Below are 1,153,433 nucleotides of genomic sequence, written 5' to 3'. Positions count from 1 at the left end.
TACCTTAGGATTGGGCTCAAAGGTTCGAAGCCAAGTAGTGAAAAGTGGATTGAGATTGGACAAGTGAGAAAACAAAACCCTCACTTAGTCGATGCTTGAACCAACTTTTGGTGGTCCAAAAGATTTTTCAATGGGAAGGCCGTGATCCGAGTTGGATCCATAAATAATTGTCAAAAAACCATGATTGCATTAGGTCGGGGAAAACTTCTAAGATTCCAAGACAACGATAAAAAAAACACAGAACCAGTGGCAATGGAAGCCAGCGTGAAACGATGAGGACCTTGATCAAAGCGCGCTGATTGGGGCCCATGGACACTGCACGAAAGGCCGAATTAGCCCCTGGGAGGCCCGGATCAGGAAACAGAGGTGGATTTTGATGCACAATTAGCGCTTAGTGCTAATCGCGCATTGCTGGGCGAAAAGGGTTGAAATGGAGTAGCCCCAAGCACTCGGACATGTGGGGAGCCAGAGAACAGCGGGTGAAAAGTAAAAAGAGCTAAAAGTTAAAGGCGAGACCCGTGCTTTAGAAACCAGTGGTATTGATCGGGGTTCCCTCAAATGGTAAACGGTTTTGGATGAAAGTGTAGTGATCCCACTCAACGATCGATGCATGGCAAGTGGAGGAGAGAGAAAACCGTCGTTGATCACACGCTAATGGTCGAGCAAGTCACCGTGCGAAACGTGCATATGGCGTCGGATCTAGAGGCCCCAGATCGAATGGCTGAGATCACGCCTGATGGGGGAAGCAGAATCGACGAGGGATTAAGCCGTAGTTTGTAAGGATTTGAGGTCTGTTTTGACCACCACAGTGGAGGAAGACTTCATCCACGACGTAACTGAAGAATTCAACTGACAAAGCAGGCTGGCGCGAGTTACAGGAGGACATGTGGCCACTCCATGAGCGCTGATGATGACGTCGAATAGGGAACTCCAAGCACAGCTGCAGAAGGTGATTCGATAGAGGCAGAAGAGGAATTGAACATACATGGGAACGAATGGCTTCAAAGCCATGAACAGAGATAGAATACACAGTTAGTTAGAGAGAATCTCGAGAGGAGGATGAGAGACAAAGAAGTGGAACCAGAATCCCAAGAGGAGGATGAAATATAGAGAGAAAAAGACAATGAAGCAAAAACAGCAGAAGACAAAGGGCCGAGCTGACCAAAGGCAACATCGAGCATCTGGGAGCTTGAGAGATTCAAGCCATCCCAGAGAGGATCTATCTGGACTGAGCACCACATTGGGCTCTTTCCATTGTAGACTAGAAGGTCACAGAGGTGGTAGGCAACAGAGTCTGTGCACTCCAGTGGCTTGGGGAATCCAAGAACCACCCTGCCAAGCAAATCTGCTTCAGGTGACTCATATTGAGCTCCTACATTGTAAGTCTCTACTCAAGACAAAATAAAACAAGGCCACCATTGAAATCTGGACCGGAGATGTAGCCCAGGAGAATAGAGTGAACTCCTTATTAATTTCTTGTGTTCTTGTATTTGCTTGTTGTATTTCTCTGCTATCTTTCCATCTAAATGTCTGTGTATTGGAAATCTGATCGATCCGTTTCTTAAATAACATAGACACACACCAACACATGAGTCTGTAATACCTTTAAACAATAGATATTTAACTGATGTCACTCATAGGGTGATTATCAGATCATTCAGCCAAAGGAATGGCTACGAAAGTTGGAGAAAGATGGGTTGCTCTGTCTCCTATCCATTCCCCACTTTCTCTGATGCCCTATTACAATATTGGTCATCAGACAGGATCTCTATTTGGTACATGATAGATACTTATGGACCAGAAAAACCCATCCACATCACGACAAAAATCATTCATAGGATCTCATTGCTTCCCTGCAAAGGAAGAGACCCCAGGGAAATTGTCGATAAGAGTGGCGATGTGACGATGACAAAAACCCTGAAAAATAAATATAAGCTGGAGAAAGGGCACCGAGGGTACGTTATTGATAGTATCTCAAACAAAGCAATCCGCGTTTCTACCCAGTTACTGGCAGGGAAAGTGTTGCAGAAATGCCACGAAATCAAGGTTCCAACGATCGTCATTGCGCTAGCTGAGGAATGCGCAGCTGGAGAACGGTTCAATTGGGCGCAGTTCCTTTGTGAAGAATTCTTGACCAACTGTAGGGAGGTCCAAGAGGAGGGAAAGACCTTCCACTATGCATGGCTATTGTTGTCCATTGTGCTGGTTACCACTGAATTACCCGAAGATAGTCAGTTTCCCTCCTTGGACCAGGATTGGCCAGAAGCCGCCAAATTTGCGTCGCTTTGGGCGACCAAGGATGCTACAAGAATCCAGGGCATCAAGATTTTTTGGATACTGATGGATGCAGACGTTCGACACTGGGTCACCCAACAACCCCAGTTGTCTAACGAAATCTATGATAGTGTGAAGCACATAGCCGAGTTTAAAGCAGACATGCACTTTGTCTACATCCGCGTGCTCAAGGACCCTGATCAGATGTGGACTAAACTTACTTTCATTGCCATTGACGAAGCTATCGATGCGGTATTGGATACTTGGCCACCGGAATGGCACAGACCAGATGCAGTGGGGCGTGATGAGGTTGGCATCCATAAAAAAAGGCTGAAGCTAAGTGCGCCGCACAACAGAAGCAGAACAAATAGCACGTTATGGAAGTTCGAGTGGTCCAAGAGGTGGTGTAGACTTTGACAAACAAAGCACTAGTAGGAGTGGCTGTAAAGGATGAAAGCCATCAGAAGGTTCCCACAGAGATAGGGACAGAAGGAACACCATCAACCACCACGGGTGCGCCCTTAAAACGGCCGCCGCCGACAGAACGGACAAGTCGCGAAAGAAGGCCAATGTGTCTAAATGGGATGGAGAACTAATCACCTTGACTGAGGGCAACCTAGGTGACATAGGGGACATAGTTCACGAAGTCACTCAAGACGCAATCGATGAGGCCATGTTGGAGCAACAGATTGTGTTGGGGGAGCTCTGCGCGCAGCTACAGGAACTTGGGACATAGACAGCTTAGACGGGAACCACCGGTACTCATGGGGTTACGAGTATGTCAGCCACTAAGCAGCTGCTGAAGGCCCAAATGGCTCATACTATCGTGAATCCAGTAGGAGCATTGATAACAGAAAATGCAGAGGACAGAGCTGTGGTAGGACAACTTACGGGGCTAGGCCTAAATTTGGCCACCCTCTCGCACGAAAGCTTGTACTAGCTCCAGGACAGTGCCACGATGGAGCTCCGTGCCAGGGAAGGGCATGCAGAACATGTACTTAGTGAACAGAGAATTAATATAGAACAGTTGAGCCTCCAGTGGGATGAAGTTGTTGCACAGACTCAACAATTAGAGAAACTTGTAGGGGGAGCATGTTCGCGTACCCCTGAGCTGGAGATTGCGACCGATTTACCTGTTGGCATATGAATCCACAAGCTGGCTAGTGGGTTCCATGAAGCAAATGAGGAAGCCGCGAGGATTCAGTTGGAGCTCAGCTTGCAGATCACATAGCTAAAATTACAAGTACAACCTTTGATGCCACCAGAGGTCACCAAGCAGTGCAAAAAAATCATTAACTCCGGATGGGAAACGGTCACACGTTCTATGAAGGAATGCACCAAATTTTTGGCTCAGTTTCTAATTACGCTCACTTCACTTCAAGAATATCCAACCCTACACCGACTGGAAACAGAGGCAATTGAGCTCCAGTAAGCCTATGATAATGTTAGAGGGACCACACAGATGGTTGCTATTACACATCGCTTGGCCAAGATGAGGGAGGCCCAGGCCCTGAAAATACAAGCTGATGCTGCCCGAAAAAAGGAAGCAGTTATTAAAGATGACTCCAACCATGGATTGATGAGGCATCCACAGTTTCCACCACCATTGAGCGCAAGGTGGCACACATGCAGGCAGAATATACACCTGGGGATGCAGCTGAGACAAAGACTAATGTGTCGGCGGCAAGCATTGAACAAGTACAGAGGATGGCAGAAGAGTTTTCTGCAAGTACAAGAAAAGCACAGAAGTTGCTAAACGACTTCCGCACGAAGATTGTCACACCAGCTGAGTGACTCGGGACAAGTCACGATGATTTTGTTGGGGGATTGTTGGGTAGCAGAGGCCCCATGAAAAGGTTTTGGGGCTTAAATCCCACAATTTTGGGTAAAGGTATGGTAAAGGCCCCGCGAGATGCATGGAGCGTGAATTGTAATGAGTCAAGTCAAAGGGTTGTCCACCCAAAGATAATGTAAAATAATTCGGCCTGCCCATGGTCTGTGGACCATGGAAATGTATAAATAGAGAAAGGCTCTAGAGTTAGGAGTCAGTTTTTGGTATGTACTTTTGGATCTAGAATGCAATGGGTTTTTGAAGAAAGAATTCTTCAAGTGTCTTTAATTCTGAGTCAAGGGTGTTGGTGGGTAGATAGAGGCTCTGCAGCTATGTGCACAGAGGCCTGAAAGAGTCCGCAGTTGTGTGCGTGGACCCCTACAGCTGAGTGCGCAGAGTAGATCTGGTTGTAATAGCAAAAGAATTGAATAAAGATAAGTTGGTTCTGAAATACTGTGTTGAATCTGAAATATTGTGGATTTGGTTAATTTATGGTTGATATATCTGTTTGATTTGTGCGCTTATGCTTATGTTATGAGTTTATGCAAATCTATAACTTTTCTGAGTGCACGAACTGGTTATCTCTAGTAAATGTTTGCTTAAAGACTGTAAACCATAGATCTGATCTATAACAACTCACTAATAATAAGTATTAAGGAATTGCGTTGTTCCAGATCTACGCGGAAGCAGAGTGGCGCGAGACCACATAATGGCATGCGAACCCTCCAGACCACATCAAGACATCCCAAGGGTGCGGAAACCAGGTTCTAGCACCCTCCCCTACTACCTCGTGTGAGACCTCAGTCCGCGCTCCGCGGGCTGTTGCCGAAAGGGCCGATCGCTGCGGGATTTGTTTGGCTAAATAACTCTTCCGAAGCTAGGTCAAGCCCATATAAGCCAACATTAATTCAACATCTTACCTCACATTTTGTAGCATTCAATATTTCTCTAATACCAAGAATACATAACGCCAGTGACGATATTTTGGCCAACGTTGCATCCAAATTAATCCCACCTGAATATTTTAGTCCAAACATATTTTCTATAGATTTGTTTTTTCACTCATCCATTCCCGATAATGTCACCAATTGGCGAGTATTAAATGATGATAGAGATATCCTAGACTTTTTAACATCCAAAGAATCCTATCTTGACCAAGTAATTGATGAGGACGAACATGATTCTCAATTGAATAAATCAAAAGAAAAAAATGCTCTGCCAAAACCTGTAGTTAAGCTTGAGGATCTTTATGATCTTAAAGACATATTTAAAAAGGTCAACAACTGCAAACTTCAAAGTTCAACTTTGAGATTTGAATTAGTTAACCTAGGATCTGATATAAAACCCCAAAATATTAACTTAGGTCTTGGTCTCTCATATGAAGAAAGAAATGCATTTATTCATCTGTTAAAGAAATATAAATATATCTTTTCTTGGAATTATCAAGATCTGAAAACATATGATGCCTCCATCATTCAACACATCATCCCAATGGTACTAGATGTTAAACCCATTCAGCAAAAAATTAGGAAGATACATCCAAATTTGGAAACTCAAATTAAAAGCGAGTTGAATAAACTTTTAAAAGCTAAAATCCTCTTTCTTGTGAGACATTCCAAATGGGTTTCCAATATTGTACCAGTTAGGAAGAAGAATGGTGATATTCACATTTGTATTGATTTCAAGAATTTAAATAAGGCATGTCAAAAGGAAAATTTTCCTCTCCCATCAATGGAACAAGTTTCGTAATCAGTTGCTGGTTTTGAACTAATTTCTTTTTTAGATGGATTATCAGTATACAATTAGATCCTGGTTCATCCAAAAGGTCGATTAAAAACTACTTTCAGAATGAAGTGGGGAACATATGCATATCATAAAATTCCCTTTGGGTTAATGAACGCAGGAGCTACGTTCCAGAGAGTGATGAATATTGCTTTCAAAGGGTTGATTAATAAAAATGTTGTGGTATATCTTGATGATATTACCATATATTCAAGTAAGAGAAATAATAATTTGCATGATTTAAAGTAGATCTTTGAAAGATGCAAAAGATATAGAATTTCTCTAAACCCAAATAAATCATTTTTTGCTCTTAGTGAAAGTAAACTGCTTGGTTTTATTGTATCTAAACATGGAATTTGTCTTGATCCAAAAAGAATTAAAACCATTTCAGAAATTCGATTACCACATACCAAAAAATCAATGCAATCTTTTCTTGGCCAAATCAATTTTGTTAAGAGATTTGTCCCTGAATTTTCTCAAATTGTCATACCATTATTTCCTTGCCAAACTGCAGAGATGAATGTACTATAATGCTCAAAGCATCCACAAGAGTCCAACCTTTACAAATGACTGAAAAAGTACTAGATATAAGAAAATAAAAAACTCATGCTAGCCTTTAGGGGTCAAATTCCTGAGTTTAGGAGTTGTTTCAACAAGATCTAAACTAAGAACTGAAAAGTAGGCAGTGGAACGACTTGCCTCTTAAACCTAGGAAACTGATTTATTCAGTTCAAAACCACCTATACATGATGTATCTACCTCCATGAGTGAATTTTTATCATTTTTACATCAAATTCCATCAATTTACATCATGATTTTGACCATGAGAGAGAAAAAAGTCAAACTGAGAAAAAACTAGGTGAAAAACATAGTTTTTTGGCAAAAATGGCACTTTTCCGTCCTATGCATAGCGCCATTTTTCCTATGCGTAGTTCTTTTTCCCAACTGATTTTGGAGGCCTTCCCCTTCACTAAATTTGCTCCAAGTGGGATTTTTGGAAAGGTATATCTGTATACTTTCTAGAACAACTAGAATTTCTAAATTTGGTGTCCATTTTCCCCTCCAAAAATCAGTTCTCCCAACACTGCTTCCTGTGTGGCCAAAAAGTGGCAGAGAGGGCATTTTGGAGGTGTTTTTGACCCTTTTGGAGGCTCAAAACTTGTCAAAAATTTCTAGTAATTTTTGGGTATGCATGATTTTTCATAATGAATCCAAAAATGTAGAGTTTTCCTCCAAAGGAGGTCCCCATCAAAATCAAGTGCCGGGTGGCGCTACGCACTAGGCAGAAAAACCTGTTTTTTCCTTCAAAATTTCAAAACTGCCAAAAAGTGTGCCAAATTTCTTGAAATTTGGCATGAGTGACCTGAATCAAGTACTATGTTGGGATAATGAAGCTTTAGCCAAGATCTTGAGCTTATATTGATCTTTCTTGCTCCTCAAATTCTTCCTCAACTTGGCTTTTAGGCTCCTTGTCCTCGCTTTGCAAATCTTGTTTCTTGCCAAATAATGAAAATTCATGTGCCTCAACATCTTTTTCTCCTTGTAGGATTTCTCATGAAGCTTCTCCAAGTTCATATTTTCCCTCTCTAGCCAAGATTCCCAGTCAGCATCAATCTCTTGCTTAAGCAGTGTCAACTTGACTTTCCTCCTCTTTGTTGCTTACTGGTTTTCCCTTATGTTTTGTAGCTCCATGATTGTCTGCTGATCCTCCAACTGCTTATTCCATTGCTCAAGGTAATTTATGATCCACTTGGCCCTTTCAAGGTTAAGAGCTAAGTCATGGATGTCAGCTTCTTGTTCTTTGATGATTTCCTTGAGTTGTGAGCTTTGGGAGCCCAAATCAGTATCATCATTTTGAATCAAAATGAACTCTCTCTCCTGACCTTCAAAAGGCCCTTCCTCATGCAATGGCTACTTCCCTCTATCCTGTACCTGCTCTATTGAAGAAGAAGGCAAAGCCCCTTTCACCCTGGGTGAAGATAACATTTACCTATTATCAGATGAAGGAAACGAGACCCCTTCGACCCCAGGTGGAGATAGTACTCGTTTTGCAGCTGCAAATAGCCTCCTTGTGCCTTTTTGATAAGTGATAAATATTGGCACACTGGTAGTTTGAGTTTCATGAATTTCTTGTTGATTTGAAGGCCCTCTTGCCTTTTGAAATACTTATGGGGTCACTTTAGGGCTTTTGAAAACTTCATGTGAAATGAAATCATCCCATCAAACATTCAACAAACTCAGCTGATGCAAAACCACAATCTTGATCAATGCACAATGATAAATGTTGTTGTATTGTTGATGAGAAGGTTTTCTTTGCACCAATGTGGTCATTTTCTCAATATTTTTGCATATGAAATAGGGGAGGTTCATCATCCTCACTCTAGTGAAATGCATCAATAATCTAATGATAAGTGTACAAGCGAGAAAATCTCCCTTCATAGCTGAAGTATTTGATAATGAGCTTCATGAATGGAGCATATGTGTCCTGTAGGTATCTGAAAGGGAAGACCCTACTGATTTTCTTTTGATAACTAGCCTTGATATAAGGCTCATAATACTCTTTGTCCACAAGCTGTCCTTTGTTCCACTGTTCACCCACATTTAGAATACCTGTTGCTTCAGCTATAGTTTCAAGTGTCAAAGTGAAAGTAACACCTGCTAAATTGACCTGGCCATTGTGAAGATGAAGGACAAATAGTCTAGCAAGCTCATGGTGGTATTTCACCCTTTCCACCATCTCAAAAAACTGGTAGCAAGACTGATGTTTGAAACATGCTACTACAAGAGGACAAGCCAATAGCTCTGTGAGTGTAGTGGGCTCCTCTCGGATGTGTTTTCCTCCCTTATGTGGTTTTATTGGTACATGAATCTCTTGGGAGGAATCACTCACAGTTTCCTCATCCCTTTCATAAGTTGAATCTGTTTCCATATTTGCCACTGTTTGGTGTAAAATGATGAGTATGAAGAGATTTTAAATCAAGAATAGGTGACTGTTGTTTGATGAATAGGATTGATGAGTGGGACTGTGAATGAGGGATTTGATGCTAAATGTAGGGTTTTAAGGGAGTGATATGGTTTAGGGATGCAAATTAGGGTTTTGGGGATAGGGGGTAGGATGAGTGCAAATGAGAGAGGGAAGGGAAAATGAAATGAGGGAAATGTAGTGAAGGGGAATGTAACAATGATGCAGGGGAGAAAAACAACAACAATGACAAAATTGCAAACCCTAGACAGTTTTTGTAATGTAACTGTGCAACAAACTAGGGTTTAATTTTGCCCCTATTAAAACACCATCAATGAGGAGTAAATCTCTTGGAATGGCAAAGTGGAATGTTTCACTTACTTGAGGAATGAAGCTTGCAAAGATTTGGAGCTTGGGAAGGTCGATTTGGTGAAATTTAAGCTTGGAGGGTAGGTGCGCCACACCAAGACACAGGTGCGCCGCGCCCAACAGGTGCACCATGCCCGTTCACTTCTCTTTGCAAATTCTGCACTCTGTGCACCGCGCCGACCAAGTGCACCACGCCTCTACTCAGATGCGCTGCACCAGGAAGCTTTGCACAATTTTGATACGATTTTCTCCTTTTGTGCCTCAAATCGCGATTTTGCTTGTTCACTCTCTCTTTAACATGAAAAATGAAGTCTTCAATACAAAAACATTTTATATACCCATTGACTTTAATTTTTCATTTAAAAGAACCCACTTTTCTAATGTTTGCTTTTCACTTGTTCTTTAAAAACTCTGTTTTGCAGTTTGGCTCTCTTTTTGGCCTTTGATGGACTAATGCTTTGATTTTCTTATCTCTTTTGCAGGAGTTGGAGTGCAGGAGTTTGGCAAGGCGACTAGAGCTGCATTTCCGGACTTATTACATATAGGAAAATAAAATTACATGAAATTTTATACATAAAAGAAAAAAAATTGATTTTCCTCAAAACAGGGTTTTGAGGAAAAATCAATCACTGAGTATGTCATTATTGAAATTTTTGATGCTGAGACCTTATTACACCTCCTCATGTGCCTGCTAACCATTATTGAGCTTTATATGACTATGATGACAAACCCTAGACCTAATGAGACCTAAAACCCTAAAATGACTTCTGCAACTGAAATGAAATAAAAATGACAACAAATGATCTGTACATGTGTAAATAGGCTAGTAGATGAAAAGCATGAGGGAAATTGATAAAGAACTGCTACCATCAGATGATCCATGACCTAATGGAATGCAACTGATCGTATGAGACACCTAAAATGCATGCAAAAAGAGAATTTTGATCACTGATGAAGGGATGAAGATACCAACACTAATAGTAATGACCCATGGTATTGTATGTATGAGGCCTATATAGAGGCTAGAGACTCCCCATTGAGAGATGTCAAGGATTATTGTATGAAGAGGCATATGGCTTGTGGAGTGTTCTCCTTCCTTAAAGAGTGAATGTATGGTGCTGCCATACCTTAAGGGTTTGATTAATAAAGTGAAGCATTTCTATATTCAGATCTTGTTATTTCTTGGGTTTATTTCTATTATCATATATTTTGAGATCAGATCTATAACACTCAATCCTTTCTCTTAACAATTTTGGTTGTAAGTTTTGTAAGGACAAGCACAAAAAATGTAGTTTTTCTTTTCATGATTGTTTAACAGTCTCTCAAGAAAAAACATAACTTTCCTCTTTGCAAGTGAACTCTATTGGCTTGTAGATTCATTTCATTCGTATCCTCTCCCTTGAAACCTTCATTCCATTTTCACTCCTTTTTCCAAAAATGTTTGTGCATAGAAAAAATCACAGTGTTTCTTGAGACCATTAGCCTACCTTCTTCCCCTTATTCAAGATCGGTTCTGTTATCACTGAAAATGCTGTAGTAAAAATTTTTTAGCTTGGCTTAAAGAGTGGGTGTTTTCGCAGCGCCTGAATTATTTTAGCAGTTTCGCAGCGCTACCTGTTTGCGTGGTTTCGTAGCGTGCTACGAAATTGGGAATTGGTTCGAGTTTTCAGTGAAGGTCCAAATCCTAGCATGCCTATTGTATAGAGTTTTGTTTCCCTCCAGGAATGTTGATGAGAGCAGTGACAGTGTGTCCAAGGAGGCACCCTATGATGATGCAGCTATTGTGGGATTGGCATCAAGTACATTAAGGGAGTTATCTCTGAATTCTGGCTCATGGGTGATTTATCTCCTACAAAGAAAAATCCCTCCCCTGGTTACTCTGGTGACATTGAAGTGCAATCAGAAGATCAGTCAAAGCCAGTGAAGGGGATTGATGCAAATTTACATTTACTATCAAAATTTCATCTAAGGTTTTAATTGATACAACTGGAGATAGTGCGCCATTTAAGGAATGGTTAGACTTATTTCTGGATGACACTAGTTCAAACTCTTAAAGTGTGTTAGCTGAGGAGGACACAATTCACACACAGGTTGATGCTATGCCAGACACTCCAAGGATGCAATGTGAATCTGGTTTTCTTTATATGATAGTCTTGTCTTTATGTGGCTCGAACTGATATTTGAAGTGGATCTAAGGTTTTCAACGGAGCTAGGATACAGTGAGAATATATATTTTTGCATGTGAACACTTTAGAGCATTGTATAAAGTATTTGAATTAGAACTTCGTTTCATATGGCATACCAGCGTCTCTGAATTTGTTATCAAGCGATCCTATTTCAGTTGCCCACATTTTGCCCACATTTGAAATTAGATATATGCTCTCATACAACAGCAGAAACATGATTTAGAGTTTTCAGAATCACTTAGAGAAAATAAAGGTCTTACTGGACAGGTAATAACATACGTGTTAATTATATGACACATGGCCTCTACAACAGCGCGCCGGATTGTGGATTATGTTTGTGGAATTGCCGGGTGTTATAGACCATTCCGTTCATGCGCAAATGGAGGATTGTTATTATGATTTCTGGTGCTCATTTAAAAGCCACAGTTCAAGAAAATCGTGCATGTACAAAGGCTTATGATAATCTAGAGATTTTGCACCGGGAGTAGCAGAGATGTTTGTGGATGTGTCGGGGTTTCTTCATACCCTGTTTTCTGCATGTGGGAGCTTCGGATTCAGTGAGATTGTAGGTGAAGCGGTGGAGCTATTAGTTAGCTCGATTGAAATGTTACTTTGTACTCAGGAAAGTGTGGTTCTGACATAAAGGATCCTCAACATTGCCTAGAGATCAATCAAGGAAAATCGATGAGCGGCACAGAGTATATTGCTAACAATAGCGATGAAATTAAAGTGAGAGCTTCTGTTATATCCCGTATTGTGAAATTCTTCAAAGGCCCCGAAAGAGGAGACAACTTCACAATTCCTCAAGCTTTAATTGGAAAATTTCTTGGTTACACTCACCAGAATATAACCACCTTTGTTGCGCTCTTATCAGCATATGGAATTTTCTAGGCCGTGTTGTTTTTGGGTTTTTATCAGAAATTCTTCTCCAGAGGTATAAATTTCCGAGGCCGCTGATGTTGACCATAATTATGCTTATAATTATGCTTATTGTTTGCATTGGACATATTTTCATAGCCTTTGCTCTTCTGGGATCACTGTACATAGCGTTCATTATAATTGGACTATGTTTTGGAGCTCAGTGGCCTGTAATGTATACAGTCATCTCAGAGATATTTGGCCTGAAGTATTATGCAAATCTTTATGATTTCGGAGAGGTTGCGAGCCCGTTGGGATTTTATCTTCTGTCTGTCAGAGTTGTGGGGCATATGTATGACCAAGAGACAAGAAAGCAGTGTACTGCTCTTGGGATTTGTTGCACCTGGTGTAGTTCCATTTCCTTTTGAGTTTGCAGGTGTAGTGACTACTACTACACACAAGTCACTCCGTGGTCATCATGCTGCAATAATATTTTATGGAAAGGGTATCAAGGAAATCAACAGGCAGGGGCAAGAGGTTAAAGTATGACTATGAGGAAAGGATTAACACAGCTGTGTTCCTTGGTCTTCAAGGTGGTTTTCACAATCATACCATAACTGGCTTAGCTGATTGCTTTTAAATAAGTAACTCCCTCAGAGTATAAGACATATCAAGGGCAGGTTCTCAGTAATTGTGCTCATTTTTGCTAAGTGTTTAAGTGAAAGAGGTTATGGACTTGTTTATAAGATTCATTCCAGGGGCAACGGCCTATTTCACAGGCTTGGCAATACCACAAGTTCAGCATGCAATTCAAGTTGTTGATAAAGTAAGAGGGATGGAGTGACCTCTTGATGTGTTACAAGTTTCATTGGATGCCACTGTTGGAAACCAATACAGCCATAAGCACAGTGTTAGCAGAAACCAGTGAAGAAGACTGTGTTTTCTAAACCACACAGCAGTTTCGTAGCGCGCTACGAAACTGCTGTAGGTGATGATTTAAAGCGCAGGGCAGCTAGTGTGATACTGTGAGTAGCTAGTTTGACACGGTGAGCGGGAGTTGTGGAAAAGGAACAACTGTCTATCAAATACCACCTACATCACATCAGAAACTTGGCATCATTCCATACTTGGGGTTATTAAAAGATTTGGGAGCAGGCTGCTATATTTTAGGAGAATGTTGGGAGACAGAAACCGATAAATAGGAGCACACCTTCTGGTCAATAAATGAGCCATCAGCGCTTTCAAGCATCCCAAGTCAGCATTCATTGCATCCCTAACTCAGCTATATCAGATTAATTGAAGGAGGACAGCTGTCAAAGCATTCAAGAAAGCATCAAGCATACGAGGAGAATGAAATTAGTATTTTAGTTTGATTAGGATTGTGTGCAATTACATTTCAGCACTTTGTAATAAATGCATTAATTAAATAGCATGTAGGAATAGTTAATAGCCACCTTCGAGGCTCCCCTCATGCTGGAGGAGGAAGCTCGAGGTGGTTTAGTTTGCTTGCCTATATATGGATCAATGTAGGATGTAAAAAGGGTTGGACTGTATATACAAAAACAGAGTTTTTTTTTAGCATATGTAAAGACTGTTACAGTAATGGTAAAACAGGTTGTTTCTTCTCAAGATTCTCAATGGATCACTGTGTTCAAATGTGATGATGGTTTAGTTTCTTAATGTTCTTTTTACAGCCTTGTTATAGCACAATCCCTCAGAATTCATATTATATGCTCTGACTTCCTGTGTGTTTGGCAAGCTGTGGGTTTTGGTGAAGCATGTTTGAACATCACTCAGAATTCATTTTTAATGCTCTGACTTCCTGTATGTTTAGCAAGCTTTGATTTAGGTAAATTATGTTTGAACATCTGATGATGCAAAGAGCCTTGACTTCCATGAGATGACTGTGATTTTGTTTATTAACTGTGAGAGACTCCATAGCCCAATGAAGACTAATTTGATGTATGTCCAGCCAGCTATATTTTTATAAATGTGTGAAGAGTTAGCCCTCTGTTGTTGTGATTAATTTTCTATCAAAAGCCTGTGAGAGAGCCCTCTCTGATTAGGAAGGCTAATTCCTAGTCTAAAGTCTGGTCTGAAACAGTTACATGAAACCTTGCTTGGTTGCAGCCCCTAGTACTGGTTTTGTGATAACATTTTGGTGCGTCTGCCGGGAGCTTAAGATTGAATTTCTGAAGGTAGCAGGAGTTCAAATGATTTTCAAGGCTGCAGAACTACCTTGGCGACTCCACACATCAAAGAACAAATTAGAAGGTGACTCCACTGCTAGAAGATCAGTAGCTTGATGAAGTTTCAAGATGGATTCCACTGCAAGAAAGAATGCCAGGTATGCTCCTATGAATGGGTCTCATATCCCTGGTTTTCCAAATCCTATGCCAAAGGTTGATTGGTTGGATGATCTTCCAATATTCAAAGATGAAAAGAAGGATGATGCTGCTCTCCATTTGGTTAAGTTTCACATACATGTACGCAGTCTTAAGGTTCATTTCCCTGAAGATTGTCTCATGAGGATGTTTATGGCTACTTTAGAAGGAGAGGCATGGTCTTGGTATAAAAGTTTGGAAAATGATTCATTATCTTCTCTTGCTGATTTCCATGATGCGTTCTGTGAAATGTATAAAGAATGTTATCCTTCTTTGTTGCTGCTCAAAGATTGCTGTAGGCATTCTTTGAATCTTATTCAGTACTTGGAGGATTGTTATGGTGATGATGAATTTACAGATGAAGAAATTTTAGAGGCTCTTCATGACAATGTTTTTCAGCACCAAGAAGAAGCTATAACACTCCATGAAGCACAGCATGAAGAGCAGCAAGAGTTTACCTGTGAAAATCATGTTTTATCCTTTGATATTGATGTAGAGATGCAGCAGTTTGGTCCGGCTTCAGATCATGATGAAGATGAAATTGATTGCACCCAGCAAGAAGAAATATTGGAGGAAATTTTCTATGACCCTCAGGCAGAGGAAAAGCTTGCTCAATTTTGTAATTCCTTGCAGCAGCTTACTTCAAATAATGATCATAGTAGTGAGGAAAATTACATTGTTTGTGAGCATCATTCAGATAGGCAGTTGGATAGTATATCAAATAAATTTGGTGTGGCTGAAGATAAGTTGTCTAAAGATACAGAAAGTTTTGAGAATCAGCAAACTAACCATGTGTTTTTTGACCCTATAGCTGAATACATGGATAAGATTTACTGTTCAGGCAGCTTCCAGTTATATTTTCATGTTGAAGAACAGTTACACCTCATGCCGCCTCGGTTACTTCAGTATCTGATTTATTTTTGTTTCAAGCACAGCCAAAGGACTCAAATGTCAGATAAGATGAATGATTGGCTACATTGGAAATATCATGTTGCTTGAGCTATAAGTGGAGTTTACAGCTAATAGGGTAGGTAGGTAGAGGTAAATGAAAAATAAGCTCAAGGTCAACTGAGCATTTCTCAGTAGATATAGTTTTCTTTCTCCTACAGTCATGCTTGTCAAGCAAATTTTAGTTTGTCAAAAATGGATAAGGCACTGGAGCTGCATGTTCTTAGTGTACCACAAGGGCACACTATCCCAAGTGGAGCCACTGTTATCACTGAAAATGCTGTAGTAAAATTTTTTTAGCTTGGCTTAAAGAGTGGGTGTTTTCGCAGCGCCTGAATTATTTTAGCAGTTTCGCAGCGCTACCTGTTTGCGTGGTTTCGTAGCGTGCTACGAAATTGGGAATTGGTTCGAGTTTTCAGTGAAGGTCCAAATCCTAGCATGCCTATTGTATAGAGTTTTGTTTCCCTCCAGGAATGTTGATGAGAGCAGTGACAGTGTGTCCAAGGAGGCACCCTATGATGATGCAGCTATTGTGGGATTGGCATCAAGTACATTAAGGGAGTTATCTCTGAATTCTGGCTCATGGGTGATTTATCTCCTACAAAGAAAAATCCCTCCCCTGGTTACTCTGGTGACATTGAAGTGCAATCAGAAGATCAGTCAAAGCCAGTGAAGGGGATTGATGCAAATTTACATTTACTATCAAAATTTCATCTAAGGTTTTAATTGATACAACTGGAGATAGTGCGCCATTTAAGGAATGGTTAGACTTATTTCTGGATGACACTAGTTCAAACTCTTAAAGTGTGTTAGCTGAGGAGGACACAATTCACACACAGGTTGATGCTATGCCAGACACTCCAAGGATGCAATGTGAATCTGGTTTTCTTTATATGATAGTCTTGTCTTTATGTGGCTCGAACTGATATTTGAAGTGGATCTAAGGTTTTCAACGGAGCTAGGATACAGTGAGAATATATATTTTTGCATGTGAACACTTTAGAGCATTGTATAAAGTATTTGAATTAGAACTTCATTTCATATGGCATACCAGCGTCTCTGAATTTGTTATCAAGCGATCCTGTTTCAGTTGCCCACATTTTGCCCACATTTGCAATTAGATATATGCTCTCATACAACAGCAGAAACATGATTTAGAGTTTTCAGAATCACTTAGAGAAAATAAAGGTCTTACTGGACAGGTAATAACATACGTGTTAATTATATGACACATGGCCTCTACAACAGCGCGCCGGATTGTGGATTATGTTTGTGGAATTGCCGGGTGTTATAGACCATTCCGTTCATGCGCAAATGGAGGATTGTTATTATGATTTCTGATGCTCATTTAAAAGCCACAGTTCAAGAAAATCGTGCATGTACAAAGGCTTATGATAATCTAGAGATTTTGCACCGGGAGTAGCAGAGATGTTTGTGGATGTGTCGGGGTTTCTTCATACCCTGTTTTCTGCATGTGGGAGCTTCGGATTCAGTGAGATTGTAGGTGAAGCGGTGGAGCTATTAGTTAGCTCGATTGAAATGTTACTTTGTACTCAGGAAAGTGTGGTTCTGACATAAAGGATCCTCAACATTGCCTAGAGATCAATCAAGGAAAATCGATGAGCGGCACAGAGTATATTGCTAACAATAGCGATGAAATTAAAGTGAGAGCTTCTGTTATATCCCGTATTGTGAAATTCTTCAAAGGCCCCGAAAGAGGAGACAACTTCACAATTCCTCAAGCTTTAATTGGAAAATTTCTTGGTTACACTCACCAGAATATAACCACCTTTGTTGCGCTCTTATCAGCATATGGAATTTTCTAGGCCGTGTTGTTTCTGGGTTTTTATCAGAAATTCTTCTCCAGAGGTATAAATTTCCGAGGCCGCTGATGTTGACCATAATTATGCTTATAATTATGCTTATTGTTTGCATTGGACATATTTTCATAGCCTTTGCTCTTCTGGGATCACTGTACATAGCGTTCATTATAATTGGACTATGTTTTGGAGCTCAGTGGCCTGTAATGTATACATTCATCTCAGAGATATTTGGCCTGAAGTATTATGCAAATCTTTATGATTTCGGAGAGGTTGCGAGCCCGTTGGGATTTTATCTTCTGTCTGTCAGAGTTGTGGGGCATATGTATGACCAAGAGACAAGAAAGCAGTGTACTGCTCTTGGGATTTGTTGCACCTGGTGTAGTTCCATTTCCTTTTGAGTTTGCAGGTGTAGTGACTACTACTACACACAAGTCACTCCGTGGTCATCATGCTGCAATAATATTTTATGGAAAGGGTATCAAGGAAATCAACAGGCAGGGGCAAGAGGTTAAAGTATGACTATGAGGAAAGGATTAACACAGCTGTGTTCCTTGGTCTTCAAGGTGGTTTTCACAATCATACCATAACTGGCTTAGCTGATTGCTTTTAAATAAGTAACTCCCTCAGAGTATAAGACATATCAAGGGCAGGTTCTCAGTAATTGTGCTCATTTTTGCTAAGTGATTAAGTGAAAGAGGTTATGGACTTGTTTATAAGATTCATTCCAGGGGCAACGGCCTATTTCACAGGCTTGGCAATACCACAAGTTCAGCATGCAATTCAAGTTGTTGATAAAGTAAGAGGGATGGAGTGACCTCTTGATGTGTTACAAGTTTCATTGGATGCCACTGTTGGAAACCAATACAGCCATAAGCACAGTGTTAGCAGAAACCAGTGAAGAAGACTGTGTTTTCTAAACCACACAGCAGTTTTGTAGCGCGCTACGAAACTGCTGTAGGTGATGATTTAAAGCGCAGGGCAGCTAGTGTGATACTGTGAGTAGCTAGTTTGACACGGTGAGCGGGAGTTGTGGAAAAGGAACAGCTGTCTATCAAATACCACCTACAGCACATCAGAAACTTGGCATCATTCCATACTTGGGGTTATTAAAAGATTTGGGAGCAGGCTGCTATATTTTAGGAGAATGTTGGGAGACAGAAACCGATAAATAGGAGCACACCTTCTGGTCATTAAATGAGCCATCAGCGCTTTCAAGCATCCCAAGTCAGCATTCATTGCATCCCTAACTCAGCTATATCAGATTAATTGAAGGAGGACAGCTGTCAAAGCATTCAAGAAAGCATCAAGCATACGAGGAGAATGAAATTAGTATTTTAGTTTGATTAGGATTGTGTGCAATTACATTTCAGCACTTTGTAATAAATGCATTAATTAAATAGCATGTAGGAATAGTTAATAGCCACCTTCGAGGCTCCCCTCATGCTGGAGGAGGAAGCTCGAGGTGGTTTAGTTTGCTTGCCTATATATGGATCAATGTAGGATGTAAAAAGGGTTGGACTGTATATACAAAAACAGAGTTTTTTTTTGAGCATATGTAAAGACTGTTACAGTAATGGTAAAACAGGTTGTTTCTTCTCAAGATTCTCAATGGATCACTGTGTTCAAATGTGATGATGGTTTAGTTTCTTAATGTTCTTTTTACAGCCTTGTTATAGCACAATCCCTCAGAATTCATATTATATGCTCTGACTTCCTGTGTGTTTGGCAAGCTGTGGGTTTTGGTGAAGCATGTTTGAACATCACTCAGAATTCATTTTTAATGCTCTGACTTCCTGTATGTTTAGCAAGCTTTGATTTAGGTAAATTATGTTTGAACATCTGATGATGCAAAGAGCCTTGACTTCCATGAGATGACTGTGATTTTGTTTATTAACTGTGAGAGACTCCATAGCCCAATGAAGACTAATTTGATGTATGTCCAGCCAGCTATATTTTTATAAATGTGTGAAGAGTTAGCCCTCTGTTGTTGTGATTAATTTTCTATCAAAAGCCTGTGAGAGAGCCCTCTCTGATTAGGAAGGCTAATTCCTAGTCTAAAGTCTGGTCTGAAACAGTTACATGAAACCTTGCTTGGTTGCAGCCCCTAGTACTGGTTTTGTGATAACAGGTTCTTGGATATTTTTCAATTTGGAAAGGTCTTCCACATCCCTTTCTGATCTTTTTCTACCTTGTTCCACCATTTGGACACCTCTAAAATCTTTAAAACGCCTTTAGATGTGAACTAGGACATTTGGTAGTAATTCTTGTAAAAACTACATGAAACCATATTAAAACTACTGGAAACCTTGTTTAAACCCATTTTTAGCATAAATGATAGTCTAAGTCTAAGGTAGGCCCTCAACTTGACTTCCATGCCTTTCTCCCATTTCTATAACATCTTTTAGGCCTTGGACAAAAGCTAGAAAGCGATTAGAGACCTCTTGGAAAGCCTCTTTTCATCACTGTAGTTTGAGTTATGTTTTGATGGTGAATGTCTTATTGCCTTTTGTTGCCTTCTTCTCCTTTTTTTCCTTAGATGATTTCCTAATGGCCTTGGAGTTCTCTATTTTGATTAGGTCTCTCTTAGGCACTACCATTTTTGGTTTTAGCACCATTTGTTCATTTCTTCCTTCTTGTAGCAGCATTTTATCTTCTTGTAGCAGTCATTCCTTCTCTTTCAGAGTCTTCTAACTATATGGGAGTGATGAGAAATGATGTAAAGGGTTTGGAGGATGATGCTAGGGCTCAGAGGGAGTAGTGTAGGTTTGTGAAAATGGAGAGGATGTGCTCTGTGTATTTTTTTCAAGAAATTTTCAGGGTGAGACAGAGTGTAGGGTTTGTTCTTCAAAAATATAAATTTTTTTCTTATGAAATGGGATGGATTAATGATGGATAGATAGTGGATATGAAGTGGATGGAGGGATTGGAGTGTTGTGGTGACTTGGCCTTCGCAGAATTTTTTTCTTTTAACTATTATCCCCATTCCTTGAAATCATCACCCTCCATAATTTGGATTTTCCACATTGCATGAGTGAAGGAGTGAGCTGCAATTAACTTTTTGAAGGTGGCTAAGACTGTTGACCCACCCTTAGCTTATAAAACCTCATCTTTCATGAATTGACAACAAATTTCTAACTATAATATGCTCAAGAGAAGAGGTCAAGAATATTGCATACCTGTACAGGAAGTTATAATTCATCGAATGGCCAAGAAAATCAAATCAAAATTGTATGGGACAAATTTTTTTATTGACTAGGATATCTTAGGTCTCCATTCCAAGTGGAATCACTCAAAAATACCTCTGTTAACCCATGCTAAAAAATGGCAGAAAATTACTAGTCTAAAATCTAGAAATTCGAGAACTAGTGAGCTAGTAAATCTATCAAATGCCTAACCTAATCAAGTGTAGATGCAATGGGGAATTTTTTTTTTTTTATTAACTAGAATGTTTTTTTGATCTAATTCAAGTGGAACCAACTTGATTGAAGCTCATTAGCATGATCTAAAAGATAGAAGAAATTTATTGTTATTTGCTACAAAGGAGTTCCAAAAATCTAGATTTAGGAATAAGCAAACTAATCTAAGTAGCTCAATGATTACTATGGCCTTCCAAAGCTGTTCCAATGATGAAATGATGCTTTTGATCCTACAAAATCACTTACTTCAACCATTTAACCCAATCCTACAACAAAAAATCATTAACACTAAATGCAGAAATAGAAAAAAGACAAGAACAAGAGATGCATGTCAATAAGAAGTGAAAAGAAGAAAAGAAAATGATACAAAAGAGCTCTAAGGCTCCTGGGATGGCCAAGCCCAAGGAAAATCATATTCCTATGAAGGAGATCAATATCTAGAAGTTGAACATGTCACCAATCTTCATTATTTCCATCAATACAATTACATCCCTGCAAGAAATGACAATGGAGCTGTAAAAATATGAGTTCTCTCCATAAGAAGACTAAAAAGAATATCCCCTAGAGGAAAATTCGAATTGGTACTTAGAAAAAATTATTAGGAATCATTCCCCATGAAAGGAGGAAGTTTTCCCCACCAAAATCCCTTGATTAGTGGATCTCGTTCCCAATACTAGGAATTTGCATTAAATGGCAGGGAACACATTCCTAGATTTTCTCAATCATTGGAGATCCATAATATGTGTCATAATTCCATAGTATCTTGTTGATTTATTATTTAATATTGATCCTCCTGTAGTAGGGAGCAAGTCCCTAAATTATCTCCTCCTCCAAATCTTCATAATTTGTCCAATATTCTCACAATAATAAATAATATTAGGCACAAATATGCAATTATTCATAAACCTTGCTAATGAACGTATTAAAGTTAAAAATAAATTATCTAATGAAAAAAGAGAGGTTTAATGTGCTGAAAGATGGTCATATGGGTCTTAATTTATGTTTAGTTTAGAGGCATGGGCCTTAATTTATGTCTAATTTAGAGGCCCATCAAGGGCTTCCTAGAGCAACATTTTGAAAGGATCTCCTTCCCCCTCATCTTTATTTTATTCCCCCATGGGAGGTTGTTGGGGTTTGCGAGGCTAGTCCTGCAAAGGTTCAACTAGATCGAGCCCTAACTCCTTATACCCTGACCTCATTGGGGACATGCAAAGAAAAATAGAGAAAGAGAAGATGCATTGATCCAGGCTTAAATAGGAACGCAAAAAATTACAGATATAATCATAAATACAAAGATGCAACAGAAATAACACTTCATTTCATTAATATAAAAATATTGAACTATGCTTACAAACGGAATGGAGATAAACTAGCTCGGACGATGGTATCTTATCTCTGAGAAGAGATATGGCGACTACATGCCTCTAAACTATGTTCCAGTGAGGTTAAAGGGCCTATTTATTATTGAACAATAAAAGAAAACCATAAACAATCAAAACCTAATCATAAGAGATGTAACACCAAAAGTTTGTGGGCCCCATTGGGGTTAGTTGGGCAACCAACTTCCTGGGGTCATATTATCTCCATTTGGTGCGTACGATACCTTGTTGGAAAGGTCTCTCCGAGTACTGCAAGATTTGTGGTAATAACCCACACATGGTTATGGTCCTGCAGCAAACCTAAAAAAAAAACATTGTTTAGGGGGTCAAAACTTCTCCAGAAGTTCAAGACCTGAAAAACTACTAAAAGTAGTAAATGCTTAAATAAACAAGGAAACAGATGAAACCGATTGGAGGTCTAGGTGGAACAGGCAGGTGGCCACCAATATACACTTGGATCACTTGGAGGAAAAAGAAGTATACATTAATATCAAAAGATCTAGGTTCCACAGAATTGTTAGTAGTTATATGGTTATACTTTGTGTAGAAGTGATTAGATGGATACATCTAGACAATAAGAACATGATTCTTAGCAGTGCAAGTGGGAAAGAGATTGCTACGTATCAGCCACGTGATCTCCACTCTTATTACAATTTTTCGAGTCCATAGGAGTATTTAAATTCAAATTTCTAGGCAACTTGGTCTCGTTTAAGTACAAAGGATGTTCTTATGTCATGGTAACAAGAACCATCAAAGCTTTGCTAGAAGCCAGAGGGAATTTACAGAAAAAATTCACTAAGGAAATTATATCAGTACCTCATAGCTATGTGATGCAGATTGTATGGGAATGAAAGCATTGAGTTATGTGAAGAAGGATGGATTTATGCTCTACCTAGTTATTATAGAAGGAAAGATCTTTAACTAGTCAGACATACTATCCCAACAACTGCAGATGAATGTTTCAAAGGCGAAAATGGTTTCACAATTTGAGTAACTTGAATTCTATATGTTTGCATACTTGCTTGATGGGATCCATGCCCAAAATCAGTTTCCAAGTCTATAGTGGAAATGGACTAGAAAATAACCCTCTGTCAACATCCATTGCAAGATATTGTCAAAAGTCAGCTGTAGGGGAGTATATGACAAGATAATCAAGCACTTCATTGCCATGCTTTACTAGATGATCTTTTAGGTTGAGCCACCTTCCATGATGGACTGGGCCAAAGAAGCAGTTACCAAAGTTACATATTTTATTGCTTCTTCTCAAGGCACATATATCAGAGTCTTCAGTTCCTATAAGCCTCCACATATTATGTCAAAGTATGTGAGCAATAAAGTATTCATGCAGGAGATTGGCTACCAGCTATGCTTAAGATTGTAATTGTAGTTTCAAAAGAAGAAGAAGTCACGTTATTCTCTCTTCCCTTTGAAATTTGGGTCATATGAACTACAAAAAATGAAGGCAGAAAAATAAGAGATTGGAGAACTTAACCGCCCCAAGTTCAGTGAGATGAGCTTCCATTGATATGACCCTAGAGGCGTATGCAAGTGACACTGTGAAAAGTTGTATTTCATTTGGCCATATGCTTCTAACTCTTGGGAGATTAAGAGAAGATCAAGAAATGGTATAATGCTTCTAGATAAGTGGACCAGTTGATGAGGCAAACCCTTCTCATACAGCTCATGTACCAATTATTTATCAAGAAGGAAATCAGAAGGAAGTGGTCACTTAGGTTGATGTTGGACTAAAGAGGAAGAAGAGACATGATCTTGAAGAGGAAAGGAGTAGAAAATTCAAGGATTATCCACACACCAAGGGAGCAATTGAAGTAGAGAAGAAAATGAAGGAATGGGTAGAAGCTAAGAAAAGGGAGCAAGAAGAGGAGCCGTAAGAAGGAAGAAAAATTATAGGAAACCATATTTGAAGAACTCAAACCAATGGAAGACAAAATGAAGTAGGTGTATGAGAAGATGATCACTTTACATAAGGCAGTGGCGCTCTTGCGTGAAGTACAAAAAGGATTGTAGGAGAAAGTGAAAATATTGAAGACTTCTTATACAACTATAGACGTTATCTAGGAATGGGGTGCCAAATATTTGAATGTACCTGCAATGTTGGTTAGAAAAGGAAGAAATGGTGTTGAAATGGATAGAGAAGAGATATGAATGTTCACACATGTCTATGAGAAACTCAAAAATTATGTCACCAACATTATGGTAGCATATGCGTGATTGTACAATGGATTGGGTGCCTTGGTAAGAATACACAAAATACCTTATGTAGGAGAACTTGGGGAAGTGAAAAGAAGGAATTCTATTATGAAGGAGATAGAAGAATTCTTGAGTAGCATTAATTAGGAAACTACTCAGAGTGACTTAGAGGTGACAAAAGTTTTTTTTATACAATGTGTAGTTGAGCCATCCAAGCTACATATGAAGTTAGTCTTGTTGTGGAACAACATACAATTAAGCTCCAAAATTATTTATCTAGATTCATCGGAGGGAAAGATCATATATAACATAGATCTATCATAAAAAGTCAGATACATAGCAGCAAAATATAAATATTGGTGCCAACATATTACAATGGAGCTACATGTCATAGTCATAGAGATGCATTTTCCTTAAGTTTGACCATAATGTGTTTATTTTGTCTCATGACTATAACCACATTTTTGGTCAAATGTAATTTTGTATTTTGAAAATAATAATAAAATTGTAAATTGTGTATGTGGAAGTCCAAGAGTCATTATGAGGAATGTGAAGAGTCATTAGTTAGTCCAAATGTTATAGAGGATCTCAGCAGTCTTATGGTAGCTCAAGAGTCTTGATTGATTTCAAGAGTCACATGGGGAGCTGAAAGGTCACCTCACTTGTTATAAATAAACCCTCATGCCTCAAGCACAAAAGACTGGAGACTTAGCCTTGGATTCTCTAGTTTAGCATAGAGATGATATCATTTTTTAAGGAGAAAGTGGTAGCTTCATTTCCACTATTAGGGCTAGTGTTGCATCATTGTAATTGTGTATCTTCGCACTTTCACCTAATATTTGAAGCCCTTAGTGCCAACACACTTTCATGTATGTATCATGAATGTTGTCATACTATTCATTTAATTTTTATGATGTATGTTTGTGTTCACATGTACTAAATAAAATGAACTATTTTGTTGGCTTTGGTATACATCTACTTGAATTGTGCGTTGTTACTTGCTTTCATGATCGTTGTGAACTATTTTCTAGGTTAATTAATGATTATTTTTATGTTTGTGCATGCGTTTATTAGGATAGTACTATTACTTTTCTTCTAAAGGCTCACTATTTCTTCTCCCATCCATGAAAGTACCTTATAGACATTACATTTGGTTTTTCACAAAGCTAACTTGCTTATCTAAAATTTATGTGCATGCTCTCTTGTGTGTTGATTGGATCTAAGGCTAATATTTAATATCAATATAATGATGACCAGGTCGGCTCCCCATATGGGGATCTTATGTCAAACAGTGTGAGGTCTAGTTGGGACTTCATATTGAGGAGACTCCCTAATATTGGAAATATCTAGCATCGTCAATAGGTGAGAAGTCCAAGTCGTTTTGGCTTGAGGAATTCCCTAGAATGGGATAGTCATTGCACTTGAATTATATATAAAAGGCTTTTCATTTGATAATATCACAACAAGAAGCATATCTTCTATGGAGAATGATCTAAGGTATCCAAAGGAGATAGAGAGAAATCTATGGTGAAGAAGAGGTTGAATTCTTGGAATCTTTCTTGTGATATGGTTTTCTCATGATTAGTAGAGACTTGTCAAGTTATAGAGAAGAAATTATGGGCACTAGACTATGGAAAATTACTTGGTTATGTAGGCAGAAAATCTCAGTAACTTGGAGGTAGGGTCGAGCCCCTATGGCACCCTGTCTCGATGGTAGTAAGGCCTGGTATGTAGGATAAAATAGTCAATCAGTGAAAGTGAGTTTGTTTCGAGGTCAATGAAGGTTTTTGAGGTGGACTGAGCAGTAGACATAGGGTTATCATTGTGTTTCAAGAAGCCCTAAATAGAGGACCAATCATTTTAGAAATATGTGGTCTATATCATTCTTAATGTGGTTGACTATGTGGGTATATGCGCTCTTCCATTGTATGTATATGTGGCCTTATCTTTATGTGATATTTTCCTATTTTATGCAACATTTATTTGTGATGATGGGGACTGCACTAGTGAACTTTATACGCAATCCCATTGACATGTCTTGGTGCGGATCTAGAGGCCATAACCTCCTACAGCTAGGGTATTTTCTATGTGACTTTATGAGGTCTATTAAGAGATATTTGCGATCTATTTTGATTAGTCTTTATGTTCCCTAATACAAAATTTTTTGGTAGAAATGAATGGCAGAGATGGATGGTCGTAGTTCTTGTTAAATGGAGGAGATGGATGGTAGTAGTTCTTATCATATATAATAGATAAATAACATAGATTGATGTCAATTATTCTAGTATGGTAAAATAATGACAAGAACGTATGACAATGATGTACAGTAGAGTTTTCTCATAACATTGATGTAAATAAATGTCCCTTTGTTAGTATGGCAGTGATAGCTACAATGTAATGTATGGCAATGATAGCTACAGTGTAATGTATGGTAATGATACTTGTGATATGACCATGAGTCAAATATATATGCACTTAGTGTAACCACCCCTCCCAAATTTATACAATTTCACCAGTCTGTTAGGGTAAACATGAGACAAAGAGTTACTATGACATGATGCGACCTCCAAGATTCAGTTATGGAAGTGGGGCTGACAACTAGAACTTACTAACCACAAACTGAAATTCTACGAGACTTATAGGAGACTTAGGGGCCAAAGAACCACCCCATGTGACCCAACCTTGAGCTAGAGTGCATTTTTAGTGAATTAACACCCAAACCGCATGCACAATCTTGCAAGAGTGTAGTTGTGACCCTCTAACCGCATGCACAAGCCTACCTGAGTGCGGTTGTGACCTAAACTGCTCAGTTCAATGCCTGTGGTCTCGAGATTCGAACCACAATTCCAGGCCAGCCTCCATAACACTGCCCAGAACTTCCTAAAACTTTCTAGAATGATATAAGCCTTGAATACAATTCCAATCATACAAAACTTGACCAAAGAGTTGACCTAACCAGGCCTAACCATGACAATCATTTCGTCAAGCATATGATGAACATGTAATCTACAAGTCATGAATGCATATCTAAACATAAGAGTTCGAAACTTATCTGAGAATCACCAAGAAGGTCTAATTCCCTCTCATAATATCTACAATAACACTTGTTAGCCCATACATTCATTAACCATCAAATACTTATCAAATATTGAACAAGACATAGCTAGAATACAATAAAAATCCATGCTTATCACCAACACATAACCATATTATTCACCATGACATAACAACCATCAAATCACCATAATAACATGTACAAATGCTCATAGAAAACAATAAGAAAATAGCTCTTAATAATTGATGAAAAAGCCAACCAAGTCAGGGACTTCCACATACCACCCGATCATAGATTGAGCTGAACCAAATATTTCTTTCATCCAATCACCCCCATGCCATATTCCAAGCATGAATGTGGGAACTCAAGACATAAACAACTAGGGCTTCCTAGAGATTAAACCACATCCCTCCTTAGGTTATTGTGATCTCGCCAAAATCGGTCAAGAGTGTTGGTAATATTGGCATTGATGTCATTGATCACATTGGTGTTAAACTATGTTGAATGTTGAATTGTTGATAGTTTATGCTTGAATGCAAAAGGATGAAAGAGATGTGAAGCACAAAGGTTGGCTAGTAAATGTGAAGGTTGAACATTGTTAAAATGGGACATAAAATATTAAGACACAAGCTGAAAAATATATGCTTTCATTGAATTGAAAATGTGTGATACAAGCTAATACAAATCATATTTGTGTCTTGTAATCATTACTGGTTGTGTTGTTTTATTTCAGCTCTAGTTTATGTTACAAATTGTTTTTAGAATTGAAAATGAAGAAACAAGCTTGTGAACAGTTTTTAGAAGACTAAGAGACAATGCCTGATTTCATATTCCTACAAAGCCTACAAACAACCAATATGGATTGCTTATAAACTACACAATGTATAATAGGAAATTTTTTTTTGGAAGTGAAGTAGTTTGCATAAGAAAGTTGATGAGCAGCAGCAGAAGAGGCAAAAAGTGGAAAAGGAGAAGTGTTAGAAAATCAGAAAGGCATAAAGATTTTCTTATTCTTGATAATTACTTGTGATGTTTCTCATTATTATGATTCTTTATATCCTCTTGCCTTTACCTCATCAAGCAATTACTAAAGAAGGAACACATAAAACAATAAACAACAGATGTAGGCACTATGCTAGGGAAAACCCCCCCAAGGGGAAAACACAGTCAAAAAATTATTCCTTTCAATAGTATTCTTTAAGACTCTTCACCCTAGACCAAGACAAGACCTTTCCTCCACACCAAGCCAGCCTCCTAGAATTTCGACCCCTTTCCAGCAACTTCGACTAGGAAATAGCTTCCCGCAACAAAAAAACTTGGAAGACTTTGATCTCCCAATCCATAGCATGAAACAGAGAGAGATAGACACCAAAATTTTGATTTTTCCTTTCTCCTTAGACTTCCAAAAACAAGACTTCACACCTTCTCCCAGCTACAAGAGAACTTTGCACTTTTTCCAAGTTACAAGAGATATCAAACTTGTGTGAGAGAATGATGCTCCAAATGAATTCAATGAACTTGTATTTATAGGCTCCATGTGAGGTCAAATAGGGTCCTTAGGCTGACTTGATCTTATTCTAGGCTGACATGGTGTGGAGGATACATAAATCATATTTGACTCAATACTTAACCTTTTTACATTATTCAAAAGCCCAAGAAGGGTCTCTTTAAAAGTAAAATGACTTTATTGACTCAGAATAAATCTTAGAAGTCCTGAATGGGGACTTTGACCTAAAACAAGGTGACCCAAGCATGAAACCCATGCTTTAATAAGTCACAATAATAATAAAAATTATTTTCTTTATTCTTTTAACAAGTACATTACATGATGACTCAAGTAAATCGATGAAGATCGAACATAGTTACATTTTCCAACACCCCCTCTTAACTAGGGATGTATTCATATTGTACAACTACAATGGAAGATATCAAACTATATTAACCATGAATAACTTTAGGCACTGCAATACCATGGAATAGATTCCTCTTCAGGGCAATCTATCCAAGTGGTCTCTCAACACTTTAGGCATCGCAATGCCATGGACTCGATTCCTGATCACGGAAATCTATCCATGTGGGAATAATATGGACTCAAGCTTTCAGCCCCTCTAGGTACCATTAGGCTTACTTTCTAACCACCAACCTAAAAATATAGTTTGTATCCAAAATAGATCTCAATGACCAACACCACCTTTCCAACTTCAGGACCCAAACATCAACACAATGTGTTGGCCAGATGTCTTCCCAGGATATGTTTCACTCACAAAGATTCAAAACCCCTTGATCTAGCAGATCAAGGATGACCAATCTCTCCCAATCAAATTGATTGGTAACTAGCATGCTATCAAAGCCTTTGATAGATTTACCTATACAAATACAACCCCAATCAATAATATACTTTCACATGTACATAATCACATACAAACCTCTGGTGTTATTCTAGATGTTGCTCCTCAACTTAGTAGGACTATCAACTAAATCATTGGCATAATATTCCTCAATTATATGCTTTCCTTCTTTTCATGTAGCAACATATCCTCTAAATTTAATTCTTTAATCAAAACCAAGCTATGCCCTCCTTCTCAACCAGGAAGCATATTATTATCCAGACTCCCTCTTAATCTTAGGGACATCTCTTCTATTCATGCTTCCTTAGGGAGATTAGCTTCTTTTTTTTGTCATCAAAGAATCATTCATGGATTCCAACTATTTCACCAGATTTATTAGCATCCTCATCATGATTATCAAATCAACAAACATCTTGATCATATTGAAGATTGTGTACCTGCACAACTTAGATAACAAGTACAACCAAGTCTATAGAAGCATGAATTTATCCATACATGAATGATGGAAGAATTTCAACTTTATACATATCAGATACCCAGACTTAATTACACACAAGATACATATACTCTTCAACATATTTCTAGGGACTTTGTCATAAACCCTAGACTACTTTACAACAATTTCCATTCCATCTAGGGTTTCAATGTTTCTTCCAAAGGTATGACATACCTTACTACAACGTATATAAAACCATAGAAACAATTCAAACAAAAATATATCAACAAAGCATGTAACTTTCAGAATTCATATGTTAGACTTTTTACTAGGATTTCATACAAATCCTAGATTTCATACAAAAGAATCAATTGCAATCAATCACAACTTACTCATTAACATAACCAGCTTCCATTGGAGTTAGTTGCAAACCATATATTCATCAATCCCAACCAAAATTTAGATTTTAACAATCTTACACAAATCTCAAATTATCATATTGTCCTCATACATAAGATATTTTTACTTCGACTAAGGTTCAACTCCAAGACCCTAGAACTTTATTTTCACAATCTCAACTATCATTAAATAAATAGATCTCAGATTGTTATATCACACATACTAGACACTTTAACTACTACAGGGTTTAGATGCAAACCCTAGATTTCCAAATATCATTGTCCTAGAATTTCAGACAAGGACTTCCATTAAATCCTAAGACTTATGTCCATTAATAACTAGGTCAACACACATATCTAGGAATCCATAATCATAATCATATCATATGTCCAACAACATTAATACATATGACCTAAAACAATATAGGGTTTTGACCAAAATGACATATCTATATATACCTAGATTTAATTATCATGCAAAGATATTTCATATCATGTGTTAATCGAACCCAACTTCACAAACATATCAAATATTGGTTAGATATTCAAACTTGATTAGACTAGGGTTTGATCAGAAAAACACACCTATACCAAGGAAATAATTTCTAAGACATTATAAGGGTATTTCTCACACATTCCACCAAAGCCCAATGAATTAAGTTTTCAATGTAGAAACATGGAAAACCCAACATTACCAAAACTTCAAAGGTTCAGGATTTTAGAACTTATCATTCAACCCTAACAAGTTAGCTTTTCTTGATCATACCAAAATCCTAAACATGACATCATCAATAAAGACTTCAAACAACATTTCACAATATCCCTAAGTAGTTTAGGGTTTCAGACATTCATACTAGCATACCCTTCGGTTAGGGTTTTCCAGAACTTGTCTAGGGTTCTACAAAATCAGTTAAGAATATTAGTGGGGTGAGTAGATTTATCAAGTGATGAATCACCCAAAAAAGGAATCATTATGATTCGATGTAAATAGACATAACAATGTTTAAAATATTGTCAAATAAACCTTTAAATAAATCAATTTATTATAGTTTAAGGCATACCTTTATTTCTAGACCAACCTTTTCTTCAGAGGTATTACTTCATACTTCTTGCAAATCTTTTTCCTAATCAAGACAATAGAGGGAGAATGGTGATTATTATTTAATATAATCAAAACTAAATGAATACATGAAACCAAAAACTAAAAGGAAACGAGATATTTATCTTAGGGAGTTGTTTGGGGCTCCCTCCAAAGCTTGAGGGATACCTACAAACTTATAAAAACAATAAAAATGTATTTTCCAAAATATGTTAAAAACCTATAAATTCTAAAACATATAAAAATATATATATATAAAGATACAAGCAAAGGACCCAGTAGTGTAAGTTCCTAATGTCATATTCTTCGGGCTTGGCTTTCTTTAAGTCTCCTTCCTCAACAAAGTTAGCATGATCTCTATCTCTCTTCTTATTCTTTGGATTGTCGGGATAGTCACTATTTTAGTGACCCTTCTTATGGCATTGATAACATTCTATCTTGGACATGTCAACTTTCTTCCTTGGTCCTTTAGATTTCCTTCTTTTGTGTTGAGCAATGTAGGCATTTGATACTCCTTCAGGGTTGGTGACTAATGAGATCCTTAATTATTCTTGACTTTAGGCAGACCATAGTTCTTCAAATGTCGGAGCTTCCTTCCAATTGTTAAGACTTGCATAAAATTCACCCCAAGAGGACGACAATCTTAATAGAGTAGTGATCATGAGTTCTTTGTCTAGAACAATTTCAACAATGGCCAAGAGATCATCCCTGATTCTAGATATCTTCATAAATAAGGTTTCCATAGTGTCTTCTTTAGTCATCTTTGTGGTCCTTAGCTCATTCTTCAAACTTTCTACTTGACCAATGTAAGAAATAGTAAATAAATTCGATAAGGCTTCATACATTTCCTGAGCATGATCTATTTTAGCTATGAATGGGACAAGGTTTTCCTTTATTCCTTCTACCATTAGAGTCATGGCCACCAATTCTAATTCCATGTATTTCACTTTGTCAACATCACTGGAATCATTTGTGGGCTTCTTTACTTTTCCTTTGACCAAGTCCAGTACCTTGCTCTTTTCAAGGATTAGGTCAATCCTCTTCTTCCAGGACATGTAGTTAGAGGCCCCTTCATGTTTTTTCTCTTCCTTTATTGTGTTAGACATCTTCCTTGAATATAGTAGACTCTTTCCCTGAGATATTCCTTTTGAATGGTTTCTTGATCAAGTGCTTGAGACTGCCTTTTACTTCCTTCTTCACCAAAGCTCTCATACCATGTTAGAAAATCAGAAAGGCAAAAATATTTTTTTATTCTTGATAATTATTTTGATATTTCTTATTATTATGATTCTTTATATCTTCTTTCCTTTAGTTCATCAAGAAATTACCAAATTAACAACACATAAAACAATAGACAACAGATATAGGCACTATGCCAGGGAAAAACCCCCCTCGAGGGGAAAACCCAGCCAATAAATTCTTCCTTTCAACAGTATTCTTTAAGAATATTCACCCTAGACAAAGACAAGACCTTTCCTCCACACCAAGTTAGCCTCCTAGAATTTTGACCCCTTTCCAATAATTTCAACTAGGTAGCAACTTCCCGCAACTGGCAACTTTCAATAACAAAAAAAAATTGGAAGACTTTGATATCCCAATCTATAGCATGAAACAGAGAGAGAGAGACACCAAAATTTCAATTTTTCATTTCTCCTTAGACTTCCCAAAACTCACATTTACTTTGGCTTCTCAGCAACAAACTTTTTACCTTTTCCCAACTACAAGAGAACTTCGCACCTTTTCCCAACTACAAGAGATATCGAACTTGTGTGAGAGAATGATACTCCAAATGAATTCAATGAGTTTGTATTTATAGGCTCCATGTGAGGTAAAATAGGGTCCTTAGGCCAACTTGATCTTCTTCTAGGCCGACATGGTGTGGAGGATACATAAATCATATTTGACTCAATACTTAACCTTTTTACATGATTCAAAAGCCTAAGAAGGGTATCTTTAAAAGTACAATGACTTTATTGACTCAGAATAAATCCTAGATGTCCTCAATGGGGAATTTGACCTAAACCAAGGTGACCCAAGCATGAAACCCATGCTTTAATAAGTCACAACAATAATAAAAATTATTTTCTTTATTCTTTTGACAAGTACATTACATGATGACTCAAGTACATTAATGAAGACTGAACATAGTTACATTTTCCAACAAGAAGTAGTGTAGCAATAGACTTGACAATATAACTATATATGAGGTAACCAACATTTGTGACTTGATGTTGTGATTGAGATATTTTTGTCCCTGCCTATCTTGTATCTTGATAAAGAATAGGTTGTAGCATGTTGAGGTAGGAGCCTCGTATGGGTTGTAGCCTGTAGAAAACTTGTGGGATTTGCAGCTTCCTTTGAGGTAGGAGCCTTTTGTAGGTCGGAGCCTACAAAAATATGATGTAAGAAGGAGTAGTATCTTGCCTTCACATTACTTTCAGCCTAAAATTCGTGGTTTTATCCCTTCTGGGTTTTCACTTATATCTGGTGTCTCCATGTGTTGGTTCTTAAATGTTGTGTGAATGTTCTTGAATTCTTGATAAATAAATATGTAAATTTCTCTCTCTAACACCTACAAAAGGAATTCAATAATAATAGAGCACGTAAATAAACAATTAGCTACATAAGAAGAAAATTAAGTTGAGAAAAAGTAAATATTTTAAATTATTAATTCACCCCCCCTCTCAATAGAATGGCTAGTTAATAAGTATTCTGAACAAATAAATGCCCTCTGTTTACTGGTACAAACTATGCCTTATGGAAAGTGAGAATGAAGACATATTTAATGTCTCTAGGAGTAGAAGTCTAGGATATTGTGATGATAGTGTATGAAGAACCAAAGGAAACAACTGTTGGAAATAATACTGAGAGGGGGGGTGAATTAGTATTATCAAATTATTTTCAATATACCTTCCAGATTTACACTTTAATTTATTCTTCAGATATTGATCATTAATTTGTAAGTCAGTGCCATATAATAATGAAAAAGAACAAGAAAAATAGATAGGCACACCGAAGAACACCAGATATAAGGTGGAAACCCAATGTGGGTGAAAACCACCTGCTACAATATGTCTCTATCTTCTTTCAATTAGAAACTTCTTTTACAAGGATTTTGTACTGGTGCAGTCCTTTACCAGTATGCAGGCTGCAACCTGCAGAGAGCTACAACTCTCTCTCGTTTTCCAGTCTCTCCTGGAAGGGAGCTACAACCCCCTTTGCTCTTTTACTTCTTTAAGGACCACGTTTCATTAATTTTCATAATGGATCCAAGAAGATCAAATAATCATCAAGTACATGCAAATCACCCAATCTCCTTATACAATCAACCAATGAATCACCCAACTTCTCAGAATGCTGTAAACAGAAAAGTAATACCAGAAATCTAAACCTAGAACTCTGTAGCAATAAATAAAAGACAACCAACAAATGTTTCAAGATAGGTCCGCAACTTCACCAATAGTGGCCTGCGAATACCCGCAGCTCTTCTGTGTCTAAACTGCGTAGATCCGCACCTGGTCGGTCTCCTGCTCTGCGTATCTCCGCACCACTCGTTCTGCTGCCCTGCGTACCTCTGTTCTGATCCGCACCTGCACTGCTTGCCTAATAATGTACCTCTGCAACTTGTTCTTCTGTTTCCCTGCGTACCTCCGCACTGCGCCTTCTCCTGCGTTGCGTACCTTACACTGCACATTCTGCTGCACTGCGTACCCCTGCACTGCGCCTTCTCCTGCGCTGCGTACCCCCGCACTCACACTGTGGATCGCCTGCGAACCTCTGATTAGGGCCAAATTAACAGTCCTCCAATGTGCCACAGTCAGTCATATCCACAGATCTGATCATGCACCCGAGAGATCACGACTTATCAATAGATTCACCTTAAATTTTCTCCTTGATTTAGATCTAGCTTTTAAAACCAATCACCCAAAATTTCAGATCTTAAGATATACAAATTTCACAAGTGCCTATCCAAGTGATCTCTTTTCCTTTTTATAGGCAAGCCCTTATTCAAACCATGGGACAAAACCATCGAAAACCAATACAAGGGATCCAAACAGGGGTTCAAATAATTTAGATCCTATACCACGGGCCAAAACCATAAGATCATGAACGACGGGCTAAATACCAAGGGCCAAACATAAGAAACCCCATGTGAGCGCGCTTCTCTGCATTGGAGTGAGTGAACTAGGGGACCGCACCTTATGAATGGATAACCTGCGGATATGTCTGCACTTCTTGGACGGCGAACCTGCGGGTCCGCACCTTTTGAACGATGCACCTGCGAACCTCTTATTTTCCATCATTTTGAGATCCTGAAACAGATTTTTGCCACTAGAGTGAGTTGCCATCAAGTACAACACCTGTACCAGAGAGCCAAACCAGAATCATAATGCCAACAATCTCCCCCTTTGGACTTGATGGCAACCTCAAGATCCTCAACGTCATTCTCCCCCTTTGACATCAAGGGAAAAGGGTTATGCTCCCCCTGAGAACATGCTTAGACCTTTGCTTTGCTGATCATGCTCCCCCTGACTAAAGATCAGATCTGCAAAAGAAAAATTTCTTCAAGAAGAACCATAATCCACCATACATCATAAATGACTGTGAAAGAGATATAGACATATTGCAGCAATATTCAGATCAGCATCCATGTTCTCCTTCTGTACTTCCTCCAAGATCTTCTACCATAATGCCAACAATGCATTATTAGAAGAATATATGCTCCCCCTGAACCTGTGCCATTCGATCTTTGACCAATCCGCAACCCATCAAATGTACACGTATACCCCATATGGAACTTGCATACAACCAACAATCTCTGAAACATATGAGATTCAACAACAAGATGATGCATCAACAACCCCCAGCTTTTTCCTGAGGTATTCAAAGGTCTCCCTGGGCAATGGTTTGGTGAGTATATCAGCAACTTGTTCCTTAGAAGGAACATACTCCAACTCGACCTTTTGTTCAAGCACTTGTTCCCTGAGAAAGTGATACTTGATCGGTATGTGCTTGGTCTTTGAATGCATGACTGGGTTCTTTGAAATGTTGATTGCATTTGTATTATCACATAAGATGGAGATAGGTGGAGTACAAGTGATCTGAAAATCCTGCAAGGTCTGCATCATCCAAAGGAGTTGAGTGTAGCAAGATGCAACAACCACATATTCCGCTTCAGCTGTAGATAAAGCAATCGAACTCTGTTTCTTGATGAACCAAGATACTAATCTGGAACCCATAAAGAATGCACCACCACTTGTGCTCTTCCTGTCATCCACGCTTCCGGCCCAATCTGCATCTGTATAAGCATGAAGTGTGAGATTTGTATCTCTAGGATACCATAAGCCATAGTTTTGAGTTCCTTGAAGGTACTTGAAAATTCTCTTCATTGCCTGAAGATGAGTTTCCTTTGGATTTGCTTGAAATCTTCCAACTATTCCCACTGCATGCATGATGTCTGGTCGGGTACCTGTCAAATAAAGAAGACTTCCAATCATAGATCTGTAGGTTGGTTGATGCACTGCTGCTGATTCATCATTTGCACTGAGGCTACATCCTGTGACCATGGGGGTACATACTGGTTTTGCATCTTCCATGCCATATTTCTTCAAAATCTGCTTGAGATACTTGGTTTGAGACAAGAAGATCCCGCCTTCATTTTGTTGGATTTGCAGTCCAAGAAAATATGTCAGTTCTTCAAGCAAAGACATTTCGAATTCTTTCTGCATCACCATGGCAAAGCTTTGACTCATAGCTTCTTCATTGCTGCCAAAGATAATATCATCTACATACACACCAAGTATTAGCAATTTTTCATTTTCAATTTTTATATAAAGATTACTATCTACTGATCCCTTTGAAAAACCTTGTTGATGAAGATATTTGTCCAAGCAGTAGTACCAAGCCCTTGGAGCCTGTTTAAGACCATAGAGAGCCTTTTTTAGTCTGCATACAAGATTTGGATCATTCCCAAGGATGAACCCATCTGGTTGCTCAATGTACACTTCTTCTTCTAAGTCTCCATTCAGAAAGGCTAATTTTACGTCCATTTGAAATACTTTGAACTTCTGAAAGCTTGAGAGAGCAAGGAACATTCGGATGGCCTCAAGTCTAGCAACGGGAGTAAAATTTTCTTCAAAGTCTATTCCTTCTTTTTGAGCATACCCTTTACAAACAAGTCTGGCCTTGTTTCTAATTACTTCCCCATTTTCATTCAACTTATTTTTGAAGATCCATTTTGTCCCTATGACATTCTTATCTTTTGGTCTAGGAACCAACTCCCAAGTGTTGTTCTTTTCGATCTGCTCAAGTTCTTCATCCATTGCCTTGACCTAGCATTCATCTTTGCATGCCTCTCTTACATTTTGTGGTTCAGTGGAGGAGAGTAATGCAAAATAGCTTGAGGCTTCTGCAATTGTTCTTCTTGTTTGTACACCTGCCTCTTTTTGCCCCAAAATCTGAGATTCTGGATGATTCTTCTGAACGTACCTGGATGGAGTCTTCTCTTCTATCCTTATCTGTTCCCCTGGTGCCTCTTGAGGTTCTTCTTCATCATCAATCTGATTTGGAGAGTAGTCTTCATCCTCTTCGATATTTTCATAATTTACTTGCCTAGGAATGTATCCTTTTTCATCAACCACTACATCAATGCTGTCAACAATTCTTCCAAGTCTTTTATTGTAACACTTATATGATTTGCTGTGGGGAGAATAACCAAGGAGAATGCCTTCATCTGCTCTAGGTTCAAGTTTGCCAAGCTCTTCATCATTATTCTTAATATAGCATTTGCTTCCAAAAATTTTGAAATGCTTTACCGAAGGAGTCTTACCATACTAGAGCTCATGAGGAGTTTGAGTGTTGTTCACTCGGACATTTGTTTTGTTGAGAATAACAACCGCAGCAAAAGTAGCTTCACCCCAGAAGGTTGCGGGAGTCCCAGACTCATCAAGCATAGCACGAGTCATTTTTTGTACCATTCTGTTCATCCTTTCCACCACTCCATTTTGTTGAGGATTCCTAGCTGTAGAGAATTCCCTTCTTCTTCCATGTTCTTCACAGAAATCGAAAAATTCATTTGAGGTAAACTCCCCACCTCTGTCGGACCTGAGGCACTTAATTTTGTGATCTGATTCATTTTCAACCAAGGTTTTGAAAGATTTGAATTTTTTGAATGCTTCGTCCTTGTGTTTCATAAGTCCCAACCAAACCATCCTGGAGAAGTCGTCAATGAATAATATAAAGTATTCTTCTCCTCGAGGTGACCTTTTCCTAAATGGACCACATACATCTGTATGGACTAGTTCAAGAGGCCTGCTGGCTGATCCTTCCTTCTCAGGGAAGTTAGTTCTGGTTTGCTTACCAAACTGACATGATTTGCATATGGTGTTGTCTGGAATTTTGATATCTGGAAGACCACGAACCGCCTGGTATTTGCATGCTTTCCTTATTTGTGAAAAGCTTAGATGCCCCAACCTCTGGTGCCATAACCAATGTTCATCATCCTTGCTCAAATAATATTGTTTTTGTCCTTCTTCAAATATGTATAGATTATTTGGAGTTCTTCTGCCTTTGATCACTGTTTTTCCTGTATCAAGATCACGAACACTACATCCATTTGATCGAAATATTACCTCTGTTCCTTGATCGCACATCTGACTGACACTTAGTAGATTATACTTCAAGCCATCAACATACAAAACACTTCCAGCTTTGACCTTTTCTTTCAACTGAGCTGTGCCTTTTCCTTTTATGGCTGTAGGGGTATCATTTCCAAAAGAAACTTTCTTTCCCTTTTCGAAAGCAGTATATGATTCAAGTTTTTCTTTATCAGCTGTCATATGCTTCGAACATCTGTTGTCGATGTACCATAGATTTTCTTGTCCTTCTGCATAAAAAGCTATCCCACATCTTTCTGTTTGTGGTTCCTTTATTCTCCATGTTCTGGTGCTTGAGGCTTGTTCCTTTGTCTGCCGAAACCTGCTCCTGCATTCAGAATCTTCATGACCAAATTTATTACAAATTTAACATTCAATTTCATTTTCAAAGGCAGAAAAGTTGTTATAGGTCCTTTTCATAATCCCAGTCATACTTCTTTGTTTTTGAGCTTCTCTAGTCATGATTGTCTTATAAGCAACACATCGAGTTGCTTTGTGACCAAAGTTATGGCAAGAGAAACATTGGCCATTGAAGAAACCTCTGTGATTATCAAATCTACCAGCCAAATGATTGTAATTTCTATTGTCATCTATTTTTGAAGCAAATTGAGAAGTTTTTACCTGTGGCTGGTTGTAGCTTTTTTTCACCCTTAAGATGGATTGCCCCTGGTTTACCTGGTAGTCTTTGTTTTTTCTTGATGTAATTCGTCCCTGCCTTACCTGGTGATCTCCATTGGGCTTTTTCTCATTCCTCCTTGCTGCATCAAGATAACTCTTTGAGGTGGATTCTTGAGATGTTTCTCCATTATAACCCAGACCTGTCTTGATTAGAGGAGAACGATGTACATTGATAATCTCATCCAGAGTTTCAGATCCTTTAAAAAATTTAAGATTAAGAGCCTTTGTTTTCTCAATTTCTTTTCTAAGGCCAACAATTTCACATTCTAACTTCTCAAGAGATTTTTCTTTTTCATCAAGTTGGAATTGCAGAGTATCAATGATCATATCTTTTTCTTCTAAACATATTTTGAGTGAGAAATCTCTTCAAAAAAACCATCTACATCTATAGCGTCCATGTAATCATCATCTTCAAAGGCCATTAAAAGTTTATAATCATTACCTCGTTCATCTTCGTCACTATTTGATAGGCCATCACTGTCTTCATGAGTGTAGTAACTTTTCTTAGTTGCATTCTGTTTCTTGTTCCATCTTACAGGTTCCTTCCCTTTGTCAATCTTATCCTTGTGAGGACACTTGGCAGCATAGTGACCGACTCTTCCACAAGCAAAGCATTTGAAAGGTAACTTACCTCAGAAACGACTAGTACCCCGTTGAAGATTTCTGACTAAATTTGATTCTTCTTCTTCTGACACGTGTCTTGACTCATAGTACTCTCCTTTGCCTGAAGCCTTGAAGACAACTTCTCTCCTGTCTGATGGACCTCCTTTCCTCATTTCATAAGCAGTTAGAATTCCGTGCAGCTGTGACATTTTAAGGCTTTGTAGATTCTCTTTTTCTTCTATTGCAGAAACTTTAGATTCAAACCTAGAGGACAAAGATCTTAGAACTTTTTCAACCACAACAGCCTCTTTTATTTCTTCACCCAAATTTTTCATACAATTAACAATCTCATCTACACGAAGAAAATAGTTAGCCACACTTTCATCATTATACATTCTGAGATTTTCATAATGAATCCTGAGGGTTTGAAGTTTTGCTCGTTTTACCTTATCATCTCCTTCATAGCTCAGAACAATCTTGTCCCATATCTCTTTTGCGGATTTAAACTGCATAACCTTGAAAAATTCTGATTGAGATAGGCATCCTAATAGAGTATTGATTGCCTTTGCATTTGTTTCATATTTCTTCTTCTCAGCCGGATCTGTAGGAGTTGCTGATGGAAAAGTATACCCTGTATCTATGATATCCCAGACTTCTGTACCAAGAGATTGAAGATAGGCAGTAACTCTTACCTTCCAATAAACGAAGTTTGTCCCATCAAAAATCGGTGGCCTGATTGATGCTTCCCTCTCGTAGTTGCTCATGATGAAAGATCTTTCTTCAAGTGATCAAGCTTCTTCTGAAGAACCGGCTCTGATACCAATTGTTGGAAATAATACTGAGAGGGGGGGTGAATTAGTATTATCAAATTCTTTTCAATATACCTTCCAGATTTATACTTTAATTTATTCTTCAGATATTGATCATTAATTTGTAAGCCAGTGCCATATAATAATGAACAAGAACAAGAAAAATAGATAGGCACACCAAAGAACACCAGATATAAGGTGGAAACCCAATGTGGGTGAAAACCACCTGCTACAATATGTCTCTATCTTCTTTCAATTAGAAACTTCTTTTACAAGGATTTTGTACTGGTGCAATCCTTTACCAGTACGCAGGCTGCAACCTGCAGAGAGCTACAACTCTCTCTCATTTTCCAGTCTCTCCTGGAAGGGAGCTACAACCCCCTTTGCTCTTTTACTTCTTTAAGGACCACGTTTCATTAATTTTCAAACTGGATCCAAGAAGATCAAATAATCATCAAGTACATGCAAATCACCCAATCTCCTTATACAATCAACCAATGAATCACCCAACTTCTCAGAATGTTGTAAACAGAAAAGTAATACCAGAAATCTAAACCCAGAACTCTGCAGCAATAGATAAAAGACAGCCAACAAATGTTTCAAGATAGGTCCGCAACTTCACCAATAGTGGCCTGCGAATACCCACAACTCTTCTGTGTCTAAACTACGCAGATCCGCACCTGGTTGATCTACTGCTCTGCGTATCTCCGCACCACTCGTTTTGCTACCCTGCATACCTCTGCTTTGATCCGCACCTGCACTGCTTGCCTGACAGCGTACCTCTGCAACTTGTTCTTCTGTTTCCCTGCGTACCTCCGCACTGCGCCTTCTCCTGTGCTGCGTACCTCGCACTGTGCCTTCTGTTGTGTTGCATACCCCCGCACTGTGCCTTCTCCTGCGCTGCGTACCCCCGCACTCACGCCGTGGATTGCCTGCAAACCTCTGATTAGGGCCAAATTAACAGTCCTCCAATGTGCCACCGTCAGTCAGATCCACAGATCTGATCATGCGCCCGAGAGATCATGACTTATCAATAGATTCGCCTTAAGTTTTCTCCTTGATTTAGATCTAGCTTTTAAAACCAATCACCCAAAATTTCAGATCTTAAGATATACAAATTTCACAAGTGTCTAGCCAAGTGATCTCTTTTCCTTTTTATAGGCAAACCCTTATTCAAAACATGGGACAAAACCATCGAAAACCAATACAAGGGATCCAAATAGGGGTTCAAATAATTTAGATCCTATACCATGGGCCAAAACCATAGGATCATGAACGACGGGCTAAATACCAAGGGCCAAACATAAGAAACCCCACGTGAGCGCGCTTCTCTGCATTGGAGTGAGTGAACTGGGGGACCGCACCTTATGAACGGATAACCTGCGGGTATGTCCGCACTTCCTAGACGGCGAACCTGTAGGTCCGCACCTTTTGAACGATGCACCTGTGAACCTCTTATGTTCCATCATTTTGAGAGCCTAAAACAGAGTTTTTCCACTTGAGTGAGTTGCCATCAAGTACAACACCTGTACCAGAGAGCCAAACCAGAATCATAATGCCAACAACAACTAGTGACAAATATGCCAAACTGAATTTTATAGCTAATGCAAAAGCTATGAATGCACTTCTTAGTGGTCTATGTGAGTCTGAATTTATCGAAGTAATGCATTGTGAGACACTCAAATATATCTGGGTTAAATTAGAAAATATTCATGAAGGAGATAAAAAAGTAAAGATGGCCAAATTACAAGTGTATAGAACATAGTTTGAGACCTTAAAAATGAATGAAGATGAAGATATAGCTAAATTTGTTTTAAGAGTTGACGAAGTCATAAATATCATGATGGATATAGGAGAAGAAATAAATGAAAGAGTAATAGTTCAGAAAATATTGAGGTCATTACCTTCTAAATTCAATCCTAAGGTTTCAGCGATAGAAGAGACAGAAAACTTTGAGACTTTGAACATGGATCAACTACTAGGCTTTTTGACAACATATGAGATGAGAATTCCAAAAGGGAAGGTAGTCAATAGAGAGGAATATTTCAAGGAAAACAAGTCCATAGAAGAAAAATAATGTTCATGCTCAGGTTCTGATGAAGAAGAACCAAAATTTGTTAGAAGGTTGAAGAAAGTCATAGGTAAGTACAAATGAAAACTTCCATTTTTAAGTGTTTTAGTTGTGGAAGAGAGAGGAATTATGCTTTAAAATGTCCTTATAATAAAGAATAAAATCATCCTAAAGGGAAAGAGAAGAACAAGTCTAATAAAATGCAGAAAGAGAGAAAATTTAAAAGAAAAGGTTTCTATGCTCAGGAAGACAACAGTGTATCTGAAATTTCTAATGAATCCTCCAGTGAAGGTGGAACTAGTCAATTCATGTTGATTTCCTTGGAAGAAATTGAAAAGGATTTCCAGGAATATGAAGAAGAAGAGGAAGGTGAGGTAGACCTTGAGGGGGAGTTGATCAGTGCCCTAGATGAAATATAAAGGCTTAAACTAAAGAATAGAAAATAGAAAGAGATCCTATTGAAATATGTAAAAGAAGAATCAAAGTCAAGTGACATTACCAAGTTGAAAGTTGAAGTTGAAGAAGAAAAGAAGGTGGAAGACATTTTGATGCAGCAAATAAAAGATACAATCCGAGAGTGTGAAAGATTGGAAGAAGAGATGGTAAGCCCAAAGAAGAAGCTAGAGAAGCCTCAAACTAAACTAAACATGAATATTCAGTAGATAAAAGGGTCTGGAAAAAAGGATGTGATATTAAATTCTCATAGGTCTCCACTCATAAAGGTTAGGTTAGGCTATGAAGGAGAATCCAGTGAATCTAAGGTAGAGGATAAAAGGAAAATCACCTTTGTAAAAACTTCTAGGGGAGAGGATGACAGCTCACATCAATCCGAGAACAAAAATTTGAGCAACTCTTCAACATCAAATGAGACGGGATTATCAAATGTCAAGATGGGATTATCAAATGTCAAGATGGTTAGATTCTCAAACAACATCCACTACTAGGTAAACATATTTTTTTTATGGATATTGTTACTGTTATAAAAATTTTGGACATAAAGTCATACATTGTAGAGCTTATGTTAGAAGAATTGATTTGAGAAATTCTAAAAGAAGAAAGAATGGAACCACAAACATTAAAAAAAACAAGAATCTAGACAAAAATGCATTTTTTCCTCTCCTTGATATCACTGAATGTTTCTATTTTCACAACTTTGGGCACAAGTCATATGAATTTCAACTTAAATACAATATATTAATAGCTTAGAATATTTATAGAACAAATGGATGCATGCAATGAAGAAAGAAGGTAGAATAAAATAAACTTGATAAGTGTGACCTAGTTATGTATGCTCAAGATCAAAACAATAAATGGTATGTGGACAATGGCTTCTCTAGAAATATGATAGGAGATAAAAACAAGTTTGTTTCCTTGGATGAAAATAAAACTGGAAATCTCACATTTGACAATGATGAAGTAGGAAGTATTAGAGGAAAGGGTACAATCATTTTGAACAATGCAACAAGAAAGGCTCAAGAAGTATTTTTTGTAGATGGTCTAAAACATAATTTTTTGAGTGTAAGTCATATGTGTGAAAAAGGTTGTGATGTTCTCTTTAGAGCTCAAGATTGTGAAATCAGGGCAACATCTACAAGGAAGATTCTGGCTAAAGGAGTTCGAAATGAGAATAATGTATATATCTTGAAGGAAGAGAGTGAAGAATGCTACATTAGAAAACAAAATGAATCTTGGCTATGGCATAGGAGATTGGGGCATCTCAATTTTGATCACATCATCAGACTCAGTAAGAAGAGAGCAGTTAGAGATCTACCAACATTAAATAAGCCTCAAAAAATTATCTACAAATCATGTCAAATGGGTAAACAAACATGAACGTCATTCAAAGTCATATATAGAATATCAAGTAGTAAGCATTTTCAGCTAGTTCATATGGATTTGTACGAGCCTTCCAGAATAGAACCACCAGGAGGAGAGCATTATTTCATGAGGGTAATCGATGACTATTCAAGATTGACTTGGGTGGAATTTATTAGAAATAAGTCAGAAGCATTTGAGAAATTCAAAACATTCAAGGCATTAGCAGAAAATCAAATAGGGTGCAAGATAAAGTGCATAAGGTTTTATTTGGACTTATTCCTCTTGTGGACAAAGGTTATCTCCCTAGACTTCAAAGAAACCTAGTAACAAACAACCAGAAACTGCTACCTTTCTCTAGACTATGATTGACTGAAATAGATACTATGATAGAAGCCACTTACCATTTAAATGAAATTATTAATGAAGTCCCCTTCAAATATTTTGACCATCTACTCCTTGATGCTTTAGAGATCCTCCCATTGCTCCCCACAACTTCTCCATGATGTCCTGAAGGAGATCTGCATAAATAGAAACAAACATAAGATCAAAGCATCCAGTATATAACATAAGATATAAATGGACTAATTAACTAATCGTGTATCATAAACTGATCAATATGCAATCACAATCTATGTAGGTGATCAAGGAATCCTACAAATTATATCAACTAAGATGTAATTGAGAAAGAAAAATTGCCTTTATATTAATAAAATGGAGAATAGATGTACAACTGTGAAGCCTTGATGTTGAGAGTTCATTCCCTCAATATCCAAACCTCTCGTTAAATGAATAGGCTTCCAACCTTATTCCTGCAGCATAAGCGTACTGATCTAGGTCTGGGTGTGGCAAAGGACCCTTCCAAGACCTTTTACTTTGTGATGTGTTAAATTACATTTTTAAAAGAACATAAATGAAGTCATCTGCATATTGTAAAGAAGAGGAACATGACATTCATCAACACATGAAAACATAAGCTGTTGATAACGGAGTTCGTCCAGGAGGGACTACGTCTCCGATCCTTGGTGTCAAGATGGTGTAGGTCGTTGCATTAAGTGCTGTCAATAGTGATGATGTACATAAGAGTTGATGTCGCTATCATATAAGGAAAATTCCCTCATGCAGGAGTGGCTCCAAGAGATGTTCCGCTACAGGAACTTTCAGTCAAAAAGGATTCCTATCAGTATGACACAAACTCATGGATGATGATGATGAGAATCTTGCCAACATGGCATAAAAGGGATCTCAATGCAAACATGCATGGTGACACATGAGTATCCCATCAACATACAACAAAGGGACCTCAGAGAAAACATGATGAATCATGAAAACAAGTACATCCCACAAATGATTCTGCATCACATCAAGCAAGAATCATGAAAACAATCAAGAAACAAGATCCCTCATCAAACATAAAACAGGGATTAGTGTAGCACAATGCATCGCAAAAAAAAAGTATATGAACATACTGCATATACCTCACATCCAGGGGTCATCTGAAGAAGAGGATGTTAAATTGTTGAAGCTGGTCGCACCATCAATCTCACGGCATTGAATCTCATGAAATGGTTTCTCACACATGAATGCTGACACCTAAACTCCACATTGAAAAGTGGCTAAAAATAGAATGAGCAAATGGAAAATCTAAACACACCATCAGATTCATGGCATCAAATAATGCAAAATTGACTGTCAAATTTCTGAATTCCGAGAAAGTGGAAATCTGGGGCTCAAGGAATCTTTTATATTCCCCCTATATTCCTCAAAGATTCCCTCCTTCGAGTCCTCTACAAATCGGCTAATCAGATCAAGAAATTGACTACGCCATCAGATTCATGTCACCGAGAGGTGTAAGATCGACATAAAGTTTGTCCAATTTGGACACTGCAAAAATTTCACCATCCTAGAAATTTTTCTTAGTGATGGTTCCACCTGCATGAAAATTAATTAAAAATTAACTTTGCCTCATTTTCCATGCCCACTCCTGGTTCCTCCATCTGCCTCCCCCGGGCGTACTATGCAAATGAGGGTTTTATATTAATTCTTGGGCAGATTTAACGAAGTAGTTTGGCATGTTGGTAAAATTAGGCATTAGTTGAGGAGGGGTCGGGTGGTCAAACCTCAACCCTCTCATTTTAACACATTATTGTTTCAAAAAACAAATCCGCATATGTTTTCAGGAGTTGAATCTGAATTGGGCGGCCCGCCCCCATACCTCCCGCAATTCAAACTGGCGCATTAAACATTTTTTTGGCGCATGTATTGTACATGGGATATGGTTGCGGTACATATGGGTTGGCGCATTTATGGTGTGGCACGTTTTTATATGGTTGTACCGTGGGGGTTGTTGATATGGAGGTTACATGTGAGGGTTCATGGGAGGCATTCCGGCCGCACCGGCTGGGCAGGTTCGAGCCCCGCCACCCTCGGCCTATCAAATGTAAGTGAGGTTGGGCATGGGCCGGGTCCATTGGAGGTGGCCCGCCCATCGCCATTGTAATAAAGTTTTTAGCATATGCAGTATTTGGAGGAGGGTGGACCGGCGGGGATCATGGCCTATCGATTCTTCGAATTTGATTTTTTTTACAAAAAAATTATATATATGTAACAAGTTTGGTGGGTGGCGGGGGTGGTGGCCCACCATCCCTAATATATATATATATATATATATATATATATATATATATATATATATATATATATATATATATATATATATATATATATATATATATATATATATATATATATATATATATATTATTTTTATTTTGTTAAATAAAAATAGTCATTTTTAAAACTTTGAAAAAGGGCCGAAGGAGACAAATTAACTAGGCCACAAATTCACCCGAAATCTGGCTCAGGTTGGCCGGAATCCGATGGTCGGGTTTTGTCCAAACTGCAGCCTCCTTAAGCATGCCCAGTCATCAGAGTCAACTTGAGCTTTGACTGCTCCTAACTCTCGCATACGGACTCAGTTTTACGAACCATTCACACCACCGTGATCAGGACGACAAGATCTACACTTTGGTCCTGGTTCAAAATCATTCTGATCACTTTGATTTTTGAGCTTCCATAAGCCCTCTTTGTTCTGTGTGTGTCCTTGGAGCCACCTCAATCAATCCTCCCCACTGAGGAGCTTTTGGTCCTCCAAAAGCATGAAAAATGACCTGCAACTTCTCTGTACCTTGTCTGCACCACAAGCATCCTGAAAGGTCTCGCTTCCATCTCCTTCACCTTTGTTCTTCAGAGCCTTAAGTGATGAGCCAACACCTGCAATCTTTGCAACCTATAGTACTTTTTTCTACAAATTACATGCTTGAATTTCATGACCAACTAATGACCCAAGCGTCCCACACTTTCCACGAGTTTATAACACATACTCGGTGGTCAAGTTTACATCAAGATGGACACAATAACCTGGCTATGAAAACAAGGCCAACATGTCATTGTTGCTTCAAAGTGATGGAAAACTCATCATCATTGCAACACATGATTTACAAAAATACGGTCAAACACTATTTTTTTTTTACAAGTGATGGAAACACGACATCACTTTGAAAGTGTGAAATGCAACACAAATAAGACGAGACATCATCGTCTCTGAACAAGTGATGGAAAGCATATCATCACTTTTACATTTTAAATGCAACAAATGATTTACAAAAGCATGACCATCAAATGCTAACATATCTAAAAACTATTTTTCACTTATCAAGTTGAATGTGTCACCTCCTTATGGCACATTTGATGTTCAAACAACTACTTCACCTGGTTCATGCACCGACACTTTGTCTTTAAGGCGTTGCTCTGGATGGAGCCTCCAACAAGTGGCTCTTTGATGGCCACTTCTGTCGCAATGACTGCAATAGGTTTTCTTCCTCCATATCTGATTAACATGTTTCTTTATCGGTTGTTGAGATGGTCTTTCACGCCTCACCCTTTTGTGTGCTACCATTCTTTTCCAACACCTAGAAATTGTACGGTTATGTAATCCACAAAAGGTACATGTTTTTCGATGCCATGTTTTACGTTCATCATTAAAAACATGATTGTAATCGAAATGAACATTCGAAAATTGAAACTAGTTATACCTTTCCTTACCATCCCTGGTGTAAGTATGGCGATGAGAGCTTGCCTCCTTTCTTTCCTTGAAATGGAAACTGCCATGGGATGATGGGGATGTGTTCCCATCATTCTCTTTCCTTGACAATTTCGACGATGTCTCGGAAGAATCTTACACCTTCGAGCATTCTCCTTTGGTGTATCTCGAGCCTGCAAATTGAGATCTCTGCATAACCTCTAATGGTTGAGTTATACCTTGGTTATTAACACCAAGTTTTTCTTCCTCCTCATGTCTTGTCCATGTAAGGAGCCTAATGTTTGTCCCTATAATTGAGATCTCCAAATCTCCAACAGAAATCATACTATGTAAAGATGAAACTGAAAGGAAATCAACATCTTTTACCTCCTCTGTCAATTTGGAAAGAACTGATGAGGGCTTCTCATCATCTATTGTTGGTGGTTTGCTAGTTGTATCAGCGCATTCCCCAACTTCCTTTCTGACATACCCAAGTCGTGTCTGACAGGGTAATTCTTCTACTTTTATGGGGTTGACAATGCTTTGGCCATTAACGCCCAAGCCTTTTACTTCATACCCCATTTTCTTCAATAGTTTGGAGCCAATTCCTATGATATGGTTTTCAAAAACAGTGAAATCATCATCAAGACACATACATGAATTTAGAGAATTATTTTTTACCTCACATGGATCACACTGCAGATTTTCCAAGGCCTCGTCCTAGCTTGCAATTGTCGTAGAAAACTATGTTTTTCCTCTTTCTCTTCATGTAGACGCATCTTCAATTTAGTGTTCTCTATTTGAAGATTATGTTTGTTGTGCTTTAGTTCTTCCAGGGCCTCTTCCATGCTTGCAACTGAAGCTGCAATCACTCCTTTTCCTCTGTCTCTTTCTATAGAGTTTCATACATTATTTCCACCCTTTTGGAAATTTTGAGCATGGTTTTGTACATCGTTTTATCATCCTCTATCGCTGAATGTTCCATTGTTCACGCTACAATTCACATCCACGCAAAGACCACTCTGATACCACTTGATCCAGGTCTGGGTGTGATAAAGGACCCTTCCAAGACCTTTTGCTTTCATGATGTGTTGAATTGCATTTTTAAAAGAACATAAATGAAATCATCTGCATACTGTAAAGTAGAGGAACATAACATTCATCAACACATGAAAATATAAGCCATCGATAACGAAGTTCGTCCAGGAGGGACTACGTCTCCGGGCCTTTCTGTCAAGATGGTGTAGGCCGCTGCATTAAGTGTTGTCAATAGTGATGATGTACATAAGAGGTGATGTCGCTATCATACACGGAAAATTCCCTCACGCAGGAGTGGCTCCAAGAGATGTTCCGCTAGATGAACTCTTAGTCAAAAAGGACTCCTATCAGTATGACACAAAATCATGCATGATGATGATGAGCATCCCGCCAACATGGCATAAAAGGAATCTCAATGCAAACATGCATGGCGACACATGAGTATTCCATAAACATACAACAAAGGGACCTCAAACAAAACATGACGAATCATGACAACAAGTACATCCCACAAATGATTCCGCATCATATCAAGCAGGAATCATGAAAACAAGAAAGAAATAAGATCCATCATCAAAAATCAGACAGGGATCAGTGCAGCACAATGCATCACAAAAAAGAAGTATATAAACATACTGCATATACCTCACATCTAGGGGCCATCTGAAGAAGAGGATGTCAAACTGTTAAAGCTGGTCGCACCATCAATCTCGTGGCGTCGAATCTCGTGAAATGGTTGCTCGCACATGAATGCTAACACCTTCACTCCACATTGAAAAGTGGCCAAAAAATAGAATGAGCAAATGGAAAATCTGAATGCACCATCAAATTCGTGGCATCGAATAATGCAAAATTGACTGTCAAATTTCTGAATTCTAAGAAAGTGGAAATCTGGGGCTCAAGGAATATTTTAGATTCCCCCTAGATTCCTCAAAGATCCCCTCCTCTAATTCCTCTGCAAATTGGCTACTCAAATCAGGAAATTGATATCACCATCGGATTTGTGTCGCCAAGAGGTGTAAGATAGACATAAAGTTTGTCCAATTCGGACACTGCAAAAATTTCACCCTCCTGGAAATTTTGCTCAATCATGGTTCCACCTGCATAAAAAATAATTAAAAATTAACTCTGCTTCATTTTCCATGGCTGCTCCTGGTTCCTCCATCTGCCTCCCTTGGCCACACTGTGCAAATGAAGGTTTATATTGATTCTTGGGTGTATTTAACCAAGAAGTAGTTTGGCATGTTGGTAAAATTATGCATTAGTTGAAGAGGGGTTGGGTGGTCAAACCCCACCCCTCTCATTTTAACACATTATTGTTTCAAAAAACAAATCCGCAAATGTTTTGTGGGTTCGGGTCCGTATTGGGTGGCCCGCCCCCATACCTCCCGCAATTCAAACTAGTGCATTAAACGTTTTGTTGGCGCATGGATTGTACATGGGATATGGTTGCGATACATATGGGTTCACGCATTTATGGTGTGGGGCGCATTGTTATATGGTTGTACTGTGGGGGTCGTTGATATGGAGGTTATGTGTGAGGGTGCCCGAGAGGCGATCCGGCCGCACTGGCTGGGTGAGTTCAAGCACCGCCACCCTAAGTGAGGTGGGGTGTGGGCCAAGTCCACAGGAGGTGGCCCGCCCACCGCCCTTGTAATAAATGTTTTAACATATGTGGTGTTCGGAGGAGGGTGGACCGGCAGGGGTCATGGCCCATTGATTCTTCGAATTTGATTTTTTTTTACAAAAAAATTATATATATGTAATGAGTTTGGTGCATGGTAGGGGTGGTGGCCCGCCACCCCTAACAACTATATAGATATAGATCTATATATCTATATCTATATCTATATATATATATATATATATATATATATATATATATATATATATATATATATATACTATATATATATATATATATATAAATATATAGTCATATATATATATATAATATATATGTCATTTTTTAAAATTTGTAAAAGGACTGAAGGAGACAAATTAACCATGCCACAAATTCGCCCAAAATATGGCCCAGGTTGGCCGGAATCCGATGGCTGGGTTTTGTCCAAATTTCGGCCTTCTTAAACCTACTGAGCCATCAGAGTCAACCTAAACTTTGACTGCTCCTAACTCTCGCATATGAACTTAGTTTGATGAACCGTTCACACCATCGTGATCAGGATGATGAGATCTACACTCTGGTTCTAGTTCGAAATCATTCTAATCACTTTTATTTTTGAGCTTTCATAAGCCCTCTTTGTCCTGTGTGTGTCCTTAGAGCCACCTGGATCACCTACTTCCAATAGTCCACCTCAATCCTCAGGCCTTGGTTAGCTTTATAGGCCAAGACTGGGAAGTTTGGGATCCATTTTCCAAGGGATGAGATCCAGTAATGGTGGGATAGCGATTCCACAAAGAGAGGGATTTTCTCCATGATGGAGGGATCACAACTGAACAGGAAACCATTCGAAGCTTGTTGGCTGGGATAGATACTACCAAAAATGTTTATAGACTTTAATTTTTATTTTTACATGTGTTAAGTCATGTTTGTAGTTCACAGTGTAAGACAGTGTGTACTTATGCGCAGTTCCTAATGGACTCTTCTATGTATGTCCAAAAATTGACTAGGGAACTGCGTAGGAAGCCAAAAATAGGGTTTTGTATTATGGGAATCTAGGGATTCCACTTTCTTTGGGATAATTTGGATTCTAACTTTGCAGGTGAATGCTTTGGGACACATTTTTGGATAGCCAAAGATCCAAACCGATGGTCATTTTCCTAATGCAAAAAAAATACATGTAACATAAGGTCAGACATAGGAGGTGAATTTACCTCAAATGAGTTTGCAGACTTGTGTAATAAATTTGGCATAAAATGATAGTATACTATTGTAGATACACCTCAATATAACGGAGTTATAGAAAGACAAAACATATTTGTTCGTCAAATGGCCAAAGCCATGATGCAAGAAAGACACATTCCTCGAACCTATTGGGCATAAGCAATACATACAATAATACATATTCATTATAAGGCACATCTCAGACCAAACTATGATAAGACACCTTATGACTTATGGCATGGTAAGTCAACTTCAATCAAACATTTTAAATTATTTGGGAGTAAGTGTTATATCAAAAATAATGATGAAAATCTAGGAAAGTTTGATGCTCAATCAGATGAGGGAATATTTTTGGGATATTCATCAAAAAGTAAGGGATACATATGTTATAATAAAACATTGCATAAGATTGTGGAATGCATAGATGTAAAGGTTGACAAAGAGCTACCTAATAATAACAAGAGCACAGGTTTTATCAATCCTCCACATCATCATAATAATGTCAATAAATAAAATGAAGTACAATACGAAGAATTAGAAGATACAAAGACTCATTCAAAAGGACCCTCAAGACACACTCAAAAGAATCATCCTGAAAATCAAATTATTGGAGATAAAAGTGGAGTACAAACAAGGAGACAACTAGCAGAAAAATATGAGCAAGTTCATATAGTTATGTTGTCACAGATAGAGCCAAAGAACTTTGATGAGGCAAGTAAAGACAAAAGTTGGATAGATTCTATGAACTAGGAGTCATACCAAATTGCAAAGAATGAGACTTGTGAACTAACACCAAGACGTGTCAAAAAGAATATCATTGCAAAAAATGGGTATTCAAAAATAAGATGAATGAATAGGGTCAAGTTGTTAGAAACAAATCCAGACTAGTGTGTAAGGGTTACTCACAAGTGGAAGGTCTTGATTAGAGACTTTTGCACCAGTCGCGAGACTAGAGGAAATCAGGATGTTTTTGGCCATTGTGTGCTACAATTATTTCAAGGTATACCAAATGGACGTGAAGTCTTCTTTCCTAAATGGTGATATTGAGGAAGAAGTATATATGGAACAACCTGAAGGTTTTGCATTATCAAATAATCCTAACTATGTTTGCAGATTAAATAAAGCATTGTATGGTCTTAAACAAGCACCACGAGTGTGTTACTCTAGATTGGATAAGTACCTTCAGAAACATGGTTTCAAGAGAGGAGGAATTGATAGAAATCTATACATAAAGGTTGATGGAGATAAATTATTAATTATGGTTGTATATGTGGATGATATCATGTTTGGCAGCAATAAATATCATCTAGTAAAAGGATTTGTTGAAGAGATGAAGTTTGAGTTCAATATGTCAATGATTGGAGAGCTTACCTTCTACTTAGGACTTCAAATCCTACAAAATTTTGGAGGCATATTCATTTCTCAGGAGAAATGCCTAAGAGATATGCTAAAAAGGTTCTAAATGGAAGACTGTAAACCTGTCTCAACCCCCGTGACTACTGGATGTAAGCTATGTGTAGATGATGAGTCACCTGATGTGGATCAAAAACTTTATAGATCTATGATAGGAAGCCTGCTATACCTAACATCTTCTAGACCAGATATAATGTTGGTAGTTGGATTAGTAGCAAGATATTAATCAACACCCAAATAAAGTCATATGTTAGCAAAAAATAGGATATTCAGATACTTGAAAGGGACTACAGGCTATGGTCTATGGTATCCAAAAGGGACGAACTTTACATTGACAGCATACATGGATGTAGATTGGGCAAGTTATGTGATGACAAAAAAAATACAAGCGGTGGTGAATTCTATCTAGGAGAGCCTTTGGTGGCATGGTTAAGCAAGAAACAAACATCAGTTTCTCTATCTACAACAGAAGTTGAATACATAGCAGTTGCATCTTGTTGCACACAAGTGTTGTGGATGAAGCAGACACTTCAGGATATGAAGGTAAACTTCAGTGAGCCTATCTCTATCAAATGCGACAACACAAGTACAATAATCATTTCAAAAAATCATGTGCTTCATTCAAAGACTAAACATATCCCTATAAAGTACCACTTTCTCAGAGAACAAGTAGTTAAGCAAACAGTAAAGATGGAGTACATACCCACAAAAGCACAAATAGAAGAAATATATATAAAGCCTCTTGTTAAAGAATCATTTGAGTATCTGAGAAACAAGTTAGGGATAGTTCGTGCAAATTCTTTCCACTAATGTGACTTCAAAAGGAGAACCTTAAGCATTGCTGAGTATATGAAATTGAGTGCATGATCTATGGGGGACATTACAAGAGCGGGAAGGAGTAATGAAGAGGAACAAGAATCATATGATTATGTCAAGAATTTGAAGTAGTTAAGGAGTATCAAGAACAAAGGCATCATCAAATTGTGAGATCAAGCCACTTTCTTCATGAGCTAGCAACATCAGCCAAGTTCACCATTCAAAAGTTCATTCTTCAATGGATTTTTTTTAACACATGTATATATCCTGTACATAAGCATGTAAGTAAATATCTATAATAAACATAATCATGTTAGATATTCACATGTCTATTTGAACCATATTGAAAGATAAATCTTTCTCATTGTATATTGGCATCATCAGAATTTCCTCAAAATTCTTCAGCTTCTGTTGAATTTAGATATGTATATATGTATATAATGCATCAATGTATAACCCATAGGATCAGTTGACATATGATCTATGAAAACTTGAGATTCATCCAAATATATATATGGTAGCAAAAGCAAAGGTATTACCATCAAGAGGAGGAGAAAATTCTATTCTTTTCAAACATATATGTGCAAGCAGATGAAAAGAGACTACTTTGGAAGTAAAAATGGATCTTAATTTCAAATGACAACAAGTAATTAAGCTACAATGCTACATTAAAAACTTAGATATCTTCAAACATGTATGTGTCCATCAAGCCTAGAGGATTGGATCTTATTGACCTTTGTATCAAGATTCCAAGAAGTCTTCATCATGAAAAATCATGAGATCGACATCTGAGTCACACTATTTGCAAGTTTTACATGAAGATATCTAGCTCAACAGAATCTCATGTACAAACTACTACAAGGGATTATTTCATGCATAGTTCACTTTATGATTTCAAAAGTCTACTACTGGAGAATATTATGAAGATGGGTTTACAATCATAAATACATAATGTGATTAAGATACACTACAATATTTCAATGCATCACTAGCATATTGTGTTGTAGTGGCTTCAACCACCCTCCAAAATTTTGGGCTGCACCAATTTCGGAGCCTCCCTTGAAGAGTTTCGCTTGATTTATTCACACGCTCGGGTTCACTCCGTGAGCTCTTGTGGGTCTTTACATTTTCCTTGCTTGTCTATTGCACTCAAGTCTCTGCATGTTGATGTCTAAGTCATGCTTGTGACTGTGTTTTGGTTATGCTCAAAGCCTTTGCTTCGTATGTGTTTGTTGTGTTCGCCATGAAAGCATCTATCACACTCACACATGAAGTCACAATCAGTGTCGCGCAAGCACCATCTCGATCATGAACGATCAATCACGAGTTTTGTGCTTGTTGCTTGCACTGTCATTCAGTCATGTTGAACATGTGTGTTTGGATGGTTTGGTTGGTTTGTCATCAAGTCATGCGTGTGTGTCTGTATGATCACCTATGCATATTTTTATTGTTCATGCACTTAGTCATTTTTTCTAAAGCTTTGATGACCAGACTCCTCACTGACAGCCAGACCATCACCCTACTTTCAACTTGATCGACTGTTGACCAGAATAGTGTAGAAACACCAAGCTAGTTCTTTCAAGTTGCGCTACCCACAAGCAACTTAGGTAACAATCATGCTGGCCACCTGAACATTCGACTAATTGATCATCTTAGAAATTGCGTAGTGCTCATGAGTAGGCCTCCCACTGCCCATTAATCAGCTCATCTTAGAAATTTTGTAGAGATGATCAGCAGGCCGACATCCTAGCCTTAGTGCATTTTTCCCAGCCAGCAAATCTCAGAAGTAGACTTCTTGTTCCCACCAGGAATTGCACAGTTTCTGCTACTAGTGACTGAGCAACCAACTGGCAGTTCCCTCTGGGAATTTTGTAGTTTTGGCTGCCAGTGACCCCAACAGCCAAATGAAAGTTCCTTATGGGAATTGCGCAGTTCTGGCTACCAGTGACCCCAGCAGCCAACTGGCAGTTCCCTCTAGGAATTGTGCAATTCTGGCTACCAGTGACCCCAGCATCCAACTAGAAGTTCCCTATGGGAATTGCACAGTTCTGGTTGCCAGTTTCTCGAGAAATTCCCTAGAAAAACTATGCAATCCTTGCTTGCTAACCCTTCATGCAAGCCTGGCCCGTTCCTCTATAAAATTGCGCAGATTTGGCTCTCCAACCCCTACTGACTATTCATTCTAGAAAATTCACAGAGCATGCTTGCCCTCCCCTCCTTCAACCAAAACTATCCCTCCCAAAATTTGCGCAAATTTGCCTCCTAGCCAAGCCAAACCTTGCAGACAGTCAATGTCGACTCAGATTGTCTATCTCCATCCCTTAGTGAATCTTGCACAATTTTCATCAACAATTTCCCAGAGCCATTATCCCGCATCACAACCCTGCTACCTTTCCCGATCACCTGCATTCGAATGATCATGTGTTATTTTAGACTAGGAGGTTTTGGATTTGATGTTGTCTCGTCATGAGCGATTGCAGGTACAAGTACACCAACAAACATATCAAGACAAAGAATGAGATGAATGAAGGGAGTGGATGAAGATGGATAGGTTCACCAATGGACGAACGAATGAAGCATGCGAAGTGGACGAACATGAAAAACATGCACCTTTGCGAACAAGTGAGCCTGTCAAGCCTTCCAGCATGAAAGCAAGGAACGACATGCTAAATCTTCATCAAGCGAACCAAGTACCATCAATGACTCCATGCACTTGACCATGTGGAGGTGAAGTTATGATAAACCATGAAGACATCCATAACTCAGCAACACTCTAGCTCGACAGGCACTCTAGCAGCAACACGAATGTACCAGCATTGTCATGTCAAGTCATTTCGATTCAAGTCATGAGTCATGTTGCCCACATCTCCACTATGGGCTTGTTGTAAATCAATGTGAAGTAACGTGGAAGTCCAAGAGACCCACTTGTTGAACATAGAGTCATGTCAGTCAGAAAGTCATGGAAGTCGAATGGTCATGAGGGTAGTCAAACAGCCACAAGAGTGAGTATCACCCTTGGCTATAAATACCCCCCTCATTTGTACATGAAAGGACTTTTCACCTCAACTCCTCCCACATAGCCAAGAGAGTCTATAATCTTTTCTTTGAGGAGTAAGTAGTGGCTCCAACACCCTGCTGACAGGATTAGTGATGTATGGTGTAATGATGTGCCTTGGAACTTTCGCTTAATTCATAATCCTATTAACAAGCTAGCACGTTTTCATACACGTATTTTATTTGTTGTAACACTGGTATTTAACACTTGTAATGCATGTTGCTTTAACCATGTGTTCTACATATGAACTAATTCATTTGTTGTAGTGCATCATTTATTAATGGAAATGTGTTGTATATGCTTTTAATGATGTCTCATCCATGTCGACTGCTCTGCCCGACATCAGACAGACCTTTCACATGAACCTTGTTGTAACAATCGTCACACTCGTCTCGGACTGATCCGTGAGTGTTGTACGTATCATCTTACCTTGTATATTGTGACAGCCGCATCAGAGTGGATTGCTCCACTGGAAGCTGTGCATGTCCTTTTGTGTTGTGTGTTCTTAGCCGATTTGGGACTGATCCTTTTCAACCTAGAACTCACCTTCACTCTCTTTCCCTCACAGTGAAAGAACCATTGACACAAGTACACTTACACTCACCATGCACGTGAACCTGAATTCTCGAAGACAAAGTGAACCACTCTCTCATGCTAACAAGCAAGAGTTGAGGCAAATCCTTAAGATAATGGCAATCGAGCCATCATACCGGATGGGACTCCCACACCAAACAGTGTGAGGTCTAGTTGGGAATTCATATCGTGGTGATCCCCTGAATGTTGGCAGGTCCAGCACCATCAAAATTTCTGGCTCTACAAGGAGGGTAGCTAGTTGTACATGGCTGAAATTCCCCTCAAAATCACTCATCAACCATCTGGTCAAGGAAATAACTCGCAACCCCTCTCTCATGACTCTACAGTTGGTTACTCCTCACCTCCCTGAATTGAGAATGAAATTTCATATCAACACCTTCGCTCGGTTCGTCCCATCACTTTTCAGTTCGCGAAAGTAGTTGGACTAATCCCAGGCATATAGTACCTTCCACATGCATCTAAGAAGTTTAAGGCCACTCCCAGAGGAGTGGTTGTAACATCGATGGAAGAAGCAATCCTTGCTACTCTTAAAGGGTTGGAAGAAGCTATTGAAGACGGAGAGGAACCTCCAATCTTCTTTGAAGATGAACAAGGAACTCTTGTGGTCTTAAGATCAAACTCTGGTGTAGGAGGGGAAGGGGAAGGTTGTGGAGGAGGTGGAGGTGGAGACGAACTAATAGACTTAGATCCAAAACCATCTGATTCAGACAAAGAGGAAGAAAAATAAGAGGATGAAGAAGATGAAGAGATGGCTGACCCAAATCTTGAATGGATAACTCAGGGACCATTGGCTCTCTCAGATGTTCTGCATAATATGTCAAAGTGAGCGGAGAGAATGAACATCAAATTTAACCCTAATAGCGCAGTGAAGGCAAAGACCCCAACCATGCTACTCAAATAATTTGGAAGCCTCAAGATGGAGGGAAAAGAGAAAGTGAAAGATTTCAATCAAAGGTTTATGCGTATCTTGAAAAATTTTGCAGCAGACACCAAACCTCATTACTCCATCACTGTTGACTATTACATCTGCACTGAGAACCACCCTTGCGCAGTTCATCAAGTGAGCTGCGAAGCCAACATTGTTAGAAAGTTTCGAAGAGGCTATTGTTGTTGAGAAAGACTTGCCTGCCATTAGAGTCATCAAGGATGACAAATCAACGAAAGAATCTAAGGATGCGAGCAGAAATCCCCAAGAAATGTCAAGCAAGGGCAGAGCAAGGAAGGAATTGATATTGAAACCCTCACTCACATTGTCAAGAACTTGACCATCGAAATGGTCGAAATCAAGCAACGGAAGACAGACACATCCGTGAACATTCATCTGCCTAGACAGAGACAGGCAAGCAGTTCAACAACCAACTCATCAAGCAACAACCAGTTCGGTTCCAAATTTTTCTAGAAACCTATGTTCCAACTTGATCAATGCGTTGATCCCAAGTACTGTTCCTTCCATGAATAATTTCATCCTGGGAACTGTTGTTCAGATTGGAAGAGAGTTGTTACCTCTGTCTATACTCATACACACGATGTGGATAGAAACATACAGGAGCAACCAAAAGACATTGATGATAATGAAAAGGTTTCACTTGATGAAGGACCAAGTTCTAGGCATGTGGTGAATGCATACCAGTGCTCGCAAGTAATCTCGAAGACGAACACCTAGAAGCAGTGCTAAAAGCAAAATGATCGTTACAATATTAGGAGTAAAGGGGCTCCCCCGACACTTGAGGAGATGCAAGAGAAAGTGAGATGGTTGATAAAGAAGGCCGATCCACTAGCTACCTCAAAGGTACAAACATAAAGCAAGTATGGGAAGACAGCGGCGGATAAGAACACATCCATGAGAAGCAAGTTGCAGAAAAACCCACCAGACAGCACGAGCATCTGTTACACCCTAGACACCTTGGCGAGTCTACCATCTATGGATTACAACATAGTAGATGACATGAATAAAACTCGATCAAAAATCATTTTGTTTGAGTTAGCCAAAGGCCAGAGCCAGCGAGATATCCTATTGCATGCATTGGGACAAACAAAAATAGACAGCGTGACCTCTACCAGCAATGGAGCATGCACACCTCCCAGATCACTATCCATTGTGCTCAATACACTCTAGATGGAAGAAGAAAACTTAGCTTCCCCCCCATTCCTGCTTTCATTCAAATTTTTCTAATGTCCACAATTGTTTGGTTGATTCTGGCGTGGCAGCCAATGTCATGCCACTCTCCATTGCTAATAAGATTAATGCACGATGGAGCGAAACATCTGTGAGAATCATCCAACTTGATAGAACCTCAGTACCAGCCATTGGTGAACTACGAGATGTAATCATCCGACTATCTCATGACAATCGAGTCCACCAGTGCATAAACATAGTTATTGTAGACATACCGAAAGCATATGGTCTGCTGCTCAGCAGAGACTCGTCCAACAAGCTAGATGGATACTTTGCTACAGATTGGTCTCACCTATGGCTTCCATACAAGGGAAGATGCAACCAAATCCGGGTGTTATATGAGAGGTATATGAAACACAATGTCACTACCCTTGACAGCGAAAATGAACCATTGGCATTCCAAGAACTCATGTTTGGCAACTGCCTCCTAGAAAAGACATTGGAGTGTTATCCTTCATGGGCTACTTCAACACCATCAGATAAGGGACTCCTTTCTTGCCCAACTGATGATAATGAAACTTGTACATTTTGTTTGTATGTTAGTAGCATTAGTAGAAATAGTGGTAGTAGCATCAATGCCAGCACACCAAATGGTCCATGTACAGAGAAGTTTTGGACCATGAGTCTTGACAAATTAGGAACACATGACGACTCAAGGATGGAGTGCATCTCAATCATCCAAAACAATGAACAATGCATGATTTCAAGCTTTTTGAAGTTCGAAGTCACAAAAAATGATGTTGAAGCACTCATCTTGAACACACGAAGGACCAACACCATGAACGAACAAAGCAACTTTGGAATCCACCATGATTCGAAGATGGCTAATCTCGATACAAGTCACACACTACAGCAGCGATCAATTGTTGACCGCTTGATTGAACAGTACCAGGATGGGCCTACACGAGTCGATGATGACCTGAGTACCCACTACATGTGAACAATCCAACATGAGATTCCAGGTAAAGGAGAAGACAAGCCATTACAACGAAAAATAGGTAACACATACATGTTTTTTGTACTTATTTCACCGAATAGATTGACTAACATTTTAAGTGGTTGGATTGCTTGCAAAGTTCGTCATCATACTTGGTTTTCTAATCTAAATCCTACACATAAGAAATATGGGAAGATTCGCTCACGCCTTGACTTCAGAAACTTGAACCCTTCATGGAATAAAAACAACTACCTCGTGCCATCATCCGAGCCCATGTTGCACACAGTACCTGAAACAATGGTGTTGTCTTCACTTGAAGGTCTTCTAGAATGCCACCAGGTTCCGATAGCGGGGCCCAGTGGACTGGCACCAGTCCATGAGAAACTTGGCTCGTACACATATCATTTGCAATCACTTAACGGGACGATTGATAATTTTCCTATCAATGGCCAAGTCCTCAAACATTAGTTCAGTAGGTCGGGTCACTCTTGTGCCTTGTACATAGTCTTCTTGTTGCTTGTTGTTTCATTTGGTTTGTTTTTCTTATTATCTTTGTTTGTTCGATATATTACTATTTTTGTTTCCAGAAATAAGTGCTCCCAACTACTACGTTCTGGATTTTGAATAGAGTATGTGGCTAAAATTTGAAGAGATGTGTGACACTACAACACTTGGCCAGTATTTTGTCCATTTTCTCTGTGCTTGGTTACAACCTTCGGTCGATGAAGTCCTGATGGAAAATACAAACCATATTTAAGGGAATTTTTTGTCCAACCATGAACTTGTGTCCAAACTAGGAAGCCCCATGCCTGTAATCAACCTTCTACTCTATGTGTTGAAACTAATCCAACTAGTAGAAATTGAGAGGGGGAAAAATCTAAACGAGCAAACCTATGTCAGAGGTCTTACATGCTTCTCTGAAGGAACAACCTCTTCTGCTCTTAATAAGTCATGATCCCTCTTACGCCCCAAAAATAAATAAGTGCCTATGCACAGTTCTCTTAAAAAAAATACAAAGGCGAAAGAAGAGAAAGGCTTCCTGCGCAGAGAGGTGAAGCATGCAACTCCACCGGGGTACTGACCAAGCACGCTGGTAGTGGAGCAATGTGTATGTTCCTGGGTGACTCCGTCAGGGTACTGTCTAGGCCTGCTAGCAATGGAGCAACACCAGAGATGAAAACTTATCCTTTGAAAATCTTCAACTCGCGAGCTAAACTACCCTTCCCGGATTCGAAACACTCAGATCTAAGCTGAACTTTTGATTTTGTTTGACTGAGTTGGAAAAGGGTGAACCATGTATGTCCATTGGATAAGTGGGGAAACCGAAGTAACCTACATAGCGATTCAATACTCCCCGAAGGACCAAGGCCCTATGCTAGCAACGAACCGAAACAGAGAAGTTGGATTTCTACCAGCGTGTCGCCAAGTGTTGTAGCGGCTACAACCACCCTCCAAAATTTTGGCCTGCACCAACTTCGAAGCCTCCCTTGAAGAGTTTTTCTTGATGACTGCACACACTTGGGTTCACTCCGTGAGCTCTTGTGGGTCTTTACATTTGCCTTGCTTTTTTATTGCACTCAAGTTTCTGCATGTTGATGTCTAAGTCATGCTTGCGACCATGTTTTGGTTATGCTGAAAGCCTTTGCTTCGTATGTGTTTGTTGTTTTCACCATGAAAGCATCTATCGCACTCACACACGAATTCACATTCACTGTTGTGCAAGCACTGTCTCGATCATGAATGATCAATCACAAGTTTTGTGCTTGTCGCTTGCACCGTCGTTCAGTCATGTTGAACATGTGTGTTTGGATGGCTTGGTTGGTTCATTGTCAAGTCATGCGAGCGTGTGTCTGTATGATCACCTATGCATCTTTTGATTATTCACACACATAGTCATTTTTGCTAAATTTATGACGAACAGACTCCTCACTGGCAGCCAGACCATCACCCTGCTTTCGACTTGATCGATTGTCGACCAGAATAGCGTAGAAACACCAAGCTAGTTCTTTCAAGTTGTGCTACCCACAAGAAACTCAAGTAACACTCATGCTAGCCACCCAGACAGTCAACCGGCTTTTCATATCAGAAATTGTGCAATGTTCATGAGCAGACCTCTCGTTGCCCATCAATTAGCTCATCTCAGAAATTGCACAGAGATGATCAGCAGGCCGGCCTCCCAACCTTAGTGAATTTTTCCCAGCCAACAGGTCCCAGTAGTAGACTGCCTGTTCCCACTAGGAATTGCACAGTTTCTACTGCCAATGACTGAGCAGCCAACTGAAAATTCCCTCTGGGAATTGTGCAGTTCTAGCTGCCAGTGACCCCAGTAGCCAACTGGCAGTTCCCTTTGGGAATTGTGCATTTCTGGTTGCTAGTGACCCCAGCAGCCAACAGGCATTTCCCTCTGGGAATTACACAGTTCTGGCTGCCAGTGACCCCAGCAGCCAACTGGCAGTTCCCTTTGGGAATTTTGCAATTATGGCTACCAGTGACCCCAGTAGCCAACTTTTAGTTCCCTCTAGGAATTGTGCAGTTCTGGCTGCCAGTCTCCCAGGGAATTCCCTAGAAAACTGTGCAATCCTTGCCTGTTGACCCTTCATGCAAGCCCAGCCCGTTCCTCTGGAAAATTGTGTAGATTTGAATGTCTAGCCCCTGCTAACTATTCATTCCAGAAAATGCACAGAGCATGCCTACCCTACCCTCCTACAGCCCAAACTATCCCTCCTAAAATTTGCGCAAATTTACCTCCCAGTCGAGCTAGAACTTGCAGATAGTCACTGTTGACTCAGATTGTCTGTCTCCATCCCTCAGTGACTCTTATGCATTTTTCATCAGTAGCTTCCCGGAGCCATCATTCCGCATCACAACCCTACTACCTCTCTTGGTCACCTGCATTCGAATGATCATGTGTTATGGTAGACTAGGAGGTTTTGGATTTGATGTCATCTAGTCATGAGTGACTGTAGGTATAGGTACACCAACAAACATGTCAAGACGACAAAAGGGATGAATGAAGGGAGCACATGTAGATGGACAGTTTCACTAATGGACAAATGAATGAATCATGCAAAGTGGACGAACGCGACGAATATGCACCTTCGCGAACAAGTGAGCCTGTCAAGACTTCTAGCATGAAAGCAAGGAACGACATGCTAAAGCTTCATCAAGCGAACCAAGGACCGTCGAAGACTCCGCGCACTTTGCCATGCGAAGGTGAAGTTATGATACACCATAAAGACATCCATAACTCAGCAACACTCCAGCTCAACATGCACTCCAGCAGCAGCACAAATGTACCAGTATTTTCATGTCAAGTCATGTTGAGTCAAGTCATGAGTCATGTTGCCCACGTCTCCACTATGGGCTTGTTGTCAATCAATGTGATGTAACGTGGAAGTCCAAGAGACCCACTTGTTGAACATAGAGTCATGTAATTTGGAAAGTCATGGAAGTCGAATGGTCATGAGGGTAGTTGAATAGCCACAAGGGTTAGTTTCACCCTTGGATATAAATACCCCCCTCATTTGTACATGAAAGGATTTTTCACCTCAGCTCCTCCCACATAGCAAAGAGATTCTGTAATCTTTTCTTTGAGGAGTAAGTAGTGACTCCAATGCCCCACTGATGAGGTTAGTGATGTATGGTTTAATTATGTGTCTTGGAACTTTTGCTTAATTCAAAAGCCTGTTAACAGGCTAGCACGTTTTCATACATGTATTGTATTTGTTGTAAGGTTGATCTTTAACACTTGTAATGCATGTTGCTTTAACCATGTGTTCTACATCTAAACTGATTCATTTGTTGTATTGCATCATCTATTAATGGAAATGTGTTGTATATGTTGTTAATGATGTCCTGTCCTTGTCGACTGCTCTGTCGGACATCAGACAGACCTTTCGCATGAACCTTGTTGTAACAACCTATTGTACTACGAAACAATCCCCCCCCATTTATAAACAACAATATCTAGGTTTAGAGTTATAAATGGGGACCTTTTAAATTTTTAGGCTTAGGATAATAATACCTAAATCTAAGAAAATACTGAGAAAAACCTTGCAAAATGAACTAAGGATGAAATCCATATTGCAAATCGCAAATCACGCTTTTCCACATAACTATGTTAAAACACCTTTGCAAAATTGCGATATGCGATTAAGTCTCCCATTGTGATAACATCACCTTGTCATTTCACAATCACATTTCTCACTTTGCATAGTTCACAAGAAACTTAACCATGCCATTAGAATGACTGTTAGTGATTTGCAAAATGCGATATTGCGATATTCACAATCGCATTTCGCTTGATCCATCTAGTAGCGCTATACTGTATCCCTTTAAAGACCACGATGCATGATTAAGAGCGGTAAAACATGTGGAATAATTACGTTTTAAATACCAAAAAAAATGAGTTGATAGGTTAATAAATATTTAGCGGCCGAGGAAGGATAATCATTTTCCAGGTTATGGGTAGTTATAATCGAGTATCTCATTAAACCTTTCTCACGATCCAAAGTCATTTCAGAGAAGCTTTCAGTCTTAATTACCAGATATCGTCTGCGCTGATATATCTTGTCTATTTCAGGCAAGCGACAAAAGACATGTCACTAAGAAAGGTGATGCAGAAATAGAGCAAACAAACCATTGTTGAATTTGAGTTTACAGAGATGGCTCCTATCTTCACTGATACAGTTTGTGATGCTGTCGAAGGCGCAACAGCTTGGGAAGTGATTTACAATAGGCTGGAGGATGAGCGTCCTAAAATCACTGTTACAAGAGCAACAACTGACTCAAAAAGGCCTTCAGAACTTCAATGCAGAGATGCTTCTTGTTCTTTCCTTCATAGGATAGGAGCAAGAGCTAAAATCCTCCCCTATATAGATATGATCAGGTGGGTGATTGAAAACCTTATCATTGAAGATAGGCAGTTCAAGAATTCAAGGATGGAGCTCATAGGGTCGTTCAGAGTAGAAGACTTGAAGAAGATGTACCACATACCTAACCTGCAGGATATCTATGACAACACATTTGTGGCTAACTTCACAAAGAAGAATCCAGATCCCTTCAAGCTAATTCAGGGTTGGAAAGTGTTGGAAAACAAATTCAATTATGACAAATTGGGTATGTATGCTATAGCCTCTTTTGAAAACCCCTACAACTATGCAGCAGCCATGTTATGTAGATTGTATGGGCTACCCAATAATACTAAGTTTTCAATAGAATTGGTCCAAAATGGATCCTAAAACCTTTAAGTCTAATTCCTTAAAACTATCGGAAATCATTATCGTAAGAAAAAACCATGAAGAATGGCAGAAAACAGAGTTCAGCGAAGAATTCACCAGAGTCGTTGGATCGGGTAGATCAACGGCCCAGGGTAAATCAGGATATTGCATCGAAGCAGTCTAGCAGAATGTATCATAGGCATCCCATTGGGAAATGCGATCAGCGATCCTGCGATTTAACATGAGCCGTTGATCAAGCACACAGATCAACGGTGGACATGAACGGAAACATATCGCATCACAATTATCTAAGAGGAGGACTTAACACGGGTTGTAGGATTAAGCGATATGCGATGATCGCATTATCGCATCACAAAGAACCAAGGGACAAGGACGGAACCCGTAGACTTAAGACTATGAAATGAGCGCTTCATTGACAGCCGTTGGGTCCGGAAAGGAATGGAGGGTTGCGATTGAAATCGGCAATCAGAACGATCGAGGTGATCAGAGATCAGGGATCGAGAGCGCAACAGAGCAAAGGACCATTTGAGAAGCGATATTGGTGATGTGCCGATAGCCAATGAGGCCAATTGGAGAAATCAGGGATCGAAGATCGGAGAATCGCAATGCAAAGGGACTAAGCGATATGCAAATTGTGACAGTGATAAAAGACGGACCTGATAGGGATTATGGACGTGATTTAAATATATTTGAAGTCCAGTTTTTGAAAATTTCTTTGTATTTCCCCATGTATTGATGTTTTGCCACATACAACGTGATATTGCGATATTACAATAGAATAGCGGACCTGATAGGTTTATAGATGCGGCTTTGTATCTTTTGAGTTCTAGCTTTGGTCTGTTGGTTGGGTTTTCCACTGTTTTTAGAGTATTTCCTGTGTATTTCTCTATGTAAACAGAGAAGTGATTCTTTGGGATTTTCACCCGTGTTGGTCCTTTCCATTTGAAAACAGGTGGCCACCATACCTTAGAGCATTTTGCAATGATTGTTTAATGCCCAAAAGGGATTTGAACGGATAGCGACCAGGAGCAAGAGTGCCCAAAAAGGAATGCAAACTGACAGTGTCGATAGGCTTAAAAGCAACTCTATGGAAGCAGAAAAGGACAGAGAAGAGGTCAACTGAAGATAGTCAGAGAGAGATAGTCAGAGAAAGAAGTCAGATTGAGGTAGATTGAATAGAGGAATGGGACAGGGGGGGAGTCTGTGCACTCTTTTAGACTAGAGGTTTTTCGAGCAGATCCCTCTTTGATGTCACTGTTGGTTGAGACTCTATTTTGAGCTCACTCTTGTAATAATCTATTCTTAAAGACTTAATATAGAGGTCAACACTAAAAGCTTGACCAGGAGACGTAGCCAGGAAGTTTGGTGAACTCCTTTATTATTTTGACTGTGTTGATATGTTGATGTGTGTGTTTGTTATGTTTTCTAACTGCTCATTGTCTATATTATTCGCAATCTTTTCAATCCATTGCACTAAGTAATATAGGAATTCCTACACATGAGTCTGTAATACCTTAATATTGATTTAAGATCTCATTTTCGGATCAAGTGGTATCAGATTATTTGGTTTTGGTTTTGTTAAGGTTAGACAAGCTTGTGCTAGATTTTGAATGCTAACTAGATTAAAGCTCAAACTAGGAGAAGAACTTGTTGAGGCTAATCCAGAGATTGGAAGAGTCTACTCTCAGAGGAGAATGGCAGAAGAGGCTCCATTGGGATCAGAATCTCAGTTCATGGACAGTTTTATGTCCATGCAAGCCATGGTGGAAGAGATGTATTTGGAGTTTAAGAAGGGTCGAGGTGAAAGCACTTCAACACCCAAACTAGACAAATGAGCAAAGGAACCTTTTCTAGTTGCCCCTCCAGAAGTCAAAGGAAAAGGAGAAATTCCTTCTCCACCATCTCCTCCATCTTCACCTTCCTCATCCTCATCATATTCTTCACATAAAACTAGCCCTGATAAGAAAAAGAAGAAAACTTCTTTGATTAAATTAGATGTGAAATTTGATTTGCCAATTTATGATGGAGAACTAAATGCAGAAAATATAGATAATATGATAAGACAGATTGATGTATATTGCAGGGTACAGAATGTTGATTTAGAAAGGAATTAGATTCAGCTAGCTAGCCTTCGACTTGGAGGAACTGCACTAGTATGGTGGGAAGGCAAGACACAAGCTGATCTGCAAAAACATGGTAAAATAATTTCTACCTGGAATGAATTTGTTTCTGCTATCAAAAAGAAATTCTATCCTTTAGCTTACATGCAATAGGAAATGATGAGTTGGCAAACTCTTTGTCATTTGAAGGGTCAGAGTGTACAGAGTTATACTTAGGAATTTAGAAAGAGAGAGTTAACTCTAGGTATGTCATTAGATTCACCTGAGACTTTATTAAAGTATATAGGTGGTATTCATAGCTATTTAAAGAATACTATTCTCATGTTTAATCCCACTAGCTTAGATGATGTATCAGTTCAAGCCACGCGTCTAGAAGCTAGAGGTAAGAATGTAAACCCAGAGGTTGAGGGAATATCTAAATATTCTGTAAGCAAGAGCAAGAAAAGAAGAAACTGAAATGGAAGGAGAGGAAAGCAAAAATTGTACAGAAGGTTAAACCTTCATGCACTCATTGCAAGAAAGAAGGACATGATGAGGCACACTGCTGGCTTTTTCATCCAGAACGGAGACCTAAGAAGTTTGGTGGAAGGAAGAAAAATAATGTTGCGGCTATTCAACAAGACTTGGGTTTAGATTCAGGTGATGAAACAACAATTACAGCCACAGGTATTAAAGGTAAAGATTCTAAAGCATCCATAAGTAATTTTGCACAATCTGTTGATAATGAAAGTAATGAGAGGGAAAGAAATGAGCTTTTTCGTATTATAGTAATTTCCAAGCACAATAAGATTAATACTTTGTTTTATAGTGGATCACAAATAAATTTGATTTTTGAAACAACTGTAAAGAATTTGGGATTACAAACAAAACCTCATGAGAAGCCATATCCATTAGGTTGGGTGTGTGATAAAACAAAGCTACAAGTAATGAGACAATGTAGAGTTAGGTTTGCTATTGGATCAACATTTGTAGATGAGGTTGAGTTAGATATAGTTCCATTGGATATATGTGGTATTGTATTGGGAAGTCCATACTTGTATGATAGGAAAGCTATTTTCTATAGAGCTGAAAATAAGTATCAACTCACTAAAGATGGAATGGAATATATTGTAAGAGCTCATAAACTCAAAGGAAACTATTCTCTCATAACCTCGGGACAAATGAAAAGAATTGTGAATTCAAGTAAGCAGTTTTTACTAATGGTTGTAAAGGCAAAGGATCCTAAAAAATACAATGCATTTGAAGGCTGTGATTCTAAACAGAAATCTGATTTAGTTAAAGTTGTTTCAGAGTATGATGTTCTATTTCAAGAACCAAAAGGTTTGCCACCCAAGCGAGAAATAGTACATGATATTTGTTTGCAGTAAGATGCTCCATTACCTAACATTGGAATGTATAGGTTGTCAACTTTAGATAATGTAGAGATAAAGAAGTAGGTATAGGAGTTTCTCGATAAAGGGTTTATATGACCAAGCACATCACCATGTGGATCTCCAATTGTGCTGGTGAGAAAGAAAGATGGTTCGTGGAGAATGTGCATTGATTAGAGAGCACTAAATAAAATAACGATCAAGAATAGTTATCCTCTTCCTCGTATTGATGATTTATTAGATCAATTGAAAGAAGCAGTTTACTTTTCTAAGTTAGACTTGCGAAGTGGTTATCATCAGGTCAGAGTTACAGAACAGGATGCATGGAAGACTGCTTTCAAGACAAAGAAAGGACTTTATGAATCACTGGTTATGCCTTTTGGCTTAACTAATGCTCCTGCTATATTTGTGAGAGTTATGAATGATGTACTCAAACCGTTTATTGATGACTTTGTAATTGTTTATTTAGATGACATTCTTGTTTTTAGTAAGACATGGGAACACCATGTAAAGCAGAGTTTAAATGCTTTAAAAAGAGAAAATATCTATGTAAAGCTGTCAAAATGTGAATTTGGCAGAACATCTTTAAATTATTTAGGTCATATTGTAGGGGGTGGTGAATTGAAGATAGATCCCTCTAAGGTTGAAGTCATTGTGAACTGGCTTAAACCCAAATCTGCTACAGAGGTTAGGAGTTTCCTAGGGGCATCACAATACTAGAGAAAGTTTATTGCTAACTTTTCTTTGATTGTAGCTCCATTACAAGGTTTAAAAGGATTGAAATAGGTGTTTACGTGGGGAGGCAAACAACAGAAAGCCTTCCACACCTTAAAATAGAAAATTAGTACAGCACCAGTACTAGCACTTCCATATCTTCAACATCCATTTGAGATTGAGACAGATGCCAGTGGCTATGCCATGGGAGCAGTGTTGATGCAACATGGAAAACACTTATGCTATCATTCTGAGACATTTACTTCTACAGTAGTTAATTATGCCACATATGATAAATAATTGTATGCATTAGTACAAAGTGTGAAAAAGTGGAAACATTACCTAATGGGTAAAGAAACAATCATACATACAGATCATCAACCACTTCAATATTTGCACTCACAAACTAAATTGCAGCAATCAAGATATTATAGATGGATGGGTTTTCTACAGCAATGTCATATTGTCATCAGATATAAGAAGGGCATACACAATAAGGTTGCAGACATGTTATCAAGACCAATCATAAATGCATCTACTATACTTAAGCATAACTCAGTAATGCATGGAAGTTACATTGAACAATATGCTCAAGATGTAGATTTTAAAGATGTATATGCAACTTTAAGTGATGGCAAGCAAGTAGAAGAATTGGATTATTATGTAAAGGACCAACTCTTATATCATTTGGGAAAGTTATGCATTCCACAAATTGAAAGAGTTAACATAATTCGAGAAGCACATACTTCTCTCATATCAGGTCATTTTGGTGTAAGTAAAACAGTTGCACAATTGCAAAGGTTCTGTTATTGGCCAAGAATGCATGAGACAATTTCTAGATATATCAAAGGATGTACAATGTGTGCTAAAACCAAGCCTAGTAATAGAAAATTAGGCTTGTACACTCCACTTCCAATTCCTTCTCGTCCTTGGGAAAGTGTTTCCATGGACTTTGTTGGGGGATTGCCAAAATCTAGAAAAGGTCATGATTATTGTATGTTGTTGTGGATAGGTCCAGTAAAATGTGTATTTTGATACCTTGTAACAAACATGTTACAACTGAAAAAACAGCAAAGTTGTTCTTTCATAATGTATGGGTTCGTTTTCGGTTACCCACTTCTATTGTATCTGATCGAGATTCTCAATTTGTTGGGAAGTTTTTGTCAAATCTATGGGAGTTGATGGACACCAAGTTGAAGAAGAGCACAACATTTCATCCACAAATAGATGATCAGACAGAAGTGGTCAATAGAAAAGTGATCCAATTGCTCAGAGGCTATTGCATTAAGCATCCCAAGCTTTGGGATGAGAATTTGTGCTATGTGCAACATGCTTACAACCGTGCCAAGCACTCTTCTACTCAGAGATCTCATTTTGAGACTTGTTTTGGTTTTATACCAAAGTCTCCTTGGATTTTGTCTTTGGTAAAGACATAACAGTTGATGGACACAGTGATGTGGGCAAAGCAACTAAGTTCATTGAAAAAATCCAAGAAGTTCACCAGGCAGTACAGGAATAGCTGGAAAGAAGTCAAGCCAAGTACAAGGCAAGACATGAAAAGCATCGAGTTGAGCATAGTTTTCAAGTTGGTGATCAAGTTTGGTTGTACATTAGCAAAGACAAAATGCAAGGTGAAGCTAAGAATCTAAAACCAATAAGGTATGGACCTTTCAAGATACTTGATCAAATTGGTGCAAATGGTTTTCACCTTGAATTACCAGCTTATATGTAGATCTATTCAGTCATTAATGCAGAAAACTTGAGATTATATGAACCATCATTGATTGAAGATCCTGAAGAGCAAAGTCAGTTGCCTTCTATTGAGGATCTATTGCCTGAGTATCTCAATGAGTTACAGGAAGACACAGTTTTGGATAGGAAGGTGAGAACTATGCATCGAGGGGATGTTGAGTACCTGAGAGTGGGACTCAAAGGTTAAAATTCTAGCAAAGCACGATGGATAGAAGTTAAACAAGTGAGGGAGCTGTATCCTCACTTGATCGATGCCTAAAAACAAAATTTTGGTGGTCCAAAAGCTTTTCAGTTGGAAGGTGTGATCCAAAATGAATCCTAAAACCTATAAGTCTGAGTCCTTAAAACTATCGGAAAACATTATCGCAAGAAAAAATCATGAAGAATGGCGGAAAACAGAGTTCAGCGGAGAATGCACCAGAATCATTGGATCAGGCAGATCAATGGCCTAGAGTAAATCGGGATATCACATCAGAGTAGGCTAGCAGAACATATCGGAGGCAGCCCATTGGGAAATGCGATCAATGATCCAACAATTTAACGTGAGCTGTTGATCAAGTGCGCAGATCAACGGTGGACATGAAAGGAAACATATCACATCACAATCTAAGAGGAGGGCTTAACATAGGTTGCAAGCTTAAGCAATATGCGATGACTGCATTATCGCATCGCAAAGAACGAGTGACAAGGACGAAACCCATAGACTTAAGACTGTACAATGAGCGCTTCATTAACAGCCATTGGATCCGGAAAGGAATGGACAGTTGTGATTGAAATCGGTGATCAGAACGATTAGGGTGATCAAAGATCGGGGATCGGGAGCGCAACAAAGTAAAGGACCATTTGAGCAGTGATACGACCGATGCACCAATAGCCGATGAGGCCGATCAAAGCAATCGGGGATCGGAGATTGGAGAATCGCAATGCAAAGGGACTAAGTGATATGTGACTTGTGACAGCGATAAAAGACGGACCCGATAGGGATTATGGATGCGATTTAAATGTATTTGAAGTCCAGTTTTTGCGGATTTCTTTATATTTCCCCCTGTATTGATGTTTGGCCACATACAACGCGATATTGCAATATTGCGATAGAATGGTAGACCCGATAGGTTTATAGATGCGGCTTTGTATATTTTGAGTTCCGACTTTGGTCTGTTGGTTGGATTTCCCACTATTTTTAGAGTATTTCCTCTGTATTTCTCTATGTAAACAGAGGAGCGATTCTTTGGGATTTTCAGCTACACTAGTCCTTTCCGTTTGAAAACAGGTGACCACCATACCTTAGAGCGTTTTGCAATGATTGTTTAAAGTTCAAAAGGGATTTGAACGGACAGTGGCTGGGAGCCAAAGAGCCCAAAAAGGAATGCAAACTGACAGCGCCAATAGGATTAAAAGCAACTCTATGGCAGCAGAAAAGGATAGTGAAGAGGTTAGTTGAAGATAGTCACAAAGGGATAGTTAGAGAAAGAAGTTAGATTGAGGCAGATTGAATAGAGGAATAGGATAGGGGGAGATTCTATGCACTCTTTTAGAATCAAGGTTTTTTTAGCAGATCCCTCATTGATGTCACTGTTGGTTGAGACTCTGTTTTGAGCTCACTCTTGTAATAATCTATTCTTAAAGACTTAATATAGAGGTTGACACTGAAAGCTAGACCAGGAGACGTAGCCAGGAAGTCTGGTGAACTCCTTTATTATTTTGGCTGTGTTGATATGTTGATGTGTGTGTCTGTTATGTTTTCTAACTGCTCATTGTCTATATTATTCGAAATCTTTTCGATCTGTTGCACTAAGTAATATAGGCATTCCTGCACATGAGTCTGTAATACCTTAATATTGATTTAAGATCTCATTTTCGGATCAAGAATGGATTCCTCTAATTGATGCCTGTGTTAGTTCCCATATCATGAATTGGCCTTCCATCCTATCTGACAACCTAGCCACCACCATTACTGAATATCAACAGAAGAAAGCCTCCTTTTCAGATAACCTCCCTCCCTTCTATTTTAGTGCCTACATTATGGATGCTATCTGTTTTTGCACGACATTTCCAACCATGGGTTGGAAATGGACCTTACAAGATCCTTACCCAATCCATCTCAGTCATAAACAAATATGGGAATCGCATTACATACCTCACTTCTATAAGATATTCCATGTTGTTGTGTTGCCCCTACATCAAATAATTTTCAATAAGAAAGCCCCTAGGTTTTCCCAAGAAGCCGCAGCAGACCTGCTTACTGTCAACAAGTATTTCATTGAAGAGTGGTTCACCTACATTAGGGTTTTTGGTAGCACAGCTGATCCACACGTCCTTCCTTTATATGTTTCTGATAAGTTGTTAGCAAGAGAGATTGCCTACCATACTATGGGAAGGGGCCTAACTAAAGTTCTCAAAGATGGCAAGAAGTCATTATGGCCCACTTTCCCTGTCAAATGCGGTTCTTTTGCTTTAGCCAATTTTGTTCATGCTACTAAGGAATTAGCACATATGGAAGCCCTCAGGCTTCATACATTGCCTAAGAGGCAATTTGATCCAAACAAAGTGGCATATAATGTCACTACTGGACTAAAGCTCAAGCCATACAATCATGAAGACAATTATTTTGAGGATTTGTTATAGTCGGTCGTATCCTTTGAACAAGCATTCGAATGGGCAAAGGTGAATCTGAAACCTAAATATTTTCAAAGATTTCAAGAATGCAGAGATGAGAGGCTCCAGGTAATCCCAATGCATCTATTAAAGCCTAAGGATAAGTCAACACCATGTGTCACTATGATAGTGGAGGTCCTAGCTATCAAGTAGATTCTCAGGTAAACACTGAGAAGACACCAGGCACATGGAAACCCCAAGATGCAGACAACACAACTGAGTTCAGTAGGAAGTCATCTGAGAAACAAGTGATAAGCACCCTGATTATAGAGATCAGGTTAGAGGCCAAAGGCGGTAGTTTGCAGCATGAGTGGGATCAGTTTAATCGGAAATTACAAGGCACTCCGAAAGCCTCAAATACCTAAAAAACAAAGGAATGTAAAACTCCTCTACATATTCATAAGGATACAGAGCCCAAGTCAATCAGCAAATAGTCCACACCTATGGAGGAATGAGCAACAATGTCCAAGCACACTAAAATTATCCTTGCTCTACCCACATCAGAAATTGTTCTGAAAGTAAATGAAATACCTCCACTTGATGTGTTCTATAGCCCTCTCCATAAGGCTATAGTTAGAAAGCAGAGAAAAAGGAGAAGGGTAGATACACCTGAATTCTCACCTAGAAATGAGCCGATGGACATTGTTTGGAAGGAAATTCCTTTCAATCCGATGGAGAACTTGACTAGACTATCACAGTTCACGGGAGCATACGCATCGGCCACTATGGATGTTGGGCATGGAATCCCTCCCAAGGCATGTTTTGGGGCTCAAAGCCCAAGTTTTGACCAAATGGTGTTGTAAAGCTCTACTAATTGTGGGTGCAGAAGCATGTTATAGTCACAAGGTTGTCTGCCCTATTTTTGTAATGTAGTGTCAGCCTACCCATGGTCCGCAGACCATGGAATTGTATAAATAGAGTGAGGCTCTAAGTGTAAGAAAGAAAAAAGTGAAGGAGAGAGAAGGAGAAAGAGTCTGAGTGACTAAGTGTGTTGTTGGGTCGTAGAGTAGGAGAAGGCTCTGCAGCTGAGTGCGCAAAGGCCTAGTAGTCCGCAGCTAAGTGCGCGGACCCCTGCAGCTGAGTGCGCGGGGTGGAGTCGAGTCTGTAACTGAAGAAGAGAATAATAAAGAGAATTTTGATATCAATTTGTGTATTTTTTCTTGATTAATGCATGTTTGATATAAATTGCAAATATATTGTTTATTTACTGCGTGTATCTGTATGAATGATTTATGTTGTTAAGTATAACTTAAAGCACACAAGTAGGCTAAAATAATCAACTAACATTGGAATACTAGTAAGGACTTGGGTAATAACAGCGTTCGGCCCACAAGTAGGGCTGCACGAAGGTAGCATCTCAGGTTGCGAGGTACGGGAAAGTGCGCGTAGCAACGTGCGCGCAGGGTCGAACCGCGAAACACTTGAACTCATCCGACATCTACAGGGTGCGGAAACCTGGTTCTAGCACCCTCCCATACTACTTCGGGTGAGACCTCAGTCCGCACTCTGCAGATTGTTGCTGAAAGGGCTAGTAGTACCGAGATTTGTTTGGCTAACTTAACTCTGAACCTGGGTCAAGCCCAAATAAGCTAACAAATGGTTCCGTTGCTGGGACCGAGATCTGCATAAGAGATGTTTGATGTCGTGTCAGTGGAATCTGATAAAGAAATAAATTGAAGAGTCGTTGGACAGAAATATTCATGAGTTCACGGCACAAGAAAATAGGAATACGCAAGTATTAAAGGAAGAGTGGTTAGAGCGCTACTTAGATATGGAAATCCATGAAATTTTCTTTGCATCCTTCCCCTCTGAGTTGTACGAGTGGATCACGAAGCTAGCGGATAGTTAGGGAAGGTGTAGGCTCGACAAACCTATTGTGTGGACTCCAGAGTTGGTGCGCAGACTCGAAGCATCGAAAGATAAGATCACATGCGTTGTGGACCATTGGCTCGATCGAATTATAGGAGGGTATATCACAGAGTTTGTCGTAGATACTTCAGTCAGCTACGGGGAGGCAGAATGACTCTTCCTCAAAGGACCGCGAGGTAAGTACGTTAAATATTTGAACACTTGGATTAAGATGCTACTGTGTGAAAAGCAGGTTATGTGAATAAATTGATGTTTGGGGCTACAAAAAGTGTGAGAATCTACAGAAACGAAGGTAGTGAAGAATTAGAGACTAGTCCCTTGATTTCACCTCTATGAGAAAGTGAGGAAGAGCTCGTGAAAGTCTCAACAAGAAGTGTGATCAGTCTGATAAGACAGTGAATTCCGTGTATACCACCCCCACCTACACCACCACCATATTCACCCCCATCTTCGCCCACAACACCTCCGCCACCACCATAGTTCAATATGGCAAGTGCAATAAAATTGTCGGTGTTCAAAGGAGTAGGGAATGAAGATCTGGACCAATTTTGGTTTGTGGTGAAGGCTGTATCGGAAGCACAGCAGTCACGGATGACAATATAAAGAAGGAAATGCTGGTGAGCGCATTGCAGGATCATGCACTAACGTGGTACATTAAGCATTCCAATGACAATCCAAATGTAGGGATCGCGGATATCCAAGTTGCACTAAATAGGGAATTTAGTAGGCCAAAATTAGAGACACAGTTGATTATTGGATTTAAGGAAATCACGATGCTTCTAGGTGAGACCCCCTGGGAGCTAGATCAAAGATTGAAGGGTATGATTCGTGAAGCCAACATTACCTTTGATGGATGGGCAACACCGCGCATGGTTTTTAGCGTTGCTAACGGCGCATCTAAGGAATGCGATGTCACAATAGAAGTTGTCAACTTAGGCCGAGGCCTTGGAAATCATAATGAGACTACACGAGATCCCAATACAAGATCCTAACGTGGGACTCCAACAGATCCATGTGCAGTTGAAAAACTTGTGTCTTGAGATGCAGAGCTTGAAACAAGATAGGACAACCCAGAAGCGCACGAGGAGGTATGGTGCATAAAGTGAAAAGGCTAAGGACACAAAAAGGACCGTTGTCCAGTCTTCACAAACTACCTGGTGGGAGGAGGTCCAATGCCATTGAGACCAGAGGCACAATCAGGACTGAGCATGGCACCTGCATTATGGTGCGCGATTTGTTAGATAGAAGGGAAGCATGCTACAGATAACTGCCATCTATTACAAAAGTATACACAGACATCCCAGCAGTTGTTCTGTAATTTTTGTAGGTCAGTAGGCCATCATGAGTGTACCTATAGAAGTTATGAATTGATGATGGATTGGACTCCTAACTACAAAGTTCAGACCGAAACGCGAGCCCTCAATCAAAATGTGGGATGGCGTGCACTAGATTTCAAGGGCGCGGATGAAGTCGTGGTGGAATGGGGCCAGGAAGGGGTCGCGGACAACTAATCTGTTACAATTGTGGAGTTCCAGGGTATTATCCCTGCGATTGTACAAATCTGACGAGAGCATCATGTTTATATTGTACCCAGTTTTATCATGAGACAGAGGACTACCCCACACTGATAGCGAGGTTGCGTGATAAAGGAAAACTCCAACCTCCCTCGACTTAGAACTTGCAAATGATGAGGTATGAGCCATGCGAGGAGGACTTGAATGTAAACATCATGCTCTGAAGCGGTATCACAACAGGAGATGACAAGGGCAAGCAGCCCAAAGAGAGTGCCTAGGTTTGCAAGGCTCCAACAAAGGAACCAGAATTTGATTTGGAGCGTGCTAAGGAGACATTCATGGAAGCTAAGAAGAGCTTCACGGAGGCCTCCACTTTAGGTAGTAAAGATAAACTAGAACTGTAGATGGACCCATCAATGCTCACTACATTTCTGGAGACATGCATGAAGTTGTTGTGTGACAGAAAAGTAGTGAAAGGGCTGCAAGAACTCATCACTAGATGTCCTGGACTAGGAGAACCGTGCATAGTTTGGAAGCTCTAAAAGCACAAAACACAAACAAGAAGGGAAATTAGATTGACTACATAAATTGAAGAATATGAGATGGATCAAGTGATTTTAGATCTAGGATCGGACGCGAACGTCTTGCCAAAGCAGACGTGGGAGCGCATGGGTAGGCCCACGTTGCAATGGTCTCCTATTCAATTGTGAATGGCGAACCAGCAAAATATCCTACCGATGGAAAGATTGTAGGGAATAATGGTAGATATTGAAGGTGCAAGCGCGCTTACAGATTTCAAAGTGATAGAGATTATTGATGACAACAATCCCTACCTCGTGCTACTAGGAATAGATTGGGCCACTTACATGAATGGAGTGATAAATCTAAAGAAGCGCAAGATGATTTTTGATAAAAAGTCACTCCGTGTAACCGTACCTTTAGACCCTGTGGAAGGATCGCGCTACATAGAGCTGGTGCGTGGCTGCGACAACGATGACAATCTAGACTATATCTACAAGATAACCGCACAAGAGCAGGACTGGATGAATCCAACAGTGGATGGCAGGATTTCATGGGAGCGCGAAAGCTCCTACACCTCTAATTTAGACGAGGAAATAGAATGATGGCAAAACTGGTTACATGAGATAACCACCCTCAACTGTAACATGATGACAAGATCATTGCGCTACGTGGCAAAAGAGGTAAGAGATCTACCAATGTATGACGAGTTGAGCAAAGTGGACGATTTCCTAAACAAATTTGAAAAAGAAGTATAGGAAGAGCAATATTTCAACGCTTTGAAATGGGCACTACATGTTATGCCCGCAAGGTGGTGGGGTACGCACCAACAGAATTTTGAGGACTGGCGTGAATGCAGAAGGATGATGCTCATGAGGTTCGGAAAGCCTCAAACGTGGATGAAATTTGGGTATGATGGATGAAACAGACTGTGCACCCACCTCTCCAGACGAGTATAGGCGTATGGTATGCAACTTGCACGAATGCATAGCGTCCTCATGATGGGAAATAGGACCAACAAACAGGAGAGGGCAAGACAATGGCATGAATGACAAAGTATGATAAGACCAAGCATGCCAATTATTATCTATGTGGAAGCTTTTGACAAAGTGTGTGAAGTACTAAATGCAATCCACCATGTGAGATGCACTGACTCGGACCTGCACGTACTAGCAGTTCTATGGGCTTATAGGACCATGTGCAAAACCCTGACCGTGCGGGCACTTCCGAAATTGAAGTATGAATCAGAGGTTGTAGTCCCTATGGAGCATGTAAAGCCTAGACCATGCAAAGTAGCACCTGTAGATACGATGGTTCACGAAGCCTAGAAAGGAGGGATCACACAGCCACAAGAAACAGAATGCATGGGACTTGAGGAAGAAATCCAACAGGGAAATCTTAGACTCTGTGAACTTGGAAAAGAAAGGGTATGGTTAAGAAAGAAAAGCGCTTTGATGGACAAAAAGGTCAAAAAGCTGGAGGACAAGATAAAGGAAGAGATTCTCCCCCAAAAAACTAGGATGATAAGGCAAGGCGCACACGATCATGCTAACAAGTTTGAGAACTATCACCATGAATTGGTTAGTCTGATGCCTTGGCTTGGACTGCAAATGGTGAAGTGCACGATGTCGACCACAACAATAGAAGGTGGGGATTCTCTAAGAACCCTGATGGAGGACAGGGTGGAGCTCTACACGGGTGGTGCGACCACCTGACTAGCCAGGAGAAGGATAGTCTTAGTGCTCCAAGTAGTTGGAAGGGAGCACAGGGCTATAAAATATTCTTCTTGGGAGTTGCGCGATATGGGAGATGCACGCAGAAGCAGAGAGTCACAAGGTTCGTGACCGCGCATGGAGGGTTGTGCTGTCGCGCGAGTTGGCCAGAAAGTGACCATTGAAGTCACTATTCATGATGGGATTCTCGACTTGAGGCCAAATGGAGCGAGCGACAAGAAATTAAGAAGCAATTTATGGGCAATATTTGGGAAAATATGCCACCAAGAAAGCATTAACGAATTTGAATTGGGGGGATCAGTCGAATTCAAATTTAAAAAGCGTTATAAAACAAAAAGGGCTGCCCAGTAAACAACACTTTGTCATTTGAGAATTGAGTGATTGAGCAAAGCCCTGAACATTGTGAGTCGAGCGTTGATTGAGCCCCTAAATTTGCAAGTGCCAGATTATAGCCTAGATACAATGACAACAACTAAGGATGGTCTACGAATAGAAGAGGTGACCGCCGGCAAGGCCACACAAGCCCTAACTATGGAGGATGTTCTAGAAGGTGTTGGGGTTGTGGCAGAGATCCCCAAATCACCGCATACGCCATGACCCAAGAAGTATAAGCAAGCAATGGCCCCCATACGCGTGTCCCCGAGGAACCCACTACGCATCCAACTATCGATGGAAGAGAAGGGGAAATCTGTCACGATAGAAACAGATGAGGAAAAAGAAGATTTGTAGGCCTTTATTATCATAGAGGAAGAAGATGAAGGCATGGAGGTGGATACTCAACCTAGTCACTCTGCGACAAAACTACCCGCCTATGTCCCTCCGCGGAAAGGGAATGCCAAAGTACACAAAGAACTGGATGAGACCAAGAGTTTGCTCCAGACCCCGCTCCTCCCATATGGCATTACATTTGAACGCACGCACCTGGGCCGCGTGCCAACTATGAAATTTGAAGACTGGGACCTCGCTGACCGCGAGAAGTTCCCTCACCTGGAGACCGGGAACCTCATGAAGCAGAACACTGCGGGGGTGGTGACAACGTTAGAACCGCGGAAGTGGCTACGCAGAGTGGAAAAGGCTGGGCTACTGAACCTACTATGGGTGCCATATTTCCACCATGCCCCAATATCCATGTTCGTCATCAGGCAGCTGCTCTACCTAGTGCATGATGGGTATCTATAGCTGGAGGATCCCATCCCCATCATGGCAGACCTAATTCATCGCATTTCCCAGCTACCATACAAAGGAAAGGACCCCGCGACGATATTGAAAGGGAAGGGTAGTGATTTGGCCCTCACGCAGGCCATGAAGACGAAGTACAAGCTGGAGAAGAAGAAGAGGGGCTACGCCATCTCCAGCATCAAGGACAAAGCGGTACATGTAGCAACCCAAATCCTCGCAGGAAAAGTTATGCAAAGTGTCATGTAGATGAGGTACCTGCACTGATGATCGCACTGGCCGAGTAGTGCACGGAGGGGGTCCAGTTTAACTGGGTTGAATTCCTCTACATGGAATTCTTGAAGAATTGTTGTGAAGCCAAAGAGCAAGGTAAAACCTTCCACTATGCATGGTTTTTGTTGTCCATAGTGCTCGTAGTATGGGAATTGCCAGAGGATAGTCAATTCCCCATAATTGACAGAGATTTACCGGAGGTCGCGAAGTATGCTTCACTATGGTCCACTAAAGATGCAAAAAGGATACACGACAACAAGATCTTCTCGGTGCTCATGGAGATTGACATCTGCATGTGGATCAACTGGAAGCCGCGCTTGTCGCCCACGGTGTACAATAGTCTGCAGAGTTTTTCAGAATTCAAAGTAGACATGCATAATATGTACATAAGGGTGCGAAAGGATCCGACGAAGCAGTGAACAAAGCTACCCTTTCTAGCCACCGACGATGCCATTTTCACTGTCTTGGAGGCATGGCCTCTGGAATGGTGCACCCCAAATCTTGCAGAACTCAAGAGGGAAGCAGCGCAGAAGAAGAAGGATGATGCCAAGCTGTGCATCGCATAGTGGCCGAGAAAAGGCGGAAGGAAACAACAGCAGCTGAGGTACGGCAGCGTGGGAAGCGGCATAGAAAGTCGTCGAGTAGAAAAGGCCGCAAAAGTAGCAACAGCACAGGAAGCAAACGCAAAGGCAGGTGAGGACCAAGCAATGCCCTCGCAGGGCCAAGAGGTAAAGGAAGCAGAAATAGCAGAAAGAAGCGTGGACCTAGGGACTGCATCCACACAATTGAAGTTCCAACACCCGACAGAGCGAGCAGGACCGAGGAAGAAGTTCAAGGCCTCGAAATTGGCCATTGACGCAATCACCCTAACCGAGGGTGATCTACATGACATCGGCGAGACGGTGTGTGATGTCACAAATGAGGCCCTTCAAGATTCATGCAGGAGCACCAGACTGTGTTGGGGGCCCTAAGAGCATAGTTGCAGGAGTTACAGGTGCGCCTTGACCAGGTTGGTACCCTTTCAACCCACCTTGCAGCATGATCCTCGGCAACAAAGAATATGTTGCACACACAGATGGAAAACATAATAGTGTTGCCGAAAGGGGCTCTAGTGACATCGAATGAGGCCGATAGATTTTCGGTTAGCATGATGAAAGGCCTTGGCCTTAATCTAGCTACCCTTCTACGTGAGACACTATATCTGTTACATGATGGGATAATAGCAGAACTGCATGCTGGGGAGAGCCACGCAATCGAAGTCCTCAGTGAGCAAAAGATAAACATGGAACAACTCAGCTTGGAGCGTGACGAATTGGTGTCGCAAAATCAACAGTTGGTGTAGGTGGTAGACGACGCTTGCCACAGCATCCTAGAGCTGGCCATCCCAAAAAATATACCAGTGGAGGTGCGGATCCGTGGGTTAGCAATAGGAGTCCGCGAGGCCAGGGAAGAAACAACCAAGGTTCAGTTAGAGCTGAATCTTCAGATCGCCGAGCTGCGGTTAAAGGCACAGCCATCCACTCCCCCGGAAGTCAGAGAACAACATGCTAGTGCTATCACAACAGGACTGGAGGAAATCTAAGGTGCAGTGCAAGACTGTACTAGCATGTTGTAACAAGCACTTGAGGTCATCACGACTCTGCAGGAGGACCCCAACATCCAGCGCTTGGAAACAGAAGTGCGAGAACTACAACAGCAATACGACAATGTCTGAGGAACTACGTAGATAGTAGTCCTCACCCAGAGGCTTGCGAGGATGCAGCAAGCTAAAGCACTAAAGGAGCAGGTGGACACGGCGTGACACAATAAGGCAATTCTCAAAGCACACGTCTAGCCTTGGATCAACGAGGCCTTCACTATCATGAAAAACATCGAAGGAAAGCTTGCACACATACAGGGGATGCACACATTAATGTAGAGAAGAACCCCAGACACAGGGATCTCGGAACAACAGATGCAGCAAATTTAGCAGGTAGCAGCCCAGTGTGTTGCTGACCTCAGCACAGTTCGAGAACAGTTAGAGGGACTCCGTGCAAATATCACCGCGTTGATAGAGTGACTCAAGGGTGAGTCAAAATTTTTGTGTTGGGGGCCTGTTGGGCATGGAATCCCCCCAAATTCATGTTTTGGGGATCAAAGCCCTAGTTTTGACCAAATGGTGTTGTAAATCTCTGTGAATTGCGGGCACAGAAGTATGTTAGATTCACAGGGTTGTTCGCCCTAGTTTTGTAATGTAATGTCGACCTACCCATGGTCCGTGTACCATGGGATTGTATAAATAGAGCGAGGTTCTAAGTGTAAGAAAGAAAAAAGTGAAGTAGAGATAAAGAGAAATAGTCTGAGTGACTAAGTGCGTCGTTGGGTCATAGAGTAGGAGAAGGCTCTGCAGCTGAGTGCGCAGAGGCCTAGTAGTCCGTAGCTGAGTGCGCGGACCCTTGTAGCTGAGTGCGCAGGGTGGAGTCAAGTCTATAACTGAAGAAAAGAATAATAAAGAGAATTTTGATATCAATTTGTGTATTTGTTCTTGATTAATGCATGTTTGATATAAATTACAAATATACTGTTTATTTACTGCGCACACCTGTATGAATGATTTATGTTGTTAAGTATAACTTAAAGCACGCAAGTAGGCTAAAATAATCAACTAACAATGGAATACTAGTAAGGACTTGGGTAATAACAGCGTTCAGCCCCCGAGTAGGGCTGCGTGAAGGCAGCATCTCAGGTTGTGAGGTACGGGAAAGTGCGCGTAGCAACGTGCACGCAGGTTCAAACTGCGAAACACTTGAACTCATCAAACATCTCCACGGTGCGAAAACCTAGTTCTAGCACCCTCCCATACTACTTCGGGTGAGACCTCAGTCTGCACTCTGCAGACTGTTGCCAAAAGGGCCAGTGGTATCAGAATTTGTTTGGCTAACTTAACTCTGAACCTAGGTCAGGCCCCAATAAGCCAACAATGGACAAGGCTACTGAGTTCTCTACTTTACTAAGGGAGAAAGAGGAGAGAATTGTGCAGCTCGAACAAGAGCTCGAGGTAGAGAAAGCAAGTGCAAATAGGCAGGTGGTTGAGAAACTGGCACAATTGTAGCAAGACATGAAGGTCTTGAAAATAACCCATGAAGCTGATATATCGGCCAAAAATATTCAACTCCTGGAAATGCATCAAAACATGGAAAGATACAAGGGTGTTCCCACTACTGAGGAATTCATTAAAGAGGCCCTGGAATTAAATTCCCTTTTGATGAAACAGCAAGAGTATTTCTTCCAGAAGATGTCACACATTACTCCCTATCTGACTACTAGCAACTAGCTGACAGATAAGGCAATGAAATAGAGAACAGAGTTTAATGATTTAAACACCAAAATTTCTGAGTTCATTGAATGGCAGGAAACAGAAGAGGGAAGGAAGGCCAATCTACCCGAGATTGAGGAAACTCATAAAGATATTCTTTTCACAGATTGAGATGCCAAAATCAAATAGGATGAGCTAGTAGTCACAAGGGCAGCCGGAGTATCAAAGAATATCATCAAGGCAGTGAATCACATCATGTTCACCACCAATCTCATTAAAGAATGGAATACAAAAGAAATGCCCGATTTAACTGCTCTGTATAAAGTCTGGCAAGGAAAGGCAGGGAGTCAAAGAGAGGCAATTACAAAACTGACCACGACCAAATGGGAGTCGTATTGGCAATATCTTGTTAAGACACATAGCCAGATTATGACTCTCAACTGTTCCCTTCATACAACTCAAAGGATGTGGCCACCGCTCACCAATGTGATCTTCACAGGACAACTCAGAACTCATTTTGGGGCACCTCCTCAAATTCAACTGATGATCGATATTTTCAATTTAAAGGACAAGTTGGAAGATAGCAAGTCATCCTCTTAGTTGCGTTTTTTACTCTTTGTTTATTTTTGGAGTTAGTTACCTATTTAAGAGGAAGGTTGTTTGGAACCTCCTAAAATTTTGTATAATCTATTTTTGCACATTTAGTTAGAATAGTATTTATACCCTTCTCATGCATTTAGAGAAGGGTCCAAAATTTTATCAAAAACAGTTTCAAAAAATGCGCTATTGTAAGTTTGTGAATGATTTGGTGAAATTATGGAACATGGTCGTTTCTTTTAGATATCAAACTACTTTCCTTTGTTGATGCACTTTTGTATTCTTGGGAGAAAATTTGATTTGAAGAAAGATGTTTGTCTATGTCATTTGTCAAATGAGCATCACTTCACACATATGGTACTATTATTGTGTATGATTGATTATGTTTACATTTAATTAGTGGAAAAACTTTACTTTCATGAATTATATGTGAGATTTATTGTTCTTGTTAAGCGTTAATTGCACTTTTGTATGATGCCTAGATGAAGTTGTGATTTTCATATATAACTCATCATATATGCAATATATTTCATAAATTCCTTTGACTAACTATTTAGTCAAAGGAATTATCTTTTACATTATCATCTTTGTTTACTGATATTCAATCTTTATTATCACATGTTAAACAAATATCTTTGTAGATCGCATACCACACAGGAATACCCAGGTTTATATTAGAATAAGTTAGTTAGAGAAATTGCATTATAGAATAGGTCACTTAGATTATCATTATTATATTGCAAAGCACTCATGAACCACCCACTCTCATCTTAAAACCCACACTGGGAAACTGGTCCCATTATCCCCAGTCAGAGCCACCACTTTAAACAGAAAAGGAGTTGTCTTAAGATCCAGACCGGGTGGTTATCCCTCATGTTTCAATAATAGAATTTTGAAACCGCAACACAATTGTCGCACTTGTCTCGGACTAATCCATGAGTGTTGTACATGTTATCTTACCTTGTATATTGTGACAGCTGCATCTGAGTGGACTGCTTCGCCGGAAGTTGTGCATGTCCTTTTGTGTTGTGTGTTCCAAACCGAGTTGGGCCTGATCCCTTTCAGCCTGGAACTCACCTTCACTCTCTACCCCTCACACTGAAAGAACCATTGACACAAGTACACTTACACTCAACAAGCACACGAACCTCACTTCTCGAAGACAAATTGAACCACTCTCCCATGCTAACAAGCAACTGTTGAGGCAAATCCTTAAGATAATGGCAACCAATCCATCATACCAGATGGGACTCCCACACCAAATGGTGTGAGGTCTAGTTGGGAATTCATACTGGGGTGATCCCATAAATGTTGGCGGGTCTAGCACCATCAACATTTCTGGCGCTAGAAGGAGGTCAACCAGTTGTACATGGCTGAAATTCCCTTCACACTCACTCATCAACCATCTGGTCAAGGCAGTAACTTGCAACCCCTCACTCATGACTCTGTAGTTGGTTACTCCTCACCTCCCAGAATTGAACACGAAATTTCATATCAACACCTTCGCTCCATCTGTCCTATCACTCGCTAGTTTGCGAAAGTAGTTTAATTTATCCTAGGCATACAGTACCTTCCACATGCATCTAAGAAGTCGAAGGCCACTCCCACAAGAGTGGTTGTATCATCAGTGGAAGAAGTAGTCCTTGCTACTCTTGAAGGGTTGGAAGACACTATTGAAGATATAGAGGAACCTCCAATCTTATTTGAAGATGAATAAGGCACTCTTGTGGTATTGGGATCGAACTCTGGTGTAGGAGGTGGAGGGGAAGGAAGTGGAGGAGGTAGAGGTAGAGACGAACCGATAGACTTAGATCCAAAACCATCTGATCTGGACAGAGAGGAAGAAGACGAAGAGATGGCTGACCCAAATCTTGAATGGATGACTTAGGGACCATTGGCTTTCTCGGATGTTTTGCACAAGATGCCAAAGTGAGTAGAGAGAATGAACATCAAGTTTAACCCTGACAGCAGGGTGAAGATAGAAGACCACTTAGACAACTTCTACCTACAGTTGCAGACCCTTGAGGTACGTTATGATGACGTAGCATGTAGATTGTTTCCATGTACCTTGGACGACCAAGCAGCTACGTGGTATGATAGCCTTCCACCCAACTCCATATAGATCTAGGGTTCTTTCAAACGTATGTTCCTTGCCAATCCACTTTAGGTTGATGCTGAAAGAGCGGCCAAATTATGAAAGTTCGACTTAGCCAAAGGACAGGAAGATCAACTGTCTAAAATACACAAGTTGGAAGAAGAAAGGCTGATAGCTTTACAAATTTTGTTGATGACAACACCCCAGCCATGCTACTCAAAGAATTGGGAAGCCTCAAGATGGACGGAAAAGAGAAAGTGAAAGATTTCAATTAGTGGTTTACGCGTATCTTCAACAAGTTTGCAGCAGACACCAAACCTCATGACTCCATCACTGTCGACTATTACACATCTGCACTGCTAACCACCATTGCGTAGTTCGTCAAGTGAGCTGAGAAGCCAACACTATTAGAAAGCTATGAAGAGGATATTGTTGTTGAGAAAGACTTGCGCACCATTGGAGTCATCAAGGATGACGAATCAATGAAAGACTCCAAGGATGCGAGTAGAAATCCCCAAGCAATGGTGAGCAAGGGTAGAGAAAAGGAAGCAACTGATATTGAAACCCTCACTCACCTTGTCAAGAACATGACCACCGAAATGGCCGAACTCAAGCAATGGAAGACAGACACATTCACAAAAAATCATCCACCTAGACAGAGACAGTCAAGCAGTTCATCAACTGGCTCATCAAACAATACTCGGTTCAATTCCAAATTTGCATAGAAGCATATGTTCCAACTTGATCAATGCGCTAATCCCAAGTAATGTTCCTTCCATGAAGAATTTCATCCCGAGAAATCTTGTTCAGATTCGAAGCGAGTTGTTACCTCTATCTATACTCATACACTCGATGTGGCTGGCGACATACATGAGCAACCGGAAGACATTGATGACAATGAAGAGGTTGCACCTGATGAAGCACCAAGTTCTGGGCATGTGGTGAACGCATATCAGTGCTCGCAAGTAGTCTCGAAGATGAACACCGAGAAGCAACCCTAAAAGCAAAATGATCGTTACAATATTAGGAGTAAATGGGCTCCCCCGACACATGAGGAGATGTAAGAGAAGGTGAGATGGTTGATAAAGAAGGCCGATCCACCAGTTGCCGCAAATCAACAAACATAAATCAAGTTCAGGAAGACAACAACGAATAAGAACACATCCGCGAGAAGCAAGTTGCAAAACAATCTGCCAGATAGCACGAGCATCTATTACACCCCAGAAACCTTGGTGATTCTACCACCCTTGGATTACAACGTAGTCGATGAAATGAAGAAAACTCGAGTGAACATTATTTGTTAAAGTTAGCCAAAGTCCAGAGCCAACGAGATATCCTGTTGTGCGCATTGGGACAAACAGAAACTAACAACTCGACCTCTACCAGCAAGGAAGTATGCAAATCTCCTGAATCACTATCCACTATGTTCAATACACTCCAGATGGAAGAAGTAAACTTGGGTTTCCCCACATTCCTGCTTTCATTTGAAGTTTTCAACTACAATGTCCACAACTATTTGGTTGATTCTGGCGCGACAGCCAATGTCATGTCACTCTCCATTGCTAATAAGATCAATGCACAATGGAGTGAAACATCTATGAGAATCATCCAAGTTGATAGAACATCAGTACCAGCCATTGGTGAACTACAAGACGTAATCATTTGACTATCTCATGACAGTCAAGTCCACTAGTGCATCAACATAGTTGTTATAGACATACCGGAAGCATATGGTCTGCTACTCAGCAGAGACTAATCCAGCAAGCTAGATGGATACTTTGCTACAGACTGGTCTCACCTATTTCTTCCATACAAGGACAGATGCAACCAAATCCAGGTGCTATATGAGAGATATATGAAACACAATATCACTCCCCTTGACGGCGAAAATGAACCATTGGCCTTCGCAGAACTCATGTTTGGCAACTGCCTCCTGGAAAAGACATTGGAGTGTTATCCTGCATGGCCTACTTCAACACCATCAGACAAGCAGTTGGGACTCCTTCCTTGCCCAACTGATGATAATGAAACTTGTACAGTTTTTTTTTTTTTTTTGTTAGTAGCAGTAGTAGCAATAGTGGTAGTAGCACCAATGCCAGCACGCCAAACGGTCCATGTACAGAGATGTTGTGGACCATGAGTCTTGACAAATCAGGAACACATGATGACTCAAGGACCGAGTGCATCTCAGTCATCCAAAACAATGAACAATGAATGATTTAAAGTTGTTTGAAGTTCAAAGTCACAAACAATGATGTTGAACCACTCATCTTGAACACACGAAGTACCAACACCATGAACGAACAAAGAAACTTGGGAATCCACCATGATTCGAAGATGGCTAATCTCGATACAAGTCACACACTGTAGCAGTGATCAATTATTGACCGCTTGATCGAACAGTACTGGGATGGACCTACACGAGTCAATGATGACTTGAGTACCCATTACATGTGAACAATCTAACATGAGATTCCAGGTAAAGGAGAAGACAGGCCATTATAGCAAAAAATAGGTAACACATACATGTTGTTTGTACTTCTTTCATCGAATAGATTGACTAACATTTTAAGTGGTTGGATTGCTTGCAAAGTTTGTCATCATACTTGGTTTTTTTATCTAAATCCTGCACATAAGAAATCTAGGAAGATCCACTCACACCTTGACTTCATAAACTTGAACCCTTCCCAGAGTAAAAAAAAAAACTACCCCGTGCCATCATCTAATCCCATGTTTCACACAGTACCTGAAACAGTGGTGTTATCTTCACTTGAAGGTCTTCTGGAATTCCACCAGGTTCCGATAGCAGGGCCCGGTGAATTGGCACTAGTCCATGAGAAACTTGGCTCATACACTTATCTTTTGCAATCACTTGATGAGAGGATTGATAATCTTCTTTTCAACAACCAAGTCCTCAAACATTAGTTCAGTAGGTCGGGCCGCGCCCGTGCCTTGTACATAGTCTTCTTGCTACTTGTTGTTTCGTTTTGTTTTTTTCTTAATATCCTTGTTTCTTGCTCTGTTTTATTATGCTTACTATTTTTGTTCACGTGTGCTTTGTTTGTTTGATATATTAATATTTTTGTTTCCAGAAATAAGTGCTTCCAACTACTACGTTCTGGCTTTTGAATAGAGTATGTGGCTAAAATTTGAAGAGACGTGTGACACTACAACACTTGGCCAGTCTTGTGTGAATTTTCTCTGTGCTTGGTTACAACCTTCGGCTGATGAAGTACTAATGGAAAATTTGAACCGTCTATAAGGGAAGTTTTGTTCCAAACGTGAACCTGTGTCCAAACTAGGAAGCCCCATGCCTATACTCAGCCTTTTGCTCTATGTGTTGAAGCTAATCCAACTAGTAGAAACGGAGAAGGGGAAAATCTAAATGAGAAAACCTATGTCAGAGGTCTTACATGCTTCTATGAAGGAACAACCTCTTCTACTCTTAATAAGTTGGGATCCATCTTCTACCCAAAAAATAAATAAGTGCCTATGCACGGTTCTCTTAAAAAAATACAAAGGTGAAAGAAGAGAAAGGCTTCTTATGCAGAGAGGTGAAGCATGCAACTCCACCGAGGTATTGACCAATATCGCTGGCAGTGGAGCAATGTATGTGTTCCTGTGTGACTCCATCGGGGTACTGTCCATGCTTGATGGCAGCAGAGCAACACCAGAGATGAAAACTTATACTCTGGAAATCTTCAACTTGCGAGCTAAACTACCCTTCCCTGATTCGAAACACTGAGATCTAAGCTAAACTTTTTATTGTGTTTGACTGAGTTGGAAAAGGGTGAACCATGTATGTCCATTAGGTAAGTGTGGAAACTAAAGTAAGCTACACATCAATTCAATACTCCCTGAAGGACCAAGGCCCTATGCTAGCAATGAACCGAAACAGAGAAGCTGGAGTTCTACCAACATGTCACCAAGTGTTGTACTAGCTATAACCACCCTCCAAAATTTTGGCCTGCACCAATTTCGGAGCCTCCCTTGAAGATTTTTGCTTGATGACTGCACACGCTTCGGTTCACTCCGTGATCTATTGTGGGTGTTTACATTTGCCTTGCTTGTCTATTACACTCAATTATCTACATGTGGATGTCTAAGTCATGCTTACGACTGTGTTCTGGTTATGCTCAAAGCCTTTGCTTCATATGTGTTTGTTGTGTTTGCCATGAAAGCATCTACTGCACTCACACACAAAGTCACATTCACTGTCGCACAAGTGTTGTCTCGAATCATGAATGATCAATCACGAGTTTCACGCTTGTCACTTGCACCGTCATTCAGTCATGTTGAACATGTGTGTTTGTATGGTTTGGTTGGTTCAATGTCAAGTCGTGCGAGTGTGTTTTTGTATGATCACCTATGCATCTTTCGACTATTCACACACTTAGTCATTTTTGCTAAAGTTCTGAAGACCAAACTCCTCACTTACAGCCAAATCATCACCCTACTTTCGACTTAATCTATTGTCGACCAGAATAATGCAGAAACAGCAATCTAGTTCTTTCAAGCTACGCTACCCACAAGCAACTCAAGTAACACTCATGTTGGCCACCCGGACAGCCGACCAACTGTTCATCTCAGAAATTGTGTAGTGCTCATGAGCAGGCCTCCTGCTGCCCATCAGTTAACTCATATCAGAAATTGTGCAGAGATGTTCAGCAGGCAGACCTCCCAGTGTTACTGCATTTTTCCCAACCAGTAGCTCCCAGCAGTAGACTACCTGTTCCCACTAGGAATTGCATAGTTATCATTGCCAGTGACTGAGCAGCCAACTAGCAGTTCCCTCTGGTAATTACATAGTTTTGGCTGCCAGTGACCCTAGCAACCAACTAGTAGTTCTCTCTGGTAATTGCACAATCCTGGTTTCTAGTGACCCCAGCAGCCAATTGGAAATTCCCTCTGGGAACTGTGCAGTTCTGGCTGCCAATGACCCCAGCAGCCAACTAGAAGTTCCCTCTAAGAATTGCACAGTTTTGGCTGCCAGTCTCCTAAGCAATTCCCCAGAAAAACTGCGGAATCCTTGCCTATTGACCCTTCATGCAAGCCCATCCTATTCCTTTTGAAAATTGCATATATTTGATTGTCCAGCCCCTGTTTACTATTCATTTCGAAAAAATTTCAGAGCATGCCTGCCCTGCTCTCCTACAGCCCGAACTATCCCTCCCAAAATTTGCGCAATTTTGCCTCCCAGCCGAGCCAGACCTTGCATACAGTCACTATCGACTCATATTGTCTGTCTCCATCCCTTCGTGACTCTTGCACAGTTTTCATCAGTAGTTTCCTAGAGCCATCATCCCGCATCACAACCCTGCTTTCTCTCCCGGTCACCTACATTCGAGTGATCATGTGTTATGGTAGACTAGGAGGTTTTGGATTTGATGTCATCTAGTCATTAGTGACTGCAGGTACAGGTACACCAACAAACATGTCAAGATGACGAATGGGATTAATGAAGGGAGCACATGCAGTTGGGCAGGTTCACCAATGTACAAACGAATGAAGCATGTGAAGCAGACGAACGTCATGAACATGCACCTTCGCAAACAAGTGAGCATGTCAAGCCTTCCAACATGAAAGCAAGGAACAACATGCTAAAGCTTCATCAATCGAACCAAGGACCATCTAAGACTCTGCGCACTTCACCATGTAGAGGTGAAGCTATGATACACCATGAATACATCCATCACTCAACAATGCTCTAGCTCTACATGCACTCCAGCAGTAGCACGAATGTACCAGCATTGTCATGTCAAGTCATGAGACATGTTGCCCGCATCTCCACTATGAGCTTGTTGTCAATCAATGTGATGTAGCATGCAAGTCCAAGAGACCCACTTGTTGAACATAGAGTCATGTAAGTTGAAAAGTCATGGAAGTAGAATAGTCATGAAGGTAGTCGAACAGCCATAAGGGTCAGTTTCACCCTTGGCTATAAATACCCCCCTCATTTGAACATGAAAGGACTTTTCACCTTGACTACTCCCACATAGCCAAGAGAGTCTGTAATATTTTCTTTGAGGAGTAAGTAGTGGCTCCAACGCCCCACCGATGGGGTTAATGATGTATGGTGTAACAATGTGTCTTTGAACTTTCGCTTAGTTTAGAATCTTGTTCACAGACCAGCACATTTTCATACGGTATCGTATTTGTTGTAAGACTGTTCTTTAACACTTGTAATGCATGTTGATTTAACCATGTGTTCTACATCCGAACTGATTCATTTTTTGTAATGCATCATCTATTAATGGAAATGTGTTGTATATGCTCTTAAAGTTGTCTCGTCCATGTCGACTGCTCTGCTAGACATCAGATAGACCTTTCACATGAACCTTGTTGTAACAATCGTCGCACTCGTCTTGGACTGATCTGTGAGTGTTGTACTTGTTATCTTACCTCGTATGTTGGGACAGTCGCATCCGAGTGGACTACTCCATCAGAAGCTGTGCATGTCCTTTTATGTTGTGTGTTCCTAGCCAAGTTGGGACTGATCCCTTTCAACCTCGAACTCACCTTCACTCTCTTCCCCTCACAGTGAAAGAACCATTGACACAAGTACACTTACACTCACTAGGCACGCGGACCTCACTTCTCGATGACAAAGCGAACAACTCTCCTGTCCTGAAAAGAAAGAGTTAAGGCAAATCCTTAAGATAATGGTAATCGGGCCATCATCCTGATCAGACTCCCACACCAAACGGTGTGAGGTCTAGTTGGGAATTCATACCGGGGTGATCCCCTAAATGTTGGTGGGTCCAGCATCGTCAACATATTGTTAAATCCTCCAGCATTGTAGTATAAGCGCAAAGATGGAGCTTTCATCAAAAGAAGAAATCTCTGGAAGTGCTTCAGCAACATGATTGAACTAAATATTTTGTGTAGATCAAATGGAAATCCACATGCTCATAGAGACATGAGCGTAGAATCAACTCAGAAAGATCTCATTTCTATATTCAATTAAATCAAAAATTTCTTGACATGATTCTATGATGAGAATGACTAATCTTTTTAATGTAGAAAAGGAAATAACATTAAATGCAGGCAAAGGCTATTCTCGAAATATCTGAAAGGAAATTTTTTTTGGCACAATACTGTGTAGATCCTTGAAGCAAATGAACAAAATTAATGTAAGCCACAATTAATAAACCCAGTTCAGAAAATACAAACATTGAAAGCAAAATTCAAGGAATTTTTCGAGGGACATGAAGAGCCCAATGCATTATTCGACACTAACTTGCTACATTTTGTTAGTGCCTAGATTTACCTCAAGTTGAAAAGGTAGGATCCAGGGCCAATATCAAACCACGCTCAGCCTGGTAGCTAGTCCTACCAGGTCAGGAGAGGGCTCTATCCAGGTCAATCTCAGCAAATTATGATCTATGGGGGCTTGAGATGACTGAAATATCTTCTGATCTTAGGCTAGGTATATGTGCATGAAAGTTTGATTGAATAAAATAGTGTTTTGTTGGATCAAAGGGAAAGGCACATTTTGGGGTGCGGGGATTGAGGTTCAGTTCTGCAGAGATCTCAATGGGGCAAGGTAGGCAATCGTTTCGGCACTTAAATTTGAGTGGGATGGAAGGAATAGACAGGTGAGGTGTTGAAGAGGGCAAGAGAAATCATGAATCCTCCCCAAACAGCTGAAAACATCAAATAACTAAAGCAAACTTCAAGTAGAGCACTGCACTTTCACTGGATTCTACTTACACTCTTGTTTGTTTAGTTCAGAAGAAAATAAGATAGATAATGGGATGCAATCACATGAAAAAATTCACAATTACAAAGAGAGGCACTGTACCAAGACAAATTTCCACATGAATCCCAAAGAGTGCTGCAAATCCTGGTCTCAATTCCTTAGCCAAAATGAAAATATGAGTGTACAATGAAGCTCAATGCTTTCTCAAGAGTCCAACCATGCTAATGACTGAAAAACAAAATAATATAGACAAACATGGCTCATCCTTTCCTCTAGGGTTCGATCTCACATGTTTAGGAGCTGATTCAACTGATTCTAAACTAAGAACTAGAAACTAGGCAACATAATAGCATGCCTCTAAAAACAAGGGAACTGATTCATTCAGTTTCAAACAACTTTTAAACTGATGAATCTACCTATACAAGTGAAAATATAACATATTTTACATCATGATCCATCAATTTTCATCAAATTACATCATAATTTTTCCATTAGGAAAGTGAAAAAGTCAAACTAGGCAAAACTGGGCGAAAAACAGAGCAAAACTTGGTCAAACTGACAATTTTTCCTCTATGTGTTGTGCCTGATTCTCTATGCATTGTGCATGTTTGGACCCACTTTTGGAGTACTTCCCGATGTTCAAATTAGATCTAGGTATTCTTGCTGGAAAGGTATGCCTGTTTAATTTCCAAACCAAGTGGAATTTTTCGATTTGGCCTCCATTTTCCCCTCCAAAAGTCCATTCTCCCAACACTGCTTCCTGTGTGTCAAAATAGGGGCAGCGAGGTCATTTTTTGAGTGTTTTTGACCTTTTTGAGGGCTCAAAACCTACCAAAATTTCTTGTCCATAGGTAGGAAAGTGTAATTTTACATGCCAAATCCAAAAATGCTGATTTTCTATGATTTGGAGGCCCCTAGCAAAAGCGCGCGCCACATGGCACAGTGCATAGGGCAGAAAATTTTGCGTTAAAAATTTCTATGCATAGCGCCTTTTTTCATGCCCATTTTGAGGGCCTTCCTGGTGTCCAAATTGAGTTCACAATAGTGCGTTGGAAATAATATTGAGTCTACTTTCCAACCCAACTTGAATTTTTCAATTTGGAGTTCATTTGCCTTGTCAAAATTCAAATCTCCCAAGACTGGTCAAAATGTGCAAAATGAGGCTGCCTAAAGGCAGAGTGTTTTTGCAGCCAACTTTTGAAGGTCTTCCTCAACCCCAAATTGAGCTCATGATAGCTCATTGGAAATATATTTGTGTCTAATTATCATTTGACTCATAAAGCAAGTCATTTGGCCAACCAAGCTAGGAGAAAACGTGATTGTCCCAAGGTCAGTTCAGAGCTGCATCAGTTCTCCCGAGGCAACTGTATTTTTGACATTTCTCTAAAACCATGACACTTGTGTAAAAAGGGAAGGAGGTTTTTCTTCCTTGGCCTATTTTGGATAAAAAATTCTCTCATTTTTCCCAAATTCATCTTTTATTGCTCAAAAACATTCATTGGAGTAAAACCTATCCCGATGTGTGGAATAGGTGATTTTTCGAAATGAAGTGAAATGAAGGGGATAAAGGGCTTCTAAATTCTTGAGAAAATTTTGGGAAGTAGGGAGGGATGCTAGGAAATAGGGGAAAGTGGAATTTCAAAGATTGAGTGAGGGGAGGAGGTCAAAAAGGTAAAAACACAGGCCTAGCCTAGAAAATTGTCAAGGTGTAGCAAGAAACTAGGGTTTGTGCAAAAATGAGGAATTCAGGGGATCTCAGTGATGGGAAGTGTTTAATAAGGTACATTGAGGATAGAGGAAGGTGTATGAACATCAGGATACAAGTTTTGCTGATGATTTGACCATCCAAGAGAAATTAGCTTCAAAACCCTAGGGGAGGGAAATGAACCTTACCTAGGCAAAACTGAAGCATGAACAAGGTGTAAAATGACCAATTGGAACCTGACATGATGATGACAAACCTCTGAATGATGGTACACTCAGCTGAATGGTGATATGAAGCTCTTGGGACAATAATTAGGGTTTGGGAATTTTTAACTATGGTTTGGGATAGTTAGGACTAGGGATTTGGGAAAATGGGAATTGGGGATAGGTATGACTGAATATGGGAGTTAGGGAATGGGTGGATAAGCTGAGAAAATAAATGGAGGAGTGAAAAGTGAGGGAGTGGTAGAAGGCAGCAAAATTACAAGTACAAAACCCTAGGTGATGGCTTTTGAGAAATTGCAAGATATTAGGGTTTGGATTTTCTTTTACACAACCACCATAAACTTTAAGAAAAACTTCTTCACTAGCAAGGAAAAGAGCTTGGATTACTTGCACACTAGAAGTTTTGAGCAATTTTGGCAATTTGAGGGAGTTATTAATGAAATAGGGCTTGGCAGCTCTATGCGCCGCACCACAAACCCAATGCGTCGCGCCACCTGTATGTGCTGCACCAATGCAAATTAACACTGAGGAGAGCAGCTCTATGCTCCACGCCGCTTGTATGTGCCGCGCCATTCACCCAGTGCATCGCACCTCCAAAACTGAGTGCCTTTGCTATGATTTGCTCTCCCTTTTCCAACACTGCCTTCACTTTGCTCAATCTTTCTTCTTGGAATGCCAATGAGCTTTTGAATTGTGAAAAATGTTTTATATACAAGAGCTTTTAATTTTTGATTCATGAAACCCACTTTTATAATGTTTGCATTGTAACTTTACTTCTTCAACTCTTTTTTTTGGGCAGTTTATTTCTTTGTGCCTTTAATGAACTGAATGACTTGATTTTTTGTTTGCCTTGCAGAGGATGGAGCAGCTGAAGCTTGGGAAGGAGACCAGGGTTGCCTCTAAGCTTATTTACATTCAAGAGAACTGAAAATACATGAATTAATACAATAAAAACCTAGAACTATTTATTATGAAATTTATTGGTACTGGAACTTCCTCATGTGCCTGCTGACTGTTATTGGACATTTTGGAGACCTTTTTGATGAAACCCTAATGAAACCCTAGACCTAAATGATAATGAAACCCTAGAAAAGACTTTTGCAATCTTTAAGACAAAAAGGTGACTGTATACAATTTTTGATGAATAAACATGAGCCAGCAGGTAAATGACATGAGGGAAACTATACAGCAAGCCACTACCATCAGATGATCCATGCTCCTAATGGAATGTAGCTGACTGAGCGAGACACCTAATATGCAATGCAACAAGAGGATTTGATCTCTGACGGAGGGATGAAGATACCGACACTAACATTGGCTCCAATGGGGATGGTAGCTCCTTGGAGGTGCCAAGAACTACAGATCTCTAGGAAAGCAGGTAGTGCCTTTCGTCCATTGGGCTATGGAGTCAATAACTTCAAAACACCCAAAAACCAATTACTACGAAACTTTGACTCAAGACTCATAATTGAACTAACTAATCCAAAACTGAAACAAGACTCTGAAACTGGACACTCAGCTGAAACTATCTTTAAACTGACTGAAACAAAAAATGACTCAAGGCTGGCTGAAATGAAACAAGTACTTACAAAGCTTTTAAATGGCAGCAGACCATCGAGATTTGAGAACTTCAAATCCTGATGACAACCACCTGCCTACTGATGAAATATGTACAATCATGTGTAGTGAGCCTTCCAATGTAACCAATCCAACAAATGGCTACTCAATGAAATTCTGTTCTCACTTTCCCCGAGCAGGCAGAACGATGTACATGTAGGAAAATCACAATAACCACTGAAATCAAGGCTTATGATAACAAACCAGGCAACATTTATCTTCTCTAATGCTTGTAAAAGAATGCCGAAGGGATCTTGAAAATCCTGAAGCACTAGCTTGTCTTGAGTCCAGCAGCAAAAATACAAGTACTCCCTTCATTCTAATCTGAAAGAACCATTGGTTTCTGAGTGATAGGAAGGCACAGAGAGGTATAAGCTTCTGCCATCTGAGTGTTAGCTGTAAATTCCTTGATCGTGAGAAATTCTGGCCTATTGTCTCTCTCAAGCTCATATTCCTCAACTTCATGGTCTAGGTCATTCTTAAATAGAAAACAATTTTCAAGATCATCAAACATGACAGCCTTATCACCTTCATGAAAGAAAATATTATCTATTTTCTGATCTATAAAGCTAATTACAAGACTGTCATCATTTTCAAAAGAGGAAGAAGTTCCACCATCACCTTCTTGACCATGTGCAGACTGCATATCTACGTTAACTTGAGCTCTAACATGACCTTTCAAGAGTTGATCTATCTCATCTTCAGACAGAGGAGATAATACTTTTTGTTTTCTGTTGCTCAAACAGTGATTGTCTTCATTAATTTCAAGCAAAGGAGTATACAAATTTTCCTCATACCGCTGATTCATTTCATGTGTTTCCTGTTGACTATCAAGATGAAAAATTCCTTTATCTTCAAGCAAAGAAAAACCTACTATATGCTGATTATGATCTTGTGTAACAAAGTGATTGGTTTCAATGATTTCCTCATCATCACGATATTTGGGTTAAATGAATACTGGAAGGAAAAATTGGTCAAAACTAGTCATAATGGTTAGTTGAATTTAACGCATGAGCAGGATATTGACCAGTTTATTTTTTTAAATTTGTCAGACCTAAATACTTACGTTATTCCAAATGTGTTATATATTGGGTCCTGAATTGTTTCGACATATTAGTTCGATGCATTATTGGTCAGACTTGGCCAGAATGTGTTGGCTCCAGCATTAATGCATTCCTACAGCAAATTCCTTGCAACCATGTTTAATACATAGTGTTGATATGATTTTATGGCAGTCTGGTAGCATTATCAGTGTGGGCAGGCATTATCAATGTGGCAGTGTTATCAATGCTGGAAAAAGCAATGAATAAATGGATGGATGGAGAGTGTTATTTTTTTTAACAAGCACCCACCGTAGCAACATCTAATGCATAAGTATTGACAACAATGGATTAGGGTTTTGGGCCTTAGTGTTTAGAGTAGCATAGATAGCTTAGACAACGAGGACATGATTGAAGATGTTGGTGGTAGCGCTGCATACGATGATCTACTTGATGAAGTAGATGAAGTGACTTTTTCCATCAAAATATTTGATATAAACACTTTGGTTCACATATTGATAAATTCAATATGTTCTACTCATTTTAGCAAGATTGGAAGTAATAAATATTTTGAATATCGAAATAATTCTCTTCTGTTGAAGAATAACACCATGTTGCTTGAGTTGTTCAACTACCAGCACAACATCTTTAGCGCTTGAAAATTTTGAATCAAGTTTGCATTAACATGGTTGATTGATACAATCTATAGCATCCTTTGACACATTTGAAGAAATTATGTAATTATCAAACTGCACAATGGGTTTCACTTTTGCTGATTCTTATTTTGACGTGAGGAATTGGTCCTATCATGTTACTTCATTTACCATGAAAAAGATTCATTATTTGGAAAGAACATTGATCATGCAATTTGTATGTCACAGTGAATGCAATAGTCTATAAGTTAGACTTTATTTCACTGGAAGAAAAAAAAATATACTAAAAAAATAATTAAAAAATCATGATTGGAGCTATATTGTTGCCGAGGGCGCATAGATTAAGTATTCCACTCTGGAGAATTGGTATGCTCAGGGTAGTTTGAGAGGACTCTTATTGTTGCGGATGAAAGAAGTTTTATGAGGTATCTGGAAGGATTCACTAATCCATCTTATGATACCAATCAGTTTCATGCCATAGTGGTGGAGCTCTATTGTGCCGAGGACACAAAGATTAATGTCATCGAAGAAAATTACCTCAGTCAACAAAGGTTCGAATTTCAAGGAAATATTAAAAAAATGTGGGTGCGAAGTCTGCATTTTTCCCACCGCAGCACCAAGAGAGCCACCCCCTAAAGTGCACTGACATTTAACATGACATGTTCATCCCACGTCAATCACCTATGTGAGAGAGACTATAAATCTATCACCACAGAGCTCTAGAAAGGGCATATATAGTCAAAAGCACGATGCCCCATAGGAATGAATCTCCGCCTATATTAGTGTAGGAACATGGGTTATTGAGTTTAAGGTATTCATTGGTGTTACATGGATGGTATACTATCTCTTTCAGCCTATTCATTTGGACGATATTGTAACTTTTACAAGGAACTTGTTTGTGCAAAAATTGAACGACAACACTGAAACATTAGTTGTCTTGCTTATCTCTACTAGGGTTTGCATCATTGATGGTTGGTAATTTATAAGCTTTACAGTTTCTCATTCAAGGGATAATAATATGATGGCATAATATATAGTTCCCTATCATGGAGTATTATGTAGAGTATTACTGTCATCATGCAGGTATTAACATTCTCATTGAAATTTCATAAGACAACGTTCCTTATCATGGAATATTATACGGAGTATTATCATCATCATGGAGGTATTATTATTATCATTGGAGCTACATAAGACATGATTTGGTATTGTGTAGTATTATCGAAACTATATTGAGGTAGTGTAATATTATCATTATTATCACTTATTATCATTGGAGTATTATATGGAGGTATTATTATCGTTGGAGTATTATATGGAGGTATTATTATCATTGGAATTTTATATGGAGATATTGTTGTTATCATGGAGGTGTTGTTATCATGGAATATTATCGTGCATTCAATACACTAGAATGGCCAACGTTCAATGCAATAAAGTGTTCAAACTCCAATGGCATTATATATACATTTACAGTAGCTCCAGCATACACACATTAAACTCCATATGCTTCAATGTTCATATGGTTTAGTTGTATATCTCATTGACCAGCATCCACTATGACTTGGCTTATCTCAAATACATTTCAAATTCAAAGACTTAAATATTCCTCCAGAGCTCACATGGCATTCATGGTGTATATATTCAATTATGGAAAACGACTTACTAATTGGGGTTTTATGCACAAACACTGGGGAAGTTTTTTTAATGAATTTATAGCAAAAACTCTACAATTACAGAGTTCTACACTATGCAACAACCTTTGTCATTGATGTCAAAGGGGGAGGTAGGCATAGATATGGAGACATAAGAAGAGATAATCCTCATGAGAAGCAATAGAAGAGATTTCCATCAACGCCAAACGGGGAGAATGTTGGTAATATTGGAATTGAGGGCATTGATCACATTGGTTATATTATATTAATGCTTGAATGCAAAAGGATAAAAGTGATGTGAAGCACAAAGGATGGCTATTAAATGTGAAGGTTGAACATTGTTAAAATGGGACATAAAATATTGAGACACAAGCTGAAAAATATATGCTTTCATTGAACATAAAATGTATGATACAAGATAATACAAATCTAATTTGTCTCTTGTAATCATTATTGGCTGAGCTATTTTATTTCAGCTCTAGTTTATGTTACAAATTGTTTTCAGAACTAAAAATGAAGAGACAAGTTTGTGAACATTTTTTAGAAGACCAAGAGACAATGCCTCCTTTCATATTCCTACAAAGAATACAAACAACCAATATATCTTGCTTATAAAATATACAATGTGGAAAGGAAAAAGAACTTTTTTGGAAGTGAAGTAGTTTGCATAAGAAAGTCGATGAGTCATAGCAGAAGAGACAAAAAGTGGAAAAGGAGAAGCAGTGCAGCAATAGACTTGGCAATAGAACTGTATATGCAGTAACCAACATTTGTGACTTGATGTTGTGATTGAGAGATTATTGTCCCTCTCTATGTTGTAGCTTGTTGAGGTAGGAGCCTCTTGTGGGTTGCAGCCTAAAGAAAACTTGTGGGAGTTGTAGCTTCCTTTGAGGTATGAGCCTCTTGTAGGTTAGAGCCTACAAAAATCTGATGTAATAAGGAGTAGCATCTTGCCTTCACATCACTTTCAGCCTAAAATTCGTGGTTTTCTCCCTTCAGGGTTTCCACTTGTATCTGGTGTCTCCATGTGTTGTTTCTTGAATGTTGTGTGAATGTTCTTGAATTCTTGATCAATAAATCTGCAAATTTCTCTCTCTAACACCTGCAAAAAGAATTCAACAATAATAGAGCATGTACATAAACCATTAGCTGCATAAGAAGAAAATTAAATTGAGAAAAAGTAAATATTTTAAATTGTTGATTCACCCCCCCTCTCAGTAATTTCCAATCATAAATAACACTAAGACCAAAACAAGACTATATGCCTCAGAATTTCTTCACCATTACCCTGAGGAAATTTCCTGTCTCCACCCACCTGTTGAGGGCTTCTTGGAGATTAAACCACCTCCACCCCCAACCCTTGGGAATTTTCTTGAGACCACCTCACCCAGTTGCAAAACCTTCCAGCAATCTAAAGCTCAACCAAACAAAATAATCCCTTCACACCATGGCTATCCTGAAATGGCAAGGCAAGGTTGAAACCATTGTCACACCCAGCAAAACCTGTGCCAAAGATAGTAAAAGAAACAAATACACAAATTCATGTACCTTGCATTCACAAACCAGCTAAAAAATTCATCTGAAATTATGCAAGCATGCAACAAAATATAGATATATACATAAACATAGAGATGCAACAGAAATAAAATTTCCTTTCATTAATATCAAAGAACTGAAATATGCTTACCTACAGAAATGGAAATAAACTAGCTCAGACGATGGTAGCTTATCTCTGAGAAGAGATGTGGTGGATACATGCCTATGAACTATGTTACAATGAGCCTCAAAGGCCTATTTAATATTGAGAAACAATGAAAAACCCTAAACATCCAAAAACCTAACTCTAGGAGATGAAGCGCCAAAATTGTGGGCCCCGTTTGGGTAAATTGATACATCAACTTCCCGGGGTCATAACTTTGGCATATTATCTATGTTTGGATATCATAATACCTCATTTCGAATATCTCGAAGGGAAGCTTGAAAGCAAATTGAACTTTTTCAGTCTCTCCATTTTCCCTAAAAACGCCTTTTAGTCCCTCAAAATGGATCTGAAAGTTTAGGACCCGAAAAACTGCCAAAAATCGTAAGTTGTGCTACAATTAAGGAAACTGAAAAGAAAAAATGGTGGGGGTCTAAGTGGAATAGGTAGGTGGCCACCAGTATCCACCTGGATCAATTCTCCCCCCTTAGGAAGAAATGGTCCCCATTGCATTGAGTGCCTACATGAGATGGGGAATTTTTTGTTGAACTTGGTCCCTAGTGAGCCACTTGCCTTAGTGCAGGAGTTGGCCAGCTTTTACAACCCGATACATTTGGATCTTCTACAGGTGAGTGTTCTTGATCTACATGTCCATGATCTGATCAATTGTGGCATGTTCCATGCAGTCTGGGTCTAACTCTATTGGTGTAAGTTGTTCTTGAATGTTTGATGTGTCCAGTAATGGTTGAAAGTATGGTCGAATGCATTCTACATTGAACACTGGGTGCAGGCCAAGGAATGGTGGAATTTTGAGCTCGAAATCATTATCCCCTACAACCTTAGTGATGGTGTAAGGCCCATATCGTATCAGGTGAAGCTTGCGGTGGGGCCCATCGAGGTGCTCCTTCTGCAAATGTAACCAAACTTTGTCGCCCGTCTAGAACTTGTGTGGCACCTGATATTGATCATGAAGCTGCTTGTACTTAGCATTTCCTTTTTCAAATATGTCATGGACCTATTGGAGGATGTGCTAAATGCACTCAATGAAGTTGTTAGCCTTTTTAGCTTCGAACTAGACATGAGTCGAATCTGCCTAAGTAACTGAAAATGTTATGGCTACATCAATGGGACATAGTGATTGGAATCTCAACCCCACCTCAAAGGGCTTGTGGCCAGTTGAGCTATGGAGATCTCTATTATATTTGTATTGGAGATAGGGGAGTCTTTCATCCCATGTGTGTGGATGCTTCAAGTTGTACATGCACAAAATGTGTACGATCATCCTATTGATGACCTTTGTTTGGCTATCAGTTTGGGGGTGGAAATTCGTGGACTTAGTGAGCTTGGTATCCAATATTGACCAGAGACTTGACCAAAATAAACTTAGGAACCTATTGTCCCGATCTAAGATAATGGACTGCGGGATCCCAAAATTTACCCACACTCATTCAAAGAAGAGCTTAGAAGTGGCTTCTGCGTGATACTCTTCTTGCAAGCTGCCAGAATGGCCATCTTAGAGAATCTGTCAATGACCATGAAGATGCAATCATTGGCATACTTAGTAGAAGGAAGGCCTAACATGTAATCCATGGAGATGGATTCCCAAGGTCAACTAGGAGTAGTAGAGGAGTATATAGGCCTTTCTTCTTGATGGTCGGTATGGAAATGGCGTAGGCAGTGTGAGATCTTATGTACTTTCCAACATCATGTCAAAGGTTCGGCCAATAAAAATATTTCTACAACACTGCCATTGTTTTCTCTACCCCAAAATGTCTAGCGACCTGACTATAGTGCACCTCCCAAATCATCTTGGCACGCATGCTTGAAGGAACACAGAGTTTTCTTAGGTGGCATAATAGTGCATCCTGGAGGTGAAAATTTGGAACTTTCTTGCCTTCCAGGAGCATCTAGTATGTGTTTCTGAATTCTGGATCGCTCTTGTAAATATGTGGCCACCCTGCAGTACAATGCCCAAAAGTGTCTAGTACAGTCGTCAGCGCCACGACTAGTGGTCGGATGAGGCAGTCTACAACATTGTTGGTGTTGCCCTTCTTATACTGATTGTTCAAATGGAACTATTGCATGTATGTGGACCATTTTTTAAGGTGATCGCTCTATAACTTCCCTTGTGTCTGTATGAACTACAGGGGTGAGTGGTATGTGTGGATCATCATTTCCTTCCCCATAATGTAATGCTTCAATTGTTGGCAAGCCTGCACAATGGAATACATATCTTTGTCATAGGTGGGATACTTTCAGACTGTGTCTGAAAGTGTCTCACTATGTTATGCCACTGGATGCCCTTGTTGAGTAAGAACTGCACCAATAGCATAGTCGTAAGGCATCTATCTCAGTCTCAAATGGTTGTTGCAATTCTGGTAATGTGAGCACAGGTGTAGAGCAGAGACGATGCTTTAACTTGAAAAACTCCTTCTATTGGGATTTGGACCAAAAAACTATTACTTTCATTCCTCCCTTGGTGACTTGACTCAAAGGCCAAGTTATATGATTGGACCCCAACATGAACCTACAGTAGAAGTTGGAAAGACCTAGAAAGATACGGAGCTCTATTACAATGGTTTGGGTTGGCCAAGGGTTCTGCCGATGAGTAGAGTAGATTCAAGTCAATTGTTTTAGCATATTACAATCTGCAATTTGAACCTACAAAAAAATTCTACATACAAAGTCTCAAGGTTTCGTCCTTCTTCTGTACCAACACAATCAAGCTCCCACAGGGTGATGAACTTGGCCTGATGTGCCCTTTTTGCAACAACTCCTAAATCTACCTCTTGATTTCATCATTCTCCAAAACAGAGCATCGATAGATCGGTCCATTTGGTAGCAGTTCACCTAGGGTCAGATCGATGGAGTTCTTGACCTGACAGTGTAGAGGTACCCCTATGGGTGAGGTGAAGATGTCCCTGTACTCCTTTACAACCTTGTCCATATGTTTTTTCCATGCAAAGGATCCATGTTTGGAGGTTGCGACCACAATGTTTTTCTTTCCCTGAGGGTGGATCATAAGGAAAACAAATTTCCCAGTCTGGGAAATGATCTTACTACATTGTTTTGTTGTGATTAAAGAAACAGTGGTAGAAGGTGCTACCTCTGGTATCTTATACAACTTATTGCCCAAAGTAATAATAACAATGTGAGGCCTAGACTCATACACAACATGTCGCTTCCACAAGTATGGTTGGCCTAATAAAACATCACAAACTTCAAGAGGAGCAACATCACACAATACCTCATCTGTGAAGGGCTTGATGTTGTAGGGAAGGCAGCATTGTTGGATGACACAGAGATCTCACCTTTGGTGAAGCCACCTAATGGTGTATGATTGCGGATGTGGTGTGGTCAGTAGGAAAACTGCTTCATGACCTCTACTGAAATGAGGTTATTTTGGCTCTTGCTTTCAAAAATGAATTGTAGCATAAAACCCTTCACCCACATCTGTGAGTGGAAGAGTTGCTCCCCCTCCTTTAGATCTTCATACTCATCCTTCTGGATCTTGGTGGTGGCAATGGTGGCACAAGGCTCCACATTAATAATATGCTTCCATTTTTCATTCCCCTTGTTAGTTTATGAATCAGATTCAGAACATGCATCTGATTCGAAAGCCTTTAGTCCAGCCACTAGTGACTGCTTGGCTCAGCACTCACTTGTGTTATGATTGGGGTTCTTATGGAACTCACACCATTTCCCTGTGTCCTTATTTGTCTTCATGGTGTTGTTCTTTGGTTATGACTTCGGCAGGTTGTCCTAGGTTTCCCAACCTTGTCTTCTCCCTTTGTTCTACATTTTGGGGGCGCTTTTCCCTTGCTTCAAATTTGCAAATCAAAATTCTCGCTTCTCCTCTTTAAATTTATGCTCGATCTTGACAGCATATCGATAAAAGGCACTAAGCAAGGAGATGTATAGGGATTCCATCTCATCGTGGATGTACCTGTGTAAATAGTTGTGGTACTTGAGTACCAAATGCCACTCAGAATCCTTAATACCCAGCTTTGTGAGAAGGGTATGGAAAACATTTGTGAACTCTGGCACATCTTGGTCCCTCCCCTATCGCAGTGTGGTCCACTTTATGTATAGATCTTCATAGCTCCTTACAGTGTAATATTGTTCCTTGATGGCATCTTAGAAAGAATTCCAAGTGGGTGTGGCTGGAAAAAGTGATGATTCCTCTCATCCTTTTATTCACAGTAGGTTTCCCACGAGTCCTTGACATGTGGGGTGGCTTTGAGGAGTGAAAAAGTAATCGTTTCCCGATTGGAAAGTCATGAACTGAAAAATATCCTTCCAACAAATTTTACCATCTATCTACGACATCTGCATTTATCTATCCTTCAAATATGGGAATGTCAAAGTTAACTTGTACCTTAAAAGAAGTGGCGCCTCTAGAGTGGTTTTTGGATGAAGATGTGTCACCTCTGGGTAGCCACCAAAGGATCTAGGCAAAAATTTCCATCATTGCATTCCTTTGTTTTTAATGGCTTCCTCGAGCAATATTTTGAAAGGATCTCATACCCCCTCGTCTTTCTTTTCTTTCGCCATGGGAGTTTTCCAGGGTTTGTGAGGCTGGTCTTGCAAAGGTTCAACTAGTTCAAGCCCTAATTCCTTATAGCCTGACCTTGTTTGGGACATGCAAAGAAAAATAGAGAAAGAGCAAACCGCTAAGGTACCACTAATCCAAACTTATACAAGAACGCAAAAAAAATAAAAATATACACATAAACACATAGATGCAACAGAAATAAAACTTCCTTTTGTAAATATCAAAGAACTAAAATATGTTTACATACATAAATGGAAATAAACTAGCTCGGGCAATGGTAGCTTATCTCTGAGAATAGATGTGGTGGCTACATGTCTCTAAACTATGTTACAATGAGGCTCCAAGGCCTATTTATTATTAATAAGCAATGGAACACCCTAAACATGCAAAAACCTAACACTAGGAGATGAAGTGCCAAAACTGTGGGCCCTATTTGGGTAAATTGGTACATCAACTTCCCGGGGTTGTAACGTTGGCATACGATCTTACCTTGTTTCGAAGATAATGAAGAGGAGGCCAAAAAAAAATGAGTAAATTGGTTTGGGACTTTTTTGGTCTCTCCTTTTTCCCTAAAAACATCTTTTAGTCCCCCAAAACAGCTCCACAAGTTTGGGACCCGAAAAAATGCCAAAAATAGTAAGTTGTGCTATAATTAAGGAAACTGGAAAGAAACAATTGTGGGGGTTGTTAGGTTCCTATAACAATAGGTGTCATATTTCATGATTGATTGTGGAAATGCCAAATATGATCATCCTTTCCATGCTGCAAAGATTCCATATTTTCAAAAAAATCAAAAATTTAAAAAATGTGAAGAGGGTATGCCCTAAAAGAAAAATCAAAGGGCAAAAAGAATGAATTGGTCAAGAAAAAAAAGAAATGAACCCCAAAAGAAAAGACCGGGAAAATGGCTATTCAAAATGCCACTACTATCCTATATTTTTCAAATAAGTCCAGAATATGCAATCACTGACTTCTGTCACACTTGATGGATGGCCTAACAGCTCAATCTTGGCCAGTCCATGTTTAAATTTCTTGTTTTAGCATTAGAGAATAAGGTCTTCTTCAACCAGTTCAAGCTTGGCAGACAAACAACTAGGTAGAGAAGCAAAGGGTCTCAACAGCTAAATCTGAGTCCCTGGAAGAGATAAGGGAAGACTTAGATAGCAGGGCAGCTAAAAGAAAAGAAGAGAATCAAGGTTTGCTAGTTCAAATGCACCCAATCAAAAGGAAGAAAAAATGTTAGGTGTATTAGGTTGGGTAGGCAGTTGGATGTTGCAGAAGCAAGTTCATGAACATTTTTGTTCTTTTTATGATCTATCTCATGGCTATCACAGGTACCATGGCAAGATGATTATAGTTCAGGTGGAGCATGACTAATTTTCTGTCTCATTTCCCCAAGAACATTTACTAACTTCCCTCAAGGTCATTGGGATCTGCTCAGTGGTCCTCGTTCACTTCATTTCATGAAAAATACTAATTAGAACTCTGTGTTTGCCTAGCCAAAACAAGCCACATTTCTTGTGTAAAAAGAACCTTTTATTTCCATTTTATTTCCCCAAAAAACCTAGGTTTTTACCTTATAAACCTAGTGTTCTCCATTTATAAAACCACATTAACATCCTAACTCTATTTATATAACTCCTATGTATATTACCCCACCCCTATTTTATGAAAAATACATAAGAAATCCCAAAAATATTATAAATACCCCCCCCTGTGGCTAACGTTATGGCCATATTTTAATTTTTGCTGGGATTATTGGTCCACCCGGGGCCAATAAGAACCCTCCATGTGCTCCACCGGGATTTGTTTAACATTTGGTTAAACAAATAAAGAAAGCCGCCCGCATAAACCATATAAAACCCCGATAACCAAAGTTTATAACCCAAAAACATTACAAACGTTGAAAATATATGGGCAGGACCCGCACTGTACCCCTCTGCCAACTTACCCCTCCGTCAACCGTCAGATCCGATCCCACAGATCGGACAGCTCTCATCAATATCGGAGGCGCCCCGACGACCGAACGTTAGGCTCCGATAAAAAGTGGTTTTCCCGCCGTACTACAGGACACGCGTCGCCACCACAGTTTATCACGTCCGTTTGGCCCAAAACCTCCATGGTACATAAGGCGGTGTGATAAAAACCACAAATCGCTCCCGCTTTCTGCTGCTGACATCGTCGACCACATCAGCGCCCACGTCAGCGTCCACGTCAACGCCACCCTGTCACTATTTCATCCCCCGTGTCCGCCACATCGTCCGCCATGTCATCCGACACGTCACCTCCTGTACCCGGCTACATGACAAATTTACGTCATGATGATGTCATCACAAAAAGTGCAAAAAAGCCTAAAAAATCCCAACTTTTGTTAAAAACCCGTGAAAGTGATTGTTTTCGTTTATTTTTATTCGTTGGTTTGCGGAGATTGTGCATGCAAATTACGACGAATTCACCACCAAATCTCCAGTCTGCCACCCAAGGGAATTCACTCCGCAAGCTCGGCCCCTCAGCTCAGTCTTGTACCTACATTTCGAGCCAGGCATCCTTAGAATAGGTATTTACCCGTAATTCGCTTATAAACCCTGTTTTTTCCAAGTTTTTCTATAAAAATCCTTTGGATAACTAGAATTCAAGTCAAAATCACAGTGCTGCTACTGCACCTTTGCACTATAGTCACCATTTTACCCATTTTTCCCAAAGAAATCCTCTAAGTTGTCTTTCCCTTCGCAAATTCGCCCATCGAGCTGATGTTAAGCTTATTTTCTCTGCATTCCGCTCGAAGAACCAATAAATCCAACAAATTCAATCTATAACCCCAGCTAGAAACACAGTGAGTTGATAAAAACAGGAATTTACCAAAGTCTTCCCTCCAAGCCCCCTGTTTTCAACTTTCCTCTGCAAAAATCTCCAAAAAGTGCCCAAATATTGAGTTAAAATTGTCAAAACACCTGCAAAAGGAGCACCATTACCACTATTTTATCCAGCTGTCCTACTAAACTCTACAAACTTTGTTTTTTTCTATGAGTTTTACCCAGTGAGGCGATTTCTAATTAAAACTCAGTCTGCAATTTCCTAAGAAAAACCTTAGAGCCAGTATTTTGTTTTCTATTGCTGCATAGACCCACATTCCAACTAAAAACACAGACAGTTGAAGCATGGAGGCTCCAATGGCCCTGAATGTTGCCCCCCTGAATGCACCACATAAGGAATTGGAATGGATGCCCCTTGCTGACAGAGATTTCCAAATTACTGATATGATTGGAGAGAAGCCTCATCTTCAAGCATTTTGTGAAATCAGGAATAGCTACAGAAGCAACACTGATGTCTATGGAATCTGGGAGTCCAACATGCCTATCTACTACCTTCCTTCAGTAAATGTGCTCCCTGATTTCATCCATTTATGCTATGCAAATTATGACCCCACACAAAGAGAAGTTATGGCTCCATCTGGGACTGTCCTCTTCCATATTACTCCTCAATCCATAAATGAGATGCTGAACTTTAAGCCAACTCAGCCTCTGGCTCCTCTCACCATGGGATTCTTACTTGAACAAGGTGCCAAACTGCCCGGTGCAGAGATAGCCAGAATAGCTCAAATATTCATGAAACCAGACCGCCAGCCCAGGTAGCCACCTCCTTTTAATCAAGTCTGGTTCAATGAAGCTGGTGTATTCATTACTGATATGATTTCATATATCTTGGGTTTCAAAACCAGTGAGCATATTGATGAAATTGTCTTAGTGTTGATGTCCATATTTACTCCCGGACAGCCCCCTACTGTCAAATATGATTATGCTTCCTTCATAGCTAATAAAATCCATGAGCAATTCATGAACTTAGACAAAGAAAAAGTGTTCAAATACACATCCTATATATATCATTTGCTACTGTACTATCAACCAAATAGTTTCCAAATTCCTCTTAAAAGGTTGGACCTCAAAGGAGAAAGGAGATCTATAATTTTCTAGACCTCAGTATTTCATGAAGTCCATAACTCCCCTTATACATATTGTGAGTTTGTTGACCTGTTCATATATCCAGCTACTTTTCTATTATTGATAACTCCTCCTGCCAAACTCTCTGCCAAAATGCAGAAAATTTTACATCTCTCAAAGGAGTACAGTATTGGTGACTGGTATTTTTATCAAAATCACACAGTAATCAGGATTTATGGCTGTGTATTATTCCCCTACAATTTGCCAAAGTATGTCCCTATGAGACTATTTTCCCTGGAATACTTCCGGCAATTTAGTAGTTCAGATTTGACTCATTTCTATGGTGCTAGGAAAAAGGCACAGCTCAAGATAAGAAATCAATTGGGCCCTTTTATCTTCAATAAAAGGGAAGAAGCCTGGGAAGAAGCAGATAAGATTTTAAGGGATCAACTTATGTTGAAACAAAGTTTTCATTGGTCACCATATGACCCTGAACATTTCATAAGTAATAGAAGAGTCAAAAACAAGCTTACAGGATATGTGCACCACCAAATCCCTGAAATTCAAAAATATGCTAACCAACAAGAATGGGTAGAAGGCACATTAGTAGAAGAGAATACTGAGGAAGAGAGACTGGAAAAGGCTATGAAAGGGCTTGAAAAAATGCTTGACGTGGACTCTTTTGGATAGGTATCCTTCAAGCTACCCCAGCACATAGGAGGTGACACATCTTTTGTCGGGACTTCTCAACAACCATTGCAAAAGGCCAACACAGCTTCAGCTAAAGGCAAGGAGGTAATGAGTGGGGAAAAGGAAACAATGGCAGATCAGCTAGATATTTCAAAGGAACAAATCCAAGGGCAAGCTCCTTCAACACGGATAAAGGTACCTGAAATCCTGGTGTTACAAACCCCTCTCAATGAAGAAAGAGCCAAGAAAAGAGAGAGACAAGAAGACACACCTGGATCAACAGAACAACAAGGAGAAAAGAGGCAAAGGTTAAATCCTTACTCTGAAGAGGAATTCTTGGGAGAGACAACAGGCAACCTGAGAGGTGAGGAAAGAACTGAACAACAGATCCCTCCAATTTTGGAAACATCAGCTAGCTCATATCAGCAAGAGCTAGTGGGGCAGCATGGTGAAGAGGTCACATTCACCAGGCCACAGAGAAAGCAACAGAGTAAGCAAGGTTCGGATATCAAGAAAGCCTTTACTGAAATAAAGGATAGAAATGACCCAATAAGGATCCAACTTTATAATCAGTTGCTGAGAACAGCCCCCACAAATCAACAAAGACTAATGGCAGCCTATGATATTCAAGAAGGGAAAATGACCCTTAGTCACTTCAGGCCCACAATGCAGCAGCCACAGTCAGTTGCTGATTATATCAGGACCAATCTGGAAGTCCTCTCTAAAGACATCCACCCAATGGAACAAATTGAATTACACAAACAAACCGGAGAAATGGTTTACTCCACCCTGGAAGACAAGGCATCATTAGCTCACAAATTGCAGAATTCATTGCACAATACCTCTGCCCAATTAGAGTTGGAGAAGGCCTCCTCATTAGCCAAGGATAACAGGATCAAATCCTTGGAGGAAATTATTATTAAGTTGGGACATGATCCCAAGGATCCCAAGGGCATACAGGCCTTAATAAAAAAGAAAGAAGAAGATATTGCAGCCCTTAGGAAGCAGCTCAAGCTGCCAATTACAATGCACCCTCAAACCACAGAAGTTGCATAGCAAAAAGAAGAAGAGGACGTGGTGAGTTTGTTGATGAGGATGAATGTGAGACTGGCAGAAACACAGAAATCATTGGAGGAATCACTACAAGAAAAATAGGGAGAGTTGGCCTCTCAGCCATCTCAAACAGCTCCAATTGTCACTACTGCTCCTTCTACAGTCACAATAGCAGCCCCTTCCACTGCCCTAGCATAACCAGCAGGTACCTCAACTACAACAACTATAGCAGCAGCAACAGTAGTACCAGATACCAGCCTGAGCATGGAAGAGATGATAAAAGAAATAAAGGCTTTAGAACTACAAATGGCAAAACTAAAGGAAGCCAAAGAAAAACTGCCCAAGTTAGAGGTGAATTATGATAAATCAAAAATAACTGTGGCTGAGAAAACTAGAGAGGTAAAGGCCTTGGAAAGTAAGGTAAAATCCTTGGAGAAAGACCTTACTCTTTATAAAACTCTGGCATAAATCAAAACAATTTTGTGGACCAAAATTGGCCAGTCCATCACCAATCAATGGAGATCAATACAGACTATCTATGAGCAAATCGAATTGATAGAAATAGCTCAAGTTGAGATCCAAAAGGCCAGAGCATTATTAGGGAACATGCCCGAACAGGCCAACAGACTAATTCATTTTTTGAATACTCACACTAGGGAACAACTAGTAGCTCTGGATATCAAGGACAGAACAGGCACCATTTTGATAGTGAAAAAGGTGCTGACCATGAGGAATTTTGTACAAAATCTAGAAAGAAAGTGCCAAGAAATGCAGACAGAAATAAATGCCTTTACAGGGAAGTTCACAATCTTGCAGAGCAAAGGGTTACCCAGTTTGTTGACCAGCAATCAAAGATTGTTGACACATGAACAATTTGCACACAGGGTGAATACATATGTCACTAATCAGATCACAGCATCATCAAGCATTTCAGAAGACACAATACCTCCCTCTGGACAGAGCTTATATGACAAATTGGAGAATTTGTTCTACATTGAACATGAGATGACACATATTTTTGAAGTCCAGCCCAATTACTACAGGTATATTGAAGCTAATGAAACATTGATAAAACTACAAAGACACCAGTTGCCAACAAACCAATGGTGGCAGGGCATGTTGGAGGTTTTACCAAGGTAGTCTTTAGAGCTAATTCTTTTTTGATTGTCTGCATTTAATCAAATTTAATGCACGTGCCACATATCATAAAAATGAAAACAGCGAGGAAGAAGTCCATGCCAAAACGCATTAAAGGGGAATTGGGCACAGATGGAAGGGTCGGGACAGCAACGCAGGAACGTAAATTAAAGAAACAGCTACCAGCCGACTTATTAAGTCAAAAAGTCAAATATATCAGACCACCTAAGGCAGCCAGTACAGCGGAGTTACTCCTTCATTCATTACGCTCGGTTTTCAATATCATTTACTGCCTCTGAAGAAGTAGATGGATGAAGTTAATTCTTGATATTTTCTCTATGAGATATTTTACAACTCTTTTTTATAAATACCTCCTCAAGATATGTATTGTTGTTGGCTGGTGAATATCATTCTGGACCTGCACTGTAAATTTTGAGAACTCTTCTAATTAAATATTGTTGGAATGCTTTACTGATGAACTTGCTCGTTATGGAATTAATGGCAAAAGAATATGTTGCAGAATTCTCATGTTACCTCATGGATCAATAAGTCTTTTTACCCTTGTTTTACTGTTCCTATGTTTATTTATCATCCATATATCATGTTCTAATTGCAGGAAAAAAGAATAACCCAGAATTTATTTGACTGTACTCTGTGTTCAATTCCTGTAAATTTTTATGTTTTCTTCAGGACTAGCATAGGTAGGAATTCTTGACTGCTCATGTTTCCCTGGTTCTTTCACTTTAAATATAATTAAGGAATTCTTAATTGCTCCTTTGTAATATCTATTCATTTTCCCTCTGTTAGCTCAATGAAAGATTCTTGATTGTCTTTCATTCCCTGACTTCATCTCATCTTATTCCAGCTTGAAGATTGTTCCATGTTTAATTATCTTGCTCTGTAGTTCCTCCTCTTGCCAAAGAAACCATACCCAGAGGTTTATTTTCATTGACTCCATTAACCCAATGGTCTGAACTTCTTATACTTTGCAGTTATGTTCTATTGAGTGTCACCTTCCAAACACCAAACAAACACCTGTGCCTCATAACTAGCCTAACATATAGAAAAACAAAGCGAAATCATATAGAGAGAGCCCTCTCTGGTTACGGGTTGGCTAGAATCTGCAGCTAAAAGTTTGGTTAGTGGTTACCTCGGCATTATTCCCTCGGAATTTTCCTGGGGAACAACCTGAGTGATAACATTATTGGCGACTCCACTAGGGAACTGAATGACTGTTTGTTACTGCTGTCTATTTTCTAAAGCTACAAATGGAGCCTGAAGTTAGCCAGGTAGCCTTTGAAACTGTTTTTGTTGTGCATTTATAGGAGTAAATAAAATCTGCTTCAGTCTATCTCCAATATAGCTTTAGGCCTTAAATAGTTGTCTCAAAATTTGATCAGTTTCCTTCTGTTTAAAAAAAAAAAAGATCTTTAGGAAAATTCAAAACTTTCACAATTCATACTTTTCTAGAAAATATTGTCAAAAAACAGTGTTCTTCAAAAAAAAATTCTAGAAAATACCAAAAACAGATTTAGAAGCTTGCTCCAAAGAAGAAAGCGCATTATACTAGATCAAATCCTGATCCTAACCCTCCAGTTATTTTTGAAAACCCTAACTTGATCTCTAAAAATCTTAAAAGACAAGAAAGTCTAGAGAATTCTGCTGATTTAAATCTCGATATACTTCAGCAAAACCTTACCCAATCACCTCCTGCAAAAGAAACAGTCATTTCTACTGTGGTTGCAGCTTCGTCTAGTTCACCATCATCACTCCAAAGCATCTTTTCCACCCCTCCATCCACTCCGTTTATCTCGGTTGTTATCCCTATGCTACCAATTGTTCCATTTATACCTGTAAATATGGCAAACCGATATGCTCCTTTGCAGTTGCCTACAAATCTAGGGGCTATGCCTCAAGATTATCAGAGTAAAATCACATACTTTGATGGTACTGGATCCTATACAGCCCAACAACACACCAAGAAAATGATGGACTACTTTGAGAACTATGAAATTGATGACAACGATGTCAGAATGAAAATTTTTGTCCAAATCTTAACCGGTGATGTAAGGACTATGTTTAGGGCACTTGCTGCAAACACAATTGTTGATCTGGATGCCCTGTACCAAACCTTTTTGAACAGATGGGAAAAGAAGAAAGACCCACTACATATCCTATCAGAGTATGACAGTTTAAAAAGAGGCCCACAAGAAACTGTCCAAGACTATTGTGCTAGATTCAACAACGTATATAATGTTATCCCTCAAAACCTTAGACCTCCACCTGACTTGGCCTTGATCAAATTCCCTGATGGATTTGACTCTGACATGGCATATCATCTAAGGGAAAGAGCTCTTGCCAGCTTAGAAGACATGTAGAGCATAGCTGTTAGTGTAGAGGCAAATCTGATCTCTAGAAGAGCTTGAGCTAGAGCTGAAAGAAGGACTACTTTCAAAGAAGAGCCTTCTGCATTTGAGCAAAAACTAGATGCAATTATCAAAGGAATGGATAGGTTGGGTGATAGAGTGGAAACCATCGAAAGAAAATCTTCTTGGGAAGGTCAGCCAAGTAACACCACTAGAAATCCAAATTTCAGAAAAAATCAAAATCCTAACACCGGGAAGGTTGGCCCTGATCATAATATCAGACCTCCATTTCAAGAGAATTATGCTAAAGCCCCCACCTCTAGTGAGCCCATAGAGGATGCTCAAATCAACCTAATTGGTTTGAACAGTGAACAACAAATCTTCTTAAGACAAGATGACCAAGAGGCTCATAATTTCAATCAATTCCAAACCAAATCGAGAGAAGTGTTTGATTTCAGAGAAGGGTATGTTGCAGTTGTCTATGAAGTCCATAAACAATACAGATTGAGAATCATAACGGTAGATGTGCCTGAACCTAGCAAGTTGAAAGATCCCAAACAGCCTAAGAAAGCAAAGGATAAAACTGCCTTGACAGAACTCCCTGCTAAAACAAACCTCAATCTAAAAGAACCCATCATCGAGGATATATCAGACTTACAGCCATCAAATAATCAACCATCCACACCCTTTCCTCCAAAAAATAATGCAAATAGCCCTCCTGAAAATAATTTCAAAGCAGATTTAGTTTGTAACAGCACTCAAGATGAAGAAAAAACCACTGAAAACACAGCAGAAAAAGAAAACCTTGCTGCCTGGAATCTAAAAATTCAAGTGGAAAAACCCTTCAACCTAGAAACAAAAATAGGCAAGTTAAAAATAGCCATTCCACTGTCTGAATTGGCTAAACATGAGGTTTATAGGGAACAAATCAGTAGGTCACTTCAAATATCAGAGAGTAGAGATGCAATCAATGTTTTAGATGACCAACCAGAGCTGATTTTTGGTCCTGAGGTAAATGGTAAAACAATAGATGGAGGAGTCCCTCCATTTTATGTAAGCTTAAACATTCATGGCAAAGTGTTGCATAACGCAATGTTTGATTCAGGAGCTTCCCATAACCTAATGCTTAAGTCTGTGATGGAAAGATTGGACCTAGATATCACCAGGCCATATAAAGACGTGTTTTCATTTGATTCCAGCGAGGTCAGGTGTCTAGGCCTAATCAAAGATTTGTGTGTATCTCTAGTACAATATCCAGCTAAGACTATTCTAATGGATGTAGTGGTAGCTGATATCCCACCAAAGTATGGAATGCTTTTGTCTAGATCTTGGGGTGCAAAGCTCCAAGGATCCTTGCAGCTAGACATGTCCTATGCCACCATTTCAGTCTTTGGTTAGCCAAAGAGATTGTACCGAGAAACATTGATGAAGTATGTGGTCAACAGCCAAGATAAACCTCAAAATTTTCCCATATATTCCATGCATTCTGATATGGATTCATTCATCTTATACAATGTTGAAATCTGCCCCAAAACTGATGACAAACTTCTAGAACAGGTACAAGCAGGAGACATAAATGAAGAGTCTACTGCTCAAGATCAAAAAATTGTTGAAGTGTTTGATGCAACAAACAAGAAAACCAAACCTTCTAAGTTACAAAATCCAAATCTACCCACTGAACAAGTTTTCAAAATTCCCAAGGCTAGTTACAGGAAAGAAATCTTATGGTACTTGGAGTTTGATGGGTCGGTGAATAAACTAGGAGCAGGGGCAGGGATCTGGATACACAATATGCAAAATGACCATGCTCAAGGACATGCATATAGGCTAAATTTTAGATGTACAAACAATATGGCCGAATATGAGGCCCTTTTCCTAGGACTCAAACTAATCAGAAGTCTAGGGGCAAGCAAGATTTCAATTCTACGGGACTCAGATTTGATTATTTAACAGATAAAGGGAAACTTCGTTACAAATGATCTTAGGCTAAGAGCTTACAGAGGGGCAGCAATGGAAATACTCAACACCTTCTCAGAATCTCAGCTTACCAAAATTCCAAGAAATCATAATTTACATGCGCACAGTTTGGCAACTTTTGCCAGCACTTGCAAGCTGCCATTTGAGCCTAATCATCACTTCACTGCTGAGATTAAACACAGACCTGGTGTTCAAGATAATGTCAAAAATTGGCAAGTGTTTGAAAATGACACACAAATTAATAATTTCTTGACTTTGAAAGAGGAATTCTCAAGCACAAACATAGACACAAGCACCCTTTGTGATCAACAGCAAATAGACAAAATTCAGAAAAATATATCAGCTGGAACAGCAAATCACATTTTGCACCCAACCATCTTTACTAGCAAAAATTTACAGGAGCTGAAACACATGGACCTTGATGAAATTGCTGAGGGAGAAGCTGAAGTAATTGATTTAAAAGATAAATTTTTACCCACAGGCCTGACTCCTTTGGAGGATATATTTGATTCAAATGACATACCAAGAAAGCAAAAAATGTAACCTTTAAATGCAAAAAATTAAGGACTGTAATATAGGAACCACAGAAGATCCTAAAATGGTAAAATTGTCCAAAGCTTTGCCTCCCAACCAAAAACTGAAATACATTGATTTGTTTAAAGAGTTTCAAGATGTCTTTGCATGGAGCTATGAGGAACTCAAATCCTATGATACTTTGGTCATCCAACACACAATACCTTTAAAAGAAAATCAAAAACCTTTTAAACAAAAGCTTAGAAGGGTTAATCCAGTCCTCCTTCTTCTCATTAACAAAGAGGTCAAAAGAATGTACCAAGCTGGAATAATTGCACCCATCAGATTCTCAGAATGGATTTCAAATCTAGTGCCTACTAGGAAGAAGACCAGAGAGATAAGACTATGTGTTGACTTAAGAAATCTGAATAAAGTTTCTCTCAAAGACCACTACCTCTTACCAAAAATGGATCACATTCTACAAAGAGTAGTGGGAGCTTCTAGGATCTCACTGTTAGATGGATTCTCAGGATTTAATCGGATCTTAGTTCACCCGGATGATCAAGACAAAACTGCCTTTACAACACCTTGGGAACTTTCAAATATGTTAAAATGCATTTTGGACTTAAAAATGCAGGGGCCACATTTCAACGAGCCATGGACATAGCCTTTGAAAAAGAGATTCATGATTTCTTAGTCATATATCTTGATGATCTCACTGCTTTTTCCAAATCAGACCAAGAACATTTAGAGCATCTCAGACAAGTTTTCCTAATTTGCAGAAAATATGGCATATCATTGAACCCAAAGAAGTCATTGTTTGGCCTTGAAGAAGGCAAACTCCTAGGTCACATAATTTCAAAAGATGGCATAAGAATTGACCCGGACATAATACAAGCCATCCTCCAAGTGCCGCATCTAAGAAACATCAAGGAATTGCAAGCTTTTCTACGCAAAATCAATTTCCTAAGAAGATTTATACCCAACCTAGCTGAACTAATAAGATTGTTGAATAATATGCTGAAGAAAGATCCCAAAGTCAAATGGACAATAGAAGCTAAACAAGCCTTTGAGGATATCAAAGTAGCTTTAACCAAAACACCTGTCCTCACAAGCCCAAAGTTTGATAGAGACTTCATAATCTTTTCCTTTGCATCTGAGCATATTGTTGCTGTTGTTCTGTTACAAAAAGATGACCAAGGATGCGAGAAGCCCATTGCTTTCTTTAGCAAAGCACTTAGAGATGCACCACTCAAATATCAGATCATGGAAAAACAAGCTTATGCCCTTGTAAAGGCCATCAAGGATTTCAAAGTTTACATCTTGTACTCCCATATAATAGCTTACGTCCCTAATGTCGTGGTCAAAGATATTCTGACTCAAGAAGGAATTGAAGGAAAAAGGGGTAAATGGATAGCTAAAATCTTGGAATATGACATTGAGATCAAGCCAACAAAACTAATAAAAGGACAAGGATTAGCTAAGTTGATGACTGAAACCAATTTTCAAGCCCTTGACATCAATGAACTGGATAACGAACAGGAAATGGCAACTCCACAGATCAATCAAGCCTTTTTACAATCACCTTGGTATGCTGATATAATTTATGTATTGTTAAACCTGCAAGCTCCTCCATGGTTATCTAGAACTAAAAAGAGATTCTTGAAAATGAAAGCTTCAAAGTTTTGTATTCTAGACAATGTTTTATTTTGGAAAACTCATGAAGGTATTTTGCTGAATTTCCTAACACGGGATGAAACTGACAAAGTACTCAAGGAATTTCATGCAGGGGACTGTGGTGGACATTTGTATTGGAAGTCAACAGATGATAAAATCCTAAGAGCTGGTTTCTATTGGCCCTCCCTGTTTGCTGATGTGAGGAAGTTTGTAGTTTCTTGCCATAAATGTCAAGTCTTTGAAGGCAAGAGAAAACTGTTACCTTTACCCCTAAAACCCATTTCCACTGAAAGACCATTTCAACAATGGGGTTTAGATTTCATTGGAGAAATTCACCCTTCCTCTTCTGGCCAGCATAAGTGGATTTTGACTGCCACAGACTACTTCACCAAGTGGATAGAAGCCATCCCTTGTAGGCAAGCCAATGATTTGATCATCATGCAATTTTTAGAAACCGATATTCTTTCTAGATTTGGCTGTCTGGAAAAGATCATAATAGACAATGTTGTTGCCTTTAAATCCAAAATAATGATCAATTTTTGTCACAAGTACCACATTACCTTAGTTCATTCCACAACTTATTATCCTCAAGGTAATGGTCTGGCTGAATCATCCAATAAAAGCTTGATCAACATCATAAAGAAAGTATTGGAGGAAAATAAGAAGAATTGGCACAAAAAGCTTGTCAATGCACTATGGGAAGACAGGTTAACCACAAAGAGATCTATTGGAACAAGCCCCTATGAGTTGGTTTATGGCATCGAGGCAGTATTCCCTTCATCTTTGGGAATCCTTGTGACAAAATTGCTGCAAGAAATATAGGCAGAACCCAATGATATTCAGAGGAGAATCAATCAAACAATTCACTTGCAGTAGACTAGAGAGGAAGTGTATCAGAGAACTCAAATCCTACAAGAGAAGCTGAAGAAAATTTTGATAAAAGGACAAAGGCAGAAGATTTTTCCATAGGAGATAAAGTGCTGAAATGGGATTCTAGGAGGGAAGATAAAGGAAAACATGGCAAATTTGATTCCCTATGGAAAGGACCTTTTATCATTCAAGCTGTACAAGGAAACAACACTTACTTTTTGAGAAGTTTGGATGGTACAGAAGCAGAGGATGGGCCAGTCAATGGGCGAATGCTCAAGCATTATTTTGATCCTCTTTGTTAACACATTAGGACTATATTTTGTACATAATAGTGTCTATTTTCAGCATTTTATTACAGCAATAAGATAAGGAATATGATGCAGCAAATTTTGAGGAAAAGGAAAGAATAGTGCCACCTTTTTGTATTACATTGTAAGTTTATCAGAGGAAGAGAAGAAGAAGACTTGGGAGCTATAAAAATGATGACAAATACTCAGGCAAACTAGCAAAGACAAAGCTGTAATTGTTCAAAACAGCTTATGAGAAAGGTATACATGCCACAGAGATAGAGTTTGTTGGCTTACAGTAGAAGGAAATTTCAGATTGCAGCAAGAGTTGAAAATAAGGCCATCTGACCTGCTATTCTTGGCTTTTCACCTGGAAAAGCCATCCCCAAGTGGAGCCACTGTTAGGTTCCTATAACAATAGGTCTCATATTTCATGATTAACTATGGAAATGCCAAATATGATCATCCTTTCCATGCTGCAAAGATTCCATATTTTCAAAAAAATAAAAAATTTAAAAAATGTGAAGAGGGTATGCCCTAAAAGAAAATCCAAAGGGCAAAAAGAATGAATTGGTCAAGAAAACAAAGAAAATGAACCCCAAAAGAAAAGACCAAGAAAGTGGCTAGTCAAAATGCCATTACTATCCTATATTTTGCAAATAAGTCCAGAATATCCAATCACTGACTTCTGTCACACTTGATGGATGGCCCAACAGCTCAATCTTGGCCAGTCCATGTTTAAATTTCTTGTTTTAGCATTAGAGAATAAGGTCTGTTCAACTAGTTCAAGCTTGGCAGACAAACAGCTAGGTAGAGAAGCAAAGGGTCTCAACAGCTAAATCTGAGTCCCTGGAAGAGATAAGGGCAGACTTAGATAGCAGGGCAGCTAAAAGAAAAGAAGAGAATCAGGGTTTGCTAGTTCAAATGCACCCAATCAAAAGGAAGAAAAAATGTTAGGTGTATTAGGTTTGGTAGGCAGTTGGATGTTGCAAAAGCAAGTTCATGAACAGTTTTGTTCTTTTTATGATCTATCTCATGGCTATCACAAGTGCCATGGCAAGATGATTATAGTTCAGGTGGAGCATGACTAATGTTCCCTCTCATTTCCCTAAGAACATTTACTAACTTCCCTCAAGGTCATTGGGATCTGCTCATTGGTCCTAGTTCACTTCATTTCATGAAAAATACTAAGTAGAACTCTGTGTTTGCTTAGCCAAAACAAGCCACATTTCTTGTGTAAAAAGAACCTTTTATTTCCCTTTCATTTCCCCAAAAAACCTAGGTTTTTACCTTATAAACCTAGTGTTCTCCATTTATAAAACCACATTAGCATCCTAACTCTATTTATATAACTCCTATGTATATTACCCCGCCCCTATTTTAGGAAAAATACATAATAAATCCCAAAAATATTATAAATACCCCCCCCTACGGCTAAAGTTATGGCCATATTTTAATTTTTGTCGGGATTATTGGTCCACCCGGGGCCAATAAGAACCCTCCACGCGCTCCACCAGGATTTGTTTAACAATTGGTTAAACAAATAACCAAAGCCACCCGCATAAACCATATAAAACCCTGATAACCAAAGTTTATAACCCAAAAACATTACAAACGTTGAAAATATATGGGCGGGACCCGCACCGTACCCCTCCGCCAACTTACCCCTTTGTCAACTGTCAGATCTGATCCCACAGATCAAACGGCTCTCATCAATATTGGAGGCGCCCCGACGACCGAACGTTAGGCTCTGATAAAAAGCGGTTTTCCCGCCGTACTACAGGACACGCGTCGCCACCACATTTTATCGCGTCCATTTGGCCCAAAACCGCCATGGTATATAAGGCAGTGCGATAAAAACCACAAACCGCTCCCGCTTTCCGCTGCTGACATCGTCGACCACGTCAGCGCCTATGTCAGCGTCCACGTCAGCGCCACCCCGTCACTATTTCATCCCCTGTTTCCGCCATGTCGTTCGCCATGTCATCCAACACATCACCTTTCGTACCCCGCTACATGAAAAATTTGCGTCATGATGATGTCATCACAAAAAGCGCCAAAAAGCCCGAAAAAGCCCAAATTTTGTTAAAAACCCTTGAAAGTGATTGTTTTCATTTATTTTTATTCGTTGGTTTGCGGAGACTGTGCATACAAATTACAATGAATTCGCCACCAAAGCTCCAGTCCGGCACCCAGGGGAATTCACTCCGCAAGCTTGGCCCCTCAGCTTAGTCTTGTACCTACATTTTGCGCCAGGCATCCTTAGAACAGGTATTTACCCGTAATTCGCTCATAAGCCCTATTTTTTCCAAGTTGTTTTGTAAAAATTCTCCGGATAACCAGAATTCAAGTTAAAATCATAGTGCTGCTATTACACCTCTGCACTATAGTGACCATTTTATCCATTTTTTCCAAAGAAATCCTCTGAGCTGTCTTTCCCTCTGCAAATTCGCCCGTCGAGCTGATTTTAATCTTATTTTCTCTACATTCCACTTGAAGAACCAATAAATCCATCAAATTCAGTCTATAACCCCAGCTAGAAACACAGTGAGTTGATAAAAACAAGAATTTACCAGTCTTCCCTCCAAGCCCCCTTTTTTCAACTTTCCTCTGCAAAAATCTCCAAAAAGCGCCCAAATATTGAGTTAAAATTGTCAAAACACCTGCAAAAGGAGCACCATTACCATTGTTTTATCCAGTTGTCCTACTAAACTCTACAAACTTTGTTTTTTTCTATGAGTTTTACCCAGTGAAGCGATTTCTAATTAAAACTCAGTCTGCAATTTCCTAAGAAAAACCTCAGAGCTAGTATTTTGTTTTCTATTGCTGCATAGACCCACTTTCTAACTAAAAACACAGACATTTGAAGCATGGAGGCTCCAATGGCCCTGAATGTTGCCCCCCTGAATGCACCACATAAGGAATTGGAATGGATGCCCCTTGCTGACAGAGATTTCCAAATTACTGATATGAATGGAGAGAAGCCTCATCTTCAAGCCTTTTGTGAAATCAGGAATAGCTACAGAAGCAACATTGATGTCTATGGAATCTGGGAGTCCAACATGCCTATCTACTACCTTCCTTCAGTAAATGTGCTCCCTGATTTCATCCATTTATGATGTGCAAATTATGACCCCACACAAAGAGCAGTTATGGCTCCATCTGGGATTGTCCTCTTCCATATTACTCCTCAATCCATAAATGAGATGCTGAACTTTAAGCCAACTCAGCCTCTGGCTCCTCTCACCATGGGATTCTTACTTGAATAAGGTGCCAAACTACCCAGTGCTGAGATAGCCAGAATAGCTCAAATATTCATGAAACCAGACTGCCAGCCCAGGCAGCCACCTCCTTTTAATCAACTCTAGTTCAAAGAAGCTGGTGTATTCATTACTGATATGATTTCATATATCTTGGGTTTCAAAACCAGTGAGCATATTGATGAAACTGTCTTAGTGTTGATGTCCATATTTACTCTAGACAACCCCCTTGTTGTCAAATATGATTATGCTTCCTTCATAGCTAATAAAATCCATGAGCAATTCATGAACTTGGACAGAGAAAGAGTGCTCAAATACACATCCTATTATTTGCTACTGTATTATCAACCTAATAGTTTCCAAATTCCTCTTAGAAGGTTGGACCCTAAACGAGAAATGAGATCTGTAATTTTCTGGAACTCGGTATTTCATGAAGTCCATAACTCCCCTTATACATATTGTGAGTTTGTTGACCTGTTCATATATCCAGCTACTTTTCTATTATTGATAACTCCTCCTGCCAGACTCTCTGCCGAAATGCAGAAAATTTTACATCTCTCAAAGGAGTACAGTATTGGTGACTGGTATTTTTATCAAAATCACACAGTAATCAGGATTTATGGCTGTGAATTATCCCCCTACAAGTTGCCAAAGTATGTCCCTATGAGACTCTTTGCCCTGGAATACTTCTGGAAATTTAGTAGTTCACATTTGACTCATTTCTATGGTGCTAGGAAAAAGGCACAGCTCAAGATAAGAAATCAATTGGGCCCTTTTATCTTCAATAAAAGGAAAGAAGCATGGGAAGAAGCAGATAAGATTTTAAGGGATCAACTTATGCTGAAACAAAGTTTTCATTGGTCACCATATGACCCTGAACATTTCATAAGTAATAGAAGAGTCAAAAACAAGCTTACAGGATATGTGCACCACCAAATCCCTGAAATTCAAAAATATGCTAACTAACAAGAATGGGTAGAAGCCACATTAGTAGAAGAGATTATTGAGGAAGAGACACTGGAAAAGGCTATGAAAGGGCTTGAAAAAATGCTTGACCTGGACTCTTTTGGACAGGTATCCTTCAAGCTGCCCCAGCACATAGGAGGCGACACATATTTTGCCGGGACTTCTCAACAACCATTGCAAAAGGCCAGCACAGCATCAGCTAAAGGCAAGGAGGTAATGAGTGGGGAACAGGAAACAATGGCAGATCAGCTAGATATTTCAAAGGAACAAAGCCAAGGGCTAGCTCCTTCAACACAGACAAAGGTACCTGAAATCTCGGTGTTACAAACCCCTCCCAATGAAGAAAGAGACAAGAAGACACACCTGGATCAGCAGAACAGCAAGGAGAAAAGAGGCAAAGGTTAAATCCTTACTCTGAAGAGGAATTCTTGGGAGAGACAACAGGCAACCTGAGAGGTGAGGAAAGAACCGAATAGCAGATCCCTCTTATTTTGGAAACATCAGCTAGCTCATATCAGCAAGAGCTAGTGGGGCAGCATGGTGAAGAGGTCACATCCACCAGGCCACAGAGAAAACAACAGAGCAAGCAAGGCTCGGATATCAAGAAAGCATTTACTAAAATAAAGGCTAGAAATGACCCAATAAGGATCCAACTTTATAATCAGTTGCTGAGAATAGCCCCCACAAATCAACAAAGGCTAATGGCAGCCTATGATACTCAAGAAGGGAAAATGACCCTTAGTCACTTCAGGCCCACAATGCAGCAACCACAGTCAGCTGCTGATTATATCAGGACCAATCTAGAAGTCCTCTCTAAAGACATCCACCCAATGGACCAGATTGAATTACACAAACAAACCGCAGAAATGGTGTACTCCACCCTGGAAGACAAAGCATTATTAGCTCACAAATTGCAGAGTTCATTGCACAATACCTCTACCCAATTAGAGTTGGATAAGGCCTCCTCATTAGCCAAGGATAACAGGATCAAATCCTTGGAGGAAATTATTATTAAGCTGGGACATGATCCCAAGGATCCCAAGGGCATACAGGCCTTAATAAAAAAGAAAGAAGAAGATATTGCAGCCCTCAGGAAGCAGCTCAAGCTGCCAATTACAATGCACCCTCAAACCATAGAAGTTGCATAGCAGAAAGGAGAAGAGGACGTGGTGAGTTTGCTAATGAGGATGAATGAGATACTAGTGGAAACAAAGAAAGCATTGGAGGAAGCACTACAAGGAAAAAAGGGAGAGTTAGCCTCTCAGCCATCTCAAACAGCTCCAATTGTCACTATTGCTCCTTCTACAGTCACAACAGTAGCCCCTTCTACTGCCCTAGCATCAACAGCAAGTACCTCAGCTTCAGCAACTACAGCAGCAGCAACAGCAGTACCAGATACCAGCCTGAGCATGGAAGAGATGATGAAAGAAATAAAGGCTTTAAAACTACAAATGGCAGAGCTAAAGGAAGCCAAAGAAAAACTGGCCAAGTTAGAGGTGAATTATGATAAATCAAAAATAACTGTGGCTGAGAAAACCAGAGAGGTAAAGGCCTTGGAAAGTAAGGTAAAATCCTTGGGGAAAGACCTTACTCTTCATAAAACTCTGGCATAAATCAAAACAATTTTGTGGACCAAAATTGGCTAGTCCATCACCGATCAATGGAGATCAATACAGACTATCTATGAGCAAATTGAATTGATAGAAATAGCTCAAGTTGAGATCCAAAAGGCCAGAGCATTATTAGGGAACATGCCCGAACAGGCCAATAGACTAATTCATTTTTTGAATACTCACACCAGGGAACAACTAGCAGCTCTGGATATCAAGGACAGAACAAGCACCATTTTGACAGTGAAAAAGGTGCTGACCATGAGGAATTTTGTACAAAATCTAGAAAGAAAGTGCCAAGAAATGCAGACATAAATAAATGCCTTTACAGGGAAGTTCGCAGTCTTGCAGAGCAAAGGGTTACCCAGTTTGTTGACCAGCAATCAAAGACTGTTGACACATGACCAATATGCACACAGGGTGAATACACATTGTCACTAATAAGATCACAGCATCATCAAACATTTCAGAAGACACAGTACCTCCCTCTGGACAGAGCTTATATGAAAAATTGGAGAATTTGTTCTACATTGAACATAAGATGACACATCTTTTTGAAGTCTAGCCCAATTACTAAAGGTAAACTGAAGCTGATGAAACATTGATAAAACTACAAAGACACCAGTTGCCAACAAACCAATGGTGGCAGGGCATGTTGGAGGTTTTACCAAGGTAGTCTTTAGAGCTAATTCTTTTTTGATTGTCTGCATTTAATCAAATTTAATGCATGTGCCACATATCATAAAAATGAAAACAGCGAGGAAGAAGTCCACGCCAAAATGCATTAAAGGGGAATTGGGCATAGATGGAAGGGCCGAGACAGCAACGCAGGAACGCGAATTAAAGAAACAGCTGCCAGCCGACTTATTAAGTCAAAAAGTCAAATATATCAGACCACCTAAGGCAGCCAGTACAGCGGAGTTACTCCATTCATTACACTCTGTTTTCAATATCATTTACTGCCTCTGAAGAAGTAGATGGATGAAGTTAATGCTTGATATTTTCTCTATGAGATATTTTACAGCTCTTTTTTATAAATACCTCCTCAAGATATGTATTGCTTTTCGCTGGTGAATATCATTTTGGACCTGCGTTGTAAATTTTGAGAACTCTTCTGAATAAATATCGTTGGAATGCCTTACTGATGAACTTGCTCGTTATGGAATTAATGGCAAAAGAATATGTTGCAGAATTCTCGTGTTAACTCATGGATCAATAAGTCTTTTTACCCTTGTTTTACTGTTCCTATGTTTATTTGTCATCCATATATCATGTTCTAATTGCTGGAAAAAAGAATAACCCATAATTTACTTGATTGTACTCTGTGTTCAATTCCTGTAAAATTTTTATGTTTTCTTCAGGACTAGCATAGGCAAGAATTCTTGACTGCTCCTGTTTCCCTGGTTCTTTCACTTTTAATATAATTAAGGAATTCTTAACTGCTCCTTGGTAATATCTATTCATTTTCCCTCTGTTAGCTCAATGAAAGATTCTTGATTGCCTTTCATTCCCTGACTTCATCTCATCTTATTCCAGCTTGAAGAGTGTTCCATGTTTAATTATCTTGCTATGTAGTTCCTCCTTTTGCCAAAGAAACCATACCCAGAGGTTTATTTTCATTGACTCCATTAACACAATGGTCTGAACTTCTTATACTTTGCAGTTCCGTTCTATTGAGTGTCACCTTCCAAACACCAAATAAACACCTATGCCTCATAACTAGCCTAACATATAGCAAAACAAAGCTAAATCATACAGAGAGAGCCCTCTCTGGTTGCGGGTTGGCTAGAATCTGCAGCTAAAAGATTGGTTAGTGGTTACCTCGGCCGTATTCCCTCCTTAGAATTTTCCTGGGGAACAACCTGAGTGATAACAGGGGTCCAAATGGAATAGGAGGCCAACAATATCCACGTAGATCAGAAATCACACATGTAACTTGTTACCTGTAAGTCTTCCCATTGAAGTTGCGATCCAACCTTCCTTGCTTTTCCTTTGCTTCCTTGCCCTTCCTTTTCCTTTGCTTACATTTCCCTTCCTTTGCCTTCCTTTCTTTCTTTCTTTCTCCTCTTGTTGTTCTTCTCTCTTTGAAACTAATTCCAAATCTAAACTGACAAAAAGTTGTGAACTAATCCTCATAAGCCTTTTTATCATTGAGGCCTCTATTTTCTTCATTTTCCTCTATTTTTTCTTCAATTTGTTCCTCATGCAAACCTATGACCTTTCACCTTAATTTTCTCCTTTTTCCTTTATTTTCATAAACAAAATACCAATTAATGCCTCATTTCCTTTTCCAATTTCCTTAGCCATAATCAATCGAAAGTGACACCTACTAGGATGTTTTTCTAAAGATTCATCTTGGAATATGTGCCCCATGACCTTGGTTTTATTTGCCTTTATTAACTATATTACATGAATTTTTATCCTGAGGCTGTTACAAACCCCTCCCCCTTAGGGGAACACCATCCTCAGTGTTCTATGACACCTATGACCAGCAAAAGCATTGAAAATCAAAACATACTTCCCATGAAGCTTTATATCTTAGCTTGATGTAGTATTTACAACAAAAAACCTACTGAAAAGAAAAACCAACATGACAACCATATCGCTTATTGGAGCTTTATAAAATATCTCATCGTGGTATTTACAATAACAATGATACATAAATATGTACATATACCCAAAACTCCTTTGCCTCAATTGGAAAACAATGAAGGATACATAGGCTGCATATGATCATCCATCTCCCATGTAGCTTCATCAGGCCCAAAGTGCTTCCACTGCACTTTAAATTTCTCTATCACTCAGTTCGTGAGCATGCTTTGTTTTCATTACAATATGCATTGAGGTTCTAGTTGGAATTCTCTTTCTAGCTCCACTTTCAATATAGACCAATCAACCACATGATCGACATCCTGCACATATCTTTCAAGCAATGAAACATGGAACATCATGGAATTTCACTATCAAAGACAGTGCAAGTCTATAGGCCACTTCTCCAATCCTATCAAGGATCTCAAAAGGCCCGTAATACAAAGGTGCCAACTTGGCACATGACCCAATCCTCAAAGAGCACCTCTTGCGCTTGATGCACAATTACACATGCTCCCAAACCTAAAACTCCTTAAATTCCCTTTTTTGATATGCATAACTCTTATGTCTATCATGTGATGCCTTTAGATTCTTCTTAATAACCTATATTTCTTGTTCCATCTTTGCCAACATGTCCGACCAAATCAGTACCATGTTCACTAGATCAGTCCATCTAATGGGAGTGTTACAACTCTGCCCATAAAGTGCCTCAAATGGACTCATCTTCAAGGAATCCTTATATCCATTATTGTACACAAGTTCTACCAATGGAAGATACTCCTCCCACTTCCCATTCTAGTGCATAACATACATCCTAAACATGTCCTCCAGAATATTGTTAACCCTCTCCGTCTATATATCTATTTGTGGATGATAATTTGTAACAAAATCGAATTCTATACCAAAACCTATAAACAAATCCTTCCAAAAATTGGAAGTGAAATTAGTGTTTGTGAGATACAATATTTTTAGGAACACCATGCAATCTCACTATCTCCCTGATGAAGACCAAAGCTACATCACTAGATTAATTAGTAGAATTCATTGGAATGAAGTGAGCTACCTTAGTCAACCTGTCAACCACAACCATAATGGAATCATTTTGTCTATATGTCTTTGGAAAACCTATAATGAAGTCTATGGAAATAAGCTCCCATTTCCATTTCAAAATAAGAATTTGTTCTAGTAAACCACCTGGATGCTTAAACTTTGCTTTTACCTATTGACAATCCAAACGCCTTGCGACAAACTCAACTACGTATTTCTTCATATTTGGCCAATAATAGAACTTTTTCACTACCATGAGAGTCTTCTGATATCATGTCTGACTTGAATACAGCTTGACATGAAATTCCCTCAAGATAATATTCTTGAACTCACTGTTGTCCAACACATATATCATGTCCCTAAATGTCACATGTACCCTGTTGTAACTTATGCTTAAGTTGTTGGTACCTATCATCCTGTTGCCCTACCTATAAGATCCAATCCTGTAAATTTGTCCCATATGAACTCATGGTTGTAATGTGATTTACATGCACTCTTTTGCTAAGAGCATATGCAACCATGTTCTCCTTACCCTTAATTTACCTGATCTCGAAGTCAAACTCATTGAGTGTAGTCAACCATCTAGCTTTCCTAGAATTCAAATTAGGTTGGTCGAACAAGTATCTCAGCCCACTGTAATCACTCATCAAAACGAATTGTATGCCAAGAAGGTAATGTCTCCACATCTTCAATACATGAATGATCATTGCCAACTCAAGATCATGCATCACATAATTCTTCTCATGCTCATTTAGTTTCCTTGACTCGTAGCATACCAACTTTCCCTCTTGGATGAGGACTCCACCAAGTCCTCTTTTGTAAGCATTTGTACACACCACAAACCCTTTATTTGGATCTTCAATCTTTAGAACTGGAGCATTTGTAAACAACTGCTTCAACTGAACAAAATTGGTTGCACATTCCTTTGTCCATTCAAACTTCTTTCCTTTTCACTACAATGATATAATAGGATAGATAGTCTATTAGAAGTTCCTGATGAACGTCCTGTAATAACCTTCTAACCCCATGAATGATTTGACCTCATCCACATTCCTAGGATGTTCCCATTCCATGATAGCTTTAATCATTTCCGGATCCACTACTATGCCTTCATTGGAAACATTATGTCCCAATTAATGAACTTTTGTCTGAAATAAAATGCACTTACTAAGCTTGGCATACAACTGATTCTCTCTTAGCAATCTTAACATTGTTGCTAGGTGTTCTGCATGTTTTTCCTCATTCTTAGAATATATCAATATGTCATCAATGAATATTATCACAAACTTATCCAGATAAGGATGAAACACACTATTCATCAAACACATGAAAATAATTGGAGCATTAGTCAAACCAAAAGGAACCACAACAAACTCATAATGCCCATACCTGGTCCAGAAAGCAGTCTTATAGATGTCCTCTTCTTTGATGTGTACCTGATGATATCTTGATCTCAAATCAATCTTCAAGAGCATTGGTGCTTCGTTCAACTGATCAAATAAATCACCGATCCTCGGCAACGAACACTTGTTCTTGATTGTCATCGTGTTTAGCTACCTATAATCATTACACAACCTCGAAGTACCACCCTTCTTCTTCACAAACAACATTGGTGCACCCCAAAGCAACACAATTTGCCTAATGTATCCCTTGTCAAGCATTTCCTTCAACTATAACTTCAATTCCACTAACTTTGGAGTTCTCATCCTATAAGGTGTCTTTGATGATGGTGTTGTTCTTGGTACCAACTCAATAGAGAAGCCCACTTCCCTATGAGGCGACAACTTTGAAATATCTGTTGGAAATACATCCTAAAATTGTTGCAAAACCGAATACCTCTTCAATACTTCCGCATCTTCAACATCCTTACCTTTATCACTAGAAACATGCACTACAAACAATACAAACCCTTTCCCGCAATTGTGCTTTTTCTACATAGTTGTAACCATCCTTACTAATGTAGGCTTCTTCTTACCCTGCAAGATCGTCTTTTGTCTCTCATCATCCAAACACTCAATATCCTTCTCATAACAATCCACTTTAGTTTTGTGAAGGTACAACTAATCCGTACCTAGAAGCATAATGTATGATCCCAATGGAAGCACATTCAAATGTGCTTATGTAGGCATACCATTCAGCTCAAATGCACAAGCTCTTACCCAATGATGAACTATTTTCTTAGTACCCAGTGTAGCCAACTGCACCAACCAATACTTTGCATGCACTTCTTTTTTCAAACCACACTTATCCACCATGTCAAGAATAACATAACTATAATGATATCTAGGGTTAATCAAAATAAAAACAACTCAATCACAAAGCTTACCTTCCAGCTCAATGATGGATTCTTAGTGATTCGCCTGCTTGTTATCAAATGTTGCATAGATCTGAGGAATCATTTGTCCAACATACCAAATTGTTTGTGCCTCTTGACCACTATAGATCATAGGTCTACCATTATTGGCTTATTGGGCCCTGACCCAGGTTCGGAAAATTTATTAGCCAAACAAATCCCGTAGCTACCAGCCCTTTTGGAAACAGCTCACCCGAGGTAGTAGGGGAGGGTGTTGGAACCAGGGTTCTGAACCCTTGGGATGTCTTGATGTGGCCTGGAAGGTTTGCGAACCATTCTGTGACTTTGCGTTACTCTGCCTCCGCGTAGATACGAAACAAGGAAAATCCTTAATATTTATTATTACTGAGTTTGTTATAGATCAGATCTACTTCTTACCATCTTTAAGTAAACAATAAAAATACCTAGTGTGCGCACCTAGAATTGTTTTAGATTTGCATAAACTCAAACCATAAATAGACATATAAACTTGAAATTAACCAGGTCCACAATATTTCATAATCAACATAGTATTTTAGAACCAACTTATCTTTATTCAACTCGTTTGCCAATACAACCAGATCTACCCTGCGCACTCAGCTGCAGGGGTCCATGCACATAGCTGCGGACTCTACCAGGTCTCTACACACACAGCTACAGAGCCTCTATCTACTCCCCAATGCCCTTGACTCGAACTTATAGATGCAGAAAATATTGTCTTCACAAACCCATAGCACCAAGATCCATCAAACCAGAACTACCTTCTACCCTTAGAGCCTCACTCTATTTATACATTCCCATGGTCCGCGGAACATGGGCAGACCGACTTACTTCCTATTATTCTATACTATTTCTTGGGTGGACAACCCTTTGACTCGACCTATTACATTTCGCGCTCCGCATATTTTGGACATTACAATATTATTATCATAACTTATAGGCTTTAAACCCCAAAATGGTTACGCGGGACCTCCACTACCCAACAAGCCCCCAACACAATCATCATGACTCATCCCGAGTCACTCGTCGGTGTGGCGATACGCGCTGCCTAGGCTGAGTGGTTCACCTTCCTGTGAGTGACGTATTGTTCCCTCTTTGTCTCCTACAACACTTCTTCCATCTCCTACTCCATTGTCACTACCAATTCACGCAACCAATACTACTCGTTCTGCTCTTCTCAGTTAACACAAAACACCCCCTCATAGGATTTTAGCTCTAGCTAGGGTGCCGCATACGGGAACTCCTCATACCAATGCAGCCATTTTCCAATTTCGTATCTTTTGTATGCACTTTCTGTTGCAGCTTGTGTTGCAATTTTGAAAGACCATTGCTACTGTTCACAAGATCCCAACCTTCGAGGTGCACCAAAGACGACCTATTAACTACAATTCCACCATTTGTCTCCGTATTTATAGCCTTTCCCTTATCTTTCATGGTTCGTCGTCCAGCCCATGGGTGAGGCAGCGGCATCCGAACCAGTTCTGCTTCGTGTCTATAAATTTCCAGCACATCCCCTACCATCGATGTTGAACTCTGCACGGTGCCCATAATTGTCAACACCGTCCTCTTCATAAAGCCCAGCACCTCCAATGGCCATATCACAACCCTCGGCCTTACTCCTTGAGCGTAGATAATGAATAGTTCCATAACAGCAAGAAGGCACAATTGCTAACTATTCTCAGAAGCATAGCTCATTCGGTGGATTCCCCCCTGTGATTTATAAGTGTCTCAAAATTCAAATTCGTTGGCTCCCATCCTTTTTGCTACCCTCATGCTAAGATTGCGGCAAATTGTTCCTGATCTGGCTCGTACCCCATCTCTTAATTGCCCGCCGCCCGCTCCTTTTTGCCATAACTCAGACATCTTGTCATGAATAGTGACATCAACGGTCACCTGTTTGCTTTTTAGCACAGCAGCGCGGCCATTTCTGTGCAACTACGACCCTTGGGACAGATCAAATCTACACGCACCCCAGTTGTTGCGTAGTTGCTCCCCAGACTTCTTTAACGTCCCGCGCTCTCTTTCAACTAGCTGGAGTAGTGAGACTATCCTTCGGGCGGTTAGTCAAGCCGTCGGCCCACCCGTGTAGAACTTCAGGCGATTGCCATTTACTCTTCCTGGGAAGGGGTCTCCATTGAGCTTAGCACGTTGGACCGTGCCTCCATCTATAACTTCTTTGGCAACATAAGGTCCCAACCAATGCATGCGGAGCTCGCCAAGGAATTTTTCGAACTTGCTGTCATATAGTAAGACTAGATCATTCTCTTTGAACGTGTGTATCTTGATATGGCGATCATGCCAAGATTTCTCTTGCTACTTCTGTACTTGCTGATGAAATCTTGCCAGAAATCGCTCCTCCTCCAGTTCCTCCAGTTGCGCGATCCTCTCTTCCAAAGCCACGCAGTCTGCCATGCCCATTGCCACTGCTATTCATAAACTAGGTACAATGTACTCCACTGGCATGACGGCTTCCTTGCCATAGACTAACCGGAAAGGTGTCTGGCCCATTAACTCATTGCACATTGTTCAGTATGCCCATAGCACAGCAGATATGCGCAAATCCCAATAGTTGCGTTGCGCATTACATACCTTGGTCAACAATGTCTCCAAAATTTTGTTAAAGGCTTCAACGGTCCCATTTGCTTGCAGATGGTATGACATACTCTGTTGTTGGTATATCTGAAACTCCTCAGTGAGTGCACTAAGTGTCTCATTTAGGAAATGCATTACGCGGTCGCTCTTTAGAATTTTTAGACATCCAAATCGCGTTAACACATTCTCAAACAAGAATTTCGCAACTGTAGCAGTCGTGCAGTCTTTAACCAGTTATGCTTCCACCCATCGAGTCAAGTATTCTGCTATAGTGATGATATATCATGCCCCCATCTTTCCTGGAGGTGTGAACGGCCCCACAAAATCGATCACCCATTTCTCAAATGGTTGCAGTGTCATCTGTGGTTTGAGCGGCATTTCATCCCTCCACGATGGTTTCCCAGTCCGTTGACATATGTCGCAGGCCCGACAGTACGATTTCGAATCTTGATGTAGATTTGGCCACCATAGTCCGATGCGAAGAATCTTCTGTGTTGTGGCGTAGCCTTCATAATGTCCTCCAACAACCCCCCCATGTGCTTCAGCGAGAATCTGTCCTTGCTCGAATTCAGGTACATATTTGCGTAGTATTTCGTCGTTGCCCATTTTGCAGAGGTGCCCTGTAATAAAAGTAAAATTTGTTGCGTGTATCACCAATTCTTTCCTTTGCTGAATGGAATATCCCTACAGCATGACTCTACAGGTGTTCTTTGAAGCGGGACAAGTGAGAAAGGAGTGGCAAAAGCTCTATCAAGGGAGAGAGGAAACAAGCAAGGAGACTAGAAAAAGACTGAGGTTGGTACTCCCTGCTTCTCCCTCATCTATCTCTCATAAAGGAAAACACAAGTAACTTTAGTTTGTTTGTTTCTAAAATAGCTACCCGTCTTAGTGGGACTAGCAGCTCTGAATGGACACTAGTTTTCCTGATAACAAAATGGTGACTCCGCTACGGAGCGAATAGTTTGTTTATTTTGTTAGTGTTGTTTGCTTTATAAACTACAGACGGAGCCTAAAGTTAAGCCAGCTAGCCTTCGAACTTCTTTTGCTATGCAATTGCAAAGTAGATCAACGCTGCTTCAATCAATCTCCTGGTAGTTTATGAACTTAACATCTAACTTGCAAACTTCCTAAGTGCCCTAGTGGTAGCTCAAATAACCTCATTATATCAGCCCCTATACTTTTTGTTTACTGTCTATCATTAGCTCAACCTAAATCCCTGAACTTAGCTGCAAATTGTGAGTGAAAACCAAGCTCAGTCTCGTCCCTGGACCATCGCACTGTCTCTCATTGGCAACCTGGATGCATCACACCTCCCGTGTGTTGCAGGTGAGATGCATCCCTGTTTCCCTGTGTTACAAGTGCAATGATTGAATGAGACTGTTTCTGCCTCTAGATTTTGGTTTTTTCTTCATTGTCTTCAGCTTTATTCAGTAGTTTTGTTGTCTATGATCAGTATATCACTATTGAAACCTTCTTACTTTGCATTATTCAGCCTCCGTGGATAAATAATTGTGAATGTTTTTAATGTATTTTTCATCGTTTACAGTTCTCCTTTGCAAATTGTAGCTTAATCGAACTGTCGTCGTTTGATTTGAAAGTGTCGTTTTCAGTCAAGAAAAAGAGTGTCGTAAAGACTTCCTCTTTTAGATAGTCGATTACACTTTTACCATTGTATTTGATTTGAATCATTAGTATTTCAAGTGTCAAAAGCAATTTTAAATTCAAAATCACAAAGTTTCGTCTTAGTCTTCCTTTCGTCTTTTGAAGAAAAATTGTCAGTACTGTTGCTTTGAAAGAAAATGGTTCAGATTTGTACTTAGTTTTCTTTTTGTTATTCTCACATTAAGGAAACTGAAAAAAAAATACATGCATGTGCATTTGCATTTAGACTGCATGCTATAATTGATTTAGGAAAAGTGCATCTAGTGTGTGCTCTCTGCTCTATGTTGAAAGAATTTCATTCCTCTTTCCTTAGTAGCTAGGATTTTCATTGCTAAAAGAAAGTAAACGATTGTTTATCATCTTAGATTGCACATTTAGGAATTGTATATCTACATCACGCGGTGAACCTTAAAGGAAAACTTCTTAAGAAATATCAACTGTAAAATAAACCTCAATGAACATAAAAACGCTTTGGAACCTAACGCACAACATTTAGAAGTCTAGGCTAGAGACGTATTCCGACGTCGTAAAGCCTGGTAACTATCGTTTTCATCGTAGGTTGGGTGATTCCTCCTCTTTGATACGACAAGTGCCAGTACAGACTTGTGCTCCCACGTACCATCGAGTATATATTGGGATACCACAATAGGCTATATCCTTTATCCTTAGGAAGCCGTGTCTGCCGCCCTATCAATCGCAATGCACTGAACACAGCATTCGGGAAGATTGACTGCCATACTGTAAAAAGTATTTTTCAATTTTGCGATTGATTTGGTAATCCCTCTATCTAGATTTCCAGAGAAGTCACTTTCGTTCCTTTTTAGACTCCTTAAAATAAAAGGTCCATCTGAGCACTTATCACTTCAGGCTCATTAAAAATCGAAGGCGAATAGAGTCATCTTTAGCTTTTTCTCGACTCTTAAAAATTGAAAAAGCAAGTTGTGTCAAAGCATCATAAAATTTATTTTAATCGGAATAACATCATTGTTCCCTCGTTGGTCTTAGGTTGATAAAATGGAGCATACCAATCAAGGATTTCCCCTTGGGGGAAATCCTAGTCCCTTCTCCTCTTGGGGAGATGTTGGTGCTCCACACATGGCTACATTGTCCTTTCCAAGACTCATAATTGGCCTGCCAGTATGGATTTTTTGGACCTCTGTCATTCAAAACACTGCAATTCCTCAGCAATCAAATCAGCAACCAGATGATCCTGAAGTCACTCCCCCACCTTCTAGTTCGTTTGTTTCTCCCTCTCCTTCTTCCTCTTCGCTTGGTGAAACTAGTAACACTGAAAACCAAGTATTGAGAAGAAGAAGAAAGAGGAGGAGAAGAAGAAGAAGAAGCCAATGGCGAAAGGGAGCAACCATGCATCGTTTGGCAAAAATCCACACACTTCACCTTCCAAACCTAAATCTCCATGTGTCATTTTCAGGGGAGACCACTATCATCAAGATTGTCCTTGCATCCCATGGATCCTGAGGGACTGGTCTCCTCGCTTGCACAATCCAGTTTCTTCAACCTCTGACAATCATGTTGAGAGCACACCATTAACTAGTGAAAACGAAGCCAATGGAAAGAAAGGAAGATCTAAATTTCCTTGTAGACTGTGTGAAGGCGATCATGCCCTCCACCGTTGTCCTTTCCTAGACAAAGATAAAAGAGGCTTGGATAACCATCCTGCTTCACCGCAGCAACTTCCTCCTGCATACAAGAAACTTTTGCCGAGTCCATCGCTAGTTGAAAATCCGACTAACACATCATTGTTGTCGGTCGAAGCACCTATCATTGAAGATAGACCCTCTAAGTCCACACCGAACCAAAGTCAACAGGTCGAGACGGAAGTCAACCCAATCTTGTCTTCGGAAGGTCCACCTTCAAATGATACAGTCACCAAAGAGGATGAGAACGTCACCGTTCAAATTCTTTTCATTAACACAAATCCGATGAACATGGGGGCAATCTACCTGTTCCTTTACTGTAGGAAGGAAGTTCGTTAGAGATTTATCTGACCGTTTATTCGGTCCCTCCTCCAAGCAATCTAGTCATTTCCTTCGATTGGAATCTACTAGGGAGACCCCGCCTACCATCTAATGTACCATTCCGAACCATAGTAAAAGCTTACAGAATGATCATGGTTGGTACTATCATAGATGAAGGGGCTTCTATGAGTATCCTTTCCTCAACTACTTGGAAAGCACTTGGTTCACCATCGCTTCTGCCTGAGATTCAAAATCTGACAGGCTTCAACAAAGGAACCAGTCAACCATTAGGATCCTTCCAAATTTGCCTATAACTTTGAGAAGGAAAATCGTTCATCTAAACGCGATGGTAGTCCAAGGGTCTCTAGATTACAGTCTACTCCTTGGGCGTGACTACATTTATAGCATGGGAGCTATTGCTTCTGTTAACACCCAGGTTGTTCCCCTTGACTCCCAAGGGAATACGACCGGGGTAACCACTAACCAAGCTTTGGATTATAGGTCCTAGCCTACCTATAATCAGAGAGGGCTCTCTCTTTAAGTTTTAGTTGAATGTTATGTGAAGATTTTAGGCTAGTTGTGAGTTTCAGTTGTTGTTCAAGGTTTTGGTTGAATGATGTCTTTCAGTACCTAGGGTGGAAATCTTCAGATAGTATCATTTCATTGGGCAATGGAGTCTGTGGCTACAGGTTGTTTGAAATATTGAGTGGGGATGTTGAAACTGCAGGGCCATTTAACTGTTTCATGAAACAAGCTTGAAATTGTGATGGTGAAGTATGTTTAACCAGTGAAAAGCAATTAAGAATTTTCCACTAAGCTTTGGGTGTGAGAAAGAGATATACTGCACAGGAGAAGATTTGAATTCCTGAAAAATAACCACTGTGAAAGATATAGTTTGAAGATGCAGCAATTAAGGATTACACCCTTATAACTATAACTGAAGAAAACATTTATAACAGCATAGATTGAGGCCAGGGTATTCTTATGAATAAATCCTGGAACTATTCTTTTTCTCTGCCATTAATTGTGAAACATAGCATATGATTGGGTTATGAAGAAATAATAAAAACACATAACGAAGAGTTTAAAGGAAACTTATTGAGCCATGAAATACGCAGGAATCCTGTAGCATTCAACAAACACACTACAACTCCTCAGACAACACAGAACTTTGGAAATTCCATCAGCGTTTGTATTAATCCTCTGAAAATTTACATCATAAGATCTCTAGAAGAGAAAATCAACAACCCCTGCAAGCTTATGAGAGGGGAAATATATACAATCGGTTACACAAAATATCTGAACCGCTGAGTCACTTGAGAAGTAAATATGTTTACCAACTTTACAGAATAGCAGATAAGGAAGTTATTGCTGCTCTAAATACAAAATGAATGCTTTTTAATTCTGTCAGAAGACTTTTTGACCTTTGGAGGCCACTGAGTCGGTTGAGCGTTCTGCATAAATGTTGAATGATGTGTCTTTATGCTCTGTCATGCTGTAGCTTTCTCGGCCCTGTCATTTGCAGCTGTCAGTACTGCTTTAGTGGCCGAATCTTTCTGCTGAGTTGGCTCAGTCCACTCTTCTTCATACATACTGAATGCATCAAATTTTCCTGTACATGATAACTTATGTTTTTTGATGAAAAAACTTGATGAGAGGCTCTTGTTCACAGTATCAACTGTATCATTTTGGTCCACCATTCCTGTGTGGGCAATTGATGTCTCAAAATTGCATCTAAGGTCTCATCTGCCTCTGTATATTTGTAGAAGTTTGGAGGCACTTCAAACAAATGTTTGATCTCATTCATAATGAAGAATAAGTTCTCTACTCTGTTATAGAGACTTTGCCCAGATGCTGGCCCTATTTCTTCTGAGGTACTTGGTCTTTCAGTGATCTGATTGGTAGCAAATGTATTGACCCTTTTAGCATAGTTCTCATGTGAAAGTAGTTTCCCTGCACTGTTCAGTAAGCCAGGGAGACCTCTGCTTTGTAATGCTGCAAACTTGTCCATAAATCTGTTTACTTCTGTCTGCATGTCCTGGCTTCTCCTTTCCAGTGTTTGTACCAGGCTTCTCAATGTAAGGACCCTCTTTATCAGCAGGATAGTTTCAGTTCTGTTAGGGATTCCTATTGCTGCTAGCTGAGGACCTGTACGGTTATTTAGCACGTTAATCATTCTGTTGGCTATCTCAAGCATATTGCCTAGAGATGCCCTTGCTCTCTGAACTTCCCTGTGTGCTTTGCCTATGAGCTCCATTTGATCATGTATGGTCTCTATGTACTGCCACTGATCTGTGATTGATTGGCTAATGTTGGCCCATAAGACTGTCTTGAGCTGAGCCACCACTTTGTCAAGGGTGAGCTCTTTCTCCAGCTCCTTTATCTTCTCTTTGAGAGCCTTCACTTCTCTTCCCTTTTCAGCTATGCTTTTCTTTGACTTTTCATATTTTTCATTGAGCTTAGCCAAATTCTCCCTGGCTTCATTTAACTCTGCCATTTGGGCTTCTAAGGCCTGAATTTCATTCTTCAGCTTCTGCATATCAAGGCTTGGAGCCTGCTCTGTTGTTGGTGCTGGTGCTGATGTAGATGGCGCTGTTTGAGCTGTCTGCTCTGTAGGAGGAGCAGTAGTGTGAGGAGATTCCTCAAGGTTGATTATTTGTGGAGGGGACTGTGATGTTTGACCTCCTTCCTTCTGTTGTAGGGCTGCTTGCAGCGCAGCCTCTAACTCTCCCAATTTCTCCTGTGTCTGGATCAGCTGTTTGTATAATGATACCAGCATAGCTGCTGCATCTTGGTCATGCCTTAGCTGGGCAACCTCTTCTGTCTGAGGATGAAGAGTTGCTAGAATCTTGATCATTTTTCTCAATGCTGCCATATCTGCATCTCTTAATTTCAACAACGCTTGTACAGCCTTGATGTCCTTGGGATCATGCCCAAGCTCTATGATGATATCCTCCAATGCTTTGATTCGGTTGTCTTTTGCCTGGGAGGATGCTTTCTCCAACTCAAGTTGGGAAGCTGTATTATTTAGGCTATTTTCCAGCCTATAATTCACCAATGTTTTGTCTGCAAGGGTGGCATATACCATCTCACCCGTTTGCTTGTGCAATTCAATTTGATCCATGGGGTGGATGTCTTTTGCAAGGACCTCAAGGTTGGTCCTTATGTAGTCTGCAACTGACTGTGGCTGCAACATGGTTGGCATGAAATGACTCATTACCATTTTTCCCTCATGTACATCATAGGCAGACATTAACCTTTGTTGGTTTGTAGGAGCCATTTTCAACAAGTGATTGTAAAGCTGTATCTTGAGTGGCTCATTCCTTTTTTTAATATCAATAAATTGTTGCTTGATGCCTGCTTCAGCTCCCCTTTGGTGGCTTGAGGAGCTGACTTCTCCTCCAACTGTCCTTTCCTGTTCCTGCTGAAAGGAACTTGCAGATGCTTCCATGCTTGGTGGGCCCATGCCCAAAGATTGTCCTATAGGCATTTCTTCTTCTGAAAGGGGATTTAGCCTCTGTCTTTTCTCCCCTGGAGTTGTGGATGTGGTGAGGGGAGTCTCCTGCTCTCTATCCCTATTCCGATTTCTGTCTTCATTTTGTGGGGTTTGGAGGACCGAGGCCTCTACTGTCGTTTCCTGCCTAGGAGGCACAGTGTCTTGTGCCTGCTGCCCAATGGATATTGGGGCTTCAGCTGTTTGTTCTTGTTGCACTGGCTGCTCCTGTTTTTGCTGTTCTTTTTGCTGTTGTACTTCTTCATGAGGTGGTTGTTCTGGCTCCATCTGTTTCTCTTAGCCTTTGCTGGAAGCCTGATAAGTAGCTTTGGCTGCTTGCTGATGTGCTGTAGAAGATGAGGCAGCTGCTCCAACTTGCCTTTGATATGAAGAGGAAACTTGTCCACAAGTTTCCAAGTCAACCTCCTTTTCAATATTCTTTGCATTTCTTTGTATCATTTTCTCTCTAGTAACTGCCTCTTCTAGGGTGCCCTCTTTCCAACTCAATAAGTTGGCATACTTCTCAATGTGATGCAATCTGACATGAGAATACCTACCCAATTTATGTTTTACCCTCCTGAGAGAAATGAAATGATTAGGGTCATAGGGTACCCAGCGAAAACTGGTTTCCAATCTGAGGGCCTCTAGCATGCTATCTGCTTCCTTCCATCCCTCCTCCCTTATGTTGTACAGAAAAGGGCCTAGTTGGTTCCTGACCTTCAATTGCACCTTCTTGTTTTTGCTATGGAAATGGATCATGTCAGCATTTCCAAATTGCCTGAAATACTCCAAGGCAAAGAGTCTCATAGGGACATACCTTGGCAGTCTATAAGGGTCCAACTCACAGCCATATATTCTGATTACTGTGTGGTGTTGGTAAAAGTACCAATCACCAATGATGTAGGACTTAGAGAGATGGAGAATTCTTTGCATTTCATTAGTCAATCTTGGAGGAGGAACACCATATAACAAGGTCAAAGCTGGATGAATGAAAAGTTCTAGGAATTCACAGTATGTGTATGGTGAACGGGAGGTGCAATGAAAAACTGAGGTCCAAAATACTACAGACCTTGGATTTCCCTGGGCATCAAGTTTCTTGAGAGGAATAGGGAAACTGTCTGGTTGATAAAATAGAAACAGATGATAGATGTATGAGGTGTATCTGAACACCTTTTCCCTTTCTAGATTCATCAGTTGCTCATGAATCTTGTTTGCAATATACTCAGCATAGTCATAGTGCACCGCAGGAGGCTTTCCAGGGGAAAATATGGACAGCATGGCCATTATGGTGTCATCAACATCCTCAACTCCCTTGTACCCCAGGACATAGCTGATCAAATCCACCAGCATCTTCCCCAAGTCATTTAGATATGGATGTCCAATAGGAGGTGTTCTCAGAGCTTCAGAGCTTGGCTGAATAAATAACTGATTAATTTTGATGATTTGGGCACTGGACAGGTTGCCCCCCTTCTTTAATAAGTCCAACATGGAGAGAGGAGTCAATGGTCTTGCAGAGTGAAAGTGCAGCATCTCATTTATGGCCTCAGGGGTGATGTGGAATAAGACTGAGCCTTTGGGACTAAGAAAAGCTCTCTGACATGGATCATAGCATTCACAGCATCTATGGATCAAGTCTGGAAGGGAATTGACTTGAGGGAGGTTGTAAATGGGCAAGTTGGAGTCCCAAATCCCTAAAATATCAGCTCCACTGAGGTGTTGAGATTTTAATTCATTTAGCATATGAATATTAAATTTAGAATTCATTGAGAACAAGTCTATCATCTGATAATCTTTATCTCCTAGGGCTTTCCATTCTAGCTCTCTTTGTGGAGCATTCAGAGGTTGAATATTTAGGGCTACTGGTGTCTCCATGGTTAAGTAGTACTAAGACTTGTACTAGAACTGGTTTCAGTGGGAAAAACAACACAGAGGGATATCTCTGGAATCAGAGAGGTGAATTACAGAGGAACTGAGGGTAACTAGTAGTGCCAGCAATTGAAATACTACACAGAGGACTGATAGAGTAAATGCCAGGCCTAGTGAAACTGTATTCGCGGTGAATTAGCGGAGCTTGGGTCGTAAGTTCATGAATGCGCGAACTGTTGGTGAATTTGGGAAAATTTGGCTAAATGCGAGTTCTGCAAAGGAATTCCGACCCAACAATTGAAAATAGACACTGGTTACTGGAGGTTTGCTGGTAGTTACAGTGTTCTTCACTCTCTTTAAGCTATCTTTGGAGAATTATGGACAAAACCAGGCGCGGAGGGAGTGATTTGGATAAATACCTTATGAATTGTCGGCAATGGTTATAAATGCAGGTGTAATGGATGCGCCCACGGTCTTTGTATTGGTTTCTGCAGGTTGGCGGCTAACGGTCGTAGTATGCATGCAAAGCGGAACAGTTTTTGTTTTACAAAAAGTAAGAAAAACCGCGATTTTCGGCAAAAATATGGACTTTTTGGGATATTGGCGCTTTTTTTTTGGATGACGTCAGCATAACGTCATCAGGTGGGGTCAGGGTCGAGTGACGTCAGCATGACGTCATCGGGTGACGTGGCGGCCTGTGAGTCGTCCACGGGGAATGGTGAGGTGGCGGACAGGTCAGAGTATTGTCGGACGGGGGCGCTGATGCGGCGGCGATGTGGCATGACGTGTGCACAACGTGGCGGTGACGAGGACGTGACGTGAGCGCGACTGGTCAGCGGTAAACGGTAGGCGGTAAATGGTTTTCTCGGACCGCTCCGGATACGGAAGTAGTATTGTCAGAGGGCGACCCGAGAGAATGTGGGGGTGACGCGTGGCAGAGGCCTGACGTCACCCTCTGACAGTTTCTCGGGTGATAACGGTAGTACATCGGGACCGACCCGATATGGATATGGGCCGTCGGATGGGAGGGCCTAGATCCGACGGTCGACGGGTCATCAACCTGCCAGGGCGATACGGCAGCGGGCGGGAGAATAAAATAATATTTTTTGTGAAACGCGCCCGACGGAAACTTTAGAAAAGTGGATTTTCAAGCTGTGTTACGGGCAAAATGCATATGCGCGGGTTTATTAACAAAGCCGGATTAAGGTTATTAATCCAAGCGGATCTTGGATTAATCCTAGGATTAATATATCAGCGCTCTTTGGGTTGCGCTCTAATGTTTTAGCGCTTAAATCATTAAAAACCAAACTTAGAGCTATAATGCTCGGGGAAGGGGATACATAGGTATTTTTGGGGTTTTTTTGCATATTTTACATAGTAATAGGGGGAATAGGGGGTATAGGGAGTTAAATAGTAGAAGTTAGGGGTTAATATGAGTGAAAGAGGTGGATGAGGAGTGAAAACACTAAGTTTTATGTGGAATCAAATTAGTTTAGGGAGTAGATCAAAATGAAAAGAATTTTACACAAGAAATGTGGCTTTTAAAGAAACAAGAACCACCATAAAACCTTGACTTTCTTTCATGAACATAACTGGTAATAGGATGTTAGCAATGAATGTGAGGGGGGGAAAACAGGAAGTTAGACATGCTCCTTTGTATTGTTGCAAGATGATGGAGAAGAGGGACTTCTCTATCCACTGATGTTTCCTTTATGTTAGACCAGCAAAATTCAATTGAAAGGAATGACATTTCTGCAACCCCCTCTACCTACCCATTAACTTTGCCTAGCATTTTTTGTCTCTTCATGGAGGGTGCACTTAGACTTGCAGACCCTCATGTGCCTTTTCTTTTCTTTTGGCTTTTTCTTTTGATTTTCTATCTAGAACTGCCCTTATTGCTTCCAAGGTCCCAGATTAAGCAGTTGGGAACCTTAATTCTCTACCTAACTACTGGTCTGCCAAGATTGAACAGTTTGGACAGACTTCTTTCTCTATTCTACAACAAGAAATTGAAACATGGTGTTATCACTAAACAAATTTCAAAGAAAAGGGGTAAGGTGAGGAAGAATTGGTCTTGGTCACTTTCATGTTCCTTTCATGCATAAGAAGCACTTGGCAAGCTCAGGGTCAGCATAGATCAAAGTTCTCCATTTCAATTCAAGCAAGGCAGTTAGCACTCAAGAAGAAGAATGTAGCTTTGAGGAAGTCAAAAAGGAAATTGATGTCTACCAACCTTGAGATTTCCCAATTCAAGGAAAGGGCAAGGAAACATGTAATTGAAAAGGCAAAATTGAAGATCTAAAAACACAGCTAAGCCAGTGGGAAAGGTTTCCTTAACTAAGGAAAGTCACGTAGCAAGTAAGGTTAAGTCCTCAAATTTTGATGATTTGCCTTGTTGAATTTTTCCTTGAAAAATGATGCCTCTGCATTTAGTTTTGAACAACTTTAGAACAGATGAAAGGGACATTCCAAGATAAAGAAACTCAAGACAGTCAGATTTCGGCATTAATCTGTGTTTTTGAAATTACACAGCAGTTTCGCAGCGCGCTGCAAAACCCCTGTAGCAGCCTGTTTCAGCAGAAAAAACTCTGTTTTCTGCGTTTACTAGTAAATTTCCAGAAGGGGTTCTGAGCAGCTGAAAACTTAATTTTGAAAACTGAAAGAGGCTTTTATTCCTAACATACCAAACTACAAAAACCTCTTTCAGTTTCTTCAAATTCGTTCTGAGGTGGGAGGAATTTATGGTTAAACTTGCGCTACGAAACTGCTGAAAGTCAAGCTTTGTCTACTGGTTTTAGCAGTCTTTTTCAAAATCAGTTTTTGGTTACAGGAAGACGTATTTTGGAATTCTGAGGGAGGTTTCTCTTCATAAAATGTCCAGATACAATAACCTATCTCACTTTATTCATAAGTGTTTTCAGTTGGGATATACTAAGCTTTCATTGAGACCCTAATTTCAGAAAACGGATTTTTCCTGTTTGCCACGTGTTTTTCAAGGACAGTTTCTGGACAGCTGGAGAAATGTTTTCAAAAACCAGGAGAGGTTTTTGTTCTGGACAACATGGGCTACAAAAACCTCCTTCAGTTTCATAAAATGTGTCATGGATGAAGAGATAAAGGCTCTGCAATTTTCAAGGATCTAAACCTAAAAACAGGGAAACATGTTCCCTAATTTCTAGGGTTTGTCATCAGCAGTTGGGTGACCACGTGGGAGGCTTCATCAAATTCGACTCCTTGAGGTTGCAAGTTGTCAAATAATGTTTTAAATGCTTAGATAAGGTTGTTGAATCATGATAAGGAGTTACACTCCTAGTTGTATTAGGTCTCTAGGACTGCTAGTTAGGTGTCATTTGCATTTAATAGTTAGTTTTGAGTATCAATAGGTGTCATAGTAGGATGAATTCGAATTTCCCTCATGCTGGAGGAGGAATCTAAGTTGTGTAAAGAGCTCTATATATAGCAGAAGAGCTGATGTACAAGGGTTGGAAATCTTTATGGAAAAGCTTGTATTTGGCATATGTATGACTCATTTTCAATAATAGATGCTTGACTTTGCTTCTCAGGATTCATGAAGGGTTTTTCATGTTCAGAATATGTGATGTTGTCCTTTTTCTTAATTCTTATAGTGGTATGGATGTATAATCACTCAGAATTCACTGAATGTGCTCTGACTTCCTGTATACATGCATAAACTGTGTGTCCCATATGAGTTTATGTTCTAAATATTTAAACGCTGAATGCCCTGACTTCCATGTAAGGTTGAGTTCATTGTTATATTGAGGTGTTGTTGACTCCATAAGTCCAATGGATAGTTTTTTTTAATGTGTTTCCACCATTAATATTTTTCATACTTGTTTCATAGAGTTAGCCATCTAATCTTTATCAAAATCATTAACCTTTGAGAGAGCCCTCTCAGGTTGAGGAGGCTAAGCCTCAGCCAAAAGTTGGTTTGAAATAGTTACTTGAAGTCTTCCTGGTCTGCAGCCTTCCAGGGCCTGATTTTGAGATAACATTTTGGTGCGTCTGCCGGGAGCCTGAAGTCTATTCATTCCCGAAATTAAGAGACTGAACTTCTGAAGGTAGCAGGAGCTCAAACATCTTTTTGAGGCTGCAAAACTACCTTGGCGACTCCACACATCGAATAAGAAATTTGAAGGTGACTCCATTGCTAGAAGATCAATAGCTTGATGAAGTTTCAAGATGAGTTCCACTGCAAGAATGAATGCCAGGTATGCTCCTATGAATCGGTCTCATATCCCTGGTTTTCCAAATCCTATGCCAAAGGTTGATTGGTTAGAGGATCTTCCAATATTCAAAGATGAAAAGAAAGATGATGCTGCTCTTCATTTGGTTAGGTTTCATATGCATGTACGCAGTCTTAAGGTTCATTTCCCTGAAGATTGTCTCATGAAGATGTTTATGACCACTTTAGAAGGAAAAGCATGGTCTTGGTATAAAAATTTGGAAAATGGTTCAATATATTCGCTTGCTAGTTTTCATGATGAATTCTATGAGATGTATAAAGAATGTTATCCTTCCTTATTGCTGCTCAAATATTGCTGTAGACATTCTTTAAGTCTTATTCAATACTTGGAGGATTGTTATGATGATGATGAATTTATGGATGAAGAAATTTTAGAGGCTCTTCATAACAATGCATTTCAGCACCAAGAAGAAAGTATAACATCTCATGAAACGCAGCATGAAGATCAGCAGGGGTTTATTTGTGAAAACCATGTTTCATCCTTTGATATGAATGAAAAGATGCAGCAGATTTGTCAGTCTTTTGATCATTATGAGTATGAAATTGATTGCAAACAGCAAGAAGAAGTACTGGAAGATAGCTTTTACGACCCTCAGGCAGAGGAAAAGGTTGGTTTTTTATGTCAAACTTCTCAGCAGCTTACAGCAATAAATGATCATAAGAAAGAGGAAAATTACATTGTTTGTAGGCAGCATTTAGAAAAGCAGTTCGATAGCATATCGAAAGAATCTTGTGTGGTTGAGAATCAGTTGTCTAAAGATGTAGAATGTTATGATGATCATCAACATAACTATGTATTCTTTGACCCTATAAGTGAATATATGGACAAGCTTTGTACTCTGGTCTTTCATTTTCATTTGCATTATGAAGATCAAGTATATTATGGGTTGATTTGGTCATCTCACTACCATGGTTATTTTGAGGTTGAATGCAGTCAAGAGCCTCCAATATCAGAGAAGACAATTGATTGGCTTTATTGGAAATATCATGTTGCTTGAGCTACAAGTGGAGCTTGCAGCTGATAGGGTAGGTAGATAGGAAAATGCAAATAAGCTCAAGGTTGACTGAGCATTTTTTTTTAGTAGATGTAGATTTCTTTTTCCTACAGTGATCATCAAGCTTAAGCCCGAGGTGAAGGCCCAAGAAACTTAAAGGAGATGTTTTCAAATAAATTTTTATTTATCATAAAAGGATAAGGCACTGGAACTGCAGGTTCTTAGTGTACCACAAGGGCACACTATCCCAAGTGGAGCCACTGTTATCACTAAACAAATTTCAAAGAAAAGGGGTAAGGTGAGGAAGAATTGGTCTTGGTCACTTTCATGTTCCTTTCATGCATAAGAAGCACTTGGCAAGCTCGGGGTCAGCATAGATCAAAGTTCTCCATTTCAATTCAAGCAAGGCAGTTAGCACTCAAGAAGAAGAATGTAGCTTTGAGGAAGTCAAAAAGGAAATTGATGTCTACCAACCTTGAGATTTCCCAATTCAAGGAAAGGGCAAGGAAACATGCAATTGAAAAGGAAAAATTGAAGATCTAAAAACACAGCTAAGCCAGTGGGAAAGGTTTCCTTAACTAAGGAAAGTCACGTAGCAAGTAAGGTTAAGTCCTCAAATTTTGATGATTTGCCTTGTTGAATTTTTCCTTGAAAAATGATGCCTCTGCATTTAGTTTTGAACAACTTTAGAACAGATGAAAGGGACATTCCAAGATAAAGAAACTCAAGACAGTCATATTTCGGCATTAAGCTATGTTTTTGAAATTACACAGCAGTTTCGCAGCGCGCTGCGAAACCCCTGTAGCAGCCTGTTTCAGCAGAAAAAACTCTGTTTTCTGCGTTTACTAGTAAATTTCCAGAAGGGGTTCTGAGCAGCTGAAAACTTAATTTTGAAAACTGAAAGAGGCTTTTATTCCTAACATACCAAACTACAAAAACCTCTTTCAGTTTCTTCAAATTCGTTCTGAGGTGGGAGGAATTTATGGTTAAACTTGCGCTACGAAACTGCTGAAAGTCAAGCTTTGTCTACTGGTTTTAGCAGTCTTTTTCAAAATCAGTTTTTGGTTACAGGAAGACGTATTTTGGAATTCTGATGGAGGTTTCTCTTCATAAAATGTCCAGATACAATAACCTATCTCACTTTATTCATAAGTGTTTTCAGTTGGGATATACTAAGCTTTCATTGAGACCCTAATTTCAGAAAACGGATTTTTCCTGTTTGCCACGTGTTTTTCAAGGACAGTTTCTGGACAGCTGGAGAAATGTTTTCAAAAACCAGGAGAGGTTTTTGTTCTGGACAACATGGGCTACAAAAACCTCCTTCATTTTCATAAAATGTGTCATGGATGAAGAGATAAAGGCTCTGCAATTTTCAAGGATCTAAACCTAAAAACAGGGAAACATGTTCCCTAATTTCTAGGGTTTGTCATCAGCAGTTGGGTGACCACGTGGGAGGCTTCATCAAATTCGACTCCTTGAGGTTGCAAGTTGTCAAATAATGCTTTAAATGCTTAGATAAGGTTGTTGAATCATGATAAGGAGTTACACTCCTAGTTGTATTAGGTCTCTAGGACTGCTAGTTAGGTGTCATTTGCATTTAATAGTTAGTTTTGAGTATCAATAGGTGTCATAGTAGGATGAATTCGAATTTCCCTCATGCTGGAGGAGGAATCTAAGTTGTGTAAAGAGCTCTATATATAGCAGAAGAGCTGATGTACAAGGGGTTGGAAATCTTTATGGAAAAGCTTGTATTTGGCATATGTATGACTCATTTTCAATAATAGATGCTTGACTTTGCTTCTCAAGATTCATGAAGGATTTTTCATGTTCAGAATATGTGATGTTGTCCTTTTTCTTAATTCTTACAGTGGTATGGATGTATAATCACTCAGAATTCACTGAATGTGCTCTGACTTCCTGTATACATGCATAAACTGTGTGTCCCATATGAGTTTATGTTCTGAATATTTAAACGCTGAATGCCCTGACTTCCATGTAAGGTTGAGTTCATTGTTATATTGAGGTGTTGTTGACTCCATAAGCCCAATGGATAGTTTTGTTTAATGTGTTTCCACCATTCATATTTTTCATACTTGTTTCATAGAGTTAGCCATCTAATCTTTATCAAAATCATTAACCTTTGAGAGAGCCCTCTCAGGTTGAGGAGGCTAAGCCTCAGCCAAAAGTTGGTTTGAAATAGTTACCTGAAGTCTTCCTGGTCTGCAGCCTTCCAGGGCCTGATTTTGAGATAACACATGGCATGATCCAGATTAAGTTGTTGGATCACCCATCCAAAATTGAGTCAATATCAAGCTATGTACACATATTACCTTCTCTTGAAAATATGGGATCTTTGCATCACCAAAGCAGAGCATATTTGGAACTTTCTTTGCCAATCATGAAATATGAAACCTATTGGTATAGGTATCTAACAGTGGCTCCACATGGGGATGGTTTTTCCATTTGAAATACCAAGAACAGCAGGTCAGAATGTCTTGGCCCTTGACTTCTTTCACCAAAACTTGGAGTTTTACTCCTTGAAATCTCAAAATTGTTCTCTGTCATACTTGTGGAACTTGCTGAACTAAAAGCCTTTTCTTGGTTCTGCAAGAGCTTTCAAACTGAGCTATTCACATGCTGAAAGAAAACATTATATACAACAGAATATGTACAGGGGAACAGCCATGCTATGTTCATGGAAAGTAGTCAAAATAGTGCTTCAACATCCTGCCATTCACAGGACCTTCATCCAAGTCAGTTTCATCCAAATTTTTTAGGAAGTAAGTATTGTTTCCTTGCACTACTTGGATGACAAATGGTCCTCTCCAAAGGGAATCAAATTTTCCATGTTTTCCTTTATCCTCCCTTCTTGAATCCCACTTAAGGACTTTGTCACCCATGTTGAAATCTTCAGCCTTAGTTCTTCTATCAAAAGCTTTCTTTAACTTTTCTTGTAAAACTTGAACTCTGCTATAAACTTGGTCTCTAGTTTGCTGCAAACATATAATTTGATTAACCCTTCTTTGCACATCATTTGGTTCAGCTTGGCTTTCTTGAAGAAGTTTCATGATAGGGATCCCTAGTGATGAAGGAAATTTGGCTTCTAATCCATAGACTAACTCATATGGGCTGACCCCTATGGATCTCTTGGTTGTTAGTCTATCTGCCCATAGGGCATTCACAAGCTTCTTATGCCAATTCTTCTTATTTTCTTCCAACACCTTCTTTATGATGTTTACAAGGCTTTTATTTGATGATTCAGCAAGGCCATTTCCTTGGGGATAGTATGCAGTAGAATGGCCCAAGGTAATGTGGAATTTGTGGCAGAAGTTCACCATCTTCTTGGATCTAAAGGCAGCAGCATTGTCTGTTATGATCTTATCAGGACAACCAAATCTAGACAATATGTTATTTTCCAAAAACTGAATGATTGTTGAATCATTTGCCTGTCTACATGGGATGGCCTCAATCCATTTGGTGAAGTAGTCTGTGGCTGTGAGGATCCATCTATGTTGGCCTGAAGATGAGGGATGAATTTCCCCAATGAAATCCAAGCCCCATTGCTGAAAAGGTCTCTCTGTTGCAATAGGCCTCAAAGGAAGTGGCAGTAACTTTCTCTTTCCCTCAAACACTTGGCATTTATGACATGAAGTGGTAAATTTTTTGACATCAGAGAAAACAGTGGGCCAATAGTAACCAGCCCTCAGTATTTTATCCACAGTGGACTTCCAATACAGGTGTCCACCACAGTCACCTGCATGGAATTCTTTCATGACATTGTTAGTCTCATTCTCAATTAAGCAGTTTAACAATATACCCTCATGGTTTTTCCAAAGCAAATTGCCATCCATGACATAAAATCTTGAAGCTTTCATTTTTAGGAACCTACATTTAGTTCTCGACAATCCTGGGGGATCACACAGGTTTTGCAATATATAACAGATACCAGAATACCACAGAGATTGTTCAAAGGCTACATTGATCTTTGGAGTCGCCAGCTCCGGTTCACTGTCCAGTTGGTTGATGTCCAAGGCTTGGAAATTTGTTTCAGGCATTAATTTAGCCAAACCTTGCCCTTTTATCAGTTTTGTAGGTTTTATTTCAATGTCAAATTCTAAAATGTTAGCAATCCATTTTCCTCTTCTGCCCTCTAAGTTCTCTTGAGTAAGTATGTCTTTCACAATGGGACTTGGCACATAAGCTATAACATGGGAGTATAGGATATAAATCCTAAAGTCTTTGATGGCTTTGACCAAAGCATATGCTTGCTTTTCCATGATCTGATATTTCAGGGGTGCATCTCTGAGAGCTCTACTAAAGAAAGCAATAGGTCTCTCATTTCCTTGGTCATCTTTCTGTAATAAGACAGCAGCAATACTATGCTGGGAGGCAAAAGAGAAAATAATAAACTCTTTGTCAAATTGTGGATTTGTTAAGACTGGAGTTTGGGTAAGGGCCAATTTTATTCCTTCAAAAGCTAGATTTGCTTCTACTGTCCATTTTACTTTTGAATCCTTTTTAAGCATGTTATTGAGTAATCTGCTCAATTCTGCCAAATTTGGGATAAATCTCCTTAGGAAGTTGATCTTCCCCAAGAATGCTTGTAATTCTTTGATGTTTCTTGGGTGGGGCATTTGCAAGATGGCCTGTATTCTGTCTGGGTCAATCCTAATGCCATCCTTTGAAATAATATGACCCAATAACTTGCCTTCTTCCAACCCAAACAGGGATTTCTTGGGATTTAAAGAAATTCCATATTTCCTGCAAGTTATGAATATTTGCCTTAGATGTTTTAAATGTTCTTGGTCCGATTTTGAGAAAGGTGTGAGGTCATCTAAATAGATGACTAGGAAATCATGAATTTCTTTGGCAAATGCAATATCCATTGCTCTTTGAAAGGTAGCTCCTGCATTTTTTAATCCAAAAGGCATTTTGACATATTTGAAGGTTCCCCATGGGGTTGTGAATGTTGTTTTGTCCTGATCATCAGGGTGAACTAAGATCTGGTTGAAACCTGAGAATCCATCAAGTAAAGAAATTCTTGAGGCCCCCACTACTCTTTGCAAGATGTGATCTATCTTGGGTAAGGGGTAATTATCTTTTAGGGATACTTGATTTAAGTTCCTTAGATCAACACAAAGCCTTATTTCACCAGTTTTCTTTCTTGTAGGGACCAAATTTGAAATCCAATCAGAAAACCTGATTGGTGCTATGATGCCAGCTTTAAACATCTTTTGTACCTCTTTTTCAATTGAAGGGAGAAGCATAGGATTGATTCTCCTCAATTTCTGTTTAAAGGGTTTTTGATTGGGTTTGAGAGGGATTGTGTGTTGTATCACAGAGGTGTCATAGGATTTTAAATCCTCATAACTCCATGCAAAGACATCTTGGAATTCTTTAAAGAGGTCAATGTATTTAGGCTTCTGATTAGGTGGTAAAGATGCAGACAATTTAATTATCTTGGGTTTTTCAATAGTTCCAATGTTGCACTCTTCAATGACAGCATTAAGGGGCTGCAATTTCGGTTTTCTAGGGACATCATTTGAGTCAAAAATGTCCTCTAATGGAGCTAGGCCTATTGGAAGAAAATTGTCTTTCAATTGTATAACCTCATCTTCAGCATCAGCTATTTCCTCAGCATGTAATTGTTGAAGTTCTTGTATTTTCTCCTGGTCAAAATTGTTGGACAAAGCATTTGATTTGCTGTTTTGAGTGAGATATTTGTTTGGTGTTGTTCACCTAGTATCTGTGAATCACTTGCAGCCTCAGTATCAATGTTTAGTCCTGAAAATTCTTGCTGCAAAGTCAAGAAATTATTTATTTGTGTATCATCCTCAAATACTTGCCAATCCTTGACATTGTTTGGGATAGAAGGTCTGTGTTTTATCTCAACTGTAAAGCAGTGGTGGGGTTCAAAAGGTAGTTTACAAGTGCTTGCAAATGTAGCCAAACTATGAGCATGAAGATTATGGGTTCTAGGAATTTTGGTAATTTCAAATTCAGTGAAGGAATTTAGTATTTCAGCAGCATCAGACCTATAAGATCTCAGTCTTTTGTCATTAGTGAAAACATTTCCCTTTACTTGTTGGATAATTAGGTCTGAGTCTCCTAGGATTGAAACTTTTATGGCTTGTAAGGATTTTCCTGCTTGAGGCCTAGTAAGAGAGCTTCATATTCTGCCATATTGTTGGTGCACCTGAAGTTTAACCTGTAGGCTCGGCCCTCTGCATGATTGTTTTGTTTGTTATGTATCCAAACCCCCGCTCCTGCTCCTAATTTGTTGACTGATCCATCAAACTCAAGGAACCATAAGATCTCTTGTTTTAAGGGATTTTCAACATTCTTTCTATAATTTGGGATTATAAGTTGGAGTTCTTGTTTTTCATCTGGTTTATCTTTTAGGAGAGACTCATGAATTGGTTTCTCAATTTGGATCTCTAGGGGACTCGGTTGCTTACTCTCATGCATGTTTTGTTCAAGTGTGACTGATTTATTATCATTCTCAGGGCTTGTATCATTATTGAACAGAATAAAGGAATCCATATCTAAATGTACTGCATAAATGGGGAAATTCTGAGGCTTTTCTTCACTGCTCACCATGTATTTCATAAGTGACTCTCTATATAGCCTCTTGGGTTCACCAAAGACTGAGATAGTGGCATATGACATGTCTAATTGCAAGGAACCTTGGAGTTTAGCCCCCCATGATCTTGATAACAACATTCCATATTTGGGTGGGATATCAGCAACTACAACATCCATTAAGATTGTTTTGTTTGGATACTGGACCAAGGATACACATAGATCTTTTATCAATCCTAAACACTTAACTTGGCTGGAGTCAAATGAAAATAGGTCCTTATAGGGTCTTGTAATGTCTAAGTTGAGTCTCTCCATCACTGATTTAGGCATAAGGTTATGAGATGCACCTGAATCAAACATTGCATTGTGTAATATTTTATCATGAACATGCAAGCTGACATAAAAAGGTAAGATCCCTGTAACTGTTGTCTTTCCATCAACCTCTGGACCGAAAAGTAGTTCTGGGGTATCATCCAACACATTGACATCATCTTTATTATGGGTAAGTTGAAGGGACTTTTTGATTTGTTGTTTGTAAATGTCATGCTTGGCTAGCTCTGAAAGAGGAATGGCTATCTTCAATTTTCCTATTTCAGCTTCTAAGTCAAAAGGTTTTTCAGCTTGGACCTTGGTGTTGTGGTTGACAACCCTTTCTTTGTTGTTCAAGTTTTCTTCTTGGTTTTCACTCTGATCTTGAGGCTTGTCCTTCTTACTCATCTTCTGCGAAGTAATGCTTGGATTAGGCTGCAAGGGTGATGTAGCCATTGCTTGTTGTTTTGGGGAAGATGTTTCAGTTATTTCTTCAACTTTTACTTCCTTTGTAATAGAATTAGTTTTGTCAATTGGCTCTGTGACCATGGTTTTCTTGGGCAGAGGAGTGTCCTTTGTTTTCTCAGGCTGTGTCACATTTATGGTTCTGCTCCTTAGCTTGTATTGTTTATGAACTTCATAAACAGCTGTGTCATAGCCTTGTTTAAAGTCAAATGACTCACCTGACTTGGTTTGAAACTGTTTAATATCATCATCCTTATGATCTTCTTGACTTAGGAAAACTTGTTGATCATCATTCAGGCCCATTAGGTTAATGTTGGTGTCATCTATTTGTTCATTAGAAGTGGATGCTTCTGTATAATTTTCTTGGAACGGAGGTCTAATTTCTGGTTCAGAATTGGCTTTACCAACATTAGGATTTTGATTTCTTCTGAAATTGGGGTTCCTAATAGGATTATTCTGTGGTGTTTCCCATGATGACTTCCTCTCAACTGATTCTACTCTGTCACCTAATCTTTGCATACCAATGATTATTGCATCCAATTTTTGATCCCAGCCTGAAGGCTCTTCTTTGAAAATGGTCTTTCTCTCAGTTCTAGTCCTATTTCTCTTGGCTATCAGATTGGCTTCCACACTTACTGCTATATCTTGCATTTCAGCTAAAGTTCTAGGATCCCTTTCCCTTAATTGATATGCCATATCTGAATCAAACCCATCAGGGAAGGTATATAAAGCTAGATCCGGTGGGGGTCTAAGATTTTGGGGAATAGCATTGTAGACATTGTTAAACCGGGCACAGTAGTCCAGGACAGTTTCTTGGGGACCTCTTTTGATAGTGTTGTATTCAGATAATATATGGAGTGGGTCCTTTTTCTTCTCCCATCTGTTGATAAATGTTTGATAGAGGGCTTCAGGGTCAGCTATTGAATTTGGTGCAAGTGACCTAAACCATGTTCTTACATCCCCTGTTAAGCTTTGCACAAAAATTTTCATCCTAACCCCATCATCATCTATTTCGTAGTTTTCAAAGTAGTCCTGCATTTTCTTAGTATGTTGAAGGGCTGGATATGAGCCAATACCATCAAAGTATGAGATCTTGCTTTGGTACTCTTGAGGCAGAGGAGCTGGATTGGCCGGTAACTGCAGTGGGGCATATCTATTGGCCATGTTTGGTGGGACAATAGGGAAAGCAGGGATGAATGGGACAAGTGGAGGAAATGGGATGAAAGGGGTGTTTGTAGTTGATGGAGTGGTTGAAAGGATACCTTCTGAAGTGGATGAAGAACTAGGAGATTGTGGGCCAGTTGTATGAGGATGTAGAGAAGCTTTAGCAGGGGTTGGAATGTCAGTTTGGAAACCTGCTTCCGAACTTGAATCTGATAAAGTGCTTTCTGATTTGTGTCTCTTGAGGATTCTTGCAATCAAGTTTGGATTTTGAAACTCAGTTGCTGGATCAGGATCTGGGTTTGATCTTGTATAACGAGTTTTCTTCTTGGGAGCCAGCTTCTATAACTTTCTTTGTGGGAATTTCTAAGGAGGTAGTGATCTTTGATAAGGACTGGTCAATTATAGCACAGCTATATGAGAATTAATACTGAATAAAGATTGACTGAGGCAGCTTTTATATACTCCTGCAAATGCAAAGCAGAGGCAGTTTCTAAGGCTATCTGGCTGTCACTCAGGCTTTATCTACAGCATTAAGAAATAGATAGGAGGTTGCAAAGTTTATCCAGTTCCCCAGTTGAGTTGCCATTTATGTTAACACCCAGGTTGTTCCCTTTGACTCCCAAGGGAATACGGCCGGGGTAACCACTAACCAAGCTTTGGATTATAGGTCCTAGCCTACCTATAATCAGAGAGGGCTCTCTCTTTAAGTTTTAGTTGAATGTTATGTGAAGATTTTAGGCTAGTTGTGAGTTTCAGTTGTTGTTCAAGGTTTTGGTTGAATGATGTCTTTCAGTACCTAGGGTGGAAATCTTCAGATAGTATCATTTCATTGGGCAATGGAGTCTGTGGCTACAGGTTGTTTGAAATATTGAGTGGGGATGTTGAAACTGCAGGGCCATTTAACTATTTCATGAAACAAACTTGAAATTGTGATGGTGAAGTATGTTTAACCAGTGAAAAGCAATTAAGAATTTTCCACTAAGCTGTGGGTGTGAGAAAGAGATATACTGCACAGGAGCAGATTTGAATTCCTGAACAATAACCACTGTGAAAGATATAGTTTGAAGATGCAGCAATTAAGAATTACACCCTTATAACTATAACTGAAGAAAACATTTATAACAGCATAGATTGAGGCCAGGGTATTCTATGAATAAATCCTGGAACTATTCTTTTTCTCTGCCATTAACTGTGAAACATAGCATATGATTGGGTTATGAAGAAATAATAAAAACACATAACGAAGAGTTTAAAGGAAACTTATTGAGCCATGAAATACGCAGGAATCCTGTAGCATTCAGCAAACACACTACAACGCCTCAGACAACACAGAACTTTGGAAATTCCATCAGCCTTTGTATTAATCCTCTGAAAATTTACATCATAAGATCTCTAGAAGAGAAAATCAACAACCCCTGCAAGCTTATGCGAGGGGAAATATATACAATCGGTTACACAAAATATCTGAACCGCTGAGTCACTTGAGAAGTAAATATGTTTACCAACTTTACAGAACAACAGATAAGGAAGTTATTGTTGCTCTAAATACAAAATGAATGCTTTTTAATTCTGTCAGAAGACTTTTTGACCTTTGGAGGCCACTGAGTCGGTTGAGCGTTCTGCATAAATGTTGAATGATGTGTCTTTATGCTCTGTCATGCTGTAGCTTTCTCGGCCCTATCATTTGCAGCTGTCAGTACTGCTTTAGTGGCCGAATCTTTCTGCTAAGTTGGCTCAGTCCACTCTTCTTCATACATACTGAATGCATCAAATTTTCCTGTACATGATAACTTATGTTTTTTGGTGAAAAAACTTGATGAGAGGCTCTTGTTCACAGTATCAACTGTATCATTTTGGTCCACCATTCCTGTGTGGGCAATTGATGTCTCAAAATTGCATCTAAGGTCTCATCTGCCTCTGTATATTTGTAGAAGTTTGGAGGCACTTCAAATAAATGTTTGATCTCATTCATAATGAAGAATAAGTTCTCTACTCTGTTATAGAGACTTTGCCCAGATGTTGGCCCTGTTTCTTCTGAGGTACTTGGTCTTTCAGTGATCTGATTGGTAGCAAATGTATTGACCCTTTTAGCATAGTTCTCATGTGAAAGTAGTTTCCCTGCACTGTTCAGTAAGCCAGGGAGACCTCTGCTTTGTAATGCTGCAAACTTGTCCATAAATCTGTTTACTTCTGTCAGCATGTCCTGGCTTCTCCTTTCCAGTGTTTGTACCAGGCTTCTCAATGTAAGGACCCTCTTTATCAGCAGGATAGTTTCAGTTCTGTTAGGGATTCCTATTGCTGCCAGCTGAGGACCTGTACGGTTATTTAGCACGTTAATCATTCTGTTGGCTATCTCAGGCATATTGCCTAGAGATGCCCTTACTCTCTGGACTTCCTTGTGTGCTTTACCTATGAGCTCCATTTTCTCATGTATGGTCTCTATGTACTTCCACTGATCTGTGATTGATTGGCCAATGTTGGCCCATAAGACTGTCTTGAGCTGAGCCACCACTTTGTCAAGGGTGAGCTCTTTCTCCAGCTCTTTTATCTTCTCTTTGAGAGCCTTCACTTCTCTTCCCTTTTCAGCTATGCTTTGCTTTGACTTGTCATATTTTTCATTGAGCTTAGCCAAATTCTCCCTGGCTTCATTTAACTCTGCCATTTGGGCTTCTAAGGCCTGAATTTCATTCTTCAGCTTCTGCATATCAAGGCTTGGAGCCTGCTCTGTTGTTGGTGCTGGTGCTGATGTAGATGGCGTTGTTTGAGCTGTCTGCTCTGTAGGAGGAGCAGTAGTTTGAGGAGATTCCTCAAGGTTGATTATTTGTGGAGGGGGCTGTGATGTTTGACCTCCTTCCTTCTGTTGTAGGGCTGCTTGCAGCGCAGCCTCTGACTCTCCCAATTTCTCCTGTGTCTGGATCAGCTGTTTGTATAATGATACCAGCATAGCTGCTGCATCTTGGTCATGCCTTAGCTGGGCAACCTCTTCTGTCTGAGGATGAAGAGTTGCTGGAATCTTGATCATTTTTCTCAATGCTGCCATATCTGCATCTCTTAATTTCAACAGCGCTTGTACAGCCTTGATGTCCTTGGGATCATGCCCAAGCTCTATGATGATATCCTCCAATGCTTTGATTTGATTGTCTTTTGCCTGGGAGGATGCTTTCTCCAACTCAAGTTGGGCAGCTGTATTATTTAGGCTATTTTCCAGCCTATAATTCACCAATGTTTTGTCTGCAAGGGTGGCATATACCATCTCACCCGTTTGCTTGTGCAATTCAATTTGATCCATGGGGTGGATGTCTTTTGCAAGGACCTCAAGGTTGGTCCTTATGTAGTCTGCAGCTGACTGTGGCTGCAACATGGTTGGCATGAAATGACTCATTACCATTTTGCCCTCATGTACATCATAGGCAGACATTAACCTTTGTTGGTTTGTAGGAGCCATTTTCAACAAGTGATTGTAGAGCTGTATCTTGAGTGGCTCATTCCTTTTTTTGATATCAATAAATTGTTGTTTGATGCCTGCTTCGGCTCCCCTTTGGTGGCTTGAGGAGCTGACTTCTCCTCCAACTGTCCTTTCCTGTTCCTGCTGAAAGGAACTTGCAGATGCTTCCATGCTTGGTGGGCCCATGCCCAAAGATTGTCCTATAGGCATTTCTTCTTCTGAAAGGGGATTTAGCCTCTGTCTTTTCTCCCCTGGAGTTGTGGATGTGGTGAGGGGAGTCTCCTGCTCTCTATCCCTCTTCCGATTTCTGTCTTCATTTTGTGGGGTTTGGAGGACCGAGGCCTCTACTGTCATTTCCTGCCTAGGAGGCACAGTGTCTTGTGCCTGCTACCCAATGGATATTGGGGCTTCAGCTGTTTGTTCTTGTTGCACTGGCTGCTCCTGTTTTTGTTGTTCTTTTTGCTGTTGTACTTCTTCATGAGGTGGCTGTTCTGGCTCCATCTGTTTCTCTTTGCCTTTGCTGGAAGCTTGATAAGTAGCTTTGGCTGCTTGCTGATGTGCTGTAGAAGATGAGGCAGCTGCTCCAACTTGCCTTTGATATGAAGAGGAAACATGTCCACAAGTTTCCAAGTCAGCCTCCTTTTCAATATTCTTTGCATTTCTTTGTATCATTTTCTCTCTAGTAACTGCCTCTTCTAGGGTGCCCTCTTTCCAACTCAATAAGTTGGCATACTTCTCAATGTGAGGCAATCTGACATGAGAATAGCTACCCAATTTATGTTTTACCCTCCTGAGAGAAATGAAATGATTAGGGTCATAGGGTACCCAGCGAAAACTGGTTTCCAATCTGAGGGCCTCTAGCATGCTATCTGCTTCCTTCCATCCCTCCTCCCTTATGTTGTAAAGAAAAGGGCCTAGTTGGTTCCTGACCTTCAATTGCACCTTCTTGTTTTTACTATGGAAATGGATCATGTCTGCATTTCCAAATTGCCTGAAATACTCCAAGGCAAAGAGTCTCATAGGGACATACCTTGGCAGTCTATAAGGGTCCAACTCACAGCCATATATTCTGATTACTGTGTGGTGTTGGTAAAAGTACCAATCACCAATGCTGTAGGACTTAGAGAGATGGAGAATTCTTTGCATTTCATCAGTCAATCTTGGAGGAGGAACACCATATAACAAGGTCAAAGCTGGATGAATGAAAAGGTCTATGAATTCACAGTATGTGTATGGTGAACGGGAGGTGCAATGAAAAACTGAGGTCCAAAATACTACAGACCTTGGATTTCCCTGGGCATCAAGTTTCTTGAGAGGAATAGGGAAACTGTCTGGTTGATAAAATAGGAACAGATGATAGATGTATGAGGTGTATCTGAACACCTTTTCCCTTTCTAGATTCATCAGTTGCTCATGAATCTTGTTTGCAATATACTCAGCATAGTCATAGTGCACAGCAGGAGGCTTTCCAGGGGAAAATATGGACAGCATGGCCATTATGGTGTCATCAACATCCTCAACTCCCTTGTACCCCAGGACATAGCTGATCAAATCCACCAGCATCTTCCCCAAGTCATTTAGATATGGATGTCCAATAGGAGGTGTTCTCAGAGCTTCAGAGCTTGGCTGAATAAATAACTGATTAATTTTGATGATTTGGGCATTGGACAGGTTGCCCCCCTTCTTTAATAAGTCCAACATGGAGAGAGGAGTCAATGGTCTTGCAGAGTGAAAGTGCAGCATCTCATTTATGGCCTCAGGGGTGATGTGGAATAAGACTGAGCCTGTGGGACTAAGAACAGCTCTCTGACATGGATCATAGCATTCACAGCATCTATGGATCAAGTCTGGAAGGGAATTGACTTGAGGGAGGTTGTAAATGGGCAAGTTGGAGTCCCAAATCCCTAAAATATCAGCTCCACTGAGGTGTTGAGCTTTTAATTCATTTAGCATATGAATATTAAATTTAGAATTCATTGAGAACAAGTCTATCATCTGATAATCTTTATCTCCTAGGGATTTCCATTCTAGCTCTCTTTGTGGTGCATTCAGAGGTTGAATATTCAGGGCTACTGGTGTCTCCATGGTTAAGTAGTACTAAGACTTGTACTAGAACTGGTTTCAGTGGGCAAAACAACACAGAGGGATATCTCTGGAGTCAGAGAGGTGAATTACAGAGGAACTGAGGGTAACTGGTAGTGCCAGCAATTGAAATACTACACAGAGGACTGATAGAGTAAATGCCAGGCCTAGTGAAACTGTATTCACGGTGAATTAGCGGAGCTCGGGTCGTAAGTTCACGAATGCGCGAATTGTTGGTGAATTTGGGAAAATTTGGCTAAATGCGGGTTCTGCAAAGGAATTCCGACCCAAAAATTGAAAATAGACACTGGTTACTGGAGGTTTGCTGGTAGTTACAGTGTTCTTCACTCTCTTTAAGCTATCTTTGGAGAATTATGGACAAAACCAGGCGTGAAGGAAGTGATTTGGATAAATACCTTATGAATTTCCGGCAATGGTTACAAATGCAGGTGTAATGGATGCGCCCACGGTCTTTGTATTGGTTTCTGCAGGTTGGCGGCTAACGGTCGTAGTATGCATGCAGAGCGGAACAGTTTTTGTTTTGCAAAAAGTAAGAAAAACCGCGATTTTCGGCAAAAATATGGACTTTTTGGGATATTGGCGCTTTTTTTGGATGACGTCAGCATGACGTCATCAGGTGGGGTCAGGGTCGGGTGACGTCAACATGACGTCATCGAGTGACGTGGCGGCCTGTGAGTCATCCACAGGGAATGGTGAGGTGGCAGACAGGTCAGAGTATTGTCGGACGGGGGCGCTGATGCGGCGGCGATGTGGCATGACGTGTGTACAACGTGGCGGTGACGAGGACGTGACGTGAGCGCGACTGGTCAGTGGTAAACGGTAGGTGGTAAATGGTTTTCTCGGACCGCTCCGGATACGGAAGTAGTATTGTCAGAGGGCAACACGAGAGAATGTGGGGGTGACACGTGGCAGAGGCCTGACGTCACCCTCTGACAGTTTCTCGGTGATAACGGTAGTACATCGGGACCGACCCGATATGGATATGGGCCGTCGGATGGGAGGGCCCAGATCCGACGGTCGACGGGTCATCAACCTGCCAGGGCGATACGGCAGCGGGCGGGAGAATAAAATAATATTTTTTGTGAAATGCACGCCCGGCGGAAACTTTAGAAAAGTGGGTTTTCAAGCTGTGTTACGGGCAAAATGCATATGCGCGGGTTTATTAACAAAGCCGGATTAAGGTTATTAATCCAAGCGGATCTTGGATTAATCCCAGGATTAATATATCAGCGCTCTTTGGGTCACGCTCTAATGTTTTAGCGCTTAAATCATTAAAAACCAAACTTAGAGCTATAATGCTCGGGGAAGGGGATACATAGGTATTTTTGGGGTTTTTTGCATATTTTACATAGTAATAGGGGGAATAGGGGGTATAGGGAGTTAAATAGTAGAAGTTAGGGGTTAATATGAGTGGAAGAGGTGGATGAGGAGTGGAAACACTAAGTTTTATGTGGAATCAACTTAGTTTAGGGAGTAGATCAAAATGAAAAGAATTTTACACGAGAAATGTGGCTTTTAAAAAAACAAGAACCACCATAAAACCTTGACTTTCTTTCATGAACATAACTGGTAATAGGATGTTAGCAATGAATGTGAGGGGGGGAAAACAGGAAGTTAGACATGCTCCTTTGTATTGCTGCAAGATGATGGAGAAGAGGGACTTCTCTATCCACTGATGTTTCCTTTATGTTAGACCAGCAAAATTCAATTGAAAGGAATGACATTTCTGCAACCCCCTCTACCTACCCATTAACTTTGCCTAGCATTTTTTGTCTCTTCATGGAGGGTGCACTTAGACTTGCAGACCCTCATGTGCCTTTTCTTTTCTTTTGGCTTTTTCTTTTGATTTTCTATCTAGAACTGCCCTTATTGCTTCCAAGGTCCCAGATTAAGCAGTTGGGAACCTTAATTCTCTACCTAACTACTGGTCTGCCAAGATTGAACAGTTTGGACAGACTTCTTTCTCTATTCTACAACAAGAAATTGAAACATGGCATGATCCAGATTAAGCTGTTGGATCACCCATCCAAAATTGAGTCAATATCAAGCTATGTACACATATTACCTTCTCTTGAAAATATGGGATCTTTGCATCACCAAAGCAGAGCATATTTGGAACTTTCTTTGCCAATCATGAAATATGAAACCTATTGGTATAGGTATCTAACAGCTTCCTCACTCTTTCGAGTGATGTGTTTTCCGCATGAAGGCAGAGTGGTCCACCTAGTTGACCAGCTTTCATTCCCTGTTTCAAACACAGCTACTAGTCAAATGCCATCCCTAACTGGTCTTTTTGCACAAGGAATGTCTCATCAATCTCCAGTCCGTCCACTTGATGAGCGTGAGTGATTCAGTGATTGTGACTAAACCCAGGGGGTATGCGCCCTGGTTTGTTTCGGCAGGAAAACCCTAGATATAAGGTAGGTTTCTGCTAGGATACATGACTAGTCTGACGCCCCTGTCCGTTTAGGAAAATGGGATAAGACTGGAAAAGGGTCCCACCATGATCACCTACTTCTCTTTATACCTGGGGGCATGCAAACCTTTTTGCATGCAAGTGAAAAGCGACCTTTTATTTTCTTAGTTTGTAGGATCTCAACCCCTTAACCTCATAGGTTGGTCATTCCTAGCTTGCATACAAAAGGCTCTAGAGAAAAGTTTCTCATAGGGCAAGCTCCCTAAAAAATGAACCTACCAATGAGAGACATCCTTATTATATGACTAGCACAAGCAGTTTTACACGAAGTTCAAGCTCGTTAAAAAATAAACCTAACAATGAGCATATGTTCCCCTAGATTTCAAGCTCATTAAAAAATGAACCCACCTTCGGTAAATAACTATTGCGATCGCATAATTATCAGCTTTTGAACCTTAGTCGTGTTCTTACCATCACCTCCACTCTTTTTTAGCCGATCATACGCCACCATTTGATTGTTTACCCCTTTTGAGGAACAGCTTGAACGAGTGATTCTATTAGCCACCTTCTTTACACTGCCGTTATTGAAAAGTTCCAAATCTTACCTTAGACAAGTTTCTATCCGAAAGCATCACTCGTTCCTCAAAAGCAAGTCTCCTTTAAGCTCTTTCATCTGACTTGTAAAATATGAAAATATTGTCAAGCAATTGGCCTCTCCAGCTCGTTAAAGTCATTGGAAATGCCATCCCTCCTCTATATTTTAATATTTTTGGACCTGAGGTATTATAACACAAAAAGATCGAGCGCTTTTCTTGTTCGGCTCGTTAAAACTATCGAAAAGTCATCCCTTTCGTATTATTTTATACTTTTTCGAACTTAAGGGATTATATTACGAAAAAGGACTATTGGAGTTGCCTTTCCATATCTTTTTAGACTCTCTAAAATTGAAAAGGACCGAGTTATCTTTGTCGTTAAACTCGTTAAAACAATAGCGACAAACTTGTCCATGCAAACAAGAACGAGTTTCACTGTTGCTAGGCTCGTTAAAACATAGCGATAGGGTTGCCCGAAGGGAAATTTATAGAACAAGCATATGTTATCCTCCTCAAGCTTGACAAAAATAAAGAGGTACTAGTCAGCAATGACTGGGGAAAAAGGGAAGAAAACTTGAATAATTTCATTGGTAGAAGGTCACTCTTGAACATGACACTTTCACTCCATCACCATGATTGATTCAGGCTAGGTTATTACATTCACTGGTCATATCACCATTGGTCCTCCATACCATCCATTTTGGGGTCAACGCTACCAATACATTCCAGTGTTGCCGATATGTTCAAGAGAAGTCACTCAGAGAATTCACCAACCCGGCTAATGCCTCATCCACTGCAATACCTTAATGCTCCATTCTTTCATGACCACCACCCTGAACCTTGTATCATCAAATCGTTTTCACCTCCACAAAATCATTTGCTCCATTCCTTGTCATAGATGTGGGATTCGTTAAGGCCCTCCTACAACGGATCACTTCTTGTCGAAATCAGCTCATTATCCAAGAAGTTGACTTAGGAACAACCCTTTCAATACTTTGAAACTTGCATGCCTCAATGGCAAGTTTCTCACTTCTGACGACAAATTTACATCAATGGCCTTAAACCGAAAGATTTTGCATGGTGTTCGACATCGACTCATGTATTCACACCACGTGAATTGTACTGCAGTACCTTGAGGGTCATCATCATTATCGGTGATTCCTATCACACCTGTTAATAGCTTACATCATTGGCTAGTAATCAGGTGATGTCTTTCCATGTTCGACATCAAAACATCTTTTCACATGTATTGACTTGTACTTCAGGCGAAGATTGAACGAGTTTGAAGACCCCGGATCTAGTTTCATCCATCCGGGCTGTGATATATTCAGGAAAATAAAGATATCAAATGTACATCATTGTTGCATAGATAATCATCCAAGCTAAGGGATGATGGATCTACCAAAATCATCAGTCTGCCACACAGACGTTTGTCTGTCCTATGTACATGAAAATGAATTTATAAAGCTGAGCATGGGAATGCCCACCTCAACTAGATCATGAAAATATTATGAAGATAATGTATTGTATTGTATCTTATTACAGGTCACCTTCCAGTTCGAAAAACCTCGTATCCTCATGATAAAGCATTTCACCCGACATCAGAAGATTTATAACCTCATGCTTTAGGGGGCCACTGTTATAGACATATTTGGGCACTTGTTATAGACATTTTTGTGCCTTACAGCTCTAAGCATGAAATGTCCATAAACCAAGGGCTCCTAAGTCCCTAAAAGTGTTGTTCTAACTCCTAAAGGAACAAGGTCAACAAATTACAGCTTCTCCCAGAAGTTCTCCACCAGAAACTGCTCAGAATAAGTCAAATCAGGATCATTTCAGCTGCTCCACTAGCCAAGTGCATTGCATAGCACCTAAGTCCACTAGCTAGGTGCATTGCAACGCACCTAAATGCACTACCAGGGTGCATTGAGCGGGAAATGACAAGTGGCAGAGTCATTCTACGAGGTGGAGAGACAATGGAAGCTTCCAGAATCTTCTCCAATGACACTTGCCTCACTAAATTCGACCAAGGATGAGTAAGAGGCTCTCAGTCTCCAAGTGGAAGCAAGAACTGACAGAGAGAAGCCACTAATCAATTCATGAGCTGACTCATCCTCCTTGCATACATCTATATATGGATCCCTCATCCCAGAGATCCAGAGGCTGGAATTTTGCACATTGTAAGGAATTGTTGTTGGTTTTGAGATACATATCAGAGAATTGGGTGATCTATGCTTTGTTGGGGTTGAAGAAGGGATTTCTTTGCTGGGAGGTTGATGCTGGGTCAGGAATCATCGGTTGTAACTCCTCCTGGATCTTCTTGTATATCAATAAAATTATTTGAGTTTCTTCTCCATGCTTGTGTTTCATTGATGCTTGTTACATTTGTATGGTTAACTTAAATCTGATCCTAAGTTATTTATAAATATAAACCCATGTCTTTGTATAGTTTCCTTCTTCTGTGATCTTGCAGGTACTTGGTGAAGCTGGGCAAGTAAGGGAGCAGGTAGCTGGAAGCTGTCGAAGAGGAGAGAGATTGGATCGAAGGACTAGCGCAAGACACAGGTTGGTTCATCCAATTCCTCTTTGTTTATAGTTCATAAAGAAGAATACAAAAGTAGTTTTCTCTGTTTGTTTCTAAGGTAGCTATCACACCTTAGTGGGATAGAGTAGATCTGAATGGACACTTTTCCCGATAACAAAATGGCGACTCCACTGGGGATCGTGTCTAGTTAGTTTGTTTGTGTTTCTCCTGTTGTTTGTTTCATAAACTTAGAAGTAGCAATCGAACAGCATTTTCCATTAACAAATGCAAAGTAGACATCTGCTGCTTCAATCCATTCACTGGATCTGTTTATGATTTGAACAGCTGAATCATAGACCAACTGATTGCCCTTGTGATAGCTCTTAGAACCCCCCTTAGATCTACCTCTGATTGTGTATTATTGATTGCTTTTACTCGGCCAAAAACCAAAGATTAAACTGCAAACCATGACCCAGAACCCGGATAGAATTCTCGTTTCTGCCCCAGCGCAGGCTCTGTGAAGAGGTTCTGCATTTCAACGCACTTCCCGAGAGGGCTACCTGCGCTGCAATGCAGTTTCTCTATGTAACAGGTGCGCTGATCAGCCTAGCCTTGTGCAGCTGAGGTTCTTTGCTTCATTTTTTCAGTTTTGTCTCTGATTTTTGTAGCCTGTGATTAGTATTTCACTGTTTCAAACCCCTTTTCCTTACTGATATTCCACCTCAGTTGTACAAAAGAAACTGTAGATGTTTTTATGTGTTTGTTGCATCGTTTACAGTTTTCCAATGCAAAAGTAGAATAGTCGTGCTGTCGTCCTTTGATTTAGATCTGTCGCAAGTGTCGATTTTGATCATAGGAGAAAGTTTATTTGCTGTTGATAGTCGATTATGCTTTTACTTTTGCCTTTGGTTTGAATTTGTGACTTTCTAGTGTCGAAACGAGTATTTATTTCAAAATCATAAAGTGTCGTAATCATCTCTACCTTTTGATTTCGAAAAGAAGCTTGTTTGTGTTTGTCACTTGAAAGCAAATTCAGATTTGTACATCAACTTTCTTTTTAGGCATCAATATTAAGAAATTGAAAAACAAAACACATGCATGTGCATTTGAATATTGGCAGTCTGTTTGGCTTGATTTAGGAAAGTGCATTTACAGTGTGCTCTTTGCTCTTTGCGAAAAGATTGTGTCTTTCTTTTCCCCTAGTAGCTAGGATTTTCATTGCTGAAAAGAGATAAAAGTTTGTTTATCATCTTTAGATTGCATTTTAGGAATTACATCTACATCTCGTGGTGATCCCAAAAGGAAAACTTCATAAGAAAGATCAACTTAAAATAAATCCAATGAACTTAACAATGCTTTGGAACTTAACGCACAATATTTAGAGGTCTAGGCTAGAGACGTATTCCGGCATCGTAAAGCCTGGTAACTGTTGTCCTCACTGATGGTTGGGTGATTCCTCCACTTTGAGACGATAAGTGCCAGTACGGACTTGTGCTCCCACGTACCATCGAGTATATATTGGGAGACCCCTATAGGCTTAAAACCTTTATCCATAGGAAGCCGTGTTGGCCGCCCTACTGATCGCAATGCACCGAACACAGCATTCGGGAAGATTGACTGCCGTACCGTAAAAAGTATTCTGCAGTTTTGCGATTGGTTTGGTACTCCCTCTACCTAGACCTCTAGAGCAGTCCCTTTCGTTCCTTTTCAGACTCCTTAACGGAAAAGGTCCATCTGAGCACTTGTCACTTCAGGCTCATTAAAAATCGAAGGAGACTAGAGTCATCTTTTGTTTTTTCTCGACTCTTAAAAACTGAAAAAACAAGTTGTGTCAAAGCGTGTTAAAATTTATTTTAAACGGAATATTCATCCCCTTTTCCTACGTTGATCTTGGGTTGAGAAAATGGAGCCTACCAACCAAGGAATTCCCCTTGGTGGAAATCCTAGTCCCTTCTCCTCTTGGGGAGATGTTGGTGCGCCCCATATGGCCACATTGTCGCTTCCAGGACTGACAATTGGCTTGCCAGTATGGCTCTTCTCAACCAATGTCCTTCAGAACACCACCATTCCTGAACAATCGAATCAGCAATTAGACGAGTCCAGAGTTTCCCACCAGCCTTCTACTTCCTCTAATTCTTCCTCTCCTCCTTCCTCTTCGCTTGATGGAACTGGTAAAGCTAAAATCCAAGTTCCTAAGGAGAAGAAGGAAAAGAAGAAGAAAGAGAAAAAGAAGAAGGAGCCAAAGGCGAATGGGGGAAAACGAGTGTCGTCTAACGAAAATCCACACACTGCACCGACCAAGTCTAAATCGCCATGTGTCATTTGCAAAGGAGACCACTTTCACAGAGATTGTCCTTGCATCCCCCGGATACTAAGGGACTGGTCTCCTCGTTTGCACAATCCAGTGTCATCAACCTCTGGTGATCATGTTGAAAGCACACCGTCAACTAGTGAAAGTGAAGCCCCAGTACAAAAAGGGAAAGCTAGATTTCCTTGTAAACTGTGCGAAGGCAATCATGCCCTCCACCGTTGTCCCTTCTTAGACGAAGCTAAAAGAGTTTTGGATGATCGTCTGGTTTCACCGTTACAACTTCCTCCTGGATATAAAAAACTCTTGCCGAGTCCGTCACTAGTTGAGAATCCAGCTGGCCCGCTCAGGTGGTCGGCTGAAGCGTCTATCATTGAAGATAAACCAACTGAATCCATACCAGACGAAAGTAAAAAGGTCGAGGCGGCAGTTGACCCGGTCTTGCCTTCAGAGGTTTTATCTTCGGATGATACAGTCACTGAAGAGAACAAGGATGACACCGTCCAAATTCTCTTCATCAACACAGACTCCGACGAACATGGGGGCAATCTACCCATTCCTTTACTGCAGGAAGGAAGTTCGTCAGAGCCATACCCAGCCGTCTACTCGGTCCCACCTCCAAGCAACCTAGTTGTCTCTTTCGACTGGAATCAACTAGGCAGACCCCATTTACCAGCAAGCATACCATTCCGAATTATCATTCAAATATATAGAATGGTCATGGCTAGTACCATCATAGATGAGGGGGCTTCTGTGAGTATCCTTTCCTCTATTTCTTGGAAAGCGCTTGGTTCGCCATCGCTTTTGCCTGAGATGAGAAATCTGACAGGCTTTGATAAAGGAACCAGACGACCTTTAGGGATCCTTCCCGATGTGCCCATAACATTGAGAGGGAAGACAGTTCGCATGAATGTAATGGTAGTTCAAGGACCCTTGGATTATAACCTACTCCTTGGACGAGACTATATTTATTGCATGGGAGCCATCGTCTCCTCACTCTTTAGAGTAATGTGTTTTCCGCACGAAGGAAGAGTGGTCAAGCTCGTGGACCAGCTTTCATTTCCCGGATCACACATAGCAAATAGTCATATACCATCCCTAAATGGTCTTTTCACGCAAGAAATGTCTCAATCCCCAGTCCGTCCTCCCGATAAGTGCCAGTAATTCGGAGGGATATGACTGAAACCCAGGGGGCATGCGTCCTGGTCTGCTTCGGCAGGAAAACTTCGGGTATAGGGTAGGTTTCCGCAGGAGAATATGACTAGTCTGTAACCCGTCCGTCAATGGAAGAGGGGTTATTCTAGAATAAGATTCTCTTGTCAAAGTTATGTGAGTTGGCGGGCATCGTCACTCACCTTTGTTTATCTCGGTAGACATCGCCGAAGAAATGTTTCATTCGCAACGTGAATAAGACAATCATTGGTAACCTGTAAGAGGTAGGCCTCTCTTGATAGAACAAATGTTTTGTCTGCAAATTGAGGGGTAACCTTGAAACCATATTTTATACCTGAGGGCATGCAAACCTTTTGGAGTGCAAGCAAGGGGCGGCTATTTATTTTTTAAATTTTTAGGACCTCTAACCCTTTAAACTCGTAGGATTAGTCATCACCCAACTTGCATAAAGAAAGGACGTGGGGAAAAAATCTAAAAGTTGTCGTTTTTATATGAGACATTCTTATCATATGACTGGATTAATCGAGCAGTTTTAGCACATAGTTCAAGCTCGTTAAAAAATAAACATAAGACATGAGCAAATGTTTCCACCCGCGTTTAAGCTCATTAAAAAATGAACTATTCCCCGGTAAATAACCACTGTGAATGTAGCATTTCAGCCATTAAAGCCTTGGTCGTGTTTGCACCGTCACCTCCACTTTTCCATTGGCCGATCATTCACTCCATTTGATTGTTTACCCATTTTGAGGAACAGCTACGAAGAGTGATTTCACTAGCCATCCTTGTGACACTGTCGTGATTGGAAAATTCCAACCCTTACCTGGAATCAGCTACTACCCATTTTATCACTCGTTCCTCAAAAGACGAGTCTTCTTTAAGCTCTTTTCAACTGACTCGTAAAATATGAAAAGATTGTCGAGTTTTGGCCTTACAGCTCGTTAAAGCGACAGGAAGTGCTATCCCTCCTCTAAATTTTGATCTTTTTGGACCTGAGGGATTATTGCACAAAAAGATCGAGTGCTTGTTTTGTTCGGCTCGTTAAAGCGATCGAAAATTCATCCCTTCTGTATTGTTTTATACTTTTTCGGACTTAAGGGATTAGATGACGAAAAAGGAATTTTGGAGTTACCTTTACGTACCTTTTCAGACTCTCTAAAAATGAAAAGGACCGAGTTATCTTTGTCGTTAGACTCGTTAAAAAGATTAATAGCGACAAACTTGTCTTTAGACGAGAACGAGTTTCACTATCGCTAGGCTCGTTAAAACATAGCAATGGGTTTTCCCGAAGGGAAAATTATAGAACAAGCATATGTTATCCTCCTCAAGCTTGACAAAAATAAAGAGGTACTGGTCAGTAATGACTGGGGAAAAATTGGGAAGAAAACTCAAAGAATCTTTATTGGTAGCAAGTCGCTCTTGAACATGACACTTCCACTCCGTGCCCGAGTCAGGTTGGGTTGTTTCATTCACCGGTCACATCGCCATGGTCTCGCCATACCATCCACATTTGGGGTTAATGCTACCAATCCATCACATAAGTGTCGCCGACATGTTCAAGAGAAGTCATCCAGAAAGGCCACCTGTGTCCCGCCCACTACCATACATTATACTCCATTCTTTCATGACCGCCACCCTGAACCATATATCATCAGATCGTTTTCACCTCCATCAAAATCATTTGCTCCGTTCCGTGTCATTGATGTGGGATTCATTAAGGCCCTCCTGTGACGGATCACTTCTTGTCGACATCAGCTCATTATCCAAGAAGTTGATCTAGGAACGCCCCATTCAGTACTTTGAAGCTTGCATGCCTCAATGGCAAGTTTCTCACTTCCGGCGACAGGTATACATCAATGACCTTCGACCGAAAGATTTTGCGTGGTGTTCGACGCCAAGTCCTTTATTCACACCACGTGAATTGTACTGCAGTACCTTGAGGTTCATTATCATTATCGGTGATTCCTCTCGCGCTTGTTAATAGTTTACATCATTGACTGGTAATCAAGCAATGTCTTTCCATGTTCGACTTCAAAACATTTCTCACATGGATCGACTTGTACTTCGAGTGAAGATCGGACGAGATTGAAGACCCCGGATCTAGTTTCATCCACCCGGGCTGCGATATATATTCAGGAAAATAAAGACATTGAAATGTACAGCATTGCAGCACATATAATCATCCTACCAAAAGGATGATGGCTCTATCAGAATCATCAGTCTGCCATCAGACGGTTGTCTGTCCTATGTACATGAAAATGAATTTATAAAGCTAAGCATGGGAATGCCCGCCTCAGCTAGATCATGAAAACAATATGAAGATAATGTATTGTATTGTATCTTATTACAGGTCTCCTCCCAGCATTGAAAGAACTTCGGATCCTCCTAATAAAGCATTTCACCCGATAAACGGCTTCATACTTTAGGGGGAAACTGTTATAGACATTTTTGTGCCTTACAGCTCTAAGCATGAAATGTCCATAAACCAAGGGCTCCTAAGTCCCTAAAAGTGTTGTTCTAACTCCTAAAGGAACAAGGTCAACAAATTACAGCTTCTCCCAGAAGTTCTCCACCAGAAACTGCTCAGAATAAGTCAAATCAGGATCATTTCAGTTGCTCCACTAGCCAAGTGCATTGCATAGCACCTAAGTCCACTAGCTAGGTGCGTTGCAACGCACCTAAATGCACTACCAGGGTGCGTTGAGCGGGAAATGACAAGTGGCAGAGTCATTCTACTAGGTGGAGAGACAATGGAAGCTTCCAGAATCTTCTCCAATGACACTTGCCTCACTGAATTCGACCAAGGATGAGTAAGAGGCTCTCAGTCTCCAAGTGGAAGCAAGAACTGACAGAGAGAAGCCACTAATCAATTCATGAGCTGACTCATCCTCCTTGCATACATCTATATATGGATCCCTCATCCCAGAGATCCAGAGGCTGGAATTTTGCACATTGTAAGGAATTGCTGTTGGTTTTGAGATACATATCAGAGAATTGGGTGATCTATGCTTTGTTGGGGTTGAAGAAGGGATTTCTTTGCTGGGAGGTTGATGCTGGGTCAGGAATCATCGGTTGTAACTCCTCCTGGATCTTCTTGTATATCAATAAAATTATTTGAGTTTCTTCTCCATGCTTGTGTTTCATTGATGCTTGTTACATTTGTATGGTTAACTTAAATCTGATCCTAAGTTATTTATGAATATAAACCCATGTCTTTGTATAGTTTCCTTCATCTGTGATCTTGTAGGTACTTGGTGAAGCTGGGCAAGTAAGGGAGCAGGTAGCTGGAAGCTGTCGAAGAGGAGAGAGATTGGATCGAAGGACTAGCGCAAGACACAGGTTGGTTCATCCAATTCCTCTTTGTTTATAGTTCATAAAGAAGAATACAAAAGTAGTTTTCTCTGTTTGTTTCTAAGGTAGCTGTCACACCTTAGTGGGATAGAGTAGATCTGAATGGACACTTTTCCCGATAACAGCACTACAACCCCAATCACATATGTCCATAAACCAAGGGCTCTCAAACCCCTAAAAGTGTTGTTTCATACCCTAAAGGATCAAGGTCAACTGATTACATCATTTCCCAGAAGTTCTCCCTGAAAAACTGCTCAGAACTGGTCAAAACTGAACCATACAGATTGCTCCATGGTGAGGGTGCGATGCATCTCACCTATTACACACGGGGGGTGCGATGCATAGTGGAAAGCCCTTCTGTAGGGTGTGATGAGCAAGTGCAGACAAATGGCAGAGGCAGTTTGCTAGGTGGAAACTCAAAGAATCTTCTAGAAACTTCTCATATGACACTTGCCTCTCTGAATTCGCCCAGGGATGAGTAAGAGATCATGAAATCTCCAAGTGGAACCAAGAACTATCATTGAAATGACACTAATCAAAATCCTAGAAGCTGACTCACTCCCCTGCAAACATCTATATATGGATCCCTCATCCTAGAGATCCAAGAGGCTAGAATTTTGTAATTTGTAAGGAAGTGTTGTTGGTTTCTCTTTGAAGACATTGTATTGTTGGGTGATCTTGCTTTGTATGAGGTGAAGAGGGCTTTCATGCTGGGAGGATGATGCTCGATCAGACAGCTTGGTTGTAATCCTCTCTTCTACTACTTCTATCAATAAATCTATTTGAGTTTTCCTCCATATATTTGTATATCTCTGAATCTTGTATTTGTATATGCATTTGTACAGTTAATATACATCTGATCCTATATTGTTTATGGTTATAGATCTCTATGCTTTGATGGTATTTTGCTGCCTTGACTCTACAGGTGTTCTTTGAAGTGGGACAAGTGAGAAAGGAGTGGCGAAAGCTCTATTAAGGGAGAGAGGAAACAAGCAAGGAGACTAGTGAAAGACTGAGGTTGGTACTCCCTGCTTCTCTCTCATCTATATCTCATAAAGGAAAACACAAGTAACTTTTGTTTGTTTGTTTCTAAGATAGCTACCCATCTTAGTGGGACTAGTAGCTCTAAATGGACACTATTTTTCCCGATAACAGGTACCCCGAGAAGCCGTCCATAAACAAGTAGGCTTCCTGTCCTCCCACATTTTCCAGTTCCTCATCTGTAGATGGCGTCGGAAATGGATCATTAACACATGCATCATTGAGCTTTCGAAGATCCACGCAAATGCGAATTTCACCTTTCTGTTTTTTCTCCTGCACCACCATAGGACTTACCCAGTCAGACTCCTCCATTGGTTCCATTATTTCGACGGCGAGCATCTTGTCCAACTCTTCGTGAACCTTCGCTTTGTATTTTGGATTCAACCAGTAAGTCCGTTACATAACTAGCTTCGCATCTGGCTTCAAGGTTATCTTCATCACTCCTAGGTCACTAATGATCCCTTTTAACTCTGTGATTTTAGTCGAGAATAAGTCTTGATATTCTCGAAGTAATTCGATGACCTTTTCCACCGTGGCATCATCCCAATAGTCCCCAAGTGTTGCATACTTCAGTTCTTCCTCCGTTCCAATGTTTACTTGTTTCGTTTTCAACGGCACGGTGATGTCTGGATCCTTGATTGCTGGTCCGCAAACCTCACGACTCCCCTATGTTTCTGGAATATTGATGTTTCTAGGGTCATCCTCATCATCTTCTACCTGCACATTGTAACAATCCAAGGCCTAGGTCAACTTTCTCGACTAGTCTCGTTGCATGATTTCTTCTGGTTCCAGTGGTATTTTGAAGATAACAACCTTTACCAACTACAACGCGTCGTCCACAATATCCATCCATTGATCTTCAAAGAGGAACGTTAACAAAAACCCTTCGCGCAAGATATCCCATTCGCTTGTACTATGTCGGAGCTCTATTTCAGTATACTAGTTCCTTGGAATGACATCCAGGGTATGATAAAATAAGTGTACCCACTCTGGTTGAGGCTCTTCTCCATAAGCTTGGATCCATCTGGTAAGGTGCATGCGTGGGTCATCACATCCATCGTATTTCTCAGTTATTCATAGTTTCAGGTAACTAATCTTATCTACATCATGTGCCTGCAGCCACGCCAATCGTCGAAAGTTCCTTCATGAGTTCCCCACCAACGTGCAGGCGTCGTGTGTAATGCCCATGGCAACGCATCAAACCGTTGGTGCTCTGGAACCACACTTTCAAATTTGGTCAATAATTCATCTACTACTGTGAGCCCATCATACATCGGCAATTTGAGATCCTGAGCTTCGACGCAATACATTGACTTGGTCATCATATTACAGTTTAACGTGGTTACCCCGTTCAACCGATTATGCCACCGCTCGTCTTCCTCATCTAAATCTTTGGTGCAGGACTCTACATGTCCCCACGATATTCTTCCTTCCGCAGTCGAACTGACCCAATCTTGATTTCGTGTGGTAATTTTGTAGATACAATCTAAGTCATCATCTCTTCCTTCGTCGCACACAGGTTCAGTGTAACGCGGTCCTTCAGTCGGGTCTGGCAGAATGACTACGCGGAGTGACTTCTTATCAAATATCATTCTCGCTTATTTAAATTAATAACCCCATTCATATCGGTGGCCCAGTCTATCCCTAACAACGCAGGGTAAGGGCTAATTTCATCCACGATTTCTATTACCTCAAAGTCCGTTCGGGTGCTCGCGCCTTCTATATCTACTATAATTCCTTGCAGTCTTCCCATGGGCAGGATATTTTTTTGATTTGCCATCCGCAATTGAATAGGATACCATTGTAGTGTGGGCTTTCCCATGCGTTCCCAAGTCTATTTAGGTAGTACATTTGCATCTAAACCCAAGTCCAGAATGATCTGATCCATCTCATAGTCGCCAATCTGCATTGTTAATCACATTTACCACCCAGTCCATGATGCCTGTTTTCCCAATTTTCAGATCACACGGGGTTCCCCTAACCCTGTGCACCTAGTTATCAATTCTTGTAATCCTTTAACCACCCTATTGTCACGAAGCAATTTCATGCATGTCTCTAAAAAGGTAGTTGTCATACGGAAACAGTCGTTTGTGCGGACACAACTGACCTCCCTAGGAGTCTAAACTCTCTAGCAACAAACAAGACAAAATGGAGCGATCTTTCTCTAAATACACCTTTTAAAACATGAAAACTACAAGTGTTTAGGCTTACCTTATTCCAAAACGCTATTGTTGTAGTCCGTCTTTGCCGATCCGGATGAGACCCTCCTTCACATCAATTCCTGAAACCACAAACAATCAAACAATTACCAAGCACTTGCATCTCATATAATAAAACATATATTCAACATGCAGACCAAGGAACACATGAAATAACTCATTAACACAAGCTATTGAGAAAAATGAACCAGTTTGTATTAATAACGAAACAAAGAAACTCTTACAACCTGGCCTTGGTGTTGTGCAAGTTCCTCCCAGGGTCCATCAAGGGTTTTCCTCTACTTTGACAAAGCTCACCCACTTCCAAGTAGAATCAAGCAAAGACAATCTCTCCTCACAAGGTTCTAAATGGGAGTCCTAATTCCTGCAGCATTTACCCAAAGAAAATGTATAGCTCCAACCTCTCCTCCCTCTGGCTCAATGTCTTTATTTATAGTGCTGTAAAGAGGTTATTCAGGTCCACCATCAATGGGATAATCCCCCTCTTTGGGTGGGATAGCTCCCTTATTGATGGGATAAGTTCCCCCTTAATAGAGATACATGAACCAACTGGAGGCGCATCCAAATCATCAAACCGACCTCTAGAAAGTTCTAGAAGTAACCACAAGTAACTTTTTTAAGATGAAACTCGCGCATTTTGCCTTTTACAGAAGGACGCACCTGTCCCTTAACATACAGAGCGTCCAAGGACGCACCTTTTGTGAACATGGTCAGCGTCCCCGCAGGTGAGGCTAGAGAGAACCTGCGACCCCAGAGATAAACATATTTTTTACAAGACTTTCTCTCTTCTTTGAGTTTGAGATGGATAACAGAGGCATAAGACTTTGCCTAAGAGGGTAGCATGACTGTTGATTTGAGCCATACTAACTGTAAGTGGTCATGGTGACATTTTTTAGTGTAACAGATTGCCCCCTAAAGTGCGAAGCCTGGAATAGATTTTAGGGTTTTGTAATTCTAGGAAGGGTGAAGCGCTTTATCATTTCAAGGATTGTCTTGTGGATGGCCTGGTTGGAACCTGCAATTTTCAACACAAAATACATGTATAAGATTATATCATCACTGAGGTAGGCATTCCCATACTCAGATTCAAAAATTTAACTAATGGACTAACTATTCTGATACAGGAATGATCTTGCAGTACATCATTTTTATAGACTTTTGTAGACACAGTATGGACGCAGCCATCTGTTTATGATTAGTCTACATAGATAATGAATACAAAACTCCTCGCAGCCTGGATGGTAGAAACTAGATCCAGGGTCTTCACTTCTACTTCCCGAATTGGTACGATTCTAGCCATGTGATTAAATGATTCGATGTCGAACATGTTAGAAACCACTTGATTACCAGTCGATGATGCAAACTGTTAACAAGCGTGAGAGAAACCACCAGTAATGTCAATGGTTCTCAAAGTACCAAGCACAACCCGTGAAATGTGAATAGATGTTTTGATGTCGAACACTTCACGGAATCCTTTGATCGAAAGTCAATGATGTAAACTGACGTCAAAGGCGAGAAACCTGCCATTGATGCATGCAGACTTCAAGGTGCTGTCGATTCCTAAGTCATCTTTCTAGATAATGTGTCGATGTCGATAGAAAGCGACCCGTTGCAAGCAAGCCCGCAACACGAAATCATTGTTCAAGTTGAAGAAATGTTGCTGTAAGGACTGACTCAGGGATGGTCAAATGGATGACAAGTATTTTGCAGATGAAAGTTTTGCTTGCAGACCTCTTGAACACATAACGACACGACAGATGGCTTGGTGACGAATAACTCAAAGTTAATCCCCGGAACCCGGTTAAAGACTTTCAAAGTGGTTTGATCAACTGTGAGGTAAAAGATTTCCCAACCCAGGTGAATGAAAAGTGTCGTGTTCAAGAGTGGTAATAAAGTTTCTTTTGAGACAAAAGGTAACAAACAGGTTCATTCTTCTCTCTTTTCCCCCACCATTTCTGGCAAGTACCTCTTTATTTTTAACAAGCTTGAGGAGGATAACATATGCTTGATTATAAGCTCATCCTTCGGATGAGTCCAACCTAGTTTTGATTCGAACCCTAGGAAGGAGTGGTTCGTTCCTGTTTGTAATTGAACAGGTCCTTTACTGTGAAATGTTTAACGAGCCCAGTATAGGAGAAACTCGGTGTTTTTCAATTTTAGAGAGTCTGAAAAACTTAAGAAGACTCCAAGTTGAACTTTTTCGTAGATTTGTGTCCCTCAAGCCCGAAAAAGTATAAAATAATACCTGAGAGAACCGCTTAGTCTTGCGACCAAGGAGTACTTTCATAATTAGTGCCACTGACCTGAAAAGTAAAAAGCGATCAAGGACACGTCGTTTTATTTCCGTATCGGGTTTGAAACGACAAAAACCCGGCAATCTTTTCCTGATTTTACGGTCAGAAAAGAGCTATAAGGGGACCGTCTTTTAATTCCGTTTTAACGAGTGTAAAAGAAATGCTCGGCAATCTTTTCATGTTTTAGGAGTCAGAAAAGGGCTTAAAAGATGACTCTAAGGTTTCACTTTTTCGTAAGTTTTAACGAGTTCGAAAAAGGGATAAAAATGTACTCATGGTTTTCACTTTTTCGTAAATTTTAATGAGTTCGAAAAAATGATAAAAATGTACTCATATGGCCGACTTTCAATTTAATTTACGAGCAGGAAAAGACGGAAAGAACTCGGCATTTTCATTTGTTTTACGAGAATGAAAGATAGCAAAATAATCTCGGTATTTTCATGAGTTTAACGAGTCTTGAAAATAACTAAAATTGACTCAAGATAGGTTTCATTTTTACAAAAGCTTGAAACAGAGAAAAACTATGCTTCAAAGTAGTTTCATTTTTTCACAAGCTTGAAACAGAGAGAAAACTGTGCTTGATGCCCCCTAAGCGTAACTGCTAGAGCGCATGCCCCCCAGCTTCATTTCATTCAACCAGCTGGATGAAATGAAGTTTGAGTTACGAGATCATTTGAAAGACTCGACCTAAACTGTAAGAAAATTATGCAAAAACTGAAATAACTAACCTAAATACTTAACATCTATGAGATCTAGTCAATCTCTCGACTCAAGTAGAGGAGGATTTGTTTCATTTTTTAACGAGCTTGACACAGGAAAAGAACTATGCTCGGATTCAGTTTCATGTTTATGCAAGCTTGAAACGAAAAACTATGCTTGTTATAAGTTCACATGCCCCCAGCATAATGGTGCAAATCAAGGTACATGCCCCCCAAGCTTGCATAATGGATGGAATGAAGCTTTACTTTCAAGATCTTGGAAAGACTTGTGGGAGCTGTTTCATTTTTTAGTGAGGTTGACACAGGAAAAGAACTATCCTCAAAACCCTTGTTTCATTTTTTAAACGAGCTTGACACAAGATAAGGAACTATGCTCATAACTATTTCTAAAATCTACCTAACAAAAACTTTACTCTAAAATCCTTGATTCATTTTTTAACGAGCTTGACACAAGACAAGGAACTATGCTCATGATCCTTGTTTCATTTTTTAATGAGCTTGACACAAGACAAGGAATTATGCTCATGACTACTCTCTAAAATCTACCTATCTAACCTATCCTTGTTTCATTTTTTAACGAGCTTGACACAAGATAAGGAACTATGCTCAAAAAGTTCGCATGCCCCCAGCATGATGATGCGAAATGAGGTACATGCCCCCCAGGCTTCATTGCATTCAACCGGCTGGATGAAATGAAGGTTTACTTTCAATATTTAACTTGAAAAGGGAGTTGTTTCATTTTTAAGGAGGTTGACACAAGAAAAGAACTATCCTCATACCTGATTCATTTTTTAATGAGGTTGACTCAGTAACAGGAACTGTCCTCAAAATCCTACTTTCTACAATCTACCTACATATCCTAAAATCTACCTGATTCATTTTTTAATGAGGTTGACTCAGTAAAAGAACTATCCTCATACACTGATTCATTTTTTAACGAGGTTGACACAGTAAAAGGAACTTTCCTCGTACACACTGATTCATTTTTTAACGAGGTTGACACAGTAAAAGGAACTTTCTTCATTACATCCTAATTTCTAACTATCTATATGACCTAAAAACTAGCTGATTCATTTTTTAATGAGGTTGACTCAGTAAAAGAACTGTCCTCATGACATCCAATTTCATTTTTTAACGAGGTTGAGAGAGGAACAAACTATCCTCGTAACATTGATCATGGTTTCCAACTAGAGGAAAGACATGTCAATGGACACACCTTGATCATGGCTTCCAAGAGGTCTTCATCCGAAGGAAGAATACTTCTTGGGAAGGAACACATGTCAAGGGACTCAAAAGGGATAAGAACATCATGTTCAAGTAATCCCATAGAGTTTTCCATGTCAATTACCGGAGCTAAATCAAAGGAAGATGAGCAAACAGTGAGAGGCTCACTTACATCGGTAACTGAAATCATGGGACCGGTTGCCACATAATTAACCCGTGGCAGGGTAGATACCACTTTAGAATCAGGAACATTTAGGGGTGTCATATTATTGGTAGTTGAAAAAAGACTAGGGAACGAAAGCTGGTCTACAGTCACAATACTGCCATTGTGAGGGAAAGACATCACGCGAAAGAGTGTCGATACGACAGCTTTCATTGCATAAACATAGTCTCGCCCAAGGAGTAAATTGAAATCCAAGGGACCTCGAACTACCATAAGATCAACACAAACAGTTTTACCTTCCAAGGTAATAGAAAACTTAGGAAGGATCCCTAAAGGTTCACTAATTGTTCTGTTAAAAGCTTTCAGATTCTGCGTAATAGGCGCAAGCTGAGGGGAACCCAAAGCTTTCCAAACAGCTGAGGATAAAATACTAACAGAAGCACCTTCATCTACCTGAGTACGATGTATGTCCCTACCACCAGCCTTGACAATGATTTGGAAAGGGATGGAGGAAGGAAGACGAGGTTCTGTCAGTCTGTTCCAATCAAAGGAAAAGACCTCAGTACTTGGAAGGGGTTCTGTAGAAACAGGTGAAATGCCCCCCGGCATAGAAGAATCCGATGTAACAAGAAGAACATCAGCGGTATGAAATTTACTCTCGAAAAGGAGAGTGTGATCGACCGAATGTGAAATTGAATCGACCACTTGATCAACTAATGGATCATCAACCTGAGTGACATGAGTTTCACTCTCCAATGGGAGAGTGTGATCGACTGTACTTGAATTTAGATCAATCACTCCGTCAGTTGACGGTAGGTTGGGAGAAAGTTTACGGTAACCAGTTGGAAATTCTTGCTGTGGAACAGTAAGGTTTTCCAACAATGTTGAGGCTTCATCCATGTGAGGGCAAATGTGAGTTTGATGACTCCCTTTGCATAACTTACAAGGAAACCTAACTTTACCCTTTTTCCCAGGAACCTGAATATCACTGGTTGATGGATCAATGGAAAGTTGATGAGATTTTTCTGACCATACTTCCAAGACCTTTGGAATACCAGGACAATTGACAAGGAAGTGGTCACCCTTACAAAGCCTGCAAGGGTATTTGGGTTTACGATGCATGTCGGAATTTTCCTCAACACAACTAACACTTACAGCCATGGTTGGTTGGTTGACTTCTTTCTTATCTTGCTTCTTCTTCTTCTTCTTCTTCTTCCCTTTCTTCTTCTTCTTAGCCTCCTGGTTACTAGCATCAAGGCTTTTACCAGGCGAAGAGGAAGAAATGGAGGAAGAAAAATTAGGCGAAGAAGGTAAAGGGTCAACAGAAGGTTGGTGATGTTGAGATGGTGAACTCTGTTGAGGTGAAGCATCCGGTTGAGATGGAACAATTGGAGTATTTTGGGCCAACGAAGTTGAAAATAACCATATCGGTAAACCTATTGTAAATCCAGGTAATGACAAAGTAGCCATATAAGGAGGACCAACATTTCCAAAGTAAGGAAAAGTACTAGGATTCTCATTAGGAGGGGTTCCTAGGTTGATAAATTCCGGAACATTTGCCATTATATTCAACTTCAGTGAATTTTATTAACAATTTAAAACTAAAATTAACAATTCACAATTCACACTTAACAACTAAAATTCACAATTCACACCTATGGTCTCTAAAAGTAAAAACAAACAAATTAACACGCGCTATCAAATCTAGGAGTCAAACCACACACAAACAGTAAGCTCTCCGGACCGAAAACACTAGTTGGTGATGAAGCCCAACCTCGCAGAATTCAGTACAGAAATGGCGGGTGGAACAGTTACCCCGGCAACCTGCTTAATGAATAGACCGGACCAAGTTCCTCCACTTTAACCGTCTCGAAGTGAAGTGAACCCCCCGGAAAATCCAAGTGAGTATAACCGACGTCTGCTCCAGGTACAGTGGGACCTTCCCTCCACCGTCACCTCGGTAGAGCCCTAAAGATTATGGTCACTAAGGTCACCAACAGTAACAAATACACCTGGGGGAACAGTCTAAACTCCGACAGCACGCAAGGGCAGAGTAGCAAGCTCAATCCCCTTACCGGCTCCTTGACAACAATCCAAGGTTTACCGATAAGTGACCCCTGGCTCCTCGACAATGGTTAATCCGAGGTTTACCGTTTGTAATACGTACTGTCTGGCGTCGTTCCCAACGAGGGGGGAATGATCCCCTCACTGGTTCGGACACGAGCTCGTGCTTCTCCTTTAAGAGGAGCTTTCCCAGAGTGCAATTGAAACAATTGGATTTATTCTACTCAAGATAAACTATCTGTTTGGTTTTGTAGTCTTGGAGAGTTAAGTACTCACCTACTCCAAGACCCTAGCCTAAGCTATGTTGGTGTTTCAGAGCCCTAGAAATGTAAAAATTACTAGATGAATTTTAATTAAGCGCTGTGTTATTAAGGCTGTTATTACTCAAATGGGTAAATGGAGATGAAACCAATGGTGTTATGACCCGACTCAACTGAATGCAATCGAATATGATAATGCAATCCTTTCAATTCGATGAATCCTAACTAGAGTAAGGAGAGAGTTTCCATTCACTTCCAACAATGCAAAAAATTGATCATTAAGAGAAAATTTAACAAATTCTCTAATGCACTAATTTCATCAAGAAAAACTAATGCAAATCAATTCCAAACCAATTTTTATTTTTATTTTTGTGTAAACTCAAATCAAAGAAAGCTGATCTAAATCTACGATTGATTTTTCAGAATGTAAACTATGCAATTGTAATCTATGCACAATTCACATGAAAAGTATGCAAATGTAATCTATGCACATTTTTCATTCATATTCTGAAACTGAGAACTCTAATTATGCAAATGTGATCTATGCAAGAGAATTCTCAAACACAAGATGATTCTAATGTAATCTAAGAACCAATCAAGTGCAAGTCGAGAAAATTGGGTGAGAGTTCCAAAGATCAAAACATAAAAACACTCAAAGGCGATTAACACTCATACACAATTTAGCCCCCCCCGGCGAATGAGGGGGAAATTTTTTTGCAAAAACAAAAGCAAAAAGATGCAAAATTGTGAAAAGACTGAGAGAAACCTCCAAGTAATGACCAAAGGAAATCAAATTAAGAATTTCTCAAAAAAGAGACTCAAAACACCCAATTGATGAAAGCTAAAAGCAGGAATGCTAATGAAACAAGTTCAGGTGAAAATTTTTGACAGGGTACTAAAGGATCTGGGCAGAAAACACTAAGAAAAACCAAAATCTAAAAGCAATTAAAGCAAAAATGGAGTTTTCCTAAATTTTTGCAGGAAGACGCAGGCAACCCGTTAGAACAGGCACGGGCCCGCTCTGTGCAAACGGCAACAGCGCGTCCAAAGACGCACTGTGCAGTACTCAGAGGGTGCGTCCTTCTGGAAAAGTTAAGAAAAACCAAATCTAACTAAATCTAAAGCTAAGCCACCCAAATACTAATTCTCACAGTCAAAAACCAGAAAATAAAAATGATTTTCTCAGAGCAATGTTCACACAAAGGAAAAGACTTTCACATTAATGGATTCCCCAGCGGAGTCGCCAATTTGTCATACGGAAACAGTCGTTTGTGCGGACACAACTGACCTCCCTAGGAGTCTAAACTCTCTAGCGACAAACAAGACAAAATGGAGCGATCTTTCTCTAAATACACCTTTTAAAACATGAAAACTACAAGTGTTTAGGCTTACCTTATTCCAAAACGCTATTGTTGTAGTCCGTCTTTGCCGATCCGGATGAGCCCCTCCTTCACATCAATTCCTGCAACCACAAACAATCAAACAATTACCAAGCACTTGCATCTCATATAATAAAACATATATTCAACATGCAGACCAAGGAACACATGAAATAACTCATTAACACAAGCTATTGAGAAAAATGAACCAGTTTGTATTAATAACGAAACAAAGAAACTCTTACAACCTGGCCTTGGTGTTGTGCAAGTTCCTCCCAGGGTCCATCAAGGGTTTTCCTCTACTTTGACAAAGCTCACCCACTTCCAAGTAGAATCAAGCAAAGACAATCTCTCCTCACAAGGTTCTAAATGGGAGTCCTAATTCCTGCAGCATTTACCCAAAGAAAATGTATAGCTCCAACCTCTCCTCCCTCTGGCTCAATGTCTTTATTTATAGTGCTGTAAAGAGGTTATTCAGGTCCACCATCAATGGGATAATCCCCCTCTTTGGGTGGGATAGCTCCCTTATTGATGGGATAAGTTCCCCCTTAATAGAGATACATGAACCAACTGGAGGCGCATCCAAATCATCAAACCGACCTCTAGAAAGTTCTAGAAGTAACCACAAGTAACTTTTTTAAGATGAAACTCGCGCATTTTGCCTTTTACAGAAGGACGCACCTGTCCCTTAACATACAGAGCGTCCAAGGACGCACCTTTTGTGAACATGGTCAGCGTCCCCGCAGGTGAGGCTAGAGAGAACCTGCGACCCCAGAGATAAACATATTTTTTACAAGACTTTCTCTCTTCTTTGAGTTTGAGATGGATAACAGAGGCATAAGACTTTGCCTAAGAGGGTAGCATGACTGTTGATTTGAGCCATACTAACTGTAAGTGGTCATGGTGACATTTTTTAGTGTAACAGTCCATGATGCCTGTTTTCCCAATTTTCAGATCACACGGGGTTCCCCTAACCCTGTGCACCTAGTTATCAATTCTTGTAATCCTTTAACCACCCTATTGTCACGAAGCAATTTCATGCATGTCTCTAAAAAGGTAGTTAGCATTGAGGGATCCCTTTCTGGCTCAGGTTGATCCTTACTACCTGGGGTAGAGACTTCTGCGAAGCTCTTCCTAGCTTCCAGATCTGTCTCCTTGCGAACCCCGGCATCGTCCTTGGTTACTTTCCTCTTATCCTCCGCTATAGTTGTGCCACTTCTAAGCACCATGTTTATGTTGGGGTCTTCCTCGCGCAGTTCGGCCCTCATCATTTGGACATTCTGTGTTGTCATAGGTTGTGCTACCCTCTTCTCCCATATCTGTGCTATCAATGTGGGGCAATCTATCATTTCATGATCGAACTGCTCGTAATAAAGGCACGATATTCTGGTTGGTTTGGTACAGTCCCACGCATAGTGTCTTAGTCCTCTGCAGTTATAACAGATTATATGCCAGTGACCCCTTCCTATCCCCATTCCTCCTCGTCCTTGTCCACGTCCCTGGAACCCATCGCGCACTATCGCCACGGCTGGATCCTGACCTCACACTTCAATCTGCTAGGCAAGTGACCGGTCCATTAACAATTGATAACTACGGCAGTCTCGCTCCTCGTGGCCCACCGATCTACAAATATTGCAAAATAGCTACTGGGGGGTCTGGTTAAATTTTGGTAGTAGATGACAATTGTCCATGTTATGATTTCCTCCCACCTGAAATATTGCACACCAGAGCGAGGGTGTTGCACTTGGCCCTGCTTGTGCCTCTAGTCACAAGGGCGTTGGTCCCCCCGCTGCCACATAGTTCGCAAAGACCAGATAGTGATCCTTATCGTGACCCTAGCTTCTACACTTTATACACCACACTTCCTCCAGGACCTCTGGCTGGGGTGCCTTTTCCTTTTTTAAAATCTGCATCTCTAAACATAAGGTTTGTATTTGTGCGTGGATTTGCTAAACTCCCAACCCCGAATCCTGTATTGGAGTTTCATGCAACCTCATCGCTGTCTCTTATGCTTCAGCCTGCGTCAAGATCTTTTGTTGTGACAGCATCATCCTTAGATGTGGTGTCAATGATGCCACAAACCACGCGCAGTGCTATGCATTTGACAACGTCATGTTTGCCTCACGGATTGTACTTTTCAATCTCTGATCTAGATCCCATGGAGTTTCACTAGGCATCATCACGATCTCCTTGAACCCTATGATCAACTGCATTTCTGATTTTGGCTGGCCAAATTCTTTTTTCAATTCAGCCCGGATCTTTGTTGTTCCCGCGTTCGGGTGATCGCTTAAGTACTTTATATACCACGTCAGTGCGTGGTCCTACAGTGCGCTAACTAGGGTATCCATTTTGATGTTTTCATCCGTAACTCCGTGCGCTTCCCATACTGTCATTACCACGAACCAAAATTGTTCTGGATCTTCGCTTCCTACTCCTTTGAATACCGGCAACTGAATCACACTCATCATGTTTAACTTCTGGTTTGCGCATCGATGCACTAGGACCTTCTATGAACTCGTACCGCTCCTGATTCAATCAATCCTCAGACTCTTTCTCCGTAGGATTTCAGCGTCCTGACATCAAACATCCCTTAGGTAGATCCCGGTCCCGGCAACGGAACCATTTGTGGCTTATTGGGCCCTAACCCAAGTTTGGAAAAGTTATTAGCCAAACAAATCCCGCAGCTACCGGTCCTTTCGGCAACAGCCCGCGAAGCACGAACTGATGTCTCACCCAAGGTAGAAGGGGAGGGTGCTTGAACTAGACTTCCACACCCTTGGTATGTCTTGATGTGGCTTCGAAGGTTTGCGAACTGTTCTGTAGCTTCGCGCCACTCTACCTCCGCGTAGATCCAGAACAAGGCAAATCCTTAATATTTATTATTATTGAGTTTGTTACAGATTAGATCTACTTCTCACCGTCTTTAAGTAAACAATAAAAATACCCAGTGCATGCACCGATAATTGTTTTAGATTTTCATAAACTCAAACCATAAACATATATATAAACTTGAAATTAACCAGGTCCACAATATTTCAGAATCAACATAGTATTTTAGAACCAACTTATCTTCATTCAACTCGTTCGCCAATACAACCAGATCTACCCTGCGCACTCAGCTGCAAGGGTCCACACACACAGCTACGGACTCTACCAGGTCTCTGTGCACACAGCTGCAGAGCCTCTATCTACTCCCCAACACCCTTGACTCAAACTTACAGACGCAGAAAATATTGTCTTCACAAACCCATAGCACCAAGATCCATCAAAACCAGAACTACCTTCTACCCTTAGAGCCTCGCTCTATTTATACATTCCCATGGTCCGCGGACCATGGGCAGGCTGACTTACTTCCTATTATTCTATACTATTTCTTGGGCGGACAACCCTTTAACTCGACCTATTACATTTCGCTCTTTGCATATTTCGGAGATTTACAATATTATTGTCCTAACTTATAGGATTTAAACCCCAAAACTGTTACACGAGACCTCCGCTACCCAAAAACCACCCTAATACAACATACAATCCTTCTTTCGATGATCCCAGCCACATATCCAGCATTGCAATGGTTCCCTACCACTACCCTTATTTTGCTTCTCTATAGGTTGAGACCCATGTCTCTTCTCAATTGCATTAAACTTCTTGTAAGGAACAACATTTTTCTTCTCACCTACATCCAGAGGTATTCCCCACTTTTGTGGCCACTTTCCTTTATTCTTTTCATTCCCTTTCCAACTTTTCTTAGACTCAATCTTACACTTAAATTGCTCTTAACATTGCTTCAACTTCGTAATGACGTCCTCCAGCGACTAAGGCTCATCATACTCAATCTAATCCTTAAATGCTAATGGTATTCCATTGATAAATCTCTGATTTGTCTTCTCATCCTTAACATAAGGCACATACCTCAACAACTCCAGGAACTTATTCATGTACTCCCCGTCTGTCACAGATCCCATCTTCCACTCATAGAATTCCTTGGCCTTTCCGATGTAGTACCTATCTAACAATAACTTATTCTTGAAGAGTCTCTTGAATTCATGCAAACTCAACTCCTCTATCCTAATGTCTTTGAAAAGCTTCACATCTTCCCACCAGATATCTATTTTAGACTAAAAATAGTTATCCTAACCTTCATGTTTTATATATAGGCATGCAACTCAAAGAACTTCTTCATACCAAGTAACCGCCTTTGTATCTTCCAGTTTATTTAATTATCCATCGAGCGTAGGTGGATTGGATTTCTTGAACTCATCTAGAAAGTATCCCCTCCCACTCCTCCTGTAAGGATAATAGCGATGATGACCATGATACCTGTCTAAACCAGAACTAGAATAGAACTCATAGCCATTACCGCTCCTGTCAGGTGTATCCAAGAACCTACCATCTCTGACTGTGTCATTCATGTCTGACCTGTGCCCACCATGAGACCTATTACCATATGTCCCATTAATCCTATCCTCATGTTCATAACTAATCCATGGTTGTCCCTTTCTCTGCAAGCCTGAACAACTCTGAAGGAAAACTACATTGACCTCTGCTTGTTTTTCCTGTGCCTTGGAAATTATTTCCTATGACTTAATGATCCTGTAATTATCTACCTTGCAACTTCTGATCTCTGCCTTTAACCTTCTCAAGGTTTCTACCATGTCAGCAGAGTGCCCATCTTTGTGCTACTCATCTGATCTATAAGGAGTTCCTCATGAACTGTAGTCCACCATTTTTATAGTCATATTTGATCCTCTTCTTCCTGTAAACATACCATGTCAGATAAACCAAATATAAACATAATCAAAATACCTCAGTGAAGTTCAGGGGAGGCTATCTCGTCTGAAAAATCAATCCAGATTAGCATGATACATGTATATACATAATCATATCAATATATCAACATCATGCATGATAACACCAACTGCATACAATGACCTCATGCACGACAACCATAACCATGACAATGCATGCATAACAACCACATACACGTTGACATGCATATATGACAAACACATTCCACCGATCCAGTCCAAGTGTTGAATCTGGGAGCTTTGATACCAATCTGTAACCACCCCTCCCACATTTACCCAATTTCACTAATCTGTCAGGGTAAACATGCTTTGAAGAGTTACTATGACATGACCTAACCTCCAATATTTATTTATGGAAGTGGGTCTGACAACTTGAACTTAATGACCACAAACTGAAATCCTACAAGGCTTACAGGAGAATTAAGGGCCAAATAACCACCCAAGGTGACCCAACCTTGAGCTAGATTGCCTTTTCAGTGACTTAACACCCCAATTGCATGCATAATCCTGCAAGAGTTTGGTTGTGACCCCCCAACTACATGCACAAGCCTACCTGAGTGTGGTTGTGACCTAAACTACTCAATTCAGTGCCTGTGGTCTCAAGCTCCAAGCCACAATTCCAGGCCATCCTCTAGGCTACTACCTAGAACTTCTTGAAACTTTCCAAAATGATATAAGACTTGAATACAATGCCAATAATACAAAATTTGATCAAAGACTTGACCTGATCGGGCCTAACCATGACAATCATTTCTTCAAACATAAGATGAACATGTAATCTACAAGTCATGAATCCATATTTGAACATAGGAGTTTGAAACTTATCTTAGAATCACCAAGAATGTCTAATGCCCTCTCATTATAGTTGCAATAACACTTGTTAGCCCTTGCATTCAATAAACATCAAATACTTATCAAAGCCTGAACAAGACATAACCAGAGTACATTGCAAATCCATGCTTAAAGCTGGCACATAACCAGATTATTAACCATGACATAATAGCCACAAAGCACCATAATAACATGTACAAATGCTCATAGAATATAATAAGAGAATAGCTCTTATTAATTGATGCAAAATCCAACCAAGTCAAGAACTTCCACGTACCACCTGACCATAGATTAATCTGAACCAAATCTTTCTTTCAACCAATCATCCTCATGCCATATTCCAAGAATGAATGTGGGAACTCAAGACATAAACAACTGGGGCTTCCCAGAGATTAAACCACCTCCACCCTCAGGCTATCGTGATCTCGCCAAAACCGGTCAAGAGATAACTAAGCCCAAAACAAGTTGGGATGCCTTAGAATTTCTTCACCATTACCTTGAGGAATTAGTCTATCTCCAACCACCTATTGAGTGATTCCCAAATATTAAACCATCTCCACTCCCAACACATGGGAATTTTCCTGAGACCACCTCACCTGGTTCCAAAACCTTTTGGCAATCCAAATCTCAACCAAAAAAACAATCCCATCACACTATGGCTATCTATAAATTGAAAGGCAAGGCTGAAACCATTGTCACAATTGACAAAACTCATGCCAATGACAGAAAAAGAACCAAATACACAAATGCATGTATAATGCATTCACAACTAGCTAGGAAACCTGTTACATGCAAGTCTTCTTGTTGAAGGCACTTGATCCAACCTTCCTTGCTTGTTGTTTTCTTCCCTTATCCTTCATTTTCCTTCCTTGATTTCTTGCTTGCTTTATCCTTTTGGTGCTCTTATCTCTCTAAAATTAATTCCAAGGTCAAACTGAAAAAAAGTTGTGAATTGATTCTCATAATCCTTTTTATCATTGAGGCCTCTATTTTCTTCATTTTCCTCTATTTTTTCTTCATTTTCCTCCTCATGCAAACTCGTGACCTTTCACCCTCTTTTTCTCATATTTTCCTTTATTTTCATAAATAAAATACTAATTAATGCCTCTTTTCCCTCTCCAATTTCCTTAGCCATAATAAACCAAAAGTGATACCCACTAGTCTATTTTCCCCAACATTCAGCTTGGAATACTTGTCCCGTGATCTTGGTCTTATTTTTCCTTTATTAACTTTATTACATGAATTTTTAACCCAGGGTTGTTACACTTATGACAATGATCAGAGGTCTTGTGAAAGATCCAGGGTTGGCCCTAGGAGGCCTAATGTGATTGATGATGAAAGACATATGTCTCATTCTTATTGAACTTTGTATCTTAGTTGAACATTTGATGAATATCTAAGAAGAAGAATTTAGTTGGCTTTTCCCCTTGTGGGGTTTTACCCTGGTCTCTGACCTAAATCTCGGTGTCTCTATTGTGTATGCTTTTATTCTATTGTTTCTTATTGTTTTGTTGCATTGTTGTTGATTAATGTTCTCTCTACATAATTGATATTGTTGATATGATGTTATGGGGTGAAAATTTTAAAAAATGCAATTATCTACAGCAGAAAACAATTTATCCCTAAAATTAACATGGTTTTAGAGCTAGGTTGAAGAAAAATCATTGAGAACCCTCGTGTAGACACCTATGATGGAATTAGTTATCAATGAGAAGTTATTGAGATTCAGAGTAACCCTAGATGGGCTTGTCTCCTTATAAGAGATGGTGTGATGCAGATCTAATGGCCATCTTTTACATTGATAATTGGGCTTGGTTGTTGATGGAGGAGATTAAGGATACATGTGGTGTTCAAGAGGAAGCATTTATTTTGCAAATAACATTAACATATCATTGTCTTGTTGTTGATACAAACACCCTCCAAAATTTTGCCTCCATTTGAATTTTGGAGCCTACTGAGGATCTTGTGATTTGTCATCCCATGGTCACTTCATGGTGGGTTGATTTTATGTGAAATGTTTAAGTCTTCTCAAGTTATAAGTGCCAATATCACTTTCTCACACATGATTAGTCCATGATGGATTCACAAGCACACCTTCCTTCTGTAAGCTTTGACAATATTGTACATTTCTTGAGAGTAAGGTTTGCGCAATATTTAGGAATAGAGCTTGTGAAATGCTCAGTTACAGTGCTTGCATAGTCACCGTTGAAAATGATTGCATAGTTCATAAGGAAATTTCATTGCAAAACCTACGCTGAAATTCATTGTGCCGCATCTCTCGACGGTCTCTCTCTCACTTTGGTTGCAATTGTACTTCTATTCCTATGACTTTTCCCAATTGTCGCTTTTGTGCACGTTTGCTTTCACATGTCAATTTCACTTTTGTGTTTGCCTTTTTTCTTTCTTTCATTTTAACAAGTTTCGTTTTCATGTTATCTTCACTTCGACATGTGTCACTTTCACTTTCTTCAAGTTTTACAAGTGTCATTTTCACATCTTCTTACTGTTGGAAATGTCTCTCGTAACCATTTCCACTCATGTATGTATTTCACCTTTTCACATCACTAGAGGCAGCACTAGTGCACTCTTATATATTATATGGTCCTGCATATCATAATAATATGCACTAGACACATTCCTACAACTTAGTGCACTTTCAGGTCACAGTCGACGCTTATGTTACAACTTGTATTCTAAGAGTTGCAATGTTATGTTTCAACTATCACGCTTAGAAATAAGTCTTGATTTGTTGTCATTTCAAGGTGTGATTGTTGGTCGTGAGTCATTTACATTCCCCTAGCTTTTATTGATGGTATTCATGTGTGTGATATGTGTTTTGGACTTGTTTGAATGTCTCTTTCCACTCATACTTCATTGATCCCATACTTAGCCATTCTAGATCTCTTCTTGGTCCTCTTGCCAAGTGCAAGTTATGAAATCTTTAATCCTTCACTAGGTGATGAACACAACCTATCCATGAGCTTCATTGATGAAACCTTTCCCTCCCATACTTGAGCACTGAGCCTTTCTCAAGGTCAACCCCTATGATTGCACATTGAGAACATTCAAAGCATGGTCACCTAACCCTTGTTGCTTTTATTGACTCACTGCATCAAGCTTTGACCAGTTATGCCTTATGTAGCACATAGAGCACTTCTAGTTGATAGTAAGGACATTTTGCAACCCCCTGAGAAAGAAAATTGCACCATGAAAAGGCCTTCCTCCCATCAAAGTGCAGTGAGAACCCTCCTAGCAAAGTGACTTGATATTTTGCTACTTACCTTAGATAATTGCACAATCTCCTCTTCTAGTGAGCCTCCCTAAGTGCATGTCATAGTTCTAGTGGACAATGATTCCACCCCTGAGCCAATTCATCCCTCAACTGCGCTAGCACAAAAGTATTCCCTCAAGCATTATGCATGTTGCACTTTTAGTGCCTAGTCCTACCTCATTTTCTAACTAGAACCCCTCACTATGCCATTCCATGTTATGCTTGCATCCCTAGTGCATGACATAGTTCTAGTGGATAGTGGAGCCTTTCCTAGATCATTTCTAAAGAAAATGGTGCTCTTCCTTAAACCTGCCTCTCAGTTATAGCACATGTCATAGTTTTAGTTAGCAAACTATCAACCCTTGTCCCCTAGACTTCCTCATTGAACAATCCATAAGTTCTGCCCTGTCTCCCTAGCATATGTCGTAGCTCTAGTCCACAGTGAGGCATTCCCTCAGTTATTGTGAAGCTCAACTATGCTATCATTGCCTTCCTATCCCTTAAGCCTTGCGCACTATGCAGTTTCAGTCATCAAACTCATCACATTGTCTCTTGCACTTTCCCACTGTGTTGGACCCTGAATATACCCTCTTCGTAGCACATGGCATAGTTCTAGTGAGAAATTGAACCTTCCTCATCCATTGTTGAGATCAACTATGCAATCCTCAACAAGCCCTTCCTCCTCAGTCCTTACACAGGCCCATCATAGTCAGCCTCTTCCATGAGAAAAGTAGGGGTAGAATAAATTATTTCAAACTTATCTTTCCTTTTCATTAGTGAACTTCATTGTCTAGTTTACCACCTCAACAGGGCAAGGTGATCCTCAAGGAAGATGTCAAGGAGGAGAAACAAAGAGCACTTGTAGAGAATACACACAAAGAATAAAGATCATGAAGACATGAAGAGAACTTGGACCATGACAGATTGATGACACTTCATGATGACTCAGAAGGTCCCAATACTGATCCAAGACCCTTTAAAGGGTGAAGATGAAGTACAAATCAGATCTATCATCAAGAATGCAATACATACCAGCAAAGAGAGCAGCTCTGCATTGCCACATCATGAATTTCCATGTCATCAATTCCAATTCATGGCCTATACAATTGTCATTACAATGTCATATGTGTCAATGTGTCTTGCCACATGATGTGGAATGTAATTGTGTATTATCAGAAGGAAAATGACAAAATGTAAATATGTGGAAGTCCAAGAGTCACGTGTGGAATATGAGAGGTTACATGTGGACCAAAGAGTCTTATAAAAGTTCAAAAGTCATTTAGGAGTCCAAGAGTCATGAGGGTAACTCAAGAGTCATAGGGGATATGAAAGGTCATTCCTCTTGTTATAAAAGAAACCTCATAACTCAAGAAAAGGGATTTTGGAGGCTTATACTTTGGAGAGCTAGCATTCTCTTCTCTAGCTTGGCATAAGAGAAAATATCAATCATTGGAGAAGAAAGAAGTGACTTAATGTTCCACTACTTGAGCTAGTGTCTCACCATTATAACTGTATACTTAGATATTTCACTTCATAATCATAATTTCATTCAGTTAGCATACTGTCATGCAATATTGTGAATGTTGCAAGACTATTCTTTTGATGTTTGTAGTATATGTTATGTTCAAATGTATTAAAGAAATTGAACTACATCATTGGATTTGGTGATCATATTGTTGAATGTGTGTTGTATTTTCTTTAATGAATGTTATGTCTATGTGAAATATTTCTCTAGATAACTAATGTATCTTTCCTTGCTCTCATGTGCCTCTCTTAAGATAGTACTATTACTTTCCTTCTAGAGACTCACTCTTTATTTCCCTCTCATGAAAACCTCATTTCACACATTGCAATTGGCATTTCACAATGTCAACTTACTTGTTTGTTCAAAGGTTATGTGTATAATCTCTTATGTTATCCATGGAAACCATGGAAAGCCTTAGATTTATGGTGGTTGGGTCGATACTCCAGATGGGGCTCCTACTCCAAACAGTGTGAGGTCTAATTGGGACTTCACATTGGGGAAAACCCCTTGTATGTTGGTAGTATCCAACACCGTCAATACATTGATAGACAATGGTGCATCATGGATAAGAAGGAAGAAATATAAAGAGGGAGCTTAGAGCTTCTTACAATCCTCATTAAAGATAAGAACTTTCAAGACTTATGTTTTTTCTATGTGACATCATTCTTGTTTAATTGATCTTTTCTTAGACTATTGTTTATTATTCCTGCATGAACAATTGAATGCTTCTTTCACTAACTTCTTATATGATGATGTGATCAAGGAAAGCAGATCCATATTGAGGATCATGGATATGTAGAATAATGTAGGAAGAGTTAGCTCCAAGAGGGAGTAAGTGCAAGAAAATGAAGGAGTAACTCTCATATCTAGAGAAGAAATATAGTCATGCCTCATCATCATTTGCATTTTTATTATGTTTATTTACTTTGATAATATTGCTCTAACTCTTGTTCTGGGTCAACAAGTACATCAGATGGATTTAAGGACCCAGTCCTCAATATCGAAACTAAGGAGGATGTAGATCCATCCCATGATTAGAGTGGCATTTGAAAATGGGAAAGAGTTTAAAACTTGAAGGAAGGATTGCAATATCCTAGGTTGATAACTATGATTAAGAAGCTTCCTATATAGAGGGAGTAGACTGTCAGTATGGATGTAACTGTCAAATGAGATGCTTTAAGTCATGAATTCTTTGAGAATGATATTTCCTTCATGCAAGGACCATTCTAGATGACCAAGACGTTGCAATGTCAGATAATTCAACTGTGATATGCTCTCTAAGAAAGAGGACTATAATGAAATCCTAGCTCTTGTTTCCATATGCACTACTATCATATGTATGTGAATTTGGCTTCCTCCATGGTGTATTTAAGGAAGAATCATAATTGGAGCTATCTTAGGGCTTTGAGGAATTTGAGAAAGAGACTCACGTCTGGAGATTGAAGGAAGCCCCATATGGACTCTAGCAAGTCCCTAGGATTGGAATAATTGGATTGATGGACATCTAATTGGAATAAAATATTTTCTGATAGGATTATATCATCTCAGCCCTATCCACTTCATGAGATCAGAAGTGTAGTAGAGATATGATGAGGTCATCCTTGTCAAGGGAAGAATGTTTTCAAAGACTTGGAATGATGGATTACATTGAAGTAGTTGAGAGACTACTCTTCAGATTCAGATTTGATGGATTCCATGATGAGCGAGAAGTCAGTTGGACCCTTACTTTGCAACGTGTACCCTGAGCCTGATTGAGCTTGTACATGTATATTTGGATGTTTCAAAGTTGGTATTGAGATACGTAGATGATATAATCATTCATAGATTGATATAGTGCTATTAGATAAGAAATATGTGGGTTCCAAGTAGACGGGAAGAACGCATTGAGGTGTTGCTTTGATTTCTTGTATGAGCTGGAAGCAGAGGTATGTTACTTTGAGTACAATGGAGGCAGAGTACATTGATGCTAGCATGGCTAGTTGTTAGGCAATTTGATTAAGAAATTTCTTTACAGAGTTGTTTAAGCATGTTCTGGACACGACTATGATATATTGTGACAATTAGAGTGGGATTTGACTTTCATAGAATCTCGTGATCTATGATAGGTCAAAGCAGTGAGGCTCCAAAAAGTTTCTAATATTCTCACCAAGCCTTTGCAAAAATGGAAGTTCTTGGTCTTCAGAGAGAAACTTGGAGTTGTGGATAAAGTATCCCTTTTGGAAATGGATACTGGATGATCACGAACACTAAGCTCTGGGAGCTCTTGGGGGTGAGGGGTACTCCTTGGAGCTATAAGGTTTGGAGTATCCTTATCATTTTGATAAGTTAATCTCCCCTAGTTAAGTCCAAGACTTGATAGAGTACATACCCTAGCATGCGTCCTACCCATAAGTCTGACTTGTTTTGATTTCCACTCATCTTGCCAATGAGTGAGGAGACTTAGGTATGGAGGATCTTTACCTATGGGAGATGTCTCGTAAATTGATCTCCCTAGGTCTTGGATGCATGGTGTTCCACTTGATCATTGAGGATCATGTTGGATATGACATAGGGTTTGGAGGATCTTTACCACTTGTGGTAAATTGATCTCCCCTATGGTTGATGAGGATAAGCCTGTGGACATAGGGTTTAGAGGATCCTTACCAAGGAGTGGTAAATCGATATCCCCTATTTCCATTGGATATATGGTTTGGAGTATCTTTACCAAGGAGTGGTAAATTTATCTCCCCTATTGTCATTGGATATAGGGTTTGGATGATATTTACCCTGGTGGTAAATTGATCTCCCCTGTGATGATTCTTCTTCTATGGATTGAGACATCATTGTTCATCTAAGATGAGGTCATGGAGCTGATTTTGAGACTAGTAGGGTTTGGAGGATGTTTACCCTTGTGGTAAATTGATCTCCCCTACTGTCAATTATGGATTATTCTTATTTTATGATACAAGGTGATATTATATGAGCTTCTCTTATATTGATACAAGTACATCTGACATGAAACACATGGTGTAGTTGGAAATTCCTCCCTAGCTAAGAGGGAGTATTGAAATTTGGGTAACTTTAAGATGAATTTCCCCATGGAGAAACCCATCTAACCCAAAGGAAGCCCATCTTGCCCCAAAACAAGAATTCAAAATTGGATAAAAGAAATATTATTGTTGATATATTTGGCACTCCTCTCATTAATAATTAATGTGAAAAATTTATTTGGGCAAGCAATTTGGTAAATATATTTAAAATAATTTTATTACTATGAAGTGGGCTTAATGGTGAGAAGTTCAAGTCAGTTTGGCTTGAAGAATGCCCTAGAAAGGGCTAGTCGTTGCACCCCAAGTATATATAGATAAAAGAGGCTTATCGTTTGATAATATCACAATAAGAAGCATATTTTTTATGGAGAATGATCTGAGGTAGCTGAAGCAAATAAAGAGCAATTTCTGGTCAAGAAGAGGTCAAATTCTTGGAACATTTCTTGTGATAAGGTTTGCTCATGATTAGCATAGACTAGCTAAGTTATAGAGAAGAAATTTTGGGCACTTTATCCGTAAAATTCTGTGGATATTCCACTCGACAGTTCGTCACAACACATATGATAATAATATATTAAAATACCGTATTTTTACACTATTACAGTTTTTATTAAACTTCAAGATATGTGGATTTAACTGTAATTAGTGCATGCATGTGAATGTAAATTATGTAGAAAATTAGAGAATGATAAAATAAGCACACACACACACAAGACACAAGATGTGCTCTCTAGGAAACGCTTTCAGGAGAAAACCAAGCTGGAAGGTGAGGTCGCTTCACTCTCTTTCTTTGTCTGGAAATATGGTTGCAGGTAGAAAGAAGTAATGCATGTGACCCATGGGCTACTATAGTGTACAAATACTCTCTGTTTTCTCTATCTCCTATCTCTCATGGCTATCTTTGCTCAACTATGGAACAAAATTCTCTCTAAAGAATGGAATGCCTCTTCCTCCTAGTGGCCTAGTTATAACACATCTCGATAACCTACTAGTGGTTAATTTTGACTACATCAACTCTTAACTAGAGTTACAATAGAGACTCTTCTAGAGTATTTTACATCACAAACACGTGGCTAGCCCATTTTCCATAAATCACGGGGGTTGATGTGGCATCCTCCCAAACTATAGCTTGAAAACAGGAAGGTCAACTTCTGAGTGGCATAACTTTTGCCTTCGAACTCCGATTGATGTGCTTCTTGCACTGTTGGAAATATATTTGTGTGTAGAATAGCATGAAAAGGTGATACATTAAAGAGACAAATTTTTACCCCCAAAAAGCGTTGTTTGATCCCTCAAAACGCCTCCAAAAGGTTTCAGACCTCGTTTCACCAAACTGGGTCTCGCTGGTAAAAATGGTCCCATGAGATTATTCCTCCACTTTTTCCACTCCAAATGCATCGAGATGGATGACGAACATGATAATGATCCAATTTGGATCAGCACTAAACTATGGAAGTTTATTTGGTTATGTAGGCTACAAATCTCAATAACTTGGAGGTAGGGACGAGCCCTTATGGCACCTTTTCTGGAGGGTCGAAGGCCTAGTATGCAAGATAGAATAATCAATTAGTTAAGTATATTTTGTTTCAAGGTAATTGAAGGGTTTTGAGGAGGATTGAGCAGCATACATAGGGATGTTTTTGTGTTTTAGGAAGCCATAACCATAGGTTTAATCATCTCATATGTATGCAAACTATCTCAGTCCTAATGTGGTTGACTATGTGGATATATGTGCTCTTGCATTGTAAGTATATGTGGCCTTCTCTTTATGCGATATTGTCCTATTTTATGCAGCCTTTCTTTGTGATTATGGGGACTGTACCAATAGACTTTATATGCAATCCCATTGACATGTCTTGGTGTGGATCTAGAGGCCTTAACCTCCTACATCTAGTGTATTTTCTATGTGACCTTATGAGGTCTGCTAGGAGATATTTCTAATCTATTTTGATTAGTCTTTATGTGACCTAATATTTAGTGTTTTGATAGAAATGAATGGTAGAGATAGGTTGTAGTATTTATTATCATATATAACAGATAAATGACAGAGATGTATGTCAGTGATTCTAGTAAGGTATAACATTGATAAGAATTTATGACAGTGATGTATGGGTTTGACTCTTGATCTTATGATATTATGACGTTCTTGTAATAGAGATGTATGACAATGATGTAAGGCATAATTTTCTCATGACTAAGTTGTATGATACTGATGTATAGTAGATTTTTCTCATAAGAATGATGTATAGCAATGTTTGTATGTTATGAAACCAGCTCACAAAAAGATAGAAAAGATAGATGAACGCCATAGAAATAAGCCTCTTCGAGGGGGAAACCTCCTTTACATTACACAAATGAACAATTCTTCGATGTTACAAATGACAAGACCTCCTTTCTATATATAGGAGTCTAAGGGGTCATAATATAATCAGAGCCGACATAACAATAATAATGTAAGGGCACAATAATAACAATAGTGGGCTTCTATGGGGCACAATAATAACAATATGGGGACTACATGGGCACAAAAATATAATAAGGGGGTTGAACTAATAACAATAAGGGGTTACACTAGTAGTGTAGGGACCTAACATGCCCCTCTCCTTCAAAAAGTGTTGTCCTCAACGCTTGAGTAGTTCTTGATGCTTCTATATAAATTCTTGTCCTCCCTTGTGAAATCTTCAGCAGGTAAGTTCTTCCACTTGATGAGATACTCTGAAATTGATCTATTTCGTACCTGTTGATTTCTCGGTTCTGTCACTGCTTCAGGTTCCAATATGATTTTTCCTTCCTTGTCAAGTTCTCACAATACTGTGAACTGGGATCTTCCGCAACTTTTGAATGAGTTCCCACTCCTTTGGGCATATGAATATCTGTAAGGCTTGATGTTTGGAGGAACACTTCTTGGAATCAAATGAATAGCATGATCATGATCACCAATAGGTGGGAGGCCTTTGGGAGCCTCAAATACCTTGGAATGATTGTCCAAAATGTTTTGGAGATTAGGAGAAATACATGATTTTGATGTGGGATCCTCTAGTGAACATAATTATGCAATTACGCCTCGTTGTTCTTTATTTAGAAGCTTTTTCATGCTATTAGAGTTGATTATCTTTCCGGGTTTCCCTTTGATACCCCTCAATTCAACTTCCTTTCCTTCCCAAAAAAATTTCAAGAAAAGTTCTTGAAAATTAGATTGTAGCCATTGGACTCCTAGTAAAACATGAGCACCACCCATTGGAATGGAAAGCATTGGGCTATTCAATACATATTCTCCCATGGATAGCTTGATATTATGGCAGTTCCTAAAGCAATTTATGGTTCCTCCACTTGCAACCATCACTTGACACTCTAGTGCAGGATATAGGAAGCAATTCAATCCCTTGGCTATCTTACAATGAATAAAATTATGGGTACTTCCCGAATCAATCAACACTATTACCTTTTTTTTCTTGATATGTCCTTCTATCTTGATAGTTTTAGGAGTGGTAATTTCTTCCAATGCATTACAAGATATGGTCGGATTCATTTCGTGATGCTCGATGTGATCTTTCACTCCTTGAACATTTTTCTTCTTGATATGTCCTTCTATATTGATAGTTTGAGAAGTGGTAATTCCAGCCAATGCATTACAAGATATGGTCAGATTCACTTCTTCTTTCTTGATGTGATCTTTCACTTCTTGAACCTTTTTCTTCTTGATATGTCCTTCTATCTTGAGAGTTTTAGGAGTGGTAATTCCTTCCAATGCTTTACAAGATATGGTCAGATTCATTTCTTCTTTCTTTGGAGTGGGTTATTGGTGTATATCCTCTTCTTTTGATGTTTCTTGACCCTTTTCTTCCTCCTCTTCATAATCTATGTAAAATAATTTCTTCTCAACACACTTATGACTTTTAATATATTTGTTATCGCAATTGTAACAAAGCCCTTTTGCTCTTTTTTCTTCCAATTGTTGTGGTGTCAACCTTGTAGGTTGTGGAAGGCTAGGAGAAACAACACTTCCATCTTTATAGTTGTGAGGGGTAGACATCCTTGTTGCCATAATTTTGCTTTCCACTTTTCTTTCCAACCTGAATGCCTTCTCTAATGAATCGGGTTCCCAAAAATGAACCTCATGTTGAATGTTATCCTTTAAAGTCCCTATGGAGACATCAATCCTCTACTTCTCTAGAATACACTTTCCCTTATATTCAATTTTTGAAAGTCCTCAATGTGCTCTGCCATTTACCACCCTTTTTTTAGATTTATCAATTGGCTAAAGAAGGTGTTGCTCTTTGTATCCTCATAATGTGCTATCAATTCCTCCATGAAAATTGACCACGTGGCAAGTGGTTTACGAGAACAAAGCCCTTTATACCATAAAAATTGATCATGTTCTAAATATGAAGATGCAATACATACCTCTTGTAATAGTGGTACACCATGTAGATCAAAATCTTTATCCATCTGTAGTAGCCAATTTACCGGATCCTTGCCATCAAACTTCATCATCTTGATTTTTCTTGATTTTAGGAGCTCGATCTTGAAATGAATATAACTCTATAATTTCATATCTCCAAGTTCTGAAATTTCTTCCTGTGATAGCTCTCTGAGTTCTCTTTCTATCCCCGCAATTCTGATCAGAATTTGATTATCCAAGAAAGAGTTATGCCAAATCTCCACGGTGACCTGGTTATAGACTAATTTAGTAGAGTGAACTTGTACGATGTGCCATGTCTCAGTGTTTTGACCTTAGTACCTGAAACTGATATACAGAAAACTATAGGAAGTCCTCTTTGTGAAACATCTTACAACATTTCAATCTGATGCTTAGGGAGACAATTATGACGATTTCCCCAAGTCACCTGTTTGGAATGTAATTCGGGAGTCTACACAAAGCCTAACTTCCTCAGATCATATATCCAAAAATATAGTGAGGCAAGATCTGAAATTCGGACTCAAGGTTCAGACCGCTTTCTTCTCAAATGGGTTTTTGTTTAGCTTCTAAAACTTCACAGTGAACAAGTTATAGAAACACTTCCATGATGACCTATTTTAGATGAAATTCTGGAGCTTGAAAAAACCCTAACCTCCTTAGATGATATCTCCTAAAATATAGTGAGACAAGATCTACAATTTGGACCTGAGGTTCAATGAGATTTCTTCTCAAATGGGTTTTTTCTTTTTATCTTCTGAAATGTTGCAGGAAAAACTATAGCGAAAATGCCACGATGACTTGTTTGGAGAAGCGAAACCCTAGAATCCAAAGCTCTGATACCAAATGTTATGAAACCAGCTCACAAAAGATAGAAAAGAGAGATAAACGCCTTAGAATTTAGCCTCTTCGAGGGGGCAACCTCCTTTACATTACAGAAATGAACAATTCTTCGATGATACAAATGACAAGACCTCCTTTCTATATATAGGAGTCTAAGGGGTCATAATATAATCAAAGCTAACATAACAATAATAATGTAAGAGCACAATAATAACAATAGTGGGCTTCTATGGGGCACAATAATAACAATATGGGGACTACATGGGCACAACAATATAATAATGGGGTTGTACTAATAACAATAAGGGGTTACACTAGTAGTATAGGGACCTAACGCTGTATGTCAGTATGGTAATGATAGCTAAGGGGTAATGTATGGAAGTGACAACTACAATGTAATGTATGGAACTGATAACTACAGTGTAATGTATGGTAGTGATAGCTACAATGTAATGTATGGCAGTGATACTTGTGCTATGACCATGAGTCGGAGATCTATGCACTTATGACAATGATCAAAGGTCTTGTGGAAGATCCGGGGTTGGCCCTAGGAGGCCTAATGTGATCGATGATGAAAGGCATATGTCTCATTCTTATTATACTTTGTATCTCAGCTAAAGATTTTATGAATATATAAGAAGAATAATTTGGTTGGGTTTCCCCCTTATGGGGTTTTTCCCTAGTCTCTAACTTAAATCCTGGTGTCTCTTTTGTGTATAATTTTATGATATTGATTATATGATTTTATGGGGTGAATTTGATGTGAAAATTTAAAAATAAAAATAAAATGCAACTATCTAAAGTAGAGAACAATCTAAGCTCTAAAATTAATAGGTGGTTCCACTCTATGGAATGTAATATGGTAGAAAACAAGCATAATAAAAGACCATTACTTTTGGGAAGTGAAATTGGTTTCGAAGCTCTATTTCAGATGGAATCCTAACATAATTTCCCAAATTTATGCTCACTTCCACAACTATAAGAATGCAAGATGAAACTCCGTATGACCCCTATCTAGTATGTTACAGATTTTTGGAAAGAAAACCACATTCCTCATATACATTGGCATACATGGATTTTTTATTCTACTAATATGGAAGGTAATTTTCTCATAGACATTACTCCTCTTTGGGAGGAATTGCACCAACATCAAATTCTACAATGAGTAAGATCAGACATCCTTCACTGGGGATACTCTGCACTGGGAGCCTTCACTCTCAAGGAATCCTACCATATTGCTGCAGGACATAAAAATATTGAGAAGGAAGGAATTTGGGACAAAATTTGGCACTTGGAGCAACGACCAAAAATCACATTATTTCAATGGCAAGTCATGCATGGAAAAATATTAACGTGGGACAATATCATGAAGTGAAGTTACTTTGGACCTTAAATCTTCTCCTTGTGTCAACAACAAGAGGAAAAAATGGACAGTCTTTTGGGAGGATGCCCATATAGTATGCAACTTGGGATCAAAGCACAATTTTATTGAGTAAATCAGATCTTTAGAAGTACTCCATACAGAACACAATCAAGTGATGGCACATCAATCCCTTCACTAATGTAATTCTCAATAGACTTTAGCAATTAACTACAGGATTTATTTTATGGGAAAATTGGAAAGAAGGAAATAGAAGAATCTTTTATGGAAATACCATAAACTCCCAAAAGCTTTGGTCCAAAGTTAAAAACCACGTACAGGACACTGCGAATCTCTAAGAATGCATCGAAAATTATTTTAAAGGCTCAAACTCTGAAATTCAAATCCTTCAAAATTGGAACTTGCATCTCATCCCAACTCCATGTCCTCAGAAATCCAAACCCATGTTTAGCAATAGCCCCATGGATTGGTCTCCACCTAAAAAAGGTTTCTATAAAAATGAGTTTTGATGGAGCCTCCAAAGGCAATCTCGGTCAAGCTAGCTATGGGGGATTTTTCATAAATTATCAAGGACATATTCTCCATATTTTTACAAGCTAATATGGTTGCAACACCAACAATGGAGTGGAACTATTTGGCTTGATGCAAAGCCTCATGCTCGCAGAATATCTCGGATGTAACAAAATTAGTGATCGAAGGAGACTCCACCATCATCCTCATAATGTGTAAGAAAATAATCCAAGGTACACCTCCTTCCAAATTCTTGTAGCATTGGAGATTGGCTACTAATTTGAACATGTTACCAAGCCTATTAGAAAATATCTCGATAGCATTAATATATCATGTTAAAAGAGCAGTAAACAAATTGGCATACATACATAAAATCAATCTCTCCTGGACAGGAGGCACCCATACACCATTATCAATGACTGTAAAACATTAGTTGAGCAAGATTCTCCTCCATCATGAGCACAAAGAGTCACACTCTTTTAGGAATGTGATGCTTAGCAACATAAATCTCAATATCTTGGTATGCTATAGTCTATTTTGTGATCCCCGTGTTAAGTACAATCCCATTTTCGAGATAAGTAAGGAAAATTTGGTGGTTTTTGTTGATTTTCTAGTGCAATTAGGGTTAGCATAATATTTCTAAAATTATGATAATTACTTTTGATGTAGATCTTGTTTTTAACTTATTCTAATGTATTATTCAACAATTATACTTCATAAATTCAACAGTAAAGAACAATAGATATCATGATGCACAAAAGGAGACAAGATTTAGCCTAGGAAAAACCACTATAGGGAAAAAACAACAACCTTTTAAATAGAGAAATTATTCTTATTCAATAAGAGATGCACCTAGACTTATGGTGAAACCTAGTCTTCTCCTCCAAGTCAATTCACCCAAACTAATCCTGCACTTCGTTTTGCTTGCTTGATCTAGAAATTCCGGCTTCCCAACAACTTTCTAGTAGCCAAAAATTTTAGCCCATAGTAATTGCCCAATAACCCACAAAATTTCAGCCCCCAGAAACAGTGAATCACAAAGAGGGACTTTTATCCACACGTGCAAGTTGATGAGAGAGGAGAGAGATAAACTCAACCTTCTTTATTTGTCCTTATTCATCCTTCTTGACCTCCTTCACATGCGCATAAGTTGTGTTGAGTGAGGAATGTGAATTTCCCAAATGAGGAACTTGAACTGCCTTTATATGGTGGTTTGTCTAGGGTGAATGAACATGTCTCTTAGGTAGGACCAACTTAAATTCGAGGAAATCATAATTTTCACTTTTGGAGCCAAAATTTTCATTTTAAAAATTCGAATTTACATATTTTAAAAGTCATAATGGGACATTGACTCAAAATAAATTTTCCTTTGACTCAAGCATTTATAAATATGATTTACAATGATAAATATAATTACATCAAGTGACAACAAGTACATCATGAAGTCGACCATAGTTAAAAATTCAACAGTTTTTAGCCAAAAGTTTATTAACTTATGGGCTAAACAAGGCTTGATTTTCACTGGGCATGCGTTTTCAATGTGACAAAAAATATTTATAATTTGACATCTACGTTGATCTAGTTTCTAAGGATGCAGGGCCAATCTAGTTTCTGATAATGCAGAATGGTTCTGAATAACATCCTAATTGTATTTTATGTTTCTGCTTAATTTAAATTTCCTAAGTTACAAAAAAAAAAGAATACAAGTTGAAGCATTAAATTATGCTAGAAAGCAATATTTATAATAAGGGTATGGAAGACAAGGTGAAACCATAAAAGGTGAAGCCATACTAACATCTTCATTACCAAGAAAGTTAGTAAGAAAAATAAGAAGGTTGACATTGGTAAATTTCCAAGGAAGCATATTGTAGAATCCATAACATTAGTGGAATGTCTTATCAAGGAACAAATATTATACATCAAGATATTAGACAATAGTAACAAAAACAACAAACTAGATATGTTATGATAATGCATCTAATGAAAGGAAAGGACTTTATAAGACATTCAAGAGTCGACATCAATAAGAATTGAATATGCATGAATAGATAATCAATAGTGGTAGTAACCCCAAGGTTGTTTGATTAGTAGATACTATTTTGAGAGATTTCACGAAGCTATCAAAACAAGTCTCATTGATTCCCTTGGGTTTATGAACTAGTGTTTTATTTAGTGGCTACTACCATCCTACGTCTGAAAAATCAACAAAGGAGGGAGAAATTCATAAGGGAATAGCAAGGAACAAATATGCTCACTTCTAATGCTAAATACATAGGTGATTCAAGAACCATATTTCTTCAGGGATTATAAATAAATAATGACAATGGTGACAAGAGAGTAAAAATATGAGAAAATCATTTACTTTGTTCATCACATGGAAAGCCTTTGATTACAATTTTTTTTAAAGGTGGGTATTATTTTATGGCCTAATATGGTTATATATGTGATCAAATGTATGTGTAAGGGATTGGGTGAGAATATGCATATATAGAGACCAATAGAGTCACTATTGTACAAATTAGCTTATGATTAGTGTACTTAGGTGTATGTGGACTCTTATGGAGTTTTTCCCTTAAGATATGAGTTATTTTGTAACTTACTTAACATATTTTGATTTTGGGAGTCATACTCTATTCACATATTTAGTGGACATCAGACGTATGCTTGTTTATAATGATTTATCATACATTTAATTTATAACAAGAATAATGTATCTTTTACCAAAGCATGTACTCGTCTAAAAGAAAATTCATTTTTTGAATATTTATTAATAAAAAGGAAGGTTTATAAAGTAGTAGAGTAATGTGTTTATGAAGAAGTTTTGATGCTTCTTACATGAGCACTTTCAAATCTCATTACGATAAGAAAGATAGTCAAGATTATCACCCGGGGTTTATAGCCTTTATAGTTATACAACCAGATTTTATGAATAAAATCTTTAAAATATGAAATCCTCTTTAAACTTTATAAAAACTTGTATTTTCATACTTGAATCGACTAGTAAAGAAAAAATAATAAAAATATTGATTTAAAATTCACATTAAAAAAGCTAAAAATGTATCCAAAATAACTTAAATGAACAACAATCCATAGCTAATAATTCAATGCTTCAATAGAAAAAATATTTTAAAAGTGACCAACAAACAATTTGCATTAAGACCAATATAACTTATAACTAAAATCTATCTCTTCATATCCTTGCTAGGATCATGATAAAAAACAAAACACAAAAAAAAAATCCATGGAAGTTAAAGATGTAAGTAAACTTATACAATGGCAAGCAAGTTCCCATAAAAAGAAGTGAAATCATACAATATGTGTTGGATCACTTCAAAAAATGTCGAAACATCATTAAAATCTGCAAAAATCAAACTTGTATGCACCAAACAAAATCATAACTTTTGAAAAGTATGAACATATTTCAAATCAAGTAATCAACCTTGAAGAATACCATAGAAAATGACAACCTATATTTTTTTTCCACTGTTCAAGATACCCCTGCTATTAATAAGACAAATTGGTTCTATAGAAATTCTGAAAGGGAAATGAATGGTAATGCTAAATTTCAAATCTTATGCATACCTTCACATAAAATTTTCCTCCTCTTCCATTCATGGCTCTTCTTTTTTTATCCTTGAAGAGCTTCTTTCAAAGCTTATACATACCTTCACACAAAATTTTCATCCTCTTTCGTTCATGGTTCTTCTCTTTTTATCCTTTAAAGAACATAATTTGGTAGTTGAACTACCTTTTAATCATTAACTTATTTACTATTTTTAGAAGAGATGTAAATGTGTTTTAGGAAAAAGGGTCATGAATGTACTTTTAGCTAAGAGTAGGTAGGGTCCCACTGGACACTGTTAATACTTATCAAACATATGTATTTCACCCTTACAACTCTCACATTAATCAATAGCATAAATATATGAATGCCATATGTCATCATCATCAAATCATGGATCTTATCACACTTGTGCTTCCCAAATAAAAAATATATATACATGATAATTTATTTTTTCAAAATAATATCATATGTGTATTATGTGCCAAGTATCTAGAATATAAACATCATAAAATAAAAAATCATAATATATTGGGATGCATGTCCTTAAAATAAACTTATGATTTTCTTTCATTCTCAACACTGACTGAGTGCAGTTTTGACTAAGTAGATCTACACTCAAAAGAGTCAAAACTTGGTTTCTCTAAAGGTATCTTTCATTTATCTCCTTGAAGGATAGGGAGGGGTTGTTTTTCAGATTTAGGAGGATAGCAGGCCAATGAAGCAACAAAAAGGATAACTTGATCAAGTGATGGTGCAACAGGAAGGTTTCTGAGAATAGTAGGAAAATGAACAATAGCAGAGGGAATCTTAAATGTATTATTATCCCACCCATCTTGCACAGGTTGTTAAGGTTCAGGAATATCTATAATACTGGGGTGAGGTTGTATTGATCATAAAGTTATGCAACTAGAAGAGATAAAACAACTTTGCCACCAAGGTTTATTTGGTTAGTTTATAAAATTTTATTAAAAACTTCAAAATATGCATCAAAGTGAATAGAAAATCGAATTCTTTCGTTCCATTCCTCTTTCCTAACCATGTTTAGTCTTCTTCATATACATTTTGTGTTTCCTCTACTACCTTTGTTGAAAAAACTCATCTATACATCTATTTAGAGAATAAATAAACAAAAAATATAATACTAAATGCAATAAACACATTACTAATTTTTTATTAAATACATTAAACATAGAACACATCATAATACAAATATCAAACATTAAATAGACATCGTAAGAGAAAAAAATTATGAAAAAAATTGAACCCAAATAACAATTTTCATGCACATATCTCTTTGTTTTTCATGCACATATCTCTTTGTTTTTATACATCAGAAAACATCAAAATTTAGAAGCCTTCAAGCTCGGTGTAGATTCATATTTGTCTCAAACATAAGCTAGATCAATCTTATGCTAAATACAATTGATGCCAACAATGATGAATTACAATTAAGGGTGGAAAGTGAAAAAATATGAATGTAGCTAAATATCATTTTTCTATAACTAGAATATTTTAAAGGATATTCATTTTTTTATGTATGGAATAATATATGAAAAAGGGAGAATATAGAATGGTAGGTAGGTTTTATGTCAACCATTTAAAATTTTCCATAGGTAGATACCCTTGATCGTTTAAACCTTCCAGGTCACGTATAACTTGTTAATACTAAAAACGATCATGTAAGTTGCATGTAGTTTTTAATAAAAACAACATGATCAAATTTTATAAATGATATGCTTTATTTTGTATCATGGTTGAAGGGAAATATTTCACCCCCGCTTCATGCTTATCATTTAAAAACCCCCACACATCAACGTTTTTCATGAATATTTTTATACCATGTGATAAGTGTAAAGAGAAGATGTAGATATTAGCGAGGGGTTTAAATTCAGGATTTATTGAAACACTATCAACATTTTTATTATTGAGTTGAGAGGTTTATTCTATAGTTTAATATGAAAGGATGTATAAGTTTGTTTATTTGTCCATATCTCTTTAAAATAAAAATTATGTTCTAAATATAAAAATAATGTTGACTATAATTTAAAAAAAAAATGAATATGCTGTAAAGTAATTAGAAGTAAAAAAAATGTTTAAATCTTATATTTTTCAAAAATATTTTAACAAAAAATTTAAATAAACTATTTGAAGATCTATGTTAACTAATTTATGTTGATATCAACTTCACATATATTTATATAGAGCAAAAAAAATTAAGTTTTATGGTTAACATTTTTATTTGGTCCTATATATACTGTATTTAGCATTCAAAAATACAATTTAAACAATGAAAAATAATACATTATATTTTGCACTCTAAAAAAGTTTGCACTTGAAAAAATTTGATCCCTCTCTACTCATGTTACATATGTACTTAAAATGGATCTATATTGGTTTCACTAATCAAATAAAAACATATATCATAGTTTCGATTTACCTAATTTTGAATTAAGATTTAAATCTTCAACATGTATTTTTCTTATTTAAGATTTCATAACTAAATATGGTTTAACAATAATCTTTTAGCATTTGTTTTTCTTGAATCACAACAATTAAAATTTTAACCTACATAAATCTCTTGAGTTCATGAATTTTTAATACTTGGTTGATATATATTTCACTTTCGGAGTTTAGCAAAATAGCTTATTACTGGGTAGAGCAACACTAAGTATGGAGATAAATTCATAAACTTGTGTAAAGATCCATAGCTCACATAATTAATCAATCTAACTTCAATATCGACCATGGTTATAACCTCAAATTAACCCAAACTAATTCTTAATTAATCAATCTAACTTCAATATCGACCATGGTTATAGCCTCAAATTAACACAAACTAATTCTTAAACATTGATTGGTATCACTTTAAATTACAAGAGCATTGTAGTTAAATTACGAGCTAGTTGCAAAATTGGTGCCCTAAATGCTTCATCTTCTCAAAATTAAATGCATATTGCCACCAACCTTATTCACCATACTCAGAATATCATTCAACACATATCGCATTAAGCCTTAATCCATAGCATATCACCTCGGGTATGTGCCCATTCATAGAATTAATACCAAGTTTAAATGCATAATATTTGTATGGTATAATGGGTAGGGCGTAGCCCCTCTCGTATAAAATTTGAAACATACCATTTTATCATGCTTTAAACATAACCCATATACCACACATGTCAACACTTATATAATTGGGGTGTTTCAAAACTTGTATCTACCACATTGATACTATAGGTGATTTTTCGCAATGTATGGACTTACATTGATGCTAATTTCATGAGACCCCTTTATGTCAAAACCAGTGCATGAAGTTGAATTTTGCTTTCGATTATTTTGACCATAATATATTTAAAACTATTTGATAGCATGTAAAACCATACATATTTGTTATAGAATAACTATCAAGAACCACCCAAAACATTAAATCCTCTTCATGAATATCACAACAAATATATAATTACTTGTTTCTCCTTTCCATATATATATATATATATAATCAATTGATACATACAAAAAAAAATAGACAAACTATTATTTCAAGTTGAATAGAAATGTTATTCCATAACTGATGAACTTTTCCTAGGGGACCTCACTTATTTTAGTTTCTTTTTTCACATGAGCATAAGGTTTTGCAATGCTTTGCAATACTTCAATGGAAATAGGGGATATACAATTCAAAACATGGTGAATCTACAAGGTACTCTATTCAGAGTAGACTAGAACTTAAAATCTCTAGTCTTGTAGAACTTCAAATGATTTGGTCTTTTGGATTATTGATTTTCAAATTTTCAAGCATAACTTTTCTTCAAATAAGTTTAATGTATGCCATCATAAACACTTAGAGAAGCAAGTGATAGAAGAAAATTGGGAGAATTTTAGTAGTCAAGCCTTAACAAGGCATTCTTTAGTCGATCAACAATTACTAGATAAAATAACATTACAAGTACATTACAAAAAGCATTCAACTTTTATTGTTCAGTGTTCATTATTAGTAAATCATATTAGTAATAAATCTTTGCATGACATATGTAAAATAGCATACTTGATTGATCCATATACAAACCTTTATGCAAATTAAGGCAAAGATAAAATAAATAAAAAATAAAATTATCAAAAATAAAAGTAAGCAAAGAAAAGACGATAAAAATAAAGCTCAATAAAATTGAAAGGGAAGTAAAATTGAAAAGAAAAAAAGAAAAATATGTACAAAAACGCTTCAAATCAAGCTTTCAATCTATTTGTGGTTCCACATAGTGTTTCAAATGTGAACCATTCATAGTATATGAAAATAATATGTTTTCTTCACTTAAGTGTAGGTTTTAACCCCGTACAGAAATTACCTGCATACGAATTATAAAACACAGAAAATAAATAATGCGAGAGCATAACACGTAAAATACATATACACAGAGATTTTCCCTTGGATCCCAAACCCGGGACTACCAGCGTGATTTTTCATTATTTTCCTTTCAATGTTACAATACATATTTATACATGCCAAAGCATCCAATACCATGGACCGAAAACCATCACATCCAAAACCATGTGCGAAAATCATGCACAAAACCATAGGTAGGTCCGCCCAACCTAACATAGGGTCCAAAACCAAAATTTTCCAGGGCACTACCCTGGACCCCATAGAGTGGGGTTACCTGCACCCATCAAACCCCCTGTGACCCCCCCCCCCCCCCCACTACGCAATTGGCACAACGAAGGAGGGGGGCTTCGCCCCCCTTCTAACCCCCCAGTTAACTACGTGGGCTAGTCGTGGAAAGAATATAACACAACCCAACATTCTCCCACTTGTTGTTTTCTTTCCACAGGGGGCCACAAGAGAGCTTAGTCATTTATCCAGCCCAGCAATGCCCATTGTTTCTCTATGCCAAGAGAACTTCTCAGAGCTCACAGATTTTGTTAATGCATCTGCAGTATTCTTCAAAGTGTCCACCTTTACCAGCAACACCTTTTTGTCTTCTATCATATCCCTCACAAAGTGATACTGAACATCAATGTGCTTTTTCTTTTAATGATATGCAGGGTTCTTTGCCAAGAAAATTGCACTTTGGCTGTCACAGTCTATCCTTATAACTTCCTATACTAACCCCATACTTGAACACAATCTCTGCAACCAAACTGCTTCCTTGCTTGCATGAGCGGCTGCCATGTATTCTGCCTCTATAGTTGATAGTGCCACTACAGATTGTTTCTTACTCATCCAACTGACTGCAACTCCAAATAGGTTAAACACATACCCACTTGTAGATCTTCTCTGATCCAGATCTCCATCCCAGTCTGCATCAACAAAGCCACGAATATCCAACACTCGGTCCAATCCTAGTCTTCCTTGGTAGCACAAACCATAATCACTAGTGCCACGCAAATACCTGAAAACCCGCTTCACTGTTGTCCAATGCTCCTGTCTTGGTTTTGACATAAACCTGCTCAATACTACCATTGCATGTGCAATGTCTAGTCTAGTACAGACCATTGCATACATCAGGCTACCAACTGCACTTGCATATGGAACATAGGACATATCCTCTTCCTCTTCTTGTGCCTTGGGACACTGTTCAGCAGATAACTTTACACCTACAGGAATAGGAACCTTCACTGGTTTACTATCCTGCATATTAAACCTCTGCAATATTGTCTCGACATACTTCCTCTAGTTTAACCAGAGCTTCCTCTTTGCCCGATCTCTTTTAATTTCCATGCCCAAAATATAGTTTGTAGCACCAAGATCTTTCATGTCAAATTTGGAGGACAAATGGGTCTTCAAATCTTGTATAATTTCTTTGTCATTTCCAACCAGCAACATATCATCCACATACAAGACTAGATAAATGACACGGTCACCAATTAATTTAGAATACACACAGTGATCTGCTTTTCTTCTGGTGAAGCCAAGTCCTCGTATAAAAGTATCAAATTTTTGATACCACATCCTTGGTGATTGTTTTAACCCATACAGAGACTTCTTTAACTTGCATACCAGTTCTTTCTTACCCTTCACCGCAAAGCCTTCAGGTTGCTTCATGTATATCTCCTCTTCCAGATCCTTGTGAAGAAATGTTGTCTTCACATCCATCTGTTCTACCTCAAAATCAAAAGCAGCAGCAACAGATAAAAGTAATATAATAGAAGTTACCTTGGCAACAGGAGAAAAAATATCACCAAAATCAATTCCTAGCACCTGGGAATAACCTTTTGCTACCAGCAGAGCTTTGTATTTCTCCACCTTTCCTTCTACATTTGTCTTCTTCTTGAACACCCATTTGCTGCCAATGGGTTTCCTTCCAACCGACAACTCCACCAGATCCCAAGCCTCATTTTTGTGCAAAGATTCCATTTCATCAACCATGGCCTCTTTCCATAGTTTGCCATCCTCTGAATCTACTGCTTCCTTCACAGTTCTGGGATCATCATTAGTAATAGATAAAGCAAAATTTGAACAGAAAGCAGATGGACCATACCTTTCTGGCTGCCTTCTTTCTCGAAATGATCTTCTCACACCCGGAGTTTGTGGCTCTTCATCTTCTGATTCCTCCTTTGTTGTAGAGTCTGATTCTTCCTCCTTTAGCTCAAACTCTATCTTCTCATGTTCCTTTGGTTGGACTTCATGTTTAATAACATCTTTCACCTCCCTGAACACCAAATCTCGACTGTACACAACCTTCCTTGTTACTGGTTTCCAAAGCTCATAACCCTTTAAACCATCCTTATACCCAATAAAGATGCACTTTTCAGATTTACTATCCAACTTGGTTCGTTTCTCCTTTGGAACATGTACATATGCATCACATCCAAATACCCTCAGATGTGAAAGAGAGGGTTTCTTACCAGTCCATACCTCTTGTGGAGTCTTATCCTCCAACATTGATGAAGGTGATCTATTGACCAGGTAACATGTTGTCTCCACTACCTCTGCCCAGAATTCATGTCCTAACCCGGCACCACTGAGCATGCTTCTTGCCCTTTCCATCAACGTCTTGTTCATTCTTTCTGCAACTCCATTTTGTTGAGGTGTATATGGAGTAGTCTTCTGCCGTGCTATACCACACTTCTTACAGAATTCTTCTAATTCCTTACTGCAAAACTCTCCACCATTATCTGTCCTCAGCACCTTTATCTTCTTCTCTGTCTGATTTTCCACCAGAACCTTCAATTCTTTAAACCTGTCAAAGACTTCAAATTTCTTCTTAAGGAAATATATCCATGTATTCCTTGAGAAGTCATCTATAAATGATACATAGTACACAGACTTACCCAATGATGGAATCTTCACAGGTCCAAACGCAACACTGTGCACAAGCTTTAATATCTGTTTCGCCCTCTTACCACCAGAGGGGAAACTCACCCGATTCTGCTTCCCATATACATAATTTTCACAGAAATCAAATTCAAGAGAGCTATTACTCATACCTTCTACCATACCTTTACCATGAAGTATTCGAAGGCCCTTCTCTCCAATATGTCCAAGCCTTTGATGCCACAGCATGGTCTTCTCTCCAGAGACCACTAGATTTTCTGCTCCACTTTCAGGAACCATAGAATTGTTGCACCCATCAATAACAGTGCTACCTTGCAGCTTGTACAGAGTTCCAATATGAACTCCTCACATCAATACCAGTGCTCCCCGAACCATCTTGCAAGTATCCTTCTCGAACACTGTTTTTACACCTACATCATCCAGCTTGCTTACAGAAATCAGATTTCTAGCCAATGCAGGAATATGTAGAACACCCGGAAGTGTTCTAACCCTTCCACCTTGCAACTTCAACTTTACTTTTCCACGACCAACGATTCTAGCCTTCCTGACATCCCCCAAGAATACATCACCACCATCATATTTCTCATACTCGCAGAACCACTCTCTACGGGGAGTGAAGTGAAAGGATGCACCTGAGTCAATCAACCATGCCTCATGATCTACATGTGTACTTGAAGAAGCCAAGTACACATCCCCACATTCATCTGAGGTGGTTTTCACCTTTGTAGAAGGAGAATCATTAGATCCCTTTCCTTTGTCAAGAGCTTTAGATTTACAGTCCCTTTTGTAGTGCCCTTCCTTTCCGCATTTCCAGCACACCACCTTTACAGGTTTTCCTGGATATTTAGATCTCCCTCTAGATTTAGATCTCCCACTCGATGACTTATTTTTGTTTCTGTTCTGGGACCGTCCTCGTATAGATAAGGCATCACCATTCTAGCTCTCCATATTTTTCTGTCTCATCTCCTCCATCAGCAAGGATGAGACTATTTCATCAAACTGCAAGGCAGTTGCATTGCTACCTATTGCAATAACCAGACTATCCCACAAATCTGGCAGAGAACACAACAAACTAATGCACTTATCTTCATCTGAAATTTTGATATCAACAGACGATAACTAACTTACCACGATATTAAATGCATTCAGATGCTCTGTCACCGAGTCTCCATCTTTCATCCTCAGGTTATACAACTTTTTTCCATACGAACAATTTATTCACCAGAGACTTAGATTGGTACAAAGTCCTTAACTTTTCCCACAAAGCCTTTGCTGTAGCTTCCCCTGATACATTCAGCAACACTGAATCTGAGAGACACAATCGTATTGTGCTCTTTGCCTTCTGATCCAACTTCTTCCATTCTTCATCAGACACTCTCGTTGGTTTAGTACCCGGATCTACCGCGATCCACTGATCTTTATCCACTAATAGATCCTCCATCTTGAGTTTCCACAACTCAAAACTCTGACCATTAAATTTCTCGATCTCTATCTTTTCACTGCTCTCCATCTTCTTTCACCACCAAAATCGATCTCGCAGATCTCCCACTGAACAGGGTCTACCACAAGCCCGAGTGAAACCCCTCAGCAACAAAGGCTTCCCCTTGAAGACAAAATAGCTCTAATACCAAATGTAGGTTTTAACCCCGTACAGAAATTACCTGCATACGAATTCTAAAACACAGAAAATAAATAATGCGAGAGCATAACACATAAAACACATATACACAGAGATTTTCCCCTGGATCCCAAACCCGGACTACCAGCTTGATTTTTCATTATTTTCCTTTCAATGTTACAATACATATTTATACATGCTGAAGCATCCAATACCATGGACCGAAAACCATCGCGTCCAAAACCATGTGCGAAAATCATGCACAAAACCATAGGTAGGTCCGCCCAACCTAACATAGGGTCCAAAACCAAAATTTTCTGGGGTTCTGCCCCAGACCCCATAAAGTGGGGTTACCTACACCCATCAAACCCCCTGTGACCCCCCCCCCACTACGCAATCGGCACAACGAAGGGGGGGCTCCGCCCCCCTTCTAACCCCCCAGTTAACTACGTGGGCTAGTCGTGGACAGAATATAACACAACCCAACATTAAGAAGGTAAGAATTGTTACCAACAACAAACACAACCATGAAAGGTACTAACCATAACTTCTAAAGTGTAGAATGCTTACCTTTATTTGCATGTGTGGAATCCCACAACAATATTTTTTTACTAGCTACAAAGATGGTTGTCTTTGATTTTTTATCAAAGTAATTTTTAATAGTTTATTGCTTGTACTTCAAATTTTTCAAAGAAAAATTATTCTTCTCTTCTAGATCCAAGTGGACATGAACAATTTGAGGAATATTGGTGAAATTAAATTCATCTCATTGTAACTCCAATCTCAAAGAGGTGAGCTCAAGCTCAACATGAATAACAATTTTTTGTCCATAAACTAGTTGAATGGGGTAAAACCCATGTTGGTTTTTGTGGTGGCGTGGTCTACCCATAAGGCAGTGTACCACTATTGAGGCTTATCATTTATAATATTCTTTAAAATTTTAATTAGTGGACTTAGCTTGTCCATTTCCTTGATGACAGTAGGTTGATGAAGTAAAATGTTTCACTCTGTATCTATAGCAAAATTGTGTCAACTTACCAGACATGAACATTGGTCCATTATTAGAAAACGAATCAATAGGAAAACCAAATCTGGAAAAAATGTTAGATTATAAGAAATATGTAACCTACTAATATTTAGCATGCTTAAGAGTGATAACTTTTGTCCACTTGGTAAAGTAGCTAGTGGCGGTCAAAATAAGTATGTAGCCCATAGATGAAGGAGGATTAATAGGTGCAATGAAATATAATCCCTATTTAGAAAAAGGGAAATATGGAACCATTGGTTCTTATGGCATGGAACAAAATTTCTCTCTAAAATTAGACCTTTAACGTTCATCACAAGACTTTACATATTTTTGTGGATCTTGAAACATAGATGGCTAGGTAATAACCATTCCTTAATATTTTATGTGAAGTGGATTTTGCGGCAAAATTCCTACTGATATGAATATCAGAGTCTGTAGATTTGTGAATCTTTTTCATAATCATTTCGGTTTGTTAGGGTCCTATAATATAGGGATCATAGTTTTTTTGTCTTACTATTCATTTGGGGGTCTTGTTGTAAAAAGTTAGCCTATGAAGGGTCTTTGTACAAAAGAATCAAATTGGTCAAAGTCATTGTAAATATTTGTGTCATAAAAGAGTCTATTAACCCTAATTCGAATTTGTAAAGTCATAAAGAGTCCATGAGGGGTCATAATTTGAAGTTTGAGATCATGGAGGGAAAAGGGTTATTATGAGAGTGAAAGGGGTCATGTCATAAGGAATTTGTTCATTATAAGTCATTTGTAGAGGTCATGTCAGTCATATGAGTTAGTTTAGGGTTAGTTATGAGTCAGTTAGTGTCATGTCCTACTCATGATTGTAAAAGTACCCTCTCATGTCACTTCACTTTCATCATTCAAAACCACCATCATGACAAGAAAGAGGTTTTCAGTGGCATAAAATTCAAATTTCCTTGAACCTCTCCCATTCTCCCTCATATGTGATTCATTCTGAGCGTTGGAGCAGTGTCAAGGTGCAAGAAGGTTTCAGAAGTCGAAGAAGAAGATTTAAAGCTTGAGGGAAATAGTCGTTGTGTAATTGTTGCGCAAGTGACTTGCTACTACACAACTGCAACATAAGTGGTGAAACGACCTCGGGCATTTGAGTAAGATATTTTCTCTTTTCTATTTAGTTTTAAATGTTGCATAAAGCTTGTTGAACACCATCCAACCAGTCTCAGAGTTTGCAGAAGACCCGAAGTATACCAACCTTGGATGTACATTCACATTTGCTGTGCAAGTTGCGAAGGTCCCTCATTTTGGTGAAGTGTGGGAGTTTTGTCGTTATAAAAGTTCGATAAGGTGTTATAAGGTGTTTTTATGTGGTAAGAGTGTTCCTTAGTCATTTTGAAGCAGAAAGGCCATCATAAGCTCGAAATGTTGGACTTGTTGTGAATATGTTGTGCAAGTGGGAATCGGCGATCTAGGAGGTATGCAAGCATTGGAGAGCCTACTTCAAGATTTCTACACCATAACACAGACAATTCAAGCCTACCCATTTGATCCATTTTACCATAGGAGGTGTGCAACCATACATAGCATGGAGGGTTACTTGGATTTTGTACAAATTTGTTGCGAAACTGGTTGTTTTTGTCATCATTTTCAAAGGAGGTTTCTGACAAATGGAAACAAATTTAAAAAAATGAAAGAGGTGTTTTCCAATAACGGGAAAAAGAAAAAAACCTCCTTAATTTACTACACAGGTGTTATTGTTTAGAAGATATGAGACGCTCTTGGAGGCCTATTTTTCAAAAAATAAAATTCTGTATTTTTCTTCTTGTTTCAGCCATTGTTTTTTGGCGCGCTTTTCTAACATCTGGAAGTGAATTTTTCAAAACTAAAATATTTCTTTGACTATCATTGGCAAAATAAAAATAAAAAAACCTCTCTCATTTTGTGCACAAGTGTTACGGTTTGGGAATTACAAGTGTCACTTGGAGACCCATTTTCCACAATTTCGCCAAGCCAGTTTTGCTAATAGAGTTCTAGAATTTTTGAAATTTGATTTGTAAATTCGAATTTATGGTTTATAAAAGTAGTTTGGATCATGTAAATAGGTGTCATTAAGCCTTAGTATGGTATGGTTAGTATTTTATTATAAGTATTTCCAAGTTTAATGATGTATTAAATACAAAATTGTGTTTGGTAATTAGTTCCTACTTTTATGCAGAGTAGGTGAACAATTTGATGTATTTAGCTATTTGACTAGTTTCTTGTTGGAAAATTTGACCTGGATAACTAGGATGGAATATTTTTGATAATTTATATATGTAAAAATCTAAGAGAAGGGTTCGGGTTGGTATGGAAAGGAAGCTAGTTTACTTTTTCTGAAATTTTGTATCATTTTCCCAACTGAATAGAAGAAAGGTGCAGTTTTGCTAGAGATTCTTGTTTCAGTGCTTATTGGTATGTGTATTAATTTGTGTTCTATTTCTAAATATATTTCCATGTTGTAAACATTCTTCATGCTCAGCTTGAGAAGAATATCTCATAATTCACTTAGTGCTCTGTTTTAGATCAGTGGATAATATGTGTTTTCTTTTTCCTCTATGGCAATATGAACTCATCAGTGTTTTGATGCTCAATTTTTCCTCTTTCCTCATGCTCCACTCACCCATTCACTGCAAATAAATTTTATTTGATATCAATAAGTCTTCCTATCTTGCCTCTGTTCGAATTTCATCATATCCCTTATTCACTTGGATTTAAAATAGTGATATGATCTAGAGTAGCTTTACTTTCCTATACTTACCTTCAAACATCAGGCCTAAAATTATCCTTTTACCATCATAGCCAGCCTAAGATCTAGAATCTTTCAGTCATTTAGTTGATTGAGAGAATAACATAGTGAGAGAGCCCTCTCCAAGGCTAGTAGGGTTGGATTCTAGCCTAAAAGTGGTTAGTGGTTACCTCTAGATTTCTTTTTTCAACCTAGAGAAATTTACAAAGTGTTAACAGAGTTGATAAGTCATTAGTTGTAACATACCCCCTAGTATCCCTATCCCTAACTAAGGTTAAAAGGAGGTAGTTACTATGATGACCCAATCTCCAAGGTCTAGTTATGGAAATGGGGTCCAAATTTTTCGATCTTTTCTGACTTCCTTAAAACTTAAAATGGATAACACCATTGTGTTTGTCTCGTCGATACCTTTCCAATGATATAAAAAATTTCTAGATCCGACATCCAGCTCAAAATATATGGTCATTTAAAGCTAGCATATCAAACTGTGTCACGTCATTTAACTTTCCACTTGATACCCACATGGTTGTCCAAAACATGCACCTAATCATGCCAAGTGGTAGTTACCAACCTGCTCATACCAGGTCATGCATAGTCCCATTTTTGTGGTCCATGAGAACCAACCTACAACACATATGAAATGTATGAAAGGTACGTGAGTATAGGCCCTCCGTGGCCACCTCACCCTAAGAGTTAAATCCCCATAGGTCTCGACACTACTCCTCGTTGAAACTTCTGAGGAATATCTGCTGGGCTATATGGAATTACACACCTTGCGTTGAAGCTTTCCACCCCATTTTGCCCATATGCCAACACATTCACACCTCACGATGCTTATCCCACTAAACAGGCACATGCGCCACGTCATCCTAGGACCTTAACCTTGACAATCCTACCAGATGTTCCATCCAAAATATTTGGGGAATGGGGTTTAGAGTGACATCATTGGTCCTAAATGTATTGATCCAACGGTGAAGGGAAGTCATGCATTCGACGATTCTGATTTGATAGCAAAACCTCCTCCTTATGACATCACCATTGGGGTCTACATTCATATTTTTGTGACTGGTTCCCAAGGATTGATCCAACTTGAATCTCGCCTACTATATATATGGTATGCATGGGCCCAAATTTTATTTGGTACGGACAGAGGAGGGATCCCCACTATTTTATGGGGATTGCAATCCACCGTCAACTTGTATTAGCGATTATTCGCCTCCTCCATCGAGCCATATTGCCATATGACCTGTACCCCTCAACTCTGTACACTACAAAGGTTAAGCCCCTTTCCACCGAGGGCTTTGTCACTCATCCCTGCTTGATAATTGTGAACAATAGATTAAAATCAATAGTTTTAAGGGACTCTCCCCTTAGCACTTACTACACACATACACACACATACATATGTAACCATTGCTATCACTTTTGAGCTTGTAGAACTCATCCTAACATGTCCTGCAACCATCTATATATATATATATATATATATATATATATATATATATATATGCCATCCACCTGAGATTGTGAATTAGAAACCAAGACCCATTGGTCCCATTATTTTTCTTACAGTCAATTAATTAATTCATAGAGGCTATCTAACTCTTCGCACACAAGTCATACACACCAATCCACAAACTCAAAACAATTATAGAAATGACCATTTCTAAAACAAAACATTCAATAGCGTTTGTACACATGAATTTCACACTCCTCGTTATCAACATGTGCAATCCATAATGAAGAGACCAAATATACCAACAGTCAATACAAATAAATTTCCCATTTAAAGAGATTTCAATAACTTCATGCTCAAGCACGCTTAAGTTATTTCAAGATCGGCACATCCACAAGCAATGATCCATTTCACAGGATCCTTACATGACCATCATAGATCCATCTTAAGTACATATCTAATATGAGCCGAGAGGGATCAAATTTCATCACGTGCAAACTTTTTTAGAGTGCAAAATATAATTGTATTTTTGAATGCTAATTAGAGTATATATAGGACCAAATAAAAATATTAACCATAAAAACTTAATTTGTTTTATACATATAGATATATATGAAGTTGATATCGACATAAATTAGTTAACATAGACTTCAAATAGTTTATTTAAATCTCTTGTTGAAATATTTTTGAAAAGTATAAGATTTAAACATCTGATTCACACATTTTTTTTTACTTCTACATACTTTACAACATGTTCATTTTTTTAATTATAGCCAACATTATTTTTCTATTTAGAACATTTTTTTTAAAGGGGTATGAATGGACAAACAAACTTACGCATCCCCTCATACTGAGTTGTAGAATGAGCCTCTCGGCTCAATTATTTACATTCCTCATTCATGCAATAACAACACTCCTCAGTGTTAACATAACATTATTTCCATGCAATTAACAGAGACACAATAACAAACACAAGAAAAAAATATAAGAGTGAACTTATCTTATAAGAGATATGGCAACTGAGAGTAGGAATTTAACTCTCCACAATTACTTGTAGTTTTCACCCCGAGCTAGATTCCAATGCTTGAGGTGGAGTGCCTATGAGGGGAGACTTCACTAATATTACATTTGAAACAAGATGCCATAAGGCCACTCTACCTTCATCTGCCAACTACACAAGCTTTCACTTAATCTTTTCAGACATAAATAACATCCATTCCCGGATACCACAGTGCAGAGAGTCTCTTCCCAATTTCAGGAGAAGAGAGTCCACATCAAGAGAAGTTTCATTAGTGGATGAGCTACTAATGGGTAAGAAATCACCTCTCTAGGAAGTTCATTAGTGATTCAAGCACCAGAGATTTAGCCCCGAGGGATCTCCTAGTGGTTCAAAAGCCCTCAAAAGCACCTGAGTGACACTTCCCAAACTAGTAGGTTCATCAATCCATAAGCTTCCAGTGGGTTCTCAAGCCTTATCGGCAAGCCACTGCTCTCTATAATGATTTTACTTAACAAGCCTCTATGAGGCTTCTTTAGCTAGTTTATATCTCTCCAGAGCTTGCTTTCTCCAAATTGGATTTTTTCTCTCTCTATTTTCTCACCTCCACCCTTGGAGGAATTTTTCTTACAACATTCTCACTATGTCCTCTCCTTTGCTTCATATGTGTATGCACGAGATGGTAATCAGGATGCATTCTTCCTCCCACTATCTCTGTGCATGAGAGAAAATGAGAGAGTTTGTTCTTTGTTATGTATGCATATGTGTATTGTGTGTAGGGTGTGTATTTCCAAATAGACTAACCGTCTATTCTCTTCCCAGCTCCATGTCAGTCAACCACTTAGTACAGTGTAACCCGTCTTGCCTTCAATATTTTTTTTCCTCTTCTTGCTTGTTGTTGGAGCTTAAAGGACACTTGGACATGTCCTCTTCTTTTCAGTTATATTTATTGCTTAGTCACCCTAATTAAAACCACTCAGCCAACCAAGACTAATATTTAAAACAATCCATTCCTCAAGAAATTTGGAATATGTGTCCCTTCTCTCACCCATTAATTAATTATAGTTTATTTACAATGGAAAAATATTAACCAAGGGATGTCACATTAGCACATATTAATAATATTCCATTTGCAGAACTTGTAAAGAGAGAGAGATATTCATAATCAAATATTTGGGAACTTCAAGACAAAGCCTCCTTCGTTCATGATGTTCCAAATTATCATAGCATCATTCATATTACACATAGTAAATTATATCTTGGTACTAGGGATGTGTTACCAAATCAGGATTTCCATATTCAGTTAAAAATAAATAAAATAAAGTAGCATCATTATTTTTAGAATAACACTTTGGTTCAAGACGTTGAGCCAGGTGCAAAGTTAAATCTCATCCCTTAATTATATTTGAACTAGTAATAGTGAAATCATATTCTTGAATTTGACAAGCCAATGAGCAAGTTTTCCAGATAAATGCATTTGTGAAAGGATAAATTTGACAACAGGTAGAGGGATTTTACCTCAATGTGCTTACCAAGAATGAAATGACTAAATTTTTCAATAGCTTTAATAAGATCGAAAGTATGTTTTTCAATTAAATAGTATTTCAATTCATCATCACATAAGTTATGGCTTATGTAAGTTATCAGATGTTCAATATTAAGATCATCTTTTTGAAGAAGTATTGCAGAAATAGATTCTTTAGTGGTGTTGGTATAAAGAATGGAATCTTCTAAAGAATTGGGTTTTTCCAAGACAAGAGCATAACGCATTGCATTTTTAATGTAAACACAATCTTTTTTATAGTATCATTCTAGGATAATGCTTGGTTTTGTTCTAACAAATTATGTGTGGGCTTAACCATTTTATCAAAATCATCTATGAATCTTGTTACTCAATTTATATTACCCATTAATGGTTGGATTTTTTCCTTCAAATTTGGGGTTGGGAGATTATGAATATCAATAACACATTTTGAGTCAATATTGATGCCAAAACCGGATATAATATGTTCAAGCAATTTTCCTGCAGTGACCAAAAATAGATTTTGCAGTATTAAGTGACATACAAAATTTTCTATAATGAAGGAAAATTTGTCTAAGAATATCAAAGTGATATTGTCATGTTTTGGAATATACAGTTAGATCATCGAGATAAATTTCGATGATTTTACTGATAAGATCGTCGAAAGATATTTACATGGCTCTTTGAAATGTAGCACCTATGTTTATTAAGCCAAATAGAATTCACTTCTAAGTGAAGGTTCCCTATTGTAAGGGCCTCTTAGGCCTATGTAAGTCATCATACATAATAGACTAGGTAAATGTGAGTAACAAATGGTAAATTTATTTTTAAATGAATGAATGGTTGGAGTGAGTATAATCGCTCCAACCACATCTCTTATTTATAAATACATATCGAGACTAATATAAACATGATTAGAATTCCTTCCCTATATCTCTTCTCATGCATAATGTGTATGTTCTTGTTGTTACTCATGATGTAGTATGTTCATGCTTGCTATGAAGGCTCTACCTTCAACACTGGTTCCATTATCGTTGGTATTGAGTCTAGGACTATAGCAATATTAAATGAAGATGGTATGAACCTGCAAGAAGCAATCTAAAAAAGAAGAGGAGATTAAAAAAATCAGCAACTTGCAACTTCTAAGAATGAATTACTCTTGAAGTTGCTCATGAATGCTTGGATGTTCAACAATCTTGCATAACAAAGCCATTAACAAAAGAGTAAGAGGTGACTATAATTATTTATGGTTAAAAATTCTTAAGGGAAAGTATTGAAAAGTGAAAATGATTATTTCTAATGTTCACCGTCGAGAATTTTGTTGATGTCTTGGAAAGAAAATGGACTTACCCTCACATGAAGGAACTATAAATGAGATTGGATCTAGTAATGTTTGTTGGTCATAGTATTTTTGCGCAACATATTTGTATAGATTTTTATTGGACCACAAACGGTGTATTCCTTCATAGGGATATATGACAATCTCATAGGATATTTTCCTCTTATTTACTATGCACTTGAAACATTAAGGTGGGGAGGAATCTTCTTTAGAAATTGTCCAGGCATGTTGAACATTGCTAATTGGGTATTTTGTAACTTAGTTTTACTCCATTATTCACATGTTGATACCTAATTGTTTCAATTTATGGTGTTAGCCGATTATTTTTTAAGTTGGGTGAGTGAAGATGCATTGGTTGATTGTCATGTCGATTAGGGGTCTTACCATTATATTATTCCAACCAAAATAATACCGACCAACGTCGACTGGTGGTGGTCGACTTGGTCAACATCATATGACTAATCTATTCAATCTTCAACTAGATCAACCCAGTTGGATTCAACTTCTAGCTTTAGTCTGTCGACTTTGAATTTTTACTTTAAGCTTTCGACTGTAGATAACTCTTATGGTAACATCAACATTGGAGTACCATCGTGTTATGAAACCAGCTCACAAAAAGATAGAAAAGATACACCTTAGAAATAAGCCTCTTCGAGGGGCCAACCTCCTTTACATTACACAAATGAACAATTCTTAGATGATACAAATGACAAGACATCCTTTCTATATATAGGAGTCTAAGGGGTCATAATATAATCAGAGTCGACATAAAAATAATAATGTAAGGGCACAATAATAACAATAGTGGGCTTCTATGGAGCACAATAATAACAATATGGGGACTACATGGGCACAACAATATAATAAGGGGATTGTACTAATAACAATAATGGGTTACACTAGTAGTATAGGGACCTAACATGCCCCTCTCCTTCAAAAAGTGTTGTCCTCAACGCTTGAGTAGTTCTTGATGCTTCTGTATAAATTATTGTCCTCCCATGTGGAATCTGTAGTGGGTAAGTTCTTCCACTTGATGAGATACTCTGAAATTGATCTATTTCGTAGCTGTCAATTTCTCGGTTCTATGACTGCTTCAGGTTCCAATATGATTTTTTCTTCCTTGTCAAGTTCTCGCAATATTGTTTGAACTGGGATCTTCTACAACTTTTGAATGAGTTCCCACTCCTTTGGGCATATGGATATTTGTAAGGCCTGATGTTTGGAGGAAAACTTCCTGGAATCAAATGAATAGCATGATCATGATCACCAATAGGTGGGAGGCTATTGGGAGTCTCAAATACCTTGGAATGATTGTCCAAAACATTTTGGAGATCTGGAGAAATACATGATTTCGATGTGGGATCCTCTAGTGAACATAATTGTGAAATTATGCCCCATCGTTCTTTATTTAGAAGCTTTGTCATGCTGTTAAAGTTGATTATCTTTCCGGTTTCCCTTTGATACCCCTCAATTCAACATCCTTTCCTTCCCAAAAAATTTTCAAGAAAAGTTCTTGAAAATTAAAAGCTATCGTACCAAAAGGTTGTAGCCATTGGACTCCTAGTAAAACATCAGCGCCAAAGCATTGGGCTATTCAATACATATTCTCCCATGGATAGCTTGATATTATGGCACTTTCCATAGCAATTTATGGTTCCTTCACTTGCAACCATCACTTGACACTCTGGTGCTGGATATAGGAAGCAATTCAATTCCTTGGCTATCTTACAATGAATAAAATTATGGGTACTGCCCGAATCAATCAACACTATTACCTTTTTCTTCTTGATATGTCCTTCTATCTTGATAGTTTGAGGAGTGGTAATTTCTTCCAATGCATTACAAGATATGGTCAGATTCATTTCTTGATGCTCGATGTGATCTTTCACTCCTTAAACATTTTTATTCTTGATATGTCCTCCTATATTGATAGTTTGAGGAGTGGTAATTCTGGCCAATGCATTACAAGATATGGTCAGATTCATTTCTTCTTTCTCAATGTGATCTTTCACTTCTTGAACCTTTTTCTTCTTGTTATGTCCTTCTACCTTGAGAGTTTGAGGAGTGGTAATTCTTTCCAATGCTTTACAAGATATGGTCAGATTCATTTCTTCTTTCTCTGGGCTAGGTTCTTAGTGTATATCCTCTTATTTTGATGTTTCTTGATCCTTTTCTTCCTCCTCTTCATAATCTATGTAAAATAATTTCTTCTCAACACACTTATGACCTTTAGTGTATTTGCTATCATAATTGTAACAAAGCCCTTTTTCTCTTTTTTCTTCCAATTGTTGTGGTGTAAACCTTGTAGGTTATGGAAGGCTAGGAGAAAAAACACTTCCTTAATTATATTCGTGAGTGGTGGGATTCCTTGTTTCCATAATTTCGCTTTCAATTTTTCTTGCCAACCTGAATGCCTTCTCTAATGAATCAGGTTCCCAAAGATGAACCTCGTGTTGAATGTTATCCTTTAAAGTGCCTATTCTTCTCTGGAATATCATTTACCCTTATATTCAATTTTTGGAAGTCCTCAATGTGCTCTGCCATTGAACCATTTTGTTTGAGATTTATCAATTGGCTAAAGAAAGTGTTTCTCTTTGTATCCTCATAATGTTCTATCATTTCCTCCATGAAAATTGACCGCGTGACAAGTGGTTTACGAGAACAAAGTCCTTTATACCATAAAAATTGATTCGATTCTAAATAATTAGATGCAATAAATACCTTTTGTAACAGTGGTACACCATGTAGATCAAAATATTTCTCCATCTGTAGTATCTAATTTACCGGATCCTTGCCATCAAACTTCCTCATCTCGCTTTTTCTTGATTTTAAGAGCTCGATCTTGAAACAACTGTAACTTTGTATTTTTGGATCTTTAGGTTCTGAAATTTTGGTCTGTAATAGCCCTCTGAGTCCTCTTTCTAACTCTGCAAGTCTGATCGCAATTGGATTCTTGAAGAAAGATCTATTCCCAATCTCTCGCAATGACCTAATTATAGACTAGTTCAGTAGAGTGAACTTGTATGACATGCCACGTGTCACTGTTTCAACCTTAGGTTCTGAAAATTATACCCAAACAAAATAAATTCCGTCCTCTTTCTGTAACTTCTTACGAAATTTCAATTTGATGCTCAGAGAGAAAGTTATGACGATTTTCCCAAGGTCACCTGTTTAGGATTTAATTTGGGAGTCTGCACAAATCCTAACTTCCTCAGATCATATGTCCGAAAATATAGCGAGCCAAGATCTGAAATTTGAACTCGAGATTAAGACCGATTTCTTCTCAAATGGGTTTTTTTTTAGGTTCTGAAACTTCGTAGTGAAAAAATTATAGCAAACATTCCACGATGACCTGTTTTAGATGAAATTCTAGAGCTTGCAAAAACCCTAGAATCCAAAGCTCCGATACCAAATATTGTGAAACCAGCTCACAAAAAGATAGAAAAGATAGATCAATGCCTTAGAAATAAGCCTCTTCGAGGGGGCAACCTCCTTTACATTACACAAATGAACAATTCTTGGATGATACAAATGACAAGACCTCCTTTCTATATATAGGAGTCTAAGGGGTCATAATATAATCAAAGTCGACATAACAATAATAATGTAAGGGCACAATAATAACAATAGTGGGATTCTATGGAGCACAATAATAAAAATATGGGGACTACATGGGCACAACAATATAATAAGGGGATTGCACTAATAACAATAAGGGGTTACACTAGTAGTATAGGGACCTAACACATCGACCGACCGATCTAGGTTCTTTAGAGATTTTTTCACTCTGATCCAAATTTGGACATTGGATATTGTTAATATTTTTTGGGGCCTTCAATCTTAGACTCTTAATGTATTGGAAACCTCATTTGAATTGGGTATTTCTAGCCTGATCTGGGTTCATAGATTATTTTTATTAGAGGTGAAATCATATATTGTTCAACCTAGTCAAATCTATATAGAAGGTATTGATAATGTTATTTGGGATTATAAAGGTTTCTTCACATTAGCAAATGATGCTTAAAACCGGTTATGGTCATAAAGGGTTCTCTACTTTGGAAATTTGTCTTTGATTGACCTAGTTTGTATTTTCTAAAATAATTCAGATTGGATACTCATTTTTGCCTTATTCTTTTTCCATTTTATTGGTAGTAGACTAGAATTGGTTTTTCATTCTAATACCCTACACTTCTTGATTCCTTTAACTTGGAACCACATCACACATATCTATTTTTGAAATTGAGGTGAAATTTGATTGTATCTCCATATGGGTTCCCCTTAGGGACATGCTATGACAATGATGGTTTCTTCCGAGATGTTGATTGCTTGTCAAGGGCACTCAGCTCAAGAAAGTTTGGAAATATGCAATGCAATGCCTATGTATGTCAAGGAGCTAATTGCAGGAGGGTTTGTAGATAGATTTGAAAATATAGTGGTTGTGCCTTTGGAGCATACCAATATTATTTCTTAGACAAGGCATGGGGATTTTTAGTCCCTGAGTGTGTGGAGATCCATGTTGGAGATCTTATAGTAAGTATGAGCGAAGAATTTCCTTCTATGTATTATGAGTCTCAACTCATGGTTCATGCTTGAATTGAGATTGAACCATGCATTGAAGATGATTGGTAGTAGAAGGAAATATATTTACTATGTACCATGCATGGTTCAGTAGTAAAATATATTTACTATGTACCAAAATATGAGCAATGATTGGCAGTAGAAGGAAATCAATTAAACATACATTCAGCAAAATTATGTTAATAACAACAAAAAACATACAACAACAAAGCAGTAAACAAAGATTTATAGAGAATCTAAGAAGAGCAACAAAAATATTTGATTGAGAATTTGAGTGCTAACATCAAGTGATAATTAAATAAAGCAAACGGGAACGAGACTAAGCAAGATGAACATACACACAGTGAGCTAAAATGACAATATGATGACACACGAATAGTTGAATGGATTGAATCCCCTAGTATGAAAGTTGTTGAATGGTTCTTGGGTTATGACAATGGTAAAGAGTAAGTGGGTTATTGTTGCGTGCTTCACTAATTTTGTGTATGAATGAAGAAATCCCATGAGTGATAATCATGTTCTTGATTCATACGTAGAGAGGTAAGAGAGACCCCCATATTGGAAAGGAATTACCCGACAATGCTATTGGCACTCTGTAATTTCCTTAGGTTGTATGAAGGAAACCCAGAGGTAACCACAAACCACTTGAAAGATGGAATCTATTCCTTCCAGCTTCAGAGAGGTCTCTCTCTATAGGGTTTTCAACCACTTAGATGACTCATGGTTGTAGGTTTTAGGCTAGGTATAATATCATAGAGGAATAGGGATTAATTTAAAGGTTTGATGGCAGAGTGATAGAGACATCCATTGGGCATGAAGTCATTTGTTTTAATTAATCTCCATGATCAAGATGGGATAATGAGTAGCTCTTTATCAAGGGAAATATAGCCAACACTTATGGTGTTTCTTTGTCAAAGTTTCGTTGCAGTAGGAGTGAATGAAAGAATAGTGAGGATCAATAACATCTTAAGAATCTAACAAAGGATGAATTTCAGATGTCACTATGGAAGACAACACACTAAAATGTTTATTTGTTTATAACATAGCACATACAATGAATTCTGAAATACTTTGTTTAATTAGAAATTGAATACTTAACATTTAAGCATGATCATAACCAGAGAGAAGATACATGTACATTATAGAACATTTCCATAATAAATTGACACATGAATCCTTGAAAGAAACAACTCTACTTTATTTCATTAATCGTTGAGTATGAAAGATTAACAAGTACAGTTTACACCCTCTAATCAACCCCTTTAACACTAAAATTCATGAAAAAATATAAAATTATCTCATCCTTGGATGTATGGGGTCAAGTTAAACCATTTCCCCAAAGATAGAGTCAGTTACATTAGATTTAGAAACTGCCTGCTAGGAAATAGGGACCGGATTTATGGAAAATAAGGATCAGATATTAGATTACATCTCTCTAATAATGATGGTTGTTACAAAACCGAAGGATTTTTTTTGTATATGAGCTTGTTCTTGGGATTAAACTCTCTTAGTTTTCTAAAATTCTTTTCTATCTCCTCGGAATCTTCACCCAAAAATCATGACTAAAACACGAAATTACGAAATCTAAAAAATAGTTTGTAACGATTCACTTGAATCTTCCAATAAATGACACATGTTACGAAAATGAAGGATATATTTTAATTTAGCTTGTTTTTGACAAAAACCTCCTTCATATTTTCAAAATTCATCTCCATTTGGTCAAAATTCTATTTTTAAAATGATCACAAAAACATTAAAAAACACAACTTCCTTTAACTATGTGAAAGCGCAGCGAATGTGTTGTGTTTCTCCAAAAGTGCAACGAATCCATGTTTCTCATACTTATAGCCATTCCCTAGATTTCTAAAAGTGTTTAGTAAGTATAAGAAATCCTCTACAACATTAGGAACCTGTTTAAATACCTATGCTCAAACTACAAACCTTTGTCTTTGAAAGTTACCCCTCACAGCAGAAGCACAACGAACTTGCGTAGCGAACCTTCATCTGAATGATTTGATCAGACACTAAACCTCTGACTGAGAAAAATGGTTTATAGGTGATGCTGACAACCTCCAAAACTTTCTTTGAACCTCCATGCATGAAATAGTGCCAAAAACATAACCCTTAACTAAAACTTCATGCCTTTGACAGTAGCGCAGCGAGAAAGCGCAGTGCATTCAAGTTTGTGAGGGTTGCGATATTTTCTGAGGTTTCTTCTCAATTACTAAAGATGAAATTGACAACATACATCATGAATTATCTTAGAGAAGGGAGTTTTGGAACCTGAGAGTGGTCATGGCACAAGAAAGCCTCCAATTTGCAGAAGCACAACGAACCCCTGCAAATAAAGCGCAGTGCACCTCAAACGATGTCTAGCAAGATTTTGATGGAACAAAGAATGGATCTCTGGTATTTTAGATGCTTAAACAAGTTTTTGAACTCCCAAGGTGACCAAACCCAACTTTCAAAAACAATCATTGCGATTTGGAGCCTTAATCATGAAAGCGCAATAACTGAAAGAAGCACAATGCATGTCTCATAATCATTGTACTGGTGGTGATGTCATGGCACAATATGATTTGACACCCTAACTAACTATCTTGACCCCACTAATTTGTGCCAATGATGAGAAGACAAGACACACTATGACTTCACTCATGATCTTGTATGAGACATGACCCTAGACTCACTTAACTCAACCTTTAGGCAATCATAAACTATATTTACATCATCTTTCACACACTCTGACATAATTACATCAATAATCACATCTTACATTGCTTACAAATACCAATAACTTGATCTCTAAGAGATCATAGAAAAACCTTTATACATTTTCCAAAATAAATTCAAAAGACAAAACTTATTTTTGACTACTATAATATAGGACACTAACAAATTCCTTGTTGGAGTAGCAGTTTGCATAATAGAGAGAGTATAGAGAAAATTAAGAATTGAAATATGCAATAGGGGGCCACTGAGTAAGTATAAGTCACAATAAAATGTGTATACATGCATCTCCCTATCCAGTTGGTAGTTGTTGTAATTGAGTTAGCTAGCAGACCAATATGCATGATTGATGTATAGTAAGGATACTTCTACAAGAGTAAAGCTACAAGACATTGTTGTACCCTTGCTTGAGAAGAGAAAGGCATTAAGGGTGGGGGAGATGTTGTAGGGGCCACTTAGGCCATATAACTCATCATACATAATATACTAAGTAAATGTGAGTAACAAATGGTAAATGTATGAGGTAAAATGAATGATTGGTTGGAGCGGGTAAAACCCCATATCTTATGTATAAATACATATCAAGACTAATACAAACATGGTTGGAATTCCTTCCTGATATATCTTCCCATGTATAATGTTATGCTCTTAACCTGCAAGATGATACAAGAATACCAAATATGCGCAGAAATATACCCAGAACATAGAACAGTGAGAAATAATAGCAAGTATTTTATTATTCAGAAAGTAATGTTCACTTGCCTCTTCGAGGGGGCAACCTCCAATAGAGTAGAGCTTGATTACAAAATAAGACATGATGCTCCTCGCAGGGAGTCTCTATCCTTTATATATGACTCATACATGTAACACCATGGAGCAATACCATGGTTCTTATTAATACCATCTATCTAATACCATGGCCCATTTGCAACTAACTGTGGTCCCGTCATTAAATGCGGGTTAACCACTTACAATTATTAATATGGGCTTTATTGACTCTTTACTTAACTATAACTATGAGTCAATCCTACTACATAAATAAGGGGGTTAGGGTGGGACCCTAACATGCCCTCCCCCTTAAGAATAGCCTTGTCCTCAAGGCTGAAGCCACGGAAACTGCTGAAGAATAGTGGCTAGTTCCCAGGTTGCATCTTCCGGAGAGGTGTCTTTCCACTTGACGAGGAATTCCTTGATCATGCGGCCATGCAGGTGTTGTTCTCGTGTGTCGAGAACCTATTCAGGTTGGAGCCAGATTGACGCTTCGTCATCCAATTCAGGTAGATTGGTTTGAATTCTGCAATTGTTCCCAATCACTTTCTTGAGGCATGAGACATGGAAAACTGGATGGATTTTTGCAGTGGGTGGCAAAGCTAGCTTGTAGGCCACTTCTCCAATGCGCTAAAGTACTCGATATGGTCCGTAGAATTTTGGAGATAGTTTCTGACAACCCTTGTCTTTGAGTGATGTTTACTTATATGGTTGCAGCCTAAAAAATACCTAATCCCCTTCTTGAAATTGGCGTTCTGAGCGATGTTGATCTACTTGTTGCTTCATGCGGTTTTGAGCTTGATGAAGATTCTCTCTAAGATGGGCGAGCATGGTTGTGCGGTTCTGTAGAAGTTGATCCATTGCTTGTACCTTTATGCACCCCTTGATATAAGAAGTAGGGGAAGGAGGGAGTTGACCATAAACTGCTTCATAGGGAGTCATTTGGTGGTGGCATGATAGTTGGTGTTATACCACCATTCAGCTAGAGGTAACCACTGTACCCAAAGATGTTGCTTTTCTGAAGTGAAACACCTAAGGTAGATTTCCAGACATTTGTTGACTACTTCAGTTTGACCATCCATTTGTGGATGATAGGAAGTACTGAGTTTTAGTTGGGTACCTTGTAGCCTGAAGAGTTCCTGCCAAAAATTACTGGTGAAGATCGGGTCATGATCAGATGCAATAGAAGTGGGCATGCCATGCAATTTGAAGATCTGATCCGTGAAAGATTGAGCGACCAAAGTCGGTGTAAAAGGGTGGGGTAGGGCGTAAAAATGAGCATACTTAGAAAGTCGGCCCACAACCACCATGATGACTGACTTGTTTCCTGACTTTGGAAGGCCTGTAATGAAATCCATAGAAACCTCTGTCCATATTGATGCTGGGATGGGCAATGGTTGTAATGTTCCTGGTGCTTTCACTGTCTCCCCTTTGTGGCGCTGACAGACATCACATTCCGCTACAAAAGTAAGAATGTCCTTTTTCATGCCTGTCCAAAAAAATGATCTTCTAGTGCGAGCATACATCTTCTGAAAGCCTGAATGTCATGCAGTGGGGGATGAGTGCAACTTCGCCAAAATGTAGCTTTTGAGGGTGGATGTTAGTGATATTACGACTCTGTCCTTGTAGCGAAGAATCTCATCCTGCCACGAGTAGTCCTTGGTGGAATTTGGATCCACCTACAATTGAGTAATGAGTTGGGAGAGCCAGGGATGTGAAAACCATTCCTTGCGAGCCTCTTCAATCCACTCTGGAATGGGAAGGGAAATTGCGAGCAGGGTACTTTCCTCCTCAAATTGGCGAGATAATGCATCTGCCACAATATTTTCTCGCCCTTTCTTGTAAATAATCTCATAATCATATCCCAGCATTTTGGCAAGCCATTTATTTTGTTGTGGTAAGGATAGGCATTGCTCCAAAAAATATTTAAGACTATGATGGTCTGTGCAGATTTGGAAACGTCGCCCCAATAAGTAAGGTCACCAGGTATCTACTGCATGTAAGATGGCCATCATTTCCTTCTCATAGGTAGATTGTCCCAGATTCTTCCCACTTAGTTGTTGGCTTGTGAAGGCCAAGGGTCGACCTTCCTGCATTAAGACCGCCCCAATACCCATACCCAAAGCATCACATTCAATGACAAAAGATTTGGTGAAGTCGGGTAGTGCTAAGACTGGAGTGGAACACATGGCATTTTTGAGAGCTGTAAAGGCCTGTTGTGCTTCATCATTCCAGAGGAATGAATTTTTCTTGAGGAGTTGAGTGAGGGGTTTCGCAATGCGACCATAATTGCGGACAAATTTGTGATAGTAGCCCGTGAGACCCAAAAATCCTCTCAGGCTCTTCAAGGTCTTAGGTTGAGGCCAATCCTGCATTGCCTGGATCTTTTTGGGGTCCACCTTGACACCTTCACGCCCCACAATGTGGCCCAAATACTCAACTTCTTCCATGCCAAAAGAACACTTGGACATCTTAACAAATAATTTATGCTTGCGGAGCAGTTGCAAGAGCAGATCTACATGTTGAAGATGTGCAGCCCAAGTGCAACTGTAGATGAGGATGTCATCGAAGAAAACAAGGACAAATTTTCTGAGATATGGTTTGAGGAGGTGGTTCATAAGGCTCTGAAAAGTAGATGGGGTGTTACAAAGACCGAATGGCATGACCAGGAACTCATAATGGCCTTCATGAGTTCTGAATGCAGTCTTTGGAATGTCGACTTCTTTCATGCGAATTTGGTGGTAGCCTGAGTGAAGATCCAGCTTAGTGAAGAATTGAGCCCCATTTAGTTCATCTAGCAAATCATCAACAACCGGGATGGGAAATTTATCTTTGACGGTCAACTTATTGAGGGCCCTGAAGTCTGGACACATACGCCATTCCCCATCTTTCTTGAGCACCATGACCACCGGTGATGAATAAGGACTAATGTTGGGACGAATGACTCCTGCTTCCAAAAGTTCCTTGATTATTTTTTCTATTTCATTCTTTTGGGCGAACAGATATCGATAGGGGTGCACATTTGGTGGTTGGGCCCTTGGGACCAAAGTGATGCTATGATCATGTTCCCCTCTCGAGGGTGGAAGCTCATGAGGCTTGTCAAAGACTGGCAGATGGTTATTTAAAATTTGTTTCATCTCAGGATGAATCGGAAGCGAATTGGGTTCGACGGCCTGGATGGCACTAAATTGAGCTATAACTCCATGATGGCCCTTTTTTAACAATTTTTCCATCCTATGTGAGCTGATGATAGAGGGAGCTCCCGCCTGGAGTCCGCGGAGGGTATGTGTGGAGTTGTTCTACTTAAAGCTCATATATAACTCCTGGAAATCCATTGTGATTGGCCCAAGTGTGCGAAGCCATTCAGCACCGAGGACAATGTCACACCCTCCCATGTGTATGGCAAACATGTGGGTCTTCAACTGATAATCCCCCATTTGAAGTTTGACATTTTCACAGTGACCTTCACATTTCATTGTTCCCCCATCCGCAATTTGGACTTGGAAGTTAGAAACGGCTCGTACAAAACAATGCACTGCTTCCGCGACTCTTTGATGGATAAAATTATGTGTGCTTCCACTATCAATCAAGACTACTACTGGGCGGTGCTTAATAAAACCTCTGATTTTGAGAGTTTGAGGTGAAGAAATCCCTGCCAAAGCATGCAGCGAAATAACTGGTTCATCAGGGACATTGTCTTTCTGGTTGTCCTCTTCATCCTCCTCGGGTTCCTCAAGTGGTGGGGCTTCCTCCGATGAGCTGTAATCAATAGCATCAATTTGAAAAAATTTGGGCTCCTTGCATTTATGACCTGGGGAGTATTTTTCATCACAGTAGTAACATAATTCCTACTTTCTTCTTTCTGCCATTTCTGCAGGTGACACCTTTTGAACCTTAAGTGTTTGAGTAGTGTTGTGAGCCTGTGGGGGGCAACCCTTGGTAGTGAAATTTGGGCGATTGGACTGGGCTACTAACGCACGTTCAACTTTACGAGCTACCCTGCAAGCCTCCGACCATGTGGGAGGGTGGTGTAGTCGGACGTGAGCTTGTATGGCCTCTTTAAGACCACTGATAAAACATTCCGTGTAGAACGCATCTTGGAGACCCATAGTGTGGAAAGCTAAGGCTTCAAAGGCTGTAATATATTCATCCACTGTGCCAATCCGTCGGAGCTTAGTGAGACGACCCAAAAAAGCAGAGTCATCATCAAAGCGCTCTATAAGAGCTTTTTTGAAGGTGTCCCAAGTCAAGAACCTTCCATTGCCACCATTACCATCTTTCATTGTCTAAGTACATGCTCCCCACCATACGCTGAGTCTCATTATCTAAGATGTAATTCAGATTGAAATACTGCTCCATTTGTGCTACCCATGCTGCCGATTGAGAACCATCAAATTTATGCATATCCAACTTGGGTGGTCACAGACGGGATTGTTGGTGGGTGCCCCAGAGGTGAAGAGAGTGGCTAGACTCACCCTCACTGTGTTCATTCCCAATATACGCCTCCTTGCGGGCTTCCACCTTGCCCTTTGAGAGTGCGTTAGTTAGTGTCTTCAGTTGATCTTGGAGGTCTTTCAAGGATTGTTCAAGTTTGTCGATCTTCTCATTGGCCATAGCTTGAGCTCTAGTTTCTACCATGCACCGATCCGATGTACTTGAAATTTGGGACTGCCCAAAAAAAAATTTGCACTAAAAATTGAATGGTACCACCTTGCTCAGCTCGTCGTCCTGATTCTTATGGGCTAGATCACCAATAAGCGCCCCAGATGGTCTCAGACTTCTTCTTCTTCTTCTTCTTCTTCTTCTTCTTCTTTTTCTGAAAACTCCTAACAGATTTTTACTCCTTGCTTAGGAATACTGTAGTAGACGAATCCCAAAAATGTCAATGCTGCCAAAAGTCCTACGAAAATCACGCCCCGATATAGGAACCCACACAAATCTGGATGGCAGCTCTAGTGGATCTGAGAGATCTGAATGGCTAATCAGATAAATCTGAGTGGCGGAACAAATTGCTGCTATGGATCTGATGGATCTGAGCTGTGGGACTGATTTCTGCTACTGCTGCAAACCCCACTTACGAGATCTGATCTGGCAGAGATTATGCGTGCTCCAGAGATAGAAAAGGGAACTATGGTCTCGAGGAGTGTCAGCTGCTACAGATCGCAATATACATAAGGTTCTGACAGTAGTACTCGGCCCAATTTTTCAGGGCACTAACCAAGGAGGATCAATCATACCCTTAGCCATACAACCCAACTACCCTATCGTGCGGGTGAGTAATCTCTCCGAGTGGTGTTCTCGGTGTACTGTAGCAGCCAGACGGTCGATGTTTTATCTATGGCAAGGTTTCAAGGGAGCTAGGGGGCTTCCAATATACCAGAGGGTACTTGGAAGACAGTCCGTGCGCGGTTCTGTCTAATGCGCTACTACTCCAAGGGGTACACACAGGGGTTACAAGGGAGTCCAACAAGCGTGACCACCTCTTGTATTTCCTGTGTGCATGCCTCCCCAAATCCACAGGTTTATGCGCTCAACGACAGATCCCGTGGTTTAAAGACGTCGGAACACGTCTCTAGCCAAAAAAAAAATTGCTAAAAAATGGAGATCCCACCGGCCCTGGAAAGCGCTTTGATACCACTTGTTATGCTCTTAACCTGCAAGATGATACAAGAATACCAAATATGCGCAGAAATATACCCAGAACATAGAACAGTGAGAAATAACAGCAGGTATTTTATTATTTAGAAAGTAATGTTCACTTGCCTCTTCGAGGGGGCAACCTCCAATAGAGCAGAGCTCGATTACAAAATAAGACACGATGCTCCTCACAGAGAGTCTCTATACTTTATATATGACTCATACATGTAATACCATGGAGCAATACCACCGTTCTTATTAATACCATCTATCTAATACCATGGCCCATTTGCAACTAACTGTGGTCCCGTCATTAAATGCGGGTTAACCACTTACAATTATTAATATGGGCTTTATTGACTCTTTACTTAACTATAACTATGACTCGATCCTACTACATAAATAAGGGGGTTAGGGTGGGACCCTAACATATAATGTGTATGTTCTTGTTGTTGCTCCTGATGTAGTTTATTCTTTCCTACTATGAAGGATCTACCTTCAACATGCCCTAAGGATTGATGAAGGTTATTTTATATTTGTCACTTCTCTTGACACATATTTGGTTGTATCTTGAAAATCCATCAAAAAGTGACATCGTCTATGATCCTACATCTCGTTGCAAAATCAGTTCCATGTTACGAAGTGGAAAATTATCATTTACACTTTCCATATTCAAAGCATAAGTATCAACACATAGCCTAATTTCTCCCTTATGTTTTCGTAATGAAACAAGGTTTGCTTCCCATTATTAATATTGACAAGGAAAATTGTGCGCAACCAACAAATTCTCGACTTCCTTCCTCAATGCTTCCTCAAGCATTGGATTAATTGGTTTTTTCCTTTGTCTTATTGCTCTCATATTCTCTTTGATAGTATTGAGTACTGAATAACATTTGGTTCAAAACCACACAAATCTTCATAATACCATGCCAAGGCATCTCGAAATTCATGGAACAAGTCGATGAACTTTTGTTTTTCTTGTTTTGAACATTGGGCTCCAATATCTTAAACCTTTGGAACTTCTTGAATCCCAATGTTCATGGGAATCATCTCGCCTATTTTCCTCTTAGAATCCTCCTCGAAGTTTTATTTTGATTACTTGCATCTCTTGATGAGAATGAGTTTTAGAAAGGCATTAATCCTTTGGGGTATTTATTATCTTCTAAAGAAATTATTTTGTTTTCTTCAAGGGTTTATTTTTCAAGAAAGCACACATGCTTTTATGATTTGAAATGACTTACTACAATTGAACGTTGTTAGGTAAATGAGGATGATACAAAGACTTGAAAGTGTAATTAGGCTTTCTAGGGAGAAATTGTCTTATAGGACTAATTTCGAAAATAGCAAGCCTATCTACCATCGAATTCAACTACCTATGAATGTGAGTAATGTTAAAAGAGAAGAGATTAAATATATTAATTCTCGAATTTCTTGTATATACCTTTTTAGGAGTTTAGTAAATAGGGTATAATTATTGTAACGAAATTATTAATAAGTTCATAATCCTTGAATAAAGAAAGAATACATCAACCTAATTCAAAGGTTTTTTCTATTTCAAGGATAAGAAACTTTAATTTTATCACTTTATTAGTTATGTAACTCCTGGAGACAAATCCTGGTTGAGAAGATTAGTGCGCAGGGATCTGATTTTTTCTTTTAATAAATTTGTCAGGAAGCAAACTTGTCATGCAATGGATCTTAAAGCCATATAATTAATTTCTATAAACTACAAGCTATGTCTTCAATACCCACAGACTCAAACAACTAAAGGATGATAGAAGAAAAGAGAAATAGAACTAACTTCCAGAGCATTATTGGATTCAAGAAGTCATAGATCAAAATAGAAAAGCTTTAAACGAATGCGCTTAAATGGATTTAATAATATTTATTATAAGGATCATGAATGTAATAGTTTTACTCATATGAGATAACAAGTGTTATTGAAACAAATTGAATCTCGCACAAGTCTATCTAACTCACACAAATAAAATGCTATCCTAAGACAATTTATAGATTTTTCTACAAATAAAACTCATTTGGATTTCCAAAATATTATTAAGAATGAAGATGATGAAAAGGTAAGATTAATAACGAAGGAAAGAAACAAATTGTAATTGTACTCAATAATTGGAATATTTAAGATTATGAAAGTGTCTCACATACTTCTTGATACAAAAATCATTACCAACCCCAACTTTTGAACCCTTTCTCCTGGTTCTCCGTGGTTTTTTATACACTCTTGGAAAAATTGTCTCAATAACTAATTTGTAACTTGAAATTTGAAATGAAGGAGCTTGGTATGGTGCATTATTTTCTGGGACTAGAGGTTTGGTAGAGACATGGAGATATTTTCCTTTCTCAAGGAAATTATGTTGTGAAGCTATTGGAAATATTTGGAATGGTTGAATGCAAGTCCCTAGCCACACCAATGGATATGAACTTCATGAATTTATGTCGAGATGCTATTGGACCCAACTTAGATAACCCTTTTGAGTGCTGACAATTTATTGGGGCATTGATGTTCCTAGTGAACACTTGTCTAGACATATGTTTTGAGGTGAACACCTTGAGTCAATTCATGATTGAGCCACTTCATGCACATTGGGTTGCTGCCAAACACATTCTGAGATATTTGCATGGGATGATCAATCTTGGTTTGAGATATACTTCCAAAAATGTGAGATTGCATGGATACATTGATGTTGACTGGGCTGGAAACATTATTGACAGGAAGAGCACATCGGGATGTTGCTTTAGCTTAGGATATGCTATGATATCTTAGATGAGCAAGAAACAAAATTTTGTGGCTTTGAGTATGACAAAGGTAGACCATATTGTTGCTAGCATAGCTAGTTGTGAGGCAGTTTGGTTGAGGAAGCTCTTTGGATAATTGTTTGAGCAGTTCCTAGATATGACAGTGAAATATTATGACAATAAGAGTGGGATCCAATAGGTAGAGAATCTCATGTTTCATGACAAGTTCAAGCACATTGAGATCATATATCATTACATATGGGACATGGTGTAGAGAGGAGCTAAGATACTCCATCACATTTCGACTGATGAGTAGATTGCAGACATACTCACCAAGGCTTTTCTGAAAGGGAAGTTCTTAGTCTTAAGAGAGTATCTTGGACTAGTGGATGTGACCCTCCCAGGTAAGGGTCCCGGCTGATCAAGGACATTAAGCAATTCTCTTCCCCCCATGTCTAAGCTCCTAGGGTGAGGAATTGAGTCGAAGATCTCTTGGGGTCGAGGGCACTAGCAGACAATATGTGTGTTTGATCCCTACCTCGCGATAACTATGTATCTCCCCTATTGTCATCTCAGGGTGTGTCTAATCCTTACCTCACAGTAAGTGTGTATCTCTACCTACCGAGTATACTACAATATGCATCCTGACCACAAGCTGGGCTTGTTGGGATTGTTCCTTGTTATAGACATTTTTGGGCACTGCAACCCCAATCATATATGTCCATAAACCAAGGGCTTCTGAGTCCTTAAAAGTGTTGTTTCATGCCCTAAAGGAACAAGGTCAGCTAATTACATCATCTCCCAGAAGTTCTCCACAGAAAACTGCTCAGAACTGGTCAAAATTGGACCATACAGGTTGCTCAATACTAAGGGTGTGATGCATCTCACCTGCCCAGTGTAAAAGGTACGATGCCTACTCGAAAGCCCTTCTGTAGGGTGCGATGGGCGAGAATGGACAAATGGCAAAGACAGTTTGCGAGGTGGATGATCATGGAATCTTCCAGAAAATTCTCCTGTGACACTTGCCTCTCTGAATTCGCCCAAGGATGAGTAAGAGATCATCAATCTCCAAGTGGAATCAAGAACTGTCAGAGAGAAGAAACTAATCAAAATCCCAGAAGCTGACTCACCTCCCTGCAATCGTCTATATATGGATCCCTCATCCCAGAGATCCAGGGGCTGGAATTTTGTATCTTGTAAGGAAGTGTTGTTGGTTTCCTGGTGGAATATCATAGTGTTGGGTGATCTAAGCTTTTCATGAGGTGAAGAAGGGCTTTCATGCTGGGAGGATGACGCTGGGTCAGATCAATGGGTTGTAATCCTCTCTTCTAATCTTTATATCAATAAAGCTATTCAAGTTTTCCTCCACATTCTTGTATGTCTGATAGTATATGCATTTGTGTGGTCAATATATATCTGGTCCTATATTGTTTATGATTGTAGATCTCTGCACTTTGAAGGTGTTATGATGCTTTGACCTTACAAGTACTCTTTGAAGTGGAGTGGTCAAGGGAGAAGCGGCAAAGACCTGTCGGTGAGGAGAAGGAACAAGCAAAGAACCGAGCGAAAGATCGAGGTTGGTATTCTTTGATCCTCTCCTATCTACTTCTCATAAAGGAAAACGAAAGTAACTTTAATCTGTTTGTTTCTAAGATAGCTACCCATCTTAGTGGGACTAGCAGCTCTACATAGACACTAGATTTCCCGATAACAAAATGGCGACTCCACTGGGGAGCGAATAGATTGTTTGCTTGTCTATATTTGTTTGTTTTATAAACTTACAGACGAAGCCTGAAGTCAAGCCAGCTAGCCTTCAAACTGAATTTGCTATGCAATTGCAAAGTAGATCAATGCTGCTTCAGTCTATCTCTGGGTTTTGTTTATAAATTGAACAATCGATTTGCAAACATCCTAATTTCCCTAGTGGTGGCTCTAGTAACCTCATTAGATCAACCCCTGTGATTTCTATTTACTGACTATCATTAGCTCGGCCTAAATCCCTGAACTAAGCTGCAAACTGTGACCAAGAACCAAGTTGAAGTCTCATCCCTGGACCATCGCACTTTCTCCTCTTGGGAATCTGGATGCATCGCACCTCCTGTGTGCAGTAGGTGCGCTGCATCGCACTTTCCCTGTGTTGCAGGTGCGCTGATCAGATAAGACCTCTTCTGCTTCCAGATTTTGGTTTCTTTGTTCACTCTCTTCAGCTTTATTCAGGAGTTTTGCTGTCTGTGATCAGTATACCACTGTGGAAACTCCCTTCCTTTGCATGATTCCACCTCCATAGTACAAAGAATTGTGAATGTTTTTATGTATTGTGCGCCATTTACAGTTCTCTTTTACAAAAAGTAGTGTAATCAAACTGTCGTCTTTTGATTTGGAAGTGTCGCAAGTGTCATTTTCAGTCAAAGAAAAGAATCCTATCGTTCTTGATGGTCAATTATACAGTTACTCTTGTATTTGATTTGAATTAGTAGTTTTTCAAGTGTTGAAAGCAGTTTTCAATTCAAAGCCGCAAAATGTCGTCATTATCTTCCTTTCATTTTTGAAGAGAAATTTGTTAGTACTGTCGCTTTGAAAAGATAATTCAGATTTGTACTTAGCATTCTTTATGTCATTCACACATTAAGAAAGCGGAAAACAAATACATGCATGTGCATTTGCATTTATACTGCTTGTTGGTTTGATTTAAGACAGTGCATCTAGTTTGTGCTCTCTGCTCTATGTTGAAAGAATATCCTCTCTTTCTTTAGTAGCTAGGATTTTCATTGCAAAAAGAAGATTAAACGATTGTTTATCATCTTAGATTGCATTTTAGGAATTGGATATCTACATCACATGGTGAACCTGAAAGGCAAATTTCTTAAGAAAGATCAACTGTAAAATAAATTCAATGAATATAAAAATGCTTTGGAACCTAACGCACAACATCTAGAAGTCTAGGCTAGAGACATATTCCGGTGTCGTAAAACCTGGTAACTATCGCTTTCATCGTAGGTTGGGTGATTCCTCCTCTTTGAGACAACAAGTGCCAGTACGGACTTGTGCTCCCACGTACCGTCAAGTGTATATTGGGAGACCACAATAGGCTATATCCTTTATCCATAGGAAGCCGTGTCTGCCGCCCTATCGATCGCAATGCACTGAACACAACATTCGGGAAGATTGACTGTCGTACCGTAAAAAGTATTCTGCAATTTTGTGATTGGTTTGGTAATCCCTCTATCTAGATTTCTAGAGTAGTCTCTTTTATTCCTTTTCAGACTCCTTAAAAGAAAAGGTCCATCTAAGCACTTGTCACTTCAGGCGCATTAAAAATCGAAGGCGACTAGAGTCATCTTTTGTTTTTTCTCGACTCCTAAAAATTGAAAAAGCAAGTTGTGTCAAAGCATCTAAAATTTATTTTAATCGGAATAATGTCACTGTTCCCTCGTTGGTCTTAGGTTGATAAAATGGATTCCACCAACCAAGGATTTCCCCTTGGAGGAAATCCTGGTCCTTTGTCCTCTTGGGGAGATGTTGGTGCACCTCATATGGCCACATTGTCACTTCCAGGATTGACGATTGGCTTACCAATATGGCTCTTCTCGACCTCCATCGTTCAGAATACCGTGATTCCTGAACAATCAAGTCAGCAACTAGACGATACTAGAGTTACCCCTCAACCTTCTACTTCGTCCATTTCTCCCTCTCCTCCTTCCTCTTCGCTTGATGAAGCTGGTAAAGCAAAAAATCAAGTAACTAAGAAGGAGAAGAAGGGGAAGGAGAAGAAGGAAAAGAAGAAGAAGGAGCCAAAGGAAAAAAGGGGTAACCATGCATCATCTAGCGAAAATCCACACACGGCACCATCCAGACCTAAATCTCCATGTGTCATTTGCAAAGGGGACCACTATCATCGAGATTGTCCTTGTATCCCCCGGATCTTAAGGGACTGGTCTCCTCGTTTGCACAATCCGGTGTCATCAACCTCTGACGATCATGTTGAAAGCACACCATCAACTAGTGAAAATGAAGTCTCTGGACAGAAAGGAAGATGTAAATTTCCTTGCGAACTGTGCGAAGGCGATCATGTCGTCCACCGTTGTCCCTTCCTGGACGAAGCTAAAAGAGTTTTGGATAACCTTCCCGCTTCACCGCTGCGGCTTCCTCCTGGATACAAGAAACTCTTGCCGAGTCCATCGCTAGTTGAAAATCTAACTGACACAACTTTGTAGTCGGTCGAAGCATCTATCATTGAAGATAAACCCGTTGAATCCATACCAGACGAAGGTCAAAAGGTTGGGGCGACAATCGACCCAATCTTGTCTTTGGAAGGTCCATCTTCAGATGATACAATCACCGAAGAGAATTAGAACGACACCGTTCAAATTCTTTTCGTAAATACAGACTCCGATGAACATGGGGGCAATCTACCCGTTCTTTTACCGCAGGAAGGAAGTTCGTCAAAGTCATACTCGGCCGTTTATTCGGTCCCACCTCTGAGCAACCTAGTTGTTTCCTTCGATTGGAATCTACTAAGCAGACCCTGTTTACCGGCTACTGTACCATTCCGAATCATTGTTCAAACCTACAAAATGGTCATGGTTGATACCATCATAGATGAGGGGGCTTCTGTGAGTATCCTTTCCTCAACTGCTTGGAAAGCACTTGGTTCGCCATCGCTTCTGCCTGAGATGCAGAATCTAACAGGCTTTGATAAAGGAACCAGTCGACCGTTAGGGATCCTTCCAAGTTTGCCTATAACTTTGAGAAGGAAAACCATTTATATGAACGTAATGGTAGTCCAAGGACCTTTAGATTATAATCTGCTCCTTGGGCGCGACTATATTTATAGCATGGGAGCCATTGTCTCCTCACTCTTTCGAGTAATGTGTTTTCCGCATGAAGGCCGAGTGGTCCAGCTTGTAGACCAGCTTTCATTCCCCGGCTCACACATAGCTAATAATCAAATGCCATCCCTAAATGGTATTTTTACGCAACGAATGTCTCATCAATCTCCAATCCATCCACCTGAAGAACGCGAGTAATTTGGGGGTCAGGACTGAAACCCAGGGGGCATGCACCCTGGTCTGCTTCGGCAGGAAAACTCTGGGTATAGAGTAGGTTTCCGCGGAGGAATGTGACTGGTCCGACGCCCATCCATATAGGAAGAGGGTATTAGACTGGAATAAGATACCTTCGTCAGAAGGTAGGCCTTTCCTGATAGAACAAATGTTTTGTCTGCAAATTGAAGGGTAACCTGGAAACTCTACTTCACTATACCTGGGGGCATGCAAACCTTTTTGTGTGCAAGTGAAGAACGACCATTTATTTTCTTAGTTTGTAGATTCTCAAACCCTTTAAAATTGTAGGATTGGTCGTTCCTAATTTTCATAATGAAATGATACGGAGAAAAGCTTCGAAAGGTGTAAGCTCCATAAAAATGGAATCTACCGTTGAGATATCCTTATCATACGACTGGCATGAACAGTTTTTATGTGAAGTTCAAGCTCGTTAAAAATTAAACCTAAGCAATGAGAAAATGTTTCCCCCCAGAGTTTAAGCTCATTAAAAAAAAAATGAACCAATTTCCGGTAAATAACCATTGTGAATGCATTATCATCAGCTCTTGAGCCTTGGTCGTGTTCTCATCATCACCTCCACTCTGTTTTAGCCGATCATTCACCTCCATTTGATTGTTTACCCCTTTTGAGGAACAGCTGCGAAGAGTGATTCTGTTAGCCATCCTTGTGACACTGCTGTGATTGGAAAATTCCAAACCTTACCTGGAATCAGCTGCTACCTGAAATTTCACTCGTCCCTCAAAAAACGAGTCTCCTTTAAGCTCTTTTCGTCTAACTCGTAAAATATGAAAAGATTGCCAAGCAGTTGGCCTCTCCAGCTCGTTAAAGCTACCGGGAGTGCTATCCCTCCTCTAGATTTTAATCCTTTTGGACCTGAGGGATTATTACACAAAAAGATCGAGCGCTTGTCTTGTTCGGCTCGTTAAAACTATCGAAAATTCATCCCTTTCGTATTATTTTATACTTTTTCGAACTTAAGGGATTACATGACGAAAAAGGATCACTGGAGTTTCCTTTCTGTCCCTTTTCAAACTCTCTAAAATTGAAAAAGGATCGAGTTGTCTTTGTCATTAAACTCGTTAAAACCAATAGCGACAAACTTGTCCATGCAGACAAGAACGAGTTTCACTGTCTCTAGGCTCGTTAAAACATAGCAACGGGTTTGCCTGAAGGGAAAATTATAGAACAAGCATATATTATCCTCCTCAAGCTTGATAAAAATAAAGAGGTACTAGTCAACAATGACTAGGGAAAAATTGGGAAGAAAACTTGTAGAAACTTTATTGGTAGCGAGTCGCTCTTGAACATGACACTTTCACTCCATCACCATGATTGAGACGGGTTCGGTTATTCCGTTCACCGGTCATATTACCATTGGTCTTCCATACCATCCATCTTTGGGGTTAACGCTACCAATCCATTTCAGTGTCACCGATATGTTCAAGAGAAGTCAATCAGAGAATTCACCAACCCATCTTGTGTCTCATCCGCTGCAATACCTTTACGCTTCATTCTTTCAGGACCGCCACCCTGAACCCTGTATCATCAGATCGTTTTCACCTCCGAAAATCACTTTCTCCGTTCCGTGTCATAGATGTGGGATTCATTAAGGCCCTCCTACGACGGGTCACTTCTTGTTGACATCAGCTCATTATCCAAGAAGTTGACCTAGGAACAACCCTTTCAGTACTTTGAAGCTTGCATGCCTCAATGGCAAGTTTCTCACTTTCGGCGACAGGTTTACATCAATGGCCTTCGACCGAGAGATTTTGCGTGGTGTTCGACGCCAAGTCCCATTTTCACACCATGCGAATTGTACTGTCGTACCTTGAGGGTCATCATCATCATCAGTGATTCCTCTCGCGCCTGTTAACAACTTACATCATTGGTTGGTAATCAGACGATGTCTTTCCATGTTCAACTCCATAACATTTTTCACATGGATCGACTTGCACTTCGGGCGAAGATTGGACGAGTTTGAAGACCCCAGATCTAGTTTCATCCATCTGGACTGTGATATATTCAAGAAAATAAAGACATCAAATGCACATCATTGCTGCACAGATGATCATCTGAATCAAAGGATGATGGCTCTATCAGAATCATCAGTCTGCCACACAGACGGTTGTCTGTCCTATGTACATGAAAATGAATTTATAAAGCTGAGCATGGGAATGCCCACCTCAGCTAGATCATGAAAATGTTATGAAGATAATGTATTGTATTGTATCTTATTACAGGTCGCCTTCCAGTTCGAAAAACCTCAGATCCTCATGATAAAGCATTTCACCCGACATCAAAAGATTAACGACCTCATGCTTTAGGGGGCAACTGTTATAGACATTTTTGGGCACTGCAACCCCAATCATATATGTCCATAAACCAAGGGCTTCTAAGTCCCTAAAAGTGTTGTTTCATGCCCTAAAGGAACAAGGTCAGCTGATTACATCATCTCCCAGAAGTTCTCCACAGAAAACTATTCAGAACTAGTCAAAACTAGACCATACAGGTTGCTCAATACTAATGGTGCAATGCATCTCACCTGCCCAGTGTAAAAGGTGCGATGCATACTGGAAAGCCCTTTTGTAGGGTGCGATGGGTGAGAATGGACAAATGGCAGAGACAGTTTGCGAGGTGGATGATCATGGAATCTTCCAGAAACTTCTCCTGTGACACTTGCCTCTCTGAATTCGCCCAGGGATGAGTAAGAGATCATCAATCTCCAAGTGGAATCAAGAACTATCAGAGAGAAGACACTAATCAAAATCCCAGAAGCTGACTCACCTCCCTGCAATCATCTATATATGGATCCCTCATCCCAGAGATCCAGGGGCTGGAATTTTGTATCTTGTAAGGAAGTGTTGTTGGTTTCCTGGTGGAATATCATAGTGTTGGGTGATCTAAGCTTTTCATGAGGTGAAGAAGGGCTTTCATGCTAGGAGGATGACGCTGGGTTAGATCAATGGGTTGTAATCCTCTCTTCTAATCTTTATATCAATAAAGCTATTCAAGTTTTCCTCCACATTCTTGTATGTCTGATAGTATATGCATTTGTGTGGTCAATATATATCTGGTCCTATATTGTTTATGATTGTAGATCTCTGCACTTTGAAGGTATTATGTTTCTTTGACCTTATAGGTACTCTTTGAAGTGGAGTGGTCAAGGGAGAAGCGGCAAAGACCTGTCGATGAGGAGAAGGAACAAGCAAAGAACCAAGCGAAAGATCGAGGTTGGTATTCTTTGATCCTCTCCTATCTACTTCTCATAAAGGAAAACGAAAGTAACTTTAATCTGTTTGTTTCTAAGATAGCTACCCATCTTAGCGGGACTAGCAGCTCTGCATAGACACTAGATTTCCCAATAACATTCCTCCCCATCTGGCCAATGGGTTGAGAAGATGACTTGGGTATGTCTGATCCTTACCTTGCAGGGTAAGTGTGTATCTCCCCCAAATGCCTTGGGTTGTGTATGATCCTTACCATTCTTGGTAAGTGTGTATCTCCTCCTAAGGTATTGGATGCAGGTGTTCTACCACTTCACTCTTTAGGTTCCTGATGGGAAGATCAATAGACGGTAGGATAGTTTTGATCATTACCTCATCGTAAGTTGTAAACTGCTTATTGTCCTTGGATAGTGGGTTAAGTTGGGCTCCCCTATAATGTGGGTTGAGTTGGAACTCCCCTATGACGATTCATTGGATAGCGAGTGGTAGTAGAGACTCCCCGATGGAAGAGAGTGGTAGCTTGAGTTCCCCTATGATGTCGAATTCTTCTTTTTATATTCGAGAGTGTTTAGCAGATGAGCAGAGATGAGTTGTGACGACATTTCTTGATGACAAGATATTTTGAGATGGGACATATGTTGTAGTCAGTAATTTCTCCCTAGCTAAGAGGGAGTGTTAATTTGGTAACTTAGGGACAAATGCCCTCCTTTGGACAATCTTCCTCATCAAGAAATACCCCTCCTATCCCTTGGAAGAATTTAATTTGGTTAAGGAAAAAAAAATATTTAAGGAGGAAACCCACATGTGCACAAAAGTACAGGTCGTCTTTAAAGAGAAATTGGAAACCCTTAGAAGCGTATAAATAGAAGTCAAATGAACCTCATTTAGACATCATCAACAATAATCTTCTTCTCTCTCTTCTTTGGTTTTGGTTCACACAAGTCTGAGGTTGGTTCATGAAATTGGTTCGTACAGGTCCGAAATTGCAGGGTCCAAGCTCGCACATGTGAAGAAAGAAATATGATATGTAGTCGTAGGGTTGGAACAAGAAATTCTCAATTGTAGCCACTCACTTGATAGGGTTCTCCCTGTGGCTGGAGAGCTTCAATCGCATGCATGGTCACTAGCTCTATACGGTTGTGACCTAAGATACTTTGATAGTTGATCGCAAACTTTGACCATTAACCGCAAGCTTGGAAACTCTTATTTGTATCAGATTTGTCTATTAGGATCATCTCTTGGATATTGTTTGGTTGGTTTTGCTGGATAGTATTGTGATTAGTGAATTAGATCATTGTACTCTCTCTTTGTTGATAATTTTATGGCAGTCTAATAAGAAGAATAATTTGAAAGGGTTTTCCCCATTGTGGGGTTTTTCCCTGGTCTTTGGCCAAATCCTTGTGTCCCTTATTGCTCTTAATTGTATTCTATTGTCTATTGCATTTACTGTTCTATCTACAATTTCTCTTGATAATTGGAAGAATAAAATTGTGTTGAAAGATTGCTAATTAAAGAAAAGAATTAGGCTAAAGTGATTGTAATAACATAGAACAACGGAAAATTAACACAATTTATATTAACTTTGATGTAAATATGCATTAGTGTTCAATCCTTTGTATGTATGTATATGTATATATATATATATATATATATATATATATATATATATATATATACAACAAGGATAGGTTGCTAGTCTTTTCAATAGGATATGTTTTTAGTATTTTCAATCCAATGACCAAATGGGAATTATCGAACCAACTAGTTTACAACTACATTATTTAAGAAGAAAATGATATATACTTAGATGTGACAAGCACAAGGAAACATCATAATTATCTTCATAATGTTTGTGTTTGAACCTTATAGGGCCTTATAATTGGAATCAAGATCTTTATAATTGGAATCATGATTAATGTTTTTACTATAATAATAACATGAATCATGTTTTTACTATAATTATAGCATGAATCATCCATATAAGTTTTATAATTAATACTATAATAAATTTGCTTACTATAATGATAATATGAATCATCCATTTTAAATTACAAAAGTTGTTAAAGAAGTTCATAGAGATAATTAACTTGAAACAATGAATGTCCATTGGTATCATACCTTCCCAAGAGATTATTTCACTAAAATTTATAAACCAAAAATAATAGTCACATAAGGAAATACTTGAGAAAAGAAACAAAATTTCAAGAGAACCTTGATATTATGACTTAGCATTATAATCTATATAAGGCTCCAAAGGAGATCACTCTAGCAAAAATAATTCGGGTAGCCCAACCATTTTCGAGGTATATGAAGGATGAAGGTGATATGCAATTGATGGAGCCTATCTCTAAGGGAGGGTTGGAAGTTTTTCTCAAAAGCATGTTGTATAAATTTTGATAGAAATTGCAACTGCTCAAAATTTCAACCTAAAAGCAAGAGACATAATTCTACTCTATTGATCTGCGAAATGGAAATCACAACTTAGAACAACATGCAATAAGAAAAACCACAAATACACCGTTATTTCTAGGGGAACCCAATTGCAAAAAAACCCTCAAGCCTTTTTTCATTAATCATATGAATAGATAAATTATTACAATTTCTAGCTCTAGCTTTCAGCTCAACCTGCAAAAGAATAATTGATCTCTCTGCTTAATGACAAACTTTGGCCAACACTTAGCCAATTATTTGCTCACCAAGCCTCCTATTTCCTTGCACAATTCCTGAGGAAATTGGCCCCTAAAAGATAGGAATTTCCTCCAAATTTATTGTGCAATTCCCAAGGATTGATCACTAATTGCATGCAACACTTGTACGCTCAAAACTAGTTTACAACTAATGTTACACTGCCTTGTCATCCCCACTCTAGCTGAGGAATTCGAATTCCTTGCATGCACTAGCTATTTTGGGTTGATTGATTAGTTAACTAATATATCTTTGAGTTAGACTATTGTCCCGCTGCATAGTTGACCTTCAACTAACTCCAACAATAGTCAGAGGTCAGTTAAATGAATACAACTGAAAATAACTGAACTAGACTACTAAAATCTAGCAATCACACATGCATAATTGAACTCCAAGCCCTCTAAATCGAATTTATTGAGCTAATTGAGTGAAATTATCCATGTCACACTAGTTAACTGCCTCAATTTGTCATGTTTTTGTGGAAATTAGATTTATTGAATTTAACTAAGGCTAAAGTCAAATTGAGCCTTTCTTGCTACATTTTTTCAACACTCCCTCTTAGCAAGAAGGGGATTTTCCACCACCCTTATTATGCACCTATGGAATTCGAATTTACCTCTTGAAAATGCCTTTGAAAAGATGTCAACATCTTGCTCCTTAGTTGGAATTAGTTGTAGCAACATAATTCTCCTCTACACATAGTCCTGCAAATGATGATACCAAATATCAATGTGTTTGGACCTGTCATGAAATACCAGATTCTCAAAGAGCTTAATGCAACTCCGATTATCACAATATATCATTGTTGAATCCATCTCTTGACTGAATAGTCCCACAAGTATTTTCCTCATACAGATTTCTTCACATGTTGCTTGGCTTGCAACCATGTATTCAACCTTGGTTGAGTTGAGTGCCACAGTCTTCTGCTTCCTATTGTACAAGGAAATAGTTGCGGATTCAACACTGAAAATATCACCTGATGTACTTTTCCTATCAAATGGACTCCATGCCCAATCTACATTAGGGAATCTTTGCAACTTCACTCCCTTTGTCTGTTTGTACCATAATCAATACTGGGTAGTGCCTTTGAGGTACCGTAACAAATGTTTTGTTGCCTTCCAATATAATTTGGTAGGCCTCACCATATCTTGGATAGGTTGGATGACTACATAGCACATGTCAGGTCATGTGTTCACAAGATACATCAATGAACCCACAAACTGCCTGTAAATGGAAGCACCAACTTCCTCACCTAAAGAGGCATACTCCTTACTCTAGTTTGTAGTTAGAGGTGTGTCCATGGGCTTACAATTCTCCATGTGAAATCTCCAAAGTATCTCGGTATCATACTTGCCTTGAGACACAAACAATTCACCATCACCCTGCCATACTTCTAGGGTGAGGAAGTAATGCATGAGGCCCATGTATTTCGTCTCAAATTCCCTTGCAAGAGTGGATAAACTGCTCATCACCTGTCAATATTAAATCATCAACATACAAAACAAGAATAAGAAACTTACCATCTACCACAATGTGATAGAGGTTCGCATCTGCTTCACTTTTGGTGAAGCACAATCCTCTGAGATAATTGTCGATCCAAGTGTAACATGCTCATGGTGCCTTTTGGAGACCATACAATGCTATCTTGAGTCTGCACACATGTGACTCTCGATCATATGTCTCAAATCTTGTTGGATGCTCTATGTAAATTTTCTCCTCAACGACATCATTGAGAAAGGTGATCTTCACATCCATCTGGTGGACTTTCCACCCCATCTACGCAGCCAATGCTAAAATGGATCTGATTAAGGAATATCTCGCAACTGGTGAAAAATTCTTCTCACAATCCACTCCCTCTATCTGAGAAAATCCTTGGGCCACAAATTTGGCCTTGTACTTATCAATGCTCCTATCAACTGCATGCTTCACTTTGTAGAACCATCTCGAACCAACCATTGATTTATATTTTCGTCTCAGCACCACCTCCCATACAAAGTTTTTCATTATGGATTTGTATTCTTCCACCATGTCATCAACCCAAACATGTTGAGAAATTGTTTCCTCAAATGAAGAAGGATCTGTCTCAATGAGATTTGTCATGGGATCCATGTAAATAGTGTACCTATCAGGTGACCTCCTCTACCTGCATTGTGATGTAGGGTCTCCCACATTCTCCCTAGCATCCTACACCAATCTCTCAACTTCTTTGGTTCTCTTTCTTCCCTCTTTGGAAGATTTTGGTTGAGTAGGTGCCTCCACTCTACCACCTATTTTCTCCTCTGCATGTGGCTAATCCACAACCACCTGAAGCTCATCTTGAGGCTCCTCCTTTGGAGCTAGAATCTCCTACTTTGGTGGGATACTCAGCTCTCATTCTAGATAGCATCTCATAGCCTTCTCCTCATCAAACTTGATATCTCTCCTCACAACTGTCATCTTCAGTGAAGGAAAATACACTTGGTAATTGTGTGGAGTTTCAATGTATCCTACAAAAAATCCCAACACTGTTGTAGGCTCAAGCTTCTTCCTCAAATCCTTGGAGACCTGACAATGAAATGAATCTCCACAAATTTTGAAATGAGACACATAAGGCTTTCTCCTAGAGAAAGCTTCCTCCGGTGTGATCATACCAAGTATTCTATGAGAACTCTAGTTCTACAAGTAGATTGTTGTGTTGCATGCTTCTGCCCATAGATGCAGTGGCATTCCCTGATCATGCAACATGGCACTTGCTTCTCCCACTATGCTCTTGTTCTTCCTCTTAGCTACCCCATTTTGTTGTGGGTTATGGGGTGATATCAGCTCTCTTTGAATACCTTCTTTTGCACAGAAATCCTTGAAGGCATGCGAAAAAAATTCACCTCCATTGTCACTCCTGAGAGCCTTCACTTCCCTCCCAGTCTCCTTCTCAAACAATGCCTTGAATTAAACAAATTTTGAGAAAAAATCATCCTAATTTCGTATGAAGAAGATCCAACATTTTCTAGAGAAATCATCAATAAAAATAACATAGTACTCATGTTTTGTTATGGAGGTTGTAAAAAAGGATCCCCAAACATCATAGTGGACTCGCTCCAAGATTGTGTTTCCTCTGTTATCTCGGCCATTGAAAGTGGATTTGATATATTTACCCAATGTGCAACCCTTGTAGACACCCTACTGGTCAAAGGAGCCTTTAAGGAGTCTCGTGGTAATTTGTTGCATGATTTTTAATACACCGTGGTGTATATGACCCAATGTCATGTGCCAAAGTTCTCCAACATCTCAACTCTGCACTTCTTCTGCCTTAGTGTTCAATGAAACAAAATCTCCCACCTCATGTTGGTATAGGTTCTTCACTCAAACTCTAATACTCTTCACTTTCCCAGTAGCTATGTGTCTCATAAAATCGTTCCCTTTACTGAAAATAACATCATAGCCACGATCCTCCAACACTACTACAGAGATCAGGTTCTTCTTCAGCCCAAATACATACATAACCTCTTTGAGGTGAAGAGGAGAGGCTTTCTCCCTCTTAAATGTGACAGTATTTATTCTTGTAGCATTGTACTTCTCATCATCCCCCAATTCAATATGTATCTGAAGATCCTTCTCCTCCAAGCTATTGAAAAACTCCTTGCACCCTATCATATGGAACGAGGAACCAGAATCAAGGTACCACACACTCCCCAAAAAAGGGTTGGCCATGCATGCTATTAGGGTGAAGTCTAATTTGAATTGTGAAGCCAGTGCTTCACCTGTTGCTCCTCCTGAGGGCTTCTTGTTAGACTTCTTGTGCGGAAATTTTGTTGCATAGTGCCCATATTCATGGAAGTGGAAACATTTTATCTTTCTCAAGTCTTTTTTCTTGCCATTATTTTGGTTGGATTTGGGTTTTCTCTGGGTCTTCTTTCATTTTCCCTTCTTCCCCTTTCCAACCAATGAAAAATTATCTTCATCCTCAGCTTTAGATGATGTTCCATCTCTGTTATTTCTCCTAAACTCTTCTTGAACCAAATCAGACCACAACCTTTCCCAATTTGGTAATTTTTCCCTTCCATTCACAAAGTCCTGGTAGTTGTGCCAGGATTTTGGAAGGCCTAGAAGAGATAGGCTCACCAGGTCATCTTCTGCTACATTCACCCCGACCCCTCCAAGCTCATCTCGAACTTGTGTAAACCTGAAGAGATACTGCAAAATAATGTCATTTTTTTGCATCATGATGTTTCAAAGTTTGTCTTTCAAGGCCAATTTTCTATGGTCACTATTGTTTTTAAATAGCTCAATTGGTTTCTTCCACACAACAAATGGTGTCTCTTTTCCATGAATATTTGAGACCACATGGTCTCTCACACCTTCTAGAATAATTCTTCTCGCCTTTGCAACATCGCTCTTCCATTGGGCTAATTGTTGTGCATATGGTTGGTGGGGTTTTGCAATGTCAGTTTTAACATATTCTAACACACCATTGTCATCGAGCATTGTTTCCATTCGATCCTTCTGGGATATGAAATTTGAGCTACATTCCAGGGAATACTCCAATCTCAGACCATTGAAATACATTCTCTTGATCCTAAAGAAAAAATGCTACACTAAAGCTGCCACTTCGAAATTCCTGAGAGACAAGTTCAAAATACTGGTTCTAATGTGATTTCGGGGCTCTAATACCTTGTAGAAATTTTGATAAAAATTGCAACTGATCAAGATTTCACTGTGAAAGCAAGAGACACAATTCTACTCTACTGATCTACGAAATGAAATCACAATTTAGAACAACATGCATAGACATGCAATAAGAAAAACCACAAATACACAATGATTTCTAGGGGAACCCAACTGGGAAAAACTTCTCAAGCCTTTTTGCATTAATCAGATGAATAAAGAAGCTATTACAATTGCTAGCTTCAACTTTAAGCTAAACCTGCAAAAGAATAATTGTTCTCTCTGCTCAATGACAAACTCTGGCCAACATTTAGCCAATTTTTTGCTCACCAAGCCTCTTATTTCCTTACGCAATTCTTGAGGAAATTGGCCCCTAAAAGATAGAAAATTCCTCCAAATTGATTGCACAATTCCCAAGGATTGATCACTGATTGCATGCAACACATGTACACTCAAAACTAGTTTACAACTAATGTTACACTACCTTGTCATCTCCACTTCAACTGAGTAATCTGAATTCCTTGCATGCACTATCTATTTTGGGCTGATTAAACAATTAACTAACAGATCTCTGACTTAGACTGTTGTCCCACTACACAACTGGCCTTCAACTGACTCCAACAATAGTTAGAGGTCAGTTAATTGAATACAACTGAAATAACTCAACTAGATTGCTAAAATTTAGAAATCACAGATGCATGACTAAACTCCAAGCCCTCTAACTTGAATTTACTGAGCTAACTGAGTGACAAGATCCATGTCACACTAGTTAACTGCCTCCAAGTTGTCTTGTTGATGTGGAAATTCGATTTACTCAATTTCACTAAGGCTAAAGTCAAATTGAGCCTTTCTTGCTACATTTTTTCAACACATGTAGAAAGATAAAATTCTTGGGTCGGATGGGTGGATAGTATAATTCTATTTGGGATTTTTTAAGCTACTTGGAGATGATCTCCTTTGAGTGGTTGAAGATTTTCGTCAAAATGGGTACATATATGATCAGTCTTTCTATAATTAGCACTATTTGAAATCCAAAATTGCCCTGGGCAAAGGATCTAACAATTACATGAAGCTCCTCTCACTAAAATCACTTTTATGTTGGGCCCTGAAAAATGAATTTCACTCCTTTCAAGTTTTTGGAGATTACTAAATGTCATAAATTGGTTATGTTGTCCAAAGATATCTGTCCCACACTTTGTCTCCTATTCTTGAAGAGATTTATCATTTAAAATGGTCTTTTGATTTCATTTATTGTTGCTATATATACCAGGAATATAATGCAAATGCATACATCCTTTCTTAAAAAAGGTGTACGCCATGATTTTGGAGTATGGTAGATCAACGAGTTGCTAGATGAGGTTGTCTAGGTGATCTTTTCTTTATAAATGTTGTTTCTATACGTTTGTTTTAAATAACTTATATGGCAGTTGCCTTATAAACTGCCACACACTTCTTTTATAAAAAATATTAGGCATATTATGGACAAATTCCTTCGGAAATAGTTCTATTTTTCAGGAGGATGTTTCGTTTTTGAACATATGATGATCATATGGTTGGTTCTCTTTTTTGTATGAGCCTATTTTACACTGGCAAGTTGAACGACATGTACAATGTAACTTAACAAAAAAAACAACTTATCATTACATGAAGTTGATATATGAATCTCAGCCAACAAAGATAAGTCAACTTCTCAAGAGAATTGAAGACATTATTAGTAAAAAGGTGTGAAAGCAAAAAAAATTATAATTAATTAGCAAGATTGTGAGTTGATGAATAGGGTAAAATTGAAAAAGAAAAGGTTTACTCAAATTTTATGTTAGTTAGAAGATATATGTACATTATAATTTATGATTATATTTAATATTGGCCTAGATCCATCTCAACTCTAAATCTACCAAACCCAGAAAGAGATCAAATATTTTGAGGTGAAAATTTCTTTTAAGCTGGTGTAATTATTAATAATTGATAAGTATAATTTATTTATTTTTTAATGTAATTTAATTATATTTTATATTTTATTTATTTTTTAACTGTGATTTATTTTTATTTTTATGTAATTTCACTTAATCAAAATGTTTACATAACATAAAATCACATCACATCACATAACCTTACAACATCCCTTCCATACTTGGAGCACCTTTAGCCACAATTATTAATTTTATTTTTATTATTTCTATGAAGAAAAGATTGTTTAAATAAAAAGGTTCAAAATCATTATAACTAACCTAGATCTATCTTAACTTGTGTCAAGTGCTAAGAGGGATCAAATCTCTTTTCACTTTAAAAGTGGTTTGCATCTCAAGAGATTTGACCCCTCTAAGTGATTGGTAGATCCCTAGTTAAGATGGATCTAGGTTGGTTGAAGTTCCCCTTCATAAGATATATTCCACATGAATGCCATAGGTCAATATCTTTGGTTTTCATAAACTTGGAGCTCTAAAGCTAACAGTGATAATTTATAAAATAAAAATAAAAATAAAAATTGACTAAGTTAAAATGTTTGACATTACATTACATTACAATATCTCTACCATGAGAGCACAAGCAATTAGTTCAATAAAATAAATTAAATGGTTGGTAAATAATGATAGGTATCAATCCATAATAAGCATCAAAACACTTGATTCACCATACATCTCAAGTTGCTAAAAAAATCATCAAAAATAGCTAAATTATAATATTATTTAAAATTATTATTATTAATGATAAAAATAACTAATATATAAGGTAAATAAATATACATTTTAAAAAAGCATGCAACAAGATTCTTGACTATGGAGATTCACCCCCACGTTATCTTAGAGTTTCTTAATATGTAAATAGGTTTTGTTACAAAACCATGGGCCAATACCATGGTTCATCTATACTACATGGTAAAAAAACCATAACTCATTTCATATGGCACTTGTTCATATGACATTTTTTTGTAATTAATAAATTTAATCAAAGGGGGACAAAATGCATAACTACTTTGGAAATAAATCTCAAACATTGATTTTTGTATATTACTAAGAATATTCTATTGAGATTAAATCCCTACCGTCCACCTAATTATTATTGTTAATTAAATTAAAATTGAGGAAGCCCTATTCCAAAATAGACATGTCTATCAACATAATTATTATGAGTTTAATATGTCATATGTAGATTTTTTTTTTGTAAGCTTGGCAGGACTACATCTTCATCATGTCCAAATTGAACCCGTGGACATCACATGTAGAAGTTTTAGGTAGGGAGGATAGTAAAATTTCTCCCAACCACCCAAGTTAAAATAAATTGACTTTTAAAAAAAAGGTGTTGGGATGCTTTGATCCTCTTATGTGTAGAGAGACCACGAGGCCAATTTAGTCTCTTTGGGTGCAACTACACATTCAACAACTAACTCAAGATATCCTCATAGATTTAAAGCTAGGCTTTCACCTAAATTAAACTTAGTCCAATGATGAAAAAACCCTCACTTTCCACCATTAAATCCAACTCCTTGAAACATATTTCCCTTATTTTTTATTATATATATATATATATATATATATATATATATTATTATATCAAATTACTATTACACATGTGGAATTTTCAAAACTACATTTCTCATATAAATTTGTTTTATAAAATATAATAATTAAATTTATTATTTTACATCTATTTTTATTATTTTAAAAAATATATGAATTTAAAAAATTACATAAAAATAACTATCAACAAAATTAATTTTCTCACCTGAGAGATTTTTTGAGGTCATTTTTACCCTCTTGGCCCTTGGGTCCTAAGTAATTTATTTCTCCTTAACATTGTTGTATTAATTAGCAATCACTGTTTTGATCTCATAATTTTGATTTACTTTTTAAAAAGAGTTAAATATATTTCCAAAAAGAAATGAAAAACAAATAAAAGTTTAGTTTTGTGTAGTTATAATAAAGTAATTTTTTTTCTAATAAAGTAATATAGTTATTGTGTCGTATAAGAGTGACGTGTAAGTGTAATATAAGAAAGTTTGTTAATATTTTTTACATGTCGGCTTAATATATTGAATTTATATTAATATGTACAATTTATATTACTTAAAAGATTGATAAACATTTACATGTCAGTTAAAAGGAATATGGAAGATGTTGTATTGTGTGTAAAAAGTTAAAAGCAATAAAAATAATAGAATTCAATTTGTTACATTGTAATTTTATTTTTATTAATAAAATTACGAATAAATTTTTAGTTAAAAAAAAAATCATAATATACATATTACATTAAAATATATATTATTATCCAATTTTAAGGTCATAGCCAAGCCAAACACCAAATTGGTGTATGAGACCCCCTTGTTTGTGGGACAAGGGACCCACCTCCCTACAACAATTTGACTACTAAGTCTACGAAGGCATACATACTCTACCCCCCTCTCATTTTGAACTTGTGACCTCTTAGGAGGAAACACGTGCTCTTAACATATAAGTAGCAACAATAAATTAAGATAAATTTTACCTTATAAATTAGAATAATGATTTTGTAAGCAAATTTAAATTTAATTAATAAGCACATAAAAACTTGAATATTTACAATCAACTTACAATACAATAATATGTTTAACCAGCGATTCACCTCCACTTTGCTATAGATATTATTAACTTGTAAATAGGATTTGTTACAATACTATGAGTCAATACCATGACTCATCAATACAACAAACCCAAAATCATTTCTCATTTCACAATCAAAATATTTTATAAATATTTTATTTGAATTTAATTTTATAACATTTATTTGATTAATTTAAAAGAAAAATTAATAATTACTTTTGAGATATATCTACACACTCTATCACATTAAAATATATAAGATATAAATAGTAGCTATAAATTAAGATCCATTTTACCATATAAATTAAAATAATAATTTTGTTATCATATTTAAATTTCATTAATAAGCACATAAAAACTTAATACTTACAAAATAACGAAGATTTTAATCATGGATATTTACCTCTACTTTACTATGGATATTATTAATCATACCATACCATGAGCCAATACGATGGCTCATCAATACCACATGCCCAAAAACCATCTCTCATTTCACAATCAAAATAATACTTACAATATAACAAGATTTTTAACCATGGATACTCACCCCACTTTACTATGGATATTATTAACCATAACATACCACGAGCCAATACCATGTCTCATGAATACCACATGCCTAAAATCATCTCTCAATTTCACAATCAAAATATTTTATAAATATTTTTTTTATAAATTTAATTTTATTACATTTTTGGGTTGGGAGACACTCTCCATCCCAGTATGGAAGAGATGTTATCATGTCCTATTATATTATGTTATCTAAACATTTTGATCCAGTCAAACTACATAAAAATAAAAATAAAAATTATTAATTAAAACATTTTGACTAAGTGAAATTATATAATAATAAAAAATTAAACTAAAAAAATAAAATTAATAATTAAACGAGCCTAGATCCATCTTAACTTCGGATCTATCAAGCTCCAAGAGGGATTAAACCTCTCGAGCCTACCTTCAAGTTTTGCACTCAGAAAAGAGGTTTTCACCTAGAGAGATTTGATCCCTCTCCGGAGTTAAAGATGGATTGTTATAAATTAATGGTTGGTAATATTGATTCTAGGGAGAGGTGCTCTCCAGCCCACTATGAAAGAGGTGTTGTAATGTCCCATCTTGTTATGTTATGTTATTTAAAAATTTTGCTTCGGTCAAAGTACATAAAATTATAATTTATGAGATGAGTCTTCACCAAAAATCGCATCATAATTCATTTGTCAACGCGTTTCGAACCAACAAGTGTGGTTCATCGTCACTTCATATCTACCAAGCTCTAAGAGGGATCAATTTTTTTGAGGTGAAAACCTCTTTTAGAGTGAAAAGAGATTTGATCCCTCTCAACACCTTCAGAGCTAAGACAGATCCATGATATACATCAAAACACTTACTTCATAATACATCTCACTTTATCAATATTAAAAAATTCATAAAAAAATAACTATATTGTCATATGCATCAAAACACTTACTTCATAATACATCTCACATTATCAATATTAAAATATTCATAAAAAATAACTAAATTATCATTGTTTTTTAAATTTGATCTCTCTCAACATGGTAGATTTAGAGCTAAGACAGATCCATGATATACATCAAAACACTTACTTCATAATACATCTCACATTATATAAAAAAATCATAAAAAATAACTAAATTATCATTGTATTTTAAATTATTATTATTATTACCCCGATGGGGGTGTTGGAAGACATGCCTCAACTAATGAGAAATAGGCTGGCCACCCCATCATAGGTTGGCCACCCCATCATCACCCCGAGATTTAAACCATGCATTCATACACTCCTCAAACTTTATGATGACTCATACAATTTATTGTGGTAATTCCCCCTTGCCACAAATGCATTATTTCAGTGGTGAGAAAAAGGTTTTCGATAAAGTAGGAGGGGATGGTGGAATGAATGTGGGATTATGTCCCTAGTATAGACTGGGAAAAGGTGACAAGAGTGTGGGAAGGTATGGTCCCTCCATCCTCAGCCCATGTCATAAATTTTGGGGTCTGCTCGAACAATCAGTCAACATTTTTTTGGAAATTTCTTTGTGTCAACCCAATGGGTTTTTCATGCAATATGATTTTCCTAAACATATGCGAACTCCCTCTAGCTCACCGTTTTAGGTTTTTATTTATCCCTATGGTCTATTTTGGTTTGTCTCTAGGGTAACATGTGCTTGGAATTGTCATGGGGGTGGGGATTTCTTTCGGTTCCATAAAAAGGAGTATCTTGTCATCACTCGGATAGGCAAGGGTTTTTGCCTCTTGTTTGGGCATGCTTCTTCTTCTCACCCTTATTCCCTCCATGTATCCCTGGCTCTCCTTTTTCTTCTTCTTATTGACTGATTCTCACCTTTGTTTCCCAATCTTAGTTTTGTGGGTCCCTCCCTATAACTCTTGTTCTTAACTCTTGTTGGCGTGTAGCTTATCTTTTCTTGTTCTCTCCTCTCTGTTGAATGTTATGCCACACTAATGCATATTCCTTAGACATGGCTCTAGTGGACATGGTCCAGATCATAGGTACAAAGCTAAAATTCAGGCTCAGTTTGTTGCAACCTTATTCCACTCCTCCACTCTTGCTCATATCTAAGAAGAAATTTTTGGCTTTGAAATAAGAGTCACCAAAGACAAACAGGTGCAATGGGATTTGAAAGTCCAGAGACAGTCTTTGATTGGTTCCCAAACAGAGGAAATTTCTTGGGTTGTCACAACCAATACTTCCATTCGGTTACATTTTATTGGCAGTTGAAAATGTTGATAGGTTTTATTCTCCAAGAGAAACAAGGACCACAATGAGATAATTGTATTCTTGAACGACATCCAACACATCAAGAAGCACCTATGCACTTGTTTGGTTAGCTTGTATGCTTGACTTGGAAACATTGAAAAGATCCTACAAAATGACGACTGGCTTGCTCCATATCACTAATGTCACAGATCCAACTCCAACTTCGTCCTTCGATGTATTATGATGGCTCAGGTTTCTTGAAGATTTACTTTTTGTTTTGTACTAGCATATTATTTAGTTTTGTGGTTCAACAATTGGGTCTTGTTTTTCCATCCAACAACTCATTTTATCTATTATGCATTCCTTTGCTGGTGAGTATGAATGCACAATACACTCATTTTTTTTGTATTAGTTGGACTAAAGACAATAACATTTTGGGTATGCACTACAAACTGAAGTTTTATCTCTATTGTCGATGGTTTGATTTCCATTATGGCAAACTTCAAGAGTAGACAAAAATATTGTATCTTTTAAAATATGAATTAATGGAAGTAGGACACACACACACACACATATATATAGATAGATAGATAGATATTAAAAAAATAACACATGACTTAAACATATAAGCATTTAAAAAAACATGTAACAAAATTCTTAACCATGAAGATCCTTGATGTCTAAATAGTCTTTGTTACAATATCATGGATTAATACCATGTTTACAAATACCACATGCCCAACAAATCATATATATATATATATATATATATATATATATATATATATATATATATATATATATATAAAGAAAAAAGACATAACTACTTTTAAAATAAATCTCAACCCTTGGGTTGCGATTACTATTAGAAATATTTTATAGATATTTTTACACCAAAAGGCCCTCTCCAACCTCATATGCAAGAGATGTTATATTATGTTATGTAAACATTTTGACTCAGCCAAATAGAAATAAAATAATATTCAAATGATTTAAAACCAAATTAGAATAAAATCAAATTAAAAGATTATAACAAACTAATGCTTATAAATATTGTTACGGTAGTTCAGGTAAAATTGAGTTGATAGAGTCAATTTACTATTGGTAGTTTTTGGGCCTAACAACCCATGGCTTTTCCAATGGTATTCTTATATAATATAGTTATATTGCATAATGCATGCTCATAAAATATAATGCATGTAATGAATGGCCATAAAATATCATCTTAAAATACTTACACAAATTTTCTAAGGGTTTAAAAAAATAATTCATCAAGATTTGAGATGTATAAGATACATTAATGAGGCCAAATGACATCACTAAAAATTCATAACGACTTTCACGAAGGCTATTTTGAGGATGTCTTTTCTTGTCATTCTAATTTGATGATATCTAGAACAAAGGCCCAACTTGATAAAGAAAATTACTCCTTGCAATTGATCTAATACTTCATCAATGACAAGAATAAGAAACTTATCTTAAATGGTAATTTTGTTGAGCTCTCTAAAATCTAGACTCACACACCATGAACCTTTTTTTTTATAAACCATCAATACCTTCGAAGAGAAAGCACTTCGCATAAGTTGAATGATGCTAGTCTTTGACATTTCTTGAACCATACACTCAATCACACTCATTTGTGTATATGAGTACATGTAAGGTTTGATGTTAGATAGTACACTTCCTTATTATAAATAAATAGAATGGTCATGATCTAGAGCATGTGAAATACCTTTAGGAATTTCTCCAAATACTTTGGAATGATTATTAATAACTTTTTGGAGATCGACAGAAGTAAAGGGTCTAGATGTTTGAGCATCTAGTGAGCACAATTGTACAATTACATGTTTGTGTCCTTTTTTAGCAATTTTGTTTTGTTGTTAGAGTTTATCATTTTAGATGGATTCCCTTTGATAACTCTAAGTTCAATTTCCTTGCCTTTCAAAGAAAATCTCATGAAAAGTCCTTGAAATTAAGAGTTGTTATTCACAATGATAATAACCATTGGACCGCTAGTAATACGAAATCAACACCACTCCTTTAGATTCGAATCATGGGGCTATCCAATTAACAATCCACCATAAATAAATTAATATATGGCACTTCCCTAAGCAATTGTTGGTACATCCATTTGCAATCATTACTTGAAACTTTGGTGTTGGATGTATATAACAATCAATAAGTTTTGTTGTATCAATGAATTTATAGGTAGTACCAAAATCAATCAACATTATTACCTATTTATTTTTTATATATCCTTTTATTTTTAGTGATCAATAAAATATTATGGATATTCCACTAGAACAATTCATCATAATAAATCGTTTATTATACTATAATATTGTATTATACAAGTTTATTTCCTTCAGATCTCGAATTTGTTAGCACAAGCTTATTACTAAAATTTATGAAAATATATGAAACATGAAAAATGAAAGGATCATAAATGAACATAATATATATCACAAGAAACCTGAAATGGAAGAAAACCTAGCTAGAAGGTGAGGTCTCTGCTTTGTTCTATTTTCTCTAGTCTGAAAATGCAAATGTAAATAAAGGGGCACTCAATATTGAGTTTTCTTTGACACCATTGCTTGAATGGTTGCTATAGAATCTTCTTCCTCCTTTATTATGCTCTCAAATACCATTCTTAGATGCTCTACTTAACTATGGAACAAGTATAATGCCTAAAGAATGGAACACTTTCTACTCCTAGCAACCCAACATTTAACATAATTTACTAATTGCCTATGGTTATAGTTTTTGCATGTCTCAGCCTTCAATTAGTGTTGGGGTTTTGGACCTTCTAGAATATTCTTTAAAGTCCACACATGGTTATCCTTGCACAAAAATCATGGAGGTTGACATGACTTTCACTTAGTACCATGGTGGTCAACAAGGTAGGTCAACTTTGCAAGAGGCATAACTTCCACATATGAATGTTGATTAAGGTGATTTTTGCAATTTGGAAAGGTCTCAATGCATAAAAAAATCTGAAGTGGTTGAGATCTCTAATTGCAAATGACTCCAAAAAGTGTCATTTGATGGTTTTGGAAGGTAGTAGACCTTAATTCTCCAAACTCAAACTTGCTATTAAAATGGGCCCTACAAGTCGATTCCTCTAATTTTTCCACCCAAAAAGTACCAAGATAGATTATGAATTATATAATGACCTATTTTGGATAATTGAGAGTTTGTGGAGTGCTAATTCTAGCCAATGCATGAAAAGATATGGTTGGAGTAGTCTTTTCTAGTTCTAGATCTTACGATGGTCTAGTTCACGATCTTCTTCCTCTTCACACCTTATGTAGAATAATTTCCTGTCACCATGTGTATGCTCTTTACTATTATTCCTATCACAATGGAAACATGGTCTCTTTGCTCTTGTTTCATCCAATGGTTGAGGTGTCAACCCTGTAGGTTGAGTGAGGTTAGAAGAAGGAACATGGTACTCTCTATAGTTATTAGTGGTTACCCTTCTAGTATCCATATTTTTACTTTCAACTCTCCTTTGACATTGAAAGCATGATCTAAGGATTTAGGTTCCAAGATATGCACCTCATGTTGAATGCTCATTCTCCTTTAAAGTGCCTATAAAGAGGTCTGACAAATTATACTTTGGAATTGTTCTTTACCCTAAGATTGGAATTTTGGAATTGCTTCATGTAATTTGTAATTGGACCTCTTTGATTGAGATTTATCAATTGAATAAATAATGTCTTGCTCTTAATATCCCCATAAAGTGCTACCAATTCATTCCTATAGAATCATTTTTTTGTACATAACACCATTGGTACTAAACAAATTTATTAGACTATAAAAACAAGGATGAAAGAGTTACCTTTTGTAAAGTTTGCACTTGATGTAGATCAAAAACTTGATCTATTATAGAATATCCATTTTTTTTATATGTGGTTCACGGACCCCCGAGATCGGTGACCAATACAGCCACAAAGTATTTGTACCAGGAAAATCCACTTGAAGGGATCACTTCCTGCAGGCTCAACCATAGAGGCTAACCCTGAGAGTGCCAAGAGAATTGAACCCGTGACCTCTCAATAGAAAATGTGCTTTAACAACGAGGACTCGACCAATTGAGCTAACCCTCAAGTATCTAAAATATCCATGTTATAGGATCTTTGTCATCAATTTTTCTCATATCAATTTTGGGAATTAAGTAGTTACTTGATGTTAAGTTGAACCCCTAGTGATGAAAATATTAGAGCGATGAATAATCATGATTTGGAACTCAATATTCATTTTTTCCAAATGTGTTAAATATCCCCCATATTTGGCTAGAGTACAATATTTTTTTTTCTTCATATTTTCATGATTTGCTTGTCAAGACATTCTTAGAGAACCTCTCATCAAGGGTCTGTAGGAACACAGCTTCCATGGAAACTTGTAAATGTTTCATATTTTGATCCAATTTATCTTCAATTGCCCTTCTAAGTAATTATGTAAACATGTTAAATTAACCTTTTGTAATACAATATCACCATTTCATTTTTTTGGTTCCCGAATAGGAATGTTTGGTACCTTCAATCTTCACTTTGTTCAGGTATCATGTATGAGTTATTTGGATATTTAAAAGGAATATATTTTTTTGCAAAACCCTTTGTGATCTATAAACTGCCATATATGTTCCGTTGGATAGTTTGTCACAATAGATTTGCTAAAATATATTTGGAAACCCAAAATCACACTATGAGGGTTAATTTTTCCTTTGATTTTTGGATTAGTTAATTATTGTTTATTGCATATGCATGCAGTTTATAATTATGCAGAAAATAAAGAGAAAATAAAACAACCATTTAAAAATTGTAATAACACAAGATATGACCTGGGAAACTATTTTGGGAGAAAAACCAGTTGGAAGGTAAGGTTACTATGCTCTCTCTTTCTCTGAATGGAAATGGATGAAAGTACAAAGGAGTGAGAGCTTTGGCCTCTGGGCTGCTACAATGTACAAACCCTCTTTTTTCTCTCTCTCTATCCATTCTCAGCTACTCTCCTCATCTATAGTACAAAATGAACTCAAATAGAATGGAACCCTTTTTCCTCTTAGTGGCCTGGTTATAATACAACCCGATAGCCTACTAGTGGTTAAGTTTGACCCAGCCAACCCTCAATATAAGTTAGAACTTGACCCTTCTAGAGTATTCTTCCCATTTCCCATGTGGATAACCCCTTTTCCTTAATTAAAAAATGGTTGACGTGGCATCCTCTGAAATTATGGTGGTCCATTTCGATAGGTCAACTTCTGGGAGGTATAACTTTCTCGTACAATTACTGATTGCATCAATTCTTGTGTAGTTGGAAAAGTATTGGTGTGTATACTATGGAATCAAAATCCATATTAAGGCAAGGACAAAAATAAGTGCTCATTTAAGGCCTCAAGATGGCTCCTAAAGTTTTTCACCTGAAATTTTCCAAATGGGACCACCAGTAAAATTGACCCTGCAAGTTGATTCCTCCAAATTTTCCACTCTAAAAGATTCAAGATGGATGATAAATAATTGATCCAATTTGAAACTCTTTTCCATGTGAGAAAATAATAATACTTCTATTTTTCTTCTTTATCATAATTTTAAATAACCAAAAATAGATCTTCCAATCAAAAGTTATGCTAATTTCAAGTTAACATACCTTTGAAAAACCCCAATTTGAACTTTGTCTTGTTGGTAGAACTTTCCTTTGAAGTATATGAAATTTTGGTCCCTTTGTGTTTGAAATTTTGATCTATGGTATCCTAATATATCTTCTCTACAATGGCATAGGTTTGACCAAATTAAAGCATGCCAAGGGAAAGTTATTGTAATTTTCTCAAAACTTGTTGATGTTGTCCCTTTCAATATAGCAAACTTGTATGGCCTATCATGTGTTCAATTTTTCAAATCTACTTCTAAAATTTGGACTTTAAATACTATGACATATATATTTAAAATGGAACTAATGGCACTCAATTTGGAATTTTCTATCTTTATATATGGTGATTTTACCAAGAACACCTATTTGACACTAGTTTCAGGATTAGTAAAAACCTTGATTTCCATATCTTGTATTTTTAAAATTATAACAAACTAGAACCTGGAATTTTTACCATAGGTAATTTGTTGTCCCATCAATCTCTGAAAATTTGTGTTGCTTGTAATGTCCTAGAAAATATTATAGCAAAAATACTAAGATGGGTCGTTTGAAGGATCCAAACCAAGGATCATATGCTTTGGAAATAAATGTTATGCAACAAACAACCATATAGAATAAAAATAGAAAATAAGTAGCTTTATGCCTTGAGAATGAGATATAAGAACAAATGATATGTCTCTTTAAAGGGGTAACCTCCATTTAGAATACAACAAATGCAAAAGATGAGATGCTCTCTAATGCTAGGTCCCCTTGGTATATATAGGAGGCAAAGGATACAATTACAATTATGGATCTAGTTAATCGATAAAGGTCACACTAATATAACAATGAAAAAGTAATAACTCAATATCTAAGGTTTAACATATTCCAATGTTTGAATTTCATTTCACATTGTTATCCCCTTCCTCCTATTAACCACATTAACATGATGGCATGTCTTTAAGGGGTTTGGCATGTGCCTAAGCCAATGACTTAGATTCCACAACCGAATGACATCTATTCCACAACTTCACTCAAGACTTGTAATTGACCTTATTTAAATTAACCATCGATGTTGTTGAGACTTTCATCTAGACTCAAAATACAATAATTAACTCTATTAGTAACATTAACATGACATGTCTTTAGAAAGTTTTTAACCTATTACAATTATTCATTTTTATAGTTGCATCAACATAATGACATGTATTCAATGAGTTTTTAATCAAAATCTTAGATATGAAAGCACTTTGACTTATACACTTGACCACAACTCCTTCGACAAGATAGGATATGGTCTTACTTAACTTACCTTCGATGCAATTTTAAAGGGCCCACTGAAAGATGTGTGTGTCTTTGAAATCTAACCTATAAATATGAATTTTCTCAAATATACCAAAGATCAACTTTCATGGAAACTTTAATCAAATCCGTGTTATGTCTAGGATATGGGAGTATTAATGTGGAACAAAATCTTTGTATAAGGATGTGATGTCCCCAATTTTTTATTGCCATGATTCGTTGTAATTAATTATGATTATACATTGATCTGTAAATGTTGTCATTATGCACTTAATAAAATAACTAGAGCTAATTGAGGCAAAAGCACATAAAAGAGAGGTTGTGATACCAAAAGAGGAGAAGAGTGAGGGGGGTCTTAGGGGATTAATAAATAATCTTAAGTTTCCCATGTGCCCAAACCTTAACTTGTTTCCTTCATCACCATGTGTCTTATTAAAAGATATAGAAACCCTAATTACCATTATTGAATGCAAGTGGTAGTTGGTGGGGAAGTACGTCTTCCAAATTTATGGAAGAAGGGGTTGAGTACTCTCATGATGGGATTGATGCGTCGAGCCTTTCAATCAATATTTGACCTAAAATTGAATGGCTAGAAAAATAGGAAGGGGTAAATTGCATGGGAATTTATTCATTCAATCACTCCATAAATGAGCACCCACATGTGGCTAAGGGAGATGATGCCTCTTGGTCGATGCAAACATGCATGCAATCATTTGTAGAGACAATTATTTAAGCAAGCCTGCATTTATGTGCATGTAGGGTGTTAGGTCCCTATAATACTAGTGTATTCCCCTTATTGTTATTGTTAGTGTAGCCCCTATTGTTATTGTTGTGCCCCATAGAAGCCCACTATTATTATAGTTGTGCCCTTACATTATTATTGTTATGTAGGCTCTAATTATATTATGACCCCTTAGACTCCTATATATACCAAGGAGGTCTTATCATTTTTATCATCCAAGAATTCTTCATTTATGTGATGTAAATGAGGTTTTCCCTTCAAAGAGGTTATTTGTCAAGTTGTTCATCGATCTTTTCTTCTATTTTCTGAGTTGGTTGCATAACAATTGGTATCAGAGCTAGATTCTAGGGTTTTGCTTCTTCAAATGAGTCATCTTGGAATTTTTGCTATAACTTTTTTTGTACAATGCTTCAGAAGCTGAAATTGCAACCAGGTGGATCTGAAATATTGGTGAAATTTGTGTACGCATTTCAGATCTTGGTTCGCTATATTTAGGAGATATAATCCGAGGAAGTTAGGGATTTTGCAGGCTCCATAATTCAATCTCAAACAAGTGACCTAGGTAAAATCATCATAACTTTATCTCCAAGCATAGGATTTGAATTTCATAAAAAGTGACTGAAATTGCACGGAATATAGTTTTTCGTGTATCATTTTCAGGGTCAAAGGTCAAAACAGGGACACATGGAACTCCGTACAAGTTCACTCTACTGAACCAGTCTATAATTAGGTCATCATGGGAGATTGGGCATAACCCTTTCTTGAAGAATCTAATCTCAGTCTGAATTGTGGGATTGGAAAAAAGACTAAGAGGACTACCATATGACAAAATTTCAGACCTAGGAGATCCGAAATTACATAGATACAACAGTTTCAATATCGAGCTACAAAAAAGCGAGAAAAAGGTGTGTATTTGTTTTAAATTTTGCATAAATTTTGTTTGAAAAATCAATTTGAAGTGATTCAAAGGGAATATTAAAGCATATATATCATTGTTTGATTCCAAAATGCATCAAAACAAAAAAATAGACACACCTAGTAAGAAACCATAAATATCTTCTATGACGCATGAAGAAGAGGAAGAAATGTAACATGATATATCAAAATTAGGTGACAAAGTGCAACAAATTTCGCTCTCGCAAAGAGTAACAAAAAATGAAATGGAAGCTAAGAGGGATGATTTGAAGAATGGTTTAAAAGTATACATGGAAGGTTTGAAGGATGGATTAAAAGTAGACATGGAAGGTTTGAAGGAAGGTTTGACAAAGTTGCTACAAGAAATGCTTCCTAATGGTGAAAAGGTATCCCATGAAACTCGTGATGAGGAAAAAATGAATATGAATTATGATTTTAGAGACTCCAATGTTGGGTTTAAGAACCACCACATTCCAAATATAAATATGAGGAAGTTTGATGGCAAGGATATGGTAATATGGATACTATAAATGGAGCAATATTTTGATCTCCATGATGTGCAACACACACAAAAGGTACACATTACATCTTTATATTTAGAATCCAATAAATTTGTACGGTATCTATGGATCTGTTCTCGTAAACCACTTGTCACTTGGTCAATTTTTACGGAGGAAATGATAACACATTATGAGGATACAAAGAGCAACACCTTCTTTAACCAACTAATAAATCTCAAACAAAAACGTTCAATGGTGGAGCACATTGAGGACTTCCAAAAATTGAATATCAGGGTAACTAATATTCCAGAGGAGCATAGGATTTATGTATTCTTAGTTACTTTGAAGGATAACATCCGACATGAGGTTCACCTTTGGGAAATTGATTCATTGGAGAAGGCATTCAGGGTGGCAAGAAAATTTCAAAGTAAAATTATGGCAACAAGGAAGTCTACCACTCACAACTATAAAGATGGAAGTGTTGCTGCTCCTATCCTTCCACAACATACAAGGTTGATGCCACAACAATTGGAGGAAAAAAGAGAAAAATGGATTTGTTACAGTTGTGATAGAAAATACACTAAAGGTCATAAGTGTGCTGAGAAGAAATTATTCTACAGGATTATGAAGAGGAGGAAGAAAAGGAACAAGAAACATCAAAAGAGGAGGATATACACCAGGAACCAAACTCAGATTAAGAAGAAATGAATCCAACCATATCTTGTAATGCATTGGCAGGAATTACCACTCCTCAAACTCTCAAGATAGAAGGATATATTAAGAAGAAAAAGGTGATAGTGTTGATTTATTCGGGTAGTACCCATAGTTTTATTCATTGTAAGATAGGAAAGGAATTAAATTGCTTCCTATATCCAACACCAAAGTGTCAAGTGATGGTTGCAAATGGAGGAAATATGAATTGCTCTGGAAAGTGCCATAATATCAAGCTAACCATGGGGGAATATGTATTGAATAGTCTAATGCTTTCCATTCCAATGGGTGGTGTTGATGTTGTATTAGGAGTCTAATGGTTACATTATTTGGGGATGATGACTTTTAATTTTCAAGAACTTTTCTTGAATTTTTTTTGGGAAGGAAAGGAAGTTGAATTAAGGGGCATCGTAGGGAAACTAGGAAATATAATTAGCTCTAATGACATGACAAAGCTTCTGAAGAAAGAACAACGAGGCATAATTCACCATTATGCTCACTAGAAGTTCAAACATCGAAATCATATATTTCTCTAGATATCAAAAAGTATCAGACAATCATTCCAGAGTATTGAGAGTCCCAAAGGCCTCCCACATATTTGTGATCATGATCATACTATTCATTTGATTCCAGGAAGTGTTCCTCCAAACATCAGAGTATGCTATTTATTGTTATGCCCTTACATTATTATTGTTATGTAGGCTATGATTGTATTGTGACCCCTTAGACTCCTATATATACCAAGGAGGTCTTATCATTTGTATTATCCAAGAATTGTTCATTTATGTGATGTAAAGGAGGTTTCCCGCTCGAATAGGCAATTTCTCAAGTCCTTCATCTATCTTTTCTTCTATTTTCTAAGTTGGTTGCATAACATAGATAATAGGTTTTGGATGATTTTGGTATTGAATTAAATCATTTGGGCCATTTGGGACTCATGTGCATGGTTTAAGCCTACATGAAAAGTTAAAAGGGCTACGAGGTAGTGTGCAAAGGAGAAGAGATATATGCTTAGGAGATGTACTAAGGAGGCGAGGGCATTCGAGAGAAAAGGAGAAGGAAATCCTAAAAAAAGAAACGAGAGAAAGATATATCCTTGGATTGGGATCCAAAGATGATAACATGTTAAGTAATAACATAACCATGAGAGGAAACTATAATACCCTAGTTTGATCCCCGAGTTGTATTTGTACATATTGTTTATAATTAGCTGGTGAGCTGATACATTTTTGGGCTGAAGATCATGTATGATGAAAGGCTAGCGATCCTAGCATTATAAATTGTAATCACACTCATATATTATTAAAATACATCATTGTTGCACACTAATTAAGGCAAGAGAGTATGGTGGTATAGGACTCCATAAGAGTAAAAGGGGGCTAAGAGCTTAAGGAGAGGGGCTAATCCAAGGGATTTAGGCCAAGGCCTATAATATTATAATCCTAATTCCCAAGTCATTATTATGATAGGATTTTATCCTGAGTTCCCAAGTAGTGGGGGGTGTATTTTTTTATCTGCCACTTGTCTAGTGAAAGGCTTGCATATTTAAGATAAGAGCTCAATGGAAGGAGATTCCATCATTCATTCTTTCCATCCTTGGTCAAGGTATGATGGGTGTGAGATAGGGATCCACTATAACCCTATTAACTTGTGAAATCATGTAAATCCTAGGTGGATTACAGTGGACAATTCTTCTTAAGTTTCCTTGGGGAAGGTTGGAGCCTTGGAGGGAGAATTGCTGGGAATAAATTTCCCTTGTGTGAGACTTTTAGGGTGCCTAGAGACTCCATTATAGCAGTTAGATTTCTTAGAGCCATATAGCTTGAGGAATTCCTAGTTGGCCTATCTTGGAGCCTTGGAAGGGAAGTGTTACAACTTGTGCGACTACAGAGTAGAGAAGGGGCACACTTCCTTGTGTTGTACAAGATAATGGTGAATGATAGGTTGTGGATTGGTATTGTTGCTAGAGTTTGGTACCTTGGCCTAGGCATTATTTGTAATGACTATGAGACCTAGTTGGCTTAGGTAACCTTTGCCTTCATGAAGTCATAAACCCAACTCAGTGTGACCTACTGTTGACAAACCTAATATAGCAATGTCTACGAATGGGTGTTTACAACCAATTGGTGCTTTTACAAAAGAAGTATTTTATGCCATGTGATTTATATGTTGAGTATTATGTGAATTGTATGTTTTTATCTTGATGATGGACCACATTGGTTGGTCCAAAATGTTGAACTATAAAATATTATGTGATGGGCCTAAAATAATCATCTCACTATATGTGTTTAATTTTATTATACTATGCATGTGTATAATAGTGCATGCTATTATACGTTATGCATGGAATTTCATATTTGTTAGGGCTACATAAGTGTTTCATATCTAGGGGATATTATAATAGAATTAGTATTAGAGTAGATGTGAGTGTTATAGTTGGTACGGGAGTCTTATTGGGCCTAATTAAACATGGTATTAGAGTATTATGAGATAGGTTGAAAGGAATTTTTAGAACTCTATTTTTACAAAGGTTAAATTATGGTAGTACATTCCCATCAACGAGGCTAGGGTGTGTTACAGTGTGGCATAAAATCTACAATTTCAACACTCATATTGTATGGCTCAAAATTTTGAAAGTAAACTAGAAAATTGCAAGAGAAAAATTTTAAGCATGTCTACAAAGTGCTTGTTAGAAGTTTCCTTCAAAGGAAATTGGTACAATTTGTTTGCAATTTGGAAATTAAGGCAAAATGAGTTAATTTCCCCAATTTGGGTATATTCTACACATACATAGGCTAAACTCCATTAATACTATGTTGATAGAGTACACACTTGAAAAAATTGGGTGCATTTCAAGAAAATTGAGTGGGATTGTCTAAAAGCCTTAATTTTAGGTTAAAATCCATGGAGGAACTCACATAGAGTAAATTGAGTTGACAAATTTTTAGAGAAAATTGGTTGACCTTATGACTTGCAAAGTAGCCATGGATGAAATTAGGTAAAACCCCCAAATTTCAAGGTGAATTCAAGTTGAATTGTTGCACATAATTTTCAAAAGGTCAAGTATGGCAATAACTAGTTATTTGCAGGGTCGATTTTTGCTCAAGGAAACCAAATAATAGAGTCCCATGATGACTAAGGGGGAAATTTTGAAATTTTGAAATTTTTGGAATATGATAACATGGAGACCATGTGGAAGCCATGTGTTAGTTTATGTGGACTGCCTTTGGCAAGGATAGTGTACATGTGGCATAGGCCACAAAGGTAGAAGGATGAGGGCCAAGGTGTAAGGGTGGTGGGCCCATGGTGATGTCAATGCCACCATCGATAAGTGATATCATTACTTTGAAAAATAGTTTGAAAATAAAACACAAAATCCTTGACACCAATTAAATGCATACACATGGATAATAAGTGGCAATTGGTATCAGAACTTTGAAATATGTTATCATCCCTTTAACTCAAAATCTCAATATTGATCATGACTGCTAATCATTGTTAATCCTTTTCCATCTAATAAAATGATACTACAAGTTGTATTGTTTAAGTGGGGGTGCAACTTGGTAGCCCATATAAGATCACAACTATAGATTTGAGATATATGACTAGGGATGTGTGCATAGGGGTAAAAGTGTGGGATGGGATTTGTGAATTGTTGCAGCCAATCACAAGGTTCCATCTGGATCATTGTGCCTATATATTTCCCAATGTGCATGCGTGCACACACATACATATATGTTTGTTTGTGTTTGTGTGTGTGTGTATATCAGTGAAAAATATTTTTATATTCCATAAGAGGAATATGCATGTTTCAATTCTCAAGGGACTAGTTAGACAAAAATGCTTAAAAATATTACAATAAATACTCATTATGAGCTCAACATGCCACATGCAAGAATTGAACATGGGTGGGGAGGATAATAACATTTTTCCCAATCGCCCGAGCTGAACTCAATTGTGACACACACATACACACACATAATAATAATAATAATAATAATCTAATTGCAAGGTCACATCCAAGCCAACCACCAAATTGGTGTATGAGACCCCCTTTTTAGTGTGTGAGTGTAAGAAAAGAAAAATATAAGGAGAAAGAAGAGAGATAAGGAAAGAAGAAAGAAAATAAGAGAGAAAGGGGGGTGACAAAGGATGACAACACAAGGCCAAGGTGGAGAAGGCAGTGACATGACATCAGTTTAAGAAACCAAGTGGACACAAGTTGCCACGTTAATAGCCACATCATTAAGGATGACACATATAAAAAATTAAAAAAAAATTGTGGAGCCAAAGCTTTATTTTGTCCATAGAAAGAACAAAATAACCCAAAATTAGATGAAATTTTATGGGTCTGTCCCCATTGTCAAAGCCTATAGAAGTTTTAAAGAGGGCCACTGACCGACTATGCACTCATTTCCCATAAATTCAAATTAGAGATTTTAAAGAGCATAGTCATGCTCAATGGTAGGATCCTTGTTACTAATGAGATTTTAACAAGGTGTTTGAAAAGCATACATGAAAATAACTAAAGTAATTAACTAGATTCCAAGGGGTTTGGAGTGGAAGTGCCAAAACAAGGAAAAATTCACTATTTCAAGCCACTTTTTAGGGATTTTAGGGAGATTCCAAGGGGTTTGGAGTGGAAGTGCCAAAACAAGGAAAAAAACACTCTTTCAAGCCACTTTTTAGGGATTTTAGGGATATTTAAAGTTGGAAAAGTGACCCCAAATGACAAAACTAGAAAATTTTATGTTCTCGATATTTTATCTACTAATTGAGTTAGATAGCTTTTATTTAGTGAAATTTTCTAAAACTTCTCAGTTTGGGAGATGGTTAGTTTGAATAAAAATTCTCTCTAGAAAAAGCGCAAAGTTGTCATTTACAAATGGTTGTAGATTTTGACTGGAGTATCAAATTGGAAATATAAGAGATGTTGTGAATTCACAATTGTCATTATTATCAATGTTTTCTACATAAGTTTTTCTAATTGTTGCTAGATTTCCCCCTGAAGTTGGAAAAATTTGGCTTATGAGCTAATTGTGTTAATGATACAATTGTAGAAAAAAAGTAAAATTGCAAAAAATCAAAAGATTATAACTTTCTTCTTTGACTTCATAATTGAGCAAGAGTCAATATACATATATTAAAACTTAGAATCCATCTATCTACCTATAATTTGAATTTGAATAACAAAAACTAAACCAAATCATAAGAGGATAACAGGTGGCTTATAAAAGTAGAAATTGTGCTTAATTTTCCAAAAATTGCAGAGTTATGATAAATGTGATATTGATTATTGACTAATGCAATTTGTTGCATGTACATTTGTAGAATTAAAGATATAAGCATAACAAAACATGTTTAGAATGAGGAGTAGAGAAATGGAAGATACTTACATATCCTATAGTCACGAGGAAGAAGTTAGAGGGTTGGATATTAGCTTGGGTAATGTAGAGATAGAATCAAATGGGCATACTGAGTGCAATAAAGAAAACATAGAACTGGTAGAGATAATGTAGAGTTTGAGGAAGGAAGTGTTGAGCTATAGGTTTAACAAAGAAATATTGATAAGAGCCCAAAAAGAGAAGAAATAAACTAACACACAACTATTATAGAGTTTAAACAATTTGTACAAGCAACTAAACAAGGAGGGAAGAAATAAAACACATATCTCATGCTAGGAGGGAAGATATTAGAGGTTTAAGGCACTTCAAGAGTGCTAGTAAACATTAATATTATTCACCAAGTCATTTAACTAGAAGGGAACATGCATTTTCAAAATCTAAAAGCAACCCAAGTTTACCTCCAATTGGACATCAGAGAAGAAGCTCTGAGATGGATGATCTGCAAGGAGAGATTAGAAAGATTAAACCTCCTACATTTGACAATGATAATAAGAAAGGTGAATATGTTGAGTCGTGGTTGTTGGGGATGAGTAAGCATCTCCAATTTTATAACTACTCATAAAATTTAGAGGCCATAATTGCATTATATATCATCTTTAGGGGAAAACCACAATGTGGTGGGACCAACTCAAGCATGTTAAACACATTAATGAGAAGAGAATATCATGGAGGTAATTCAAAAATTATTTTTAAAAGGAATACTTATCAAATCATTATTATGATAAGAAGATGCGAGAGTTCTTTGAACTCAATCTTAGAAGCATGACAATGGATAAGTATCAATGGAAGTTTCTTGAGTTGTTTAGATATGTTGGCTCCATTAAAGATGAGAAGGTTAAATGTCAAAGATTTATGAGTGGGATACCTTCTTTTTATAGTGATAAAATCTATTTTGATGAACCCAAATCTATAGAAGAGGCCATAAGAAAATCAAAGCATATTTATGAGCCTAACAAAGGAAAGCTAAGTTTCTAAATGACTTGGGATGATAAGAAAAAAGGCAAGATATAAGCCACCATTTTTCAAAAATAGTTCTTAAGGATGTACAAAGTGAACCTAGGATAGCATAATGTTTGGGAAAAGGGCCAAAACAACAACCCATCAAACGTTGGGGATGTGAGGGAGATCGCATGTATAAAGATCCCTCACAAAAGAGAAAGAGTGAGGACTATTCACAACATTTAGGAGGTTGATACAATTGAAAACAATGGTAGAAGTATGCCAATGGTTTATATGGCCTTGGATAATAGGCAAGTAGACCATCAATCTCATATAATTGAAGTATAAGGTAACATAAATAACCAACACATCGCTATTTTAATAGATTCTAGAGTTAGCTATAGTTACGTAGATCCAAATCTTGTTGAGAGCTTTCACTTGAAAATAAGCAAGAATGGGAAATCTTGGTTGGTTCAACTAGTTATTAGTCCCAAAATAAGGATGAATGAGCCAGTTAAGGAATGTCAAATGGATATGAATGCAAGCAAGTACAAAGGAAGATGTGAACATCAAACGTTGGGTTCATAGTACTACCTAATTGGTATGGATTGGTTGGACAAGCATTACACATTCCTAGGTTGTTCTAACAAGGAATTCATTTGTCTTAATGAGGAAGGGAACCAAAGGAGAGTTCAAATGATTCCAAGGCCTATATCCATCAGAGAAATTTTAGCCATGCTATTGAAAAATAATTTAAGGATGCCAATTTATGTAACTCATATGGAAGAGGAAACTAAGGATAGAGTGCTAAGTATTGAAGATCATCCAATTTTAAAATAGTACAAATATGTATTTGGGGAGATACTAGGATTTCCACTAATGAGGGACAATGACGTCTCTATTGATTTGGTACCTAAAGCTATCTTAGTGTCTAAAAATCCATATATAATAAGCATGCAATAACTAAAGGAATTGTAGATGTAGCTTGAATAACTTTTGAAAAAGGGGTACATATGCCCAAGTGTATCACCTTGGGGTGTCCCATTGCTCTTTGTTAAGAAAAAGGATGGAACCTTAAGATTATGTAATGATTTTAGGTAGTTGAATAAGGTGACAATTATGAATATGTATCCTTTGCTAAGGACATATGATCTTTTTGATCTGTTGAGGGAAGCCAAGATACTCTCCAAAATTAACTTGAGGTCAAGCTACCATTGGGTGAGAATTAAGGAAGAAGATACCGACAAGACAACATTTAGAACAATATATGTCCATTATGAGTGTGTAGTGGTGCCATTTGGACTGTCAAATGCACTAGTTGTCATCATATGTTTGATGAATGATATTTTCATATATTACTTAGATAAGTTTTCCATTATCTTCTTGGATGGTGGATATATTACTTAGATAAGTTTGTCATTGTCTTCTTAGATGGTGGATTGATCTATTCTAAGTTAGAAGAAGAACATTATTTATTCTATGTTAGAAGAAGAACACGAACAACACTTAAGGATGATGATATATGTATTAAAGGATCATCAATTATATGCCAAGCTAGCCAAATGTTCATTTTATCAAAATAAAATCCATTATTTGGGCCACATCATTTTAGAGGAAGGCATAGAAGTCGACCTAGAAAATATTAAGGCAATCAAAGAATGGCCAACACCAAGAAATGTTACAAATATCATATCATTCATGGGAATTGTTCATTGTTCTAGAAGATTCATTGAATATTTTTGAAATATTGCACACCCAATCACATCTATGCAAACTAATGGTGTGAAGTTCGAATGCACTTATGAATATGAGGACAACTTCTAGCATTTGAAGGATTTATTAACAAGTGCACCAATCTTAAATATTGTTAAGTCAACTAGGATTTCATAGTGCGTACCGTGCATGCAAAGGTAGATTGGTGGAGTCCTTACACAAATTGGGCATGCCGTATGTTATGAGTTAAGAAATTTGAAAGAACATGAGAGAAATTATGCCACACATGACTTAGAATTAGCATCCATAATTCATGCCTTAAATATGTGGAGGCATTATCTCTTGTGAAAGAAGTTCAAGTTGAGGACAAACCATAATGGTTTGAAGTAATTGTTTCAACAACCAATAGTGAATTCTTGCCTACAAATTAGATGGTTGGAATTCCTTAGTGAATATGATTTTGATATAAATCATATCAAGGAGAAAGAAAATAAAATGGTTGATGTACTCAATGGAATTATGCATGAGATGCATTCTATAGCCATAAACATGTATAAATCTAATTTAAAAGACAAAATTTTGGTGGTTGCACTATTTGCAAATAAAAGAGAGCCTGTAGGTTTTCTTGAAAATAAATGTGTTTTAATGGACATGGTTTTGGAAAAGAATCCTTGGTATAGGGCTTGAACCCTATTATAATTCCACCAATGTATTTTTGAGGATGCAAAAAATAGGTTATATAAACCTTAGAAATGTTTTAGAAAATATTTAGAAACAATTATGAAAAAGACTTGTAAAATTTTACGTGCCACATGAATAAAAAGATGGTGTGATACAAGGCGTATCACATGGAAATAGTTTTAGTGCAATATGACATGTATTGCCCATAACAAGTTTAGGTGCTATACACCATTTTTCACCCAAGAGAGACACTTGGGACTCACAAAAAATTTGGAAAATCTTGAGGAACTTTGGTGTATTGTAGGAAGGAGATTTTTCTTGGCGTGTGATGTATTGCACTAAAATAATTTTGGTGTGATACATTGCAAGATAAGATAATTGTGACAATGTGATATCATCGAAGCCAAACTTTTCAAAGATGCAATAAGAAAAATACCTTCAAATCTAATGATATTTTTGTATGAATGTTGACATGTCGATGTATGAAAGTTGAAGTATCATCGATAAAATGTTGACATATTATGTATGTATATTGATGTGTCATTGTATGGATGATAACATGATAGTGTATAATTGATGACATGATAGAGTCTATGTGGAAGAACCCATAAGTTTTAATTGGCTGGTGAGGAATACTTTCCTTTGGTGGTTTTCAAAATCTTTCTTTCGATGATCGATTAAAAAATTGCACCAAAGATTACAAGGAACTTTCAACCAGTGATGTAAACTAACTTGTTGTCAACACATAATTTAAACTCATATTGGTGGTCTTAAAGGTATTTCCATCGATGCTTTCTAATTTTCTTAGTATTGGTGTATTGAACACCTTTAACAAATATTTTTAATTGGTCTTCAACAATCAAGGTGTGTTTGCTATCAATGCTTGATAAAAACTCTACCTTTTTGTTGCCTTGACTATACTTAGACTTCGATGATTGAAAAATACTCACCTTTTCAATGCCTTAACAATCTTTCCCTCGTTTATATTTTTAAGGGACCATATATTCTTTCTTTGAGCTCATAATTGAGCAAGAGAACAATCATTGGAAAGCTCTTGAGAAACATAATTGGCTTATGGGTTCAAAATTTGTATCAACGTTCTGCTTAAGAAAGGTAATTTAGTGAGAAATAGAGAAAAAAATTGTACACCCCATCATCCTAATAGTGTTTAGTGGGTTGGGTGTGTTATAGATGCAATTTTAAGACCTTGGCTTGTTTGATAAAGTACCTACTAAAATATGTTTATCTTTGAAATTTACATTGAAAACATGAGTTTTTCAAATATAACATTGACCAACTTTCATGAAAATTTTAGTCATATTAGTTTTATGTCTAGAAAATGTGAATTTTAATGTGGAACAATTTTTTTACATAAGGATATGTTTGGAAAATACATAAACAATAATCACAAGTCAAATAAGCCAAAAAAAATACAATCTAAAATCACAAACAACACATACTTTAGTGAGAGAGAAAAATAAGAAGATGAGTATTAATGTGCAACAAATTTTCAATTAGAGATATGTGATTGTAGCAAACTAGCTTCTTACATTATGTAGCTGATAGCACAAGTCAAAAGAAACCATAAGAAATGACACCAAAACTGGCAAAATACTTGCACCTCAAACCCAACTTCTAGATTTCTAAAGCTTTTGGTACAAATAATACCATAAAGACCATCTCCATCTCACAATTCCAAAAAAAAACCACCATTTCTATTTAAGGATTGAATGCAAATTACATTGATCATGTACACTTTGCACTTACATTTGTCATGAAGATTTCATTTCTATCTCATAGAAAAACAATGTCTTCAACTAATTTGATATAAATACTATATACTAATAAAATTTTAGGATTAAAATAGACATGTAATCACTGTAAACAAGAAAATAAAAAAAACTAATAAGAAAATAATCTTTTGATTCTAATATTTTTCCTTTTTTCCTTTTTAACTTCAACACCTCCTTATAGAAGATTTGACATGGACTAATCATAACTTAGAATTTGGAATTTTAGGATTCTTATGGAGTGACAAATTCTTATCCAAATTAGAGTTTGATTCATGAGGTCTCTTCATTCCTTTTGATGGGATTTCATTATAACTACCACCCTTGAGAAGGAAATATTGGTATTAGTATTTATTTCTGCCCTCTAAGGGAATATTTGATCCTTCAAACTACACATTTGGATATGTATGACTATCCTTCTTTGAAGCTATTATTCATTATTTTTTTGTGTTTTAATCATCTTCATCATCTAAGAACAATTATGATTGCAATGTTTTAATTTTGGTTTATGTCCTTTTTTCGTTTTTGGGTGAGTTCTTGCTTGGGTATAAGCATATTTAAGATAAAACTTTCCCATCTTGTCTACTAGACTTTGGTTGATGTCAATCTCAACACATATCCAAACACGTAAAAAACTAAATTCACTGGGCAAGGTATTCTCAAAATCTTCAAACATTGATAAATGCCAAAAATATAGTGGCATATATGGGAGGTGAACCCAAATTAAGGTTATGGTAATAGAGATAATGATAGCATCATAATCTAGGAACTAGAGGGTAGCAAAAAGATGCACTCTTCCCCAAAATAGGAACCTTTTTGAAAAATGTGTGATAATGAACAAGTTTTGAAATTTGAAATTGTGATTAATCGGAATGCATTTTGAATAAAAAAAACACCTTTGAAGTATAGATACACTTCATTGTTTTTTTTGTCCAAATTTGATGTAAGTAACTAATAATTATTAAATTAACAAATTACAACAAATAGTTCATAAAATAAAACTAAACTCCTATATTAAGACTTCTAACTTTGAATTCTCTTATCATTTCTCCACAATATATACATTAAAGAGAATGATCCAAAATTATTGAATATAGACTTTGGAAATGAAAGTGCTCCATCTCACAATTTTGCAATCACAACTACCCTAAACCTACATGCAACTACTTCTAAACTTACGACGATACATATTCCACAGTTTATAGGCACATTAATGCGGTCAGGCTATATATGCCTACCGTTAAATACCGTTACATTTAGTAATTGTTTAAATCTAACAGTGGGCATATACAACCTGACTGTATTAATGGGTTAAACTTACGATGCATATTCCCTAGTTTATAGGCACATTAATGCGGTCAAGCTATACATGCCTACGGTTAAATACTGTTAAATTTTGTAATTGTTGAAATCTAACAGTGGGCATATACAACCTCACTGTATTAATGGGTTAAAACCGTCAGACTATATATACCTACCGTTAAATTTAGTAATTATTTAAATTTAACCGTGAGCATATACACCCTGATGGGGATATAAAACCTCAACCTGACTACATTAATAGGGTTTGACCAGTTAAATATTGGTTTCCCAAACTTACACCCAAACTAGGTTAGAAACTTGGAGTTTAGTAATTATTTAAATCTAACCGTGAGCATATACACCCTGATTGGGGATATACAACCTCAACCTGACTACATCATTAATAGGGTTTGACCAGTTAAATATTGGTTTCCCAAACTTACACCCAAACTAGGTTAGAAACTTGGAGGGCATTTACTCCAGGTCATACCCTATCAACCAGCTCTCAATAATCCTGAGTTTGAATTTTCGTCGGTCTCAAACGGCTGTGAACACCTTCCCTTGATATAAATAACATAAAAACTTGGGAATATAAGGGGAAATTCGCCTAAATTATCCTATTCGAAATTTAGATCGGGGAAGAGTGGCGATTGCGTATAATATTTCTGTGGAAAAATTGTTTCTTCCATGTAATCGGACCGCTAGTTTCTCGCAAATTTGAAACAGACACTACCCTGCCCTTTCAGCAGGGCCTGCCGTTACAGATTTTTACTGTAATTGCAGCTCGGGCAGCCATTAAATCTATTGAAAACCCTTGCTGAATCGAGGGGTTATGTTCGGAGGCAGTGTTTGTTGAGATTTAGACGAAAAAGAGAATGGACGGGAAGAAAATATCTGCGAGTCCGCGGCCAAGTTTTGGCCGTCGCGTGGTGGCCGGAAAGCGGCGACGGGTAGATGAGTGTCACAACTGCGTGAAGAAGCTTCAGAGACGGGAGATCGGTTCCATCGGCAACAGGGCCTTCAACAGCACTAATGCGCAAGAAAAATTCCGGAATTTTCAGCTGCAGGTATGCCGATTCTTGTTGCCCTGATTAGATTGTGGGAAGCGCTAAAAACCTTGGATACCCATTTTGAAACGTTAGAATATGGCAAAACCCTAGTTGAAACCCTAATTTAACCTGTGAATGTTTTCCTGTGCAGCGTTCTCTTTTTTAAATATTATTTTCTGCTTTCTTTGAGTCCAGTAGAAAATCTATAATCTTTTTCCCCCATTTGGCAGGGTTTTAAATTTGTTTGCAAATTTAGAGGACCTAAAAAATTAGAGGGTATTGTTCTTTAGTTTTAGGGCTTTGGCCTGAGTGTTCCACCCATCACTCATTTAATGTGGGATGTGTTTAAACGTGTGAAATTTGTAGATTTAATTAGTTGGTTTTGTTTAGTAGTTAGTCCTTTAAAACTGTTGAAGATGGTTCAGCGTCTCAGAGAAGATCGAGACTATCAACTGCCGACGAGGTTTCCCAACTAGTTCAAAATTCCATGGGAATATTTGACTTGTATATGGCGTAGGGAAGACAGTTTGTACATGGGAGAGGATAAAAGTTGATACATGGCATGACGTTTTCTTTTTCCACATTGTGCTTCGAGGATTAAAGATAGTTTGTAATGAGCTGTTATCGGGGCCCAACTCAACTTCAAAATGGTTCCACGTGGTTTGATCTATTTAGTTTATTTATCACCGCAGACATTTGGTTATTAAACTGTATGTCTGGCGCAAACTTTAGCATACATATGTGGCAAATTGTTTTTCGCTTTTGGGAGAAAATGCTGCATCTGATTATCGATATTCACTATAAGAACAGGCACTGTTTACAAAAATGGGCTGCATTAGGTGGTCACTTGCTTTGAGAAAAATGCCACCTTGCTAAAAAAATTCAAAATGCCATCTATGGTGATGCTTCCTCAATCATCTAAATTGCTTATATGTTGTTATCAATCTGAAGGTTAGGTACGTTGATTGAGGAAGCTGCAATAGTAAGACCACCATTATGTCATCTGTCAATCATGAAAAAATAACAAAATGTCCTTTTAGGTACAAAATTGCCTTTTAAGGCTACAATATTGCCATAATTGTCAATAACTTTCCAAAACCATTTACATAAGACAAACTCTATGAAGTAATGGTCTCTCTGCTGCATGAATACTGGACCGTGATGGGAAGGGGAGAGGAAATGGTTTGAAATACCACATTGTTGTGATCCTTTTGGTAGCTGAATCAGTACTAGATATTGTTTAATTACATATAATCGGTAGTATTTATGGGTAGGATTTAAAATCATATTTTTCTAATAGCCTTTGACTCTTGCTGCAGGAAGAGTTTGACACCTATGATCCAAAAGCACACTGGTTTTTAAAGCTGCAGTTCTTAAAGAAGAGATCCAAAATCATAGAAATAGTTGCAGCACGGGATATTATATTTGCTTTGGCACAATCTGGTGTTTGTGCAGCATTTAGTAGAGGTAAGAAACTCGAAAATATATTTAGAGAAAATTGTGCATTTTCGGTAAAGGTCAGTGCTTTTCTTAACTAATATTTTATATGAACTCTAGACATTTTTGTAATCTAACCGCTTTTTGTCTGCATTGACAGAGACGAATAGAAAAGTTTGCTTCCTGAATATAAGTCCAGATGAAGTGATTCGCAGCCTGTTTTATAACAAGAACAATGAGTCTCTTATCACTGTGTCAGTTTATGCTTCAGATAACTTCAGCTCACTGAAATGCAGAACAACACCGATTGAGTATGTTCATCCTTGATATTCAACATTTTCCTAAAGAAAAGCTGAACTTTCCAAGTTTCATGTTTCTATGTTGTCTTTGATTAACTTTAAATTCATGTTGGCTGCTTATACAGATTATATATAAAAATATATATATATATATATTTTCCAGGAAAAAAATTTGAATTTGTTCAAGAAGGAAGAAAGGTCACATTATGTATGTCTGGAAAGCACTAATATGTATTTGTAGTTTGCATTTATAAATGTTGACTCAATTGATTTGAACTTTGGCAGATACATTAGAAGGGGCAAACCAGATGCAGGTTTTGCTTTATTCGAGTCAGAGTCGTTGAAGTGGCCAGGTTTTGTAGAGTTTGATGATGTAAATGGAAAAGTCCTTACTTATTCTGCTCAAGATGGGTAAGTTTACTGGTCATCTGAGGAATTTTTTTGGGGCAGCCTTTTTGTATTTTTATTTTCCTGATGTTAATTTTTGTGCCCCCCTGGTTGACAGCATCTACAAAGTTTTTGATTTGAAGAATTATACAATGTTGTACTCAATATCTGATGAACAAGTTCAAGAAATAAAGATAAGGTGAGAAATTATATTATATGAATTGATAGAGAAATGTTTTCTATGAATCATCAAATTGTGATGCGCACTGCACTATTTGCAAAGCAATCAGATTGATGTACCGCTAACCAAACTTGTCTCATTAACAGTCCAGGCATAATGTTATTAATATTTGAGAGAACTTCTGGTCATGTTCCACTGAAGATCTTATCCATAGAAGATGGTACAGTTTTAAAATCCTTCAATTTTTTGTTGCATCGCAACAAAAAAGTAGATTTCATTGAGCAATTCAATGAAAAGCTCCTTGTAAAACAAGAAAACGAGAACCTCCAGATACTAGATGTGAGTATCCTTTGAGATCATTTGTAGTTCTATTTCTTTGAAGGGTTTACTGATGGAACCAATTTTGAAAATATTTGTTTGTGTGTTGAGCCCTATTTTATGGTCTTGAAATTTTCTTTCCAGGTTCGGAATTCACACATGACTGAAGTGAGCAGGACAGAGTTTATGACACCGTCAGCCTTTATTTTCTTGTATGAGAATCAATTATTTTTAACCTTTCGCAATCGCACTGTTGCTGTTTGGAATTTCCGAGGAGTGCTGGTGACATCTTTTGAAGACCACTTGTTATGGCATCCTGACTGCAATACAAATAACATCTATATCACCAGTGACCAAGATTTGATAATTTCTTATTGCAAGGCCCATCCTGATGGATCTGATGAAGAAGAAAATGGTAAGCTTTTCTGACATTAACTTTCTCTGATGATTTGGAGAGTTACTTGAAATATAATTTTTTTTTTGAAACAGTGGACCTCTTCCTTCTTTTTAACCTATTTTTACCTGCATCTATTATCCATGCAGTGGGCTCCATAAACATGAGCAACATCTTGACTGGAAAATGTCTTGCTAAGATTCGTGCAAATGATCCAAATGTAAGGATTAGTCCTAGAAATCGGCCAAATGCATCGGCAATCAGAAGCACTGTTCAAGAAGCTCTCGAAGACATTACTGCTCTTTTCTATGACGAGGAGAGAAATGAGATCTACACTGGGAATAGACATGGTTTAATACATGTCTGGTCAAACTGATCAGTTTGTTTTAAAATTTGGAAATCCAGTCAATCATTCAAAGCACGTTTGAATGTTAATGTAGTAGTTATGATGGTTGCCGGGCATAAGAAATATGGCAGCTGTGAATGTCATCAATTCCACTAAGTTTTGGAGATGTCTGATCTATAATCGCACAATGTTTGGCTGGTTCTGTATTTTAGGTCTTTTAGTTCTTTGTTATTTTGTAAGAGCTGAATCGTTACAGTAGCATGCACCCATCCTTGAGTGTTTATTTTACACCATAGGATCAAATCACTAAGCACAATTGTGTTGGCATATGCAAAACTGTAGGAGAGGAAAAGTAGCATCTAACATTGTAAAACATTAAACTGATTTTCTGCATCCCTATCCTGAGTTTATAATGTTATCTGAGAAATTAGATCGATGATTACCAAGCAAACATTTTTTCTTTCTAGAACACATTAAGCGAGCCACTCCCACGCATAGCATAGCCCAACTGTGATGTAAAATAAGCTGTGAAAATTGTTTTGGCAAGATGTTGCCCAAGTTAGGGACAATGTTTCCCACTTTTAACTGAATTTATAAGCGTTCTATTTTATTTATTTATATCTGCTATTGGAGCGATTTAAATACTTAATAAAAAAATTAAATAATAACATGGCAAAATATGCAACTAAAGCAAAGAAAAATATATAAGAAACGATTTTCATTTATTTATAATAATGAACAAAATTGATTTGATTTGAAGTTGATATTTGGTTTGGTGACATTAATAAAATATGAATATGTTTTTGTATTTGTTGAACAAATTCATTTCATTTGAAATTGATATTTTGTTTGTGGACATTAATAAAAATACGAATATGTTTTTGTATCTTTTTACGCATAAATATTGAACTTGAACCATATATTGATTGGCTTATGTAGAATCAAAATGATCCTCAATGGGAAAGTTCTTTGCTGAAATTTACGAAGCAAGAACTTGAACCATATATTGATTGGCTTATGTAGAATCAAAATGATCCTCAATGGGAAAGTTCTTTGCTGAAATTTACGAAGCAAGCACCTACATAGATGGAATCAAACATTAGGCAGATCCATGGTTCTTTGAGGCATATCTAGGCATATCTATTATCAAAACTTGAAGGTATACACATAGGTTAGAGCAAAATAAAGCTGAATAGAAATATGAGAAATACAAAAGGAAGGCAATGACAATATATATGGGAGGGAAAAGAAGAGGGATCTTGAGTTGACAGGTTAAAAAATGGAATTATCATGTGGCAGATCCATAGTTCTCTTTGAGGCAGATTTAGGCATATTTGTTATCAAAGCTTGAAGTTATACACACGGATCAGAGGAAGAAAATAACCCAATGGTGCTGAAGAGGAATATCCCCATAAATCCCATCACTATTTACTCTTCCATCCCTTCTCGCGTCAATTGAGAAGCTGAGGTCTTGCAATAGTGGGTATGGTGAACACGCAACCCCTTATACTTATGCTCCCCTCTTGCACCACCTTGTAGTTTGGTGTTTGAGATGTAGCAATGGGTCTTGTGAGGCACACCCCTCCTCCATCACCCCATAGATCCCACATGTACTCTTCCATCCCTTCTCGTGTCAATTGAGAAGGTGGGGTCTTGCAATGGTGGGTATGGTGAATACTCAACCCCTTATATTGGGAATGGTGAACACTCAACCCCTTATACTTACGCTCCCCTCTTGCACCACTTTGCAGTTTGGTGTTTGAGATGTAGCAATGGGTCTTGTGAGGCACCCCCTCTACCATCCCCTCCTCTATCACCCAATAGATTGGTGTTTACCTTGTAGGGATGACCATTTTGGATTACTATCTTAGAATAGGATTTTCAAAGTTTTAATTCAATTATCAATAATTATGAAATGTATAGTAGGGATTTAATCTCTAGAAAATAGGTTTGAATATTTTTAGTGGTCACAACAAAGGTTGAAATTAATTTCAAAAGTATTTATTTACCTTTTTGATTAAATTTATTAATTAAAAAAATTATATTTTACACTAGTAGCAGTCAATAGAAAAAATTGAATGCTATAATATTACCTTGGAAGGGACTAGTAAATTGATATCTCAAGTGGAGAAAATTACTTGAGTATAATTTTGGTGGGTATTAAAACAAGTGTGCACATTTATATTCTTATACAACTTATTTAAAACATGGTTAAATTATGGTGGGTAATTGATAGTAAATACGTTTTCCTACAAAGCTTAACAATAAAAAATCACTTCACAAATATCTAAAAATAATTGCAATGAATATTGCAATTGTATTTAATAATTATGGCAAAAAATATGTGAGGTAGTTATGCACACAATATTGTATTGTATGAAGGCTACAGAAAGACCTTCAAGTTATGGTCCTATTAAATGTTTGAAAAATAGGTTTTTTAATAATATTGAAAAACGAATATTTATTTTTCTAAGTTAAATATTATAAATATATTATGAAGGTGAAACCAGGGATATATTCTTACACTGTCAACATGAATCCAAAGGAACTCATAGATTGAATTACAGAGATGGATAGATTCCTTGAGTATGAAGAGATTGATGAGGTGAAGAAAGTTAAGTTCGCTGTTACCAAATTAAAGGAACATGTAGCTTTATGTTGGGATGATGTATAGGTAGAAATAATAAGGAAGAGCAAATAGAATATTAAGAGTCGGGATAAAATGGTGAGCATCAAGCTTGGATATGTAGAAGAGTCTACAGAGAAGACAACTAAATATATTAACAGTCTTAGATTAGACATCCAGGATACAATTAGTGTGTTATTGCCCATAACAATAGAAGAAGCATACTGGCTAGTTTTGAAGGCTGAGGAGAAGCTTGCAAAGTAGTATAGGTAAGGAAAATGTACTAGAGGAAGAGGATAACAATCAACCAGAGGAAGATATACAACACAAAAAGGTGCTAGTAGCTCAAGTCCACAACGACAAGAAGAGGGATAATTTAGAGGTGGAATATCCTTTTCTAGAGGATAAGGCAAAGACAAATGAAGAGAGATACATTGCTACAAGTGTGGAAATCTTGGACACATGGCATATGAATGTGCAGAAAGCAAAGAGGTAGACTAGAAAGTGTTGTTTCCCCAACAAAAGGAGAACCAAAGGTACCAGACGCTGAAAATGTACCAGAGACAAGACAGTCTCTATTGCTTAAGAAAGTGTTGTTAATAAAAAATGAAGTCATTGAACTAACTCAGAGGAAGGCATTGTTTAGAACTGTTTGTAAAGTCCAAGGGAAATGCTGCAAGATGGTGATTGATAATGGAAACACAGACAACTTGGTGTTTTCAAAAGTAGTGGGGAAGTTGAAATTGAAAAGGATAAAGCATCCAACACCTTATAAGGTGTCATGGCTTCAAAAGGGTCATCAATTGTTGGTGAATGAGGCAAGGAGGAAGTATACTTCTTATGATAGTGAGTTTTACGTTGTGGTGCAAGCTTTAAAAAAATTGAGGCATTATTTAATGTCTAAAGATTTTGTCTTATATATAGATAATCGTGCTCTATCGTACATTATGCAACAACCTAAATTGAGTCAAAAGCATGTCAAGTGGATTGAATATTTCCAAAATTTTGCTTTTGTTTTAAAGCATATTAGTGGTTAAGTTAAAAAATCACTGATGCTTTTAGCAGGAGGAATTTTATTATGTAGGAAAGTCTAGATCACGGGGTTTGACTTCATGAAATGAAGCAGTTTAACGCAGAAATTCAGGGATTAGAGAGAGTCATGCTTAGGGCTTGTGCAATGATGATGATAAGGGGTAAAAGGATGCTAATTAATCTAATTAACAAGCCTATTGACCAGATGTGACAAAATGGCCTATAACAGATTTCCTCGTAAAGCACAAAGTCAGAAATAACATCTGATGATTGAAGTGCTTTACCTTGTGACAAGTCGGGATCAAGAACAACCAGTGAGATCATTATATGTAATAATACATTTATATCATGATATTTATGTCGAGGGAGACTTACCCATGCTCAACATATAAGCTAACATCACATGTACAATGATCAAAAGACACATCCACTGGTGACAAAAGGTGGACCAATCACTGGATAACTGTCTATATGATCATAGCCATCATACACTATAATATTGTATTAATTCTGAGATCACAACCCGAATGGTTGGAACTAGATCCGGGGGTCTTTTATCTCGTTTACACGACCATCCAATGTACGAGTCTAACCATGTGAATAAAAGAGCTGGTGTCGAACATGGAAGACACCATCTGATTATAGGTCAATGATGTGATTCGTTAACAAAAGCAAGAGAAACCACCGATGATTTTAATGGCTCTTAAGGTACAACATTGCAATCTGTATGGTGTGAATGAATGAGTTGAAGTCGAACACCACAAAATATTTCGCTCGAAGGCCAATGATGTAAACCTATTGCCGAGAGGGAGGAAACTTGCCATTAATGTATGAAAGCACCAAGGTACTGAAGGGTTGTTTCTAAGTCAACTTCCTAGATAATGAGTTGATGTTGACAGGGAGCGACTCGTCGTAGGAGGGCCTTGATGTGTCCCCCATCAACGACATGAAACAGGGATCATGATTTGAGACAAAATGATGATGATACGAAACTCGATTAGGAACAACAAACATGGAATGAAGGCTTAAGAGTATCATAGCAGATATTAATTGAATGAATTCTCTTGAACACATCGACAACACTTAATGGAGTTGGCAACATTGACTCAAAACTGAGAATGGAAGCAGTGAATATGGATGATGAACCAAAATATTGTTGTGTTCAAGAGTGAATCACTGCCATTAACAAGTGGAGTACCCTGTTTTATCAATTTCCCCAACCATTGTTGGTCAATACCTCTTTATTTTTGACAAGCTTGAGGAGGATAACATATGATTGATTTGTAAGTTTATCCTTTAGATGAATCCCTCTGAGTATTTAATGAATCCTGAGAAGGAGTGGTTCGGTCCCGTCATGTTCGATGAGTCCATCGCTCTTTGATGTTTTAACGAGTCTAGTGAAGGTATAAATTGACATCTTTTTCATGTTTAGAGAGTTTGAAAAATAGGCAAAAAAGAAAACTCCAAATGTTCCTTTTTGTAGACAGTGCTTTGAGTCTGAAAAGGTAGGAAACAATACTCAGGGTAACCTTTTAGCCATGTTTGACTAAGGTATTCCTTTTTCGTAGTTAGTCTATCTTAGTCTAGAAAAGGATTAAACTTATATTGATTAAACATATTTTAATTTACTTTAACGAGTTCGAAAAGACAAGTGCTCGACCATTTTTTCATAATTTGGGAGTTTGAAAAGCGCTGAAAGAAGACGACTCCTAGAGGACCGAGTGCTGTAAAGGGTAGAAACTAGTTCCAGTCATGATGGAATTGCTAAAAACACATAGAAGTTAAGACGCTGGCTAACAAGACCATCAATCGCAAAGGTTTCCCAGGAAAGGATAAAACAACCAAGTGAAAGTGTATGATTGTCCAAGCAGATGGTGACAATGGAAACAGAAAGTTAAGGCTCATCTGGAATAAATAGGCTAATAAAAATGACAATCATAAGAGGTAGGATGAAAATGGTTTCATTTTTACACAAGCATGAAACATGAGAAAAAGTATGCTTGAAATAAGTTTGCATTCCCCCAACATAATGACTCAATTCTAGGCACATGCCCCCTAAACTTCATTTTATTCACCTAAATAGACGGGTGGATGGAATGAAGGGGTATTTGTTTCATTTTTTAACGAGCTTGACACAGGAAAAGAACTATGCACATGACACCTTGTTTCATTTTTTAAGGAACTTGACACAGTAAAAGAACTATGTTCATAACACCTTGTTTCATTTTTTAAGGAGCTTGACCCAAGACAAGGAACTCTACTTCAGAAACCTTGTTTCATTTTTTAAGGAGTTTGACATAGGAAGAACAACACTTTGGAAGGGATACATATCAAAGGATCCAATGGAAATATCAAGCTCAAATTCCTCCAGTAAATGATTCACCATATCACCCATTGGATCTAAGTCGAAAGAAGCTGAGCAGACAATGAAAGGCTCATCTTCATCAGTAGGTATGTGAATGGGATACGTTTCCACATAATTAATCTGTGGCGGGGAAGATACCACTTGCATATAAGAACCATTTAGGGAATTTCGCTGATTGGGAATCAAATTCGGACTAACGAATGAAAGTTGATCAATGGCCACGATTCTTCCTTCATGTTGGAAACATGGTCATGAAAGAGAGAAGAGACAATAGCTCCCATGCCATAAACATAGTCACGCCCAAAGAGTAAATTAAAATCCAAAGGGCACATGAAAACCATAACATTAATATATACAATTTTTCCTCCCAAGGTAATAAGAAATTAAGAAAGAATCCCTAAGGGTTGACTGGTTCTTCTATTAAAAGCTAACTGATTCTAGGTAATGGGCACACATTATGGAGAACCCAAAGCTTTCCAAGCAGTTGAGGACATAATACTAATAGACGCGCCTTCATCTATGATTGTGCCATGTATGGGTACATTATAGGCTTGTACTATGATCTGGAAAGGCACATAAAGAGGAAGACGATATCCTGCCAGTCAACTCCAATCAAAGGAAGTGACCATATTACTTCGAGGGGGTGTCGTGGGAATGAGAGAATTTCCCCCTTGTGCTATGGGAATGAGAGAAATGCTTCTATGTGCTTTGGGAATGGGAGGATTTCCCCCTATGTCGTGGGAACGGGAGAACTATCCCCCAGTTCAATGGAACTTGAAGAAACAAGAAGAACTTGAGCGGTATAAATTTCACTCTCTATGGGAAAGGTACGACCAAATAAAGGTGGAATTGAGTCAACCATTTTCCCAACCAATGGTTGGTTAGGAAAATACTCATGCGATTCACATTCGGAGAGAGTGAGATTGATTGGAGACGAATTCTGATCAATCACTTCATTAACTAGTGGATGATTAGGGGAAATCTTTCGGTAACCAGCCGAGAGTCGAGGTTGAGAAGCTATAAGGTTTTCCAATACTTTTGATAACTAGTCGATGGTTTGTCACCAACATGATCTCTAGAAGCTGATGACAAAGGCTGACGCGAGCCTGTGGACCACACTTCTAATACCTTGGGAATACCAGAACAATCTCTAGGAAGGTGGTTACCCTTACATAACTTGCAAGGGAATTTAACTTTATGGGGTTGATTGGAAGGTTCTTCCATAGTAGTTGCATGGGTAGTAATGGTTGCTTGGTTCCCCCTGCTTATTTTTCTTCTTTTGCTTTTTCTTCTTCTTAGCCTCCTGGTTACTAGAATCAATACTTTCAATAGGCAAGGAGGAAGAAAGGGATGAAGAAATAACAAGTGAAGAAGGAAAATGGTCAACTTTAGGCTAATATTGTTCACCTGGAGGAAAACTTCGTTGAGGAGCAGTTTGTACATTCAGAACCATAGGGGCCAAAAAAACCAAACTGGTAAACCAATGGTAAATCTGGGAAGGGACAACGTTGCCATATAAAGAGCACCAATATTTCCAAAAGAAGGAAAAGGACTAAGATTCTTGTCATAAGGGTTTCCTTGATCGGTAGACTCAGGAATTGTTTCCATTAGTCTCAAACTAAGATCCACTAAGGAGTTGTTCCACGGTAAGGATTTTGTTTCAAGGTCAATTAATTGATTTTATAAATTAAATACACAATAAAAAAAGAGGGGTAACTAGGCAAAAGGGTTTACCAAGTCATTGTGAACTGCAATATACCACCTTAGAGAACCAATGATTTACGTATGAGCATGCAATTTTCCTGAACGATGTGTTTGGTGTATCACAATATACAAGGCGACCAACTCGGTTACTTAAGGTGGGGATAACAACCTATGGGGACTTCCAAAATATACTCGACGGTACGTGGAAGCGCAGTCCGTAGTAGTGCTGTTTAATGCATAACCATATGATGAGAGCGTTTTTATATACTTATCATGCGTGGAGTGCCATCGAATATACCCAAAGGTACGTGGAGAATGATCCAATACACTCATGTGGAACGGGATATCACCCCCGGATTGTAACACTGACAAGAAACATGTCTCTAGCCTAGACCTCTATGTATGTTGTTAAGTTTCAAATTCTCTTTGGGTTAATTGAGTGAATTTTAAATTTTATCTTGAATTATGTTTCGATTTCAAGGCTCAAAACTCGATGTCACTTGAACAAACCTATAATGCAACTAATATGACAAAAAATACTCTTTTCATTTTTCTTTTAACAATGAAAGGCTTAACTAGGTAGGGGAAGAATAAATCAATCAACAAGGCAACAATTGATCTCCTCAACTTCACTATTCTAATAAAAATCAAAGCCCTATATGCAATGCAAATAATTGTTTTTCTTCTATTTTCGTTTAATGTTTCGAATGCAAAGAAACACATGAATGCAACTTGATTACTGACGAAAAAAACCACACAGACTCTAACTGCAATGTAAAAGTTACTAGTTACTTTTCAAATTCAATAATCAATCTATGCATAGAAATCATAATTGAAAAGAAGAAAGAAATAACGAAACAAAATATTATAAAAAAGGCGATGCCACTCAGAAGTGATTAACACTCATACACAATTTAGCCCTCCCCCCGACGATTGAGGGGGATTGTTTTTTGCAAAAATGAAAGAAAAAACATGCAATTTCACACACAAAACCCTAGATGCAATGCATGATGCATGATATTTTTCTTTTTAATTCCACTTAATTTTCAGATGAAAAATAAGATAGTCACTTAATCACTGATAAAAAGCACTTTTCAGAATGATCATTGAAACACTGATTCTTTCAAGCAATCCAATGATCAAACAATCAATTTGCTAATGACTTAATGATAAGAACAAAGGAAAATATAAAAAAATCCTTATCAAAGACACTCAAAACCAAAAGAAAACCAAATGGAGGCTTTTGAGAGACCATAAGACACTTAGGGACTCAAGAAAGAGTAGCTGGAACAAAGGTGGACAAAGAGAAAATATAAAAAAAGAAAATTTGTGCATCAACAGGGAACAACGCAAGTGCTAAAAGGGCACCAATGCTCTGCAACGCAGGCATAGAGAAGGCTCAAGAGTGTTGAAATGCTCTGTCACTAGACCAGAGGGAGCACTGATCAGGGGATGCAAGGTTCCAACACAAAAATTACAATTGAAACTCAATGAAATGTCTTCCTAGGTCTATTCTTAACTGAGTAAGACAATGAAGGTTTGAAGAAGAGGTAAACAAGCACTAAGGACAAGGAAACCACCAAAGGAATACACCGTTAGGGATCCTTCCCTAGTATGTTTGCAAATTTGTTATATAGAATCTACGACTATGGAAAGAGGTGTCTTCTCGAGGTTTGGTGGACTTTCCTAGAACAATAGAAAGCAAGGACTATAATGTAAATGGACAATGGGATGAATCCTGCTTGGAATCTGTCGCAAGATTCATTCCTCTCTTAGCTTGTATGCTCCAATCCTAGCTCTAATCGCTATAATTAGAAGCTGCACAATCAGACAACACAAGCAAAATATCTACGACATCTATGTAGCATAATCCAATCACTTCATTCAATAGATCTTGAAATATATGAAATCATAACATCACATATAGGAAACAATGTACTCCTTGTATTAATAGAAATGGGGAGAGTTACAACCAAATATAGAGTTGACCTTGTAGAAGAGCTCATCCAAGTTAACTTGTCTTTCCTTGTTACAAAGTGTGTCTCTATGTCACCCTAATGCATTTGATAATGACTCTCACAACAACAACATGAGGGTAGAATCTATCTCGAAAATCCAACCCCTAGCTTGTGGATGATAGTAAATATATAAAAGAGGTTGGTAGGTTAGGAATTCTTATCCATTTACCAATATAGGTTTGAGATCCATTCTTAATGGAGGATGAGCTCAAGGGATAAGGGGTGAAATCTCCAAAGTAGGATAGGAAAGGATTCGAGACTTTCATCCAACGTAAATGGTTATAACAACTCCTGGAAGCTTTTGGAAGAGGAAGCTTCAAGAATCTTTTTATTTTTCCCAAATTTCTAGAATCTGCGCACCCCTAGCAAGGAGAAACTTGTTGGTGATCAGTGCAGTCCATCGAGGGTCAACCTGCGGGTGAACGCAATATCTCAAGGCAACAGGGTGCGTTGGGCCTAAAAATCACTGAAATGAAGCAATTAAAGGCAAAAATTTAGGGATTAGGGAGAGTCATGCTTAGGGATTTGTGCAATGATGATGACAAGGGGTGAAATGATGTTGATTGATCCAATTAACAAGCCTATTGACCAGATGTGGAAAAATGGCCTATAACAATGGGATTTTTCTTCGTCGTTTTTATTGGACCTGCCCATGGTTAAGAATGCCAACTCACATTTCACACATTATGTCTATTTGCATGAGCTATCCTCGTAAAATATTACTCGTTTGATTGTAACTTTGGGTGTGGCACTGAGTTTCAGGCCCATCAACTTTCCAAATCGCTATTTAGTCTTGCATTAACTACCATTTCCTTGAGCCATGCACTTTGAATTTTCTTGCACACAAACTCTCCATTGGTATCATTTCGTATCATTTTCAATTGAACCTTCTCTGCAAATAATTCTTTTTGAAAGTTGTTTTTCTTTGGCATCCGAAAACAAGGAAGTTGGCATATTAGTTACAAATTTGGCCATCATTTTTTCTCTCTTGATTTCAAAGTATGTTTACACTGAACTATTTCGTTGACAATTACAAATTTTTCTGGGTTTTCCCTATCTATATCTCATTTTCCCTATCGTGTTTTCCTTTTTGGTGTTGATATATTTGATTTTAGTTTCAATTGCAAATTTGTCAAAGAAACCCTTTATGATTTCCTAAACTAGACTCAAGTATTTACATTTTTCCATAGCTCGACAACCTGTGCACTAGAGGCACACATCCCTTGAAGATTCGTCCCTGGGAAAATAGTTCCTCGCATCAAAGTTTGTTCTCTGTGTACAACTCTAATTAGGCCAATGTCTCGACATTTTTGAATTTTATTTATTATAATATTCACTATAGGTTGAAATACAACCAATCATATGATTGTTGGCTATTTAAGTCTTTTAATGGTGGTTATTTTCAGTTTGTTATTACTATTCATTAGTAAAACCTAAAGAGAGTTAGTTTCTCCTTTGTGTTGCCAAGGGAGCTTTCAAGGTTATATTACCTTGGGCAAGAAACTATGGTTAATCGTGCACATGAAATCCTTTCCGTCATTCCACAAAGTCATTACTTTCTCTATCATAATTTATTCCAAAATTATATTAAACTTACTCAAGACCTCTCTTATAAAGTTGGTTACATATGAAGGGTTTTGAGTAATATTTCACCCGTGTGAATTCTATATGTTCATTTATTTTCTTTTCAATTTGAATTGGTTTTAAAATTCTCCAACATACACTCTAAAGTATTTTATATATCAAGTCTGTTGGGCCATATGGATTTACTCGGTCTGTGTATATGTCAAAAATGATTGCATTCTTGAAATGTACTAGTCATATATATGTCTGCATGACTAATAACATTTATATCGATACCTTTCCCTTTCCATTTTCATATGCATCCCTAATTTGGTGTTTTGTGACTCTGAGTGCTTTGTTTTGTTTAATGAATAGTCCCTGTTTGCATTACATGTAAGTAATATTTTGAACATATTGCAACAACGACTTTCTTTAATCAAAATAGAGGAAGAGGCAAGACCAAAGGAGCGACAAGTCGAGTCATCTTCTTCTCACAAGCAGGGGTATTAATCTTGGTTTTTACAGTACACTACTTTGGGCATATGTCAAGTTTTTGTTGTTGTTTATTGACATATTTATGACATGTTGTTACTTTCTACTAGATGCTATGCTTATGTTTTTAATGATACATTGATGAAGGAGAAACAACATGATATATATATATATATATATATATATATATATATATATATATATATATATGCTACACATATTTATTCAAGGATTTGTGAAGGCATCTTGTGTTCTTTTTGATCATTTAATTGTTGTTTAGAAGGTATGATTTTTAATTATTGGTGCTAATGGCGACCTTTATGCAGAAAGCAAGCTGTCTAATTACACAATTTTCTTGAAGGATCATATGCTGCCACGCTCATTAGATTTCCTTGACTTTTGTATATGAGCATGTACATTGCAATAGTTTGAATTTTAGTCATGGTCAATGGTCTTCACAGAGACTTGCTGTTAATATTTTGACTATTATTCTCATAGAATCAATATGTTCTCTTTACAATATTTATCTATATACCTCTTATATTTTGTTATATCATTCTTGATTGTTTTTCACAGCCTATGCTCTATAAGATTTCAAGGTTTCTGGCCTAAAATCTTGATTAGCCCATTGTTAATTAAAGTATGAAATGTGCCCTTTGTTTTTGTCTCTGTTGATTATTTATCTTATTGTGAATATAATTTATGAGATGCATATATCAACTTTCCCTTTTTGTTTGTTTTATATTTATGCAATGTCAATATATCCAAAAAACAAAAAAGACCAAAACATTTTCATTTTACTTTGTACATTCTGAGAAATCTGTCTCATTATCTTGTTGTGATAACAAGATTCAAGGAGTTGACTAGTTTAGTTTTCTTAAATAAAAAATAAATAATCAACATCTTTTGGCGACCATACTAGTGATCAAACTCAAAATATCCGGTCTAACTTAAACAAAACTATTAACATCTTTTGGCAACCATCTTTGCTCCTTAGTTTTTCATTTTGCTAAGCATGTGCTCTCCTTTTGAAATTATGGTTAAGAATTTTCCTTGACATCTTTGTTCAACTGTCGTTGGTTCTCTTAATGAATCCTCTCACGATCATGCCATTAAGTTCTTAAATTTTTGTTATTCAACAAGAGTCTATGACCTTTATACTACCTATCATCGATTTACTCTTTTAGGTCCCTATAATATTAATGTAGACCCCTTATTTCCATTGTTAGTGTAGCCCCCTATTGTTATTGTTGTTCCCATGTGTTGTGGGGAAAAATGCCTATGCAGGACGATCCTATCCACCTAAGGTGTGACAGTGCCTTAGCAACAAACGAGTACAGCTATACTGGTTTCTTCCTTTATGAAATGTGAAAGAAGAGAGATCAATAGAATTACCGGTGTCTTCCGTTTGTCCCTCGATCCAATCTCCCTTCTCTTTGGGTGTTCACAGCTACTTGCCTTCTTGCTTATCCAGCTACAACTTCCTGCAAGATCACAAGAGAACAGCTACTTGCGACAAGAGAACAACTACTTGAGACAAGAGAAGAACACTACACAAAGATAGATATTCACATTCATAACTGATTTAGGATTAGAAATAAACCAAATACACTAATACATTCATACATCAAAATACATCAGCATATAGGAGAAACCAAGATAACTTTATTGATGAATAACAAGGTTCAGGAAGAGATACAACCCAGAGGGCTCCAATCCAGCATCTCCTTCCCAGCGATTGAAATTCCTATCTTCAGCCCCTTCAAAGAATTAAGCACCCAATGATTCCAGTCTCAAACCAACAACAATTCTTTGCAATAATAAAATTCCAGCCTCTCTAGATCTCATGGAGAAGAGATCCATATATAGATGCTTGGAGAGAGGATGAGTCAGCTTGAGATCTGACTAGTGTCCTCTCCCTCTATCAGTTCTTGAGTCCACTTGGAGGTTCTTGCTTCCACTTGGAGATTTGGAACCTCTTACTCATCACCAGTCGAATTCCCTGAGGCAAGTGTCATTTTGGAAGCTTCCTGAGCATTGACACCTTGAGGAATGAGTCTGCCAGTTGTCCAAACTTGCTCAGCGCAGGTAGCTAGTGTTGGAGTTGACATTCAACACAGGTAGACAGTGGAGCCACTGACATTCAGCGCAGATGGTCAATGGAGCAGTTGACATGATCCTGAATTGACTTGTTTTTGAGCAGTTTCAGGTGGAGAACTTTTGTGAATTGCTGTGGTTTGTTAGCCTTGTTCCTCTAGGGGTAGGAACAACATGTTTAGGGACTTTGGATCCCTTAGATTATGGACATTTCATGCTCAATGCTGTAAGGCACAAAAATGTCTATAACAGTTGCCCCCTAAAGTATGAGGCTGTTTATCGGGCGAAATGCTTTATCAGGGGGATCCGAAGTTCATCCAATGCTGGGAGGGAGACCTGTAATACAATACAATACAATACATTATTTTTCATACTGCTTTCATGATCTAGCTGAGGCGGGCATTCCCATGCTCAGCTTTATAAATACATTTTTCTGTACATAGAACAGACAATCGTCTGATGGTAGACCGATAATTTTTGATGAAATTATCATCCTTTGAGTAGGATGATTATCTGCTGCAATGATGTACATGTCAATGTTTTTATCTTTCCTGAATATATATCGCAGCCCGGATGGATGAAACTAGATCCAGGGTCTTCAAACTCGTTCGATCTTCACTCTAAGTACAAGTCGATCCATGTGAGAATTGTTCTGAAGTCGAACATGGAAAGACATCGCTTGATTACCGGTCAATGATGTAAACCGTTAACAAGCACGAGAGGAATCACCGATAATGAGAATGACCCTCAAGGTACTGCAATACAATTCACGTGGTGTGAATAAAGGACTTGGCGTCGAACACCACGCAAAATCTTCTGGTCAAAGGTCATTGATGTATACCTGTCGCCGGAAGTGAGAAACTTGCCATTGTGGCATGCAAGTTTCAAAGTACTGAAGGGGTTGTTCCTAGATCGACTTCTTGGATAATGAGTTGATGTCGACAAGAAGCGATTCGTCACAGGAGGGCCTTAATGAATCCCACATCAGTGACACGGAACGGAGCTAATGATTTTAATGGAGGTGAAAACGATCTGTGACATATGATTCAAGGTGGCGGTCATGAATGGATGAAGGATAATGTATGGCAGTGGATGGGACACGGTTGACTCTTTCTGAACGACTTCTCTTGAACATATGGCGACACTGATGCGATGGATCGGTAGCATTACCCCAAATATGGATGGTATGGCGAGACCATGGTGATGTGACCGGTGAATGAAACAACCCAACCCGATTGTGGTACGGAGGAAAAGTGTCATGTTCAAGAGCGACCTGCTACCATCAAAGTTTTCTTTAGTTTCTCCCAATTTTTCCCCAGTCATTGCTGACCAGTACCTCTTTATTTTTGTCAAGCTTGAGGAGGATAACATATGCTTGTTCTATAACCTGCCCTTCGGGCAAGCCCATCGCTATGTTTTAACGAGCCTAGCGATAGTGAAACTCGTTCTCGTCTAAAGACAAGTTTGTCGCTATTTAATAATTTTAACGAGTCTAACGACAAGGATAACTCGGTCCTTTTCATTTTTAGAGAGTCTGAAAAGGCACATAAAGTCAACTCCAAAATCCCTTTTTCGTCATCTAATCCCTTAAGTCCGAAAAAGTATAAAACAATACAGAAGGGATGAGTTTTCGATAGTTTTAACGAGCCGAACAAAACAAGCGCTCGATCTTTTTGTGCAATAATCCCTCAGGTCCAAAAAGATTAAAATCTAGAGGAGGGATAGCTCTTCCTGTCCTTTAACGAGCTGGAAGGCCAAAACTCGGCAATCTTTTCATATTTTACGAGTCAATTGAAAAGAGCTTAAAGAAGACTCGTCTTTTGAGGAACGAGTGATAAACAGGGTTAGCAGCAGATTCCAGGTACAGGTTGGAATTTTCCAATCACGGCAGTGTCACAAGGATGGCTAGGTGAAATCACTCTTCGCAGCTGTTCCTCAAAATGGGTAAACAATCATATGGAGGTGAATGATCGGCCAAATGAAAAGTGGAGGTGACATGTGCAAACACGACCAAGGCTTTAATGGCTGATGATATTACATTCACGGTGGTTATTTACCAGGTAGGTTCATTTTTTATTTTAAAATGAGCTTAAACACTGGTGGAAACTCTTGCTCATTGCTTATGTTTATTTTTTAACGAGCATGAAGTCCGTGTTAAAACTGCTCGGATCTTGCGTTTATTTTTTAACGAGCATGAACTTTATGCTAAAACTGCTCGATTACCCAGTGATATGATCAGAGTGTCTCATCAAGATTCTATTTTTTATGGAGCTTCATCTCACTAAGCTTTGCTCCTTATCCTTTCTTTACGCAAGTTTGGAAACGACTAATCCTACGAGTTTAAAGGGTTAGAGGTCCTAAAAATTTAAAAAATAAATAGCCGCCCCTTGCTTGCACTCCAAAAGGTTTACATGCCCCCAGGTATAAAGTACGATTTCAAAGTTACCTCTACTTCATTTCCATCAAAACTTTCGTTTCACTGGGAGAGGCCTACTTCTTTCAGGTTACCCAAAGATTGTCTCGTTAATCTTTCAAACAAAACACTTCCTCGGCAATGTCTACCGAAATAGACAAAGGTGAGTGACGACTCTACGTAACTTTGACAAAAGAATCTTATTCTAGAATAACCCCTCTTCCTCTATGGACGGGGTACAGACTAGTCATATTCTCCTGCGGAAACCTACTCTATACCCAAAGTTTCCCTGCCGAAGCAGGCCAGGACGCATGCCCCCTGGGTTCCAGTCATATCCTCCCGGATTACTCGCGCTCATCAGGAGGACGGACCGTGGGTTGAGACACTTCTTGCATGAATAGACCATTTAGGGATGGTATGTGACTATTTGCGATGCGTGATCCAGGAAATGAAAGTTGGTCCACGAGCTTGACCATTCTTCCTTCATGCGGAAAACACATTACTCTAAAGAGTGAGGAGACTATAGCTCTCATGCAATATATATAGTCTCGTCCAAGGAGTAGGTTATAATCCAAGGGTCCTTGAACGACCATCACGTTCATTTGAACGGTCTTCCCTTTCAATGTTATGGGCACATTGGGGAGGATCCCTAAAGGTCGACTGGTTCCTTTATCAAAACCTGATAGATTTCTCATTTCAGGTAAAAGCGCTGGCGAACCAAGCGCTTTCCAAGCAATAGAGGAAAGGATACTCACAGATGCCCCCTCATCAATGATAGTGCCAACCATTACCATTCTATATATTTGAACGATAATTCTGAATGGTATGCTTGCTGGCAACCGGGGTCTGCCTAGTTGGTTCCAGTCAAAGGACACAACCAGGTTGCTTGGTGGTGGGACCGAATATACGGCCGGATATCGCTCTGACGAACTTCCTTCCTGCGATAAAGGAATGGGGGCATTGCCCCCTTGTTCATCAGAGTCAGTGTTGATGAAGAGAACTTGGACGGTGTCGTCTTTATTCTCCTCTGTGATGGTATCATTCGAAGATAGAGCCTCTGAAGGCAAAACCGGGTCAACTGCCGTATCAACCTGTTGAATTTCGTCAGGCATGGATCCAGACGGTTCATCTTCAATGATAGGTGCTTCGGCTGACCACCTAGGCGGGCCAGCCGGGTTCTCAACTAGTGAAGGACTTAGCAGGAGTTTTTGATATCCAGGAGGAAGCTGCGCTCGTAAAATCGGGCGATCTTCCAGAACTCTTTTAGCCTCATCTAAGAAGGGACAATGGTGGATGGCGTGATCGCCTTCACACAGTTTGCAGGGAAATTTAGCTTTCCCTCTCTGTCATGGGGCTTCACTCCCACTAGTTGATGGTGAGCAATCAACATGGCTATCAGAGGTTGATGCTACCGAATTGTGCAAACGGGGAGACCAGTCCCTTAGTATTCGAGGGATACAGGGACAATCTCTATGGAAGTGGTCTCCCTTGCATATGACGCATGGCGATTTAGGCCTAGTCAGTGCTGTGTGTGGATTTTTGTCAGACGACTCTCGTTTGCCCCCAGTCGCCTTTGGCTCCTTCTTCTTCTTTTCTTTCTTCTTCTTCTCCTTCTTCTCCTTAGGAGCCTGGTTTTTGGTTTTACCAGTTCCGTCAGGCGAAGAAGAAGGAGGAGAGGAAGATGAAGTAGAAGGCTGGTGGGCAACTCTAGTCTGGTCTAACTGTTGACTCGACTGTTCAGGAATGGTGGTGTTCTGAACGACATTGGTTGAAAAGAGCCAAACTGGCAGGCCAATTGTCAGTCCTGGAAGCGACAATGTGGCCATGTGGGGTGCACCAACATCTCCCCAAGAGGAGAAGGGACTAGGATTTCCACCAAGGGGAATTCCTTGGTTGGTGTGCTCCATTTTTCAACCTAAAGATCAACGCAGGAATTAAAGGGTGATTGTTCCGTTTAAAATAAATTTTAACGACGCTTTAGACACAACTTGCTTTTTCAGTTTTAAAGAGTCGAGAAAAAGTTAAAGATGACTCTAGTCTCCTTCGATGTTTTAACGAGCCCGAAGTGACAAATGCTCGGATGGAATTTTTCTGTTATAGAGTCTGAAAAAGGCCAAAAGGAACTGCTCTGGAGTTCTAGGCAGAGGGTGTGCCAAACTTTTCGCAAAACCGCAGAATACTTTTTAAGGTACGGGCGGTCGATCTTCGTGAATGCTGTGTTCACTGCATTGCGATCAGTAGGGCGGCCGACACGGCTTCCTAAGGATAAAGGATATATGCCTATAGGGGTCTCCCAATATATACGCGACGGTACGTGGGAGCACAATCCATACTAGCGCTATCGTCCCTCAGGAGGAATCACCCACCTTCCACGAGATCGACAGTCACTAGGCTTAACGACGCCGGAACACGTCTCTAGCCTAGACCTCTATGTTGTGCGTTATGTTACAAAGCATTGTTAGGTTCATTCAGTTTATTTTAGGTTGATCTTTTTAAAGTTTGCCTTTCAAGGTTCACCACGAGATGTATGATACAAATTCCTAAATGCAGTCTAAAGATGATAAGCAAGCTTTATTATCTTTTCAACTTTGAAAATCCTAGCTACTAAGGAAAAAGAAAGACACCATCTTTTCTCAAAGAGCAATCAGCACACTCTAATCCACTTTTCCTAAATCCAACATGCAAACTATCAAATGCACAATGCAGGTGTTTGTTTTCCGCTTTCTTAGTATTGATGCCTACAAAGAAAGCTTTTTGTACAACTTTGAATTTGCTTTTAAAATGATCAATACAAACAAGTTCAATTTTTCGAAATCAGAGAAGATAGAAGAGATTACAACACTTAACGATTTTCGAAATAAAGACTCGTTTTGACACTTAAAAGAGACAAATTCAAACCGATAAGCAAAAGTAATTGTATAATCAATCTGCAAACAGCCAATGAACTCTCTTCTAAGATCACAATCAATCAGATCTGAATCAAAGGCTACAGGATGACTACTTTACTCATGCAAAGGAAAACTGTAAATGATGCCACAAACACATAAAAACACTCACAGTCTTTTTGTACAAAAGGAGGCAGAATCTAAGCAAAGAAAAGGAGTTATCTGACTGGTACCTATGCTGGTTAAAGGCTGCAAAAACAGAGATCAAAACAGGGCAACAGAGAGCAGAGAACCCCAGCTGCACAAGGCCAAACTGGTTCAGCGCAACCTCAACACTGAGGATTTGACATTCAGCGTAGGTATCCTTCACGGGACCTACGTTGAAATGCAGATTGCCTTCACAGCAGTTGTGCTGAAGGAGAAACTCTCGTTTCTCCTGGGCTCTGGGTCACAAATTGCTCAAAAATCAACAGTTTCAGGCCAAATCAGAAACACAAGCAAGGTATAATCAAAGGGATGCTTTGAAAGCTACTAAGATCTATCACAAGGATCATCAAATCATTTGTGAATCCATTGTTCAGATCATAGACAAGTCCAACAACTGGATCAAAGCAGCAACTTTCTACTTTGCATCCGGGAAAGATGCAGTTCGATTGTTGCTGTCAAGTCTATGAAGTAAACAAATGATAGAAACACAAATGAAATGAATAAACAAATCTTCCCCAGCGGAGTCGCCAATTTGTTGTGGGGAAAAATGCCTATGCAGGACGATCCTATCCACCTAAGGTGTGACAGTGCCTTAGCAACAAACGAGTACAGCTATACTGGTTTCTTCCTTTATGAAATGTGAAAGAAGAGAGATCAATAGACTTACCGGTGTCTTCCGTTTGTCCCTCGATCCAATCTCCCTTCTCTTTGGGTGTTCACAGCTACTTGCCTTCTTGCTTATCCAGCTACAACTTCCTGCAAGATCACAAGAGAACAACTACTTGCGACAAGAGAACAGCTACTTGAGACAAGAGAAGAACACTACACAAAGACAAATATTCACATTCATAACTGATTTAGGATTAGAAATAAACCAAATACACTAATACATTCATACATCAAAATACATCAGCATATAGGAGAAACCAAGATAACTTTATTGATGAATAACAAGGTTCAGGAAGAGATACAACCCAGAGGGCTCCAATCCAGCATCTCCTTCCCAGCGATTGGAATTCCTATCTTCAGCCCCTTCAAAGCATTAAGCACCCAATGATTCCAGTCTCAAACCAACAGCAATTCTTTGCAATAATAAAATTCCAGCCTCTCTAGATCTCATGGAGAAGAGATCCATATATAGATGCTTGGAGAGAGGATGAGTCAGCTTGAGATCTGACTAGTGTCCTCTCCCTCTATCAGTTCTTGAGTCCACTTGGAGGTTCTTGCTTCCACTTGGAGATTTGGAACCTCTTACTCATCACCAGTCGAATTCCCTGAGGCAAGTGTCATTTTGGAAGCTTCCTGAGCATTGACACCTTGAGGAATGAGTCTGCCACTTGTCCAAACTCGCTCAGTGTAGGTAGCTAGTGTTGGAGTTGACATTCAACGCAGGTAGACAGTGGAGCCACTGACATTCAGCGCAGATGGTCAATGGAGCAGTTGACATGATCCTGAATTGACTTGTTTTTGAGCAGTTTCAGGTGGAGAACTTTTGTGAATTGCTGTGGTTTGTTAGCCTTGTTCCTCTAGGGGTAGGAACAACATGTTTAGGGACTTTGGATCCCTTAGATTATGGACATTTCATGCTCAATGCTGTAAGGCACAAAAATTTCTATAACACCATGTAGCCCCCATATTGTTATTGTTGTTCCCTTACATTACTATTGTTATGTATGCTTTGATTATATTGTGAACCCTTAGACTCCTATATATACCAAGGAGGTCTTATCATTTGTATCATCCAAGAATTGTTCATTAATGTAATGTAAAGGATTTTTCCCCCTCAAAGAGGCTATTTCTCAAGTCACTGAATCTATCTTTTCTTCTATTTTGTGAGATGGTTGCATAACAATTGGTATCAGAGCTTTAGATTATAGGGTTTCACTACTTCAAACATGTCATATTGGAATTTTCACTATAATTTTTTTTTACGAGGCTTCAAAAGCTGAAATTGAAACCACAGGGAGAAACAATATTTGTGAACTTCATGTGTGAATTTCAGATCTTGGATGGCCATATTTTCGGAGATATGATTCGAGGAAGTTAAGGTTTTTGCAAGCTCCATAATTCCATCACAAACAAGTGACCTAGGGAAAATAGTCATACCTTTCTCTTCGAGCATCATATTTGAATTTCATAAAAATCAACTAAAAGTGCACGAACTGTAGTTTTTTGTGTATCATTTTTAGGGCCAAAGGATGAAACAATGAGACATGTAACACTATACAAGTTCGCTCTATTGAACCAGTGTATAATCAGGTCATCATGGGAGATTAGACATAACTCTTTCTTGAAGAATCCAATCTCAATGTGACTTATGGGGTCGGAAAGAAGACTCGCAGGGATACCATAGGATGAAACTTTAGTCATTGAAGATTCTAAATTATAGAGATACAACCGTTTCAATATCAAGCTCCTAAAAAACAAGAAAAAATTGTGTATCTTTAAATTTTTGGATAACTTTTTTTTTGAAAAATAATTTTGAAGTGATTCAAAGGGAATAGTGAAGCATAGATATCATTGTTTGATACACAATCAGAAACCAAAAATCTCTTTTATGACGCATGAAGAAGAGGAATAAATGCGACATGATATATCAAAATTACAATACCAAGTGAAAAAATTTTTACTCTCGCAAAGAGTAACCAAAAATGAAATGGAAGCTAAGGTGGTTGGTTTGAATTTTGACATGGAAGCAATGATGAATTTAAATATGGAAGGTTTGAAGGATGGTTTAAAAACAAAAATGAAAAGGGACCTGGAAGGTTTGACAAAGTTGCTACAAGAAATGCTTCCTAGTGGTGACAAGGTACTCAATGAAAATCATGATGAGGATAAAAGGAATACAAATTATGATTTTAGAGACTCCCATAGTGGATTGAAGACTAACCAATTCCCATATATTGACATGAGGAAGTTTGATGGAAAGGATCTAGTGACATGGATACTATAGATGGAACAATTCTTTGATCTACATGATGTGTTGAACACACAAAAAGTACACATTGCATATTTATATTTATAAAAATATAAGTTTGTGTGGTATCAATGGCTTTTTTTTGTAAATAAATTGTCACTTGGACAATTTTTGCGGAAGAATTGGTAGCACATTATGATGAGACAAAGAGCAACACTTTATTTAGCCAATTGATACATCTCAAAAAAAATGGTTCAATGGTAGATCACATTGAATAAATCCAAAGATGGGATATCAAGGTAAATGATATTCCAGAGGAGCATAAGATTTATGTCTTCATAGGGACTTTAAAGGATAACATCCAACATGAGGTTCATCTTTGGGAACCTGATTCATTGGAGAAGGCATTCAAGGTGGCAAGAAAATTTGAAAGCAAAATTATGGCAACAAGGAAGTATACCACTCAAAACTATAAATATGGAAGTGTTGCTACTACTATCCTGCCACAACCTACAAGGTTGACACCACACAAAAAATGGCTTTGTTACAATTTTGATAACAAATACACTAAAGGTCAAAAATGTGTTGAGAAGAAATTATTTTACATATATTATGAAGAGGAGGAAGAAAAAGAACAAGAAGCATCAAAAGAAGAGGATATACACCAGGAATCAACCCCAGAAAAAGAAGAAATGAATACGACGATATCTTGTATTGCATTGGTGAGAATTACCACTCCTCAAAATCTCAAGATAAAAGGATATATCAAGAAGAAAAAGCTAATAGTGCTGATTGATTCAGGTAGTACCCATAATTTTATTCATTGTAAGGTAGCCAAGGAATTGAAATTCTTTCTATATCCAACACCAAAGTGTCAAGTGACGGTTTCAAATGGAGGAACTATAAATTGCTTTGAAAAGTGACATAATATCAAGTTAACCATGGGAGAATATGTATTGAATAGTCCAATGCTTTCCATTCAAATGGGTAGTGCTGAAATTGTACTAGGAGTCCAGTGGTTACAATCTTTGGGGACAATAACTTTTGATTTTCAAGAACTTTTCTTGAAATTTTTTTGGAAAGGAAAAGAATTTGAATTAAGGGGTTTCACAATGAAACTAGGGAATATAGTAAACTCTAATAGCATGACAAATATTTTGAAGAAAGAACAATAGGGCGTAATTGCACAATTATGCTCACTAGGGGTTCAAATATCGAAATCATCTATTTCTTCAGATCTCCAAAAATTCTTGGACAATCATTCCAAGGTGTTTTAAACTCCCAAAGGCCTACCACCAGTTCGTGCTTATGATAATTCTATTCAGTTGATTCAAGTAAGTTTTCCTCCAAACATTAGGCCTTACAGATATCCCTATGCCCAAAAGAGTGAAATTGAACATATGGTTGCAGAAAAGCTAGAGGTCGGTATAATTCAACCTAGTCAAAGTAATTTCTCTGCTCGAGTAGTGTTGGTGAATAATAATGATGGATAATGGTGTACGTGTCCGGATTATAGGGAGCTCAACAAGCTCACTATTAAAGATAAATTTCCCATTCCTTTCATTGTGAATTGTTGGATGGATAACATGGAGAAATTTACTTCACTAAGCTGGATCTCCATTTAGGATATCATCAAATTAGAATTAATACTAAACACATTCCAAAAACAACATTCATAACTCATGAAGGTCATTATGAATTTTTGGTCATGTCTTTTGGCCTTACTAATGCACCTTCCACATTTCAAGGTTTGATGAATTCCATTTTTAATCCCTTCCTTAGAAAATTTATGCTAGTAATTTTTTGATGATATACTAATCTACAACGAGTCCTTGAAGGGGAATGTTCAACATGTTGACAGGGTGCTCAAACTATTGGAGGAGAAACGATTATATACAAAAAACTCCAAACGTTTATTTGGAGTACAAGAGGTGGAATATTTGGGTCATATTGTATCTCATGAGGGTGTTAAGGTAGACCCTAACAAAATTAAAGCCATTAAGGAATGGAAAATCCCCACAACCCTAAAGAATCTTCGAGGATTTATCGGGTTGACAGGGTATTATCACAAGTTTTTTAACAGTTATGGGAGAATAACAACACCTCTAACAACATCACTGAAGAAAGATGCATTTTTTTGGACTCTAGAAGCAACTAAGGCCTTTGAACATTTTAAAGAGGCAATGTGCCAAACACCGTTCTTAGCTGCATAAGACTTCACAAAAACCTTTATTGTGGAATGTTATGCCTCGGGAAATAGACTTGGTGCTGTTTTAATGCAAGAAGGAAGACCCATTACTTTTGAAAGTCGTCAAATCAAGGGAAAATATTTACACAAACCTATTTATGAGAAGGAAATGTTGGAAATACTACATACACTAAAGAAATTTCAACCTTACCTTATGGAAGACACTTCAAGGTAAGAACAAATCATGATAGTTTTAAATACTTTTTGGAACAAATATTATCTTCACAAGAGAAACAAAAATGGGTCACAAATATGTTGGATTATGACATTGAAATCATCTATAAAAAAGAAAAGAAAAATGTTGTTGTAGATGCACTCTCAAGAGAGGATGAGGATTTGGAAGCATTTCTCTATGCCATATCTATTGTCCAACTTGATTGGATAACCGAAGAAATGGATGAATGGAAGAATGATGAAGAGGTGTGGAAAAGTTTCAAAAGTTGTAGCAAGTTCCTAGTATATCAGATACATTTATCTAGAAAAATGATTCATTGTGGTACAAAGATCGCTTATATCTCTGTAAGAATTCCCAACTCAGACAAAAGATTATTTTGGAATTGCACACCTCCTCCTTAGGAGGGCACTCATGATTTTTAAAAGCTTACCACAGGTTCAAGAAGGAATGTTTTTGAGATGGCCTTAAATATGATATGCAAATATTTGTGGCACAATGTTTGATTTTACAACAAAATAAAGTTGAGACAATTAAGATCCAGGGTTTGTTACAACCTATATCCATTCCAAGTAAGCACTGGGAGGAGGTATCAATGGATTTTATCACAAGTTTACCCAAGTGAAGGAAAGAGTGTCATCATGGTGGTAGTTGATATAATTACCAAGTATGCACACCTTTGTGCACTATCACATCCTTTTAAATCCAGTACAATTGCTACTGCATTTATGGAAACAATTCAAAATCTACATGGAAACCTAAAGATTATTGTAAGTGACAAAAATACCATTTTCACTAGACATTTTTATGCTAAATTATTTTCTTGTGTTGATACTCAATTACCTCATATCTCATCTTATCATCTTCAATCTAACGGGAAACATAGATAGTGAGAAAATGTTTGGAAGGATATATTTGTTGCTTTGTATTTGATAAAAAAACTTAATGGGTCAAAGGGTCAAAAAATATTTCCAGAACTTGACGAAGAAGGAAAAATCATATTGGAGCCTAAAGCAGTCATGTAATCAAGAACCTAGAAGCTACAAAATTTATCAATTTCAGAGTATCTCATTAAGTGGATGAACTTACCCACTTAACATTCCACATGGGAGGATGAAAATTTTATACAGAATCATCTAGAACTACTTAAGCATTGAGGAAAACACTTTTTTGAAAGAGAGGGGCATGTAAGGTCACTATAATTCTAGTGTAGCCCCCTAATTGCTATTCTTAGTTTAGACCCCTATTGTTATTGTTGTGCCCATGTAGCCCCCATATTCTTATTGTTGTGACATTACAATATTATTGTTATGTAGGCTCTGATTATATTGTGAACCCTTAGACTCCTATAAATACTAAGGAGGTCTTGTCATTTATATCATCCAAGAATTGTTAATTTATGTAATGTAAAGGAGGTTTCCCCCTCAAAGAGGCCATTTCTAAAGTCATCAAATATATCTTTTCTTCTATTTTGTAAGCTAGTTGCATAACATACTCTCACTCTTTTTGGAGAGGCAACATACCGGTACACTGATATTTTCGGGCCAATTTCCCCCCTTCACCTGAGCCTCCCCAACCCCATTTATAGTGTGATTTTTATGAGAGTTCCCAAGATCCTTCAACTTTCCAAATTCTCATCAAAGTGAGGAAGCAATACAAACTAAAAAGAGACAATCTTATCACTTCTTATGAGTTCCAGTATGCAGATTTTGAAGCCCATTTTTCTTATGGATTCTAATATGCAGAATCCAAAATATTTTCCTATGGGTGCCAATATGTATATCTTGAATCTGCATCCCCTATTGTTTACGAAGAGGCTACTTCTAACCCATGCCTGATTGAATCAAAATCTCCATGTGATACCTTTCCATTTGATGACTCTGTCTTCCAAGAAAATACGAATTTCATGTATACAATGACCATCTTGAACCTCAAACTAATCTCAAACTCCTTTGTCCTAAAGTTAATGTTATCTGTGATGAATTCGATAAAAAAGTATTGAACCTTGTTGATGAGGATACCCTTCTTGATCTGCATGACCAATATTTTTCTCACCTTCTAATGAAGAGGTTCCCACTCCTGATCTTGAGAATACCTCTCATTTCTTGGATATTAATGATGATGAGCATGTTATTTTTTATGATTCTAATGAATATTGATACAACCTTAGTCATCAAGAATGTTTTCATGATATGATTGAAGATTCATTCTTTAATGAATCTCCCATATATGATAAAGACCTTGGTCCTAAGGCTAGTTTTGACCTTCTTTATCCTAGTTGCAGTGTTACATATGATGTGTACGATGAAGATGAGTCAAAATTTGGTTCTCAATGGTGTTTCCATGATATGAAAGGAAATTCATCCTTGAATGAACCGCTCCCTGATGAATTCCTTATTTGTGAAGAAAAGAGTCTTGAATATGAAAACCCCTATCATGACATGAATGAAGATGAGTCATTTTCTAATGAACTTGAAAAGGAACTCTCTCCTTTTGGTCTTGGGAAGGTCTCTCATGTCCTTGAAATGGATGATGAGACCTTTTGTGATAAAATCGAAAAAAATCAACCATTTTCCACCTTATAGATTCCATGGCTACCGTTCCTATTGAATTTGAAAGGTCTAAAATTAAAATGCTTAAAACACTTTGCAATATGAACGATGTCAATGATCATTCTCTGAATTTGAATTTTGGTCATTATGTGCATGAATCCCCTTGTTTACCCCTTATGGTATGTGACTTCCTGCACACACTTGTTGGTTGGCACGCCATGCATGACGACCAACAATATTTTTGGCTTTTCATTAAACCATTGTCACAACCACACACTTTTGTTGGTTGGCAGGGTAATCACCCTTTCCCAACTGCCATCCAACGAGTTATGAACTCTGCATGTTTGATTCATGACACATTCCTTTATGCACAATTTCATCTAGTATGATTATCAACACTCATCACATTTCCTCATGTACATAAATAAAAAATAAGTATAATAATAATAATAAAAGGCTCCAAAAATTTCACTTGCGTTGCCACATTTTAAATTATGTTTCATTGTTTTAATCTTCTGTTTACCTATTTTGGTTTGTTTTTCTGCAACATTTTGCTTGCTGTTGACAACTGTTTTATGTCATGTTTTTTTGAAACAATTGATTAGATTTACTATTGGTTGTCCACTTTAAGAATAAGGAAATCTTAGTGGTGGCAATATCCTTCAACAAATAATCATTATACATGGCATATGCTTTGCCGATATTTTACACTATACCTTCTAAAGCACTATATTCTTTCTCAAATAAAGCTACCCTACAACAAGATCCCTTGTTGAGGAACCAAGGAACCTTCCTCATCATTACAGGGATGAACCTTAAAGTGTCAATCCTGATCATTATATACAACAGTCACCATTATAGGTTCTGTCTCTCAGTCCCTCCTCTTGCCGCCCATGCTTCCCTCCCCTTGGATAACCTGCAACTTCCTCTTTCACAATGACTTATCATATGCATAACTAGAGATTCTGTGTTTAGACTCACTTTGCGAGTCTCCCTGTGAAGTCACCAATGTTGATAATGATCAACACTAATTAGATCTGCAAACCATTGCACACTTCCATTAGAGAAATTTTGAGGTCTAAAATGGGTCTAAAAACAAAAATGTACAACCAAAATAACCTTTATAAGAACCAATAGGATTTAGGATGATGATGTCAACCATGGGGGATGATTCACCATTTTTGGAGTAAAAAAGTAAAAAGATAAAAAAATAAAAAAAATACTTTTTCCAACTCGTATTTTCAATTTATCTCCCTATGGTTTTACTCAAATTTCTAGCGGGAGCACTCATTGGACGCAAAACATAATTCTTATCAAAAGAGTAACCATGTTGCATACTTTCGATGGACCCTACTACATGAAAAATGAGAAATACATGAAAAACATGATTGCAATCACGTTTTTCATGTATTTATAATTTTTCATATCGCAGGGTCTATTGAAAGTATGCAACATGGGTACTCTTAGATGAGGAATTAAACTATGCATCGAATGAGTTATCCTGCTCAAAATTTGAGTAAAACCGTAGGGAAATAAGTTGAAAAAGTAAAATTCTCTCTCTTTTTCCCTATAAAACTTGATGATCTAATCTAATCTTATTTTATTATTTCCACTATTATTTTATAAATGCTCCTTAGGAGGCCCATTTTAGACCTCAAAATTTCTCTAATGAAAAATTAACCTCTCCTATAATTATTTTTCTTAAAAGGTCTAATAGGTGGGACCCCTCTTAAGGAAAGAAAGAAAAAACCTGGCCACAAGTGTGTTACTCCTGAAATCTAATTAGTTTTCACTGCATGAATCATTTGTTTGAGGATGAACAATCATGTGTCTTTTTAGTTAATTGGATGGACCATGTTAGGCCCCTATACTACTAGTGTAACCCCTTATTGTTATTAGTATAACCCACTTATTATATTTATGTACCCATGTAGTGCCCATGTTGTTACTGTTGTGCCCCATAGAAGCCCACTATTGTTATTATTGTGCCCTTACATTATTATTGTTATGTCGGCTCTGATTATGTTATAACCCCTTAGACTCCTATATATAGAAAGGAGGTCTTTTCATTTGTATCATCCAAGAATTGTTCATTTATGTAATGTAAAGGAGGATTCCCCCTCGAAGAGGCTGAATTCTAAGGCGTTGATCTATCTTTTCTATCTTTTCTTGAGCTAGTTTCATAACATTTGGTATCAGAGCTTTGGATTCTAGGGTTTCGCTGCTCCAAACAGGTCATCGTGGCATTTTCGCTATAACTTTTTTTTCTGTGATGTTTCATAAGTCGCAAAAAAAACCCATTTGAGAAGAAATCGCGCTGAACCTTGGGTCCAAATTTCAGAGCTTTTCACGCGATATTTGCGGAGATATGATCTGAGGAAGTTGGTCTTTTGGCAGACTCCTGAATTACATTCAAAACAGGTGACCTGGGGAAAATCGTCATAACTTTCTCTCTGGGAATCAGATTGAAATTTCGTTAGAAGGTACAAAAAGAGGACAGACTATAGTTTCTTGTATATCTTTTTCAGAACCAAATATCAAAAATTGTACACGTGGCACTTCATACAACTTCGCTCTTCTGGAAACGTCTATAATCAGGTCATCTTGGGAGATTGTGCATAACTCTTTCTTGGAGAATCCAATTTGGATCAGACTGGTGGCATTGGAAAGAGGACACAGAGAGCTACTATAGGTCACAATTTCAGAACTTAAAGATTTGAAAGTACAAAGCTACAATCATTTCAAAGTCGAGCTCCTAAAATCAAGAAAAAGCAAGATGAAGAAGTTTGATGGCAAGGATCCGGTAAATTGGATACTTCAGATGGAGCAATATTTTGATCTACATGGTGTACAACTGTTACAAAAGGTATGTATTGCATCTTCATATTTAGAACCAGATCAATTTTTATGGTATGAAGGGCTTTTTTCTCGTAAAAAGCTTGTTACGTGGTCAATTTTCACGAGGAAATGATAGCACATTATGAGGATACAAAGAGCAACACCTTCTTTAGAGCAACACCCCAACAATTGGAAAGAGTAAAAGGGCTTTGTGACATAATGGAAAGCAAAATTATGGAAACCAGGAAGCATACCCCTCACAACTATAAAGATGGAAGTGTTGTTTCTCCCAACCTTCCACAACCTACAACGGTTACACCACAACAATTGGAAGAAAAAAGAGAAAAAGGGCTTTGTTACAATTGTGATAGCAAATGCACTAAAGGTCATAGGTGTGCTGAGAAGAAACTATTTTACATAGAATATGAAGAGGAGGAAGAAAAGGATCAAGAAACATCAAAAGAAGAGGATATACGCCAGGACACCATGCCAGAGAAAGAAGAAATGAATCAGACCATATCTTATAAAGCATTGGCAAGAATTACCACTCCTCAAACTCTCAAGATAGAAGGACATATCAAGAAGAAAAAGGTGCAAGAAGTGAAAGATCACATCGAGAAAGAAGAAATGAATCCAACCATATCTTGTAATTCAATGGACGAAATTACCACTCCTCAAACTATCAAAATAGAAGGACACATCAAGAAGAAAAATGTTCAAGAAGTGAAAGATCACATCGAGCATCAAGAAATGAATCCGACCATATCTTGTAAAGGACTGGAAGAAATTACCACTCCTCAAAAGATAGAAGGACATATCAAGAAGAAAAAGGTTCAAGCAGAGAAAGATCACATCGAGCATCAACAGCAAGTTCTCCAACTTTTAAAGGATAACGCCACTTCGGTGCAAAATCAAACGAAACAATAGGTAGTTCAACATCGTAGTGAAAAATGTTTTGATGTAGGTGATTGGGTATTTTTACTGCTACATCTCAAGCAAGCTATTTATGAGAAGGAAATGTTGGCAATACTACATGCACTTAAAAAATGGTGACGTTACCGAATGGGAAGACTCTTCAAGGATGAGGATGTGGAAGCATTGTTTTGTGCTATTTATATTATCCAACCAGATTGGATAAAAAAAGCAAGGGATGAATGGAAGAAGGACGAAGAAGTATGGCCACTTATTTAAAAGTTGCAAAAGATCCCAATTCAAGCAATATTGCCAGAAATTGAAGAGGAAGGAAAAATCATATTGGAACCTGGAGCAGTCACAGAAACAAGAACCCGACAGCTACGAAATCAATCAATTCCAGAGTATCTCATCAAGTGGAAGAACTTACCCGCTGAATATTCCACATGGGAGGACAAGAATTTTATACAGAAGCATCAAGAACTACTCAAGCGTTGAGGACAACACTTTTTGAAGGAGAGGGGCATGTTAGGCCCCTATACTACTAGTGTAACCCCTTATTGTTATTAGTATAACCCACTTATTATTTTTATGTACCCATGTAGTGCCCATATTGTTACTGTTGTGCCCCATAGAAGCCCACTATTGTTATTATTGTGCCCTTACATTATTATTGTTATGTCGGCTCTAATTATGTTATAACCCCTTAGACTCCTATATATAGAAAGGAGGTCTTTTCATTTGTATCATCCAAGAATTGTTCATTTATGTAATGTAAAGGAGGTTGCCCCCTCGAAGAGGCTGAATTCTAAGGCGTTATCTATCTTTTCTATCTTTTCTTGAGCTGGTTTCTTAATAGACCATTTCTTGAATATATGCACAAATTCCTAAAGAAGTATATGTAATTATATGCTTATGATGTTAAATGGATTCAAAGTATAACTTTGGTTGGCTGATGTTGATATATATATATATATGTTTGGACGCCACCCTAACAATCACATGCTCACACTTTGTTAGTTGGTCATGAATGGATGTAATATGTTGATGTTTGGTTTGAAATAGTTTCAGACAACCTTGGTATATATATATATATATATATATATATATTAAATTTTATAAATTTTATGTTTGATAATGTGGCTCCAAAATTTTTAATGGTTAAACTTTGACAGTCAGATTATAGTTGCTAAAACTGGGGATCTCGCCGGAAAAGTTAATGTGACATGATTTGTGATCAGCGATGATACAATTATATTGTGGTTATTAAGAGAAGGTTAGTAATTTTGAAATTTTTTTTCCATCTCAATGAAAATGTGTTGTGATTTGGCATATTTTCAGTATTATGATGTCTATTGGGATTTTTCTTTGTCATTTTTATTGGCCTTTCCCACGGTTAAGAATGCCGACTCACCTTTCACACATTATGTATATTTGCATGGGTTATCATCATCATCGCTTACTCATTTGATTGTAATTTTGGGTGTGGCACTGGGTTTCAGGCCCATTAACTTTCCAACTTGCTCTTTACTGCCGCATTAACTACCATTTCCTTGAGCCATGCAGTTTGATTTTGCTCGAACATAAACCCTCTATCGGAATCATTTCGTCTCAATTTCAATTGAACTTACTCTGCAAATAATTCCTGTTGAAATATATTTTTCTTTGGCATCCGAAAACAAGGAAGTTGGTATATTACTTACATATTTGGCCACCATTCATTCTCTATTGCTTGCCAGGTATATTTGCACTAAACTATTTAGTTGACAATTATAAATTCTTCTGGGTTTTCCCTATCCATATCCCATTTTCCTCGTTGTGTTTTATATTGTGGTGTCGATATATTTTGTTTCAGTTTCAATTGAAAAATTAAGTCCTTGTTTCATCAAGTTAGTCGAAGAAACCCTTTATGATTTCCTAAACTAGAAGACTCAAGTATTTAAACTTTTCCAGAGCCTGATACCCCATGCACTAGAGGCACATATACTTTGAGGATTCGTCCTTGGGAAAATTGTGCCTTGCACCGAAATCTATTCTCTATGTACAACTCTCATTAGGCCACCATCTTGAAATTTTTGAATTTTATTTATTATAAGAATCGTTACAGGTTGAACTAAAAACAATCATATGATTGTTGGCCATTAACTCTTTTAATGGTGGTTATTGTTAGTTTGTTATTACTATTCGTTAGTAAACAAAGATTTAGTTTATCCTTTGTTGAGATTTTCTGTTTGGGATGAAATAGGCAAAAATCTCTGAAGGTGACAACAATAGGAATTCAGTTCCTAGATTAGCTCCAGGTTGTTGGGAGGGAGTTAATGCCTCCTATATTTGATGAGAGTGAGTTAATGAAGCTGTTAGATTCTCTATGCTATATAAGAGGCAACCATTCGGATGGTTTGCTAAGAGTGTGAGAGTTTTGTGAGGATTTCTTGATGTAATCTCCAATTTGATTAATAAATTCCTGATGCCTATGTTTGGTGGACGTAGCCCAGATTGGTTGGGTGAACCACGTTAAAAACTGTCTCTTATGTGCTTGATTGTTCTGCTGTGTTGTGTTAAGTTTATTTAAGCTTGCTGTGCACCTGTACCAACAATTGGTATCAGAGAATGTTGGAGGTGCTGCCTGGAGGAGCTGATCGATGGTGGAGCGTGACTGCTGTGTATACCCTGTGCTGGTGCGGGCGTGAAGCAATCGCTGGTGCGCACTATTTTGTTTTGCTGTTGGTGCGTGGAGAGCGTAGCAAGGGAGCAGACCTTTGCTGTTGGGAGCGCGGACTTGTGTTGCCTGGAGCGCTGGTGGACCAAGGCGCTGGTGTATGGAGAACCTTTGTTTGGTGGCGGTAGCGCTGTAATACACTGATGAGGTATGTTTTCCGTATTAGTGCTACATTCAACACGTCATAAGAACTGCGTATTAAACAGTGCGTATTAACATACAAATGCGTGCTGGTGTGTGCGCATTGGATTCATTATTTTTAAAACTGCAAAACCAAAACGTCATCTGGTTATGTGTGGGTTACTGTTTTGAAATCGCTGTGCTGTGAGAGCACTCCGTGGACGTATGGGTTGCGTATACAGTTCTGAGGATTCTCGTATGGATTTGTTTTGTGGATTTTCTGTTTTTTAAACCAGCATGAATATATAACATAACACGGCGTAGTTTTACATATATGCGTTGTGAAAAAAGGTTGAAACGCATGTGATATATACCATGTTAACATAATGGAAAGTGTAAATGGTGGATTAATTTAAAGTGGGTGAACGCATGTGAAATGGTGGATTAATATTAATGGTGGGGTGTTAAAATATATTGGGATATATATTTTGGGAACCAGGTTTTTTTTTCAATACCGTACTCCCACGACATTTCCAGGACATCCATCAAAATACTTGAAACAAAAGTTAATAAAACACAAATTTTTGTTTTTGGCAGAGGTCTACTGTAATAAGGCAGTTTTTTGTTGTGTCAAAACAAAGGCATAGGCAAAATTTTTTTTTTTTTTTTTTTGTGAAGGGAAGATATTTTTTTGTTTTAAAGGCAAAGGCAGAAAGACATAGGCAATTTTTTTTTAAATTGCTGGTTGGATATTGGAGATTATTGTGTTTTTTGTTGATACAAATGGCGAAAACTCAAAGTGCCCGATTTGAAATTGAGAAATTTAATGGCAAGAATAATTTTGAGATCTGGAAGGTGAAGATGCACGATCTGCTGGTTCAACAAGGTGTGGCGAAAGCACTGTTGGGGAAAAACAAAAGGCCTCCTTCCATGACGGAGGATGAATGGGATGAGATGGACGATAGAGCTCTGAGCGCAATTCGGTTATGTCTGGCGGACGATGTTCTGTTCAACATTGTGTCAGAGAAAATCGCCGCAGGCTTGTGGTCGAAGCTTGAGAAGCTCTATATGACGAAATCTTTGACAAATCGGATTCTCCTGAAACGACAGCTTTACGGTTTGCGGATGAAAGAAGGTACCTCAATTGCTGATCACCTGAATTTTTTTAATACCTTGTTGGTGCAATTAGACAGTCTAGATGTGAAATTTGAATCAGAGGATAAGGCAATAACTCTATTATGTTCTTTGCCTGAATCCTGGGATCACTTTGTTACTTCCATAAGCTTTAGTACATCAGATATCCTTGAGTTTGACGATGTTGTTGGAGCCTTGTTGGCTGAGGAGACGAGGAAGAGGTCGAATGCAGACACCTCTACCTCAGAGGTAATGATGGCCAGAGGTCGCTCACGAGAGAGACACTCCGGGGGAAAGCATAGCGACTCTCGTTCGAAGTCCAAAGGAAAGAAGCCCAAGGTGAAGTGCTGGCATTGTGGCAAGGCTGGACATCTGAAAAAGGATTGCTGGAAGCGAAAGCAGGCTGCTAAAGAAGGCTCTTCGACAGAAAAGAAGGAAGCCAACACCACAGATACAGGTTCAGTATCAGGTTCAGGTATGAGTGATGAGGTATTGTCTGTTAATGTTTCAAAACATGATCAACATTGGTTGTTAGATTCCGGGGCATCTAACCACATGTGTATACATAGAGATTGGTTTAAAACATATAGATCAGTTGATGATGGAGTCGTGTACATGGGTAATGATGTCACTTGCAGTATTGTTGGAATAGGAAGTGTACAACTACAAATGTTTGATGGCACAACCAAAATATTAACAGATGTGAGGCATGTACCAGATTTAAGGAAAAATTTGATTTCATTAGGAGCACTTGATTCAAATGGATATAAAACTGTAATTCAAGGTGGAGTAATGAAAATTTACAAAGGCATCTTACTAGTTATGAAAGCTAAGAAAGTAGGAAATCTATTTCAGTTAGAAGGTAGAACTGGGTCAGATCATGTGTCTGTGTCTGAACATGACAGTAGTTCCATTCACTTATGGCATCAAAGATTGGGGCATATGAGTGAAAGAGGATTGAAAATTTTGGCTGACCGAAAGTTACTTCCTAATCTAAGATCTGGAAAATTGGATTTCTGTAAACATTGTCTGTTTGGTAAACAAAGTAAACAAAAGTTTAAAACAGGCAAACATACTAGTAAAGGCATACTTGATTATATCCATTCAGATGTTTGGGGTCCAGCCCCTACAGCGTCATATGGTGGCTCGTCATATTTTGTATCATTCATTGATGACTTTTCTAGGAAGGTTTGGGTCTACATGTTGAAAAGAAAGTCTGATGTTTTTTCAGTTTTCAAGCAGTTTAGAGCATTGGTAGAAAACAACACTGGTAGAACTATAAAATGTTTAAGAACTGACAATGGTGGTGAGTTTTCCTCCAAGGAGTTTGACAGCTATTGCAAGGATGCAGGGATCGAAAGACATAAGACCACGGTTTATACTCCTCAGCAGAATGGAGTTGCTGAACGCATGAACATGACTCTTCTAGAAAGAGCAAGGTGTATGCTGAGTAACGCCGGGTTGCAAAAGGAGTTGTGGACGGAAGCAGTGGCAACAGCTTGTTATGTGATAAACCGATCTCCATCAACGACAATAGGCTGCAAGATTCCGCAAGAGGTATGGAAAGGACACCCTTGTGACTATTCTAAACTCAGAGTGTTTGGTTGTGATGCATATGCTCTAGTGCCTAAACATCAGCGAACTAAATTAGATCCAAAATCGAAAAGGTATGTCTTTTTTGGGTATGGTGATGGAACAAAGGGATATAGATTGTGGGATCCTATTACCCGCAAAATCATCATCAACAGAGATGTAAAGTTTGATGAATCCTCTCTTGTACAGTTAGATGTAAATAATAGATTGAAACAGGATGATGTATCTGATTTCCAGCATATACAGTTTGACAACATTTCTAATGATAGTCATAACGACCATAGTTCAGATTCTAGTCATGAACAGGTTTCAAAATCAGATTATGAACAGGGTTCAGATGGAGGTCATGAACAGGTCTCAGATGGCGATCATGAAGAAGTTTCTACAGATGATAGATAGCCAATTGTGGAAGCACCAGAAACATTCTTAAGGAGGTCTACGAGGATCAAACTCCCTCCGAGAAGGTATGATGATCATGTTACTTCAGTTTCTTTGATCGCTAATGATGATGAACCTTTGTGTTATCAGGAAGCTGTAGAAGGTTCAAATAGTGACAAATGGAAAGCAGCCATGAAGGAAGAAATGATGGCCTTAGGTAAGAATGGCACGTGGGATCTGGTTGAACTTCCCAAAGGCAGGAAAACTGTGGGATGCAAGTGGGTGTTCAAGCTGAAACTGGGTGTGAATGATACGGAAGACAGGTACAAAGCAAGGCTGGTTGCAAAAGGGTTTTCTCAGAAAGTTGGCATAGACTTTCATGAGATATTTTCACCAGTGGTTAAAATTGTTTCAATTAGACTTGTGTTAGCATTAGTGGCTTTGCTTGATTTAGAGTTGCAGCAGTTAGATGTTAAGACTGCGTTTCTACATGGTGATTTAGATGAGGAAATATATATGGAACAACCGGAAGGGTTTGTTCACCGTCGCAATGAGAAATTTGTCTGCAGGCTCAAGAAGTCATTATATGGCCTGAAGTAGTCGCCTCGGCAGTGGTATAAGAAGTTTGATTCTTTCATGTTGAGTCAGAAATATGTTAGAAGTGAATATGATCATTGTGTTTATTTTAAACAGTTGAATAATGGCATGTTCATTATCTTAGTGTTGTATGTTGATGATATGCTTTTAGCAAGCAAAAGCATTGAAGAAATCAACAGGTTGAAGACTCAGATGGCAAGGACGTTTGATATGAAAGATCTAGGAGCGGCAAGATAGATTTTGGGCATGGAGATTTTCAGAGACAGGAGCAATGGTAAGCTATGGCTATCACAACAAAAGTATATTGAGAAAATACTTTTGAGGTTTGGTATGAATAATGTGAAGCCTGTGTCAGTCCCTTTAGCTTCCCATTTTAAGATTTCTTCGAGTTTATGTCCTAATACAGATGAAGAAAAGGATTATATGTCTCGAATTCCGTATGCCAATGTAGTAGGGTGTTTAATGTATGCGATGGTTTGTACTCGACCAGATATTTCACATGCAGTTGGGGTTGTCAGCAGGTACATGGAAAATCCGGGTAAAGAACACTGGTCAGCAGTGAAATGGGTGCTTCGGTATTTGAGAGGCACAAGTAGTTATTGTATTTCTTACAATAAGAGTAGTGAATTTGTTTGCGGATATGTTGATTCCGATTTTGCAGGTGATTTGGATAAGAGAAGATCAACTTCAGGGTATGTCTTTACTCTTGCAGGTGGAGCTATAAGTTAGATGTCAAAGCTACAGAACATTGTTGCTTTATCCACTACTGAAGCATAATACATTGCTGCTTCGCATGCTTTCAAAGAGGCGGTTTGGTTGAAAGGTTTGCTTGGTGAGTTTGGTAGGTTACAGGACAACATCAGGTTACTTTGTGATAGTCAAAGTGCAATACATTTGGCTAAGAATCCGGCCTATCATAGCAAATCAAAGCATATTCCAATTAAGTACCATTTTGTAAGACAGGTTATCACTGAAAGGGGAGTCTCTCTGGAAAAGGTGCATACAAAGGAGAACTGTGCAGACATGTTCACGAAACCAGTTTTGTTGGAGAAGCTACGCTGGTGTTTGGCTTCTCTTGGCTTGCAGAAAAGATAAAATAATAATAACAGGGCATCAGGCGAATTGTTGTCAAGGTGGAGATTGTTGAGATTTTCTGTTTGGGATGAAATAGGCAAAAATCTCTGAAGGTGACAACAATAGGAATTCAGTTCCTAGATTAGCTCCAGGTTGTTGGGAGGGAGTTAATGCCTCCTATATTTGATGAGAGTGAGTTAATGAAGCTGTTAGATTCTCTATGCTATATAAGAGGCAACCATTCGGATGGTTTGCTAAGAGTGTGAGAGTTTTGTGAGGATTTCTTGATGTAATCTCCAATTTGATTAATAAATTCCTGATGCCTATGTTTGGTGGACGTAGCCCAGATTGGTTGGGTGAACCACATTAAAAACTGTCTCTTATGTGCTTGATTGTTCTGCTGTGTTGTGTTAAGTTTATTTAAGCTTGCTGTGCACCTGTACCAACAGTTTCATCAAGTTAGTCGAAGAAACCCTTTATGATTTCCTAAACTAGAAGACTCAAGTATTTAAACTTTTCTAGAGCCTGATACCCCATGCACTAGAGGCACATATACTTTGAGGATTCGTCCTTGGGAAAATTGTGCCTTGCACCGAAATCTATTCTCTATGTACAACTCTCATTAGGCCACCATCTTGAAATTTTTGAATTTTATTTATTATAAGAATCGTTACAGGTTGAACTAAAAACAATCATATGATTGTTGGCCATTAACTCTTTTAATGGTGGTTATTGTTAGTTTGTTATTACTATTCGTTAGTAAACAAAGATTTAGTTTATCCTTTGTGCTGCCATGAGAGCCTTCGAGGTTATATTTACCTTGGTAAGGAAAATATGGTTATTCATGCACAAGACATCCTTATCATCATTCCACAAATTCATTACTTGCTCTATCATAATTTATTTTGAAATTGTATTAAACTTGCTCAAACCCTCCCTTATAAAGTCGGTTACATATGAAGGGTTCTGTGTGATGAAATTTCATCACCGTGAATTATATATGTTCATTTCATTTCGTAAAGTCTCCAATAAAGGTATATGCATTATTCACCTTTTACTCTATTCAATTTGAATTGTTTTTAAAAGTATCCAACATACACACTAAAATATTTTATAAATCAAGTTTGTGGTCCATATGGAATTACTCGATCTGTTTATATGTCAAAAATCATTGCATTCTTGAACTATACTAGTCATATATATGGTTGCATTACTAATAAAATTTATATTGATCCCTTTCCCTTTCCCATTTCATATGCATCCCGAATTCAATGTTTTGCGACTCAAAATGATTTGTTTTGTTTAATGAATAGTTCTTGTTTGCATTACCTGCAAGTAATATTTTGAACATATTGCAACAATGAGTTTCTTTAATAGAAACAAAGGAAGAGGTAGGAGTAGAGGAGCGACAAGTAGAGTCAACTCCTTCCCACAAGCAGGGGAATTAATCTTGGTTTTTATAGTACACTATTTTGGGCACATGTCAAGCTTTTGTTGTTGTTTATTCACAAGTTTATGACACAATGTTACTTTTAACTGGACACTATGCTTATGTATTTGATGATACGTTGATGAAGGAGAAAGAACATGGCACACACGCGCGCACACACACACACACATGAATGATACATGGAGTAACAAGGTGAATTTGAGATATAAGGTTTTTCTTTATGGAGCTTATGCGATGAAATCTTTATATCACGGTGTTAGCTTATGTTATTGGTTGGCTGCATATGGATTTTATAGTTGTGGCATGATTATGTTATTTATGATTATTAGCATGAAAAGTGATTTATGAGGCAATGATTTCCAATATATTTATGTATTAAAAAGAGACAAAGAGGGTCCCATCTATTAGTGTCTAAATTTATATTAAAAAATTCCTAAACAAGCCTTTAGAAGTCTCCCCTTGAGTATAATAATCTTTATTATAAATACAACAAATATGATATTTTAATATTGAAAACTACCAAAACCACTTAGAGCCTCTTTAAAAAGAGGGGAGATCTATGAAGGCAAGGGAAGAGAAAAAGCCGTGAAGAGAATGCTATCTCTAAAAGGGGAAAACTTTGAAGAGAGGTATGCTACAACAATATTAGGTTGATATTTCATTTCTTTGATTTTATTTTCTATAAATTAGAGAGATGATCTTAATGGTGACAACAATTCTATCTCTAAAGGAGAGACCAATTATGGCGACTTCCCTCATTTATTCGAGGATTTGGGAAGGTATATTGTGTTTTTCTAATCATTTACTTACTATTTAGAAGGTATGATTTTTAATTATCAACGCTAACAAGGAACTTTATGCAGAAAGAAAGTTGTTCAATTACACAATTTGCTTGAAGGATCATATGCTACCACTCTCATTGGATTTCCTTGACTATTGTATATGAGCTTATATATTGCAATAGTTTGATTTTTAGAACTGGTCAATGGTCTTTGCAAAGACATACTTTTAATATTTTGACTATTATTCTAATAAAATCAATGTGTTCTCTTTACAATATTTATCTACATACCTCTTATATTTTTTTATATCATTATTCATTGTTTTTCACAACTTATGCTCTATAGGATTTCAAGATTTCTAGCCTAAAATCCTGATTAGCTCACGGTTAATTAAAGTTTGATTTTTTCCCTTTGTTTTTTTCTCTATTGTCCATTTATTATTGTGAATATCATGTATCAAATGTATATATCAACTTTCCTTTTTTTTTTTTGTTTTATATTTCTGCAATGTAAATATATAAAAAAAAATACCAAAACATTTTCGTTTTACTTTGTACATTCCGAACAATATGTTTCATATTCTTATTATGATAACAAGATTCAAGGAGTTGAATAGTTTAGTTTTCCTAAAAAAAATAAACAATCAACTTAACCCAACTTTATCATGTAGATTCTTAACTTCTAAATAGACTTTGTTTCTGACTTACTAATATCGCATGCCCAAAAAACCATAACTCATGTTTGTATTACATTTTATTTATCAATAAATTCAATTAAAAGCGTAGAAATGGCATGAATACTTTTGAGATAATTCTCAACCTTTGGTTTATGACTATTGCTAAAAACATTTTAGAATTTTCCATGGAAGTTGAATTCCTCCCATCATCCGATAATTATTGCTAATTAATTTAAAATTTCTATAAGCCCTATTTCAAAATAAACACACATATCAACGTAAAAAGAAAATCTAAATATAGTAGAGATGAAAAAAATACTATATATATAAATTAAATGAATAAAATAAAAAATGTAGAATACTAAATGCAAAGAGAAAACACAAATGTGTCAAAGGGAAGATAAAAAAATAATAGAGGACCATTCTATATTTTAAGATTGTAGAGAAAGGTTTTATTCAACTTGAGACCATTATTCTTGTTGATATAATTATCTTATTTCATAATCTTTGTTTTTTCATGGATTTTTCTTTTAGAAAAATGATCAATTTTAGTGATTTAATGTTTCGTCTTATATGAATGTTGAGAAAGAGAAATTGACTTGACATGAATATGGGTGATAGTTTCTTTATGTTCCTTAATCCTAACTTGAAAAAAACCTTCTAGTTTTGTCATTATATATGTAAGTCCACAAGAGTGGGGAATATGATAGATGATGAAGTTAAGGGTCCAATAGGTCCTTAAATAATTTAAGGATACTTCTGATAGTGTGAAGGAGTTTAAAGATAATTTTAATGTGCTCCTAAGGATTATATCAATCTTTTTACAGGTGCCTTGAATATAGGGTAACACCACTTTATGTTCCACTTCAAAAGATTCATCTTACATATGGTCTCTAACAATTGTTGTTTTTCAAAATTAATTCTCTACTTCCCATTTATTGCATACTCTATTTACGAAATTGTCAATCAAGTGAAGTTTTCCATACTCTAGATGATCATTATCAAAGATTCTAAGGGCTCGAGTGGCAAGAGTGTTAGTAACCTCTCTATCTTGTGGTAGGGGTGATGATGAGAGTTCATATGACGTATTAGAGTGGGTTTTCTTCCATAAACTTGCTGGCACAAATAATCATCAACCTTCCAAGAGATAAGAACAAAAGAGTAACTTAGTATCATCCCTAAACAACATTGAAGAGGAATTATTATGAGAAACATAGAAATAATGGTAGCCTTGGTGGCACAAATAATCATCAACCTTCCAAGAGATAATAACAAAAGAATAACTTAGTATCATCTCTAAACAACATTGAAGAGGAATATGAGAAACATAGAAATAATGGTAGCCATAAATTATGGCAACAACTATAATTTTTAGGGGACGAGTTTATGCCAAAAGGACATATATATATAGGAAGGAAATGAAGTGGGAGATCTAATTGAATCATCATGGGGTAGAAACATGATCTATATGGATAATTATATATATATATATTTATCTATCTGGATCCTTTTAAAATGGAAAAAAATTGAGGAATAAGCTTGCAGGGCTATTTTGACTAGCAGGTCCCCATTTGGAGAATTGGTGTCTAAAACCTTCTAGGGCCAATTTAGGCATTAAAATGATTTTTAGGGTCAAAACTATCTTGCTTAAATGTATACCCCATGAGGCTATTCTATGTCAAGATGTCTTTTGAACTATGCAAGAAAGACATCAATCACAGTTCAGATGCAAAGGTTATGCTTCTCTAAAGTTGACCTTCGGGTTTGACTACCTCAGCCTTCGTAAGTCATGAAAAATGGGTGAGCCACATGTGGACTATGAATAAGACTCTAGAAGGATCAAATTTGTAACTATAATCGAGAGTTGGAGTCAAACTTGACCCCTAGTTTGTTATCGGGTTATGTTAATATCATGCCACTAGGAGGAGGGGTTCCATTTGTTGGAGAATACAAAAGGGAAGCTATTAATTAAATTTCTCCTTTAACTTAATATTTTTTTGTGAAATTTATTTATATTCTTGTATTTATTTATTGTATCTTCTTCATAAAATAATTATCAAGTGCAAAAACAATAAAGACGATGGACATAAAAATTACGCTCCAAGTTAGGGAAAAACCCCTCCAAGGGGAAAACCCATAAAATCTATTCTCTTTTTATAGAATTTAATTAAAATGAGAAAAATAAGGCCCCAACCTCAAGAACAAATCCTCCTCTAGCACCAAGTAAACCCACCAATAAGCCCTTTCAATTAGGTGAAAGTCCAACCAAGTCGACAAGAGTCAAACTCTTCAAAAACTGCACCAAACTCAAAATTTTTGCCCCCAAATTTGATATTTCAGACTTGTAGTAGTTCTGAAACTTCAGCCCCTACAACAAATTATAATATTCACACATGTGAGAGAAAAATAGGGCAAACCTTGACCAAAAATTCTTTTTTCCTCCCTTCTTGCTTCAAATTATTTTCTCCTTTCCTTTCTTGACTTCCTTGAACTTGAATTTCACACCCAAATCAAACTTTTTGATTTCCGATCAAATAGGTTTCCAAATGAGGTCAAGAAGCTTCTATTTATACACATATTTTGATTTTGAATAGCCCTATTTGGGCTAGCTTGTCCTTGGCAACACCGACTTGTGCTAGGAGGCTTATTTTGACTGTCTTGACTCAAAATAAATTCTTTTACATGGTACATCTTTCCTAAATGGGTCTTATATATATTCCATTGACTCTCTTGACTCAAGACAATAAATATTGTGACATGAAAAACCATAGAAGCATGAAGAACATGATTTACCTAGAAGACCAATCAAAATAATCATGAAATCCATGCTTTAAAATAATGATTTTTCTTTATTATTTTGCTTATTACATAAGATATACATATTGATAGGAGTACAATGAAAATTATGAAACCTGGAACTAGTTACATTTTCCAACACTCCCTCTTAAATAAGGAGGTATACATAATTGTACACCCTGGTACACTGTTATTCTCAAACTGAAGAGTTCTCATACAAAGAGTAGGATTGGTAAGCCATCTTTAAGCATCAACATCATGATCAATATTATCAACATAGTAAGGCCTTAACTTGACAAGATATTTCTTAGAGCATAATGTCAGGAGAATTTACGTGAGATACCACACCACCTCTACAAGGCACATACCCCATCCAAATGTTCACTAGGCATGTCCTTTTAGGACTATTCTTATCTTAGATTCCCAATCCTCAAATAATATCGGTCCTCTTTGACCACTATTGTCTTGGATACTTATCCAATCCTCAAAAGAGTGTAGGTCCATTTCTTATCTTGGATTTTTCTGTCCTCAAGGAAATCACATATGCTTATCCAATCCTCCATTCTTGATTCTACATCCATGACCTTCACTTAGACTTATGGCTGTTGGTTCTGGTCAAGTGCATGACACATGAAGGAGAAAATACAAATGTGATGTTAATCATCACTCCCTCTCAACTAGAGAGTAGATCCCCATTCCCTCTTGATTAGGGAATAATCCTTGTTCATATTTAAGGAGACTCCTTTACTCCCTCTCAAATACGCAGGATATTCCCGACTTCCTTCCAATTAGGAAGCCATAGACACAAGCTCTTTAGCTGGTCCTCATAAATGTATCAACTATCAGTTTTTCATGTAGATATCTACAAGGCTCCCTCTTTCCCATTTGTATCTCATCATATTGAGCTTCTTCCTTTCTGGATACTATGGAGCCATTTTATTCCTTTAATATTGTGATAGGATTCGGGCCATCACTTTCCTTCAATCATCATTAATGAAGGCATTATGTTGAGACTTTTCAAACTTGAAGCTAGTCATATCTCCCTCATGAAAGTGATATTTGTTAATGTATGAACATGAACATCATGTTATATTCTTACGTTGCTACCTTTCAATCTCAAGGTGATTATGTGAACAACTTGACTACATGAACTTCCAAGGGCTGTCAAAACCATTTACCCAATTCATATGTTCTTTGAATCAAGGTCATCACCACCAGTTGAACTTACCTCAACTCTCATCTTGTATTCCTCCAGTATCAATATCAATATCAATATCAAAGGAAACTACTAATTCAATTTCTCCTTAACCTTAATAATTGCTTGTCAACTTTATTTATATTATTGTACTTGTTTATTGGATCTTCTTCATCAAATAATTAGCAAGTGCAAAAACAATAAAGACAATGGACACAAAAATTAGGCTCCAAGCTAAGGCAAACCCATCCAAGGGGAAAGCCAAAAAAATATATTCTCTTCTTATAGAATAAGATTCACCAAGACCCAAACCTCAAGACCAAAGCCTCCTCCAACAATAAGTTAGCCATCTAAGAAGCCATTTCATTTACGAAAAAGTCCAGCGAAGTAAACAAGAGTCAAACTCTTCAAAAACTACACCAAACTCAGAATTTTGATCCCCAACTTTAATATTTCAGACCTGCAGTAGTTTTGAAACTTCGACCCATACATCAACTAAAAATATTTACACGTGTGAGAGAAAACTAGGGAAAACCTTAACCAAGAAATCGATTTTCCTTCCTTCTTGGTTCAACTTTTTTTCTCCTTTCCTTTCACGACTTCCTTCTTGAATTTTGTATGTGAGATCAAAATTCTTGATTGCCGATCGAATAGGTTTCTAAACCAGGCTGAGTAACTTCTATTTATACTCATATGTGGAGGTCGAATAACCCTCTTTGGGCCAACTTATCTCTGGTAGGGTTGACTTGTGCTAAGAGGCTTATTTTGATTGTCTTGACTCAAAATAAATTCTTTTACATAGTACACCTTTCCCAAATGGGTCTTATATACATGAAATTGACTCTCTTGACTCATGACAATAAATCTTATTACATGAAAAACCATAGAATCATGAAGAACATGTTTTACCTAGAAGACCAATAAAAAAAAGCATGAAACTAATGCTTTAAAATAAGAGTTTTTCTTATTACATAAGATATACATATTCACATGAGTATAATGACAATTATGAATATTGAAACTAGTTACATTTTCCAACACCGTTCTTGCTATTGCATCTTATTCGATAATATAGCAAATAAATTAGAGTGGGAGTTAGAGAGAGCATAATAAAGGGGTTAGTATTTTGTAGTATACTAACATGTCAAGGCCTCAGGTAACTCCATGGAGAGTGCCTTCTCCTTTGTATTTGTATTAATGCCAAACTAGAAAAAAGAGAGTAGAGTAGCCTCACCTTCCAACGAAGTTTTATCTTGTAAGGGTTTCCTAGAGAAAATCTTTGTGTTCATTGTGATTGATTTGTGATTGTATTTGTTGCTCTATGCTCTTAGAATTTCATCTATTTCATGCACAAGTGAAATATTAATAATTAGAAAATATAGAATCTAAAGGAATCTAATCTTCATAGAATAGATTTCAATTTATCTCATTATATATGTTGTGATGAATTGTCAAGTGCAATACCCATGTCAATTTATAGATGATATGGGTTTAAGAGTAGTTTCTTTGGGGAATATCATGAGAAATTGCAGGGGATCTAGGTTGTGATGTAAGTAGAAAATTGCATAACCCTAACCATGGTTGATGAGTGAGTTCACAATAACCATAATCCAACTTAATAAATATTTGTGATGCTGGAAGCGTAGGTCACTGATGTCAATCACAATATAAACATTCATATGGAGACTCCAGAAAAAAATATTGGAATTGGAGAAGATGGAGGTTCCAAATTAGAGGTTAGATTAGAGGGGGATGGTGGGCTCCAGTATTATAGCAATAATGCTACAACTCCTGGAGCTCCCTATCTCTAATTTTATCAACCCGGTAGTTCGTACAAACTTGGAAGCGACGGTGCTGTATGCACAAGTACTAGCTCTTGTCGCAGCTGTCACTTGGTCAGCTGGCACAAGTCCGCTAGGGCTCAAGCCAACTTCTATAGGCTCACAGAAGAAGCTTTATGAATGATGGATGAAAGCTAACTCAAAGGAGACTAGTCTAATTGCAGAAAGAAACTGAAAGCCAATAAAGCATGAAAACCCTAGTAAACCCTAATTTGACTAGCTAGACCCTTACAATGCAAAACTGTGAATGAAACTACTACCACTAATGCCATTACTTGTAGTGAGCTGAAATACGTGCATCTAAGCTACTTGCATCTAAAAAGACATGTTTTTGTATTTTTTCATTAAGTGGTTGGATTTATTGTAATGATGCTTTTGATTAGGGTTTGGTTGTGCAGGGCCGGTTTGAATGGAAGGAAAGCGTGGGCAAGGTCAGGATGGCTAGGGGAGGTCCCAGAGGGTCTCTAGCATCAGTCCTCAGAAGTCTACCACGTTCGGATGCTCAGCAACTGAGTTTGCAGGCTTCTACAGGAAGTCTGCAGGGGATCCTACAGGAAACTCAGGGATTCTACAGGAAGTCTGTGCAATTCTACAGGATGTTTGACCGAGGAAGTTTTGGGAGATGGTGAAGTGTTGGAGTGGTGTAGGAGGATAGGTGAGATGGAGATGGAACTAGTGATGGCTCAGGAGCAGAGAAGTCAGATGGAGGAAGAGTGCATGCAGTGGTTTGATGGCTTGGAAGGATGGGATCAACGAAAGGTTAAGTAAATGAAGCTACGTGGCAATAGATGAGTTGGAGGATAAATGAGCTGGACAGAGGCCGAGTGGGTGACTTGAGGAGAGATCAAGAAGAAGAAGAAGGAAGTGGAATGATATGGAGCAGCGTAAATGAAACAAATGACTTATGCACCAAAAACGAGAATTCATTAACCTATGATAACTGTGCCATTAAACCTATGATCAGCAATGGAAAACCAAGAAAGGAAACTCGTGCATGGAAGTGGAATGTAGAAGTATGGTTCAATATCAAAAGTGCATGGATGGATCTTCAACGAAAATGTCTATGTTGCAGCTTGCATGGAAGTGAGAAGAACTGCGTTTCTTTTTGGTGGTTGGTTATGGACTGCACCCCAATCCCTAACAGAGATGGCAGTGAGCTTTAACAACCTTTTTCTGGAGCTCCAATGAATTATATCTATCCTCTTCTAACCTAAGCAACTGGAAACAATTCACCATAAACTAATCCTATTCAATCTCATGAAAAAGACTAAATTAACAGACTGTAAATTCGAATTGCATGTTAAAGTAAAAACTCAAAGTGCTGGAACGAAATGCAAACAACATTACAACACCGAGGAGATCTATTGCTCTCAGGTTGGGCCCTAACCTGAGAGCTATAGCTCCCTTAGAAACTCAGAATGAGATCAAAATCTGCCTGCCTTTATTCATAAACAACAATCTGATGTCATGCCAAAACTGGCTTACAAAAGGAACAAAACACCGAGCTGTAGCTCGTACTTCCAAATTACAAGAGCAATAAAAAAGTTCAAAAAGCTTCTATCCAAGGCTACGGCCTCAGTATTTATGCAAAATGATCATCCACAGGTGTCCTTGATTTGTGGAGCTCGGCTGTCCAACTGAAGGTTAAACTGCTGATCCTGTAGGACAGTTGTAACTGCTGTTCCTGTAGAATAGTTGTAACTGCTGTTCCTGTAGAACAGTTGGCTGCCTCTAAGCTCGGTGGGGAGATTGGTTGGAGATTGGAGCTATGGTAGGAATCACGAGGAAGGTCCCCAAGACTGTGGACATCCTCTCCTAAAAACCAGCAGTGCCACCTTATTGTCTCCTTGTCTCCTTTTTCGTGGTCTTTGCTCCCTTTTAATGCCAAAAACCTGAAATCATCATGTATCAGTCACGTAGATAGAATGCCTACCCTTCTTCCTACAAACAACACGAATAAACCAAGAAATGAATGCATAAGCAATAAAAAATGAATGGTTTGAGCAGAGCAAGTAGGCCAAATGAGGCCAAATTGTACCAAAAATTGGGGCTCATCAGGAGAATTGGAGGATCATGAAGAACCAAAAAACGTGTCAAGGAAATAACCCCAGAAAGAGTAGTCAAGTTTGAGTGCCATTACCCACTCATAGTCCTTCGAGATGGAAGTGAAGGTTGACATAAAGTTGTACCAAGGTGGGAACAATGCCTTAAAATGAATCACCAGTTATATAAATTAGAAGTATATTTTACCCTTCACCACATAGATGAGGAGTAGAAAACATCACTTGCTAGATTGAAGTTATAGGGCAATGCCCTAACCTAGTGGGAAATCCATACATAGAAACTTAGGTTGGAGGGTGATCCACCAATAAGTAAGTGGTAGGACTTCAAAAGCATCACAAATTTCCAATTCTACCTATTAGGTATGTAGAGGACTAATGGATCTAATAGTAGTACTTTAGGAAGAGTTAGGGATAGAGTGTATAGGAGTACACAACTGAATTTAGGAAGATTGCCATCATCCAAATTCACTTCTTAAGTATCTGGGGTGTCTACACAACCATATACAAAATCGGGTGTATTTTTTCAAGTTGATAATAATGGATGATGCTTGTGTATAGACACGATACTTGTAAGAGATAAGCCAAAAGAAAGGGTAGCCAAGTAGTTCAAAACAAGAAGAGCACTAGGAATATTCCAAAGAAGAGAAGAAGTGGAAAGGGGGAAATGATATAAAGAAAACAACCACTACACATTAGTGCGTGGATCATAACTATCATTGAAACCACTACAACATTGATGGTCACATTGAGGAGAAGTGCTAGAAAATGCATCAAATGTTGAAATTTAAGAACCAAAAGAAGGGTGGGAAGAAAAATAATTTCTCAATACAGGTTCAAGTAATCCAATGGAAGGTATCTTTGATTTGGATGAGAATATTGTTTATACATCAGTGCAAAAGGATATGAATATGAGTAGCCTTCACCATCAAGAAGAGAAGGTGATGACCAAACTCTTCCATATCAAGATCTAGGCTAAGAAGACCAAGATCAATGCCTTGTTTGAATTAGGTTCATCGGATAATCTCATAATAGTGGATTGGATCAGTAAACTTAGATTGGAGATTTTTGATCATCCTAGCCCATATCCACTGGGATTGGTAAATAAGGATGCAAAATTAAGGTAACAAGAAAATATTGTTGGAATAAGGATTACTGGGGGGGGGGGGGGTGAATCAATAATAGTGAGGTTCTTAAAACTTTTAATGAATATGTTTTTAGTTCTTTCCTCTACTGTCTGATACTTATGAGAGAATTCATACATAAAGAAAATGAGCAGCAAGATGAAACATTCATATGTACATACAATCCATCACATGAGAAACATACACATATTTACAACAATATTTTCACGTGGAAAGCCAAAGGGAAAAAACCAGCAATATGTTGGTTGTTATGATGTAAATTAAGCACCAACTTAATTACATCAATTTGTTTGTGAGCACCCACTCAGAGGAGGCATCGACCCCCTTAGGATAGAAAGCACCTACTTTCTGAGAGGCACCAACCTCTTATGAATGCAGATCACCACCTGCTCTTGCCACTGTTCTACTTTTCATACAATTTTCAAACTGAAAACAAAGGTACATACAAATATAGAAAATTACCAAACTGGTTTACTGCATAATCAAATTTTTATTTCAATCCTCCAATGTTGCACATACTCTCTCAGCCTCATGCAACAACTCCCTATTCTCCACACTTTTACTTTCTATTCCACAGGCTTTCTACAACGCACTGCTCCAATTCAACAATTGGGCTAGTCTCTCATCTCACACATACATTGCTCTCATTCTTCAACGCTTGCAACAATACTCTCTTCCCCCCATTTCTCAATGGAAATCACTGGTTTTGTTCATATGTTGCACACTGCTCAATGCTGCCTTTCTTGTCTGTTGCCTCACTTCTCGAGAGTAGTTCTATATGGCTCCTCCATGCCACTGTTGCATCTGATGTTGCGATTCCACTACCTCATTAAAATATGAATATGGGCATCTGAGGACTTTACTGACTCTATGTGTGGTTCTTCATGCTGGGAATTAATTCTTAATCAATATTAAACACTTCAACTAGGAACTTTCCTCTTTGTGAACCAATCTCCTATCCCCAAGGCTCTCCATGATTATTCATGGCTATCTAAGCTTGAATGTACCTTAGGATGCCTTTATTAACCTCGATATAGGCTTGAAACTCTTATCTGCAACTCGTTGTCCTTGTTGCCTTGACACAACGATCTATGCATATGCCATTAAGTCCATTAATAAACTCGTATGACTTGCATTTAATCTCAAGTTGCTGACCCATTCATCCTTCAGTACCTATATACAGCAATACCGAGGCTTCCCATGTCATAAATTTTGTTCAAAGAGATGTTACAAAATTGCAGGGTCACGAGGGTTCGAGCCCCTTCATGTTTAGCCCCTTCTTGTTTTTCATATGACGAGGTGCTGTGACTAGGGGCTTAGTGCTTTGGTGCTAAGCCCGCCAGGCTCCTATCGGGGGCCTATCTCCTTATGTATTTTCTCTCCCTCTTGGTTCTTTGAGCTAAGCTCCAACCACATCAGAGCTCTTCTACATCGTAACTTTTTCAAATTAATTACGGAGGAGTTCCAAAGTTTCAACCTCCAAAATAATTTTCATGTGGCATCACACAACACTTAGGTGCTAAGATATTCTCTACGCCCTTGGTCCTTTGGTTCCCTTTGACCAGATGCCAAACAATATCAGAGCCCCTGGTATTGACATTCCTCTCCAAATTACAATTTTGGAGGAGTCCCGAAATTCTGACCTCCAAAATACTCCATAGCACCTCAGTGCTAAGTCTTGCTTCTACGCCCTTGGTTTTTTGGGTTTCCTACGACCAAGTGCCAGTCCACATCGGAGCTCCTTTATTAGATTAGATATTTTTTCAGAAGAATTCAGTGAGAGGTTATGAAATCCCAACCTACGATGTTTCAAACTTCGAGATGATGTCATGCAGTCATCATTACTCCACATGGTGCCTCCTTAGTGGTGACACATGTCACCCGGATTTTCCCCAATAGGTTACTGAAAATCCTGAATCAAACTGCCACATGTCCACCGTACAACCATTTCATGTTGACATCATCTACCATGTCAACTGCATAGGCCCAATCACCTTCCACCATGTGTCCTACCGGAGTAGAGAGAAAGGGTCCCATTAAGTCTTGGTTTCAAGATGAATTTCTTTGTTAATTCGTCTTACTCACAAACCTTGGTGCTTTCAAAGAATTTAAATTAATGGGATTTACGAGGTTCCTTCCTCCGATGTTTCGAGCCTTTCGATATTCCTTTCTCTGATGTTTCGATTTCCATATGCTTCGAGGTTCTGATGTTCTCTTGCTCTGTGATCTAGCAAGCTCCGCTCCGACCTCTGAAATTTTGACATTTCATGCCTTTTCAATATCGAGTTTCGAGGTTCTAACCTTTTGAAATTCAGTTCTTGATATTTTGCCTGCTCCAATCTCCAAACTGCCGACCTTCTTTGATGTTTTAGGGTCTAAAATCTCTAGGGCCGAAATTCATCCTGCTTTGGACTTTAAGACCCCAACTTCGACAATCAATACATTTTGATCTAGAAGGCCATTTTTGGACTTCCGCATACCAATGGAAATAAATTTTAGAGAACTAACTAACTGTCGTGATTCTAGGAGTGTTTGAGCTGATATATTAAGGAATAATATCCTCCAAATTCTGGGCCTCCCAATTACCATAGTCCTCTTTTTATGGCTTCTCCAATAAGCCTACTACTATGATGATTCTCAACAAGATTACTGAAACAACCATAGGACTCCTCTCGAGCTTGACATATCAAGAAGATCAATCAAGTCCAACCCAATTGACATCAATTCCAACAAGCTTGAAGCCACTAGCCATCCATACAATGCCAACTATCCAACAATCTCCCCCTTTGGCATTGATGGCAACAACATAAGCTCCCCTTGAAACAAGGCATGGTCTTCTTGATGGCTTCTCCAATGTAGCAATAATATTCTCCCCCTTTGGAATCAATGGAAAATGATTCTTTCAAGAACTCCCTCTAAACCACTACAACCAACTCTTAAATTGATCCCACATGATGAGTAGCTGCCAAAACACACCAAAATTAAGTCATTTGGGAGGAGGAATCACGACTCATATCTGCTGCATGAGAAATTAAAAGGGTTCTCTTTCCAGTGGCTTAGTAAATATATCTACAAGTTGGTCTTTAGTGCCACATATTCAAGTCTAACAACATTGGATGTAGCTTGTTCCCTTAAGAAATGGAACTTTATAGGGATATGCTTGGTCTTTGAATGCATGACTGGATTCTTAGAGATGCTGATGACACTAGTGTTATCCCATATTATTGGAATAGGATCAGTGAACTCTACCTTAATGTCCTTCAATATTTGCTTCATCCATAAGATTTGTGAGCAACAGGTCACAACTGCAATATACTCTGCTTCAGCTCTTGATAAAGAAATGGATGGTTGTTTCTTGCTGATCCATGAAACTAAGCATTTTCCCAAGAATAATGTTTCACCCAAGGTTCTTTTCCTGTCATCAATACTGCCTACCCAATCAACATCAGTGTAGGCCTTCAACTTAAATTCTTTTCTCTTAACATACCACAGTCCATTATCTGCTATTCCTTAAAGATATTTGAAAATCCTTTTGACAAAAATAACATGACTTTTGCGAGGGAAAGATTGAAATCTGGCCACAAGGCCCACCACTTGCATGATGTGTGGTCGCAAAGATGTGAGATACAACAAGATTCCTATCATGGATATGTATTCACTCTAATTTATCATCAATCTTTCATCTTCTTTGCACAATTTGTAGCCTGTAACCATAGGTGTGCTAATTGACATGATATATTCTAGCCCAAACTTCTTCAGAGTTTCTCATAAGTACTTGGATTGGAAGATAAACACTTCATTCTGAGACTGAGAAATTTGAAATCCCAATAAGAAAGGAAACTCTTCGATCATGGACATTTTGAACTCTGTCTGCATACAATTTTCAAATTGATGTCCCAATTGTTCCATGTTGCTGCCAAAAATTATGTCATCCACAATACCATTCTCAAATCCCTGTTGCAAAAGGTATCGATATAACCTTGTGTACCAAGCTCTCAGAGCCTGTTTGAGTCCATACATGGCCTTTTTAGTTTTCACACAAACTCCTTATCTTCGATGAGTGTGAATCCTTCTCCCTGCTCAATATAAAAATCTTCTCCCAAATCTCCATTGGGAAATGCAGACTTTACATCCATATGATATACCTTGATATTTTTGTGATTGGAAAAGGAAAGAAACATTATGATAGATTCCAGTCTTGCTATTGTGTAAAGGTTTCCTCGAAGTCTACCCCTTTTATCTGGGCAATACCCTTTGCAGACCAATCAAGCCTTGTTTCTAATTACTTGACCCTGCTCATTTAGCTTGTTTTTGAAAACCTATTTTTTCCAATTACATTTTCCTCTTTAGGTCTTGGAACAAGCTCCCAAGTGTTATTCCTTTTAATTTGTTCAAGTTCCTCATTCATAGCTCTCACCCAGAACTTGTCCTCACTTGCCTGACTTATATTTTTAGGCTCAATCTGAGACAATAGAGAAATATTTGAACAAGTTGAACTTCCAACAAGTTTCCTCCTGGTCTGAACACCATGTCTTTGATCTCCAAGAATCTAAATCTCAGGATGTTCCTTCTGTACATACTGGAAGGTGTTTTGGGCCTTCGAGTTGTGCTTGTTTCCTCGCCTTCATTCTTTGAATCTGTTTCTTCCTTATACGAGGGTTCAATATTTGAATTTTATTCTCCACTTGAGTTCACAGTTCCCTAGGAGGACCACGTTTGTGAAGCAATTTCATCTACTACTACATCAATGCAATCTTCAATCGTCTTTGTCCATTTGTTGTAACACTTGTATCCATTTATTCGAGTAGAGTACCCAAGTAATATGCCCTCATCAACGCGTGAATCAAATTTTCGGATATTTTTATCATTCCTTTTAATAAAACATTTTCTCCCAAACACCTTGAAGTGTTTGACCGATGTAGGTCTTCCCTTCCACAAATCATAGGGGGTTTTATCACTGTTAGGCCAGAAGATGTGGGATACATCTGCTTCATCCAACATATCTCTAGCCATTTCTTGGATTGTTCTATTCTTTCTCTCCACTATTTCATTTTGTTGTGGAGTTCTAGCCACTGAACACTGCTTCCTAAAGCCATTCTCTTCAAAAATTATTCAAACTCTCTTGAAGTGTATTCTCCTCCTCTGTCTGGACATAAACATTTTATCTTTAAGTATTTCTCATATTCTAGTTGAGCTTTAAAATTTTTAAAATGCTTAAATGCTTCCGACTTTTCTTTTAACAGCACGATCCAAGTGGCTCTGGTAAAATCATCAATGAGAAACATGAAATCATCTATGTGAATTAACTCTAGTGGTTTAGATGAGGATAACTCTTTTGAATTGAAATGATTCCTAGTCTACTCGCCAAATTAACATGACTTGTAGATTGAGTTATTAGGCCTTGACAATATTGGTAATTCTCTCACAACTCCCAACTTGCTAACTTTTATTAAACTATCAAAATTCATATGGACAAGCCTCCTATGCCATAACCATGATTCATTCGTCTTTCTTAAATAACAATTTACTTTGGATTCATAAAAAACATATACATTATTATGAGTTTTGATTGCTTTTTCCCACTAGCTTTCCAGTGTTTACATTGCGGATCTCACATTTCTTGGATCGAAAGGTCACATCATATCCATTATCACACATATAGACAACACTAAACAAGTTGTGCTTGAGGCCTTCCACATCCAACACATTTTGTGATTTTGTCTTTTGTTCAAGACTGACTATGCCTTTACCATTAATTCTTGTTGGAGCATTGTTACCAAACGTGACGTTGTTCCCAAATGAGAGTACTTGAAGTTGGAAGGTCCAGGAGTTTGTGCATGAAATGTACCTTTGTTGTCTCGTTGATTGATTCATCCTCTGCTGGTGTGTTTCCTTGGGGTAGATGAAGTTATTATTCCAGTGAAGGCTCCTCTCTGGTTTGTTCCCTTTTTGTATTCATTGATTCTTTCTTGATGCAACTTCGCATTGCTATGAGGTTCCTCAAATCATGCGGGCCTGAATTTCATATTTCCCATAGAAGATTCCTATAATATGGAGTAACCCAGGCCTATTTTGTTTCATGAAGATAACTGACTGCTTTGAATCTGGTCTATATTTCTTGCACCTTCTGAAAATTGATCATTTCTCATTTATTCCTTTTTCGATCTTTCTTTTCTCAAGATTCTTTCTTAGAGAGATAACCACTTCCTCTATACTCTGACAGTTCTCTTCCCATTCATGGATTAAATCTTAAAGAACCTCTTCCTTTCATTTAACTTCTTCTAGTTTGACTTTCAACGACATAATTTCATCTTTGCATGCTTTTTAGATCGTTTCCTTCTTTACCTTGAACAACTCCTATTTTAATTGCTTGTTCTCTTATTCTAGTTTCTCACATGTTCCTTGTTTTTCTTATAGTATAAGAGCTAAACTATATTTTATTTTAATGGCTTCTTCAAGTTTTTATTTTTGATAAATAAACTCCTCTTTGTTAGAGTTGTACATACCTTCTTCAACACACTGTAGCTGTTCTCTCAGTTGATTATTATTTTTACTTTCTTTATTTAACTCATCAAGAGCATTGATGAATTACCCTTCAAGGTCCACCACTCCTTCTTCTTCTTCTTCTTCCTCTTTAGAGTCAATAATATTTTGGTTCTTGGAGTCTGTTCCAAATTCTAGAAGTAAATACTTATTTGAGTCATCCTCCGAAGAATTTCGCTGTCTAACTCTGGTGCTAAGCTATCCTATTTGGAGTAGAGCCATTTTTTCTTATAGAAATTATTCATTTGATGTTTCTGAGACTTGTTTCCAAATTTATCAGCCTTTTCTTGTAAGGGAATTTGGAAGAAAAATGTCCAACTCTTCCACAGTAAAAAATTTAAAGGGAAACTTCCCTTTATATTTTCTTGAGCCACGGTTCAGTTTCCTAGTTAATTGATCCAACTCCTGATTAGATTTATAGCTGGATAAATCTTGATGATATTTGTGCTCCTTGGTATTCTTAGACGCTTTGAATGCTGCTTGCTTAGGTTCAAACTTTTATCTTCCTACTCTAATCTCATAAGTTGTGAGAGTACCAAGAAATTGATCCATCTTGAGATTCTTTAAATCAACCATCTCTTCAATAGCTGATATTTTGGCATTAAATCTCATGGGAAAAGATCTTAAGACTTTTTGAACAATCCTATCTTCCTTGACTTTTTCACCAAGTCCTCTAATCATATTAGTTACTTCATCAAATTTGAGAAAGTATTCTTCTATGCTTTCATCTTCACTCATTTTTAATATTTCAAACCTCATTATAAAGGTTTGAAGTTTGGCTTGCTTGACTTTGTCATCTCCTTCATGACTCTGATTGACATTCACCCACACTTCCTTAGCAGAGTTATAGTGCATAACGTTTACAAGTTCTGATTGACTAAGGCCAAAGATAATGGAATTATTGGCTTTAGTATTATTTACATAAAATATTTTACCATCTACATCAGTGGGAGGAACATCAAGGAAATTATAATCTACTAGTACAGAAGTCCAAACATCTATTCCCAGGGACATAGGATATACTTCTATCCTTAATTTCCAAAAGGCGTAGTTTGTCCCATCAAATACTGGTATTTTTCTTAAGTAAGCCTCTTGAATCTATTGCCTAGACATAATTCCTTATGGATCTACCTTCGAGTGGTTAGACTATTCCTAAAGGAACCTTGCTTTGATACCAATTGTTGGAATAAGGAATTATTGGGGGGGGGGTGAATCAGTAATAGTGAAGTTCTTATAACTTTTACTGAATATGTTTTTATTTCTTTCCTCTACTGTCTAATAATTATGAGATCATTCATACATAAATAAAATGAGAAGAAAGATGAAACATTCATATGTACATACAATCCATCACATGAGACACATACACATATTGACATTAGTATTTTCATGTGGAAACCCAAAGGGAAAAAACCACCAATCTATTTTTTGTTATGATGTAAATTAAGAACCTACTTAATCACATCAGTTTTTTTGTGAGCACCCACTCACAGGAGGCATCGACCCCCTTAGGATAGCAAGCACCTATTTGCTGAGAGACACCAACCTCTTATGAATGTAGGCCATCACCTGCTCTTGCCACTGTTCTACTTTTCATACAATTTTCTGACTGAAAAAAGTGGCATATACAAATATAGAAAAGTACCAAATTGGTTTATTGCAAAATCAACTTCTTCTTTCAATCCTCCACTATTCCACAGTCTCTCTTGGTCTTACGCAACAACTCCCTCTTCTCTGCACTTTTGTATTTTATTCCATAGGATCTCTACGACACACTGCTTCAGTTGAACACTTGGGCTAGTTTCTCAGCTCACACATACTCTGCTCTCATTCTTCAACACTTGTAACAATAATCTATTCCCCCCATTTCTCAATGGAAATCACTGGTTTTGTTCATATGATGCACACTGTTCAATGCTGCCTTTCTTGCCTGTTGCCTCACTTCTCGAGAGTACCTTTGTATGGCTCCTACATGTTGATGTTGTGTTTGATGCTGCAATTCTGCTACCTCATTAAACTCTGAATATGGGCACCTGAGGACTTTACCGACTCTTTGTGTGGTTCTTCATGCTGAGAATTAATTCTCATTCAATACTACACACTTAAACTAGACACTTTCCTCTCTGTGAACCAATCTCTTGTCATTGAGGCTCTCCATGCTTATTCATGGCTCTCTGAGCTTAACTATACCTCACGATGGCTTTATTAACCTTGAGATAGGCCCGACACTCTTATCTGAGACTCGTTGTCCTCATTACCTTAACACACTGATCTTTGCCTATGCCATTAACTCCATTAATAAACCTCTCTGACTTGAATTTAATATCAATTTACCAACCCATTTATCCTTCAGTACCTCTGTACAAAAATATTGAGAAATTGCTGGTTTGTGAGGGTCCGAGCCCCTTCATTTTTAGCCCCTTATTTTTTTTTTTCATATGACCGGGAAATTAGCACTTAGTGCTAAGGCTTCCAGGCTCCTACCAGGGGGCTATATCCTTATGTATTTTCTCTCCCTCTTGGTTCTTTGAGCTACGCGCCAACCACATCGAAGCTCTTCTAATTTGTAAGTTTTTCAAATTAATTATGGAGGAGTTCCAAATTTTCAACCAATGAAATACTTTTCATGTGGCATCACACATATTAACACCGAAAAATCGTACACCTATTAGTACAATCTAGAAGACATTAAAAGTGTCCAACAGAATGCACAATGTTGGAAATAATACTGAGAGGGGGGGTGAATCAGTATTATCTGATTAATCAAACTTTTTAAATGCTCAGAAACATATACGCTACTTCAGTTAAGTGAACCAGCGTGTACACGCTACTGTGACGAAGTAAAACAGCGTATAGGAAGAAAACTCACAATTTAGTTAGCTTTTTCTTCAATTAAGTGCATCAGGACATTATTCATCACATTAACAGTAAACATGTGCAGTAAAACAGAACAGATAAAAAGCCACACACATGAACACCAAGATATAAGGTGGAAACCCAATGTGGGTGAAAACCACCTGCTGCAAGTTGTCTCTATCTTTCTTTAATATGAAACTTCAGTTTACAATCTTTTGTACTGGTGCAGCCTTATACCAGTACGCAGGCTACAACCTGCAGAAGGCTTCAACCTTCTCTCGTTCTCCAAACTTCCTTGGAAGGGAGCTCCAACCCCCTTTGCTCTTGTACTAGCCAAGATACTAGTACGTAGGTGCTGACCTACAATCTTCCTTCTTTCAGATATCACTTTTCATACATTTTCAGACTTGGATATTCCTGAAGCACAACATTACAATCTGAAGACCACAAATCATTCAATTTCCACAACAGATCATTGAAGCATAAAACAACCAAACTTTGAATCACTGAACCACTGAACCCTGTCAATCACCAGTTACCAGAACACAGAGCAGACTACAGAACTCTGCAATAACAGTCAGACCCCACTGTAAACCCAAAATCAAGCTTCAAAAGATATACGCTACTTCAATGAGCAAAACCCGCGTATACACGCTCTTTTACCGAAGCCAACCTGCGTACAGATCTAAAAATAAACTTTCTCAATTTGCAGCTGTACCAGACATTAGTTAGATCCAAAACGTAACATTGCGACAATATGCAGATCTAGAAATACGCATAATCAACCATATCATGATAGTGCATTTCAAACCATTAGATCCCGATCTATCCTTAGATCTAGTCTTCCATCAACCGATGTGATCTCTCCTTGGCTTAGATCAAGCAACCCAGAACCTGCATATCAGATCTCTTTCTCTCTTAGATATTCAAGCCTTGTCGAAAGATGATCTTGCCTAATGATCTTCTTCTCCTTATATAGTCTTAGGCCTAACTCAATACCAAGAGCCAAAACCATAGTAACACAATACCATCAACTTCAAAACTAGGGATCGACACGCCCGTCGAGACACAATGGTCCGAAATCATAGGCACAACTTCCAAGGACTAACCACCATGGACCAAAGGAACCTTTCCACATACACGCGCTTTTTATGAATCGAACTTGCGTGTACACGCGACTTGGGCTTAACGAAACGGCGTGTATGAGCTTCCTTGGTATGCTGTACTGAGATCTGTCTTCTGATTAAGTTGCCATCACCTGTACCAACCTCTGAGCACCTGTACCATCCTCTGAGTGAGTTGCCATCAAGGACAACACTTGAATCATAATGCCAACAATCTCCCCCTTTGGACTTGATGGCAACCATCACACCAAGTCACTCTCCCCCTTTGACATCAAGGGCAAAGGGCTGTGCTCCCCCTGAGGACATGCTGATATCTCTGTTTGGCTGTGCTGACTTGTGCTCCCCCTGACCGAAGGCCAGATCTGCAAAAGATGTTCTTCAACAAGAACCAAGACTTATACACCATAAGGGACCTTCCTATCACCAAAAGACTCAATACATACATCCATACTCCCTACCAAGAGGGGACATAACAGAAACAACCAATTATATTACAGCATTCATCCCAGGCATAGTGGGGAAACCAACAAAGGCCGTTACATGACCTTGATACCATAAAAGAGATATGACAAGAGAGATACATGACATAGAGACAACAGATCTAGACCAAGACTTAGGAAAGACACCAGCAGCATCTGATAAACATCTTGTTAGATCAGCAACCAGAATTTCTTTCTGAGCTCCTTCTCCTGAAACCAACAACCAAAACATCTGAATGCCAACAATGCTTTATGAGACTTTTGAGCTGCTCCCCTGAACCTGTGCCTGTTGCACTCCCTGAAACTGTGCCTGAAGAATTCTGACATTCCTATTGCTGTTCAGAACTTCAGAGTTTTCCCTTGCTGTTCAGAACTTCATATACGCGTTTTATCCTGTACAAAACAGCGTATGTACGCGGATATTCTTTCTGCAACAAGCGTCCAGCATACACGCGACTTACCCACCATGAATCCGCGTGTATACGCTCATATCCCTTCCGTAACCTGCGTATACCAACTTTTCTGTAGAACAAACAAACTTCAACAACAGGATGAAGCATCAACTACTCCCAGCTTTTGTCTGAGATATTCAAAAGTTTCCCTGGGCAGTGGTTTTGTGAGAATATCAGCAACTTGCTCTTTAGAAGGAACATACTCCAACTTGACCTTCTGCTCAAGCACTTGTTCCCGAAGAAAATGGTACTTGATTGGTATGTGCTTGGTCTTTGAGTGCATGACAGGATTCTTTGAAATGCTGATTGCACTTGTATTATCACATAAGATAGAGACAGGTGGAGTGCAAGTGATTTGAAAGTCCTGCAAGGTCTGCATCATCCAAAGAAGTTGTGTGCAACAAGATGCTGCAGCCACATATTCTGCTTCAGCTGTAGATAAGGCAATCGAACTTTGTTTCTTGCTGAACCAAGATACTAATCTGGAACCCATGAAGAAAGCACCTCCACTTGTGCTTTTCCTATCATCCACACTTCCAGCCCAATCTGCATCTGTGTAAGCATGAAGAGTGAGATCAGTATTTCTAGGATACCATAAGCCATAGTTTTGGGTCCCTTGAAGATATTTGAAGATTCTTTTGACTGCCTGAAGATGAGTTTCCTTTGGGTTGGCTTGAAATCTTCCAACCATTCCTACTGCATGTGTAATATCTGGTCGAGTACCTGTCAAATAAAGCAAACTCCCAATCATGGATCTATAAGTGGGTTGGTGGACTGCTGCTGATTCATCATTTGCACTGAGGCTGCATCCTGTAACCATGGGTGTACATACTGGCTTTGACTCTTCCATGCCATACTTCTTCAAGATCTGCTTGAGGTATTTGGTTTGAGACAAGAAGATACCTCCTTCACTTTGTTGGATTTGCAATCCAAGAAAATATGTCAATTCTCCAAGAAGTGACATTTCGAATTCTTTCTGCATAACCAAGGCAAAGTTTTGACTCATGGTCTCTTCATTGCTGCCAAAAATAATATCATCTACATAAACAACAAGAATTAGCAATTTGTTATTTTCAACTTTTATATAGAGATTGCTATCTGCTGATCCTTTTGAAAAGCCTTGTTGGTGAAGATATTTGTCCAACCGATAGTACCAAGCCCTTGGAGCTTGTTTGAGCCCATAGAGTGCCTTTTTCAATCTGCATACAAGGTTTGGATCATTTCCAAGAATGAACCCATCTGGCTGCTCAATATATACTTCTTCTTCTAAGTCTCCATTCAGGAAGGCTGATTTCACGTCCATTTGAAATACCTTGAAGTTTTGAAAGCTTGAGAGAGCAAGGAACATTCGGATGGCCTCTAGTCTTGCCACAGGAGCAAAGGTCTCTTCAAAATCTATTCCTTCTTGCTGTGCATACCCTTTACAAACAAGTCTGGCCTTGTTTCTAATTACTTCTCCATTTTCATTTAACTTATTCTTGAAGACCCATTTTGTTCCTATTACATTCTTATCTTTTGGTCTAGGAACTAATTCCCAAGTGTTGTTCCTTTCGATTTGCTCAAGTTCTTCATCCATTGCTTTGACCCAACATTCATCTTTGCATGCTTCTTTCACATTTTGTGGTTCAATGGAGGAGAGTAGAGCCAAGTAGCTTGAAGCTTCTGCAAGTGTCCTTCTTGTTTGTACTCCTGCTTCTTTCTGCCCCACAATCTGAGTTTCTGGATGATTCTTTTGGACATATCTGGATGGAGTCTTCTCTTCTATTCTTGTCTGCTCCTCTGGTTCTTCTTGAGATTCTTCTTCTTCTTGAGGTTCTTCTTCTTCATCATTTCGCCTTTGAGAGTAACCTTCATCTTCTTCAATGTCTTCATGATGAACTTGCCTAGGAATATATCCCTTCTCATCAACCACTATATCAATACTGTCAACAATTCTGCCAAGTCTTTTATTGTAGCACTTGTATGCTTTGCTATGTGGAGAATAACCAAGAAGAATGCCCTCATCTGCTCTAGGTTCAAGTTTGCCAAGTTGCTCATCAGTGTTCTTAATATAACATTTGCTCCCAAAGATTTTGAAATGCTTCACGGAAGGAGTTTTACCACTCCAAAGCTCATGAGGTGTTTGAGTGCTGTTTACTCGGACATTTGTTTTGTTAAGAATGATAACAGCAGCATGTGCAGCTTCACCCCAGAAGGTTGCAGGAGTACCTGATTCATCGAGCATAGCACGAGCCATTTGTTGGATAGTTCTGTTCATTCTTTCCACAACCCCATTTTGCTGAGGAGTTCTAGCTGTAGAGAATTCTCTTCTTATCCCATGTTCATCGCAGAAATCGAAAAATTCATTTGATGTGAACTCCCCACCTCTGTCAGATCTGAGGCACTTAATTTTGTGTCCTGATTCATTTTCAGCCAATGCTTTGAAGGATTTGAATTTTTCGAATGCTTCATCTTTGTGCTTCATAAGCCCTAACCAAACAAACCTTGAGAAATCATCAATGAATAATATCAGATATTCTTCTCCTCGAGGTGTCCTTTTCCTAAATGGACCACATACATCTGTATGGACTAGCTCAAGAGGCAAGCTAGCTGATCCTTCCTTCTCTGGAAAGTTAGTTCTGGTTTGCTTTCCAAACTGACAAGATTTGCATATGGTGTTGTCTGGAATTTTGATATCTGGAAGATCGCGAACTGCCTGATATTTGCATGCTTTCCTTATTTGTGAGAAGCTTAGATGTCCCAACCTTCGATGCCATAACCAGTGCTCTTCATCCTTGCTAAGATAGCATTGTTGTTGTCCTTCTTCAAATATGTACAGATTATTTGGAGTTCTTTTGCCTTTGAGAACTGTTTTACCTGTATCAAGATCACGAACAAGACATCCATTCGATCTGAAAATAACCTCGGTTTTTTGATCACACATTGGCTGACACTTAGAAGATTATGCTTCAATCCATCAACATACAAAACATTTCCAGCCTTGACCTTTTCTTTCAAAGGAGCAATACCTTTTCCTTTTATAGTTGCAGGAGTATCATTTCCAAAAGAAACTTTCTTTCCCTTTTCTAAAGTAGAATAAGATTCAAGTTTTTCTTTATCACCTGTCATATGTTTCGAACATCCACTGTCAATGTACCATAGATTTTCCTGTCCTTCTGCATAAAACGCTATCCCACATCTTTCTGTCTGAGGTTCTTTTATTCTCCATTTTTTGGTGCTCGTGGCTTGTTCCTTTTTCTCCTGAAACCTGCTCCTGCATTCAGACTCTTTATGACCAAAATTATTGCAAATAGAACATTCAACTTCATTTTCAAGAACCTGAAAAGTTGTTATAGGTCCTCTTTGTAATCCCTGTCATACTTCTTTGTTTTTGAGCTTCCCTAGTCATGATTGTTTTATATGCAACACATTGAGCTGCTTTGTGACCAAAGTTATGGCAAGAAAAGCATTGTCCATTGAAGAAGCTTCTGCGGTTATTGAATCTACCAGCCAACTGATTGTAATTTCTATTTTCATCTATTCTTGTGCCAAACTGAGAAGATTTTACCTGTGGTTGGTTGTAGCTTTTGTTCACCCTTAAGAAGGATTGTCCCTGATAGTTTCTGTTTGTAATTCGTCCCTGCTTTACCTGATTATCTTCATTGTTCTTCTGCTCATTTCTTCTTGCTGCATCAAGATAACTTTTTGAGGTGGATGCTTGAGAGGTTTCTCCATTATAGCCCAAACCTGTCTTGTTTAGAGGAGACCGCTGCACATTGATAATCTCATCCAAAGTTTCAGATCCTTTGACAAACTTAAGATTAATAGTTTTTGTTTTCTCAATTTCTTTTCTGAGACCAACAATTTCACCTTCTAGTTTTTCAAGATGTTTTTCCTTTTCATCAATTTGAAATTGCAAAGTATCAATGATCACACTCTTTTCTTCTATGCATCTCTTGAGTCTAGTAATTTCATTATAGAGATTATCCACATCTACAGCATCCTCATAATCATCATCTTCAAATGCCATTAATAGCTTATATTTATTACCTTGTTCATCTTCATCACTGTTTGATAAGCCATCACTATCTTCATGGGTGTAGTAGCTTTTCTTATTTGCACTTTGTTTCTTATTCCATCTAGCAGGTTCTTTTCCTTTATCCTTATTAGGACATTTTGCAGCATAATGACCTACTCTTCCACAAGCAAAGCATTTGAAAGGTAGCTTACCTCTGAACCTTCCAGCACCCCTTTGAAGATTTCTGACAAAGTTTGATTCTTCTTCCTCTTCTTCTGGAACATGGCTTGCTTCATAGTAATCTTCTTTTCTTGATGCCTTAAAAGCAGCTTCCCTTCTGTCTGATGGACCTCCCTTTCTCATTTCATAAGCAGTTAGAATTCCATGTAGCTGAGACATAGTGAGAACTTTGAGATTTTCCTTTTCTTCTATTGCAGATACTTTAGATTCAAACTTGGGGGATAATGATCTTAGAATCTTTTGAACTACTATAGTCTCTTTTATTTCTTCACCCAGATTTTTCATACAATTAACAATCTCATCTACCCGAAGAAAATAATTAGCCACACTTTCATCATTATACATCTTGAGGGTCTCATATTGAATCCTGAGAGTTTGAAGTTTAGCTTGCTTTACCTGTTCATCTCCTTCATAGCTAGTGATCATTTTGTCCCATATCTCTTTTGCTGATTTGAAGTGCATGACCTTCATGAATTCTGTTTGAGATATACTTCCTAATAGAGTACTGACTGCTTTTGCATTTGTTTCATATGCCTTTTTCTCAGCTGGATCTGTAGGAGTAGCTGAAGGAAAAGCATAGCCTGTTTCTACAATGTCCCAAACTTCTGTACCAAGAGATTGAAGATATGCAGTAACTCTTACCTTCCAATAATTGAAATTTGTTCCATCAAAAACCGGTGGCCTGATTGATGCTTCTTTCTCGTAGTTGCTCATGATGAATGATCTTCCTTCAAGCGATCAAGCTTCTCTGAAGGACCTGCTCTGATACCAATTGTTGGAAATAATACTGAGAGGGGGGGTGAATCAGTATTATCTGATTAATCAAACTTTTTAAATGCTCAGAAACATATACGCTACTTCAGTTAAGTGAACCAGCGTGTACACGCTACTGTGACGAAGTAAAACAGCGTATAGGAAGAAAACTCACAATTTAGTTAGCTTTTTCTTCAATTAAGTGCATCAGGACATTATTCATCACATTAACAGTAAACATGTGCAGTAAAACAGAACAGATAAAAAGCCACACACATGAACACCAAGATATAAGGTGGAAACCCAATGTGGGTGAAAACCACCTGCTGCAAGTTGTCTCTATCTTTCTTTAATATGAAACTTCAGTTTACAATCTTTTGTACTGGTGCAGCCTTATACCAGTACGCAGGCTACAACCTGCAGAAGGCTTCAACCTTCTCTCGTTCTCCAAACTTCCTTGGAAGGGAGCTCCAACCCCCTTTGCTCTTGTACTAGCCAAGATACTAGTACGTAGGTGCTGACCTACAATCTTCCTTCTTTCAGATATCACTTTTCATACATTTTCAGACTTGGATATTCCTGAAGCACAACATTACAATCTGAAGACCACAAATCATTCAATTTCCACAACAGATCATTGAAGCATAAAACAACCAAACTTTGAATCACTGAACCACTGAACCCTGTCAATCACCAGTTACCAGAACACAGAGCAGACTACAGAACTCTGCAATAACAGTCAGACCCCACTGTAAACCCAAAATCAAGCTTCAAAAGATATACGCTACTTCAATGAGCAAAACCCGCGTATACACGCTCTTTTACCGAAGCCAACCTGCGTACAGATCTAAAAATAAACTTTCTCAATTTGCAGCTGTACCAGACATTAGTTAGATCCAAAACGTAACATTGCGACAATATGCAGATCTAGAAATACGCATAATCAACCATATCATGATAGTGCATTTCAAACCATTAGATCCCGATCTATCCTTAGATCTAGTCTTCCATCAACCGATGTGATCTCTCCTTGGCTTAGATCAAGCAACCCAGAACCTGCATATCAGATCTCTTTCTCTCTTAGATATTCAAGCCTTGTCGAAAGATGATCTTGCCTAATGATCTTCTTCTCCTTATATAGTCTTAGGCCTAACTCAATACCAAGAGCCAAAACCATAGTAACACAATACCATCAACTTCAAAACTAGGGATCGACACGCCCGTCGAGACACAATGGTCCGAAATCATAGGCACAACTTCCAAGGACTAACCACCATGGACCAAAGGAACCTTTCCACATACACGCGCTTTTTATGAATCGAACTTGCGTGTACACGCGACTTGGGCTTAACGAAACGGCGTGTATGAGCTTCCTTGGTATGCTGTACTGAGATCTGTCTTCTGATTAAGTTGCCATCACCTGTACCAACCTCTGAGCACCTGTACCATCCTCTGAGTGAGTTGCCATCAAGGACAACACTTGAATCATAATGCCAACACACAAGTGGACATTTTTCCAACTGAATACATTATAAAGTTTAAACAAATCAAAGTTCTTCTACGGTCCAAAGTTTATAAGAGAAAAAAAATTAAGGCCATGCGTATATTCTTCGATAAACGTGTGCATTGTAGCATAACCTCCAAAAGTCGTGTGGTTGCAAAAAAAGATGACTCAACAATCTGGGACCACTTTACACACTTGGGGCCAATTCTTTGACATGAGTTTAGTCTAGTACAACCAAATTCAAGTTGCCTTGGAGATATGAAACCCTCAATGGAATCCTCTTGTCCTACTCACGTGTCTTTATCATACATGTACGAAGAGAGGGAAGAAGGATTAAAAAAAATCAATATAAATAGGCCATGGGAGAACCAAAGTATGAGACATTGTTATGCTGGTGAAATTGCCGTTTGAGCAAACCACCATTGCATTGTTGAAGCCAAAGAAGTGAATAACACTAGCATGTTGGTCATATTTCTTCTAAGTAACCCATCATCTTAGTGAAATAAGAGGAATCCACCATTGGAAAATCTTCACACTTCTTTGAGAGAGAGGAGAAACTTGTAAAGAGATCGAGGAAAGAAACCCCCTTGCTGAGGATTTTTGAGCTCCATAGCTCAAAGGATTCTCTTCAAGTGTCTAATATTCATCTATTGTATTTAACCTCTACCACTAGAAATCAATAAAGGGATATTTTTCCATATATTGTTGATGTGTTTTCTCCGTTTGAGCATTGTTTTGTTATGTACGTCTTTGTTTAGTTTATGTTCATGTATACACTATTTCCACTATTTACAATGTTGTGTTTATTTATGTTTGTCCATTAACAACACCAATTTTGACTGTGATCCTTTGCAGGGAACAATCCACTGCTAAGGGGGTGTATTTTGGTACAATTGTGCTCCAAAAACACTACAACAAGAATGGTGACCATACTAATCTATTTTCATTAATCTAGAGATTTTTTTTGCTAGAACTCCTCTCTGCACAACCATCCTACAAGGCATTCTTCACCTCTTTGGATTTTTTATAGACCCCCAAGATATGTTCTGAGCCCGTGGATGTGAAGTGTTTTTTGATATTTCTCACCCATGCACATTTTCCTCTGACAAAAGTGAGCGCACGTATATTTCTACAAAAATCACAAGTGCGCATCTGTGTATGAATAAAACAGCGTGGTAAACAAAGAGCAAAGAAAGGCCTTGTATTGTTCATTTTTCTTAGGTGATTGGCAGCCTTTAGTTAATTGCCTTCATCTCTGGATTCAATATTTTCTGTATATTACCCCTAGTTGCTTGACGAACCATAATTCATCAAGTATTTAGAGTTTTTTTTTTATGTATTTGAAAAATACCCACATAGCTTACTTAGGGAGGAAAGTAAGTGGCCAAAATACACATATGTTTTCAAACTATTTTTCTTAAATTTTCTGCAAATCACATAGCTTAATTAACGAAGCAAGTGGCCCATTATCCACAAATTTTACTACTAACCAAAGCATTTTTTGGGACTAGGATAAAATGTTACTAGAGAAAGTACGTAATCTCTTCTTCCCTTGCATCTCATAGACAAAATTGGGATTGCATATGAAAACGTTCTCGAAAACATTTGAATTTTCATCTCCCTTATTAAACTCCACATAGTTTAATAGGAAAAAATTAAGTGGTCCACAATCCACAAATATATTTCTTTTTTCCATGCAAGGAACAAAAAACATGTAGTGTAATTAGAAGGATATTGTAAAGGATCATCGCATATCCACATCTTATCACACTTTGTATGCTCACTTGCATCATACACTAAGCCTTTATACGCTTCGTACTCAAGGAGCATCCAATTTTTGGAGCTTTGTGTACTTAGTCTATTTTGTCTTACAAAGTCACTCAATAAGTGAATTTAGCCTCGCTAAAAACAACCATAACTTGAACAAATTAAATTTCCCCACAGGGTAAACCAAAAAATTTATAGTTCAGGTTAGGACCATTAGGGATAGGCATTCCATAAGCCGCCATGGTCATGTTACACCATTGAAACATAGCCGTTGACTTTCTAGGGAGCTTAAAATCCTTAAATCATCCCATGGAAAATAATACCTGAGCATGGCATAGGCCCGATTAAGAGGGGGTTCAGCTTAGGTCCAATGTATGTGGTACTCTTTGGGGCTACTTGTCCCATCTAGTGCTCGGTAATAGTAACTTATTACCAAGAAGCTAAAGACTCGAATGCTCACATGGGATGAAGGTATTAGTGACCAAATCTAGGGCATCCTTTCCCTATAGGCGACGGTGCAAACAACACTTGAGCCTGATTACCATTAACTTGGTTGATTTTTTGGGTGCTAGAAGGCATCACTAGTTCTTTTGGGACATTTCCCCAGGATCCATTAGAAGATATCTCCACAAGGCCCAGTTAATTTGAGAGTGGACAAGATGATTAAGTCTACATAGGAATTTTTATTATACACAACAAACAAAAACCTTTTTCTTGTTTGCTTGATCACATAGTTTAAATTAAAGGAAAATAAACCATCTATATTTTTGCTTTGTTTTATGTATGTGATCCAATTTCATTGATATTTATCTCCTTCCCTCAATATAAACAAGTATTACACACTCTAAATTGACACAATAGGGGACCCCATGACTCCCTGCCAATCTAGATGTTTTTTAAAACTCCCCCTATTTCTGGGAGGTGTGCTACGACTCCCACCATTTAGGTGGAGAGAACGTCACTCAACGACCATTATTGGGTCTTCCTTTATTGGTGCATATTTTCTCAGAAATCCTCGGAAAAGTAAACCCTGCACCACTCCAGGTTGATCCCCACACGCTACCCCCTTTGGGAGTGCACACACCTCTCCTATGGATAGTCCTTGAGATACACATCGAGGTATTTTTCCTGTGAAATCCCCACAGAGGTCTCCGTTGCATATAGATGCCTGGAATCGTTTTATGATGGTAGGTAATGCATAGATCCCATTCTTAGCATCGCTAAACCTACCGGATTTAAGCAAGCTAACCAATGATCCGATAGTCCATGGCAAAAATTTTCCAGCTATGCTCACCAAGCTCCCTTCAGACATTCCAAATTTAGAGGGAAAATAGGGCAAAGACCCAGGAAACCATGTCATGACATTTCACCTATGGTGTTCGTTTAACAATACCACAAAAGACAATATTATATTATGACTATGTCAACGCACCCTAATTGGGCCCGCTGTGAAATGGTATGTGGACCATCCCTCTACGTCGCACGGGAAATTTAGCTCATTAGCTACTGCTTTTTGTAGAAATTCCACCTGTGGATCACCTGGTAATGCAATGTACTAAAGAAAAACACTTGATCTACTTCTACAAACAATTTAGTGGAAGCTTAATCAAACATGAGCAACATCAAGCATGAACATATATAATTGAGAATGAGAAGTAATCAACCATAACACAGAAGATATATCACTGGGGAAAGCACCAGCCTAAAACCCCAACTCTGTATTATCATACAAGTGGAAATCTTGTTCAAGTTACAAAAGGAATTAGCTCTCAGGCTATCCTGATCTCTTTGCACTCAAACAATACTGCTTACAGACTCAATAGACATCGAATATATCTTCCTCAAGCCCTCCAAGCCTCCTATTTCCTTGCGCAGTTTTGATTCGGGTCCAATGATATCACATGTGTGAATTGGCCTCATCATACTCACTATAACCTCAGGTCCAACTGCACAATCCATAAGGAATAATATTCCTTCTGCATGCAAGGAATATTCACCAAGGAATATCCTAGCAACTGATAATACACTGTCCCTCCATCTGATCTCAACTGGGTCTCTGACTGAAATGAAATGCATGATTTATCCATGAGTGAATACTCAGTTATCTGAAATACAATAGTTACATGCATGCAAGCATTAACTAACTGAACTCTCATTAATTTAACAAACTGTTAAATTAATCTAACTGGACTTGACTAAGTTAAACTAAGTCAACTAATTACAACTCAATATTACAACTCATCCTTATCTCTTTAACTGAAGGTTAAATTCCTCAATTAATGGAGAAACTATTGCATGTCCTCCTATAGACTTCAAGTTTGATTTTCCTTAACTAATTAACTCAAGATGAATTAATTAATTAATTTTCAAACTGCTGTTGATATCAAATTCGAATTTTACTTCCTATGTTTAGTCCAGGGACTGACTAAAATAAGAAGGCATACCGAACTGTTATTTTTTAGAAAAGCTATTTTTAGCACTTTCACTTTTCACCCATTGTAGCTGAGATCTCCAGTGGCTGAACTTCTATTTATAACCTGGCTATTTATAGCAGAGCTATTTTTAGCAATTTCTATTTTTGGCATTTCTTATTGCACACTTTTCAACACTCCCTCTCAACAAGAAAGGGATTATCAACAACCCTGATCCTGTCTTTGTGGAACTCAAACTTGCATTTTGATAATGCCCTAGTCAAAATATTTTCATCCTACTCCTCGGTCGAAACATATTACAACATCATGATCCTCTTGACCACACAGTTCCGTAGATGATGGTAATGGATATCTATATGCTTGGACCTGTCATGAAACACTAGATTCTCAGAGAGTTTTATGCAACTCTGATTATCACAGTATATCACCATAGGATCCATCATCTGACCAAACAATCCCACTACAATCTTCTGCATCCAAATGGCCTCACATGTTGCCTAACTCGCAGCCATGTATTCAACCTCTGCTGAGCTAAGTGCAAATGATCTCTGTTTCCTACTATACCAAGAAACTGCAGCTGAACCAAGGTTGAAGATTCCTCCAGAAGTTCTCTTCCGGTCTAATGGACTACCTGCCCAATTTGTATCCGTGAAGCCTTGCAGCTTCACTCCCTCTGTTCATCTGTACCATAATCTGTACTATGTAGTGCCTCTGAGATATCTCAGCACATGCTTCACTGCCTTCCAAAAAAGCTTGGTAGGCTGAACCATAGCTTGACTCAGCTGGTTCACTGCAAAGCATAAGTCGGGTTGTGTGTTCACCAGATACATGAGTGAACCCACCAGCTACCAATAAAGATTAGCAGCTACCACCTCACCTAAAGTAGCATCCTCCTTCCTCCAGTTCCCAGCTAGAGGATTCTGCATGGGCTTGCACTTCTCCATGTGAAAGCACTTGAGTATCTCATTGGCATACTTGCCTTGAGACATAAATACTTCCCCATCTTTTGCCACACTTCCATGCCTAGAAGGTAGTGCATGAGGCCCATGTCCTTCATCTCGAACTCTCTTGAAAGGTCCTCCTTGCAAGACTGTATCAGCTGCTCATCACCTGTCAAAATCAGATCATCGACATAAAGTACAATAATCAAGGGCTTACCATCTACCATGATGTGGTATAGGTATATGTCACAAGGTTCGTCGAACTTTAACCTTGAGATTCAAATTTTGATGAACCTCAAAAATGTTTTGAGGTTCGACGAACCTCATCAAACCTCATAGCCATTGACCAAGTCCATAGATCAAAACTCATAACTTCATGTCACAACTCAAGCTTGTAATTTATCCTTGCAGTTTCCAAGTTTGTGATAGCATATTTTATGTTCATTGCTGTTGATTTGTTACTATTTTATCCTATAATTCATTTTAAATTAACATATGTGTATATATATAGAGGAGCCTAATAGCAAACCTCATCAAAAAATTCGAACTCAAATCGAACTTAATCATTGTCGAACCTGAACCTGAACTCGAACCATGTGACATTGGTATAGGTTCGCATCTGCTTCACTCTTGGTGAAGCCCAACCCAGTGAAATAGCTATTGATCCTGGTATACCAAGCACGAGGTGCTTGCTTTAGCCCTTACAGTGCTCGCTTGAGTCGGCAAACATGCGACTCGCGGTTGAAGGTCTCAAATCCTTCGGGCTGCCCAATGTATACCTCTTGCTCAATCTTCCCGTTGAGGAATTCTGTCTTCACATCCATCTGATGGATCTTCCAACCCATCTAAGCTGATAGAGCTAGCATCGAGCTGATAGATGAGTACCTTACTATGGGAGCAAAGGTCTCATCGTAGTCGATCCCCTCAACCTATGAGAAACCTAGGGCAACAAACCTTGCCTTGTGTTTCTCAACACTGCCATCAGCTACTACTTTACCTTGTAAAACCATCGGGAACTAACCACTGATTTGTTCGCAGGTCTAGGGACAACATCCTACACATTGTTCTGCATGATAGAATTGTACTCTTCTACCATTGCATCAACCTAGACTAGTTGCTGCACTACCTCCTAAAAAGAAGAAGGTTCGGTCGCTACACACTCCCCAAAAAGGGCCATGTAGCCAGTGTATCTCTTGGGAGATCTCCTCTGTTTGCGATGAGAGGATGGTTGCCCCACATTCTCTCTCACATCCTGCATCAATCTGTCAGCTTCCTGCGAGCGTTTCTGCCCGTCTTTGGAAGACTCTCCAGTAGTGGTGGTCTCCACTACTGGATCCTCTGCTTGTGGCTGATCCACATCATCAGGAGGCTCCTCCTCCTTTGGAACTAAAATTTCCTCATTACCATGCAACTTGAGCTCCCTCTCAAGTGACACTTGCATGACTCTCTACTCGTCGAACTTCAGATCCCTGTGCACTATGGTCCTCTGACTGGTAGGCAAAAACACACGATAGTTGTGGGGTGTATCTGTGTACCCCAAAAGTATCCCCAACTCAGTTGTTGGGTCTAGCTTCTTCCGAGCATCTTTGGTCACATGACAGAAAACTGGTGATCCAAAGATGCGGAAGTGACTCACATCTAGTCGCTTCCTTGAAAAAGCCTCCATAGGTGTCTTCATCCCCAAAACACGATGAGGAATTCTGTTATGAAGATACACTGCTGTATTGCATGCCTCAGCCCATAGATGAAGTGGTAGGCCTTGGTCATGCAACATCGCTCGAGCTGCTCCCACAATAGATCTGTTCCTCCTTTCGGCCACCCCATTCTGTTATGGGTTATGAGGTGCCATCAGTTCCCATTTAATTCCTTCTGCAGCACAGAAGTATTTAAACTCCTGGGAAACATACTCTCCACCATTGTTGCTATGCAAGGCTTTTACTTTCTTCCCAAATTTTTTCTTTGCTGAGGCTTTAAACTCACAAAATCTCAAGAAGGTTTGATCCTTCTTTTGCATAAAGTTGATCGAGCATCTACGAGAAAAATCATCAATGAAAATAACATAGTACCTTTGTTTAGCGGTGGAGGCTGTAGAGAATGGTCCACATACATCTGAATGAACTTGCTCTAGGATTTCTCCAGCTCTACTATCCCGATCCTGAAAGGAAGCTTTTGCATACTTACCTAGGGTGCATCCTTTGCATGTGTCTATTTGCTCTAGTTTTCCCTTGGGTAAGCCAGTAGAAATTTACTGCATGATATTCAAGGCCCCATGATGCAAGTGGACCAGTCTTCTATGCCACAGCTCGCCAACATCTTGGCTTTGCACCACCTTTTCTTTGGAACTCAGTGCAGCACAGTCATCTACCTCTAGCTTGTAGAGATTATTTACTCAAATCCACATTCGCTTGGTCCGTCCAGTGCCGATATGCTTCAGGAACACTTTTCCTTTACTAAAGACTACATCATAGCCTTTATATTCTAGCATAGCAACAACCACAAGATTCTTTTTCAAACCTGGTACATATTTAACAACAGATAGGGTGAGAGGAGCACCATGCTCCCTCTGAAACACAAATATACCTTCACCTGAGACATAGTACTTTCCATCGTCACCCATCTTGATCCGCATCTGGAGATCCTTCTCCTCCAATGTACTAAAAAGATTCTTGTCACCCAACATGTGGAAAGAAGCTCCACTATCCAGGTACCAAACACATCCCACTGTGGATGAAACCATGCATGTGATAAGCGAGAAATCTGGCTCAAATTGTGAAGCTAGTGCATCACCATCAGTTCCCTTAGAGGAACCCTTCTTGGATTTCTTCTGTGGACAATTCATAGCATAATGGCCCACTTCATGACAGTGAAAGCATCGCACCTTCGACTTGTCAACCTTCTTCCCACCATGAGAATATTTGGATTGGGACGCCTTCCCTTTCCCTTTATTAGCTTTATTCACTAAAGCTAGATTTTCTTCATCATCTTGTTTTGATGAAGACCCATCCCTGGTGCTCCGCCTTATCTTCTCCTGCATTAGGTCCGACCAAATTAGTTCCCAATCTGGTAGTTTCTCTCTTCCATTAACCAAGTCCTGGTAGCTATGCCAGCTCTTTGGAAGATCGAGGAGTGCTAGACTCACCATGTCGTCATCAGCAGTCACGACCCCTACATTTGCAAGCTCATCCCTGTAGGTGGTGAGCTTGTTCAGGAACGTAGAGATTGTGTCGCCCTTTTCACACTTGATCTTGCGAATTTTGTCCTTCAGTTCCAGCTTCCTCTGATCGCTGCTATTCTGATAAAGATATTTCAATGTTTTCCACATCGAAAATAGAGTCTCCTTCCCATGGGGGCTCGAGACAATGTGATCTCGAACTCTATCCAAGAGGATTCTCCTTGCTCTAGCCACACTTTTTCCATTCCACCAGTTGAGTAGCATCAGTCGACTTTTGGACTTCTTGATGAATGAAGTCCTTAAGGCCGTTATCTTCCAATACTGCCTCCATGCGATCCTTCCAGGCTACATAATTTGAATTGCCATCAAGGGCATATTTGAGTCTTAAACCACTGAACTCCATCGGTGAAATAGAAGTGATAAGAACTGAATTAAATATTCAGAAACCAAACTTCGTACTTCTCCTGCTTGTATATTGTTCTTCCTTGATCAACTTTGCTCTGATACCATGTAGAAATTCCACCTGTAGATCACCGGTAATCCAATGTACTAAAGCAAAACACTTGATATACTTCTACAAACAATTTAGCGGAAACTTAATCAAGCATGAGCAACATCAAGCACGAACAAATATAACTAAGAATGAGAAGTAATCAACCATAACACAAAATATATATCACTGGGGAAAGCACTACCCTAAAACCCCAAATCTGCATTATCATAGAAGTGGAAATCTTGTTCAAGTTACAAAAAGAATTAGCTCTCAAGCTATCATGATCTCTCTGCACTCAAACAATACTGCTCACAGACTCAATAGACATAGAATATATCTTCCTCAAGCCCTCCAAGCCTCCTATTTCCTTGCACAGTTTTGATTGGGGTCCAATGATATCACATGTGTGAATTGGCCTCATCACACTCACTGTAACCTCAGGTCCAACTGCGCAATCCATAAGGAATAATATTCCTTCTGCATGCAAGGAATATTCACCAAGGAATATCCTAGCAACTGATAGTACACTGTCCCTCCATCTGATCTCAACTGGGTCTCTGACTGAACTGACATGCATGAGTTATCCATGAGTGAATACTCAGTTATCTGAAATACAGTAGTTACATGCATGCAAGCATTAACTAACTGAACTCTCATTAATTTAACAAACTATTAAATTAATCTAACTAGACTTGAATAAGTTAAACTAAGTCAACTGATTACAACTCAATATTACAACTCATCCTTATCTCTTTAACTGAAGGTTAAATTCCTAAATTAATGGAGAAACTGTTGCATGTCCTCACATAGACTTCAAGTTTGATTTTCCTTAACTAATTAACTCAAGATGAATTAATTAATTAATTTTCAAACTGCTGTTGATATCAAATTCGAATTTTACTTCCTATGTTTAGTCCAGGGACTAACTAAAATAAGAAGGGATCCCGAAATGCTATTTTTTATAAAAGCTATTTTTAGCACTTTCACTTTTCACCCATTCTAGCTAAGATCTCTAATGGCTGAATTACTATTTATAGCAGTGCTATTTTTAGCAATTTCTATTTTTAGCTTTTCTTGTTGCACACTTTTCAACACTTTCCTCACCTTCTTCCAGGTCTCGGTTCACCACGATTCGGGTCTTGAAATCCTCACCAAATTTATACAAACACCCTCTACTCACATCTCAGACCATCTCCATGTATGGCGAAAATGCCATAGCCTGTGAAAAACCCAATTTGAAGATAAAGTCCTCTTAGACATATTCCTGAGATCCCTCATATCTGAAATATCTAAGGATGTGGAAAATTCATCCCTGCAAACCGAGAAAGAAGCCATTAGTAAAGCCCAACATATAGAGCTTATCTATACCCAGTCTGGGTATAGTTATAATGTGCTTCTAGATGCCCCACCCCTATAAACTTATAAAGAGATCCCAAGCGCATCCAATAGTGTTGATGGATTAATTGGGTCCCTATCCAAAAATCACCACAACAACAACTACTAAAACCTTGGGTATTCTTTCAATGGCCAAGAATATGATTCTACCCATAACACACCACCATTGCAACATTCATGGTACTATAATGGTCAACTCGCACCTACGTAGAATATAGTCAACATGGTTAACCAATACCAACCCCTGCAAGGAGGCTCGTATCCTCCACCTTAGGGAAACCAATACTCCTATTGGAGTATGAACATGATGTATTCTCCCCCAAGATAGTACGTTAACTAGGGACAAGGAAACCAATAATATCCTTTCCCAGCATAACAACAGAATATCCTGCCAATGCACAATAATGCACGGGTGAATCAAGTGCAACCTTCTCTTGCTTCACATAAACAATCGAAGGAACAAATGAATTCAGTTAATCCTTCCAACTCTGCTAAGAGAAAACCAAAAAGAAAGCCAAAGGGAGAACCTGAGAGGGAGGGCAAAAATCAGTAGCAACCCCCAAGGGCACTGGGAAAGGATAACTAAAACTAGGGTACGACCAACAATAGCACACACAAACTGTGCAAGAACACTAGTCTACGAACTAATCATGCATGCACTATTTGTGGAGAGTACGATCATTATACCACCATTGTCCTCAAATTCCTGACTTAAAAAGGATAAAAGGCAGTAGGGGAAAGGCGGTCAACATGCTACAGTGATGTTAGACCCCTTCCCCCATCAGGGAGTTGTTAACACGCAACAACAAATTCCCCAAACTCATCCATCTAGAGGCAACCTCCATAACGCTCCTAATCATGATATTTCCATGACGAGGGAATATATCCTTTTGCAAACAAGGAATCAAATTTATGAAGCTCCCCCAAAGCCCAATCCGTCTACCTTGGCTACGACAATACCTATAGGGTCATTGACCATCCATCATCCTTCTGTAGAAGCCATGCTAAAACTGGTCAAAGGACCCTTACGATGCGCAACACACAATTCGAAAGTAGCTCATAGCTACAACATAGTTAACGAATTAGCATAATTACCATGAGCTGTGTCAGTGCCAAAGGTTCTGCAAACATGCCCAACCTAGCAGAAATCCATACTTTTTGCTCTAGGTGAAATCAATCCATCCATTTCCTACCTCATGGTATTTTACTTGGACAAAGCTACTCCATGACTACCCTCAACCGTCACTTTCCAAATCCCTGTCTCAGTCCAGAATATCAACATCCATTGTTGCATCGTTGACAAAGGGGCTGCCACATGCATCATGTCCAAATTCGTTTGGCAGAAATTGGAATCCCATGAACTTAAGCCTTCTGACATAACGCTCAGAGCATATGATGGATGCCCTTCAACCCCCGTCAGTTTATACCCTAGCATGCTAGTTAAGTTGGCTAGAAAAAAAATGTGTTAATAGACATTGAACTACTAGAGGCCTAGTTGGATTACAACATCCTACTAGGCAAAATTTATATGTACGGAATTCTCACAGTCACCTCATTAGTGTTTAGAACAATGATGTCCCCCCATGATGGGAATATCATTACTATTAATCAACTCACATAATATGAGAAGGAAACCTTACCCACACCAGATGGCTTGTTTCCCTTAGTATCGTCCTCCCATGAGGTGATCACTACTTACACTGAACTCAGCCTGGGCTAGTTTAAGCCATCAACCCTCCTAGGAACATTCTTAGGAGACCCCCTGGTAAGACAAGAGCTTGTCCCAAATACTGGAGCACCGGTGTGCATGATGACTTCGTCAAACACCACCTAAAACCTAGAACTAGTTCTGGATACCACACCTGCTACAACCGATAATGTCATTACTTTACCTCCCGCCATTACATAAACCCCCCTTTTATGCCCCCCACCCGACTTTGTCTTGAACCAAGCCATGGAAACTCTTACATTATCAAATATGGCTCTCGCGATACCAATTTTGTTCCTAGTCCCCATGACCATGTCGGATGAGACAGGACACATTCTGGTAGGAAATATCCCTGTACCTCCACCTCAGGAAACCACCCTTACTCGAAACCGTCCTACACCTACACCAACTGGGGCCGAAAAATAGGCTAAACAAAATGGTAAAAAAGGAGATACCTCAGACTCATACAGGGCCCTATAACCCATGTTTTATGTCAAGAATTCAGGAACCCAACCAACATATTCCCTAAATTAGATGAGTTAAAAACTATCATGAACACCAGCAAAACATCGAAAACTATAGCTCCACCAAAAGGAGAAAAAACTATACCTTTGCATAACAAAGAAATACATACCAACCATAAGTATGCTATATGCAAAAAACATGGGCACTATAATCATCATTTTCCTGACATCCCTCGATACCGAGATACGTTAAACACACTCATTCAAACCAATATGAATGTTCCAATAGCGCCAAACAACCCTCAAATGGACAGTAAATGCAAAAACATCTTCTACATTTAAGAAGAGGCAACTTCATGCTCTGAAAACCCACCTACAACACACAAAGTCAACATAAGCAACAACACCCATACTCTGCTTTACCATGTGCTATGTGTGATGAAACTACTCATCTTGTGAACCTCTGACTCGAACTGAAGACACATTACCAAAACCACCCATCTACCCAGGTTTCACAAAAAATCAAACCTTGATGCCAACAACATATATGCACGATCTGTGAGGAAAACCATCATATGAAGAGGTGCCCGCACCTTCCCAAATTTCGCAAAGAATTGAGTTTCATACGTAAATTCATGAACGAAAACTATGATCTGTTGGACTTAGATATGGAATCCACAGAACCCACTCCCGCACTCGGTGAAGAAGGACCCCTAGATATCTTATGTGTGTTTGAAGAGAAAAGGAAACCAACAAAACTAGGACCCCATCATTTCACCTCCCATCAACATCACTAGGCCGGATTAAGCCAAAAGCAACCCAAATCCAACCGGCAAAGAGAAAGACCCATCACATGCTCCCTATGTGATAAAACCAATCATTTGATCAATAAATTTTGTGAACTAAGTAGGTTCAACGACATTTTCTGCTTAGTGGCCCACATCCCCCACAAGCACCTCTCCAACCAAGAAAAAATCACACAATGTTATTGTCGCATATGCTTTCAATTCCACCACACAAGGAATTGTCAGTACCTTCCATGGTTCTGTGTAGCAAGAGAAACACTAAAACCAATCCGTACCAACCAGCCATGCCATACCAAGACCATGACTTATAGATGGATACCCCCATAGGATATTCTGTCGTGCAACAACAACAAGGAAATCAACATACCATAATATGAGTAGTACTGCCTCTCATATAATCTATTCGGTTAGTACCAAACCTCTATAGGTAAAATATACCAAAAATATTCTCATAGCATGAATGATACCTCTATAACGCATGGATTTCCAAAAAAAAAACCATCGCTGGTAAAAGAGGGTAAAGGCCTCGTTTGATCGCCACATTACACCTCAGACTTTCACCGAGGTGGAGTTAGTCCTCTGCTACGATGTCTCTGAAGAAACAATATGACCTATAAATTTTGAAACCCTTTGGAAGGGCCCATACATCATCAAGCATTGCCTCCTCAAAGGGGCATACATACTATCAGATCCTGATGGGACTTGACTAAAAAATCCTGTCAATGGTCTCTACCTCGAGAAATTTCATCCATAAAATGCTAGAGTAAACATGTATGTACAATGACTTATTTTTTATGATGATCACTTCATTAGGGATTTATTCTAAATAAACCATTCTCTCATCGCATGTCAACATATGGATCTTCTACTAGCTTATGACCACGGGTTCACTGACGGTGCATCTCGATGGTCACAAAATCTCAAAGCTGTAGCATGGGCCATATACTCTCTTGACCAAACACCTCATCTCTTTAATGGAATTTGTATCAGGTCAGCTACCAACAATCAAGCAGAATATGACGCCGTCATAGGCCTCTTGGCCAATGCCTACCACCTAGGTATCCATCTCCTGCATGTGTTCCTTGATTCCCATCTCGTAGTATCACAGTTAAACACGACTTTTCAAGTCTGTGATCCATGTATTTTTCAGAAATATTTGCATGCACAAATATTAGCTAGATATTTTGATCAAATCACATTTACACATATACCAAGAGATCAAAATCATATAGCTGATCACATCACTAATAAAATCCTAGACTAGCATGCATCACATATATATAACCATCAAGATAGATAAAACATCAACATAAGATGCATCTAGAAACATAAATGTAGAAATATACCAAAAGTATAGACGCATGTATCAGAGAGAGCTGCCAAAAAATAGCCTCGTATATACATCACAAAATATATGAGTACAAAAATCACTAGACCACAACCAGGAAGAATAAGTCAACAAAATATAGGGGAGCATCTTCATAAATGGGTGCTTTCCCTGGTACATACATCATATCGACAAAATAAATAAATAAATAGCAAGTATACCTAGGGCCCTCATGGCCCAACCTCCGCATTTGAAGCCAAAATAGGACTAGCTGTAGCTGTAGCCATAGTAATACGATGCAAAATCAGCCGATGTGCTTGCTCCAGGAACATCGCAGTCTCAAGCACAACCTCCAGTAGGTTGGCCCATCCATCAAAGGGAAATCCTCTGGTCAGGGACTCAACTCGTCCCCAGGAATCATGGTTTCTCCATAACTCCACCTCAGTAGCCACCAATCGTGTCTCTGCATCCTCAACACATGCAACCAATCTCTCTGTATCCATCACCCCCTCTCAGAGGGCCCACCAATCTCAAGCTGACAACGTTGTGATGGTTACTCTTCACCGCCCTAAGGAATAGGAGGTGGCCTTGCCACCCTAGGTCTTTGAGGAACAGGGGAATCCCCTGCAACACCCATATGCCTTGGGTCATGGCCTACCAGATAGGCTAGTGGATGTCCCCGTGGACCCACATCTGCAAGTAAACAAAGCATAGTGTCAACATCATCGTAAAGTGAAAACCATAAATACATGAAAATACACATATGTATACAAGTGAAGAAATAAAAAATATACTTGTTTGTCTCAAGGTAGCACCTGGAGGAAGCCCCATATGTGGATCTCCCCGAAAGTCGACTCAATGGTAAAGAAAATCTAAGATCAGCTAAGGGTTGGAGTTAAACCAACCCTCTTTCATGGCGTTTTAGTAACGGCCCACCGCTCCACCGTCTGCTCTCAGAGGTTATGATCCACCAACCTGCTAGTTCCTATTATGACGGATCAGCTGCAGATTTTCATAACGAATCGAAACACGTAACGATGCTTCGCGATTACATAACCAGATTTTATATAGAAAGAACGGACCAACCCGGAGAGGTAATTCAACGGGACCTGAACAGAGATGTTTTTATGTCAGCAACAGAAGCCCAAGCTTATGGAATTGTTGATGTCATAGCGAAAGGTTGATCTCATAGTGGAAGATCCTCTTTTTAATTTATTTTTATAATGAACTGTAAACTGTGATCTCTTTGTTCCTTTTCAAAAAAAAGGGGGGGGGGAGGCATCACCCCTCCCTAGTGGTGCATGCGAGGGTCATGAGTATGGATTTCCGGTACTACAAGGATCGAGCAAAGCATGACCACCCTCTCATAGAGTATGTTGCAAAGCACACTCCCATAAAAAAAATCCTTTAGCGTCTCACGGTGAACCTATGTAAGTTGGGACATCATCCCTGATGCAAAAGTCTTGCCTAGTCAAAAAATTGCCCCGCTTGCAGCCGTTGTAACACTGCTATGTGCGACCTGAAACACCAATGGGGGGATGTCAACCCCACCAGTCTGACAATCATAGCCAACATTGCTCACTTGACTAATTCCAAAACTGTTTCGATCCTAACGCAACCCTCCTCAAAAGGGTTAGGGCCACAGTGACCCTCCCCCACAACCCAAACATGAATATCCACATGCCCAACTGGTAGTGGATAGGGAAGCACCTCCCCGCATGGCATCAAACCTGTCACAAAGTAGATATCAGTCTGCACCAATAACGGGAGGTCTATGAGCTGTATGACCATAGTCTAATGGTTCACGTCCCAGCATCACACCAAAAATCATAGGAACTTGTCCTGCGACCTCGTCAAAGGGTTCTGAAGAAACTTCAGTAACCCCCACAAAACTAACTGCTAGCTCGCTGCGGGATCCTATGCCACAATGGCTTGAAGATTCAACCAGTCTCTCTCCTTCCAAATCATCGTTCCACCTAGGATACCACATGTCAAAAAAGAGAACCCCTTAAGTCCTAAAAAAGAAAAAAGGGAAAAACTCAGCAAATTCCCCCTACTGTGTGCCTATTTCCAAAATAGGCACACGGTGCGCATGCCTCTATCTTGTACAGGTGCACGCACATCATGCAAACATATGAGAAATGTGTGACAAACCCCGAAAGGGTTCGCCGTGTAATTCTTAAACTTAGACGCACAAAACGTGCATCTGAGTATACCTTTTGCATGAAGTCTCCGCATAAAACTCCAAGTTTCGTGTGAAGACCGCGTGACTCATGACAATTCGTCCACGCAACCAGCTAGGTTAACCCTAAAAATGACATAAAGGATACCCTTGTATTCCCTACCTAACCTAGAAAATCCAAAATTACAAAGTCTAAGTCTCAAGCTCTTACCTGTATCTCTCCACACGAAACTCAGGTACTCAGGTTGACCGCAATGACAAGAAAGGCTCGATGGTGCTCTCTGATCTCCATAACTCAGCAATGAAAATGAGTGACATTTGGGCCCCTCCATCCTATCTAATGTCCTTTTCACCATCTCTTGGGGTCCATTATAGATGCATGGTATCTCTGTTGAAAAAACTAGAAGAGATGTGAATATTAGTCCCACAACATCTTCATCATGGAACCCTCCGTTCCAGTAAATACAAAAAAACATTTTTTTGCCTATCGCACACTCAGAAACTAATGCCAGGTACTTCTGCATCTTTCTAAGTCCATAAAAATTCATTATATATGTATGTATTAAAAAATCATTTCACTTCGGGTTCTGGTTGTATCCATTGCAAGAACATCACACATGATCGACTTCAACCAACGATCCGACAAGCAAAAATTAGCGCAGGTATCATTCTCCACTCATCATGGTAGGCTTCCCCCTAAAAATATTTGCATATCGTGAAATCATTTCTCCAAAATACACCATAAGGTCCATCATCTAAATATTTTTTATCACCATCTCACCCTTATATATGGTAAACATTCACTCTGGTCGATACAAACCCCCTTCATGTCTCCCTTCATCTTTGTAGACCCCTAGTCACTAAAAGGAGCCATGGCCACTCAAACTAGCTTGAGAACCATCTCATGTGAATATCTTGAAGTTTATCCTCATTATGGTACATTCATTACACATACACCACATTTCCTGGGCCCTCTCAAAAGTACTAAACGGATGTACCTCCACATCCTACATTTGGCCTGTCATTCATCTGTATGGCATAGCTCATTTGTGCCACTTCACCCACCTCACCAACCCCACATGGAGACCAACTAATGGGGCCCCCACCCTCAATAGATACACCACACCTTTACATAGGTTACTATCATCATGGGTCACCCTTCTTCGTGGCCGTAAATCCAAACCACCCTCTATTCTTTTGGCAAGTGTATAAATATTTTTTCAAAACAAAAAATCTCCCATCCACATTTTTACAATTCATGGCCTTTTCCCACCAGAAGTCTCTAATCACCTTTGGTCGTAGCTCACCATAAAATCACCCCCTATTTCACACGTCTGTAAAAAACTAGTTACACCTATCCTGGAAATCATACTGACTCCAGGACCATCAGAAAGGATGTTTTGAGTGCCACCATTTGCATATCAAGCTACGACCTCAGGATAGCTATCCATATCCTCCTATATTAATAGCTCTCACTATCATGCCTATCTGACCCAAGTTATTACAATCTGTTCATATCTCACATTGATTTCCCAACTCACCATGTCAAGTGGTTGACACCCCTTTCCTGTCGACTTCAACAAATGTATTCTAGGAAAGAGGTAGTACCTTGGATAATCCACCCCTCAATAGAGATATCCTTGGGTGTCACATTGGGAACCATTATTTCCCAATGATTTCATCGATCCTCTTGACATTCAACATCAACTCAATAATTCATGTCAAGGTGGTGTCGTACTTAGTTACTATTGCAGTTCATTCATCTAGTCGAATACCCCCGCATCACTAAGCATATCATTCAACACTGCTTACATTATGATAAACGGGAGGTACACACATATGAAGACCTATGCATACCACAACATCCATCAATAGTGCTTCACTGGGGTTATGCATAGGGGAACCATCATCAACTATCAGCACATCAACAACCACCACGTTGACTAGACGAAAATCAATCTTTGTTCGATTGTAATCAGTTCCTATTAGCCATTATAATGAGCATGGGACATGCTTGCCTCATATAGATGTTGGGTGTGGGATCCCTCAAGGCAAGTTTTGGGGCTTAAAGCTCAAGTTTTGACTAAGTTTGATGTAAATAATCTGCGATTTGTGGGCGCGGAGTGCGAAGTTGTAATTAAGTCATAGGGTTGTCTGTCCTTACTTTTGTAATGTAATTTCAGCTTGAAAGTTCTACCCATGGTCCACTGACCATGGGATTGTATAAATAAAGCGAGGCTCTAAGTGTAAAGAGACATCTAAGAGATTAAACAACCTAAGAAAAGATGAAGAATTGAGTCTTAGTTGAAGCATAGAGTTGTGTCTTTGGGTCATAGAGTAGGAGAAGGATCTGCAGCTGAGTGTGCAGAGGCCTAGTAGTCTGCAGCTGAGTGCGGGGACCCCTGTAACTGAGCGCGTAGGGTGAATTAAGTCTGTAACCGTTGGAGAAAATAATAAAGAGAAGTTTCTTATCATTTTGTGTGTCTTTTTCCTATTTTATGCATTGAAGTATATTGGGTATTGCAAGTTTACTTTTTATTTGCTACACAAACTTACATGAGTATGTTGAATAAGAGAATATAAGATAAGCATCTGTGTATGCGAAGTTAACTAACAATTATAATAAGATAAGTAAGATCCACAGTGTAAGTTAGGAAAAGAGCGCAGATCGCTACCTTAGCAGCGCAGAAGCAGCTCAGCCCCTGGTTAGGGCTGCACGAAGGTGATTATATCAGATCGCGAAGGCCTCGCAGGTCAAGAAAGTGCGTGAAGTGACCTGCGCGAAGATATTCACAGTTGGACTAAATCAACCCCTTAGACATCTCAAGGGTGCAAAAGCTTGGTTCAAGCATCCCCCCATACTGCTTCCTGTGAGACCTCAGTCCGCGCTCCATGAGATGTAGCGGAAAGGGCCAATAGTACAGGGATTTGTTTGGCTAAATAACTCTGAACTTGGGTCAGGCCTCCTCAAGCCAACAATAGACACATCATTTTAGGTTTTCACCAGAGAATGGGTATCATTGATACTTAGTCAAGGGGATTTTTCTCTACTCATCTCCACAACAAACTATCCTCTCTCTCGAAAAGTTGATGAGACTCTCCATAAGAAATGAAAATTTGATGCATTTCAGCTATACATTTTCTCCTAACCTCATACATCAGGGGGAAACTATAAAAACTGAAAAATTGTACACCTATTAGTACAATCCAGAAAACATTAAAAGTTTCCAGCATAATGCGTAGGTGGACATTTTTTAAGCCAAATACATTATGAAGTTTTAAAAAATCAAATTTCTCCCAAGGTCCAAAGTTTATAAAGGAAAAAAAATTAAGGCTGTGCATACATTTCTTTGATAAACACGTGCACGTCATAACCTCCAAAATACACATGGTTGCAAAAAAAGAATGACTTAGAGATACGAGACCACTTTACACACTTGGGGCCGATTCTCTGACATGAGGTCGGTCTAGTATATCTGAATTCGAGTTGCCTTGGAGACATGTAGCCCTCAATGGAATCCTCTTGTCCTACACATGTGTCTTTATCATACATGTACTAAGAGAGGGAAGAAGGATTAAAAAAAATCTATATAAACAGGCCATGGGAGAACCAAAGTATGAGACATTGTTATGCTAGCCAATTTGTTGTTTGAGCAAACCACTATTGCATTGTTGAAGCCAAATAAGTGAAAAGCACTCGCATGTTGGTCGTATTGCTTCTAAGCAACCCATCATCTTAGTGAGAGAAGAGGAATCCACCATTGGAGAATCTTCACACTTCTTTGAGAGAGAGGAGAAACTTGTAAAGAGATTGAGCAAAGAAACCCCCTTGCTGAGGATGTTTGAGCTCCATAGCTCAAATAATTCTCTTCAAGTGTCTACGATTTGTCTATTGTATTCAACCTCTACTACCAACAATCAATAAAGGGGGTTTTTTCCATATATTATTAATGGGTTTTCTCCATTTGAGCATTGTTTTGTTTATGTACCTCCTTTTTTAGTTTATGTTCATGTATACATTGTTTCCACTATTTACAATGTTGTGTTTATTTAAGTTTGTCCACTAAAAACACCAATTTTGAGTGTGATCCTTTGTAGGGAACAATCCACTGCTAAGGGGGTGTCTTTTGGTACAGTTGTGCTCCAAAAACACTAGGTGCTAACCTTTTCCCTTACGCCCTTGCTCCTTTGGTTCCCCTTGAAAATATGCCAAACAATATCAGAGCCCCTGGTATTGATATCCCTCTTCAAATTACAATTTTGGTGGAGTACCAAAATTCCGACCTCCGAAATACTATATAGCACCTCAGTGCTAAGTCTCACTTCTATGCCATTGGTTTTCTGGGTTTTCTATGACCAAGAACCAATCCACATAAGATCTCCTTTATTGGATTAGATATTTTTCATAATAATTCAATTAGAGATTACGAAATCTTAACCTATGATGTTCCAACCTCTGATATGACATCATGATTTCATCATTACTCCACATGGCACCTCCTTAGTGGTGACACGTGTTAGCTAGATTTGTCCCAATAGGTTATTGAAAATACTAAATCAAACTACCACGTGTCCACCATATAGCCACGTCATGTTTATGTCATCTTCCATGTCAACTTCACAGGCACAATCACCTACCACCATATGTCCTACAAGAGGAGAGAGAAAGGGTCCCGTCAAGCCTTGGTTTCACGATGAATTTATTTGTTAATTCCTCTTCCTTGCAAACCTCAACGCTTTCAAAGAATTGCAATTGGCACGAGTTACAAGGTTCCTTCATCTCATGTTCTAAGCCTTCTGATATTCCTTCCTCCGATGTTCGGATGGCCATATGCTCCAAGGTTCCAATGTTCTCCTACTCTGTGATATACCGAGCTCCACTTTGACCTCTAAAATTTCGATATTTCATGCCCTTACAATATCAGGTTTCGAGGCTCAAACCTTATGAAATTAGGCTTCCTATATTTGGCTTGCTCCGATCTCCAAACAACATACCTCCTTCAATATTTCGGGTTCCGAAATCTCTGGGGCCGAAATTCATCCTGCTTTGGACTTTAAGACCGTAATTTCGACAATCAATAAATTTTGATCTAGGAGGCCATTTATGGACTTCCACATATCATTGGAAAGATATTTAAGAGCACTAACCAACTGTCCTAATTCTAGGAGTTTTTGAGATGATCTCTTAAAGAAGAATCATCTCCAAATTCTAGGCCTCCCAACCACCATAGTCCTCTTTTTATGACTTCTCCATTAAGCCTGCTACTATAATGATTCTCAATAAGGTTACTGCAACAACCATAGGAATCCTCCTGAGATTGACATATCAAGCAATTCCAACATAGTTGTAGCCCACTATCCAACCATATAATGCCAAGTATCCAACAAATGTATAGTAAATTTTGCTATTAATGTTGATTTTATTGATGAAGTAGAATTGGATGTAGTACCACTTGATGTATGCGAGTTATATTTGGGAGTCCCTACATGTATATGTGAGATGTAATATTCATGAAAATATCAAACTAATACCACCTCATCAAGGATAGGCAATCATTCATTAGAAATGTGCATAAAGGAAAGTCCAAGATTTCACTAATATGTGCCAACAAAGCCAAGAAAATTGATTGGTTTTATCGAAATATATGTTTTACTATTCCTAAGAGAAAATTAGTTTGGTGAGGGGTCAATAAGGGAAAAGGCATCCCAAAAGGGTTATAACAAGAAAAAAAATGTCATCTAGAAGACTTTCTATAGGCATACAATGGAGTGTGATAGGAACCCAAAGGGCTACCACCCAAGAGCGAGGTGGAGCACAAAATCCAATTATTTCTAGACTTTCCATTCCCACATATGGGTTGTATAGACAATCCACTCTAGATGCAAGTGAAGGAAATTAATACTTACAATAGTTGCTATATGAATGTGTGATTCAACCAAGTGCCCCACCTTACGGGTCACCCATCATAATTGTGCTAAACAAGGATGAGACTCGGAGATGTACATCAATTCTAGATCATTAAACAATATTATTCTCAAGAGTAGGTAACCCCTACCTAGGATTGAGGACATATTAAATCAGTTGCAGCAATAAAAATACTTCACCAAGATGGATTTAAAATTAGGGTATCACTAGGTTTGAATCAAATATGAAGACACTTGGAAACTTTCCTTTAAAACCAAACAAAGTTTGTATGAGTTTCCCAATATTAAATAATGACATATTTCATGCTTATTTATATTCATTTGTTATTGTTTATTTGGATGATATAATGGTTTGCAATATTACCTAGGAGGAACACATCTCACACTTGATGTAGGTGCTAGAGACTTTGAAGAATCATCGGCTATTGGAAAATCTAAAGAAATGTTAGTTTTCATAGCAATCATTGGTGTATTTAGACTATGTGATTGGTGGAGGGGATATTAAGATAGATCCTGCAAAGAAAAAAGCTCTCATGAAGTGGTTAGTGACTACAAATGTCTTTGAGGTTAGTATTTTTGTTTCTGTAGCACAATATCTAAGGATATTCAAAGTTTTATTTTCAATAAAAAATACACTGCTTCATGCCATAATAATGAGTGGTGAGAGTTTGCAATGAGGGAATGGTAAACATAAGGCCTTTGAAGATTTGAAAAGGAAAATCAACCAAGAACCAGTTTTCCCCGTTACAAAACTTTCAAATTCAAAGTGGACATAGATGTGAGTGGGTATACCATGGGAGAAATATTGATGTTGGGCGGAATGCCTGTATGCTACCATTTTAAAGTATTTCATGGGATAGTCCTAGACTACTTACCTATAACAAGGAGCTCTATTCTATGGTAAACACTATAAAAAAGTGGAAACAATATTTGATGGAAAGGATACCATCATCTACATAGATCACTAGTCACTACTGTAGTTGTGGGCCAAGAGTAAGCTACAACAAACTAGACACTACAAGTGGACCAGGTTCTTATAAAATTTTCATCTAGTCTTAAGGTACAAGAAGGGAAACCCAAACAAGTTAGATGATATGATTTCAAGGCCATCCATATAAAATGTTATAGCTCTGGGAACTATGTGCACATGGGGTCTTTAACCCATGATGCATACATAAATTCATATACAAAAGATGAGGACTTGAAGGTGTTTCAATAGTGACAGGGCCAAATCCATGCAAATAATTATGACAACACAATTGACTATCATATCCATAATGGGAGACTTTATAGGTTGGATAAAATTTATGTTCCTAAAGGTGAGTTTTTCAACTCATTAGATAGGTGCACACCTTCAAGGTTGCATGGAATTATGATGTTTGGAAGATAATTTCCAACTCATGCAAGAATATGTAGAATTATTTATTAGAGGAGTTATACTATGTTGTACCAAAAATCCTAGTAATAGGAAACATGGTTTATACCATCCCTTACCTATACCCACTTGTCCTTAGGGAAGCATTTCCATGTATTTTGTGGGAGTTTTACCCGAACTAATAGGAAGGGATGTGGCTAACTGTTTGTGGTAGCTAATAGGTTCAGAAAGATGTGAATTCTCATTTCCTATAAAAACAACATTAAAGGGAAAAGAGTAGATTTTTTTTTTATTTGAATATGTTTGGGTGCACTTTGGGATACCGAGGAGCATCATTTTAGATAGGGACATTAGATTTCTTAGTGCATTTTGGACTTTGTTGTGGGAGAAAATGGACACAAAATTAAATAGGTCTACAACATTCCATCTGTGATATGGGAAAGAATAAGTAGTTAACATGAATTTGGTGGATATTTTGAGGGGTTACAATTAGAAGTCTCCAAAGACCTGGGTCAAAATATCGTCTATATACAACACCCTTATTACATGGAAGTCCACACTTCTACTAATAAGTCCCCATTTGAAACTTGTTTTGGATATTTGCTAGTTTCACCTTTGGATGTTGTATATGGAATGAAGGAGTGAAGGAGGATTTGATAGGGAAGGAATTATTTGATTCATTCCTTGATATTTTCACAATCTTATTGCCAATGATCCAAAGATATTTGGATTTTTCTAGCTTCTTTCTTGTTAATCTTAACAAAGTTTTATGGAATTTATTTTTTCTCCCAAATAACTATCTTATCAAATTCTTCTTGAGAATATTTCCTATTATCCATCTGAACCTGAACTCTGTCATACATCCAAGTAAATCATGAAAAGGGTAATAAATTTTACTCATTCATTTATATAATTTCAATTGAATCTAACTCAAATGGTGACTAATAATGGTGACTTATTTCTTAATTAATTCTATTTCTTTCTCACTAATTTTCTCTCATTCTAATTGTGTCTGCAATTAATTGATTTATTGATGAAAAGAAATGGAAACAAATTGAAAATTTGGTTCACTTTCTTTCTTCTTCTTCTCTTTTTTTTTTTTTTTTAAATGCACTTACTGTAAACTATGAACTTATTAATTATATTTTTTCTTAGCTTCAAATAACATATTATTAAACTATTTCTTTAGCCTTGCAATCTCAACTTCTTTCCTCTTTTCAACTTCTAGATTTAAAAAGTTGAATTTTTCATTAATTTTCGAGTTTTGATTTTGTCACTCTTCTTCTAGTATTGTCTTATGAGTTGAAAAATTTGTTTCCAAATAAATGATTGAGTTTTTATATATCCAATTCATTGCTCAACTCATTGACATACCGTGAGTTTGCAACTTCTTCAACTTTACCCACTGGTTGCTAGATCATATAATGTGGTAGTGACTGTTACACAGTAATTTGTCACCGTCCTTGTTACCCCTTCTCCCGCACATTGGAGGACTTATTCCGGGACCTGTGAGAAGTGACATAACCTGAAAACACTTGCATTGTATCCCCTTGAGTATGTACTTCATATGCCCTGAAGACACCTTCTGCAAAATACCCATAAAAATAACCCTTTTTCCATTAGCGCGGTTCCACTGTGTATCACTCGCGCCAATGGGGGAAATCCTCCAAAGAGGGCGCGCCAGCTGGCGCTCTGTCTCAGAGTCACACTTGCGCCAGCCCAGTTGGGTAAAGTTTTTAACAAACAAACTTACGAAGATTCTTCCTAACCTATTCATGAACCAATTCCATCTTGAGTTAGTTCAGTTGGGCTTCGAATCTCCATAGAAGGGAAGTAGTTCTCCACCTCTCATGGAAGCTTCTTAGTGATAAAGCCAATCCCATGAATCTTGTGGATGACCCTAACTCCTTCTCCTCTATCTATAAAAGCTTGTCCTTTTGCCTTTGACAAGTTAGTCTCCAAGTTCCAAATTCTAAATCCCAAAGTTTGAGAATTGCCAAGTTCATGCTACAAGAAGCCTTCTTCATTCCCATGAAGCTAAATCTAAAGTGAGGAGATTCTTGTCCAAGTAACCAAGGAGAGAGAGGCTTGTTCCCCATTCTCAACAAGCTTTGCAAGGCATGTGCTGCTGATCACCCAACCAAAGGAGGATTTGACGTCAGAACTATGGTTGTATTCTTCTTTGTTGTTTATCAATAATAGAAAACTATCATTATGGTTCCACTCTTATTGTCTTTGTAATGATGATTGAGTTATATCCTTTCTGACTGATATATAGTTGCATCTATTGGATTTTATGCTTGTATTTGTGTCATTCTTTGCATGTGCAGGTGTCCGTTCACGAGGATCGTGGGGATTGTGACCGGCCAGAGCAAAAGAATGGGAGCGACGACTCTTCTACAAATACTAGCGTTAGAATCCAGGTAGGCCCTCATCATCGGTCTTTGATTTGCAATTAGGAACCTGCGTGTTAGTGTTGTTTGATTGTTGCTAGACCCCATTTGGGCTAGTAGGGATCGCCTTTGTCCGCAGAGGGGATTTACCTTCACAAAAATTTGGCAACTCCGCTGGGGAGTTGGCTTTTTGTCTTGTTCTTCGTTTTGTCTTGTTGTTTGATTTGTAAACTTTAGACGGAGCCTGAAGTACGGCCAGATAGCCTTCGAAACACTATTGCTCTGCATTAGCAAAGTAGATCAATGCCACTTCAGTCCATCTCCGGTTTGGTTTACGAGCTGAACAGCTTGGAACTTGCCTTGTTTCTTGGTTGTTTCTTGGTTTCTCCTACTTGATTAGCTTTTTGGGTTGAGTCGCTGTGTTGCTTCTTGCCCCTTGGTGTACCTGGGTACTGTTGACTTAGCTTTGGCTCGTTTGTTTTTTTATTTTTCCATAGCAAACTCGGCTGGCGCTGTTTTATAGCGTTACAGTCGCGCCAGTTGGTGCTTGTTGCACACTAACAACCCGCGCCAATACCTAAAAGGCACTATTTTCAGCCTGACAGTCGCGCCAGGCCTGGGAACTTTTGAAGTTTGCTTGTTTCTGAGCCTCATGAGCTTGGTTTTTGTTCTGGGTCCCTTTTTTTGACTACTTGAGTGTGTTGGAGTGTTGTTTGACTGGTTTTGAGTATCTTTTTGAGAAATTCTTAATTTGATTTCCTTTGGTCATTACTTGGAGGTTTGTCCCAGTCTTTTCACAATTTTCCATCTTTTTGCTTTTGTTTTTGCAAAAAAAATTCCCCCTCATTCGCCGGGGTGGGGGCTAAATTGCGTATGAGTGTTAATCGCCTTTAAGTGTTTTTATTTTTTGATCTTTGGAACTCTCACCCAATTTTCTTGATTTGCACTTGATTGGTTCTTGGATTACATTAGAATCATCTTGTGTTTGAGAATTCTCTTGCATAGATCACACTTGCATAATTAGAATTCTCATTTTCAGAATGTGCATAGATTACATTTGCATACTTTTCAAGTGAATTGTGCATAGATTACCTTTACCCTTTGGATGTTTTCCATTTTCTATCGATTTCACATTTCTAGCCCTAGGGCATCTAGTGGCTTTGTGTGTCGAGCCTTCCTTAGGAGTTTTGGTCTTCTATTAGTCCAGTCAACTTTCTGATTGCTCCCTTGCACTCGTTTAGTGGTTGTTAATCGTTTTATTGTGTTATTTGGGTGACTTGCTTTGTCTTCACTTGAATTCCGCTTCGTCTTACTTTGAGCCTAGATTGCACGACTCATTGATCTCTTTGGGATTTTTCTCGTTCTTTGGAGGTTTGATTTGCGATTTAGGGAACTGAATGTGTTTGCATTGAGTGAAATTTGTGTTTTTACTCTTTTATTATCATTTCTCAAAGTTGTTTAGTGCGTTTTGCCATCAACAAAAGAAAAAATCTCTTTTGCTTTGTATTAGTTAATGAGAATTAGAACTTTTCATTTTGACTAGTGATTAGTGATCTTAAAGAAAAGTTTGTTAATTTCCATTAGCTGCATTAGGGAATTTCTTCGTTGTTTTGTGATCATTTCCTCTCAAACCCTCTCATAACTAGAATTCATCGAATGAAATGACATATTTTGGCATATAGTTTGCATTTAGGAAATTTTGAGAATTACATACGGTAGGGCCTGAAAACTGAAACATAATACAAGATCAACTTTAAAATGAACTGAATGAATCTAACAACGCATTGGAACATAACGCACACATTTAGAGGTCTAGGCTAGAGACGTGCTTCGGCGTTGTTAAACCTAGTCACTTTTTTTTCACTCAAGGTTGGGTGATTCCTCCTTCCGTGACTCAATAGTGGTCTAGCACGGATTTGAGCTCCCACATACCGTCGAGTATATGGGGAGACCCCACTAAGTTGTCATCCTTTATCCATAGGAAGCCGTGTCTACCACCTTACAGGTCGTAACGCACCGAACACAACATTCGGGAAGATTGACTGCCGTACGGAAAGTTCTTGGTTTTCATATGATTGCCAAGGTGTATATGCATTTTTACGGGTTGTCTGGTAAACCTTTTGACTAGTTTCTCCAGAGTAGTCACTTTTGATCCTTTTGAGACACCCTAAAAGAAAAGGCTCATCTGAGCACTTGTCACTTCAGGCTCATTAAACATTCGAAGGCGACTAGAGTCATATTTTTGTCCTTTTCTCGACTCTTTAAAAATGAAAAGGTCAAGTTATGTCCTTGCTTCTTAAAATTTATTCGGCCACGATTCACATTTACCCGTTTAGATCTTGTTTGCGTTAGTTTGAGTGGGGTTCTTTCTCGTTTGTGATGGCAACTTTTCCGGAGTTTACCAACCCAGGCATCCCCTCTGATGGGAATCCTGGTCATTTCCCTCCTTTTGGAAATGTTGGTGCTCCTTACATGGCAACATTGTCCCTTCTTGGGTTAACTGTTGGGTTGCCTATTTGGTTGTTCTCAACCTCTCTGGTCCCTACTGTCTCAACTGCTGGTCAATCAGTTCCCCCACCCGAACAACATCATGTTGATTCTAAGGTGGACCTCTCCCCTTCTTCGCCTGTTTCTGCATCCTCATCTTCTACTTCGCCTGGTGAAAGTCTGGATTCAAGTAACCAGGTGGCTAAGAAGAAGAAGAAGAATATGAAGAAGAAGAAGTCTCCTAAGCGAGAGGTTAAAAGTACAACTCAAGTCGAGCCACCTTCTGCTCCTCCGCGGAAGGTCAAATTTCCTTGTAGGTTGTGCAAGGGTGGCCATCTTCTTCGTGATTGTCCTGGTATTCCCAGGATCCTAGAAGTATGGTATCACGATCTGGCTCATCCCTCATCGTCCTCTGAAGCTCATGGCGATGCCACCCTATCAACTGACAACATTTAGAAGAAAGGGAAGATTCAAATCCCCTGTAGACTATGTGAAGGAAATCATCCCCTTCACCTTTGTCCGCTCATGGATAAAGCTTCCGCTGTTTTGGAAAGTCTTACAACTTCTTCACCCCAACTCCCTGTTGGTTATCAGAGGCTCTCTTCTGACCCCCTCCTTGTAGACAAAGAGATTGACTTAGATTCTTCTCTTGTCTGTCCTCCTCCTTCCGAACCTGGCTGTGCCAAGCCTGCTCCAGACCAACCATTGGTCGGAGAGAGTGTTGACTTGGGTTCATCACCTGTTGATTACTCTGTTCCGGAGGAGCATCATGATTCTACTGCTCATGTTCGTCTCGTCTCGTCAGGTTCTCCTGAGTCCGAGAATGACCCTCCTATCCTTGCTGATCAAGGGGGTCCTCCTTCGGCTCCTGTAGAGCAGGGGGGCAATCATACGATTCCCCCACCAAGTAGTTTAGTCGTTTCCTTCGACTGGAGTCATTTGACTACATTCTGCCTTCCACCCCATGTGCCTTTCCAGATTACGGTACATGCCTATGATAAGGCAGTACCTGGCACTGTCTTGGATGAGGGTGTGTCGGTTAGTCTCATGCCTTTCACTACATGGCAAGCTTTGGGCTCCCCACAGCTTGTGCCCGTCGCACAGAATCTGTTGGCATTTGACGGAGGAACCAGTCAATCGTTAGGGATCCTCCCGAAGTTTCCTATTACTTTGGGAGGCAAAACCGTCTATACAGACGTACTGGTTACCCAAGGTGCTCCAGATTTCAGTCTTCTCCTTGGCCGTGACTATGTTTATGCCATGGGGGCCCTCGTCTCTTCACTTTTCCATGTGGTTTGTTTTCCACATGACGGAAGAATCGTGACTATAGATCAATTATCGTTCTTTAGTCCCCCGGTGCCTCCTGCACAACTGCCATCCACTCCTGGTTTTTATCCACCAATTGTATCTGCCCCACCACAGATCAACTACGTGGCCACTTATCCTGTGCCTGTATCCAGTGATGTCGTCGTCGTCCGTAGTGTCCTGGGGGAATCGGGTTCTGAATTCCGAGATGTTGTCCTTCCACCAGGAGTGGCACTCTTGGAAGCCCCGAGTTCCTGTTCATTATGATGAAGTTCGGGCGGAGCATAGTTCCTTCCCTGTGTCAAGCTCCTTAAGAAACGAAACTAGGTGTCCCGAGGATAGTTTTGATCTTGTGACGACCTCGTTAAAAAACGAAACAAGGTGTCCGAGGATAGTTTTGATCTTATGACGACCTCGTTAAAAAACGAAACAAGGTGTCCGAGGATAGTTTTGATCTTGTGGCGACCTCGTTAAAAATGAAACAATGTGTCACGAGGATAGTTTTGATCTTGTGTCAACCTCGTTAAAAAAATGAAACAAGGAGTCGTCGAGCATAGTTCCTGATATTGTGTCAAGCTCGTTAAAAAATGAAACAAGGGTTATGAGGATAGTTCTTTTATTGTGTCAACCTCATTAAAAAATGAAACAACTCCTCCTTTTCCAAATCGAGTCTTTGATTAAGATCTTGTAAAATACCAGTTGAGTCTTTCCAAGATCTCGAAAGTGAACCTTCATTCCATCCACTTTGTTGAATGTAATGAAGCTTGGGGGGCATGTACCTCAATTTGCGTCATTATGCTGGGGGCATGCGAACTCATAACAAGCATAGTTTTTCATTTCAAGCTTGTGTAAACATGAAACCAAATCCAAGCAGAGTTCTCCATGGTTCAAGCTTGTGTAAAAATGAACCCATACCTGATTTACATCTCGTGATTGCTGTTTTATTTGCTAAATTATGCTAGATGAGCCTTGGTTGTTTTCATTCCATCGCCACCATCTCTTTGGCCGATCATATGCTTTCACTTGGTTGTTTTACCTTTCCTGAGGGACCGCAGTTATGAGTGGTTTTGTTAGCCAGCCTCTTGACCATTATATGTTTTGAGCAGTTCCACCATTGCCGGAACCAGTTACTACCCTTTATACCACTCGTTCCTCTAGGATGAGTCACCTTTAAGCTCTTTTCTGACTCGTAAAATATGAAAATATTGCCGAGTATTTTTTCCCTTTTTGACTCGTTAAAGAAAATAAAAATGCAGGTCTGCTTTCAGCTCTTTTCTAACCGTTTAAAGATGAAAAGATGCTGAGTTTTCCCTGTTGACTCATTAAACGTAAATAAGAGGCAATCGTCTTTAAACCTTTTTCTGACCGTGTAAAGACGAAAAGATCGTCGGACCCTTGTCGTTTTAGGTTCGTTAACGGTTATGAAACGACGTGATTTCGATTGCTTTTTTACTTTTTCAGGTCGAAGTCACTAATCATGAAAAGTACTCCTCGATCGTAATGGTCGGGCGGTTCTTTCGAGCATTGTTTTATACTTTTTCAGGCTCGAGAGACACAACTTTACGAAAAAGGATACCCCTGGAGTTTACTTTTTTGTTGTCTTTTCAAACTCTCTAAACATGAAAAGACGCCGAGTTCTTCCTCTGTCAGACTCGTTAAAACTTGATGACATTGGATTCCGTCGAAATGACGTTTTACAAGCATATGCTATCCCCGTCAAGCTTGTTGATAAAAATAACCGGGGTACTCGCCAGAAATGGTGGGGAAAATGGAACCACAATCATTGTCGTGTCGGCAGTATGTCGCTCTTGAACATGGCACTTGTTTGCATTCGTGTCTGGGTGGGGACATCTCATCTTGTTTTTACACTTGCCTCCGTGGGTTTGGGTTATCCTGTTTGACCTCTCATCTTCTCATTACCTCGTCACCATGACCCTTGATCATTTGATGTCAAATACTGCCAAGTCCACTGTCGTGCCGCCAATATGTTCAAGAGAAGTTGACCTCTGCAGAATACTCAACCTCCCTCTGATACCTCACACAAAACATCTTATCCTTCTCTGTCTCGTGTCGATGATGTGGGAAACATTATGGCCCACCTTTGATCAAGGTCACTTCCTGTCGACTTCAGCTCATTATCCAGGAAGTTGACCTAGAGACTCCCTTCAGGTGCCTTGGAGCCTGCATGCCTCAATGGTAGGTTCTTCGTGTTCGACGCGAGGTTTTCATCATTGGCCTCCGATCGAATGATTCTACAGGTGTTCGACACTGGCTCACTGATTCGCACGCCGTAGATTGTACCTATAGTACCTTGAGGACCATTGTCATTATTGGTGGTACCTCTCGCGTCTGTTAACAGTTTTCATCATTGACTGGTAATCAGACGTTGTTCTTGCATGTTCGACTTCGACTCCCATATTCGCATGCTTGAACTTGTACTTTGTTCGGGTCGAGATGGAGTGCAAGACCCTAGATTTTGTCCGTTGAGATCCAGGTTGCGATTTTGCGGATTATTATGATCATTACATGACTCATTCACTGGATGGCTGCGACCATGCCTGAGTCTACTTATCGATCCTTACTGGATGGCTGCGGCCATACCTTGGATCTGGATTTTTATGTACTCTGCTATGGATGGCTGCGCCCATACCACATATATCATGTACTTGAGATATCAGTTGTACTTCTTCATGCAGGTTCTCCGGCGGCAGTGTTTTCAGTTGGCCATGTTCTTGTAAAGCATTTCACCCCTCTCTCTCTCTCGGGCTTCATGCTTTAGGGGGCATCTGTTACACAGTAATTTGTCATCGTCCCTGTTACCCCTTCTCCTGCACATTGGAGGACTTATTTCGGGACCTGTGAGAAGTGACATAACCTGAAAACACTTGCATTGTATCCCCTTGAGTATGTACTTCATATGCCCTGAAGACACCTTCCGCAAAATACCCATAAAAATAGCCCTTTTTCCATTGGCGCGGTTCCACTGTGTATCACTCGCACCAATGGGGGAAATCCTCCAAAGAGGGCGCGCCAGTTGGCGCTTTGTCTCAGAGTCGCACTCGTGCCAGCCCAAGTGGGTAAAGTTTTTAACAAACAAACTTACGAAGGTTCTTCCTAACCTATTCATGAACCGATTCCATCTTGAGTTAGTTCAGTTGGGCTTCGAATCTCCATAGAAGTGAAGTAGTTCTCCACCTCTCATGGAAGCTTCTTAGTGATAAAGCCAATCCCATGAATCTTGTGGATGACCCTAACTCCTTCTCCTATATCTATAAAATCTTGTCCTTTTGCCTTTGACAAGTTAGTCTCCAAGTTCCAAATTCTAAATCTCAAAGTCTGAGAATTGCCAAGTTCATGCTACAAGAAGCCTTCTTCATTCCCATGAAGCTAAATCTAAAGTGAGGAGATTCTTGTCCAAGTAACCAAGGAGAGAGAGGTTTGTTCCCCATTCCCAACAAGCTTTGCAAGGCATGTGCTGCTGATCACCCAGCCAAAGGAGGATTTGACGTCAGAACTATGGTTGTATTCTTCTTTGTTGTTTATCAATAATAGACAACTATCATTATGGTTCCACTCTTATTGTCTTTGTAATGATGATTGAGTTATATCCTTTCTAACTGATATATAGTTGCATCTATTGGATTTTATGCTTGTATTTGTGTCTTTCTTTGCATGTGCAGGTGTCCTTTCACGAGGATCGTGGGGATTGTGACCAGTCGGAGCAAAAGAACGGGAGTGATGACTCTTCTACAAATACTAGCGTTGGAATCCAGGTAGGCCCTCATCATTGGTATTTGATTTGCAATTAGGAACCTGCGTGTTAGCGTTGTTTGATTGTTGCTAGACCCCATTTGGGCTAGTAGGGATCGCCTCTGTCCGCAGAGGGGATTTACCTTCACAACAGTGACTCTTTAGTTAGTTCCCATAACTTCCTTTTATTTTATTTCCTTTTAACCACTTATTTTTTCTTTGTGCTAAAGAAATAGTCTTCCAATGATATAACAACTTATTATACACGATCTAGTTGATCCAATATAAGCATTGAAGGGGATACTATTACTTTTGGTATCTAAGGGGGTAATTATAGTAGATGAAACTATTTTAGTTACATCTATTGAAGTACTAGAAGTATTCCAAGTTGAATTGTTAGGAGTTTTAAGCTCCTCATGTGTATGAAAATTATAACCATTAGAAACATATGTTATTTCTTCAACTTTGTCATCTAATTTGCTTGAGTTACCAATCTGCATATCATAAGTAACTTTACTAATTGAACTTGTATCTAGAATCGAACGATTGATTAGATCTTCTTTATGTTGAGTATTAATTGATGTGGAACAAATATAATTCTCTTTTCAAGTCTTTCCTTGGTTTTTGTTGTGATGTTCCAATATAAATAGGATTGTACTTCTGAGTATTCATAACATAAGTAAACTCACTATATTATGAGATTGTTGAGTCTTTCTTTTGACTAGTTCGATCCAATTGTTTTGCATCAATTTATGTGACACTTTTATTTATTATTTTCATGATATTTTTTCTAGTTTCTCCCTGCATAAATGCATCTTCAACATTTTTTTCCACTAATTTTGCATTTATCATCTAGGAAGGTTTCATAACTTTCCTTCTGAAATTTTTCAAAATTTTATCTTTTATTTTGAAATTTTTGTACAAAATATTTTCACAACAATATAATTCTAATGATTAACCCTATTTAAAATGATTTCAAAAGGATCTTACCCCTATATAAGTCTTGGTGTACATCATAGGTTTCAAGTGAGCATTGACAATGTCATTTGGGCTGTACTTGTAACAATCAATACTGTAGAGTAAAACTTCTTCTAAATCATAGGATTCAATTTTAGCATGTTTCTTTTCTAATAAGTAATCAAACAAAAGATTAATAGGGAAGGTAGGCCACATCCTCCTAGAATTCTTGCTCAAAGACTTGGTTGCACTAGTAAAATATTGTTGACCCAAAAAATTGTCTAGGCCGATCCGGAAAGAACTTCCATTGAAGAATTTATACATAGTTTTCTCCACACTTTTCTCTATATCCAAAACATAGTCAATTTTATGACGTGCGAAGAAAATTTCACACACATGCTCTCCACATATTCCCCCTCCGCAAATTTTCCTCTTCACACCCACCCCTCACTGCACATTCCCTCTTAGCACACTTTATTTCCACGTATTAATCCTCTACTCACTTGCCTCCACACACCATAATTTATTACATACTAATCTCATACATAACATCAACATATACACAATCCACTCATCCACACTTCATATCATTATTTAACATCAATTCCACAAATCACTTTGCCACCTTTACTCTTTGATGTACTCTTTTTTCTCATTTCAAGGATAAATAAAGGGAATTTATTTCTCGATAAAGAAGAGAAGACATGATGGGAATCATACGTAAGGATTTTCTCTCCACACCCGTCATAAAGCACGATCACGAGTTAGTAAATTCTACCAAATAATCCAACAAAAGGACACGAGAGGAGATGGTATATTATTAATTGCACCAAATAAAAAGGATTTAACACCTCAGACTCACTAAGGGATTTATTTATCAGTCATATATTACTAAGCACAATAAACAAATGACCACTAGAAGGAATAATGAACTAGTTTGTGGTGACACGTTCAATTCACTTGCTTGCTTAGATAAATATTTTCATTGTTCAACTATGTAGCCATGGTATTTGAATTTATCCTTGGGAAATAAAAATATTTGGGCCACCAGATTGGAAAATTCTATGTGTCCCTAAATTTTTTGATTTCAAAGAGATAGTTTATTTGTGCACGCGACATTTTGATCCAAAGACGAGAACTATCATGCTTGGATTCAAGAAGAACTTGATTCCTTTAACTCCAAAATAATTTGGAAAGATTCTTAAGATATTAGAACCCATGAAGTTTCTCAATTTATCTGAAGCTTATGCCTCCTTGGATTCTCAAGCCAATGGAATGAACATCATGTATGAATTCATGTTACCTTTTGTACAAGTTCCTTCTGGTATTTCTTTCCTAGATATTTTAATATTTTCCAAGCCCTATTGATATTTTTCTTGGATTTTCCCCCTAATAATGGGGTGATAAACTACCTCAAATGTACCTAAGTCAGTTCTCTATGCATTGTTTTTTTCTTTCAAAATATATGTTCTTTTCGACTGGGCAAACCTAATTTATAGTGAATTATCCTTCCAACTAGTCAATCTGTCCAGGACACAAAATTTTCATGGTGGCCTACTTGGTCATATCCATGGTTTCGTGTCATACCTTCCATGACCTACCCTATAAAAAATATTTTAATCTAGATATAAAACCATTATAGTTCTGGTACTCAATGTTATGGAAGCATAAGGCCCCTTTTCATTTTTGTGAAGTACAAGACTCTTTTATCAGGGAAGTTAATCGTCTAGTGACTGAGCAATAACCTAATATAATCTTAATTGAAGAAGATTCTTTACTCTAAGGAAAGTGGATACATGAAGAGAGGGAAGAAAACACCCTATTTTAAATCTACGAATTGCAGGAGAAATCCTTGTTGCTTCCAAAGTTTGTATTTGACAGGTACTTCATTGCTGAAGTATGTAGGCAATATCATTTGTGGTTAATTATGTTTTAAAGAAGGAAAAGTAAACAATTTATTTCTTTCCCTTTTATTGTGGGAGAAGTAACTTTGAGAAATGTGGCCCACCTAACAGAATTTTTTGAATCAATAAATATATTCAATTTAATTAAAGCATAGGCAATTCAAGGATTTTATGCATAGGGTGTTTTTTCAAGGCACTTGGCCATAGTTAGATATCATAATTTTTTACAAGAATTATTGAGACAAGTAGAGAAAGTCACATTGGCCCATCAAGAGAAAGAGAAACACCTACCCCTGTTGAATAATTTATTGAAGAAACTAGAATTACTTTCGGAGGACAAAATAGTGAAAGAGGCAGAAAGCCTACAAACACTCCTCTAGCTTTAACACCTTACGCTCACTCGATTTCATCCTCATGTCATAAGAAGAAAGATACCAATATGAGTGGAATAATGAACAATGATAAGCCCTCAGGTTGAGGAGATGGAGAATATCCACCTCCTAATCTGATAATAGAATGATCACACACCGTTGAATCGTCGAAGAGTGAAAATGAGGCTAAACCTGCAGAAGAGATAACTAACATGGAAGTTGATAGCACCACACTACCTGATTGGTTTGAAACTCACATAGATGACACCCAATAAATGATTGAATAAATTACAAAGGAAATGATCACCTTTGATGACTGAGCACTAGCTATGCAAGACACACAATATGATGAGAGCGATAAGAAGCTAAGGGTGGAAGGAGTAAAGGTTCAAAATAAAAGGAGCATTAATCAATTAAGAACAATAGTGGACCTCTTTGAAGTAGGATATACTAGAATCCTAAAGCTACACAAAATTACCGGTGAAGCTCTGACACACTTTGTTACAAAAGAAGAGGTAGAGAATATGAGACTGAAAAAGAGAATATGTGCTTGAAGAAGCTCTCAATTGAACTCCTCTCTTCATAAAACGTCTGGATATCAAAGCACCTAAGGCTATGGTAACTACACCAAGAACAACCCATCAAATGTGGGAAGTGGCACACCTTATAACTGGAATTAAGTCTTATATTGTAACTAATACCACTAAATGGATGGAAATTATTGAGGAATTATGGGAAATTTCCCTACACTTAAGAAAATTAGCACAAATAATTCACTCATTTATTGAGTATCTTAGAAAGGATCTTGATAATGATTTATGATTTTCGATAATCAATTACCAATTATTTTGCATAGAATTAGCTCACCCATTGAATTCTAAAGGAGACAACAAAGTCTTTCAGGGCCTAAAAGACTTAAGCAAATCAAATTTGGTTGGTATGTTAGAATGAAAATGCTAGAAGAGGTTATTACCTAATGTTCAAATATTGATGATAAAAGGAGAAATGCTTTACTTAAGGCTATTAAATTTCAAATTCCTTTGGGGTCCATGAATGATTAAAGACTCTATGGTCATTTACAAAGATATACTACAAGAAGAGTTAGAGGTTATCAATACATCAATCGATTCTAACTTTTAAAACTTAACTGATTTCCCGAAAGCTAAAATAAAAAAATGGCTAGTTACATTTGTTAATAATAATGAAGACCAATCTGCTACAACCACATGACTACGAGTGGATTCCTAAGATATCAAGGTGGAAATATTTGACCTATATGCCAAATAGAACATAACGATTCCTCCGATGGAAGAATACATCAAAGAATGGCTAAATAAATTACTGCAAAAAATCGTTGATCCTTAATAACTGTCAAACAATTAGAATGAGCATCTTCTTCAACATCAACTATTAATTGATATGAATGAGCATCTTCTTCAAGATCAACACAATTGTCCTTTTGTGTCATTTTGGTGAGTATCGAAAAACATTGAAGCAATTCTCCTCTTTCTTCTTAGTCTTTGGTTATCCAACTTTCTTGATTATTCTATACATCATTTAAGCTAATCCCTTATTGTAGTTTTTTTCTTTTCTTTTTAGGTACCTTAATATTTAATGGCCCACAAGAGCCCAATCCTGATCCCCTTTTGGGATGAATGCATTTCATTTTACAACTTTAAGTATCAAGATTTTGAAGAATGCTTTGGGAACCTGACTTTTTCAGAACTTTGAATTTGTAAAATTATTTTTTGACTCTCGTAGAGAGCTCTCTTTCAGGAATGTGATTCATTTGTGATTCTGAGACTTATTTTAAAGTAATATGAATCTCGTGAGTGTTTTCCTATGCCCTTTCTGAATTTAATGAATGAAATTATTCTATAGCTCTCTGAATATCTAGACCTTTATGCTTTTATCTTTGTCTATTGTCTTGCTTCAATGATGCTTACCTCACAATGCTGAATGGAATGGACATAATTGATTACAATTTATATGTTTATTTATGTTATCTATTCTTTTTACCACACCTGGTCCACTCACAAGTGCATGATATACGTTCATATTATTTCTTAGATATATTAAAAATATTGGTGTGCATTGAAAGGGGAGTACCACCTCTTTAAAAACATAGCAGGAGGTTGACTTTTTTCTCGATGGGAAAAAAATTAACAGAGCTTTCTGATTGGGTATTTATCTCAAAGATATTGTTTCAAGGATATATATAAGAAACAAATGAGGATCTTCCTCACAACTAAATATATTGAAATACATGAGTTAATGACCAAAAAACCAATCCCATATTCCTTGTATAACTTATCTTATTTATGAACTAACTTTTAGTGGCAGTTTCCAAACATTAACTAATGTAGAGGTATCATGAAATAATCACAAATTTCATAAAATGATTCTTATATTTTGCTCCATAAAATTGAACAATAGGCATGGATGGGGCCTGTTGTAGCTCGTTTTTCACTATGTTTTAATTGTGAAAAAGAAAAAAAATTATATATGACAATTAAAAACGGAAAGAAAAGAAAAATAAAAAAGTAGTGTTAGGATTTTCAAAAATTAATGGTGGATTAAAATTGAGAATAAAGATGATGCAACATTATCATAAAGTATGTTGGTGGGGCCCTGGTGGAGTTTAAAAAACTTAAGGGTTAAATGTCGAGCTTGTTCATCGGGCATAGTTATTTGCGGTGTCGGGTCCTCCCGATGGCGGAAACCCAACATCAAAAAAGGTTTGAAGGTTATGCGCCTGAGTGCCTTCATAAAGGAGTCAACGTCAAATTGGTTGACCAATAATCAATGATTGAGATTAGTTGCAGGATCACTACTAGCAGGCCTCACCTGTTACAGTGTGTGCTCCTGTAACTTTGCGGCAAGCGAGCGTGACTCTACATAACAGTTAACATTCACCACCACGTCATCACCACATCACCTTGTAACTTCCACCACGTCATCCCATCCCATACTTTTTTTCCATAAAGTCTATTTCATTTTCATAATCCACATTGTCAGCTTCATTTTCCAGTGTCTGTAGCACGTTTTTAACTGATGTCGCACTTGAATCCAAATTCCTAATGCCAACTACCATTATCCAGGTATTTACACATCACATTTGACCATTAAAATCTTTGAAATGTCTAAGAAAATTTCTCTGTCAGGTTCTTCGACCCACATTCCTCTCATGGACACTGAGAGGGATGTTTTTGATCCCATTTTCTCATTGAACTTAATGGAACTTCATCAACACATCCTAGTCAACCACAAATAGTCCCCTGTGTATGCTGCAGTTATAAGGTCAGGTTTGTTTGCTGGTATAATTCCCCAAAATTATGTTTTCCTTGAGTTCATTTACTAGTTGGTTTAAGCTCTATATCCCCAAAAGTGTTTTGTAATGAATTATTTAGGTGAAAATATCTTTCAAATATCAGCTCTTCTAATTCAACAAGCTTTAGTTTTTCCATCCTAAAATATTTACACTTCGTTTTCAGAGGAAACCCTTATGACAATATTTCAAATATTCGTGGGCAGGATTATTCCAAAATGACCTTCTTTCTAATGCCTACCAGACAACAATTACCTTTGGAACAAACTAAATTTCATCTCGAAACCTTTGTTGAATATGTGAGACCAATTTTACAAATAATTTCTAGGGTTCTAGGAAGGGAAGATACTACTGTCATTGACCAAGCTGTTTTGGGGATGTTCAATTTAATTTTACAGCCTGAAACTGTTCTTGATATACCAACCTATTGGGAGAGATTGGTCAATTCTCAGTTGTCAGACCTAGTTCTTACTGGATGTTTCAGATTCCCATCATTAGTAACTTATCTATTCCTTTATGTTCATGTTGAGAGTTTCATGCATTTGGGTCTGAATATAATGGATGTACATAAAATAAAGAAATCAGTAGTAGATTGGACATACACCCTAAGGAGTCATTCCAATTATGAAGGATTCAAATATTTTACTACTTATTTTATGTCAGTTGCCTACTCCATAATAAATAGTTCTGCTCCACCTTGCATTTTACCAAAAGCCCAATCCTTTCTGTAGCTTAGTAAAGATGTTAAAGTAGGCAATTGGTTCCAATTTGAAGATTATGCTGAGACCAGGATGTATGGAGTAGAGCTTTCCCCTTATAGGATTCCTACATTTGTACCCATGAGACTGTTGGCTCTAGAATTTACCAGGCATAGCTTGAATGTTGACTAGATTCACTTTGTACCAGTAAAGAAGGAGCATTTTTTAGAATTGCCTAAAACTGTTGGGACTTTTATTATGAATAATAGACGGGCCATGGAAGAAGTGGAGAAAATTCTCAAAGACATGCAGTTGCAACAGGGCGAGAAATGGTCTTATGATCCTCATCATATCATTTCCAAAAGGAGAGTGGAGAATTCATATGCTCCCTACATACATGAACCCCGACTAGATATTGAAAAATTGGAAAATGGTGGCAAGATAGGAGCACAAGAGAAAAATGGAGATTGAAACTCCACATCCTACAAAGAAGGGTTTGAAGAGAGGCAGTGAAGAAATAATTTATTTGGAGGGTGAGACCAATCAAATCTCTAAAAATCCAAGGTTGTCTGAAAAGGAAAAGGAGCCTGAACCTCTGGTTAGAAGCTCCTCAGCTGCAATGGGTTTTCAACTACAATTGGGAGAAGTGACTTGTACACCTTCCTCCCCTATGCCTGAAGAAACTTCTCAAAGTTTTGTTCATGTTCTAAAGAAATTGTATAGTCAAATTGAAGAAATAAATAAGAGGATAAAAGAAAGCGTTGAATCTCAGCTTGAAACACAATCCATTTCAGAATATCACACTAGATTGCTATCTATCATGGAGCTTGGAAGAAATAAATTGAAATTATATTTTTCTCATCCTTCTGCTCTAACTGTATCATCATTAGCAGGTTTTAAGATTGTTAATTTGACTGTGGATGTAAGAGACATTCCATTGCCTGACAAAATCAATTTGCACAGGCAAACTAGACAATTGATTTACAATGATCTAAGTAAAACATCCCTAGATTCCAGTAAGGCATAACCTTTAATGGGAAAATTTTAAAATCAGTTGAATTTGGAGAAAGAAAATTCTGGGGCCTTACTCACTCAGAATGACTAGTTAAAGAAGATAATTATCAAAATTAGTGTTAATATTGAAGATAGAACTGATGCACAGAAACTCTTGCAAGGGGTAGAAACTGAAATTCAAGTGCTAAGGAAGAAGTTGAAATTACCTTATGTGGAACATGTCATGACCCTAGAGGTAGCCCAACTGGAGAAAGGAAACAAATTTTGACAAATGAACTTCTATAGAGAAACAATGAAGTAGTTTCCCTCAAGGAAATAAATTCTAGCATGCAGCAGAAGCTAGAAACACATGTATGTACTATTTTGGTACAACTAGATTATCATGATCCAACTGATAAATTGACTAGGGTAATGACTGAACTAAAAATAACAGATGATGAAATGAAGAAAATGCAAAGGAACCTGGATGATACAAAGAAAATTCTAAAGATAACTGAAAGAGAGTTGACCATGGCTAAGGAAACTGCATCAAAATAACAGAATGACTACTAGACTGCTTGCAATGAAATTAAAGAGATGAAGGAAAAAGTAAACTGGAATATGTCCCTCATACAAGGCAGGGAAATTATCTGGAAGGATATTATTCACACGATGAGAAATATTTGTGAATTCATGTTGATTTTAGTAGAGGAGAAGACTATTATCAGAGATTTGGAGGGCATCATTGCTGCCAACAAACAAAATATCCTCCAATGTGCACAACTATCTAAGAAGATAATTAATTTTCTTAATTCCAAGCCATCACGGCAATTAAGAGAAATGGAAATTGAAGAAAAAACAGAATTAGTGCTGGAGATTAATAAAATGGTGCTGGATAATTTATATAGAAAAACAACTAAGACAAAGTTGGGAGAAATTAAAGAGGCTGTTCTAAAATTCAACACCAATTTTGATAAAAGAACAAGGGAAGGATTTCCCTCATGCTGGGATTAACAGGGAAATTTGATTCCCTGGGAAACTTCTGAAAATTTTCTGGTAGAAGATAAAATCAAGATTGGAACCTCCCTTGAAAAAAAAATAGTTCTGAAAGGGGAAAAAATTGTTAATTATCTTCACAGATATTTTCAGATGTTATGGTTGATTAGGACTCTTTTTAATGAGAAGCCAACTTACAGTCGAATTACTAATTTTAGAATGGATCACACAAAATTTGTAAAGAGTCAAAGCTCAAATTTGACAGTGTGCAAGAAACGTAGGGAGTGGACATCTCCTACAATAACAACACCAAAAGCTGGACCCTCTATAAATGACCCTGCACAGGAATCACAAGTTACTCAATGAAAAAGGGCCACCTATTATTTTCATGAGATTTTAATTTTAATTTTAATTTTTAATAGTAATATAATTTTGTCATAATTTAGCATAGATAAAGTCCTCCCAAGGACTGAATAGACCAAAGTAGTTCAAGTAGTTAGTAGTTTTTTATAGTTAACAATTTTTATGACTGTCACTATTGTAATGATCATACAAAAGAAATTTTGGAGAACTAGGAAGGGTTCCAAATTTGACTTCAGAAGGCAAAATTTGTTTTTTTGTGTAATGTTTTTTCATCTTCTTGGAGATTTCAATAAAGGCTTTTCAATGTGATTCCGAACAGATCTTTGAATATGATATGTGTTCTTATGTCTTTGTGAATCAATTGATGTTTTTATTCAATGGGGAAGAGTAATGAAGCTGTTGGTTTTCAATGATACAATTTTATTGAATTCACAGTATATGTAAATTAAAGTTAAGTAACCTTAATATGCGCTCCTCTATTATGTATTTCCATTCCTCTGTCTTCCATATTTCTACTAAAGTTTGAAGAAAGAGATTCTGCAACAAGTAGCCTTTTGTTCAAGATTTTCAATAATATTTTTCATCACTTTATTGCAACTTAAAATCACATTCATTATCAGAGAGGCAACTTTGAATGGTGTTTTTATTCCAAGAAGATTTCATAATTATTACTTGTAAAAATACTTTTGAAGTTTCACAATGGGACAACAAATAAAGTTTGTTATATTTTTGAATAAATGTCTTAGTCACTGACCTGTACTTAGCTAGGGGTTGTCTCCTAAGGTTACAATATTTTTTTGATGCCGTTGCCTGGGATGGAGAACAAAGTCATTTTTCCATGGGTTTTCTTTCATACATCATTTCTTTGTTTGGTGGGCAAAGAAAGTGTGTAGGCTAAGTTTTATCACCAAGAATAAATAAAGATAACAATCCTGGCTCCCAGAAGGCCTCACACGAGGTCAGATACCTCACAACAAAAGGCTCCTATTCTTTCTGATCCTGAAAAATTAGTTTCTCGAAGGGTTTGGAGAGAAAAATCTTCAGTAACTCCAAGTCCTACTATATCATCTCCTGGCACTAGTTCTGTCTCACAATACGCTAAGGTTCATCATTCAGAAGAAGTTGTATGAAAATTGGATTTTTCTCAAGAAATTTTGTTTCCTCCTCGAAGAATCTTTCTAGAACCCACTCTTGAAGAAAAGTCATTTGAGTCTGTCTCTTTCTCCTTCCCAGAAGTTGAAGAAATTAAAACAATTGATTTATCAGTTTCATATCAGATTGTCTCTGCTATTTCTCATCCAATTCCTATATATGTCATTCCACCTCATCCTTTTGTATTTCAGGCAGGAAATTCTTCTATTCCCTCTCAAAATCAAAATATGCCAATTCCAGGGTTTCTTTTAAACAAATATTTCCCTTTGAATATTCCCCGGTCTATGAATGCTATGCCTTAGGACTATTTGAATTTATTCCGAGATTTACAGGTGAAGATGAAGTAACAACATAAAAACATGTGGCAACCTTTTCTGCTTTTGCAGAAAATTTGAATGTGGAATACTTGGATGTGGTAATGAGGATTTTTGTATAGTCATGGGACGGAGAAGCAAGGAAATGATTTAAAACCCTCCCTGCTAATTCAATTAACAATTGGGAGGAATTGGAAAATTCATTTATACAAAGATGGGGAGAAAAGAAAGATCATGGTTATTTCTTGACTGAATTTAATGCAATAAAGAGGAAACCAGATGAAGAGGTGGCTAAATTTATTAAGAGATTCAACAAGATATATGATAACTTCCCTGTAGAAATCAAACTACCTCCCGCTGGTGCAAAAGTGGTGTTTGCAGGAGCATTTGAATATGATTTTGGCTTTAATTTGAGGGAAAGAAAGTCCCCTACTCTGGATCAAATTCAAACTGATGCATTGGAGATTGAAGCCAATTCATCTGCAACAAGAAAAATTAAACAAGAAGACCAAGCTGATGATAAGAAGAAAGGAAAGGAGGAAGAAAAACCTGCTAATCAACCAAGGGATTCTCATGAACAAAAGTTGGATGAAATTACCAAAGTTATTAGGAATCTATCTAATAAGTTGGTAAAATTGGAGCTAGATAACAAAAATCCTCCTAGGCAGATTCAACAAGCACATAATAGAAATTTTAATCCTTAATTTAGGAGACAATGACTGTAGATTATGCAGAGGGAGAAAAAAGACCATGATCAGGTCCAACCACCCTAATACATTGAAGATGAACCATAAGTAGTGTAGGAGACCCTTAGACTGCAGGAAAACCAATATTCTACTCTGTTTGAAGAGGAAGAAGAAGTAGTGAATAATGAGGATTCAAGTTGGGAACCTCAAATTTCCTTGGATGATGAAGAGATTGATGAATACTGTAAAATATTCACAGATTTTATGCAGTCAAAATTACACAAAAAGTATGATTTGAAGTTGAGGAAAAGGTCAATGACTCAAGATCATCTAGAGGACCAACCAAACTAGAAAACCCAACATCCAACACCAAAGTGTTATAGACATATTTGGGCAGTGTAACCCCAATCTTATATGTCAATAAACCAAGGGCTCTTTAATCCCTAAAAGTGTTGTTTCATACCCTAAAGGATCATAGTCAACTGATTACATCATTCCCCAAAAGTTCCACCTGAAAAACCACTCAGAAATGGCCAAAACGGGACCATACTGTGTTATAGACATTTTTGTGCCTCGCATAATGGAGCATGGAATGTCAATAATTACAGGGATCCTCAGTCCCTAAACATGTTGTTCTTACCCCTAAAAGAACAAGGTCATCAAGCAACAGCACTTCCAATCAGTTCTCCACCTGAAAACACTTCAAAACAGGCTTATTTTGGATCATGTCAGCTGCTTAACTGAGCTTCTGCGCTGGAATGCAACTGTCCCACTCTGTACCTGCGCTGGAAGTCAAAAGTAATGAAGGCTACCTGCGCTGGGCGAGATTGGCCAAGTGGCACAGTCATCCTGCAAGGTGTCAACTGCCCAGGAAGCTTCCAAACTGACACTTGGTTCGTCAGATTCGCCTTGTGATGAGTAAGAGGTACTTGATCACCATGTGTAAGCAAGGATCTCCAAGTGGACTCAAGAACTGAAGATTAACTGAAGAGGGAGAGGACACTAGTCAGCTCTATGCCAGCCTCAAGCTGACTCATCCTCTCTTCTTCTCTCCTATATATAGAGCTCTTCTATGAGGTCTAAGGGGGCTGGAATTTTATATAAGCAAGGAGGTGCTGTTGGTATACCGCCAGGATTATTGGGTGATTGTTTTACTAGAGGTGAAGAGGAGAGTTCTTGCTGCCGAGGAAGTGCTGCTGGATTGGATCCAACATCATTGGTTGTAACTTCCTCTGGAACCCTGTTACTTTCTATCAATAAAGTTTGCATGTTCTCCTATATACTTGTTTTACATAGATGCTTTGTGTTTACATGTATATTTGATGCACCCTAATCCATGCTTCAGTTATGAGTACATGTATCTTGTAGTTCGCTCTCTTGTTTTGTGCAGGATCTGTATGTAGCTGGATCGGCTAGGAGAGCAAAGAGCTGGGAGCAGGATACAAAGAGAGAAGGACAAGGATCGACTAAGCGCAAGACACCAGGTTGGTTGACCTTCTTACTATTCTCTCTGTACTTTCATAAAGTGGAACATGAAAACTTTATCATTCAGTTGTTGCTAAAGACTGTCACCTTTAGAAGGGTTAGTGTCATCCGCATCGGATGGAGGTGAGACTGCAAGAACACGACCAAGGGCTTTAATATGGCTGTCAAAGGTTACATTTACCAAGGTTATTTACCGGTTCATTTTTTCTGGGTGAGCTTGAACTCTAAGGGAAGATTGCTCACAACTTATGTTTATTTTTTAACGAGCATGAACTATGCGCTAAAACTGCTCAGATCTTGCGTTTATTTTTTAACGAGCATGAACTATGTGCTAAAACTGCTCGTTATGCCCCCAGCATAATAATGCAACCGAGGTGCATGCCCCCCAAGCTTCATTGCATTCAACTTTGTTGATTGGAATGAAGGTTTACCATTGAGATCTGGAAAGGGGATTGTTTCATTTTTTAATGAGGTTGACATAGTAAAAGAACTATCCTCATGGTTTTTTATTTTTTAACGAGGTTGACCTGAGATAGGAACTATCCTCGAAGCCGACCAAATATCTAGGAATCTTCCGAATCCAACCAGAAGATTGGATTAGATTTCATTTTGTAGGTTTCCACTGTGGCCACTCCCGCCGGATTAATTGGAGGCGGTAGGGCGAAAGTACCCATTAAGGCAGGGTCTTTTAGGAGACCTACTCCGATATTTTGAAACGAATGGTCGCTTCCATGGATCAGAGGAACGCTTCCTGTAACTTGTGAACCATTAGGGAGGAAATTTTGTTGGTCAATGATCGTAATCCCTCCTTGAAAGGGGAATGCGATTTTCCTAAAATAGGTCGACACAACAGCTTCCATGGCATAAATCCATGGTCTTCCCAGTAGGATGTTATAGTCAAGATTGCCATCGATGACTTCAACATCTATTTCTACTGTTTTGCCCCCTAGTTCAACTCTCAAGTTACTAAGGATACCGTAAGGGGTATATGTCCTTCCGTCGAATTCTTTTAATGTTGTTGATGATCGCGTCAAGGTTGGAGATCCTAAAGTTTTCCAGCAACTCATCGACATAATACATGTCGATGCCCCCTCATCAATAATTGTTCGATGAACAGTTTTGTTGAGGGCTTTCACTTGGATGAGGAAAGCTAGTTGAGCTGGTAACTGAGGATCATATCCTTTGTGATCAAAGGATACAAGATTGGAATCTTTAGGATCCACCCCACCAATTGCTGATAACAATGCCTGCCTTTGGGATGGGCAATGTTGTAGTACTTCAAGAGTCGACATAGCAGATGGCGATTGGGCCAAATCCTCCACTATATTATAGTGTTGCGCCGCTCTGGCGCGAGGGTTGAATGTCGACTTGTGGACTACTCCCTTAGGTGGCTTTATTGTTAATTCATGCGTGAGGGGGGGTACAACTTCTGCCGAAGTTGTTGTCGAACTACTGGGTTGATCTTTCCTTTTGTCGTTTGACACCGGCGGATTCCCATAATCTTTATTCCTAGTCGAGATCAAAGCATCATTCTGTTGCTTCGATATTGATAACATAAGCACTTGCGACGGTGAAGCATTTCCACTACCAACCAGATTTTTTCCTCGATCGGGAAACGGATCAGTTAACACAGCTGGAGTTTGCGAACTCTTTAAAAATCTTTTTAGATCAGCTTTGTATGGACATTCTCTCGTCCAGTGATCCTCATCACATATCTGACACCCATAAGGTGGTTTCCTATCTCGAGGAGGGCTTGAAGAAGTTTTTCGAGGAGATGAATCTCCTTGTTTCTTCTTCTTCCCTCTGTTTTGATTCTTCTTGCTTCCTGGTTGATTGGAGTTTTTGCCTTTATCCGTAGATACAGCATTTACCTCCGAAGCAAGAATCTCTTGATTTGCTTTTTGATTCGAAGTCTTACAGGCTTTCTTATCTGAATCCCTTGTCGACTTAGCGTTTGCAGTTCCAATCACGCCATCACCGGCATGAGAGTCACTATTTGATCCGGGAGGAGGAGGGATTGAAAATTCCGGTCTGGGGGCGTCAGGTATCTTATCATAGAGCGTGCCCGACTGAGTATATACTAAGTCCAAATATTGAGCACGAGCAATAACCTGCTCCTCTGTTACGACGCCTCCCTTGGCCACATCTTCTGTTATTGCAGGGAGAAGCGACTTTATAAACCACTCAGCTAATAGCTGATCTGGAACATAGGTTTTTACCATTCTGCGACGACGACGCCACTCATGTATATGATCAGATATATGTGTGGCTGTTGTCTGCTTGAAATTGGTCAAGATCTCTGTTCCAGTTTCGTACCTTATAGGTAATTGAAAGTGTGTTAAGAAAGTCGTGGCTAGGGAACTAAAATTGTCGAACGAGGCTCTAGGTAATTCAATATACCATTTGGCCGCCGGACCAGTCAATGTCCTCTGGAAAAGATGAAGCCTTATCGAATCATCATTCAAGGTATTCGATGAACACCACAGATGGAATGTCATCACATGATTCGACGGGTCTTCGCCAGGATTTCCATTGAATTTAGGAATGTCCGAAGGAAGTTTGTGAGGAATCGCTGGCCACCAATGGGCATAGGCGATTGGATCGTTCGTTAATCGATGTAAATCTGGTAATTCTAGGGTCGCCACGAATGGCAACTGCTGATTCAGGTTTGGCGAGGCGTACCCAGGGTACGATGGAATCGCCTGAGCAGTAGGTCTTTGCATACCAGCATAATGCAACTGATGTTGATATGACTGATACGGCTGGTGGGCTTGGCCACTGTAAAGTGGTTGATTTAACCCGTTCTGAATATAGGGTTGCCCACTATTCGCAAGATCTGTTGTTCAGATCCCTGGTACACCTGTTGAAACTGAGGTTGTTGGTATTGCACCATCCATGGTTGTGAAGCCATGTTTTGCTGTGCGACACTAACCGACGGACCAAGATGCGGGGTTATAGTTCCCGTTTGTATCTGTGTCGTCCCGGCAGTTGGCGATTGTGGTTGTGTTGCAGGGTCAATAGGCTGTTGCATTACAACTTGGGGTTGACATACAACAGGCATCGATTGAACTTGCGACACGGTTACAATTGCTGGCGTCGTCGGGATACTAGACATAGGTACACACTGTTGTATGGAATATACAACTCTTGGTTGTTGGGGTAACATAGGTACCCAACCACTCGTCGTTACTTCAGTCAAACCTGAATGTTGTTGAAAACTGCCGTATGGGTATCCCCCGGAAGGGGAAGTGAAAGGGCATATTGCCCCCCATATGGTAACAATCCGGAGCTCAAGGGTATAGATGGCCTTTGAGGACTGGATGGCCCAAACTGATTCCTAAAGGGATCAATTTGTCTAGTTTCAACATAAGAATTACCGGGTATTATACCGGAAGAACAAACTGGAATAGACCAAGTTGTCATAATAGTCCCTGGGTGGACTCCTTCTAGCTGATGAGAGCTAGTCGGGACGGCTGGTATGCCGGCAAACATCGTTGGAATGGCAGCAGGAGCTTCTGCTGTCGCTGTGTCGTTTGGCACAGTTCTAGATGTCGACGGTTGTTCAGACATTTTAAGTCTATCCAATAAACTTCCTAACGATTCTTCAGGAACTTCTTGTGGCGATAGACAAACTTCTGATGCAGAAGGAAAAAGAGTGGTACCTACTTCAAAATGAATTGGAGTATTTGCTTGCTGGTCCTCTACGATTTCCTCTATCGCAATCAGACCAGGAGGAAGAGGAAGACCGTCAGGTCCGTAAAAGATTTCTGGTGCCGAAGAAGGGGTTGCTTCGACAGCGATAGTTGTTTGAACAACAAGACTCTGTGGACCGGTTTCAGATGGAACTGGTTCAGTTATGCAAGTACTTGTCTTCAGACTAGGATCAGTACAACTGTCCCTCTGTTGCTGTTGAACTTCTTCAATAGAGGCAGGGATTCCAGAAATATTGGGAGTGACCAGAATCTCAGATGTTGTTGGAACTTCCGTTCTAACTCTAAAAGGAGATTTTGACCTGGTCCAGCGAGATCACTTCGCCCGTACTATTTTCGGTTCCGGGGACGAAGGTGGTTGACTCGCGAGCCTCCCTGAACGACGGGGTTTTAATTGACTTTCCTCCACGGTTGCGGATTACTTGATCAACTAAAATACAAAAAGGGGAATTATGTTTCCGTATTGAATGAATTTTATTAGACGCTTTTAGACACAACTTTGCTTTTTCATGTTTTAAGAGTCGAGAAAAAGCTAAAGATGACTCTAGTCGCCTTCGATGTATTAACGAGCCCGAAGTGACAAATGCTCGGTTGGACTTTTTCAGTTATAGAGTTTGAAAAAGGCCAAAAGAAACTGCTCTGGAGATCTAGGCAGAGGGTGTGCCAAACCTTTCGCGAAACCACAGAATACGTTTTACGGTACGGGTGGTCGATCTTCGTGAATGCTGTGTTCACTGCATCGCGATCAGTAGGGCGGTCGACACGGCTTCCTAAGGATAAAGGATAAAAGCCTATAGGGGTCTCCCAATATACGCGATGGTACGCGGGAGCACAAGTCCGTATTAGTGCTATCGTCCCTCAGGAGGAATCACCCACCTTCGTAGAGATCGACAGTCACTACGTTTAACGACGCCGGAACACGTCTCTACCTAGACCTCTATTGTGAGCGTTATGTTACAATGCGTTTTTAGATTCATTCAATATATTTTAAGTTGATCTTGTTTATCAGTTTGTCTTTCAGGATCACCACGAGATGTATTGGTACAAATTCCTAAATGCAGCTAAAATGATAAGCAAGCTTTCACAATCTTTTTAGCTTTGAAAATCCTAACTACTGAGGGGAGAGAAAAACAATATCTTTCCACACAGAGCACCAAGCACAAACTAATGCACTTTCTCCTAGATCAGACACCCAAACTTATCAAAATGCGAATGCAAGATGCATGTATTTCTTTTCTTTCCCTTTAATGTTGATGTAGACAAAAGGAAATTGTTGTATAATTTTCGAATTCAATTTGAAGTGTAAACAAACAAGTTTCGTCTAACATGAAAAGACACCTTACAGGTACTTGTTTTAACACTAAAAAATATACGAATTCAAACCATAAGATGAAAAACAAACAAACTCAAACAGCCATGAACAGTAATAAAACTAGCTCTTAAGATCACAAAGACATTTTTACAGTTCAGGATCTAAGAGGTCACAACTATACTGGTTCGCTTTTCACAATGGGAAACTGTAACTGAAACAAGAAATACTGAAAGAACATTCACAGTTTCATCACACAACTGAGGCAGAATAATGTCAAGGAGAATGGTTTACAATGACCAGCAAGCAATCAGCCAAAAACAAGTGCAAACAGGGCCAAGACACAATAGGAAGACTGAGCAAGACAAGGGCTAACTGGACCAGCGCAGGTTCTAGTCTGCCAATTTCACTCTCAGCGCAGTTCCCGAAGGGAGTACCTGCGCTGTAATGCAGGCTGCCTGTGTACAGCCTGCACTGACTCACGAGAGTTTCGTCTACAAAGAATTCCGGGTCATAAAAAGCTCAAAAATGCACTGTTTTTGATGAAATAAAAAGCTATAGGTCAAGTACAGGCTAAGGTATGATCAAGAGGATGAAGATCTATCACAAAGAGTAAAGAGTCTTTTGTAGATAAGCTCTTCAAATCTTGAATTTGCTCAGCAAATGAGCAAGAGTAGCAGTCCCTCTACTTCGCTTTTGATATAGTCAAAAGCTTTTCGATTTGGTACTCTTTTCTTCAAGAAATGAATAGCAAAATACTACAAACACCAACAAGATACTAGGCTCCCCAGCGGAGTCGCCAGTTTGTTGTGGGGAAAAGTATCCGATGCGGATGACACTAACCCTTCTAAAGGTGACAGTCTTTAGCAACAACTGAATGATAAAGTTTTCATGTTCCACTTTATGAAAGTACAGAGAGAATAGTAAGAAGGTCAACCAACCTGGTGTCTTGCGCTTAGTCGATCCTTGTCCTTCTCTCTTTGTATCCTGCTCCCAGCTCTTTGCTCTCCTAGCCGATCCAGCTACATACAGATCCTGCACAAAACAAGAGAGCGAACTACAAGATACATGTACTCATAACTGAAGCATGGATTAGGGTGCATCAAATATACATGTAAACACAAAGCATCTATGTAAAACAAGTATATAGGAGAACATGCAAACTTTATTGATAGAAAGTAACAGGGTTCCAGAGGAAGTTACAACCAATGATGTTGGATCCAATCCAGCAGCACTTCCTCGGCAGCAAGAACTCTCCTCTTCACCTCTAGTAAAACAATCACCCAATAATCCTGGCGGTATACCAACAGCACCTCCTTGCTTATATAAAATTCCAGCCCCCTTAGACCTCATAGAAGAGCTCTATATATAGGAGAGAAGAAGAGAGGATGAGTCAGCTTGAGGCTGGCATAGAGCTGACTAGTGTCCTCTCCCTCTTCAGTTAATCTTCAATTCTTGAGTCCACTTGGAGATCCTTGCTTACACATGGTGATCAAGTACCTCTTACTCATCACAAGGCGAATCTGATGAACCAAGTGTCAGTTTGGAAGCTTCCTGGGCAGTTGACACCTTGCAGGATGACTGTGCCACTTGGCCAATCTCGCCCAGCGCAGGTAGCCTTCATTACTTTTGACTTCCAGCGCAGGTACAGAGTGGGACAGTTGCATTCCAGCGCAGAAGCTCAGTTAAGCAGCTGACATGATCCAAAATAAGCCTTTTTTGAAGTGTTTTCAGGTGGAGAACTGATTGGAAGTGCTGTTGCTTGATGACCTTGTTCTTTTAGGGGTAAGAACAACATGTTTAGGGACTGAGGATCCCTGTAATTATTGACATTCCATGCTCCATTATGCGAGGCACAAAAATGTCTATAACATATCCGCTGGGGAACCTAGTATCTTGTTGGTGTTTGTAGTATTTTGCTATTCATTTCTTGAAGAAAAGAGTACCAAATCGAAAAGCTTTTGACTATATCAAAAGCGAAGTAGAGGGACTGCTACTCTTGCTCATTTGCTGAGCAAATTCAAGATTTGAAGAGCTTATCTACAAAAGACTCTTTACTCTTTGTGATAGATCTTCATCCTCTTGATCATACCTTAGCCTGTACTTGACCTATAGCTTTTTATTTCATCAAAAACAGTGCATTTTTGAGCTTTTTATGACCCGGAATTCTTTGTAGACGAAACTCTCGTGAGTCAGTGCAGGCTGTACACAGGCAGCCTGCATTACAGCGCAGATACTCCCTTCGGGAACTGCGCTGAGAGTGAAATTGGCAGACTAGAACCTGCGCTGGTCCAGTTAGCCCTTGTCTTGCTCAGTCTTCCTATTGTGTCTTGGCCCTGTTTGCACTTGTTTTTGGCTGATTGCTTGCTGGTCATTGTATTTGCTGTAAACCATTCTCCTTGACATTATTTTGCCTCAGTTGTGTGATGAAACTGTGAATGTTCTTTCAGTATTTCTTGTTTCAGTTACAGTTTCCCATTGTGAAAAGCGAACCAGTATAGTTGTGACCTCTTAGATCCTGAACTGTAAAAATGTCTTTGTGATCTTAAGAGCTAGTTTTATTACTGTTAATGGCTGTTTGAGTTTGTTTGTTTTTCATCTTATGGTTTGAATTCGTATATTTTTTAGTGTTAAAACAAGTACCTGTAAGGTGTCTTTTCATGTTAGACGAAACTTGTTTGTTTACACTTCAAATTGAATTCGAAAATTATACAACAATTTCCTTTTGTCTACATCAACATTAAAGGGAAAGAAAAGAAATACATGCATCTTGCATTCGCATTTTGATAAGTTTGGGTGTCTGATCTAGGAGAAAGTGCATTAGTTTGTGCTTGGTGCTCTGTGTGGAAAGATATTGTTTTTCTCTCCCCTCAGTAGTTAGGATTTTCAAAGCTAAAAAGATTGTGAAAGCTTGCTTATCATTTTAGCTGCATTTAGGAATTTGTACCAATACATCTCGTGGTGATCCTGAAAGACAAACTGATAAACAAGATCAACTTAAAATATATTGAATGAATCTAAAAACGCATTGTAACATAACGCTCACAATAGAGGTCTAGGTAGAGACGTGTTCCGGCGTCGTTAAACGTAGTGACTGTCGATCTCTACGAAGGTGGGTGATTCCTCCTGAGGGACGATAGCACTAATACGGACTTGTGCTCTCGCGTACCGTCGCGTATATTGGGAGACCCCTATAGGCTTTTATCCTTTATCCTTAGGAAGCCGTGTCGACCGCCCTACTGATCGCGATGCAGTGAACACAGCATTCACGAAGATCGACCACCCGTACCGTAAAACGTATTCTGTGGTTTCGCGAAAGGTTTGGCACACCCTCTGCCTAGATCTCCAGAGCAGTTTCTTTTGGCCTTTTTCAAACTCTATAACTGAAAAAGTCCAACCGAGCATTTGTCACTTCGGGCTCGTTAATACATCGAAGGCGACTAGAGTCATCTTTAGCTTTTTCTCGACTCTTAAAACATGAAAAAGCAAAGTTGTGTCTAAAAGCGTCTAATAAAATTCATTCAATACGGAAACATAATTCCCCTTTTTGTATTTTAGTTGATCAAGTAATCCGCAACCGTGGAGGAAAGTCAATTAAAACCCCATCGTTCAGGGAGGCTCGCGAGTCAACCACCTTCGTCCCCGGAACCGAAAGTAGTACGGGCGAAGCGATCTCGCTGGACCAGGTCAAAATCTCCTTTTAGAGTTAGAACGGAAGTTCCAACAACATCTGAGATTCTGGTCACTCCCAATATTTCTGGAATCCCTGCCTCTATTGAAGAAGTTCAACAGCAACAGAGGGATAGTTGTACTGATCCTAGTCTGAAGACAAGTACTTGCATAACTGAACCAGTTCCATCTGAAACCGGTCCACAGAGTCTTGTTGTTCAAACAACTATCGCTGTCGAAGCAACCCCTTCTTCGGCACCAGAAATCTTTTACGGACCTGACGGTCTTCCTCTTCCTCCTGGTCTGATTGCGATAGAGGAAATCGTAGAGGACCAGCAAGCAAATACTCCAATTCATTTTGAAGTAGGTACCACTCTTTTTCCTTCTGCATCAGAAGTTTGTCTATCGCCACAAGAAGTTCCTGAAGAATCGTTAGGAAGTTTATTGGATAGACTTAAAATGTCTGAACAACCGTCGACATCTAGAACTGTGCCAAACGACACAGCGACAGCAGAAGCTCCTGCTGCCATTCCAACGATGTTTGCCGGCATACCAGCCGTCCCGACTAGCTCTCATCAGCTAGAAGGAGTCCACCCAGGGACTATTATGACAACTTGGTCTGTTCCAGTTTGTTCTTCCGGTATAATACCCGGTAATTCTTATGTTGAAACTAGACAAATTGATCCCTTTAGGAATCAGTTTGGGCCATCCAGTCCTCAAAGGCCATCTATACCCTTGAGCTCCGGATTGTTACCATATGGGGGGCAATATGCCCTTTCACTTCCCCTTCCGGGGGGATACCCATACGGCAGTTTTCAACAACATTCAGGTTTGACTGAAGTAACGACGAGTTGTTGGGTACCTATGTTACCCCAACAACCAAGAGTTGTATATTCCATACAACAGTGTGTACCTATGTCTAGTATCCCGACGACGCCAGCAATTGTAACCGTGTCGCAAGTTCAATCGATGCCTGTTGTATGTCAACCCCAAGTTGTAATGCAACAGCCTATTGACCCTGCAACACAACCACAATCGCCAACTGCCGGGACGACACAGATACAAACGGGAACTATAACCCCGCATCTTGGTCCGTCGGTTAGTGTCGCACAGCAAAACATGGCTTCACAACCATGGATGGTGCAATACCAACAACCTCAGTTTCAACAGGTGTACCAGGGATCTGAACAACAGATCTTTGCGAATAGTGGGCAACCCTATATTCAGAACGGGTTAAATCAACCACTTTACAGTGGCCAAGCCCACCAGCCGTATCAGTCATATCAACATCAGTTGCATTATGCTGGTATGCAAAGACCTACTGCTCAGGCGATTCCATCGTACCCTGGGTACGCCTCGCCAAACCTGAATCAGCAGTTGCCATTTGTGGCGACCCTAGAATTACCAGATTTACATCGATTAACGAACGATCCAATCGCCTATGCCCATTGGTGGCCAGCGATTCCTCACAAACTTCCTTCGGACATTCCTAAATTCAATGGAAATCCTGGCGAAGACCCGTCGAATCATGTGATGACATTCCATCTGTGGTGTTCATCGAATACCTTGAATGATGATTCGATAAGGCTTCGTCTTTTCCAGAGGACATTGACTGGTCCGGCGGCCAAATGGTATATTGAATTACCTAGAGCCTCGTTCGACAATTTTAGTTCCCTAGCCAGGACTTTCTTAACACACTTTCAATTACCTATAAGGTACGAAACTGGAACAGAGATCTTGACCAATTTCAAGCAGACAACAGCCACACATATATCTGATCATATACATGAGTGGCGTCATCGTCGCAGAATGGTAAAAACCTATGTTCCAGATCAGCTATTAGCTGAGTGGTTTATAAAGTCGCTTCTCCCTGCAATAACAGAAGATGTGGCCAAGGGAGGCGTCGTAACAGAGGAGCAGGTTATTGCTCGTGCTCAATATTTGGACTTAGTATATACTCAGTCGGGCACGCTCTATGATAAGATACCTGACGCCCCCAGACCGGAATTTTCAATCCCTCCTCCCGGATCAAATAGTGACTCTCATGCCGGTGATGGCGTGATTGGAACTGCAAACGCTAAGTCGACAAGGGATTCAGATAAGAAAGCCTGTAAGACTTCGAATCAAAAAGCAAATCAAGAGATTCTTGCTTCGGAGGTAAATGCTGTATCTACGGATAAAGGCAAAAACTCCAATCAACCAGGAAGCAAGAAGAATCAAAACAAAGGGAAGAAGAAGAAACAAGGAGAGTCATCTCCTCGAAAAACTTCTTCAAGCCCTCCTCGAGATAGGAAACCACCTTATGGGTGTCAGATATGTGATGAGGATCACTGGACGAGAGAATGTCCATACAAAGCTGATCTAAAAAGATTCTTAAAGAGTTCGCAAACTCCAGCTGTGTTAACTGATCCGTTTCCCGATCGAGGAAAAAATCTGGTTGGTAGTGGAAATGCTTCACCGTCGCAAGTGCTTATGTTATCGATATCGAAGCAACAGGATGATGCTTTAATTTCGACAAGGAACAAAGATTACGGGAATCCACAGGTGTCGAATGATAAAGGTAAAGATCAACCTAGCAGTTCGACAACAACTTCGGCAGAAGTTGTACCCCCCATCACACATGAATTAACAATAAAACCGCCAAAGGGAGTAGTACACAAGTCGACATTTAATCCTCGTGCCAGAACGGCACAACATTATAATATAGTGGAAGATTTGGCGCAATCGCCATCTGCTATGTCGACTCTTGAGGTACTACAACATTGCCCATCCCAAAGGCAGACATTGTTATCAGCAATTGGTGGGGTGGATCCTAAAGATTCCAATCTTGTATCCTTTGATCACAAAGGATATGATCCTCAGTTACCAGCTCAACTAGCTTTCCTCATCCAAGTGAAAGCCCTCAACAAAACTGTTCATCGAACAATTATTGATGAGGGGGCATCGACATGTATTATGTCGATGAGTTGCTGGAAAACTTTAGGATCTCCAACCTTGACGCGATCATCAACAACATTAAAAGCATTCGACGGAAGGACATATACCCCTTACGGTATCCTTAGTAACTTGAGAGTTGAACTAGGGGGCAAAACAGTAGAAATAGATGTTGAAGTCATCGATGGCAATCTTGACTATAACATCCTACTGGGAAGACCATGGATTTATGCCATGGAAGCTGTTGTGTCGACCTATTTTAGGAAAATCGCATTCCCCTTTCAAGGAGGGATTACGATCATTGACCAACAAAATTTCCTCCCTAATGGTTCACAAGTTACAGGAAGCGTTCCTCTGATCCATGGAAGCGACCATTCGTTTCAAAATATCGGAGTAGGTCTCCTAAAAGACCCTGCCTTAATGGGTACTTTCGCCCTACCGCCTCCAATTAATCCGGCGGGAGTGGCCACAGTGGAAACCTACAAAATGAAATCTAATCCAATCTTCTGGTTGGATTCGGAAGATTCCTAGATATTTGGTCGGCTTCGAGGATAGTTCCTATCTCAGGTCAACCTCGTTAGAAAATAAAAAACCATGAGGATAGTTCTTTTACTATGTCAACCTCATTAAAAAATGAAACAATCCCCTTTCCAGATCTCAATGGTAAACCTTCATTCCAATCAACAAAGTTGAATGCAATGAAGCTTGGGGGGCATGCACCTCGTTTTGCATTATTATGCTGGGGGCATGCAAACTTATCATCGAGCAGTTTTAGCACATAGTTCATGCTCGTTAAAAAATAAACGCAAGATCCGAGCAGTTTTAGCGCATAGTTCATGCTCGTTAAAAAATAAACATAAGTTTATGAGCAGGCTTCCCTTCAGAGTTCAAGCTCATTCAGAAAAAACGAACCGGTAAATAACCTTTTGAGATCATAAATTCATCAGCCATAAAAGCCTTGGTCGTGTTTGTGCACCGTCACCTCCACTGTTCATTTGGCCGATCATTCACCTCCATATGTGTGTTTACCCATTTTGAGGAACAGCTGCAAAGAGTGATTTCACCTAGCCATCCCTGTGACACTACCGTGATTGGAAAATTCCAATTTGTACCTGGAATCTGCTGCTATCCCTGTTTATCACTCGTTCCTCAAAAGACGAGTCTTCTTTGAGCTCTTTTCTCTGACTCGTAAAATATGAAAAGTTTGCCGAGTTTTGGCCTTCCAGCTCGTTAAACGACCGGAACGCTATCCCTCATTTAGACTTTAATCTTTTTGGACCTGAGGGATTATTACACAAAAAGATCGAGCGCTTGTCTTGTTCGGCTCGTTAAAAGTACCGAACACCCATCCCTTCTGTATTGTTTTATACTTTTTCGGACTTAAGGGATTAGATGACGAAAAAGGAATTATGGAGTTGACTTTCTGTACCTTTTCAGACTCTCTAAAAATGAAAAGGACCGAGTTTTCTTTGTCGTTAGACTCGTTAAAATGATTAAATAGCGACAAACTTGTCTTTAGACGAGAACAAGTTTCCCTATCGCTAGGCTCGTTAAATCTTAGCGATGGGCTTGCCCGAAGGGCAGGTTATAGAACAAGCATATGTTATCCTCCTCAAGCTTGACAAAAATAAAGAGGTACTGGTCAGAAATGACTGGGGAAAAATTGGGAGAACATCAAAATTTAATGGTAGCAAGTCACTCTTGAACATGACACTTTTCCTCCGTACCACATCGGGTTGGGTTGTTTCATTCACCGGTCTCATCACCATGGTCCTCGCCAAACCATCCACATTTGGGGTAATGCTACCGATCCATCGCATCAGTGTCGTTATATGTTCAAGAGGGGTCATTCTGAAAGTGTCAACCGTGTCCCATCCACTACCATACATTATCCTTCATCCATTCATGATCGCCACCCTGAATCATATGTCACAGTTTGTTTTCACCTCCACTAAAATCACTAGCTCCGTTCCGTGTCATTAATGTGGGATTCATTAAGGCCCTCCTTTGACGGATCGCTTCTTGTCGACTTCAGCTCATTATCCAAGAAGTTGATCTAGGAACACCCCCATCAGTACTTTGAAGCTTGCATGCCTCAATGGCAAGTTTCTCACTTCCGGCGACAGGTATACATCAATGACCTTCGACCAGAAGATTTTGCGTGGCGTTCGACGCCAAGTCCTTTATTCACGCCACGTGAATTGTACTGCAGTACCTTGAGGGTCATCGTCATTATTGGTGATTCCTCTCGCGCTTGTTAACGGTTTTCATTATTGACCGGTAATCAAGCAATGTCTTTCCATGTTCGACTTCAGCAAAATTCTCACATGGATCGACTTGTACTTAGAGTGAAGATCGAACGAGTTTGAAGACCCCGGATCTAGTTTCATCCGTCCGGGCTGCGATACATATTCAGGAAATATAAAAGCATTTGTCATGTACATCATTGCAGCAGATGATCATCCTACTCAAAGGATGATAATTTCAGCAGAAAATTATCAGTCTACTTTCAGACGATCGTCTGTCATATGTACCAAAATGTATTTATAAAAGCTGAGCATGGGAATGCCTGCCTCAGCTAGATCATGAAAATAGAATGAAAAATAATGTATTGTATTGTATTGTATTACAGGGCGCCTCCTCAGCACTGGAATGAACTTCGGACCCTCTAGATAAAGCATTTCACCCGATAAACGGCCTCATACTTTAGGGGGCAACTGTTATAGACATTTTTGTGCCTCGCGACATGGAGCATGAAATGTCAATAATTACAGGGATCCTCAGTCCCTAAACATGTTGTTCTTACCCCTAAAAGAACAAGGTCATCAAACAACAGCACTTCCAATCAGTTCTCCACCTGAAAACACTTCAAAACAGGCTAATTTTGGATCATGTCAGCTGCTCCACTGAGCATCTGCGCTGGAATGCAACTGCTCCTCTTTGTACCTGCGCTGGAAGTCAAATCTAATGAAGGCTACCTGCTCTGGGCGAGATTGGCCAAGTGGCACAGTCATTCTGCAAAGTGTCAACTGCCCAGGAAGCTTCTAAACTGACACTTGGTTCATGAGATTCGCCCTGTGATGAGTAAGAGGTACTTGATCACCATGTGTAAGCAAGGATCTCCAAGTGGACTCAAGAACTGAAGATTAACTGAAGAGGGAGAGGACACTAGTCAGCTCTATGCCAACCTCAAGCTGACTCATCCTCTCTTCTTCTCTCCTATATATAGAGCTCTTCTATGAGGTCTAAAGAGGCTGGAATTTTGTATAAGCAAGGAGGTGCTGTTGGTATACCGCCAGGATTATTGGGTGATTGTTTTACTAGAGGTGAAGAGGAGAGTTCTTGCTGCCGAGGAAGTGCTGCTGGATTGGATCCAACATCATTGGTTGTAACTTCCTCTGGAACCCTGTTACTTTCTATCAATAAAGTTTGCATGTTCTCCTATATACTTGTTTTACATAGATGCTTTGTGTTAACATGTATATTTGACGCACCCTAATCCATGCTTCAGTTATGAGTACATGTATCTTGTAGTTCGCTATCTTGTAGATACAGCATTTACCTCCGAAGCAAGAATCTCTTGATTTGCTTTTTGATTCGAAGTCTTACAGGCTTTCTTATCTGAATCCCTTGTCGACTTAGTGTTTGCAGTTCCAATCACGCCATCACCGGCATGAGAGTCACTATTTGATCCGGGAGGAGGAGGGATTGAAAATTCCGGTCTGGGGGCATCAGGTATCTTATCATAGAGCGTGCCCGACTGAGTATATACTAAGTCCAAATACCGCCAGTATCCGTTCATTTGGCCAATCGTTCATCTCCATATGTTTGTTTACCCATTTTGAGGAACAGCTGCGAAGAGTGATGCCACTAAGCCATCCTTGTGACACTGCCGTGATTGGAATATTCCAACCTGTACCTGGAATCTGCTGCTGCCCTGTTAATCACTCGTTCCTCGAAAGACGAGTCGTCTTTAAGCTCTTTTCACTGACTCGTAAAATATGAAAAGTTTGCCGAGTTTTGGCCTTCCAGCTCGTTAAACGACCGGAACGCTATCCCTCATTTAGACTTTAATCTTTTTGGACCTGAGGGATTATTACACAAAAAGATCGAGCGCTTGTCTTGTTCGGCTCGTTAAAAGTACCGAACACTCATCCCTTCTGTATTGTTTTATACTTTTTCGAACTTAAGGGATTAGATGATGAAAAAGGAATTATGGAGTTAACTTTCTGTACCTTTTCAGACTCTCTAAAAATGAAAAGGACCGAGTTTTCTTTGTCGTTAGACTCGTTAAAATGATTAAATAGCGACAAACTTGTCTTTAGATGAGAACGAGTTTCCCTATCGCTAGGCTCGTTAAATCATAGCGATGGGCTTGCCCGAAGGGCAGGTTATAGAACAAGCATATGTTATCCTCCTCAAGCTTGACAAAAATAAAGAGGTACTGGTCAGAAATGACTGGGGAAAAATTGGGAGACATCAAAGTTTAAAGGTAGCAAGTCACTCTTGAACATGACACTTTTCCTCCGTACCACATCGGGTTGGGTTGTTTCATTCACCGGTCTCATCACCATGGTCCTCACCAAACCATCCACATTTGGGGTAATGCTACCGATCCATCGCATCAGTGTCGTTATATGTTCAAGAGGGGTCATTCTGAAAGTGTCAACCGTGTCCCATCCACTACCATACATTATCCTTCATCCATTCATGATCGCCACCCTGAATCATATGTCACAGTTTGTTTTCACCTCCACTAAAATCATTAGCTCCGTTCCGTGTCATTGATGTGGGATTCATTAAGGCCCTCCTTTGACGGATCGCTTCTTGTCGACTTCAGCTCATTATCCAAGAAGTTGATCTAGGAACAACCCCCATCAGTACTTTGAAGCTTGCATGCCTCAATGGCAAGTTTCTCACTTCCGGCGACAGGTATACATCAATGACCTTCGACCAGAAGATTTTGCGTGGCGTTCGACGCCAAGTCCTTTATTCACGCCACGTGAATTGTACTACAGTACCTTGAGGGTCATCGTCATTATTGGTGATTCCTCTCGCGCTTGTTAACGGTTTTCATTATTGACCGGTAATCAAGCGATGACTTTCCATGTTCGACTTCAGCGAAATTCTCACATGGATCGACTTGTACTTAGAGTGAAGATCGAACGAGTTTGAAGACCCCGGATCTAGTTTCATCCATCCGGGCTGCGATATATATTCAGGAAATATAAAAGCATTTGTCATGTACATCATTGCAGCAGATGATCATCCTATTCAAAGGATGATAATTTCAGCAGAAAATTATCAGTCTACCATCAGACGATCGTCTGTTCTATGTACCAAAATGTATTTATAAAGCTGAGCATGGGAATGCCCGCCTCAGCTAGATCATGAGAATAATGATGAATGAAAAATAATGTATTGTATTGTATTGTATTACAGGGCACTCTCCTCAGCACTGGAACGAACTTCGGATCCTCTAGATAAAGCATTTCACCCGATAAACGGCCTCATACTTTAGGGGGCAACTGTTATAGACATTTTTGTGCCTCGCATAATGGACCATGGAATGTCAATAATTACAGGGATCCTCAGTCCCTAAACATGTTGTTCTTACCCCTAAAAGAACAAGGTCATCAAGCAACAGCACTTCCAATCAGTTCTCCACCTGAAAACACTTCAAAACAGGCTTATTTTGGATCATGTCAGCTGCTTAACTGAGCTTCTGCGCTGGAATGCAACTGTCCCACTCTGTACCTGCGCTGGAAGTCAAAAGTAATGAAGGCTACCTGCGCTGGGCGAGATTGGCCAAGTGGCACAGTCATCCTGCAAGGTGTCAACTGCCCAGGAAGCTTCCAAACTGACACTTGGTTCATCAGATTCGCCTTGTGATGAGTAAGAGGTACTTGATCACCATGTGTAAGCAAGGATCTCCAAGTGGACTCAAGAACTGAAGATTAACTGAAGAGGGAGAGGACACTAGTCAGCTCTATGCCAGCCTCAAGCTGACTCATCCTCTCTTCTTCTCTCCTATATATAGAGCTCTTCTATGAGGTCTAAGGGGGCTGGAATTTTGTATAAGCAAGGAGGTGCTGTTGGTATACCGCCAGGATTATTGGGTGATTGTTTTACTAGAGGTGAAGAGGAGAGTTCTTGCTGCCGAGGAAGTGCTGCTGGATTGGATCCAACATCATTGGTTGTAACTTCCTCTGGAACCCTGTTACTTTCTATCAATAAAGTTTGCATGTTCTCCTATATACTTGTTTTACATAGATGCTTTGTGTTTACATGTATATTTGATGCACCCTAATCCATGCTTCAGTTATGAGTACATGTATCTTGTAGTTCGCTCTCTTGTTTTGTGCAGGATCTGTATGTAGCTGGATCGGCTAGGAGAGCAAAGAGCTGGGAGCAGGATACAAAGAGAGAAGGACAAGGATCGACTAAGCGCAAGACACCAGGTTGGTTGAACTTCTTACTATTCTCTCTGTACTTTCATAAAGTGGAACATGAAAACTTTATCATTCAGTTGTTGCTAAAGACTGTCACCTTTAGAAGGGTTAGTGTCATCCGCATCGGATACTTTTCCCCACAACATACTGACTGCCCCACTATCAAGGTGGGATGCATACTGACTTCTACACGAGGCAGGTGTGATGCATACTGAAGAGGCCTTCTGTAGGGTGTGATAAGCGAGGATGGACAAATGTCCGAGATAGTTTGCTAAGTGGATGCTCATGGAATCTTATAGAAAATTCTCATATGACACTTGCCTCTCTGAATTTGCCCAAGGATGAGTAAGAGATCCAAGAAATCTCCAAGTGGAACCAAGAACAACAAGTGGAATGACACTAATAAAAAACCCAGAGATGACTCACACCCTTGCAGACATCTATAAATGGATCCCTCATCTGAGAGATCTAGAGGCTGGAATTTTGTAATTTGTAAGGAAGTGCTGATAGTTTGTCTTTGAGAGAGAGCATTGTATTGTTGGGTGATCTTGCTTTTCATGAGGTGAAGAGGGCTTTGATGTTGGGAGGATGATGTTGGATCAGACAACTGGGTTGTAATTCTCCCTTCTATTATTAATAAAGTTCTTTGAGTTTTCCTCCATACAATTGTGTATTTGTGAATGTTGTTATTTGTGAATGCCATTGTATGATCAATGTATTTCTAATTCTGCATTATTTATGATATAATAGATCGAGATGCTTTGATGGTGTTTTGTTACTTTGTCTCTACAGGTATTCATTGAGCAGGATAAGTAGGAGAAGAGGTGCAAGCTCTATCAAGGGAGAGAGAAATCAAGCAAGGAGTCAAGTGAAAGATCTAGGTTGGTCCCTTTGCTCCTCTCTTATCTATCATACATAAAGGAAATCACAAATTTCTTTGATTGTTTGTTTCTAGGATAGCTGCCAATCCTAGTGGGACTAGCAAATCGAAAAGACACTAGTTTTCCCAGAAACGAAATGGTGACTCCACTGGGGAACGAATAGTTTGTTTGTTTACTGTTGACTATTTTTTTATAAACTATAGATGGAGCCTGAAGTTAGCCAGATAGCCTTCGAATTTCTCTTGCTTTGCAATTGCAAAGTAGATGAATGCTGCTTCAGTCTATCTCCGGTTTGTTTTATGATTTGAACATTTGACTTACAAACATTCTAGATTTCCTATTGGTAGCTCAATAACCTCCCAAGATCATACCCCTATACTTTGTCCTTTACTGTCCATAATAGCTCAGCTTAACTCACTGAATTCAGCTGCAAATTTGAGCCAAAACCCACCTCAGTTGCGCTCCCTGGCCCATCGCGCTGTCTTCCACTAGAAACAAGTATGCATTGCACTTCCCGAGTGTAGGAGGTGAGATGCATCCCTGTTTCTATGAAGCACAGGTGCGATGACTAAGTAATCCTATTTCTTTCCTTGAAATTTGGGTTTCTATCCTTGTTTTCAGCTCTCTTTAGTTGTTTTGCTGCTTATGAATAGTATCTCATTGCTAAAGCCTCCTTGCATTACATAGACCAACCTCCATTGAGTAGGATTAGCAAGTGTTCTTATGTATTTGTCCATCATTTGCAATCCGTTGTCGAAAAGTTGATGAAATCGAACTGTCATTTTGATGCAAAAGAGTGTTGTAACTGTCGTTTTGTATCAAAAAGTGAAGTGTCATTGAGTCTTCCTTCCTTGGATAGTCGATTGGACTTTTTGTAATGTATTTGATTTGATTTGTTGATATTTTGAAGTGTCGAAAGCATTTTCTATTCAAAATCGAAAAGTGTCGTTTAGTCTTCCTTTCATTTTGAAGAGAAATTGTCGAAATGTCGCTTTAAAGAAATTATTTCAGATCTATACTCAGTTTTCTATTGGAAATAATACTGAGAGGGTGGGTGAATCAGTATTATCAAATTCTTTTCAATATGCCTTCCAGATTTATACTTTAATTTATTCTTCAGATATTGATCATTAATTTGTATGCCAGTACCATATAATAATGAACAAGAACAAGAAAAATAGATAAGCACACCAAAGAACACCAGATATAAGGTGGAAACCCAATGTGGGTGAAAACCACCTGCTGCAATATGTCTCTATCTTTCTTTAATTAGAAACTTCCTTTACAATGTACTGGTGCAGTCCTTTACCAGTTCGCAGGCTACAACCTGTAGAGAGCTACAACCCTCTCTCGTTTTCCAGCTTCTCCTGGAAGGGAGCTACAACCCCTTAGCTCTTCTACTTCTTTAAGGACCACGTTTCATTAATTTTCAGACTGGATCCAAGAAGATCAAATAATCATCAAGTACATGAAAATCACCCAATCTCCTTATACAATCAACCAATGAATCACCCAACTTCTCAGAATGCTGTAAACAGAAAATTAATACCAGAAATCTAAACCCAGAACTCTACAGCAATAGATAAAACACAGCCAACAAATGTTTCAAGATAGGTCTGCAACTTCACTGATATAAACCTGCGGATATCCGCATTCTTTCTGTGCCTGAACTGCGCAGATCCGCATCGTATCCTTCTACTACTCTGCGTACCACCACACTTTCTCCTTCTGCTGAACTGCGTACCTCAACTCAGATACGCACTGCACTGTCTGTCTGACCGCGTACCTCCGCATTGTTCCTTCTGTGCCTCTGTGTATCTCCGCACTTTGATTTATTCTGCGCTGCGTACCTCGCACTGCGCCTTCTGTTGTGCTGCGTACCCCCGCACTGCGTCTTCTCCTGCACTGCGTACCCCCGCACCTATGCCGTGGATCACATGTGAACCTCTGATTAGGGCCAAATTAACAGTCCTCCAATGTGCCACAGTCAGTCAGATCCACAGATCTGATCATGCGCCCGAGATTTCACGACTAATCAATAGATTCACCTTAAGATTTCTCCTTGACTTAGATCTAGCTTTGTAAAACCAAACACCCAAACTTTCAGATCTTAAGATATTCAATTTTCACAAGTGTCTAGACAAGGGATCTCCTTCCCCTTTTTATAGTCAAACCCTTATCCACACCATGGGACAAACCCATCAAAAATCAATACAAGGGATCCAAACTGGGGTTCCATAAATTAGATCCTATAACACGGGCCAAAACCATAGGATCGTAAAAGACGGGCTAAATACCAAGGGCCAAACATAGGATACCCCATCTGAGCGGCGCGCTTCTCTGCATTGGAGTGAGAGAACTGGGGGACCGCACCTTATGAACAGTGAACCTGCGGGTATGTCCGCACTCCCTGGACGGAGAACCTGCGGGTCCGCACCTTTTGAACGATGCACCTGCGAACCTCTTATTTTCCATCATTTTAAGAGCCTGAAAATAGTTTTGCCACTTGAGTGAGTTGCCATCAAGTACAACACTTGTACCATAGAGCCAAAACAGAATCATAATGCCAACATTTTCCTTTTTTGCATTTCTCACATTACGGGAACAAAAAAAAAATACATGCATTTGCATTTGCATTTAGACTGTGTGCAAAAAATGATTTAGGAAAAGGGCATTTAGTGTGTGCTCTTTGCTCTCTGTTTAAAAGAATCGTAATATTCTTTCCTTAGTAGCTAGGATTTTCATTACTAAAAAATAAACAACGATTGTTTATCATTTTAGATTGCATATTTTGAATTTTACATATACATCATGCGATGAACCTTGAAAGGCAAACTTCTAAGCAAGATCAACTCTAAAATAAATTTCAATGAACTTAACAATGCTTTGGAACCTAACGCAACACATCTAGAGGTCTAGGCTAGAGACATGTTTTGGCGTTGTAAAATCTAGTAACTATCGTTTTCATCGAAGGTTGGGTGATTCCTCCTCTTTGATATGACAAGTGCTAGCACGGACTTGTGCTCCCTGTACCGTCGAGTATATATTGGGAGACCACAATAGGCTTATATCCTTTATCCATAAGAAGCCGTGTCTGCCGCCCTATCGATCGTAATGCACTGAACACAACATTCGGGAAGATTGACTGCCGTACATAAGTCCTTGGTAATTTCTCTTTAATTTATCACCAAGGTGTATTTTGCATTTTTGCGATTGGTTTGGTAATCCCTCTGTCTAGATCTCCATAGTAGTCACTTTCATTCCTTTTCGACTCCTTAAAAGAAAAGGTCCATCTGAGCACTTGTCACTTCAAGTTCATTAAAAATCGAAGGGGACTAGAGTCATCTTTAGCTTTTTCTCGACTCTTAAAAATTAAAAAAGCAAAGTTGTGTCAAAGCGTCATTAAAATTTATTAATTCAGAATAACATCCTTGTTCCTTCATTGATCTTAGGTTGAGTTAATGGAGTCTACCAATCATGGAATCCCTCTTGAGGGGATTCCTAGCCCTTTTACATCTTGGGGAAATATTGGTGCACCTCATATGGCCACATTGTCTCTGCCAGGTCTGACTATTGGCCTGCCAGTGTGGCTGTTCTCAACCTCTGTGGTTCAAAATAACGTGATTCCTCAACAATCGAATCAGCATCTAGTTGATACTGAAGTTGACCCTTCACCTTCCTCTTCGTTTGTTTCTCCCTCCCCTTCTTCATCTTCGCTTGGTGAAAATAGTGATGCTAGTAACCAAGTGCCTAAGAAGAAGAAGAAAGGAAAGGAAAAAAAAAGAAGAAGTCAGTTAAGCAAGGGGACAACCATGAATCATCTGGTGAAAATCCGCACACTAAATCTCCAAAATATCCTTGTCTAATTTGCGAAGGAAACCATTTTCATCAATATTGTCCTTGCATTCCGCGGATCTTTAGAGAATGGTCTCCCCATTCGCACCGTCCGGTGTCATCAACCTCTGGTGATCATGTTGACAGCAGACCATCAACTAGTGAAAATGAAATTCCTGGACAGAAAGGAAAGGTTAGAACTCCATGTGGAATATGTGAAGGGGACCATCGTCTTCCTCGTTGTCCTTTTTTAGATGAGGCCAAAAGAGTCTTGCATAACCATCCTGCTTCATCTCAATGACTTCCATTCGGATACAAGAAACTCTCCTAAGATCCACCTTCAGTCTTTCCTTCAGAAGATACACCTTTAGATGATATCATTCCCAAAGAGAGTTAGAACGATACTGTTAAAATTCTTTTTGTCACTTCAGAGCCCGATGAACTTGGGGGCAATCCGCCCGTGCTTTCACAACAGGAAGAGAATCCCCCAGTTCCCGCTGCTCAAGGGGTTAATTCAACCATTTATTCGGTACCCCCTCCAAGCAGTCTAATCGGTTCCTTTGATTGGAATTGACTAGCAAGATATCACCTTCCTTATAATGTACCATTCCGAATCATAGTACAAGTTTACAAAATGATCGTGTCTGGCACTATCACAGATAAAGGGGCTTCAGTGAGTATCCTTTCCTCAACTGCTTAGAAAACGCTTGGTTCGCCATCGCTTATGCTTGGTAAACAAAATTTGTCAGGCTTTAACAAAGGAACCAGTCGACCGTTAGGGATCCTTAGTTACCGCTAACTTTGAGAAGGAAAACCATTCACTTGAACATGATGGTCGTCCAAGGGCTGTTATATTACAATATACTCCTTGGATGTGACTATGTTTATAGCATGGAAGCTATTGTTTCCACACTCTTTCAAGTGATGTGTTTCCTGCATGAAGGAAAAATTGTCCAGCTTATTGACTAGCTTTCATTTCCCGATTCAAACACAGTGCCAAGTCAAACATCATCCCTAAATGGTCTCTTTGAGTCAATAATAACTCTTCAACCTTCATTCCATCCACCTAATTACCACAAGTAGTTCGGTGAATGTAACGAAGCTTAGGGGGCATGCACCCTTGTCCATTTGGTGGACGAACCCAGCTGAAAAAATAGGTTTCCCTGTAGGTTATGTGATTGGTTCGAAACACCATTCACTTTTGTCTGCACTGTAGACAAAGCCAAGTAAGTTTTTTTTCTATTCTATGGATGAAGCGATCCTACCATATGAATTTCCCTGTAAGTTAAGTGATTGGTCTGACACACCACTCACCTTTGTCTAATTGGCGGACAAAGCCAAGGAAGTGTTCTTATCTAACCGTTGACAAAAACAATCCTACTTAACTACAGTGATTCCCATATGGTTACTAGAGACTCTCCTTTTATCGATGCCTGGGGACATGCAAACCTTTTTTATGCAAGCGAAAAACGACCAATTTCATTTTTTAGCTTTTTAGTTTTAACTCCTGATGTTAGGTGATTGGTCTAACACACCATTCACCTTCGTCTATTCTGTGGGCGAAGCAAAGGAAAGGTTTTGTCTAAACAAGTTGATGAAACCATCCTACCTAACCTTAGCAGTTCCTTAGCTTTAATAGTTTTTTAGCTTTGTAGTTTGATCATTGCTAGCCTACATAAAAAGGCAGCTGAGCATACTTTCCGCAAGGTTCGAGCTCGTCGCTAAAAAATGAACCCGCACTCCCAAGCATACTTTCCGCAAGGTTTGAGCTCGTCGCTAAAAAATGAACCCACACTACCAATGAGCAATGTTATCGTATGGTTCAAGCTCGTTAAAAAATAAACCTACCAATGAGAAATGTTATCGTATGGTTCAAGCTCGTTAAAAAATAAACCTACCAATGAGCAATGTTATCGTATGGTTCAAGCTCGTTAAAAAATAAACCTACTAATGAGCATATGTTCCCCCAGAGTTCAAGCTCATTAAAAAATGAACCCACCTTCGGTAAATAACCTTTGTGATTGCCACTACATCAACCCTTTGAGCCTTGGTTGTGTTCCTGCCATCGCCTCCATTCTTTTTGCCAATCATTACAATTCCACTTGATTGTTTACCATTTTGAGGAACAGCTATGATGAGTGGTTTTGTTTGCCAACCTCTTCACATCACCATGTTTTGAGAAGTTCGAAGATTACCCAAAACCAGTTGCTACCCCGGATACCACTCGTTCCTCAAAAAACAAGTCCACTTTAAACCCTTTTCAGACTCGCTAAAAATGAAAATATTGTCAAGCAAGTGGCCTCTACATCTCTCTAAAGTGATTGGAAGTGCCATCCCTCCTGTATATTTTAAACTTTTCAGACCAGAGGGATTATCTCATGAAAACGTTCAAGCGCTTGTCTTTTTCGGCTCGCTAAAGTGATCAGAAAAGTCATCCCTTTTGTATTATTTTAATATTTTTCGGACTTAAGGGATTATGCTACGAAAAAGAACTATTGGAGTTCTATTTTTGTCCCTTTTAAACCTCTCTAAACATGAAAAGGAATGAGTTGTCTTTCTCGTTAAACTCATTAAAAAAATAGCGACAAACTTGTCCACCTAGACAAGAACGAGTTTCACTGTCGCTAGGCTCGCTAAAACATAGCGACAGGTTTGCCCAAAGGGAAAATTATAGAAAAAGCATATGTTATCTCCTCAAGCTTGAAAAAAATAAAAAGGTACAGGTCAGCAATGACCGAGGAAAGGGGAAGAAAACTTAAAGAATTTTATTGGTAGCAGGTCGCTCTTGAACATGACACTTTCACTCCATCACCATGATTGAGTCGGGTTGGGTTATTCCGTTCACCGTCATATCACCATTGGTCTTCCATACCATCCATCTTTTGGGGTTAATGCTACCAATCCACCTCAGTGTCACCAATATGTTCAAGAGAAGTAATTCAGAGAATTCACCATCTAGTTGATGCCTCATCCACTGCAATACCTTCACCCTCCATTTTTCATGACCGCCATTCCTGAACCTTATATCATCAGATCGTTTTCACCTCTAGAAAATCATTTGCTCCATTTCATGTCGTAGATGTGGGACAGATTAAGGCCCTCCTACAATGGGTCACTTCTTGTCGACATCAGCTCATTATCCAAGAATTTGACTTGAAAACAACCCTTTCAGTACTTTGAAGCTTGCATGCCTCAATGGCAAGTTTCTCACTTCCGTAGATAGGTTTACATCAATGGCCTTCGACCGAAAGATTTTGTGTGGTGTTTGACATCAGATCATATATTCACACGACGTGAATTGTACTATAGTACCTTGAGGGTCATTATCATTATCAGTGATTCCTCTCGCGCCTGTTAACAGCTTACATTATTGGTTGGTAATTAGGCGATGTCTTTCCATGTTCGACTTCAGAACATCTTTTCACATGGATTGACTTGTACATCAGGCGAAGATTGAATGAGTTTGAAGACCCCGGATCTAGTTTCATCCATCCGGGCTACGATATATTCAGGGATATAAAGACATCAAATGTACACAAAATCCACACAGATAGTCATCTAAGCCAGGGAAGATGACTCTTCATATGAAGAACTAGTCTGCAACTGTAGACAATTATCTATCCTATGTACATGAAAATGAATTTATAAAGCTGAGCATGGGAATGCCCGCCTCAGCTAGATCATGAAAATAATATGATGATGATGTGTTGTATTGTATCTTATACAGGTCACCTTCCAGTTCAAATACCTCGGATCCTCATGATAAAGCATTTCACCCGACATCAAAAGATTTACGACTTCATGCCTTAGGGGGCAACTGTTATAGACATATTTGGGCACTGCAACCCCAATCTTATATGTCAATAAACAAAGGGCTCTTTAATCCCTAAAAGTGTTGTTTCGTACCCTAAAGGATCATAGTCAACTGATTACATCATTCCCCGAAAGTTCCACTTGAAAAACCACTCAGAACTAGCTAAAACTGGACCTTACTGACTGCCCCACTGTCAAGGTGCAATGCATACTGACTTCTACACTAGACAGGTGAGATGCATACTAAAGAGGCCTTCTGTAGGGTGCGATGAGCGAGGATGGACAAATGTCCAAGACAGTTTGCTAAGTGGATGCTCATGGAATCTTCCAGAAACTTCTCATATGACACTTGCCTCTCTGAATTCGCCCAGGGATGAGTATGAGATCCAAGAAATCTCCAAGTGGAACCAAGAACAACAAGTGGAATGACACTAATCAAAAACCTATAGATGACTCACACCCTTGCAGACATCTATAAATGGATCCCTCATTTGAGAGATCAAGAGGCTGGAATTTTGTAATTTGTAAGGAAGTGCTGATAGTTTGTCTTTGAGAGAGAGAATTATATTGTTGCGTGATCTTGCTTTTCATGAGGTGAAGAGGGCTTTGATGCTGGGAGAATGATGCTGGATCAGACAGCTGGGTTGTAATTCTCCCTTCTATTATTAATAATGTTCTTTTATTTGTCCTCCATATAATCGTGTATTTGTGAATGTTGTTATTTGTGAATGCCATTGTATGATCAATGTATTTCTGATTCTGCATTGTTTATGATATAATAGATTGAGATGCTTTGATGGTGTTTTGTTACTTTGTCTCTACAGGTATTCATTGAGTGGGATAAGTAGGAGAAGAGGTGCAAGCTCTATCAAGGGAGAGAGAAATCAAGCAAGGAGTCAAGTGGAAGATCCAGGTTGGTCTCTTTGCTCCTCTCTTATCTATCATACATAAAGGAAATCACAAATTGCTTTGATTGTTTGCTTCTAGGATAGCTGCTAATCCTAGTGGGACTAGCAGATCGAAAAGACACTAGTTTTCCCGGAAACACAAAGCAAGATGAGAAAGGAAAACAACCATTGAAAACAATCCCAACTCACCAAGGGGAGAGTTCAAGAAGTCAATAGGATAGAGGGATGTTGCAAAAATAGTCCCAACAACTTGTCATCCGTTTAGAAAATGTGCCAAAAGAGAAGCCAGTAGAAGAAGAACAATCGAAAGTTGTAAAGGAGGCTCATTCTTTCAATCTTCAGAAAGAATTGGAGAAATTTAAAATTCCTATTCCATTAATTTAATTAGTGAAGAAATTTGATTTGAGATTTTATTATTTTATCTCAGAATAATCATGCAACTGATACAGTTAATCTACAAGAAGAGAGGCCAGTGGTGATGTTTGGCCCTAATGTGGAGGAAAATGATTCTTCCACTCCTCCTTTTTATATTTCTCTTCTAATGCATACTTTTATTCTTCACAATTGTTTATTGGATTCAGGAACTTCTCATAATTTAATGCCTCTCTCAGTTATGAAGCAGCTTAATCTTCAAATTACAAAACCTTACAAGGATTTGTATTCCTTTGATTCAAATAAGGTTAAGTGTGTGGGGATTATTAAATAACTTGTAGTATCATTGGCTCAGATTCAAGCAAGAGGCATTGTAATGGATGTTGTTGTTGCAGATATTCCAACCTAATTTGGAATGCTACTTTCTAGGTCTTGGGGAGCCAAGCTGGGAAGAGTGCTGAAACTGGATTTCACTTATGAAATCATTCCAGTCTTTGGTGGACAATAAAGGAGGTTGTATCAGGAGACAATATTTGTGAAAACTATCACAAAGGAGGGTTCAAGTATTTCTCCTATTTACAGTCATGAAAAAAATGTTTTTTCCTGTTTTATGTCACACAAGAATCTCAAGAAATTGCTGAAGATACAGAAGCACAGGTTCCCTTAGCAATTCAAAGCAAGGAAGCAGTGGAAAGTGGAGTTTTGAAGTTGTATTTTGATGGAGTATACACAAGGGAGGGGAATCGAGATGGGGTTCTTCTGCTTTCCCCTAAAGGTCAGATTATTCCCTTTTCTTAAAAACAAGAATTTGACTCCGCAAATAATATAACTGAATAAGAGGCTTTGGTTCTTGGTTTACAAGATGCTAAAAATATGGGGATACAATATATTTATGTTTTTGGGGATTCTAAATTAATTTTGAAATAAATAAAGAATCAATGTCAGACTAAACATTTGAGGCTTAAATCCTATCGAAATGAAGATTGGGATTTAGTAGACAACTTCTTTTCCACTTTTAATATTTGATTCCTACCAAGGGAAGTTTACTGATCATCTGATTCACTAGCAATGGCAGCAAGCACATTTAAACCCTCATTAAATCCCAAATTGAGATATGAAGTTGAAATTATAAGCATATCTTCCATTTCAGATAATATAAAATATTAGTAGGTTTTTGAGGATGAAGAACAAATTAAAAGATTTTTGGAAATGGTTGGGGAATTTTCAAATTTAGAGATTGATCAAGAAGATGGAATTGATGATGTTCAAGAATAAGAGATTAATAATGAATTGCCTTGGAAAGACTCAGTGTGAGGTCAGAATATTGTGCAATTAAAAAATAATGTGATTCCCAGAGGCTTGGTACCCCTGGAAAAAATGTTCAATGCAAATGATGTTGCTGTAAATGCAAGAAAACAAAATTTGGAGAATGATATTGAATATTGCAATCTTGGGACTGAGCAACAACCAAAATTGAGAAAGATGGCAAAGGGTATCCTAGAAGATTATAGAAAAAAGTATGTGGATCTTTTTAAAAGATATATTGATGTGTTTGCATGGTCTTATGAATACCTAAAAACTTATGATACTAACATCATTCAACACAAAATTCCTTTGAAGCCAAGGGTTAAGCCATATAAACAGAAATTGAGACAAATTAATCCTCCGCTTTTGCCATCAATAGAAAAGGAATTCAAGAAATTAGTACAAGCAAAGATAATTGTTCCTCTTAGATATTCATACTAGGTGTCTAATCTAGTGCTTGTGAGGAAGAAAAATGGAGAAATTCGATTGTGTATAGACTTCTGAAATATGAATAGAGCATCACTAAAAGATAATCATCTCCTTCCAAATATGGATCACATTTTGCAGAGAGTAACAGGGTCTTCCAGATTATTTATGGTTGATGGATATTTAGGTTTTAATCAAATTGTAGTGCGACTAGAAGATCAAAATAAAACAATTTTTACAACCCCATGGGGAACCTTCATGTATGCAAAAATGCCATTCGGATTGATAAATGCTAGTGCTACTTTTCAGAGGGCTATGGATATATCCTTTGGGGGGAAAAAAGAGAAGTTCATGGTAATCTATTTAGATGATATTACCGTGTTTCTAGATCTGATGAGGAGCATCTGAATCACCTTCAAAAAGATTTTGAGAAGTGTAGAAAATATGGCTTATCATTAAATCCCAAAAAATCTCATTTTTCTTTGAGAGAAGGGAAATTGCTTGGGCATATTGTATTAAAGGAGGCAGTAAAAATCTATCCAAAATGAGTGGAAGCAGTCAAGAATATAACTTTTCCTAGAAGTAAAAATAAAATTCAATGTTTTCTGGGAAAAATCAATTTTCTCAGAAGATTCATCCCCAATTATGCAGTTATTGTGAAGGAGATCACTGATATGTTGAAAAAGAATGCAAAAGTAAAATGGACCCCAGCTACTAGGGAATCTTTTATAAGAATCAAAGAAGTTTTTGGAGAAGCTCCAATATTGGTGAGTCCTAATTATCAAAAACCCTTTCAAATCTTTTCATTTGCTTCTCCTTTCACTATTGTAGCAGTGCTCTTGCAAAGAAATCAAGATAGTAAAGAACATGTAGTAGCATATTTTAACAGGGTATTAAGGGATGCTGAATTGAAATATAACATTTTAGAAATATAGGATTATTCTCTAGTGAATTCCTTGAAATATTTTAGAATATATGTCCTACAATCTCAAATCACTGCATATGTTCCTAGTTTTGCTGTCAAAGATATGCTGACTCAAAGTGAGAGTGAAGGAAAAAAGGGAAAATGGATAACAAATATCCAAGAGTATAATATGGACATTAAAACCAAAAAAATAATTTGGTAAAGGGGCAAGGACTGGCAAAGATCTTGACAAAATAAAATTATCAAGCGATGAGGATTAATTTTCTAGCTGAAGTTTTTGAATAAAAAACAACAAAAGAAAAAGGTAAAGAGAAAGAATCAGATAATAAAATTCAATATAAGTACCTCTGCTCTGAATCGTATAAGGATATTGTCCATTATTTATCTTTTCTTAGCTGCCCAACTTCCTTATGTTGGAAATAATACTGAGAGGGGGGGGTGAATCAGTATTATTAAGTCAAACTCTTTTTCAATTTATACAAAGATTTGTATACGCTACTTCAGTGAATGAAAACAACATGTATACGCAACTCTGACTAATGAAACTCGCGTATAACTTCCAGACTTATAATTTAATTTATTCTTCAGATGTTGATCATTAATTTGTGTGTCAGAACCATATAACAGTAAGCATGAATAGAAAAGTAGAGCAGATAGTCACACAAAAGAACACAAGATATAAGGTGGTAACCCAATGTGGGTGAAAACCACCTGTTGCAATATGTCTCTATCTTCTTTCAATTAGAAACTTCTTTTTACAATGATTCTGTACTGGTGCAGTCTTATACCAGCACGCAGGCTTCAACCTGCAGAAGGCTACAACCTTCTCTCATTCTCCAACTTCTCCTGGAAGGGAGCTACAAACCCCTTAGCTCTTGTACTAGCTGAGGTACTAGTACATAGGTGCTAACCTACAGAAGGCTTCAACCTTCTTTTTTTCTTCTAGGGACCACGTTTCATAAATTTTCAGACTGGATCCATGAATATCAATCCAACATCAAGTAGATCTGCAACAACCAATCTCCTTTGTACAAATACTGAATCAACCAATAACTTCTCAGAATGTTGTAACCAGAAAGTAGTACCAGTAACCAGACACGAATTTTGAACCCAGAACATTGTAGCAGTAAACAGAAGTAGCTAAAACATATTTCAAGAGACGTACGCTACTTCACCAATATAAACTTGTATACATACGTAGCTATTCCAAAACCAACCAGCGTATACGCAATCTTCACTTGCTTAACCTGCATGTATACGCGCCTCTACTGTGTCGAACCTGCGTACAGATCTATAAAAGATAATTTATCCTTTTACTTAATCAGACATCAGTTATACCCAGATTATCAGATTTATAGATCTAATCATGCGCCAAATATAATAGATCAAAATCACACAATGACACTACTATTCAAGTCTTGAGATCTTGACCCATCAATAGATCTTAACCATCGTGTAATGCTCAAGTTCCTCCTTGATTCAGATCTAGCTGTAACTCACCAACCAATCACCAGTATTCTAGATCTTGCTTCTCTCAAGATATTCAACATATAAGTCGATACCCTTGCCAAATGATCTCCTTCCCTTTTTATAGTCTTAGGCCTTACTCAAACCATGGTCCAAAACCATTGAGAACTAATACTAGGGACCCAATACTTGGGTTCAACACTTTAAATGCAATACCAAGGACCAAAACCATAGGTTCAAATATGTCAGACTAAATACCATGGACCAACCATAAGTTTTCCCACATGTACGCACTTTTCTTTGCATGAAAGTGCGTGCATACGTATACACGCCTTTTGATCGGTACAACCGCATGTATACGCGATTTTGTTAAGATGAACCTGCGTATACCTCATTTTCTTTCATTCTGAGAGCCTGAACTATGATCTGCCCTTTGAGTGAGTTGCCATCAAGGACAACACCTGTGCCATAGTGCCAAACCTGTGCCATAATGCCAACAATCTCCCCCTTTGGACTTGATGGCAACCCCAAGTCACTCAAAAACATTCTCCCCCTTTGACATCAAGGGAAAAGGGTTATGCTCCCCCTGAATACATGCTGAATCCTCTGCTCTGCTGTGCTGTCCAAGCTCCCCCTGACTGTAGGCAAGGTCTGCAAGAAGATGATCTATACAAGAAACATGACTTTAAAAGACCTTCCTATCACAAAAGACTCATACATACATCCATCTCCCAACCAAGTGGGGATTGACTCATCCACCCAACCAAGTGGGGATACACCAGAAGTTTACACATGACAAATAGGTACATTACATCATTCATCCCAGGCATAGTGGGGAAACCAAAATAGGCCGTTACATGACCTTGATAAAAGAAATATAAGACATAGAGACAAAATATCTATAGCAAGACTCTGACAGTTATCAACAACTAACATCAGCAGCATTTGTCAATCATTATTCAGACCAGCACCCATGTTCTCCTTCTGCACTTGTTCCACCTGAAATCAAACCAACTGTGAATTTGAACCAAGATCTTCTAAGATAATGCCAACAATGCATTATTAGAAGAATATATGCTCCCCCTGAACCTATGCCAGATGGTCTCTGTCAGACCCATATCAAACTCTTTTCATCCTGAGCCTAGCCCCACTGCTTTTCTTCAAACCAACATATACGCGACTGTACCTTCATAAACCGGCGTATGTACGCGGATCCTCCTCATTCAACTCGCGTACAACCACTTTTCTCTGAAACAGACAAGATTCAACAGCAAGATGATGCATCAACTACTCCCAGCTTCTGTTTGAGGTATTCAAATGTCTCCCTGGGCAGTGGTTTGGTGAGGATATCAACAACTTGTTCCTTAGAGGGAACATACTCCAACTTGACCTTTTGTTCAAGCACTTGTTCTCGGAGAAAATGATATTTGATAGGTATGTGCTTGGTCTTTGAATGCATGACTAGATTTTTTGAAATGCTGATTGCACTTGTATTATCACATAGAATGGGGATAGGTGGAGTACAATTGATTTGCATGTCTTGTAATGTCTGCATCATCTAGAGGAGTTGTGTGCAACAAGATGCAGCAGCTACATATTCTGCTTCAGCTGTAGATAATGCAATTGAACTCTGTTTCTTGCTGAACCAAGATACTAACTTAGGACTCATAAAGAATGCACCACCACAAGTTCTTTTTCTGTCATCCACACTTCCTGCCCAATCTGCATCTGTATATGCATGAAGTGTGAGATCTGTACTTCTAGGATACCATAAGCCCTAGTTTTGAGTTCCTTGAAGATACTTAAAAATTCTCTTAACTGCCTGAAGATGAGTTTCCTTTGGATTTGCCTGAAACCTTCCAACTATTCCCACTGCATGCATAATATCTGGTCGGGTACCTGTTAGATAGAGCAGACTACCAATCATGGATCTATAGGTTGGTTGGTGCACTACTGCTGATTCATCATTTGCGCTGAGGCTTCATCCTGTTACCATAGGGGTACATACTGGTTTCGAATCCTCCATCCCATATTTCTTCAAGATCTGCTTGAGATACTTGGTTTGTGATAGAAAAATGTCGTCTTTGTTTTGTTGGACTTGTAAACCAAGAAAATATGTGAGCTCACCAAGCATAGACATTTCAAACTCTTTTTGCATCACCAAAGCAAAATTTTGACTCATGTCTTCTTCATTGCTACCAAAGATGATATCATCAACATACACAACAAGTATTAGCAACTTATCATTGTCAACTTTTATATACAGATTGCTATCTGTGGAACCTTTTGTGAAACCTTGTTGATGGAGGTACTTATCCAAGTGATAATACCAAGCCCTGGGAGCCTGTTTAAGGCCATAGAGAGCCTTTTTGAGTCTGCATACAAGCTTTGGATCATTTCCAAGGATAAACCCATCTGGTTGCTCAATATACACTTCTTCATCCAAGTCTCCATTTAGAAAAGCAGACTTCATGTCCATTTGAAATACTTTGAACTTCTGAAAGCTAGAAAGGGCAAGGAACATCCTTATGGCCTCAAGTCTGGTAACTGGTGCAAAAGTTTCTTCAAAGTCTATGCCTTCCTGTTGAGCATACCCTTTACAAACAAGTCTAGCCTTGTTCCTAATCACATCTCCATTTTCATGTAGCTTATTTTTGAATATCCATTTTGTTCCTATGACAGTCTTATCTTTTGGTCTAGGAACCAACTCCCAAGTGTTATTCTTTTCAATCTGCTCAAGTTCTTCCTCCATGGCCTTTACCCAACATTCTTCTTTGCATGCCTCTCTTACATTTTGTGGTTCAATGGAGGAGAGTAATGCTAGATAGCTTGAAGCTTCTGAAATGGTTCTTCTTGTTTGTACATCTGCCTCCTTTTGCCTCAAAATTTGAGTTTCTGGATGATTCTTCTGAACGTACCTGGATGGAGTCTTTTCTTCTATCCTTATCTGTTCTTCTAGTGCCTCATGGGTTTCTTCTTCATCATGAGTCTGGATTGTTGTAGAAGGATAGTCCTCATCATCTTCGAACTCTTCAGATTTTACTTGCCTTGGAATGTTTCCTTCCTCATCAACCACTACATCAATACTTTCAACAATTTTTCCAAGTCTTTTATTGTAACTTATATGCTTTACTGTGGGGAGAGTAACCAAGGAGAATGCCTTCATCTGCTCTAGGTTCAAACTTGCCAAGGTTTTCATGAGTCTTTTTGATGTAGCATTTGCTCCCAAAAATTTTGAAGTATTTTACCGTGGGAGTCTTACCATACCATAGTTTGTGAGGAGTCTGAGTGCTGTTTACCCAAACGTTTGTCTTGTTGAGAATAGTAACTGCAACAAATGCGGCTTCACGCCAGAAGGTTGCGGGAGTTCTAGACTCATCAAGCATAGCATGAGCCATTTGTTGAACCGTTTTGTTCATCCTTTCCACTACTACATTTTGCTGAGGAGTCCTTGCAGTAGAGAATTCCCTTCTTATTCCATGTTCTTCACAAAAATCGAAAAACTCATTCGAGGTAAATTCCCCTCCTCAATCAGACCTGAGGCATTTGATTCTGCGATCTGATTCGTTTTCCACCAAGGCTTTGAATGATTTTAACTTTCGAAAGCTTCATCTTTATGCTTCATAAGTCATATCCAACACATCCTGGAAAAGTCATCAATGAACAATATAAAGTATTCTTCTCCTCGAGGTGACCTTTTCCTAGATGGACCACATACATCCGTATGGACAAGTTCAAGTGGCCTGCTAGCTGATCCTTCCTTCTCAGGGAAATTAGTTCTGGTTTGCTTACCAAATTGACATGATTTGCATATTGTATTGTCTGGAATTCTGATGTCAGGTAGATCACGAACTGCCTGATATTTGCATGCTTTCCTTATCTGTGAGAAGCTTAGATGCCCCAATCTTTTGTGCCATAGCCAGTGTTCATCATTCTTGCTTAGATAACATTGTTGTTGTCCTCCCTTGAGTATATATAAATTATTTGGAGTTCTTATGCCTTTGATCACTGTTTCTCCTGTATCAAGCTCACGAAAAATGCATCCATTTGATCGAAATATTACTTCATTTCCTTGATCACACATTTGATTGACACTTAATAAATTATGCTTTAAGCCATCAACATACATAACATTTCTAGCCTTGACCTTTTCTTTCAAAAGAACAAAACCTTTACCTTTTATGAGTGCAGGGGTGTCATTTCCAAATGAGACCTTCTTTTCCTTTTCTAAGGCACTATATGACTGAAGTTTATCTTTATCACCTGTCATATGTTTTGAGCATCCATTGTCGATGTACCATTGATTTTCCTGTCCTTCCGCATATAAGGCTATCCCACATCTTTCTGGTAGTGGTTCTTTCTTTTTCCATGTTTTGGGACTTAATGAAGCTTGCTCCTTCTGAGTTATTTGTCGAAACCTACTCCTGCATTCAGAATCTTCATGACTGAAGTTGTTACAAATAGAACATTCTATTTCATTTTCAAGAGCAGAAAAATTATTGTAGGTCCTTTTCATGATCCCAGTCATACTCCTTTGTTTTTGAGCTTCTCTAGTCATGATTGTCTTGTAGGCAACACATTGAGCTGCTTTGTGACCAAAGTTATGACAAGAGAAACATTGGCCATTGAAGAAACTCCTGCGATTATCAAATCTACCAACCAAATGATTGTAGTTTCTATTGACGTCCATTCTTCAAGTAAATTGAGAATGATTTACCTGTGGTTGGTTGTAGCTTTTGTTAATCCTTGAAGTAGATTGCCCCCGATTTACCTGGTAGTCTTTGTTCATTCTTGAGGTAGATTGTCCCTGATTTACTTGGTGATCTCCATTGGGCCTTTGCTATCGATTATCAACCTGCTCACTTCTCCTTGCGGCTTCAAGATAACTTTTGGAGGTAGATGGCTTCTATGCTTGAGATGTTTCTTTGGTATACCTAAGACCTGTCTTGATTAGAGGAGAACGCTGTACTTTGATAATTTCATCTAAAGTTTCAAATCTTTTAGCAAATCGAAGATTAAGAGCTTTCATTTTCTCAATGTACTTTCTAAGTCCCACAATTTCACATTCCAACTTTTCATTGTGTTTCTCCATTTCAACAAGTTGGGATGTCAGAGTATCTATAATCATGTTTTTCTCCTCTAAGCAAATTTTGAGTTTAGAAATTTCTTCATAAAGACTTTCTTCATCTATAGCATCCAAGAAATCATCATCTTCAAAAGCCATCAAAAGTCTATAATCATTACCTTGTTCATCTTCATCGCTATTTGAAAGTCCATCACTGTCTTCATGTGTGTAATAGCTCTTCTTACTTACATTCTATTTTCTGTTCCATCTAACTGGTTCCTTACCTTTGTCAAGCTTATCTTTATGAGGACACTTGGCAGCATAGTGACCGACTCTTCCACAAGCAAAACATTTGAAAGGGAGCTTACCTCTGAATCTTCCAGAACCCCGTTGAAGGTTTTTGACAAAATTTGACTCTTCCTCTTCTTTCGACATATGTCCTGAGTCATTGTAATCTCCTTTTCCTGAGGCTTTGAATGCGGCTTCTCTCTTGTATGATGGTCCCCCTTTTCTCATTTCGTAAGCGGTTAGGATCCCGTGTAGCTGTGACATGATAAGGCTCTGTAGATTCTGTTTTTCTTCTATGGCAGAAAATTTTGATTCAAACTTAGAAGACAAAGATCTTAGAACCTTTTCAACCAAAACAACTTCTTTTATTTCTTCACCCAAATTTTTCATACAATTAACAATCTCATCTATACGTAGGAAATAGTTAGCCACACTTTCATCATTGTACATTATGAGATTTTCATATTGAATTCTGAGAGTTTTTAGTTTTTCTCGTTTTACCTGTTCATCTCCTTCATAGCTCAGAATGATCTTATCCCATATTTCTTTTGTGGTTTTGAGCAGCATAACCTTGACGAATATTCATTGAGATAGGCTCCCTAATAGAGTATTTACCACCTTTGCATTTGTTTCATACTGCTTCTTACCAGCCGTATCTGTAGGAGTTGCTGATGGAAAAGTGTATCCTGTTTCCACAATATCCCAAAATTCTGTACCAAGAGATTGAAGATAGGAAGTGATTCTTACCTTCCAATAGACGAAGTTGTTTCCATCGAAAATTGGTGGCCTGATTGATGCTTATTTTTCGTAGTTTCTCATGATGATAGATCTTCCTTCAAGTGATCAAGCTTCTTTAGAAGGACCTGCTCTGATACCAATTGTTGGAAATAATACTGAGAGGGGGGGGGGGGGGGGTGAATCAGTATTATTAAGTCAAATTCTTTTTCAATTTATACAAAGATTTGTATACGCTACTTCAGTGAATGAAAACAGCGTGTATACGCAACTCTGACTAATGAAACTCGCGTATAACTTCCAGACTTATAATTTAATTTATTCTTCAGATGTTGATCATTAATCTGTGTGTCAGAACCATATAATTAAGCAGGAATAGAAAAGTAGAGCAGATAGTCACACAAAAGAACCCAAGATATAAGGTGGAAACCCAATGTGGGTGAAAACCACCTGCTGCAATATGTCTCTATCTTCTTTCAATTAGAAACTTCTTTTTACAATGATTCTGTACTGGTGCAGTATTATACCAGCACACAGGCTTCAACCTACAGAAGGCTACAACCTTCTCTCATTCTCCAGCTTCTCCTGGAAGGGAGCTATATCCCCCTTAGCTCTTGTACTAGCTGAGGTACTAGTACGTAGGTGCTGACCTACAGAAGGCTTCAACCTTCTTTTTTCTTCTAGGGACCACGTTTCATAAATTTTCAGACTGGATCCATGAATATAAATCAAACATCAAGTAGATCTGCAACAACCAATCTCCTTTGTACAAATACTGAATCAACCAATAACTTCTCAGATTGCTGTAACTAGAAAGTATAACCAGTAACTAGACACCAATTCTGAACCCAGAACACTGTAGCAATAAACAGAAGCAGCTAAAACATATTTCAAAAGACGTACGCTACTTCACCAATATAAACCTGCGTACATACGCAGCTATTCCAAAACCAACTAGCGTATACGCAGTCTTCACTTGCTTAACCTACATGTATACGCGCCTCTACTGTGTCGAACCTTCGTACATATCTATAAAAAATAATTCATCCTTTTGTTTAATTAGACATCAGTTATACCCAGATTATCATATTTATAGATCTAATCATGTGCCAAATATAATAGATCAAAATCACACAATGATACTACTATTCAAGTCTTGAGATCTTGACCCATCAATAGATCTTAACCATTGTGTAATGCTCAGGTTCCTCCTTGATTCAGATCCAGCTGTAACTCACCAACCAATCACCAGTATTCCAGATCTTGCTTCTCTCAAGATATTCAACATATAAGTCGATACCCTTTCCAAATGATCTCCTTCCCTTTTTATAGTCTTAGGCCTTACTCAAACCATGGTCCAAAACCATTGAGAACTAATACTAGGGACCCAATACTTGGGTTCAACACTTTAAATGCAATACCAAGGACCAAAACCATAGGTTCAAATATGTCAGACTAAATACCATGGACCAACCATAAGTTTTCCCACATGTACGCACTTTTCTTTGCATGAAAGTGCGTGCATACGTATACGCGCCTTTTGATCGGTACAACCGTGTGTATACGCAATTTTGTTAAGATGAACCTGCATATACCTCATTTTCTTTCATTCTGAGAGCCTGAACTATGATCTTCCCTTTGAGTGAGTTGCCATCAAGGAAAACACCTGTGCATAGTGCCAAACCTGTGCCATAATGCCAACACCTTAGACAGAACAAGTATAAAACCCTCAGATTGAAATCTCAAAAGAATGTAATAACGAATGGTTAATGGTATTGGAAAGATCCTGTTGGTGTTTTGCTTCTCTATTTGACAAAAGGAGAAACTATTGAAGTTTTTGACGAATATCACATATGTCTTTGTGGTGGTCATTATAATTGGAAAGTAAGAACACATAAAATTTTGAAAGCTGGTTTTTACCAACCTTCTTTGTTTTAAGATGTTTTCAGGTTAGTGAGAAGTTGTGAAAAGTGCCACATTTTTGTTGAGGAGAAGAAATTGGCACCTTTACCACTAATTCCTGTGTTTGTTGAGGAACCTTTCAGACAATGGGGTCTAGATTTTATAGGAGAAATAAATCCATCTTCTAGTGGACAACATAAATGGATCCTAACAGGTATTGATTATTTTATCAAATGGGTGGAAGTCATTCCAACCAGAAGGGAAACTGATTTAGTGGTAATTAAGTTCCTAGAAGAAAGCATCTTCACAAGATTTGGCTATCCAAAGAAGTTAGTAACAAATAATGCTCAAGTGTTTAGGTCTACAAATTTGATTGATTTTTGCTAGAATTACAATGTGATACTCTCCCATTCTACCATCTACTATCGTCAAGGAAATGGGTTTGTAGAATCTTCAAACAAAAGTTTGGTAAGAATACTCAAGAATTTTTTTACAGAAAATAAGAAAAACTGGGATTCTCAGCTAAAATTTTCCTTATGGTAAAATAGAGCGACTACTAAGAGGTCTACTGGTAAGTCACCTTTTTAATTGGTGTATGGGGCATCAACCCCGTTACCAAGTCAATTAGCAAAACCAATAATTACACTTATTCAAGATGCCGAGGAGGAACCCAATTCATTAACTCAGAGGATGAACCAACAAGAGGAGTTAAGTGAAAACAAAAAAAGGTAAATGAAAATCTAATCATCTATCAAGAGAAAATGAAATAGATTTTTGACAAAAAAGCCAAGGACATTGTTTTTCAGCCTGGAGATCTAGTTTTAAGATGGGATGTGAGAAGAGAGGATAAGAGAAAACATGGAAAGTTTGATCCTCTATGGTTTGGACCATTCAAAATGGAATAAATCAAAGCCAATAACACTTTTATTTTGGAGAAATTAGATGGAGAACTACTGCAACTTCCTGCCAATGGGCAATACTTGAAACATTATTTCCAAAATTGAATATTTTTACTTTATCATTGTAAATGTCAGCTGATCATTGTAAGTATCTAGTGAGTTTCTCATTGTAATGTTCTAAGCTATGATATGACTCCGTGGCCGAAGTGAAGGCATGAATATAATAGTTCTTAGTGATTTGTTTTAAAGAACTATCCCCAAGTGGAGCCAAATGTTGTAGCTCGTTTTTCATTATGTTTTAATTGTGAAAAAGAAAAAAATTATATATTTCAAATTCAAAAAAAAGGAAAGAAAAGAAAAATAAAAAAATAGTGTTAGGATTTTTAAAAAGTAACGGTGGATTAACATTGCGATTAAAGATGATGCAACATTATCATAACACATGTTGGTGGGGCCCTTATAGAGTTTAAAAAACTGAAGGGTTAAATGTCAGGCTTTTTTGTCGGGCAAAGTTGTTCACGGTGTCGGGTCCTACTGATGGCGAAAACCTAACATCACAAAAGGTTCAAAGGTTATGTGTCTGAGTGCCTCTGTAAAGGAGTCAACATCACATTAGTTGACCAACAATCAATGATTGAGATTAGTTGTAGGATCACTACTAGTGGGCGTCACCTGTTACAATGGGTGCTTCTGTAACTCTGCGATAAGTGAGCATGACTACAGAATAGTTAAAATTCATGACCATGTCACCACCATGACACCATGTCACTTCTTCCATGTCATCCCATCCCGTACACATCACTTCAGCATTAAATCCCAATTTCCCTCGTATTTTTACTATTTTTTCCATAAAGTCCGTTTCATTTTCATAATTCACATTGTCAGCTTCATTTTCCAGTGTCCATAGCACGTTTTCAGCTGTTGTCCCACTTGAATTTAAATTGCTAACACCAACTACTATTATCCAAGCATTTACACGTCACATATGACCATTAAAATATTTAAAATTTCTAAGAAAATTGCTTTGTCGTGTTCATCGACCCACATCCCTCTCATGGACACTGAGAGGGATGTTCTTGATCCTATTTTCTCATTGAACTTAATGGAACTTCATTAGCACATCCTAGTCAACCAAAAAGAGTCCCCTGTGTATGCTATATTTATAAGTTCAAGTCCGTTTGCTGTTATAATTCCCCATACTTATGTTTTCCCTAAGTTCATTTACTGGTTGGTTTCTGCTCTATATCCCCAAAAGTGTTTTGTAATGAATGCTTCTAGTGAAAATATCTTTCAAATATCTACTCTTCTAATTCAACAAGCTCTAGTTTTTCCATCCTCAAGTCTTTACACTTCGTTTTCAGAGGAAATTCTACTGGAAATATTTGAAAATATGCCTGGGAAAGATTATGCCCAAATGACCTTCTTTCTAATGCCAACAGGGCAAAAATTACCAACCAACTCAATTTCCTCTTGAAACCTTTGTTAAAGATGTGAGACCAATTTTACAAATAATTGCTAGGGTTCTAGGAAGGGAAGATACTACTATCATTGACTGGCCTATTTTGGGGATGTTCGATTTAATTTTACAGCCTGAAATTGTTCTTGATATACCAAACTATTGGGAGACATTGGTCAATTCTCAGTTTTCAGACCTAGTTCTTACTGGATATTTTAGACTCCCATAAGTAGTAACTTATCTATTCCTTTATTTTCATGTTGAGATTGTCATGCATTTGGGTCTGAATATAATGGATGTACATAAAAGTAAGAGAACCCTAGTAAACTGGAAGGACACCCTGAGTAGTCATTCCAATTATGAAGGATTCACATATTTTACTACTTCTTTTATGTCAGTTGCCTACTCCATCATAAATAGTTCTGCTCCACCTTGCATTTTTCCAAAATCCCAATCCCTTATGCAACTTAGTAAAGATGTTAAAGTAGGTGATTGGTTCCAATTTGAACATTATGCTGAGATTAGGCTGTATGGATCAGAGGTTCCCCTTATAGGCTTCCTACATTTGTACCCATGAGACTGTTTGATCTAGAATTTATCAAGTAGAGCTTGAATGTTGACTGGTTTCAATTTGTACTAGCAAAGAAGGGGAATTTGTTCAAATTTCCCAAAACCGTTGGGAATTTTGTTGTGGATAATAGATAGGCCATGGAAGAAATGGAGAAAATCCTCAAAGACATGCAATTACAATAGGGAAAAAAATGGTCTTATGATCTGTTGAACCCCAAAATTGCTTCTTTTTGACAACCCTTTTTCACTCTAATCCTTCCTTTTTGACCTTCATAACTACAATTTGGGTATCAATTTACAAGATTGAAAGCATAACAAGTACATAATCATATTATTTTTTAGAAATGTATTTTGTATTTATTGTTTAACTTAATGTATACTTGAGCTACCGAATTACAACGATTTTGCAACTGATGAATGTTTCTGCAGCTAAGTCCAAGGTTCAATAGGTTGCAGAGCCTCGCCCGGGAAACAGGGCACATGGGTATTTGAAAATTAACTGGGACAACAATTTGTTCCTATTTGCAGAGGCTGGATAGATGAAGAAGGAATTCTATCAGTTCAGTCAAAGGATAAGTCAACCATCATGGAAGGCGAATAAAGCGAGCAAGATGAAAATTTTCCGCCTCATGATTTGCTATGTTGATAGACAATCACGAGCATGTTTACAATATCTTATCTATTAAGTTAATTATAGCTAATTCCAATTAGCATAGGTGTAAAGCTCTAAAAACATTTATTGCATAAGGGTTTTATAAATATACCTCTCGGCATAGCTAGAAGGGACTTGGATTTTCTTTGTAAACACTCTGCTTTATATATAAAAACTCTGTTTCTATTCCATCTTGCTGTGCAATCGCAATGCGTGGATAATTAACTTGTGAAATCTTGATAGTGCTACTTGCTTCTCGTAGGAGGGTCCCCTCGAGATAGTAAGGTCTTTGTTTATTAACAATTAGTATTTCAATTCATATTTCATGTAGATTTCTGTTAATTCATTTGAGTATTTGAGTTTTGATTCTTAGATACAAGTTTGAGATTGTTTTTGCTAATCATTTTATTGTTTAGGTGAAGAGAGTTTTCAGATACACATGGATAGAGTATAATCTAACATAGCAATAGAAGTATAAGATTTACATTGTAGTTATTTTCAATTATAGAACTAATCATTCTTTAAATTAAAACAGATTCATTTGTAAGTGTGATTTTATTGCAGAGAGTGATTTGATTCAAGTACAAGTGTGATTTCCATTTAAGAAAGTGTGATTTTCAAGACTGATTTTCATTCAAGTACAAGTGTGATTTACATTTAAGAATGTGTGGTTTTGAATAGTGATTTACATTTAAGAAATTATTGGTTTCAAGAGTGATTTTTCATTTAAGCAAGTGTTATTTTAAGAGAAATAGTGATTTTATTTTAAAAGCAAGTGTGAGTGTGATCATTATTCAAGAAAGTAAATTAGAATTGATTTCATTTTGTATGAGTGTTTTATTTACTTACATAGTTATAGAGAAACATGTGCATTTCAATAAATCAAATTAGCTTAGGAATTGAATGAGTGACAAAGACTCCTAGCACATATAGTGCACATACATTTCATCAGTTTACAAGCCCTGGTTGATAATTCATGTAAGTAATTTAACATCAATTAAATTACCAAACATGATACTCATCATATCATTTCAAAAAGGAGAGTGGATAATTCATATGCTCCCTACATACATGAACCTCAACCATATATTGAAAAATTGGCAAATTGTGGCAAGACAGGAGCACAAGATAAAATGGAGATTGAAACTCTACATCATACAGAGAAGGGTTTGAGGAGAGGCAGTGAAGAAATAATTGATTTGGAGGGTGAGACCAATCAAAGCTCTAAAAATACAAAATTGTCAGAAAAGGAAAAGGAGCCTAAACCTCTAGCTAGAAGCTCCTCAAATGAAATGAGTTTTCAACTGAAATTGGGAGAAGTGACTTTTACACCTTCCTCCCATGTGCATGAAGAAACTTATCAAAGTTATGTTCCTATCCTAAAGCAATTGTATAGTCAAATTGAAGAAATAAATAAGAAGATAAAATAAAGTGTTGAGTCTCAGCTTGAAACACAATCCATTTCAGAATATCACACCAGATTGTTGTCTGCCATGGATCTTGAAAGAAATCAATTGAAATTATATTTTTATCATCCTTCTAGTTTAACTGTTTCATCATCAACAAGTTTTAAGATTGTTAATTTGACTGTGGATGCAAGAGAAATTCCATTGCCTAACAAAATCAATTTGCACAAGAAAACTAGAGAATTGATTTACAATGATCTAAGTAAAACATCCCTGGCTGCCAGTAAGGCAGAAGATTTACTGGGAAAAGTTGTAAATCAGTTGAAGTTGGAGAAAGCAAATTCCAGATCCTTACTCACTCAGAATGAAGAGTTAAAGAAGCTGATTGTCAAAATTGGTGTTAATCCTGAAGATAGAACTGTTGTACAAAAACTCTTTCAAGGAGAAAAAAAGGAATTCAAGTGCTAAGGAAGAAGTTTAAATTACCTTATGTGGAACATGTCATGGCCTAGGAGGTAGCCCAAGTGGAGAAAGAAAAATAAATTTTGACAAATGAACTTCTACAGAGAAACAATGAAGTAACTTCCCTCAAGGAAATGAATTCTAGCCTGTAGAAGAAGCTAGACACACATGTATGTACTATTTTGGTACAACCAGATTCTGATGATCCAACTGACAAATTGACCAGGGTAATGACTAAACTAAAAATATCAGAGGATGAAATGAAGAAAATGAAAAGGAACCTGGATGATACAAAGCATATTCTAAAGATAACAGAAAGAGAGTTGACCATGGCCAAGGACACTGCATCAAAATACCAGAATGACTACCAGACTGCTTGCAATGAAATTAAAGAGTTGAAGGAAAAAGTAAAGGGGAATATGTCCCTCATACAAGCCAAGGAATTATCTGGAAGGATATTATTCACATGGTGAAATATTTGGGAATTCATGTTGATTGCAGCAAAGGAGAAGACTATTATTGGATATTTGGAGGGCATCATTTCTGCTAGCAAACATAAGATCCAACAATGTGCAGAACTAGCTAAGAAGATAATTATTTTCTTAATTCCAAGTCATCATAGGAATTAAGAGAAATGAAAATTGAAGAAAAAACAATGTTATTGCTTGAGATTAATAAAATGATGTTGAATAATTTATATAGAAAAACAACTGAGACAAAGTTGGGAGAAATCAAAGAAGCTGTTCTAAAATTCAACAACAATTTTGATAAAAGAACAAGGGAAGGATTTCCCTCATGATGGGATCAATAGGGAAATATGCTTCCCTGAGAAACTTATGAAACTTTGCTGGTAGAATCTAAAATCAATATTTTCACCTCCCATGAAAAAACATTAGTTTTGAAAGGGGCAACAATTGTTAATTATCTTCATAGAGATTTTCAGCTGTTATGTTTGATTATGACTCTTTTTTACTAAATAGACCAAATTATTTCAAGTTGTTAGTAGTTTTTGATAGTTAACAATTTTCATAAATGTCACTATTGTAATGATCATACAAAAGAAATTTTGGAGAACCAGGAAGGGTTCTGAATTTTGACTTCAGAAGGATTTTTTCTTTTCTTTTCTGTGTAATGTTTTTTCATCTTCTTGGAGATTTAAATAAATATTTTTCAAGGTGATTCCAAACAGATATTTGAATGTGATATGTGTTCTTATGTCTTTGTGAATCATTTGATGTTTTGCTTCTATCAGAAAGAGTAATGAAGCTGATGGTTTTTAATGATACCATTTTACTCAATTTACAGTATCTGTAAATTGAAGTTAAGTAACCTTAATATGCGCTTCTCTTTTATGTATTTCCATTCCTTTGTATTCCATATTTCTTCTAAAGTTTGAAACACAAGATTCTGCAATAAGTAGCCTTTTGTTCAAGACTTTCAATCATCTTTTTCATCACTTTACTACAACTTAAAATCACATTCATTGTCAGAGAGGCCACTTTGAAAGGTGTTTTTATTACAAGAAGATTTCATAATTATTCCCTGTAAAATACTTCTGAAGTTTCACAATGGGACAATAGATAAAGTTTCTTATCTTTCTGAATAAGTTTCTTAGGTAGTGACCTCTACTCAGCTAGGGGTTGTCTCCTAAGGTTACGACTGGGTCTTCATTAATTGTCCAATTCCATTTCATTGAGGGAAATGGTGAAACAATAATAACAACATCAACTAAATGTGAAAACATATAAAATCTAGTCCCAAAACATGGAGGAGTCTCTAGGGACTTCTTAATTGCTTGTGAAACATTTGTAGATAGAGATTGAGCCTCATTAAATATTTTTCCTTTTCAACAATATGATGAAAAAGTGGCCCCACTCCAACTTAATATGTTTCATATTATTTTCTCCAAATGGTATTAACAACATTGTAATGCTGAGGATATGTGGTTTTCTAAACATTTTGCATGGGGTATACTTTGTCTACCTTGAAATCTAATGAGTTAGGGTCACAACACTATTCTTTGATTAACTATGTTAATTCCACTTCTTTTTGAAGAAAATTATGTTCAAATCCTACCAAGAAAGCCTTCTCCAAATACACTTTAGGAGTATCAAGCTTGTATATCCTGAACAATTCCTCAGGCCTAAGTGAACCTACTGCCAATATTGCATCATTAACAATGGTACACATCTTAATATCGATATGGGCTATGAGCCAATGTGCCATATCATTGTATGGGAGGATGGCTAGCTTGGCTACTATCTTGTGGAGAGTTGACGTTCTAATATCAGCATAGCCACATCATTGACTTGTGTTTCTTCTTCAAAATTTTCAGCTTCCAAGAACTCATAGATTGCTTCCCAAATCAATGCCCATGTTAGACCATTCTTATATGTTATATTTTTATGAAAGGTAGAATTGGGGTTATGCTTCTAATTATATTCTTTCTCCTCTTCTTCTGTTTTAAATAGTTTCTATTTAAGTTCTGGTTTATGAGCCTTAAATAGATTATACTTACCTTTCTTTCCAATTGAACTTAAAACATTTAGATTATCTATATAATTTTTTTTCTTGTAATTAATGGGATTTCAAATGACAAAATAACTAAGAATCGAATGAATTTAAACAATTATCAGTACTATAAGCAAGTAAAAGACACAAACATGGACACAGACATAGACACAAACATACACATATATTTTTCAAGAATTTATAGGAGTTGTCTAAACTTTACAGTAATAGCAAGAAAATATACTTTTATATTTAAGCTCAAAACAATAGAGCAATATTTCCAAGGAAAGAAATAATCTTGTACACAGAGATTTTCCCAAAAATATGGATTGATTCTAAATTAATTTAGATCATGTGTATTCAAGGGAAGAATTAAAAACACTACAAAACTTCATTAAAATCAAAGTATATGGTTAAAGAGTGAAAATGTGAAGTTGGCCCTTACACTTTTGACCCTTTTTAGAGGAAATAATATGAGTTTTAGAAGTTTTTCAACTTTCGGTAAGAAAAAATAATTTTTTGTGTTTAGAATTTCATTTTATAGCAAAAAGAAAACTTGTCAGATTTTTTTATAGATTTCTCTTGCTTATTTTTTACATTTTTTTAATTCAAATTTGATATGTCAACTTAGCGATTGTCTGACTGTGCGATCTTTAAAATAAAGGGATTCATAAAAAGTCATGTTTGTTGGCCCCAATGTATTCTTTGTTAACCTTGCATTTAAAAAGAAAATTTGCTGTAACAATCTAGACAGACTCTACTTCAGTATGGCAATATTTACGAAACCAAGAGATGCATGTGATAATTACTATAATTTTTTGAATTGAATTAATATAAAACAACTATAGATTTTGAGGATGTTTAACAAAGCACAATTTTTCTCATCATATTAGTTAAAAACTAAAAATCTAAAAACTACCCATCAAAGAGGATGACCCAAAGTAATGCACCATAAATTTCCCATATTTTTTCACAGTGTTTTTTAGAAGATACAAAATTTTTATTTCACTGAATCATAATGACCTTCAGAATTTGTACACATTTTACTAGACAATTAGTTAGAATTAGAAAATATCTATGAAATTCCATAAAATTTATATCTAGTGAAAGTAGATTCAATTATGGAAATGCTAGTGTTGGTTTTGAAAGTAAATGCACTATATTTTATGGAGTTTAACCATTCCGAAATTGGAGAAAGGTGAATAGAGCCGAGCTGCTGTAGAGCTGAATGTTTTCAGCCGATTTTTTTTCCTAAAATGGGTGTTATATTTAATGGAAAAAAAGTTTTTGGCCAATTTTTTTTTTTTTTTCCATCTGCCGTGAAATTGAAACGATGCAACCATTTGATGTAACTGTTTTAGCTGAAATCTATAAATAAACTTGGCCAAAATGTCATTTTCTCACTCACATTCCTCATGTGCAGCATTTGAATAGCAAACTCCTTTGAATTTAACTTTTGGATAGTAAATTCTTTTGGGCTAAATTTTTAAAGTGAATTTTTTGGGTTGGATTTTGAAAGTGATTTTTTGGGCTGGATTTTTGTTGGGATGGGGTCTCCTGGGCCAGTTTTGGGGTTAAAAACCCAAGTTTGGATGTAATTGTTGTAAATGATGTAAAGTCTCCATGAATTGTGGATGCAGAGCGCGTAGATGATTAGGAGTAAAAGGGGTTTTAGCCCCTTGTTTATGTAAATTTGAGTCGGCTTTGAGATCCACCCATGGTCCATGGACCATGGGATTGTATAAATAAGCGTGTCTTAGAGCGTCTAAGGCAGATCATGTTAGTAATGGGTTAATAGAATATAGCATAGGGAAGTGGGTCAGATAGGAGAGAAAGGCTCTGCAACTGAGTGCGCAGAGGCCTAGATAGAGTCTGCAGCTGAGTGTGCGGACCCCTGCAGCTGAGTGCGCATGGTTGCTTTGAGTCTATAAATCCTAAATGAAGATCAATAAAGAAGATTGTAGAAGAATTCCTGTGTTTATTTGTTTACTTCTGTTTATTTATATTGCATTATATGTTGTGGATGAATAATGTATTTATGAAATATTTATCTAATGATGCGTGACTCTATGGAATAAGTCTTAATAACTGTACGCACTTCATGTTAAGTACTTTTGCGAAGATTGTGATACATTCTGTTATGTTTATTAAAAAACTTAAGTAAGTCTGTGTAATCTCAGATCTAGGGTTACTTTCTGATGTGTGTAAGTGGATGATTCGACTATTAAGGGTTTGCAAAGACCAATCGTAGACCTTCGCGAAGGTCTAGAGGCTGTTTAAAGGGAGTTGTAGTACCAAGCCCTAGGGGCTTATGGATCTGCACAAAGGTAGATCTAGGGAACTAAAAGACATCACACTGATCTCTAGATGTGGAAACTTGGTTCTAGCATCCCCCCATACTGCCTTGGGTGAAACTACAGCCTGCGCTACGTGGGTTGTTTCCGAAAGGGCCAGTAGTGTAGGGTTTTGTTGGTTGGCGCAACTAACTCTGAACCTAGTCCAGGGTCCCCTAAGCCAACAAATGGTTCCGTTGCCAAGATCAAGATCTGCTTGAAGGAGATGTGTGATGTTGCATCACTGGAATCCGACCAAGAAGGAAATTGAAAAGTGGTTGGATAGAAAGATTCATGAATTCGCAGCACAAGAAAACATAAATCCGCACCTGTCAAAGGAGTAGTGGTTGGATAGATATTTGTATATGTAAATACATGAAATTTTATTCTGCACCTTCCCGATCGAATTGTACGAGTGGTTAGCTAAGTTGGCAGATGACCAAAGGAGGTGGAAACTTGACAGTCCAATAGTGTGGACTCCGAAACTAGTGCGATGATTAGAAGCCTCTGAAGACAAGATTGTGCGCACTGTTGATCACTGGCTTGATCGAATTATAGGAGGATTTGTTACAGAATTCGCAGTTGATACCTTAGTCAGCTATAGCAAAGCAGAGTGACTCTTCTTCAAAGGACCACGAGGTATGTATATGAGATCTTTGAATACCTGGATTAAGATGCTCTTGTGTGAGAAACAGGTTATGCCATTTCCTTGATGTTCGAAGCTATGCGAAGTGGAAAAATCTTCAGAGATCAAGAGAAATCAGGTCCTGAATATAGCCCATTGATTAGACCTCCTTTGAGCGACGATGAGGGAGCAGTATAGGCCTCACCGCAGAGTGCTGTTTAGCTGATAAGATAGGGTTTTCCACTGACACATCATCCATCCACTCCACCTCCACCTCCACCTCCACTGCATACACCTTCACCCACACCTCCACCACCACCATCGATGTTCAACATGTCAAACACAATAAAGTTGCCAATTTTCAAGGGCATAGGGAGCGAAGATACAAATCAGTTTTGGTTTGTTATGAATGTCATGTGGACAGCGCAACAAATTACTGATGACAATATGAAGAAGGTGCAATTAGTTACCGCTTTGCAAGATCGCGTACTGATGTTGTATATTAAGTACTGTTCTGACCATCCCGTGGAAACACTAGCAGAGATTAAGGCTGCTCTAAACAAAGAGTTTAGTAAGCCTAAGTCTGAGTTGCAACCAGTAGTTGGATTTAAGGAGATCACGATGAGGGTTGATGAGATGCCTTGGGAGTTAGATCAAAGGTTGAAATGCTTGATTCGCGAAGTTAACATGCATCTCACAAATGGTCATCATTGTGAGTGGCTTATAGCCTCACTTCTGCCCAACCTACGGGTTGCTTTGTCACAGGAGAAGATAGGAACTCATGCAGAAGCCCCGGAAATCACGATGAGGTTGCATGCGATGCCTATGCAGGATGCAACCTTGGGGGTGCATCAAATCCATTCTCAGTTACAGAGCCTTTGCTTAGAATTGTAGAGCTTGAAAAAAGATAAGGAGGCTAAGCCAGAGGTGCGCGCGGAAGTCTGGTGTATGAAATGTAAGAGCCAGGTGTTGGCTTGAGGGGGCTTGACCCAGGTTCGGAGTTAATTAGGCAAAAAAATCCCTACACAACTGGCCCTTTCGAAATCAGCCTGTGGTGAACAAACTGAAGTCTCACCTGAAGCAGTATGGGGGGATGCTGGAACCAAGTTTCCACACATTGGAGATGTTTGAGGGGTTAAGTTAATCCAAATGTGCCTACCTTCACGTAGGCCGCTTCACGCACTGTCCTGACCTGCAAGACCCTCGAGATCTGTTAGGATCGCCTATCGCACAGCCCTAACCAGGGGCTGAGATGCTTTCGCATTGCTAGGGCAACGATCTGTGCTATTTCCCCAATTTACACTGCGTATCTTACTTATCTTCTTACAATTGTTAGTTAACTTTGCGTAAACAGATACCTTATCTCACATTTACTTAATCAACACAATCAAATATGTTCACGCACCATATAGACAACATAAATGCAATTTATACCCAATATATTCGATACAGAAAATAGGAAATAAATACACAGAATTGATGTAAAACTTCTCTTTATTAATGCTTCAACAGTTACAGACTCGACTCACCCTGTGCACTCAGCTACAGGGGTCTGCACATTCAGCTACGGACTACTAGGCCTCCGCACACTCAGCTATAGAGCCTTCTCCTACTTTATGACCCAAAGACTCAACTCTATGCTTACATCTTCCACTATCCTTCTATTCCATCATCATTCCTTCTAATTCGATTATTTCCTATTATTTCTCAACTACTTAGAGCCTCGCTCTATTTATACAATCCCATGGTCCACGGACCATGGGTAGATCTCTAAAGCCAACATTACATTACAAAATTAAGGGTGGAAAACGCCATGACTCATTTACAACTTTGCGCTCCGCGCCCACAAAATGCAGAGTCTTTACATCGGATTTACAATTTTTAACCAAAAATTGGGCTTTAAGCCCCAAAACTTTCCTTGGGGGATCCTGTGCCCAACAGGCCCCAAACGAAAACATCATGAATTTCCCTTGAGTCACTCTATCATTGAGGAGATCTCCATGTGGAGACCTCCCAACTCTGCCTGGATTGCCTCAAGATTGGCAACACACTGAGCAGCTGCCTGCTGCACTTCCTTGACACACTGTTTAGAAACTGCTGTAGCTGAATTGCTTCCCTGAACTTGTTTATAGTTGCGCGCCTCCTTTCAGCTGCCTGAAGTGCTAAGACTATGCTTTTGTCAGCTAGTCAGATAGCCGGGCCACCTGTGTATGGCTTCAACCGACTGCCATTCACTTTTCCTGGAAAAGGTTCTCCATTTAACTTTACCAACTGCACCGCGCCTTCGTCTATGACCTCCTTAATAATATACGGTCCCAACCAATGCATTCTGAGTTTTCCTAGGAATTTATCAAACTTACTATCATACAGTAACACCAAATCGTTCACCTTGAATGTGAAAACCTTAATATGTCGATCGTGCCAAGACTTTTCGCGCTGCTTTTGTACCTGTTGGTGAAAGCCAGCCAAAAATCATTCTTCCTTGAGTTCCTCCAACTGTGTGAGCCTCTCCTCCAGGGTTCCACAGTCCATCATATCTAAGAGCACTACTATGCACAGACTAGACACTATGATTCCATCGGCATTACAACTTCCACTCCATAGACCAACCATAAAGGTGTTTGTCCCATCAATTTCTTGCATGTCGTCCTATAAGCCCATAATACTGTGGGTACGGGTAGGTCCCAATCACTTTGCTATGCATTGCATACCTTGGTCAGCATAGTCTCTAGTACTTTTTTAAATGCTTCTACTATCCCATTAGCTCATGGGTAATACGGTGTGCTTTTCTGATGATACACTTGAAACTCTTCTGTCAGCGCACTAATCATCTTGTTCAGGAAATGTGTACCGCGATCGCTCATAAAGATCTTCGGACATTCGAATCGTTTCAATACGTGTTCAAACAGAAACTTCACAGTCATCGCAGCCATGAAATCTTTTATCGGCTATGCTTCTGCCCAATGAGTCAGGTACTCTGTTGTAGTGATAATATATCTCGCATTCGTCTTTCCTTGAGGTTTGATAGGTACTACAAAGTTGATCGCCCACATTTCAAAGGGTTGCAACAACATTTGTGGATTAAAATGCATCTTGTCCCTTCATGATGGTTTACCTGTTATTTGACATACATCACACGCCTTGTAATGTGATTTTGAATCTTGATGAAGGGTCGGCCACCACAACCCTGTGCGAAGAATTTTCTGCGCAGTCACTCTCCCTTCATAATGTCGTATCGTAGTGCCCCCCTGAGAGTCCGCGAGGACGTTGCTTCATTCAAACTTAGGTACATACCTTCACAATATATCATCATTCCCCATCTTATATAAGTGCCCCGCAATGATAGAGAAATCTACCGCGCGCACCACTAGTTCCTCCTTCTGCTGGACAGAGTATCCTTTCGGCGCAGTTCCAGCCGTGAGAAAGTGAATTATATCTTCAAAATATCCATCCGCTACGTGCACAAAAAAGAGCTGCGTGTTGGGTAATCCTTCCTCCAGACTAGTAGGTTCCTCTCCTGTCTCAATGCGCGACAGGTGATATGGTCCCGTGTTCAATCATCCAAGTTTCACAACAACTTCAAAGTCATATTATTATAACAATAAAAGCCATCTACATATGCGCCCCCCCAACACAGGCTTATTGACCAAGTACTTCAGCATGGAATGATCTGTATACATCTTAAAGTGACCTCCTAGCAAGTAGTGTCAATACTTCTGGAGCGCATACACCATAGCCAGTCCCTCGTGTTCAGTGGTGGAATAGTTCTTTTTTGCTTTAGACAATCTGTGACTTGCGAACACGATAGGGTGATCCAAGCCCTCTCCACCATCCTATGTCAGTATTGCTCCTAGCGCTATACACGAGGTGTCAACGTGGACATGAAACTCTTTGTTCCAATTTGGGAAGACAAGAATTGGTGGAGTGGCCATCTTTTCCTTCAATATATCCTGGCAACAAAACCATTTGTTGGCTTGAGGGGGCCTGACCCAGGTTTGGAGTTAATTAGCCAAACAAATCCCTACACTACAGGCCCTTTCAGCATCAGTCTGTAGTGCACGGACTGAAGTTTCACCTGAAGTAGTATGGGGGAATGCTGGAACCAAGTTTCCACACCCTGGAGATGTCTGAGGGTTTAATTTAATCCAACTGTGCCTACCTTTGTGTAGGTCACTTCGCGCACTGTCCTGACCTGTGAGACTTTCACGATTTGTTAGGATCACCTTTCGCACAGCCCTAACCAGGGGTTGAGATGCTTTTGCGCTGCTAGGGCAACGATCTGCGCTATTTCCCCATGTTACACTCTGTATCTTACTTATCTTCTTACAATTGTTAGTTAACTTTGCGTAAACAAATACCTTATCTCACATTTACTTAATCAACACAATCAGATATGTTCACACACCATATAGAAAAAAAATGAAATTTATACCCAATATATTCGATATAGAAAACAAGAAATAAATACACAGAATTGATGTAAGACTTCTCTTTATTAATGCTTCAATAGTTACAGAATCGACTCGCCCTGCGCTGATCTAATAATCACCCTATGAGTGACCTCAGTTAAAGGTTTATTGAATAAAGGTATTATAGACTCATGTGCTGGTGTGTGTGTCTATGTTATTTAAGCAACAGATCGATCAGATTGCCAATACACAGACAATTGAAATGGAAAGACAACAAAGAAATACAGTAAGCAAATACAAAAACACAAGAAATTAATAAGGAGTTCACCTATCCTCCAGGGGTACATCTCCGGTCCAGCTTTCAGTGGTGGCCTTGTTTTATTGTGTCTTAAGCAGAGAAATTACAATGCAGGAGCTCAATATGAGTCACCTGAAATAGATTTTCTTGGCAGGGTGGTTCTTAGATTTCCCAAGACGTTGGAGTGCACAGACTCGTTTGCCTACCAGCTCTGTGAACTTCTGGTCTACAATGGAGAGAGCCCAATGTGGTGCTCAGTCCAGATAGATCCTCTCTGGGATGGCTTGAATCTCTCAAGCTCTATGGTGCTCGATGCTGCCTTTGGTCAGCTTGGCCCTCTGTCTTCTTCTGCTTTTTCTTCACTGTCTTCTTTGCTTCTCTATGTCCCATCCTCCTCTTAGGGTTTTGGTTTCTCTGTCTCTCGGGGTTCTCTGTCCCTCTCTGTGTCTGACTATGTATTCTATCTCTTTTCATGGCTTTGAAGCCAACTGTTCCCATGTCTGTTCGGTTCCTCTTCCACCTCTGTCGAATCACCTTCTGCAGCTGCGCTTGGAGTTCCCTGTTCGGCGTCATCATCAGCTCGCAGGGAGTGGCCACATGTCCTCCTGTAAACGGTGCCAGCTTGATTCGTCGGTTCGATTCTTCAGTTACGTTGTGGATGAAGTCTTCCTCCACCGTGGCGGTCAAAATGGACCTCAATTCCTTCTAAATCACGGCTTATTCCTTTGTCGATTCCGCTTCCCCCATCGGGCGCGATGTCAACCGTTCGATCTTGAGCCTCCAAATCCAACACCATATGCACGTTTCGCGTGGTTGACTTGCTCGACTGTTAGCGCGCGATCAATCAGCAGTTTTCTCTCACCTCCACTTGCCACGCTGTTATAGACATTTTTGTGCCTCGCAGCATGGAGCATGAAATGTCAATAATTACAGGGATCCTCAGTCCCTAAACATGTTGTTCTTACCCCTAAAAGAACAAGGTCATCAAACAACAACTTCCAATCAGTTCTCCACCTGAAAACACTTCAAAACAGGCTTATTTTGGATCATGTCAGCTGCTCCACTGAGCTTCTGCGCTGGAATGCAACTGTCCCTCTTTGTACCTGCGCTGGAAGTCAAAAGTAATGAAGGCTACCTGCGCTGGGCGAGATTGGCCAAGTGGCACAGTCATCCTGCAAGGTGTCAACTGCCCAGGAAGCTTCCAAACTGACACTTGGTTCATAAGATTCGCCCTGTGATGAGTAAGAGGTACTTGATCACCATGTGTAACCAAGGATCTCCAAGTGGACTCAAGAACTGAAGATTAACTGAAGAGGGAGAGGACACTAGTCAGCTCTATGCCAGCCTCAAGCTGACTCATCCTCTCTTCTTCTCTCCTATATATAGAGCTCTTCTATGAGGTCTAAGGAGGGAATTTTGTGTAAAGCAAGGAGGTGCTGTTGGATTACAGTTAGAGCTATTGGGTGATTGTTTTACTAGAGGTGAAGAGGAGAGTTCTTGCTGCTGGGGAGGTGCTGCTGGATTGGAGCCATCATTGGTTGTAACCTTCTCAGAACCCTGTTACTTCTATCAATAAAGTTTTGCATGTTCTCCTATATACTTGTATTGCATTGATGTATTGTATTTACATGTATATTTGATTCACTCTAATCCATGCATCAGTTATGAGTACTTGTATCTTGTAGTTTCCTCTCTCGTTTTGTGCAGGGCTTGTGTGTAACTGGACCGGCAAAGAGAGCAAGGAGCTGGGAACAAGAGACAAAGAGAGAGGATCAAGATCGACTAAGCGAAGGATACCAGGTTGGTTGATCATTTCTTCCCCCTCTCTGTACTTTCATAAAGGAAAACATCAAAGCTTTACTTTCAGTTGTTGCTAAAGACTGTCACCTTTAGAGTAGGGATAGGGTCATCCGCATCGGATACTTTTCCCCACAACAAACTGGCGACTCCGCTGGGGAGCCTAGTATCTTGTTGGTGTTTGTAGTATTTTGCTATTCATTTCTTGAAGAAAAGAGTACCAAATCGAAAAGCTTTTGACTATATCAAAAGCGAAGTAGAGGGACTGCTACTCTTGCTCATTTGCTGAGCAAATTCAAGATTTGAAGAGCTTATCTACAAAAGACTCTTTACTCTTTGTGATAGATCTTCATCCTCTTGATCATACCTTAGCCTGTACTTGACCTATAGCTTTTTATTTCATCAAAAACAGTGCATTTTTGAGCTTTTTATGACCCGGAAAACTTTGTAGACGAAACTCTCGTGAGTCAGTGCAGGCTGTACACAGGCAGCCTGCATTACAGCGCAGGTACTCCCTTCGGGAACTGCGCTGAGAGTGAAATTGGCAGACTAGAACCTGCGCTGGTCCAGTTAGCCCTTGTCTTGCTCAGTCTTCCTATTGTGTCTTGGCCCTGTTTGCACTTGTTTTTTGGCTGATTGCTTGCTGGTTATTGTACTTGCTGCAAGCCACTTCTCCTTGACATTATTCCGCCTCAGTTGTGTGATGAAACTGTGAATGTTCTTTCAGTATTTCTTGTTGCAGTTACAGTTTCCCATTGTGAAAAGCGAACCAGTATAGCTGTGACCTCTTAGATCCTGAACTGTAAAAGTGTCTTTGGGATCTGAAGAGTTAGTTTTATTACTGTTCATGGCTGTTTGAGTTTGTTTGTTTTTCACTTTATGGTTTGAATTCATATATTTTTAGTGTTGAAACAAGTACCTGTAAAGCGTTTTTTCATTTTAGAAAAAATTGGTTTGTTTACGCTTCAAATTGAATTCGAAAGTCATACAACAGTTTTCCTTTTGACTACATCAACATTAAAGGGAAAGAAAAGAAATACATGCATCTTGCATTTGCATTTTGATAAGTTTGGGTGTCTGATCTAGGAGAAAGTGCATTAGTTTGTGCTTGGTGCTCTGTGTGGAAAGATATTGTTTTTTTCTCCCCTCAGTAGTTAGGATTTTCAAAGCTAAAAAGATTGTGAAAGCTTGCTTATCATTTTAGCTGCATTTAGGAATTTGTACCAATACATCTCGTGGTGATCCTGAAAGACAAACTGATAAACAAGATCAACTTAAAATATATTGAATGAATCTAAAAACGCATTGTAACATAACGCTCACAATAGAGGTCTAGGTAGAGACGTGTTCCGGCGTCGTTAAACGTAGTGACTGTCGATCTCTACGAAGGTGGGTGATTCCTCCTGAGGGACGATAGCACTAATACGGACTTGTGCTCCCGCGTACCGTCGCGTATATTGGGAGACCCCTATAGGCAATTATCCTTTATCCTTAGGAAACCGTGTCGGCCGCCCTACTGATCGCGATGCAGTGAACACAGCATTCACGAAGATCGACCACCCGTACCGTAAAACGTATTCTGTGGTTTCGCGAAAGGTTTGGCACACCCTCTGCCTAGATCTCCAGAGCAGTTTCTTTTGGCCCTTTTCAAACTCTATAACTGAAAAGGTCCAACCGAGCATTTGTCACTTCGGGCTCGTTAATACATCGAAGGCGACTAGAGTCATCTTTAGCTTTTTCTCGACTCTTAAAACATGAAAAAGCAAAGTTGTGTCTAAAAGCGTCTAATAAAATTCATTCAATACGGAAACATAATTCCCCTTTTTGTATTTTAGTTGATCAAGTAATCCGCAACCGTGGAGGAAAGTCAATTAAAACTCCGTCGTTCGGGGAGACTCGCGGGTCAACCACCTTCGTCCCCGGAACCGAAAGTAGTACGGACGAAGCGATCTCGCTGGACCAGGTCAAAATCTCCTTTTAGAGTTAGAACGGAAGTTCCAACAACATCTGAGATTCTGGTCACTCCCAATATTTCTGGAATCCCTGCCTCTATTGAAGAAGTTCAACAGCAACAGAAGGACAGTTGTACTGATCCTAGTCTGAAGACAAGTACTTGCATAACTGAACCAGTTCCATCTGAAACCGGTCCACAGAGTCTTGTTGTTCAAACAACTATCGCTGTCGAAGCAACCCCTTCTTCGGCACCAGAAATATTTTACGGACCTGACGGTCTTCCTCTTCCTCCTGGTCTGATTGCAATAGAGGAAATCGTAGAGGACCAGCAAGCAAATACTCCAATTCATTTTGGAGTAGGTACCCCTCTTTTTCCTTCTGCATCAGAAGTTTGTCTATCACCACCAGAAGTTCCTGAAGAATCATTAGGAAGTTTATTGGATAGACTTAAAATGTCTGAACAACCGTCGACATCTAGGACTGTGCCAAACGACACAGCGACAGCAGAAGTTCCTGCTGCCAATCCAACGATGTTTGCCGGCATACCAGCCGTCCCGACTAGCTCTCATCAGCTAGAAGGAGTCCACCCAGGGACTATTATGACAACTTGGTCTGTTCCAGTTTGTTCTTCCGGTATAATACCCGGTAATTCTTATGTTGAAACAAGACAAATTGATCCCTTTGGGAATCAGTTTGGGCCATCCAGTCCTCAAAGGCCATCTATACCCTTGAGCTCCGGATTGTTACCGTATGGGGGGCAATATGCCCTTTCACTTCCCCTTTCGAGGGGATACCCATACGGAAGTTTTCAACCACATTCAGGTTTGACTGAAGTAACGACGAGTGGTTGGGTACCTATGTTACCCCAACAGCCAAGAGTTGTATATTCCATGCAACAATGTGTACCTATGTCTAGTATCCCGACGACGCCAGCGATTGTAACCGTGTCGCAAGTTCAATCAATGCCTGTTGTATGTCAACCCCAAGTTGTAATGCAACAGCCTATTGACCCTGCAACACAACCACAATCGCCAACTGCCGGGACGACACAGATACAAACGGGAACCATAACCCCGCATCTTGGTCCGTCGGTTAGTGTCGCACAGCAAAACATGGCTTCACAACCATGGATGGTGCAATACCAACAACCTCAGTTTCAACAGGTGTACCAGGGATCTGAGCAACAGATCTTTGCAAATAGTGGGCAACCCTATATTCAGAACGGGTTAAACCAACCACTTTACAGTGGCCAAGCCCACCAACCATATCAATCATATCAACATCAGTTGCATTATGCTGGTGTGCAAAGACCTACTGCTCAGGCGATTCCATCATATCCTGGGTACGCCTCGCCAAACCTGAATCAGCAGTTGCCATTCGTGGCGACCTTAGAATTACCAGATTTACATCGATTGACGAACGATCCAATCGCCTATGCCCATTGGTGGCCAGCGATTCCTCACAAACTTCCTTCGGACATTCCTAAATTCAATGGAAATCCGGGCGAAGACCCGTCGAATCATGTGATGACATTCCATCTGTGGTGTTCGTCGAATACCTTGAATGATGATTCGATAAGGCTTCGTCTGTTCCAGAGGACATTGACTGGTCCGGCGGCCAAATGGTATATTGAATTACCTAGAGCCTCTTTCGACAATTTTAGTTCCCTAGCCACGACTTTCTTAACACACTTTCAGTTACCTATAAGGTACGAAACTGGAACAGAAATCTTGACCAATTTCAAGCAGACAACAGCCACACATATATCTGATCATATACATGAGTGGCGTCGTCGTCGCAGAATGGTAAAGACCTATGTTCCAGATCAGCTATTAGCTGAGTGGTTTATAAAGTCGCTTCTGCCGGCAATAACAGAAGATGTGGCCAAGGGAGGCGTCGTAACAGAGGAGCAAGTTATTGCTCGTGCTCAATATTTGGACTTAGTGTATACTCAGTCGGGCACGCTCTATGATAAGATACCTGACGCCCCCAGACCGGAATTTTCAATCCCTCCTCCTCCCGGATCGAACAGTGACTCTCATGCCGGTGATGGCGTGATTGGAACTGCAAACGCTAAGTCGACAAGGGATTCGAATAAGAAAGCCCGTAAGACTTCGAATCAAAAAGCAAATCAGGAGATTCTTGCTTCGGAGGTAAATGCTGTATCTACGGATAAAGACAAAAACTCCAATCAACCAGGAAGCAAGAAGAAACAAAACAAAGGGAAGAAGAAGAAACAAGGTGGATCATCCCCTCAAAGAACTTCTTCAAACCCTCCTGGGCAAAAGAAACAATTTCCTCCATGTCAAATATGTGATGAAAATCATTCAACAAAGAACTGTCCGTTCAAAGCTGAGTTAAAGAGGTTCCTAAAAAGTTCCCAAACTTCAGCTGTGTTGACTGATCCGTTTCCCACCCCAGGTCAGAATATGGTTGATAGTGGAAATGCTTCCCCGTCTCAAGTGCTTATGCTGTCGGTTTCTAAGCAAAGTGATGCTTTGATCTCGACTAGGAATAAAGATTATGGGAATCCGCCGGTGTCGAACGACAAAGGGAAAGATCAACCCAGTAGTTCGACAACGACTTCGGCAGAAGTTGTAACCCCCCTCACGCATGAATTAACAATAAAGCCGCCTAAGGGAGTAGTCCACAAATCGACATTCAACCCTCGCGCCAGAGCGGCGCAACACTATAATATAGTGGAGGATTTGGCCCAATCGCCATCTGCTATGTCGACTCTTGAGGTACTACAAAATTGCCCATCCCAAAGACAGGCATTGTTATCTGCAATTGGTGGAGTGGATCCTAAAGATTCCAGTCTTGTATCCTTTGATCACAAAGGATATGATCCTCAGTTACCAGCACAATTAGCTTTCCTTATTCAAGTGAAAGCACTCAACAAAACTGTTCATAGAATGATTATTGATGAGGGCGCATCGACATGTATCATGTCGATGAGTTGCTGGAAAACTCTTGGATCCCCAACCTTGTCGCGATCTTCGACGACATTGAAAGCATTTGACGGTAGATCGTACACTCCGTACGGTATCCTAAATAACTTTAAGGTTGAACTAGGAGGAAAAACAGTGGAAATTGATGTCGAAGTCATTGATGGCAATCTTGACTATAACATCCTACTGGGAAGACCATGGATATATGCCATGGCAGCTGTAGTGTCGACATATTTTAGGAAGATCGCATTCCCATTTGAAGGGGGAATTACGATCGTCGACCAACAGAATTTCCTCCCTAATGGTTCACAAGTTACTGGAAGCATTCCCCTGATCCATGGGAGCGACCATTCGATAAGAGATATAGGAGTAGGCTTGCTAAAAGATCCCACAATGATGGGAACTTTCGCGTTGCCACCTCCTTTCCATGAAGGGAACATCCCGTTTGTAGCAACATGCAACATGATATCTTCATCGAAAGTCGCAGAAGACAAAGTCGTCATGGATCATCAAGTGGTATTGCCTCCTAGCCCCATTGAAATATTGTAGCAATCAATGTTTCAGGCATGGGAGGCGAGCCCAAATGAACGCTCGTCAAGCGTTTGGGTAGATAGGTCCGAAGAATATGGTACCCCATTAGATCCATGGTCAAAAGTTCATGGGACTGACGAAGGAATCTTACAATCAATGATGATTGAGGGGGCACCATGGAATGATCACCACCATCGTTCCCTTCTTCCAGAGTGTGAAGAAGAAACTCATCACGACCTATACCACCCTTCAGTATTTGAATTCCTAACAAATACTGTAAATACGGTGGATTCAGAGAGAAACCTATCCAATATTGAAGAGACAGTAGCCATAAACATCTCGACGAAATCTGATGTTGTTGAGAATATTCATGTCGGCAAAAGTTGTTCCCCTTCAGAACTGGAAATATATAGTGCTCTCTTTCGCGAATTTAGAGATGTCTTTGCATGGTCATATGATGAAATGCCAGGCATTGACTCGAGCATAGTTGAACATGAGATTAAAATGTATCCTGATGTCAAACCAGTAAGACAACGGCTTCGGCAGGTACATCCGAAGAAAGCCGCTGCCATTAAGGCGGAAGTTGAAAAACTCCTCCATGCTGGATTCATCTACCCGGTTCCTCTAACCGATTGGGTATCGAATATTGTCCCTGTTATGAAAAAACAAGGGACGATAAGAGTGTGCGTCGACTATAGGGATGTGAATAAAGCTTGTCCAAAGGACAACTACCCTACACCCTTCATCGACCAGATAATTGATGAATGCGCCGGATGTGAAATCTTTTCCTTTATGGATGGATTTTCGGGGTATAATCAAATAAATATCCGCCCACAGGACCAGTCTAAGACTGCATTCATCTGTCCGTGGGGCACATTCGCTTATCGAAAATTACCCTTTGGTTTAAAGAACGCAGGGGCGACGTTTCAGAGGGCAATGAATTATGCCTTTCATGACATCAAGAACATTGTTCAACCTTATCTCGACGATCTTCCGGCTCATTCGCGAAAGCGGACTGATCATCCGCGGCATTTGAGAGCAATATTTCTGCGTTGCCGACATTATAAGATAAGACTCAATCCGCACAAGTGTGTGTTTTGCGTCGGTTCTGGTCGTTTACTTGGCTTTGTTGTCTCTAAGGATGGGATTCGTCTCGACCCCTGTAAGGTTCAGGCAATCATTAATTTGCCTCCACCTTCAAATTTGCTTCAGATTCAGAAACTCCAAGGGAAAGCAAACTTTCTGAGGAGGTTCATTCCAAATTACGCAGAACTTGCCAAAGGTTATACTCGTCTTTTGAAAAAGGATGTACCTTTTGTCTGGGACCAGGTTGCGCAAGCTTCCTTTGACGCTCTGAAAGATTGTCTAGTAAGAGCATCATTAATGTACGCCCCGGACTATCAAAGAGATTTTAACCTGTATCTAGCTGCAGCAGATACGACCATTGCGATGGTCTTAGTGCAAGAAGTCGATGGAATTGAACATCCTATATATTATTTAAGTAAAAACTTAAATGATACAGAAAGTAAATATTCCTATGTTGAAAAACTAGCGCTTGCTGCTGTTCAAGCGATTCAAAGGTTTCGACATTATGTCCTCTTTAGGAAAACTACCGTTTTGTCAGATTGCAATCCCATGACATATATACTGTCGCGACAGTTGCTTGGGGGCAAATATTCAAAATGGATAGCCATCCTTCAAGAGTTTGATTTAGATTTTGTAAAATCCAAATCGAAGAAAGCTCTAGTTTTCGCGGAATTATTGTGCGATCTCCCATCGTCGTCCAACGATGAAACATCAGAAGAGTCAATCGTGGATGAAAATTTGTTTCTGATATCAGTAAGCGATGAGTGGTATGGAGATATCATTGTTTATCTCCAAACCCAGAAATTTAGGCCTAATACCTCACACTCGGAACGGAAACGTATACGATACCAATCAAAAGACTACATGATCGTCGGTGATACACTTTACCGTCGTGGCGTCGATACGGTTCTGAGGAGGTGCCTTACCCATGAGGAGGCCGAAAAAGCCCTGAATGATTGTCACTCAGGCGCGTGCGGGGGGCATCAATCTGGATATGCAACAGCACAAAGAATCTTACGAGCAGGATATTTCTGGCCAACTATGTTTAAAGATTGCATAATAGCTGTCAGAAGTTGCCATGCATGTCAGATCTTTGATAGCAAAACCAGAAGACCGCCCGCACCCTTACAGCCAATAGTTGCTGTTGGGCCCTTCGCCAAGTGGGGCATCGATTTCATGCAATGTAACCCCACCTCGACCGGGGGGCATGGGTATATTATAGTCGCTGTTGACTATTTTACCAAATGGGCCGAGGCGATGCCTACATTGGATAACACTGGTGAAACAGCTGCCCTTTTCTTTTTCAATCATGTAGTCGCCAGGTTCGGCGTTCCGCAAGCTATAGTGACAGATCATGGATCGCATTTTCGCAATCACATGATGATTGAATTAGCTGCCAAACTAGGGCTATCGCACGACAGCTCTACCCCGTATTATCCACAAGCCAACGGACAAGTTGAGGCAATCAACAAAGTCCTGAAGCGTATGTTGCAAAGGATGATCGGGGTTCACAAGAGAAGATGGCATCTAATCCTGTACTCAGCATTATGGGCTTACCGAACCTCGGTAAAGAACGCCACTGGGTTCACACCATTCCAATTGGTGTATGGCCTAGAGGCAGTATTACCAATCCAGTGCGAAATTTCGTCTCTTAAACTCGCAATTGACCTCCTCCCCGGAACCTCAGAAGAAGAGGCTCGTTTCCTGGAATTGATCCAGTTGGATGAAAACCGTCGTGATGCCGCTTTGGCGAACGAGGCTCATAAGAAACGAGTCAAAGCACAGTTTGACAAGAATGTCAAACCGCGCAACTTCTCTGAAGGTGACTTGGTTTTGCTTTACGACCAAGAATCCGATAAATTAGGAGCAGGAAAATTTCAGTCCTTATGGATGGGTCCCTATATTGTTAAAAGGGTGTTAGCAAAAGGAGCCTATGAGTTAATGGATTATGACGGAATACCACTGGCGCAACCCCGTAACGGGTTGTACCTCAAGCGTTACTATGCCTAAATAGTAACCTGAGTGCTTTTGTTGTATTTTGTTTTCGCTAAAATGTTTGTTTCGGTAGTAATCCACCCTTCTCGTTTGTTGCAGATGTCGAATTATTCTGATACATATGTGGGATATGCCGACGGAGCAAGTCGTAGTACGCGGAATTTGTCCTCCGCTGCCTGGGCCATTTTTGATCCAAGCGGCGAGTTAGTGAGTTTCAGAGGCGTGTGTATTGGACGGTCAACAAACAATATCGCTGAGTATAGTGCGTTGATCGAACTCCTCTCTGATACCATCGCTCATGGTATACGCCGACTAATTGTTAGGCTAGACTCACAACTTGTGATACTACAACTCACTGGTATATATTCAGTCCGCAATCCAGCTATTTATCGTATGTTTCTAAGAGTTAAGATTTTGGAAAGAGAGTTTGATTCAATTCAATACCAACATATTTCCAGAAACTTGAACACATTAACAGATTCATTGGCAAACTATGTATTAGATAGACATTTACAACATATATAAAAGAGATGCATCGGTGCTATGTAAGTGGATCACAAATAAACTGAAATAAACTCCGAAAATCAAAATATATAAAGCTGTTTATAGTTTGTACATAAAGTGCTGTAATCAAAACAAAGTTGGTCATATGACCTAGAACTCAAAAAGATGCTAGGGGGCACCCTAGCCTAGTGGTGCTCATGAAAGTACGTCACGGTCTGTGCGATCATGCGCAAGAGACGAGTCCATCGTCTAGGCACGCCAATGGTGTGCCGCTGCAACTGTAAAGGTAACTCGTCAATCTGTACATCCGGAAGACCACGAGTAAGGCTCTCAACCTGCTCCTGCACAGCTGCAAGTATCTCAGTATCACCAAGGTCGCGAATAACAACTCTCCTAGCAGGCTCTGCTGCTGGGGCAGCAACTGGCGATCGTGGACGAGCTACTGGACGAACAGGACCAACATCTGCATGCACCCAAGAGTTTGATCAGTTTTGAACAGTAAACATCATGAATAAAAACAATAAACAGTGATATGGTCAGAGATTTTACCAATAGCGCCCCATTGCTCGCCATCCGGAAGCACCAAGTCCGGATCACCTCGGTAGTCCATACCCACATATGGATACTCAGAAAATGCCATCTCCTGACGCTCGAACCACCTAAAGAAGGACTCAGTGAATGTAATATGAGGTTGACCAGCATGCCGGGACATATGGTCAACCCACCTCTGCATGCGTGGCTCGGTCGGAGAAGGTACATCAAGCAAGATGTACTGAGGTTGCATCAATGGGATTTTCTCCAAGACAAAGGCAGTCAGAATAGAACCAAATCCAAAGTTCTTCAGCCCCCCGTCCTTTACCTTGGTCAATTGACTTTTCATCTGGATAAGTACTGCATCACACCAGTTAAACACTTTCGGTTGGAGACACTCCAAGGCGTGCTGCATATAAGATCTGTTGGCAACATGTAAAGCTGCGCTACCGGCCATCCTACCAATAGTAAACAGAATGGACCTGAGAGACCTGTCAGTGATGTCACGGATATTGATCTTGCCGTCTTTGCTCGGCTGTGAACCTTCCCGGCAATACTGACGGATATAGTCTCTGGTGGAAGTAGTCCCTCGAGCCGTACCTGACAAAGAAATGGGAGCACCCCGCCTTGACAACCCAGTCAAGAAGTACATGTCCTCTATGGTCAAAGGGAAGGACTTCCCCCTAATCTGAAATACTTGGTTAACAGGATCCCAAGCATCAAGCATATACTGCAGTAAAGAAATCTGTGCTCTCATGCTAGAGATACGGAAGAACTTCAGCAGGCCACAGTTCCGAAGCGCGTTCACCGTGACTGGGTCATGGAGTGCAACCATGTCCTCTGCTTCATGTTCTCGTTCTCGCCATGTAAGGGACATTTTGTCCAAAGTTCCCTACAATCAAACAAGAGAAGGAGTAAGTTCCTGATTTTGATGAAAAATCTGGCGAAAAATCATCAAAAAACTCATGCAAAATCAGCTTTTTTAGGCCCAGCGCAGGCAGAGAGTCTTCCCCCTGCTCTGGAACTCAGTCTGCCTTAAGGCTGCCTGAAATACAGCGCAGATTTCGAAAGGGGAACCTGCGCTGATGCCAGGGCGCCCTAATGAAACCCCTGGGGCCCAGAAACTCTGAAAAACATGCATGAAACTGAAAAAGGAAACCATGAAAGTGAAGGGCTAAGGTTTAGCTCCTACCTGGTCCAAACGGCGCCGAAAATCGTCCACAGAATCTCCCGGAATCAGCTGGTAAAAATCAAGGAAGAAGAGGCACCTCCAGAGCTCCAACAAGCAAAATGCAAATGAAATGGTAAATGAGAGGTAAAAACCCCTTTTTATGACTTTTTACACAGTTTAAAGTTAAATATTAGGGTTATAATCTCGTTTTCATGCAAATATTGTCCATTTCTAACAAAATTTGTTGCAGCAATTGAAGATGAAATACTACATTTGAAAAGAGAAAAGCTAGTAAAAGTAAAAAATTAAATTTGACCATGAATCGAGCAGTTTTACCACGGAATTTATGCTCGTTAAAAAATAGAAAAGTGTGAGCAGAGTTTTTCCGCCAAAGTTCAAGCTCATTAAAAAATGAACCTATCTCGGTAAATAGCCATTGCGATCGCAAATTTATAAGCCTTAAAAGCCTTGGTCGTGTTTTCATCCATCACCTCCATTTCATTTGGCCGATCGTTCACCCCCATATGTGTGTTTACCTATTTTGAGGAACAGCTGCGAAGAGTGATTTCACCTAGCCATCCTTGTGACACTACCGTGATTGGAAAATTCCAATTTGTACCTGGAATCAGTTGCTATCCCTGTTTATCACTCGTTCCTCAAAAGACGAGTCTTCTTTGAGCTCTTTTCACTAACTCGTAAAATATGAAAAGTTTGCCGAGTTTTTGGCCTTCTAGCTCGTTAAACGACCGAAAGCTATCCCTCCTCTAGATTTTAATCTTTTTGGACCTGAGGGATTATTGCACAAAAAGATCGAGCGCTTGTCTTGTTCGGCTCGTAAAAGTACCGAACAGCCATCCCTTCTGTATTGTTTTATACTTTTTCGGACTTAAGGGATTAGATGACGAAAAAGGAATTATGGAGTTGACTTTCTGTACCTTTTCAGACTCTCTAAAAATGAAAAGGACCGAGTTTTCCTTGTCGTTAGACTCGTTAAAATGATTAAATAGCGACAAACTTGTCTTTAGACGAGAACGAGTTTCCCTATCGCTAGGCTCGTTAAATCATAGCGATGGGCTTGCCCGAAGGGCAGGTTATAGAACAAGCATATGTTATCCTCCTCAAGCTTGACAAAAATAAAGAGGTACTGGTCAGAAATGACTGGGGAAAAATTGGGAGAACATTCAAAGTTTAATGGTAGCAAGTCACTCTTGGACATGACACTTTTCCTCCGTATCACATCGGGTTGGGTTGTTTCATTCACCGGTCTCATCACCATGGTCCTCGCCACACCATCCACATTTGGGGTAATGCTACCGATCCATCGCATCAGTGTCGTTATATGTTCAAGAGGGGTCATTCTGAAAGTGTCAACCGTGTCCCATCCACTGCCATGCATTATCCTTCATCCATTCATGATCGCCACCCTGAATCATATGTCACAGTTTGTTTTCACCTCCACTAAAGTCATTAGCTCCGTTCCGTGTCATTGATGTGGGATTCATTAAGGCCCTCCTTTGACGGATCGCTTCTTGTCGACTTCAGCTCATTATCCAAGAAGTTGATCTAGGAACACCCCCATCAGTACTTTGAAGCTTGCATGCCTCAATGGCAAGTTTCTCACTTCCGGCGACAGGTATACATCAATGACCTTCGACCAGAAGATTTTGCGTGGCGTTCGACGCCAAGTCCTTTATTCACGCCACGTGAATTGTACTGCAGTACCTTGAGGGTCATCGTCATTATTGGTGATTCCTCTCGCGCTTGTTAACGGTTTTCATTATTGACCGGTAATCAAGCGATGTCTTTCCATGTTCGACTTCAGCGCAATTCTCACATGGATCGACTTGTACTTAGAGTGAAGATCGAACGAGTTTGAAGACCCCGGATCTAGTTTCATCCATCCGGGCTGCGATATATATTCAGGAAATATAAAAGCATTTGCCATGTACATCATTGCAGCAGATGATCATCCTACTCAAAGGATGATAATTTCAGCAGAAAATTATCAGTCTATCTTCAGACGATCGTCTGTCATACGTACCAAAATGTATTTATAAAAGATGAGCATGGGAATGCCCGCCTCAGCTAGATCATGAAAATAGAATGAAAAATAATGTATTGTATTGTATTGTATTACAGGGCACTCTCCTCAGCACTGGAACGAACTTCGGATCCTCTAGATAAAGCATTTCACCCGATAAACGGCCTCATACTTTAGGGGGCAACTGTTATAGACATTTTTGTGCCTCGCAGCATGGAGCATGAAATGTCAATAATTACAGGGATCCTCAGTCCCTAAACATGTTGTTCTTACCCCTAAAAGAACAAGGTCATCAAACAACAGCACTTCCAATCAGTTCTCCACCTGAAAACACTTCAAAACAGGCTTATTTTGGATCATGTCAGCTGCTCCACTGAGCTTCTGCGCTGGAATGCAACTGTCCCTCTTTGTACCTGCGCTGGAAGTCAAAAGTAATGAAGGCTACCTGCGCTGGGCGAGATTGGCCAAGTGGCACAGTCATCCTGCAAGGTGTCAACTGCCCAGGAAGCTTCCAAACTGACACTTGGTTCATAAGATTCGCCCTGTGATGAGTAAGAGGTACTTGATCACCATGTGTAACCAAGGATCTCCAAGTGGACTCAAGAACTGAAGATTAACTGAAGAGGGAGAGGACACTAGTCAGCTCTATGCCAGCCTCAAGCTGACTCATCCTCTCTTCTTCTCTCCTATATATAGAGCTCTTCTATGAGGTCTAAGGAGGGAATTTTGTGTAAAGCAAGGAGGTGCTGTTGGATTACAGTTAGAGCTATTGGGTGATTGTTTTACTAGAGGTGAAGAGGAGAGTTCTTGCTGCTGGGGAGGTGCTGCTGGATTGGAGCCATCATTGGTTGTAACCTTCTCAGAACCCTGTTACTTCTATCAATAAAGTTTTGCATGTTCTCCTATATACTTGTATTGCATTGATGTATTGTATTTACATGTATATTTGATTCACTCTAATCCATGCATCAGTTATGAGTACTTGTATCTTGTAGTTTCCTCTCTCGTTTTGTGCAGGGCTTGTGTGTAACTGGACCGGCAAAGAGAGCAAGGAGCTGGGAACAAGAGACAAAGAGAGAGGATCAAGATCGACTAAGCGAAGGATACCAGGTTGGTTGATCATTTCTTCCCCCTCTCTGTACTTTCATAAAGGAAAACATCAAAGCTTTACTTTCAGTTGTTGCTAAAGACTGTCACCTTTAGAGTAGGGATAGGGTCATCCGCATCGGATACTTTTCCCCACAACACACGCATCAATCATTGAGTGGGATCGCTCCGCTTCCATCCAAAACTGCTTAATGTTTGAGGGCGCCTAGATCAATACTACCAATTTTTCGGAGTGGGTCCCGCCTTTAGCTTTTAGCCCTTTTGCCTTTTTCCCTACGGTTCTCCGGCTCCCCACGCGACCAAGTGCTTGGGGCTTCCCCATTTCAAGCCTTTTTTCCCAGCGATGGCACTAATTGCGCATCAAAATCCACCTCTGTTTCCCGATCCGGGTCTCCCAAGGGCTAATTCAGACTCCCACACAGTCTCCATGGGCCTCGGTCAGCGCACTTTGACCAAGGTCCTTGTTTTTCCATGTTGGCTTCCATTACCACTGGTCGAGGGTGTTTTTGATTGCTGTTTTGGAATTCTTTGATGTTTGTCCAACCTGATACAGTCATGGTCTTTCCGACAGTTCTTTATGGATCCAATTTGGATCACGACCTTCCCACTGAAAAAGCTTTTGGACCACCAAAAGTTGGTTTTCAAGCATCGACTAAGTGAGGGTATTGCTTCTCACTTGTCCAATCTCAATCCACTTTGCATTGCTTGGCTTTGAACCTTTGAGCCCAATCCTGAGGTACTCCACATCTCCCCTGTGCATTGTCCTCACCTTCCTGTCCAGCACTGTGTCTTCCTGTAATTCATTAAGATATTCAGGTAGCAGGTCATCAATAGAAGGCAATTGACTTTGCTCTTCAGGGTCCTCAATCATTGAAGGTTCAAACAATCTCAAGCAATCTGCATTTATGACTGAGTAGATGTGCATGTAAGCTGGTAGATCAAGGTGAAAAGCATTTTCACCAATCTTCTCAAGTATCTTGAAGGGTCCATACCTGATAGGCTTTAGCTTTTTACCTTCACCTTGCATCCTGTCCTTGCTGATATACAGCCAGACTTGGTCACCAACTTGAAAACTATGCTCCATCCGATGCTTGTCATGCCTAGCCTTGTACTTGGCTTGGCTCTTTTCCAGCTGTTCCTGTATTGCTTGGTGGATCTCCTAGATCTGTTCAATGAACCTAGTTGCCCTGTCCACATCACTGTGTCCATCAACCATGGTATCTTTACTAAAGACAAAATCCAAAGGAGACCTTGGTGTGAAACCAAAACAGGTCTCAAAAGGAGATCTCTGTGTAGAAGAGTGTTTTGCTCTGTTGTAAGCATGTTGCACATAACACAAGTGTTCATCCCAAAGCTTACGATGTTTGCTGCAATATCCTCTCAGTAACTAGATCACTGTCCTATTAACTACTTCTGTTTGGCCATCAATTTGTGGATGAAAAGCTGTGATTTTCTTTAGTTTGGTGTCCATCAGTTCCCACACACTAGACCAAAACTTCCCCACAAATCGGGTGTCTCGATAAGATACAATGGAAGTGGGTAATCCAAAATGAACCCATACATGTTCAAAGAAAATTTTTGCAGTCTATTCAGCTGTAAGCTGTTTATTGCAAGGTATCAAAATACACATTTTGCTGAACCTATCCACAACAACATATAGATAATCATTACCTTTCCTAGATTTAGGCAGTCCTCCAACAAAATCCATGGAAATACTTTCCCAAGGGTGAGAAGGAACTGACAATGGAGTGTACAAGCCTAGTTTTCTATTACTGGGCTTGCTTTTAGCACACATAGTACACCCTCTTATATATCTAGAAACTGTCTCATTCATTTTTGGCTAATAACAAAATCTTTGCAGCTGTGCAACTGTTTTACTTACCCCAAAGTGACCTGATATCAGAGAAGTGTGGGCTTCCCTAATTATATTTATCCTCTTAGTTTGTGGAATGCAGAGTTTCCTACAATGGTATAAGAGTCGGTCCTTCATATGATAGTCCAATTCTTCTATTCTTTTGCCTTGACTCAAAGTTGCATATACATCCTTAAAGTCCATATCCTGAGCATATTGTTCAATGTAGCTTTCATGTAGTACAGAATTATGCTTAAGTATGGTAGATGCATTTATAATGGGTCTAGATAACATGTCTGCAACCTTGTTATGTATGCCCTTTTTATATCTGATGAGTAAATGAAACTGTTGTAGAAAACCCATCCATCTGTAATGTCTTGATTGCTGCAACTTAGTTTGGGAGTGCAAATATTGAAGTGGTTAATGATCAATATGTATTACTGTCTCTTTGCCCATTAAGTAATGTTTCCACTTTTTCAAACTCTAAACTAATGCATACAATTCCTTATCATATGTAGGATAGTTAACTATTGCAGGATTAAAAGTCTCAGAATGGTAACATATGGGTTTACCATGCTATGTCAACACTACTCCCATGGCATAGTCACTGGCATCAATTTGGATCTCAAATGGTCTTTGTAGATCTGGTAGTGCTAGTACAGGTGCTGTACTAATCTTTTCTTTCAAGGTGTCGAAGGCTTTTTGATGTTTGCCTCCGCATTGAAACACCTTGTTCAATCTTGTTAAAGCATGTAAGGGAGCTGCAATTGAGGAAAAGTTAGAAATGAACTTCCTCCAATATTGTGCTACTCCTAATAAGCTTCTCACTTCTGTAGCAGACTTGGGTTTAGGCTAGCTCACAATGACTGCCACTTTAGAGGGGTCTATTTTCAATTCACCTCCCCCTACTATATGACCCAAGTAGTTTAGAGATGTTTTGCCAATTCACATTTTGAGAGTTTAACATAAAGTTTTTCTATTTTCAAAACATCTAGTGTCTGCTTAACATGCTTTAAATGTTCTTCCCACGTTTTACTAAAAATCAGAATGTCATCCAGGTACACAATAACAAAATCATCAAGAAAAGGTCTGAGTACATCATTCATTAATCTCATGAAAGTAGCAGGAGCATTGGTCAAGCCAAAAGGCATAACCAGCCATTCATACAGTCCTTGCTTTGTTTTGAAAGTAGTCTTCCATTCATCTTGCTTTGCAACCCTGACCTGATGGTATCCACTGTGCAAATCTAGCTTGGTGAAATAAACAACTTCCTTTAATTGATCTAAAAGGTCATCTATGCGAGGAAGGGGATAATTTTTTTTGATTGTTATCTTATTCAGTGCTCGGTAATCAATGCACATTCTCCACGAGCCATATTTCTTTCTCACCAAAATGATTGGTAACCCACATGGTGATGTCCTAGGCCCGATGAACCCTTTCTCTAGCAACTCCTGCACCTGCTTCTTGATTTCAACATTCTCTAAAGCAGACAACCTTTTATACCTGTGGCTGTAGTGGCTGTTTCATCTCCTGAGTTTGACCCCAAATCTTTCTAAATATCTATAGCAGTCTTCTTCTTCTTTCCCTCAGACTTCTTAGGTCTCAGCTCTGGATGCAGAATCCAACAGTGCTCATCATCATGCCCATCCTTTTTACAGTGAGTGCATGAAGCTTTTCTTTTCTGTGCAGTGTTAGCCTTCCTTGCTTTCCATTTCTGCTTTCTTTTCTCCTTGCTCTTGCTTGCAGTGGATTGGGATGGTTCCCCAACTTCTTTCCTCTAGCTTATAGATGAGTAGCTTGTACAGATACCTCATCTATACTAGTGGGATTGAACATGAGGATGGTATGCCTCATGTAGCTGTGTAGACCACCAATGTACTTCAAAAGAGTCTCTGGTGAGTCTAATGAGATACCCAACATCAATGCTCTCTTTCTAAATTCTTGAGTATACCCTTGCACACTTTTCCCTTTCAACTGTTGAAGTTTCCAACTCATCATGGCTTGTTGCATGTCGGCCAATGGATAGAACTGCTTTTTGATTGCAGAAACAAATTCACTCTAGATAGAGATAGTCTTACCATGTCTTTTCATATCAGCTTGGGTTCTGCCTTCCCACCAAACCAAGGCAGTGCCTCCTAGGCGTAGGCTTGCCAGCTGAATCTTACTCTTGTCTAAGTCTATGTTCTGTACCCTGCAATACACATCAATTTGTCTTATCCAATTGTCCAACTTTTCAGCATTTAGCTCTCCATCATATATAGGAAAGTCAAATTTAACATCTAGCTTGATCAAAGATGCTTTCTTATTATGCACAAGGCTATTAGGAGGTGTGAGAAATATTTCCTCTTTCCCTTTTCCCTTGGAGTGGTCATGGAAGTGAGACTCATCTTCTTCTTTATCTTGTTTAGAACCTGATGAATCCTCATCCTTATGCTTTCTAAAGTCCCTATACATTTCTTCTACCATAGAATTTATAGCTAGGAAAATTTATATGAATTGAGGGTCTGGCCCCACAGAACCTTCCTTTGACATTGTCTCCTGAGGATAGACTCTCCCAATTTCAGGATCAGTTTCCACCAACTCTCCTTCTCCTAATTTGAGCTTTGATCTAGTGAGAATTCAACAGATAAACCAACAGAAGCTTGTCTAACCTTACAGCCTAAAACTCTGATACCACTTGATCTGATAATCACCCTATGAGTGACCTCAGTTAAAGATTTATTGAATGAAGGTATTACAAACTCATGTGCTGGTGTGTGTCTCTATGTTATTTAAGCAATGGATCGATCAGATTGCCAATACACAGATAATTGAAATGGAAAGACAACAGAGAAATACAGTAAGCAAATACAAAAACACAAGAAATTAATAAGGAGTTCACCCTATCCTCCAGGGCTACATCTCCGCTCCAGCTTTCAGTGGTGGCCTTGTTTTATTATGTATTAAGCAGAGAAATTACAATGTAGGAGCTCAATATGAGTCACCTGAAACAGATTTGCTTGGCAGGGTGGTTCTTGGATTTCCCAAGCCACTGGAGTTCACAGACTCATTTGCCTACTAGCTCACCTTCTGGTCTACAATGGAGAGAGCCCAATGTGGTGGTCAGTCTGGACAGATCCTCTCTGGGATGGCTTGAATCTCTCAAGCTCTATGGTGCTCGATGCTACCTTTGGTTAGCTCGGCCCTCTGTCTTCTTCTGTTTTTGCTTCATTGTCTTCTTTGCTTCTCTATGTCCCGTCCTCCTCTCGGGGTTCTGGTTTCTCTGTCTCTCAGGGTTCTCTGTCCCTCTGTGTGTCTGACTATGTATTCTATCTCTGTTCATGGCTTTGAAGCCAACTGTTCCCATGTCTGTTCGGTTCCTCTTCCACCTTTGTCAAATCAACTTCTACAACTGCGCTTGGAGTTCCCTGTTCGGCGTCACCATCAGCTCGCAGGGAGTGGCCACATGTCCTCCTGTAAATGGCGCCAGCCTGCTTTGTCGGTTCAATTATTCAGTTACGTCATGGATGAAGTCTTCCTCCACCGTGGCGGTCAAAACAGACCTCAATTCCTTCTAAATCGCGGCTTATTCCTTCGTCGATTCCGCTTCCCCCATTGGGCGCGATGTCAACCGTCTGATCTGGGGCCTCCATATCCGACGCCATACGCATGTTTCACGCGGTTGAATTGCTCGACCATTAGCACATGATCAATCGGTGGTTTTCTCTCACCTCCACTTGCCGCGTGTCGATCGCTGAGTGGGATTGCTCCGCTTCCATCCAAAACTGCTTACTGTTTGAGGGTGCCTCGATCAATACCGCCAGTTTTTCAGAGCGGGTCATGCCTTTAACTTTTAGCCCTTTTTCATTTTTCCCTACGGTTCTTCGGCTCCCCATGCGATCGAGTGCTCGGGGCTTCCCCATTTCGAGCCTTTTCGCCCAACGATGGCGCTAATTGCGCATCAAAATCCACCTCCGTTTCCCAATCCAAGCCTCCCAGGGGCTAATTTGGCCTCCCGCGCAGTCTCCATGGGCCTCGGTCAGCGCGCTTTGATCGAGGTCCTAGTTGTTCCATGCTGGATGCCATTTCCACTGGTCCAGGGTGTTTTTGATCGTTGTTTTGGAATTCTTTGATGTTTGTCCAACTTGATCCAGTCATGGTCTTTCCGACAGTTCTTTATGGATCCAATTCGGATCATGCGCACTCAGCTGCAGGGGTTCGCTCACTGAACTACGGACTACTAGGCCTCTACGCACTCAGCTGTAGAGCCTTCTCCTACTCTACGACCTAAAGACTCAAATCTATGTTTAGATCTTCCGCTATCCTTCTATTCCATCATCATTCCTTCTAATTCTATTATTTCCTATTGTTTCTCAACTACTTAGAGCCTCACTCTATTTATATAATCCCATGGTGTGTGGACCATGGGTAGATCTCTAAAGTTGACATTACATTACAAAATTGAGGGTGGACAACCCTATGAATCATTTACAACTTCGCGCTCTGTGCCCAGAAAATGCGGAGTCTTTACATCGGATTTACAATTTTTAACCAAAAACTGGGCTTTAAGCCCCAAAAATTTCCTTGGGGGATCCTGTTCCCAACAGGCCCCCAACAAAAACATTGTGACTCGCCCTCAAGTCACTCTGTGGGTTCAGAGATCTTCACGTGGAGACCTCCCAACTCTGCCTGGATTGCTGCAAGATTGGCATTGCAGTGAGTAGCTACCTGCTGCACTTCCTGGACGCGTTGTTCAGAAACTACTGTAGCTGAACTGCTTCCCTGAACCTGTTTATAGTCCCACACTTCCTTTCAGCTGCCTGGAGTGCTAAGACTATGCTTCTATCAGCTAGTCAGATAGCCGGGCCACCCGTGTATGGCTTAAACCAATTGCCATTCACTTTTCCCGGGAAAGGTTCTCCATTTAACTTTACCAACTGCACCGCTTCTCCGTTTGTGACCTCCTTAATAACATACGGTCCCAACCAATGCATTCTGAGTTTTCCCAGGAATTTATCAAACTTACTATCATACAATAACACCAAATCATTCACCTTGAAGGTGTGCAAATTAATATGTTGATCGTGCCAAGCCTTTTCATGCTGTTTTTGTACCTGTTGGTGAAAGCCAGCCAAAAATCGTTCTTCCTTGAGTTCCTCCAACTGCGGAGCCTCTCCTCTAGGGCTCCATGGTCCGTCATATCTGTGAGCACTACTATGCGCAGACTAGGCACGATGTATTCCATCGGCATTATGGCTTCCACTCCATAGACTAGCCGGAAAGGTTTCTGTCCCATCAGTTTCTTACATGTCGTCCTATAAGTCCATAATACTGCGGGTATGCGTAGGTCCCAATCACTTCGCTGTGCATTGCATACCTTGGTCAGCGCAGTATCCAATAATTTGTTAAACGCTTCTACTGTCCCATTAGCTTGTGGGTGATATGGTGTGATTTTCTAATGATACACCTGAAACTCTTCTGTCAATGCGCTAATCGTCTCGTGCAGGAAATGTGTACCGCGATCTCTTAGCAAGATCTTTGGAAATCCGAATCGTGTCAATACATGTTCAAACAAAAAATTTGCGGTCAACGTGATCATGCAATCTTTTATCGGTTGTGCTTCTGCCCAATGAGTCAGGTACTCTGTTGCAATGATAATATATCTCACGCCCATCTTTCCTTGAGGTTTGATAGGTCCTACAAATTTGATCGCCCACTTTTCAAAGGGCTGCAACGTCATTTGCGGGTTCAAAGGCATCTCGTCCCTCTGCAATGGTTTACTTGTTATTTGACATACATCACAGGCCTTGTAATGTGATTTTGAATCCTGATGAAGGGTTGACCACCACAACCCTGCGCGGAGAATCTTCTTTGCAGTCGCTCTCCCTGCATAATGTCCTCCCATAGTTGTTGGCTTGTTGGGGCCTGACCCAGGTTCAGAAGTGATTTAGCTAAACAAATCCCACACTACTAGCCCTTCTGGCAACAGTTTGCGGAGCGCAGACTGAAGTCTCACTCGAGGTAGTAGGGGAGGGTGCTGGAACTAGGTTTCCACACCCTTAGGGTGTCTTGATGTGGTCTAGAGGGGTTGTGAACCGGTCTGTGCCCTCGTGCCACTCTGCGCTGCTGTCAGGCTTCCACGTAGATCCATGCCGATGCTTTCTTATTAATGAGATTATTACAGATCTAATTTCCTTCTTACAGTCTCTAAACAAACATTTAACAATAATACCTAGTGCACACTATCATAATTCTTAAAGACCAACATAAACTCATATACAGAGGCATAAACCAGAATACACAGATCCACAATATTTCAGAACCAACTTATCTTTACTAATATCTTCGTTTCAGTACAATCCACTTCCTGCCCTACGCACACAGCTGCGGACTCTATCAAGCCTCCACGCACACAGCTGCAGAGCCTCTATCCAACCACTAGCACCCACAACTTAGACTTACAGACTCAGAGAAACTATTCATTTTACAAACCCATAGTACATCAGATCTTCCAAAAAACTACCTCTATCCTTAGAGCCTCTCTCTATTTATACATTCCCATGGTTCGCAGACCATGGGCAGGCCGACTCACTTCCTATTATTTTACATTATTTTCGGGTGGACAACCCTTTGACTCGACCTATTACATTTTGCGCTCCGTGCACTTCATAGAACTTTTTACAATATCATTACCCTAACTTATGTGCTTTAAGCCCCAAAACCGTTACACGGGGCCTCTGCTACCCAACAAGCCCCAAACATAATCATCGTGACTCGTCCCGAGTCACTTGTCAATGCGTGATATGTGCTACCAAGGCTTTGCGGTCCACCATCCCTGTGAGTGACGCACTATGTTCTGCTGCTCCCTCTTTGTCTCCTGTAACTCTTCTTCAAGCTCCTGCTCCATTGCCTCTACTAATTCGTGCAACTGATGATGCTCGTTCTGCTCTGCTCGGTTAACACAGAGCACCCCCTCATAGGATTTTAGCCCAAGCTGGGGTGTCGCATGCGGGAACTCTTCGTGCCAACGCGGCAAGTTTCCACTTTCTGGTCTATTGTACATATTTTCTGCTGCAGCTTGTGTTGCATTTTTTCAAGAGAGATGCTACTGTCTATGAGATCCAAATCTTCAAGGTGCATTATAGATGAACTGTTAATTGCAATTCCTTCATTTGTCTCACTATTCATGGTTTTTGCCTTATCGTTCATGGGTTGCCGGCCAGCCCATGGTTTAGGCAGCGACATCTGGACCAGTTCTGCTTCATGGATAAGAATTTCTGGTACATCCCCTACCATTGGTGCTGAAATCGCTGCAACATCCGCGACCATCAACACCACACTATCCAGAAGGTCCTGCATCTCCAGTGGCCATATTACAACCAAAGGGCTTACTCCTTTAGCAACAATGATCAACAGTTCCATATCGATGGGAAGACACAATAGCTCACTTTTCTTGATACCATAGATCATGTGCTGGATGCCCCCTGCATTTTATAGGCATGTTGAGATTCAAATTCAGTTGTTCCCTCCTTTTCTGGCGCTTTAACGTTACATCTACGGTAAATTGTTCTGACTTTGGCTTGTACTTTGTATCTTAATTGCCCACTGCCCACTCCTTTTCGCCTTAGCTCAGACATCTTGTCATGAACAGTGACAACAATGGTCACCTCCATGTGTATCCATGTAGTAGAGCAGCCCCTTCTGTACAACCGCGACCCTTGTGACCTACCGATTCTATGCGCACTCTTCTTATCGTGCAACTCCCTCACAAACTACTTTATCGTCCCGTGCTCTCTTTAAACTATTTGGAGCGGTGAGATTGTACTTCGGTCGGTTAGTCAGGACGTCGGCCCACCCATGTAGAGCTTCAAGTGACTTCCATTTACTCTACCCAGGAAGGGTTGTTACACTAAAATTTGTCACCATTTACTTGTAGTCATTTCTAGAGCATTCTAGAAGCTTGTTTGACGTGTATGGAGCGCCTCCAGATGGTTCATGTATCCCTATCAAAGAGGAACTTATCCCATCAAGAGGGGAGCTATCCCATCCAAAGAGGGGCTTATCCCATTGATGGTGGACCTGAATAACTTCCTCTAGAGCACTATAAATACAGGCATTGGGCCAGAGGGAGGAGAGGTTGAAAGCTGAACATTCCTAAGGGTAGATGCTGCTGGAATTAGGACTCCCTTGTAAAGCTTGAGAGGAGAGATTCCCATCCTTTCCTAGCCTTATTTGAGAGTGGGTGAGCTAATCAAAGTAAAGGAAAACTCTTGCTGGACCCTAGGAGGGACTTGCACAACACCAAGGCTCAGGTTGTAATGGTTCCTTTTGTTTCCACTTAATGCAAATGAACTCATTTTTCTCAACAGATTGTTATTCATGATTTGTTTCATATACTCCTTGGTCTGTATGATGAATATGTGTTATTTTACAAGTTTATCAGGTGCTATGTAATATTTTGGCTTGTTAGTGAATGAAGGTTTCGAAGAGAAGGAGGAGCTCATCCGGATCAGCGAGGCTGGACTACTACAAAGCGTTGGACTAAAGGTATGTTATAATCACCTGATTACTTGTATTCTAAATGCATGTTTAGAGAAAGGTAGTGTTTATTTGTCTTGTTTGTCACTAGAAAGCCTTAGCTTCTAGGGAGGTCGGTTTTGTCTGCACTATCGACTCTTTCCGCATGACAAAATGGCGACTCCACTGGGGAATCCATTGATGTGAATGATTTTTCCTTTGTGTGAAACTTTGATCTGAGAAAAGTCGTTTGTTTTCTGGTTTTTGGCTATTTGACTGTGCATTTGGGTGGGATAGCTTAGGGTTAAATTAGATTTTAGTTTTTCTTGGTTTTGCTAGAAGTACGCAGCCTCTGCGTTGAGCATAGTGCGTACCTGTACGCACTGCAGCTTTGTACACAGAGCATACGCGCACCTGTGCAAACAGGCTGCCTGCGTACCCCTGTCAAAAGCTTAGAAAATTTCCATTTTTTCCTTTTTCTCCTATTAGATTTTGTTTATAGCTTATTTTTACTGCCCAGATCCACTGTTCACCTGTCAGAAGCTTTCATATTGGCTAATTTCATTGGCATTCCTACTCTAAGCTTTCATCAATTGGGTGTTTTGAGTCTCTTTTTGAGAAATTCTTGATTTGTTTTCCTTTGGTCATTGCTTGGAGGTTTCTCTCAGTCCTTTCACAATTTTGCATCTTTTTGCTTTTGTTTTTGCAAAGAAATTTCCCCCTCATTCGCCGGGGGGGATAAATTGTGTATGAGTGTTAATCGCCTTTGAGTGTTTTTATTTTTTGATCTTTGGAACTCTCACCCAATTTTCTCGACTTGCACTTGTTTGGTTCTTAGATTACATTAGAATCGTCTTGTGTTTGAGAATTCTCTTGCATAGATCACATTTGCATAATTAGAATTCTCATTTTCAAAATATGAATGAAAAATGTGCATAGATTACATTTGCATACTTTTCAAGTGAATTGTGCTTAGATTACAATTGCATAGTTTACATTCTGAAAAATCAATCATAGATTTAGATCAGCTTTCTTTGATTTGAATTTACACAAAAATAAAAATAAAAAAAAACTATTTTGGAATTGATTTGCATTAGTTTTTCTTGATAAAATTAGTGCATTAGAGAATTTGTTATATTTTGTTGTATTAGTGATCAATTTTTTGCATTGTTGGAAGTGAATGGAAACTCTCTCCTTACTTTAGTTAGGATTCATCGAATTGAAAAGATTACATTATCATATTCGATTGCATTCAGTTGAGTCGGGTCATAACACCATTGGTTTCATATCCATTTACCCATTTGAGTAATAACAGCCTTAATAACACAACGCTTAATTAAAATTCATCTAGTAAATTTTACATTTCTAGGGCTCTGAAACACCAATATAGATCAGGCTAGTGTCTTGGAGTAGGAGAGTAATTAACTCTCCAAGACAGCAAAACCAAACAAGTAGCTCATCTTGTGGTAGGATAAATCCAACTGTTACATTTATGCTCTGGGAAAGCTCCTCTTAAAGGAGAAGCACGAGACCGTGTCCGAACCAGTGAGGGGATCAATCCTCCTTCATTGGGAAAGACGCCAGATATGCACGTACTACAAACGGTAAACCTCGGATTATTGTCGAGGAGCCTAGGGTCACTTGTCGGTAAACCTTGGATTATTGTCAAGGAGCCGGCAAGGGGATTGAGCTTGTTACTCTGCCCTTGCGTGCTATCGGGTCATAGACTGTTCCCCCAGGTGTATTTGTTGCTGTTGGTGGCCTTAGTGACCATTATCTTTAGGGTTCTACCCAAGGTGACGATGGAGGGAAGATCCCACTGTACCTGGAGCAGACGTCGGCTAGACTCACTTGGATTTTCTGGGGGGTTCACTTCACCTGAGACGGTTAAAGTGGAGGAACTTGGTCCAGTCTATTCATTAAACAGGTTGCCGGGGTAACTGTTCCACCTGCCACTTCTGTATTGAATTCTGCGATGTTGGATTTCATCACCAACTAGTGTTTTCGGTCCGGAAGGCTACTGTTTGTGTGTGGTTTGACTCCTAGATTTGATAGCGCGTGTTAATTTGTTTGTTTTTACTTTTAGAGACCATAGGTGTGATTTGTGAATTTTAATTGTTAGGTGTGAATTGTGAATTGTTAATTTTAGTTTTAAAAATTGTTAATAAAATTCACTGAAGTTGAATATAATGGCAAGTGTTGGAATTTACCAACCTAGGAACCCCTCCTAATGAGAATCCTAGTACTTTTCCTTACTTTGGAAATGTTGGTCCTCCTTATATGGCTACTTTGTCATTACCTGGATTTACAATAGGTTTACCGATATGGTTATTTTCAACTTCGTTGGCCCAAAGTACTCCAATTGTTCCACCTCAACCGAATGCTTCACCTCAACAGAGTTCACCATCTCAACATCACCAACCTTCTGTTGACCCTTTACCTTCTTCACCTAATTTTTCTTCCTCCATTTCTTCCTCTTCGCTTGGTAAAAGCCTTGATGCTAGTAACCAGGAGGCTAAGAAGAAGAAGAAAGGGAAGAAGAAGAAGAAGAAGAAGAAGAAGAAGAAGAAGCAAGATAAGAAAGAAGTCAACCAACCAACCACGACTGTAAGTGTTAGTTGTGTTGAGGAAAACTCCGACATGCATCGTAAACCCAAATACCCTTGCAGGCTTTGTAAGGGTGACCACTTCCTTGTCAATTGTCCTGGTATACCAAAGGTCTTGGAAGTATGGTCAGAAAAATCTCATCAACTTTCCGTTGATCCATCTACCAGTGATAGTCAGGTTCCTAGGAAAAAGGGTAAAGTTAGGTTTCCTTGTAGGTTATGCAAAGGGAGTCATCAAACTCACATTTGCCCTCACATGGATGAAGCCTCAACATTGTTGGAAAACCTTACTGTTCCACAGTAAGAATTTCCAACTGGTTACCGTAAACTTTCTCCCAACCTACCGTCAACTGACGGAGTGACTGATCTAAATTCAAGTACAGTCGATCACACTCTCCCATTGAAGAGTGAAACTCATGTCACTCAGGTTGATGATCCATTAGTTGATCAAGTGGTCGATTCAATTTCACATTTGGTCGATCCCACTTTCCCTTTAGAGAGTGAACTTCATACCGCTGAGGTTCTTTTTGTTACATTAGATTCTTCTACGCCGGGGGGCACTTCACCTATTTCTACAGAACCCCCTCCAAGTACTGAAGTCTTTTCCTTTGACTGGAATAGACTGACAGAACCTCGTCTTCCTTCCTCCATCCCTTTCCAAATCATTGTCAAGGCTGGTGGTAGGGACATACATCGTACTCAAGTAGATGAAGGTGCTTCTGTTAGTATTTTATCCTCAACTGTTTGGAAAGCTTTGGGTTCCCCTCAGCTTGCGCCTATTACGCAGAATCTGAAAGCTTTTAACAGAACCATTAGTGAACCTTTAGGGATCCTTCCTAAGTTTTCTATTACCTTGGAAGGTAAAACTATCTATATTGATCTTATGGTAGTTCGAGGTCCCTTGGATTTCAATTTACTCCTTGGACGAGACTATGTTTATGCAATGAAAGCTGTCGTATCGACACTCTTTCGCGTGATGTCTTTCCCTCACAATGGCAGTATTGTGGCTGTAGACCAGCTTTCGTTCCCTAGTCTTGTCTCAACTACCAATAATATGACACCCCTAAATATTCCTGATTCTAAAGTGGTATCTACCCTGCCATGGATTAATTATGTGGCAACTGGTCCCATGTTTTCAGTTACCGATGTAAGTGAGCCTCTCACTGTTTGCTCATCTTCCTTTGATTTAGATCCGGTAATTGACATGGAAAACTCTATGGGATTACTTGAACACGATGTTCTTATCCCTTTTGAGTCCCTTGCCATGTGTTCCTTCCATAGAACTATTCTTCCTTCTGATGAAGACCTCTTGGAAGCCATGATCAAGGTGTGTCCATTGACATGTCTTTCTTCCAGTTGGAAGCCATGATCAAGGATACGAGGAAAGTTCCTTTTCCTGTGCCAACCTCGTTAAAAAATGAAATAGGTGTCCACAAGGAAAGTTCCTTTTCTTGTGCCAACCTCGTTAAAAAATGAAATAGGTGTCCATGAGGAAAGTTCCTTTTACTGTGTCAACCTCGTTAAAAAATGAATCAGTGTGTACGAGGAAAGTTCCTTTTACTGTGTCGACCTCGTTAAAAAATGAATCAGTGTGTGCGAGGACAATTCCTTTTCGTGTGCCAACCTCGTTAAAAAATGAAACAGGTGTCTACGAGGATAGTTTTGTTCCTGTCTCAACCTCATTAAAAAATGAAACATGGTGTTTGAGGATAGTTCCTATTACTGAGTCCACCTCGTTAAAAAATGAATCAGGTTCGAGGATAGTTCCTTGTCTTGTGTCAACCTCGTTTAAAAATGAAACAACTCCCTTTTCAAGATTGAAAGTAAACCTTCATTCCATCCATCTGGTTGAATGCAATGAAGCCTGGGGGGCATGTACCTCGCTTTGCATCATTATACTGGGGGCATGCAAACTTTTTGAGCATAGTTCCTTGTCTTGTGTCAAGCTCGTTAAAAAATGAAACAAAGAGTCTTGAGCATAGTTCCTTGTCTTCTGTCAAGCTCGTTAAAAATGAAACAAGGGTAGGTTAAGTAGGTAGATTGTAGAGAGTAGTCATGAGCATAGTTCCTTGTCTTGTGTCAAGCTCATTAAAAAATGAATCAAGGATTTTAGAGCATAGTTCCTTGTCTTGTGTCAAGCTCGTTAAAAAATGAATCAAGGTTTTTAGAGTAAAGTTTTTGTTAGGTAGATTGTAGAGAGTAGTTATGATCATAGTTCTTTTCCTGTGTCAAGCTCACTAAAAAATGAAACAACTCCCACACATCTTTCCAAGATCTTGAAAGTAAAGCTTCATTCCATCCACCTCATTGAATGCAATGAAGCTTGGGGGGCATGTACCTCGTTTTGCGTCATTATGCTGGGGGCATGTGAACTTATAACAAGCATAGTTTTTCGTTTCAAGCTTGCATAAACATGAAACCGAATCCGAGCATAGTTCTTTTCCTGTGTCAAGCTCGTTAAAAAATGAAACAAATCCTCCTCTACTTGAGTCGAGAGATTGACTAGATCTCATAAATGTTAAGTATTTAGGTTAGTTATTTCAGTGTTTTGCATAAGTTTCTTACAGTTTTAGGTCAAGTCTTTCAAACGATCTCGGACATGAACCTTCATTCCATCCAGCTTGTACTTAGTTGAATGAAATGAAGCTGGGGGGCATGCGGCTCTAGCAGTTACGCTTAGGGGGCATCAAGCACAGTTTTCTCTCTGTTTCAAGCTTGTGTAAAAATGAAACTACTTTGAAGCATAGTTTTTCTCTGTTTCAAGCTTTTGTAAAAATGAAACCTATCCCGAGTCAATTTCAGTTATTTTCAAGACTCGTTAAACTCATGAAAATCTCGAGATTATTTTGCTATTTTTCATTCTCGTAAAACAAATGAAAATGCCGAGTTCTTTCCGTCTTTTCTTGCTCGTAAATTAAAATGAAATTCGACCATATGAGTACATTTTTATCATTTTTTCGAACTCATTAAACTTTACGAAAAAGTGAAAACCATGAGTACATTTTTATCATTTTTTTCGAACTCGTTAAAACTTACGAAAAAGTGAAACCTTGGAGTTCTCTTTTAAGCCCTTTTCTGACTCCTAAAACATGAAAAGATTGCCGAGCGTTTCTTTTACACTCGTTAAAACAGAATTAAAAGACGGTCCCATTATAGCCCTTTTTCTGACCATAAAAACAAGAAAAGATTGCCGGATTTTTGTCGTTTCAAATTCGATACTGGAAATAAAACGACGTGTCCTTGATCGCTTTTTACTTTTCGGGTCAAAGACACTAATCATGAAAGTACTCCTTGGTCGTAAGATCAAGTGGTTCTCTCAAGTATTATTTTATACTTTTTCGGGCTTGGGAGACACAACTTTACGAAAAAGTTCAACCTGGAGTCTTCTTAAGTTTTTCAGACTCTCTAAAATTGAAAAACGCCGAGTTTCTCCTATACTGGACTCGTTAAAATTTCACAGTAAAGGACCTGTTCGATTACAAACAGGAACGGACCACTCCTTCTTAGGGTTCGAATCTAAACTAAGTTGGACTCATCCAAAGGATGAGCTTATAATCAAGCATATGTTATCCTCCTCAAGCTTGTAAAATAATAAAGAGGTACTTGCCAGAAATGGTGGGGGAAAAGAGAGAAAAATGAGCCTATTTGTTATCCTTTGTCTCAGAAGAAGCCTTATCACCACTCTTGAACATGACACTTTTCATTCACCTGGGTTGGGAAATCCTTTACCTCACAGTTGATCAAACCACATTGAAAGTCTTTAGCTGGGTATTAACTTTGGGTCAAATGTCACCAAGCCATCTGTTGTGTCGTTATGTGTTCAAGAGGTCACTGCAAATAAACCATTCATCTGCAAAATACCCGTCATCCATCTCGACCATCCCTGAGTCAGTCCTTACAGCTACATTTCTTCAACTTGATCTATGATTTCGTGTTGTGGGCTTACCTGTAACGGGTCGCTTTCTATCGACATCAGCACATTATCTAGAAAGATGACCTAGAAATCGTCAGTACCTTGAAATCTGCATGCATCAATGGCAGGTCTCTCGCCTTTGACGACGGTTTACATCATTGACTTTCGATCGAAGGATTCCGTGAAATGTTCGACATCAACTCATTCATTCACATCTCATGGATTGTACTGGGTACTTTGAGAACCATTGACATCACTGGTGGTCTCTCTCACACTTGTTAACAGTTTACATAATCGACTGGTAATCAAGTGGTTTCTACCATGTTCGACATCAACTCATTTATTCGCATGGATAGAATCGTACCTATCGGGAAGTAGAAATCAAGACCCTGGATCTAGTTTCCACCATCTAGGCTGCGAGGAGTTTTGTATTCATTATACAGTAGACTAATCATAAACAGATGGCTGCGTCCATACTGTGTCTACAAAAGTCTATGATTATGATGTACTGCAAAATCATTCCTGTATCAGAGCAGTAGATAGTCAATTAGTTAAAGTTTTCAATCTGAGTATGGGAAAGCCTACCTCAGCGATGATATGATCTTATATATGTATTTTGTGTTGAATACTTGCAGGTTCCAACTGGGCTCTCCACAAGATAATCCTTGAAATGATAAAGTACTTCACCCTTCCTAGATGATATGAAACCCTAATCTACTACAAGCTTTGCACTTTAGGGGGCAATCTGTTACACTAAAATTTGTCACCATGACTATTTGCAGTTAGTATGGCTCCATCAACTGTCATACTATCCTCCTTGGCAAGCCTCATACCTCTGCTCTCCATGTCAAACTCCAAGAAAGAGAGAAAGTCATTAAAAATCTATATATCTCTGGGTACGCAGTTTCTCTTAGCCTTACCTGCGTGTACGCACCCCAAGTTCACAATACCTGCGTACTTGTACGCTCTGTATGTAAAGGGGAGGGTGCGTACTCCTGTAAAGGTCAAAAGGCGCAAGTTTCACTCCAAAAAAGTTACTTGTAGTCATTTCTAGAGCATTCTAGAAGCTCGTTTGACGTGTATGGAGCGCCTCCAGATGGTTCATGTATCCCTATCAAAGAGGAACTTATCCCATCAAGAGGGGAGCTATCCCATCCAAAGAGAGGCTTATCCCATTGATGGTGGACCTGAATAACTTCCTCTAGAGCACTATAAATACAGGCATTGGGCCAGAGGGAGGAGAGGTTGAAAGCTGAACATTCCTAAGGGTAGATGCTGCTGGAATTAGGACTCCCTTGTAAAGCTTGAGAGGAGAGATTCCCATCCTTTCCTAGCCTTATTTGAGAGTGGGTGAGCTGATCAAAGTAAAGGAAAAATCTTGCTGGACCCTAGGAGGGACTTGCACAACACCAAGGCTCAGGTTGTAATGGTTCCTTTTGTTTCCACTTAATGCAAATGAACTCATTTTTCTCAACAGATTGTTATTCATGATTTGTTTCATATACTCCTTGGTCTGTATGATGAATATGTGTTATTTTACAAGTTTATCAGGTGCTATGTAATCTTTTGGATTGTTAGTGAATGCAGGTTTCGAAGAGAAGGAGGAGCTCATCCAGATCAGCGAGTCTGGACTACTACAAAGCGTTGGACTAAAGGTATGTTATAATCACCTGATTACTTGTATTCTAAATGCATGTTTAGAGAAAGGTAGTGTTTATTTGTCTTGTTTGTCACTAGAAAGCCTTAGCTTCTAGGGAGGTCGGTTTTGTCCGCACTATCGACTCTTTCCGCATGACAAGGGTTCTCCATTAAGCTTGCCGAGCTAGACCACGCCTCCATCTGTGACTTCTTTGACTACATAGGGTCCCAACCAATGCATTCAGAGCTTTCTAGGGAATTTCTCGAACTTGCTGTCGTATAGTAATACTAGATCATTTTCTTTAAGCGTGAGCAACTTGATATGGTGATCATGCCAAGATTTTTCCCGCTGCTTTTGTACCTGCTGATGGAATCCTACCAAAAAATGTTCCTCCTCAAGTTCTTCTAGTTGCGCGAGCCTCTCTTCCAAAGCCCCACGGTTTGTCATGCCTGTTGTCGCTGCTATTCGCATGACGAATTCCATGCCATAGACTAACCGGAAGGGCGTCTGGCCTGTCAACTTCTTGCACGTCGTTCGATATGCCCATAGCACAACAGGTACATGCACATCCCAATCATTTTGCTACACATTACATACCTTGGTTAACGTAGTCTCAAAAATCTTGTTGAAAGCTTCAACAGTCCCATTCGCTTGTGTATGGTATGGCGTACTCTGTTGATGATATATCTAGAATTCCTTAGTGAGCTCGCTGATAGTCTCATTCAGGAAGTGCGTTTCATGGTCGCTCATTAGAATTTTTGGACATCCAAACCGTGTCAACACATTTTCAAACAAAAATTTCGCAGCTGTAGTGGCCGTGCAGACCTTAACTAGCTGTGCTTCCGCCCACCGAGTCAAGTATTCTGTCGTGGTAATGATATAGCGTGCACCCATCTTTCCTTGAGGTGTGATAGGCTGCACAAAGTCGATCACCCATTTTTCAAACGGTTGTAGTGTCATCTATGGCTTGAGTGGCATTTCATCCCTCCACGATGGTTTCCCTGTCTGTTGACATACGTCGCAGGCCCAACAATATGCTTTTGAGTCTTCATGTAGAGTTGGCCACCATAGTCTAGCACGGAGAATCTTCTGTGCTGTGGTGCATCCCGCATAATGTCCTCCTAAAACTCCCCCATGTGCTTTGGCAAAGATCTGTCCTCGCTCAAATTCAGGTATATATCTTCGTAATATTTCATCATTGCCCATTTTGTAGAGGTGCCTTGCAATAACAATAAAGTCTGCTGCGCGTATCACCAGTTCTTTCTTCTGCTAAACTGAATACCCCTACGACGCGGTCCCTGTGGTTAATAAGTGGATTATATCCTCAAAGTGGGCATCCACGATGTGCACTGCATAAAGCTATGCATCAGGTAGTCCTTCTTCTAAGTTTGTGGGTTCTTCACCATTCTCAATTCAGGATAGGTGATCTGGGCTTGCATTTAGGTGTCCCGGCTTTACGATGACTTCGAAATCATATTCTTGAAATAATAACAACCATCTGCAAATGCGCCCCCCAACACAGGCTTATTCACTAAGTATTTTAATGCGGAATGATTAGTATACATCTTAAAGTGTCCACCGAGTAGATAGTGGCGGTATTTCTGGAGTGCGTATACCATCGCCAACCCTTCATGCTCAGTAGTGGAGTAGTTCTTTTCAGCTTTGGACAGCTGCCAGCTTGCGAACACAATCGGGTGATTGACGTCTTCCGCACCTTCCTACGTAAGTAAAATGCCTAGCGCAATACACGACGCATCATCATGTACATGAAATTTGATGTCCCACTTTGGAAATACCAGAATGGGCGCGGATGCCATTTTTTCCTTAAAAACCTCCAAAATCTTCTTACATTCCTCATTCCAACAATATGTAGCGTCCTTTTTCAACAACTATTCCATAGGTTTCGTGATTTGTGCATAGCTCTTAATGAACTTTCAGTAGTACCCAGTGTGTCCCAGTGTGGCGTGCAGTTGTTTTACACTTCGCGGCGCCTCCAGATTGAGTATGACAACAACCTTTGTGGGATCCACCATCATGCCTTTTCGACAAACCACATGACCGAGCAAGTTTCCGAAGGGGACGAGGAAAGTGCATTTCTTAAGGTTCAATGCAATTTGGTGTCATCAGCACGTATCCAGCATCAATCGTAAGCTTGCGATATGTTTCTTGACTAGCCCAAATACAGTCCAATCATCAAAGTAAACTTCCAGAAACTTATGGATGAATTCCTTGAACGCGGCCACTACTACGCGTGAAAATATCTCCAGGGCATTCTTTAACCCAAAGGGCATAACCGTGTACTGGAAACATCCCCATTTGGTCACGAAGGTGGTCTTGCTTCTATCTTCTGGCATGATCTTGATCTGATGGTACCCTGAAAACCCATTCGTAAATGAGTACGCTTCCTGTCCACCAACATTCTCCAGAACTTCATCTGTAAATGGCGTTGGGTCATGAACATAGGCATCATTCAGTTTTCGGAGGTCCACGCAGATTTGAATTTTTCCCTTCTGTTTCTTCTCCTGTACTATCATAGGACTCACCTAGTCAGACTCTTCCATACGTTCAATAATGCCTGCTACCAGCATTTTGTCCAATTCTTCTCGGACCTTTTCCTTATAATTCGGATTCAAGCGGTAGGGACACTGCTTAACTAGCTTCACGTCCAGTTTTAGAGTTATCTTCATCACCCCTAGGTCACCAAGGATCCCTTTTAACTCAGTTATTTTGGTTGGGAATAAGTCTTGATATTCGTGAAGTAACTCGATGACCTTATTCACCGTGGCATCGTCCCAATAATCCCCAAGGATTGCGTACTTTGGCTCCTCCTTCGTACCAATGATCACTTGTTTCGTCTTCAGTGGCATGGTGATGTCAGGGTCCTTGATTGCAGGTCCGCAAACCTCGTGACTTCCCTCTGTCTCTGGAATATTGATGTTTCTAGGGTCATCATCATCATCTTCTACCTGTACGTTGTAACATTCTAGGGCCTGGCTCAACTGTTGCAACCACTCTGGCTGCACTATTTCTTCTGGTTCCAGTGGTATTTTGAAAATGGAGGCCTTCACAAATTGCAACACATCATCCACAGTATCCATCCATTGGTCCTCAAATAAGAATGTTAATAAGAATCCTTCGCGCAAGATATCCCATTCGCCTGTACCATGGCGTAGTTCTGTCTCAGTATACCAGTTCCTTGGGATGACATCCAGGGTGTGATAAAATAAGTGTACCCACTCCGGCTGGGGTTCTTCTCCATAGGCTTTGGTCCATTTTGTGAGGTGCACGTGCGGGTCATCGTGTCCATCATATTTCTTGGTTATTCGTAGTTTCGGCTTTCCATACCTTATCTACATCATCCTCCTGCAGTCGCGCCAGTCTTCAAAGGTTCCTTCATGTGTTCCCGACCAACACGTGGGTGTTGTGCACAACGCCCATTTTAATGCATCGAACCTCTGGTGCACGGGTACTGCACTCTCAAACTTGGTCAGGAATTCGTCCACTACTGTCAACCCATCATACGTCGGCAGATCGTGATCCTGGGTGGTTACGCAACATAGTGACCGAGTCATCATGTTGCAGTTTAACATTGTTACTCCATTCAACCGATTATGCTAGTGCTCATCTTCTTCCTCTAAATCCGAGGAGTAGGAATACGCACTTACCCACGATATTATTCCTTCTGAAGTTAGATTTACCCAATCCAGGTTTCTCACAGTTATCTTATAGATACAAGCCAATTCATCATCACTTCCCTCGTCGCGCATGGGTTCAGTGTAGCGTGCTCCTTCAGCCGGTTCTGGCAGAATGACTACGCGGAGTGTCTTTTTCTCAAATATCATCTTCCGCTTCTTTAAATTAATGACTCCATTCATATCCGTAACCCAGTCAATCCCTAACAATGCGGGGTAAGGGTTACTGTCATCCACAATTTCTATTACCTCAAAGTCTGTTTACGTGCTCGCGCCTTCTATATCCACTGTGACTCCTTGCAATATCCCCATGGGAAAGACTTTTTGTTGGTTCACCATCTGTAATTGAATAGGAGACCACTGTAACATGGGCCTGCCCATGCGTTCCCATGTCCGTTTAGGTAACACGTTTGCATCTAAGCCTAAGTCCAGAATGATCTGATCCATCTCATAGTTTCCAATCTGTGCCATTAATTGCAGTTCCCATCCATTGTGTGACACATGTTTTCCCAGTTTCCGGACCACGTGGGGTTCACCTAACCCTGCGCACCTAGTTATCAGCTCATGTAATCCTTTAACTGCCTTATTGTCGCGTAGCAACTTCACGCATGTCTCTAAAAAGGTAGTTAGCATAGAGGGATCTATTTTCGGCTCGGGTTGATCCTTACTACCTAGGGTAGAGACCTTCGCAAAGCTCTTCCTAGCTTCCATATATGTCTCCTTGTGAGCCCTTGTGTCTTCCTTGGTTAGTTTCCCCTTATCTTCCCTTATGACTGTGCCACTTCTGAGCATCATGTTTATGTTGGGGTCTTCCTCGCACAGTTCATACCTCATCATTTGGACGTTCTGCGTTGGCGTAGGTTGAGCTGCCCTTTTCTCGCGTATCTGCGCTATCAGTGTGGGGCAATATATCATTTCATGATCGAACTGCTTACAGTAGGGGCACGATATTCTGGTCGGGTTGGTACAATCACGCGTGTAGTGCCCCGGTCCTCCACAGTTATAACAGATTAGCTACCCATGGCCCCTTCTTGGCCCCATTCCTACCCGTCCTCATCCTCGCCCTTGGAACCCACCGCACGCTATCGCTGTGGCTAGATCCTGACCTTGCGCCTCAGTCTGCATCCTGTAGTCAAGTGTTCGATTCATTAATAATTCATAACTACGACAGTCTCATTCATCGTGGCCCACCGACCTGCAAAAATTGAAAAATAGCTGCTAGGGGGTCTGGGTACATTTTTGCAGTAGGTGACAGTTGTCCGTGGTGTGTTTTCCTCCCAACTGACAGATTGCGCACCAAAGTGAGGGTGCCGTGCTTGGCCCCGCCTGTACCTCTGGTCGCAATGGAATTGGTCCCCCCACTACCAAATAGTTTGCAAATACCAGACAGTGATCCTTATCATGGCCTTGGCTTCTACATTTTATGCACCAAGCTTCTTCTCGCACTTCCGGCCGGGGCGCCTTCTCCTGTTTCAAATTCTACATTTCCAAGCATAGGTTTTGGAGTTGCGCGTGGATCTGCTGAAATCCCAACCTAGGATCCTGTATTGGAGTCTCATGCAACCTCATTTCTATCTTTAATGCTTCAGCCTGGGTCGAGAACTTTTGCTATGACAGTGCCATCCTCAGATGCGGCATCAAAGACGCCACAAACCACGCGCGGTGCTGCGCATCCATTAGCATCATGTTAGCCTCTCGGATCGTACTCTTCAGTCTCTAATCCAGATCCCACGAGGTTTCACCTGGCAGCATTACAATCTCCTTAAACCCAATAATCAACCGCGTCTTTGATTTCAGCTGGCTAAATTCTTTATTCAATGCATCCCGGATCTCCGCTATTCCGGCATTTGGATGATTGCTAGAGTGCTTGATATACCAAGTCAGCACGTGATCCTGCAGTGCACACACCAAGGTAGCCTTTTTAATGTTATCGTCTGTAACTCCATGCGCTTCCCATACTGCCCTTACTAGGAACCAAAACTGTTATGGATCTTCGCTTCCTACTCATTTGAATACATGCAAGTTGATCGCGCTTGCCATGTTAAACTTCTGGTTTGCGCGTAGGTGTGATAAGGCAAACTACAAACTCGTACCGCTTATGATCCAACCAATCTTCAATCTCTTTCTCTGTAGGGTTCCAAAATTCCTATATCAGACATCCCTTAGGTAGATCCCGGTCCCGGCAACAGAACCATTTGTTGGCTTGTTGGGGCCTGACCCAGGTTCAGAAGTGATTTAGCCAAACAAATCTCGCACTACCGGCCCTTTCAGAAACAATTTGTGGAGCATGGATTGAAGTCTCACCCGAGGTAGTAGGGGAGGGTGCTGGAACCAGGTTTCCGCACCCTTAGGGTGTCTTGATGTGGTATGGAGGGGTCGCGAACAGGTCTTCGCCCTCGCGCCACTTTGCACTGCTATCAAGCTTTTGCGTAGATCCACGCCGATGCTTTCTTATTAATGAGATCATTACATCTCTAATTTCCTTCGTATAGTCTCTAGGCAAACATTTAACAATAATACCTAGTGTGCACTATCATAATTCTTAAAGACAAACATAAACTCATATACAGAGGCATAAACTAGAATACACAGATCCGCAATATTTCAAAACCAACTTATCTTTACTAATATCTTCGTTTTAGTACAATCCACTTCCTGCCCTGTACACACATCTGCAGGGGCCCGCCCACACAACTGTGGAGCCTCTATCCAACCACTAACACCCACAACTCAGACTTACAGACTCAGAGCAACTATTCCTTTTACAAACCCATAGTACATCAGATCTTCCAAAAAGCTACCTATATCCTTAGAGCCTCGCTCTATTTATACATTCCCATGGTCCACGGACCATGGGCAGGCCAACTCACTTCCTATTATTTTACATTATTTTCAGGCAGACAACCCTTTGACTTGACCTATTACATTTTGCGCTCCACACACTTCGCGCAACTTTTTACAATATCATTACCCTAACTTATGGGCTTTAAGCCCCAAAACCATTACATAGGGCCTCCGGTACCCAACAACAGTGACCCCATGAGTGTTCGTGAGGACGTTGCTTCGTTCAAACTCAGGTACATACCTTCATAGTATCTCATCATTCCCCATCTTATATAAGTGCCCCGTAATGAAAGAAAAATCTGTCGCTCGCACCACTAGTTCCTTCTTTTTCTAGATAGAGTATCCTTTCGGTACAGTTCCAGTCATGAGAAAGGGAATTATATCTTCAAAATGTCCATCCATTACGCGCACAGCAAAGAGCTATGCGTCAGGTAATCCTTCCTCCAGACTAGTAGGTTCCTCTCCTGTCTCAATGCGCGATAGGTGATCTGGTCCCACGTTTAATCGTCCAGGTTTCAAAACAACTTCAAAGTCATATTCTTATAACAATAAAATCCATTTGCATATGCGCCCCCCCCAACATAGGCTTATTGACCAAGTACTTCAGCGTGGAATGATATGTATACATCTTAAAGTGACCTCCTAGCAAGTAGTGTCGATACTTCTGGAGCGCATACACCATAGCCAGCCCCTCATGTTCAGTGGTGGAATAGCTCTTTTTTTCTTTAGACAATCTGTGACTCGCGAATGTGATAGGGTGATCCAAGCCCTCTCCACCATCCTATGTTAGTATCGCTCCTAGCGCTATACATGATGCGTCAATGTGGACATGAAACTCTTTGTTCCAATTTGGGAAGACAAGAATCGGTGCAGTGACCATCTTTTCCTTCAATATATCCTGACAACGGAACCATTTGTTGGCTTGAGGGGGCCTGACCCAGGTTCAGAGTTAATTAGCCAAACAAATCCCTACACTACTAGCCCTTTCGGCATTAGCACGTGGTGCACGGACTGAAGTCTCACCCGAAGCAATATGGGGGATGCTGGAACAAAGTTTCCACACCCTGGAGATGTCTAAGGGGTTAATTTAATCCAAATGTGCCTACCTTCGCGTAGGTTGCTTCGTGCATTGTCCTAACCTGCGAGACCTTCGCGATCTATTAGGATCGCCTTTTGCACAGCCCTAACCAGGGGCTGAGATGCTTTCGCGCTGCTAGGGCAGGGATTTGTGCTATTTCCCCAAGTTACACTCTGTATCTCACTTATCTTCTTACAATTGTTAGTTAACTTCATGTAAACAGATACCTTATCTCACATTTACTTAATCAACACAATCAGATATGTTCGCGCACCATATAGACAACAAAAATACAATTTATACCCAATATATTTGATACAGAAAATAGGAAATAAATACACATAATTGATGTATGACTTCTCTTTATTAATCTTCAACAATTACAGACTCAACTCACCCTGTGCACTCAGTTGCAGGGGTCCGCGCACTTAGCTACAGACTACTAGGCCTCTGCGCACTTAGCTGCAGAGCTTTCTCCTACTCTACGATCCAAAGACTCGACTCTATGCTTAGATCTTCCGCTATCCTTCTATTACATCATCATTCCTTCTAATTCTATTATTTTCTATTATTTCTCAACTACTTAGAGCCTCACTCTATTTATATAATCCCATGGTCCACAGACCATGGGTAGATCCCTAAAGCTAACATTACATTACAAAATTGAGGGTGGACAACCCTATGACTCATTTACAACTTCGCGCTCCGTGCCCACAAAATGCAGAGTCTTTAGATCGGATTTACAATTTTTAATGAAAAATTGGACTTTAAGCCCCAAGACTTTCCTTGGGGGATCCTGCGCCCAACAGGCCCCCAACACAAACATCGTGACTCACCCTCAAGTCACTTTGTCGATGTGGAGATCTTCGCACAGAGACCTCCCAACTCTGCCTAGATTGCTGCAAGATCGGCAACGCACTAAGCAGCTGCCTGCTGCACTTCCTGGATGCGCTGTTCAGAAATTGCTGTAGCTGAACTGCTTCCCTAAACTTGTTTATAGTCCCACGCCTCCTTTCAGCTGCCTGGAGTGCTAAGACTATGCTTCTATTGGATATTCAGATAGTCGGGCCACCCCTGTATGGCTTCAACTGACTGCCATTCACTTTTCCTGGGAAAGGTTCTCTATTTAACTTTACCAACTGCACCGCGCCTCCGTTTGTGACCTCCTTAATAACATACGGTCCTAGCCAATGCATTATGAGGTTTCCTAGGAATTTATCAAACTTACTATCATACAGTAACACCAAATCATTCGCCTTGAAGGTGCGCAAATTAATATGTCAATCGTGCCAAGCCTTTTCGCGATGCTTTTGTACCTATTGGTGAATGCTAGCCAAAAATCGTTCTTCCTTGAGTTCCTCCAACTGCGTGAGCCTCTCCTCAAGGGCTCCGCGGTCCATCATATCTGTGAGTGCTACTATGTGCAGACTAGGCATGATGTATTCCATCGGCATTACGGCTTCCACTCCATAGACTAGCCGAAAAGGTGTTTGTCCCGTCAGTTTCTTGCATGTCGTCCTATAAGCCAAAAATAATGCGAGTACGCGCAAGTCCCAATCACTTTGCTGCGCATTTCATACCTTGGTCAGTGCAGTCTCCAGTACTTTGTTAAACGCTTCTACTATCCCATTAGCTTGTGGGTGATATGGTGTGATTTTCTGATGATACACCTGAAACTCTTCTGTCAGCACGTTGATCGTCTCGTTCAGGAAATGTGTACCGTGATCGCTCATCAAGATCTTCAGACATCTGAATCATGTTAATATGTGTTCAAACAGAAACTTCACGGCCATCGGGGCTGTGCAATCTTTTATCGGCTGTGCTTCTGCCCAACGAGTTAGGTACTCTGTTGCAGTGATAATATATCTCGCGCTTGTCTTTCCTTGAGGTTTGATAGGTCCTACAAAGTCGATCACCCACTTTTCAAAGGGCTGCAACATCATTTGTGGATTCAAAGGCATCTCGTCCCTTCATGATGGTTTACCTGTTATTTCAGATACATCACAGGCCTTGTAATGTGCTTTTGAATCCTGATGAAGGGTCAGCCACCACAACCCTGCGTGAAGACTCTTCTGCGCGGTCGCTCTCCCTACATAATGTCCTCCCATAGTGCCCCCATGAGTGTCGAGGAGGATGTTGCTTCGTTCAAACTCAAGTACATACCTTCACAGTATCTCATCATTCCCCATCTTATATAAATGCCCGGCAATGACAAAGAAATCTGCCGCGCGCACCACTAGTTCCTTCTTCTGTTGGACAGAGTATCCTTTCGGCACAGTTCCAGTCATGAAAAAGTGAATTATATCTTCAAAATGTCCATCCGCTATGCACACAGCAAAGAGCCACGCGTTGGGTAATACTTCATTCAGCCTAGTAGGTTCCTCTCCTATCTTAATGCACAACAAGTGATCCGATCCCACATTCAATCATCCAGGTTTACAAAAACTGGGCTTTAAGCCCAAAACTTTACTTGGGGGATCCCGCGCCCAACGCCAAGGGAATGATAAAGACCACTGTCCCGTATTTGCGAACTATATCATAGGAGGGAAACCAATTCCCTTGAGACCAGAAGCTCTGGCAGGACCAAGCATGGGGGCTGTGCTATTTGTCAGGTGGCTGGAAAACATGCAACGAATAATTGTCATTTGCCTCAAAAGTTCGTTCAGACATCACAACAGGTTTTCTTTGACTTCTACAAAACAGTGGGCCATGATGAGTGCCAATGTCGCAACTATGAACTGATGACGGAAATAACGCCTACCTATCGAATGAAAGTAGAAACTCAGTCTCTAGAGGAGGGCATTAGAGGAGCGCACAGAGGATATTAAGGACAAGGATGAGGCCAAGGAGGAGGAGGGCCTAGTATAGGCCGAGGTCAGGTTATTTGTTACAACTTATACACACCCGAGCACTACGTGTGGGAGTGTCAGAATCAGACACGCCCATCATGTCAATACTGCAGCTAGTTTGATCACACTATAGAAGAATGCCCAGTGCTGATAGCTAAGATGTAGGGGAAAAAGGCATATCCTCATAAATCTACGCGAAATTACAAACAATGAGAGCTAAGCCCCTCGAGGAGGACTAGAGTGTGAACATAGTGCTGAGAAGCAGAATAACAACTGGAGATGATAAAGGAAAACAACCTGAAGAGGATGGATGGGTCCATAAGGCCCCAAAAAAAGAAGCTAGTTTTGATTTGGCGCATGCTAAGAAAACTTTTATGGAAGCTAAGAAAAGCTTCGCTGGGGCCTCCACCTTAGGAAGAAAGAACAAAGCACTAGGAACCAGCTTGTCTACATAGGTTTCTCCCTCTGTGCTTACCAGGTTCTTGGAGACCTAGATGAAACTGCTGCGTGATAGCAGAGCTGTGAAAGTCCTCTAGGAGTTAATAAACAAATGCACAGGAAATGAAAACACCCCTGGTGGACACCGTGTAGTAAGAAAAATTGGCAAGCATAAGGCCAGAACAGGGTGCGAGATGAGGCTCACCATGCAGATAGGAGATTACAAGATGGACCAGGTTATCTTGGATCTGGGGTCAGATGTGAACGTTTTGCCAAAACAACCCTGGGAGAGAATGGGGAGACCCGTGCTGCAGTGGTCTCTGATCTAGCTTAGAATGGAAAACCAGCAGAAGATCATCCCTATGGGATGACTACATGGAGTAACAGTGGATATCAAAGGTGTTAGTGCACTGACTGATTTTGAATTAATAAAGATCGTTGATGAAAATAATCCATACCCTATGCTCCTTGGAATTGACTGGGCCATTGACATGAATGGAGTCATCAACTTGAAGAAGAAGACAATGTCATTTGAAAAGAAATCACTTTGAGTTGTAGTGCCATTGGACCCTGCAGAAGGGGCACGCTACACTGAACTGGTCCGCGATTATGAAGAAAGTGAGGATGATTTAGACCAGATCTACAAAATAACAGCGCCAGATCAAGGTTGGATCAATATAACAATAGATGGATAGATTGCATGGGACAGGGAGAGTTCCTGTACCTCTGATTCAGATGAAGAGTTGGAGCATTAACAGAATCGACTGCATGAAGTATCTACACTGCACTGCAATATGATGACTAAATCGCTACCCTGCATTTCATTTGAGGTCAAGAATTTACCTCATTATGATGGGTTAACTAATGTGGATAATTTTTTGGATGTGTTGGAGAGGTAAATCCCCTCTACGGATAGAGGCGATCCCTACTAGCCCAGAATGGGTCTAGCAACAATCAATCAATGCTACTGTGAAAGTTCCTAATTGCAAATAAAAGAGAGGCAAAGAACACCTACTTGGATTCCAACGCTATTGTTTGATGAAGAGATGTCGCTCTCGCTCCTTCGCTCTGGCCGGTCACGATCCTCCACGATCTCCGTGAATAGATACCTGCACACACGAAGAGAAAGACAAACACAAGCGTGAAATCTAATAAAAGAAATTATACATCAGTCAGAAAGGATGTAATTCACATTAACCATTATAAAGACAAATGAGAATGGAACCATAACAGTAGTCATCTATTATTAAATCAATAACAGAGAAAGGTACAACCAAAATTCTGACGCTGAGGTCTTCTCTTGAGGGTCCAGCTAGCAAGTCTCTTAAGCATTCACCCTTGGAGGTAGATTCTCCCAACATAAAATCTCTCTCTCACACAAGCAATACTCACAACCTTCCTTAAGCATCCTCTAGCAAAACCACACTTGCCACACCAACTACCTACTAGCAGCAGCAATCCAAGCACTATGAATTCCACACTATCCAAAAAACTCTCTGCTCATGGCAATGGTGGAGGTTTAAATAGGAGAAGGAGTCTCCATGAATGGTGGGAGGACAAGCTTATCTTCAAGGAAGGTGGTTCCAAATGATGAACAGACATGCCATAGAAGGGAGGGCGATACTCACAAGGCCAACAACCAAGTCTGGAACCATCTGGAAGGCTGGCTGTTGGAACAAATTCGCCCAAACTGGATCAGCGCGGGTGTAACACTGAACTGGAGCGCTGACAACGCATCATAATAACAGAGCAGGCTGTGTCAGCGCGGCTCAATACTTTTATAGGATGTGCTGGCTCATGAAATTCAACCAGCGCGGAAAACCCGTGTGCTTCCGCGCTGGCAGCGCATCAGTTACACTATCAGCCGCCCGTCAGCGCGGTTATTTTAATAACAGACGCGCTGATGAAATAATCTTTGGCAAAGTGGGTCATTTGGCCAGTTTAGAGAGCATGAGCATGGTGCATTCATGACACAGTAGGGAGACTGATAGGGAGACAGTGACAAATTACTACGTAACAGATGCCCCCTAAAGCATGAAGCCAGAGAGAGTGGGAGGGGTGAAATGCTTTACAAAACTGCTAAATTGGAACACCACCAGGAAGGACCTGAACGTATGTACAACTGATATCTCGATTACATGTAGTCTACGCATGGGCGCAGCCATCCAAAAGACATATGAAGAAGGTCTGTGGTATGGACGCAGCCACCCAGCTGAAGAGACCATAAAGATAAGAGGGTATGGTCGCAGCCATCCCAAAGACTCAGGTATGGGCGCAGCCATCCATCAATGAGTCATGTAATAATAATCCACAAAATCGCAGCCTGGTTCCTAACAGACAAAAACCAGGGTCTTGCACTCCATCCCAACCCGAACAAAGCACAAGTCCAAGCATGTGAATACATGAGTTGAAGTCAAACATGCATGAACATCGTCTGATTACCATTTAATGATGGAAACCATTAACAGACGCGAGAGGTACCACCAATAATGACAATGGTCCTCAAGGTGCTCATAGGTACAATCCGCGGCGTGTGAATCAATGAGCTGGTGTCGAACACCCACAGAATCATTCGATCGGAGGCCAATGATGAAAACCTCACGTCGAACACGAAGAACCTGCCATTGAGGCATGCAGACTCTAAGGCACCTGAAGGGAGTCTCTAGGTCACTTTCCTGGATAATGAGCTGAAGTCGACAGGAAATAACCTTGATTGAAGGTGGGCCATGATGTTTCCCACATCATCGACACGAGACAGAGAAGGATAAAAGATTTTGTGCGAGACATCAGAGGGAGGTGGTAATCTTGCAGAGGCCAACTTCTCTTGAACATAACGGCGGCACAACAGCGGATTTGGCAGTATCTGACATCAAAGGAGCAGAGGTCATGGTGACAATGGCAATGAGCAAATGAGAGGTCAAATAGGATAACCCAAACCCATGGAGGCTAGTGTAAAACAAGATGAGAAATCCCCACCCAGACACGAATGCAGACGAGTGCCATGTTCAAGAGCGACATACTGCCGACACGACCATTATTACAACTTGATTTTCCCCACCATTTCTGGCACGTACCCCGGTTATTTTTGGATGACAAGCTTGACGGGGATAGCATATGCTTGGAAAGGCGTCAATTTGACAATGTCCGATGTCATTGAGTTTTAACGAGCCTGACATAGGAGAAGCTCGACGTCTTTTCTTGTTTAGAGAGTCTGAAAAGACAGTAGAAAAGAAAACTCCAGGGGGGTCCTTTTTCGTAAAGTTGTGTCTCTCGATCCCGAAAAAGTATAAAACAATGCTCGAAAGAACCGCCCGACCAGTATGATTGAGGAGTACTTTTCGTGAATAGTAGCTTCGACCCGAAAAAGTAAAAAAGCGGTTGGAAGCACGTCGTTTTAAAGCCAATAACGAGTGCGAAACGACAAACACCCGGCAATCTTTTTAAGTTAAACGGTCGGAAAAAGAGCTTAAAAACGACCGCCTCTCGTTCCTTTTAACGAGCCGAAAGGAAGCTCGGCCATCTTTTCTTCGTTTATGTCAGAAAAGAGCTTAAAGACGACGTTTTTTGGGACCAAGTGTACGAAGAATCCTTATGGCCACGCCGGTTACTAGAACCTGCACAAGAACACCACCCGCATAAACCTGTTCGATATGTGTAAAAACATAGTAAAACATGCATAAAAGCATAATACAGTGACATTAGTGCTAAATCCATGGTGAAAATATGACAAAAACCCACATTGATAAGAAATTATAGCTAATTATGAATTTTTTTCCATAAATAGGGGGGTAAAAGTCATTCTTTACCATTGTTACGATTTTGAGTTGTGAAGAACGTTGAGGAGCTGCAAGGTTGACGGAGCGATTTCCAGCCCGTGCGGACACCATTCATCCGGCAGCTTGTTCCAGGTAGGTTCTCCTCTCCCTGCGTTTCATTTTGAGTCTTTTTGAGAGCAATTCCATGGTGGGATTTGGCTGTTTGGGCAAATTCTTTGAGCGTTGGTGCGCTCTCGGTCAGCGCGGGTTTTCCCGCTCGGGTCCGCACTGATCGATTTAACTTTACACACACCACCTCTTGGGTCAGCGCGGAAAACCCATGTGCTTCTGCGCTAACCCAAGGAAGAAACAACGGGGTGCCATGATCAGCGCGACTATTTTAAAAACAGCCGTGCTGACGCCGTAAAGATTTGCTTTTAAGAAAATGAACGTACAAATTCCAACGGTTAGCGCTCTAATATTTTTTCATGGTCTTGCAGGGCAAAATGTCTTTTGTTTGGCAAGAGAGAGCTCACGATGATGAGGATATAGCTGCTTATGCCATTGCCGAATGCCGAAATGCAATGCGGGCATGCAGGTTCTTGAAATTCTTCCTTACTCCGCGCCTGAGGGCGCAACCTGATCTGCTCGAGCTCTTAATCAGAGCTTGGAATCCAGTTGATGGAAAATTCACGATCCGTGGTCGGGAAATTGAGTTTGATTCCACCGATATCTATTTTTTGACTGGATTATCACGCCGGGGCCAGATGCCCATCCTGGAGGGGCAACGACCCAGCGGTGAGACTCTTGACCAGCTGATGGCTCGAGTGTGTCCAGGGGCTGTTAAAACACGGAGCGGGAAGGTTGGTATTCCGACGGTGAACGACATGGTTCTTCGCACCATACTCTTTATGGTGACACGGGCAGCGGGCTCTTTGGCCAATCATGAGGCCTCAAAGACCCATTTGCTACTGGCTCTTCAGTGCTTACAGCCCACCATTTTCAACTGGGCAGCAGCTATGACGACCAACATGAAGAGGCAGTTGAGCAACTGCCGACGCGGAGAGTCGAAGCAGTTTGCTTATGGGTCGCTCTTACTTCCGCTCATGCTGGAGCGAGTGTCGGCCCTACAGCTACAGACCATGGCCGTGGATCCACCTAGAGGTCCCCGGGAGACGAGGGCCAGCCGATGGGCCCGCGTCATGCCACGTGGAGGTGGCGGCCGCCCAGTGGCTTGGGGAGTGTATTTTCGAGAGTGGCTGGATCGACAGGCCATTCTCGTAGAGGACTGGCCATATGCCGGTATGGATTTCCGCAATGATCTCGACATGCCACTACCCGCGGGAGAGCATTGGGACGATGGAGGTATGACACTTGATCTCTTTTTAGTATTTTTTAATGTTTTTGATTTTTCATGTACATGTCTTGATAAATGTCACGGTGTGCAGATGTGGGACTCGTGAGACCCATTGGCCTAGCCCCAGAGGCACGGAGAGAGGGGCAAGGAGCTGGAGCCCTGGCCCTAGTTCCTCCAGGAGTTGACACGTCGGAGACTATAGCTCGCAACCTTGAGGGTTTACTGGAGGGGGTGCCAGATTACCAGGGGTTCGAGGAGGTCCCCATAGCTCATCAGATCCACACAGTGGGGGTGGAACCCAGGATGCACCGCCTTTTGAGGCGGGTGGCACGGGCAGCTGTATGCTATAGAGAGCATAACCCAGCTCAGTAGTCATCTAGGTTTTATTTCCACTGATGTTTTGAGAGACATATGACTTAGATAACTGAGGACACCGGCTTTACTTTTGGACATATACACTTATTTTTGAGCGCCTTAGCGCGCCACACATATATATATATATATATATATATATATATATATATATATATATATGCTGTTTTTGGATGGATCGTTTCACATGTGATATTTTTTAATATGTTATGCAAATGTCTAATACAAATGTGATCTAATGTATCAGTTGCACAACACACGACCCATGTATTTTAATTTTTATGCAAGCTTAAAAGCACATATGCAGGCACACATGCAAACTATGCTTGGAAAAGAAATTATTTACACATGCTTATTCTATGGTCTTATTATGTTTTCTATCTCTTCTTGTATGATGTTTATCTATTACGCAAATGTCTGTCCAACACATGGTTTGCCAATGCATCAGTTAACGTATTTAATCATCTCGGAATGTGTTGATATGTGATATAATCAAAATTCCTTTCTAACAATCTCACATGTAAATACAACCTTAGAATGCGTTGGTCTCTGATGGAATATCGCCCATTGAGTTGATGGACGACAAGTTGAGAGTCCAGGTTTACCACCAATGCACGAATGCCAAGATCAACTGCTTCGGCTAGTAATTCAATTACAGCACTGTATTCGGCAACGTTGTTGGTGGTACGGCCCAAGCACATGCCTTGAAGGTCTAGAAACTCGCCGTGAGGATCGTAGATTGCCCACGCCGCAGAAGACAAATTGCAAGTACTACGGCAGGCGCCATCGGCGAAGCCAACATAAGGTGTACTAGACATCTGCATAAGAAGCATAAAACAAAATAAGAGGAAAACATGCCTTCACACCAAAGCAAAACAAGAAATCATGCACACATAACACACTTGCTAAGAACACACGTATGTACAAACTAGGTGCACGAAATCATGCATAATATTTTTTCAAATAGAGCCCGTTGCGGGGCTTGTCAAGAGGATTTCCTTCGTAATCGATCAGCTCATATGCCCCCTTTTGCAAAACTCTCTTCACGATATAGGGGCCTAGCCACATGGATTCGAGTTTACCTGCCCCCGGCTTATCCTTAGCTTGATCATAGAGCAGTACTAGATCTCCCTCAACAAAGGAACGAGGTTGAATGGTATTGTCGAAGTGAGCCTTAACCCTCTTCTTCTGCGCTTCAATAGCTAGAGAGGCTAAGCGACGGGTCTCGTCTAGCCGTTCTAAATAAAGAAGCCGTTCCTCCACCGGAGTGGTGTTGGGAAGCAACTCGACAGCTAACTTTAATGAAGGAATCTCACACTCAACAGGAAGGGTGGCCTCCAGTCCATAAACAAGCTGAAAAGGAGTGAAACCGGTGGCATCCTTCACAGAGGTCCGGTAAGCCCACAAGGCGGGGAACAACATCAGATGCCAGTTAGACTTGTGCGTATTCACGGTACGTTGGAGCATTGTGATCAAAACTTTGTTCACGGCTTCAACTTGGCCGTTAGATTGAGGGTAATACGACGTCGAGCTATCTTGACGCAAGCCTAGCTGGGTCGTTAGTTCTGTCATCATGTGATTACGGAAATGTTTTCCGTGATCCGTGACGATAGCCTGGGGGACTCCGAACCGAGTAATGACATGATTAAACAAGAACTGTGCCGCTGTGTAACCGTCTTCATTTAATGTAGGCATCGCTTCGGCCTATTTGGTGAAGTAGTCCACGGCAACGATGATATATCCATGCCCCCCGACCGAACGAGGGTTACAAGACGTATAATCGATGCCCCATTTGGCAAATGGACCTACGGTAACAACAGGGTGCAGTGGTGCAGGAGGTGCACGCATTTTCCGGTGGTAGACCTGACATTCATGACATGCACGGACGACAAGAATGCAATCCTTGAAGATAGAAGGCCAGAAATAACCAGCACGGAGGATTTTCTGGGCAGTGGCATATCCGGACATATGGCCGCCACAAGCACCAGAGTGGCAGTCATTCAATACCCGCTCAGCCTCCTCGAGAGTCAAGCATCGGCGGAGAACAGAATCAACGCCGAGGCGGTACAGGGTATCGCCAATAATGCGATAGGGTTGAGATTGGTGACGAATCCTTCGTCGAGCGTCTTTCGACGCGTTAGGACGGAAGGAAGACGTCTGCAAATATACTATGATGTCCCCATACCAAGGGTCGAGGGTGCTGATTAGAAACAATGTTTCATCCGGGATATTCTCTTCCGAACGGGATGGTACAGAAGGGGATGGCAAAGAACAGAGCAATTATGCAAAGACTAGAGATTTCTTAGACTTGGTCGCAGTAAATTCCAAGTCAAACTCTTGTAGGATGACAATCCATTTCGAGTCCTTGCCCCCCAGCAGCTGACGCGAGAAGATGTAGGTCATTGGGTTGCAGTCGGAAATCACGGTCGTAGTGCACAATAGGATATAGTGCCAGAATCATTGGACGGCGCAGACAGCTGCCAATGCCAACTTTTCGACATACGCGTAGCGAGTTTCCGTATCCAAGAGATCGAGATATCAGTTGTACATACGTGCAGGTCCTTCCTGGTGGTGTTCCGGTTCAGCAGTTTTGTAAAGCATTTCACCCCTCCCACTCTCTCGGGCTTCATGCTTTAGGGGGCATCTGTTATGCAGTAATTTGTCACTGTCTCCCTGTCAGTCTCCCTACTGTGTCATGAATGCACCATGCTCATGCTCTCTAAACTGGCCAAATGACCCACTTTGCCAAATTTTATTTCATCAGCGCGTCTGTTATTAAAATAACCGCGCTGACGGGCGGCTGATAGTGTAACTAATGCGCTGCCAGCGCGGAAGCACACGGGTTTTCCGCGCTGGTCGAATTTCATGAGCCAGCGCATCCTATAAAAGTATTGAGCCGCGCTGACACAGCCTACTCTGTTATTATGATGCGCTGTCAGCGCTCCAGTTCAGTGTTACACCCGCGTTGATCCAGTTTGGGTGAATTTGTTCCAACAGCCAGCCTTCCAGATGGTTCCAGACTTGGTTGTTGGCCTTGTGAGTATCGCCCTCCCTTCTATGGCATGTCTGTTCGTCATTTGGAACCACCTTCCTTGAAGATAAGCTTGTCCCCCCACCATTCATGGAGACTCCTTCTCCTATTTAAACCTCCACCATTGCCATGAGCAGAGAGTTTTTTGGATAGTGTGGAATTCATAGTGCTTGGATTGCTGCTGCTAGTAGGTAGTTGGTGTGAAAAGTGTGGTTTTGCTAGAGGAAGCTTAAGGAAGGTTGTGAGTATTTCTTGTGTGAGAGAGAGCTTTTTTGTTGGGAGAATATACCTCCAAGGGTGAATGCTTAAGAGACTTGCTGGCTGGACCCTCAAGAGAAGGACTCAGCGTCAGAATTTTGGTTGTACCTTTCTCTGTTATTGATTTAATAATAGATGACTACTGTTATGGTTCCATTCTCATTTGTCTTTATAATGGTTAATGTGAATTACATCCTTTCTGACTGATGTATAATTGCTTTTATTAGATTTCATGCTTGTGTTTGTCTTTCTCTTCGTGTGTGCAGGTATCTATTCACGGAGATCATGGAGGATCGTGACCGGCCAGAGCGAAGGAGCGAGAGCGGCATCTCTTCATCAAACAATAGCGTTGGAATCCAAGTAGGTGTTCTTTGCCTCTCTTTTATTTGCAATTAGGAACTTGCACAGTAGCATTGATTGATTGTTGCTAGACCCATTCTGGGCTAGTAGGGATCGCCTCTATCTGTAGAGGGGATTTACCTCTCCAACAGGATGCATTTAAACATAAACTCCCTGAGCATCGCTACTTCCAAGCGTTAGACTTGGCATTACACGCTACGCCCACACGATGGTGGGGTATGCACAAGGATAGCTTTGATGGATGGCAAGATTATAGAAGAATGATGAGATTGTGGTTTGGTTGACCTAACATTCAATTAACTGAGAAATATGATGGGAGGGATGATCCACATGATCACTTAGAAAAGTGGGCTAAAGCTTATGGAACAGAGCCGCAACCAGAGCGGGTGCACTTATTTTTCCATACTTTAGACACAATCCCCATGAACTGGTATTTTGAAACAGAGCTCCACCATGGCATCGTGGAGTGGGATATATTGAGGGAAGGATTCTTAATGAGCTTCAGTTTTGAAGATGGGTTCGAGAGCATTGATGAAGCTCTGCAGGAGATTAAGACAATGATATTTAGAATACTGCAAGAACCTCTGGAATGGGTCCAACCAGACTGGAGCACCTAGCTGCACCATGTGCTAGAATGTTATAATGTGACCGCTGACGAGGAGGATGAAGATCCAAGAAATATTAATATTCCAGAGGCTGAAGGGCGTAACAAAGTCAAGGGCACCCAAATAGACAAACCAGACATCACACTGCCATTGAAAACCAAGCAAGTGAACATTGGGACTAAAGCAGAACCAAAGTTTGCAAAAATTGGGGATTATTGGGATGACACTACTGTGGATAAGGCTGCTGAGTTACTCCACGAATATCAGGATCTGGTTCCTACTAAGTTTTCAGAATTAAAGGGCATAATAGGAGACTTGGGTGTTATGAAAATCATTCTGAAGATGAACGTGAATCCTGTTAAGTAGAGGTCGTATCGCCTGAATCCTAAGTAAAAGGAAAAGGTTTGATTAGAGTTGGATAAGATGTTGGAAGTAGGCATCATAGAACCAGTTGAAGAATCTGATTGGGTGAGCCCCATGGTGGTTCAGGAGAAGAAGCAGAAGGGCGAGATAAGGATTTGCATAGATATGAGAAAGCTTAATGATGCCTGTGTCCATTATCCATTTCTGACACCGTTCACAGATGATGTATTAGACAGTGTTGGAGGGCAGGAGGCCTACTCATTCACTGATGGATTTTTAAGGTACCATCAGATCAAGATTGTGGCAGAGGATAGGAGAAAAAAGACATTCGCGACAGGATGGGGTTGTTTTCAATACATTGTAATGCCGTTTGGACTCAAGAATGCGCCTGTCATATTTTCTCGTGTAGTCATCATGACGTTCAAGGAGTTTATTCACAATTTCTTGGAAGTGTACTTTGATGATTGGACGATGTTCGGACTAGTAAAGTGCCATGTAGCAAGTCTGTGCTTGATGTTGGATACGTGTCGCAGATACCGGATCACGTTGAATCTGAAGAAGTGCATATTCTGTGTTCCCTTCGGAATCCTGCTGGGTCATGTGGTGTGAAAACAAGGATTGATGGTGGACCTTGCCAAGATTGTGGTGATAGTGAATCTGGAGGCATCGAAGAACGTAAAGCAGCTGCGCACAACATTGGGACATACGAAATATTACAGAAAATTTATCAAGGCATATGCTCAGATTACCGTGCCTATGGAGAAGCTTCTGAAGAAGGAAGAAACATTCTATTGGGATGAGGAATGCTAGCATAGTTTGGATGTATTGAAAGAAAATATGGTCATGCGCCAATCTTGGTATTCCCAGATTGGAAGAAGGAATTTCATGTACACATTGATGCCTCTTGCATTGCGTTGGGTGCAATGTTAATGCAAGCCAATGAAGGAGAAATGGACCATCCTATAGCCTTTGACAGTAGGGAATTATCGAAGTTCGAGAAGAATTACTCAACGATGGAGCACGAAGGGTTGAATATGGTGTACGTGCTTCAAAAGTTTAGGCAATATCTATTGGATGGATATTTCAAAATGTACACAAATCATTCTGCCTTGAAATACCTGGTCAATAAGCCTGTGTTGGGGGGGAAGATCTACCAATGGTTACTGCTATTCCAGGAGTATGACTTTGAGGTCATTGTGAAGCCACAGAGATTGAATGCAGGACCTGACCATTTGTCGTGGATCGAAACAAGAGAGAAACCTACTAATTTGGAGGAAGGGTTTCCAGATGCACATCTCTTAGCGTTGCACGCAGAAGATAATCATTTTTCACATATGATTCATTTCTTGACTACGGGGATGGCTCTAGAAGGGTACACAAGTCAGCAAAATGAGTTAGTAGTGTGCGCAGCAAAATTTTTAGTAATTGTGGGACATTTGTATAAGATGGGTGCATACGAGATATTGTGAAGATATGTGCCATATTTTGAGACAAATAGCATTCTCGCTGAAGCTCATGGAGGGGCTGCGGGAGGACATTATGCAGGAAAGGTGACCGCACAAAAGATTTTGCATGCGTGAAGGTCTATGGTGGCCTACGTTGCATAAAGATTCCAAAGCTTATTGTAGGGCATATGATGCATGTCGAAGAACTGGCAAACCATCGCAGCGGGACGAGTTGCCACTAAATCCTCAAGTATCGTTGCATCCATTTGAAAAATGGGCGATTGATTTTGTTGGCCCAATTCATCCCCCAGGAAAGAAGACAGGTGCACACTACATCATCACCACAACAGAGTATCTAACGAGATGGGCAGAGGCACAACCTGTTAAGGATTTTACAGGGGCTACAATAGTGAAGTTTTTGTTTGAGTATGTATTAACCAGATTTGGCTGCCCGAAGGTGTTGATGAGTGATCAAGGTATGCACTTCCTAAACGAGACAATCAGAGCATTGACTAAGGATTTCCAGGTCTATCATCAGAAGAACACTCTATATCATCCACAGACGAATGGAACTGTTGAGGCCTTCAACAAGATTTTGCAGAACACACTGACAAAGATCTACAACGCACAGTGAAATGACTGGGATGTGCGCGTACCTTCCGTGCTATGGGAATATAGACTACTTGCAAGAAGCTGACAGGACAAACGCCATTTAGGCTGGTCTATGGTGTAGAATTTATGATGCCTATGGAGTATATCATGCCTAGTTTGCACATAACAACTCTCATAGGTATCGCAGATTGCGAAGCCTTGGAAGAACGACTCATGCAGCTGATGGAGCTTGAAGACGACCAATTCTTGGCAGGATTCCATCAACAAATACAAAAGGAAGGTGAAAAATCCTGGCACGATCATCACATCAAGCTTCACACATTCAAGGTAAATGATCTAGTATTGTTATATGATAGTAAGTTCACTAAATTTCAGAGTAAATTTTAGATGCATTGGCTGGGGCCATATATTATCAAAGAAATTACAAATGGAGGTGCATTTCAACTCATGAAGCTGAATGGAGAACCTTTTTCAGGAAGAGTGAATGGAAGCCGCTTGAAGTTGTATACAGGGGATCTTGCCCAATGACTATATGACGACAAGACAATCTTAGTGCTCCAGATAGTTGCAAGGGAGTGCGGGACTATAAACTACACTACCAGGATTGGAGAACTATGCAGTAGGTAGGCTGCACGGATGATGGTGAATGTTCTGAAACCATCTCACAAAAAGATAGAAAAGATAAATCAATGACTTAGAAATCAACCTCTTCGAGGGGAAAACCTCCTTTACATTACACAAATGAACAATTCTTGGATGATACAAATGACAAAACCTCCTTTCTATATATAGGAGTATAAGGGGTCACAATATAACCAAAGTCGACATAACAATAATAATATAAGGGCACAAAATAACAATAGTGGGCTTCTATGGGGCACAATAATAACAATATGGGGACAATAGGGGCACAATAATAACAATAGTAATGGGGGAATCACTAGTATTATAGGGACCTAACATGTCCCTCTCCTTCAAAAAAGTGTTGTCCTCAACACTCGAGTAGTTATGGATGCTTCTGTATAAAATCCTCATCCTCCCATGTGGAATATTCAACGGGTAAGTTCTTCCACATGATGAGACACTATGAAATTGATCGATTTCATAGCTGTTGAGTTCTTGTTTCTATGACTGCTTCAGGTTTCAATATGATTTTTCCTTCCTCATCAAGTTTTGGCAATATTTTTTGAACTGGGTGCTTGTCACCTATAACCTTCTTTAAGCATGAAACATGGAAAACTAGGTGCTCTCGGGAAGCTGCATGAAGCTCCAGATTGTATGCCATAGTACCTATCTTTTGCAACACCTTGTACATACCATAATAATTTGGTGATAATTTATTATCCTTCTTAGCTTGCTTAAGGGACATTTGTTTATATGATTGTGGCCATAGGAATACCCAATCACTGACATCAAAACTTCTTTTGTTGCGATGTTGATCTGCCATTTTTTCATTCTATTCTTTTCCAAAGTGAGGTTATCCTTTAAGAGTTGGAGAACTTTTTGTTGATGCTCACCTTTAAGAGTTGGAGAACTTGTTGTTGATGCTCGATGTGATCTTCCACTGCTTGAACCTTAGAATTTTATCTTAAATATGAGGTGATGGATGGTGGATGATATCCATAAAGTGCCATAAATGGGGTCATTTTTTTTGCAGTATGGAAGGAAGTGTTATACCACCTTTTAGCCAGAGGTAACCATTTGACCCATTGTGTCTATTTATTAGATACAAAGAAAAGAATATATCCTTCCAAAAATTTGTTTGCTATCTCAGTTTTCCCATCAGATTGAGGATGATAAGATGAGCTATGAACTAACTGAGTACCAAGACAAGAAAATAGTTCTTTCCAAAAATTTCCAGTGAAAATGGGATCTCCGTCACTTACGATAATCTTTGGTTTTCCATGTAGTTTTTGAATTGTTTCCATAAATGCAGTAGAAACTGTACTCGCTTTAAATGGATGAGATAATGCACAAAAGTGTGCACACTTGGTAAGTCCATCAACTACCACCATGCTAAAACTCTTTCCTTTAGACTTAGGTAAACCTGTGATAAAATCCATTGAAACCTCCCAACGTTGAATTGGAATGGATAAAGGTTGTAATAGACCCGGGGTCTTAATTGTTTCAACTTTGTTTTGTTGGCAAACCAAACATTCCGCCACAAAATTTTGAATATTCGATTTAAGGAAATCCCAAAAAATTTCTTCTTAACCTGGTGGTAAGTTTTTATAAATCCTGAGTGCCCTCCTAAGGGAGAAGTGTGCAATTCCCTAAGAATCTTTTGTTTGAGTTGGGAATTCTTACACATGTATAACGAATCTTTGTACCATAACAAATCCTTTCTCCAGCTAAATGTATGTGATGTACTGGGATCTTGTTGTAACTTTTGAATGAGTGCCCACACATCTTCTTCATTATTCCATTCATCCCTTACTTTGTTTATCCAATCTGGTTGGATAATAGAAATGGCACAAATAAATGCTTCCACATCCTCATCCTTTCTTCGGAGTGTTTCTACCACAACATTGTTCTTCCATTTTTTTGTATATGATTTCAAATTCATAACCCAACATCTTTGTGACCCATTTTTGCTGCTCTTCTGAAGATAATATTTGTTCTAAAAAGTATTTAAGGCTATCATGATCCGTTTTTACCTTGAAGTGTCTTCCCATTAGGTAAGGTTGCCATTTCTTAAGTGCATGTAGTATTTCCAACATTTCCTTCTCATAAATAGTTGTGTAAATACTTTCATTTGATTGGATGACTTTCGAAAGCAATGGGTCTTTCTTCTTGCATTAAACAACACCAATTCCATTTCTTGAGGCATCACATTCCACAATAAAGGTTTTTGTGAAGTCCAGTGTAGCTAAGACCGAAGCTTGGCACATTGCCTCTTTAAGATGTTCAAAGGCCTTCGTTGCTTCTAGAGTCCATGAAAATGCATATTTCTTCAATAATGTTGTTAGAGGTGCTACTATTCTCCCATAATTCTTAACAAACTTGCAATAATACCCTGTCAACTCGAGAAATCCTCGCAGATGCTTTATGGATGTGGGGATTTTCCATTCCTTAATGGTTTTAATTTTGCTAGGGTCTACCTTAACACCTTCATGAGATACAATATGACCTAGATATTCCACCTCTTGTACTCCAAAGAAACATTTGGAGCTTTTTGCATATAATTGTTTCTCCTCGAATAGTTTGAGCACCCTATCAACATGTTGAACATGATCCTTCCAAGACTTGCTGTAGATTAGTATACCATCAAAAAATACTAACACAAATTTTCCAAGGAAGGGTTTGAAAATGGAATTCATCAAACCTTGAAATGTAGAAGGTGCATTGGTAAGGCCAAAAGGCATGACCAAAAATTCACAATGACCCTCATGAGTTCTAAATGGTGTTTTCAGAATGTCCTCAGTCTTCATTCTGATTTGATGATATCCTGAATGAAGATCCAACTTGGTGAAGTAAATTTATCCATGCAATTCATCCAATAATTCATTAATGACAGGAATGGGAAATTTATCTTTAATAGTAGTGAGCTTGTTGAGCTCCCTATAATCTGGACACATGCTCCATGATCCATCCTTCTTTTGAACCAATACTACTGGAGCATAGAAAGAACTTTGACTAGGTTGAATTATACCAGCCTCTAGAATTTCTGCAACCATAAGCTCAATTTCACTCTTTTGGGCATAGTGATATTTGTAAGGCCTGATGTTTGGAGGAACACTTCCTGGAATTAAATGAATAACATGATCATGATCACGAATAGGTGGGAGGCCTTTGGGAGTCTCAAATACCTTGGAATGACTATCCAAGACTTTTTGGAGATCTAGAGAAATATATTATTTTGATGTGGGAACCTCTAGTGAACATAATTGTGCAATTATGCCTAGTTGTTCTTTCTTTAAAAGCTTTTTCATTCTGTTAGAGCTGATTAATTTCCTGGTTTCCCTTTGATACCCCTTAATTCAACTTCATTTCCTTTTGAAGAAAATTTCATGAAAAGTTCTTGAAAATTAAAAGCTATTGTACCCAAGGATTGTAGCCATTGGACTCCTAGTACAACATCAACACCACCCATTGGAATGGAAATTATTGGGCTATTCAATACATATTCTCCCATGGATAACTTGATATTATGGCACTTTCCAGAGAAATTTATGGTTACTCCACTTGCAACCATCACTTGACACTCTGGTGCTGGATATAGGAAGCAATTCAATTCCTTGGCTATCTTAGAATGAATAAAATTATGGGTAATGCCCTAATCAATCAACACTATTACCTTTTTCTTCTTGATATGCCCTTCTAACTTGATAGTTTGAGGAGTGGTAATTCCAACCAATGCATTGCAAGATATGGTCAGATTCACTTCTTCTTTCTCTAGGATTTGTTCCTGGTGTATATCCTCTTCTTTTGACATTTCTTGTTCCTTTTCTCCATCCTCTTCACAATCTATGTAAAATAATTTCTTCTCAGCACACTTATGACCTTTAGTGTATTTGCTATCACAACTGTAACAAAGCCCATTTTCTAATTTTTCTTCCAATTGTTGTGGTGTCAACCTTGTAGGTTGTGAAAGGCTAGGGGCAACAACACTTCCATCTTTATAATTGTGAGTGGTAGGATTCCTTGTTGCCATAATTTTTATTTAAATTTTTCTTGCCAACTTGAATGCCTTCTCCAATGAATCAGGTTCCCAAAGGCGAACCTGATGTTGGATGTTATCCTTTAAAGTACCTATAAACACATCAATCCTATGCTCCTCTGGAATATATTTTACCCTTATATTCAATTTTTGGAAGTCCTCAAGGTGCTCCATCATTGAATACTTTTGTTTGAGATTTATCAATTGGCTAAAAAAGGTGTTGCTTTTTGTATCCTCATAATGTGCTATCATTTCATTCGTAAAAGTTTCCCAAGTGAAAATTTGTTTATGAAAGCAAAGCCATTGATACCATACAATTTGATTTGGTTCCAAATATAAAGTTGCAATGTGTACCTTTTGTGTGTTTTTCACATTATGGAGATCGAAATATTGCTCCATCTGTAGTATCCATGTTATGGGATCCTTGCCATAAAACTTCCTCATATCGATCTTTGGAACATGGTGGGTCTTTGATCCAATGTTAGAGTCTATGAAATCGTGATTAACATTTATTTTGTTCTCATCATGAGTTTCCTTTACTACCCTTTCGCCATTAGTAAGCATTTCTTGTACAAAATTTGTCAAATTTGTCTTCAAATCTTCCATCTTAACTTCCACGCCTTTCTTTAAACCATCCATCTTAGCTTCCACTCCATCCATATTAGCTTCCACGTCATTCATCTTAGCTTCTACGCCTTTCTTTAAATCATCCATATTAGCTTCCACGCCTTTTTTAAACCATCCATCTTAGCTTCTATGCCATACATCTTATCTTCTACGTATTTCTTTAAACCATCCATATTAGCTTCTGTTACTTTTTGTGAGAGTGAATTTTGTTGCACTTGGTCTTGTAATTTTGATATATCATGTTGCATTTCTTCCTCTTCTTCATGAGTCATGCTAGATCTTTCAGGTTGCTTACTAGGTGTTTCCATTTTCTTTCTTCGGGGCATCAATTAATGATAATAATTCTCTACTATGCCCTTTGAACTCCTTCAAACTATTTTTTCAAACCAAACTTATGAAAAATTAAAAAAAAACTATACACCTTTTTTCACTTTGTAGGAGCTCGATATTGAATCTGCTATATCTCTGTAATTTTGGATCTCCAAGATCTAAAATTTCTTCCTGTGGTAGCCCTCTAAGTCCTCTTTCTAACCTCACAAGTCTGACCAAGATTGGGTTCCCCAAGGAAGAGTTATTCCAAATCTCCCACGATGACCTGATTGTAGACTAGTTCAGTAGAGCGAAATTGTACGAAGTTTCACGTGTCACTGTTTTAACCTTAGGACCTGAAACCAATATACAGAAAACTACAGGCCATCCTCTTTTTGTAACTTCTTACGAAATTTCAATCTGATGCTCATAAAACATGTTATGATGGTTTTCTCCAGGTCACCCGTTTTAGATATAATTCGGGATCCTGCAAAAACCTTAATTTACTTGGAACATATCTCCAAAAATATAGCGAGAAAATATCTGACATTTGGACCCAAGGTTCATGGAGATTTATGCTCAAATGGGTTTTGTTTTTATCTTCTGAAACATCACAAAAAAAAGTTACAGAAAAAATTCCACGATGGCTTGTTTGGAGCAGCGAAATCCTAGAATCCAAAGCTCTGATACCAAATGTTATGAAACTAGCTCATAAAAAGATAGAAAAGATAGATCAACGACTGAGAAATCAGTTTGTTCGAGGGGGAAACCTCCTTTACATTACACAAATGAACAATTATTGGATGATACAAATGGAAAAATCTCCTTTCTATATAAAGGAGTCTAAGGGGTCACAATATAACCAAAGCCGACATTACAATAATAATATAAGGGCACAAAATAACAATAGTGGGCTTCTATGGGGCACAATAATAATAATATGGGGACAATAGGGGCAAAAAAATAAGAATAAGGGCTACAATGACAATAGTAATGGGGGAATCACTAGTATTATAGGGACCTAACAGTGAAGCTACAATATATGAAGCTGCGCGAAGGAAGCTGTGCTATGGAGGGCGACGCCGTGCAGCACATCAGAAAAGTGACCATTGGAGTCATAGTTCATGATTTGATAGCCAAAAGATGGTTAAGAGGAGTAGGATGGCCGCATTTAAGGCAAAAATATTTGAAGATCTACCGCCAAAACAACATTAATGGTCGAAATTTGGGGGGATGGTCAGATTTGAATTCAAAAACCCCTATAAATTACGCGTGTCGGTCCAATAGAGAACACTTTGCACACTTGGAGTTTTTGTTGATATTTGCTGTCTGTTGCTTATGAGACAAGCGTTTTGGGAGGAATTATTTACCCATACAGACGTTTCCCTGGAAGCCTGTGAGCTATTTATGGAGAGGATGACTGCCACCAACCCCACATAAGCTTTGAGTTCGGAAGCCGCTGTATCCGATGCCCCAGGCCCTGAAATATCCAGTGTTGAAGCTATGCCTGCGGTGCCCACTATGCCAAGGTCGCCGAGGAAAAAACAATCCATGGAAAAGGAGAATCATAAGAGGTTGGTATAGATACGGGCTTCCCCAAGGAAGCATACCATGACACCAACATAGAAAAATACAAGCAACCGGCAAAAGGCAAAGAGAAGGTTGTAGACTTGGAGGCAAAAGAAGGATAAGGAATAGTAGATGTTGATTCCAAAGGAGTGGAGCCCCTCACAAAGATCCCTTAGTATATCCCTTCGAGGAAGGGAAAGGAAAAGATTATAAAAGACCCAAACTCTGAGAAATTTATCATTTCCACACCCCCGCTACCTCAGCAGGTGCCTTTTGAAGGTTTGTGACTCATGTGAGTCCTGTTACTAAAGATGGAGGACTGGGACCTAGCGGATCACGCTAGGTTCCCACACTTAGCAATGGATAACTTCATGAAACGAGTATATTATGAAGGCACGGGTGTGATAGCGCTGAAAATAGAGGAATGGGCCTGCGATATTCAGCAATCTAGGTTGCTCAACTTGCTTTGGGTGCCACATTACCACCACACCCCAATTAACAGAACTTGCATATGCCAACTGCTCACTTTGGTGCATGATGGGTGTTTATGGCTAGGAGGGCCTATACCCATCACATATATGCTTATCCACAAGATTACCCACCTACCTCATGAAGGTCTAAATCCGGCCAAGGAGTTTGCAAGAAAGACAGGAGAAAAGGAGCTGGCTGAGCGCATGAAAAAAGATTATGAAATTGCGAAGAAGGCATGAGGGTATTCCATCCTATCAAAAAATGACCCTGCAGTTCAATTGCCCACACAAATAGGATGGCAAGGTGATGAGGAAGTGCCACACGGATGAAGTTCCAGCACCCGTCGTGTCTCTAGCGGCTCAGTGTATGAAAGGCATACTATTCAATTGGTCCAGGTACTTATGCCAAGAATTCCTCGTGAATTGCTGTGATGCCCAGGATGACACCAAGACGTTCCATTACGCTTGATTGTTGCTCTCCATTGTGTTGGTTGCATGGGAGCTGTCGGAGGATAGCCAACTTCCTCTGTTGGAAGAAGGATTGCTGGAGGCCACGCAGTTCGCCTCCCTATGGGCTATGAAGGATCCTGCCTGTGTCACAGAGACTAAGATTTTTTGGGTCTTGATGGAAGCAAGTCTCTGTATGGAAGTTAACCAGTGCCCAAGGTTGTCCCAAACCTTGTACACATAGTTGTCAGTCTATGCAGCGTTCAAGGCTGACTTCCACCGGGTCTATATCTAGGCACGGAAGGATCCCACATGGAAGTAGTATGAATTTCCCTATTTGGTAACGGAGTCTGATGTGCAGGAGGTAGTGGCACGCCAACTAGTTGAGTGGTGTGCCCCTTCAGATCTAGTTGCTGGGCCAATCATAGGTGCACAAAGTGTAGCCACAAACAAAAGGAAGGAGGCAGCCAAGCAGGTTGCGCAGAAGAAGAAAGATGTTGTAGAAAAGGCCCGGGTTGAGGAGGAATGTGCTGCCAAGGGGAAGGTGGAGTGGGAGCAGTGTGAGACCGAGAAAGGTGACATGCCACCTTTGACAGCAACAGAAATAGAAACTGGGAAAGACGGTGGAGGCAAGGAAGGGAATCACACCCCCTTTGTTGTGAAAAGGCAAGAATTGGAACAATAAGCTGGATAGAGGAAAAATAAGAAGGCTCAGAAAACACAGGTTGACCCCCTAGTGCTCACAGAAAGCGATCTGGATGAGATTAGTGATAAAGTCAGGGACGTCACCATAAAAGTACTGCAGCAGTTGTAACAACAATACATACAAAATTTAGGCAGAGTTAAGAAGGATCTCTAAGAGTTACATATCCGAGCAACCCAGATCCAAGAAAATGTCAGAAAAGTGAGCGGCGTAGCAAGTAGTTAGGTGCAAGGACAAACTATAGGTGTGGCTATAATTCCGTGGCCATCAATGGATGTGAAAATCTTAACCCCGCCTGTAGGTTTTGTCCACGCTGACACTGAGGAACAATGCGCCCTTCCGAATAGAGTACTGAAGATGGGCTTGAATTTTGCCATGATGCAACTAGAGTCATTACATGTGCTATTACGGGGAGTCATGGAGGAGCTTCACCTTCAAGAACAACGAGCACTTCGTGCTGTCAGCGAGATCAAGGTTAATAATTAGCAACTATTCACCAAGAAGACACACATTTTGGAAGAAAAGGAGGTACTCTTGGTGCACAATTCATGATTGGAGTCAGTAGTCGTGGAAGCATGCAGAACTGTGCTTGAACTCCATATTCCTGAGGACACACAACCATAAGAGAAGATTAGAAAATTAGTTGTTGGTGTGCATGAGGCAAAAGATGAGGTTAGTCGAGTTCAATTTGAACTCAACATGAAGATAACCGAGCTAAAATTGAAGATGCAACCATCGACTCTGCCGGAGGTTCAGGAGCAGCATTGAGCCGTGATCAAGGTAGGCTTGGCTACTCTAGACGCCACCATTGCAAACTGCACAATAGTATTTGAGTAGGCCAAGGAGTTGGTCACTAATCTATAGGAGGATCCAAACCTGCAGATACTAAATATTGAGATTAGGGAGCTGTAGAAGTAGTACAATGAAGTCAAGGCAATGACACACTCCATTGTACCAGCACAATTCTTAGCCAAGTTGTAGGAGGGGAAGCAGCGCCTCACGCAGGTAGAAGCAACACAAAAGAAGGAGGCCTTGCCTAAGGCCAGTTTGGAGCCTTGGTTGAAAGAAGGTTATCATATCTCGACAAACGTTCAGGATAAGCTGAAGGGCTTGCAATAGACGATGAGGCTCACCACAGAAGGACTAGTTACATATCAACTAGTGGAAGAAGTCAAGCAGACAGCTACGCAAAGCATTGCCAAGGTTGTAGTAGTTCAGGTGGAGCTGGGGGATCTTTGCCACAAGATTGTAGCACCAGCCAAGTGACTCGAGGGCGAGTCACGATATTTGTGTTGGGGGCCTATTGGGATGGGGTCCCTTGGGTCAGTTTTGGGGTTAAAAACCCAAGTTTTGATGTAATTGTCGTAAATGATGTAAAGTCTCCGCGAATTGTGGATGCAGAGCGCGTAGATGATTAGGAGTAAAAGGGGTTTTAGCCCCTTGTTTATGTAAATTTGAGTTAGCTTTGAGATCTACCCATGGTCCGCGAACCATGGGATTGTATAAATAGGCGTGTCTTAGAGAGTTGAAGGTAGATCATGTTAGTAATGGGTCAATAGAAGATAACACAAAGAAGTGGGTTAGATAGGATAGAAAGGATCTACAACTAAGTGTGTAGAGGCCTAGATAGAGTCTGCAGTTGAGTGTGTGGATGTTATACAGTAAAATGACCTCCTCATTAGTTCATAGGGGAAAGACATGATGACTGAAGCAATGACCAAGTTCACAAGTCTTGTTTCCAAGCTAACGCTACCTATACACTAGCAACCTGCTTTATAAATCTTCTTAGCAAGCTTAAGGGTGCGTTAGTGACCTAAGTAACTCTACTTGTTACCTCGGGAACAATGTTAGTAAACCCTAATGAGTTTCTAAGGGTCCAAGGAGGGGATTGACTAAGAAATATCCCTATATTCTCTCCTAAATCAACTCAGAAAAGCAAGGAAACATCAAAGATTGACCTATTTGGGGGATTACTAATCCTAATGGAGTATGCAAATGGGAAAGAGCTCAAAATATTGGAAACATCATTGCTTTTACCTAAGGAAACTCATGGAGAAAATTGGCAACCCTAACCTCACATGCTAGGGATACTATGAAAGAGGTCAGATCATTTGAAAGGATAACTTACTTGATTGTCGAGTAGAGTCTTAGAGTTAAGAATAAGAAGTTGGTAATAAGGGAGAGAGAGAGAGGAGCTAGAGGGGTAAGGGAAGTGGTGGGCTCCAGTATTGTAGCAATAATGCTACAACTCCTGGGGTTCCCTATCTCTAATTTTATCAACCCGGTAGTTCGTACAAACTTGGAAGCGACGGTGCTGTATGCACAAGTACTAGCTCTTGTCGCAGCTGTCACTTGGTCAGCTGGCACAAGTCCGCTAGGGCTCAAGCCAACTTCTATATGCTCTTAGAAGAAGCTTTCTAAATGATGGACGAAGGCTATCTCAAGGGAAATCGATCTACTTTGCAAAAATGAACTGAAAGCCAACCAAAGCATGGAAACCCTAGTAAACCCTAATCTGACTAGTTTAACCTCTATGGTGCAATAGTGAGAGTGCAAATGTCTACAAATGATTCCATTACTTCTAATGATGTGAAATGCATGAACTCAAATTACTTCTATGAAAAAGAACATTGTTTTTGTATTTTTGCTAAGTGGTTGGAATTATTATGATTTTGTTTCTTATTAGGGTTTGACTGTGCAGGGTAGTTTGAAGGGACAGAAAGCTTGGGAAAGGTCAGGAGGGCTAGGAGAGGTTCCAGGGGATCCAAAACATCATTCCATAGAATTCCACAACGTTCAGGTGCTCGACAACCGAGGTTACAGGTTTCTACAGGATGTCTGCAGGGGATCCTACAGGAAACTCAGGGATTTCTACAGGATGTTCTGAAATGGGATTTTTGAGGATGGATGGTTGATGGAAGATGCATGGATGGTTATGGAGGTAGGATGGGGGTCTGAAGTGACCCAGGAACTGATGGATGGAGTGGTGAGATGATGTGGAAGGCTGACTTGCATCAACAAAGGTGTAGGCAATGGGAAAGCAAGAAGGTAGGGTTACGTGGCAAAAGAGCAGATGGGAGATGAGGGAACAGACTTGGTGATGGAGGAGCTGATCTGGACGAGGCTCAGATGAACGAGGAGGTGATGAAGGTGATAGAGATGACCTGCACAATTCTCATTCAAACGAATCAATGAATCCTTGCAAACAAACCAAGTCCTAGCTAACTTAATCCAACTGTCAATGAAATGAATAAACAGCAGCTTTGTTTGGAAAGAGAACCATGTGCATCACGTGAGTAAGAACATTCAAAAAGATCTAAATGCATGACAAACTCCTACCAATCGATTCTAACCATAAAAAGCTACTTTAACCATCAAAAACAACCAAAATAACAAAGCAAGATCTAAAGAGCAGATTTCATTTTAAGAACGCAGCAAACACATAAAGATAAACAAGGGAGGTACTGAGCGCTTGAGATGGGCCCAACCCCAAGAGCTACAGCCTCCCAAGAGCGATTTAGAGCTGGTGCAAATCTGGATCCATCTTTATTAAACAAGAATGAAGAGTTACATAAAAACTGTCCACAAGGAGAACTTGAACATGAGCTGAAAGCAAAGCTAATCCATGGCCTACAAATCGAATTACAAAATGACTACAACAAGACTATGAAATGACTAACTACCAGCTACAAAATGACTAACCACTAGCTAACCCCAATATGACTAACTGAATTGAGGTCTTAAGCCCTCTTATTTATACAATTTGAGGACCCAACAGTCCTCCTAAAATTTAGGGACTTGGCTGCCCAAGACTTGTAGTTAACAGCAGTCCTACTTGACTTGCTTGGCTGCCCTTGTGCTCATTGATTTGGCGGCCTTTGAACTCCGAGCTGATGGTGGAGAATTCGAGGTAAGGGCCCATAAATGAGGGGGACACCTTCCTACAAATCCTCTAGCTTGTTCTCCCACGAATTTGGCTGCCAAGTGCTCATTAAGACCTTCATTTTTGTCTCCAAGTTGACCAAAAAGGCTACACAAAGCACCCATTAGACTTGTTGGCATAATGACTAACCAAATTCACTCTATTAACATAAAAATAATCAAAAACATGCAATAAACAAATGAGAATGGTGGACTAAGCCAAATTAGGAGGTTGAATGAGCCCAAATATTTGTCCATTTTTGGGGCTCATCAGGAAGGCTGATGCAACCTGTTGAAAATGGCAACAAGAAATGCTAAAAATTTCATTGCTATAAATAGTAGTTCAGGTACGAGTGTTGGACATAGCAACAAGGAATGAAAAATGGAAGTGCTAAAAATAACATTGCTAAAAATAAAATTTCGAGTTAGATTCCAATTTTATTTAGTCCCTGAACTAAAATTGAGAAGTAAAATTCGAATTTGATCTTAGCAGCTGTTTGTAAAATAATTAATTAATTCATTTTGAGTTAATTAGTTGTAGAAAATCAAACATGAAGTTTATGTGAAGAAATGCAACAGTTTCTCCATTGATTGAGGAATTTATCCTCCAGTTAAAGAGGTAAGGATGAGTTGTAATTAGTTGGCTCAGTTAACTGAGTCAAGTCCAGTTAGATTAATTCAAACATTTTGTTGACTTAATTATGAGTTCAGTTAGTTAATGCATGCATGCATGTAACTGTTGCACTTCAGATAACTAAATATTCTCTCATAAATAACTCATGCATGTCAGTTCAGTCAGAGACCCAGTTGATATCAGAGGAAGGGACATTGTACTATCAGTTGGAGGATTTTTCCTATATAGGAAACTCATCCATGCAGAAGGAATTATCTCCTTCTGGTTTGTGCAGTTATTTTTGAGCCAAGTGAGCAGTGTGAGGTGGGAATTCACACAAGTGGAAGCACTGGACCCCAGGAAAAACTGCACAAGGAAATAGGAGGCTTGGAGGGCAGAGGAGAAGGTTGTGAGAGCCTTTGACTATCTATAAGCAACATTGTTTGATTATAGAGAGAGAAGGATAACTTGAGAGCTGATTCTTTTTGTAACTTGAACATATTTCCACTTGTATGATAATATAGAGATTGAGGTTTTAGGCTGAGGCTTTCCCCGGGTTATTTCTTCTGTGTTATGTGTGATTGATTTCTCATTCTCATTTATATGTGTTCTCATTGATCTTGCTCATATTTGATTAAGCTTCCACAAAGTTTGTTGTAGAAGTAGATCTTGTATTTTTCTTTAGTATATTGCATAATCTGTTGATCTACAGTGGGAATTTCTACATGGTATCGGAGCTAGCTGATCTATAGAGAAATTTCTGCATGGTATCAGAGCTAGCTAATATATAGAGAAATTTCTACATGGTACCGAAGCCAAGTTATGAAAGTGAAGAACAGTATACAGGACGAGAGAAGTTCGAAGTTTGAGGTTCCTGATTATAGAAATCGAGTTCTTATCACATCTCAATTTCACCAATGGCGTTCAGCGGTTTAAGACTCGAGTATACCCTTGATGGGAGCTTGAATTATATAGCCTGGAAGGATCACATGGAAGAAGTATTAGAGGACAACGGTCTAAAGGACTTCATTGATTAAGAAGTCCCCAAGCCGACAACAGCTAATGCTACAAAATTGGCGGAATAGAAGAAATGTGTGGCTAGAGCAAGGAGAATCCTCACAGAGGGAGTTCGAGACCACATTGTCTCAAGCCTCTATGGAAAGGAGACACCATTTTCGATGTGGAAAACATTGAAAGATCTATATCAGAACAGAAGCGATCAGAGGAAGTTGGCGCTGAAAGATAAGCTTTAGAAAATCAAGTGTGAAAAGGGTGACATGATCTCTACATATCTGAACAAGCTCACCACCTGCAAGGATGAGCTTGGAAGTGTGGGGATCACGACAACTGATGATGACATGCTGAGTCTTGCACTCCTCGATCTTCCTAAGAGGTGGCATAGCTACCAAGACTTGGTAAATGGAAGACAGAAACTCCCAGATTGGGGATGACTTTGGTTTGATTTGATGCAGGAGGAGATAAGGAGAAGCACCAGAGATGGTTCTTCATCCAAGGAGGATGAAGAAAATTGCGCCTTAGCGAGTAAGGAAAAGAAAGGGAAGGAGAAGGATTCTCATCCCAAATCGAGTTCTTCCCATGGTGGGAAGAAGTTTAACAAATTGAAAGTGCGATGCTTTCATTGTCATGAGGTGGGCCATTTTGCAACAAATTGTCCATTGAAGAAATCCAATATGGGATCCAAGGAATGATCTGAAGGTGAGGCATTGGCCTCATAGTTCGAGTTGGATTTCACCCTCTTCACATGCATGGTTTCATCCATGGTGGGATGTGGTTGGTTTCTTGACAGTGGAGCTTCTTTCCACATGACCGATGATAAGAGTTGTTCAGTACCTTGGAGGAGAAAGATCTCCAGATACTCATAGCGGTGGGTAATGATGAAAATTATAGTGTCTCAGGTGTAGGCATGGTTGTTTTTGAGAGGGAGCATGGAGCTTGCATTGCCTTGACCGATGTCAAGTATGTACCATGACTAAGGAAAAGTTTGGTGTCGATCGCAATGCTGGAAGACAAAGGCTATGATGTAGTCTTCAGTAAGGGAAAGGTTTTCCTTCGACACATCACCACTAGACAGGTGAAGCAGATCAGTTCACGAGTCAAGAACCTGTATGCTCTTGAGGTTCAAGATGCATGCAAAGCCTTGAGGAGTAAGGAAACTGATGGAGACTTGGTGGTTGAGAGGGAGAGTACATTATCTCTCAACATGCAGTGCCAGAAGAAGTCTCAGACAATTGTGGAGGAGCCACAATTGGTGAAGCAGCTTCAGGAGGTTGTGGAGCAACCACAACTAGAGAAGCTGAGAGGAGACTGAGTGGAGGCATCCATTCATGCAGAGACCTCCAGTAGGGGGAAATTTCGAGCCAAGTGGGGTGAGGGATCACATGCATCCATACCTCCAGGTCGGAGGTGGAGCAATGTGGAGTGACAACCCCAAGAAGGCTGGAATAGGGGCAGGATCGTTGAAGTAGCCAACCTCTTTGATTAGACCTTGCTATGGGAGCTCCGATGAGGAGTAGCAGGACTGGCTGAGTGGGTAGAGATAGATGTGGATGGAGTGGAAGAGAGAGCTATAGTGCAGGAATCCCAAGACAGTGCAGAGCTAGTAGGCCGCAACAATGCGAGAGGCACAGGAGTGTTGCACCAGTGTAGGATGGCACAGAGAGGTGTGCAATGGTGCGAGATGCATGGAGTGTTGCAGCAACTCAGAGGTCACAAAGGGAGCACTTATCAATGATAGAGGGAGCTTTAGCATTAGAGGGTTTTTCTAGCCCAACAAGGAGGTCAGTTGGGAGATTTTTTGTTTCTAGAGTTGCTGGAGCAATAACACTTGGGAGAAGTGTTGCATGCAAAACATTCCAAAGGTTCAGGATCGGGTTCGAGTTGAATGCCTTTCTTGTTGAGAGGGACTGTTGAAAATGGCAACAAGAAATGCTAAAAATAGCATTGCTATAAATAGTAGTTCGGGTACCAGTGTTGGACATAGCAACAAGGAATGAAAAATGGAAGTGCTAAAAATAAATTGCTATAAATAGCATTTCAGGTTAGATTCCAATTTTAGTTAGTCCTTGAACTAAAATTGAGAAGTAAAATTTGAATTTGATCTTAGCTGCTATTTGTAAAATAATTAATTAATTCATCTTGAGTTAATTAGTTGTAGAAAATCAAACATGAAGTCTTTGTGAAGACATGCAACAATTTCTCCATTGATTGAGGAATTTATCCTTTAGTTAAAGAGATAAGGATGAGTTGTAATATTGAGTTGTAATTAGTTGGCTCAGTTAACTGAGTCAAGTCTAGTTAGATTAATTAAAACAATTTTTTGAATTAATTATGAGTTCAGTTAGTTAATGCATGCATGCATGTAACTGCTGCACTTCAAATAACTGAATATTCTCTCATAAATAACTCATGCATGTCAGTTCAGTTAGAGAACCAATTGAGATTAGAGGAAGGGAAAATGTACTATCTGTTAGCTACCTATACCAATAGGTTTCATATTTCATGATTGGCAAAGAAAGGTCCAAATATGCTCTGCTTTGGTGATGCAAAGATCCCATATTTCCAAGAGAAAACATGTGTACATAGCTTGATGTTGACTCAATTTTGATGGGTGGTCCAACAGCCTAATCTGGATCATGCCATGTTTTAAATTTCTGTTGTAGAATAGAGAAAGAAGTCTGTCCAAACTCTTTAATCTTGGCAGACCAGTAGCTTAGGTAGAGAAGTAAGGTTCCCAACTGCTTAACCTGGGACTTGGAAGCAATAAGGGTAGTTCTAGATAGAAAACCAAAAGAAAAGCCAAGAGAAAAGAAAAGGCACATAAGGGTCTACAAGTCTAAGTGCACCCTCCGTGAAGAAACAAAAAATGATAGGCAAGTAGATGGGTAAGCAGATGGGGTTGCAAAAATATCATTCATTTCAACTGAATCTTGCTGGTCTAACATGAAAGAAACATCAAGGCATAGAGAAGCTTCTCTTCTCCATCATGTTGCAGCAAGGCAGAGGAGCATGTCTAACTTCCTGTCTCCCCCCAACACATTCATTACTAACATCCCCTCACCAGTTGCCTTCATGAAAGAATTCAAGGTCTTATGTTGGTTCTTGGTTCTTTAAGAGCCACATTTCTTGTCTAAAATTCTTTTTATTTTGATCTACTCTCTAAACTAAGTTGTTTTCATATAAACTTAGTGTTTCACCCTCTCATCCCTTCCCCCCCCTTCATATTAACCCCTAACTTCTTATTATCTAAATCCCCTATGTTCCACTTTTCCCTACTATTGTAACACCATGGTGTATAAACCCCAAAACATGTATAATATCCCCCCTTGTTAGCACTATAGCTAAATAAGTTTGTTAAGGGAGACATTAGTCCACCAGGGACTATGGTCAACCCTGTCATGGGATTACTCTAACCTTTGGTTAGAGTAATAACCTCACCCCAAGCCTTCCCCTCCCCTCTTTTTCAAAAGTTTCATCGAAAAACCCTTTTTCCCTCTGCTCAAACCCACTTTAAACCCTTTTTCCCACAGAAAAAACCCACAAAACCCAAAAAGCTATAGTCCCGCGCCCAAATATTAAATTGAATATTTAAATGGTCGGGCGAGGCCCAACCCAAAGCTGCGTGAAAGACGGCAGTACCCGCCAGCCGTCCAATAGCCGCCGCCCCCGATCCAACGGTGGGCGGTCGATCTCACATCCCGACCTACCTCCCTTTAACGTCCGGGGAAGGGCGGTATTGGGGGCCGTACCCAGGACGCGTGGCACGCGCTAGGGTTGTTCGGAGCCCCCCTCCCCGATACCGCCTATCACCAAAAGCGGTGCGGGGAGACCGCTTACCACCTCCCCGATACCACCCCTCCCACACGTCAGCGCCAACGTCAATATGATGTCATGCCACTCCATCCGCCCCCGCGCCCCGTGGCCCTCCACGTGGCCCTGCCACCGCATCCGCCTGCCACCTCGTCCAGCCACGCTGGCCTCCAGCTCAGCGTCCACGTCACCTCCGTACCCGGGCCCACCATGACGTCATGCTGACGTCATTGGCAGAAAAAGCGCCAATGACCCATTTTGTCCAATTTTGTCGTTAAAAACGCCCAAACTAGCCGTTTGTTGTCATTTTCGCGCGAAGAAGACGCAGCCGTTGTCAACCTGTTCACCGCGAAATTGCCTCCTAGCCTTCAAATTCGAAGTTGCGGCCGCTATAACTTGGCAATTCAGCTGCAATGAGCTCCCCCTGCTCGGCCCGAAGACATTCAGTGCTGTTTTATCCAGGTATTCATCGCAAGTTCCTTATTTCGTCCCCGTGCTTGCCATTACTCTGCAAATTCGCCAATAAGCATAGGTCCAGTCCTAAATTGCATACTGTCCACTACGGAATTGACAATTAAAACAACCTGCATTACCCTAGCTCCAAGAATTTGACACTCTAATCATAATTCACGGTTGAAATTTACAAATTCGGCCTCGAACTTGCCCGGCATTGTTCCCTTTTGCCGGGTGGAGGCCCAAGGCTGCATGTCACCAAATTAAAGCCAGCTCACCCTCTGCAATCATCCCCAGCAATTCACAATCCCTGTGAATTTACCAAAAACAACAGAAACAAGTCTGCCGAGGCTGCCTTTTCCACTGTAAAGAAGATTTCAAGCATTGTCTACAGTGAGCCTGTCACTCAAGCTCTAAACAACCTTGCAAACCATTGCACTCACCTTGTTCAAAATCAGATTACACAATGGCTGCTCCTGCACCCTCAGCCCTCAGTGTTGCTCCTTTAAATTCGCCAAACAAAGACCTGGAGTCCTTGCCTCTTGCTGACAGGGACTACCTCATTGAAGACTTTGTGGGTAACAGGGACTTCTTGCAGACCTTCAGGCAATTAAGAGATGACTACCTGAATGGTCATGATACATATGGGATATGGGAGTCAAATCTGCCATACTACTGTCTCCCCTCTATCAATGTTTTTCCTGAGATTATTCGCCTATGTGCTGAAAACTATGATGTGCAGCAAAGAGCTATTAAGTCTCCATCTGAGAGCATCCTCTTTCACATTAATCCTGAAACTATCAATAAGATGCTCCACTTTGATCAAACTGAGTTGCTGTTCCCATTTTCCATGAATTATCTGCTGGACACTGGTGCCAAGATGACCAGTGAGGATATTCAGAAGGTCACCAGGACATTTATGAAACCTGAATGTCAGCCTGCAGGGCCACCTCCCTACTTGGATGTCTATTTTACTGAGGTAGGCAGACTGTTGCTAGACATGATTGCTTATGTGTTGGGATACAGAACCAATGAGCATGTGGATGAAACAATGCTGGTATTGCTAGCTGCTTACAGCCCAGGCCAACCCCCTGCCCGCAAATATAACTTTGCCAAGTTCATAGCTAACAAGATTCATGATCAGCTGTGCAAAGTAGACAGACAGGGTGTCTTCAAGTACTCATCCTATATCTACCACCTTTTTATGTACTATCAGTCTGAGGTTTTTCCATGCTACATCAAAAAGCTGGATTATAAAGGGGAAAGAAGATCTGTTATCTTCTGGACATCTGTCTATCACCAAGTCCAAAATCCACCCTATTCCTATTGTGAGTTTATTGACCAATTTGTATACCCTGTCTCTTGCTTATTGATGAGGTCCCCTCCTCCTAGAATATCAACTGAAATACAGAAAGTCCTGCAGCTCTCCAAAAATTACAAAATCGGTGATTGGTACCTATATGAGGAGCATACAGTCATCAGAGTCTATGGCTGTGAGCTCTGTCCATACAGGCTCCCAAAATATGTGCCTATGAGGATATTTGCCTTGGAGTATTATAGGCAGTTAATTCAATCTGACCTCACTCACTTTCACAGCTCCAAAAAGAAAGCCCATCTCAAGTTCAAGCACCAGGTGGGCCCCTTCATCATGAATAAAAAAGAAGGATGGGAAGATGCTGACCTAATCCTCAGAAACAAATACAAGCTATCACATAGTTTCCGGTGGGTCCCCTATGACCCTGAAGGCTTCATTACTGCTAGAAGAGTCAAGTACAGGCTACTAGGTTATAAGCATTGCAAATATCCACACATTGAAAAATATGCCAACCAGCAAGAATGGCAGCAGGATACTTTAATTGAAAAATTAACTGAAGAAGAGACAATGTTAAAGAATGTCAGAGAACTGGAAAAGACTCTTGACCTAGATTCTGTGCAGCAGGTACCCTTCAAAAGACCGCATTCAGTAGGAGAATGGACCTCGGCCTCAAAAACAGCACCAGCCACACAGGCACCATCTACAGCAGCACCAGGAACAGACAAAGGTAAAGGGATAATGGGTACTGAAAAGGAAACCGTGAAAGAAAAACCTGCCCCTTCAAGTGAGCAGCTACAAGGGCAGCAACCAGAGCAGCTACAAGGGCAGCAACCAGAGCAGCAACAAGAGCAGACTCCCCCTCCACAAACTGAGCCACAAACAGCTCCAATTATGCAGACCCCAGCACAGGAGGAGAGGGGTACAAAAAGAGACAGAGAAGAGTCCACTCCTGCTAGTGGATCCTCCCAACAACCCCAGGCCAAAAGGCAAAGGGCTGACTCCCCAGAGGTAGAAGACATCACTGAAGAAATCCTTGACAGTTCAAGGAAAGACAGGGAGGGCAGCCAGCATACAGGTACAAGCTCCTTTCAGCAGGAGCAAGGATTACAACTTGGTTTGGAGGTGTCCTCCTCCTCTCAGCAGAGCAAGAAGCCCAAAAGCACTAAGGCTTCTTTCAAGCAAATTAAGGCACAGAATGACTTGCTGAGGGTGGAATTCTACAAACAATTTCTTAATGCAACACCAGCCCAAAAAGAAAGGCTAATGTCTGTATATGACATTCAAGAGGAGAAAATGATCCTCAGGCATTTCAAACCTACAGTGCCCAATCCAAAATCAGGGGCAGATTATGTAAAGACAAGGGTGGAGGTCCTAGCCAAGGACATCCATCCCATGGACCAAATTGAACTCCATAAGCAGGCAGGAGAAATGGTCTATGCAACCTTGGTAGACAGGGCAACCATGGCCCATGAGCTGAAAGAATCACTAAAAAATACCAACACTTAGTTGGATTTTGAAAGAATGTCCTCCCTAGCCAAAGACAACAGAATAAAATCACTTGAGGACATTATTATCGACCTAGGACATGATCCTAAGGATCCAAAGGGTGTAAGAGCCCTTATGAAGAAGAAGGAGGATGACCTCAATGCATTAAAGAAGAGGTTAAAGCTGCTGCCCACAGAGCACCCTCAAACAGCAGAGCTACAAAAGGAAAAACAGGTTGATGAGCAACTGGACCTCATAATGCAGCTAAACCAAAAGGTCCTCGATTTGGAGAAAGAGCTTGAAGGAGCATTACAAGATAAACAAGGAGAATCTACATCCCAAGCTCCTCCAACTACTTCAACCACTGCAACAACTACAGAGGCAGCAGTGGCTCCTACAACAGAAACAACAGCAACAACAACAGCTCCAGATTCCAGCACAAGTGTAGAAGAATTGACTAAGGCCATCAAAGAAATGGAGCTCCAGGCAAATGAGATAAAAAAGGCCAAGGAAAAATTGGCAGAACTGGATGCCAAGTATGATAAATCAAAAGTGACCGTCAGAGCAAGGCAGAGAAATAAAGGCTCTAAAAGAAAAGATAAAAGCCTTAGAGAAAGAGCTAAATCTGGAGAGTGCTATGGCTGAGATAAAAAGCATTCTATGGGCCAAAATTGGCCAATCCATCACTCAACAATGGAGGTCAATCAAAACTATACATGAGCAGATGGATTTAATTGGCCAAGCACAAACAGAAATTCAGAGGGCCAAAGCATTACTGGGAGACAAACCTGAACAGGCAAACAGAAGGATAGAGTTTTTGAACAGGCAAGAAAAGGAGGAGCTGGCAACCATTGGCATTGTCAACAGAACAGAGGCTGTCCTCACAGCCAAAAAGGTGCTAACTCTCAGAAATTATGTACAAATAGTGGAGAGGAAGTGCTATGAAATACAGGCTGATGTGGAGGAGTATAAAGTCAAGATGGCAGTGCTGCAAGCAAAGGGATTGCCCAGCCTACTAAGCGGTGCAGGAAGACTGATCTCCCGAGATCAATTTACCAACAGGATGGCAACTTATATTGAAAATCAAATCACTGCATCTGGCAGTACATCTGGGGAAACAGGGCCTCCAACAGGACAGAGCCTATACGATAAACTTGAAGGCCTGTTTTTTATTGAAAATGAGGTAAATCACCTTTTTGAAACTCCTCCAAACTTTTACAGATATACAGAGGCCGACGAAACTTTGATAAAGATTCGAAGACATCAGCTGCCAAAGGAGGATTGGTGGCAGGCAATGCTTCAAATTTTGCCATGGTAGCCTAAATTGCTCGGTCACTGCCAGCTCCAACTCACTAGAAGACAAACAACAGAATAAAGTCAGTATTAAAGGCAGTCGAAAGGTGACTAAGCACATGGAGAACGACAGCTAGCCCAAAGGATAAGAAGATACATGGATTTTTGGACAGCGTACCCTCAACCGACTCCAACAGCCACCAAGTCAACAGTTTCTGACTATTTTGGACAGCTAAAGCACTGAAGAGTTATTACAGCATTAAATTTCTCAGCTACAAGGCTCCAGGAGTTGGCATAGCATTAATGAGCCATTAACTTGTTTCTTTGATATTTTCTTATGTAAATTTTGTATATATACCCCCTTAGCAACGCATAAGGGGTTGGTGATTTTCACTCTGAGGAAAATCTATTGTACACTTTCAGATTATCTAATACAAATGGTTGGACCAACTCAGTGATTTCCTGGAACTTTGATGTCTTGCTGATGACATACTTGCTGTTGCAGAATTCTTGTGCTGTCTGATGAAATAATAAGTCTTCCTTAATCTCTGTTCTGTCTTCTTATGTTACTAAATCATGCTCATGTTTCACTAATCTAGCAATAGAGAAAAGGGATAGTGCAGGATATGTTTGGTTACACCTTGTGCTCAATCTTTTATTGCTGTAAATGTTTTCTTCAGAATTAACTATGGACATGAATTCTTAAATGCTCATGTTTTTCATTAATTCTATAATGTGAATGTTATCTAGAAATTCTTCACTGCTTCTAAATAATATTCTCACTTCCTTTGCATATCAGTTAATTGGAAGATTCTTAACTGCCTTTCATGAACTGGACACATCACACTCAATCACATTTTCAAAGCATTATTTCTCAGACACTTAACCAGCTCTGCAGCATCACTACTGTATCAACACATCACACCAAACTACTAAAGGACCACTGACTCCATGCCCAATGGCCTAGAACATATCAGTGAACACATATATATCTTGATTGGAACCATCACCTAACCAAGTCCAAAAAACAAACCTTGAGCCTCATAGCTAGCCTAAAATTCTTCTCAAAACAGAGACAAACCATAAAGAGAGAGCCCTCTCTGATTACAGTTCGGATAGAATCTGTAATCCAAAGATTGGTTAGTGGTTACCCCGGCCGTATTCCCTTGGGAGTCAAAGGGAACAACCTGGGTGTTAACATAATTGGCGACTCCACTGGGGAGTTCCTCAGGATTTTCTAAATTTTGTTTAATTCTTTAAGCTGCCTCAGGTCAAATTTCATGCTAGCTTTAAGATATACACAGTCACTCCAAAATCTTGTCTGGCCCTTGTAGACACAGAAAATATTCCAAAACATACTCAAAAACAAGTTCAGAAGCTGGCTCCTATGAAGAATCCGCGATATACAAGGTCAAATCCTGACCCCAATCCTCCAACTGTTTTTGAGAATCCTAATACAATCCCTAAGATCATTAGGAAGCAGCAGGGACAGGAAACTCTTGCTGATTCAAGTCCTGAGACAGCTCATCCAAACCCTGTTCCAACTCCAATCAAGGTTCTATTTCGGTCTACCCTTGATTCCCCCAGTTCACCATCCACATCTCAAAGCCCTTCTTTCACACCTCCATCCACTGCACATATTCCCTTGACCAATACTCTAGTTTCTACCGTTCCCAATCCCCCTGTTGTACCAGCTGTTCATGCTATCCCAGTTATCCCTGTAAATCCTATAAATCCTGCAAATATGGCTAATAGATATGCACCCCTGCAGTTGCCTGCCAATGCTGCAGCTCTACCCCAGGACTACCAATCCAAGATCTCATATTTTGACTCCACTGGCCCTTTCACAGCAATTCAGCATGCCAGAAGGATGCAAGACCATTTTGAGAACTATGAAATAGATGATGACAGTGTGAGAATGAGAATCTTTGTTCAGAGTCTCACAGGGGACGTAAGAACTTGGTTTAGATCACTGGCTGTAAATACCATCACAACCCCTGATGAGCTTTATCAAGCCTTTACTAACAGATGGGAGAAAAAGAAAGATCCCCTGCACATACTTGGTGAATATGATACAATCAAACGAGGTCCTCAAGAGACTGTTTTGGAGTATTGTGCAAGATTCAATAATGTATATAACGCAATACCACAGAATTTAAGACCTCCCCCTGATTTAGCCTTGTACAAATTTCCGGATGGTTTTGACCCTGATATGGCATATCAGTTGAAGGAAAGAGCCCCTGAAACCCTTGAAGATGCCCAAAAGGTTGCTGTCACAGTAGAGGCTAACCTGATTGCCAAAAGAAACAGGGCAACATTGGAAAAGAGAACCACCTTTAAAGAAGAACCCTCAGCCTTCGATCAAAAATTGGATGCAATACTCACTGGTATGAAGAGATTGGGGGATAGAGTAGAATCAGTTGAGAGAAAGTCATCATGGGAGGCACCACAAAATAACCCTATCAGGAATCCAAATTTTAGGAGAAATCAAAACCCAAACACCGGAAAAACCGGTTCTGATCCAGACATAAGGCCTCCTTTCCAGGAAAACTATACTGAGGCATCCACTTCAAATGAGCAAACAGATGACACCCACATTAACCTAATGGGCCTGAATGATGAGCAGCAAGTTTTTCTGAGTCAACAAGATCATAAGGATGATGACATTCAGCAATTCCAAACCAGGTCAGGTGAATCATTTGACTTTAAACAAGGATATGACACAGCTGTTTATGAAGTTCATAAGAAATACAAGCTAAGAAGCAGAACTATAAATGTAACACAGCCTGAAAAAACAAAGGATAGCCCGCAGCCTAAGGAAGCTATTGTCACAGAACCAAGGGACAAAACTTGTCCAAGTACAGATGAGGTAACAGTTGAAGAAGTAACCCAAACACCCCCCTCAAAACAGCAACCAGTAGATACAACACCCTTCCAGCACAACTCAAGTAAAACTCCTCAAGAAATGAGGAAGAAGGACAAGCTTCCAGATCAAGAAAAGAAACAAGAAGAAGACTTAGTGAATAAGGAAAAGGCTGTCACCCACAACACCAAGATACCATCTGAAAGACCCTTTGACTTAGAAGCTGAAATTGGCAAACTAAAAGTAGCTATTCCTCTTTCAGAACTAGCCAAGCATGACATTTATAGACAACAAATCAAGAAGTCCCTTCAACTTACTCGTCATAAAGATAATGTTAATGTGTTGGATGACACACCTGAACTTCTTTTTGGTCCAGAGGTTGATGGAAAGACAGTTGTTACAGGTATCTTACCTTTCTATGTCAGCCTGCATGTTCATGACAAGATACTACACAATGCAATGTTTGACTCAGGTGCCTCTCACAACTTGATGCCTAAATCAGTCATGGAAAGATTGAATCTAGATATTACAAGACCATATAAGGACCTATTCTCATTTGACTCCAGCCAAGTTAAGTGCTTAGGTCTCATAAAAGACCTCTGTGTCTCACTCGTCCAATATCCCAATAAGACAATCCTGATGGATGTTGTAGTTGCTGATATCCCACCCAAATATGGGATGCTGTTATCAAGGTCATGGGGGGCTAAACTCCAGGGTTCCCTACAATTAGACATGTCGTATGCAACCATCTCAGTCTTTGGTCAACCCAAGAGGTTATATAGAGATTCACTTATGAAATACATGGTCAGCAGTGAAGAAAAACCTCAAAATTTTCCCATATATGCTGTCCATTCTGATATAGATTCATATATTCTCTTCAATGATAATTCAGGTCTTATAAATGATGAGGAAACCAAAACACTCAAACAAGATCAGGACATTAATGAACAAGCTGCTGCCCTAGAAATAAAGCTGATCCAATCAAGTAATGAGAATGTCCTAAAAGACAAACTGAATAAAAAACCAGAACTTCAACTCACAATCCCAGATCACAGAGAAGTTATTAGGTCTCCCCTAGAACAAGAGATCTTATGGTTCCTTGAATTTGATGGGTCAGTCAACAAATTAGGGGCAGGAGCAGGGGTTTGGATACATAATAAACAAAACAGTCATGCAGAAGGCCGAGCCTATAGGTTAAACTTCAGATGCACCAACAATATGGCAGAATATGAAGCTCTCTTGCTAGGCCTTAAGCTAGTAAAATCCTTACAAGCCATAAAAATTTCAATTCTAGGAGACTCAGACCTAGTTATCCAACAAGTAAAGGGTAATTTTGTCACCAATGATAAAAGACTGAGATCTTATAGATCTGCTGCTTCTGAAATACTAAACTCTTTCACTGAATTCCAAATCACCAAAATCTCTAGAGACCATAATCTTCATGCTCACAGTTTGGCCACATTTGCAAGTACCTGCAAGCTACCTTTTGAGCCCCACCATTGCTTTACAGCTGAGGTAAAACACAGACCTTCTGTCCCAAACAATGTCAAGGACTGGCAAGTATTCGAAGATGATAAACAAATAAACAATTTCTTGACCTTACAACAGGAATTTGCAGGACTAAATATTGACACTGAAAGAGCAAGTCAATCACAAATACTCGAAAGAGCAAGTCAATCACAAATACTTCATAGAGCAAGTCAATCACAAATACCTGATCAATAGAACCATAAGCCAATATCACCTAAAACAGCTGACCAACTCCTACATCCAACAATTTTTAACAAAGACAACATACAAGAAATTCAACAAATCAGTTATGAAGAAGTGGCTGAGGCTGAGGCTGAAGTGATACAATTGAAAGACAATTTTCTTCCAACAGGCCTAACTCCACTAGAGGATATTTTTGATTCAAATGATGTCCCTAGAAAACCAAAAATGCAGCCCCTTAACTCTGCCATTGAAGAATGCAACATTGGAACCATTGAACAACCCAAGATAATTAAATTGTCTGCATCTTTACCACCTGATCAGAAGCCTAAATACATTGACCTTTTCAAAGAGTTTCAAGATGTCTTTGCATGGAGTTATGAGGATTTAAAATCCTATGACACCTCTGTTATCCAACACACAATCCCTCTCAAGCCAAATCAAAAGCCATTTAAGCAAAAATTGAGAAGAATAAACCCTATGCTTCTCCCTGCAATTGAGAAAGAGGTACAAAAAATGTTTAAAGCTGGTATCATAGCACCAATCAGGTTTTCTGATTGGATCTCAAATTTGGTGCCCACAAGAAAGAAAACTGGTGAAATAAGACTTTGTGTTGATCTTAGAAATCTAAACCAAGTGTCCCTCAAAGACAACTATCCCTTACCTAAGATGGATCACATCTTGCAAAGAGTAGTGGGGGCCTCAAGAATTTCTTTACTTGATGGATTCTCAGGTTTCAACCAGATCCTAGTTCACCCTGATGATCAGGACAAAACGGCATTTACAACCCCATGGGGAACCTTCAAATATGTAAAAATGCCTTTTGGATTGAAAAATGCAGGGGCTACATTTCAAAGAGCAATGGATATTGCTTTTGCCAAAGAGATTCATGACTTCCTTGTCATCTATTTAGATGATCTCACACCTTTCTCAAAATCAGACCAAGAACATTTGAAGCATTTGAGACAAATCTTCTTGACATGTAGGAAATATGGAATTTCCTTGAATCCAAAGAAGTCTCTGTTTGGTTTGGAAGAAGGTAAGCTGTTAGGACATATCATTTCAAAGGATGGCATTAGAATTGACCCAGACAGGATACAAGCTATCTTACAAATGCCCCACCCAAGAAACATCAAAGAATTGCAAGCCTTCTTGGGTAAGATCAATTTCTTAAGAAGGTTTATCCCAAACTTAGCAGAACTGATCAGATTATTGAACAACATGCTAAAAAAGGATGCAAAAGTAAAGTGGACAGTAGAAGCAAATCAAGCCTTTGAAGGTATAAAATTGGCCCTTACCCAAACCCCAGTCTTAACGAATCCTCAATTTGACAGAGAATTTATCATTTTCTCTTTTGCCTCCCAGCATACTATTGCTACTGTCTTATTACAGAAAGATGACCAAGGAAATGAGAAACCCATTGCTTTCTTTAGTAGAGCTCTTAGAGATGCACCTCTGAAATATCAAATCATGGAGAAACAAGCTTATGCTTTGGTCAAGGCCATTAAAGACTTTAGGATTTACATCCTTTATTCCCATGTTATAGCTTATGTGCCAAGTCCCATTGTAAAAGACATTCTCACTCAAGAAAACTTAGAGGGTAGAAGAGGAAAATGGATTGCCAACATCTTGGAATTTGATATTGAGATAAAACCAACAAAACTAATAAAAGGGCAAGGTTTGGCCAAATTAATGACAGAAGCAAACTTCCAAGCCTTAGACATAAACCAGCTGGACAATGAACCGGAGCTGGCGACTCCAAAGATCAATGTAGCCTTTGAACAATCCCCTTGGTATTCTGATATCTGTTATGTACTACAAAACCTGTGTGCTCCCCCAGGATTGTCCAGAACTAAATGTAGGTTCTTAAAAATGAAAGCTTCAAGATTTTGTGTCATGGGTGGCAATTTGCTTTGGGAAAACCATGAGGGTATATTGTTAAACTGTTTGACTGAGAATGAGACTAACAATGTCACCAAAGAATTTCATGCAGGTGACTGTGGTGGACATCTGTATTGGAAGTCCACTGTGGATAAAATACTGAGGGCTGGTTACTATTGGCCCACTGTTTTCTCTGATGTCAAGAAATTCACCACCTCATGTCATAAATGTCAAGTGTTTGAGGGAAAGAGAAAGTTACTGCCACTTCCTTTGAGGCCTATTGCAACAAAGAGACCTTTTCAGCAATGGGGCTTGGATTTCATTGGGGAAATTCATCCCTCATCTTCAGGCCAACATAGATGGATTCTAACAGCTACAGACTACTTTACTAAATGGATTGAAGCTGTTCCATGCAGACAAGCAAATGATTCCACTATCATTCAGTTCCTTGAGACCAATATTCTTTCTAGATTTGGCTGTCCTGATAAGATAATAACAGACAATGCTGCTGCCTTCAGATCTAAGAAAATGGTGAATTTCTACCACAAATTTCACATTACCTTGGGCCATTCTACTGCATACTATCCCCAAGGAAATGGCCTTGCTGAATCATCAAATAAAAGCCTTGTAAACATCATAAAGAAGGTGTTGGAAGAAAATAAGAAGAATTGGCATAAGAAGCTTGTGAATGCTTTGTGGGCAGATAGACTAACAACCAAGAGATCAATTGGGATCAGCCCATATGAGTTAGTTTATGGATTAGAAGCCAAATTTCCTTCATCACTAGGGGTCCCTGTTATGAAATTACTTCAAGAAAGTCAAGCTGAGCCAAATGATATGCAAAGAAGGATCAATCAAATAATATGCTTGCAGCAAACTAGAGACCAAGTTTACAGCAGAGTTCAAGTTTTACAAGAGAAGTTAAAGAAAGCTTTTGATAGAAGGACTAAGGCAGAAGATTTCAACATTGGAGACAAAGTCCTCAAGTGGGATTCAAGAAGAGAAGATAAGGGAAAACATGGAAAATTTGATTCCCTTTGGAGAGGACCATTTGCTGTTCAAGCAATACAAGGAAACAATACTTATTTCCTTAAAAGTCTTGATGAAGCTGATTTGGATGAAGGTCCTGTGAATGGCAGGATGTTAAAGCACTATTTTGACTACCATCCATGAGTGCAGCCTAAGTTTCCCCTGTACATAATCAGCCGTATACATTTTCTTTCAGCAGATAAATAGTTCAGTTTGAGAAGTCACTACAAATAAGCAGAAAAGGGGCTTTACATCCCAGAAATTCCACAGAGGCAATAGCCTCTAGTTTTGAAATACAAAGAGAGAATTTTCAAATTTTGGTAATAACCGATCAAGGGCCAAGGTTTTCTGACCTACTGTTTTTGGTCTTTCAGATGGAAAAACCATCCCCATGTGGAGCCACTGTTAGCTACCTATACCAATAGGTTTCATATTTCATGATTGGCAAAGAAAGGTACAAATATGCTCTGCTTTGGTGATGCAAAGATCCCATATTTCCAAGAGAAAACATGTGTACATAGCTTGATGTTGACTCAATTTTGATGGGTGGTCCAACAGCCTAATCTGGATCATGCCATGTTTTAAATTTCTGTTGTAGAATAGAGAAATAAGTCTGTCCAAACTCTTTAATCTTGGCAGACCAGTAGCTTAGGTAGAGAAGTAAGGTTCCCAACTGCTTAACCTGGGACCTTGGAAGCAATAAGGGTAGTTCTATATAGAAAACCAAAAGAAAAGCCAAGAGAAAAGAAAAGGCACATAAGGGTCTGCAAGTCTAAGTGCACCCTCTGTGAAGAAACAAAAAATGCTAGGCAAGTAGATGGGTAAGCAGATGGGGTTGCAGAAATATCATTCATTTCAACTGAATCTTGCTGGTCTAACATGAAAGAAACATCAAGGCATAGAGAAGCTTCTCTTCTCCATCATGTTGCAGCAAGGAAAAGGAGCATGTCTAACTTCCTGTCTCCCCCCAGCACATTCATTACTAACATCCCCTCACCAGTTGCCTTCATGAAAGAATTCAAGGTCTTATGTTGGTTCTTAGTTCTTTAAGAGCCACATTTCTTGTCTAAAATTCTTTTTATTTTGATCTACTCTCTAAACTAAGTTTTTTTCATATAAACTTAGTGTTTCACCCTCTCATCCCTTCCCCCCCCTTCATATTAACCCCTAACTTCTTATTATCTAAATCCCCTATGTTCCACTTTTCCCTACTATTGTAACACCATGGTGTATAAACCCCAAAACATGTATAATATCCCCCCTTGTTAGCACTATAGCTAAATAAGTTTGTTAAGGGAGACATTAGTCCACCAGGGACTATGGTCAACCCTGTCATGGGATTACTCTAACCTCTGGTTAGAGTAATAACCTCACCCTAAGCCTTCACCTCCCCTCTTTTCAAAAGTTTCATCGAAAAACCCTTTTTCCCTCTGCTCAAACCCACTTTAAACCCTTTTTTCCCACAGAAAAAACCCACAAAACCCAAAAAACTATAGTCCCGCGCCCAAATATTAAATTGAATATTTAAATGGTCGGGCGGGGCCCAACCCAAAGCTGCGCGACAGACGGCAGTACCCGCCAGCCGTCCGATGGCCGCCGCCCCCGATCCAACGGTGGGCGGTCGATCTCACATCCCGACCTACCTCCCTTTAACGTCCAGGGAAGGGCGGTATTGGGGGCCGTACCCAGGACGCGTGGCACGCGCTGGGGTTGTTCGGAGCCCCCCTCCCCGATACCGCCTATCACCAAAAGCGGTGCGGGGAGACCGCTTACCACCTCCCCGATACCACCCCTCCCACACGTCAGCGCCAACGTCAATATGATGTCATGCCACTCCATCCACCCCCGCGCCCCGTGGCCCTACACGTGGTCCTGCCACCGCATCCGCCTGCCACCTCGTCCAGCCACGCTGGCCTCCAGCTCAGCGTCCACGTCACCTCCGTACCCGGGCCCACCATGACATCATGCTGACTTCATTGGCGGAAAAAGCGCCAATGACCCGTTTTGTCCAATTTTGTCGTTAAAAATGCCCGAACTAGCCGTTTGTTGTCATTTTCGCGCGAAGAAGACGCAGCCGTTGTCAACCTGTTCACCGCGAAATTGCCTCCTAGCCTTCAAATTCGAAGTTGCGGCCGCTATAACTTGGCAATTCAGCTGCAGTGAGCTCCCCCTGCTCGGCCCGAAGACATTCAGTGCTGTTTTATCCAGGTATTCATCGCAAGTTCCTTATTTCGTCCTCGTGCTTGCCATTACTCTGCAAATTCGCCAATAAGCATAGGTCCAGTCCTAAATTGCATACTGTCCACTACGGAATTGACAATTAAAACAACCTGCATTACCCTAGCTCCAAGAATTTGACACTCTAATCATAATTCACGGTTGAAATTTACAAATTCGGCCTCGAACTTGCCCAACATTGTTCCCTTTTGCCGGGTGGAGGCCCAAGGCTGCATGTCACCAAATTAAAGCCAGCTCACCCTCTGCAATCATCCCCAGTAATTCACAATCCCTGTGAATTTACCAAAAACAACAGAAACAAGTCTGCCAAGCCTGCCTTTTCCACTGTAAAGAAGATTTCAAGCATTGTCTACAGTGAGCCTGTCACTCAAGCTCTGAACAACCTTGCAAACCATTGCACTCACCTTGTTCAAAATCAGATTACACAATGGCTGCTCCTGCACCCTCAGCCCTCAGTGTTGCTCCTTTAAATGCACCAAACAAAGACCTGGAGTCCTTGCCTCTTGCTGACATGGACTACCTCATTGAAGACTTTGTGGGTAACAGGGACTTCTTGCAGACCTTCAGGCAATTAAGAGATGACTACCTGAATGGTCATGATACATATGGGATATGGGAGTCAAATCTGCATACTACTGTCTCCCCTCTGTCAATGTTTTTCCTGAGATTATTCGCCTATGTGCTGAAAACTATGATGTGCAGCAAAGAGCTATTAAGTCTCCATCTGAGAGCATCCTCTTTCACATTAATCCTAAAACTATCAATAAGATGCTCCACTTTGATCAAACTGAGCTGCTGTTCCCATTTTCCATGAATTATCTGCTGGACACTGGTGCCAAGATGACCAGTGAGGATATTCAAAAGGTCACCAGGACATTTATGAAACCTGAATGTCAGCCTGCAGGGCCACCTCCCTACTTGGATGTCTATTTTACTGAGGTAGGCAGACTGTTGCTAGACATTTTTGCTTATGTGTTGGGATACAGAACTAGTGAGCATGTGGATGAAACAATGCTGGTATTGCTAGCTGCATACAGCCCAGGCCAACCCCCTGCCCGCAAATATAACTTTTCCAAGTTCATAGCTAACAAGATTCATGATCAGCTGTGCAAAGTAGACAGACAGGGTGTCTTCAAGTACTCATCCTATATCTACCACCTTTTTATGTACTATCAGTCTGAGGTTTTTCCATGCTACATCAAAAAGATGGATTATAAAGGGGAAAGAAGATCTGTTATCTTCTGGACATCTGTCTATCACCAAGTCCAAAATTCACCCTATTCCTATTGTGAGTTTATTGACCAATTTGTATACCCTGTCTCTTGCTTATTGATGAGGTCCCCTCCTCCCAGAATATCAACTGAAATACAGAAAGTCCTGCAGCTCTCCAAAAATTACAAAATAGGTGATTGGTACCTATATGAGGAGCATACAGTCATCAGAGTCTATGGCTGTGAGCTCTGTCCATACAGGCTCCCAAAATATGTGCCTATGAGGATATTTGCCTTGGAGTATTATAGGCAGTTAATTCAATCTGACCTCACTCACTTTCACAGCTCCAAAAAGAAAGCCCATCTCAAGTTCAAGCACCAGGTGGGCCCCTTCATCATGAATAAAAAAGAAGGATGGGAAGATGCTGACCTAATCCTCAGAAACAAATACAAGCTATCACATAGTTTCCGGTGGGTCCCTTATGACCCTGAAGGCTTCATTACTGCTAGAAGAGTCAAGTACAGGCTACTAGGTTATAAGCATTGCAAATATCCACACATTGAAAAATATGCCAACCAGCAAGAATGGCAGCAGGATACTTTAATTGAAAAATTAACTGAAGAAGAGACAATGTTAAAGAATGTCAGAGAACTGGAAAAGACTCTTGACCTAGATTCTGTGCAGCAGGTACCCTTCAAAAGACCGCATTCAGCAGGAGAAGGGACCTTGGCCTCAAAAAAAACACCAGCCACACAGGCACCGTCTACAGCAGCACCAGGAACAAACAAAGGTAAAGGGATAATGGGTGCTGAAAAGGAAACCGTGAAAGAAAAACCTGCCCCTTCAAGTGAGCAGCTACAAGGGCAGCAACCAGAGCAGCTACAAGGGCAGCAACTAGAGCAGCAACAAGAGCAGACTCCCCCTCCACAAACTGAGCCACAAACAACTCCAATTATGCAGACCCCAGCACAGGAGGAGAGGGGTACAAAAAGAGACAGAGAAGAGTCCACTCCTGCTAGTGGATCCTCCCAACAACCCCAGGCCAAAAGGCAAAGGGCTGACTCCCCAGAGGTAGAAGACATCACTGAAGAAATCCTTGACAGTTCAAGGAAAGACAGGGAGGGCAGCCAGCATACAGGTACAAGCTCCTTTCAGCAGGAGCAAGGATTACAACTTGGTTTGGAAGTGTCCTCCTCCTCTCAGCAGAGCAAGAAGCCCAAAAGCACTAAGGCTTCTTTCAAGCAAATTAAGGCACAAAATGACTTGCTAAGGGTGGAAGTCTACAAACAATTTCTTAATGCAACACCAGCCCAAAAAGAAAGGCTAATGTCTGTATATGACATTCAAGAGGAGAAAATGATCCTCAGGCATTTCAAACCTACAGTGCCCAATCCAAAATCAGGGGTAGATTATGTAGAGACAAGGGTGGAGGTCCTAGCCAAGGACATCCATCCCATGGACCAAATTGAACTCCATAAGCAGGCAGGAGAAATGGTATATGCAACCTTGGTAGACAGGGCAACCATGGCCCATGAGCTGAAAGAATCACTAAAAAATACCAACACTCAGTTGGATTTTGAAAGAATGTCCTCCCTAGCCAAAGACAACAGAATAAAATCACTTGAGGACATTATTATCGATCTAGGACATGATCCTAAGGATACAAAGGGTGTAAGAGCCCTTATGAAGAAGAAGGAGGATGACCTCAATGCATTAAAGAAGGGGAAGCTGCTGCCCACAGAGCACCCTCAAACAGCAGAGTTACAAAAGGAAAAATAGGTTGATGAGCAACTGGACCTCATAATGCAGCTAAACCAAAAGGTCCTCGATTTGGAGAAAGATCTTGAAGGAGCATTACAAGATAAACAAGGAGAATCTACATCCCAAGCTCCTCCAACTACTTCAACCACTGCAACAACTACAGAGGCAGCAGTGGCCCCTACAACAGAAGCAGCAGCAACAACAACAGCTCCAGATTCCAGCACAAGTGTAGAAGAATTGACTAAGGCCATCAAAGAAATGGAGCTCCAGGCAAATGAGATAAAAAAGGCCAAGGAAAAATTGGCAAAACTGGATGCCAAGTATGATAAATCAAAAGTGACCGTAGCAGAGCAAGGCAGAGAAATAAAGGCTCTAAAAGAAAAGATAAAAGCCTTAGAGAAAGAGCTAAATCTGGAGAGTGCTATGGCTGAGATAAAAAGAATTCTATGGGCCAAAATTGGCCAATCCATCACTCAACAATGGAGGTCAATCAAAACTATACATGAGCAGATGGATTTAATTGGCCAAGCACAAACAGAAATTCAGAGGGCCAAAGCATTACTGGGAGACAAACCTGAACAGGAAAACAGAATGATAGATTTTTTGAACAGGCAAGAAAAGGAGGAGCTGGCAGCCATTGGCATTGTCAACAGAACAGAGGCTGTCCTCACAGCCAAAAAGGTGCTAACTCTCAGAAATTACGTACAAACTGTGGAGAGGAAGTGCTATGAAATACAGGCTGATGTGGAGGAGTATAAAGTCAAGATGGCAGTGCTGCAAGCAAAGGGACTGCCCAGCCTACTAAGCGGTGCAGGAAGACTGATCTCCCGAGATCAATTTACCAACAGGATGGCAACTTATATTGAAAATCAAATCACTGCATCTGGCAGTACATCTGGGGAAACAGGGCCTCCAACAGGACAGAGCCTATACGATAAACTTGAAGGCCTATTTTTTATTGAAAATGAGGTAAATCACCTTTTTGAAACTCCTCCAAACTTTTACAGATATACAGAGGCCGACGAAACTTTGATAAAGATTAGAAGACATCAGCTGCCAAAGGAGGATTGGTGGCAGGCAATGCTTCAAATTTTGCCACGGTAGCCTAAATTGCTCGGTCACTGCCAGCTCCAACTCACTAGAAGACAAACAACAGAATAAAGTCAGTATTAAAGGCAGCCGAAAGGTGACTAAGCACATGGAGAACGACAGCTAGCCCAAAGGATAAGAAGATACGCGGATTTTTGGACAGCGTACCCTCAACCGACTCCAACAGCCACCAAGTCAACAGTTTCTGACTATTTTGGACAGCTAAAGCACTGAAGAGTTATTACAGCATTAAATTTCTCAGCTACAAGGCTCCAGGAGTTGGCATAGCATTAATGAGCCATTAACTCGTTTCTTTGATATTTTCTTATGTAAATTTTGTATATATACCCCCTTAGCAACGCATAAGGGGTTGGTGATTTTCACTCTGAGGAAAATCTATTGTACACTTTCAGATTATCTAATACAAAGGGCTGGACCAGCTCAGTGATTTCCTGGAACTTTGATGTCTTGCTGATGACATACTTGTTGTTGCAGAATTCTTGTGCTGTCTGATGAAATAATAAGTCTTCCTTAATCTCTGTTCTGTCTTCTTATGTTACTAAATCATGCTCATGTTTCACTAATCTAGCAATAAAGAAAAGGGATAGTGCAGGATATGTTTGGTTACACCCTGTGCTCAATCTTTTATTGTTGTAAATGTTTTCTTCAGAATTAACTATGGACATGAATTCTTAAATGCTCATGTTTTTCATTAATTCTATAATGTGAATGTTATCTAGAAATTCTTCACTGCTTCTAAATAATATTCTCACTTCCTTTGCATATCAGTTAATTGGAAGATTCTTAATTGCCTTTCATGAACTGGACACATCACACTCAATCAAATTTTCAAAGCATTATTTCTCAGACACTTAACCAGCTCTGCAGCATCACTACTGTATCAACACATCACACCAAACTACTAAAGGACCACTGACTCCATGCCCAATGGCCTAGAACATATCAGTGAACACATATATATCTTGATTGAAACCATCACCCAACCAAGTCCAAAAAACAAACCTTGAGCCTCATAGCTAGCCTAAAATTCTTCTCAAAACAGAGACAAACCATAAAGAGAGAGCCCTCTCTGATTATAGTTGGGCTAGAATCTGTAATCCAAAGATTGGTTAGTGGTTACCCCGACCGTATTCCCTTGGGAGTCAAAGGGAACAACCTAGGTGTTAACACTATCAGTTGGAGAATTTTTCCTATATAGGAAACTCATCCATGCAGAAGGAATTATCTCCTCCAGGTTTGCGCAGTTATTTCTGAGCCAAGTGAGCAGCGTGAGGTGGGAATTCACACAAGTGGAAGCACTGGACCCCAGGAAAAACTGAACAAGGAAATACGAGGCTTGGAGGGCAGAGGAGAAGGTTGTGAGAGCCTTTGACTGCTATGAGTAGTATTGTTTGATTGCAAAGAGAGCAGGACAGCTTGAGAGTTGATTGTTTTTGTAACTGGAACATATTTCCACTTTTATGATAATACAGAGATTGGGGTTTTAGGCTGAGGCTTTCCCTGGGTTATTTCTTCTATGTTATGTGTGATTTATTTCTCATTCTTAGTTATATGTGTTCTCATTGATATTGCTCATATTCGATTAAGCTTCTGCAAAGTTTGTTGTAGAAGTAGATCTTGTATTTTTCTTTAGTATATTGCATAATTTGTTGATCTACAGTGGGAATTTCTACATAACCGATGGTTGTAATCACTCTTTTGACATTAATATAGAACTATAGTTGTATTTTCCACTCCGTGATGTTGGTACTATAATTCATTTATATGTTTATTCAATGTCTTTTAGCATGAGAGGCTTAGTTATGTGAAACTAGATGTCTTTTGTATGTTTATGCATTGATTATCAAAGTTTTATGCTGTGATTATGCTTGTCTTTTCTATGTGCAGGTCTTGATCTGGAGCTGGCTCAGGGGACTTCCACTTAGTTGCATTGCGCTCTCCAGCAACTCCACACGAAGGCTCGAGGTAATGAATCCGTTTCACTTTGATAGTTAGTTGTTGAACATAGACATGCATGTATCTTTGTGACAATTGCAAATAATCTTACAGTCTGCCAAGGGTCCCGGGAATACCCTTAAGGGTTCCTTCATCTTCCATTCACTGTGTATTAATCCCTATAGTAGAATTGGTGACTCCACTGGGGACTACAGTTTAGTTCCCGGTTTTCCCAGAAAGTTCCTAGATTTCTCCTCCTTCCAGACCTTCCTGTACTTCTTTATTCCTTTTCTGACCACTCAGGACTTTGCAGCACTCTTCTTTCATTGATCAGACTTGGATTTGATCCCCACAACCCCTTTTTTGAAGTGTTTTTCCTCACTAACGCAGGCTACCTATGTAAACAGAGCTTTATAAAGCACTGTGGCTTCACAACCAGAGAGTTAGTGTCACTAGTAACTCTCTGTGGCATCTAGCACAGAGCGTTAGTCACCTATTTTTTGATAAACAACAGTGTCTGTGACCTCAAAGGGTTGGGAAACTTGCTTCTAGACTGATAAGGGATCTGTAGCTGTGTTTTGTTTGACTAATTTGTGTCCTGAACAATTTTTTTTTTTTTTTTACAAAAATAGCTTTCCTTCTTAAATTTTTTATTTTCATAAAAGAAAAAATCAATTTTTTTTATTGTTTTCTTCTTAGCTGGTTAAGTTTTGCATTATTTGGTTTCAGTAGTTGTTAGTGAGCATTGAAAAGTTCTGTCGATTATGCTAGTGTTGTACTAAATAGGATGCATGGAATGAATATTGATGTATGAATGACTCTTCCTTTGTAGAAGCAGCTTATTCATCGAAATTGAAAATTTACAAGCATTGTTTTTGCATGATTTGAGTTAGAGTCCCATAAAATATCAGACGTCGACACCCATACCGAAGCCTCTAACAAAGTACACTTAAATCTACCTAATAAAATCAATAAGCAACTATTTCTAGAGTAAACACACATTAGTTTAGGCTAGGATCTTGGGTTAGGCAGTGTGAGTAAACTACCCAAGATCATACACCAAAACTAGAGTCATTAAAGAGAGAAATCCTTCTGCACTCATACTACCAAGACCACTCTAGTAAAAGCAGAGCTAAATACGAGACAACATCGGACTGTAAGTGAAGGTATCCCGCCTTTGCTTACATCTCCTTTGGGTATTTTGTGTATGGGGGATCCCTTCGGGGATATTAAAGCTGAGTTGGGGACTCAGGTATCCTGCCCACAAAGCGTACTCTCTGTGACTATGTCCCCCTCAGTAGTGTCTGTGATATGAGGTGTCCTTAGTGGCCATACTTTTAGGGTCTAACACAAGGTGACTGGGGCAGGATGCCCTGTTACCTAACATAGATGGACCTACTCTGTCTTCAGTTTTTGGGAGGGTGCTCATCTTCACGAGAGTACTTGGCCCCTCAATCTGAGGTTTGGGTGAAGCTCTAGAGTAACCGTAACTGTACATTTGGCCAACTCTCTTTGTTATTCATTGTGATACTGGGTTTCATCTCCAGTGATCGGTGCTTATCAGACAGGGTGATTTCCCTCTGCTTTTTGATTTATTTACTTAGTGTATTTTTTATTTTTTAGGTGCCAGAGTGTTATCATTGAGAATTTAATAAACATCACTGTAAAATTTATTGATAAAAATTAACGGTCACTGTGGCTACATCTGGCCCTTGTCATCAATCTAGATGATTGTTAGGTCTTCCCCCACTCACTGTGGAGGATCTGCAAGCTCCCGTGAACCGGATTCCCTGTCTTTGGGAAATCAGTCTCTGAGATCTCACATAGAATCAGTTTGGACATCCAATGATTCAAGCTTACCACAGGATTTGTTTACCGAAGGATTTCTTCCTCCATACAATCCTCTGATCACGAATTCATTGGGCCCACTCTTGGTTCTCATTGCATCTGTACCTCCTTTGTCTTCAGTTGGAACACTTCCACGCATCCCATCGACGACTAATGGGTCGTGGGATTTTTTGGACACTTTTGGTCCCCACCACTTCCCTAGTCGATAGTCAATACCACACCTTTGATGGCGAACTCTGCTATCCCATTTGTACCAGGTTCAAACCCTATGGTGACACCCTCCACGAGTGGAAGCAAGTCTATTTTGGGTTCCACCACTTTAGTGTCAAACATTGTACCTTCGACAAATGCTACATATAGCACTCTGTATAACGCTCAATATAGCACAGTTAGTGCGGGTCCCTTCAACCAACAATATGGTTGGCATCCATTGTATAGTTCTAACCTCCAGATTCAAGTATCTGGGTGCACTCCCAATATGCATATACCAGCCGAGAGCGTAACAGTTCCCCCTCCATTTTTAGGCATGCATGGTTAGTCACTAATTGACATGAACATTCCTTATGCTAGTTAAGGACTTATGGTTAGTTCTGTGGTGAGCGAGAATCCTCAAGGAGGTCCCAATCAATCCATGGGGGAACCCTACTCACAACCTCAAATGAGTCAAGGGGGCACTTCTATCCCCCAACCTAACAATCCCTATGGAAATCCACAATACAATACCATACCCCAAGGCACCTACTATACCATGCAACCAGTGTATAATATTAGGAACAACATGATGGGAGGACTGCAAGGATCCTCAAGTCATATGTCATCACGTTGGTTCGATTTAGCGGCATCAAATACTCTGCCTTTCTTGGCAACACTTGATATCCCTGACTTGTACAAACATACAAATGACCCCATCTATAATAACTTACTCTAGCCACCGATCCCACATAAAATATCGACAAAAATCCCTAAGTTTCAAGGGAAATAAGGGGAGGATTCGGGTACACACGTCACCACTTATCATCTATGGTGTGTTTCTAACTCCATGGTGGATGATAGTATCCAGTTATGTCTTTTTCCCCACACTCTTACTGGCAATGCAGCCAAGTGGTACATAGAGATACCACGCATGTCAGTCAATACATTTGGCACTCTAGCGAAGGAATTCTTAAAGCACTTCCAACTACCCATCCGCTATGAAATTGGGACTGAAATCCTCACTTCATTATGTCAGGATATCACCACCCACATCTCTGATCATATACATGAATGAGACATAGGCGGAGGTTAGTCAAAGCTCCCCTCTTAGAATATCTCTTAGTGGATTGATTCTGCAAGTCTCTACTCCCCCAAATTGCTAAGAATGTCGCCTTAGGTGGTGCGGTCACATAAGACCAATCCATTCGTCGTGCCCAACACTCGGATCTGATATATTCATAGTCTGGTACTCTATATGATGTAATTCCCAATGCCCCTCGCAACTCCAATGCTCCCACTACTCAGCAACCCAGAGCACACACCGATGGGATTATTGGTGCAACCTCTGGGGCTACTGTAAAACAACTCAGCAGACACATTTCCCAGATGTCAGTGGACCCCTCTACCAAATCGAATTCTTTTCCTACCACCGTGATCAACCCTGTGCGGTTTACATAAACACCCGACAGTAAGAACAAGAAGAATAAGAAAAGACCGCTCCTTCTGAAGAGCAGTCAACAAAGTAGTCTAACCCCAAGAAAAAGGTAGCTGCGCCCTCTAACGATGGAAAGGATAAAACCGCCAGATTCCCTTGCAAAATCTGTGCCGAAGACCACATGACCTATCGCTGCTCGCATCTTTAGGAGTGCACAGATTTCATTGCTAAAAAGGATACTGGCAGGATCACTACTATCCTGAATAATCCTTTCCCTGCTCAGCAACAAAAACACCTTATTGCAAACCAACCCCAACCCCCACAAGGGGGAAATGGCAGTTCGCAACATCCTTCAGCTGGTGAAGGACCCCCTACCATTTACACCTTTGAAACGGTAGATCTACAAACCAGATCCAAATCTTATGGAGCTCCTGTCGCTCATGCAGTGTAACCCTCCTCAAGTCAAAACCCACCCCCACATAATGATCTTCATATTGAAAGGCTGGTTGCTGACCTTGTGATTTCCCCCCCTAAATGATCACTTCGACGCATAATGCATAATACATCTGCACGTGCCATCTAAAACTATAGCATTGTAGAAGACCTGGCGCAAGCACTGTTGGCTATGTCGGCGCTCGAAGTATTACAAACATGTCCAACACAAAGGAAAGCTCTACTTTCGGCCATTGGTGGTATCGACCCTCTGAATTCCATGCTTGAATTATTGAGATGGAAAAGTGTAAACCTCCCCTTTCTCACTAGCTTGCATTCCAGGTGCAAATATTTTCGAAAGGTAAAGGTATACATAGAACTGTCATTGACGAAGGTGCTTATACCTACATACTGTCAGCTTCATGTTGGCTCACTTTGGGTTCTCCATCCCTATCCCCGCTGTTGAATTCCCTTAAAGCTTTTGACAACCACACTTTCATCCCAAAGGGTTACCTAGCAAGCTACCCCATCACCTTGTATGGTAAAATGGTAACGGTGGACATCGAAGTCGTAGATAGAAATCTCGACTATAATCTCTTGTTGGGTCGGAGTTGGACTTATGCCATCACTGCCATTGTGTCTACTATCTTTCACATCATCCTATTTCCATTTGATGGAAAGGTAGTCACAGTGGACCAGCTGTCCTTTTGCACCCCCGATTATTCCTCGTTACCATGCAGCTCTGTACCCTTACTGGGTGGTGTACCTGACTCCTACATCAGTATCGAAACCAGTCTACTGAAGGGCTCTTCCCTAATGGGTTGTTTCCCTCTTCTGCTACCAGAGGTTCCACAAACGGTCAATATGGTTTCATCCATTCCTCATGAACTGACCAATCCTTGGATCCTACCAGCCCCTTCAGACATTGACACTTACGAACAACAAATGCTTCTATCACCAAATGAATTGGCCTACCAAGCCATTCAATTTGCATCCGAGTCTCTGGTCACTTTGGTCATGACCAATGGTACCACTACCCCTCCCATAACTTCTCCTTCTTTTGATCCACTCAATCAGGTCCTACCTACGGACGAAGCTATTAGAGAGATCATGAGTTTAGAAGAGGGACCTTGGGAGGATTCACACCATCATGCTTTGATATCTGATTCAAACATGATGCCTCTTCAAATCCTGTCACTTGACGCACCTGAAATCGTTTCCTCACCATATACGACTATCCAAACTTTGGACTCGGAAGGAAACATGGGCAATATTTCAAAGACATTTCTCATCGATATTTCTATCACGACAGGCATCATGGAAAACATCCAGGTTGGAGTAGATTACAATCCTGAGGAAATTGCAAGATTCACTTGCCTTTTTAAGGAATTCTGCGATGTATTCGCTTGGTCTTATGAGGAAATGCCTAACATAGATCCGTCTATTGTCGAGCATGAGATCAAGATATACGACAATGCTAAACCTATCCGCTAAAGGCTTCGACTAGTCCACCCCCGCAAAACGGCAGCCATCAAAACTGAGGTGGAAAAGTTGTTACGTGCTAGTTTCGTCTATCCCGTTCCCTTAATGGAATGGGTTTCCAATCTGGTTCCTGTCGATAAGAAACAAGGAACCATCCGTGTATGTGTTGACTATCGAGACTTGAACGCCGTGTGTCCAAAGGATAATTATCCAACACCATTTATTAACCAAATCATCGATGACTACGTCGGTTGTGAACCATTTTCATTCATGGATGGATTCTCAGGTTACAACCAGATTGCTATAAAACCCAAAGACCAGCACAAAACTGCCTTAATTTTCCCATGGGGAATCTTTTCCTATCGAAAACTCCCATTCGGTTTAAAGAATGTTGGAGCAAAATTTCAAAGGGCCATGGACTACGCATTTCATGATATCAGGCATATCGTTCAAGCTTACTTGGATGACCTTCCAACCCATTCCAAGCAGCGAGCGTAGCACCTAGATCATTTAAGAGCTATCTTTCTTAGGTGTCAGTTTTATAACATATGTCTGAATCTGCATAAATGCGTTTTCTTTGTCGAGTCTGGATGCTTACTTGGATTCATTGTCTCCAAGTATGGGATTAGGGTTGATCCCGATAAGGTAAAGGAAATTACTCAATTTCTTGAACCACAATCCATTCTACAGCTCCAATGTTTGCAAGGGAAAGCAAACTTTTTACGATGGTTCATTGTAAACTATGTTGAGTTGACGAAAGGCTTTATGCACCTACTTAAGAAGGGAGTGCTGTATCTGTGGGATGATCAAGCTCACCGATCATTTTAGTCCTTAAAAAAGGCGCTTATATCAGCCCCACTCCTTAGCGCTCCCAATTATGGACATGACTTTCTTCTATACCTGGCAGCCTCACCATCCTCTCTAGGAATGGTCTTGGTTCAAACTCATGATGACCAGAGTGAACATGTGATATATTATCTGTCGAAAGGCCTAGCTAGGCCCGAACTTAGATATTCACATGTGGAAAAGCTGTCATTGGTAGTCGTCTTTGCTGTCAACCGCTTCTGACATTACATACTACTGTGACAGACTACTGTCATCACCTTGGAGAATCCCATGAGACACATTTTGTCTCATCAAGTAATTGGAGGGAAATATTCAAAATGGATCATGATCCTCCAACAATTTGATTTGGTTTTCACTGTTGCCAAGGCGAAAAATTCCTTAGTCTTCGCTGAACTTTTGTTGGATCTTCCCATTGTCGATCCTAATGAGATAGCCCACGATCCTCTTCTGGATGAAGCTGTCTATCTTATTGACACTACTGACCCTTGGTATGGTGACATTCTTGTCTACCTCCAAGCGCAATGGTTCCGCCCTGAGCTATCGTTAGGTGACCATCATTGCATCCGCCACCAAGCACGACACTATTTAGTGCTTAACGATACGTTATATCGTCGTGGTGCGGATACAGTTCTTCGACGTTGCCTCACTCATGAAGAGGCAGAACACATTTTAAATGACTGCCATGCTGGGGCATGTGGTGGTCATCTTTCTTGCCTATCTACTACACATAAAATTTTTCGTGCGGGCTACTACTGGCTGACCTTGTTCAAAGATTGTATCAATGTTATCCGACAATGCCATCCTTGTCAAGTGTTTACAAAGAAAATGTGCACTCCTTCGGCCCTATTGCACCCGGTTATCTCCGTCAGCCCGTTTGCCAAATCGGGGATAGACTTCGTAACTTGCAACCCTGTTTCCTCTGTCGGACACAACTATATTATTGTAGTTATGGACTATTTCACGAAATGGGCTGAAGCCCTTCCCACCTTCCAGGATGATGGAGAAACTATGGCGCTATTCTTGTTTAATCAGGTCATCTGTTGCTTCAGTGTACCCCACATGATCGTTACAGACCATGGGTCTCATTTTCAGAATCACATGATGTTTGACTTAACATCGCTGCTAGGTTTTCGCCAGGATCAATCATCCTCCTACTACCCCCAAGCTAATGGTCAAGTAGAGGCCATCAATGGCGTCTTAAAAACCATGATCTGTAGGTTAGTAGGGAATCATAAAACCCACTGGCATCGAATGTTATATCCTGCACTATGGGCATACCGAACTTCAGTTAAGACTATTATAAGATTCACACCTTTTCAACTGGCTTACAACCTGGAAGCAGTTTTACCAATTGAGTGTCAAATTCCTTCCTTACAAATCGCTGTTGAACTCTTGCCCGACACTACTACCGAAGAAGAGTGCCTGCTATACCTAAATCAACTAGATGAAACCCGTCGAGATGCCGAATTAGCACTTGAGGCCCACAAGCACCGGGTGAAAGCCCAGTATGACAAAAAGGTCAAGCCTCATTCTTACCAAGAGGGAGATCTTGTTTTACTGTATGATAAAAAACATGACCTCTTTGGGGCAGGAATGCTTCAACCCTTATGGCTTGGTCCATATGTCGTCAAAAAATCCCTCTCAAAAGGGGCATATGAACTTCAGGATTGGGAAGGAGTTCCACTCGCTGAGCCCTGAAATGGGATCTATTTGAAAAAGTATTATGCCTAGTACTGCACTAGGTATGTGCTTTGTAATTTTGTGTATTTATAAGTTTTGGTTTTTTTTTTTATGTAATTGGATTTTTGGTATTTATTGAAGTATTTGTCTCATACATATTTCTTGTAATGCAGATGCCTTCATTACCCTTAGCATACGTAGGATACACGGATGGTGCCAGTCGTCACACACGACACATTCCTTTAGCTACTTGGGTCATTTACACACCTGAGTCATTTGTTCTGGGGGAGTCTTTCTTGGTACTTCCACCAACAATATTGCTGAGTACATGTCCGTAATTTCACTTCTCACTGAAGCGTCATCAAGGGACATCTCCAATCTAGTGGTCAAGTTAGACTCTCAGCTTGTTGTTATGCAATTGACAAATCATTATCACGTTCGTAATCCAATATTGTTACGTCATTATTTAAGGGTACAACTTTTGGAACGCCAATTTGAAGTTATCACATATGAGCACATTCCTAGAGAATTTAATACAGTTGTTGATTCATTGGAAAACTATATGTTAGATTGGCACTTGTCTCATTCACTATAGATACTTGTATGAAAAGTGAATATTTCTAGAGTTAAAAATTTACAAAAACACTTAAAAACATTTACATCATAAAATACCAAAATATCTGTAGATATATATATCGTATCCAGTCTTTTACATCAAAATATTTCAAAACTTGGGTGTTTTAAGTACAAAATGGCTACTAAGCCTAGTTATAAATACCCGCTGGCTATGCCAAAGCACCTGCTAATAGAGCCTATTGCTTATGAAATGATAACACTGCTCTAGCTATCCTTTGAAGAGGAACCAAAAATTGCTCAGGCACACCGACTGTGTGCCGCTGCATATGAGCGGGGATCTCCCTCATAGGAGGGGGGGCACACCCATGCTCAAGCCCTCTAGGTTCCTCAGAACCTTGCAAAGACAGCCAACATCACCGTGCCCATTAGGTGGTTGGCCTCCCTGCCTCATATGGAAAGGTTTTCCTGCAGGTCATACTAGCACCACATCTGTGTCAAGCAAAAAGCTTCATGTCAGTACTTGTTCACCCATAAAATCAATAAAAACATAACATAAATATTCAAAAGCATAAAAATACTTTAAGTACTCTCAAAAATAATTCTTACCTTGAGGATCCCAGTTGGTCTCGGGAGGCAGCATCAAGTCAAGGTCGCCAATGAAGTCCATGCCCTCATAGGCATAATCGTCAATCATCACAATCTAGCCATGAAGCCACTCGAAGAACTCTTCCTTGAAGAAGTGTCGGATAGGTACTCCTCCTGTGTGAGGATCAAGTGATGCCCATCGCCCCTATCTCGGCTCCCTCAAATCAAAGGGACCTAAGCTCATCCTTGGGCGCATAACAGGTACCCTCTCAAGTATGAATGAGACAATGAGAGTGGCATACCCAAAACTCTGTTGGGTTCGAGTCTTGCATGCGGTCAATTCTGCCTTCAACTGGAGAAGAACTGCTTCACACCAGTTGAACATTTGAGGCTGGACATAATTAACTACAAGCAATAGTTGGGCCTTTTTCGCAATGTGTAGACTGTTTGACCCCGCCAAATGCACAATCAACCATAAAATGGCCCTCATAGATCTGGACCTAATCCTCTCTATGGGGACTCTGTTGTTGACGAGTCCACTCTCAGGGATATAGTAAGATTGAACCAACTCTAGGGTGGATCGAGGGTTAGGCCTACCGCCGGTCAGGTTTTCTTGTGCTCCTCGGAATGACAAACCAGTCGAAAAGTAAATATCATCATGGTCAATGGCCAACTCATGATCTAAAATCCTCAACACCTGCTCATGTTCATCCCAGCGCTGGATAATCCATCTCAACAAGTCCTCCTGCCCTTTCATCAAGTCCAACTTTGCATACTTCATCAAATCATAGCGGCGCAATGCAAGTATGCATGCTGGATCATTTTGCATCAGCAATTCCTGTCTGTCATGGGCCCGTTATCTCCATAGGCTAGTCATAATGGCTCAAAACTTGTGCAATAAAACCTAAAAATTAGTCAAAATGGGGCAAAAAAGCTTATGAAATTGCTGCCTGGGGTTTTAAAATGCGCCCTGATGCTTTAAATCTCTCCCTAGTGGTACACATGGAGGACTAACACCCTCCAGCAGGTCATAAAGGGTGTTTAATGCTCCCTGCAGGCCCGCTAGAGGGCGTTAAGGCGCAATAACTGAATTAGGGCTCCCCAGATCTGCAAAAATCCACCCTAGAAAATGATAAAAAAGTTAAGTAAAGAAAATTTTAAAGTTTTGGCATCTACCTGGGACTGATGGCACATCAAATGGTCGCCCGGATCTCTTGCAATCGTCTGTGGAAAATCTGCTCCTCTTTGGCTCCAAAACGCTCTCACAACTCTCAAATAGTGAAAATGGTGAATGTGAAAGCTCAAGAAATCTCTTATATTTATTTTGGAGACATGACTTATCTTAATTGAAGTCATTAAAGAGGAAGTAGTCCATTCCCCATGATTTTATCATGCATGACCCCATATTGACAAAAATTGCTGCTTTTATTTTGCTTTTTTGATGAAAGAACTTTCAGGAATGAATGGCAGCAATCACCGCATGCAATTCTCAATGAGCGCTTTCTTTTATGGGATATTTTCTCGCTCTTAAACTGAAAAATCCATGATTTTTTCATCATTGGGAACATTAAACACCTACAACAACGGTCTGAGAAACTCTTTTTCACTCTTTTTCTAGCTCATTAAACTGAAAAAGATCATTTGAGCATTTTTTTTAGGCACTTTTTTCTCGCTCATAAAACTGAAAAAATCCCGAGTTTTTCTCTTCAGGCTTGTTAAAAACTTATAAAGATGATCTGAGCATTCTTTTAGATACTTTTCTCGCTCGTTAAACTAAAAAACCCCGAGTTTTCGTCACTGGGCTCATTAAAAATCTACGAAAACAAAATGAGCACTTGCTTTTTTTGGGACCATTTCTCGCTCTTAAATAAAAAAATCCCCGAGTTTTTCCCTTGATCGGGTTCGTTAAATCTACGAAGAAGGAATGAGTAGTACTTTTACCTCTTTTTTCTTACTCACTAAACTGAAAAAGATACTTTGAGTTTTCTTCATTTGACTCGTTAAAATTCGAAGAAGGTATTGAGTTTGTCGTCGCGTGATTGATTAAAAATTCACAACAAATATCGAGTTTAGTCCATCTCCTCATACTCGTAACAAAATGAGGTCAACATCTATTGAGCATAGGTTTCTCTTTATCCGGACTCAATAGATTAACTCACGGAAAAGTAACCAATCCGGGTATACTATTAAACCTTTGTCGCACTCGGTTAACAACTATGACAAAGGGACCACCATGGAGTCATTCTTTATGATCTTTTCAGACTCTCTAAATATGAAAAGACCACCGAGTTATCTCATCTGGACTCATTAAATTACACAGATGTGAAGTAGAGTCGCTCTTTTTACGATCCTTTTCAGACTCTTAAAACATGAAAATATCGACGAGTTTTCCTGTTTGGACTCATTAAACTAATCAGATAGGGCATAGAGTCGCTCTTTTTGCGGTCCTTTTCAGACTCTTAAAATATGAAAAGATCGATGAGTTTACCCGTCTGGACTCACTAAACTAATCATATGCAGAAGTGGACAATACAACCGTGTTCAGTATTTGAAAGCGTGTTTTGGCAGTAGTCGTTCCCTTGAACATGGCACTCCCTCAGATAAATCTTCCTTGTGACGACCTCTCAATATGAATCTTACCATCCTATGAGTTTAGCCTATATACCCCGACGTTCTTGCATCTCTGTATCCTAACAATCTTTGGTGTTCATGAGTCTAGTGCTGCATGGTTAAAACCATTGTCGTGCCTTCTATTGTTCAAGGGAAAACTTTTTTTCTTTGGTTTCCTCCATCAAACCATCAAGCATATTCTTTCATCATGCCCTTTGTCGTTTTGACCCAATGCTCAAAGATTGCTCAAGAAACAAATCATTCTTGTCCCGTTTCATGTCGATTGATGTAGGACACATTATTGCCTACCTTTCAACAAGTCTCTTCCTATCGAATTCAACACTCTATCTAGGAAGACGATCCAGAAACAATTCAGTGCCTCGGTACTTGTAGACATCAGTGGCAGGTTACCTTGTGTTTGGTTAGGGGTTCTCATTATTGGCTCCTAGTTAAACGATTCTACGAGTGTTCGATGACAAAACATTTTTCACACCCATTAGATTGTATTGTGCATATTGGAGACCATCACCATTATTGGTGGCCTTCCTTGCGTCTGTTAATAGTCTCCATTATTGACTGGTAATTAGATGATTTTGTGCATGTTCAACATCAACGCATATATTCACATGTATTGATCTATGCTATTCGGTGAAGCAGAAATCAAGACCTTGGGTAGAGGCTTGCATCACTCAGCCTTGTTTCCTCTCCCAAGTTGTGTATATTGTTTTTTGGAGACATCTCATCAAAATGATCCTATTATGACACCGGTTTCGCATTGTGCTTATCGGTGGCCAGCATCGTCATATCTCTTTTATGAGAAAATCACTCTGACATAGCTACTGAGCATGGGAATGCCCGACTCAGGACATGATTTTAGTTGTTTTATATATATGTGTTGTATCAGGTTTCCCATACCACCCGAAGCTCCGATCCTCTCTCTCTTTTTGTCAAGAAGGAACAAAATAGTTAAGTATAAAGTATTTCGGCCATCGTCGCAGCCTCTGATCTCACACTTTAGGGGGAATCTGTTATATAGTAAAATGACCTCCTCATCAGCTCAGAGGGGAAAGACATGATGACTGAAGCAATGACCAAGTTCACAAGCCTTGTTTCCAAGCTAACGCTGCCTATACACTAGCAACCTACTTTATAAAGCTTCTCAACAAGCCTAAGGGTGTGTTAGTGACCTAAGTAACTCTACTTGTTACCTCGGGAACAATGTTAGTAAACCCTAATGAGTTTCTAAGGGTCAAAGGAGCGGATTGACTAAGAAATATCCCTATATTCTCTCCTAAATCAACTCAGAAAAGCAAGGAAACATGAAATTTCGACCTATTTGGGGGATTACTAATCCTAATGGAGTATGCAAATGGGAAAGATCTCAAAATAATGAAAACATCATTGCTTTTAACTAAGGAAACTCATGGAGAAACTTGGCAACCCTAACCTCACATGCTACATAAGTAGATCTAGGGCTATTGTGAAAGAGGTCAGATCATTTGAAAGGATAGCTTACTTGATTGTCGAGCAAAGTCTCAAACTTAAGCATAAAAAGTTGGTAAGAAGGGAGAGAGAGAGAGGAGTTGGAGGGGTAAGGGAAGGCTAATGCAACCGATGGTTGTAATCACTCTTTCGACATTAATATAGAACTGCAATTGTACTATCCACTCCGTGATGTTGGTACTATAATTCATTTATATGTTTATTCATTTTCTTTTAGCATGAGTGGCTTAGTTATGTGCAACTAGATATCTTTTTTATGTTTACGCATTGATTATCAAGGTTTTATGCTATGATTACGCTTGTCTTTTCTATGTGCAGGACTTGATCTGGAGCTGACTTAGGGGACTTCCACCTAGCTGCATTGTGCTCTCTAGCAACTCCACATGAAGGCTCGAGGTAATCAATCCGTTTCACTTTGATAGTTGGTTGTAACTTGTTGAAAATGAGATTCATGACGATGTATCTTTGTGACAATTGCAGATAATCTTACAGTCTTCCAAGGGTTTCGGGAAGACCCTTGAGGGTTCCTTCATCTTCCATACATCGTGCATTAATCCCTATTGCAGCGGACCCCTGCAACTGAGTGTGTAGGGTAGTTTTGAGTCTATAAATCCTAACTAAAGATAAATAAAGAAGATTATCGAAGAATTCTTGTGTTTATATGTTTACTTTTGTTTATGTATATTGCCATATATGCCGTGGATGAAAAATGTATTTATGAAATATTGATCTAATGATGCAAGAATCTATGGAATAGGTCTTAATAACTGTACGCACTGCATGTTAAGTACTTTCATGAAGATTGTGATACATTCTGTTATGTTTATTAAAATACTTAAGTGGGTCTGCGTGAGCTCAGATCTAGGGTTACTTTCTGATGTGCGTAAGTGGATGATTCGACTGTTAAGGGTTCACAAAGACCAATCGTAGAGCTTCATGAAGGTCTAGAGGCTATTTAAAGGGAGTTGCAGTACTGAGCCCTAGGGGCTTATAGATCTGCATGAAGGCAGATATAGGGCACTAAAAGAAGTCACACTGATATCTGGATGCGGAAACTTGGTTCTAGCATCCCCCCATACTGCTTCGGGTGAGACTGCAGCCTGCACTACGCGGGTTGTTGCTGAAAGGGCCAGTATTTTAGGGTTTTGTTGGTTGGCACAACTAACTCTGAACCTGGGTCAGGACCCCCTAAGCCAACAATTTTAAAAATATGTATAGATTGAATTATCATGGGGAATCAAAGAAATTTCAAGAGAAAATATGATCGAATTAGAGACATTTAGGTTCGTAGAGAATACTTGAGAAACTATTACAAAAGAAAGAAGGAAGAACGCTTAAATATTGAAAGGGAAAATTAATCTCAAGAAGAAGTTGAACCAGGCATGTAAATGTAGATATTATAAATGATATTTGAAATTTAATAGTGTATTGTGAAATTTAATTTTTATTTGATGAACTAATTTAAAAATTATTTTTCAATGTAAAGATAAAGAGTTTTTCCTCATAACATTGATGATGAGATTGCAAATATTGAAAGACAAAGTGAAGAAGAAAATGAATGAGTCATTGATGATGTTGTTTAAGATATTGAAAGAGATTCAAGTGAAGAAGAAGTTGAACCACCCATAGGTATGTATATATATGTCATGTATTATTGAAAATATGCATATTTATTAGTTTCAATTTCATGAACTCTATTTTTAAATTTAATTAATTAATGCATATTTATACTCATTTACATTAAATTCTCATATGTACAAATGAAATGAATATCGATGATGAGATTTTAGAAAATATCGACACTAGCACCTATGGATATAAAAAAGCTGACCATGTTATAAGATATTGTGTTAAGCTCATTATTGATAAGTTCCTCAAAGATGAAAATGTGACAATTCAAGATCATTTTGAGAGGTCTCTTAACATCAAATAAATTAAAATAAGCTACAACATTATTGGGCATTCAAAAGTCAACAAAAGATAAAAAGGTGAAGGAAAATGTGATTCAAAATATAAGTGGTGCTCTAAAATCAATTGGAAGATCTAGAAAGAAAAGTGATCTAGATGCATGTAGAGAAATACTAATAACAATTGTTTCATAAAATACTAAAGCAAATCATTTGACAAAAGCGTTAGGGACCTCATGAAAAACATTGCACAAACATAGAAAATTTTGATTGCAAATATATGCAAATGATGAGTTTGCTTGCTGGACAGTTATTTTTAGGCAACCATACTAAGATAGACTTGGAGAAGATGTTAAAAAATTATATATGAATATTGGGTGAAAAATTCACGTGTTTCACCAAAAGACAGGGATGTGATGTGGTTAAGAATAACACAAAATTAGTATGAAGAACATGCAAAACATATCTTGGATACCACTCAAATAGAGTTGTTCAATAAGTTCAAATAAGAGAATCATGGAATTAATGTATCAATCAATATTTTTGTGAAACAAAAACCATGGCATGCTAATCCTATAACAGTACGTGACACTCGTTGTTTTCATTGTCTCATGGAATTTCAATTATATTACGACACCTTCCTTAATTTTGGTAAAACATTTTGGAAAAATTCACCTCCTCCTTCCACTATCCATGATTTCATATCCCAAATTCTATGTGGAAGAGAAAATCATGAGCTATTTTACCAAAATAAATGTGTAGGTGGTAAAAACTATTATCATTGTGGAAATCTGACTTTGTTTCACAAAAAATATCCTATTGATATGAACGATTAATTACTATCCAACATAAAAGTGGAATGGAAGAGATATGAATATATCCATACATCAATTGGTCCAAGTTTCAATAGTACAAGTGCCAGATGGATTGATTTACAAGAAGAAGAAATTTTATTGATAGAGTTTTTGAAGAAGTTTGAGACAAAAAAATGTGAATACACCAAGAATTCTCATAGGGTTCGATGCCAAGACTTGCAATTCAAAAAATCCTGTGAAAAATTTCCACCAGGGACCATTTTGTCGATAGTTGATTTTGCAGAAAATTACACATTTGTTGCACAAAATGAAATACAAAGTGAATATTATCATTCTGATCAAGTCCATATGCTTGTCCTTGTTCTATATAGACATTTTGAACAAAATGTTGATCATATAGAAAACACTAGTGAGAATCGACATGTTATTAAATAATATCATTTTTATATCAACGATGATCGTACACATGATACACATTTTGTACAATATTACTTGATAAGATGTATGATTCATTGAATGGTCGTGGAATATAATTCAATGAACATTGGATATGGTGAGATGGATGCGCAGGTCAATTAAAATATTCACAATAATTCTTTTGTTTGTGTCATCTTCATATGAAAACCAACATTAAACATTGTTGGAATTTCTTTGAGACCGGTCATGGAAAAGGAGAACATGATGGTGCAGGGGCATGTATAAAACAAGCACTTCAAAGATATCAAATAGACCCCTTTGCAAACTGACTTGTGTCAAATAATCAAGTTGTTCAATGGTGCATTGCTACACTAAGCCGTGAGACTAACCTATCAAGGGAGGTACACAGGTATGTACATATATATTAAATTGTATATATATTTTTAATATATGATAACTAAAAATGCATGCTCCACATAATATTAAATTTTACATATATATTAAATTGTATACATAACTAACAATGCATGCTCCACAAATGGTATTTAATATTTGAAAATTTCATTTACTAAGACAAATGTTAGGCCCACATTGAGATTACTGCAACTTTTGAGATTAATGCAAGTTTAGTTGATTCAACATTGTAATGTTTAATTCTCAATCTCTAAGAATTCTCAAATTTCATGAAAAATACAATAGTAAGAGACTTTAAGACAAATAAGGTATTTAACTTCAGAATGCAAGTATTTAACAAGATTAATGGAATGTCCTTTTGTACAAAACATATATCTCATATATATGTACCATAATTCACACATTATACTTATATGCATTCTACTTATCACTTGATGCATTCTACTTATCATTTAACTGGAAAGGTACAATCACTTTAAAATGCAAATTTACTTTCATTGCTTCATATTCATGAACCTAAATGTAAAACCTTTAAGCATAAAACCATGCATCATGCAAAATGTACCATGTTTTATATTTATGATTGTTGATTAAACTCACAAACTATAACTTGAAACCTTACATCAAACTAAGATTTGGAAGTTAACTAGAACAACCAAGAAAAGGTTGATCAATGAGAACTTTGGTGGGTAATAATGGAATCCAAAATATGACCTATATGTGACTACATTTGTTCACAATTTTGATTCATTTTAGTTATACATATTTTAAATTAATGCATTCAACTTATCATTTAACTTGAAACATACATCACTTGAAAGCTTGGTATGGGAATTGTAACTATTACAAAGGATATCAAAAGTTGGGTTCTACAACTCTACATATGTGATCCATACAAAGTTACGAACTAAATGCAAATTTACTTTCATTGCTTCATATTCATGAAATTAAATGTAAAATGTTTAAGCATCAAACCATGCATAATACAAAATGTACCATGTTTTATAATGTAATTTTATAGTATGTTTTCTTTGAACAACTTTATATTAAAAGTTAAGTATCAATCCACATCCATTGTAGATATTCTATACAAGATGGTGATCTATTCATGAATGCAAAATGTATACCATATTTTATATTGTAATTTTTGTTATAGACATATTTGGGCACTGCAACCCCAATCACATATGTCCATAAACCAAGGGCTTCTAAGTCCCTAAAATTGTTGTTTCATACCCTAAAGGAGCAAGGTCAGCTGATTACATCATCTCCCAGAAGTTTTCCAGGAAAAACCACTCAGAACTGGTCAAAGCAGGACCATACAGACTGCCCAGTGCAAAGGGTGCGATGCATCTCACCTGCCACATGAAAAAAGTGTGATGCATACTGGAAAGCCCTTCTGTAGGGTGCGATGAGCGAGAGCAGACAAATGGCACAAGTAGTTTTCTAGGTGGAGACCCTAAGAATCTTCTAGAATCTGCTCATTTGACACTTGCCTCCCTGAATTCGCCGAAGGATGAGTAAGAGATCATGAAATCTCCAAGTGGAACCAAGAAATATCAGAGAGATGACACTAATCAAAATCCCAGAAGCTGACTCACCCCCCTGCAAATATCTATAAATGGATCCCTCATCCCAGAGATCCAAAGGTTGGAATTTGGTAATTTGCAAATAGGTGTTGTTGGTTTCTCTTTGAAGACATTGTTGGGTGATCTTGCTTTGTGTGAGGTGAAGAGGGATTTCAAGCTGGGAGGATGGCACTGGGTCAGACCAAGTGGTTGTAATCCTCTCTTATACTACTTTTACTAATAGAGCTATTTAAGTTTTCCTCCATATTCTTGTGTATCTCTAAATATTGTGTTAATATATGCATTTGTATGGTCAATATATATCTGATCTTATATTGTTTACAGTGATAGATCTCTATGCTTTGATGGTATTATGCTGCTGTGAATCTACAGGTGCTCTTTGAAGCAAGACAAGTAAGGAAGCAGTGGCAAGATTTTGTCAAAGGAGAAAGGAAACAAGCAAGGAGCCAAGCGGAAGACTGAGGTTGGTACTCTCTGCTTCTTTCTCATCTCTCTCTCGTAAAGGAAAAACAAGTGACTTTAATCTGTTTGTTTCTAAGATAGCTACCCGTCTTAGTGGGACTAGCAGTTTTGAATAGACACTAGATTTCCCGATAACAAAATGGTGACTCCACTGGGGAGCGATTAGTTTGATTGCTTGTCTCTATTTGTTTGATTCATAAACCACAGACGGAGCCTGAAGTTAAGCCAGCTAGCCTTCGAACTGCATTTTCTATGCAAGTGCAAAGTAGATCAATGCTACTTCAGTCAATCTCCGGGTTTGTTTATGAACTGAACAATTGACTTGCAAACATCCTAAGTGCCCTAGAGGTAGCTTGAGTAACCTCATTAGATCAGCCCCTGCACTTTGTAGTTACTGACTATCATTTGCTTGGCCTAAATCCTTGACCTAAGATGCAAACTATGACCAAAAACCAAGTTAAAGTCTCGTCCCTGGACCATCGCATCTTCTCTTCTTGGCAATCTGGATGCATCACACCTCTCATGTGCATTAGGTGGGATGCATCCCTGTTTCCCTATGTTACAGGTGCGATGATCAGACAAGACTAGTTTTGCCTTTAGATTTTGGTTTTTCTTCACTCTCTTCAGCTTTATTCAGGAGTTTTGTTGTCTGTGATCAGTAGACCACTGTTGAACCCCCCTTCCTTTACATCATCCAACCTCCATTGTGCAAAGATTTGTGAATGTTTTTATGTATTTTTCGCCATTCACAGTTCTCATTTACAAAATGGTAGCTTAATCGAACTGTCGTCTTTGGATTTGAAAGTGTCGCAAGTGTCGTTTTCAGTCAAGGAAAAGAATCCTTCTCTTTTGATAGTCGATTACACTATTACTCTTGTATTTGATCTGAATTAATAGTACTTCAAGTGTCGAAAGCAGTTTTCAATTCAAAATCGCAAAGAGTCGTCTTGTCTCCCTTTTGTTTTTTGAAAAGAAAATCGTTAGTACTGTCACTTTGAAAGAAGATATAGTTCAGATTTGTGCTTAGCATTCTTTTTGTCATTCACACATTAAGAAAGTGGAAAATAAATACATGCATGTGCATTTTCATTTAGACTGCTTGTTGTTTTTGATTTAGGACAGTGCATCTAGTGTGCGCTCTCTGCTCTATGTTGAAAGGATTTCGTTTCTCTTTCCTTAGTAGCTAGGATTTTCATTGCAAAAAGAAGATTAAACGACTGTTTGTCATCTTAGATTGCATTTTAGGAATTGTATATCTACATCATGCGGTGAACCTTAAAGGAAAAATTCTTAAGAAAGATCAACTATAAAATAAATTCAATGAACATAAAAACGCTTTGGAACCTAACGCACAACATCTAGAAGTCTAGGCTAGAGACGTATTCCGGTGTCGTAAAGCTTGGTAACTGTCGCTTTCATCGTAGGTTGGGTGATTCCTCCTCTTTGAGACGACAAGTGCCAATATGGACTTTTGCTCCCACGTATCATCGAGTATATATTGGGAGACCACAATAGGCTATATCCTTTATCCTTAGGAAGTCGTGTTTGCCGCCCTATCGATCGCAATGCACTGAACACAGCATTCGGGAAGATTGACTACCGTACCGTAAAAATTATTCTGCAGTTCTGTAATTGGTTTGGTAATCCCTCTATCTAGATTTCCAGAGTAGTCTCTTTCATTCCTTTTCAGACTCCTTAAAGGAAAAGGTCCATCTGAGCACTTCTCACTTGAGGCTCATTAAAAATCGAAGGTGACTAGAGTCATCTTTAGCTTTTTCTCAACTCTTAAAAATTGAAAAAGCAAGTTGTGTCAAAGCGTCTAAAATTTATTTTAATTGGAATAATGTCACTATTCCCTCGTTGGTCTTAGGTTGAGAAAATGGAATCCACCAACCAAGGATTTCCCCTCGGGGGAAATCCTAGTCCTTTCTCTTCTTGGGGAGATGTTGGTGCACCTCATATGGCCACATTGTCCCTTCTAGGATTGACAATTGGCCTGCCGATATGGCTTTTCTCGACCTCTGTCGTTCAAAGCACCGTGATTCCTGAACAATTGAATCAGCAACTAGATGATACTAGAGTTACCCCCCAACCTTCTACTTTGTTTGTCTCTCCCTCTCCTTCTTCCTCTTCGCTTGGTGAAGATAGTAAAGCTAAGAACCAATTAACTGAGAAGAAGAAGAAAGGGAAGGAGAAGAAGAAGAAGGAGCCAATGGCAAAAAGGGGCAACCGTGCATCGTCTAGCGAAAATCCACACACTGCACCATCCAAACCTAAATCTGCAAAGGAGACCATTATCATCGAGATTGTCCTTGCATCCCATGGATCTTAAGGGACTGGTCTCCCCACTTGCACAATCCGGTGTCGTCAATCTCTGACAATCATGTTGAGAGTACGCTGTCAACTAGTGAAAATGAAGTCACTGGATAGAAAGGAAAATCTAAATTTCCCTGTAGATTGTGTGAAGGCGATCATGCCCTCCACCGTTGTCCCTTCCTGGACGAAGCTAAAAGAGTCTTGGATAATCATCCTGCATCACCTCAGCGACCCCCTCTTGGATACAAGAAACTCTTACCGAATCCATTGGTAGTTGAAAATCCGACTGACCCACCTTTGTTGTCGGTCGAAGAATCTATCATTGAAGATAAACCCTCTAATTCCACATTGGACCAAAGTCAACAGGTTGATACAGCAGTTGACCCCATCTTGGCTTCAGAAGATTTACCTTCAGATGATATAGTCACCAAAGAGAATGAGAACGACACTGTTCAAATTCTTTTCATAAACATAGACTCTGATGAACATGGGGGAAATCTACCCATTCCTTTATCACAGGAAGGAAATTCGTCAGAGCTGTATCTGACCGTTTATTCGGTCCCACCTCCAAGCAACCTAGTCGTTTCCTTTGATTGGAACCTACTAGGCAGACCCTGTTTACCATCTAATGTACCATTCCGAATCATAGTGCAAACTTACAGAATGGTCATGGTTGGTACCATCATAGATGAAGGGGCTTCTATGAGTATCCTTTCCTCGACTACTTGGAAAGTGCTTGGTTCACCATCGCTTTTGCCTGAGATGCGAAATCTGACAGGCTTCGATAAAGGAACCAGTCGACCATTAGGGATCCTTCCAAGTTTGCCTATAACTTTGAGAAGGAAAACCATTTATCTGAATGTAATGGTAGTCCAAGGACCTTTAGATTACAATCTACTCCTTGGGCGTGACTACATTTATAGCATGGGAGCTATTGTTTCCTCACTCTTTCGAGTAATGTGTTTTCCGCATGAAGGCAGAGTGGTCTAGCTCGTAGACCAACTTTCATTCCCCGGTTCACACATAGCTAATAGTCAAATTCCATCCCTAACAGGTCTTTTTACACAAGGAATGTCTCATCAATCTCCAGTCCGTCCACCTGATGAACACGATTGATTCGGTGGTTGTGACTGAAACTCGGGGGACATTCACCCTGGTCTGCTTCGGCAGGAAAACTTTAGGTATAGGGTAGGTTTCTGCAAAGGATATATGACTGTTCTAACACAATCATCCATTTAGGAAAATGAGATTAGACCAGAACAAGATACCTCTGTTAGAAGGTAGGCCTTTCCCGATAGAACAAATGTTTTGTCTGCAAATTGAAGGGTAACCTGGAAAAGGTAGGCCTTTCCCGATAGAACAAATGTTTTGTCTACAAATTGAAGGGTAACCTGGAAAAGGTAGGCCTTTCTCGATAGAACAAATGTTTTGTCTGAAAATTGAGGGGTAACCTGGGAAACTCTACCTCGCTATACCTGGGGGCATGCAAACCTTTTTGCATGAAAGTGAAAAGTGACCATTTATTTTCCTAGTTTGTAGATTCTTAACCCTTTAAACTCGTAGGATCGGTCGTTCCTAGCTTACATAATAAAAGGAGTCGGAGTATAATTTTGAATGGTGCAAGCTCCCTAAAAAATGAGCCTATCGATGAGACATCCTTATTATACGACTGGCACGAGCAGTTTTATGCAAAGTTCAAGCTCGTTAAAAATTAAACCTAGCAATGAGCATATGTTCCACCAGAGTTCAAGCTCGTTAAAAAATGAACCCACCTCCGGTAAATAACCATTGTGAATGATTATCATTAGCTTTTGAGCCTTGGTCATGTTCTTACCATCACCTCCACTCTGTTTTAGCTGATCATTCGCCTCCATTTGATTGTTTACCCCTTTTGAGGAACAATTGCGATGAGTGATCCTATTAGCCACCTTCTTTACACTACCGTGATTGGAAAGTTCCAAACCTTACCTAGAACCAGATGCTATCTGAAAACATCACTCGTTCCTCAAAAAACGAGTCTCCTTTAAGCTCTTTTCATCTGACTCGTAAAATATGAAAAGATTGCCGAGCAATTGGCCTCTCCAGCTCATTAAAGTGATTGGAAGTGCTATCACTCCTCTAGATTTTAATATTTTTGGACCCGAGGGATTATTACACAAAAAGATCGAGCGTTTGTCTTGTTTGGCTTGTTAAAACTATCGAAAAGTCATCCCTTTCGCATTGTTTTATACTTTTTCGGACTTAAGGGATTATACTACGAAAAAGGAATATTGGAGTTTCCTTTCCGTCTCTTTTTAGACTCTCTAAAATTGAAAAGGACTGAGTTATCCTTGTCATTAAACTCGTTAAAATAATAGCGACAAACTTGTCCATTCAGACAAGAGTGAGTTTAACTGTCACTAGGCTCGTTAAAACATAGCGATGGGTTTGCCCGAAGGGCAAATTATAGAACAAGCATATATTATCCTCCTCAAGCTTGACAAAAATAAAGAGGTATTGGTCAGAAATGACTGGGGAAAAATTGGGAAGAAAACTTGAAGAAAATTTATTGGTAGCAGGTCGCTCTTGAGCATGACACTTTCACTCCATCACCATGATTGAGTCGGGTTGGGTTATTCCATTCACTGGTCATATCACCATTGGTCCACCGTACCATACACTTTTGGGGTTAATGCTACCAGTCCATTTCAGTGTCACCAATATGTTCAAGAGAAGTCGCTCAGAGAATTCACCTACCCAGCTTGTGTCTCATCTGCTACAATACCTTCACGCTTCATTCTTTCATGACTGCCACCTTGAACCTTGTATCATCAGATCATTTTCACCTCTACAAAATCATTTGCTCCATTCCTTGTCGTAGATGTGGGATCCATTAATGCCCTCCTATGACGGGTCACTTCTTGTCGACATCAACTCATTTTCCAAGAAGCCGACCTAGGGACAACCCTTCCAGTACTTTGAAGCTTGCATGCCTCAATGGCAAGTTTCTCACTTCCGGTGACAGGTTTACGTTAATGTCCTTCGACCGAAAGATTTTGTGTGGTGTTCGACATCAACGCATGTATTCACACCATGTGAATTGTACTGCAATACCTTGAGGGTCATCATCATCATCGGTGATTCCTCTCGCGCCTGTTAACAACTTACATCATTTTCTAGTAATCAGATGATGTCCTTCCATGTTTGACATCAGAACAATATTTTTTCACATGGATCGACTTGTACTTTCAGGCGAAGATTGAATGAGTTTTTAAAGACCCTGGATCTAGTTTCATCCATCCGGGCTGTGATATATTCAGGAAAATAAAGACATCAAATGTACATCATTGCTGCACAAATAATCATCCAAACTAAGGGATGATGGCTCTACTAGAATCATCAGTTTGCACACAAATGGTTGTCTGTCCTATGTACATGAAAATGAATTTATCAAGCTGAGCATGGGAATGCCCGCCTCAGCTAGATAATGAAAAAATTATGAAGATATTGTATTGTATTGTATCTTATTATAGGTCACCTTCCAGTGCGAAAAACCTCGGATCCTCATGATAAAGCATTTCACCCGACATCAAAAGATTTATGACCTCATGCTTTAGGGGGCAACTGTTATAGACATATTTGGGCACTGCAACCCCAATCACATATGTCCATAAACCAAGGGCTTCTAAGTCCCAAAAAGTGTTGTTTCATACCCTAAAGGAGCAAGGTCAGCTGATTACATCATCTCCCAGAAGTTTTCCATGAAAAACCACTCAGAATTGGTCAAAGCAAGACCATACAGACTGCATAATGCAAAGGGTGCGATGCATCTCACCTGCCACATGAAAAAAGTGTGATGCATACTGGAAAGCCCTTCTATAGGGTGCGATGAGTGAGAGCATACAAATGGCACAAGCAGTTTGCTAGGTGGAGACTCTACGAATCTTCTAGAAGCTGCTCATTTGACACTTGCCTCCCTGAATTCACTCAAGGATGAGTAAGAGATCATGAAATCTCCAAGTGGAACCAAGAACTATCAGAGAGATGACACTAATCAAAATCCTAGAAGCTAACTCACCCCCCTGCAAATATCTATAAATGGATCCCTCATCCCAGAGATCTAGAGGTTGGAATTTGGTAATTTGCAAAGAGGTGTTGTTGGTTTCTCTTTAAAGACATTTTTGGGTGATCTTCCTTTGTGTGAGGTGAAGAGAGATTTCAAGCTGGGAGGATGGCGCTGGGTCAGACCAAGTGGTTGTAATCCTCTCTTCTACTACTTTTACTAATAAAGCTATTTGAGTTTTACTCCATATTCTTGTGTATCTCCGAATATTGTGTTGATATATGCATTTGTATGGTCAATATATATCTGATCCTATATTGTTTACAGTGATAGATCTCTATGCTTTGATGGTATTATGCTGCTGTGAATCTACAGGTGCTCTTTGAAGCAGGATAAGTAAGGAAGCAGTGGCAAGATTCTGTTAAAGGAGAAAGGAAACAAGAAAGGAGCCAAGCGGAAGACTGAGGTTGGTACTCTCTGCTTCTTTCTCATCTCTCTCTCGTAAAGGAAAAAAAAGTGACTTTAATCTGTTTGTTTCTAAGATAACTACCCGTCTTGGTGAGACTAGCAGTTCTGAATAGACACTAGATTTCCCGATAACAATTTTAAATTATGATTGTTTTAGACATCTACACCATGATAAGATTCTTGAATGCAAAATGTAACATGTTTTATAATTTTCAATTTTACTATTCATTAAAAAACTTGACAAAACAACTTCACAAAACATAAGAATCTACCCAAAATCCATATTATCTTCTACCAACATATAAGAATCATCATTGAAAATGTATAAACTCCAAAATTTGCATATTAAATATCAATTCATAATAAATAGTTCTATTTAAAAAATGTCCAAAATTTATATCATTATTAAACTAAATATAATAAAAAGGCTGTTAAATAAAAATATGCATCAAAGAGATCAATTTGTAATAAAGAGTTTTACTTAAAATATGTCCAAAATTTATATCATGATAAAAGTAAATATAATAAAAAGACTGTCAAATAAAAATATGCATAAAAAAGGATCACGTTGCAATCTATGATCTATCATCATCCTCATCCTATCATCATCATCATCCTCATGGGTGTCGTGCACAATATGTGTAATATGCATATTGTTATCATGTGAAAATCATATACTCATATGTCTGCATTAAAGGAAACTCAAAGTCAGTGATAAGAAAATACAAAGGTGACATTTTCAGTTGGAAGCACCATGAAGACCACAAATCAAAAGCATTCCTAAAGTTCAAGTTAAAAAATTGAATTGCGCGAGTGTACCATTACTGGAAATTAACAATAGAATGACTATTTCTTCGATAGCCGCGTCGTCGTGAAAAATTCAGTCAGCTCTTAGGCCGCAAACTTGCTTGAGAAACACTCTAAATCTCGATATGATGGGCTAAAAAATTCGATCCTTGAGCCCAAAGAAGCCTTAAAGGAAAGGAAATGGTAGCTCTCATCTCATTTATGAGGTGAACCACCAAATCGATGAGCCAAGGGGAGGGGGAGTGCCTAAGAAACTCTATAAATACAAGTTCAAGGTGAGCTAAAAACGAAGAAGAAAAGCATTGTTATGCTGCCAAAATTGCTCCCTAGCAATCAAGCATTTCAATGAGAAGAGGATTTCATCACTGAGAGAGTCTTCATACATCTTTGAGAGAGAGAGAAAGCTTGCAAGGATATTGAAAAAAGAACTTCCTTGTTGAGGACTTTTGATCACCATTGTTCAAACAATTATCTCCAAGTGTCTTTTATTCATCTATTGTATCTCTTCTACATTCAACAATAAATAAAGGGGACCCTTTTCCATTACTTTGTTGATGTGTTTTCTTCATTAAGCATTGTTCATGTGTTATCTAGTATAGTTTTTAGTTTCTATTTATATATGCATTGTTTCCATTACTTTCAATGCTTTGTTTATCTATGTTTGTCCATTAACAACAATCAATTGCTTGTTTCTTCCTTGTAGGTAATAATCAACTCCAAGGAAGGTGTCTTTGATACTCCATAGCCACAAAAACACCATAATAAGATGATGACTCCTCTCCATTGTGTCGTCATCTAGCATCATCTCATCCAGCCTCATGCATCCCCTAGAGTAAGGTTGTCGCACAATCACAGACATCCTCAACAACCTTAGCCCATGCCTCTACTGCCTCAACACATGGTCGCAGTATCTCCTCCTCAGTGCGAAGAGATGAAATCTCCCCCTCACTAGAGGGGCTACCTATCTTTAGTCATCGGTGTCGAGTTGACCTCTTACGGTCCTCCGACATCCTGTCATCTCTCTGCCATCACAACCCACCAGCTGCACCAAATCCACCAAAACAATGAGGATCGTTTCCTACCAATCTAGCAAACAAATTTTTGGTAGGTCTCACATCTATAGTCAAACATACATGGTATTAGTATGGAGATATATCATATGTCATAAATACATGTAAATAATCACAATGCAAAAAGTACAATCGGATATTTGCCGAGCCCCAAGCATCGCCTAAGGGTAATCCCATCTATGGATCTCCACATAAATCCATGACAACATATGGGAACTCAAGGATCATATGAACATTGGACAACCACCAACCCTAAACCATGGGTGTCTAATACTTCCCTACCCAAGGCATCACCGATGCCCATCGTTGGCGCATATCTCTTGGTGGCCCAATTAGTACCGCTAGCACTAGGCACAACATCGCAAACCTCTCATGTAAAATGTTGTTGATCAAATTGCCATAGCATAAGCTCCTAGCCTTGCCCCTGTGAACCTATCAGCTGAGCTGTCATCCTCCTATGAATGAAGCCAACCCACTTATAAAAGGAACCCCCTTGAAGTATGCAAGTTGTGGCCCTAAAATGCGATGCAGGGCCGCTATCCCTAGTATTCATACAATAATAGCTAACACCGCTTGCTCAACTACATCCAAAATAACATCAATGTAGATACAGCCCTCCTGAAATGGATCAGATCCGTAGTGAAACTCAACCCATGTCTTCAGGTCCACCTGACCTAGCGAGAGCGATGTAGGTAGTACCTCACCTCAAGGAATTAGTTTAGCCACAAAGTAAACATCTACCTTAGTGGTGAATGTCACATCACGATCCCAGATGTTGAACACCTGTCAGTCTGGCTTCCATCTCTTAATCATGAATCGTATGAAGTGATCTTGTGATCTAAGTAGAGGGTTTTGAAAAAAATTCAACAACCCCCATCTGGTCAGTAGTTCTTGAGCGTGAGCATCAACGACCACTGTTGTATGGATGCAATCCCAATCCTGCTCATGCCATGTCATACCCATCCTACCCAAAGCATGAAAAAATAAAAAAAATACTCCTAAAAACTAAAAAATTCCCCTTTTTTCGTATCATGCACCTGTTTTGAGAATAGGTGCGTGGTTGCACATTTATTCCCAAAATAGGTGCGTGATATCACATTGAATTTAACTATTCAGTTGCATGCACCATGTAACTGTCACCCTTCTACCTATGAGAACGTTATCCCCTTAGCAACACATCTATTTTTTACGTAGACACGTGATGCACACGATTGTTTCTTAAATAGTCACACACTTCATGTGACTGTCGCTCATAAAGCCGCAAGGTCCTCAGCATTAGACCTCACAATTGTCTCACCCATAGTGACGTGCATCACATGACCATTTTTCCCTTACATGCGCACCCCCGCGCGACTAATTCATAGTTTGCGTGTGAGTTTTGACCTTTTCCTTAAAAAAAACCCATACAGGACATCCTGTATGGCCTACATACCCTAGATTACCAAAATCACAAGTCTCGGGTTGTGACCTCTTACCTAGCTCTCCTTGTGCGCTACTAGGTGATCTGGCTGACCGATATAGAATGAAATATCTTGTGGACCCTGCGCTGGAGTCCACATTAGCAAGTGCAAATGAGGTGGCATATGGGGCCCATTCCCCCTATATATCACCCTCTTTGTCACCTTTTAGAGGCCCCGTTCAAGATTTCATGACCTTCTTTCACAAAACCCTCAGCAGCATTGGGTCAAGATGGCGTCATCTACATCATGGTACCCTCCATTCCATTTCAAAATCATACTCATTTTTGGGGCCATTTCACTATTCATAGTACCCATCAGGTGTGCCTTTCCATGTTTTTTGATTTATATTATTTAGCACATTTCAGCTTACACATGATTTCTTCAAGATGTTTTCACTTGAGGTATTAGTTGTCAAAGTTGTTGGTCCGCTCATAGTTTCCCAGTAGAATATTTCCTCTCGTGACAATCAACAATTAACGTACCATTATTCACTCAACATGACAGGCTTCCTTAAAAACGTTTCATATCTTGACATCATTTCTTTGAAATTAACAATAGGATCCATCATCTCAACCACGTTTACCACCACCTTGCACCAACAACTGGTAATCATCCATGTTGGTCAATAACACCTCCCATATACGAATCACCTCATTTTATAGTTCACCTTACACTATCAAGATCCATGACTGTCCCCTCAGGCCTAGGAGCCATCTCATTCGCACGTCTTGAAGATCAATCTCATTCTCCTTTTATTTAATTATTGCTTACCAACCCCTCTGCCAGATCACCATTATTATTCATAATCAGATAGATTTGAATGTGCACCTACATTCTACATTTGACCTATCATCCATCCATTTGGTAATAACCCATATGCATCACTTCATCTGCCTCATCACCCTCACACCGAGACCTACCAATGGGGCCCTCGCTCGCAACAAAAAACCCCACTTGGATCATTACACATGCCACCTTATTTTGGGGAACCCATCTCCATGTTTTTACATCCAAAACCAATTTTACATTATTTTGGCAAGTGGACAAAGTTTTTTTAGGAAAAGGATTCCCATCCATATTTTTGTGTCAATTACCTGGTGGCATTCCTGTTGCAGCCTCAGAATTTTGCTGCCGAAACATGGGGAATAACCACCCGGTCCAGACCTTAAGACAACTCCTTTTCCATTTAAAGTGGTGGCTCTGACTAGGGATAATGGGACCAATTTCCTAGTGTGGGTTTTAAGATGAGAGTGGGTGGTTTATGAGAGTTTGCAATAGAATAATGATAATCTAAGTGACCTATTCTATGATGCAATTTCTCTAACTAATTCTAATATAAACATAGGTATTCCTGTGTGGTATTCCTGTTGCAACTTCAAATACATATCACGCAACTGGTTAATACCCAGTAGTGGAACATGGATTGTTCATACCACCACCTAGTGTCAAAACCCTAGACATATGGCAAACCCACTCTCCTATCTACCAAGATTTGAGTGGCCTTAGCTCTCAAGCATCAATCAACTATCTCTATTGGCCTCAAATCCAGTGCTAAAGTCCCCTCAGCGAGTGAGGGATGAGGGCACATTTATAGAGGTTGGGTGACCATTCACCTACCGTGACCTTTGGCCTTCCCTTGTGCCCTTTCAACTACCTTCATGCCTCTTGAGCTTCCTCACTACTCTCTCATACCTACTGCCTACTATAGGCTTAATTTCTCTCAGCTTAACTGCTGGCATCATAGGAGAACATTTACATATTGATAGAAGAGAAAATGTGAGGAGAATAAAAGAGGGTTACTAGAAACCCTAATGTTGTTGTGTAGCTAAGATGAGCTACTAAACAGAGTTGTGATGCATTTGTTGTGTTGAATGTTGATTTGCCTACTATTGTTCATGCCATCATGGTGACACAATGCTTCGAGAATCTACATGGATCCATCTAACTTGTTTGTTGCCACCCTTAATCGCACGGTTTCTTACAAAAACCCTATCTTTCTCCATGAAAACCTTCCACCTGCAAACAAATGACATTGGTCATACATACTTTTCAACAAAGAATGATTTAAAGCATAAGTACTTGCTTGAAAGAAAACACTAATTGGGACCCCTGTATAGTCCCCTTTCATGTAATGGTGTTGTCGAAACAAGTGGCCTTTGCGGAGTTTTTCTAAGCTTCCTTGATCATGTCATCATCCATAGATCTATTATAATCCTTAGAACAAGTGTTGAATGCAACCTCGTAGTATTGCAATGTCAAAAGGCATAGTGCTTTTAAAACTGGATGATGTTTTTCCATGTTTATGGAAACCACAGTAACAAACTCTTTCACAACATCAACCCTACAACACATACATGTTGGAAATAATACTGAGAGGGGGGGGGTGAATCAGTATTATCAGATCAATAAAACTTTTTCAATGCTCAAAAACATATACGCTACTTCAGTTAAGTGAACCCGCGTGTACACGCTGTTGTGTCTAAAGCAACTAGCGTATATCCAGAAATCTTATGATTCAGTTAGCTTATCTTCAGTAAATGCATCAGAACATTATTAACCATATTAACAGTAAACAGGTGCAGTATAACAGAACAGATCATCACACAAAAGCCACACACATGAACACAAAGATATAAGGTGGAAACCCAATGTGGGTGAAAACCACCTGCTGCAAGTCATCTCAATCTTCTTCTTAATAAGAAAATACTTTTACAATATTTGTACTGGTGCAGTCTTATACCAGTACGGGAGCTACAACCCCCTTTGCTTTTGTACTAGCCGATCCATTTACTAGTACACAGGCTGCTACCTGCTACAATGCTCCAAAGATCTCCCTTAGCTTTTGTACTAGCTTAGATACTAGTACGTAGGTGCTTGCCTACAATCTTCTCTCCTCCAGGTACCACGTTTCATCAATTTTCAGACTGGATACACTGAAGCACAACACATAATCTGAAAGGCCACATTTCATCCAATTTTCATACTGGACCCATAACTATCATTGAAGCTCAAAACAATCATCAAACTCTGAATCACTGAAAACCCTGTTAACAACACCGTCACCAGAACACAGAGCAGACACAGAACTCTGTAATAACCATCAGACCCATCTGCAACTTCAAGTATCAAGCTTTACAATGTATATGCTACTTCGATGAATCAAACCCGCGTGTATACGCGCTTTCGCCAAAGACAACCCGCGTACAGATCTAAAAATAATTTCTCATAACTTACAGCTGTACCAGACATCAATCATACTCATAATACTTATAGAACAATACATGCGTCAGTATGTAGATCTAGAATAAGCATCATAAAGATAGTTCATTTCAAACCATTTGATCCCAATCTCTCCTTAGATCTTGCTCTCCATCAACCGATGAGATCTCTCCTTAGCTCAGATCAAGCAATGCATCATCAACCCATAACCAGCATACTGGATCTAATGCTTCATCAGATATTCAAGACATTTCAGATACTCTTGCCTAATGATTTCCTTCCCTTTATATAGCCTTAGGCCTTGTTCAATACCAAGAGCCAAAACCATAGAAATCCAATACCATCAACTTCAAAACTAGGGATCAACACGTCCGCCGAGACGCCAAGGTCCAAAACCATAGGCACAACTTCCAAGGAACAACCGCCATGGACCAAAGGTACTTTTCCACATACACGCGCTTTTGCTGAAGCCAACCTGCGTGTACACGCGACTTGGGCTTAACGAACCTGCGTATATGAACTTTCTCTTCTTCTTATAGTCTGATCATCAATTCCTTGTTGCTGACCTTCTGTACTATGATTTGTCATCAGTGAGGTTTGCCATCAAGGACAACATGATTTGTCATCAGTGAGGTTTGCCATCAAGGACAACACTTATCTCATAATGCCAACAATCTCCCCCTTTGGACTTGATGGCAAGGCTAACTTGTCACACTTAGAACTATCATCTGATTCCTTTGAGCTGTCCTCCATCAGTCACATCTGATATCTCTTCTGAAGATTCATCATCTGATTCCTTTGAGCTGTCCTCCATCAGTCACATCTGATATCTCTTCTGAAGATTCATCATATGATTCCTTTGAGCTGTCCTCCATCAGTCACATCTGATATCTCTTCTGAAGATTCACCCAGTTATACATAAGTGAGATATTCTTCTATGAGAGGGTTGCCATCAAGTACAACACATGCATCATAATGCCAACAATCTCCCCCTTTGGACTTGATGGCAACAACACCAAATCACTCTCCCCCTTTGACATCAAGGGCAAAGGGTGGACCAAGATATTCTCTTCCTTTGCTGAATCATTCCACTGTCCATACTCCCCCTGAGTACCTGCTGAAATCTCTGAATAGTCTCCCCCTTTGTATATGCCAAGGTGTACCAATCTGTCCATGCTCCCCCTGAGTACATGCTGAATCTCTGTACCGCTGAAGTGTGTTGTACATGCTCTTCCTGACTGTAGGCAAGATCTGCAAAAGATGTTCTTCAAGAAGAACATGACTCTATACATCATAAAAGACCTTCCTATCACCAAAGACTCATACATACATCCATCTCTCAACTAAGTGAGGATATACAAAAATTGACTCATCCACCCAACCAAGTGGGAATACATCAAAAGTTTACATATGACAACCAATCACATTGCATTAATTATCCCAGGCATAGTGGGGAAAACAAAAATAGGTCGTTACATGACCTTGACACCATGAAAGAGATACCACAAAAGAGATATATGACATAGAGACGAAAGAACTAGATCAAGACTTATGAAAGTCACCAGCAGCATTTGATAATCACCATTCAGATCAACAACCAAGAGATCCTTCTGTTTTCCTTTCGCCTTTGTTCCTCCTGAAATCAACACCAAATGTGAACTAGAACCAAAAGCTTTGAGATAATGCCAACAATGCATCATTGGAAGATTATCTGCTCCCCCTGAACCTGTGCCAGATGATCTCTGTCAGACCCATATCAGACTTTCTGCAACCAACATCTGTCCCTGCTAATTTCCTTCAAATCTCCATATACGCGTCTGTATACACATAAACAGGCGTATATACGCAGATATCCCTTACGCAATACACGTACACCATATACGCGACTATCCCCTTGTAAAATGGCGTATGCACGCGGATATCCTTTAAACAACACGCGTACACAAATTTTCATATCAGCAACCTGTAAATGTCCTGTAGAGAATAGGTCATCAACCTATAACAAGGTATGTCTGCATCAATTCATCCCTTTGAACAGAATTCAGAGTCATTCACATTGTATCATGTGTGAAACCACCATAGCCATTCCAAGTATCATTACTTGGGAACATCTGCATCAATTAACATATGTAAGTATAAACCTATCATCATATAGATACGAACTCATCATCATGTCTCCAACAAAGTGACTTTGAGGAGTCATCCATGAATCAGCACTATGTATCTTGAGCTCAAACTCTTTTGACAAAGCTTCTTGATATCATCATCAGCAACAATCTTTATCCACATGAGTGCCTGCATCATAACTGTATGATCTTTATGCATATGATATCAAGTGAGGAAGATGTGTATTCAAGCTTTGTACTTCTCCTTGTCCTTATGAAGATCACCATGTAAGCACCATATATGCATCATCAAGGAATCAACCATAAATCTGATCTGATCATCAACTATGTAACCCCAAGAATCATATGTGATTTTATCATAGACAACTCACAACCACATCATAGCAAGATATATCATTTAGCCATATAAGAATCATCACCAAGGACTATTAACCATAATGCCAACAATGAATTATTAAAGGCATATGCTCCCCCTCAACCTGTGCCATCTGTTAGATCTGATCATGCATATATCAGCAATAAGCATCAAGACATCATCATCATCATCAAGTTAGGATCAAAACACTTCTAGACATCTTACAAGTATCAAAACATTTTTACACATCCTCAGCAGACTGTAACTATTAACCAATAGAGCAAATAATGGACTGAATCATATCAGATCCCTTTTCTGAGCCTGTCCCCACTGCTTTTCCTCAGACTGATATATATACGCGACTTTTCAGTGTCTAACTCGCGTATATACGCAACTTCCCTTTAAGAAACTTGCGTATGAGATTCAGGACACTGAAGTTTTACACTTTCAGCTCCCCCTGAGTCTGATATGTCTGTGCTGTGCTGTGTCTCAGTACATTGTGCTGACTGTACTTCCTTCTTCCTCCATATCTTCAAGTGTGATGAGGTTTTCTCCTTTTGGTGTGATGTCCATCCTTTGTTCCTGCATTCCTTTGCTATATGTCCAAGCGTGTTACATGCATAACATCTTACATATTTCATATTCCTCCTGTAGCAATCAGCAGCTTTGTGACCAAACATATTGCAAGCAAAGCAATATCCATTAAAGTACCTTGAATGTGATGATCTTTCTACATGATGGTCTTGAACCCTTCTTCTTCCACATCTAGCTGCAACATGTCCAAGATTATGACATACATAACATTCAACATTATTCATAGGAGGAGTAACCGATTTTCTTTGAGGAGTCTCTTTCCTTGATTGTTGATGGGGTTGACCTTTCATCTCCCTTTTGATCATTTTAGTTTTCTCTTTAGAGTTCCTTGCCTCACCTTGTGAACTAGATTCACCTTCAACAGATTCATGAAAACCAAGACCAGTCTTGATAGCAGGAGACCTTTGGCTACTAAGAATATCATCCAAGGCTTTAGTACTATCTTGAAATCTCAACAGTTTATCCTTTTCTTCTAATTTACCTTTCAAGATATTTACCTCAACCTGAAGTTGTTCTTCCTTTTCTAGACATTGCTTCCTCATGTCTTCTTCAACTTTTCTTCCTTCTTCCATTTGTTGCCTTAGATTGAAAATCTCCTTTTCTTGCTTTTCATTCAGATCCTGCTGCATTTGACGAACTCTGAAGGCACATTCCAACTGTGATTTTAAGCTGATGAATTCGTTTTCTTGTTTTTCAATTGCTTGGTGTAGATCTTCATTCTGCTTCTTGGATTCTTCAAGATCTTCCTTTAGTGAGAGGATCGTAGCTTCAAGATTTTCATAGTAGCTGGATCTATCTTTGAGTTTCTTGATGGTTGTGCTTCTTTCGTTGACTTCTTTTCTTAATGATGTCACTTCATGCTGCAATTTTTGACATTGGTCTTCCTTGTCCTTGAGTAGCTTTCTTACCTTGTTTCCTTCTTCTAGTTGGGCCTTTAGTTTGGTAACTTCTTCTTTGAAAGCACATTCCCTTTTGTTCAATAGATCTTGTTGATCTTTAACTTTGTCTGTAAGCCTTCTAAATACTGCCTCTATTTGATACTTTTCTTGCTCACCCATAAAAGCATGTTCAGTAGTTTCACTATCACTTCCATCACTTTCATAAGGAAATATAACAGGAACATCAGAGGATAACACATTCATACCTGATAATGATTCTGAATCTGATTCTGAATCTGATTCTGAATCTGAAGAGCCTCTTATACCTAATCCCCAATCGACTCTCCCACTGTCATAGTCCTTCTGAGATGTCTTCTTCTTCTTATGAGCCTTCTTCTTAAGCTTCTTTCCCATTGTTCCACGGATCTCCTTCAAGCGATCAAGCTTCTACCAAAGGACCTGCTCTGATACCAAATGTTGGAAATAATACTGAGAGGGGGGGGTGAATCAGTATTATCAGATCAATAAAACTTTTTCAATGCTCAAAAACATATACGCTACTTCAGTTAAGTGAACCCGCGTGTACACGCTGCTGCGTCTAAAGCAACTAGCGTATATCCAGAAATCTTATGATTCAGTTAGCTTATCTTCAGTAAATGCATTAGAACATTATTAACCATATTAACAGTAAACAGGTGCAGTATAACAGAACAGATCATCACACAAAAGCCACACACATGAACACAAAGATATAAGGTGGAAACCTAATGTGGGTGAAAACCACCTGCTGCAAGTCATCTCAATCTTCTTCTTAATAAGAAAATACTTTTACAATATTTGTACTGGTGCAGTCTTATACCAGTACGGGAGCTACAACCCCCTTTGCTTTTGTACTAGCCGATCCATTTACTAGTACACAGGCTGCTACCTGCTACAATGCTCCAAAGATCTCCCTTAGCTTTTGTACTAGCTTAGATACTAGTACGTAGGTGCTTGCCTACAATCTTCTCTCCTCCAGGTACCACGTTTCATCAATTTTCAGACTGGATACACTGAAGCACAACACATAATCTGAAAGGCCACATTTCATCCAATTTTCATACTGGACCCATAACTATCATTGAAGCTCAAAACAATCATCAAACTCTGAATCACTGAAAACCCTGTTAACAACACCGTCACCAGAACACAGAGCAGACACAGAACTCTGTAATAACCATCAGACCCATCTGCAACTTCAAGTATCAAGCTTTACAATGTATACGCTACTTCGATGAATCAAACCCGCGTGTATACGCGCTTTCGCCAAAGACAACCCGCGTACAGATCTAAAAATAATTTCTCATAACTTACAGCTGTACCAGACATCAATCATACTCATAATACTTATAGAACAATACATGCGTCAGTATGTAGATCTAGAATAAGCATCATAAAGATAGTTCATTTCAAACCATTTGATCCCAATCTCTCCTTAGATCTTGCTCTCCATCAACCGATGAGATCTCTCCTTAGCTCAGATCAAGCAATGCATCATCAACCCATAACCAGCATACTGGATCTAATGCTTCATCAGATATTCAAGACATTTCAGATACTCTTGCCTAATGATTTCCTTCCCTTTATATAGCCTTAGGCCTTGTTCAATACCAAGAGCCAAAACCATAGAAATCCAATACCATCAACTTCAAAACTAGGGATCAACACGTCCGCCGAGACGCCAAGGTCCAAAACCATAGGCACAACTTCCAAGGAACAACCGCCATGGACCAAAGGTACTTTTCCACATACACGCGCTTTTGCTGAAGCCAACTTGCGTGTACACGCGACTTGGGCTTAACGAACCTGCGTATATGAACTTTCTCTTCTTCTTATAGTCTGATCATCAATTCCTTGCTGCTGACCTTCTGTACTATGATTTGTCATCAGTGAGGTTTGCCATCAAGGACAACATGATTTGTCATCAGTGAGGTTTGCCATCAAGGACAACACTTATCTCATAATGCCAACAATACAACCATTGATTAATTATCAATATAAGTTTACTTTAATAAAACAAGTAGAAAATATTATAAATAATAATAGGAAAAAATGTATGGCCCTGAGATACTATCATCAAGATGGCTCGGCCTTCCATAGCCCTTTATAAGGGCTCTCAACATTCTTTGTATCACCCCTTTAATATGCTTTTTGGGATGCATCCCAATGCATTGTTTGATACTGTATGTTTGTTGATGTATAATCCAACCCTTTGGATCAGTCAATTAGGCATTGAAAGTAGTGCGTTCCTCCTACTTTCATTATCTTATATTATGAAGAAAACGTATTTGATGGGCAAGGAGCTAGATATGTTTTCCTTGGGTCGCAAATCTGGTGAGGTCGCACAGTTGCCATTTAATGGAGGTCGCATTTTTTGGAAGCAACGTTGGAGCCCTGAAACACGACTTTGCGACCTGCAATGTTGCTTCCGTCGCATTTCGTAAAGGTAGGGTAGGTGTGCGAGCTAGGGCCCGGCAGCAAAAGAATGCGACTAGCAGGAAGGTCGCATATTCAAAGACATCATGTAGGTCGCATATCTTGGTCATTTGTCGCGGGTTAATGATGCGAATCTGTGACTTGGAGAGGGATGGAACAAGATGAAGTGACTTTGGTGAAGGTCACATAATCGCAGTGCTCTGTGGGTCGCATTCTTGAGCTGGAGTCTAAATTGCGATCTTGCGACCTGAGAAGGAATTGCGACTTGATGAGAGTTGCGTCATATGTATTGAAAAAACTTTGTTGAATGAAGAATACTTTGCATATTTAGAAGGCCGAGACTATACACTGGCCTTGCAGGTCACATTCCATGTCACGAAGCTAGTCACATTTTCTAGTTGTTTATTGCGGCTTCAAGATGTGACCTTGCAACTTATAAGGAGGTCCCGTGGTCGCACTCCATGTAGGTTGTACTATGGAGCTACACCCCTCCGCTTCTGTCCTGCGACTTCCCGACTCACATATATCATGCCTATTACGAATTCATGGGCATGGCCAGTTTGATGAAGGTGAAGTCTACCATTTCATGTCTCTTGAAATAAACCAGTGTCACAAAAACCCGTTGGCTTAACGACTTTAAACCTTTGTTTACAAACAAAATGTGTAACCTCTGAATGCTCCTCTGTCAGCATAAATGGGGATATTTCATCATCCCATTGAATGCATGGGCCATTTTCTTCTTACCCTTTGCATATTTCCAACCACTTATTGGATAGCGCATTCAATTTCAAGGTCTAGTGCGTGCAGACAATGTGGATGGGCTCCATTACCTGCTTGGAATATGATTTCGTCATTGCCCTTTATGTGTGTTATTGGAAATTGTGAACTATGTGGAGACATTGCACATCTGGGCATATGGGCCTCTGCTATGGTGCCTTGCTGTGTGTTTTGGAAATAGCTCCCCTTCCAAAGCCTTTTAATGTGTTAACTGTGTTTTCTGGCAGCACATTTAGTTCCTTTTATTATGACTTGGAACACTATGTCAAGTAGATGAGCAGGTCGCAACCAGGACACTTTGGCTAGCGAAGCAGTTGTCAGGACAAAGAATCAAAACTGAGATTTGCATTGAGACTTGTATCATGAAAAATGCGACTATTAGGGATTCACTGACACTTTAGGCGTAATGCTAATGGCATGCGTTCCGTGGGCACAACCATCGCATTGGCTTTCCATAATTGTATGCCATATATGCCAACCTCACTGGCTTCATTCTTTGCCTCCCTGGAAACCTTCTCTTCCACAACATGTGCATCGATGTATGTGTGTAGGGTTATGTATGATATCCAAAAAAAAACCCTGCGCATTAATCGAAAATAAGCCGCTTACACTAAATAAGGCAATGATTTTGCCAGTCAAATATTTAACCTTAGATGTCCAATAATGCACGTGTGTATTCTAAATAGAAAATGTAAGAACTGTTGGTGGCCCTAAGACCTCTGGAGTCATCATAATCAAACGTTTGTTGGGGTCATGATTTTTCAGCGCTGAATGACTTGGAATGACAACCTACATGTGCCTAGTGAAAAGCATCTTTGAGGATGAGGCATTACCAGGTCATTTGGGGTTTACCAAGTGTGTGGGAAAATCACACCTACCGAACTTTAACGTAATTTAGAGGAAACCCTGATCGTCAATCTCATGATATCTCTCCCTATGCAATGTCAGTAGGGAAATATGGGGCTTGGGGGGCACGTGAGGACTCTAACACCTAATCAAGGAATCTGTCCACAACAAAAAGAAAAACAAATTCATTAATGTGGTATGTATTACGTGAGAGGGGCGTCAAAAGGGTTTCATAGGAAGGGTTGTGGGGAGCGCAACCGGTTGAAATTCTTATCGAAAACCATAACAACTTGGGGCAAGAAGTGGGGTACCCAAAAATTTGGTTACCAACCAAACTTTTGGGTGGTGTTGTAGCAGATACAACACTACCCTTCTCCTTTTTCTCTAACTACAACCTTGTGGAGAGGGCTATAGAAGACATCAAGTGGAGGTATTTCAGTTACTTTAAGAACAATTTCTGATGTGGGTAGAGCAGGGATAATTTCAGTATGCTAGGACGTTGTCACTTGTTCCTCCATAGGCTTGGGCTTTGTATCCTTATGAACATGCAAAGGAGTTTTACATTCCTCTGTTTCTTGGGTATTTGTGGCTTTGGGAGTGCCTTGCAATTTCTGATTAAAATGATCCCACTCCTGCTCCAAACTACTGCCTTTGGCCTCTGAACTGATCTCTATAGTCGGGGTGCTCATCACTTGTTTCTCAGCTGACTTCCTGCTAGACTCAGCTGTGTTGTCTGCATCTTGGGGTTTCCTTGTGTCTGGTGTCTTCTCAGTGTTTACCTGAGAGTCTACTTGAGAGCTAGGACCTCCACTATCAACAGTGACACTTGGTGTAGACTTATCCTCGGGCTTTAATAGATGCATTGGGATCACCTGGAGCCTCTCATTTCTGAATTCTTGAAATCTTTGAAAATCTTTAGGTTTCATATTTACCTTTGCCCATTCGAACGCTTGTTCGAAGGATATGACCGAATGTAACAAATCCTCAAAATAATTATCTTCATGGTTGTATGGCTTGAGCTTTACTCCATTAGTGACATTATGTGCCACTTTGTTTGGATCAAATTGCCTCATAGGCAATGTATGAAGCCTGAGGGCTTCCATATGTGTTGATTCCTTAGTAGCATGAACAAAATTCGCTAAAGAAAAATAACCACATTTGACAGGGAAAGTGGGCCATAATGACTTCTTTCCATCTTTGAGAACTTTAGTGAGGCCCCTTCCCACAGTCTGGTAGGCAATTGCTATTTCTAATAATTTATCAGAAACATATAAAGGAAGGACATGTGGATCGGCTATGCTACCAAAAACCCTAATGTAGGTGAACCATTCTTCAATGAAATATTTTCCGACAGTAAGCAGCTCTGTTGCGGCTTCTTGGGAAAACATATGGGCTTTCTTATTGAAAATTATTTGATGTAGGGGCAACACAACAACATGAAATATCTTATAGAAGTGAGGTATGTAATGTGATTCCCATATTTTTTTATGACTGAGATGGATTGGGTAGGGATCTTGTAAGGTCCATTTCCAACCCATGGTCAGAAATGTCATGCAAAAACAGATAGCATCCATAATGTAGGCACTAAAATAGAACGGAGGGAGGTTATCTGAAGAGGAGGATTTCTTCTATTGATATTTGGTAATGGTGGTGGGTAGGTTGTCAGATAGGATGGAAGGCCAATTCATGATATGGGAATTAACACAGGCATCAATCAGAGGAATCCATTCTATTGGAAACTTAGTATTATTGGGTAGCCCATAAAATCTACATAACATGGCTACTGCATAGTTGTAGGGGTTTGCCAAAGAGGCTATAGCATACATACCCGATTTTTCATATTTGAATTTGTTGTCCAACACTCTCCAACCCTGGATTAGCTTGAAGGGGTCTGGGTTATTCTTTGCAAAGTTAGCCACAAATGTGCTATCGTAGATATCCCGTGGGTCATGTATGTGGTACATTTTATTCAAGTCCTCTTCTCTAAACGACCCTATGAGCTCCATTCTTGAATTCTTGAATTTCCTATCTTCAATGATAAGGTTTTCAAACACCCACCTGATCATATCCGTGTATGGGAGGATTTTATCTCTTGCTCCTATCCTATGAAAAAAAGAACAGGAAGCATCTCTGCATTGAAGTCCTGAAGACCTTGTTGAGTCAGTTGTTGCTCTCGTAATAGTGATTTTAGGATGCTCGTCCTCCAGCCTATTGTAAATCACTTCCCAAGAAGTTGTGCCTCTGGCAGCATAACAAATTGTATCAATGAAGATAGGAGCCATCTCTGTAAACTCGGATTCAACAATGGTCTATTTTATCTATTTCTACATCACCTTTCTTAGTGACATGTCTTTTGTAGCTTGCCTGAAATAGACAAGATATATTAGTGCAGACGATATCAGGTAATTAAGACTGAAAGCTTCTCTGAAATGACTTTGTAGCGTGAGAAAGGTTTAATGAGATACTCGATTGTAACTACCTATAACCTGGAAAATGATTATCCTTCCTCGGGCCGCTAAATATTTATTAACCTGTCAACTTGTTTGTTTTGGTATTTAAAACGTAATTATTTCACACGTTTTACTGCTCTTAATCACGTATCGCAATCTTTAAAGGGATACACTATAACACTACCAGATGCATCAAGCGAAATGCGATTGCAGATATCGCAATATCGCATTTCGCAAATCGATAATGAACATTCTAATGGCATGGCTAAATTTGTTACAAAGTCTGCAAAGTGCAAAATGCAATTGCGAAATGACAAGGTGCTATTTATTGGGTTATCATAGTGGGAGACCTAATCGCATATCTCAATTTTTTGAAGGTGTTTTATAATATTCATGCAGAAAAGTGCGATTTGCGATTTGCGATGTGGATTTCATCCTTAATTCGTTTTGCAAGGTTTTGCTCGGTATTTTCTTAGAGTTAGGTATTATTATCCTAAGCCTAAAAATTTAAAAGGGTCCCCATTTATAGCTCTAATCTTAGCTATTGTTCTTTATAAATGGGGGGGTTGTTTCGTAGTACAACAATTGGCAATTCACTTGGGAGAACTAGTTATCTCTGAGCAATTTTCTGAAGTTTCTAAAAACTTTCAAAGTAATTAGAGTTATAAGAATAATGATTACACGAGTTATAAGGTAAACAATATTTCTCTGGAATCATCATTACTTGCTCAATTTATTTAATTAATTACTTTACTCTTTTAATCATAGAAGTATAAACTTTTGCATCAGCCAATAATAAAGTTTAAAGTAATATAGCAGGTATCTTCTTCAGATTATTTTTTTGGTGTTTACTCATTTATCACAGATAGAGCCTCTACTACCATCAGATGTTCATAGCCTCGACAAGGTTATATTTTAACCAACAATGATTCATTATCCCATCTATATGAATTTTCAAATTTCAAAATGATATTCACTTGGATTGAATCTCACTTGGACCTTGTCCCTTTTTTCCTTTTTGAATGTAATCTTTTTCTTTTTTGGTTTCTTAAAAGACATTGTCTAGGCGTGGTGACCTACTAGTGACAATGCCATTCACTGGTTGTAACTAAACCGAACAAGCTGGATCTTTATGAGACCCTTTGTCTTCTGATCGAGGAGATCATTAGCTATTACCTCGTTTGATATGTAGTATTGGTAATATCAGTTTAATCACTTCCCTATGAACATGGTAAACAAGCTCATAATGAGACTTTTTATCTTCTAAGTTTATATATTTTAGAATTACACTCTGAAAAAAGGAAAATTTTAATAGATGGGGTGAATCATTGGCTCTTTTGAGAGTTTTGGGTGATAATGATAGAGTTTTTTAAGATACTGATTTGCAGAAAGTCCTTACTGGGTTAAGGATTCTTTTCTTGACTGATAACAAAACCTTCATATTCTATAAAGATAAGAGTTTGTTTGTAGAATAAATGTTTTAAGCAAGATCAAGTTTTTCCAAAGAAATCAAGTTTATTTTAGTACTCAAATGCCCTAATTATTCCTTTTAACTCTTACTTTCTTATAAAAGTGAAAAAATAGAAATGTTATCAAAGATTTTATTTTGAAAAGCCAAAAATAAATACTAGTTAACCATTATTTTCCTAAAAAACAATATGTTACAAAACTGGAAGAGGTTATCTCATAGGAAAATTATTTTTTCAAAATTTTCTCATTAACGGGCAAAGAATCCTTCTTACCTTACAAGTCTTGTAAAATAAACATTGATTGTCCAATTTTTTCAATGATTTGAAAAGGGCCAAGCCATAGTCTTTGGACTTTGGTATGTCTACCTTTTTCCTCGTGTGCTTTGTCCCATTTTAAAACCAAGTCACCTACTTCAAGAGTCTTTTGATAGGCAGAAGTTGTGTCAAAAGAAGCTTTGACTAGTTGCTGATGATGGAAGTGGGTTGCTTTAGCCTTTTCTCTTTCTTCTTCAAGCTTGATAATTTGAAATTGTCTAGCCTAAAGAGAAGATGAAGGATTTTCATCGATGAATTGTACTAGGGCAAGAGATGGGATTGCTACGTTTTTGGGAAGAACAACTTCTTTTCCAATAACTAAAGCAAAAGGAGAAGAACTGATAGAGGCTTTTTGAGTAATCTTGTCTGCCCATAGAGCAAATGTTAATGCTATGTGCCAATTCCTATGATTTTGATCAATAGTCCTTTTGATAATTCTGATGAGGTTATTGTTTGTTGATTCTACTAATCCATTACCTTAAGGATAATAATTGGTTGAATATTTCAACTTGAAACCTCGCTTAAGAGAAAATTATACCATTGTATTTCCAAAAAAGTAAGATGCATTGTCAAACATTAAAGTTGAAGGTAAGACAAACCTGGTAATTATGTACCGATCAATGAAGTCTGTGATGTTTTCTGTATTATCTATCTTTAATGGGACATATTCTACCCACTTTGTAAAATAATTAGTAGCTGTAAGGATGTACCTATGCTGTTTGGAAGAGTTAGGAACAATCTCACCAATTATGTCTAATCCCCATTGTTCGAATGGTTGTTGGATGTTAACTGGTTGTAAAGGGAATGCTGGCTTTCTTTCTCTTTTGGCTGTGGTTTGACAAGTTTTGCACTTCCTTGCATATTCATGTGCATCTTTAAATACTGTTGGCCAATAATATCCTGCATGTAGGATTTTGTGAGTTGTGGTATTTCCTCCAAAATTTCCTCCAACTGGTCCATCATGTAATTCTTGCATGACCTTTTCAGCTTCAGGTTTCTCTAGGCATCTTAAAAATACTGAATCATAATTTTTCTTAAAAAATACATCATTGACTAGCTCATATTGATTTGATTTCAATCTTAAAGCGATTAAGATGCATAGGAGCATATCTGTTTTTTAGATAAAATTTCAAATCAACATATTGTGATTGCATATCATTGAGGCTTACCTCTGATATTTGCACTTCATTACCTTAATCTTCTTCTGGTGGTAACTGGGAAGCTCCTTTTAACATCCCGCAAAAACCTTGGCCCCTGACAATTTTAGCTGGCCGGATTTCTACATCATATTCTTGGAGTGCAGTCAGCCAATTAGCTCTTTTCTCCCCTACTTCTCTTTGGATCAATAGTTGTCTTACTGCAGGGTAGGGTACAACTATCTTTGTATGGGTTTTAAGCAGAAAAGGTCTGAAATGTTTCAAAGTTTAAAAAACAACAAATGCTTGTTTCTCGGCAGCTGAATAATTTAATTCAGAACCTTGCAAGTTAGAATTTAAAAAGGAGATAGGTGCCTCGATATTTTCATCGTTCAATTGTGTGAAAACTGCTGCATATGATGTATCAGATGAAAAAGTATATAATACAAAAGGTTTGAGAAAGTCAGGGGTTGTCAATGAAGGAGAATTAATAATGGCATTTTTAATCAACTCAAATGACTCTCTTTCATCCTTGTTCCATCTAAAAACTACATTTTTTCTTATCATTGCTTGAAGGGGTAGGACAATTTGTGAAAAATCTGGGACAAATATTTTTACAAAATTTATTTGGCCCAAGAATGATTGCATGGTTTTTTTGTTGTGTGGGAGGGAATCTTTTCAATCTCTTGGACTCTATCAGGATCAATGTAAATTCCTTTCTTGGATACTATAAACCCAAGGAGTTTTCCTTCTGGTAAAGAAAAATAAGATTTTTTGGGATTTAAGGAAATGCCATATTTCTTGCATCTTTCAAAAATGTGCTTCAGGTCACTTAAATGATTGTTCCTATCCTTAGAATAGACTATGATATCATCCAAGTAAATAACAACTGATTTATTAATTAGACCTCTGAAGGCAATGTCCATAGCATGTTGAAATGTGGCACCAGCATTAATGAGTCCAAAAGGCATCTTCTGATAGGCATATCTTCCCCACTTGGTCTTGAATGTTGTTTTCAATCTGTCATCTAGATGCACAAGAATTTGATTATATCCTAAGAATCCATCTAGAAAAGACATTAATTCGGAACCTGCAATTGATTGCAATATCCGTTCCATAGTAGGCAAGGGAAAATTATCTTTTTGACAAGCTTTATTCAGGTTTCTAAAATCAATACAAATCCTAATATCACTGTTCTTTTTCCTTATGGGTACCATATTTGATACCCACTTAGAATGTCTAACAAGGAAGATTATTTTGGCCTTCAAAAGCTTGTTCAATTTAGATTTGATTTGACTCTCAAGGTTTGGGTGAATTTTGTGAAGCTTTTATTGAACTAGATTTTCATTCAAAGTCATAGGTATGGTATGTTGAATTATAGAGGTATCATAGGTCTTGAGATATACATAATCCCAGGAAAAGATGCCTTTATATGTTTTCAATAACCTAATGAATGATATTCTTTCTTCAGATGATAGGCCAAGACCTAGGTTGACATTTTGAGGTTTTTCATTTGACCCTAGGTTCACTACTTCAAATCTCAGAGTAGAACTTTGAGTTTTGGAGTTAGTAATTCTCTTGAACCTATCCTTTAGATCATAGAGATCTTCCATCTTAACCATAGACTTTGGGATTGGGTTTTGATCATGATTATGTTTGATTTCTAGATCATGCTCATGTTCATCTATGATCTGTTCTTCATACGACCCTTCTGATGTAAGGAAATTAACTATATCCGCATCGTTGTTGAATACTCTCCAATTTGTTACATTGTTGGGAATAGATGGCCTAAATATTAACTCTATTGAAAATCTGTTTGGACTAAAGTCTTCTAAGGGTATAAGCCTAGATGCCACATTAGCAAGTAAGTCAGCACTTGCGTTTTGCAGTCTAGGGACTGAAGATATGTTAAAAGCAGAAAAATGAGAAGTCAATTTATGAGCTAAAGATTGATAGTGTTTAAGGTGCCCAGAGACACAATGGATTTTATTTCTCACCTGTTTCACAATTATTTCAGAATCACCATAGACTTGCAGGTATTTGACATTAAGATCAATGGATTTATATAGTCCTTGGATCAGTGCTTCATATTTAGCGATATTATTAGTGCACTGGAATTCAAGTCTGCAGGCTAGCATGGTTTTCTCTCGTTGCGGATTGATCAAAATGCATCCTGCACCCGCTTCGTCTTCTGATTTAGAACCGTCAAAATAGAGAGTCCAGAACAGAGAGTTATTAGAAACTTTATCTACTAAATTTAGACATTTGGAAGCATCTGTTTGTGAAAAATTTTCAATTTGAGAAACTACAACGTTATCTAAAAAGGGAGACCTCTGAGCATTAAAGGATCCTAAAGAGGAATCGACTGAGTAATTTCCAATGATATTATTAGTGAAGGCAATAGGTTCGTTTATTCCCTCGAGCTTGGTGACTGTATATTTCATGAATTTCTCTCGATCTACCCTGATTTGGTTTGGTTTACCATTGTGTGGCAACCACATGTGAGACCAATCAATTGCAAAATAACTGTGCAACTTTTCAGACCAATCCATACTAAGAATAAAACCATAAAATTCAATGATATCAACCACCAAAATATCAATAATTTGTGAAAATTTTGGATTATAGGAAAGCCTAATTGAAACTGATGCTATTTCTCCAAGCATCTCTACTTTTGTCCTATCTAACTGAACTATGTGTACTGCAGGTTTTTGAGGTGTAATGTTCAATTTGGTACACACATCTTTTGGCATTGTATTTGAGGAGGCTCCTGAATCAACAAGGCACTTGTGAACATTCCTGTTGAAAATTTCATAAGTGAGCAGAAATGGAGGACCATGAGAATTAAACCTATCAATAATAAAAAATAGATCTAAAGGATCTACTTTGTTTGAGGATGAGGGAGGTTTTCCCATATCGTAGGCAGCTTGAGTAACTACAGCAGATGGCAGGGGAGATACTAGAACTGCTTTCAACTCTCTTAATAAAATCTTCTGTTGTTGCTTGAGTTTAGTGAGCTCATGCAACGAGATGTTGGCTCTAGTATTTTTCATGTCTTCCACTATATTGTTTTCGATTGTATCTAAGATTACTAATGTTTTTGAGGCATTGGGGGAATCTGGAGGAATAGGATCTGTTTGGCTAGTCTTAGATTTCTTAGCTATTGTTTTCTCCTTTGTAGGAGTAGAAGATTTTTGCTTCTGATTTGTGATAGACATGTCAGGAGATTTTTTTCTTCTTGTAGTCACTGGCATTGCTTGTTCCCCTTCTTTAGTTGGGAGGATGAAATACCACATCCCATTTAGTACAATTTCTTCATCCATTTCAACTTCCTCTTTGTTTGGTGAATCTTCTTCTGCTACTTGGTCAGACTCAACATTTGAGATGGTGTTTGGGGGTTGTGATGCAGAAGAAGGGTTCCTTTTGAACCATTGAAAAGGTTTCTTGGGAGCAGAGGATTCTGCAACTTGTTTCTTGATCTCGACCATTTCATTAGACATTGTTTTTAACACTTTATGAAGGCCTTCAATATCGAAAGGGTCCTTTGAAGTTTTCTTCTTAGAGTCATCCTTAAATGTTACTTTGTTTGACTTCCTTTCGTCTGTTTGTGATCTCTTTTCCAAATCTATGATTTTCTTTCTACAGATAGGGCTTATTTCATGTTTTCTACAAGGGTAGCCTTATTGGCTCTATCTACAAAAATCACAATATCAAAAGGAAGATATGATATATACCATTCTATTTGTACATATACAACAGGTTTAGAGGCAGCTGGGATTTTATTTAGCAGTTTGTTAAATACGGAGCTGAAATCTTTGATATTTTCATTCAGATTAGCTTTCAAATTAGAAATATCATTGATCAAGGATGCTATGGTCCTATCATCACCAAATTTTGCAAGAAATACTTCTTGAAAAGTATCTCAGTCTCTAATTGAACCCGTTGGAAGGGAAAAATACCAAGACCCAGTAGATCCTTGGAAAGTATAAGGGAATAGTTTGATTACAACATCTTTATGTGCAACCCCATTGAGATTCATGGCTAACATAAAATTATTTAGATGTTCTTTGGCTGCGAGAGCATCGTAAGGATTATACTTAGGCAACCATTTTTCTGGGTTTTCTGGGAGTGCATTTGGATTTGCAACTAGGACAACACTAGGATTTGTCCAAGGTTGATTGGCCATGACTTGAGTTGGGATCTGAGAATATGGGAAGGTCAGCCTAGAAGTAGGTATAGATGGCGAAGAACTTACTACTGGGTTAGTACTGCTAATTGTAGTACTAATTGGAGAAGTGGATAGGTGAGAAGTCGTGGATTGAGTAGAAGTGGATGGGGAAGTGAATGGATGGAAAGGTGATGTGATCCCACTAGTATTTGATTCAGATTTTGATGAAGTGACTTTCCTACATCGTGGAAGAATGGGGAAATTGAAAGGGGTGACCCCAAGTCTTTCACTTTGTAGTCTAGTCAATACACCAGTTTGTTGTAATAAGGAGAACACTTTCTTCAAACACTTCAAGTCTCTCTAGTTTCTCTGCAGAAATGGATATCTGTATCAAAGAATGAACTTCAAGAGACTCGGGAGTGTAATCTGGAGAGGGTGGTTTCCTTACTACTTTAGGAGACGAGGGAGATGTTTCTACAACTTCAGACTTCCGATCATGAGATTATGAATGAGTTTCAGAAGGTGTAGAAACGATGGAGGGGTTTTGACTCTTATGAATGCTTTTCAAATGATCTTTAGGTTTATATGCCATTCACAGTTGAAGGCTCTCCTTCTAGCACCAAAATGTTGTGGCCTCAGAATTTTGTTGCCGAAACATGGGGTATAACCACCCGGTCGGGACCTTAAGACAACTCCTTTTCCGTTTAAAGTGGTGGCTCCGACAGGGGATAATGGGACCATTTTCCCAGTGTGGGTTTTAAGATGAGAGTGCGTGGTTTATGAATGTTTTCAATAGAATAATGATAATCTACGTGACCTATTCTATGATGCAATTTCTCTAACTAACTTATTCTAATATAAACCCAGGTATTCCTGTGTGGTATGCAATCTACAAAGATATCTGTTTAACATGTGATAATAAAGATTGAACACAACTAAACAGAGATGATAACGTAAAAGATAATTCCTTTGCCTAAATAGTTAGTCAAAGTAATTTATGAAATATATCACATATATGATGAGTTATATATGAAAATCACAATTTCAGCTAGGCATCATACAAAATTGCAATTAACGCTTAACAGAAAAAATAAATATCACATATAATTCATGAAAGTAAAGTTTTTCCACTAATTAAATGTAAACATAATCAAGCATACAAGACAATAGTACCATATGTGTGAAGTCCTGCTCATTTGACAAATGTCATAAACCAACTTCTTTCTTCAAATAAAATTGTCTCCCAAGAATACAAAAGTGCATCAACAAAGGAAAGTAGTCTGATATCTAAAAGAAACGATCATGTTCCATAATTTCACCAAAGCATTCACAAACTTATAATAGTGCATTCTTTGCAAATGTTTTTGATAAAATTCTGGACCCTTCTCTAAATGCATGAGAAGGGTATAAATACTATTCTAACTAATGTGCAAAAATAGATTATACAAAATTTGAGGAGGTTTCAAACAACCTTCCTCCTAACTAGGTAACTAACTCCAAAAATAAACAGAGGCTAAATAAATAGAACTAAGAGGATGACTTGTTGTCTACCATCTTGTCCTTTAAATCGAAAATATCGGTCATCGGTTGAATTTGAGGAGGTGCCCCGAAATGTGTCCTGAGTTGTCCTGTGAAGATCGCATCGGTGAGCAGTGGTAGCATCTGTTGAGTCGTATGAAGGGAACAATTGAGAGTCATAATCTGGCTGCGTGGATTAACAAGATATTACCAATACGACTCCTAGCTAGTCGTGGTCAGTTTTGTAATTGCCTCTCTTTGACTCCCTGCCTTTTCTTGCCAGCCTTTATACAGAACATTTAAATCGGGCATTTCTTTTGTATTGCCTTCTTTAATGAGATTGGTGGAGAACAAGATGTGATTCACTACCTTAATGATATTCTTTGATACCCCGAATTCCCTTGTAACTGCTAGCTTGGCCTATTTGATTCTTGCATCCCAATCTGTGAAGAGAATATCTTTACGAGTTTCCTCAATCTCGGGTAGATTGGCTTTCCTTCCATCTTCTATTTCTTGCCATTCGATGAACTTAAAGATTATGGTGTTTAAATCGTTAAACTCTGTTCTCTGGTCTATTGCCTTATCTATTAGTTGGTCGCTAGTAGTCAGATAGGGAGTAATGTGTGACATCTTCTCGCATAAATACTCCTGCTATTTCATGAGAAGGGAATTTAATTCCAGGGCCTCTTTAATAAAGTCCTTAGTAGTGGGAACATCCTTGTATCTTTCCATGGATTGCTGCATTTCTTGGAGTTGCATGTTTTTGGCTGATATATCGTCTTCATGGCTTATTTTCAGGACCTCCATGTCTTGCTACAATTGTGCAAGCTGCTCAACCACCTACCTGTTTGCGCAGATTTTTGAGCTACACAATCCTCTCCTATTTTTCCCTTAGTAAAGTAGAGACTTCAGTAGCCTTTTCCATAGTGGCCAATGCATATGCTCCTGTGAACTGTGATAGTCTAGTCATGTTCTCAGCTGGATTGAAAGGAATTTCCTTCCAAACAATGTCCATCGGCTCATTTCTAGGTGGGAATTCAGGTGTCTCTACCCTTCTCCTTTTTCTCTACCTTCTAACTATAACCTTGTGGAGAGGGTTATAGAACACATCAAGTGGAGGTATTTCAGCTACTTTAAGAACAATTTCTGATGTGGGAAAAGCAGGGATAATTTCCGTATGTTGGGACATTGTCGCTTGTTCCTTCATATGCTTGGGCTCTGTATCCTTATGAACATGTAGAGGAGTCTTACATTCCTCTATTTCTTAGGTATTTGTGGCATTGGGAGTGCCATGAAATTTCTGATTAAAATGATCCCACTCCTACTCCAAACTACTGCCTTTGGCCTTTGAACTGATCTTTGTAGTCGGGGTGCTCATCACTTGTTTCTCAGCTGACTTCTTGCTGGACTCAGCTGTGTTGTCTGCGTCTTGGGGTTTCCCTGTGTCTGGTGTCTTCTTAGTGTTTACCTCAGAGTATACTTGAGAGCTAGGACCTCCACTATCAACAGTGACACTTGGTGTAAGCTTATCCTCGGGCTTTAATAGATGCATTGGGATCACCTGGAGCCTCTCATTTCTAAATTCTTGAAATCTTTGAAAATCTTCAGGTTTCAGATTTTCCTTTACCCATTCGAATGCTTATTCTAAGGATATGACCGACTATAACAAATTCTCAAAATAATTATCTTCATGGTTGTATGGCTTGAGCTTTACTCCATTAGTGACATTATATGCCACTTTTTTTGGATCAAATTTCCTCTTAGGAAATGTATGAAGCCTGAGGGCTTCCATATGTCCTGATTCCTTAGTAACATGAACAAAATTTTCTAAAGCAAAAGAACCACATTTGATAGGGAAAGTGGGCCATAATAACTTCTTTCCATCTTTGAGAACTTTAGTGAGGCCCCTTCCCACAGTCTAGTAGGCAATCTCTCTTGCTAATAATTTATTAGAAACATATAAACGAAGGACATGTGGATCAGCTGTGCTACCAAAAACTCTAATGTAGGTGAACCATTCTTCAATGAAATATTTTCCGACAGTAAGCAAGTTTGTTGTGGCTTCTTGGGAAAACCTAGGGGCTTTCTTATTGAAAATTATTTGATGTAGGGGCAACACAACAACATGAAATATCTTATAGAAGTGAGGTATGTAATGTGATTCCCATATTTTTTTATGACTGAGATGGATTGGGTAAGGATCCTGTAAGGTCCATTTCCAACCCATGGTTGGAAATGTCGTGCAAAAACAGATAGCATCCATAATGTAGGCACTAAAATAGAATGGAGGGAGGTTATCTAAAGAGGAGGCTTTCTTCTGTCGATATTCGGTAATGGTGGTGGCTAGGTTGTTAGATAGGATGGAGGGCCAATTCATGATATGGGAATTAACACAGGCATCAATCAGAGGAATCCATTCTAGTGAAAACTTAGTATTATTAGGTAGCCTATAAAATCTACATAACATGGCTATCGCATAGTTGTAGGGGTTTTCTAAAGAGGCTATAGCATACACACCCAATTTTTCATATTTGAATTTGTTTTCCAACACTCTCCAACCCTGGATTAGCTTGAAGGGGTCTAGGTTCTTCTTTACGAAGTTAGCCACAAATGTGCTATCGTAGATATCCTGCGGGTCAGGTATGTGGTACATTTTCTTCAAGTCCTCTGCTCTGAACGACCCTATGAGCTCCATTCTTGAATTCTTGAATTGCCTATCTTCAATGATAAGGTTTTCAATTACCCTCCTAATCATATCCATGTATGGGAGGATTTTTTCTCTTGCTCCTATCCTATGAAGGAAAGAACAGGAAGCATCTCTGCATTGAAGTCCTAAAGGCCTTGTCGAGTTAGTTGTTGCTCTCATAACAATGATTTTAGGACACTCATCCTCTAGCCTATTGTAAATCACTTCCCAAGCTGTTGCACCTCTGATAGCATAAAAAACTGTATCAACAAAGATAGGAGCCGTCTCTGTAAACTCGGATTCAACAATGGTCTATTTGCTTTGTTTCTACATCACCTTTCTTAGTGACATGTCTTTTGTAGCTTGCCTGAAATAGACAAGATATATCAGCGCAGATGATATCAGGTAATTAAGACTGAAAACTTCTCTGAAATGACTTTGGATTGTGAGAAAGGTTTAATGAGATACTCGATTGTAACTACCCATAACCTGGAAAATGATTATCCTTCCTCAGGACGCTAAATATTTATTAACCTGTCAACTCATTTGTTTTGGTATTTAAAGCGTAATCATTTCACACATTTTACTACTCTTAATTGTGCATCGCAATATTTAAAGGGATACAGTATAGCGCTACCTGATGCATCAAGCGAAATGCAATTACGGATATCGCAATATCGCATTTCACAAATTTCTAACGAACATTCTAATGGCATGGCTAAATTTGTTGCAAAGTCTACAAAGTGCGAAATTAGATTGTGAAATGACAAGGTGCTATTTATTGGGTTATCGTAGCGAGAGATCTAATCACATATTGCAATTTTTTGAAGGTGTTTTAAAATAGTCATGCAGAAAATTGTGATTTGTGATTTGCGATGTGGATTTCATCCTTAGTTCATTTTGCAAGGTTTTGCTAGGTATTTTCTTAGAGTTAGGTATTATTATCCTAAGCCTAAAAATTTAAAAGGGTCCCCATTTATAACTCTAACCTCAGCTATTGTTCTTTATAAATGGGGGGGTTGTTTCGTAGTACAACAAGTCCCTAGTTGCCATTGGTTGGAGCTTGATTTTACCACCACCATGATCCATATTCATCCATTATTTACAAAGATAGTAAGAACAATCTGATACCCACCTTGGATTTCATACCAAATCCAGGGGAATTCCCCCTAGAAGAATTGTTTTGACTACCACCACTCGCATTACAAATCCAACCTCGGGCAATTTTCTGTATATACCCATACTATCATCTCTTGTTATCATGCCTCTACGACCCACTGATATGCAACCAACTCACAAAAATTCTAGATGAATGACTTAAAAATTATCCTCTTCGAGGGGGAAATTTCCTTTACATTACATAAATGAACAATTCTTGGATGATACAAATGAAAAGACCTCCTTTCTATATATAGGAGTCTAAGGGGTCACAATATAATCAGAGCCTACATAATAATAATAATGTAAGTGCACAAAAGTAACAATAGGGGGATACACTAAAAATAACAATAAAGGTCTATACTAGTATTATAGGGACCTAACATGCCCCTCTCCTTCAAAAAAGTGTTGTCCTCAAGGCTTGAGTAATTCTGGATGATTTTGTATAAAATTATCATCTTCCCATGTGGAATCTTCAACGGGTAAGTTTTTCCACTTGATGAGATAATTTGAAATTGATCGATTTCTTAGCTATCAGGTTCTTCTTTCTATAAATTATTTAGGTTCAAATATGATTTTTCATTCCTTGTCAAGTTCTGGCAATATTGTTTGAACTGAGAGCTTGTCACCTATAACCTTCTTTAAGCATGAAACATGGAAAACTGGGTGAACTCAAGAAGATGCAAGAAGCTCCAATTTGTATGCCATAGTACCAATATTTTGTAACACCTTGTAAGGACCATAGTACTTTGGTGATAATTTATTATCCTTCTTAGCTTGCTTGAGGAAAATTTGTTTGTTCAGTTTTAGCTGTAAAAATACCCAGTCGCCTATATAAAAAATTCTTTCATTGTGATGCTGATCTTCCTGTTGTTTCATTTGATTCTGCACCAAAGTGAGGTTATCCTTTAAGAGTTGGAGAACTTGTTGTTGATGCTTGATGTGATCTTCCATTTCTTTAACCTTATAATTTTCTCTTAAAGATGATGTGATGGACGATGGATGATATTCTTAGACATCACCATGGAGAAGACCAAATATGAGGGATAAGAATTGAATGCATTACTATTCACATTGATACACATTTATAAAAGTCTAGTGACCCTTGGTTTCATATTCGAAGTGGTATCTTGGACACCCTTTGAATATTCAACTTCCACACCAGCCCTTAGAGGATTAGGTGTCCAACATTCCCCCCCAACACGAAGGGGTATGTATGAGTCAAAGAAGAAAGATGTAATAAAAAATGCGAAAAATATGCATGGAAGCACTAGGCTAAATGTGATATCTAAAATGTTGGTATAATGTGGTGGTTTAAGGATGACCACCAACACTAGAACACTTGATGAAGTTCCTAGAACTCTTCCAAATATGGCACGAAAATGAATTATTCTGCTAGTGGAAGTTCTCTTAATGCTTTGAAGAGGGATACCTTCAACCTAGAAAAGGGAGGTCCGAAACCTGCGTAAAAAGGGAGAAACTCAACCTGAAAAGGGATGTCTAAACCTGCGGTGGTTTAAGGATGACCACCAACTCTGGAATGCTTAATGCAATTCCTGGAACTCTTCCAAAACTGGAAAGAAGTTGAAATCATTTGTTAGAGGAAGTGTCGCCATTTTTTTGAATAGAGAGAATCTCAACCTGAAAATGGAGATCTCAACCCTGCATAGATGGTTTAAGGCTTACCACCAACCAAGGGCATGTTCAGGGGCATCTCTTTCTCTAGCTACAACTCTGAATCTGGTATGGCAACTTGTGGCTGAGGCTCGCTTTATGTGGCTTTGAATCTTGTATATGACCAAAACTCCCTCCCTATTAGATATAAGGTGAGAATATGGAGAAAAATCAACTGTAATACTATTCAATACTCTAGAAAAAATTATGTTATATGACTGAAATATCTTCTTGGCTATTGAAGCCCATTGCCAAGAAGCGACCCATCCAAGATGAATCTTTGTTCTTGTAGGAAGCTTGTTTCTAAAGCATATATTTGAATGATGATTATGATGACCACAATGCTTGGATGAGTGAAGATCAAAACAATGATATTTCACATGGCCAACTCTGTCACAATGTTGGCATTTAACAATCTATTGTGGCTGCTGTGGAAGAGGACCAAAATATGAAGCAACTGAAGGTGAATTGAAATGAAGAAACCCAACACTATGGAACTAGATGGGGTTTGAGTAATTTGGAATATGAAAGGACAAATCCTTGTCATATCTAAGACCAATCCTGTGCTTGTTATGGACAAGCTCTTCCCAAGGTTTGATGATGGCCTTGGGAAGTGTATGCAACTTTGTTCCTTCATTGGGCACTGAATTTGAATGAAATTCAACATTATTGACTTGCTGGTGATGGGAGTCAGTCTCAATGTTCTGAAGAAAAAAAAGTTCAAAATGAAAACTCTTCTGTTTTAATTCTTCTCGCTGAAGCTGAGATTCAAGGTACCAAAAATCTAATTTTCTTGTGCATCTTGCAGACAGATTTGAATGCGTGTGATAGAAAATTTGATGACTTGTAATGTATCATGAGTAGTAGACAATATCAAAGTTTTGAGGAACTCTAATACTTCATTGATTCTAGCCATTTTAATTGAACAAATAAGGTGAATCTCACAAATAATATCTCCAAGAATGAAGAAATTACAATAATAAATGCATTCACCAGAAATGGACAACTAAGGATGAAATGATGGAATAAAGACAACTAGTATTACCAACGTATTTGACTTCAGGGCTTACTAGATTCTTGATCTCAAGCTATATATAAATAAACCAAGTTGCATATATATAATCATCTCAAAACCATAATAGAATATGATTGAACATATGGAATATGCAAGCCTTCAATGTATTCAAAGCAACATACAACAATTCCAAGCCGTGGAATTTCAACCACCCCCACTCAATTTCGAACAATACAATGCCAAGGAGATTGCCTTATGAAATGCTCAACACTCAACATTCAAATGCTCATGCCAATGCACCAATACCCTATGCAGCTCTAGGTTATTTAATAGTTGGATATTTCCTCTCAAACAATGCAAATAGTTCACATCAGGCTAGCAAAATATCAATGCACAAAGAATAATAGCTTCAACATTGCATTCAACGCAAACTCAAAAGGTTCAGTAATGGCATTCTGGTGACTGGAGGCATTGACATTATGGTGAGGGATAACTCTACGACTTTCACAGATAATTTCTCATTGTGCTTCACTGAATATAATTAACACAACAAGGAACAACATATAATATGGCCAACACACCAGGATATTTTATGCTCTGAAAATTGGATCTAGTTTAGTTTCTCACTCAATCTCACTTGTAAATCTTTGAAAATAGATTATTTTAGGTGAAACCCATATTCTCTAGGAGTGTAATATAGGGGTAGTTTCTAATTTCCAATTGGTGAACTCAATTCTGTAACATGAAATTGGAAAAATAATCAAAGATTCAATGCCCTAGGGATGTACCAAACAATGAACAATCCATCTCTATGGCTATCTCAACGTATAGATGCTCCTTCACATATAATAATAACATCAATAACCAATTATACATCCAACAACCCTGAATGACCGCAGTTGAAGAAACCTCATCTGCAAAAGCCTCCTCTTCCTACTCCTCCCCAGAAAAACACTAGCCTTGCTGTATGCACAAGGAGGAGAAGAATAATCCCATATTCTTTGAGGATCTATCCACCCAAGATCTTAAATAGTAAAGAGACTGATGTGATATCTTATAGCAGGAAAATAGATAGCCTCTGCAAGAAGGGCCAGACCGCTGAAGCAATGGATATATTCTAGGAGATGGAGGAGAATGGTTTGGCTCCAGACTCATTCACATAAAATTTTCTCATTAATGGCCTCTAAAAAGATGCTCAACTGGAGTTGGGTGTAAGCCCTATGGAAAAAATGCAAGCCAGGGGCTTTTCTCCCACAGTGGTCACTTACACAAATCTCATCCATGGCTTTTGCATCATAGGCCAGGAGGATGTTGCCATGGATATCTTGGATGAGATGAAGCACACATAGGATAGAGTCATCAACAAACGTAGCATTCAATGCACAATATAGGGAGCGTTATCCATGTAGGAGTACAAGGAGCGTTATATGATGAGCCAAATCTCCACTAATAGCATTCTTTTCTTCACATTGAGTATGAGGAGACTGTAGAGTTTTGATAAGTAGGTTAGGTGAGAAGAGGAAACACTTATGATAGTGAGCAAAGATGGTAGAACTTAAAAAATTAAAAGACTGACAGGGAACAAATAACATGGAAATGGTGGTTCAAGAGCAACATAGAGCACTTAATTGAGAATTTAATGAAACCATGCACATAAAACCTCTTATATAAATTGAGGAATGGCAGAGAACTTAGGTGTAGTTGTTGGGATAGGGTCCCTAGGGCTAATTTTGACAGTTTAAGCAATTTTTGGTTATAATTTTGTAAAGAGTGTAAAGTCTCCGCGAAATGTGGAAGCAGAGTGCGTAGTTAAGTAAGAGTCAAAGGGGCTTTAGCCCCTTGTATGGGTAAGTGATAGGATAGTTTTGAGACTCACCCATAGGCTATGGGCCATGGTATTGTAATAGAATGGCCATAAATATTTGAGTCATAGCGACTCTAGGGGATAGAACTTTTGAGAGAATTATTGTAAGGGAAAGGTGCTAAGGTAGGAAAAGTCCGTTTCCTATACTTAGGCGAAAGGGGAAGGCTCCTGCAACTGAGTGCATAGAGACCTTAGTAAGTCTGTAGCTAAGTGTACAGACCCTTGCATCTAGGTGCGCAGGGTAGAAAAGAGTCTATAATTGAATGCTAAATCTAATAAAGACTATTTTGGATCGAATCTATTACATTTGGCCTTGTTCTTATTTCTGTTAAGTTATGCATCTTCGCTCAGTGATCTATTTTCTATGAATTAAAGTGTATTTTTTGTGTGAATCTATTGAATCTTTAACGTCTATGCATGAAAATTATAATGAACTATTTCCACGAAGATATTAGATAGATATGTTATTATAACTATTCAGAATGAGTATATCTATGTGAAGGCAGATCTAGGGTTGCTATTTACTGAAAGAAAGTCATGAACCTACCTCTTTTATGTCTGATAAGCATGATCGTAAACCTTCACAAAGACCTGGAGGTCAATTGGATAGAGTTACAGTAGTGGAAAAACAGATGGTATAGATCTACGCAAAGTCAGATATGAGCTATAAGGGCTTCAGAATACACATCACACGGTCTCTGGATGTAGAAACCTAGTTCTAGCATCCCCCAATACTGCTTTGGGTGAGACTGTAGCCTGCGCTGCACAGGTTGTTGCCGAAAGGGACAACAGTGTAGGGTTTTGTTGGTTGGTGCGAATAAATCTGAACGTGGGTCAAGCCTCCTTAAGCCAACAAATGGTTCTGTTTCCGGGATCGGGATCTATCTAAGAGATGTGTGATGTCGAATAAGTGGTTTCCTACGAAGAAAGAGATTGAGAAGTGGATTGATCGGAAAGTGCACATGTTTGCGGCTCAAGAGAATAGGAGCCATAAATTGTCCAAGGAGAAGTGGTTGCAGAGATATTTGTACACAAACGAGACCGAAGCGTTCTTCTGTTTATTCCCAGACGAACTACACAAGTGGCTGTCTAGATTCGCAGATAGTCAGGGGATGTGGAGGCTCGATGACCCTATAGTGTGGACTCCAGAACTAGTGCGACGTCAGGAAGCATCATAAAGAAACATCATGTGGGTCGTGGATCACTGGATTGACCACACACTTGGAATTTTTGTGATCGAGTTCGCGATCGATAGAACTTTCAACTATAGCGAAGTGGAACGTAGGCTCTTCAAGGGACTGCAAGGTAAGTCATTGAAAACGTGGATTAAAATGTTGTTATGTGAAAAGTGAGTTATGCAATTACTTTGATGTTTGGAGCTACACGAAGTGGGAAATTACTTAGAATAAATAAAGAAACGAGATCAGAGTACAGTCCGTTGATTGAAGCCCCATCTAGTGACGATGAAGGGATGGTGGTGACTACACCACGAGTGTAGTATAGTTGATTAAGAAGGATATCCCATGGATACCTCATCCATCCACTTCACCTCCACCTCCACCTTCACCTCATACACCTACACCTTCACCTCCACCTCCACTTCCACCCTTTAACATGGCCAACACAATGAAGATTTCGGTCTTTAAAGGGGTAGGGAGTGAATACCCCGAAGAATTCTGGTTTGTTGTAGGAGATGTGTGGATGGCACAATAGATTACAGACGATGAAATCAAGAAAGTGCAGCTAGTTACAACCTTATAAGACCGTGATTTAACCTTGTATATCAAGTATTGCACTAATAACCCCAACACGAAATTGGAAGAAACCCAAAAGGCACTGAATAGAGAGTTTAGAAAGCCTAAGTTAGAGGCACAATCGGTAACTGAGTTCAAAGAAATTTGACAAAACATAGATGAGTCATCCTGGGATTTCGATCAGAGATCGAAATTCCTGATCAGGTAGGCCAATATGGTGATATCAGATTCACAACATCGAGCTTGGTATATCATGTCACTTTTACCACACTTAAGATTTCCACTGTCACAACAAAAGATAACAATGCACGTAGAAGCCTTAGAAATCGTGATGAGGCTGGAAGCCTCACCAATGCAGGATACAAACATTGGAGTATAGTATATTCACTCACAATTGGAAAGCCTGCACTTGGAGTTGTAGATCCTGAAGAAAGGAAAGGAAGCCTAGCTTGAGGTACCCACTAAAGTTTGGTGCTTGAAATGCAAGGGCCACAGTCATGATAAGGAACATTGTCCGGTTTATCAGAATTATCTTATAGGGGGAGGGATTGCTCCCCTGAAGCCGGAAAATACCGTTAGGATGAGCACAGGAGTTGTGCCATGGTGTGCTATTTGTCAAGTTACAGGACAACGTGTAACTAATAATTTCCATTTACTACAAAAGTTTGTATAGACCCCTCAGCAATTGTTTTTCAATTTCTGCAAGTCTATAGGTCATGATGAGCGTCATTGCCGAAGCTATGAATTAATGATGGATAGAACCCTTACCTACCGCATGGAGGCAAAAAATTGGCCTCAAGAGCAAGGTGTGGGTGGAGCGCGTGGAGGATTCCAAGGCCATGGAAGAGGAAGAGGAGGAGGGGCTGGAAAAGGTTGTGGACAAGTGATCTGCTATAACTGTGGTGAAGCTGGAAATTTTGCGTGTGATTTTCCGAACCCTACGCATCCATCATGTCAATATTGTAGATAGTTTGACCATGTGATTAAAGATTGTCCAATCCTTATAGGAAAGCTGCAAGAAAAGAAGACACAACCCCAACAGCCTACATAGAATATCCAAATGATGAGGGCAGAACCACGTGAAGAAGATCATAGAGTAAATATAGTAATAAGAAGTGGTATGGCCATCGACGAGGATAAGGGAAAAAAACCAGAGACTGAGGGATGGGTGCGCAAGGCCACTGAAAAGAAATTCAAATTTGACCTCAACCGAGCTAAAGAAACTTTCATGGAAGCAAATAAGAACTTTTGTTGGGCGCAGGATCCCCCAAGGCAAGTTTTAGGGCTTAAAGCCCAGATTTTGACCAAATCCGATGAAAAGACTCCGCATTTTGTGGGCGCGGAGCGCAAAGATTGTAAATGAGTCATAGGGTTGTCCGCCCTCATTTTTGTAATGTAATGTTGGCTTTAGAGATCTACACATGGTCCCTGGACCATGGGATTGTATAAATAGAGTGAGGCTCTAAGTTGTAAAGATAGGAGAATGATAGTCAAGGATGAAGGATGAAGAATTGAGTCTTATCTAAGTGTAGATTCAAGTCTTTGGGTCGTAGAGTAGAAGAAGGCTCTGCAGCTGAGTGCACAGAGACCTAGTAGTCTGCAATTGAGTGCGCAGACCCTTGCAGCTGAGTGCGTAGGGCGAGTCGAGTCTATAACCATTGGAGAAGTAATAAAGAGAAGTTTTACATCATTTCTGTGTATCTTTTTCCTGTTTTGTGCATTGAATGTATGAGATATAAATTGCATTTCTATTGTTTATATGATGCACAAACTTATATGAATGTGTTGATAAAGTGAATATAAGAAAAAGTATTTGTTTACGCAAAGATAACTAACTATTATAAGAAGATAAGTAAGATCTGCGGTATAACTTGGGGAAGTAGTGCAGATCACTGCTAGGGTAGTGCAAAATCACCTCAGCCCCTAGTGAGGGCTGCACGAAGGTGATTATAATAGATTGTGAAGGCCTCACAGGTCAGGATAGTGCGTGAAGGTATTCACAATTGGACTAAACCAACCCCTCAGACATCTCAAGGGTGTGGAAACTTGGTTCCAGCATCCCCGCATACTTCTTTGGGTGAGACCTCAATCCGCACTCTATGGGTTGTTGCCGAAAAGGCCAGTAGTGTGGGGATTTGTTTGGCTAATTAACTTTGAACCTGGGTCAGGCCCCCTAAAGCCAACAAATGGTTTTGTTGTTAGGACTGGAATCTGCATAGAGATGTCTGATGTCATATCATTGGAATCCAACTAAGAAGGAAATTGAAGGGTTGTTGGATTGAAGAATTCATGAGTTCACGGCGCAGGAGAACAGGAATCCGTGACTGACAAAAGAAGAGTGGTTAGACTGCTACCTGTACACAGAGATCCACGAAATCTTTTTCTTATCCTTCCCTACTGAGCTGTATGAGTGGATCGTAGATAGCCAAGGAAGGTGGAAACTCGACAATCTTATTATGTGGATCCCAGAGTTGGTGCATGGATTGGAAGCATCAAAGGATAAGATCATGCGTGCTGTTGATCACTAGCTCGATTGGATTATAGGAGGATTCATTACTGAGTTTGCGGTAGATACTTTAGTCAGCTATAGCAAGGTAGAGTGACGCTTTCTCAAAGTACCGCGAGGTAAGTATGTAAAGTCTTTGAATACTTAGATTAAAATGCTATTGTGTGAAAAGAGGGTTATGCAATTACCTTGATGTTTGGAGCTATGCGAAGTGGAAAAACCTACAGAAATGAAGGAAGTAAGGGACCAGAGAATAGCCCTTTGATTTCACCTTTGCGACGGGACGAGGAAGAGCTCGTGAAGGTCTCACTGTGAAGTGCAATCCATTTGATAAGGCAAAGGATTCCATGCATACCACCCCCACCCACACTGCCACCCGTTTCACTGCCTTCACCTCCATCTTCACCTATACCACCTCCACCACCACTGCAAGTCAATATGGCAAGCACGATAAAGTTACCCGTGTTCAAGGGAGTAGGAAATGAATATTCGGACCAGTTTTGGTTCGTGATAAGATCCGTATGGGAAGCGAGGGAGTTACAGATGATAATATAAAGAAAGTGACACTGGTTAGTGCCCTGCAGGATCGCGCGATGACTTGATATATTAAGCATTCTAATGACAATCCGAATGTGGGAATCATGGATATCCAAATTGCGCTAAATAGAGAATTTAGCAAGCCGAAGTCAGAAGCGCAGTCGATCATTGGATTCAAAGAGATCACAATGCTACTAGGTGAGACTCCTTGGGAGCTGGATTAGAGATTTAAGTGTATGATTTGTGAAGCTAATATGACTTTGACGGATGGACAACACCACGAATGGTTTGTAGCATCGCTAACGCCACATTTGAGGAATGTGTTGTTCCAAAAGAGGCTAACGACTCAGGCAGAAGCCTTGTAGATCGCGACGAGGCTACATAAAACCCCGATCCAGGATCCTAACTTGGGAGTTAAACAGATCCACGCGTAGTTGAAAAACTTGTTCCTTGAGATACAAAGTCTGAAATAGGACAGGAAAGCCTGACTAGAAGTGCGCGAAGAGGTGTGGCGCGTAAAATGCAAGGGTCGGGGTCATGATAAGGACCAATGCCCTGTGTTAGCAAATTACCTCACGGGAGGAGGACCGATGGCATTAAGGCAAGAAGCACAAGCAGGACCTAGCTGTTACACTAAAAAATGTCACCATGGCTATTTACAGTTAGTATGGCTCTATCAATAGTCATGCTATCCTCTTGGGCAAGTCTTATGCCTCTGCTCTCCATGTCAAACTCCAAAAAGAGAGAAAGTCTTTGTAAATGTGTTTATCTCTGGGTACGCAGATTCTCTTGGCCTTACCAGCGTATACGCACCTAATGTTCACAAAAACTGCGTACTTGTACGCTCTATATGTAAAGGGGCAGGTGCGTACCCCTGTAAAGGTCAAAAAGCGCAAGTTTCACTCCAAAAAAGTTACTTGTGGTCATTTCTAGAGGCTTCTAGAAGTATGTTTGACGTGTATGAAGCGCCTCCAGATGGTTCATGCACCCCTATGAAAGAGGAACTTATCCCATCAAGAGAGGAGCTATCCCATCCAAAGAGGGGATTATCCCATTGATGGTGGACCTGATTAACTTCCTCTTGAGCACTATAAATACATGCATTGAGCCAGAAGGAGGAGAGGTTGAAAGCTAAACATTTCTAAGGGTAGATGTTGCTGGAATTAGGACTCCCATTTAGAAGCTTGTGAGGAGAGATTGTCATCTTTGCTTGTTCTATTTGGAAGTGGGTGAGCTTTGTCAAAGTAAAGGAGAACTCTTAATGGACCCTGGGAGGGACTTGCACAACACCAAGGCTCAGGTTGTAATTGTTCCTTTTGTTTCCTATTAATGCAAATAAGTCCATTCTTCTCAATAACTTGTTATTTATGAGTTGTTTCATGTACTCCTTGGTCTATGTGTTAAATATGTTTTATTTTATGAGATTATCAAGTGCTATTTAATCGTTTGATTGTTAGTGAATGCAGGTTTCGAAGTGAAGGAGGAGCTCATCCGATCAGCGAGGCTGGACTGCTACAACAGCGTTGGACTACAGGTAGGATCTAAACACTTGATTTCTTATATAGTAAATGCATGTTTAGAGAAGGATTGCTCTTGTTTGTCTTGTTTGTCACTAGAGAGTCTTAGGCTCCTAGGGAGGTTGGTTGTGTCCGCACTATCGACTCTTTCCGCCTGACAAAATGGCGACTCCGCTGGGGAATCCATTGATGAGAAAGTTTTTTCCTTTGTATGCAACTTTGATCTGAGAAAAGTCATTTATTTTCTGGTTTTTGGCTCTGTGACTTTGTATTTGGGTGGGTTAGCTTAGGGTTAGATTGAATTTAGTTTTTCTTGGTTTTTTCAGTAGTACGCACCCTCTGAGTATTGCACAGTGCGTACCTGTATGCACTGTTGCTGTGTGCACAGAGCGGGCCCGCACCTGTCTTAACAGGTTGCCTGCGTACCCTGCTAAAAAATTAAGAAATTTCCATTTTTTACATTTTTCCTCTTAGATTTTGCTTTTTCTTAGTTTTTACTGCCCAGATCCATTAGTCTCTTGTCAAAGATCTTCACCTGAACTTGTTTCGATAGCATTGAGTGTTTTAGTGGATTTCATAGAAGTTTAAGCCCTAGGGTTTGATTTTTGAGTAGGTCCTATAGTGACTTTGGCGATAGAAGTTGTCAAGCCTTAGATCTCTCTGGTTTTGTCAGCCTTCTTAGGAGTCGGACCTGTCATAAAGTCTACCTGTGAGAGCAACTTACTTTTGAGTTGTCTCTTTGGCAAATTTCGAAGTGCTTGTTGATTGAGTATTGAATTCCATTTTACAAAAAGAACAAAAAGATTTGAGTTTTGTTTTGACTGGTCTTTTGATTCTGCATTAGCTGGTCCTTGGCTTGATTGTGGTCAAGTAAAACAACCTAGAATCATCCTTGTAGGCTTTTGCCTCGTCAGGTTTGCTTTAGAGTAAATTTCTTTTTGATTTGCTTGGGAGTCAATTTTTTTCGTAGCTTTTATAGATTTTGAGATTGATTTTCGTTAAAATAGATTTTGATGCTTTATTAAATAAGAAAAATACAAAAACATCTCCTTTGAAAAGTTTTGTTTCAAGTAGCTTTGAAGTATTTTGAAAGAAAAAGAATTTTTCGTGCACGTAAGGAGTGGTCATGTTTGTATGCTTGGAAAGATAAAGAGAATTGTTTCTTTGATTGTCTTTACTAAGAAAGTTGTTTTCTATAAAATTTGCATTTTCCAACTCTCTTAGTTAGGAGTTTCATTGAAAGAGAAAAGTAGCGTAAATCATCTTAGGTGCATCTTTATAGTGGTTTGAGTCGAGTCTACACACCATTGGTTTCATTTCCGCTACCTTTTGTCTTTAAGAAAAACCATAAAATTAACGCTTAAAGTAAAATCAACTTAGTAACTTTTATTTACTAGGGCTCTGAAACACTAATTTAGATCAGGCTAGTGTCTTGGAGTAGGAGAGTAATTAACTCTCCAAGACAACAAAACCAAACAAGTAGCTTATCTTGTGATAGAATAAATCCAATTGTCTCATTTGTACTCTGGGAAAGCTCCTCTTAAAGGAGAAGCACGAGCTCGTGTCCAAACCAGTGAGGGGATCAATCCTCCCTCGTTGGGAACGATGCCAGACACGCACGTATTACAAATGGTAAACCTCGGATTAACCATTGTCGAGGAGCCAGGGGTCACTTGTCGGTAAACCTTGGATTATTGTCAAGGAACCGGCAAGGGGATTGAGCTTGATACTCTGCCCTTGCATGCTGTCGGAGTGTAGACTGTTCCCCCAGGTGCATTTGTTGCAGTTGGTAACCTTAGTGACCATTATCTTTAGGATTCTACCGAGGTGACGGTGGAGGGAAGATCCCACTGTACCTGGAGCAGACGTCGGCTAGACTCACTTGGATTTTCCGGGGGGTTCACTTCACTCGAGACGGTTAAAGTGGAGGAACTTATGCCGGTCTATTCATTAAGCAGGTTGCCGGGGTAACTGTTCCACCCGCCACTTCTGTACTGAATCCGGCGATGTTGGGTTTCATCTCCAACTAGCGTTTTTGGTCTGGAAGGCTACTGTTTGTGCTTGGTTTGACGCCCTAGATTCTTTAGGCGTGTGATTCAAATTTGTTTGGTTCTTTAGCGACTTTAGGTGGTTTCATTTGAGATTTTACTTTGTTTTCGTGTGTAGTAGTTAAAAGTTTTTAGCTGTGGCGGAATTACCGAGACAGTCCCGTAGACTTCGGGGCAAGTCACCTGAGATTGTTACCAGAACTGATTTGTTGAGGAAACTCCGTAGATCACGGGGTGGATCTCCTGAAGACGTCCCGGGTCAGTACGAAGGATTGAAGGTCCTTGTAACTCCTCCTAGTGGCAGTAGAGTAGGTTCACCTGAAGAAGGAGAATCTTCCTTGGTAGTCCATCCAGATTACCAAAGTCTAGAGACAGGTTATAATCCCGAAGCTGTTACAGTTTCTGAGCTTGCTGGTAGTTTTTCGTCTACTAGTGATATAGGCGAAGAACCTGAAATATCTGAACCTATTACTCCGACTTCTAGTGTTCCAGATTCACCAAGAGTAGAACGAGTTATCACCGAAAATCTTCCTACTGGTTTGATTGCTATTGAAGAACTTGCTCCAGAGGAAGAAATAGGCGTCTCTAACCTTGAAGATCAACTTACTATTGAGCTCAGGGAGCGTGAATATATCTTTTACAGTCCTCCTAGAAGTACTACTTGGTACCTTTCGTTAACCAATTATTTAGACAACTCAGGGATAGGTTTTTCTACACCTCGTACTCCTTTTCCACCTGGAGGTATTTATACTCCTGTAAATATGTCTGGTCAGTCGTCCGTGTTCACTCAATCTCCTGAATCTTTCTTACACGGCGGTCCTTCTGTTCCCACCGGGTATCAGTCACTTTCTGGTATCTTTGCGGGGGCATCTCCTCAACCCGTCGATCATGGGTTATTAGCTGGAAACAATGGTAATAAACCGTTGGGTGTAGGGGACATTTACATGATGTCAGGATCAGTTCCCGTTTCTCAGCCTCAAGGTGGTCAATTTCCGCCTGGGGGGCAGCCTCAATTAACACCTGGGGGGCAACCTCAAGGTACACAAATTGTATCTGGGGGGTAGCCTCAAGGTCAGTATGTACCTATGGTGCAATACATGCCTCAAGGTCAACCCCAGCCTCAATATGTACCCCAAGGTCAACCTCAGTATCAATATTTACCTCAAGGGTATCAACCCCAAGGGTATCAACCTCAAGGGTATCAACCTCAAGGTCAAGGTCAACCCCAGTATCAGTATTTACCCCAAGGTTATCAACCTCAAGGTCAATACTCGAGTCAAGGTTATCAACCACCTCAAGGTCAGTCATATGTTCAAGGTATGGGAACTGTACCTTTCAGTTATCAATCCTATCCTCAATCCGGTTATGGATCTCAGTATCCTCAACCTGTTACAGGTCAATACCCTGGAATGATAGTGTGGGATCCATCACAAGGTCAACAAGTGTTGCAGCGAAGTATACAGTTGGTACCTCAAGCTGGACAACCCGTAGTTTCTGGTCCACCCCAGCAACCGCAACCTGTCCAGTCAAATGTTCAAACTTCTGTAACTTCGGTAGTTACTCAGCTGCCAATTGCACCTAGTACTCCATCTCAAACGGCTGCTGCAACTACTGCAACATCTGCCGCACTTACTTCTGGAGTATCGACAGCTCCGGTTTCTACTGTCTCTGCAACCACTCCTCAGACATCTTTACTGTTGTCTGGATCTACGATTCAAACCACGGTCCAGGTGCCTATAGGTCAGCCTAGTATAAGTACGGTTGTCACTACTCAACCTCAATTGGTTCATCAACCGTACCAGGGACAGTACCAATATGGGCAAGCTGTCCAGCAGCCGCTTTACCAGTATCAACCGTATCCTGGGTACACTTATCAACAACCTCAACAACCCCAGTACGGTCCGGTTAATCCTGGTTTTCCTGTTCCTAGTTATCCTGGATATCCTCCTCCTGGGACTGGTCTTGTGACCCAGAGTTTTAGAGATCCTAACCGGCAATTACCGTTTATCGCAACTTTGGATTTACCAGACTTGACGCGCCTAACGAACGATCCAATTCAATATCTTCCGTTCTGGCCACCAATGCCAAATAAGTTGCCCAGTGATATAACCAAGTTCGAAGGTAAGTCTGGAGAGGATTCGTCCAATCATGTGATGACTTACCACCTCTGGTGTGCTTCAAATTCTATCTCGGATGATTCGATCCGCTTACGTCTTTTCCAGCGTACACTCATTGGTCTCGCGGCCAAGTGGTACATTGAGTTACCACGGGCCTCTTTTTACAATTTTAGCCAGTTAGCTACCTCGTTCTTAACTCAATTTCAGTTTCCGGTCAGATACGATAATGGCACGGAGTTATTAACTTCACTAAAACAATCGATGTCCACGTATATTTCTGATCACATTCATGAGTGGAGACGTCGAAGAAGGTTGGTGAAAGTTTTTATTCTGGACCAAATCTTAGCTGAATGGTTTGTTAAATCATTATTACCGAAGATTACTGAAGATGTAGCTAAGGCCGGAGTAGTTACTGAGGAGCAAGTCATTGCTCAGGCGCAGTACCTTGACTTAGTTTATACTCAGTCAGGTACGTTACACGAGAAGATCCCAGATCTTCCAAAATCGAATCAAATCGTTGCTGCTCCTTCGGGATCTCATGCCGCTGATGGTATGATTGGTACGGTGAACATAAAGAGCAAGAAGAAACTTTCCAAGAATTCTACTACTCCTATAATCACCTTGCCTGATTCCCCGACAGGAGAGTCTTCTCCTGAACTTTCCGCCGATATTCACGCTGTAGAGTCATCTACGGCCAAATCAAAAAATGGTGGAAAGAAGAAAGGAAAGAAGAAGGCTAAAGCAGATAAGGCTCCGAAGGAGAAAACAAAAAAGTCGGAAACCAATGACGAAAAGCGCAAACCGCGATATCCTTGTCTTATTTGTGAAGAGGATCATTTTACAAGAGATTGCCCTCATCGGGCCGAGGTTGTGAAAATCGTCAAAGGTTCTCCCACTCCTGCTGTGTTGAAAGATCCATTTCCAAAGCAGGAGAGTAAGATGATAGGTTCTTCCTCGACTGCCAGTGAAGAACCCATTTTGATGATGTCTCATGTGAGGATTGCGACTCGATCGCAAGATTATGGTAGTAAGAATCTTGTTGATGGTAAGGAAGCAGAATCTTCTCATTCTAATCCATCAACCTCAGCTCCTGGTTCCGATCCACTACAGATCGAAAAACCTAACCCGGACTTAGTAATCAAACCGCCCACCAAGGGTGTACTTCGAAGGTCCGCTTTCAATCCACATGCGAGAGCGGCCCAGAATTACAACATTGTTGAGGACTTAGTTGTTTCACCCTCAGCAATGTCGGCTTTAGAAGTGCTGCAATCATGCCCAGCACAACGAAAATTACTTTTGTCGGCTATCGGAGTTGTTGATGTTCAGGACCCGAATCTGATAATCTTCGATCTAGAAAATAGTACACCGTGCCTTCCCCATCAAATGGCTTTCCAGATTCCAGTGATAGTCAAAAACAGGCCTATTCATCGGACTGTAATTGATGAGGGAGCTTCCACGTGTATTATGTCGATTCAGTGTTGGAGATCGCTTGGTTCTCCTTCGCTGAACCAATCCCCGACCATCCTTAAGGCCTTTGATGGCCGTGGGTTCCGTCCGTTTAGTATTCTACAGGAATTGCCTATAGGGGTAGAAGGGAAAACCGTTAGTCTGGATGTGGAGGTGGTTGATGCCCCTCTAGACTACAACCTTCTTTTGGGTCGAAGTTGGTCATATGCTATGACAGCGGTCGTTTCATCGGTCTTCAGAGTAATAAAGTTTCCACATAACGGCAAGATCATGACAATTGATCAGCTGACATACTTTTCATCCGACCCAGCCTCTTCAGAGAGTATCCAGCATGTCGGTAAGACGACAATCCCTTATAGGGACATTGGCGTAGGTTTAGTTAAAGATTCCGGTTTACTGGGAACTTTTCCTTTCCCTCCAATCAACGCAGACCCTTCATTTGCATCAATTCATATGATTACATTAGACACCATTATTTACGACGATCCTTGGATTGTCCCATCTGAATCTGAGATAGACTCATTCGGTAATGCTATGCCTTTGAGTCCATATGAAATTGCTTATGAAGCCGTCATGTCTTTTACCGACTCGCGTTCAACCCAAATCGACCAAATGAATGTGGTCAGTGAAGAATCACTTTTTACATCAACCTCAGAACGGATAGCGTTTCCCGAAGTCGTGTCATCTGACGAGCAACTTCGCGAAATCCTAAGTGTAGACGATCTACCATGGGAAGATCTCCATCATAGATCTTCGTTTTTACCTGAGGATGATGCTTTTGAAAACGATTTTTCATCTATCTTTACCGCCGAATATGTCAAAGACGCTCAGAATCCAACGAAACATTCTGATTCAGAGTTGAATTTAGGGAATATTTCTCGCACTATTCCCATTGACATTTCAGTGAAGCCCGGAATTGAGGAAAACATTCATATAGGTGCCTCATGTACAGAAGATGAAATTCAAACTTACAAGGCCCTATTCCAAGAATTCCGCGATGTGTTTGCCTGGTCTTACGAGGAAATGCCAGGAATCGATCCTGCCATTGTTGTTCATGAAATAAAGACCTACCCGGACGCTAAACCCGTCCGGCAACAGTTGCGTTAGATTCACCCTCAGAAAGCGGCTGCGATTAAAGCAGAAGTCGAGAAGTTGTTGAAAGCAGGTTTCATTTATCCAATCCCGTTAACAGATTGGGTATCGAATATTGTTCTGGTTAACAAGAAACAAGGAACAATAAGAATCTGTATCGACTATAGGGATATAAATCGAGCTTGTCCAAAAGACAACTATCCTACGCCTTATATCGATCAAATTATTGATGATTGTGCTGGAAGTGAAATGTTTTCCTTTATGGATGGTTTTTCGGGCTATAATCAAATCAATATTCTACCTGCCGATCAACCAAAAACGACATTCATTTGTCCATGGGGGACATTTGCTTACTGCAAATTACCTTTTGGGCTTAAGAATGCTGGAGCCACTTTTCAACGGGCGATGTCTTACGCATTTCATGACATCAAGCACATTGTGCAACCGTACCTCGATGATTTGCCTGCTCATTCTTTACATCGAGCTGATCACCTTGTCCACTTACGAGCAATCTTTATGAGGTGTAGGCATTATCGTATTCGGTTGAATCCCCACAAGTGTGTCTTCTGTATAGAAACGGGTCGATTGCTGGGATTTGTTGTGTTATCACAAAACCAGAACTAGGGGCTGCAACCAAGCAAAGTTTCATGTAACTGTTTCAGACCATACTTTAGATTAGGAATTAGCCTTCCTAATCAGAGAGGGCTCTCTCACAACTCTTGATAAAATCCTTCAAACACTAGATGGCTAACTCTTTATTCACTTATGAAAGCATAACTGGTTGGAAACACATCAAACTGGCTCTCATTGGGCTATGGAGTCTATAATATTAAGTAAACAAGGAAAACACAGTGATCTCATGGAAATCAAGGCTCTTAGCATTACATGTCAAACATACTCCACCAAAACATAGCTTGCTGAATACACAGGAAGTCAGAGCATATAATTATGAATTCTGAGTGATTGCATACAACAAGACTATAAAATAACATAAAGTATAAAACACCATCACTACATTTGAACATGACAATCCTTCGAGAATCTTGAGAAGAGAATAACTCTGTTTTACTATTACTGTCAAAAAGGTCTTACAATGGCCCAAAACAACACTGTTTTTCTATAAAGTATCCAACCTTCTTTACATAAAAGTTGTTCCTATATATAGCCAATCAAAACACTACTGCACGAGACTCCTCAACAAGCATGAAGGGAGCTCGGAATTTTGACATTAATGACCTTAACTATATCATAAACAAACTAATTGATTACAAGAGATATGGTGCTACGAAAACAGAGGACTCTGTCACATTGGCACTTTAAGTCTTTCTCCTCGTATACTTTGCTGCGTTCTCAGAGCTTGCCACTTGTAGCATTACAATAATAACCAAACCCAAACTGAAAGCAGATTCAATGTATGGACAGCTCCGGATACCTGATGCATAGATGATTCATCAACCAATAAGAAAATGAAGCCTATATTCTCGGTTGCTGCCTCCCATCGGTGTTCATGTATTAATGATCCAGTTTCAAGCCATTTAATCCTTGGATAGTCCCGTGTGACTGAAGAAAACTCATGATCTGGCCATCCCATAACTAGACAAGTGTATCACTTAACACCTCAGCAGCTCTATCACAACCCTAAAAACTCGGACATAAAGTGAAACTTTCAATAAGAAACAAAACTTCACCTTTTCTTCGAATATTTACACCTGGCAACCTTTTTTAAATATCTGACTGACCTTCTATAATCCTCCATGCTGGCATTAAGTCATCTCTTTAAATATTTGCTGACCTCAGCATTCAAACTCAAGTTTTTAACATAACCAGTCATCTACAGCAGTTTCGTAGCGCACTACGAAACTGCTGTAGGTCATCAAAATTAAATACATGAACCTTAAAGCAACAATAACTCAAGTCTGTGATTTCTTCAGTCATTCTATACAGGTGTAAAGACATCAAAAAGTCTCAAAAAGCTTTTAAAAAGACGATGGCCAAAATATATCAAAATTTGGAAAACACATCCCTTCTTGAATCATTTAGCTAGTTTGTCTAGCTTCTCTTTCAGGCTGATGACTTCTTCCTTCAACTTCTTGTTCTCTGCTCTTAGACCTGCATTTATTTGTTTCATAGTCTTCGCCTGCTTCAGAGCTGGCACTGTCCATACATAGGCATCAGATACTGAGCTAGCTTGACTGATCAAACTTGTTTTACCTTTCATTACAGCTTTCTTATAGCTTGTAAATCTTACTGCCTTTTCTTTAAAAACATTTTGAACCTGAGGTATTTCCTTACTTGCTTCAGCTTGTTTCTTAATGGCAATCACATTTCCACTTTGACTGATAACAACCTTATTATCCTTGTTCTTGTTTTTAGCTGCTTGGACTATTTCAGAGAAGACTTCAAGTGCCTCTGTCCTAGGCATCTCTGAAGATGCTTTCTCTTTCTGAGCTTTTTCCACTTCTTTCATTTGCCTTCTAGTCATTGGTCTGCGTGGTTTAAAGGCATACTCTTCACTTGGTTCTTCAAACTTTAATCTTTTAGAAGCCTTTGACTTCTTAGAACTTTCAGGTGAGGATTGTGTTAGATCAATATGCATTGGTGATACCAATTGATCTTGCTCAATTTCAAGTGGTTCAATTTGAATTGGATGGTCTTGCTCTAATTCAATGGCTTCCAGTAAGTCATTTAAACTGCCCTTAGAAATAGGACTCTCTTCCACAGGGGCTGACTTTCCTTTTTCTTTGCTTAGCTGGCCTCTAGTTCTCACCCTTGAAACCCTTTCAACTTCACTAGATTTAATTTCATCCTTTCTTTTGTGAGTCTTCTGTTTTGATGACTGAGGTGTTTCTTTAGGAGATGACTTAGGGGTTTCCTTTTCAGATACTCTAGATGATTTTGAAGTTTTATCTACTGATGCTTCAGGTGTTTCTTTAACTGCTGGCTTAGGAGTTTTCTTCATTGATGCTTCAGGTGTTTCTTTGACTGTTACAGACCTCTCTGATTTCTTTGTTTTAGCTTTGGGCTTCTTATGGTCTGTTATTTCTTTCCTAATCTCAGCCAAAGTAGTTTCCTCACTCTTTTCTTCTCTTTCTCTTACAGGTAATGGAGTTAGGCCCGTTTTACTTGGGAAACCGGCCATGAACACAAATGAATCCCAGTCTTTACCAATTTTATGTAGGCTATCCAACACCAGTAATTTAACCAGACCATGATGAAAAAGAGATGTTTCATAAGCTTCCTTCTTTAACTGAATCTTATCACACATCTTGCTAATACTTCTGAATAAGTAAAAAGGTATGTCTATTGAGCTCTTACCAGTGAAGTGTAGCAGCAGCTTAAAATGGTATGAGTAGACTTTGTTGTACCGACCCTCACACGTCAGGTACTTCTGGATACATGTCAATAGCATAGCATAATTCTCCTTTAGATAGCTCCTTGGGACAGCTTTAGTAAGATCTTCGTCTACATATGGTGCCTTCAAGAACTCCTTGCACGGACCCATGTCAAACTTGAAATTCTTGAACCACTCTTGGCCACCCCTCGGGATTTCTGTGACAGAAGAAATGATTTCAGGGGACACCGGAAACTCCAACATGGCCACCTTCGAATTCAGTCCAGTGAAGTTCAATGCAAATGCCTTGGTCACTTCTGCATGTCCACCCTTTAATTTTTCACAAAATTGCCAGCAACCAGCACTTCTAAACGCCTTTGCTACCTCCTCATCCCTGAGGGTTACATCTAACCCCTCCGGCTCTGTTCTCACACATTTACCCGAACGATGTTCCCTTCTTTCCATGCTTCTTTGAGTAATTTCACACAAGGGAATGACGGTGGTTTGCAGCACGAAGACAATCTTTAGCTGTAGAGAGCAGGCTCGCTTGCAGTAGTCCGTTTAAAACAAAGCTCAGGCTTTTCATAGAGCAAAAACATTCATATGATATGAAGAACTCATTATGGAATGACCACCCCCTATAACGTCCTACAAACTGACACACAACTATATGACTTCGGACCTTATGGCAAAATAATGGCTAATCATGACATAGAAAGGGTGTGAAAAGACAATCATAACCAGATTTGTGACTCACTACTCTTGGATTAGACATTCAGAGAAAAACGCTGCAAAAAACCCTGAAACTCCGATTTCGTAGCGCGGGCAGTTCAAATTTTAAGAGGATGCGCTACGAAATCGCTGACAAACAGAGCGCTACGAAAACACGCAAACATTATTTCGCAGCAAAACTGACCAATCACACCCGCGCTGCGAAACTGCGCAAGTACCAAAGACATCATACCCGCGCTGCGAAACTGCGCAAAGTACCAATGACATGACATGACATAACTAACAATGATGGAGGGTGTCTAATGATCTTGCCTTTACACGAATTCTCATCCACAACTCTTGAATTTCAAATTTGAAATTGACATCAACTAACAAACCTATTTACAAGACCTCAATACTTTATAAAAACTTATGGACACTCTTATATACATGAACTATAGTTCCTAGTGATAACATGTTGTTTCAAAAGCCGGCATTCGCGTCGATCCCTCAAAGGTCGAAGCTATCATCAAATTGCCTCCTCCTTCGAGTTTGCGCCAACTCCAAAGTTTGCAAGGGAAAGCAAACTTTTTACGCCGATTCATTCCAAACTACGCCGAGGTCACTAAAGGTTTTACACGGTTGTTGAAACAGAACGCTCAATTCTTTTGGGACGAGATTGCCCAACAATCTTTTGATGCACTTAAGCACGCGTTGATCCATGCACCGTTGTTGCATCCTCCCAACTACAACCAGGACTACTTCTTATACCTCGCAGCTTCGCATTCCACTATCGGAATGGTGCTAGTCCAAGAAGATGAATTCGGAACGGAACATGTGATATATTATCTTAGTAGGACATTAAACCCCACTGAGCTAAAATATTCGCATGTGGAGAAATTGGCCCTGGCAGCCGTTCAAGCTGTCCAGCGTTTTCGTCACTACATTCTTCTCCGTAAAACTACAGTTATTTCAGATTGCAACCCTATGATTTATATTTTGACTAAACAACTGCTAGGGGGCAAGTACTCTAAATGGACCGTTATTCTGCAAGAGTTCAACTTGGAGTTCGAGAAGTCCAAGTCTAAGAAATCCTTAGTTTTTGCGGAATTGATGTGTGATTTCCCGCGTGCTGACACAGAAACTGTGGCAGAGGAGTCCATTGCGGATGAATCTTTGTTTCTTATCAGTACTTTAGATCCATGGTACGGGGATATAATCATCTATCTCCAAACCCAAACCTTTCGGCCTGAAGCTTCAAAGTCGGAACGTTGAAAAATTCGGTTTCAATCCCAGCAATACAGAATTATTGGAGATACACTTTATCGCTGGGGGGCAGACTTAGTTTTTCGACGTTGTTTAACTCACGAAGAGGCTGAGAGAGTTTTGAATGATTGTCACTCTGGAGCATGTGGTGGTCATATGTCTGGGTATGCCACAGCTCAGAAGGTGTTGCGCGCTGGCTATTTCTGGCCGTCCATGTTTAAAGATTGTATCATTGCGGTCTGAAAGTGCCACAACTGTCAAGTGTTTGATCGCAAGATGCGCGCACCACCTGCTCCTCTCCATCCTATAATTGCCGTTGGTCCTTTCACCAAATGGGGTATCGATTTTATTACTTGTAACCCTCACTCGGCCGGGGGGCATGCGTATATCATCCTCGCGGTTGATTATTTTACTAAATGGGCCGAGGCGATGCCTACATTCGACGCAAGCGGCAAAACAGCTGCAGTTTTCGTATTCAATCACATTATAACTAGGTTTGGTGTCCCGCAAGCAATTATCACTGACCATGGGAGCCATTTTCGAAACATCATGATGACTGAGCTTACAATCCAGCTTGGTTTGCGCCACGATAGCTCTACTCCTTATTATCCGCAAGCCAACGGTTTGGTTGAGTCTATCAACAAAGTTCTGGTTATCATGATCCGACGAAACATCATGATGACTGAGCTTACAAGCTAGCTTGGTTTGCGCCACGATAGCTCTACTCCTTATTATCCGCAAGCCAACGGTTTGGTTGAGTCTATCAACAAAGTTCTGGTTATCATGATCCGACGAATCATTGGTATTCATCGGTCAAATTGGCACAACATGTTATTTTCAGCGCTATGGGCATACTGAACTTCAGTGAAAACTTCAACGGGGTTCACTCCTTTCCAGCTAGTTTATGGCTTGGAAGCTGTGTTACCCATTGAATGCGAAATCCCATCACTTCAAATGGCTGTCTAATTACTCCCAGCTACTTCCGAAGAGGAGAAACGTTTATTATACTTAGCTCAATTAGATGAGACTCGACGTGACGCTGCATTGGCAATCGAGACTCACGCGAAGCGAATGAAAGCTCAGTATGATAGAAATGTGACCCCTCGAAGTTTTTCGGAGGGAGACCTAGTACTATTATATGATCAAGCTAACGATAACCTAGGTGCTAGAAAATGTTTTCCTATGTGGCATGGACCCTACATTGTAAAGCGAAAGCTAGCAAAAGGGGCCTATGAGCTGGTAGATTTTGATGGGGACTCTTTGGGTAAACCCAGAAATGGACTTTACCTAAAGAGGTATTATGCTTAAATGGTGGGTATGGAGAATTTCTTAGTTAGGTTAGGTTTTCTTTCTAGCTAGTATGTTTGTTAGTTTAGTTAGTGTGCTTAGCTTAGAAAGTGTGTTTTTTCGTCGTTATTCTAGCTTATCTTGGTTTTACTCTTGATATTGCAAATGTCGACGCCTCTCCAAACGTACATTGGATTTGCCGATGGTGCTTGTCGTAATACACGGAATATCTCTTCCGCAGCTTGGGTTATCTATTCGCCCTCTGACGAGTTAGTTTCTATGCATGGGGTGAGCCTCGGTCAAACAACGAACAACATTGCAGAATACAGTGCAGTGGTTGAATTATTGTCTGAATCTATTTCATTTGGGATTCGACGTTTGATAGTGAGGTTAGATTCTGAACTTGTTGTATTACAGCTTAATAGAGTATATGCCATTAGAAATCCTGTGTTATTAAGGTTGTTTTTGAGAGTGCGTCTCTTGGAACGTGAATTTGATTACATTGAATATCAGCATATTCCAAGGTCTTTAAATACATTATCAGATGCAATTGCTTCTCGAATGTTGGACAGACATTTACGATAATCATGAAAGTAAATTTAAAAACATTTTCATCACATATGTTAAACAAGATGAGCCGGTAATAATGATATATATATATAGATAGGAGTGTGTCAAAAATATACATCGTCTTCGATCATAGGTTGAAAAACACCTTATGATCGGCAAAAATGATAAGTACAAAAAACCAAAAATGACATATGTGTCTACAAAAGTGACTAGCCAATCACTGGTGGTGCTCTCTATACGAGACCACTGCCCGTGCTACCCTACACAAGAACCTCCTAAAAGGTCCTGGGACTGCGACCACATAGCGCTGAAGTCGAATGGGAATGTCATCTATGGTGGTCTCTGGTATATTCGCCGTCAGACGCTCTAGATCCTGTTCCAGCTTGGCTAAGGTCTCTGCGGTCGCATCCTGTGGGGCTGGTGCTGGTACTCTCCTCTCAAAAGCCCGGAGGTTGGCTGGACGCCGTGGACCTACATCTGCATTTTGAAAATTTGTGCTGTCAGTTTTGAGGCGATAAAAAAAAAAAAAAAAAAAAAAAAAAAATACATAATTTAAAAACTTGTGAAAAATGAAATACCTCTGTCGTCCCACTGTTCTCCCTGTGGAAGAACCATGTCCGGATCATTCCAAAAATCCATTCCGGCATAAGGAAAGTCCTGAATAGCAAAGACCTGGCTCTCTAGCCAGCGAAAGTAACCATCAGGAAATCGAACAACTGCTGCTCCCTCGTCAGGATGCCGGGCCATTACCGCAACCCATCTCATCAACTTAGGCTCCCGAGGAGCCCCAACTGGAACTGTAAGATGCTGGGGGATCAGCATTGGAACTCTCTCTAGGGCAAAGCTCACAACTAAAGGCCCATATCCAAAGGTCTTCAGTTGTCCTCTCTTTGCCCTGGTTAGTTAGCCCTTCATATTGGCCAACACAGCATCGCACCAGTTGAAAATGGTGCCTTGGAAGCAATCTATAGCCATCCGCATTTGGGGCCCGGTGGCATGGTGTAAAGCGGCTGCCCCGCAAAGTCTGGTAACAGTAAAGGCTATCACCATAAGTTCAGGTCGGGATATGTACTTGATTTCTATCCCCTTCTCCTGGTTTTGATTGTTGCACCACTCTAGCCGGAGACTAGCAAGGGATTGGCCACCCGGCCTAGTCCCGAATAGAGAGAGTTGCTCGCCCTTGTTAGGCAAGCCAGTGAGAAAATATATATCGGAGGGCTCTATCTCGAGCTGGTGCTCTCCGATGTAGAAACATTGCTCCTGAATGTTCCACCTTTCAACCAGCCACTCAAGGAATGGCACCTGGCCCCTCATGCCAGGTATGGCCCAGTATTTGTACAGTCCGCATGCTTTTAACGCATCAATGGAAGGTTGATGACCTATTGCGGCCAAATCAACATCCTCGTGTTCTCTTTCACGCCAATCAAGCATGGTGTGCTCCCTGCACATCATAAAACACCTGTTAGAGTCCATAAAATTTTAAAATTTTGGTTCATTTTGGAGAAATGAGGGTTTCAAAATGCGTTTTGCGGGGTACGCACCCTCGCTTTTAGGGACAGAGCGTTTGGATGCAGCTTCCCTTAAGGCCGGGTGCGTACACCTGGTATTTTCCCCATTGAGAAACTATCGGGGTACGCAGGCCAGCAGTGCATGACCTGCGTACCCCGAAGGGCGCATCTTGAAACCCCAAGACCTCCAAAAAATCAAATAAAAACTTAAAAATGAATTTTAAACGGATGGAAAGCAAGAGAAGGATGTTGTAGAATACCTGATGAGACAGCGTTCGATTCTGACGGTCGGATTCTCTACAATGACCACAAGAAGTTTTCTTGTCAAAGGCCCTTTTCTCAACCTCAACAGTAAAATGGTAAAAATGACATGGTAAAAAGTCTTTTTATAGGTTTTTTGGATGAATGAATGTTAAGTTTGTTTATTTTTCACCATGAAAGGACATTTTTCAATGTATTTTTACCCATCTTAAACAGGTATGAGTAATGTGTCGTTTTTGTGCAGGACAAAAGGACTTTAGAGTAAAATCATCATTTTTCACGAACCAAAACATCAGAGTCATCTTTTAAAGCTCTTTTCTGACTCCTAAAATATGAAAAGATTGCCGAGCGTTTCTTTTACACTCGTTAAAACGGAATTAAAAGACGGTCCCCTTATAGCTCTTTTCTGACCGTAAAAACAGGAAAAGATGGCCAGGTTTTTGTCGTTTCAAACTCGATATGGAAATAAAATGACGTGTCCTTGATCGCTTTTTACTTTTCAGGTCAGAGACACTAATCATGAAAGTACTCCTTGGTCGCAAGATCAAGCGGTTCTCCCAGGTATTATTTTATACTTTTTCGGGCTTGGGGGACACAAATTTACGAAAAAAGTTCAACCTGGAGTCTTCTTAAGTTTTTCAGACTCTCTAAAATTGAATAACGCCGAGTTTCTCCTATACTGGGCTCGTTAAAATTTTACAGTAAAGGACCTGTTCAATTACAAACAGGAACGAACCACTCCTTCCTAGGGTTCGAATCAAAACTAGGTTGGACTCATCCGAAGGATGAGCTTATAATCAAGCATATGTTATCCTCCTCAAGCTTGTTAAAAATAAAGAGGTACTTGCCAGAAATGGTGGGGGAAAAGAGAGAAAAATGAACCTATTTGTTATCCTTTGTTACAGAAGAACCTTATCACCGCTCTTGAACACGACACTTTCCGTTCACCTGGGTTGGGAAATCCTTTGCCTTAAAAGTTGATCAAACCACATTGAAAGTCTTCAGCCGGGTTCCGGGGATTAACTTTGAGTCATTCGTCACCAAACCATCTGTTGTGTCGTTATGTGTTCAAGAGGTCTGCAAATAAACTTTCATCTGCAAAATACTTGTCGTCCATTTGACCATCCCTGAGTCAGTCCTTACAGCAACATTTCTTCAACTTGAACAATGATTTCGTGTTGTGGGCTTGCCTGCAACGGGTCGCTTTCTATCGACATCAGCACATTATCTAGAGAGATGACTTAGAAATCGTCAGTACCTTGAAGTTTGCATGCATCAATGGCAGGTTTCTCGCCTTTGACGTCAGTTTACATCATTGACTTTCGATCGAAGGATTCCGTGAAATGTTCGACATCAACTCATTCATTCACATCTCATGGATTGTACTGGGTACTTTGAGAACCATTGACATTATTGGTGGTCTCTCTCACACTTGTTAACAGTTTACATCATTGACTGGTAATCAAGTGGTTTCTACCATGTTCGACATCAACTCATTTATTCGCATGGCTAGAATCGTACCAATTCGGGAAGTAGAAATGAAGACCCTGGATCTAGTTTCCACCATCCAGGCTGCGAGGAGTTTTGTATTCATTATCTAAGTAGACTAATCATAAACAGATGGCTGCGCCCATACTGTGTCTACAAAAGTCTATGATTATGATGTACTACAAGATCATTCCTATATCAGAGTAGTTAGTCTGTTAGTTAAAGTTTTGATCTGAGTATGGGAATGCCTACCTCAGCGATGATATAATCTTATACATGTATTTTGTGTTGAAAATTGCAGGTTCTGACCAGGCTCTCCACGAGATAATCCTTGAAATGATAAAGCGCTTCACCCTTCCTAGATAATACAAAACCCTAATCTACTACAGGCTTCGCACTTTAGGGGGCAATCTGTTACACTAAAAAATGTCACCATGGCTATTTACAGTTAGTATGGCTCTATCAATAGTCATGCTATCCTCTTGGGCAAGTCTTATGCCTCTGCTCTCCATGTCAAACTCCAAAAAGAGAGAAAGTCTTTGTAAATGTGTTTATCTCTGGGTACGCAGATTCTCTCGGCCTTACCAGCGTATACGCACCTAATGTTCACAAAAACTGCATACTTGTACGCTCTGTATGTAAAGGGGCAGGTGCGTACCCCTGTAAAGGTCAAAAAGCGCAAGTTTCACTCCAAAAAAGTTACTTGTGTTCATTTCTAGAGGCTTCTAGAAGTATGTTTGACGTGTATGAAGCGCCTCCAGATGGTTCATGCACCCCTATGAAAGAGGAACTTATCCCATCAAGAGAGGAGCTATCCCATCCAAAGAGGGGATTATCCCATTGATGGTGGACCTGATTAACTTCCTCTTGAGCACTATAAATACAGGCATTGAGCCAGAAGGAGGAGAGGTTGAAAGCTAAACATTTCTAAGGGTAGATGTTGATGGAATTAGGACTCCCATTTAGAAGCTTGTGAGGAGAGATTGTCATCTTTGCTTGTTCTATTTGGAAGTGGGTGAGCTTTGTCAAAGTAAAGGAGAACTCTTAATGGACCCTGGGAGGGACTTGCACAACACCAAGGCTCAGGTTGTAATTGTTCCTTTTGTTTCCTATTAATGCAAATAAGTCCATTCTTCTCAATAACTTGTTATTTATGAGTTGTTTCATGTACTCCTTGGTCTATGTGTTAAATATGTTTTATTTTATGAGATTATCAAGTGCTATTTAATCGTTTGATTGTTAGTGAATGCAGGTTTCGAAGTGAAGGAGGAGCTCATCCGGATCAGCGAGGCTGGACTGCTACAACAGCGTTGGACTACAAGTAGGATCTAAACACTTGATTTCTTATATAGTAAATGCATGTTTAGAGAAGGATTGCTCTTGTTTGTCTTGTTTGTCACTAGAGAGTCTTAGGCTCCTAGGGAGGTTGGTTTTGTCCGCACTATCGACTCTTTCTGCCTGACACTAGCGCGGCACCTGCCTTGTGGTGCACGATTTGTCAAATAGGAGGAAAGAATGCTACGGAAAAATTCCATTTGTTACAGAAGTAGACACATAATTCACAATAGTTGTTCTGTAATTTTTGTAGATCAGTTGGACATGATGAGCACACTTGTAGAAGCTATGAACTGATGATGGATAGAACTCCCACCTATAGAGTTCAAACCAAAACACGACCCCTAGACCCGAATGCAAGAGTGGTATGAACTAGATTTCAGGGGTGCAGATGAGGCTGAGGTGGAGGAAGACCTGGAAGAGGTCGCGGACAACTGATATGCTACAATTGCGGAGGGATAGGACATTATGCCCATGACTATACAAACCCAATGCATCCATCATGTCTATATTGTACCTTGTTTGATCATGAGACAAAGGATTTTCCTACGCTGATAGCTAGGATACACAAAAAGGGAGTGTTACTACCTCCCCCAACTCAGAACCTGTAGATGATGAGGTCTGAGCCATGCGAGGAAGACCCAAATGTGAACATTATGATCCAAATTGGAATCACGATGGGAGATGATAAAGGAAAACAACCCAAAGATAGTAATTGGGTTTGCAAGGCTCCGACGAAAGAAGTAGAGTTTGATTTGGAACGTGCTAAAGAAACCTTCATGGAAGATAAGAAGAGCTCCGTTGATGCCTCCTATCACACGGAATAAGTCGATCTTGCGGAAAAGATAGACCTTCCTAGAATCTAAAGAAGACCTAATGACAAGCAAACCAACCAGACACTATCTTTCTCTAAATATGCTTTGATTAACAATGGCAAACACGTGTTTTTAGGGCCTACCTTAGGTCCAACGCAAGCTTGTGGATGCCCTCGCTCCTTCGATCCAAATGAGCTCCTTTATCACGAATCTGCAAACACAAACAAGGCAAACAAATTAAATATCACCTGAAAAGCCAATTGCATAAAACATATTTAACATGAAAGTCAAGGAGTCCATGAAACAAATAACATGAGATACTTGTTGAGAAAAATGAGTTTGATTGTATTAATTCAAAAGAAGAACTTTACAACCTTTGCCTTGACGCTGTACAAGCTCCTCCCAGGGTCCAGCAAGAAGTCTCCTCTACTTTGACAAGTTTCACTCACTCCCCAATGAAGCCAAAAAGGTATGTGATCTCTCCTCTTAAGCTCAACTAGGAAGTCTTGATTTCACCAGCATTTACCCTAAAAAATGTTCAGCTTCTAACCTCCTCAGCAACCAGCCCAATGCCTGTATTTATAGTGCAATGGAGGGAGGTTACTAGGTCCTCCTTCAAAGGGATAAAGCCCTCCTTCAAAGGGATAGCTCCTCTCATCAAGGGATTAGCTCCTTCTCTTTTGGGATGCATGAACCACCTCAGAGTGAACAATCCACGTCAAAATTCCTTATAGAAACCTCTAGAATTAACCCAAAGTGAGTTTTTTAAGATAAAACTTGCGCCTTTTGACTTTCACAGGGGTCTGCACCTACACCATTAGGGACAGAGCGGGCAGGTCCACAGTTTTTGTACACAGAAGGTGCGGGACCACAGGTTACCGTGAGAGAAAGTGCGGAACCAGAGTTACATTGATTTTTAATGTCTTTCTCTCATTTTCAAAGCTTAACTTGAAGAGCTGAGGTCTGAGACTTGCTTAGGAGGACAGTACAAGTGATGATAGACCCATACTGACTACAAATAGTCATGGTGACGATATTTTTGTGTAACAGATTGCCCCCTAAAGTGCGAAGTCTGTAGTAAATGAGGATTTCTTATCATTTAGGAAGAGTGAAGTACATTATCATTTCGAGGATCATCTTGTGGAGAGCTTGGTTGGAACCTGTAAAAACATTTAATGCAAGATATATATATATATATATATATATATATATATATATATATATATATATATATGAGATCATATCATCGCTGAGGTAGGCATTCCCATACTCAGATCAAAACTGCCTAGAAAAACTAACTACTGCTCTGATATAGGAATGATCTTGTAAAACATCACAAGTAAAGACTCATGTGGACACAGTATGGACGCAACCATCTGTTTATGAATAGTCCATTATATAATGAATACAAAATTCCTCGCAGCCTGGATTGTGGAAACTAGATCCAGGGTCTTCATTTCTACTTCCCGAAATAGTACGATTCTATCCATGCGAATGAATGTGTTGATGTCGAACATGGTAGAAACCACTTGATTACCAGTCAATGATGTAAACTGTTAACAAGTGTGAGAGAAACCACCAATGATGTCAATGGCTCTGAAAGTACCCAATACAATCCATGAGATGTGAATAAATGTGTTGATGTCAAACATGTCACAGAATCCTTTGATCGAAAGTCAATGATGTAAACTGTTGTCAAAGGCAAGAAACCTGCCATTGAGGCATGCAGATCTCAAGGTACTGACGATTCCTAGATCATCTTTCTAGATAATGAGCTGATGTCGATAGAAAGCGATCCGTCCTAGGCAAGCCCACAACACGAAATCATAGATCAAGTTGAAGAAATTTAGTTGCAAGGACTGACTCAGGGATGGTCAAGATGGATGATAGATATTTTGCAGATGAATGGCTTATTGGCAGTGACCTCTTGAACACATAATGACACGACAGATGGCTTGGTGACAATTGACCCAAAGTTAATACCCAGAAACCGGCTGAAGACTTTCAATGTGGTTTGATCAACTGTTACGCAAAGGATTTCCCAACCCAGGTGAATAAAAGTGTCGTGTTCAAGAGTGGTTACAAAGTATGACAAACAAGCTCATTTTTCTCTCTTTTCCCCCACCATTTCTGGCAAGTACCTCTTTATTTTTGACAAGCTTGAGGAGGATAACATTTGCTTGATTATAAGCTCATCCTTCGGATGAGTCCAACTTAGTTTAAATTCGAACCCTAAGAAGGAGTGGTTCATTCCTGTTTCTAATCGAACAGGTCCTTTACTGTGAAATTTTAACGAGTCCAGTATAGGAGAAACTCGACGTTTTTCAATTTTAGAGAGTCTGAAAAAACTTAAGAAGACTCCAGGGTTGACCTTTTTCGTAAATTTGTGTCTCCCAAGCCCGAAAAAGTATAAAATAATACTTGAGAGAACCGCTTGATCTTTTATGACCAAGGAGTACTTTTTGTCATTAGTGCCCTTGATCCAAAAAAGTAAAAAAGCGATCAATGACACGTCGTTTTATAACCGATATCGAATTTGAAACGACAAAAATCCGGCAATCTTTTCATGTTTTTACGGTCGGAAAAGAGCTGTAAGTGGACCGTCTTTTAATTCCATTTTAACGAGTTTAAAAGAAACACTCGGCAATCTTTTCATGTTTCAGGAGTCAGAAAAGAGCTTAAAGATGACTTTAAATATTTTTTCGTCGAAAATGATAGATTTCGCCTGAATAATCCGTTATCCTGCACAAAAACACAAGCATTACTCATACCTGTTTGAAATAGATAAAAATGTCGCAAAAATACCTTTTCAAAGTGAAACATAAACAAATCTGCAATTTATTTACTCAAAAAACTTATAAAAAGGGCCTTTGTCAATTCATTTTTACCGTTTGAGTTTGGGTGAGAAAATAGTGCTTTTGCTCAGAAAACTTCCTGTGAAGATTGCGGAAAATCCAACCGTCGGAATCGAACGCCGTCTTCTCCAGGTAATCCACATCATCCCACTCTTCATTTTTAACCATTTCATTTTTTGTTTGTCATTTATTTCATTTTTGGGAGGGTTTTTAGGCCTAAAACCCGCGTGCGGGGGCCCGCAGGTTTACCACTGCTGGCCTGCGGACCCTGACTTTTCTCCATTGGGAAAAAGCTCGGGGTCCGCACCTTCCATGTAGACAAAGTGCGGTCCCACGCACTGTGTCTAACCCGGAGGGTGCGGTCCCCGTCGCAAGGGTTTTTAACCCAAAAATTCTCAAAAATGGACCACACAAAATAATTTCTAGCAATTTAATTTGTCTTTATACTTGATGTAAAGAGTACATCATGCTAGATTGGCGCGAACGAGAGCATGAGGACGTGGATGCTGCCACATGGAATCATCAGGCTTCACTTGATGCTTTGAGGGCATGCGGCTTGTATAAATTCGGGGCCATTCCTGGCATGAGGGCTCAGGTGGATTTCTTACAGTGGATGGTTGACAGATGGAGCGTAAAGGACCAGTGCTTCTTCATTGGCGGCCACCAGCTCGAAATCGAGCTGGCAGACATATATTTCTTGACTGGTTTGCCTAAGAGAGGCGAAGACTTGACTCTGTTTGGGGCTAGGGCAGGTGGCCAGTCTGTCGATAGCCTTAGGCTAGAGTACTGCAACAGCCAGGCTAGAGACAAAGGGATAGACATAAAGACCATATCCCGTCCTGAGCTCATGGTGATTGCGTTCACTGTCACCAGACTTTGCGGAGCTACCGCATTACATATTGCCACCGGATCCCAGATGCGTATGGAAATTGATTGCTTTCGAGGCACCATCTTCAACTGGTGCGATGCTGTGTTGGCCAATGTGAAAGGCCAACTGACCAGGGCCAAGAACGAACGACTAAATACCTTTGGTTATGGGGCTTTGGTCGTGAGTTTTGGCCTGGAGAGGGTTCCTACGCTGATCCCACAACACCTTACTGTTGGAGCTGGGCTTCCTCGAGAGCCCAAACTGATGCGATGGGTCGCAGTTATGGCCCGTCACCCGGACGAGAGGACAGAGGTTGCTCGATTCAAACCTGAGTATTTCCAATGGCTGGAAAACCAGGTCTTTTCTATTCAGGACTTTCCTTACGCTGGGATAGATTTTCGTGATGACCCAGACATGGTTCTTCCACCAGGAGAGCAGTGGAATGAGTCAGGTAAAATCCTTTTCAACATTTTTCTATTAATTTTTTTTTTGTTATTTTTCTATCGTCTCAAAACTGATAGTAGAAAATTTCAAATGTAGATGTGGGTCCACAGCGACCCGCCGCTCTCCAGCCTTACGAGAGGAAGCAACCAGTTGCACCCGCGCCAGCCCCACAGGACGAATCAGCAGAGGTTTTGGCCGAGTTGGAGGGTCATCTCGAGCGCTTGACAGGAGATATTCCTGAGACCACTATAAATGACATTCCTCGTCGACTTCAGCGCTATGTGATTGGGGTCCCGGGACCTTTTAGGAGGTTCCTTTGCAAGGTGGCCCATGCAGTGGTTTCTTATAGAGATCATCACCAGTGATAGGATGATCGCCTATTGTGGGCACATGTGACATTTTTGTTTTTTGTACTTATCATTTTTGCCGATCATAAGGTGTTTTTCAACCTATGATCGAGGACGATGTATTTTTTGACACACTCCTATATATATATATATATATATATATATATATATATATACAATATTACCGGCATATCTTGTAAATCATGTTATCGAATGGTTTTAAATTTACATGTATGATTGTTGCAAATGTCTATTTAACATTCGAGAAGCAATTGCATCTGCTAATGTATTTAAAGATCTTGGAATATGCTGATATTCAATATAATCAAATTCACGTTCCAAGAGACGCACTCTCAAAAATAATCTCAATAACACTGGATTTCTAATGGCATACACTCTATTAAGCTGTAATACAATGAGTTCAGAATCTAACCTCACTATCAAACTCCGAATCCCAAATGAAATAGATTCAGATAATAACTCAATCACTGCACTATACTCGGCAATGTTGTTCGTTGTTTGATCGAGGCTTACCCCATGCATAGATACTAACTCGTCAGAGGGCGAATAGATAACCCAAGCTGCGGAAGAGATGTTCTGTGTATTACGACAAGCACCATCAGTGAAATCAATGTATGTTTGGAGAGGCATCGACATCTGCAATATCAAGAGTAAAACCAAGATAAGCAGGAATAATGACGAAAAACACTCTCTAAGCTAAGCACACTGTTTAAACTAAAACACACCAGCTGGAAAGAAAAACTAATCTAACTAAAAATCTCCATACCCATTCTTTTAAGCATAATACCTCTTCAAGTAAAGGCCATTTCTGGGTTTACCCAAAGAGTCCCCGTCAAAGTCTACCAATTCATAGGCCCCTTTGGCTAGCTTTCGCTTGACAACATAGGGACCATGCCACATAGGAACGAATTTTCCAGCGCCTAATTTATCATTAGCTTGATCGTAAACTAAGACTAGATCTCCTTCCGAAAAATTTCGAGGGGTCACATTTCGATCATACTGAGCTTTCATTCGTTTTGCGTGAGTCTCGATCGCCAATGCAGCATCACGTCGATTCTCATCTAATTGAGCCAAGTATAACAAACGCTTTTCATCTTCGGAAGTGGCTGGAAGTAACTCGATGGCCATTTTCAGTGACGGGATTTCGCATTCAATGGGTAACACAGCTTCCAAACCATAGACTAGTTGGAAAGGAGTGAACCCTGTTGATGTTTTTACTGAAGTTCGGTACGCCCAAAGCGCTGAAAAAAGCATGTTGTGCCAATTCGATCGATGAATCCCAATGATTCGTCAGATCATGACAACTAAAACTTTGTTGATGGATTCAACCAGACCATTCGCTTGTGGATAATAAGGGGTTGAACTATCGTGACGTAAACCAAGTTGGCCTGTAAGTTTGATCATCATAACGTTTCGAAAATGACGCCCATGATCAGTGATTATTGCTTGCGGGACACCAAACCTAGCAATTATATGATTGAACACGAAACTTGCAGCTGTCTTGCCATCTGCCTCAAATGTAGGCATCGCCTCGGCCCACTTAGTAAAATAATCTACCGCAAGGATGATATACGCATGCCCCCCCGGCTGAGTGAGGGTTACATGTAATAAAATCGATACCCCATTTGGGAAAAGGACCAACGGCAATTATAGGGTGGAGAGGAGCAGGTGGAGCGTGCATCTTACGATAAAAAATCTGGCAGTTGTGGCATTTTCGGACTACCGTAATACAATCTTTAAATAAAGACGGCCATAAGTAGCCAGCGCGGAATATCTTTTGGGCTGTGGCAAACCCAGACATATGACCGCCACACGCTCCAGAGTGACAGTCATTTAGAACCCTTTCAGCTTCCTCGTGAGTTAAGCAACGTCGAAAAACGGAATCCGCCCCACGACGATAAAGAGTATCTCCAATAATCCTGAATTGTTGGGACTGGAATCGAATTTTTCGACGTTATGACCTTGAAATTTCTGGACGAAAGGATTGGGTCTGGAGATAAACGATGATATCCCCATACCACGGATCTAAAGTGCTGATTAGAAACAAGGATTCGTCCGCAATGGGCTCCTCCGCCACAGTTTCCGTGTCAGCATGCGGGAAGTCACACATTAACTCCGCAAAAACTAAAGATTTCTTAGACTTAGATTTCTCAAATTCCAAGTCAAATTCCTGCAGGATAACGATCCATTTAGAGTACTTGCCCCCTAGCAATTGCTTGGTCAAAATGTAGATCATAGGGTTGCAACCCGAAATTACCGTAGTTTTACGTAGTAGAATGTAGTGACGAAAACGTTGGATAGCTTGAACAGCTGCCAATGCCAATTTCTCCACATGTGAGTATTTTAGCTCAGTTGGATTTAAATTTCGACTAAGGTAATATATCACATGTTCAGTTCTGAATTCATCTTCCTGAACTAAGACCAGTCCAATGGTGGAATGAGAGGCGGCGAGATACAAGAAGTAATCCTGGTTGTAGTTGGGAGGATGCAACAACGGTGCATGGGTCAACGCGTGTTTGAGTGCATAAAAAGATTTCTGAGCTATCTCATCCCTATAGAATGGAGTATTTTGCTTCAACAACCAGGTAAAACCCTTTGTGACCTCGGCGTAGTTAGGAATGAATCGTCGTAAAAAGTTTGCTTTTCCCTGCAAACTTTGGAGTTGGCGAAGACTCGAAGGAGGAGGCAATTTGATGATAGCTTCGACCTTAGAGGGATCGACGCGAATGCCGGCTTTCGAAACTAAAAACCCCAGCAATCGACCCGTTTCTATACAGAAGACACATTTGTGTGGGTTCAATCGAATACGATAATGCCTACACCTCATAAAGATTGCTCGTAAATGGACGAGGTGATCAGCTCGATGTAATGAATGAGCAGGCAAGTCATCGAGATAGGGTTGCACAATGTGCTTGATGTCATGAAACGCATAATACATCGCCCTTTGAAAAGTTGCTCCGGCATTCTTAAGCCCAAAAGGTAACTTGCAATAAGCAAATGTCCCCCATGGACAAATGAAGGCCATTTTTGGTTGATCGGCAAGTAGAATATTGATTTGATTATATCCGGAAAAACCGTCCATGAAGGAGAATATTTCGTTGCCGGCACAATCATCAATGATTTGATCGATATAGGGAGTTGGGTAATTGTCCTTTGGATAGGCTCAATTAATATCCCTATAGTCGATGCATATTCTTATTGTTCCCTGCTTTTTGTTAACCGGAACAATATTCGATACCCAATCCGTTAACGGGATCGGATAAATGAAACCTGCTTTCAACAATTTTTCAACTTCTTCTTTAATTGCAGCAGCTTTTCGTGGATGAATCTGACGTAAACGTTGTCGGACGGGTTTAACGTCCAGGTAAGTCTTGATCTCATGAACAACAATCGTGGAATCAATTCCTGGCATTTCTTCATAGGACCAGGCAAACACGTCGCGGAATACTTGAAATAGGGCCTTATATAGTTGAATTTCGTCATCTGTACACGAGGCACCTATATGTATGTTCTCAACAATTCTGGGCTTAACCGAAATGTCAATAGGAATAGTTCGAGAGATGTTTCCCAAATTTAACTCTGAATCGGGATGTTTCATTGGATTCTGAGGTTCCTTGACATATTCAGTTGTAAAAATTGATGAGAAATCATTTTCAAAACGATCATCCTCAGGTAAAAACGAAGATCTGTGATGGAGATCTTCCCATGGTAAATCATCTACACATAGGATTTCACGAATTTGCTCATCAGAGTGAACAAGTTCAGAAAACATGGTTAAATCCGAGGTTGATGTGAAAAGTGATTCCTCACGGACCACATTCATTAAGTCATTTTCGGTTGAACATGGGTCGGCAAACGACTGCACGGCTTCATAGGCAATTTCATATGGACTCAAAGGCATGGCATTACCAAATGAGTCTATCTCAGATTCAGAAGGGACAATCCAAGGATCATCGTAAATAATGGTGTCTGATGTAATCATATGAATGGTTGCAAATGAAGATGATGCGTTGATTGGAGGAAAAGGAAAAGTTCCCAGTAAACCGACATCTTTAACTAGTCCTACTCCAACATCCTTATATGGGATAGTTGTTTTACCAACATGCTGAATACTCTCCGAAGAGGCTGGGTTGGATGAAAAGTAAGCCAGCTGGTCTATTGTTACGATCTTTCCATTATGTGGAAACTTTATTACTCGAAAAACCGATGAACGACTGCTGTCATAGCGTAAGACCAACTTCGACCCAAGAGAAGGTTGTAATCTAGAGGGGCATCAACCACCTCCACATCTAGACTAACAGTTTTTCCTTCAACCCCTATAGGAAAATCCTGTAGAATGCCAAAAGGATGAAACCCACGGCCATCAAAGGCCTTTAGAATCATCGGGGATTGATTTAGCGAAGGAGAACCAAGCGATCTCCAACACTGTATCGACATAATACACGTTGAGGCTCCCTCATCAATTACAGTCCGATGAATAGGCCTGTTTTTGACTATCACCGGAATCTGGAAAGCCATTTGTTGAGGCAAACACGGTGTACTATTTTCTAGATCGAAAATCATTAGGTTCGAGTCCTGAACATCAACATCTCCTATAGCCGACAAAAGTAATTTACGTTGTGCTGGACATGATTGCAGCACTTCCAAAGCTGACATTGCTGAGGGTGAAACAGCTAAATCCTCAACAATGTTATAATTCTGAGCCGCTCTCGCATGTGGATTGAAAGCTGACTTTCGAAGTATACCCTTGGCGGGCAGTTTGATTACCAAGTCTGGATTAGGTTTCTCGATTTGTAGTGGATCGGAACCAGGAGCTGAGGTTGATGGATTAGAATGAGAAGATTCTGCTTCTTTACCATCAACAGGACTTTTACTACCATAATATTGCCATCGAGTCGCAATCCTAACATGGGACATCATCAGTATGGGTTCTTCATTGGCATTCGAGGATGAACCTATCATCTTACTGTCTTGAGCCGGAAAAGGATCCTTCAAAACAGCAGGAGTTTGGGAACCCTTGACAATCTTCCCAACCTCTGCACGATGAGGGCAGTCTCTTGCAAAATTTTCATCATCACAAATGAGACAAGGATAATGAGGTTTGCGCTTTTCATCATTGGATTCCGCCTTTTCAGGTTTCTCCTTTGAACTTTTGTCCGTTTTGTTCTTCTTCTTTCCTTTCTTCCTCCCACCGGATTTTGATTTGGCTGTAGATGACTCTACAACGTGAATATTGGTGAAGATCTCTGCAGAAGAGTCTCCTGTTGGGGAATCAGGCAAGGTTATGATAGGGGAAGAATTCTTGGAAGACTTCTTCTTACTTTTAGTGTTAACCGTGCCAATCATACCATCGGCGGCATGAGATCCCGAAGGAGCTGCAATGATTTGATTTTTCTTGGGAAGATCGGGGATTTTTTCGTGTAACGTACCTGACTGAGTCTAGACCAAGTCAAGGTACTGTGCTTGAGCAATTACTTGCTCCTCAGTAACAACTTCGGCTTTAGCAACATCTTCAGTGATCTTTGGCAACAAAGATTTTACAAACCATTCAGCCAAGATCTGATCCGGAATAAATACCTTCACTAAACGCCGTCGAAGTCTCCACTCATGAATATGATCTGAAATGTAAGTGGATGTCGATTGTTTTAGCGAAGTTAACAATTCCGTGCCATTGTCATATCGGACTGACAACTGAAAATGAGTTAAAAACGAGGTAGCTAACTGACTAAAATTATAAAAAGTGCCTCGCGGTAACTCAATGTACCACTTGGCCGCGAGACCAATTAGAGAGCGCTGGAAAAGTATAAGATGGATTGAATCATCTGTAATGGAGTTAGACGAACACCAGAGGTGGTAAGTCATCACATGGTTCAATGGGTCCTCTCCTGATTTACCTTCGAACTTGGGAATGTCACTGGGAAACTTATTCGGCATTGGCGGCCAAAACAGAAGATAATTAATGGGATCGTTCGTTAGGCGCGACAAGTCAGGTAAGTCCAAAGTTGCAATAAACGGTAACTACTGATTAGGATCCCTAAAACTCTGGGTCATGAGACCAGCCCCAGGAGGAGGATATCTAGGATAACTAGGAATAGGAATCGCGTTCGGGATATTGTATCCTCCCGGAAAACCAGGATTAACCGGACCGTACTGGGGTTTATGAGGTTTTTGATAAGTGTACCCAGGGTACAGTTGATACTGATAGACTGGCTACTGCACAACAGGACCGAATTGATATTGTCCCTGGTACGGTTGATAAGTAAATTGTGGTTGACTTGTGACAACCGTACTTAAACCAGGTTTTCCTACAGGCATCTGAACCGAAGTTTGAATTGTAGATTCAGACAGTGGTAAAGATGTCTGAGGAGTAGATATAGGAATAGTAGAAACCGGAGCTGTCGATACTCCAGAAGTAGGTGGGGTAGATTGAACAGATGTTGCGGCAGTTGTAGCAGTCGTTTGAGGCGGAGTACGAGGTGTACTAGGCCCAGGCTGAGAAACTACCAAAGGTACAGAAGTTTGAATGTCAGACTGGACTGGTTGCTGGGGTGAACCAGAAACTAGGGGTTGTCCAGTTTGAGATGACAACTGTACACTTGGCTGCAATACCTGTTGAGCTTGCGATGGATCCCACACTATATTCATTCCAGGGTACTGACCCATAACTGGTTGAGAATACTGAGGACCATAACCAGGTTGAGGGTAGGATTGATAATTGAAAGGTACATTTCCCGTTCCTTGAACATACGTTTGACCGGAGGGTGGTTGGAAACCTTGGTTCGAGTATTGTCCTTGGGGTTGATACCCTTGAGGCACATACTGATACTGGGGTTGACCTTGGGGTACATATTGAGTCTGGGGTTGACCTTGAGGAATGTACTATCCCATAGGTATGTATTGTCCTTGAGGTTGCCCCCCAGATGAAAATTGTGTACCTTGAGGTTGCCCCCCAGGCGTTAATTGAGGCTTCCCCCCAGGTGGTAATTGGCCACCTTGAGGTTGAGGATTGGGAATAGAACCTGACATCATGAGAATGTCTTCTACGCTCAATGGCTTAGTACCATTGTTTCCAGTTAATAGCCCTTGCTCAATGGGTTGAGGAGATGCTCCCGAAAAAGTACCAGAAAGTGACTGATACCCGGAGGGAACAGAAGGACCGCCGTACAAAAAAGATTCAGGCGATTGAGTAAACATGGATGACTGTCCTGACATATTTACGGGAGTATAAAAACCTCTAAGTGTTGGGTGATAAGGAGCACGAGGTGGTGAAAAACTTAACCCTGAGTTTTCTAAGAAATTAGTCAAAGAAAGATACCAAGAACTGCTCCTAGGTGGACTGTAAAAAATTGATTCACTCTCCCTTAGTTCAATAACAGGTTGATTTTCAGGGATAGGGATGCCTACTTCTTCTTCCGGAGCAAGTTCTTCAATAGCAATAAGTCCAGAAGGAAGATTTTGGGTGATTACTCTTTCTACCCTAGGTGAACCAGGACCACTAAAAGTTGGAGAAACAAACCCTGATGTCGGAGTAGCAGCAAATTCACTTTCAGGCTCGGATATTTCAGGTTCCTCACCTATATCACTAGTAGATGAAAAGCTACCAGCAATTTCGGAAACAGACACTGACTATGGATTATAATCTGCTACTAACGGTTGAAAATCAGGATGTACTATCAAAGAAGATTCTCCTTCTTCAGGTGACCCAACTCTACTGTCTCTAGGAGTTACGAGGACTTTCAAGCCTTCAAGTTGGCTCGGTACTTCCTCAGGAGGTTGGCCCCGAAGTCTACAGGACTTCCTCAGTAACTCAGCCATGTTTACAAAATCAGGAGACTGGCCCCGAAGTCTACGGGACTGCCTTGGTAATTCAGCCACAGTTGAAAACTTTTAACTACTTCACACGCAACAAAGTAAAATCTCAATGAAAAGTACCTAAAGTCTCTAAAGAACCAAAACAAATTTGAATCACACGCCTAAAGAATCTAGGAGATCAAACACACACAAACAGCAACTTTCCGTACTGAAAACACTAGTTGGTGATGAAATCCAACGTCGCAGAGTTCAATACAGAAATGGTGGTTGGAACAGTTACCCTGGCAACCTGCTTAATGAATAGACTGGCACAAGTTTCTCCACTTAACCGTCTCGAGTGAAGAGAACCCCGTAGAAAATCCAAGTGAGTCTAGCCGACGTCTGCTCTAGGTATAGTGGGATCTTCCCACCACTGTCACCTCAGGAAGAGTCCTAAAGAATATGGCCACTAAGGTTACCAACTGAAACAAATATACCTGGGGGAACAGTCTACGATCCGATACGAACGCAAGGGCAGAGTAGCAAGCTCAATCCCCTTGAAGGCTCCTTGACATAATCCAAGGTTTACCAACAAGTGACCCCAGGCTCCTCGACAATGGTTAATCCGAGGTTTACCGTTTTTAATACGTGAATATCTGGCATCATTCCCAATGAGGAAGGATTGATTCCCACACTGGTTCGCACACGATCTCGTGCTTCTCCTTTAAGAGGAGCTTTCCCAGAGCATAAATGCAACAATTAGATTTCTTCCCTACCACAAGATACAACTACTTTTTTGTTTTTACTGTCTTGGAGAGTTAATTACTCTCCTACTCCAAGACACTAGCCTAAGCTAAGTTGGTGTATCAGAGCCCTAGAAATAAAAATGTTACTAGGTGAATTTTACTTTAAGCGTTAATTTTAGTGGTTTTTGTTTAAGTCAAAAGGTGCAGAGATGAAACTCGTGGTATGAAGACTCGACTCAAAATCACTAAAAATGCACCTAAGATGATTTAAACAATCTTTTTCTCTTCGATGAACTTCTAAACTAAGAAAGAGTTTGAGAATGCAAACACTTTGTAAACACAAATCTTTCTCAATTAAACAAATTAAAAGAAGAGTTTTTGTCCTTTTCCAATGCACTCAAAATGATACAACTAGTTATTTCACAAAAATTTCCGTTTTCGTTTCAAAGCACTCAATCACTACAAAACAAACTTTTTCCAAAAGAGATTTTTATATTTTTTAATAAAGCACTCAAAACTATGAAAATGACTAACTTTGAGATCTACAAATTATAAAAACCTATTTGAAGTCAAAGCCTACTAAAAGTCTTTTTTTAAGGATGTTTTACTTAGCTAGATGTAAGCTAAGGACCAATTTATGCAGAATCACAAATAAGTCAAGAACAACCAATTTTGTTTTCTTTTTGAAAATGAAAATCCAAACTCTCAAACACAAGCTTTTCGAAGTTTTGTAAAGAGAAAACTCAAAGCGGATTCCTCGACAAGGGGAGATTTCATAAATGGTCAGACTCATAAGAAGGTTGGTAGACACTAAGGTGATCTGAAGTCCCTACAGCTTCTAAGCTCAGAGCCACTAAACAACCAAAATGAAAACACAAACCCAACAAGAAAAACTCCTAGGAATTTCACTTAAAACCCTAATCCTAACGAAATCAATCTAAGGAAAGCTTTTGACAAGTTATATGCAGGTCTGGGCAGTGGATAACAATTTCTAAACAAACACTAAGCTGACTAACAGAGGAAATCTTAGGGTTTTTCAAAATTTTGACAGGGTCCGAAGGCCCACAGTTGACACAGGTGCGGTCCCGCTCTGTGCTAAAAGCCAAGCTGCGGGTAGGTACGCACTATGTCAAACGGCTAGGGTGCGGTCCTCTCCCAAAGCTATGAAAAACAAAAAAATAACCCTGGATCTACAAACTCTACCCAATTTTACACACAACAAGCCAAAAACAGAAACAAAAACACAGTTTCTTAGGTCAAAGTAAAAACAAGGAAAACAATCAATTCCCCAGTAAAGTCGCCATTTTGTCACATAGAATAAGTTGATCTTGCGGACAAGATAGACCTTCCTAGAATCTAAAGAAGACCTAATGACAAGCAAACCAACCAGACACTATATTTCTCTAAATATGCTTTGATTAACAATGGCAAACAAGTGTTTTTAGGGCCTACCTTAGGTCCAACGCAAGCTTGTGGATGCCCTCGCTCCTTCGATCCAAATGAGCTCCTTTGTCGCGAATCTGCAAACACAAACAAGGCAAACAAATTAAATAGCACCTGAAAAGCCAATTTCATAAAACATATTTAACATGAAAGTCAAGGAGTCCATGAAACAAATAACATGAGATACTTGTTGAGAAAAATGAGTTTGATTGTATTAATTCAAAAGAAGAAGAACTTTACAACCTTTGCCTTGACGCTATACAAGTTCCTCCCAGGGTCCAGCAAGAAGTCTCCTCTACTTTGACAAGTTTCACTCACTCCCTAATGAAGCCAAAAAGGTATGTGATCTCTCCTCTTAAGCTCAACTAGGAAGTCTTGATTTCACCAGCATTTACCCTCAAAAATGTTCAGCTTTTAACCTCCTCGGCAACCAGCCCAATGCCTGTATTTATAGTTAGGGAAAATTTTAAGAACCCCCCCTAAATTTATAAATATAATAAATGGGCGAATCTCCATGGTATATAGGAAAAATGGAAGGCGATTTTATCAATAATATAATATGTATATATAATTTTTTGGCGAATCTCTCACCAGGCATGGCGAATATTTTACTCAATTATAAAATCTTGTAAGATCTTGGCGAGTCTTTCACTAAATAATAAAACTTTGTAAAGTCCTAGTGAATGTTAGCATAGGCTACATGCTGGTTTAATTCCCCCATTTAAATAGGCTACATTCCAGGTGAATAGCATGGGTCGATACCATGTGCCATTTTGGTGAATACCATGGGTCAATACCATGTGCCATTTTTATTTTTATTAATTCTAATATTAGGGTTAATAATGGTTTTTTGCATGGTATTAATAACAATCTAGTCCATGGTATTTGTCCCATAGTATTTTGGCCATAGGTTCATCTAAATATAACCCATTTTTTGAGTGTTCGTAGATATAAGGTGACTTATGGAGTGAATATAAAAAAATATTTTATTTGTTTACCATACCTCTCGTTTATAAAAAATACCTTTATATTTTTATATTTTTATTTATTTACCATACCTTTTGAGTAAGTATAAAAATACGTTTTATTTATTTACCATACCTCCACTTTACTTATATTTTTATTTTTTTACACCCTTACATGTATATAAGGTGACTTATGGAGTAAATATAAAAAATGTTATATTTATTTACCATACCTCTCATTTATTTATATTTTTATTAATTTACCATACCTCTTTTATAAATATGGTATTTGGCCCATAGGATTCACTTAAATAAAACCTATTCTTGAAAATGGGTGAACGGATGCACTTAAATAAAACCTATTCTTGAAAATGGGCGAATGGAAGGTTGTAAGTCCTAATTTCAAGGGCTAAATTTACCTTTTTTACCCTCTCCCTTAAAATAAGGTGGGCTATTTGAGGTGATTTGTAAAAATGTACTATGATACAAAATATTCGCCCACTAAAAATTTAAAACCCCTTAATTTCACCAAAGGGCGAACATTCGCCCCTAAAATTATCCTTGTTTATAGTGCAATGGAGGGAGGTTACTAGGTCCTCCTTCAAAGGGATAAAGCCCTCCTTCAAAGGGATAGCTCCTCTCATCAAGGGATTAGCTCCTTCTCTTTTGGGATGCATGAACCACCTCAGAGCGAACAATCCACGTCAAAATTCCTTCTAGAAACCTCTAGAATTAACCCAAAGTGAGTTTTTTAAGATAAAACTTGCGCCTTTTGACTTTCACAGGGGTCCACACCTACACCGTTAGGGACAGAGCGAGCAGGTCCGCAGTTTTTGTACACAGAAGGTGCGGGACCGCAAGTTACCGTGAGAGAAAGTGCAGAACCAGAGTTACATTTATTTTTAATGTCTTTCTCTCATTTTCAAAGCTTAACTTGAAGAGCTGAGGTCTGAGACTTGCTTAGGAGGACAGTACAAGTGATGATAGACCCATACTGACTGCAAATAATCATGGTGACGATATTTTTGTGTAACACCTCCACTTCAGAAAGCAAAGATAGACCGAAGCTGGAAATGGACCCATCTATGCTTACGACATTCCTGGAAACATGCATGAAGCTATTGCGTGATAGTAAGGCTGTAAAATGATTGCAGGAACTCATTGACAGATACATTGGGACCGCACTAGGAGAACCGCCCGTAGTCTGGAAGATTGGAAAACTCAAGATTAGGACAGGGAGAGAAATGAGGCTAACTATGCAGATTGGAGAATATGAGATGGACCAAGTAATTTTGGATTTAGGATCGATGTGAACATTCTGTCGAAGTAGACATGGGAGCGCATGGGGAGGCCTACGCTGTAATGGTCTCCTATTCATCTATGACTGGCGAACCAACATAAGATAATACCCATGGGATGATTTCAGGGAATCATCGTGGATATTGAGGAAGCAAGCATGCTAGTAGACTTTGAAGTGATAGAGATTGTTGATGACAACAATCCCTACCTTGCACTCTTAGGAATTGATTGGGCCACTGACATGAACGGGGTGATTAATCTGAAGAAGCACAAGATGATTTTTGAGAAGAAGTCTCTACGCATAGTTATACCCTTAATCCCTACTAGGGGATCACGCTACACAGATCCGGTGCGCGACTATGACAACGATGACGATTTGGACTACATCTACAAGATAACCGTGCAAGAGAAAGACTGGGTAAATCCCACCACAGATGGATGGATCTCATGGGAGCGCGAAATCTCCTGTACGTCAGATTCTGATGAGGAGATAGAGCGATGGAAGAACCGCTTACACGAGGTAACCATGTTGAACTGTAATATGATGACAAGATCGCTGCGTTGTGTATCGACAGAAGTGAGGGATCTACCTACTTATGATGGGTTAAGTGAGGTCTATACTTTCCTAGATAAGTTTGAAAGGGAGGTGCCAGAAAAGCAACGTTTCTAGGCCTTGAATTGGGTGCTGCGTGCTACACCTGCAAGATGGTGGGGTACACACAAAGGGAGCTTTGAGGACTGGCGCGAATGGAGAAGAATGATGCTCACACAGTTTGGGAAGCATAGAGTGCGATTAATAGATAAATGCAATGGGTAGGATAAACCGCACGCACATCTAGCCCGGTGGATGCCGACATATGGAAAACAACCTACGCGAATGCACATGAACTTCGCATTGGGAGATACGGTCAATAAGCATGTGTTGGGGGGGAATTCGACAAATGGTTCCTCAAGTTGGAATGACAGGGTGTGGAGAGCACGACCATGCAGAAGGTTATCCACGCGGAAGAATTTAACAAGGTGCGTGGAGCGCTGAACAAGGTATATAATGCGTAGCGAAGTGATTGGGACCTGTGCTTACCAGCAGTTTATGGGCTTATAGGGTGATGTGTAAGAAACTGATGGAACAGACACCTTCTAGGTTGGCCTATGGAGCGAACACTGTAATGCCGATGGAGTATATCATGGCTAGTTCACGCATATGCAGATGGATTTTATTATTCCAAGAATATGATTTTGAAGTTGTTGTGAAACCTGGACTATTGAATGCAAGATCAGATCACCTGTCACACATTGGGACAGGAGAGGAACCTACTAGCCTGGAGGAAGGATTACCTGACGCACAACTCTTTGCTATGCGTGTAGAGGATGGACATTTTGAAGATATAATCCACTTTCTTACAACTGGAACTACACCAAAAGAGTACTCTGTCCAGTAGAATAAGGAACTAGTGGTGTGCGTGGCAGATTTCTCTGTCATTTCGGGGCACCTATATAAGATGGGCAATGATGAGATACTACAAAGGTATGTACCTGAATTTGAAAGAAGCCATATCCTCACGGACATTCATGGGGGTGCTGCGAGAGGAAATTGTGTAGGGAGAGTGACCACATAGAAGATTCTCCATGTAGGGTTGTGGTGGCTGACCCTTCATTAGGATTCAAAAGCACATTGCAAGTCCTGTGATGTATGTCAAAGAACAGGTAAACCATCGTGGAGGGATGAGATCCCTTTGAATCCGCAAATGACGCTATAGCCCTTTGAAAAGTGGGCGATTGACTTCGTAGGACCTATCAAACCTCAAGGAAAAATGGGCATGAGATATATTATCACTGTGACAGAGTACCTGACTCGTTGGGCAGAAGCGCATCCGGTAAAATATTACACGGTTGCCATGGCCACGAAGTTTCTGTTTGAACACGTATTGACACGATTTTGATGTCCGAAGATCTTGATGAGCGACTGCGGACACATTTCCTGAATGAGACGATCAGCACACTGACAGAAGAGTTTCAGGTGTATCATCAGAAAAGCACACCGTATCACCCACAAGCCAACGGGACAGTAGAAGCATTTAACAAAGTACTAGAGATTGCACTGACCAAAGTATGCAACGCGCAACGAAGTGATTGGGACCTGCACATACCTGCAGTATTATGGGCTTATAGGATGACATGCAAGAAACTAACTGGACAAACACCTTTCTGGCTGTTCTATGGAGTGGAAGCCGTAATGCCGATGGGATACATCATGCCTAGTCTGTGCATAGCAGCACTCACAGGTATGACGGATTGCGGAGCCCTAGAGGAACTCGAGGAAGAACTATTTCTCGCTATGTCTTACCAACAAGTACAAGAGCAACGCGAAAAGGCTTAGCACGATCGACATATTAAGTTGCGCACCTTCAAGGTGAACTATTTGGTGTTACTGTATGATAGTAAGTTTGATAAATTCTCAACAAAATTCAGAATGCATTGGCTAGGATCATATGTTATTAAGGAAGTCACAGATGGAGGCGCGGTGCAGTTGGTAAAGTTAAATGGAGAACCTTTCCCAGGAAAAGTGAATGGCAGCCAGTTGAAGACATGCACGGGTGTCCCGACTATCTGACTAGCCCACTGAAGCATAGTCTTAGTGCTCCAGGTAGCTGAAAGGAGGCGCAGGACTATAAATAGATGCAGGGAACACAGGAGCAGATACAAGGAAGCAGCTCAATAGTCTTTGAACAACGCGTGCAAGAGATACAATAGGCAGCTGCTCAGTGCACTGTCAACCTTGCAGCGGTTCGAGAAGAGTTGGGAGGTCTTTATGTGAAGATCTCTACACTGAGAAAGTGACTCAAGGGTGAGTCGTGATGTTTGTGTTGGGGGCCTGTTGGGCGCGGGATCCCCCAAGGCAAGTTTTGGGGCTTAAAGCCTAGATTTTGACCAAATCCGATGTAAAGACTCCGCGTTTTGTGGGCACGGAGCGTGAAGATTGTAAATGAGTCATAGGGTTGTCCACCCTCATTTTTGTAATGTAATGTCAGCTTTAGAGATCTACCCATGGTCCACGGACCATGGGATTGTATAAATAGAGTGAGGCTATAAGTTGTAAAGAGAGGGGAATGATAGTCAAGGATGAAGGATGAAGAATTGAGTCTTATTTAAGTGTAGAGTCGAGTCTTTGGGTCGTAGAGTAGGAGAAGGCTCTGTAGCTGAGTGCGCAGAGACCCAGTAGTCTACAGCTGAGTGCGCAAGGAGAGTCGAGTCTGTAACCTTTGGAGAAGTAATAAAGAGAATTTTTACATCATTTCTGTGTATCTTTTTCCTGTTTTATGCATTGAATGTATCATATATAAATTACATTTCTATTGTTTATATGATGCGCAAACTTATACGAATGTGTTGATAAAGTGAATATAAGATAAAGTATCTATTTACATTAAGATAACTAATTGTTATAAGAAGATAAGTAAGATCCATGGTATAACTTGGGGAAGTAGCGCAAATCACTGTTAGGGCAATGCAAAATCACCTCAGCCCCTAGTGAGGGCTACACGAAGGTGATTATAACAGATCGCGAAGGCCTCGCAGGTCAGGATAGTGCACGAAGTGACCTGTACGAAGGTATTCACAGTTGGACTAAACCGACCCCTCAGAGACCTCAAGGGTGCGGAAACGTGGTTCCAGCATCCCCCCATACTGCTTCGGGTGAGACCTCAGTCCGCGCTCTCCGGGATGTTGCCGAAAGGGCCAGTGGTGTAGGGATTTGTTTGGCTAATTAACTTTGAACTTGGGTCAGGCCCCCTCAAGCCAACAACTTCGTTGAGGCCTTCACCTCATGAAGCTAGGAGAAAATGACGGAAACTAGTACAACGCAGGAAGTAAATCATTCAGTGTTAGCTACTTTCCTAAAGACCTATATGAAGTTGCTGCGCGATAAGAAATCAGTAGAAGGACTCCAAGAACTAATAGAAAAGTGTGCAGATAATATTATATTTTCTTCAGAACAGTGCGCTATAAGGAAAATTGGTAAGCATTAGAAGAGGACAAGGCGCGATATGAGGTTGACTCTGTAGATAGGTGAATATGAAATGGACCAAGTTATCTTGGATTTGGGTTCTGATGTGAAAGTACTGCCAAAGAAGACATGGGAAAGAATGGGGATACCTGTGCTATAGTGGTCTCCTATTTAGCTGTGCATGGATAATCAACAAAATATTATTCCGATGGGGCGCTTGTATGGTGTAACGATATACATCGAGGGAACGAGTGTGCTGGCTGACTTTGATGTCATTGAAATAGTGGATGATAGTAACCCATACGCCATGCTATTGGGAATTGACTAGGCTTTTTATATGGATGTAGTAATCAACTTGAAGAAGCGAAAAATGATTTTTGAAAGGAAGGCGCTCAGGTTTGTAGTGCCACTAGACCCTGGTGAGGGAGCACACTATACTAAACTTGTTCGTCACTTTGTGGAGGATGATGATGATCAGGACCAGATATACAAGATCACAACATGAAACAAATATTGGATCATTCCTATGGTTGATGGACGAATTTTGTGGGACAGGGATAGTTCCTGCACCTTAGACTCAGATGAATATCTTGAGCACTGACATAATCGGTTGCATGAAGTATCTATGCTGCATTGCAATCTGATGACCAGACCACTGCGATGTGTTTCAACTGAGGTAAGAAAGATTCCACACTATAATGGTTTGACTGAATTTGATATGTTTTTGAATGAGTTTGAAAGGGAAGTACCTGAAGAACATTGCTTCCAAGCATTAGAATTGGCACTGCATGCTATGCCTTCCTGTTGGTGGGGTACGCACAAGGGGAGCTTCACTGGATGGAAGGAATATAGAAGAACAATGAGATTAAGGTTTGGGTATGCTAACACCAGAATGACTGAGAAGTACTAAGGCATGGGGAACAGAGTCACAACTAGAATGGGTGCACATTTTCTGCCATACCTTAGACACCATCCCAATGAACTGGCATTTGGAAACTAAGCTTCACCATGGGACAACTGAATAAGACATCTTAAGAGAAATATTTTTACTAACGTTCAACTTTGAGGATGGGTTTGAATGCATTAATGAAGTGCTCCAGGAGATAAAAGCAGTTATATTCAGAACACCTAAGGAACTGGTAGAATGGATTCAACCAGATTGGAATACACAATTGTGCCATGTGCTGGAATGTTACAATGTGACTGTTGAAGAGGAAGAAGAACAACAAAATATTAGCATTCCAGAGACAGAAGGACAATGCAAAGTCAAAAGACCGAAAGCCAAGAACTCGGATATATCAAAGCCTTTGAAAACTAGACAAGTAAATATTGAATCTGAAGCAGAGCCTATGTTCACGATGATAGGAGACTATTGGGATGAAGATACAGTTGATAAGGTGGTCGAACTACTACGTGAATACTAAGATCTATTCCCAACAAATTTCTCGGATCTGAAGGGGATCGTAGGTGATTTGGGTGTAATGAAAATCACTTTGAAGCATGACGTGAAGCCCGTCAAGAAAAGAGTTTATCGGCTCAATCCGAAGTATAAAGAAAAGGTGCACCAAGAGCTTGATAAAATGTTGGATGATGAAATTATTGAACTAGTAGAGGAATCTGATTGGGTGAGCCCAATGGTTGTCCAAGAAAAGAAACAAAAAGGTGAAATTAGGATATGCGTAGGCCTAAGAAAGCTGAATGATACATGTGTGCATGATCCGTTTCCAACACCATTTATAGATGAATTGTTAGAGAATGTTGGAGGACAAGAGGCTTATTCATTTATTGATGGGTTCTCAGGATACCATCAGATGAAGATCGCACCGGAGGATCATAGAAAGAAAACCTTCACGACAGAGTGGGGTTGCTTTCAATATATCATAATGCCATTCAGACTAAAGAATGCGCTCACTATCTTCTCCAAGGTAGTAATCACGATGTTCAAGGAGTTTATTCACAAATTTTTGGAGGTTTATTTTGACGATTGGACTGTGTTCGGGTTGGTGAGGCGCCATGTTGCAAGTTTGTGCCTTATGCTGGATACATGCCGCAAATATCAGATCGTGCTAAACATGAAAAGTGCATATTCTGTGTGACCTTTGGAATATTTCTTGGACATGTAGTATGTAATCATGGATTGATATGGATCCTGTGAATATCACTATGATTGTGAATCTAGAAGCTCCCAGGAATGTAAAGAAGCTACGTGCAACATTTGGGCACACTGGGTATTATAGAAAGTTTATCAAGGCTTATGCTCAGATAACTATGTCGATGGAAAAGTTATTGAAGAAAGATGCATCGTTTTGTTGGGATGAAGAATGTCAGTGTAGTCTGGACATATTAAAGGAGAAGATGGTGACTGCACTGATCTTGATGTTCTCGGATTGGAAGAAAGAATTCCATGTGCATGTGGATGCCTCTTGCATTGAGCTAGGTGCATTATTGACCTAAGCAGGAGAAGGAGAAATTGATCATCCGATAGCTTTCATGAGAAAACGTTATCAAAGGTTGAGAAGAATTATTCCACTAAAGAGCACGAAGGGCTAGCGATGGTCTACGCGCTACAAAATTTTCGGCATTATTTTGTTGGCACACATTTTAAAATGTATACAGATCACTCCGCACTGAAGTACATGGACAATAATCCTTTGTTGGGGGGGGGGGGGAATATGCCGATGCTTATTATTGTTTCAAGAGTATGACTTTGAAGTAATTGTGAAACCTGAAGGCTAAATGCAGGACTGGACCACCTGTCTAGGATTGAAATGGGTGAAGAACCAAATAGTTTGGAGGAAGGATTGCTGGATGCACAACTCTTTACTGTGCGCGTTGCGGATGACCATTTTGCTGATATAATTCAGTTTTTAACCACGGGTACAGCTTCGGAAGGGTATTCCACTCAGCAAAAGAAGGAATTAGTGGTCTGCTCTACAATTTTTTTGGTGATTTTGGGTCACTTGTATAAGATGGGAACAAATGAAATACCACGAAGGTATGTTCCAGAGTTTTAGCATGCGATTATCCTCGCCGAAGCACATGGCAGAGCGGCAGGAGGACACTATGCAAGAAAAGAAACTGTGCAGAAGAGTGTGTGCACAGGTTTATGGTGATCGACATTACACAAGGATTCTAAGGTGTAATGCAAGGCAGGCGATGCTTTCCAAAGGAAAGGAAACCCTTCGTGAAGAGATGAATTGCCCCTAAACCCTCAGGTGTCATTGCAAGTATTTTATAAGTGGGTTATTGATTTTATAGGACCAATACAACCACCAGGAAAGAAGACGGGCGCGCGGTATATTATTACTGGAACAGAGTACTTAACGAGATGGGCAGAAGCACAGCTGGTGAAGGATTATTCTACTACCACTACCGTGAAGTTTTTGTTCGAATATGTCTTGACATGGTTTGGGTGCCCTAAGGTATTGATGATTGATAGGGATACACATTTTCTCAATGAAACAATCAGCGCGATGCTTGAAGAATTCTAGGTATACCATCAAAAGAGTATGCCCTATCATCCCCAAGCCAATAGTATTGTTGAAGCATTCAATAAGATTCTGGAGAATGTGTTGACAAAGATTTGCAATGCGTAGAGGAATGACTAGGATGTGCACGAACAAGCAGTTCTAGGGGCATATTGAATGACCTGCAAGAAGTTGATAGGCCAAACTCTGTTTAGGTTGGTATGTGGGATTGAGGTGGTAATGCCTATGGAGTATATCATGGAAAGCCTACATATTGCAACTTTGACAAGGATGGGGGATTGCGAGATCTTGGAGGAACGGCTTGCGTAGTTGCTGGAGCTAGAAAAAGATCACTTTCTTGTAGGATTTCACTAGCAAGTGCAAAAGGAATGAGAAAAAACCTGGCATTATAGGAATATTAAGCTTCACACTTTCAGGATGGATGATTTGGTGTTGCTATATGACAACAAGTTCACAAAGTTTTTTGGGAAATTTCAAATGCACTGGTTAGGGCCATATGTTGTTAAGGAGATCACGGATGGTGGCACAGTTTAGCTTGTGAAACTAAATGGGGAACCATTCTCTGGAAGGGTGAAAGGAAGTCAGTTGATGGTGTATGCAGGGGTTCCTGGCCCCGTGCAATGAATACATGATAGTAGGACAATATTAGCACTCGAGGTACCTGGAAGGGAGCACGAGACTATAAACTACACTACCCACAGAAGCGGAAATTGCAGTGAGGATACACGATGGATGAAAGAGTTGCGGCAAACAAAGCTGCGATGGACGAGCTATGCCATGAGGAGTGGTGCCATGCAACCGGGTCCAAAAATAGCTGTTGGAGTCATTGTTCATTATTGGATAGCAAAACTCTCGTTAGGAGGAGTGGGTAAGCGACATTTATGGTGAAAATATTTGGACATTTGTCGCCAAAGATGCATTTATGATCAGAAAATGGAGGGAATGGTTGGATTCAAATTCAAAATCACCTATAAATCTAACATGATGGTCTGTCGTAGAAAATTTTTCTTTTTTGAGAGATTGGTATATGCCCTCTTGTTTTCGCTATATGAATCAACAAGTTTGGGAGGATTTCGTTTCCAGTTTAGCATTCATGAAACTTCCTGAGTATGGCCAGCAGCTTATTCTTGACTAAATGTCTACTCTAGTAAGTTCCAAAGCCACGGTCTCTCAAGTAGAGACCCCTGAAGTGGTGTCCATGGAAGCTACACCCTTAGTCCCTATGGCACTGAGGTCACCTAGGCCAAAACAATCGACTGCTAAGGAGAAGCCGAAGAAACATGTACCGGTGAGGCACTCACCGAGAAAGAACCCGGAGGTTTGGCAGAAAGAAAAGAAAGACAAGGAAAAGCAGCCTGAGGAACTAGTGTATTTGGAAGCTGAAGAGCTCTGTGAGGGAGTGGAGGAATTGGATACTAAAGAGGGCAAGCCTATCGCAAGGCTCCTGACATATATTCCTCCACAAAAAGGGAAAGAAAAGGTGACCAAGGACCCAAATTTGGGCAAATTCATGGTCTCCATGACACTATTACTAGAAGAGGTAGTTTTTGAATGCACACTCTTAACACACATCCCGATGTTAAATATGGAGGATTGGGATCTCACTGACCACGAGAAATTCCCCCACTTGGCCACTAGTAAATACATGACCAAGATTTATTATGAAGAAATGGGGGTCACAAGGCTGGAACCCATGAAATGGGTCAAAGGCATCAAGCAGGCTGGATTACTGAATATGCTTTGCATGCCACACTTCCACCGGTCAATTATCAACACCTTATATGTGCGCCAGCTACTTGCGCTGGTGCATGATGGGTGCTTGTGGCTAGGTGAACCCATCCCTATAACCAACATGCTTATCAATAGAATTACGAAGTTTCCTTATAAAGGGGCAGACATAGCCAAGGAATTTGGAGGAAAGAGTAAAGAGAAGGAGATCACAGATAAAATGAAAGCTGAGTTTGGGCTACTCAAGAATTCGTGAAAATATTCTATCCACTCAATTACAGACCAAGCGATGCAGTTCACCGCTTAGATCTTGGCTGGAAAGATCATGATAAAATGTTGCACAGACAAGGTTCCAATGCTAGTAATTTCATTGGCTGCACAATGTGCGAAGGGGGTGCAGTACAACTGGGCACAATTCCTGTGTAAATAATTCTTAGCGAACTGTCACGAGGCACAGGAGGACAGCAAGACATTTCACTATTCTTGGCTCCTATTGCTAATTTTACTAGTAGCATGGAAATTACCAGAGGATAGTCAGTTTCCTCCATAGGAAGAAGATTTATTGGAGGTAGTGAAGTTCGCATCGCTATGGGCGACAGAGGATTTGGAGAGGATCATGGAATCAAAGGTATTTTGGATCTTGGTCGAAATGGACCTCCGCACATTAATAAGTTAGTGGCCAAGGTTGTATCCAACCTTGTTTGAGAAATTGAGGGCCTTCATAGAGTTTAAGGCCAACTTTCATAATGTTTCAAACTGTGGAAGGCAAGACTCGAAGAAGATATGGAACAAGTTGCCATACTTAGTGACATAAGATGATGTGCAGGAGGTTGTGGGACTATGGCCAGTGGAGTGGCAGGAACCCACAGACCTTGGCGCAGGTACCAGTAGGGGTGGAGGAAGCTCTTCCACGCAGACAACCACTGAGCAGAAGAAGAAATATGCAGAGAAAGCAACAATGAGCGAGAAGGCTGCTCAAAAGAAGAAAGATGTTGCTAAGGCAACTGCTGAAAAAGAGCACGCTGAAAAAGAGTGTGATGAGAAAGAGAGCACCGGTTAAAAGGACACAGTGGAAGTCAAAGCATCGGCTTCCCAACATATCAAGGAGCAGGAGCAGTCAGAGAAAGAAGGAGGTGGGGGTGATGAGTAAAGCACTCCCTTCACATTGAAGAAGTGAACTAAGGAAACAACCTCGAGTCCCAGAAAAAAAAGAAAAATTTAGATAAACAGACACACGTGGACCCCATGGTCCTCACTGAGGGGGACTTGGATGAGATCAGGGATAAGGTCCGCGATACAACAATGAAACTGTGGCAACAGTTCAAGCAACAATACATGCAGACACTAGGGAGTTTCTAGAAAGACCTGCGCGAATTGCAGATCCAGATAGGTAGAAATCAGGCGAGTGTTGGACAAGCGAGTGGGGTTCAAAAGAGCTTGCAAAAAGTGAGCGAGAGCGTGTTGGAGACATAAAGGAATCTATACCTCAGAGTCATCTCCTTTCTAGAAGGTATAGTCTGCAAAAATTCCAAGGAAGACTGCGCCCAATTGGGAAATATTAAAGGCATGGGTGTAAACTTAGTTGCGTTGCCACTTCAGACCCTCCATGTGCTTCATCAGGGGGTCTCAAATGAGCTTCGAATTAGAGAGAAGCGCACACTAGAAGTGATCAATGAGGTTAAGTTGAACAATGAACAAATACTCACTGAGAATGCTCAAGCCATAAAAGAAAACGAAGAGCTAGCAGCACAACGTTAGAGCCTGGAAGAAGCAATTACATAGGCATGTAATTTAGTTCCAGAGTTACATATTCTGGAAGATGCAACAACTGCAACAATGATTATGAAATTGGCTACTGCAGTGTGCGGATTGAAAGATGAAATAGGCCGAGTCACTTTTGACTTCCAGATGCAGATATCAAAACTATAGTTGAAACTGCAGCCGACTACTCCACCAGAGGTCAGGGAGCAGCGCAGCGCATGCCTACTCTGGAGGAGGTAGTCAAAGGTTGCGGCTTTCTTTTTAGCAATGAAATGGAGTTGTGGGATACTTTGTAGGAGGACCCAAACCTACAACAATTGACTATTGAAAGCAGAGAGGCCCAACAGAAATATGATGAGATCAGGGCGACTGCGCGCACCTTGGCGCTAGTCCAGCGCTTTGCATGCTTACAGAAAGGGAAAATGATATAAGCAAAAGTTGAGGAATTGCAGAGAAAAGAATCATTGTTAAAGGCTCAACTTCAACCATGGACAGAGAAGGCAAGCTAGATTTATCATACTATTCAGGATAAGTTGAAAGCTTTTCAATAGACTCAAAGGACCATGCATCTTGCGGTGGAGGGATTAACTACAGAAAAAATGGTCGAAGAAGTGAAACAGGCTACAATACAGAGCATCACGGAGCTGGAAGCATTGAAGCAGGAGTTTAGTGAAATCCACCACAAAGTAGAGAAGTCGAGTGACTCAAGGGCGAGTCACCAGATTTGTGTTGGGGGCCTGTTGGCATAGGGTACCTAGGGCTAATTTTTGACAGTTTAAGCAATTTTTGGTTATAATTTTGTAAAGAGTGTAAAGTCTCCATGAAATGTGGAAGTAGAGCACACAGTAAAGTAAGAGTCAAGGGGGCTATAGTCCCTTGTATGGGTAAGTGATAGGATGGTTTTGAGTTTCACCCATAGGCCGCAGGCCATGGTATTGTAATAGAAATGCTATAAATATTTGAGTCATAGCGATTCTAGGGGATATAAATTTTCAGAGAATTATTTTAAGGGAAAGGTTCTAAGGCAGAAAAAGTCTGTTTCCTGTACTTAGGCGAAAGGGGAAGGCTCCTGTAGCTGAGTGCGTGGATACCTTGGTAAGTCTGCAGCTGAGTGTGCAGGGCCCTGTAGATGGGTGTGCAGTGCAAAAAAGATTTTGTAACTGAATGCTAAATCTAATAAATACTATTTTGGATCAAATCTATTGCATATGGACTTATTCTAATTTTTTCTTAAGTTATGAATCTTTTCTCAATGATCTATTTTCTATGAATTAAAGTGTATTTTCTACGGAATCTATTGGATCTTTAATGTCTATGCATGAAAATTGTAATGAAGTATTTCCGCAAAGATATTAGATAGATATTTTATTATAACTGTTTGGAACGGGTATATCTGCACGAAGGAAGATCTAGGGTTTCTATTTACTGAGCAAAAGTTGCAAATATGCCTCTCTTATGTCTGATAAGCATGATCATATACCTTCGCGAAGACCTGGAGGTCAATTGGATAGAGTTAGAGTAGTGGACAAATAGAGGGTTTAGATCTGACCGAAGGTAGATCTGAGCTATAAGGGATTCATAATACACATCACATGGTCTCTAGATGTAGAAACCTGGTTCTAGGATCCCCCAATACTGCTTCAGGTGAGACTACAACCTGCGTTGCATAGGTTATTTCTGAAAGGGCTAGCAGTGTAGGATTTTGTTGGTTGGCACGAATAACTCTGAACCTAGGTCAAGCCTCCATAATCCAACAATAGTTTTGATAGAAAAAACTGACATGCAGAGAAAATCCACAAGACCATTCTATACATCACCATGGTGAAGACAAAATATGAAGGATACACATTGAATGCATTACTATTCACAATGATACACATTTATACAAGTCTAGTGACCATTGGTTTCATATTCCAAGTGGTCTCTTGGAATCCCTTTGACTATTCAACTTCCACACCAACCCTTAGAGGATTAGGTGTCCAACAGATATGGGGTTATTTTTGCTATAGTATGGAAGGAAGTTTTATACCACCATTCAACTAGAGGCAACCACTTGACCCATTGTGTTTGTTTATCATATACAAAACAACGTAGACATCCTTCCAAACATTTGTTCACTATCTCAGTTTACCCATCAGATTGAGGATGATAAGATGAACTATGAGCTAATTGAGTACCAGACAAGAAAATAATCCTGTCCAAAAACTTATTGTGAAAATGGGATCTCTTTTTCTTGCAATAATCTTTGGGTTTCCATGTAGCTTTTGAATTGTTTCCATAAATGCAATAGAAATTGTACTGGCTTTAAATGGATGAGATGATGCACAAAAGTGTGCATACTTGGTAAGTCTATCAAATACCACCATGATGACACTCTTTCCTTCGGACTTGGGTAAACCTGTGATAAAATCCATTGAGACCTCGTCCTAATGTTGACTTGGAATGGATAAAGGTTGCAACAGACCCAGGGTCTTAATTGTCTCAAGTTTATTTTCTTGGCAAACCAAGCATTTTGCAACAAGTTTTTGAATATCAAATTTAAGGCCATCCCAAAAAAATTACTTCTTGACCCTATGGTAAGTTTTCAAAACTCCCGAGTGCCCTCCCAAGGGACATGTGTGCAATTCCAAAAGATTCTTTTGTTTGAGTTGGGAATTCTTACAAAGATATAAGCGATATTTGTACCATAATTAATCAATTTTCCAGTGAAATGTATCATATGTACTGGGATATTGCTGCAACTTTTGAATGAGTGTCCACACTTCTTCATCATTCTTCCATTCATCCCTTGCTTTGGTTGTCCAATCTGGTTGGACAATAGAAATAATACAAAGCAATGCCTCCACATCCTCATCCTTTCTTGAGAGTGCATCTGAAACAACATTTTGCTTCCCTTTCTTTGTAGATGATTTCAAAGTCATAACCCAACATCTTTGTGACCAATTTTTGTTGCTCTTCTGGACATAATATTTGTTCCAAAAGGTATTTAAGACTATTGTGATAATTTTTTACCTTGAAGTGTCTTCCCATTAGGTAAGGTCACCATTTATTTAGTTAATGTAGTATTGCCAACATTTCCTTCTCATAAATTGGTTTGTGTAAATACTTTCCTTTGATTGGATGACTTTCAAAAGCAATGGGTTTTCCTTCTTGCACTAAAACAACACCAATTCCATTTCCTAAGGCATCACATTCCACAATAAAGGTTTTTGTAAAGTCTCGTGTAGGTAAGACCGATGCTTTGCACAATGCCTCTTTAATATGTTCAAGAAAATGCATCTTTCTTCAGTAATATTGTTAGAGGTGATGCCATTATCACATAATTATTAACAAACTTATGATAATACCCTGTCAACCCAAGAAATCATTTAAGATGCTTTATGGTTGTGGGGATTTTCCTTTCCTTAATGGATTTAATTTTGTTAGGGTCTAACTTAACACCCTCATGAGATACAATTGACCCAACTATTCCACCTCCTGTACTCCAAAGAAACATTTATAGGTTTTTGCATATAATTTTTCCTCCTCCAACTGAGTTTGAGCACCCTATCAACATGTTGAACATGATCCTTCCAAGACTTGTTGTAGATTAGTATATCATTAAAAAATACTAACACAAATTTTCTAATGAAGGGTTTGAAAATGGAATTCATCAAACCTTGAAATGTAGAAGGTGCATTGGTAAGGCCAAAAGGAATGACCAAAAATTCATAATGACCCTCATGAGTTCTAAATGATGTTTTCAGAATGTCTTCAGTCTTCATTCTAATTTGACGATATCCCGAACGAAGATCCAACTTGATTAAGTAAATTTCTCCATGTAATTCATCAAACAATTCATCAATGACAGGAATGGGAAATTTATCTTTAATAGTGAGATTGTTGATCTCCCTATAATCCGGACACATGCGCCATGATCCATCCTTCTTGTGCACCAATACTACTGGAGCAAAGAAATAACTTTGACTAGGTTGAATTATACTGACCTCTAGCATTTCTAGAACTATACACTCAATTTCACTCTTTTGGGAATAGGGATATATGTAAGGCCTGATGTTTGGAGGAACACTTCCTGGAATAAAATGAATAGCATGATCATGATCACGAATAGGTGGGAGGCCTTTGGGAGTCTCAAATACCTTGGAATGATTTTCCAAGACTTTTTGGAGATCTGGAGAAATAGATGATTTCGATGTTTGAACCTCTAGTGAGCATAATTTTGCAGTTACGCCCCATTGTTCTTTCTTTAGAATATTTTTCATGCCATTAGAGCTTATTATCTTTCCTAGTTTTCCTACGATACCCCTTAATTAAACTTCCTTTCCTTCCCAAAATTGTTTCAAGAAAATTTGTTGAAAATTTAAAGCTATCGTACCAAAAGATTGTAACCATTGGACTCCTAGTAAAACATCATTTCTACCCATTGGAATGGAAATAATTGGAAGGTTAAATACATATTTCCCCATGGTTAGCTTGATATTATGGCACTTTCCAGAGAAATTTTAGTTCCTCCATTTGTAAACATCACTTGAAACTCTATTGATGGATATAGGAAGTAATTTAATTCCTTGGATATCTTAGAATGAATGAAATTATGGGTACTACCTGAATAAATAAACACTATTACCTACTTCTTCTTGAGATGTCCTTATATCTTGAGAGTTTGAGGAGTGGTAATTGCTGCCAATGCATTACAAGATATGGTAGGATTCATTTATTATTTCTATGGGGTTGGTTCCTAGTGTATATCCTCTTCTTTTTGACGTTTCTTGTTCCTTTTCTTCCTCCTCTTCACAATCTATGTAAAATAATTTCTTTTCATCACACTTATGACCTTTAGTGTATTTTCTATCACAATTGTAACAAAGCCCTTTCACACTTTTTTCTTCCAATTGTTGTGGTGTCAACCTTGTAGGTTGTGGAAGGCTATGAGAAACAACACTTACAAATTTATAGTTGTGACTGGTAGAGTTCCTTGTTGCCATAATTTTTCTTTCAACTTTTCTAGCCACCCCGAATACCTTCTCCAATGAATCAGGTTCCCAAAGGTGAATTGTTTCAGGTAGAATCACCCTAGGGTCTTGGGTTGGGAACCCCAACAGAGAGGAGGGAATACATCATAAAGAGACACACAAACAAGTAATCCTAATACTTGAATAGTTAAACTTAGTACATAAGGTCTTAATCGTAGGTCCTACGTTTGAGGTCGTTCCCATATGGTTCAAACCCCTGCTTCTTCCTTGCGCTTTAAGACCTACAATTCATTCAAGGCAAAGCATATACACAAAAAATAATTGAAAGCATGTTCATGATATCAAGGTTAGATCATATAAGCATGTAAGAAAATTAGCATTAACGTGATATTTTATAACCAAATCATAACTTAAATTAATGCATAAATACCATAATAATTAGGAACAAAACGTCACCTCTTTATTAATGTAAGATAAATAAAATATAGAAGAACTACAAGCTAACTACAACTTGAGTCATCTGCTGGCTCCAAGCGAAACCATCTTGCCCAGGCCTTAACAATCCTCCTCCATAAGTATAAACAAGGATGTCATGAAGGGATTATGAACATCTCAAGAAGGAAACAGGGGTTTCCTATGACTTGGGAGTGCAGAAGGCACAGGGATATCTTCAGACTTGATCAAGGATGTAATCAACTATAATATCAATATCTAATAATTTCTCCTCCCCTTAGGTCTTCCCCTGGAGATGTATTTATACTTCTATAAATTAGTTTTTTTAGTTGGGAAACAGTTGGGCCATGGGCTATAGTAGGTGGGTATCCGATCAAACCCATAAACCCTACCTGAATTAAGGGAGATTATATATTTTTTAATTTTTTAACACATATACGTGGGTTGGGTATAGGTTGACTTGCGTATACACCCGCTTTTGATGGGGCATAATCACGTATGGGATTTAAAAAATTATTTTTTTAGAAAATGGACCAAGTCTCAAAGGGAAGGGTTGCCCTAGGCCATATCATAGAGTGTCAAATCTACCAAGGGGGGTAAATGGTGCAATAACAGATGCTCCCTAATATATGAGGTCAGAAGGGGTACATGATGGCTGAAATGTAATAAGTGTATAGAAAGAATCATGCAAGGACCTGAGAGGAGTTCACCAGATTTCATCCTGCTAAGCCAGTGGAAGAGATTAGAAAGAAAGATGTTGTTTGAGGTGGGCATACCCATGCTCAGAGATAATAAATCATGTCCGCATATCAAATAAAAATGTGGACCCAATATGTATACAAGTATAAAAGAATTGAAAATACATAATGGATCATATGATCATATCCATAGAAGTACATGTCACAATATCACATATAAAGAACTGATCAATGATGCTGAAGTAGAAAACTGATCACTGAAGTCATAAAGTTGATCCAAAAAGTACCAAGTCAAATAGTAGAACAAATGGTATTGCATGCAACTCGAGTGCCAACATATAGGATGTTCCTGTGATGAACTACAACATATAAGGTAGATGGTGTCACTGGCAGAAACATGAGGAATTGACAAGTGAAACAAAAAATGTTGATGCAAACCCGAGGTCTTCATTGGATGCCGTGGTAAATTTCTACACAATGGGAATAAATGATCTGAAGTCAACCATGTTAGAAATGGTTTGATTATGGTCATTGATGTATACCGTTAACAAACATGAGACTACTCACCGATAATGATGATGAGAACCAAGGTACCCAGTAAAATCTAACAAGTGTGAATAAATGATCTGAAGTCGAACACTTGGAATAATCTATCAATCAAGAGACAATGATGTATTCCCACTGTTGATAGTGAAGGAATCTACCACTGATGACTGCAAATCCTAAGGTATTGCCAAATGGACTCTAGACCTTGTTCCTAGAGAAATGAGTTGATGTCGATGGGAAAAGATCTGCTAGAAGGAAGGAATTAAGGCATCCTTCATCAATCGAACACGAGTGTAACCTACAGGCCAATAATTTGGAGGGAATCAGATGAAGAAAGATGTAGTAACCAAACCGAAGCATGTTTCCGGTGTACACAAGATGTCGCTAGTGCACAATAGAAACCATTTGTACCAAACAATAATGAAAGATGACACAGAGGTGACGAATCCACCAATGAGGTCAAATGGAAACCAAGGTACTACACGAATCCTAATGTTTGATAATGAAAGCTGACGTCGAACACAAGGGAAACCAATCAGTCAAAGAACTATGATACTGGTTGATGTTGAACACAAGGTCACCTATCAATGATGTAAATAGGGCCACGGTGTAGCTCTAGGTCTACTCTTAGAGAAATTTGTCGTAGTCGATAAGAGAAAGATTTGCCAGAAAGAAGTCAATGGAGACCTTCTCAAACTAGCATGAGAAAATGACCAAATAGATGATGTGATAGTGAACATGAATTTTGTTATAGACATTTTTGGGCACTACAACCCCAAGCATGAAATGTCCATAAACCAAGGGCTCCTAAGTCCCTAAAAGTGTTGTTATAACCCCTAAAGGAACAAGGTCAACTGATTACAGCTTCTCCCAGATGTTCTCTGTTATCACTTAGAACTATAAACATTTGTATATAATCCTTTGTCCAAGTTCAATGTCAAAAGTTGGTGTCAAATTGTTTTTGTTCTATGTTTCTTACTTAGGGTTGGAGCTTTAAAGGTGTTTGATGTAAATTATACTCTAATCCTATTGGTCATCCTCCACCATCATGGTTTCATAAGCCATGTCTTGTCTTATCCAAGTCACCAATTCTTTCCGTAATTTCACAGCACAGTCTCTTATTGGTCAGTTTCGCAGCGTAATCATTGTTTAGCCATTCCGCAGCGCGTCACCATCAAGCCGTTTCGCAGCGCATTATGACAATTCAAAATTAACCGCGCTGCGAAATCACAGATTCGTGCGTTTTGCAGCGAATATTTCTCAAAGGGTCAAGTCTGTTGATGAGTCACCACTTCCGTCCTCTCATGTCAGTTTGCGTACCTCCCAAACGTTCATTAACCATCACTCCACCAATAGATTTGTAGACATGCACATAAATATTTTTCAAATGGGTTTTACCGTGCATGGATCTTTATGATGATCGTAAATGATGCATAAGTGACCAGCCTGTGTGATGATATATTTGAGTTTTCAAGTGAGCCTGATTACAAGCGAGGCCGAGTTAAAAAGAATTGAATCACCATTTAGTCGAAGCTGTTGGTCATTGTCTGTGCGAAAATTTCAAAAGCAAAATGGAGAGGAAAGAACATAGGTCTGGAAAATGTCAGAGAACAGAGCCTGAAGGTTTAGACCTAGCATTAAGAGATGAAGGCGTGAAGAAAGCCTTCAAGGATGCCGGCTGTTGGAATTTCTGTAAGAAGCTGCAAGGTGGCCATGCTCAGGTAACAAAGGATTTTGCTTTAAACTTCACCGATTTGAATTCTAAAATAGCTATGTTAGAAGTTCAAGTGTCTTCGGAGGCAATAGCTGCTGTAACTGAGATCCCAAGAGGGGGGCAAGAATGGTTCAAGAATTTTAAGTTTGATATGAACCCCTGCAAAGAGTTTTTAAAAGAGGCATATGTGAATGAAGACCTAACAAAAGCAGTGCCTAGAAACTATGTTAAGGAGCACTATGCCCTTCTTCTCACCTGTATTCAGAAGTACTTGACCTGTGAGGGAAGATATAATAAGGTCTACTCTTATCACTTTAAGTTGCTGTTACATTTTACTGGTAAAGCATCCATAGACATTCCCTTCTATTTGTTTCATAGTCTGAGCAAAATGTGTGACAAAGTGCAATTAAGGAAGGACGACTGTGAAACATATTTATTTCACCATGGTTTGGTTAAATTTTTAGTTTTGGATGGTCTTCAGAAAATAGGTAGAGACTGGAACTCGTTCATTTTCATGGCGGGTTTCCAAAGTAAAACAGGTCTTACTCCACAGCCAGTTAGAGAAAAAGAAAAATCAGTTGAAGAACTCACGCTAGCTGAGCTTAAAAGGGAGGCAAAAGATAAAAAGAAAGCCAAGTCACAGTTGAGAAAGTCAGTGAAGCCATTGATCATTAAAGAACAACCTCAGACATCAGCAAAAGAAGAAGCTCAGCATAAGAAAACTGTACCTGGACCAAGTGGATTTGAAACAGTGTCAAGAGTTAGAACAAGGAGCCAAATAAGTAAAGAAAAAGGCAAAGCATTAGCTGTTGAAGAAAGCCCGGTATCTAAGGCCAGCCTGAGTGATTTGTTGGAGGCCATTGAGTTTGAGCAAATTGAACCGGTGCACATTGAACCAGTGCACATTGATTTAACACAGTCATCACCAGAAAGCACCAAGAAGCCTAGAGCTTCAAAAAGACTGAGGTTTGATGAACCAGGTGATGAATTCATCTTCAAACCAAGGAGACCTATTACAAGAAAGCAAGTAAAGGAAGCCGAGAAACTGCCTAGAACAGAGGTAGCTGAGGAATTGCCCAAAACAGAGGAGGCAGAGAAAATCAAGCAAAAAGGCACAAATAGAACAGTCATCATTTCCCAAGGAGGTAATGTTATAGCCATAAGGAACCAGATAGAAGCAGCAAAAGATGAAATTGCTAAGGTGAAGAATGCCGCTAGGGAGTTTGCAGTCAGATATGCAAATTATCGAAAAGCTGTATTGAAAGGAAGTAAAAACCTAGTAAGCCAGGTGGATTCAGTAGCTGATGTTTACACATGGACAGTTCCAGCTCTCAAACAGGCCAAATTCATCAGAAAGATAAACATGTGTTTAAGAGCCGAAAACAAAGCTATGAAGAAGAGGATTGAAGACTTGGAAGCTCAGCTAGGTCAGTGGAAGAAGGTTGCAGACTTAAAGACACAGCTAGACCAATTAGCTGATAAATGAAGTGCTGTTCAAAGAAAGGTGTTGTTCTAAGTTTGTCAAATTTTGTTTAGTTTCATTATTTTGAGGACATCTAGATCCCTGCCATATGTAAAGGAGTTTTAGCAATTAAAGGTATAAGCAGTAAATACCTCAGGGCAAATACAAGTTGTTTTAACAAATTCAGCAGTTTCGTAGCGCGCTACGAAACTGCTGTAGGTGGCGTTTTCAAGGCAAATAAACAGTTCGGTAATATGTGCGGGAATTTTCAAAAGGGAACACCTAAAGGTTAGGTGGAAGATCAAATGAAGACATCCCAGCCATTCTGATCAAGACAGGTGTGCCTTCAAAAAGGTGAAATGTGTTAACCTTAGTGTAATTTTTTCGGTTATAAAGCCACTTTATTGCCGGTCATAGGGTGTTGAATGAATTGCCTACATGGAATTTTGGCTTGCACACCTGTCCATTAACGAAGCCTCCAACTCATCAGGAAACATGGTGGTGTTCTATTGTTTTTGGGTTATTAAAGAGACTTAAAGTACATGCTGCTGCATATTCGAAGTGATGGGGGACCAGAACTGAAAAGTAAGGGATATTCTCAGCCAACACGGAGCAGATTAAAGCCTTCAGTATCCAAAGCCAACATGGGGCATTAACTGCTCATCTCATGCCATCTCAGCCAAACGAAAAGGAAACCAAGTGTTAAAGCTGCAAGGAGGAATCATTCTACGAAGGAGATAGAGTTTGAGTTATAATTAAATTAGAACTCTTTAGAACTTCAGTTAGTGGTGATTGTATTAAATAGTTTGTTGCAAAGCAGATAGGTGTCATTAGTGACAGTCATCGAGCTCCCCTCATGCTGGAGGAGGAAGCTCCAAGTATTTAGAGTTATGTTTCTATATATAGCTGAATCATCTATGTAATGAGGGTTAGATATTTGAAAAAACAGAGTATTATTTTGGCTTGTGTAAAAACTCAGTTTCAGTAATACAATTTGCTGCTTGTCTTCTCAGGATTCATACAGTGTTTCAATGCTCAAGATATGTGGTTTTGCTTTATCCTTAATGTTTTTACAGTTGTATAAATACACAATCACTCAGAATTCACTTTGCTGCTCTGATTTCCTGTGTGTATTTGTAAGTTGAGGTTTCTATGAGATGTGTTTTGAGTATTTAAACATCACATGCCCTGACTTCTATGTATGAGTAGTGTTATAGTTTACTGAAGGATGATTAACTCCATAAGCCCAATGGAAGTCTTTGTAATGTCTGTCCAGCCAGCATGTTTGTTAAATTCACCTTACAAGAGTTAGCCATCTTATCAATAATCAAAATCAATAACCTTTTGAGAGAGCCCTCTCAGGCTAGGGAGGCTAATCCTTAGTCAAAAGATTGGTCTGAAACAGTTACACAGAGTCTACCTGATCAGCAGCCCTTCAGTGCTTGATTTTGTGATAACATTCTCCATGAAAAACTGCTCAGAACTGGTCAAAACATGATCATTTCAGCTGCTCCATAGGCAAAGTGCCTTGCATCTCACCTAAATACATTGTGTGGGTGCGTTGCATTTCAAAAAACCCTTCTATGGGGTGCGATGGGCGAGAAGTGACAAATGGAAGTGTCATTCCGCGAGGTGGAGAGGCATGGAATCTTCCAAAAACTTCTCCTGTGACACTTGCCTCTCTGAATTCGACCAAGGATGAGTAAGAGATCATCAATCTCCAAGTGGAAGCAAGAACTATCAGAGGGAAGACACTAATCAAATCACAAGCTGACTCATCTCCCTTACAGATATCTATATATGGATCCCTCATCCCAGAGATCCAGAGGCTGGAATTTTTCATATTGTAAGGAATTGTTGTTGGTTTCTTGAGACAACATCAGAGTGTTGGGTGATCTAAGCTTTGTATGAGGTGAAGAGGGGCTTACTTGCTGAGAGGATGATGCTGGGTCATAACAACTGGTTGTAACTCCCTTGTCTCTTTCTTGTTTATCAATAAAAGCTATTCAAGTTTTCCTCCATACTCTCGTGTCATTTATATTTATTGCATTTGTATGGTCAATTTACATCTGATCCTAGATTGTTTATGATTATAGATCCATGTTCTTGTATAGTGCTATCCTACTGTGATCTTACAGGTACTCTGTGAAGCTGAGCGTACAAGGGAGCAAGTAGCGAAAGACTATCAAGAGAGAGAGGAATCAAACTAGGAGATTAACGCAAGACAGAGGTTGGTTTTCTTTGTTCTTCTCTCATCTATATTTCATAAAGGAAAAATGAAAGTAGCTTTACTTTGTTTGTTTCTAAGGTAGCTACCACACCTTAGTGGGATAAGTAGCTCTGTGTAGACACTTTTCCCTGTAACAAAATGGCGACTCCACTGGGGACGAATTAGTTTGTTTGTTTATCTTCCTTGTTGTTTATTTTATAAACTTACAGACGGAGCCTGAAGTCGAGCCAGGTAGCTTTCGAACTGCATTTGCTATGCAAATGCAAAGTAGATAAATTCCGCTTCAGTCAATCTCTGGGATTTGTTTATGACTTAAATAACTGATTCACAAACTCTCTGATTGCCCTCGTGGTAGCTCTTATAACCTCCTTAGATCTACCCCTGATTGTTGCATTACTGATTACCATTTGCTCGACCAAAACCCATGAACTGAACTGCAAACTGTGACCCGGAACCCAAGCAAAGTCTCGTCTCTGGCCCAGCGCAGGTACTGTTCTGTGAATCTGAAATTCAGTGCACTTCCCAAGTGTAGTAGGTGCGCTGCATTTCAAATTCCCTGTGTTACAGGTGCGCTGATCAGACTAGGCATTGTTTAGTTTTGGTTTCTGTGATTCATTCTTTTCAGTTCTATTCATGAATTTTGCTGCCTGTAATCAGTATATCTCTGTTTGAAACCCCTTTTCCTTGCTGTTATTCTGCCTCCTTTGTGCAAAAGAACTGTAAATGTTTTTGTGTATTTGTTGAGTCGTTTTCAGTTCTCCTTTGCAAAAAGTAACGTAATCGTACTGTCGTCCTTTGAATTGAAAGTGTCGCAAGTGTCATTTTCAGTCATAGGAAAGAGTTTGGTTGCTATTGATAGTCGATTATCCTGTTACTATTGTATTTGGTCTGAATTTGTAGTTTTTCTAGTGTCAAAAATAAGTATTCATTTCCAAATCATAAAGTGTTGTGATTGTCTCCATTTCTGATTTCGAAAAGAAACTTGTTAATAATTGTCGCTTGAAAAGTAATTCAGACTTGTGCATTAGCTTTCTTTTTACCATTCACATACTAAGAAAGCCAAAAAAAAATACATGCATGTGCATTTGCATTTAGACTGTTTGATTGGTTTGATTTAGGATAGTGCATTTAGAGTGTGCTCTGTGCTTTTTGTGAAAGAATATTGTCTCTCTTTCCTTAGTAGCTAGGATTTTCATTGCATAAAGAAGATAAAAGAATGTTTATCATCTTAGATTGCATTTTAGGAATTATACATCTACATCTCGCGGTGAACCTGAAAGGCAAATTTCTTAAACAAGATCAACTATAAAATAAATTCAATGAATCTAACAACGCTTTGGAACCTAACGCACAAAATTTAGAAGTCTAGGCTAGAGACGTATTCTGACGTCATAAAGCCTGGTAACTGTTGTTCTCACTGATGGTTGGGTGATTCCTCCACTTTGAGACGATAAGTGCCAGTACGGACTTGTGCTCCCACTTACCGTCGAGTATATTTTGGGAGACCATAATAGGCTTAATCCTTTATCCATAGGAAGCCGTGTCTACCGCCCTGTCGATCGCAATGCACTGAACACAGCATTCGGGAAGGTTGACTGCTGTACCGTAAAAAATATTCTGCAGTTTTGCGATTGGTTTGGTAATCCCTCTACCTAGATTTCCAGAGCAGTCCCTTTCGTTCCTTTTCAGACTCCTTAACGGAAAAGGTCCATCTGAGCACTTGTCACTTCAGGCTCATTAAAAATTGAAGGCAACTAGAGTCATCTTTTGTTTTTTCTTGACTCTTAAAAATTGAAAAAACAAGTTGTGTCAAAGCGTCTAAAATTCATCTAATTCGGAAACATACTTCCCCTTTATTTTTATTTGATCGAGTAATCCACAATCGTGGAAGAAATTCAATTGCAACCCCGTCGTTCGCGGAGGCTTACGAGTCAACCATCTTTGTCTCCGGAATCGAAGCTAGTACAGACAAAGCGAACTCGTTTAACCAGTTCCAAATCTCCTGGTAAAGTTAGAACGAGTGTTCCAACAACATCAGAGACTCCGGTTACTCCAAACATTTCTGGTATCCCTGCCTTTACAGAAGAAGTTCAGCAGCCACAGAAGGACAGTAGTACTGATCCTAGTCTGAGGGTAAACACTTGTATCACTGAACCAGTTCCATCTACAACCGGTTCGGAGAGTGTTGTTCCCCAAACATCTGTAGCTACAGATTCCATACCTTCTTCGGCACCAGAAATATTCTACGGACCTGACGGTCTACCCCTTCCACCTGGTCTGATTTCTATAGAAGAGATTGTGGAAGATGCTCCAACTAGTACTCCATCGCAATTTGGAGTCAAGATCACTCTGTATCCTTCTTCATCAGAAATTAGTCTACCGCTAGCGGAAGCTCCTGTAGAATCGCTAGGTAATCTTTTGGATAGACTAGAAATGTTTGAACAACCGTCAACATCTAGGACTGTGTCGTCTGACACAGCGACGACAGAACTTCCTGCTATCACTCCAACAATGTTCGCCCGTATACCATCTGTCCCAACTAGTTCTCAATTGCTAGAAGGAGCCCACTCAGGGGCTATTTCAAAAGTATGGTCTGTTCCTGTTTGTTCATCCGGAATAATATCCGAAAACTCTTATGTTGATTCTCGACAAATTGATCCATTTGGAGGTCAATTTGGGCAGTCCGGCCCTCAAGGGAAAACCATTCCCTTAAGTACCGGATTACCACCGTATGGGGGTAGTATACCTTTCATTATCCCCTCCGGGAGGATAGCCATACGGGAGTTCACAACAAAATTCGGGTTATGCTGGAATTACATCAAGCGGTTGGGTACCGATACTACCTCAACAACCAAGAGTTGTATATTCGATGCAACAATGCTTACCTATGTCAAGTATACCAACTACGCCAGCTATTGTGACGGTGTCGCAAGTTCAAGCGCTGCCTGTTGTATGCCAACCTCAGGTTTCTCAGGTTGTAATGCAATAGCCCCTTGACCCTGCAACTCAACCACAATCACCGACTGGTGGAATGACACAGGTTCAAACGGGTACAATTACCCCTCATCTTGGTCAAACAATTAGTATCGGGTAAGAACACATGGCTTCACAACCATAGCTAGTGCAATACCAACAACCGCAGTTCCAACAAGTATAATAAGGTTCTGAGCAACAAATCTTTGCGAATAGTGGGCAACTGTATATTCAAAATGGTCAAAATCAACCATTCTACAATGGTCATGCCCACCAACCTTACCAGAGTTACTAGCATCAAATGCATTATGCTGGTATGCAAAGACCAACTGCTCAGGCAATCCCATCTTATCCTGGGTATGCTTCGCCTAACCTGAACCAACAGTGACCCTTCGTGGCGACTTTAGAGTTACCTGATTTAAATAGGTTAACAAACGATCCAATTTCTTACGCCCCTTGGTGGCCAGCAATTCCACATAAACTTCCATCAGATATTCCTATTTTAATGGAAATCCGGGTGAAGATCCGTCGAATCATGTGATGACCTTTCATCTGTGGTGTTCATCAAACACCCTAAACGATGATTCAATTAGGCTCTGCCTTTTTCAGAGGACGTTAACTGGTCCGGCAGCAAAATGGTATATCAAATTGCCTAGAGATTCATTTGACAACTTCGGTACCCTAGCCACAACCTTTTTAACCCATTTTCAGTTACCGATAAGGTACGAAATGGGAACGGAACTTCTTACCAATTTCAAACAAATGACGGCCACTCACATATCTGATCATATACATGAGTGGCGACGTCGTCGTAGAATGGTGAAACCGTATGTTCCCGATCAACATTTAGCTTAATGGTTTATTAAGTCATTACTGCCTTCCATCGCGGAAGATGTGGCAAAAGGGGGAGTCGTCACCGAAGAGCAGGTTATCGCTCGTGCGCAATATTTGGACTTGATTTACACTCAGTCCAGCACGTTCTACGATAAAATACCTGACGCTCCTAGACCAGAATTCTCAGTTCCTCCTCCTCCTAAATCAAACAATGACTCTCATGTCGACGATGGTGTGATTGGCGCAACAAACACGAAATCGACAAAGGCTACATCTAAAAAGGTCCGTAAGATTTCCGGTCAAAATGCAAAAGAGGAACTTCTTGCCTTGGAAGTAAATGCCGTATCGACAGATAAAGGCAAAAAAACCAAGCAACCAGGGGGCAAGAAGAAAGGCAAAGGGAAGAAGAAGAAACACGAAGAATCATCACCTGAAAAATCTTCTACAAACCCTCCTGGAAATAGGAAACCAAGAAATCCATGCTTCATATGCGATGAGGATCATTAGACTGCAGATTGTCCACACAGAGCTGAGCTTAAAAAATTCTTCAAGAATACAAAGACCTCAACAGTATTAACTGATCCGTTTCCAAATCCAGGAACAAATCTGGTTGACAGTGGAAATGCTTCCCCATCTCAAGTGCTGATGTTGTCGGTTTCCAAACAGCAAAATGACGCTTTGATATCGACAAGGAACAAAGATTATGGGAATCCACAGTTGTCGAACAACAAGGATAAAGATCAACCTAGTAGTTTGACAAAAACTTTGACAGAAGTTGCGCCACCCATCATTCCAGAGTTGACAATAAAACCACCAAAGGGAATAGTACACAAGTCGACATTTAATCCCCGCGCTAGAGCAGCACAACATTATAATATAGTGGAAGATTTGGCCCAATCGCCATCCACTATGTCGACTCTTGAGGTACTACAAAATTGCCCATCCCAAAAGCAAGCTTTATTATCAGCCATTGGTGGGATAGACCCAAAGGATTCCAATCTTGTATCCTTTGATCATAAAGGATACGATCCTCAGTTACCAGCTCAACTAGCTTTCCTCGTTCAAGTGAAAGCCCTCAACAAAACTGTTCATCAAACAATTATTGATGAGGGGGCATCTACATGTATTATGTCGATGAGTTGCTGGAAAACTTTAGGATCTCCAACCTTGTCACGATCTTCGACGACATTAAAAGCATTTGACGGACGAACATATACCCCATATGGTATTCTAAGTAACTTGAAAGTTGAACTAGGAGGGAAAACAGTAGAAATAGATGTTGAGGTAATCGACGGAAATCTCGATTACAACATCCTACTGGGAAGACCATGGATATATGCTATGGCTACTGTTGTGTCGACCTATTTTAGGAAGATTGCATTTCCCTTTCAATGAGGGATTACAATCGTCGATCAACAAAACTTCCTCCCCAATGGTTCTCAAGTTACGGGAAGCATTCCAATGATCCATGGAAACCCCCATTTGCTTCAAAATATCGGAGTAGGCCTACTAAAAGATCCTATATTAATGGGAACTTTCGCCCTTCCACCTCCAATCAATTTGGCGGAAGTAGCGTCGGTAGGAACCTGCAATATGATATCTTCAAAAAAGATCTTAGAAAACGATATCGACATGGATCATGCGTAGGTTTTGCCTCCAAGCCCAACAGAAATATTGTAGCAATCAATGTTCCTAGCATGGGAGGCAAACCCCAATCAACGCTCATCAAGCGTTTGGATGGATAGGTCTAAGGAATATGGTACCCCTTCAGATCCTTGGTCGCGAGTGCATGTCACCGACGAAGGAATTGTTCAATCAATGGTAATTGAAGGGGCACCATGGGATGATTACCACCATCGTTCCCTTCTTCCGGATTGTGAAGAAAATACTCCTGATGACCTTTATCATCCTTCAGTTTTTTATTTTCTATCAAATACTGTAAACACAGTGGATTCCGAGCGAAACTTGTCCAACATTGAAGAGACTATCGCCATAAATATCTCGACCAAAAAAGATGTTGTAGAGAATATTTATGTTGGCAAATTTTGTTCTCCTTCAGAACTGGAAATATATAACGCTCTTTTCCGCGAATTTAGAGATGTCTTTGCTTGGTCATATAGTGAAATTCCAAGCATTGACTCGAGTATCGTTGAACACGAAATCAAGATGTATCCAGATGTCAAACCAGTACGACAACGGTTACAGCAGGTGCACCCCAAGAAAGCCGCTACCATTAAGACAGAAGTTGAAAAACTTCTCCATGCTGGTTTCATTTACCTAGTTCCTCTAACTGATTGGGTATCGAATATTGTCCCTGTTATGAAAAAACAAGGAACAATTAGGGTGTGCGTCGATTATAGGGATGTAAATCAAGCTTGTCCAAAAGACAACTACCCTACACCCTTCATCGACCAGATAATTGATGAATGTGCCGGATGTGAAATATTTTCATTTATGGATGGATAAATAATCAAATAAATATCCGCCCACAGGACCAGTCAAAGACTGTATTTATTTGTCTGTGGGGCACATTCGCATATCGAAAATTACCCTTTGGTTTAAGGAACGCAAGGGCAACATTTCAGAGGGAAATGAATTATGCCTTCCATGACATCAAAAACATCGTTCAGCCATACCTCGACGACCTTCCGGCTCATTCGCGAAAGCGGACTGATCATCCGCAGCATTTAAGAGAAATATTTCTACGTTGCCGACACTACAAGATACGACTCAATCCACACAAATGTGTATTTTGTGTCAGTTCTGGTCGTTTACTTGGCTTTGTAGTCTTGAAAGATGGGATTCATCTCGACCCATGTAAGGTTTAGGCAATCATAAATTTGCCTCCACCTTCAAATTTGCTTCAGATTCAGAAACTCCAAGGGAAAGAAAACTTTCTAAGGAGGTTCATTCCAAATTACACCGAAATTGCTAAAGGTTATACGCGTCTTTTGAAAAAGGAATTACCCTTTGTCTGGGATCAGGTTGCACAAGCTTCCTTTGATGCTTTAAAAGAATCCCTAATGAAAGCATCATTAATGTATGCTCCCGTTTATCAAAAAGACTTTAACCTGTATCTGGCTGCAGTGGATACAACCATCGCAATGGTTTTAGTTCAAGAAGACAACGGAATTGAACATCCTATATATTATTTAAGTAAGAACTTAAATGATACAGAAAGCAAATATTCTTATGTTGAAAAGCTAGCACTCGCAGCTATTCAAGCGATACAGAGATTTCGACACTATGTCCTCTTTCGAAAAACTACCATTCTGTTAGATTGCAACCCCATGACTTATATATTGTCGCGACAGTTGCTGGGGGGCAAATATTCAAAATGGATAGCAATTCTACAAGAGTTTGATCTGGAATTTGTAAAATCCAAGTCAAAGAAAGCTCTGGTTTTCACAGAATTATTATGCGATCTCCCATCGTCGTCCAACGATGAAACATTTGAAGAAACAATCGTGGACGAAAATTTGTTTCTGATATCTTCAAGCAATCTGTGGTATGGGGATATAATCATTTATCTCCAAACCTAGAAATATAGGCCAAATACCTCTCGCTCCGAACAAAAACGTATTCGATACCAAGCAAAAGACTACATGATCGTCGGTGATACACTTTACCGGCGTGGTATCGATACGGTTCTGAGAAGGTGCCTCACCCATGAGGAGGCCGAAAAAGTCCTGAATGATTGCCATTAGGGCCCGTGTGGGGGGCATCAATCCAGTTATGCTACAGCGCAAAAATTTTTACAAGCAGGATACTTCTGGCCAACAATATTCAAAGATTGCATAACCGCAGTCAGAAGTTGCCATGCTTGTCAAATTTTCGATAGCAAAACTAGAAGACCACCCACACCTCTGCAGCCAATAGTTGCTGTAGGGCCATTCGCCAAATGGGGCATTGATTTCCTGACATGTAACCCCACCTCGACTGGGGGGCATGGGTATATCATAGTCGCAGTTGACTATTTTACCAAATGGGCCGAGGCGATGCTACATTAGATAATACTGGTGAAACAGCTGCCCTCTTCTTTTTCAATCATGTAGTCGCCAGATTTGGCGTCCCACAAGCTATAGTCACAGATCATGGATCGCATTTATGCAATCACATGATGGTCGAATTAGCTGCCAAATTAGGATTGTCTCACGACAGCTCTACTCCATATTACCCGCAAGCCAATGGACAAGTTGAAGCAATCAACAAGGTCTTGAAGCGCATGCTGCAAAGGATGATTGGAGTTCACAAAAGAAGTTGGCACGTAATCCTGTACTCAGCCTTATGGGCTTACCGAACATCAGTAAGGAATGCAACCGGGTTTACACCTTTCCAACTGGTATATTGCCTGGAAGCAGTCTTACCAATCCAGTGTGAAATCTCGTCCCTCAAACTCGCAATTGACCTTCTCCCCAGAACTTCAGAAGAGGAGGCTCGTTTCTTGGAACTAATCCAATTGGATGAAACCCGTCATGATGCCGCTTTGGCTAATGAAGCCCATAAGAAACGAGTCAAGGCGCAGTTCGACAAGAATGTCAAACCTCGTGTCTTCTCAGAAGGTGACTTGGTCTTGCTTTATGACCAAGAATCCGATAAATTGGGGGCAGGGAAATTCAAGTCTTTATAGATGGGCCGCTATATTGTTAAGCGAGTGTTAGCAAAAGGAGCCTACGAGTTAATGGATTATGATGGGATTCCACTGGCACAACCTCGTAACGGGTTGTACCTCAAGTGTTACTATGCGTGATTCAGTATAGTAACCTATATGCTTTTGTTATGTTTTTGTTTTCGCTAAAGTATTTGTTTTGGTCAAGTAATCCACTTTTTACATTTATTGCAGATGTCAAACCTATTGGAATCATGTGTTGGATATGTCGATGGAGAAAGTCGTAGTTCGCGGAACCTATCTTCCGCGGCCTGGGACATTTTTTATCCAAGCAGTGAGTTAGTAAGTTTCAGAGGGGTATGTATTGGTCAATCTGTTGAGATTGCAACAAGATGATGGAGCTTAGTGAAAAGAGTCGCCTTCACTAAGTGGGCCCGCAGGCTATTTTTGGCGCAAGTCTATTTTTAGACTATGTCTATTTTTAGACATATGGATCATGTCTATGTTTATGGATGATTGATCAAGTTGGGAAAAATAGATGGACTTCTATTTTTGATGAAAGTGTGAGTGATCACAGTGTGAGTGATCGAAGTCTATTTTTAGACTGGCTGTCAAAAATAGAAAAGTCAAATATTATTATCTCACAATAATATTTGGACTATAAACTTGATCTTATTCTCTTGGAGCACTTCAGTTTGAGCTACAGAGGTGGCACATGCAGCTGTCAGAAGGAAATACGCTTTTCTTATGAGTCAGTTGAGTTGTTGCATGCATGAATTCAGTTAGAACTCAAGTGAGTTGAGTTTAGTGGACTGGAGGTACAGTTGATGGAGTTGTGTTCAGTTTGACTTAGTTAAACTAGTTGTAGTTAGTCTAACTGCATATAGACTAATGATGAGTTGTTAAACTAATTATTAACTCATAATACAACTAAAGAATACATCAGTTAACTTAGTTGCATGTCAGTGCATGTTCAGTTCAACAGGGACAAGTGGTAGAGAATCAGATTGCTATCAGTTGTGACTATAGTTGTGCATCAGATCTTGCACAATCAAAGGATTGAGTATGCCAATGAGTTTGCTCACGTATTTGGCCCACATTTTAGCCTTTTCTCACGTCCACAAAGAGTGAGTGACTATTTTGCAGGTGAAAAACGAGTTTGGGAAGCTATTCTCATCAGTTCTTGAGCAGGTATTGAGCAGTGGAGGCAGGCAAGCAGTGGAAGAGATTTGGAGATCAGATCTGAGCTGTATTGTGTGTAACAGAGGTGGAGATACTTGTGAGAAGTATTATGCTGTGTAATGTTACATGACTCAATCATTAATATACAGATAGTTGGGGTTTTTAGCGTGATGCTTTCCCCGGGATACATACTGTGTTAATGTGTGAATGCTCTTGATGTTTTATTGTTATTGATGCTGCTATATTGTTGATCAACGTAGAGGAGCTTATGTATTGTGTATGTTTTCCGCAATAGTACATGATCAGGATAATCTCCATTGAATATGTGTTAAATTATTCAAAATTTCTACATGGTATCAGAGCGAGCTAGATAATTGTAGAAAAAGTTTCTACATGGTATCGGAGCTGTTGATCATCAGATCTACTATTCAGGAAGTGTTTACATTCTATTTCTCTAGGCAGAGCCTGTAATCGGGCCAGGTAGCCTCTGGATTCATCCTTCCTTTGGAAGGTGAAATATCTGGTAAAAGCCCATACAGTCAATCTCTGTACGAGAAATATTGTGTTCTCACGAATTCTAGATTGGAAGCAGTTGAGTTGGAGCTGGTGGAAATTCGAATTTGCAGCAGTGTTGTTGAAAATGTCTTTCAACGGATTGCAAATGTTATTCCAAAGCAAGAGCGACCTGGCGCTCAAGGATAAACTCAGTAACAATAAAGGTGAGAATGGATCTTCATCAAAGGTATCTGATGAAGAGAATTGCGCTTTGGCTGCCAAAGCAAAGAAGGGGAAGAACAAGAAAGCTTCTCAGTCTGGTGCGAAAGGCAAGAAGCAGGATATGTCCAAGGTGAAGTGTTTTCACTGTCACCAGCATGGACACTATGCCACAAATTGTCCGCAGAAGAAGAAGAACAAGCAAGCTGCTGGATCTGCAGGGGGAGAGGCCTTAGCTTCTTAGTTTGAGCTTGATTTTTAATTGATCGCATGCTTGGTTTCAAGTGTGATGGGATCAGTGTGGTTCTTGGACAGTGGTGCGTCTTTTCACATGACGGGAGATAGAGATTTGTTCTCTGATCTGGAGGACAAAGATCTTGGAGTGCACATCGAGATGGGTGATGATGGTAGATACAGTGCGACCGGTATCGGTACCATTTCCTTTGAGAGGGAGTCTGGTAAACCCTTTGTATTGAAGGAAGTCATGCATGTTCCAGGATTGAAGAAGAATCTCATCTCAGTGGCGATGTTAGAAGACAAGGGGTATGATGTTGTTTTCAGCGAGGGAAAGGCCTTCCTGCGCAGCAAGACAACTGGTGAGACCCGGAAGATAGGGGTTCGAGTGAGGAACCTTTATCAGTTGCATGTAGATGGATGCGCAACAATGGCAGGCAAGGCAGAAGGATTGGTGAGCCGGGATGATGGCGAGTTGTGGCACAGGAGATTGGGTCACCTTCACCATGGAGCCTTGAAGATACTACAGCAGATCACTACAGGGCTTCCTAAAGGCACACTTGCGCAGTCAGATCAGTGCAAGGGGTGTACTTTGGGGAAGTTTGTGAAAGCCACCTTTCACGAGAAGGATAGTCGCGCCACGACGATCCTTGAGAGAATTCACACAGACGTGTGTGGACCTTTCTCAGTTGCTTCGACAGCAAAACACAGGTATTATGTGATTTTTGTTGATGATTTCTCTCGTAAGTGCTGGATCTTCTTCATGCAGAAGAAGAGCGAGACATATTCAAAGTTCTGTGAATTCAAAGCACTGGTCGAGAAGGAGTCGAGGAAGAAGGTGAAGGCTCTTAGGAGCGATAATGGTGGTGAATACATCTCAGACGAGTTCAAGGATTTCTGCAAGGCAGAAGAGATTCGTAGAGAGCTCATAGCTCCCCATAACCCACAGCAGAACGGGGTAGCTGAGCGGAAGAACAGAACGATTGTGGGTGTTGCACGGGCAATGTTGCATGATCAGGGCCTACCCCTTCACTTGTGGGCGGAAGCATGCAATACAGCAGTTTATGTGCAAAACCGTTGTCCTCATAGGATACTTGGCATGAGTACACCTGAGGAGACTTATTCTGGTAAGAAGCCTGATCTTTCTCATTTGAGGATTTTTGGTGCTAACGTTTACATGCATGTGACAAAGGATGCCAGGAGGAAGTTGGAGCCGACCGCAGAGGTTGGGATATTTGTGGGGTACACTGATACGCCCCACAACTATCGTGTGTATTTGCCAGATAGTGGTAAAACTGTTGTGCGACGAGATATAAAATTTCAGGAGGAGAAAGCCATGAAGTGTTCGCTTGAGAGGGAGCTACACTTGCATGCAGATGAGGAGCTATTAGTTCCTAAGGATGAGCTTCAGGATGTGGATCAGCCACAGGACGAGGTTCATGGAGTGGAAGAGACCACTCATGCAGTGCCAACCATCAGAGGGCGAAAGCGCTTGACAGAAGCTGAGCGACTGGCTCAAGATGCAGAGAAAGTTGTAGGACCACCTACAGCCCAACGCAGGCAGAGACAGTCACCTGATCGGTACACTAGATACATGGCTCTTATGAGCAAGTGTGTTGTGACTGAGCCATCCTCTTTCGAGGAAGCTGTGGAGGATCCCGCATGGGTAGACGCCATGGTGGAAGAGTATGATTCTATTGTCAGAAACAGTGCATGGGAGATTGTTCCTAGACCGGAAGGGAAATCAGTGGTGGGTTCGAGATGGACCTACAAAGTTAAGCAGGCAGCTGACGGGAGTGTGGAGAAGTACAAGGCAAGATTTGTTGCCCGAGGCTCTCACAGATTGAGGGGATCGATTATGAGGATACCTTTGCACCTGTCGCAAGGTATTCTTCCATACGGATGATTCTTGCTCTCTCAGCGCAGATGGGATGGCACATTCATCAGATGGATGTGAAGACTGCGTTCCTCAACGGAGTCATTGAGGAGGAGGTGTACATTGAGCAACCCGAAGGCTTTGAAGTCTTCAGCAGCGAGTCGCATGTGTGCAGGCTCAAGAGAGCGCTGTATGGGTTGAAGCAAGCACCACGTGCTTGGTACACACGGATAGACAGCTATTTCACAGGACTTGGATTCTCCAAGAGCGAGGCGGATCTGAACCTATACCAGATTGTGGTGGAGGGTAAGTTGCTTATCATTGTACTGTATGTTGATGATTTGATTCTAACAGGTGATGAGCTGTTGATACTGTCATGCAAGAAGGATCTTGCTACAGAGTTTGAGATGAAGGATTTGGGCCTCCTTCACTATTTCCTAGGATTGGAAATATGGCAGCGCAGTGGTGGACTGTTTGTTTCTCAGGGCAAGTATGCTCGGGAGATACTGGAGAAGTTCAACATGCATGGCTGCAAGCCTGTTGATACTCCTCTTCCTGGAGGTTGGAGGAAGGAGGATGCCACTTCGGGAGAAGAAGTGGATGCCACTGTTTATCGACAGTTGGTGGGGTCGCTGATGTATTTGGTCAATACACGACCTGATATATGCTATGTAGTTAACCAGCTTTCACAAGCTATGGTTAAGCCTACCAAGCTCTTCTGGAAGGCGGGCAAGCATGTATTGCGCTACTTGAGAGGCACATCAGGATATGGTTTGTGGTACAGACAGGAGGATGAGGTGAAGCTATGTGGCTTCACGGATGCAGATTGGGCAGGGAGCCCAACAGACAGAAAGAGCACATCAGGAGGGGTCTTCAGTATCGGATCGACAGTAGTTTCTTGGTACAGCAGGAAGCAGAGATCCGTGGCACTCAGTTCAGCGGAGGCCGAGTATATGGCAGCAAGTTTGGCTGCATGCGAGGCTATATGGATGAGGAAGATCCTGGTTGGTTTGTTCGGTTCTCATTTGGATCCTACTGTGATTTACTGTGATAACCAGAGTTGCATTAAACTCTCGGCTAATCCTGTATTTCATGATAGATCTAAACATATTGACATCAGGTACCATCATATCAGAGATTGTGTGCAGCGGAGGATCATGTTACTTTCGTACATTCCAACGGAGGATCAGGATGCTGATATTCTGACGAAGGCTCTCACTAGGAGCAAATTCGAGTACCACCGAGGCAGGATAGGGGTTGTTGATAATCCATATCTTGTCGAGAGGGAGTGTTGAGATTGCAACAAGATGATGGAGCTTAGTGAAAAGAGTCGCCTTCACTAAGTGGGCCCGCAGGCTATTTTTGGCGCAAGTCTATTTTTAGACATATGGATCATGTCTATGTTTATGGATGATTGATCAAGTTGGGAAAAATAGATGGACTTCTATTTTTGATGAAAGTGTGAGTGATCACAGTGTGAGTGATCAAAGTCTATTTTTAGACTGGCTGTCAAAAATAGAAAAGTCAAATATTATTATCTCACAATAATATTTGGACTATAAACTTGATCTTATTCTCTTGGAGCACTTTAGTTTGAGCTACAGAGGTGGCACATGCAGCTGTCAGAAGGAAATATGCTTTTCTTATGAGTCAGTTGAGTTGTTGCATGCATGACTTCAGTTAGAACTCAAGTGAGTTGAGTTTAGTGGACTGGAGGTACAGTTGATGGAGTTGTGTTCAGTTTGACTTAGTTAAACTAGTTGTAGTTAGTCTAACTGTAGATAGACTAATGATGAGTTGTTAAACTAATTATTAACTCATAATACAACTAAAGAATACATCATTTAACTCAGTTGCATGTCAGTGCATGTTCAGTTCAACAGGGACAAGTGGTAGAAAATCAGATTGCTATCAGTTGTGACTATAGTTGTGCATCAGATCTTGCACAATCAAAGGATTGAGTATGCCAATGAGTTTGCTCACGTATTTGGCCCACATTTTAGCCTTTGCTCACGTCCACAAAGAGTGAGTGACTATTTTGCAGGTGAAAAACGAGTTTGGGAAGCTATTCTCATCAGTTCTTGAGCAGGTATTGAGCAGTGGAGGCAGGCAAGCAGTGGAAGAGATTTGGAGATCAGATCTGAGCTATATTGTGTGTAACAGAGGTGGAGATACTTGTGAGAAGTATTATGCTGTGTAATGTTACATGACTCAATCATTAATATACAGATAGTTGGGGTTTTTAGCGTGATGCTTTCCCCGGGATACATATTGTGTTAATGTGTGAATGCTCTTGATGTTTTATTGTTATTGATGCTGCTATATTGTTGATCAACGTAGAGGAGCTTATGTATTGTGTATGTTTTCCGCAATAGTACATGATCAGGATAATCTCCATTGAATATGTGTTAAATTATTCAAAATTTCTACACAATCAACGAATAACATCGTTGAGTATAGCGCGTTGATAGAACTTCTCTCTGATGCCATCACACATGGTATACGCCGACTGATTGTCAGGCTAGACTCACAGCTTGTCATACTACAACTCACTGGTATCTACTCTGTCCGAAATCCAGCTATTTATCGCATGTTCCTAAGGGTTAAGATTTTGGAAAGGCAATTTGATTTTATTCAATATCAGCATATTTCCAGAACCTTAAACACATTAACTGACTCATTGGCGAATTACGTGTTAGATAGACATTTGCAACATTTATAAGAAGAAGCATACCATCAATATTTGCATTTGGATCATGTAACTTAACCAAAATAAAACTTCGAAAATCAAAAATATATATATAACTGTTTATGGTTTACACATAATGTTCTGTAACCAAGACAAAATTGGTCAAATGACCCAAAACTCAAAATGCTAGGGGGCACCCTAGTCCAATGATGCTCGTGATAGCAAGTCACAGCCTGTGCGATCATGCGTAAGAGCCGAGTCCATCGTCTTGGCACACCAGTAGTATGCCGCTGTAATCTCAAGGGCAGCTTGTCAGTCCTCACATCTAGAATACCAAGAGTGAGGCCCTCAACCTGTTCCTGTAATGCTGTGAGAGTCTCGGCCACATCGAGGTCGCGAAGGATAGCCCTTCCAACAACCTCTCCTGCTAGGGCGGCAGCTGGCACTCTCAGGCATACTACTGGCCGAATGGGACCAACATCTACATGAACACATGAGTTTGATTAAGTCTTGACAGAATAAAGCACAAGGACATTATAAAAGGAAAACGATAAACAGGAATATGGTCAAAGAATTGACCAAGGGCGCCCCACTGTTCGCCAGCCACAGTACTAAATCTGGATCCCCCGGAAGTCCATACCAGCATATGGATACTCGGAATAAACCATCTCCTGACGATCAAACCACCCGAAGAAGGTATCAGAAAAGGAAATCTGAGACTGACCAGTATGCCTAGACATATGATCGACCCACCTCTGCATATGTGGTTCAGTCGGTGAAGGTAAATCGAATGCAATATACTACGGCTGCATCAGTGGTATCTTTTCCAAGGTAAAGGTGGTAAAGATAGAACCATAACCAAAGTTCTTCAACCTCCCACTCTTCACCTTGGTCAACTGTTCTTTCATCACAAGAAGTACTGCGTCGCACTAGTTGAACACCTTCGGTTGGAGACATTCCAAGGTATATCGCATATAAGATCGGTTGGCTACATGAAGAGCCACACCACTAGCCATCCTACCAAAAGTGAAAAGAATAGTCCTGAGGGACCTGTCAATGACATCACGGATGATGATCTTGCCGTCCTTACTCGGCTGAGATCCCTCTCTACAATACCGGCAAACATAATCTTTCACAGATTCACCTCCTCGGGCCGAACCTGATAAAGAGATGGGGGCACCCCGCCTCGACAAGCCAGTCAAGAAATAAATGTCCACTACAGTTAAGGGGATGGATTTGGCCCTAATCTGGAACACCTGGTTGGTAGGATCCCAAGCATCAAGCAAATACTGCAGCAAGTTGATTTATTGTCTCATGCTAGAAATGCGGAAAAACTTCAGCAAGTCACAGTTCCGCAGTGCGTTTACTGTAATCGGATCATGTAAAGCAAGCATGTCCTCTTCTTCATGCTCATGTTCTCGCCATGTAATAGTCATCTTGCTCCAAAAAATCTCTGAAAACAAACAAGAGAAGAGTTAGATCCTGATTTTGGTGAGAAACAGGCAAAATTTCCATCAAAAACTGTGCATAAAATTCCTTCCTTGCGCCCATCGCACCTACAGTAGTTCTCTAGGTGCGTTGCATGTCAGATGGCCAGTAGGCAGGCCAACATCCAACGCACCTTTTGATACACAAGGGGTGCGCTGAAGCCAGGGCGAGTTTTTCAAACACCAGAGGCTCAGAAAAACCAGGAATCAAGCTCAGAATGCAAAATGGAAAGCATGAAATGAAAGAGCTCAAGTTTAGCTCCTACCTAGTCCAGACGGCGCCGAGAATCGTCCATAGAATCTCCCGGAATCAGCTGATGAAAATCAAGGGGGGAAAACACCTCCAAAGCTCCAACAAACCAAAGTTCAAATGAAATGGTAAAATGAGAGTACCATCTTTGAAAGAACAAAGCTATTTATGGTAAAGTCAAGAAATGACCGTTGTATCAAGCAGTTTTAGCGCATAGTTCAAGCTCGTTAAAAAATAAACATAAGCCATGAGCAAATGTTTCCCCCCACATTTAAGCTCATTAAAAAATGAACTATTTTCCGGTAAATAACCATCGTGAATGTAGTACTTCAGCCTTTAAAGCCTTGGTCGTGTTCTCATCATCACCTCCACTCTGTATTGGCCGATCATTCACCTCCATTTAATTGTTTACCCCTTTTGAGGAACAGCTGCGAAGAGTGATCCCACTAGCCATCCTTGTAACACTGCCATGATTGGAGAATTCCAAACCTTACCTGGAATCAGCTGCTACCCAATGTTATCACTCATTCCTCAAAAGACGAGTCTCCTTTAAGCTCTTTTCAACTGACTCATAAAATATGAAAAGATTGCTGAGCCATTGGCCTCTCCAGCTCGTTAAAGGGACCGGAAGTGCTATCCCTCCTTTAAATTTTAATCTTTTTGGACCTGAGGGATTATTACACAAAAATATCGAGCGCTTGTTTTTTTCGGCTCGTTAAAAGTATCAAAAATTCATCCCTTCTGTATTGTTTTATACTTTTTCGAACTTAAGGGATTAGATGAAGAAAAAGGAATTTTGGAGTTTCCTTTACGTTCCTTTTAAGACTCTCTAAAATTGAAAAGGACCGAGTTATCTTTGTCGTTAAACTCGTTAAAACTTAATAGCGACAAACTTTTCCATAGCAGACAAGAACGAGTTTCACTGTCGCTAGGCTCGTTAAAACATAGCGATGGGTTTGCCCGAAGGGCAAATTATAGAACAAGCATATGTTATCCTCCTCAAGCTTGACAAAAATAAATAGGTACTGGTCAACAATGACTGGGGAAAAATTGTGAAGAAAACTTGAAGAAACTTTGTTGGTAGCAAGTCACTCTTGAACATGACACTTTCACTCTGCATCCAAGTCGGGTTGGGTTGTTTCATTCACCGGTCACATCACCATGGTCCCATCACACCATCCAAATTTGGGGTTAGTGCTACCAATCCATCACGTCAGTGTCGCCGATATGTTCAAGAGAAGTCATTCAGAGAATTCACCTGTGTCTCACCCACTACAATACATTTATACTCCATTCTTTCATGACCGCCACCCTGAACCTTATGTCATCAGATCATTTTCACCTCCATTAAAATCATTTGCTCCATTCCATGTCATTGATCTGGGATTCATTAAGGCCCTCCTATGACGGATCACTTCTTGTCGACATCAGCTCATTATCCAAGAAGTCGATCTAGGAACACCCCGTTTAGTACTTTGAAGCTTGCATGCCTCAATGGCAAGTTTCTCACTTCCGGCGATAGGTTTACGTCAATGACCTTCGACCGAAAGATTTTGCGTGGTGTTCGACGCCAAGTCCTTTATTCACACCACGTGAATTGTACTGCAGTACCTTGAGGGTCATTATCATTATTGGTGATTCCTCTCGCGCTTGTTAACAGCTTACATCATTGGCTGGTAATCAGGCGATGTCTTTCCATGTTCGACTCCAGAACATCTCTCACATGGATAGACTTGTACTTCGAGTGAAGATCGAACGAGATTGAAGACCCCGGATCTAGTTTCATCCATCCGGGCTGCAATATATATTCAGGGAAATAAAGACATCAAATGTACATTATTGCTGCACAGATAATCATCCAATCAAAGGGATGATGACTCTACTAGAATCATCAGTCTACACTCAGACGATTGTCTGTCCAATGTACATGAAAATGAATTTATAAAGCTGAGCATGGGAATGCCCGCCTCAGCTAGATCATGAAAATATTATGAAGATAATGTATTGTATTGTATCTTATTACAGGTCTCCTCTCAACTTGAAAGAACTTCGGATCCTCATAATAAAGCATTTCACCCGACATCAAAAAATTAACGACCTCATGCTTTAGGGGGCAACTGTTATAGACATTTTTGGGCACTACAACCCCAAGCATGAAATGTCCATAAACCAAGGGCTCCTAAGTCCCTAAAAGTGTTGTTCTAACCCCTAAAGGAACAAGGTCAACTGATTACAGCTTCTCCCAGAAGTTCTCCATGAAAAACTGCTCAGAACTGGTCAAAACAGGATCATTTCAGCTGCTCCATAGGCAAAGTGCGTTGCATCTCACCTAAATACACTGTGTGGGTGCGTTGCATTTCAAAAAACCCTTCTATGGGGTGCGATGGGCGAGAAGTGACAAATGGCAGTGTCATTCCGCGAGGTGGAGAGGCATGGAATCTTCTAGAAACTTCTCCTGTGACACTTGCCTCTCTGAATTTGACCAAGGATGAGTAAGAGATCATCAATCTCCAAGTGGAAGCAAGAACTATCAGAGGGCAGACACTAATCAAATCACAAGCTAACTCATCTCCCTTACAGATATATGGATCCCTCATCCCAGAGATCCAGAGGCTGGAATTTTGCATATTGTAAGGAATTGTTGTTGGTTTCTTGAGACAACATCAGAGTGTTGGGTGATCTAAGCTTTGTATGAGGTGAAGAGGGGCTTACTTGTTGAGAGGATGATGCTGGGTCAGAACAACTGGTTGTAACTCCCTTGGCTCTTTCTTGTTTATCAATAAAAGCTATTCAAGTTTTCCTACATACTCTTGTGTCATTTATATTTTATGCATTTGTATGGTCAATTTACATCTGATCCTAGATTGTTTATGATTATAGATCCATGTTCTTGTATAGTGCTATGCTACTGTGATCTTACAGGTACTCTGTGAAGCTGAGCGTACAAGGGAGCAAGTGGCGAAAGACTATCAAGAGAGAGAGGAATCAAACTAGGAGATTAGCGCAAGACAGAGGTTGGTCTTCTTTGTTCTTCTCTCATCTATATTTCATAAAGGAAAAACGAAAGTAGCTTTACTTTGTTTGTTTCTAAGGTAGCTACCACACCTTAGTGGGATAAGCAGTTCTGTGTAGACACTTTTCCCTGTAACAAATTTGACAACCAGGGATGGCAGATTGAAAATAAGTCAAGAGGCACCATAGAAAGGATGACTTAGGTTTACTTCCCTTGAAAAAAAGCACGACTCAAATGTGACAATATGGAAGCATATGATAACTTTGTATAAATTTGTCATGCAAGAGGCACAAACAAACTCTCCATATGATTGGAAGAGATAACCAACCAGAGGAGTATTGAATCAATAACAAGGTTAAGGATCTCCTAAGTCAAACTAAAGCTCATCTCAATGGAGGACAAAATTAATTTTGAATGATTTGTTCAAGGGTGACACAACTGACTCTAGTTTCCATCAATCATGAAAGTAATGTCTCGTTCCTATTCCTTTTGGATTTTTTTTATTTTTTTTTTGTATTTTTCATATTTAGAAAGCCCGAAAAATAATAAAATAATGGCTATAATACAGTGGAAAGAACGAGTTTCGAAGTACATATGTTCTAGTTCCTGGGAGGGGAACATGCCTATGCTCAATGCAAGGTGACGAAACTGGTCAATGACACTCAAAGGAATGTTCCTTCCATGGGCATATGGTGTCAAGTTGTAGAGGCTAGGTGATTACAAGGTTAATTTTGTAGAAAGACATGGTCAAAAAGTGGCTTATACACGAGTCCACGTGAAGCCAGCTTAAGGCCAAAAGGTACAAATAGTCAACATGCAATGCAACATTACAACTCAACATGTGGGAGCCTCTAGGGTATAAAGCCAGAAAGATAGTGAAGAATAAGGAGAATGAGGCTTCATCGCAAAAGCCATGGTGGGACTAAAGAGGAATCCTGAGCCTAAGAAAAAAATTCCAGCATGGGTGCCAAGTGACAACAAGGTACTATTTAGGATGCCCATGATAAGGTAGGCTCTACCACACAAGTCATGACACTTCTAAGCAATGAGAAGGTTCTGCGTCATATCTTGGTGGGGTCGATCCTAAGGCCAAAATGGAAAAGGAAACTGATAAATGCACAATGCAGGTGAAAAACCTAACCTATATGCCAGTTTCGAGAACCAATACCTGTCAGAGCAGATCAACCATAAAAATTCCCAAAGGAGAAGTCTTCTAAGTTCTGTAGACATAATTAGGAACACTAGACAAGAAGTTAATACATTCCATATATAAACTTTAGATAAAATCTTGTGTTATAGAATACAAAACTTGAAAATGCGTACCTTATATGTACAATATGGTACAAGGAACCACGTAGCCTTGTAGCTTATGCATAATAGTTCTTCAAGACAAGCCCCTTGTGAGGCTTAGGCCAAGGACTCCTTTGGTAGTTAAAACTCATGGCTTCAAAAAGTTCCTCCTGTGAAGGCAAATCAACTTCCAAGAAATCATGAGAACTAGAAGGATCAAAAGAGGGGATTAAGGGGTCCCACTTCCCCATAGGAGAAATCCCTTGTTCAAATTCTGGGACCAAGTCCCAAGAAGGAAAATAATAGTTCGAAGGATCCTTCTCAGAAGAAATTGAGGATTGAGGATAAAATGCCACATAGTTCACCCATGGCTGAGTAGAGTCTACCTGAACACTTGGAACATACCAAGGGGTATTATGTAGTAAATTCGAATTAGGGCAATGATTATCATATCAAGATGATCAATAGTGAAAATATTTCCGTTATGAGGAAAATACATCACTTGAAAGAGTGAAGACACCACAACATTCATAGCATAGAAAAAATCACGCCCAAGTAGCATATTAAAGTCTAAAGGGTGATCAACCACCATCATATCAATTAAGACAGTCTCCCCACCTAAAGTAATAGGAAATTGAGAAAGAACACCCATAGATTCACCAGCTCTTCTATCATAGGCTAACAACTTATTATCAGCAGCCAACAACTTTGGAGAACCCAAATATTTCCAAGTCAAGGAGGATATAATACTGATCAAGGATCTTTTTCTTATAGATGTATTAAAGAATTACATGGATAAATTGTAGCTTAACCATAGAAATTTAATGTCCACATGAAAGAAGAGGATAAACACATAAAAACATGACAAGAAGACAAGAGACTTGATAACGGAGTTCATCCAATTTGGACTACATCTTTGGGCCTTGCTCAATCAATGGGGAGGCCTTCATTCATTAAGTGGCATGAGAAATAAGAAGTACAATCAACATTTACAAAAGGAGTCTTATACCTCCAATCTGGAAAATGGCCAAAAAAATGGAGATCTCTGTTGCAGAAACTAGCATCACCATTGAGTTCCTATCGCCGAGAGGTGAAAAATCGATATAAAACTTGCACAAATTTTGACATTGGACCAAACTAACCCCGTGGAAAATGTGCTCAGGCAAGGTTCCACCCCCTGTCATAGGTCTTCTCATGGTTCCACCTCCTGCAATTCATCCACCTTGAAAAAAGTGTGTGCTCTCCCCCTGGCCGCACTGTGCAGAAAGGTTTATATACTTTTTTTTTGGGCGGATATCCCAATAGGGACCGATGGCGCATTGGCTATATAAAGTAAATCGTTGAGGAGGGGTCACGGGTGTTATACGGAATTTATACCTACGAATAAGTATATCTTCCCTAAGTGGGTAGTTACACTTAGAACAATTGAAGTAAAGATGTTTAACCTTTTCCTACAATAAACAAATAAGATAGAGGAACCTACTTGTGATCCTTCGCTTCCTTTGATCTCCTTTGAGTTGTTCCCGTCACTCCCGCTCAAACTGAATTCACTCAATTGGTACCTGCCAACATAAATATAATACGACAATAATCAAAGCATATGATCTATTTATTGTAAACAAATGGAATCGACAACATTCGAACATACGTTCATCATAGATATAGACAAAAGTATTGGGAAAGGAACAAACAACTTTATTGATTGATAGAAGAAGAAGTTACACCCAATGTGGTTCGATCTCGTGTCACTCATCCAACTTAGTCCAAACCCTTATCACACCATAGAAACATCAATCCAGTAGCATAACATTACTTGACAATGATTTCAAGTCTCTAAACCAACAATATTTCTCTATAATATCCAAGCTCCAGCCCCCTGATCACTATGATGAGTGGTCAATTTATAGGGAAATGCAAGTGGTTTTGTCATTAATATGGCATTGAATGGTTTTCCATAATTGGATGATTATTTTCCATGTTCAAAGGGATGAGAGGATAGAGGATTAGATGATCCAAGGCTATCCTAAGTCGAGCTCATCTTGATAGGATAAGAATTGGGTTCCTTCTAGAATGATCTAGAATCAAGGAATATTCCCAAAATCCTATGTCAATTTCGCTCATCCTCGCCCAGAGCAGGCTTAAGTGGGCCTAAGTGCTATGCAATGCAGGTCTGAATGGCCCTACCTGCTATGCAGAGCAGTTTCCCTTGACCAAGGCTGCGTTGGTGTCCCAAAGAGGAATTTCAATAGGGTTTCAAACTATGAAACTTTCATGGATGAAAACACTCAATATAATGACTTGCCTAGGGCATGTAGCAACTGAATTAGGGTTTGATGAGCCCTATTTGTACTGATTTGATTATGAGGGAGTGATTCCCAAATATATTTGTAACATCTGCCCCCTAAAGCATGAAGTCATAAATGATAATGTTGAGTGATATGTTTTATGATGTGATGAGGAGGATCTGAAGTAGACGATGACCTGCATCAATTATAATACATAATATCATGATATATTTGAATTTTTCATGAATTGATAAGGGAAGGCGTACCCATGCTCAACATATAAAATTTTCATTACATGTACATAAATTAGATAGTTGTCTATGGATATAGATCCATGACTATCTGTGTAAAGCCATCGTACAGATGATTTAATACTCTCTTGAAATCACAACCCAGATGGATGAAACTAGATCCAGAGTCTTCTATCTCATCCAACCATTTTCTTAAGTACGAGTCTAACCATGTGAAAATGTGATCTGAAGTAAAACATGGGAAGACATCGTTTGATTACTGACCAATGATGTAAGATGTTAACAGATGCGAGAGAAATCACCAATAATGATAATGATTCTCAAGGTACTATAGTACAATCTGCATGGTTTGAATAGATGTTTTGATGTCAAACACCATACAAAGTCTTTTGATCGAAGGCCTGTGATGTCAACTTGTTGCCGGAAGTGAGAAAATTACCATTGATGTATGCAAGCCTCAAGGTACTGGAAGGGTGTTTCTAAGTCAACTTCCTAGATAATTTGTTGATGTCGACAAGAAGCAACTCATCATAGGAGGGACTTGATGTATACCCCATCAACGGCACAAAACGAGTGTAATTATTTTGAAGACAGAATGTGACTGATGACACAATGTTCAGGAATGACAGTCATGAAAATGAAGGTTTATGAGTATTGCAAAGGATAAGTTTACTAAATGACTTCTCTTGAACATGTCGGTGACACAGAATGAATTAGCAGCATTGACCCAAAACCAAAGTGATGGATGGTATGATAGACCATAGGTATGATAACCATCAAGCAGATAACCCAACCCAAATAGTCACAAAGATGAAGTGAAAGTGTCATGTTCAAGAGCGACTTGCTACCGTAAAGTGATTTATCCCTTTTCCCATTTTCCCCAGTCATTGCTGACCAGTACCTCTTTATTTTTTTTAACAATCATGAGGAGGATAACATATGCTTGAAGTATAATTCCACCCTTCGGGTAAATCCACGCTATGTGATGTTTTAACGAGTCTAGTGAAGGTGAAACTCAGTCTTGTCATGATGGACAAGTTTGTCGCTATTTGATGCTTTAAAGAGTTTAATGACAATGAGAACTCAATCCTTTTCATGTTTAGAGAGTTTAAAAAGGGACAAAAAGAAAACTGCACAAGTTATTTTTCGTAAATTTGTCTCTCAAGTCTGAAAAAGCATAAAATAATACAAGAGAGAACCTATTGACCATGTTCGATCAACGTATTCCTTTTTTGTAAGTAATCTATCTCAGTTCGGAAAAGGGTTAAACTTATACTGAGTAGATGTCATTTCCAATCTGTTTACGAGCTGAAAAGGACAAGTACCTGACAATATTTTCATATTTTGAGAGTGTGAAAAGAGCTTAAAGAGGACTCCACTTAGAGGAACGAGTGGTTGATGAGCCCCAATTTTTGGTACAATTTGGGCTCATTTGGCCTACTTGCTTTGCTCAAACCATTCATCTTTTATTGCTTATGCATTCATTTCTTGGTTTATTCGTGTTGTTTGTAGGAAGAAGGGTAGGCATTCTATCTACGTGACTAATACATGATGATTTCAGGCTTTTGGCATTAAAAGGGAGCAAAGACCACGAGAAAGGAGACAAGGAGACAATAAGGTGGCACTGCTGGTTTTTAGGAGAGGATGTCCACAGTCTTGGGGACCTTCCTCGTGATTCCCACCATAGCTCCGAGCTCCAACCAATCTCCCCACCGAGCTTAGAGGCAGCCAACCGTTCTACAAGAACAACAGTTACAACTGTTCTACAGGATCAGCAGTTTAACCTTCAGTTGGACAGCCGAGCTCCACAAATCAAGGAAACCTGTTGGATTATCGTTTTGCATAAATACTGAGGCCGTAGCCTTTGATAGAAGCTTTTTGAACTTTTTCATTACTCTTGTAATTTCGAAGTACGAGCTACAGCTCGGTGTTGGTTCTTTTTGTAAGCCAGTTTTGGCATGACATCAGATTTTTGGTTATGAATAAAGGCAGGCAGATTTTGATCTCATTCTGAGTTTCTAAGGGAGCTATAGCTCTCAGGTTAGGGCCCAACCTGAGAGCAATAGACCTCCTCTGTGTTGTAATGTTATTTGCCTTTCGTTCCAGCACTTCGTTTCTTTACTTTGACATGCGATTCGAATTTACAGTCTGCTGATTTAGTTTTTATGAGATTGAATAGGATTAGTTTATGGTGAATTTGCTTTCAGTTGCTTAGGTTAGAAGAGGATAGTTATAATTCATTGGAGCTCCAGAAAAAGGTTGTTAGAGATCACTGCCATCTCTGCTTAGGGATTGGGGTGCAGTCCATATCAACCACCAAAAAGAAACGCAGATCTTTTCACGTCCATGCAAGCTGCAACAGTTACTTTAGTCGTAGATCCATCCATGCACTTTGGTCTTGATCATTACTTCTCCATTCCACTTCCATGCACGAGTTTCTTTCACAAATTGCACTGTTGTTCATTGGTTCAAAATAGCACAGTTAACATAGGTTAAAGAGTTCTCGTTTTTGGTGACATCCATAGACAATTTGTTTCATCTACACTGCTCCACACCATTCCATTACCTTCCCCTTCTTTTCAACCACACCTGAAGCCACTCAACCGACCTCTGTTCAGCTCGTTTACCTTCCAGCTCTTCCATTACTCACATAGCTCCATTCACTTAACCTTTCGTTGATCCCATCCTTCCAGCCATCAACCCACTGCATGCACTCTTTCTCCATCTGACTTCTCTGCTCCCGAGCCATCACCAGTTCCATCTCCATCTCACCTATCCTCCCACACCACTCCATCACTTCACCATCTCCCAAAACTCCCACGATCGAACATCCTGTAGAATTGCACAGACTTCCTGTAGAACCCCTGAGTTTCCTGTAGGATCCCCTGCAGACTTCCTGTAGAAGCCTGCAAACTCGGTTGCTGAGCATCCGAACGTGGTAGACTTCTGTGGACTGATGCTAGAGACCCTCTGGGACCTCCCCTAGCCATCCTGACCTTGCCCATGCTTTCCTTCCATTCGAACCGCTCCTGCACAGTCAAACCCTAATAAAAAACATCATCACAATAAATCCAACCACTTAATGAAAAAATAAAAAAACATGTCTTTTCAGATGCAAGTAGCTTAGATGCATGTATTTCAGCTCACTGCAAGTAATGGCATCATTGGTAGAAGTTTCATTCACAGTTTTGCATTGTAAGGGCCTAGCTAGTCAAATTAGGGTTTACTAGGGTTTTCATGCTTTGTTGGCTTTCAGTTTCTTTCTGCAAATAGATTAGCCTCCTTTGAGTTAGCTTTCGTCCATCACTCATAAAGATTCTTTTGTGAGCATATAGAATTTGGCTTGAGCCCTAGCAGACTTGTGCCAGCTGACCAGGTGACAGCTGCGACAAGAGCTAGTACTTGTGCATACAGCACCGTCGCTTCCAAGTTTGTACGAACTACCGGGTTGATAAAATTAGAGATAAGAAGCTCCAGGAGTTGTAGCATTATTGCTACAATACTGGAGCCCACCAACCTTTTTGGCGCCGTTGCCGGGGAAGCATCAGAGTATTAGTAATTGTTGCTTTTCTTCTACTTTCTTACTCTTGCCTTCTGCTAAGTAGTTTATTTCATTTCCATTCTGCAAAAGTAGCATAGACATTTCCTGCTTTCATAGATTAGCATTTCCTGCTTTCATAGATTAGCATCCTGCTTTCATAGATTAGCATTTCCTTTCTGCAAGCGTAGACTAGCATTTCCATTCTTGCAATTTCATTTGAGCAAAGTAGATTAGTTCTTTCCTGCTTTCAGTTTAATTCTGCATCTTTCATAGCTAGTTTTAGATCAATCTGTTTCAGTTTTGCAGGTACCAAAAGAAAAAAGCAAAAACAATCAAAAGAAAAAGAAAGTCTTTTCCATTTCATGCCTCGTAGGAACCGAGATAGATCAGGAAAATTCCTACCAAACACCCCCACCACATCACTGAGTCACCCTTCTATCTTCTTTGGTGACAGTGACCCAGAAGAACCTATAGGTGAACATCCTGAGATATACAAAGATCCTATAGTAGAGGAAGAGTTAGAGACCACTCCATCTGAAGCTATGGCTAACAATAGAAGAGAAGATGAGAGAATAGAAGGTGCCTTCCCCATCCGAGAGACTAATGGAGAGATGAAAATGAAGAACATTAGCCCCTCCGCCTTACCTCACTTCCATGGGCTGACTACTGAAGATCCGGATACCTTCCTGTTTGAGTTTGCTGTCCTTTGTAGAACCTATGACTATACTGAAGATGAGAAAAAGCTGAAACTTTTCCCTTCCACTCTTAAGGATGCAGCATTACGCTGGTTCATGGGCTTACCTGGGAATAGTATCACCACTTGGGCTCAGATGCAGCAAGCTTTCAATACCAAGTACCGGGATTACTGTAGGTCCAAGGAAACAAAGGGGGAAATCTTTCGGATGACCATGGGAAATGATGAGTCCTTAGAGGATTATGAGGAGAGGTTCCAACTAAGCTATAAGCGGGCCAGGTGCACACTTGACCCTGAATCCCTCAAGTTGGTCCTACTCCGAGGAGTCCCTGAAGACCTCTTAGATACCCTTCACATGTTAGCTGGGGGGGGACGTTTACCAACTGCCTTATGAGGACATCAAGACTGTGTTTAGAAACCACTCCAGGGCAGCTCGGAAACGAGGTAGAGGAAACCACCTCTCAACTAGTGTCCCTTTCTCCAAACATGAGCTTGCAAATCAATTAGAAGATCTTAAGAGTGAGGTGAGACAGACCATTTCCATGTAGCTTGACACATTCAGGATTCAGCAAAAGAAAGAAGAAGCTAAGAGAGCCTTGGTTGTCTTCTGCCCTAGGTGCACAAGGAGACACCCTAAGAACGAATGTCCATTGCATTCGGTTTAAGTGTGTTTCGTTTGTGAGGAGGACCATCCCACAAATCAGTGTCCAACCTTACCTGGGTTTAAAGCCATGTACCAAGGGATAGAAGCTCCCACTGAACCTCTCTAGTACCTCAACCAAAGGAGGCCACAAGGATCTAGACCTTATCAGCAGGGGATGCAAGGGGCATCCCAAGCTTATTACAGCCCCAACCAATCGACTCCTATGCCTTCCTGGGGTCCCCCTGCTCATCCTTCATGGTCCATGCCTCCTCCATGGTCTTATCCACCTCAGTACCCCACTCAACCTACTTCTCATTCATATCACTCACATGCCCAGCCACAGCCGCAATGGAATGCACCTCAATCGGGGTGGAGGCCCCAATACAACACTCCTCCTGCCATCTTGCCTCCACCACCAGTTCAACCTCAGCCATTACCTCCTGCTCCTCCAAGGCAACCTCAAATGCCTGCTCAACCAAGCCCGAACCCCAACAATAGACAGGCCCAGCAGGTATACACTGGGGAAACCTCATGCCCTACCTATGTTGTGGAGATCCAGGAGATCAATCTCCGATCTGGAAAGACTCTACCAGATCGCCAACCTCCTCCCCCAGAGGATGAGGAAGATAAACAGGAAAGTGAACCAAAGGCTATTCCACCCTTTCCTGAGAGACTAACGGCCACCACACAACCCAACCCAGAGGAGGATGAGCTTCTGGGTGAGCTCAAGCAGTTGTGTGTAAAAATACCACTTCTCCAAGCCATCAAGGATGTGCCAATATAAAACAAACTGGTTAAGGAGAAGTGTTTCAAACACCCAGGCAGACGGAAGAAAGATGCTTCAACTATCAATGTCATAGGACAACTGTCTGACCTTATGTTAGGACAAGTCATCTGCCCAAAGTACCTAGATCCTGGAAGTCCTGTAGTAGATGTCCACATCAATGGCACCATTATACCTCACACCTTGATTAATCTGGGGGCTGCCATTAATGTGATGACCAGGGATACCATGCTTAAACTCAATCTTCAGGGTTCCTTGAGGAAGACCTCGACAGTACTGCAATTAGCAGATCGCTCCACCGTGACTCCCGAAGGGATTGTGGAGGATGTCTTGGTCTCTATTGACTCTTGGGAATACCCTGCAGACTTCCTGGTTCTGCAACCAAAGGCAAAGCTTACTGGATATCCTCTCATTTTGGGAAGGCCTTGGTTAGCTACTGCAGATGCTTACATAAGTTGTCGTGCAGGAAACATGACCATCAAAAATGGTCCCATGTCCAAGCAGCTAGTCCTATACCCTCCTGCCCAACCCTCCTTAGAGCATGACTTACCACTCTGGTTGGAAGAAGGAGAGGAAGACGAGGTGTACTCAGCACCTCTGTGCACCTTAGATACCACTAGAAGAGACCCCCCAACCGAGGATGACTTGATCGAGACCTTGATCCAGAATCCACCTTCCAGTGCACTACCCTTAGAGAAATTGGTGGAGGATGCCCAAGCTAGCACCTTAGTGGATCTTTGTACAACCAACCCTGTTACTCCCAGAGTCAAGAATGTGGAGTTCGGCCCTGAGAAAGCATTGAAGATCAGCTCCTCCCTATCTCCTTCCCAGGAAAAGGAGCTGTGTAGTCTGTTGGCCAACCACCTAGATGCTTTTGCTTGGAGCTATAAGGAAATGAAAGGAGTCCATCCTTCGGTCTGTACCCATCATATATACATCAAAGAGGATTGTAAACCGGTTAGGCAACCCCAGAGGAGAATGAATCCAGCCCTTAAGGACATTGTCAAGGAAGAGTTGCAAAAACTGTTGGATGTCGGGTTCATCTACCCCATCTCAGATAATGAATGGGTGTCCCCTCTAGTGTTGGTTCCCAAGAAAAATGGGAAATGGAGAATCTGTGTGGAATACCGAGAACTGAACAAAGCTACCAAGAAAGACCATTTCCCTCTACCTTTCATAGATCAAGTGTTGGATGGACTGGCAGGAAAGAAGTTCTTCTCTTTCCTGGATGGGTTTAGCGGGTACAACCAAATCCAAATCAGCCCGGAAGACCAAGATAAGACCACCTTCACTTGTCCTTGGGGTACCTTTGCCTACTGAGTCCTTCCCTTTGGGCTATGCAATGCTCCTGCTACCTTCCAGAGAGCTGTCTTGAGCATCTTCTCGGAGCTGGTCCATGATGCAGTAGAAATCTATATGGATGACTTTACTCCTTATGGGGCCAACTTCCAGGAAGCATTGTCCAACCTGGGAAAAGTCCTAACCAAATGCATCGAGATGAACTTGTCCCTTAGTCCTGAAAAATGTGAATTCCTAATGACTGAAGGGACCGTGCTAGGCCATACCATTTCTTGCCAAGGGTTGCAGGTGGATCCTAACAAAATTGCTCTCATCAAGAGGGTTCCACCTCCTCAAAAGGTAAGGGATGTCCGGAGTTTCTTGGGATTAGCAGGATACTACCAGAGATTCATTAAAGATTTTAGCAAGCTAGCCTCGCCATTGTTTGGTCTGTTGGCAAAAGATGTGGAGTTTACATGGACTGACGATTGTCAGAGGGCTTTAAATGAATTTAAGGACAACTTGGTGTCAGCCCCAATCCTGAGAGGTCCAAACTGGGCCCTACCTTTCCACATCCACACTGATGCCTCGAACAAAGCCATAGGTGCAGCTTTAGGACAAGTTGAGCAAAAACTTCCATATGCCATTTACTTTGTTAGCAAAAACTTGTCCAAAGCTGAGCTGAATTACACTGTAACCGAGAAAGAATTCTTGGCTGTGGTCCATGCACTGAACAAGTTCCGACATCATATTACTGGTTACCAGACCTTTGTACATACTGACCATGCTGCAATTAGATATTTAATGAATAAACCAGGTGTGAATGCTCGTATTATTAGATGGTTACTTTTATTGCAGCAGTTTGATTTGACCATTGTTGACAAACCAGGTAGAGAAAATGTTGTTGCTGACTTTTTATCTAGATTGGATTTGTCTGCAGATGAGGATGGAACAGTGGATGACCAGATGCCCGATGAACATTTGTTTGCTATTTCAGTACTCTCTCCATGGTTTGTTGATATAGCAAACTATCTTGTTTCAGCACAGTTCCCTCCGCACCTATCTTCCAGAGAGAAGAGCAGAATCATCAGAAAAAGTGCCTCGTTTACTTGGATCAAGGGCAATCTGTTCAAGCTTGGCCCCGATCAGATCCTAAGGCGTTGTGTAAGGGAGGAGGAAGTCTTTGATATCCTCCTCACTTGTCATGATGGGCCTTGTGGAGGACATTTTGCAGCAAAGAGAACTGCCTTCAAAATCCTGCAGGCAGGCTACTATTGGCCCACACTTCATCAAGATGTCAGAAGATATGTCAGTCAGTGTGACCAATGCCAAAGAATGGGGAAACCGACCCAAAGGGATGAGATGCCTCTCCAACCTCAAGTGACTCTTGAGCCATTTGAGAAGTGGGGCATGGACTTTGTGGGCCCAATCAACCCCTCTTCGAGGCAAAGGTCTTACATCATTGGGTGTACTGACTATTTGACAAAGTGGGCAGAGATCAAAGCAATCAAAGCAGCAACAGAAGAAAAGGTGGCCGAGTTTCTAAGAGAAAACATCTTCTATAAGTTTGGCTATCCAAGAGAGCTGGTCACCGATCAAGGGAGCCAGTTCACCTCCAACCTGGTTGAAGATCTACTAGCTCATCACAAGATCTAGCATAGGACTTCCACCCCTTATCACCCTCAAGCAAATGGGCAGGTGGAAGTCACCAATAGAGCATTAGAAGGGATCTTGACTAAGGTGGTGAGTAGCAGCAGAAAAGACTGGGCAGATCGCCTGGTTGAAGCCACATGGGCTTACAACACCACTTGGAAGACCACCACCGGCTTCACACCGTATGAGCTGGTCTATGGGAGGAGAGCTTTGCTGTCCATTGAGTTTGAATACAACACCTTGAGGATGGCAGCCCAGCTGGACCTAGATCTCAGCCATGCACAACAAGAAAGGCTATTGCAGCTGAATGGCCTGGATGAGCACCGAATGCAGGCCCTCCTTCACTCAGAAGTGGTTCAACTTCAGAGAAAGGTGTGGCATGACCAACATCTCCATGACAAGCAATTTCAGCCGGGAGATTGGGCTTTGCTGTATGACTCCAGATACAAAGATTTCAAGGGGAAGCTGAGAACCAGATGGCTAGGACCATATGCAGTGGAAAAATGCCATGACAATGGATCTGTCCTTATTCGAACCATTGATGAGGAAGCCATTCCCATGCTTGTCAATGGGCATCGATTGAAGATCTACAGGAGACCTCTCTCAAGACAAGAGTTCATCAAAACTATGGAGAAATCTGTATTGGTCATAGAGAAGGGTTCTGCCTCTGCTTTTGGCATACCCTGAAGAAAAAATAAAATAAAATAAAAAATAATAAAGATCCTTGGGTGAAAACCTCTCTGAGGCACCCAAGGCAGGTGGTAGGGGTGAAAACCTCATTGAGGCGCCCCTATTGTCTTTCAAAAAAAAAAAAAAAAAAAGGGAAAAGGTTTGAAAAAGATCCTTGAGTGAAAACCTCTCTAAGGCGCTCAGGGCAGATGGCATGGGTGAAAACCTCTTTGAGGCGCCCCTGTTATCTTTCAAAAAAAAAAAAAAAAAAAAAGAGAAAAGAGAGAAAATAAGCAAAATATGGTAAAATTGCATGCAGGTTGCAGATGTTCTATGGAGGAGAGGAAGCCCTTCAACTCAAAGCCAAGGGTCCTTATCATGCTGTCAAGAGACCTCACCAGCACCTCCTCCAAGGATACCCATGGTTTTTCAAGGTATGTGCAATTTTATCATGGTTTGAATCTTCTACAGGAAGATGCAGTCTTTCTACAGGAAGACGCGGATTTTCTACAGGAAAGTGCAGACTTTCTACAGGAAGCCCGAACTTTCTACAGGAAGCTCTGTGTTCTACAGGAAACTTCCTGTAGAAGTTTGGGACGGCCCAGAATTCATTTTAAAAGGAGATCTAGCGACTACGGATCGGTTTGGACGCATGCAAGCCTCTGTTGGCACCCTTGCACATTGCTGTTACCTTGCTCCACCATCCTTGTCGACATGCAACCAAGTTCCCTGCACCAACAAAGCAGATCGATGAGTTTTCGCGGGAAAATCCATTTTCAAAGATAAACAAGTGCTGAGATCTCATACCACAGGCATCAGAAGCTCCGAGAGCGTGATCGAAAGGCCAGATCTTCCGTCGTGCAGCATGCACCCAAGGAGGAAGAACTGTTACGAGACACCCCGGGGGAATCTTGTAACAGTTAAACCTGCTAGAGTGGATACCATTCACAGCACCGCCATCTGCAATGAAACGCGGGCGCATGCAACCAAAGCATCCACTCCATCGTCGGCGGCCTGTAACCATGAGCCTCCGGGTCTGTGTAAGTTCGCATGCAGCAGGTAGATCCACTCACCATCATCCAAAAACTGGAAAAATCGTGTGCAGTCACGCAGGTAAGTGTCTCGACCCTTCCTTCCATCAAATCGCATGAATTTTACTTTGAATTGTGTGCACAGCGTAAAAGTGAATGGTTGAGCGGCCGTATGGCCAGTCGACTGGCCACGTCGGCTAGTTATGGTATAATTGGATGTTTGGGTGGCGGCCACGACAAAGAGAATGAGCAGCACGCACGTGAGAACACTCCTGTCGGAAGCAATGAGTTTAACCAAAAGAGGCGGCGGCAGATCTGTGGGAATGGATGCGGCAGCAAGTGAATACGCAGGCGAATGATGGATGACGTCGCCCAATGGTCCGGCGGGGACAGCTCACCCCCCGCGCCACGGATTGTGCCAATTCAAAATCTAATCGGCTAGATTGTGCGCATGCATTTATCAACCACCACTTCAAACTCGAGTGGCTATTCTGATCTCCTCTGCACTTTGATACGCTGAGCTTTTGGCTACCAGAACGTCGGTGAAGCACACCTCAAGCGCAGTCCAACTACAGTCCTCCCCGAAATTTGCGCACTGCTCCTACAGGAACACAGTTTCTACAGGAACGCAGTCTCTACAGGAACGCAGTCTTCTACAGGGAAGCGGGTGCCTCATGTAAAAAGGTGGCCAATTAAAGAGGTAACCCTGAACTCTTCATGCAACTGGTTAGTAAGAGTGGCAAGATCATCGTCCACAGTCTGGTCATAAAGATATCGGTGAAATTGTTGGTTGCTGTGCCTATACTGTCGTTCTACAGGATGTCAGTGTAATTAGACTGTGTTGAATTTTGTGGATTATGTGCATGCTCTGTCTCAATAGACCAAATCTTTTTCGCATTTGCCACCTTTAGTTAAAACAACTGTGTTCATCATGACGGGTGGGTTTATAAGACGGGAACCCACTGATTCAACCAAATTAAGGGAAAACCAGGAAGTGGTAGAGCTCTTCACACGAGCACAATGGATGTCTTTTTGTGATAAGCTGCAGGGTTACGATGATGAAGTGGCCGAAGAATTCTTGCAGGCTCTGAGGCCGAAATCCCAGACACTGGCCACAGTGAACTTCAAAGGTCTAAGCCTCAAGCTCACCCCACAACATATCAGTCGGATCACAGAACTTCCTATGGGTTTGTCGTGGGATAAGGAAGAAAGAAAGCTGAGCCAGCAGGCAAAGAAAGAATTCTTTCCACCCGAGGAGGAATTCTCGGAGGACAAAAATGGGGTGCGAAGAACGAGTCTGTTGCCACCATGGAATGAAGTCAGTTTGCAAATCATGAAATATATCACTTGTGAAGGCCGTTTTAGCATCGTGTATGCATATCACTTTCGGTTGCTCACTGAATTGAGGCACCGGATTGATCTTCCTGTAGAACAAAAACTGAGCATCCCTTATTTCCTATTGCAGTCTCTAATGGAGTGTGCCACAAAGCTAAAAGAGGGCATACCAGATCAGATAGCCCACCATGGGTTGATCAAGCTTCTTGTGGAGGATGCGCTGCATTCGTATAAGGTTCCCCTCTCATGGGAATCCTTCCGGAATTTGACAAAAGATGGAGACATTAAAATGTTGATCGAAGAAACGAGTTCCTCCAGCAGTGAGGAACAAGAAGCAGTAGCAGAGGGACAGAGAGAAAAAGGCCAGAAGACCCCGACCACAGTGCAAAAGAATGAACAAAGGAAGAAGCATGAGGAAAAGGAGGACAAAGAAAAAGGTGGCACACCTATCTTGTCAGCAAGAGAAAAGAGGCTGAAGAGCAGAATGGACAAAGCTGAGGTGGTCCACGTCAGCCCAAGTACCTCAACAGCACCTGCAACCAAAGCAAAAAGCAAAACTCAGGCAGGTAAGAAAGCAAAGGTGGAGACACCTGTGTCTACAGGAAAGCAGAAACAGGCTTCTACAGGAAGCCCGAAAACAGAGACAAGGGCTTCTACAGGAAGCCTGAAATTGGAAAAAGGGGCTTCTACAGGAAGCTCGAAAATCATTGAGAAACAGGCTCCTACAGGAAGCCTGAAGACAGAGAAAGTGTCTTCTACAGGAAGCCCGAAGATTACCAAAGCAGGGGCTTCTACAGGAAGCCCGAGAGTGGCTAAAACCGGGTCTTCTACAGGAAGCCCAAAATCGGGAAAGAAAGGATCTTCTACAAGAGGCCCGGAAGTGGGCAAAGCAGGGTCTTCTACAGGAAGCCCGAAATCTGAAAAGGAGGGGCCCTCTACAAGGAGCTCTGAGAGAGCAAAACGCAAGAAAGAGAAGGCTGGTATTCTCGAAAAGGAGGCAGCAGCGGCGCTGGCCGCCCTCAGTACACCTCCAAAGCCGAAGGAGAAGAGAGAAAGGGAGACCCCTCTACCATCTGAAGCCAGGAGAAGTAAGAGGATAAACACGGGCAAGCCACAGCCTCCACCCAGTAGCCAAACCATTTTAGGGGATGTCCCTACTTCACCCAGTGCAAGAACCCCCTCTAAAACATCAGCCACCCCCGAGAGGGGAAGCCCAAAAATAACTTCCTGGACACGAAAAATAGGCCAATCGCCTTCCGAAGCCCGGCTCAAGGAAATGGAAAAGGGGAAGAAGCGCCACCCTCGTCACCACCAGGGGCAGAAAAGGCAGGGCCACCAAAAGCAGGAAAGGAAGAGCATGCTCCGGGCTCTAGTTCTCGGCCAAAGACGAGGAGCCAGAGCAAAGTTGCTCAAGGATGAGCAAATAGTTTAGCTGGGGGGTGATGATGAGCCCCAATTTTTGGTACAATTTGGGCTCATTTGGCCTACTTGCTTTGCTCAAACCATTCATCTTTTATTGCTTATGCATTCATTTCTTGGTTTATTCGTGTTGTTTGTAGGAAGAAGGGTAGGCATTCTATCTACGTGACTAATACATGATGATTTCAGGCTTTTGGCATTAAAAGGGAGCAAAGACCACGAGAAGGGAGACAAGGAGACAGTAAGGTGGCACTGCTGGTTTTTAGGAGAGGATGTCCACAGTCTTGGGGACCTTCCTCGTGATTCCCACCATAGCTCTGAGCTCCAACCAATCTCCCCACCGAGCTTAGAGGCAGCCAACCATTCTACAGGAACAGCAGTTACAGCTGTTCTACAGGATCAGCAGTTTAACCTTCAGTTGGACAGCCGAGCTCCACAAATCAAGGAAACCTGTTGGATTATCATTTTGCATAAATACTGAGGTTGTAGCCTTTGATAGAAGCTTTTTGAACTTTTTCACTACTCTTGTAATTTCGAAGTACGAGCTACAGCTCGGTGTTGGTTCTTTTTGTAAGCCAGTTTTGGCATGACATCAGATTTTTGGTTATGAATAAAGGCAGGCAGATTTTGATCTCATTCCGAGTTTCTAAGGGAGCTATAGCTCTCAGGTTAGGGCCCAACCTAAGAGCAATAGACCTCCTCTGTGTTGTAATGTTATTTGCCTTTCGTTCCAGCACTTCATTTCTTTACTTTGACATGCAATTCGAATTTACAGTCTGCTGATTTAGTTTTTATGAGATTGAATAGGATTAGTTTATGGTGAATTTTCTTTTAGTTGCTTAGGTTAGAAGAGGATAGTTATAATTCATTGGAGCTCCAGAAAAAGGTTGTTAGAGATCACTGCCATCTCTGCTTAGGGATTGGGGTGCAGTCCATATCAACCACCAAAAAGAAACGCAGTTCTTTTCACGTCCATGCAAGCTGCAACAGTTACTTTAGTCGTAGATCCATCCATGCACTTTGGTCTTGATCATTACTTCTCCATTCCACTTCCATGCACGAGTTTCTTTCACAAATTGCACTGCTGTTCATTGGTTCAAAATAGCACAGTTAACATAGGTTAAAGAGTTCTCGTTTTTGGTGACATCCATAGACAATTTGTTTCATCTACACTGCTCCACACCATTCCATTGTCTTCCCCTTCTTTTCAACCACACCTGAAGCCACTCAACTGACCTCTGTTCAGCTCGTTTACCTTCCAGCTCTTCCATTACTCACATAGCTCCATTCACTTAACCTTTCGTTGATCCCATCCTTCCATCCATCAACCCACTGCATGCACTCTTTCTCTATCTGACTTCTCTGCTCCTGAGCCATCACCAGTTCCATCTCCATCTCACCTATCCTCCCACACCACTCCATCACTTCACCATCTCCCAAAACTCCCACGATCGAACATCCTGTAGAATTGCACAGACTTCCTGTAGAACCCCTGAGTTTCCTGTAGGATCCCCTGCAGACTTCCTGTAGAAGCCTGCAAACTCGGTTGCTGAGCATCCGAACGTGGTAGACTTCTGTGGACTGATGCTAGAGACCCTCTGGGACCTCCCCTAGCCATCCTGACCTTGCCCATGCTTTCCTTCCATTCGAACCGCTCCTGCACAGTCAAACCCTAATAAAAAACATCATCACAATAAATCCAACCACTTAATGAAAAAATACAAAAACATATCTTTTCAGATGCGAGTAGCTTAGATGCATGTATTTCAGCTCACTGCAAGTAATGGCATCATTGGTAGAGTTTCATTCACAGTTTTGCATTGTAAGGGCCTAGCTAGTCAAATTAGGGTTTACTAGGGTTTTCATGTTTTGTTGGCTTTCAGTTTCTTTCTGCAAATAGATTAGCCTCCTTTGAGTTAGCTTTCGTCCATCACTCATAAAGCTTCTTCTGTGAGCATATAGAAGTTGGCTTGAGCCCTAGCGGACTTGTGCCAGCTGACCAAGTGACAGCTGCGACAAGAGCTAGTACTTGTGCATACAGCACCGTCGCTTCCAAGTTTGTACGAACTACCGGTTTGATAAAATTAGAGATAGGAAGCTCCAGGAGTTGTAGCATTATTGCTACAATACTGGAGCCCACCAGTGGTGTCTAGGATAGTAACTGGTTCCAGTGATGTTGGAACTTCTCAAAACATGTTGATTTATGTGAAGAGACTAGCTAATAAGACCACTCATTGAAACTGTTCCTAAAAAAGGGTAAAACAACAAAGTGAAAGTGTATGATCGGCCAAGCAGATAGTGACGATGGAAGGAGAAAAACCAAGGCTCATATAATGGAAGAGGCTGATAGAATGGAAATCACAATGGAAAAAATGGAGATGGGTTCTTTTTTACACAAGCTTGAACCATAGGGAACTATCCTTGGATTCAGTGTCATGTTTACACAAGCTTGAAATGAAAAACTATGCTTGGATTCAGTTTCATTTTTACACAAGCTTGAACCATGAAAAAACTATGCTTGAGATTGGTTTACATGCCCCCATCATGATGACTCGATTCTAGGTGCATGCCCCCCAAGCTTCATTACATTCACCTAAGTAGACTAGTCGTGGCTATCAGGTGGATGGAATGAAGGTTCATTTATGAGATCAAGTGAAAGAATCAGCTGGGATTTTACGAGATCTAATCAAAGATTTGAATTGGAACTTCTCAAAAAATGTTGATTTATGTGAAGAGGCTAGCTAATAAGACCACTCAAAATTACTTGGTAATCCTTTTGCCTAGATTATCCCTCTTTTGTTTTGTTATGTTATTTTGATTAAAATAAAATTAACTGACCGCGATAACATCCTCCACATCACTCCTTAGTTGATCTTAGGTTGAGACATATGGAAAAAAACTCCGGAGTACACAGATCAAGGAATTCCTTTGATGGGAATCCTAGTCCTTTTCCTCCTTTCAGAAATATTAGTGCTCCTTATATGGCTACATTTTCCCTTTTGGGACTTACCATTGGCTTTCCAGTATGCTTGTTCTCAACCTCCTTGGCCCCGCAACCGAATATTCCTACTACTAGACAAAACCAACTTCCATTTGATCTTAAAGTTGACCCTTTAACTTCTTCGTTGGTTGTTTCTCCCCCCACCCCCCCCCCCCCCCCCCCTCTTCCTCTTCGCCTGGTGAAAGTATTGGCACTAGTAACTAGGTGGATAAGAAGAAGAAGAAGGGAAGAAGAAGAAGAAGAAGAAAATCCAGCAGGGGGGAAACCAAACAACCATTGCTTCAAATGCAACTTCTGGAGATCATGCTGGTGACACACCATCAACTAGTGGTAGTAAAGTTCATGGAAATAAGGGTAAATTGAAGTTTCCCTCTAGGTTATGCGAAGGGAATCACCCCATTCACCTTTCTCCCTATCTAGATGAAGCCCAAAATGTGTTGGATAACCGTCCTGCTTCTCCGCAGCGACTTCCATCTGGTTACATGAGACTCTCCTTTAATCCTTCACTAGTCGATGAAATGACTGACCCAAATCAACCGTCGATCAAACCCACTCTCTCTGAATGTGAATCCCATGAGTCTATACCTGACCAATCACAGGTTGAGGAAAAAATTGACCCGATTTCAACTTTAGTTAATCGTACCTTTCCCGTAGAGAGTGAGTATGATACCACTCAGGTTCTTTTCATTTCTTCAGATTCCAATGAACTTGGAGGCAACCCTCCTATTCCATCAAGACAGGAGGAAAATCCCCCCGTTCTCGTAACTCAAGGAGGTAATTCTCCCATTCTTACGGTACCCCCTCCAAGTAGTTTGGTCACTTCCTTTGATTGGAATCGACTGGAAGGATGCCGTCTTCCTTCTTATGTGCCTTTCCAGATCATATTACATGTTTATAATATGATTGTATCTGGAACTATTATAGATGAAGGTGCATATGTGAGTATTCTTTCCTACACTGCTTGGCACGCGCTCGGTTTGCCGCCACTCGTGCCTGTTACCCAAAAATTGATGGATTTTAATAGAGGAGCCAGTCAACCATTAGGGATCCCTCCTTAGTTTCCTATTACTTTGGGAGGAAAAATTGTTTATCTCAATCTGATGGCAGTCCTAGGCCCTTTAGATTACAATTTACTTCTTGGACGTGATTATGTTTATGACATGGGAGCTATTGTTTCAACACTCTTTTGAGTGATGTGTTTCCCGCATGAAGGCATAATTGTCATTGTTGACTAGCTTTCATTTCCCCGCCCAAATATGGCTTCCAGTCAAACATCTTCCCTAAATGGTACTTTTGTCCCAATGGTATCTCCCTGCCATGGGTCAATTATGTGGCAACCCGTTCCATGCCTACATCAACTGACGATCAATTCCGTGATGTTGTGCATTATGTATTGGGGGCATTGGAACCAGATCTCTCTAATGGATTCCTTGTTACGTATCCCTTCCAGAGCATTGTTCTCCCATATTATGAGAACCTCTTAGAAGTCATGACCTCTTATGGGTCATGAACAAGGAATATGAGCATAGTTCCTTGTCTTGTGTCAAGCTCATTAAAAAATGAAACAAGGAGTATGAGCATAGTTCCTTGTCTTGTGTCAAGCTCGTTAAAAAATGAAACAAGGAATATAAGCATAGTTCCTTGTCTTGTGTCAAGCTCGTTAAAAAATGAAACAAGGAATATGAGCATAGTTCCCTGTCTTGTGTCAAGCTCATTAAAAAATGAAACAAGGAATATGAACATAGTTCCTTGTCTTGTGTCAAGCTCTTGTGTCAAGCTCATTAAAAAATAAAACAAGGAATATGAGCATAGTTCCTTGTCTTATGTCAAGCTCGTTAAAAAATGAAACAAGGAATATGAGCATAGTTCCTTGTCTTGTGTCAAGCTCGTTAAAAAATGAAAGAAGGAATATAAGCATAGTTCCTTGTCTTGTGTCAAGCTCGCTAAAAAATGAAACCAGGAATATGAGGATAGTTCTTTTACTGTGTCAACCTCATTAAAAAATGAAATAGGTCCCAGAGCATAGTTCCTTATCTTGTGTCAAGCTCGTTAGAAAATGAAACAAGGAATATGAGAAGATTTCCTTGTCTTGTATCAAGCTCATTAAAAAATGAAACAAGGTCCCCTGGAGCAAAGTTCCAATTCGAGTCTTTGATTAGATCTCGTAAAATCCCCAGCTGAGTCGCTAATTTGTTATACGGAATTTATATCTACAGATAAGTATATCTTCCCTAAGTGGGTGGTTACACTTAGAAAAATTGAAGTAAAGATGTTTAACCTTTTCCTACAATGAAAAAATAAGATAAAGGAACCTACTTGTGATCCTTCGCTTCCTTTGATCTCCTTTGAGTTTCTCCTGTCACTCCCGCTCAAACTGAATTCGCTCAATTGGTACCTGCCAACATAAAAAAAAAAGATGAAAACAATCAAAGCATCTGATCTATTTATTGTAAAAAAATGGAATCGACAACATTCAAACATACATTCATCATAGATATAGACAAAAGTATTGGGAAAGGAACAAACAACTTTATTGATTGATAGAAGGAGAAGTTACACCCAATGTGGTTTGATCTCGTGTCACTCATCCAACTTAGTCCAAACCCACATCACACCAATAGCAACATCAATCCAACAGCATAAAATTACTTGATAATGATTTCAATTCTCTAAACCAACAACATTTCTCTATAATATCCAAGCTCCAACCCCCTGATCACAATGATGGGTGGTCAATTTATAGGGAAATGCAAGTGGTTTTGTCATTAATACGACATTGAATGGTTTTCCATAATTGGATGATTAGTTTCCATGTTCAAAGGGATGAGAGGATAGAGGATTAGATGATCCAATGCTATCCTAAGTCGAGATCATCTTGATAGGATAGGAGCCGGGTTCCTTTTAGAATGCTCTAGAATCAAGGAATATTCCTAGAATCCTATGTCAATTTCACTCATCCTCGCCCAAAGCAGGCTTAAGTGGGCCTAAGTGCTATGTAGCACAGGTCTAAATGGGCCTACCTACTATGCAGAGCAGTTTCCCCTCACCAAGGCCGCGTTGGTGTCCCAAGGAGGCATTTCAGCAGGGTTTCAAACTAGGAAACTTTCATGGCTGAAAATACTCAATATGATGACTTGTCTAGAGCATGTAGCAACTAAATTAGGGTTTGATGAGCCCTATTTGTACTGATATGATTGTGAGGGTGTGATGCCCAAATAGATCTATAACAGGGGGATCAAATCACGCCCCTCCCATTTTATTACATGACCATTGTTTGTTTGTTATACCGGGTGGCGGGTCCACCGGAGTGGTGGCCCATCCCCATCCTTCCATCGTATCTATATCTATATCTATATCTATATATATATATATATATCTATATATATATATATATATATATATATATATATATATATATATATATATATATATAGATATAGATATACACACACACACACACACACACACACACACACACACACACACATATATATATATATATATATGTGGTGATGAGTGGAGGGGTGGTGGGGTTAACAGCCCGCCCCCCATATATATATTATATGATGTGGTGGTTCCGGGGGCAGCAGGGTCATGGCCGCCCACCCCATATTTTTTTATTTTTTTATATTTAAAAATTAATGAGGTTTCACCGGGGGCAGTGGGGGTTATGGCCTACCGCCCACTTTAGAAATTTTCTAGAACCTTAGGGGATATTAGACAAATTAATGGACCCACAATTTTGCCTGGAAAAATGGTCGGATTCCAGTGCCAGATTATTTTCAAATTGTTCCATCCTTAAGCCTGCCACATGGGTAAGTCAAACCCAAACTTTGACTGCTTCTATCTTCTTCATACGGACTTGGATTGGAGTGTTGTTCGCACCATTGGAATCAGGGCGATGAGCACTTCGATCTGATGTCAAGTATATTGACTTTCTACCACTTTTAATATTGAGCCTTTTTCATGCCACTGGTGTCTGGAGATCCACCCAGATCAAATACTTGCAGAGGATCCTTCATCCACCATACATCAATAGAATTTTGTGGAATTAACTCTAACCCTTATTTGGAAAGGTGTACCAGAAGGAAGACAAGGCTTGACAAGATTATCCCAATCAAAAGAGACACTCCTAGAACTTGGAGGGGGTACATTCGAAGAGACCAAAATGCCCCCATGAACAGAAGAATCTGTACTAGAAATCAAGAAGACTTTGTTGTTAGGAACTTCACCCCCCAAAACAGGAGTGGAATCAGCCATAGATTTCACTGGCTCGACCACTTCATCAACCAATGGTTGATGAGACTGTTGAGAAACCATAACAGATTCAGGAGTAGAAGAACCTTCAGACTCAGACCATATCCTTTGTACCACTGGAATACCAGGGCATAAATGAGTAACATAGTCTCCCTTACATAACTTACAAGGGAACTTAGGTTTAAATCTTCTACGCCTAGGTTTCTGATCAACATCCATTCTGCCAACATGACTAGTAGTGGTTGGTGGAGAGTTCCCAACGTGACTCGCAGAGGTTAGTGACTCTTTCCCAAGGGAGATAGGACTTATGCCCCCAGTCCTACTCACATAAGCTGGTGAGTCAATATAAATATGACTCATAGAGGTAGGTGACCCATAGCTAGTATGACTTGCCATGACTAGTCTTATGCCCCCAACGTGACTTGCAGCGGCTGAAAGCTTATCTCCAACATGACTTACAGGGGTTGGTGATGCATTGCTAGTATGACTTGCAGTGACTAGACTTATGCCCCCAACGTGACTTGCAGTGGATGAAAGCTCATCTCCAACATGACTTGTAGGGGTTGGTGATGATTCATGGATAAAACTATTCTTCTTCTTCTTCTTCCTCTTTCTCTTCTTTTTATATCTCTTATTACAAGAGGGAGGAGAAAGAGGAATCCTAGATTTCTCTTTTGAATAAGATGAAAAATTAACACCCATTTCATTCTCTTGAAATAAATCATTCATATGAGAAGCTTCAAGAACATTTGGAATATTCGGAGTGGACCACAGCGAAACTGGTAGTCCAACATTCAATCCAGGAATATTCAAAGTGGCCATCAAGGGGGTATCAACGTTTCCAAAGAAAGGAAAAGCACAAGGACCCCCTTTTGGAAGGGTCCCTTGGTTTCCCTCCATTGGAATATATACCCAACTTATACACAGATCCTTCCCTTACGGGATTATACAAATGACTTTCCAAGGAAGATCGATGCACAATCAAAACATTTGCCCTTAAGGAGGCAACTCCACAACTTTCAAAAGAAAGATCAAAATCCTTTCAAGACCAGTGGAGTGGTTAGTCAAGTCACTCAAAATCTAAGGTCCAAAAGTGAGAAGACAAATCCACCTAAAGCTAACTAAATACAAAGTGCAAAGATCACTCCACTATAAAGTCCCTAAATTTGCAACCAATCAAGCAACTTCCAAGTATTTCTACTCCAGGTGATGAGGACTAGACACCAAAATACAAGAAAGTGAAGTAAGGGACCTTCCAAAGATAGTTTTGGATATTTATGGCCCAAGCCTACCAGCGAAGGTAACATAAACAATTACTGTGACCTCTAGACAAAATCCTTTTTCTGATGCAAGTACTCGAGCTTCGCAAGGATACCCTCCAGAAGTACTAATGAACATGATGCAATGCCTGCCTCAGGTGCCATGGGATTCCCCTCTACAGCAACCTATGTGGTCCCTAGGAAGAACAACTATGGACACCAGTTCATATCAAAATCCAGATGGAACAGTCTCGGGGTGGGATCCAAGAAGTGGGAGAGGGGGTATCTCTCTTTCCTTGTCTTCACTCTCCCTTGTGCTTGACTCCCAGTAGAAAGGAGATTTCCTGGTCTTTCTAACGACACTGGATTTCACTCATTATTCAACATCTATGTTTAACAGTTTGAGTGGCCTTGGAGATTTTGTTGGAAATAATACTGAGAGGGGGGGTGAATCAGTATTATCAGATCAATCAAACTTTTTCAATTTCATGCTCAGAAACATATACTCTACTTCAATTAAGTGAACCCGCGTGTACATGCTACTGTGTCTAATGAAACTCGCGTATATCCAGAGATCTTATAATTCAGTTAGCTTAATCTTCAGTAAATGCATCAGATCATTATTAAGCATATTAACAGTAAACAGGTGCAGAATAACAGAACAGAACATCACACAAGAGCCACACACATGAACACCATGATATAAGGTGGAAACCCAATGTGGGTGAAAACCACCTGCTGCAATTCGTCTCTTTCTTCTTTAATAAGAAACTTCTTTTACAATGCACTGGTGCAGTCATTTACCAGCACGCAGGCTGCAACCTGCAGAGGGCTACAACCCTCATAGCTCTTGTACTAGCCGATCCATTTACTAGTACGTAGGTACCAACCCTACAGAAGGCTACAACCTTCATAGCTCTTGTACTAGCCGATCCATTTACTAGTACGTAGGTGCCAACCCTACAGAAGGCTACAACCTTCACTCGTTTTCCAGCTGCTCCTGGAAGGGAGCTACAACCCCCTTGGCTCTTGTACTGGCTGATATGTTTACCAGTACGTAGGTGCCGGCCTACGATCTTCCCGGGACCACGTTTCATACATTTTCATACTGGATCCATGAAACAATCACCATTGTAGAACAACCTGCATCATAAATCACTGAAACACCCAATTCTGAATCACTGTAACCCTATCAACAACAACCAGACAACATAACAGCAACCAGATCCAACTTCATCTTCAAATATCATACTTCACATTGTATACGCTACTTGGATGAACCCAACCTGCGTGTATATGCTCTTTTACCAAAGCCAACCCGCGTATAGATCTGCAAATTCTAACTTATAACTCTGCAGCAATATCAGACATCAAAACATACCCAGATCATAATAATAAACATGCGTCAGTTGATCTGATCTAAACCATATGAAGATAATCATTCCAAGCCTTGAGATCTCGTTCCATCATTCATCATCCTCCACATGAGTGAAACCTTGGTTCAGATCACCAACCCATAACCAGCACTTGGATCTCACACTTCCTCAGATCTTCATCACTCACACACTCTTGCTCCTTGCTTCCATTCATTTGCCTAATGATCTTCTCCTTATATAGCCTTAGGCCCTTTACAATACCACGGTCCAAAACCATAGTAACACAATACCATCAACTTCAAAACTAGGGATCAACACGTCCGTCGAGACGCCATGGTCCAAAACCATAGGCACAACTTCCAAGGACTAACCGCCATGGACCAAAGGTACGTTTTCACATACACGCGCTTTTACTGAAGCCAACCTGCGTGTACACGCGACTTGGGCTTAACGAACCTGCGTGTATGAACTGTCTTGGCCTGCTATACTCAGATCTGTCCTCTGATTAAGTTGCCATCACCTGTACCAACCTCTGAGCACCTGTACCAGCCTCTGAGTGAGTTGCCATCAAGGACAACAATTGAATCATAATGCCAACAATCTCCCCCTTTGGACTTGATGGCAACCACCACACCAAGTCACTCTCCCCCTTTGACATCAAGGGCAAAGGGCGTACCAAGATATACTCTTCTTTGGTATACCTTCCGCTGTCCATACTCCCCCTGAGTACCTGCTGCAATCTCCAAATGTTCTCCCCCTTTGTGTATGCCAAAGTGTACCAATCTATCCATCCTGCTCTTGCTGAATTGTGCTGTTCATGCTCCCCTTGACTGTAGGCAAGATCTGCAGAAGATGTTCTTCAAGAAGAACAAGGACTTATACATCATAGAAGACCTTCCTATCACCAAAAAACTCAATACATACATTCATCACCCAACCTAGTGGGGATATACCAATATTGACTCATCTACCTAACCATGTGGAGATACATTAAGAGTTTACTCATGATAAGACATGAACATTACATCATTCATCCCAGGCATAGTGGGGAAACCAACATAGGCCGTTACATGACCTTGACATCATAAAGGAGATACATGACATAGAGATGAAATATCTAGACCAGGACTTATGAAGGCCACCAGCAGCATCACGATCTGTACCATAAGCATCAGCCTGCAATACCATTCCTTTGATCAAACAGCAAGATGTATCATAGACTTTATCAACAGCTTCTAACCATAATGCCAACAATGCATTATTTGAAGTATATGCTCCCCCTGAGCCTGTGCCATAAGTATCAAGACATTTCCAGACATCCTCAGCAGACTGTAACTGTTAACCAATAGAACATATACTGGACTGGATCATATCAGACCCCTTTTCTGAGTCTGTCCCCACTGCTTTTTCACAAACTGACATATACGCGACTTTGTAGTGTGAAACTCGCGTATATACGCGGATTTGCTTCATGAAACTTGCGTATTAGAATTAGAACACTGAAGTTCTATGCCTTCAGCTCCCCCTGAGTCTGTTATGTCTGTGCTGTGCTGAGTACCCTGTGCTGTGCCACATCTTTCTGGCTGAACTTCCTTCTTCTTCCATATCTTCAAGCATGTTGATGATTTCTTCTTATCATGAGCTTTGTTCCTACAATCCTTTGCTCTATGTCCAAACTTGTTACATGCATAGCATCTTACATGTTTCATATTCCTCCTATAGCAATCAGCAGCTTTGTGGCCAAACATATTGCAAGAAAAGCAATATCCATTAAAGTACCTTGAATGTGATGATCTTTCTGCATGATGGTCTTGAAACCTTCTTTTTCTACATATGGCTGCAACATGTCCAAGATTATGACATACATAACATTCAACATTATTCATGGGAGGAGTAAAAGATTTTCTTTGAGGAGTCTCTTTCCTTGATTGTTGATGAGGTTGACCTTTCATCTCCTTGTAGAGCGTTTCAGATTTTGCATGAGAGATTCTTGTCTTACTTTGTGAACCAGATTCACCTTCAATAGACTTATGAAAACCAAGACCAGTTTTGATAGCAGGGGACCTTTGATTACTAAGAATATCATCCAAGATCTTAGTACTATCTTGAAATCATAATAGTTTATCCTTTTCTTCTAATTTACTTTTCAAGATATTTACCTCAACTTGATGTTGCTCTTCTTTGTCTAGACATTGCTTCTTCAAGGTCTCTTCAGCTTTCCTTCCTTCATCCAACTGATGCCTTAGTTTGAGGATCTCGTTTTCTTGCTCTTTATTCAGTGCTAGCAGCATTTGTCGAGTTCTGGAGGCACATTCCAACAGATCTTCTAATTTGATGATTTCTTCTTTGAGGGCATTCTCCTTTTTGCTAGGTAGATCTTGCTGATCTATGGTTTGATCTGATGCTTCATTTGTTTGTCCATCTTCATTCTGAGGTGATTTAGGATCTGAATTCTTACTTCCACTCAACGGCAGGTTGTCATTGTTTCTTTGAGCTGTCTTCTTCTTCTGACGTGCTTTCTTCCCCATTGTTCTACGAATCTCCTTCAAGCGATCAAGCTTCTCTGAAGGACCTGCTCCGATACCAATTGTTGGAAATAATACTGAGAGGGGGGGTGAATCAGTATTATCAGATCAATCAAACTTTTTCAATTTCATGCTCAGAAACATATACGCTACTTCAATTAAGTGAACCCGCGTGTACACGCTACTGTGTCTAATGAAACTCGCGTATATCCAGAGATCTTATAATTCAGTTAGCTTAATCTTCAGTAAATGCATCAGATCATTATTAAGCATATTAACAGTAAACAGGTGCAGAATAACAGAACAGAACATCACACAAGAGCCACACACATGAACACCATGATATAAGGTGGAAACCCAATGTGGGTGAAAACCACCTGCTGCAATTCGTCTCTTTCTTCTTTAATAAGAAACTTCTTTTACAATGCACTGGTGCAGTCATTTACCAGCACGCAGGCTGCAACCTGCAGAGGGCTACAACCCTCATAGCTCTTGTACTAGCCGATCCATTTACTAGTACGTAGGTACCAACCCTACAGAAGGCTACAACCTTCATAGCTCTTGTACTAGCCGATCCATTTACTAGTACGTAGGTGCCAACCCTACAGAAGGCTACAACCTTCACTCGTTTTCTAGCTGCTCCTGGAAGGGAGCTACAACCCCCTTGGCTCTTGTACTGGCTGATATGTTTACCAGTACGTAGGTGCCGGCCTACGATCTTCTCGGGACCACGTTTCATACATTTTCATACTGGATCCATGAAACAATCACCATTGTAGAACAACCTGCATCATAAATCACTGAAACACCCAATTCTGAATCACTGTAACCCTATCAACAACAACCAGACAACATAACAGCAACCAGATCCAACTTCATCTTCAAATATCATACTTCACATTGTATACGCTACTTGGATGAACCCAACCTGCGTGTATACGCTCTTTTACCAAATCCAACCCACGTATAGATCTGCAAATTCTAACTTATAACTCTGCAGCAATATCAGACATCAAAACATACCCAGATCATAATAATAAACATGCGTCAGTTGATCTGATCTAAACCATATGAAGATAATCATTCCAAGCCTTGAGATCTCGTTCCATCATTCATCATCCTCCACATGAGTGAAACCTTGGTTCAGATCACCAACCCATAACCAGCACTTGGATCTCACACTTCCTCAGATCTTCATCACTCACACACTCTTGCTCCTTGCTTCCATTCATTTGCCTAATGATCTTCTCCTTATATAGCCTTAGGCCCTTTACAATACCACGGTCCAAAACCATAGTAACACAATACCATCAACTTCAAAACTAGGGATCAACACGTCCGTCGAGACGCCATGGTCCAAAACCATAGGCACAACTTCCAAGGACTAACCGCCATGGACCAAAGGTACGTTTTCACATACACGCGCTTTTACTGAAGCCAACCTGCGTGTACACGCGACTTGGGCTTAACGAACCTGCGTGTATGAACTGTCTTGGCCTGCTATACTCAGATCTGTCCTCTGATTAAGTTGCCATCACCTGTACCAACCTCTGAGCACCTGTACCAGCCTCTGAGTGAGTTGCCATCAAGGACAACAATTGAATCATAATGCCAACAGATTTAACTCTCCACTCACCTATTCCAAGGCACTAAAGAGCTATACTTTTTTATGAAATTAATGACAAATCAAAAAATGTTCTAGTTCTTTTTAATTAAGTGCTTGGTTTTAAAAGGTTGTTCTTTAGGTCAAGGGTAAAATGAGAGTGCAACTTGTGGTGTTTGATGCAAAATCAATCAATAGAAACTTAGCTATATGTAAATGCAACTATTTTTCTTCGATGAAAAGAGATTTATATAAGGTTCTATGAAGAAGCTTGTACAATAATTTTTTTTCTTTTTCAGAAAACATGCTCCACACACTCAAAATCTAACAAAAAGACTAAAATTCTTGCAATGAAAACTAATCTAAATGCAAACGATAATGATGGTGAAAGATTATATGGATGCTCATACAATAAGAATATGCGTTCCTTCACAAGATCAATAGGCCAAGTTGACTATAAGGAGGGAACAAATTCAATGACAAAATTCCCTCGAAGCCAATAAAAAAAAGTTCACAATTGCTCAAAAATAATGAAGAAACCAAAAACAAAAACTGAAAAGAAAAAGAAAGGAAAGAACAATGTTTTTGTCTTTTTATTTTTTTAAAGAACCCAAAGAAGTTTTTGAGAACACAAAGACTACTAAAATTCCAAGACAAAAAACAAGCATAAAGAGTCCCAAAATTCACAAGTTACACACATCATTAATATAATAAAACTTGGAACGACAAAGGACTACAAAATTGCATAGATTGATATGAAAAATAGTATAAAGGACTTCAGAAAACCAAAATAATGTCAAGAAAGGCTTTCAAGATATCCAAAGAGGCACTTAAAAACCATGAAAAATAAAATAGGTCAACCAAAAAAGGAAAGCAAAGAAAAGCAATCCAAAAGATTTGTTATAAACAAAACAAAGACCAATTTCTTGTTCCACGAAGTTAGAACAACCAAGAAATTCTACAAGAAGCCTTGAACCCAAAGCCCAAACTGAAACTTTACTCAAAAATCAAACCCTAGGTTGACTAGGTTTTTCAACAAGAAGAAGATTAGAAACTGAAAACTTGCATGAAAGTAGAGCTTTACTGACAGTGAATGACCAGAAAACAGAAAAAACCACCAGGCAACAATCTTAACTGGGTCCAAGATTTTGAAAAATTTATTCAAAATAAGGTATACGCGACTGTGCAAAGACAAAGGAGTGTGTATACATGACTAAAACAAAGGAAACTCATGTATACGCGAGTTTCTTTGAAGAAACTAGCATGTATACGCTACTGTATCCTTTGAAAAGCGTGTATATAAAGCTCAATAAAGAAAAACAAAAAATCCAGGCCTGATCCAAAAGATCAGACTTGATGCCCAGGAAGAAAACAGGTCACAAACACTGTAAAAGCAAGAAATCAATCAAGCAGGCCTTGATCAAGAAGAAACAACCCAATCTAGGAAAAACAAGAATGCTTTCCCTAGTGGAGATGCTAATTCTATTTTAGGTAGAATCACCCTAGGGTCTTGGGTTGGGAACCCCAATAAAGCAGAGGGCATACATCATAAAGAGACACACAAACAAGTAGTCCTAATACTTAAACAATTAAACTTGGTACAAAAGGTCTTACCCGTAGGCACTACGTTTGAGGTCGTTCCCGTAGGGTTCAAACCCCCTGCTTCTTCCTTGTACTATAAGACCTGCAATTCATTCAAGGCAAAGCATATACACCAAAAATAACTGAAAGCATGTTCATGATATCAAGGTTAGATCATATAAGCATGTAAGCAAATAAGCATTAACATGAGATTTTATAAGCAAATCATAACATAAATTAATGCATAAAGACCATAATCGCCAGGAACAAGACAAAACCTCTTTATTAATGTAAGCTAAAGAAAATATGGACGAACTACAACCTGAGTCATCGGCAGGCTCCAAGTGAAACTGTCCTCCTGATCGTTCCTTCCCAGGCCTCAACTATCCTCCTCCATAAGTATACACAAGGATGTCATGAAGGGATGATGAACATCTCAAGAAAGAAAGGGATATAATAAAATATAATATCAATATCTAATCCTTTCTCCTCCCCTTAGGCCTTCCCATGGAGATGTATTTATACTTCTCCAAATTAGTTTTTTTAGTTGGGAAATAGTTGGGCCACGGGCTATAGTAGGTGGGTATCCGGTCAAACTAGTAAACCTCACCTAAATTAAGGGAGATTATATATTTAATGTTTTAACACACATACATGGGTTGGGTATAGGCTGACCCACATGTACACGCGCTTTTTATAGGGCATAATCACGTATGGGATTTAAAACATTGGTTTTTTTAGAAAATGGACCAAGTCTGGTAGGGAAGGGTTGCCCTAGGCCATATCATAGAGCATCAAATCTACCAAGGGTGGTAAATGGAGCTATAAAATGAACCTCATGTTGGATGTTATCCTTTAAAGTCCCTATGAAGACCTCAATCATATGCTCCTCTAGAATATCATTTAACCTTATATTCAATTTTTGGAAGTCCTCAATGTGCTCCCCCATTGAACCATTTTGTTTGAGATTTATTAATTGGTTAAAGAAGGTGTTTCTCTTTGTATCCCCATAATGTACTATTATTTCATCCATAAAAATTGACCAAGTGATAAGTGGTTTACGAGAACAAAACCATTGATACCATACAAACTTATTTTGTTATAAACATAAAGATTTAATGCATACCTTTTGTGTGTTCGACACATCATGTAGATCAAACAATTGCTCCATATGTAGTATCCATGTCACCAGATCCTTGCCATAAAAATTCCTCATATCAATATTTTGAATGTGGTTAGTCTTCAACCCACTATGTGAGTCTTTAAAATCATAATTTTTATTCATTTTATCCTCATCATGATTTTTGTGGAGCACCTTGTCACCACCGGGAAGTATTTCTTGTAGCAATTTTGTCAAATCTTCCTTTAAACCTTCTAGGTCCTTTTCAAATCATTTTTTAAACCATCCTTCAAACCTTCCATATTTAAATTAATCATTGCTTCCATGTTGGATTTCAAACCACCCATCTTAGCGTCCATTTCATTTTTGGTTACTCTTTGTGAGAGTGAAATTTGTTGCACTTGATCTCACAATTTTGATATATCATGTTGCATTTCTTCCTCTTCTGCATGTGTCATAGAAGAGATTTCTAGTTGATTACTAGGTGTGTCCATTTTTTTTAGATGAATTTTGAAATCAAACAATGATATATATGCTTCAATGTTCCTTTTGAATCACTTCAAACTGATTTTTCAAACAAAAGTTATGAAAAATTTTAAAAACAGACACCTTTTTCTTGCTTTTTAGGAGCTCGATATTGATGTTGTTGTATCTTTATAATTTCGAATCTCCAAGGTCTAAAATTTCATACTATGGTTTCCCTTTGAGTTTTATTTCCAACCGACAAGAAAAACTGGGATTGGATTCATCAAGAAAGAGTTATTACTGATCTCCCACGATGACCTAATCATAGACTGGCTTAGTAGAGTGAACTTGTACAGAGCGCCACATGTCACTATTTCAAACTTCGGACCAAAAAATGATATACAAGAAACTAGAGTCAGTGAAATTTCAGTAAATTTTTACTAAATTAAAATTTGATTCTCGGAGAGAAAGTTATGATGATTTTCCCTAGATCACCTATTTGAGATGGAATTGTGGAGCCTACACAAACTCTAACTTCCTTGGATCATATATATGAAACTATAGTGAACCAAGATATGAAATTTTTACACGAAGTTAACCAATATTTCCTTTATATGTGGTTAAAATTTTAGTTTCTGAATCCTTGTAGAAAAAACATTATAGCAAAAATACCAAGATGGTTTGTTTGAAGCAACGAAAACCTAGAATCCAAAGCTCTGATACCAAATGTTATGCAACCAGCTAACAAAAAATCAATGACTTAAAAATTATCCTCTTCGAGGGTAAAACCTACTTTACATTACATAAATGAAAAATTCTTGGATGATACAAATGCCAAAGTCTCGTTTCTATATATAGGAGTCTAAGAGGTCACAATATAATCAGAGCCTACATAACAATAATAATGTAAGGGAACAACAATAAAAATAGGGGGGCTATACTAACAATAACAATAAGGGGATACACTAGTATTATAGGTACCTAACACCCACCATGTTACAACCATCTTCATTCCTTCACAACAATTTCCCGAATCAATATTTCAGGTGATTGGTGCTTCTTTCCTGTTAACTTCAACAACCGTCTTCCAAGATCAAAGTAGTACCTTGGTTTCTCCCCCCTTTACGAGACAACCTCCGGTGGCACAGTGGGAATCACCATTTACGATTGATGTTATCAGTCTCCCTGACATTCGGCACCAGCAAATAATTTCATGTCAAGGTAGTATCATACTTTGTGACCATTACAGTTCTCTCATTTAGTTGAAGACCCATGCATCCCTGAGCACCTCATTCAATAATGCTTACATTTCAGTGCATGGGAAGTACTCGAATTCGAAGGTCCATGCATCCCTGAGCACCTCATTCAACAACGCTTCACCTTTGATGCATGGGGGTGCTTAGTTCAGTCTATTTGTCAGAGGCACCCCTGAGGAAGTAAGCAATTATCATCATCAGTCATCAGCATGTCAACCACATCAACACTAACTTGAAAGGACCATTTCCTATGTGATTGTAATACTTAGTCATAGCCATAATAATGATCATGGGACATGCCCACCCTGCATAGACACCTTTTTATCAGTATTTCTTCAGACCATGGTTATATTTAGTTCTCAGTCAAGGATTTTCCCTAATCCTCTCCACAGTAAGTTTCTCTATCTCTCAAAACGTTGGTAAGACTCTAAGTCAGATCAACAAAAACGTGATGTTTTTCAGCTATATGCTTGCTCCTAACCTCATACATCATGGGGCAACTGTTATCATGTGAAAATCGTACACTCATCTATACACCTTAGAAGAAACTCAAAATCAGTGATTAACACATATAGAGGTGACATTTTCAACTGGAAGCACCATGAAGACCAAAAATCAAAAGCTTGCCTAAAGTTCAAGTTAAAAAATTAAACTGCGCGAGTGTACCATTACTAGAAATTAACAACCACGTGACTATTTATTCGATAGCTACGCGGTTGTGAAAAAACTATTTGGCACCTTGGGCCTCGAATTTTCTTGAGAAACACTCCAAATATCGACATTATGGATTGACAAATTCGAGCCTTGAGCCCCAAGAAGCATTAAAGTCAAGGAAATGGTAGCTCTCATCTCATTTATGAGGTGAACCACCACATTGATGAGCCAAGGGGAGGAGGAGTGTCTAAGAAAATCTATAAATACAAGTTCAAGGAGAGATAAAAAAAACAATAAGAAGCAAAGCATTATTAAGCTGCAAAAATTTCTCCCTAGCAATCAAGCATTTCATTGGGAAGAATATTTCATCATTTAGAGTATTCATACTTCTTTGAGAGAGAGAGGAAGCTTGCAAGGAGATTGAGAAAGAAACTTCCTTGTTGAGGATTTTTTAGCATCGTTGCTCAAACAATTATCTCCAAGTGTATTTTATTCATCTATCTTATCTCTTCTACATTCAATAGCCAATAAAGGGAACCATTTTCCATTACTTTGTTGATGTGTTTGCTTCATTAAGAATTGTTCATGTGTTATCTAGTATAGTTCTTAGTTTATGTTTATATATCCACTATTTCCATTACTTTCAATGCTTTGTTATCTATGTTTGTCCACTAACAAAAACCAATTGCTTGTTTCTTCCTTGTAGGTAACAACCAACTCCAAGGAAAGTGTCTTTGGTACTCCATAGAAACAAAAATACCATAACACATATATACATATGATTTTGTACTTTTAAATTAAATTTTAATGTATTAAAATTAAATGATAATTTTATCATAATTTTTTTATTATAAAAAGTTTCAAATTCCACGCAATACCTCATGATATTCCCCCTCCATTGCGCCCTTGTGGAAGCCCTGTACAACACATCTACATATTAAAAATTTAAAATTACACATAAAAATGCATGAACTCGTAATATTACAAAAATTGTAACAACTTTTTCAAATTGTCTAGATGATTCAATCCCCATAGTTGACCCAGGTTTCAAATTCCATGCAATACCTTGTCATTTCCCCCCTGCATTGCATCCTCATGGATACCCTATACAACACATGTACATGTATATATTAAAAATTTAAAATTTCACATGAAAATTCATAAACTCATAATATAGAAAATAGTAACAACTTTTTCAAATTGTCTAGACGATCCTGTCCCCATAGCTAACTCCATCGCCAACATCCTTGGAGAAGGGAAATTGTCTCCACAAACCTAAAATTTGAAATTTGAAAATTGTAAGATAGATATCATTTTTTATTGGAACTTGCTTCAATTCATAACAAAAAAAAAGTGAAATATTCAATACTTGTAACAAGCCAATATATGACACATCTCCTCATAGGGAGGTAGAGAGTCGCACTATGTCAAAAATGCCGGATGGAATGGAAATTTGTTAAAACTCAATTATGTAATTATTTATTTTACAAAATTGTCTTCACAATACTGATATAATAAAAATAAATTAATAATATGAACACACTCTTCGAAAAAAACTAGCATCTCTCAACATATTTTCATTTGAACGTCAACAAACAACTTAACTGCAAATGGTGAACATATGATACATTCGTGTTAGATTATATCTAAAAAAATTTACAAAATATATGTGAATCCCCATTAACACATACATTACATTACATTAAAATATCAACCCTAAACATTAACACATATCGATCCCATGCCCTCTTTTGTAACTTATTTTTCTCTATTCTATTTATCTTTTAAATTGTATAGTTTGCAAAAAAACAACTTAATTCTTTCATGCACTTTCTAATAAAAGAGAGCTATGTTAAATGCCTCTTTAGGTTCACTTTGGTGGAAATATTTATTTTTTATTTAAAAATAAAATGTCGCCAAAGGAATTATCATTCGAGTAGCTTTGGACGCTCTATATCGTCTCCGCTAACATCAACAACATTCAATGAATGATTGTGGGACCCCCCGCATTCCCGAAGGTTAACAAAAGGGGGGGGGGGGTCCAAAAAATTGTATTTCTTTTACCACCGATGTGATGTGTCAATCTTTCAATGATTGCGAGACCCCCCCCCCCCCCCCCCCCCCCCCCCCCCCCCCCCCCCCACCCCTCTCCATAAACTTTTTACTGCCACTACCCCCCCCCCCCCCCCTCCATAAACTTCTTAATGCCACTCCCCCCCTACAAACCGCCTCCTCCATCACTCCCACCATTTTCACCCACCACTACCATTTACGCCAAAATAAGCTCCACTACATTACTTGATATTTTAACAATTTGACTGTTAAATTGTAAAATTATCTCCCGCCAAATTTCCAGTTAGACAACTCTAGAGACCCCAAGATTAAGAGAAAAAGAATTAAAAAGGCCAAGTGAGAGTATGTATCCTACAGGTTCAAGTTTTAAACCAATGGAATTTAAAGTTTTCAAAAGGAGAAAAACAATGAATGTAGAAGAAGAACCATTAGAGGTCATAAATACAGAGGAATATACTACAATTGTGTTATCAAGTGAGCCTATGTATTCTCTACAACAAGCTAAAGAAACAGTTCTAGATTCCCCTGCTTCTCCTTCTTCAGAACAACAAAGTATTTTTGCAAGATTTAGAGAAATGAAGAAGAAGAATGAAGCATTGAACACTTCAACTTATTCTAATTTTTGGAAACAATATTCTACCACTCAATCCAAATTGTTGTCTGCACTGGACCCTGACATTGGGCAATTTCAATTGGCATTTCTTGAGGCAAAGGTTTCAGTTCCTCAAAGTGAAAAGGACTATAAGACTTCTATATTTTATTTTGATACAAAGAAGATTCATCCAATAGATCAAATTTATATTCACTAACAAGAAGATGAGATGATATATTCCTCATTGACAAGTTTTGCCATGGCAACATCAAAATTGCAGGCTTATTTAAACAATATCCATTCTTAGCTTAAGCTAGAAAAGATGTACTCCTTAGATAAAGATACAAGAATAAAAGGATTGGAAGATATGGTAATAAAATTAGGATTAGATCCTAATGATGTTAAGGTTGTTGAAGAAATCATCAAAAACATGAATGCATATATTCAAGCATTAAGAAAGAAACTAAAATTACCAACAACAGAGCATCCTCAAACTCAGGAAGTGGGGCAACTAGAGAAAGAAAAAGAAAATATGTTGCAGATGATTATTGAACAAAATATTCAGATTCAGAAAATGGAAGTGGATATGGAAAACCTATTAAAAGACAAGGAACATCAAATCAATGTAGGAAATTTTGTAGTGCAAATAGAATCCACCAGTGAAGAAGCCACTAAAAAATTATCAAAGGCTATGGGGGATCTGTCCTTAAGAAATTTGAAATAGAGGAATTAAAGGCATCACTACAGAGAATGGAAGAAAATAAACTTAAGGCATATAATGCATATATCTCAGAGGTGCAAAAGAATTTCAAGCTAACTAAACAACTTGAAAAGTACACATATGAATCAATCAATGCACAAACATTATTTGAAGAAAAAGAGAAAATTTGGATTGACATCAATTCAACCATTTTAGAGTTGTGGACATCTATTGAAATAATTTTTTAATAGGAACAACTGGTACAGAAAGAAAAAACAGCCATAACAGAAATCAAAGAAGAATTGGACCATAAACCAAGAGAAGCAACAAGGATTATCAAAGTGCTAAACTAAAAAACCAAAGATGAGCTTGAAGATTTAGGAATTGAAGACAAGACAAACATAATCCTAGAAGTTAGAAAGGTATTAACAAAGAGAAACTTAATGTTGCAGCTGGAAAATAAATGTCAAAACTTAGAAGCTCAAATCAAGAAGTTCCACAGAAAATTTTCTATCCTCCAACAAAAAGGACTTCCATCCTTAAGAGATTCTCGTGGCCAATTGATTCCACTAGAAAATTACCAATATAAATTACATGACATAGCAACAGATAAGTCAAAATTTGCTAAGGTAAAAGGGATCATAAGTGGTAAATCTTTTCTAGAAGGTTTAGAGTATGATTTATTTATCTTGCATGAGGTCCATCATTTATTTATTACCAAGCCAACTTTTGAGAAGTATACCGAAGTGGATGAATATTACAGGAATGTAATTATTTTTTCATATCCAGATGATGAAAAATGGGATAAGTTCCTTGAACTTCTTGAGTGAACTAAATGCATAATTTCAGGTAGCAACACAAAAAAAAGCAGGAACAAAATGCAATTTTCTAGGTGCCAGTACAAAAAAGACAATAGCATAAAGAGAAGAAATAGTGTGTTGCAAACAACATCCTTGAATAGTGTGTTGTTTCTATAGAATTAGTTTCAGATTCCTATTTTTGAATTGTATTAATTAGATATATCCAAATCATTTTGGATAAAACTTTATTTTTTGTAAAAGATTGTATCAAATTAGATATTTTTGAATTACACTCTATATATACATTGTAATTCGAAGTAAGAAAGGTTGAACCTTTGAGAAAGCCAAGAAACATCATTGTACTTTTCTGGAAGTTTTTGAAGATAATCAAAGGATTCTAACTTCAATTTTTTTAACAACAATTGTGTTCATGTGAGTTTTTCTAGTATATTCATTTCTGTTTTTCATCATATGTTCAAGGTAACATAGGAGTTAGGGTAAGGATAAGTTAAGTATTAACTTCCCTAACAACCCATTGCAAATTTATAATCATCACTGAGATTAGCTAATTAAACATGTTGTTTAAATTAGTACCTATGCATCATTTAATTGTTGCCTTTTGTCATCTCTTGAATGTATATGTGATTGGATATAGAAATTTCTCTACATGCATCTACTATATATGATAAATTAAGTATTTAGGATGAATGTTTAATTATCATATATATTTTTCTTTCCTTTGTCATAATCAATTGGAGGATTATATCCTGTTAGGAGTGAAAATCAACACTCTGAAAATATCAGAAGTTTTTGGATTGTACAAGTGTTAATGGTTTGAATAATTATCAACCATTTAAATTAAATACCTCACTTAGATGCTTTGGCATAGTCCCTGAGGATAGAAATGTCTTCAAAGCTACAATTCCCTCTTCCTCATGACCAATTAGGTCTTTCCAGCCATCACGAGAAGCCTTTGCATATGCTCTAACCTCTTCAACATTCATATTATGTATTTCTACATATGATTTAAATACAAAATTAGCACGTGCATTAGCTTGTGCTCTTTTTTGATTTAGACCAACATCAATTCTAGTCAATGAAATTTTTATGTTGTCTATAATGACATCCCTTACTTCTCGACCAATTTGAGAAGTGACATCCATCTTCGACCACAAAGTTACTAGACGTGGAGGTTGAGGTACCAAAGGAGACAGAGGACAAGGGAATTCAATATCCCTTAATGCACACTTACGTTCATATGTATGACCTTTCCTAGTACCATAAAATTCATATGGAAGGTCAGTATAATTAGGCTTCATACCCAAAAAAAACTCTTCATTAAATAATCGAGAAAAATAATGTGGAACCTTGTCATTCCATGGAAGCTTTCCATATGCTGCAAGGAACCTATCATACAAATGATGGGCTATTATAACCCTATTTTCCACTCCATTATAGTGAGAGAAACATATACACAAGTGGGTATGTGTTTAACCTATTTGGAGGTGCAGTCAGTTGGATGAGTAAGAAACAATCTGTAGTGGCACTGTCAACTATAGAGGCAGAATACATGGTAGCCACTCATGCAAGCAAGGAAGCAGTTTGGTTGCAGTGATTGTGTTCAAGTATGGGGTTAGTACAGGAAGCTATAGACTGCGATAACCAAAGTGCAATTTTCTTGGCAAAGAACCCCGCATATCATTCAAAGACAAAGCACATTGATGTTCAGTATCACTTTGTGAGGGATATGATAGAAGACAAAAAGGTGTTGCTGGTAAAGGTGGACACTTTGAAGAATACTGCAGATGCATTAAAAAAATCTGTGAGCTTTGAGAAGTTCTCTTGGTGTAGAGAGACAATGGGCATTTCAGGGCTGGAAAAATGACTAAGCACTCTTGTAGCCCCCTGTGGAAAGAAAACAACAAGTGGGAGAATGTTGGGTTGTGTTATATTCTTTCCACGTAGTTAACAGGGGGTTTGAGGGGCACCTGTAACCCCACTTTATGGGGTCTGGGGCAGCGCCCTGGAAAATTTTTGTTTTGGACCCTATGTTAGATTGGGGGGACCCACCTATGGTTTTGTGCATGATTTTCGCACATGTTTTTTGGACGCGATGGTTTTCGGTCCATGGTATTGGATGCTTCGGCATGTATAAATATGTATTATAACATTGAAAGGAATATAATAAAAAATCAAACTGGTAGTCCCGGTTTTGGGATCCAAGGGAAAATCTTTGTGTATATGTATTTTATGTGTTATGCTCTCGCATTGTTTAGTTTCTATGTTTTAGAATTCGTATACAGGTAATTTCTATACGGGGTTAAAACCTATAGATCTTCTCTGATCCAGATCTCCAGCCCAGTTTGCATCAACAAAGCCATGAATATCCAACACTCTGTCCAATCCTGGTCTTCCTTGGTAGCAAAAACCATAATCACTAGTGCCACACAAATACCTGAAAACCCGCTTCACTGCTGTCCAATGCTCCTTCCCTGGTTTTGACATAAACCTGCTCAATACTCCCACTGGATGTGCAATGTCTGGTCTAGTACAGACCATTGCATACATCAGGCTACCGACTGCACTTGCATATGGAACATGGGACATGTCCTCTTCCTATTCTTGTGTCTTGGGACACTGTTCAATAGATAACTTCACACCTACAGGAATAGGAACCTTCATCGATTTACTATCCTGCATATTGAACCTCTACATTATTGTCTCGACATACTTCCTCTGGTTTAACTAGAGTTTTCTCTTTGTACAATCTCTTTTAATTTCCATGCCCAAAATATAGTTTGCAGCACCAAGATCTTTCATGTCAAATTTGGAGGATAATTGGGTCTTCAAATCCTGGATAATTTCTTTGTCATTTCCAACCAGCAACATATCATCCACATACAAGACCAAATAAATAACAAGATCACCAATTAATTTAAAATACACACAGTGATCTACTTTGCTTCTCGTGAAGCCAAGTCCCCATATAAATGTATCAAATTTCTGATACCACATCCTTGGTGACTGTTTTAACCCATACAGAGACTTCTTTAACTTGCATACTAGTTCTTTCTTACCCTTCACTGCAAAGCCTTCAGGTTGCTTCATGTAGATCTCCTCTTCCAGATCCCCATGAAGAAATGCTATCTTCACATCCATCTGTTCTACCTCAAAATCAAAAGCAATAGCAACAGATAAAAGTAATCTAATAGAAATTACCTTGGCAACAGGAGAAAAAATATCACCAAAATCAATTCTCGGCACCTGGGAATAACCTTTTGCTACCAACCGAGCTTTGTATTTCTCCACTTTTCCTTCTGCATTTGTCTTCTTTTTGAACACCCATTTGTTGCCAATGGGTTTCCTTCCAGTCGGAAACTCCACCAGATCCCAAGCCTCATTTTTGTGCAAAGATGCCATTTCATCAACCATGGCCTCTTTCCAGAGTTTTCCATCCTCTGAATCCACTGCTTCCTTCACAGTTCTAGGATCATCATCAGTAACAGACAGAAAAATTTGAACAAAAAGCAGGCGGACTATACCTTTTTGGCTTCCTTCTTCCTTGAACTGATCTTCTCACAACCAGAGTTTGTGGCTCTTCATCTTCTGATTTCTCCTCTACTGTAGAGTCTGATTCTTCCTCCTTTAGCTCGAACTCTATCTTCTCAGGTTCCTTTGGTTGGACTTCATGTTTAATAACATCTTTCACCTCTCTGAACACCACATCTCGGCTGTACACAACCTTCCTTGTTACTGGGTTCCAAAGCTTATAACCCTTTAAACCATCTTTATACCCAATAAAGATGCACTTTTCAGATTTACTATCCAACTTGGTTCATTTCTCCTTTGAAATATGTACATATGAATCACATCCAAATACCCTTAGATGTGAAAGAGAGGGTTCCTTACCAGTCCATACCTCTTCTGGAGTCTTATCCTCCAACGCTGATGAAGGTGACTTGTTGACCAGGTAACATGCAGTATCCATCGCCTTTGCCCAGAATTCCTGTCCTAACCCGACACCACTGAGCATGCTTCTTGCCCTTTCCATCAATGTCTTGTTCATTCTTTCTGCAACTCCATTTTGTTGAGGTGTATATGGAGTAGTCTTCTGCCGTGCTATACCACACTTCTTACAGAATTCTTCAAATTCCTTGCTGTAAAATTCTCCACCATTATCTGTCCTCAGCACCTTTATCTTCTTCTCTGTCTGCTTTTCCACCAGAGCATTAAATTCTTTAAACCTGTCAAAGACTTCAGATTTCTTCTTAAGGAAATATATCCATGTATTCCTTGAGAAGTCAGCTATAAATGATACATAGTACACAGAATTACCCAGTGATGGCACCTTCACAGGTCCAAACACATCACTGTGCACAAGCTCTAATATCTGTTTCTCCCTCTTACCACCAGAGGGGAAACTCACCCGATTCTGCTTCCCATATACACAATTTTCACAGAAATCAAAATCCAGAGAGCTATTACTCATACCTTCTACCATACCTATACCATGAAGTATTCGAAGGCCCTTCTCTCCAATATGTCCAAGCCTTTGATGCCACAACATGGTCTTCTCTCCAGAGACCACTAGATTTTCTGGTCCACTTTCAGGAACCATAGAACTATTGCACCCATCAATAACAGTGCTACCTTGCAGCATGTACAGAGTTCCAATCCAAACTCCCCGCATCAATACCAGTGCTCCTCGAACCATTTTGCAGGTATCCTTCTCGAACACTGTTTTTACACCTACATCATCCAGCTTGCTTACAGAAATTAGATTTCTGGCTAATGCAGGAATATGTAGAACAGCTGGAAGCGTTCTAAACCTTCCACCTTGCAACTTAAACTTTACTTTTCCACGACCAATGATTCTGGCCTTCCTGTCATCCCCCAAGAAGACATCACCACCATCATATTTCTCATACTCGCAAAACCACTCTCTATGGGGAGTGAAGTGAAAGGATGCACCTGAGTCAATCAACCATGCCTCATGATCTACATGTGTACTTGAAGAAGCCAAGTACACATCCCCACCTTCATCTAAGGTGGTTTTCAGCTCTGCAGAAGGAGCCTCATCAGATCCCTTTCCTTTGTCATGAGCTTTAGATTTACAGTCCTTTTTAAAGTGGCCTTCCTTTCCGCATTTCCAGCACACCACCTTTACAGGTTTTCCTGGAGATTTAGATCTCCCTCTAGATTTAGATCTCCCAGTCGATGACTTTTTTTTGTTTCTGTTCTGGGACCATCCTCGTATAGACAAGGAATCACCGTTTTGGCTCTCCATATTTTTCCGTCTCATCTCCTCCGTCAGCAAGGCTGAGACTATTTCATCAAACTGCAAGGCAATTGCATTGCTACCTATTGTAATAACTAGACTATCCCACGAATTTGGTAGAGAACACAACAAACTGATGCACTTATCTTCATCTGAAATTTTAATATCAATAGATGCTAACTGACTTACCACAGTATTAAATGTGTTCAGATGCTCTGTCACCGAGTCTCCATCTTTCATCCTCAGGTTATACAACTTTTTCCGCAGGAACAGTTTATTCACCAGAGACTTAGATTGGTACAAAGTCCCTAACTTGTCCCACAAAGCCTTTGTCGTAGCTTCCCCTGATATATTCAGCAATACTGAATCTGAGACACATAATTTATTGTGCTCTTTGCCTTCCAATCCAACTTCTTCCATTCTTCATCGGACACTCCCGTTGGTTTAGTACCCGGATCTACCACGATCCACTGATCTTTATCGACCAACAAATTCTCCATCTTGAGTTTCCACAACTCAAAACTCTGACCATTAAATTTTTCGATCTCTATCTTTCCACTGCTCGCCGTCTTCTTTCACCACCAGAATCGATCTCGCAGATCTCCTACTGAACAGGGTTTACCACAGGCCCGAGTGAAACCCCTCAGCAACAAAGGCGTCCCCTTGAAGCCAAATCTGCTCTGATACCAAATGTAGGTTTTAACCCCGTACAGAAATTACCTGCATACGAATTCTAAAACATAGAAAATAAGTAATGTGAGAGCATAACACATATACACAGAGATTTTCCCATGGATCCCAAAACCGGGACTACCAGCTTGATTTTTCATTATTTTCCTTTCAATGTTATAATACATATTTATACATGCCGAAGCATCCAATACCATGGACCGAAAACCATCGCGTCCAAAAAACATGTGCGAAAATCATGCACAAAACCATAGGTGGGTCCACCCAACCTAAGATAGGGTCCAAAACCAAAATATTCCAGGGCGCTGCCCCGGACCCCATAAAGTGGGGTTACGGGTACACCTCAAACCCCCTGTGACCCCCCTCCCTACACAATTGACGCAACGAAGGGGGTGCTCCACCCCCCCTCTAACCCCCTGATTAACTACATGGGCTAGTTGTGGAAAGAATATAACACAACCCAACAGCCTTGTAAACCCAAGACCATAACGAAACCTCGGTTTATTCTGAATGATCTAGCTCTACAAGCACACAGGGATCACATGGAAAACTATGCCATCATATGCAAATTTATGGGAATCTGGCCATCAGAGAAATCGTTGTACACCTGGATAAAATACAACTGGAAACCAAAGGGGGAATTAAATATACATCTTGGATCCAAAGGTTTTTTTGCAGTGGTGTTCACGAACATGGAAGGTAGAGACAGGATTTTTGAAGGAGGACCATACTTCTTTGCAGCTGTTGGTCTCTATATGCGGCCATGGATGATGAACTTTGTACCAGAATGAGAAACCTTCACTTCAGTACCGGTATGGATTAGACTCTACTCCTTACCTTTAGATTACTAGATTCCAGAGTCTTTAAAAGCTATAGGCAATAAATTAGGTCATTTCTTAAAAATTTCAGAGGCAACTCTACGAGGTAAATATACCTCCTATGCCCGTATATGTGTGGAAATGGACCTATCAGGAGCCCTTCTAGATGAATTCATTCTAGAAGTCTATGACGAGGAATGGGTTCAAACAGTTGACTATGAACATATCCCATTCAGATGTCACAAATGTCATGAGCATGGGCACCTATCTAGAGATTGTCCTATTAATAGAAGGGAGGAAAACCTAAACACCAGTAAAGGGAAAGACCAGACAGGTTTCACCAAAGCAGGAGAAAAAGGAAAAGGAGGGGGAAGGAAGACACAAAAGAACCCTATTGTGAATGATAACAAAACAAGAAGTCACAACAGTTTTGAGATCTTAGGAGAAAAAGAAGTAGATGGAGGTGATCAAGAGAGTACATAGAATCAGTTAGCAAGGGGGAAAGGAAAAGAGACTAGCATGGAGTTCACTCATGAATAGAATGAACACACGATGGAACCTTTGAATACCATGGAAACAGAAAAAGACCAAGAAATGACTGAAATCAAAAGTGGTACAGAGGACCAAGACTTATAGGAGATCCTGGAAAGGGAGAACCTAGAGCTGGAAAAGTTTCTAGAACAAGGAGGAAACCTCGAATAAACTCCATCCCTCAGGAAGATGTGGAAAAGGTACAACAGATATTCTTGAACAGGTCACATCAAACAGCTGCAGGAGGCAAAAGAGGACATGATAACCAGGAAAATAAAGGGACTTCCTCAATAGGATTAATAACAAGAAAACTAACAAAAAATCCAGGCAAGAGGAGGGGAAGAAAAAGACAGAAAGAACTACTGCTGGAGTGTGGCAAACTCATGATTGACTCAAGAAGGATGAAAGACCTTTCCAATTACTCCTTTAAAACCCCACCTCAATGAAAATCACAACCTAGAACATTAGAGGACTAGGGAGTATAAGAAAACAAAGCAATCTAGGTAACAGGATCAGAGAGGAAAAACCTGACATAGTATTCGTACAGGAAGCAAAATGCTCAATGGAGAAGATCCATGAAAAACATAGAAAATGGTTAAATAGATATGAATACCTTGAATTTAAGGCAAATAAATCTGCTGGTGGCATTCTCACTCTATGGGATCCATAGAAATTTGGTGTGATTGATGTGGAGGCATCCAGACATCACCTTTCTCTGATTTTCCAACCGGTGGGTGACAGACAATGTTACATGATCACCAATGTCTATGATCCGCAACCAATGGAGGACAAACTTTGACTCCTCACAACACTGGAGGATATGAAGAAGAGATACCTAGCTCTACCCTGGATTCTTGGAGGTGATTTTAACATGAAAAAATCACTCATGGAGAAGAAATGAGGAACTAGAACACTTGGTAGAGATTTAGTTGCCTTCCAGAACTTCATCACCAATATGAAATTGGCTGATATGGAAACAAGCAATAGAATCTTCACTTGGAATAACAAAAGAGGGGCCCCTACCCAAGTAACCTCAAAATTGGACAGATTTATTGTTTCAGAGGAACTTCTTCTCATGGGAAGAAGCATTATTGCGCTCATACTACCTTTTGGAGGTTCAGATCACTGGCCTATCCAATTGGAAGCTTCTCTTTTTGGTAAACCAAGGAACTCCCCCTTCAGGTTTGAGAACGCTTGGCTCACACATTTAGATTTCCTCACAAACATCGAAAAATGGTGGAAGGAAGAGCTACACCTTCAAGGTACAAAGATGTTCCTTCTACACAGCAGGCTCAAACACATTAAAGGCAGACTCAAAGAGTGGAATAAAAAGGAATTTGGTAATATCTTCAAAGCTAAAGGAGATGTGGAAAAGAAACTAAAGGAAATAAACCATATTCTAATCACAGAAGGCTATACAGATGAAAGGAAAGAGATGGCAGAGTCACTCCAGCAAGAATGGGACAACATATGTCTTCAAGAGGAAATATTCTGGAGACAGAATTCCAGAGTACAATGGATTAAAGAAGGGGAGAGAAACACCAAATTCTTTCACAAATCCACCATAGCTCACATAAACCACAATAGAATTGTGAAACTCACAGATCAGCATGGAATAGAAAGAAATACTCATGAAGAGATGGAGAAGGTTCTAGTCCAGCATCTTCAGAAAATTGTTGAGGAAAGCTCAGAAGACAAATACTAGTTGACGAAAATATTTACTCAGTACATTCCTAAATTGGTTACTAGAGAAGATAATTTCAATCTCAAAAGACCAGTAACAGAGGAAGAAATTGAGGAAGTTGTTAAAGATATGCACAATGGGAAAGCACCAGGCCTGGATAGCTTCAATGTGGACTTTTTCAAAGCTTGTTGGAGGATAGTAAAACAGGACATCCTGGAGGTAGTGGAAGACTATCGACGATTTAAGACAATCTTAAAGGCGCTCAATGAATCTTTCATAGCCTTAATCCCCAAACAGGAAAAGGCCACCTCTCTAGACAGATTTAGAACTATAGAATTATGCAATGTGGTATACAAAATAATATCGAAATTAATTGCCAACCGTCTCAAACCACTCCTCCCAATCCTAGTGTCAGAGGAGCAAACAGGCTATGCGGAAGGAAGACAAATTCTAGATAACATAATTCAAGCACATGAAATGGTTCATTCACTCATTACCAATAAACAGGCAGGAATGATAATTCTGCTAGACATAGCAAAGGCCTATGACAAACTTAGCTGGTCGTACATAATAGCAATATTAAAAGCCTATGGCTTTGATTACAATTGGATTAAATGGGTTATGGCGCTAGTTACCATTGCCAGCTGTTCAATTATTCTCAATGGCTCTCCCTCCAAAACCTTCAAGCCTTCTAGAGGTCTTAGGCAAGGCGATCATCTTTCTCCTTTCCTTTTCATTCTAATGATGGAAGTGTTAGGGAGAGAAATCAGAGCTACTAAGGAGGAAGGGAGAATTCAGGGTCTGAGACTCACTCAAGGTGGGGACACAGTGACACATCAACAATTTGTGGATGATACTATGCTTCAAGGCACACCCATTGTCAAGGAAGCCAAAGCTTTCAAGCAGATTCTGAGTGAGTTTTCTAGGGCACCAGGCACAAGGTAAGTCTTACTACATCAAAGATTTTATTTTTCAATACAGATATTTCAATACAAAGAAATCTTTCCAAAATTTTGGGCTTTCAAAGGGAGTCACTGCCTGCGAAGTACCTGAGAGTTCCCCTCACCGACAAATCGCTACACAAGGATATCTGGGAGCCTGTTCTTAATAAGCTAAAAGATAAGATTAGCAAATGGACAAATAGAGCACTAAATCTAGTAGCGAGACTGATTCTAACTAAAGCTATCCTCCAAAGTATCCCTATCTATATGCTTTCAACCATCCCGAAACCAATTGGTGTTATTACTAATATAAGAAACATTCAGAGAGACTTTCTCTGGGGGAAAGGTGAAGAAAATAAGAAATGGGCCCTTGTGGCATGGGACAGGGTATGCAAACCTAAGCCCCATGGTGGCTTGGGTCTTCATGACCCAAGAATTCTTAACAGAGTTCTTGGTGCCAAAATTTGGTGGAGATGGCTAAAGGAAATACAAGCCCCCTAGGCAAAACTATGGAAGCAAAAATATGCAAGAGAGCGGCAGGAGAAGAGCCTCATCAGAATGATAGGACAAGTAAAAGGTTCTGCAATTTGGAATAGGGCATGGGAGAACAGGGTCCTAGTCCAAAATCACAGTTTCTGGGATATCAGAAATGGAAATTTGGCCTAGTTTTGGGGGGATAATTGGCAGCAGGAGGACAATCTCTGAAGTGAAGAATTAACAGACATTCACACCGATACCATCAACAAAGGATTAAGGTGGGTAAGTGACTATTGGGACCAATCAAGGAACAATGGGAAATGGAGAACATGGAAACTTCCAGATTACAGTGGAATGGGCATGTTGCATACTCAAGCTATAGCCCTTAAAGATCTTTTAGATAAGAGGCAAATCTTAAACTCAACCTTGGACAATCAACTAAGATGGGGAAAGAACAAGGCAGGTCTCTTCAACCTTAAGGAGGCCAAAAGGATAGATTCATGGCTTAACCTTCCAAACACTGATAAGACGTGGAAAGAACTCTGGGATAATCCTCATTGGATGAAAGTCAAACTGTTCAAGTGGCTAGTTCAACAGGGCAAGATTCTGACATGGGATAAACTAAGAAAAAGAGGCTTTGTAGGCACCTCAAGATGTCACTTATGTAGACAACAGGAAGAAACTACAAATCATCTCCTGAATAAATGCACTTTCACTACAATACTTTGGAATTAGGTTGGATAATTCTTCAAGCAGACAGACAGAAATGTAAATGACATCATTGCTACTTTGAAAAAATGGCGGAATTTTTTTTTCGGATAATGAGATCATTAACTCTGCCTGGATGTTGACCCCAAGATTCATAATCTGGAATGTTTGGAAGGAGCGCAACAATAGGATTTTCAAGGATAAAGCAAGTCCGGTGAGCAACATCCTTAAGCTAATCCTTAAACAACTCAAAGAGACTATTCATATCCTGGGAGGTGTAGCTACTGGCAAACCCATCAGACAAAGAGAGGCCAGAATTCTGGAGAAGTTAGAGCTCAAGGTTCATCCCCCTCAGGGTTCTATGCAGATCAACAAGAATACCTCAGCAGAAAAGGCTTCATGGCAACCCCCTTCACATGGCTTTTTAAAATTTAACATAGATGGGGCCTCAAAAGGGAATCTGGGAGAAGCAGGATATGGAGGGGTCATGAGGGATGAGGAAGGAAACATACAATTTGTCTTCCACAGTTATCTAGGAAAAGCAACCAACAATATGGCTGAGCTCGTGGCGATGGAATTATGCCTCGAAATACTGCTCAAGTACAACATTCACATTGTCATCATTGAGGCTGACTCGGAATTAGTCATTAACTCAGTGAAGAGGATAAATACTGGCACTGCACTAGAGAAAATCTCAGGACACTGGCAGCTTCTGCAAGTCTACCAAAGAATCCAAGCACAACTAAGAATGCTGAGAACTCTTAGGTTGGTGCATGTCCATAGGGAAGCCAACAAAGTTGCGGACTGGCTTGCCAATGAGGGGGTATGAAACAAGCATATCGACTTGTGCTGTTGGTGGGAGGAGGTAACAGATGACAGGTTGAAGGAGGAATGCTCATCCCAGGCCCTCAGCGACAGACAACAGTATCAGGAAAAATCAAGAGAAAGAATTTTACTTCATGAAAATGATGGATAAGTTCACTTTAGACGGCCTTTCAACAGAGATGCACTGTCGGTTTTGTAAGGAAGCTTCTAGAAACAGAGATAGTAATCAAGACAGAAGATATTTGTTCATCGGAGGAATGCTTCCATGGAAGACGAAGGCATCAAAGGAAGAGATTACTGGGGTCAAAAACTGCCCGAGACATACCACCTGCTTCGGGCGACCTCTGACCCAGGAAAAGTTTTCCCGAAAGACAAGTGATGCCATTCAGCAGGCGACGCGTGGAGGTGGATGGTCAGTGATTACCGCCTTCATCGCTGGGTATTTCATGAGCAGTTGTGTGGTCTGATTTGGTCTATGGCCATTAGATCTGGAGAGGGAAGATCAACGACCACCTTTTGGTGTGCAAGTTGGTGGAGCCGAAAGGATAAAACCACTAATGATTTACCACCTTCATCGAGCGCTTTCCAAACCAAAGACGGTATTAATGAAAAGCCAGCGATTCCACTCAGGAAGCAACATGTGGTGGAGGACCGAAAAATCAAACTGCCTTCATCGCACAGTATTCAACGGGCTTTTTAAGCCGCGCGATATGGACTCCGGCCGTTGGATCAAAAGGAAAAGATCAACAGTCAGTGTTGATCATGCAACTTTAGGGTTTTTCGTGAGCAGTTGTGTGGTCCGATTTGGTCTGTGGCCGTCAGATCTATAGAGGGAAGATCAACAACCACCTTTTGGTGTGCATGTTGGTGGGGCCAAAAGGATAAAACCACTAATGGTTTACCACCTTCATTGGGCGCCATCCAATCCAAAGACGATATTAAAGAAAAGCCATCGATTCCACTCAGGAAGCAACACGTGGTAGAGGACTGAAAAAGCAAACCGCCTTCATCGCGCGGTATTCAACGGGCTTTTTAAGCCGCACGATATGGACTCTAGCCATTGGATCAAAAGGAGAAGATCAACGGTCAGCGTTGATCAGGAAACTTTAGGGTTTTTTGGGGGCTTCGCCCCTGCGCGGGTTGAATCTTGATCGTCGAATTGTTAGAAGAGAAATCTTTGGTTGGTTTTGGGGAGCAGACTTCGGATCCACTTGCCCGCTTTTGGTTCCAGGGCAGTCTAGAACTTGTCTCTGTCTGATTTTTGGAGGATTTTTTTTGGGTACTTAGGGTATTTTCACTCCCCTTTGGGTGAGTTTGTGCCTTTGGGCATATGTTGTAACATGTGTAAAATACTTTTTTACCTAAGTTAATAAAAGGACCATCTCTTGCTTAAGCAAAAAAATAAAGTGCCCAAAACTTTAGTTGTTAGCAAAAATTCAAAGTTTTATGAAAATTGAAAAAAAAATCTCATATTTAATCACATAAAATTTTAAATTTAATATATTTAATCTATTTAATCTATTTATTTTTATGTTTAACTACCATATACAACTTACTTACTTCATGCATACATATTTACTTTGTCAAAAAAATAAAAATTAAATTGCTTTGCAACTGTCCATGCATACATCTTTACTTTGTAAAAAAATAAAATTAAATTTCTTTACAACTATCCAACACTTTAATATGTTTAGCTTATACCTTTTTATATTATATTTAACTACTATATACAACTTACTTTATGCATACATATTTACTTTGTAAAAAAAATAAAGATTAAATTGCTTTACAACTATCCATGGATACATATTTACTTGGTAAAAAAATAAGATTAAATTTCTTTACCACTATCCAACCATTTTTTCGGATATTTATTGAATGTTACTATGATTGTACATTATTATTATGCTCCATTATTCCCAGCATGGTATTAGAGAAGGTGATATTCGTTACACACTATGATATTATAAAGAATTCAACAATTTTGATTTAAAAAATGAGTTTTTAAATTATTTCATAAGAAGTTTATTTTAAGATATAAATCTTAAATTGTGATGTAAAGTTTTTTAATTAGATAAAATCTTAACAACTTTCTAAAAAAAGTTTGAATAGAGAGTTTAAATAACATTGAAAAAGAGATGATTTTTGAAACTTTAGCTTGCCAAACCATTAATTTTTTTAATGGAGGGTATCGATATGTTTTTCGAATAATGTCTTCATCTCTATTTCCATTTGAAATAAATTTTAAAGGCTTTTCAAAATGGAGTTTAAAAAGATATTTGAAAAATTGAGAAAGATGTGGTTTTTGGAATTTAACCTTTATATTTGATTAAAGGAAAAAAATAAATTGCCTTTCTGTGAAGAATATTTCATTATCTAATTGTGTAATTGAGTTCTTTTTAATTTTGTTTTAAAAAAATCAAATAAATGACAATAAAGATACTCTATAATAGTGGGGTAGATATTACTTTTGAAAGTTGATTTTTTGATATGGTCTATTTTATTGATGAAAAATGGTGGACTTATTATAAAGTTTTTTCCATGTCTATAAATTCACTTATTACACTTCAAAAAGCCAATTGAAAAAATACTTTGTAATACATTGTCATTTGGAATTGAAATATGTTTTTTTTTTAAGAATAAAATTGACTTTTAAAATAAAAAACATATTTTATAAAAATAACAAATTTTATATTTCAAAATCTCTGGTAAGAAGGGTATTTTTTTTGGCCAAATGGATATTTTTCCACAAAGTTCTTTTACACATCATGCACCCTACCATGCTTTGTAACATAAATTCACCATAGTAATAATTATATGATATCTTATATTTTATTATAAATAACAACAATAATTTATTATAAATGATCTTATTAATAAGGTGAATTTGAAAACTATATAATAACATAAAAATAGTTGTATATTAATAACAATAAATTATGAAAATAAAAATACAACCAGCTTAAATCCTTAAAAATACAACAAGCTTAAAGGGTATTTTATTAAATCTTATTTTTGGAATATTAGAGGCCTTGGATTGATCATCATGAGAATATTTTGCTTATTCATAAAATAATCATTATAAAATTTTATTTAAAATCTTAGTTTAAATCTTTTCATTATGTTTCAATTGAATATATATATATATATATATATAGAAATTGTAAAGTAAATTTTAATTCTCTAATTTTCAAAAAAATAAATTATTTATTTTTTAAATCATATAAACAATCAAAACATTTAGTGAATGATTCAAAGCTCATTCAAAGCTCAATGATTCAATGATTCAGTGTAAAGGGAACTTACTTCCACTAAAGAGTTGGATAAAGAGGAAAAACACTTTTTCCTGCACAACCATATTGCTTGTGAACCTTTAAATACAATATGAAAGCTCAATGATTTACTTCCACTAGAGAGCAGGACAAAGAGGAAAAGTATCATTATGCTTTATTTTACTTGGACCCAAAGAAGGACACAATGATAGTAACACTTTGCATCAAAGTGCAGGTACCAATGGGTTTATGGGTATATGATGAAGTTCTACATTATGCTTTATTTTCCTTGGACCCAAAGAAGGACACAGTGATAGTAACACTTTGCATCAAAGTGCAAGGTACCAATGGGTTTATGGGTATATGAAGAAGTTCTACATTGAATGGTGGAATATTATTGAAAATGATGCGTTGATGGTGTTGGCCTTAACATATCATAAACGATAAAGTAAGATGTAATATGTGAAAGAAGTTTTTATTTTAATTTTTAGAAAGGTGACAGTTACTTGCCAAAGGTGATTAATACATTGCATTCAGTTTTTTAAAATATATTTGGTTTGTATCTTATGACACAAAACTTTCATGGGTAATTAAAGTTTGATTCGAGTCATCTTTTGAAACAAAGCTTTCATTGGTAACTAAAGTTTGCGATGCAAACCTAAATTTTGTCGAGTTGACAGGTTTAAAGCATTTTAATTCTATTGATACTTAATACTTGGTTGGCTTTAATTATGTTCCTCAAATATTGAGTGGATTTGTAAAGAACACAATTCACATTTCAATGAGGAATTATTATGGAAAACACTCCGAAATTATTTTTCTGTTCCTTTGTCTTGAGTGGCTGGCCACCATAAAAGCATCCAAGTGGGTTTTGATTGAAGGGAGGAGATACAATTATCTCATGGAGGAGATATAATTATCTCATTAATGGTAAGGGAGGTGTTAGAAATAGGGGGTGTTTTTTTTTAAGTATTTTAAATGGAAACTGATATTTTTAATTAATTTTATTCATTTATATATTAGATATATAATGGGGAAGTAGGAATATTTTTTTTGGTTGGAATTTGATTTATTTTTATAATAAAAAAGATAATATTATTTATATAGGTATATTGAGTTTGAATAGTAGTGATTAAGAAATGTTTTTGAATATTTTATGTTGCTGTTTTATTTTTTAATTATGGATAAATTAAAAGGTTTTAGAAAGTGAAGAAACATTTTTCTTTTTATTGAATTGAGATTAAATTTTGGGATTTTTTTTTAAAGAGAGGTTATTAGGTACCAAGTATATTGTTATGTGTTACATGGTGTACAAATTAATGAAATGTAATTCAATAATGGGTTGAATTTGTTGATTATTTTTGTATTCGCATGTCTAAGATAACATTGTGTCAATTGATAGTTACTTGTGGGTTTCCATACTTTAATTATTATTTGAAGTTTGTAAGTACCAACAATCTTATCCTTGTTTAGGTATATATATATATGTAATGAGAAGCTCATGCCTTAGTTTCTTTTTTATCTCTCTTAATGCTTAATAAAAATTCTAGGTTAAGATGAATCTATCCTAGTATCTAATATGTTCATTCATGTAACAATGTAATTATGTGTGGATTATTGGTGAAAATATTATGTTTGCAAACATAGGTTCAATGTTAAAATACCATCTAGTTCATGCTTTTGATACACCCTTACATAGCTTTAATTATTTTGAATTAAAATTATATTGCTATTAAAAAAATGCATAAGAGATGCATTAAAGTTTAGATGTGGCAAGTTAATACATGGAAAAATGATAAAGCCTAATAGTTGTGAATCAAAATGTCCCACAAAAATTATTCCATAATAGTTTTTTTGGCCTTGTGAAGACCTTGTATACTGCCTAATGAACTATTTTAATAGTAATACTATTTTGCAAAACATTATTAAGACTAATTATTACATAAAATAAATATCTCCATTGGCATTTTCCTTAACACCAACTTGTAAATAGGTTATTTATTTAATTAAATCCATCCACATATCACCACTTAGACATCAACATTGATGTATGGTTTCTTCCTCTTCCTCCCTTGTTGCTTCATATCAAAATGAACTGATAAATAACTTGCTTGGGGGGGGGGGGGGGGTGTTGGTTGTTATCACTCTATAATTTCTTAAGATTGTGAAAGAAACCCAGAGGTAACCACATAACCAATTTTAAGCATAGAAGCTAGCCCTTATAAAATCAGAGAGGGATCTCTCTATTGGATTTAGATTTGTTGTTGTGGGATTTTAGGCTAGTTATTAGGTTCAAAGTTCGGTTTTTGAAATGTTTGGTTCAAACTACAAGGCCATTGGGCAATGGAGTCACAGTCTTAGGGTGATCAGATACAGAAATATAAGAACGTATCGAAATAGGGCAAGGTAGGAAGGCTATTGGATCTTTGATGCTTTGTGGACTGAAAGGGAGGAAAAGATTCAGATTCAATTAAACATAGATCATTTTAACATGAATTCTATATTTAATCTTAGTTTGAAAACATATATATTTCTTCAAATCCAGGACAGAGTGTAATTAAATAAGTTAAACCATTCATCTTCTTTTAAACAATACAGATAAGAAATACATATGAAAAACAGAGATATAACAAGTTTACAAGAGAACAAAAATCACCAATTTTCCTGACACATGAACCCTGGAATGATCTTATGTATTAATGAAATGATCACTTTTAGCTCAGTGAACTACTTTACATCAAAGTATGCTTTCTTGATACAATTCCCAACCTTTGTACTTCAAATTAGGAAGTATTTATACAAAACTTAACAAAATATCTTGATTTGAAATATCAAGATTTTTTATAAAATATCTTAAAAATAGTTTACAAAAATAGTATAGAAATGTAGGCAACTAAAACTGTTGTAATCCTCTGGCACTATCTTTGAGGATTGCTAGTGATGACTCAGCCTAGAAAAGTGTTGCTTTGTTGTGGAAGGTGAAAACTTTTTTTACCCAAGTAATTGGAACAGTTTGTCCCATTTGTCTTCATCTGGAGTGGAGAATTTAACTAGATTCTTGTAGGTTTCATTCACCTCGGTGTAATTTTGAAAAGTAGGTTTGAAAACAAATAAATGCTTTATCTCATGTTTAATAAGAAAGTCGAAATCCAAAGCTTCCATGAGGGCTTTCCTTGTGATGCTTCCTTTGATGGTGGAAAACTTTGATTTATCCCTGGCTATGGTATATAACTTTTGGTGATAATCTTCTATCTTGATCAACTTATCTCCAATTCCTATTAAACCTGGGAGCCCCTTCTGATTTAGTACATTGAATTTACTGTGAAAATTATGAATACTGAACTCTAAGTTATGGCATTTGTTCTCTAGCTGCAGCATCAGGTTCCTTTATGTAAGGACCCTCCTCCCTTCCAAAATTGTCTATGTCATGTCTTCAATCTCAAAGTTCTCCAATTCTTCTTTGGTATTTGAATTCAAAATCTTGATTAAAGCAGTGGCTTCACCTAGATTCTGTCCTAAATATTCTTTCACATATTCAATGGCTTCTTTATATCTTTGTAATAATTCCTCCTGCTCAAAAATAATCTCAATAGAGGGCCATATTTTAGTCATGGCCTCATTTATTTCTATCCAAATGTTTTCCTTTGCCTGTGCAAGTGTTTGTGCCATGAAAGACTCATTTTACAACTATTGAATTCTCTGGGTTAACCTATGAGTCTTTTGAAGTTTTGTTATGTATACATTATCAGTTTTCAACTTATGCTCTTGGAGATTATTTAGCTAAGCTTTCAACTTCTCAATTTCATGTCCTTTGATAGAAAGGTCCTCCATAGCTTTGACTAGGTCTCCTGTAGAGTTTGTATATTGTGCCTCAACTGTGATGCCTACTGAAGTGGATGCTTCTACTGCTAATGTAGATGCAATAGGCACTGTTGTGAGTGGAATGGCTTCCAACTATGTTGATTGTTGTCTTTCCTTTAGCAATTTCTCCATCTTGGTCTCCATTTCTTTGATCTATCCACTCTGCTCAATAATAATTCTGAACATGTCATCCTTTTCTTTCTCTAGTTGTCCAACTTCTTTTATCTATGGGTGTTCTATGGATGGAAGTTTGAGTTGATTCTTGGGTGCTACAATGTCAACATTCTTCCTTCTAATGATTTCTTCTGCATCTTTCACATTGTTGGGATATATCCCTGTTTAATTACTGGATCTTCTAGAGACTTGATTTTTGTGTCTTTAGCTAGAGAAGAGATCTTTTCTAATTTGAGTTGTGACTGAATGTTGTTGACAGAATCTTGCAACCTAGAAGCTTCCATTGCTGAAGTTGTCAAGGTCGAATACAACATCTCCCATGTTTGCTTATGCAAGTCTATTTGATCAATTGGATGAATTTGGTCAACATTGAAGGAAAAGATGGATTTCTTGTAATCTTTTGGAGTTTTAGGGAAAGGAACTTTAGCCTGGAGGAAGGCTATCTACATTTTTCCTTTCTCTATGTCAAAGGTAGAGAGTAGCCTATGTTGTGAGGATGTTTTCTGCTTCCAAAACTGTGTATAAGTTGTAGCTTTTAACATCTCATTTTTCTTCTTAATTTCTCTATACTTGGAAAATATATTTGGTTCAGCTTGGTCATGAACCAATTCCCCTTACTAAGAGGTATTTAGTGGCTCTTGGGACACTAAAGAGGATGGATATCCTATAAAATTATCATCACTCCTACTAGAAGTATGAGGGCCTATCAAAATAATAGTAGACTGTACATTTTCCTCTTGAAAGGATTCTTCTATTGGATTGGTCCTTTGTCTCTTCTTGTAAATTAGAAACTCTTTCTCCTGGATTTTTGTGACTGCAGGGGAAACATCTTCCCTTGGCCTCTTGTCCTACTTCTCCTATGGTGTTGGAGTCTGTGATGTTGTTGTTGAGAGTATTGGTTCTTCTGCCTCCTGCAATGTATTATCTTGCCATTGATCCTGATTTGCATATTTTTCTCTTTCTGGCCTAGGAGTATCAACGTAGGGAATAGTCTTTTGTTCTACTCTCAGCTTTGAAATTATTCCCAAGGGGTCATATGACCAGGGGAAGCTGAATTTGAAATTCATCTGCTTGAGGAGGATATTTGCTTCTTTGATTATTGTCCTAGTATTGTAGATAAAAGGGCCCACCTGCGTTTTTATTTTAAAATGATACTTCTTCTTGGTTACCACAAAGTGCAACTCATCCATGTTAATCATCTATCTAATATACTCTAGTGAAAAATTTCTCATTGGGACAAAATTAGGCAATATGTATGGTGGAAATTCACACCCATACACTTTGATTTCTGTGTAATTCTAGTACAGGTACCAGTAACCTGTTTTAGTTTGCTCACTGAGATGAAGAAAACTTTTTATCTTAGATACCATCCTTGGCTTAACATTACTATCCAATAGGCAAGAGATTGTATATAAAAATTGATCAACATACTCACTGAAGGTAAATTCATTAGAATGCTTCCTTACCAAGGAAGTCTAATGAATTACAGATTGGGAATTTCCTTACTCATCCAATTTGTGTAAGGGGAGCTAAAATTTGTCTACCTGATGGAATAAAAATAAATAAAATAGAATTGAAGCATACTTAAGGGTTCCCTCTGTAGAAAATTTTAGAAATTGATCATGGATGGCATCTGCTAGGAACTCACTATAATTGAAGATGATTGAGGGTTTCTCACCTGTTGAGAAGATTGACAAAAAACCTATGATGGCCTCATCAACCCACTGATCGGATTGATAGCCCATTAAATATGAAACAAGGGAGATAATTTGTTTATCATCTCGGGGAACATGGAAGATTAATAAGGGGGTTTTTTCTTAGGCAATTGAGCATCCTCAGGGAGAAATGTTTCAAAGATATTTTCTCTATGTGGGAAAGTGAGGTTCTTGTAGAGTTCCATGAGGGAATCCACTAAAAAAGGTTTCAGAGGGGAAGAATTATGAATTTGTAGCATCTGGGAAATTGAATCAGAGGTAATTGTGAAAAGGATATCATTGTTTTGGGCCACAATTTCCCTCTGAATGGGAATGCACCGAAAGTGTCAGCATGAAATGAATTCAAGGAAATGGTGAGTCTGAGGAAAAATGAATTGGGGTAGAAACGAGTCCCACAAACCCAATTCATCACTGAGATCAATAAAATTTTGTTTTAACCAGTTATGGAGTTCATAGAGGTCGAACTGACAATCAGTCTCAAGGGTTTTATACTCCTGATCTACTAAGGGTTGATGGTCCAAGTTTATTACAAAGGGTAGAAGAGGGTTTTCATCTGTAGCCTTAGATTTTCCTTTAGGAGCCATGCTAGAAAGGAAAGAACAACATGGAAGTTTAGAATTACCCGAGAATAGGCTAGATGAAGACTAGTGTCTGGGTACAAAGGTACTTCACTTGTTGATTGGCCACTGTGACATGTTCTGGTCCGCTGACTGGGCATTGTAGCGGTTTGATTATTGAATGGGCACTGGAACAGGTTTCTAGTTTTTTAATATCTTGGAACAACAAAGGAAGGGTTAACATCATGGGTCGAGGTTTTATTTATAACAGAAATGTCTTACCATTGGTATTACCCGTTGAATGGAGTGGGTTTGTTATTCTGGGAACGAATAAGTTATTTAATGGTTGTGTTAACAGTTTGATAACGTGAGTGATAGAGGATCCACGTGGTGAGAGCATCAGATTGGAACAGAGAAGGATGTGACGGTGATGGGAGAGGAGCGGATGGGGAGTGCCATGTGGTGGAATTGTATTAGAGCAGAGTGGGGACCAGAGGCGCCACTTGACGGAAGGAGAGTGGAGCAAGAGCGCGGGATCAACGGTCGTAATAGGCGGGAACAGGAAAGTGGATTTCAGAGGGGGGGATGGTAAGTTGTTTTAGGTGGGTGGGGGGGGGGGGGGCCCTGAAGTCATCACCCACCGTTGGTCTGGGTGGGTGAGATCTCGACGGTTTATCTCTGCATGAACTTAATTGCAAACGACAAGCATTTTATGTCAAATAAACTTTATTTAAACTAATATAATTGTGGTTTAATAATGTGATTACACTAATTACATTTACTTTATTAAAAACTAACTTAACCACGATTACGCTGTGTGGTTAAATAATTACTTATTTTAACTAAACACACTTTATTAAACTAGTATAATTACTCTTAAATTATGTGGTTAAACCATTAAACCTATTTATGGCATTTTGACTAGATGCACATTATTTTGATTTTCTAAAGGTATTTCTCATCCATTTTTATTTTTTTTTTGAAATGCAGTGGCATTTGAATTTGCTCACTTATTGGGGGTATTTTCATTTTTTTTTTTTTCTTTCATTTTTTTCTCCTTTATATTTTTTATTTTGTATCCCCTTTATTTTTTTTCTTTATTATTATTTTTCTTTTTTTCCATTTTTCTTTTTCTTGAAAATAATTTGCAGAATGAAATATTATTTACAATAGTCATAACCATGAAAATTTACAGATAATCAACTTATTATCCTATAGATTATAAGACCCTAATAGTGGTGACCAAGGATTTCCATGCCCCCTCAAATGGTGGCATGCCTTAAGTATTTTTATAAACCGAATCATATAACGGAACAATTTTTGCTTCAATGCTTCTTACTTTTGTTGTGGCTATCCATGAAAGTTATAAACTGCTTTCCCTTTTTTCTACATGCTTTTGACTAAATAGATGTGTTGATGACATATTTATTTATGATTTTGTTTGCATATTTTTCTACTGTCTTAGTTCCATCCTTCCCATTTTTTGACGAAGAGGGATAATGCACCTTGAAGTCCATCCATACATATGGGTAGCCCTGTGAGAAATTTTTTCTATTATGATGCAAATTTCTATCAATTTAGCAATGATCATCCAACTATGATCCACATTGTAGAGATGATGACGGACACTCTCTTATTATAACTTCCCCTTTGATATATCTTTCTCCTCATATGTTTAGCTCATTTTTGTAGATTAACATTACTCATTCGATGATGGTGGTTCAACGCATAGGAGGTACATTAGTCATTGATTCATAGGAATTGTTTTCATTTAATGCATCAAGAATTTAAATAGGGATCATGGGTTGAAGTTGGAAAATGAATCTCGATGCTTGCAATTTATACTTGTTGTTTTATTTCACCTTGGTGGATGTCTCCTCCTTCTAGTCAGGTAAGACCACCCCAAGGATTTTCTTTCACTATATAGGAGGGGCATGAATACGAGGCCTAGATTTAGGTAACATGACAATGTCATTCCATATTTAGAACCTTCCATTCATACCCTTTATTTCCCCCCCACCTTTTGAGTTGGTTTTATTTAGTCACCCATGTGAGTTCCCTGCTTGTCGCATCGTATAAGAAAAAGAGGCATGGAAATGTTGAAATGTTGATATAGTTTCAAAAAGAAAGAATATAGTAGCATGTGCAAAATATGAAAATGAAAAACAATGACAAGGGATGAATTATTATTAAAGCCAAGTTAGCTTACTCGAGCTCTATCCCCTCTGTGAGGTCATCATCCCAATATCATGCATATCATGATCTATCAAAATAAAAGATACCTAAATCAAAATCCCAATGTCTATGAGCAATGAACTACCCATACTAAAGGGGGTTTTTAAAACGAAGTTAATGAAGCTTTCTAAACAAGCTAATCAAACATAGCAACAGACTAAGTAAAAGGTGAAAAAATAATTGTCAAGGAAAGAATAACTTAAGTAATGCAAGTGCTCCCTCCAAAAAATTGTTTTGTATGAAGGTCTTATATAAATCACGTTGATGACTATGACACCACTTATGAAATTCACCCCACAACCATATCACAATCACTATTGATTGCAGGGTTGACCTAGGATCTATTCCTCCCCTTAGGCTTTGGAAGCACCTAATAGGGGTAGTTGATAACCCTCCCACACCAAAATATAGAAACTTGTATAAGGTCATAAGCTAGTGTGAAGTATGAAGAAGATACCTAATATGATCTACTTACATGGCTTATGCATTAAATTTTTTAACCCCTTTGGTTTCATTTACTCTTGTATACATGATGGATTGATCACACTTGATTCCTCAAGTGTTCTTGATGATGCCATACTTATATATGGTCCCTTGGAGGATGCTAATGATGACGCCAACATTTCATGAATGAGGCCACGTGCTTGGTGTTGGTTTTTGGAAAACTTTTTTTTTCCTTTAGGGGTTTTGTAGCACATCGTGGGTTAGCCCATGGTTTTACCTAATTTTGGTATCAAAGTAGTTTTGAATTCAACAAGACACTTTTGTGGCTAAGGGGTTTTTCTTAGACCTATGGTAGGCCCTCTTACAATGGGATATCTACAAAAGTTATTCTTGTGGCAAAAGAAAATGATGAGTAGTTCAAAGATAGAGACTGAGAAATTTAATGGGAAAAGTTTTATATGCTCCTCTTCAAACTATGCAAATTTATAGCTCATTCCCTTTTATTTTCCATAAGCATTGTGAAAGCTAATGGTTACCATGATAATATCCTCAATGCAAATGGAAATGTGAAGAAAATTATCTTTTTCCTTAGTGTAATGCCTCAACAATTTAGGGTATGTGTGGAATTATATTTGGAACTTGTAGAAGTTTGAATTAATGGAATATTAAGTAATAATTTATTTTCTCATTTGCAGTACAATCTAAAGGTAATAATTGTTGCAATTGATAAAAAAGAGCACCTGAAATGAGATATGGTGGTTTTGCTACACAACTACCCTATTCTAATTTTGACCAACTCATCTCTTGTACTTTAAATTATCATCAAAACCTTGTGCATACATTGTGGTCAACTTTAGGTATGAATTGCATATTTATAGTTCTTTTACTACCGATTTTAGATTAGAACTGAGAATGTTAAGCAATAGTTTTGATATATATTATTATGTATGGAATAAAAGAAGAGACGCTAACTCAAGTAAGTGAAGATGTGCAACCATTTACCAACATATGTCATATGATTAATAGCATGATGGTAGCTATGAGAAAGGAACAATTGACATCTAAAGAATTCACTCGTATGTCATAAAAGGAAAACGACTTTAGATCAGGCATCTGCAAAGAATATAGTGCATATGGGTGTGACAACGTTGATGACTAAATAGTTATTATTCACAGTAATCAGTTTGTTATGTCCCCTCTTTATTTAGATATCTTATGTTTTATGAGATAATTTTTTTTAGTTAGCGACCTCCGATTGTGAATGATTTTTTGGGACTTAGATTCCCCTCTAATTGTATAAATATATTTACTCTGATACGTAGTGGACAGAGTAGATTATGTGTGGACATATGTTGTAAGTTTTATTTCTCTTATTAGTCCCTGCCATCTGGCAATGGCTAGGGACTATAGTAATCGAAACGAATGAACTTAACATTAATTGAGCTGTTTACGACTGCCATTTGATCGAGTATAATGAAAGTTTTTGGATAAATAGTCCTTTACTATCTTATTTGGCCTCTTCCCGAGGCCAGAGGCAAGAAAGCATATATTATGTTGGTTTTGTGTTATTCATTTGTTCATTTTTTTGGACCTGTTAAACTAATGTTAACATTAGTCTAGCAGTATAAAATGCTAGCTAGATCCTGGGTACATCCTTATTCCAGTACATCCTTCCTGGGTACACCCTTATTCCAGTACATCCTTCCTGCTGTGACACATGTTGCTACTTGTTCTCTGAAGTTTCCACCTGTTGCTACTGTGGCGTTGTTGCATGTTACTGTCATTGCATGTTATTGTGGTGTCTATGGAACCGAAGTTGAAGGGACCGGAAGGGTACTGTGGTGTCTATGGAACCGAAGTGAAGTTGAAGGAAAGGGAATTGAAGCTGGAGAGAACAGAAGAAGAACAGAAGAAGATCATAGAATTTTCCTGGAGAGAACAAAAGAAGAACAAAAGAAGATCATAGAATTTTCCTGCTTCACTTTTCTTGTTCTTCAGTCTTCCTATCATTCAATGTTATTCAGGTGGATAGGCTTCAACGGCAAGGCAATTGAATCAGGAACTATGGTCATGGGACGCTGGAGCTTGAATTGGCTCTGCTACTGTAGCTTTAGCTTGGTCAATTTTCTTTTGGAACTGTTTTCAAACTGAAACTCAAACTAGGTAACAAACTGTCATTCAGTGTTATTCAGGTGGATAGGCTTCAGGCGGCAAGGCAATTGAATCAGGAACTATGGTCATGGGATGCTGGAGCTTGAATTGGCTCTTTAGCTCGGTCAATTTTCTCCTGGAACTGTTTTCAAACTGAAACTCAAACAAGGTAACAAACTATCTCTTTCATTGATGCCTCTCCTACCTTTACTTGCTATATGTAAAATCTTAAATACAAAAATAAAAAAATCAAAATCCTGAGGCATTTAAGTTTGAATTTGAATTTCTATGAAATCAGTGCTTTGAAAAGATTTGAGATATTTGATAGTATGGATTCGGTAGCCTGAAAAAACAAATATTAAATCTATACAAATTTCTTTGAAAAACTGAGATATTTAAATTCTTAAAAAGACAAATATGAAATCAGTGTTAATTCAGAAACCTGAAATATTTCATATATGCTTAGGGATGCGATCTTGGAGCTAGAGAAACATTCTGTTGCAGCTCAACACACAGGAAACTAGACTTGTGTCTCTTGGTACTGATCAGATAACCTCCCATTCTTCGGCTTTTATCAGTCTGCACACAGTCTCAAATTTATCAGCAATTACATGATCAGTCAATCATATATTGTATTAATCATACTATATTGCCTTACTACAAATATAATAATGGTACTGAGTTTTCTGCATTTAGCAGCATGAATTTCTGTTTCATTACTTGCACAGTAAGGGTGGTTTGGGCTGCCCTAAAACCAGAAGAGAAACCGAATGCTTCTTGGCTTGCTGAAGTATTGTTGGACCTTTGTCCTTAACTCCTACAATCATCACTTCGACCTCCACCTGTTTGCAGAATTCAGCTCTCAACAAAACTTTGGAAGTAACACAAATATTGTGATATTCATCTAACTGGGGAAAACAAATGATGATAAGCACGGTTTCAGAGCATGAATTTACCTCTGGTCTTCGCTGTATGCAAAGGGATTTCAAAGAGTTCAGAAAATTAGGATCTTTGGTGTTTAGATGACGTTTGCTAGAAAAAAAGGAGATTCAATCCCTGCACACCAAAAAAATTTGCACCGTCGACTTCATCTTCGGCAACGCGGCGGTAGTAATCCAAAACAGCAACATCTTAGTAATCCTTAGGCAGATGAACACAATTACAGCTCGGGGAAGAGCAGACCCCAACCAAAACACCGGAATCTCAATTCACAACTCTGTTGTATCTGCAGCACCCGACCTGCAACCTATCTTGGGTTCCGTCCAAACATATCTGGGAAGGCCGTGGAAGGCATACTCTCGAACCGTCTTCATGCAGTCAAACCTCGGCGGTCTCATCAATTCTGCCAGGTGGTTGCCATGGAGCGAAAACTTTGCTCTGACTACGCTCTATTATGGCGAGTACATGAACACAGGCGCTGGTGCAGGAACATCACAATGTGTGACATGGCCTGGTTTTCATGTTATCACCAGTTCTTCTGTAGCGACCCAGTTCACAGTTGGGCAATTAATTTCCGGATCTTCCTAGATTTCCGCCTGGGCGTAGAACGATGCTTTGCACATCCCTACGCATTATCAGAGGCAGACTGCGAGAGCAGCAAATCCACCCACCGACAGAGAAATTTCTAAGCATTGAAGGAGAGCGGTAGTCCGCCTTCCCCGAGAGCATCCGTCTGCTCCCTTCTCTCAATTCGATCAGCCCAGTAAACTCAAACTCAAACCATCCACTGATGTATGAGTATGAGAATTGCTAGGTTATGCCTGCTCTCTTACCTGCCTCTTCGAAGATCAATCTAAGCATTTGGGTGGCATTTAACTGGCATTCTAATATTGAAACTGCAGAAATGAACTGCTGATACAACCACCCTCATCACGTTGGGCATGGAGCAAGGCTTCGCGCATCCCTACCCCTTATCAAAGCCAAGTAACATGGCCAGAGAACTGTACTAAACAACACTAGGACTTGTCGACTTGTTGTCGGATCAGATCGGGAGTGTCCATTCCGTCCATTCCAAACAAGAGAAGGAGCTGTGTAGAAATGCTTAAAATGGAAAAAGGTACAGGACAAGTGGGTGGCATGCAATAACTGCATGAATAACTGCAAACACAATTTTCATTTTCGTGCATCTGTCAAATAGCACAAAGGCAAACTGCCCCTCCAGGTGTCCAACCATCTTACTGGCAGGATAAGGCGACAGGGAATAATTCTATTCTCTATCTCGGGACCTATACTCGATCCTGCTGAAGTACAACTGGATAATCGGCCAACCATCTGGCGCCCGCTGGATAGGCAGCTCTTATTTTCCGCCTTCGCCACGCCATGGCAGTTATTACTATATAACTATGTAACTCTGTTGATGGTGGGAAATAATTACTCCAAGTTATATTCTGTTAGGATAGAGTCTTAGGTGCTTTATATACAATCTAAATTTAAAAAGTGTTAGTCATACTAGTGTTTTAATTTACAAAGTGTAAGTAATGTTGTATCTATTCATGGCGTTTTTTTAGCCTATTTAATTATGTAGCTTGAAACAATTGAATGAATGCAATTTAATGAACAACAACAGTCCAAACAAATGGCGGCTGGCCATCTTCCCTTAACAATGATGCTATATTAAAAAATATATTGTTAATTCTAAATGGATTTATGGATCCACAGGTACCAAATGGGGTTGGAAGTCTGCTGGGAGCAATGCAGTTGATTCTGAACACATGACCACATTGGAAATGACGAGCAAATAAATCAAAACTATCGCACCAAGTCGTGAGACTGAGGGAACACCCTAGCTTGATGTATCATTATGATGGTGTTGTTGCGTTTAAAGTTACAATAACCTGCTGAGGGCAGAATTTCTGAATGGGAAATACGTGTGGATCTATGGGCATGATGTATGCTTAATTTCTAATTATGTATCACTTGTGCACAGAATCCAACATAAGTTTCATTAACAACGAGCTCCAGCCCCGCTTCCCACTCAAAGCAAGGACTAGTTGCTACACAACCTGTCTTGTTATAATATGTTTCCCGCAACTTATTTGGCTTTCTTATTGAAGTTGCATTGGTAAATGTATAAGCTCTCCGGTCCTTGAGTTGGGCCCACTCGAGGTAAGGCCTTGCATTGTGTTCATTTTATGCTCTCTATTTTAGTATAGTTTTGTATTTCATTAAATTACAAAATAGATAGAATCAAATGAGTTTAATTTATGCAAGTTTGTGTGCATGTGTGCGCATGCATTAATTTTATTTCTTCTAGTGTGTTGAAGTTTTATTAAATTTCCTTTCATGTACTTTGGGCCATGTTTTAGTTTTGAATGTGAAAGGTAATGATTCTATAAGTAGTCCTACAAAGTCTAGCTGCTGCAAAATAAATGATAGTTTCTACGAAATTGTATCCCTATATATATACTTAACTTCAATCAGAATAGTGACACTTAGTTAAGTATCAAGCTTAAATCTTGGTATGTGAGGCACCATGTAGTTGTAGTGAAGCAGAAGTCAAGCCCTAATAGGAATTAGGTTCATGATTGTTGAAAATGCAACAAGAATGTCTCAATTTGATTTTTCTTTGGTTAAATTGAGAAAATTTGAATTTCCACCTCATCAGACAACTTGGATGTTGTTAACTTGTCTGATATGGCCCTTGTCACTCAATTAGCTTAGTAAACTCAAGTTAGAGGAGCTAGAGTTCAGTTAAGCATGTGTGATTGCTAATTTGTACCAATCAAGGTAAATTATTTCATGTTGTGTTCAGTTAAACTAGTTCTAACTGTTGGAACTAGTGGAAGGTCAAGTGTGCAGTGGGACTTCAATCTAACTTAGTGATCATGCAGTTAACTAATCACAACCCAAAATAGCTAGTGCATGTAGAGAATTTGAGTTCCCCAGATATGGTGGAGATTTTAAGGTAGTGTAACATTAGTTGTAGACTAGCCTTGAGTGTACATGTGTTGCATGCAGTTAGATGATCAACCTTGGGATTTGCACAATAATTTATGAGGAAATTCCTAAATAATAGGGACCTAATCTCCTCAGGAATTGCACAAGGAAATATGGGCTCAAGGAGAGGAAAACACTGACTAAGTATGGGTCATAGATTCTAGTGAGTAGAGAGATAGGTTATTCACTTGTAGGTTGAGCTCAGATTGAGCCAATAATTGTAATGCATCTCTATTCATCAAATTAATGCAAGCAGGAAAAAGGGGTCTTTTAGCAGATTTCTTTCCCCTAGAAAAATATTGTGTGCATGTGTGTTATTTATCATTGCATGTTTGTGATTGATGTTCTAAATTGTGAATTGAATTCCACAGAGCAGTAGAGTAGGATTGTGTCTCGTGATTTATATTAAAACTTGATAAGCAATTGCAATTCTACACCATAATTTATACACGGATCGCCAACAAGTTATCCTTGAGTCTAGCTTTTCCTTCATATAGATGTGGCAGGAATTATGATGCTTGTGTATACAACACCGAGGGCCTTGTAAGTTAGCAGACCCTGGGTTGACACATTAAGTGAATAGTGAATATAAATACTACCTTATATAGAAATCAAGTATTCACACCATCGTTTTTGGCTCTGTTTCCAGGGAGGCACACAAAATTATTAGGCTTCCTACTTAGTTCAAATAGGAATGATACTAGGAGTATAAGCGAACAAAGGGAAATTGTTAGTTAATCCCTTTCATTAACCTACGTCTTTCATATCTTGCAGTTAGATCAAACTTGTTGCATTAAAACATCATAGGTAGAAAAAAAGAAAAATCCTATTAAGACCCCAATACATGGTGCGGTAGGAGCCACTCACACTAACATTATGGCAAGTGAAAAAGGGTAATCCTTTAAAGGTCACTTTTGTTCAAAATAGTACGGTAGGGAATCCATTGAAAGGATGAACAACAAGGAGGGAAGAAACTACATTAGATGAGGAATTGGAGAATTCTGAAGGTTCCAATAAAATTTAGAACCCTAAAATTCCAAAAGAAGAAAAGATGGGAGACAAATAATTAAATGTGCCTAGGTGATAGGATCTTGTCACTTTTGAATTTCCCATCCAATACCTTGATGAAATAGCCCAAATGAATAACATCCCTCTCTTTTTCCTTTCAAATTTCCATGGCCTATCTAAGGACGACTCAGACAATTTTTTGTTTGAGTTTGATGTCCTTTGTCATAGTTATGACTATGATGCTCAAAAATTGAAACTATTTCTTGCAACTTTGAAAGATGCAACTCACCATTATTTTATGGTAATTGGGGGAAACTCTATTTTTACTTGGGACGATATCAAGAAAACATTTTTGAAAAAATACTAGGACTATTGCAAAGGCCAGGATATCAAAGAATAAATCATCAAAATGTCCTAAGATAGATGAGGAGAGTCTAGAGGACTACATGGAAATATTTTAGTATACGTTACAAAGAAAAAAATAGAATAATCGAGATCTAGAAATCTTATGTATCCTTTTCCTTAAAGGAATACAAGAAGAATTCCTCGAAACATTAAACCTTATGGGCATAGGAGATGTTTCTTTACTATAATATGATGAGATTTGTGACCTATTTAAGTGATATTATAAAAGGAGCTCAAAATATGGTAAAATATTTCAGGATGTGGTTTTTACGATTAATAGGTCAAGTGGGGAAGGGGTAACTAAATTTGAGCTAGGGAATCTATTATATAACCTGAAAACTAATATCCTTAGCACCCTTAGCTCTCAATTAGATACCCTACAAGATAAAAAGAAAAAGGAGAATGCCAAGTTAGCCTTGCATATATTTTTCTCCAAATGTTGAAAGAAGCACCCTCTTAGGGAATTCCCTTTGAACAATGTCAAGACATGTAATATTTGTGAGTAAAAAAATTCTACTCAGGAATGTCCTTCTCTACCAAGGCTTAAGGCAATGTTTCAAGAAGCCAATGAGGAAATTGAACAGATTTGTTTCATGGCTTAGAAGAATCCATAACCCTTGCGATCAACTGAACCTACATCCTATGATCCTTCCAAATATTTTACTCTAACTTTTGGTTGGTACCTTCCTGTGTCTTGACCATAATGGCCACCTCATATGCATAATCAAGGTTGGGCCTCAAATTGGAGAGGACCTTCCCCCTTTTGAAATATGGCACCAAAAGCACCACCTCAAACACATTCACAACAACTTCAAATACATTCAAATCAATCCTCTCTAACTCAACAAATACCTCAATTTCTAACACAACCTATACCTAATCTGATTAATATAGTCCTACCCACCTACAACGTGGAACTACCCTTTTCCCTTCTTATACCCTTTCATCGATGGAATGCAAGGAAATTCATCTGTGTTCTAGGAAAGTGGTTCAGGTAAGGCTTTTCTAATTAAGTTAGGAGCAAGGTGTTGACAAAACCTCCCCATAACCAGAATTTCTCTCCTTGAAAGCTCAAGATACTTCAACAAATAAATCTCTTGATAATGGGATGGAATATTCTCCTTACCCAGAAAGATTGTGTCTTGAGAAGCCCCCTTTACAACTCGAGTGTTATTTTTTAGGAGAATCAAGGAATATATGTGTGAAGATCCCACTATTTCAAGCCATTAACAATGTCCCTACCTATGAAAAAGTAGTCCGAGAAATTTGTTTGAAGAAGTTGGTAAGAAGAAATAAAAGATCCAAATACATTTCATGTAATAGAGAAGTTAACGAACATAATGTCAAGGAAAATGTTTGCAACAAAGTATGGGGATCTTGGAATCCTCATCGTTATTTCTAACATAAATAATATCCCCATAAATAATACCTTAATTGACTTACGTGTAGCCATAAATTTCATGACTAAAGAAACCATGGAGAATCATAATTATATAGTCTTTGACCAACCCCTATTGTCCTTCAATTGGTTAATCAGTTTACCATAAAACCCGTATGAATGGTGGAGGACATCATTGTTTCCATAGATTCATGGGAATACCTAGCTAACTTCATGATTCTTCAACCTAAATCTAATCTTGGAGGCTACACCCTAATTCTAGGAAAAGCCTGGATGACCATAGTAGATGCCTATATCAGTTGTAGGTAGGGGGATATGACTATTTCCCACGAAAATTCTTTGAAAAAACTTACTCTATATCCTCTCACCCAACCTTCCTTGGACTATGAAAATTATTTATGGTTTGAGGATAGTGATGAAGAATCTATCAGACATCTCTTGACCCAATCAAGCCTCGAACATTAAAGAAAATATTGAGGATGATCTCATTTGTACCTTTTCAGCACATCCCCACATCGACTACAATTCACCATACGATCAAGTTTTAGGGAAGCAGTCCTAGGAAACATGTTCACTTATTAAACTAGCACAACAACAAGATATAATATCCCTGCCAATATTGTTACAAAAAACCAAACTAAGGTTGTTGAAATTCATCCCAAAAAAACCTCTAAATATTAATGCCCATCTAGAACCCTCGCAACAAAACAAACTTATAGAGATGCTTAAAATGAATAGTAGTGCTTTTACCTGAGACTATATCGACATGAAGGGAATTCCTCCCAATTTATGTACTCACCACATTTACATGAAGGAATATTTCTTACTTGTTAGGAAACCCTAGAGGAGGATGAATCCATCATTTAAGGACATTGTCAAGGAGAAGTTGCAAAATTTATTGACTGTAAACTTTATTTATCCCATCTCTGATAGTAAGTGTGTATCTTTCGGTCATTTTCCCTAAAAAAATGGAAAATGGTGAGTATGTGTCAACCATTGGGAATTAAATAAGGCTACTCAAAAGTATTATTTTCCTTTCCCTTCATTGATTAAGTCTTAGATACCCAGGCTGGAAAGAAATTATTTTCTTTTCTTAATGGATTCAACGACTACAATCATATCCAAGTATCCCCTAAAGACCAAGAAAATACTACCTTTACCTATACATGGGGTACCTTTGCATACCAAGTACTTCCATTTGGGCTATGCAATGCTTCAACAACTTTCCAATGGAAATTTCTTGGGATGTTTTCTGACTTGACCAATTACTGTGGTGAAATATATATGGATGACTTTACTGTATATGAAGAAAATTTTAAAGAGGCCTTGAAAAATCTTGTAGAGGTATTAATCTGATGTCAAGAAATAAACCTTGCTCTTAATTATGTGCAATGTCAATTGATTCTCACTGAGGGAATTATGTTAGGACATCATATTTCTTCTAAAGCGATTTAGGTGAATCTTGCTAAAATACAAGTAATTCTGAAGCTAGCAACTCCAACTGTACAATAGGATGTTCGATACTTTTTAGGTTATGTGGGATACTATCGAATAATTATAATTTTTTTTACTAAACTAGCCTCCCCATTATTCCATCTTTTAACAAAAGATGTCGAATTCCCTTGGAATTATCAATGTCAACTGGTGTTTGATGCCCTTATATAAAAGTTATCTACTGCTCCTATATTATGATGTGCTAACTAGTCCATGCCTTTTCACATTCATAATGATGCTTTAGATACGACTATCATGGTTATATTAGGACAAAGGAAGAACAAAAGCCCTACACAATCTATTATGTTAGTAGGAATCTAACCCCAACTCAGTTAAATTATATTGTTACTGAAAGTTAATTCCTTTCCTTAGGACATGCCATAAATAAATTTTGTCGTTACATTAATGGGTATCCTGTATTTGTACACACTGATCACTCTTCCATTCAATATTTTATAAAAAACCTATTACTCATGGTAGATTAACTAGGTGGCTTCCTCTTCTACAAGAAGTTAACATCGTTATCTTTGATAAGCCCCAAAAAGAAAAAATTGTTGATGATTTCTTATCTCAAGTTCACAACAAACATGAATATGATTCTATAGAAGATGTATGTCTAAATGAACATTTGTTTTCTTTATCTACCTATGCACCATGGTTTGCATATATTGCTAATTATTTGATTGCAGGGAAACTCCAACAACATTTTTTTCCCAAAGAGCGATAAAAAATCTTCAAAGATAGTGTTATGTACTCTTCGATTGAAGGGTACTTATTATGAACTTGGTATGATAATTTAATCAGGTGATATGTTTAGGAAGATGAAATTTATGATTTTCTGAAGGCATGTCATGATGAAGCACATGGGGGGCACTTTGCCGACAAAAGGACTGCAAACAAAGTTTTTCAACAAGGATGTTATTGGCCAACTATTTTTAGATATGCTAAGAAGTACATTAGAAGTTGTGGAAAATGTTAGAGAATGGGAAGATTGGTACAATCTGACGTAATGTTGCTACAACGACAGATTATACTAGAACCTTTAGAAAAATTGGTTCTCAACTTTGTAGGGATGATTAGCCCTTAATTGAAACAAAAGACATACATTTTGATGTGTATTGACTATGTTACTAAATGGGTGGAGCCCAAGGATCCACCTAAGGTAACATAAGAATTAGTGGCCAATTTCTCTTATGAATACATCTTCATTTTTTGTCATCCCATGAGATTTTTTTATGGATCAAGGGACTCAGTTTACTTCCAGGTTCAACTAATCCGTTAGTGAAAAGTTTAGAATCAAGCACTAGATGTCCACCCCATATCATCCTTAGGAAAATGGATAAGTAGAGGTTACCAACAAGGTTCTTGAGAGTATCTTGACCAAGACATATAACAACATCATAAGGAATGGGCTAAGAATCTCTCGAAGGCCTTATGGGCATATATAGTTACTTGGAAAAATCCCAATAGCTTTACTCCTTACGAGATCATATACAGGAAGCAGGTTGTCATGCCTATCGAGTTCAAAGTAAAAACACTTAGGACAACCTTACAAGTGGGAATAGACCTTTACAAAGCACAACAAAATCAATTGAATTAGATCAATGAAATTTATGAGATTCATTAAGATGTCATACATCAAACAATTCTTGTGCAACAACAATGAGTAAGGTTGCATGATAAATTCATCAAGAAGAATAAATTTAAAGTGGGAGTTTGGGATCTCTTGTTCGACTCTAGATCTAAGGAACTCAAAGGAATATTATATACTTCATGGATAGTGTCATAAAAAGTTGAAATTATATTTGATAATGGGTCCATAAGGCTTCACACGATTTATTAAGCACAAACATCATTAATGGGTAATGGGCACTACTTAAAATTATATCAGAAGCATCAGTCCAAAGAAGAATTTATTAAGGAGTCAGTCAAGAAATTAGACATAGAATTCATAGAACAGGTGGATGTTCCACCCCATTATATGAACCCTTAATTTTTGGGTCCATTATATAGAATAAAAGGGAAAATTTCCAGTAATGAAAATGTGGTTTTCAGGTGCTACCAACACTTAGTGATGTTAGAAAACTAGGTACTCTTTTAACATTCTTTAGTTTCTATTCTAAAACATTATTAGGAAGCTAGTAATATGATATTATTATCATCAACATGCCTAACCTATTTAATATCTATTCCCACTTAATCCTTATATTCACCCTCTATGACTTAGTTTATTTCTATCATACCTTTCTGAAAAATCCTTCCCTTTATCCTTTATGATCAGGCCATTGGATGGTTTGTAATGCCATTTCATTGTTAATATGGATTGAATCTATTATTTCATAACCATTACTCTATACCCTATTATAATAAATAAACGATCAATTTCCACCTAACGCAATGATGCCCCATAACTATTTCATAGAAAATAAGTTGTTTCATAGCCCATGCCACATTTCGTAGCACGATGTGATGTTTTGGAACATTGCTCCATGTGATTGGGTGGAACCTTTGGCTAAAGAAATATAATGGAACGAGCGTCCTAGGCATAAATCATACCTAGCCAATTAGGAAATAATATTGAGGCATTAATGGGAATGATTTGACATAACCTCCATATCGATCAATTCGAAAAAAGAAAAAAAATTACGTAGTGATCCAGAACTACCCTTGGCACTAACAAAACGAAGTATAGGAGATAAGGGAAATTATACATGTTAACGTAGCAAGAGATTTTTAATAAGGGGAGGTAAAAGAATTGCTGAGTCTTGATTTTGTCCATTTTTTATCATGTTTCTAAGGCCTTACTTACCATCTTTTTAACTCTTTTTGACCCTTCATGACTCTCTTTTTTCCATATTTTATGTGTTTTTGCCAAAAGGGTGTTGTGGGATTTAAGGTATGCAAATCATTTTAAAAAGTATCATTTCGCTTTATTCTTGAGTATTTTTGAAGTTAAATGATGCCTAATTGAATTATCTACAATTTCAAGATTTCTGAACAAATCCTATGCAGACCAACCATCTTTCAAAGCGGTTCTGTTATTTCCACAAACAACTCGTGTTTTCCTGTAGATTTGCTGATTTGTTGTAGATACGCTGATTTCCTGTAACTGCTCTGATTTCCTGTAGTGATCTCGATGGTTGAGTATGTCTAGTCAGCCTCGAGGAGAACGAAAACATGGGTTGTGTCAAGAAATCCGTTTACATGTATGCTGCCCTATTGGCTACCTCAAAACTTCCACCGAAACCACCCAGATCTTCAGACCTCTCACAGATGGTCGTATTGGGAAACAGCTCCAGCAACTCAATGAAATTAGTTTGATCCATGCTTTCAGTCATGGATCAAACTCAACATGTCTATTTTTATTGTATTTTCTAGTTATTATTGTCAAACACACATGGCAGCAACATAATCCAAAATATGAAACATGAGAATACATTTTTATTAACAAGTGATATACATTTATAGCACATGGTTTGATTGTTGGGTTGCACATCCCAAGGTCTCTTGGACTCCTTTTGTCTATTCGGCTTCCACACTAACCCATTGAGGATTAGGTGTCCAACATCCCCCCCTTAATCCGAAGGGTTATGTATGAGTCCAAGAAGGGAGCTATAATACAAAATGTGCAAAAATGCATGGCAACACTAGGCTGAATGTGCTCTCTGGAATGTTGGTATAAAGGGCGGTGGTTTAAGGATGACCACCAACATTGGAATTCTTAATGCAATTCCCAGAACTCTTCCAATCCTGTCACGAAGCTCAAGTTTTCTGCTAGAGGAAGTGCTCTTGATGTTTTGAAGAGGGAAACCAATACCAATTGTTGGAAATAATACTGAGAGGGGGGGTGAATCAGTATTATCTGATTAATCAAACTTTTTAAATGCTCAGAAACATATACGCTACTTCAGTTAAGTGAACCAGCGTGTACACGCTACTGTGACGAAGTAAAACAGCGTATAGGAAGAAAACTCACAATTTAGTTAGCTTATTCTTCAATTAAGTGCATCAGGACATTATTCATCACATTAACAGTAAACATGTGCAGTAAAACAGAACAGATAAAAAGCCACACACATGAACACCAAGATATAAGGTGGAAACCCAATGTGGGTGAAAACCACCTGCTGCAAGTTGTCTCTATCTTTCTTTAATATGAAACTTCAGTTTACAATCTTTTGTACTGGTGCAGCCTTATACCAGTACGCAGGCTACAACCTGCAGAAGGCTTCAACCTTCTCTCGTTCTCCAAACTTCCTTGGAAGGGAGCTCCAACCCCCTTTGCTCTTGTACTAGCCAAGATACTAGTACGTAGGTGCTGACCTACAATCTTCCTTCTTTCAGATATCACTTTTCATACATTTTCAGACTTGGATATTCCTGAAGCACAACATTACAATCTGAAGACCACAAATCATTCAATTTCCACAACAGATCATTGAAGCATAAAACAACCAAACTTTGAATCACTGAACCACTGAACCCTGTCAATCACCAGTTACCAGAACACAGAGCAGACTACAGAACTCTGCAATAATAGTCAGACCCCACTGTAAACCCAAAATCAAGCTTCAAAAGATATACGCTACTTCAATGAGCAAAACCCGCGTATACACGCTCTTTTACCGAAGCCAACCTGCGTACAGATCTAAAAATAAACTTTCTCAATTTGCAGCTGTACCAGACATTAGTTAGATCCAAAACGTAACATTGTGACAATATGCAGATCTAGAAATACGCATAATCAACCATATCATGATAGTGCATTTCAAACCATTAGATCCCGATCTATCCTTAGATCTAGTCTTCCATCAACCGATGTGATCTCTCCTTGGCTTAGATCAAGCAACCCAGAACCTGCATATCAGATCTCTTTCTCTCTTAGATATTCAAGCCTTGTCGAAAGATGATCTTGCCTAATGATCTTCTTCTCCTTATATAGTCTTAGGCCTACCTCAATACCAAGAGCCAAAACCATAGTAACACAATACCATCAACTTCAAAACTAGGGATCGACACGCCCGTCGAGACACAATGGTCCGAAATCATAGGCACAACTTCCAAGGACTAACCACCATGGACCAAAGGAACCTTTCCACATACACGCGCTTTTTATGAATCGAACTTGCGTGTACACGTGACTTGGGCTTAACGAAACGGCGTGTATGAGCTTCCTTGGTATGCTGTACTGAGATCTGTCTTCTGATTAAGTTGCCATCACCTGTACCAACCTCTGAGCACCTGTACCATCCTCTGAGTGAGTTGCCATCAAGGACAACACTTGAATCATAATGCCAACAATCTCCCCCTTTGGACTTGATGGCAACCATCACACCAAGTCACTCTCCCCCTTTGACATCAAGGGCAAAGGGCTGTGCTCCCCTTGAGGACATGCTGATATCTCTGTTTGGCTGTGCTGACTTGTGCTCCCCCTGACCGAAGGCCAGATCTGCAAAAGATGTTCTTCAACAAGAACCAAGACTTATACACCATAAGGGACCTTCCTATCACCAAAAGACTCAATACATACATCCATACTCCCTACCAAGAGGGGACATTACAGAAACAACCAATTATATTACAGCATTCATCCCAGGCATAGTGGGGAAACCAACAAAGGCCGTTACATGACCTTGATACCATAAAAGAGATATGACAAGAGAGATACATGACATAGAGACAACAGATCTAGACCAAGACTTAGGAAAGACACCAGCAACATCTGATAAACATCTTGTTAGATCAGCAACCAGAATTTCTTTCTGAGCTCCTTCTCCTGAAACCAACAACCAAAACATCTGAATGCCAACAATGCTTTATGAGACTTTTGAGCTGCTCCCCCTGAACCTGTGCCTGTTGCACTCCCTGAAACTGTGCCTGAAGAATTCTGACATTCCTATTGCTGTTCAGAACTTCAGAGTTTTCCCTTGCTATTCAGAACTTCATATACGCGTTTTATCCTGTACAAAACAGCGTATGTACGCGGATATTCTTTCTGCAACAAGCGTCCAGCATACACGCGACTTACCCAGCATGAATCCGCGTGTATACGCTCATATCCCTTCCGTAACCTGCGTATACCAACTTTTCTGTAGAACAAACAAACTTCAACAACAGGATGAAGCATCAACTACTCCCAGCTTTTGTCTGAGATATTCAAAAGTTTCCCTGGGCAGTGGTTTTGTAAGAATATCAGCAACTTGCTCTTTAGAAGGAACATACTCCAACTTGACCTTCTGCTCAAGCACTTGTTCCCGAAGAAAATGGTACTTGATTGGTATGTGCTTGGTCTTTGAGTGCATGACAGGATTCTTTGAAATGCTGATTGCACTTGTATTATCACATAAGATAGAGACAGGTGGAGTGCAAGTGATTTGAAAGTCCTGCAAGGTCTGCATCATCCAAAGAAGTTGTGTGCAACAAGATGCTGCAGCCACATATTCTGCTTCAGCTGTAGATAAGGCAATCGAACTTTGTTTCTTGCTGAACCAAGATACTAATCTGGAACCCATGAAGAAAGCACCTCCACTTGTGCTTTTCCTATCATCCACACTTCCAGCCCAATCTGCATCTGTGTAAGCATGAAGAGTGAGATCAGTATTTCTAGGATACCATAAGCCATAGTTTTGGGTCCCTTGAAGATATTTGAAGATTCTTTTGACTGCCTGAAGATGAGTTTCCTTTGGGTTGGCTTGAAATCTTCCAACCATTCCTACTGCATGTGTAATATCTGGTCGAGTACCTGTCAAATAAAGCAAACTCCCAATCATGGATCTATAAGTGGGTTGGTGGACTGCTGCTGATTCATCATTTGCACTGAGGCTGCATCCTGTAACCATGGGTGTACATACTGGCTTTGACTCTTCCATGCCATACTTCTTCAAGATCTGCTTGAGGTATTTGGTTTGAGACAAGAAGATACCTCCTTCACTTTGTTGGATTTGCAATCCAAGAAAATATGTCAATTCTCCAAGAAGTGACATTTCGAATTCTTTCTGCATAACCAAGGCAAAGTTTTGACTCATGGTCTCTTCATTGCTGCCAAAAATAATATCATCTACATAAACAACAAGAATTAGCAATTTGTTATTTTCAACTTTTATATAGAGATTGCTATCTGCTGATCCTTTTGAAAAGCCTTGTTGGTGAAGATATTTGTCCAACCGATAGTACCAAGCCCTTGGAGCTTGTTTGAGCCCATAGAGTGCCTTTTTCAATCTGCATACAAGGTTTGGATCATTTCCAAGAATGAACCCATCTGGCTGCTCAATATATACTTCTTCTTCTAAGTCTCCATTCAGGAAGGCTGATTTCACGTCCATTTGAAATACCTTGAAGTTTTGAAAGCTTGAGAGAGCAAGGAACATTCGGATGGCCTCTAGTCTTGCCACAGGAGCAAAGGTCTCTTCAAAATCTATTCCTTCTTGTTGTGCATACCCTTTACAAACAAGTCTGGCCTTGTTTCTAATTACTTCTCCATTTTCATTTAACTTATTCTTGAAGACCCATTTTGTTCCTATTACATTCTTATCTTTTGGTCTAGGAACTAATTCCCAAGTGTTGTTCCTTTCGATTTGCTCAAGTTCTTCATCCATTGCTTTGACCCAACATTCATCTTTGCATGCTTCTTTCACATTTTGTGGTTCAATGGAGGAGAGTAGAGCCAAGTAGCTTGAAGCTTCTGCAAGTGTCCTTCTTGTTTGTACTCCTGCTTCTTTCTGCCCCACAATCTGAGTTTCTGGATGATTCTTTTGGACATATCTGGATGGAGTCTTCTCTTCTATTCTTGTCTGCTCCACTGGTTCTTCTTGAGATTCTTCTTCTTCTTGAGGTTCTTCTTCTTCATCATTTCGCCTTTGAGAGTAACCTTCATCTTCTTCAATGTCTTCATGATGAACTTGCCTAGGAATATATCCCTTCTCATCAACCACTATATCAATACTGTCAACAATTCTGCCAAGTCTTTTATTGTAGCACTTGTATGCTTTGCTATGTGGAGAATAACCAAGAAGAATGCCCTCATCTGCTCTAGGTTCAAGTTTGCCAAGTTGCTCATCAGTGTTCTTAATATAACATTTGCTCCCAAAGATTTTGAAATGCTTCACGGAAGGAGTTTTACCACTCCAAAGCTCATGAGGTGTTTGAGTGCTGTTTACTCGGACATTTGTTTTGTTAAGAATGATAACAGCAGCATGTGCAGCTTCACCCCAGAAGGTTGCAGGAGTACCTGATTCATCGAGCATAGCACGAGCCATTTGTTGGATAGTTCTGTTCATTCTTTCCACAACCCCATTTTGCTGAGGAGTTCTAGCTGTAGAGAATTCTCTTCTTATCCCATGTTCATCGCAGAAATCGAAAAATTCATTTGATGTGAACTCCCCACCTCTGTCAGATCTGAGGCACTTAATTTTGTGTCCTGATTCATTTTCAGCCAATGCTTTGAAGGATTTGAATTTTTCGAATGCTTCATCTTTTGCTTCATAAGCCCTAACCAAACAAACCTTGAGAAATCATCAATGAATAATATCAGATATTCTTCTCCTCGAGGTGTCCTTTTCCTAAATGGACCACATACATCTGTATGGACTAGCTCAAGAGGCAAGCTAGCTGATCCTTCCTTCTCTGGAAAGTTAGTTCTGGTTTGCTTTCCAAACTGACAAGATTTGCATATGGTGTTGTCTGGAATTTTGATATCTGGAAGATCGCGAACTGCCTGATATTTGCATGCTTTCCTTATTTGTGAGAAGCTTAGATGTCCCAACCTTCGATGCCATAACCAGTGCTCTTCATCCTTGCTAAGATAGCATTGTTGTTGTCCTTCTTCAAATATGTACAGATTATTTGGAGTTCTTTTGCCTTTGAGAACTGTTTTACCTGTATCAAGATCACGAACAAGACATCCATTCGATCTGAAAATAACCTCGGTTTTTTGATCACACATCTGGCTGACACTTAGAAGATTATGCTTCAATCCATCAACATACAAAACATTTCCAGCCTTAACCTTTTCTTTCAAAGGAGCAATACCTTTTCCTTTTATAGTTGCAGGAGTATCATTTCCAAAAGAAACTTTCTTTCCCTTTTCTAAAGTAGAATAAGATTCGAGTTTTTCTTTATCACCTGTCATATGTTTCGAACATCCACTGTCAATGTACCATAGATTTTCCTGTCCTTCTGCATAAAACGCTATCCCACATCTTTCTGTCTGAGGTTCTTTTATTCTCCATTTTTTGGTGCTCGTGGCTTGTTCCTTTTTCTCCTGAAACCTGCTCCTGCATTCAGACTCTTTATGACCAAAATTATTGCAAATAGAACATTCAACTTCATTTTCAAGAACTGAAAAGTTGTTATAGGTCCTCTTTGTAATCCCTGTCATACTTCTTTGTTTTTGAGCTTCCCTAGTCATGATTGTTTTATATGCAACACATTGAGCTGCTTTGTGACCAAAGTTATGGCAAGAAAAGCATTGTCCATTGAAGAAGCTTCTGCGGTTATTGAATCTACCAGCCAACTGATTGTAATTTCTATTTTCATCTATTCTTGTGCCAAACTGAGAAGATTTTACCTGTGGTTGGTTGTAGCTTTTGTTCACCCTTAAGAAGGATTGTCCCTGATAGTTTCTGTTTGTAATTCGTCCCTGCTTTACCTGATTATCTTCATTGTTCTTCTGCTCATTTCTTCTTGCTGCATCAAGATAACTTTTTGAGGTGGATGCTTGAGAGGTTTCTCCATTATAGCCCAAACCTGTCTTGTTTAGAGGAGACCGCTGCACATTGATAATCTCATCCAAAGTTTCAGATCCTTTGACAAACTTAAGATTAATAGTTTTTGTTTTCTCAATTTCTTTTCTGAGACCAACAATTTCACCTTCTAGTTTTTCAAGATGTTTTTCCTTTTCATCAATTTGAAATTGCAAAGTATCAATGATCACACTCTTTTCTTCTATGCATCTCTTGAGTCTAGTAATTTCATTATAGAGATTATCCACATCTACAGCATCCTCATAATCATCATCTTCAAATGCCATTAATAGCTTATATTTATTACCTTGTTCATCTTCATCACTGTTTGATAAGCCATCACTATCTTCATGGGTGTAGTAGCTTTTCTTATTTGCACTTTGTTTCTTATTCCATCTAGCAGGTTCTTTTCCTTTATCCTTATTAGGACATTTTGCAGCATAATGACCTACTCTTCCACAAGCAAAGCATTTGAAAGGTAGCTTACCTCTGAACCTTCCAGCACCCCTTTGAAGATTTCTGACAAAGTTTGATTCTTCTTCCTCTTCTTCTGGAACATGGCCTGCTTCATAGTAATCTTCTTTTCTTGATGCCTTAAAAGCAGCTTCCCTTCTGTCTGATGGACCTCCCTTTCTCATTTCATAAGCAGTTAGAATTCCATGTAGCTGAGACATAGTGAGAACTTTGAGATTTTCCTTTTCTTCTATTGCAGATACTTTAGATTCAAACTTGGGGGATAATGATCTTAGAATCTTTTGAACTACTATAGTCTCTTTTATTTCTTCACCCAGATTTTTCATACAATTAACAATCTCATCTACCCGAAGAAAATAATTAGCCACACTTTCATCATTATACATCTTGAGGGTCTCATATTGAATCCTGAGAGTTTGAAGTTTAGCTTGCTTTACCTGTTCATCTCCTTCATAGCTAGTGATCATTTTGTCCCATATCTCTTTTGCTGATTTGAAGTGCATGACCTTCATGAATTCTGTTTGAGATATACTTCCTAATAGAGTACTGACTGCTTTTGCATTTGTTTCATATGCCTTTTTCTCAGCTGGATCTGTAGGAGTAGCTGAAGGAAAAGCATAGCCTGTTTCTACAATGTCCCAAACTTCTGTACCAAGAGATTGAAGATATGCAGTAACTCTTACCTTCCAATAATTGAAATTTGTTCCATCAAAAACCGGTGGCCTGATTGATGCTTCTTTCTCGTAGTTGCTCATGATGAATGATCTTCCTTCAAGCGATCAAGCTTCTCTGAAGGACCTGCTCTGATACCAATTGTTGGAAATAATACTGAGAGGGGGGGTGAATCAGTATTATCTGATTAATCAAACTTTTTAAATGCTCAGAAACATATACGCTACTTCAGTTAAGTGAACCAGCGTGTACACGCTACTGTGACGAAGTAAAACAGCGTATAGGAAGAAAACTCACAATTTAGTTAGCTTATTCTTCAATTAAGTGCATCAGGACATTATTCATCACATTAACAGTAAACATGTGCAGTAAAACAGAACAGATAAAAAGCCACACACATGAACACCAAGATATAAGGTGGAAACCCAATGTGGGTGAAAACCACCTGCTGCAAGTTGTCTCTATCTTTCTTTAATATGAAACTTCAGTTTACAATCTTTTGTACTGGTGCAGCCTTATACCAGTACGCAGGCTACAACCTGCAGAAGGCTTCAACCTTCTCTCGTTCTCCAAACTTCCTTGGAAGGGAGCTCCAACCCCCTTTGCTCTTGTACTAGCCAAGATACTAGTACGTAGGTGCTGACCTACAATCTTCCTTCTTTCAGATATCACTTTTCATACATTTTCAGACTTGGATATTCCTGAAGCACAACATTACAATTTGAAGACCACAAATCATTCAATTTCCACAACAGATCATTGAAGCATAAAACAACCAAACTTTGAATCACTGAACCACTGAACCCTGTCAATCACCAGTTACCAGAACACAGAGCAGACTACAGAACTCTGCAATAACAGTCAGACCCCACTGTAAACCCAAAATCAAGCTTCAAAAGATATACGCTACTTCAATGAGCAAAACCCGCGTATACACGCTCTTTTACCGAAGCCAACCTGCGTACAGATCTAAAAATAAACTTTCTCAATTTGCAGCTGTACCAGACATTAGTTAGATCCAAAACGTAACATTGCGACAATATGCAGATCTAGAAATACGCATAATCAACCATATCATGATAGTGCATTTCAAACCATTAGATCCCGATCTATCCTTAGATCTAGTCTTCCATCAACCGATGTGATCTCTCCTTGGCTTAGATCAAGCAACCCAGAACCTGCATATCAGATCTCTTTCTCTCTTAGATATTCAAGCCTTGTCGAAAGATAATCTTGCCTAATGATCTTCTTCTCCTTATATAGTCTTAGGCCTACCTCAATACCAAGAGCCAAAACCATAGTAACACAATACCATCAACTTCAAAACTAGGGATCGACACGCCCGTCGAGACACAATGGTCCGAAATCATAGGCACAACTTCCAAGGACTAACCACCATGGACCAAAGGAACCTTTCCACATACACGCGCTTTTTATGAATCGAACTTGCGTGTACACGCGACTTGGGCTTAACGAAACGGCGTGTATGAGCTTCCTTGGTATGCTGTACTGAGATCTGTCTTCTGATTAAGTTGCCATCACCTGTACCAACCTCTGAGTACCTGTACCATCCTCTGAGTGAGTTGCCATCAAGGACAACACTTGAATCATAATGCCAACAATTGTTGGAAATAATACTGAGAGGGGGGGTGAATCAGTATTATCTGATTAATCAAACTTTTTAAATGCTCAGAAACATATACGCTACTTCAGTTAAGTGAACCAGCGTGTACACGCTACTGTGACGAAGTAAAACAGCGTATAGGAAGAAAACTCACAATTTAGTTAGCTTATTCTTCAATTAAGTGCATCAGGACATTATTCATCACATTAACAGTAAACATGTGCAGTAAAACAGAACAGATAAAAAGCCACACACATGAACACCAAGATATAAGGTGGAAACCCAATGTGGGTGAAAACCACCTGCTGCAAGTTGTCTCTATCTTTCTTTAATATGAAACTTCAGTTTACAATCTTTTGTACTGGTGCAGCCTTATACCAGTACGCAGGCTACAACCTGCAGAAGGCTTCAACCTTCTCTCGTTCTCCAAACTTCCTTGGAAGGGAGCTCCAACACCCTTTGCTCTTGTACTAGCCAAGATACTAGTACGTAGGTGCTGACCTACAATCTTCCTTCTTTCAGATATCACTTTTCATACATTTTCAGACTTGGATATTCCTGAAGCACAACATTACAATCTGAAGACCACAAATCATTCAATTTCCACAACAGATCATTGAAGCATAAAACAACCAAACTTTGAATCACTGAACCACTGAACCCTGTCAATCACCAGTTACCAGAACACAGAGTAGACTACAGAACTCTGCAATAATAGTCAGACCCCACTGTAAACCCAAAATCAAGCTTCAAAAGATATACGCTACTTCAATGAGCAAAACCCGCGTATACACGCTCTTTTACCGAAGCCAACCTGCGTACAGATCTAAAAATAAACTTTCTCAATTTGCAGCTGTACCAGACATTAGTTAGATCCAAAACGTAACATTGCGACAATATGCAGATCTAGAAATACGCATAATCAACCATATCATGATAGTGCATTTCAAACCATTAGATCCCGATCTATCCTTAGATCTAGTCTTCCATCAACCGATGTGATCTCTCCTTGGCTTAGATCAAGCAACCCAGAACCTGCATATCAGATCTCTTTCTCTCTTAGATATTCAAGCCTTGTCGAAAGATAATCTTGCCTAATGATCTTCTTCTCCTTATATAGTCTTAGGCCTACCTCAATACCAAGAGCCAAAACCATAGTAACACAATACCATCAACTTCAAAACTAGGGATCGACACGCCCGTCGAGACACAATGGTCCGAAATCATAGGCACAACTTCCAAGGACTAACCACCATGGACCAAAGGAACCTTTCCACATACACGCGCTTTTTATAAATCGAACTTGCGTGTACACGCGACTTGGGCTTAACGAAACGGCGTGTATGAGCTTCCTTGGTATGCTGTACTGAGATCTGTCTTCTGATTAAGTTGCCATCACCTGTACCAACCTCTGAGCACCTGTACCATCCTCTGAGTGAGTTGCCATCAAGGACAACACTTGAATCATAATGCCAACAATCTCCCCCTTTGGACTTGATGGCAACCATCACACCAAGTCACTCTCCCCCTTTGACATCAAGGGCAAAGGGCTGTGCTCCCCTTGAGGACATGCTGATATCTCTGTTTGGCTGTGCTGACTAGTGCTCCCCCTGACCGAAGGCCAGATCTGCAAAAGATGTTCTTCAACAAGAACCAAGACTTATACACCATAAGGGACCTTCCTATCACCAAAAGACTCAATACATACATCCATACTCCCTACCAAGAGGGGACATTACAGAAACAACCAATTATATTACAGCATTCATCCCAGGCATAGTGGGGAAACCAACAAAGGCCGTTACATGACCTTGATACCATAAAAGAGATATGACAAGAGAGATACATGACATAGAGACAACAGATCTAGACCAAGACTTAGGAAAGACACCAGCAGCATCTGATAAACATCTTGTTAGATCAGCAACCAGAATTTCTTTCTGAGCTCCTTCTCCTGAAACCAACAACCAAAACATCTGAATGCCAACAATGCTTTATGAGACTTTTGAGCTGCTCCCCCTGAACCTGTGCCTGTTGCACTCCCTGAAACTGTGCCTGAAGAATTCTGACATTCCTATTGCTGTTCAGAACTTCAGAGTTTTCCCTTGCTATTCAGAACTTCATATACGCGTTTTATCCTGTACAAAACAGCGTATGTACGCGGATATTCTTTCTGCAACAAGCGTCCAGCATACACGCGACTTACCCAGCATGAATCCGCGTGTATACGCTCATATCCCTTCCGTAACCTGCGTATACCAACTTTTCTGTAGAACAAACAAACTTCAACAACAGGATGAAGCATCAACTACTCCCAGCTTTTGTCTGAGATATTCAAAAGTTTCCCTGGGCAGTGGTTTTGTAAGAATATCAGCAACTTGCTCTTTAGAAGGAACATACTCCAACTTGACCTTCTGCTCAAGCACTTGTTCCCGAAGAAAATGGTACTTGATTGGTATGTGCTTGGTCTTTGAGTGCATGACAGGATTCTTTGAAACGCTGATTGCACTTGTATTATCACATAAGATAGAGACAGGTGGAGTGCAAGTGATTTGAAAGTCCTGCAAGGTCTGCATCATCCAAAGAAGTTGTGTGCAACAAGATGCTGCAGCCACATATTCTGCTTCAGCTGTAGATAAGGCAATCGAACTTTGTTTCTTACTGAACCAAGATACTAATCTGGAACCCATGAAGAAAGCACCTCCACTTGTGCTTTTCCTATCATCCACACTTCCAGCCCAATCTGCATCTGTGTAAGCATGAAGAGTGAGATCAGTATTTCTAGGATACCATAAGCCATAGTTTTGGGTCCCTTGAAGATATTTGAAGATTCTTTTGACTGCCTGAAGATAAGTTTCCTTTGGGTTGGCTTGAAATCTTCCAACCATTCCTACTGCATGTGTAATATCTGGTCGAGTACCTGTCAAATAAAGCAAACTCCCAATCATGGATCTATAAGTGGGTTGGTGGACTGCTGCTGATTCATCATTTGCACTGAGGCTGCATCCTGTAACCATGGGTGTACATACTGGCTTTGACTCTTCCATGCCATACTTCTTCAAGATCTGCTTGAGGTATTTGGTTTGAGACAAGAAGATACCTCCTTCACTTTGTTGGATTTGCAATCCAAGAAAATATGTCAATTCTCCAAGAAGTGACATTTCGAATTCTTTCTGCATAACCAAGGCAAAGTTTTGACTCATGGTCTCTTCATTGCTGCCAAAAATAATATCATCTACATAAACAACAAGAATTAGCAATTTGTTATTTTCAACTTTTATATAGAGATTGCTATCTGCTGATCCTTTTGAAAAGCCTTGTTGGTGAAGATATTTGTCCAACCGATAGTACCAAGCCCTTGGAGCTTGTTTGAGCCCATAGAGTGCCTTTTTCAATCTGCATACAAGGTTTGGATCATTTCCAAGAATGAACCCATCTGGCTGCTCAATATATACTTCTTCTTCTAAGTCTCCATTCAGGAAGGCTGATTTCACGTCCATTTGAAATACCTTGAAGTTTTGAAAGCTTGAGAGAGCAAGGAACATTCGGATGGCCTCTAGTCTTGCCACAGGAGCAAAGGTCTCTTCAAAATCTATTCCTTCTTGTTGTGCATACCCTTTACAAACAAGTCTGGCCTTGTTTCTAATTACTTCTCCATTTTCATTTAACTTATTCTTGAAGACCCATTTTGTTCCTATTACATTCTTATCTTTTGGTCTAGGAACTAATTCCCAAGTGTTGTTCCTTTCGATTTGCTCAAGTTCTTCATCCATTGCTTTGACCCAACATTCATCTTTGCATGCTTCTTTCACATTTTGTGGTTCAATGGAGGAGAGTAGAGCCAAGTAGCTTGAAGCTTCTGCAAGTGTCCTTCTTGTTTGTACTCCTGCTTCTTTCTGCCCCACAATCTGAGTTTCTGGATGATTCTTTTGGACATATCTGGATGGAGTCTTCTCTTCTATTCTTGTCTGCTCCACTGGTTCTTCTTGAGATTCTTCTTCTTCTTGAGGTTCTTCTTCTTCATCATTTTGCCTTTGAGAGTAACCTTCATCTTCTTCAGTGTCTTCATGATGAACTTGCCTAGGAATATATCCCTTCTCATCAACCACTATATCAATACTGTCAACAATTCTGCCAAGTCTTTTATTGTAGCACTTGTATGCTTTGCTATGTGGAGAATAACCAAGAAGAATGCCCTCATCTGCTCTAGGTTCAAGTTTGCCAAGTTGCTCATCAGTGTTCTTAATATAACATTTGCTCCCAAAGATTTTGAAATGCTTCACGGAAGGAGTTTTACCACTCCAAAGCTCATGAGGTGTTTGAGTGTTGTTTACTCGGACATTTGTTTTGTTAAGAATGATAACAGCAGCATGTGCAGCTTCACCCCAGAAGGTTGCAGGAGTACCTGATTCATCGAGCATAGCACGAGCCATTTGTTGGATAGTTCTGTTCATTCTTTCCACAACCCCATTTTGCTGAGGAGTTCTAGCTGTAGAGAATTCTCTTCTTATCCCATGTTCATCGCAGAAATCGAAAAATTCATTTGATGTGAACTCCCCACCTCTGTCAGATCTGAGGCACTTAATTTTGTGTCCTGATTCATTTTCAGCCAATGCTTTGAAGGATTTGAATTTTTCGAATGCTTCATCTTTGTGCTTCATAAGCCCTAACCAAACAAACCTTGAGAAATCATCAATGAATAATATCAGATATTCTTCTCCTCGAGGTGTCCTTTTCCTAAATGGACCACATACATCTGTATGGACTAGCTCAAGAGGCAAGCTAGCTGATCCTTCCTTCTCTGGAAAGTTAGTTCTGGTTTGCTTTCCAAACTGACAAGATTTGCATATGGTGTTGTCTAGAATTTTGATATCTGGAAGATCGCGAACTGCCTGATATTTGCATGCTTTCCTTATTTGTGAGAAGCTTAGATGTCCCAACCTTCGATGCCATAACCAGTGCTCTTCATCCTTGCTAAGATAGCATTGTTGTTGTCCTTCTTCAAATATGTACAGATTATTTGGAGTTCTTTTGCCTTTGAGAACTGTTTTACCTGTATCAAGATCACGAACAAGACATCCATTCGATCTGAAAATAACCTCGGTTTTTTGATCACACATCTGGCTGACACTTAGAAGATTATGCTTCAATCCATCAACATACAAAACATTTCCAGCCTTAACCTTTTCTTTCAAAGGAGCAATACCTTTTCCTTTTATAGTTGCAGGAGTATCATTTCCAAAAGAAACTTTCTTTCCCTTTTCTAAAGTAGAATAAGATTCGAGTTTTTCTTTATCACCTGTCATATGTTTCGAACATCCACTGTCAATGTACCATAGATTTTCCTGTCCTTCTGCATAAAACGCTATCCCACATCTTTCTGTCTGAGGTTCTTTTATTCTCCATTTTTTGGTGCTCGTGGCTTGTTCCTTTTTCTCCTGAAACCTGCTCCTGCATTCAGACTCTTTATGACCAAAATTATTGCAAATAGAACATTCAACTTCATTTTCAAGAACTGAAAAGTTGTTATAGGTCCTCTTTGTAATCCCTGTCATACTTCTTTGTTTTTGAGCTTCCCTAGTCATGATTGTTTTATATGCAACACATTGAGCTGCTTTGTGACCAAAGTTATGGCAAGAAAAGCATTGTCCATTGAAGAAGCTTCTGCGGTTATTGAATCTACCAGCCAACTGATTGTAATTTCTATTTTCATCTATTCTTGTGCCAAACTGAGAAGATTTTACCTGTGGTTGGTTGTAGCTTTTGTTCACCCTTAAGAAGGATTGTCCCTGATAGTTTCTGTTTGTAATTCGTCCCTGCTTTACCTGATTATCTTCATTGTTCTTCTGCTCATTTCTTCTTGCTGCATCAAGATAACTTTTGAGGTGGATGCTTGAGAGGTTTCTCCATTATAGCCCAAACCTGTCTTGTTTAGAGGAGACCGCTGCACATTGATAATCTCATCCAAAGTTTCAGATCCTTTGACAAACTTAAGATTAATAGTTTTTGTTTTCTCAATTTCTTTTCTGAGACCAACAATTTCACCTTCTAGTTTTTCAAGATGTTTTTCCTTTTCATCAATTTGAAATTGCAAAGTATCAATGATCACACTCTTTTCTTCTATGCATCTCTTGAGTCTAGTAATTTCATTATAGAGATTATCCACATCTACAGCATCCTCATAATCATCATCTTCAAATGCCATTAATAGCTTATATTTATTACCTTGTTCATCTTCATCACTGTTTGATAAGCCATCACTATCTTCATGGGTGTAGTAGCTTTTCTTATTTGCACTTTGTTTCTTATTCCATCTAGCAGGTTCTTTTCCTTTATCCTTATTAGGACATTTTGCAGCATAATGACCTACTCTTCCACAAGCAAAGCATTTGAAAGGTAGCTTACCTCTGAACCTTCCAGCACCCCTTTGAAGATTTCTGACAAAGTTTGATTCTTCTTCCTCTTCTTCTGGAACATGGCCTGCTTCATAGTAATCTTCTTTTCTTGATGCCTTAAAAGCAGCTTCCCTTCTGTCTGATGGGGGGGTGAATCAGTATTATCTGATTAATCAAACTTTTTAAATGCTCAGAAACATATACGCTACTTCAGTTAAGTGAACCAGCGTGTACACGCTACTGTGACGAAGTAAAACAGCGTATAGGAAGAAAACTCACAATTTAGTTAGCTTATTCTTCAATTAAGTGCATCAGGACATTATTCATCACATTAACAGTAAACATGTGCAGTAAAACAGAACAGATAAAAAGCCACACACATGAACACCAAGATATAAGGTGGAAACCCAATGTGGGTGAAAACCACCTGCTGCAAGTTGTCTCTATCTTTCTTTAATATGAAACTTCAGTTTACAATCTTTTGTACTGGTGCAGCCTTATACCAGTACGCAGGCTACAACCTGCAGAAGGCTTCAACCTTCTCTCGTTCTCCAAACTTCCTTGGAAGGGAGCTCCAACCCCCTTTGCTCTTGTACTAGCCAAGATACTAGTACGTAGGTGCTGACCTACAATCTTCCTTCTTTCAGATATCACTTTTCATACATTTTCAGACTTGGATATTCCTGAAGCACAACATTACAATCTGAAGACCACAAATCATTCAATTTCCACAACAGATCATTGAAGCATAAAACAACCAAACTTTGAATCACTGAACCACTGAACCCTGTCAATCACCAGTTACCAGAACACAGAGCAGACTACAGAACTCTGCAATAATAGTCAGACCCCACTGTAAACCCAAAATCAAGCTTCAAAAGATATACGCTACTTCAATGAGCAAAACCCGCGTATACACGCTCTTTTACCGAAGCCAACCTGCGTACAGATCTAAAAATAAACTTTCTCAATTTGCAGCTGTACCAGACATTAGTTAGATCCAAAACGTAACATTGCGACAATATGCAGATCTAGAAATACGCATAATCAACCATATCATGATAGTGCATTTCAAACCATTAGATCCCGATCTATCCTTAGATCTAGTCTTCCATCAACCGATGTGATCTCTCCTTGGCTTAGATCAAGCAACCCAGAACCTGCATATCAGATCTCTTTCTCTCTTAGATATTCAAGCCTTGTCGAAAGATAATCTTGCCTAATGATCTTCTTCTCCTTATATAGTCTTAGGCCTACCTCAATACCAAGAGCCAAAACCATAGTAACACAATACCATCAACTTCAAAACTAGGGATTGACACGCCCGTCGAGACACAATGGTCCGAAATCATAGGCACAACTTCCAAGGACTAACCACCATGGACCAAAGGAACCTTTCCACATACACGCGCTTTTTATGAATCGAACTTGCGTGTACACGCGACTTGGGCTTAACGAAACGGCGTGTATGAGCTTCCTTGGTATGCTGTACTGAGATCTGTCTTCTGATTAAGTTGCCATCACCTGTACCAACCTCTGAGCACCTGTACCATCCTCTGAGTGAGTTGCCATCAAGGACAACACTTGAATCATAATGCCAACAACCAACATTGGAATTCTTAATGCAATTCCCAGAACTCTTCCAATCCTGTCACGAAGCTCAAGTTTTCTGCTAGAGGAAGTGCTCTTGATGTTTTGAAGAGGGAAACCTTCAACCATGAAAGGGAGGTCTCACCTCGCATAAAAGGGAGAAATTCAACCTGAAAAGGGAAGTCTCAACATGTGATGGTTTAAGGATGACCAACAACTCTGGAGTTCTTAATGCAATTCCTGGAACTCTTCCAAACTGGAAAGAAGCTGAAGTCTTCTGCTAGAGGAAGTGTCCCCAATTTTGTTCCTGGAATTCTTCCGAAACTGGCAAGAAGCTAAAGTCTTCTGCTAGAGGAAGTGTCCCAGATTACCAACTGAAGGCATGCTCAGGGGCATCTTTGTTTCTGGCCACAACTCTGAAACTGGTGTGGCAGTTTGTGGCTCAGGCTCACTTGATGTGACTTTGAAGCTTGTAGATGACCATCATTGCCCCCTTGTCAGATACAAGGTGAGATGATGGAGAAAACTCAACTGCAAGACTGTTCAATACTCTGGAACAAGTTCTGACATGTGACTGAAATATCTTCTTGGTTGTTGATGCCCATTGCCAAGAAGCGATCCATCCTAGATGAATCTTTGTTCTTGCAGGAGACTTGTTTCTGAAGCATTTGTTTGAAGAATGACTGGTTTTATGATAGTGCTTACATGGATGAAGATCAAAACAATGATCTTTTAGATGGCCAACTCGGTCACAGTGTTGGCATTTCACAATCTATTTTTGTTGTTGTGGAAGAGGAGCAGAATTTGGAACAGCTAGAGGTGAACTGTCATGAAGGAATCCAGCACTCTGAAACTAAATGGGCTTTGAGTAGTCTGGAATATGAAAGGACAAGTCCTTCTCATATCCGAGACCAGTTTTGCGTTTGTTGTGGACAAGCTCTTCCCAAGGTCTGATGACGGGCTTGGGAAGTGCAAGCTAAACTTCTACATCTGCATGTAACCTTGCTGCTTTATGGGAGTTTGTTTCAATATTCTGAATAGAAACATGTTCAGAATGACTCTTTTGTTTTAATTCTTCTTGCTGTAGCTGAGATTCATGCTGCAAAAAATCAATTTTCTCTTGTGCATTTTGTAGACAGACCTAAATGTCTGTGAGAGAAACTTTGTTGACTTTTAATGTATCATGAGTAGTAGACAATATCAAAGTTTTGAGGAACTCTAATACTTCATTGATTCTGGCCATTTTTTCTTTAATGTCAGAATTACACCTTAAAAACTGATCACAACTACTACTCAATGCAAAAAAGTAATACCCACTCATAGTACACAACAATATCCTTTATAAATGTGCAACAAATGATCAGTGTGCAACCAGCAAGCACCAATTACAATCCATTACATAAAAATAAGAGTTTACTCATGACCAACACTATGTTCTGACAATACAACCGACTAAACTTTTCTCCACAAAAGATTACTTTTATTTGTCAAAACAATCATTGCCTTTATACAACCCACCAAACTCTTATGCAGCAGTCGAATCAAGGAATCAATTCATATATATGTAGACAAAGAATATAATCAGTTTTAAATACAATGCCACACTGGGGCAACAACAACTGCAAACTTGCTTGGATCCTTCAAATACTCCTTCACTTTCTCGGCCAGTGGAAAAGAATAGTCAAGTTCAATAGCGACTGCTAATACATTCTTGTAACCATTGATGATAGCATGTGGAACAACTACAATTGTGGGATTACAGATCGCCAGAGAAAGAGCTGTACATAATCTCATAAACTGCAAATTGCTTGCTGTGGTGTGCCAAAACTGAACAACATATATATGTCAAAACAACAGTTATGAAAACAGCGTATATATATATATATATATATATATATATATATATATATATATATATATATATATATATATATATATATATCAAAACAGTGCATAAATTTCTGCCTTTGGCCTTGACATCTGTTGGGGTCGAAGATAGACACAATCACTGATTATGAAAGGCTGTATGGATTCATGAAGCGATTTGACAGCTTCCATGGGCTCTTCCTCTCCCGTGGACTTTATACAAATATTCAATAATTGCTTCCGAGAAATGCGGGAGCTCGTGCAATCTTTTTATTAGAAAATCGACTCGTATGATTACTTCCTCGACAGATATCGATGCTGATGTCATCGCTGTATCGCAATATCTCGATTCTATGTTACAAGGCTTCGAGGCTACAGTGCCTTTGACATACAAACTCCAACGCTTCGGTGGATGATGAGCATTTAAATTCAAGCATTCCGGTCAACATGACCATGCAACACCACGAGACTTTGAGAGAATCGACAGATTCAGCACATAAAATTTACAGCCAGCTACACTTGAACATGGTCATCGCATATGGACTTCAACACCCAAAGCTAACACTCAAATTGACCATATCACCATCGCATTATCTTCTTTCAAAGTTGCTTCTTTCAATACATATGTACATAGAACAGATGAATAGAGAATATTGTAGAGAATTATGAGCTACATAGCAGAAAGACTAATTTTGGAAACTTGACTTTGTTTTCCAAATTTACGCATCATACAATAGCATATAAACAACCATCCATATGCACAACAGACTCTAGCTCAATGTATTCATGGTATGGCATTCACATTTGATGCTCAAATTCGAAGAGAGGGATTCTACACTAGAATTTATACAGTCGCTATTACCAACAGACTGTTGTAACAATCAGACTTCAATGCTGGGTATGCACCAAATTTATATCACAACACTTTTAGAACAACCTTACAAACACATCAATGCCAGCGTTCAATGTAATACACAAGACTGTCTATTAAGGCGACGTAAATGCAAGAACTGATACCAGTGACCACAGTTCAATGGACAACCATATATGATACCAGCATTCTGAGCTGCAAATCTTCAATAGACTTCGATGGCAGTGTTCAAGAAATTATTCAAACAGACTTTGATGGCAGCATTCGAGAACTGTATTAAACTGGACCAGCGTTCAATGGAACCAGCGTTCAAGAAATATATATGGATGGGGCAGCGTAAACAACCATATATGATACCAATGCAAAGACATTCAACACATTCAACGTAATACGGAGAAACGTATGCATATGGTGAGTGTAAATGTATGGGCAGCGCAAATATAAAAACTGTGGGAGCAGCGTAAATATAAGCCAAGATAAACAACACATTCAATGTAATAAGCCAAGAGAAGCCCCTGGCGGTCTCACATGACAGTGATGAGTTTTCTGAAAGCATTGAGATTTTTGACCCTTATCACAGCGTTCCAAGCCGAGGTATGGAGCAGTGCCATCAACGTAATACCACAACATTCATGACAATGTTCATAACAATGTTCATACCAAGAGCATCATAAGCATACTAAATGAAAACTATTACACATTATCTAATATATATTACAGACACAAACACCCAGGTTATTAACCTCTATAGTCATGGTTTAGCTTCTGACGCAACTTCAAGTATCAACGAAACATACATAAATACTCATGAAGATGATTTCAGGCAGACTGGGCCATGGCGACACAGTTTAAAACTTTCTTCTCCAACTCCGGTTGATTGAGTCCAACAAGCTTGTCAATCTGTTTCCCATCTTTTATGAAAATGAAGGTCAGCATTGCTCGAATGTCCCATTCTGCACTCACCTCAGCCGTTTCATTGACGTCCACCTTTAAGAACACCAGCGTTCCTACCACAGCATTCAGCGTTTACTTAAAAAACACATATGACAGAGGGCACAATCTAGATAGAAGGTGCAAACTTGATAGAGAAACACATATATGACACTCCCACAGAAGGCGTGGACTTGACAGAGAAACGCATATATGACACTGCCACAGAAGGCGCGGACTTGACAGAGAAATGCATATATGACACTGCCACAGAAGGCATGGACTTGACAGAGAAATGCATATATGAAACTGCCATAGAAGGAGTTACATAAAGACTAATTTTGGGAGCTGGCTCTTATACCATGTCAAACACACATGGTAGCAACATAATCTGAAAGATGAAACATGAGAATACATTTTTATTAACAAGTGATATACATTTATAGTACATGGTTTGACCATTGGGTTCCACATCCCAAGGTATCTTGGACTCTTTTTGTCTATTTGGCTTCCACACTAACCCATTGAGGATTAGGTGTCCAACATTTGTAAGCAAATAGCTGCAATATATTAGTTTTCCTAATTCAGGCAAGTTTATGCCTATGCCCTTGTATAAATACTTTTCTGTTTCATTTGCAAGGGGGAGAGAAGATATACCAGACTTTTGTACTAATGTAATATTTGTTCAGATTAACATAAAGTTCCATGTTCTGCTGATCTCGCACTATAAACTCCTTTAGTAGTTAAAGGGGTTGTGAGTAAGCGAGAGCCCCCTTTACTCACAACTCTCGTAGTTGCAGATTTGTGTTCTTTTAGTTATTTTCATGAATTGAAAAAATTATTACACAGCTTTTGTTCCTCTTTTCTAATTTGTAGCAACACATGTATGATGGTTAAATGGTGAAGCTTATTTAATGAATATGTTTGTATTTATTTGATTAAGCTTTAATTTACACTGTTAATTGTTGAATTGGTTTAATTGTTGTTTGATTGACCCTTTATCATTTTCTAATCAACATCACCAATTTTAGGTGTTGTAGAGGGATGATTAAATCCTCTCCATAGCCTTCACTGCAAAGCGTTGATGAGGAAAAGAGATCGTGAAGCTATGTGTATGTGGTTTTGTTTAGAAAAACACTTAAAGTATTAGCCTGCATATATTTTGTGCAACATCTCATAAGGTTACCTACCCCTGGTTGATAATTTATGTCTGTCAAATTATAAGTCTATAATTTGCCCAAACATTTTGGCATCGTTATCGGGGAGGTGCTAAGGGATGATACTGAAAGTGTTTTAGTGTGATTTCTCTTTTCTAAGTTTTTTTCAGGACTGGGGGAGTCAAAATGGTAAGACTTGGGGTAAGGCCAATGCACCTGCAGAGATCAAAATTCGCCAAATCCATGTCCTAATTGTTTGGAAAGTAGAAGTTTTGAATTTCTTAAAAATAGGGACCAATATAAATTTTCAAGGATTTTTAGTGGTGGTGTGAGAACCACTTTGTTCACTAATAAACTTGTAAGGAAAAAGAAGTTTGTAAAGAACAAGACAAAGGAGTCGGGAGAATCTGAACCGAGGATTGACGGTTCGGAATAGGGATCGAAAGCTGATCCTAAGCAGATCAATACCCCCATAGCAAAGAAGAATCCTTCTAACAGAGAATCCTCTGTTGCTTCTCATCAAGAATCTCCTCTTACTAGTGGGACATCCTCCTTGCTTAGTGGTCAACCTAAAGAGGAATTCCTCTTCAATCCTATTCAAGAGCCAGAGTTCCAGAAACTAGGGACATCATGGAAGAAATCTTTGGTATGACCCAGAAGGAGGAAGAAAGTCTAGAAGACTTCCTGGAAAGACTCTAGTATAATTTGCAAAGATCCAAGATGAACCAGTTAAACAAGGAAACCCTGACAACAATTTTTCTAAGAGCCATAAGACCGGAATGTCTCGAGGTTTTGAACTTGATGGAAGCAGGTGATGTTTCAAAATTAATTTATGATGATGTGTGCGAGTTTTGTTGACGATATTTGAGGGGAAATTAGAAGGTTGGAAAAGGATCAATAGGTAATTTTTCCAGATTCACTAAATCAGTTGCAGGGGCTAGGGTAACCAGAGCTGAAATGGGAAATTTATTTGAAAATTTTAAAACTGACATTCTTAGCACTTTGTCTTCATAGTTAGATGTTTTGTAGGCTAAGAATAAGTAGAAGGAAGTGGAGAAATACTTGGTTGTGTTCTGCTCCAAAACATCCCTTGAGGGAATGTCCTGTAGACAGTATAAAGGTATGCCAAATTTGTGAGGTTCATAATTCTACTGATCAGTGTCCTTGTCTTCCAGAGATTAAAGAAGCATATCTAGTATTTTAGGAAGCTGCCAATTCACTCTATGCAATGGCACCTCAAAAACCATGGCAGCCACGCCTTACAGGTATGTCACAACAACATTCTCAATTTCCTTATGCTTAGAATCAGATATGGAACATTCTGTTGCCCTGGCCTCCACAACAACCTTGGTAGGGAATTTTCCTTACCGTGTTGTACCAAATTATCCCCATCAAAACTTTTATTCACCACAACCCATACCACAGCAAATGGTTCAGCCACAACAAGAACAACTTCAGTTGCCTGCCCCACCAAATCAACCATGTCCCACACAACTTCCTGCCCAGCCAGTATCCAATCCCAACAATAAATTTGTCCAATCTACTCACAATATTAGAGTGGCCACCTATCCCACTTTTCCTACCTATTGTATTGCACCACAGCCTCTGCAGGAAATTTGTGTTCCTGTGTTGTAGGAAATTAAACTTAGATCAAGAAAAGTGGTGACTCAGCCCGGAAAAATTGAAGATATTATAGAGGAAGACACTCTGGATAAACATGAAGTAGAAAACACACCAGAACTAGCTGAACAAACCATTACAAAGTCACAAGAACCTTCCTCATCCCATATTGTCCAGCCTCCTTTTCCAGAGAGGTTGGAGATGAAAATAAAACAGCCCAAGTTCGATCTTGTGTCTGAACTGAGAAATGTATGCATTAAGATCCCATTACTACAAGAAATTAAGGATATGCTAATTTATGCCAAAACAGTGAGGGAACTATGTACCAAGAAACCAGGGAGACGGAAGAACGAACCTTCTACAATTCAAGTAGGTGGGAAACTTGCAAGTCTTATGTCCACCAGATTTGTTACTGATAAATATGCAGACCTTGGAATCCCGGTGGTTACCACCTTTATCGATGGGTATCCGATAAGAAACATTCTAATCGATTTAAGTGCAGCCATCAATGTGATGACAATGGAGACATTATCTCACATAGGATCCTTTGACTTACTTCCTACTCCTACCATGTTAGAATTAGCAGACATGTCTAAGGTTTAGAAATTTTGAATAATTAATCACTTATTCACAGAGATTATCCCGATTATACACTATTGCGGAATACATGCACAATACATAACCTCCTCTACGTTGATCATCAATTTAGCAGCATTAAAAACAATGAAACATCAATCACATGCACACATTAACACAGTATGTAACCCGGGGAAAGCATACAGCTGAAAACCCCACACTATATGTATATTATAATGATAGAGAACATGTAACAATACATAGTACAATACTACTCACAAGTACTCAGTACTATCTCCACCTGTTACACACAAAACTAGCTCAAATCTGATCAATCACAACTCAAATCTCCTCCACTGCTTTGCCTGCCTCCATTGCGCAATCTGCAAGAGAAATCATCCACACTGTAAAAATGAATTCCCTTCGTATACTACGCAAGCCTCATGGGCAATCTCCATCCATGCATGTGTAAATCTCATGCACAACTATATTCACAACTGATAGCAATCTCAACCTCTGACACCTGTCTCCACTGAACTGTACATGCACTGAGTTAAATGATGTATTCTTCAGTTGCTTTATGAGTTAATAATTAGTGAATTAATTAATATTTAATTCACACAACTCATCACTAGTGTATTCTTTAGTTAGACTAAAATACAACTAATTCAACCAAGTCAAACTGAACACAACTCCATCAACTCCAAATTCAACTCCACCGAAACTCAACCACATGAGTTCTAACTGAAGTCCTGCATGCAATAGCTCAACTGACCCACAAAGAAAGCGTATTTCCTTCTGACAGCTACATGTGCCACATCTATAGCTCAAACTGAAGTGCTCCAAGAGGATAAGATAATGTTTATAGTCCAAATATTATTATGAGACAATAATATTCAACTGTTCTATTTTTAGCCTGGCAGTCTAAAAATAGAAACCGCCCATATGTCTAAAAATAGAAGTCCATCTATTTTTAGCGACATGGCCAATCATACACAAATAGTATCCTGCAACTCATAGACCATGATCCATATGTCTAAAAATAGACATAGTCTAAAAATAGACTTTGCGCCAAAAATAGCCTGCAGGCCCACTTAGTGAAGGTGACTCCTTTCCACTAAACTCCATCATCTTGTTGCATTCTCAACACTCCCTCTCAACAAGATATGGATTATCAGCAACCCCTATCCTGCCTCGGTGGTATTCGAATTTTCTCCTGGTGAGCGCCTTCATCAAGATATCATCATCCTGATCCTCCGTTGGAATGTATGAAAGTAACATGATTCTCCGCTGCACACAATCTCTGATATGATGGTACTTGATGTCAATGTGCTTAGATATATCATGAAATACAGGATTAGTCGAGAGTTTAATGCAACTCTGTTTATCACAGTAAATCACAGTAGGCTCCAAGTAAGAACCAAACAAACCGACCAAGATCTTCCTCATCCATATAGCCTCGCATGCAACCAAAATTGTTGCTATACTCTGCCTCTGCTGAACTGAGTGCCACGGATCTCTGCTTCCTACTGTACCAAGAAACTGCTGTTGACCCGATATTGAAGACCCCTCCTGATGTGCTCTTTCTGTCCATTGGGCTCCCTGCCCAATCTGCATCCGTGAAGCCACATAGCTTCACCTCATCCTCCTGTCTGTACCACAATCCATATCCCGATGTGCCTCTCAAATAATGCAATACATGCTTGCCTGCCTTCTAGAAGAGCTTGGTTGGCTTAACCATAGCTTGTGAAATATGGTTAATAACATAGCATATATCGGGTCGTGTATTGACCAGATACATAAGCGACCCCACCAACTGTCAATAAACAGTGGCATTCGCTTCTTCTGTTGAAGTGGCATCCTCCTTCCTCCAACCTCCAGGAAGAGGAGTATCAACAGGCTTGCAGCCATGCATGTTGAACTTCTCCAGTATCTCCCACGCATACTTACCTTGAGAAACAAATAGTCCATCACTGCGCTACCAGATTTCCAATCCCAGGAAATAATGAAGGAGGCCCAAGTCCTTCATCTCAAACTCCTTAGCAAGATCATCCTTGCATGAAAGTATCAACAGCTCATCACCTGTTAGAATCAAATCATCTACATAAAGTACAATGATAAGCAACTTACCCTCCACCACAATCTGGTATAGGTTAGGATCCGCCTCGCTCTTGGAGAATCCAAGTCCGGTGAAATAATTGTCTATCTGTGTGTACCAAGCACGTGGTGCTTGTTTCAACCCATACAACGCTCTCTTGAGCCTGCACACATGCGACTCAATACTAAAGATCTCGAAACCTTTGGGTTGTTCTATGTACACCTCCTCCTCAATGAATCCGTTGAGGAACATAGTCTTCACATCCATCTGATGAATGTGCCATCCCATCTGCGCTGAGAGAGCAAGAATCGTCCGTATGGAAGAATACCTTGCGACAGGTGCAAAGGTCTCCTCATAATCGATCCCCTCTATCTGTGAAAAGCCTCGGGCAACAAATCTTGCCTTGTACTTCTCCACACTCCCGTCAGCTGCCTGCTTAACTTTGTAGATCCATCTTGAACCCACCACTGATTTCCCTTCCGGTCTAGGGACAATCTTCCATGCACTGTTTCTGAAAATCGAATCATACTCTTCCACCATGGCATCTACCCATGCGGGATCCTCCACAGCTTCCTCGAAAGAGGATGGCTCAGTCACAACACATTTGCTCACAAGAGCCATGTATCCAGTGTATCGATTGGGTGACTGTCTCTGTCTACATTGAGCTGTAGGTGGTCCTACAACCTTCTCTGCATCTTGAGCCAGTCGCTCAGCTTCTGTCAAGCACTTTCGCCCTCTGATGGTTGGCGCTGCATGAGTGGTCTCTTCCACTCCATGAACTTCATCTTGTGGCTGATCCACGTCCTGAAGCTCATCTTTAGGAACTAATAGCTCCTCATCTGCATGCAAGTGTGGCTCCCTCTCAAGCGGACACTTCATGGCTTTCTCCTCCTGAAATTTTATATCCCGTCGCATAACAGTCTTGCCACTGTCTGGCAAATACACACGATAGTTGTGGGGTGTATCAGTGTACCCCACAAATATCCCAACCTCTGCGGTCGGCTCCAACTTCTTCCTGACATCCTTCGTCACATGCATGTAAACGTTAGCACCAAAAATCCTCAAATGAGAAATATCAAGCCTCTTACCAGAATAAGCCTCCTCGGGTGTACTCATACCAAGTATCCTATGAGGACAATGGTTCTGCACATAAACTACTGTATTGCATGCTTCCACCCACAAGTGAAGGGGTAGGCCCTAATCATGCAACATTGCCCGTGCAGCACCCATGATCATTCTGTTCTTCTGCTCAGCAACCCCGTTCTGCAGTGGGTTATGGGGAGCTATGAGCTCTCTTCGAATCCCTTCTGCACTGCAAAAGTCCTTGAACTCGCCAGAGATGTATTTACCACCATTAACGCTCCTAAGAGCCTTCACCTTCTTCCCCGACTCCTTCTCGACCAGTGCTTTGAACTCACAAAACTTTGAGTATGTCTCACTCTTCTTCTGCATGAAGAAGATCCAACACTTACGAGAGAAATCATCAACAAAGATCACATAATACCTGTGTTTTGCTGTCGAAGCTACTGAGAAAGGTCCACACACGTCCGTGTGAATTCTCTCAAGGATTGTCGTGGTGCGACTATCCTTCTCGTGAAAGGTGGCTTTCACAAACTTTCCCAAAGTACACCCCTTGCACTGATCTGACTGCGCAAGAGTGCCTTTAGGAAGCCCTGTAGTGATCTGCTGTAGTATCTTCAAGGCTCCATGGTGAAGGTGACCCAATCTCCTGTGCCACAGCTCGCCATCATCCTGGATCACCAATCCTTCTGCCTTGCATGCCATTGCTACGCAGCCATCTACATGCAACTGATAAAGGTTCCTCACTCGAACCCCTATCTTCCGGGTTTCTCAAATTGTCTTGCTGCGCAGGAAAGCCTTTCCCTCGCTGAAAACAACATCATATCCCTTGTCTTCTAACATTGCCACAGAGATAAGATTCTTCTTCAATCCTGGAACATGCATCACTTCCTTCAATACGAAGGGTTTACCAGAATCCCTCTCAAAGGAAATGGTATCGATACTGGTCGCACTGTATCTACCATCATTGCCCATCTCGATGTGCACTCCAAGATCTTTCTCCTCCAGATCAGAAAACAAATCTCGATCTCCTGTCATGTGAAAAGATGCACCACTGTCCAAGAACCACACCGATCCCATCACACTTGAAACCAAGCATGTGATAAATGGAAAATCAAGCTCAAACTGCGAGGCTAGAGCCTCTCTTGCTACAGATCCAACAGCTTGCTTGTTCTTCTTCTTCTGTGGACAATTAGTGGCATAGTGTCCATGCTAGTGATAGTGAAAGCTCTTCACCATGGACATGTCCTGCTTCTTGCATTTTGCACTGGAATGAGAAGCTTTCTTGTTCTTCCCCTTCTTTGCTTTGGCAGCCAAAGCGCAATTTTCTTCATTAGTTCCCTTTGATGAAGATCCGTCCCTGGTATTCTTCCTGGTCTCCTCCTGCACAAGATCTGACCAAAGTCTCTCCCATCCTGGCAATTTCTCCTGACCATTGACAGAGTCCTGATAGGAATGCCAACTCTTCAAAAGACCAAGGAGAGCCAAGCTCACCAAGTCCTCATCATCGACAGTCACCTCCACACTTCCCAGCTCATCCCTGCACTGAGTGAACTTCATGAGATACTTGGGCATACTATCTCCCTTCTCGCATTTGATGTTTCTGAGTTTATCCTTGAGCGTCAGCTTCCTCTGATCGCTCTTTCTTTGGGATAGATCTGTCAACGCTTTCCACATCAAGTGTGGAGAAGCCTTACCATGCAGGCTGGACACAATGTGATCCTTCACGCCCTCCAACAGAATCCTTCGACACTTTGCTGTCTTCTTTTGCCAAACCTCAGCTTCGGCAGCATCAGTAGGCTTTGGGACCTCAGCCTCTATGAACTCCTTCAGCCCATTATCATCTAATACCGCCTCCATCCTATCCTTCCATGCAATATAGTTCAAACTGCCCTCAAGAGCATACTCCAATCGCAATCCGTTGAAAGACATTGCCACGTTGATACCAAGAAAACATTGCTGCAAATTCAAATTCCACTAGCTCAACAACTCAACCGCCTTTGATCTAGAATTCATGAGAACAAAGTATTTCTCATACAGAGATTGACTGTATGGGATTTTACCGGATATCTCACCTTCCAAAGGAAGGATGAATCCAGAGGCTACCTGGCCCGATTATAGACTCTGCCTGAAGAAATAAATTGTAAACAACTTCTGAATAGTAGATTTGATGATCAATAGCTTCGATACCATGTAGAAATTTTGAATAACTAATCACTTATTCACAGAGATTATCCCGATTATACACTATTGCGGAATACATGCACAATACATAACCTCCTCTACATTGATCATCAATTTAGCAGCATTAAAAACAATGAAACATCAATCACATGCACACATTAACACAGTATGTAACCCAGGGAAAGCATACAGCTGAAAACCCCACACTATCTGTATATTATAATGATAGAGAACATGTAACAATACATAGTACAATACTCCTCACAAGTACTCAGTACTATCTCCACCTGTTACACACAAAACTAGCTCAGATCTGATCAATCACAGCTCAAATCTCCTCCACTGCGCAATCTGCAAGAGAAATCATCCACAAGGTAAAAACTAATTCCCTTGGTATACTACGCAAGCCTCATGGGCAATCTCCATCCATGCATGTGCAAATCTCATGCACAACTATAGTCACATCTATAGTCACAACTAATAGCAATCTCAACCTCTAACACCTGTCTCCACTGAACTGTACATGCACTGAGTTAACTGATGTATTCTTCAGTTGCTTTATGAGTTAATAATTAGTGAATTAATTAATATGTAATTCACACAACTCATCACTAGTGCATTCTTTAGTTAGACTAAAATACAACTAGTTCAACCAAGTCAAACTGAACACAACTCCATCAACTCCACAATCAACTCCACCGAAACTCAACCACATGAGTTCTAACTGAAGTCCTGCATGCAATAGCTCAACTGACTCACAAAGAAAGTGTATTTCTTTCTGACAGTTGCATGTGCCACATCTGTAGCTCAAACTGAAGTGCTCCAAGAGGATAAGATAATGTTTATAGTCCAAATATTATTATGAGACAATAATATTCGACTGTTCTATTTTTAGCCTCGCAATCTAAAAGTAGAAACCACCCATATGTCTAAAATATAAGTCCATCTATTTTTACTAACATGACCAATCATCCACAAATAGCATCTTACAACTCATAGACCATGATCCATATGTCTAAAAATAGACTTTGCGCCAAAAATAGCCTGTAGGCCCACTTAGTGAAGGCGACTCCTTTCCACTAAGCTCCATCATCTTGTTGCATTCTCAACATAAGGTAAAGCCAAAGGGTGTATTAGAAGACATTGCCATTTCATTGGATTCCTGGGAGTACCCTACATATTTTTATCTTCTTCAACTTAAGACCAACTTGGGAGGGCATCCTTTGATCTTGGGGAGACCTTGGTTGGTTATGGAAGATGCCTACATAGGGTGTAGGTCTGGAAACATGACCATCGCTCATGGGGCTGAAACTAAACACATCAACCTATACCCCCCTGCCAAACCTTTCCTAAAATCAGAAAATACTTATTGGGATGATGAAGAACATAATTCAAAATTTATTCACCCAGTGTTGGCAATATCTGAAGCCATGATCCTTAAGAAAAATACGAAGGAAAACCTAATAAATTGTCATATTTCTAATCCTGATTTTTTACAGCATTTTCAAGGGTAGTCTAGTCCTAATATAGATAGCATTACTGACCTGTAGAACTCTTATAAATATAGTACAACAGCTGAATTACATTCATCCCTCTTATCTACATTTCCTGCGTATTCAATGATTGAATGTGGAGGTAAGGTAATTGAATTTATTTATTTATTTATGATTATTATTATTATTAATTTTATATATATTATATATATATATATATATATATATATATATATATATTTATTTTTCTGGAAAAGCTCTAAATATCAATTCCGCCTTGACTCCTGAACAGGAGAAATAATTAATTCAGACATTGAAATACTTTTCGGATACATTTACTTGGGAATATATAGACATGAGGGGTATTCACCCAGACACATGCATTCATCATATCTACATAGAGGGAAATTCCAAGCCTGTGAGACACCCACAAGGAAGAATGAACCCCGCTTTGAGAGAAATTGTAAAAAGTGAACTGCATAAATTGTTAAATGTAGGGTTCATTTATCCTATTTCAAGAAGCTAGTGGGTATCCCCACTGGTTATCTTCCCTAAAAAGAATGGTAAATGGCGAATGTGTGTAGATTATAGGGAACTAAAAAAATCTACATTAAAAGATCACTTTCCCTTTCCTTTTATAGACCAAGTGGTGGACACTTTAGCAGGGAAGAAGTTTTTTTCTTTCCTAGATGGGTTCAGCGGGTACAATAAAATTAGGATAGCTCCAGAGGACCAGGAGAAGATGAAATTCACATGTCCTTGGGGTACCTATGCATATAAGGTACTACCATTTGATTTATGTTATGCACCAACCACATTTCAAAGGGCGATACTTGGTATTTTCTCTTATCTTATGCATGATTGCGTAGGGGTTTACATGGACGATTTTAAATTAATGGGTGATACTTTTGAAGAAGCTTTACACAATATTAGGAGAGTTTTGAAGATATGTAGAAAAACTAATCTTTCATTGAGTAATTAAAAATGTTTTGTGATTATGAATGAGGGTATTGTTTTGGGTCATCATGTTTCTGATGCAACAAACAAATTTGATCCAGCTAAGATTGAAGTAATTGAAAATTCCACCCCACCAACCAGTCAAAAGGGATTTCAATGTTTCCTTGGACATGCAAGCTACTACAGAAATCCATCTTGCTTCTTTTGTCTAAATTTCTACTCGATCTTGACAACATATCTGTATGCGGGCACTAAGAGAGGAAATGTCTAAGAAATCCATCTCTTCCTAGATGTATTTGTGTAGACAGTCACAGTGCTTGAGTACCAAATGTGCTTAGAATCCTTGATACCCAACTTCATGTGAAGGGTACAAAAAATTTGTGTGAACTCTGACATGTCTTGGTCCCTTCCTTGCCGCAATGTGGTCCATTTCATGTACTTATCTTCATAGCTCCTGATATGGTAATATTCTTCCTTGATGGTGTCATGGAAAGAATTTCAAGTGGGTGCCACTAAAAACAATGAGGGTTCCCTCTCATCCCTCTACTCACAGTAGGTTTTCCCACCAGTCATAGATGTGGGGGGTGACTTTTAGGAGTGAAAAAATAATTTTTTCCATATTGGAAAAATTATGAACCAAAAAGTATCCTTCCAACAAATTTAACCATTTATCTTGGACATCTGCATCTATCTAGCCTTCAAATATGGGAATGTCAAAGTTGACTTATACCTTAAAGGGAGTGATGCCTCCAAGGTGGTTGTTGGATGAAGATACGTCGTGTGTGGACATCGGTCAAAGGATCTAGTTAAATTTGTCCATCATCTCGTTCCTTTGTCTCTCAAGGGATTATTCGAGCAATATTTTGAAAGCATCTCCTGTTCCCTCATATTTCTTTTCTTCTTCCATGGGAGGCCTTGAGGGTTGGTGAGGCCAGTATTGCAAAGTTTCAACCAGTTCAAGCCCTAACTCCTTATAACCCGACCATTTTGGGGACATGCACAGAAAAATAAAGAAAGAGCAGACCACTGCGATACCATTAATTTAGATTTATCAAGGAATAAAATGAAATAAAAATATAAACAAAAACATAGAGCTACATCGAAAATAAAACTTCAATTAATTAGTAACAAAGAACTAAAAAGCGTTTACATGCAAAATGGAAATAGACTAGCTCAAGCGATGGTAGGTTATCTATGAGAAGAGATGTGTGGCTACATGCCTTCTGAACTATGTTACAATGAGGCTGTAAGGCCTATTTATTATTGAGAAATAATCTAAAACCATAAAAATCCAAAAACCTAACCCTAGGAGATGAAGCACCAAATTTTTTTGTGCCCCGTTGGGGTAAAGTGGTACATCAACTTCCTGGGGTCGTAACATGGCATGTGATCTCTGTTTGATGCGTACGATATCTCGTTAGAAACATATATCCGAAGACTACAAATTTCAATTTTAAACACATGTTATGATTGACAACTTTAGTCATTTTCAAAAAAATGTCATTTAGGGCCTCAAAACGGCTTTGAAAGTTCACGACCCGAAAAACTGCCAAAAATAGTAAACTACGCTACAATTAAGGAAATTAAAAGAAACAATGTTGGGGGTCCAAGTGGAATAGGCGGGTGGCCACCAATATCCACCTAGATCAAGGGAAGAACTATTTTCAGGGCCTTTTCAAAGAGACGAAGGTGTTTCCACTGTGGAAATCATTCGAGTGGCTCAATCCTTCCCTAGTTCTGTTGAGGATGAGGACAAGGGGACCATAATGGGGGAAGTATTAGAGGAACTCAAAGTTTTCCTTCATTATTTTCAAAGATAAAAAATCTTGGGTTTGGACAGATGATTAATGGAAAATTTTATTGGTCAGTATGATACAACTGGGAATGATTCATTAAGAGTTGTTGAAGAATCAAGGAGGGAAGGTAGAATTATTCCAACCTTCAATTCTACCTTCATTTCCATCATTCCAAAAGTGGATAATCATATGTCCTTCAATGATTTTCATCCTATTTCTCCATGTAATTTCATATACAACGTTATTTCCAAAGTTATTACTAGGAGAATAAAGCCCATTTTATCAAAGTCCATTTCAAAAAAACAATTTTGGTTTCTTGAAGGTAAACAAATTCATGAAATTATTGGTGTGGCTTAGGAAGGTTTAGAAAAAATTAAAGTGCACAAGAATAAAGGGGTTTTCCTTAATATTAATCTCTCTAAATCCTATGATCATGTTAGTAAGAACGATATTAGGTTATTGTTAAGCCATATAGGCTTTAGCCTCACCTCTATAGTATGGATTATGAGTTGCCTTTAGTCTATGCCTTTCAAATTCCTAATCAATGGTTAAACTTCTATTTTCTTACATGCTCAGACATGTTTGTGGAAAGGGTTACTATTATCTTCTCTCATTTTCCTATTGGCGGTGGAAGGTTAAGCAAAATGTTAGCCAAGGCAAAGAGAAGAGGTGAGTTTCTAGGGACTATTATTGCTCATGCCTTATCTTAAAACTCATATGCTTTTTTTAGATGATGTCCTTATTTTCTATAATGGCTCCATAAGAGATCTAGATAGACTTCTTGAAATTATGACAATATTTGGGAAAGCTATTGGAATGCTTATAAATGATAGGAAATATTCTATTTCTTTTCATAACTTGGAAGATAGAGAGAAACAACATATGAAAGGCACATTTCATTTTGAGTTAAAAACTATGTATGAGCGGTTGAAATATCTTGGGTTTCATCTTAAAACTAATAACTACAGTAAGGATATGGCTTTTGGAAAAATAGGAGAAAAGGTTAAAAAATTGGAGTCATAGATGGCTATCCAGGGCAGGAAAATTGGTATTGCTAAAATATGTAATTGAGGCAATTCTAGTATATTGCATGTTATTATCTGGATTCCAAAATGTATTTTTGGAAAAGGATAAAAGAATCTACTTTAAGTTTCTTTAGGCAGGACATCAAGATCTGTCTATCCATAGGTAAAATGGGATCATATTGTTGTGCCAAAACTTCTTGGAGGTTGGGGATTAAAAAATATTTTTCTTTTCTCTAAATTGTTGGCCACAAAATGTGGATGGAGGCTCCAGTTACTCAAATCCTTTGGAACATGGTCACCTATTAAAATCATCTTGCTCCAAGTTCACTTGTGGGTTAGATAAGAGGATAAGACAAGCCTAGGACATATATTTAATTTATTTAGAGGGAAATTGTGAACTCATTTGAAGTTATTAGCTCAGGTCATGTTTGGCACATAGGAAATGGAAACGGGGTGAGGGTACAAGTTCATCGTTAGCTAGGAAGTGGGGATAATCATCTCCTTCCTAAACCTCTCATTGAATTCCATCGATAAAGAGGATCTCTAAGACCTCTCATTCGGAAAATCTAGCAAACTCCACCCGCGGAGTAAGGGATGAAAGTCAACAACTAATTTAGGGTTGGAGGCTAAATTTATTGAATTTTGGAATGGATATTTGGATGCACCTAGAGAAGGCCATATTAGAATATTGGAAAGAGAAGATGACATGGTATGGACCTTATCTCCTTTTGGTACTTACTCTCCTAAACTTGGGTACATCCGTCGAAATATGGTCAAAGTAGATAAATAAGTGAAATGGTGGTGGAAGATGATCTAGTGGTCCAAATGTCCAGGAAAATACAACACTTTTATGTGGTGCATTTTAGGAAACAAATTACCCACTTGGGGTGTAATTCAATGAATATTCAAGATATGTTCAAGATGGTGTGTGCTTTGTAAAATGAATGGAGAATCAACTACTCATCTCTTTATAAGTTTCCATTTTACACTGTAGGTGTGGAACTGTTATCACTTGGCTTTAGGATAGTCTTGTGTTTGGAATGGAACTTATGTGGAGGATTCTTATGATGAATTCTTGGCAATTACTAGGGGGGTGAATCAGTAATTTTGTCTTTTTAAACAACCAATTTGAGTTAATAATTTTTCACTTTCAAGTATTTTCTTTTGTAGCTAATGACTTATGTATGTGTTCATCTATTAAGTATTTATTTTGTAGTTAGCAAAGAAACATTGTCATTCAACATATAATAATGAATTCAAAAGCATTCACACAAGTGGGACATTCAACAATCAACACACGAAGACACCAGATATAAGTGGAAACCCATAAAGGGAAAAACCATGAATTTTTGCTGAAGTGATGTGAAGGCAATCTCCTACTCCCCTTGTTACATCAAATTTTTTGTAGGCCACTACCTATAGGAGGCTACTACCTTGAATTTATTCTGCAAGCTACAACTTGCAAGGAAGCTCCTACTTCCTCTTCTACATGCTACAACTTTCTCTTTTTCAAGCTACCACCTGAAAGGAGACTACAATCCCCTATCAAAATACAAATTGATTTTACTGGTTACCTAGTCTTTGTCTCCATTCTGAACTCTATTTCTACTTTTTGTTCAACTAATTATCCTCTCTGCTTCTCCTTCTCAAATTTTCTCCACTTCTACTCCTCTTTGTCTATCTCTCCTTACTAGGTTGTTAATGAACCCTCTCACATAATATTCAAGTCTCTAACCTTATCATTCAAATATGCATATTTTTATACACAAGAGTTGATGACTTTTTGAATTCCATGCAAGAATTCAAATTGAAGAGTTATCACTTGGTAATCTAGGATTGTTCACAATTTGCGTCTTCATTTTTGAATTTGAAACTTAGTTTAAGACAAATGAATTTTGTAATATTAAAAAGAGCTAAAAATAATATAGTCCAACAATAATGATTGCACTATATAGCTTAGAAATATAAATTCAACACATATTATTCAATGAAAATATCAAGTTCTCCACACTTGTTCTCCAGCTCTCATGTGCCATGTATTTAATTTGTTTACAAAATATGCATTATATATTTGGATCAACCTTCATTGTAATGGATCGAACGAGGATCAACCTTACACATTAACATTTCAATGTACATTAATCAACCTTTTCATATCAATTAAAAATCAACAATAGTCAACCTTTGCACATCACATCACTTTAATCGACCTTGAGCCTTCATGCACATCACAATCATCAAACATGTAATCAATTTACATTAGCATAACACTTTGCAACATCAAACATGTAAACAATTTATACCAACATAACAGTTGCCATAAACATAATCCATGACCATTTGACATCAATGCCAACATTTCCAACATTCTCCCCTTTTGGAATTAATGACAACACAATGTCCCTCCCCCTTTGTTTCCTAAAAATTATCCTTCTTATATCTCCATACCCCCTTGACATCAATAGAAAGGGGTTCTATGGAAAATGAAAATAAGTAAGAATACTCTCGTGTATGGTAGAAAATTTATTATCAACCTCTACATTACATTTGTGCATTTTAGTGGTAGTAAAAGTGAGGTTGGAAATCATATATGCAAAAATAATCCACATTGTGATATTAGAAGCCACAATCGCTAATTTCTATGTGCATGACTGCCATTCAAATTTTTCAATAAAATAATACATGGATGTCTAAACTGTCTAAACCGCTTAATGGCTAACTTCATCTAGGGGGTAGCCACGAAAACAAAAAATACCACTTGGCCAAATTATCCAACATCACTTTCCCTAAGGGTATGGGGGGATGGGGAATCATGGACCTCCGTCAATTTGGGGGGTCACTGCTGATTAAATCCCTTTGGAGGGGTTTATTTGGATCTGGCACATGGAGTAAGATCATACAGCACAAATATCTTAAGGATAAAGACTTCATATTTTGGTACAGGAAAGGCACCATCGGCATCAAACAGGGATCGACTATCTGGCTTAGTTTTCTGAAAATTGAAAAAATATTTATTCGTCATCTTGCATGGAAGTTTCAATCAGGAAACCACATTCTTATTGGTATAGACCCAATCCTAGGTGCTGGAATTGAATGTTTTCTCTCTGAGAGGCTTATTCATCTCCTTAATGGATGTGGCATATATTTCTGGTGCCAAGTCATTAATGGTTGGCAAGGACTAGTCCCCATATGGAAAAATGCTCAGGAGATTGGGTTTTATGGACAAATGGAATTGGAGTGGAATCAGATAATTTCTGCTATGAAACACCTCGACATCTGCCGTTCAGAAACACAGGATAAAATCATATGGTCAGGGAAGATGGCATCGGATAATATCATTGTGGCTAACACATATTCAACCCTTTGCAAATTGGATGCTAGACAGGGGGAGCACCAAGTTTTATATGCATTTTGGAAAACAAAAATTCCATTTAAAATTATCATCTTCACATGGTTGGTCTACCACAATAGAAATCTTATTTGGGAGAATCTGCAAAAAAGGCAATGGCATGGTCCTGGAATGTGCTCTATTTGCAAAAGAGATGCTGAAAATAACAATCATATTTTTCTTCATTGTCTGCATACTGTACAAGTATGGAAAAAGTTATCATCTCTCATTGGTTTCCCATATATACATCATAATTGCATTGTGGACTCTCTAAAATGGTGGAGTACTCAGAAATCTTCTTAGAGAGCCATTCCACTTTTTCTTTTTTGGGCAATCTGGAATTGGAGAAATAGGTATATTTTCCAGAACTCTCCAGAAGATTTCCATATGGTTGTTGATAAAATCATCACAAATCTCTCTATATATTCTACTCAATCCTCATGCACTAATATCACACTACAGAAGCAAATCAATATGCAGTTCTTATATCCGATGGGGTTTTTTGATGGAGCAGCACAAAGGAATTCTTGTGCATGTGGTTTTTGGATTGCTATGTCTGCTGATTTGTCTTACAGGGTCTATTGGAATGGAGGTTGCGGCACCAACACCAGGGTGGAAGCATTAGCCCTATGGGGACTCTTATGGTTCAACAATTTCCTTGATAACCCCCACTTACATATATATGGAGATTCAAAGATCATCATTGATCAAGTCTCGGGGAAAGCCTCCATAAACAATCCCATGTTACAGGGCTAGCTGGAGCGGATTGATCTTCTTTGGCAACTCCTTGGAGGCTCCACAATCCAACATATTGGCAGGAACCAGAACAAGGAAGCAGATAGACTATCCAAAAAGGGATTACAAGGGTTGATCGGCAAATGGTACTTGGAGATTACATGGGAACATAATATTTTTGATATGGGGGACTTCCCATTTCCTGGATAATTCTCTTTTTTTTCCTCTCTTTTTTGTAAATTTTTGTGTATATGTCTTTTTGTCTAGCTATATAGATGCCCAGAGCCATGGGACGAAACTGCCAAGATTGCATGATATGATAGTATGTTTTTTCATGTGGTTCCAAGGTTCTGAATATATCATTGCATTTCAGATGCTTTGATCATTGCTTCTAGGCATATGGCCTGTGAACTTATATAGCATTACATGTCCTTTTATTGGGATTGGGTAGCACTATGCTCTCATACATTCCTGGAATGTCGATATGATGTGAACTATCATGTATATTTTTATTTGATAATATAATATCCTGCTTTTTTTCTTCCGGAAGAAAAGAAAAAAAAAGAGAAAAACAAAAACAAACAAAAACAAACCTCAAATGTATTTTGCATATTATTAATATTGAAGTGTTATACATAAATTGGTTGTAATTATTACAAGATCAGAAGATTTAGAACCAAGAAGGTCTGCATGTTGGATCTAAACATACTAAGGGGTTTGACCTCCCAAGGATTGAAATTAATAGAATTAATATATTAAAAATCATGGAAATGTCTTTTGCAAAACCTTTTGAGAGGCATAACATAATGAGCATTGACATACACCTCCATGAATGAGTTGGCTAAATTTACACCTATGTTTAACAATCATTTCAACGGGGAAATACATTTGACGAGGATCAAGTGCTACGTATGGTATTGGATATTTCTCTAGATTCTTATTTTTGATTTTTTTCAGACTATTTCATTCTAGCAAACACAACGCCCATACTTACTATTTTAACGTATATATTTGGTCCTCGTCATACTACTGCACCCAATTATTTTTTCTCTATCAACAATGTGTTCACATGGGCGTTATATTTCAATTTATTTCCTTTGATGGTTGATCTTGTTTATCTATCACCTATGTCAGTTAGAAATACCATTGTCCATTTGAATTTACCATTCATATTCTCTATGTTACCAAACTCTCATCAATTCTTTGAATTTTCCATCCTAATCTTTAGAGCCATTAAATTTTAGTTACTTGTTTTTCATCGTTGTTAGAAATTGAATCATCAAAAACCACTCAATTTCCTTAGTTAGAAATGCTCTACTACAATAGGTTGGAAATGGCTTTGAAAATAAGCCAACAATGGTTGTCGAGACTATTAGAGGTTGCTTATGGATTGAAAATAAACTCTTTATAATGATTTATTACAATAAAGAATTGAAGAAAAATTGTTAATTTTTAGTTGTTATGTTTGAATTGATGTTGTCATCTTTTTATTTTTTTTATTATATCTGAAGTGCAATAATCCTCCTCACAAATGCACGTCACTTTCTGAGTCCTTGGTATTTTGTTTGTATCTTCCTTTCTTTTATGAATACAATCTCTATCTCTATCTGCAGTCCTTGAAAATAGTTTGATTAATGCACACTTTGAGTCTGTTTGTTCACATATTTTCATAGCTCTTATTCACATAATTTTATAGCGCTAGTCCCTTTAGTATTTTTCATACAAAATCGAGGTCATTTTACCAAGTTACATTTTCATTTTATGAGGTTGTTCTTCATTTTACTAACACTTAGTTGATAAATTCGACCTCTTTGTCTTCAAATATGCAATTCTTCTCCATGGCTCACTATCAAAACATTATGAAGTCACAATTTATGTGGTTCTTCTTATGCCTTTGAACTCAAGAGCCTTTTTCATTTCAATGTAGAGGAACTTCAAAAGTTTATACATCAATCAATTGTATACATGAGTAGTTTAGATCATATATTTGGCATCAATGATAAGTAAATAAGAGCATAATATTAAAATTCTTTGAAATTGTAATAACTGAGTTGAAGGATTTTGAGGAAATCTTAATGATGCAATAATATATATTGAATTACATATGGAATATATATTGAACTATATATAATCACACTTAATAGAAATATGTTCATTATATATTACCTTAGTGTATTGGTTGTAACGGTTATGTATTCGACTTCTGCAATAGCAAGGGATACTAAGGTTTGCTTCTTTCTTAGCCATTGAAACCAATGGTTCTCCTAAATAAAATTCCCACCATTGGTACTTTTTTTGTCTTCTATATAGTTGGCTCAATCTGCATTTGTTTTGGGTACCATAGTCCATAATATGTTGTACCATTTAAATATCTTAATATTCTCTTTGTTGCTAGAAGACGACTTTGCTTTGGTTCTGACTAATATCTTGGTACAAGTCCCACAACTAACATTATGTTTGGTGGAGATGGAGTTAGATATAATATGATTCCTATCATAGATATGTATAATTTATGATCAACTTTAGGTGACTCATCATCTTTAGATAGCTTGCATCCAACTATCATAGGAGTTGTGACAGGTTTACAATCCTCCATTTTGAACTTTTTCAACATATCTTTTAGATATTTCTCTTGAGAGATGAATATGCCTTCTGATTTTTGTAGGATTTGCAAATCTAGGTAAAAACAAAGATCATCAATTGACATTTTGAATTCTAATTTTATTTTACGAGAAAACCATTGTACCAGAGAGTCTTTATTTCTTCCAAACATTATATCATCTACATAGACAACCATAATTATAAATTCATCTTCATTTGACTTAATGTACATATTACTATTGGTTGCACCTCTCTTGAAACCCTGTTTTTGAAGGTACTTGTCCAACCTAGAGTACCATGCCCGTGGCACTTTTTTAAGTCCATACAATGTTTTTTTTTTAACCTGCATACATAATTAGGATTATATGACAATAAAAAAACTCTTATGCCGTTCTATGTAGCCTTCCTCAAGTTTTCCATTTAAAAAGTAAGGCTTCACATCCAACTCGTATACTTTGAAGTCTTTATAACATGCAAAGGCAAGAGAAATTATGATTTCCTCTAACCTCACCATTGGAGTAAAGGTTTCTTCGTAGTCCAATCCTTCTACCTGTGAGTAACCCTTGCACACTAATCTTGATTTATTTCTAACAATCTTCCCCTGTTCATTCAACTTATTTTTGAATACCCATTTTGTACCTATTATATTCTTACCTGTTGGTCTTGGTGTCAATTCCTAGGTCCTATTATTCTCAAATTGATATAGTTCCTTATTCATAGCATCTATCGAGTGTTTTTATTTGCTTGCTTTAGAAAAATGCCTTGGTTCAATCTTTGACAACATGGCAATTTTGGCCTAATCTGTTATCTTTGCAAGTTTCCTTCTCATTTGAACTCCTGCACTTTTATCACCAATAATTTGACTATCAGGATGGTTCTTTTGTACATACCTTGAAGGATCTTTTGAATGAGTTTGTTCTCCTCCTTCTTCACTGACATACTGATCTAGAATATTGATAGAACTTATGCTCTTGTCCATGCTAGGCATCTCTTCATCATATTTCACATCTATATAATCAACAATATTATGCATCCCTTAATTGTAGAACCTATATTCTTTACTTTTTTTTGAATATCCAATAAAGATTCCTTCATCTGATCAAGGATCAGAGTTTCCCAACTTTTCATCATTGCTTTTTATATAGCACTTACTTCCGAACACTTTGAAATGTTTGGTAGTCGTTGGCTTACCATGCTACAATTCATATGGTGTCTTATCAAAATTGGTTTTGAGATTTGCCTTATTTAGAATGTGAACTACTATGTGAACAGTTTCTGTCCAATAGGTCTGAGAAATATTCCTTTCCTATGTCATGGCTCTAGCCATATGTTGTATAGATTTGTTTTGTCTTTTAGCCACTCCATTCTACTAAGGAGTGTCTACAATGGTGTACTATCTTTGTATCCCATGTTCATCAAAAAAATTTGCATATACATTAGATGTAAATTCACCACCTTTGTCTGACCTTATGCACTTTATCTTGCACCATGTTTTATTTTCTACCAATGCCTTGAAGACTTTAAATTTCTCAAATGCTTCTAACTTGTTTCTTAAGAAAGTTACCCATGTCAATCTAGAAAAATCATCAATTACTAGAATAAATTATCACTTTCCTCTAGGTGCTTCTGTTCTAGGACCACAAAAATCCACATACACTAGTTTCAAAGATTTGTTAGTTGATAGTTGATCTTTGGTCTTAAATGGAATTAAAGTTCTTTTTCCCATTTTACAAGATTTGAAAATAGGATTTTTAAGTTTCGTTATCTTAGCAAAATCTCTTACTACTCTCTTTTTCTTAAGTCTAATGATATGATCAAAATTCACATGCCTAGTCTATTTTTTCTACAACCAAGACCCATCTTGTTTCCCTGCGGATGCTTCTTCATTATCTTCCTTCAAGATATATACATTATTTTATGTTCGAACTCTTTTAGCCAATATCTTCCCTGTTGTTGTTGATGTTAATTTTCCACTGTTCTATGTTGTTACACTCACTTTAGCTCAATTCTTTTCTTTAATTAGCAATCTTTCAACACAATTTATTCTTCAATTATTAAGAGCAATTGTAGATATAACAATAAATGCAATAGATAGCAGAACACAGTCAAGAGCAATAAGAGACACAAGGATTTGGTCAAAGAGTAGGGGAAAACCCCACAAAGGGGAAACCCTCTCAAATTCTTCTTCTTATTAGATTGTCATAAAAGGTTCAACAAAGAGAGAGTACAATGTTCCAATTCACCAATCACAAGAATATCAGTCAAAACCAATAGACAAATCTGATTCAAATCAGAGTTTCCAAGATTGCAATCAATGGTCAAAGTTTGCAGTCAACTGTCAAAATATATTAGATCACAACTACATAAAGCTAGTGACCATGCAAGTGGTTATAACTCTCCAACCACAAGGAGAACCCAATCATGCAAGAACCTACAACAAAGAATTCCCTGTTCCAACCCTGCTACTACAAATTAAATTCCCTTCTTCACAAGTGGAAGCTTGGAACCTTCAATTTCGAACCTGTATGAACCAATACCATGAACCAACCTCAGACCTGTAAGAGCCAAAAAATAAAGAAGACATAGAAGAAGACGATTGTTGATGATGTCTAAATGAGGTTCACTTTAATTTTATTTATATTCTTCCAAGGGTGTCCAATTTGTCTTTAAAGTCGACCTATTATTTTGTGCTCATGTGGGTTTCCTATTTAAAATTACATTTTTTCTTAACCAAATTAAATTCTTCCAAGGGATAGGAGGGGTATTTCTTGATGAGGAAGATTGTACAAAGGAGGGAATTTTTCCCTGAGCTATCAAATTAACACTCCCTCTTAACTAGTGTGAAATTACCTAATGCAACATATATCCCATCTCAAATGTATTGTCATCATCAAATGTCATCACTACTCATCTATTGAACAATCTTGAATTTAACAAAAGAATATTTTGACATCGTAGGGGAGCTCAAGCTACCACCCTCTATTCATCGGGGAGCCTATGTTACCACCCATAATTGTCAACGAGGAGCTAATGCTACTACTCGGGAATCATGATCATCGAGGAGATTATTCTACCACCTAGAATCACTAGTGAGGAGCTAATGTTACTACTAGGGAGCCATAAACAATATGATGAATGCCACTTACCATATGAGGTAAGGATTGTGCCTATCCCACTACCTAACGATAATAGGAGGGATACGATTTACCATAAATGGTAAGAATTGTGCATATCCTATTATATGTTTATCTTCCCAACATGACCCTCAAGAGTTAAGTGGAAGAACACCTGCATCTCTAGCTTGAGAGGGATGCCACTTACCATAAATGGTAAGGATCACACCTAACTCAAGCAACCAACGCCCATTGACCAAATGGGTGGGAAACTAGATGCCAACTTGGGTATACTCAGTAGGGCATGAGTTCCCTCAACCCCAAGAATTCTCTAGCTCAATTCTTCACCCTAGGATATTAGACAAGGGTGAAGAGCATAACTCAGTGTCCTCGATTAGCCGGGACCCTTACCCATGAGGGTCACATCCATCAGTCCAAGCTACTCTCCAAAGACAAAGAACTTCCCTTTCAACAAAGCCTTGGTGAGTATATATGCTACCTTCTCATTGGTCGAAATGTGATGGAGTCTCATAGCTCCACTGTACACCATGTCTCGAATGTAGTGATATTTAATATCAATATTCTTGGACTTGTCATGAAACACAAGATTCTATGCCAAACATATCCCACTCTTGTTGTTGCAATATATGACTGTCATATCTAAAACCTGCTCAAATAACTCTCCAAAGAGCTTCCTCAACTAGACTACCTCATACCTAGCCATGCTAGCAAAAATTTATTCTTCCTCAACCATGATTAAAGCTAAATAATTTTGTTTCCTACTCATCCAAGATATCATCGCAAACCCCAAGCTAAAGAAACACCCTCATGTTCTTTTCTTGTTAATAACATTTCCAGCCCATTCACCATCAATGTATCCATGAAGTTGTACATCACCAACATAATATCTCAAATCAACGTTAATATCTCAAACCAATGTTAATATCTCAATATATGTTTGGAAACAACCCAATGTGCATGAAGGGGATTAGCCATGAATTGACTCAGTGTTCACTGCAAAGCATATATCTGGACAAGTGTTCACTAGGAACATCAATGCCCCAATCAACTATTGGTATTCAAAAGGATTTGCTAAATGAGGTCCAGTAACATCTCCGCATAACTAGGGAAACTTTTAAGGATGGATATCTATTTGAATGTTCAGAAACATTGGCAAATATTAGTAATCTCTAATAGAAAAATTGTAAAATATTTGATGATATTTTTGTAAAAATATCTAAATTTTTTGTTATATTATATTAGTTTATATAATATCATGGCGATTTTTAAGGTTAAATAATTTCATACTATAAAACTCGAGTGGATTATTTTTAGAAAAAAAGGAAATTGGGGAATATTTATCTGGAAAAAAGTATAGAAAATTAGCCCACTTGCGAATATTAGCCTCTAAAATTTTCCTTGTGCATAACTTCTTGAAATTCATCTCCATCAATGTAGCTAGGGACTTGCATTTAGTCATTCCAAATATTTTCAATAACTTCACAACATAGTTTCCTTGAGAAAGGAAAATCTCTCAAGGTCTCTACCAAACCTCTAGTCCCAAAAAGTAATGCATCATACCAAGATCCTTCATTTTGAATTCAGAGGCCAAATCCCTCTTACACTCGAGCATTAAGGGTTCACTACTTGTCAAAAATAGGTCATCAACATATAAAACCAAAATCAAAGGCATGCATTTGACCACTTTGAAGTAGAGGTTCAAATCGACACTGCTTCTTGTAAATCCAAGCTTCACCAAGTAACCGTGAATATGGGTATACCAGGCTTGGGGAGCTTGCTTCAACCCATACAAAGCTTTCTTCAACATGAAAACATGAGTCCTCCTATCCTCCACTTCAAATCCCTAAGGATGCTCAACATATACTTATTCCTGTAATATATCATGAAGAAATGTCACCTTTACATCCATTTGGTGAAGTGTCCATCCTTGACTAGTTGCAAGGGAAACAATTGATCTAATAATGGTGTAGCAGGAAACAAGAGAAAATATGACATTATTTTCTTCTCCCACTTTCTAGGAGATACCTCAGGTCATGAACCTTTCTTTGTACTTCTCAATGCTTCCATCAGCTCTATGTTTGATCTTATATAGCCATTTTGAAGTTAAGATAGAATTTCCCTTAGGTCTTGGCACAACATCCCATACATTGTTCTTCATGATTGATTCATATTCTTTGGCCATGGAATCCTTCCAAACTTGTTCTTTCACAACTTCTTCAAAGCAAGAAGGCTCAACTTGAACCATAGTGCTCATAGTTGCAACGTATCCTTGATATCGACATGGCTTCTTAATTTCTCTAAAGGTCCTTTTAGCAGGTACATATCTCTTAGCATCTTATAAAGTATCACGAAGCCATAATGGTCTATTCTTAGTAGGGGGATCACATGGAGGAGGATCTAAGGGCTCCATAGGCTCCATGGGATCATCAACTATGTCTTTCACAGATTTTGGCATAGAAGGACCTTCTAGTATGTCATCATTGCCTTTCTTCTCAGGAAGAGGAGGCAAAGGGAGGTCCCTTGCTTTTCTATGGGTGAGATCTTCATCGAAATTTACATCCCTGCTAAATTCAATCTCCCTTTGACTAGAGATATATATTCTAAATGCTTTATAATTTCCACAATAACTAAAAAACACACCTTTCTTTCAGGTGGCTTCTAGCTTGTTCCTCATGCCCTTCTGTACATGGAAATATATGGGACAACCAAATACCTTGAGATGTACAATTTCAGGATTCACACCTGTGAATACTTCTTTGGGAGTCTTGTTGTCAAATGCTTGATGTGTACCCAGTTTTGACCATATACCACTATATTTGTAGCTTCTCCCGAGAGGAATTTCAGTAACTTTTGATCATGCAACATAGCTCAAGTAGCTTCTACGATGGACATGTTCTTTCTTTTGGATACTCCATCTTTCTCAATGTTTTAAGGCACAATGGTTTCCTTTTTTATTCCAGCATGCTTGCAAAAGTCAACGAACTCATTTGAAATGTATTCTCCACCATTGCCAAATCAGAAGCCTTTGATATTCTTCCATATTTGATTTTCTATCAACAACTTGAAGTCCTTGAACATATCAAAAGCCTCATCCTTTTGCTTTAAGTATTATATCCATGTCTTCCTAGAGAAGTCATCACTAAATATTATGTAGTAGAGATGTCCACCAATAGAGTGCACATGCATGGGTCTGCATAGGTCAAAATGAATGAGTTGAAGAATATCATTGGTCTTGTTCCTGCTAGAGGGGAATGGTACCCTTGTATTCTTTCACTAGCATGCCACATACATAATCCATCATGATTAGCTTGAACATTAGGCATTCTAGAGACTAACTTCTTCAGTTTTAGTAGGGATTCATAATGTATATGTGCTAACCTTCATTACCATGGCTCACTTTGATTATTACTATCATTGACCATTGCTAGTAGAGGTATTCCATTGACTCTATAGAGTCATTCAACTCTAGATCCCAAGGTAAAAGCATCTCTCATGTGAGATTCCATAGGCCATGCAAGGAATTTTCCTTTGATGAAGGTTACTCTCATGCCCTTGTATTCCACAGAAAAAATAGATACCATGTTCTTTAATTATGGAATGTACATTACATCATGAAGAAGAATAAATTCACTAGAGTCAAAATAAAATTTGACAAAACGAAAACCCTTCATGGGATGAGTAGAATTGTCTTGAAGAATGATTTTCAAAATTATCTCCCTCTCAGCTAGATTAGAGAGGACTTTCGTGTACCCATAGAAATATCAAAAATCCCTACTATCTACCAACCAACTATCATACAAATCTAGAGGGGAAGAACTAGAAATACTAGAAATAATAATATATTAAGATTGACTAGCAGCTACATTATTTTCATACCTAAATTTTCTTGACCTCTTTTGAGCATAATGGCCTTCTTCATAGTCATATGAAGTGGCTCTTCCCCTCGTATCATCCCTTCTTCTTCAACCATCTCTTCTTCTTTAATCATCACGTTTTATTCTATTTTTGAACCTGTTGTTGTAGTTGGACCTTGAATCATTTCTTCTTTGGTCAGTCTCGAGCATAATGACCATGCTTGTGGAAATTGAAACATTCAGTATCCCTTAATATTATATTAGATTCCATTGATTTAGGAGGAGGCCTTCTTGAATCAAACGGTTTTCCCCTTCCTTTTATCTTCTTGTATTGCGTAAAAAATGCAGAGGGGTTTCCTTCTTCATGCTTTTGAATTCTTCCTCTTGCAATCATCCTAGCCTCTTCTTGAGTTCATTTGCCAATGAGATCATCAAATTATAGAAGAACATTATTGTTGCTTAAAGTAGTGATGAAGGTTTCCCAAATAGGAGGAAGATCTTGAAGAGTCACCACCAACAACTCTCTGTTAGATATTTGTTCACTAGTAGATTGCAAGTGAATCCTTAGACGAGATACTCTAATGATATATGATTGTACAGACTCACCCTTGTTCATATTCATCTCTTTGAGTTTATTTTTCAAAGAGAGAATGTGATTCAAGTTATTGAGTTCATACATTCTGACCAACTTGTCATAAATATCCTTAGACTTCTTCAAGCTACCAACATAAACAAGAAAATGATCTTGCAAACCATTAATAATAATTTTGTTGGATTTTAGCTCACCTTTCTTATACTTGGATTTGACAATAGAAAAAGAAATTGACAGAGTCTCAGGTACCCTTCCTTGCACATATTCCAAAACATCGTTGTCATCTAGTATAACTCCCAACCTAATCTTCCATGCAGCAAAGTTTGATAACTCACCCAGCTTCTCATTATCCTTGAAGTAAGTGGTAGACATATTGACCAAATAAAATAGGTTCCTTTAGCTTCTTTAAAGAATTATTTCTCTTATCTCTTGTTTGCTTCATATTTTCCTCACCTTAGCTTGGATACCATGTTAATTTTCCACTATTCTATGTTGTTAGAATCACTTTAGCCAATTCTTTTCTTTAATTAGCAATATTCCAACACAATATATTCTTCAAATATCAAGAGAAATTTTAGATAGAACAATAAATGAAATATATATTAGAATACAATCAAGAGAAATAAGAGACACGAGGATTTGGTAAAAGACTAGGGAAGAACCACACAAGGGGGAAAACCCTTTCAAATTCATCTTCTTATTAGATTGTCACAGAAAGTTCAACAAAGAGAGAGTACAATGTTCCAATTAACCAATCATAAGACTATTTAGAAAAACCAACCAAACAATATCCAAGAAATGAGCCCAATAGATAGATCTAATCCAAATAAGATTTTCCAAGCTTGCAGTCAACAGTCAAAGTCTACGATCAACTATCAAAATATCTTAGGTCACAATTACATAAAACTAGTTGTTAAAATATAAAACTACAATTAAATTCCACTTTAGATAGCTCATTTTATGGATATGATTATTACATTGAATTCCTATTTTTAAGAGGACCAAAATCGACCTATATGTCACTCAAATTGGATAAGGGAAAGTGTACTTACGAAGGAAAGCCCACATATGCACATTTGGACAACGTTGGCCCCAAAGCTAATTGGACACCCATGGAAGCCTATAAATACAAGTTACCTCAAGCTCATTTTTACATCACCATGAATATTCTTCTCTTCTTCATTGATTGTTTCGCATAGGTTTGAGGCTGGAATGACAACATAAGTTTGCAAAGGTTCGAAATTAAAGGGTCTGAGGCTCACATCTGTTTTAAGGTTTCTTAATTACAGTCGCAGGCATGTCACAGGGAAAATTCGACCACAGTCGCTGACTTGCAAGCATCAAGGGTGTGATTGGAAACCTCTAGTCATGCGTACAACTCCTCTTGCATGCGACCAAGAAGTTTGACTAAAATTTGACCAAAGACTGAAGTTGACTGCATAAAGGAAAAGTTATCTTTGAAATATTCTGATGTTGGAAACTTATTTCTGAATGTTGTTGTGTTGTTTTGCTGATGATATTGCATTGGGCTCATTGTACTCTCTATTGAACATTTTATGACAATTTAATAGAAGAATAATTTCAAAGGTTTTCCCCTAGTGGGGTTTTTCCCCGGTCTTTGACCAAACCTGGTGTCTCTTGTTGATGTGTTTATTGTTTACTTTCACATTGCATTTATTGTTCTATCTTCAATTATTGTTGATGAATGGAAAGACTAATTGTAATTGGAAAGATTTATAATTGAATTGGACTAAAGTAATTTATACAACATAGAACAATATGAAAATTTAACATGGTATCAAAGCTAAGGTGAAGTACAAGCCCAAAAGGAGACAATAATTGAAGCAATCATCTTTGGAAAGTTTAAAGAGCTGATCTAGCCAAGTCAAGATGTCTTCCTTCTTCAAGGAAAATGAGAATTTGGGTGACTCATCCAATTTTATTGCATGGAAATTTAGGCTGGAAATCATATCTTACAACAATAATGTTCTAGACTACATTCAAGTAAAAGTACCTGAGCCTCCAGAGAATGCTTCCGTTGTTGCCAAGAACAAGCACAAGAAAGGTGAGTTAAAAGAAAAGAAAATTATAGTTGATGGTTTACAAGATAATTTACTTGCATATGTTGGAAACTTGAGAAGGTCTAAGGATATATATGATATGATATCTGGCATGTATGAAGTGAAGAATTTTAATGAAATCATCTCCTTGAAATATCAACTCAAAGACACAAAAATGAACAAAGGAGAATTTGTGCAAAACTACATAATGATGATATCTCGTCTTAGAGATCAATTGCAAAGAGTTGGAGAATTTGTGCCTGATAGGGAATTGGTGATTGTGACTCTAAGAGGTCTCCCTCCTATTTGGGAAACCTTTATTACTAGTATAAGCAACAACAATGTCCTTCCATCATTTGATGAAATTGTTGGAAAGCTCATTCAAGAATAATCAAGGATGATATCAAGAGGAAGGATTCAAAAGCATGAAGAGGGAGAGCCCGTTGCATTCATCACTCATGACAAGAAGAAGAAGAAAGGGAATGGTCCATCAAATTCAAGAAATCCTCCTCCTCGAAATCCAAAAAAAATATACTTGCACATTGAATGCTAAAATTGTCACAAGAAAGGCCACTATGCTCAACATTTCCCCAAGAAAAACAATGGACCATGCTATTTTCATGGGACTATAACACTTGTTCTAAGATATTCTACCAGAGATGTTCAACTTCATTGGGGGAATGGTTCTAAGTGAGCCATGGCACCGAAGATTGGCCTATCTACATTATGATGCTCTTCCAAAATTGGATAAATTGGTCTCAAGGATTCTTAAGGTTCAAGCCCATCATGATGGAGTATGTCCAGGTTGTTCCAATGGAAAGAAGACAAGGAGACCATTCCCCTGTAGTGACAACAAGTCAAATGACATCCTCCACCTCATTCATTTTGATGTATAGGGTTTGATGCCCGTACATTCTATTTGTGGCCATCTCTATCATATCACCTTCATTGATGACTTTTCAAGAAAAACGTGGATATATTATTTGAAGAACAAGGATGAAGCCTTCGAAATGTTTAAGGAGTTCAACTCATGTACTACTTTCTAGGCCTTTAGGTGTGGCAAAGGCCCGGTGATATTTTTCTTTCACAAGGAAAATATATTGTGAAGTTGTTGGAAATATTTGGAATGACAGAATGCAAGTCACTACCCACACCAATGGAAATTAACTTCAATAATTTACGTGGAGAAGTTGCGAAAACTGATTTGGAAAATCCATCTGAGTATAAAAAATCGATTGGGGCTCTAATGATGTTAGTGAACAACCGTCTGGACATATGCTATGCAGTGAATACATTGGTTCAATTCATAATTGAGCCTCTCCATGCACATTGGATCACTACCAAACACATTTTGAGATATTTTCATGGGACTATCACACTTGGTCTAAGATATTCTACCAGAGATGTTCAACTTCATGGATACATTAATGCTGATTGGGCAGGAAACATTGTCAACAGGATTAGTATGTTTGGATGTTTCAACCTTAGATCTGCCATGATATCATGGGTGAGTAGGAAGTAGAAGTTTGTAGAATTGAGTACCGTTGAGGTAGGGTATATTGCTACTACCATGGTTAGCTGCGAAGTCATTTGGTTGATGAAGCTCTTTGGAGATCTGTTTGAGTAGGTCCTAGATACTATAGTGATATATTGTGACAACAAGAGTGGGATCCTTCTGGTAGAGAATCTCGTATTCCATTACAATTCCAAGCACATAGATTTTTTATATCACTTCATTTGAGACATGGTGAAGAAAGGAGCCTTTAGACTCCATCACATATCGACAAATGAGAAAAATGTAGATATTCTTACTAAGGCTTTGACAAAATGGAAGTTCTTTGTCTTCGGAGAATAGCTTGGACTGATGGATGTGACCCCTCTTGACAAGGGGAATCACTGATTGAGAACACTAAGCTAACTCTTCCCCCCTATCTGAGCTCCTAGCGTGAGGAATTGAGATATAGGACTCCTGGGGTTGAGGGATCTCTGGGTAGTAGGGTCATATATATTTCTCCCCTATCTATTATTGATAGGGTTGTATATGTTTCTCCCAAATCTTGGTCTTTGTAGAGTACACCCCAGTTAGCATCACATCCACAAGCTTGACTTGTTGGGATTATCACTCCCAGTCTGGCCAATGGGTTGAGAGTGTACTTGGGGTTGTACAACCCAAGTTGATTATGATGAAATTTTTATACCACATGACTCTTGAGGGTCATCGTTGGGAAGATTAGTGATTAATAGAATGGGTTGAGATGTGCTCCCCTATATCACCTATTTCTCTATATGGGGTTGTATATGTTTAGCTCCCCCATGAGATTTGGGTTGAGATATGCTCCCCAATGTAGATTCAGGTTGAGATGTTCTCCTTGATATTGTTCTCAACTTTCAATATGATCTTTGGTGTTATAGGTGGTGGAAGCTAATGCTCCCTGATTCTTCTCCTTTAGATTCAATAATGTTTCAGTAGATATATTTGAGCAGAGATGGGATAGGATATGATGACAAGATATACATGACGAGATGTTCGATGATCAGATATTGACAGGTGGAATTCTCCTTGGTTGATAGAGTGTTAAATTATGAAACTAAAGTAAAATTCCACTTTTTCAAAATCATTTGATGGCAACGACTATTGAATTGAATTCCTCTTTTCTAGAGGACCAAAATCGACCTATAGATCACTCAAATTGGATAAGGGAAAGTGTACTTATGAAGTAAAACCCACATATGCACATTTGGACAAGGTTGGCCCCAAAGCTAATTAGACACCCATGGAAGCCTATAAATACAAGTGACCTCAAGTTCATTTGGAAATCACCAAGAATATTCTTCTTCTCTTCTTCATAGACTGGTTCACATAGATATGAGGCTAGGATGACAACAGAAGTTCGCAAAGGTTCGGAATTACAGGGTCTGAGGCTTGCATTTGTTTTAGAGTTTTTGGATTATAGTTATAGGCATGTCATAGGGAAAATTATACCACAATCAATATCTTGTAGGAATCAAGGGTGCGACTGGAAACCTTAATTTCTAGAACAAATCCTCATGCATGCGACCAAGAATTTTGTCTCAGATTTGATGGAAGACCGAAGTTGACCACAGTTGAACGAAGAAAGGAAAAGTTGTCTCTAATATATTCTGATGTTGGAAACTTATTTTTGAATGTTGGTGGGCTTTTTTGCTAATGATATTGTATTGGGCTCATTGTACTCTCCGTTGAACATTTTATGATAGACTAATAAAAGAAAATTTTCAAAAGGTTTTCCCCCTAGTGGGGTTTTTCCCTAGTCTTTGACCAAACTTGGTGTCTCTTGTTGATGTGTTAATTGTCTACTTTGTCATTGCATTTATTGTTATATCTTCAATTATTGTTGATGAATTGAAAGACTAATTGTAAATAGAAATATTTCTAATTGAATTAGGCTAAAGTAATTGATACAACATAAATCAATCTGAAAAGTTGACATTAGTGACCATGAGAATGATTGCAGCTCTCTAGTTGTAGGGAGCGCACTATAATGCAAGAAACTATAGCTGAGAATTCCCTATTCCATCCCAGCAACTACAGATCGAAATCCCTTGTTCACACGTGTGATCTTAGACCCTATAATCTAATACATGTATGAATCGATATTGCGAACCAACCTTAGATCTGTGCGAGCCAAAAACAAAAGAAGAGAGAGAAGAATATGATTATTGATGTTGTCCAAATGAGGTTCACTTGACTTGTATTTATATGCTTCCAAGGGTGTGCAATTTCTCTTTAAGTTCCACGTATCCTCTTGTGCTCATATGGGTTTCCTATTTAAAAATAAATTTTCCATTAACCAGATTAAATTTTTCCAAAGGCTAGGAAGGGTATTTCTTGATGAGGAAGATTGTCTAGAGGAAGGAATTTTTTCCTCATCTACCAAATTTACCTTATCTCACAATCCTAAGCTCTACAAATGACATCATAGCCTCTGTCACACATCATACTAACACATCAATTTATGCTTCAATTCTTCAACAAGCAATACATCTTGACCTTTTCCTCTACCATTGTTCAATGTATACAAAAGATTTTTCGGCGAAAATCACATGAAATATCATTTGCCAACGCGTTTCGAACCAACCAGTGTGGTTCATCGTCAGGACAAGTTGAAGAAACAGATCTAGCTTAGCATGTTAAATAGACCGAGTACAGCCTCCAACAGCTAGTTTGACCAACCACTAATATTGACTAATGGACCGGGATCAAAACATTTTTAATAATAAAAAGGAGATAAAAATAATTAAAAATGTTTTATCTCCTTTTATTTTTATCTCCTTTTTATTATTAAAAATGTTTTGATCCCGGTCCATTAGTCAATATTAGCGGTTGGTCAAACTAGCCGTTGGAGGCTCTGCTCGGTCTATTTAACATGCTAAGCTGGATCTGTTTCTTCAACTTGTCCTGACGATGAACCACACTGGTTGGTTCGAAATGCGTCGGCAAATGATATTTCATGTGATTTTCGCCGAAATTTTTTTTGTAAACTTGATATGGATCACAGAAGCCTAAACTCTATAATTGTTCAATGTAATTGTACCCTTTCCTTTAATTCTTCCTGCTACATAATTTATGAATGTAACACTCCCTGTTTATTTTCAACTAAAGAAAATAACTTGCTTTTGTTCCTTGTCATATGTCTAGAACAACCATCGTCCACATACCATTAACTATTCTGATTCTGAGCATACAAAACTAGACCACACTTATTAGCTTTATTTTCTTCATTTTTCTTTCTCCATTGCATAAGTTCTTATGTCCTACAATTTTCTTGATGTTGTGACCTATTATTTTTGAATTAACATTCATATGACTTATGCTCATAGTTTTGATAGTATAGTACATTCATTGATTTCAAAAAGTGGAGCAAATGGATTACTATTCCGACTCATGTTTGTTTTGATACTTTCAGATATTTTGCTCACTTCACTTCTTTTAGGGTTTCCTTTTTCATGTCTTCTAACATATGCTCTACAATTTACAACTTTGTGTCCAAAAATTTTACACAAGTAACAATATCCTTAGAAAAGGTTTCCATGCCTAGAAATGGATGGTACTTGTGAATAGAACATCCTTATAATTTGATAATTTTTTCTCTTGAATAATTATGGTCTATGGTAAATTATTATCTATTTTTCCATTCTTCTTATCAACTTTTGAAGTTCATTGTTGCTTTGTTGTTGTTGTGATGAGTTGCTGACCTCCTTTGGTTGTTTTTTGTTATGAGCTATTGACATCGTTAGGTTGTTAATGGTCGAATTTGTCTCCCATGATACTTTTAACAACGTTGATGGTTCTTTTGTCTCTGTCTTCCTTTTATTGGTTTCTCCCTCATATCCCAGACCAAGTTTGATAAGTAGAGACCTTTGAGCATTCAGTGTTACCTCCAATTGTTCTGATCCCTTTATATGTTTAATAGTCATACTTATTTCAACCTCTTCTTTCTCTAAATTATTTTTGAGGGTGACAACTTCTTCTTCCATCCTCTTGCACTCTATTACTTTCTCCTTTAGTTTCATTAGCATAATGTCGTCCACCTTCTTAGCCTCTTCTAGTTCAACTTTTAACTAGATAAGCTTATCTGAATTTGACTCTTCTTTTACATATTTTAACAAAATTTGTTTTTTTTACCTATTCTTCTCCTTGAGTTTATCAATTTCCTCTAGGGCACTAATCAACTCCCCCTCAAGGTCTACATCGCATTCTTCTTCTTCTTCTTCTTCACATTTTTTATGTCCCTATGTGTTATGTATCTAGATCAAAATAAGATAGAAACATAAGAAAAATTAGATCAACAACTAGATAATAAGCCACTTCGAGGGGGAAACCTCCCTTTACATCACATAAATGAACAATTCTTGGATGATTCAAATGACAAGACCTCCTTGCAATATATAGGAGTCTAAAGGGTCAAATAAAATTAGGGTCTGCATAAAAATAAGATTGTCAAGGGAACAACAATAATAATAGTGGGATTCTATGGGCACAACAATAACAATATGGGGGCTACACTAGTATTATAGGGACCTAATATGCCCCTCTCCTTCAAATAATTGTTTTCCTCAACACTTGATTAGTTTTGGATGATTTTTTATGAAATACTCATCCTCCCATGTGGAATCTTCAACACGTAAGTTCTTCTTCTTAATGAGATACTCTGAAATTAATCAATTTCGTAGTTGTGAGATTCTTGTTTTTGTGATTTCTTCTGGCTCCAATCCGATTTTTCCTTCCTCTTCAAGTTTTTAAAATATCATTTGAACTGGGTGATTGTAACTTATAACCTTATTTAAGCATGAAACATAGAAAATTGGGAGTACTCACGAAGATGCAAGCAACTCCAATTTGTATGCTATAGTACCAATATTTTTCAAAACCTTGTAAGGGACATAGTACTAGGGTGATAATTTATTATCCTTCTAAGATTGCTTAAGGGACATTTGTTTGTATGGTTGTAGCCTTAGAAATACCCAATTTCCAACATCAAAACTTCTTTCATTACAATGTTGATTTGCCTATTGTCATTCAATTCTATGTTAGTTAGATTATCCTTTAAGAGTTGGAGAAATTGTTGTTGATGCTTGATGTGATATTCCACTGCTTGAACCTTAGAATTGTCTCTTAAAGACAATATGATGGACAATTGATGATATCTATAAAGTACCATAAATGGGCTCATTTTTGTTGTGGCATGGAAGGAAGTGTTATACCACCATTCTGCCAGAGGCAACCACTTAAACCATTATGTTTGTTTACCATATACAAAGAAACGAAATATATTTCCAAACATTTGTTAACTATCTCAGTTTTCCCGTCAGATTTAGGATGATAAGATGAGTTATTAGCTAATTGAGTGCCAAGACAAGAAAATAATTATGTCCAAAAATTCTTGTGAAAATGGGATCTTTGTCACTCACAATATTCTTTGGGTTTTCGTATAGCTTTTGAACTATTTCCACAAATGCAATAGCAACTATACTGGCTTTGAAAGGAAAAGATAGCTCACAAAAGTATGCATACTTGGTAAGTCTATCAACTACCACCATGATGACACTGTTTCCTATGGACTTGAGTGAACCTATGATAAAATCCATTGGGACCTCCTCCCAACACTGACTTGGAATGGCTAATGGTTGTAAAAGACCTAGGGCCTTAATTGTCTCAACTTTATTTTGTTGGAAAACCAATCATTCTACCACAAACTTCTGAATATCATATTTAAGGCCATCCCAAAAAAAATCATTTTTTACCATATGGTAAGTTTTTAAAAATCCCGAGTGCCCTCCTATAGTAGAGGTTTGTAATTCCAAAAGAATATTTTGTTTGAGTTGGGAGTTCTTACATAGATATAAGCGATCTTTGTACCATAGTGAATCAATTTTCCATATAAATGTATCAGATGCATTAAGATCTTGTTGTAACTTTTAAATGGGTTTCTACACCTCTTCATCATTCCTCCATTCATCCCTTGCTTTAGTTAGCCAACCTAATGGCACAGAGAAATGCTTCCACATCCTCATCCCTTATTGAGAGTGCATCTGCAACAACAATTTTCTTCCCTTTTTTGTAGATGATTTCAAAGTCATAACCCAACATCTTTATGAACCATTTTTCTTGTTCTTCTAAAGATAATATTTGTTCCAAGAAGTATTTAAGACTATCATGATACATTTTTACCTAGAAGTGTCTTCCCATTAGCTAAGGGTGCCATTTCTTTAGGGAATGTAGTATTGCCAAATTTTCCTTTTCATAAATAGGTTTGTTTAAGTACTTTGCCTTTATTGGATGAATTTCAAAAGAAATGGGTCTTCCTTCTTGCATTAAAAAACACCAATGCCATTTCCTGAGTTCTTCACATTCCACAATAAAGGTTTTTATGAAGTCAAGTGTAATTAAGGTCACAACTCGACACATTCCCTCTTTAAGATGTTCAAAGGACTTAGTTGCTTCCGGAGTCCAAGAAAAATCATATTTCTTCACAATGTTGTTAGAGTTGGTTCTATTTTCCCATAATTCCTAACAAGAATTCAATAATACCCTTCTAGCCTGAGAAATACTGTAAGGTTCTTTAAGATTGTGGGGATTTTACATTCCTTGATGGCTTTAATTCTTTTAGGGTCTCCCTTAACACCCTCATGAGATATAATATGTCCCAGATATTCCACCTCTTGTACCCCAAAGAAATATTTGGAGGGTTTTGCTTACAATTGTTTCTCCTCCAATAGTTTAAGCACCCTGTCAACATGTTGAACATGATATTTTCAAGAATTCTATATTATTATATCATCAAAAAATACTAACAAAAAATTTCTAAGGAAGTGTTTGAAAGAATAATTCATTAAACATTGAAATGTGGAAGGTGCATTAGCAAGGCCAAAAGGCATGACCAAAAATTCATAATGACCTTCATGAGTTCTAAATGTTGTTTTTGGAAATCCTTTTGTCTTTATTCTAATTTGATGATATCCAGAATGAAGATCCATCTTGGTGAAGTAAAGTGCTCAATGTAATTCATCCAACAATTCATCAATGGCAGGAATGAGAAACTTATCTTTAATAGTGAGCTTATTGAGCTCTCTATAATCCAGACATATATGTCATGATCCATCCTTCTTGTGCACCAATACTACTGGACAAGAGAAATAACTTTGGCTAGGTTGAATTATACCTTCCTCTAGCATTTTTGCAATCATATGTTCAATTTCACTCTTTTGGGCATAGGGATATCTATAAGGTATTATGTTTTGAGGAACACTTCTTAGAATCAAATGAATAGCATGATCATGATCACGAATAGGTGGAATACCTTTGGGAGTCTCAAATACCTTGGAATGATTATCCAAGACTCTTTGTAGATCTAGAGAAATTTATGATTTCAATGTTTTAACATCTAGTGAGCATAATTGTGAAATTACCCCTCGATATTCCTTCTTCAAAAGATCTTTCATGCAATTAGAGATGATTATCTTCCAAAGTTACCCTGCAATATATCTTAATTAAATATCCTTTCCTTCCTAGAAAAAATTCAAGTTCTTGAAAATTAAAAGCTATCGCCCCAAAGTTTATAACCATTGGACTCCTAATACAATATCAAAACCACCCATTGGAATATAAAGCATGGGACTGTTCAATAAATATTCCCCCATGGTTAGATTGATATTATGGCACTTCCCTGAGAAATTTATAGATCCTCCATTTGCAACCATCACTTGACACTTTGGTGTTGGATATATAAAGAAAATCCTTGGCTATATTACAATGAACAAAATTATGGGTACTACCTAAATCAATCAACACTATTACCTTTTAATTCTTGATATATCCTTCTATATTGAGAGTTTGAGGAGTGGTAATTCTCGCCAATGTATTACAAGATATGGTCAGATCCATTTCTTCTTTTTCAACTCCTGGGGTTGGTTCCTGGTGTATATATTATTGTTTTGATGTTTCTTGTTCCTTTTCTTCCTCCTCTTCATAATTTATGTAAAATATATTTTTTCTCAGCACACTTATGACCTTTAGTGAATTTTCTATCACAACTGTAACAAAATCCATTTTTCTCTTTTTTCATCCAATTGTTGTGGTGTCAACCTTGTATGTTGTCAGAGGTTAGGAGTGGCCACACTTCCATCTTTATAGTTGTGAGTGGTAGACCTCCTTGTTTCCATAATTTTGATTTCAACTTTTGTTGCCAACTTAAATTAATGATCCATTGACTTAGGTTCCCAAAGGAGAACCTCATGTTGGATGTTATCCATTAAATTCCCCATGAAGAAATTAGTTATATGCTCCTATGGAATATCGATTAACTTGATATTTAATCTTTGTATGTCCTCAATGTGCTCCCCAAATGAACCCTTTTGTTTGAGATTTATCAATTGGCTAAAGAAGGTATTGCTCTTTGTATCATCATAATGTGTTATCAATTCCTTCGTAAAAAATGTCCAAGTGACAAGTGATTTATGAGAAAAATTCCATCTATACCAAAAATGATTTGGTTTTACATATAAAGATGTAATGCGTACCTTTTGTGTGTGTTGCACATCATGTAGATCAAAGAACTGCTTCATCTATAGTATCCATGTTACTAGATCCTTGCCACCAAACTTCTTCATAATGATATTTGGAATATGATTGGTCTTAAACCTAAAGTTAGAATCTATAAAATCGTGATTGAAATTCCTTTTGTTCTCATCATGAGTTTCATGGAATACCTTATCACCATTACAAAGCATTTCTTGTAGCAACTTTGTCATACCTTCCTTCAAACCTTCCATTTATACTTTTAAACCATCCTTCAAATATTCCATGTCTACTTTTAGATTGTCCATGTCCCATTTTATTTTGGCTTTTAAACCATCCATCTTAACATTTGTTGCTCCAAATTAATTTTTTGTTTCTCTTTGTGAAAACAAAAATTATTGCTCTTGTTTCCACAATTTTGATATATCATGTTGCATTTATTCTTCTTCATGCGTCATAATAAATGATTCTGAGGGATTAATGGGTGTAGATTTTATATTTTTTGGAGGAATTTTTGAATCAATTTATGATATCTATCATTCGTTATTCCTTTTGAATCACTTAAAACTTATTTTTCAAACAAAATTTATGCAAATTTAAAAATACACACCTTTTTAGAGCTTGATATTGAGCTTGTTGATAAGGCTGACCTTGAAACAATTTTCTCTTTGTGATTTCAGCCTCCAAAGGTTTGAAATTGTTTCCTTTGGTAGCCATACATGTCTTTTTTCCAACCCCACTAGTTAGACTAATATTGTATTCTTTAAGATAAAGTTATTCCAAATCTCCCATGACGTCCTGATTAGTGGTTGGTTTAGTAGTTCAAACTTGTATGGGATGTCACATGTCACTGTTTTAATCTTCTTCCTTGAAACTCATAACCAAGAAACTACATTTCGTGCAATTTCAGTCAATATTTATGAAATTAAAATTTGATGCTTGAAGAGAAATTTATGATGATTTTCCCTAGGACACCTATTTGAGACTAAATTTTGGAGCATGAAGAAACCATAGATTACTTGGACCATATCTCTAAAAATATAGTGAACAAAGATATGATATTGTAACAAGATGTTTATAAAGGTTTTTACTTCATGTGGTAACAATTTCACAGTCTGAATCTTCACATAAAAAACATTACAATGAAAATTCCACAATGACTCGTTTGAAGTAACAAAACCCTAGTATCAAGAGAATTGATACCAAATGTTATGTATCCAAATCAAAATAAGATAGAAACATAAGAAAAGATAGATCAAAATCTATATAATAAGCCACTTAGAGGGGTAAACCTCTATATCACATAAATGAACATTTCTTGGATGATTCAAATGGAAAAACCTCCTTAGTATATATAAGAGTCTAAAGGGCAAAATATAATTAGGGCCTACATAATAATAATAATGTAAGGGCACAATAATAATAATAGTGGGCTTCTATGGGTCAAAACGATAACAATATCTAGGATACACTAGTATTATGGCGACCTAAAATTCCACCTGGGTTTCTAGGGCCATCATATAAATTTGCTAACTCCATCTTCATCAGAGGATTCACTGTAATCTTAAGATGCACTTCTCTCTTCTTGTGCGTAGAAGGTCTTATTTTTAAACCTTTTCTCTTTTTTCATTTTATTAAACTTTTTCTTTTCTTTCCCTTTCAATGGGAATTTAGAGGCATAATGACCTATTCTTCCACAATTAAAACATTTAAATGTAATTTTTCCTTTGTACTTATTTGTACCCTTCTTCAATCATTTGACAAATTTTTCTTCTTCTTCATTAGAGTCTAAGCATTAACATTCTTGATCTCTTATATAATTGTCTGCCTCAAATTTTGCATCTCGAGTTATTGATTTTCCTTTAGTAATTCTCATTTCATATGTTGTAATGGAGCCAAGTAACTGATCCATTTTTAGTTCTTAAATATTGGACATTTCTTCTATTGTTGATACCTTGGGATTAAATTTAGCAGGTAAAGATCTCAGGACTTTTTGAACTACTGTAGACTCCTTGACTTTCTCACCTAAGCCCTTCATTACATTAACAATTTCATCTACTCTAAGAAAAAACTTAGCCACATCTTCATCTTCATTCATTCTTAAAGATTCAAATTACATTTTGTAAACCTGTAGCTTAGCCAATTTTACTTTACTATCACCTTCATGAATATTTTTCAGTTTGTCCCACATGTCTTTGGCAGTAGTACAGTGCATTACTTTAATAAATTCAGATTCATTTAGTCCACTAAGAATGAAATTCATGGCTTTTGCATTGAATGTAAATTCAAGCTTATCATCTTTGTTACCTATTATAGGTGGCTCCTCATAGCCATTCTCCACTGTAGCCTAGACATATGCACCAAGAGACATTAGATATGTCTTCATTCTTATTTTCTAGAAGGTATAGTTTGTTCCATTGAACAAAGGTACTTTATTTGTTGAACATCCTTCTTGACTGTCCATTTTTATGCACTATATATTTCCTTCCAGTTGTAACGCTACTACTGAAGGAACTTGGCTCTGATACCAATTGATGAATACTTGGAAATTATTGATAGGGGGTGAATCAATAATTGTGTCTTTTTAAAAAATCAATTTGAGTTAATTTTTTTCACTATCAAGTATTTCCTTTTGCAACTAATGACTTATGTATATGTTCATATTTTAAGTATTTATTTGTATTTGAAAAAGAGACATTTTCTTTTGACATATAATAATGAATTCAAAAGCATTCACACAAGTGGGACATTCAAAAAGAGACACGTGAAGACACCAGATACAAGTGGAAACCCAACCACAAATTTTGGCTGAAGTGATGTGAAGGCAAGCTCCTATTCCCCTCATTACATCAAAGTTTTTGCAAGCCACTACCTATAGGAGGCTACTACCTCAAATTTCTTTTGCACGCTACAAATCACAAGGAAGCTCCTACTTCCACCTCTATAGGCTACAACCTACTCTTTTTCAAGCTACCACCTAGAAGGAGATTACAATCCCCTATCAAAACAAAAATTGATTTTACTGGTTACATGGTCTTTGTCTTTGTTTTGAACTCTATTTCTTATTTATGTTCAATTCATTATCCTCTATGCTTCTCCTTCTCAAATGTGCTCCACTTCTAATCCTCTTTCTCTATCTCTCCTTACCAGGATGATCATAAACTCTCTCACACAATATCTTTAACCTTATTATTATTCAAATATACATCTTTTTATATACAAGAGTTGTTGACTATTTGTATTCCATGTAGAAATTCGAATTGAAGAGTTATAACTTGGTTTTCTAGGAATGTTCACAATTTGCCTCTTCATTTCCAAATCTGAAACTTAATTCAAGACAAATAAATTTTGTAATATTAAAAAGAGTTGAAAATAATATAAGCCAACAACAATGATTACACTATATGGCTTAGAAATGTAAATTCAACACATATTATTCAATGAAAATATCAAGTTCTCTAGACTTTGTTCTCCAACTCTCATGTGCCATGTATTTAATTTGTTTATAAAATATGCATTGTATCATTGGATCAACCTTCATTATAATGTCTTGAACTAGGATCAGCCTTACATATCAACCTTTCAATGTACATTAATAAACCTTTGCATAGCAATTAACAATCAACAATAGTCAACCTTTGCACATCACATAACTTTAATCAACCTTGACCCTTCATGCACATCGCAATTATCAAACATGTAATCAATTTACAATATCATAACACTTTTCAACATCAAAAATGTAAAAAAATTATATCAACATAACCCATGACTATTTGACATCAATTCCAACATTGCCAACATCTTGGAAGAATTGTATTTCTTCTCACTTATCAAGATATTTTAGAGCCTTACCTTGAATAATATGTTGGGGATTTTGGCTCACTTGAAACAGGGGAATTTTTCAGGACTCTTCCTCTTTCCTTGATTGTATTTCTACTGAAGGAATAGCTATTTTGGCTCACTTTATTCAATCCAAGGACACTCCTCCACATTGCAGCATTGTATAAGACGCTAATGTATCAAAACCATTGACATATTTTGATGAGGCTTCACAAGAAGATAATAAAAACAATCGAGGCAATTTCATTCATCATCTTTCTGACCCTCATTATTTTCATATTTAAATAGGTTTTGGGAGTGGATATAATAACAAATTTGAGCTTTAGACCTATAAATTTTTGTTGGTGTTTGCTAAAGAAAAATGTTGTGAACAAATTCAAGTTTCTAGTGACTCCCTACTAGTGATAAATTAGATCAATGGAGTACAATAGTGCATAAATATTTTTCTTGTTCCAATTTTGGATGAGATTATTTGGTTAAAATTATATTTTGATATTATTTCATGCATGCTCACATATATACAAGGAGAGGAATACACAAATTGATTGTCTTTCTAAAGAAGGAATAAATATTGAGTGAGACTTATGGTAGATTTCCAAGTAGCAGGATAACACCTTTCATGAATTCTATCTTAGTCCTTTCATTGAGAGATATAGACCAGTTGACCCTCCTTGACAACAATCTACTTTTTCATCTTTTATATCTTCTCCTTTTTAATTTTCTATATTGTAGTGGAATACTACTTTTTTTACAACAATCTCTTGAAGTACAACTTTCTTCACTTCTTTATAATAAAAATGTAAATTTTGACATATATAATGGCCTATGAATGAAATAATTTCTTCTTTTTTGACCATATAGAAGACAATCGTATCTAGGGGATTTAAAAAAAATACACACAATGATTTGTATATGTAGAAAGTAATTTTGTATCATTTTTCTAATGAAATAAAATTACAGTTTTTTCTTAGGAATATATATATATATATATATATATATATATATATATATATGTATGTATGTATATATGTATGTATATGTATGTATGTATGTATATATATATATATATACATACATACATACATACATACATACATATATATATATATATATATATATATATATATATATATATATATGTATATATATATATATATATATATATATATATATATATATATATATATATATATATATATATATATATATATATATATATATATGGATTTAATATAAGTTTAGAGTAGATTATCTACATTTTTAATTTGATGGAAATAAAAAATGAAAAATAACAATGAAATATGGTAAGGAAAATATTGGGATTTCAATCTAGGTCATTTTTCCTAAAAGTATGTTATAGCTCCAAATCTCACTCTTGATGTTTGTGATGCTACACTCATGGCCTAGGGCAACCCCTCCTTCCAGACCTGGTCCAAATACTTAAAAATAGTGTTTTACTCCCTCTATGTGACATTGCCCTAAGCTAAACGCGTGTGTACGCGGGTCTGTGTATACCCAACCCATGTATACGTCTTAAAACACTTAAAAAAATTAAATCTTCTTAATTTCGGGTGGATATCATGGGTTTTACCTGTTGATTACCTATCAGTGCCGGTGGCTCAATTGTTCCCAATGAATTCCAAACTAAAAAACTACTTTGGGAGAAGTATAAAAAGGCTTCAGTGGGAAGGCCTAAGTGAGGAGAGAAAAGAGAGAAAAATCACTATGTTGAGATTATCCCTAGTCAGGTCTGAAGATCCTTGTGCTTCCAGCACTTCCCCCATTACAGGAAACCCTTGTTTCCTTGAGTTATGATGTCTTTCCACTTGTTGAGATATCCTTGAGTGAGTTATGGAAGGAGCTTGTTGAAGGCTTGAGACTGGACGAATCCGGAGGATGGTTCCGCTTGGAACCTGCGAAAGGAAGACTTAGGTGAAATCATTCCTTTCTGTACTTTAGTTATTTATAATAAAAGAAACACTTGTCTTGTTCTTGATATGAATCTTCATGTTTATGATATCAATGTTATGATTTACAAATGAATGACTATTTCAATTGCATAACTAACTTTCAATATGATATGAAGTTGATTTCTTTATGATGTTTAGTCCATATACTGCTGTACTTTCTTGAATTTATTGTTTTGCAGGTTGAAGGAGCGAAAGGAACTCCAAGAGGGTTTGGACCCTAGCTGGATCTTCCCAAATGAAGGACCCCCAGGTGCACCCCTCTTCACGTAGTTTGTTTATATTAGCATCATGGATGTGTGGAATGCTTGTTTTTCTTTATAGATAACCCCCGCTCTGCTAGGGTATTAACCCAAGACCCTAGGGGACATTATCCCTAAACAGAATTGGCAACTCTGCTGGGGACAACAGTATTGTTGTTCCTAGTTTGGGTTTGTTCAAGCCAATCAGGGCTCAACTGTTTATTTACTTGCTGTGACTGAGTAGTTTGTTCTTGTAGGAACTTGAATTGTAAGTTTGGTTAGTTTCTTCAGACTGTTTTTTGTTTTTTCTTGTAATCTATTATATATGTTGTTTTTATAGTTTACAGAAGCGTATGTACGCATGTTTCCTCAAGTAAACCTGCGTATACGCAGGTTTCCTTGGGCTGAATAGCGTATACACGTAGCTGTGCACTAATATAGTCACGTATACCCTAAAATTTTCAAGATTTTTCAAATATTTTTGTCTCTAGAGATCTATCTACTAGTTTGAATCAGTCCTGAACAGTTACTTTTCTGTGTCACTCTTTATTTTTACAGCAAGTATATGATTTCAAACTCTCTCCGATTGTGGAAAGTTTTGGTCTTGTTTTGTTTTGTTGCAAGCGTCATCATTTTTGTTTAAGCACACAAGATTTCTTGTTGGGAATCTTGGCTGCTCTCGTCTTCTAGGGAAGAAAGATTGATCTCAATCTTTGTGTCAAATCTTGTTTTTGTGACTTTTTTTTTTGCTTGTCAAAACTACATCTTTGTGACCATCTACTTTTCTTACTTTCCGAAAGTTGTTGATTCACACTTTCTTGAAAGTTGTCTTTTCGATCTTTTGGTCTTTGTTTCCAAACTCTTATTGCTGCTTTTGGTTGTTAAGAGAATCTTGAAACACATTTATTTTTTTTGGTGAGTTTTCACCCGTTTTGTGTTGTTAACTTGCAAAGTGTTTTGTTGCCTATTCTTCGATCATAAAGTTTCAGTTTGATTTAGAGCACTTTTGAAAAGTCATTTTTGTTTTTTCTTTTTGAAGAAAACTTCTTGAAAACTTGGTTTTGCTTTCTTGAACTTTGTTTTGATTTAGTTTCTTTTTGCAAGTGAAAGTGCATTTTTGTTTGTCTTGAAACTTGCTTTTAGTGTTTGGACGAAAATGAGCATTAGCAACTTATATTCTATCTAAACATCTTAAGTGGCAAATTTAGAATTGATAAACAAGTTACTTTCATTTCTTGATTTAGAGTAGTCTTAAGTTTTGCATCAGCATGTACTCATTGCATTAGGATAAATTTGTGCATCTTTTAGGGCATCCATAGTTTTGTTAATTTTTGTGAGTGTGAAGCTTGAGTAAAAGAAAATAAAAGAAAAATTTGTTGCTTTCTTTGAAGTTCCTCTGAACCTAGTAGAAATTTCTTTCATCGAAGAACAAAATGAGTGCATTTGCATATAGTTTGGTTTTTATTAATTTCTTTTGCGTCAAAACACCACAAGTTTCATTTCCACTTATCCCTTGACTTAAGAACAACCCATTTAAAAACAAGCGCTAATTAAAATACACTAAAACTTTTTTATAATTGTCAAGTTAGACACACCAACAAGTTTTAAGATATTTTAGGGCCTTGGATTAGGTGAGTGGAGAGAAAACTCTCCAAGGCCATTTAAACTATAAAACATAGGAGTCTGAATAGTGAGTGCAAATCTAATAGCATTAGGAAGACCAGGAAAGCTCTGGATCTGGGAGTTAAGCACGAGGGTTTTTGAAGATAAGGAAGAGAGATACCCCCTCTCCTACTTGTCGGATCTTACCTCAAGACTGTTCCGCCTGGCTTTTGACACGATTTGGTAACCTTAGTTGCTTCTCCTAGGGATCTACATAGGTGGCTGCGGAGGGGAATTCCGTGGCACCTGAGGTCGACGTTGTATCACTTTCAATGGTACTACTGGAGGGCACCCTTGTGAAGCTTGGGGGCTTGCACCGGCATAGGCTGTTGTTAGGAGATCAGCGTAACTTCCTCTGTTACCTTCGCTAGTAGGATTGGGCCATCCTTATCCCAGAATATATTCTGAAGGCCCCTTACTTCAATTTCTTGTGTTTTGGTGTCTGGTCCTCATCACCCAGCATAGAAATACTTGAAAGTTGTTTATCTGGCTGACATATTTTAGGGACTTTTTAGTGTGTGCTCTGTGCTCTTAGTTGGCCTAGCTTTCATTTTTTCTTGAGTCTTTAATTAGATCTTAATAAAAAATTCAAAGTGGCTGATCGATCGCCTAGACGGTCTCAAAAACTCCGTGGTATTTCACCACCAAGTTTAGAGCCTTCTCCTAGAAGGTGCAGAGGTAATACTGCCGGTTGGTTTCATCCTGTAGCAGCTGACACATCGAGGATTGATCCTCCCATCGGGGGCATTAGTGTTCAAGACCGATCTGGTACTTCTGAAGAACAAGAGAGGAACACTCCAGTTCTTTCTCGAGTTCTCTTTCAATCGGAAGATAACATAGAGGTAGAAGAACTCCTAGAGTCATTAGCGACTCTGAATTCTCCCCTACCTTCTAGCCATCCAGACGTACTACAATACGTTGGGACTCCGACACATAGACTGTCAAGTCCAGGTCATATTACGCACTTACCTTCGATGACCACCACTGGAAGCATGGATTCTACCACAAGTGTTACAACCATGCAGACTCCAACATCAGTGCAAGGGGGAGGAACTATTTCCATCCCCTCTACATATTTATTTGGGTCTTTTGCTAGCACATCTTTAGTTGGGTCTACCTCCATTCATTCTACGAGTGGAAAGTCCCATGCCAATGTTTTTAGTTCTGGATTCTTATCGTTTAGCATCCATTCACAAGGTATTCCGTTAGTTCCATTTAGTGCCTCCACATCCATGATGGGTGGGTCAGCTTCATTTCGGGGTTTTCCTTTTGGAAGTGGTCATATACCACATTCCAACCTAACGATAGGATCTATGCCTTTTTCTGCTATAGGACAAAGCAGCAATCCCTTTCAAGGTTGGACTAACCCTGTAGTTAGTGGCATGGGAACTGGGAATCTTTTTTTCGGCCAACAAGGGAATAGGTCGTACTCCACAGTTAGTGTGTTTTGAAGTATTCCTCCCTTAGCTTCTGCTTGGAATCCTTATCAGGGGTTATCAACTCCTTATAATTGTTTAGGAGGAAGCTTCGCCGGTTATGGAGGTTTTTTGGCCGGAGTTGGTCAAACTCCGAGTTTTGTTGGATCACAAGGTCCATCTTTTGGTTCAGATGGTTCTGCTGGTTACTTTGGGCAACATGGTGCCTTCCAAAATCTAGGCCAATATTTTCAAAACTTTGGGAGCTCCGCCCAGTCTGGGTGGAATCCCCAAGGTCCTCCTAGGTTTCCTTTTCTGGCAACATTGAATTTGCCAGATCTCACGAAATTAACAAATGATCCAATCAAATACAATCTGGCTTGGCCTTCGATCCCAACCAAACTCCCTTCGAACATTCCAAAGTTCGAGGGGAAGGGCGACGAAGACCTGGGCGACCATGTAACCACATTCCATTTGTGGTGCTCATCAAACTCCCTTATCGATGACTCGGTTAGGTTGAGACTTTTTCAACGCACCTTGACTGGTAATGCAGCCAAGTGGTATATAGAGTTGCTAGGTGGCAGCTTTACATATTTCGCTGGCTTAGCCAATATTTTCCTAAATCATTTCCAGTTGCTCGTCCATTATGATGTTGGAACTGAACTTCTGGCCAATTCTCATCGGGACATGGCAACTCACATTTCTGATCATATTCAGGAATGGAGACGGAGAAAGAGGCTCATTAAAGCTGAAATCCCTCCAGAATACCGTCTCGAATGGTTTTTGAAATCTTTACAACCTAAAATATCTAAGGATGTCTCCCTGTCTGGATTCTATTCTGAGGAGCAAGTTATTTTTAGGGCCCAACAATTAGAATTGATTTACTCTCAGTTTGGGATTCTTCAAAAAATCTTGCCTGATGCTCCTAGGACTAAGGTTGATATAGCTAAGTCGATGCTAGGTCCCCATGCGGATCGTATCGTTGGATCCGTAGACACAAATGCGGTGAACGTGTTGAGCCAATTGCAGCAATTGTCTTTACAAACTGCTCCTAACAACCAAATCACATTGTCTAACCCTTCGTCTTCCCAACCCTCTTCGGTTAATGCCGTCCAATATTCCAACCCCAAAGGAAATCAAAATTCCAATGGGAAAAAGAAAGGATGAGGTAAGAAAAATATTCAAGATGGGAAGACTGACGCAAATAAATTTGACAATAATGCTGGTGGTGGTGGAAATGAGTCTAGAAAGAAAGTTAAGTTTCTATGCAAGTTATGCAATGGAGACCATTTAACTCATCTCTACCCAAAGATTCAAGACGCTCAGTGCTTGTTAGGGCAGCAAGGGACTTCTAGTTCTCAAGCTATGTTAACCAACCCTTTTCCCCAAGGGCAGCAACTACTTGCTGGCGCGAATTCAAACCCTCGTACCTCTGCAGGGGGCAACCAGGAAGGGGAGAAATCATCAAATGTTTTCATGATGGGTTCTAACGTCCATGTAGCCACTCGGTTGCGTGATTATGGTGAAGCAGAAACATCCAAGGACAAAAATGCTCCCGGAAGTACTGACCTTCATATTGAGTGACCCCCTGTCGAGACTATACCATGGATACCGAAAGGTTCTGCTAAATGCGTGACTATCAACCCAAATGCTAGGGCCACCCAGAATTACTCCATTGTTGAGGATCTAGCTCAGAGTCTATGTGCTATGTCCATTTTAGAGGTTCTCCAGTCGTGTCCAGCTCAACGAAGTGCTTTACTTTCGGCGATAGGGGCAGTTGACCCCAATAACTCTTTAGTGCTCACTTTCGACATGCTGAATGTCAAAAAGAAACTCCCTCATCACATGGATTTTCAAATAAAGTCTACATACTGAAAAATTAACATTTTTTGTATTGTTTTTGACGAAGGAGCTTCCACGTGCATCATGTTGTTGTCATGCTGGAAGGCCACCGGATCGCCTTCGGCTGTTCCTTCACCTACCCTCCTGATTGAACTTAACGGGCATTCTCATAATCCACATGGGATTATCCTGGCCTTTCCCATATGTGTTGGGGGGAAGTCATTAATATTGAAGTAGAAGTCATTGATGCTAACCTAGACTACAATCTCCTCTTAGGAAGGAACTGGGTATACAAAATGGACGTCGTTGTTTCAACTCTATTTTGTGTCGTTTGGTTTCCTCATAAAGGGAAAATTGTTAAGGTTGATCAATTGGATTATTGTCCAGTTGACCCTCGAGCAACTTCGGACTCTACTGTTCCTTTAGTGGATAAACCTCATCCGCCTACTAAGAATCTAGGAGTTGGGATGTATTCTTCATTGATGGGTACCTTTGATATTCCCTCTCCTATCACTAGAATCAATGTTGTTTCATCAAGCAAGGAATATTCATGAGAAGGGTTCTTTCGAACTCATTATTTTTCAGACCCTTGGACCTTGCCTTCACTTACAACCACATTAGCTGAAGGACAAGTTGGTGGAATGGCATTTCCTATGTCTGCAGTAGAGCTCAGATATTAGTCTATCGTCAACTCTGCAGATAGCCTTTCTACTCCTTTCTCTGAGGAGGAGCTAGATGGTGATGTGGCCCCGGCCTGGACCCTTGATTCTACTTCTACTATGGACTGTTTAGACACGGTTTTACCATTCGAGGAAGCAATCTTAGAAGTAATGATGGGTGTACATCGACCTTGGGAAGATTTACACCATCGTTCATATTTTCTTCCTCCATTGCAGGAAGTAGAATCTAGGTTCTCCGAGCTCTTTACTAGTGATGTTTGTACGGTATCAAATCCTTTGGCTCCAGCACACTTTCGTGTTGAAGGTAATATGTCGGTGATTTGAAAAATGATATCTATAAACATATCTAGGAACCCTAGCATGATCGAGAATCTCTTCATCGGATCCGAATGTTCCCCTGAAGAAAATCAAATTTACACCAACCTTTTTAAGGATTTTCGAGATATATTCACTTGGTCTTATGAAGAAATGCCTAGCATATATCCATCCATAGTTCAACATGAGATCAAGACGTATGAAAATGCCAAACTGATTCGTCAAAAGCTTCAGTCAGTTAATCCTAGGAAAGTAGCAACCATTAAAGCTAAAGTAGAGAAGCTACTCAAGGCGGGTTTCATATACCTAGTTCCTCTTACGGATTGGGTTTCTAATCCAGTCCCTGTGTATAAAAAGCAAGGAACAATCCGAGTGTGCATTGATTTTAGGGACCTAAATAAAGCTTTTCCCAAAGATAATCACCCCATGCCATTTATTGATCAGATTATTGATGAGTGTGCGGGCAATGAGATTTTCTCCTTCATGGACAGTTTTTCTGGTTATAATCAGATCTCTATCCGTCTTGAAGATCAGCATAAGACAGCTTTTATATGTCCCTGGGGTACCTTTGCATACAGAAAGATGCCTTTTGGTCTTAAAAATGTTGGAGCTAGTTTCTAGTGGGCCATGTCATATTCTTTCCACGACATTAAACATATCATTGAAGCATACTTGGACGATCTAGCTGCTTGTTCTCGAAAGAGAACTGATCATCCTAGTCACCTTCAATTGGTTTTTGAGCGATGTCGATTTTACAAGATCCAGTTGAATCCCAATAAATGCAATTTTGTGGTTACATCTGGTCGGTTATTAGGGTTCATTGTGTCAAATGAAGGGATTCAGGTTGATCCCTTCAAGGTAGAGGCAATAATTCAGTTGCCTCACCTATCCTCAATTCGAAAACTTCAAAGTCTTCAAGGGAAAGCTAATTTCTTAAGAAGGTTTATAGCGAATTATGCCGAGATCACTAAAGGATTTATGTGTTTGCTACGTAAAGGAGTTCCATATGTGTGGGATGACTTTGCATAGCAGTCGTTCAATGCCTTGAAAAAGGCATTAGTCTCTGCCCCGCTTTTGAGTCCACCGGATTATGGTAGGGATTTCCTTTTATATCTCGCTGCGGCAGAATCAACCATTAGTATGGTTCTCATTCAGGAAGACGATGCTCTCATAGAGCATGTGATTTATTATTTGAGCCGAGGCTTGAATGGTCTTGAAATTCACTATTCTCCTATTGAGAAGTTGGCTTTGGTAGCTGTCCATGCTGTCCAACGACTCCACCATTATATTTTGCTACGCAAAACTTTTGTCTTAGAAACGGTCAATCCATTCCAATTTGTCCTCAATAGGTGAGTGATTGGGGGCAAATATAATCGATGGATAGTCATCTTACAAGAATTTGATCTCGAGTTCTTGTCCGCCAAGTCTAAGAAATCTATGGTTTTTGTGGAGTTAATCTCTGAGATACCTTGTGGAGAGGATACTGTTTATGAGGAAAGTTTACCTGATGAACATTTATTCCTCATCTCTTCACTTGACCCTTGGTATGGAGATATCATTGTCTATCTCCAGACTTCGAAGTTCCCCTCTACTTTCTCTAAGGATGAACGCCGAAAATTACGTCACCTGGCTAAGAACTATCTCATCATCGGTGACACATTATATCGTCGAGGGGTTGATTCAATCCTTCGGCGTTGTTTAACCCTAGAGGAAGTAGAGTCAGTACTTAATGATTGCCACAGTGGAGCTTGTGGTGGTCATCTTTCAGGGCTTGCTATAGCCCAGCGTATCTTGCATGCCAGCTATTTTTGGCCTTCGCTCTTCAAAGATTGTGTTGAAGTGGTCAAACGCTATCACCCCTGTCAAATCTATACTCAGAAGATGCGCACACATCCAGCTCCTCTTTTCCCCGTTGTCAATGTCAGTCCTTTTACTAAGTGGGGTATTGATTTTAAAACTTGTAATCCACCTTCAGCAGCGAATCACAAGTACATTATCGTGGCAGTAGACTACTTCACGAAGTGGGCTGAGGTCATGCCCACTTATAAAAATGATAGTGAAATAGCGGAATTGTTCCTTTTAAATCAGATTATCTCAAGGTTCGGTATCCCAAGAGAGATTGTCACTAACCATGGCAGTCATTTCCAGAACCAACTAATGTCTAAATTGGCTCTTAAATTGGGTTTCCGACAGGAGCACTCGTCTCCATATTATGCTTAGGCCAATGGATAGGTCGAGGTAGTGAACAAAACCCTTAAGACGATCCTGAAAAGGACGATCGACAAATCGGTCCAATTGGCATCTTATATTGTATCCGGCTCTTTGGGCATACCGAACCTCCGTAAAGACTGCTACAGGTTTTACACCTCTTCAGTTAGTTTATGGGATGGAATCTATCTTTCCTGTTGAATGTGAAATTCCATCTCTTAAGTTAGCTATTGAGCTCCTTCCAAAGACCTCTAGTCTCGAAGAGTGCCTCCTTCATTTGGAGCATCTCGATGAGCAGCGTCGAGATTCCGCCAAAATTAATGAGGCTCATAAGAAAAGGGTTAAAACTCAGTATGATAAAGCTGTCCATCCTCAAGTCTTTTTTGAAGGTGACCTTGTCTTGGTCTATGACCAAGATAAGGACGTCTTGGGGGTAGGCAAGTTCAAACCTATGTGGTACGGTCCCTTTATAATTAAACAAGTTTTAGAAAAAGGGGCATATGAGTTAATCAATTTTGAAGGAAACAAGTTGGTGGAGCCTCGAAACGAGATCTACCTCAAGAAGTACTTTGCTTAAGTAGCAGCTAGGCAATGGCTTCTTTGTACATTTTGTATATTTTTACATATCTCATCAAGAGTTTTTTGATATCGACTCTTTTTGGTCTACTGTGGCAGGTGTTGATGGATGACTTGGTATATTTCGGATTCGATGATGGTGCTTGTCGGCACACTCGGAACCATGCTTTCACAACTTGGGTAATCTACTATCCAACTGGTCAATTGATGGTGTCAGGGGGAGTATGCATTGGTCCGGCTTCAAATAATATGGCTGAGTATACTACCATCATTAATTTACTATCCAAAGCAATTTATTATGAAATTGATTCGTTGGTAGTCTATCTTGATTCACAATTGATAGTGTCACAACTGAATAACATTTATCAGGTAAGGGATCCATGTTTATATCGCCAATATTTAAGGGTGAGGTTGTTGCAAAGATAATTTACTTACATTAATTATTTTCACATTCCAAGATCTCATAATTGGTTAGCTGATTCTATCGCTAATCAAGCATTAGACTGGCATATCATTCATTCATCACAATAAAATCAAGCATCAAAAAGTCAAAACTGTATATATATATCATAAAACATCTCGAGTGTACATAAGTGTGTCCAAAATAATATACAAAAATTGGGACTCAAATTCCCATAATCATGTCCAGTACATCTAATGCCCCGGCTCAGGATGAGCGGCTAAGTATGCAACTACTGCTTTGGCCACATGCCTAAGAGTGCGAACCTAGTCTCGTGGCATGCCAACCACATGACGCTGCATATCTATAGGGAGACCCTCTATGGCCTCCATCAGTACTCGCTAAGTTAGTCTCACCAAGTGCTGCTGAACAGTGTGTAGAAGTTGCTCTGTGTCTGTAGCCGCCTCTTCGGCCCCTCGGCCACAAAGTCCATGCCTTGGGAACCCATCTGGTCGTATCGGCCCAATATCTAGGACATGATCATCATATTAGTCATTTGAATCCTATCAAAAATATTTTTCAAAATTCATTATTGTATTTTAAAAATCACAAAAAAATCGTAAAATAAAAAATATTTGTTACCTATGTCACCCCATGCTACGGTCGGTGGTAATACAAGATCAGGATCTCCTCAGAAATCCAACCCATCATAAGGGTAGTCATCTACGGCAATGATCTGCTGCTCCCACCAGGAGAAGAAGTCATCGTCGAAAGTAGTCCATGGGACATCCCCACCTCCTAGACATTTCATCAAGTCAACCCACCTACCCATTCGTGGATCTCGTGGGGTGATGATCGAAACCGGTACTCTAGGACGAAGTGTTGGGACCCTCTCAAAGAAGAAAGAGCACAAGATAGTTCCATACCCAATGTTCTTGGTCTATCCCTTCTTGATAGAAGTAAGCTGGCTCTTCAGGTTTGCAAGAAGAGGAGTGCACCAATCAAAGACAGTGGTGAGGCAGTCTACCACCAAGCTCATGGCTAGCTGTGATGCCTGGTGCAAAGAAGCTGATCCGTTCACTCTAGATATGGTGAACAGGATTATCCTCAACGATAAACTCTCCACATGTTTGATTGGAATTTGACTTCGAACCTTTTCAGGATGACCCGGGAAATAGATATGTACATAGTCCTCGATAGAGAGACCGACTCATGACCTGCCCATGGAATGTACTACCTCTCCCCTCCGGGAAAGGCCGGTGATGAAATAAATATCTTCAACCTCTATCTTGAGCAGCATCTGATCAATCATAAATGAGTCATCCTCAATGCTCCAATAGTGAATGAGCATGTCGAGCAGGCGAGTGTTTTCTTTCATGTTTGGAATTTTAAATAACTTTAGCAAACCACATCCTCATAAGGCATCCAAAGCATTAAGATCATTCATAACCTCATCATCCACTAAGGTATGCTCTCTTTCTCTCCAAGTGACTGGCATCCTAAAGAAAAAATGAATTTAGACCGTTAGATTTTTGTTTGAAGTTTTCGCGGCGTATACGTGGGTACTTTTTACACACAGTCGTGTGTAGGGCCTGCGTATATGCGGGTTTCATATATCCAGCCCTGTATACGCCGCGACAATTTTTTTGACAATAATTCAACGGTAAAACTTAAATTAAAAATTCTAAAACCAATCACAATTGAATGCAAGATAAGTTTAAGGGTTACCTGGTGATTTTGGGACAATTTGAACGGTCGGTTTTGGCGAATGGCAACGCTTGCTCCTTTTGCTCCACTCCTTTGCTCTCAAACCAAATGGTGATAATGGTGAGTCAAAAAACTATTTTATAGGCTTTGAAAATGCAAAATTTTTTCAAATCTTGATTTTGTTTTGTCTCATGTAACTTTTAACTTGGGAGCCTGGAATGTCGAGAATGGTTTGATTTTTAGGACTTTTTGGACGCTTTTTTGACAGTTTCAAGACGTTTCCATGACTGCTGACCCATCATGGCAGGTATCGTTTTTTACTGGCATATAGGTTAGGGAAGCCCATTTTTCTGTTGCATTATTCATATTAGCTTCCATTTGCCGATACACTTGCCATAGGGTCGATCCCATCGTGTTATGGTTGGTAAGCCATCTTCACTCGCCGATTTTTAAACCATGACATGATGGTAGAGCCATCCTTTTCATGGGCATCGTAGTTAGCACCTCACTGACATTTGTTGCCCATGCTGCTTTGATTGGAGTAGGCTCGGGAGTCCTCTGTAGTCCCGCCATGACTTATGCACTGGAGACCCATTCCTCTTTGCTTCTTTGCTTCGTTCTGGCCTTATACCCTAGAGGCTCCTTTGTGTTGAGTGGTACTACTGCATTGCATTTTGACCATTTGCACCTTTTGGCCTTAAGCCGGCTTCACTTGGACTCGTGTTTAAGCCAACTTTTGACCATGACAATTGCAAAATCAAACTTGCATTCCCTTGACTTTTTCAACTTAACACACCTTGACACGTGGAAGGAACACGCCTTTGAGTGTCTTTGACCAGTTTTCACCTCCCTGCATTGAGCATAGGAATGTTCCAATCCCAGGAACTAGATCATTTGTTTCACTGACACTCGTTCTTTCCACTGTACTATAGCATTCTTTTATTCTTTTTCCAACTTAAAGAAAAAGACAAAAAATTTATATATTCCAAAAAATAGCGGGAACGGAACAATATTTCCTCTTATTGTTGGCAGCTAAAGTCAGTCGTGTCGCCCTTGAACAAAGCACTCAAAACAAAGTCTCCTCCGTTTGGGCAGGATTTAGTTTGACTTAGGTATGCCTTAACCTTGTTATTGAGTTAGTTCTCCCCCGATTGGTTATCTCTTCCAATCATATGGAGGGTTCGTTCGTGCCTCCTGCATGGCGAACTTATACAGAGTCATCATATGCTGCCACATAGTCACATTGAGTCATGCTTTTGTTCAAGGGAAGTTAGCATGAGTCGGCCTCTCTGCAGTGTCTCTTGAATCATTTTTCAGTCGGCAATCCCTAGTTTTCAGTATCTTGTCTATCATCACATCAGTTATATTGGTCCTTTACTCGTGCCGGTTTGAGAAGGTCTCCATTGACTTCTTACTGGTGGGTCTTGTCCTTATTGACAACGACATCTTACTCTGAAGACAGGCCTAGAGCTGCACCCTGGCCCTATTTCCATTATTGATAGGTCACCATGTGCTCAGCATTGATCAATATCATGGGTCTTTGACTGAGTGGTTTCCCTTGTGTTCGACATCAGCTTACACTATCACACATTTGGATTCGTGCAGTGCCTTGGTTTCCATTTTACCCTATTGGTGGATACCTTGCCTCTGTGTTAGCTTTAATTATTGGTTGGTTAAGATGGTTTCTATCGTGCGCTAACCACATCTTGTGTATGCCGGAAACGTGATTCGGTCGGGTTACTACATCTTTTTTTTTCATCTGATTCCTTCCACATTATTGGCCTACGGGTTACACTCACGCTAGATTGATGAAGGATGCCTTAATTCCTTCCTTCTAGCGGATCTTTGCCTATCGACTACGACTCATTGCTTTGGGGCAAAGATCTAGAGTCCAGTTGGCAGTACCTTGGGGTTTGTAGTCATTAATGGCAGATCCTTCGCTATCGACAATGGGAAACCATCATTGTCTCCTGATTGATAGATTCTTACAGGTGTTTGACTCCAGCTCATCTATTCACACTTGTTAGATTGTATTGGGTACCTTGACGCTCATTATCATTATTGGTGAGTAGTCTCGCATTTGTTAACGGTATACATCAATGACCGGTAATCAAACGATTTCTCACATGGTCGACTTCAAATAATTTATTCCCATGGTGTAGAAATGTACCACGGCGGTCGGTGAAGACCTCGAGTTGCATCAGAATTCATTGGTTCACTTGACAATTACTCATGTTGCTGCTAGTTGATACCACTCCACCTTATATGTTGCAGTCATTCATGGCGACATTCTATATGCTGGCACCTGAGTTTGCAGTGTCGTACCATCTTAATCCATCATGTTCATTTGGTACTTTTGGGATCAGTCTTTGATATCAGTGATCCGCTTCATCCTTCAGCGTCATTGACATTCTTATATGTGATATTCAGACATGTACTTATTCAATCGTGATCAAATGATCCATTATGTATTTTCCAGTGTTTTATACTTGTATACTTAGTGGATCTGCTTGTACTTGATATGCGAACATGCTTTACTTTCTTTGAGCATGGGTATGCTCGCCTCAGATAGTGTTTCTTTTTGATCTCCTTTTGTGGCTTGGCAGGCTGAACTCTGGTGAAGTCCTTCTTAGCTTTTGACAGGTTTCATTTCCATGCACTTACATAATGTATTTCAGCCATCATGTACCCCTTCTGACCTCATATATTAGGGGGCATCTGTTATAGCTCCAAATCTCGCTCTTGATGTTTTTGATGTTGCACTCGTGGCCTAGGGCAACCCCTCCTTCTAGAGCTGGTCCAAACACTTAAAAAACAGTTTTTACTCCCTATACGCGACATTTCCCTGACCTAAATGTGTGTGTACACGGGTTTGTGTATACCCAACCCACGTATATGTCTTGAAACACTTTAAAAAATTAAATATCCTTAATTTCGGGTGGAGATCATGGGTTTTAACTGTTGATTACCTATTAGTGCCCGTGGCCCAACTGTTCCCAATGAATTCCCAACTAAAAAACTACTTTGGGAGAAGTATAAAAAGGCTTCAATGGGAAGGCCTAAGGGAGGAGAGAATAGAGAGAAAAATCACTCTGTTGAGATTATCCCTGATCAGGTCTGAAGATCCTTGTGCTTCCAGCACTTCCCCCATTACAGGAAACCCTTGTTTCCTTGAGTTATGATGTCTTTCCACTTGTTGAGATATCCTTGAGTGAGTTATGGAAGGAGCTTGTTGAAGGCTTGAGATTGGATGAATCCGAAGGATGGTTCCGCTTGGAGCCTGCGAAAGGAAGAATCAAGTGAAATCATTCCTTTCTATACTTTAGTTATCTATAATAAAAGAAACACTTGTCTTATTCCTAATATGAATCTTCTTCATGTTTATGATATTAATGTTATGATTTACAAATGAATGACTAATTCAATTGCATAACTAACTTTCAATATCATATGAAGTTGATTTCTTTATGATGTTTAGTCCATATATTGTTGTACTTTCTTGAATTGATTGTTTTGCAGGTTGAAGGAGCGAAAGGAACTCCAAGAGGGTTTGGACCCTAGCTGGATCTTCCCAAACAAAGGACCCCCAGGTGCACCCCTCTTCGTGTAGTTTGTTTATATTAGCATCATGGTTGTGTGGAATTCTTTTTTTCTTTATAGATAACCCCCACTTTGCTAGGGTATTAACCCAAGACCCTAGGGGACATTGTCCATAAACAAAGTAGAATCTCTAGTTCAATTACATTCTAACAAAAATATACCATTAAAAGTGTAGATATGGATTGAAACCAAATTAACCTAGTGCAAATTAAAAGTTACAACAAAAATGAAAAATGGTAAAAATATTAAAAAGAATGGAAAGTATCCCCGATGGAGGTGACATGAGAGGTGAATGGAGGACAGGGTGGGGAATTAAATCCCCTGCCCATGTATAATGAGGGTTAATGAGGCATGTCAAGGAAGTCTCTCGGGAAAAACAGATGGTGATGCTTCTGGAAATATTAAGAATTATAATAGTTATCTGCTACCCTCCAATTTATTGTTTGTTGTACATGGTGAAGGGAGTTAAGGTATCCAATAGAACATGTGATTTGGATGCATAGGGTGGATTTATTCCTTCACCATCCTTGGCCTTTCAAAATGAGATAAGGAGGAGTGAAATTTCACCTAGTTTAGGAGACACTGGCTTGGACATCATGGGGTTTCAGAGCATAAGGATTTGGGACCCGGGCTCCTGGATGTCTTTACAACCATTAGGCTGGGTCTTTGATTTTTGAAGGGAGAGACAACGTTTGGGCCAAGAAACTAAAGAATCATATTTTGATCTCTCATCAACTTCCAAACCTTTAGTAAACTTCATTCTTCAAGATGTACGTTTATTTCAAAATATCTCCTTCATCGGGTTTGCTAGTTTTTATGTAAGGTAGCAGTGTGGTCCTTGGCATTTGCATTTGAATTTGAAGATGGCTTTAGTGGAAAAATGGAGGAAAGAGGGCTAAACCCCTTCAACACATTATGGTCTAATTTTGTGGTCAAGACTCATGGATTGGGTAGTGACCCTTTTGAGGGCTCATATCCTTTAAGAATGTGTAGCTTATGTGCACACATTATCTCTATTTCTCCCATTTTTTCTTTAACTAGTGCCTTCCCCTACTCGAAGGGTATCAGTTTGGTGGAAAATTGGGAGGATAGCGTTGTTATTCACTGGGGTTGTCCTTCCATTGTTGGGTTATGTTATTTTTTGGTGAACAATAGGGTGGGGAGTAGGCATAGCCTCATGCTGCCTCTTTGGGCTTGGAGTGGGGGGTAGTTCTTTTAGCTTTGGAAAGTTGGTGGAGAGGGGAAAAATCCCAATGAGCTACACTCCTTGTATCCCACATCACCATCTGTACATTGGATTTGGATACACTAACAAGGATTAGAGAATTTAGAGGATCTAACACACAATGTGTTGGGTTGTGGTTTGGTGAAGTAAGATTGAAACCATGGAGGCTAAGAAACGTCAACATGGTCATGCACATAGGGGTGGTGGGGCATGAGGCCATGGTGTAGAACACTGGGTTGAGATACGAGATTTAGGCAAAGTATTAGATCAATAGGCGATCCATTCTTCAAGAAGAATACAATTTCCTCCTCCATTTGACTCTCTGGAAAACCAGCTTCAACGGGTCACTCTACTCTTGGAACATATCACACGAGACCACCATGATGAAAGGAATGAAATGATTGATTTTATGAATGATCTTCAGCATAATCAGTGGCACATGATAGACCGATTGGTAGCTTTGTGTTGCGACCAAAAAAGAATACATGAGAGGTTGGACCATCTAGAAGGTAGAATGGAACATATGGAGGGACATGTTCATGATGCTTTTAATCCTCCTTCGCCACCACAAAATGGCCCAGATAATCTACATCTGGGAAAACTCTTAGATTAGGGACAAAAATTGGATGTATTCTGATTCTTGGGATCTTCTAGTATTTTTGGGCTATCTCCATGTGGTCTATTAGTTTGCTTTTATTGATGACAGTGGGATTCTACTATTATCTTTTGGCCAATAAGTTCGATAGGAATGAGGTCAATTTTTTTTTTCTTATTAGCACTTCCCAATGTATCTTTGACATGAATCAATAGAAAATTTAGATTTACAAAAAAAATGAAAAGAATGGAAAGTAATAAGGGAATGTTGATATTTGAATATAGATTATTTTCCAAATGAAAATAATTGTATTTGAGTTACATTCCACAAAAATATGCCATTAAAGTGCACCTCTCAACATATCTAAATTGAAATTAGCTTAGTCTATTCATGTAAACATGTGAACAATGTAGATTACACATAAATATTAGTATTTAATATTAATTAAAAAGTAACGAATAAGAGATAGATGAATGCCAAGATTTGGACCTAGATCTCCTAATAGGAATGCAAGGGCTTTCATAAGCCACGGACAAGAGCCATATTTTTATTAAACAACCCATTTACTAAGATGTATTTTGCCTTTATGAATAAACCCTATAACAACAAACATTAGCAAATCAATAAATAAATAGTAAAGTAAAATAAGGAAGGAGGAGGAGAAGGGAAGGGAATTGCCATTACCTTCCTCATGAAGATTCTTCCATGAATATGTAACCTACACACATGAGACTTTAAACCCATAAGAGAAAAATTGACAATAAACATTAGTAAATCAACAAGGTAAAGAATAGTAAAAGAGGAAGGAAGGAGAAAAGGGGAAGGGAGAAGTATTTATGTTAATCATGGAGATTCTTTCATGAAGCCTTAGTGTCCATGCATGAAACATTAAACCTACATTATCAAAACAACCATAAACATTAACAAATCAATAAATGAAAAGAAAAATAAATAAGGAAAAAATGATATTAAGAGAAGAGAGAATCCATTACATTCCTCTATAAGTTACTCCATGAAATTGAAACTCCATGAAGATGGAATCTTAAAAGAGGAAACTTGAAGTTAAAATGAAGAGTGGAAAAGAAGAAAAGAGAGGGGGAAATGATACAAGTATGAGAAAGTAATAACATATATTAATTAAATAAATAAAAATACCTTCACACTCATGAAGATTAAAACAGGTGAAAAGTTTCTCTTGCTTTTATTTAGGCACTTAGAAAACCCAACACTAAATCTATTGTTGAGGTTAGTGCTAAACCCAATTTAACACTAAATATTATACAAACATAATTGTGTTTAACATTCCTTCATAAAATAACATTAAATTTACTCCTATTTTATAAAATAATATCTAGTTTTCATCCAAGTTACAAAATAATTTATAAAAAAATAAATAAAAACATAAAAAGAAACTGATAACACAATCTAGTTTAGTGTCCAGTTATTTTGAGAACATCATATTCAATACTATAATTCATTTTAACACATTTCTATGTTTACAATGAATTCAATGAAAATCCCTAAATCCAACTTCACCCAAAAATCCCTCATTTCAAACCAATGCCATGAATCCAAACAAAACATTAGATTTTCATTACAAATATTGTTATGTGAAAATCTCGTTGGTGACGTAACTTGGTAGACAAACATCACTAGGACAAAGAACACCATGGTTGTGACGAATGATCTCATGAGCCAAATTTAGCGTAGAATGTGTTTGAGATGTGTTTAACGTTGAGAAATTGAAAATAAAAATCAAAGTTTAAACGAAAATACTCAATAAATTTCAATAACAAAATAAAATTTTAACTTTTATCTACGTTATTTAATTTTCTTTTTATGAATATTTCTCTGTTAAAAATAAAAATAAAAAATTGAAAATCTAACCAATACAAATAATTTCTCTTTACTTTTCCAAAAAAAAATATATCAAGGAAACTTGAAGACTTAACGAATAATGTTTTTGTTGCCTTGTTCTTGAGAAGTTAATAAATGATATATGCTATTATGGAATATGGTTTCACAAACAATATTTGATTAACATTTTTCTTTTAAAATGAGGCAAGTGGTATTATTTTTTTTATAAGGTGGGGAAACCTATCATAACTCATTTGTCAAACTAGCAATGAGGAAACTCATTTATGGTTGCTATCCATGAATGCAGGCTAAATCATCACCATTATTCAAGGAAAACCACGCCACTTGGAATAACCCATTGGTGATCTGTAAGGGGGCATGTTTTCATGCTTGCCAGATGCCTCTTGGTCTTGGTCCATTAATCTGTTTCCTTACGTCTTAGAAAGACGACCTTCTAGCCAAATAGAAGCAGTTTTAAGGCATACTCCAGTCCCAAGGCAAGCAACATTGTTATTAGATGATGCTTTTTATTTTGATATTTTGGAAAAAGTTAATTTTACAAAACATAATATATAGTAAATAAATTTATTTTCTTTAATTTTGTAAAAAAAGTTTTTTACAAAGTCTAATATTGTTACTTTACGTTTAAGGACATAACAACATGATATGAGTATCATTTGTTTGGGGATTGGTTACAATAACAAATAATCAGGTTGAATTCTTGGTATTATGGAAAGGACTAGATATCACCATTGGCAGAAGTTAAATTCTTGGTATTATAAAAAGAACTAGATATCACTATTGGTAAAGGAATAAAGAGATTAAAAATTCTTAGGGATTCAATGATGGTCAAAAGATTGATCTTCAAATCGAAATGTGAAAGAGGTTCTTCCATTCCAATAATGGTGAACAAGATCACATTGCAGATAGAGAACTTTGAAGAGATTTCCCCTCTTCCACAACCTCAAACATTTAAATGACGATCAAATAAACTAGCCAATCATGGAGCCGGTTAGGGATATTAGAACTAAATCATGATCAGGGGGTATTTTCCTCCATTCTTTAAATAAGATCTTATGTGTTATATCGAAATAGTGAATCGTTTAGGCTACACCTTGATTCACAGGAGCATCGTTGAATGTGAAGGAATGGATTAAAGTGTTTCATTCGAATGGCAGAGATATCAAGTGGCTTCTTATACGTGGAAGTGAAGAGTACTCCATGTCTCCATCTCTACTCGTCAGTTGTTGCTAGCCGGACAAATGGTATGGTGCAAGAAATCGATTTAATTTGAATTTGATGGGATCATTCACGTCGTTTATCCAACCGAAATTCCCCATGGCATCATTCTTAATCGCTCTGATCCATTCTTCTAGTTTGGTTGTTATTTGTATGACATATCCCTTCCATGTTGCAGACTTCCACATTTGAGAAGATCCAAAATTAATGCCTCCTTTGGGGACTTGTCTCAATAGGTGCGTAGAAGAAATGATAAATTAGTTGGGGCTCTTTAGTATATCCTCACTTCTACCTATTGTTACTTGGTTTGTTCATCGCTTCTGAAATTTGAGTCTAGAAAGTGTGTGAATATGGTCGTGGTTGGGGATCAAGCTCCTGACTCTAAGCTGGAACGATGGAAACAATCCGTTGAGAATTTGTTCAAAGGGTTGACGGGTATGGCCGAAATCTCAACTAAAAGGTTGGAGCTCGTGGAAAGCGAGAAGAAGCAAGGTTCAACTTGTTGGAGAAAAAACATGAGTGGTTGTAGATGAAAATGGATATGAGGCTCACAAGTTTAGAGTCTGAGTTTCTTATGTGGTAAATGCACAACGATGGAAACATGACGCTTGTTGGTGACCTGGGTTTCAAGCGAGGCAACTTGGATATTGGTAGTGAAATCCAAGCCGAGGATGTCGCCCATGCAACATCTGGAGAAGGTACAAGACTCTTGTTGGTGCCCTGGGTTCCAAGCAAGGCAACTTGGATATTGGTAGTGAAATCCAAGCCGAGGATGTTAACCATGCAACATCTGGAGAAGGTACAAGACTCTTGTTGGTGACCCAGGTTCCAAGCGAGGCAACTTGGATATTGGTAGTGAAATCCAAGCCAAGGATGTCGACCATGCAACATCTGGAGAAGGTTTGTCCCGTGACAAAAATGAGATCTAGGAACATGCACTAGAAGATGGGCCCTCCCAATTTGTCTGAATACTAGGTTTTGTATGTATACTACATGTAAAAGTTTTGTGGCAATTATACAAAGAATATGAGAGGTTTCAGTGTAAAATCATAGTCTAGAAAGCCTACAAACACATTTTTTTGTTTTGTTTTAGATATACTTGAATATCAAAGAAACATAAATAATTGAAGCATGTAAATATTTTTGACCATGCATCTAGATATTTTAATAGTAAAACTACTCCTTATGTTAAAAAAAATAAGTATCATTTATAATGGATTGATATAATTTGGGATCAATATAGAAATATGACAAAGAATAATATAGCAATCAAGATCATTGAAAAAAACAAATAAGTTAACAATTGATTTTAGTGTTTATTTTTAGTTGCATTTCTTGAAGGAAGAAACTGGTTTTGGTTAAACTATTTATATCAATATCGTGATGATTTTGACAATATGAATATGTCATTTATAACATCACGACTTTATAAAAACATGAGTCTAATAATTAAGAACACATGCCTTCTTTTTTAAGATTACATCAAATATGGAGTTGCACATGATATGTACTACTTTGTATATTAAGTAGTCAATTCATTGCATAAGGAGGGTTCCTTATCCCACAAACAATAAGATCTGATATGTTGATTTAATATCTAGAATGCTATGACCTTAAATTAAATTATTAAAAAAGAAAGACATAATTTAACATAAGTAATATTTTGCAATAAAGAAAAAAATTGGTTACCAACATTTTGTTTGTTACTATTTTATTAAATTGATGAAATTCAGTAACCACTTATCATTATCTAATCAACTAGTACAAATAATAAACAAAATGTATAATCTCATTAAAATGTAAACACCACATAAATCGTGCACAAAAAATAAGACAATTACTAAAAATCCAAAAATCAAGTAATTTTAATTGTCAGCAAAAATTCAATTATTTTAAATCTCAATCTAATTCCATGAACTATGAGAATGTATAATTAACACTTATAAATGTAAAATTTTTCAAAAAATCATATTTAACCGCATCATCTCAATCTAATTCCATGAAATATCAGATTTTACAATTAATACTTAAAAAAATAAATGTAAAAATTCTAAGAAAAATCATATTTAACCACAACAAAAGAAACTTTAAAATTATTTTATTTTAAATTATATTTTACTAAAATATAAAACTTACTTATTTAACGCATGCATATTTACTTCGTATTTATAAAAACCAAAAACAACCCAAAAAAAACTAAGTTGCTTTGCAACTTATTAATGGTTTTCTTTATTATATGTTGATTCTTTATTAATGGTTTTCTTTATTACATTATTATTGTATTCCACTATTCCTAGCATGGTATTAGAGGAGGTGATGCTAATTGCACATTGACATGTGAATAAAGTGAAGTGAGTAACAATCTTGGTTGAAAATAGAGTTTTTAAATCATTTGATAAGGCTAATTGCACCTTGTCATGTGAATAAAGTGCGTAACAATCTTGGCATGAAAATTAAGTTTTTAAATCATTTGATAAGAACTTTATTTTAAGATGTAAATCTTATCTTTTTAATCTTTATTTCCATTTGAAATAAAAATTTAAAAGCTTTTCAAAATGGAGTTTAAATGGATATTTTTTGAGAAATTGAGATAGATATGAGTTTTGGAATTTAACCTAATTAAAATGTATAAAAGTGGTTTAATTAAGTTCTTTTTAATAATATTTAAAAAAAATCAAATAAATAACAATAAATATTAGCAATAAAAAAATATCGCTTTTAAAAATCGACCTTTACTTATTATAAAGTTCGCTTTTAAAAATCGACCTTTACTTATTATAAAGTTTTTTCATGTACATAAGTCTTTTCATATATTGCATTTAAAAAAAAAATTAGAGAACATTTTGTAATGCATTTTTAACCTAATTTTAAATCATTTGGAATTTAAATATGTTGTTTAAATGGAACTTTACTTATTATAAAGGTTTTTCATGTCCATAAGCCTTTTCATATATTGCATTTTCAAAAAACAAATTGAAAGAACATTTTGTAATGCATTTTAAACATAATTTTAAGTCATTTGGAATTTAAATATATTGTTCTTTTCTAATAAATTTTATTAAAAAAAAAACTATGTATAAAGTATAAAAGAATTTCGAGTTGATGTTTTTTTTTAAATAATATTTTTTTGAAAAATGTTTTTTTTTCACAAATTTATTTTGCACACTATGAAACTTCGTAAAATAAATTGTCTATATAAATAATTGGAAACTATATAATATTTTGTAAGATAAATTCGCCATGGGAAATTATTCCTATATTTTAGGATAGGGAATATTAATGATTAGATGAACTTGAAAATTATAGAGAAACATAAAAATAATTGCATGCAAATAACAATGAATTATGAAAATCTTTAAAAGTACAATATTCTTAAAGACTTCTTTAATTGGAAACTATATAATACTTTGTAAGATAAATTGGCCATGGGAAATTATTTTTATATTTTATGATAGGGAACATTAATGATTAGATGAACTTGAAAATTATAGAGAAACATAAAAATAATTGCATGCAAATAACAATGAATTATGAAAATCTTTAAAAGTACAATATTCTTAAAGTCTTCTTTATTAAATCCTATTCTTGGAATATTAGAGGTCTTGGATTAACCATTGTGAAAGGATTCTTTGCCTATCGATAAAATTAGCATCATAAAATACTATTTGGAATCTTGTTAGATTCTTATGAAATATTTATTAATATTTAAATTAAATAAAAATATTTGTATTGATAAATAAAAAAGTGATAGAGATAAATAAATTAATTAAATTAAATTATCTTAAAAAAACAAATTCCTTTTCAAGAAACTACACAATTAATCAAAACAACTTATCTTCTACAAAACTAGTTTATGAAAGGTCAATGATTCAATGTAATGGGGACTTACTTTCAGTTAAGAGTTGGATGAAAAGGCAAAGTATATTATGTTTCATTTTACTTAGACCCAAATAAGACACAATGAATGTAACACTTGCATGTCTTACAAACTTTGGTTTGAAAAGAGAAAAGTGAAAGATTCCAATCTTTATATAGAATTGTGTCTTTCAAGAAATATTTATTAATATTTAAATTAAATAAAAATATTTTTATTTATAAATGAGAAAGTGGTAGAGACAAATAATCAGAAAGATAATTAGAAAACTTTTTTATTTTTCATAAAACTACAAAATTGATCAAAACACCTTATTTTCCACAAAATCATTTTATGAAAGGTCAATGATTCAATGTAAAAGGGACTTACTTCTGGTTAAGAGTTGGATGAAGAGGAAAAGTATCATTATGTTTCATTTTACTTGGACCCATAGAAGGACACAATGAGAGTAACACTTGTATGCCTTACAAACTTTGGTTTAATAAGAGCAAAGTGAAAGAATATTTTTATTCAATGTGTATATGAGGTTAGACCTCGAGGGAAACTTAATTGATGATGGTCGCGAAAATGAAGTGTTATGTGCAAGGAGGTTTGAGGTTCAAATCTACCTGATTTACATGTGCCTATAGAAGAGGCATACCTAGGCACTTAAAAGTTATAGTGATAGCAGTTGGAATCGACCTTGTGTGATGCGAGTATGTGACTAGCCCAGTTACTAATTCCTCTAGCTACAACAAAAAATGTGTATAGAATTGGACCTCTTTAAAATTTGAAAGCATTTAATCTTCCAAAGAGTAAGGTACTGATGGGTTTGTGGGTGTATGATGGAGTTTTACCTTGAATGGTAGAATATTATTCAAAAATATATGTTGTTAGTCTTGCATGGAATATTGTTGAAAAACGTATGTTGTTAGTGATGTGAGTATGGTTGGAGGGAAAATGTTTCAGCATGACATTTTAGATATAATCTATCAGAGGCCTAACATATTATAAGTGGTAAACTAAGATATAATGCAATGGTGTTTCTAGGTGGAAGAAGTATTTATTTTTATTTTTTAAGAAAATTCAAAGTTACTTGCCAAATGTGATTAATACATCGCATTAGGATTTTTAAAATTTATTTGGTTGGGCTCATTCTTGAGATAAAGCTTTCATTGGTAAGCAAAGTTTGGTATGTCGACCTCAATTTTGTGGAGTTTGATTTGTGTCATCTTTTGAGATAAAGCTTTCATTGGTAACTAAAGTTTTCAATGCTAGCTTAAATTTTTTGGGGATGGGTGGGGCTTAAAGTATTTTAGTTTTGGTTTTAAGGATATGGTCTTAAAATGCATTTAGTATTTGGTATCTTAATAAGAAACTTGTATGGGGTTGTAATCTAGTGTGAAGTTGAAGAAGATACCTAATGTGATATACTTATGTGCCTTAAGCCTTAGATATTTTTACTTATTATGTTTCATTGAATCTTGTATATATGATGGATTGATCTCACTCGATCCCTTCAGTGTGCCTCATGATGTCATACTTATACATGGTCCTTTGGAGGATGTAATTGACACCCACACTTCATGGATGATGCCACTCACTTATATGATGGATGTTGGACACTTGATGATGAGTGTTGGGCTTAATAATAACTTTGCACACCTCCAAATACCCTTGTCCACCCTTGGCAATTTGGAAATTACCTATTAAAGCTATGGTTTTGCACAAATGAGGTGATGTGGCATGGTATGCATGATATGGTGGCTTGGATGGATAGTTTTGGACTTGACATGACATTTTGATGAGGAGACACACCCTTTGGATGATTCCTTAAATTTTTTTGGAGAGACATGTCTTTTGTAGATGATGTCACCCTTTTGGGGACTCTATACTCGCATGTGTGGCCTTTTTGGAGGGTATTTTCGTGTTTTATCATTGTAATTTCACCTTTGAAGCTATTTTAGTGGTCGATATGAGACCTATCTACCTTGTATCATGAATTATTTTCATTTTAGGGGATTTTACTAAATTATTGTCCTAATTGATGAAGAATTATTGGTTAGCTTAGTATAAATAGGGGAGCACTCTCCTCACTTGATATCATTGCACAATTGGGATATCAATTTTGTTATACTTGCCTTTTCTCTCTATTTCACTATTGAGCACTAGTTCAATGAATTTTCTTTTGAGGATTTTTGAATTGGATGGTTCTCTTTTCATGGATGATTATTGGTGAACTTTGATGATATGTGCTACTAAATGTGAGGTATCTTATTTATCTTGTTTGTTTTTTATGAATAAGGGTTATGAAATATTCACCATAGTTTTTCTAGTATATTTATCTCTTGATTCTCCTTGAACAAGGTTTTTCATGAAGTTCTCTTGAGGTAATCTAGGCTTAGCTTCCTCACTTATTTCTCCTAGAAAATAGAAGGGTGTTATGGTTAGAGGATTAAGGGACACAAGTAGGTCTCCCTTAGTTTCTTTGAACTCACGTCCAACACTTTCTCTTCCAAGGATTTGTTACTTGTAAATTCCATTAGTTGTAGATGAGAAAAACAATAGTCGTATCTCTTCTGTCAATCCTTTAAAAATCTTAAAGTCCTTTTTTACTTGTTTTAGGATAAATTAGGGTTTTTTGACAACAAAATCATATATTTTTAGCATTAATTGTCATAGGTTTTGATGCCATATGGTTAGAATTTGTGTTGAATATATGGGAAAAATAAAAGTGCCATTTCATATGTATTTTCCAACCTTACTATAAAGTTAACATCTAGGGTTTCTATTATTGTTATATGCTTTTTAAAACGTTGAAAATCATTGTAATCAATTCTCTTGTTTACTCCTATTTTTTTAACCCTCATTTTCCACTTTAATATCATAATTTGTATCTAAATTTGCTACTATCATACACTAATTTATTGCTACAATTTCGAATTTTACATGCTAGTTTAATTCAACAAAGTGTAATTTCTTGATTGTGTGTGTTTGGGGACTTTATTTGAGCCTTTATTGGTTGAACTAATTGTATAGAAGAGCCATAATACTTTTTGAACCCAAATATGGAAATTACTCATAAATTCACCCTATACCTAATTGCTAAATTCTACCCTTTGGTGCTAAATCATTAGAACCCTTATTGAGAACTTAGATTAACTTGATTGGGTTATTTGATCCATAATATATATTAGGGAATATTACTTTGTATTAGATTTCATCCATCACTAAAATGAGGGGAGTAATTGTTGATAAGGTGACAATGGTGAACCCCCTTTGTTGCACATTGTCTAGGTCACCTAGTGAGGCTTTGCACCAAGATGCTAGAGTTCACTATAACACACCCTAGATATTTGATACCTAATGCTCACATCTTCTCATGCCCCTTCTCAATTTTTCATTCTTGCAAATCACAAAATGCTCAAAATGGTAGTGGCAACTACTATGAACCTGAAATGTTCATACCATGGAATAAACCACTTGCAGTGATGTAGACCAAAATATTTTTCTCTAGAATCCACATGCATTGTCACTATAAGACAATATTGCAACATCAAAATTTTCGTCAAACACGTAACATAACTCACATGATAGATTCTCAATAGATCTCGCCACTAATATATCTTCTATGAGAACCAAACAACAAATAATAAGAGATTTCCAATCTTGAAAGGAATTAAACCACATTCATAGCTCTATCCATCGTTGTTACTATAAAATATGTTAATTCAATTCAAATTGAATGAGTTTGTATGGCAATTGACATGGGATTTAATGCATTTAGATTCTCCATACTCATGTTATGACACTCATCTTCATAGTGTGAATGCATTGAAACCTTGGTTACAAAAACATAAATCATGGGACAAGGAGGAGGTCATTCCCCTTCTCTATTCTTAATTTTCAAACCTCTATTGTTGTTCTTTAATTGGATTCTAAGTCTGTTAAGGAGTTGTTAGCTTCAAGTACTTAAAAGAATTAAAATTATCAAAAGTATCCTCTAATGTTTGGGATTGTTCGGTCCCTATAATACTAGTGTAGCCCCTTATTGTTATTTTTGTGCCCATGTAGCCCCCATATTGTTATTGTTGTGCCCCATAGAATCTCACTATTGTTATTATTTTTATGTAGGTTTTGATTATATTGTGACCCCTTAGACTCCTACATATACTAAGGAGGCCTTGTCATTTGTATCATCCAAAAAGTTTTCGTTTATGTCATGTAAAAGAGGTTAATTTTCAAGTCGTTGATCTATATTTTCTTCTATTTTGTGAGTTTGTTTCATAACATTTGGTATCAAAGCTTTGGATTCTGGGGTTTCGCTTCTTCAAACAGGTCATCTTGGCATTTCTGTTATAACATATTTTATACAAGGCTTTGGAAGCTGAAATTGTGACCATGTGGAGACAAAATCTTGGTGAACATCATGTATGAATTTAATATCTTGGTTCACTATATTTTTGGATATATAATCTGAGGAAATTAGGGTTTTTGTGGGATCTAGAATTTATTCTCCAACAGGTAACCTAGGGAAAATCATCATAACTTTCTCTCTGAGCATTATATTTGAATTCGTAAAAAGTGACTGAAAGTGCACAGACTATAGTTTGTTGTGTATCATGTTTAGAGCTGAAGGTTGAAACAGTGGAACCTGGCATTCCATACAATTTCGCTCTACTGAAATGGTCTATAATCAATCATTGTGGGAGATTAGGCATAACTCTTTCTTGAAGACTCCAATATAAGTATGACTTTTGGGGGTACAAAGAAAACTCAAAGGGATACCAAAGAAGAAATGTCATACCTTGGAAATCTAAAATTACATAGCTACAAAAAATTCAATATCAAGCTCCTACAAAGCAAGAAAAATGTGTGTATTGTTTTAAAATTTGCATTTTTGTTTGAAAAATCAGTTTGAAGTGATTCAAGCGACATAATGAAGCACAAATATCATTGTTTTATTCCAAAATTACTTGAAGAAAGAAAATGGAAACACCTAGTAAGAAACCAAAAATCTCTACAATGATGCATGAAGAAGAGGAAAAAATGCAACATGATATATCAAAATTATGAGACCAAGTGCAACAAATTTCCTTCTCACAAAGAGTAATAAAAAATGAGATGGAAGCTAAGATGGATGATTTGAATAATGCTTTAAAATAAGACATGGAAAGTTTCAAGGACGGATTAAAAGCAGACATAGAAGATTTGAAGGAAGGATTAACAGAATACATGGAAACTAAGATGGAAGCTTTAAAGTAAGGTTTGAAAAAGTTGCTACAATAAATGCTTCCTAATGGTGACAAGGTATTAGATGAAACTCAAAATGAGAACAAATGGAATGCTAATCATGATTTCAGAGACTCCAACTTTGGATTGAAAACCCACCATATTCCTAAGATCGATATGAGGAACTTTGATGGCAAGGATCCAGTAACATGGATACTACAGATGAAGCAATATTTTGATATCCATAATGTGCAACACACACAAAAGGTATGCATTTCATCTTTATATTTAGAACCCAATCAGTTTGTATGGTATCGATGGCTTTGTTCTCATAAACCACTTGTCACTTCGCCAATTTTTACGAAGGAAATGATAACACATTATGAGAATACAAAGAGAAATACCTTCTTTAGCCAATTGATAAATCTCAAGCAAAAGGGTCCAATGGTGGAGCACATTGAGTACTTCCAACAATTGAATATTAGGGTAGATGATATTTTAGAGGAGCATAGGATTGATGTTTTCATAGGGAATTTGAAGGATAACATCCAAAATGAGTTTTGGCTCTGGGAACCTGATACATTGGAAAAAGAATTCAGGGCGGAAAGAAAAATTGAAAGAAACATTAGGGCAACAAGGAAGTCTACCATTCACAACGATAAAGATGGAAGTGTTGCTACTCCTAGCCTTCCAAATGCTACAAGGTTGACACCAAAACTGTTATCACCAAAAAATTGATCATCTAGCATAATTTACTAGATGGATCGAAGTATACCATGTAAAGCCAATTTTACCCTAGTAAAATTGCATTCACTGTGAGAAATTACCTAATAAACCACCTTTATTGAGTAATTTATAGTTAAACCCATGAAAAATAATTAAATAAATCACTATTTATTTGATTTTCTTCTAGGAATAATTAATTAAACCATTGTTTTATTATTATTCCTTGTCAAATTTGACCCAATCATGAAAATTAAATAGATAAATCATTATTTTTCTCTAAGAATAACTGATTAATCATTAATTAATTACTATTCTTTGTTAAATTTGATTAAATCCCTTAGGAATAATTAAATAAATCATTATTTGTTTATTATTCCTTAACTATTTCCTTGAGATAATAAATAAATCATTTATTTATTATTTATAAATAAAATTTCAAATACCTTTTCCCTCCTAAACAAATATAATAAAATATTCCAAGTGGTTATTCCAAGAATGGGATCAATAATATTTTATTATTTCTCATTATTCGAAGATAACTAAATATTTTATTATAAATAGAAGGGTTTTCCATTCATTATTCACTTTTGATTATTTTCATTGTTGTGCTCACTATTGTAACTCTGATTATTTTCATTGTTGCACACCATATTTTTGTTGGGTTTATGAATTATAGAGGAGAGAGACTCTATACAAGCTGAAGATGTTTCACGATAGCTAAGAACCCATCCAATAGAGGGGGATTGGTAACATTTATATGTTCTCTTCACATGTGTTATTATAAAATTATTCTTTACATATCTCGTTTCCATTGGACGATTGGAGTTATTACTCTTTTCTTTTGCTGTTTAAGTATGATTGTAGCATAGATCCGGACTTTGGCAGATTTTATTTCTATTAGTTGTTGCAGATCTACAATGTTTAGCAGCCATTTATATTGTTGATGTTGTTTGTCATCCACAATCTTAAGTGGGTCCTTTTCATACATCATTGAGAAGAAAACACTACAACAAATTGGCAACTCCACTGGGGAATAATTCTGATTCAGAAACCTTGGTCTCCAATACAAAATTGGTGACTCCACTAGGTTTTCTACAGATCTAGAAACCTGGGTGACCTTTTGTTTTTAGCTTAGGGTTTCTTCTTTTTTCAATTCTCTTAATGTTTCCTAGTTTTTCAACCCTAGATCTAATAAATTTCTAACTTTCGTAAGCTTTTTGGTCGTTTCCACAGGTCACAGGAACCAATCGCGACAAAGGTGATACTTTTTTCAGAAATTTGTAGACCGGGATCCTCGAAACATAAATCACAATTTTTAGCCCAAAAGATGCAATCTGGGCTTCAGAACGCATATTTTAGCCCAAAAAGTGTGATTTCAGTAGAAAACAAGTCAGAACCTGCGATTTCTGGGTTTCAGGGTTTTTCTCAGATCTGTTTATAGGTTTTGCAGATAGCTATATGTTGGGTGTCTGACCTCTGTCTAATATCACTTAGGCCTTGATCCACTCTTTTTTATTCTTCGTAGTCAAATTTATCCTCCCTTAGGGATTCTATTACACTTCCACCTTCTTTAGGAGGATTTTAGCTGAGTGAGAAGCTTGAGTTTCTGCCACATTTTCCAGATCTTTAACCTTTTTTTTTAGATCTGTTAAGCTAGGTTGATACCATTCATAGTTTCACATTTAAACTTGTTTGAGCATTCCCTTAGGGTCCCATCAGTTGACTTAAGTGTTTCACCCATATCCCTATCTTTTTGCAACGATCTTCCTCTCTGGTTTTTTGTTGTTGCTGCACCACTTTCCAGCAGTTTTGTGTGACTTGATCCCAGTCACACTGACATTTAGATCTCTTGACCGTTTTAGTGTATTTCCCATCGGTTTAGCCATTAAGCAGTACAATGTTTGCAAACCCAGGGGTGGGGTTTAGTTAATTATTTTGATTTTGATTTTCTATTATTTATTTCAGTTTATTTTCAGCAATCCTTTTTCTTTTTTACATACACGATCTGGGCTTAATCAATTAATACACTTGCACACACAAGCACACCTTAAGCGAAAGGCGCTTGGTTTACACCTCTAAGATAAGACTTAAGATAATAAATTTATCTCACCGCATTAGAGACAACAAATATATTGTTGATCTCCCTTCACCGTTACCATGTTCTGTGTGTTCTTCCATCATTGTGCCACCAAGGCGTGTGTCATGGAGACTACTAGGCCTTCACCCCCAGTTTTCGCTTGGGCATGTTACTCCTCCCCATCGGATTCGAGTTCATAACCCTCTGAGTCCCCATGCCGACTCTTCTCCCGGCCCTTCTGATTCCTCATCTGATTCTGAGCCTCCTTCACCGCATACCATCACCATGTTTGGACCCGCAGCTAGTGCCGGAACCCAACCTGGTGGTGGCTCCGGTTCTACACTAGTGGTCACATCAGGCAGGAAAGTTTCAGGAATCGTTCTGGTAGCCCCCATGTTCCCCTTTATGGTTGCGTTAAGTCTACCGGATCATAACCAGTTGATAAGCGACCCCATACACCATGATGTTGGTTGGCTCTCTATGATGAGTAAGCTTCCCTAAGACATCCCAAATTTTGAGGGTATTGCTGGAGAGGATCCTACCAACCATGTTCAATCCTTCCACATGTGGTGTTCATCTAAGTCCATAACCGATGACTCCATTCGTCTTAGCTCTTCCAACGCACGCTCACTCAAGATGCTACAAAATGGTATATAGACCATCCCTCTGCCTCTCATTCCATTTTCGCGACGCTTGCTAAAGTGCTCCTTTCATATTTCCAGTTACCTCTCCAATATGACGCTGGTACTGAGTTATTGACCACATTCCATCAGTCCTCCACCACTCGCCTTTCTAACCATGTTCAAGAGTGGCATCGAAAAAGGAGCACATGTTGTGCCTTGCCTTTCAAAGGCTGTGTCTATCTAGATTGGTTTCTTAAGAGCCTTCTATCCCCCATCGGGAAAGATGTTGCATCCCATTTTCCTCAGATCAAGGAAGAATCTCTCCAGACCGCTTTGAGATATGATTTGATTTACGCTCAATCCGGTTATGTCTATACGGTCATTCTAGACCTCCCTCATCCTAGAAGTGCCAATGCACTTGGGGCATCTCACGTTGCCGATGGTATCGTTGGATCCCTTTCACATTCTTCACCATATACTTAGCAGAGTTATGGCTACCTGCAAGGGAGCACCTGTTCCTCCAACATTTATGCCCCTCCTACTAGCAACATGTTTCTAGGGCCCCAACCCATCTACCAATCTGTTGCTCCTTCTTATGCATAGTCTGGCGCTTCAACCCCTCAAGCATTAGCACTACAACCTCCCATGCATCCTCAGCCCTAGCAGCCACTTCCCCCTCAGGGATAAGTGTTTGTGCAACAGAGTGCTACCAATCCCCAAAATTCGAAGAAAAAGAATAAGGCTAAGGGTAATAAGGGTAACCAAGGTAATCAAGGTAACTAGCCTAGTGAACCCGAGGGGAAGCAGCCTAACACTAATAGCCAACAACAGGGCGAAGAGCCCAAGTAGGACAAGGCTATTTGTATGAATAAGACTTGTGCATGTTGTGGTGTATATGGCCATTATACGCATGAGTGTCCTCTTTTACCCCAGATGTGCTAAATGTGGGAAGCTAAAATAGCTTCTAAAGGTCAACAATCAGCTCAGAATCATGTGCATTCTCAACTGGCCGTGCTCACAAATCCTTTCCCTCAGTAAGGATTTATCGTTGCTCAACCTTGGCTAGGTCAAGCATCCCACCTCCCCCAACCTTATGGTCCTGGTGACTACCAGATCCTTATGATGAACTTTGATGAGGTTAACCCCTCCAATATCAACCTACAAACTAGATCACACAAATATGACAAGCCCTACACTACCGAGTCCCAAACCAAAGTATCTGTTGAGCTTCTTACGACATCAAATGGTCCTTTATAGATCCCTCAACCCAAATTTGAGGCCATTCCTAAGAACCCAAAGTGACCACTACACCATAATGCGACTTCTAATAGAGTTGCACATACATACAGTATAATAGATGACTTGGTGCAATCACCTACTTCCATGATGATGCTGGAAGTCCTCTAGTCATGCCCATCCCAAAAGAAAGCTCTACTAACTGCCTTGGGTGTAGTGGATCCTTTTGGCAATCATTTGAATGTCTTCTGGGTTGATACATCAAAGCACCCGCCATTACCTTCATCGGTTTCTTTCCAGATACTATTTAGAATCCGTAATGCCATCATCCCCAGATGCATTATTGATGAAGGCGCATCCACCTGTGTGATGTCTATTGATTTTTGGAAACAACTAGAGTCACCTGAGTTTTCCCCTTCCACCATCACTTTTCATGCTTGGGAAGGACACTCCTCCCAACCCCTCGGCATGTACGCAACTGTCTAGTGACCCTTGCGGGTAGGACTGTCCATGTCGATATTGAAGTCATCGATGCTCCTTTGGATTACAACATTCTCTTAGGTCATAGGTACACATATTCCATGTCAACTGTCGCATTTGCGGTGTTCTGCAAGATGTTCTTCCCCCATGAAGGGAAGATCGTTACCATTGATCAGTTGACTTACTATGAGCTGACATCTCCGACCTCCCTTGAGTCCATCATCTCGTCGATGTCCGAAAACCAGCCTTCAACTCCTTGCATCAGTGTCTCACCTGGAGTCTATAAATATTCCTCATTGTTGGGTGCTTTACCTAGTCCTCCCCCTCCCATTTCTGAACCTACTTCCATGAGTGTTTGCATGTTACAAACGTCAAGAGCTGCCCTTAAGCAATCTGCTACACTTGATCAATAGCCAGCTCCTCAGCATCTTGGTTTTCTCTTCTAGTTGAACCCTCTGGACCCACTCTCCCAGGACCTCCTCCATTTGTGGATGTCTCTCCTATGTTCCCACCAGGAACTGTTCCTCTAGGTCTCAACTATCTAGGAGCTATTCCATCGGGACATTATCTTGTTGGCCAGATACTTTTCTTATTCCCCTCTCCGGGGATTTTTTTTGTACCTATCATGGCTTCCCTGGACCTTCCTAACATGACTCTAGGGATCCCAGTATGGTACATTGATCTCTAAGAAAAAATTCCGCCTAGTCAGCTAAGACCTCATCATGCATTCACCTCAGTTTAACCGGTCGCTATGACCCTTGCCGTTGCTTCAGTGCCATTACAGCCTCAACAAGAACCTACTCATGTTGTGAAAGCATCTAGCCAGGGGGAAAATCCAAAAGGAAAAATTTGAAAGACAAGGCTCCCCAAGCTCCTCCAGCCCCTAAGGCCCCAAAGCCGACACCCCAATGTGCTTTGTGTCAAGTTGTAGGGCACACCACCAACAATTGTCTTAAACTTCCTCAACTTAAACCATTGGTTCATGAAGAGTTCCCTAAGTCGAATATTCTAGAAATCCATGTTAACATACTGGTCCCACATAAGAAACTCAAAACGCTTTGCACAAACAACCCTTGTGCCCTGTACGATCTTCATGGTCATTATTCCCATTGTTGCCCTCATCTCAATGAATTTCATGATTTCCTTGGGGCAATTCATGAATACGAGGCCACTCGTAGTGGAACCTCTACTCCTCTACCTATGGATTCTAGTACCACTAGTCAACCAGAACAGGGAAACTCTAGCCCTACTATTGTGATCCCTCCCCCCGATGTCGAGATGATGGACACCACAAGCCCCATTCTTTACCTGTCGTCATCCTTGAGTTCCTCATAGGCAAACCTTTCTGAGGTTTCTGCACGTGTTTCTATCGAACCTCCTTCAAAATAATCCCATGTCTCAACATCAGTAGATCCTCCATTTACCATTCCATCATCTACCATTCAAGATGATGTGTATGTGAACCTTATTTCTCAGGTTGATGCACCAGGTAATGCCACCACATCATGTAGTCAGTCTTCCTCCCGTTCACCTATTTCCCAGCCTGATGAGAACACCATGGAAGCTATGTCTACCCCTGATTACCCCTACCCTTCAGTAAGGGGGAATGTCTTTAGAGGATTCTGAAGGCCATTTCCTTCTTAATTCTCTCAATGAGCTCTACCTAAAGAAATTTCGCTCATAGCACATCCCTTTGATTTGCATGTCTTTATTTCTTCCATGAAGTTAGGTAGATTTTATCATCTCATCAGTTGTCTTTTTCACCTTTCATATGGATCCATCATCTGCACCGTATATCGGTCATGCCAATGGCGTAAGTTGCATTTCCCGGAATCTAGCCTTGACATCTTGGGCCATTTTTACCTCTTTGCATATGCTAGTCCTTTCAAATGGCTTGTGCATTGGATTTGCCACCAATAATCAGGCTGAATATGATGTTGTGATAGGTTTTTTAGTCGATACCCTCACTCATCACATCCTTCATCTTCATGTTTGTTTAGATTCCTTGCTACTTGTCATGCAATTGAATGGTGTGTATCATGTGCATAACCAAGTCCTATTTAGAAAATATCTATGAGTGAAGCTATTGGTACGTGGCTTTGAAACCATTACTTTCAGTCATGTTCCTAGAGCCCAAAATCACTATGTAGATACCATTGAAAACAACATTCTATATTGGAATTTATCACATGTATACCACAACAGATAACAAAACAAATGGCAAACCATCATCGTCATGTAAAATGCATAATCATATTATGTATCATATAAGTGTTTGGAGCCCGTAGCTCTAAATACATCCAGTACGCCCATAGCATACTGGGGGGCACATACGCCCCTACATCTCCTTCGGAGGATCTCGTGCCAAGTTTGGCTAAGATGCTTGAATCCCTTTTTTGAGCACTCAGAACACAATGGCACTCCATAAACTCCACCTACTAGGCGCATCATTCCCACCTTTTCATACCAGATCAATATCCCATGTTTGGGGGCATGATCGTTTTCCCCTGGCGATCTTCTCAATTAAGTCCCGGCCTAGATCCCATGGGATCTAGGTATGGTTGATTATCCTCCCATTCCTTGGATAGTTTGTCCTACTGGCCTCCCTGACAAGCCATATGCTCATCGCATATCGTATATGTTTGATACCATCTCTTCAAATATTCTACTCTATGTCCACAGAGTCCCCATGTTTGACTTAGTGGGTGAGGATGATTCTAGACCTCCTCTAGTAGTTCATTCTCGTTTTTCTCTTCCCTTAATTCTTCACCAGGAACCATCGTTCCAATAAGCATTAAGAACATCTTTGGACAAGTAAGGCCACTTGCCTGAAAGTCGTAGATCCTGATTCTCATGGTACTTTTTCTGCTACAATCTCCATAAGATTTAGGCCATTTTCTTCCTCTCCAAATTCACCACAGCTCACTTAGAAAATGAATCCAAATTGGAGGGAAAACGCCCTTTTATAAAAAAATCCCCAATTTTTCTATTGTCCATTGCGACTAGATCGTAGCTCAGTTTTAAAAATCGTCAACACCATTGGAAAGCTCTCATCGAGCTCTAAAATGAGTCTTCCTCAGTTTTTGATGATTTGACACTTCACCCGGAAACCATTTTTCCAAGAAGGTCGCTTCATCGTCTCTCAAAATCGAATTTCATCATAAAGCAAAAATTTTACTTTGAGGTCCACCTCCTCTTAATAATTGTCATACCATATGTCAATTTTTGTTATGAGTAACCATCATTTACTCATGTTTTCATGGTCCCCACCGGGCCTAGTCTGTGTGGCAGTGTCATCGAGTCACCATTGTTTAGAGCTTTCGCGATGAGTCACCCTTGCATTATTGGAGTCTATTTCATGTCCCATCATATCATGTCACAATATTCCATCCATATTTACATAGTGTTCATCCTATGTTTCCCATTTTGGCCTCCAGTCATACTGTCCCCATCCCCTCCGGAGTCGAGTTAGTTGCTACCAGTTCAACCATGCACTTTATGCTCTTACAAGGATAGTCGTACATTTGTCCCTTAGTCCCATTTTTTCCCATCATCCCTGGTATTATTCCATCAATCACATTACTATTTTCCCTCATTATTTAGTTGAGGATCCTCATTGCCTCATCTATCGCGGGCCCTATTCAGTCGACATCAACTCACTTATTCCAAAAGAACGACCTAGAGGGCGGTGTATCTCGGTTCCAACTTCCATTCTTGTTCGACGCCTTGGATCGAGCAGAGGGTCTCATTATTGCCCTTTGACTTGGTCGTTTCATGTTCATGATCCATACACTTGATGGTCCAGTGATGTAGCAGATTGTACCAGTGATTCCTGGGTGTGTGTGAGATGTCTCAGACCTCATTTGGAGGTGGCCCTTCAAGTAGCTCCCCACATGCTCAGATGCATATCTATTATGCTACAACCTCAGATGCAGTTCCGCAAAGTTGATGGATTCGTTTCCTACCAATTGCAGTGTCCATAACATGAATGTCTTCTTCAGATGATCTATTCAGTTTTGTAGAGCCCTTCCCTGTTCAGTAGGGATTCTCTAGTTACTCTACCTTCCCTCCCACCCATTTCTTGAGGGAAGGGGCTTTGTATCTCATGTACTAAGATATTATTGTATTCAATCTTGGCTCATGTTTTTACCAGGTACATTATGTATATGGGACACATTGTATTACTTTTTGGCTTTGTTAGGCTAGCATGTCATGTACCATTCAACATGTACTTCATTTCTCAGTTTTATATGTCTGGGTGAACCATTACTTTTGTACTAAGTTATCTCAGTGGGTATGGGTATTCCGCCCCCACCTCATTGAGGTCCGGTACCACAACATAAAAGGAGATTTGCATTAGTTTCGTGCCCTCTATCCCTATCCTCTTTCAATTCAGCTTCATTGGTCTCTCTCTCTCCTTGACTCCCCTATGTTGTCTAAGTGATTGTGTCTTTACAACGTACTTCATTCATATGTTTTTCTCCTAACACTCGTATGTTGGGGGGAAATCTACTATCACCAAAAAATTGATCATCTAGCCTAATTTACTAGATGGATCGAAGTATACCATGTAAAGCCAATTTTACCCTAGTAAAATTGCTTTCACTGTGAGAAATTACCTAATGAACCACTTTTATTAAGTAATTTATAGTTAAACCCATGAAGAATAATTAAATTAATCACTGTTTATTTGATTTTCTTCTAGGAATAATTAATTAAACCATTGTTTTATTATTATTCCTTGTCAAATTTGACCCAATCATGAAAAATAAATAGATAAATTATTATTTTTCTTATTTTTCTCTAATAATAACTAATTAATCATTAATTAATTACTAATCTTTGTTAAATTTGACTAAATCCCTTAGGAATAATTAAATAAATCATTATTTGTTTATTATTCCTTAACTAATTCCTTGAGATAATAAATAAATCATTTATTTATTTATTATTTCTAAATAAAAGTTTAATTACTTTTTCCCTCCTAAACAAATATAAAATATTCCAAGTGGTTATTCTAAGAATGGGATCAATAATATTTTATTATTGCTCATATTCAAGGATAACTCAATATTTTATTATAAATAGAAGGGTTTTCCATTCATTATTCACTTTTGATTATTTTCATCATTGCACTCATTGTTGTAACTCTGAGTATTTTCATTGTCGCACACCATATTTTTGTTGGGTTTATGCATTATAGAGGATAGAGACTCTATACAAGCTGAAGATGTTTGAGGACAACCAAGAACACATCCCATAGAGGGGGACTGGTAACATTTATATGTTCTCTTCACAGGTGTTATTATAAAATTATTCTTTACATACCTGGTTTCCATTGGACGATTGGAGTTATTACTCTTTCTTTTTGGTGTTTAACTATGATTGTAGCATAGATCTGGACTTTGGCAAGTTTTGTTTCTCTCAGTTGCTGCAGATCTACAATGTTTAGCAGTCATTTATATTGTTAAGATTGTTTGTTATCCACAATCTTAAGTGGGTTCATTTTGTACATCATTGAGAATAAAACACTACAATAAAAAAATAAAAAATAAATAAATAAATAAATAAATAAAAAAAAAAAAATGGAAAAAGAAGAAAAATGGATTTGTTACGATTGTGATAAAAAAAATACACTAAAGGGCATAAGTGTGATGAGAAGAAATTATTTTACATAGATTATGAAGACGAGGAAGAAAATAAACAATAAATGTCAAAAAATAGGATATACACTAGGAACCAATCCCATAAAAAAATATGAGTCAGACCATATCTTGTAATACATTGGTAAGAATTACCTCTCCTCAAACTCTCAAGATAGAAGGACATATCAAGAAGAAAAAGATAATATTGTTGATTGATTTGGGTAGTACCGATAATTTAATTCATTGTAAGATAGCCAAGGAATTGAATTGCTTCCTATATCCAACACTGGAGTGTCAAGTGATGGTTGAAAATGGAGGAACTCTAAATTACTCTGGAAAGTGCCATAATATCAAGCTAACCATGGGGAAATATGTATTGAACAGTCCAATACTTTCCATTCCAATGGGTGGTGTTGATTTTGTACTAGGAGTCCAATGGTTACAATCTTTGGGGACGATAGCTTTGAATTTTCAAGAAAGTTTCTTGATTTTTTTTAAGGAAGCAAAGGAAGATGAATTAAGGGGTACACAGGGAAAATGGGAAAGATAATAAGCTCTAATGGCATGATAAAGCTTATAAAGAAAGAAAAACAGGGTGAAATTGCATAATTATGCTCATTTGAGGTTCAAACATCGAAATCATATATTTATCTAGATCTCCAAAAAGTCTTGGACAATCATTCCAAGGTATTTGAAACTCCCAAAGGCCTCCCACCTATTTGTGATCTTGATAATGCTATTCATTTGATTCCAGGAAGTGTTCCTCTAAACATCAGGCCTTACTGATATCCCTATGCCCAAAAGAGTGAAATTAAACATATGGTTGCAGAAATGCTAGAGGGTGGTATAATTAAACCTTGTCAAAGTTATTTATCTACTCTAGTAGTATTAGTGCACAATAATGATGGATCATGGCATATGTGTCCAGATTATAGGGAGCTCAAAAATCTCACTATTAAAGATAAATTTCTCATTCCTCTCATTAATGAGTTGATGGATGAATTACATGGAGCAATTTACTTCACCAAGCTAGATCTTCGTTCAGGATATCATCAAATTAGAATGAAGACTGAAGAAATTTTGAAAAAAACATTCATAAATCATGAAGGTCATTATGAATTTTTGGTCATGCCTTTTGGCCTTACTAATGCACCTTCCACATTTCAAGTTTTGATGAATTCTATTTTCAAACCCTTCCTTAGAAAATTTGTGTTAGTATTTTTTTATGATATACTAATCTACAAAAAGTCTTGGAAGGATCATGTTCAACATGCTGATAGGTTGCTCAAACTATTGGAGGAGAAACAATATTTATATGCAAAAAAATCCAAATGTTTCTTTGGAGTGCAGGGGGTGGAATATTTGGGTCATATTGTGTCTCATGAGGGTGTTAAGGTAGACCCTAACAAAATTAAAGACATTAAGGAATGGAAAATCCCCACAGACATAAAGCATCTTTGAGGATTTCTCAGGTTGACAGGGTATTATCAAAAGTTTATTAAGAATTGTGGGAGAATAACAACGCCTCTAACAACATTATTGAAGAAAGATGCATTTTCATGGACTCCAAAAACAACTAAGGCCTTTGAACATCTTAAAGAGCCAATTTTCCAAGCACCGGTCTTAGCTACACCAGACTTCACAAAAATTCTTTATTTTGGAATGTGATGCCTTGAGAAATGGAATTGGTGTTGTTTTAATGCAAGAAGGAAGACCCATTTCTCTTAAAAGTCCTCCAATCAAGGGAAATTATTTACACAAACCTATCTATGAGAAGGAAACGTTGGCAATACTACATGCACTAAAGAAATAGCAAACTTACCTAATGGGAAGACATTCAGGGTAAAAACAGATCATGATAGTCTTAAATACTTTTTGGAACAAAGATTATCTTCAAAAGAGCACTAAAAATGGGTCACAAAGATGTTGGGTTATGAATTTGAAATCATCTACAAAAAAGGGAAGCAAAATTTTATTGCAAATGCACTCTCGAGAAAGGATGAGGATGTGGAAGCATTGCTCTATGCCATTTATATTATCCAACCTGATTGGATAACTGAAGTAAGGGATGAATGGAAGAATGATGAAGAGGTGTGGAAACTCATTCAAAAGTTGTAGCAAGATCCCAGTACGTCTGATACACTTATTTGGAAAAATGATTCATTATGGTACAAATATCACTCCTATCTCTATAATAATTCAAAACTCAAACAAAATATTCTTTTGGAATTGCACACCTTCCCCTAAGGAAGGAATTCATGATTTTTAAAAACTTGCCATAGGGTCAAGAAGGATTTTTTTTGGGATGGCCCTAAATCTGATATTCAAAAGTTTGTGGTAGAATGTTTGGTTTGCCAACAAAATAAAGTTAATAAAATTAAGACCTGAGGTATGTTACAACCTTTATCCATTCCAAGTAAATGTTTGGAAGAGGTATCAATGGATTTTATCACGAGTTTGCGGAAGTCTGAAGGAAAGGTTGTCATCATGGTGTTAGGGTATATACTTACCAAGTATGCACACTTTTATACATTATCTCATTGTTTCAAAGCCAGTACAATTGCTATTGCAATTATGGAAACAATTCAAAAGCTACATGGAAACCCAAAGGTTATTGTAAGTGATTGTTATGAAACCAACTCACAAAATAGAAGAAAATATAGATCAATGACTTCAAAATCAGCCACTTCGAGGGGGAAACCTCCTTTACATTACACAAATGAATAATTCTTGGATGATTCAAATGAAAAACCCTCCTTTCTATATAGGAGTCTAAGGGGTCACAATATAATCGGAGCCTACATAAAAATAATAATACAAGGGCACAACAATAACAATAGTGGGCTTCTATGGGGCACAATAATAACAATATTGGGACAATAGTGACACAACAATAACAATATAGGGACAACAAGGGCACAACAATAACAATAAGGTGTTGAAAAATGGGCAACAAGAAATGTTAAATTTAGAATGTGCTAAAAATAGGACTCCTAAAAATAGCATGTCTAAAAATAGCAGTTTGGCGAGTGAGGTCATTGGCCACCTTGGGTGAGAGGTGAAACTGCTAAAAATACAAAGTTCTAAAAATAGCAGTTCTGGGTTCCTTCCTATTTATAATAGTCCATGGTCTATCTATAGGAAGTAAATTTGATTTTGGTCAGCAGTTTGGAATATTAATTAATTAATTCTCCATGAGTTAATTAGTTAAGGAAAAGCAAACTGAAGTCTTTGTGTGAACATGGAGTAATTTCTCCACTGATTGAGGAATTAAGGATGAGTTATATATTGAGAGGATCAATTGACAGTTTAAACTAGTCAAGTTCAATTAGATTAATTTAACAAGTTGTTAAATTAATGAGATATAGTTTGTTGATCCTTGCATGCAAGTGACAACTATTATTTTAGATAACTGTGTATTCACTCATGGATAACTGATGCATGTTAGTTCTGTTAGAGACCCAGTTGAGATCAGATGTGGGACAATGTACTATCAGACTGTCATATGCTTGGATCTTCCTTTGGAATATTCCTTGCATGTAGGAGGAACTAGTGTCCTCAAGGATTACGTAGTAGGACCTGAGGTTGACAGCAGATGTGATTAGATCAATATACATGTGTTTTGTAATTGAATTCCAATCAAAACTGCGCAAGGAAATAGGGGATTGGACCAGAGGAGTAGCCTTTATATAGAGGGCTAGATTGGTTCATGACATAGTTCATCAGAGTACAGAGAAAGCAGGATAGCTTTTGAGCTGATTATTTTTGTATATTTTTGAGGATTTCCACTTGACTGATAATACAGTGTTGGGGTTTTATGCTGTTGCTTTCCCCAGTGATATATTCTATGTTATGTGATTGATTCCTTCTTATCAGTTATATGTGTTCATGCTTGATGTTTCTCATGGTTGATTAGCTTCCGCAAAGATTATGGTAGATGTAGATCTAGTATTATCGTTTAGTACATTGCATATATCAGTTTGATCTGCAGGTGAAATTTCTACATGATATTAGTGAGCTAGCTAATTTGTAGAGAAAATTCTACATAAGGGGCTACAATGACAATAGTAATGGGGGAATAACTAGTATTATAGGGACCTAACATGCCCCTCTCCTAGAAAAATGTGTTGTCCTCAACGCTTGAGTAGTTCAGGATGCTTTTGTATAAAATTCTTATCCTCCCATGTGGAATCTTTAGCAGGTAAGTTCTTCCACTTGATGAGATACTTTGAAATTGATCAATTTCATAGTTCCCAATTTCTTGTTTCTATGACTACTTCATGTTCCAATATGATTTTTCCTTCCTCGTCAAGTTCTGGAAATATTGTTTGAACTCGTAGCTTATCACCTATAACCTTATTTAAGCATGAAACATGGAAAATTGGGTGCACTCAGGAAGATGGAGGAACCTCCAATTTGTATGCCATAGTACCAATATTTTGCAACACCTTGTACAGACCATAATAATTTGGTGATAATTTATCATCCTTCTTAGCTTTCTTGAGGAACATTTTTTTATATGTTCATAGTCGTAGAAATACCCTGTTAACCTGAGAAATCCTCGCAGATGCTTTATGGATGTGGGGATTTTCCATTCCTTAATGGATTTAATTTTTCTAGGGTCTACCTTAACACCTTCATGAGATAAAATATGACCCATCAATTCCACCGCCTATACTCCAAAGAAACATTTGGAGGTTTTTGCATATAATTGTTTCTCCTCCAATAGTTTGAGCACCATGTCAACATGTTGAACATGATCCTTCCAAGACTTGTTGTAGATTAATATATCATCAAAAAATATTAACACAAATTTCTAAGGAAGGGTTTGAAAATGGAATTCATCAAATCTTGAAATGTAGAAGGTTCATTGGTAAGGCCAAAAGGCATGACCAAAAATTCATAATGACGCTCATGAGTTCTAAATGTTGTTTTCGGAATGTATTCCGTCTTCATTCTGATTTGATGATATCCTGAATGAAGATCCAACTTTGTGAAGTAAATTTCTCCATGTAATTCATCCAATTATTCATCAATGATGGGAATGGGAGATTTATCTTTAATAGTGAGCTTGTTGAGCTCCCTATAATCGGGACACATGCACCATGATCCATCCTTCTTGTGCATCAATACTATTGGAGTTGTCGGGATGGGGTCCCCTGGGTCAATTTTGTTTTAAAATATTGTAAGTATCTTCTTTTTGAGGAGCAGAGAATGAGTAGTGTAGGTCAAATAGGAGTCAAGGGGTTTTAAGAAGGTCAAAATTTCTTATATATGCATATCATTTTGAGATCCGCCCATGGTTTGCGGACCATGGTATTATAATAGAAAAGACTATAAAAAGGTGCCTTAGTGAGTATAAGGAATGAATAACTTGATGAATGAAATAATTTTGAGGGCGTAATTGTAGATATTTCTGTATTCGGGTGAAGGGTAAGGCTCCTACAACTGAGTGTGCAAGTCCCTGCAACTGTGTGTGCAGGGTATGGAAAGTTTGTATGAAGAAGATCTAAAGTAATAAAAGATACTTGAAGAAATTATGTGTATATTTTTATGCACTTGTGTATTTTTTGTATTTACGTGCAACATAATGACATTTATCTGTATTTTATCTTAATAACTCCGTGAAGATCTGAATCTATTGTTATATGTTATTTTATGCATGATTAGATGTTTACGCGAAGTTTATAACTTTCTTTAACTAAAAATCACTTAATTTGATGAATAAGGGTTCACAAAGGTCAGATTAGATCTGAAACTATAGAAAATGCCTTAACCACAACACATAACCTTCTCGATGTAGAATCCTGGTTCTAGCATCCCCCAATACTTCCTCGGGTGAGACTGCAGCCTACACTATGTGGGTTGTTGCTGAATTGGCTGGTAGTGTAGGGTTTTGTTGGTTAGCGCAACTAACTCTGAACCTTGGTCCAAGCCCCCTCAAGCCAACAAATGGTTCTGCGGCCAAGACTGGGATCTATCTAAGGGATGTGTGATGAGGCATAAGTGGATGTCGACGAAGAATGAAATCGTCAAGTGGATAGATCGAAAGTTGCATGAGTTTGTAGGCTAGGAGAATAGGAATCCAAGCTTATCAAAAGAAAAGTGGTTCCATAGGTATCTCTACATAGAAGTACACAAAGTTTTCTTTTCATTGTTCCCCTGTGAATTATATGAGTGGCTTCCCAAATTAGCAGATATCAAACCTACTTGGAAGCACGACGATCCTATTGCATGGACTCCAGGATTAATTAAATGTCTTGAAGGATCTGACTATAAGGTTACGAGGGTTGTTGATTACTGGATTGATAGTATTCTGCATAGTTTCATCACTGAGTTTGCCATAAATAAGTTTGTGTCTTATAGCAAAGCTGAATGAAGATTCTTCAAGGGTCTGAGGGGTAGGTACCTAAAATCATTAAAAACTTGGATTAAATTTTTTTTGTATGAAAAGAGGGTTACACCTTTACCTGAATGTTTAAGAGGGTCTGACTGGATCTACGCGAAGTGGAAAGTGATTTAGATTAGATCAAGACAAATTTGTTGAAAGTGAATACAGTCCCTTATTGGGAGAGTCTAAAAGTGAAGAAGAACAAAGTAGCCGTAGTACACCCAGAGGTGCGGTACGGACTGTAGATCAGGGTAATTCTAGAATTAAATATCCAACCACTCCACCTCCACCTTTGCCACTGCCTCATACACCTACAACTCCACCTCCACTATTCAATATGGAAAATACAGTGAAAATGTCTGTATTTAGGGGTCAGGGATCAGAGGATCCTGGACAATTTTGGTTCATTGCAGAAGTTGTGTGGAAATCACAACAAATCAATGATGATGATATGAAGAAAGCACAACTAATTACAATGCTACAGGACAGGTCACCTACTGGCATATCAGATACAACATGACTCACACATCTGTTTCATTGGCTAACATAAAGGATGCGTTGAATGCGGAATTTACGAAGCTGAAGTGAAAAGCTTAGTGTGAGACTGAAATCAAGGAGATCAAGCAGACGAATCTTTGTGGGATATAGATCAATGACTGAAGTGCTTACTGAGTCAAGCTAACCTTCAGATCTTAGATGAGCTACATAGGGATTGGTATATAGCTTTGTTATTACCTCACTTAAGATTATCATTATCTCAGCAGAAGATTGAGTCTTAGGCTGAAGCGTTGGAAATTGCGATGAAGCTAGGAGCTTTGCCGATCCAGGATACGAATGTAGGAGTTTAGTAGATCCAGGTGCAACTAGCAAGCCTGCATATGGAGCTACAGGATCTCAAAAAGGGAAAGGAGGTTAAGTCAAAAACAAATTCTAAAGTTTGGTGCACAAAATACAAGGTTGAAGGTCATCATAAGGATCAATGCCCTGTATTTTGCGATTATATAGCTACGTGAGGTCCTAACCCGCTAATGCCAGAGTCTTCTGCTTGATCAAGCTCTGGTGCAAGTACTTGATGTAGTATCTTCCAAGTATTAGGACAACATTTGACAGATAATTGTTCCCTATTACAAAAGCTTATACAGTCCCCAAAGAAATTCTTTTGTAACTTTTGTAAATCAGTTGGTCATGACAAGAGGTCAATTGTCAAGGCTATGAATTAATGATGGAAAAAACTTCGTTGTGTAGGTTGCAGGTTGAAAATCACATGCAGAACAGCCAAGGCTCACCTACAACTCACAGAGGATTGTAAGGATGTGCAAGAGGACGTGAAGGAGGAGCCAGAAGAGGCCAGGGCTAGATTATTTGTTACAACTGTGGAGAACTAGTACACTTTACACGCGACTATTAGAATCCAACACACCCCTCGTTTCAGTACTGTCTTCAATTTAATTATGTTATAGAATATTTCTTGATCTTAATAGAGAATATGCAGGAGAAGAAGAACCAGTAGTTGATGCAGAATATTCAAATTATGAGATCCAAGTCATGCAAATATGATCCCAGTGAACATAGTCACAAGAAGCGGTGTAGCCACTGGTGAAGACAAGGTTGAAGGCAAATAACCAGAATCAAAATCATGGTTTTGAAAAGTCAGTGAGAGGAATGATGGGTTTGATTTACATAAAGAAAAAGAGACATTCATGGAGGCAAGAAAGAATTTTATGAGTCCAGGTGCTTCTATGTCTTACAACCAGATACCGATAGTCTCACGAAAGGAGAAACTTGAATAAGTTACTCCGACACAGGATTCATATACCACAGTGTTAAAATTGTTTCTGTAGACCTACATGAAGTTATTACGGGATCAAAAGGTCATAGAAGGACTGCAACAACTAATATATAATTGCGCCAATGAGGAAAAACCATTACTAGGACAACATGCAGTCAATAAGATGAACCAAACCAAGAAGAGAACTGGTAGGGAGATGTGGTTGACTATGCAGATCGGTGATTTCGAAATGGATCAGGTAATCCTAGACTTTGGATCTGTTGCTAATGAATTACTGAAGAAGACTTGGGAACGTATGGGAAAGCCTAAATTATAGTGGTCGTCAATTTGGCTGTGATTGGAAAATCAACAAAAGATAATTCCAATGGGGTGCCTGCATGGATTATTTGAAGACATTTAGGGAGCGAGGGCAGTGGCTAATTTCTATGTTATTGAGATCATTCGATGATAGTAATCCATACCCATTGCTGCTCGAGATTGATTGGGCCTTTGACATGAATGTAACCATTAACTTAAAGAAGTAGAGCATGGTCATTGAAAAGAATGAACTTCGAGTGATTGTCCCGTTGGATCCAACTGAGCATGCACGATACACAGAACGAAACTGTAACTATTATGAAGATGACGACATTGAGCACATCCATAAGCTAACCATGTGAAATGAAAATTAGATCAATCCTACTATGGATGGAAGGATCAGCTGGGAGAAGGACAACTCCTTCCAATCATATTTAGACAAAGAATTAGAAAATTGGCAGAATCAGTTGAATGAGGTCTCTACACTGAGATGTAATTAGCTTACAAATTCATTACATTGTGTATCTACTGAGGTACATAAATTACCCTATTATGATGGCTTGGGTGATTTCAATATATTTCTTGACCATTTTGAAAAGGATGTACTAGAGGAACGTTAGTTCCAAGCCCTAGATATAGCATTAAGAGCTACGCCTGCAAGATGGTGGGGCACACACAGGGATAATTTTGCTGACTGGAAGGAATATCATAAAATGATGCGATTAATATTTGGCTACAGGAACACCCGACTCACTGAAAAATACATAGGGAAGGATGATATGTGCGAACATCTGGCATGGTGGACTAAGGCATGGGATGAGATACCTTAGTCTTAGTGGGTGCATGTCTTTATTCATACCCTGGATGTTATTCCAAAGAACTAGTATTTAGAGACCAAGTTGCGACATGGGACCGTTGATGAAGCACTTCAGGAAATTAAAGTAGCAATCTTTTGAACACCCATCGAACCTATCATGTTGGTACAACCTTACTGGCGTACACAGTTACAACATGCTTTAGAATGTTACAATGTTACAATGGAAGAAGTTGATGAGGATCCGTGGAATATTAATATCCCTGAATCACAAGGAAAGTGCAAAGTTAGTGGACCTACAATGGAGATCCCTAATATTTTGCAACCATTGTGCACAAAGAAGGTAAACATTGGTTCAGAAGCAAAGCCAAAATTTGCGAACAATGGCAACTATTGGGATGAAGATACAGTGGATAAGGTAGCTGAATTATTACATGAATATCAAGATCTATTTCCAACCAAGTTCTCTAACTTGAAGGGGATAGTAGGAGATTTGGGGATGATGAAGATAAATTTAAAACCTGATGTGAAAACAGTTAAGAACTGCCCATATCGATTGAATCCCAAATACAAGGAAAAGGTACGAGAGGAACTCGATAAAATGCTCGCGACCAGAATAATTGAGCCATTAGAAGAATCTAAGTGGGAAATCCTATGTTGGTTCAAGAGAAGAAAATGAAGGGTGATATCAGGATCTGTGTAGATCTGGGGAAGTTGAACGATGCATGTGTACATGATCCATTCCCTACACCATTTATAGATGAAGTTCTTGATAATTTTGGTGGACATGAAGCTTATTCATTTACGAATGGATTCTCCGAATACCACCAAATTAAGATGGCATTAAAGGATAGAAGCAAGACTACATTAGCTACAGAATGGGGGTCATTCTAGTATACAGTTATGTCTTTCGAACTAAAAAATGCTCCTATGATTTTCTCAAGGGTGGTTGTCGCAACATTTAAGGAATTCATTCATAAGTTTTTGGAAGTCTACTTTGATGATTGGACAGTGTTTGGGCTCGTCAAAAAGCATGTCTCTAGTCTGTGCCTGATGTTGGATACATGTAGGAAGTATCTGATCTCCTTGAACTTGTAGAAATGCATTTTTTGTGTACCTTACGGAATATTGTTAGGCCATGTTGTCTGTAAGTAGGGATTGATGGTAGACCCTGCTAAGATTGTTGTAATTATTAATGTGGAACCCCCTAGGAACGTAAAGCAGCTACACACAACAGCCTGTAAAGTATTATCACTATGACATAATACTTAATCAGGTGGGCCAAGGGATAGCCTGTGAAGGATTGCAGTGCGGACACTACTATGAAATTCATATTCGAGTTTATTCTATCTAGTTTTGGATGCCCGAAGATTCTGATGAGTGATAGAGGGTCACACTTCTTGAATGAGACAATCACCGCTTTAACAAAAGAGTTCCAAATGTGCCATAAGAAGAGTATGTTGTATCACCCCAGGCGAATGGCACTGTCGAAGCTTTCAACACACTATTGGAGAATTCCCTCACAAAGGTCTACAATGATAATAGGAATGATTGGGATGTGTGCATACCAATGGTTCTATGGATATATAGGACTACCTGTAAGAAATTGATTGGGCAGACACCCTTTCGACTGGTTTACGAACAAGAAGCAATAATGTCGATGGAATACATAGTGCCCAGTCTAAGGATCGCAATAGTTTTTGAGATGAGAGATCGCGATGTCATGGAGGAACACCTAGTGCAGCTGTTGGCGTTAGTGGAAGATCACTTTTTGGCTAGCTTTCATCAGTAGGTACAAAAAGCTAGAGAAAAGGCATGGAACGATTGTCACATCAAGTAGTGCACCTTCAAAAATGGCGATTTGGTCCTGATGTATGACATTAAGTTTACCAAATTTATGGGGAAATTTCATATGCACTCGCTAGGACCGTATGTAATCAAGGACATTTCAGATGGTGGCACAGTTCAGCTCACGAAGCTGAATGGGGAGGAATTTTCTAGCAAGATTAATGGGAGCAGATTGAAGGTTTATAGGGATGATCCCACCAGTGTGCAATGACTACATGAACGTAGAAAATTCTTAGTGCTTCTGCCAGTTTAAAGAAAGCGCAAGACTATAAACTACTCTGCCAAGGAAAAATTTTATTGAAGAAGGAAGGTTGTGTGATGTGTTGGAAGAGCGTGCAGGTGGAAACTATGAAGAAGAAGCTACATCACAAGGAGGATTGTCGTGCAACCTCCCCAAAAAGTGACCATTGGAACTGCTACAGTTGATTTGACAATGATTTTTCCATTAAAAGGAACGGGGAAAATACATTTAAGGCACAAATCTAGGAGAATCTACTGTCAAAAATCACATTTTTGAGAAATATTTATGAGGGAATGGACATTTTGAATTTGAATCGGGGTATAAATATTGCACCCCACTCCACACTTGGCTACTTTGCTTCTTGAGAAATTGTTCTATGTTGTTGCATTTAAGGAACCAAGTGTGTTGTTGCATGTCTGCCTACCTGAGTTTGGGAGAAGTTTAACAAGAATTCTTGAAGAGAGGGTTAGGAAATGTCATGACTGCAACACCTACAGTACCTTCTACAACACCCAGGTCATCGAGACTAAATCCTACTGCCTCCACGGTAGGGGATAAAAAATAAAAAAATCCACAACAACCCCCAGTTCAGAAATCACTTGGGAAGATCCCAACTAAGTAAAGAAAGAAGGGTCAAATGGATAAAAACAAGAAGCCTATGGAACCCCAGGTCCTGGACAAATAAGAGATGAATGTGGGGATTGAGGATATCAACACAAAAAGTGTGGAGCCAATTTCTCGGCTACCGTCATATATACCACCATGGAAGACTACTGCTAAAGTCACTAGGGACCCTTACTCTGTGAAACTCAAGGTATTCACGTCATTGCTACTAGAGAAGTACCTATTGAGGGCGACTTGTTGGATCAGGTAGCATTTCTGAATATGGAAGATTGGGATTTGGGCAACCATGAGAAATTTCCATAGTTTGAACCTAGTAAATACTTGAAGATAGTCAACTATGAGGAGGCGAGCATTACAAGACTTGAACTGATGAAGTGGGTGACTAGTATTAAGCATGCAGGGTTGCTGAATATGCTGTATGTCCCACATTTTATCCACAACATTATTAATACCATTTATGTGCACCAATTATTGGCCTTGGTCCACGATGGTTATCTTTAGCTGAGAGGACTCATCCCAATTGATGACATGTTGATACGTAGAATCATAGCGCTACCATATTAGGGTGCAAACCCCGCAGATGCTTTTGTGGGGAAGCCACAGGAGAAAAAACTCATGGAACTAATGAAATGTGACTTCAGGTTGCTGAAGAAGTCATGGGGCTATGCCATTAGTTTGATATCAGATGAAGTTTTCAGGTTTGCAACAAAAATCCTAGCAAGAAAAATCATGCGCAAGTGTTGTGTTGATGAAGTATTGGCACCAGTAGTATCCTTGGCTACGCAGTGCAGCAAGGGGGTCCAATTAAACTAGGCAAAGTACTTATGTGAAGAGTTCTTGGATGCTTACTGCGAAGCACATGAGGAAGGAAAAGCATTCCACTAAGCATGGCTACTATTATTGATTGTGTTGATAGCTTGGAGGATGCCAGAGGAATCCCAGTTCCCCATGTCGGATCTGGAGTAGTACAAGGGTGCCAAATTTGCCTCACTATGGGAAACAAAGGACCCTACCCATATCATTGAAAATAAGATGTTCTGGGTAGTGTCTGAAATTCAATTGCAGATGATGATTAACCAGAAGCCACGTTTTCACCAAGTTTGTTCATATAATATCGACGCATTGCATATTTTAAGGCTGATTTCCACCTGTTAGCCTCCTGCTGCGCCAGGTTAATCATCTTTCATGATCGAAATTTTTACATGCCAAATATGTCATACTTTGCTTGCTGCAATGCTCCATATTTGCTACAGATGACCAGAGAAGTATCCGTGAAAGTGATCTAATCTCAATGCCACTGCTTTGTTGCAGTCTTGATGAGTAATCCATTTTGATCAATTTTCAAGTATGGGAAGGCCAAACAGCTTAATCTTGGCTTCCCTGGGTTTCAATTTCATGTTGTAGAATATAGAGAATGAACATCAGTCCAAATAGCTTAATCTTGGAAGATTTGTAGTTAGGTAGAGAAACAAGGGTGCTCAACAGCTTAATCTGAGCCCCTGGCTGAAATAAGTGTAGAAGTAGATAGGAGCACAAGCAACAAGAAAGAATGAAAAGCTGGGTATGCTAGTTCAAGTGCACCCAAACCAAAAGAAGAGAAAATGCTAGGTGAGTAGGTCGGGTAGGTAGCTTTGTGGTTGCAGAATCATGGCTTGTGATCCATTTCATATTGTCAAGTGTTATATCTATCATATCACAAGTTGAAGGCAGTTGTTCAGTTGAAGGACTTCAAGAAATGCATGTCTAACTTCCCCTTCTTCCTCTTTCCCCAAATCACTCATTAACTTCCCCTAAAAGAGGTCAAGATCTGCTTGATACCTCTTAATTTCATCATTCTCCATATCATCTGCCTTGGTGAAGATCTGCTTCACTAAAGGAATGTTCACACTTCTTCTATCAGTCATTTTCCCCCATTGATAGCCTAAGACATCATTCTTAGCGCTTTTTCTCATCATTATCATATTAACTACTAACTTTATTATGTAACTCCCTATCTATTTCCCCTTCCCCTACTAAAACTATGTATATAACTCCCCTATATATTTATCCCTCCCCCTGGTTGAAAATAACCATATACATCCTTGAAAATTGCTAAGTTTATCTAAAACTCAGCAAGAATCCTCACTTCTCCCCTCAAACCATCTTCTCATGCATTTTGGACCCTTTCCGATGCATAGAACCCTTCATCACCCCCCTAACTATCTTCCAAATGCATAAGGACTCATTCCTTTGCATAATTCTCCTTCACATGTTTAAAAAATCACCCCTTTTACCTTGGTTTGCCTTTAGAAGGCATGAAACCCCTTTTGCCCACTAAACCCCTCTCAAAACCACATCACTTTCCTCCTAAGTGCCTTTGGACTCCTTCCAAGGCATAAGAATACCCAAACCATGTAAAAACCTTCAAAAAATTGAAAAATCCTCCTTTTCGGGCCATCGGACCCCTTCCGATGCCCTAGAGATCCATTCAAAGCACTTTCATCACCCCTCCAAATTCATTTACCTTTGCGTTTTAATAAAATGCATGCTCCGATGAGAAAAGGCTCTATTTGTTCCCCCTCCAATGTGATTTCGCTATCAGGAGGGGAAAGTGGCATGTAACGAACATATTTGGCATTTCTCCGAAGCCAGGTGCCCTCCCTTCGACGCGATATCGCTGTCGAAGGTCGAGAGATAAAATGTGTTAACTCTATGGTGCATTGCCGAAAGCCTGGGCCAGACCCAATTTCAAATAATAAAGGGCTTGCAAAGGCATTTCGGGTCCGATGGGTTTCGGCGTTTCTATGTGGCAGCCCCATGACCCCGCCGATAGCGAAATGCCGACGTAATCTCTGCCGTCCATCGCCTTCACCAAATCAACGGCCCATGTTTGATCGGCGGTCACCCCTTGTGTTTGGCTCTGACCAGCGGAGCCGAAATATTATAAAGGCGCAGCTTATGAGGTTTTCGGGTCCGTAAGGGCCCCTTGTGCAGCGAAAGGAAGGCTCCCGACGAGCCGGAGCCGAAATGGTATGTAAATACAGTGTTAAGGGTTTCGGGTCCGCGGACCCGTTTCAATTGTAAATCCACCGATATGAGGGTCCCGATGGGTCGGACCCGAAAAGAGATAAAGTGGGTCTGTATAGCATATCGGGTCCGCCATTTTTCGGCGATCACACAGATGCTACCCCCTGGTCCCTCCGATTGCCGATATGCGATTTAGCGCCAGCCGTCGGATCGGGCTCCCAGATCAATGGCCCTGATTTAATCGCAACACTCCCCATGTATCGCTCCGACTGGAGGAGCCGAAATAACAATAAAGCATGGTATATTAGCATTTTGGTTCCGCAAACCAAATTCTTGTAAATCCACCGATATGACATCGCCGATGGGCCAGACGCGATTCCAAATAAAAGGAAGGGCCTATAGCATATTGGGTCCATGCAGTTTCGGCGATTGTTTATGTGCCACCCCCTGGTCCGCCCCAATGCAATATTGCGATGAGATCTGGGCCGTTGGATCGGCCCGCACCGGATCCAATGGCCAGGATTTAATGATTGCTACAGTGTCCACTTAAGCGCCAAATTTTCACAATTTCGCAGTGTTTTGAGAGCATTTTCATATTATGATAAAATGGCCATTGTTTAAGGTTTGTGTGCAGCGCTCCCGCCCGCAACAACCAATAAGGGAAATCATACATCCTTAAGCCATTTAGGATCACTCCAAGCCCAGTTTTGTTCCAGGGGGCCAGTCTCGGCCTCGGCACAGTTGGCAACACTTTTTCCTCCTGTTTGCACCATTTTTCAAAAAGTTTAAGGCTAGTTTTGATCGGCCAGAGCGCTGATAGCATTCCAAATGCCACGGGAACCTTTGCAGCAGTTAATTTTGCATTAAAAGGCAGAAAAGGGGCGATTTGACAGCGTAAAGTGTATCAGCGGAAAGAGAAGGCTCAAGTTCATGTCAAAGGGTATCAGGAAAGCGGCAGAGAGTATCAGTATTGCGGTTCAAAGCAGATGAATTCAAAATGGCCCCAGCAGATCTAGCAAGCCGTCATTGAGCCATATAGCTCACCAACTCACAGATTTTGGCCATTTAAGGCAACAGGACCACTTGAAGGTAGATTAAAGGATTTTCAATGCAGATTTATGACAAGTGCAATGGTCCCAGTCACATTTTGGAGCATCGTTGCTTCCTTAATTGTGCAGTTATCGCACAGAGGACAACGCATGGCTCAAGGCACTCTTTCAGTCCATTTTTGAAGCTGCAGGACCCTGTGCAGCCCTAAAGAGCCATTTTGAGGAGGCTGTTCCCTCATGCGCAGCTGTTTTAAGTTATTTTATGCATTCATTTCCAGCAGAACTTAGCATTAGAAGCAGTTATTGCACAAATCTTTTTTGATCTATTTTGATAGATATTTTGTAGACATTTCCTCTATATATACCACCCTCTGCACTGTTTTAAGGGGGTTGGTTGTATGATTCCTCTAGAGACTCGCTCTGTATCTGATATGATTTCTTTAATCAAAGATTGCTTAATGCTTGGAGGATGGACTGTTTGAAGTGTTTTTTGGTTGAAGAGTGAATGATGGAATTCATGTGCTGCTATATGGATCAATAAGTGGTTCTCACCTCTGTTATTTCAATTTCATACATGCTCAAGTCACAGAACAAAAGATTGGTCTAGAATTTGCTTAGCTGCACTCTATGCTCAGTTTTTGTGGCTTCTTAATTTTTTCCTCTTGATTTAGGCATAAATATGAATTCCTTTATGGCTCATGTTTGATCTATTTCACATATTAATGACTGTTGTTTAAGAATTCTTAGCTGCTCCTAGATAGAGCTCATTCATCTTCCCTCTGTTAAGCTGAGTGAGAGATTCTTTGTTTCCTCTCATTCCTTAGCCCTCATTCTATCCTTTTAAACTTAAGTGTTGTTTCACGAGCAGCTACCTTGCTCCTCATTCCTCTTCTGACCAAGAAAACGCACCAACAGTCCTACTCCATGACTCCATGCCCAATGGTTTGAAACTTACCACACTATGCATTGCCTCTCTACTTGAAAACATCCTCCTTCCCACCAAACATAAACAAAACCCCTTGAACTCAATAACTAGCCTAATATCATCTTCAACAAAGCTAAATCATAAAGAGAGAGCCCTCTCTGACTGCAGGTAGGCTAGGACCTGCAGTCCAAAGATTGGTTTGTGGTTACCTCGACCATATCCCTTTAAGGAGCTTTAGGGACAACCTGAGTGTTAACACCACCATGTGTACATTTTCATGAGGCACGGTTTGATGAAGAAATGGATAGAATTGTCATTTCTAGTCGCCAAAGACAATATCATGCAGCTAGTCCTTTAGTGGCCGATTAATTGGATCCTTCCAACATATATTGTTGAAGGTATAATGGGAACTAGTCAAGAAGGTGCAACGGGCACTAGTAAATATGTGCAAAAGGAAAATAAGACAGTGACCATCGACCTAGACAATAATATTGTGCTGGACTAGAGGGCGAGCATGAAAACAAGCAACATACACAAGATCTTGATTAGGGCACTAAAGACCCCTTTGTAGACCCGAAGAACATTGATTCTCCATTTATTCTTAAACAGTGAAAAAAGTCAAGTGTGGGAGGTTCATGCAAGAAGCACAAATCTGATAAGTCCTTCAGCACAAAGGCAATGTTCCTCACTGAGGTGGACCTCGATGAAATTGGAGATACAGTCAGGTCTACGATAGAAGAAATCAGGGGCCACATTAAAGAACAATACCTGTCTATTTTGACAAAGGTTCAGGTAGGCCTCAAAGAGTTGCAGGTTCAGGTGAGCCAGGTTCGATCGATCATGGGTCAAGCAAGGTGGTCTCAAGAGAGTGCACAACCAACGACATCGAGCAGTGTGCAGTTGATCCTCACTTTAGAGCTCCGCATTGTACCCTTGCTTGATGGATCCTTACATCTGAATGATGTCGCAGAACGGGAGAGTGCCCAACTGGCTAAAGACGTAACTATTAACCTTGCAACACTCCCCCTATCCACATTATATGAGATACACCAGGGTGTAGTCGATGAGATTAAGGTATGAGAGAAATGGGCTCTCATGGTGATTAAGGATGCATAGATCACCAATCAATAGACGTGCGATGAAAAGTGCAAATCTCTTCAGGAGCATGATGAGGCAGCTATGAGAAGGGTGCAACTAGATCATGCCATTTCCAGAGTATGAAATGAGCTCCCCAATCTCTAGATTCAGTCTGAGGTAGCTTCTGAAGAAAAGTACAACAACTAGAAGATGCATTTAGAGAATTAAAGGAGTAGGTGGATAAAGTTTGCTTCGAACTGCAGCTAAAAATTACTGAGCTTCAATTGAAGCCACAGCCCAACACACCACCGGAGATCCGAGAGTAGCGTGAGGCTTCCATCAGAACAAATAGGTCAAATATCGACGCTGCAGTCAAAGAGTGTAGCCAACTATTTTAAGAGATGCTAGAACTGTGGGCCTCGTTGGAGGAGGACCCACAGGTGAAAAAGATTGAAGCTGCCATTTGGGATAAGCAGCTGCAGTATGATGAAATAAAGGCAACGGTGCAAACCTTAGCCCCTATGCAACGGTTCTCCCAGTTGAAAGAGGGACATCCCTAGCTGGGAAAGAAGATGCAGATCATCACTCCATGGATGCAGCCATGGGAATAAGAAGCAGGGAAGCTCTCACAGATTGTGGAAGGCACACTCAAGAGTATGTAGTAGACGCAATGAACCATCAACTTAGTAGCAAAAGGGCCAACTACAGAAAAGTTGTTCGAAGAAGTATGACAAGAAGCAGTTCAATGCGTGGAGGTGCTTGACTGAGTGAAGTCTTCATTCACCAGCCTGAAGCAAATATCCAAAGTGTACCAGCGGAGTGACTCGATGATGAGTCACATAATTGTGTTGGGGGGCTGTTCAGATGGGGTCCCCTAGGTCAATTTTGTTAAAATATTGTAAGTATCCACTTTTTGAGGAGCAGAGCACGAGTAGCATAGGTCAAGTAGGAGTCAAGGGGTTTTAGGAAGGTCAAAACCCCTTATATCTTGGTCTGCTTTTGAGATCCGCCCATGGCTTGAGGACCATGGTATTGTAATAGAAAATAGTATAAAAAGGTGTCTTAGCGAATATAAGGGAATGAATCACTTAATGGATGAAATAATTGTGAGTTTGTAATTGTAGATATTTTTGTATTAGGGCGAAGGGGAAGGCTCCTGTAGCTGAGTGTGTGGAGACCTTGGTAAGTCTACAGCTAAATGCACGGGCCCCTACAACTATGTGCATAGGGTATAAAAAGTTTGTATGAAGAAGATACGAAGTAATAAAATATATTTCAAGCAATTATGTGTCTATTTTTATGCACTTTTGTATTTTTTTGTATTTATGCACAACCGGATGACATTTATCGACACTTTATCTTAAGAACTCCACGAAGATCTGGATCTACTGTTATATGTTATTTTATGCATGATTAGATTTTTACGTGAAGTTTATAAATTTCTTTAACTGAAAATCACTTAAGTTCATGAATAAGGGTTCGTGAAGGTCATATCAAATCTAAAACTACAGAAAATGCCTTAACCACAACACATAGCCTTCTAGATGCAGAAGCCTAGTTCTAGCATCCCCCAATATTGCCTCGGGTGAGACTGAAACCTACACTACATGGGTTGTTACCGAAAGAGTCAGTAGTGTAGGGTTTTCTTGGTTAGTGCAACTAACTTTTAACCTAGGTCCAAGCCCCCTCAAGTCAATAGGAGCAGAGAAAGAACTTTTACTAGGTTGAATTATACTAGCCTCTAGCATTTCTGCAACCATATGTTCAATTTCACTCTTTTGGACATAGAGATATTTGTAAGGCCTGATGTTTGGAGGAAAACTTCCTGGAATCAAATGAATAGCATAATAATGATCACGAATAGGTGGGGGGCCTTTGGGAGTCTCAAACAGCTTGGAATGATCGTCCAAGACAATTTGGATATCTGAAGAAATAGATGATTGCAATGTGGGAACTTCTACTGAACATAATTGTGTAATTACGCCTCGTTTTTCTTTCTTTAGAAGCTTTCTCATGTCATTAGAGCTTATTATCTTTCCCAGTTTCCCTGTGATACCCCTTAATTCAACTTCCTTTCCTTCCCAAAAAATATTCAAGAAAAGTTCTTGAAAATTAAAAGTTATCGTACCCAAAGATTGTAGCCATTAGACTCCTAGCACAACATCAACACCACCCAATTGAATAGAAAGAATAGGACTATTTAATACATATTATCCCATGGATAAACTGATATTATGAAACTTTCCAAAGAAATTTATGGTTCCTCCTTTTGCAGCCATCACTTGACACTCTGGTGCTAGATATAGGAAGCAATTCGATTCCTTGACTATCTTACAATGAATAAAATTATGGGTACTACCCGAATCAATCAACATTATTATCTTTTTCTTATTGATATGTCCTTGTATCTTGAGAGTTTGAGTAGTGGTAATTCCTACCAATGCATTACAAGATATGGTTGGATTCATTTCTTCTCTCTCTAGGTTGATTCCTAGTATATATCCTCTTCTTTTGACGTTTCTTTTCTTTCCCCTCTTCAAAATCGATGTAACATAATTTCTTCTCAACACACGTATGACCTTTAGTGCATTTTCTATCACAGCTGTAACGAATCCCTTTTTCTTTTTTTCTTCCAATTGTTTTGGTGTCAACCTTGTAGGTTGTCGAAGGCTAGGGAAGCAACACTTCCATCTTTACAGCTGTGAGTGGTAGGCTTCCTTGTTGCCATAATTTTTCTTGCCAACCTGAATGTCTTCTCAAATGAATTAGGTTCCCAAAGGGAAACCTCATGTTGGATGTTATCATTTAAAGTCCATACGAACACATCAATCCTATGCTCCTCTGAAATATCATTTACCCTTATATTCAATTTTTGGAAGTCCTCAACGTGCTCCACCATTGAACCCTTTTGTTTGAGATTTATCAATTGGCTAAAGAAGGTGTTTCTCTTTGTATCCTCATATTGTGTTATCATTTCCTTCGTAAAAATTGACCAAGTGAAAATTTGTTTATGAGATCAAATTGATCGATACCATAAAAGCTGATTGGGTTCCAAATATAAAGTTGCAATGCGTACCTTTTGTGTGTTTTTCACATTATGGAGATCGAAATATTTTTCCATCTGTAGTATCCATGTTACAGGATCCTTGCCATCAAACTTCCTCATATCGATCATTGGAACGTGGTGGGTCTTCATTCCAACGTTAGAGTCTATGAAATCATGATTAACATTTATTTTGTTCTCATCATGAGTTTCCTCTACTACCTTTGCACCATTAGGAAGCCTTTCTTGTAGCAACTTTGTCAAACATTCCTTCAAACCTTCCACTTATTTCTTCAAATCTTCAATGGTGTCATTCTTCAAATCATGATTAACATTTATTTTGTTTTCATCATGAGTTTCCTCTACTATCTTTTCGCCATTAGGAATCCTTTCTTGTAGCAACTTTGTCAAACATTCCTTCCAAACTTCCATGTATTTATTCAAATATTCAATGTTTCCTTTCATACCATTGATGCCACTCTTCAAACCATCAATCTTAGCTTCTGTTATATTTTGTGAGAGCGAAATTTGTTGCACTTGGTCTCATAATTTTGATATATCATGTTGCATTTCCTCCTCTTCTTCATGTGTCATAGTAGAGCTTTCAGGTTTCCTAGGTGTTTCCATTTTATTTCTTCAAGGATCAACTAATGATAATTTTCTTCACTATGCCCTTTTAATCACTTCAAACTAAGTTTTCAAACAAACTTATACAAATTTTTAAAAGGACTACACACCTTTTTTCGCTTTGTAGGAGCTCGATATTGAATGTATTGTCTCTCTGTAATTTTGGGTTTCAAAGATATGGAATTTTGTTCTATAGTATCCCTCTGAGTCCTCTTTCTAATGCCACGAGTCTGATCAATATTAGATTTTCAAAGAAAATGTTATTCCCAATCTCCCACAATGACCTGATCATAGATTGGTTCCGTAGAGTGAACTATAGCAAAACTTGCACGATGAACTATTTGAAGAAACAAAACCCTAGAATCAAACCTCTAATACCAAATGTTATGAAATCATCTCACAAAATAAAATAAAAGATAGATCAATGACTTAAAAGTCATCCTATTCTGGGGGGAAACCTCCTTTACATTACACAAATGAATAATTCTTGGATGATTCAAATGAAAATACCTCCTTTCTAGATATAGGACTCTAAGGGGTCACAATATAATCGAAGTCAACATAACAATAATAATATAAGGGCACAACAATAACAATAGTGGGATTCTATGGGGCACAATAATAACAATATGGGGACAATTGGGGCACAACAATAACAATAAGGGGACAACAGGGGTAAAATAATAACATAAGGGGCTACAAGGACAATAGTAATGGGGGAATCACTAGTATTATAGGGACTTAATAGTGACAAAGATCTCATTTTCACTAGAATTTTTTGGACGAAACTATTTTCTTGTCTTGGTACTCAATTAGCTCATAGTTCATCTTAATATCCTCAATCTGACGGGAAAACTAAGATATTGAACAAATGTTTGGAAGGATATCTTTGTTGCTTTGTATCTAATAAACAAACATAATGGTTCAAGTGGTTACCTCTGGCTAAATGGTGGTATTACACTTCCTTCCTTACTACAAAACAAATGACCCCATTTATGGCACTTATGGATATCATCCACCATCCATCACATCATATTTAAGACAAAATTCTAAGGTTCAATTAGTGGAATATCACATTGAGCATCAAAAAAAAGTTCTCCAACTTTTAAAGGATAACTCCACTCTAGCACAAAATCAAATGAAACAACAGTCATATCAACATCGTAGTAAAAGAACTTTTGATGTAGGTGATTGGGTATTTTTATGGCTACAACCATATAAATAAATATCCCTTAAGCAAGCTAAGAAGGATAATAAATTATGACCCAAGTATTATGTTCCTTACAAGTTGTTGCAAAATATTGATATTATGGCTTATAAATTGGAGTTGTCTGCATCTTCCTAAGTACACCCAGGTTTCCATGTTTCATGCTTAATGAAGGTTATCGGTGACAAGCTTAGAGTTCAAAAAGTATTGCCAGAACTTGATGAAGAAGGAAAAACCATATTGGAGCCAAAATAAGTCACAGAAATAAGAACCTGACAGCTACATAATCGATCAATTTCAGAGTATCTTATTAAGTGGAGGAACTTACTTGCTGAAGCTTCCACATAGGAGGATGATAATTTTATACAAAAGCATCCATAACTACTCAAATGTTAAGGACAACATTTGTTTGAAGGAGAGGGGCTTGTTAGGTCCCTATAATACTGGTGTAGCCCCTTATTGTTATTGTTAGTGTATCCCCTATTTTTATTGTTGTGCCCATGTAGCCTCCATATTATTATTGTTGTGTGCCCCATAGAAGCCCACTATTGTTATTATTGTTATGTAAGCTATGATTATATTGTGATCCATTAGACTCCTATATATACTAAGGAGGTCTTTTCATTTGTATCATCTAATAATTGTTCATTTATGTAATGTAAATGAGGTTTCCCCCTCAAAGAGGATAATTTTCAAGTTGTTGATCTATTTTTTCGTCTATATTGTGAGTTGGTTGCATAACATGAACTTGTGTATGAACCTATCCATATGAATTTCTTGCAAAGCCAAATAACGACACATGGTGGGCTATTACCATGATTATGATTTCCTTTAACTTTCTATTCTTAAATAATATTATCCCTTGATATGATGCTAGTGTCTCTAATATCCCTTAAAAAATGTTGTAACTAATTTTCTTGTTTGCTTCTAATTTTTAGTCCTCATTTTTCAATTTAATATCATATTTTGTATGGCTAAATTTTATGCTACCATAAACTAGTCTACTACTAAAATTTCTAATTTTACATGCTATTTTAATTCAACAAAGTGTAATTTCATGATTGTTTGTGTTTGCAGACCTTCTTTGATCCTTTATTAGTTTACCTAAGCCTATAGTAAATCCATAGGACTTTTTGAACTCAAATATGGAAATTACTCATAAATTCACCCTATCACCTAATTGCTTAACCTTACTCCTTGGTGGTAAATCATCGTAGAGCAATTATTGGGCACCTAGCTTAACTTGATTAGGTTATTTAATCCATAAGGTTTATCCAGTAAGCCTCCCTTTTGTTGGATTGTGTCCATCACTAAAATGAGGGGATTAGTTTCTAACTTGACAATTGTGACACCCACATTGTTGCACATTGTCTAGGTCACCTAGTGAGGCTTTTCACCAAGGTGCTAGCTTTTACAATAACATACCCTATATATTGGTTACCTAATGCTCATATCATTGCATGCCCCTTCTGAAGTTTGCATTCATGCAAAACACACAAAGCTTAAAATGGTAGCGGAAACTACTCTCAACCTAAGATTTCCATACCATGGAATAAACCACTCCCAACTATGTAGACTGTAGGCTAATTTAATTGTTAGTTAAATTACTTCATTAAATTTTCAAACCAAGGTTTGTATTCTTGCAAAGTGTATGTGCACAATATATGCTATGAGATTTATTTCATACCAAATGATTGAATTCAAATGCAGATTGTAATCTAATATATTCAAGACCAACTCTCATCTAGTGTACACACATGTTATTTCTATAAGACATCATCAAATTGAAATAAACTTGAAAGAAATCTATGCTAGAATGAATTAAAACTAATCTAAGAGAAAGAATTGGAAATCTATTCTATTGAACAGAATGAAAAACTTATGTTATTGAATTGAATTGAAATACTATTCTATTTGACAAAATTGAAATCTTATTCTATTAAGTTGAATTGAAAGTCTATGTTAATTAACTTGAAATAAATCTATTCTAAGTGCTTTTGAACTAATCCTATTCTAAGAATGAATAAGGAAATATATCTAGAAAGCAAAACTGAAATGAACTTCGAAAAGAAGCGATCTAAATTGTAAGTCTTGATAGATTACTAGTGTGCATAGCTGTGATTAGAACCAATATGAACATTAATTTTTAAATATGAGATTAAGCGAAGAATTCAAATGAACAAACTGATAAAATAAATGTTTTTTTTTTTTTGGTTTATTTTAATTAAGTGCTCAACATATTTTATTCAAATCAAAGGTGAAATAAGCACAACATGAAATCTCTAACTAGAAAAGGAAAACAGAGTAAAATGATTTCTCAATAAAGAATGAAATTAACAAAACTCTACAGTCTCACAACTCTTTCATTGGGCCTCCAGTTGAGTGCGACTGAAGTTCAAACTCAGATTAACAAATCAAATCACCAATGCATGTGCAATATTGTTAAGAAATAGAGTAGATATATTACTAAAAAATAGATTTTTAGATGTTAACAACAATTACACACTTAGAATAATCGATGCATTGTCTTTTCTTTCAAAACAATTTATAATATCTCTAGACTAACAACTTCAAATAAATACAAGCTGAGAAACTAGTTCTTTGATTGACAATTAAATGTTCTAATTGAAATAGGAAATATGCTTCTCATGATTTTCTACGAGAAGAGAAAATCATGAGAATATTTAAGATCAATACATCATCTTCTTTAAATCGAAGTCTCGCTTGCTTGATTCCATGTTTGTTTGACGATGAAACTGTCCATCTTAAAATTCTATGTGAGGATAGTTTTATAACCAAAGTTGACTTATGATTTGACCAGCCAAATTCTTGAGCTTTGTGATCTTCTAGGTAGGCATGATAGGTGGATATCCATGTGCTCAACATTTGGTGTCCATCCATGTATCTTGTTCACCTTCAAGCTTGCAAGAACCTACTTAACCTTGGACTTAGTTGCAAAAACATTGATTAGCTACAGAATATGTGCTTTTTGGTAGCCATAATAATGTTTTAATCAATTTTCACAAAGAAACTATAAATTACAAGCTATGAATGAATGATACCTTTTATTATGTATGAGCATGACCTGGATGACCTTATGGCTTGTAGATATAGCAAAAATATGTATGAAATGTATGAAGGAGAGGGAAAAAGGGTGTCAAAATGAGGACAATTCAGGACCTCAACATTCCCCCATGCTGAGGATGTTGCATGTCCTCATGCATCAAAATTTCAAAATTGGAGAAATGCCCTGCCACTTAACTATTTCTGATGCCTTGATTAAGACATCCAAGTTTGTGGATGTTCCCTTTCTTTTGACATTGAGTAACCATCTAGGTTTCCTTATTAATATTTTTCCTTGTAGTCCCTTGATTTTTTTCTTTAGAATCCTATTGTTTGCTTTAAGTTTCTTGGCCTTTTTATATCAATAACACATCCTTAATAACATGGTATCATTTTGATCTTTCAAGATTTCATTTTGTCTCCTTACTACTTCATTCTCTTCTTTTATATGTTCGTTCAATACTTCCAATTGATAGATGTCTTGTTTTAGAGTATTAACAAATTCTTGCTCAACTTGAGTAGTGGTATTGATTTATATATTTGTAATAGGAACATTATTATGTAAAGGATCTTCATAAAATTCAGTTTGCAAAGGATAATTTACCTTTTCTTGCCCCATTTTCTCTAATGCCTCCAAGTAATCATAAATTTGTAGTTGAGCACAATCAATTTAAGGAGTTTTTCTTGTTGGACTTGGACTTTGATAATATGAAGGTGTTGTAGTGGCTACAAAAACCCTCCAAAATTTTTCCATAGCCTATTTTGGAGCCTCCCTACCAACCTTACACAATATTTTGTCTTGCTTCATCATGTACTCAAGCTTCAGTACTTTCCTTGTACAAAGGCGGCTTGTCAAACACAAGTGATCCATTTCCTTCACAGGTTGCTCATCCGAACTTAGTCCAGCTGCAGGCTGAGCAGTTTCCCAGTGAAATTTGTACATCCTTGGAGGGAAACCATCCCTTCTGTCAAGGAATTGTGCAATTCTTTCTTACAGTCTGTTGCTGGGCTCCAGGATGTGCAATCATGTTTGCCCTCCCAGCAAGCATTGTGTAATATTTCCCATCAATGGCAAGTTCAGCCCAAGATTTGCCCAAATCTGGCTAGTAGTTAGTTGTTGGGCCCAGAAATTACGTAATCCCCTTTAGGCAGTTAGCCTGGCTTACAGTCAAGTATGTGCATTTTTCCCAAGTAGTTGAGCACTGGCATGCATGGACAATCTGGTTGACCAGTTCTACTGGGAACCAAGGCAACTTGACTTGCATGCATGCATGACCTAATCTTCCCTGAATAGAAAGAGACAACATGCAAAAGGCATCCCATGATTTAGGGAGCTATTTTTAGTAGCCAGGGTTACATGCAAAGTTGTTTTAGAAGTTTCCCTCCAAGTGTCCCTTTTTCCTAGATTTGTGGCATGTGCGTCATAAGGCCAAACTTATTTATTCGACGCATCAGATCTCATCCATTCACATATATCTTAGAGCTCTGACATCCCATGGCACATCTAGGACTCTCCAAAACATCCGGCTCAACTTTTCACAGTTAAGTGGCCTCAACTTGTCATTTTTAGCATTTCTGTCACTTTTTGTGTATTTGCTTGTGTGAGTGTTGTTTGTTTGTTTTCTTTGAACGCCTATTGTCGTTTACATTTATTCTAGCTTTTCCTAGCTCTGTTTCACTTTTGGTCTCTATCTCACTCCTATCGCATGCATGAAACTATTTTTCACAAACGTTTGCCCACCCAGCGAATGGTCTCACCCACATGTATGTTGATATGTTTGTTCAATCTTCCTTTCATGTTTTGCATGCACTATTTATCACTTCTACTATCACTTAGTGTCACCATGCATTTCATCAACTTACTTGCTTTCAGTTGCTTGTTGGCAAGTCGGGCCAACCTTGGCCCGATCTCTACCTTCACCAAGGTTGCATTGAGCAACCTGAAGAAGGAAGGTTGACCTTCCTCTCTAGATTTGCACAATCTGGCCCACCATTGACCTCGTGGACTGAATTTCGCATTTCTGGAGGTCAGTGACTGCTTGGCCCAAAAATTTGCACAAATCTGCCCTGGGCCAGTAGTACTCCACAACTGGGATTCCGCATAGTGCAATCCAATTGCCAATTGCCCAACTGGATTGTGGATTTTGCAGAGCCAACTATCAGTTTAGCCTCCTAGTCAGTCAAAAATTCATTTTGCGTAGTTCTGGAAACTAGCCAGTCAACTGCCCAGGAAATTTACATAATCTTGCTCATCCGTTCCCCAGGTATGTGTTGTGTCCTTCCTCGGATTTTCTTTGTTTTCACTGACATATTTCTTGCCATGCATGCTGCTTATTTCTAGATATTTCAGGTGTTCATGTTTCTTAGTGGATTTCAAGAGAACAGGATCCCAGGACATTGATGGTGTTGCAGCTGGAACAACAGTTGAACAGGTATCCTCTAGCATGCCGATCTACGAAGATACGAAGTTGTATCTAGACAAGGACATCAAACTAAAGTGGCAAGAGGTGAATGAAACATTCGTAGGTACTTTTGGGGAAGACCTTGAAGATCTTCAGGTGTATGTGAACATCCATAAGTCCGGCCTGTACCAGATTGCATGCAGATACCCTGCATTCCCATGTGTGGATATGATTCACTGAATTGTCTCTCACACTGACCTTGAGATGATGACCTTGAGAAGTTTCAATGGGACGAAGCTTGCAACCTTATGGGCACGAGACTATGATGAAATGTATAAGATGGATGAGCCCATGACTATTGTCGCGTGGAATGAGTCGATCTTGCGGACAAGATAGACCTTCCTAGAATCTAAAGAAGACCTAACGACAAGCAAACCAACCAGACACTATCTTTCTCTAAATATGCTTCAATTAACAATAACAAACAAAGGTTTTTAGGGCCTACCTTTGGTCCAACGCAAGCTTGTGGATGCCCTCGCTCCTTTGATCCGAATGAGCTCCTTTTCGCGAATCTGCAAACACAAACAAGGCAAACACATTAAATAGCACCTGAAAAACCAATTGCATAAAACATATTTAACATGAAAGTCAAGGAGTCCATGAAACAAATAACATAAGATACTTGTTGATAAAAATGAGTTTGATTGTATTAATTCAAAAGAAGAAGAACCTTACAACCTTTGCCTTGACGCTGTACAAGCTCCTCCCAGGGTCCAACAAGATGTCTCCTATACTTTGACAAGTTTCACTCACTCTCCAATGGAACCAAGAGGTATGTGATCTTTCCTCTCAAGCTCAACCAAAGAGTCTCAATTTCACCAGCATTTACCCTCAAAATGTTCAGCTTCTAACCTCTCTAGTCCTCACCCCAATGCCTATATTTATAGTGCAATGGAGGGAAGTTACTAGGTCCTCCTTCAAAGGGATAGCTCCTTTAGTCAAGGGATTAGCTCCTTCTCTTTTGGGATGCATGAACCACCTCAGAGCGAACAATCCACGTCAAAACTCCTTCTAGAAAACTCTAGAATTAACCCAAAGTGAGTTTTTTAAGATAAAAATTGCACCTTTTGACTTTCACAGGGGTCCGCACTTGCACCGTTAGGAACAAAGCGGGTAGATACGCAGCTTTTGTACACAGAAGGTGCGGGACCGCAGGTGACCATGAGAGAAAGTGTAGAACCAGAGTTACATTGAATTTTAATGTCTTTCTCCCACTTTCAAAGCTTGATTTGAAGAGCTGAAGTCCTAGACTTGCTTAGGAGGATAGTACAAGTGATGATAGACCCATACTGACTGCAAATAATCATGGTGACGATATTTTTGTGTAACAGATTGCCCCCTAAAGTGTGAAGTCTGTAGTAGATGAGGATTTCATTTATCATATAGGAAGAGTGAAGTACTTTATCATTTCGAGGATTATCTTGTGGAGAGCCCAGTCAGAACCTATAAAAACATTCAATGCAAGATATATATATGAGATCATATCATCGCTGAGGTAGGCATTCCCATACTCAGATCAAAACTAACTAGAAAACCTATCTACTGTCTGATACAGGAATGATCTTGTAAAACATCATAAGTATAGACTCGTGTGAACACAGTATGGACGCAGCCATCTGTTTATGAATAGTCCACAACATAATGAATACAAAATTCCTCGCAGCCTGGATGGTGGAAATTAATCCAGGGTCTTCATTTCTATATCTCGAAATAGTACGATTCTATCCATGCGAATAAATGTGTTGATGTCGAACATGGTAGAAACCACTTGATTACCAGTCAATAATGTAAACTGTTAACAAGTGTGAGAGAAACCGCCAGTGATTTCAATGGCTCTCAAAGTACCCAGTACAATCCATGAGATGTGAGTAGATGTGTTGATGTCGAACATGTCACGGAATCCTTCAATCGAAATTCAATGATGTAAGTTGTCGTTAAAAGCGAGAAACCTGCCATTGAGGCATGCAGATTTCAAGGTACTGATGATTCCTAGATCATCTTTCTAGATAATGTGCTGATGTCGATAGAAAGTGATCCGTCGTAGGCAAGACCACAACACGAAATCATAGATCAAGTTGAAGAAATTTAGTTGCAAGGACTGACTCAGGGATGGTCAAGATGGATGACAGATATTTTGCAGATGAATGGCTTATTGGCAGTGACCTATTGAACACATAACGACACAACCGATGGCTTGGTGACAATTGACCCAAAGTTAATACCCAGAAACCGGCTGAAGACTTTCAATGTGGTTTGATCAACTGTTAGGCAAAGGATTTCCCAACCCAGGTGAATAAAAGTGTCGTGTTCAAGAGTGGTTACAAAGTATGACAAACAGACTCATTTTCCTCTCTTTTCCCCCACCATTTCTGGCAAGTACCTCTTTATTTTTGACAAGCTTGAGGAGGATAACATTTGCTTGATTATAAGCTCATCCTTCGGATGAGTCCAACTTAGTTTAAATTCGAACCCTAAGAAGGAATGGTTCGTTCTTGTTTGTAATTGAACAGGTCCTTTACTGTGAAATTTTAACGAGTCCAGTATAGGAGAAACTCGGTGTTTTTCAATTTTAGAGAGTCTGAAAAAACTTAAGAAGACTCCAGGGTTGACCTTTTTCGTAAATTTGTGTCTCCCAAGCCCGAAAAAGTATAAAATAATACTTGAGAGAACCGTTTGATCTTTTATGACCAAGGAGTACTTTTCGTTATTAGTGTCACTGATCCGAAAAAGTAAAAAAACGATCAACGACACGTCGTTTTATAACCAATATCGAATTTGAAACGACAAAAATCCGGCAATATTTTCATGTTTTTTACGGTCGGAAAAGAGTTGTAAGTGGACCGTCTTTTAATTCCATTTTAACGAGTGTAAAAGAAACGCTCGGCAATCTTTTCATGTTTTAGGAGTCAGAAAAGGGCTTAAAGATGACTCTACTTGTTTTTTCGTTGAAAATGATAGATTTCGCCTGAACAATCCTGTATTCTGCACAAAGACACAAACATTACTCATACCTGTTTGAAATGGATAAAAATGTCGTAAAATACCTTTTCAAAGTGAAACATAAACAAATTTGCAATTCATTTACTCAAAAAACTTATAAAAAGGGGTTTTGACAATTCATTTTTACCGTTCGAGTTTGGGTGAGAAAATAGTGTTTTTGCTTAGAAAACTTCCCGTGAAGATTGTGGAAAATCCAACCGTCGGAATCGAGCACCGTCTTCTCCAGGTAATCCACATCATCTTACTCTTCATTTTCAACCGTTTAGTCTTTTGATTTAGTCCCTCATTTCATTTTTTAGGAGGGTTTTTAGGCGCAAAACCCACGCGCGGGGGTCTGCAGGTTTACCATTGCGACCCGCGGACCCCGACTTTTTCTCCATTGGGAAAACGCTCGGGGTCCGCACCTTCCATGAAGACAAAGTGCGGACCCACGCACTGTGTCTAACGTGGAGGGTGCGTACCCCGCCGCAAGGGTTTTGAACCCAAAATTTCTCAAAAATGGACCAATCAACAAGTTTTCTAGCAATCTAATTAATCTTTATTCTTGATGCAGAGAATATATCATGCTAGATTGGCGCAAACGGGAGCATAAGGACGTGGATACCGCCGCATGGAATCATCAGCCTTCACTTGATGCTTTGAGGGCATGCGGACTGTACAAGTTCTGGACCATTCCTGGCATGAGGGCTCAGGTAGATTTCTTATAGTGGTTGGTTGACCGATGGAGCATACAGGACCAATGTTTCTTCATTGGCGGGCACCGGCTCGAAATCGAGCCGGAGGACATTTATTTCTTGACTGGTTTGCCTAAGAGAGGCGAGGACTTGACTCTATACGGGACTAGGCCAGGTGGCCAGTCTGTCGATAGCCTCCGGCTAGAGTACTGCAACAGCCAGGCTAAAGACAAAGGGATAGACATAAAAACCATATCCTGTCCTGAGCTCATGGTGATTGCGTTTACTGTCACCAGACTTTACGGAGCTACCGCATTACATGTTGCCACCGGATCCCAGATGCGTATGGTAGTTGATTGCTTTCAAGGCACCATCTTCAACTGGTGCAATGCTGTGCTGGTTAATGTGAAAGGCCAACTGACCAGGGCCAAGAGCGGACGACTAAAGACCTTTGGTTATGGGGCTTTGGTCATGAGTTTTGGCCTAGAGAGGGTTCCTATGCTGATCCCACAGCATCTTACTGTTGGAGCTGGGCTTCCTCGAGAGCCCAAACTGATGCGATGGGTCGCAGTCATGGCCCGTCACCTGGACGAGAGGACAGAGGTTGCTCGGTTCAAACCTGAGTATTTCCAATGGTTGGAAAACCAGGTTTTTGCCATTTAGGACTTCCCTTACGCTTGGATAGATTTACGTGGTGACCCAGACATGGCTCTTCCACCAAGAGAGCAGTGGGACGAGTCAGGTAAAATCCTTTTCAACTTTTCTATTTAATTTTTTTTTTATATTTTTGCATCGTCTCAAAACTGATAATAAAATTTTCAAATGCAGATGTGGGTCCACAGCGACCAGCCGCTCTCTGGCCTTTCGAGAGAAGGCAACCAGTTGCTCCCGCACCAGCCCCACAGGACAAATCAGCAGAGGTTTTGGCCGAGTTGGAGGGCCATCTTGAGCGCTTGACAGGGGATATTCCTGAGACCACTATAGACGACATTCCTCATCGACTTCAGCGCTATGTGATTGGAGTCCCGGGACCTTTTAGGAGGTTCCTTTGCAAGGTGGCCCGGGCAGTGGTTTCTTATAGAGATCATCACCAGTGATAGGATGATCGCCTATTGTGGGCACATGTGACATTTTGTTTTTTGTACTTATCATTTTTGCCTATCATAAGGTGTTTTTTAACCTATGATCGAAGACGATGTATTTTTTGACACACTCCTATATATATATATATATATAGATATCACTCTTACTGGCTTATCTTGTAAATCATGTTATGGAATGGTTTTAAATTTACATGTATGATTATTGCAAATGTCTATTTAACATTCGAGAAGCAATTGCATCTGCTAATGTATTTAAAGACCTTGGAATATGCTGATATTCAATGTAATCAAACTCACGTTCCAAGAGACGCACTCTCAAAAATAATCTTAATAAAACTGGATTTCTAATGGCATACACTCTATTAAGCTGTAATACAACGAGTTCAGAATCTAACCTCACTATCAAACTCTGAATCCCAAATGAAATAGATTCAGATAATAACTCAATCACTGCACTATACTTGGCAATGTTGTTTGTTGTTTGAACGAGGCTTACCCCATGCATAGAAACTAACTCGTCAGAGGGCGAATAGATAACCCAAGCTGTGGAAGAAATGTTCCGTGTATTCCGACAAGCACCATCAGCAAATCCAATGTATGTTTGGAGAGGCATCGACATCTGCAATATCAAGAGTAAAACCAAGATAAGCAGGAATAATGACAAAAAAACACTCTCTAAGCTAAGCACACTTTTGTTTTTAAACTAAAACACACCAGCTAGAAAGAAAAACTAACCTAACTAAAAATCTCCATACCCATTCTTTTAAGCATAATACCTCTTCAAGTAAAGACCATTTCTGGGTTTACCTAAAGAGTCCCCGTCAAAGTCTACCAACTCATAGGCCCCTTTTGCTAGCTTTCGCTTGACAATATAGGGCCCATGCCACATAGGAACGAATTTTTCAGCACCTAATTTATCATTAGCTTGATCATACAATAACACTAGGTCGCCTTCCGAAAAATTTCGAGGGGTCACATTCCGATCATACTGAGCTTTCATACGTTTTGCGTGAGTTTCGATCGCCAATGCAGCATCACGTCGATTCTCATCTAATTGATCTAAGTATAACAAACACTTTTCCTCTTCGGAAGTAGCTGGAAGTAACTCGATGGCCATTTGCAGTGACGAGATTTCGCACTCAATGGGTAACACGGCTTCCAAACCATAAACTAGTTGGAAAGGAGTGAACCCTGTTGATGTTTTTACTGAAGTTCGGTATGCCCAAAGTGCTGAAAATAGCATGTTGTGCCAATTTGACCGATGAATCCCAATGATTCGTCGGATCATGATAACTAAAACTTTGTTGATGGACTCAACCAGACCATTCGCTTGTGGATAATAAGGAGTTGAACTATCGTGACGTAAACCAAGCTGGCCTGTAAGTTCGGTCATCATAACATTTCGAAAATGACGCCCATGATCAGTGATTATCGCTTGTGGGACACCAAACCTAGCAATTATATGATTGAACACGAAAATTGTAGCTATCTTGCCATCTGCCTCGAATGTAGGCATCGCCTTGGCCCACTTAGTAAAATAATCTACCGCAAGGATGATATATGCATGCCCCCCGGCCGAGTGAGGGTTACAAGTAATAAAATCGATACCCCATTTGGCAAAAGGACCAACGGCAATTATAGGGTGGAGAGGAGCGGGTGGAGCGTGCATCTTACGATCAAAAATCTGGCAGTTGTGGCATTTTCGGACCGCCGTAATACAATCTTTAAATAAAGACGGCCAGAAGTAGCCAACGCGCAATATCTTTTGGGCTGTGGCATACCGAGACATATGACCACCACATGCTCCAGAGTGACAGTCATTTAGAACCCTTTTAGCCTCTTCGTGAGTTAAGCAACGTCGAAAAATAGAATCCGCCCCACGACGATAAAGAGTATCTCCAATAATTTTGAATTGTTGGGACTGGAAGCGAATTTTCCGACGTTCCGACTTTGAAATTTCTGACCGAAAGGATTGGATCTAGAGATAGATGATGATATCCCCATACCACAGATCTAAAGTGCTTATTAGAAACAAAGATTCGTCCGCAATGGGCTCCTCTGCCACAGTTTCCGTGTCATCACGCGGGAAGTCACACATTAACTCTACAAAAACTAAAGATTTCTTAGACTTATATTTCTCAAACTCCAAGTCGAACTCCTGCAGGATAACGATCCATTTAGAGTACTTGCCCCCTAGCAATTGTTTGGTCAAAATGTAGATCATAGGGTTGCAATCCGAAATGACTGTAGTTTTGTGTAGTTAAATGTAGTGACGAAAACGTTGGACAGCTTGAACGGCTGCCAATGCCAATTTCTCCACATGTGAGTATTTTAGCTCAGTTGGATTTAACGTTCGACTAAGGTAATATATCACATGTTCCGTTCCGAATTCATCTTCCTGAACTAAGACCATTCCAATGGTGGAATGGGAGGCGAAGAGGTACAAAAAGTAATCCTGGTTGTAGTTGGGAGGATGCAACAACGGTGCATGGGTCAACGCGTGTTTGAGTGCATCAAAAGATTTCTGAGCTATTTCATCCCAAGAAAATTGAGTATTTTGTTTCAACAACCGTGTAAAACCCTTTGTAACCTCGGCGTAGTTAGGAATGAATCGTCGTAAAAAGTTTGCTTTCCCCTGCAAACTTTGGAGTTGGCGAAGACTCGAAGGAGGAGGAAAATTGATAATAGCTTCGACCTTCGAGGGATCAACGCGAATGCCGGCTTTCGAAACTACAAATCCCAGCAATCGACCTGTTTCTATACAGAAGACACATTTGTGTGGGTTCAACCGAATACAATAATTCCTACACCTCATAAAGATTGCACGTAAGTGGACGAGGTGATCAGCTCGATGTAATGAATGAGCAGGCAAGTCATCAAGATAGGGTTGCACAATGTGCTTGATGTTATGAAACGCATAAGACATCGCCCTCTGAAAAGTTGCTCCGGCATTCTTAAGCCCAAAAGGTAATTTGCAATAAGCAAATGTCCCCCATGGACAAATGAAAGCCGTTTTTGGTTGATCGGCAGGTAGAATGTTGATTTGATTGTATCCGGAAAAACCGTCCATAAAGGAAAATATTTCGCTGTCGGTACAATCATCAATGATTTGATCGATATAAGGAGTTGGGTAGTTGTCCTTTGGACAAGCTCGATTAATGTCCCTATAGTCGATGCATATTCTTATTGTTCCCTGTTTTTTGTTAACCGGAACAATATTCGATACCCAATACGTGAACGGGATTGGATAAATGAAACCTGCTTTCAACAGTTTTTCAACTTCTGCTTTAATTGCAGCAGCTTTTCGTGGGTGAATCTGACGCAAACGTTGCTGAACGGGTTTAGCATCCGGGTAAGTCTTGATCTCATGAACAACAATCGGGGGATCAATTCCTGGCATTTCCTCATAGGACCAGGCAAACACATCGCGGAATTCTTGAAATAGGGCCTTATATAATTGGATTTCATCACCTGTACACGAGGCACCTATATGAATGTTCTCAAAAATTCCGGGCTTAACCGAAATGTCAATGGGAATAGTTTGAGAGATGTTTCCCAAATTTAACTCTGAATCGGGATGTTTCATTGGATTCTGAGGTTCCTTGACATATTCAGTCATAAAGATTGATGAGAAATCATTTTCAAAACGATCATCCTCAGGTAAAAACGAAGATCTGTGATGGAGATCTTCCCATGGTAAATCATCTACACATAGGATTTCACGAATTTGCTCATCAGAGTGAACAAGTTCAGAAAACGTAGTTAAATCTGAGGTTGATGTGAAAAGTGATTCCTCACGGACCACATTCATTAAGTCATTTTCGGTTGAACACGGGTCGGCAAAAGACTGCACGGCTTCATAGGCAATTTCATATGGACTCAAAGGCATGGAATTACCAAATGAGTCTATTTCAGATTCAGAAGGAACGATCCAAGGATCATCATAAAAAATGGTGTCTGATGTAATCATATGAATAGTTGCAAATGAAGATGATGCGTTGATTGGAGGAAAAGGAAAAGTTCCCAGTAAACCGGCATCTTTAACTAATCCTACTCCAACATCCTTGTATGGGATAGTCGTTTTACCGACATGCTGAATACTCTCCGAAGAGGCTAGGTCGGATGAAAAGTAAGCCAGCTGGTCTATTGTTACAATCTTTCCATTATGTGGAAACTTTATGACTCTAAAGACCGATGAAACGACCGCTGTCATAGCGTAAGACCAACTTCGACCCAAGAGAAGGTTGTAGTCTAGAGGGGCATCAACCACCTCCACATCTAGACTAACGGTTTTTCCTTCAACCCCTATAGGAAAATCCTGTAGAATGCCAAAAGGATGAAACCCACGGCCATCAAAGGCCTTAAGAATTGTCGGGGATTGATTTAGTGAAGGCGAACCAAGCGATCTCCAACACTGTATCGACATAATACACGTTGAGGCTCCCTCATCAATTACAGTCCGATGAATAGGCCTGTTTTTTACTATCACTGGGATCTGGAAAGCCATTTGATGAGGCAACTGCGGTGTACTATTTTCTAGATCAAATATTATTAGGTTCGGGTCCTGAACATCAACAGCTCCTATAGCCGACAAAAGTAATTTACGCTGTGCTGGGCATGATTGCAGCACTTCCAAAGCCGACATTGTTGAGGGTGAAATAGCTAAATCCTCAACAATGCTATAATTCTGAGCCGCTCTCGCATGTGGATTGAAAGCTCACTTTCGAAGTATACCCTTGGCGGGTGGTTTGATTACTAAGTCTGGATTAGGTTTCTTGATCTGTAGTGGATTGGAACCGGGAGCTGAGGTTGATGGATTAGAATGAGAAGATTCTGCTTCGTTGCCATCAACAGGACTTTTACTACCATAATCTTGCGATCGGGTCACAATCCTTACATGGGACATCATCAATATGGGTTCTTCATTGGCACTCGAGGAAGAACCTATCATCTTGCTATCTTGATTTGGAAATGGATCCTTCAAAACAGCAGGAGTTTGGGAACCTTTGACGATCTTCGCAACCTCTGCTCGATGAGGACAGTCTCTTGTAAAATGTTCTTCGTCACAAATGAGACATGGATAATGAGGTTTGCGCTTTTCATCATTGGATTCCGCCTTTTCAGTTTTCTCTTTTGAACTTTTGTCTGTTTTATTCTTCTTCTTTCCTTTCTTCTTTCCACCGGATTTTGATTTAGTCGTAGATGATTCTACAATGTGAATATCGGCGAAAACCTCTGCAGAAGAATCTCCTATCGGGGAATCAGGCAAGGTTATGATAGGAGAAGAATTCTTGGAAGACTTCTTCTTACTTTTAGTGTTAACCGTACCAATCATACCGTCAGCGGCATGAGATCCCGAAGGAGCTGCAGTGATTTGATTTGACTTGGGAAGATCGGGGATCTTTTCGTGTAACGTACCTGACTGAGTATAGACCAAGTCAAGGTACTGTGCTTGAGAAATCACTTGCTCCTCATTAACAACTCCAGCTTTAGCAACATCTTCAGTGATCCTTGGCAACAAAGATTTTACAAACCACTCAGCCAAGATTTGATCCGGAATAAATACCTTCACTAAACGTCGTCGACGTCTCCACTCATGAATATGATCTGAAATGTACGTGGATGTCGATTGTTTTAGCGAAGTTAACAATTCTGTGCCATTGTCATATCGGACTGGAAATTGGAAATGAGTTAAAAACGAGGTAGCTAACTGACTAAAATTATAAAAAGTGCCTCGCGGTAACTCAATGTACCACTTGGTCACGAGACCAATTAGAGTGCGCTGGAAAAGTCTAAGACGGATCGAATCATCTGTGATGGAGTTAGACGCACACCAGAGGTGGTAAGTCATCACATGGTTCGACGGGTCCTCTCCAGATTTACCTTCGAACTTGGGAATGTCACTAGGTAACTTATTCGGCATTGGCGGCCAAAATGGAAGATAATTAATTGGATCGTTCGTTAGGTGCGACAAGTCTGGTAAGTCCAAAGTTGCGATAAACGGTAGCTGCCGATTAGGATCCCTAAAACTTTAGGTCATGAGACCAGCCCCAGGAGCAGGATATCCAGGATAACTAGGAATAGGAATCGCGTTTGGGATATTGTATCCTCCTGGAAAACCAGGATTAACCGGACCGTACTAGGGTTGTTGAAGTTGTTGATAAGTGTACCCAGGATACGGTTGATACTGATAAACTGGCTGCTGGACAGCAGGACCGAATTGGTACTGTCCCTGGTACGGTTGATAAGTGAATTGTGGTTGACTTGTGACAACCGTACTTAAACCAGGTTGTCCTACAGGCATCTGAACCGTAGTTTGAATCGTGGATCCAGACGGTGGTAAAGATGTCTGAGGAGTAGATACAGGAACAGTAGAAACCGGAGCTGTCGATACTCCAGAAGTAGGTGGGGTAGATTGAACAGATGTTGCGGCAGTTGCAGCAGTCGTTTGAGCTGGAGTACAAGGCGTAGTAGGCCCAGACTGAGAAACTACCGAAGGTACAGAAGTTTGAATATTAGACTGGACTGGTTGCTGGGGTGAACTAGAAACTAAGGGTTGTCCAGTTTGAGATGACAACTGTACATTTGGCTACAACACCTGTTGATTTTGCGATGGATCCCACACTATGTTCATTCCGGGGTACTGACCCATAACAGGTTGAGAATATTGAGGACCATAACCGGGTTGAGGGTAGGTTTGATAATTGAAAGGTACATTTCCCGTCCCTTGAACATAAGATTGACCTTGGGGTGGTTGGAAACCTTGGTTCGAGTACTGACCTTGGGGTAGATACCCCTAAGGAACGTACTAATACTGAGGTCGACGTTGAGGTATAAATTGATACTTGGGTTGACCTTGGGGTACATATTGAGTCTGGTGTTGATCTTGAGGAACGTATTGTACCGTAGGCACGTACTGTCCTTGAGGTTGCCCCCAGATGCAAATTGTGTACCTTGAGGTTGCCCCCCAGGCGTTAATCGAGGCTACCCCCAGGCGACAACTGGCCACCTTGAGGTTGAGAATTGGGAATAGAACCTGACATCATAAGAATGTCTTCTACGCTCAACAGCTTTGCACCATTGCTTCCAGTGAATAACCCTTGTTCAATGGGTTGAGGAGATGCTCCCGAAAAAGTACCAGAAAGTGACTGATACCCAGAGGGAACAGAAGGACCGCCGTACAAAAAAGATTCAGGCGATTGAGTAAACATGGACGACTGACCTGACATATTTACGGGAGTATAAAAACCTCTAGGATGATTAGGAGCATGAGGTGGTGAAAAACTTAACACTGGGTTTTCCAAATAATTAGTTAAAGAAAGATACCAAGTAGTACTTCTAGGTGGACTGTAAAAAATTGATTCACGCTCCCTTAGATCAATAACAGGTTGATTTTTAGGGATAGGGATGCCTACTTCTTCTTCCGGAGCAAGTTCTTCAATAGCTATCAAACCAGAAGGAAGATTTTCGGTGATTACTCTTTCTACCCTAGGTGAATTAGGAGCACTAGAAGTTGGAGAGACAAACCCCGATGTTGGAGTAACAGGTTCAGATATCTCAGGTTCTTCGCCTATATCACTAGTAGATGAAAAGCTACCAGCAAGTTCGGAAACCGAAATAGCTTCAGGATTATAACCTGTTTCTAGAGTTTGGTAATCAGGATGTACAACCAACGAAGACTCTCCTTCTTCAGGTGACCCAACTTTACTACCACTAGGAATTACGAGGACTTTCAAGCCTTCAATATGGCTCGGGACTTCTTCAGGAGGTTGGCCCTGAAGTCTACGGGACTTCTTCAGTAAATCAGCCACGGTTACAAACTCAGGAGACTGGCCCCGAAGTCTACGGGACTGTCTTGGTAATTCAGCCACAGTAAATAACTTTTAACTACTTCACACGCAAACAAAGTAAAATCTCAATGAAAAACACCTAAAGCCTCTAACGAACCAAACAAATTTGAATCACATGCCTAAAGAATCTAGAGATCAAACACACACAAACAGTAACTTTCCGGACCGAAAACACTAGTTGGTGATGAAATCCAACGTCTCGGAATTCAGTACAGAAATGGCGGTTCGAACAGTTACCCCGGAAACCTACTTAATGAATAGACTGGACCAAGTTCCTCCACTTAACCGTCTCGAGTGAAGTGAACCCCCCAGAAAATCCAAGTGAGTCTAGCCGACGTCTGCTCCAGGTATAGTGAGATCTTCCCACCACTGTCACCTTAGGAAGAATCCTAAAGAATATGGTCACTAAGGCTACCAACTGAGACAAATGCACCTGGGGGAACAGTCTACAATCCGATACGCACGCAAGGGCAGAGAAGCAAGCTCAATCCCCTTGAAGGCTCCTTGACATAATCCAAGGTTTACCAACAAGTGACCCCAGGCTCCTCGACAATGGTTAATCCGAGGTTTACCGTTTTTAATACGTGAATATCTGGCATCATTCCCAATGAGGAAGGATTGATTCCCACACTGGTTCGGACATCATCTCGTGCTTCTCCTTTAAAAGGAGCTTTCCCAGAGCATAAATGCAACAATTGGATTTCTTCCTACCACAAGATACAGCTACTTGTTTGTTTTTATTGTCTTGGAGAGTTAATTACTCTCCTACTCCAAGACACTAGCCTAAGCTAAGTTGGTGTATCAGAGCCCTAGAAATAAAATGTTACTAAGTGAATTTTACTTTAAGCGTTAATTTTAGTGGTTGTTGTTTAAGTCAAGAGGTGGTGGAGATGAAACTCGTGGTGTAAAGACTCGACTTGAAATCACTAAAAAGATGCACCTAAGATGATTTAAACAATCTTTTCTCTTCGATGAACTTCTAAACTAAGAAAGAGTTTGAGAATGCAAATACTTTGTAAACACAAATCTTTCTCAATTAAATAAATTAAAAGAAGAGCTTTTTCCTTTCCAAAGCACTCAAAAACGAGACAACTAGCTATTTCACACAAATTTCCCTTTTCTTTTCAAAGCACTCAATCACTACAAAATAAAACTTTTCCAAAAGAGATTTTTTTTATATTTTGTAAATAAAACACTCAAAACTAATGAAAATGACTAACTTTGAGAGCTACAAACTATAAAAAGCTACTTGAAGTCAAAGCCTACTAAAAGTCTTTTTGAGGATGTTTTACTTAGCTAAATGTGAGCTAAGGACTAATGTATGCAGAATCACAATTAGTGAAAAAACAACCAATCTTTCGTTTTCTTTTTGTAAAAATGAAAATTCCAAACTTTCAACTACAAGATTTTCGAAATTTTGAAATGAGAAAACTCAAAGCGAATTCCTCAACAAGGGGAGATTTCATAAATGGTCAGACTCACAAGAAGACTATTAGACACCAAGGTAATATGAGGTCCCTAGGGTTTCTAAGCTCAGAGCCACAACACAACCAAAACGAAAAACAAACCCAACAAGCAAAATTCCTAGGAATTCCACCTAAAACCCTAATGCTAATGAAATCAAACCAAGGAAAGTTTTTGACAGGGAACAAGCAGGTCTGGGCAATGGCTAAAACCTATAAACAAATTCTAAACTGATAAAAAAGAGGAAAATTTAAAATTTTTCAAATTTTTGACAGGGTACGCAGGCAACCTGTTTACACTGGTGCGTCTACGCTCTGTGCACAAAGGAAAAGTGCGTATAGGTACGCACTGTGCCTAACTCAGAGGGTGCGTACCTCTCCCAAAACTATGAAAAAAAAAAACTAACTCAAAACTAACTAAATTCACCCAATCCCACAATCATCAAGTCAAAAACAGAAACAGGAAAAACAGTTTCTCAGGTCAAAGTATAGACAAAGAAAACAATCAAGTCCCTAGTGGAGTCGCCATTTTGTTGCGCGGAATGAGTCGATCTTGCGGACAAGATAGACCTTCCTAGAATCGAAAGAAGACCTAATGACAAGCAAACCAACCAGACACTATCTTTCTATAAATATGCTTCAATTAACAATAGCAAACAAAGGTTTTTAGGGCCTACCTTTGGTCCAACGCAAGCTTGTGGATGCCCTCACTCCTTTGATCCGAATGAGATCCTTTTCACGAATCTACAAACACAAACAAGGCAAACACATTAAATAGCACCTGAAAAACCAATTGCATAAAACATATTTAACATGAAAGTCAAGGAGTCCATGAAACAAATAACATAAGATACTTGTTGAGAAAAATGAGTTTGATTGTATTAATTCAAAAGAAGAAGAACCTTACAACCTTTGCCTTGACACTGTACAAGCTCCTCCTAGGGTCCAACAAGATGTCTCCTCTACTTTGACAAGTTTCACTCACTCTCCAATGGAACCAAGAGGTATGTGATCTTTCCTCTCAAGCTCAACCAAAGAGTCTCAATTTCACCAGCATTTACCCTCAAAATGTTCAGCTTCTAACCTCTCTAGTCCTCACCCCAATGCCTGTATTTATAGTGCAATGGAGGGAAGTTACTAGGTCCTCCTTCAAAGGGATAAAGCCCTCCTTCAAAGGGATAGCTCCTTTAGTCAAGGGACTAGCTCCTTCTCTTTTGGGATGCATGAACCACCTCAGAGCGAACAATCCACGTCAAAACTCCTTCTAGAAAACTCTAGAATTAACCCAAAGTGAGTTTTTTAAGATAAAAATTGCGCCTTTTGACTTTCACAGGGGTCCGCACCTGCACCGTTAGGAACAGAGCGGGTAGATACGCAGCTTTTGTACACAGAAGGTGCGGGACCGCAGGTGACCATGAGAGAAAGTGCGTAACCAGAGTTACATTGAATTTTAATGTCTTTCTCCCACTTTCAAAGCTTGATTTGAAGAGCTGAGGTCCTAGACTTGCTTAGGAGGACAATACAAGTGACGATAGACCCATACTGACTGCAAATAATCATGGTGACGATATTTTTGTGTAACAACTATCATGACCCCTTCGTTCAGCTTGCCCAATGGTAGAGGCTGCTCTAGAGATATTCTGAAGGATTGGGTAAAGGAGCCAGCTCGTTTCAAGGTGACCCCTAACTAGATCTATAAGAAAAATATATTGAGGAAGGCATAAAAATACTTGGTCATATTTGCATGCCGAATAAGTGTCCAAGCAAGCACTGAGACCTTCCCTCAGACTTGGGTGCTTGCGCTAGACCAACTAGCTAGAGAAGGAAGACCATGTAATTGGTCCAACATACTGGCTCATCAGATGAAGGAGCAAGTCATGAAGGTTCGATAGTCACCCGAAGGCATGCATGTAGAGGTTTATATGCTCGCCTACATTCTAGATGTAGTCTATGCTTGACATGAGTTATCGGGCTTAGAGAGGTCATGGTCACCAGCAGAAGCTGTTGTGAGCATGTATTTCAAGTTATTCTCCGAGTGCAGCTTCAGAGGAGTGATCAAACGGCTATCTGACCATCTTGTCGCCCCAATGTATAGGTTGATATTTGAACAGGATCCACCTTGCATGTTAGAAGAAGTGATGAAGGAATTGTTAGGTATTGCAGATTGGTATGCCTCACCGGACGACACGTTCATTCGAATGTTCAATGCGGAGAAGCCTTTGCATCTTCTGCCAAAGTTTGCTTTGGATGTGTTGGCCATGCAGGAAGTAGCATATCATATCTCAGTGGGATTAACAGCTATGCTACAACAGAAGAAGAAGGCACCTTGGCCCACTCTTCCATTGTAGATCGGGTTATATGAGATCAAGAGCATCAAGCAAGCAAATGTCGTAGCTGAACAAATGAACAAGTATCTGCTCGACCTTCAAAGCTTCAACCTGTATGACCCACATTGCATTTTCAAGGATCACTGCATGAGAGTTCAGTTCAATTGGATCCATGGGGCATTTCATTGGGTTGAGGAAGACTCATGGAGGTATTGTTACCATCATTCCAGACCCAATGAACAAGTCATTTTCATCATAGAATGGTTAGCACGGCAGCATGAAGCAGCACCACTGAAAACACCAGTAGTAGCAGTAATAGCAGCAACAACAGAGGCTGCAGAGCCAAGCATACCTGTGCACGAAACAAAGCTACAAGTTTGGAGCAGATCCACTTGTAGAACAAGTAGCTATGGCTATTCAACATAAGAGGCAACAACACAAAAAGCGAATCGCATGAAGGCAAAGAGATAAGAAGAGAATGGAAGAGACAAAGAGGGAGTTGCATGAGCTGAGGGATCAACTCTGGAAAGAAGAAGAGTTGCGCCAATAGAATAAGGAAGTGCAGCAGCAACAGATTCAGCAGGGGGCGCATCATGTGCAGACAGATGAAGTGGTGCCCATACAAGTAGTTGGTTCTTCTAAACAACTGACATCAGGTGAATAGGGTGAACCCTCGCAGTGCCAAGATTTTTCTCATGAGATAGAACAAGCTTTCAAACAATTGGATGCAGACATGGAGCAAACGGAATTGGAACAGGACACTGACCTCATGCCTCACCATGGAGAGGTCGACTCACCCACTGCAATGCATCCAAATGATGAGCAAGTATAGAATGCCCAAGGATGCACTGAGATCCTTGGTGGTCAGCTGGAAGCAGAGATGCACAATAGCTCCTTTGATGGATCTCAACATAGAGTTGTGCACCCTGACAGAGTACCAACTCCGGAACGCCGAACGTCCCCTGAGCAAGTTGAAGAACAAGTGATCATGACCGATGTGCACAAGGACCCAGCTACTTTGGCTGATGCAATTAGAGTGTATGCCGAAGCCACTAGCTCCAGTGTTCACTTCCTCATAGCTGAGAATGAGCAAATGGTGAAGGAAATACAGGTGGCCAAGAAGGGAGGAGACATGGTGGCAATGTCCACCCGAGCTGAACTGAAGAAGTCAATACTAGAGGAAGTGTTGTCCTTGGACATGTTATGTAGGCATTTTACTCCAAGTTTAGTACCATGCATCAAGCAGTCGTTCATCTTCACGAATGGCAGCATCCAGAGCTCGAATCTTGAAGAACATACATGTTGTCATTGATAACATGAGATCATGGATGATGAAGTATAAGGGAGCCCTGCTTCATTTGCCTAAGATGATGAAGGCCAATGTGGTTGAGCTACAAGCACATACCCAGAGTCAGATCCGAAACTATGAGGACCTACTGCAATTCATCACTGGCATACAGGCTTCCCATGCATGAGTATTCAAGGGCATGGAAGATTTTGTGCACACATATGTGATTCCGTCACTTGGGACTCTCACCCAAGAGAAGACAAAGAAGCACGTCTAACAGGAGCTTGACTTGTACTTCAATGAGTTTATGCTCGTCACCACCAGTCCAAAATTTCCTATCAATGTAGACATCATGCGCAAGTATCTTGCTGGTCCGGCCACATTGAGGACATTGTTGCACATTATTTTAGATGAGTTGGACAGAGGAGCCCAAGCAATGTACCCAGATGCCATGGAGGCAAGGTTCAGGTTCCAGACGGATGTCACAGTGGAACACACAGACACTATCAGAGACTACCAATCTTGGCACCAATATGTTACTGTTGATTAGCATGAGGATGTCGAGCAGTTGGACTTCTATAGTTGTCTAAGTCAGAGTGGTGTCTAGTTTGGCTTGTTCAATCCATTTTTTACATGGGTAGATGTGCTTTGTATTGTTGAGTCATGTCAAGTGTAAGTCAAGTCTCAAGAGTGAATGTAACAATCATATAGTAGGTGAAGAGTCATGAGGGTAGTTGAACAGTCACAAAGGGAAATGTTAAGGGTCACCCCGCCCTTTGCTATAAATAGTCCCTCATAACTCATTGTAGAGGATTTTGGTCAGCCAAGCTTCTACTAATACTATCTTGAAGAAGACTTGGACAATATTGTAATGTGCCTTGGCTTCTCCACTGCACGGAGCTAGTACATCTCTTTAGAGGAGTAGGTGGATGTGGCTGTAACATTCTACTGATAGGGCTAGCAGGTTTACATGGTGTATTGTATGATTGTGACTTACACTTCTTTATATAATAAAAGCCAGTACATTTTCCTGCATATGTTATTATTGTAGTTGGACTGCTCTATTGTCTTAATGACATATGTTGTTTAACTTGCGTACTTGTGTATGAACTGATTCACATGCAATTATATGAATCTTGTTGTTAATGTGTTGCAAATGTTGTTAATGTTTTCACCGTCTGTGTTGACTGCTCTGACGGACACTAGACAAACCTTTCTCTGAACCTTGTTATATCAACAGTCACACTCGTCTCAGACTGATCCGTGAGTGTTGTTCGTGTTATCTTACCTTGTATGTTGGGACTACCACATCCATGTCGACTGATCCGCCGGAAGCTGTGCATGTTCTTTGTGTTGTGTGTTTTTAGCCGAGTTGGGAATGTTCCCTTTCAACCTGGAACTCACCTTCACCTTCCTCCCCTTTTGAAGCGTAAGAACCTCTCATACTCATTCCTTGACTCACTCCATCAGTCACACCCTTGCTACTGACAGAGTTAACTTACTTGCCTCTGTGTGACATCGTGGTTAAGGCATAAAACTACCTTACGACCCACTGTTGGGACTCCTACACCAAATGGTCTGAGGTCTAATTGGGACTTCTTACTGGGGAGATCACCTTGACATGTTGGCGGGTCCAACACCATCAACAAAAGGATTTGTTGTTTCCTTTGTCTCATTATTTTCTTCCTTATCAATATCAATAGTCTCCGGAGGTTCTTGTCATGTCTATTCACTTAAGCACTTGGAAATTTGTCTGCTTTTTCTTAGGTTTTGTTCTAGCTCCACCATTCATTGCATAATTTTCCTTTACTTGTCTTGTTTTTGCATTTTCCCTTGGTTCTTGTTTGTTATCTCTCATTGCTTAGTACTTTGACTCACTTTCTTTCTTCTAACATTTTTTGTATCATTTCTTTGCTTAACTTTTTCCAAAAACTAGCTAAGTGGATTTTCATCCTCTGCTTCATCCGGTGGGATGTCCATATCTAGTGGTTCATTAAATTTCAAACACTCTTTTTCATCTAAGGCAGATTTAGGGTTAGGTGTTTGAAATTGTCTACGTCAACTCCTCTTGGTATTTTTCAATTCTTCCTCTCCGGGTAACTCTATGAAATTATTTCTAACCAAAAAAATTTGTCAATTACCTTATATGGTTCTCAGGTGAGCCTCTATTAGAATTTTTACTAGCTTGTGATGGTACAAAGCACTGTCAATATTTCTAGAGTCCCTTCATATTCTAAAGGCAATTTTTGAAGGCTCCACATCAAATAATATGGCATAGTTAACTCATTTCCTTCAATGAAATGCATCAATATTCGAGTATGGTAAAATAACATTGTACCATATCGACCTTCACAAGTCAATAATTTTTGAATAACTAGAAAAATATTCCTCCATTTATACTTAAGTGCAGTTACTGGTATTCCTTTCTTGAATATTGAAGTGTCCATGCTTGGATTATGGATGAATATTTTCCATTCTTTATCTTTGATCTTTCAATTTTTGAACCAACTCTCGCCATTCCTGGGCAAGCTTTTTTCCTCTGCAACTAAAGACTATGTAATTACCAATGTTATATCCCTAATTTTGGCTTCTACACTGTCGAAATCACAAGTGAATTCCCTAGCGATTTTGACTTCATACCCATCGAATTTTTCAAATAAATTAATTCATCCTGCCCTCTGGAACTGATATGAGACTCATGGGTAAGCTTGAAGAAAGTTGACTCCATTTGGCTCATACTAGACAATAACACCCATGGTGATAAGGAAGTTTTTGCTCTTGGATTGCCTCTTTTGATAAGGATGGATGAAGGATTGAGCTATGATATGGAATGGTTCAATGATGGTTGAATTGGAGTGAAATAATTTTCTAAGGCAGTGGTTGACTTTTGATAAAACTCTTCCTTAATCATTTCCCATAATCTACAAATCTGATCTTATAGGACCATTAGAACCTAGGTGGTTTTGAAAAATTCGTTATGCGGTGAAAGAGATATTTGATATGATGGAATGGGATATAGGGAAAATTTTAGGGGTGAAATTTCGCCAATGGGTTATTTTTTGGACATTTTCTGAAAAATATTCACCAATTTGTTTAAAAAATCACCTATTTTTACATATATATGATTAAATGGATCATATTCGCCTAAAATTTACCAATTTTAATAGTAAATTACATGTTCCTTATTGAATATTCGCCTATATTCTATACTTATGGATTTTAAAACTAGGGTAGTCACCTACAATACTATATATAAGAAAATATTTAAATCCTTATAAAATACCCTGATGGGATATGAGTATGAGTGATGGAATAGGACTAGTCATTATTTTGGTCATTATTTAAAAAAGTGTATCATAAACATTTGATAAGCTCATAGATCTATTGTTTTCTTTAATGAAAATTAATGCATACTTTATAGCACATACCTTTTGGTACTGACATCTTTCTTTTTTGCAAGTATGAAATACTTTTGAATATCTGGAGTATTCACGGGTTCATAATGCTTGCAGGTTCATTGTTAATTGTAGAATTTGAAATGAGTTATAAAATGGTGTAGATTCTGCAGCTACTTCCTCAACTTGATTATTTTCTTGAAAGCTTGTTGTTGCCGATATGGCTGATCTTTATTAATGTTGATGCATTTTGATAATTCTAGGATTTATTGAATATTTCTCTTTAAATGAGAAACAAAATCTTCAAAGACATTTATTTAAACTTGTAAATTTGTTTCAAATAATATGTGGGATAAAAGAAAATGGGAAAAAGAAAGAAGGAAACTGTGAAAATATAAGCTGCCAAGGACCCCTTGGTTTTTAGTTAAGATTTTTTTCATAGAAATGTCAGCAGTGCTAGTTCAATACTTACGCATTTTCTTTTTTTCCCTTTTTTCATCTTTTCATTTTTTTATATACATTTTTAGAAGAAAAAAAATTACAAGTTTTTTAGTGATAAGGAAGAAAAATATCCCCTTCTCACTAACTTGAGATCATAATTATCTTGTAAATATTTGACAAATTCTTCTCTTGTCAAGGGCTTATGATATAACTTTAACCTATGCTCATTAACAAGGAAGGTAATATTTTCTTCATCAATCGTCCTGATTATAACTACCCCGTTATCAAAAACAATATCTATTTCACAGAGACCATGCCAATGTGTTCGAAATTTTCCTTGAAAATCCTTAAACTTAGAATAAAAAATAAAATCCCAATCATGTGGCTTGAATTTCTTGAATATGATGAATTTTTCATACCACTTGGCTCTTTGTTTCTGGTATGTTTACTCAATGCATGACATCTTGTTAGATCTCATCTAGCTCATTTAATAGTGCTAATATTTTTTGTTTAGACTTAGATATATCAAGCCCCAACTTTGTTGTTGTTCGAAAGGTCTCCACTTGGAAGTCAATTGGAAGCAAGACCTACTTCCTATAGACAAGATCATAAGAAGTATGTCCAGTAGTGTTTCTCCATGTGGTGCGGTATGAGCAAAGTGCCTCTGGAAGCATTTATGCCCAAAATCTCCTATGCAATTGTACAATCTTGGTTAGTATTGATTCAAGCACCTTGTTGGTAGATTCCACTTGCCCGTTGGACTGTGGGTGATAAGAAGTGGACTTGTGATGTTTGATATTGTATTGATCCATAATTTTCTGCACCAACTTAGATGTCAATTTAACACCTTGATCTGTCACAATTTCTCTTTGGAAACCAAAACGAGTGAAAATATCAGCAAAACGAAATGTAACTATAGAATTTTCATCAGAAGAAAGGAAGTGGCTTAGCTTCTACCCATCTTGTAACATAATCTACACAAGAAAGAATATGCCTCTTTTGTTTAGATGGAGGATTGATTGGACCAACAAAATCTAGAGCCCATTTTTCAAAAGGCTCTGAGTACCTAATGCTGGAGAGGTATCTCATTTGATTGAATGAGATTTCCCATTTTTTGTAAACTGTCACATCTTTTGACATATTCCTTGGCATCTCTAAAAAGTGAAAGCCAGTAATACCCCAAAAGGAGTACTTTGTATGTTGTTCTTTTATCAGTGAAGTGTCCTCCACATGGTTCATCATGGAAATCTTTTAATATCTTTGTTACTTCATCCTCTCGAACACATATTTGGATAATTAGTTCAAATCATGTTCAAACAATTCTCCTTCTATCCATGAGTAGGGTGCACTAGTACTAATAACTTTCTGCCTTTATTTGATTGAAAATTGTGAAGGAAACATTCTTGTAGCTAACTAGTTAGAAATATCTGAAAATTGAGTTTTAGTAGACACTGCAAAAATATATTTGTCATGAAAATTATGCTTTATAGGGGTATCAATATTATCATTTTGCGTCCTAGAGAGGAAATCAACAACTGTGTTTTCCTTTCCTAGGCTATCCAGGGATGGTAATATTGAATTCCTATAATAATAACAACCATATAGTAATCTTAGCATTAGTAATTGGTTTATGCATTAAATATCTAATAGCAAAATTATTTGTATGAATGGAAGTTTCATAACCAATAATGTAATGTTGAAACTTATTAATGGCATGAACAACAACTAAAAGCTCATTTTCAGTAACTGTATAATTTAACTTTGTAGGAGTCAAATTTTTACTTGTATAATAAATAGCATAAGGAGTCAAGCATTTTTGTCCCAACACAGCTCCTAAAGTTGTATCTAAAGCATCAATTGAAACATGAAATGGGAGAGATTAGTTTGGCCCTCTTAAGATTGGTGCTTCAGTAATTTTTTGTTTCAATGATTCAAATGCCTTTTGGCATCTAGAATTTCAAACAAAATCACAATATTTTGTAAGAAGATAAACGAGTGGAGAAACTATTTTTTTTAATTTTTCTATGAATCTTATGTAATATCCTGTAAAACCAAGAAAAATTCTTACATCTCTTTGACAACTAGGAACTAAAATTTTGGAGATTACCACTATCTTAGATGCGTCCAATTTGATTCCAACACCTGAAATATGATGTCCCAAAACAATATCTTCATTAAACAACATAAAACAATTTTCATGACTTAATGAAATATTTTCTTTCTTGCATCTAATGATAAATTTTTCTAATTTATCCATAGTTTCTTCAAAATTGTTTCCATAGACAATAAAATCATCCATATAAATTCCTATAAAATCATGTATCTGTTGGAAATAATACTGAGAGGGGGGGGTGAATCAGTATTATCTAGCAATTAATAAATCTTCCTTATTTGATCTTTGAATTATTTTTGCATGTCAGTACCATAAAATAATGAGCATGAACAAAGAAAACATATAGTCACACCAAAGAACACAAGATGTAAGGTGGAAACCCAATGTGGGTGAAAACCACCTGCTGCAATATGTCTCTATCTTCTTTCAAATTAGAAACTCCTTTTACAATGGTTTTGTACTGGTGCAGTCCTTTACCAGTACGCAGGCTGCAACCTGCAGAGAGCTACAACTCTCTCTCGTTTTCCAGTCTTCTCCTGGAAGGGAGCTACAACCCCCTACTTCTTTTCATAAAGCATCAAATGATCATCAAGTATATAACAGTTACAGTCCACTACAGTTATCAGATCAGCAATAACAGAACTAACCCAGAACACCTTATCAACAGAGAAATTCAATCAACAGAACATCTTAAGACAGAGACGCAGTTTTCCCTTCTGTGGCCTGCGTCGCGACGCAATTCACCTTCGGCTTTCCTGCGTACACCCGCAGGTATCCTTCTGCTGCACTGCGTGCCCACGCACTGTTCCTTGAACTGCACTGCGTCCTGTTGCTGCAGGGACGCACTCAGAAACACTATCGCGCCGCGTACTTTGCTGCAGAGACGCACCCAGAAATGCTGTCGCGCCGCGTCCCCACGCAGATCTCTTGTTACTGCACTGCGTCCCGGACGCACCTGAACTTGGTCTGCCCTGCGTCCCCACGCAGGTCTCCTGTTACTGCGCTGCGTCCCCACGCAGCATTTCTGATAAACACCTGCGACCTTCTGATTAGGGCCGAATAGACAGTTCACTAGAGTGGCACAGATACTCAGATCTGATCATGCGCTCGAAGATCACCCTTCACAGATTCACCTTCAACTTCCATTTCATATAGATCAAGCTTTTAAGACCATAACCCAAAATTTCAGATCTAAAGATATTCAATTGCAAAAGATACTTAGCCAAGTGATCTCCTTTGCTTTATATAGGCAAGCTCCTCCTCAAATCATGGAACAATACCACGAGCCGACACCATAATAACACAATACCGTCGGCTAGATACCAGGAGTAAAACACAAGAAACCCCCACGTGTGCTTTTCTCTGCCTTGAAATGTGTGCACTGGGTGGACGCACCTCCTGAACGGCTGGCCTGCGTCTTGGGACGCGGTTGCTGCATGGTTTACCTGCGGGTATGCACTTTCTGTAAGTTGGACCTGCGTACCCCTTATTTTCTTCAATAATTGATAGCTGATCATCAACCTCTGCTGCTGACTTGAAATACAGTGATCTATCACCTGAATGGGTTGCCATCAAGGACAACACCTGTAACATATAGCCATTCCTGAACCATAATGCCAACAATCTCCCCCTTTGGACTTGATGGAAACCTCACAAACTTCAGCTTCATTCTCCCCCTTTGACATCAAGGGCAAAGGGGTATGCTCCCCCTAAGCTCATGCTCCCCCAGATCTGCAACAAAGAACCATAATCCACCATGAAAGAGATAGAGACATATTGCAGCTATTTCCAAGATCTTCTTCTGACCATCCTCCATAATGCCAACAATGCATTATATGCTCCCCCTGAACCTGTACCATCAATCAGAAAAGGTTCAACAATAAGATGATGCATCAACAACCCCTAGCTTTTGCCTGAGGTACTCAAAAGTGTCCCTGGGAAATGGTTTGGTGAGAATATCCGCAACTTGTTCTTTAGAAGGAACATATTCCAACTTGACCTTCTGTTCAAGTACTTGTTCCCGGAGAAAATGGTACTTGATTGGTATGTGCTTGGTTTTTGAATGCATAACAAGATTCTTGGAGATGTTGATTGCACTTGTGTTATCACATAAGATGGGTATTGGTGGTGTACAAGTGATTTGAAAATCCTGCAAAGTCTGCATCATCCAAAGGAGTTGGGTGCAACAAGATGCAGCAGCAACATATTCTGCTTCAGCTGTAGACAAGGCAATTGAACTCTGTTTCTTGCTGAACCAAGATACCAGTCTGGAACCCATAAAGAACGCACCACCACTTGTGCTTTTCCTGTCATCCACGCTTCCGGCCCAATCTGCATCTGTATAAGCATGAAGAGTAAGATCTGTATCTCTAGGATACCATAAGCCATAATTTTGAGTCCCTTGAAGATATTTGAAAATTCTCTTCACTGCCTGAAGATGAGTCTCCTTCGGATTTGCCTGAAATCTTCCAACTATTCCAACTGCATGCATGATGTCCGGTCGGGTACCTGTCAAATAAAGTAAACTTCCAATCATAGATCTGTAGGTTGGTTGATGTACTGCTGCAGATTCATCATTTGCACTAAGGCTACATCCTGTGACCATGGGTGTACATACTGGTTTTGCATCTTCCATGCCATATTTCTTCAAAATCTGTTTGAGATACTTGGTTTGAGATAAAAAGATTCCTCCTTCCTTTTGTTGGATTTGCAAACCAAGGAAATATGTCAGTTCTCCTAGTAAGGACATTTCAAATTCTTTCTGCATGACCAAGGCAAAGCTTTGACTCATAGCTTCTTCATTGCTGCCAAAAATAATGTCATCTACATACACAACAAGTATTAGCAATTTGTCATTTTCAACTTTTATATAAAGATTGCTATCTGCTGAACCTTTTGAGAAACCTTGTTGATGAAGATATTTGTCCAAGCGGTAGTACCAAGCCCTTGGAGCTTGTTTGAGACCATAGAGGGCCTTTTTCAATCTGCATACAAGGTTTGGATCATTTCCAAGAATGAACCCATCTGGCTGTTCAATGTATACTTCTTCTTCCAAGTCTCCATTCAGAAAGGCTGATTTCACGCCCATTTGAAATACTTTGAAGTTTTGAAAACTTGAGAGAGCAAGAAACATTCGGATGGCCTCAAGTCTTGCAACAGGAGCAAAGGTTTCTTCGAAGTCTATTCCTTCTTGCTGCGCATACCCTTTACAAACAAGTCTGGCTTTGTTTCTAATTACTTCTCCATTTTCATTCAATTTGTTTTTGAAGACCCATTTTGTCCCGATAACATTCTTATCTTTTGGTCTAGGAACCAGCTCCCAAGTGTTGTTCTTTTCGATCTGCTCAAGTTCTTCATCCATTGCTTTCACCCAACATTCATCCTTGCATGCCTCTTTCACATTTTGTGGTTCCGTTGAGGAGAGTAATGCCAAATAGCTTGAAGCTTCTGCAACTGTTCTTCTAGTTTGTACACCTGCTTCTTTCTGTCCCATAATCTGAGATTCTGGATGGTTCTTCTGAACATATCTGGATGGAGTCTTCTCTTCTATTCTTGTTTGCTCCTCTGGTTCTTCTTGAGGTTCTTCTTGAGATTCTTCTTCTTCATTATTTTGTCTTTGAGGGTAGCCTTCATCTTCTTCGATGTCTTCACGATGTACTTGCCTAGGAATGTATCCCTTCTCATCAACCACTACATCAATGCTGTCAACAATTCTGCCAAGTCTTTTATTGTAGCATTTGTATGCTTTGCTATATGGAGAGTAACCAAGAAGAATGCCTTCATCTGCTCTAGGTTCAAGTTTGCCAAGCTGCTCATCAGTATTCTTGATATAGCATTTGCTCCCAAAGATTTTGAAGTGCTTTACCGAAGGAGTCCTACCACTCCAAAGCTCATGAGGAGTTTGAGTGCTGTTCACTCGGACATTTGTTTTGTTGAGAATAACAATCGCAGCATGTGCAGCTTCACCCCAGAAGGTTGCGGGAGTTCCTGATTCATCAAGCATAGCACAAGCCATTTGTTGGATTGTTCTGTTCATTCTTTCCACAACTCCATTTTGCTGGGGAGTTCTTGCTGTAGAGAATTCTCTTCTTATCCCATGTTCTTCACAGAAATCGAAAAATTCATTTGAAGTAAATTCCCCACCTCTGTCGGATCTGAGGCACTTAATTTTGTGACCTGATTCATTTTCAACCAAGGCTTTGAAGGATTTGAATTTTTCGAATGCTTCATCTTTGTGCTTCATAAGTCCTAACCAGACAAACCTGGAGAAATCGTCAATGAATAATATCAAGTATTCTTCTCCTCGAGGTGTTCTTTTTCTGAAGGGACCGCATGTATCTGTATGTACTAGCTCAAGAGGCATGCTAGCTGATCCTTCTTTCTCTGGAAAGTTAGTTCTGGTTTGTTTTCCAAACTGACATGATTTGCATATGGTGTTGTCAGGAATTTTGATATCTGGAAGATCGCGAACTGCCTGATATTTGCATGCTTTTCTTATTTGTGAGAAGCTTAGATGTCCCAACCTTCGATGCCATAACTAATGCTCTTCATCCTTGCTCAGATAGCATTGTTGTTGTCCTTCTTCAAATATGTACAGATTATTTGGAGTTCTTTTGCCTTTGAGCACTGTTTTACCTGTATCAAGATCACGAACAAGACATCCATTCGATCTGAATATAACCTCGGTTCTTTGATCACACATCTGGCTGACACTTAGAAGATTATGCTTCAATCCATCAACATACAAAACATTTCCAGCCTTGACCTTTTCTTTTAACTGAGCAATGCCTTTTCCTTTTATAGTTGCAGGAGTATCATTTCCAAAAGAGACTTTCTTTCCCTTTTCTAGAGCAGAATAAGATTCAAGTTTTTCTTTATCACCTGTCATATGCTTCGAACATCCACTGTCAATGTACCATAGATTTTCCTGTCCTTCTGCATAAAAAGCTATCCTGCATCTTTCTGTTTGAGGTTCCTTTATTCTCCATGTTTTGGTGCTTGAGGCTTGTTCCTTTTTCTGCTGAAACCTGCTCCTGCATTCAGAGTCTTCATGACCAAAATTATTGCAAATAGAACATTCAACTTCATTTTCAAGAACCGAAAAGTTGTTATAGGTCCTTTTTGTAATCCCTGTCATACTTCTTTGTTTTTGAGCTTCCCTAGTCATGATCGTTTTATATGCAACACATTGAGCTGCTTTGTGACCAAAGTTATGGCAAGAAAAGCATTGTCCATTGAAGAAACTTCTGCGGTTATCGAATCTACCAGCCAACTGATTGTAATTTCTATTTTCATCTATTCTTGAACCAAATTGAGAAGATTTTACCTGTGGTTGGTTGTAGCTTTTGTTCACCCTTAAGATGGATTGCCCCTGATAGTTTCTGTTTGTAATTCGTCCCTGCTTTACCTGATGATCTTCATTGTTCTTTTGCCCATTTCTTCTTGCCGCATCAAGATAACTCTTTGAGGTGGATGCTTGAGAGGTTTCTCCATTATAGCCCAGACCTGTCTTGTTTAGAGGAGACCGCTGCACATTGATAATCTCATCCAAAGTTTCAGATCCTTTGACAAACTTAAGATTAATAGCTTTTGTTTTCTCAATCTCTTTTCTAAGACCAACAATTTCACCTTCTAGTTTTTCAAGATGTTTTTCTTTTTCATCAATTTGAAATTGTAGAGTATCAATGATCACATTCTTTTCTTCTATACATCTCTTGAGTCTAGTAATTTCTTCATAAAGGTTATCCACATCTACAGCATCCATATAATCATCATCTTCAAATGCCATTAACAACTTATATTCATTACCTCGTTCATCTTCATCACTGTTCGATAGACCATCACTATCTTCATCGGTGTAGTAGCTTTTCTTATTTGCACTTTGTTTCTTGTTCCATCTAGCAGGTTCCTTTCCTTTATCCTTATAAGGACATTTTGCAGCATAATGACCTACTCTTCCACAAGCAAAGCATTTAAAAGGTAACTTACCTCTGAATCTTCCAGAACCCCTTTGAAGATTTCTGACAAAATTTGATTCTTCTTCTTCTGGGACGTGGCTTGCTTCATAATAATCTTCTTTACCTGATGCCTTGAGAGCAGCTTCTCTTCTGTCTGATGGACCTCCCTTTCTCATTTCATAAGCCGTTAGAATTCCATGTAGCTGAGACATAGTGAGAATTCGTAGATTTTCCTTTTCTTCTATTGCGGATACTTTAGATTCAAACTTGGGGGACAATGATCTTAGAACCTTTTCAACCACTATAGCCTCTTTTATTTCTTCACCCAAATTTTTCATACAATTAACAATCTCATCTACCCGAAGAAAATAATTAGCCACACTTTCATCATTATACATCTTGAGAGTCTCATACTGAATCCTGAGAGTTTGAAGTTTAGCACGCTTTACCTGTTCATCTCCTTCATAGCTCGTGACAATTTTGTCCCATATCTCTTTTGCGGATTTGTAGTGCATTACCTTCATGAATTCCGTTTGGGATATACATCCTTATAGAGTACTGACTACTTTCGCATTTGTTTCATACTTCTTCTTCTCAGCTGCATCTGTAGGAGTAGCTGAAGGAAAAGCGTAGCCTGTTTCTACAATGTCCCAAACTTCTGTACCAAGAGATTGAAGATATGCAGTAACTCTTACCTTCCAATAATTGAAGTTTGTCCCATCAAAAACCGGTGGCCTGATTGATGCTTCTCTCTCGTAGTTGCTCATGATGAACGATCTACCTTCAAGCGATCAAGCTTCTCTGAAGGACCTGCTCTGATACCAATTGTTGGAAATAATACTGAGAGGGGGGGGTGAATCAGTATTATCTAGCAATTAATAAATCTTCCTTATTTGATCTTTGAATTATTTTTGCATGTCAGTACCATAAAATAATGAGCATGAACAAAGAAAACAGATAGTCACACCAAAGAACACAAGATGTAAGGTGGAAACCCAATGTGGGTGAAAACCACCTGCTGCAATATGTCTCTATCTTCTTTCAAATTAGAAACTCCTTTTACAATGGTTTTGTACTGGTGCAGTCCTTTACCAGTACGTAGGCTGCAACCTGCAGAGAGCTACAACTCTCTCTCGTTTTCCAGTCTTCTCCTGGAAGGGAGCTACAACCCCCTACTTCTTTTCATAAAGCATCAAATGATCATCAAGTATATAACAGTTACAGTCCACTACAGTTATCAGATCAGCAATAACAGAACTAACCCAGAACACCTTATCAACAGAGAAATTCAATCAACAGAACATCTTAAGACAGAGACGCAGTTTTCCCTTCTGTGGCCTGCATCGCGACGCAATTCACCTTCGGCTTTCCTGCGTACACCCGCAGGTATCCTTCTGCTGCACTGCATGCCCATGCACTGTTCCTTGAACTTCACTGCGTCCTGTTGCTGCAGGGACGCACTCAGAAACACTATCGCGCCGCGTACTTTGCTGCAGAGACGCACCCAGAAATTCTGTCGCGCCGCGTCCCCACGCAGATCTCTTGTTACTGCACTGCGTCCCGGACGCACCTGAACTTGGTCTGCCCTGCGTCCCCACGCAGGTCTCCTGTTACTGCGTTGCGTCCCCACGCAGCATTTCTGATAAACACCTGCGACCTTCTGATTAGGGCCGAATAGACAGTTCACTAGAGTGGCACAGATACTCAAATCTGATCATGCACTCGAAGATCACCCTTCACAGATTCACCTTCAACTTCCATTTCATATAGATTAAGCTTTTAAGACCATAACCCAAAATTTCAGATCTAAAGATATTCAATTGCAAAAGATACTTAGCCAAGTGATCTCCTTTGCTTTATATAGGCAAGCTCCTCCTCAAATCATGGAACAATACCACGAGCCGACACCATAATAACACAATACCGTCGGCTAGATACCAGGAGTAAAACACAAGAAACCCCCACGTGTGCTTTTCTCTGCCTTGAAATGTGTGCACTGGGTGGACGCACCTCCTGAACGGCTGGCCTGCGTCTCGGGACGCAGTTGCTGCATGGTTTACCTGTGGGTACGCACTTTCTGTAAGTTGGACCTGCGTACCCCTTATTTTCTTCAATAATTGATAGCTGATCATCAACCTCTGCTGCTGACTTGAAATACAGTGATCTATCACCTGAATGGGTTGCCATCAAGGACAACACCTGTAACATATAGCCATTCCTGAACCATAATGCCAACAGTATCAAGTTAGAAAAGATACCTAAAATTGCTCTTTGGAATGTAGAAGGTGCATTACATAAACCAAAAGGAAGTACCATGTAAGCATGCGTACCCAATGAACATGTAAAAGTTGTTTTGTCTTGATATTATGGTGCTAGTTGAATTTGGTTATATCCATTAAACCCGTCAAGAAATGAAAAATATTTCTTCCCTGCTAAAGTATCTAATACTTGATCAATGAAAGGTAGTGGAAAATGATATTTTAAAGTATATTTTTTAATTCTCTATAGTCAATGCACACTCTCCACTTTCCATTATTCATAGGAACAATCACTAAAAGTGAGACCCATTGACTATTTGATATTGGGTAAATGAAATATGAAATTCACATTAAGAAACTTTTCAAATTCCTTCTTAACAATTTCTCTCAGATTGAGATTTATCCTTCTTTGAGGTTATCTCATTGGTTTGGCATTTTCTTGAATATAGACATGATGCATACATTTATTAGGATCAATTCCATTCATGCCAGTGTATTCCCATGCATATGCAAAATAATTTTTTTGTGGAATATTTATTAGTTGTTTCTTTTGAAATTCTTCTAAGTTGCTATTAATATTTAATTTTTTGCTTGGAAAAAATTCAAATTTGATCTTGTTTATAATATGAATAAGAATCATTATTATTCATCAAAATTTTTAATTGATCCTCCTCATCAAGTTGTGAAAGAGTAAATATAGGTCAAATATTTTCGAAGTCATTATCATCATCATCATTAATCGATACCTCACTTTCTATTTAAATCATTGTTTTTGTAGGTGGATATAATGTGAATATCTTAGTGGAACTACCATCAATTTTTTTTTTAGGATATTCTGACACATAGGAAATAGTTAAGTATAACTTGGTCTAGTGTAGAGTTAGGTAAAGTGTGTTTCTTTACTATGTACCTTTGTAACTTACTGTTGGCTTAGTGGGTCCTGACCCAGGTTCAAATTTAGTTGCGCCAAACAAATCCGTACACTAGTGGCCCTTTTGACATCAATCCGTGGAGCGCGGGCTGAAGTCTCACCCAAAGCAATATGGGGGGATGTTGGAACCAAGTTTCTGCACCCAGAGATCAGCATGATGTCATTTTATGCCCTAAATCCGCCTTCGCACAGATTTATAAGCCTTTACGGCTTATCGATATAACTCCCTTTAATTAGCCTCTAGACCTCTGCGGAGGTATACGATTGTCTTTCGCAAACATTGAACTGGCTAATCAGCTACCTATGCACATAAAATATTACTCTTAATCCAGTAATTACTCAGATCAGCTTAAGTGTTTGATAACTTCAACATACAACAAGATAATCTCCACGTAAACAATCAACATCAATTGCGTTCATATAAAAATATAAATCATGTAAAATTGTGCATCAATACATCATTATTTCATAAACCCATCACAACATAAAGTGTATTCGTATAAACAGAAGTAAAGAGATAAACATGGGTATTTCTGCAACAATCTTCTTTATTAATATTTAGTTCATCTTACAGACTCAAGCCTTCCTTGCACACTCAACTGCAGGGGTCCGCGCACTCAGTTGCGGACTCTACTCTAGGTCTCTGTGCACACACCTGTAGAGCCTTCCTTCCTACTCTTTTTCACTGCTCTCTAGACTTATCCAATAGAAGAGACTCCATTACTTGCCTTAGACATCATAAGACACACCTATTTATACAATCCCATAGTCCGAAAACCATGGATAGATCCTTAAAAAGCCGAATCAACTTACATAAAGAAGGGTAAAACTCTTTATGATTCTTTAACTAACTACGCACTGTACGACCATAATTTGTAGAGACTTTACCTCTTAATACAACAAAACTTGGGCTTTTGCCCCAAAATTGACCCTATGGGACCCCATCCCAACAGGCCCCCAACACAAAGATCATGTCTCGCCCTTGAGTCACTCGTCTGGCCCGAAGACCTTACTATGAAGATCCCCCAGCTCAAATTATGCAACTGCTATCTTAGTCGCACTTTGTGTGGCTGCCTGCATGATCTGTTCCACCAACTTCTTTGTGGTTGGTCTTGCACTATCATGCTTGTTTTTATGATGTGAACTTGGCATCTCTCTCTAGTATTATCTTCTTCGGCACACCATGCAATCTCACTATCTCCCTGATAAATATCTGAGCTACCTCACTCTCTGAATTTGTAGACTTCACTACAATGAAGTGAGCTACCTTGCTCATCTTGTCAACCAAAACCATGATGGAATCATGTTGTCTTGATGTCCTCAACAATCCTGTAATGAAGTCCATGGAAATGACCTCCCATTTCCAATATGGAATTAGAATAGGCTGCAACAAACTAGTTGGATACTTACACCCTTCTTTCACCTACTGACAATCCAAACATCTTGCAACAAACTTAGCCTCCTCTTTTTTCAAGTTTGGCCAATGATATAACTTCTTAATAACTATAAAAGTCTTCTAAGATAATGGGTGACCTGAATATGAATTGACATGAAACTCCCTCAAGATAAGCTTCTTCAACTCACAACTATTTGGCACATACGTCATGCTCCTAATTTTGACCAAGCCATCTACTGTGAGGTTATACTCCTCGTCCCTATCACCTTGTTCCTGCCACAATCTCTACTTTAACTACTATTACTTCTCATCATTTTTCCCTCATGCAAGATTCACTCTTGTAAATTTGTCCTATAAGAGCTCACAGCTGAAATATGATTCACCTACACTCTCATACTAAGAGCATCTATAAACCATGTTCTCCTTACCCTTAATGTACCTGATCTCAAAATAAAACTCACTAAGGGTAGCCAACCATATCGCTTGCCTAGCATTCATATTAGGTTGGTCAAATAGATACATCAGTCCACTGTGATCACTCATTAGAAAAAACCTCTTGCCAAGGAGATATTGTCTCCACATCTTCGATGCATGAATGATCACTGCCAACTCAAGAGCATGAATGGTCACTACCAAGTCAATATCATGAGTCATATAGTTCTTCTCATTCTCAGTCAACTTCCTTGACTCATAGCATACCACATGTCCTTCTTACGTCAGGACTTCACCAAGTCCCTCATTGCAAGCATCTGTACAAACCATGAACTCCTTATTAGGATCCACAATCTTCAACAATGAAGCATTTGTAAGCATATGCTTTAGCTACTAAAAACTAGTTGTACACTCCTTGGTCGATTCAAACTTCTTTCCCTTCTCTGTAAATATGTGATAGGATAGCCAATCTTTGAGAATTTCTAGTACCATAGTTGTTGGCTCGAAAGAGTCATTAGGGAAAAGACCTTGGGTTCAGGCACAAGAGGCCAACAGTGGTCCACTGTAGTCTAGGACATCGTTGGCATTTTCACCTCACCATGAAGGGCAAGGAGTCTCACTCGAAGCGCACCGTGACCAAAAGGGAGAATGGTTTCGAATGGGATCGAGAGAATGTCAACTGGGCATAGACGATAATACACATATGCATCCATAATACATGAAACAAAGATAACAGTACCCGTAACTCATACACATAGATCCATCATAAACAACAAAGACCTAGTAGCATCATAGTATCAACCTATGAATCACCATCTACATGCAATAGGTAGACTATTTAAAAATTTAATAGGCCCATAAAACACGATGCATAATACATTAGAAGTCTCGACAACCATCAGCTCTGGTTATATTAAATCAATAGGACAGAATACATCATAACTCAGCATCTCGCCATAAACAATACATAGAATACTCGGCTCAGTAGCTCGGGTCAGATCAGCTCCGCAACCTAGTTCCTTGGCTCCCAGCTCTTTCTGCTTCAGCTTTTGCACCTGCATACCTTCTCGGCAACCAACTCCTCCTGCATCTGGCAGGTTCAACAACAACCTTCTTCCTTTTTGTTCTTCCCCTTTTATATCCTTTCCTACTGCCTGGACTGCCAGTACTCACTCAGTTGCTTGCTCCCTTGGCTACTTTTGCGGCTTCCTGTCTCCTCGGTTGCCTTTGCCTTCTGCTGCCACCTTACCGTCGCTCCTCTGCAACTGCCCATTCCACCACCCAATCGTTGCTACCATTTTACCTTCCCTACCCTTTAGTCAGTCAAAACTGGTCAAAATCATTCAAAATTAATGAAGGCTCCAACAATAGTGATAGGATAGGAAAACTCCTATAGTACATGCTAGTCCCATGAATGATTTAACATCATCCACATTTCTAGTAGTTGGCCACTCCATGATAGCTTTAATATTTTATGGGTCCACTGTTATCCCCTCCTTGGAAACAACATGTCCCAGGTAATGAATCCAAGAATAAAAGAAATTTCACTTGCTAAGATTGGCATACAATTGATGTTGTCTCAACAATCTCAACACTACTTCCAGGTTCTTTGCATGCTCCTCCCCTTTCTTGGAATATACCAATATATTATCAACAAGAACTATCACAAACTTGTCTAGGTAGGGATGCAAAACATTGTTCATCAAACACATTAAAGTGGCTAGAGCATTAGTAAGACTAAAAGGAACCACCACAAAGATGCAAGCCCAAATATGAGCTTGTTAATTCCCATAGTGCCTAGTTACTCTTTCTAAATTGGAGCTTCCACCCTACATAATCTATTTATCGGTACATAAATCCCTTCAATAAGAGGTTCTTGGTATGTAAAATCCCTTATATCCAAAGTTACATTGGGAGGAATTGATGGGATAGGCCAACTCTACGCGAGTATGGCCAAGAGTTCCCCTAAACTCCAAGTTTTGTAGTAAGACTTTTGAGGTCCATATAAATCATGGGATAGGTACTAAGAGACACTATCCTTCTGTGCTTCAATCCCATTTCACTTGGCCTCTATAATCGCAATATACAGCGGCTTCTCCTCAATCGACACATAATCGATGCCAAGTAATCCTGGCTCCAAGATCTCGATGTCATATAAAGGAATGTGAATGAGGCCCTTTAGTGTAAGCCCTCTGGGTGGTGTCCACTCTACCATGCTAGCCCGCTCCTTGTAGCTTGACGTGGTAGCAAAACATATTTACAAAACTTGTCATGGTAAGCCCTCCAGGAGGGTCCACTCTACCTTGATCGATATTTAGATTGTTGTGTCCTAGAGCTGAAAGCTTGGTGCATGGTTGTGGGCTCTTCAAAGCTATTATCCGGGTAAGGCATCAGTCGAGTGGGCTCAACCCACTTTGATCCAACTCAATAACTTGTGTAACATTTTGCAACCTCTGAGCATCTCCATCCTCCAGGTTGTCGCTTCCTTACAACACATTTCCTCTGACACTCTCCCTTTGGGTGTTATCTATGGGATTACGTGTCCTGATCCTTTCCTTCCCAGTCACATAGAATCAGGTTTCGACATGATCCTTCTAGGATAATATTTTTGGGTAGGGTCTACCATGACACATAAGCCCAACACTTCTAATTATGTCTCCCAACTTTTTCAGTTGTCATTCCTCGGTGTTGTCGATTGATAGACTTTCCTCAAAAATGTTAATTTTTTCTAAGTGTTAGCCTTTCTTGGTCTTTTTGTTCTCAGATTCTCTCAACTCTATGTTGGACTTCCCCTTTGGCCTTTTCACATGTTTTTTCAATGTACTCTAATTGCATTCCTCCTTACTACTTTGACACTGTGTGCGTAGAACTACTTGAGTCCTCCCATAACCCCTCTCGGTTTTGTGTGTGTAGCATAGTCCTCTAATCCACTCACAACCCTTCACGACTGTATTTTTTTCATATAAAATCTCTCTAATCCTAAAAGAAAGGTATTATAATGTGTGAGTCCCTCTTGATCTTTAAATCCTACACATAATATGACTGGATCTATGCATTTGAGAATTAACAAGATTAAACAATGACAAAAGCTAACACTTCAACTACACTCGAAATAGAGATTTTAGCATTTACATATACATAATTAGAAATAAAAAAGTCCCTTGGACTAAAACACAATGATTTGGCCCTCTCTGTCCTTTTCTCCTCTCTCGGATGCTGCAAGCCTCTCGCTTCTCTCACACTCACCCCACTCCACTCTTCTAATTTTAAATAAAAACATTTGTACAAGGATTACTGAAACTAATTTAGTTTCATATCCTATAATCTCTCTAGATCCACAATAATCTCATCTAGACCCCTCAACTTAGGCCTATGAATCTTATCTAAGATCTAGCTAACTTTATATTATCTCTATCCCATTCCCAAGATCTCTCTTTGAGAGAGGTCCTATTACATTAATTCATATTTTGTACATTTGTCATAAAAACATAGGAAAAATACATAAAAAATAAATAATAGAATAAAACATTATGCAACCAACTCCCTTAGTAAATAGCTTTTACCCCCCTGGTCAATTCTGCAGTAAAAATGGTGAGTTGATGCTCCTGCATCATACTCCCAAGGTTCAAAAGATTCATGGTCTCCTAACCATGTGTTGGTGAAGTAAATCTTTTTTGGATCCCATATTTTGTTTTGCAGTAGGTCCTTCTCCTTATCATGTTGTTGTTGGTCCATTGTCTTCTTCCTTCTTCCTGGTTTCCAAAATTTGTGTTGTAGCTCTCCCTTCTCCTTACTGATGTACATTCGCCCCGTCTTCATCAAAAAGCATCTATCATTTCCTTTCCTTCTTGCAAGAGGTTTATTTTGAGATACTTTAACCATCAACTTTATGGTTTTCTCAATTTCTTGGTCTAACTTGTCTTCTAGCTACCAACAATCCTTCATTCCTTGTTGGATTGTGTTCTTGTACTCTACTAAATCATCCAATTGCCAATTGGTTGGAATGGTTTCTCGCTTGTTTTGTATTTTTTGTTGGAATACACCATCATTGTTATCTCTTTTCTACTAGATTTTCTCCATTGAATCCTTGTCCTTATCTTTTCCTTTATTGTTGCAATCCTTTTCCATCTCATTTGTTCCACCATTGGTCCTTGGATGGTCCAACCAATCCTCCAGAAACTTCAACTCAGCTGCAATTTCCATGATTTTTCCTTTTTTCTTGGATTTCTCCAATGGTTCCTGCAAACCTCCATTACCTACATTCATAAAACAAGTGTTAGTTTTAAAATCATGATACCTTGAGGTCTCTTTTGTGGCTAGAAACATCCCTTCCTTCAAGCTTCCCACTAACTCTTCCTTCGCTTATTCAGTTTTCTTCTTGGTGTCCACATCCATACATTCATCATTCTCGGGTTTTTCTAGCCTCTTTTCAACTTGCACAACAGTCTTCAATGATTGTTCCTCCTCTTCCACTTCATCACTACCTTCCTCTCCGAGGATGGGTCCATTTTTTGGTGCACAAACGCACTCCATCTCTACCTCTGTCTTTAGCTCAAATTCAGCCCTTATAAGCATCCTCTTCTCCAATAAATCTAATTCTTTAAACAATTCAGAATCACTTTGAATTGTCTCCATGTTATCCATGTGCATATCCCTTGTCAACCATCTTTTCTCATCTTCACTTGTGTTTACTTCCTCAAGCATGAAAATTCCAACTGAAATCTTCTCAAGCATATCTTCCTAGAATAATTCCTTTCCTCCATTTGTTTCTTCCTCATTTAAAGTTATTTCATCTTTCACATCTACACCGTATTCCTAAAATAATGTTACTTCATTCTTCTCTAAGTCAAAAATTAAGGATGATATTCCCTTAATTTCCTCTGGCATAACAACTTCCTTATTAATTTTGACCTCTTTAAAGGGGTTAAACATATGCTCACAACACTCTTTTTTTTTAGTTATCTTCTTAAGAATTTTCATTTATTTATCATCTTGCATAAGTATATCAGTTAAATAGTGATCACCATCTATTAAACCTGCAAACACACAAAAAAAATCATATTGAAAGACATAGGTCTCTTTCTCCTCAAAATCTTTAGTTGCCTCTTCTCCTTTCTGTAGGCTGTCTAAACATTCTTCTTCAACATCTCTAGCTTCTTTTGTGCCAAAGACACATTCTTTCTTGTAAACTCAGTTGTTCTGAGATCCTCCTTCATCTTTTCATACTCTCTCAGTTTCAACTTCCTCTGCAAAAAAGGCCATCTTACTTCCTTCTTCCTCACTCTCTAGTCATAACATCCCCATTCTGCAAGTTTTTTCTTCATCTTTTCCAAACTTGTCCTTAACTCAACCAGTTCTCTCTTTCTCTCTTCTTCACTAATTGTGTTCTTCATGTCTGCTTCTTTCACATTCTCTTCCCTCTCATTGTCACTTCCTCTTGAACCTTGTATATGATTATCCATAACCATTTTAACATCTTCCTTTTGTGAACATTCCTTGTCCACCTATGAGCTACTAGAAGCCTTTCTCCTTGTCTTTGTAATAAGCCTGTTGCTTGCTACCAAAACCAAGCTCTCCTCTTGGTCTCCTCTCTTCCTCTGGAAAGTTTTCCCACACCCACTGTGGAATTGTTTGTGACAACTTCTACCCAACCTCACTTGTTGTAAGTTTCCCTACTTCCTAGGTTCCCTACAGTAGAACCTTTTTCTTTCTTTTTTTTCTTCTGGAGTACCTCTTCTCCTCATCCTTCAATATGTTTCAATTCTGCACTTCCTCTACTCAAATTTCTTCCTTTGAGAACTTTTTCATCCTCGTATCAAAAATCCCATTTGCTGCCACTGGGTTCTGCCACCATTTCTTGCTTGAATTCTTGGTTGTTGCCTCTTTCTTTTCCATTATAACTCTACTACTACAATCACTGCATCTCCTTTATGTACGGTTATCACTCCTACAAACATACTTCAAAAAAACATTACATACATTGTATAATATCTATGGAAAGATCTCATATCCAAAGTCTCCTTTTGGTCCACTTCTCTAGTATTGAGACCCTCCAATATCCTTAACTTGGGACATTCTGTTGCACCATCTTCTCCCAAATTTCGAGGCCTTTCCTCAACACTTCCCTGTGATCATTAGCTCTCAATCACAACATACTATTTTCAAAACAAAAGCCACTTACCTCATCGTTCCACTGTCCAAATCTCTATTGAAATTTCACCACTATTGTTGTAGTCTTCTAGTGCCTTTCTGCTTAGAACATGCTTTTTCCATATCTGATTAAGCTTTTGCTAGGCTGACTTGTTTCCTTCAAAATTCCATGTATCCTTCACTAAGAGTTGTCAAGATAAATATCTTTCTAGATGACCCGGATTTGAACAGGAACGCAACAAATTACAAATATAACCATAAATACAAAGATGTAGTAGAAATAACACTTCATTTCATTAATATGAAATACTGAAATATGCTTACAAACAGAATGGAAATAAGACTAGCTCAGGTGATGGTAGCTTATCTCTGAGAAGAGATGTGATGGCTACATGCCTCTGAACTATGTTATAATGAGGCTCAAGGGAATTTTTATTATTGAACAATAAGAGAAAACCCTAACCTGAGGAGATGTAACACCAAGAGTTTATGGACCCCGTTGGGATGAGTTGGATAGCCAACTTCCCGGGGTTGCGACTTGGTCATATTATCTTCGTTTGATGCACATGATAACCTGTTGGAAAGATATCTCCGAGGAATACAGGAAAAATAAAAACATTAGTCAAAAAATCGTTGGCAGTAGATTTCCAAAAAAAACGTCGTTTGGGGCCTCAAAACAGCTCTGGAAGTTTAGGAACCGAAAAACTGCTAAAAATAGTATATTGTGCTACAATTAAGGAAACTGAAAAACTAAAAGAAACAATGGTGGGGGTCTAACTGGAATTGGCGGGTGGCCACCAATATCCACCTAGATCATTCCTCCCCCCTTAGGAAGCAGTGGTCCCCATTACATTGAGTTCCTCCATGAGATGAGGAAACTTCTGCTGAACTTGGTCCCTGGTGAGCCACTTGCCCTAGTGAAGGAGTTCACCTGCTTTGACAACTCGATACAGTTGGATCTTCTGCTAGCGAGTGTTATTGATCTGTGTGTCCATGATCCGATCAGTTTTGGCTTGCTCCATGCAATCTGGACTTAACTCTATAGGTGTGAGTTGTTTTGCAATGTCTGATGTGTCCAACAATGGTGGGAAGTATGGTCAAAGGCGGTCCACATTAGACATTGGGTGCAGGCCAAGGAATGGGGGAGTGCTGATTGCAAATGCATTATTGCCCATATCCTTTGTAATGGTGTAAGGACCATATTGGAGTGATTTGTGCTTACAATAGGCTCCAGTAAGGCGTTCCTTCTGCAAATGCAGCCAAACTTTGTTGCCCACCTAAAACTTGTGTGGCACTCGATGTTGATCATGTCACTAATTTTACTTGGCATTTGATTTCTCCAGAATGTCATGGACCTACTGGCAGATATGTTGGATGTGCTCAATGAAGTTGTTTGCCTTATCGGCTTCCCACTGGACATGAGCCGAATCTGCTTGAGTAGCTGGAAATGGTATGGCCACATCAATGGGACATAGTGGCTAGAATCCCAAGCCCATATAAAAAGAGCTTTGGTCAGTCGAGATTTGGAGAGCTCAGTTATAGCTGTGTTGGACATAGGGAAGGCCCTCATCCCATGTGCATGGATGCTTTGAGTTGTACATGCACAAAATGTGTACAATCATCCTGTTGATGACCTCTGTCTGGCTATCAGTTTGGGGATGGAAAGTTGTGGATTTAATGAGCTTGGTGTCCAACATCGACCAGAGACTAGACCAAAATGCACTGAGGAACCTGTTGTCCCAATTTGAGATGATTGGTTGTGGGATCCAAAGTGTACCCACACTTGTTCAAAGAAGAGTTTAGCAGTGGCTTCTGGTGTGATATTCTTCTTGCAGGCTGCCAGAATGACCATCTTCGAGAATCTGTTGACGACCAAAAAAACACAGTCGTTGCCATGCTTGGTAGAAGGAAGGCCCGACATGTAATCCATGGATATGGATTCCTAAGGTCAACTAGGGGTAGGAAACGGAGTATAGAGGCCTTTCTTATTGATGGTCAGTTTGGAAATGGCATAGGCAGTGTAGGATCTGATGTACTTCCCGACATCCTGTTAAAGATTCGGCTAGTAGAAATAGTTATGTAGTACCGCCACTATTTTCTCAACACTGAAATTCCCAGTAGCGCGAATGTAGTGTGCTTCCCAAATCATATTGGCTCACTCGCTTGAATGAACACAAAGGTGTCTCAGGTGGCATAGCAAGGCATCTTGGAGTTGAAAATCTAGAACTTGCTAACCCTCTAAGAGCATCTGGTATGTGTGGCTGAGCTCTGGGTCGCTTTTGTAAAGAAGTGGCCAATCAGAAGTCTCATGCCCACAAGAGTTAAGCACGGTGGTTAACGCCATTATCGTTGGTCGACTGAGGCAGTCTACAACATTGTTGGTGTTACCCTTCTTATACTTGATATTCAAATGGAACTGCTACAAGTATGTGGACCACTTTTGATGGCGATCATTCTGCAACTTCCCTTGTGTCTGTATGAACTGTAGGGGTTGGTGGTCTGTTTGGATGATTGTTTCCTTCCCCAAAATGTAATGCTTCCATTGTCGGCAAGCCTACACAATGGAATACATCTCTTTGTCATAAGTGGGATACTTTTGGACTGTGTCTGAAAGTGTCTCACTGTGATATGCCACTGGATGCCACTGTTGAGTAAGGACTGCCCCAATAGCATAGTAAGAGGCATCTGTCTCGATCTCAAAAGGCTGTTGAAAGTCTGGTAAAGTGAGCACTGGTGCAGAGTAGAGGTGATGTTTCAACTCTACGAATGCCTTTTGTTGAGACTTAGACCAAAATAATTTTTCTTTCGCTCCTCCCTTGGTGACTTGACTCAAGGGCCAAGTGATATGAGAGAATCCCAACACAAACCTGCAATAGAAATTGGCAAGACCCAGAAAGCTACGAAGCTCTGTCAGACTGGTTGGGGCTGGCCAATCCTGAATGACTTAAATCTTGGCTAGATCCACATGCACCCCTCATTCATCAATAATGTATCCCAGACACTGAACCTGGGTCGTGCCAAAAGTGCATTTCTCCAAATTGGCACATAGCTTGTGTTGCTGCAATGTTTGTAGAAACTGTCAGATGTGGTGGAGGTGCTCTTCCCAAATCTGGCTAAATATCAGGATTTCATCCAAGTATACCACTACAAATTAGTTGGTGAATGGCCACAAGATGTCATCCATCAGCCTCATTTAGGTTGCAGGAGCATTCGTCAACCCAAAGGCATAAACAACCATTCGAAAAGGCCCTCCTTGGATTTGAAGGCAGTCTCCACACATTGGAGGGTTCGATTGGTACCTGGTGATAGTCGGACTTCAAGTCGATCTTGCTAAAATATTTTTCCCCCTTTAGTTGGTCTAGAAGGTCATCAATCCATGGGATCAGGTACCTATTCCGGACAGTGATCTTGTTCAGCACCCGGTAGTCAATACAGAGTCTCCAAGTCCCATCCTTCTTTTGTACCAACACCATCAGGCTCCCATAGGGTGATGAACTCGGACGAATGTGACCTTTCTACAACAGCTCCTGAATCTGCCTCTTGATTTCGTCATTCTCTAGAATGGAGTGCTGATAGATTGGTACATTGGGCAATGTTGTACCTAGGGTCAGATCAATGGAATGCTTGACCTGACAGTGTAGAGGCACCCCTGTGGGGGAGGTGAAGATGTCCTCGTACTCTTCCACGACCTTGTCCATTTGTTGTTGCCATGCGAAGGGGCCCTTTCTAGAGGTCGTGGCCACCATCTTCTTCTTTCTCTAAGGGCGTATCATTAGGAAAATAAATTTCCTAGTTTTGGAAATGAACTTATTGCATTGTTTTACAGTAACCAAAGAGATGGTGGTAGGCGATGCTACCTCCAGTATCTTGTACAACTTATTTCCCAAAGTAACAATAACAACAAGAGACTTTGACTCATACACAACATGTCACTTCCATAAGTATGGTTGGCCTAATAATACATCACAAACATCAAGGGGAACAACGTCACATAATACCTCATCCGTGAAGGTTTTGATATTGTATGGAAGGCAGCATTCTTGGCTCATGCAAAGATCTCATCCTTGGTGAAGCCACCCGATGGTGTATGGTTGTGGATGTGTTGTGGTCAGTAAGCCCAACCACTTCACGACCTCTACCGAAATGAGGTTCTTTTGGCTCCCGCTATCAACAATGAACTGTAGCAGGGAACCCTTTACCCACATTTGGGATTGGAAGAGGTGCTCCTCGTCCTCCGAAGATCTTGCTCCTTCTGGATCTTTGTGGTGGCAACAGTGGCGTTGGGCTCTACATCGATAATCTTCTTCCCTTTGTCATTCCCCTTGTTGGGTTATGACTTAGATACATAACATGCATCTGATTCCGAAGCCTTTAGCTTGGCCATCAGTGACTACTTGGCCCGACACTCACTTGTGTTGTGAGTGGAGCCCTTATGGAACTCACACCACTTTCCCATGTCCTTCTTCAGCTTCGCAACATTATTCTTTGCTTATAGATTTGGTGGGTTGTCTTAGGCTGCCCTGCCTTGGTTTTGTCCTTTGTTCTACAATTTTGGGGCACCTTTCCCTTGCTTCAGATTCACAAATCCAAATTCTTGCTTATTCTTTTTAAACTTTTTCTTAATCTTGGCCACATAGTAGTATGCCGTGTCGAGCGAGGAGATGTCCAGGAATTCCATCTCGTCCCGGATGTACTTTTGTAGGTAGCCGTTGTACTTGAGAACCAAATTCTTCTCAGAATCCTTGATACCCAACTTCGTGCGAAGGGTATGGAAAACATTGGTAAACTCTGGCACATCTTGGTCCCTTCCCTGTCGCAACATTGTCCACTTTATCTATTTATCCTCATAGCTCCTGATAGGGTAGTACTACTCCTTGATGGCATCCCGGAATGAGTTCCAAGTGGGTGTGGTTGAACACTGAGTTCGTACTTTCATCCTTCTGCTCACAATAGGTTTCCCACCAATCCTCGATGTGGGGGGCCGCTTTGAGAAGTGCCAAGGTGATCTTTTCTTGACTGGAAAAATCATGAACGAAAAAATATCCTTCTAATAGATTTAACCATTTATCTACAACATCTGCATCTATCTGACCCTCAAAATATGGGAATGTCAAACTTAACTTGTACCTTAAAGGGTGTGGCGCTTCCTGAGTAGTTGTCGGAAGTAGATGCGTCGCCCCTAGGTAGCCGCTAAAGGATTTTGGCAAAGTTGTCCATCATCACGTTCCTTTATCACTCGAGGGATTCCTCGAACAATATTTTGATAGGATCTCCTGCCCCCTCATCTTTCTTTTCATCCGCCATGGGAGGCTGTCGAGATTTGCAAGGCTGGTCTGGAAAAGGTTCGACCAGTTCAAGCCCTAACTCCTTATATCCCGACCTCGTAGGGGACATGCAAAGAAAAACAGAGAAAGAGCATACCGCTCTGATACCACTGATCTAGATTTAAATAGGAATGCAAAAAATTATAGATATAACCATAAATACAAAGATGCAGTAGAAATAACACTTCATTTCATTAATATCAAATACTTAAATATGCTTACAAACAGAATGGAAATAAGACTAGCTTGGGCGATGGTAGCTTATCTCTTAGAAGAGATATGGCGGCTACATGCCTATGAACTACGTTACAATGAGGATCAAGGGCCTTGTTATTATTGAAAAATAAGAGCAAACCCTAAACAACCAAAACCCTAACCCAAGGAGGTGTAACACCAAGGGTTTATGGGCCCCGTTGGGATGAGTTGGACAACCGACTTCTCGGGGTCGCGACTTGATCATATTATCTCCATTTGATGCACATGATAACCCGTTGGAAAGATATCTCTGAGGACTACGACGAAGAAGATGATTTCATTCAAAAAATCATTGGTTGATAGATTTCCAAAAAAATGTCGTCTAGGGCCTAAAAACGGCTCCAAAAGTTTAGGACCCGAAAAACTGCTAAAAATAGTAAATTGTGCTACAATTAAGGAAACTAAAAAACTAGAAGAAACAATGGTGGGGGTCAAAGTGGCATTGGTGGGTGGCCACCAATATCCACCTGGATCTCTAGCTCTGATACCACTTTGATGGAAGAAAAAAATTGAGCTTGCTAATTCCCATAGTGCCCGGTTACTCTTTCTAAATCAGTGTTTCCTTCATCCCTGCATAATCTATTTATAGAGACATAAATCCCTACAATAAGAGGCTCTCGAGATGTGAAATCCCTTATATCCAAAGTTACAGTGGGAGTAATCAATGGGATAGGCCAACTCTACATGAGTATGGTAAAAAGTTCCCTTAAACTCTAGGTTTTGTAGTAATACCTCTGCGGTCCATCTAAATCGTAGGATTGGGCCTAAGAGACACCATCCTTCTCTGCTTCAATCCCATTTTTCTTGGCCTCTGTTCTCCCAATATAGAGTGGCTTCTCCTCAATCAACGTGCAATCGATGCCATGTAAGCTTGACCTAAGAGCCTGACATCGTATAAATAAATGTGGATGAGGCCCACTAGGGTAAGCCCTCTGGGTGGGGTCTACTCTGCTACACTATCCCACTCCTTTTATATCGACGTAATAAAAAAACGTATATACAAAACCCACCAAGGTAAGCCCTTCAGGCAGGTCCACTCTAGCTTGATGGATATTTAGATTGTTGTGTCCCGGCATTGAAAGCCTAACACATAGTCATGAGCTCTTCAAAGCTATTTGTTAGGTTAGGCATCAGTTGTGTGGGCTCCACCCACTCTGATCCAAACTGACAATGATACCTTGAGTAACACTTTGAAACCTCTAAATATCTCCATCCTTCGGGCCGCCACTTCCCTATAACACATTGCCTCTATCACTCTCCCTCCAAGTGTTATCGTCAGGATGACATGTCCCGGTCCTTCCTTCCCGATCGTGTAGACTCGGGTTTCAACATAATCATTTCAATTTATTCTTTCCAAGTAGGTTCCACCATGCCACATAAGCCCGACACTTCCAATTTCATCTCTCGGCTCCATCAGTTGTCATTCTCCAGCACCGTCGATTGGTATACCTTCCTCCAAAATGTTAATTTCGCCTAAGTGTTGGCCTTTCTTTTTCTTTCTACTCTTGGCTTCTCTTAGCTTTATGTTGGACTCCCCCTTCATCTTGTTCCCATGCTTTCTTTACATACTCTAATTGCACTTAATCATTTTACACCATGCATGTAGCACTACTCTAGTCCTCCTACAACCCCTCTTAGTTGTATTGTGCATGTATCACAACCCTCTAATCCGCTCACAACCATTCACGGTTGTACTGTGTAGGTAACATAGTTCTTTGATCTCGGCTCTTGCAAGCCTCTCACATGTCTCACACTCACCCCTCACCACTCTTCTAATTTTACATAAAAATATTTGTATAAGGAGGACTAAAACTAATTTACTTTTAGATCCTAGAATCTCTTTAGATCCATAATAATCTCACCTAGACCGTTGTTATCAGGAAATCTAGTGTCTATGCAAAGCTGCTAGTCCCACTAAGATGGGTAGCTATCTCAGAAACAAACAGATTAAAGTTACTTTCGTTTTCCTTTATGAGAAGTAGATAGGAGAAGATCAAAGAATACCAACCTCAATCCTTCGCTCGGTTCCTTGCTTGTTCCTTCTCCTCACCGACCAGTCTTTGCCGCTTCTCCCTTGACCACTCCGCTTCAAAGAGTACCTGTAAAGTGAAAGCAGCATAATACCTTCAAAGTGCAGAGATCTACAATCATAAACAATACAGGACCAGATATATATTGACCACACAAATGCATATACTATCAGACATACAAGAATGTGGAGGAAAACTTGAATAGCTTTATTAATATGAAGATTAGAAGAGAGGATTACAACCCATTGTTCTGACCCAGCATCATCCTCCTAGCATGAAAGCCCTTCTTCACCTCATGAAAAGCTTAGATCACACAACACTATGATATTCCACTAGGAAACCAACAGCACTTCCTTACAAGATACAAAATTCCAGCCCCCAGGATCTCTGGGATGAGGGATCCATATATAGATGATTGCAGGGAGGTGAGTCAGCTTCTGGGATTTTGATTAGTGTCTTCTCTCTTATAGTTCTTGATTCCACTTGGAGATTGATGATATTTTACTCATCCCTGGGCGAATTCAGAGAGGCAAGTGTCACAGGAGAAGTTTCTGGAAGATTCTATGATCATGCAACTCGAAAACTGTCTCTGCCATTTGTCCACTCTCGCCCATCGCACCCTACAGAAGGGATTTTCAGTATGCATTGCACCTTTTACACTGGCAGGTGGGATGCATCGCACCCTTAGCACTGAGCAACCTATATGGTCCAGTTTTAACCAGTTCTGAGAAGTTTCCTATGGAGAACTTTTGGGAGATGATGTAATCAGCCAACCTTGTTCCTTTAGGGCATGAAACAACACCTTTATGGACTTAGGAGCCATTAGTTTATGGACATATATGATTGGGGTTGCAGTGCCCAAAAATGTCTATAACAGTTGCCCCCTAAAGCATGAGGTCGTTAATATTTTGATGTCGGGTGAAATGCTTTATCATGAGGATCTGAGGTTTTTTGAACTGGAAGGTGACCTGTAATAAGATACAATACAATACATTATCTTCATAATATTTTCATGATCTAGTTGAGGTAGGCATTCCCATGCTCATCTTTATAAATTCATTTTCATGTACATAGGACAGACAATCGTCTGTGTAGCAGACTGATGATTCTGATAGAGCCATCATCCTTTGATTCGGATGATTATCTGTGTAGCAATGATGTACATTTGATGTTTTTATTTTCCTGAATATATCACAGCTCGGATGGATGAAACTAGATCTGGGGTCTTCAACTCATCCCATCCTCGCCCGAAGTACAAGTTGATCCATGTGAAAAATGTTCTGGAGTCGAACATGGAAAGACATCGCCTGATTACTAGCCAATGATGTAAGCTATTAACAGGCACGAGAGGAATCACCGATAATGATGATGACCCTCAAGGTATGGTAGTACAATTTGTGTGGTGCGAGAATGGGACTTGATATCGAACACCACGCAAAATCTCTCGATCGAAGGCCATTGATGTAAACCTGTTGCCGAAAGTGAGAAACTTGCCAGTGAGGTATGCAAGCTTCAAAGTACTGGAAGGGTTGTTCCTAGGTTGACTTCTTGGATAATGAGCTGATGTCGACAAGAAGTGACCCATCGTAGGAGGGAGTTAATGAATCCCACATCTATGACACGGAATGGAGCAAATGACTTTTGGAGGTGAAAACGATCTGATGATACAGGGTTCAGGGTGGCTGTCATGAAAGAATGAAGCGTAAAGGTATTGCAATGGATGAGACACAAGATGGGTTGGTGAATTCTCTGATCGACTTCTCTTGAACATATTGTTGACACTTGGAATGGATTGTTAGCGTTAACCCCAAAGATGGATGGTACGATGGACCAATGGTGATATGATTGGTGAATGAAATAACCCAACCCGACTCAGACATGGAGTGAAAGTGTCATGTTCAAGAGCGACTTTGCTACCAATAAAGTTTCTTCAAGTTTTCTTCCCAATTTTTCCCCAGTCATTGCTGACCAGTACCTCTTTATTTTTATCAAGCTTGAGGAGGATAACATATGCTTTTTCTATAATTTTCCCTTCAGACAAACCCGTCGCTATGTTTTAACGAGCCTAGCGACAGTGAAACTCGTTCTTGTCTATATGGACAAGTTTGTCGCTATTGGTTTTAACGAGTTTAACGACAAAGATAACTCGGTCCTTTTCAATTTTAGAGATTCTGAAAGGGACGTAAAGGAAACTCCAATAATCCTTTTTTGTCATATAATCCCTTAAGTCCGAAAAAGTATAAAATAATACGAAAGGGATGAATTTTCGATAATTTTAATGAGTCGAACAAAACAAGCGCTCGATCTTTTTGTGTAATAATCCCTCAGGTCCAAAAAGATTAAAATCTAAAGGAGGGATAGCACTCCCGGTAGCTTTAACGAGCTCGAGAGGCCAACTGCTCGGCAATCTTTTCATATTTTACGAGTCAGATGAAAAGAGCTTAAAGGAGACTCGTTTTTTGAGGAACGAGTGATAATTTCAGGTAGCAGCTGATCCCAGGTAAGGTTTGGAATTTTCCAATCACAGAAGTGTCACAAGGATGGCTAACAGGATCACTCTTCGCAGCTGTTCCTCAAAAAGGGGTAAACAATCAAGTGGAGGTGAATGATCGGCTAAAATAGAGTGGAGGTGATGATGAGAACACGACCAAGGCTCAGGAGCTGATGATAATGCATTCACAATGGTTATTTACCGGAGATTGGTTCATTTTTTAATGAGCTTAAACTTTGGGGAAACATTTGCTCATTGCTTAGGTTTAATTTTTAACGAGCTTGAACTTCACATAAAAACTGCTTGTGCCAGTCATATAATAAGGATGTCTCATCGATAGATTCCATTTTTATGGAGCTTGCACCTTTTGAAGCTTTGCTCTGTATCCTTCTTTTATGTAAGCTAGGAATGACCAATCCTACGAGTTTAAAGGGTTTGAAAACCTACAAACTAAGAAAATAAATGGTCGTTCTTCACTTGCACGCAAAAAGGTTTGCAGCCCCTAGGTATAGTGAAGTAGAGTTTCGAGGTTACCCCTCAATTTGAAAACAAAACATTCATTCTATCAGGAAAGGCACACCTTCTAACGGAGGTATCTTATCCAGTCTAATCCCATTTTCCTATACGGACGGGTGTCAAACTATTCATATATCCTTCGCCGAAACCTACTCTATACCCAGAGTTTTCCTGCTGGAGCAGACCAGGGTGCATGCCCCCTGGGTTTCAATCACGACCCCCCGAATTACTCGCGTTCTTCAGGTGGACGAACTGGAGATTGATGAGACATTCCTTGCATGAAAAGACCATTTAGGGATGGCATTTGACTATTAGCTATGTGTGAGCCGGGGAATGAAAGCTGGTCTACGAGTTGGACCACTCGGCCTTCATGCGGAAAACACATTACTCGAAAGAGTGAGGAGACAATGGCTCCCATGCAATAAATATAGTCACGCCCAAGGAGTAGATTATAGTCTAGAGGTCCTTGGACTACCATTACGTTCATATAAACGGTTTTCCTTCTCAATGTTATAGGCACATTGGGGAGGATCCCTAATGGTCGACTGGTTCCTTTGTCGAAGCCTGTCAGATTTCTCATCTCAGGCAGAAGTAATGGCGAACCAAGTGCTTTCCAAGCAGTTGAGGAAAGGATACTCATAGAAGCCCCTTCATCTATGATGGCCCGACCATGATCATTTTGTAAGCTTGTACAATGATTCGAAATGGTACATTAGCCGGTAAACGGGGTTTGCCTAGTAGATTCCAATCGAAGGAAATGACTAGGTTGCTAGGAGGTGGGACCGAATAGACGGCCGGATATGACTCTGACAAACTTCCTTCCTGCGGTAAAGGAACGGGTAGATTCCCCCCATGTTCATCGGAGTCTATGTTTACGAAAATAATTTGAACGGTGTCATTCTCATTCTCTTCGGTGATTGTATCATCTGAAGATGGACCTTTCGAAGACAAAACCGAGTCAACTGCTGCCTCAACCTTTTGACTTTCGTCTGGTATGGATTCAGCGGGTTTATCTTCAGTGATAGATGCTTCGACTGACCACAATGGCATGTCAGTCAGATTTTCAACTAGTGATGGACTCGGCAAGAGTTTCTTGTATCCAGGAGGAAGTCATGGCAGTGAAGTAGGACGGTTATCCAAGACCCTTTTAGCTTCGTCTAGGAAGGGACAACGGTGGACGATGTGATCACCTTCACACAGTTTACAAGGAAATTTACATTTCCTTTTCTGTCCAAATTCTTTGCTTTCACTAGTTGATGGTGTACTTTCAACATGATCTTCAGAGGTTGATGACACCGGATTGTGCAAACGAGGAGACCAGTCTCTTAAGATCCGAGGGATGCAAGGACAATCTCGATGATAGTGGTCTCCTTTGCAAATAACACATGGAGATTTAGGCTTGGACGGTGCAGTTTGTGGATTTTCACTAGACAATGCCCATTACCCCTTTTTGCCTTCGTCTCCTTCTTCTTCTTCTCTTTCTTCTCCTTCCCCTTCTTCTCCTTCTTAGTTACTTGATTTTTGGTTTTACCAGCTTCATCAAGCGAAGAGGAAGGAGGAGAGGGAGAATCGGATCAAGTAAAAGGTTGGGGGGTAACTTTAGTATCATCTAGTTACTGACTCGATTGTTCAGGAATCACGGTGTTCTGAATGACAGAGGTCGAGAAGAGCCATATTGGCAAGCCAATCGTCAATCCTGGAAGTGACAATATGGCCATATGGGGTGCGCCAACATCTCCCTAAGAGGAGAAAGGACTAGGATTTCTTCCAAGGGGAAATACTTGGTTGGTGGACTCCATTTTCCTCAACCTAAGACCAATGTGGGAATAGTGATATTATAATGATTAAAATAAATTTTAGACGCTTTGACACAACTTATTTTTCCAATTTTTAATAGTCGAGAAAAAACAAAAGATGACTCTAGTCGCCTTCGATTTTTAATGAGCCTGAAGTGACTAGTGCTCAGATGGACCTTTTCCTTTAAGGAGTCTAAAAAGGAACGAAAGAGACTACTCTGGAAACCTAGACAGAGGGATTACCAAACCAATCACAAAACTGCAGAATACTTTTTACGGTACGGCAATCAATCTTCCTGAATGTTGTGTTCAGTGCATTGCGATCGATAGGGCAGCAGACACGACTTCCTATGGATAAAGGATATAGCCTATTGTGGTCTCCCAATATATACTCGACGGTACGTGGGAGCACAAGTCTGTACTGGCACTTGTCGTCTCAAATAGGAGGAATCACCCAACCAACAATGAAAGCGATAGTTACCAGGCTTTATGACGCTGGAATACGTCTCTAGCCTAGACTTATAGATGTTGTGCTTTAGGTTCCAAAGCATTTTTATGTTCATTGAATTTATTTTACAGTTGATATTTCTTAAGAAATTTTCCTTTCAGGTTCACCGCGTGATATAGATATACAATTCCTAAAATGCAATCTAAGATGATAAAAAATCGTTTAATCTTCTTTTTGCAATGAAAATCCTAGCTACTAAAGAAAGAGAGATGATATTCTTTCAACATAGAGCAGAGAGCACACACTAGATGCACTGTCCTAAATCAAACCAACAAGCAGTCTAAATGCAAATGCACATGAATGTATTTTTTTTCAGCTTTCTTAATGTGTGAATGACAAGAAGAATGCTAAGTACAAATCTGAATTATCTTTTCAAAGTGACAGTACTAACAAATTTCTCTTCAAAAACGAAAGGAAGATAATGACGACACTTTGCTATTTTGAATTGAAAACTCCTTTCGACACTTGAAAAACTACTAATTCAAATCAAATACAAGAGTAACTGTATAATCAACCATCCAGAACAATAGAATTCTTTCCTTTGACTGAAAACGACACTTGCGACACTTCCAAATCAAAAGACGACAGTTTGATTACGTTGCTTTTTGTAAAAGAGAACTGTAAATGGCGCACAATACATAAAAACATTCACAATTCTTTGTATTATGGAGGTGGAATCATGCAAAGGAAGGGAGTTTTCACAGTGGTATACTGATCACAGACAACCAAAACTCCTGAATAAAGCTGAAGAGAGTGAACATAGAAACCAAAATTTGAGAGTAGAAGAGGTCTTGTCTGATCAGCGCACTTGCAACATAGGGAAAGTGCGATGCAACACACCTACTGCACATGGGAGGTGTGATGCATCCAGATTCCCAAGAGGAGAAAGTGCGATGGTCCAGGGACGAGACTTCAACTTGGTTCTTGGTCACAGTTTGCAGCTTAGTTCAGGGATTTAGGCCGAGCTAATGATAGTCAGTAAATAGAAATCAAAGAGGTTTATCTAATGAGGTTATTAGAGCCACCACTAGGGAAATTAGGATGTTTGCAAATCAATTGTTCAGTGTATAAACAAAACCTGGAGATAGATTGAAGCTGCATTGATCTACTTTGCACTTTCATAGAGAATGCAGTTCGAAGGCTAGCTGGCTTCACTTCAGGCTCCATCTGTAAGTTTATAAAACAAACAAATATAGACAAGAAAACAATCTATTCTCTCCCCAGTGGAATCGCCATTTTGTTATCGGGAAATCTAGTGTCTATGCAGAGCTGCTAGTCCCACTAAGATGGGTAGCTATCTTAGAAACAAATAGATTAAAGTTACTTTCTTTTTCCTTTATGAGAAGTATATAGGAGAAGATCAAAGAATACCAACCTCAATCCTTTTCTCGGTTCTTTGCTTGTTCCTTCTCCTCACCGACCGATCTTTGCCGCTTCTCCCTTGACCACTCCACTTCAAAGAGTACCTGTAAAGTCAAAGCAGCATAATACCTTCAAGGGCAGAGATCTACAATCATAAACAATACAGGACCAGATATATATTGACCACACAAATGCATATACTATTAGACATACAAGAATGTGGAGGAAAACTTGAATAGCTTTATTAATATGAATATTAGAAGAGAGGATTACAACCCATTGTTCTGACCCAGTGTCATCCTCCCAGCATGAAAGCCCTTCTTCACCTCATGAAAAGCTTAGATCACACAACGCTATGATATTCTACCAGGAAACCAACAACACTTCCTTACAAGATACAAAATTCCAGCCCCCAGGATCTCTGGGATGAGGGATCCATATATAGATGATTGTAGGGAGGTGAGTCAGCTTCTGGGATTTTGATTAGTGTCTTCTCTCTAATAGTTCTTGATTCCACTTGGAGATTGATGATCTCTTACTCATCCCTGGGCAAATTCAGAGAGGCAAGTGTCACAGGAGAAGTTTCTGGAAGATTCTATGATCATCCACCTCGAAAATTGTCTCTGCCATTTGTCCACTCTTGCCCATCGTACCCTACAGAAGGGCTTTTCAGTATGCATCGCACCTTTTACACTGGGCAGGTGGGATGCATCGCACCCTTAGCACTGAGCAACCTGTATGGTCTAGTTTTTACCAGTTCTGAGCAGTTTCCTGTGGAGAACTTCTGGGAGATGATGTAATCAACCGACCTTGTTCCTTTAGGGCATGAAACAACACCTTTAGGGACTCAGGAGCCCTTGGTTTATGGACATATATGATTGGGGTTGCAGTGCCCAAAAATGTCTATAACAACCGCTCAACTTAGGCCAATCAATCTTATCTAAGATCTAACTAACTCAATCCTGAGATCTCTCTTTGAGAGAGGTCCTATTAGACTAATCCAAATTTTGTACATTTGTCATAAAAACATAGGAAAAAGACATAAAAAATAAATAAATAAATCAAACATTAGGGAACGAACTCCCTTTGTAAATAACTTTGAACCTCCCTGTCAATTCTGCAGTAAAAAAGGTGAGTTGATGCTCCTACATCACACAAACGCATAATGCCCATACCTCATGTGACATGCAGTATTTTATATATCTTCTTCTTTGATGTGCACTAGATGATATCTTGATCTCAAATCAATCTTTGAAACTAATGTTATTGCCTTCAACTGATAAAACAAGTCATCAATCTGTGACAATGGATACATGTTCTTTATGGTCACCTTCTTCAACTACATGTAATCAATGCACAATCTAAGAGTACCATACTTCTTCTTGACAAACAACACTGGTGCACCCCAAGGAGATACACTTGGCCTTATATATCCCTTATTAAGCATTTCCTTAAGCTGCAACATCAATTCCACCAACTTCTGAGTACCCATCCTGTAAGGTGCCTTAGATATGTTGGTGTTTCTCTTGGAATCAACTCAATAGAGAAATCCACTTCCCTATGAGGAGGTAACTATGGAATCTCATTAGGAAACACATTTTGAAACTCCTGCAAGATATGATACTTCTTTAGGACTTCCTCATCCTCAACATCGTTTCCTTTGCTATTCAAAATATGCACTGCAAATAAGAAACATCCTTTCTCGTAGTTGCTCTTTGCTTGCATAGTTGTAACCATTCTCATTGATGTAGGCTTCTTCTTTCCTTGCAATAATATATTTTCTCCATCATCATCCCAGAACTCAATAGCCTTGTCATAGAAATCCACTTTACTCTTGTGAATGAACAACCAATACATGCCCAGAAGCATATTATATGAAACCAAAGGAAGCACATTTAGATGTGTTGATGTAGGCATACCATTCAACTCAAATGCACAAGGTCTCACCCAATGATGAACTCTTCTCTTGGTTCCTATATCCAACTACATCAACCAAGATTCCACATGCACTTATTTATTCAAGCAAAAATTATCCACCAATTTAGTATTGATATAACTATAGTTCAATCTAGGATCAATCAAATTTAAAACAACTTGATCACAAAGCTTACCTTCCATCTTAGTAATGGATGTCTAATGATGAACCTGCTTGCTATCCACTGTTGTATAAATCCGAGGAATACTCTGACCTACACCCCAACAGTTTGTGCCTCCTAAGCACTATAAATATGAAGATTGTTACCCTAGTGTGAAATGCATTCACTCCTATGATGTTGTCCACCACAAGTCCAACACCTCAAAGGCTTTTTATTTCTGCCCTTTTTCTGCTCCTCAAGCTGAGACCCATATCCTTTCTCAACTACATTGAACTTCTTATAAGGCACTACATTCTCCTTGTCACCTACATCCTAAGGTCTTCCTCACTTCTAAGACCATTTCCCTTTAGTCTTCTTATTTCCTTTCAAATCCTACTTAAACTTGGGCGTGTGCTTTGATTTAGCATAAAAATGCTTCAACTTTCTAATGGATTCCTCCAATTACTGAGGCTCATCAAACTCAATATAGTCCTTGAATGTTATTGGAAACCCACTGATGAACCTTTGAATATTTGCTTTCTCATCCTTAAGATAAGGAACATACCTCAACAACTCTAGAAATCTGTGAGTATACTCATCATCTTCCATAGGACCCATCTTCAACTCATAGAATTCCTCAAACTTATCATCATAATATCTTTCGGATAGGTACTTCTTCTTGAAGAGTCTCTCATACTCATCCAAAATCATCTCTTATTCTCTAATTCTTCTGAATTCTTCACATCTTCCTACTAGATGACTGAAGGTAGATATCTTGGCTTCTGTGTTCTCTAAATAATCATGCTATCTAAAGAAAATTTTCATTCCAAGTAGCCATACTATTTCATCTTCTAATTTCCTCATCTCTCCATCAAATATAGGAGTCTTGGCTTTCCTGACGACGATCTCTCTCAGAACCAAAGCTAGAATAAAATATATAAGCACTGCCCCTCTTGTCAGGTGTATCCAATGATCTACAACCCCTAAATGTACCATCTCTATCCAACCTTTTCCTTCTCTGAGACCTGGATCCATATGCCCCATTAGTCTTTTATTCCTGTGCATGATTGATCCTCAACTATCCTGTTGGAAATACTGAGTGGGGTGAATCAGTATTTCTTTTCAGCTGTTATTAATTACGAGTTAGATAAATTATAATTAAAACACAAAGAATTAACAATAATAATAACTAATTTTATTAATCAATGATGAGGACTCCAATCCTATTTACAATAAATTCAATACAATAATGTGAAGGGATCCAACCCTAGATGAAGACTCCAATGTTCAACCTCTCAGGCTCCAACCTCTATTTTTCGAAGCTTCGACTTGGAATTTCCAAGGCTCCAACCTTGTCAATTTTGAGGCTTCAACTTCTAGGGCTCCAACCCTATTTCTGGTATAGGCTCCAACCCGATATTTTGAGGAATTTGATCCTCTAGGGCTCCAACCCTCTCTTCAGTGTAGGATCCAACCTGATATATTGATTACTACTATCCTCTAGGGTTCCAACCCTCTCTTTTGTGTAGGCCCCAACCTAATATATTGAGGGCTCCTATCCTCTAGGACTCCTACCTGTCATTGTTGCAGGATCCAACCAGATATAATGAGGACCCCTATCCTCTATCTTCCAAGGAACTAACCCTATCAATATGAGGCTCCAACCTCCTACTTCACTTTTTTCAAGTTAGGTTTAGTAATAGTTCATAGCTCCCAATTTCTTCTTCAACGAGCCCTGTTAATCTTCAGCAATGCCTCCACTTAATCTCCACGTCACTTCATCAATGAAAATTTGTCTTCACATGAAGTAGTCTTCCCAACTCTTCATATTGCCCAAACAGAGTCTACAAAATTACTTCATGATGATTTCAACAATGCATCATGATCTCCAATAATGTCTCCAAGATCTGTTGAAGCTTTTCAACAAGATATCTTTAATAGGTTGCGCTAAGCCTCAATGTCTACACAAAACAATTCTATGTTTCGAGCCTTTGTTCTCATTGTCAAGGTAACTGCTTCAGAGGTTTGCGATATCTTACTTCCAAGGAACAAACTCACAAACACTTCAATGTTGGTGTTGTCTATTGTTCCCTTCAAACGATGACAGATGAAACCTTACTTCGTTAGTTCGAGGTCATACAGATCCGAGAACATATCAATCTGATAATTAATATTTTAACAAATTTGAGATAGCGGTACAGAATTGAACTGAGATGCTAAACGAACCTTCACAGAACTATTCTTCAGGTTGTGGTCTGTACTTCTTCTATAGATTAATTCATCACATGTCTGATCCTTTCAAAGATTAACCCAATCAAAATAATTTCTTTTCTTGCTCGACCTTCGACTTCCTTTCCTCTGTTCCTTCAAGTTCACAAGTTGTGAACTATCTATTCTTCCCTGCAATGGATGATTGATACACATCCTTGAAGCAAAGTGTTTAACTTTTATATATGTGAGTTTCTCCAATAAATGAAAATACACATTCATTGGAGGATAGGTTGACTTGTGCATGAGGCGGCACATTAAAAAATATATAGAAGGGGGCTTTTATTAACATTCAATGAAATATAAGAGTTTTGTTATTTACGGAAACCACATAGCAACCTAGGAGAGGCTATAGCCACATTACACTGGATGTCGGAGGTCCCACATGCCACATCATCACCTTAGTTCTGCAATCGCAACTTCATGAATATCAGAGTTTTCAAGTTGTGCACATGGTCTATCCCCTAATATCAACATCAAGGATATTCCTCTAACACATATCGGCCTTACTTTCGACGTAGCGGATGTGATATTCCAATAAACTCGTTTTGATACTTCCAATCATGTCTGCATCAAACTATGACCATTGATGGATGTGATAATACCTTAAACCCATTTTGATAAATCAATCGGGTCCACAAATATATCACAATTTTAACATGTCATCCCTTCAAGACTTGTGATATGACGGATGTTATATTATATTAATGTCAACAACAGAACAAGAAATGATAAAAATAGAATCCAAAAATTCCAGTTTAATTTTTCCTTGAATTAAACTAAGAATTAAAATCGAATTTTATTCTCATAGAAACTTGTAATAGTTAACTAGAGTGAGATGACTTAGTTAACTTAGGAATTTCGAGTTGGAAGTCTTTTTGAAGTCATGTATATGTTCTCCCTATATTATAGGGGTCCAAGATGAGTTAAGTATGAGTGGTAATTATTTAACTCATTTTATTGAGTTAAGTCCAGTTAAATTAGTTCCAAGTTGTTTGAGGAACTAATAGTGAGTTAACAGTCAGTTGATGTATTAGTGCACTCAACTAGTGCTACTCCAGTTAACTAAATATTCCTTCTTCAGAAACTCATGCATGTTGATTCTAAGAGACACCCAGTTGAGACTAGAGTGTAGGGGTAGTGTACTATTTGTTTTAGATCTTTCTGAGTTTCACTGATAGTGCATGCATTTAGGAACTGAGGAATTTCCCTTTAAATACAGGTTATTTCTCTCAAGAATTGCGCAAAGAATTAGAAGCTTGATGGCTTGGAAATTTGGCTAATTATTGGCTAAAGGAAGTCATCAAGCGGAGGATAGGAAATACTTGTATAGGTTAAGCTCAAGGTTGAGCAGAGCATATCGTATTCATTCGAATTCTTTGACCAAGGGCAAGGAAATAGGGGCTTGGAGAGCTAGAGAATTGATTAAGTGTTGGCCAAGAATTTGCTTGTGAGCTGGAGATTGATTTTACTGAGTGATGGGATTGTTCTTGTGAGAATAAGAATTATATTATCATCTTGGATTTCTGATTAATGCAATACAGATAGTGGGGTTTTGAGCTATGTATTTCCTCGGATATTTATTGTGTTATGTGCCATTGATTTGTCTTCATCTTGTCAATTATTGTTTTGCTCGATCTTTATGTTCTTCTGTTGTAAAGAGTAGAAGTATATTATTGTCTCTTGTTTTAGTAGATTACATGAGCTTGTGAATCTACTAGAAAATCTACATGGTATCAGAGTTGAGAACAATATAATCGAGGTGATTTCGAAGTTTTGCATTTTGGGCCTCAAGTTTGCAGAGAAGATTTGTAAATTTTTGTGCAAAATTTTCAGAAACAAATAGAATATTTGGATTCTTTGTGAAAACATAACCAAATTCAAAAAAACAATCAGCCGAATCGGAGTTCGAATGAGGGAGATATCGCTAATTTAAAATCAACTCCTTTTTCCAGAAAATTTCTTGACGGTGGGACAGATGAAACAGATTGGTGTGCTAACCAAGAACCTATATTCTCTTGAGGTTCAAGATACATGCAAAGCCTTGAGGATCAAGGAAAATTTTAGAGCCTTGGTGGTTGAGAGAGAGAGTAAATTACCTCTCAACATGTAGCCCCAGAAGAAGCCTCGGAAGTAGCTTCAAGAAGTTGTGGAGCAACCACAACTAGAGAAACTGAGAGGAGACCGAGTGGATAGATCCACTCAGTAAGAGAAGAAGCAATATTAGAAGAAGTCTCATACAATTTTGGAGTAGCCACAATTGGAGAAGCCGAGAGGAGACCGAGTGGAGGCATCCAGTCATGTAGAGACCTCCAGTGGGGGAAATTTTGAACCAAGTGGGCAGAGGGATCACATGCAGCCATACCTCCAGGTGAGAGGTAGGGTGATTTGAAGTGATAGTCCCAAGAGGGATGAAATTAGGCAGGGTCCATTGAGTGGTTTTATCTCATGGATCTTACCTTTCTATGGGAGCCCAAAGTACATAGTAGCGGGAGGAAACAGTGGGATTGATGAAGTTAGAGGTCAAAGCGACAGAGGATAGAGCAATCAAATACTGAAGAAAAGTAGAGAGGGTTGACAACAGTGCAGAAAGGTAGACTCAACATAAGTGCAAAGTTTTCAGTCGATAAAGTAAATAGTAGTCAGAGACTTTAATGATGGAGGCATAATTCTGATTCAGGTTGGATGTCTTTTTGTTTCTGGAGTTGCTGGAGCAACAACACTAGAGAGAAGTGTTACATGCAGAACGTTCCAAAGGTTCAGGCTCAGGATCGAGTTGAATTCCTTGTTGAGAGGGAGTGTTGAAAATAGCAACAAGAAATGATAAAAATAGAATCTAGAAATTCTAGTTTAATTTGTCCTTGAATTAAACTAAGAATTAAAATTGAATTTTATTCTCATAGCAACTTGTAATAATTAACTAGAGTGAGTTGACTTAGTTAACTTAGGAATTTCGAGTTGGAAGTCTTTTTGAAGTCATGTATATATTCTCCCTATATTATAGGGTTCCAAGATGAGTTAAGTATGAGTGGTAATTAGTTAACGCAATTTATTAAGTTAAGTCCAGTTAAATTAGTTCTAAACTGTTTGAGGAACTAATAGTGAGTTAACGGTCAGTTGATACATTAGTGCACTCAACTAGTGCTACTCCAGTTAACTGAACATTCCCTCATCAGAAACTCATGCGTGTCGACTCTGAGAAAGACCTAATTGAGACTAGAGTGCAGGGATATTGTACTATTTGTTTTAGATTTTTCTGAGTTGCACTGATAGTGCATGCATTTAGGAACTGAGGAATTTCCCGTTAAATATAGGCTATTTATCTCAAGAATTGTGCAAAGAATTAGAAGCTTGATGGCTTGGAAATTTGGCTAAGTATTGGCTAAAGGAGGTCATCAAGTGGAGGATAAGAAATACTTGTGCAGGTTAAGCTCAAGGTTGAGCAGAACATATTGTATTCATACGAATTATTTGACCAAGGGAAAGGCAATAGGGGCTTGGAGAGATGGAGAATTGGCTAAGTGTTGGCCAAGAGTTTTCTTGTGAGATGGAGATTGATTTTACTGAGTGTTGGGATTGTTCTTGTGAGAACAAGAATTGTATTATCATCTTGGATTTTTGATTAATGCAATATAGATAGTGGGGTTTTGAGTTGTGGCTTTCCCCAGATATTTATTGTGTTATGTTCCATTGATGTTCTTCCTCTTGTCGATTATTATTTTTCTTGATCTTTATTTGTTTCCACTGTAAAGAGTAGAAGTAGATTCTTGTCTCTTGTTTTAGTAGATTACATGAGTTTGTGAATCTATAGGAAATTCTACAACTAAGTCATGTTATGATGAAGCAATCGGGTCTGCAATACATTTCACAATCAAAGGTTTCGATGTGACAAGGCTTTAAAACTTGCGATATGGTGGATGCAATATTACATTAGGGCATACAATAATGAACTGATTGGGTCCGCATATCGTAAATTATTATATCGAAGGTCCCATTCAAATCGAAGATCAAGGTTTCTGAGTGGTAACACATAATAAAGTGCCAATATGATTTCTTTGCTGATGTGTTCCTTTTCTCTCCTTAGATATCATTGTTTCTTCCCTCCGTCTCTTACTCTTGGGCATATGCATATTTTCACGGATCTGTTTCTCCTTGGCTTGTCGCTCTTGTGGCTTCTCGCTCTTGTGACTTCCGATGGACTGTCACAAGAGCTATAAGCCACAACTTGTCTCTTGTGTTCTTGGCTTCAGATTGCTTCTAATGGATTGTTTCTCTTGGATCTTGGCTTGTTTCTCCTACTTTTTACTTCCGATAGCTTCCAATGGCTTCTCGATGGATTCTGATGTCTTTCCCCTTATGGCTGCTCCTTGGTTCCACTACTTCTATTATTCCTGTATATATGTTGTATTCAATCCTTGGTTCCTCCATCTCACCATATAATCATATATCATCTTCTTTATATGGCATCTTCATAAGAACTTTCATTATTATGATCAATGGGAATCTTAGGGCAACATCACAGGTCACAAGAATTTTCCATCACAACCAATGCCATATTGACATCAATGATAACCTTGACTAACATATCCCTACTTCTACAAATCTAAAAGGCTTTGAAGAATCACTGCATTGACCTCTAATTTATTTTCCCCTTGCAAGTCTTTCCTATGCCTTAATCAACCTGTTATTATTTTCTTGCAACTTTTAAACTCTGTCCTTAGACTCCTCAGTGTATCTACTAGATCAAGAGAATACTCTTCTCCTTGTTGCCCAGCTGACCTTTCCCATTCCATGGAATTCACATCAAGCTTGTAAGGGGAGTCATGTGAACTCTAATCCACCATTTTGCTCTTCATCTCTGATCTTATGTTTCCTGCAAACAAACCATGTTAAATAAATCAAATATAAGACACAATCAAAATTCCTACATCAATGTATCTCATGGGAGGCTATCATATCCGTGCAAATCAATTCATATTAACACAATATATATATTGGCATATATATATATATATATATATATATATATATATATATATATATATGGCATCAACATACCAACACCATGCATGTTAACAAAAAACTATAATTCTAACTTCCTACATGATAACCATAACCACAAAAATAACAATGCATGTATAAGAAAAACAAAGAAGACTAATATGCATGCATAACCATCACATCATCCCAGGGTCTAGTGTTGCAACCTCACTCTGATAACACCAGTACCAAAGGAAAGATTGTAGGGAACAAAACTTGTTATGTTACCACCCTGTAATGACTCCCTACCACGTTTACCTAATTTTCAAATCTCTCTAGGGTAAACATGAGCTGAGTGCTACTATGACATGACGCAAACTCCAAATTCTAGTTATGGAAGTAGGGCCTACAAATCGGAACACATCCTACCACCCCTCAGGGACACTAGATCACTCAACAGCCTGATAACCACCCGAAGTGATCAATGTCTGAGTTGGAACTCATTTTCACAAGCTTGAAACCCAAACCAAACCCATTACACATTGTGCATGTGGTTATGAGGCTCCAGCTGCGCCCATAAGCCTATCTATAGGCACTTATGACCAAAATTTCTTTGTTTTATGCATGAAGTCGAGAGATCTATGCTAGTTTTTCAGGGCTAGTCTTCCGGCCATTGCTCAAAAGTGCTCAAAACTTTTCATAATGCAATCAATGATGATAACAAGTGTGTGCAATGAAAAAAATCAAGCTAGGTCTTTCTCAAAGCATGCTAGTGGCATGATAAACATTTCGCCAAACATATGATAAACATAGAAGCTACAGGTCATGAATGCATATTTGATCATACACTTTTGTACTTCATCAGAGAATCATCAAGAAGGTCCAATGACATTTCAAGTAGCTACAACATCAGTTGTTATCCCATGCAATCATAAATCATTCAATAAATTATCAAATCACGAAAAATATCCATAGCTAAAGAACATCATAGAACCATGCATATAACCAAAATATAAACCATGACAAATCAGCCATAAGATCAACATAATAACCAATGCGTGTGCTCATTAATCACAATAAGAAAATATCTCATATTAACATATGCAAAAACCAACCAAGTCAGGGACTTCCACGTACCACTCAACCATAGATTGGTCTAAACCAAATCTCTCTTTCATCCAATCACCCCCATGCCATATTCCAATCATGAATGTGGGATCATATGGGTTAAACCAAATAAAACCAACCAAGGCTTCTAGAGGCCATACCACCTCAACCCTCAACCACAGTGCTTTCACCTAACTGGTCCATAAATCACTAATCCTAAATGATTTTGATGGAGGTGAAAACAATCTGGTGATATATGGTTCAGGGTGGCGGTCATGAAAGAATGAAGTATAATGTATGGTAGTGGATGGGACACGGATGACTTCTCTGGATGACTTCTCTTGAACATGTCGGCGACACTTATGTGATGGATTCGTAGCATTTACCCCAAATGTGGATGGTATGGCGTGACCATGGTGATGTGACCGGTGAATGAAACAACCCAACCCGACTCAGGCACGGAGTGGAAGTGTCATGTTCAAGAGCGACTTGCTACCAATAAAGATTCTTTGAGTTTCTTCCCAATTTTTCCCCATTCATTGCTGACTAGTACCTCTTTATTTTTGTCAAGCTTGAGGAGGATAACATATGCTTGTTCTATAATTTGCCCTTCGGGCAAACCTATCGCTATGTTTTAACGAGCCTAGCGATAGTGAAACTTGTTCTCATCTAAAGACAAGTTTGTCGCTATTAATCTTTTTAACGAGTTTAACGACAAAGATAACTCGGTCCTTTTCATTTTTAGAGAGTCTGAAAAGGTACGTAAAGGTAACTCCAAAATTCCTTTTTCGTCATCTAATCCCTTAAGTCCGAAAAAGTATAAAACAATACAGAAGGGATGAATTTTCAATTAGCCTTAACGAGCCGAACAAAACAAGCGCTCGATCTTTTTGTGCAATAATCCCTCAGGTCCAAAAAGATTAAAATCTAGAGGAGGGATAGCGCTTCAGGTCGCTTTAACGAGCTGGAAGGCCAAAACTCGGCAATCTTTTCATATTTTACGAGTCTGTTGAAAAGAGCTTAAAGAAGACTCGTCTTTTGAGGAACGAGTGATAAAATGGGTAGCAGCTGATTCCAGGTAAGGGTTGGAATTTTCCAATCACGGCAGTGTCACAAGGATGGCTAGTGAAATCACTCTTCGCAGCTGTTCCTCAAAATGGGTAAACAATCAAATGGAGGTGAATGATCGGCCAATGAAAAGTGGAGGTGACGGTGCAAACACGACCAAGGCTTTAATGGCTGAAATGCTTCATTCACGGTGGTTATTTACCGGGGAATAGTTCATTTTTTAACGAGCTTAAACGCGGATGGAAACATTTTCTCATGTCTTATGTTTATTTTTTAACGAGCTTGAACTACGTGCTAAAACTGCTCGATTAATCCAGTCATATGATAAGAATGTCTCATATAAAAACTCGGCAATCTTTCGAGTGTTGCCCCATATCCTTTCTTTATGAAAGTTAGGAAACGACCAATCCTACGAGTTTAAAGGGTTAGAGGTCCTATAAATTTAAAAAAAAAAATAGTCACTCTTCGCTTGCATTCCAAAAGGTTTGCATGCCCCAAGGTATAAAACAGAGTTTCAAGGTTACCTCTCACTTTGTAGACAAAACATTTGTTCTATCAGGAGAGGCCTACCTCTTACAAGTTACCCAAAGATTGTTCTATTTACGGTGTAGACAAAACACTTCTTCGGCGATGTTGCTCGAAATAAACAAAGGTGAGTGACGATGCCCGCCAACTCACATAACTTTGACAAGAGAATCTTATTCTAGAATAACCCCTCTTCCACTGACAGACGGGGTACAGACTAGTCATATTCTCCCGCGGAAACCTACTCTATACCTGAAGTTTTCCTGCCGAAGCAGACCAGGGTGCATGCCCCCTGGGTTTCAGTCATATCCCTCCGAATTACTTGCGCTCATCGGGAGGACGGACTGGGGGTTGAGACATTTCTTGTGTGAAGAGACCATTTAGGGACGGTATATGACTATTTGCTATGCGTGATCCGGGAAATGAAAGTTGGTCCACGAGCTTGACCACTCTTCGTGCGGAAAACACATTACTCTAAAGAGTGAGGAGACAATGGCTCCCATGCAATAAATATAGTCTCGTCCAAGGAGTAGGTTATAATCCAAGGGTCCTTGAACTACCATGACGTTCATGCGAACTGTCTTCCCTCTCAATGTTATGGGCACATCGGGAAGGATCCCTAAAGGTCGACTGGTTCCTTTATCAAAGCCTGTCATATTTCTCATCTCAGGCAAAAGCGATGGAGAACCAAGCGCTTTCCAAGCAGTAGAGGAAAGGATACTCACAGAAGTCCCCTCATCTATGATGGTACCAGCCATGACCATTCTATATATTTGAACGATAATTCGGAATGGTATGCTTGCTGGTAAACGGGGTATGCCTAGTTGATTCCAATCGAAGGAGACAACTAGGTTGCTTGGAGGTGGGACCGAGTAGACGGCCGGGTATGGCTCTGACGAACTTCCCTCCTGCGGTAAGGGAATGGGTAGATTGCCCCCATGTTCGTCAGAGTCTGTGTTGATGAAGAGAATTTGGACGGTGTCATCCTTGTTCTCTTCAGTGACTGTATCATCCAAAGATAAAACCTCTGAAGGCAAGACCGGGTCAACTGCCGCCTCGACCTTTTGACTTTCATCTGGTATGGATTCAGATGGTTTATCTTCGATGATAGGCGCTTCAGCTGACCACTTGAGTGGGCCAGCTGGATTCTCAACTAGCGACGGACTCGGCAAGAGTTTTTTATATCCAGGAGGAAGTCGTAACGGTGAAACCGGACGATCATCCAAAACTCTTTTCGCTTCGTCTAAGAAGGGACAACAGTGGACGGCATGATTGCCTTCGCACAGTTTGCAGGGAAATCTAGCTTTCCCTTTTTGTCCTGGGGCTTCACTTTCACTAGTTGACGGTGTGCTTTCAACATGATCACCAGAGGTTGATGACATCGGATTGTGCAAATGAGGAGACCAGTCCCTTAGTATCCAGGGGATGCAAGGATAATCTCTGTGAAAGTGGTCTCCTTTGCAAATAACACATGGCGATTTAGGCTTGGCCGGTGTTGTGTGTGGATTTTTGTTAGACGACACTCGTTTTCCCCCATTCGCCTTTGGTTCCTTCTTCTTTTTCTCTTTCTTCTTCTTTTCCTTTTTCTCCTTAGGAACTTGGCTTTTAGCTTTTCCAGTCCTGTCAAGCGAAGAGGAAGGAGGAGAGGAAGAATTAGAGGAAGTAGAAGGCTGGTGGGTAACTCTGGACTCGTCTAATTTCCGATTCGATTGTTCAGGAATAGTGGTGTTCTGAACGACATTGGTTGAGAAGAGCCATACTGGCAAGCCAATTGTCAGTCCTGGAAGCGACAATGTGGCCATATGGGGCGTACCAACATCTCCCCAAGAGGAGAAGGGACTAGGATTTCCACCAATGGGAATTCCTTGGTTGGTAGGCTCCATTTTCTCAACCCAAAGATCAACGTAGGAAAAGGGGATGAATATTTCGCTTAAAATAAATTTTAACACGCTTTGACACAACTTGTTTTTTCAGTTTTAAAGAGTCGAGAAAAAACAAAAGATGACTCTAGTCTCCTTCGATTTTTAATGAGCCTGAAGTGACAAGTGCTCAGATGGACCTTTTCCATTAAGGAGTCTGAAAAGGAACGAAAGGGACTGCTATGGAGGTCTAGGTACAGGGAGTACCAAACCAATCGCAAAACTGCAGAATACTTTTTACGGTACGGCAGTCAATCTTCCCGAATGTTGTGTTCGGTGCATTGCGATCAGTAGGGCGGCCGACACGGCTTCCTATGGATAAAGGTTTTATGCCTATAGGGGTCTCCCAATATATACTCGACGGTACGTGGGAGCACAAGTCCGTACTGGCACTTATCGTCTCAAAGTGGAGGAATCACCCAACCATCAGTGAGGACAATAGTTACCAGGCTTTACGACGCCGGAATACGTCTCTAGCCTAGACCTCTAAATGTTGTGCGTTAAGTTACAAAGCGTTGTTAAGTTCATTGAATTTATTTTAGGTTGATATTTCTTATGAAGTTTTCCTTTTGGGATCACCACGAGATGTAGATGTAATTCCTAAAATGCAATCTAAAGATGATAAGCAAGCTTTTATCTCTTTTCAGCAATGAAAATCCTAGCTACAAGGGGAAAAGAAAGACACAATCTTTTCTCAAAGAGCAAAGAGCACACTGTAGATGCACTTTTCCTAAATCAAGCCAAACAGACTGTCAATATGCAACTGCACATGTGCATGTATTTGTTTTTCACTTTCTTAATATTGATGCCTAAAAAGAAAGTTGTTGTACAAATTTGAATTCGTTTTCAAGTGAAAAACACAAACAAGCTTCTTTTCGAAATCAAAAGGTAGAGACGATTACGACACTTTATGATTTTGAAGTAAACACTTGTTTCGACACTAGAAATTCACAAATTCAAGCCAAAGGCAAAAGTAAAAGCATAATCGACTGTCAACAGCAAATAAACTTTCTCCTAAGATCAAAATCGACACTTACGACAGATCTAAATCCAAGGGTGACAGTATGACTAGTATACCTTTGCAATGGGAAACTGTAAATGACGTAACAAACACACAAAAACAAATACAGTTTCTTTTATACAACTGAGGCGGAATTAAGGCAAAGAAAAGGGGCTTTTAAACAGACACACACACTGATCACAGGCTGCAAAAATCAGAGGCAAAACTGAAAAAATGAGCAAAGAACCTCAGCTGCACAGGGCTAAGCTGATCAACGCACCTGGTACACAGAGAAACTGGATTGCAACACAGGTTGCCCTCTCGGGAACTGCGCTGAAATGCAGAAACTCTTCACAGCACCTGCGCTGGGGCAGAAACGAGAATTCTATCTGGGTTCTGGGTCACGGTTTGCAGTTTAATCTATGGTTTTTGGCCGAGTAAAAGCAATCAGTAATGCACAATCAGAGGGTAGATTTAAAGGAGGTCTAAGAGCTATCACAAAGGGTAATCAGATCATTTGTGAATCAGCTGTTCAAATCATAAACAAATCCAGTGAATGGATTGAAGTAGCAGGTGTCTACTTTGCATTTGATAATGGCAAATGCAGTTCGATTGCTACTTCTGTGTTTATGAAATAAACAACAAGAGAAACACAAACAAACTAACTAGACACGATCCCCAGCGGAGTCGCCATTTTGTTAACGGGAAAAGTGTCTACTCAGAACGCCCCTATCCCACTAAGGTGTGACAGTACCTTAGAAACAAACAGAGAAAACTACTTTCGTATTCTTCTTTATGAACTACAAATGAAGAGGAATAGGATGAACCAACCTGTGTCTTGCGCTAGTCCTTTGATCCAATCTCTCTCCTCTTTGACAGCTTCCAGCTACCTGCTCCCTTACTTGCCCAGCTTCACCAAGTTCCTGCAAGATCACAGAAGAGGAAAACTACACAAAGACATGGATTTATATTCATAAATAGCTTAGGATCAGATTTAAGCTAAACATGCAAATATAACAAAACATCATTGATACACAAGCATGTAGGAGAAACTCAAATAGTTTTATTGATATAACAAGAAGGTCCAGGAGGAGTTACAACCGATGATTCCTGATCCAACATCAACCCCCCAGCAAAGGAATCCCCTCTTCACCTCCAACAAAGCATAAATCACCCAATACTCTGATCTCTATCTCAAAACCAACAGCAATTCTCTGCAATGTACAAAATTCCAGCCTCTGGATCTCTTGGTGAGGGATCCATATATAGATGTATGCAAAGAGGATGAGTCAGCTCATGAATTGATTAGTGGCCTCTCTCTGTCAGTTCTTGCTTCCACTTGGAGACTGAAAGCCTCTTACTCATCACTGGTCAAATTCAGTGAGGCAAGTGTCATTGGAGAAGATTCTGGAAGCTTCCATTGTCTCTCCACCTTGTGGAATGACTTTGCCACTTGTCATTTCCCGCTCAACGCACCCTGGTAGTGCATTCAAGTGCGTTGCAACGCACCTAGCCAGTGTATTTGGGTGCTTTGCAACGCAGCTAGCTAGTGGAGCAGCTGAAATGATCCTGATTTGACTAGTTCTGAGCAATTTCTGGTGGAGAACTTCTAGGAGAAGCTGTAATTTGTTGACCTTGTTTCTTTAGGAGCTGGAACAACACTTTTAGGGACTTAGGATCCCTTGGTTTATGGACATTTCATGCTTAGAGCTGTAAGGCACAAAAATGTCTATAACAACAACCTCTAGGGAAACCAAGTTGTTACAGGGATTTAGAGATCTCTCATTTTAACCCATAGCCTCTAGGGAACCCACACTGTTTCAGGGTTCCAAAGATTTTATCCCAATCAATAACCATAGGGAACCTGAGAATCTATCAGAAATTCAAATGGGGAACCCACTTAATCATGGTTATCTAGGAAATAGCAGGGCACAACTGAAACCACTTTCAATCCAAAACAAATATCCATGCCAATGACAACAAATAACTAGAGAACCATATGAATGTATCATGCATCCAAATCACAACAAGAGATCCACACATGCAACATGTTACCTGCAATGAAATCCTATTGTATCTATGGATCCAACTTTCTCCTTATGCTCCCTTGCTTTCCTTTACTTACTTCTCTCCAAATCCAAGTGATTGCAAGATTGCTCCAATAATGCTCTAAGTGTGTAGGTGTGTAGGAGAGCTAGAATGAACAAGTGTTGAGCCAAAATTTTCAAAAAGCTAACAACTATTTCTCTGATGCCTTTTTATCATTGATGTCTCCTTCTTCTTTCATTTTCCTTTATTTTCTCTCTAATTTACCTTACATGCATATGTGGGTCTCTTCACCTTCATTTTCTCCTATTTTCCTTTATTTCTCGTAATTAAATGCCATTTATTGTCTCTTTTCCTTTGTCAGTGCCTTTGCTAATTTCCATAGCCATTAATAACCCACAAGTGATGCCCATTATAATGTTTTCCCACCATTCAGCTTGGAATACATTTCCCATGACCTTGGTCTTATTTTATTACATGGAAATTCAACCAAGGTTTGTTACACAGAGAATCTTTTATCTTCAATAGGTATCTAGTAAGACTGGATTCATTGGTCCTCAATCCTAGAAAGATGCAACTAATCCACATCTATATGGCCATATAACACAAGAATGGACTTGATATTTGGACTCTCTAAAGCATGGGTTCATCTCCTTATCCCTAATACAAGATTCCTTGGTTTGGTATTTCACCTCTTTGGGTAGATATAACCAAAAGTTCAAATATTTATCTCTCACTTAGAGGGAAATCAAAACACCTCCTCCTTGGTGGTAAAAAAAACTTTGGAAATTCTCTTGTCCTCCAAAATCAAAGCTATTTATGTGGCTTCTTTTAAAGAACAAATCCCCCACTTGGGAGGTTCTTCAAAAAAGATCATTCATGGGTCCCAAAGGATGCTTACTATGTCTTCAATATGAAGAATCTATACATATTTTCAATCACTGTTAGTTCACTCAGCAAGTCTAGAAAGAAATCCAAAAAATAGAAGGGATTGAGTACTCCTGGAATGGACCTTCTGTGTATGAATGCCTTCTTGAGTGTTTGAACAAGAAACCAAAACTCTCTTTAAAAGCACAACCCCTGGTGGTTTTTTCTGGGGGGTCTAGCTGGAAACAAACATGACAATCTTTAAGGAACAAGGAAATTCATATTTGAGGGTGGTATGTAACTATTTATCCCTTCTAAGCTCTCTGCCAAGAAAACTTCAACATCCCACAAATCACTTGCACCTTAAGACTATCATACATAAAGACAAGTTGCGGGAATTTTTTAATGGGGTTGCTAGCTCTAATCCCACCATGGGAGGGGTTGGGTCACTCATATATATCTCTCATCATCATGCTTACTCTTTCTCTTGTAATATTGGATCAACACCAAATAATTTTGCAAAAACCATTTTCTCTCAATCTCATCCTCCAATTGACAAATTTCTTACACAAATGAATTATACATAATGGTGATTCTTTGAATGTGATCAATTGGATGAATGGGAAAACTTGATTAAAAAATCAGACCCTCCTCCCTCTCTTTCAAAATGTCAAAAATAAGGTTAAAAAAAATTCACATATTGCATGCTTACTTGTATATAGGGAAAGAAACTAGCAAGTTGATCTCCTTTCAAAAAGAGGATTGGCATTGGTTGAAGGCGAGTGGGAAATCAATGAAGGAAAAGAAGGATTTCTCAACCTTCTCCAATTATGTCCCTGAGAATAATTGTTGTCGTGTGTGTGTGTGTGTGTGTGTGTGTGTGTGTGTGTGTGTGTGTGTGTGTCCTTGTGGTTCTTTTAGTTGTATCTCGACCTTTATGTGTGTCACTTCTCAATTGTTTTTTGAAGAACCCAATGTAATAGGTGATGTCGCATGATAGCTCAATATTCATGATGGATTGAAATTAGCTATCAGTTTTGTAATCTATTGCCACCTATGTTGGTTGTCGGAGATTGGAGCCAGTTTCTCTTATTTGTGTCATGCTTTGGGATATTCCCTATGGACGGTTTGAGATTTTAGAGGACAAAAAATTATGGGCCCTTGTTTTTTAAATGATTTATGGATGATTATACACGATGTATATATGTTATGTTTCAGACTATGGTTATGGTTATGTATGTGCAATATCAAGATGATATATAGAGGAATTTGATTGCTTTAGACTATGGGAATATCATTGACATCTGTGGAATTGTAACCTTTTTGCTATAAAAACTAATACAATGTTTTTTTTTCCTTAGAAAAAAAAGATCTATACCCATATATAATATATTCATTCACTTAAAAATGTAATTTTTTGTGGCTTATTGGTGTAAAAATTATATTTAAAAGCATGGTTTTTGAAGGTCCAAATATTAATATGACCACATAACATATATGGAGTTAAATGTATATAATGTTTATGGTTTAATCCCAAGGGGAGTTATATATGGGGTTAAATGTTTTTTCTCGCTTGTTACCCATGTTCAATTTTACCCTTAATGCTTTCATTCCAGTTTCTCTTCAGACTCCTTAAGATATGACAATGCTAATCATCTCAATTTCTCTTCAACCTCCTCGACATATGACAATGCTAGCAAAAGAATCATTTGGGTGCAGAATTTGGGTATATCATAAGCGGAAAAAAAATAAAATAAAAAATAAAAAATAATAATAATAATAATAATAATAATAGAAAAAAAAAATGAAAGATCTAAGAATAAATAATAATAATAATAATAATAATAATAAATAAAAAAATGAAAGATCTAAGTAATGGGGAACACATAGAAAATAGACTCAAGAGAAGCTTATTGTGCAAAGAGGCGCTCTCCAACCTAGTATGGAAGAGATGTTGTAATGTCTTGTCCTGTAAACATTTTGACTAAATCAAAATAATACAGAAAAATAAAAATCACTCTATACGTTAAAATAAAAATAACTTCAATTTAATATAATAAAAATAATAATTATACATTATTATTATTATTATTATCACTATTTTTGGTGGTTTTTAAGCTCCATGTTTATGAGAACCCATGGTATTTATGTGGAAACTAACATATTTAAAAAACAAAATTAAACCAACCTAGATCCATCTCTTGAGATGCAAACCTCTTTTAAAGTAAAAAGAGATTTGATCTCTCTCGGCAATTAGTAGATCCAGTTTTAAGATGGATCTAGCCTAGTTATTTTTTAATGATGGGAAATAATAAGCTTGTCATTCCTTGTTAATGATAAGCCTCTATTAACTCTATTTTTCTTTGTCCCTCATTTCTTATATCATTCATTATTTTGGCTATGCTATTGAGATCAAATTCCCTTAATCCTTTGCATCTTTAAATAAATAAAAATCAAAATTTGGCTTATCATATACTAATGAGCTACCAATTCATATAGATTTAAAAAAATAGTAGCTTCACGTTGATCTTTTCTTTTCTTTGCCTTTTCAAAATGTGAAGAATTTGTAACTTACTAAGATTCCCTAGGTAAAGCCCAGTTTCAAGTCGTCCGACTCCAACTATAACCACTATACTAGTGTGAATACCTTACAAGCCAATTCTTAACAATAAACTTATGACTTCATAAGGATTGGAACTTCTAGAAACACACCCATAACCACTACACTAGTGTGAATACCTTACAAGCCAATTCTTAACAATAAACTTATGACTTCATAAGGATTGGAACTTCTAGAAACACACCCATAAAAAGAGTCCGCCCTTATCACAATGGACCAACATGTCATTTGTGAAAACCACATAAATTATAAACTTTTGAAATTTTTCTTCATAATCCAAAATTAATATCAAAAATAACATGAGAGTAAAGTGAGGAATTGAATTGATGACTTAACATCTAAGACTCCCTTAAAAATGCACTCGATCACTATCTATCCAAAACCTATATAAAAATACCTTAAAACTAACAACTATTTATCCAAAACCCATAGACATTTAAATCCAAACTATGTCAAACAATAATTTTTAATAAGACTTAAAAGAATACATTTATAACTAAAACTTTCATAAACTTTAAATATGATAATGTAATTTTATCGATAATAAAATAATGTTAGTAACATTTTTGTCCAAAATATCAATCTGGAAAAGCCTTGAATGACATTAATAACAATCCCCGTCGCTCCTCTGTCTCGAAATAGAACAAGAAAAAGCCATGGAGGAGCCGAGGGAAATAGAACAAGAAAAAGCGAAAGCGACGCCCTCACATGGAAGTCTGGTTGTCTGGCAGGGACTTGACTGTGGAGGCCAGGCGATCTACGAGCAGTGACCACATTGACACTGATGGAAAGGAGTCAACAGTGGCAGAATCAGCCACCTGTTCTCTGCACTTGTTACAGCAGTACAAATCTACCACTTTTCATGGCAGAATCAGCCACCAGTTCTCTCCACTTGTTTCTGCACTACAAATCTACCACTTTCCATGGGTTCATAAGTTGATGTTTTACTGGAGTCAAATTTAACCTAACATTTTTTTTAAATTTGTTTCAGATTTCAATTAACATCATATACAATCTATTTTCAAACACTCAACTTAACATCATATACAATCTATTTTCAAACACTCAACTTAAAATTTAATGGACAAAATTATCTTTCATATAACTCATATACTCAAATATCAAATAGGAGTCACTAATACCATGTAACATATATCTACAAACTCAATACCACAAGCTCAATACCACGAGTCACTAATACCATGTAACATATATCTACAAACTCAATACCACAAACTCAATACCACGAATCATTAATAGTACACAAAAACCACTACTAATAACTTAATAACTTTACCCATCAATCTAACACTGTACTCTTCTATTACACTAATTTGTCCTTCAGTGACACATCTGTCCTCTGCTATTGCATTGATTTGCCCTTCAGTGACCCATCTTTATCACTTACAGTAATTTTGTGGGTATGATTTTTTATTTCAGTATATTTTGTGAATTGTTTTGTTTCTACTGAAAGTCTTTTCCCAATTTAATTTCTGTGCAAATTGCAATTCATTTCAAAATATTTTGAAAATCTGAATGACAAAAAAACAAATCTGATAGACAAAAACACACTCAACTATTTTCCTTTATATTCTGAAATCTACAATTAAATTCAATGATAAGTCCCATTGACATCATTTCAGTTATAAGCTTTCATCATGAATGAATGATAAGTCAGCATTAAAAAACAAATCTCTCAACGAGTGCATTCTCTGAATTGTTTAGTTTCTAGTTATCCAATTATTGAGAGTACTGAACCATTTAACCTGCCTAAATAAAATATTGTTAGTTGCATGTGATTTTTATTTTGATTTTAAATTTTAGAATATTTTGAAAATTTGATAGATAAAAGTAAACTCAATTATTTAATTTTATATTTTGAAAATGTTGAAAATTACAGAGTTATCTAAATTGTAGATGTCATTTTTATATTATAATGTTTTGGAAATTATTTCAGGAAGATAAACATTGCTATATGTGAAAATTAAATTTATATGAGCAAAATAATAACATTTCTTCCAACCACCTAAACTACATCTAATTAAAATATTTTGATCAATTTCTATATAAAATTATACTTTATAAAAATAATAAAAATATATATTTTTAAACATTTACTACCCAATGACTTATCTCTATTGCCATATGAAATAAAATTTTAAAATTTTTTCAAAGTAGAGTTTGAACTGATTTAACTTTTTTTGGCAAAGAAAAAAATAACTTGTTTTGTGCTGAGAATATCTCATTGCCTTGTTTAATCGATTTTTTTTTTTTTAATTTAAATGAGTTATAATAGGCATTTTCCATGCTAACAGAGAAAATATCACTTTTAAAATTACATTTTTATTTTTTTTTATGTTATCCATTTTATTAATGAAAATGATCTACACCATGTCCACATAGATCCATTTATCCATTTATTGCGCTCGAAGAGAAAAAATCTTTTTATTTTATCCATTTTATTAATGAAAATGGTCTACACCATGTCCACATAGATCCATTTATCCATTTATTTCGCTTGAAGAAAAAAAAAATCTTTTATCTTATCCTTTTGATTAATGAAAATGGTCTGCACCATGTCCATTTATCCATTTATTGCGCTTGAAGAAAAAAAATTTGGAAGTGCACTTTGTAATGCATATATGCATCATAATTTTATGTAATTTGCAGTTTGAAGTATGTTGTTTTTCTTTAATAAGTAAAAGTAATTTTAAATTAAAAGTGATTTTTAAAAGGGAAAATTATTTTATAAATATTTTTTTTAATGGAGGTATTATTTTTTAGGAACATTTTTTTTCAGGTTTCATGAATTTTATCACACTTTGTAAAATAAATTTATTGTGCTGAGAAGTATTTTATAGTTTAATAGAGAAGAGATTTCTCATAATATTTCATTAAAAGAAATAAAATAACACTTATATTTAAAAATAAAAAAATGTTAAAAACAAAAAAAAAATCTATTTAATATAGAACGTAAATATTAATATTTTTTTTTTTATCATAAATAAAATATTTTAATGTTCACAATGAATTACCTAATTTAACATCAAATTTTATATATAGAGATAAAATAATCTATAGTGAAAATTTTCTAATTTCATCTATAAATGCTTTCTACTTTTTAGTATAAGGGAGATATGTAATTCATTCACTACTCAATATGGTGTTTACAAGTGACATTTAAAATAATATTCATATTGTAGTCCATTATAAAGTAGATGTGGAAGTCTTTCCATGCTCAACATAGAGTTGACATGTGGTATTTAGAAAAGAAAAATTAATAACAAAAAAATATTTCATTGTGGGTCATAAATAAAATATTTCATTTTTCATATTGTTTCCTTTTGTAAGTTAAAAATCTTCTATTGCCTCTAAAACAAAATTACATCCATATTAAACCTCTTGGTTTCATGGTCTACTACAAGGGAAACTATACCAAAGACAAAACATGAGGACTTCAATCCAAAAAGAGCTAATCATAACAACATAAAAATTGTATCTAAGTCAGATGGTTTTGCAGCTAAAAGAGATGGACATAGTAGATAACAAAATAGGGCCATGACCTGGGTAGTGTTGCCCCTTAGATTGCAAAAACCTAAATAGTCAAAGGGACCGAGAAAAATAATGCATAAGAACAATGCTCAAATCCACCGAGAAACACCATGAAAGAAATTACGAGGACTTTGACACCTCAAAAGGGACCAAGTCCCCTAAGTTAGGAGCAAGACCCTTGCCTCTGAAGAGTGCATCCTCAATTCGAGCTAATATGTTTTCCATGTCATGATGTTCTAGTTGTATTTCATCAAGTTGTAAAAGGACCTCCTACTTAGCTTCATTGCATTCAAGGAGGACTTTTCCATGAAAATTCCTCCTTGAAAGCAAGCAAGTCTTGATTTTGCAACATAGGTTGATAGTGTATAGGTACCGGTTTTGTTGGCCTTGTGCGTGACTAGTATGTGACACCCAGACTTCCACCAAAGCTAGGACTTATGAGCTTGAGTGAGCTTTCCGATCAATTATCACCTCTTCCTCAGTCATTCAAATTTCTTCTTGTATCTTGGGCATAGTTTGCATGCGATAAAGGTGAGCATAGGAATGGGTACATGCTCAATCCTAAGAACCCGAGAGACCCCACGCATGCCACAATCACTCATGCCTCGACGAGAGTGAGCTCTTTGTCGAGGCATGGGATAGGGAATAAAGGACACTAAGAGAAGAGAGTGAAAAGAAATAGTAGTGGCTCATAGGAATGAATATGAGTGAAGAACTAGGGTCAAGGAAACATACCACAACGCTTAAAAGCCACTTAGTGTAAGAAAGTCGAAGGTGAAGGCCACATAGTGGTGCAGGAGTCAAGAGAGGGGGATGAAATACTGACACATAAAGCGAGAAGAGAATTTAGCTAGGAAAGAAGAAAGAGGAAATAAAAACCAATAACTTGAGATAAGAATAAGTAGAGAGTCCCTCCAAGGCCAAAAGTAGATTGATGAAACCACCTTAAGACTATAAATAATGAAAACTAAAAATTCAAGCTAAGAATTGTTGATAGGAGAGTCGAACCTAAACATGAAATAGGATCAAAATTATTGTATACTTGTAGAGGTGGCCAATAAAATGAAACGAGGTCGAATTTTTAGTAGAGTATGTGCTCGCATAGTTAGCTCCCATCAATCATTGAAGTGGCGAAATATTTACCAAAGAAACTTGAAGAAGAGGAAATGACAGGGGAGGCCAGGGAACCTGGTCCTTCCCCTAAAAGAAAAGAATGTGCAATTGTATAACCCAAAGATAGAACCAAAATTACAATGCAGAAAACCTAGATTGACTCAAGACTGTATAAAGAAAAGAGGAAACAACAGATAGTTGTCATATATCGAACAAGAGAATTTCCACTTCGAGATATGAGATCCCTTTTAAATTGATTATCTAGAATCTTCACACTAAGCCAACCTATATAATGAATGCACTTTGAGTGGTGTGACATTAAGAGGGAGGATAAATTGATAGCATCCATATTTACAACTTAATGGGGGAGGGTGGTTACCACGCCTCCCTCATCAATTGCATGAGGTGATAGTAGGGTAACCCCCCCGCCTTCCCCGCTTGCCCAACCCTTTTCAATCTTGTTGATCACCCATATTGGACATTTCAATTTCCATATTAAGTAACATAATTTTACGTCAATCTTATATATAGAGAGATATGGAAAATGAAAAGAAAAAAAAACTTCTTATATATGTATTTCCATATTTTAATGTGTATCTTCAATAAAATATTTAAATATCCACATTAACCAATCTTTCAATATTAGTTAACATATTTTAATTTTGACCATAATAAAATATTTCAATGCCCACCCAACGTAAAATAATTTTGTATCAATTTGATATCTAGAGAGAGAAATAATAATTTAAAGTAAAATATTATAAATCCATCTTAACCGCTAAGCTATCAAGGGTTTAAAGGGATCAAATCTCTCGAGGTACAATCTTTTCTTCAAATTTTACACACTAAAAGAACTTAAAAATTTACACTTCAAGATATTTGATCTCTCCACACTTAATAAATCCAAAGTTAAAATAAAATTATATTAATTGTATAAATAATTGCAAATTATTTTTATATTTTATTTTAAATAAAATTAAGCCCATAAATTAACCAACCAATCATGAAAGGACCCTTTGTACTATGAATTAGCAACATAGAATGCCATTTGGACTCTTGCTGTACTACGCATATGGAAGTTGATACCTCTAAATAAATTTCTACTAATGTTTTTAAGTGAGAAAAAATTGCTTTTATTGCTAAACGGGCCACATAATCCTTCAAACACAGTACGAAAGGTCAATGATTCAATTTTAAAGTCAAGAGCTGGATAAAGAGCCAAAGTATCATTATGCTTTATTTTACTTGGCCCCAAAGCACACAATGAGAGTAACACTTGCATGCCTTGAGTGGTGGAATATTATTGAAAAGAAATTTGTTGTTAGTGTTGGGAGGGAAAAGCTTTGAGCATGGCATTTTAGTTACAATCAGTCTATGAGAGGCCTAACAGGCCTAACATACTATAAGTGGTAAAGTATAAGACATAACATAATGTTGTTGCTCGGTGGAAGAAGTTTTTATTTTTATTTCTTTCAAAGGTGAAAGTGACCTCTCAAAGGTTATTAATACATTACATTCAATCTTGTTAAAATTATTTGATTTGGCTCAGCTTTAAGCTTTCATTGGTAACTAAAGTTTGTTGTCAACTTAAATTGTGTGGGGTTTGATTTGGCTCATTTTTGAGATAAATCATTCATGGGTAACTAAAGTTTGCTTGCCTGGCCAACCTAAATTGTGTGAGTAAGAATATGATGTCAAAATGTGACTGCTATTTGGTTGGCTATGAAGCTTTAGATATGTTCTTTAAATATATAGACCCATCTAATTTTATTGAGTGGATTTGAAAAGAAATAAATTCACCCCATTCACATTTCATAGAGTAGTTATAATGGAAAGCACTCATAAAGTCTTTTGGTGTTACAGAGTGCGTTTGTCTTGAATGGTTGGCCACCATAGAACCATCCAAGTGGGTTGTAATTCATGGCTTGAAAGGGAGGGAATACAAGCATTTCATTAAAGGCCAAGGAAAGGAAGTGTGAGAGGTAAAAGTTTTTTTTAAATGCATTTTAAATGGAAAATGGTATTTTTTTTAGTTTTAGTGTCATTTTCTAAACAAAGATATAACAGAGGAACAAGAGATATTTGATTTTTTTAATGATTTTTTTGTATTTATATGATAGGAAATATATTATTAATTTTATAGGTAGATTGAATTTAAAATAGTAATTATTAAGAAATGCTTTTGAATTTGCAGTGTTGGAATCTAAGTGTTAATTCATTTTTCAGAAGAAAAAAGCGAGATATGGATTATATTATGTATTTGTATATACAGAGCTGATTTGTACAAATAAGCTGGAGGTTCATATGCCTCGGATTTTGCCCTCAAGTCTGAGGGGTGTATGAAGAAGAAACATATTCATTATGGAGCATTGATAACATAGCAAAACCATAGCAAAATTTTTTAGAGAATTCAGCAATACAGTAGATCCATAGTAACTGTCCATATAGCAAAACAGAAACCTGCAAAGCAATTATGTGTCAGGCATAGAGAAAGGCTGGATCTCGTATGCACATGAATCTGTTGTAATGACCAGATACCAAATACCGTTAGGAGAGTGCAGTCCTTTTTTTGACAGAGCATCCGCTTGCTCATTTTGGTTGCGTTTAATATGAGCAATAGGAAATGAGACGGAGTTCCATAGAGTTGCGATCCTATTCAGCCATCCTGTGAGGGAATCATTAGATATTTTCTGCCTTCCATTCACATGATCAATTATGGTTTTTGAGTCCCCGTATATTTTTATAGGACCAATATCCATGAAGGAAATGAAGATGAGCAGACCATGCAGGGCCATGGCCTCTGCCTTGTTATTAGTCCCTTTACCACCATTCCAGAAAATGGAAAAATGGAGGTCATTTGAAAAAGCTATGTAAACTCCGCAAGCGCAAAAGCCATCCTTAGCCGCACCATCAAAGTGTGCTCTTGGAAATGAAAGCGGCAGAAGGGCAGAGGGGGCCTTTTTCTGAAATTTCTGCTGAGGCGCAATCTTGAGGAAGGAGAAATAATACGGGATAATCTTGTCTATGATACTTCCAAAAACCTCACTGCTATTTTGAAAGATTTTATTGTTCCGCCACTTCCATATGAACCAAATAGTTATCATAGGAATTGCCCGCCAGTCAGGTCTGAGAGTACCCCACCATTTGAAGGCTTCTTTTATAGTAGGATGTGAAACAACAGGAAATCCAAAGAAAGAAGCCAAAGTCCTCCAGATGAGCTGAGAGTGAGGGCAGAGTAAAAACATATGCATGTTATCTTCCGAATTGGCAAGACAGATCAGGCAAATCGATGGACCCTACCAGTTCCTTTTTTGTAAATTGTCCCATGAGAGATTTCTGTTATGATAAACAAGCCAGGAAAATAGAATGATCTTCATAGGGCAGCTGGCCTTCCATAAGGCGATAGGAAAAATGTTCCACGAGGGCTCCCTGAGCTGCACTAGCAGAGATAAATATATCTCACTTACCAGAATATTGGTCGAGCCTTTCTTAGCCTGCCATACTAAACAATCTCTGTCTGCAGTATTGAAAAAGCCAACATTCTTCATATTCCAAATGATGTCGTTCCATTGGGTAGCAAGGACATCATTCATGCCTAGATCTTTGTTATCGGGAAATCTATTGTCTATGCAGAGCTACTAGTCCCACTAAGACTGGTAGCTATCTTAGAAACAAACAAACTAAAACTACTTTCGTTTTCCTTTATGAGAAGTAGATAAGAGGGGAACAAAGGAGACCAACCTCTGTCTTGCGCTTGGTTCCTTGCTTGATTCCTCTCCCTTCTGATAGATCTTTGCCACTCGCTTCCTCGTCTACCCAGCTTCAAAGAGCACTTTTGGAATCAAGGAAGCATAACACTATCCAAGAACAAAGATCTACTATCACAAACAATATAGGACCAGATATATATTGACCACACAAATGCATATATCATCAATCATACAAGAATGTGGAGGAAAACTTGAATAGATTTATTATTATCAAGAATAGAAAAGAGGAATACAACCAATTGTTCTGACCCAGCGTCATCCTCTCAGCAAGAAAGCCCTTCTTCACCTCATGAAAAGCTTAGATCACCCAACACTATGATGTTACACCAAGAAACCAGCAGCACTTCCTTACAAGATACAAAATTCCAGCCTCTGGATCTCTGGGATGAGGGGTCCATATATAGATGATTGCAGGGAGGTGAGTCAGCTTCTGAGATTTGATTAATGTCCTCTCTCTGATAGTTCTTGATTCCACTTGGAGATTGATGATCTCTTACTCATCCCTGGGCGAATTCAGAGAGGCAAGTGTCATAGGAGAAGTTTCTGGAAGATTCCATGTCGAACCACCTTGCAAACTGTCTTTGCCATTTGTCCACTCTCGCTCATCGCACCCTGCAGAAGGGCTATCCAGTATGCATAACACCTTTTACTTTGGGCAGGTGGGATGCATCTCACCTTCTGCATTGGGCATTCTGTATGGTCCAGTTTTGACCAGTTCTGAGTGGTTTTCTATGGAGAACTTCTGGGAGGTGATGTAATCAGCTGACCTTGTTCCTTTAGGGTGTGAAGCAACACTTTTAGGGACTTAGGAGCCCTTGGTTTATGGACATCTATGATTGGGGTTGTAGTGCCCAAAATTGTCTATAACAATTGCCCCCTAAAGCATGAGGTCGTTAATATTTTGATGTCGGGTGAAATGCTTTATCTTGAGGATCCAAAGTTTTTTCGAGTTGGAAGGCGACCTGTAATAAGATACAATACAATACATTATCTTCATAATATTTTCATGATCTGGCTGAGGTGGGCATTCCCATGCTCGGCTTTATAAATTCATTTTCATGTACATAGGTCAGACAATCGTCTGTGTGCAGACTGATGATTCTGGTAGAGCCATCATCCCTTAGATTGGATGATTATTTGTGCAGCAATGATGTACATTTGATGTCTTTATTTTCCTGAATATATATCGCAGCCCGGATGGATGAAACTAGATCTGGGGTCTTCAATCTCGTTCGATCTTCACTCAAAGTACAAGTTGATCCATGTGATAGATGTTCTGGAGTCAAACATGGAAAGACATCGCCTGATTACCAGCCAGTGATGTAAGCTGTTAACAGGCACAAGAGGAATCACCGATAATGATGATGACCCTCAAGGTATGACAGTACAATTCACGTGGTGTGAAAAAGGGACTTGGCGTCGAACACCATGCAAAATCTTTCGGTCGAAGGCCATTGATGTAAACCTATCGCCGGAAGTGAGAAACTTGCCATTGAGGCATGCAAGCTTCAAAGTACTGAAAGGGTTGTTCCTAGATCGACTTCCTGGATAATGAGCTGATGTCGACAAGAAGCGATCCGTCGTAGGAGGGCCTTAATGAATCCCACATCTACGACACAGAACGGAGCAAATGATTTTAATGGAGGTGAAAACAATATGATGATATAAGGTTCAGGGTGGCGGTCATGAAAGAATGGAGCATGAACGTATTGTAGTGGATGAGACACAGGTGACTTCTCTGAGCGACTTCTCTTGAACATACTGACGACACTGACATGATGGATTGGTAGCGTTAACCCCAAATGTGGATGGTGTGATGGACCAATGGTGATATGACCAGTGAACGGAACAACCCAACCCGACTCGGATGCAGAGTGAAAGTGTCATGTTCAAGAACGACTTGCTACCAATAAAGTTTCTTCAAGTTTTCTTCCCAATTTTTCCCCAGCCATTGCTGACTAGTACCTCTTTATTTTTTTCAAGCTTGAGGAGGATAACATATGCTTGTTCTATAATTTTCCCTTCGGGCAAACCCATCGCTATGTTTTAACGAGCCTAGTGATAGTGAAACTCATTCTTGTCTATATGGACAAGTTTGTCGCTATTCGGTTTTAACGAGTTTAACGACAAAGATAACTCGATCCTTTTCAATTTTAGAGAGTTTGAAAAGGACGTAAAGAAAACTCCAATAATCCTTTTTCTTCATATAATCCCTTAGGTCCGAAGAAGTATAAAATAATACGAAAGGGATGAATTTTTGGTAATTTTAACGAGCCGAACAAAACAAGCGCTCGATCTTTTTGTGTAATAATCCCTCAGGTCAAAAAAGATTAAAATCTAGAGGAGGGATAGCACTTCCGGTCACTTTAATGAGCTATAGAGGCTAATTTCTCAGAAATATTTTCATATTTTATGAGTCAGATGAAAAGAGCTTAAAGGAGACTCGTTTTTCGAGGAACGAGTGATAAATTTGGGTAGCAGTTGATTCCAGGTAAGGTTTGGAATTTTCCAATCACGGCAGTGTCACAAGGATGGCTAACAGGATCACTTTTCGCAGCTGTTCCTCAAAAAGGGTAAACAATCAAATGGAGGTGAATGATTGGCCAAAACAGAGTGGAGGTGATGATGAGAACACGACCAAGGCTCAAAGTTTGATGATAATGCATTCACAATGGTTATTTACCGGAAATTTGTTCATTTTTTAATGAATGAGCTTAAAATCTGGGGGAAACATTTGCTCATTGCTTATGTTTAATTTTTAACGAGCTTGAAATCCACATAAAAACTGCTCGATCCAATCGTATAATAAGGATGTCTCATCTAAGATGCCATTTTTTATGGAGCTTGCACCTCACAAAACTTTGCTCCGCATCCTTTCTTTATGCAAGTTAGGAAACAACCAATCCTACGAGTTTAAAGGGTTAGAGGACCTACAAATTTAAAAAATAAATGGTCGCTCTTCGCTTGCATGCCAAAAGGTTTGCATGCCCCCAGGTATAGCAAAAAATTTCCAGGTTACCAAAGATTGTTCCATCCGCACTACAGATAAAACACTTCCGTGGCGATGTCTACCGAAATAGACAAAGGTGAGTGGCACAACTTGCCTCCATTCACATAACTTTGACGGAGGAATCTTATTCCAGTCTAATCTCATAAACCAGTCATATATCCTTTGCGGAAACCTACCCTATGCTCAAGGTTTTCCTGTCGAAACAGACTAGGGTGCATGCCCCCTGGGTTTCAGTCATGTCCTCCCGAATCACTCACGCTCATCAGGTGGACGGACTGGGGATTGATTAGACATTCCTTGCATGAAAATACCATTCAGGGATGGTATCTGACTATTTGCTATGTGTGAGTCGGGGAACGAAAGCTGGTCTACGAGCTTGACCACTCTTCATTCATGCGGAAAACACATTACTCTAAAGAGCGAGGAGACAATGGCTCCCATGCAATAAATATAGTCGCGTCCCAGGAGTAGATTATAATCTAGGGGTCCTTGGACTACCATTACGTTCATGTGAACGGTTTTCCTTCTCAATGTTAACGGCACATTGGGAAGGATCCCTAACGGTCGACTGGTTCCTTTGTCAAAGCCCGTTAGATTTCTCATCTCAGGCAAAAGCGATGGCGAACCAAGCGCTTTCCAAGCAGTTGAGCAAAGGATACTCACAGAACCCCCTTCATCTATGATGATACCAGCCATGACCATTATGTATATTTGTGCAATGATTTGAAATGGTACACTAGCCGGTAAACGGGGTCTGCCTAGTAGATTCCAATCGAAGGAAACAACTAGGTTGCTTGGAGGTGGGACCGAATAGACGGCCGATATGACTCTGACGAACTTCCTTGCTATGGTAAAGGAACGGGTAGACTGCCCTAATGTTCATCGGAGTCTGTGTTTACGAAGAGAATTTGAACGGTGTCATTCTTGTTCTCTCCGGTGACTGTATCATCTAAAGATGGACCTTCTGAAGGCAAGACTGGGTCAACTGCCGCCTCGACCTTTTGACTTTCATCTGGTGTGAATTCAGATGGTTTATCTTCAATGATAGACGCTTCGACCGACCACAATGGCGTGTCAGTCAGATTTTCAACTAGTGATGGACTTGGCAAGAGTTTCTTATATCCAGGAGGAAGCCATAACGGTGAAACCAGACAGTCGTCCAAAACTCTTTTAGCCTTGTCTAGGGAGGGACAACGATGGACGGCGTGATCACCTTCACACATTTTACAAGGGAATTTACTTTTCCTTTTCAGTCCCGACACTTCGCTTTCACTAGTTGACGGTGTACTTTCAACATGATCATCAGAGGTTGTTGACATCGGATTGTGCAAACGAGGAGACCAGTCCCTTAAGATCCGAGGGATGCAAGGAAAATCTCGATGATAGTGATCTCCTTTGCAAATGACACATGGAGATTTAGGCTTTGACAGTGCAGTGTGTGGATTTTCGCTAGATGATGCTTGGTTGCCCCTTTTCGCCTTTGGCTCCTTCTTCTTATTCTCTTTCTTCTCCTTCTTAGTTACCTAATTTTTGGCTTTACCAGCTCCATCAAGCGAAGAAGAAGGAAGAGAGGGAGAATCGGACGAAGTAGAAGGTTGGGGGTTAACTCTGGTATCATCTAGTTGCTGACTTGATTGCTCAGGAATCATAGTGTTCTGAACGACAGAGGTCGAGAAGAGCCATACGGGCAGGCCGATTGTCAATCCTGGAAACAACAATGTGGCCATATGGGATGCACCAACATCTCCCCAAGAGGAGAAAGGACTAGGATTTCCTCCAAGGGGAAATCCTTGGTTGGTGGACTCCATTTTTCTCAACCTAAGACCAACGTAGGAAAGGTGATGTTTATTCCGATTAAAATAAATTTTAGATGCTTTGATAGAACTTGTTTTTTCAATTTTTAAGAGTCGATAAAAAACAAAAGATGACTCTAGTCACCTTCAATTTTTAATGGGCTTGAAGTGACAAGTGCTCAGATGGACCTTTTCCTTTAGGGAGTCTGAAAAGGAATGAAAGAGACTACTCTTGAAGTCTAGACAGCGGGATTACCAAACCAATCGCAAAACTGCAGAATACTTTTTACGGTGCGGTAGTCAATCTTCCCGAATGTTGTGTTCAGTGCATTGTGATCGATAGGGCGGCAAACACGGTTTCCTATGGATAAAGGATATAGCCTATTGTGGTCTCCCAATATATACTCGACGGTATGTGGGAGCACAAGTCAGTACTGGCACTTGTCGTCTCAAAGTGGAGGAATCACCCAACCAGCAATGAAAACAACATTTACCAGGCTTTACGACATTGGAATACGTCTCTAGCCTAGACTTCTAAATGTTGTGCGTTAGGTTCCAAAGCGTTTTTAGATTCATTAAATTTATTTTACAGTTGATCTTGTTTAAGAACTTTTCCTTTCAGGTTCACTGCATGATGTAGATATACAATTCTTAAAATTCAATCTAAGATGATAAACAATCGTTTAATCTTCTTTTTGCAATGAAAATCCTAGCTACTAAAGAAAGAGAGATGATATTCTTTCAACATAGAGCAGAGAGCACACACTATATGCATTATCCTAAATCAAACCAACAAACGGTATAAATGCAAATGCACATGCATGTATTTGTTTTCAGCCTTCTTAATGTGTGAATGATAAAAAGAAAACTAAGTGCAAATCTGAATTATTTTTCAAAGCGACATTACTAACAAGCTTCTTTTCAAGATAAAATGAAGACAATGACGAAACTTTGCGATTTGGAATTGAAAACTTGCTTTCAACACTTGAAAAACTACTAATTCAAATCAAATACAAGAGTAACAGTGTAATCGACTATCAAGAACAATTGGATTCTCTTCTATGATTGAAAACGACACTCGCGACACTTCCAAGTCAAGAAACGACAGTTCAATTACGCTACTTCTTTGTAAAAGAGAACTGAAAATGGCTCACAATAGATAAAAACGTTCACAGTTCTTTGCACGATGGAGGCGGAATAATGGCAAGGAAGGGGGTTTCCACAAAGGTATACTGACTACAGACAACAAAACTCCTGAATAGAGTTGAAAAGAGTGAAGAAAAACCAAAGTCTAGAGGCAAAATTAGCCTTCTCTGACCATCGCACCTGTTACACAGGGATTCCAGTATGCATCCCACCTACTGCACATGGGAAGTGCGATGCATACTGATATCTTTGAAGAGAGGGTGCGATGGTACAGTGTGAGACTTTTGGTCCAGTTCTTGATCACAGTTTGTAGCACAGTTCAGGGATTTAGGCCGAGCAAGTGATAATCAGTAAATAAATCACAGGGGTAGATCTAAGGAGGTTACTAGAGCCACCACAAGGGCAATTAGGATGTTTACAAATAAATTGTTCAGTTTATAAACAAAATCCAGAGATAGACTGGAGCAACATTGATCTACTTTGCACTTACATAGCAAATGCAGTTCGAAGGCTAGCTGGTTTGACTTCAGGCTCTGCCTATAAGTTTATAAAACAAACAAGTATAGAAAAGCAAACAAGCTATTCGCTCCCTAGCGGAGTCGCCATTTTTTTATCGGGAAATCTAATGTCTATGCAGAGCTACTAGTCCCACTAAGACTGGTAGCTATCTTAGAAACAAACAAACTAAAACTACTTTCGTTTTCCTTTATGAGAAGTAGATAAGAGGGGAACAAAGGAGACCAACCTCTGTCTTGCGCTTGGTTCCTTGCTTGATTCCTCTCCCTTCTAATAGATCTTTGCCACTCGCTTCCTCGTCTACCCAGCTTCAAAGAGCACCTGTGGAATCAAGGCAGCATAACACTATCCAAGAACAGAGATCTACTATCACAAACAATATAGGACCAGATATATATTGACCACACAAATGCATATATCATCAATCATACAAGAATGTGGAGGAAAACTTGAATAGCTTTATTAATATCAAGAATAGCAAAGAGGATTACAACCAATTGTTCTGACCCAGCGTCATCCTCTCAGCAAGAAATCCCTTCTTCACCTCATGAAAAGCTTAGATCACCCAACACTATGATGTTACACCAAGAAACCAGCAGCACTTCCTTACAAGATACAAAATTCCAGCCTCTGGATCTCTGGGATGAGGGGTCCATATATAGATGATTGTAGGGAGGTGAGTCAGCTTCTAAGATTTGATTAGTGTCCTCTCTCTGATAGTTCTTGATTCCACTTGGAGATTGATGATATCTTACTCATCCCTGGGCGAATTCAGAGAGGCAAGTGTCATAGGAGAAGTTTCTGGAAGATTCCATGTCGAACCACCTTGCAAACCGTCTCTGCCATTTGTCCACTCTCGCTCATCGCACCCTGCAGAAGGGCTATCTAGTATGCATTGCACCTTTTACTCTGGGCAGGTGGGATGCATCGCACCTTCTGCACTGGGCATTCTGTATGGTCCAGTTTTGACCAGTTCTGAGTAGTTTTCTATGGAGAACTTCTGGGAGATGATGTAATCAGCTGACCTTGTTCCTTTAGGGTGTGAAGCAACACTTTTAGGGACTTAGGAGCCTTTGGTTTATGGACATCTATGATTGGGGTTGCAGTGCCCAAAAATGTCTATAACAATCTTGACCCAATTTCCATATTGGGATGGAATTCTTCCATGCTTGAATAGCCTGCACCCAGAAAAAAATGCCCTTTTGATGGAGAAACCCGAGAAGATGAGGGTCAATTTTTGGATCCGGGTCAACTCCCATGATTGCATCCATCCCAATAAGGATATTGTTACCATTTTGAAATTTCCATAAGAAATTCCTGCGAAAATAGGGAAGAATTTCCTGTAAGCTTCTCCAAATCGCTGAGCCTTGTGAGGGCCAAGTGAGGCCATTCATGTACTAGTAGTAAATCTCTTCATTCCCCAGGTATTTTAGCTTGATACTATGACTCCATAAGCTCGTCCCGAAAATAGCCTGCCACAGAGATTTACATAAAAGTGCTTTGCCAAATATGCGGAGATTCATAATGCCCCAGCCCTGTTGTAGGGAAAAGTATCCGATTCGGATGACCCTATCCCACTCTAAGGGTGATAGTACCTCAGCAACAACTGTAAAGAAAACTACTTAAGGTTTACTTCTTTATGAAAGCAAGAGAGAATGAAGAAATGCACTAACCGTTGCCTTGCGCTTAATGTCGAATCCAAACTCTTCTCTTTGCTTGCTTGCTTCCAGCTCCTTGCTCTTTCGCTGGCCCAGCTACAATGAGATCCTGCAAAATAACAAAGAAGTAAACTACAAGAAGCATGCAATCATAACTGATTCAAGGATTAGCATAAATCAAATATACAATTATCACAACACATCATTGAAACAAGTGCATATAGAAGAACCTCAATAGCTTTTATTAATGGAAGAAGTAAAGTTCTGAGAGTGTTACAACCATTGAAGGCCCCAATCCAGCAACACCTCCCAGCAGAAAGAATTTCTCCTCTTCACCTCCTTCAAGCAATCACCCAATAGCTCTATAGTGAAACCAACAGCATATCATTACTTTGCACAAAATTCCAGCCTCCTGAGCTCATAGGAGAGAGCTCAATATATAGATGAATTGAGAAAGGATGAGTCAGCTTGCAACTGATGTGTAGCTGCCTTGTGTCCTCTCTCTCTTCAGTTGATCTTCAGTTCTTGAGTCCACTTGGAGAACCTTGCTTCCACTTGGAGAAACAGAGCCTCTGACTCATCACAAGGCGAAATCCCTGATCCAAGTGTCATTTTTGGAAGATTCCAGAGCAATGACTCAGTGTGCCACTTGTCCCATCTCGCTCAGCGCAGGTGGCCTTTGTCCTACCTGCTTTGCAACGCAGGTACACCATGGAGGAGTTGAGTTTCAGCGCAGAAGCCTAGTGGAGCACTTGCTTTGATTTCAGGATTGCTTGTTTTTGAGTGTTTTCAGGTGGAGAACTGATCTGAGAGTTGTTGGTTTGCTGACCTTGTTCCTCTACGGGTAGGAACATCATGTTTAGGGACTTTGGATCCCTTGGATTATTGACAATTCATGCCTGATGCTGCAAGGCACAAAATTGTCTATAACAGATGCCCCCTAAAGTATGAGGTCGTTTATCGGGTGAAATGCTTTATTAGGAGGATCCGAAGTTCATTCAATCTGCTGAGAAGTGTCCTGTAATAAGATACAATACAATACATTATTTTTCATACTTTTTCATGATCTAGCTGAGGCGGGCATTCCCATGCTCAGCTTTATAAATTCATTTTGGTACATAGAACAGACGATCGTCTGATGTTAGACTGATAATTCTCTGCTGAAATTATCATCCTTTGAGAAGGATGATCATCTGCTGCAATGATGTACACATCAAATGTCTTTATATCCTGAATATATATCGCAGCCCGGATGGATGAAACTAGATCCGGGGTCTTCAATCTCTTCCGATCTTCACTCGATGTACAAGTCGATCCATGTGAGAATTTCTTGAAGTCGAACATGGAAAGACATCGCTTGATTACCGGTCAATGATGTAAACCGTTAACAAGCGCGAGAGGAATCACCGATAAGGATGATGACCCTCAAGGTACAGCAGTACAATTCACATGGCGGGAATAAAGGACTTGGCGTCGACCACCATGCAAAATCCTCTGGTCGAAGGTCATTGATGTATACCTGTCGCCGGAAGTGAGAAACTTGCCATTGAGGCATGCAAGCTTCAAAGTACTGAAGGGGTTGTTCCTAGATCAACTCCTTGGATAATGAGCTGATGTCGACAAGGAGCGATCCGTCAAAGGAGGGCCTTAGTGAATCCCACATCATTGACACGGAACGGAGCTAGTGATTGTGATGAGGTGAAAACAAACTGTGATGTATGATTCAGGGTGGCGGTCATGAAATGGATGAAGGACAATGTATGGCAGTGGATGGGACACGGTTGACTCTTTGCAGAACAACATCTCTTGAACATATAACGACACTGATGTGATGGATTGGTAGCATTACCCCAAATGTGGATGGTGTGGCGAGGACCATGGTGATGAGACCGGTGAATGAAACAACCCAACCCGATGTGGCACGGAGGACAAAGTGTCATGTTCAAGAGCGACTTGCTACCATTAAAGCTGTGAGGTTCTCCCAATTTTTCCCCAGTCATTACTGACCAGTACCTCTTTATTTTTGTCAAGCTTGAGGAGGATAACATATGCTTGTTCTATAACCTGCCCTTCGGGCAAGCCCATCGCTATGTTTTAACGAGCCTAGCGATAGGGAAACTCGTTCTCGTCTAAAGACAAGTTTGTCGCTATTTAATAAATTTAACGAGTCTAACGACAAGGATAACTCGGTCCTTTTCATTTTTAGAGAGTCTGAAAAGGTACATAAAGTCAACTCCAGAATTCCTTTTTCGTCATCTAATCCCTTAAGTCCGAAAAAGTATAAAACAATACAGAAGGGATGAGTTTTTGGTACTTTTAACGAGCCGAACAAAACAAGCGCTCGATCTTTTTGTGCAATAATCCCTCAGGTCCAAAAAGATTAAAATCTAGAGGAGGGATAGCTCTTCCGGTTGCTTTAACGAGCTGGAAGGCCAAAACTCGGCAAACTTTTCATATTTTACGAGTCAGTGAAAAGAGCTCAAAGAAGACTCGTCTTTTGAGGAACGAGTGATGAACAGGGCAGCAGCAGATTCCAGGTACAGGTTGGAATATTCCAATCACGGCAGTGTCACAAGGATGGCTAAGTGAAATCACTCTTCGCAGCTGTTCCTCAAAATGGGTAAACAAACATATGGAGATGAACGATTGGCCAAATGAACGGATGGAGGTGAGACTGCAAGAACACGACCAAAGGCTTTAATATGGCTGTCAAAGGTTACATTTACCAAGGTTATTTACCGGGATGGGTTCGTTTTTTAACGAGCTTGAACACTGCTCAATCTTATGTTTATTTTTTAACGAGCATGAACTATGTGTTAAAACTGCTCGGATCTTTGCGTTTATTTTTTAACGAGCATGAACATTGCTAAAACTGCTCGAATATACCAGTCATAATACAAGAAATGCCTCAGGTGAGATAGCTATTTTTTAAGGAGCTTTATCTCACGAAGCTATGCTCCTATTTGGCAAGTTTTGACTTTTGCCCCACATCCTTTCTTTATGCAAGCTGGAAACGGCTAATCCTACGAGTTTAACGGGTTAGACCTACAGGTTTAAAGGGAGGACCTAAAAATTTAAAAAATAAATAGTCGTCCCGTGCTTGCACTCCAAAAGGTTCGCATGCCCCCAGGTATAAAGTATAATTTCAAGGCTACCCCTCCTCTGTCCCACCTCTGTTTTTCTACTTGTCGTCTTGCTATATTTTTAACGATACTTGTCTTCTCGTTATTTTTCGGTGCCGACGGTACTTGTCTTCTCGTCAGTTCACTTTTATATTTTCGCAAGATCGCAAGAGATAAAACATTGGCATTACGGAGGGAGGTTTGCCTCTTACTTATTATCCGAAAAATGGTTTTATTTGCTGCCGCAAACTAAACTCTCTTTCCGGCGATGTCTAACATTAGGTTGCTAAGGATGGTGACTACTTGTTGCAGCAATTTCATCTCTTTCTTTGGAGGCTGCCCCTACTTATCCTTCAAAACATATGTTTTAATGGGTGAGGCTTGCCTTCAAAGATGGTGGCTACTTGCTACCGCAAATGGCCCCCTTCCTCGGTATCCTGATTATCTAGACAAGGGGAGTGAGAAACAGATTATCTCACTCACATAACTTTGACAAAAGAATCTTATTCTAGAACAACCCTCTCTTCCTTCTTTCGGACGGGGTACGGACTAGTTATATTCTTCTGCGGAAATTAACTTTATACCCAAGGTTTCCTCTGCCCAAGGCAGGCCAGGGTGCATGCCCCCTGGGTCCTAGTTCTTTCTTTCGAATCACTCGCATTCATCGGGAAGTAGAACCGGGGGTGGAGGCATTCCTTGAGTGAATAAACCGTTAAGGGATGGTATTTGACTATTTGCGATGCGTGATCTTGGAAATGAAAGTTGGTCTACGAGCTTGACCATTCTTCCTTCGTGCGGAAAACACATAACTCTGAAGAGTGAGGACACTATTGCCTCCATGCAATATATATAGTCTCGTCCAAGGAGTAAGTTATAAACCAAGGGTCCCTGGACGACCATGACGTTCATATGAACTGTCTTCCCCTTCAATGTAATGGGAACATTGGGGAGAATCCCTAACGGGCGACTGGTTCCTTTATCAAAACCTGATAGATTTCTCATCTCAGGTAAAAGCGCCGGGGAACCCAGTGCTTTCCAAGCAATAGAGGAAAGGATACTCACAGATGCCCCTTCATCAATGATAGTTCCAGCCATTACCATTCTATAGATCTGGACAATGATTCTGAATGGTATACTGGCTGGTAACCGGGGTCTGCCTAGTTGATTCCAATCAAAGGATACAACTAGGTTGCTTGGTGGTGGGACCGAATACACGGCCGGATATGACCCTGACGATGTTCCTTCCTGCGACAAAGGAATGGGCGCATTGCCCTGATGCTCATCAGAGTCTGTGTTGATGAAAAGAATATGGACGGTGTCATCCTTATTCTCTTCAGTGAGGGTGTCAATTGAAGATGAATCTTCAACGACGGTGTCATTTGAGGATGAAACCTCTGAAGGAAGAACCGGGTCAACTGCCGTTTCGACCTTTAGACTTTCGTCTGGTCTAGATTCAGTTGGTTCATTCTCAATGACCGACACTTCAGCTGACCACTTGATCGGGCCAGCTGGATTTTCAACTATCGAGGGATTAGGCACGAGTTTTTGGTATCCAGGAGGAAGTCGTAACGGTGATACCGGACGATCTTCCAAAACTCTCTTCGCCTCATCTAAGAACGGACATCGGTGGATGGCGTGATCGCCTTCACACAACATACAGGGTGATCTTGGTCTCCCTTTTCGTCCTTCACTCTCGCTAGTTGATGGACTACAATCAACATGACTACCAGAGGTTGATGCTACCGGATTGTGCAACCTGGGGGACCAGTCCCTTAGTATCCGGGGAATACAAGGACAATCACGATGGAAGTGGGCCCCTTTGCAAATGACACATGGCGATTTAGGCCCGGTCGGTGCAGTGTGTGGACTTTTGTCAGATGTCTTTTGCTTGCCCCCAGTCGCCTTCGCCATAGGCCCCTTCTGCTTCTTTTCTCTCTTCTTCTTTTCCTTCTTCTCCATGGGAGGCTGACTTTTGCCGGCTCTACCCTGCGAAGATGAAGGATCAGAGGAAGAATTGTAAGAGGTGGAAGGCTGGTGGGTAGCTCTAGACTGGTCTGACTATTGATTCGATTGCTCAGGATTAGTGGCGATTTGAACTACATTAGTTGAAAAGAGCCATACAGGTAGGCCAATTGTCAATCCTGGAAGTGACAATGTGGCCATATGAGGCGCACCAACATCTCCCCAAGAGGAGAAGGGATTGGGATTTCCGCCAAGGTGACTTCCTTGGTTGGTGGGCTCCATACTTTTCAACTGAAAGATCAACGTGGGAATAACAGGTGATTATGTTCCGATTAAAATAAATTTTATTAACGACGCTTTAGACACAACTTTGCTTTTTCATGTTTTAAGAGTCGAGAAAAAGCTAAAGATGACTCTAGTCTCCTTCGATGTTTTAACGAGCCCGAAGTGACAAATGCTCGGTTGGACTTTTTCAGTTATAGAGTTTGAAAAAGGCCAAAAGAAACTGCTCTGGAGTTCTAGGCAGAGGGTGTGCCAAACCTTTCGCAAAACCACGGAATACGTTTTACGGTACGTGTGGTCAATCTTCGTGAATGCTGTGTTCACTGCATTGCGATCAGTAGGGCGGTCAACACGGCTTCCTATGGATAAAGGCTTTGTTCCTATAGGGGTCTCCCAATATATACGCGACGGTACGTGGGAGCACAAGTCCGTATTAGTGCCACCGACTCTCAGGAGGAATCACCCACCTTCGTAGAGATCGACAGTCACTAAGTTTAACGACGCCGGAACACGTCTCTACCTAGACCTCTGTGTGTTTGCGTTATGTTACAAAGCGTTGTTATGTAAATTGAATTTATTTTAATGTTGATCTTGCTTAGCAGTTTGCCTTTAAGGATCACCACGAGATGTATGTAACAAATTCCTGAATGCAGTCTAAGATGAGAAGCAAACTTTTCAATCTTTCAACTTTGAAAATCTTAACTACTGAGGGAGAAGAAAGGCAAATCTTTTCACACAGATCATAGAGCACACACTAATGCAAAATTTCCTAAATCGTCATGCAAGCAGTCAAATGCAAAATGCACAATGCATGTATTTTCTTTTCCGTTTCTTAATGTTGATGTGTTACAAAAAGAAAGTTGTTATATAACTTTGATTTCGATTTAAAGCGAAAGTAAACAAGCTAGTCCAAAATCAAAAGACACCTTAAGATTTACTTGTTTAATCACTGGAAATACATGAAATCAAACCATAATGACAAAAGTAAAAAGACTAATCAGCTATGGACAGCAAACAAGCTAACTCCTTAGACCAGCAAAATGCCTAACACAGGTTCAGATCTAAGAGGCCAAAGCAAGACTAGTTCACTTTCGTTATGGGAAATTGTAAATGATGTAAGAAATACAAAAGAACAAGTACAATTTCGTTATATAACAGAGGCGGAATGATGGCAAGTAAGGTTGGTTTCAGAACAGGTACAAGACTGGTAACTGGCTGCAAAATCTATAGTGAAAACAGGCAAGAAAAGGGAGGAAACCCCAACTGCACTAGACAAAATTGGGCCAACGCAGGTGCTGCACAGCCAGTCTGGCTCTCAGCGCAGGTAGCCCCTTCGGGACCTGCGTTGCAAAGCAGGTAGCCTGTGTACTACCTGCTTTGGAAAACGAAAGTTGCGTTTTCACAGTTTCCGGGTCACAATTTTCTCAAAAATTCACAGTTTTTGCTCAAATCAGAAGCTATCAGTCAAGCACACACTAAGGGATGACAAGGAAGATGAAAAGCTATCACTAAGAGCTTACAAGGATCCTTGTAGATCAGCTCTTCAAATCATGAACATGCTCAGAAATGAGCTAGAGTAGCTGCCCTCTACTTCGCTTTTGATATAGTCAAAAGCTTTTCGATTTGGTACTCTTTTGTTCAGGAAATGAATAGCAAAATACTACAAACAATCAAACAGATACGATCCCCAGCGGAGTCGCCAGTTTGTTGTAGGGAAAAGTATCCGATTCGGATGACCCTATCCCACTCTAAGGGTGATAGTACCTCAGCAACAACTGTAAAGAAAACTACTTAAGGTTTACTTCTTTATGAAAGCAAGAGAGAATGAAGAAATGCACTAACCGTTGCCTTGCGCTTAATGTCGAATCCAAACTCTTCTCTTTGCTTGCTTGCTTCCAGCTCCTTGCTCTTTCGTTGGCCCAGCTACAATGAGATCCTGCAAAATAACAAAGAAGGAAACTACAAGAAGCATGCAATCATAACTGATTCAAGGATTAGCATAAATCAAATATACAATTATCACAACACATCATTGAAACAAGTGCATATAGAAGAACCTCAATAGCTTTTATTAATGGAAGAAGTAAAGTTCTGAGAGTGTTACAACCATTGAAGGCCCCAATCCAGCAACACCTCCCAGCAGAAAGAATTTCTCCTCTTCACCTCCTTCAAGCAATCACCCAATAGCTCTATAGTGAAACCAACACCATATCATTACTTTGCACAAAATTCCAGCCTCCTGAGCTCATAGGAGAGAGCTCAATATATAGATGAATTGAGAAAGGATGAGTCAGCTTGCAACTGATGTGTAGCTGCCTTGTGTCCTCTCTCTCTTCAGTTGATCTTCAGTTCTTGAGTCCACTTGGAGAACCTTGCTTCCACTTGGAGAAACAGAGCCTCTGACTCATCACAAGGCGAAATCCCTGATCCAAGTGTCATTTTTGGAAGATTCCAGAGCAATGACTCAGTGTTCCACTTGTCCCATCTCGCTCAGCGCAGGTGGCCTTTGTCCTACCTGCTTTGCAACGCAGGTACACCATGGAGGAGTTGAGTTTCAGCGCAGAAGCCTAGTGGAGCACCTGCTTTGATTTCAGGATTGCTTGTTTTTGAGTGTTTTCAGGTGGAGAACTGATCTGAGAGCTGTTGGTTTGCTGACCTTGTTCCTCTACGGGTAGGAACATCATGTTTAGGGACTTTGGATCCCTTGGATTATTGACAATTCATGCCTGATGCTGCAAGGCACAAAATTGTCTATAACAAGCCCCCAACTCTTTTAGGAAGGGAGATGAGATCTCGTCTTGAGAGGCGATATTTGCTTTTATCCTTACCTCCGCCCCAGATGAAGGAAGCCATTACGCTGTTTAATTTATTAATTATGGACAATGGGATATAAAACAAGTGAGCCCAGTATACACTGATTTGTGCCAAAACCGCCTGAGATATTATCGATCTGCCAACCAGTGTTAAGAATTTACATTCCCAACCCTGGATCCTCTTATAAAATTTGTTTATAATCCATGACCAGTCCGAAGAGTTGTAACCTGAGGGCTTAAGCTAGTATCCCAAGTATTTAAACCCCTCCTTGATGTAAACCGCCCGAATATTAAAAAGCTGAGAGATATATACCATTATTCCATTTTCATCCTTACCATAGTGGAAAGAGGATTTACTGTCATTGACGAAGAGTCCCGTGGCTCTTTGAAATAACAGAATAATTTCATGCAAAGTATTCCAGGTGAGTCTGCAAAGTCGAGCAAATAGCAACACATCGTCTACAAAGAGATTATGAGAATGAAAGTTACCTTTGGAGATGACAAGGGGACCAATTTTCCCATCATTAACTAATTTCTTGATGTGAAGACTCAGGGTATCCATAACTAAGATGAATAAAAGGGGAGATAAAGAGCACCCTTGACGAAGACCTCTTTCAGCCAAAAATAAAGGAGTGGGCAGTCCGTTGATAAGGATAGCATAATTGACACCTTCCACACAATACATGATCCATTTAGTACACCTGTCATTTAGGCCGATTTTGATGAGCAAGCATCTGAGGAAGCTCCAATCAAGGCAGTCGTATGCCCTTTTTAAATCTATTTTGAGAATGGCAGCTTCTATATTTCTGGAGAGAATAGAGTGCATAGCTTCCTGAGTTAAGGAAATAGCGTCAAGGATGTTTCTTCCACACAGGAACCCATGTTTTTCCTTAGAAATATGATCTGATAACTTTCCTCGGATTCATTCTGCAATAACCTTTGAAGTGATTTTATAGATAACATTACACAATGAAATCGGTCTATAATCTGCAAAGGTGGAGGAGTCCTTTTTTTTTGGATCATCGCAATAAAGGTGGAGGATATATTTGGATTAATTCTCCCTTGAGTCCTGATCTCATCAACCATACCCAATATATCCTTCTTCATTAAGTCAAAGAAATGGATGAAAATGTCTATGGACCAGCCATCTGGCCCAGGACATTTGTCCTTTTTGAAAGATTTCATGACAGCGAGAATTTCCTCCTCCGAAATCTCAGCAAAGAGCCTTTCATTATCTTCATCATTGAACATATTAGAAAAAGGACCAATGCCCCATATAATGTCATTAAAATCCCTGTCCTCTCTTTTGTATGCCTTTTTGAAATAGATAACAACTTCATTTACAATGTCTTTTTGAGAGTATAGGGAAATACCCGCTTCATTTTTTATTTTCCATATGGTATTGGCATCTCTCCTTTTACTAGCAAAGCTATGAAAGAACTTGGTATTCTTATCGCCGTCTTTCATCCAAGTGATTTGGCTTTTGAGCTTCCAAGAGATTTAAGTGTTAATTCATGGATAATCTAAGTTTTAGAAATTGAAGGTATATATATATATATATATATATATATATATATATATATATATATATATATCTTAGAAATATTTAATTGAGATTAAATTTAGGGAGTTTTATCAAATAGAGGTTATTAAGGATCAAGCATGTCATTGTGTGTTATTTGTTGCATAAAATGACCAAATGTAACTCAAAAATGTGTTAAATTTGTTCATCTTTTTTGTGTTTGCATGTTTAAGATAGCTCTTTGTGAGTTTATTATTAATTGTCCTTTTCTATGAGTTAATTATTATTCGAGGTTGGTAAGGTACCAATAATCTCATAATCTCATTCTCACTTATTTTTTGGAGGGTGTGATTGTTGGATAGGTAAATCCCCTCTGCGGACAGAGGTGATCCCACTAGCCTAAAACAGAACTAGCCACAATCGATTCACGCTGCCACGCAAGTTCCTAGTTGTACATTAAAGGTGAATTAAGAAGACCAACCTGGAATCCAACGCTGTAGTTGAGGCAGAGTTGGTATTGCCGCTCCCTCGCTCCGGCAGGTCACAATCCTTGCGATCCTTGCAAACGGACACCTGCACATGCAACGGAAGAAACAAAGACAAGCATAAAATCCACCAAAGTACAACTATATTTCAGTCAGAAAGGAAATAAATCAAACATCACTATAATAGACAATGAGATTGGAACCATAACAGTAGTCGTTCATTAATAAATAATAGACAGGAAAAGTTACAACCAAGGTTCTGACGTTGAACCTCTCCTCTGGCTGGGCGAGCAACTATATGTGTCTTGCAATGTACCTCCTCTCCGGCAGCATAACCTCTCTATGCTTCACTATCACTTACGACAAGCATAATCACAACTAGCATTCCTCCAAGAATTAAAAACTAGCTTGTCTAATGCATGAGGACAGATATTTATAGATGGAGAAGGGAGAAAGATTCGATGAACCAGGACACCCATTGTGGATTGGCATTATCTCTGAAAATCCACTGTGGATAGATATCAAGGATAGATGATGACTCTCGACCTCTATTAGATGGATTTTTCCCTCAAAATACTTCGTGATACGAAGGGAAAAAACAGATGGGCGTGCATTTAGCAAAAATCATTACCAAACTGGGCTGGCGCGGGTGTTGTTCTGTGACAGAGCGCCAATGGTCGCGCCCTCTTTTGAGGATCTCAGTGATTGGCGCGGGTAAGATACTTGTGGACCTGCGCCAATGGAAAAAGAGTACTTTTCAGGGAGAATTTGCAGAAGGTGTCTTCAGGGAACATGAAGTACATACTCAGGGGAACATAATGCAAGTGTTTTTGGGTTATGTCACTGCTCACAAGTCCCGGAATGCGTCCTCTAATGTATGGAAACAGGGCGATAAGGACGGTGACCAATGGTGACAAATTACTGTGTAACAGATGCCCCCTAAAGCGTGAAGTCCGAGAGGGAGAGAGAGGGGTGAAATGCTTTATAGGAACACAGAAGAACACATATAGCTGCCGCCGAGGATCTGCATTGAGAGACACGACTGATAGTTCAATTACATGATGTACGTGGTATGGTCGCAGCCATCCATAAGAGAGTACATAAATAATCTAGATCCATAGTATGGACGCAGCCATCTGGTTAGGATCAATGAATTGACTCAGGTATGGTCGCAGCCATCCAGTGAATGAGTCATGTATCAAGAATCACGCCTGGATTACAACAGACACAATCCAGGGTCTTGCGCTCCATCTCGACCCGAACAAGAGTACAAGTTCAAGCATGCGAATATATGAGCTGAAGTCGAGCATGCATGAACATCGTCTGATTACCAGTCAATAGTGGAAACTGTTAACAGACGCGAGAGGTACCACCAATAATGACAATGGCCCTCAAGGTACTATAGGTACAATCTACGGCGTGCGAATTAATGAGCTGGCGTCGAACACCCGTAGAATCATTCGATCAGAGGCCAATGATGAAAACCTCACGTCGAACACGAAGAACCTGCCATTGAGGCATGCAGGCTCCAAGGCACCGGAAGGGAGTCTCTAGATCAGCTTCCTGGATAATGAGCTGAAGTCAACAGGAAGTGACCTTGATCGAAGGTGGGCCATAATGTTTCCCACATCATCGACATGGGACAAAGAGATAAGGTTGTGAATCAAGATCATGTGAACTATCAGATAGAGGTTGTTTCTTTTCAGAGGTCAATTTCTCTTGAACATATCGGCGGCACGATAGTGGAATTGGCAGTATTTGACATCGATGGATCAAAGGTCATGATGACGAGGCAATGAGTAGATGAGAGGTCAAATAGGGTACCCAAGTCCATGGAAGCAAGTGAAAAATATGAGATGAGATATCCCCACCCTGGACACGAAAGCAGAGAAGTGCCATGTTCAAGAGCGACATACTGCCGACACGACGGTAACTATGGTTCCTTTTTTCCCCCGCCATTTCTCGCGAGTACCCCAATTATTTTTAACAAGCTTGATGGGGATAGCATATGCTTGTGGTACGTCATTTCGACAAAATCCGATGTCATCAGGTTTTAACGAGTCTGACAAAGGAAGAACTCAGCGACTTTTCATGTTTAGAGAGTTTGAAAAGACAGCAGAAAAGGAAACTCCAGGGGTGTCCTTTTTCTTAAAGTTGTGTCTCTCGGGCCCGAAAAAGTATAAAATAATGCCCGAAAGAACCGCCCGACCATTACGATCGAGGAGTACTTTTCATAAATAGAGATTCTGACCTGAAAAAGTAAAAAAGCGGTTGAAATCACGTCGTTTCATGACCATTAACGAGTTTGAAACGACAAAACCCGGTAATCTTTTTATGTTTTAACGGTCGACAAAAAGAACTTAAAACGACCGCCCCTTATTAACGTTTAACGAGTCAAGAGGAGTAACTCGGCAATCTTTTCCTATTTTACGAGTCTGAAAAGAGCTTAAAGGAGACTCGTCCTAGAGGAACGAGTGGTATAAAGGGTAGCAACTGGTTCCGGCAATGGTGGAACTGCTCAAAACATGTAATGGTCAAGAAGCTGGCTAATAAAACCACTCATCGCTGCGGTTCCTCAGGAAAGGATAAACAACCAAGTGAAAGCATATGGTCAGCCAAAGAGATGGTGGCGATGGAATGAAACAACCAAGGCTCATCTAGCAGAATTTAGTAGATAAAAGGCAATCGCGAGATGTAAATCAGGTATGGGTTCATTTTTACACAAGCTTGAACCATGGAGAACTTTGCTTGGATTCGGTTTCATGTTTACACAAGCTTGAAACGAAAAAACTATGCTTGCTAAAATTTGCATGCCCCCAGCATGATAATGCAAATCGAGGTACATGCCCCCCAAGCTTCATGGCATTCACGGAGTGGATGGAATGAAGGTTCACTTGGAAAGACTCGATTTTGAAAAGGAGGATGCATGCCCCCCGGGCTTCAGTCACGCGCCCGGGTCAGCTGCCGTCATCAGGAGGACGGACTGGATGTTGAGGCATTTCCTGTGGAAATAAGACCATTTAGGAATGGTAGATGACTATATGTGAAGTGTGAGCTGGGGAACGAAAGTTGGTCTACGATCTTGATCGTCCTTCCTTCTTGCAGAAAACACATCACTCTGAAGAGTGAGGACACAATTGCGCGTATGCGATAAATATAGTCTCGCCCAAGGAGTAAATTGTAATCTAACGGACCTTGGACTACCATGATGCCCATTTGAACGGTCTTCCCTTCTAATGTGATAGGTACATTGGGAAGAATTCCTAAAGGTCGAATGGTTTCTCGATGAAAACCTGTAAGGTTTCTCATCTCAGGCAGAAGCAGTGGCGAACCAAGTGCTTCCCAAGCTGTTGAAGAAAGGATGCTCACAGGAGATCCCTCATCAATAATGGTACCGGCCATAACCATTCGGTAGACTTGAACTATAATTCGAAATGGTATGGAAGCTGGTAACCGGGGATTGCCTAGTTGATCCCAATTGAAGGAAACAACTAGGTTGCTTGGAGGTGGGACTAGATAAACGGCCGGATATGACTCTGATGAACTTCCTTCCTGCTGCGAAGGAATGAAAGGGATGCTCACTTGATCATAAGAGTCCGTGTTTATGAATAGAGTTTGGACGGTGTGGTCTTCATTCTTTACAGTGATAACATCATCTGAGGATGGAACTTCTGAAGGAAAAATCGGGTCACTTGTCATTTGGACCTCTTGAAAGACCAGGTCACTTGTCATCTGGACTTTTTGACTTTTTTCTGGTTTGAATTCAGATTCTGAAGGCAAAACCGGGTCACTTGTCATCTGGACCTCTTGAAAGACAGGGTCACTTGTCATCTGGACCTTTGGACTTTCGTCTGGTTTGGATTCAGAAGGTTCATCCTTGATGATAAACACTCCCAGAACAAAGTGGTGCATAGATGAGGAACGTAAATCAACACTCTTTTCGACCAGGGACTGGTCTGGAACAGGCTGAGCACAGCCAGGTTCGGGAAGAGAAGACTGGACAAGAGAAGGCTGGACAAAAGAGGAATCTTGGTTGATTTCTTTGTCAGCAGGGGAACGTTCTGCAATTGCAGAAAGACGTTGATAACCAGTAGGAAGTTGAGGTAAGGGAGCTGACAGACTTTCCAAAAGACGGGAGGCTTCATCCAGAAGTGGACAAAGGCGAAGGAGATGATTACCTTCACAAAGTCGACAAGGGAAACGAACCTTCCCTTTTCTCTTACTAGCTGATAAGGTATCGTCAATCTGCGACGACGAGGGGTGAGTCGGGTCACGGGACCATATATCTAGGACCCTGGGAATACCAGGACAATCAGTAAGAAAATGGTCCTCCTTGCATAATTGACAAGGAAACTTAGCCTTCCGCGGAGGAGCAGAAGGTGGCTTTACTTGAGGTATACTTGGTATAGATGCAACCTTTCCCTTGGGAGACTTCTTCTTTTTGGTCTTCTTCTTCTTCTTCTTCTTAGCCACCTGGTTACCTAAATCCAGAGTTTCACCAGGCGAAGTAGAAGATGAGGACGCAGCAATAGGCGAAGAAGGGAAGGGGTCCACCTTGGGATCAACATGATGTTGTTCGGGTGGAGGAGGTGGTGGTGGAACAGGAGTTATCACACTCGAGACCACCGAGTTTGAAAACAACCACACGGGCAAACTGATGGTTAACCCAGGCAAAGACAAAGTTGCGATATACTGAACACCGACATTTCCAACAGCAGGAAATGGACGAGGGTTTCCATCAGGGGGAACACCTTGGCCGGTGGGCTCAGGGAAGGATGCCATTGAACGAGAAATAATCCTACTCAAGCTAATCGCAAACAAAATCTAATTGGGTAGATGTTATCGTAGCCAGATAAATTTTAAGACGCAAAGACACGACTTGACCTTTTCATGTTTTAAGAGTCGAGAAAAGGACAAAAGATGACTCTAGTCTCCTTCGAATATTTAATGAGCATGAAGTGACAAGACGCTCACAGGCACCTTTTCTTTTAGGGAGTCTGAAAAGGATCAAAAGTGACTGCTCTGGAAAACTAGGCAAGAGGTTTACCAAACAATCCGTAAAACTGCTTATACACCTCGACAATCAGATGAAAACCAAGGACTTCCCGTACTGCAGTCAATCTTCTCGAATGCTGTGTTCAGTGCATTACGGCTTGTAAGGCGGCAGACTCGGCTTCCTATGGATAAAAGGTTTTAATCCTATAGGGGTCCCCCAATATATACGCGACGGTACGTGGGGGCACAGTCCGTATTGGCACCTATCGTTTCACCGTGGAGGAATCACCCAACCACTCAACGGTAAGCTACCAGGTTTAAAGACGCCGGAACACGTCTCTAACCTAGACCTCTAGAATGTTTGCATTAGGTTCCAATGCGTTGTTATGTTCATTGAGTTTATTTTAAAGTTTATCTTCAATTATGTTTCAGTTTTTTGGTCCTACCGCATGTGATATCTCAAAAGCTTCTTAGATGCAAACTACATGCCAAAACTATACCATTTCATTCGATGAATTCTATTTACAGGAGGGTTGAGATCTTTACACAAACAAAATGATTAGTCAGAAAACAACAAAGATCCTGATGCAGCTAATAACAAGAAATGAAATGTTTTTCTTTTTAATAGCAACAAATAACAATAAACGCTAATTAATATGATGCAAAAGATCTTTTGTTTTTCTTTCCTTTAAGATGGCATGATGCATTTAAACAAATCTTAAGAGATATTCACAAGTATAAACAAACCAAGTTCACTTGATGAAATGGAACCAATTCTGAAACACCAAGATGAACTATCCAAGCAAGGAGAAACACAAAGACTTTCAATGAACCATGTAATCTAAGTTCAAATGAAGTCGAGCAAAATCCAGAGAAGCTAGAAGTGAATCACCCAAAGCATAGAAGACCAAGCTTTAACAATCACTAGATAGGTGCAGAACACAACCAACAAGTTGACTGGAAAATCAAAAGACCGAAACTTCCCACAGAAGGCTAGACATGCGAAGCCACTAGATGTTCTAGGGCTGAGACGAAAATCAATAGAAATCAGCAAACAACTGAAGGATAAAGGCCAAAATCAGTCAAACAAAGGTTCAACACACTTCCAGAGGCTGTAAGAGATATAAAAAGATAAAAATCTGGGCCGAAAGAGCTTCCAACCGACACACAGGCAAAATTCACAGGGCTGGCGCGACTGTCAGCCTGCAACTTGCGCTACCAAAAGATTGGCGCGAGTTGCTGTTGGGCAACATGCGCCAACTGGCGCGACTGTCAGAATAAAAACCGCGCCAACTAAGCTTTCCGGCTAAAAAATAAATAACACGACCCCAGGTCGGGCCGACAGTGCTCAGATGGATCAAACAGCAAATAACAATCTCAAAACTGACCCAGAAAGCTCATTCACTCAAGCAAGCAAGAGAAAATTAACATGCAAGACAAATTCCAAATAGCTTCTCCCCAGCGGAGTCGCCAAATTGTTGGATAGGTAAATCCCCTCTGCGGACAGAGGCGATCCCACTAGCCTAAAACAGAACTAGCCACAATCGATTCACGCTGCCAAGCAAGTTCCTAGTTGTACATTAAAGGTGAATTAAGAAGACCAACCTGGAATCCAACACTGTAGTCGAGGCAGAGTTGGTATTGCCGCTCCCTCGCTCCGGCAGGTCACAATCCTTGCGATCCTTGCAAACGGACTCCTGCACATGCAACGGAAGAAACAAAGACAAGCATAAAATCCACCAAAGTACAACTATATTTCAGTCAGAAAGGAAATAAATCAAACATCACTATAATAGACAATGAGATTGGAACCATAACAGCAGTCGTTCATTAATAAATAATAGACAGGAAAAGTTACAACCAAGGTTCTGACGTTGAACCTCTCCTCTGGCTGGGCGAGCAACTATATGTGTCTTGCAATGTACCTCCTCTCCGGCAGCATAACCTCTCTATGCTTCACTATCACTCACGACAAGCATAATCACAACTAGCATTCCTCCAAGAATTAAAAACTAGCTTGTCTAATGCATGAGGACAGATATTTATAGATGGAGAAGGGAGAAAGATTCGATGAACCAGGACACCCATTGTGGATTGGCATTATCTCTGAAAAGCCACTGTGGATAGATATCAAGGATAGATGATGACTCTCGACCTCTATCAGATGGATTTTTCCCTCAAAAGACTTCGTGATACGAAGGGAAAAAACAGATGGGCGTGCATTTAGCAAAAATCATTACCAAACTGGGCTGGTGCGGGTGTTGTTCTGTGACAGAGCGCCAATGGTCGCGCCCTCTTTTGAGGATCTCAGTGATTGGCGCGGGTAAGATACTTGTGGACCTGCGCCAATGGAAAAAGAGTACTTTTCAGGGAGAATTTGCAGAAGGTGTCTTCAGGGAACATGAAGTACATACTCAGGGGAACATAATGCAAGTGTTTTTGGGTTATGTCACTGCTCACAGGTCCCGGAATGCGTCCTCCAATGTATGGAAACAGGGCGATAAGGACGGTGACCAATGGTGACAAATTACTGTGTAACAGTGATGAATGTGTGTGTGTGTGTGTGTGGACACTCTTTGGATGATTCATTACAATTTTTATGAAGATATATGTCTTTTGGAGATGGTATCATCCTTTTGAGGTCTTTACACTCACATGTGTGGCCTTTTTAGAGTGTATTTTCATTTTTTTTTTTATCATTGTACTTTCATCTTTGAGGGAGGCATCTTGAGACCTATCCACCTTGTATCATGATTATTGTCATTTTAGTTGGTTTTTAGTGTATTATTAGCCTAGTTGAGGAAAATCACTTGGTTACTCTAGTATAAATAGGGGAGCACTCGTATCACTTGAGATCATTGCATGCTTGGAGATATCACTTCTCTCGTACTTTTATTTTCTCTCTAATTCACCATGGAGCACTAGTTGAGCAACCTTTTTCTTGGGAGATTTTATGAAGTGGATAGTTCTCCTTTCATTGATGATTATTGGTGAACGTTGATGATAAGTGGTACTAAATGTGAGTTATATTCTTCCAATTTTTTTTATTGGTGATTGATAAGGGTAACTAAATATCCACCATAATTTTGTTGGTATTTTTATCACTTGATTCTCCTTAAACAAAGTTGTCATGAAATTATCTTGAGGTGACCTAGGTTAGGGTCCCTCCCTTATTTTTCCAAGAAAATAGAAGGACACTAGGGTTATTGGATTAACGGACAAAAGTTAGTCTCCCTTATTTTCATTGAACTCACATACATCTCTTTTTCTTCCAAGGATTTGTTACTCCTAGACTCCATTAACCATATATTTAGAAAGGTACTAATCTTATCTCTTGTGATAATATTTTAAACATATTAAATTATTTTTACTTGTTTTAGGATAAATTCTGATTTAGCTACAAAAAATTCATATATTTTTAGCATTAAGTGTCTTATTTATTGATGTGTTATGCTTAGAATTTGTTTGCAATATATTGGAAAAACAAGTGTTAGTTCAAGTGTATTTTCCAACCATAAATAGGGCCAATGTCTAGGGTTTTTATTGTTGTTATATTCTTTTAAAGTTATCGAAAAATTTTGTTTACTCTTATTTTTTAGCCCTCATTTTGACTTTGTTATCATAGTTTACATGGTCAAATTTGTTGTTGTCATAAAATAGTGTATTGGTGCAATTTCTAATTTTGCATGCTAGTTTACTTCAACCAAGTGTAATTTCTTGATTATGTGCATTTAGAGACCTTATTTTAGCCTTTATTGGTTGACCTAAGCCTCTAGAAAAGTCAAAGGACTTTTTTAACTAAAATATGAAAATTTATCATAAATCCACCCTAAACTCTAATTTCCTAACCTTACACCTTGGTGGTAAATCATTGTATAACCATTAGGGTAAACTTAGCTTAACTTTATTGGGTTATTTGATCCTAATATATATTATGGAAGTGTCTCTTGTTTTGTATTGTGACCATCACTAAAACGAGGGGATTAGTTTTTGAGGTGATAGTGGTAACACTCCCATTATTTCACATTTTCTATGTTACTTAGGAGGATTTGCACTAAGGTGCTCACATTTGCTATAACATTTTTGACATTGTTTCCAAAGAGTTGTCCTTCTCCTTGAGATAAAATGTTTATGCTTCAAAATTTGATGATTACTCTTCAAAACTTCTTCTAGTGTGCTCATCTGGTAACTCCACAATCTCATTTAAAATTAGGAGGTAGTAATTGAATACTTAATAAAATATTTGCTAATCCTCCTAAGGTATATAAGAGAAGAACTGAAAAATATCGCTTGTGGTTAAGTCTCTTTTCAATAATTCACCGAGTGTGGTTCCAATGGCTACTAAACCATGGCCTACCAATGATTTTAAGCCTTTGGACATGGCTACTATTCAAACAAAATGCTTCAAAATTTTAATAAATGGTTGCCTAAATTTTCTAAAAATAATGTTGTTACTACTAAAGAAGACATAAAAATATTCTATAACAATGTTGGTATCCTCTACATTGAAGAAGAGGATGTTGTAATGAATCCTTTTGTTCATTCCTTGCAAGAAAATGTTGAAGTATGGATTAGGGATTTAACTAATAAGAGCATAGAGACTTGACCCAATTCCATGATCTTTTCATCAAGTGATGGGAATATAAGAAAGATAAAATATTTTTGGTCACCCAATTCCATGAAATTTAAGAAGAAAGTATCTGAAACTATACAAAAATTTAACCAAAGATCTGATGGATTAGTCAATTTGATTCCTAAAAACCTTAAACCTCATAATGATGCTATCTTATTACAATACATGGATGCTTTTGATGGTCAAATTGGTTTTGTCTTAAGAGATAAATATCCTAATGGTGTCACCCTTGTAAAAGAATATGCTAACAATATTGAAGAAAACATTTCTACTTCTAAAGTTGACCTTTTTTCTCCTCATGCAAAGTGTTAGTGGTTTCATGCACAAGGGTTAGCAAAAACACAACTCTCGTGGTTGCAACTAGCACATAGACAAAAATAGATTATACATACAAAATTAAAGTGATTACCTTTCTTACTAATGTTATTCAATTAAATAAAAAGTACCAAAAAAAAAAAAAATTAGAACAACAACATAAGAAATAATAGTAAGACCTCCATTACCCAAGGAAATGTTTTGAATAACACTTGTGGGGAGATCTCCAAAAGATTTGGTTCTCCATTCCACCTTGTCCTTGACAAAGTTCTTTGTGAATCATGTACTTGTGAATGATCTCTCTCTCTCTCTCTCTCTCTCTCTCTCACACACACACACACACACACACATATAGCTAATTGTGGCAATGGTGATGTGAGAACTCAAGGTGTATTAGTTTAAATGTAGTAAGATAAAAGGTTTGGAGATGAAATGGTCATGAGTAATGATGGAAAAAATATCCCATATTTATAGAAAAATAATGGTTAAATTTGATGTGGTCCAAATAATAAAAAATGATTGTTGAACCAAATCAATATCTAACTCCCTTTTGGTTTATTATTATTATTATGTTTTTTATTGATTAAACATGCGAGGAAAAGGTCAATAAGGTGGTTTATGATGTTTATTATGGGTAGCTAACTGAAGAATGTTGATTTATCAAGTTAATTTTATGAAAATAATTAATAATTTTCTTGTTAACTTATTTCCATGTGAATGGGTGAAATGGATAAAAATAACTTTAATTTAGTGGTCTTTTGGGTAAAATTAACTTACTACTTGTCAAATATGAGTCTCAAAGTGGGCATACATGATCTCAATGAAACTGGGGAGGCATACACATTCTTGTCGAAATAAATTAGTATAAATAATACAATGGTGTGCCCAGTAGAATTGGTCAGAGAAAAATGTGTTGGAAATAATACTAAGAGGGGGGGGGGGTGAATCAATATTATCAAGTCAATTATTTCCTTTTTCAAATCCAAATCATATACGCTACTTCAGTTAGTGAAAACCGCGTATATACGCAACTACGTATAAGGAAACCCGCGTATACCATGCAAACTTATAATTTACTTTATCTTACAGATGTTGATCATTAATCTGTGTATCAGAATCAAATAAATAGTAACCAGAAACAGTGAAACAGAGCAGAAGACAATCACACACAAGAACACAAGATATAAGGTGGAAACCCAATGTGGGTGAAAACCACCTACTTCAATTCGTCTCTATCTTCTTTTTAATTAGAAACTTCTTTTTACAATGATTTTGTACTGGTGCAGTCCTTTACCAGTACGCAGGCTGCAACCTGCAGAGAGCTACAACCCTCTCTCGTTCTCCAGCTTCTCCTGGAAGGGAGCTACAACCCCCTTAGCTCTTGCACTAGCCAAGATACTAGTACATAGGTGCTGGCCTACAGAAGGCTACAACCTTCTCTTTCTTCCAGGGACCACGTTTCATAAATTTTCAGACTGGATCCATGAACATCAATCAATCATCAAGAATTTCTGCATCAAACAATCTCCTTTTCACCAATTAGAACTAAATCAAGTAGACACTTCTCTGACAGCTGCACTTAAAACACAGTAACAGTAACCACACACCAAATTCTGAACCCAGAACACTGCAGCAATAAACAGAAGCAGCTAGAACACAACTCAAGAGATGTACACTACTTCAATAACCAGAAACCTGCGTGCATACTGTTGAGATTGCAACAAGAATATGGAGCTTAGTGAAAAGAGTCGCCTTCACTAAGTGGGCCCGCAGGCAAATTATGGCGCAAGTTCTATCAGTGATCACAATGTGGGTGATCACAGTGTGAGTGATCAAAGTCTATTTTTAGACTGGCTGTCAAAAATAGAAAAGTCAAATATTATTGTCTCATAATAATATTTGGACTATAAACTTGATCTTATTCTCTTGGAGCACTTCAATTTGAGCTACAGAGGTGGCACATGCAGCTGTCAGAAGGAAATACGCTTTTCTTATGAGTCAGTTGAGTTCTTGCATGCATGACTTCAGTTAGAACTCAATCAGTTGAGTTTGGTGGAGTTGATGGAGTTGTGTTCAGTTTGACTTAGTTAAACTAGTTGTAATTAGTCTAACTGCAAATAGACTAATTATGAGTTGTTAAACTAATTATTAACTCATGATGCAACTAATGAATACATCAGTTAACTTAGTTGCATGTCAGTGCATGTTCAGTTCAACAGGGACAGGTGGTAGAGAATCAGATTGCTATCAGTTGTGACTATAGTTGTGCACCAGATCTTGCACAATCAAGGGATTGAGTATGCCAATGAGTTTGCTCACGTATTTGCCCAGTATTGTAGCCTTTGCTCACGTCCAACAAAGTGTGAGTGATTATTTTGAGGTGAAATACGAGTTTGGTAAGCCATTCTCATAAGTTCTTGAGCAGGTATTGAGCAGTGGAGGCAGGTAAGCAGTGGAATAGATTTGGAGATCAGATCTTAGCTGTATTGTGTGTAACAGGTGGAGCTGGTACTGGATTGCTTGTGATAAGCATTGTACTTTGTAATGTTACATGGTCTCAATCATTAATATACACATAGTGTGGGGTCTTTAGCGAGATTCTTTCCCCGGGTTACATACTGTGTTAATGTGTGAATGCTCTTGATGTTTTATTGTTATTGATGCTGCTATATTGATGATCAACGTAGAGGAGCTTATGTATTGTGTATGTATTCCGCAATAGTACATGATCAGGATAATCTTTGTTGAATATGTGTTAAATTATTCAAAATTTCTACATGGTATCAGAGTTGTTGATCATCAAATCTACTATTCAGGAAGTGTTTACATTCTATTTCTTCAGGCAGAGTCTGTAATCGGGCCAAGTAGCCTCTGGATTCATCCTTCCTTTGGAAGGTGAGATATCCGGTGAATGCCCATACAGTCAATCTCTGTACGAGAAATATTGTGTTCTCACGAATCTTAGATCCAAGGCGGTTGAGTTGGTTGCTGGTGGAATTCGAATTTGCAGCAGTATTTTTTGTTGGTGACAACGCAACAATGTCTTTCAACGGATTGCGATTGGAGTATGCTCTTGAGGGCAGCTCAAACTATATTGCATGGAAGGACAGGATGGAGGCAGTATTGGATGATAACGGGCTGAAGGAGTTCATAGATACGGATATCCCAAAGCCTACTGATGCTACTCAAGCTGATGCTTGGAAAAAGAAGACCGCAAAATGTCGAAGGATTCTGTTGGAGGGCGTGAAGGATCACATTGTGTCCAGCCTCCATGGAAAGGCTACTCCATATTTGATGTGGAAATCATTAACAGAATTATTCCAAAGAAAGAGCGATCAGAGGAAGCTAGCGCTCAAAGATAAACTCAGAAACATCAAATGCGAGAAGGGTGACAGTATTCCCAAGTATCTCACGAAGTTCACTTAGTGTCGAGATGAGCTGGGAAGTGTGGGGGTTACTGTCGATGATGAGGACTTGGTGAGCTTGGCTCTCCTTGGTCTTCCGAAGAGTTGGCATTCCTATCAGGACTCTGTCAATGTTCGGGAGAAATTGCCAGGATGGGAAAGACTATGGTCAGATCTTGTGCAGGAGGAGATCAGGCGGAGTACCAGGGACGGGTCTTCGTCAAAGGGAGCTGATGAAGAGAATTGTGCTTTGGCTGCCAAAGCAAAGAAAGGGAAGAGAAAGAAATCTTCTCAGTCTGGTGCGAAAGGCAAGAAGCAGGATATGTCCAAGGTGAAGTGTTTTCACTGTCACCAGCACAGACACTTTGCCACAAATTGTCCGCAGAAGAAGAAGAACAAGCAAGCTACTGGATCTGCAGGGGGAGAGGCCTTAGCTTCTCAGTTTGAGCTTGATTTTTCATTGATCACATGCTTGGTTTCAAGTGTGATGGGATCCGTGTGGTTCTTGGATAGTGGTGCGTCTTTTCACATGACGGGAGATAAAGATTTGTTCTCTGATCTGGAGGACAAAGATCTTGGAGTGCACATTGAGATGGGCGATGATGGTAGATATAGTGCGAACGGTATCGGTACCATTTCCTTTGAGAGGGAGTCTGGTAAACCCTTCGTATTGAAGGAAGTCATGCATGTTCCAGGATTGAAGAAGAATCTTATCTTAGTGGCGTTGTTAGAAGACAAGGGGTATGATGTTGTTTTCAGCGAGGGAAAGGCTTTCCTGCGCAGTAAGACAACTGGTGAGACCCGGAAGATAGGGGTTCGAGTGAGGAACCTTTATCAGTTGCATGTAGATGGATGTGCAGCAATGGAAAGCAAGGCAGAAGGATTGGTGATCCGGGATGATGGCGAGTTGTGGCACAGGAGATTGGGTCACCTTCACCATGGAGCCTTGAAGATACTGCAGCAGATCACTACAGGGCTTCCTAAAGGCACACTTGTGCAGTCAGATCAGTGCAAGGGGTGTACTTTGGGGAAGTTTGTGAAAGCCACCTTTCACGAGAAGGATAGTCGCGCCACGACGATCCTTGAGAGAATTCACACAGACGTGTGTGGACCTTTCTCAGTTGCTTCGACAGCAAAACACAGGTATTATGTGATTTTTGTTGATGATTTCTCTCGTAAGTCCTGGATCTTCTTCATGCAGAAGAAGAGCGAGACATATTCAAAGTTCTGTGAATTCAAAGCACTGGTCGAGAAGGAGTCAGGGAAGAAGGTGAAGGCTCTTAGGAGCGATAATGGTGTGAATACATCTCGGACGAGTTCAAGGATTTCTACAAGGCAGAAGGGATTCATAGAGAGCTCATAGCTCCCCATAACCCACAGCAGAACGGGGTAGCTGAGTGGAAGAACAAAACGATCGTGGGTGCTGCACGGGCAATGTTGCATGATCAGGGCCTACCCCTTCACTTGTGGGCGGAAGCATGCAATACAGCAGTTTATGTGCAGAACCGTTGTCCTAATAGGATACCTGGCATGAGTACACCCGAGGAGGCTTATTCTGGTAAGAAGCCTGATCTTTCTCATTTGAGGATTTTTGGTGCTAACGTTTACATGCATGTGACGAAGGATGCCAAGAAGAAGTTGGAGCCGACTGCAGAGGTTGGGATATTTTTGGGGTACACTGATATGCCCCACAACTATCGTGTGTATTTGCCAGACAGTGGTAAAACTGTTGTGCGACGAGATATAAAATTTCAGGAGGAGAAAGCCATGAAGTGTTCGCTTGAGAGGGAGCTACACTTGCATGCAGATGAGGAGCTATTAGTTCCTAAGGATGAGCTTCAGGACGTGGATCAACCACAGGATGAGGTTCATGGAGTGGAAGAGACCACTCATGCAGCGCCAACCATCAGAGGGCGAAAGCACTTGACAGAAGCTGAGCCACTGGCTCAAGATGTAGAGAAAGTTGTAGGACCACCTACAGCCCAACGCAGGCAGAGACAGTCACCTGATCGGTACATTGGATACATGGCTCTAATGAGCAAGTGTGTTGTGACTGAGCCATCCTCTTTCGAGGAAGCTGTGGAGGATCCCACATGGGTAGATGCCATGGTGGAAGAGTATGATTCTATTGTCAGAAACAGTGCATGGGAGATTGTTCCTAGACCGGAAGGGAAATCAGTGGTGGGTTCGAGATGGATCTACAAGGTCAAGCAGGCAGCTGAAGGGAGTGTGGAGAAGTACAAGGCAAGATTTTTTGCCCGAGGCTTTTCACAGATAGAGGGGATCGATTATGAGGAGACCTTTGCACCTGTCGTAAGGTATTCTTCCATACGGACGATTCTTGCTCTCTCAGCGCAGATGGGATGGCACATTCATCAGATGGATGTGAAGACTGCGTTCCTTAATGGAGTCATTGAGGAGGAGGTGTACATTGAACATCCCGAAGGCTTTGAGGTCTTCAGCAGCGAGTCGCATGTGTGCAGGCTCAAGAGAGCCCTGTATGGGTTGAAGCAAGCACCACGTGCTTGGTACACATGGATAGACAACTATTTCACAGGACTTGGATTCTCCAAGAGCGAGGCGGATCCTAATCTTTACCAGATTGTGGTGGAGGGTAAGTTGATTATCATTGTACTGTATGTTGATGATTTGATTCTAACGGGTGATGAGCTGTTGACACTGTCATGCAAGAAGGATCTTGCTACAGAGTTTGAGATGAAGGACTTGGGCCTCCTTCACTATTTCCTAGGATTGGAAATATGGCAGCGCAGTGGTGGACTGTTTGTTTCTCAGGGCAAGTATGCTTGGGAGATACTGGAGAAGTTCAACATGCATGGCTGCAAGCCTGTTGATACTCCTCTTCCTGGAGGTTGGAGGAAGGAGGATGCCACTTCGGGAGAAGAAGTGGATGCCACTGTTTATCGACAGTTGGTGGGGTCACTGATGTATTTGGTCAATACACGACATGATATATGTTATGCAATTAACCAGCTTTCACAAGCTATGGTTAAGCCTACCAAGCTCTTCTGGAAGGTGGGCAAGCATGTATTGCGCTACTTGAGAGGCACATCGGGATATGGTTTGTGGTACAGACAGGAGGATGAGGTGAAGCTATGTGGCTTCACGGATGTAGATTGGGCAGGGAGCCCAACGGACAGAAAGAGCACATCAGGAGGGGTCTTCAGTATTGGATCGACAGCAATTTCTTGGTACAGCATGAAGCAGAGATCCGTGGCACTCAGTTCAGCGGAGGCCGAGTATATGGCAGCAAGTTTGGCTGCATGCGAGGCTATATGGATGAGGAAGATCCTGGTTGGTTTGTTCGGTTCTCATTTGGATCCAACTGTGATTTACTGTGATAACCAGAGTTGCATTAAACTCTCGGCTAATCCTGTATTTCATGATAGATCTAAGCATATTGACATCAGGTACCATCATATCAGAGATTGTGTGCAGCGGAGGATCATGTTGTTTTCATACATTCCAACGGAGGATCAGGATGCTGAGATTCTGAAAAAGGATCTCACCAGGAGCAAATTCGAGTACCACCGAGGCAGGATAGGGGTTGCTGATAATCCATATCTTGTCGAGAGGGAGTGTTGAGATTGCAACAACATGATGGAGCTTAGTGAAAAGAGTCGCCTTCATTAAGTGGGCCCGCAGGCAAATTATGGCACAAGTTCTATCAGTGATCATGATGTGGGTGATCACAGTGTGAGTGATCAAAGTCTATTTTTAGACTGGCTGTCAAAAATAGAAAAGTCAAATATTATTGTCTCATAATAATATTTGGACTATAAACTTGATCTTATTCTCTTGGAGCACTTCAGTTTGAGCTACAGAGGTGGCACATGCAGCTGTCAGAAGGAAATACGCTTTTCTTATGAGTCAGTTGAGTTGTTGCATGCATGACTTCAGTTAGAACTCAATCAGTTGAGTTTGGTGGAGTTGATTGTGGAGTTGATGGAGTTGTGTTCAGTTTGACTTAGTTAAACTAGTTGTAATTAGTCTAACTGCAAATAGACTAATGATGAGTTGTTAAACTAATTATTAACTCATGATGTAACTAATGAATACATCAGTTAACTTAGTTGCATGTCAGTGCATGTTCAGCTCAACAGGGACAGGTGGTAGAGAATCAGATTGCTATCAGTTGTGACTATAGTTGTGCACCAGATCTTGCACAATCAAGGGATTGAGTATGCCAATGAGTTTGCTCACATATTTTCCCAGTATTGTAGCCTTTGCTCACGTCCAACAAAGTGTGAGTGATTATTTTGAGGTGAAATACGAGTTTGGTAAGCCATTCTCATAAGTTCTTGAGCAGGTATTGAGCAGTGGAGGCAGGTAAGCAGTGGAATAGATTTGGAGATCAGATCTTAGCTGTATTGTGTGTAATAGGTGGAGCTGGTACTAGATTGCTTGTGATAAGCATTGTACTTTGTAATGTTACATGGTCTCAATCATTAATATACAGATAGTGTGGGGTTTTTAGCGAGATGCTTTCCCCGGGTTACATACTGTGTTAATGTGTGAATGCTCTTGATGTTTTATTGTTATTGATGTTGCTATATTGATGATCAACGTAGAGGAGCTTATGTATTGTGTATGTATTCCGCAATAGTACATGATCAGGATAATCTCTGTTGAATATGTGTTAAATTATTCAAAATTTCTACACATACGCTTCTGTGTTTGAACCAACCTGCGTATACGTGGTTTTTACTCACAGAACCAGCATGTATACGCGCCTTCGCCTCACTAAACCTTCGTACAGATCTATAAAGGATAATTCACACTTTCAATATTCAAACATTAATTAACCCAGATTACTAGATTTATAGATCAAGCATGCGCCACATATAACGGATCAAAATCATACAAAGATACTATTATTCAAGCCTTAAGATTATGACCCATCAATAGAACTTATCCTTCTCTTTGCACTCAGGTTCCTCCTTCATTCAGATCCAGATCTGCACCATAACCCAATCACCAATATTCCAGATCTAGCACTTTATCAGATATTCAATAATTCAGATGATCCTTTGCCAAATGATCTCCTTCCTCTTTTATAGTCTTAGGCTTTTCACAATACCACGGTCCAAAACCATAATAAAACAATACCATGGACCCAATACTTGGGATCAGCACTTCTGACGAGATACCATGGCCCAAAACCATAGGTTCAATTACCAAGGACTAAATACCACGGACCAAAAGTAAGTTCTCCAACATGTACACGCTTTTCCTTGCGTGAAAGTGCGTGTATACGCATACGCGCCTTCGGAACGTCTAACCCACGTGTATACGCGACTTCATCAAGGTTAACCTGCGTATATATCTTTTTCTTCTTTTTGAGTGCCTAAACTATGATCTGTCACCAGAGTGAGTTGCCATCAAGGACAACACCTGTGCCATAGCTCCAAACCTGTGCCATAATGCCAAAAATCTCCCCCTTTGGACTTGATGGCAACTCCAAGATCCTCAAAGTCATTCTCCCCCTTTGTCATCAAGGGAAAAGGGTTGTGCTCCCCCTGAGTACATGCTGAAATCTCCTCTATTGTGCTAACCATGCTCCCCCTAACTGTAGGAAAGATCTGCAAAAAGATGTTCTTCAAGAAGAACCATGACTTATACATCATAAAAGACCTTCCTATCACCAAAAGACTCTATACATACATTCATCACCCAACCAAGTGGGGATACATCGGAAATTTACATATGACAACCAAGTACATTACATCATTCATCCCAGGCATAGTGGGGAAACCAAAATAGTTCGTTACATGACCTTGACACCATAAAAGAGAAACATGACATAGAGACAAAATATCTAGTGCAAGACTTATGAAAGTCACCAATAACTGATATCAGCAACATCTGTCAATCACTATTCAGATCAGCAACCATGTTTTCTTTTTGTTCTCCCTCTGCATTTGTTCCACCTGAGATCAACAACTGTGAACCTGAACCAAGAGCTTCTAATGTAATGCCAACAATGCATTATCAGAAGTTTATCTGATCCCCCTGAACCTGTGCCAGATGGTCTCTGTCATACCCATATCAGACTTTATTCAACCAGAGTTTGTCCCCACTGATTTCTTTCAAACTGCCATATACGCGACTGTCTCTGCATAAATCGGCGTATGTAGACGGATCCTCCTCAGGAAACTCGCGTACACCCATTTTTCTCTGAAACAGACAAGTTTCAACAACAAGATGATGCATCAACTACTCCCAGCTTCTGTCTGAGGTATTCAAAAGTTTCCCTAGGTAGTGGTTTGGTGAGAATATCAGCAACTTGTTCCTTAGAGGGAACATACTCCAATTTGACCTTTTGTTCCAACACTTGTTCCCGAAGAAAATGATACTTGATCGGTATGTGCTTAGTCTTTGAATGCATGACAGGATTCTTTGAGATATTGATAGCACTTGTATTATCACATAAGATGGAGATAGGTGGAGTACAAGTGATTTGAAAATCCTGCAAAGTTTGCATCATCCAAAGGAGTTGTGTGCAACAAGATGCGGCAGCCACATATTCTGCTTCAGTTGTAGATAGAGCAATCGAACTTTGTTTCTTGCTGAACCAAGATACTAATCTGGAACCCATAAAGAATGCACCACCACTTGTGCTTTTTCTGTCATCCACGCTTCCAACCCAATCTGCATCTGTATAAGCATGAAGAGTGAGATCTGTATCTCTTGGATACCACAGGCCATAGTTTTGAGTTCCTTGAAGATACTTGAAAATTCTCTTTACTGCCTAAATATGGGTTTCCTTATGATTTGCCTGAAATCTTCCAACCATTCCCACTGCATGCATGATGTCTGGTCGGGTACCTGTTAAATAGAGCAGACTTCCAATCATGGATCTATAATTTGGTTGATGCACTACTGCTGATTCATCATTTGCACTGAGGCTGCATCCTGTAACCATAGGGGTACATACTGGTTTCGAATCTTCCATGCCATACTTCTTCAAAATCTGCTTGAGGTACTTGGTTTGAGATAAAAAGATACCACCTTCATTTTGTTGGATTTGCAATCCAAGAAAATATGTCAGTTCTCCAAGCAAGGACATTTCGAATTCTTTCTGCATCACCAAGGCAAAGTTTTGACTCATAGCTTCTTCATTGCTGCCAAAGATGATATCATCAACATACACAACAAGTATTAGCAATTTGTTATTTTCAATTTTTATATAAAGATTGCTATCTGCTGATCCTTTTGAGAAACCTTGTTGATGAAGATATTTGTTTAGACGATAATACCAAGCCCTTGGAGCTTTTTTAAGACCATAGAGAGCCTTCTTAAGTCTACATACAAGTTTTGGATCATTTCCAAGGATGAATCCATCTGGTTGTTCAATATACACTTCTTATTCTAAGTCTCCATTCAGAAAAGCTGATTTCACGTCCATTTGAAATACTTTGAATTTCTGAAAGCTTGAGAGAGCAAGGAACATTCGGATGGCCTCAAGTCTAGCAATGGGAGCAAAAGTTTCTTCAAAGTCTATTCCTTCTTGTTGATCATACCCTTTACAAACAAGTCTGGCCTTGTTTCTAATAACTTCCCCATTTTCAGTCAACTTGTTTTTGAATATCCATTTTGTCCCTATGACATTCTTATCTTTTGGTCTAGGAATCAACACCCAAGTGTTATTCTTTTCAATCTGCTCAAGTTCTTCATCCATTGCCTTGACCCAGCATTCATCTTTGCATGCCTCTTTTACATTTTGTGGTTCAGTGGAGGAGAGCAATGCCAAATAGCTTGAGGCTTCTGCAATTGTTCTTCTTGTTTGTATACCTGCCTCTTTCTGCCCCAAAATTTGAGATTATGGATGATTCTTCTGAACGTACCTGGATGGAGTCTTATCTTCTATCCTTATATGTTCTTCTGGTGCCTCTTGAGCTTCTTCTTCATCATAAGTCTGATTTGATGTTGAAGGATAGTCCTCATCATCTTCGAAATCTTCAGAATTCACTTGCCTAGGAATGTTTCCTTCTTCATCAACCACTACATCAACGCTGTCAACAATTCTTCCAAGTCTTTTGTTGTAACACTTATATGCTTTGTTGTGGGGAGAATAACCAAGGAGAATGCCTTCATCTAGTCTAGGTTCAAACTTGCCAAGATTTTCATCATTATTTAATATAGCATTTGCTTCCAAAAATTTTGAAATGTTTTACTGTAGGAGTCTCACCATACCAGAGCTCATGAGGAGTTTGAGTGTTGTTTACCCGAACATTTGTCTTGTTGAGAATAACAACTGCAGCAAATGCGGCTTCACCCCAGAAGCTTGCGGGAGTTCCAGACTCATCAAGCATAGCACGAGCCATTTGTTGAACCATTCTGTTCATCCTTTCCACTACATTTTGCTAAGGAGTCTTAGTTGTAGAGAATTCCCTTCTTATTCCATGTTCTTCACAAAAATCGAAAAATTCATTCGAGGTAAATTCTCCTCCTCGATCAGACCTAAGGCATTTGATTCTGTGATCTGATTCGTTCTCCACCAAGGCTTTGAATGATTTGAATTTTTCAAAGGCTTCATCTTTGTGCTTCATAAGTCCTATCCAACACATCCTGGAAAAATCATCAATGAATAATATAAAGTATTCTTCTCCTCGGGGTGACCTTTTCCTAGATGGACCACATACATCAGTATGGACAAGTTCAAGTGGCCTGCTAGCTGATCCTTCCTTCTCAGGGAAGTTAGTTCTGGTTTGCTTACCAAACTGACACGATTTGCATATTGTATTGTCTGGAATTCTGATGTCTGGAAGACCACGAACTACCTGGTATTTGTATGCTTTCCTTATCTGTGAGAAGCTAAGATGCCCCAATATTTTGCGCCATAGCCAGTGTTCATCATTTTTGCTTAGATAGCATTGATGTTGTCCTTCTTTGAATATGTATAAATTATTTGGAGTTCTTATGCCTTTGATCACTGTTTTTCCTGTATCAAGATCACGAACACTACATCCATTTGATCGAAATATTACCTCAGTTCCTTGATCACACATCTGACTAACACTTAATAGATTATGATTTAAGCCATCAACATACATGACATTTCCAGCTTTGACCCTTTCTTTCAACTGAACAGAACCTTTACCTTTCATGAGAGCAGGGGTGTCATTTCCAAAAGAGACCTTCTTCTCCTTCTCTAAGGCAGTATATGACTAAAGTTTTTCTTTATCACCTGTCATATGTTTCGAACATCCACTGTCGATGTACCATTGATTTTCCTGCCCTTCCACATATAAGGCTATACCACATCTTTCTGGTTGTGGTTCTTTTATTCTCCATGATTTGGCACTTGAGGCTTGCTCCTTCTGAGTTGTCTGCCAAAACCTACTCCTGCATTCAGAATCTTCATGACCGAAATTGTTACAAATAGAACATTCTTTTTCATTTTCAAGAGCAGAGAAGTTATTGTAGGTCCTTTTCATGATCCCAGTCATACTCCTCTATTTATGATCTTCTTTAGTCATGATTGTCTTATAGGAAACACATTGAGCTGCTTTGTGACCAATGTTATGACAAGAAAAACATTGGCCATTGAAGAAACTCCTGTGATTATCAAATCCACCAGCCAAATGATTGCAGTTCCTATTGACATCCATTCTTGAGGCAGATTGAGAAGGTTTTACCTGTGGCTGGTTGTATCTTCTGTTCATTCTAAAAGTAGATTGCCCCCAATTTATCTGATAGTCTTTGTTCATTCTTGAGGTGAATTGTCCCTGATTTACCTGGTGATTTCCATTTGGCCTTTGTTCACATTTCCTTGCTGCATCAAGATAACTTTTGGAGGTAGATGGTTCCTGTGCTTGAGCTGTTTCTTCATTATATCCCAGACCTGTCTTGATTAGTGGAGAATGTTGCACTTTGATAATCTCATCTAATGTTTCAGATCCTTTAACAAATCTAAGATTAAGAGCTTTAGATTTCTCAATATCTTTTCTAAGTCCCACAATTTCACATTCTAATTTTTCATGATGTTTTTCCCTTTCAGCCAGTTGGAATTGCAGAGTATCAATAATCATATTTTTCTCTTCTAAACAAGTTTTGAGTTTAGAAATCTCTTCATAAAGACCTTCTTCATCTATAGCATCCATGAAATCTTCATTTTTAAAAGCCATTAAAAGTCTATATTTATTACCTTGTTCATCTTCATCACTATTTGAAAGTCCATCACTGTCTTCATGAGTGTAATAGCTTTTCTTATTTACATTCTGTTTCTTGTTCCATCTAACAGGTTCCTTACCCTTGTCAAGCTTATCTTTATGAGGACATTTGGCAGCATAGTGATCGACTCTTCCACAAGCAAAGTGTTTGAAAGGTAACTTACCTCTGAATCTTCCAACACCCCGTTGAAGGTTCTTGACAAAATTTGATTCTTCCTCTTCTTTTGGCATATGTCCTGACTCATAGTAATCTCCTTTGCCTGAAGCCTTGAAAGAAGCTTCTCTCCTATCTGATGGTCCTCCTTTCCTCATTTCGTAAGCAGTCAGAATTCCATGTAGCTATGACATTGTAAGGTTTCGTACATTCTCTTTTTCTTCTATTGCAGAAACTTTAGATTCAAACTTAGAGGATAAAGATCTTAGAACCTTTTCAACCACAACAGCCTCTTTTATTTCTTCACCCAAGTTTTTCATACAATTAAAAATCTCATCTACACAAAGGAAATAGTTAGCCACACTTTCATCATTGTGCATCCTGAGATTTTCATACTAAATTATGAGGGTTTGAAGTTTTGCTCGTTTTACCTGTTCATCTCCTTCATAGCTCAGAACAATCTTGTCCCATATTTCTTTTGCGGATTTATACTGCATAAACTTGACGAATTCTGATTGAGATAGACATCCTAATAGAGTATTGACAGCCTTTGCATTTGTTTCATATTGCTTCTTACCAGCCGAATCTGTAGGAGTTGTGGATGGAAAAGTGTACCCTGTATCTATGATATCCCAAAATCTGTACCAAGAGATTGAATATAAGCTGTGACTCTTACCTTCCAATAGATGAAGTTAGTCCCATCAAAAATTGGTGGCCTGATAGGTGCTTCTCTCTCGTAGTTGCTCATGATGATGGATCTTCCTTCAAGCGATCAAGCTTCTTCAGAAGGACCTGCTCTGATTCCAATTGTTGGAAATAATACTGAGAGGGGGGGGGGTGAATCAGTATTATCAAGTCAATTATTTCCTTTTTCAAATCCAGATCATACACGCTACTTCAGTTAGTGAAAACTGCATATATACGCATCTACGTATAAGGAAACCTGCGTATACCATGCAAACTTATAATTTACTTTATCTTACAGATGTTGATCATTAATCTGTGTATCAGAATCAAATAAACAATAACTGGAAACAGTGAAACAGAGCAGAAGACAATCACACACAAGAACACAAGATATAAGGTGGAAACCCAATGTGGGTGAAAACCACCTGTTGCAATTTGTCTCTATCTTCTTTTTAATTAGAAACTTCTTTTTACAATGATTCTATACTGGTGCAGTCCTTTACCAGTACGCAGGCTGCAACCTATAGAGAGCTACAATCCTCTCTCGTTCTCCAGCTTCTCCTAGAAGGGAGCTACAACCCCCTTAGCTCTTGCACTAGCCAAGATACTAGTATGTAGGTGCTGGCCTACAGAAGGCTACAACCTTCTCTTTCTTCCAGGGACCACGTTTCATAAATTTTCAGACTGGATCCATGAACATCAATCAATCATCAAGAATTTCTGCATCAAACAATCTCCTTTTCACCAATTAGAACTGAATCAAGTAGACACTTCTCTGACAACTGTACCCAAAACACAAGTAACAATAACCACACACCAAATTCTGAACCCAGAACACTGCAGCAATAAACAGAAGCAGCTAGAACACAACTCAAGATATGTACGCTACTTCAATAACCAGAAACCTGCGTGCATACGCTTCTGTGTTTGAACCAACCTGCGTATACGCTGTTTTTACTCACAGAACCGACGTGTATACGCGCCTTCGCCTCACTGAACCTGCGTACAGATCTATAAAGGATAATTCACTCTTTCAAATATTCAGACATTAATTAACCCAGATTACTAGATTTATAGATCAAGCATGCGCCACATATAACGGATCAAAATCATACAAAGATACTATTATTCAAGCCTTAAGATTATGACCCATCAATAGAACTTATCCTTCTCTTTGTGCTCAGGTTCCTCCTTCATTCAGATCCAGATCTGCACCATAACCCAATCACCAATATTCTAGATCTAGCACTTTATCAGATATTCAATAATTCAGATGATCCTTTGCCAAATGATCTCCTTCCTCTTTTATAGTCTTAGGCCTTTCACAATACCACGGTCCAAAACCATAATAAAACAATACCATGGACCCAATACTTGGGATCAACACTTCTGACGAGATACCATGGCCCAAAACCATAGGTTCAATTACCAAGGACTAAATACCATGGACCAAAAGTAAGTTCTCCAACATGTACGCGCTTTTCCTTGCATGAAAGTGCGTGTATACGCATACGCACCTTCGGAACGTCTAACCCGCGTGTATACGCGGCTTCATCAAGGTTAACCTGCGTATATATCTTTTTCTTATTTTTGAGTGCCTAAACTGTGATTTGTCACTAGAGTGAGTTGCCATCAAGGACAACACCTATGCCATAGCTCCAAACCTATGCCATAATGCCAACAAAATGAACATATAGTACATCAAGCTGTTGGCATCAAGGGGCCAAAATATAGTATAATGAGATATACAATCATATGTACATGTGCCTAGAATAGGAGAGGCCATGAATGATTGCATGAAAAATATTGATTTGGATGCTTAGGACCAAATACCCCCCATTAAGGGGGTGGGGGCGGGGAGGGGGCACAGGGTAATCTGATAAGCATTGTTTAATAAGAAGGGGATTTGAAGATCTAAATGAGCTAGCTAAAGAGAATCTCATGCTCATGGATATGCAAATGTATAACCAAGACAATTAGAACAAATGAATTGCATATAAGTTTGGGTCATGAACTAATGGAGGATAAACATGTAGGTGACTAGCTAAGGGGCATATCCCACATGAGGTTTGAAAACAAATCAGGCATGCCTAGTAAATTTGGTACAATAATTTTAAGCAATGGACCAACAATTGTATGATTTGTGAATGTAAAATGATGAATTGAAGTTGAACACAAGAGAAAGAACCAAGTAGAATAGCACCAATGTCTCCCTATACTTGATCCAGAGCACCCAAAAATGAGGAATATGGGTCCAAGGTACATTATCCTCTAGGATATTCTTGTAGAATGGAGGTGCTAAAGCTGAAAAAGGAAGGCCCACCAGAGTGATGTTAATGATGAATTTGTAACACCAATGTGAGGTATAAAGTAGTGATTGATAGAGACTAAAACTAATGTGGGTATAATGGAATGAGAGGTGGAGTTACGAATTTTCTTGTTTGGAGCATGACATGCAAGGCTAACATAGTAGTGTCTAGAATTATTCCATGGAGAATTGTCAACTATTAGGAAAAGGATTTTCAAAGAAACCTCAATGAACTAATGGGACATTTGCGGGTCAAATATCAACAATATAAGATTGGTAGAACTCACATAGGTGTTGACATATTATAATAGGACTCAACATGGTACTGAATAAAATCCATGGGACATGAAGGTAACTCACTACATTTTCTATTAATAAAGGGGACAAGATGATGTTTCCATTGACTAAGTCAAGAAAAATGGGAGTACAAGGCCCTCTTAGATCAATCCAAGAGGTAATAAATGTGGGGAGTTCAAGGGACATGGGTTGTCAACAACATGAGAATAAATGCATATGGAACCAACTTTGGTATGAAGAAGGACTAAAATCCAAATCAAAAAGGTTATTTAATGACATGGGCACCAAAATGCAACAAGCAACACTAGTATAGGGTGCCCATGTAAGGAAGGATCTAACACATGATAGATGGAATATGCAAGAGATGGATGGGTTGGTACATCTATCAAAGTGTGGGAGTTCCTAAGGTGATTTAATGTTAATAGTAGGTAAGTGCAATGAATGGAGAAACATTGTGTTTTCATTGTGAAAAAACCCTCCAAAGTTTGTTCCACACTTGAATTTTCAAGCCTACTACCAATTTTTAGATCGTTCATTCCATAGTCATTTTATGATCGATTTATGCTTTGATAAGTGTTCTAGTCTTCTTCTCAAATTGTAAGTTTCGAAGTCACTTGCGCACACATGCTCAGTCCGCAACAAGTTCATGAGCACATTCTTTTATGCAATCTTAAACAAGCATAGAAAAATCCCATCAAGATAGTGCATGTGTAATGTTCAGTCTACATTGACAGGGATTGCAAACTTTCATTGACAATCTCTCACTTTTGGTTGCGAATGTAATTATATTTCAGTGAGTTTTCCAAGCTGTCACTTTTATGCACCTTCACTTTTTCTAGTGTAACTTTCATGTTACGATTGTCACTCTTGCTTTTTTTCACTTTAATGTGTGCCTTTTTCAATGTTATTTGCATTTTGCAAGTGTTGTTTGCACTTTCCTCTTACTGTTGTAAGCGTCATCTTTTGGGGCTTGGGAAGTGTCGCATGTTGTATAATAAGAGATATGGTTTGCTTCAAGGGGTAACTTTGGTGCTAATGAGTCCTATTTATCATGTCGACATGTATTAGACTCATTCCCAAAGTTTTATGCACTATCGCACAAGTGTCATCACTATCATTGCAAAGTGTACCTTAAGTGTCATACTTGGAAGAAGTGTTTGTATTGTTGTTGCATTGAGGGGATAATGTTGTTCTTGTCTTGTGATTTTTCAATGTTGGGTAGTTGACTATTCTGAGTGTGAGATCATATTCAATTTTTTCCCTTTCTCACTTGCACCTCACTGATCCCTAAGCAACTTTGCTTCACTAAACCCTTCTCAACCATGCACTACTCATTATCAACCCTCATGCTTAGATCTTACCTCTTGGAACTATGCAATGCGCAGATCCTGCCTCCTAGAACGACGTAGTCTTAGTGTTTAGCCCTGACCCTTGGGCTCTAGAACTACACAACATTACCTCCCAGTCACCTGATTTTGCGCACTGCGTAGTCTCAAGCCTCAAGATTCCATCCTAACTCCTTGAACTGCACGACTATGAAAGCCCTAGGCCCCTCTCTCTCTAGAACTTTGTAGTGGGAAACCTCAAACCTCAAGCCTCAAGCCTGCCTCCTTAAGCCCCTCAATTGCGTAGTCACCTTGCCCAGGCATTCCTAAATCGTGCACTGTGTAGTCTCAAGCCTCATTCCTGACCCTTGACATCTTGAACTGCACATTGTGCAATCCCTGAGCCATTCCCTTAGTCCAACACTTAGTTCCAACTCAGATAGTGGTTCTCATGAAGCATGTTAGAATATGAGTTTATCAGATTGATGTCGTCTTGTCATGAGTGGTTTCCAGTTGAAGGTATTACATCAGGTCATGATAAGATGATGAATAAGGAGAAGAATAAGAAGATCATGCTAGAATACACCCATGCAACTACAAATTCAAGTTGATCATTGAATAGTAGATGAAAGGGAACTAGATTGAGACAACAATTGAAGAACAATATCATATTGAAGACTCCCTACCTTCAAGCCTTATGGAGGAGGAAGAAGAAGAACATGCACTACCTTTAAATAATACACAAAGTTAGCAACATAAAGAATGTCTTGACATTTCCATATCATCGTGCAGTCCATGTCATCAATGTCACGTCATTTATTGTCAAAGTGTCATGGCAAGATGTTATATGAGTCATCTTTTGTTGCATAATTTGTGGAAATTATTATGTAATTTTCATATATGAGAAATAAAATGTAAAGTGAAAGTCCAAGAGTCATTTTTAGAATGTGAAAAGGTCATATGGAAGTCAAAGAGTCATGAGGGTAGTCCAAGAGTCACAAGGGAGGTGAAAAGTCACCCCATTTGTTATATATGCCCCCTCATACCTCATGCAAAGGAATTTTCACCTTGGATCCTCCTACCAAGCATTAGAGATGAATATATCTCTTTTGGAGGAGCAAGTGGTTGCTCTAATGCTCCACTATTGGAGTTAGTGGTGTTCATTGTACTGATGTATCTTAGAACTTTTTCTTAATACTTGAAGCTCGATGAGCCAGCACACTTTCATGTGTATGTTGTAAATATTGTAAGACTACTCTTTGAATGTTTGTGATGTATGTTGTTTTTATTTTTACTAAGGAAATTGAACTATTTGGGTGGCCTTGGTACTTATCTTGTTGAAGGTGTGTTGTATATGTTTTGGCAAACGTTGCTTCTATGTGAACTAATTTTCTAATTGATCAATGATTCATTCATATGTATATGATCGTGTGTCTTTACTAGATTTGTACTATTACTCTTCTTTTAAAGGCTCACTCTTATTTCCCCTCTAGTAGAAGAACCTTGATACATTTGGCAATTGAACATTCCAAAAGGCATACTCACTTTTTCATCTAGAATCACATGTACATTACTCTCTTTTGATGATCATCGTAGCCAAGGAAAATCTCTAAGAACATATGGCAGTTGGGCCTTATTTTTGGAAGGGCTCCCACACCATATGGTAAGAAGTCTGATTGGGAATTTTCATTAGGGAGACCCCCTTGGTTGACGGATTTTCATCATTGTCAACAAATGGCGCTAGAAGGAGGGAAGATGACAACTTGTGCCCATTGAGTCTATTTTGAACTTATCTTAAATGGCTTTTTCCCAAATCATACTCCTAGGGTGTTTCACTAATAAATATGATGGTAAACTTGCAATTCTCGATGACTCTCTTTATAACTTGTCTCAATTGAAATTTGATGGTGAGGTTGAAATATCGATAACCGAGCACATCTCTAATTTTCTTTATTTTTGTGAATTTTATGAAATCGAATGTGATGATGATGCTCTTATAATTTTCTTCCTCACCCCTAAATGTCAAGTTAACCAATGGTGTCATACCTTGCCATCTTCTTCCATCCATTCATTTGATCACCTCATTAAGGATCTTCATTTAGCATTTGATAGGTATGATTACCGAGATGTCCTTTAAATTATTTAACCAACTAAGAATGAAGCATAATGAATCATTTGAGGATATTTCTAATTGATTCCTTCACCTTTGTAATTAATTTCCTGAAGAAGATATGGATTGTGATTCATTGAAATAAAGTTTGAGCATTTAGTTCATATATTTTTACATGGCGAGTCTCAACCCTTTGATGATTCAACTCTCTGAAATTTTCAAACACATGAGACACTGTTAATTTCTAAGGAGTAACCTACTATTCCTTTCATTCCTTGAACTTCATTTCTTGTGCCTTGTGATGAACATATTCAAATAAGAAAATATGAAAAACATATTGTTGATTTATCTCTTCAATCTTCATCCACCTCTCATGATTTAGATCTAATGGAGGAAACCTTTGGAATGGTTCATGTGGCATAGGGTGAATTTTAATCCTTCGATTCATCACAATGATATTAGCATTCTTAACCTAAACCTTGAATCTGGTTCCACTGAAAGTATTACTTCTACAAGGGTCATCTGTCATCCTCTATCATCTACATGTCATCAATATTTGTACCTTCATCTGCTTGATCAATATGCTCCACCAACTAGTTCTTCACACTCTCTTAATTTTCAAGTTGCTGGTGCAAATTGTGATCAAGCATAAGATGGTCGTATTACACAAGTAGAGGAATAGAAAGGTGAAGAAACATTTGATATCTCTTCCCTTTTTCAAAACCATCTATGTCAAGATGTTGTTCCTTCATTCTTGTAAAATATTCAATCTGGTAATATCAGTAGTTGATCGAATGAAGTTAATTTGCTTGATCATATATAGCCTTGGGCATTCTAAGGATGACAAATTTGTTGATGTATGTGATGATGAGTTCCCAAGTGCACTAGCTGATATTTCAGTTTCTTGAGAAGATTTTGATTTGAAAGATTTAGAGTTGGAATTTGATTCGGTCAAAGAACATGTTCTTATGGAAACTTCCTCTTCCTCTCACTATCCCTTGTGTTCTACCATTTTTAATGCATCATCCTGCGATGAAGATACTCCATGTTCTTCAACTTCTTCACCTAATGAGTTAAATTCTCAATTGACACAAGGTAGTTAGGTTATCCATGATAAAAGGTAAACAATCAAATCATTAAGTTATCGTCTCCTCTTTTGCATGAGGAAAACTCTTCAAATCAGTCTACTCATGAAATTTCTTTGATTCATACATCTCTAGATTTGTGATGAGAAGAATCTTTCGACTAGAGTAATTTTGTTGTTGAAGTTGTAAAATATGATCAAATCAATGATAGAGATGGTTGACATCTAGTTAGTAGTAATCTTATTGAATTCAACGGAAGAAGCTATCCTTACACCATGCATGATCTGGTTCAATCTTCAAAATGTGATTCTATAACCTTTGAAAGTTTTGGGACTTGTCAGGAAGTCGAGGCACTTCAACCTTCGTTGATGGTTATGTTGAAATATCACGACTTTGGTAAGGTTACCATACTAAGTCAGATCTATTTTTTCTTGCAAAATTCTTTTATTGCATGGTGTCACTAGATGTAAATTCCTTCTTGAAATATGCTTGGTATTCTGGATATAGTCTTTCAAACTTTCAAGATTTGATTTATGATTGAATTCAATATTCTTGTTTAGTTGAGTCAATTTCCATGCAAGGCTCTTGTACTTAACTCAGGTTTGGAGTGCGCATCTCTCATTGAATCATGGAACTGTGAAGTTGATCATTTCAACGACTATCTTTGGTTGAAGGAATCATGTTTATCATATGCATTTCAAAATATTAAACTCCTGGTTTTCTTGTAAATGTTATACTGTTAATATTTTTCTTCATTGCACCTAAAATCCTCTTGAATGCTAATGAAAACATGAGTTATTTGGTGAATCAAATTCTTCTTCACTCATTTTATCTTGACTGGATTTATGTGTTTGCTATGTTGGCATTCCTTTTCACTTATTTCAATGATTATGATGTTAGTGCAGTGTATAACCAGTTACAAGGAAATGATTTTTTACATTCATCACGCGAGGAATATGATTCTATTATTCAAATCATTTACAAAAATTCAGACTGGCCTGTCCTTATTGTCTTATAATTGAGAATCTTTTGCTTTAATCAGTCCTTTTGATCATAATTTTGGTCCTCATGATTGTCATTCAACTTATCATTTTTTTACTAACATATCTGATGACACTTGTCCTACATCCTTTGATATTTTTGGGATATCATTTCCCTATTTGGATACTTGGCATGTAGTTGAGGCACATCATCCCTCACTAATGGTTATGTTAGGCCCTCACTGTCTTGGAAATCCCTCTAAACATGATCAGACTCATTTTCCCTCACAATATTATCATCATGATCCCATGATTTTAGTTGGAAATTCATCTTTTCAAGGATTTCAAGGTTTTCAAGAGGATTGTTTTGGGTTTCATGATCCAATCTATGATCAATTGTAAGCATCATACTTAGCAATCATGTTTTATAATAACAACAAGTTTCAATCTTTTCTCATGCTTTCTAAGGATGCAATGAAAGATGAAAATACATTCACAAGAGGATTCTAAGGTTTATTTGATTATGGTTTTCAACAAAAAGGTAAGAGTGCAATATAGTTAGAAGTAGTGGGTATGACATATCTTTATGCTCTAAGGAAATACCTTCAATTTGTTGTGCAAGTTATTCAAGCTCTTATCTTTTCTATTGCATATTTTTTTATATCTGTTTTAATTGCTTGTATCTTTGTGTATTATGGTCAGGAGCAATTACAGTGGCTACATTATAAATTTCATTATACTTGACCCTGACCTTCTAACTAGTTAGGATAGGAGTAGGTATAGTTGCACACTGGTATCCCCTTGAACACTCATATTGCACTCACTCTATGTAGTTTTTCTTCTGTTTAATTACTTTTGTCTCACATCTTGTTTTTGGTTTAGCCTCCATTTTATTTTTCCTTTTGATTTTGTTTCCTTGTTGTGTCTTATCTCTTCTTTTTTGTTTTTTTAATAAAACATTGCATGAACAATGTTCCCTTCAGCTTGAAAGACATTGTGGCAAAATTTGAAAAGGTGAATTGTGACAATGAGTGATGCTTGCCTTATATGTTATCCTCTTCTCTATCTCAGATTTGGGTCTTTTGGTCAATGATGTTTTAATGGAAAATGTGAACCTTTAATGAGGAAAGTTTTATGTAGAACCACGATACCTATATCTATTTTAGGAGCCTCATTTCTATGCTTGGTTCTTTATGTTTCACTGTTTTCTACGTTGATATAATAATCTAGAGAATGAAAAGGGGAAAATATTAACGAGCATACTAATATCAGAGGTTTTATATATGCTTCTTTGAAGGAACAACCTATTCTACTCTCCATATTTCAAGATCCCTCTTCCACCCCATGCAATAAATAAGTGTCAAAGCATATTCCTATAAAATAAAATAAATAAAGGGTGAAAGAAGAGAAGGTATTCTTGCGGTTGGAGGTGAAGCAAGAAACTTCACTAGGGTACTGTTTAGGCTCGCTTGCAGTGGAACAATGATTTTGTTCCTAAAGTGACTCCATCGGGGTACTGTCTAGGCCTGTTGGTAGCAGAGCAACACTAGAGATGAAAACTCATACTCTGAATATCTTAAGCTTGCGAATTATGTTATCCTTCTCCTAAATAGAAACAATTACGATGCGGTTGGCGTTATGAATATGTATAATCGAGAAAGAGATGAAGGGTACTATATCTATAACCAGGTTAAGTCAGAAAACTAGAGTAACCCATGTAAATAATCAATACTTACTATGAAAATAGACCCTATGCATAAAGCTAGACCAAGGCAAAGAAGCTGGAGTTCCGCTAGTGTGTCGCCAAGTGTTGTCCCAACGACAAACACCCTTCGCAATTTGATCCACACTTGCATTTTGGAGCCTAACGTTGACCTTGTCATCATGCATTCAATAGTCATTTTATCATTGATTGATGTTATGCTAAGTGTTCTAGTCTTATTCTCATATTTTAAGTGTCAAAGTCACCTGTGAACACATGATCATTCCGCAACAAGTTCATGAGCTCATTCCTTTATTCAAACTTAAACGGGCATAGCACAAGTCCATCAAGACAATTCTTGTGCAATTTTCAACATATGTCGACATTCATTGCACACTTTCATCGACAGCCTCTCACTTTTGGTAGTGATTGTACTTTTATTTCGGTGAGTTTTCCAAGCTGTTGCTTTTGTGCACCTTCTCTTTTGCTAGTGTCACTTTCATGTTAATACTATCACTCTTGCTTATTTTCACTTTAATGTGTGTCATTTTCATGTTATCTTCTCTCTCTCATGTGCCATTTTCAATTTAATTTGCATTTTTCAAGTGTTGTTTGCACTTTCCTCTTACTATTGCAAGTGTCATCTTTCGGGGCATGGGAAGTGTCGCATGTCGCATAAGAAGAGCTATGGTTTGTTTCAAGGGGTAAATTTGGTGCTAATTTATCCTATTTATCATATATGCATGTACTAGAATCATTCCCAAAGTTTTATGCACTATGGAAGAAGTGTCGTCATTATCGTTGCAAAGTGTACCTCAAGTGCCACACTTGGAGGAAGTTGTTGTATTTTCATCACATTGAGGGGATTGTGTTGTTCTTGTATTCTAAGTAGTCAATGTTGTGCCATCGACTATTTTGAGTTTCTGATCATATTTAGTTTTTTCCCTTTCTCACTTGGACCTCATTGATCCCACACTTAGCTAAATCCTGAAAAGTTCCTTCTCTAGCAACTTGGCTTCACTTGTCCCTTTTTAATTGTGCATTTCACAATCTCAACCCTGAAACTTGTAACTTACCTCTTGGAACTATACAATGCACAAATCACCTCCCAGAACTATGCACTGCATAGTCAAGTGCTCAACTCTGAACCTTGAGCTCTAGAACTCCACAACCTTTCCTCCCATTCACCTTCTTCTATGCATTGCATAGTCTGAAGCCTCAAGATTCCAACCTAACTCCTTGAACTGTGAAATTGTGCAATCCCTAGGCCTCTCTCTCCCAATATAAATGCACAATGGGCAACCTAAATCCTCAAGCCTCTAACTTGTCTCCCTGAACCCCTTGTTGAAGAAAGTGTAACTAGGTTCGGCCTTCATAAATGTAATTTTGATCTTTGTACTTGTAAAAGGAAAGAATTATTATTTTTGTAATTATCAAGAATGGTTTTTTTCCCATTTGATAGGTCAAGCACATGTTTAAGTGCTTCTAGGAAAGTCAAAGAGTAAATGTAATAGCTGATGACCCATGTGGGCATGTTACGCCATGTAAATCTATGTATTAAAGTAAAAGAATGACCTCTAGGAAAAGTCATAAGCCTCCTCCTTATTCTGGCCTCAACAAAAGAAGTAATTTGATATCTTAAGGTCAAGTCAGCTCAAATAGGAGGGAAAAAATCCTATATATAAGTAAACTTGGCCTCACAAAAGTAGCAAGAATTGATCTCTGCAATTAGTGAAGAAGAGGGATAGAAAGAGGTGCGAAAAAGAAAGACAAGGGTCTCTATTTCAACGAGTAAGGAGGAGCATTATAGCCGTGGTTGAAGGACTGATCTTGAGACAAATTTCTATCACATGTGCAAATAGTAAGGGCTCATTCTGCTGCCATATTAGATCAGCTACTACAGTCATAAGAATAATCTTGGTTGGGGTGGGAAAAGGCTACTAATTAGATCTCCTCCTCAAGAGAAGGAAGAGACATCTAAAGCGAAGGAAAAGAGTAAGAAAATCATCAACCTATGAACGTATTCTCTGACAAGCACATGTTTAAGTGCTTCTAGGAAAGTCAAAGAGTAAATGTAATAGCTGAAGACCCATGTGGGCATGTTACACCATGTAAATCTATGTATTAAAGTAAAAGAATGACCTCTAGGAAAAGTCATAAGCCTCCTCCTTATTCTGGCCTCAACAAAAGAAGTAATTTGATATCTTAAGGTCAAGTCAGCTCAAATAGGAGGGAAAAAATCCTATATATAAGTAAACTCGGCCTCACAAAAGTAGCAAGAATTGATCTCTGCAATCGGTGAAGAAGAGGGATAGAAAGAGGTGCGAAAAAGAAAGACAAGGGTCTCTATTTCAACGAGTAAGGAGGAGCATTCTAGCCGTGGTTGAAGGACTGATCTTGAGACAAATTTCTATCACATGTGCAAATAGTAAGGGATCATTCTGCTGCCATATTAGATCAGCTACTACAGTCATAAGAATAATCTTGGTTGGGGTGGGAAAAGGCTACTAATTAGGTCTCCTCCTCAAGAGAAGGAAGAGACATCTAAAGCGAAGGAAAAAAGTAAGAAAATCATCAACCTATGAACGTATTCTCTGACACGTGTGAAAGAAAGAAGATCACACTACTATCATCTCAGATCTGTGATTGCAGTAAGGAAAAATATCTTGGATAAGTCATAAATAATGACTTATCCTCAATCAATGAAGTGCCCACCTCAAGTGAAGAAGGAAATGAAGCATGTCTCTCATAGCTTATGCATGACTAGGGTTTCTGCAGTAAAGTTTTCAGTTGAAGAAGGATGAAGGAAGAGGTCAAGGTACATCAAAAGGAATTGATCTCAGATTAAATAAAAAGGCTTGACTTGTGCTTGGAGGATCTTCTTGTAAAGGGTCTATGGTTTGGCATTTTTCAATTGAATATTCAATAAGATAAATTTGTAGAAGGGTTTTTCTCTCTAGGAGAAAGAGATTTTTCCCTCGCTGAGAGCCAACATCTTGTGTTCTTGTCTCTTTTATTTTGGTAGCTTCTTGATGAAGTAATATAACACACACTAATATAATAAGAGAAGATTGTGCTAATAAATAAAAGTAAAAAGTACCTCACAAATAGTTATCATCGTCAGAATAATTTCACCATAATCTAATTGCCCTAAATTATTCAGCTTGGTATCAAAGCTAAAGTGACACTTAAAGGAAGGGCATCTAAAGAACACATATAATATTGAAGCATCAAGAGCTAAATAATTTTATCTATAAGAAAGGGTTCAAGATCCATAAAGGCAAGAAGGATTACTATCTCCACTCCTAGATCCATTAAGGAGGACTACCATCCTCGGAGAAAAGTTCTGATTAAAAGGAATAAAGCCTTCCATCTAAAGGCATCTACAAGAAGGTACATCCAAGAAGAGTCTCCATCAAAGGTCCTTCATCTTTAAATAAAGGCACCCAAGATCTACACAGTGAAAAGTTTTCATCACCAAGCAAATCTCTCATAAGGCACCATGAAGAAAGCATCTTGAGGAACTCCATGATCTAAGAATTAAAATCATCAAATATTCAAGGAAGGAGAAAGATCTATTTGTCGAGTAGTAAAAAGGGTCTTTTTCACCTCTATTTACCCTACATTCACTTATCAATCCAGGAACGATTTGTTATCTAAAAGAGTGTACTCAGTTTGAGGCGGTCATTTGTCAGAGTAATGCTAGTAGTATAGTGCTCTAAATACAAGAGTAAATGGATGCTTGAAATACGATCTACTTACATTAAAGAAACTTAAAACTCAAATCATGTAGTTAGAAAGCTATAGCAATTTATTAGTCAAGGGTACAGTAATGGTAACTCATCCCTCTGTAAACTGATGTAATTAAAAGACAATCAAGGAAAATATCATCAATATGGGAACTAGACAACATATGTCAATGCTCACTATAGTCTCAGATCGTTATGCACACCAAAGCAATGACAATACAAATGATAGGAAATGGAACAACAACTATTCTTATGAACAAGATTGAACAACAAAACCTTAATCTACGGAAATGAATGTGGCAATTATATCCTACAGGAATTAGGTAAAAATCTTTACTCTAAAGATAAATTGGACAACAAACAGAAATAGAATGACAACTAACAAAGATGAAATATAGAACAACAACTTGAATCAAATATAAATGTACAATAAACCAAAACGAATATCACACACAACACACTTAATATTGAAAGGAACAGTAATTTGACTTCGATACAACAAGTATAAATCACAGTTATAAAGAATAATGATTGTGATTCGTAATGGAACAGCAACGCCAGTTGAACAACAATCGCGGTTAAGTGTAAACCATAGATAAATACAGTAATATCGATTTATGAATGTACAACACGGTTACTCTATAATCGAGCAGCAATGGAAATCTGTAAGGAACAACAATGTTATATCAATTGTTAAAGGAACATCAATGCATTATAAAGTCAAAATGAACAACACAACATTCCTGTTACAGAGAACAACATTACTGAGTTGAGCATAAACAAAATATAACAGAACCGTTATGTAAAATAGAAAAACACATCAAATTACTGAACAAAGCTAATAACGAAAATGACACACGAATTAGAAATAATGGTACAGGAGCAAGTGTTCCACCAGGGCTAGGCCCTTAGCCTCTAGGGACACACCACTTGAGATTGTTCTAGAATCAAAGATGGAACGACACCCAGATTTATATTAAAAAATCAAAATAGAGTTACAGTGGATCGCTCTTCAATGAGAGTCGATGATCAAAGTTCCAAATACAAAGGAGAATTACATAAAAACAACAGTTCGTCCCTCAGGATAGCAGTGCTACCCCTTCTTATAACAGCCGAGCGAAGATATCAACGATACAAAAAATCGTTAAGATAGCGATCCCTCAGGATCAAAGGATCTTGAGGGATTCGCCAGACTGTTAATTCTCAGTTATCCTCTTGTTCTCTTGCGCCGATTTGGTATCTCCTTTTCCCTTTCCTGGCTGATACGCTCCAATTTGGATCGCCTTGTTTGCATGCGGTTCCCTGTCAAAGGGACAATAGTTAACTTTGTCCTGTCTTTTCCTTTGGGACGACAATCTTCCGTTTTCTCCTTTTCCTGCATAAGAAAAGGGCAATTATTAGTTATTTTGCATTACATACAAATCCTATAGATTTTATCATAATTTCTTATTATCTACCTAGTTCATGATGCAAAGAGGTTATGAGTTTTAAAGAAAAGATGACAAAATAAACAATAATAACATACCTTCTCCAGTACTCAACACACCCCCCCGCTTACCCTTTTTCATGCCCTCATGAAAAATTGTAGTTTGCATGCCAGGCAGTGAGAGAGTAGGCCAGAGACGGGATCTCATGAGGTGGTCTACAACCATGATACCTACCTAGGTGTTCAAAAAGATGTCTTGTCTGACCCTCAGGCATTTCATACAAGGCTTGGTATCCTGGTGCAAGGTGCCAAATAACCAGACTGCGGAACCTATATCCTAACCAAGATGGGCCTTCTCTCAAAATAAGGTCACCATAGAGACCCAAGCAATCAACAACTAGCTTAAAGTTCTCATAGTTAAACAGTTCCCTGAGTTGGATGTTCGGATAAGAAGTCTGATATCAGAATTTGGCAACTGCAATGGCAAGGTCCTTGATGGTAAATAAATGTTCTATCCCTTGTCGATTGATTGTTGTATGAATAGGTCCTAATCCCTCAATCACACCCAAATTCCTCATGAGGTTCCTATGTTTATTCCACAACTGTAATGGGTCTCTAGGCTCAGCTCGCACCCATAAGTCTAATCCATTTTCTTGTCTTTGAAAGGAATTATAGGCTTTAAGCCATTTTATTTGATTAACACCAAAATAAATGAATGCCTGCAGTTGGATATCCCCAATGAAAGGGCTGGGATTCTACTCTGTTTCTTGAGCTAACAAAAGGTTATGCAGATAGAATTCACATAATAATCTTTGAACCTTCACCCCATAGTGCTTACAACAATTTATGAAATCGTCAATAGTGTTTATTTCTATCGGGGCTCCTGCTTTGACAGCTTTAATTTTCAATTGCAAATATCATTCCATTAAAAACAAGGTATAGTTCCTAGCAGGTGCTCTACACACTAGGATGTCAGTATACAAAGAGCATAAGGTATCCATTTGTTTGATGACTACATCTATTCTATGAGTTACCTTTTTGACCCTTTCTTCTTCCTTTTTCCATCCTTCAAAGGCCTGGATTTCGGATAAGTTGACATTCCTCAGCTGTTGTTGTAATTTTTCATACTTTTCTCGAGAGACAGTCTGTTCTATAAGTTTCTCTACTATTTGTTGGGCTTGCACCAAGTCCTTTCGCAGAGTTACTGTCCTCGGATCACTGTCCCACATAGTAGTTGTAAGCAGAAGGTTTACTTGAATCTTCTTATTGCATCATCCCGTGTTTATGGTTCACATTCCCTAAGGGGACTGTGCCTCTATCTGAACTTCTTTGTCACAAGCCAATATATTATATGTTTGTACTTCGACATGGGTGACAGCTGAATGCTGTTCCTTTTGGTTTTGAACGACAGGCTGGATTTGAGTCCTCCTAATATTTTTCTTGAGGGGTTTCATCGGAATGGTTGCATGTTTTACCCCCAAGGTCCTTTCTTCTCTCTTTCCCATTTTCATAACCCTGATTTTTTATCAAAGTCGTGCTATCACATTAAGTTGTCTTTGTTGTTCTTTTCGTAATCTTTTAATTTCTTCTGTTTTCTTGGAAGGAACAGTTGTCTGTTTACTTGGGCCTGGACTTTCGCCTTGGCCAATTTCTTGGTTCCCTTCTTGGGGTGCTTCCTCATTGTTCTGATCAGGTTGTTCATGAGTAAAAACCCTAGCTTGTTCTGTTATTTCCTGGGTGACTTCTTCTTCCACGCCTTCTCCTTCATGAAATTCTTCTAGTGTAGTCTGACTGGGAACAAATTGTTTCTCTTCTTTCTCTTCATCACTTTTCTCTCCATATATACTTTTATCACGAGCAGAGTGATTCTCTTCTTCTTCTTCCTCGTCGCACAATTTTTCGGATGCATTTTTGTCATGAGCAGAATTCTCCTTTGGTTCTTCTTCGATGTGGAGGTTTAGTGGGCTGAGAGGTTGAGCATATTCACCCATATTGGCTAGAATTTGGTCCAATTCATCCTCTTGCAATGGATTTTGCAATGGGTTTTCTTCACGTTGCTCTGTCTCTTCTTCCGCCTGCCCAAACTATTCGGTCTCTTCCTCTGTTTCTCCTTCCTCATTTTCCTCCAACTCTTTCTCATTCTCCTCTCCTTCCAATTGCAGGGGTTGCTCATCCCCTAAATCATCTATCTCCACCGATTGACTTGTATTCCCTTGGGGATTTTCCAACCTCCCTCTGATCCATGCCAGTCTAACGGATTTCCTCCATTTCAATGGTCTATTCGATGTACTTGTAGCATGTTTTTCCAGTCCCCTATCTATCATGACGATCAGTTCCTCCCAACTGCTCTGTTGTTGAGCAAGACTATAGCTAACTATCAGTCGTATCAGCCCATGGTGACTTACTACCGATTCTACGTGGCGTGATTTTTTCATGCTTTGGGCAACATCATGTAATAAAGAATTTAAAAACGCAGGCAAATTCATAGAGCATTTCTGTTTTAATACGACTAAAAGTTTAAGGTGGCGTGGTCTTACCACGTCTTTCCTGCCTTCACAGGTGATGTAACTCTAGATGATTCTTGCCAATTCTACCCATGGCTCTCCCAATGCTGCTGGTAGAACTCCCTTTCCTCTTACAATCAGGTTTTGGCCTTCATCTTGGAAGATTTTTATGACGTTTCGCAGTCTCTCCTTCTTCAGAGTCCACACAGGTCCAGTGGCTGGCAGTCCCGAGACCTCTGCAATTATGTCATCGGTGACTGCTATGTGTCTCCCTCTTACCGTGGAGTGATGTTCTTGCAAGTTCTGCAAGAATTCAATTGCTACGATCTCATTGGATTGTTGTAAATGATTGAGATAAACTATCCGTCATGGCCTTGTTAGGATTTCTCGTGCAACATTAGAGACTATCAATACCTGTGTTTCTCTCCGAATTGATCTTCCTCCCATGTTTAGCACACTTTAAAAACACAGAGACGGCAATGGAAAAATAGGCTATTCAAGCTGTTAGGAAACATAGAGTAAATAACGAAACAACAAGCTTGTTCAAATCTCAAGTCACTTACTAATTGTTGTAGAGCATAATACAGAAATAGCTTAGGAACAACAAGCCATGCAAATTGGAAAACAATATACTGTTAAGCCTTGCTATTCCCAAGTGAAAATTCTCTGAATAATAGTCTGACACATATGCCAGCAAATTATGAGGTCACCTGCTCCCCCCTGCAATGTGATAGGCCATCCTCGACTGTCAAATGAGGGAGTGGCGTGCCGAACTGCCATGGTACAGAGTCATAAAGGAACAGCGTATACCGAGATGCCATGTTTACAAAAGGAGCAGATTGCTGAAATCGAGGTGTATAATAGAATCACTTAATAAATAAGAGAATGTCGTGATATGATGCGAGGTTGGGAGGATAGGACAGCTGACGTGCACAAAAAGTCTGATGCGGTCATTATCAATTTTTTCCGTCATAATTCGTTGTAATAGATTTTCATGTGTTTAAAGGTTTGGGGAAGTTATATACATAATCTCATTTGACCTATTACAAATGTATAAGACAAGGAAGGGTCTTGATAATTGCTATTGGTGTATAAGGAATGTGACTTCAATACCATCAACGGAGCTCTATTTCCCATAGGTGTCCATAACCTTGATAGAGCTGTTTCTTTCACCCATGGAACCATGATCCTTTGTGTATGCTTAGGAAGTGTTGTGCAATGTCAAAATGGAGGCCATTATGCTGGCTTGGTAACTAGATAAACCATAATGCCATTCACCAGGAAGGAGTGAAAGGTGGGTAGGCCGGCTCGTGATGAGACCTCCTGTTCCAAGGACTCTTTATTTTTTCTGATGTGTCTCTTGGATCATATCCCTGGTGTGGTGGCCATAGTGGGAATGCCACTTCACTTTCTTCCTTATGATCATGGTAGGCTGGCTCTTGATGAGACCCCCTATCCTTCATTTGACAAACCATATTAGCAAATCATATAAACATTTTTCTCTATTTTTCTCTTTTATAAAGTACTTTCCTATTTATACACAAAGGGTGGTTCAACACTCCTTAAGAGTAGGAATGGTGGAAGAAGTCTTAACATCTCAATAGAAAAATATACCCTTTGTTCTTATTCCTTAATAATGATCAAAGAAGATTATGGGAATTTAAAAAGAACCACCATGATAAAGATAACCAATCATATCAGTATTAGTAGAATAATGACAGCAAAGTGATCAATAGTTGTGTCCTTTCCTCTTTTCTCCTATCAATTCAAAGCAATTTCTTGTAAAAAGAAAAATAGTGATTTTATGTAATTTGTTGATTTCAATATGCTCTAGTTTTGTATCCATTGCATAAGTGTATAGTTGTGCTCCAAATCACAAGAAAAAGACTCGAAACTATTGTACATTGAGAGGAACAACAACTGTCCTTTAATTGGAATAGCAAGGAGAACAAGCATAAGTAAAAGAAATGCAAAAATGTTGTCCTTTCAAAAAGGAACAACAGAAAACACAAGTGTTGTTCCTTCAGAAAAGGAACAACAAAAAATGCAAGTGCTATTCCTTCTGAAAAAGGAATAGCAGAAAACAAAAGTGTTGTTCCTTCGAAAAAGGAACAGCAAAAACAATCGCGTTGTTCCTTCGGAAAAAGGAATGGAAGAAAACAAAAGTGTTGTTCCTTGGGAAAAAGGAACAGCAAAAAGCAAAAGTGTTGTTCCTTAAAAAAAGGAACAACAAAAACGAAAGTGATGTTCCTTCGGAAAAAGGAATAGCAAAAAACAAAAGTGTTGTTCCTTTGGAAAAGGAACAGCAAAATCGAAAGTGTTGTTCCTTCAGAAAAAGGAACAACAAAAAACAAAAGGGTTGTTCCTTTGGAAAAGAAACAGAAAAAACGAAAGTGTTGTTCCTTCAGAAAAAGGAACAACAAAAACAAAAGTGTAGTTCCTTTGGAAAAGGAACAGCAAAATCGAAAGTGTCGTTCCTTCAGAAAAAGGAACAGTAGAAAAATGCAAGTGTTGTTCCTTTGGAAAAAGGAACGACAAAATGGCGAAAATGTTGTTACTTCTGAAAGGAACAATAGAATGCAAAAGTGTTGTTCCTTCGAAAAGGAACAACAAAAATGATGGAACTGTTGTTCCTTCAAAAAGGAATAGCAAATTGATGTTCCTTGAAAAAGGAACAGCAAAATGGTGAGAATGTTGTTTCTTCCTAAAAGGAACAACAAAGTGCAAATACAAAAAAATATGTACAAAGAATAATTTACGCTAACAAAACAAAAGAATTATGTACAGAATGTAAGAAGTTTTGAATCACTTAATGAACCATAGGTGAGGAAGATTTCTCTTCCTCCACCAAAATCTGCATGTTAGAGTCTTCGCGGAGTTGTTGATAGAAGGATTCCCGAGTAAGTGGTTTGTGGTATAGTCGAACTCGGTGGTCGTTTGCCTTAAAGGTATGTCCGGATCCGTCAATGGTGGTTAGAGTAATGGTGCCATTATCATGTACCTTCTGGATTTCATATGGCCCCAGCCAACAAGTCTAAAGTTTCCCCTGAAAATCCTGAAACCTAGAATCGTATAGGAGTGCCCAATCTCCTTTACGAAAGACTTTCTTTTTAATGAGGGCATCATGCCATTTAGCTCGCTGTTGTTGGATCAATGCAGTGTGTTGAAGGGCAGAGAGCCTGATTTCATCTAGCTCATTGATTTGTTGTAATCTATTAATCTGTGCCTCGTTTAGATCTAGACCGACTTCTTGTGCTGTTCGCAGTGTCTGTATCTCGAATTCTATCGGAAAGATGGGTTCCTTTCCAAATACTAGTTGGTATGGTGAATAGCCGATAGTGCTTCTCCATGTTTTTTTGTAAGCCCACAAGGATTCCGGAAATCTTGTAGCGCAATCGCGTCTATGTGACACAATGGTTTTTGTTAGGATTGCTTCTATTATTTTATTACTGCTTTCTACTTGACCATTTGCCTGTGGGTGGTATGGAGTAGTAATTTTATGTTGGATATGATCGTTTTTTAGTGTTGCAGCAATTTTGTTACCAACAAACTGTGGTCCACGGTCTATAATTATATCTCTTGGGAGGCCATATTGCACAAATATATGGAACAGGAACTGTATGATAGAATCCTCTGTAGCTTTCAGAAATGCCTCTGCTTCAACCCATTTGGTGACATATTATGTTGCTACCAAAATATATGTTTTCTGGTTCGATGATGGGTTAATTGGACCAACAAAATCGAGGGCCCATCACTCGAATGGTTCAATAACTAGCTGTGGGTTCTGGGGCATTTCGTTAGACTGTCCAGGGCATCCTACTCTTTAGCATTTGTCACAAGCTTGAACGAACTTCTTTGCATCTTTGAAGATCGTGGGCCAATAATACCCTGTTTGCAGCACCTTGTGACCAGTTCTCCGATCAGCGAAATGTCTGCCACACGGTCTGTCGTGAAAAGCTTTCGAAATGTCAAAAATTTCATCTTCATGGATGCATCTCCTGATGTGCATATCTGCCCCTGTATGGAACAGGTAGCCCCCAATCCAAGAAAATCAAGTACTACGCTGGACAATCTGTTTTCGTTCATTGGGGTCAGATGTTTCGGTAATTTTCCCACTGCTAAATCATTTGCAACATCAGTGTACCAGGGTGTTTTAATAGTGACAACAAACAAATGTTCATCTGGAAATTGATCTTCAACTGCTACTGCGTCCACTGGTTTTGGCATTCATGAGAGAAAGTCAGCTACAGGATTTTCTTTTCCAGGTCGGTCCTTTATTGTGATATCAAATTACTGCAATAAAATCAGCCATCTGGTTACTCTACTATTCGTGATTGGTTTATTTGCTAAATATTTTATGGCAAAGTGATTTGTATACAAGATAACAGGGTATCCAGTAATATAATGCCTAAATTTATTGACAACATGTATTATAGCTAAAGAGTCCTTTTCAGTAACATTATAGTTCTATTCAACAAGAGATAAATTCTTGCTAATATAATAAATTGCATATGGTTTTTTATCTTCTTCCTGCCCAAGGACTGCTCCAATAGTTGTATCTGAAGCATCTGATGAAATTTGAAATGGCAGGTCCCAATTTGGACCTCTAAGTACTGGGGCTATTGACACAAGCTTTTTCAGATTCTGAAAAGCATGGTTGCATTTTTCTGTCCAAACAAAGTAAACATTACCTGTTAGTGTATATAAAGGTGCAGCAATATAAGAAAAATGTTCTATAAATCTTCTATAATAACCAGAAAATCCAAGAAAACTGCATACCACTGTCTGAGTGGTAGGAGTGGGAATTAGCAAAATTATTTGAATTTTGGTCAGGTCTACCTGTATTCCAGCTACTGAGATATAATGGCCTAAAATAGGTCCTTCAGTCATCATCATATATCATTTTCATGGCTCAAACAGAGCTTGGTGGAAATGCACCGTTGTAGCACTTTTTCCAGTGTGTCCATTGCTGGGTCGAAATCATCTCCATATGGTGTAAAATCATCCATGTATACTTTGAGCCCTTCATTTAATAAATCTGAAAAGATGCTGAGGATAGCCCTTTGAAATGTGGTAGGGGCATTGCAAAGGCCAAAAGGTAGAACTTTGTAGGCAAATGTTCCCCAAGAAAAAGTAAAGGTAGTTTTGTCTTGGTCTTCATGGGCAATCTGAATCTGATTGTATCCACTAAAGCCATCTAAGAAAGAAAAGAATTTCTTTCCTACTAAAGTGTCTAATAATTGGTCAATGAATGGAAGGGGAAAGTGGTTTTTTTGTGTTGCTTTATTTAGTTCTTTATAATCTACACAAATCCTCCATTTTCCATTCTTCTTTGTCACCACAACAAGTGGAGAGACCCATTTACTATCGGAGATAGGGTAGATGAAGTTCACATCTAAAAGTTTTTGAAGTTAAGCTTTTACAATGTATTTTAGATGAGAGTTAAGTCTCCTTTGTGGTTGGCGAACGGGTCTTGCATCCTTCTCTATGTAATGTGGTGTGTACATAATTGGGGATTGACTCCTTTCATGTCAGGGTAATCCCATGCAAATGCTTCTTTGTATTTCCTCAGTAGTTGGATCAGCTTCTCTTCTTGTCGGAAGTCATATTGGCATTAATGTTTAAAGTCTTTCCTGGTTCAATTTCTACAGTTTTTCTATTTGAGACAGAGGTAGTAGGTATTGTTTGATCGTGAGTATCTTTAAAAGGATCTTCTTCTAATTCATTATCAAATGTTGCTTCTATCATGTGACATTGTATGTGGGGTCTAGATTCATCTTGGCTAATAAAATTGTTAATGGCATCATCTTCTGTTTGATCTTTGAAATCGAGGGCATCTTCTATGGTTAATGGAGATCTAATATTTTTGGTGAGGTATGATATAGGATGTTTGTTAGTTCTTATTATTGTGACACTTGGCTCGGTTGGAGGATATAAAGCTAGATTCTTGAGATTAGCCCCCCTAGTTATGGTCATACTACCTTGTCGGCAGCCAATATAAGTGTCAGCAGTAGCAAGCCAAGGTCTGCCTAAAATCAACGGATGTCCATCAAGTCGATTTTTGGGGTTTATTATAAAAAAATCAGCAAGATACTCCCAAGAATCAACGGATATCATGACATCATGCAGTGTGCCCTCTGGCCTAACCACGGATCGGCTAGCCAGTTCTAATAAAGTGGAAATCGGTTCTACGGATGTAATGCCCAGTTTTTGACAAGTGGTGGTTGTTAAGATATTGATTGCAGCTCCTAGATCAACTAAGGCATTTGAGAAGGTTTGTCCATTGATTTGTACTGTTACTATTGGATTTCCTGGGTCTTCATATTTAACGGGTGTTTCTTTTCCTAATAATAGATTGGATAAGGTACCAACTACTTGGACTGTTGGGTTATTTGTTATTTTCCTCCTTGGTTTTTTTATACATAGCTCTTTGATGGTCTTGGCATATATTGGGATGTCTTTGATGGCTTGGAGGAGTGGGATTTTTATGTATAGATTTTTCAGTTCTCCCAGAATGTCAAAATCAGGATGTTGTATAGGTCGAGGTATAATTAATCGTTCTAGGAATGGGGGAGAAGATGTGGTTGCTTGATCATGAATTTTTTGTCTGGTCACATCCTCTTCTTGTGGTGGTTGTTCTATAAGTAACTGATTTTCAACTTGAGCGGTTTTATTTCCCTCTATTTCTATAATACGTGCAGATATTAATTGAAGATCATTACACTCCTTTAGATCAGTTTTTGGTTCTGGTGTTTCAATTATTTGGATATATTGGACCGATCTATTATTTGGATTAGGGTTGGGTTGGGCCGAGAGTTGTGGTGTTAAGTTAGATTGAGGGTTTTTTTGTAATGTTGGCAGTGTAGGTTGAGGGAGCAGAATGGTTCCTACTCGTTGATTCATCGGTCTTTGCCAGTTTGTCTGCTAGGCTTGACTCTGTGAAGTAGGAGGGGACCATTTTGCTAGATATACATTGTTTTGCCAATATGGTGGAGTATAGGGAAAATTTGGCCAACTGGGTTGACTTGCTTGGTTTGGCCATGGTGATGATGAAGGAAATGGTTGTTGTGACCAATTTGAGAAGGGAGGTTGATTTTGCCACATTGTATTATATTGTTGAGCATGATATTGCGGAGGCTGAAAAGAAGAAGCTGGATCTGGGAACATACCTGATTGTCGTTGCTGCCATTGACTGCACTAATTGAGTAGGTACACCGATTCTGGCTCTTCTTCTGCTTTCTTGTATACTGCTTTCAATCCAGGAAGTGAGGGACAATTCTCTGTAGAGTGGTCTTTTGTACAAATGGCACAAAATTGGACTGCATCTAATGGACACTCCTTGTGGCTATGTTTCTTTCTGCATCTGAGACATAAGATTGCCAAATTATGTTCTGCCTCCACTTGCTTTTGTTTGGCTTGCATAATATCAAGTTGTGTTGTCAGTGTCCCCAATATGTTAGTTTTAAAATTTTCTAATAAATTTCCAATTTCTGTGTGAGTTACTCCCTCTGCATAGATCTTGTTGTCTCTTGTAAATCTGTCATGTTCCACTGGTTTTAGTCTTGTGCTGCCTCTCGAGCTCCTGATACATAAATCAATAATGTCAGCAAAATTTTCCTGATAAATATCTCCTTTTCCCATAATATTTAGTGTTTCAATCCATTGTTCCTTCATTCCCCTAATTAATGTTGTTTTTAATACATTATTAGGTAAGGGTAATGATGCATAAGGGGATCTTTGAATATTATATTGGAAATGTTCAACATACTCTTCTAATGTTTCATTCGGTCTAGCTACCATTTGAAATATTTCATCTTTTAATTCTCTAGACCTGCAATAGTCCTGATATTTCTTTAGAAAAGCATCTTTCATTTGATCCCAATTGTTTATAACACCACCACCCAATCCCATAAACCATCTTAAAGCAGCCCCTTTTAATGTAGAGGGAAACAATTTCAGTTTCTGGGGATCGGTGGTATAGTCATATCCTCTACACAACACATCAAATTCAAATAAGAATGCATCCGGATCTTCTGATGTAAGGCCATGGAATGTAGGGATATGTTGGAGAGGAATTGCTTTCATAGGTGCATTAGCTGCAGTATCCACAATGGGGTATTGCAGTGTGGAGGTTTGGGTGTTTGGCTGGTTCTGGGGCATTTGGTCAAATATATGCCAATAAACTTCTGGGATATCTAGGAGGGTATTCGTAGGCTGTCGAGGGGGGAATGGCTTTAACAGGAATGGCCTTAATAGCACTTCCTTTATCTGGGATGATGAGAGTGCCTAATGTCTAGGGGGATTCTAGTTCTTGAGGTTCTTCAACTTCGTTATAAATGATTTTTGCAGCACTTCCCTTATCTGGGCTACTTAATGGCTGAATTATCCCAAGAGGAGATCTTGGTTCTTCAGTTTCTCCTGTTTCTCCTGTTTCTCCTCTCCCTTCACAGAGGTTGCTAAGGTTCCCTTCTTGCAATGATTTTGGGCTAGAATTCTTAATTTCTTGAAAATCTTTCTCTTAGGTTTGACTATGCACCTCAGCAAAGGCTACAGATGGTGATCATGTGGCCTAAAGGGAACTAGTGGGTTGTCTAGAAGAAACTTTTCTAGGTCCTACTGAAGGCTGAGATTCTCATTTCTTAAGGATTTCGTCTATAAAGGTCGATCGTCTAAGGGTCACCGACCCCTTAGCTTTGTCAGACTTGGGTAGTGGTTTAGGATTCTTTTCAGGCTTTTTCTACTTAGTCATGCACACAAATCAAATGCTAATTTCTAGCCAAAGAACAGCAACAAATCTGCAGGAAAGCGGGTAGGGGAGCAGGGCTATTATATGTTTCATACGCAGGTTCTTACCTTCCATTTTTAAAACCTAGTTCTCTCCTAGCATGTTCTTACATCACTCTGGAAAAGAAACAAATGGCTACACTCTTCCCCGACAACGATGCCAAAATGTCGAGCAGTAAAAAGGGACTTTTTCACCTCTATTTACCCTACATTCACTTATCAATCCAGGAACGATTTGTTATCTCAAAGAGTGTACTTAGTTTGAGGCAGTCATTTGTCAGAGTAATGCTAGTAGTATAGTGCTCTAAATACAAGAGTAAATGGATGCTTGAAATAAGATCTACTTATAGAAAAGAACCTTAAAACTCAAATCATGCACTGAGAAAGCTATAGCAACTTATCAGTCAAGGGTACAGTAATGGTGACTCATCCCTCTGTAAACTGATGTAATTAAAAGACAATCAAGGAAAAAATCATTAATCTGAGAACTAGACAACATATGTCAATCTTGACTACAGTCTCAGATCGTTTTGCACACCAAAGCAATGATAATACAAATGACGAGAAATGGAACAACAACTATTCTTATGAACAAGATTGAATAGCAAAACCTTAATCTACGGAAATGAATGCAACAATTATATCCTACAGGAATTAGGTAACAATCTTTACTCTAAAGATAAATCAGACAGCAAATGGAAATAGAACGACAACTAACAGAGATGAAATATAGAATAGCAACTTGAATCAAATATAAATGTACAATAAACCAAAATGAATATCACACACAACACGCTTAATATTGAAAGGAACAATAATCTGACTTTGATACAACAAGTATAAATCACAATTATAAAGAATAACAATTGTGATTCGTAATGGAACAACAACGCCAGTTGAACAACAATCGCGGTTAAGTGTAAACCATAGATAAATATAGTAATACCGATTTATGAATGTACAACACGGTTACTCTATAATCAAATAGCAATGGCAATCTGTAAGGAACAACAATGTTATATCAATGGTTAAAGGAACGACAATGCGTTATAAAGTCAGAATGAACAACATAGCATTCCTGTTATAGAGAACAACATTACTTAGTTGAGCATAAACAAAATATAATAGAACCATTATGTAAAATAGCAAAACACATCAGATTACTGAACATAGCTAATAACAAAAACCACACATGAATTAGAAATAATGGTACAGGAGCAAGTGTTCCACCAGGGCCGAGCCCTTAGCCTCCAGGGACACACCACTTGAGATTACTCCAGAATCAAAGATGGAACGACAACCAGATTTATATTAAAACATCAAAACAGAGTTACAATGGATCGCTCTTCAATGAGAGTCGATGATCAAAGTTCCAAATACAAAGGAGAATTACATAAAAACAAAAACAGTTCATCCCCTGGGCTAGCAGTGCTGCCCCTTCTTATAACAGCTGAGCGAAGATATCAACGATACAAAAAATCGTTAAGATAGCAATCCCTCAGGATCAAAGGATCCTGAGGGATTTGCCAGACTGTTAATTCTTAGTTATCCTCTTGTTCTCTTGCACCAATTTGGTATCTCCTTTTCCCTTTCCTGGCTGATACGCTCCAATTTGGATTGCCTTGTTTGCATGCAGTTCCCTGTCAAAGGGACAATAGTTAACTTTGTCCTGTATTTTCCTTTGGGACGGCAATCTTCTGTTTTCTCCTTTTCCTGCATAAGAAAAGGGAAATTATTAGTTATTTTGCGTTACATACAAATCCTATAGATTTTATCATAATTTCTTATTATCTACCTAGTTCATGATGCAAAGAGGTTATGAGTTTTAAAGAAAATATGACAAAATAAATGATAATAACATACCTTCTCCAGTACTAAACACTATTCACATCAACTCTCTCAAGTAAGTATTTTATGTCCTCCTATGAACTTATCGAAATGCCTTTTTGCAAGGAAAGCAAAAAATTGGTCGGGACTGCTAATTTCCTTGAATGGAAAAAAAGGGTTGATCTACTCCTCAAATAAAATGAAGTTATGGGCAACATCAAAGTGGATGTCACTGTTCTTAAAAAGGAACAAACTCAAGCCCTAGCTAAGTATAATAAGGATGAAACAAGAGCTCAAAGGATTCTGATAGAATCCATCAAGGACCCTCTCATTCCTTATGTTTCCAAACTTGAAACATCTAAGGAAATCTATGATAAGTTGGTGGAGATATTCTCAGTTAGTACAACTTGAGAAGTGATATTGTTGAGTAATGAATTATATTAAATGAAGATATCTGAAGAAGAAGGAATAGCTCCCTAGTTCATGAAGGTCTCTGAGATGAGAGACCAACTACAACAACTAGGAGAAGTTATGCTTGATAGAGAAATGACTATAGTAGTACTCAATGCATTACGTGAGGAATGGGGTAACTTCACATCAAGTATATATGCCAAGAAGGAAGATACCCCACTGAATGAACTTTGTTCTCTATGCAAAATTGAGGAGACTAGAATCAAATCCAAGGAGGATGTGGGATCAAAGGAGCAAGAATTTTTTGTTATGGCCAAGAGAAAAGGGAAATTTTGCAAGTTTGGTCCACAAAGAAAGAGTAAAATAGATATGTCCAATGTCCAATTCTTTGGTTGCCAAGAATATGGACACTATAAAAGGGATTGTCTTAATTTTAACAAGGAAAAAATTAAAAGGAAACGATAAGAAGCCCACATTAGCCAAGAAGTAAAAGAAGAAGAGAAGAAACAGAAGAAGGAAACCCCTCCTTCTTCACATAAGTCTTCTTTAAACTTTTGGGTATCATAGGAACATGTAGTAGTAGGATAGAATTCATGATTTATAAGAATGACACCTTCAAGAATATAGGACCATTATGTAAAGATAGTTCAGATAAAGATATTCATGTAGGAAGGATGTAGTCATTGAAGGGCCTCATCAATGCATAAAGGAATGATCATAATGAGGAAGAATCATCTTAGAAGGCCACTATCATCAATAGGAAGGAACATTTGTAGGATGAAAACTACAAATATCCTTCGGTGAAATCTTTAATAGAGGGTTCATTACTTTCAGGAGATAGCAGATGTATCAATAGGAATTCCACTTATGGGGATTCAATAAAGGATGATAAGTATGAAAATAAAGATGTAGCAAATAAATTGAGATAATCTCAATCAAGGAAGCTGTCAAAAGGAATTTGAAATGATCATGTCATAATTTGTGTTAATGAGTATGAGGAATTTCTCTGAAAGCATGATCAAGAATAGGATAGATCTCTTTGATTGAAGATATGCACGAAGGCATGGTTCACACACTGATAAAGGTCAACATGAGAAATGACCTCATATGGACTATGAGGTAGTTGACTAAGAAACCTATAAAGATGCATAAGATAAAAATATATCATGGATAAAAGGACACCATGGATACTAGGAATCAACATCCAACAGATTTGGTGAAACATCTCCTGGAAGAAGGCACAAGAATTCTAACAAAGGAAGAAAAGGATCAAAGGACGCTTTACACATGGAAAGGCCTTAGAGTTGTGAACGTGCAGGATGTTGATGATTCAAGGCAAGAATATGTCATGATGGAAATCCATCTCGTAAGGTACTATTAGATTTAATGTTATGCTTTGATTTCTTGAATAATATTTGGATAGGTTCATGCAAGGCTATTGGAATAAGGGTTGTAAGTGCAAGTACAACTAGAATTCATGTGGTGGATGAAAATTCCTAAAATAAACATGATGAGGAAGAATTCGCCATATGAAAAAGGTTCCAAATATGTATTAGGAAGGCCACTTTCCATGAAGAAAGGAATGACATGCCGAACTAATAAGGAAAGTGATCAATGGTTGATGCCCTACAAGAAGATCGATTGAATTTCATGACATCAAGGAAATAAATTGATCAAGCAGTTGAAGGACCCACGAAGAAGAATTTGTTGAAGAAAATAAGAGTCCCTAATTAAGAGGGAGCTTGGGCAAGTCCCTGGTCAGAGGGAACTTGGGTACATTCCTTTACAGGAATGGTCATATATTCCCTATTTGAGAGGAAGAGATAGACACAACATTCTTGTCTTCACTTGGTAAGAAAGGATGGAATATTTGGTAATCATTTGGCATCCAATGCTCTTTGACAATGTGTAAGGCATCCAAGATAAGAACAGGCAAGAGGACTGATATTCTTTGAGGGTTGGGAATCCAAGACAATAATTGTCCTAGAAGTTCATACTCAGTCAACACCCGGGTGGGAATGTACCTTGAGAGATAATGATGAAGGTGTCTATAGTCATTAGTCTCACCAACGTTGTTCTCTGATCTAATGAGAGATAGAGTTATCAGTCAATGCCTTGCTATGAAGATAATGTTGGTTACTATGATGCTATAACAGATGGATTGTCAATCCGATTTCTCTTATGTGAATTCTTCAAATTGAAAATGTCCAAAAACCTTGTAATGATTTATGAATAACTCCCTAGTTAAGAGGGAGTGTTGAAGAAAGTGTAACTAGGTTTGATCTTCATACATATAATTTTGATCTTTGTAGTTGTAAAAGAAAATAATTATTATTTTTGTAATTATCAAGAATGGGTTTCTTGCCCATTTGATAGTTCAAGCACATGTTTAAGTGCTTTTAGGAAATTCAAAGAGTCAATGTAATAGTTGAAGACCCATGTCGGCATGTTACACCATGTAAATATATGTATTAGAGTCAAAGAATGACCTCCAAGAAAATTCATAAGCCTCCTCCTTATGTCGGCCTGAACAAAAGAAGTAATTTGATATCTTAAGGTAAAGTCAGCCTCACTTGATCAAGTTGGCTCAAATAAGAGGGATAGACTCTATATATAAGGAAACTCGACCTCACAAAAATAGCAAGAAGTGATCTCTGAAATCAGGAATAAGAGGGCTAGAAAAAGGTGTGAAAAAGCAAGAGAAGGATCTCTATTTTAGTGAGTAAGGAGGAGCATCCTAGCCTTCATTGAAGGACTGATCTTGAGACAGATTTCTATCACACGTGCGAAGAGAAAGGCCTCATTTTGCTGCCATATTAGATCATCTACTACATTCATAAGAAGAAGCTTGGTTGGGGTGGGAAAAGGATACTAATTAGGCCTCCTCCTTAAGAGAAGGAAGAAACATCTAAAGCAAAGCAAAAGAGAATAAAATCACCAATCTGTGAAGGTATTCTCCCACATGTGCAAAAGAAATAAGATCATATTGTTGTCATCTCAGACCTATGATTGCAGTAACAAAAAAGAGCTCATATAACTCAGAAATAAGGGCTTCTCCCCAATCAACGAAGGCTCCACCTCAAGAGAAGAAGGAAAGAAAGAATGTCTCTCCTAGTTTATGCATGACTAGTTTTTCTATAGTAAATTTTTTAGTTGAAGAAGGACAAAGGAAGAGGCCAAGGTACAACAAAAGGAATTGATCTCGAATCAAAGAAAAAGGCTTCACTTGTGCTTGGAGGATTTTCTTGTCAAGGGTCTAGTGTTTGGCATTTGTCAATTGAGGCTTCAATAAGATAAATTTGTAGAATGGTTTTCCTCTCTAGGAGGAGACGTTTTTCCCTGGCTGAGAGCCAACATCTTGTGTTCATGTCTCTTTTGTTTTGGTAACTGTTTGATGAAGCATGAGAACATGCACTAATAATAATAAGAGAATATTGTGCTAATAAGGAAAAGTAAAAGGTATCTCACAAAAATTTATCATCGATAAAAGAATCTCACCATAATATAATTGCCCTAGATTATTCAACACCCCTCAACTACACATTCACCTTTCCTTGGCCTTCCTAAACTACGCACTGTGCAGTCTCAAGCTTCAATCATGACCCTTGATATTTGGAACTGTGCACTGTGCAATCTTTGAGTTAGTTCCTCAGTCCAACACCTAGTTCCGACTCAGTCAATGGTTCTCGTGAAGCATATTAGACTATGATTTTTTCAGACTAATGTCGTCTTGTCATGAGTAGTTTGTAGTTGCAGGTATTACATCATGTCACGGTAAGATGATGAACAAGGAGAAGAATAAGGAGATCATGCTAGAAGACACCCATGCAGCTACAAAGACAAGTTGATCATTGAATAGGAGATGAAAATGCACTATATAGTGACAACAACTAAAGAACAAGATCGTAGTGAAGACTCCCTACCTTCAAGCCTTCTGGAGGAGGAAGAAGAAGAAAATGCACCATATTTCAAGAAGACACAAAGTTAGCAATAGACAGAACGGGTTGACATTTCCATATCATCATGTAGTCCATGTCATTAATGTCCTTTCAAGGTGTCATGTCAAGATTTTATATCAGTCATATTTTGCCACATCATTTGTGGAAATGATTATGTAATTTTCACATATGAGAAATATAATGTAAAGTAGAAGTCCAATAGTCATCTATAGAATGTGAAAAGTCATGAAGGAGTCAAAAGGATATATGGAAGTAAAATAATCATGAGGGTAGTCCAAGAGTCACAAGGGAGGTGAAAATTCACCCCATTTGTTATCTATACCCCCTCATAGCTCATGCAAAGGACTTTTCACCTTGGATCATCCTACGAGGAATTCAAGATGAACTTAGCTCTTTTGTAGGAGCAAGTTGTTACGCTAACACTCCACTATTGGAGTTAATGGTGTTCATTGTACTGATGTATCTTGGACATTTTTCTTAAGACTTGAAGCTTGTTGAACCAACACATTTTCTTGTGTATGTCGTAAATATTGTAAGAATAATCTTTGAATGTTTGATATGTATGTTGTTTTCATTTTTACCAAGGAAATTGAACTATTTCGGTCGATTTGGTACTTATCTTTTTGAAGGCGTGTTGTATATGTTTTAACATTTCAACAATCATTGCTTCTATGTGAACTATATGTGAACTACTTCGCTAGTTGATCAACAATTCATTCATATGTATATGCTCGTGTGTATTTACTAGATTAGTACTATTACTCTTATTTTCAAGTCTCACTCTTATTTCCCCTCCAGTAGAAGAAACTTGATACTTTCTGCAACTGAACATTCCACAAGGTCTACTCACTTGTTCATCGGAAAGCACATGTACATTAATCTCTTGTGCTAACCATCATAGCCAAGGAAAATCTGTAAGAACATTTCGTAGCTGTTAGTGTCAGTCTTTTCAGCCTCCCTCCAGTGATCAAATATGCTCTTACAAAGTGGTCTCAGAGTGTCAAGGTCAAATTTTGTCATTTCAGTGAGTCTGCAAGAAAAATTTGGTCACTAGGCATTAGGTCTAGGGTTTGCTTTTACTCCTGTAAAAGTTGTCCAAATGTCAATCCTTGTCACCATTCAGCTGAGTGTACCGTCATTCAGAGGGTTTTCATCATCATGTTAAGTTCCACTGGGTCATTTTACACCTTGCTCATGCTTCAATTGCGCCTAGGTAAGGTTCATTTCCCTCTCCTAGGGTTTCGAAGGCAATTTCTCTTGGATGGTCATATCATCAGCAAAAATTGTATTCGGATGTTCATACACCTTCCCCTATCCTTAATGTACCTTACTAAACACTTCCCGTCACTGAAACCCCCCAAATTCCTCATTTTCGCACAAACCCTAGTTTCTTGCTACAACTTGGCAATTTTCTAGGTTAAGCCTGTGTTTCGCCCTTTTGGACCCCTTCCCTCACTCAATTTCTGAGATTCCACTTTCCCCTACTTCTTAACAACACTCCCTACTTCCCAAAATTTCCTCAAGAATTTAGAAGCTCCCTATCCCCTTCAGTTCGCTTCATTTCAACAAATCCCTTGTTCCACACATCGGGGTAGGTTTTACTCAAATGATGTTTCTGAGTAATCAAAGATGAATTTGGGAAAACTGAGAGAGGTTTTTCTCCAAAATAGGCCAAGGAAGAAAAGAATCCTTCACGTTTTACACAGGTTTAATGGTTTTAGAGAAATGTCAAAAATACAATTGCCTCGGGAGAATTGATGCACCTCTGAAGTGACCTTGGGAAAACCAAGTTTTCTACTAGCTTGGTTGGCCAAATGACTTGTTTGATGAGTAAAATGATAACTAGACACAAAATATTTTGAATGAGCTATCATGATCTCAATTTGGAGTTGAGGAAGGCATTCAAAAGTTGACCACAACAACACTCTGCCTTTAGGCAGCCTCATTTGGCACATTTTGACCAGTCTTGGGAGATTTTATTTTTGACAGTGAAAATGAACTCCAAATTAAAAAATTCTAGTTGAGTTAGAAATTAGACTCAAAGGCATTTCGAACGAGCTATCCTGTGCCCAATTTGGACACCTGGAAGGCCTCCAAAAGTCTCTTGCAAAAATCGCTACGCACAGGCTCTATGCGCCGCGCCTCAAGCCCAATGCGCCGCGCCACCTGGCGCGCGCTTTTTCTATGGAGCTCCAAACTGAAAAACGTTTACATTTTTGGATTTGGCATGAAAAATCATGACTTTTGGTGCATAGCCAAGAATTTTGGGCAAGTTTTGAGTCCTCAGGAGGTCAAAAACACTCAAAAAATGACCTCACTGCCCCTATTTTGACACATAGGAAGCAGTCTTGGGAGATTGAAGTTTTGGAGGGGAAAATGGGCACAATATTAAAAAATTCCTCTTGGGTTGGAAATTAGATAGGCAGGGCTTTCCAACAAGGACACTTGGGCTCAATTTGAACTTCAGGAAGTGCCTCAAACTCAACCTCAAAGTGGCGCAACACATACAGATTTTGGCATGGCGCATAGAGGATTTTTACCCAATTTTTCACCTTCCAGCTCAGAAATTCGGCGAGTTTTACTAGTTTTGCTTTGTGATATAATTTTTTATTTATCTTGATATAATTGGATAAACATGATGTAATTTTGGCACTTATTTACTTGTTCTAGAGGATTCATTCACTAAAAAGTGAAAATTTAATGAATGAATCAGTTTCCTAGCATAAAGGGGTAAGTTGTTTGACTACCTAGATTTCAGTTCCTTGTTTAGAATTAATTCAAACAGCTCCTACAATGATGAGATCGACCCCTAGAGGAAAGGGAATGGGTTGGGCTAGTCTATATCATGTAATTCCTAAGTCATTTTCAGGGTTGGACACTTGGGATTGCTTTGGCATATCATTGTACATTCTATCTCTGCATTTTTGGCTAAGGAAAGACCAGGGTTTTGTAGCACTATTTGGGATCTATGTGGCTTTATGTTTTGATGGTGTTCTTCTCTAAGTAATTGTAAGTTCATTAGTGTTATGTGTATCATTCTCGTGTCTCTTCTTCTGAATTTGAACAAATGAGTGATTAAGGTGGAATCCATTAACTGTTATGCTCTGACTTTGAATTTGTTTAAATTTCCATGTTTTCATCTATTTAAGGAGAATTCTTGAGACTCTCTTGCTCTCCTTAGCTCCTCACCAGTCTGATCTATCCATTCACTCAATTTAAAGCATCAAAACAATTGCCTACCTTGCCCCAATCAGAACCCTGCAGAAACTGTGCCTCATCCCCGAGCCCAATTTGCCTTTCCCTATTTCCAACACAAAACCCTCAAAAAACTCAAATCAAATCCTTTGCACTTAATACCTAGCCTAAAATTAGTTTCTAAATCAGTCATCTTGAGCCCCATCACTTGTCTTGTGCCGAGATAAACCCGGAGAGAGCCCTATCTTGTCCTCGTAGGGCTAGCTACGAGGCTAAGCATGGTTTGATGTGGACCTAGAACCTTGTCTTTTCAACCTGAGGAAAATCTAGGCTCTAACATAGTGGCAACCGTACTGGGGAAGAAAATGGTTTGCTTGTTGATTTCATTTATTTTATAAGCTACAGATGGAGCCTGAAGTTATGCTAGGAAGCCTTCGAAACACTTTTGCTTTGCATTAGCGGAAGTAAATAAACGTTGCTTCAGTCAATCTCCAGTCTAGCTTGTAATTGTGAACTTGACTTGTAAATTGCCCCAGTACATGTATCAAGTTAGATCTGATGGTTGATGGTGGACAACGATCAGACACTGACAAGGCTAAAATCATTCACCTGGCGACTCTAAATTAGTTTTGAGATCAGATCTAAAGACTCCACTGGAGGATGATCCTGACCAGCAGAAACATGAAAGGACAATATGGACAGATCAGGTATTCAAGTTGGAATTTCATCCAAGACATTTTGTTCTTTGTTATAAATTATTTCTTCTCTTTTCCCGAGAATTTCAAGAACGTTTTGCAAAGTATACTGTATTTGAGAAGAGATCCTCGGCCTGCAGTTGATTCTTTCCCTTTGAAGATTGTGAATACCAAAGATTTGCATACCTTTGAGCTTGATCAAGACCTTTCTTCTGAATCTTGTGATGACCGTCTTAAAATTGATGAACCTCAAGAGACCAAAACTGATCCCGTAGCTCTTGTATATGCTCCTACACCTTTTATAGTCCCGGATAGGTATAAACCTCTTGTTTTACCTTTTTTTCTCCATGCTTTCCCCAAAAACCATGATCTATACTTGCCGAGGTTTGATGGTGAAAGTAAGAATGTCAACGCTGAGAAACATGTGCAGAATGTTGAGACTTTTCTTGATCTTTTTGAGGTTGATGAAGAGGATGTCAGTATTAGGCTTTTTGCTCTTTCTTTGCAAGGCAAATTCAAGAGTTGGTTCAAAACCCTGCCTAATGCAAGCATCTTAGATTTCCAGTAGTTCGTCAAAGCTTTCCTCGACAAGTGGATGATCAGACAGAACCTTTTCCTTATGATAGAAGAGTATAACTAGCTAAAAAGATTGCCAGGGGAGACAGTACAACAATTTTCTACCAGATTTAACCAAGTTTATTATTCGATGCCAGTTGATATAAGGCCTCCTCCTAGATCTACTCTCTTGCACTATCTGGGTGCCTGTGATCCAGAAATGGAGTTTCAGCTGAGAGAAAGCAATATCGCAACACTTGAAGAGATGGTAGTAAATGTAGAGGCTCATATGTTGATCCGAAGGGCAAGGTTGAAGGAAGAAGAGATGGGAAACATAGATCCGGAGGAATCGAAATCTCTAGAGGTAAAGCTTGACATTTTGGTAAGTGTAGTGGAAGAGATGATGCAGAGGATCACCACAAGGAATGAGAATAATGTTCAAGCCCATGGCTCGCTGATTGAAGAAGAACAAGTTGCTGATCCAAAACATCTTATTTCTTATCCCAATTGTTATAGATCTGATAATGATTATCTTATTAATCATCTTGGAGAAGAGAGATCTGTTGATATGTCATGTATGCTTGATGATGTATTTTATAATGATGATTTGCCTCAGTTTTATCAATATGATGATGATTATGTTCTCCAAACAAAAGCTAATCTTGCAAACAAAAAAGCAACTAGTTTGTGGGAGGAAGAAGTTCACTTTCAGCAGCTCGAATACAATGTTCAACCATCACATATCAGCTATGACAGTGACGAGGAAAGTGTAGCAAATTTTGAAGTAAGTGAAGGATCTTTGCCTTTTTGTGTTGATTCATTTCAGTTCATCAGAGACAACTTCCATGCAATCAGAAATTAGTTGTCATCAAGTCTTGATTTGGACCATCTTGAGGGCAATGAAAACCTTGTTCAAGACTTTTCATATCTAGATTTGCAGCCCCCGAATGCCTTTGATTTTCAAGTTGGAAATAAAGACTTGGAAGCTGGAACATATGCTCAGATGATGCAAGATGATTCCATACCATTTTGTTTCAAATCATTTCAGTTTTTGAAAGGAAAATTGCATAGTACATCTTCAGTGAAGAATGAGCAGCATGTAGGCAATCATGTAATCACATTGGAACCAATAGAAAATGGGTTGCAACAGTCTTTTCAATTTTTTCATGATCCAATAGCTGATGTTTTGGATGAGGTTTGCAGTCAAAGTCCTTCTCCATTGACTACATGTGAGCCTGAAACGTGTACTGATATAAACTTGACCTGGCAGCTAGTTTCTTTGTCATTTTCAGCCAGAGTCTTGCCACAAAGCTCAGATCAAAGTTTTCATTCATGGTATGAAGAGAAGACAAGTAATCCATTGGATGAGCTAAGTCCCATTGTCCATGAATTTCAAGATCCTTATGCAGTGTTTTTGGAGGCGGATAGAGAATCCATAGCATTCAATGGATCTGTTTCCAAGTTGTCATGGGAGTTGCCTTTCAGTAGTTCTCTCTTGTTGTTCATAAGCAAGCACTTGCAGAGAATTCAAACAGCAGACGGAATACTTACTTGGTTGCATTGGTTGTTTCATTTCACTTGATCAGGTGATGAATGAAACTGTTAGAGTAGGTTTTGATGAATAAGCTCCACTTTGAGCATCATTTCCAGTTTTTCGGTTGTGTTTAAGTATCGAGTCAGTTTTTAGTTGAGTGAGAGTCAGTTTGTGTCGTCAAGTCGTCAGTTTTCAGTCATGCATTTTAGCTTGAGTTTTGACTCCATTGCCCAATGGATGAAGGCACTGTCTGCTCTCCCAAAGATCTGTCGTTCTTGGCACCTCCAAGGAGCTACCATCCCCATTGGAGCCAATGTTAGTGTCAATCTTTGCAGCCTCCCTCCAGTGATCAAATATTCTCTTACAAAGTGGTCTCAGAGTGTCAGGGTCAAATTTTGTCATTTCAGTGAGTCTGCAAGCAAAATTTGGTCACTAGACATTAGGTCTAGGGTTTTCTTTTACTCCTGCCAAAGTTGTCCAAATGTCGGTCCTTGTCACCATTTAGCTGAGTGTACCATCATTCATATGGTTTTCATCATCATGTTAAGTTCCACTGGGTCATTTTACACGTTTCTCATGCTTCAGTTGTGCCTAGGTAAGGTTCATTTCCCTCTCCTAGGGTTTTGAAGGCAATTTCTCTTGGATGGTCATATCATCAGCAAAAATTGTATCCAGATGTTCATACACCTTCCCCTATCCTTAATGTACCTTATTAAACACTTCCCATCACTGAAATCCCCCAAATTCCTCATTTTCGCACAAACCCTAGTTTCTTGCTACAACTTGGCAATTTTCTAGGTTAGGCCTGTGTTTCGCCCTTTTGGACCCCTTCCCCTCACTCAATTTCTGAGATTCCACTTTCCCCTACTTCTTAACATCCCTCCCTACTTCCCAAAATCTCTTCAAGAATTTAGAAGCTCCCTATCCGCTTCATTTCGCTTCATTTCAACAAATCCCCTGTTCCACACATCGGGGTAGGTTTTACTCAAATGATGTTTATGAGTAATAAAAGATGAATTTGAGAAACCGGAGAGAGTTTTTTGTCCAAAATAGTCCAAGGAAGAAAAACCTCCTTCAATGTTTACACAGGTGTCATGGTTTTAGAGAAATGTCACAAATACAATTGCCTCGGGAGAATTGATGCACCTATGAAGTTGCCTTGGGCAAACCAACTTTTCTCCTAGCTTCGTTGGCCAACTGACTTGCTTGATGAGTAAAATGATAACTAAACACAAATATCTTTCCCATGAGCTATCATGAGCTCAATTTGGAGTTGAGGAAGGCATTCAAAAGTTGACCACAACAGCACTCTGCCTTTAGGTAGCCTCATTTGGCACATTTTGACCAGTCTTGGGAGATTTGATTTTTTACAGTGAAAATGAACTTCAAATTGAAAATTTCTAGTTGGATTGGAAATTAGACTCAAAGGCCTTTCCAACGAGCTATTTTGAGCCCAATTTTGACACCGGGAAGGCCTCCAAAAGTCTCTTGCAAAAAGCACTACGCACAGGCTCTATGCGCTGCGCCTCAAGCCCAATGCGTCGCGCCACCTGGCGCGCGCTTTTTATAGGGAGCTCCAAACTGAAAAAAGTTTAAATTTTTGGATTTGGCATGAAAAATCATGACTGTTTGTGCATGTCCAAGAAGTTTGGGCAAGTTTTGAGTCCTCGGGAGGTCAAAAACACTCAAAAAATGACCTCACAGCCCCTATTTTGACACAGAGGAAGCAGTCGTGGGAGATTGAAGTTTTGGAGGGGCAAATGGGCACCAAATTCAGAAATTCCTCTTGGGTTGGAAAGTAGACAGGAATGGATATCCAACAGGTACACTTGGCCTCAATTTTGACTTCAGGAAGTGCCTCAAACTCAGCCTCAAAGTGGCACGACGCATACAGATTTTGGCACGACGCATAGAGGATTTTTGCACAATTTTTCACCTTCCAGCTCAGAAATTCAGCGAGTTTGACTAGTTTTTCTTTGTGATGTAATTTTTTATATATATTGATGTAATTGGAAAAACATGATGTAATTTTGGCACTTATCTACTTGTTCTAGAGGATTCATTCACTAAAAAGTGAAAATTTAATGAATGAATCAGTTTCCTAGCATATAGGGGTAAGTTGTTTGACTACCTAGATTTTAGTTCCTTGTTTAGAATTAGTTCAAACAGCTCCTAGAATGATGAGCTCGACCCCTAGAGGCAAGGGAATGGGTTGGGCTAGTCTATATCATGTAATTCCTAAGTCATTTTCAGGGTTGGACACTTGGGATTGCTTTGGCATATCATTGTACTTTCTAACACTGCATTTTTGGCTAAGGAAAGACCAGGGTTTTGCAGCACTATTTGGGATCCATGTGGCTTTATATTTTGATGGTGTTCTTCTCTAAGTAATTGTAAGTTCATTAGTGTTATGTGTATCATTCTACTGTCTCTTCTTCTGAATTTGAACAAATGAGTGATTAAGGTGGAATCCATTAACTGTTATGCTCTGCCTTTGAATTTGTTTAAATTTCCATGTTTTCATCTGTTTAAGGAGAATTATTGAGACTCTCTTGCTCTCCTTAGCTCCTCACCAGTATTATCTATCCATTCACTCAATTTAAAGCATCAAAACAATTGCCTACCTTGCCCCAATCATAACTCTGCAGAAACTGTGCCTCATCCCTGAGCCCAATTTGCCTTTCCCTGTTTCCAACACAAAACCCTCAAAAAACTCAAATAAAATCCTTTGCACTGAATACCTAGCCTAAAATTAGTTGCTAAATCAGTCATCTCAAGCCCCATCGCTTGTCTTGTGCCAAGATCGACCCGGAGAGAGCCCTCTCCTATCCTCGTAGGGCTAGCTATGAGGTTGAGCGTGGTTTGATGTGGACCTAGAACCTTGTCTTTTCAGCCTGAGGCAAATCTAGGCTCTAATAGTAGCCTTGCCTTATTTCTGGAAGGGCTTCCACACCAAACATTGTGAAGTTTGATTGGGACTTTTAATTGGGGAGACCCCTTTGGTTGACGAATTTTCAGCACTGCGAACATGTTGTTATATGGTAAATACCAAAGGGTGTAGGTCTAAAGTAGACTGAAATACATGAGTCGATGTGGTATATTCATGATAAAATTCCATGCATAAGTTGAAATGTACAAGGATGATGTGGTTTCCATGTAATAGAGAAAAATATGTAGAAATTCTAAAAGAAAGGAAGAGGATTTAATGCTTCATGGGAAAAATGCCTTCCTAATGAAATATCAAAGCTAAAAAAAATGAGAATACCTTTCTGTAGGGCTCGAAAAAATGATTCTTATGGTGTTGAAAATTCATAAATTGTAGTCCAGATGAGTCCTTAATGACCAAGAGAAAGATATGTATAGCTATATAAAATGGGGTTTTCCCTCAAATTCTAAGTCATTGTTGCATTTGGTGGAGTAAAGGTTGGAGAGAGGGAGGTGATCGTAAACCTTAGCATAGTTACTACAGATAAAATAACCATTAAACTCTAGATTATTACTTTAGGGTTGGTGGACTTCCTTACTTATCAGTTTCTATGGAATATTATTTTAAGTTAGGTCTTTTTTGGACCTTGGGGATCACCTACCGAAATTTCGATGGAAAACACAAGTATTATGCTTGAAGATGTGTTGGGAGTACAAATTTGGTTGGGTATAATTGTGTTGGGATAATATAGGTCCCCAGGGGGAGAACTTCCGTGTGGAAATTTTAGGCCTAAGAGCCCTCAACTAGGGGGGTCATTGCCTCAAGTGAACCATGTTCTTGATTTTCCATAATTTGTTTTATACATGTTGATGTATTAACAAAAAAAGATCATTTTTTCTAGGTATGGATAATTTTAGAATGTTGTGTAGGGGTTAGGAGTTTGAGGAACTCTAAAAATAGTTTTAGGGGAACCAAGAAGTGAAGATGTCTCAAACCTAATATGGATTACTCAAGTTTATTGAGAATTCATTGATAAGTGCAAGTGAGAGTCTCCTTACACAAATATATATATATATATATATATATATATATATATATATATATATATATATATATATATATATATATATATATATATATATATATATATATATATATATATATATATCTATATATATATATAGATATATATATATCTATATATATATATATATATATATATATATATATATATATATATATATATATATATATATATATATATATATATATATATATACACAATGAAACAAAAATTCAATTAATAAATAGAAATTGTGCCTGAAAATTGTTTACATGCAGAAAAGAAACAAACTAGCTTTGGCGATGGTAGCTTACCTCTAAGAAGAGATGTGACAAATACATGCCTTATGAATTGAGTTACAATGAGTATCTGTAGCCTTATTGTCATCAATAACTAATGGAAGACCCTAAACATCCAAAAACCTAACCCTAGGATTTGAAGTACCAAAAGCTTGTGGGCCCCACTAGGGTTAGTTGGAATGTCAACTTCCTGGCCCGGCTCGTAACTTTGGAATACGATATCCATTTGGTGTGCAAGATATACTGTTAGAGGCCTCATGTTTTCCCATTTCCCCAAAAAATGTCGTTTAGGGCATCAAAATGACTATGGGAGTTTGGGACCCGAAAAACTGTCAAAATAGGAAATTGTGCTAGAAATTGGGAAATTGAAAGGAAACAATGTTAGGGGTCCAAGTGGAATAGGTGGGTGGCCACCGATATCCACCTGGATCAGTCCTCCCAACTTAGGAAGCAATGGTTCCCATTACATTGAGTGCCTCCATGAGATGAGTAAACTTCTTTTGAATTTGGTCCCTGGTGAGCTACTTGCATTGGTGCAGGAGTTTTCCAGCTTTGATAACATGATACAACTAGATCCTTTATTGGTGAGAATTTTTAACCTCTGTTTCCAAGATCCATTTAGTTGTGGCATGTTCGATGCAATCTGGATTGATCTCTTTTGGTGTCAGCTACTAAACAATGTTTTATGTGTCCAACAATGGTGTAAATTATGGTTGAAGGTGGTCCACATTGAATATGGATTGAAGAAAAAGGAATGGATGGATACTTAGCTCAAAATAATTGTCACCCATGGCCTTAATTTTGGTGTAAGGCCCATATTGAAGTGGTTGAGGCTTTCGATGGGCTCTAGCAAGGCATTCCTTCTGTAGATGTTGTTATCGTTCTGTGATTTTGAATATTGGCAGGAAAAAGTCACAAAAGATACATCAAACCACTTAGAAGTCTAGGATCTAGCCCTCCCAGACTCAGAGAGGGCTCTCTCTGTGTATTTAGGATTTAGCTTTATTTCCAATGCTTTAATGTGTTAGGCTAGATAAAATAATGAAAGAAATTTATCACTTGATTGCTTGGTTGTTTGTTTGTTTGGTTGGGGTAGGTCATATTTGGATCCTTTCCATTGGGCTATGGAGTCAAAGGATGGGTGGTAACATCAATTTTCCAGAGAATTTTCAAGGAAAGCTAACTATATTTAACTGATCTAAAAGCAGAATAAAAAATAAGATGACAGAATAATGATATCAATAATGATTAAAAAGAAATTAAGTATTTCTTAATCCTACATCAGAGGAAAACATTTAGATTGTAAACACAAATAGAAATAAGGTGCCCCAACAAAATACCTTAATCTATAATTTCTGCTTTACAATAAGACTTAATGAAGCACAATTAATAAACAAAAATACATTCAATCACAGAAAGGAAGACATCACCAGGTTAACACAATTCAAGTATCTTGCAAATGGCCCTGTTTATTGATGCTCCAGCTCGAAATTACAATGCTCCAAACAAAAAAGATAATTTCAAATGACTCGGGTCCGACTCAGGTCCAACCCCTAATACTTCCAATGCATGAATTATTTTGCAAAAGCCTACAATGATTTCCTTATACACTTGGCAATATGTTATTAATTACATTGAAATAAAATTGACTAATGTAACCACGAAGTGGCCACGATGATAAAACTGGGACATTTGGTCCTCTTTTTTAGGGATGTTGTTGCTTAGAAATTAATTTCGTTGTAGTGGCTTTGCTAACATGGCTGGTACTGACTCAGATCTACATTGTCAGTTCAATCATCCTTGTCTTTCTCTTCTTGATAAGCACACAGGTCACTCCATGCTTCTTCATCTGGAATCTTGATCTTAATTAACCTCCTGTATATTTCATCAGCTTCAGTGTATTTTTCAAAAGTGGGGTTGAGCACAAAAACATGTTTCAGCTCATGCTCAATTTAAATCGGATTAATGATAGCTTTTAGCAATGCTCTTCCTGTTATGCTGCCTTTAATGTTGGAGAGATTCAAAGCATCCATGGCTATGCCTTGGAACCTCTTGACATAATCTTCTCTAGCCAAGAGTTTTTCATTGATAACAAACAGATAAGGGAAACCTTTCTGATTTAAGGGCTCAATTCTATTAAAAAACATGTTCACTGTTAGCTCTAAACTTTGACATTTTTATTCTAGCTGTACATTCAGGTTCTTATTAGTTAACACCTTTTTTACCTGAAGAATAGTTTCTGTTATGTTTGCCATTCCCAACTCTTCTAGCTCATACCTATTACTTGATTTGAGAAATTTGGTTATCCTGTTGGTTGTTGCTGGCATGTCTCCCAGTTCTAGATTAGTAGCTGAAATAGATTCTTTAGATTTTTCAACTAACTCCTTCTATTCAAATATAATTTGTATGTTGGGCCAGATTTCATTCATGCCATTGATGATGTTGTGCCAAATGATCTCCTTCACTCTTCCTAGAGTGTTAACAATGGATGATTCCTTTTCATATTTTTTCAATCTTTCAATTAGGATCTGTGCCCTCTGCACCTCTATTGAATTGTCACTTTTAGTTCTTTTGATTTGGTCCTATAGAACATTGACTTGGGTTTCTAATCTTTTGATTTCTTCACTTTGAAGATTCATGCCTTCCATGGACCTAGCTAGTTGTTTTGTACTGCTTCCTATCCCTACAACAATATTTGCTACAGTGGTTGTAGGAATTGTTGTAAAAGGAAGAGCCTTCATAGTGGTTCTAGCAGTCTATGCTGTTTTTTCCTTCTATTGTATCATTTTCTCCATCTCTGCTTCCATTTGTTTAATTTGGAGAAATTTCTCTATTATTAACTTCATCTTTTCGGCCTTCTCACTCTATGTTTCCCCTATGTCTTTGCTCAATGGATCCTGTGTAGTGGGCATTTTGATATGCTTCTTCAAAATTGCTATATCCATCTCCTTTTTCTTAATTATCTCTTATGTTGCTTTTACATCTGAGGTATTGTACCCAATTCTCACTACTAAGTCTTCCAAAGACCTAATTTTCTTGTCCTTTGACTCAGATGAAATATTTTCCATCTTTAGTTGAGATTGGGCATTTGACAAGGCCACCTGCATTTTGAAAAAACTCATGGAAGTATTGGTTAGAGTAGAGGAAATCATTTTACCTATTTGTTTGTGTATTTCCAGCTGATCAATAGGATGAACGTTCTTGACATCAAACTCAAAAGAATAATGTTTGTAATCGGTTGGAGTTTTGGGTTTGCTGTATGTGCCTCCAAGAATGCCATATGCATTTTTCTTTTTTTTGCATCAAAGGCAGAGAGAAGTCTGCCTTGAGAAGTTGCACTTTGTTTCCAAAATTGAGCATAAGTGTTATTTCTCAACATCTCATTCCTGATATTTATCTCTCTGAAGGTGTCCAAGATGTTCTCCTCCTTTTCTCTAGTTTCATTTGTAGATGAGGAAACTTGAAGACACTATTTCCTTTCTGAAATTGGAGTGTCAGGAAAAGCTTGACCTCCATTTGGGGATGAATTTAGAATGTCAATGAGATTGATCATTGTTTACTGCAGTGATTCTTTGTCTATGTCCATGTGCCTCCTGGCCCTTTTCCTAAATTTTAGTTTGAATTCAGTCTCTGATGACTGATCTTCTCTTAGCCTTTTCCCTGTTTCTCCCTCTTCTTGTTCCTTGCCTTTGTCTGGCCTATCTTTTGTCCTCTGCCTTTCCAGCTGTCTAGGGGTTTGTACACTTGAGGAAGAAATTACTTGTTCCTCAGCCTCTTGTAGTGTGTCAGGCATCCACTCAATCTAGTTCATGTATTTTTCTATTTCAGGCCTTTGAGTGTGAATGTAGCGTGTTGACTTGTTCTCCACCCTTTTGTTGGAGATGATTCCCCATGGGTCATAGGACCATGTAAAATTGTGAGCGAACTTCAATTCCTTTAATTTATTTCCTACCTCCTCACCTGCTACCCTGATGTTACAAATGAAAGGACCAATATGAGATTTGATCCTAAATTGTGACTTCTTCTTTGCTGCTACAAAATGTATTTCATCTACATTCATCATTTTTCTGATATATTCAAGTGCAAAGGTCCTCATGGGGAGGAAATTTGGCAGCTTGTAAGGGGCCAACTCACATCCATATTACATTATTTTTGGTACATGTACCAATCTCTTATTCTTGCTTGATTTGACAACTGCATGATCCTTCTAATTTCTTCACTGATTCTGGGTTCTGCAATCCCACTGAGGAGGCTCATTGTTGGGTGATAAAACATTTATGAAAATGTTTTGTAGCTGAAATTCTTTTGATCTTTCATCACGAATGTTGTCTAGAAAATAACTGATTGGGGTTCACCTTCTTCATTCATCTTGCTCATTGTAAACTGGAACCTCACTGCCTGAAAATAAAAAAACATATATACTAGAACTGAAGAGTATTAAAACACTTCCTCTGTGATAAAATTTTCAAATTGCTCATGGATGGAATCCTCCAGGAATTGACTGAAATTGAATAAGACAGAGGGCTTTGATTCTGTTGATAAAATAGATAGAAAACCTATGATAGCTTCATCAAGCCATTGATCTGAATAATAGCCTAGTAAATAAGAAATAACAGTGACAATGTGTCTGGTTCTGTCAGGGAAAACAGAGGAGGAATAAGGAGGATTCTTGTTTGGCAAAGGTGTTTGCTCAGTCATGAAGAGTTCTAAGGTTTTAGCTCTCTAAGAAAAATTTAGTTTCTAATACATTTCAGTGAGAATCCCATGGGAAAAGGGAGTAGTTCCTTCAATAACAGGAGCCTGCATCATCTGCATAATAGACTTGGAATCAATGGTTAATAATATATGTTATGTTGGGGCCATCACTGCCCTTTGATGTGGGTTATAGCATAAGTGGCATTTCCTGATCAATTCTGGGCAACTGTGGGTTTTATGGAAGATATAGAAAGGTAAATTAGTGTCCCAAAGGCCTATATCATCCACTTCATCCACAAATATATCCTCCCACTAGTAGTATATGTGAAATAAATCGAACTTTGAGAGTGTCTCGTGTATCTTGAAGTCCCTATTTGCAAGTGGTATGTGATCCAAATCCAATGGTGGGTGCACCATTGGATTAAATACCTCTTGTTCTTTCTTCTTGGGTGCCATGACTGTCTTCTATAAAAACCTTTGAAAACTGAACTGTGTTGAATTTGCAGTGGCCTGCAACAGAAAGGGATGAGAAGAAATGGGAATTTCAGAGAGGGAGAAAGAAAAGGGATGAACTAGAAGCGGGATTCAAGAAGGGGAATGCTTGATAACTACTAGAAAATGGATGAACTGGAAGTGGGATTCAAGAAGGGGAATGCTTGATAACTACAGAAAAAGGAGTTTTCTACAACTATGATGTTGTTTCTGTATGCTCACTGTGCTCTCTTTGTATGACTGAATGAAATTTTGAATTGCACCTGTAAGTGAAGAGAGCATGTTAAAATTTGTAAATGGCGTGAAATGGTGCATTTGTAGTTTTGGGGTGTTGTCGTTGGATTGGCCTGAAGTGGCGCGGTCTGTTGGCTAACAGTCCAGCAAATTGAATGCGCAACAACGAGAAAGGAGGTGATAGGTGGATGGGACGGAATGGCGTCGTGAGGTGGCGAGAGTGATAAATGGTAACAACGGGGGAAGTGGTTTAGAGAAAGAGGAAACCACTTTTCGGAGGGCCCTGGGAGCGGTAAGCGGAATGAGAGGGGGGAGTGCAAAATCTTGAGAGCATGACACGTAAGTGGCTTGAAACCACTAATTTCGGAACCCCCCCGGGATTAACTTTCTGATGGTGAGGGGGGGCTGGAAAATCATATGGGCCGTCGGATCGTATGGCATGAGTAGAGATTAGGTGAGAGATGGGGGATGGGTAATATGGGATGTAACAGGTAAGTGAGTGGTGGGGTAGGGAAATAAATAGGGGGGAAGACTATAGGGATATAGGGGTATAGAATAAGGTTATGGAAAATAATGTAAGACCCCTTTACCTTTTTTGTTTCTTTTCCCGATATTAGGAAAAACATTGAGATATGTCATCACACTTTAATAGAATTTTTTATGTCTTTTCACCTTTGAAATTTTTCTCAACCTTCCTACCCTTTATTCTTCTAATCTAAAATTTTCTCTTTTTGCATTTGCAGGGTGCATTTGGACTTGTAGACCCTTTCTCCTTTTTTCTTTGATTCTAACCTACTCTATCACTTATTTCTCCCCTTGGTCCAGATTAAATAGTTGAACCAATTTTATTTCTACCTAGCTACTGATTTACCAAGATTAAATTGTTTGACAGATCTTTATTTCTACCCTATCAACAAAAATTGAAATTTGTTCAATCATGCATAAACTGTATGATTTGAACAACATTTGGGGTTTTCTTTTTCTTCTTATTTTTTTCTCTTTTCTTCTTTTTTTATATACCCTCTTTTAATTTCTTTTCTTTTCTCTTTTTTTTTTGTGAAATCAATTGAATCTTGAAATCTATGATCAATTTGAAATTCTGCAAATTGTGAAATACTCAATCACCTTGATATCCTATAAATTATAGGACCCTAGCAGATGCAACCACACCTTGTCCCCCACTTAAAACTTATGTGGCACCCGATGTTTATCATGCCATTGTTTATACTTGGCATTGGCTTTATCTAAGATATGATAAACCTACTGGAAGTTGTGTTGGATGTGTCCAATAAACTTGGTGTCTTTATCAATCGTGGACTATACATGTGCAGATCTGCCTCTGTAGTCGCAATAGGCATGACAACATCAATCTAACACAATGCTTGAAATCCTAGGGTCCACTTTAAAGGGATTGTGGCCAGTCGAACTATGGATAGCTCTATTATAGTTCTGTTGTACATTGGGAATATTTTCATCCAATGTCCATGGATGCTTGGAGTTGTACATTCGTATTGTTTGCATTATCATCCTATTGGAGACCTATGTTTGGCCATCAGTTTGGGGATGGAATGTAGTCGAATTGGTGATATTGGTGTCCAATAATGACTAGAGGCTTGACCGAGATGTGCTCAGGAACTTGCTATCCCGATATGATATAATGGTTCGTGGGATCCCAAAATGTACCCACACTCATTCGAAGAAGAGTTTAGCATTGTATTTTGTTGTGATACTCTTCTTACAAGCAATCAATACAGTCATCTTAGAAAATCTATCAACAACCACAAGTACACAGTCATTACCATACTTGGTAGAAGGAAGGCTAGACATATAATCCATGGATATGGATTCCGAGGGTTAGCTAGGAGTAGGCAGAGGAGTGTACAGACCTTGATTCTTAATGGTTGGCTTAGAATTGGCATAGGAAGTGCAGTATTTGATATATATTCCTATATCATTTCAGAGTTTTGGCCAATAAAAATACTTTTGAAGTAATGATACTATTTTGTCCAGACCATAATGTCCTTCAACCTGAATGTAGTACACCTCACAAATAATATTGGTATGCTTGCTAAAGGTTCCCTAGATATCTTAATAATGTGTCCTGGAGGTGGAAGTACGATACTTGCTTTCCATCCATTAGCATCCGGTATGTGGTGGTGAATTATACATCATTTTTGTATAACTGCAGCCATACAAAAGTCTCGTTCCCACAAGAATTGAGAATAGTGATAAATGCCACAACCGGGGGCAACATTATTGGTGTTTCCCTTCTTATATTTAATGTTCAAATGAAATTGTTGCAAATATGTGGACCATTGTGATGGTGTTCATCCTACAACTTCCCTTGTTCCTGTATAAACTGAAGAGGTCGACGATATGTTTGGATGATCGTCTCCATCCCTAGAATGTAATGTTTCCACTGTTGGCAAGCCTACACGATGGAATACATCTCATTATATGTAGTTGGGATATTTTTGAATTATATCGAAGAGTGTCTCAGTGTTATAGGGCATCAAATGCCATTGTTGGGTGAGAACTACACCAATAGCATAGTTGAAGGCATCTGTATAAATTTCAAATGGTTGTTGCAAGTTTGGCAATGTGAGTACTAGTTCATAGAAAAGGTAGTGTTTCAACTCAATGAATTCTTTCTATTGGGGGACGAAAAGAAAATCTTGTTATCTTCCCTTAGTAACTTGTCTCAAAGGCCAAGTGATATGAGATAATCCTAACATGAACCTTTGATAGAAATTGACAAGGCACAAAAATATGTGAAACTATGTAAGCGTTTTTAGGGCTGGCCAGTTCGAAATGACTTGGATCTTAGTTGGATCCACATGCACGCATTTTTCATCAATGATGTAGCCCAGATATTAGACTTGGTTCATGCTAAAGAATCATTTCTCCAAGTTGGCACATAGTTTATATTGTTGTAGGGTTTGAAGGACCTATCGAATATGTTGCAAGTGCTCTACCCAAATCTTACTAAAGATGAGGATTTCATCCAAATATACAACCATAAATGATTTAGTGAAAGGAAACAAGGTGTCATCCATCAACTTCATTAAAGTTGTAGGGGCATTTGTCAATGTGAAGAGCATGGCCAACCACTCAAAAAAGCCCTCGTTGGATTTGAAGGCAGTCTTCCATACATCTATGGGTTCTATTAGAACTTGATGATAAGAAGACATCAAATCAATCTTCTTGAAGTACTTGGCCTCCTTGATTTGGTCAAAAAGGTCATCATATGTGGGATTGGATACTTGTTCCTGATAGTGATTTTATTCAGTGGCTAATAATCAATGCTGAGTCTCTAGGTCCCATCCTTCTTTTGTACAAGTACAATTGGGATCCCACAAGGTGAGGAACTTGGTCTTATGTTCCCTTTTTGGAGAACTCTTAGATCTACTAATTTATTTCCTCAATTTCCAGAAGAGAGCAACAATATATTGGCCCATTGGGTAGAGGTTCTCCGGGAGTCAAATCGAATGAATGCTTGACCTGACAGTGCAAAGGTAACCTTGTGTGTGAGGAGAAGATGTCCATATACTCTTTGAAAACCTTATAAACTTACTTCTATTGCACAAAGGAACCCTTTGTGGGGAACATTGATGTGGCCATGATATTCTCCTTACTTTGAGAGCGAATCAGAAAGAAAACAAATTTCCCAGTCTGGAAGATGATCTTTCTGCATTTCTTAGTAGAGATCAAAGAAATGATGGTAGGCGAGGCTGCCTCCAGTATCATGTATAGTTTTCACCCTAAATTAATAATAAAAATGAGAAGTATGGACTAATACACAACATGATGCTTCTTCAAGTATGGTTGGCCTAATAAAACATCACAAAATTCAAGAGGAGCAACATCACATAGTACCTCGTCTGTGAAGGGCTTGATGTTGAAGGGAAGGCGATACTATTGGCTGATGTAGAGATCTCTCCCTTGGTGGAGCCACCTGATGATGTATGGTTGCGGGTGTGGTGTGATTGGCAAGCCCAACCACTTAATGACCTATGATAAGATGAGGTTGTTTTGGATCCCACTATCGACAATGAACTGTAGTGGAGAACCCTACATCTACATATGTGAGTGGAAGATATGTTCCCCCTCCTCTAGATGTTTAGGCTCAATCTTCTTGACCTTGGTGGTCATAACAGTGGCACTGGTGTCTGCATAAATAATTTTCTTCCCCTTACCATTACACTTGTTGTGTTCTTGCTTAGAGTTAGAACATGCATTTGACTCTAAATATTTTAGCTTGGCCACCAGTGACTACTTGACACGACACTCATTTATGTTCTGGGTTGGGAACTTGCGGAATTTACACCACTTTCATATGTCCTTAATTGTCTTCATGGTGCTATTCTTTTCTTGTGGCTTCAATGGGTTGTCCTCAGTCGCTCCCCCTTGGATTTTTCCTTTATTTTGTGGTTTTTAGCTATCTTTTCCCATTTCAGATTCACAGATCCAAAGTCTCGCTTCTTCAATTTACATTTTTTCTCGATTCTAATAGCATATCAGTACACTATGCAAGCAAGGAGATATCTAGAAACTCCATTTCTACCTAGATGTTCAAACAACCACGGTACTTGAGTATCAGATTCTTCTCAGAATCCTTGATACCCAAATTCGTGTGTAACGTATGGAAAATATTCATGAAATCTGACGTGTCTTGGTCCCTTTCCTGCCATAGTTTGATCCACTTTATGTACCTATCTTCATAGCTCTTGATAGGGTAACATTGTTCCTTGATGATATCTTAGATAGGGTTCCAAGAGGGTGTGGCTAAAAATAGTGAAGGTTACTCCTAGTCCCTCTGCCCACAGTATGTTTCTCACTAGTCCTTGACATGGGGGGAAACTTTAAGGAGTGAAAAATTAATATTTCCCCATCGAAAAAATTATGGGCCTAAAAATATCCTTATAGCAGATTTAACCATCTATCTAGTTCATATGTTTCTCTCTAGACTTCGAATATAGGAATGTAAAAATTAACTTATACCTTAAAAGGGATGACACCTCCAAAGTGATTGTTGGATGGAGATGCTTTGCCTGTTGATACTCACTGAAGGATCTGGGAAATTTTTTCCAACATCTCATTCCTTTGTCACTTGAGGGCCTCTTTAAGCATCATTTTGAAAGGGTCTCTTTCTCCCTTGTCTTACTATTCTTCCACCATGGGAGGCCTTTGGGTTTTGAGAGGCCGATCTTGCAAGGGTTCAGCCAGTTCAGGTCTCAACTCCTTATACCCCAACCTCATTGGGGACATGCATAGAAAAATAGAGAAAGAGAAAATTGCTTTGATACCATTGATCTAGATTTTTGAAGGAACGAAAAGAAATACATATTTAAAAAAAATACATACAGTGAAAAAAAACTTCAAGTATAAATAACAACTACTAAAAATTGTTTACATGCAGAAAAGAAACAAAATAACTTGGGCGATGGTAGCTTATCTATGAGAAGAGATGTGACAGCCACATGCCTTCTGAACTAACTTACAGTGAGGCTCTTTGGCCTTTTTATCATCAATAAATAATGGAAAACCCTAAACATAATCTAACCCTAAGATATGAAGCACCAAAAGCTTGTGGGCCTAGTGGGGGTTAGCTAGAACATCAACTTCCTGGGGTCGTAACTTTGGCATACGATCTCTTGTTGGCATGCATGACAACCCATTAGAAAGTTCTATCTAAGGACAACAAATTTCAACTAAAAATGAAATCCATAGGCCTTGTATTTTCTTGTTTTCCCAAAAAGCATTGTTTAGGGCCTCAAATCGACTCCATAAGCTCAGGACCCAAAAAAATGCCAAAAATAGAAAACTGCCAAAATATGAAACCATGCTAGAAATTAGGAAACTGAAAGGAAACAATGTTGGGGGTCCAAGTGGGAAATAGTGCTAACAAATCTTAAAAACAATCATTATAATTATCACTCTTAACACTCCAATACTCATGTTGTTACACTCCAAACTTTGTTGACATTTCAGAAAGAAAAGAAACACATGTTGCAAAACAAATCACACTTTGTCACATGTTCACTCTTATTCAGAAGAATCAAGACCCCTCAAAATAATTCAAAACTTAAACAATTGTTGAAACACCATTTCAATTTCATAAACAAACCAAATAACTCTAACAATAATCAGATAACGATCACACCTAATGAAGAGAGCAGTCCAGGGCCTATGTTGTTACACAATGATAGAGGCTATATTTTGACAACTATTCAATACATGAATAAGATTTATAACACTAAAAATATATCACACATAATATACAATTAAGAGGAAATAAATATATAGTGATCCCTGCTAAGGAGGGCCCTTCCTCCTTAGCAGGCATTGGGGATTTACACAACACACTACTAATCAGGAAAGTGATATAAATATAAGAACAATAAAGAGTTGCATTAATGTTATTTACAATACAAGAATACAATGATGGTTCTCCCCCCTTCCTAACCTAACACTAGCCTCAACCTTCTCTTTGCCTATACATTTATGTAAGAAAATAACAGGGGGTGAATTAGAACTAATTCCCCCAAATTTGGACTGTCAAAGTCATGGACATATTTACATGATATTGGTAAGAAAAAATGAGATTACATGGGATTAATATATCATAGAATCATCTTAGAATACGATGGAGTTGTTTATGTTGAAAATGGCAACAAGAAGGGCTAAAAATAAAAATGTTATCAATAGCATTGCTATAAATAGCATTTCAAGTACGAGGGTTGGATATAGAAACAAGGAATGATAAAATAGAAATGCTAAAAACAACATTGCTATAAATAGCATTTGGGGATACACTCCTATTTTAGTTAGTCCCTAAACTAAAATAGAGAAGTAAAATTCGAATTTGATCATAGCAGTTGTTTGTAAAATGATTAATTAATTCATCTTGAGTTAATTAGTTAAGGAAAATAAAACATGAAGTCTGTGTGGGGACATGCAACAATTTCTCCATTGATTGAGGAATTTATCCATCAATTAAAGAGATAAGGATGAGTTGTAATTTGAGTTGTAATTAGTTAGCTCAATTAACTGAGTTAAGTCCAGTTAGATTAGTTCCAACAGTTTGTGGAATTAATTGTGAGTTCAGTTAGTTAATGCATGCATGCATGTAACTACTAGATTTAGATAACTAAATATTCTCTCATAAATAACTCATGCATGTCAGTGCAGTCAGAGACCCAATTGAGATTAAAGGAAGGGACAATGTACTATCAGTTGGAGGATTTTTCCTATATAGAAAACTCATCCATGCAGAAGGAATTATCTCCTACACGATTGCGTAGTTAGATCAGAGGTTAGTGAGTGTGTGAAGAGGCCAATTCACACAGATGGTAGCACTGGACCCCAAGGAAAATTGCACAAGGAAATAGGAGGCTTGGAGGGCAGAGGAGAAGGTTTGTGAGAAGCCTTTGACTGTCTATGAGCAGCAGTTGGATTGCAGAGAGAGCAGTATAGCTTGTAAGCTGATTCTTTTTGTAATCTGAACATATTTCCACTTTTATGATAATACAAAGATTGGGCTTTTAGGCTAAGACTTTCCCCGGGTTATTCTTCTATGTTCATGTGTGATTGCTTTATCATTCTCAGTTATATGTGTTCTATTTGATCTTGCTCATATTTGATTAAGCTTCCACAGAGTTTGTTGTTGAATTAGATCTTGTATTTTGCTTTAGTATATTGCATAATCTATTGGTCTACAGTGGGAATTCTACATGGTATCAGAGCAAAGGTGATCGAAGCAGTGAACAGTATACGAAAAAGAAAATTCGAAGTAAAAATAAAATTGGGCCGCGAGTTTTCAGAGAAGATATGAAAAATTTGTTGCAAAAATTTTCAAAACAAATAGCAGATCTAGATTCCTTGCAGAAAAATACCGAAATTCAAAAAACAAATCGGCTGAATCGGAGCTCGGATGAGGGAGATATCGCTGATTTAAAATCAGCTCTTTTTCCAGAAAATTTCCTGACAGCGGGAAAGATGAAACAAATTGGTGTGCTAGCCAAGAACCTGTACGCACTTGAGGTACAAGATGCATGCAAAGCCTTGAGGAGCAAGGCAAAGGTTATATACTTGGTGGTTGAGAGGGAGAGTAAATTACCTCTCAACACGCAACACCAGAATAAGTCCCAGACAATTGTGGAGGAGCCACAATTGGTGAAGCAGCTTCAGGGGGTTGTGGGGCAGCCATAAATGGAGAAGCAGGGAGGAGACCGAGTGGAGGCATCCACTCATGCAAAGACCTCCAGTAGGGGGAAATTTTGAGCCAAGTGGGCAGAGGGATCACACGCAACCATACCTCCAGATGTGAGGTGGGGCAATGTGGAGTGATAGTTCCAAGAAGGCTGAAATAGGAGCAGGATCCTTGAGGAACCCAACCTCTTTGATTAGACCTTACTACAGAAGCCCCGACAAGGAGTAGTAGGACTGGCTGAGTGGGTAGAGACGGATGCCGATGGAGCAGCAGAGAGAGCTACAGTGCAGGAATCCCAAGACAGTGCCGAGCTAGCAAGCTACAACAATGTGAGAGGCAAAGAAGTGTTGCACCAGTGCAGGATGGCACAGAGAGGTGTGCAATGGTGTGAGATGCATGGAGTGTTGTAGCAGCTCAGAGGTCACAAAGGGAGCACTTGTGAGTGGCAGAGGAAGCTTCAACATCATAGGATGTTTCTAGCCCAACAGGGAGGTCAGTTGGGAGATCAGTTACTTAATTCTCAGTAACCGAGTTGCAGTGCAACTATGGGCAACACGATGCAACATGATGAGAGGAGTTGCAGTGCAAATGCATGCTGGGAGATAGGACCAGTAGCAGCATGGATGTAGCAGGAGGAATCAGTGGGATTGATGCAGTTAGAGATCAAAGTGACAAAGGCTAGAGCAGTCAGATACTGAAGAGAACAAAGGTGGAGAGTTTTCAGTTGACAAAGGCAATAATAGTCAGAGAATTTGATGACAGATGCATCATACTGATTCAGGTTGGATATTTTTTTGTTTCTAGAGTTGTTGGAGCAACAACAGTAGGGAGAAGTGTTGCGTGTAGAACATTCCAAAGGTTCAGGATCAGGTTCGAGTTGAATGCCTTTCTTGTTGAGAGGGAGTGTTGAAAATGGCAACAAGAAATGCTAAAAATAGAAATGTTATAAATAGCATTTCAGGTACTAATGTTGGATATAGCAACAAGGAATGATAAAATAGAAATGTTAAAAATGGCATTGCTATAAATAGAATTTCGGGATACATTCCTATTTTAGTTACTCCCTGAACTAAAATAGAGAAGTAAAATTCGAATTTGATCTTAGCAGTTGTTTGTAAAATGATTAATTAATTCATCTTGAGTTAATTAGTTAAGGAAAATCAAACATGAAGTCTATGTGGGGACATGCACAGTTTCTCCAATGATTGAGGAATCTATCCATCAGTTAAAGAGATAAGGTTGTGTTGTAATTTGAGTTGTAATTAGTTAGCTCAGTTAACTGAGTTAAGTCCAGTTAGATTAGTTCCAACATTTTGTGGAATTAATTGTGAGTTCAGTTAGTTAATGCATGCATGCATGTAACTACTACACTTCAGATAACTGAATATTCTCTCATAAATAACTCATGCATGTTAGTTCAGTCGGAGACCCAGTTGAGATTAAAGGAAGGGACAATGTACTATCAATTGGAGGATTTTTCCTGTATAGGAAACTCATCCATGCAGAAGGAATTATCTCCTTCAAGATTGTGCAATCAGATCAGAGGTTAGTGAGTGTGTGAAGAGGTCAATTCACACAGGTGGTAGCACTAGATCCCAAGGAAAACTGCGCAAGGAAATAAGAGGTTTGGAGGGCAGAGGAGAAGGTTTGTGAGAAGCCTTTGACTGTCTATGAGCAATAGTTTGATTGCAGAGAGAGCAGGATAGCTTGTGAGCTTATTCTTTTTGTGATCTGAACATATTTCTACTTGCATGATAATACAGAGATTGGGGTTTTAGGCTAAGACTTTCCCCGAGTTATTCTTCTATGTTAATGTGTGATTGCCTTCTCATTCTCAGTTATATGTGTTCTATTTGATCTTGCTCATATTCGATTAAGCTTCTGCAAAGTTCGTTGTAGAAGTAGATCTTGTATTTTGCTTTAGTATATTGCATAATCTGTTGATCTACAGTGGGAATTTCTACAGTTTAAGTTGATAACTTCTTGCTTTGTTTAGTATGCAATCTATCAACAACTTTAACAAGAAAGATGTGCCTGAAATAACTACTTGTAATGCTCAATCCACGAACAATTTGGAGAAAACGCTATAATGTCACCTAATTGGGGATGTTCTGAGAAAAAAATATTTCACATATTTCCAAGATTCATCTTAGTTCATCTGAAAATTGCGCCCAAAGTTGGTCACCTGAGTTTTCCTAGCATGAGATGTCTGACTTGTAGATCATGAGTTGGAACCTTATGGAGCTGATGCGAGCATTATTTGGATAACATAAATCCATTTCAACATCCCTACGAACAAAACCCTTATTCCATAATTTCTCCTGGACCCGCATAAGTATGCTAACCTTGGAGGTAGTTACTATTATTGCATGGGAACCTTAAGAACAATACTAGGAAAACCATCATGAGTAAAACCAACAATAATCCTTATAATTTATCAAAAATACAGGAAAATAATGATAATTAACTACTTTAACTTTGTAAGCTTAATGTGGCACATTCATGGAGAAACAAAACAAGATGGGTAATAGACATGCAAAGAAGTGTGATAAATAACTAAAAATGGTTGTTTAAGATGGTGAAAAATGGGACAATTTGGCAACCCAATATCTCCCCCATGCCTACTTTGCATGTCCTCATACAAAAATGGTAGAATAGACAACAAAAAGTCACTGAATATTTTCAAATGCACCCAATATACATGGTCGCAATTTTTCATCCCTACTCTATTTTGCTCAGTTTCATGAATACCATCTCCCATGTCACTCTCACCATTTGTCATTATACGCCTTGAATGACTTATTTATTATCTATCCATTTTCCTTCCATGAATGATTTCACTAAATTAATGTTTATGACCTTGATCATTTCTCTTATTCCCACACAAATTCTTGTGTAGCAACTTTCTGCTCCATATCCAACGTTGGCTCTTATGTGACAACGTTGACTCATTTTATGTTATGTTGGCAACCCAACATTGGTTCTTGTGTGGAAGTGTTGTTTTTTTCTTGGGAATTTTCTGCATTTGTAGCGTATACATACATGCTACCTCTTTGCAATAATTCATGCCCAATATCATCTTAAAACTTTCTCAAACAATAGTTGTCCCATTTGTCAAAATTGTATTTCTCATAAACACGTGTTTCCATTAGCCAATCATGAACAAAAAAAAGTGATCTAACTTATGGTGTTTCAATCCATGGTTACCTAGATCAACTTGTTAGTCTTATCTTCAATTCCCATAGCCATTGTATCTTCCAAAGTATCCTTTCAACAATTCTGGTGGAGTTGCAACAATATGATCTATAACAATTTGTACATGGTCTTGCAAGAAATTCAAAGACATTAATATTTCATACAAACAACACTTTAGATCAAGGCAATTTTCGGTGTGTACGTTCATCACCATATAATGTCCTTATATACCAAAAAGCATAGTGAATCATTGCACATACTAATATATAACAGATAAGATGTTATAGGAATTTCAACAAATGTTTACAAGTGTATCGACAAACTGTTATAGGTGCAACAACAAACTTTGTTAACAAATTCCTCACAAAGGTCAAAATGGATTTTGGTTAAACTTTATGGGCATATTTCTATTATTTATTGCTTCTCCACACCTTTAATTAGAGCAAACTGATGCACACATATTAAGATATAAGAAAAATGGTTGTATTTGATGATGTTTAACTTCGTGAAAACTATAAATCAATTAAATTTCCAATCTTTGCAAATATGTTCATATTACCTTAATGCTTCCCTCCTCCAAGTTTCATGGAAATATGATGCATGGATCTCGAGATATCAACAAACTGGTTGTAGGTGTTGATGCTTAATTTCTGAAATTTATAAAATGGTTTTAGTTGAAACTTTGTGGGTTTGTTCATCTTACAATAATGCTTTCCTCCTCCGAGTTTTATGGAAATCAATGCATGGTTTAAAAGATATCCACAAATCAATTTATACATTTTTTAATGGAGAAACAATTTAAATGAGCGAGAAATTACCAAAAGCTTTTTTCTTTTCCTTGGCAACTTGTTATTCCCATGTATGGAGAGGAATTAATGAAATATAATATGAGCTACCATGTACAAATACAACTATTCTCTCATCTTCTCCCTCACACCTGCACTTTTGCATGTACTCAGGCAAACAAGGTATGGTTGGTATGAGTTGTAAAATTCTCCTTGTCCAAATGGGCCATAATAACTACAGTTAATAGACCTCTCCAAGTTCATTTCAGATTGTGCATGAAACTCCTCTACAAAATGGCTAAACTCTGAGGCCTGCAAATCAGTCTTGATAATTCATAAAATACTCTATTTACAAGTCAAAGTTTTCATCTACACCAATACTACCCAAGATAATAGCATAATCCACATTTTAGGTTGTTGCTACATTACTTGAAATTTGTGGGGATACTAAAACAAGTCTTGATTCAAGTGAGCCTTTAGAATACACTATCCATATGTGCATTTGCAGACCTTTAGTTAAAATTCCCATAAAATGACTAATTGTTGATACTCATAAAATAGGTGAGGAACACAACTTTCTTGGTAGAAAAGGTTTTATTGGGAACATAGGAAAATTAAAGGAAGCACATTCTAAAAAAGGTTGGGACATGGTCCATACAAATATTCCTCTAATTATTTTTTAGTTGGGTTTGAGTTATTATCACTAATAAAAACCTAGTCTGTAGATAGAAGCCACAATCTTGAATGGCTGATTGGTAATAGGATTGGTCCCAATAAGTGTATGGAAAGAAAATAGGGAGGACACAATATTTAGTGAAGATAATGCTTATTGGAGATTGAAATAAAAGTTGTTAGTAGTTGGAACTTATAAAAATGTTGAGAAAAAATTGAATCATGCTTATTGAGAAGACCAATGGGTTGATAGGAGATGAAGGTTGAAATAGATTTAAAAGGTAAATAAAAGATGAAAAAATGAAATTTCAAGCTTGCAATAGTATTTTATCATTGTCCCCTAAAATTTTAACACATCAAAAAGTTTCATGTTGATTTTTACCTTAGGGTTTACCTCTAAATTTTGATGTCTCTAGGCATGTTGATAAAGGAAATTTGATTTTGAAACAAAGAATTGATGTATGATGAAGGTTGTTGATAAATACATACTGTTATGCATCCTATAACAACACATGAAAAGTAAAAACAAATGACGGGTAACAACATCTGTGAAATAACTACAATCACTGTAACATGGTTGTTGAAGCTTTTGAAGGGGGTGAATTGTTGGTTCCCTGAATGTCCAACAATCAATGTGCTTCTTTTATTTTCAAAATTGAAAGGTTGAAACTGCTGGAAAATGAATGAATGAGTATTGTTGAACTGCTGTAAGATTCATTTTTACCATCCCATAGGCTGTAGCAGTACTCCCTTCCCCCAAACTAAAAAATTTTCTTGCCATCAAAATTTCTACAAAACATCTCATGAGTTGCCTAAGTTAGTAACTCAGCACTCCAATAACCTCATTATAAATAAAATTAGAATAATCACGTTGAATTCCATGGCATTAATGACAAATGAAAATAGGATATAAATAGGTAAAAGATGATAACAAAAAGATACATTAACAGGATGAACCAGTTATCTTTGCTTTTGTCTCTCAAAGCCTTATCATTATCCAAGTGTGTTAAATGAGCCCCATTATATGGGAAAATAAATAATTAATGATAAGGGTACCACTTGCATGAAAACCTATTGTTTTCTAAAATATTAAACTCCAAAGCATAATACTTGAGGAACTTAAAGCCATTCTTTGAAAGCCTAGATATGAGGTTTATTCTTCCTAAATTTAAATTCAATGACAATTTTTCCAAAATGTGACCTAAGGCCTTCACTTGGAGTGAGTTATATTTTTTCCAATTTGTGTACTACATCCCTCTTACCCATCATAGTCCTGGTATCAACAAACCTATTCAGTACCCTGACAAGTTTTCCTTGGTACCATACAAGTATAGCCCTGCTACCAACATGCTTGTTCAGTACCCTGATAGGTTTTCTTGTACTTCTCGATACTTCCTTTTATTATTTTTTCTTTCTTTCTTCATGTGATGAATTTTATACATATACCAGTAAAGATATTTTAAATAATGTGTGACTACTCATTGGCAGTTTTTAGAGTATAATGAATTCATATGGTATGAGAGTATTTTAGGTTTGTTAGGCATATAACTCATTATTCAAGTTTATCCTACGGGAAACACCAATCATAATAGTCTTAAATCTTAGTTGTTTAATGTATATTGAAATGAATCATCTCAAATAATAACTAAAGTTACCCTCTAGTGGTCATGTTAGAGTTCTTGTGAAACCCTATTGGGGTTTCATAGGAGTGGTCCACCTAGGAGGCTTTTCAACAATACCCTTTACAGGAACTTAGAAAGATTTATTGGATAAAATCTACACTTTTATGATTTATTAACGCGATAATAACATTATTTCTTAATACAAACCTAAATTCCCCATATAATTTCAAGCTTATGGACAGGAAGTACCAAGAATTACAGTGACAATCCCCCCCCCCCAATCCGACTTGGTGGAAAATCTTGGCCATGTAACGTGGAGAAGGATCATCCAACCAACAATCATAGTCACTTTACAGAATAATGAGGAATTAAGAGTGAAACATACCTGACAAGACTTACTACGGGAGTGTTTCAAGTAGACACAAACAAAAATCATTGATGATCAATCCTTTGGTGAAGGTGATAGATTTTGCATCGATGACAGCAATAAAAGTAACAACAATAAACATAGTGGTGTTTCTATGTAAAAAGTTACAACATGCCATATACAAAAGAAGTTGTAGCAATGATGCTTTAGGATGTAGCAACAATTACTTGGGGTGCAACAACTAAATCTTAAGGAGTCACAACTTCAAAAATAGTTAATAATTGTGTGTTTAAATAAGAAAATGTTGCAACGATTTTATTTTAAGATAATTAATATATATATATATATATATATATAGATATATAGATATAGATATAATATAATTTATTCTTTTATACGATCCTACCCTACTTTACTTGAATAAAGGAATATCTTCTTCAAGTGTAGGAGTACTTATAGTGCAACCATGTGCTTAACAGATATAGAAATGAATTCATACTTAGATTTAAAATATAAACTTTAATGTATACCAAAGCATGGGAAACTAGATGCTTTAATTGATATGGTGGTAAGAGTTGTTAAATGATGGAGGAATGTTGTATGCCAACAATTACTTGGAATCAAGCTTCAATGTGATCCACATATTCTTGGTCCTTTGTTTCACTAAAAAATTTAGCGTATCTCCGTTTGTAAGATTATGTATATCTTCCACGAATTGTTCATTGCTTTCTTGAAGGCATGAAGGATTTGGTTAAAGGCAAGAGAGAAACTCCTCGATCTCAGGCTCCAATATCTACTCTTCACTGATGATTTATTCTCCTTCAAATTAGCAAGGATGATTAAATAAAATTCTTAGGCTTTCTATTCGATATTGTTCATGAACTTTATGATCTTCCCTTGATGTTTCTCATAAGTCCCCTGTTTTTCCCCTCTTCCCTGAGATGCAGATGTATTTATTATCCAAACTATTTAGAATAGTCATTTTTCTATCTGGTTATTCATAGGTTCAATAGTAAAAACTATTACAACATTTGTTGTTACAATAGTTTCAACAACTTCAATAGTAACAACAACATTAGACGTTACAATAGTTTCAACATTTTTAATAGTAACAAGGACATCAATTCTTACAACAGTTTCAACAGTAATAGCTATTAAGACATTAATTGTTACAAAAATTTTAGCTTGTTTTTGGAATATATTATTTGGAAAACAACTTGAGATTTGATTACATAGGATTAATATATCATAAATTCATGTTAGAATAGAATGGGGTTATTTGAGTTGATAATTGGTTTCTTTGTTTGGGATGCAATATGTCAATTGTTGCAAAAAGAAAGATGTGCCTGAAAGAACTGCATGTAGTGCCCAATCCATGACTTTTCTGGAGAAATCACTCATGTGTCACCTAATCGGGGATGTTATAAGAAAACCACATGTCACAAATTTCCAAGATTTGTCTCATTTTGTCCAAAAATCATGTGTGAAGTTGGTCACGTGATTCTGCCCAGCGTGAATTGTCCAACTTGTAGATCATGAGTTGGAATCTAATGTATTTGACCTAGGTATGACTTGGATAACATAAAATCCTTGTAAACATCCCTAGGAACAAAACCCATGTTCTATAATTTCTTCTGGAACTGCATAACTACACTACCCTTGGAGGTTGTTACTGTTACTACATGGGAAGCTCAGGAACAACACTAGGAAAACCATCATCGGTAAAGCCAACAATAATCCTTTCTAATTCATAAAAAATAAAGGAAAATAATGATAATTAACTACTTTAACTTTATAATATTAATCTAGATCACTCATGAAGAAACACGACAACATAGGTAATAGATTGGAAAAGAAGTGTGATAAATGACTAAAAGTGGTTGGTTAGGATGGTGAAAAATGGAACAATGTGGAAGATCAACACTAATCTCCATGAAAGACATATACATTTAATAAGGCTTCCTATAATGGGAATGGTGGGAGAGACTCAACCAATATTTCCTCTTTCTAAGAAATTGGAAGAGTTCATAGATAGGTATTATATAATCAAGGTCTGAGTGAAGCAATAGGATATATATTTGATAGATTTACAGAGGTGTGAGATGGGCTAAAACAATGGTGTTGATCCACATTTTAGGTATTCATTATCTTCATAAATTATATGAGGATAGATGCTTTTGAAGGAGAGTTCCTCATTGGGACCTGCGGTAGGTCCAAATGATGTTGATGTTTCTAAAGTGCCAATTGAATTCCTACCATGGTTTGTGTTATCACAATAAACTTCATTTTTAAAATTTCTTAGAACATGCTTACAGTTGCAATGTCAACATATTAATTGTAATAAACAGGGAAAATTATTGATGGCGGGGCTATCATCAATTTTAGCAATCCGATATGGTCTTGCAAAGGAATTTGTTGACCTGTTTCTTTTTCCAAGGAAGACCGTTAGAGAGATATTTTATGTCACCTATATATCAACATATTTTCCTGCAGCGATTTTAGGAAAAACATAATGTATCTAAGTTTTATATTTTACATGCATGAACTTGAAGGTATTTTAGATATCTCAGATTATTGTAATTAATATGGATACTATTCTTTTGCAAACAGTTGATGTAAGTTCTATAAAATAGTTTATGAAGAATGAAGAAGGGTTTGAATTTATTGAAAAACATTTTGCATTCTGCTGTATTTGAGTAGTCTTGAATATATTTTAGTTTTTAATGAGAATTTTATAAGAAGCTCATGTTTTGTAGTTCCCTGTCATTTCCTCTCTGTTATAAGAATTTTATTTCATGTCTGAAAATGTTAATATATAAGATTGGGATTCATTGATGCTCCTCTCTTATATTTATCAACCATTGGTATTTGTTACCTCAGTTAGCTATAAACTATGTTTCATTCCAGTTTTTATTTCTTCCAATTTCTCAAACAGTCAAAGGATTTTCTGCTATCATGCTTTTTATAGCTTGCTCATTGGATTTGTAAATGTATTTATTTAAAACTGGACTCCATGCCTAATGGTTTTTTTTGTAAACAAATCGACCTATTTTATCCTATAAACTAAATCTGGCCACTGAACTCAATTGTGAAACCTACTACTACAGTGCCCATAGAGTAGTTGAGTTCTACGGAGAGATCCCTCTCTAGGTTGAAGGTTCGGCTTTCAAACTAAAAGAGGTTTGAGGTTACCTTAGGTTTTTTCCACAGCGAGGGTTTTCCCTAAGTGATAACATTTTGGCATATATTTTTTGCCCTAACGATTTGATTTTTGAATATTAGGTCTCTAAGGGAAAACTGAGATTTGTATATTAGTTTAACTCCAATATATTTTCTCTAGTGAATCTACATTATGATTTTAAGGGTTCTTATTGATGGAGTTTCAACTCATACAAGCATTCATACTTGGAGGAAACTTGATCCAAATCCACCTCAGATTTTTTCAAGAAAAAGGCTCCTAAGGAAACAGGTATGGTTGATTTAGAAAGATCTTTCTCTATGCCTGCAAAGCTTAAAAATTTTGAAGACATAGTTCTAAACATAAAATTTGAAAGTAACTTACTCAGATCTAAGTTTGAGAGTAATTTATTAGATACATTTCTTGATCCAATGAATCTTAAGACCTTCACCCCTAGGCCCTTTATCCCAGAACTAGATCTTTTACCCCAATATTTTGAGATTTGATCTCATTTCTAGAAATTGCAACAAAGAGTCTAGGAACTTCAATAAATCGTTGTTAAATACCCAAATTTTCCTTATTTCATCCCATCTTTGTTTACACCAACTACTTAGTTATCCTTTGGAGTTTTTCAAAAGCCTATTCCATCAACTGCCATTCCAACAATCTCAATATCTATGACTTATGTTGTCCTTACTCCTGTTGTTAGTATAATTTCACATATCAAGCCTATGGCTACCTGATATGCACCCTTGGTTCTTGGGAGTCAGATGCATGACCTCCGGCAAAATTATGGACAACAAATTATTCAATTTGATGGTACTGGATATTATGCAGCTCAATAACATGTAGACAAACTTAATGATTTTATAGATCTAGAAGAAGTTGACCATGAGGACATCAAACTAAGATTTTTTTCACAAAGTCTATGAGGTGAGGTAAAGGAATGGTTTAGATATTTACCTGCAGCCAATATTAATACCTTCTAGTAATTTGAATAGTTGTTTCTCACCATATGGAAAGTTAAAAAGAACCCCTTGTAGATTTAAGCCGAGTATGATGCCCTTAAAAGGAACACAGGATAATATGTTCAAGAATTCATGGCCAGATTTAATAAGATTTATAATTCTATCCTAGCTGAGATCAAATTGCTGCCTGGTTTAGCTTTATTACATTATCCCGACTGTTTTGATTCCGAGTTATCTTATCATCTCCGTGAAAGAAATCATGCTACTTTAGACCAAATACAGAATAATGCAATTGGAGTGGAGGCCAATTTATTAGAAACTAAAGCAAAAATGAAGGTTGAAAGGAGAGTGTGTTTCAAAAAAGATTCATCTTCATCTCCTGACCTTAAGTTTGATGTGATGCTCAAAACTATGGAGAAGTTGGTGGATAAATTGACTCCTCCCCGAGGTGAGAATCAACCTTAAGTCAGAAATCTGAATTTCAAGAGACCATAGGCTACTCAAAATCATCCTAGAGAGAAGAAATCTCATGAAGAACAATAGCCTGCATTTCAACCTCCTTTTCCTAAATATTTTGTTGATGAGGATGTTGTTGATGAAGAAGATCGTCAAATTGGGTGTTTCAATGAAAAAGAAACCCAAGTGTTTGACACCAAAGAAGAACATGACATTTCTGTTGGATGCTCAGGAGAAAAGGATGGTGTTCATATTTGTTATTCATTTGTTTATTGGTAGGAGTATAATAATGCGGTGACATATTTTCAAAGGCAGTACAACCTCAAAAACTGGAATGTCCCTATCAAATATTCCCGACAAAAGGCAACAATTGAACAGCAAGTTGAACCCAAAAAGGAGATTTTGAAGGAACCAAAGGAGCCAAAGAAGGACAATCTTAAAAAGATAGAAGAAGCAAGAAAGAAGACCAAAGATGCAGAAAATTACAGCCAGCCTTTAATCTGGAGTCTGAGATTAGTAAGTTGAAAGTATCCATTCCTTTTTTTGAACTTTTAAGAAATGAGAAATATAGGAAAATAATTTCTACTATGATTAAAAATTTAGAAATTGATCAAGTCAACATAAATTCACAATATTCTTTAAACTTAGATGATGATGCTCCTGAATTTGTGTTTGCCGCACACGTCACTATTTCAAATGATGACGTACCCCCATGTTACATAAGTTTAAGTGTACATGATATGATTCTTCACAATGCCATGTTAAACTTCGGAGCTTCACATAACCTCATGCCTAAGTCAGTCATGGACCGTCTAGGGATCCAAATTACCAGACCCTACAAAGATTTGTTCTCCTTTTATTCCAGGAAGGTAAAATGCCTAGGGCTGATAAAGGATTTAGTTGTCACATTAGGTTAGATTCCTGCTAAGAGTGTATTGATGGATATAGTAGTAACAGAAATTCCATCGAGATTTGGCATGTTGTTATCCTGATCTTGGGAAGTCAGATTGGGAGGAACTTTACATATGGACATGTGCTATGATTCTATGCTATTGTTTGGTGAAATGAAAATATTATACTGAGATGTACAAATGGCCTATATGGTGAGTAGGAGAACCTAGCCGAATAACCATCCAATCTATGCATTAGACACAGAGATAGGATCACACATTTTCTTCAATGATTTCCTTTTTGAGGGAGAAACATCAATAGTAAATGAAATTAATATTCAGCAAGAACAAGTTCAGAAATTTTCAGATGAAGTCTAGAAATTAAATTTTGATGGCTCCACTTGTGAGAAAGGTTCTGGAGCAGGAGTGTGGATTGTTCCACTAGATTGTACAAGTCAATTACATTAATTTAAAATGCATTTTGACTGTACAAATAATGTGGCAGAGTATGAAGCTTTCATTATCTGGATAAATTTATTAAGAGAGAAAAAGGCACAGAAAATTCACATTTTTGGGGACTCGGAGCTAATTGTGAACCAAGTCAAAGATACCCATCAAACTAAGCATCCGAGATTGAGAGCTTATAGAAATGAATTTTGGGATTTATTTTCTAATTTTTATTTATTTATTTTTTCTAAACATGAGATCTCACTGGTATCAAGAGAGGAGAATGAAATTGTAGATACCTCAACAACAGTTTCTAGTTCTTTCAGAATTCCAATTTATCTAAATGAAAAGTCTGAGATAAATTTTAGACATAGGCCTTCAATTCCGGACAATACAAAGCACTAGCAAATGTTTGAAGATGATCAGCAAATCAAAAGGTTTCTGGAAAGAATAGATGAATTTCTCAGCACTCCAATATAAAAGCATGAAGATGAAGCTACAGATAAGAATCTTGAAACATTAGTCTTTTTGAATGTTGTAGCTGGATAGGAAATTATTGAACTAAGTAACAATCTAATTCCTAGAGGCTTGCAACCTTTAGAAAGATTGTTCGATTCTAATGATGTAGCAGTTAAGCCAAGAATTCTACCAAGCGATGGTGAGATGGAGGATTATGATTTGGGGACCGAAAGTGACCCAAAGGTAGTCAAAGTTTCTAACACTTTGAAAAAGGAGTAGAAACCAAAATATGTAGAATTATTGGAAGAGTTTGTTGACATATTCGCTTTGAGGTACAAATATTTGAAAATTTATGATCATCCCATCATCTAGCATATTATACCACTTAACAAAGATGAAAAACCATTTAAACAAAAGTTAAGAAGGATCAATTCGAAGCTATTGCCGTTGATTGAGAAAGAAGTAAAGAGACTTCTTGTTGCAAAAATCATCATTCCACTTAGGTTTTCCAATTGGGTAGAAAACTTGGTGCTAGTGAGGAATAAAAGTGGGGAAATTTGCCTATGTGTGGATTTCAAGAATTTAAACAAAGTCTCACTGAAGTATAATTAACCTTTTCCAAAAATGGATCCTATTTTGCAAAAGGTGGTTGGTGTAGAAAGGATTTCCATCCTGGATGGGTTTTCAGGATACAATCAAATCCTGGTTGACCCAAAATATGAAGAGAAGATTTCATTCACCACACCATGGGGTGCGTTCATGTATTCTAAGATGTCATTCAGACTCATGAACTCCAGGGCTACTTTTAGCACACAATGGACATCACTTTTGCTAGCGAAAGAGATACATTTGTGGTAATTTATCTAGATGACATTACTATTTTCTCAAAATTTTAATCTGCCCATCTGAAACATCTGAGGACAACCTTTAGCAAGTGTAGGAAATTTGGAGTTTATCTAAATCCAAAAAATTCCCATTTCAACATGAAATAAGGCAAGTTGTTGGGACACATAGTATCAAAGGACAACATCAAGATATACCCCAAAAGAGTGACAACAATACAAAATATTGAGTAGCCAAGAAACAAGAAGGAAGTGAAATATTTCTTAGGTAAAGTAAATTGCGGCATTTTATTCCAAATTTTGCAGAAATTTTAAAAGTAATAACATGTATGCTTAAGAAAGGGAGTGAAATTAAGTGGATTGAGTAAGAAAAAGATTATATCAATGATATCAAGAGAGCTTTAGGCTAAGAACCTTTACTCATTAGTCGAGATTTTTCAAAGGATTTCCTGATTTTATCGCCTTCGAACACATTATTTCTGGTGTGTTGCTTCAGAAGAATGAGGCAGGTCAAGAAAATCCCACCTACGTTTTCAGCAGGGTGTTGAGGGATGCTGAACTGAAGTACAACATTCTAGACAAACATGCATATGCTCTTATCAAAGCACTAAAAGATTTTAGATTATTTATTCTACATTCTCATGTGACTGTATATGTGTGAGATGTTGAAATAAAGATTATTTTCATACAACTAGAGAGTGATGGCAGAGGAGGGACATGGATTGCTGAAATGTTGGAGTTTGAATTGGAAATCAAACCTACCAAGATAATTAAAGGACAGGGTATGGCTAGACTAATGACTGAAATAAATCTTGTTGTTGTTGGTATAATTCTATTTTTGAATTATCAGATCTACCAGGTGAAGAATCAGTTGTTAAAGTTGAATATTGTTCTAAAAATGCCCGTGGTATGTTGAGGTTGTTTACATTCTGCAAGATTTACAAGTACCACTAGGAATAGATAAGACACGGGCTAGATTTTTGAGATTAAAATCTATTAATTATTGTCTTTTAAATGGTTATTTGCATTGGAAGGATCCATAGGGTATTTTATTCAACTGCCTACTAGAAGACGAAGCTAAGACAATGAGTAAAGAGTTTCATGAAGGAGCATGTGGGGGACATCATTATTGGAAGGCCATAATAGAAAACGTCCTAAGAGCTAGATTTTTTCGGCCTACACTATTTTCTTATATTAGAAAGGAAGTGTTAAATTATGGTATGTTCTATGCTTATAACAGTTTACTTCTTTTTCTTATTATATTCCACCGATTAGCAATCACATGTACATAAAGTAAAGTGCAGATAGAACATTAAACGATCGACAGAAAACAAGCCAAGACAAGAGACACAAGATGTGGCGGCTAGCCAGGGACAAACCCCACAATGTGTGGGGAAACCCTTTGATCAAATCTTCTTTTATCTTCAATAATTCAGCCGAGAGAAATAGTACAATAAATCTGATTCATATCAGCAGTAGCAAACCCTAGATCAGCAACATCAGTATTAGCGGCTTCATTATCAAACTAGGGCAGACGATATCTCACAAACCGACCGTCGGATTGACTTCATTCCACCACCAAAAGTTCCGGCTTCCAGAGGAGGTTCAGATGAACCTACAACACAATTCAAATGAGGAGATCTTCTAGGCCACGCAAGTCAATCTTTACTTCTGCAGTTGCAGCTTCAGTTTCAGCAGTTTCTGGCTTCAAACTAGGGCAGTTGATATCTTGCAAACCGTTCGTCGGATTGACTTCATTCCACCACCAAAAGTTACAGCTTTCAAAGGAGGTTCAGATGAACCTACAATGTAGTTCTAAAGAGGAGATCTTCTAGGCCACGCAAGTCAATCTTTACTTCTACAGTTGCAGCTTCAGTTTCAGCAGTTTCCGACTTCAAATGTGTGAGAGAGAGAGACCCATTTCAGCACAGTAGAGAAGAGACTCATATCTGCGCAGTAGAGAGAGAGAGATGTGATGAGATGAGTGAGTCCAAATGAGGAAAATTCCTCTTATATTTATACACAACGTTGGTGGGTGAATAGATGCGACTGTTGGGCTTCTGAGCCTACATGAGTTGTAGGTCGGCTTGATAATAATTCCATAATCAAAATAAATTCATATCTCCATGAATACTTATCGGAATTGGATGATATTTATATCAATCCTACACCTCTTGACGAGAGGAATCTAATAAAAATATTATCAGCAATGAATAAGATGACCCACATGAAGTTTTGCCCTGGTTGCCAATTTTAACACTCCCTCTCAACCATGGAGAACTTCATCTGCAATTTGTCTATCGGTCGTTACTATTCATCCATCAAATGCACTGCCCTGTACAGCCTAACCCTTGCCCTACTCTGCTATATTCTTCCTATTCTTCTTTGTCTTGTTCTGCCTGCACTGATCTATACTGTTTTGCTCTGTTCTGCTCTGCTCTTGCATTGTTCTGTTCTGCTCTGCTTTTGTCCGAATTATGAAGAAGAAGAAATGATTGAGGATGTATCATACTGACTCAAAGTCAGTCGCAGAGTATGTACCACTGGTCCCAGACCAGTCTCAACCAACCCAAAGTCAGCGTCATAGTGAGTACAAATCCAATGGTCCCAGACCAATATCATCCTCCACTGACTCAAAGTCAGTCTCAGAGTATGTACCACTGATCCCAGACCAGTCTCAACCGACCCGAAGTCAGCGTCATAGTATGGTACAACTCCTACCACTGGTCCCAGACTAGTATCATTGATCCCAGATCAATGGAGGTCATCCTAGCGTAGGGAGTACGGTAGTTACAACGATGCGTCCATCGGTACTACTATGGTCCCTAACTTCATTTCTTTGCTCATTGATCAGATGAGAGGTACTTCCCATGAGTCCCAGACTGCATGGGTAGGATGCCTCGACAGGAGAACTAATCAATCCTATCCTCACAGGAGAACACATCAATCCTGCTACAATTTCCATGGAGAACACATCAATCCAGGCCTCACAGGAGAACACATCAATCCTGCTACAATTGCCATGGAGAACACATCAATCCAGGCCTCACAGGAGAACACATCAATCCTGCTACAATCGCCATGGAGAACACATCAATCCAGGCCTCACAAGAGAACTAATCATCCTGCTACACAGGAGAGCGAATCATCTTGTTCCACAAGAGAGCGAATCATCTTGTCCCACAAGAGAGCGAATCATCTTGTTCCAGTGTGCACCACCAAGGGAGGGTGAGTCACCCTGTGGTCATATGTTGCTCCAGTAGGAACCGCAAGCCCTTAGAGCTCCCAGAGCTCAATGTATGCAACATGCAGGACCCTTGTACAAAGGTTTCTTGCCGACTCCAAGTCGTTTTGGAAAATCACAGATTAGATCTTTCCTCGGGGCTTTGACAAGGTGTATCAACCTGTACATCATCTTAATGTGATGGAGCTTCCTTGCTCATCAACTTACCATATCCCAGATGATGTCTATCTGCTAGAGAAATTGACGAATACGGGATTCCTCAATAATCGAATCCCACCTCTAGTTGTTACAGAGAATCACAGTGGTATCCAATGTAAATCCAAACAGCTCACTGAAGAGCTTTTGCAACCATACTTCCTCACACGAGGTTATGCTAGCAACAATATATTCCTGCTTTGGCAGTGCTCAAAGCTACCAACTTCTGCTTCCTGCTCATCCAGGATATCGAAGAATATCCCAAGGTGAAACAGTACCCGGAAGTGCTCTTATGGTCCACCACACTACCTGCCCAATCAACATCGGTATATCCAAGTAGTCTCACATCTCCGGCAATGTATCTTAATCCATGAGAGATTGTGTCCTGAAGACATCTCAGAAGATTCTTGGCATCAATCCAGTGAGGCTCAACCAATATGAATTCACAATGCTAACTGCAAAACATATGTTCAGACGGAGGTTCACCAAGAACATCAATGCGAATGAGTTTTTGAAACTCAGAGGCATTTCCCAAGTCTGGTCCGACATCACTACCATATAACTTCTAAAAGTTAAGATCCTCGAGGTAGTCACAGGCTTGCAGTCCATCATACCAAATCTTTCCAATATATTTACCACATATTTTCCTTGAGATAGGAAAATTTCCCTTGGCTTCTGCCACACTTCAAGTCCTTGGTCCTTCATTTCAAATTCAAAAACCATCGCCCTCTAACATTTGTGAATGAGAGGGTTTGCACCTGTTAGAAAGAGGTCATCCACATACAATACCAGTATGAGAGGCTTGTCATATTCAACCTTAAAGTAAAGGTTAGGATCGGCTTCACTCCTAGTGAATCCCAGCTTCATCAAGTAGCTATCGATCCTCTCATACCATGCTCGGGGTGCTTGCTTCAGCCCATAGAGAGCTTTCTTCAACCTGTATACATGAGATTTTCGATCATAAATCTCAAATCCTTTAGGTTGCTCCACGTAGACCTCTTCTTTGATCGAGCCATGCAAGAACGCAGTCTTGAAATCCATCTGATGTAGGTTCCATCCTTGTGAAGCGGCAAGGGCTATGATCGAGCGGATGGTCGTATATCTAGCAACAGGTGCAAATATCTCGTCATAGTCTATACCTCCCTTTTGGAAGAAACCTCGAGCAACAAAATGAGCCTTATACTTTTCCGTGCTTCCATCTGCTGCATGCTTTATCTTGTAAAGCCATTTGGAAGTAACAACAGTCTTGTCCTGGGGTCTGGGAACTACTTCCCAAACATCATTCTTTATGATAGACTCATATTCTTCGATCATAGCATCCTTCCATACTTGATGCTTGACGGCATCTGAGAATGACGAAGGCTCATTTTGTATGATCGTGCTCATGATGGTCAGGTATCCTTGATACCTATAGGTTTCTTACTTTCACGAAAGGTTCCTCGGGGTGCAGCATGTCCTTCAGCATCATCAAGTAACCCCTTAAGCCATGAAGGCCTCTTCCTAGAAGAGGAAGGCTCATATGGAGGAGGATCAATAGGATCCATGGGTTCTTCTACATCAGGCATTGATTCATCATCCTTTTCTTTCAGTTCCCTGGTGTCGGCTTCTTGAGAGCTCCTCAAAGTCGGAAGATTGATCACCTTGCTGAGAGCCATATCTTCGTCAAAGGTGACATCATGACTAATTATGACTTCACTTTGACCGGCTACATAGATTCTATAGCCTTTAGTATTTTCACCATAGCCCACGAAAATTCCCTTCTTTCCAGATGCTCCCAATTTATTTCTTGTCTCTTTCGGCACATAAGTATACAGGGATTCCAAAAATTTTAAAATGAGAAACATCAGGTTTCTTACCAGTGAATTTTTCTTCAGGAGTCTAGGAACCCAATGCTTGATAAGGGCATCAATTTTGTACATATACGACGGTGATTGTAGTTTCAGCCCATAGAAACTTTGGAAGTCTTTGATCATGTAGCATGGCCCGGACAGCTTCCATCATCGTGTGGTTCTTCCTTCACACCATTCTGCTCAGGAGTATGTGGTGTAGTAGTCTCCCTCTTAATTCCAACCTCAGGTATGCCTGAGTAAACCAATTGTAATATATCGGAGGTCTTGCTTTGGCTTGAGGGGAATGGTCCCCTTTTGAGCTTTCCTTTGGCACATCTCGGACATACACCTTCTTTCTCTACTTGGAATTCGGGCATCCCTGTTACCATCTGTCTTACATCGGGTAGAGCTTTGTAATGAAGGTGGGCAAACCTCCGATGCCAAAGTTCGGACTAAAGAGTTGTGTCACAAGACATGACACCTAGCAGACTTCCATCGACCTGATATAATGAATCAACACTAAACCCAAGAGTAAAGGCATCTTTAACATTATTTTTCCATATACATACCTTGCCATTGCTGAAGGTTACCTTGTAGCCTCTGTCTTCCATTGCCAAGATGGACACTAGGTTCCTTTTGAGGTCAGGTGCATTTAATACATCCTAGAATTTCTAGCCTTCTTGAATGCTTGTCCTCTTCCTTGATTCCCAGCTCTCCTCTTACCATTGCTGTTGAATTTGTCATTCCTTTGATTGCAATCAAAGGGATTTCGAGTTGCACCACTGCATACTTTACCAGATTTCATGTTGCCTTTTATGTCCATGATCTCGTTCATCATGATGCTCATGATCTCGTACATAGTGACTTGCTTTATCGCAAATGTAACATCGTCATTTTCTTCTAGTCTTAGGTCTAGCCATTCCTTTTGATTTAGTCCTGGAATTATTTCTTTTCTTAGCATGAGAAGAAAAACAGCAGAATTACATTATTGTTCAGAAGAGTAGTCCTGAACACATACCATTCAGATGGTAATCCTCTGAGAGTTGTGAGTGCCATTTCTTTGTTAGTAATGGTTTCCCCAATAGATAGGAGATCGTTCTTGATCTCGGTGATTCTTAAGAAGTATGCTTGCATACTTTCATCTTTACCCTTCTTGATTTCCCTCAACTTATTTCTAAGAAACAAAACTTGATTTACATCATTAACTTTAAATAAACTCACCAGTCTGTCGTAGATTTTCTTGGAGGTGTCTAGATCAGAGATGTAGGCCACCAAGCGCTTGTCGATAGAGTCCCGGATGATCTTCTTTGTTTTGACTTCTCCATTTTTCCATTTGTTCCAGGCAGCAGCAGATGCATTTGATGAAGGCTCAATAATATTGCCTCTTACATGGTCCAGCACTCCTTGATCTTCAAGGGTTAGATCGATAGACATCTTCTATCCATGATAGTCAGCTTTCTCACGGAGCTTGTCTTCGGTAGGAAAGAGTGTTGAGGACCCCATAGTTCTTTTAGGATAGCCTTGCCAATCTTCTCTTCAATGATTTCTCTTGCTCTTGCTCGGGCTTTGTCTTCACCTCAGCTCCAATACCATGTTAAATTATGGTATGTTCTATGCTTATAACAGTTTACTTCTTTTTCTTATTATATTCCACTGATTAGCAATCACATGTACATAAAGTAAAGTTCAGATAGAACATTAAACGATTGACAGAAAACAAGCCAAGACAAGAGACACAAGATGTGGCGGCTAGCCAGGGACAAACCCCACAATGTGTGGGGAAACCCTTTGATCAAATATTCTTTTATCTTCAATAATTCAGCAGAGAGATATAGTACAATAAATCTGATTCATATCAGCAGTAGCAAACCCTAGATCAGCAGCATCAGTATTAGCGGCTTCATTATCAAACTAGGGCAGACGATATCTCACAAACCGACCGTCGGATTGACTTCATTCCACCACCAAACGTTCCAGCTTCCAAAGGAGGTTTAGATGAACCTATAGCGCAGTTCAGATGAGGAGATCTTCTAGGCCACGCAAGTCAATCTTTACTTCTGCAGTTGCAGCTTCAGTTTCAGCAGTTTCCGGCTTCAAACTAGGGCAGTCGATATCTTGCAAACCGTTCGTCGGATTGACTTCATTCCACCACCAAAAGTTGCGGATTTCAAAGGAGGTTCAGATGAACCTATAGTGCAGTTCCAAAGAGGAGATATTCTAGGCCACGCAAGTCAATTTTTACTTCTGCAGTTGCAGCTTCAGTTTCAGCAGTTTCCGGCTTCAAATGTGTGAGAGAGAGAGACCCATTTCGGCACAGTAGAGAAGAGACTCATATCTGCGCAGTAGAGAGAGAGAGATGTGATGAGATGAGTGAGTCCAAATGAGGAAAAGTCCTCTTATATTTATACACAACGTTGGTGGGTGAATAGATGCGATTGTTGGGCTTCTGAGCCTACATGAGTTGTAGGTTGGCTTGATAATAATTCCATAATCAAAATAAATTCATATCTCCATGAATACTTATCGGAATTGGATGATCTTTATATCAATCCTACACCTCTCGACGAGAGGAATCTAATAAAAATATTATCAGCCATGAATAAGATGACCCACATGAAGTTTTTTCCTGGTTTCCAATTTTAACAGGAAGTAGTAGCTTGTCACAAATGTTAGTTGTTTGAGGGTAAGTCAAAACTAATGTCTTTTCCTTTGAAACCTATCTATGTGGAGGCACCTTTCCAATAGTGGGGCCTTGAATTTATAGTTAAAATTCATCCAACATCATCAGCACATCATAGATGGATTTTTAGAGGGACATATTACTTCACAAAGTGGAATGAGGCACTTCCGAGCAGGCAAGTTGCTGATATTGTGGTTATTCAATTCTTAGAAAATATTATTTCTAGATTTGGTTGCCCAAAGAGGATTATTACTGATAATGCACAATGCTTTAATTCTAAGAGAATAGTAAAATTCTGCCAAGACTACAATATTAGGCTTAGCCATTCCACAGCTTATTACCCTCAAGGTAATGGACTAGCAGAATCCTCCAATAAGAGTTTGGTCAGAATTATTAAAAATTTGTTAGAAGATAACAAAAAGGCTTGGCATACAAAACTCAAGTTTTCCTTATGGGCAAATAGAGTTAGTACTAAGAGGTCAATCAACACTTCTCTTTTCCAGTTAGTGTATGGTGTTGAAACATTTTTTTATGTTTCAATTGGAATTCCTATTATGAAATATCTGCAAGAATTGGGAGAGGAACCAAATCAACCATAGAGAAGGATAAATCAACTAATTGAAGTGCAAGGAACCAGAGAGAGAGCGTATGAAAAATCTCAGGAAGTACAAGATCAGATTAAGAAATTTTTTTACATAAAAACTAAAGAGGATGAATTCAAATGCTAAGACTTCGTTTTAAAATGGGATGCTTGTATTGAGGATAAAGGTAATCACGGGAAGTTTGAGAACATTTGAAAAGGGCCATATAGAATTGCATCTTTCTGTGGCAAGAACAATTTCATCTTAGGAGGTCTGCAAGGAAAATTCCCGCCTGGAGGTCTAGTCAATGGACGTTTCCTGAAGCATTATATCTCCTAAACACATAATGATTTTCAAGTTTCATTGTACATATCAATATATTTTGAAAAACATATTGCAGGTGTAGATGAATATTCAAAGGGACTTAAAGCCCAAAGCGAAGGCCCTGAGGTTCTACTCATATTCATCAAAAAATATTTTTTTTAGAAAGAGTTATATTTTTTCAAGTTCAGAGTCTATAAAATCATCTCTTAAAAGATGAAGTCCTTATTTTTGAGTTAGTTTTGTTTTGAGGTAGTTTTTATGATGGATGAGGCAACTGGTCTATGGGGAGTTATTGCTGCCATCATTGATCGACTGCATCCATGTGGAGCCAATTGTTATCACAATAGAATTTGTTTTTTTATTTATTTAGAAAATGTTGAAAGTTGCAGTGTTAGCATCTTAATTGTAATAAATAGGGAAAATTACTGATAGAAGGGCTATCAACATTTTTGGCAATCATATATGGCCTTGTGAAGGAATTCACTGACAAAGGGTGTATCAACATTTTTCATTTTGGCCGACAGGCCAACTGTCAATGCAAAAACCATTTTTAAATTCAAAAAGTAATGACTGTACTCACCACGTCAGCGTCAGTGTTTTCATCGAAATGTGTCTCCGTCTATTTTGAGATGGTAAAATTATCAGTTAATCATTTTTCTGCTGCTGTAATGAATGAATACGATTTAATATGATCTTACCATATGATATGAAACTTCATTGGTAATCATAACTAGAAACCCCATGATTATTCACTCACCAGCTATGTTATCTCATCTGCATATCAACTTGTCTTACCTTGTCCTGTAAATAGTTTGTTTGTTGTTAGTTCAAAGTCATTTACACTTGGAATTAAAAACCATTTTTCTCATAGGGATTCAGTATCAAATCCTAGAAATACCACACAACGAGATGGGGCAAGGAGGTAAGGTAAATCGGTCCGAGCCCAAAGCGTCTGATTTGCTAGAAATATACCCTAAAATTCATTAGTTGTTCCAGCAAGCCAGTTGGATTGGATTCTTCCACCACTGTACCGACTACCATGATGCAGTGGCTCAGTCTTTTGAATAAGGCTTCAATGGAAATCCTGTGGAGTGGGATGCTTGTCATTTTCACTTACATATAAAACCATTGTTGAGGCTACAACCTTACTAGCGAACGAAGAAAGGATTTTCCACATCCATTTGTTGGAAGGGATCAATGTCCATTTCTTTTTCAAACAAGAATCCAGAGGGAAAAATTGGAGAGCTGGAGTTCGAAATGAGTGGTTGCAAGACAAATGGCATGTCCCTTTACACCTCTGTCAGCAATATTTTACTTGTGAAGGATGGTTTAATTGGGTAAACGTCTACCATTTTTATTTTATCGCACATATTGCTGGTTAGATAAGAATTAATCCATGTTTTTATTTGTTAGAGAGCCTTAAACATATGGAAGCTAGGTTCAGGGCTCGTACAAATCCCTTCTCTCAGTTTATATGCCACAAAGCCCTAATAAAACTGATAATAGAAAACCAGCTAGCCATGGCATAAAGGACTTGGAGTCATTTGCTTTTTTGGGGAGATTTTCAACCTCAGCCCCTTAAGAGAAGAAGAGGCAGACAAAAGACTGCCAAAATTCTCTTGAGCCCCCTCCCAGCCAAGAAAACTTAGAAGTTCCATCCACATCATCTAGTCCAAAGATTCCTAAATTTTACTAGAGGAAAAGTGTTCGACTTCATAAGCCAAACCTTATATCCCCTGTGAACCCAATTGTTGATACCGACTCTTCCCATGTTGTGATTCCACCTTTCAAAACTTCCCATGTAGACTTAGCTAAAGCAAAGGTTCCTAAAGGAAATGAAACAGAGGTTGAAAACAAAGAGGAGGAGACATTGTTTGAAGTCTTCAAGGGTGGTAATAAACATATGAGGCCAACTAACAAGTTAAGATACAAGATCAAGCTTAAAAATAAACCAGAGTTGGCCAAGGAGGTGATTTTTGTTGACAACATGCCACTAAAGGGCCTCATTATTAACATGAAAAGGGATGAAGGCTCTAAGAAGTGTAGAGGCAGAGAAACTATGAAAAAGGAACCCATGGAGACAAGGCAAAGTAAAAAAAAAATATTGGAGAAGGTGGATGTATTTCTCAGGTCTGCTAGTACCCTTAGCTAAGATGCTTGGGGGATTAAACTTAGATTTTTTCCTATCTATCTCATGAAACAGGGTTTCCAATTTTATCGCTGACAGTTGACCTTATAGTTTTTTATGTAGTGGAATAATTGAGAAAGCTGACATTCCCATCATTAATGTTTTTGATCAAGTTGATAGAGCCACTGTCAACTGTTTTTGGGCGAAAAATAAATGTGTCAGTTGATAGGAAACGATACTGGGACAAAAGTCATCAATCTGTCTATCAACTATTTTGGAGCAAACAAGGAGCGCTAACATCTCCATTACCAGCGATATTCAAATCGGTGAAAATGTTGACTTTCCTATTGTCAACAATTTTGAAATTAGGCAGAAACAAAAATGCTAACAGTCAGCCTGTTAGCGAAATCTACAAACAGAAAACCAGTGAAGACGATAGCAACAATATCTGTTTTTTTCCAAGAGGTTCGAAGGAAAGAATGATGAACAAGAAAGCAGCTTTAGAGTAGTTTTGGACCTATTTTGTAGAGCGATATGCTTTTCCAGCTAGGATGTTGAGATATCAGTTAGGGACTTGTTTCTTTTTCCAAGGAAGACAGTTCGAGAGATATTTTACTTCACCTACATATCAACATAATTTCCTATAGATATATTAGGAAAAACCAAATGTATCTAAGTTTTATATTTCACATGCATGAACTTGAGGATATTTTAGATATCACAGATTATTGTAATTAATATGGAGACTATTATTTTTAAAACAGTTGATGTAAGTTCTATAAAATAGTTTATGTTGAATGAAGAAGGGTTGGAATTTATTAAAAAACATTTTGCATTCTGGTATATTTGAGCAGTCTTGAATTATATTACAGTTTTTAATGAGAATTTTGTAGGAAACTCATGTGTTGTAGTTCCCTGTCAGTTCCTCTCTGTTATAAGAATTTTCTTTCATGTCTGAAAATGTTGGTATCTAAGATTGGGATTCATTGATGCTCCTCTCTTGTATTTATCAACCATTAGTTTTTTCTTCCTTAGTCATTTATAAACTATGTTTCATTCCAATTTTTCTTTCTTCTAATTTCTCAAACAATCAAAGGATTTGTTGCTATCATGCTTTTTATATCTTTCTCATTAGATCTGTAGATGTACTTGTTTAAAACTAGACTACATGCCCAATGGTTTATTTTGTAAACAACCCAACCAATTTTATCCAATAAACTAAATCTAGCCACTGAACTCAATTGCGAAACCTACTACTACAGTGACCATAGAGTAGTTTAGTTTTATGGAGAGATCCTTGTCTGGGTTGAAGGGCCAAATTTCAACCTAAAAGAGGTTTGACGTTACCTTAGGGTTTTTCCCGTAGCCAAGGTTTTCCCTAAGTGATAACATGTTGATAAGGGGGAACTATGCATATAGCATGTTCATTTTCTCTTTCTTCTTTGATAAGGTATGTACTATCTATCCTCATATTCATATCTACAGTGAGGACCCATAGGAACCTAAGATGTTGTGCTAGGGGAAATTTTTATGACAAGGAGGAGGATGGGGGAGAATTTTCTATGCAAATATTTTTCCACACTAGGATCAACTCCCTCTATATGGAGAGGATTATCCATACTCAGGTATGAACTTTTAGGGTGATCTAGATTTGCCACTTCCACTCAGGTGACCATTGGATCTAGATGGTAAGTAACATTGGTTTAATTATTTATTTGAATTCATATATTAGGATATTATAGATGTTGTAATGACACTATAATCGATTTGATTTGTATATATGGCTTTACTAATGTGGGTAATGTTGGAAACACATGAAATAGGCAATGGGATTGTCAGTCCACAACCATCAAGGTCTCAAGGGAGACAATAATTAGCGAATTTTTTGGAGGATATTTGGTGACATTTAGACATAACATTGACTAGGGTGACAAAGCATGGGTAACGAGAGTTTAAGGACAAATACATGGATTTGTGTATTATCCTACCTCTAAGTAAAATCCCATGTTGTGGTGGGTAGTGATTTGTAGTTATTTGATTAGAGATCTTAAATCATGCAACATGATGCCATGGGCACTAGATTCTTTATCAGAGGAGAATTAGATGGGGGGTATGTATGTTGCACTATGTGGAGTACTAAAGAAGGTATATTTTTGGTGATTATTTCAGCATCTTTTCATTAAAACCTACAAACCTTTTGCATCATGAACTAGGTAGATGATAAGGAATTGTAATAAAATCTGTAAGATTAATGTGAAAAATGAAAACAATGACAATTGTCATTTTCTTATGCAGGAAGAAGGAAAGACGAAACACTGTCATTCCAAAGGAAGGGACAAGGCCAGGTTAACCGCTGGCCCTTTGACGGGGAACCACATGCAAACAAGGCAAACCAAATCAAAGCATATCAGCCCAAGAAAGGAAATGGAGATATTGGCTTGGCGCAAGAAAGTAAAGAGATAACTGAGAGCCAATGGTTCGGCGAATCCCTCAGGATCCTTTGATCCTGAGGGATCATTGCTTTAACTATTTTTGCACCTAGACATCTCTGCCTTCGCCATTATAAAAAGGGGCAGCACTGTTAGCCCGGGATAGTCTGTTATGTTTTTATGTAATTTCTCTTAAAGTTGAGACTTTGATCATCGACTCTCGTTGAGAAGTGATCCACTGTAATTCTGTCTTATGCATTAATACAAACTTGGTTGCTATTTCATCTCTGATCCTAAAATAACTTCAAGCGGTGTACCCCTAGAGGCTAAGGGCCCGGCCCTGGAGGAACACTTGCTCCTATACTAGTACTTTTGGTTTATGCGTGGTGTGTGCTCATCAGCTTTATTTGGTAATCTGATATGTTCTGTTATTTTACATCACGACCCTGTTACATCTGATCTGTTAAGTGATATCGTTTTCTGAGATAGAGACATTATAACTCTGCAACACATTGCTGTTTCCTTAAGTACTGATATAACTGGCTTTTACAGGATACCATTGCTTTTCAATTATAGAATGTCTGTGTTGTAACACTCGACTGTTGGTATTACTAAATTCATCTTAGATATTATATTTCCTTGCGATTGTTGAATCTATGGATATTGTTCCATTCTGAAATACAGTCGTATTATTTATAACTAAGACTAACGATTGAATTACCAAGATCAGATTACTATCGAGGTGTGCCGTGTGTTAAGTTACTGTTTGACTTTCTAGCGTTGTCCCATATTCCATCATTAGTCAATGTTGTTCTATTTCTGTGTGTTGTTCGATTCATCCTTAAAGGTAGAGGATTTCCATTTGATTTCTGTAGGACATGATTGTTGCATTTGATCTTGTAGACTAAGGTGTTACTACTTATTAAACTTAATTGATGTTACAGTTTCCTAGTTGTTGTTCCATTTCTTATTTGTTGTTCCATTTCCTGTTATTCGCATTATTATTGCTTCAGTGTGTATAACGATTTGAGACTGCAGTGGGCATTGACATTTACTATCTAGCTCCCAGATCAACGATCTGTTCCCTGATTTCCTTTGGTTCCATCAGTTTACAAAGAGATGAGTTACTGCTACTGAACCCTTGACTAATAAATTGCTTAGTTTTCTGAATGTATGGTTTAGCCTTTAAAAGTAGTTTGACGTAAACAAGCACCCATTTACTCTTGTATCTTTGAGCACTATATTACTAGCATTACTCTGGCAAATGATAGCCTCAAACTGAGAAACTCTTTGGAATAAAAAAACGTTCCTTGATTGACAAACTAATAATAGGTAATTAGAGGTGAAAGAGACCCTTTTTACAGCTCGACATTTTGGTGTCGTTGTTGGGGAATGAGTGTAGCCATTTGTTTCTTTTCAGAGTAGTGTAAGATCCTGTTATGGAAGAATTGGGTTTTAAAAACGAAAGGTAAGAACCTACGTGTAGAGCATGTAACAGCCTTGCTCCTCTGCCCGCTTTCCTACAGATTTGTCATTGTTTTGTTTGGGTAGAATCTAGCAGTAGATTTATGTGTGCATGACTAAGTAGAAAAAGCCAGAAAAGAATTCCAAACTAGTACCCAAGCCCGAAAAAGCTAAGGGGCCGGTGACCCTTGGTCGATCAACCTTTATAGATGAAATTTTTAAGAAAGAAAAATCTCGGCCTTCAGTAGGACCCAGAAAGTTATTTCCAGACAGCCTACTATTTCCCTTCAGGCCACAGGATCACCATCTGTAGCCTTTGCTGAGGTGCATAGTCAAACTGAAGAGCAGGATTTTCAAGAAATTGGAAATTCTACTCCATAACTATTGCAAGAAGGGAATTTCAGCAATCTTTGTGAAGGAAGAGGAGAGACAGGGGAAACTGAGGTACTGAGGTCTCCTCTTGGGAGAACTCAGCCATTGAACAGCCCAGATAAGGGAAGTGCTGCAAAAATCATTTTTGAAGAAACTCAATCTCCTCAGACATTAGGCACTCTCATTATCCCAGATAAAGGAAGCGCTATTAAAACCATTCCCGTTAAAGCCATTCCCTCTCAACCTAGGAATACCCTCCTAGATATCCCAGAAGGTTATTGGCATATATTTGACCAAATGGCTCAAAACCAACGAAACACCCAAACCTCTACATTGCAATAACCCATCGTGGATACTGCAGCAAATGCGCCTATGAAAGCAATTGCTCTTCAACATATCCCTACATTCCATGGTCTTACATCACAGTATCTGGATGCATTCCTATTTGAGTTCGATGTGCTTTGTAGAGGTTATGACTACACCATCGACCCCCAGAAACTGAAATTATTCCCCTATACACTAAAAGGGGCTACTTTGAGATGGTTCATGGGACTAGGTGGCGGTGTTATAAATAACTGGGATCAAATGAAAGAATCTTTTCTAAAAAAATATCAGGACTATTGTAGGTCTAGGGAACTAAAAGATGAAATATTCTAGATGGTAGCTAGACCAAATGAAACATTAGAGGAGTATGTGGAATGCTTTCAGTATAATCTTCAAATATCTCCTTATGCATCACTACCTTTACCCGATAATGTGTTGAAAACAGCATTAATTAGGGGATGAAAAAGCAATGGATTGAAACATTAAACATTATGGGAAAAGGAGATATTTATCAGGAAAATTTTGCTGACATTATTGATTTATGTATCAGGAGCTCAAGAGGCAGCACAAGACTAAAACCGGCAGAACATGATCGGTTTGTAAGAGATAAGAGAATTTCGACAGAAGGAGTAACGCATGCAAAAATTGGAAATTTATTGGAAAATTTTAAAAATGATATACTGGGGACGCTAACTACATAACTTGATATTATGCAGGCCAAACAAAAGCAAATGGAGGCAGAACAGAATTTGGCAATCTTCTGTCCCCAATGCAGAAAGAACATAGCCATAAGGAGTGTCCACTAAATTCATTCCAAACATGCGCCATCTGCACAAAATACCACCTTACGGAAAGTTGTCCCTCACTTCCCAGACTAAAAGCAGTATACAAAGAAGCAGAAGAGGAGCCATAGTCGATGTATCTGCTCAATCAGCGTTGTCAGTGGCAACCGTGACAGTCTAGTATGATTTCGAACCCAACTTCCTCTTTTCAGTCTCCACAGTATAATGCTCAACAATATAATATGTGGCAAAATCAACCTCAACCCCCCTTTCCGAATTGGTCACCACAGTCATTTACTTCATCAAACCCGTGGCCGAATCAAGCAAGCCAATCCAGTTGGCCGAATTTGCTCTATGCCCCACCATATTGGCAAAGTAACGCATACCCAGCACAATGGACCCCTCCTACTTCACAAAGTCAAGCTTGGCAGACAAACTGGCAAAGACCGATGCATCAGCCAGTAGGAACCATTCTGCTCCCTCAACCTACACTGCCAGCCTTACAACAAAACTCCCAGTCTAACCTGAGACCACAACTCCCAGCCCAACCCAACCCTAACCCAAATAACAGACCAGTCCAATCTGTCCAAATAGTAGAAACACCAGAAATAGGAGCCGATCTGAGGGAGTGTAATGATCTTCAGCTAAGATCTGGGCATATTATTGAAACCGAGGGAGACAAGACAGTTCATGTTGAAAATCCGTTACCTAGAGAACAATCATCACAAGATGAGGATGTGAATACACAACAAATTCATAATCGAGCAAGCACATCCTCTCCCCCATTCCCAGAACAATTCATCATACCTCAACCTACACAATATCCTGATTTTGACATTCTGGGAGAATTAAAAAATTTGTACATAAAAATTCCATTCCTCCAAGCCATTCAAGACATCCCGGTATATGCAAAGACTATCAGAGAATTATGTGTAAAGAAACCAAGGAGGAATATAGCAAACAATCCAAGAGTCCAAGTAGTTGGCACTCTATCTGACTTATTATCAGGAAAAGAACCACCCATTAAATACAAAGACCCAGGAAGTGCAATAGTAACCATACAAATTCATGGTCAAACCTTCTCCAATGCCTTAGTTGATCTAGGAGCTGAAATTAACATCTTAACAACTACTACTTGCCAAAAGCTAGGCATTACATCTGTAGAACCCACCTCTACTTTACTAGAATTGGCTGACCGATCTGTGGTTAGGCCAGAAGGCACACTACATGATATTATGGTATCTGTTGACTCCTGGGAGTATCCGACCAATTTTCTGATAATAAATCCCAAAAACCAACTTGATGGACATCCATTGATTTTAGGTAAACCCTCGCTTGTAACTGCCGATGCTTATATTGGCTGCCGACAAGGAAATATGACCATAACTAGGGGAGAAAATATCAAGAACTTAGCTTTATATCCTCCATCGCAGCCAAGTGTCACAATAATGAAAACTAATAGGCACCCTGTATCATACCTTACTGACAACATTAGATCTCCATTAACTATACAAGAGGCACTTGATTTCAAGGACCAAACAGAAGATGATGCCATTAATAATTTTATCAGTCAAACTAAACTCAGATCCCATACACAATGTCACATGATAGAGGCAGCATTCGATAACGAATTGGAAGAAGATCCTCTTAAAGATACACATGATCAAACAATACCTGTTACCTTTGTCGCAAATAGTAAAGTTGTGGAAATTGAACCGGGAAAAACCTTAAACATTAATGCCAACCTCACCTCTGAACAAGAAACGAAGCTCATCCAATTATTGAGGAGATATAAAGAAGCATTTGCATGGGACTACCCTGATATGAAAGGAATTGATCCCCAATTATGTACACACCACATTTACATAGAAAAAGATGCGAGACCTGTTTGCCAGCCTCAAAGGAGACTTAATCCCCATTTAAAAGAAGTGGTAAAAGCTTAATGGAAAAATCTTTTAGATGTCAATTTCATTTACCCTATCTCCGATAGTAAATGGTTCTTTCCACTTGTGGTGGTACCAAAAAATAATGGGAAATGGAGAATTTATGTGGACTACAGAGAGCTAAATAAAGCAACACAAAAAGACCACTTCCCTCTCCCATTCATCGACCAAGTGTTAGACACTTTGGCAGGAAAGAAATTATTTTATTTCCTAGATGGCTTCAGTGGATACAATCAGATTCAAATTGGCCCTGAAGACCAAGACAAAACCACTTTTACTTGTCCTTGGGGAACATTTGCCTACAGAGTTCTACCTTTTGGCTTACGCAATGCTCCTGCCACATTCCAAAGGGCTATCCTCAGCATTTTTGCAGACTTAATAAATGAAGGACTTGAAGTATACATGGATGACTTTACACCGTACAGAGACGATTTTGATCCAGCATTGGACACACTGGAAAAAGTCCTACAACACTGCATTGCTACCAGACTTTGTTTAAGCCACGAAAAATGCTATATGATGATGACTGAAGGACTTATTCTAGGACACTATATTTCAGTAGCTGGCATTCAGGTAGACCCAGCCAAAATCCAAATAATTTTTCTTATTCCTACTCCTACCACTCAAATGGAGGTATGCAGTTTTCTTGGATTTTCTGGTTATTATAGGAGGTTTATAGAACATTTTTCGCATATTGCTGCACCTCTGTATGCACTAATAGGGAATGTTGACTTTCTTTGGACAGAAAAATGTGAACGTGCTTTCCAGGATCTGAAGAAGCTTGTGTCCACAGCCCGAGTCCTTCGACGACCAAATTGGGATTTGCCATTTCAGATATCATCAGATTCCTCAGATACAGCCATTGGAGTAGTTCTTGGGCAGGAAGAGGATAAAAAACCATATGCAATTTATTATATTGGCAAAAATTTATCCCCTGCTGAATTGAATTACACTGTTACTGAAAAAGAATTTATAGCTGTAATACATGCTGTCAATAAGTTCAGACATTACATTACTGGATATCCTGTTATCTTGTATACAGATCATTCTGCCATAAAATATTTAGCAAACAAGCCTATCACAAATGGCAGAATAACTAGATGGTTGATTTTATTGCAGGAATTTGACATTACAATCAAGGATCGACCTGGAAAAGAAAATCTTGTAGCTGATTTTCTTTCACGAATGCCAAAGCCAATCAATGCAACAGAAATTGAAGATACATTCCTAGATGAACATTTGTTCGCTATTGCTGTTAAAACACCCTGGTATGCTGATCTTGCCAATTACCTAGCAGTAGGTAAACTACCGAAACATCTAACCCCCAATGAGCAGAAATAGATTGTTCAGCAGAGTGCTTGGTTTTCTTGGATTGGGGGCTACCTGTTTCACACAGGGGCAGATATGCGTATTAGGAGATGCGTCTGTGAGGATGAAATCTTTGACATTTTAAAAGCCTGCCATGACGGACCGTGTGGCGGACATTTCACCGATCGCAGAACTGGACATAAGGTACTACAAACAGGGTATTGTTGGCCTACAATTTTCAAATATGCAAAGAAATTCGTTCAAGCTTGTGACAGTCACCAGAGAGCAAGACGCCCTAGTCAGTCCGATGAGATGCTCCTGAACCCACAGCTAGTCATTGAACCATTTGAGCGATGGGCCCTTGATTTCGTTGGACCAATTAACCCATCCTCGAACCAGAAAACATATATTTTGGTGGCAATAGAATATGTCACCAAATGGGTTGAAGCAGAGGCATTGCTGAGAGATACAGAGGATTCTGTCATACAGTTCATATTCCATATATTTGTGCGTTATGGCCTTCCAAGAGATATAATTATAGACGGTGGACCACAGTTTTCTGGTAACAAAATAGCTGCAACACTCAAAAACTATCATATCCAGCATAAAATCACTACTCCATACCACCCATAGGAAAATGGTCAGGTAGAAAGTAGCAATAAAATAATAGAAGCAATCCTAACAAAAACCATTGCGTCACATAGACATGATTGGGCTTCCAGACTACCAGAAGCATTGTGGGCTTACAGAACAACATGGAGAAGTACCACCGGCTACTCACATTATCAATTAGTGTTTGGAAAACAAACCATCTTCCCCATAGAATTTGAAATCCAAACATTATGAACAGCACAGGAAGTTGGCTTAGATCTAACCAAGGCACAGATTAATCGATTACATTAGATCAATGAGCTTGATGAAATCAGGCTCTCTACACTTCAAAATACTGCACTAATTCAACAACAGCGAGCTAAATGGCATGATGCTCTCATTAAAGATAAAGTCTTCCACGAAGGAGATTGCTCACTTTTGTACGATTCTAGGTTTCAGGACTTTCCCGGAAAACTTCAAACTCGCTGGTTCGAGCCATACGAAATCCAGAAGGTACATGACAATGGTACTCTTACTCTAATTACTATTGACGGTTCTGGATATGCCTTCAAGGCAAATGGCCACCGAGTCTGACTTTATCGCAAACCACTCACTTGGGATTCCTTCTGCCAGCAACTACGTGAAGACTCTGATATGGAAATTTTGGGGGAGGGAGAGAAGTCTTCCTCACCTGTGACTCATTAAGTGATTTATCTCTTTTTACACTTTGTACATAATTTCTTTGTTTTGTTGAATAATTTTTGTACATATTTTTGTATCAACACTTTGCTGTTACTTTTCGGAGCAATAGCAATTTTATTATTTTCTGTTGTTCCTTTTCTCAAAGGGACAGCATTTCCGTTCTGCTATTCCTTTTTCAAAGGAACAACACCTTTTGGATCAGTCATTCATTTTGCTTTAACTTTGCTGTTCTTTTTTTTACCTTGTGCTTTTGTTGTTCCTTTTCCAAAGGAACAACACTTTTGATCTCTGTTGTTCCTTTTCCAAAGGAACAACACTTTTGATCTCTGTTGTTCCTTTTCCAAAGGAACAACACTTTTGATTTTTTCTGTTCCTTTTCCAAAGGAACGGCATGTGTGTTTTCTGCTGTTCCTTTTCCAAAGGAGCAGAACTTTTGATTTTTACTGTTCCTTTTCCAAAGGAACGAAATTTGTGTTTTCTGTTGTTCCTTTTCCAAAAGAATGACATTTGTGTTTTCTATTGTTCCTTTTTCAAAGGAACAACACTTTTGATTTTTGTTGTTCCTTTTCCAAACGAACAACATTTGTGTTTTCTGCTGTTCCTTTTTCAAAGGAACAACACTTGATTTTTGTTGTTTCTTTTCCAAAGGAACGACATTCGTGTTTTCTGCTGTTCCTTTTCCAAAGGAACAGCATTTTTGATCTTTGTTGTACCTTTTCAAAAGGAACACCACTTGTATTCTTTTGCTCTTCCTTTTTGAAATAACAACATGCTCGTATTACTTCTACTTATGCTTGCTCCCCTTGCTGTTCTAAATCAAGGATGCCTACTGTTCCTATTCTTTCAAGTCTTTTGCAACACAGTTATGCACTTATGCAATGGATACAAAATGGCAACATACTGAAATCGGTGAATTATAAAATCGCTATTTTTATAAGGAATTGCTCTGAATTGGTAAGAGGACAGAGGGAAGGACACACTTACCCATTATCTTTTGATGTCATTGTTCCATTAATTCTGCTCTGATTGGTTACCTTTATCATGTTGGTTCCTTTTAAATTTTTTATTCTCTTAGATTATTATTCGGGAATAAGAACAAAGCGTTTACATGTTCCTATTAAGATGTTAAGAATTCTTCCACCATTCCTACTCTTAAGGAGTGTTGAACCACCCTTTGTGTATAAATGGGAAAATACTTTATGAAAGAGAAAGAAAAAAAAGAGCGAAAAATGATGTTTTAATGACTTGTTTATATAAGTTGTCAAATGCAGGATAGGGGGTCTCATCAAGAGCCAGCCTACCATGATCATGAGGAAGAAAGTGAAGTGGCATTCCCACTATGGCCACCACACCAAGGATATGGTCCAAAAGGTATATCAAATAAAGAACCCTTGGAACAGGAGGTCTCATCATGAGCCAGCCTGCCCACCTTTCGCTCCTTCCTCGTGAATGGCATTATGGCTAACTGGTCACCAAGCCAGCATAATGGCCTACATTTTGACATCGCACAACATTTCCTAAGCATGCACAAAGAATCATGGTTCCATGGGTGAAACAAACAACTCTTCCAAGGTTATGGACACCTGTCGGCAGCAGAGCTCTGTTAATGGTATTGAAGTCACATTACTTACACCAATAGGTAATTATTGACACCCTTCTATTTCTTATACCTTAGTAATAAATCACATAAGAAGAATGTATATTATTTCTTGAACCATAAAACGCATGTAAATCTATTATCACCAATCATGACAAAATAGTTGACAATGACCGCATGAGACTCTGTATGCACGGTAGCTATCCTATCTTCCCAGCCTCGCATCATATCACAGCAGTCTCTTACTTGTTAAGCGATCCAAATTTATACCTCGATTTCGGTAACCTGCTACTTTTGTAAACATGGCATATTGCCATACGTTGTGCCTTTATGACTCTGTTCCAGGGCAGATCGGCACGCCGCTCCTATATTTGATGGCCGGGGATAGCCTATCACATTGCGGGGGGGGAGGTTAACCTCATTATTCGTTGGATTACATGTCAGACCACTATTCAGGAAATTGTGTACTTGGGAATAGCACGCCTCAATGGTATACTATTTTTTTTATTTTTGCATGGCTTGCTGTTCCCAAGCCATTTCCATAGTATGCTCTGCGGCATTAGTAAATCCCTTTAGATTTTGAACGAGTCCTATGTATGTCAGTTTCTCTGTGTTTTAACAGCGTGAACAGCTTGCTGTTCCATTGTTAATTCTGAGGTTTTACAAGGAAATCAAAAACATGGGAGGAAGATCAAATCGGAGAGAACCACAGGAATTAACAGTCTCTGCTACTGCATGGGAAATTCTGGCAAGAGCAGGTTGGTTAACTTATCTCAATCGTTTACAGGAATCCAATGAGACTGTAGCAATGGAATTCTTGCAAAACTTGCAAGAAGATCACTCCACAGTAAGGGGGAGACATATAGCAGTCACCGATGACATAATTGCAGAGGTCTCGAGACTGCCAGCCACTGGACTGGTATGGACGTTAAAGAAGGAGAGATTGAAAAAAATCATAAAAACCTTCTAGGATGAAGGTCAGAACATGACAATTAGAGGAAAAGGGGTTCTACCTGCAGCATTAGGAGAGTCGTGGGCGGAATTGGCAAAGATTATTCAAAGCTACATCACCTGTGAAGGCAGGAAAGAGGTGGTAAGACCACGACACCTTAAAATTTTAGTTGTATTAAAGAAGAAATGCTCTGTAAATTTACCTGCAATCTTAAATTTTTTACTTCATGATGTTGCATGAAGTATGAAAAAGGAATAGCATGTAGAATCAGTCGTCAGTCACCACGGGTTGATATGGTTAATAGTTAGCCATAGCCTTACCCAGTAACAGAGCAGCTGGGAGGAGCTAATTGCCATAATAGACGGGGGATTAACCACACCATCCCCAAAACGTAAACATGCCACCAATACACCAGAGCATCCAGAAAAATGAAGGAAATCGGTCCGATTAGCACGGATTAAAGGGAGGCTAGAAAATTCCCAAGGAGATACCAGCCAACCAGTAGAGATAGACAATATAGGGGATGAACAACCCCCACGATTAGAAGGGGAAGAAAATGAGAAAAGAATGCAAGGAAATGAGGAAGGAGAAATGGAGGAAGAAACTGAGCAACCTGAGCAGGAGGAGGAAACAGACAGCATGAAGGCAGCACATTGCAGAATCCATTGAGAGAAGATGAATTGGCCAGCCTCTCAGCCCACCAGATCTCCATGCTGAAGAAGAACCAAAAGAGAACTCTGCTCAGGATAAAAAAGCACTCGAAGAATTACATGACAAGGAGGTAGAAAAGGAGAATCAGCCTGTTCATGATGAAAGTATGATAGGAGAGAGAAGTGATACAAAACAGGAACAATCAGTTCCTAGCCAGAATACACCAGAAGAAATTCTGGAAGAAGGGGAGGCGGAAAAAGAAGTCACCTACGAAATAATAGAACCAGCTAGTGTTCTTACCCCTGAGAAACCCGAGTAGAGCAACGAAGAAGCACCGCAAAGAGAAAACCGGGGAATTGATCGAGATAACAGTCTAGGTCGCAGTAAACAGTCTGTTGTTCCTTCTAAGGAAATTGAGGAAATTAGGAGATTACGAAAAGAACAGCAAAGACTACTAAATGTAATAGTTCAACTTCGACAGCAGATCAAGATTTTGAAAACAAGGAAAAGGGTAAAAAGGACTTCGGGAGGGAAACGTGCAACCATTCCAGCAAAACCCCTCAAGACAGAGGTTCGGAGGACCCGAGTCCATCCTACTGTTCAAAGCCCTGGTGAGAAGCAGTCTGTTGTTCCAAACCTCGTTGAGGAGTAGTCTGCTGTTCAAAATCAAAAGGAACAGCATTTAACTGTTACCCATGTTGAAGTACAAACGGATGATATATTGACCTGTGATAAATTCAGATAGAGGCACAACCCTTGGGGGAAATACAGGCCATGAACACAAGACAACGCAATAGGAAGATTCAAGTAAACCTCCCAGTCTCCACTACCATGTGGGATAGTGATCCGAGGATGGTAACCGTACGAGAGGGTTTGATGCAAGCTCAGCAAACATCAGAAAAAACTCATAGAACAAACGGTTCCTCGAGGAAGGTATGAAGAACTACAGCAACAGTTGAGGAACATCAATTTATCCGAAAGCTAGGCCTTTGAAGGGTGGCAAAAGGAAGAAGAAAAAGTTGCGAAGGTAACTCGTAGGTTAGATATAGTTATCAAGCAGATGGATACCTTATGCTCTTTGTACAATGACATCCTAGCATGTAGAGCCCCTGCTAAGAATTATGCCTTGTTTTTAATGCAATGATATTTGCAATTTAAAATAAAGGTTGTTAAAGCATGTGCCCCTATACAAATTAATGCCATCAATGATTTTATAAACTGCTGTAAGCACTACGGGGTAAAGGTTCAAAGATTACTGTGGGAATTCTATTTGCATAACCTTGTGTTAGACCAGGAGACCGAGCAGAACCCCGGCCCTTTTGTTGGGGATCTCCAATTACAAGCATTTATTTCATTTGGGGTTAATCAAATTAAATGGCTTAAAGCCTATAATGCTTTCCAAAGACAAGAAATCGGATTAGAATTGTGGGTAAGATCTGAGCCTAGGAATCCAGTATAGTTGTGGAGGGAACATAGGAACCTCATGAGGACTCCAGGCGTAATAGAAGCATTAGGGCCCATTCATACAGCAATGAATCGGTGGGGAATAGAATACTTTCTCACTATTAAAGACCTTGCCATTGATGCGGCTAAATTTCGATATCAGATCTCTAATCCGAATATACTCAGGGAACCATTTAATCATGAAAATTTTAAGTTAGCCACCAACTTCTTGCACCTCTATGGCAAAATCATTTTGAGGGCAGGGCCATCCTGGTTAGGATATAAGTTCCGGAGTCTAATTATTTGGCACCCTGCACCTGGATACCAAGCCCTGTACGAGATGCCTGAGGGTCAGACAGGCCATTTTTTTTAACACCTAGTTATGCATCATGGCTGTAGACCCCCACATGAGATCCCATCTCCAGCCTACTCTATCATTGCCTTACATGTCAACTACAATGTTTTCATGAGGGCATGAAAAAGGGTAAGTAGGGGGGTGTGTGGAGTACTAAAGAAGGTATGCTTTTGGTGATTATTTCAGCATATTTTCATTAAAACCTACAAACCTTTTGCATCATGAACTAGGTAGATGATAAGGAATTGTAATAAAATCTGTAAGATTAATGTGCAAAACAAAAACACTGACAATTGTCATTTTCTTATGCAGGAAGAAGGAAAAACGAAAATACTGTCGTTCCAAAGGAAAGGACAAGGCCAGGTTAACCACTGTCCCTTTGACGGGGAACCACATGCAAATAAGGCAAACCAAATCAAAGCGTATCAACCTAGGAAAGGAAATGGAGATATCGGCTCGGCGCAAGAAAGTAAAGAGATAACTGAGAGCCAACTATTCGGTGAATCCCTCAGGATCCTTTAATCCTGAGGGATCGTTGCTCTAACTATTTTTGCACCTAGACATCTCCGCCTTCGCCATTATAAAAAGGGGCAGCACTGTTAGCCTGGGGATAGTCTGTTATGTTTTATGTAATTTCTCTTAAATTTGAGACTTTGATCATCGACTCTCGTTGAGAAGTGATCCACTGTAATTCTGTCTTATGCATTAATACAAACTTGGTTGCTATTTCATCTCTGATCCTGAAATAACTTCAAGCAGTGTACCCCTAGAGGCTAAGGGCCCGGCCCTGGAGGAACACTTGCTCCTGTACTAGTACTTTTGGTTTATGCGTGGTGTGTGCTCATCAGCTTTATTCGTTAATCTGATATGTTCTGTTATTTTACATCACAGCCCTGTTACATCTAATCTGTTAAGTGATATTGTTTTCTGAGACAGAGACAATATAACTCTGCAACGCATTGCTGTTTCCTTAAGTACTGATATAACTGGCTTTTACAGGATACCGTTGTTGTTCAATTATAGAATGTCTGTGTTGTAACACTCGACTGTTGGTATAACTAAATTCATCTTATAGATTATATTTCCTTGCAATTGTTGAATCTATGAATGTTGGTGTTCCATTCTGAAATACAGTTGTATTATTTATAACTAAGACTGGTGATTGGATTACCAAGATCAGATTACTATTGAGGTGTGCCATGTGTTAAGTTATTGTTTGACTTTCTAGCATTGTCCCATATTCCATCATTAGTCAATGTTGTTCTATTTCTATGTGTTGTTCGATTCATCCTTAAAGGTAGAGGATTTCCATCTGATTTCTGTAGGACACGATTGTTGCATTTGATCTTGTAGACTAAGGTGTTGTTGCTTATTAAGCTTAATTGCTATTACAGTTTCCTAGTTATTGTTCCATTTCTTATTTTTTGTTCCATTTCCTGTTATTCACATTATTATTGCTTCGGTGTGTAGAACGATCTGAGACTGTAGTGGGCATTGACATTTACTGTTTGGCTCCCAGATGAATGATCTGTTCCTTGATTTCCTTTGGTTCCATCAGTTTACAAAGGGATCAGTTACTGCTACTAAACCCTTGATTGATAAATTGCTTAGTTTTCTGAATGTATGGTTTAGCCTTTAAAAGTACTTTGCTGTAAACAAGCATCCGTTTACTCTTGTATTTTTGAGCACTATACTACTAGCATTACTCTGGCAAATGATAGCCTCAAAATGAGACACTCTTTGGAATAAAAAAACGTTCCTAGATTGAGAAACTAATGTGAGGTAATTAGAGGTGAAAGAGACCCTTTTTACAGCTCGACACACTGATAGTGCATGCAATCAAGAACTGATCCTTGATGGATTGCACTATTTTTAGAAGCCTTATTTCCCTTTAAATACAAGTTATCCTTCATAGGAATTACACATTGGAATAGAGACCTGGAGAGCTTGTGAAGAGGCTAAGATTTGGCCTTAAGCTTGCTTATGAGCCGGAGATTGAATTTTCTAAGTGTTGGGATTGCTCTAGAGAGAACAATCATTGTAATTTCATCTTGATTTTTTCGATTAGTATAATATAGTAGTGGGGTTTTGAGCTGTGGCTTTCCCTGGATATTTATTGTGTTATGTTCCTTTGATTCTCTTCCTCTATTGATTATTGTTTGCTCATTGTTTATGGGCTTCTGCTGTAAAGCGTAAAGTAGATTCTTGTCTCTTGCTTTAGCAAATTGCATTAGCTTATGAATCTATAGGATTTTCTACATGGTATCAAAGCAAGATTGTTTTTTGGGTTGAGATTTTGCAGAGAAGATCTGAGAATTTTTGTGAAATTTTTTCAAAAACTAATTGCAGATCTAGAATCCTTGGGAAAATGCACCCAAATTCAAAAAATAAATCGGCTAAATCAAAGTTCAAATGAGGGAGATATCGTTGATTTGAAATTAGCTCTCTAGAGGAGATTTCGAAGTTTTGAGTTTCTAGACAGGTGAAATTCAAATTTGAAATACATACTTCAGGATCGGTAGATGGCATTCCATGGGTTGACGATTGACCATGCCTTGGAACGTAGTTCAAATTTCATAGTCTAGCAAGACAGGATGGAGGGTGTGCTAGAGGACAATGACTTAAAGGAATTTGTTGAACAAGAAATTCTTAAGCCAACAACTACTGATGCATAGAACTTGGCTAAGTGGAAGAAGTGTGTGGCGAAGGCAAGGGGGCTAATCCTTGAGGGAGCTCGAGATCATATTGTCTCAAGTCCCCATGGAAAGGAAACCCAGCATGCTATGTGGAAAACGTTGATGAAATTGTATCAGAATAGCAATGATAAAAGGAAGTTGGCACTGAAGGATAAACTTCGTAAAATCAAGATGGAGAAAAGAAAGATGATTCCAAAGCACTTGACCAATTTCACTCAATGATGGGATGAACTTGAAAGTGTTGGAATCACGGTTTCCGAGGGGGATATTGTGAGCCTTTCTCTTCTTGGACTCCCAAAGAGTTGGCATAGTTATCAAGTCTCTGTCAATGTTATGGAGAAGCTGCCAGATTGGGAACGACTATGGTCAGATTTTATGCATAATGAGATTACGAGGAACACCAGGGATGGCTCTTCGTCAAAGACTGGTGATGAGGAGAATTGTGCCTTAGTGATTAAGGCAAGGAAGGGGAAAGGTAAAATTTCCCATTCCAAATCAGATTCTTATCATGGAGGTAAGAAGAATGGCATGACGAAAGTTAAATGCTTTCATTGTCACAAGATGGGTCACTTTGCTATAAATTTTCCATTGAAGAAGTCCAAGGAGAAGTTCTTAGGAGGAGCGGTAGGTGAGGCTTTGGCCTCCCAATTCGAATTGGACTTTTCCCTCATTGCATGCATGGTGTCTTTAGATGGGAAGTGTCTGGTACTTAGACAGTGGAGCTACTTTCCACATGACTGGCAACAAAGATTTATTCAGTGAACTAGAGGAGAAAGATCTTAAGGTGCATATCGATATGGGAGATGACAGTAAGTATAGTTTTACTGCTGTGGGCACTATTTGTTGGCATTATGATACAAGTCTTGTCCTTGATGGAAACTCACTCACAGGTCAATTCAGTTTTGGTAAAAGGAAACTCATAGTACAACAGGTATATTCAGAGGTAACAAGGCAGTGGTACAGAAGAATAGGAAGATGGAACTAAGGTCTACTGCTCAAAATAAAGAAGGTAAAAGAAAATGTTGATGTAAAGCAGTTTAAAAAGTATACACAGGTCCACTTAGTCAAAACAGCGTATACACGCACTCCCACAGGAGGAAAAGCGCGTACATGTTGGAAACCAAGGTTTTGGTCCGAGGTATTTGGTCGAAGGTTTTGGTCCAAGGTATTTGGTCCGAGGTATTGACCCTAGGTATTTGGTCCAAGGTATTGGTCCTAAGTGGTTTTGGTCTGAGGTATTGATAAAGGATCTAAGTATATAAAGAGGAGAAGATCAAAGGGTTAAGCACACAAGGAATGAATATCTTTTGAAGTAAAAGCAAATGTACAAGTGTATGGGTTTCTAAGGAATACTTCTATCTGAAGTATATTTTATGTTGCAGAGGCTATGTTTGTGATTTGATCAGAAATACTTTGTGCACCTTGAATTCAATATTGGATCAGGATCATGAGACCTGAAATGACTTATTATTAAATGATCTGATAGTGGGCTAGATCTGATTATATACACCTATTTTATTCTTTAAATATCATGATCTGGGTTTGTCTGAAGTTCAGAAGTGCAACAAAGTTATGAAGTAAGTATTTGAATATTTGTACACTCGTTCGCTTTGGTGAAGGTGTGTATACATGCTGGTTTAGCTCTTCCAAGTAGCATATGAAAAATAAAATCTTGATGTTCAAGGATGACTAATCTATCATATCAGTGTTGTTGTTTTACTATTGCCTGTCAATTAAGTCTTCTTAGATCTGAATGTAAACTGAATGAATAACGAGTTTGATATATGATCGATTGATTGTATAAGTGAGAAGAGTGATCTCTATTGCTGCCTGTGTAAAGTTTTATAAATAGATAGTAGATGGTCAGTATATTGTTGGTTGGTACAGACTTGATTCAGAAGTTTAATTTTCAGTAGTTTTGAAGGTATACACAAGTTTGATTACAAGAAGTAGCGTATACATACAGGTTGGGTTCAGTAAAGTAGCATGTACATTTTGATGCATGGTTTTTAAGGTTACAGCTGGTTCTAATTGATGATGCAGGTTTCTGGGTTCAGTAAAGTGTTCTGGTGTCAGTAATCAAATTTTTCAGATTAACTAGATGTTGGTTGATGCAGTTAAATTTCAAAGTTTCTGATGGGTCCAGTATGAAAATTTGAAGAAACGAGGCCTTCATGTGTACCAGGAGCATCCAGTCTGAAAGTTTGTGAAACGTGGTCCCTAGAAGAAGAAAGAAGGTCGTAGCCTTTTGTAGGCTGGCACCTATGTACTAGTAAACTCATTAGCTAGTATAAGAGCTAAGGGGTTGCAGCTCCCTTCCAGTAGAAGCTGGAAAATGGGAGAAGTTTTTAGTCTTCTACTGGCGGGTTCCTGCGTACTGGTATGAGTCTGCACCAGTACAAGATTGTAAACATATTTTCTTATTATTAAAAGAAGACAGAGATGATAGCACATTGGGTTTCCACCTTAAATCTTGGTGTTCATGTGTGTTGCTTATGTGTGACTGTTTATTCTATTTTACTGCACTGTTTAATAAGTTACTGATGCATTGGTTAAAGATCAACACGTGATAAATTTTCTAAATCACAAGTTCTCTGGGTATACGTTGGTTTCTCTAATCATAGTTGTGTGTACACGCTAGTTCACTTCACTGAAGTGGCATATATAAATCATTTTTGCAAATAAAATTATTGATATGATGATACTGATTCACCCCCCTCTCAGTATTATTTCCAAAACTATTACTTTTCAAAGGAAGCATGCGGCTCCACTGACCTTGAAGAATTTTATGCATGTACTCGGACTGATGAAGAACTTGGTATGCATTGCCATGCTCAAGGATAGAGGCTATGATGTGATATTTTTGAAAGGAAAGGTGTTCCTACGATACATAGCCATGGATCAAGTAAAGAAGATAGGGATTCGAGTTCAGAATCTCTATAAGATATAGGTGGAGGATTGTGTTGCTTTGAGTTGAAAAGCAGAAAATATGTGGAGCCGAGACATTGGTGAGTTGTGGCACAAGTGATTAGGCCACTTGCATCATGGGGCTTTGAAGATATTACAACAAATCTCTATCGGTCTTCCCAAAGGTACGCTTGATAAAGTTGATAAATGCAAGGGTTGTACTTTGGGAAAATACACCAAGTTTTCCGTTGGAGAGAGAGACAATCAAGCACAATCTATTCTAGAGAGAGTCCATTCAGATGTGTGTGGACCATTCTTGATAGCATCCATGGCCAAACACAGGTATTATTTTATATTTGTTGATGACTATTCTCGTAATGTTCAGTATTTTTTATGCGGAAAAAGGATCAAACTTTCAAAAAAAATTGTGAGTTCAATGAATTGGTAGAGAAAGATTCTAGAAAGAAGGTTAAATCTCTACGGAGTGATAACGGTGGTGAGTATGTCTCCAATGAGTTTAAGAACTTCTGTGCAGCAGAAGGGATTAAACGAGAGTTGACGGCACCCCATAACCCTCAACAGAATGGGGTTGATGAGAGGAAGAATAGGAGCATAGTAGGGGTAGCAAGGGTGATGTTTCATGATCAGGGCCTACCACTACACTTGTGGGCCGAGGCATGCAACATAGCGGTTTATGTTCAGAACCATAGCCCACATCGGATACTTGAGATGAAGACACTAGAGGAGGCTTATTCCATTAAGAGGCAAGATGTTGGTCACTTAAGGATTTTTGGGCCATCATTTTATTGCCATGTGACCAAAGATGCACAAAAGAAGCTTGAACCAATAGAAGAGTTGGGGATCTTTGTGGGTTACACTGATAAAACCCACAACTATCAGGTGTACATGCCGACCAGTTGGATTGCAGTGGTTCACATGGATATTAGGCTCAATGAGGAGAAGGCCATGCGAGTATCCCTTGAGAGGTAGATTGAGCTACATGCGGATGAGGAGATTTTAGCTCCTATGGTTGAGCGGCCTTAGATGGATGTGGAGCAACCACTTGCAGAGGTTCAGAGAGTGGAGACGTCCACTTAGGCAGAGTCTTCCAAAGAGGGAAGAAATCACACTAGAGAGGTTGATAGATTGTTGGATGATGCACATGAGAATGTGGGAGCACCCTCTTCTTAGCGCAGATAGAGGAGGTCACAAGAGAGGTACACTGGATACATGGCACTTATGCGTACATGTGTTGTGACAGACAAATCTTCCTTTTATGAAGCAGTGTAGCAATTGGTTTGGGTTTATGCGATGGTGGAGGAGTATAACCATAGTTCAAAACAATGTTTTGGATG

General features: G+C 39.0%; 1 protein-coding gene across 1 annotated transcript; it reads left to right on the top strand.

Moving 5' to 3' along the window:
* The first annotated feature begins 294,744 nt into the window (after positions 1-294,744).
* LOC149175879 (uncharacterized) lies at positions 294,745-299,073 on the top strand. Its single transcript, XM_089419776.1, has 8 exons — positions 294,745-295,332; positions 296,634-296,781; positions 296,912-297,062; positions 297,336-297,461; positions 297,556-297,636; positions 297,765-297,957; positions 298,081-298,351; positions 298,480-299,073. Exons 1-8 carry the CDS (start codon positions 295,141-295,143, stop codon positions 298,704-298,706), a joined length of 1,389 nt encoding a protein of 462 aa, XP_089275902.1. The 5' UTR covers positions 294,745-295,140; the 3' UTR covers positions 298,707-299,073.
* The last annotated feature ends 854,360 nt before the right edge of the window (positions 299,074-1,153,433 follow it).

The sequence above is a fragment of the Pinus tabuliformis genome, chromosome 4_1 (assembly GCF_031772625.1).
Source record: "Pinus tabuliformis cultivar Carrire ecotype Pingquan chromosome 4_1, CPIR1, whole genome shotgun sequence".
Taxonomy (NCBI): Eukaryota; Viridiplantae; Streptophyta; class Pinopsida; order Pinales; family Pinaceae; genus Pinus; species Pinus tabuliformis.
This window is presented reverse-complemented; position numbering and strand designations above follow the sequence as displayed.

Bases quoted from the DNA above. Each gene is read 5' to 3' on its own strand.
- LOC149175879 (XM_089419776.1), top strand. From the start codon at position 295,141: ATGGACGGGAAGAAAATATCTGCGAGTCCGCGGCCAAGTTTTGGCCGT. The intron at 297,462-297,555 runs GTAAGTTTACTG...CCTGGTTGACAG, and splicing joins ACTTATTCTGCTCAAGATGG to CATCTACAAAGTTTTTGATT. The intron at 298,352-298,479 runs GTAAGCTTTTCT...TTATCCATGCAG, and splicing joins ATCTGATGAAGAAGAAAATG to TGGGCTCCATAAACATGAGC.